At 41.2% G+C, this 1,149,093-nt stretch overlaps 6 protein-coding genes and 4 long non-coding RNA genes across 27 annotated transcripts; 6 read left to right on the top strand and 4 right to left on the bottom strand.

The window, feature by feature from the left end:
- The first annotated feature begins 100,732 nt into the window (after window positions 1-100,732).
- Window positions 100,733-114,204, top strand: ZFAND5 (zinc finger AN1-type containing 5). Of its 2 annotated transcripts, XM_039544692.1 has the most exons (7): window positions 101,152-101,171; window positions 101,658-101,820; window positions 105,121-105,278; window positions 105,678-105,786; window positions 106,403-106,503; window positions 112,108-112,233; window positions 112,533-114,204. In XM_039544692.1, exons 3-7 carry the CDS (start codon window positions 105,128-105,130, stop codon window positions 112,679-112,681), a joined length of 636 nt encoding a protein of 211 aa, XP_039400626.1. In that variant the 5' UTR covers window positions 101,152-101,171; window positions 101,658-101,820; window positions 105,121-105,127; the 3' UTR covers window positions 112,682-114,204. The 2 variants fall into 2 exon arrangements, with proteins under 2 accessions (XP_039400625.1, XP_039400626.1); XM_039544691.1 differs by lacking the exon at window positions 101,658-101,820 and having other exon boundaries at window positions 100,733-101,171.
- A 10,371-nt stretch (window positions 114,205-124,575) lies between these two features.
- LOC120407760 lies at window positions 124,576-144,228 on the top strand. Its single transcript, XR_005600236.1, has 3 exons — window positions 124,576-124,869; window positions 130,764-130,888; window positions 143,731-144,228. It is a non-coding gene; the product is annotated as an uncharacterized LOC120407760 (long non-coding RNA).
- Window positions 144,206-194,708, bottom strand: GDA (guanine deaminase). 3 transcript variants are annotated; one of them, XM_039543767.1, is made up of 14 exons: window positions 194,114-194,708; window positions 183,655-183,743; window positions 181,940-182,111; window positions 179,526-179,613; window positions 170,478-170,583; window positions 167,915-167,942; window positions 165,747-165,854; window positions 160,713-160,820; window positions 157,481-157,578; window positions 154,531-154,598; window positions 153,905-154,051; window positions 148,550-148,668; window positions 147,774-147,801; window positions 144,206-146,990 (listed from the first exon to the last, which is right to left on the bottom strand). In XM_039543767.1, the coding sequence occupies exons 1-14, from the start codon at window positions 194,234-194,236 to the stop codon at window positions 146,920-146,922; spliced, it is 1,353 nt and encodes a 450-aa protein (XP_039399701.1). In that variant the 5' UTR covers window positions 194,237-194,708; the 3' UTR covers window positions 144,206-146,919. The 3 variants fall into 3 exon arrangements, with proteins under 3 accessions (XP_039399701.1, XP_039399702.1, XP_039399703.1); XM_039543768.1 differs by lacking the exon at window positions 148,550-148,668; XM_039543769.1 differs by lacking the exon at window positions 148,550-148,668 and having other exon boundaries at window positions 154,043-154,051.
- Window positions 188,491-215,497, top strand: LOC120407761. Its single transcript, XR_005600237.1, has 3 exons — window positions 188,491-188,599; window positions 212,231-212,348; window positions 214,212-215,497. It is a non-coding gene; the product is annotated as an uncharacterized LOC120407761 (long non-coding RNA).
- Window positions 215,498-255,921: 40,424 nt separating this feature from the next.
- Window positions 255,922-282,538, bottom strand: C6H9orf85 (chromosome 6 C9orf85 homolog). Of its 2 annotated transcripts, XM_039544587.1 has the most exons (4): window positions 282,258-282,538; window positions 262,732-262,838; window positions 256,950-257,060; window positions 255,922-256,293 (listed from the first exon to the last, which is right to left on the bottom strand). In XM_039544587.1, exons 1-4 carry the CDS (start codon window positions 282,492-282,494, stop codon window positions 256,101-256,103), a joined length of 648 nt encoding a protein of 215 aa, XP_039400521.1. In that variant the 5' UTR covers window positions 282,495-282,538; the 3' UTR covers window positions 255,922-256,100. The 2 variants fall into 2 exon arrangements, with proteins under 2 accessions (XP_039400521.1, XP_039400522.1); XM_039544588.1 differs by lacking the exons at window positions 255,922-256,293; window positions 256,950-257,060; window positions 262,732-262,838 and adding an exon at window positions 268,569-269,334.
- Window positions 282,539-282,841: 303 nt separating this feature from the next.
- ABHD17B (abhydrolase domain containing 17B, depalmitoylase) lies at window positions 282,842-306,929 on the top strand. Of its 3 annotated transcripts, XM_039544586.1 has the most exons (5): window positions 282,842-282,979; window positions 291,553-291,786; window positions 291,874-292,027; window positions 303,033-303,212; window positions 305,422-306,929. In XM_039544586.1, the coding sequence occupies exons 2-5, from the start codon at window positions 291,561-291,563 to the stop codon at window positions 305,639-305,641; spliced, it is 780 nt and encodes a 259-aa protein (XP_039400520.1). In that variant the 5' UTR covers window positions 282,842-282,979; window positions 291,553-291,560; the 3' UTR covers window positions 305,642-306,929. The 3 variants fall into 3 exon arrangements, with proteins under 3 accessions (XP_039400520.1, XP_039400518.1, XP_039400519.1); XM_039544584.1 differs by having other exon boundaries at window positions 291,553-292,027; XM_039544585.1 differs by having other exon boundaries at window positions 282,847-282,975; window positions 291,553-292,027.
- Window positions 306,930-330,190: 23,261 nt separating this feature from the next.
- Window positions 330,191-417,533, top strand: CEMIP2 (cell migration inducing hyaluronidase 2). Of its 3 annotated transcripts, none has more exons than XM_039544645.1 (24): window positions 330,191-330,283; window positions 365,483-365,825; window positions 377,739-377,879; window positions 379,925-380,486; window positions 383,665-383,834; window positions 387,158-387,346; window positions 391,293-391,462; window positions 394,947-395,156; window positions 395,544-395,749; window positions 396,388-396,457; window positions 397,996-398,124; window positions 399,851-399,939; window positions 401,023-401,154; window positions 401,763-401,798; window positions 402,637-402,792; window positions 404,823-405,000; window positions 406,492-406,707; window positions 407,394-407,602; window positions 408,732-408,914; window positions 410,329-410,548; window positions 414,238-414,336; window positions 415,383-415,531; window positions 416,458-416,561; window positions 416,943-417,533. In XM_039544645.1, exons 2-24 carry the CDS (start codon window positions 365,495-365,497, stop codon window positions 417,137-417,139), a joined length of 4,146 nt encoding a protein of 1,381 aa, XP_039400579.1. In that variant the 5' UTR covers window positions 330,191-330,283; window positions 365,483-365,494; the 3' UTR covers window positions 417,140-417,533. The 3 variants fall into 3 exon arrangements, with proteins under 3 accessions (XP_039400579.1, XP_039400577.1, XP_039400578.1); XM_039544643.1 differs by lacking the exon at window positions 330,191-330,283 and adding an exon at window positions 342,654-342,784; XM_039544644.1 differs by lacking the exon at window positions 330,191-330,283 and adding an exon at window positions 343,152-343,281.
- Window positions 417,534-519,294: 101,761 nt separating this feature from the next.
- TRPM3 (transient receptor potential cation channel subfamily M member 3) lies at window positions 519,295-1,119,678 on the top strand. 10 transcript variants are annotated; one of them, XM_039544758.1, is made up of 28 exons: window positions 519,295-520,246; window positions 933,276-933,355; window positions 934,324-934,528; window positions 943,086-943,299; window positions 946,856-946,980; window positions 964,946-965,117; window positions 989,449-989,623; window positions 1,013,015-1,013,138; window positions 1,037,291-1,037,363; window positions 1,048,797-1,048,897; window positions 1,050,217-1,050,351; window positions 1,052,594-1,052,644; window positions 1,061,417-1,061,452; window positions 1,061,603-1,061,743; window positions 1,064,417-1,064,446; window positions 1,066,729-1,067,018; window positions 1,067,836-1,068,064; window positions 1,070,818-1,070,985; window positions 1,071,975-1,072,100; window positions 1,081,704-1,081,844; window positions 1,087,039-1,087,167; window positions 1,091,760-1,091,795; window positions 1,091,883-1,092,011; window positions 1,097,641-1,097,815; window positions 1,109,367-1,109,517; window positions 1,110,826-1,111,025; window positions 1,111,779-1,111,911; window positions 1,116,783-1,119,678. In XM_039544758.1, exons 1-28 carry the CDS (start codon window positions 520,067-520,069, stop codon window positions 1,118,227-1,118,229), a joined length of 5,196 nt encoding a protein of 1,731 aa, XP_039400692.1. In that variant the 5' UTR covers window positions 519,295-520,066; the 3' UTR covers window positions 1,118,230-1,119,678. The 10 variants fall into 10 exon arrangements, 9 of the variants coding, with proteins under 9 accessions (XP_039400692.1, XP_039400690.1, XP_039400691.1 ...); XM_039544756.1 differs by having other exon boundaries at window positions 1,091,760-1,092,011; XM_039544759.1 differs by lacking the exon at window positions 519,295-520,246 and adding an exon at window positions 696,661-696,774 and having other exon boundaries at window positions 1,091,760-1,092,011.
- On the bottom strand, window positions 1,004,172-1,019,105 carry LOC120408150. Its single transcript, XR_005600465.1, has 2 exons — window positions 1,018,861-1,019,105; window positions 1,004,172-1,004,882 (listed from the first exon to the last, which is right to left on the bottom strand). It is a non-coding gene; the product is annotated as an uncharacterized LOC120408150 (long non-coding RNA).
- LOC120408149 lies at window positions 1,032,784-1,058,718 on the bottom strand. The gene is made up of 3 exons (XR_005600464.1): window positions 1,058,171-1,058,718; window positions 1,033,589-1,033,823; window positions 1,032,784-1,032,910 (listed from the first exon to the last, which is right to left on the bottom strand). It is a non-coding gene; the product is annotated as an uncharacterized LOC120408149 (long non-coding RNA).
- Window positions 1,119,679-1,149,093: the final 29,415 nt, after the last annotated feature.

Genomic DNA, 1,149,093 nt, shown 5'->3' with positions numbered 1-1,149,093 from the left:
CAATACAGAATACCTACAGAGCTCACAGTGTGGTCTGGTACAAAGCGTTATTTATCCAAGTGGTGCTATTGGATTGTAACTCAGTATTGTATGTTGCGGAGCGGAGAGGATCAACTTCTACAGTTCGATGATAATTGAAAGTATCAGGAGAGGAGCTACAGCCAAAGAGCACCAGACTCTGGGACATGTGCCTTTCATGGTAGTAAATGTCAGCAACATTGGTACCGGTGCCAATTTTTAAAATACTTATGAGACTTCTGACGTGACATGGTGGACAATGCATATGAAGCAAAGTCACATGACCCACACTAATTCCCTGTGGCTGAATGCAAAGCAGAAAAAAACAGGTATGCTGTATGAGTAATACTAGGTCCAGGGAGTAGGCCTGGCAAGTGGCACTTGTTAGTGAGTGTCAAAACTTTCTCTGCTCCACAGGAGCATGCACACATTACAGGATCTGTTCAGGTTCACTTGAAAGGTCAATGAGATTTTTGACACATCTAACCTAAGTTTGGACTTTATAAAAAAGCAAGAAACCTGAAGTGTTTCTAGTGGCTTCCTTGCAAACATTTCACATAGCTCTGCACTTTATTAACATTAAAAAAGCTGTGTCATAAAACTGATCATGAAACTAACATATTATACATGTTAAAGAAATAGATCCCTTCTCAGCTGCTGGAGTGACGAAGACCACATGTGTAGAAAATCAAAGAATTTTAAGATCTTTGCTGTATTAATAATTGACTTTTTGGTTTTGTTTGTTGGTTTTGTCACATATCTAAAAGACCAACATTATTGGTAGTTTGGACATTTGACAGATAGGAGCAATAAATTGTTACAAATGTACTTAGCATTATTAACAGAAAGCTACTTCAGATCATTAACTCAGTAATAGTTTTCCAAGAGGAAAAGAAGGGGCTAAGCAGCCCACATTTCAGTGCTACAATTATTCATGGCAAAACCTGTCTTACTGAATTATTAGAGGAGCATATCATCCATATTCAAATTACATTTCATGGTGACACTAAATCTAAATGCTCTTTAGCATTAAACTTCAATGCACTTCTATATGACACAGCCTACAGAAATGGCAGAGAAGTATTCCTCAGATACTTTACTATTACCCTGCATCAAAACTGAAGGCTTCATGATACACTGGTTTGCTGAAGTGGTTATTTATAATCTTTGGTGCAAGACCATAAACATCAGTATGTGGGATGCTTTTAGCTGTATAACTGTCACTTGTTTCCAGCTTTTTCAAATTGGCCTACACGTGATCAGACTTGTGAACAGCTCTAAGAAGCAGAGCAGAGCTATGCAGCAACATCTAGAATGACTCAGTGTTAATGAGAAGGTTTGAAGAGGATCTCAAACATCTTGGGGTATGTGTTCACTGCAGTTATCTTGGATGACCAGCACCAGGATCCGAGCACCCAGGTTAGCCTAGCCTAGCCCAGTGTGCGCAGCCACACTGCAAAACTCTGCCTGAGTTACTGGTGCTGCACCTGGATGTATCACTCGGACTTTGGGATATGCCTCCTGCGGTTCTTTGTGCAGTGGTAAACTGAATCACTCTGATTCTTTCCCAGTGAATTGTGAGAGAACTTCTCTGTCCTTCTGAGTTCATGGAGGGAGTCCTGGGAAGGCACTAAAGGACTATCACCACTCAAGTGATTTAGCCTTCATCCTCAATTCAAAGTGGTCAGGTTACGAACCAAAGACTCACTCAAGTTTTAGCCTATAGCCCCAGTCAGGCAAGCTAGGTGTTGAAAGCGCCGCCAAACTCGGGTGAGAGGGATTTGTGTGTAGATGGGACACGGGGTTGGGGCAACACCCAAGTAAGAGGCTGAGTTAATGCTGCAGTGAAGCCTGGCCCGTAGATGCCAATAGACTGCTCAGAGGGAAACCTGCAATTTTCTCACTTTGGTGGCCACAAGTGGAGCACTCCATGCGATATAGAGACAGATTGTGTGTGGGCCTTCAACTGGCCATTCAGTGGCCTTGTTCACTCAGGTCACTCTGCCCTCATAAACCTGGGATTTAGAACTGTAGGTACTGATAAATTCCTACCTCATCCATCCTGCCATTGACCTTTGCACTTGATCATACGCCCTGCAGCTGAAATGGGAGGAGTGGAGAGAAGCATTCATATTTAATTTTTGTTTTCTAGCTCATTCTATATTTTCTTACTGACAAACTTTCCCTGAGATCTTATTCTGATAACACGATGCAGCATGCAAATGTTCCTCAAAACTAACCCATAAAATATGGTCTAGTTGTGTAACACTGCTGGCTGGCAACTGATCAACAGTTGCCTGTATTCCACCCAGGAGGAGGCTGCATTTCAGTAATAGGCAAAGTGGTTTGTATGTAGTTTGGAAAATACTGTAAGATTCTTCAGGATAACAGGTGACATAAAAAATGAATAATATGACTTTTTATTATTTAATTATTAAGACAATATACTGGAGCATAGACAGACTTTCAAGCAATTACCTGGAGTCAAACGCCCAGCCTACTTGTGACAGGCTCTGCTGAAGGGAATGAGCCAACCCACCTGAGGGTAGTTAATTGCCTATGTAGCTGGAAGGCAGTTAATTAAGGAGCCAAATAAAAGGCTTAGGAGATCTCAGATGAAAAAAGCTTCAGAGGAGAAAGGAAGCTTCAGAGTAGGGGACCACCTATGGATCCTGAATTAGGCAACAGCTATCCAGACAGGGAAAGCCTGAGAGAGACCTTGAACAAGCTGGAGAAGACTGCAGCGCTATCCGGGCGGTGGAGAATCCTCAGGCCTTAGAGCATAAGAAGCTGCTTCTGGAACTTAGAGAATTTTGCTTTGGGACTTTTCAGTTTAGAAGGCTTTATTAAAGGGAGATGTGCTGCTGTAGAGTTTTTGGCTTCTCCTTTGCCAGGCTGTTTTAGTGACCTCGTTGTTACCTTGTTAAGGGATGGAAACTGAGGCAAGCCACAGCACAGCCTCACTCCTCAATGAGGGAGCAGTCAGGAGGTGACAGTACCCCTTCCAAATCTGGACCTGGTAAGTAGATCTGATAATGTAGGTGGGTCTCTTTCACTAGAAACTAGTGAAATTCTCTCTCCAGTGCCAAAAAGATACAGTCATCTATACTTAGAAGATCTACATCCAGTTGCTTAAAAAAAATCTGAAATTCCCTTCACATTCTTCTCTGAACCTTGAATAATAGACTGTCCAAAATTAGTAGTCTCAGACATCCTAAATTTCTCACCACACCTCCATCCACTCACAACTCTCCTTGCAACCCAACCCAGGGGAAACCACTAGACCTTGAAGATGACCTGAAGGGGCCAAGTTAAGCTGAGCTCAATTATCCCTCCCCTAGGATGCTCTGCTAGCATCCCCATCTCATTTAACCAGGGGACTGTCACTGGAAGCATCCCATCTGCCATAGTGTAGCACATGGGGAGAAACAAAGGCCTTCAAGTAGCCAAGAATCAATCTACAGAAATCAAGAAACTCCTTGCTGTTTTACGCAAACATCTCACCTCTACTCAATTATAGATCTATACTGCAAATTTAATGCACATTGAGAAGTTCAAGTTTTCTTTACCATTTTAGTATATTGCCAGATTTTGCTTGTCAGCTGTTTGATGTGACCTTATATGTGAAGCTGATCAGATTACTTCAAAACTCTAGAAGGCTGATACAGGAACTCTGCAACCCCCACTTGCCTTCACTGTCCTTTTTTTCTTTTTCCAGGCTACATTTCAAATGTACTAAGGGGAGCTAGTTAAATAGACTGTTTATACAAGTCCAAAATGTCATCGCTACATAAATTTAATGAGGTTCAGTTTTCAATGACCTAGGCTCAGATAACTAAAGGAAGATTTTCTTTCTTCCCTTCCCTCCCTCCCCCAATAAATACCTTCCCAACTGCCTAGTTGTCAGTCATGTGCCTCATTATTATCCATTCCCTACACCAGGCTTTCACTGAAGAGGATTTTTTGCCCAACAACGTGCAACCTTGTCAACATCTGAAAGTTATAAACAGGGACATGTAGGAAGTAAATGACGGACACATTCTTTCAACTCTGTTCAGCTCTGCAGGGTGGCAATAGGTTTCTGTTGGTAGAATGGAGAAGTGGTAAATGTTTTCCTAAAACAATAGGAGCTGTTCTGGCTAAATCAGGAGGGTTGGCATCTTGTCATGCACTTGTATGGTATTCTACAAGCTGGATGGCTGCTTCCAGTTTCCTACTAGTCTGTACTTGTACATCACAGGCGTCATTTGTTGCTTCTTTAAGTTTAGGGCGAGACTTAGCACTCCTATTTCAGGCAAAGCTCCCTTTCAGCTCAAGGGTAGATAAGCCTATTACAGGGCTGCAGAATCAGGCCTGTATTATTCCCTCTTGCCATTAAAACCCACAGAAGCAGGCTGAGGAGGGGAGGAAACTTCAATGAAGAACCCTTCCAAGTTCCATCATGGGAAGCACAGGGTTTTCCCTTCCCCCAAGCCCTGTGGACCCACCAGAATCCTCATGGCTCCTGGGCCTGCTTTACAATGAAATGTTCTGCACAGCATCACCAATATCAAGGTTGTGCTCAGCCCTATCATTAGACATGCCATACTGACTTTGTTTAGAGTGCATGCAGGGGGTTAGGAGATTTAAAATCTGTTTATATATGTGGAGTACAAGTCAGTGCCCTGCCAACAAGGGTTTCAGTTCAGACGACTGCTGCTGAATTTGGGACAAGTTCAGATCTTCATGTGAGTTTTGCCTGTCCAACCCATCTCTCCTGAGCAGACAGGTAGGCAGCAAGATGGTGTGAGAGCCCTGCTTGCATCATGCTCATAAATACCTGGAGGAGAAAACCACTCATGGCTCAGAGTTGTGTTTTTTAATTAGACTTAGCTCCATTGTAGCCCTTGACTTCAGTGGAGCTATGCTGACTTATACCAGTGGAAGAGCTGGCCTATAGTTCTTTACAATAGGTAGAAGCTGGGGTCTGTGAAGCCTGCAGAACCCCTTAAACGATGCACATAAGACCAGAACTAGAACAGGTTACATCTGTATCACTTCCTATTTCTGTTAACACTTCGTCAATTGAGCATATTGATGTAGGGCCATTTCCCATTCTTATTGCAATCTTTGTCCTAAGAATGTAGGATCAAAATATTAATGCCCAGTATTGTCTATGAAAATCAGGAATGTAGTAAATTGTATGTCTCTGACCTTTACGGTTTCCAAAGTGTGACTTGCTCATATTATTCCCATTCTCCCATTTACAGCATTGGTAATGAGAAGAACAGATGATACTGCTAGCTACTGAAAAAGATTCTGTACAAGTTCCAAGTCTAGTGTACATAAAACAGACCTGGTCCCCATCCTACCCACAATGTCTCATTATTATCAGCGTCATCTCCAGCCACTTCCAGGCCCCACAGAGAGCACTCTGGGTCAGCCAGATGCATGGCTGGCCAGGACTGAGGGGAGGGGCTTCACTGATCCTCTAGCAATCAGGAAAGATAGGTTATGTGACCCTGGGTTGCATTACCTTTCCTCTGGGGCCCCTCCATTATGGAGATGCACTCCTGTCGAATAGTCCCTTAAGTAATCCCACTGGGTGACACTTCCCATGGCTCTGAGGTAACCCACTACCACATGCCCTTAGTGTGAGAGACCCTTATTTCTGCCTGCCATGAGTCAGCTGCCTGACTCCACCAGCCACAGCTAACACAAAGTCCAGGTCTACACAAGCCCCGCTCTCTCTCTACAGGTTACTGATGGGCACACCCCAACTCCGAGCCCTCTGAGCATTTCCCTGAAGTGTCCAGCTTCTGTTCCACTGGAGGCCTGCAGTATTCACTGTTGCTGTCCTGCCAAAGAAACAGTACACCCCCGCTTACCAGTTACACCTCACATCAGTGCTCTGCTTGACACACAGCTCTGAGATATGTTTATAGTGAAAACAGGGAAAAGCTTAACAAATTGTAGTAATTCAAGTGATAGCAAATAGAAGTACTGGAAACAAATGGTTACATATAAAATCAGAACATGCATTCTAGAACTTAGACTTACTTAACTAGATCCTTTCATATCTTATAAAGCAATCACCCAAGTCCTGCAAGTGTTTTACAGTCAGGCTTCACTGTGACCTCCATTGATAAGATACATGCTATTGTTAACTTGCTTCCTCAGTGAAGGATCCAGGGTGTACCTCTGCAACCCCACTTATACCCCCAACAACCCATTGTCTATATTCATAACCAAAGTCCCCTTCTGTTTATTTCTTCCTGTAAACTTCCTCTCTTGAAAAATTTTTCAATCTCTTGATTAACATTTGGCTCAGTATGCGCAGACAACCAGACAGAGAGAGAAGCATCTGTTACATCCTGCTTGAAAGGAACCTGGCTGAAACATGCAGGGCTAGCTCTAACTTTTTTGCTGCCCCAAGCAAAAAACAAAAAAACAAAAAAAAAGAGTGCCACCCCCCACACGAAACAACCTCCCCTGAGCACCACCCCACTGAAACAAAAACAAAAACCCCTGAGCGCCACCCTGCCGAAACAAAACCAAAACCCCCCGAGGGCCGCCCCACTGAAACAAAACAAAAAAACCGGAGTGCTGCCCCACCACCCCAAGATTGACTGCCCCTTAGAAGGTGCCGCCCCAAGCACATGCTTGGTTGGCTGGTGCCTGGAGCCGGCCGTGGAAACATGTCACCTCCTGGTGACATGCCTGAATTTAAGAATATAATTTTCAGTATTGATACATAATTTCTTAAATATACATCACTGCAAAATGTATGGATGGATGAGGACAAGCAGGTTACTGGCTCTGAGCAGAGGCCTCACATTCCATCCTCTAGTGAATTATTAAGCAAGAATCTGACCCAGAGAATCCCTGTTAAACTATCTGCACCCCTTTTGCTCCTCTGCCAGTTGGCACCAAGAGGTTCCTGGGCCACAGTTGGTAAGCATGGCAGAATTGAGCTCTCTGTGGCTTAGTGAGGGCCATGCACCAAATCAGTCACAAAGCTGGGAATAGAAGATGTGAGTCCTGTCTCCCATGCCCCTGCTTGGTCCACCAGACCATGTTCAAGAGACCACCTATTTCTTCACTTCTTACTGATATTTTACTGATCATTTCACATCATGCAACATTACAGCAAATTATTGTGTTGCACCATCCTGAACATGCCTCAGGACCAATGCATCTGCCAAACATTTGAGAAAATGCTACACTTTTCTAAATTGTGTGGATATCACTGATTACAGACAAGTCTGAAGCATTGCTGCTCATGGAAAGAGGTGGGTCAGGTGTCTTATACCTAGCTTTGAAAGGGTTAGATTTTTTTATCGATAGGTGTTGGTAAATTTCTATTTCACCATACACATACAAACCAATTAAAACATATTTCTATCGATGATGATGATAGAAATTTACAGATATGCAAAATAAGAAAAATGCTGCTTGGGAACTTATTAGAGTCAAAATCCAGTGATCTAGACTATTGAATTAGGCTTATGGGCTAGTGAATTAATAGTAAAAACAGGCATGATTTGTTGAGTTAAGGATTTTTACTTTTCATATTTTGACATGTGATATTGACAATTTGTGGTTTAAAGCTTTAACTTCTTGAATCTCAACATCTGCTGTCACTAAATAGTTGTTTTACACCCCACCATAATTTCCTGCATCTGTGAACATTTAAATAGCTAAAAATAAAAAAAAACTTTAAAATAATATATCCATCAACATTATAAAAATAATATTGAATTTTGCTAAACCTACTTATACCAAATTGTTTCTGACAGGAATTAATTCAGACTGATAAAGTACCATGACTGATACTATCAAACAGATTGTTACCAAATTAATTTGGTCCAGCAATAATATAAAAGAATTTACCTTTATAGCAATACAATTAGAGATGAGCCTGAACCAAGCACCAGAACCAAATACCCCCAGCCCTTGAGGGAGTATGAAATCCAACCATGGATCATTTCTCAGAGGATTCCTATATATTTATAATAAGATGAACTGAAGCTTTGGAACTAAACATAACCTAACTTTGGGTATTTGAAATCCAGATCCAGACCTGAAATTAGCCCATCTCTAAATAGAGTCAAGATAATTTCGCTATAACAAATGGATTTTCATATAAATTGTGAAGTGAACATTATATGTTTCTAGTAAAATCTACCTAAAGTTTAATTATTATCCTATTATCCAATGCAGAAAAGATATAACACCATTCTTTGTTCATCTCAGGAATGCTAATTCTGGTAAGAATCACTTTTTCATCGATGCTAACATAACTGAATTATTAGTCCGATATCTAGACCGAAAGGGCAAATGCTTGCAGCTGACTAGCTAGCTAGCTGGATTAAAATTTAGCACAGTACCCATTTCCTACCAATATGAGTAAATGCTGTAGTCCAGTTTTGTCCAAGTAAGAAATTATTAAAGATGAACAAACACCCACAGAAGTCAGTAAGAATTCTGGCTGAGTAAAGACTGAGTGAGGACATCAGAATTTGTCCCATACTAAGAATAGATTCCACTGATACATAATAACTTAGAGTCCACACAAGCACTCAGTATTTGAAAATTATATCAATCAATAAAAGAGAAAAAAGACTGAAAAAAGATTGTGATGGTATTTGGAGAGGAGGGAAAGGATGTCAGAATATAACACAAGTTACTCCTTTAGAGCCCTATCCTGCAAAGTGCTGAGCAGTTCTTGGAGCTGCATGTTATAAAAGTAGAATTTACTGCGTTATTTCTGAACATGAGTTTGCTAAAAATTTGTTTTGTGGTATCAGCCATGGTACTTAATGAGACTTAATTAATTCCTGTTAAAAGCAATTTGATATAAGATGCCTGACCCACCTCCTTCCAGGAGCAAAATCAGATATTTCATGCCCACTACATTTAGAAAAGTGAAGCATTGCCCATGAGAGAAGAGTGCATGCCACACCTTCAGAAGCTGCTCAACACTTTGCAGAATCTAGCCCTTAGATAATACAGTCCTAGAAAAACCATTTCTAATATCCAACACATAATGATGCAGCATCAACATGGAAATACTACTGAGGCTTTTATTATTAATAATGTGTATTACATTTAATATTAAATACTGAAGCAACTGGGATTTTTGCCTCAATACCAACTGCAAGAGGCAATGAAAATTCTTTGTTTTCTTCTGCTGCCCCATCTTTTGATAGAATTGTGGGTCAAGCAATGGTGGTTGTTGCATTGTTTTGATTTATGAGCTAGTGGAAAAACTAAATTGACCTCTTATAAGAAGCAAACTAAAAGCAAAGGTGCTTTCAAGTAAAATAAATTTCTAAACAGATAATGAATTACACTTTGAAGGTAAAGTTCTACCAGGAAGAATAAGGGGGAGATAGTTTTAAGCAATCCTGCAGAATGTTGAGCTGCACACAGTAAGTGAATACATGTATAAGATGTATAATTATATTTGTAATTACCAGCACTCTCAATGGTGGTTGGCTTTTCGTGTCTAGGCATCGTGACTGTATTTCACAGGGCTGCTCTAGCTGCTGCCTGTACAGGAGATTGCTTGAAGGATAAGTAGTTCAAGATAAAGTGTCTAGCACATCAAACGAGTTTTGCCTGTCAGTGAAAAGGAGGCGCTGCTGCAGTGTCATGGACTGAAACATAAGAAGGTACTAATTTCCCAAGTGATTAACTTTTCATGAATGTTTAGTTTACCATTTAGGGTTGGAGTACTGGGGTCAAAAGGAAGGGAGAGCTTGTTTGCATTTTTTTTTCTTTTTAATTTGAAAAGGAACAAAAATTCTTTTGGAATATACACTCCTACGGAAGTGAGCGTAGTTGTTTAAATGATTAAGTGTTTTGCTAAATCAGGACCTCATGCTTTGGCTACACAGGAAAGTTTTGCCAATATAGTTATAACCCCCCAGCCCACCTCATGGATGTTCTTATTCTGGTGTAGAGTGACTGTTTTGGTCCATGTTAAACCTCTTCCTAAGCAACATAACCTAAACCAAAAGGAAGTATTCTAAACCAGAATAAGAATGTCTGCTCTGGGGAGGGGAGAGCTTATACTGGTATATTGGTTTAAATTCATAGCTTAGTTTATATTGAAAAGGCTTTCCCATGTAGACATGGAATATAACTAAGTAGCCTGATTTTCAGTGGTACTGGAACTAAGAGTGCTGGAGGTGCTGCCACACCCCTTGGCTTGAAGTAGTAATAACAAACACCAAATATATGGTTTCCATGGTTTATATCATCAGCACCCCCACTATAAAAATTGTTCCAGCTCCGCTGTTGATTTCTCAAAGATGTTGAGCGACTATGAGCTCCTAAGTACATCTGAAAATTAGACCACAGATTTAGATCCCTGAATATGGGTCTTCGGATCCTCTTTGAAAATCTTGGCCTCTACATTTAATATGTAAGTACTTTTTAAAATTCTCATTACCCTCCAAACACTGTTTGACAAAGCATTAGAAGAAAAGGAGCAAAAAGAGTCTCTCCCAATATAAGTGTCCAAAGGCTAGGATAAGAGCAGCAGAGTTCACCTTTTAAATATTTGATGCTGTTTTTAATATAGTTTTTTAGTGCCTGGAAATGAATAATTAAGGGAACTGCACATTTACCACTGCCCTATTATTGTTTTACATTTCGAGTGCACTAGCACCTAAAGTCTTCAGCGAGGTTGGATCCCATTGTGTTAGTCATTGTACAAAGATATAAGAAATGACAGTTTCTGCCCCAACGCATTTAAAATCTAAATCGTTCTTCATTCATACTCACCTTGCCTTAATTTTGTCCCTAACATTTGCAAAAATATATACACAACTCAAAATAAGAAATTACTGGGCAGTTGCTGGGAACTGATTCCTTGTACAGGAAATAGGATTTTATAAAAATCCTAGCAAGCTGTTGTTTTGACTTTTGCACTTATTTTTGCAAATTGTAGGGGCAAAGTTACATTTGGGTGGGTGGTGTAAACCAGGTGACTTGATAGTGAATGATGAAGGGTTATATGGAAGTGGAAACTGGCTGGATCCCTTCCCAGTTCATTTCCTTTGCCTGTCCATTGTCTTAAGGTTGTGTGTTGATTTGGGGTTTTCATTTTATTTGGTTTCTGGAAGTTGTGGATTTTTTCAAAAGAGACTAACATTTGATGTGTGTTATTTGGACTCCACTGCAACACAATTTACTAACAAAATTATGTAGTTGTTCAGTTTTAATTCCACCCAGACCATTAATCCGCAGCAATACAAATGCTCCCAGTCAAAAAGATTAATTCTGCATTTATAACCATAGGAATTCTCTCTTTATGACAGTCTTACACCACTCCTGAAAATTTGTTTAGTTTCTTGAACTATTTTCACTTAACTTGTTGCAATTTAAAATTCATTACAGGGAAAACATAGCTTCTTGTGATTTTTTTTATGTGATTAGGAAAAGATTTACAGTGAAATTTCCCATCTATCTACATTTCCTATCGTGGGAAATTAAATTTCATATGAGATGAGCCTGGGAAACATTTGTAGTTCATAAAGAAATACAGGGATAGATTCTGATCCAAGCTACCCGGTGTAAATCCAGCATAATTCCATGTCCAACCACCCTCATTTTTAAAAAACTATCGAGGGAATAACAGTACAAAGTCTTGTAAATTACCCTGTGGGTTTAATTTAATATTCTATTCTTACTTTAAAGGAATCACAAGCATGACATTCAAATTCATGAGACTGCAGAGAAGTGTAGGCATTTAAGCAGAGCATTATAATTGTGCATGTTTTAATTACAATGCCAATGAAAAATATCAATCTGTTATCCAGGAAAAAACCCTTGGCAGAGTTTTATATTTCATCCTGAAGAACTTCAGTTCAGTAATATCTTATTTCTGTTTGTCAATCACACGGAAAATATTTAATGAAATAAACCACTTATCTGTATGGGAAAGGTGAAGGAAGGGACTATAAATACAGACCTGGCTTGTCTGACTTCTCTTTTTTGTATGGAATTAACAATAACACTAAGACTGGAAAGTCAAGCACTAAAAGTGAGGAAATGGCACGTACTCGTTATGATAGTCTTTAATTTCACCTACTCTTTATAGAACCTCTGCCTCATTCAGAGCACAGCATGGACAGTGCTCATTTGAACAAGCAATTATTCAATATTTTGTTATAGCCTTACTGCTCAACGTGTGACCTTATGCCTTATTTACTGAACACTATTCAGACCCCGCTCTGAAGACAGAATTACTAACTTCCACATGGGCTTTTCTAAAGCACTCATCAGTACAGTATGCAAGTGCTTCACAAACATTAGTTTATCTTCACTGTAGTATATTGAGGACTGTACTGGAATCAGAGGAGAGGTTTCCTGGCCCTGACTGCAGGCTAGGGGGCTCTCTAGCAAACTATGGGATCAGAGTCAGGGTTTGGCTACACTTGCAGCTGTACAGCGCTGGGAGTTAAACCTGTCTTCGTACAGCTGAGTAGGGAAAGTGCTGCAATCTGTCCATGCTGACAGCGCACTGTCGTGGCCACATTTGCAGCATCTGCAGTGGCACTGGGAGTGGTGCATTATGGGCAACTATCCCAGCATTCAAGTGGCTGAAACGTGCTTTTCAAAAGGGGGGGTGGGGTGGAGTGTGACAGGGAGTGTGGGGGAGAGAGAGAGTGGATTTTTGGAGCCGATACTCTGTCAGCAGCTGCAAGTTCCGACCCCCTCTACCACCCCTCTCTCACTCACTGAAAGCACCAGATAAGCAGCCTCCCCGAAACAGACACACGCACCCCGCACGCCGTGCTGCTTCTCTCCTCAAGCAAACACTAGCTGCGAGCATTCCAAAGGGAGCTCATTCACAGCAAACAGGAGCTGTGGGGTTTTTTTTTTTTAGATAAGCAGCTTCGGGAGCCTGGAGTTCACAACAAAACAAACAGAGGCATCACAACAAAACAAAGAGAGTTATCTTTACTTAAAAGCATTATGGGAAGGTTCCGGAGGTCAGTTACAGCGTAGTAAGATTATTCCCTGTTTACACTGGTACCCCAGCGCTGCAGCAGCAGCGCTATACTCTTTATTCCTCTTCTCGAGGTGGAGTACATGCAGCGCTGTAGCCAGGGAGATACAGCACTGTATGTGCCTTGCCAGTGTGGACGGGGAGCGAGTTACAGCGCTGTAAAGCCACCACCAGCGCTGTAACTCTCAAGTGTAGCCAAGGCCTCAGTCAGGAAAGAGCTCTCTTAAAGTAAGGTGAGGTGTATTGTGCTTTGCTGTCTTTGGGTGCAGTCTGTTTTTTCTCCATTTTGGGGTTCTTCTGTATTCTACATTCTAGGAACTAAAGTTACAGTGTCATATTCACCATGCACATAGTAGATTGCAGGACTGCTATTAGCAGTCAGATATGGACTGACTACAGAGCTTCCTTATCAGATACACCAAAGATGTCTTCCCCTAAGATCCTTTAATGTACTGCCAGATATGGCTGATGTTAGCTTTAATAAGGTATTTTACACACAACGTCCCTTAGTGGCTGAGCAGCAAAATACAGTTTAGGATTCCCATTTTAAGTGCTACATTACTATCATTTACAAAATGTACAGTATCACGCTATCTTTGTGTATCAGCCTGCAAGTGTCTGTGAATTGTACTGGTTTTCTAATTACCCAACCCAAATGTGTAACAACTTGGTCATCTGGTGTCTGTTAGTTGCAATGACTGGCTGGGGTTGGCTTCTTGTTCTGCATTGCCATCTGTAGATTTTGTTCTGCTTGATCTTTCTGAGGAACAAACTCAAGATGTTGATGGCTTGTGTTGAACTCTCCACTATAGTCTTGATCACATATATGATCTGGGCAATGAGTTCTTCTCCTTTACAACAGCTGGAGTTGGCCATCTCCCATCAATTTTGACATGCACACAAAGATTCTAGAGCCAGCAGTTCTTTAATTGTTATCTATTGTAAAAATATTCGTAAGCTTTTTGTCATTTTATCTGATTTTTGGCTATTCTCTTCATGTCTTACCATTTTGGAGTTTGGTTCTGTCTCAAAGTTGGAACAGTAGTTCTGAGTTATCATCCACCAGCAGCTGACTTTGGTGTTGATCTCTAACTCAGAAGAGCAAGGAATGGATCTTCCTGCTGTAAGATTTTCTTGGCTGTCTGTTCAGCTCTTTCTTGGCCTCTCCACCCACTCGTGGGTTGCTAGTAATCTGATCAAAATCCTATTTTGTTTGGAATGACTTAATTCTGCTGCAGTGAATTTTGAGTTTGAATTTGTTCTTGAATACTGAAGTGAGCAAAAGTGCACTTCAGTTTCTCAATACTATGGTATGTCATGACTTTCAAATACATTTATTTCTATATACCTGGAAAAATAGTCTACTGTGACCAGTTAGATGTCTTCTGGATTCACAGAAATCTGCAATTAGTCTATTCCTAGTTCTGTCTGGTAAACGTGTTGTTAAAAGTTCTTTGTGTTATGTTAGTCTGTTAGCTCTGCAATGTTCACAGGTGATTCTTTATTGTTTTAGGTCCTTGCTGATGCTCGGCCACCACACTGACTGGTTGGCCAGTTCACAGCACTTAGTTAATCTTTGATGTCCTTCCTAGATGAGGTTAAGGATTTCTCCTCTCATTTCATTTAGAGTTACAATACAATTCCCCTTCACTTCCTTTGTGTTCATTAGATACTAGGGCCAGTTGACACCAGTGTTACTTAGAACCTCTTGAAGTTGCATGTCTGTCAAGGTTGTCATCTTTGTGAGTGTCTTCCATAAAATCCTTGAATGTATTCCCAGGTGTGGCTGACCTTAGCTTATATGAGGTTGTGACACTCTGTACCTCAAAGCAGTACCCTGAAACCTCCATATTCACCACTGTCATACAATTATGATACATTTTGTACAAAAGTATGCCTTGTCAGGTATCATTTTAAAAGTCTTGATCTGTTGAACATTAATAGTCTGTTGGATTGTATGTGCTATCATTATGTGAGGTTCATAAAGTATTGCTGTATAATTGTTATTGAAATATGTGATGAGGTGGGGAACACCCACAACCAGCCTTTCAGGTACAACAATGGAGTAGCTAGACAGCGTTAATGGCTCATCAGTACTCATCAAGAAAAAAAATCCACTATCCTAGAGATTTCTCAGAGGAGGAATGTATGCCATGGGGGCAGACTAACCCATCTCACAGCAAAGATCATTACAGCAAGCTAAAGAAAGTATAAAAGAGGGGAAGTGACATCACTTGCCCTCACTCCACCCACAACTCAACACCACAAAACACATCTGGAGGATAAAGACTTTGAACTGGGGGAGGGTGATCCCAGGCCAGGAAAGAGTCCCAGTCTGTTTTTGTTTTAATGGGCCAAATCCACCTCTGGTGTAACAACACCACTGGCTTTAATTTGGCTCATTTGGTATCCATTTGCCAACCAGAATAATCCACAGAAGAGATAATAAGACTACACAAATGAATGACTGTGTTTAGAGAGAATATTTAGTTCCTTAGTAAATTTGAAAACATCAGTTTTGTCAGTAAGCAGCATTTTCAAGTTAAACATGCTGTAACCTTCCCTCTACAAAATAAACAATGTTATTTTTTCCTGTCACTTGTACACAGCCTCTCTCAGATCATGGAATGCTTTTGATTTATTTTTCAGTGTATAAGATGCACTTAGTTGGCAGGCTCTAAATACAGTACAGATAAATGGCTTCTTAATGTTTTCACAACAAAGCTCTAAAAGTCACTACACTGTTCCTCCTGTGATGGATTATCAACATAATCTTATGAGCCAGATGGAACCTTGTTATGATTTAATCAAAACCCATTGAGACTGACAGGTGTGAACTTACCCTTCAATTAACATTACGGTAAGCATAAATTCACACCTGAGACAAAAGTGTGTGTGTGTGTGTGTGTGTGTGAACCTATCCAGGCGTTTTTGACTGAGGCCTTGGCTACACTGGCGCTTTACAGTGCTGCAACTTTCTCGCTCAGGGGTGTGACAAAACACCCCCCTGAGTGCAGCAAGTTACAGTGCTGTAAAGCACCAGTGTAAACAGTGCCCCAGCGCTGGGAGAGCGGCTCCCAGCGCTGTAAGCTAATCCCCACGGGGAGGTGGAGTACGTGCAGCACTGGGAGAGCTCTCTCCCAGCGCTGGCGCCGCGACCACACTCACACTTCAAAGCGCTACCGCGGGAGCGCTCCCACGGCAGCGCTGTACACTTGCAAGTGTAGCCATACCCTGAGTATTATTTGGAGGGAAGAGATCACAAAGAAACTGAGACCTTGGCTACACTTGAGAGTTATAGCACAATAAAGCTTCCCAGAGCGCTCTACCTTACTCCCTGTCCACACTGGTAAGGCACGGAGAACGCTCTGACTCCCTGGCTAGAGCGCTCCTGGTACTCCACCTCCCTGAGAGGATTAACAGCTGTTGTGTATTGGGTGGATCGCTGCAGCTCCAGTGTAAATGAGGAGTAACGTTATTACGCACTGATTGACCTCTGGAAGAGTCCCATAATCCTCTTGACTGAAGTGGTCTCTCTTGTCTTTGTTGTGAACTCGGGAGGCGGAAGTGCCCTTTCATAGCTTGGGTTCTGAGATGGGCTGCTTATCTGGTCCAAGAAAAAAAACAAACAGCTACTGTTTGCCTTTGAGTGAGTGAGATAGAGGCAGGGCGGCTCTGTTTGGCGTGTGGGCTACAGCTACTGTTTGCTTTAGTGAGTGAGAGAGAGGTGGGGGAGGGAGGGAGGTCTGAACTTACAAGACAGCGTGCTGACACACTCTCAGCACCCCAAAAACCCACTTTCTCTCCCCCACGCTCCTTGTCACACTCCACCCCACCCGCCCTCCCTTTTGAAAAGCACATTGCAGCCTCTTGAATGCTGGGATAGCTGCCCATAATGCGCCGCTCCCAGTGCCGCTGCAAGTGCTACAAATGTGGCCACGCCAGTGCACTTTCAGCTCTGTGTGGACAGACTGGAGCGCTTCCCCTAGTGCGCACTACGAAGGCTGGTTTTACTTAAAGCACTCTACAGCTGCAAGTGTAGCCACACCCTGAGAACAGGCAAGAGAAGAGAGAGAGGAAGAGGCAAGAAAGCCAAGCAGAAGCCTCTAACCATAGTGGAAAAAGCTAGAGAGAAATTTTGGATCTATTGGCTAAAGAGGCTTGAGAGCTATAAACCAAGAAATTGCTCCTTTTGTCTTCTTCTGTATTCAGGAATCTGCACATTCCCTGTAAATAAACAAATTTGCACCAAAGAAGATACCAGATTCCGTCAATTTCTACCTCCAACTGGAACATCCACAAGGCCCCAAACTTTGCCTAGCTGCTCCAGTCAAAAAGGGGCAACAATAACATTTTGCTTTTAAATGTGCAGAAGGGGTTAAACTGTAAAGTTACAATCTGCCCTAAGGAGAGGGTGCCATGTAACTGCACAGTCACAGGAGCAGCCCAGAGAACAAACTGAACCTCAGAGACACAATTCCTCTGCTTCTCCCCACTTGCAAGGATGCATGGGGATAATGACTTCTCTCTCATTCATGCTTTCTGTGGAGCTGCTTTCTAGACAACTACTTTGGCCAGTGAGTCATGGACAGTGAAACCAGGACTCTAAGGCTCCAAGTCTCCTATATCCTCACTGAAGAAATTATCAAGCAAACAGCCTATACTCTTCTGTCCCAATAGCCAGAGCTGCAATATGAGCAGGGCTAAGCCTCCCCTCTCCCCCCACTCCACTTGCTAGCTTCTCTGCGTGGTCAAGTAGGGGCTGTGGCAATCTAGTCCTAGATAACAGTACAAACACGTTGCCCACTCCGATAAGTTTCTCACTATTTTGTGTTTTTTTTCCTTAAAGCCCCAGCTTCTGGAGGCTTCTTTTTTTAAGTACATTTCTAGCCCCATGGATATGAGGGAAAAGTCACCTAAGTCTCAAAAATCAGAAAAGTAAAAAATAAAGACCTAATTTTTTTTTAATCTTATGATTTCTGAGTTAATCTCATGATTTTGAGGCCTGACAAATGACAATGTTTAGGGATTGCAATAGTGAATGAAGGATAATTTGCTAAATGAACATATACGTGACTGGTTCCCAAAAAAATCTGGGGCACCTTAAAACACAAGACAAACAATTGCTTAGGCCCCTAAAATCTTGTGGATCTGTAGCAGCAGATATAGTACTTGGTTAAATCCACATAACTTCAGCAATTTGCAGTCTGAAGCCAGCTTGCCCCAGTTTTTGGCAAGAAATCTGGAGGAAGAAAGCAACTCTTGGCCTAATTCTTTGCAGATATCCAAAAAAATCCAAACTGAAGTTTTGCTTTCATATTGTCAAGCAGGACCCAGGGCTTGGTCTCTGGCACATGACTATAGATTCTAAAAAGCCAGCTTGAATTCTTGCTTGAAGTTTTGCAGACTTGAAGGCTTCAGCCCTGTAAATGATCAAACCATTCACTTGGCCAGATATTTTGGGGAACCAGTCATGTATATATTCATTTAGCTCTAAGACCCACCAGCTGCATGATAGATGCTTAAATGTAACAGCAACAAAGAATCTGTGGCACCTTATAGACTAACAGACGTTTTGCAGCATGAGCTTTCGTGGGTGAATACCCACTTCTTCGGATGCAAGAAGTGGGTATTCACCCACGAAAGCTCATGCTGCAAAACGTCTGTTAGTCTATAAGGTGCCACAGGATTCTTTGTTGCTTTTACAGATCCAGACTAACACGGCTACCCCTCTGATACTTAAATGTAACAAAGATTCTACCCAACTATAATGGGTATATAAACTCCACACTGGTTAACTATAGCTAACAGGAGCCTGAGCCCAATTAGGTCACTAGGTGACACCTGGGGTTGTCAGGTATAAGTGGTCATCAAGCCCAGATAGGGGAGGAGCTGGATCTTCAGAAAGGAAGGAGTAGCGGGCAGAGTGATCCAGGTGAGAGGTAGCTGGAAGATTCCTCTTTTGGGCTAAAGGTAGAGAGAAGCCTGTGAGGCCAGAGCCAGAGGGCTTTAAGCTAAAAGAGAGAAAGGTTGGGGGAAATGCAGCATGGGGCCAGCAGTGGGTTGTCCTGAGCTAGGAGGAAGTGAGAGATAATGAAGCCCAAGAAGTAGTGACAGCAAAGCCTAAGGGGTGTTTGGGATGAAGTGTGAGGGGATGTAGGGAGACAAGGAAGAATTCTGCAATCTCTCTCTTGGTGGTAGACAGTGGAGAGAGCTGTGGGGAATAGGAAGTATCCTTCAGGGTGAAAAGAAAGCCTGCAAGGTACAACAGGGGAGCTAGCTTTTTAGGGTTGACTGTGACAACGGTAGGAACTAGACCTCTGGGGAGAAGCCCTGGAAGGTGTTGCTTGTTACAAACAACCCAGGAGGGGACTGAAGAAAGGCTAATGGTAGGAGGGAATGGCAAGGTGTCTGGCAGAGCAGACCTTGGGTGTGCATCCCAGGAACTGGAACCCAGTGTAGAGGATGGCCCTGGATTCCTCTACGTGCTACTGGGAAAGTGGTGTGAGGCTCCTGAGAAGAGGATGAGGGTGACTGAAAACCCTGAGAAAAGTGTGTGAGGACAATGGGACCCAGAATTTAGAGCTGAAGATCCAATATAAGGAATTGGACTTCTAGTTGTTGGGCTTCCTGTTACTCTGAAAAAGGATGGAACTAAAACATGCCCAAGATGGAGAGCCAGGTTGCAAGAAGAGGCAGACTACCATGAAACTGGAGTGACCACCAGAAGGGGACAGTAGAGGAAGAAATCCTGCTTATGCCATGCCCAATCATGTGAGGGTGCGCCAATGGTGAGTCAACCCTTTTACACCAAATTACACCTTATGCAACCTCAGTTATATGAGATGCAACTTATCCCTCTATAAATATGCAATTTAAATGTGTCATACAAAAAGTGTTGCTGTCCAGTTAAATTCTGTGAGCATTGTTCCAAAGTCTTCCCACAGACAAAGCCCACAATGAAGTCTGGAGGCTTGTCTACACAGGGATACTGAGGAAAATTAATCCAAATTAACTAGAAGTGTGGAATTTACAGTGGATTAGTTAAACTACATTAAAACCCTGTGTGGATGTTCTTATTCAAACACAGTTTAGAAATGAATTAAGCTAAACCAAATTAAGGATGTTTTAATTATGGGTAAAAACATCCACACGGCTTTAATGTGGCTTAACTAATCCACTGTAATAATTTGGATTAGCTTTCCTGAGTGTCCCTGAGTAGAGAAGCCCTAAATTTGGGGTTAGATATGTAACTTAAGAATTAATGATGGCTGAACTATTTTTTGTGAATAGACACTCTTTTTCCTGCTGGTGAATTATTTGCAAACAATCCTGACTTCTGCACGTGCTTTTTTATTATTGATCAATATTTAACAAATATTCTCAGTCTATGGGTTTTCATGAACTGTGTGGTTTGACTATTCACTATTTGTGGTGAAGAATTGGTCAACAGATTCCACGGTATCATTTCTGCCCTATGATTGAATGAATGGTTAGACTGATTTGAATTGGATTGAAACTTTTCAAATGGGGAAAATCATCAGTGCTGATGTGTGAATGACAAGTAATAGAGCCTATTACATACAAATAGGCTTGTTCAAATGGCTTGTTCACTATGGCTGTTTGTACAAAAAGTAGTTACACAACCTTATGTGCAACAAAACCCCATTTTTGTGTGTGAGTGTATTAAAAAAAATAATCTGGATAGTATGTGAAAAAGGGAATTAATATGGCTGACCTAAACAATTATTTGGAATTCAAACAAATATATGCAGGCCTTGTTTCCTGAGCCATTTGAATAGTCCTTGCTAGAACCAAATCTCTTGGAAATGTTACTTCTGCAGTACATTTATTCATTGTTTGCCTCCCTCTGGACAGTTTGGTTCTGATTAGGCCTTGAACTCTAGGTACCTAAATACCATGAAAAAGCATACTGCAGTACTTTCTGCTTGAGTCAGAAATCTCATAAGGGAGCCAGTTTTAGCAGTTTTTAAGTTCCATTATGCAGATTTCAGAGGTTTGGATGAACATATGTAATTTGGGGAAATTATTCAAACTGGCCTTGATCTGTGAGTCTTTAGGGTTAATCCATCATTATTAGGAATGCTCTTTTAGAAGCTTGAAAACAGTCATAAAAATTTCATTGAAACATTTGATAGAAAAACATGACAATATTGCATGGTGATTTTCACATAACTTTCTTCTGTTTACAGATTTTAGTCCAGCTGGTCTGAAGTCAAAAAATATTTCGGGGAAGATGCTGTATTTGAAAAGTGTGTGTGTGTATATATATCCACTACTTCTTATGTTTGCATATAGAAAAGAACATAACTTTCCTTGTCTTTATCAGAGCTATAGTTAATATAGCTTCTTTACTATCTTCATTTTATTTCACTCATTGTCACCATAGCTGGCTGTAGTCAGCGTCTGCAGCCTTGACTGATGATGACACTGTTCTGGTAACAGTATTGTGATGCTAAGCTGTTGCTATAGAGTCAAGAGAGGACACACAGATCATTATTTCTCTGGGATCATTTGTTGCCCGTTTCTTCTAAGCAGAGTGGTAGATTTAAAAACTATGCATGGCAAATGATGTGATCCTCACCACTCAGCATCTGTCAGGACCTTCTACACTCTCTGGCACAACAGGGCCAAATTCTGTGGCAACACAAACTTATTATTTTTCCTTGGAATGCCCTTCAGTTGCCTGAATTATGGCTCATAGAAAATAAACTTATCAATGATTTTCCACAATGGGTTTTAGCTGTGTTCTCCAGAGACCTGTTTCCCGGGGGCTGAGCTGTGACAATTTTGTCCACTTGACCCAAATCAGAACTTCCTTCCCCTCTGTGTGTGCCAAGGATGAGGGAGCTTATAGTCAGGTTCATTGGCCCATTTCTTTGGGCCTAGATGGCTGCATATTCTCCAGTCAGCACAGCTGGCCAGCCTCTGTTTCTGGCTTCCCCCTGGCTAAAATCTGTATCCAAGTGTTGTTTCCTGACTAGAGGCAGAGGTGTAGTCCTGAATGGGTTGTGGAACACCCCTGCCAATATGACCTCCCATGCAAATGTGAGGTCATGCTGTGCAGAGGATGCCATTTTGGGAGCAATGGCAAAAGTGCCAAAATGCTGTTCTGGCTCCATTACACCTGTGATTACAACTGGGCTGATACTGGATTTTTTTCCTTCCAACCTAAAACCAAAACACAACATTTTGTTTCAATTTCCCCTCCACTGGCCCTACCCACAGGCTCCCAAGGCTTGGGCTTCAGCTTTCAAATCTAGAAAACTTTTCGTATCAGAAAATTACTTTTAACTCATCATTTAGGCCTTGAGTTCTTCAATGGCACCCAAAAAGAAAGTGAAGTGAAATCTTCCTTTTATCTACAGCTACTATACGGGCAATAAGATGGCCATCTTCCCCCAAGTATCCATTGGCTTCAGTGCTGGTATGAAGAGATTGTGATTTGAGTGAGAGGTTTTTAATCTTCATTTCCATTCACTCTTGGTTCTCACAACTGAGATGCTAAATGGGTGCCAATTAGTGTCAAGTATAATACTAATTTTGGGAATGTAGGCATCTCTCCATTAGGAAAGGCTCTGAAATAGTTAACTCCTTTCATAGATCTCTAAACAGCTGTTTGACAGTAATGACTTCTAGTGTTCAGTGATGAGTGACAGACTCATGCTACAGATTAAGATTTACCAGTTAACTAAAGGCTCCCTGTACTATTACTGATGATCTCTTGAGACATGATTCCCAACATTCAATTTATTAGAGAAATAAATGAGCCTTTTTCCTTATCTGGAGAGGCCATCTGCATTTCAGCAGCAGAGACAGAAAAGGCTCAATGAAAGATAAAGTATTTCTGAAAATCAAGCAACCAAGCCAGCAATATCTGCAGAGTACTACAAACTTGTGGAGGCCCAGAACTACTGGGAAAATGACTATTTTTTGCTCCAGCCCCAAATATATTGACACAGACCTGGAAGATGTGCTTAAAACCAAAGCACTAAAGTTTACTGCCCAATAAAGAATGATTCACACCATCAAAGATCTTCTGGAAAATTGATAAATGTGGCATTGACTACATCAAATCATAATTCTAAGATATGGCTTTAGGCAAAACTCAGCCTGTCTTGTAAATTTCTATAGTTCATCTAAACTATCTGTAAATGAATCTCTTGACATAATCTTATACAGGCAGCAAGACAGAAGTGGGTTTATAAGCACTTTTACAGAATATTAGTCTGGCCTCTTTTTGAGGTACCTAATGTAGCTCTGGCAGTGATCAGCAGCAAGTAAACATAGTCTAAAGAAGTGAAGTTCTGTATAAGATACAGCCTTGTGGTCAAAATACAGACAAGAGACAATAAGATCCCCTCTGTAATAAAACTAAAGACATGGGGATGCATCCAAAGCTTTTATGTGGCTAATGATCTAGTTTGTAGTATACATCATTGTGGTGATTTATGGCTTGGGGGTGGGAGGTATAGGATGGGGAGCTGGGAGTACTATCTTGCCTGGTTCCTTATGCTTTCCTCCTCTCTTGACTTGCACAGCTGAACTAGGGCTAGGTTCAAACTGGCTCAACCCTAGATTAGTCACGCTCAAAGTTAGGGAGTGTAGTTAAAATTTTCAAAGTAACTAATTCAACTACGCTGCACATGCATCATAGTTCTGATTACTAGTTAGTTTGTTGTTCATATAAGTGGCGGTCATGAAGCAGTAACAGCAATAAGGGCCATCATAGGTGATTCTGACTCTTTCCTTTCCTGGAAGGTAAGAGAAGGGGAGCAGCTGGGACCCACTACTAATGTTTGGTCACCAAATACTCCTGTCTCACTCAATGCAAAATTGAACTCTTCAACTAAGCTGTCCCATGGTAATTCTCTACACACAGAAACAGAACCCCCACCACAATGCACTGGTCAAACCTACCCACTGGGAAAGAATGAGAGATTGTGATAGACAAGGAATTATTAAAATATAACAATGATGGGTGCCTGACAGGATCTAGATAGATCAATAAATAGTAAATAAACATCTGTAAGCACATCTAGTATATTCAGTGTGGGTAATCAATATGCAACCTTTGCATTCTCTAAATTTGTTGATATAAATGGGGGATTATTTAATTATATTTTATTCTGACAAACTCCAGTGCAGAAAATGCTTTGTTTGAGGAAATGCAGTTTTAGCTGCTACCAGCAGATGGAGATGTACGTAGTTCAGTCTCACATGGATGTAATGCTTCAATTCAGAACAAAATTGCAGGCAATGAAATATAAATGGCTCATCAGTTAATCAAGAAAGGAGAGAGCTGATTTTTCTCTCGAGTAGCAAGTGGCAGCATGAAGCGCCATCATGTTAATCTCACACTGGCCCTTCTGTGGATAGGAACATTGCATACTTTCCATGATTTACCGTATTTAATTTGATCTCCCATCTCTGCAGATGACAGAGGTGAAATGTGATTTTTTTTGGTCAGTTTGGCAATGACATGGGAAACGTAATTCATCTTCATTGATTCCTCCCCCACCCCTTAAGCAAAAGAACTTTCACACTATCTGAACCTAGCCTGTGCAATTAACTTCCACAAGAGCTAAGAATGAGCTTAGGCCATGTCGCTTTCAGAACTAACTGCAACACTCATTTCTCTGTTCTAATTTCTCATCAGAAAGTTCTGTATACACAGAGAAGAACCTAGACAGACAAGCAAACAAAGCACATACAAATTAATCAAGCTATTTTGCCTGCAATTTAGAAAGATAATTTCTCTAAGTACTTGGGAGACCTGTGGATACTATGGTGATGTAAGCTGTTTAAGTACCTAGACTCGGGGGGGGCAGGGGGGGGGCCCCATTGCCCCCGTGGTGGAGCGCCGGCATGGCACCGGTGCGCCGGTCCACCGAGACGAGCCCGGCGGCGGACCTGCGAGTGGTGCGGCGCGCGGCCGTCTTCCGCCGGCTGCTCCCCGCTGAGGCTCCCGCAGGGCACGCAGGTCCGCTGTCCCCGGGACCTGCCGTGGGCTGCCGCCGGGATGCCCAGGAGCCCGACGCCCCCGCCCAGCATGCCGCCGGAGCCGGGGGGGAAGGGGGCGCTGGGGGGGGGCGGGCGGCGCGCAGCTCGCGCTGCTTGGGGCAGCCTACTTTGTAGAGCCGCCCCTGCCTAGACTGACACACAGATAAACCGTTTCAAATAAAACTGACATGCAGGGCTGCCCGGGGTGAGGGGGGCAAATGGGGCAATTTGCCCTGGGCCCCACAGGGGCCCCCACGAGAATATAATATAATCTATAATATTGCAACTTTTTTTATGGAAGGGGCCCCTGAAATTGCTTTGCTCCAGGCCCCCTGAATCCTCTGGGCAGCCCTGCTGACATGGGCCCTACTCAGTGTCAGAGCCCCATTCTGCTAGACTTTGTGCATAGTAAGGTACAGGTCCTAGAGCTGGGTGAAATTTTTCAGGCAAAACATTTCTCAGCCAAAAATGTAGATTTGGCAACATCAGAATGTCGTGCAAGTACACATCAGTTGGTCCATATTGTTTCAATCAAACAAAATTCAGACCACCTTTTTGTTTCAATATTTTCTGTGTTTGGGTTCAAATTGCTGTTTTGAAATTCCCTTCAGTTTTATTACAAAACAATTCAAAACCTTTTAAAAATGCTCAAATTTAAACAAAACATTTTTTATTTTAGTTGAAATGTAGTTCAACCCAAAATGACTTTTCAAATCACTGAATTTCAGACTATTGCTTTTTTTTTTGTTCAACCAATATAACTTTTTACTTTTGGAATTGCCAATTAATTTAAACATACACTATGTGCATAACTCTAGTAGCTTCTGCCCCAATGAAATTACAATCTAAGTATATCTCGCAAAGGGTGAGAGAAGGGAGGGATGATTATCCACATTTTACAGCTGAAGAACTCATGTGAGTAGTTTGCCTGAGGTCACACATGAAATCTGGGACAGAGCTTCTGTCTAAAGATTGATGTGTGGGAAAAGGAGAGTTGTGGAGTTGGGAGGGAAATGAAATATCTGGGAAGTTCAGAGGGAGCCTGCTGGGTGCAGTGAAGAAGAAAGAGGTCACTTCATGGGTTTAAGAACCAAGCAGGTATGGAGGAGTAATAGGGATGCAGACTTGGAAACTGTTTGGAGTCTTGAGTTGTGAGGAAAGAGCTCTGTGAAGCAGACATGCTGTAAATATGTATGAAACTAATAAAGTGCCAGTAGATGGCGCTCAAGAATATTCAGCATTGTTCCTGGGTTTTGCAGGACCAATTAACATGATGGTGTTCTAGATTCTTTACATGTGGTTCTTAACAGAAGGAAGGAATCCTAATCCTGGCTCTTTTACAAAAAGTCTCAAAAAAATATATGAGGAGACAAGTAGCGGCTGTAGGAACACGTACATGCAGATAGACATCCCAAAGTCTTATGTTAGCCTAGCCAAACCTCTTGATCTTTGAGTTCACCCAGCCCCTGCAGTTTCAGTGAGTCTGCCTGCCTCAGCCTCTGCTGGTTCACCCTAGGAGGCACTCAGCTGTTTCCTTGCTAGTGCTGCAGATACAGGTTCAACTGGAAAGTCTATTTACAGCCATGCAATTTAGAGCAGTGATGTAGAGCCTGACCTAGCAGTGGAGAGACAATACAAGTATAGCAAAGGGCTCAATTGTGCCTAGAAGGCAAAGCCCTGTGTTCCAGTTTGAATGAAGCTATTTTTACTCTCGTTAAACATTTTAACAACCGCCCGTAACAAGATGCATTCAGCGTTGCATTTTGATGTCCTTGTTTTCCTACTCCTGCAGCACTGTGCATGCTGTTCTGCTGAAATGGCTAAATAAGTGGCATGGCCAATGAATGATTTATTGGCAAGGAAGCTGTGAAACATGAGAAGTGCAGGTTCTCGGAATTCTACAGCTCCTAGGTCTCTCTAAGCAGAACTCAGGAGACAGTCAGACGGGTTACTGCTTTGGAACAGCCTTATGCTTCATTAAAACCTGCCACCAAATTCTTTCACCCTTGCCAAAGAAACTGACTCTAAAGTGCTGCTGAAATCAAGGTTTCCTTCATGTAGTGCTGCATGTAATAGAAAAATAGAACTCCTCCACCACTTTGATTTTAGCTGTCAAGTACCTGGGTTCTGCCATGATCCATCAGTTACTTTTAAGTATGTTTGGCACCTTGTCTCTCCACCAATTGTATTTAATCACATTGCAAATCTGCTGAACTAAGTAACATTTCAAACTTGTGTTTTTTAAAATATCCCAGTTTTTTTTCATCTTGTTCTAATTATAAAGAATATGCATTATAGTTACATGGGAAATCAACAAAATCAGAGCGGAGATTCTAATCAGTGGGCTCTTGAATAATAAAAAAATCCTTTGTCTCTAAATGCTTCAAATTGTTCTTTTGTATGACACAACACGTATGTGTCTACACAAAGCACAGATTGTGGCTCTTCTACACTAAGTTTAGAGCGGGATTGAACTCTTATATCTAGGGTATTTATAATCCATTATAACGATGAAGGACAGACATGAAGTGCAGATGTGGATCTGAATTTCCCCAGCGTCTGATGTTCAAAGTTAAGATTTTTATTTAAGCCTATCCTAGGTATCTTCAAAACTAGATAAATTAGACTTGTCAACTTCGGAGCTATGTAGAAAAGATATATTTACAAATGGAAAAAAATGACAGTGGATCTTGAATTTTCACCTACACAACTCCCCATGCGGGGGAGGGGGCCAAAATAAGTGCTTTTGTGAGGGATGAGACTGTCTGGGGGGAGGTTCTTAACTTATTTTGCTCACTTGCCATTCACCCGTTAGAATATTTGCAAAGTGAAAATTGATCACATTCCACAAATCTGTTTGGCAGAGCTATCGAATGAGAACAAATACCCTCCTCTCCCTTATGTACTCACAGCCCAACAGCATGGTTCTCTTTGAATTGTAACTACTCAAACCACTGCAGATTACCATAAAATGAACAAATAACTGAAGTAGTAGCTAGCCTGTGCTGCATATTGTTTAGGTATAAAAATGCCAGCAATAAGTAAGGCCAGTGCTGGTAAGGTCCACCACAAGTTGAGTATCCTTGGGTATCGATACATTTTAGGCAAAAGTCTCTATAGAGTGATAGGCTCTGCAGCCCACATAGAAAACAACCCCAAACACCACTCCTTCCCAGTTGCCAAATGAATACCCAAGCTGCCAAATGCAGCTGATCGGAGCACTTTTTACTGTGTTTTTTTAATATATATATCCTGCCCCCCCTTTAAATATGCTGTTTTTCTGAAGCCAACTGTTTTGCAAAGACATATCAGTTTTTGATGGCTATTTTGACAGGAAATTTCCTGTGGTCCAGCGTGAATTCTCCAGTCCAGTCACTTAAAGTGAGAGTGAGCCAAATTGGAAACCTGACCTTTTTGATCCAGAAATAGATGAGGTTATACAATTCTGTTCTGGGCTGCTGGAACTAGGGGGGATGAGGGTGCAGCAGCACCTCCTAGCTTGAAGTGGTTTCCATCCTATACATGATTTACAGTTCTGTGGCTTTCAGCACCCCCCACTATAAAAATTGTTCCAGTGCCCCTGATTCTGTTTTGTGACAATGTGAGCAAGGTTTTGGTTTTGTTCCAGTGCAGAACAAAACCAAACTTAAACTTTGAAAGTTTTTACAAAATGAAATTGTTTTCCAGCGGCTCTAATGTCAGACTTCCACGTCAACTTTCCCTCTCCGCTAATGAACCCATCCTTCACCTGCCCTGAGAAGCTGGCCATACATACAATTTTTCTATGTTTAGGAACCATGCTTAAACTGAGGCGTATAGGTGGGGACTTTCAAAAGCACTCAACACTGACCTAACTCTGCTCCCATTGAATTCAAAAGTAAACTTTCATTGGAGCCGCAGTGGGTCAATGTTGAGTGCTTTAGAACCCAAAGTGTATGTAAAGATTTCATTTTAAATTGACACAAGTGAACAGGACCAAGGCAAGGGTACATTTCCTGTGGGGTTTTACTTTTTATTTTTTAAGATAGCAAATGTTAAGCAGAAACTGAGACACTAGCTACCATTATTATCCTTGTTCTAATAAATGTCCGTGTTAGGTATTATGGAAAGAGTCACTTTCTTCTGATTCTTTACCACCGTCATACAGGGTGGGTGCAAGGATGTTTTGTGCCCTAGGCGAAACTTCCACCTTGCCCCCCCCCACCTCGAGCCCTGTGGCAGCCCTCCGCCCTAAGGTGCGCCCCTGTGGCAGCTCCCCAACCCCCCTGCCCTGAGGCACTTCCCCCCAGCCTGGGGAGCCATGCGGCAGCTCCCCACCCCAGTTCATCTCTGCTCCACCTCCTCCCCGAGCATGCGGTCACCACTCCACTTCTCCTGTCTCCCAGGCTTACAGTGCCAATCAGCTGTTTGGCACCGCAAGCCTGGGAGGGAGAGAAGCAGAGCGGGGCGGCATGCTCAGGGGAGGAGGCAGAGCAGAGGTGAGCTGGGTTGGGGAGCGGTTCCCCAGTGTGCCGCGCCCCCCCCTTACTTGCTGCAGGCAGCCCTCCCCGCACCCCCTGCCCCAGGTCCCTCCACCTAAATGCCGACGATGACTGGGGCGGCCGAAGATCCAGTTGCTGCCGAAGGACCTGAAATCCCGCCCCCCAAATGCTAGGATCCTAGGCGACCGCTTAGGTTGCCTAATGGGTTGCACTGGCCCTGCTGTCATAGACACTGAGTGCTTAAAAACAACCTATTGCCTACATTTAAAAATTCATGCAAGCCTTCCCAGGAGGTGGTACCTTTCTGGGGAGTTACAGCCTGGCTGATTTCCCTTAATCACCACCTCCTGGCTTTAGTTCCTAGTGGAGCTGTGGTAGCCCTCCCCCGTGGAATAGAGCACAATGAGGCCTCAACCATTCAGTTAAAACAATCAACCCCCAAAGCATAGGGTTGTAATATTTATCCCATCTCTCTCAGAAAGAAGCTACATAATATCCCAGCCCACAATAATACATAAGCTTAATACCGTAAAGCCTTTCAAAGATATTGCAGGAAATTGACACGTCACACTAATAACATGCATCTATCTCATTCCTATCCTTAACCCACTAAATAAGAGTCATAAATGTATAATATAATTCTTCAGAAACATATAAGGGGAGATCACAATACAAAAAGTAGGCTTAATGGCTTCCAGTGATAGTCTCTGTTTTAGCTGGCACTATTTTGCCCACACATATTGTATATCTGCAATTCACTGTGGAGGCAGCTATTAATAGTTAGGGCCAACATTTTCAGACATGGCCACTGAACTTTGTCTGTGTCTGTCTGTTTGTATCCCAATTGACTTAACTGGGAGTGAGTTAGGTGCCAAACTGCTTAGGCACCTTTGTGAATTCCACTAGGCACTGATCTGTGTCTTTAGGCACTGTAATACCTTTGTAACTTTGGCCCCTTTTGGAAGGTTCTGCATTATTTGGGTCAGCTTTTCTCTATTATTTTCCAGCTTAGAATGAGGAAGTACAGAGTGAAGCTGTCTGTCATAGGAGGCAAAAGTATTATTTAGGTAGTGCCCACAAGTGTGCGGGGTGTCTCACGGAATGAATACAATGACCTGTCCAAAAGTAGATGATAAATGACAATGAGTGTTGATACGGTAAGGAAAGAAGATGATAATTTGTGCTATTATACTTTTCATCAGAGTATCCAAGCACCTTCCAGAAATATATTATGGGCTGTGACTGGCATCTTTAACATGAAGATCTTTCTTTCCCTCTTCCTCTCCACCAGGATAGAATTGTGTTAATTTAAAAAATAAGTATATTATTAGATGTACATTGTACATCATATTAGCAAAGACAAGGTCAAAGAACTGCACATTGCATTTGGAAAGGAAGCTGGAGAGATTTGTGCTGGCTATTAGTTTGTGTGAGGGACTTCATTCAGCCCTTGAGGAAAAACTTGTCTCCTGCACAGACAAGCTTCATGCTTAATTCTAAGATCCTGAAGTTATTCAGTTTTTGCATAAGGCTCTATTAAGAATCGTTTCTAGTGTTATGGAAATCTTGTGAGTTTTATATTAGTTTTAGAAATACAGTCTGACAATGCAGCTGAGGGTCTTGATAAACATCTAGGCTTTTCGGTGCTTAGTTAAATTGAACCTTAATATTAAACCACCTAAAGCACAGATTGATTGCAATCTCTGATTAATGAAGTCGTTTTAGAGACTGTTCAGTATCATCCATCCCTGTGAAGTATCAGGCATAATTACCAGGATTAAGGACCATCTCGTTAATGTTTGCAGTATTGCCAACCCCAAGCATTCAAAAATCATGAGTCAGGTTCCCAAAAACCATGAGATTGGTTTAATAACGAGATCTTAAAAGAATTTCAAATCTATTATTTTTATTTTACTTCTGTTTTTTTTTTAAACTTTAAGAGTGCATTTGTAAGCTTATCTCCAAGGACTAGAAACTTTTTTTAATAGAATATGAGATTATGGTGTATTCCTATGCCAAGGCCTAAAGCAGTTATACTCAGACGGAGGCTCTCTAGTTGCAAGTGACTCCTTAATGTGCTGCAAAGAGCCACAGGAGACACATGAAATTAAAACACAGGTGTGATTTTAATTATTAACCAGTCTAAGTTACTAACCAGTCAGGATGCTTTTACTATGTTATTAACCAACTGCAGTTGACAAAATTATAATACTTGGTCAGTCATTTTGCTGTGAGAATATATATACATATACTAAATATTTCCCCTGTCAGACTGTTTATATATGAATATATTCTAAAGTAAATGAAACCATGAATCAATCACACTACAGTGGCTCTTTTGGATAATGTTGATCGCTAATTTGGCTCCTGAACCACTGAGGTCTCAGGATCAGTGGTCAAGGACTTTGAGGAAAAACACAAAATATTATTGCAAGTCTCTCAAAGCTGCAAGAGTTGGTACCGCTGTTGTTGGCTCCTAATTAGAAAATAGGATGAAAACTGGAATGGATAAAATAAGAAATGAACCTTTGCCCCAAAGAGGCTTGATGTTCTCTTACTGCCATTAGACTGAATTTGCATACCCTTCTTCAATTCCTGGTTCTGGCTAGGACAGGAAGTAGAAGTGATGAAATTCTACAAGGAAGATTGAACTATTTCTGTCCTGGCAGAAAGAACTGGAAATCTCATGAGGCAAATCTGTTCTGGTGAGATTTCCAGATCACTTTTGCTGATGCAGAAGTTTGGATAGTTCAGAGAAACAAGTGAAGTGTCCAGTGCCTTCTCAAAACCTTTTAAAAGGTCCATTATTAATGTTGAATTTGATTTATTAAATAAAAATATACATACTGTGTATGAACTCTTTATACATATATATGAATGGACAGTTCAGATGTGATATCCCAGAGATACAAGAAAGTGCCCCCTTTTAGACAGTAGAGTCCATGCACATGTGTAGCACATTGAAAATATGTATGGCATATTATCTCTGAATGAGAAATGCATGTTACTTCCATTTGTAAATCTTGGCTCAAATCTTAGAATATGACATGCCCTCAGGTTTATGGGTAATGGGGACACTTAGGCCCCATCTCACTGACAATTACAATGTGTCAATAGAACCACATAGTTTAAACATCTTTGAGCTGTGGACTGGGCATGACTGTTTTCATTTAAAACCTGTTCTGAAGTAGGTCCTCCCTGACTAGGTCAGCCATGTTTACATTGTAGTGGCAGGAATGCTGTCTGAGGTACGGTGCTTCAGAGGTTCTCTCATGTTGTTTAATTCTTTAATTACTGGGATTGTAATTTAGTTCAATTTAGTCTGGCTTTATCTCCTACAGAAAACAAGTTCAATCAGGATTATTTGCAAATTGTTTCAAAATCTTTTTTTCTAAACTTTCTTGATTTATGATCTGGTAGAAATTGGAGGGTCCAATCTGGAGTAGTGCAGAAACCACACAATTAAAAGCCCATTTGTAATTTATGAGACTATTCCTAAAGTTTAAGAAGTGCTTTTACCGCCTACTTAGCCTAATGAAGGAGACTAGTGATAGATCTTTTCAGAGGTTCCGAAGCTGGTAGGTTGACTTCTGTCTTGTAGCTACCAGCTGATGATCACATCCGTATGAAAGAGTTTGAGTGTTTGTATGTGAATGTATATAGTATGGGCTAAATTCTGCTTTATGCTGTTGACATTCAGAGTCACTTTGAATTAAATTGTGTGACTTTTTAGATTTCAGTGGTATACCTGAAACTGGAATTTGGATGGAGATGTATATTCTTTGCCTAGAGGATTTGTTGTGCAAGTTTCCCAGGTGAAACAATTACAATTCCATTCATAATTGTTTGAAATATCACTCCCTAAAATGGGCAGACCTTGAGGGCCCTGCAACTCTGGAACAGAGTTCCAGGTTTTTCAGATGACTCCCAATTCACATTCACTCAAAAATAGAAAGAGGGAAGACAATATGAGACTGGGAATCAGGAGATTTGGGATCTGTTCTTGGCTGGACCACTGATTTGCTGTTACCTGGGGTAAGTCACTTCTCATCTCTGTTTCATCTTCCACATGGTAAGAGGAAATGGTAAGCTCTTGGGGGGGGGGGGGCAGAAACTACCTCCCACTATGTGTTTATACAGTGCCTAGCATGATGGGGTGGCCTGATCTCAGTTGGGGTCCTATGGTAATACAATTAATAAAGAATATTAAACAGGGAGAAAGAACCCACTTAAATCAAAGACAAATTATATAGTGGGGAAACCCTGAGTCCAATTAATAATGTTGATAAACCCTACATCAACCTGAAAGATTAATCATAGAACCTTGATGCAACTATAGGGCAAATTTGGACGCTCATTTCCCCAGCCAGTTTGGATCATCTGCTCTCCCACTGGCATCAATAGAAGTGCCACATTGCCTGGACAATAAAATATTGAGTCAAGACCTTCCAGGAGCAAGACCAAGATAAGAGCAAAATTTGCCAGGCAGTCTCCTATTCCCTTTTGAATTTTAGTGATCTGAAATGCTTGTTCTTTCATTTGGTCATTTAATCTACAGATGTAGCTGGAAACAATTAGAATAACAGCAGTAAAAGTGAAAGATTTTTAAAGACAGGGATGCCTTTGTAAAGGCATAAAAGTTCAATGACTCCAGGGGAACAGACTTGGAGGGGTCAATGAAATTATTTGAAATAAATAGAAGCATTTTACACCCAGGGCTTCAGGGAGCCAGATGCCATTGGTATAACAATAGCTTTAGAAAAAGTAGCTATTCCATATAATACAGGCAACTTTTTTATACATTGAGATCCTGATTCTATAGACACTAAAGTAAGTTATCTCAATGAAATCTATAGTTTTTGCTGGATGGTAGCTATTTGAATTATTGGGCCTTTTCTAGCTCAGCTATATAAAGAAATAAGCACCATTTCAAATAGCAAAGGGCATTAGTCCACATTCGATATTAAACGCCTGTCTTTTTTTTAAGTCACAGCTAGTCTTCCCCACTCCCACAGCCTGGCAGTTTGCTAAAAGGAGAAGAAAAAATGCACCAACTGAAGCTATTAACAATGATCTTTTCTTCTATAAAGGGTGAGGGGGAGTTTGGCCTTTTACATGCCAAAAAAATGACTAAACCAATCCATTTCAAACTGAGGCGTGCATGTGCTGGCCAAATGATTTAAAAAACAACAAAAAAAAACCCTCATTTTGAAAGCCCCGACAATAGGGATTTGTAATGAAAATGCTCTCTTTCCTGGGCCCTTTGTTTTTTGGGCCCACATGCTCTTACCCTCTGTCCTTCCATCCAGACCCCAGGTGCTCTTCTGGCTGTGATTCAGCAACATACTTAAGCCTGTTTAATTTTAGTTATGAGCAATGAGACTTTAGGCACATGCCTGAAATCAGGCTTCACTAAGGATGGGCTTAAGCACATGCCCAAGTGTTTCCTCCTTTATTCTCTCTCTCCATAACCCATGTGCACTCTCCCCTCTCCAGGTATCCTGCCTCAATCCACCAAATGTTATTTCCTCATTTGACTCTCTCTCTTCTAGTCCCTTCTACCTTACAACAGATTCTCTGTTAGTCGTGCTAAGCTGGCCTCCCATTCCCCTTATGCCATAGATAATACCCTCCCATGTCATTTGCTTTCTTGCTTACCGTATGCTCATTTGAGCTGTATTCTTGTAACAGGGCATGATGGGGAAAGAGGCGGTGGAATAGAGACTTCTCTGAACATTCAGCAAAATGTCTCCTGGTTTTTGGCAGTACTTGTGAGAGCTGACTCGTGAGTTCACAGCTCGATCACAGAAAAATTAGAGGAACTGCATCTACAGAACATGAAACCTTTCAAGAAACAATCCGGGGAGCAGAAGTCAAAGCCATGACGTTTAAACAAGCTGACTCACAATTTCCTTTGAACGCGTTCTCCCATGATAAATATAGCTGGAAGCAGCAGAGCCCATGATTCATGACACTGCAGTACACACCAGACTAGTTCTCTTTTCTAAAAGAAACATGAATCAGCTGGGTTTGCCTAGTAAAGGGAATAATTAGGAAGTATCAGTTCACTGCATGACAAATACAGGTGAAGCAGTAATACTGATTAAAGCCCATTTCCCTGAAGAATCAGCCAGAGTGTGTGACCACACAGTACCCCATTCTCTCAGGTGTGCGCTTGGCCGCTCGAGACCATAGGTCTGGCCTAAATAGCCCTGCCTTGTAAAGCACAGAGATGTAGGAGGCCAGTAAATTCCTAGCAGGACAAACCATTTTATTTTTCACTCAAATACCTGCCTTTCTTTTAATCTCCCTTCCCAGGCTGTTGGAGGTGCTCTGCAAAGCATATAAATAAGGAAGCTGTCAGCTGGGAGCATAAGTTTCTCTCTGATTGTCCAGCCTGCAAAGGTTGAGTGAGATGGTCATGGACTCACAGCATAAAAGCAGAACTGCTATTGGGAGGACTTGAGCGGGAACAGTCAGATTTGCAAAACGTGGAGAGCCAGCAGCTATCTTTACAACCCCACTTGCTTAAAGTTTCAGTGTGGGAACTTCCAGTGTGATTCATACTTAAAAAAAAAAAACAAAAAAACTGTGCTGCTTTGGCTTTCGGCTCATTGGTGAGCAGCTGCTTTTTTCTCCTCTCTTTGCCCATGTGCTTCTTCCTACTGCTGCTTTTTTGCCTCCATCTCCTTGGCTTTAATCTCAGCTTGCCTTTTTGGTGTTCACGCTCTGTCTTTCGGTCCTTTCTCCAGCCTGACCAGCCCTGGCTTTACAGCTGCTTCACTGGTGCTCATATGTATGCTTTATTATTTTTATTTCCCCTACCTGAAATAACCAAACAGAAAACAACAAACTAACGTTTCTTTGACTATTCCCAGCCACCACTCTGGAGACTCATTAAGCACTGGTGCAACAGGTTCAAAAGTGTAAATCTCAGTTACAATTGCAAGCTGTGTATAAATCCTGCCGACTACACCACTTATGACATTCTGGGGTGAAATCCAGGTCAGTGACGGGTTGTCATCCCTGCCCTGCAACCTGGGGTGCCTCCCAATGCTTTGCTGTTATAGCTTCCAACCTGGGTCATTCATAATCAGCCTGCCAGCATGCAGGTCACACTGTGTGCATGTCTGTGTATCACCACAGCCCTGGTCCAGCGACTCTGATCCCACCAGTATGCCAGCTACACTCTGGCTTCCTGCAAGGTGACCCCAATACACTCCTAGTCCTGAATTTTTCCCCCAAATGTGTTCTGCACTGTCCAGCCCTCTCTTGGACAGTTCAGATGTTTTAGGTCCATTGCCCTTGTAAGGAAACAATATACAACAGTTAGCTACTTTAAATGGAATGACCCAAACAATTCAGAACACTGTTAGTTTTGGTCAAGGAATAATACAAGTTTATTTAACTACAAAGAGAGACTCTGAGTACAAGTATACATGAAGTCAGAAATGGTTACAAAAGAAATAAAGATAAAATGCTTCCTAGTACTAAAACATAACAAACTAGACTTGGTTCAATGTAAAATCTCTTACCACATGTTCCCAGTAACATTGCTGACCAAATTCTCACGTTAGAATCTGCTCCCAAAGGCTGTTTCTTTTGTTGTCCTAAGTACAAGAAAGCGATGGATAGGGAGAGATGCTTTGAGGTATGTTTGCCCCTCACTTTTATGGTCCAGTCCCTTTTGAGATACCCTTTCTTAAGGGTTATTCTTGCTGTAAGAATGGAGATGAGGAGTCTTGTGGTGAAAGAGATTCCATGCTGTTGTTTGCTAAGATGCAGATTTGTTTGTTCCACCCCACTTCCTTGCCAAAGAATAGCCACTTGACAGATGATTGCCCATCAACTTTGATACCTGGCTAGAGGCATCAGCTTTTCTTTTGTCTCTGAGAAACTGGTTGTATGGTAAACACATTTCAGACCTGACTTCAACTTATATTTATAACTTTACATATAATATGTATAGCAACATTTAATCATGTGAGTTTAGTTTTCAAATGATACCTGACAAGGCATATTTTATACAAAGAGTATTACATTAATATGTAAGGTGTGAATACAGGCATTCATTCCATCACAAAAACCTTAACATGACCTATATCTTTCATCACATCATTCACACTCAATAGCTCCAACTCTCTCCTTTTCACTTGTAAAATTGCCGGGGGAAAACCCCTCTGTAGCTGGGGAAAAAATTAAGCACCTGATTTTCAGAATGCTGAGAATTGCACGCACATATTATTCCATGCCTACTTTGTGAATGCACTTGCTGTTGCACAGCAGATTTGTGTTTACATATGCAAAACAGAGCAAAATACCTGTTTGCATGCAAATTAGATTAGCATCAGTCCTTGCAGTAGCTCTATGTGCAAAATGCACAGAGACCACAGCACTCACGTTTCTGAACATCAGGCCTTAGTAAATCTCTAAAACACTCATTAAGCCATGTATAGCTCCCATCACTGAGTCTATTTCAACCCTTAGATGTACACATATGCATTTCCTGCTAAGTTAGTACGGTTGCACTTGTATAACTGTTGAGTCAAATTTTAAACAATTCTATGCTATTCTGGAGTTGCATTTCGACTTAAAATAAGGAAAACCCCAGGTGATGACATACCATAGACAGTTGTGACCAAGAATTCAAATGTGATTCAGGATTTCAGAACAAGCAGTGATTAGCAAAGCAGTGATTCATTTAGAGAAAAGAGCTGTGCTCCCTGATATTACTACAGGCCCTTTCAGTCTCACAGCTGGATGGAGCAAAAAGAAATCAGACAGGGAAGAGATGCAAACCACTTTTTAATTACTATCTTTTTAAAGCCAATGATAATAAGCACATCATCCTGCTGAGTCACCCTAAGTCATCTTAGACACACCTTGCCTATTACTACAGTCGGTAATGTACAGTGTGGTCGAAACAACTACTTCCTCTCTCTGATATAGATTGCCCTAGACAACAAGAAACCAAACGGATATTTACAACATTGGGGTTAAGTCAAACATTAACTTTCTGTTGAAAGAACAGCTCTAGTAGGGAGTGTTTGAGTCAGCACTCCTAGCTGGTTTGCCTGAGTTTCTGCACCTCTTTCCTAGAGAATGAATTGAATAAGGATACCAAGGAGGCAAGCATGGCAGTCAGGTAGACCATCTCTCCTCTTGATGTGTTTTTAAATAACAGAAATGACCTGCCTCAGAGTAGTGATCAGATGATGAACCCGATTACTTTGGATGTAGGGTCAACATGAGCGTAATGCAGAAAATCTGCGGGACGCAGCGTATCTGCTTGCTGTACTGGTTTCACCAGCTACTGGTTGCACTTGTTTTCAACAATCTTTCTCTGCAATTAATATTGGTCCAAATCATCCCCTGCCATGTAAAGACCCACAGGATGGGGTGAAAGGATCCTCACACAGCTACTACCCCACAGCACCAGAGTGGGGGTGGGGTGAGCGCAGGGCTCCTCCCCTCCTCTGTATGCAAAAGACCAGGGCATCTGCTTCCAAATTTAGTAGACTACCAGGGATCTGAGTGGATCTCTTGGGGTTCATAGGAAGCCAGGATCACCTGTGTGGAGGGCCTGTTCTTCCATGTCCTCCCTCTGTGGATCCCCTACATACATACCAGTTAGCTCCTGGTGATCAACATAGATCTGCCAAGTGTGGGAGTGGATGCTCCAAGGCATTCTTTCTGGCTAATTTGCATTGGATTGAAGAGTAGCGATTTGCATCCTCCAAGCGTTTCCTCTCAGCCCACTCAGTCTTCATCCCCTCACCCAGCATAGATCCCAGACCAGTGGAGAGAGATTCAGGGAACCATCAGGAGGCATGGCCACAGGTAGGCCACAGGGGACCAGACAAGTCCAGCAGCCAGCTTAAAGGTAGACCAACCAGAAAGTGTGCCCATCCATATCTGTATAAAACCACAGTTCAGTAAGTCACAGAAGAAGATCCACAAGAGAGAGAAAACACATTCCTCATTCAAGAAGTTTGCAAATTGCCATAGTATGCTATTCAAAAGATTTCCATTGGTGCATGAAGTGCTGGAGCAGTTATTTGCAAGGCAACCTCATATAAGGAACTCTAACGTTCTTTATAAATAGAGCCTGATTTTTCTCTCCATTACACCAGTTTCATGGTCACAACCCTGACCCTCAGTTGGAGTTATTCTGATTCCTGACTTACACTGATGTAAACGAAGGGAGAAGCATCCCCACAGTCTTGGAGGAATAGGGCTATTTTATAATAAATATGTTGAGCCCCCACACAAAGGCTTCTCAGGCAACCTTTTCTGCTTGTGTTATTGGGATATCTGGTGTCATATAGGATGTGCTGGTAAAAGAACATCACCTGCAATCTAGCATGGGACTCAGCTGAGCACTAATAACAGCCTAAGGGAAGGTGGTGATAGTATTGTTGTTCAATACAGTAGTTATCAGCCCGCCTCCTCTCTCTACACAATGCCACACGTGCTGCAGGCGGAGCAGAGACAGCCATCGGCAATGCTATAGGATAGGATCGGGCAGTAACAACAGAGTTGATTTAGTATTGCTCCCACTCTGTAATTATCAGGGCCTGTGCAGACAGGAAATCTCAGTGATGAGTGCTAAATGCCCTTAAGAATGTAAAATCTTTCTGAGGAGCAGCTTAAGCAGGGGAGAGGCCAAAACACAGCACTGTACAGTTGATGGATTCTGGAAATGACTCCCCCATCCTCCATAACAGCCATATCCCAAGCCATGTTGGATCATATCCTCAGCTGATAGAAATCAGCCTAGTTTTACTGAGTTACACTGATGTACACCAGCTGAAATCCACCCCTTATGAGGTCAATGGAGTCATGTTGCTTTACACCTGCTGAGGATCTGGTCCATAAAATGTAATAGAACATCTAATTAAGTTGAGCCCTGATTCAGTGGGAGATTTTGTGTGAGAAATGACTGCAGGGCTCAGCCGTAAACAGCTGGGTTGCCGATAATTCCTTATTTTAAGTATTCATACTGATTTTATTTTCTATATAGTCAGATCTTTTATAATGCATTTATGTGGAAATTTTAAGCTAAGAGCCTGTGTGATATGTGTGAATTTGGAGGTTTGGGAGCTGCTGCCATTCCATATCCTGTACGAAGAACCTGCCTTCTCTTGTTTTTAATCAATAAGTTTTCAAAAACATACCTTAGGTGTTTTGAATGCTAAAACCATCAGGTCTTGGGTAAAGGCATCCCAGTGTTAGGGGGAAATATCCAAATTGTTTTGGTGCAAAAATTCCATCTGAAAGCCTGTTCCAGTGAGCATTTCTTGCAAGATATCTACAATCACACTAGGATTCCAAATAGAGGCAAATCTTCATCCTTGGGCTGAGACTGGATATACAGGCTGCATGCTGGAGTTCTTCCACAGGGGAATCCTCCCATACTACACGTCCAGGTTGAGAAAAGGCAGTGGGCATTCCTGCAGCTTGAAGGTGCTGGGATGCTACATTGAGCAAGACATAATATAAATAATAACAGATGTGGGAGGAAATAGTAGCCATTGTGCAGGGGGGAGAGAAGGGGAGCAGGGAGAATGTCCAATAGTTTATCGCATAGTTGCAAATCCACCATCATTATTCACCCTAACTCCATCCTCAGCTGTATGGAACAAAAAAGGATTTGCACTGCTTCTTTGCAGGATCCAGGCTTCCATGACCCCAAAGAAAGGGGTGGACAGGGTTTATTTACCTCATGATGTTTGTTTCTCCTTCAGTGAAAACTAGGAAGGGACACAAAGATGGATTTCTATTTGATTTATTTTCCTTTTAAGTTAGCCAAACTTTTTCAAATTTCTAAATAAATAGGTTCAGTTAATATCTTGGGTAAAGGGTCAGGCCAATGCTTATTTCAGCCCATCCAAATCTGTTTTCCCAGTCCTAATTTTTTCTGCCTTCCCCAGTCCTATGTGATGTCCCTCAACAGAATCTTTTAAAATATACAAAACTACTCCACCCATTGTCCCAGACACCACAGATCACAGCTGTGTGGTTGTGTGTGCCTGTTATCACTGGCTGTCTTAATGCCTCAGGCCTGATTTACACACAGAAAGTCATCCCAGAAATTCAAGCCAGTTTTAAAACTGGGTGGAGCTGCGGAGCACACAAGGCACCGCTGTCTGGAAATGTCCTCAACTTATGTAGTTTAACCTCCAGGAAGCAGGTTTCACGAAGCCAGTTATAAAAAGGGTTCTAGCTGCCAAAGCTTTGCCTACACTTTGATTTTCCCTAGGAGTGCTTTAGTGGTCTAGCTAATGCCAGTATATTATACCAGCAAAACAATCCTATTGTGGAGTCAGCATACACTGGCAACACTGTGTGCTGTTGCTGGTTTAGCCTCACAATCACCAACCTGAGTAAAACATGCTATATCAGTAAAAGCTGCCCAGTCTTGCCAGTATAGCTGTGTCTATACTAGGGAATTTTGAGTGCAGCTATCAGTCAGAGATGGTACCTCATCACACTTCTGACCAAAACCCTCTGGCACCAACCGGTTTTAAAATCGGTTTCCCAGTGTAGACAAAGGGTCAGAGTTATTCATGAGGCCAAATAATGAGAGATTCAATCTGTTCTTACTATTTCACTTTCTAGATGGTGAACATAACTTTAAAAGACCAGATCTTTGGTTATACTGGACCGATAATGGTTCTCTGCAGGAAAGATGGCCCATGCAATATGGACACACTGAGTTCCAGCAGTACCCATATGCACAGCCCCAGCACAAATACAAAATATACAAGAGCAGGATTTTAGCACCTGAACTATGTGCTGCTTGTTTTATATGGGAGTATCCTATCTAATGGTATCCCACTATTACTCAAGTACAGAAAGGCAGTAAAATCAAATGGCCCCCCAAAGCCATGTGTTTCATTAATTGCCCATAAAAGATTAGATTAAAATATAAGCATTCTGGCAGGGTCACTAATACAAAATGGAGAGGATTTAGACTACCATAATTATTTATCAAAGAGCAGCGCTGTACATACTTTTACATAATTTACTATATTATTATTAGCCATCAGCAGAGAGAGGCTAGAATCAAAATGACCTCTCTTATGTGTTAGAAGCCACAGCAAAAATTCCCAGCCTTCTATAGCATGAGAAATCTGGAATACCACCTTGCAACTATAATCTCCAAAAGAAACACCTCCCAAAAGCATTACTTTCAAGAATGGGGTCAAAAGAAAAAGTCAATTCTCAACTAACATCTAGGCTTTAGACGTTGCTCCAGAATTCCTAGTGTAAAAATCTGTCCAGTTTTCTGAAACTGTGAATTGATCTGTTCATACCCCCTTTGTTATTTGCTGTTTGCAAACATTCATACAACAATTTTTTTTATAAAATTTCAAAAAATCAAAAAAGAAATGTGTTTAGGAAAAGAAACAAAATTAATTTGAGGCAAAGGGGAGAGTAGTCCATGAAAAGTTAAGCCATCCAATCAGGGCACAGAAACAATATCCTGTGGCTAAAGTGATCTGTTACAAAATTTATATAGCAAAGTCTGAATATCACATAAATGACTAGATATTCACTACAAAATCTGTGACTTATCTCAGCAGCAAATTACTACCTCTCCTTCCCTGCACAGGCTCAGTTCTGCTAACCTGTATAGTGGGCACAGAGCCAAGGTTCCATCCATTCCCCACATACCTGTTTGAGGGGAGCAGGGGCTGCCCAGTTTATATTTGCCCATGCACTCCTGAACCCAAGGTCCAGGTACTCAGGGAATGGACGCAAGAAAGGGTTCTTGCTCATCTTACACCTCCTTCATTGCACCATGCCCTACACCCCGATCCCTGGACTTCCCTACAGGAATCCAGGAGAGAACTGATACTGCACAGAGCTGCATTAATTCCTTCTGTGTCTGCTGCTGAACAACTGCAAGGACCCAGCTGATGACAGCATTGCTCCTTCAGGAGCCATGATGCCAGGGGGAGAACATGGGCAGATGAGGATCATTACATGCAGATGGCTTCTTTCTTTGCAGATCTAGGGGTTCCGTCCCTGTGGATCCCTCAGATGTTCAGTGTTGGGAGATTTTACCATCTGCAAATAGTGTATGGCCCCAAATGCCTGTTCCCTTGAGGGGATGCTTTGATGGCAACTTGAGGAAGTTCACCTCAGAGCTGTCCTGCCCCATCTAACAAATTTCTCTGGGACAATGTGAGATCTGGACCTGCAAATGATTTATGGCCATAATGGCTGGAGTATCACATGGCATTCTTATTAATATAGCCAGTCATTAAAAACATCATGAGAAACTGTTGTCTCTCTTCCATGAATCAAATGAGTGCAAAACTAGCTCAAATGAGTGATAAATTATCTGCAAAAGCTGTAGACTGTGTCTGTGGTGTGTAATGATCATACAATCAAATCTGAATAAACCACTGTAGGTGAAATGCTAAATGATATCATAGGTCAGCCAGAATATAATTATTAATCATGTAATAGAACAATTCCTGGCAGAACAGAAATGCTGTTCAATGCTGCTTCAAAGGTTATTAAGGAGTAATGAAAAAAATCAGACAACAAAGGCGCTCTTCAGATACTTTTATCATTAATTTTGTAATCTACATTGCTGAGCAAATTGTCAGAGAGGAGCTAGTCAGATGAATGTGTTAAAGGACCTCTGACAGACTGACTTCTATTTATAGTTTGCAGAGCATATGTGTTTCATACAATGATTGCAAAGTAATTCTCCAAACAGTTGCAACAAAGGCAAAAGTGAATTATGGGGAAGTATGTGGGGATGCTAATGTCTATAAAAACCAAAGACTAGGATTCCAGGTAATCAATCTAGAATTATTAAGAATGTTTTGTGCTTCTGAAATATCTTCCACCTGAGGATTTCAAAGCACTTAGCAAACATTAGTGAATTAACATAACGTCCTTGCACTCTACCATGCCAGTTAGGCACAGCCTGTGCCAGTGTGGAGTAAACCACCCTTGGAGGGGTTGTTGAAGGAATTCTGCCTCAGAGTGGCAGAAGTCCTTCAAGCTCCTTCACGAGCTACATTCCTTCTGCTAGCCACTGTGTGGGGAGGGGAGAAGTGAGCAGGGGAAACACCTCCTCCCCGCTCCTTCCATTCTTAGGGTGCCCAGGGAGAACAGTCCTGGCACTCCCCCATGCAGAGGGACTGTATTCAGGCTTCAGAGAACACAAGGGATAGGAAGGGAAGAAGGTTCCTTGTGCACTGCTCACCCCTGCATACCCTGTAAGGGCCTGTCACAGTCTAGTCACCTGTGAAGTAAGTATTTTTATTGTCCCCATTTTACAGGTGACCAAACAGAGTCACAAAACAGGTAAGTGACTTTGACTTTGGGCAATCACAAATCTGAGGTTTAAATCCTGATTATTATGATTGTTATTTATTTTGTTGCGGTAACACCTAGAGACTCCAATCAGAATCAAGGCCACATTGTCCTAGGTACTGTACAAACATTTTTAAAAATGGTCCCTTCCCCAAAGAGCTCACCTCTCCTTCTTATCAATGCTGTGCCTTAACCACACTTCATACGATAATGTCATACAATTTAAGACGATTGGATCAGTTACAGATTGATAGTTAGTTTTGCACCATATGGGTGGGAGTTGCACAGCGAGGCCATGGGCACCATGGCACTCACACTTAGCACAGAAAGACAAGCTTGCCCACCGAGGGAAAATAATGTGCTCCACATTATTTTTCAGACCACACTGTAATCAAGTTACTGCTCAGGCTTGCATTGCATAGTGTAAACTGTTATTGTAATCTGTTGGCTAGGAGCTAACCACACCTTGGGTTGTTACCTGACAAGGTGAGTAGAGTAAATGCTGTTTGTTGTTTGCATGGGAAAATCCAGAGTGCTGCACAGAGTGACACTGATGGGTTCAGTGTATGACACACTTCCGAGTCAGCACCTTACCAGTGCCTCGCCAGAGTGCTGGGGTGCTCTGCCACTGGAGGTGCCATCCTTATGATGAGACGTAAAACAAAGGCTCTGACCTTGTTTTGACTCTGCTCTCCTCCTACCATGGTCCTCAACCTGCTTCTTTGTTCTGCATAGTGAACAAATAATATGTGGTCTCTAGGTTACAATTTCCCCATCCTTTCCCATGTATCCTTTTTTATCTGACAAGCTTAAATTGCACGACTTTGCAATTTTTTCAACTTTCACACAAATGTCCTAATTCTTGGACTGCTTCATTTTTCCATTAAATTCTGTTAAATTGTTCAACATTGCCACAAAAATATGAATTTATAAAACAAGCTGACACATTTACAGGGTTGTTAAAGTAATCAGTTACAGTAATTTTGTGTAATCAGATTACATTTCAAGGATTATTATTCCTGTGCATTTATTTATATAGCACCTGGTATAAGCCTCAAAGCATTTCACAAAATTACAAACTATGGAACAAATTATGTGGTCCATACTTGAGCAACAGCAAATCCCTTCAGAGTTTCTCCTAGAAATGAAATTCAGTCACTTGAATGTGATTGCAATTATAATGGTGCCAGCCATAGTTCACACTAATCTGGCATAGGAGGTGGAGAGAGATCTCATCCAATTAAATGAACAGGGCAATCTGGGTAGAGAGATTGTGATTATCTTATTTGGACTTTGTCCAAGACACCAGGGTTAAGCACTATCTACTAAATGACTGAATAATTTCATCATTATCATCCTCCTCTTTACATGTGCCTTCTACACCAGCTGCTGGTTCTGTTTATGACTTGTAGTCCTATTTTATCAAATAGTACTATTGCATATGACACTGGTAAGAGAAGTGATGGTAATGGAAAGAACCTGGGGTCAGGCTCAAAATGGCTGGTGTGGGTGCATATTTAGATCAGTGCAACTGAAACTCATTGAGTTCAATGTGCATGAAGCTCATTTTAGGATCAGGGCCTTAGGTATTTTCTGGTCTTGTGATGAATGTCTGATAACAAAGCATTTCAGGTCTAGATTAGAATATTGTATCTGGGTTCATGTGGATTCAAATCTTTATATCACTCCTCATTCATCTGAGGGCTTCAAGGGTAGAGGTGACTGGGCTACAACATCTGATTTATGCATTGGCAATCAAGTTAGTCGTGACTTGCTGAAAAGTTTTACCTCAGGTGTCATTCTCAGCTTCGCTGAATATGGCAAATGTGATTAAATAGGAAATGGTTGCCATGAAAAATGAAGGAAATATACATGTGGGAGAAATTTGAGAAACTTTTAATTAAAATTCAAAAATGATTATTCAAGAGCTGGTTGGGTTAATAATCTAATAGATATTAACAAAGCAGTTGCTCATCAAATTAACTAGGTCATATTTTATCAGTGTTAAGGGTACATTTAGTTACGCCTAGCAGTCTTTTTAGTGTTATCAGTTCAGTGCCCCATGCTTTATTATTATTAGTTTTTATTTTATAAAAGCCACCATCCTCTGTGTACCAATCCCTCTCCTATTGAAGTCAGTGGCAATTTTTGGTGAGCAGGATTAGACTCAGAGCCCTTGCTCACTGAACAATATTAATAAGAATAACATGTAACATTCTGACCAATGTCAACTATGAAAAACTCTTTCACTATTACACAACATACAACCCTCTCAGGGAAAAGCCAGAGAATGGAAATGGCAAATACATTTGGGTTTGGTTTAGCTAAGAGAGGGCAAGTGAGGTTCAAAGCTTCCACCGAGAATGCCAAGCCTGGATAATCAAACCCAGGGACTGCCAGCCAAAGTGCCCTGCCTGGTATCAGCTGCCACAGTGGCACATGAAGTGTTGTTGCAGCCGTTGGTCCCAGGATATTAAAAAGACAAGGTGGGTGAGGTAATATTTTATTGGACCAACTTCTGTTGGTGAGAGAGACAAACTTTCAAGCTGACACAGACCTGAGGAAGAGCTCTGTGTAATTCAAAAGCTGGTCTCTGTCACCAACAGAAGCTGCTCCAATAAAAGATATTACTCTGTGTTAGGAATCTGGTTTTGGTTTTAGGACTGTGCTCTCTGCTCACTGGGTCATGCTTGATTTGGATCCTGCCCAGCTGTGCTGCTCAGTAACTGTAAAGGGAAGAAGAAAGGCAAACAAAAAACAAAAGAAAAAAAAAGAAAAAAACCACTAAAAAAAAAAATGAAACAAAACTCACATGAAACTGACTGACTCCTTGAGCCTCTTGAGCAGAATAAAGAGTGATAGCATTGTACAACTTAAAAGAGTTATTTGGTATTGCAAAGCAAGATGTGAAAATGACCTATAAAGAAGCTACTCTTATGACATGAAGACTGTGCCTGGCTATAACACTAACTCATGGCTGTTTGGACCTTGACTTGGCTTTCAGCTTTACAACACACTGACCTTTGTTTAATTTGGGGGGTTCCATCTCCTCCCAAAACCAAACAGTTCTGAAAAAGATGTTAAAACAAAAATGAACTGAAGAATAAAGAATTGAAGTGACATTAAAAAAGCTTTTTAAAAAGCTAGGAATTTGCTGAAAATTTAAGAGATGTTAAATGATGCAAGTGGTGTGATGGTGAAGTGAAGTGACTGACTGCAGTGAAGCCGAACGTTGCAGCTGGCACACACTGGCTCTTATTACATTACAGGCTGTACATGACATTGCTGTCTCCATGGGCCTGCAACTGGAGGGCTGTGGACAAGGGAGGCACAATGCATAAGTAAGCAAACAGAGGCTGAAACAAAAGAGTGCACAGAGTCAAAGCGGTGCAGAGTAACAACATAGTGGGCTGTGGGTAGCTGGTGTGTCAGTCCTAAGTGCCAGTAAACAAAGGCAAAAACTGTTAATGTGCTGACAACCTGTAAACAAACAAAAAAGACCCTGAAAAAAAGGGCTGGAAAAAGAAAGAACTGCATACAAAGAGGAACAGGCCATGCCAGATCAAAAAGACCACCTCTCTGGGTGACACAAGTGGACTCATTTACCACCCTGCAGCACTTGGCTTTGGCAGCGGGCTCACTGCACCTTGCAGCTGGGAGTGCAGTTTGGAGGGGCAAACCTATGCAGCTGCATCGCTGGTCACATGCAACTGGCCGCTAGGCTGTGGAAAAGGCATCAGTGGAAAAGGCAAAAAACTGTTCTGAAGAAGTATACAAGGTGGTTGGAATGACTTTGCATGGATAGCACTTGAAGTGTGGAACTCACTGAATGGACAGTGGGCTCAATGGACTGTTTGTGGTGAGAGGTGATTGGGGAAGGTGGTGTGAGCAGATGTGGAGGGAAACCGATGCTGAAACCAAAGAAGAAAAATGACTAGAAGAGTGCGGATGAATATCTAATATGTTGAATAATGATGCTTTAAAGATGATTTTTCTGTGTAGAAAAGAATCACTGTGACATTGAGAACAAAATCTGGACTGTGCCCACCAAAATATGGCCAAAGCCCAAAATTGCTCTGCCATACCTGATGCCCCAGCCCACCAAGAAGAGCCCCCTGCCAGTTGCCTACCGCATGGAGTACCCAACCACAGTTACCCCCCTGAGCTCCTGCACTCTCATGATCCTCGGTGATTTTAAAGTCAAGTCAGGATTTGCAGTGATTTTTTAGTACCTGTCAACCCAGTGTTGTCAACCCAGTGTTGTGCATCGATGACCTGTTCGTTTCCCGCATCGGATTGATCGGAGAAAGTTCAGTAAGATTGATCTGATGATTGAAAAGACAGAGTAGATGATCGTCGTTGAAGTATAAGCTTCATAAGCATGGTGACTCACATGGGCTTTGATCACACTGTGCCGACCCTTCTTCGCCCATCTATGGGACCTCGGCTTCCGAGGTGCAGGGTTCCAGACCAGATCTATCTTGTGGCTTGTCAGAGTGCTTCTGTGATGTGGATGAAGAGATCCAATCCTAAGAATGAAGGAGAAGAAGATCCTAACCTACAAAAAGACTGAAGACTCTAAGCTACAAGAACTAAAGAGACTGCCCCTATCTTCAAGCCAAGAAGTCTAGTTTTGTGAAACACCTCTCATGTTCTCAAGGTCTGTATTCATCATCGATTCACCAGGTCTTCATAAGGCCCTTGCAAAATGCCAGCCACGATTTGTAGGTCCACCAATGAACCTCAAGGAACGCTCATCTATCCTCATAAGACAGTTAAACAGACTGAACTTTCCAAGTGGCAGACACAGGCCTGGACCACTTCAAAATGCCTGCGGCAGACATTTAACAAGAAGTGGAAAAATTGTTAAATTCTGAATTAGTAAATTACTTTGATCCATGCATTGTTGCATTGGCTCAAGCTAACTTCTTTGATCTACACCCCTGCCTGCAATTGGCCATATGCCCTTGGGAGAATGGGATGTCTGGAGGAGAAGCTTATGATGCTGTAATGCCTTGGAGAAGAAAAGACCTAGAAAATTTGCTTCATGCACAGCGGAAAAAGCATGACTTTAAGTTTCATCGGCAGAGGTTTGGGCGAAGTTTTGGAAATAGGAAGTTTCATCCAGTACCTCTTCTTACAGACCATCGACTTAGACCATCGATTTTTTAGCCCTACACGTCGTATGCAACGTTGGGCATTGCGTTTGCAACGTCGGCATATACGAGCTGCATTGCATAATGCACACTCATACAAAATCATCAAATATCTCAAGCTCAATCCACTCAATCAAAATATCCTCTACCTCTGCACACATCAAGAAAAGTGCCCAAAGGAAATCTTACGAAATCAAGGTAGAGAATAGAGAAAAACAGAACCCAACCACTGCAGCAAGAGAATACACCCATCACTTGCGTACCCCAGAAGCATGGAAATGGACCTGGTGATGCATGGAAAAAACCGACCCTTCTCCGGTCTCACGACCCTGGATGTCCCTTCTTGTCTCCATTGTTGGGTGGCGGGTTTGTCGGTTGTTTGTTGGTTGAGGCGTGTCATTATTCCATCATTGACACCACACAGATGTTAAGATGTTAGAATTCCTACATTCGGTCAACTGTGAAATTTATTTCACAGGAATTTTTTTGTGCTGGGCTTTTTTTGGCAGGCCTAGGTGAAAAGAAAGCAAAAGCTTGTCATGTCAGGTCATGTATGCAATGTCCAGAGGGCACCCCAGGCAATCATGGGTGGGCCTGAAAACCATGTGGCAATGTATTCACATTGACTTTGCTGGCCCCCTTGAAGGATGCCCTTTCCCTTTGGTTCAGTAGAATCCAGCCTAATATCCCCATAATGCAAGAGAGTACACTCCAAAACCACGAGATCCAAGTACTACTCAACGATCTTCTTTAGTTTTTTTGGTCAACGACAACGGACCGCAGCTCCACGACACAACGAGTCTCTCTCAGGTTTCTCAAATTTTTCACAAACCACATATATCATCCACCATCATCCCCATATATCATCACATCCACCCAGCTTAAAAGATTTTGAGAAAAAGATGAAAAAAAAAGAAAAAAAAAAAGCACAGGACAAAAACACATTCAAAAGCGTCTGGATACCTTCTAACTTCCCTATAGAACACCACATGCCCACTAGACCCAGGCTTTCTTTTTCTAATCTTTCTACCCATGGGGCTTCTGCTGCTCACTTGAGCTGATCTGCTGAAAACAACCAAAACCCAGACAAACTGTGCAACAATATCAAGTCATCAGAGGGGCAAGATCAAGAAAAGAGCAAAAAGGCAGAGTGCAAGGCCTCCACAGCCGGGAATTATACTTCAGAGCTAAATGGGTCAGAGCTAACAGTCATCTGCCACAACTGACACCATTCGTCCTGTCCTATACTGGCAGAGAATCTTACCTGGCGGCGACATGCATGTCAGCTGTTGCTGCCATGCAGCAGTCTCCAGGCATCATCTGCAGTTGAGTCTGGGTCTGACACCACCACCTCTGATGAATCACCCATGAGTCACCTGTTTCTCTGTCTCCTCCCATTACCTCCCGGGCTGCCGATGCCTTGCCCAGCACCCGAGCTTACCCTCCTCACCTACTCACCACCTGCGGACCCTGCCCCCTGGTACTGCAACACCAGCAGTTCAGTAATCCACCCACGTAGAGACAGGAGCCCTAGAGCCTCCTGGATGGCTGGATCTTTAGGCACGGTTTGCGTAGGCGAAAATAAATTAGGCCCCAAAAGGAAGCCGGGGGAGGAATGGAGGCAGTCTCCCTCTCTTAGTGTGTGTTTTTAGTGTGTTTGTTTTTGGGGAGGTTTTATTAGGGGGGTTGGTATTGTGTGTTTTTGGTTGTTTTATTACTATGGCAACTGAGTTAGACTATTATATGATAGCATAGCCGGTTTCAACCGGCTGAGTGAGCTCTCTGTCTCTGTAAATAAAATGGAGGTTTTGGTTAGCTGTCTGCTCTCTGGCCTCAAGTGATTGCTTCCTACACCGGCTGCCCCAAGGATACAACAATTACCTCACTTACCTTGTCTCTCTAATGGTAGCACAAGGACATGGAGGCAGGCCCTCTCAGAGGTCCAGAGAGGCCCGGGCCTCTTCCAGCTTTAGAGGCCCCTAGCCATAATAAAAATTAAAAATGATGATGCATGAAAACAAAATAAGGCACCAAAAATAGAGAGACATAATTTGAATTTTTTTTTTATTTAACAAATGCTTTTCTGGCCTGATAGGGATGCACGTAAAAACAAGTTGTGAAACTTATCAAATGCTAAAAAATTAACAAGTGTCTAAATTGGAGGCCCCCTTTGAGCTTGACGCCCAGGCCAAATGGCCCTCCTGGCCTCTCCTCTGATTGGCCCTATATGGAGGCAGTCTTTCAGCTAATGAGAGATCCAGTGGTATGCCTCCTGAGAGACTCACAAGCCTCTTATGGATCAGCCAGTACATTGAATTAGTACATTTTAGAGACTTGGGCCTAGACACAGCTTCCTGAGAGACTCCTAGTTTTAAGTCAAGCTGATCAGAACACTTTCAGCTCAATTAAATATTATTGAAATACGCTGATTTGTCAAGATGGATCCGTTTATACTAAGTATTTGTGTGGAATTGTGACCAGAGAGCCCTGGATACTTGTGATGAGACACAGGGACCTGAATCTAAAGCCTGAGCTTTTTTATCCAAAAACAGCTGTTTCAACAAAAATCTGTTCCACTAAAACATTCAAAAAAATTTGTCTTCATTCCAATGCAGAGCTACAACAAATTTTGAGATCTCGAAAGCTGTCACAAAACAGAATTGTCATCCTCTGGACAACTACAATTTTAATCTACCTTTGCACATCCTCTGTTCCAGATCATGCAGCCTCTGGCATAAGTTAGAACAGCTTCATTACACCTGCCTATGGGCTGCTCTTTAGCCCAGAATAACCATAATGCAAAGGATTACGGCCATTCCCCTCCTGCATTTGGCACTCTCCTCCCAACCCCAACTTACCCCTACACCAGGGGCTGTGGAAGGGTAGGCAACATAGTGCCACATTCACTGGCCCTAGCATATATGCCCTGCCACACAAAAGGATTGGATCAATAGTGTATTCCCTTCAGCTCATACTGCCAAGCATTCTGCGCTAGCTCTGTCTTCTGAATGGTCCTCAATGCTAACCCAATGGTTTTGTGTGTTTCAGTCTGGATTATGTGACATGGTACATATGTTTTGTATTACCCATTGCTATTGTTTCTTTGTCCTGTGTCTGAATTCCATTATGTGACTAAGGAGGAAAGTAATGTTTTGCTTGTGATATTTCAGTATTATGCTTCTGAATCTTTGCTTTGCCACCATTTAATTTTTCTTTCCTTCTTGATCTCTGACACTGACATCCTCTAAAGGCTGTTCTCTGCTTTTGAATAATTCAGCTATGCAGCTATATGGTGTGCAGCAAGCTACGGTCACATTACCTTTTGCAGTGGAAGATACTGCTAATGTATGTCAGAACTTTGGTCTAAAACCTTATAGTTGCCAGTGTGTGACTAATGGCTGTTCATTAGCTTATGTGCAAAGAATAAGTGGTCTCAGTCCAGCTTGTGGACAGGCATCAATATCCCCAAACCACCCATTCTAATCGTAGTTGGCACCCATATTGTCAGTCTCATCAGAAAAATCCAAAGAGTAAATGGGCCCTGGAAACTGTACATCCCTCTTATCCCTTAGAAGTATCTTTCAAGTGAAGAGTGAGACATGTAGATGGGAGCAGTGTGAGGGAAATTATCATCCTCCTCCTATATCCACTGTTCAATGGAAAAATCAGAAGATTGCAGTCTTTAGAGCTGTGAAACCAGCATCTTTCATTAGCAGTGGATTCACTAAAAAGGATGCCCCCATAATGAGTCATCACTGTAGACCTGAAGAGTTCTGTGTGTCTCAAAAGCTTCTTGCTCACCATCAGAAGTTGGTCCAGTAAAAGTTATTACCTCACCCACCTTCTCTTTCTAATCACCATAGTAGTACATTTCTGTCAAGACAGTCTGACTATTTAACAACCAGCAGTCTCTGGAGAAAAATCTCTCTACTAAAAATGCAATAAAATGTATTAAAATAATCATTTCTGTGGTGCCATAAGTGTACATGCTATTTTATTACAGTTTCTTTAGATAAGCACAACACAAATGACAAATCCCTGGCCTGAGGATCTAGCAGTCTAAACTCCTTTCTTCTTGCAGACAGTTGTGATACTCTGTATACAGCATATAAAGTTGTGTATCCTACTAACAATAACAATTAAAAGTCTGATTTTTACAATCCTTTCTGGTCCGAAAGGCTATACGCTTGGCTATTAGGATATATGACTTAGTGATGGAATGTGGAGTCTGGTAATAGTACAAAACATTTTCAGTCAAGTGCAAGACATTTATTAGGATTTTAAATAGCGAATGATACTTTTTTATATATACACTTTCTAACAACTTGATGATTTTTCCTAGGTGAATTATTTGGTTTTTATTTCTAAAGCTTCCAGTGGTAGCTAGGACAAAAATTTAAAGACATTAAGTCACAAATGCAAATATTTAATGAAGATCTCTTTTCCTGCAGTATTTGTAGAATAAGTGGTGTCATTCCACTATACCTGAGATGTAATGAAGTCAGTTCTATAATTTTCAGTGGGTGCTCCTCCTCTCTCACTCTGGGGGGTACCATAGGGCTGAGTTGTTGGCCCCTCCTACTCTCCCTTTACACCTGGCTGGGTGATCTCATCCACTCACATAGTTTCTACTACCATCTCTATGCCAATATCTCAGAGATCTGCCTTCCCACACTTAATTGGCTTCCTGAATCCAATCCCATATCCTAACCTGTCTCTTTGACATCTTCTCCTGAATGCCTCACCATCATGTTAAATTTAATACAGCCAGATCTGAACTCCTGATCCTCCCTCCTGCACCCCCTCTATGCCCCCAATATTTTATCACTGTGGAAAACATGACCATTCTCTCAGGTTATGGGCCTGAAAGGCACAAGATCATCTTCAGCTTTACCCTCTCTTTTGCACCACCCATCCAGGTTGGGTTCTAATCCTCCTGCTGCTTCTTCCTCCATAGCATTTCTAAGATTCATAATCTTCTTGCTGTTCACACAGCAAAAATTCATTTGCATCCACCCACCTTGAATACCATACCCTCCTCCCTTTCAGCCTCCCTAATTCCTGCCTTGCCCTCATGGCTCCCATGATCATCTCCTTTTCTCCTTTACACCCCTCATTGAATCCTTCCACTGGGTCCCCTTGTTTGTTCATATCATATTCAAGCTTCATGCTCTGCCCTTCAATTTCCTTCACAACTCTTCCTCTCCCTGCTACTTCAGTCTAGTCTCTTGTTGCATCACCCCCTTCTCTGGAGCCAGCTTCAGCTTCACTGGCACATTTGTCAGTTTTTCACACAAACACCTTCGGGCCTCCTTCCACATGCAACACCCTCCCTGAACTGCCTCAGATGGCCACTATCTTCTACTCTTTTTTTTTCTCTCTCTCCCCTCAGGACCCACTGTCACCATGGTGCCTATAAGAAATCAGCCACTGAATATAGGTTGAGGGCCAAAAAGGTTAGTTGGCATGTACTCCATCTAATTATTCTTTCTTTTAAAATGGCAATATGCTATCCTAATGGTTTAAACCATTTAAAACATCACAGCTGGTATAATAGTGCCCTAACTCTCTGAAGCGGCTCAGGGAATGTGTGCAAAGGTGGCATGGGAAATTGGTCACATGAAGTTCCACAAGCTGAAATAAATCATGGAAATTCATTGTTTCTTCGCTATATGAGAGGGGGAAAGGCCTATACCTTTCCTGTCCACACAATAAGGAGATAAAGCTTGGTGTGCCCCCCAACCCACTCCCCAGTCCACAATCTGTGCCACTTAAACAGTTTAATGGCTGATGAGGCTTCATTATGGACTTCCTGCTGTGCTGCTGGAGACGGACTCTATCAAAGCTGTTGTTTCTGCCTTTTCCACCCTTTCAGATTGCAAAAGACAGCAGTGTTGAAAAACAAATGCCTTGGTGTCATGGAGTTCACTGCTAATTAAACTCAACCAGACTTCAGTATGTGTGCTGAGTAATTGGTCTCTGTCCTTTCTGTTTATGCATTCTTCCACGATCTTCTTAACAATCATATAAAAAGACAGCAGATGCTGGGCTGTAGTGCTTTCCTTGTTTGCTTTTGTTTGTTTGCCCTTGCATTACTGTAGCAATCCAAGCTTATGCATTACTTAGTATAAAGGGAGACTTACAGTGGCCCAGGTAAAACATGTCACGGTCACAATCATAAGGAATTTCAAGTATTACACTTATCAGAGGGCTCAACAGAGACCTGTAAAAAAAGCTATGGGCCAGATACTGAAGCTACTACTCACAGCGAATAGTAACTTACTTCATGAGGGATCCTATTGAAGTCAATGGGGCTACTCATGAAGTAAGGTATCATGAGTATGAGTGGTAGAATTGTGCCTGAAATAAAGGAATACATTTATAGTCAGGGGAGACTCCAGCAAATCATGCAGCCTCACTGGCCTGTGGTAGAGTGTGTCCAGGGTAGTTCTGGGTTGAACTGATTTATCCTCCATCATTAGTGCTTTGTATACAAGAGAAAATAGTTCAACTAAGGCCTTCTATACACAGGAAAATTGCAGCACTTGAACTACTAGAGAGTCGTATATTTCATAGCTTGTATGTGGCAACACTCAGTATCACCATGCCTAAGTTCCTTTGTGACTCTAGCTCTAATATTTGTGGTTCCTTTTGTAACTTTAAAATTTCCAACTGGTGTAGCTCCACCCCTGGTAGCAGTGGTAGCAGAGACTGGCTTCTGGCATTTTCACCCCTTACCCTCACCTCATTTTACCCTGCTCCGAGCAGTTCTCGATAATATGACATTTAAAACTGGTAGCTGCTGGCACCTTGTCCATTTTAGCACTCCGACTGCTGCTACCACAAGTGGGATTGCAAGAGTGGGGAATATTACAGAAGAAAAGCTAACATAGACAAGGCCTTTCTGTCACTTTCCATAATCTTTCTAGTATTGGTGTAAGTCCCCTCCTCTGGAGCTCCTGAAATCTGGGGAAGCCTATGTGTTCGTTACTTCCTTCCTTCCCACCTCATTGACTCTCCACATTACATTTCATTTGAAATCCTGTCTTTTCCTCTGGGTTTTATTTTTAATTTCTCCTTTTTCTACTGACTGAAATTAACTGACCTCGATCTCAAGGGTCTGTATAAATCTCTCTTTCCCCGCCCCCCATTCATCCTCCTTCACTTCACACCCCACTTGCACTTTTCTGATGTTATCACTTTTGGCTGCCTAATTTTCAGTCTCTCAAACAATCACTTTCATGCCTTCTTCCTTGTGGCCCCCTATGCATGACGTGACCTCCCTGAGCACAACCACAAGGCTTCTACCTTCTCCACTTTTAACTCTCCTTTACAGACTGATTTTTTTCCCTGTGCCTCCCATGGTGAATCTCATTGATTTGAACAGAAAATCTGTTTAGTTGCTCTCCTTCTCTCAATTTTATCTGTTTGTCTAACCTTAGGGCTGGTCTACACTACCGTGGTAAATCGATCTAATTTATGCAACTTCAGTTATGTGAATAACATAACCGAAGTTGACATAGTTAGATCCACTTACCGTGGTGACTACAGTGCGCTGTGTTGATGGGAGAGCATCTCCTGTCGACTTCCCTTACGCTTCTCAGGAGGTGGAGTTCACAAATCGATGGGAAAGTGCTTTTAGCGTGTCTTCACCAGACCCGCTAAATCGACACTCGCTGCATCGATTGCAGCAGTGCCAATCTACCAATAAGTGTAGACGTGCCATTAGACTGTGATTTCTTCAGGGCCGGGAACATGCCTTCTCATATGCTTGGAAGCACCAAGCACATCCTAGGTTGTGTATTACCAATCATTTTCTGTAATTCCTACCTACTTGATTTGCATTGTTTAGCCCTATAAAGCAATTTAGGAGACAGTGGACACAAAAGACACTGTAAAGTTGTGTTGTATCTAGTCCAGTCACTAGCATCAAATACAGTCTATCTCATTTTCTCCTTGTGCACCTGAAAACAAGGCTTGCTGCCATTACAAGTTTTGGTTTTACTTTTGGGAGGCCCAAACATGTAAGCCAGTAATAAACAGCATTGTTTTCATAGGACAGAGGTCGAAATATCAGACTTGCTGTAAAAAAAAAAAAAAATCTAAAACACAATGACTAAATGATAAATCTCACACATGGGGGTTAGGGTCTAGAGTCTTCGGCCTTCAGTTCCAAAAACACAGTCCTCTAACTATCACTTGAGCCAAAGGAGATCTCTCTTAGGTGGTAGCAGCAGCAGCGAGTCCCTTATCCCCTCTGAGGGCCTACCGTTAGATAGCAATGTGTAAGCACGCACACACACGCACACCCCAGTACATTAAAGGAAGATTCCATTATGCCACAGATATTTGGGCTTTTTTGTTTGTTTGTTTTTCCCTCATGGATGGTTACACCCTACCACCTGAAGCTGAAAATTTAGCCAGTCAAGGACACTGTAAGATTTGTATGGATTTGGGAGTGAGAATCAGAGTAATTGCTGGGTTCGCAGCTCTGAAAACGTTGTTTTTCTGGGGAAGGGTTCTGTTTGTTTGTTTGTTTTGTTTTGTTTTTCATGAGTGACCTTTCACATTTCAACAAGGAGAAGAATTAGTAGCCCTGCCTTGAATCTGGCACAGTGTGCACAGACATTATATACAAGTTTTCTACACAGCCCTGCCAATAATGCACTTCAATCCTAATCCGCTACTCCCTCGTCACACCCCTTGCTATTCTGCTCATGGGCTTCTCCTGAGAAATTGCCAGTGACACTTGTCATTGTTGCAGGGCATGCTGTACCTCTGTCCCCTTCCTGAGCTCGCTGAGTGTAGCTCATCAGGTGTCAGGCTTTGCCTGTACCTCTCCTACAGTGGAAGGCCACTCCTAGGCCATGCTGTGGGCTACGGGACCCTGTGTATCAACAGTACTTACCGAGCAGGTCTGAGGGAGTCAGGGGTGGCTCTAGCCATTTCGCCGCCCCAAGCACAGCGGCATGTCGCGGAGGGCGCTCTGCCGGTCGCCGGTCCCGCAGCTTCGGTGGACCTCTCACAGGCGTGCCTGCGGATGCTCCACCGGAGCCGCGGGACCAGCGGACCCTCTGCAGGCACGTCTGCAGGAGGTCCACCAGCGACCGGCAGAGCGCCCCCGCGGCATGCCGCCCCAAGCACACGCTTGGCGTGCTGGGGCCTGGAGCCACACCTGGACGGAGTTCCAGAGCTGAGAATCTTCCTTTTGGGAGTATGTGACCTATGGTGAATACAGCCAGTAGACTGCTTTCTTAAAATCAAAATATTGTTTATTTTACCAGTGGGGAAAAAGCATTTTGAGAAATAGACCTGCACGTAGACTGTTTGTTTTAAAATCCATCTTACCTAAAGCTTTGCCATCCTGTGATGGTGGCCTGGGCATCCCAAGCTTCTTCAGACACTCCAGTAGGTGCCTGTCTGTCTGAACAGTTCCCCAGTAATTACCTCCTCTCTGTACAGACAGAGCCCTTGTAACCCAGTAAAATGCCCTTTGTTCTTGTCCGTTCCTGGCCTTCTGGACCAAACCAGTCCTGTGAATTCAGAAGGAGGTTGAACCAGATTTCAAGGTACCAATGGCTTTATCATTGTCCTGTAATGACCTCAAGTATTTACTGTGGGGTGCCTTGTGTTCCCAATAGCTCTGTTGATTTAACCCAATACAGTCCTACAGTAAACATCACAATATTTAACCCATTATAATCATATAGCAAACATCTCAACAACCAAGTCAATATACTGTATTCATAAATGGCTATACAGCAGCTCCACATCTGTCATATACCCAGCGTGGCAAATTGGCGCTTTTGGGGAGCGACTGGAGAGCTTATTTGCTCTATTTGTTTTCATGGGCTCCTAGAGCTAGTGACAGGATCGAACATCCAGCCAATGCCTGCTAATTTATCAGAGGTGTTGGGTTGTTTCTGAGCAGCTCAGCTGGCAAACACTGACTTGAAAACAATGAGAACTATACAAGCTTCCCATAGGGATCAGCACTTGTCTCTCTTTTGCCGCTCTTTGCATGCTTAATGCTGGAGAAGATACACTGAAGAGTTCATTAGCAGGTGAATGAATGCAGCCAATTTGTTCCTAATCACATCTGATGGCACAGTTTGGAGGAAGAAAACTTCATCTTTCTCTAAACAAGTGTGTGCCAGCTGGAGGAATAATGTTCTGGCCAAGATCCACTCTGACAAACAAGTACATTCAAGCGCCCAAGCTAACAGGTTCCCTCTTTGTTGCAAGCCTAAAACAAACCAACGGTTTAAGCTCCTTTTTATTTTATTTTTTAAAAAGATGTTTTGGAATAGAAAAAATCCACTGAACAATTTGTTCTATGCCTGAGAATCATCAAGTTTCTCATCGCTGGCATGTACTGTTTTTACTTCAGCATGTTACATGGTAGCAAATTAGCCTTTGCAACAAATGACTTGAATAATTCCATAGCTATTAAACTCATCTTAAATGAGGAAGATTTAAAAAAAAATTATAGATGAGATTTTAAATGTCTCACTGAAACATGCAGCCAGCAAAATCTTCCATCATGCAAGGGAAATACTATAAAATTACTTACACATTAATAGCAGCAAAGAATCCTGTGGCACCTTATAGACTAACAGACGTTTTGCAGCGTGAGCTTTCATGGGTGAATACCCACTTCGTCGGATGCAAGTAGTGGAAATTTCCAGGGGCAGATATATATATGCAGAGGCAATAATGTAGCTCCTGAGAACTGTATTGATCTCGAAAGCATTATTAATTTTCTGCAAGATGATGTCACTGATATTAAGAAGCAGGCAGAAGAAGCTCACAGGTATATTGTATCCCTAGAAGACCCACAGGAAGCTATTGCTTGGCTTGAACAAAAACTGGGAAAAGTTACTGTTGAGCTAACTAAAACCAAAGAAGAGCTGACACAGAGAACTAAAGAGCTTGAAATGCAATAGTTGTTGAGCAGATTCACTTAATTTAATCACTTGTATGTCAAGCTCTTTAGTTCTCTGTGTCAGCTCCTTTGGTTTTAGTTAGCTCAACAGTAACTCAACAGTAACTCAACAGGAGTTGAGTTACATTATTATTTCTGCATATATATACCTGCCCCTGGAAATTTCCACTACTTGCAATCGACAAAGTGGGTATTCACCCACGAAAGCTCATGCTGCAAAACATCTGTTAGTCTATAAGGTGCCACAGGATTCTTTGCTGCTTTTACAGATCAAGACTAACACGGCTACCCCTCTGATACTTTACACATTAATCTAAAACTGGAGGTTCAAAAGGTGTTTAGGGGCTTGGAAATGTCTGGGAAAGGGTTTTCAAAAGGGAGAGCTCTCCAAAGCAATGTGATATGTCCAATTAATATTAAGCAAAGCATCTCATTTAGTACCAAAAATCCAAATATTATGTAATACAGAATTGTCAGGACCCAGTTGTAGGCCAGGTTTAAGGATGAGCTGGAGACAAAGGGACAGATTCTCACCTCTACCAAGTGCAGGAGAGTAGAGGGAGAAGGAAAGAGAAGCCACCTTTCCACTCCCTAATCTTGGACTAGCTTGGGACCAAAATGGTGCTCTCAGCATAATGTAGAACACCCCAAAGCCTGCTCTAAATTATGCCAGCTACATTAGTCCTACATTAGGGACTGCTGCACCAGCCCAGGATCAGCAGGAGCACTTAGTGCTGTACTTGCCCCTCTGTCCCCTAGATGGAGGGCAAATTGGAAGTGGGTGGCATACAGTTGACCACTCTTCACCACCCAAGGATTCTCTTTTGTCTCTCTTTAGGGCAGCTTTCTAGCTGCTTTGTGCTGCTGAGGCACAAAGGAACAGTGTAGAAAGAGCACCAATTACCACTGCATTGCCTAGACTTGTTCGACGAAAATAAATGACCTGACACTTTGCACTAGAGCTCATGCCCCCCATGATACCACTGATGCTGCACCACCAATGGGGTGGAGAAGAGAGAGATTTCCTGATTAAAATGTTAGCGAACACAAGTCTAAAGGAAATGATACAAAATGTTAACGGTTCAGACTTGATATCAATGTTTGCTGACAAAAGGGGAGAAATGTACACCTCTCCCCTGTTTTTGTGTATTTAAATTCGTATATTTATGCCTATCACCGGAATATCTTAGACCTCCAAAAGATTTAAATTTCAACAATAATTAATCTTTCCCAGCAGGTAGAAGTTGGAGTTTGACTAGAAATGACTTAAATCACTGCTAACTCTAGTATACTGATCGGGCAGTAAGCAACTGTAGTTGACTGAAATATTAATAAACAGGAATCTGATGAAACAACTGTTCAAAGTGAAAGAATTAGGGTGCAGCACGCAGCATTTATAAAAAGGTGTTAGTCATGCTTTGGAAATCAAACAAGGTTTTTGGAACTAGAAGGAGATGGGGAGGTCAGGCTTCAAACAACTTCCTACAGAGCAGCTGCTTAGTGTCTATTGCAAGAATTCAAACTTCCTTGTCCGTGTGAACCCTGTCAACCCAGTTACAGGTTGCTACTGGTCAGGTGAAATTGAGCTATACACAAAAGTTAATATTGAAGGTTACGCCGAGTTGTCCCTGTAGGAATAGAAAACAATGTAGCCTCTTGCTCTCTTTCTCTTTGACTGGAAAACAAAGAGAGATGACATGACATGACCTATCTCTGATCCCTTGTAAACACAAAGGGCTGGTCAGTTTGGAATTTGTATTTTGAATACCACCTCCCTCCTGACTCCTCTTTCATACACCAGGATTGGAGAACACCCAGGCACTTCCTGCTCAGGGTCATGTTTATGTGCCAGACATCTGATGCGATTTCAGGAATAAATCAGAGATGTGGGTGGAACAGACTGCTCTAGAGTTTCTTGTTTGTTTATTGTACGGACATTTACAGCTACTACAGAGGAAAGAAATAGTTCAAAGGGGAGTTGGCAAACTGTTTACCTCCCTCCTACCATTCACCCTTTCTATCTATCTATCCATCCATCTGTCTAATCTGACACATACACTTCTCAATTGCAAATAAATACACATGGGTAGACTAAAGAAAAGCTCCTAGAAACAGCACTGAGCACTATGAAATTTACCTATGTGAATGATTGATTGCTAGAAAAGTTCCTCTAAAAGTTGCTAAGAATGTTAAATCATTTCGGGGCACTCTTATTGATCCAACAAGATTAATTCTTCTACAGGCTGTGATCATTATTACAGTTCACCTCTGAGTGTGGTGATAGTTCTAACTTCTCATCATTTGCAAGCTTTGTTCCTCTGTTGCAACTACCTCTTTTTCATCGTGTTGTTGTTATGAATTCAAAGGGGAAAAATACTAGGAATGGGCACAGACAGGGAATGAGTTGAGCAAATGAGTACAATTCCCACATGCTAGCATGAAAGGGTGAACTCTGAGGATGGAAAATGAAGTAAAACTCATTTACAGATATAAGCCCACTTTGCAGCCACAATGCAAGCAATTGACAACCAAGCTGTTGCTCTCAACACTGGCTAATCATTTATTGAACTCAAGAGTCCAGCTGCAGGCCACCATCCTGTTTTAAAACTCTGTCTGGATTTGATCTTAGTTACCTGAGAACCTCTACCTCCGCGAGACCAGGAGCTCTCAAGACGGCTACATTCCACTGGAACAAGGGAAAGTTTTGACTATAAATTGAAGGCTTATGACCCCAGAAGACATAATTTTAACAGAAGCTGGACTAGGACTATGGAACTAACTGCTAGATGAAATAAGAATAACTACTGAGCTTGCTGCATAGGCAACTTGATACAAAACCCACCTTCTCATCAAAGTTTTCCTACAGTAGTGCCTTCTCTCCTTTACTGGTTTATATGCTAGGGGCGGGAGGAACCTCACCAAAGCCTGCTTCTTTTGGCAAGACTAAAGAGACATGACAAAAATTCTCTTTCTAAGTGCCACTTTCTCCATCACAGCAGCCAGAGCCAACTGCAGGATACTTTTAGACTTTTTAAATACTAGGCCTCTGTTGTGCAGGTGTCTCTTAGGCTGTAGTTTTTGGTGCTGTCTTGTTTCCTGAGTGGAGACTAGAACTCAGTAGGGGAGAAAGGAGATTTAGAGTTGAATTTTTCTTTTTCTCTAAACTAGGCTTTAGTACTCTGTTCAGGTCTCAGTGACAGAGTGCTGTGGTGTCGTTGGGACTCATTCTTTGATGGTCTAGTGAGGGAATGGATCAGAACCTCATGGAATGGGGGAGACAGAGGAACTGGAATGAAACTCCCTCCATTCTTCAGACATTATGGTTGAAGGTTGGTGTGGATGGCACGTTAACCCTCCATATTGAGGGAAAGAGTCTGTGATGTTGTGGTATAGGGAAGGTGTTGTGTGGGTTGTCCTTTCCTGCTTATGGTTTAGATAGCCTTGGTAGCCTGCCTTGGAGGTCCTTAGTCAAGTACCTGCATCCATTTGATGACATTAGGAAGACCAAGGAAGTTGAAACAAGTGCTGAAGCTCAGGGATACGGAATAGCAGGAGATTTGGTTATGAGGGCTTGAGTTTCTCTAGCCTAGTGGTGGTAGAAAAGATCAGACAATGTGGGAGAACATTGGGCAGAAGGTCCCAGTCAAGGTCAGGATGTTTAGTGTTAATTCCATTTGCCCAGATGCCTGTATTACAAAAATATGTAATAACAAAGCATTATTAAAGAGAGATTTCTGAGAGACCCATGCTTGTTGGATGCAGCTGTAACTCACACAGCAGGCATATTTACATCTTTACATTCACTAGGTACAGATTTGTAGTCTCTGGGCCTGATTCTTCTCCTTCTACCTTTGACTCTGTGGCCTGGCCTGATATAAGTAATTAACACAGGGAGGGAGGCCTCATTTCTTGGAGGATAGAATTAGGGAATTAAATAGATAATTAGGCTGAAAACAATTTTTTTGTGCTAAATAAGATTAAATAAATAGGTAGGTAGGCTAGGACAGAATATCTGAGTCTGCTAAGATAAGAGGGAGAACACCTGGGGACCATTTACTAACAATGGACAAGATAAGTTAGGAATGTGGAGATGAGGTAAACAGTAGGTTGAGCCTGGACAAAGCATGCAGCAGAGGGATTGGTTTCTGCAAAGTAACCAAGCCAATACAACAGGGGTGGGCAAACTTCGGCCCATGGGCCGGATCCGGCTCCTCAGGGCTTTGGATCCGAACCGCAGGATTGCCCCCCATGGCGCCACGGGACCCGTGCCGCTCTCAGAAGTGGATGGCACCACGTCCCTGCGGCTCCCGGCCGGGGGGCAGAGGGCTCCGTGTGTTGTCCTTGCCTCCAGGCACCACCGCCCGCAGCTCCCATTGGCCAGAAGCGGGGAACCGCGGCCAATGGGAGCTTCGGGGGAGGTACCTGACTCACCCCTCCTGCACCTCTTCCCTGAGCCCCCTCCTGCACTCCACACCCCTCCTGCACCCCAACCCCCTTCCCTGAGCCCCCTCAGACACCCCACACCCCTCCTCTTCCCCAATCCTTTGCCCTGAGCCCCTTCCTGCACACTGTACCCCCTCCCACACCCCGCACTCCCGCACCCCAACCCTCTGCCCCAGCCCTGCATACAATTTCCCTACCCAGATGTGGCCCTTGGCCCAAAAAGTTTGCCCACCCCTGCAATACAAAAATGTGTGATGCAATGAGATGTGTAAATGTATATAAAGGAAGAGGTTTTCTGTGTAACTTTGGATGTCGTAGGACCCATACACACTGGCTACATTTCAGTCTGATCAATTCAGCATAGCATTGCTGTTTACCAAATAAAGGAACCTGAGTGATAAAATCAGAAGTCAAACTGAGTTTATTGAATCCCAGAGAACTGGATCAAGTATTGTCCAAGAACTGGACAAGGTGTTCTGGGTCTGCTAAGTGGAGAAGGTTTCAGAGGAAATCCCAACAGAAATGAAAGGAGAATCAGGCCATTCTATTGTAAATCATTGCAATGGGGAGGCTTATTAACAGTTTGTCCCAACTATGCTATTTTATTTTTTTCTTTTTGCCCAGAATGTACCTCAAATGTAAAAATTTGTACAACAAACATTTGGTTCACAAAACAGCAATGCTGATGGTGTTACCAGCCAGATGCTAAATGTGTTAGCAGATGCCTCCCACCTAATTGGTGAACTCACTGAACCTGATTCTGATTTACTTACACTGATAAACTCCACTGACTTCAGTAGAGTTACTCCTAATGTACAGGAGTGAGTAAGATCAGAATCAACCTCTTTGAGGAAGTATCCTATAATTTACCAAGTCTTAAACAAGAACTCTCCTCGTTCCTTCCACACAGCATCTTCCCCAGGTAAACCTCCCACTGGATGGCTTTGTAAGATCTGTACTGACCTTGTCTTATGTGAAATTAAACTTCCAGCTATCTTAAATGTAGGTAGGAAGGAAACTTATAGTAGGGACCTGCTAAGGTGTTTTCCAGTCCATTTGCCCATCTCTGTAAGTGACACTTCCTTCAGTACTGCAAAAGAAATAAATTCAGCCAGGAAAAATTAAGCTGTTTTTTTTTGAGGAATTAACTTTTATCCATCAACAACAGCAGCTACAAAATAACATTAATCACAGGACTGGAACTTGTTGTTGATAGCGGTTTCAAGGGATGATATAAGCATCAGATAAATAACAGTTTAATTTGGAGAACATGAGGAGTAAACAAGTTTTAACTAGTAATTAGGCCAGCATGAGATGTAAATTACTGTGTGGAGGATGATGGTATTATTTCTATGCAGTGTCATTATTATGGAGATGCGTCATATCTGGAATGCTCCTCTCTGGTGGCAGATAGCCAGAAAGGCACGTGTCATAATTTATTTTAAAGAGGCTTGACCAATACACCCTAATGGATGAATCAGATAATATTATCATAGTAGGCAGTGATTTTTTTTTAAATACTGCACTCCAAGAAATTAGTTAATTTTTCTTAAGAATCATATCTTCAAGCCTTTTAACAAGAAAGTAATGTTGTCACCAATGAGAAGACGGGAGTCATATGTGTCTCACTGTTAGCTTCACCAGCCCAGGAAATAAAAATATGAGCTAGCAAATTGCCTGTGCAATTAACTGGACTGTCCAGGAATAGTCAGCTATCCTAAGCCAGGGGAAACTTGAATTTTGCCAAATTACTTTTTGCACCAACTTTATAAAACAGAATTCCAGAGTCAGGCATTCAGGCTTTTCACCTGCTATTTATACTAATAATGAGTACACTGGGCCCAAGCAAGAGACCGGTCCAGAATTCAGTGACCTCCTGCCTGACCTGTAGAATGAGCTAAGCCAAAACCTGAGGTCCAAACATTCCAACTCTGGTTTAGGGTAGTTTAGATCTGGATCCAAACTTCTTGGCTGGCACCATTATCTGTAATGGGCTGAAATTTAAATGGTGGATCCTAAAATTTCCAATTGGGAAAATGTTGTGTCTTTTACTCTTTACACAAGAGAACAATATGAAGAAACTACATGAGCATAGCGGGGTACCAAATAACCATGTTTACTACATTTACACAAATAGGCCAAGCCTAGTTACATATATATTGCTACTCTGGTTGGTTTCAGGTGGCTTCTACATCGTAAAACACAGTGAGCACCATGAGAGGACTCTCAGATTGTTTAAAGGATAGTACTCTATTCCTGTACTTACCAGAAAAGTTTGGATCTTGATTTGGATCTGAACTTTATTGCTCAAGTGCTATATCAAGTGCTTGAAGATAAACCTCTGACCTTTTGAGGCTAAGGATAGAGAAGCTTCCTGGAAAGCATTTCCTGTAAGATTTTTTTAGTGCTTCCTGATTTCAGCTAGGTTGGAAATACAGCAAATATCCAATTCCTGTGCCTGGAACCAATATGTGGTAATGAAAATTAAAATAAAACCAAAGCCTCAGTCCAACTTTCAAAACCTCAAAAAGGTGTAGATCTAACTCTGATACAGGGACAGGTCAGTTCTTACTTTATTCAGACTAATTCATCCATCCTTAATTGACAGTAAGACTTGGACTGAGCCTCTATAGAATGAAAATGTACTATAACCCTGACTCTGCAAATACACACACATGCTCAACTTTACTCATGTGAATTGTCCCATTTACTTCAATGGGACGACTCATATGCTTAAAATTAAGTACGTTCATAAGTGTTTGTAGAATCGGAGCCCAAAATATCCACCACAAGAGAAATCTCTAATATTATGCACAGTCACCCTCAATAATTTTCGTACGGTCCATCAGGAGAGCTAGGTTTAAAGGGTATTCAGTTTCCTTTTTGCATAGGGAATTAAGTATATTCCAGGATATTAAGTATATTCCAGGCAGGAGGACAACCTTCCAAAAGAAAAAAAAATACAGACAGATCCTGCTAGAGAAGAGGGCCTGAGGTGGGATTATGAACACAAAATCTTAATTGAGGAGATGGTCTGTTTGTCCTCCGTTGAGAGGTTTCCCTATATAATCTCACCATTTCCCCCAATGTATTTAATAAAGAGACTGTGTTTTTAAAAGCCTGGCAAGTCCCTCTTGTATCCAGGCCAGTTCAGAAGTGGAGTGGAGTCAATCTGAAAAAGGTAAACAAGTGAGATTAGGAAACTTTGGGTGTATGTAATTGCTGTAATATGAATAGAACAACAACTGCACAGGGGTTGCTACTTACACAAGACTTAGGAAATAGACCTCTTTCAGACTGGAAAAGCTCCACTGGAATGCTGTCTGGTAGCAGGCTAGGGCAGGAGTCATTTCCAACCTGCTAACCCAGATGTCTTGACTTACTCTCCAGCCTTCTTTTTTGTCCCCTGTACCACCCTATAATTGAAGGATTATATACTATCAGAGAAATGCCGGCCTTGCCAAGAAAGTGCAGGCTGTTTAATACACACATTCTTTGAGTATAAACCAGTCCAGAATTTCTGGAAATTGGTAAGATATTGGAGATTATATATAACAACCAGACCCCATTTAGCCTTGGCTACCATGGTCTCGAAATATGCAATACTACCTGTCAGCCTGGTATTTCATGTTAACAAACCAGTAAACATTCTGTTGAAGTTGGCTCAAATGGTTGTCCTAACCACTTGGATAGACACAGCCCTAGCAGCCTCTTCCTTCTTTCTTTCAGTGGTGTGTGGTTGCAGATATAAAATGTAGTGAAAAAAAAAAAAAAAAAAGAAAGAAACTAGAGATAAGATTAATTGGCAAAATTTGGGTCAGGATATGGATTTTGAATCCCTCACAGTATAGCACCTACCAGCATGGGTTTAGAGTGGCGGAGGGCTTCCAGTTCCTCTTCTTTGGCCCAAAAAAAACAAAAAATAATTAATGTGTGTCCTCCTCCCCAGCCCCCCCCCCCTTAATTGTCCCCCCCCCCCCCCATCTCAGTCATCATTCAATCCCCTTCCTTCTGCCTGCATCCCCTCTCCCCCAGCACACCCCTCTCTCTCTCTGCACTCAGGTTAATAAGTAGGGAGCATAATAGAGGTCAGAGGCCCGTGATCAAAACTGCATTTTCATGTACCCAGTGGTAGTTTTGGCTAAATAAGTCTTTTGTGCATGCAGATACCTGAATTGCACATCCATAACTTCCACACCCAGTTCTTTTTTTTTTCTCATGGGTCATATGTTCGATTTTTTTTTTAGCCCCCAGTCCTCTAGGTTTATTGATATGTAAGAATTTTCAGCTCTTTCCTTTTCTCTTTTTTTCTTTAAGGCAAGTTTTTAGTCTTTATGGTTGTGGAGAAAAGCTTGAAAATGTGAAGCCTTAAAGGCTTAAAAGCCATAAGGCAAATTAACACAAAAATATTATTTTCAAAACCTAACAACTTTCAACCCCATCTCATGATTTTTTTGGGTGGCTGACTCATGATTTTTGAATGTTTGGGCTTGGCAGTACTGCATTGTACACATTGTTTGCATACAAACCTGAGCCCCTCTCTTCTGAAAATGGGCTGTATTCTGCCTTCTGAAAGGAGCCCATAAAATGTGGCCGATTTTTGCTTAGTATCAATTTGGCCTTGCAGTCTGGAAACTGCTAGTGTTCTATGCGTTAAAAGCTTTGTGCAAGTGCGCCTTGGCAATATGAAGTAATTGCTGAAAACAATCCCATCTGTAAAATGCACCAATCTGGCTGGCACCAAAATTCCTCTCCTTACATCATGTTCTGACTGATGGAATATGAATCTCAGAAAATAAAGATAGAAAAGATCTATTGGCTCATCCGTTCACTCCCCTGTCAGACCAGAATTGTTCCCTGCAATATATTCTCCAGTGCTTGTCAAGTCCCTTTTTAAAAGCCAAAAAATGGGGCTTCCACTGTTTCCTTGGCAATCCATTACAGTCTCTAACAGATCTCACACTTAGGAAACGTTTCCTAATGTATACCCTTTGCTCAATTTCACTGGATTACTTCAAGCTATATGCCTTTGGCACACCCTAAACAACTCCTCTGTATTAAATGTTTTATAAACTGTATATGTCTCAGTCTATTTCCACTCCCAGTCTGCCAGTCCCTCTTGTTGCTGTCTCCCCTCTTGTCAGATGACTCAGCAAAGAAGCACACCTGTGCAAGGTGACAGGTGGCAATGTTTAGGGACTCTTTAGAAGTTTCAAAAGGGTTGTAAAAGGATACATGGGAGAGGACAATGGAGGGGAGAGGAGGAAAATAAATGCACAGAGGCAGACTATGGCTAGCCCCTATAGAGATATGCAAGGGGAGGGGCAGATGCAAGCAGTTTTGTCTTGTCCTTCTTGTGTTCCCATTAGTAAATTGATATGGTACTCGGATATCATGGGAAGGGCATAGTACAAGAACCTAGATCGAAAGACAGAGCGAGAGAGATTAGATAGTCTCTTCCCTTCCCCATCGCCTTGCACGCCCATGCAGGGCTCAGCAGCAAAGGCAGTTCTTGTGCACACCTGAGCACAACTTCTGCTTATGGGTAGTGCAGGTAGCCACCTCAACAGGAGTGAGGTGGGACAGAGAGAAGGTGGGATGATGCCAACCAGCAGAGCCCCACAGAGTTGAGCGCACACATACTGCATTAAGAGATAGAACAATGAGTTCACTCCCCTTAAGTACCAAGGTGCTCCAACAGGCATTGCAACTCAGGAAGGCTATTCCAGACATGATGCTGTACATCTAAGGTACAAGTGAGTCCTTTTTTAAAAGAGACACTTTCTCCCAAGAAGTGCTGAACCTAATAGGATTTGTTCTAAAGATGCTAACCAGGATGGTACTTACAAACACAAAACTATAAGTCAAACTTCCTGGCCTATGGATGGAAGGTTTCCCCCGGCTATTCTAAATCTCCATGTCATGAAAATTGAAAGCATTCTCTAGTTTGACAGAGCTTAATGGATTCTTGAAATCTCTGTACATTTGTATGTGTTGTTTATGCATTACACACAGGGCTTAAATTCAGCCAGAGCTGTCTGGAGCAGAGCTCCAGTAAATATTTTAAAACCCACAGGGCAGAAGCCCCAAGCTCTGGTGCACCCCACATCAGGCTAAAGCCCCAAGACCCTCCCTCCCCACAGCAGAAGCCCAGAGCCAAGCCCCTAGAATGAACACACACCCACACACACACGACAGAAGCCCCAGGCCTGTCCTCTGCAGCACAGCAGCTGAATCCCCAAGCCTACCTCCCCACCCCCAGGGCCCTGGAGTTTTTACAGCATGTTGGGGTATGGGGATGGGGCTCTGGGAAATAATCTGTGAATGTGAGCCCTAATTACACAAAGAGCCTCACAAGGTTGCCTGTTCATTAGACTTTCTATTACAATTTGCTCTGTTCTTTAGCCTCCAGCTGAAGCTGATGTAATAAATATCCATTTTTATAGCATGCTGATTAGTGATTGCTAAATATGCCAAACGCCTGGCTTAAAAGAGCAGGCTTTGGAGCGAGCACAGTGTAATGTACTTTCTCCTTTTCATCACCAGCGCCACCTCCACCTTTCTCTTCCCCACTCCTTCTTCTGCAGAGGTGACAAGAGCACAGAAACAAGATTTGAAGCTTTTGCATGGCTCTTTTATTTGCCCTGCAGTGACTTCAGCATTTGATTTAGATGAAACCTTCAGATGCCTTCATGCTTTCCTTGATGGAAAATGTCATCTTACCTAGCACAGTAAGGCAAAACAAAAAACAAGAAAAATCCTTTCTACTCCAGTAGTTAACTTCTAAATTGCATGGTGGCCTCAGGGGAAGACTCAGAAATTGGTATCTTGTCTCCTAAAAGACTCAGATCGTGTCCCACCCACCAGTGCCAGTCAGTAGTCTGAGTATGAGAAATAAAATGCACTTTGTTGTCACTAACTATATGACTAGAAATCAATGTTGAGTACTCAAAGCATAATTTCAATTGGTTTAACATAGAGTGTAGTGTCATAGAATCAGAAAAGTAAGAGGGGGAAGAGAGAGATTAGCTCATCTACTCATGTGCTGTATTGTTCCCTACAGTATGTTTTCTAGTGCTCTGTCCATCTGGATTTTAGGTGTTTAGCAATGGGGCTTCTTTCACTTCTGATGAGGCTACAGATGGTTCCAATCCACCATCATCACCAACTTCTCTGTTAAAGTTCTTATTGCTAGAGATGTGTGGAGGTTGGAAATTCCAGATTGTCAAGGATGGTGAGTTTTTGAAATTTGACTTCATTCCAAATAGGACTGAAACCCCAAAATTTTGAAATTTTGCTGCAAAGGAAAAGTCTGGGTGTGGGAAATCATTTGTTAAAATATATAATACAAACTAGAAAAAGAAACAAAAGTAATTTCAAAATGAAAAAATCAAAACATTTCAATCTGAAAATGTTGAAATGGGATGTTTTGACATTATTAGAATTTTTTTTCCAATTTTCTTCTGAAATAACATTCCAACTTCACAAAGCATTTCAGTTTTGGGAGAGCTGTGTATTCCCACAGAATATGGTTCTGTCAAAGTTTCTCTCATATGATCCAGTCATTACCCAGGCTCAGGGCGCCGCGCGCAGCAAGCGCGGCGCGCGATGGCGGGCGCGGCGCGCTGCGTTGCGGTCCCGGGGGCTCGGGGGGACCTGCCTGCTGCCTGTGCTGCTGCGTGCGCTGATCTCTGGCTCAGGTGGAGCATCCGCGCGCGGACTGCGGAAGAACCGCGCCGCGCGCCGCCTGCAAGCAAAAAAAATGCCAGCGCGGCGGCGCGCTGGGGTCTGGAGCCGGCCCTGGTCATTACACAAGTGGTTTTTTTATGTTCTGCCAGATCAAAGACTGACCAAAGTATAGGCCAGATCTGTTAATATTCAGTTCCTGTTACATGTCTCATATAGCAAAGTATCATCTCCAGTTTAATTCCAGTGTGCTCTTAGTGTAAGTTTCAATATACTTCAAATGAATCCTTAGAGTTTCTATGTATGCATAAACCTAAACCTATTGCATGCATATACCTATTTCATTTCTCATGCCATATCCCTTAGCTAGAATAATAGTTAGAGAGAGGTAGGGATATTTTTTTCCATTCAGTTCTGACGGGTGCGGGGGGTAGGGGGAGTGATAGTGTACTTGCAAAAATGTGTATAATTCTCATAGTTCCATGGAGGCTCATCACATTTTTAAGCATTAAGCAGCACTTAAGTTTTAGCAATGATTCCCTGAGGTATTATTGCAGTAACTCTTATAGTTAACAAAAGACCTTAACAAAAGGTCAGTCTTAGTTTAAATTCACATAGTGCTGGCATGACAGGTTAGGCTCCAGCTCTTAATTGTTTCTATTTATGATTTTTTTTTTTAATAACCCAAGCAAAACACACTTTCTAAAAAGCACATAAGGGTATGGTAACATTGAAGGGGAAAACAATAAGGCAAATAGATTTGTCAGTCCCAGTTCAATGCACTACTACAAAAGGTCCTGATTCTGCTAACATCCATGTGCTTAACGTTAAGTAAAATGAGTGATGTCAGGCTCAGGGCCCAGCTTTGTGGCCTAATCCTGAAAAATTCTAAGTGCTGCCAGCCCCCAATAGAGTGACTCAGATACATTTTGTCCTGAAATGCTTTACAGACATAAATAGCACAAGAAAGCAGGCAGAGTATGGTTTAAACTACAGAAAGTGATGTGTTAAGATGTTACAGGACTAAGGCTTTGTCTGCACTATAGACCTTTCAGTGGCACAGCTGTATCACTGCAGCTGCACTGCTGTAAAGTCTCCCATGTAGCCACTCTATTCTGTCAGGAGAGCGCTCTCCTGCCAGCATAATTAAACTATCCCTCACGAGCGGCAGTAGCTATGTCGGTGGGACAGTGTCTTCCGCCAACATAGTGCTGTCCACACCGGAACTTTGTAGGCGAAACTTTTGTTGGTCAGGGGAGTGCGGTAGGTTTCACACCCAGGGCCAACAAAAGTTTTACTGACAAAAGTGCTAGTGTAGACAAAGCCTACATTTTAAATCTAGTTTCTAAGCTGTGCCCATAAGATTTGCACACACAAACATTGCTCACATAAAATAGGTAACTGCATACAATTACAAATGCTATGAGCATTACTTGTTTGTATTTTGGTAATGCTAAAAAGTGGGATATCCTCCCCCACACACACACACAAAGGAAAATGCAGTCCTTGCCCTGAAGAGCTTGTAATCTAAAAAGATAAGCAACATATGAAGAGTGAAAGAGAGGGACACAATCAAAATACATAGTTTTGTATACATAGTTGTACGCATTGTTAATATATTTTGTAAGTACATACAGTATGTCCATTAGTACCAGCAAATAAAGATTTTACACAGAGACACATTTCGGGGCATGATGGAGGCAATTTAAGATGGTTTGGAAAATGTGGCCTTATATAATGTATGATGAATAAATAACAAGCAGTTAGTCGTCAGACAAAGAGCACAGTGAATTCTGTTTCAAAATACTCAACCTCAACAAATGTGGGTTTTGTTCAGTTCAAAACTGGTTTTCATTTTTAAAAAAAGCAGTCAAGGAACACTAAAGAAACTAAAATCATGACCAGAAGAAAGGAGTTTGCTGCTTGTTGTTACTCTCACCCTGGCATTGCTTTCATCGGTGTTCAGAGTACCAGCCTGATTTCATTTTCAAGCTGTTAAATTATTACTTGCCTCAGAGAGCTGCTGTGGGGAAAGAATTCTGACATTTGCACAACTACAGTGAAGCAGTGAGATAAATGTCCTGAGTGTTCAAGCCATTTGTTGACGTATTTCTAAAGTACTGTCAAGGGGATTTGAAGTTCCTTGATCCAGTCCAACGTCTGAATGCTGCCATGGTATTCTGCAGACCCAACAGCACTGCCTCACACAGCAGCATGGTCATACTACATGTCTATAGCATTTTTTTTGAAAATATAAACCTTGGACTTTTGTAATAAAATTGTAATTGAAACTGGGCTGGTGTAGGAGGGGGTACAATTTAATCCAAAATACTAATTTAGTCCTTTGTGGCAAATTCTAATTGTTGAATTATCAGCAAAAGGCAGGGTTTTTTTCTGTGTAATGTGGTAAATGACATAGTGTTATCAGATTTCCTTAGCAGCCTACAGCTGGGATTTGTTTGTGAGCAGGCAGGAAAAGTTCCGAGCCTTTCTCAAATACATATTTTATCTCTTGGAGACAAGCTAAATTTTGGTGTGTTGGTCAGAATTATTCTAGCTCATCTGAGGACCACATCAGTTCAACACCTCTCTAGAAAAGCAGTCTAGAATGGTTGCTGATAAAAGACCTGATTCCTCAGGTGTAACACCACTTACTTCAATGGCATTGCCCCTGACTTGTGTAGAGAAGACTCAGGGCCAAACATCAACTCTCATTTCCTATACAGGGGTCTGAGAGTTACTCCAAACCTTTCCTGTTCTAAGGATGAAGAACTACTGTGGTGTTCCACACACCATATTCACTTGGGTGACTTCAATAAATGAAAAAAAATATTAAGTGCTAAATTCTGGGCCAGACTGAAATATTCTTCCTTACATTGAATAGTACCTTAATTTGCAAGTAGTCCCATTGATTTCAGTGGGCTTCGGCATGGAGTAAGATATTTCTCAGTGTGAGTAAGGGCATCACAATCTGGCCTTCTGTAAAGTCAGTGAACTACATTCTTTTCTTGCTAATGTAAACCTGGAGTGAATCCACTGACTACAGTGAATTTACTATGGATTTAGAGCTGTGTAACTGAGATCAGGTTCTAGCTCAATGTGTTTATTAAAAACATATTGAAAATATAGGGGGAAAAGAACTTAGTGGGGAAAAAAAAGAAAAATAACCAAAAAAACATTGTCCCACATGGACCTTTCTAGTGTGGGGGGGTCTTTTAACTTTGAATTTCCTGGCTTTCAGATGTTCACGTTTGTGCTTCTAAAAGGCGATTGTAAAGCACTTTTTTTTTCCCTTCTCAGGATATTGGTACGAATTTCCAAGCCTAGGGCCACCTCACTGAAGATGTTTGTGCTGGAAATATATAAAATGAATCTCAAACGCTAAATTACAAAATGGGCTATTTTCAATATATTAAATAGTGTCAGTTTCCACACAATTGTCACTAGTATTTTATTAACCTTCTCACTGAAAACACTGTTAAAATTGTCTAGTTTTGCAACATTTGAAATACAGGGCCTGATTCCCTCTCACTTACGCTGGTGTAAATCAGGAATAACTGCACTGAAATGCGTGGAGTTACAGAGCCTACAACTGGTGTGAGAAGGAATCAGGTCTATAGAGTATGTACTAGTCCTCTTTCTCCATTCCATGGCACCAGTGTTACCCCAGTATAACATTGCTGAAGTCAGTGTTGTTATACCAGTATAAAACTGGTACCACGGATTTGAGAATTGAGCCTCCTGTCTTGTAAGGTATGTTTTATAGCTGTGTGGGTCCATTTTATGAAATTTTATAACAAGTATGTGCAAATTATCTTATTCCAGAGGGGCAATGCTGCATATTCAGCTCCTTGAATGGAAGAGTGATGGGAGTTGCACCTGCAGATGGAGATACTCCTCTGACCTCTGAGCCAGAAATAAGATACCATGATGACAGCTGCCAAATGAGATAGAAGGGATGTTTACAATGGGAAAGAAATAGAAAATGAGGCTGTTTGCCACAGTCTAAACCCAAACTCTGACCTCTTTGTTCAACCTTAATTGATGTCATGCACTTGCCACATGTGATACTTTGATATCTGAAGGAAATATGGAAGTGCAAGCTTTTTCCAAGCTTATTTATTCGAAAGCTGCAAATGAAATACCTTGGGACTGATTTGCGCTCTCACCATTTTTTGTCAGTGTACCTCCATTGAACCCAATGAAGGTACTCCTGCTTTACATCAGTGTGAGAGACGACTCAAGTCCAGAATCTCCAGAAAGTTTTTGTTTGATACATTGTTGCCTTTCTCTGTGATAAATATGATATTGAGCCATTAAATAATATAGCTAATTTGTCATCTCCGATTAGTACCTTACCATAGCAGCTCAACACTAAACTTCCAGAACATTGCACATAAAGACCAATGATTTTTTTTCATTTATCCCATGTACCTTGCACTTAGAAAATAAAATAGGCTGTTATGCTTTAAATTAAGGTTTCCATTTACACATTTAGGGCCCAATCTTGCGCCATTGAAGTTAATGGGAATGTTGTGATTGACTTCAGCAAAGCAAGGGCAGCCCCTCAATACATTAATAAATATATATGGATCTTGCATACCAATTAATTATTCAAACATATTTATTAAGGATTATTATGTAAGGATGAAGTTCTGTCCAAATAACTCTTGTGAACTTTGAGAGCCATATTTTAAAGAAAAAGAGGCCTAAGGTCTATCACAGTTGAATACCTATAAGTGCACATTTAGTTACCATGACTGTGCATGTAAATCAGCTATTACATTATTTGCACATGCTATCGTATGAACTGTGAATTCCAAATCAGTATCGATGACAATATTTGGCTACTCGTATTCACTTACACTAGTTTTCTGAACAACTTACACCCACATATAACCCATTTATTTGTCTGGCCCAGAGACTTCTATGGAATTCCACCCATTTACTTCAAGCTAAATTTGGACCTTAAAGTATTGTTTTTCATCAGCAAATATTAGGTATAATAGAGAAAAATTATATACTCTGTCCATTTGACAGTATAGCATGATGGCTTCTGTGACATTTCCTCCTACAAGGGCAGTGGTTTCAGAATTATGCTGAAAAGCTTTAACAGCAAAAGCTCAACAAAAAATTAACACAGAAATTTAACAGGGGACCTGACACTTAAGTCCCAGTCCAAATTCCACTGAAGTCAATGGAAGGATTCCCACTGACTTCAAAGGGCTTAGCTCTCACCTTGCACTTAGGGCTAGCCTAAACGCAGATATTTACCGGCAGAACTAGATGTGTATAGTTGTACTGCTATAGTTATACCACTACTGTAACGACAGCGGTATAATTATACCAGTATCATTATGGCGGTAAATTTCACCATGTAGACAAGCCCTTAATCTACTAAAACGACTAGTAGAAATAGTACAAATTCACCTTATTTTTTGAGCCACATTTCTTTACTTCTGCATTTGCATTTAGATTTATGAAGAGGGAAAATCAGTTTACTCTCTGTATGTTAGGGAAATATTCCTGTATAACAGCCCAAGTGGGATAGAGGTCAATTTTTTAATAACTATATGGTATTGTATCCTTTTCTTTTATTTATTTATATATATATATATCCTTTTCATTTATATCAAGTCATTTTAACAACTTATAGAAAGCGTATGATAGTATGATGTGACTCAGAACATAGGTATACAAATGATACTATATTTTTCCTCTTTACCTCCCAAAAGACAGAGACAGACACACACACACACACACACACACACACAAAACTCTTGATGAGCTAAGACTTGTGGGGGAGGGGAAGAAAGAATTGGCAAATTCCCTATTTCTACTAATTAAACGTAATCACAGCTGACAATCAACTGTTGCCCTGGGCGTTTACAAAGTCTGTTTGAAAGGCCCAATTCAAGATAAAATCAAAGTACAAACAGTACTGAAAGGCATCCAGATAAAGTGGGCACCATTGGAATATTAAAATATAACATCAATCTTCTGACACAAATCAATTAATTTCTTATCTGGCCAGTTCTTGCCTTGGTGAAAACCCCTGTTCAATACCCATTCATCTACTTTGCCTTTACTCAGTCATTTGCTCCTTTCTCCATAGCCAGCAATAAACTCTGGAGGTGGAACAATACACTCTTTCACTGAAAGAGAATTAAATAAAACCCCTTTCACTGGAAGTCTTTTTCTTTTGGTGTCTCTTTTCCTATAACAATGAGAGCTGGCTGGCTAGGCACTTTAAAAAGAAAAAAAAAGAAAGAATAAAGAAGCAGTATGAAAGTTATAATGATCAAAGAGGTCAAACTTTTCTTAGCAAATGTCATGTATGTAAAATTGGGCATTCAAGGCGCTAGATCCTCAGCTGGTATAAACTGGTGTACAGGGAGCTACACCAGTTTACACCAGCTGACTGTCTGGCCGTTTCAATATGTTAGAGATCAGACACAAACTCCTTATAGACTATTAGGCCCAATCAGGGAAGTACCTCTGTGTGGGTGACTCATGCACCCTTGATGAGCCCTGCTGACAGTTTGCGCAAAGAAGTCTGTTGCTGCAGAGGCACTTGCGGGATCAAAGTCTTAGGAGATGAAGATTGCACTATATATGGCATGTCTTTAAAAAAGTAATTTTCGCTGGGCACATAATAATGGCTTAGATTTGACCTAGGCCTCTGATGTTAATGACCTCTATATAATGCACGAGGAAGACAAAGGAAGTACTTTTGTTTAGTACAACTGCTAGATTTTGATAATTTAACTGGATAAACACAATGGTTAAAATCCTCACACTGGTGCTGTGTAGGCATCAAGCTGCCCAGAGCTCTGCAGCCTGGCTTAGCTCCTTGCAGTGCTATTCTATTTACAATGATATGGGACTTATGTGTTCCCCTTTGCTGTAGGGTCTACACAGCTATGTTGGTAAAATATCACACCCCAAGCCCAACATAACTATGTTGATAAAACTTTTAAGCGTTGACCAAGACTAAGACTCAATTTCCCTGGGTTCTCTCGTCTCACACAACCCCTCCCCCCAGCCAACTTTACATTCTCAGGACGCTATCCTGCTAATTGCTGGAATTAAATAGGCTCTGTGGGTGGATGGGGGTGGGGGAAAGAGTCTGCCCATAAGGAGCAACTTGTAGTATTGGGGGTTTTTTTCTTTCTTTTTTTTTTTTTTCTTTTTTTCCCTGTGGAGTATCACAGGCTGAATGATGATTTCCATAAGCATTTCTGGAACCTTTTTATAGACTCACCACATGCAGTCTAGATTTTAATTGCAAGTGGTGAAGCTGAATAGTACATTCCATCCACCATCCCAAAAGAATTTTTCTTCAGAGTTTTGTAGGTTTTGATTTTTAAAATATGTTGTTGTTCCTCTGAGCCTTTTAAAAATGCTTGCATTTTAAAAACAACTTTGTCTTAGACTGTCTCCAGGAGTTTGTTTAAAAGCGAATTTCTTTTGTCACTACATCTTTTTTTCATTAGAGATATATTTACCACACAGACGCGAACCTATGAGAAGATCAGCAGCTCCTTCGAAGTGCTAATACTCAGCTCCTCACAGGAAGTACTCAGCACCTTGACAGACTGGTGAAGGTAATTTGGGGAAAAGCTTCATGTATAGTTCATCAAACTAGGAATGGATGAATAGACACCATGGGAATAAATGAGGTATAAATTCATAAATTAAATTGACTCCTTTTACCTAATTAGAAACTACTCAAGCATCACAGGTTTGGAAATTTGACTCAGATTTGAACACCACTACATTCACATTCTGTTTAAGAAATAATTTTGAGGGAGAGAGAAGAGGGGAAAACATTCTAAAGAAAAAAGAGATGCATCATATTGTAAATGATGCAGGTGATGATGCCTATAGTTAAGGTTTCCATTCCATTTCACCCTGTTTTCAATGGCTTTTAATTTCACCAAATATAAACAATTCAGGCTTCTGTGGCTACCAGTTACTCTTTTGTCTGAAATGGTAGAAGAATTTGCTGTGGATCTAAATATTCCAACCCTGGTGATGACGCATGAATAGGGAGACAGGATAGTTCCACATGATGAAATTTGGGGGGGGTGTCAATTTTTCAAAATTTTAGGAAATTTATATCCTCTCCTCTAATCTGGCCACAAATAAACAAACAAAACCACCCAAATAAATGTAAGTTAAAAGAACATTAATGTTGCAGAGTCACGCATTCAAAAGTTAGGAAATGTCAGAATTAAGGTTGTCAATGCAAAATTTCCTATGGGAAAAAAGTATAATGTGATCATGTAAATAAAGATTGTGTATGCACGAAGGGGCTGAATTAAGGTTGCACCAACAACCTGAGTTCTGGCATTTTCCTAACATTTAAGTCCAAAACTTTGCAGCCTTAGTGTACCTTTAACACTGTTTTGGGTTTGTTTTTTTTTGCAGGGGGGGGGGGAGAGTTGGAGGGGGTGACTTGGGTGGGGTGCAATATATTCACAGCAGGGCACATACTTCTGTCAGTCTTGCTTGTGTGGTAGGTATGTGAAAAGCACAGGCTTCTCTTTGAAAAACATATTTACTTCAGAAAAAGAATGAGGAGTACTTGTGGCACCTTAGAGACTAACAAATTTATTTGAGCATAAGCTTTCATGGGCTAAAACCCACTTCATCGGATGCATGTAGTGGAAAATACAATAGATATATATACACAGAGAACAGGAAAAAATGGGTGTTGCCATACCAACTGTAACGAGAGTAATTAATTAAGGTGAGCTATTATCAGCAGGAGGAAAAAAAACTTTTACTTCAGACACATGCATAAAAAACATGGATGTTCAAAATAGTCTGACTCACCATTGCACAAAAAGATAGTAGATAATGTTTTCACTCCTCTTAGCCAGAAGGCCAACGCTACAGTAACAACTCCAATTAGTTTGCAAAATCTTAAAGTGCATGAGGCTCACCCATTCTTAAAGTCTGGCCAAAAGTTAAGGTAATGTTAATTGCAGATGTTAAACTAATGATTCCTTTTCTAATTTTTGAAAATCATTACAGAACCGCCTTTCCCTGTTCTCTTTTCCAACAAATATATTTATTTTATTGCACAATTTTTACACAGAATACCATGCCCCTTTGCTGATATCCAGGGCTAGAGTCTCCAGTATTAGAACCTCAACTCTAAGATTTTTATTTAATTAGTTAGCACAGTAGAATTTTGCTAATCTATAATTTGCTAAACTACACAATATAATCATCACAAAATTAGGTGGTCTTTTCTCTCCCCTAAGCAGAGACAGATACCAGGTGTATGCTAGAAACTTTTGACAATATAATAATGTCAGTTAGAGGTATGATTTTTTTTAATGGAATTTTTATACCAGCAAAAAGTTTGAATGTAGATGCAGTTATATTCAGCCAAAATGTTCTTTAGCTGATATAAGGTTTCCCTTCACTACAGGGGTTTGCTAGTATAGGTACAGGTATATCTATACTGACAAGCCCTTTCTAGTGTAGACAAGACATTAGTACCAAATACTGTGGTGTGATCTTATATTACAAAAATGTCATAGTTTTTATGAAACATAATATATTGTGCTCACTATTATACCCTGAAGTATTATCTTAATCAGACACTGTTAACTTTTGTTTTGTTTTAATTAACTGAGGTACTGCCAGTTACAGCCCTATATTCTCCAATAGCTAAACTAAGATCAAGCAGATTACAAATTACTCCTACTGATCAAGGGAAAGAGAGAACCACAGAAGGAAAACACACACACAAATGGCACTTTATCACTGTTACTGGGTCTAAAATATAAAGCTCATCCTCTACAAACTTTGGAAAGCTTTTAAAACAAGCAAACCCCAAAAGATCAAAGTATCTGAATGCCGCCACAGTATTATGTCATTTGTCACTGCATTGGGAATGCGTGTTGTAACAGCTGGTTGACTTCAGGCAATACTGTACACAATCAGCCTTCTTCAAAGATAACCTTTTAATCTCATGAGGCTGACTTTTTGCAGTATGAAGTAGCTAAAAATCAGACTAAAAACAGACATTCAGTGGGTAAAACCAGTTGCAATTGCCTTTAAAAACTGACAGTTACTTCATCCTCCAAAATGTTAAACTGATACCATCATAGTGTTTTGTGTATGTTTAATGATGGCAACACACACACAAAAAAACTAAAACTGTATCTATGTTGACTGCAAATATATACTCAGGCTCTGAGTCTCCCAATAAAAAATAAGTGGCAGAAACATTGGGAACAGAAGACATAAAGCGTGACTATTAGAAAGTCAATGTAACCTAAAAATATCAGGCAAAATCCTGGCCCCATTAAAGTTAATGATACCAGGATTTCACCCCTTGTCTTGATATGAAGTCAGCTAAATATAACAACATAAGCAGAAATGTGATTTCATGATGCAACAGGGATAGCCTATGAATTCCCCTCTCTCCAGCAGTTTTGAGCTTGTCTTGGCACCAACAGTACACAGAATAATGATTTCCTGTGAGCAAACCCACAATCTTGAATAAAACCTACCCAAAGCCACTGGTAACCAACAGACTTGGCAACAGCACTTACAACAAGCACGACTAATTTTGCACTTGAAATAAGCAAACACCCCACGCAAAAGGGATATGGAAGCCAGAAATGTGGAAAGCCTTCCATCATTCTCCTTGACAAAACAGAACTTTAAAAAAAAAGACCATGTACAGACAATTCCAGCTCCTTGTTTTCAGTTGCAGAGTCACCGGCACCACTATATTGCTTAAGGATGTGATGTATTTATTTATTTTCCTGACATAACTATAGTTAAATTTCAGTCATGTAGTTTCTAAATATAGCCTCTAGGGTATTATTTCTAGGCTGATGACTATCACCTTTGTTTCCTTAGATTCTTCCAATGACTCAAATAACTCCACCCTCTCTTCATTCTTTGATTCCCCACCCCCCACTTGCTCTGGCCCAGAAACCTTTTCTGGAAGAAACCTTAATCTGCCTCTGCCCATGTGCTGCAATGGAGATATCCCCTATGGAATTTGTCTCAATAGCACAGAGGATGCACAGCTTTCCTGCATAGCCTCCCTGCTTCCCAGTGACCCACTCCCATGCAGGGGAGAATTACAGGGCTTAATTCTCCTTTCATGTACACTTAGCTTTACACCATTGTCACTGCATTGACTTCAATGGCTTCATTCCTGACTTATAATGTCATTAAGTTAAAAAAACACCTGTTAAAAATGACAAGGACATTAAGGTTGCAAAGTCAAGAACTCGTCATTTAGAAAATGCCAGAATTAAGGTTGCCTTTGCAACCATAAATCACTTCCTTGTGCATATGCATTATGATATAATCTTTAATTACATAACTGCAAGTTTGGCCAAGTTATTAGCAACTGAAAATGGGCTGATAATGGAAAGAGTTAGGCAACCTTAACTATAGGCATCATTACCAGCTCCACTATAATAAGTGATAGGAAAATCAGGACTCATCACATGATTCTACTGCCTCTGGGCTTTGTGGATCTGTGGGTAAGAGGACTGAGCTTTAACTCTGAGAGCATTTCCAAAGCTAAAGTTATTAGTCTTAGAAAAAGTTCTCACAAATATAATTTCAGCTTCTTGGTTATATTTTTAGACATAAATTTCTCTTTTGCCATCAAAGTCAGAAATCATGGAGTTATCCCATTTTCAGACTCTCTTTACTTCGTATACTTATGAGATTTATAAATAATCACTGTAATACACATTATTGGCTTTGTCTTGGTAGAAACCCGTCTCTTTGGAAGAGACCATTACACCATTAGGTGTAAGTCCATTGTGCCTTTTAAATGTTCAAGTGACAGATCAGCTGGATGCAGTGGAAGAGTTATTGGGTCCTGATCAGGGGCGGCTCTAGCCATTTCGCCGCCCCAAGCATGGCGGCACACCGCGGGGGACACTGTGCCGGTAGCCGGTCCCGCGGCTCCGGTGGACCTCCCGCAGACATGCCTGCGGAGGGTCTGCTGGTCCCACGGCTCCGGTGGACCTCCCGCAGGCGTGCCTGTGGATGCTCCACCGGAGCTGCGGGACCAGTGGACCCTCCGCAGGGACACCTGCGGGAGGTCCACCAGAGCCACCTGCCACCCTCCCAGCGACCGGCAGAGCGCCCCCTGCGGCATGCCACCCCAAGCACGCGCTTGGCGTGCTGGGGCCTGGAGCCGCCCCTGGTCCTGATTAATCAGACTGAGCTGTTCAGCTTCCCCCAAAAGATAAGTCAGAATTGAACTGGGGGAACATGTCACATCCAGAAGAGAAGGGTAGATACCAGAGCAGAGAAGTGGGCCTTTAAATACCCATTGAAAAGTGCACATTTATGGGTATGTAACAGGCCAATGGGCCTCCAGAAGAGAAAGCATTAGGTGGGACAACTGGGGCAAATCGATAAAGAGGAGTTATGGAGTAGAGATCATATTGTTGAGCTTGGGGGTAGTATACGGTGGGGCTCAACAGTTTAGTTAAATCTGATAAGCTTCAGAGACGTATTCCAACTGCATCTTCTGTTTCCAGAAAATTAGTCTTATGATGAGAAGGTCTACTAGAATCAAATGTAAGTCTATGAACAGAAAGTTAACAGGAGTGATGTTAACCAAGAAAACACAGCACAAGAAGCTGTGCAAAAAGTTCAAAAATGAATTAAGGAAATAAAATGAAGTTCAGTCAATGAAAGATAAAAAGGATAAAAAGAAGGTGTAAATAAAAATGCTGAACAGAATGCAAGAAGAAGCAAAGAAAGACAAGACAAGTACAGTACACTTGTCTGAAGAGTAAATACCATTTTTTTTTTCTACTGATAACACAAAAGGATATTTTGTTTTGTTTGGCTTTTGGGATGTTTATTTTACAAGAAAATAAATTGGCTTTGTCAGCCTGAACAATACAAAGCATGCAAAAGAGGTATTGTTGAGCCATGGCAGACCTGGCCTAAACTTTCCTGGGGGTTACTGGAACTGTTTAAGAGAGCATCAGTAATTTAAGTTAGTATTGAAAGATATGGTCCTAGCTTACAAAGAAGATTCTCTCTGTACTTCAGGCTGCTACAGTGGCTTTTGACCTCTGGATTACAGAGCAATCAAATTTACCTCATGGTACAATAACTACGCTGTCAGTTCACTGAAGATCAGGACAGTATAGTGATCCAACATCATCAAAAGCCATATTTGGAAGGGCAAATTTTCTCGAGATTGTCTGGAAATAGATTTGGTGCGTGTGTGTAGAGTGGCCCGTATTGGTTGGGCTAATGTTTCATTTTAAGGAGTAGCATAGTACATACAGAAGAAGTGTTTTCTTGTTGTTAGGACACATAGCAGGGCATCAAGATCCCTGGGTTCTCTTCCTGACCTTACCACTGACATGCTGGCTGCCTTTGGGGAGGTGATTTAGATCAAAATGTTCAAGACTGGGTAACGTTTATGTAAATGAATCCATATTTAGGCACTTAAATAAAAGTGATCTCTTTTCAGAGGTTTGGAAGAGAATTCCTACTTCCACTGCCAGGGGTCCGGGGGATATCTGTAGGTAACTGGATTTTCTCTCTTGTAATAGGCATGTTTATTAAAGAAGTATTAAAACAAAATATATAAACTAATGAATAATGAAATGACTATGTAATTAGCTCTCAGTGAAAAGGTCACTAATGCAGTTGCTACTTTTTGATAATTTCAGATTAGAATACACCAAATGTAGTAGAATATCCAGTGTTAGTACAAAGTGTCTGGCAATACTCCCTTTTAAGTCTGCACTATATTTCATACCTTCACTGCCTTGTATTGATGCCCAATTAAATATTATCTTTTTATTTTTATAAAGGAAATTCAATATTATTTTTCTTGTATGAAGAATCAAAAAGGCAAAACTGGTCCAGCGCTATGAATTTATAAACGGAGTCTGTCAAATATCTGGAGGGAGCCAGGAGAATACAAAAGAACAAAGAAAACTTATAAATGATGAGAGATGGAGGGGAAGAAAAAGTGATGTTTCTCTAGGCTTGTGCCTTTGGAGTGTAATAAGGAAACTGCCTGGCCTGGTTTTCTAACTTTACATATTCATCATCTGTCACACTGTATTTTGAAAAAAAGAACAGGAGTACGTGTTGTACCGTAGAGACTAATAAATTTGTTATTTGTTAGTCTCTAAGGTGCCACAAGTACTCCTGTTCTTTTTGCAAATACAGACTAACACGACTGCTACTCTGAAACTGTATTTTGGGGAGCTTTGTGGAAGCTCTTTTTAAAAAATATCTTATCTCTGAAAATGTAATGTGACCAATACTCTTAGAATTTCTAGCGAAAATTTGTTTACAATCAGGGCTTAAAGTAGGGTGGGTCACACGAGGTTATCGACTAACCAAAACAGGTAGGGTCCTCTGAGGTGGGTCTGAAATAAACTTCTTATGTGTGAAGGAATATTGTAAATGTTTTTAAACACACTGCTATCATAATTTTATGGACAGAAAAGTGGTCTCGGAGTCAGGAGCTGATCTTTTTTAGAGGGGCCGAGAATCCAAAATTCCAGCTGAAGTTATGAGGAGCCAGAGGTATTGAGAGTCTCTGGAAAGCAGGCTGCAAGACAGCTTAGTTCTAGTCCTGGCTGTGCTATGGGACCTTGAGCAAATATCAGGGACCATGGCTCTTAAACACTGGTCCGTAGGGCTTTTAGGTATTAGTACGTTCCAACCCACCACCCAGTGCACTGCTAACAATTGTCAAAAGAGGAGCTGAACTCTGACTGAGGACTCCAGTCTTGGGATCTGATTGGCAGAATGATTGGGGTCCTGATTGGCTCCTAGCTTCTATTTAAACCAAGCATAGAAACAGGAAGCTGTCCATGCCATTGGGTCCTCTCCGATTTGAACTGCTTCCCCCTGCTCATGCTCCTCTGGTAACATGACCTTACCTGTCTCTCAGTTTGCCCTCTGGCCTGTCTTGGATTCTGAATTCCTGGTATCTGATCCAGCCTGACTCCTAGTCTGACAACTAGGTCAGACTGCCCATGTCCCAGTCATGACAGCAAATCACTAAAGCCAAACTTTTTACTTCTATTTTTGTCTCTCATTTTTTAGATGCTGAACTTGAGACATCTTGAAGGTAACTGGTTTTCCAAGGGTGGGTGCCAAGAACTTTCTGAAATCAACACCTCCTGAAAATCAACACCTCAGGTAGGGCACCTCGGTTTTTGGGTGCTCAAAGTTGCTAGTTACTTCTGAAAATGTGATCTTAAGCTGTGTCTCAGTTTCTGCTGTATACAATGGGGATAATAATGCTTACTCACCATTGTAAAGAGCAATATACAAGTGCTAAATATTAAAATTTTGTTATGAACTAGTTAGATTCCATCACTCTGTAATGAAAGACATGGAACTTCTCTGCAACCATATTAAGTTATGCTTACACTTGTAACAAGTTTTACCATACTATGCCATGCATATAGTAAATTAAAATGCTAATATTACATATTTCAAATGGCACATTCAATTAAACAAACTCAGTTCAATAAATAGACTTTGTTATATCTTGTAAGTCTTAACATTTTAATTTAAAAAACTGTGTGGGTGGTTTGTACTATCAACTCCTGTGCTGAACAACTTTAGTATCGGTGCTTTTGAAGATGACGTCCTCTGTACAATATAAGACAAATTTTCAGTTGGCTTTAATGATTCAAGAAAAACTTGTCATCATAAAAACCTAGGTTTGTAGAGGGAAATCATGAGAGTGCATGTGCAACAGGGATGCTTTTTTCCCCTTAATCTAACTTGCACGTACAAATTTTGCAGGTATAATTATAGATTCCTCGTTGAAAATTTGGCTCCAAATGTAAAATTTATTTTTAAACAGGCAATGCCAAAGTATAGTCTCCATTCATCCTAAAAGTGTGATTAAGATTAATGGAGAGTATGAGGTGAAAAGTACACGCCACTTCTTTCCCTTTCCCAGTTAGCTAGAGTCAGGTCTCTGGATCAATCTTTTCCAGGCTTGCCAGTCTAATGTTCGCTTTGTATGTATTCTGCCTTCCATACACAATCTGCTGTTTTCTTGGCCATTCTCTTGTCTCTGCCTGCAAACTCTAGTCTCAAATGCCTCCCAAACAGGATTCCCTTCATCCATCCTTTGTAGATGGTCATGCCATGTCAGCCTCCTCTCACTCCTCTCTGATACTGCAGACCTTGTTCTCACTCCTGTCAAATGCTTTCTCCAAATCAAGGAAAGCCCAACCATTCTTGATGTTTCCCTTCAGCTTCTTTTCCACCAAATGTTTAGCAATGAACATACCATCTGCTGTATTTTTTCCTTTTCTAAAACCAAGCTGGTCTTTTCCTAAAATGGCCTTCACTGTTCAGTGAATGCAACTATTTATGATTCTCTGTGACAGTCTCATGCTGTGAAACAGCATCTTAATTCCTCAGTACTTCGAACAGTCATGTGTGTCACCTTTTTGTTCGTATAGCAGTACTAGCATGGACTTTCTCTATCGTCTTGGGATTTTCTTCTCTTTCCAATCTCTGCACAGGACTCACATGAGTCAGTGTACTCCAACCTCTTTCAAGGATTTGATCATTTCCACTGTGCCTTCATCTGGATCTGCTGTGTTTCCAGGTGCCATCTTCAGCAGTACAGCCTTGATGTCTGCATCTGATAAGTCAAAGCAAATTTTGTGTCACATTCGCTTTATGTTTTCTTGATTTATCTCATGTAATATTAGTTTGTTTGTTTTTTCCTGGGCCGGGGTTATATGAGTTGCTGTGTACCCTCAAGTCCCATTGAAGTCCATCTAGTAACAACTGATCATCAATAATAATCAACATTTCACCCTCTGCAGATGGCCAGCACAAGGCCTAAGAACTATTTAAATGTCATTTTAAGGGAAATTTTGAGAACTTCAGTGCGTTGTAAATTTTGCATAGGCCTTGGTCTGACCCTCTGCATAGGGCATGAGTTTCACCCTTAGTTACTGGGCCTGATCCAAGGCCTGCTGAAGTCTGTGGAAGACTTTTCATTGACTTCAGTGGGCTTTTGAGAAGGCCTACTATGGACTTTTAAAAAAAACTCACTGTGTAGAGTTTTCTTCTTGTGAAAGAACCGACACATAATTCTGAACTATGTCTTTAAAACGCTGGTCTTTTTAAAGATCCCAGTCTGTGTGTAAAATAAAAATTAAAAATACATTTGCTTCAGTATACCTAAAGCTCTGGTACCCCATTCCTCAGAACTTTGCCAGTCTTGCATGAGCTTCCACAGTGCAGACTGTGCAAGGCCTTTTCTTACTTTTCTTTGTGGATTTAGTCTTATCCACTCAAAACCAAAAAAAAATCCATTTTGTTTTTTTTTGGGGGGGGGGGTGTAAAGGAGTTAACCTGCTTTCCGGGGTAATATCATACATTCCTCTCAGGGTTCGTTCACTCTAAATTCACTTATCATAAATGTCTTGAGAGAAATAAGGTAAGTTGATTTTGATCTAGTGCTGTAGTGCATACACAATGATCATACAGCGACGTAACTGAAGGTAGAAGCATAACCATGGGCTGTGGGGAAATGGAGGTGACATTTTATTTAGTTTGGTGAATTGATCAAGCATCCCTTTAACCCCTCCCTGCTTCAGAGAAAATAGCAAAATAAAATTGCCCTGAAAACTCCTGTGAGTAGATGCTCCGACCCCCACCTGACCTTCACAGTGATATTAACAGATAATTGGCAGTTATCTGACCAAATATTCCCATCTTTGTGGTGGGCAAAAACATAACCTATGTATCCAAATTAGCTCAAGAAATTTCCCATTTTTGAAATGATGGGAAGGCTTCCAGTTCTGAATATAATCCCTTCTAAATCCATGATTCATTGCATATCATTAAGTGCATACGCAGAAATCTGAATAATTGCAGTGACCTTTGGAATTACTTTTTACATCACATAAACTCTAACTTTGGTCAACCATGGTCAATTCATATTTTGTCATCCTATGTCAGTCAGAAAGGATGCACTTACCCACACAGTGAGCCAAAACTGTGTTCTCACCTATACCTATGTAACTCCACTGGGGTCAATGTGCTCACGAAGGTACAACTGAAGGCAGAATTTGGCCATGTGACTGTGTTAGAAGAATCAAAAGTATATCGTATTAAAAAATAACATGCATTGCAGATTATTCACACCTGCTTTCATAAAATACTGTCATCTATTTACCTCTATCTTTTTACCTGCTTATCAGTCAATAGCAAAATACATTCCTTAAACGTTTCCTGCCTTCTGAATGAATGAAAACATGTTCATTATTTCTGTTGGATCAGGGACCAGGTTGGTAATGAACTAGGCTTTCCATGTCTGGATATGTGGCTTGTAGATATTTGTCCAGATCCAGTACCACCATCAAATATCCGTTGAAGGTCTTTGCTCAGGAAACACCCAGAAATAAAAGAGAAAGTTAGAACAGGAAAAAGAAGGTGGGTCTCCTCACAGGACAACTATGTGGGGAAGCTCTGGCAGTGTCTCCCCAATGAGTTAGCATATGACTTTTATTAAAATGTATCTAAAAGTGTTTAAAAATTACAAAAAATACAATATAATTAGTCTGGACAATAAAAGAAAACAGAGTTTGAGCAAGGCTAGAAACTAAACTGAGAGATCAGTGGAAACAAAATGGCCAGCTCTGCAGTTTTCTCAGGGGAAGCATTAGGAAGATGATATATGGCCTGAGAAAGGGGAGTAATCTGGCATGTGACAAACTGTGGACAACACATGCATGGACTGTAATTTGTTAGCACTTCAGCATAGGATTTTCAAAAGCACTCAGTGCAGTCATAATTCTACTCCCATTGAATCAGTGAGAATTGTACTGTTAATTCCAGTGGAGTGGAGTCAGGCCAATACTATGTGCTTTTGAATGCGCTTTTGCCAAAGCTGTATGGTCCTGACAGTTTCATGCACAAAAATTCTACACTGGTGTAACACCAGTGATTCCCGTGGAGCTATTACTAATTTGCACAGATGTAAATGAGAGCAGAATCAAGAAATCTAATAAAAGCAGGGGGGGAAATCTTTAAGATTTTCACTTACTGTTTGTTTTCATGCTTTAAAATGTAGTTCAATTAATTCAAAAATACTTCAAAAAGGTGCTGGTGGCAGTAGGGCCACAAGGATACTAAAAACCAATTTGAGCTAAAACTGTCGTGTAGCCTTGGGCACGGCTTTAGCAGTGTGTCTCCTGCCTTTGAAGTATTTCAAATGAATACTCTCAGAGCAAAGAAACCACTCATAATTAAATAGTAAGTTGATTTAAAAGATATCTTATAAGACTGGTAAATGATCTTAGGTTGAAATTCAAAAGACGGTTAGGTGGTACTGAAGTGGTGCATAGGCCTTGTACTGGGGCCCTGCACAGAGGGGAAATTCACCTTTTGTAGGGGGTGGTTCTCACATCTACTTCAAAGGCAAGAGAAACTGGACTAAATTCTGTGTTCCACTCTGGCACCTCAATTTCCAATTGAGTTAGTTACTCCTGTTTCTCACCCATGTGCTAGAGAGGAGAATCAGGTCCTCTGCCTAGAAATAATTTTTTATAGTTGTAAATGCACATGTTCACATCAGAAATACCTGCTTCCAACCAGAGAACAGAACAATACCGTGATCTAAGTGTTCAAACAAAACTCACTAATAGTTCTTGAATTTCAAATATTTACAATACATTGCTCGTGAATGATCAGCTGCCCAAGGCTTATACATTGAAACTATTCAGTGAATAGTTTTGAATGGTAAATAAGCTTGAAAATCCAGTTTCATGACAGCATTCACCAACAGACTTTAAGATGAAATAGGATCCTAAAGTACAATGTAATGACATTTTTAATCTCTCACATCAATATAATGAAAACTGTCTTCAACACATTGTCCATACTGTTTCCCCTGCTTTTTCATAAGCAGAAGGAAGAATGGCCTTGTGATTAAGACGTGATGAGGAGCTTGGAGTTCTGGGATCTATTTCCAACTCTTCTACAGCCTGCTCTGTGGTCTTGAGCAAGTCCATTAACTTCTCTTTCCTTCACTTTCTCTTCTCTGTTAAACAGGGATAATAATACTCACTTACTTCAGAGGGGTGTTATGAAAATGAACTTCATTCATATTGGTAAAGTGGATTGAAATCCTCAAATGGAAGGCCTACATAAGTGCATGTTGTTTTGTTGTGTTGATTTATTGTTATATGAGGAAGGATTATATGGTTATGTGATATATCTGTGCAGATATACACTTAGGACAGCCAGATGGTTCATAAATGTTGTTGGCCACTTAAATTTTTTTTTATCCATTCCATTTATAACACCATTTATAAACCCTAGAAGCACAGTCCTGTTCCCATTAATGGCAGTGGTGACACCTCCATTGACTTCAACAGGAGCAAGATCTAGCAGAGTAGAATATTAGATTCTTGAGTTCTAATGTAAAGACTACTCGTCTCACTCTATCAAACCCTGGTTAGAGTAGGATTTTATTTGAACATGACAAATATGGGTTGTGTGAATGAAACTCCTAGATCCTAACATATGTGCTTTCTGATGAATAAACAGGGCAAAGGTCACAGCTGTTCAGCCGTCAAAAGAAGACAAATGGGAGAAAACCAAACAATCTCTTATTGTTCATATCTCAGTTCCTTTTTCATTCTTTTTGCATAATAGTTACAATTGTAAGCACTGGAAAAAAAAATACATGTTTCACTTACCCTGAAAGTGCAGTAAAAGCAGATAAGGACAACTGAAGTTATTTCTAATAATTATTCATTCAAATCCGAATACAGATGAATGGTTCAATGAAATACATAAGGGTTGTGACAGAAAGAAAATATTAACAGACATCAGGGAATGTGCTGAGGACTGACCTTGCACCCACTGTCATCAAAATCAAAACTCCTGTTGACTTCAACTGGAGCAGAAGCAGGCCTAAATTTGTTTGTTTAATTTGATTCACTATTTTTAAATTTAAGTGTGACCTCTTCCCTCACCAAAAAATCACTGACAGATAAATTCATGGAGGAGAGGTCCATCAGCGGCTATTAGCCAGGATGGGCCGGGATGGTGTCCCTATCCTCTGTTTGCCAGAAGCTGGGAATGGGCGATCACTTGATGATTACCTGTTCTGTTGATTCCCTCTGAGGCACCTGGCATTGGCCACTGTTGGAAGACAAGATACTGGGCTAGATGGACCTTTGGTCTGACCCAGTATGGCCGTTCTTATGTTCTTAATCAAGATTGTGTAAAACAACGTGAAAAGGCCAAAAAAGTCATTTTGGAAAAAGTCATAATTATAAGTGGTTTTAAAAATGAAAAACAATCGTTAAAAATGTCAGGGTTGTTTACTTTTCACAAGATTTGAAAGTGACCTGTTTTTCATGGTTTTTTTTCAAAAGTTTTATTGAGATTTATGTTAAAATCATTATCAAAATGGTTATAAAAAAATTTCATTTACTGAGAATTGAGTAATTAGTAAACAAATTTTCTATAACCATTTCTGTAAAGATTTAAATATCTTGACAATGAATTTGATAACATTTTGATATAATTTTCACAAAAAATTTTTTAAAAAGCCAACCGTTTTTCATGAATATTTTTGTTTTGTTTTTTCAAATGCTGTTTTGTTATGAAAAATCATTGTGTTTGAAAAATTTCAATCATTTCTACTCATAATATACCATACATATTGTATACGATGTAGTGCATAATGAATGTTTCAGGAGCCAAGTAGCTAGTTACTGTGCTAGCAACCCTGATGTAGTTTATGCAATGTATAATAATGTTTTTTTTTAAATGTGTATTTCAGGCACAGAACATATTTTATCTGCTCCTGGCCATTGACACAAACTTTGACCAGACTGGGGTACAGGCAGACTATATCCAACCCACACCATATACTAAGAGTCTAGCACAGATCCTGTCAGTAACAGGTTGGTGGGGCAACAGTATTACAAGATTTAGAAAGATGCCCGCCTATTGAGCTGCAGGCTATGAATTAGTAAAGCATTGTTCTCCATCTAGAATTTTATAGAAACTATCTGCCATTCAAAACCATACAGAAGCTGTGGAAGCTAAACTAGGACTCAGACTAGTTGTCGCTGGGAGCAATATCTTCTGAAACACCTGCAGATACAGCATGGAGTATCAGAGAGGAGTCCTTGGCTAGAGCTCACAACGAAATGGGAGACAGATAGGAGAATGGAATAAAAGGAGAGAGAAAAAACAGACTATCCACGGTAAGGATCCACCAGATTCTGAGAATGAGATTGAATCCAGACAAGGCTGAGATAATAGTGGTACAGTAGGAAAACAAACCAGAAACATTGGCTGGGTTATAATGTCACCCTTAATTGAGATAGTGTGTCCACTAACTGTTTCAAAGATCCACAAAAACAAGGGCTATACCTGGGTGTTCAGATAACAGCCATAGCCACGAATACTTTTGCCTTTCTGTGCCTGATGAAGAGTACCATTTCTGTCAGATACAGACCTTGCTACACTTGCCCATGTGTTTCTCACCTTGAGACTGCTAGATCATTGTAAGATGCTATGTGCCTTGAGACCACTCAAAACCAGAAATCAGTGCAAAATGTTTAGGTGGCTTTTCATGAAGAGCACATGATTGCACCATTGCTCTGTAATCTGCACTGGCTACTGGTTACGTACCAAATATATTTCAAGGTGTTAATTTTGACATGTAAAGACCTAAATGGGTTTGGAACCTGATTACCCAAGAGACCAGATCTCTCTCCATATGATACCTTACAGCTCTGATTAGCAAAGATTTTTAAATGAGAGCTTCTTCTGTTCAAATGAGAGGGGACTGGCAACAGGTTATTTTCCATGAAGGCCCATTGACTATGGACCTTGCTCTATGCCACCAGATCACAGATTTGTTAACCTTCTGACTACACTGCAATGCCCATCTGCTGTCCCAGGATTGTGATAGGGTACTTTTGATAGATGATGGAAATTGAATGAGATTATCATCATTATTTATTTCTGGATGATAATAATGTCTAGTTGGCAGCCGGTATCAAGTGGAGTGCCCCAGAGGTCGGTCCTGGGACCGTTTTTGTTAAACATCTTTATTAATGATCTGGATGATGGGATTAATTGCACCCTCAGCAAGTTCACAGATGACACTAAACTGGGGGAAGAGGTAGATATGATAGAGGGTAGGGATAGGGTCCAGAGTGACCTAGACAAATTGGAGGATTGGGCCAAAAGAAATCTGATGCGGTTCAACAAGGACAAGTGCAGAGTCCTACACTTAGGAAGAAAGAATCCCATGCACCACTACAGGCTGAGGACCGACTGGCTAAGCAGCCGTTCTGCAGAAAAGGACCTGGGGATTACAGTGGATGAGAAGCTGGATATGAGTCAGCACTGTGCGTTCGTTGCCAAGAAGGCCAACGGCACATTGCGCTGTATTAGTAGGAGCATTGCCAGCAGATCGAGGGAAGTGATTATTCCCCTCTATTCAGCACTGGTGAGGCCTCACATCAGGCCTCACTCTCTCATTGCCCCAACACACTGTTGTCATAATCTGTATCTAAAAGGTATCATGAGGTATCATATGCAAACTGGTAATACACTGGTCACGAATATGTCTGTGATGTATGTCCAGGAGGTGTATAACAATTAGAGATTTGTAATGAAAATATATTCTTAAAAGATGTTTTGCAAGCAGTGTATTCTAGACCAGTGGTTTTCAAACTTTTTTCTGGTGATCTAGTTGAAGAAAACTGTTGATGCCCATGACCCAACGGAGCTGGGGATGAGGGCTTTGGGGTGTGGGAGAGGCTCAGGGCTGGGGCAGAGGGTTGGGGTGCAAAGATTAGGGCTGTGGGGTGCAGCCAGGAATGAGGAGTTCAGGGTGTGTGAGGGGGCTCAGGGCTGGGGTAGGGGATTGGTTCTGGGAGGGGGGCAGGGCTCTGGGCTGGGGGTGGAGATTGGGATGCAGGTTTGGGGCACAGGTTTACCTCGGCTGTGGTCCTGGTCAGCAGCGCAGCAGGGATGCTAAGACAGGCTTTCTGCCTGTCCTGGCACCGTGGACCGCGCTGCACCCCAGAAGCGGCCAGCAGCAGGTCCGGCTCCTAGTGGAGGTGCACAAGTGGCTCTGTGTTGCTCTCACCCGCAGGAACCAGGTCGGTTCCCGGCCTATGGGAGTATGGAGCCAGTGCTTGGGGGTGGGGGCAGTGCACAGAGCCCTGTGGGGCCCCCTACATCTAGGAGCCAGATCTGCTGCTGGCCACTTCCAGGGCGCAGCACGGTGTCAGAACAGGTAGAGACTAGCCTGCCTTAGCCAGGCACTACCAGTACTGGGTCACGACCCACAGTTTGAAAACCACTGTTCTGGACAAAGGTATATTGTTTTCCTGTGTCTCCAATGTAAATTGAGCCAGGTAACACCTCAGAGGACAAGGAGAAGTACATCCATACAAAAGATAAACAAAGCCATCAAATTAACACAGTGGGGGGAGAAGGCTGCTTAACAATCATGATGGGGGATGGAGCCTACAGCCTCAGGAAACCTTCCTGGGTCTTGAAGCAGACACTATAGACTTTGGGAAATGCAAGCAAAGGCAGAAAGCCATTTTGGCATCCATCACTGGACGGACAAAGGGGCCAGAGCTCTTGTAATCTGAGAAAGACGGATCCTTCAGCTAAAGGGGTAGAAGTCTCTGGGAACTGACTATAGATGAGAAACCTGCTTAGACAAAGATTGAAACTTGCTGAAGTTAAGTTTTAGTCACTAGATAGCACATTTTGTTTTGTTTTACTTGTAACCATAACTGTGTCTTCTATTATTATGGCCACTTAAGTGTCTGTTCTCTATTAATAAACTCACCTTGTTTTACTACAAAACCATCTCAGTGCTGTGTATTAAACTAAAGGGTGGATCCTCAGTTAAACTAACAGGCCGAGGACTTCATAACTTCTATGAGTATCCAGTGAGAGAGACTGGACATTGCAGGGGAGATGGTTTTGGGGAGACTCAGGATTGAAGGGTTGTTGGTGTCACCCTGCAAGGAGAAACCAGGCTGGTGAAAGCCAGGGCGAGGCCACTGTGCTGTGAGCAGGCTGCTGGTATCAGGACTCTGAGCCAAAGCTGCACAACACAAGCACCCAGGGCTACAGGGCAGGTAGTGATAGAGCCCCTTACTGGTCTGGGTGAACCCCCAAAGCATCACAGTGATATTCTTCTGTTTTACATGGTTCTGTTGGGCAGTTCATTTCTGTCACAATTTTTTTAATTGTTGTTGGGCACCTATATGTGCTATATAAGTTGACATAAATATTTGAAAGAATAGTATAAGTATTAATGTTTTCATTAAACTAAATACAGAAAATATCAATTTCCCTGTGAGCTCTCTTGCATGTTTAATTTTATAATGTTTCTTAGACTAATTCTAGAGAAAATGGCAAAAAAAATTGTTTGTTTATAAATGTAATGGGAATAAGATTATGTTTTATCATGACATATTTTACTTTAATTTTTTCTACTATGCCTTTATGACAAAGTATTTTAAGAATCAATTATTGTAAGTATCATCAAAAATGCAATTTATTATTAAGAAAGACTAACAACCTTTCTAGCAGTTTATTACTTCACATTAAATATTTATTAGGAAAAAAATTAGAAGTAGTAAGCACATTCATTTCAATAATAATGAATAAAAGTATAACTGAAGTTAATTTTTACAAGATAGAACTAGGAATGCTTATTAAAATTGACATTTGAAGCCTGGACCTTCAGCATTGCAGCACAGATTGTTACTACTTGAACTACAGGACTAATAACATTAGTAGTCAGCAGGAGAAGGCTGTTTTGGGGGTGGATGGGGGGTGTGTGGAATGGGCTGCAGCTAGATCTGGGAAATGGTTGCAAGAAACTAACCCTGATGTGATTTGCTCCCTCTTCCCTTCCCCATACACCCTGCCTGGGAATTTGGGGGCGCTGCCACCCTGGAGACTGGAGGGAGAGGTAAACTGGACCACTGATGCCATTGCTAGGTGTGCTACAGCTGCTTTGGTAGCTCCCTGTGACTCTGCTGTTTTGGTGATAGCATGAGCCCTCAGCCCAGTCTAGAAACAGTCAGTGATTTCATCAGCGCAGCGGTGCTGGAACAATTTGTATTGTGGGGGTGCTGAGAGTCATTGAACCAAACTGTAAACCCTGTATATAATTTCAAGACTAGTTCCAGCACCTATGTATCAGGCTACTAAAAATGCCCTGAGGAACACAAAAGAGGAAAGGGAAATGGTGACTTAAATTTTATTAAGATGATGTTTAAAAAAAAAAGTGAACAGTACAGAATTTAAGCATATAAATTTCTGGTTATCAGGGAATAACGTACAGATTATCAGAGTGTGAAGTTCGGTTTAAGATTGGCTGTCGTAAGGAATACATAAGCTGCAATATCCCCGATTGGGGGTAAAAGGTTGATGGGTCAAAGTACAGACATTGAGATATGAGGGTATGATGTTCATATAAAGGCTATGTTCAGGTGTGGAGTATAATGAGTGGATATGATGATGGACTGACCCTCATTTGGTGAGATTTACCGTTCAGGGAGTTTATGGTTCCAGTTCATATGATCCAACGGAGAAAGTCTCTTGGTCCCTTTCTTGTAGTCAAAGAACGATGTCACACTATACTTCACAGCCACATCTGTATGGAATTATTGCATAGTACGAAGAAAAGGCACATCTAAAGGGAACTCATCCTGCCCTATGGCAAAAGTTGGCTGCAGAGACCTGAGAGCCAGCACTAGGCATAAGCAGGCAAAGCAATTGCTTAAGTGCCCAAACAGCTCAAGGGGACCCTGATTTAGTATTGCCACCAAAACACTATTAATCTAGGTGGACTTTTTAACAAGTTTATCAGTATGCGTTGCAATGGGTTTTTTTTCCTGTGGTTTGTGGAAATAATGCAATAGGTATTTTTAGGGGGTAGGTGTGAGGGGTAAGGAGCTGGCCACCAAAAATATTCCTGCTCAAGCCTCCCCCTGTGGGCTAGCTCTGACTCTGGTGAGAGCTGTTCAAAGGAAGGCCACAACAATCCTTCACAGTTGAAAATGTGAGGCCATCTAAGTTGAGGAGTCTCGCTGCCATGGCACTCGGATCCATGCTACACAGAGAAGGGGACTGGACAATGCAAGCATGCCTGGCCAAATCCAGTTTAGCTCTAGCTGCCTTCCTCCAGTCATCCCATCCCCGCCCTCAGCCCACGCACTGAGCACCCTCCACCCTTCCCCTCAAGGCAGCAGCTGCCTCATGCAATGTGCACACCCCCACCCATCCCCGTTGCCTCCGTCCCACGCACTGTACAAACCCTGCCCCCTGCCCTTTGCATACTCCGCACCCCTCGCTGCCCTGCCCTTTGCACTGCACATACCCCGCCCCGTAGTTTCCCCACGCACCGTGGAAACCCCTCCCCGCACCGCTGATCCCGCCTCTCCCCCACAGGGAAGTGACAACTCTGCCCACAGCCCCCATCCTCCTCTCGCTACGGCTTCGGTGACATCACGAGAAGCCCCGCCCCTTCCTGCCTCTCCTCCTCTTCCTCCCCCCCCGCCGCCGCTCGCGCGCCAGAGCGATTCCAGAGAGCGCGCGCGGCGGCCGCAGCAGCAGCGTCGTCGCTGGCTCTGAGCGGCCGCTTCGCGGTCAGCCTCCTCCCTCCCCGGAACAGCGCGCGGCGGGGGCAGCGACCGACCGACCGGCACCAGCGCCGGTTTCTGCGCGCGCGGCGGCGCTTCCATCCGGCCCCGGAGCCTCGCGGCGCAGCACTAGCAGCGCGAGCCGGCGCGCGTGGAGCAGCAGGATCCGCCCCCCCCCCCCTCCCCGCGCGGCGCGTCTCTCTCCGCGCTGCTGCAGAAACAAAGGAGAGGAGCGGCGGCGGCGCGAGCTCCTCACCGGGCCGGGACTCGCCCCGCTCGCGCCGGGACAGCCAACCCCCCCTCCCCCTCCCGCCGCCTTTGTGTGGCCGCAGCAGAACCGACCACTCGCCCGGGGCCCTCGCCAGCAGCCCCTTCGAGCAGGTCAGTGGCGCCCCGCGGCCTTTGTGTCTCCGCCGGCCGCCCTTCGTGTACGGGCCGGGCGCCCGCGCCTGTTCCGGGCCCGCAGCTCCGTGCAGCCCCCGAGCGAAGGGCCCGGCCGGGGGGAGGAGGAGGCAGCGAGAGGGGCGCTTAGCAGCCGGGTCCCGGCCGCCGGCCCTGGGGGAGTCCCCGGGGTTCGCGGGCCGCGGCTGCTGGGGAGAACAAAGAGCCGGAAGGGGCTGGGAGGCCGGCGGCGGCGGCGCCGCGCGAGCGGCTGGGCGGCGTGACTCAGGGATTTTGAGAGGGGCCCGGCAGGCCTGGGGCAAGGCACGTTGCCGCTCTCGCGGCTCGGGCTCGAGCAGCGCTTCCCCCGCCTGCCCGGCCCCTGGCGAGTGCCTCCTGCCGCGGCGCCCTTCCCTTTCGTGTATTCTTCTGGCTCGACTTAATTCTGCCTTTGTCCATTTTGATCTCTGCTCTCCGTGTATCTAGGGAGCGCCTCAGCTCCCCTTTCTAAAGCGCAAAATGCCCTGGGTCAACCGGTTTCTGGGGTCTGTCATCTGGAGGAGGCTGTCAGGATAAATAAAGATTCAGGTCAGCCGGCCCATTCTGCCCCATCATTGACGCAACTCCCATGGATTTAGTATTGATTTAGGTATAGCTTTGATTTTTCTGTTCTTCTTTTCCCCTCACTAAGTCAGTTTTAAAATGTGATTTTAGCTGGTGTGGATATCGCAGTTTGCTTGTGCTTTCGTCTATAAAAGCACCTTTGCATGGAGAACTAAAGTTCATTGTTGCTGCTTTATGGTATTTTGTTCTGCCCACTCCAGATTGATTGTTAGTTATATTATTAAAGTGCTCTTGAGTTTAGCTATAATTCACAATAAAAATACCTCCTATATAGTCTTGAGCTGCTTACATATAGTATTTTCCTGCCCTTGTTTAACTTGTGTAACTAGCAGCTATCCAGATTACTGTAATAGAATCACTAGCTGAGCTAATGCAAGTTGCAAAACATAGTTCCTTCTGTAAAAGGAAACAACGGGGAGAACAAGAACTGTAACCTTTTAATCAGTATCTTCCTTCCACCTAAAAAGGAACAAACTGTGATGTGCAGGCAAATGCTTCTGTTGAAACCACCCACCCAAAAATGCTGAGTACTGTATATGTGTTAGCAGAGGCAGTGCAACAGCAGTCATCTTTTGGGCCTCAGATCATACTCAGCTGTTTTGTCTTTATGCTGTATGTTAAAAATGGTAATGGCTGTTCGAGATGACTAGCCCATGATGCTGCATTTTCTAAGTAGAATTTAAGAATGTCTCCCTCTCTCTTCAGGGAGGAAGCTGTAATCATCCTGTTAATTGGATTTTATATTTCTCCATTACAGTGGGTGTATGCTTTGCTGCTTCAGTTCTGTGGGTTGTGTAGGAGTTGGCAACCTTTTGAGATATAAATAGAAGCTGATTTCAGAGGCCCCTGTTGACGAGGTTGTGTGTCTGAGCCTCTTGTTCAGCCTGTCACATTGCAGCCTTGTGACAGGCGGAAGCTAATGCATTCACCCATGTGACCTTAGCTTCTGAGAAATACTAAGGAAAGCAGGCACACATGTGATACTATTATAAGCTGGTTTTCTAAGGGAAAGACAGAACTGAATGTGTGACATTAAGTGGATGACTGCTAAATTATGAAGACCCATCCTAGTTGGCAGCTGCTGATGTGTGACAAGCAAAACACTTCTGTTGTGAAGAGCTTGAAACAGTTAGGTTTATGAAAGCCATAGTCATTTGAGCTTCCCCATTACATTAATCCAAAGGTACAAAGAGCATAATTTAGTTTCTGGTTGATAAATACTTATTAATGGATGATGAAGGTATATTTGTCTTCATGCTGGTGTGTGCTTTTTAAAGGCAACGGTTAGTCAGGTGATACTTGGACCTGGTACAAGAAAAATGAAATGGCACAGCTTCTTTAACAATCACTGGAAAATAACAACTTGTCTTTTTTAATTAGGGACATATATTTCTAGTAGGGAAAGAATGTGCTGACAGGAGCCATGAAAGTGCTTGTATTTACATTGTATCCAAAACAACAATTAAAACCTAAAAATAGATTTAAATAGCATGTGGTAATACATGTTTACAACATATTCGTTTTTAAGAGGAGCAAGTTGGAGTAATGGAGACTCATTCATGGATGCTGACATGTTTAAAATTATTAAAAGGGACACCACTCACTTAAAATTAGCACTTCTATCCTCTGAATATCTAAATTGTAAAGCCTAAAATTATTATAGATTAGAAGAAAATATTTTCTGTATTTTTAGTTCATCTGGCAGCTCTTTGTATAGTCTGTTTGTGCTGTATAGCTGATTAGTTCCATCTGCATGGGTTCTTAAAATAAATAAATAAAGTGATTGTAGAACCACAATTTGGTAGGAGAAGCCTAGGGCAAGTGTCAAAAAGGCAGGTCTTGTATTCAAGGTATTGAACTAGAGATCTATTGAGATGTTACAAACTGAGTGACCTTGTGCAAGTCACCTAATTTCTTTGCTTCGATTCCAGATCTGTAAAAGGCACATGTAATTGTTCTGTTTTGCCCCTTGGTATGCCTTGTCTAGTTTGTAAATTTTCTGGACCAGGGATTGTTTCTGTGTATTTACAGTACTTGCTACAGTGGGCCCTAAATCTCCCTTGGAGCCACACAGTGATATGATACTATAGTAGCTGAAACTACGCTGGGGTATTTCTAAAGAAAGGCTTATCACCCTTAGGAGATGCAGACCTTTAATTTACAGACTGTATGCTTTGGTCCATAGCAAGCACCTATGTATCAATATATGTCTATTGGGTTGCTGTGAACCTTAAACTTGTCTTTTCAAATATCTGTAATTCACTTTGGATGTTACTAGAGAGGGAGACACTAATATTGAGAGGCTGTTATGTCAAAATATTTAGCTCTCCAAGCTTTAAAAAGTTCAATGTACCCCCAAAGGTGTATTGTTTTAAAACGCAATTTTTCTAGTGGCCCAGTCTAATATTTTAATTTGCCCTGGATTTGTCACTTGATTATACTGTGCTCCTGTTATAGTGCTCTTGGGAGCCAAATATTCATTGCTATATCAAGTTTTCTACTAAACTTGCATTGCAGTGATAAATCACTAGTGAAGGTGAGGTATTTATTTTGTTAATTTTTGCTTTTCATGTTATGCAGAGGTGAGGGCTTTTATTATCCAATGCCAGACATGGGTACCTTGCTATAAATTCTTGAGCCCAGAGTATTTTGCTGAGCTTATGGAAATGAGTAGGCTGTGTAAATGGGTGTCTTTTAGCAGCCAAAGGCATTTCTTGCAAGATTTCTGTTCAAGTTTGTTGCAAATGCAACTTTAAAGCACTGAAAAATAAATTCATGGTGTTTCAGAAATGCCCGCTGACCCTGTATACGGAAGATTCTGCACACATGTTGCTGTCAGTTAACATACAGTGTCAGCTTTCATACACACCAAGACTACTTACTCTGTTTTGGAAATTACTTCTATAGTTAGACGTGCATATTGAAATTGACCCACATGTCATATAAGCAGTAAAGGCAGTTTATTTGCTGTTTAGTCGGTTGATAAATAGATTATATTAATTTCCAGAATTGGTTAGTGTACACAGATTTGGTGTGGCTTATTCAGTGGATCTGACTTCTTCAGGAATAGAAAGTAGCCAAAGTGAGTGACAGGTAACACATAGGAAATATTGAAATATTTTTCTACTAGCATTTTATAAAGGTATAAAAATATCAATGCTTTCCATTACTGCAACTTTACATAACACAAATGTAGCCTTTGTTAAGAATGCTGACATCATTTATTTGTAGAAAAAGTAAAGATACTAATTACTGTCTCATACAAACTGTGATCGATTTTGGTGACATGCCAACTTTTAATGCAGTTTTCTGGTTTTATTTACAGTACAGAGATGGCTCAGGAGACAAACCAGACCCCAGGGCCCATGCTGTGTAGTACCGGATGTGGATTTTATGGGAATCCTAGGACAAATGGAATGTGCTCAGTCTGCTACAAAGAACATCTTCAGCGACAGCAGAATAGTGGCAGAATCAGTCCAATGGGTAAACTTTTTTTATTGGGAGAAATCATGTCTGAGAAGATGGCAGGAATTGTAGGACAAATGTTGGAGACAGGAACATCTGCAATGGCTATACTGAAAACAAGCAATGATTTGGGGTGGGGATTAGCAATGAATAAAACTATTTTCATTTGTACGTTCAGGACAACACGCTGTACTTGCTGCCCCACCCTAAGTCTCTGCTGAGCACTTGATCCATATATTTAGATGATCACTTTAGTTGTATTTCATTGGCATGCAGTTTTAAAGAGACAAAGCAATCTAATCAAATATCAAGTAAATGGATGAGAACAGCTAAACTAATATTATACATAAGCGTGCTTGAGTAGTTGATGATTTATATTCTACACATTTACTGAACATTCAAATTTCTGTTGCATAGGAACAGCCAGTGGTTCAAGCAGTCCTACCTCAGACTCTGCATCAGTTCAGAGAGTAGATGCTAGCTTAAACTGTGAAGGTGCTGCGGGCAGCACATCCGACAAATTAAGGTAAGTTGTAGATAAATCCGTAAAACAATTAGAGTGTTTATACTTAAAATAATCATGGCCTAGGCGTACAGATATCACCTTATTGTAGTTAGTTTTTTGGAGGAATAAATAGCTGACAGACTGTGCCTGGTGGAGAACTATAATTGACCAATGCTTTGTGAACTTGGCTGAAGATGTAGTGGTAGCATTTGAGAATTCTGATATAAGTGGTATACAATGTTTGGCATCGGACTGTGGGATATTACAAGAACGCTTTCTTGACTCTTAGGTGAACAGCAGTTTGCTACATAGTTCCTTCAGTCTTCTAGATCAGTATTTCTCAACCTTTTTGATACCAGGGACCGGCTTGCTGCCTTCCTAAACTGTGTCAGGGAGATCTCAGGGACTGGTGCTGGTTCATGGACCAGCTGTTGAGAAACACTGTTGTAGAGTGAGTGAAGTAATTATTAAAAGAAGCCTCTTTCATTACTTTCTTTAAATATGGTAGAAGCCACCTCTGTAATAGCAAAACAAATAGTTTAAACTGCTGAGAATATTTAAGTAGAGTTTGGACAACACATGCATTTAGTGTAAACTCAAAACTAACTTGAATTGCTTTTCTCATTGAATGTAACAGAAATGTGCCTGTTGCTGCCTTGCCCGTAACACAGCAAATGACAGAAATGAGCATTTCAAGAGAGGAAAAAGTAACACCGAAAACAGAGACAACAGAGCCAGGTGTGCCATCAAATTAACTTTGAATACAACTAACAGCTTTTAACAGAAGTTGACAGTTTATATTACCGTCTCTTCCCTCACCATCATAACACTGTCATAGGAAAAATATTAAAAACTGAAGGTGGTGGTTCTGAATATTTGAGTATACATTTGTAGTGCAGAGAAAAATAGCTGGGGCTAAATTTGACAGTTGGACATGCACACAATTCCCGTTGAAAAATTTGACAAGAGCAAGTTTGGTTCAGGGCTAAAATTACAGGGCTAAAATGATAGAAACCTCTGAAAATCTAGGAGTAGCTTTCTCAAATTTCTGTTGGCTTGTGGACATAAATATGGCTTCTTGTATTCAGCAGTATTGGAGAAGGAAATGCAGCTTTCATGAAGGATAAATAATTACGTGAGCTTACTGGCTAAACATTTTTTGAGTATATTTCCTTTACAACTCTGTCCCAGGGCTGTGCTCGTAGTTTAATGCATGTGACAGACAAGTCTGTTGAAGAACAGACTGATCAAGCACCTGTGGGTATAATTGATCCATTGTTCTTGAATTGGAGTGAACTTAACAGTTGGGCCATATTATGTTCATAATCCAAGCGGATACTTTAGAAGCTGTGCTTTTACGTTGGGAAGGTTGCAGATACCTTACAGTAATATTATTTAAATTAAAGAAAAGTTAGAGCAGGGGTCGGCAACCTTTCAGAAGTGGTGTGCCGAGCCTTCATTTATTCACTTTAATTTAAGGTTTCGTGCACCAGTAATACATTTTAATGTTTTTTTTAGAAGGTCTCTCTATAAGTCTATATATTATATAACTAAACTAGTGTTGTATTGTAAAATAAACAAAGTTTTCAAAATGTTTAAGAAGCTTTGTTTAAAATTAAATTAAAATGTTGATCTTACGCTGTCAGCCTGCTGCTGGTCTGGGGTTCTGGTCACCTAGGCCGGCAGCGGGCTGAGTGGGGCCTGCGGCCGGGACCCCAGCTGGCAAGGGTCTGGCAGCCAGAACCCCAGACCGGCAGCGGGCTGTGCGGGGCCGGTGGCCGGGACCCCAGACCAGCAGTGGGCTGAGCGGCTCAGCCCACTGACGCTCAGGGGTTCCATCTGCCGGCTCCTGCCAACCGGGATCCCGGCTGCCGGACCCGCTCAGCTCACTGCCAGTCTGGGGTCCTGACCCTGCCCGCGTACAGTGGGTACCTACCTTTTCCCTGGTTCTGGACCATTCTCTTCCTCTCTCTGCACTGAGCTGAGGGTGGGGTTGGGAGTGCACTGAGCACAGGGCCAGGAGCTAGAATGAGCTAGTGGGCTCAGGGTTGGGGCAGGAGGTTTGGGTGTGGGGCACTTACCTGGGCAGCTCCCATTTGGTGTGAGGGGTGCAGGTGGAATGTGGGTGTGTGTGCAGGAGCTCCTGTTTGGTGCTCAAGTTGGGGGTGGGGATGTGGGAGGTGCAAGACTCAGGGTGTGGGGGGGGTGCAAGAGTCAGGGCTGGGGGCATGTGAGGGGGTGCAAGAGTCAGGGCTGGGTTTGCGGGGGGGAGAGGGGGTGGAATCAAGCAGAAGGCTGAATGTGTATCGGGGGGCTCAGGGCAGGGTCCTGGGGGGCGGGTGCAGGGCTCAGGGCAGAGGGCTGGGGGTGCGTGAGGGGGGCTAAGGTCAGGGGGCTGGAGGGGGATATGCCCCTATTCCACCCATCCCTTCCCCAAGGTTCTGCCCCCTCTGCTCTGCAGACCCCGGGACTCCCATGCCCCATCCAACCTCCCCTGCTCCTGACTGCCCCCTCCAGAGTCACCCTGCCTGGGATCCCACACCCTGTCCAACCCACCCTGCTCCCTGTCCCCTGACTGCCCTGTGGGAGCAGACAGCCCTGCCCCTCAGAGCGCTGCGCGCATGGTAGCTCCGATCCAGGGGAGCGGGGAGCATGTCTGCCTCCCTGTGGAGCCAAACACTGCCCCGTGGGAGCACGCAGCCCCAGCCCCCAGAGCGCCTGGCAGCAGGGCTCCGGGGAGGGGAGAAGGCGGGGGAGGGGCTGGCAGTTTGCTGCACTTGGCTGGGCACTCCAGTCCGGGAGCGCGGACCCCAAGGCATGCCGCGCTGGGAGAGCAGGGCCATTTGCCCACCCCTGCATTAGGGTGTGATACTAAAACAAAATTATCGTTTTTCAAAACTGGAAAACCTGAAGGTTAAGAGTCGAAGGAAGATTTCAGTAACTAGCCCTTTATTTCTGTGTGGGGTTTAAGCTGCTTTAATGTCTTGCATTAAACTGTTTTGTATTCATATTTAGGCTCTAGCTATTTGGGATGTAAAAGACGTGCATCAGTAATATGATTCTGTGACATGGATTGATAAATACAAGTGTATTTATTGCTCTGATGCTTTTTGGGGTGTGTACAGAGTTTAAGGAGACTTTTATAAGCTATGCAAGTTTCAAATTATCTCCTGTAACTCAGTCGTGTGCCTTTTTAACAATGCATCTTGAGGTCATACCTGAGAGCGCCAATGAGGAAGGAAACAGTACATGTAAAATAAGGTAGCAGTGACCATGTGGCAAGTGAATCTAATTGAAAATTCTTGTTAACAGTTAAAACCAAATTGCAGAAGTCATCTTTGAAACTGATAACTTGTAAGCTTCTGATCTCCTGGGGATGAACAGATGACTAATTGACACCAAAAACTATGCTATGCAAAACAGTACTTAAATCTTTCTATGCTAACAGAAGCTGCTTGGAGAAAGTTACTTATGACAATTTTTAACTTAATTACCAGGCTAATAGTAAATGCCTCTGTGGAACTCAAAAGTCAGGGTTTTATTGCAATTTAGATGGAAAGGAACAGAAATTGCATACTCGAAGTCCATGTAAATACCTCGAAAAACCTTAAGTTGATAACCCCCCTATACATGCTTTGAAATCTTTACACTGGCATTCTTCCAGCTTTTTTGGATCTTTAGGAAAACTGATGTCTGCTCCAGTGTGTTTTCTGCAGTCCATATTCCTTAAACTCTGCATATGGCCACTCAACAGGTATCTTCAGTTTTGCCAGACCATAGAATCTAGCCTCTAATTTTGTTTTTATCAAGTCTTTGTATTGTGCCTACCGTCGTATCTGAGCACTTCTCAAAATTAAAGAACTTATTTGTAGACTGTTCACATCTTTTCTTTTCTTCCTCCATCTGGCAGCACCTAGGATTTCTTTGACTCATTCTTTCAGAACAGGAGGGAAAAAAGTCATGGGGTAAATAGTCTGTCATGGGAAAATTGTATCAAAGAGGAAGGGCTTGTTCATCTTAAGTCATGACAAGATTTAGGTTCATTGTCATCTGCCACTCTTAAAGAGAACATCATTGGGCAGGCTTGCTGAAAAGGCTTTGGCTGCTCCTCTCACTAATCTTGTCCTGTTTGAGTTTGGTAGTCTACAAGTATCACAGATGTTTGGAGGGATCATGATCACAAAGAAGAAAGATGTCCTCTGAACAGACTTGGTCAAAGCCCATTTAGCATCTTGAGGATAAATACTAGGACTTGATCCATTCACTTAGAGGGTAGTCATTAGAGACCTGAGCACTAGTGTTGTGTCCTTCAACTTTTATTGCATGTGGATTTGTGGGTGTGTGCCCACAACAGTTTGGTGGTCACAAATGCATGGAATACTATGGCTTGGGTCAAACTTATGCTTGACAGGATGCAATCTTCTGGCGAGCTATTGAAAGAAGGGTGCTTTTCTTGCTCCTGTTGCTATTTGGAGGTCTAGTATTGGATCCAAAACCACATGCCGTTTTGTGACAGTAGGAAAGATGCCCTCTGTTGGAAAAAACTTGTTGAGCTTCTCATTATTTCTCTCTACCCACTATCACTTCAGTTTTCCCAAGATTGAACTTCTGCTAGCTGCTCCTCCAGAAATAAATATACCCCAGTACTGTGACAAGTAGTGTGGCTATTACTAGCATTTGGGTTGAAGATATTTTGAGTATCTGTGTATTGTAGGCACTTCAAATTATGGCACCTGGCAATCTCTCCCAGAACCTTGTAGATGTCAGAGTTGGGGAGAGACTATGTAACACTCCATAAACAGTCTATCAAGAAAGGGTAAGCAAATAAGGCTTACCTGTGTTTACATGTCCCATTCTTTCAAGTAACTGAAACTTTTATCTGTTATTTCCATCTATTTAATTTTGTCATTCATCTAGATTGTAAACTGTTTAGGGCGGGAACTGAACATGCTATATATGCTTAGCATGTTACTTTCAGATGTCTATAAGTAGTTTTTTAAACAAAGTCAAAACATACCTTGTTCAGAATTACTGGGTGTGAAGGGGAACCTTAAAGACATGTTTAATCATTAAAAGGAGTGGTTTGCATTAAAATCACAGAGAGAGTTTTGACCCTTGTAAAACTACATTGCGCTTTTGGACTTACAGTCCAAGAAAAGCTTCTTAAATTAAACTAGACTCAACCGGGATCCCAAATGTTCATGGGAGAAGCAACTGAAAACTAGCTTTAGAATGAGTCAGTTTAGCTATGCTACCTTTACTGCTGCACTGAATTTACTGTAATACAAGAATGTCTAGATTCAGCATAAGTGTGAGCTGTTGCTCTTTTCTAAATTACTGTAGGAGTGCTTGTATGAGAAAGTGGAGAGCATTCTCATAGGCAAAGGTATCTTCTCTGAGAATAGAGCTCATAGTAGGGAACTATGTGAACCAATGGTGTAGTGATTCAAAAATTCAGCTGCTGTTGCAGTCTTAGGCCTGGCCTTCACTAGAAAATTAGGTTGGCATAACTGTCACTCAGAGATGTGAAAAATCCATACCCCTGTGCAGTATAATTAAGACAACTTAAGTCCCTGTGTAAATCATGCTAGGTTGACAGAATTCTTCCGTCAGTTTAGCTACCACCTCTTGGAGATGGATTACCTACACGACAGGAAAATCCCTGTCATTGGTGTAGGTAGTGTCTACATTGAAGTATTAGTCTCACCTGTCTATTGTTAGATTGGAAATTGTTACAAACAGTAGTGCATTAATCTGGGTTGTGTTAATTGTGCAGTAAGTATTGTACAGCTTAATGCTTTTAGGGTTTTTCAATTTACTTGATTTCTGAAATCTTATGTACAATTTAGATTGTTTAAAGAGTAGGTGGTCAGAATGCTTTACCTATTAAACACTGGGGGGAATCTCTCAAAAAAATACTAAAAACACAACTATACAATTGGCTTACCATGTGACCTTAAATTTAAACTTTCCTGTATACGTTGATATTATAGCACTTACTGTGCACTTATGACACTTTCCATTCATAGTTCTTTAGGTAGGTAGGTCAAATAAAGCTTACCCTTCTCTCCATTTTTGCATGTAAATGGTGAAGTGGCCATATTCCTGACTTACTAGTACTTGGTGTAATAGACATAGCTGCAGTTTTATAGCTAAAGACGTCTGTATTAATATAAAATAACCTTACACGTGGTATTGTATATGTTATTAATTTTGCATAGTTTCTGGGAAAGGAATGCAGAGTCTTGGGCCTACAAATGCTTGTTACTGAATTATTCAAAATTAATCTGGAGCTCTCATTTCAGTTTGCTTTATTTTTATTTTTTGCTTCTTTTCCCATAGTTGTTACTCAACCGAGTCCATCGGTATCTCAACCCAGTACTTCTCAGAATGAAGAGAGTGCTCCTGAATTGCCCAAACCAAAGAAGAACAGATGCTTCATGTGCAGAAAGAAGGTTGGCCTTACAGGTATATGAAAAGGCTTTGTCAATACTTAACAGTTTTTGTTGACTAACATTTGCATTTACTAGTTCTCTGGATTGAATTTTGTATTTGGTATTTTGTAAGACTCATTTTGGGTAGGAAGCATTCCAAAATTCATTGGGATGATACCCCGTGAAACAGCTGTGTTTTTTGAAATGCATGGAATCTGCCTATATTGCTCTTAACAGAACAGTTGTAAATATTTGGTTCTTTGTAGTGACTAAGCCTTAAAATCATAGTTTAGGTAGAGCTGAAAGTGACACTGCTTCTTTTTGTTTGTACAGGATTTGACTGCCGATGTGGAAACTTGTTTTGTGGACTTCACCGTTACTCTGACAAGCACAACTGCCCATATGACTACAAAGCAGAAGCTGCAGCTAAAATCAGGAAAGAAAATCCAGTTGTTGTGGCTGAAAAAATCCAGAGAATATAAACTAACCTACTTGTGAAAAGACTGACTTTGTTTTTATTTTAATATATCCTAGGAAAACATTAAAGAGCAGATGCATGGCATTTTCTTTTGATGTTCTCCAGAGTTTTACTTTAGTCTTGTCTGTCTTATTGATATTTCAGGATGTTTGGGTGTTTGTTACAGGCAGAATTAGATAGTTACAGCCCTTTTAAAATGTATATGCCCTCCCCAGAATAAAATTGGATTAATTAAGACCTGCACAGGAAGTTAGAAATGCACAGAGGACAAATTGTCTAGTTTACATGTGCCAAACAAATGTGTAAAATCTGCATGTCTGCAGCAGATCTGCCTTTTGGGTATGTAATTGAGGTATATCATCTTTGGCTAGTGTTACATGCCTGTTTAGGGGGAAAAGATACACCAGTAAAAAGTTGGCAGTCTACTTCTACCATAGTTAAATTTTCTCCTATCTTTAATTTCCACAATTCATTGTTTTGAAGCAGAATGCGAGCTTACATAGAGGATCCACCTTACGTAGAGGAGTGTTGGTGCCATATTTAAGATATAGTTAAAGTTGTTTAATGCAGCAGGAAAAGTGAGAAATTCTGAGACTTAAAGGGTGTGAATGATCCTGGAAATGACTACATTATATAGTTCAGAACAATCAGAGCAGGTTCCCAAAGGAAATGCCCTCTTAGAAACTTGATGAACTGGCCTGCAACGGAAGGTTTGTCTGCTTTACTCTTGCATAGCTAAAAACGTTGTGTAGCACAATGCTGTAAGATTTTTATTTACAAAAGAAAAAAAGCTATTTGTTTTTAGATTTACCACAGCAGCTCTATCAAGTAACAATGTTAGCATCTAAGTTGCAAAGATATTTGAACAGTTTAATTTTTCATGTATCTTCATGTTGGGTTCAAGAGAATAAGAGCTTTTTTTTTATTTAATAGTTTTTAAAATATAAGATGGCACCATTCTGCATGGAAAACCATACCCAACATGGCTGCTGTAGACTTAAGTGGTACCTGGCACCACTCTGAGGGCTGCTTTATCATTTTTAATTGTACTTGGGTGTAGGACTGTAGTGTTCTTGGGTGTATTGCATGGGCTGCATTATCTACAGCATTGTACAATAACTCTAGAAAAGGCAGTATACTTCACTGATGCTTGTCTGGTAATATCACTTCTGTGTTATAATGGAAGTTTTTTTGTGATGTATGAAACTTGTTTTTTATATAAACCAGTACAGTTTAGACTAGTGTTGTGGTAATGCCTGTTCTCATCTGTAAATAGTTAACTATGTACACAAGGCGCTACTTCTGATTTTTATTGCAGTGTTCAGTCTTAGTTTTTACTTCACTATTAAAAGCATCAGGTTTTTTGCTTTAACCTTGTCCTTCAGTTCTGAGTTATTAGATATGCAAATGTGTACAGATAGTTCATATTTATGTATTGCACATAATCATGCTACCCAGCATCTATGCTATGTTGTATTATGTAAATAATAAAATCATGTACAGAGGGAAATAATTCCTTTTGTTATAGTTCATTGGTTTTTGAGTTACTGGGTAATCTGAGGCTGTCTTGTGGATGGGGAAAGGGCTGCAACTTGTTTCTAGATTCTGCTATGTGGGAATTTTTGTTCTATGTACCTTAAGCCTGCATATTTCTAACCTGTTTGGCTTTCATTTACCAATTTAAGATGTCCTCTTTGGGTGAGAAAAGCATAGCAGATGGAATACAAACTAATTTTCTTGGTGGCCAGATAATTTCAGCAAATAACAGTAACATCATGTCTACAGGGAAGATGGCGAGCATTAGCTGTGAATTTAAAGGCTTTTTTTCTTGCTGCTTTGCCTACGAATCTATTTCCAATGGATCTCTGGGACCACATAACTAGTATACTGTACAGCATCACTTTATCCAAACCGCTGAAAGCAGGAGCATTTCCACTGGGCCCCTCCCTGGGATCTATACCTAAATGTGGATTTAAAATATGGGGCTGTGAGAGTTGCCCTTCCCAACTATGCAAAGGAGCCACAGGTTGGTGTGCATGACACATGGTAACTTGTTGGAAAGAGGCAGCCTTCACCAATGGATAATACATGGGAACTTCTTGTAATGGAAACTGAGATAAAAGTTGTCGTCCATCCAGTCTACTGACTCTGCATGTGCTTGCTTATTGTCACTGCTTGTTCTTATGACATGGGGAAAGGGCTTGCTCTGGAGCGTCACGTGCCAAGATGAGGATAATCCATATCGGTATAAGCCAAAAGGAGCCACACTAAAGCAATGAAAAGTACCATTTCTCCAGCCCTGGAATTTAAAGTAGAAAGCATGATGAGATCTGTTACCTTTTGATCCTGAGAAGTAGTGATTTGCACATGGATACTTGAAGAGAATTCAGGTTGGGAGTTTGTGGGTAGAGCACTCGAACTATATGCCATCGAGAACAGTTTGTGAAAACATGTCAGTGATGTCATGGGTTAGTATGATTTAGGGATTATCTGAGGAAGTATGGGACACTTGAATTAAATATTTCACATGTGTTTAAATTCATGTGTTTCTCAAAATCCCTGACAGCTATAGTTTATCACTTTACATCCCTTTCTCAGACAAATGCCCATCCCTTTGACTTGTAAGTATATTGTGTGGGAAAGGAGTAAAAATCCCACATGCTGTTCCATCTAATCACATTTAATCTACATGTAAGCTTGTTACAGGTGAGATTTGAGTATATATGAAAATTACACAGTGCGTTTTAAGAAAGCAAATAGGTTAACATACTATTTTAAATTAAATTAACTGCAAATCAAACTGCTGCCCCAATGAATGTGCTTTAAAAAAAAAACCTGAAAAGATTGTAAATTTTTCAAAATTGCTTAAGTTGTGTGTGGATGGATGCTTTAAAACAATTTACATAAAGCTTTTACATTACCACACAGGTCTAATTTATTGCTGAAATTCTTTTGTGCAAGAATCATGCTCAGCATGGCAGGGGCCAGGCCTTTGGGAAGGTGAATGTAGCTATTTAATTCTCTGCCCTGCCCCAGTGCAGTAGCTCAAGCTACTGAACGCTAGCTTGTAGCAGATAGCTGTACCCACTGAGGAAATCCCCAGCAGTACAGGAAGCGTCAGTGTCTCTGTTTTTGGAACAAAGGGGTAAGATATCTGGTCTGCTCTACTAATGAAGCCAAATTCGGGCATATGGGATGTTTGGTATTAGGACCTCTTTATTTTAATTGCACTGGTACTGAAAATAACCATGCTGCTGATTTTAGAGTTGTAATACCACTTTTAGAGCTGCTCTGCTAACAGACTAAGCTTTCATTTCATTCTCATTGCAGTGTAGAACATTGCATCATACTGTGGTTTATGAAAACTTAGTTTCCTTATAAAGTAATGTCTTCCAAAAGCATGAACATTCATATTCCAGCATGTCCTTCAATGGAGTACTTACACGACTGAGGCCAAGGCTATTGGCTAGTTTTTATGCTATGTATATTCATTGTGTACTTCCCTTATTTTACATGTTAAAACCTCTACATGTAAATTCAGAAGACAAATGCCCAAGTGAGGGGAAGAACTGTTTGGCATGCAACATTACTGAGAGGATGCAATTGTCAACTTGTTCTAGTGTAAACACCATGGCGCTAGAAAATGTACTGTTGAGCAAACTGGCACTGGGAAAGGGATGAAACAGCTGAACCTACTAGCTATGTACATCTTCTATATGATCCAAATACATAAGAGCAATCCACCTTAGTACTTAAATAGATATTAATTCTAATTAGATTGTTACTCTGACAATTTTTCTGTATTGATTGGTCTTCAGATTTAACATGGTAGATAGTTAGAAACAGGAAAACCACCTGCCAAGAATTAAACCTGACCACTTCACTTGTTACTAGACCTCATTTAACATTAGACAACTATGCTGAGATGTTTTTAACTAACTACAGAGTGCAATATAAATATGCAGTCCTGGGGAAGTATATTTTTTTTAAATGCTCAATGATCAGTTTACATTATGATAGTGACCTGCTGTACAAACATAGGAAGATATCGAGGAAGAATGTATAAGTGTAAGTGGTCGGGTTGATGACGACTGGCGCATTTCATTTGTTTTGAAAAATCTAGGTTCCTTTCCTAAAGCAGCCACATTATTTAAAGGATGTGGGGGTTTCCATAGTCTTCCCCTGGTAAGCTCTTTCCAACTGCTGTTGCCATTCCCTAGAACAGGGGTAGGCAACCTATGGCACACATGCCAAAAGCGGCACACAAGCTGATTTCCAGTGGCACTCTCACTGCCTGGGTCCTGGCCACTGGTCTGGGTAGCTCTGCATTTTAATTATAAATGAAGCTTCTTAAACATTTTAAAAACCTTATTTACTTTACATATATTATAGACTTATAGAAAGAGACCTTCTAAAAATGTTAAAATGTATTACTGACACGTGAAACTTTAAATCCGAGTCAATAAATGAAGACTCGGCACACCACTTCTGAAAGGTTGCCGACCCCTGCCCTAGAAAGAAGGGGCGGGACAGGCCCCTACAACACTTTCTTCCTAGCTGCCACTATAAGATATGTCTGTTTTTCCTAAATCTTGATTGCCTTCTGGTGTGTTGGCCCTTTGGGGCTGCTAGGTGAAAAACAGGACTGGAAGGCCCTGACTTGCACCTGGCAACCTCTTCTTCTCTACTTCGTGCTTTGGAAATGCTTCCTAATCAGATCCTAAACACAGATTAACAAATACTGTAGATACTATCTTTACTGTGGGTTATAACTACTGATTTAGGAATTGTTTATTTAGGCACCAAGGACTAGATTTGGTTTTCCTCTATGTATATACAAGGATAACGACTAGATGTACTTTCCTATTTAGCCAACAATTTAGGGTTTTTTCTCCCAAACTTAGAATGAAAGATCCATGTCCTAAATTCTTAAAGAAGTTGACCTTTAGACTGCTGTGATTGAACACTGATTTATACTATAGATCTAGCTACCCCCGCTCCAAGAGATGGATTACGTACAGGGAGAACCCCTCCCCTTCCTGTAGCGTCTACACTGAAGTGCTACAGTGGTGCAGGCACTGCTGTAGCGTTTTAAGTGTAGACACTAGGCTTCTGACTCAAAAAAAACAAACAAACAAAAAAAAATCCCATGTAACAAATCCAAGAGAATAGTCTAATAACATTATACACTGATACAGCTTTCTAGAATTTTTTTACAATAGAACCAATTTTAAAATTGCAAAATTTGGTAATTTTAATTTATAAATATAGCTGTCAAATATTTCACTTTACTTTCAAAAAGTACTTTGTGCATTTTTTTTAAAGAGTTCATGCATGGATGCTATTCTTAAAATGACTGAGGCAGCAGATTTGACTACTGCAATGACTTAATATCCATTTATTGTGTTAGAAAAATGAGACCTCATTAAGCCCTGAAACTAAAAAGTAGGCATGTGTGGAGGAATGACCTAAGTTTAAAAAAAAATAAATTATATATATATATAAAAATATATACACACACACACTTTGGTTGTGATAAATACGTTTTATGCAAAAGTTAATGTGATATAATAAAAAATTCTGCAGTATAAATTTAATCTCTGTGGAAATGGCAACGGATGAAGGGGAAGCCTGCTATTCAGTTTTGTTATTGCCTGTTGAGCTAAGGTAACTTCATAAACTCCTTTATAGTGCAATATATTCAATATACCAGAGAGATAAAGGAAAACTTGATTTTTTTCAGGTATCAAACATTTGGGTTCTAGAAGATGTACAAAAAAGTGTATAGAGTGCAGCACTTAAGTAATCCTACACATGTTTAAAAATATAGTGTTTGTAACTTAATTCTAAAGGTCCTTGTTTGTTTGAATGCATACCTTCAGGCTAAGTCCTCTGTCCCCTTCACTTTTGGATGCAGAAAGAAGGAAAAAGGACAAAAAAAAATATTAGTTTGGCCTAAATTCTTTAGAGGTAGGTGGGAGCCCACATGCCCTTACTCCTCACCTCATTTCCAATACTGCAAAGACTGTCAGGCAAACAGGAGATTTAGGACCCTGCACTAATCAAGAGGGAGCCATGGTGCCAGAAAGGAAGGGGAAGACTTAAGTCAACCCAGCCAATCAAAAACATCTGACACTGATGCCTACAGTGACTAACCCATAACTCCTGAATTTATGGACCTATCCCCCTACTCAGAATGAAAATTTCTGGGTGAAACAAATGGTGGATTTATAATGAAACCCTAATCAAAGCTTAGCTGCAGTTGTGTCAGAGAGAGAGACAATATACATATATATGAATGTGCATATATAGAGTAAGTGGAGTTATAGTATAAATAGTCTATTAGTATGAGTTTGGGAAGACCAAATTAGTCACAAGTGTAAATAAAACTTGTATACTACAACACACTTTCATGTATTCTGTGCATGTTATGTGTCTGTCTCATTCTACCAAAGATCAGTTGCAGGATGGCGGACATATAATGAGGCAAGTGATGCAGAAACAAAATCTGTGACAGTTGCTCAGCATTCTTAAGAAACCCTACAATAACAAACCAGCGTAGGCACTTGAAGGAGGAAATATACTCTGAATTAGGGTGACCAGATAGCAAGTGTGAAAAATCAAGATGGGGATGGGGGGTAATAGGAGCCTATATAAGAAAAAGCCCCAAATATTGGGACTGTCCCTATAAAACCAGGACATCTAGTCCCCCTACTTGGAATAAGGTCCTCCATTTCTGCTTTAAGTATCCAAGGGTGTTATTGCGGGCAATTTCTACTGAAACTTCAGTAGGAAGAGCTAGTGAGTTATAGCCCCACAAAACTTCCGTGTGCTCTACGTAATGGACAATATGAAATTACCACTCAGCACTGAAAATAATAAATGACAGATCTGAACAGTTGACTAGGAGAGCAGTCTAAAAAGGAAGCCAAATCTGGAGGAGGGGAAGGAGAAAGACGATGACATTGTCAGGGAATTTTAGAAATTACAAAGATCAAAGTTCTCTGCTACAAGTGCAATAAGCATCAATTACTGCAGTGATGGGATGGGGAGAGGGGTCAAAACCCACCAGAAGAAAATTTTATATGTAGTTTTACTTTTCAGAGCTTTTATATGAATAATGATGATTTCTCCTTGGCATTGTATGATATGCACTTCATATATACAGAATGTCCTTTGGCCTTTAAATTGCCAATTGAAATTTAACCTGCTAGAGGACAAGTCCTAGTTTTGTTTTAATTTGCTGTGTTCAGTTGAAGTGAATATAAGGACAGTTACTGTTTTCTGCTGAGCACAAACTCATCCAAGGAGATAGCAGTGTAATCAATGGAAAAGAAAGGAAATCAACAGCAAGGAAATAACACTGAGGTCCGGATTCTTCCCTCAGATACCCACCCAGAACGCCGATCTAGTTCAATGGGAGAAGCACGTGTTTATGTGTGAGAATGAAAGTCAGCAGAATTTTGCCTGCAGCTTGTAGCAAGAAAATATGTGGTGAATGATTAAGGAAAAGGAGATGGTCCAAATGCTTAAGGGCTTGGGCAGATTAGAAGGAGTCAGTGTTATCACAGTGTGGACAGGCTCTAACAAATAATCTTAAATGCGAGTGGATGTATGTGCTGGGTAACACGAAAGAGGCGACAGGAGCATTTGCTATAAAGGGGAAAGGAGTCGTAGTGAAATATTTAATATCTCTTACGAGAAGTGAGAATACAGATTTGAAAACTGATATACAATGGGACTATTGTATACATTATGTGTGTTTTTCTTTTGTGTCAAGAATCATGGATGGAAGGAAGAAATCTCATCCAGTACATATCACTCTCCAGTGAGCCAGCATTCTAGACTCTTAGGCTTATTCATGAGACAATGAATCACAGCAATAATCGCTTTGCATGAATTAGTTTGGAGAGTGCACAGAATGTGCTTTTCTTGCATAAATTACCATTTCTATTATACATTGTTTTTCGCCTGCATATTTGCCTTACAGGCTGCTTAGGGGCATAGTACAGGATTCCTAAAGCAAGCAGGCAGCTGAAAACATGATGGTTTGAGGCATTGAGTGGTGGGGACAGGGATAGCTCAGTGGTTTGAGCATTGGTCTGCTAAACCCAGGGTTGTGAGTTCAATCCTTGAGGAGCCATTTAGGGAACTGGGATAAAAATCTGTCAGGATTGCTTTGAGCCCGGGGTTGGCCTAGATGATCTCCTGAGGTCTTCTGTGAATCTATATACTAAATCTGTATCTATTTAAAAAAAAGAAATACTGGTGATGATTTTTAAAATGAAGCAAGTCCATATATTCTTGAAACCCTGGTCTTTCTGATGTCTGTTTCCAGATGCGTCAGGGTGTACATTATGTAAAGAATTTTTTAATGGTCATTTCCTTTGTCTTCAAGCTTTCCCAAACCACAAATAACTAGACTGTCTATGTAAGGTCAGAAGTTTGGGTTGTGGCGGAAACCACCTTTTTCACAAACACCACATGGAATGTGTGAGTTGCAGCATGGTTCCCTCCTCTCCTTCTGCCCTTGCAATATAGTTCATTAATTCCTTTTTAATAGATGTCAAGAATTTTCAAAAAGTTTTTCATCCTGCAATTTTACATTGGTTTATGGCCCCCATTTTCAAAAGCAGCTAGTGATTTTGGGTGCTTCTGTTGTTGGGTGATCAACTTAAGACACTTTAAAGGGGCCTGATTTTCAGAAAGTGCTGAGCACCTGCCCTCTAAAAATCAGGTCCTTTTATGATGTCTCAAGTTGCCCAAAAATTGAGTCATCCAAAGCTAGTGGCACCTGAAGAAATTGGCTGTATATTTGTTTTAGTTCTTCTCACAGACAGCCTAGACAGGACCTGAATTTTATAAATATTTTATTTTATAAAATCTTTAAATAGCTACTGAAGCCCCACCACCGCTACCCAGGGCTCCAGGAGCAGGGCTCAGACAGCTATTTAAAGGGTCTGGGGCTACCGTCCCGGGCCCTTTAAATTGTCCCCGGAGCCCTGGGGTAGCGGCAGCAGGACTCTGGCAGTGATTAAAAGGGTCCGGGGTGGTAGCAGCAGCAGGAGCCCTGGGCCCTTTAAATCACCACCTGAGCCCCGCCATCACTACCCCAGTATGTACATGAAATTATAACCTATAACCTTACTGTAACAATTACTATAACAACCATGCTCAGTGCATGATGATCCTTCCGAAGACACCCAACATGAAAAACATTTCATTGGATACCACACAATCATTTTATAAAGATGAACATGGGGTTGTAGGGTGTTCCCCCAAGGTACAGAGCATCACAGTGGTGATTTTGCAATGTAGACAAATGGAAACTAGGGTGAGACCACCTAGTTAATCTTCATATGTAATATCAGTGAGGATTTGAGCCTAGAATTTCAGAGATGTAAAGCTGATTCATTAAGCCATTGTTCCCCCTTTATATACTTGTTACAATATCACCATCATCCTCTTTATATGTAAGGATTTCAGTATCAGACTGTCAGCTTTATTAAACACTTCCAGCCTGCTTGGCTATATCTCTAGGACTGGCTGTAGAAAACATTCCTAAGTATCTTGTCCCAGGATACATTGGGTTTAATTTAAAACCTGTGATTGATTCTTCTAGTGTGGTATCTAGTTGGTTGTCCCAAAATCCTAGTCAGGAACTTCCCTGCATATTATACTACTCTGGCCTTTGTTAAAGTTGATATTGATAGGTCAGCAGGGTGAGTGGCAGACTCCATCTCCACAAGTTCCCAAACACAAAGGGGTGTAGCAAATTTAATGTGAATAGAATCCTTTGACTTCAGCAGCACTTCTGGAAGACCAGATCAGATTAGATTTAAGTAGGATGAGGTTTAGATTACAGTAAAGGTTTGTTTGTTTTTGTTGTCTTACCTTAAATACCACAGGGTTTATAGAGGGGAAAGTAAGTTTATGACCCTGGTAAACTTTAATCCCTCTCAATTAGGTTTCAGGCCTGGGTGTGGGTGGAGATGGAGTTGGTCTGTCTGGTTGATCTCTTCCTAACCATGGACTGAGCAATTGATTCCATGTTGATTCATTAATGTCTGTCAACAGCCTCTGATACCATCGACCATGAGGTTTTGTTGTTTTATTTGCGGATGTTAGTGGGATGGGTGGGATGACGTATGAATGATTCTCAGCCAGATAGCTCTCAGACAGATCTCATAGAGGGGTGTTTGCAATTCCTCATCAACCAAGTGGGTCTCAGTAGGAGCTGAAGACTTCTCCTTTGTAATCTCTCATGTGTGACATGCTCATGAGGCCTCTTGGGTGGGACCTTGTGAGGTGATTTGGGCTATAATGGCCTCACTATGTGCATGGTACACAGCTCTGTGCCTCTTTGTCAAGGGAAATGCTGTAGTGGTTTCTCATTACTTGATGAAACAGGCGCTTTGGAGTAAAAGCCCAGGCTGAATACTGATAAAGAGAGAGATGGGGGTGGGTTGGCTGGGAGAAGCATCCAGAGATTATGAGAGGGGTGGTGCCTACCATCAGGGCCGGCTCCAGGCACCAGCTTATCAAGCAGGTGCTTGGCGGCAACTCCGGAGCAGGGCAGCACTTTCAGCTATTCAGCGGCAATTTGGCGGAGGGTCCCTCACTCCTGCTCCGAGCAAAGGACCTCCTGCTGAATTGCTGCAGATCGTGACTTTTTTTTTTTTTTTTTTTGGCTGCTTGGGGCAGCAAAACCCCTGGAGCTGGTCCTGCCTACCATTGTAGCTCAAGGGTTTGTCAGTGAGATCTGCAGTATAGGAGTGTTCAGGCAATCCCAGCTGGTCCTGTAGTTCCTGGTGGTATCAGGAGCTGAGATTGCTGAATTCCATTTGCACCTGGCTCACTGACACTGTTTTTCTCATATGTAGAGCTTGCTATTGTCTTCCATGCCTTTGCCACCTCTGTCATTGGATTATTGCAAGGTATTCTGTATGGAAGCTGTGAAGCATACGCAGAAGATACAGCTGAAGAACAATGAAACTTAATGGGGCTGGCTGAAGGAACACATTACACCACCACTCCAAAGACTGCACTGGATCCCTGTTAGCTTCCAGCTGCATTGATCTTTTAAGCGTGATCACATGGGCTCAGAGCTGTTTAGGCACCTCACTCCCACTGAAATCAAGGGGTCTGAGGTGCCTAAATACTCTGAGTCATGATGCTTAGGAGATTGTCTCCCCTTATCCTCCATCACAACAGATATCATCTAACGAGTTGGGGCTACTATCAGGGGTTGGTGGCAGGAGGGTACTTTTGGAGGGCTCTCTGTTCCCCCATTTGTTTCAGATAGCCTAAGCTCATTGATCTTCAGAACATATCTGTTTTCTCTGGCTTTTGCCTTAGGCAGTGGAGACAGTGGGTACTGGTCTTATCTTTACCTTTGATCTTGAGGGTGGCATTGTAGCTGACTTGGGTGACAAGGGTTGTTGGTTGTTTTTTTTAACATATATGCACCCAGATACATTTGTGAAAGGTGCATTTTTATAAATATAGCAGTAAACAAATGACTGACAAGAGGAATAAAAGTGTTTCTTTGGTAAACTTTTCTAGCCCTTTAGCATTTGTCTCATTGGAAACTTACATTATGTTAGGAAGCGGCCCTGAGGAGTTGTGGTAACCTACACAATGCTAAACATTCAGCTTAAACCATGATTATATGTTTAACAATCAGGTGTTGGCAGTGAACAACCAGCCAACCTAATGTAATTAGTGTGGACAAGCCCTACCAAGTACTGACATTTAAATCACACATACAGATCATGAAGGAAATTGAACGGACAGGCTAGTGAATAATACTTAGAATTTAAACAGCCCTTTTCACTGTACATTTCTAAGTGCTTTACAGGGATAGGTAAGCATTATTGTCCCTATTTAAGGGATAAGGAAAAAGCTAAGGAACAGGAAAGTTACACAGCACTTTAGTGGTGAAACTGGGAATCAAACCCAGCTTCTTTAGCATTTAGATGGATGCCCTAACCATTAGGCCACATTTAACTTCCCACTGTTATTATCTGTCACAACTAGCTCTGGCCTGATCTCCTCAGCTGTCTATATTAAGAAGGGGGGGGGGGGAACTCCCTCTACAGATACCCAGAATTCCACTGCTGCCTTCAAGACACCTCACCCCACAAACCCATCTTCCTCCAAGCCCTGACAGAACAACAGCTGCTTTTCAAGGTAAGGATGGGATTAGGGTAGGTTGTGCACCACTTGTTATCATTGACCAGACCTCTAAACTGCAAGTCATGCTTCCAAGACATGCTGTTAACAGAAATTGCAGCCTAGATGTAACTTTCCCTGCTTGTAGCAGAATGTGTATTGTTTTTCCATTCTGTCTCACCAAAAATATCTATCTGCTCCAATGTATTTTAATGAAGGCTAAAGGTGTGTCCCTAATTTCCCCCTTCTCCAAAAATATGCCTGTGAATAACCTTCAATTGTTGGTATTTATTGTACAGGAAATGACTGTACCACATAACAATGAAAACAGCATGTAGCAGTTCTCTTACTCTTGAGGTTTTTATGTTTGTGTCCCCAAATGCCCCCACCCTTTCCCCAAAATATCCATCTGTGCCCACCCTGTTTGCACTTTACTTCACTGTTCAGACCTCCTTGGTAGCCAATTAACATTGTCTGGGGCAAATTTGCCAAGACTTATTTAAAGCAAGCAGTCACCTGGTTTGAAAAGCTGCTGAGTGGGTTTATTTTTTAACTAACTAAACAGAAGCAGAAGATTATGCCAGGAAAGCATCATTGTAAAATTGATTAGTACTGGAGAACATATACTTAGAAGCAAGCAATGCATAAGTAGCATGCTGTTTTAAGCTAAAAATACCAAGATATTTAAAAATAAACTGATACAAGAAGATCATTACTAGTGGTAAATGCCTAGTGTTTTTTGTTAGTTTCCCTCTAATTCTGTATAATTTTCACATTTCTTACTAATATTTTTTGCTAGGTTTGGTCTTGTTTTTCAACCAAATATAGTTTTTGCTTAACATTGTCTCTGTTGCTGTAGTGCTTGTCTTCCTCCATTTATAGAATAGTTCTAGGTGAACACTAGTACTGAGAGCCCCTTTTTCTTTCAGACTATAGTCTTTCTTATCCACTGAAACTCCTTCAGGGTCAATACTCATTGCTTCCTAAGGAGAGCTAGATCATTGGATTTCAAAACTCAGTTGCAAGTTGTAGCTTTTAAAAGAACTTTCCTGGGCAGTAAGTTACAGCTGTTTCTGTTTGAGGAAAGCTCTGTGCAATTGGCCACACCAGTTTTCTGCACAAAGGGAGAAACAAGAGCAGAGCAGATGCCTGGCAAGCTAAAATAGCTCCCTTGTGGCCAAAGTTTGTTGGCTCTGCAATGGAATTCTAAGGGTGGAATTGAAGCCTTGGGGGCAGATGCAGAGGTGATTATATGACAGGATTGTCTGTGTTAGCAGGAGACTGAACCCAATGAACCAGGAGGTACCTTCTGTGTTTTCATTTGTACTGGGGACATAGGCAATTTTCTTTCACCACCTCCTTTTATCCTGTGGTGCAAGTTAGTGCAGGCTCAAGGCTGTTCTAACTTGCCCTGGCTGGAAAAGTTCCCTAAGGGACAACCTTCTAGACTTAGGAGCACAGTGATCTTGTCCCTTCCTACCACCATGCCTCTTACAGAGGAGTGGGGCAGAGTGCAGAGCTGGGGCCATAGTATTCAGCACGGGCCACGTTTTTAAAGACATTCAGGCACCCAAAGATGCAGATAGCTACCAAGTGGGATTTTCAAAAACACCTAATTCCCAAGGAATCACTCACTCCTGATCCCAAAGAGCCAGGTATGCAGGCACTCTTGAAAATCCCAGTAGGTGCCTATCTGCATCTTTAGGTGCCTAAATACCTTTAAAAATCTGGCCCTAAGGTCGGAAGAGAGAGCTGGTTTGCACTTAGCTGCAGTAAATTGGCATACTGTAATTCCATGGAAGTCAGCCCAGAGAGCTCCATTTGATCTGTCATTGGCTGGAATGTTAATGTGGTCAGTACTGGTTGTCTATTTGCACAAGAGAAATCAGTTTAAACAACATGACGCTGAGTTTGAATCATCACCACAATGATTCATTCCTAACTTTAATTCCTCCAGCAACTTGAAAGCAGCCCCAGGGGCTGCAGCCTCTGAATTTAGCCCATGGCACCCTAGCTTAGGAGAGGCACTTTTTATTTACACCGAAATAGAAATTAAATAAGACAACGGTAATTCATGAGTTCCCTTTACCACAACTGCAGGTTAACTACAAAGCTGATCTGCTTGCTTGTCAATTACATTCACCAAGAATAAAACCTGTAAATCCTATTCACCAAGAAGTATTGGTATTTTTTACCAATATGAAAAAAAATTCTTGTGTATATTTAAATTTGATGCAATGGTAGCCCCCAGTATCATAAAGTTTAAACACTCCTGCATCCACTTGAATCAGCAGAGGGAATTCAGGTAGGCAGGACAAACTTGTCTGATCTGAAATTTGACCAAAACATCAGGTTTATATGCTTCCTAAAATTGGTCATTACCTTTTATTTTACCTATCATTCAAAAGCCAGTAACCCCAGCAGATAGTGCTCCCTGACACCAGGCTGATTTATAACTGCTGACTCAGAGGGAAGAGTGCCACCTATTGAATCACCAATTTAAGCGGATATAATTATGTTTTTGGGGGGGGGGGGTTGATTTGATATGGAAACAAAAACATGAAGACTTGTTCTATTGCATGATGATGGGATAAAATATTAAAACAATATTCTAAAAGCCCATCTTGCTAATATGTCAATCAGTGGGCAGCATTTATTTGAACTTGGATTTTTGCAAAAGGCAGTGGTTATTTCATTGGGCTACTGAATGTGCAATCCCTCCGCCAAGTCATATGGAGATTGAGTGGGACAATTTACTCAGTTCTTAGTATGGAAGTGAGTGGGCTGTGGAGGAATTTTCTTATTAAATCCTCATTGAATCCATTAGCTCAGCCCCCATATTTGGGGAGTTAAACAAGTGGAGATTTCGAGAGCTAAGGGAGTCGTCATCTAGTGTACATGGAAGAAATAGAACATTTGGCACTATTGTCATATACACAATTAAGCTTTCAAAAACCTAACTCAATATTAAAAACACCCAATGTAATTATTTATTAGGAAGTTACAATCAGCCTGTGAGATCTCCAAGGACCATGTGCTGTGTTGGAACAGGCAATGGGGGATAATTCCCTTAGTATAATCTTTCCATAGTGTTAAAAAAAATTAAAAATAGCAAAAGTAAGTATAATTAGGGCTGCAAAATTATTCATTTTCCCCCAAAGTAGCAAAGAAATTTAGGATTAAAACTGTACTACATTTTTTCCTATCTTGTATCAATAGATTACAACGCTAGTCATTCTGCTCTAGGATCTGATCCACCAAGGCACTTACTAATTATTATTTATTATTAGTCTATATTGTGATAGTACGTAGAAGCCTGTATCATGGAATATGATGCCATTTTGCTGGGCACTGTACAGACACATAAGAAAAAGATGGTCTCTCCCCCAAAGACATACTATTATATGTTTAACCATGAGTTTAAATGAACATGCATGTGCAGTCCCATTTAAGTCAATGTAGTACAGTAGTTATTTCAAGTAGTCCCTAGTACTGCTAACAAGGGACTTAATTCTATAACCCGTAATCACAGAAGCCCTATTGAAATCAATGGGTCTCCTTGTATGGGAAAGGATTGAAGGACTGGGCTGTAATACTGGACACTGAAGAATAGTTATGCAATCCTATCTTTGTTACACACTAATATAATGCAATTAACATCTATGGATGGATGTAATAGTCGATCCACCCACGCTTGTCACTATGATATGGGAGTTCTTGTCTAGGTGTGCTTTTGGAGGACAATTTAGAAAACGGAATGTAATTCCAAGTGTTTGTATGAATAATGGTCTGAGGGAATAATTTGTATTTTGTGCATCTATATGCAATCAACCTCTTTAATAGCCGGAGCAAAATAATGCTGTTCTCTGTTGGAATGAAAGCCCAGCTAGAATGATGGTATTGTTTCAAATATTTTGAGTTACCCTAAAGAGAATTCTCTATTTGGGCTAATTAACTGACTACTTATCAACTAGGGTTCTTAGAGTGGCATGTGAGGAAGGGCATGTGAGGAACAGTGCTAATGTTAAGGAGAACTGGTTAAGTGTGTGTAATTTTCGCACTTGTTACAATCATTTCATCGTCATTAGGATAGATGAATGTGGCATGATTTTCTATTTTCATTAAATTCTTTGTCACCAAAATGGGGTCACTTCTTTATATCTCAAAGAGGTAAATATTAATTAGGCTTTATATAGGTAATCTGCATGCAGGTGCCAGAGAAAAATCCACCCGCCAACCTGAGATCAGCATTCTGGGTTGTAGCACAGCTCTCTTCCTCAGCTGCTCTTTCATGCATTGGAATAGCAGCTGCTTCTCCTCCACTCTCCTTTTTGTGGGCTGTTAGAGCCATAGGACTCTTGCTAATTTGGTGGCCCTTCTCCTGTCTGATCCCCATTTTTCCACCTATGTGAGGCTGGCACAAAGCTCCCCCTTCCCCTGGTACTAGGAGGATGCAGACACTCCCCACCCATTCCCTCCCTGCAGCATCTGTGCTGGCAGGCATCTTGCACAGTCCCACTGTGAGGCTTAAGTGGTATGGAGACTTTTTTGCATTTTACCCATTGTGTGTGAATGGTGGGGATGTGGTGTTCCACTCTGACCTTTCCATATAGTCACTCTTTGCTCACTTACTTTCTACCCTGCCCCTGTTGCGTGTGATGTCGCCAGCCAATCCCACAATACTAATATTTAGAATGTCAGAGCACTGCTTTGAGTGCTGTTGAGTTTCACCAAATGAATTGCTAGCAAAATTCTGCTAGCCTGTAATTTGTGTGAGGAAAGTCAGGGGTTATGGGTTCTGTAATGACTCATCACAGTCAATTTGTGGGGAAAAAATCCATCTTGGTTAATTAAATATGAAGTAGGGATGGGCATAAGTTTTGGCCTGGACCCATTTTAGAGATAAAGGGGCAGGTCTACACTTAAAACGCTGCATCGGCACCGCTGAAGTGCTATAATGAAGATGCTCTATGCCAGTGATACTCGCACTAAGGCTCGTGAGCTGTAAGTGGCTCTTTAATGTGTCTCTTGTGGCTCTTTGCAGCATGAGATATTAAAACACCGTGTTATTTAATTAACAACCAATCAGGATGCTTTTACTATGTTAACCAATTGTTGTTGATTAAATAATAATAGTTGGTTACTCATTTTGCTGTGAGAATAATATATATACAAACTAATGATGAATATATAGCACTATAGTAAATGAGACCATGAATTCACACTACTGTGGCTCTTTTGGGTAATGCTAATTTGGCTCCTGAACCACTTGAGATCTGGGGATCACTGCTCTATGCCACCCATAGTTAATCCACCTCTGTGGTAGCGATGTCAGCAGGAGAAGCTCTTCCACCACCATAGCACTATCTACACAGGCACTTAGGTGAGAATAACTATATCACTCAGGGGCATGGATTTTTCACACCCCTGAGCCATGTAGTTATATTGAAGTAATTCTGTAGTGGAGACTTGCTCAAAGGCTGTTATGAGTTTCTTTTACCCAGAATGAATTAAGCTAAAGCAAACTTCACTTTAGTTTTGAATGAAACTGCTACAAAAGACCTTAATGTGCTTTAATGAATGCATGTTACATTCATACTGTTAGTTAATTTGGCCTAATATTCCTGAGTGTCCCCCTGACAACATGCCCTTAGTTTTCCCATGTGTGAAATGCTCATAGAATTATCAACCTTTGTAAAGTACTTTGAAAACTACAGATAAATGCGATGCCTAGAAACACAAAAATAGGAAAGAAATGGATTTATAGCTCTCTAACGGTGTAATTATTTGTGCAGGCATGTGGAAAGACTCTGCCACATTTTCTTTTAAAGTATGGTTTCCACGAAGGGCAAGCAATCATGACTTAAATTCCCACTCATTTGTATTCATAAAGAACTATATATTCTATGCAGAAGCACTAGAAGAGTATCTTGAAGTCCCAGGTGTGAAGAAATGAATGAGCACGTAGCTATCTAGTACCTTCAGGTGTAAGCAGACACCACCTGTCAAGACAGAGGATGAGCACTCTGCTAATCAGGTTTGTATTTGGGTCAGGAAGTTAACTGAAGCTTTCTGAAGTCTGGCCAAATCTGAATTAAGTTCACCCCTGCTCCTGAGTCCTGGCAGGGTCTGCTCAAAGGTTTTGCTGTGGCAGGCAAACTGGAAATTGTCTGCCTCTTGCACAACTAGCACAAGACATTCTGAGGCATCTAATCGCTGCTGATGGCTCCCGTCTGCTCTGCTTATGTGGCAGAGCTGGCTGTTGTTCCATGTCTAATATGGGAATGAGCTCATTCCACTTCCTTTTTTGCTGATCTGGATCAATGAGCTTTTTTCCCAAACTGAATTGCAAAATAAAGGTATGAAAACACTCTTTTGCTAAATCCAAATAAAAACTACAACAACCCCAAAATATTCCCAGTATTTCCTTGCAGCTGATTTCAAGGACAATGACACTAAAGAGTGCGATCAGAACGCTTCCTCTCCGCTGGGGAGGGGGGAATGGAACTGTAAAAACTGGTTCATGTTGCACTAGCATGTTTGAAATCTTCATTCTCAGGCCTGGCCTACACTAAGGGGGGGGGGGTGTCGAACTAAGGTACGCAAGTTCAGCTACGCAAATAGCATAGCTGAACTCGAACTACCTTAGTTCGAAGTACTCACCCGTCCAGACGCCGCGGGATCGAAGTCCGCGGCTCCCCCGTCGACTCCGCCACCGCTGTTCGTGGTGGTGGAGTTCCGGAGTCAACGGGAGCGCGTTTGGAGTTCGATATATCGCGTCTAGATTAGACGCGATATATCGAACTCCGAGAAGTTGAACGCTAGTCGCCGACCCGTACGGTAAGTATAGACGTACCCTCAGTGTGAAGAGGGTAAGACTGTAACACTAGTTGTCTTCCTGAGGTAAAGAGCTGATGTCACTTTCCACTGGCTTTTCACCCCAATTCTTTGTTTAAATGATATATTGGTTAATGGTGAATTGTGAAAAAGCGAAACAAATCACAGTGGTGATTGAAGTCCTCTATTTATGCACAGACAATATACAGCATAGGCATCAATAGCAAAAAAGGAACCTCTGCAAGTGTGCTAGGCACTCTGACATTTGCTTAATCTTATAACCGCATAATACACCTCGCAGCATTTAAAAAATATCATTCAATAGGAACAAGGCCACTGAACAATCACTAGGTGGCAACAACTTCTGGTTACTGACAGCCAAGGCTAGATTCAAACTGATAGCCTAGGTGGAAAAGTCTCTATAGTTTATCACCAAGCCTCAAAATCACCCAATCACTCCCAATGAGAGTTTAACAGCTGAAGAGTGTGGCATGTTGACAGGCTTCCAGGTCAAAATGAATCATGCAAAGAGGAGAATTTTAGTGGTGAGCTGATTGCTGCTGACTAATGTATAGAGACCAGAGAATGGCCAGTGTTGGAAAGGAATTCAGTAATTAGAGCCACCTGCTTTTGTCTCTTTTTACCTCCCCCTTCCTATCAAGAGAAGAACTGTAGTTCCATCTTGAACTACCCAGGGCTCAGTTCCTGGCAGAATTTGAAACTGGCAATTGCCTTCCAAAGGTGAAACAGTCTACTTACTTACTGATGTGTTTATGACATAGTTAAAGAGAGGACTCTGAGATCTCACAGATGCTGCTCTCAAGTTTCCAGGTTTTGACCTTCACTCCTTTTCTATGAAGAGAATTAACATCAGCTGAAGATTCTTCTATGACTGCGATGTCTATACCTGATTATACAGTATTCATCATTTTTAATCAGTGTATGACATCTTCTCCACCAGTAGTTAGAGATGTAGATTGCATTGAGGGTCTTTTGGTTGCAAATGACATGCATGGCATGTCTCAGTCTTAAGCTGGCCATATTTTCAAAATAAAACCCTGGGACACTTTTGTGGTGACACTTTTGAAGTGTCATGAAATAGTCAGACAAAAGGCAAAAGTACTCTTTTAAAATGTGTGCTGGTGCCCATACTGCCAGCTTCTGACTCAACGGTGAGATAGGCATATTTCTTAGAGTGGAGGATTTTCTCCAGTAACTTAGTGCTCTGAATGAGTTTCTCACGCAACACTGAACAAGTGTCATGAACACTCGTTTTGAGCAAAAACAAAAAACACTTTGACAGTGTCTATGCTAATTCAACTTTTTTTCTTAAAACATTGTTCATCACACGGAACTCTCATTCCACTGGATGATTCCTGTGTGCATTAATTTATCAATGAGTATTAAACAAATCGTTTGTCATTATAGAAGAAAACAGATATGATTAGTGAGATGAAAACCTGTGGCATTTCAGGTGTTTTGAATGAAGTTGTTGGAACATAGTTTTTCATATGATGTCCCTAAGACTGTCCCAGTAAAACTGGGACACGTGGTCACTTCACCCAATCTCCCAGATGTCTGCCAGATTTTAATTATCATGTCCATGAGCTATGCAGCTGCAGCAGCATGAACCTTCATTAAACATTTCTAAGCTTAAGTCTCTTTCTTAAAATACGGCTTTCTAAACAATTATTTTTGGTCAAATTGTGACCTTTTATGGAAAATGCCATGGGAGAACCAGGAAACTCCAGACATTTCAATTTGTAGAACTTCCTCTAAATCATCCTGTCCGGTGATGAGATACAACTGTCCCCACCCACCCCCACCCACCAAGTGGTCAGATGCATCCTTCCCTTAATCTGCAGATGCCTCAAGATCCACAGGGAGATTCTGTGGATCTCAGGGCATCTGAAGAAAGCTGGCACATTTGTCTGGAGACCAAGTCCCTCCATACTACTGTTCAGCTTCCTCTGATTTCCTGTAGCAGCAAAGATAACTCAGAAACTCTGCTCCTACTGATTCCTTGCATGCACCTGTCAACCCCATCCACACAAGGAGGGTGAGACTCTAGTGCAGGAGTGTCTGTCTGTAAGATAAGGCTAACAGAGAAGTGGGGTAATCCCTGTGAGTCTGGAGAGTGGTTGTCTCCTGGCCCTGCCCAGTGCTCCCCATAAACCTCCATTTTTATCAGCAGACAATCACATGGTAAAACTTCAGGAAAAAAGGTTAATGCTCCATTAACCTAAAAAATAAGTGAACCCAAGGTATGGGTTTGCTTTCGTCCCCCTGTGGGCAGGAAGGAAGCAGAGGGGATTTTCTGGCTTTTAGTACAGAGAGGGTATGAACTGAAGCACTTGGCACATGAAGCCGTGAGGGAGAGGAGATAACTTTGTACCTGACACATACTGTCCTTCACTGCCTATGTGTACAGTGTGTCTGTAAGTAGCACTGCCGGTTTTCTGCATTTCCTCCTCTCTCCTGCAGAGCTGCTTTTGGTGACTTCACCAGCATTGCTCCATTTCAACTCCAGTTCATCCGCCCCCTCCCCCCAACGTCAGTGAACCAAGGAGGAGAGAATGGTCTGAACAGTTCCGGTGTGGATTATGTGTTGTCTTAAGTGCCCCTGTCACAGTTTTACTGGTGAGCTGTCTCAGGAATTGAATAATGTGCTGTGATCGCTCAAACATACGTTTGCTTGGCTCTTTCCCACTTTCCGCAAAGTAACTTTTTTTTTTTTTTTATCTTGCCAGTCTTACACAATCAGCTGTGAGAAAAGCGTGTGTGGCTTGCATTATTGCTTGCCAGCAAGTATGGCAACTAAAGTCACCGCTCCCAGCATTAAAATCAGATGCCCTTTTATTTTGATTTGGGAGTTAGAGATACACAGCTCAGAGCTGTGTAGTAAAGATGTAGGGATGACTATCGTGCCAATACCAGAGACTGTTCTCATGCCTTTGGCTTATTTGAAATTCTGTATTTATGGGTAAATGACACCTCTCAAACTTGCCTCTTCCACCATCAGATACTTAACAATTTATTTTCAACAGTAATTAAGCCAGACAGCTTTTAAAAAGAAATCTTAGAGACTGTGATCATTTCCATACTGTTAGCAGCTGGAGCCAAAGCTCATTCTTAGTTTCCTGTTAAAAATCTTATGCATTAACTTCTCTTACTAGTGGGATCCAAGGAACGAGTGGTTTATAGCTGTGTGCATTATACGGTGGTGCTGTTAATAAGGAACTTCCTGGACCTCAGGAGCCCTGATTGAGTAGCCTTATGAATAAAAACTCTAAAACACAACTCTCGGAAACAGTTTTAAAAGTGAACAGCAAAGGAGCGTTTGCTGCTCCCTACCCCACCCCCTCATGGCACCTTTTTGGATGAGGATTGCAAATCCCTTCTCTGATTATGATTACTTTATTCCTCTTTCCACTCCAGGAATGTCAGACCTCAGTTTCCTTTTCCCCCAGCAGTAGCCCTCCCTGAGCTAACAGTTTAAACAAACAACTTTAGACACCACAAATGCAATCAACTTACTGAGAGAAAATCACAAAATACGAGAGTCAAATGCAAATACACCTTAGAGTAGTACTGTGAAATACGTTGCTAGCAGAGTCGGAAGCTTAGGTTACAAAGTATGGCTCAGACCCTGCAACAGCTGCTAAACAAACTTTACACAAATAAGAACTCCCAGTAATGTCACACATACAAAGTTAAACACATGTCTAAGTCTTTCCAGGACTGGGGCCTAGACATTGTTGCTTGCTGTATCTTTTGCTTTTTACACAATGGACATAAAATAAAGAACCACATGAGCACAGTGGGGACTAAATAATTCTGTTTATTAATTATAGCAGGGGTCAGCAACCTCTGGCATGCAGCTCGCCAGGGTAAGCACCCTGGCGGGCCGGGCCAGTTTGTTTACCTGCTGCGTCGGCAGGTTCAGCCGATCGTGGCTCCCACTGGCCGTGTTTTGCTGTCCCAGGCCAATGGGGGCATCGGGAAGCTCCGCGGGCCGAGGGATGTGCTGGCTGCAGCTTCCTGCCACCCTCATTGGCCTGGGACAGCGAACTGTGGCCAGTGGGATCCGCAATCGGCCAAAACTGCCAACCCGGCAGGTAAACAAACTGGCCCGGCCCACCAGGGTGCTTACCCTGGCGAGCCATGTGCCAGAGGTTGCCTGAATTATAGGAAACTTGCAACGCCTAGCTACCTATCTACACTGCTCCTCTGGTGGGCTTTTAGTGGCTTCCAGAACACGGTGGGTTCCAAAACTATTGGAAGGGATAGTATCCAACTTCTGCTTATGTATCTTATGCACCATTCATCTGAGGATTTCAAAGTGCTCTCCAAACATTAATTCCACATATTGCCATTATGAAGTAAGGTAGCATAAACCTTAAGCACAGAGAAATTAAATGAACGAACGCAAATCTAATGACTTCCAGTACCCTGCTCTAGCCATACTCCTTACTATCTTCTGATAACTGTTTCATATTTAAAGTCAAGGAGAGCTAAACTAATCCCCTAACTGTGGATTCCATATACACCATGACAGCTGTGTTCAGCATTTCAGAAAGAGGCTCTTTACTTGTGAGAGACAGAGGAAACACGCCGATTGGTCCTAAACACTACCATATCTTCCCTAAATATGATGTCCTAAATACTGAGTAGGTGAGTCCAAGACTACATGGGGGGGAAAAAAAGTAATTTCTTCTGGGAGGTAGTGAGAGTTGGGTTTTTTTATTATTATTTATTTTTTTATATATTTTTTTTTCATATTCAGACAGCACAGAAAAGAACTTGCCAGGGTTTTGTGGCTGCCAGCTGAGAAGCCCCAGACTACACAGAGATTAGTTGCTGTGCCACCAGGTGGAGTGAAATAGTTAAAATCATGGGAGCAGGCCATTAATTAAAGTGTCACATGCAGAAATCACAACCAAATGTCTCTCACAGCCAATAACCCCGTTGTCCTCCAGATGCCTTCACAAGGTCCATCATAACTGACTTCCTTACAAAAATAATGTATTCGTGCAGCCAAATTATCAAGACTAGTCCTGCCAGACAGCTTCAGATTCTTTCTAGAGGTGAAAAAATGAGGGAAAGAATCAAACTGTAATAATCAAATGTACAAAATTCCCATCCAAATACAGGCAATGGGCTTCAGTTCTGAACTACAGCTGAATGAAGCTATGCGTAGCTTGGGGGTGGGGATGGGAACACAGGTGTTATATTTATGACTTCTGGGTTGACTGGTCCAGTCCTTCTCAGAAGTTAGAGAAGCCAGAGGGTTGTGCTAATGTATGTTAGGTGCTTTGGCTATTCTGGCCATGCCTTCTCTCCCAAGAACACCACCTCAGCATACTCCTATTCTGGGGACCCTGAGGCCAGGAGAGGGAGGGGAGTAGCGAAGTGCTTTTTCAGAAGCTCTGTGCTACCCAAGGAAGCCACTTTCACCGGGGTATTTCCCAGGCAGAGCCCAGATCCAACATAAAGGGATTATAACAGGGGCCAGAATCAGAGCCCTGAGTCTTGAATTTGGACTTCGGAGAGCAGAATTTGGGGCCTGATCTGGATCTATTCATAACCTAGAGCATAGATTCTGTCGAGAGAGAAATATAACCTACAGCACAAAGAGAACTACACAGCTCCATACAACTCTATCAAAAGTTTTTGATAACCATGAGATAGAAGCATAAGGGGCTTGTGGCTGTTACATGTAACATCTAAAAAGTCTGTTACACTAGCCAGTGTATGAAACATCTCTATCCTAAGTGTGAGATGTAAGGTTTGATATATTTCATGTACCTTGTTTGTTTTGGTTTTTTAAGTCGTATACAATCCTTCTGTCCTGTTCTTTCATACCAATCAGTAAGAAATATTTTATTTCAGGGCCTTTTCCTGCTCCCTCTTGTCTCTTTCCCGTTATATTCAGGGGAAGCCATTGCTGCTAGAGATGCAGATATATATTCTGACTGACCCTGATAGCACCAGCCAGGCCATCAATTTGTTGGTTAAATAAATAAGACTTACTGGGGTTATTTATTTATTTCTCCCATTAAGTTGTTTGTTTTGGTAATGGGAATAGTTTTATAACTGGATTATAATAATGTCTGGGAAATTTTATGTATGGCTAGATAGTGGCAAATACAGCAGGGCACCTCAAAGCAGCACTATGGGACAATAACTTTTGGCTTTTTTTCCTGCCAGTAACATAAAGCAGCAGATGCCTAACCATAAACATGCTTAAATCTATTTGCTCTGTTGCTGAAAGGAATGGAGTGTGTGTGTGTGTTTATGTGGAGGGCTGTGCTCACATGATGTGCTTCACCTAACTTACAGCTCCTATTATTGCTGATGTGCTGGGGCGGAAGCGTCCTGGGCTGAGCAAGTGTTCGTCCTTAGGATTGGGTTATTTCTTGCTGCTCTGTGTTTTCTCACTTTAAAATTGTCTGCTCTCACATTGGAGCCTGGCAAACTCCCTTCCCTCCCCCCCCCCACACACACTTACGAATGAGAAGGAAATGTTCACTCTGAATGAAAGTCTCCCATGGTACCAGTTCCAGGCCCTTTACACTGCTTAATCCAGGACTGAGGCTGGGTGTGAGAACTCTGGATGAAACAGCCTCTGGGAAGCCTGTGCATTTTTGGAGTGGTGGAGCTTCCATGGTGGCCCCTCATTGACCAGAACTAAGGATTGCAATGGGGGTAGGCCAGAAGATGGGCCATGGGGTCCTTGATGCAGATCCAGTAACATTTAAAGAGGGGGAAACTGAAGTGTGGGAAGGTTAAATGACTTGCCTGTGTTCATGAAGAAAGTCAGTGACAGAGCTGGGAAGAAAACCTAGATCTCTTGACTCCCAGTGTGGGAACGTGACCATGGGATCATTCTACTTCTTTTTTTTGGAGGAGAGGAGGGGCAACATAAGCCTTGCGTCTATCGCTTTCTCAGAGTCTTTACATGTAGCTCTCATGGCTGAGTCTTAAATAAAGACTCCAGCCTAATGCATCCCAGACTCAACCCCAGAAAAAAGCCAGCATTAAATATAAGGGACAAGCATGGCAAGAGTAGATTTTGATTAATTAAAATACCCTTTTGGGAGCAAGGAGCTACTGAGAAAACAGCAAAGGAGTTAAATATAAGTCATTTGTTACTGCACATCGGGTGAGGTATTATGGAGGCCTTGAGTGAATCATGCCTTCTTGGTAGAGTGGTTATGTTAATCAATAAGGTTAAAGAGGGAGCTGAAGGAAGGATTTTCTAGTGGTTAGTGCACTAGCTTAGGAGACCTGGGTTCAACTGCCTGCTCCACCACAATTTTCCTGTGTGACCTTGAGCTAGTCAGATTGATTTCAAAGGCAATTATGTGCCTACATGTTTTTAAAGCTCTGGCTGAGAGGTTTTGGTGCCTCAGTTCCCCATCTGCTATAGCCTCTGTTGTGGAAATCAGACTGCATGATCATAATGGCCCCTTCTGGTTTTAAAATCTCTGAATCCCTCCTTATTTAATGACCTCTTATTGGAATCTCGATTGGAAATGGTCTCTTCTATGCAGCATCAGTTCCTCTCTTTTCTCAAATATTTTTGTTGAGGGTGTGAATTTTTATCATTATGATGCTGGAAATGATACCAGTGCCTTTAGACACATAGCTGTGATATGCAGCAACATTCAGCAATATCTGGTTTATTCAGCTTTTCAGCTTGATTTCTTGTTTCTCACATCTGTTTGCAATTTCATCAGTCAAAGTATAACAATGATGACTGTTAATTTCAAAGGAAGCTATAATACATCACACAGAAAAAGTGAGAGACAGTCAAGTAGCCAGAGTGACTGAATGCTGTCAAGCAGGACTCACTGACAACAGAATTCTGCCTTCACTAAATAAGAGTTTCACCCACATATCTAAGAGCAGAACTGCCCCCCTCCTCCTCATTATTAGTTTTAGACATTATTGCAGAATATTAGGGAAATATTTTTGTTCAACATAATGGATTATTCATGATTTTCTGTCATTTTATATGCTGTCAAGACCAATTACAGCTCCTGCCCAATTCCAGCTGACAGGAGGATGTTTGTCTTGGTGCTGACATAGTGTTCCCTCTTGGTTCAGGATGAAAAAGAAGCTATTAACACAACCAAAAAGGAAAGTGTCTCTCCTAGGCAGGTGTGAGGAATTTGTATGTCTTCCATGTAGTTCAATGGAAAACCTGCAAGATTTTCCATTCCTTCCCTGCAGGAAGACCTCATGTTTTAGCTGCTTAAACACAAAAAAAGTGACATCTTCTAGCATATGTTGAAAAGAATAGGAAAAATACAGCAAAATCTGTTATGAGAAGTATATTTGACAGAAATGCATGTTTATCAGAATTGCTTTTTAGGCTTGATTTTAATAACTAATTCAGGAGAAAAACTTTATCCTTCTATTATGTGGGACTTTAGTAGAATCTGGATTCAGAAAATGTGCACTGCATCAGCATTAAGCAAAAAGACTGTTATTTTCATAGTTTAAAAGCCCTGATATCAGTATTTAAATGGGACAGTTCTGTGTCTGTCACTGAGAGTGTTGCAGGACATTCCAGAAAGGGAATATTCCAAACAATTGTGTCTGTACACTGTTAAATTCTTGAATACATGTTCAACTGCTGGGGGCAGGGCCAGGCTGAGGATTTTGGAAACAGAATGTGCAGGGAGTCTTACACGTACTTCCATAACCTGTGCAATTGCACTTTGGGGGTGGACAGTGGTGTACTTTTCACTAGTGAGTGGGTTTGGTAAGAGGTGGCTTATGGCACTTGCCACTGGAGACAAGGTAAGAAAGTGACTAGAGTCCAAATTTACCTTTCCAGTTAGGGTGGTAGTGGCTGTGTAACAGGAGGGCTAGGTGGTCCCCTGCGAGGGGATGCTGAATGAAGGAGCCGCTGCTGCTGCTGAATCTTGTTCCTGTGCCACTTCTGGCTATCTAAAAGATGTCTGTGCTTACAACTGCATCTTGTAGCTAATTGCGAATTCGTTATACACACATTGCTCTTTCAAACAGAAGGCTTTCACGGGGGAAGGAAGAGCACGAGCATCATGATTCTTGCATTATAATTGTGCCCTTTATTCACAAACTGTAAACCAATAAGCTAATTTATAAACAATGCAGACATTGGACCTAATCCAAAACTAATTGAAGTCAGTGAAAGTCTTTCCTTTTACAGCCTTGGGATGAGGCCCATAAAGAACATACTGAAAGTATTACATCATGGTTATCTCTTTATTTTGGTTAAAAGTCGACAGATAACTTAAAAAAAATAGTTGTTCCTAATTTTGTGCTCATTTGTGTTCTTAAAGTGGGCTTTTACATGACACCCATATTGACTCACTGTAGTGAAAAATCTAGTTGTATCCCCAGATTTATTGGGCTACTTACCCAAAGGCTCTCAGGCCTGGTCTACTCGTAGCTTTTATACAAGTCTAAGGACTGGTCTACACAGCAGGGTTAGGTTGACAGAAGGTGCCTTGCGTCAACCTACCTGTGGAAGTATATTCACTTAAATTTGGCTCCTGATGATGTAAGTGCCTCCCTATGCCAATTTAGTAACACCAGGTCCCCGAGTGGTGTAGAGTCACTGTCGATGTAATTAGATCAACAGGGTGTCAGTTTAGACACGGCATTGCTTATGCTGACTGTTTCTGGCTTGCAGGAGCCATCCCACAGTGCCCTACGCTGACAATACAATTGATAAAAGTGCTCCTAGTGAGGACATGCACCACCAACACAAAGACTCAAGCGTGTGCCCACACAAGTGATTTAATAACTGCACTGGCTATATGCTGATGTAAGATGGGTTGATATAATTTTGTAGTGTAGGCATGGCCTAACTGTGTCCGCCACTTTAAATATACAAACAGTACAACTTTTGTATGTAGACAATCCTTTGTAAAAATCTTTACGTAGCACCTCTAACAAACATTTAGCAAAACAGTTGTCACAGCTATTTTCCAAAATGAAGTGTTAAGCATTTACAGCAGCAGAATTCCTGTATCGCAAAGTTTAAATGGGCCTTTTTATTAAGAACTGTAACAAAGCAGTTTAGTTTCAGTATTTTTCTGACCAGTTTGTATGACTTCTGTTGACAAGCTGCTTGATGGGGAAAAAAATTCATCTGCACATAACTTTGCATATTTTAGTGATCACTTGTGCATAATTCTCAAAACCTTGATACATAATTCCTCAGTGTGTAATTAATAAACCAAAAATCCCATAAAACTAAGGAAATCCATGTCTACTGTGCTTCATAGCCGCTGAGATCTGGAACGCTTTTATGCCTAAGCTTTGCAAAATTATAAAGTAGAGAAAAATATCTTAAAAAAAGAAGTGTCTTTTCTGCATTTGTGTACTTGCTGCCAAATGCGTGAATGAGGCATTTCAGGATGGTCTATTTAAGCACAAAATAATAAAAGTGTCAGTGAAGCAGTTATGTTGATTTATCAGGCCTGTTAACATGGTAATAGTCACATAAAGCACAACTAGCATTTTGATTCTAAAAAAGATTGGTAGCTCCCATAAAACAAAGCTATACATACTAAGCAGGCTTTACAGATTACTTGTAATGTGTATGTCAGAGATCCACAGGGCAAAAGGTAACTTCTGTGCATCTCACTAATACTCTGCACTGTACTATGATCCTCACCATATATGTTTTACATAGTGAGCTGGCCAGGTTTATCAGTCAAACTCTGAATCAGATGGTGATTAATGTAAACACAAGGCCTCTTTATTTTGTTTCAGCAGTACATGGGTGCTCATTCAGCACAATCAGAAACAAGCAGAACAGTGCAAAAAGCAAATACCATTATTCCAAATATACTCCCCCCTCCAAGATACACTTAATTAGAATAGAAAGGAGGAACTGAATAACATTATTCTGTTCGGTGTTTTCCTCAGAAACAGCTGGAAAGAGAGAACTGGAACGTATGTACAACAGGAACCAGGCAGACAGGACCATTGGCCAGTTTCAGCAAAACTGGCCCAAGGAGGTGTAAATTACATGCTGGGTAGAAAGGGGTGTGCTCTCTAAGGAGAACAGCCAGTATTGCTGCCACAACCCTCCCTCTAGGTTCCTGCTGAGGGAACAGCTTAAGTTGCACAAGAACTTCCCCAGCAGGACCCTGTGAAGGGATGTGCTGAGTCAGCACGTTGCCCATACTGCCCCACACTGCTTCTTGTGTTGTCCATGGCTGCTGAAGCCTAGTAGAGGTTACATGACTGCTTTGCACAGCTGCAGCCTGGTCCCCAAGTTAATGTCCTAATGTCAGTGACCGACACTAACAGTGACCTACATCAACGTAGGTCATTGTCACCCTGGAATGAACCTAACCCACTAGCTTGGAACCTTACTGGACATGGAACAGGAACATAAAGATAAAGAGGGATAGTCTCAGTGCAGATTCTCTGGGATAGGCCTCTACCTCACAAAAGCCACCACTATTCCCTGATGACAGTCTCAGCAGACAAGCCTTTGAAGGCTCATCCGCATTAGAAAATGTTATTGTGTTTCAGCACGACTGGGAACCCTGGAGTTAGATGAGACGATGGTGACCATGACTTTGTGGTCAGTGTAGACTAGGACAAGCCATGTTAGGGCACTTGCCTAAGATGTGGGAGACCAAAGTTCAAGTCACTGCTCCAATGACTATTTATAACAAGTGAAACAACTTCAGCAAGAGAAAGTGAGAGCTACCCTAGGCTGCCTCATAGCCCAGTGGTCAGGGCACTCTCCTGCACTGTGGGATACCCACATTCAAATCTCTTTTCCACATCAGGCACACAGGAATTTAACCAGGATCTTCCCCATCCCAAGTGAGTACTCTAACCACTGGACTAAAAGTTATAAGGAGGGCACCATCACTGCCATCTTCTAACCCTGTCACCATCAATATTTTGTGAATCTAGCCCTTTAAAAATATCTGAAACAAAATATTATTAAATGAATTTTTTGACATCAAATTTTTTGAAGTTTGGGTTGACTGAAACCATATTCTTTTTATTTTTCAGAACTGCCAGGGAACCAACATATCAGTTATTCACCCACTGCTAATTATAATGCTCTGGATATTCTTGATGTCTATAAAAATGACAAGATTCAAAAGGGAACTGGACAAGTTCTTGGCATCACTGACTTCTGTGGCAATGAGTTTCACAATGTATGAAAAAGAATGTCCTTCTATCAATTTTGAATGTCCCATATTTAAATTTCACTCAATGTCCCCTTGTTTTTGTGTTATGGGACAGCGAGAAGTTTCTTATAAACCTTCTCAACATTATTCATTATTTTATATTGTGGTTTCATGTTCCCTCTTACCACCTTTCTATGGAAAATAATCCCACGCTTTTCCATCTCTCATCATATGAATGTTTTTCTAGGCCCTTGATCATTCTTGTTGGTCCTCCCCTCTAATTCTGCAATATCCTTTTTGAGATTGGGGTGACAGTACTACATATAGTATTCCAGATGAGGCTGTACCATTGATTTTATATGAATGCATTATAAAATTCAAAAGCTATACATCTTGTCATGCTTTATGGATTACTTATGGGAACATTTAAAACTATACATGTTTTGAAGTCCATGTCTGATTATGCTGGTAATATCTCTGATTTTCAGAACTGAAATATTCTTTAAAAGAACTTCAATTTACTTTTGTCCATTTATGTTGCTTTTTTGTTGTGCTTTGCTGTCCATACTACAGGCTAAATTTTAAAAGCCTGTTTCCACAGAACTTTTCTTAATTCAATGAAAATATTTCTATTCATATCAGGTTTTATAAATCTATTAAAGGACACCCCCTCCCCTCCGGTCCCCACAACCTACACTTGAGCATAAACTACTTGACAGGGTTCCTTTAACTCTTTCTTTACTAGCAGAAATTACACTCCAGCAATGAAAACATTCAGTACAAATGAACAAATACAGAATCTCTCTCCTCAGTCTACAATGCCTTCTGTTGGCAAAAATCACTGAATAACTATAAACATTAGGCCAAGGCAACATTTTAAAGTGCAGATCACCACTTGCTACACATGAATAATTCAAATAATGCTGCATAAAGCATAGGCAATATTTAGTAGCAATTTCATTAATAACTAAAAGCAGAAGTTTAATAAGTGACACAGTAAGATAAAGACATAACATTTCAAATAGATTCCATTTATAATAAATAAAAAGTGCTGGTCTTAACATAGTGCACATTAAGCATATTGGTCCAGCAAGCTAGCCTCCCACAGCCCATCTTTTTTTCTGAATTGCATGCTGCCACTGAACATAAATGAAAGACACAAATAACATCAAAGATTCCATCCAGAGTCTGGGTAGACAACTGGAAGCAGTTGGTTATATGTGCATTAGAGGTTCTCTCACCCATTTGTACTCTTTTTGGGCCAGACGCTCAGCTGAAGCTCATTGTGCGATGGCAAGTTACACTAGCTGAGGACCTGGCCTTGTCCTTAGTCCTGTTTCATATCTTCCCTTTATGCCTTGTGGCCAGCTCATATTTTGTTTGTGGTGTATTTTTGTGGGGGTTTTGTGCTTTGATTTGTCTTTATTTAGGCAATTTTGTGCAAGGGGGGGGAGCTTGGCAGAATTTCATAGAAAACCTTGGGTGGGAGTAAAATTCCACAATGGGATCCTCAATGACTCTTCCCCAAATTGTTCTGCTGTGTTTTGGCTGCTATATTTGGCTATAATTGTTCTGCTGTGTTTAGGCTTGCAGATTTTTAGGGATCCTCTGGAGCTGCGGTGGGCAACCTGTGGCCTGCAGGCTGCCGCTTACCACAGCTCCCATTGGCCGGGAACGGTGAACCGCGGCCACTGGGAGCTGCAGGCAGCCATGCAAATGTAAACAAACGGTCTGGTGGCCCGCCAGCGGATTACCCTGACAGGCTGCATGTGGCTCACGGACTGCAAGTTGCCCACCACTGACCTACACCAATGGGAGGCTTCTCCCATTCGCATAGGTACTACTTCTCAGGGAGGTGGAGTACCTAACTATGTCCACAGGAGAATTCTCCAGTCGACCTAGCGCTGTCTATGCCCGGGGTTAGGTCGTCACTCGGGTGTGGATTATGCAACATATAGTTATACCGACCTAATTTCCTATTGTAGAACTGGCCTAGAGGAAAGGTCTCTGAGGGTATTTACATTCAAGTGCACTTCCATTGTGTTACAAAGCAACCATGGAAAAAGATGCATTAGGCCAGCAGGAGGTAAACCCAGAGGCAAAATGGCAGAGCTAAAACCTAGGGAAATGTGCTCTTCAAGGGAAGAGTTTAATCTCACAGACCTTTTCAAAGATTAAAAGGGCAGCGTTAAACTGGAAGCGAACCAGACTGGGATTGCGCCTGCCTCTGTGCTCAAACACAGATAATGGTTCCTGACAAGCACTTGCAGGAACAAGTAAATCCTATACATTTAGACTGCTCTGGTTTTGCTATTAAAAATCCATCTCCATTCAAAACTATATTCTGCAGGAATTACAAATATTGTGAACACACAGGGAATATTTATGGATCCTCTGTTTTTAGCCACTCATAAAAAAGGAAAAGCTTTTTATACACAACTTCTTGATAATTTGGAAGTTATGAGGGTTGGGGTGGAAGAACTTTCCCTTTCTGGTCTTAAAAAATATGTATTTTCTTTACCAAAAGAGAATTTCTGATTGCAAAAATCATTGGGCCTGAGTCTGATCTGTCACCAGTTTAAGTCAGGAGTAATCCCACTGAAGTCAATTCAGTTAACTGGTATAAATTGCTGTGTGCGAAGAGAATCAGGCCCAGAGGTTCTAGGCTTAGAACAGAACTAAAAACATGCAAGGTCTGAATTCCATTTGGCTCTGGCAATCTGTGAGCTCCAGACAGCTGCACGGTTTTCACTTGAAACCTCTGGTAGAGTAGGTATACTGCACTGGCTTTAATCTAGCTGCCCCTGCTTTCTCTTCTGCCCTCCCTGCCACCGATCATGGATGTGACTTGTAAAGATGGACCTAAAAGCCTTTTTTCTTATACAAATGTGATCATCTTGGTAAGGTAAATTGTAATCTAACAAGGCTCATAATCATTTTTCAAATTCATAGCATTAAATAAAGAAACTGAGGTGTCACTCTTGACAATGAGGCACTGCATTTAACCAATCCCTTCAAACTTAGATGCAGAATGATCCATAGAATGTTTTGCAGAACGGAAATCAAATTATACTGAACTTGAAAAAGGAACCACTTGCTTGCCTGCCACATATACTTCATTAATATTCCGATCATCACCTGAAACAATAAAGCCAAAAGATTTTTGCATAAATCTATACATCTTATGCAACTAGTGTAAGTGACACAATACTCAGCATCAGGTGTGGAACTGATCACGTCCAAAGACTGCAGCACACAGCCCCCCCCTTAGACTGGGAAAGGGTTCATGTGGCATGGGCCTTCTATTAGGAAGATTTCCCTCCCCTCCCCTACATTTGAAAAGGATGAAACTGGCAGTGCTCGTCCTGTAGATCTAAAGGCTGGTTTACACTCAGTTTTTGCACTAATTAAAAAATTTGGTTATTCAAACAATTCCATTAAATTTTGATGCCAAAATTGAGTGTAGGCCAGCCCCTAGTCCAGCCAATCGCAAGTAAAGAGTATGTATGTTTTCATGAGAAGTGACTTCCCATCTTTCTTGCTGAGAACAAAGGCATACTATGTGAAAGGGCATTAGGCTTTGTAGAGACTGGGCAAGTGATTTGTGTTTAAAAATGTGATTTGTGTTAAAGTTAATGCACTGTTAAACACCACTTAGCTTCCAGTGTAGACACAAATAGTCATGGTAAAAAACCTGCTAATTGGTTGGGTTAATCTTAGCCTAGCAGATCACAGGATTTTGTGTAAAACATATGTGGTTACACCACAGAACATAGCAAAAATGCCGTACTTCTCAATTCTTATTTAAACATTTGTGATTTTAAAAAAAAACAACAAGGAAAAGCAATCAATCTCCATATTATGTCAGAAGATTATCTGACATAAAGAGAATTTTTCTGTATAGTGAAGGCTGGGACGTACCTAGATACAGGAACTTCTGGATAATATCCTGAAAATATGGAAAAAGCACAAATTTCAGAAAGCAGTTCCTCTCCTCCCAAAACATCAGTATGAAACTAAAAAGACTGCAAAAACAAATTCACATAACACATGCTTTTTAACTGTAAAATCAAAATTTGATGTATCTATTTGCTAATAACTATGTATGTTTTATCTAAAGAGGCTATATCTCTTAGAAGAGCCAATATCAGAAAAATGTGGCACTATAAGTTAGATAACACTTCAACAGGCATATTGTTCAATTCATAACATTTCCCTCTACCCACTCTTTTGTCTTCGCACTGATGAGCTAATAACCTTGTTTAATTTGCCCAGTAAAATCTTTGTTCTTTTTTCTTTACTAAATAAACCCAGCTAAAAGATTATGCTAGCCTTAAAAAACAAGTTTTATGTCACTGGCATCAACAGGTTCAAATTCATGACACTAGATTTCAGTGGAACAGTCCTAGGGATTAATCTGGCCTATTGTTTTTAACCAGAGGTAATGGGATAATGCCAACATTCAGGAGCAACTGGTCATTGGGGCTAATGGGACTAACCCTCACCCATGTTGTCACTGAGTAGTGTGGCTGATATACTGTAGGGTGTAGTACCCTGCCTGTCACTTAGGTGCTCCTGGAAGGACTCTTGCTGCTTCAGCCCCTGAATGCTACAGAACCCCGTCTCCCTCCTGGATCTGCAGCTTGCTCTTTTCAGTAACTTTCTGAAGCATTTCAATAACTTGGTGCTTTGATTACCTCAAAAGTATCTCCAGCAAACAAGTCAAAAGGACTGTCTGAAGCCTTGGGGTTAATCAGCAGTGCATCAAATTCTTTGCCAACTTCAAAGTTTCCAATCACATCATCTAGTCCTAGGACTGGGAAACAAAATTAGTTAATAAACGAGCCTCTGGTCTTCTGCACACTCCACTTTGTACAAGTGTCTGGCAACTTGTTTGAGGTCTATGTCCAGATAGAAATCTGCAGATGTTTAGATTGCTATGACAAAAAGCACACCTTTAAAATATCGAAATAATGTAACCTCTGAATTCTTAAGACTTTTCATAAAAAAAATTGTTGATATTAGAGAAAAATGATAGGTAAATAAGGCAAGTGAGAATAAAAAGGTGCTATAAATTTCAAATTTTCATTAAATGTGTTTTTGTTTTACCTTTTTAACATCATCCTATGTCTAGGTTCCACTGCGTCATAAAATAATTGATTATTCTAATTTCAAACACCTAGGATGAGCAATCTCTTACATTTCCAAAAGTCTCTTTCATCCTGAAAAATCCAAAAGCACTTTAAAACTACATACTTATACCGAAATCTAGCCACTTATGGGGATAACATGGACATAATACTTGTGTACCTCACAATGGGGGTGTTAGGCTTAATTCATTGTCTATAAAGTCCTTTGAAGCTGAGCTTCTCTGGCAGAGGGTTATATAGACTAGGAAGTATTTATTATGATCATAATGTAGGTATGTATTATTATTCTGGAAGGTGTAACAACCAATAAGCACCCAGAACATTATGGTTAGAGAAAATTTTGACCCAGGACAACGGAGCACACCCCTAACATTTTTTATAAAAAATGTCACGGGATGTCTAACGTCCACACAGATAAATTGTTTTACAACATCATTTTATGCAATATGAACCCACTCAAGCATCATAGCTGCAAATGTTTTTAAAAAAAACTGAATGACATTTGCAATATAATGGGCTTAAACTATGAATAAAAATTGATTTGTGTACTCAGACTAGCTTTACAACCCACCCACAAACTGTCCTGGCTCCTAGAGGCTTGCACAACATCACGCTTCAGAAGGTTCACTCTATCCTGATTTTTTTTTTCCAAGTTCTGTTCTAACAGATCCTCACAGAAAGTCAGCTCATGCATGCTGCTGAGTGCCCTTAATGGCAGCTGAAAGTACTAAGTACCTCACAGAAAGAGTGAAGCTCTAATTCTTTAGCATGAGGGTGCAGAGCTAAACTGACCCCTGCCAGGATTTGAACATGTGGTGTGAATAGTTTAGCTATGGCAACCCTGAACACAGTGTGGCCTCCCTGCACCTAGATCTGCATGGGCAGTGCCTGCATACAGCCCCACTGATTTCAAGCATTTGCCTGTGCAGAGCCATTTGCAGGATAGAGGAGATGGCTTAGGCTCCAAGACAACTCCTGGGCAAATTCCAGTTATGTAGTTGTTACTTTTTGCCTGCAGACTTATTGTCCTATAGGGCCAATCAGATAAAGCATTCTTCACTTACAGCCTGATTCAATGTCTAATGAAGTCAATGGAAAGACTCCAATTGACTTTAATGGTAGGGTGACCAGATGTCCTGATTTTTATAGGGACAGCCCCAATATTTGGGGCTTTTTCTGATATAGGCTCCTATTACCCCTCCACCCCCGTCCCGATTTTTCACACTTGCTGTTTGGTCACCCTATTTAATGGGCACTGGATTAGGGCCTTTAGTTTCAATGACGGGTGTCTACATAGATTGTAATTAAAGCGGGCATGTGTGCAGGCTGTTTTGGGATCTCTGGATGAAAGTTCTCTTTATAAAGTCATTTGTTATCCACTAAAACACAGCAAAAATTCTCTTAAGACGTTACTGAGTCTGCAACCAGTTTATATTTTTCTGGTTCATCTCCAACTGATCTAGTATTCTGCCAATTCATTCAATTGGGTAAATCTCACAAGAAGGTACTGGACATGAAGCCTTGCTGAAAAGAACTCCAGAGTCTTTAAAGCTGTATGTTGTCTGCAGAATTGTTTCTTGTGCTTGGACAGCAGAGCATGAAATGAAGGCCAAACAGAGGGCTGTAAGGCTTCTTTTATTTGTTAGCAGGGTCCTTCTCCCTCTCCCCTTTTTTTCTTTGTTATTTTGAGCCTCATACAGTAATATAAAATTACAGCCCTTTGGGTCTGATTTTTCAGAGGTGCTAAGCGTCCACAGTCCCCATTGAAGTTAATGGGATTTGCTCAGCACGTCTAAAAATCAGGGCTTTTGTTATTTTCATTTCCTTTGAAATGATCTAGGATAATTTTAAGTTTGTATGAATAATTTGTAATGTGAAATAAACTTTCCAAATACCCCCAAATTGTCTTAGAAGGCATTGGGATTGCATAGGGTGTAATATCAACACAGAATCAGCTCTTTTGTTTTTTTAGATGGTTAATGGATGGCAATGGAATTTCAGTCTCTGAAGAAATTTGAGAGCTACACACATTTCACAGCATTCTAGAGATGTGTTTTAAAAAAACAGAAATGATAAAATGTTACCTTTTAGTGTTTAATTTCATTCAAAACCATGTTCCACAAAGCTATGTCTAGACAGCTACTAGCAACTGCAGCTGGCCCAGGCCAGCCAACTCAGGCTCACAGGGCTTTGGCTGCTGGGCTGTTTAGCTGCAGTGTAGATGCCCAGGCTTCTAGGACACTGCAAAATGGGAGAGTCCCAGAGCTCCAGCTGCAGCCCAGAAGTTTACACTGCAATGAAACAGCCCTGCAGCCCAAGTCAGCTGGCATGGGCCAGCCGTGGATTTTTCTTTGCAGTCGTAGACATATCTCTAGTTTGCCTGAAAGGGTATAGTGAGATTTTTCTCTGGTGTGCTTCATGCAGTTTCTATGTTAAACACAAGAGGGTGCTAAAAGCTCAGTAGTCTCAGCAGTCAAATCTAGTAAGAGAGAGTAGCACATGTAAACAAAAAGAAATCTATATAATCCACAGTTTCTTAAACTGCAGAGGTCTAAGGGAGATAGGGGAATGTGTAAATAACTAATTTAGAAAAAGGAGATTCAATAAAATTTAAATAATTTAAAAAATCAATATATGACATAAGCCCTATAATCAATATATGACCTAAGCCCTTTTTAAAGACCCCATATTGCTGGAACCTGAGAACCTCATGGCAAATGTAGACTCATGCAAGATGTGCCTGAGGACAATGCCTCTGCTAGTTAAACAGTATTAAATCTGTACCCATGCTTGGGTTTGCTTTCCACTGAACAGTATAAACTATATTAAAAACCTTATTACAGAAAATATGAAGTGTAAGTATTCATTCAAAACATATTAACTGGAACACTGGATGTGCTGGCTATATTGCTATAGGTTAAAGACACTACGGAGTCTCTCAAAAACCGCGTTGCATATGTTGTTTATACTTTCTTGGTGCTCAGGTCTGGCTGAGAAGTGATTTGGCAAGGACTGTTTTGTGAAAAAGATTCTGGCAGGCAGGGCCATACCTACCTATTCTGGGTCCCTATGCAGCCCCCTCATGGGGGGGCAGGGCTGGCTTGGGGGACAAAGGGGAACCACCCCCCCAGCACTCACTGGCAGCGCAGCTGGGGCCAGGCCACTGCACTTCCTGCTGCCAGTGAATGCAAGCCTGGCCCTGCAGCAGTCCTCAGAGGGGTTGGGGTGGGGGTGGGGTGGAGCAGGGGCGGGAAGAGGCTGGGCTGGGGCAGAGCAGGGGTGAGGGCGTTGGAGACAGGGTGGAGTGGGGACAGGGCTGAGGCAGAGCAGGGGTGGAAAGAGGTGGGGTGGGATAGAGTAGGGGTGGGGGCAGGGAAGAGGTGGGGCAGAGGCTGGAGCAGCACGCAGCTGTGCAGGGCACCAGGGCCGCCCAGAGGGGGGGGGCAAAGGGGGCAATTTGCCCCGGGCTCCGCAGGGGCCCCGAAGAGAACAGCGGAGGCTCCCGCCTCCGCCCCTCTCCTGGAGCCTTAGCACATCAAGCGGTGTGTCTCAGCCGGGGCCCCTGAGCCCCGCCCCGCTCAGAGCTGCGTGGGGAGGGGGCGGGGCTGGGAGCTTCGGCCTGAGCTCTGCTCCCTCCGCTGGGCCCTGGGCTCCCAGCCCCGCCCCCTCCCCACGCAGCTCTGAGTGGGACGGAGCTCAGGCCCCGCCGGCCCCTCGCTGCGGCTGTTCCGGCGAGGCGCTGAGGCTGCGCGTGAGGAAGGAGCCGGGGGTAAGAGGCTGGGGGCGGGGGGGTTGGCTAAAGGGCAGGGAGCCCTGGAGACAGTCAGGGCAGAGGTTGGGGGAGGGGGCAGGGAATGGGGGGGTGGATTGTGGGTGTTCTGGGGGGGGTGAATAGGGTCAGGGCTGCCCAGAGGGGGTGGGGCAAGAGGGCGCAGGAGCTTCTTCGCTCCCGGTCTTCGCCGGCGGGGGGTCCTTCTGCTCCGGGGCGGAAGGACCCCCCACTGGCGAATTACCGCCGAAGCGGGACACGCTGCCGACGTGCAGCCCGGTCTTCGGCGGTAATTTGGCGGCGGGGGGCCCTTCCGTTCCGGGACCTGCCGCCGAAGTGCCCCGAAAACCCACGGCTGTAGCCCCACGCCGCCAAATTACCGCTGAAGACCGAGCTGCACGTCGGCGGCGGGTCCCGCTTCGGCGGTAATTCGGCGGCGGGGGGCTCCCGCCGCGGGTCTTCGGGGCACTTCGGCGGCGGGTCCAGGAATGGAAGGGCCCCCCGGCGCCGAAGACCCCGGGCCCCCGGAATCCTCTGGGCGGCCCTGCAGGGCACCAGGAAATGTGGTACCCCAAATTTCCTGGTACCCTACGCAGCCGCATACTTTGCGTATGGGTAAGGATGGCCCTGGTGGCAGGACTCAAAAGAAGAAAGAAAATGCATGAATGTGATGACAAATATAAGACACATGGTTTTACAGCAATTGTGCAGTGTTGGCTGGTGAGAATACAAAGCATTTTAAGTTACTGCAACATTTAGAAATCCGTCATCCGCAAGTGAAAGAAATGTTTGAGGATTTTTAAAAAATGGAAAAAGCACCTAGAAATTAACAAGATTCAACTACTCAAACTGGCTATGTCAACATGAATGCCCTTCTGACATCATATGGTTCATACCACTGCAGAAAATCTTATCTTTCTCTGTACAACAGATGTGATTGTAGAGCCAGAAAAAGCAACCAATCTGAAAGCAAGGCCATTGTCAAATAACTCCATGTTGTTGCCAAAAGTTTTACAATGGAGGGGGGATCCTAAAATCTGGCCCCATTTTAAGGACAGAGGACAGTATACTGCAAAGCTGTAATCAAAGCATCACACACACACACACTCTAGAGGAAAAACATGTTTCTTTACCTTGACTCCCTCCAAGAGTTGCTAGTCTGAAAGCCTCTTTAAGAGTTAAGCCTCTACTGGTCACTTTATTGAGTAGAAGGGTATTAGATGAAGACATCGATCTCCTGATAGCATCAAGCATAGAAGATGAATACCCACCAGCAACATCTACAATAGATAAAAATCTTAAAAATTAGCTTTTTGGGGATAATGATCTGGGTGGAAATTGTATGACTTTTTAAATTTAATATTCTGTAATGGCAGATGAGATAAATAGGGAAAGGTTCATCATTATGACCAGTCTTCAATGAGTTTATTGCCTAATTCCTAAAGAAGATTTTTATATGTGCATGAGCATCTCTATAAGGGTAATACAGATTACATGCAGAATAATATAGATTATTTTCCTACAATCTAGAAAATAATTCCAGACCCCACTTCAGTTCTTTTTTGACCAGTGGAACAAAACTATCTTCATTCACTTTAAAAACATTTCTCTAAAATTTTTTGACCCATTCTAGATGCAGAGTAATGGAACATCAGGCCCACTGGTTGGGAGAACGTTAGTGCTTTAACGTGAATATGTGGCTAGCCATTTGTGCACTAAATAGGCTCTCCAATAAGTGATTCTACAGTAAATTACTAACCTGTGCCAAGACCAAGCTTCACATTGTGCTTCAGAACATTTTGTACGTTTAAAAAGCCACTGCACAACCTGGATTGGAAAGAAACAGATCCTCCATGACAAACACAGAAAAAGACTAAAGGCTCATTCCTGCATTCAAGCAGTGGGGGGGACGGGGATGGGTTACCTTAGTGATGACAGAAGAAGAGGGCCCTAAAACAGTTCCATGGTAATGGCTCTTCAGTATACAAAACACTTCCCAAAATGTATGTAGCACAAAGGTGGGAAAACTACAGCCCACGGGCCATATTCAGCCCACGGGACCTAGTCCTGCCCAGACTCTGAGCTCCCTGCCGGGGAGGCTAGCCTCTGGCCCCTCCCCTGCAGAGCCACACTGCTGCGGGGGCAGCGCTCTGAGCGGTAGAGCTGCACACTCCCGCTGAGCAGAGCGGCAGGCCGGCGCAGCAGCCAGATATGCTGCTCTGCATGCTCTGCTCGGCGTGGTAAGTGGGCCAGGGCCAGAGGGTTGTATAAGGGCTGGGGGCCCCCGGGGAACAGGGATCAGGGGGCGGTTGAATGGGGCGGAGGTTTGGGGGTGGGCAGTCGGGATGGGGAACAAGGACAGTTGGATGGTTATAGGGTTTCAGGGGGCGGGGCTGTGGATGGGGTCAGGGCAGTCAGGGGAATGGAAGCAGGGGGGTTGGAGAGGGGCGGGGTCCCGGGAGGGGGCGATTAGGGGCGGGGGGTCCTGAGAGGGGGCAGTCAGGGGACAAGGAGCAGGGCAGGGTGGATGGGTCGGGGGTTCTGAGGGGGGCAGATAGAAGGTGGGGACCAGGCTGCTTGGGGAGGCACAGCTTTCCCTACCCAGCCCTCCATCCAGTTTTGCAACCCCGATGTGGCCCTTGGGCCAAAAAGTTTGCCCACCCCGATGTAGTGGATGATGCCTACGCAATAGAAATAAAGAAAATTGTGTTCATAAACCTGAATTATAAAACCTTGATCATTAAAAGGATAAAATAAAAACTCAGTATGCCACTTTTGTAGTCTTGTATTCACTGAGTGCCTCACTTACTGAAAATCAGGGCCTTAGTATATTCAGAAAGGAAGACGGCAAAGAAGGCCAAAAATCAAAAGCAGAGATGAAGAAATGTAAATTACAAACTGGCCATGTGTAACTTAATGCCCTAAATGATTCAACTGAGCAGTTAGGGAAGGTTCGATGGCAGTTGGAAGGTGGTTGATGGGGATTACAGGGCGTCAGGCGCACTGACACGATTGCTTGGATACTTGGCCTGTCACCGGGGACTGCTTAGGGCAGAGACTCCATGAAGGGATGATGGTTACATTACACAAGAGGGCAGGAGCCAGAGGAGAGTAAGTGGTGAGAGAAACAACTGAGGAGACTATGAGTTAAGGCAAGGAGGGGGGCTAAATTCCCTGCTTCTTTAATTTACATGTCTTCCAGCCTTTGGCATGAAAATAATACCAATAAAATGAGACTGCTTTAGGGCCTGAGTCTGATCTTGCTTATACCCATGTAAATACACTGAAGTCTATAGGAGCGGCTGAGTGCTTTTGAAAATCATGTTACTTATTTAGGTGCCTAAATAAAGACTAAGAGCTTAGCTTTAGGCTTCCATTTTTAATAACTTGGCCTTCTTTCATATATAATGTGATATGTGATGTAGAAAGTCAAGATGGTTGATTTATAAATATGAAAAATAAAAACAAAATCCCATTATATGATAAAATCTGTTTCAGGAGAGCAGTTGAAACAAATCTGGGATTCCTTATGGAGCCAATTAATTGAGGCTTGCAGGGCTTGTCTAGTTCTAGGGAAATTATGCAATGCTCTAATGTAAACCCACTGCACTAGAGCAAAATAGGGCTTGCTCCTGTATGACTTATCTTGGTAACATGCACTGACAGCATTCCCAGGGTAAGTCACACCTGTGCAAACCCTAATGTAAACAAGCATGGAACTAGAGCTGTGCAAGAACTGGAATTTCTGTTTCATGGGCAATTCCATGATACCAAAATCTGTGTTCTGTCCAAATAAGAACACAATCAGAAAACTGAGAAATTTCCTGTATTTTTGTTTTGGAGTCAAATGTTTAGTTCAAATGTTGATATTTTTATATTATAATAAACAATAAATTTTGAAACAAAAGGCGGTTTTGAAATGAGACATAACATTCCATTCCAATGAGAACATGGTCAGAATGCTTTTTGTTATTTAAAATAAAATTTAAGCAAAATCAACACATTTCAGGAAGCTTCAATTTTAACAAAACAGCATTTTTCAAATGAAAAATGTTCCACTGGGAAAATGTTGATCAACTCTACATAACACAAACCTCACTAATCTAGACAACACCTCAATATGCAACATTCTTCCCTTGTACCTTCCCCAAACTGCTTGGCCATGTCAGTTGGGTGCTATTCAGTCCTACAAGGAATACGTGGAGAGAGTGAGGGAACAATAGATGGGAATTTCCTGTAAACCAGAGGTGAGAGTGGGGGTTTCCTACTAAATCTGTCATGTGCTTCAACAAGGGCAATGTACTAAAAGGGGAGATATCCCAGTACTTATAGGTCAATGTATGACCAAAGAGCTCTGTCAGCACAAAGCAGTTCCTGTTCCACATCCTGCAGCAATGGAACGTGAGCAAGTATTCCTCACTCTAGTGCAGGGGTAGTCAGTAGGCAGACCGCGAGCCAAATCTGGACTGCCAGATGCTTTTGAATGGACCCCAAAATCTTATCATGATTATTGGTGTTTTATTATTTTATTGGGAATCTGGACCTTGACTATACCTTGACTAAGAAATTTGGACCTTGACCAAAAATAATCGACTATCCTTGGTTGCCCATGGTCCTATAAATCATGACATTTAGTCACTGCAGGTAGAATTGACAGCACTGAACCACAGCCCTGCCTATTGTATCCCATTAGCTATTTCTTTACTTACGAAATGTTTGAATTGGGGCAATGGGCAATTGCAGCTCCTCGAAGACTAAAAATTTTCAGCTCTTCATCAGAGAGATAACAGCCATGGGCCATCACAGTCTAGAGAGAAACAACAGAACACAGAAATTACTTTTTTTGCCTGTGACTTTATTATTTTGTTTTTATTATCCATAATGCCCTTTCCCATTGTCAGAGGTGAAGTGTGTATTAAGGACTTGGTCCAAGACCTATTGAAGTCAGTGAAAACTCCCATTAACATCAGTGAGCTTTGAATCAGGCCTTAAATGATTAATCACTTCCCTTGGCTTTCTCTCCTTGCTTTAGAGGAAAAATAGTGGAGCTGATTCTTGCGTCGGCTCTATAGCTGTCGCACAGGAGCCACAAGGCACTGGGCAAGAATTCCCTAGGTGCGTGAGCAGTGTAGGTCTGATTTAATCACCATTATGCTGAACCCCTCACAGGTACTGATAGGGAATATTCTGGGGTACACTGAGGACAAGAGGATAGCACTAAACACTACAGGGATTCTGGGCTATTTTCTAGCAACTTGTTTCCTGCAGTCCCGTCTTATGTTTTGCACAAGTATATCAGCTCTGGAATGTCTTTAAATTAAAGTTTGGTGTGGAAATTAGTTTTTTTTTTCTTTTTTAGCCTCCTACAATGTGGATTTAACAAAACACAATTTATTAACATACAATATATATAAGATCCTATACCTGTATGCTTTGTTATTTAACAGGGACATAAACTCTCCAACCAACAGTCTGACATTTCAAAATATAACAAGTATCTTTCCCTTTCCCCAAATAAATCTGTTTTTTTTAAAGTTTTTGCCATCAACTTTAGAATGATCAGATTTCCTGGAGGAGTCAAAGGGCAATATTGTCCATTTCACTGTTTTAGAACACAGTATGTTTGAGTGCCCAAAAAATTAGAATTGTTTTTCTAATTTTGGTAAAGGGCTTGCAGCATTTTGGTTCACAGTAGAAGTGTGTTGGGGAAGTATTTGTCTATCACACACTACTTTATGACTGAGGCATGCCACCTAGCCTGTGAAGGTGTCAGCATCTAGAAATATAGTAAAAGTTTTGGACCGTGATATTTTGCATGATGAGTACTCAACATATACATGGGCTTCAACTCAATAGAAAACTTTAAGCATGTTCTTCACTTTAAACACTTGAATAATTCCACCTGGGTAGTCTCATTGGAGTCATGGGCTGGATCCTCTATTCTGCAAAGTCTACCTTGCGCCACATAAATATGCCAATGCCCCCTCAACACCTGGTGTAGGAGTGAGAGTGGCTATGGCAGAGTGGAACTCTGCTAGGCCCAGTCTTCTGCTGACAAATAAGTTACAGCTGTTCCCTTGAAGCCCTAACTTAGAATCATAGATTATTAGGGTTGGAAGGGACCTCAGAAGATCATCTAGTCCAACCCCCTGCTCAAAGCAGGACCAATCCCCAAATGGCCCCCTCAAAGATTGAACTCACAACCCTGGGTTTAGCAGGCCAATGCTCAAACCACTGAGCTATCCCTTCCCCCCTGCACAAGGGCCATCTGGCTCAGGACTCCCGAAATTCAGACTCAGTTGAAAATCCAGACCAATGGGACCGGTCACATTTAAAGTGAAGCACATGCGTAATATTCTCTGCTGAATCGGGTCTTTCAAGAAGAAAAACCCTTCATCTCCAAACCTGCAAATGTGCATTTTGAAATGTTGGCATTACTTTTTAAGAAGTAAAACACGACGTGATGTTTTAGAAATTTTTACTCTTTAGTTATGATTAGTTTTAAAGGAACAATTTATAGAGCAAAGAGTCTTGTGTCAGAAAGCACTGTTTGGTTCCTAGATTTTCTATAGGAATGTTAGTGCTTTACTTAACAGTATAACAGGTCAGGGATATGTACTTTAGTAAGTCCTGTTTTATCAGTAGTCAACTTTGATCTGTGGTATTGTCAGGTGCATAACAGCTTATTGTGCATAGACTTTATCACTGTATGATAAGGGTAGTAAATACTGCATTATAAACTAGTAATTTTATATTTATTTGTCTAATAAAATGCTATGTAGATGTGTACAGTTGGAGGAGCCTTTCCAAGGCACAAAGTTCAGTGCCTCAAGACTTCCCAACTGCCCTTTGTACCTTGGAAATCTCCCCCCCTAAGATTTTAAATGTTTGACAATTTTAAGAAACGTATGCATATTTCTCCCCCCAATTTACATGTTAATATAAATCTAATAGTAACACAGAACACAACTGTATTCACTGATAAAGCAGAAGTTAACACTGCACCCTTAAAATATGGTTTGGAAAACATCACACCCCCAAGATGTGTGTGGAAAAACTGGAGATTTATATTGCCACTAGTTCAAACACACATGTATATAAACAAGTTTTCATGCAACATATGAGGAATTTGTAAACTTCATTTGAAATATCTTGAAATTGCAGGTCTACTACTCAGTGGGAAAAAAAGTGTGGGAGGGACTGCTAAAAAAAAATTTAAAATGTGCAATTCATAAAATTTTAAAATGAAGTGGATCATACACAAGTCAATAGGCCAAATCCTCAGGCAGCAGGAAGGGGTAGGAAAACTACAATAGCAGGGTAGCTGGAGATTTCTCTGGGGAAATCCCCAGATGCTGCATAGTCAGTTCTAAACTATCTGCTCTTGTCCTTTCCCCACCCAACTTCTCTAGGGGGCCATTACAAACCAGATTGGGAGCACAAATTGTCTTTACCTTTGTACTCTCCTAAAGAGTGCTGAGCAGAGCTCTGGAACACCTGCATATTTAAAGCTTTCATTGTCTGTTATCAGTAACTATCCCTATAGTAAATCATATTTACATTGTGTCAAGTATCAGAGGGGTAGCCGTGTTAGTCTGGATCTGTAAAAGCAGCAAAGAATCCTGTGGCACCTTATAGACTAACAGACGTTTTGGAGCATGAGCTTTCGTGGGTGAATACCCACTTCGTCGGATGCAAGTTGAAGTGGGTATTCACCCACGAAAGCTCATGCTCCAAAACGTCTGTTAGTCTATAAGGTGCCACAGGATTCTTTGCTGCTTTTACATATTTACATTATCTTCGCTCAGATTTCATTGCATCTCCTTGGATGTACAGCAATGCAACTTGTTCAAGCCTGAGGGCAGTGAATAAAATTCACCAGTATATTGTCCATATTGATAAATCTCATAACTTATATAACAGTGTGTTCCTTAATGCTACCTTGCTTGTAAGTAGCTTGGTTTTATCATATAAATCAGTATAATTTTTATAGTCAGGAAACATTTGCTGCACAAGTTTGATTTCTCCATCATTCTCGCTTATATGACTCTGTAAGGGGAAAAAAACAGTAATCAGTATTTGCTTTTTTAGATTTAAACAATAAAAACTGACCATACAAATACTCTGGGTGGCCTAACAGTTAACTAGACTTGCAACTGTGATGCTGGCAGACCAGGTGTCAGCTCATGCCAAAGCCCCAAGCCTCAGTGAACACTGACAAATAGATAGCTGGAAACCAGTCTGGCTTACCAGTCTGGTGTTAGCATTGTTAAGATAAACATTACAGTTGTACGAAAGTGTTTGGTGTCTAGGTCTTATGAATAGTGCAGGATGCTGCATGTATTGATCTCACTCATAACCTCTGTAGTACATGCTTTGCATTGTAAACATCTGTGATTGTGTAACTCACTGAACAGGAAAGAAGCATTAGTTAGTGTAAAGTGCTGGTCATGCAGACAAGAGAGCCTTTGAAACCAAATGAGACACTGTAAGACATCACAATGCCAAATACTTTATTTGCCCTCCCCACTCACATGAAGAGGAATCGGGGACAACACTTGTTCTATCAGTTTGGACTCTGGGGAAAAGGGGATGAAAATCCCTGATAAGGAGAAACTGGATCTTTATGCTATCTGGAGTCTGAGGAGCAAAGATTCCTAAACATAAGCATAAGAAATCCCAATGCTGTTTGCAATGGGTCTGCCTTAAAGAACATATAGAGCTGTTCATTATAGAAGCTCATATTACCTTTTTTAATCTGACTGGTACTTATTTGTGCGTGTTTGTTTCCTGTTTTAACCTTGTAAATAACTCTCATTTCTTTCCTTAGTTAATAAATCTTTAGTTAGTTCATTAGAGGATGAGCTACAAGCATTGTTATTGGTGTGAGATCTAAGGTGCAAAATTGACCTGGGCTAAGTGACTGGTCTTCTGAGACTGGGAGTAACCTGAATATTTTGTTGTCTTTGGTGTAAAAAGTGACCATCTGTCACAGAGACAAGATTGCCTGGGTGACAAGAGAGATTGGAATGCCCAAGGGTACCACCTGCGACCCCACATTAAGGCTGTATAGTGCCTGAGGAGTTTACTCTAGTTACTGGGTGGATGAAATCTAAGTATAGAATATGCAACCATTTGGGATTTCTGTTCTATTTTTGACGGTCTGCACTGAAGTTGGCACTCGTGGTCATGAGCTTCTCCAGACAGCGTGGAAACAATCATAGAACGATGGCTAGGCACTTTCCCTGCAGCAGCAGGGAAAGGAGCAGAACACAGCTAGGGCATTCATTCTTATCAGCACACTACATATGCTAACAAACTTAAACCAAGACTTTGTTTAAGTTTTTTAGCATATGTATTGCTGTTTTACCTTGGTCAGGACCAAGTCAAAGGCACAGGAGTTGGTCATTAGTGTCCTCCACCCACAAATGGTGCTATGAAGAAGCTGACTGAAATCTGTATGGGCACAGAACTAAAGGACCTAAGTGGCCTGGTTGACTGGATAAATGAAAGATGCACTTCTGGGCAGCAGCTCTTGTGGTTTTGCAGGCTGAGCAGCCTCTGTCCCTCCATATCTGGCTACATGCCCTTGGGATTTATTGTTTTCTATTCCGCACGTGACACCTCTGCTGCTATTGTTTCCAGATGTGACCTTCATGATCTGGAAAAATGTCTGATCATGAACCTGGCATTACAAGATGAATCTAATACCAAACAATAAAATAGGGAAAAGATGTAGGTCTCTGTCTAGAATAACATACCAGGGAGTTCAATCGAATTATGCAACAAGAAAACGCAGCTAACCAGTAGTGAAATAAATAAATTTCCCCTTGTAATACTTGGAGCTATGTTAGACCAAATATAGGGCTGAAATACTGGGGGAATTATTATTGCATCTAAGTCATTGTCTAGAAACAATGCACTATACCTGGCTGAAAGAGAGAACTCAAAGATCAAGAAAGATTCTCCTATAAATCTTTCCTCTTTACATTTCCTCTCCTTTTCTCAATTCATATCTTCCTTCCCTCTCTGCTCCTTCCCTTTTCTGGATCCTTGTGTGTGGTAGAGGTGATGGGTTTTATGTTTTGTGTGTATTGTATCTTTCAATTTTTAGGAATTTTTCACAGCTGCAGAGCTTGTTGCCTGTTTTGTTCCTAGAGTTGCTCGGTGCCCATAAACCAGGAGACATACACAGACTTTGTTATCCCATGAAGATTTTCTTTGTTGTTTTTCCTTTTGTCAAAAATAAAACTCATTTGGGGTTGAAAAAAAGTATGCTTTATTCTTTGTATATGACGCATAATATCCTCTTTTATAGTGGAAATAGAGTGAGATTTAAACAAAGATCCAACAGATGGAAAATCAGTTGCATTTTACAGCTGGCCTCAGTGTGTTTTAAGCATTAACCCGAATGTGTGCCAGTATGCCCTCAATGACTAGGCTCAAAAAGGGCAGTCACACGTGAACAGCTAAAAATTAACCTCGCCCTTTTAGGCTAAACAGAATCATGTCACTGGCTCTATCTCTGCTGTTACATAACAGATACCAAAACTCGGTGGGGAATGGTGCTGGCACATAGGGTCTTAGGTACGTGGGGTGATTTATTTATTTATTTATTTCACAGAATCTCTTTTGGGAATAGTCATGTACGTGAAATAGCTGGTACTTATGATTATGCTATTTCTATGCTGTGTTTGCTACATGTTTGCTCCTGGGGGTAACGCCCACAAGGTATTTAGCCAGTACATGAAGGGACAAGTCAAGTTGAATGGCCAATTAAGGAACAGTTAGCTCACGATGGACCCTGGAAAACAACTGTCTACACTTAATGGACTTTTCCTGTGAACGTTCTAACTACAATATGAATGGGGGTGATGGACATGTAACTTGCCCACATGACTCCAAACACCATCTTTCATAGTGAGAACAGATTTCCCTTTACTTGGCAGAAGCTAAAAGGACCTGGAAACATCTCCATTTTTGCCTCTTTACTGTTAGGGCCTCTTTCCTGCTCCAGCCTCTGAACTATGAAATATACTAATGGGCACATTCTAACCAAGGGACTGAGGTCCTTCCAATGATTTGGAAGCAACCAGAGACTTCACTTAAGCCAGCAGTTTATTCCATCACTGCTACAAACCTGATCCAAGAACTTTGCAATCATTTTGTGCTTAATTCCTTTAACCAGAGCCATCCCTAGGTTTGCCATGCCAGCGCCTTTCAGCTGGCTAAATTCACAATCCCAGCAGCTGGACTCGAACTCTCAGCTTCCCTCCGGAAAGATAAAGCAGCTACATTTCCACTAGTTAGTTTTGCTTTCCTAGTGCCCGGCGGAAAGCAATACTTAGATAAAGGCAAGCTGGCAGAAGCTTAATTTGGACATAAGGGAGGCACTGACAGTGTGTTAAGGGAAAGCGGGGAAGTGATTGTCCTTCCTATCCTTTCACTTAAAAAGTTTTCAATTTGAGGTGCTGCTGGATCCTCAGTGACACCTGGAAGTACAGGTGGCACCAGCGGCCCAAAGAATCATTTTACAACTGTAGTTGTAAAATTTTAGGCAGGTAAGGGGGGCGTCAGGAGACTGGGGGGGCCCGGGGCTGGGAGGACTCACATGGGGAGGTTACGTGCCCCCACTTGTGTCCCTCCCATGAGTGCAGTACCGGCAAGAAATGATTTCTTGCCCAGCACAGCAATCCCAGATGCTACAATAACCCCTCAAGGTCACTGGTGGTTGACAAATGTTAAAGCAGCACTTTGGACCAGTAGGATAAGGGGAGAGGTGCCAGACCAACACAGTCTAGACCCAGATTCAGGGCAGCACAAAGGACACCATTACCCCGACTTCCTCTGATCTGCTGTGTACTCCTCTGGTGTGGCTGAGAATCTCGTCCACTCTGTACTATCTCTGGAACATATGTTTCCAATATTTACAAATATCCCTTCTTGTAATGTTTAATAACCCAAAAGTAGTTTTAGTGTAGTATGTAATTAAGACTATGTAACCAAGAAGTGTCTCCCAGCTTTAACACAGCTGTAAGCTTTAAAAAGCACTTTAATTCTAAATTGCAGTTACTTAATGACACAGTAAGATGCACATCTCTTTTAACGATGTTAAATTAAGATGCTTTGAATACAAAGGCTCATTCTTTTCTGTGCTGAGATCTGCTTTGTGCAGGAGAAATGAGGAGCTGTTTGTTATAGTACTACACTGAACAATGTGGCAGACAAGAATGAGCTTTTGGGAAAATGCATGTGAAGTGGATTTCCTGGGAAATATCAAGGGGGAAGTTAATGCAAATCTCCACCCCTGCCTCTGGTTATGCAAAATCCCAGCCCTGTGAAGCTATGCCCTGAAGAGAGAGAGAGACTGTCTGCTGATTACCTGTTCCCAGGGTCCCAAGCTGAAAGGCCCAAAATATATAAAGGAGTGACTCACACATTTATAGGTGTGCTTGTTCAGAGCTAACAGATGAAAACTCCTTGGTGGGGTTTGAAGGACTGACCACTGGCCAGACCCTGTGTTGGAGAAAGGGGGTGATCTTCGGTAAGCTTATCAGGTTCACTTATTGTTTTAATATGTTTTCCTTGTAATGCTTTTACCTTAAGAATAATGTGCTTGCTCAGAAAGGGCGATTGGTAACTTCTAACTGTGGGCAATTACACTGTATATAGCCTTGGAGGAGAAATAAAGCAGGCCTGGTTAGGCAATCTGACTTGCTGGGGAATTCACAGCCTGGTAAAACCCCAGTCAGAGACACATCTATCCACCTGAGACAAGTGAGATGAGGATCTGGGAGTCTAGTGTGGGTTGTCTTGCTGGGCCATGAGGGGGAATACAGGTGTAGTTGCTCTGAACTATAACAGGCAACATCAGATAAACAGTGAAGCTTTTGAAACTGATTTCTCATGAATATTTCCTGCCCTGTGCATTTTCTCCCAGTGAAAAAAGGTATTTAGAGAGCTCACAAATCCTACCTGCACGTGGATATCATGAGCCTTCGCAAAGTCACCAAGTCTACTTAGCAACTTCTCAGTGCAGGAAGGTCCAAAACGAGGCGTCACTATGGGTTGTACCTTTTGATACTGAAAATATTCAAAATGCATACTTGAGATTGCAAATAAGAATCTGTGCATCAGGGCCAAGAATGCACTGACCCTCCAGCTTATATGATGATGAAAAAGGAGTGGTCTTTATTTTGTATTGTTTTTTTTCCTACTGTATCCATTGCTCATATGAATGAATCTCTATACAGCAATTTTCTGATTTTTATTACAACCATTGTCACAGGAATAGAGAATCCAAGTTTTTTCAATAAGTCATTTTAGTAGACTACAAAGATTTTTCCATAAGCAACCTTCCCTGAAATCACTGAAATTTTAACTGGACTGGAAGAATATATTCACATCCATTGTCAAAAGGCAGCCATGCATTGGCCAGGAAGGGGTGAATTAGGTAATTAATAGGCTTTTCCCATCTCTGATTTCTATGATCCAGATTGTGCCACTAAGTGTATGTCTACAGTGCAATAAAATACCCGGCACACAGCCACTCAAGCTCATGAAGCTTGGGTTGTGGGGCTATAAAATAGTAGTGCAGACGTTTGGGCTCAGGTCATGAGGTCTCAGAGCCTGGGCTCCAGCCTGAGCCTGAATGTCTACACTGCTATTTCTAGACATGCGGCTTAAGTCCCGCGAGTGCAAGTCAGATGACCCAGGCTCTTGGACTTGGTGCTTTATGTAGAAAGTTGAAAACTGTAAGGGCCAGTTTCTGGTGCCACAGGTTTTTTATCACTGTGTAGACAGGACTTAAGATGCAGCTTGAAGTAGGGGTTGATGCAGGCTGCAGGTAGTTCCAGGATGCACTGGACTTCCTGTGCCTTCCTCTTGTTCCAGTTTCTCCACTCCATGCAGGTGCATTGGCTACAATCTGGCTCCTGGCTTCCATAGACAGGAAGATTAGTGAGATGACCAGACATATTAAGTAAGGAAGGCATTTGTGACCTATAGTATACAGGAGATCAGACTATAATATGATCTACTGATCCCTTCTGGCCTTAAACTCTAGGCCTCTAACATAACTATACTCAACAAAGTAGAATTAGCCGTTAAATTTAAGCATGGCATTTTGGGTTGAAGATTCACAACAGAATAGAAAATAGCATAACATTCACAGGGGTCCGACGGGCAAGTGCCAGGCAACTACTGGTCTCCCTGATGGCCCTCACATGCAGTATGCCAGCCTGTCACTGTGCATGTGACACCACTAGAGAAGAGTGCCAGATGTTCTGGCCTGCAGTCTCTTCAACTCAGCTCCCAGCTGCAGTTTGAAAATCAGGTCACTTATTTAGGTAAGTAAATATGGATTTAGGTGCCTAACTTTAGGCATCAAGCTTGAAATCTTGGCAACAAGTGTCACACAAATGAAACCACTGAAAAAAGAAATTTAACAAGGAAAAGTCACAACGTTCCTTGACTATAGAAACAGTGCCATAAAATATATCTGCAGATTTTCTTTAGAATCTTCTTCACACATGTGAGCAAATGTGCTGATCCAAAAAACTAATGTGGAAAAGGATTATTAACTGCAGTATAAAGTTGTGGCACCATACTGCCATTATCTTTAAAAGGCAACTATTTTTTCTGAGTTAAACAAAAATTTCTCCTCATAGCATGGTTTATAAACAGTGAAATGATTTATTAGCTTATTTCTTCCTATGACTATAGAATTGTTCTTTGTAGGAAGAGTTTTAAAGAAAATAAGCAGTTTTAAAGAAAATAAGTTATTTCTCAAAGTATAGTATTCTGCAGTGCTCTGACCAAACAATATTGAATGTATTGTGTCACACTGACATTTGCCAACTCAAACCCACAGCTCCCAAACAAGTTTGTACAGACTCAGGATTTAATGGGTCATTAAATCTATCTTTACTGATTTGTCATTAGAGTTAACAATTTTATTAATTCAAACTGGATTGTTTCCTTCCAAATCTTCATTTTATTTTCATAGAAAAAAAGGGAATGCAAAAGCGAATATAAACAAAGGAGAAATGAATTTTAGCTATTTCATACAGCAAATGGGGGGGAAAGTACATGACAGTACAGAATGTGAGTTACGCTGCTGATAAAAAAGCTACTCTACTTACTTTCTTTTCCAGTAGTTCTTTAACAAACCTGAAGGGGGAAAAAGTAACCAGTATTATAAATTAAGAAATCTAGGAAAAATATTTACCTTAGTGTTTTATTAAGTGTTTCACATGTGAATCGATTTTATGTAGAAAGTTGAAAACTGTAAGGGCCAGTTGCTGAGCTAGTGTAAATCAGCACAGATCTACTGAAGTCAGTGGAACTACGCCAATTTTTACCAGCTGAGAATCCGGCCCTAAATATGCAGAAGTTTTATCACTTGTAGTAATTAACCCCAGACATGTGGTAATTACTCTGTGTTCTCAGTGGAAATCAAATACATGTTACACTAAATCAACAGAAAGCATGATTATATGCTATAGCAGCCCTATTTAAAAAAAGACATCTTAATTTTGGCTGCACATGAATTTAAATCAGAGCATAGAATCTATTCTATTATTTAAAATCCTATTTTTAGAACATTGCAATATTTTATGCTTCATTTACAGTAGATACATGTATTGAGATTTAAACTGATAGATTCTCTATCCTTCATTCACTTAAAGTGCCCAGAGGGGTATCCTTTTATTTTCCAGGGAGCATTTATGTAGGTTTTAGAGTATGCAATTTTTACACATTTGAAAACACAATGTGGACTTGTTTGTTCCATTCAAAACAAAAGAGTAGAGCACAAGTGGCTCTACAAATATCTATTTTTTTTAAATGAGGTCAGGACATTAGAGCTGAGCTAAAGCTGGCCCCCAAATCATACCATGTCCCCAAATTTTGGAATGTGGGAGTATTCTGAGGGCCTGTGATGCAGGGAGACAAGATTCTAACGTTCCTGTAGGTGAGAGGATCTTAGGGGCCCACCAGTGGGTGGCAGGGTGGGGGCAGGAAAGGTCCTTGGCGTCTAGAGGTTCACTGACGACAGAGTTTCTTGCAAATCTTGGACAGTTCAGGGGTTTACACTGAAAACTGAAACCAATCAGTTTAATCTACAGTAGTTTCAGGTTTAAATACAGGGTTTTTTATCTAGACTTCAGAGTTTCCCACCTACTTTCCTCCTAGTCCTGCCCACTTACCACTTTCTCTCCACACTTTGGTACAAGATAAATGCAAGGTATTATATATCGCCTCCATATATATGATATAAACAGTTCGCTATAAGTTATTGGAATCTATGTGATAAGTTATGGGACTATGTGATAAACCACATTTATTTCATTCTTTTGACTTCCTAACCTAACTATGCTCACGAATTTACCTCTAATAGTCTAAAACTCTGAGCAGTTCTCAAATAGTGACCATATTTAAAAAAATTAAGTTGAACATGCCAAAAAAGTTTCCTTTTTTAACAGAAAGGAAGAGATTCTCCCACTTCACTGCTGAAGTCCAGGTCACACAAAAGCAAACCTTCCAGGCTGGACACAGCTATCTTATCCATGAGCGTTGGAATTCCTCTTTTCAAAAATTATAGAGCATCCATTCTTATTATAGCCATGATGCTGAATCTCAAACACATGACAGGAAAGCTGTTTTAGATCATTCTGATGTTTTAAACAAGTACCAGAACTAAAGGTCTTGGGGGGCCGTGGCAGCCGTGGGGTCAGGGGTCTGTGGCGGCAAACCGGCTCCATGTGGTGGGGGTCTGGGATCTGGGGTGGGCAGCCCCCCCAGCCCACACAGCGGGGGTCAGGGGCCAGGCTGCCGCTGACCTACCATTCAGCCCCTGTGGCCCAGGTAACACAGCGTGGGCCGCATAAGCAGCTCATAATGATAAATAAGTTGAGAACCACTGCTCTAATGCCTATACTGCTGGAGTTGGTACTAAGGAAACATGGGTGAACAGCCAAGGAAAAAAAACATTAGTACAACACTAATAACAATCTTTAAACCTATTTTTTTAAATACCTCTTCTTTAAATATATGACATTAAAAAAACCCATGATAATTTGTAGTGGTAAAAAGATTTTACTAGCATTCACTTGGAATAATCTACATAAGTAATGTGGGAATTCCAAACTAACTCCATACAATATTTAGATTGCCGTATGTTACATTATCCTGTATTCCCAATATGGTCCTGATCCTCCAAACACTTAAGCATTTGTGTGACTACTCACGTGTAATTTTACTCATATGCTCAAGTACTTGCAAGGGTAGTGACCTATATATTCACAAAATGGCTCCCAGATCAGCATGCATCCATACACCAATCTGGTGCCCAATCTAATTCATTGTTGTATCAGGTCCTTCATGTTAAACCTCAGCCTTTTCAGCAGAGTCATTAAAAGAAGCATGGGTACTCACAAATTCATACATGTACATTGTATGGACCAGATTCTTCTCTCATTTACACTGTTGTAAATTAGGAGAAATTCTACTGACGCAGATTTTGTTGCATTAGTGGGACATGTGAGAGGAGAATCAGACTTTTTTTTTTTTTTTTAAAGGATGAATAAAAGTTACTTCCTACACATTAAAGTTTTAGGCTTAATCCTTAACTAGCCTTCCTGTCCTTTAGAAATTGTATTTTTAATTAAAGTAGAAAATATAATACTATCAGTATAATCATTTTACCTTTCTGTCTCCTTGACAGATTCATCAGTGGTTTCCTTGTATTCTGGAACAATTTCATTGATATCCATGCAAACTTTTCCAACAAATGCTCGCTGACCAAATTTATCTGTGAAATGTATAACAGAATAAAACTCAATCAGTTGTTTTCCAAACAAACTGCTAGCAAGACCTGCACTTAAAACCAGAGTAACAAATTCTGGCCCAGATAACTTCATTTAAGAGTGAACAGGGCAATGTTGATTTCTTCATCTTTAGACTGAGACTTTTTAGCCCAAAAGGAAAATATTTTGAGAAAGTAATGAGCAACAGAGATTTAAATGGCCACTCTGAACATCACCCTAGTACTCGCTACTGAAAACATTATAAATAAGGGCTAGATCATGCTAGTTACACATAGTCCAGAGTGCAAAACTGCTGAAGGACGAGCACTGGCAGGCAGACTGCCTCCCCGAATTCCCCAACCACAGGGGGAGCATGCATGCCATCACACCCTTTTGTGGCATGCAGCCTGCTCCTTCCTGTATGCTATCTGACTGCATGGGTCAGTTGGAAGTCAGAGCCCACCTTCCTGTCCCTTTTATGCAGTGCAGTGCTTAATTTGTAATGAAAGAGATGCTGGGGCTCACACAATTAGGTGCCGGGGCTCAAGCAATTTTTTTACATTAATAACTGGTGCAGCAAGCTCAGAGGTGCCAGGGCTAGGAACTGCCAAGCCTAACTGTGCCAGGGCTCAGCCCTGGCAAAAATTAAGCACTGCTTTTGGGGCACTGTGCATCCATTAGGTATTGGAGAGGGACTGCAATTCTGCTTGTATCTTCCATGGACCACACCAGTGCTGCACAACCACTGCAGCACACCTCCAAAAGAGCTGGGCAGAATCTAGTCATTAGTGAATACACTGTTCCTGTCTTCACCGGCATGTGGCAATTCTCCAGAGGGCCATATTATTGGAGGTTAATATACCCCCCCCATCCATATTACATATCATTTCAAAGCTTAGTTTATGTACATTTAGAAGAGGTATAATGTGGAACTGTCCAGTGGTGCTGTAGGCCTGTAGGTGATGTGAAACAATGGTACCCAGAATGAGTGTGTGTCATTTTTGGACAGTTCCAGAAACACTGCAGCATGACTACGACTACAGTTTTTCTGTTTAATTTAAACAGCAGATTAAGGTGCTAAAATTATAGGTCAAAGCTACCAAATGACAATACATTAAAAGATCTTTTTGTGTTTTTTGCATGGGCAAGCATTGGGTTTTTTGCCAGAAATAATGAAGTTGTTTGGTATCTGCAATATGCAATTTTACAATATACTAGCACAGTGGTTCTCAACTTATTTATCATTGTGGTCCGTATATGGACCCTGGGCCCCTACCACATGGGGCCAGCCGGCTGCCCCGGACCCCTGCCATGCAGCTGCCCCAGGGCTTGCAGGGCCAGGCGGCTGCCCCAGAGCTGGCGGGGCCAGGCACCCGCCCAACCTTGTGGGGCCACCGGGAGCCCTGGACTCCCAACCCCACCAGCCAGCAGCCTTGGCCCTGGACCCCCACCATGCAGGTCAGGCTGGCAGCCCCGACTGGACCCCAACCACACCATGCTGGGCAGCAGGGCAGCCCAGACCCCACTGCACCGGGCAGCCGGGAACCCAGACCCCACCATGCGGGCCGGCCTGTAGCACACAGCTGAGCTGGGTCACAGCTGTGTGCTAAATGGGCCACATGCAGCCCGCAGGTTGAGAACTGCTGTACTAGCATGAGATGTTTTCACATCGCATATTCTTAATTGTCAAAGTACCTCACAGTGATTATAATAGTTTTTTATATTTTCAATTGATATTTTCTGACCAGATCAGTCTCATACTGAAGGTTGTGTACCGTACCAGTAGATTGCACGCCCATACTTTGTACTGTATAGTGGGTAGATATAGATGTATGTGAATTACTAATGCAATGCTTCCATTTGTAAGCTTTTGTACATACAATGTAGCATCTAGTCTGCCTGATAGAAGGTTTTAAATTGTAATTGCCTGTGCATACAGGACTAGCCTTTGAAATATTCTAAAAAAAATTAGCTTTTTAGTTCAATGACATTTATGCACAGTTCAGCATTAGAGATGACAATACATAGCTTCCATCAAAGTGCTCACTAATCAAAAATGGGCATTTTGATACTGACATAAAAACATAAGCATGGCCATACTGGGTCAAACTAATGGTCCATCTACCCAGTATCTTGTCTTTCAACAGGGTCAAATATCAGACACTTTAGAGGGAATGAACAGAACGGAGCAATTATCAAGTGATCCACATATCCTGTCATCCAGTCCCAGCATCTGGCAGTTAAAGGCTTAGGAACGCTGAGAGCATGGAGTTGCATCTCTGACCATCATGGCTAATAGCTGCTGATGTACCATAGCCTCAATTAACTTATCTAAATCTTTTTTGAATATAGTTATAGTTTTGGCCTTCACAATAGGGGAGGGATAGCTTAGTGGTTTGAGCATTGGCCTGCTAAACCCAGGGTTGTGAGTTCAATCCTTGAGGGGGCCACTTGGGGATTGGTCCTGCTTTGAGCAGCGGGTTGGACTAGATGATCTACTGAGGTCCTTTCCAACCCTAATAATCTACAATTCTATGAACATCCTCCAGCAATGAGCTCCACAGGTTGTCTGTGCATTGTGTGAAGAAGTATTTCCGTTTGTTTGTTTTAAACCTGCTTTTAATTTCATTAGGTGATCCCTGGTTCCTGTGTTATGTGAAAGGAAAAATAATGCTTCCTTATTCACTTTCTCCACATCATTCATGATTTTGTAGACCTCTATCATATCCCCTCTTAGTCATCTCTTTCCCAAGCTGAACAGTCCCAGTCTTTTTCATCTCTCCTCATACAAAAGCTGTTCCATACCCCTAATCGTTTTTGTTGCCCTTCTTTGTAACTTTTCAATTTCTAATATATATTTTTTGAGATGGGCTGACCAGAATTGCACACAGTATTTAAGGTGTGGGCATAACATGGATTTATATAGTGGCATTATGATATTTTCTGTCTTATTATCTATCCCTTCCCTAATAGCTCCTAATGTTAGCTTTTTTGACTGTTACTGCACATTGAGCAGATGTTTTCAGAGAACTATCCATAATGATTTCAAGATCTTTCTTCAGTGGTAACAGCTAATTTTGATCCAATTATGTATGTATAGTTGTGATTATGTTTTCCAATGTGCATTACTTTGCATTTATCAACACTTAATTTCATGTGCCATTTTGTTGCCCAGTCCACCCAGTGTTGTGAGATTCCTTTGTAGTCTGCTTTGGATTTAACTATCTTGAGTAATTTTGTATCATCTGCAAATTTTGCCACCTCACTGTTTACCTCTTTTTTCCAGATCATTTATGAATATGTTGAGTAGCACTGGTCCCAATACAGACAGTTGAAATCTCCCTTATTGAGTTTTCTATTTTTATAGCCACTCTAATCTCCCAGAGCATTTCACCATCGCTATCCTGGTTAGATGGTCTGCAGTATATTTCTACTACTATATTCCTATTATTCAAGCTTGGGATTTCTAACCATAGAAATTCTATGGTATAGTTTGATTCATAGAGATCTAATTTGTATCTAATTTAGTGGTGGTGGTGGTGGTAATGCTAACAATATACTTTGAGAATTCTACCTCTACAAGGGAATTATAGTATATGAAGACACAAGGGATACAAGCCCCTTAAAAGCCATAGAGAAAAGACTCCCCATAAACTCTGAGAAATGTGTTGTTTGTCAAAAAAATCTAAAGAATGAAAAACTGTCAAAAGTCACCAGTGCTGGACAGAATTCTGACAGCAGAAACCAGGAGACGTGAATTGTATTGGCGGCTACTGAATGAGTTTTCTAGTTTAGATGCTGCATCACCAAGACTCTGTCACAGGGGCTGCTTTCAGAAATACACAAGCAACTTGTATTTGGCACATGTCAGAATTGAACCCGGGGGCGGGGGAGGGGGAGGGGAACAGACTCTGAATCTGATCAGAGAGCATCAGGTTCATCTGCTTCTATAGCCACCAGAGCAAGCCCGTCCTCCAGCGATTGATGCTGTTGCATTGTTTGCTTGAGGAAAAACAGACAAACTCCATAAAATTGAAACAGTTGAGAGAGCAATCTAAGGGAGGCAGCACTTCAAAAATGAGATGATGACATATTCTGCAGAATAGCTGTGGAAGACTTGTTTGCTAAGGATGCAGTTTATCACTGAACGTGCTTTTCTTCCTACTTAAGTAAAATGAATCTTAAAGCAAAATCATCTAATTACACAGCAACAATAGTCCCCTTATGGCACTGAATTTATTAGCTAATGGGAGAGAGGTACATAAGATCACTGTCTAACTACAAGGGTCTTCTTCTGTCTATGCTGCTACAAAGATATACAGCCCTACTTCCTCAAACAACAGTAACTCAGTGAAAACTGCAGAGGGAGACAGCGCCAGACAGGATCTAAGTTTGGATATAAGAAATACCAGGTGACTGGTAGATGCCCTGTGCCTCCATGGAAAAAGTTTCTAAACATGGCATCCAACAAATAGTCACTTGTAAAATTCCTCTGTGAATATTTAGTTCAAAAATACACCCGAGAGTGTAGGAGCACACCCAACAAAAACACTTCTCTTTGCTGGAGGCTTTTCCAATGGTGAAATAGCAAAGTCCATCACCAGTAGAAGTGCTGAAGAAGCCCAAGACTTATACAGCACTCAGCGGGCAGTGGACACAAGGATGCTTCTGCATACTATATATGCCAATATGGCTTTTGGGTCTCATGGTGTCAAAGGAACCATAGAGATTATTCGGTCACCTGACAGATGTTTTATTCCTTCCAGGTCACTACTTTCCAAAAATGGAACACATTGATAACATGTATTGAACCAGGCACCATTACCAGCACAATTGACAAGCATCACTTCATACTTGTGCATGCAATTTGTGACAGACTCACTCCTGACTTCAACAACAGACTTCCTGAAGTACACTTCTTTGTTCTTTGTCATCCCTATTTGGTATTGGGGGAGGAGGGGAATTGTGTTTAATGTCAAAATGAAAGGAGCTCACTGCTTCTGAGATCTTGCCAGATTGGGACAGAGTGATGGACAAGCTGCAATTGCTGTAGCAAGGTAGTAGTGCTGTATGACTAGAGCGAGGAAGAAAAGGAGATCCACAGTGACCTGAAATGCTAGCACTTCAATCTAGCTGTTGAAAAGGACAAGTCACTGGCCAAACTTCCACCACACGAGGACAAAAACGTATCTTGGCAAACAAAGATTCGGATGTCTTTGCACATAGGCAAACCAGATATTGGGTCACCAACACAACATGGATAGAGAAAACTTAGATTGTGAACTACTTTCTATATTCTTCTAAAGCCCAATGATCTTTGAGCCTCTATAAGACCTTATTTGTGCCTTTACCAGTGGGGGCTGCTGCACAGTCAACCACGTCTGGAGTCTGAACAATCTTCCCTGCATAGAACTGTGTACTTACCATGTCAGTGAAGACTGGTAACCCACACGCTCTCGCAAGAGATCATAGTGATGAACAAGATTATGATAATGATGACTAGAAATGTCCCTAGTGCTATTACGCTTAGGTGATACCTGTACAGTATTGACCAAATTGGTGCTATCTGCTATTCATCTATGATATCACTTAAAAGTGAATAGCCAAATATGGTAGCCACAGTTCTGGTTCTGTCCTTTTGTATTTGCAGTTTGTTTTTGCAGCCATGATCTCTATTAAAGCAGCTCTTGTTCAAATCCCAACCAAATGGCCCTTCTTAACCATTCAAAAACTCACTACTTCCATGAGGCAGATGGCACTCTGAGGGCTTGTAGACACTTGAAATGCTACAGCGACACAGCTGCACCACTATAGCGCCTCACTGTAGACACTACCTGCGCTGAGGGGAGAACCCTTCCCCTAAAAGTAATCCATCTCCTGAAGAGGCGGTAGCTAGGTTGACAGAATTCTTCCATCAACCTCACGCCATCTACACTCGGGGTTAGATCAGCTTACCTATGCCACTCGGGTGTGGATTTTTCATGTCCCTGACTGACATAGTAAAGTCAACTTAATTGTCTAGTGTAGATCAGGCCTAAGTCAGCAAAATTATCTTGGTCTCCCACTGGTCTGTTCCCATTCAGTCTTTGCCTATTTAGACCGTAGTTCAGGAAAGGATTTAAGAATGTGCTTAAGTCCATCTCTATTCAGCATAGCACTGAATCACAGACTAAACTTTAGGCAGCTGCTTAACTCCCATTGAAGTCAATGGAAGGTAATCATATGCCTAAATATAGCATGTGCTTAAATGCTGTGTTGAATAGGGATGGCCTGCTCTCTGCTGAATTAGGGCCTTAGATTGTAAACTTTTAGGAGCAGAAGACATGTCTTGTACAGCACTGAAAACAGTGTTGGTGCTTATCAAGTAATAATGAGATCAAGCAGACCCTCTACATCTTTGTTATTTTGAGCACTTATGTTTTCACAGAGTAATACCATGCAAATCCTATATTTGATTTAATATAGAGTTTGTCTGTGACATAAAAGTAAAAGCAGAATCTGCATCCTCAAACATGACAGTATTTAATCTCTCTGAAAAGGTCAGCCATGACCGGGCACAGGGCTTGTTATGTACAGTGAGGCATTTTCAATTAAAAATGAAATAAGAGAATTCATAACTGGGTTGACATCTATGGCCCCTTTATAATATATAGGCATATGGGCCAGGGGCACTCAAACGTAAGATACCACACAATAATGAATAATCAGATAAGACTGTCGGCCAAATGAGTCTCTTGTGTTACTCCACTAGCTTATCTTTTATATTGCTCCTGGAAAATTATATTAGTCCTTTAAGCAAGGCGAAATAGCAATGAGAAAGGGAAGTTGGACATTCATATGCAAAAATGGGCATATAATTGTGTGCTATTTGCATGAGCAATTACCATAAATGCACATATAAACAGGGCATTTGTACAGATGATTTGCCAGTTAGGGCCTGATTCAGCAAAGTTTAACATATATGGTTTCACACTTGGTTACCAAAATTTTGTTGGCTCATATTATTTTGCTCCATTTGCATGGTATCTCTACTACACTCTACCCCGATATAACGCTGTCCTCGGGAGCCAAAAAATCTTACCGTGTTATAGGTGAAACCGCATTATAGCGAACTTGCTTTGATCCACTGGAGTGCGCAGCCCCGCCCCCCTGGAGCGCTGTTTTACTGAGTTGTATCCGAATTCGTGTTATATTGGGTCGCGTAATATTGGGGTAGAGGTGTATATAATTAGGAAAGGAGATATATGCAAAATTAATAGTAATGGCCTCTTTCAGTCATTCCACTAGGAGCATGTTGGTAATGGTCACAAAAGTTCACATGCTTAATGTTCCTAGGTGTTGAGGAAAGAGCCAAGAGTATATTCCACACTTATTGCATGCAAACTATATCAGAACAAATCCATCATACTGTCTAAAGTGTTCATTTCAAATAAGTCATTACTCTGATTTGTTTTTATTTGGAACTGAGGCCGAATTTGGTCCTTATGAAAAACAGAAGACTAACAACATCAGAGGACTTGCACATGTCAGTTGAACATTTGGGACGCAGTAATTGTATGGGCAAGTGCTATACAAAAGTGTCCGCCCAAAGACATTTCAGTCCTGGGCCTTAAAAGCACAGAGAATCAATTCTACATTTGATTTGCACATTCATGTAACATTTGCAAGTGCAAACCAGCTTAGATTTTGTTTGCATATGCAAAAGCATGTAACTTCAGAAGTTAGCTTGAGGGTACACTGAAAATGTGCTTCTGCACAACAAGCCACCTCACAGAAAAAATATGAAAACATTACAAAAACAAGGAAGTAAAATATTTATTCACAGACCATTGGAATCTGTAAACTTTTATTCCAATAACTGCAGTCAGGCAAATACTTTTCCTTTGCTCCAGCTGAGGTTTCCCCAACACTAGGCATCCTGGTGGCAGGCATATGCACTGACCAGTATCTCCTGTGCATGGGAGCTCCTTAGCCAAGAGACATGCATCTCCACTGGACTCTACAGGCCAGTACACCAAGAGACAAAACTGACCATTCTCACTTGGTGGAGGAGGGAGTAAAGATCCCAACAAAACCTCTCTCCCTGCTAAACCAAGGGAAAGAATCAAGAACCTGCCTCAGCTCCCCTTCCCCAGGCCTAGTTGAAGGGGAGGGGAAAATCCCCAACCATTCAAAAATAATGAGTACAGCCTAAGCCCCCCCACCACAAGATTGAGTTAAAAATATCAACTAGCTTTAAAACAATGAGACTTAAATAAACAAATATTGGGTTCTTTTTTTCTGTCTTCAGGTTTCTTAGCCTTCAGGGTTCGTTCACTTCAAGTTTTCTCCACAAACAGAAGGGCTAGAAACTTACTTTTTTAAAATGAAAGCTGAGATTCTCACAAAATTCACTTGATTCCAGAAACTGAGGATTTAATAAAGATTCCAAGTTATCCCAAGCTTTGCAATAACACAGTGGGAGTTGACAACATTGCTTTCCCTGTGGATTGGAGAGAAGATCTTGGTGCAGCTCCCTCTCTCCAGACTTGAGTGAGTGAAGATCTTGGCACTGACCCTACCCCAATGTCTAGGTAGGGTAGGGAGCGAAGATATTGACTATTTCTCCTGCCATTTAGGCATAGGATCTTCTAGTACCCAAGCAGCAACAGAGCAGGAGCAACAGAGCCACATAAAGAGATGAGTAATGTAACGTACTAGTTGATTTGGGAGCTGCAATTGTTTGTTGGGACATGGGGTGGCAGTGGTGGTAATTGATGGAGTAGAGGGTAAATGGGAGAGAGAGACTGGGAGAAGGATTGAATAATTGAGCGAGGACAGTTGGATTTCAGGGAGAGAATAAATAGAGGAGCAGATTCTCAACTAGTGTAAATCAGCACAGCTCCATTGATTTGAACAAACTATTATTTCAGCTGAACTCTCTTAAAACTCACTCTTATGTTCTTACCTATAATTTCAGCAAGTAGCAAAGAAGCAGCTGTGTGAATTGTTGCAAAGTAGCATGCTGTAGTCGTGCCATTCTTTAGCGTTCTTCTCTATAAAAAGAATTCAGTTTTGAGCTGTATGAAAAGAGTGTCACATTGCCAAAATGACAGAACATGCAATCAGTGGTTTTAATCTGAAAGATGGCTCTACAGAATTTTGCACTGACTGGGACTGAAAGAGAAGTGAGGAGTGAAAAAAAATACTAATTTTATAGCAGATTCTTAATGTATTTAATGGGAAACTATGGCTGATATGAGCTGATATACAGTAACTCCTCACTTAGTCATCCCAGTTAACGTTGTTTCGTTGTTACGTAGCTACGTTGCTGATCAATTAGGGAACATGCTCGTTTAAAGTTGCGCAATGATCCCTTATAACATTGTTTGGCAGCCGCCTGCTTTGTCCATCGCTTGCAGAAAGAGCAGCCCATTGCAGCTGGTTGGTGGGGGCTTGAAACCAGGGTGGAACGGCAGCCCCCCTATCAGCTCCCCGCTCCCCTAAGTTCCCTGTGCAGCAGCTGCCCAGCAGGCATTGCCAGTTCAACTGTCCCTCCTCCCACTGCCATGTGCTGCTCCTGCCCTCTGCCTTGGAGCTGTTCCCGGGAGCCTCCTACTTGCTGTGCCGGGGGGCTGATGTCAGGATGTCCCCCTCCCCCCTGCTCCTACCCTCCACTTACCCCATCTCCATAAAGTGTGTGAGTGTGATATGACTGGGCTCAGGACGGAGGCAGTAGCTGTTGTCTCAACTCGCTGATCTACTTAAAAAGGCAACGTACTTAGAGTTGGGTCAGCATACTTAAAGGGGTAATGCGCATCTCTTACGCACAGGGTGTGTGTCTGTCTCTTGTCTGCCATGCTGTCTCCCCTCCCTCCAGTTGTGCTGCCTTGTAGAGTGTGAGGCTACATTAACAACTTGTTAACCCTTGAGGGCTCAGCCAAGTGCTAGTTCATCATTCAGCACTAAAGCATTCCCTGGGAAATATTCCACCCTCTGACTCCATCACCTCAGCCAAGATTCACAATCATCATTGCTGTGTACAGTATTAAATTGTTTGGTTAAAACTTTGTGTGTGTGTGTGTGTGTGTGTGTGTGTGTGTGTAAATATAGTCTTTTGTCTGGTGAAAAAAAATTCCCTGGAATCTAATCCACCGCTCCTCCCATTTACATTAATTCTTATGGGGAAATTGGATTCGCTTAACATTGTTTCGCTTAAAGTCGCATTTTTCAGGAACATAGCTACAACGTTAAGAGAGGAGTTACTGTACTTATTAGTTCAAAACTGTAATAGTTCCCTTCATCCCACAACGTGTCCTTTGGATTCATGTCCTCCCTCAATGGTGCACTTCAAGGAGACTATCAACAACTGCTTGGGGAGTAGGCATCTCTTAAGGAAGCTGCTGTGAGGCCTCTACTCAAGAAACCAACATGTGATGCTGACAATACACTATCTAATCTTTCATGTTTGGGTAAGATCATAGAGAAACTGTATCTAGGTATAATCTCCCTGAAGTAGATGTTGATAGTCTTCTTTGGCTTGGGGTTGTGCAGCAGTCTCTGGCTTTACTTGTGTTCATTGCATTTTTAAATTTTGGCAAAGGTGCCTGGAGCCTAGGACAGGTGATATATATGTTAATTGCTGCCTATCGTGATGAAATGAGTTCTGATGTAAGCAACTAGGCAAAAAACACATATTCATTATGGATAATTTGAATAAATTTATACTTAGACAGTCTTAACTGAGAATTTCCCAACTATTTCATATCATTTTTATGGACTTTTACAACAGTTGAAGTAGGAACTATCTTGGTGATGCACATTATATAAAGGGCTATCTAGATTCTTATATTGGTCCCCATCACATAAGTATCTTAATTTTTAGCAAAGTACACATTTAATGTAAAATACATTCTGTAATAAAGGCAATGCATTGTAGATTAAATGCTGTTTCACTGAGAAACACATATTGACAAAGTCCATAAAGCTGGTATTTTCAAGTAACAGACTTGTGCAATAAGTTACTTTTTCATTCATATTACAGTTTCAGTGGAACTATATTATAGTTTGCTAAATTTGAACCTGCTTTGCAAACCACTAAAACCCTAAAAGAGAGAAGCTAAGAATACCTTGAACTTCGCTGGGTTCACACAGACCTAATCACACTCCTAGACATCAGAATTAGAAAGGGATAATCTTGGTTTACAATCTTGAACAATGACAATATTCCCAATTTATTTAGTTCCTATTTTTCAGAATATAAATTTTAATATAGTCCCTTATTTTTTGTTGAGTTGTACTGTTAGCTTCTGAAAGCTGATATAGTTCATTAATATGCACTTTACCTTATAATAGTACACAGAAGACATTTGCTTTACTTACTACAACTCTGGTGTATACTTCTTCAGCAAAATCATTATCTTTGTATTTGACTTCTGTTGGAAATGTATATGTGTTTAACCATTCCAAAAGAGGTAGATCTACTCTTGTTCCAGCAAAAGCATACTGAGGTGCATGGATATGTGTATCAACCATTCCTGGCATGAAGAATTCACTGTTTTAAAAACAAACAAAAAATCATAGTAGTTTGGATTTTTAAATAATTGCTCTTAAAGAATAACTTTTATGTTTTTTGTTTTGTACAACATGCTTGTGTGATGGCCCCCAGCATGAGTGGTCTGCGGGGTTTGAACCCCAGATCTTCAGCATCCAAAGTACAGACTTCTACTAAGGAAGTACATCCTTTTACTGTGTGCAGCATCAGGCACTCTAGGACGCTGCCTTGTGTCACCACAACTACCCCTCTGAGTGGACTTCCAGCACCAGAAGCTCTGGGTCATGGGCTCCATCAGGAATTGAAAGTAAATATGATGTCAAATATTTTTAAAATAGTAGAAAATGATGATTTCCCCCTCTTGTAGTATCACAAAACTCTTATTCTCATACTCTGAAGTTATTTTCTTGGAAACTAATTAATATGGCTATAAATATTTCTTCCAAATGTGATGAGATCTCTTTTAAAAAAAAATGCATTTGGCAATGGAGCTGAGTGAATCATCCATAATAATGTATTTGCTGAATTTCACTTTTTTCTGATTATGAAATATCATAACAAACCATGAAAGTCTGACTTATTTGTTCAAAATTATTCACAAATTTCTTCATGAATTTTCCTACATGAATTTTGTGTATTGTTAATTAGGAACATTTTATATTCTAACTTTTGAAATTTGCTCTGTGTTAATTTGTTCTATAAGTCACATGCTACAGTTTCTGCCCTGATTGGGTGACATACGTAACTAACCTACACAGCATGTATTTTGAATATTACAATTAAGTATACAACTCAAAATTCACATTTGCCAAATATTCAAGCATTTTTGTTTCAAATTTGCTTTTCATTACTGTTTTGATAATAAATATTGACAATTTGAATGTTCTCAAAGCACAAACGCAAGAATTGCAAGTATGGTTGAATCAAAATTCATTTTTGAATTTGGATGAATATTGGCAGAACTTTGTTTGTGTGTGGTGTTTGCTCAACTGTTCAATAGTGTGAAATGTACAAATGTGTCATATTTTGAAATCTATACCTCAGTCTTATCAGACAGGTAGCTAATGCAAACAGACATCATGCTAACTGACAGCTGAGCCAGAATTTTAAAGTGAAGTGCTACCCCCACTTATTACCGGGTAACTCTGCTGTGGAGTTTTCTACCAGGATTCACTGGCACAGCCTGCTGCCAACAAAATGGACAAGAGAATGTAAATGTACACTGCTAAAATAGAGAGAGAATACTGTTTACAGGTATGCAAAAAGAATAGGTTATTTGTCAAGCCTAAATATGGCTTTACAATCTGAGAGTTATGAATCACCTACCACAATTCACTCATTGCTAAACTCCCAACTCAAGGAATGACAAAAGTGTATTCACTGCCCACATTTAGGGCCCAATCCAAAATGCCTTGCATAGGCAAAGCCACAAAGGACGGAATGGAGTCTGGATCCATAAGTGCAAATACATATGTAATACTTCAGCCATCCAGGGAACAAATTGAAACCAAAATGACTAAATGAACTTAAATACAATACCTACTGATTACTAAGCTCTCTTATATCAGATGCTTTGAAGCCCCACTTCTTCGCTAGTTGCTCTTGCTGATCTGCTTGCTCCAAAAACACAATCTAAAGGAGAAAAACAAAATAGTTAAATGTTTTAATACTGCATTTAAATATATACACAACATTATCACATGATGACAAAACAGTAATAATTTTACAACATCTGGTTTTAAGTGCATATTTCTTTACAGCAGAAATGGGCTTGAATTAAAACATCTGTTCTACCTGATTTCCCAGGTCTGACTTTGAAATGCCTACTCGTGGTCCACTAAGCAAACCAACCCACCTTGTAACTGCAACTTCTTATGGGAAGTGAATCCAGGCACTATCTACACTCCATAACAAGTCCATCACTATGTGATTGGCATAGTTTCAGCATCCACCTTCACACTTCATAACAGCTGGTGTACAACAATTCTGCTGGTAGTAGTGGGTTTCTCAGCTTACAGCTCTATGGATCCGTTTTAGTGCCTGCACTGTTCAATCTCTATATCAACAACACTACAGTCACATCATCCTGTAAATTCATCTCTGCAGATGATATTGTGCTAGCAACACAAGCATCCTCTCTGAAGGCCTCAGAGACAGTTATGAAAAATTACTTCCAGACGTATTTCAAAGCTTGGCAACTGCAACCCTTTGAAAGCACTCATCTCTGCCTTCCACTTGAACAACCACGAGGCCAAGGTGCCACTGAAAGTGGACTTTTGTGGTCTGCCTTTATTGCATGACCACAATCCATGGTACCTTGGAGTTACCCTCGATCGGATGCCGAGTTATTGCCAATAACTTGACACCACCCAAAAGAATGGCTAACATCATTCAGAAGCTTGCTGACACATCCTGGGGATGTGATGCCTGTGTGGGATGGTGCTAAATTGGTGTGGCCATACTGAATGAATAGTGTGAGCATAACTTGGCATGACTTAAACACGGGTGAATGGTTGCAGAGGATCCTGGGAGCAGGTTCCCTTTAGGCAGAAGCATATTTGATAAAGAACTAGCAAAGTCTGCGTGTACGATCAATATTGAACAGCAAATATGGGCCCATGCAAAAGTAAATATCACACGCATAAAGTTCCAGCATGGAGCACAGGTTGACCTGGTTGTAGTGACCTTACAGCAAGGACACCACGCAAAGAACCAAAGTGAATGATTGATACATGAGTAAACGTGGGGTGATCTTCGTTTGGTACCACCCTCGCCAGCCCTTTCTAAAACACTAATTAGGTAAAATTAGTAACAATACGCCCACTGGGCATGCTTTTAAGACATGTGACTCCTTTGAGGAAAAAGGGTATAAGAATCAAGCAAAGTAAATTACTGTGGTTGGGATTCCTTAATTGATGGTTGAAGAAGCAATGCTGCCAGACAGAGTAGCCAAAACTCTGTTCCATGGGCTCAAGTAGGACTGAGAACCACAGGGGTTTCAAGGCAACCAAGGCCTTGCCTCAAGGGAATCTGAGACAGACCAGAAGGCTGAGAAGAACAGACCAGGAAGGAAGAAACCATATATGAAATTGGTAACCACCTTCTCTGTTTGCCAAGCAGGAACTGCGTGAGGCTAGCACAGGTCCTGTTTCTCTGTGTTTGTGAAAGAGAGACTCATTAAGAGGAATGTATAGCCCTTAATGTCTAGCTCTTAATGTCTAACATAGGAGTTATGTGCTTAATATAACCCTTTACCGCTTGTGTAATTTCTTCTCAATAAAATGCTGTGTATTGAAGATAATTACTGTGGACCTTTTTTCACTGGTATGACAGTAATCTGCTCTACCGGGAGCCACTAAAAATCCATTTCTGGGGTAATAGCACCCCCTGTTGCATGTACACTTCGAATGTCAGTGCAAACCCTTGTTTTGTCACCAGTGGAGTACTGCGCACCAGTTTAGTGCAGCAGCTCCTCACCATTCTCGTTGATTCTGCCTTCCCTGTAGGAAGGGGCCTGCACTCAACTGCATTCAGACAATGCATGGAAGGTGTGGATATTTCCTCCACAAATACAAAATCCAAGAACCACCCAATTGTAACTGTGGTGAAATACAAACCATGCAACACATCACAGAAAACTGCCTTATTCACACTTACAGTGGTGGTACAAAGGGGATTCACCTAGCTACCCCAGAAGCATTAGAATGGCTTTCAAATCTTAAAATACAATTATAATCCCAGCCCATGCTTTTCAAATGCCATACAAAAGAACAGACAGCTCTATGGTTGCCTTACTGGAACTCACATTTACAGTATCCAGCAACATAGGCAATTCTTTTGACCCTTAACATAAATATAAGGGAATAAGAGATAATGCTAAAGCAACTTTATACTGGCATAATTGCTTAACACTAGGGGGCTGTACAATATTAACTATTCTAATTTCTAAACGTATACAGTTATAGTGGTACAAAAACTGTACATTGATCAGTCCTTAGACAAGATTTAACAACTGATGTAACACACAATAAGACGGTGCAGGGAAAGCGAGGACAAGGACAACAAAAACAGCAAAAAACCCACCCATGGTTTAACATGGACCAGCTAGGTACCTGGACACACGGTTATTATAAGTTAGTTTTATTTAATGAAAAGATATAAATAAGGGTCTCCCTGAAGAAAATCTAAGAATTTTTAAACAATAACTAGGATTTTAACTGAAAAAGCTAATTTATTTTTTTCAGAATCTTGCATATTTTTGAATAGTGGGTGATTGCAGATTTTTCACTAAGTTCCTCTGGAACCTTAGGACACTACAATAAAATAAATATTTAACAACAATCACAAAAGTGTAATAATCCATTGACACTTCAGATAAGGCAACATCTCTCTCTTTTTTGAAAGCATGTTTGGTGTGTTCAGTCAGTTCAATCAGTTGAACCACCTCCAGGTGTTTTATAGTCCAGACCTACTGAAATTTATGATGAGCAATAATGAAAATGTCAGAGATGCTGAAGTAAAAATGGATGGGGAATGACTAATGCTAGTTGCTGAACAAAGTAAGAGACAAACATGAACTACCAGATGGCAAATGCTGGAAACAGACTTGTTGCCATGGAACGGGAGTGGGTATTTTATTCATAGCAAACCATTACTCAAGATGTTTTGAAATGATTCAGTTCTGGAACAACAGAAAGCCTTACTGTAATCAGTCATGTAGAATTCATCCTAGCAGAAATATACAGTCCCTAAAGACAGAAAAATTAGGCAGTAACATAGGGCTGTGTGAAAGGTTAGTCTAGAACTATGAATGAAATTAAAGCAGAGTAAGGGTGGGTTCTACATTTTCCCCCTCAAAATCTACCTAGGTCAATGAACATTCATAAACGTGGACTCATGCTGTTCACACAAACGTGGGTTCCCCACAAGGTGTCACCTACACAGCCATCAATTATCTTTGCTTTTGAGTTTTATGTGCCTGTGTATAACAACTGACACCTAATTAATAATGGTTGCTGGGTCCTATTTTTCATTACTCTGCAGTCATTGCATGTGCAGTCATTGCCATCAAGGGAAAGTGGATGCAAAATGCTACCATATTAAAATGGTAATGTACTGCACTCTTCTTGCACTGGTGCAAACAATTACATTGAAAAATCAGGGCCTCTGTGTCTGAGAAAGAACTGGAGATCAGCCAGGGACTTCATGATGCAAGAGAATTTTTTAATTACTTCCTACAATTCAAATAGGTGAATGCACCATGGAAATTAATTCAAACTATGTTATTTTCAAAGGAATCAGATAAAATCCCTTTTCCCATCCAAGTACAGTTACATGATCTGGAACTAGTTCTCCCATATGGCCAAGGTGGATTGGTTGTACCAATGACAGAATACTAAACGGAAACTGGTGCCTAGTTTCAATCTAGGGCACTGTAATAGAAAGAAATGGAATTTTCAGATTAACCAAGATACCAATGGTACTTCTGATCGATACTGAGAAGAGACTGCCAGTACTTGTGAGTACCTTTTGTCTTTCTGAAGTTATTAAAAATGTGGAATGACAGTACAATTCTATTTTGAATTATACAGAATTGAAGTTCTCCACATCAATCACTTACCCATAATTCCTGGTAGCCTAAAGCATTTGGGACCCAACTTTTGCAGTGTGGGAAACTAAAAGAGAAAATTGCTTTACAGGTTTGTTTATAAGTGAGGCTCTTATTTCATGGGAGCAATAAGTTGAAATCGCACACTCCTACCTTTTTCACTACCTACTACTTCATACGTAAATACAAATCAGAATAGAAACATGCCTAAACTTCCATTTGATTATACTGAAGTACAGTAGTAACTGACTCTCCACTGATGAATACAGGTGGTAAGTCATTTATGTACCTTTTTTCTCCTTAGAGAATAAACCTTTCTAAATAAGCTATGTCACCAATGAGAGGTGAATTTAAACGTGATTTATTTCAGCTCATAACTAGTCTGAAGTTTGCAGTCACGTTCCAATGCATTTCAGTATGGTCATTAGTATTTTCATTTATTTATTTATATAGCAACCGAAACCAGGCTTGGCACTTCCCTGATGAGGTTGCAAATCTGAGGTCCCAATTCTGCAACGATTTGAATCCCATAGAAATCAATTAGGATAATTTACATGCTTAAAGTTAAACACGTGTGTAAGTCTTTGCAAGATCGGAGCCTAACTTTAGACAGAAAGGAACAAACCAGTATAACATACAGAAGAGGTGGGATGGGAAAAAGTTCAACAGCAATAAGATCACATGGTTATACAACCAAGGCAAGTTCACATCTAATGGTTTAATTAAATTACTATCAATTTATGGTGATATTTACAGAATCTGTTTTACCTCAACCAGGCTAAACAAGCTTCATCTTGGCAGATGCACTTTGCACCAAATGTCATTATCCCATCTTTATATGGCTGGACTTTTCCCATCTTGGATTTTATATATTATAAATGTAAGTATGAGTTGTTTTGGATATTTCTTTTTCTGGGCGTAATATAGATTCTCTTGAATTTAATGCTTAAACTCTCATTAACCTCAGTGGAAGCAGATTTGGGCCTCCTGTCTCTCTTCACTGTAGAAAAATGTTTAGATTTTCTATAATTTTTATTAATGGGAAATATGAATAGTTGAAATTTTAATGGTGTAGAGAAAGAAAATAAAGGAAGAGAGATTACAGAAGGCACTTTTTAAAAAAAATTATCTTTCTACACTTTGTGAGTGTAAGCCACATCCACAAGTATGAACACACTAAGTTGACTCTTGAATAACAATGGTTACTAGTGAGTAACCCATCTTTCTGAGCAATGCAGCTATCCCAAACTCATGCCACTAAAAACTTTATGCCATACTTTATCACCATGCATTCTCTATTGAACTTGTACCTTTAAATATGTCACTGGTACTTTGCTTGTTAATCTATCTTTCCCAGGAGGCTTTTAAAAAACAAAACAGACAACTGTTTTTGTTTTATTTTGTTAAAAGCCTATAAAATTGTTTCCTTCTTTCTTCCAAATGTGAATTTTTCCACAAAATTTCACTGGCCCAAGGCTCAATATGGATAATATTCAGTCCTGGTCCAGTGACTACATAAATTCTATTATCTCGCAAAACATCAGGGCTAGTATTTGATCTTGAGACTCCATTCTTTCTCATGCTTCTATCTTTATCAGATTATGAGATTATCCAACTTTAAAATTACAACATTGGAAAAAAAATATTTTCGAGTAAAATATAAAAACTATTTTTAATATCAAATTTTAAGTGATAATTTTTTCTTGCTTTCCACGGTCTGTACAATTATGAGAAAAATCAAGGTCTCACTGATCACCATAATTGGGATCAGGAAGGAATTTTCCATGGGTCAGATTGGCAGAGACTCTGGGAGTTTTTCACCTTCCTCTGCAGCATGGGTCACTTGCAGGTTTAAACTCATGTAAATGGTGGATTCTCTGTAACTTGAAGTCTTTAAACCAGGATTTGAGGACTTCATTAACTCAGCCAGAGGTTAGGAGTCTATTACAGGAGTAGATGGACTAGGTTCTGTGGCCTGCAATGTGCAGGTCAGACTAGAGGATTATGATCTCTTCTGACCTTAAAGTCTCTGAGGGCAGGGAGATGAAAAAATTAGGACCATTAAAAAAACAACTCTAAAACCTCTGTAAAATATGGAACAAACAGAATATATGCTGGTATGGTAAGAAAGAAGTGGATTTTTTGGCAGTTGTTTTAGATGACTTGTATAACTACTGCAAAACAGTCATTCTAAATTCACGCTAATAAAACCATCATAAAACCCTACCCTATCCTGTTTAATTGCAATACACATTTGAAAATGTACAACTGAGCATGCACAGTATTACATTCCATTAAATTGTTAGCTGCCCACTTAAAGAGCAACATACTACACATCTTTGCCTAACTTGTTAAATGAGCAACTGGTTAGAAAAATGTTTGCTGGCTCAACAAACTGATAAGCTGAGATGGACAAACCAGGAGAGTTTGTATGCTACACAAGACAAATAGCAGAAAACAGCACCCACAAGATTGTCTGGTGAAGGCAGAAATGTCTGTTAACTGCACAAGCCAATTATGTTCCACTTTTTATTATTTTTAATAAATCATAGGAACTTAAATGCAAAAGAACGTTTACTGAAATATGAAGGTTGTCAGTCTAAACATTCAAAGGTTAAGAAATTACAAATTAAGGTTGCTCTAGCTATGCTAAAGTCAGTAGTTTTAACTATAAACTTTACTGTATTACTCTGTGTATTTTAAAAGTTGTTAATAGTAAGAATATGTAATACAAATGAGTTAATGTTGCTGGAGCAACCTTAGCGGTGGAGTTTCCAGAGTTTGAGTGCTTTTTGTGTTCCTGATCTCGCAGCTCTGGGGCTTAGTTATGGCTCTTAGAAGTGTGCAAGGATGGAATGAGCTCTAGTGCCTGCATGGCAGTAGCTGAAGCATTACCCTTGAATAGTGCAGAGACAGATAGGCTAATACCACTGGGGGAGAAGTGTTTTCAGCAATGACATGGCTAAAAAAGATGTACTGTCTCCTCCCCTAACATTGACTTCTTGGCATTGACTGAATGTAGGAAGATTAGGACCCTGGCTGTGACCCAAACTACCCAGCCACCGCCCTCTGAGTGTGCAATGTCACTGGCAAAGCTAGGTGTGTCCCCCATTGATGCAAAGGGCATGCAAATTGTCATTCTAGAGGGTTGCACACTTCACTGCTTATGGAGGCTGAGCTGTACACCCAACGAGGAAGAGCAACATCTTAAGCAGCTGCCTGCGATATGTGTAGGCCGCAGCCGGAGCACCATAGCTATTACCTTTGCTCAGCACAAAAGGGGCACTCTGTGGGCCTGATTTTCCTCTCACCAGTGGAAATCAATCTTTTATGGTTTTCACCAAAATCATTAGGATTCTGTCCACTGATGCCTTGAACATCCCTGGAAATTTTAGGACTGATTGCATGGGCCGTGCCACAACCTTTCAGGCTAAAGTTTGTGATTGCTTAGCAGCCACTAGAATTGTCTGTTGCAGTTAGGATTGGGAGGGGCAGGAACTTACTGTCTATCCCAGAACCAAAATGCCCTGCCCTCCTAGAGCACCACCCAGTTGAAGATCTCAAAGAGCTTTACAGGCCTCAGGGAATTCCCCTTCCCACCCCACCCAGGCCAACTGGATGCAAAGAAAAATAAGATTCATTACCATCAAGTCCTATGGCCTTGCTCCCCTCCTTCTCTGCCTCTCTGTCCTGGACCGCCCCGGCATGATGCCCACACCCAAGCTGCCATTGAATACTCAGTTCTTCCATCCCTTCCCCATCCGCTAACTAAATTCTACTCCCTTCTTAAGTCATCTCTCCCCTTGACTCCTGCACTGCCTCCTCTCTGGCCCGGCTGAGACGTGCTCCACTTGGATCAACCAAAGTGCTGCTGCTAAAATCACCTTTCTCCTCTGCTGTTCTGTTCATATCATACGCTTCTTCAGAGTCTCTACTGTCATCCTCCTGCTTCCTGCATCTGGGTCAGACTTCTCCTCCCCTCTAAGACCCTACCCAGCTCCACTCATGCCTCTCCTCCTACTTCCACCTTGCTCAGCCTAAGCCCCCCTCTCGCCACCCCTTTGTAACCTTCTCCCCATCATCCTTCTACTGCCTTCCACGCCTCCCTTTCTGCATGGGAGGCTCTTCCGCTTCCCATCAGTCACATGACTTCCAGCTTCTCCTTCTCCTCTCTCCCCAGGGATCACTCCTTCCTGCAGTGACCTCTGTGAGATTCCTGCACACAGCTCCTGATGTGCTCTGTGAGTCTGAACTATCCCATTTTAGACTCTATTTTAATTCAACAAAAGTATTGAAATATTTTCCCAATATATTTGAATGATAAGGCTAATCAAGTTTCTAATCTTGCAGTCTTTACACAATCAAATTCTCACTGATTCTAACGGGAGCTCTGCATGAATTAAAACTACAGAATCAGGCACTATGTGTGGGGAAAATACAGTGATTCAGTGGACACTGCAATAATAAAATATAACAGAAGTTTAAAGTACTGAACTCACTAACTTTGAAATATATTAAGGAAACTCTTTAACCACTCACTCAACTATATTGTCTTTAGTTGGCAGCCACTCAGCTGTATACAAGTTTAACTTTTTAGCCAGAGCCCTTTGAAGTTAATAAGTCTTTCCATTGACTTCAGTGGATTTTACACCAAGCCTTAATGAGCCATAAGAAGGCTCCCACAATGGACCCTGAAAGAGGAAGTTGGGTCCTAATCCTGCATCAAATCTGCATTTGATGGAAAGCCAGTCAGATCAAAGTGCAAACTTTAGGCCATGGTGAGAATAAGGGCAGGGGGAGCAGGAAGAGAGAGTGTTTTTAAGGGCTCCAAAGTTCAGTCTGCTAGTTATGTCTGTCAAATTCCATGCAAGCCAGACATCAATTGCTGTATTCCTCCTTATAACAAAAAGGAGACATGGTGATGAAAATGATCTTTCTATAATTTATCTACGTATGAAGCTCCATTGAAGTCAGTGGGATTCCACAAAGCTCAAGGATCTACCTGTGCAGAGCACACTATAGGATTGAGGCCTACATTTAGTATTGTTAGGGTAATAACATAGCTGCCCCATCATATTTGTTCTTGAATAATTAATAAAAGTAATTTTTCCATTTTTTTAATTGGCTCACAATCAATAATACATGAGTTATATTAATAATTCTTATTTTATAGAGTAGGTTCTATTTTCAAATCTGTGTATAATCAGTCAGTTATTACTCTGTACATTTTTGCTTCTGACAAGAGACAATGTCTCTAAGGTGCCATAAGTACTCCTGTTCTTTTTGCGGATACAGACTAACATGGCTGCTACTCTGAAACCCATCACTCCACAAAGAATTGTGCTATTCTTATGGAAATAATTTAAAAAGATATCATCTGAATTTTACTTTTACTGAGAATGGAAAATCAAAATTAAAAACTGGAGGAAACATTTATGGTCCAAATCAACTGCAGTTTTGAAAACAGTGAAAACAAAGTAATCGATACATCATAGATCTTCCTGAGGTCCCTAATAATCTATGATGAAATGGATCACAGGCAGGTTCCTCTAAAGATGCCAAGTGGTTTATCCTGTCTATGAAGCTAAATATTTGAATTACCAGTTACCTCTAGCTAGCTCCTACGATCATAAAATTTTTGCTTCTATTGCTTCCCCCCTATTTACCTTGTTTCCTTAAACATTTTCAACCTCTTCCTAAAGATTTGCAACAAAAATGAGCCTGGAATACCTTTCCCCCTGTCCCGCTCCCCTTTGCAGAACACTGACTCAAGAGAGCAAAGTATAATTTCAAGCCACAAGTGAGAGCAAATGAATACGTTAGGAGCCACCTGTATAGCTGGAAATGAATATACCACAGCATTTCAAATCTTCCTAAAGAAAAGCAAAGATGCCAAAAATTCATCCACGTCATTTATGTCTGCTTTTTGACAGCGCGTCAGGCCACTCTGCTTCATGCCCTCCTCCGCTAAAAACCTCACTGTACGATCGCAAAGAAAGTCACTCAAAAACACAGCATGCATGCGCCCATAGTAACCACACACCTGTTAACCTTACATGCGGCAGGCATGTACATACCCCCACTAGAACACACACATGCAACGCTACAGAAAACCCATCTCACCCCCACATGGTACCACATGCAACCCCCCAACACGGTATCCTCCCACTCTTATGCACACCCCCACCGAGGCGCCCCAGGATGCCATACCTCCTCTCCTACACTGTGCAATACACACACCTCCATATTACCTAACCCCTCCGCCCACGCCCGACACCCCACCGGAACACACAGCCGCCCTTGCCCCGCACCCCAGTATTCCAGCACGTGCCCCGGTGCTCCAGCCCCCGCACGCCGCCACCGCCGCCCTTCACACCCCGCGCCTCCCACTCACTCTCCCGTCGTCGCCCACGCCCAGCAGGTGGCCTTGCAGCACGTCCATGGGCGAGGAGCCGCTGGCGTGCACGAAGGTCCCTTTGAAGAGGTGAGCGAGGGGCGGCTTCTGTGGGGAGCCCATGGCGGTGCCCGGACGCGCTCAGAGTTGCCGCGGGAAGGGACGTGGTTCGGGCAGGAGCGGGATGCTGCTGCTCCGGGGCGCCGCTCGCTCTGCCTGGCTGCCTCCTGCACTCGGGGGGCTGCTGCTCCCAGGGGCTGGTGTTTATTCCGTGCGTACCAATAGCAGCTCCCCCCCGCACCTAGCGCTGGCTCTCCACCCCCTCATGACTTTCCCTTTGGGGAGTGGTTACTGGCGCTGGAAGGCTCTTTCTCCTCCCCGTTGCTGCCGAAGCCTTGGACGCTACAGGTTTCCGAGCTCCTGCCTGTAGAAAAAGTCCGCTTACTTGCCGAGCACCTGAGCTGGGAGCGGCATATTTTGCGATTAAGAGGAGCGGGACCTGGCAATGATCCACCCGTTGGGCTGCAAACACATCCCCAAACACACACACACACACACACACACACCCGCTACTCTGGTTTCAGCCGTCAGCGCTCAGCGAAAAACACTTGTGCAAACTGCATTGGCTACATGTCTTAAAACAAAAACAACCGAAAAAGGAAGGGGAGGAGATAGATCTGGAGCCCAACGCCTGATAGCGTTAGGCTGCAAATAAAATGGGACTGCCCTCTCCTATCTAGGGTGACCAGATACCAAGTGTGAAAAATCAGGACACCTGGGGAGAGGTGGGGGAAGGATAGTTTCCTATATAAGACAAAAACCCCAATATTGGGATGGTCCCAATAATATCAGGATGTTTGCTCACCTTACTGCTACCCCAGTTTGCCAGGCTACAATCTCTCCCCTCTAGCCACTCATTTCTTTCTAAAGTACCCACACAATGTAAATTTTTCATAATTTAAAAAGAAAAACTTGAAATGATCCCAACTTCTGGACTCCCCATGAATCCCTCCTTCTGTGGACTAGATCCTGACCTTGGCAGCTAAGATACCTTCAGGGCAGAGTGCAGGCAAGGGTGAGGTGAGAGAGACAAAGATGTTTCTAAGCCACCAGGAACCAAAAAGTATCGATTTAAGGGTTCCAATAAAATAGGCTCTGAATTTGTAAATCAACCCCGCTTTCACTTTATCAGCATGAAAACTCAGCCAACAAGCTATTGCTAAAATGAAACCATGGCAAACCACTTCTGGTTTGGCACTTCTCCAATGTGCTCGTGTAGGATGGTGACCTGACACCAGCAGATAAGAAAGAAAGCACATGGCTATTTTAATTCTGAAAAGTGTTGTGTTTTTCCTCCTTTTTTCTTCAATGTACGAAAAATTAGCTTTGGATCTATAGAAAAAGATCACATCATTGTATTTATATTATGTCACAGAGAATTCAGTTTTAAAAAACATACTATTCACAAAGTACAAGATGATAGCCAGTCATAGGCCTTGTTAACTTGGTGACACGGTGGTTTTTTGTCCTTAATAAATTGCTTTAATTTTTAAAAAGGAGTTGCAAAGTTTCAAGAGATATATCTGTTTAATGTGGGCAAACTTTTTGGCCTGAGGGGAAATACAAATTGGGGAATACAAATTGTATAGTGGGCCATGAATGCTCACAAAATTGGGGTTTGGGGTAGGGAAAGGAGTGGGGGAGGGGGGGCTCTGGGATGGGGCTGGGGACGAGGATTTTGGGGTGTAGGAGGGTGCTGTGGGCTGGAACCAAGCGGTTCGGAGGGCGGGAGGGGGATCAGGGCTGGGGCAGGGGATTGGGGCATGGGGAAAGGCTCAAGGGTGCAGGCTCCGAGCGGTGCTTACCTCAAGCAACTCCCGGAAGCAGTGGCATGTCCCTTCTCCGGCTCCTATGTGGAGGCACGGCCAGGCAGATCTGCACATTGCTCCATCCAGAGGCACTGCCCCTGCAACTCCCATTGGAGCCGGAGTGGGGCCATGCCGCAGCTTCTGGGAGCTGCGTGGTGTGGCCCCGACCCTGCACCTCGGCCAGAGTGCCAGGGAGGAGCTGAGCCATGTGGTGCAGCCCTTGACCCAGTGCCCACACCAGAGCGGGGCCAAGCTCCGTGGTGCGGATCGCTGGCAGGCTAAAAACGTCTCACGAGCCGGATCCAGCCCGCAGGCTGTAATTTGCCCACCCCTCTCCTATGCTGTACATTCGTGTGAATCCCTCATTGTGCAGGATATAAGACCAGAGACAGAGATGCCAACAGGCAGCCTGACCTGTAAGAAAAAAGCAGTCGAGTCTAGACCAGATAGAGAGGGTCTATGGGAAGAGAGAAAAGTGAGGGAGAACTTCATAGGGCGTGAAAGATGAAAAGCACCTTGAGATGGGAAAAAGAATGTGGAACATGGAGAAGGTGAGAAATAGGGCCTTAAGGAAAGGGAAAGACACAGCTCCAATGGAGGTAGAAAGGATAATTGCTCAGGGGAGTTTTATTCCATTATACTCTATTAACAGACGTTTGCGCTGGTTCCTTCTTCTTGTCCCAGCTGTGATTGCTAGGAACCCCTGGAGACTCTGCCCTCTAACAAGAATCCAGAGTAGACATAAAAAGTCTGAAATTTGATTTCAAAATCAACTAACAAGTTGGACTTTTTATAAATAATAATAAAAATAGATATCTGGGGTTCTTTATGGTAGGGCTTTACATTTTTGCAAAGTTGTGGGAGTGGTGAGAGCAACACTTTAAGAACTCCTTGAGTGCATCACGCTGAAAAGTGTGAACTCTCAGAGATTTGTTACCAACAAAAGGCACCGCATGCTCTGGGCCTGGCCCTCCTCTGATTTAAGTCAAAGGAAAGGTTTAAGTAAGGAAGGATACAGATGTGTGTTTAGTGGAGCTTTAGTGAGAATGTTGGGAGCACAGGCCATAGGGAATAGCAAAACCTCATTGCAAGAAAAGTCAAGAATGTTATATTAGAGCTGATCAAAGCATGGAATTTCTGTTTTGTGGGAGCACATAGGTGCTCTGGACTATAGAGTCTTTTTTTTTTTTTTTGCTTTGTGACCCAAAGACTGTTTCACTTAATAGTCATTGGGCCAGAGAAAGAGAGAGTCCAGTGATTAGGGTACCCACGTGGAAGACCTGGGTTAAATATTCTTGCTCCCGTCACTCTTTCATTATTTATCCACAACGGAACTTCAACAGGAGACACTGAGGAGGCCCCCACATCAGAATGTCCCAGAATTTAGTGATTAGAGCACTCTCCCTACCCCTGTACAAATACTTTCTCCTCCACTAGCAGTGAGTGCTCTAACCACTGAGCTAAACGTTATAAAGTGGGTACCCCAATCACCTCATTTTGTATGGAGTGAGGCAGGCACATAACTTGTTCCTGCAAGAAATGGCTTAGGCACCTAAACCATCTGACTGTTCCCGGATTGCTAATCAGGGATAGGTCCCTCTCTGTAAGAGAAGGGTGAGGCTTAGCATCCCCCACTCCTCCGCCCCCGTTGTTGGCATAGCTTAGGTGGCTCCCCACCTAGCCTGCTGGCTTTTGTGGGTTGCATTCCTAGGCTAACTTGGCTTTGTGGATCACAGTGTTGTTTCTGTGATTTTTCAGGGCACTTAAAATTTAGGTTGCAACATGTAACTAGATTGTATCTCTTTCCCTAATGTGTCGGAGTGCATAGACTCCTTATTGGGGTTAGCAGAGGTTAACATACACCTCTACCCCCATATAACGTGACCTGATATAACATGAATTCAGATATAACGCGGTAAAGCAGCGCTCAGTGAGGGCTGCACACTCCGGTGGATCAAAGCAAGTTCTCTATAACGCGGTTTCACCTATAATGCAGTAAGATTTTTTTGGCTCCCGAGGACAGTGTTATATTGGGGTACTACTTTTTCTTCTTTTTTATTTTATAAGTAAAGGAATGATCACAGCTGCTAAATGCTGGTGTTGTCAGAGTATCAGGGATGGGCCAGCTGGGATGAATCAAGTTAGATCCCCCAGTAACACTGTAAGAATGCTGTCCTGGCAAGTACTTGGGTTCCTCTGAGTTAGGAACTTGGGCCTCCTCAGGGGAAGTAGAAAATTGCTAGCTGGCAAGTATTTCTGTTTGCTTCAGCAGTGTCAACTTTTGTTGCCCAAACTCTGTTTTGGTTCAACTCATGTATAAGCCAGGGTGAAGGCAGTCCTTTTTTACTTCTCATTGCAAACCATTCACTGGGGGAAGGTTTTGTTTGTTTTGATTGCTTTCCAGAAAGCCTGGTCACATAATTTACTTAGCCTTAAAAATCCTTTGGTGTTGTCACACATTCACATTATGCTACTTTATTTTATTTTATTTGGCCTACTGCTATATAAAATCTCAGTGTCTCAATCATTCTTCTGTAGCATTTCAGTCTCTCTTGCTCTTAATTTTTTAAACCCTCTGCATCCTTCTGCTAGATTTTAACAGTGGGGTTAGAATTTGAGCTCTGATGCTGAGCAACAATAGGAGATGCAGTCAAAATAGTTCTAGGAACAGCAGGAGAGATTGCAGCAGCATTAGAAGGTGGTCATAGATCCTGTCTGTTGCTTCTACTTTTCAATCTTTCATTTCACTTAGTGCAATTTACTCCCTTTATTGTACAACACATGGATTTAATTAGTTGCTTTCTATGTTTGAGAGCTGCTCTGTAGATCAGAATAGTAACTGGTCAGTAACCTGAGCAGTAGTAAGTCCTACCCTACTTTGGAAAAGCTGAGAAGTTGGGGAGTCTTTTTCTCCAATTTAGATAAAATGTACTAGAAGTTCTGTGGCATTTGCTCAACCACTTCAATGTGGATGGAAGGTTCAAAGGAATTCTACAGAGTACAGGTTTCAAGGAACAATTGTTAATTATTATTCCTTTAACTTTTTATATTTGCTTGGTTACAAAACATACACAAGATTTGCTTTGATAATTATGCAGCTAGGCCAAGATAGTTAGCAAGTTACAAAATGTCATTGATCTAGCTAATGCTCTTGTGCTGCTTGGAAGATGAAGGCAGTAAATAAATGACAAATATTATTAGGGCATTCAGAGAACAAAAAGAATGAGTCGCATACCATTTATTGATTCAACATAGAACAATAGACAGAAAGATGCAAAATGTGTCAGGAACAAAGGTTGTACAACAATAAGAACAAAGATCCATTATGACCTCACTGGCACCTGAGCTACCTTGGCACAGGATCAGGGCTGTCCGTAGGGGGGTGCGGGGTCTGGGACACATCAGCCTCCTCACTGGTCTCCTTGCCATTCACCTGGTGCACCTGCCTGCCGCTTACCTCCTTACCCACCGCTCACCTCCTCACCCCCCTCCCACCTGCCGCTGGCCTCCTCACCCACCTGCCCACCGCTCACCTTCCCGCTAGTCTCCTCACTGTCTGTCTGGTGTGTCCTCCCGCCCCCTGCCCGACTGCCACTCTCTTCTTCACTGTCCGCCTGCCTTCTCACCTGAATATTGGGACAAATGGTGTCCTGATCATATGTCGGTCGGGACACGGGACAAAGGGCTAAATATTGGGACAATCACGATTTTATCAAAGTGCCAGGCCGCCCAAAGCGCGGGGCCTGGGCGGTCGCCCCGACTCACCCTACCCAAGGGACAGCTCTGCACAGCATCGTAGAATACCAGGGTTGGAAGAGACTCAGGAGGTCATCTAGTCCAACCCCCTGCTCAAAGTAGGACCAATCCCCAACTAAATCATCCCAGCCAGGGCTTTGTCAAGCCAGACCTTAAAAACCTCTAAGGATGGAGATTCCACTGCCTCCCTAGGTAACCCATTCCAGTACTTCACCACCCTCCTAGTGAAATAGTTTTTCCTAATATGCAACTTGAGACCATTGTGCCTTGTTCTGTCATCTGCCACCACTGAGAACAGTCTAGATCCATCCTCTTTGGAATCCCCTTTCAGGTAGTTGAAAGCAGCTATCAAATCCCCCCTCACTCTTCTCTTCTGCAGACTAAACAATCCGAGTTCCCTCAGCCTCTCCTCATAAGTCATGTGCTCCAGCTCCCTAATCATTTTTGTTGCCCTCCGCTGGACTCTCTCCAATTTGTCCACATCCTTTCTGTAGTGGGGGGTTCAAAACTGGACACAATACTCCAGACGAGGCCTCACCAATGCCGAATAGAGGGGAATGATCACTGCCTTCCATCTGCTGGCAATGCTCCTACTTATTCAGCCCAAAATGCCGTTAGCCGTCTTGGCAACAAGGGCACACTGTTGACTCATATCCAGCTTCTCATCCACTGTAACCCCTATGTAATTTTCTGCAGAACTGCTGCCTATCCACCTGGTCCCTAGTCTGTAGCAGTGCATAGGATTCTTCCATCCTAAGTGCAGGACTCTGCACTTGTCCTTGTTGAACCTCATCAGATTTCTTTTGGCCCAATCCTCTAATTTGTCTAGGTCCCTCTGTATTCTATCCCTACCCTCCAGCGTATCTACCACTCCTCCCAGTTCAGTGTCATCTGCAAGCTTGCTGAGGGTGCAGTTCACGCCATCCTTCAGATCATTAATGAAGATATTGAACAAAACCGGCGCCAGGACCGACCCTTGGGGCACGCCGCTTCATACTGGCAGCCAACTAGACATGGAGACATGGATAACGGTAAATATTTCAACAGTGTCTACTTCTAATAGATTATTTCTCCAAGTATCCAGAAGTCCTTTGTTTACCATACAAATCAGCCAATACTGTGATTCCAAAATGAAAGGCCTTGTTTGAAAGGCATGCCACACCTGGAAAACTATTAGGTGCCACTGTTCCTTTTGCAAGCATAGAAATGTGTAATGTGGGGTATGCAGCTCAGCCATTCCAGCCCAGGGTAAGTACAATCTAAAGTAAGGGCTGAGAGAATTAGTTAAATCAGTGTTTCACAAAATAATAATATCAGGCAAGGAAGAGATTAGAAATGTGACTGTCTTGAAGCACTTTCCAGCAAGAGGTATTGATGGACAAAATGCTGAAATAGTTTCTGTTATATGGTGCTACAATCCAGAACACTGCAAAGAGTTCACGCAAAACTAAGACTGGGACAGGGGAGAAAAGTGTAAGAGACTATGACCAAATGGCCAGGCTGCTGCCTGTTTTCTGTCATAGGGATCCAGTGTGAATTACAGTACAGAGCTGGCAGTGTGGAACATAGAGAGTCATGAGTCGACAGCCATGGTCATAGTACATTGACACATCTACAAGTGGGAGTTAAAGACACATTAGAAGGCACTTATGAGCGAAGCATACATTACCAGCAAGAGAAACACAGCCTGCCAACCAGGGGCGGCTCTAGACATTTTGCCACCCCAAGCACAGAGGGTCTGCTGGTCCTGCGGCTTCGGCGGACCTCCCGCAGGCACAAAGCCGCGAGACCAGCGGACTCTCTTCAGACACGCCTGCCGGAGGTCCACCGAAGCCACAGGACCAGTGGACCCTCTGCAGGCAAGCCGCCGAAGGCACCCTGCTTGACGCCCTAGCGGCGACCGGCAGAGCGCCCCCCGCGGCTTGCCGCCCCAGGCACCCGCTTGGAGCGCTGGTGCCTGGAGCCACCCCTGCTGCCAACTGTATCTGAATAGCCACCTGAGTAGTGTCATGAACCATCACAAAACATCCTGTTATCATACTGTAACCCTCTCACCAGAGGGCATGTCAGCCACATCAAATATCACGGACATAAATTCAGCTGAAGAGGGTATTGGCTATAGCTATCGTGCACTTATAAATACTTTATATTGCATCAGCTGTAAAGGCTGAAATCCAGTTGATTAAGTGCTAGTAACTTCTGACCCACAACTATTAAGACTTTCATGGATCAAGTGTGATGCCAGAGATGCTGATTGTTGATATACTGTCACTTATTGAAAATGGGGTAGAGGAAGGAACTGTTTTGTTTTAATATGAGAGAGAGATGTGGTGTTATGCATTACTACTTTAAAATCAAGGGTGTGGGGCCAGCACCTCAGTGCATCCCGGTGATAGAAGAGTCCAGATTCAGGCACAAAGAGTTTTGTTCCAGTTGAGCTATTGAATTGACCTGTCACTCTGGTTCTAGTTAATAAAGTGTTTACTGTTTCATAAGTTGATCGTGGACCTGAGTGAGCCTTCATTGATGGGTTGAGTGACTGTGCCAAAGGATTTCTCACAAAGCTTGCTGGTGTCAACTACACAGATGATGAGTAAAGCATATCATGTACATCAAGTAGAACAGTAAGGGTATGACCTCAGCATTGAGGCCGTTGGCACACACACTTTTCAATCCTGCCAGATACCTCGGGTGAATCAGTGACCCTGTTTAACCCCCCACCCCTACCCACATTTGAAGCAGTAGTGTCGAACAGTTGTTGTGTGACTTTGTCACAGAGGCTTGTTGTGGATGAGCAAGACCAGGATCAAGCAGGGGCTGCAAGGTACATGATCCCATGCACTTATAAAACTTACATGCAGTATAAGCAATAGAGAGAGCAGATTTTTGCCTATTAATGAATTATATTTTGCTGGATATATAAACAGGAATAAATAGTTAGCTATAGTGAATCTTGCTCTCATGTACATGGTTGAACTGATGACAAGATTTGGAGACAAGAAGGAATTTTTCCTATGCCTTACTGGCAGCAGGCTTGTTTTCTCATCTGGAGCAGTGTTTCTCAACCTTTTCAGGTTGGCAGCACCTTACTCAAAGTCAAACATTTTCATGACCCCCCTAACATTTGCTATAAAAGTAAGAATAAAAAATGTATCGATTATAAGAATATAGAATTTGTGTGTGTGTTTTGAGAGGTTGACAGGGCAAACTTGACCTGTAAAGGTAAAGATACATGGAGAGTAGGGGAGATCCACATATTTTTCACTTTAGATTGTCAATACCTTGTGACCCTCCTGATTGCTTTTCCTGACTCCCCACCCCTCCCAGGGTAAGCAACCCACTGGTTGAGTAATGCTGATCTAGAATATTGGTCATGCATCATCTGACAGCATCATGAGGGTATATCAAAAACATGGTGGATTTCTTGTAATTGCAAAAGGGTGGGCACTGGTGGACCTAGGTCTTTCCCGTGTCCTTTTTCTTATTTCTAGTTACTAGCAACTTGTTTGTCATTTGTTTGTTTTTCCTAGTGTTGCCATTTTCATTTTGCTTGTTGATGCTCAGGCATTCAGTGATAGTCCTGTGAAGCATCGTTGGGTACTATAGATCTATGCAGTGTCAGAACACACTGTAGATCATTAGACTATTTCTGAGGTACGTGGAGACCATTCCTTATCTACTGAGATAAAAATAATAACAATAATACTTTGCACTTTTATATAGTGCTTTCTATCTGTAGATCTCAAAGTGATAGTCATGTGAGACTAATGTATGGTAGGTGCTGCTGTTGAAGCCTCCAGGAGAGTGGGCTGATGGAGTTTACTGAAGGAGAAGGCAGGTTCCAAAGTCAGTGCCAGCGGCTAAGTATCTCTGTTTACTTTGCTGGAAACACCACCAGTGAAGGTGCCTAGCCATCATTTTGGCAGGTGCACTACAAATGCATAGTTAGCTAGGAGGCTGTCAGAATGGTGGCATTGGAGCAGTATTCTTTGCAGCTGAGTATTGTCCTGTACTACAAAGTTCCTCGTGTGGTGACTGCTTTGTTGTTTTTTCCTTCATCTTTGTTTTTCAGTTAGAGAGGTAACTAACTGCTTTCTTTCATGTGTTATTTCAGTTCTATTTTTGTCTAGCATCTATTTATATTACAGCTTTTCTGCAGATTGTGTTGGATTCTGCTTTAGGTTTGCTTCCAAAGGTGTTTGATATTTCAGAAAAGTGGCATTGCAGCATTTAGGGATGTTATGGCTCATATAATGTCTTCCTCTGATGCTCTTAAAACCTTACTAAGAATGCTAAACTTCACCTTTAGAGGAGCTATACTTCTAGTTTACTAGAATAATGACATTTAGAGATGTCATCAATGGTTCCCACTTTAAGCTAAAACACACCCTGCTCAAGGGGCTTACAGTGCTCTGACTAAAAGGCATGTCTATGCTGTTCCCTTCACGCACCCAGCTAGAGCAATGCAAACAATTATTTAAAAAGGTGAGAACATTTGGGTTCAGCTCACTGTTGCTGGGGTGGTCCTATTTATTTTTTTGCCACTATTTGTATAACTACTGGTTCATTTATAACAACATCCACAGATGACAGAAGTTTTGAAAACTTTAATACAAATTAGATTTTGCTAGAAATGTTATACCAGAAATTCTCCATTATAAAAACCCTTTGTTGATTAGAAGGTAGAAAGGAAAGGAGGGAGGTTTAGGAGCAGAAGAAGAAGTGAAGCTTTAAAAAATAAGACTGCAGTGAGCAGCTATGGCAAGAAAGTGGAGGTGAAGTGTGCCGTGCCACTACTTGTGTGTCTCTGTCTATCTCCATCTAGGCTTGTACCCACACCCATCACCTCACTATCCGATTCACTGGGAATGGCAGTATCAGGGTAACTAATCTGGCAGTATTTGAGATCCCATATTTCCTGGATAATCTGGCTACCTGCATGGAATGGAGACTGGACCTCAGGAGGGGGGATGATTTCTGTATTACATATGAACTCTGATAACATCTGGGAAAGGGGCAGCCAGAGATGTATGCTATATAGAGCACCAGGATGGGCAACCTCTGCTCTGACCACTAGGAAACGTTGGGCCAGACTCTCTGCTGCATCCAGCATCTCCTGGGTCCAGCTGTGGGGCAAAGGACATACTGTCAGGAATCTGAATATGGCTTCCTGATTCACTTCCAGGCCCCAGGCACAGATTAGAACAGCCATGGGGCTACTTTCACTTACACCAAGTGTCAATGATCCCCAAAGGACTGTCTGTCAGCTGGGGATTGCTGGAGCACATTGCACTCTAGCCACACCCCCAACATGCCCCCCCCCCTGTTCAGGGCTGCAAGGACAGTGGCACAGGTGCTGGCTCTGAGGCCACTGGGGTCTCCCCCATGGTAGGGGTATTCCCAGCCTGGAGGTTGCCATCAGTCTCTGCTTCCTTTGTGCTGCCCAACAGTGAATCTGCCCCACTACATCTTGGTATCAAATGGACATTGTTTTGGCGTTGGGCGTCACTGTGGAAGTGAGGCGCTTTTTTTTCTTTCTCCTGTTTAAACATTTCATTTCACCGTACCAATGGAAATCCTGGTTTTAAAAAATGGTGAGGAAATGAGACCTCTTCATTCCTTTACTCTCACCACTCCCTTCGGTATTTGTGGAGAACAACAGTGGCGCTTGTTGCTTCAGAACACCCACTTGCACCAGCTCGGTGAGCTCATGCGTATACATAAATGTCACTTCAACCATGCCGTCAGTATTGGGTTAAAAAAATTACAGAACAGAGTTGTTAAGGAAGGTTGTTTCTGTGACTCATGGTTATTGACATGACTCATAGGCCCTTTGATATGTAGAGCTCTAAATAGTAAGCTCTAGCAGAAAGGCAGAAGAAGCAGGAAATTGGCTTATTCTCTTTGAGAACTCTACTCTCAGGCATGTCACACTCATTCACAGTCTCCCTGTGTGAAAGTGCTGTACTTTGTGTGTTTTGGATCAGATACAAAGGATGCACAGAGGAATTATCTTATACAAATAAAATGGATGTAGCTCTTGTTTCCCAGTCACTTGCACAGCCAGCATTGCACCTGCACGGGTTTTCTGGGAATGCTTCATAATGAATATAATTGCTTGGGTGGCAATGAACAGCATATGAACAATATTTAAAGCTGTTGCACCATGGCCACGTCTATGTGGAACCACTGGGATAGCACTAGTGTAAATACCAACAGTGCAGCATATCCACATGCTGCTTTAGGCTTAGGACCATTGCATTTTTGCCCTGAGACACACATTTTACACTGGTGCAGTTAAACTGCCCTCTGAATATCTATCCCCAATTCCCAGCTCCCTGAAGTAGTGGGAAGACCTTCTGAGGTAATTTTGGAGAGGGGAATTGAGAGAGAAGAGAGGAAATGCCCATACGTTCCCTGAAGCTGGCACCATTTCCTGGTCCTTTTCTCAAAATGGAGGCCAGGGTGAATGCTCAGCGTTTATTCCTTGCTCATCAGGAAAGGTTTCTGCAGGAACTTCAGACAAGCAGGCAGCTGCAGTCAGACAGTGGAAGCTGGTGTGCCTGTGGAGAGCCAGAGACCAAGGCGAGCATCTCACAGAGCTATTTGCAACTGTCTTGCACCTCCCAAGTAGATAGCTGCATGTACTCAAAGATGATGTTCGTTGGGTGGAGGATGGAGGGCTGCTTTTGGGTCCAGACCACTACCATAGACTGGTGGGACCAAGCTGTACTTGAGATCTGGAAAGAGCAGCCATTCATGGTGAAGATGCAGAGTGTTTTGTAGCTCTGGTTAGCTGGCCCCAAAACTGCACCACCAGACCATGAGGATGAGAGCCATCCTCACTGTGAAAAAGAGAATGGCAGATGTCCCAAAGGGAGCTGACTGTCTCCAGTAGTTAACAGCCTGTTAGTCACATTTTGGGGTTGGGAGATCTGCAGTAAGTACTGTTGTGTTGTGATAGAGGTTTTGAGGACAATGCATAGTGTAGTGTAGTGGCATATGAACAAGGTGGCAAGTGAGCCACTGATCAAGCCCAAGTGCCCACTATGGTGCCTCTCACCAGCATACCCTGTATGGAGTATATTACACAGAAAGGGTTTATCATCATGGAGTGTTCACTGACATGTATGTAAGGTGGCCAGGAAAAGTGCATGGTGCGAGAATTTCTGAAACTTCTGGACTTTTAAAGGGGGAATTCTATTCTCACTGAACAACATTGACCTCAGTGGTGTTTCTGTCCACATTGTGATTCTGGGTGACCTGGTATGCCTCTTTGGCCATGTCTAATGAAACCTCTTCCTGATTAAACACAGCTAGACATGTGCAGATTCAATTGTACATTCACCTGTAGAACATGAGTAGAGTTTACACTTGGGAGACCTAAAGCAAGATGAACTCTGAATCACAATAAATGTTTTGTGATGAAGGTAGTAATTCTCATGTATGCCTCCTGCATTCGGCTTAACATATGTAAAAGAACAAGTGAGGTTTTCAGTGCAGACTGGACTGCCCAGGAAACCAGACTGGCATCTATCTATACACAGCTGGCAGATTCACCTGAATCTGTTCATACAGCTAGTAGACTGCAAAAATCAGAAATGCTTTATGCACACAACCACACTGATGGTGAGGAACTGGGTATAAAGCGGAAGTGTAACACATTTTGATGATCAAGATCTCTTTATTTGTATGCTGCAGAGATTTCTGGAGGAGGAGATGGTGCCAGGTAGTGATGTATTATGATGGATGGTTTTATGATGGAATAATTTTGTATAGAGGATTTATTTATGGAAGAGTGAACTTGTATTTCTATTCCCTTACAAAAACTTAATTAACTTAGAGTTAAGGTTTATGAGCTGCATTTCCAATCAGCATAATTGATACAAATCAAGGAAATCACCAGTTTAAAGCTCTCTTAATATTCACAGGAACTTCAATTCACGTGCCTCAACACCCACAAGCATTCACAGACTCTTCACCTCCATAACAAACTTCCATTCACTGCCCACGTACATCCACCCACACTGCACACGTCCAATTCCTTTGACTCACATTCAGATGTACCAGTTTAAATACTGACTTGGAGTGATAAATACATTACTGTATATACTTTTACTGTGCAACTATATCTGCTAGCAACATATCTCCTTAGGATGTAACTAAGGGCATGGCTACACTTGCAGATGTAGAGTGCTTTGTGTTAAACCAGCCTTCAGAGAGCGCACCAGTGAAAGCACTCCAGTCTGTCCACACTGACAGCTGCAAGTGCACTGGTGTGGCCACATTCACGGAACTTAAAGTGGCATTTGGAGCGGTGCATTATGGGCAGCTATCCCACAGAGCACCTCTTCCCATTCTGGTGCTGTGGCTTGTGGGAAGCGGGTGTGGGGTGCAGGGCATTCTGGATCATGTCCAAATGCCCTGTGATGCATCGCTTCACATCAAAAGTGATGACCAGAGTGGCTAGAACAGGCATTGTGGGACACCTCCGGAAGCCAATCAGAGCGCATTAGGTGTCCACACTGGTGCCGTGGTGCTCCAGCGAGAGTGCAACAAACATTATTCTTCTCGGGGAGGTAGAGTACCAGGAGTGCTCCAGCCGTGGAGTCAGAGCGCTCAACGTGCCTTGCCAGTGTGGACGGGGAGTGAGGTAGAGTGCTCTTGGCGGCTTTATTGCACTATAACACGCAAGTGTAGCCAAGGCCTAAGGTTGTGCATTTGAAAATAGTGGTTTGAACCACCTTTGAACCAATACCTTTGAACCACCCCCTCAGCTGGTGCAAATCAGCATGACTCTATTGAAGTCAGTGGACTTATACCAGTTTATACTCATCTGAAGATCGAGCCCATGTGTTTGCTTGCTAAGGACCTTTTCATCTCAGTCCCCTAATCCAGAACTTTACAGCATGCAGTTTGGAAGCACACTAGACTAAGATGATTACATTGTTAATTTGGTCCTCATTCACTTTTTAAAAAAAAAAAAGCTCTCTGGGGACCTAGTCTCATGTCTCTTACTTGGCAAGTCACTTGGGTTTTCATGAAACTTATATGAGAAAAGGGCATAATGGAGCTCTTGTATCTACAACACAGAGATTTGGTATTCTACCAGCCAGAGTACTGACTGTAGTTTGGTCAATGCTATATTTATAAGAGCTGGGACCGACCCACTGCACATAGAGTGAAAAGGACCAAATAAGCAATTCTCCTGGAAAAAAATCAGCCATACTGAATAAGTCAGTAGTGACCCTGAGCAAAATAAAGTGAAATTATCTCATTACATACCAATTAATGCTAGAGAGAGTCCCTATTTTTTCAACAGCAGTAAGACTTCAAATTTGAGTCCTTGAGACTTCAGGCAACAGCATTTATAATGACGCTGAACACTGAAATATATACCTAGCCACTTCCTCAAATACCTATACTTGGTGAAATAGTCGTCTATGAATCAAGGTCAAGGGCAACAGTAAATAAGGGGCAACATCCAGCTGTCAGAAGGAGATAGAAAGGGACATATCAATGAATGTTTTCATAATATTTTTGCCTTTTGCTTCAATTTGACTCAGCTGTGTGTTTCATTACAACCCTTTGATGTAACATCCAATGTATTTTTGTTTATGTTTGAGGTTTTGCCCATTTGTTTAAATTGGCCCCTGTACCATAGACAGCCTATGAGTGGTTGGGGTAAGTTATTTACTTCCTCTGCTTAGGGATGTCAGACAACATATTAGTCTCAGCCTAGGAAAATAGAAAAAATTAATACTTCACTGTCTTCGCTTATGGTTTATATCAGAGCCACAAAAAAGGAGAATCCTCATGGCCATATTTGAATTTCCCAACTTTTGATAGATGCTCAAAATTGAATCTCAACATCAGCATGCAATTAAGTTACGCTGATATCCATAAGCCAGCATGTGGAGTAGTATTCAATGGAGCTGATTTACACCTGCTGAGGATCTGGCGTATATTTCTAATCAGCTGTGTAAAATATACAGGGATAGCCAGAAATCTAAAAGATCATTAGAGTTCCCTCACTATGGATCCTGACTTCCTCCTCCTCTCTGAACAATCCAGTGTATTTTATTGAATCAGATGTTTTCAGCTCCTGTTCAGCATGAAGAAGTAATTAAAAAACACTTTGCTTTTTACTGTCTATGAGTGTATGAAAATGAGAATTTAGTACTGTTAGAATGGTATGTATCGACTGCGCTGGAGAATGGTCATTATTGTATCTAGGGAAACGCAGTAGAAAGAAATTTGAGAGGCGTTCTCAGAATATCTACTAAAAGCACTTGTACAATACATTATGTGTGTACTTAAGCAGCCCACTCAGCACAGCCTGCATAAAGAAGAATAAAAAGGAAAAACTAAATAAATAAAATATGTATTTGTATTGAATTGGCAAAGAGTCACCTGATCTTTTATCTAGTCTGGAGAGTCACAATAATTGGATAGGCCTACATGCCAGTGTTCAGTATGAAAGCCAGGTTTTCAAGGCTGATGTGACTATAGATCTACTTTAATAGGATCTTCAGTTTATTGTATTACACACAATTCTTGTATTGAAGGTTTTATCAATGCTTCTTTCTCTATGGCAGCAAGCACAAACCCAGTAGAAATACAGACAAATATAATGTGCGGGGATTGATTCAATCTACAACCAGAGTGCACGTCTGTGCATAAATTAAACAGCTATACAGCAAGTGGTATTCATTGCTGTGAGTGTAAAATCAGAAAGGTGCAGTACCTGTGCACACATGGGTGGGAGGGGCCTGATTTATGTAATGAGTGCACTCAGCAACATCGCACTTAGGGATCATTCCTGAGTGTGAACTTGCCATTGCTATGCAAGGGTGCAGAAGAGTTTCACTTAGTAGGCTGATGATGAGGGAATAAAGGGATTTATGAAAGACACATGATTGATATTGTTGATCTCCACAGTGGACTGCAGTGGAGTTCTGGCTAACGACATATTGCCAATTCACTTTAAGATTTTTTTTTAAGATAGTATTATGGGTTGGTTTAAATCTCACTGAAGCTGGTGGATGTAACAATCGCTTTCCATTCAGTATAAGTGTAAAATAGCAATTCGGCTCTTCATGGACACAGATAGCTGAAACAATAGGAGTACCACCCAAAACACAGACACATGGCTAGGCTTGAGTAGAAGCTGAACCATGTGGCCCAAGGGTTTCCCTGGAGACTGATATAGCAAATGCAGAGGCTAGGGCATTGATTTGTGGAGCTGTGTGTGGGAGAGAGAAAAGCAGCGAGAAACACCACAGAGACAGAGCAGACACAGTGAAGGAGACAGAAAGCCAAGGAGACAGCAGAATAAGCACTGGGAGCATGGCCCCGAGATAAAGCCTAGACAGAGAATATTTGGCTACAGTGCTGGCTGAAACTGAGAGCAAAGAAACTGTCTCATATTGTTTGCTTCCTATTTTGTTCATGAAAAAAGGACTTTGTGTACATTCTTTGTAAATAAACAAGATGGCATCAAAGAAATACCTGACATCAATTTCTCCTACTAATGGAAACAACCTGCAAGACCTCAAATATTGCCTAACCACTAGGGTTGAAAAGCAGCAACAATAATATGCTTCTGAGTAGTGGCTGTTTGGAGACCATCTTTCCATAGTAGCTGGCTGCAAATCTGAGTTTCTGAACTATTTCATATACTGAATACTGACTGAAAGCCAGTGTGATGTCAGAGTTAAACTGGGTTTAGTGTGGGCAGGGCTAATTTAAACACGCGTTAGTCATCACACTTATGCCACAAATGCAACTGCCAGAAAGACTGGATTCATTGCCACCTACACGAGCCATGGCCATTTTCTAGCCTGCAGTCTGCCTTTGACTAAGGGGATTGCCAACATCTCAGTCATTGCACCTCACTGTGTCACCCGTTACATTGCCAATGAACTGAGAATTGCATTTTCTCCCAAGATTTCTTTAGATGAGAAACAATTTCTGCCTAATGTACATAATAATGTGATCCTGGATGAAATCCTATAATTGTTTAAAGGATTATTGCCTTGTATAGATTAGCTGAGCTGCACTCTCGTGATTTATAGCTAATACTTGAGTCTTCAAATACAGATTTGAAACATTACATTCAATGGCAATTTTGAGATCAGATCAATTCTGCTGGACAATTCATTCTAAATAAGGGATTTAATTTACTTTCCTTTATTTTATTCCTGTAGCACTGCCTTTGGAATTAGGTGTCTTAGCTGTTGGAATTGCTTACTTTTTATAAACGTTTACATTTTAAAACTGTATCACAACACACACATTTATCAAAAACAACAACATACACTATTATTAACAGAACAACAGCAGAGGAGACGTGAATGCCTCAGAGAAGTGGTAACTGGTTACAGTCTTTCACCTTAGGTCAGTAATTCAGATCCAGGCTGCTCACCGATTTTTTTTATTCCTTGATGGTGGTATGGTGGCTCTGGAAAAAGAATTTGTGGTCTCCTTCCAGATCTTCCCAGAAATCACCACCACTGAAACTGGCAACCCTGCTGACAGTCTCCATAGAGGGGCCAAGAACTGAATTCATGGATGCTATACACTTTGCCTCCAGGAAAGACCAAAACAAGGTGAGATATCAGTTGGGCATTGCATTGCGACTACTCCTGCAGGAGACTTGTGAGCACCAGAACTAAAAATAACTGCAGGACAGGCTTTAGGACTCAGTACTAGTGTTCAGTTTAGTGTTCAGTACTAACTGCAAAACTTATTTATTCAACTTAGTTTCCTATCAATAAGTTCTTCTCTCACACACAACATTAATAATAACTTTTAAAAAAAAATCCTGGATCATCTGATCAGGGAACTAACTTTCATGTGCTGGAAGAAAATGAAGGAGATATGGTTTTGTTATTTCTTTGTAAATACTTGAGGGGCATTCTAAAGCAAGAAAACCATCTCAAACACAGATAAATTAGGTAGCTAGATAAGATTAGGCCTGGAAACACAAAAGAAACTGTTGTTCAGTAATCATGCTTGGCCCAAGGTGCTCAAAAGTGATCCTGTATTCAGTGACACAGTTGCAACTGCCTCAACATAACAGAACATGGGCTTCTGCAGCGTCCCTCTCCCAGACCTCCTGTCTGGGAAGCTAAAATACTACAGAGCCTATACGTAGGTATTGTAGTAGTCCTGTTTTAAGCCGATGCCTTCACAGGCAGAATACTGTGTCCACAAACACATGACAGACATGAAACAGGCCCTCAGAAAGTCTGCTTTATGCTTGCGTCCCATGCAGGTACTGTGTATGGATGCAGGGACATTACCAGCTCCTCCTTTTCTCTGTGCAGCAGTTAAAAAAAACCCGTTTTGCCATTATAGGCCTAAAAAATAGAAATCCAGATAACATGCCGGAATTTTGTTTGATGTGCAGGCATAGGACAAATACAAAGTTATAAATTTTATTGCTACATCTCAAACCTCCTTACTCTTACGAGTGTTCCCATCCTGGTTGCAAGTGGACGAAAGCCAAGGATTATTAATCACCCTTAATTAAACAACTTTATGTTGTACAGATAGTTACACACACTATCACAGGTTTCTGGTTGAGTGCCCAATGTATGCCCAAACATATCTATCCTCTGTAAAAGTTATATTCTGTCCCATTAGCTTTCAGGGTGATAGCCCATTTCATGAGTATCTACTTGTAACTCTCATAAATGAACTGCTGACTCCTGTGTCTCTCAGCTCCCCTAGGACAGCTGATTTGTTAGTGTGCCTGCAATTTTTCTTTCTGTTGGTGTCAAACAGAAGGAACTGACAGGACTTAGGATCCAAACAGGCCATAGGCAGGTTAGTCCATAATTGTCCATTACTGGATTTTTTACTCCTGCTTTTGAAATATCTTGCACTGGCCACTGTCAGAGACAGAGTACCAGACTATATGGACCACTAACTTGGTCTGGTTTGGCAATTCCTATATAACACTTGTGTTTAATGCCCTAATCACTTGTTTGCATTGTCCCAGCGACTTGTGCATGCTATAGCTATGTGCATCTTAAGTGCTGATTTTCTGGGTTTAAGCAGTGCTGGGGGTTGGAGAATGGGCTTGTCACTGATTCACCCCAACAAGGGTTAACTGGTTAGGCCATGTGGTGCAGGGGAAGAAGAAGGCAGACCCATTCTCTCTCCTGCTTAGTGAGGCCCTGTTCAGAGCAGGAGAGATGAATCTGAGTGATCACTGCTTCTTAGATAAGAATGGCCATATTGCATCAGACCAATGGTCCATCTAGCCCAGTATCCTGTCTTCTGACAGTGGCCAATGCCATGTGCTTCAGAGGGAATGAACGGAACAGGGCAATCATTGAGTGATCCATCCCCTGTCATCCACTCCCAGCTTCTGGCAATCTTTGTGTATTTCCTGCTCAGCTAAGGAGACTAAAGGGTCAATACTCCTGTCATTTACTGTTATGTACATTTTGTCCTCTTTGTAGAAACCTGTCTGACAAAGAAACAACACTGTGTGAGGTGCCTGGTACTTCCTCCTAGAGTGCTGCCTGGATGCTTGCGTATGAAAAGTGGTTACAGTTAATGTTTGTGACAGAACTGGGGGTGAGAGCACTTTGCAGGGCAGCTTGCATAGATCAAGCAGTTTGCTGGGAGCTATGAACAGCAGATTCATCCGTACTAGAGGAAAATCATTAGCTAGTCAATTCCACACAACCAAGAATATTGCTTTTCAAATTTTTGCCAGCATGTGAGAGAGGCTGTTTGTCAGGGTGAGAAATAAACACTTTTCCTATCAGACATATGTGGACAAGGGCATCCAAAAAAATCATCCACAAATAAATAATTGGCGTCCTTTGAGTGTGACAGTGTGGAGACAGCAAAGTCGCTGTATCTATTTCTTCTATGTATACCTGAGCTGCATTGTGCCTCGGAGAAAGATGCAGATTTTCAGCATGAAAGCAAGTTTCCCAATTGTAATTTGAGATGCTAGAAATGTCCAGCCCAATTACTGAGCTATCCAAAATTTTGTTGCCCTCTGGTCACTTCCTCCCAACCTGAAACGTCTCAGTTTGAGGCATGGTATCAGCTGAGCAGACTGCTCAGTCTCTCAGTGTCCAGTTCGGTTAGCCAGTCTCTCTCAGGGCTTTCATCTCCCCTCCAAAAGTGGAGGAAGGAACCCAAGTCCCTGCTGCTAGAGCAGCCTTCACAAAGCCATTGCTGCACCCTGCACAGCTCAGCATCAGCCTTGCTTCATGGTGCCATATGCAGCTCATTGTCCCTCTCTCTTGGGCTACCCAGGTCCTTTTAAACTGCTCCTCCACTCAGAACATGCCCTGCACCGGTTGAGGGGCAGGGCCTCCATAGACTAGTATTGCTCTACTCCCTGCCCTGGTTCAGTGTGGGGCCAGTAGACCCTGACACATCTCTGAATACCACATGATGGCTTTGAGCCATACACAAGACCACAGAGTAATCTCCATGTGTGTCTGAGTTCTACACCAAAACAAGATCAAGTTGGTATTTTCATGCAGTTGCAAAAGTAGCTGAAGTAATTACTGAAGGATGAAGAAGTCATTTCATGCCATCATGTGACTGTATAAGTAATTAGTGAGGTGAACACTTGCCGCAACATTTCCACGGGCAAAATAGAAGCTAATAAACCAAATGAATTGTCAACAAACAAACAAAGTTGTTTCAGTTTCACAAACATTTTCCAGATTGGAAAACAAGAATTTTGATTCAACTTCGCTATTTTATTATATCTACTTCACCCAGCTCTCTCCTGAACTTCATTACTAAGTGGTTTCTTTTAACCCCACATTGGAGACCATTTGGTTTCTTTTATTTCATGATTGTTCTGGACATATAAATACTAGTTTTCAGTGGTGCTGAGCATTGCCATCTCCCCCTCACTTCACTGTTGGTTACAGGTGCTCAGCACTTCTAAAAAAAAAACCCAAGTCCCTATTTTTTACATGTATTAGGCCAGCATTTTCCTAAATACGCATTTAAGCACATTTTGGGGCGCTTAATTTTAAGCATCCATGTTTGCAAATTTTGATCTTAGCTTGTTACTGTAAAACAGCAGCCCTGCCAGGAACTTGCTCAACTCCTAAAGTTCAATTCCTCTTTTGATGGGAAACATCTGTTGATTTAAACCTTGTCCAAAGCAGGAGAGAGTGCACTTTCAGCTACTTTTACTCAGCTGATGTCTTCACTTGGCAACTGAACTTCTGATCTCAGATGAACTGCTCACTGTGATACTTAAAAAAGAATATTCTCCTTTTTGTTCATTGTTTCATTCCAATATTCAGGTTAATTTATCCTTATTGATTTGTATCCAAGGGGCTGCAGGGAAGAATGGAAATGCTCAGACTATTTTTTAAGTTATTCAGATGAGAAAAAGGTCTGGCAATAATTTTTTATAATGTGAAAAGCGTATTGTTTTTCTTTCACTCTTTCAGAACTCAAAAATGGTTCAAATAAAATAAAACAAAACAATCACCTTTCAGCAAAGAGCAAACATGGACAGTTTCAGTCTAAAGAGTGACCTTTTAAAAGATTGCAGTTGCCATCAGAAAAGCCACCTTATTCTTAATATTAGTATTTCATATTATAAAGGTCTAATTTGAATATGCTTAACACCTGCTAAACTAATTCATGAGTTTAACCTCAAGTTGGACAATCACAAGTTAGTTGTCCTGCTTTTCCCAAACTTGATAGAGCTTGACCACACTGCAGAACAACAGTCAAGTTCTGAGTGCCTGTTGTCATGCCCTGCATCCACACTGGTGCTGCATTCAATCAAGAGAGACATAAAGATTTCTGGGTGCATAGCCCATAGTTCATAGCACCACAACTCACTGTGCTGCTCTATGATCCCTTCTGTAGGGCTTGTCCACCATGTTGAACACCATGGTTGGCCTGGGCCGGAGGAAGTGGGGAAGAGAGGAAGAAGGGATGTGTGCAATGGTGCAGTGGCCACCTGCAGTGGGGGATTGTGGGCAGAAATGGTGTAGACCTGAGAAATTCATTTCCTGGCCAGCCCCAAGCGAATGTGCTGGTACCTCCTTGTACTGTAAGGTATGGATCCCACTCACCTTATCAACTGGGACTGATCCCTGCTGGCTTTTACAGAGGCAGTGTTTCTTTAGCATGCCTCTGCAGGAGCTGTCACAAAGAGGTATTGGTGAGTGTTTCTGAGGTGGCTTTTTGGCAGGAGAAGATGGTAGCAGCTTGCTGTTACAAACCAAAGGAGACAAGATCAGCACCACATAGTCATGGAGCCAGTTGACAGATACAAACACCCTCAGCCATGCCATCTCTGTGCCATGCAGCAGCCACCACACTCTGAAATCTAGGGCAAGCCCCTATTCAAACTGCTGCCCCTGGATTAGGACCACAAGTGTGGGAGGACTACATCATGATGAAAATATGAGATGATGAGTAGTGGGCTCAGAACTTTTACATGAGGAAGGCCATATTGCTGTAGCTGTGTGAGGAGCTTGTCTGAGTACCAGAACCTCTGGATATGAGAGAGAGGCAATAATGGTCCCAGAATGTTGCTATCACCCTGTGGAAACTGATTGTTACAGATCTGTTGTTGGCAAATCCACTGTTGGCACAGTGGTCATGAAGGTTTGCAAGGTCATTATTGCTCTACTGCAACACAGGATGGTTACATTGGGAAATATCCCCAAAATAATTGTAAGATTTGAATGGATGAGGTTTCCAAGCTATACAGGTGCTTATTTTCCCAAGGCTTTGGCTGCAATGCTTTTAGCTTTTAAGTCTTTTGCACCAATGCAATGCTGTTCTATTAATGAATTGCTACTGTGATCAGCTCCTATAAGCTGTTCCTTGCCAATGTTCAGGCTAAGGCTAAAACCCACCCACATATTTTGTAATATTCTTTATAATAACAAAAATAATAATATGCCCATCTTACCCAGCTGAGATGCTGTGTCCTCCTCTGGATCGTCCATGTTGGGCTCCTCCACCCAGCCATGCTCACTGAGGTCTAGAACACCAAAGAGACACTGTGATATGAGGCTGATTTCCTCTCTGGGCTGGCTGTTCACAGCCAAGAGAGTGGCTTGCATGTTCTCGTAGACATCCAAATTCAAAATCTGCACTCATCCCAGTTCCACAGAGGAGTCTGTAGTTAGGGGCTCTGTAGTTAGGGAGCTCAGCATGCGGTTCAGCTCCTTGTAAAACAGGCAGCTCATTGGGGCACCACCAAGCTTGGAATTGTTATCCTGGAAGCTCACCTTGAGCCCCTTTATCTTCTTTAGCTATATCTAGTCTGGCTGATTATGGGATCATACTGCTGGAGATTCCTCTTCTTGGTCCCAGTGACATGGATTTTGCTTGCTTTGGCCCTACAGTTGACCAAAGCTTTGGTGTCAGTATCTAGCCAGGTGTCTGGACACTTATATATGGGCTTCTTGCTCGGCATTCTTCTTACTAGTGTGCCAGAAATCAGAGATGACTGAAGCTGAAGGTACTGCAGACAGCGCTGGACTGAGAATGCTGAGCAGAACCATTAAAAAGTACTCAACTTCTGGTCAGGGGTCAAAGCACAGGTCGATGGCAAGTTGGGAGACGGGACTGGATACCTTGGGGGCTTGTGGGAAGGGATTGGTGGACCTTCATCTCTTGATTGTTGTGACTAGTTGTGGCTACGCAGATAGCTTGTCTTGCTTTGTACTAATTCAAGGTAACTTTTGGCTTGCCCTAGATTTCAGAGTGTGGTGGCTGCTGCATGGCACAGAGATGGCATGACGGAGGGTGTTTGTATCTGAACACAAAATATGTTAACCAGAAAGCTTGTGATTCACAACCAGTTAAATCTTTAGTGAAGACGTAGCCTCACTATATGTTTGTGCAGGGTAGAGCACAAAGGGAGCTGGATCTTGGTTGGGGCCTCTGGGTGCTAACACAATAAAAATAATAACAATAATGACCAGAGTGTACTGATCAATATGCAAATGAACACATGAAAACAACTTCTCCCAGCATTTGGGGAAAATATGCTGCTATGTTACACATGCAAGAGAGCCAGTTTTAAAGGCCTGTCCAGCAACTGCACACACATCATACCTAAGGCTACATTTTAATCATGGCTATTTTTCGTAAAAGTCATGGACAATAAAAGTCACAGGCAATAAACAAAAATTCACGGCCCGTGATCTGTCCATGACTTATATTATAAATACCCCTGACTAAATCTTAGGTGCTCGGGAGGGCTCTGGGGTGCCGCTGCTGCTTAGGGGGGAGGCTCCAGGGGGTGCTGCTTAAGTGAAGAGACTCTGGAGTGACACTGCTGCTCCAGGGGTGGGGGAGACCAGGGTGCTACTGCTGCTGCTCCAGACAGGGACATGGCCCAGGGCACTGCTGCTGCTCCATGGGGGATGGCTGGCCCAGGGTGCCACTGCTGCTCCGGGGCCATGCCAGGGACCGCTGCTGCTCTGGCAACCTCTGGGGCCAGCTTCCTAGGCCACCCGAGCAGCAGCCACTGCAGCTGTCTTTAAAGGTATGTCTACACTACAGGATTATTCTGATTTTACATAAACCGGTATTGTAAAACAGATTGTATAAAGTTGAGTGCACGCGGCCACACTAAGCACATTAATTTGGCGGTGTGCGTCCATGTACCGAGGCTAGCGTTGATTTCCGTAGCGTTGCACTGTGGGTAGCTATCCTGTAGCTATCCCATAGTTCCCGCAGTCTCCCCTGCCCATTGGAATTCTGGGTTGAGAGCCCAATGCAAAAACAGTGTCGCAGGTGATTCTGGGTAAATGTTGTCACTCAATCCTTCCTCTGGGAAAGCAACAGCAGACAATCATTTTGCGCCCTTTTTCCCTGGATTGCCCTGGCAGATGCCATAGCATGGCAATCATGGAACCCGTTTTGCCTTCTGTCACTGTCACCGTATGTGTACTGGATGCTGCTGACAGACGCGGTACTGCAGTGCTACACAGCAGCATTCATTTGCCTTTGCAAGGTAGCAGAGACGGTTACCAGTCATATTGCACTGTCTGCCATTGTAAATTGGTGATGAGATGACAGTTATCAGTCATTCTGTACCGTCTGCTGCTATCATGGCTGCTCCTGGCTGGCCTTGCTGAGGTCGGCCGGAGGCTCATAGGCAAAAATGGGAATGACTCCCTGGGTCATTCCCTTCCTATGTTTTGTCTAAAAATAGAGTCAGTCCAGCCTAGAATAGGGGGCAAATGTACTAGAGAACCAGAGAGCACAGCCGCTCCAGGTCAGAGCCCCAGAGATCCTGTGTGCCATTCTAGGGGGTGCCCCTGCAACAACCCCACCTGTTGCTTCCCTCCTCCCCCAACCCTCCTGGGCTACCGTGGCAGTGTCCCCCCATTTGTGGGATGAAGTAATAAAGAATGCAGGAATAAGAAACACAGACTTTTTAGTGAGATAAAATGAGGGGGAGGAAGCCTCCAGCTGCTATGATAGTCCAGACAGGACATTAAAGGGTGGTGGGGAGAGGAGCCCAGCCTTCCGCTGCTATGATAGTCCAGGCAGTACAGAATCTTTTCTTTAGACATGAAAGAGGGGGGGGATGATGGAGCTTAGCCCCCAGTTGCTATGATGAGGACGGTTACCAGCCGTTCTGCACCATCTGCTGGGAATGACCAGGAGTCTTTCTATTTTTACCCAGGCGCCCCCGGCCGACCTCACTGAAGCCAGCCAGGAGCACTCACAGGATGATGACGAGGACGGCTACCAGTCCTTTTGTACCGTACCATCTGCCACCGGGGAGGGGAGGGGAGAGGATGCCGCTGTTTAGCGCTGCAGCACCCTGTCTACCAGCAGCATGCAGTAGACATAGGGTGACATTGAAAAAAGGCGAGAAATGATTTTTTTCCCTTTTCTTTCACGGGGAGGGAAGGGGGGGTAAATTGACGAGATATACCCTGAACCACCCCGGACAATGTTTTTGACCCTACAGGCATTGGGAGCTCAGCCAAGAATGCAAATGCTTTCCAGAGACTGTGGGGACTGTGGGATAGCTGGAGTCCTCAGTCCCCCCTCCCTCCCTCCCTCCGTGAGCATCCATTTGATTCTTTGGCTTTCCGTTATGCTTGTCCCGCAGCACTGTGCTGAGTCCCTGCTGTGGCCTCTGTCTATCATAGCCTGGAGATTTTTTCAAATGCTTTGGCATTTCGTCTTCTGTAACGGAGCTCTGATAGAACAGATTCGTCTCTCCATACAGCGATCAGATCCATTATCTCCCGTACGGTCCATGCTGGAGCTCTTTTTGGATTTGGGACTGCATCGCCACCCGTGCTGATCACAGCTCCACGCTGGGCAAACAGGAAATGAGATTCAAAGGTTCGAGGGGCTTTTCCTGTCTACCTGGCCAGTGCATCCGAGTTCAGATTGCTTTCCAGAGCGGTCACAATGGTGCACTGTGGGATACCGCCCGGAGGCCAATACCGTCGATTTGCGGCCACACTAACCCTAATCCGATACAGCAATACCGATTTCAGCGCTACTCCTCTCGTCGGGGAGGAGTACAGAAACCGGTTTAAAGAGCCCTTTATATCGATATAAAGGGCCTCATTGTGTGGACGGGTGCAGGGTTAAATCGGTTTAACGCTGCTAAATTTGGTTTAAACGCGTAGTGTAGACCAGGCCTAAGGCACTGCAGCTGCTCGGGCAGCCCTGGGGTCAGCTGCACCAGCTACTGCAGAAGTCCCAGAGGTCCCAGAAAGTCACAGAATCTGACTTCTGTGACCTCAGGGATAGACTCAAAGCCTTAATCATATCTTAAAGAATCATATTTTCAGTGGAGTTAGTCTAGACTTACTCTGTTGTAAGGGAGAGAAGAATCCAGCTCTGTGTGTGTGTGTGTGTGTGTGTATGTTCCTTTTTCTTATGTAGAGTGACACAGATTTTCAAACCAATAATTGGAATAAGAAAAAAAGAGAAGAGGGACCTCCACAACAGCCATTTACAATGTTTAGGGAAAAACATGTATTAATAACATTTATTTTAAAAGCATACACATTTCCAGCTTGAAATAAGTTTTCCCTCCCCAAGAACATTCTGAAAAATGCGTCATTTCCCATAATTAAATCTCATGGCTAAGTTTGTTTAGGAAAGTGCTCTGTACTTCACATTTGCTAGAGGGTTTGAAATGATATGGCAGTTGCTAAGATAATTACCCATGTTTAAGTTACAAACTGAGTAAAAGACACATTTCACATGGATAATTTGTTAGCGTGCCATTTCTGCCATTCTCCTCCCTCATCTTTTTATTACACAAAAAAAGGGATTGGGTTTTCTATTTCAATCCTGAATATACATTTTTTTAAAACATAATGCTTGAGGCACTCACTATTTTGATGACTTTTGTTCATTTACATAATGAGAGGTGTCCACTTATATGTTAAAATAGGTCTGTTGAATTATGGGAAAGTATACGTTGATCTGAAACGGTGTATTTTCCTGAGACATTCCTCATCTGATGTCAGCTTAAGGATGGATGAACTGGTTTAGAACATGAGCTTGTCCTTGATTAAATCTAAAATAAGAACTGGCCTAAACCTTTATTCACCCTACAAATAGCAGAACAAGAACAAGACCTTTTATTAAGATTCAGACTTTACATCTTGGAGAGAACTTGCCTGGCTCACTTACCCCTTCTGATTCCCTTGAATTTGGTGGTGGCACTATTCATAAATCTGACTGTAATGCAACTAATACTAAGAGAAAAGTTACTGAGAACAATGTTACAGGTGAACACATCAAGGCTCAGTACTTTTGTGATCTTAGTTAGCATAGCTGTGAAATAGGGAGAAAGTGACGAGCAACAGGAAAGAACAGATTGTACACAGATTTGGATTTATATAACACCATATGTCAGACGGCCTTAGCTCCTGGAGTGACATTTTTCAAAGGTATGAACAAGTTAATGGAACAGACTTTTCCTGGCTGAGCTTGTTTCCTCTATGGCACATTAATAAACACTTTAGGTTTTAAGAGGCTTTTGCCTTCATGGGATGTAGGGGAAGTATTATTATCCCCATTTTACAGATGGGAAAAATAAGAGAGAAAAGTGATAAGTGATATCAGCTTATTGATCCATAAAGCCTACAGTAGTCAATGCCTATTCTTGATATAACATTGATAGGTTTAAATGCACATAGTGGTGTCATCTGGTGACTAAATATATACATTACACTTAATATTTAGGGCATAAATTCATCAATATATAGATTGGTCGATTTTAAGGCTGGAATGGACCATTAAATCATCTAGTGTGACCTCCTGTATAACACAAACCATAGAACTTCAACTACTTACAAGCCCAATACATTGTTTCCTCATTAAGTTTCCTATTATTTATGATTTGTATTACTCTACAGACTAGGAGCCCCAACCAAGGACCGGGACCCCATTGTCATAGGTGGACATTCCCTTCCCAAAATTGCTTACAGTCTAAATATTTAAATATATATTTTTAGATGGGATGGAATTTTCAAAAGAGCAAATGTAGTTGGGTGTCCAGCTTCCATTGCATGTGAAAATCTCAGGCTTGGACTTTTCTATCTTTTACACAAACACAGACAGCACCCTGGAGAGCCAACAATGAATCCCAGTATTACTATTTGTAATGTCCAAATCTAAGTGATATTTGAATAGTACCTCTATTTGTTGATGTTTGGATAGCAGATTTCATCAGACTATTAGAGAAAATCATCACAAGAATAAAGGCATATAGGGGTTCACAGGCATATCAAACTCATTGTAAGAGCCTGCATGGCTAGAACCTGGGATCATGGGCGGTTCTCGACTGCTGAAGTCTTCACAGCCCCCTCCAAAGCTTAGGCTGGGTTCTTGCAGGAGGACTGTGTGAGGCTGGGCTCAGCAGGAAGTACCACCCAGCAGGACCTGAGTGGCACCTCCTAGCAGCTCACTGATTGGCTGGTACCAGTACTTAAACTGGGAAGCTATGATGGGGAGCTGTCTGAGCAACAAGAGGCTGCCTGCCTCTCTCTCTTCCTCCGCTTCAGACTCTGTGTGTGAAGAGACCCCATAGTCTGACTCTGCCTGACTCTTGGTTTGCCCTCTGACTTTCTAGTACCTTACCTCCTCCAGATCCTGCTCTGACCACTAGGTCTGACCACCCACGTCCTGGTCATGACCCTCATTGCGTGAAGAGGGGGCTATATTTTAACAAAGATTTTTGGCTGGGTCTATAAAGCTACCCTTAATCCATAGCAATCTTCCCACTTTCAATCAAACAGGTTTGCACAAAGATTGAGTAGACTATGGCACCTATGTAACAAATAATCTTTTGCACTACAATCCTGCTTTCAAATTGTTCAACATCCTTTATAAAATATAGACACCAGAATTGTACACTGTATTCTAATACTGATCTCACCAGTGCCCTATAGAGAGGTAAAATAATCTCCCTACTCCTACTCACTACTACCCTGTTTATACATCCATTGATCACACTAGCCATTTTTGTCACAGCATCACACTGGGAGCTCCCGCCTCCCATTGAGTTATTTGTCCATTATGACCCCTACATCTTTTTCAGTGTCTGCATTTTATAGGTATAGCCTACATTTTCTGTTCCTAGATATGACTTTAGTTAGTTAGCAAAGTTACTGTTGCAATCAGCATCTCTCACTGGGAAAAAATAAGGCAAAGTACTTTTGGAACCATTGCCATGTCTGCCCTATGTTTACTTGGTCATTTGCACATGCAATTACCCAATGTGCACAAGAAGTTCTGGTAAATGTGCAAATTAGAGTGCACTACTGCATTCCTAAAATATTTAAAATACAGATAATTATGTGCCATTATAAGGCTTTCAAGTCAACAATCCACTGAGATGAATAAGTCCAATTCACATTTCTTGGAGCTTTTGTTTGATGCTCTCTACAGACTCAGACAACTTTTCATTGATTTTATATCAATTATACTTGGCTCACATTTGGCAAGTTTTCTTTGCAACATAAAGGGCTAGAGATTTTTATTTAACAAAATGAAGTGTTGTATTCTGCTGCATCTAAATGCTTCATGAAGGTCGGATCAGTACTTTAAGTAGACTAGATCCAGTGTTTGGCACCACTGATTTACAAGGTATTATGAGATAACTAACTTATTTTTATGTCATATGGATTCTTATCTGAAGTTTTCTCTTCAGCAAATAATTAAGTTTAATATTTTCTGCTGGATTACACTCTAGGAAACATTTCTGTATCTAATATTTTAGTCACAGTAAGATCAAGTATTCAAAAAAGAATGTACATTTTAATTTAAAAGGGGCACACGTTGCATGGCATTGCTGCTTTGCCATTCACAACACACATTTTTGTAATTTTCTCCACCAACCTACGTATTGAGAATGAAGACAATACAACAGAGCCATACATATCTCAATTTCTATTTCCTTTAAATCTCTTATGTAGTTCCTCATAAAATCCTTGTATGTACAGCAAAAAGTACCAAGTTACCTTTGAAAGCTCTAGCTAATTTACACTATATTTAACAACATCAATTAAACAAAAATAAGTGACAGAGAACAAAAGGGGACAACACCAAGGAAAAGCACTCTGTTCCCCAATAAAGCCAAAGAGAACTGAAAGCATTTTCAGTAATAATAATGTAATTATTTACAGCTCTATAACCTCATCCAGCAGAGAGATGCAAACTTCAGCAGCAACATAGAAGTAAGACACACCGAACAGTGGCCACAAGTTCACAAGTGTTCACTGATGTTCCGTGCCCCAGGTATTTGGGTGCCCAACTTTGAAACTCCTTGTGCCTGATTTTCAGAAGTGCAGATGACCCTCCTTGGCAGCTGTATAACTTCATCCTCTCTGAAAATCAGGCACAAAGTGTTTCACCCAAAACCAGAGGTACACAAAATCTAGTCCTGTCTCAGATGCTGTCCCTGAAAGCATACTGTGATAGACCCAGGCCAGTTGGGTACAGCAGAATAGCAGAAGGCAGATATACTGGCCACTGGATTAAGTTTTCTGTTCTCTGACTGACCAGAGCAGGGGCTGCTCCAGGCTAATAAGAACACCTGACTCTAATTAACCTGTAAAGAGTCAGGTGAGGCCATTCAGTTAATGTGACCACCTGACTCTAATTAAGGCCCTGCTGATACTATAAAAAGGGCTCACTCCAGTCAGGCAAAAAAGTCAGGGAGCCAGAGGAGAGGAAGTGCGGCTGAAGGGCTGGTTACTGAAGACACCCTCAAACCATCGTTAAAGGAGCCCTAAAGTAAGGGTGAAGAAGGGAGAAGCAGGAGAGCTGTGGGGAAGTGGCCCAGGGAAATGTAGCAACTCTGGCAGTGAAAGGTTGGCTGCCTACAACTGCTACCATTAGGGTCCCTGGGCTGGAACCCTGAGTAGAGGGTGGGCCTGGGTTCCCCCCAACCCACCACTACAGGAACATCTCCTGGGAGGGAAAGTCAGGTCCCTGTCAGGACAGGAGGCTGAACAGAGACTGTGGGAGTTCTCTCACCAACCTCCTTGCAGGCCTAATGAAAAGGGCTCAGTAGACTGTAACCCTGGCCCTAGAGAGAGAAGGGCTACGTGGAGGGTCACAGTGAGCCACAGAGGCTAGCATAAACCGCCTAGAAGCGCAGGACCCACGGGAGCAAGGTCAGAGCTCTGCCACAATACGTTATTGAAAAAGATCAGTTGATCTTACAAGATATGGAGCAACTGATGCTAATATATGAGATCAGAATAAGGTTGAGAATGTCCCTCCTCTAACCTCTTAAAAACAATACATTCTTCTTCTAGTGCTGTCCCTGTGGGTGCTCCACTTCAGCTGTTGGTGTGTCCCGGCACCGCCGATCAGAGATTTATGGTAGCAGTGTCACGCATGCGCAGTAGGCGTCTCGTGGTGCCGTTGTTGCCGTGTCTAGCACGTGCATGACCCGAGCCCTCCAGTTTCTTCTCAACTGTCCTCGGCTGAAAACGGAGCTCAGGGGCAGTGTTCATCACTTTTGCCAAACCTTTGAAAAAAATAACAATCAGGTGTGTGTTAGTGTTTTACATGGAAAGGACCAAACCTTTTCGGAAATCTTCTAGACTTTTTGTTTCTACTACTGAACGTTCGAAAGGCCGTGCAGTCTCCACTCAGGGACTGTCTAAATGGATCTCTGCATGCATTCAATATTGCTATGATATTCGAAACGCGGACTCTTCTACGCACATCAGAGCGCACTCCAGACAATCAGTTTCAACCTCTATAGCATTCCTAAATAATGTTCCGATACTAGAGATTTGTAGGGTGGTCACTTTGGCCTCTGTCCACACATTCACTGAGCACTATGCAATCACTCAAGACTCCAGGGCTGATGCCATAGTGGGCCTAACTGTACTTACCACTATGACTCAAACGAACCCAAAGTCCCTCCTGCCTTCTGAGGGGCACTGCTCTACAGTCACCTGAAGTGGAGCACCCACAGGGACAGCACTCAAAGAAGAAGAGAGGAGTTACTCACCTTGTGCAGTAATTGAGGTTCTTCGGGATGTGTGTCCCTGTGGATGCTCCACTACCCGCCCTCCTCCCATCTACTTCGGAGTTTGTCACTAGGACTCTGCAGTAGAGAAGGAACTGGAGGGCTCGAGTGGTGCACACACTACATGCGGCACCAACGGCACCACGAGATGCCTACTGCACACGCGCGACCCGTGCAAACACCGCTACCATAAATCTCCTATCAATGGTGCCGGGACACACTGACACCTGAAGTGGAGCACCTATAGAAACACACATCTCAAAGAACCTCAGTTACTGCACAACTGTGTAGTATTGCCAGCTATAACCAGTTCTGAAAATGAGATTCATTCCCATGCTCTGTCTCTCTTGCCCTGGCCCAAATACTGAGCAGATGTCTTCTTAGGGCACGTCTACACTTACCTCCGGAGTGATCGATCCAGCAGGAGTCGATTTGTCTAGTGAAGACACGATAAATCTACCGCCGAGCGCTCTCCCGTCAACTCCGGTACTTCACTAGAGCGAGAGGTGCAAACAGAGTCTACGGGGGAGCGGCAGCAGTTGACTTACCACAGTGAGGACACCGCGGTAAGTAGATCTAAGTACATCTACTTCAGATATACTATTCACATAGCTGAAGTTGCGTAACTTAGATCAACCCCTCCACACACACTGTAGACCAGGCCTTAGTGTCCATTTCCCTTTGTCCAAATGGGGTGTTTGATGGGTGTATGTCACCACATCCTGCCCCCAGAAGAAATATGTTAGCTGGGCAGGGTTATTCGCTTTATGCAGGACCTCTTTCCCCTATTAGGACTTAGGCTTCCTAACTATAGGGTGAATTCTGGACAGAAGGTGGTCTGATGGCCTTCCCTTCATGCCCAGTGTCTTCACAGGGTGTCTGACTGGTTCCCTTCTGAATCTTCAGTGATTAGCAGTCCCTCTTTTCTGTTCAGTTACTCTAGGGAGCCAGTCAGTAGGTCCATATGCCCTAAATCCCCCCAGTAACTATTTTCAGAAGGGATGTAAGGAGACTGCTTATTTTTCTTCTCCATCCTCCAAGCATCAGGACCAGGAAACACCTTCTTTGTCTTTGTTGCACCTGGCCTTTAAAACTCTCAACCAGACATACCCCATAGTAGACTGGAATATTGGGAAACCCTGCCCCATGGTACAGTGCACTCTTGGGTGTCTTTACTTTAGTGAGTTAAAAGGCTAGTACTGCAGAAATGTTCTAATTCCCAGTGCTGTAAGAAGGTGAGTGGACAAAGTGCCCGCCCCGTGAAGATATCTACTGACATGACTTAGAGTGGGAGAGGAGGGCCTATTGATGGATCCCTAAGACGCAGGAGGGGAGATTATGCTAACTGGACACTCCAAGAAGGAAAAAAAAAAAAGCTTGGGTAGTTTTGAAGACATTAGGGGGAAAGGAGATAAAAGACCACTAGTCTGCCTCTTCCAGCCTAAGCTAACATAAAATAAAAATAATTCAATTCTTAACTCAGCTACTCCCAAATATTTTGCTGCATATGTTGCAAATGCCAATTTGGTACTCAGATGTGCATTATGTTCTTATTTGGGGGTCCTGATACCTGAATAGTAGGACTCTGGCTATCAAATTCTCCCAAACATGAATACTCACCTATTCACACATCACTACTTTTATGCCTATGGTACCTATCCTGGGGGCATAAAGTTGTTCTATGTATTAGTTTTAGTAGTATGTCATTCAATTTTGTTTTGTTTTATCTATCAATGATTTAGTGTTTTCTGTTCTGTTGTTGCCGGAGGGACCTGGAAGGTGATTTCAGATAGGAGTCATAAAGATGAAATGTTTTAGTGTTATGATGGGCATATTTCTCAGCTCTCACACTCTGGTTGCAAGATTCAAGGCTGTCTGTGAAAGGGGCACTGTCAAGTACTTTTTGTGTCTGTATAGTTTACACTTATAGTTTGTTTTTTGGATTTTTCCCCCCTCTCTGTTGTTTTTAAGAATTCCTTTTTAAAAGCTTGAGATTAACTGCTTTGTGTCCGTAGTGCTTTCTGTCCTTCCCCCTTGTAATCCACTGGCAAGTCTCCTGTGTTTCTTACTGAGAACAGTCATTTATTCAGTGCATTTAGTACTCAGTTATTCTAGGTGCTTGCATTTTGCTCTGATCCGGCAAAGCATGGTAAGCATCTGTTTAATTTAAGACTTCTGAGTAGCCCTGTTCAAGGGGACTACTTTGGGATCCTTGCAGGAATGAGTCTTTAGAAAATATTCCTCAAAAGCATCTAGAACAGTGCCATAAAAATGAAGCACAAAATATCATAAATGAGTCAGAACTAACCAGCCCTTGTACATATTCAAACGAGAGGGAGTGAAGACTCTGGCACCAAAGGAAAACCAATAGACAAAGTCCAACCACTCTATCCGAAATAGGGCTCAGTCCTCAAATTATTATAAATGAAGGGGAAAAGCAGAGAAGGGGGCAGTATATAGGACAGTTCAGCCAAACCAGATGGATCTTTTCATGTGCTTTAAAGGCAGCCAAATGGGGGATTCAAGAGGACCTCTCCCAGGATGGTGTTCACAGTTATGGACCCTTAGCCACGGAGCCCTGATCTTTGCTTAGTCCTAGGCATGAAGAGCAGACCTCGGTCAACCACATCTGCCAGGAACAGATTATAAGGCAGACACAATACTCATTCATGTCAGAGCTCTTTCTTTAGAAACTATGCAATCTGGAACTCTCAAGGCCTAGGATTGTACTATTTCAGGAGTGACAAGGGATCAGCTAATATGTTGCAATATAATTATGAGCTGGGAACAACCTAAAGGCTTTGATTTTGCAAAAGTCATCTGTTCCTTAATATAACAGCAGTTACTTCTCTAAAGCTGCCACATAATAGATAAGGATCAGGAATGAATTTGAGAGAGACTTCTGTTCCCAAGCTAATGGATTATGGATTCTTTAAGAGTGAGGAAACCCATTCCCAGTGGAGTTAATGGGTATTTTACTTTGTACTTCTGTCGCCATATATACGCAAATGGTAACTGTGTTAGATAGAATAGTGTTTATACAGGGACAAAGGTCAGAACATACTGCCTCACTGCAGAAAGGGAAAGGAAAAATAAACCAGGAACACAGATGAGAGGGGGTTGATTAAAAATCAGGTAAATTGGAAACATGAATAGGAGCATCAGAATCCACTACACACTGATCTGCCTCCACAGCTTCCTTGTTCCATATCGTCAGAAGGCTTTTAAGTCTCTTCATTAACCAATCCATGCATGCTTAGGTGGGATTAAAATAACTACATTAATTCAAAGACTGGTGAACTCTTTGTTTAAAGGTATCGATTTTCTTCTCTGAGCCCGTGTTGCCCAGGCAATGCAAAGAAAAATAAAAAAGTCTCTTCTCTTGAAAATAGCTATTACTTTGTTTCTCAGAAATGATTGTAGTCTTCTTCCTAACGGAACAAAAAGAGATGAGTCAAACATACATTTCTTTTCTATGTCAGAATCCTCAAACACCTTCTGGCTAGAGGCAAATATGTAAAGAGCTTTAACAACTTTTTTGATTATAAGGAAAGGCTCAAATTTATTCTGAGAAATAGCTTCCAATAGAAATGGTAAATAATTGGTGTAGTCAGGAGGCAGCCATGTTGGCTTGTTCTTTATTATTCAGCATTTGCAGAACACAACATGTAAAATAACACTGTCACCACCAAAAGCTCTTCTTTTACTAACACATTTGAACAAGGGAGTTCCCTTTCCAATTCAGACCAATGGTCTATCTTATTTGGTGCTGTCTCAGACAGTCCTCAGTTCCAGAGACTTCAGAGGAAGGTTTAGCTGGCGTGTTGAAATGGACAAATATGCAGTAACATGCCTATGGGGAAGTTTCTTCTTAACCCAGGGCAGTTAGGGAGTGTCTTTAATCCTGAAGGACGGGGGTTGAATTTATATCACTTAAAAATTGCATCCCGGCTAGTGTAATTGTAGATCTACTTTTATGCTGCTTATCATTACATGTGTAAAATCTAGGCAGCCTGATATGGGCCTACACCCACCAACACTATTCATCACCATAGTGTCTGAACATGGCCACTAATGCAGTTCTCATGCACATCTGGAGTCCCATTAGTCAACTGCAGTGCAGGGTCAGGGCTTTATATAGTCTCTCAGAAAATAGCTTCTGTTTTTGCTTTTGTTTTTAAATGGTGAGCTATGCAAATGCCAAGAAAAAGAGGGAAGCCTTAAATTCCATCCTAACTTTGCACTCAAATTCAGCAGCCATTTAAAAAAGCCCTCTCTCCTTGGTTTTAAAATATAGTGGGTTTTTTTGTGAACGTACTAGAAACTCTTGCAAAATAGTGTTTTATAATGAAAATACTGCCACATCTCTAATTTAACCCTGCTCTCTTAGTCTTAAAAAAATTCTAAATAGGATTATTAAAAACGTAGAAGGCTTTAAAAATATTATTCTGGAGAAAATGGTGTTTGCATTCTGCCCTTTTAATCACACTCTCTCTCCCTCTTGACAGTGCTTTTTAAGGGGAGAGAGACTTTCAGCTCCAGTAATTGCAGGTAGCGAAGAAATGACCATGTAGAGGTGAATTTTAAAGTATTCTTTGCATTTACAAGAGGTGTAAAAGTCACAGTTGCAGGAGAGGGGGCACTTTCCCATCAGTTGATTTTAAACATCATAATGGTGTTAAGAAATATTGAACCAGCTGGAACATTCATTTCACTGAGTCTGTAGACTGACCCACGCAAGTTGATTAATCTGGGACTGGTGCCATTGTAATCAGCTCATAAAGAGTTCCTGTTGTGTAAATAACAGCTCTTCACTTACTGTAGGAAACAGGGCCATTTATGGGAATCTGTATAAATAAGGACTGGAGCAGCCTAGGAGAATGAATGGGGTGTGGAACCTCCTGGGCAGTTATTAAGGACTGGCTCAGCAAAGAGTGGTGCACTGTTGGGAGGAAGACTGTTACCCAGCCATATGTCCAGCAAAGGCCCAAGCTCCAGTCAGGCAATTCAGTTTGAAAGTGCCCAGGCTCTGGAGGGGCAAGACATGAGACTGAATGTTAGGAACCATTAAGAAAGGGATAGACAATAAAACAGAAAATATCAATGCCACTGTAAAAATCCATGATAGGCCCACACCTTGAATACTGTGCGCAGTTCTGGTGACCCCATCTCAAAAAATGCATATTAGAATTGGAAAAGATACAAAGAAGGGCAACAAAAATGATTAAGAGTAGGGAACAGTTTCCAAATGAGGAGACTTCTCAGCTTGGAAAAGAGATGACTAAGAAAGGAAATGATACAGGTTGATAAATTGTGAATGATGTGAAGAAAGTGAATAGGGAAGTGTTATTTACTCCTTCACATAACACAAGAACCAGGGGTCACCTAGTGAAATTAACAGGCAACAAGTTAAAAACAAACATCAGGAAGTACTTCTTCACACAACACAAAGTCAACATGTGGAGCTCATTGCCAAGGGATGTTGTGAAGGCCAACACTATAATAATGTTAAAAAAAGAATTAGATATGTTCTTGGAGGATAGATCCATCAATGGCTATTAGTCAAGATGGTCAAGGATGCCCCTGGCCTCTGATTGCCAGAAGATGGGAATGGACGACAGGGGATGGATCACTCAATGATTGCCCGTTCTGTTCATTCCCTCAGAAGCACCTGGCACTGACCTCTGTCAGAAGACAGGATACTGGGCTAGAAGGACCATTGGCCTGACCCAATATGGTTGTTCTTATAACCCATAGGTGGAGAGTTTCTGGTTAAGTAGCTGACTGAAGGTTTCTTTGTCTTTTTCCGTTAAATACATAAGACCCTCCAAAGGGGACATTCTTTAATACTAGAAAGTCTGCTTGTACTAGTTTATACTTGGGGTAAGGGGAAACTGGGGAAGTGGCTCACCTGTAGCACCACACCTTACCACAGTGGGCGCACCAGGGTGACTTCCAGACCATTACCAGCTCCCATTCCTGTGCAATACCTTGCCATCTACCCGTGCTACCTGTGTTCTGATCCCTAACTGGGAGTGGTCTACCTTCATATCCCTCAGCTCAGTACCCTCAGTCCCACCCTGCTTGCAGTTTCTCCAGCCTCACCCATCCCTGGTGTTTGAACCAGCAGAACAATGGCCCGTAAGAAGCCTGTTTATCATTGTGCAGGCACCTGGTCATCTGAATACATCTTTGGGCTGAAGTGAGCAAAACTCATGAATTTAACAAAGAGGAACATTGAGCCATATGAAGGTGTATCTATGCAGCTGCTGACCAGTCATGGATTGAGTAGACCAGACAGCAGTGCAGGGAGAAGATTAAGGGGCTCAAGGTGATCTACTGGAAGGCCAGCAATAAGGATAAAAGATTCAGTGATACCCCAACAACCTGTCGGTTTTACAGTGAATTGGACTATATTCTGAGCACACAGCCTCATTTCAGAATGGAGACATCTGTTTGGGACAGGTGTGTGTTTAGAACCTGAATGTCTGCAAGGACATGACCCCACCCCCATAGTAGCAGACCTTGCAGCCATAACGGGTTCTTTTGTTGGTTGTCTTTAATTACATGCCAATTCAAATGACCAGGAATCCACTCCAGCCCGGAGCACTTGCCTGTAAGCTGATAAACATTGTGAAGCACACAACATGCCCCAATCACATGCATGGTGTTCAACATGCTGCAAGGCAGACGAGTCAGTAAACTGTGTCATCTTGCCTTTAGTCAGCCAAGGCACATTCCACCACAATCCTGCACTTCCTCATGCTGTAGTTGAACTGCATCTTGTCCTGTTGGCTTATATTAGGAGATGAATTTTGCTGGCCTAGATCATTTCTTTCCATAATCCCAAGAGTGAACAGACAAAAAAAGATGGTTACTCACCGTTGTAACTGTTGTTCTTCGAGATGTGTTGCTCCTATCCATTCCAGTTAGGTGTGCGCGCGCCGCGTGCACGTTCGTCGGAAGATTTTTACCCTAGCAACACTCGGTGGGTCGGCTGGGCGCCCCCTGGAGTGGTGCCGCTATAGCGCTAGATATATACCCCAGCCGACTCGTCCGCTCCTCAGTTCCTTCTTGCCGGTGACTCCGACAGTGGGGAAGGAGGGCAGGTCTGGAATGGATAGGAGCAACACATCTCGAAGAACAACAGTTACAACGGTGAGTAACCGTCTTTTCTTCTTCGAGTGATTGCTCCTATGCCTTCCAGTTAGGTGATTCCCAAGCCTTACCTAGGCGGTGGGGTCGGAGTGAGACGTGGCAGAGTGTAAGACTGCTGAGCCAAAGGCTGCATCGTCTCTGGACTGTTGCACCAGTGCGTAGTGGGAAGCAAAGGTGTGAACGGAAGACCAGGTCGCAGCGCGACAGATGTCCTGAATGGGGACATGGGCCAGGAAGGCGGCAGAAGAGGCTTGCGCTCTTGTAGAGTGAGCGGAGAGATGACCAGCCGGAACCTGAGCGAGCTCGTAGCATGTCTTGATACATGACGTCACCCAGGCCGAAATCCGCTGGGAAGAGACTGGCATGCCCTTCAGGCGATCTGCTACCGCCACAAAGAGCTGGGGCGAACGGCGGAAAGGCTTCGTTCGCTCTATGTAAAAAGCGAGGGCCTGACGCATGTCGAGGCTATGAAGCTGCTGCTCCCTATGAGATGCGTGCGGCTTCGGGAAGAAGACCGGGAGGAAGATGTCCTGGTTCACATGGAAAGCCGACACCACCTTAGGCAGGAAGGCGGGGTGTGGCCAAAGCTGCACTTTGTCCTTATGGAAGATAGTATACGACGGGTCAGCCGTTAGGGCACGAAGCTCAGAGAATTGTCGCGCCGAAGTAATTGCGACGAGGAAGGCCGTTTTCCAGGATAAGTAGAGAAGGGAACACGTGGCCAAGGGCTCAAAGGGGGCTCCCATAAGCTTGGCTAAGACCAAGTTCAAATCCCAGGTAGGAGTTGGGCGTCGTACTGGAGGGTATAATCGTTCTAGCCCCTTTAGGAAACGGGAAACCATGTGATTGGAGAAGATGGAACGTTCCCCTATGCTGGGCCTAAAGGCGGAAATTGCCGCCAGGTGCACTTTCAAGGAGGAGATAGCGAGGCCTTGCTCCTTGAGGGACCAAAGATAGTCCAGGATCTTGGGAATAGGTATCAGGAGAGGGTTGAGACCTTTCTGACCGCACCAGAGCATGAAACGCTTCCACTTAGCGAGGTAGGTCGACCGAGTGGAAGGTTTTCTGCTCTCTAGCAGCACCTGCTGCACTGCAGCGGAACAGTCCTGCTCTGCTTGGGTCAGCCATGCAGGAGCCAAGCCATCAGGTGGAGGGACTGCAGGTCCGGGTGGCGAAGCCTGCCGAAGTCCTGAGTTATGAGGTCCGTCCATAGCGGGAGGGGAATAGGATCCGCTACTGAGAGGTCGAACAGCAGGGTGTACCAGTGCTGTCTCGGCCACGCCGGAGCAATGAGAATGAGGCGGGCCCTGTCCCTCCAGAGCTTGAGCAGCACCCGGTGTACGAGGGGGAACGGAGGGAAGGCATACAGCAGGCGATCCTTCCACGAGAGGAGGAATGCGTCCGAGAGGGAACCCTGGGAGCCGCCCTGGTAAGAGCAGAACAGATGGCATTTCCTGTTCTCGCTGGAGGCAAAAAGGTCTATCCGGGGAAAACCCCACCTCTGGAAAATTGTGTGCACCACATCGGGACGAAGGGACCACTCGTGGGAGAGGAAAGACCTGCTGAGGCGGTCTGCCAGCGTGTTCTGCACTCCCGGGAGAAACGATGCCACTATGTGAATGGAGTGGGCTATGCAAAAGTCCCACAGTTGCATAGCTTCCGTGCAAAGCGGGGAGGAACGTGCTCCGCCCTGCTTGTTGATGTAGAACATCGCTGTCGTGTTGTTGGTGAGGACGGACATGCAGCGACCTTGGAGTTGGGAACGAAAGGTTTGGCATGCCAAGCGAACCGCTCGCAGTTCCCTGACGTTGATGTGGAGGGTCAGCTCGCGGGGTGACCAAAGGCCCTGGGTGTGTAGGCTGCCGAGGTGTGCACCCCACCCCGTGGCCGAGGCGTCCGTAGTTAAAGTGATGGAGGGGCGAGGGGGGCGGAACGGAACCCCGGCACACACCACCCCTGGGTCCAACCACCAGTTGAGCGAGACGAGGACTGACGGCGGGACCGTGACCACCGTGTCTATGGAGTCCCTGTGCGGGCGGTAAACCGACGCCAACCACGTTTGAAAGGGGCGAAGGTGGAGCCTCGCGTATGGGGTCACGAAAGTGCACGCTGCCATGTGGCCTAGGAGGCTGAGGCAGGTGCGCACCTTTGTCATCGGGAAGTTCTGCAGGCTTAGGGTGATTGAAGCCATGGCCTGGTGTCAAGGCAGAGGGAGGCAGGCTCTGGCTAGATTGGAGTCCAGGACCGCGCCGATGAATTCTATCCTCTGAGTTGGAGTCAAGGTAGACTTCTCGGCGTTGATCGTAAGGCCTAGGTGTTGAAACAGGCCTAGGATCTCAGCCATTTGCTGTGCTACGAGCTGCTGGGACGTCCTGCGGACCAGCCAGTCGTTGAGATATGGGTAAACATGTATCCGACGACGGCGAAGGGCCGCGGCGACCACCGCCATGCACTTGGTGAAGACCCTCGGTGCCGTGGAGAGGCCGAAGGGGAGCACCGTAAACTGGTAGTGCTGGTAGTTGACGACAAAGCGCAGGTAGCGTCGATGAGGAGGGTAAATCATAATATGGAAATACGCGTCCTTCATGTCGAGGGTGGCAAACCAGTCTCTCGGATCCAGGGAGGGAATAATGGTCCCCAGGGTTACCATGTGAAACTTGAGCTTGACCAGAAATCTGTTGAGCTCTCGGAGGTCGAGGATTGGTCGCAGACCTCCCTTCGCTTTGGGGAATTAGGAAATATCGGGAATAAAATCCCCTGCCCCGCATGCCTTCTGGCACCTCCTCTATGGCACCCAAACTCAACAGAGTCTCGACCTCTTGCAAGAGGAATTGCTCGTGAGAGGGGTCCCTGAAGAGGGACGGGTAGGGTAGGTGGGAGGGAGGGGGCGAAACAAACTGGAGACGGTAACCAGACTCTACCGTGCGAAGTACCCAGTTGTCTGTTGTTATCTGGGACCACGCCGGTAGGAAGTGGGAAAGACGGTTGAAAAACAACGGGGAAGGATCCGGTAAAGAAACTGGTGGGCCGTCCTCGGGCGTCCCATCAAAAGTTTTGTTTGGGTCCTGAAGAAGGCTTGGAGGGCAGTTGGGACTGGTTTCCCTGATTGCCCGACTGCCTGCGCCGGTTCACTCTGCCCCTGTGCCTATTATCGGGGCGCGGTCTGGGCTGGTTGAACGGACAGTACGGCTGTGGCCGGAAGGATCTCCGCTGGGTAACCGGCGTGTGCATGCCCAGGGAGCGAATGGTGATTCGACCATCCTTGAGGGTCTGCAGCCGTGAGTCTGTCTTTTCAGAAAAGAGACCCTGGCCATCAAACAGCAAGTCCTGGATGGTGTGTTGGACCTCCAGCGGCAGCGTGGAGGCCTGAAGCCACGAAATTCTCTGCATGGTCACTCCAGAGGCCAAAGTCCTGGCTCCCGAATCTGCAGAGTCCAGAGAGGCTTGGAGGGCCGACCGGGACGCCTTTTTACCCTCCTCAACAAGGGCCGTGAACTCAGGCCGGGAGTCGGATGGCACAAGCTCAGAGAACTTCGAGAGGGACACCAGGGTGTTATAGGTGTACCTGCTGAGGAGAGCCAGCTGGTTGGCAACTCTCAACTGGAGGCCACCGGCCGAATAGACCTTACGGCCCAAAAGGTCCATGCGCCGCGCCTCCTTGGATTTGGGCGCTGGTGCTGGCTGGCCATGTCGCTCACGGTCGTTAACCGACTGGACCACCAATGAGCATGGAGCTGGGTGTGTGTAGAGATACTTGTATCCCTTAGATGGGACCGAGTATTTTCTATCCACCCCCCGAGCAGTGGGCGGGATGGAAGCTGGTGACTGCCAGACAGTGTCCGCATTCCACTGGATAGTGCGGATGAAGGGCAGGGCCACACGAAGAGGCGCATCTGCTCCGATTATACTGACGACGGGGTCATCGTCCTCTGCCACCTCCTCAACTGGCAGGTTTATGTTTTGGGCCACCCGTCATAACAAGTCCTGATGGGCCCGAAGGTCTATCGGAGGAGGGCCCGAGGAGGATGCCCCAGCCACGGCCTCATCCGGCGAGGAAGAGGATGACAGGCCCGGGAGCAGCGTGTCCGGCGGGGGTTCATCGAGCTGCTGCGGGGCCTCAGTGACAGGGGGATGCTCCGCATCCGTGGATGTCAGCGGCTCCTCTACCACGGCTGTGGGAGGAGGTCTGCTGACCGTAGCCTCAGGCGCTCTGTGGTCGGATGTCCTGGAGCGCTGAGTGGAAAAGGGCACTCCTTGAGTCTCATGGTAGGCCCATGGAGTCCAGAAGCCCCATTGAGGAGGACCCTGGTCTTGCCCTTGAGGCTCGGTGTGCTGATCAGCGGCGCTGTCTGCCTGAGAGGAGACGGACGGCAGTCTCGAAGGCCACAGCGGGGTGGAGAGACTGTTCGACTGCGCCGTCGACGCCGCTGGTCTGTCCCTGGATGGTGCCGGGGAACGGTGCTGGTCCTTGCGGTGCCAGGAATGAAACCAGGACCATCGACCGTGCCGGTGCCGGGAGGTCAACCGGGATCTCGAGTCCCGACGGTGGGAGCGGCTGCGGGAGGACCGGTACCGGGAACGGTACCGAGAGCCGGATCAGTGCCGGTAGCGCCGGTCAGGAGAGCAGGACCAGGATCGTCTCCGCGAGTACGACCGGTACCGCGATGGAGAGCGGTGCCGAGATCTGGAGCGGCGTGAGCGTGAATGTCTGCGGGATCGGGACCGGGACCTGGAGTACCGTCTCTCCTGTCTGTCAGGGGAAGGAGGCCGCATGATAGCCGGCTTACCCGCTGACTTAACAACCTGCACCGGCGGTGCCGGGGGTTGAGTATGCGTTGGCTCCATCAACGCAATGAGTTCTCTCGCCGTCGAAAAGGTTTCAGGTGTCGACGGGAGAGCGAGCTCGACCGCGGTATGCACCGGGGAGCAAAGAGGTACCGGACTCGAAGGCACCTTGCGTTGCCGGAGTCAACGGTAGAGCGCAGGGTTTATGCGCTGTCGGAGTCGGTGCCGGGGGCGCCGGTGCCGGTGGTTGGGCGAGAGGTCCTGGTGCAGAGACCTTGAAGGACGTCTGTGCTGGCTTACGTTTCCTCGAGGGAGAGAGGGAATGGTGCCGGGGTGCCGGTGCCGGCTGCTGCTTCTTCATGGCCTCGGTACTGGAACGGCCAGGAACCGCTGGAGCGCTCCGCACCGACGAGGTCTGTGGAGCGGCTGGTGCCGGCACTGCAGGGCTAAGTGCCGATTCCATCAGGAGCTGCTTCAAGCGAAAGTCCCGCTCCTTCTTTGTCCTTGGCTTAAAGGACTTGCAAATGCGGCACTTATCGGTAAGATGAGACTCTCCTAAGCACCGCGGGCAGGAGTCGTGAGGGTCTCCAATCGGCATGGGCCGCTGGCAGGCCGAGCACGGCTTAAATCCCGGTGCCTTGGGCATGAGCCCGCATCGGGTTGGGAAAAAGAAGGGCTAAGCCCCTCGATTTCCCCTAACTAACTAACACTTAAACTAATCTAACTATTTTTAAAGAACTATATACAACAAGTATGAGAAGAAAGCAGTGAGACGCTAGGGCTGTGGAGGTCAACGAAGCACTCCACTGTTCCAACGACCGTCACGGGCGGTAAGAGGGAACTGAGGAGCGGACAGGTCGGCTGGGGTATATATCTAGCGCTATAGCGGCGCCACTCCAGGGGGCGCCCAGCCGACCCACCGAGTGTTGCTAGGGTAAAAATCTTCCAACGAATGTGCACGCGGCACGCGCACACCTAACTGGAATGCGTAGGAGCAATCACTCGAAGAAGAACAACATGTTGTGAATGTGAGCATAGAGTGTGAACATGGAATTGTGGCAATATGAATCTCAGGCTATCAGCCCAGATAGCTGTACTGCTTGTCGTGTCCACATACAGTGTTAACAAGGTTGGGAGGCGTAATGGCAGAATAGGTTAGCACAGAAATGGGGTAGGCTACCACGCATTGACAAGCACGATTACTTACCCCATCGTTAGTATGCAGTGTAGACAAAGCCATGGCTGAGCAGGACAGTGTGTTCTCCTTTTGGGTTAAGGAGGCAGCATGGCTGTGAGTGCTGGCAATTGTTGAGTTTTCACTGTAATCTTCGTATGCAGAAGTAGCGCTACTGCAATCACCATGGTTACCTACTCCCACAGCCAAAAATAGGAATGCAACCCAACGCTGAAGTATAATTGGCCTGTCCCAGTGATATTGTACGTTACACTTGTGCTTGACAACATTATGATTCTAATTGCTTTATTGCATAGGTCTGGTTTTAGATGTGGAAAAACAGAGAAACTAATCAAATCTTTCCTGACCTGCAGACAGAAATAATTAAATAGAAGAAACCAAGTCCCTAAGCACCACTTATGCCCTTAATGTAGGTCTCAAGTGGTGCATAGAGCATTCTGCAAGCCCTCTGCACTGGGGTGAATTTCACCCTATAGCCATACTTTGTAATACAAAATAATTGTTAGACCACTGGCTGAGGTAGTCATCAGGGTCTTGTCTCTGGCACTGGCCAGCACAAGATCTTTCAGGAGCAAAGGGCAAGAAAACTCATGATGAAATAACGTGTACCAATTAAAAGGATCCAGAACACAAGCAATGCATCCCCATTAATAGTCAGTGCCTGCGATTAGCAGCTGCATGATTAGGAAACTATCTGGAAGGACACTAAGGATGCAGAATGGTGAGGAAAAGGGAAAGTGTGAGAAAAGAGCATATGTTTGTTGTTTTCTTTTTTCAATCACCCAGCCAGAAGGATGCCTTTTCCCCTAATTTTCTTTCCTCTCCTTATAATTCTGTTTTATCCTATGAAAAAGCAATCTGTGACTAAGAGGGAGTCAAAGACAGTAACTCTAAGAAAGCAATTTTCTTCCATTCTAATTCAGTTTGAGCTTTGAAAGTTCTTGAGAGTAGGCATAGAAGCTAGTTGATGCTTTGGTAAAAAACAGATATATTTTAAAACCTAATTAATGTATTTGTACAGCAAGTTTGCCACTAATCTATAGAAGTAGCAAAATTCTCCCGGCCAACTCTGTGATCTGGCCTGTTGTTTTGCTATTTTGCTATGCTAAATGCTGTTACAAACATCTGTCCATCTAAAATGGCCCCTCTGTGGTATGTTCTCTTACCTAAGCAAAGAGAGATTTAGATAGGAAGCAGACTTCTGCTATTTCCTGTTTGCTCACATGTGCCAAGGAAACCATTGAGGAGGCAGAGCAGTAGCACAGCAGACTGGTGGAAGTTTGGAACCCAGGGTCCAGTTATGGAAGACAGGCACATACACACTTCCTTGGAGTTTTTTAAGGTCAGGCTTGACAAAGACCTGGCTGGGATGATTTAGCTGGGGATTGGTCCTGCTTTGAGCAGGAGGTTGGACTAGATGACATCCTGAGGTCCCTTCCAACCCTGTAATTCTGTGATTCTATGGTAAAGAGGGCATGGTTTAGACTCTTTGGGACATTTCCCAAGCCAATTCACCCATCCCTACTTTCTTTTTAATCATCACTTTAACAGTACACAGAGCCGGCTCCAGGCACCAGCATCCCAAGCAGGTGCTTGGGGCGGCAATCTGCAAGGGGCGGCAGTCCATGTGTTTTTGCCCCCAAGCAGCACGCCAAATTGCTGCCGAATGGCAGGGGCAGTCCGTGTGCCATTAGGGCGGCACGCGCGTTTCCGCAGCGGTGGCAATTTTGCAGCAGCTTCTATGTTCAGCTGTCAGTGGCGGCGCAGCTTCTGTCTTCCAGCTGAAGACAGAAGCAGACGCCGAATTGCCGCCACCATGGAAATGCACATGCTCCCTAATGGCACACGGACTGCTCCTGCCATCAGCGGCGGCAATTCAGTGCACTGCTTGGGGCGGCAAAAACAGTAGAACTGGCCCTGACAGTACATACAATACCTGAAGTCCATATTCATTTCAGTCTTCATTCAATGGCCCTTTTTAAAAGGGGAAAAGACACATTTTTTTAAAAGTGTTGGCCAGCTCTTATGCAATGAGGTAAAACCCCAAATGTTAATTTGTTCTACACACTCTACACCAATGTGATGTCCAATACTATTTCTCGCATTCTGAGGTGTTCTTTTCTAGCCCTTTGTGTCTGATCATAAATTAGATTTAGCTTGTAAAAAAATGCAATTTTTATCTTACATAACTCCTCAATGTTAACTGCCAGAAAGGTATCTCAAAGGATCATAAGCGTTGTTGACATTACACTAGAAAGTCAAAGTCAATGATCCTGAAAAGGAAACGCTCTTTCAATGTTTAACAAAGGAATAATCACATAAAATATACTCAATCCAGGACATTGCATAATCAGATTTTTAAAAAGCATTAAGCATATCACTTACCTATTTAAAGATATACTTTTAAGATTTACACTGTGATAACTGAAGTATTTATGTATTTTCTATAGGTACTAATAATGCCACAGAGTCTTTAATTTAAAATCTGTTTGTAAACTTAACTTGTCTATCCTCATTCATGCTGTTTATTGCTTTTTAAGTTATGAAAATGTGTTAATTTCGTAATTCACATGCACAAGCATAATGACATTGTCGTGTCTGATGATTGGACATCTGATCTGGACACCTTTGCATATTCCATAACATAAAGGAACAGTGCTTCTGATAGCTGAACTTCTGCTATAATACCTACTCCACAAAATTCACTGAAGTCAAGACATGTGCTGAATTTTGTACAATGGTTACTTTTTGGGTGGTATAACTTCACCAGAGATCTGAGTGCTAATAAACGTATCATTTGAAAAAGCAGTTTCTTAGATTTTCACATAATTGTTCCTTTACAAACGTCTGATATCAGATAAATGCATTGAATTAGAGTCTCCCATCAAATTGGAGACTGTTATAAATACAGAAATACTGTGCTATTGTTGCCATAGGGACGGTGTGAGATCACAGCAAGAATTGTGATTGGGATATTGGGAGAAGGGGGAATCCATGTGGCCATCTTGTTTTGAAAGGATGAAATTCACCTCTGTGCTGACAACGAGCCCAAGCTCAGACTTGGCCCTGCAAAGCTGTCCTATTAGGACAGCTGGAGATCCCCCTTGTCATAAGAAAATCACCATTTGCATAAAGCTGGCACACCTTACAGTAAAGGGAGCATCTGGGGGTGTGGTCAAGAGTGGGAGGGGCATGGCTAGAGCACAGTGTGCTCTGCTTAACCCGTGCCAGCAGGATGGTGCCTGTGGGGCTTAATTTACACTGGGGGGGCAAACTAGCCACAGCACTGGGGAAATGGAAAGGATATTTATAGCCACCTCTACCTCAACCCCTGGGTCTTGCACCAAGCACAGCATAGACAGACCTAAGGATCTGGCCCATAGAAAATGAGTGGGACACAGGCCTTGTGCTGGTCCTCTGTGCAGGAGTGAATTTTACCCAACAAGCAGTCTACAGTGTGAAAGTTTGAGACCCTCTGTATTACAGTAACTCTTGCTCCCAACAAAACTTCACCCCAAGCATTTATAGTCTGAAAAATATAAATCTGTGGTGGTGGGGAGAGAGAAGGAAGTCCTTACAAACATCTTCTATTTTAGTACTTTGATTATTTAAGCCGATTGTGAACTCCTTGTGCCCAGTTACTCTCAAGAGTCAGCCCATTGACTTCAGTGAGGCTGGATAGCTGAATAAGTGCTCCCCAATTTGAATAAGGCTTGCACAATGTCACCCTAAATATTTAAAATAGCATAGGACAACACAGTCAGGAATAAACATAAACACAGCATAAATAGCATTGCCAATTCCAAGTCCCATGGAATTCTGTGGCAAAATTCCCATTGTGTGACCTGGATTTGACCCAAGATGAATAAACAGCTCAGTAATTCTGAGAAAACAATCACGTTCCTTCCCAGAGTGAAAAGTCAGCACTCTGCTGTTCTATCAAGTACAAATATTTTTTTTTAAAAAAAGGTGAACATGCCAAGTGAATCTGCAGTTTTGCAGAAAAGGACCTGGGGATTACAGTGCATGAGAAGTTGGATATGAGTCAGCAGTGTGCCCTTGTTGCCAAAAAGGCCAACGGCATATTGGGCTGTATTAGTAGGAGCATTTCCAGCAAATCGAGGGAAGTGATTATTCCCCTCTATTCGGCACTAGTGAGGCCACACCTGGAGTATTGCATCCAGTTTTGATCCCCCCACTACAGAAGGGATGTTGGCAAATTGGATAGAGTCCAGAGGAGGGCAACAAAAATTATTAGGGGGCTGGGGCACATGACTTATGAGGAAAGGCTGAGGGAACTGGGGTTATTTTGTCTCAGAAGAGAAGCGTGAGGGGGGATTTGATAGCAGCCTTCAACTATCTGAAGGGGGGTTCCAAAGAGGATGGAGCTAGACTGTTCTCAGTGGTGGCAGATGACAGAACAAGAAGCAATGGTCTCAAGTTACAGGTGGATATTAGGAAACACTATTTCACTGGGAGGGTGGTGAAGCTCTGGAATGGGTTACCTAAGGAGGTGGTGGAATCTCCATCTTTAGAGGTTTTTAAGGCCCGGCTTGACAAAGCCCTGGCTGGGATGATTTAATTGGTGTTGGTCCTGCTCTGAGCAGGGTGTTGGACTAGATGACCTCCTGAGGTCTCTTCCAACCCTAATATTCTATGATTCTATGAACAGGCTCATAATACAGATTCAGCTTGGGTAAGTAGTTACCTCCATTGATCACAGACCATAGCATAAAACAACCAAGTTCTGAAGGGAGCTAAATAAGCAAAGTATCAAATTTTCAAAAAGTGGCCTGTAAATTAGCACCTTCTACATATAGGTATCTGTGAATGTAAATCCCACTGCTCAAGCACAAAATGACCATCCTTTCACTCCAATCTCCCCCCAGAAATACACATCTGAGAAGCCATTGAAAGATATCAAGCTCTCTACAGATGTCTTGAAAGGAGAGCTGGGAGCAGTACTATCACAGTGTCAAGGAACTGATTGGTTGCCAGTCTCACATGCATCTCAGGATATGATAGCTGCAGAGAAATTGTATGCACAAACTGAAAAGGAGACACTAAGTAAGGAGACACAAGATTTTATGACTTCCTCTTTGGTCATAGGCTCAAAGCAGAAAAAAACACCTAGGATACAGCGACTACTTTTGAAAAGTGAAAGTATGATGACAGACAGACACATGAGACTGAACAATCTGTTACAGACCAGGACTTGTCTGATGAGGGTTTGCAGTGCAGCATATTGGAAAGATTGCTGAAATGCCCTGAGAGTCTGATTGAGACATGTTATGTTGTGTGAAAGCAACTTGCAGGGCTGCTAAGTTAGTTAGTTATATTTGTTATAGGTGATTAGCTTAATTTAATAGTGTTTTAGTTCAGTAAAGGGATCTAAACAAGGGAAGATGTGCTATAGAGTAAATCATGTAGGTAGTGCAAAGATGCCACACTTCCTGTACACTGTAGATGCCGTTTTTGTTTTCCCTGTGACCCTCCCTGCTGGGACCAGAAACAAAGAAGCCCAGGATATGGGAGTCACAGGTTGCAGCTACACAGAGCAGTAGGAAGTTTGTTACCTCACTGTTGGATAGGGTAGCCTCTCACACATTTCCAGAATACTGGACATTCTGGTACTTCCGGGAGTAGCGTGTGCCTGCCTCCGCTGGTGTGACCTCACCCTTGCCAGTGATCTCACATGCACAGTAAAAATCACTTGCTATAAAGGCCATCTCCCATCGGATGCCAGTCAAAACTATGTCTTGTTTTGTCTCGGTACCAGAAGGGTGGGGGGGTGGGACAAACTGCCCAAAAAGAGGAGTATCCCAGTTCAAACCCGGACGAGTGGTCTCCCCATTGCTGTATATAGTTCTGTTCATAATAAAAGGGTTTAATCTTGACACCGCTCTGCTCATCATAAAGTTCCTACAGTTTTAACCTGTAGAGCCCAAAATGGCTGGAGACCCAGTTACCTGAGACATCATCTCTCTCTCTCTCCCTGTGATGTATTGCCACAGCTGAGAGCAGCAGAGGTAGCTCAGCTGGAGCTCCCTCAGTACTGTATACATGAGGAGCTGCTGGCATCGTGTTCTATGGAAGGTCTTTTGGAACTTGCTCACCACAGTCGCTTTGCCAGAGCCCAAATTCACTACTAGCTGGGCACGTGACAAAGGCGCTTGAGGGTATAGGTTGAAGTGGGTATATTCATGGGCAGTCCTTTGTTTGGGCCTACAAGGGTTAATGAGCTGCTATGGGCCCACTCAGCCCTGCCCTGTTACACCTGCACTCACTGTCAGGTGATGAAGAGATGGTTAAAAAGGGAAAAGGGCAGTTCAGGTGGGGTTGAGTGTAGGTCTCCTATCCTTTGTTCCTTGAGGGTCTGCTCCAGAGACTGTCAGAAGGAAGGTAGGCCTGCCATAGCAGTATTATGTGTGTTTGTTTCAAAAGACTACTGGGGCTTTCTGTGCTACCTGGTTCTGGTTTAATGAGACTGTATGAATAACCCTGATGAGGGAGGTGGGGAACTTCCTCAATAAACTCTGTAGACTTTTGTATCCTGCTTGAATTTACCCTGTGATTCCTCTTAGAGGCTGAAGAGCATGGACATAAAATTCATGCTGTGATTATTTTTAATCTAGGAGATAGGTGGCTAGGGCATGGGCAGGGTATTTGTAGTTGCATTAAAAAAATCCAATATTCTGCTTTCCTCATATGAAGCTGTATATGTGTAGGGAGAGCAGAGTATCAGTTATGAGTTGTCCTACAGATCTGAGTATTTTGTCACTTCAGAATCAAATATAACCAGTTAGCTTTAAAGAGATACTTTTGCTTGTTTTTAATCTATCTTTTCAAGCTGTAAAACAATATAAAGCACAACAATTATGATATGAGGGTATGTGTTAAGTATCTAAATTAATTGTTGGATGTCTCCACTTTCTTGGATGCTACCTGAGACCCCTTTAAAGGGCCTGACTCTTCAGAAAGTGCTGAACATCCACACTATGAAAATCAGGTTCCTTTAAGATGTCTCCAGTTTGGAAACCCAACAGCTGAGACACCCCAAATCACTAGTCACTCTAGAGCAGGAGTAAGCAACCTATGGCACATGTGCCAAAGGCAGCATGCAAGCTGATTTTCAGTGGCACTCACATTGCCTGGGTCCTGGCCACTGGTCTGGGTGGTGCTGCATTTTAATTTAATTTTAAAAGAAGCTTCTTAAACATTTTAAAAACCTTATTTATTTTACATACAACAATAGTTTAGTTATATATTATAGATTTATAGAAAGAGACCTTCTAAAAACATTAAAATGTATTACTGATACACAAAACCTTAAATTAGAGTGTATAAATGAAGACTCAGCACACCGCTTCTGAAAGGTTGCCTCCCCCTGCTGAAGAGCCATCTATTGCAAACTCTTCTTTGTTTTAGTGACACCTAGTGTCCTAAATTAATTTCTGTGGAAGTCAGTGGTATAAATGAGGATAAATGCAAAACCAACAAGGTCTTGCAGACTGTTTGTTTTGACTTTTTTTAACATGTAAGCGCAGTAAAGAATTCTCATACTGAGCAACCACAGGCTCCCAGCAATACACCACAAAACTCTAAGCAAATATAAATATGTACAGTGCTTTAAATTGAACCATTTTTGTTTTATTTTCTTTGTTCCCCAACATACTATTTCCTATTCCCCTTAAATGGAAAAGAGGCCTCCTTAACTAACCCGGCCAGTCTTCCTTTTGTTTACTATTGACTATTACTATGCCAATGTTAATACAGTACAAAATCATAGATAGGCAGTGAAGTCTAGTAGATGAAGCATTGGACTAGGAGTCAGAAGGGCCCTGTTCTGCTGCTGACCTGTGGACCGACCACTGGGAAAGCCACGTCTTCTCTCATTATTTGTGTCTATGTAAATAGTAAACTCCTTGGGGCAGTGACTGTTTCTCCCTATGTGTTTGTACAGTGCCTAACACAATGGGACCCTTACCTTGGTTGGGACCTCAACCAATTACTGTAATACAAATAATAAAAGTAGTAGTTCTCCACACTTTCTTTTTTCTTTCCCTTGTTTTAAATTTTATCAGTGAAGTTGAACACCAGAGACCAGATTAAGGAAAAAATCTTGCTGGAATCTCTTGATCTTGCATCAGTGATAGAAGAGCCAGTTAACTCCTGTAACTCTCCCCAAGATGAGTAAATATAGTTATACTTTAAAGTATTTTACCTTTGGCAAAGTGCAAAGCAGTCCCAGTTGTATAATTATACACGACTCTATGGGGCTGTTAAAGCAATTACTTTCTTAGAACTGAATTTTGTTTGATAATGCTACAACTATGGTTCGGCATAAAAATAAACCTGTTGAGCCAGTCTGATGACCTAGAAGTAACACTGAACACTGTCACCTGGAGGATCTAGCTTAAGAACAGGGTTCTCACTCAGTGGAATAATCTGTTCATCTTTATTTTATTTTTTTTCCCCCCGGATCATTGTCCCTTAGAATCCAGCAAAAGAACCACTAGCTATTGAATCACTTCTTAGTTGATCCTCTCTGAAAACAATAGTTGTTTTTATTTCCTGGAGCCTGCTTGCAACATTTGTAAAGTCTGCTAGGGGGCAATAGATGCTAGCTTGTTTCGAGGCACATTATGTCAAGGACACCAGGGCATATATTATGATTATATTGCAGCAGTCCCTAGAAACTCCAGCCCCATTGTGCAGTTGAAGGGAGGTAATTATATGTTGGTGCTAGTGCTATCAGTAAGGTGGGGATCTGCTTACAATAGTCTGTTTTTACTGTATTCTAGTTATAATTAATAATGTGTCTAAAGCACAGAACATGATTTTTTTTAATTATTATTCTGTTCTGGACTGCAGGTCACTTATGCCCCAGTTTTCTTACCTTGGTGCCTAAAGTTAGGTACCAAAATCCATCTCTAAGTAAGTGGAGTTACAGGTGCAGAGCACCACTGAAAACCAGGACATTTATTTAGGTGCCTACAGATTTAGATGTGTAGTCTTCAGCACCAAGTATATGAGTACTTTGATCAAAGTTCTGACATCCTCCAATCCAGGCTTTTCTTCATGCACTGGATTCTAGATCTTCTTCCCAGGGCTATCAATAAGAACTTTGCCATTGATTTCAGTGGAAGTAGGATTATCACTATCTACAACGTTTAACAGGTGAATCAGATACCTGACTCTTCAGGGTATTTCATTTTCGAATCCCCATTACAGCTGACTGTAGTGTGGTTGGCATGATGCTTCAACACCAAGATACCAAAGCCTATTTGTGCTTTTGCACTTACAGCTCTGAAGGTAGTTAGGCAGCTATCTTCCACAGTTTGAGAGAATTACCCTGGCTACAAGCAATGAATCCATAATTGATGTGAAAGGGAATTTTTCGAAAAGAATAAGGTTTAATTTTTAGTTTATTCAAGTCAACAGACTAATTGATGTAAATCACTGCTGTCTTCATAAATTATTCCAATTGTGGAAGGGAGAGTCACCCTGCAGGCCAGACTTCTGGCCTATCATTTTAGGAGACGCTCTTCACAGAGCTCTGTCTAGTCAAGAAATTGATAAAACTAACCTACAGTACAAATACCAGGTTACAGAAATTCAATTGTCTGCAGTACCATAGCACTCCAATTTTTCATATTGATAGGGAACAAAAATATGTATATGAGTAATGCACTGGACTTGGACTCACAAGATCTAGGTTCAGTTCCTGGATCTGCTGCAAAGTCGTAACTCGTCACTTTGGGAAATTCACTTGGTGTATCTCCATTTTCCCATCTGAAAAATTGGGATACTATTTCCTTCTCACAAGAGTAGCAAGCTGTGATGAAGTGAGAATCTTCTGGGACGCTTTTGATTGCTATGTGTGCATTCATTTACCTCTGGACTTTGCATTGGTACCCAGTGGGTACAAAAGTTTTTAAAGCTGCTCTTGGGGCAGAACAGGAGGTGTTGTCATGTTGTCTGGGATGGAATGAATAGGTCACTAAAAGGCTGACTGAGACTGACCTATCAATTGTCAGTACACTTGCACCTAGGTAGCAGCAACAAAGAGGAAGGAGATTTCTCCCACACTCCTCACCAGAGAAGCAAAGGTCCCAGCTTAGAAACAATGGACCAAAAGGTATCAGTACTGGGATAAGAGTTGGCGTCCATAGCAAACTAGCAGCACTGACCTGGGACTGACAGAAATTGAGAGGCAGAACCAAAAAGAGATTCAATGGCTGGGTGGAACACTGGCTTGGCTTTAACCTTTTTCCTCTATGCTAATGTAAGGATTTTCTGACAGTGTTTCAGTTGACTAATAAATCCTGGTCTGTCTTGAGAAGGCTGCCTGCTGTCACTGCAAATACTTAGTGAGATACACTGGCCCCTGAAGAGGGCAAAAGTCTCTGACTGGGAGTCTCGTTCAGCAGGACCCACTGGACAGAGCTCACTGTGTGAAACAGCAGTGCTGGTGCCCAGAGGCTGTCTTGGAGCCATTGAGGCCACATGGCCTACCCTGGGGGGGTCTGCTACACAGAAGGAGTTCCTCCAAGGGACTACTTAAAATGTAGCGTGTGGCACAGATCCTATGGATCCATGACATGAGTATAAATTAATGTGAGGCACAGCTGCTATCACAAAATTATCTCCATGTAGGTACCCAGACACAACTGCCATGGTTGGGGGAATCTCTCCCTTCTTTTGTAATCCTAATATGGTCACTTCAGAGGTCTCGCACAAGACCTTGAAGTGTATTTCTCCTTGTCTTTGCATTCTTTTTGCATCATTGTCTAAAGTAAACATTCATTTGTGGCCCCATAGTGGTGTATTATACCTGGACATGACTTTTCCAGGTAACCAGTCACCTCCCTCCCTTCAACTAAACAATTTATTTACAAAGAATCAAACTCTTTAACATTTAGGAAAACTGAATGAATTTTTAGAGACTCTTGCTTCAATGTGCTCAATTCATACTGTAAGTCTAGACTTATTTGGCAATTAGTTCAGTTTACTTTTTCTTTACAAGACTTTGAAATGACCATTTTGATGTAAACGTATCTGTCCTGTTATACTTCACTCTAGGCAGTAGGGAAGAGACTAACTTTTCAGATCATGTCTACCATAAAGAATTTTTATACTGTGGATAGCAATTTTGGGAACTGAAGTATGATAGTGTTGGTTGTGACAGTTTTCAACACCATATTGATAAACCCCATTCTAGGCAAGTCTAATCAATAAGGCATGGAAAATGGTTGCCAAAGCAGTCTAAAATTTAAATAGTGATTCCCCACCATTGTGTTAGCAATGGTGTAGAAAAGGCCTTAGTGTAACAATGTGTCAGACAATATGGCCTAGGTGAGAGTCAAATGTAGCTTTCCAACCATAAATCAGTTAAATGATTGAAAGAAGTAGAACTAAAGAACAAGTCTTTTTTTTTTTTTTATTCCTGTTTTGCCCTGTTAATCACCCATCTGCTCATCGGGGCTTGTCCCCAGCATTGACAGGCTGTCACCACAACAGCAGAAACCTTCCACTAATTCTCAGATCTTGTGGAGACTGCCAGTTCCATGACGTACTTTCCTACAACTTCAGGATTTCCTCTCACCTTAGGCTAAAGGGCCAGACTATTAATGAGTTTTTTCCAGCAATACTGTTGCTTACTGAAAGGATGTTTTGTCATACTTAAATCGCTCTCCCAAGTGAATTTCATACCCAATGAACTTCCTTGTTTCCATTTCAAAAAGCCCTATTCTGAAATTAATTCCAAATTACCTATGAAAACCCCCTAGTTTTCATATCCTTGTTTTCTCTATACCTGCATTGCCGTCAGCAAGCAGGAAGGAAGGCAGTGTCACACCGAAGCAGATGTCAGTACTATCAATGGAGGGACGTCCTCTGGCAACAGTGTGACTTGACCTATAACCCAGGGTTCAAATGCCATCTACTCATTTCCCATTAGACTGTACATCAAAAGTTTCAAATCTGTTTTCCACTTCTGCCACTCAGCAGCCCAGTGCCCTGCAACATCACTAGCTGGGTGGTTCTTCAAACACACAGCCTTCAAATATCATTGTGCTGAATATTTTTCTTAAACTACAGTTTGTAGTTTATTTGTAAAACCATTACACAAAAGAGCTCTAATGGAACAAAAAACTAAGTATTAGCGCCCTGGTTTGAAACACATTTTCAGACCTTTTGGTACATCTTTTTTTTTTTAAGGTTACTGATCGTAGGTACAGCTTCATTTTCTGTTACTCGCCTACTATCTATATGAAGTTGTGAAAGATTCTCACCCTCTGACTGGTCCCATTATGCTGGGTAAATGGGTCAGAACAGCATCTAGTCTCGTATTCTGTGTGGCTAGTATCCAACTTTAAAACCAGAAGTGATGGCCTAGTCTCACCTCCTGCACAACACAGGCCATAGGAGTTTCCTGCTTCAAGTTCAATAGGTGTGATTCAAGTAGGCACATCTTCAACATCGAGTCTTGATTTAAGAATTTTGAGTGATGGAGAATCCATCACAGTCCTCTGCAAGTTGCTGCAATGGTTAATTACCCTTAGTGTTAAAATTCTGCACCTTATTTCCAGTCTAAAATGTCTGTCTAGCTTCAACTTCTAGCCACTGGACTATCTTCAAACCATCAGAAAATAGCCTTAATCAAATTTCTATTCCCTATGAAGGTACTTATAGAGTGATCCTGTCACTCCCATAACTTATTGCTAAACTAAATAGACTCAAGGAGCTCACTCATGAGAGAGCACATCTTCCAATCCTTTAATTCATTCTCCTTTCTTTGAATCCTCTAACCTGTATGAGATTACAAGAACTATTTCCCACAAATCCATGATGATTGATGGTAATTATATTACTCTTCTTTAAGACGGCCACATGAGCCATTCCATTCTTTTGCCTAGGACTGTCAGACTTGTGTTATGAAGCAGCACCTATTTTACTTTCTCCAAACCACTTTGTCATTTTGCATTGTGATATCTATCATCCCCTAATCCTTTCAACCTCTCCTTGCATGAAAAGCCTTTCATGCCTCTCCCAACTTTTCCCTCCCCCAAGGTGTCATGGCCACACCAACTAGCTCATCAGAAGTTACTGTCCAATCAGCAAGTCTCACTTCCCTACAGAGGATGAGAACGCAGTCTCCAAAGAACTCTTGGCTTTTAAAAGCATTTCCCTCTTTATACTACTACTTCCTCTTGCTTTTTTTTAAATGCAAATTTAAACTTCTGTTTTAAACAGAATCTTAAACTTAGGGAAGAGAACATTCTACAAGGCTGGTAAATAGTTCCATGCAGCATAGTGTGGTTGGCCACACACAAGTTGTTTCTGAATACTGCTGCTCTTTATGCAAAAGAACTCTCATTTTATTCCTCATTTTTGGCTCAATATCCACCACCTTTGTATGCTCAACACTCCCTGGCAGCCTGCATGCAATTTCTTTCATGATTTAGATTCCCTGGCAATTGCTCAAATTGCTTGGATAAAAAAAGATCCATGGTGTAGCAATTCCCACCTACTGGGAGCCAGCCCTTACTGCCTTACATGGGCTGAAACACACACACACTTTGCGTTCCACTTCCCAAGTGGGATGTGAAGAAGTTCAACCTCTCACTGCTGCTGTAATTGGACAAGGCATCCAAGATGGCACTTTGTTTAGTAGGTCAGTTGTGTACACTGAGCAAGGTCCCTTAGACCTGGGCAATTCTATTATGAACCATATGTGGTTAATTTAAATAGTCTCTTTTTTTAAAAAATTTGGTTAATACTTTTGGTCCCTCTGGCCTTTGAATCTATTGCCATAGCAGATGAAACATTTGCTAATTCCAGCAGTATTTCAGGTTGCAAAGCACACAACCAAGAGGTGCTACTGAATTCAAGTAATAAAAGGGTTATTCTATTCCAATAAACTTCCTCATTAAGATGTTCTAGTCCATATTTTTATAGTTAGTTCTCCAAAATGTAGAAAACTGATTTGCTTTAATTTCAGAAAGGCTGTTCCTACAAAAACACACATATGAACTAGATTAGAGATCAAACCTGGCAATATTACTGCTGAAAAATAAATGCAGTTATATGTGACTGTCACTAGAGGACACTATTTATTTCTCATAAGACAAACTGAATTAGAAATACAGCTCACAAAGGAAAGATCAGTTGTGTGAAACAAACTATACACTAACCAAAAACAGTAGGCGTGTGGTCTTTCCACACTGGGAATCTTAACATTTTAAATGTTAATGACATGACTTCCATTGAAGTACTGTTGCTTATGAGAGGTACCATGTGTCATGGACTCTCGGATCGTGCCCATTCTTGGCCCCATGCGATCTGTTGGGGGGACTCCTTTCAGTGAGACAGCCCTTTTCCCAGGGGTCTACTCTCTTGGGGTCAGGCCCCTCCACCTCCCGGAGCCGCACCTCTCTGAGCCTTAGCATGTCTGTCTCTCGCCATGGGCCCCCTCAGGGAGTCCACTCGCTCTGGGCCCCCAGGGCCTCCACCCCCCCTAAGGGGTTGATGCAACCCTGTTCTCTAGACCGGAGTGACTCTCAGCCAGCGTAAAACAGGAGGGTTTATTGAGCATTGAACACAGCACAGGAAACTCTCTGACTCTCAGGCCTGGCCTCCTTCAGCCCAGCACATTCCCTGTCTTCCCTGCATCCAGGTCGGCCCTGCCTGCCTCCTCTCTCCAGCCCCGAATGCCCTTGCTTACCAGCTGGGCATCTGATATCATCAGCCCCAGGCCCCGCCTCTGTCCACTGACGTCTTTCCAGGTAAACAGGGTCATCTGGGCCTCCTCTCCTCCCTCCTCTGGCTGGAACCGGCTGGTTAGGTCATGGGGTCCTCTCTTTGCAGCCCATTGTCCTCCCACTGGCCAGAACCGGCTGCGACTCCTGAGCTGGGTCTCTGGGCCCTCAGGTCACCAGCCACTGGGGTGTCCCTCCTCCAGGCCATCGGCTGGGGTCCCAAGTTCCCTCTCTGGTCCTCTGTAACAACAAACTCCCTCTCCCCTCACCTTGTTAAACCAGTAACACCCAGGGACACTGAGACCCACTCCCTCTGCATGCAGACCATTGGAAAACCACAAAAAAATAAAAAAAATCTTACTTCGTCACACGATAACAGCATTCAGATCCTCTATTTACACACGAAATGAGCAGCAAGCGTGGGGGTAGTGGCAGTACTCTGTAGAACCCTGTTCTGGAGCATATTAGCATGACTGAGAGTAGCTTAGTCTCCAGAATCGTTCATTAGCACTATTTTTGACAGTTTAACTTTCCTTCCTGTGATACGGCCATTTGTCCATAATACTTTGGCCTTAGATCTGTAACTCACTTTGCACAAACAGAATAGTCACATGACAGTGAGTTTCAGACACTTCCAATCAGGATGATTTTTAAAACCAATTACCTGGGAGTGGAAAAGCTCCATGACTCCCTGTATACCAGAAATTGACAATTTTTTTTTATTGTGGAATCCCACTCTTGCATAAAGATAGAATTTCTCTCTCTCTCAAAAAAAATATATAAATGTTCCATTTATTTTAGCAGTGTATTAAGCACTCAAATGTCAGACTTAACGGTCATAGCAGAAATACTAGGTAGGTATCACTTTGACTTTTTTTCTTCAGTTGTACAGTTTCCAGACTAGAACTTTAGCCTTTCATATAAAGATTCTACAGGAACAGTTTCAGACTTCTGTCCTTTCGAACTTCATATTTTTAAAATGTTCCTCAAGCATGTCAGGATTCTTCTCGTCCATGCCATCTAAGTCAATGTCAAAATCCAGTTCATCACTTTCCTCTGACTCCTCTCTTCTACTGATCTTTTTTTGGCAATTTCCAGTAGTCTCATTCTCCATCTTCTCTGGTCCTTTACTGATCCTAAATGGAAACATACAAGTATTATCTGCCAGGCTTTCAGGATCTAATTATTAAACCAGGAGTGGAGCAGAGGGAACTTTTTAAAAAAACAAACCAACAAAACTCTCATTCTGCTGAATGGAAAAACTAATGAAATAGTAGAGAGATGTCCCTGAAGAGAATCCATGAATAGTTCAACATATCAAACTGTTGCTGGCCATAAGCCACATATCAGCAAATTAATACATGATGCTCAGTAAAGAGAAGCTGCTGGCACAAGAGCAATAAAAACACTAAATAGCATAGTTGCTATGCTCTATAGCAACCCTTTTTTTTTTTTTTGCTTACTGTAATTCTGAATAATCAGATGTCAAATTCAAACAGTAAATTAGCTTGTGCATATTTTATGGTACTTAACTTCTTAATCCATTTTAGAGGGCTTAGTTGCAAAGGGTAAATTGCATTTAAAACAGTCTTATTGGGCCTGATCTCATTCCCACTAATGACAATGGCAGTTTCACCCCTGATTTCTGTACGACTGAGGTTGCTGTCTTCTGCTAAATCCTGTCACAGTTACTTAAAGTGCATGCTAACATTAGAAATTTCAAACATGTTTTGTTAAGAGAATGCATGAGCTACAACTAGGGCAGGTAATCAACTTTCACAGAAGTACTTACAGAACTATTTCTTCTTTCTTTCCACATTTAGCACAGACTTCTAATTCACAAGCACAAGATCTACAAATAATATGGTAAGAATCCTTTACAGTCTTTTGGAGGCACTTCACACTATTAAGAAGGAAAACAATATTAGAGTGATTGTGGCTAGTTAGCAAATTGGAATGTTCAACTAATTCTTGAAACAATTAGACTGGTTATTGGAAAGTTTTATAGACCCTTCTCCCCCAAAGTGGGAGAAGACTACTTTCTGTAATAATAAAGTCCTCTATGTATATGCCAATCTCATATGAAATATTACTTAATGTTAAAGAAATATGTTAACTAATTGACTGACTGTACTATCTCATTTCTTTTCTTTAACTTATGTCAGTTTTGGAAAATTTAGACCAAAAGAGGGAAGAATTTTTTAATGATCAAAATGATAGAACACAGATCTGTGTCCACTTATTTGAGCATGCTGTTTGGTTCACTAACACTGCCTGTTTCTTTAAAAGCTCTACAACTTTTCCTATTTCTTTGGCTCAGACAAGAATAGTCCAAGCAGAATATAGTACTGTCATATGCAATTTATAAATGCAAACTACAGATGCAGAGAAAATAATTATACACCTTTGAATTTTTCAATGTACAAAAAATGACTTGAGTCCAAACACACAAGAAGCAGTGTACTATTCCAAACATTTAGAGGCTTTGGTTGCTATTGTCAAAATAAAAATGATAGACATCTGGCCTGAAGGTTAAACTGCCTTCAAATTTGAATGACTCAAACATTCATGATATATCAAAGGTCCTCTCTTTGGACAAAAACCAAGATGATATTTTTGATGTAATATAGTCAGACCCAAAACACCACCCTGAAAGCCAGCCCTTCTCAGCCCTGAAGCACTCAAAGGATTCAAACCCACCGCTTCTTTCACAGTGGGTCTTGCAGAGGAAGCAAAAGAGGCTGGATACCAAGTCATCAGATACTCTTCCAGTTCTTGGAAGGACCAGGTGGGCTAGTAATTAACATTTTATTGGGGCAAGAGGACTACTTTTTTAAACCACAACTTTCAGTCACCATCTGTTGTGCTAGTTTCAAAGACTGAGGAAAGCAAGACCAAACAGTTCAAACAAGCATTAAAACAAGACTAAGCAAAACTAACCATTTTAACTTAAACACCAATAAGCTTTCTTTAAAGATTAGTGCTATTATCAACCTGAGGAAAGGCTGGTGAAAAGAGGACTGAGGGAACGGTCAGGAAGTGTACACTAGAGCACAGGTGTGGTGCCTAGGGCAAAGATCTTTATTCTCAGGGCTCCTATGAGTGTGGATGGCAAAGTCTGGGCTTTCAGACCCAGGTTCCATGGACTTGAGTCCCACTAACCCTGGGCTTACATTGCAGTGCAGACATTGCAGGGCACCAGATCTCATGGAGCTTGAATGTACAGCACCACAAGATAAACTGCTCTAAAATCTTCTGTGGTAATGTCCTGGAAGAGGATGTGAAAAGCTCAGCCTGTAGCAGCAAGGTTTCTAAGGTGTACTCACCCAGACCCTGCAAAGTTTCCAGCCAAAGACATGTCATTCATGCAAAAAAGTTCAAGGAGAACATAAAGTACTAACCTATGCACTTTTACAGTATTCCGTACTATCTGGTTTCTACACAACTCCCTTCCTTGGGCTCCAATCTTTGTCTCACCTTACTCTAGACTACACTGTGCTTCAAAGATAGTGATTCATGGATGTCCGACTCCTCAGGACATTGAAGTGCACAGGAATCATGGTTCTCTGAGAATATAAGCCCTTCATGTACTGTCACGAAGCGCTTTAGTTTCAGTAACTAGCATGATTAAATGTAATGCTAAGAATGGATCTGATCTGAACTCAAAACTTCAATTTTTTTCATGAAAATGTTGTTGTTTTTTGTTTTTGGACCAAGCTGGCTATTTTCTTTTAAAAATTAGTGATTTTATAGCACCGAATATTCCTTCACAAAATAAAAATAAATTTAAATTTCAACTTCTACTGAAGCCACGAAAGCCATAAGAAAGCTTTGGGAACTAATAATGTGATCCAAGTGTCAAGAGCAGCCACTACTGGGATACTTTTAGACTTGCAGGGGGAGCTGCTCTCACTGACTCAATTCAGTAACAAACCAAGTTGAAGGCCAACTGAAATAGTCTTCACTGAATCCTAAACTGGCTCTTCAGAGCATGCCTACCCCTGATGAGGGTAGAAGTGGGATATGTCCACTACTTGCCTTCCATTCAGATTTATCAGTAGCCAGACTTAGACAAACAGTGCAACAGGCCTTTTCTCTTTTGGCCATGAGGACTGCATATCCCATCCCTGTTAAAAGGAGCTCAACTTTTTTCTAGGAGTGGACCATATGGAACTAGCCACAGAATTAAGTCAAGATTTATTTTCAGTATTTTTTTTAAGAATACTTTTGTCATTACACACACTCAACACCTTCAGCCCATTATGCTTTATGTTGTCAGTGAGTGACTTCTATCCACCTGTACTCCCTGAGTTAGCCTGGCCCCCTTGATAAGGGATTTTAGAAGAATTAGGGATAAAAGAATGGCAGGCTAGAGCCTTGTAGAAATTCAATATTGCCTCCCAGGCTGCTTGGCCAACAGCACCCCGAACAGACCACACTATAAACTGCAAGCAAGCACACAACAAACAGACACCAAACAAATATTTGTGGGAATATTTTCTTTGGTTTTCCTTTGCATGGTTTCCAAACTACAGTAGAACCTCAGCTATGAACAGCTTGGGAATGGAGGTTATTCATAACTCTGAACAAAACCTTATGTTTTTCCCCAAAAATGTATAACTGAATATCAGCTTTGAAACTACTATGCAGAAGAAAAATGCTAACCACATTAATTTAAATTAAAAAAAAGTTTCCTTTCCTTGTCAAATTTTTTTTAAAGTGGTTTAACAGTACTGTACTGCATTTGGGGGCGGGAGCGTGTCTCTACTGCTGCTTGATCCCAAAGTTCTGGTTCCAAGTGAGATGTGTGGCTGACCAGTCAGTTTGTATCTCTGGTGTTTAATTCTGAGGTTCTACTGTACCTCAGCTGACACCCTGCATTTTTATTTGAAATGCTGCTTCAAAATTAAGCAATCCTAAATCTCACATGGCTTTGAAACTGGTTCTGATTTGAGCCATAATCAACTTAGGCAGGGGCAGCTCCAGGCCCCAGCACGCCAAGTGCATGCTTGGGGTGGCACGCCACGGGGGGCGCTCTGCTGGTCACTGGGAGGGCGGCAGGCGGCTCCGGTGGACCTCCCGCAGACGTGCCTGTGGAGGGTCCGCTATCCCACGGCTTCGGTGGAGCATCCGCAGGCACTTCTGCGGGAGGTCAACCGGAGCTGCGGGACCGGCTACCAGCAGAGCGCCCCTGCGACGTGCCGCCGTGCTTGGGGCTGCAAAATGGCTAGAGCAGCCCCTGAACTTAGCAAAGCTGAAGAACCTGGTCTGAGTTTCATGTCTGGAATGGAACCATGGGATGTTGCTTACATTTTATAAATGTCTTCTGCATCCAGTTTCTGGCAAGTATCAGTGAGTTATGATTGATGGAATGTCACATAACACTAGATCACTTAATAATTTCCAGCAGCCAAGATAGCATGAACAAGATGGAAAAGCTGTACAAAAATATTTCAGTCCATTTTTTATCTTAAACAGCAGCTTGACTGGTTTCAGAATACTAAACTCTGAGAAATTTAGAGATTAATTAGTCCCTTAATAGCCCTTTAAAACCCAGACCTCTCCCTCTTTACCACTTATGGCCTGAAATGGTGATCTTTTCTTCACGTCCAGAACAGAGCTGGTGCTAGCCAACTGGGGGGCCTAAGCAAGAATATCTGAGTCTTTTGAGATATTTTTAGGAATTTTCTAAAAGTAAAGTTAAACTTTGAAGGCAAACTGACATTCCGTTTTTGTTTGCTTTCCCAAATTGATCAAACATACCACACACCCTTAGTAACCCATTAAATAGCCTTTGTTACTCAAGTTACTATGAAGCAATTGATGTTTTTCACTCTGGTTTTAGTATTTTGAGCTCTAGGAGGACACTATTCATAATTCTGAAATCTATAAGTAACATCCACAAAAAATTAAATGGTACAAGTTGCCAAAATCTGCAATGAAGACAATAACTTCAGCAGACATAGAGGAACTGCAAAATGGGCAAGTGTTTGTATGTACTTTTTTATAGAGTAGCGTTTTTCAACAGTTTAAGTTTAGAACCATGTACACCCAGTGTATAATTAATCGTATGAAGTAGTTGCAACTGAAGATGCTAATCTCCAGATTATGGGACCCATTCCAACCCCCTAATAATTTTAGTTGCCTTTCTCTGAACCTTTTCTAGTGCCAGTATTTCTTTTTTGAGATGAGGAGACCACATCTGTACGCAGTATTCAAGAAGTGGGCATACCATCGATTTTATATAAGGACAATAATATATTCTCTATTCTCTATCCCCTTTTTAATGATTCATAACATCCTGTTTGGGGTTGGGGGGTGTGGTGGGTTTGGTGTTTTTTTTTTTTGTTTTGTTTTTTTTGTTAAACCACCTCTGCACACTGCGTGGACATCTTTAGAGAACTAGCCATGATGACTCCAAGATCTTTTTCCTGATTTGTTGTAGCTAAATTAGCCCCCATCATGTTGTATGTCTAGTTGGGGTTATTTTTTCCAATGTGCATTACTTTACATTACTTTGCAACTCTAAAAAAAATAAAGGAATGTTTTAAGAATATTTTTCGTAATCTGTTTAATGTGACCTGCACATCAGTAAGCATTCTATTAGCTAAAATTACGTATTTTGGCCTGATCCTGCAATTAAATCTGCAGAGGCTGAGCTGTGCATCCTCACAGCTCCAGTGATGTCCGTTTATAAGGGGCAGTTTGTAATAGTGGCAGCCTTTATTTGTGTATGTTGAGAATAAGGAATATCTGATAACTGCCAGAACCATCTATTCTATCTCAGCTACTGAAGAGAATTTTTTAAAATTAAAGTTGATTTGATTTTAATGTTACTCATAGAGATGGAAGGACAAGAAAAATCTACTGATGAAAACTATCACCTGCATGGAGGCCATTCCTATGTTATACAATATATTCCTATGAAACAACACTTTTAAAGCCCAATTACAGACAAGGAAGTTTTGCCTGCATTAAAAAAAAGTGTAAGTCCTAAAAGGGTTTCTTTAGGCCCCTAATAGCTCTGTTAGATGCCTATTCAGTTATTCATTTGGTAGTACTGAATGAGGTTTGACAGGCTCCAAGATTGAAAAAAATACATTCATCTGGTTAAAAATTCAACCCCTTTTCCCCACCTCTCCTCCCCCCCGCAGTTAATCTTGGGTACTGTAAAAATAGAGAAGTTTCAGTGTCCCTGACTGACTTTGCAATCTTGGGACAATCACTTGTTTCTGTGCCTCAGGTTTGTCTATTTACAGGATTATGATAATTAGGTCCCTCACAAGCACTGTGATGCACAAAGATGTTTAGGAATTTTAATGAAAGGTGCCATATATGTAGTATAAAAACAAAAAAAACCCCATTGGTTTGCATTTTTAAGAGAACATAACACTTTATTAAAAAGTAAATACAACATTGTAAGCTTTGTTGGAACTTCAGCCTACTGAATTGAGTTCAATACTATAGGAATTACATCTCTTCTACACAACAAAATGAAATTTCCAAAAATGGTACACCCCAAAAGAGGTTCATAAATTATACAGTGATTAGCTGTGAAGTAATTGTTGACTCACCATTTCTTTGGTTTTGATAGTGGTTTGTATTTGCTGAATTTTACACGCCACTCCAAGACTTCCTTACAGCGCTGACACACTCCATCATGAAGCTTTGCATTGATTTTCTTTTTAAAAAAAAAAAAAAAAATTGTGCTTGAAGTGTCGTCATCTTTTATAAACCAACCAATTAGCAACTATTCATCAGTTTACTTAAAAAAAAACAAAACACCTCTTATGAAGTAATTCCATCTTCTTTTGATATCATGCAGCTAGAGTACTGGGGGAAAGATGTATTCTAATGGCAGTGCAAGAACAATGAGTTCATATGTTTATCTACCTGTTCTTATGTTAGTGATAAAGATACTGAACACTTCCAAGCATTCCTAAAAATCAGTAAAAGTAAGCATTGCCAGACTACATCCAAAGAGTAAAATGCATGTGTTTGTTTAGTATGGAAATGGATTTTGAGACACCAGCTTTGTTCACTGAAGACAGGTTACAAGTTTAATACCTATAATTTACAATATATTAGGCTTTAGCAATGATGTACATTAAGTGGGTTGCCTTGGACTTTTCTAAAAGCAGTGCCACATCTTATACCACCACAAGGACACTTAATGTCTTCCATACCATGAACTACGTTCCTTTTTTCTTTTTAAAGAAAGGAAATATGATCAGTTGAACTAAAGTGTTTCCATGATGAGGGAAAGCTTAGTATAGGTACATTTTGCCCCACCACCATCACCCAAAAAAAAGTCGTCCTAATCACTGAATTAGATGAGAATACAGTACACATGAAGAAATCACTAGTTGCACTAGAAAATAGTTATCCAGGGCATAGGGAACCTTGGCTTCCTTAAACAGCCCTCCTTTCTTAGGGCATAGCTACACTTGCAGATCCTAGAGTGCTTTGAGTTAAACCAGCCTTCAGAGTGCAGTAGGGAAAGCGCTGTAGTCTGTCCTCACTGACAGCGTGACCACATTAGCAGCTCTTGCAATGGCCACAGAGACCAGTGCAGTGTGGTAGCTAGCCCAGAGCAGCGGGGGACACGACAGGGCTCAGGACAGAAGGAGCTTGCTGGCAGCAGCTGCTGTCTCAACTTGCTTATCAACTTAAAAAGACAGTGTACTTAAAGGGGCAATGCAGGCTCACACACTGTGTGTCTGTCTGTCTCTGCCATGCTGTCTCCCCTACCTCCACTCGTGCTGCCTTAGGGAGTGTGAGGCTACATTAACAACAATGTGTTAACCCTTAAGGGCTCAGCTGAGTGCTAGTTCATCATTTAGCAGTAAGGCATTCCCTGGGAAATATCCCACCCTCTGACTCCACCACCTCAACCAAGCTACATAATCATCATTGCTCTGTACAGTATTAAATTGTTTAAAACTTATAGTGTGTGTACACTATATATAGTCTTTTGTCTGGTGAAAATAATTTCCCTGGAACCTAACCCCTCCTATTTACATTCATTCGTATGGGGAAACTGGATTCACTTAACATCATTTTGCTTAAAGTAGCATTTTTCAGGAATATAACTACAACATTAAGCGAGGAGTTACTGTATTCCAATACTCATTTAATCTTCCATACCTACCTACTTAAGATAGATGTAATTGTTAATAGTGCAAAGAAGTAGTTTCCTTAGTATAGGTTCTTAGATCTTTTAATAAGCCTCAGGCTGAGTGCACATCCATTTTATCTCCTGAATCTTCAAACTTTCAGGAATACCAACTCTAATTTCTCTGACCGCCTTAGCCATTCTTTATTCTACCTGAATACAAGAAGCTTACGTTCCTTCCCACCTGATTTAAGGCCAATCAATTTACTTAGCAGGTTAGAATATTTTTTGCAAATATTTTACACTATAACCACCCCTACCTCTTTAGTGACAATTTTTCCCACAGTCCTACAGACAAGTTGAGAAATAAGACTCAGACAGCCATTTCCCTTCAGCCTTCCATTGCAACTGACAAAAACTGGAGAGTAGATTTTTGGGAAGAAGTATTCTATTACTACTCATATCTCCTCTGATGGGTACAATCCTTGGCTCTCCCCCCATATCACAGATGTGACCTAGAGACCCTACCCTTACCTTCATCTCCTCCGCTTTTGCCTGAGGCCTTATTTACTTTGGGAAATTTGTGCACATGGTGATAGTTTTGGACTGGGAAAGCGCCACCAGCAGTAAAAGTAATGGAAACAAATGTAGACAAGAAGCTAATGCTTTTAGTCACCATGACATCTAATCCTACTCTGCACCACTGAAGAATATGTATTGCTACTCATGCCTCCTCAAAACAAAAAAACCCCACCCTAACTTTTCCAGGGTGGAGGCCCCCTGAAAGTTGTCTTAGAATCCTTCTGGTAATCAGCCATACAGACCTTTTCAAGGAAAACCTACCATAAGTGGGAGGGGAAGCTACCGAGCTACTGAAGCTTCACAAGTACTTTGCAGCTGCATAAAAGAGACTGCGTTTTTGGGGGTTTTTTTTGCTGGTACAGGAAAAAAAACAAAGGGAAAGGATTCTTACTTTTCTTTAAAATTTTAAGTTTAAATATCTAACCAAAGGGGTCTTATCTACCATATGTGGGATTCAGGAGAGAAATCAAATCTGGGCCAGCAAGTTCTTTCCCACCTTTGTTCCTTGAAGAGTTTCCAGTATCTACTCCCTTTATTAAAAAAAACAAAAAGCTGTCACCATGTTTTACTGGCATCATAAGTCGTACAAAGCATTTTCTTTGTCAGGAATACTTGTTCTGTTTAATAAATTAAAAAACAAATAATATGAGGTTTGACTTCCTATGAGTCATTAAGAAGGGTAATGCTTCTTCCAATTGCTATGAACTGGCGATGGAATACGTACTTCTAGTTGGACGAACTCCCCCCCCCCCTTTTTTTTTTAAACTAGGTTTAGAGTAGAGCCAAAAATTAAAAAGAATCCACACCTGGAAAACCAGAACTGCTTGAGAAAACAAAATGGAGGATCACTAATAATTATAGCCATTTCAGACATACGAATATTATCTGATCATAGCGATAAATCCTGTGAGAATTCATCTACAAAACGTACAATAGTTGATTTAAGATGTGTGAAGTAACTAAGCCCAAAAATATCACAGTAAAATAAGGAAAAAGCAGTGATATTACCAGATTTTTTTGCATACTTTCTACAGGTATAGCTAATTACAAAGAGGCATAGTACAAGACATTCAAAAAAAAACTGCATAACTAACAAGTGACTGCATCAACAGAGATGCTTACATAAAAGTGTAGTAAAAAATTAGATCAATGATAAGTACAAATACTTTTTTCAGTGGAAAAGAAACCACTAGCCTTTTCATTTGCAAGTGTTAAAACAATCTTAACTGGAGAAAAGTGTGTGGGTTTTGGGTTTTTTATGGTGTTTTGTTTTGGTTTTGGGGGGGGGGGGGGAGAAGACTACAAAAAAGTGTTGGTGAGACATTCTGCAGACTAAAAATTACCCATATTGTCTGAATAGATCTGTTAGTGTTGAGAGATGTTTAAAAATCTCAAGTAGCCTACTAGTACACATCAAGATGATCTACTAATTAATAAAACTAATTGTAGTCTTAAAGGAAAACTGCAGTAATTATACTACATATAAACAAGAATGTATTTTTACTATAACAAATACACATTCAAAAACTAAGGCTGGGATTTCCAAAGGAGCTTAAGGGAATTAGATGTCCAAACTTTTTTTTTTAATAGGTTCCTTTGAAAATACTAGCTCATCTTTCAATCTGTTTCTATCTATTTTAAAGTTTCATACCGTCCACCATCTCTATAGTATCTAAGCATCTTCTCCATATGGTCAACCACAATAGTGAAGTTGCTAATAGGCTTCATGAATCCTCTGGCTCATCTATCTTTTGGCGGGGGGTGTGGAAAATTCTGCTTGGAATATGGGTTTTTGTTGTGCTGGTTGTCTGTTTTATTACAGGGTTTCTGGGGTTATTTTGGGTGGTGGGGAATCAATGTTACAAGTACCATACTTGTTTGGAAAGGCTGCTTGCTTCTTTTTGGTTTTGTTTTTAAAGACTGATTTGAAGAGCCCTTAGATTTTAATCCTCAAGTCCAAAAAGATCCTCAGCATCACCAGAAAAAGAAGAATGATCTGGCAGTGAGTTCCTCCTTGAGTGAACAGAAAACAAAGCCTGAGATGGGGAGCAGTAGAAAGAATCTTCCACTTTTCATTCCAGAGGGAATACAAGTGGAACAGAAACTGGTTGCTTCACTGAGGACTTGGGTACACTTGCGAGTTACGGCATAATAAAGGAGCCCCGGGCGCCCTAGCTCACTCCACGTCCATGCTGGCAAGGCATGTAGAGCACCCTGACTCCGTGAGTACAGCACTGCTGGTACTCCACCTCGGTGAGAGGAATAACGTTTGCTGCACCTTGGCTACAATGCATGGGCGTCAGTGTGAACGAGGTGTTGGGTTACTGCTCTCTGATCAGCCTCCGGAAACATCCCATAATCCCCTTAAGTCAAATGGCCACTCTTGTCATTGTTTTGAACTCCTGTAGGAATGCAGAAATGCCTTTTCAAAGCTCAGTTTCTGACAGCCGGCATGCAAGTCATTAGTGTGGAATGCTGTGAGAGAGGTGGGGGGGAGGGATGTACGGGGGTCTGCTGCTGTCTGAACTTACATAACAGCATGCTGACATGCCCTCCCCACCCCAAACCCTACACTCTCCCCCCACATACACAACACGCTCCCTGTCACACTCCATTCCACCCCATTTGAAAAGCACGTTGCAGTCACTTGCATGCTGGGATAGCAGCCCATAATGCACTGCTCCCAATGCCGCTGCAACTGCTGCAAATGTGGCCACACCAGTGCGCAAGCAGCTGTCAGTGTGGACAGACTGCAGCACTTTCCCTACTGCGCTCTCTGAAGGCGGGTTTAACTCACAGCGCTCTACATCTGCAAGTGTAGCCATGCCCTGCTCAGGCAGCCCCAGACACAAACTTTCAACCCTGTTATCTAACTATTCTCTCAAGTCTTAAGTGCTGATTCCTTCCTAGAATTGCTATCTCTAAACCTCTTAAAAGTGGGAGTTGGAGTAGTGGCGGCAATGCCTCTGCCTCTACTTTTCAATTTTTATTTTATTTTTTTAAGGAAAAACTTTTCTGTGCCAAGTCCAAAGCTCCTTGGCTTCCCAGACCATGCTCCCACCTGCAAAACAAAAACCTCTCAGAACTGGATTTTAACATATATTCCAAAGCGGGACTTAAAGGGACTGGAGCCTCTCCAACTCCACCATGGAAGCTCTAAGTTTCTTCCGTCTTCACAGACTGGAGGTTACTTGTGATCCTTGCAGGCTCAAGTGGTGAACTTCAGGCAGATTGAATATCTGTTAAGTAAATGCTCCTCACCAATGTATCAAAGGCATTATGTAAGGTAGCCTTACAGACATTTCTCACATGAAGGACAGATCTTAAACCCAGTCTTCCCCCAGGATTTGCCATTACAGCTGAAAAAACTTCATAGAGTTAGAAGGGATTGATCAGAAACCCTTAAATACTGCAGGCTTTAATTATCATTATGCAAATAACTACTGTGGCATAAAATGATTGGAGAATAGACACATCTAAGCAATTCATCTAGTTGTCGTGTTTGATTAACAAAAAGATTTTCACACCTGATCCTGTTCAACTTATGTCAACAGCAGTTTCACCATTCTCTTTAATGGAACTGCAACTAACCCTTATTTTCTTAACATGGAATATATTTGTATTTAAGTATATAGTCTATACAATAACTTAATCTAGATTTCTGATGAAGCAGTTTATCTATCTTCATTCTACAACTACTTAACTTTCCACCTTAGTACAGTAAACATAAAAACTTGGTCTCAAAATAGAGTGGTTTTTTTTATTCTAAACTAATTATTATTATACGTGGTGCACGCAGCACCACCTATAGTCAAGTTTGCCTGAAACTTCGCATTATAAGACCTAGCTTTCAGTGTTTACAACTTTGCCAAACAAACTGACAAGTCTGTTTTCCACGCTGAGTGTCTGCCTAAGGCAGAATCTTTTTTGGAAAAGTTTCAACTGAGAGTTCAGCCATTTCTAAATAATATTAGGGAAAAACAATATTCAATCCATATTTTTTATTTCCAACCATTCCATTGAGAAGCCTTCATTCTTTGGAGCATGTAAACAAAATTTGGCAGGGGGTTTCCCCGCTGTCAGGGATGACTTTTGCTATCCTTATGAAAAGTTGTCCAAATTTTGCCAAGTGATAAACCTTTGAAAAATCTCTGTTCACAAATGCTCAGCAGACACTTGTTAGAATTTGGCAGTTAAATTCTCTGAAGATTCTAGCTGCCATGAGAACACTCCATCTTTTCACAGGAGCTGTGTGCCAACTGCACAGTGTGTGCACCATCCCCACACAGTGACTGAGCATGCTCCATCTCAGGACCACAGGGAAAATCCTTCTCAGGCCCTGCAATTGCTGCTCCTGGCTGCTGGGGGCCAGCATGGCACCAGGCACTGGAACTGAAACTGAGAGCACTGATACTGTCCCTCCTGTGCTCTTAATGCTCCTGCTGGAGCCCAGGCAGTATGGAGAAGGAGGAAGATTCAACTGTAGAGGGGGAAAAATACATCATGTGATCATGTAATTGAAGACTGTCATAGTACATATGCAGAAGGGAGATAAATTGAAATTGCATAGGCAGCCTTAATTTTGTTTTTTCCTAACTGTTGAGTGCTTGGCCTTGCAAACGTAATATTCTTTTAACACTTTTTATAGTGTAATCAGATATTCAAGATATCACCACAGCATAAACATCCTAGCACCCTTCTGGATTTGTGAAGAAAACTTTACTTCAGCCACCATGCTTTTAAATATCAGAGGGGTAACCGTGCTAGTCTGGATCTGTAAAAGCAGCAAAGCGTCCTGTGGCACCTTATAGACTAACAGACGTACTGGAGCATGAGCTTTCGTGGCTGAATACCCACTTCGTCAGATGCATGCTTTTAAAGGCACCTTTAGGTATGTGCCTTTTTTGTATACTAATTTACAGTGTGATGTTTAAAAAAACAGAACTCTGGGATAAAGTACTAAAATATGGACCTTCCCTTTAAAACAGACCATTCTGAAAATGACCGATTTGTTTTCAGCTAAGAGTCCTTTTCCTATTGTCTCAACCATACTCGTTTAGGATAAATTTAATTGCAAAACTTAGTACTGTAGTCTGAGTTAAAATTTAAAGCTCTGCAAACCAGTGCATAATATTTTCTCTCCCCCGCCCCCCAACATACTCCTGAATCAGTATGCAGTAATTTGTATTCTTAAGACCATCTTTGTATCATTAGCCATTTTAATATGTTACGGAGGTACAACACGACACTGCTTAACAATAACTTCATTATTGTTAAGTAGTGTACTTTTAAAAAAGGAGTCAGCATCCCTTACAGATACTTCACTAATTTCCAATAATACACTGTGACTGGTACTGGAGAAGGAAACATTTACTACTGGAGTGATGACAAAGATAGGATCAGCAATGTGTAATGTACTTGGAATGCACGGGGCCATACCCAAGAGAATTGCAATGCATGTAATAACTCTGAAGAACACATACTTTTCCAAGTACTAGTTGGAAATAATTCATAGTTGATAGATAAATACCTGTTTGTGAAGCTATGAGAAATCCTGAGTTCATTTTAATGGAGACATGAAGCACTGAACACTATCATTATCAGACAAAGAATGATGCTCATTTCCTGTTGGCACTAGGTTTCCTGTACTAGCCCTGTTCCTGCAGAAACCAGCTGGCATATAGCAATGAAAACAATCAGCATATTGTATATTTTTTCAATTCTGAGGTATGTTAGTTTTAAACAAGTCTCACAGGAACATCAATTAAAGATACATGCTCTTTCTCCCGCCCTCCCCAATCCCTCAACTTCCTTAGTCGGAGCCCAGCCCTGCCCATATTAGTCATAATTTAACTTTTTTCCTTTTTACACTGAAACTCCAAAGTTCACCTTAAATTAAGATCAGGTGACTGGCTCACAAGACAAAGAAGCTATGACTCATACGCCCAGTCTTCTACAGTTCCAGCAACATATGCTTCAATAATATGAAACTACAGAGCTCTTATCTAAGGTCCTCTCCCACAAAGACATGCACTGAGTAGTACCAGTGACTTTTATTTAAAATAAACAGTACATGTGAGAATCTTTAATAAAGGGTAATACAAATGTAGCAAATCACTTTACAATTTGAAGAACTAGTCCAATTTCTTAATAGCTAAAGTATAATTAACATTTATCTAATTACCTTGTCTTCATTGGCATAATTAGTATTTAGTTATCTGAAGATTCCTTTTTCTTTTGGATTTAAGATTGTCAGAAATCACATATGTTGAATGCCATTTTAATACTCAATTCAAAGCTTAAAAAAAAACCAGGAAAACTGACCTATCAATAACCACTAACAATTTTCAAATAAATATTTTTAGTCAAATTATGATAAAATGCTATGGAAATAATAGCATGATGCCTAAACAAGAATGTAATTTTATCGCCTTGGGTCCCGAAAACACAATACCACAATTTTAATTTAAAAAAAAAAATTATACAGATGTAAAGAGTAGAAGTAGTTAGGAATAGGGGCAGGAAAATGTCTTAAACAGACCGAGCAGTGCAAGTGGAAACCCCTACCAGACCTATAGTGAAACAAACGAATAAAGAGAAGAGACCTGTATCATAAATCCAAAAGGAGCCAACAGATGTGTAGCTGGATTTGCAGTCAGTGAAAGGGAGAAACAATCCAGAGCTTTAAAAACCAAAAGGGCAATTTCAAATCAGATACAGAAATGGAAGAGAATAGCAGTTTGCCTGCTCCTCTGCAACAAAGGCTGTTGCAGAATGCCTGTAAGCCTGTCTGTCCCCTGTCCTCTGATGCCTTGCCAGCATCTCCTATGCCATTCCAACCTGTGGTGTTTGTGCAGCAGACACAGTGAAATGTAGTAATCAGTCAGAGGGCTTGGTTGGGTGGAACCACAAGAGAGCTAAACATGTGGGAGTAGCTGCCAGCTATTGTATGTGTTATTTATAGGGCTTCTGGCTTTCCAGGTTTGTTAGTTTCACTTTGGGGGGCGGGGTTTGTTTGTTTGTTTTTTGTTTTTAAGCAATTTTGAAGTTTTCTGTAGATGTCCAAAAATCAGAGGGGTTTGGAACTCTTTTGTATACTGTATTGAGTAATGTCTTTAATGTCCTCTTGGTGCTTGAAACACTAATGTTAAAACAGCACTATGTTGAAGTGCATTTGGGAATCTACTGTGCACCAGCAGGGCCTACAGAGACCAACTAATATGCAACACATTTAGTGTGCTTTAGAAATCGTATCTCTAGTCCATGTTATGACTCTACACATTACTTTTATCTAGGGCTTGTCTATACATAAACATTTCTGGTGCTTATTGGATAAACACCAATATTTTGTTTGTACGGAGGGTTTTTATCAGCTACAACCAAAAATCAGAAGACCCAGTTATAGTCAATGTATAAGAATTTAACCAGCCAAAAATTACCACGTTGTAAAAATAAATAAAACCCCACGCTTGACATCTAGACTGTAACATGGGAATATTTTTAGTTTTTTCTATTACAGGGACTTTTTTTGGCTAAAAACATAATCCAGGTGAAGACCAAGTGATGCTGCTAAAAACAAAAAATTCTGGAGCTGTGAACTTGCCATCCACTGAGGGCATCTGACTCATGCTGGACTTCATCAACGCAGAGAAGCAGTGAGTGAAAGTGGAATAACTTCTTCCATTTTCAATTGTTTAACTCAGTTATTCTATTAAAAGGGGGTAGAATGCAATTCAAATTTGTGCATTATGCTTATTGATCAACAAAGGCAGGAATGAACATCGTTTGGTACTTTACATGCTCCCCTGGCTGCCTATAAGATTATTAATGGACTAAAACTTCCAGTGGCTTCATACACATTCATGAACCAGAAAGACAGGTTGCAGTGGCCCTGTGAGTATAGCTAACTGGTCTGTGTCAGTTTCTCAGAGCAGGAAACAACATTTGTAATGTAGTAGTCACCAGCTAAAGAACGCTCTGGCAGAGGTGATTAGACTGATCCCACCCATAACTGTGTTCAAACCCAAACAAAACAAGCTTTTGATAAGGCCTTCCCCTACTAGTAGTATTACCTTCCACAGTGACTCAATGTGGACATTATGAAGGGGAGGGGGAGAAGAAACATCAAGAGGAGGAGGAAGAGTGGATTAACACAGGCACATCTCTTTGGAAAAAGTGTGAAGACACTGAAATTATAGCCCTCTTTAGGGTACACTCCCTGTTTTATTATCGCAAGTAGATATTCTGGGGATATCCTTTTAAACTTTAAGGATGTTGCTCTTCATTCTAAAGAATAGAACTGAAAGTTGTTGGGGGCGGGCATTCTTGAAGTGCACTACAAAATGCTGATCTGAGATTGGGTGCAGTGGCAAGGAAAAAATTGGCAGTGTGCATTAATCTCAGGTAGGTGTTTGACATGTTAGATATGCATTATGAGAGGTAATGTACTCGTTGCTATGCAAAATTCAGTTTAACCTTTTGTTTTTACATCTGGCAGTGGTTCCAATGATACATAACAGAAGTTGATATCACAACAGAGACCACAACCTATTCCCAAGCCTCTCTCCTATGCCACTGTAACCAATGACTTCAAACTAACATCATGTACTGTACTAAAACTCACAAATGGCACACTAACAGCCCTACCCTTCATAATTAAAATACGTGACAGCTATAAATAAGTCTTCTGTATAAAGATACACACAAGACTAAAATTTCACTACACAACCTGCAGACTCAGGATAAAGAGTCAGTCCACAACCAAAAAAAAAAAAATTGTACAGCAGTGACAAACTCTCAATATGTAAACAAAGAATGTGACTGTATACACTGCACAAACTACTCCAGTTAAAATAACTTCTTATTTGTCAGTGTTACAGGTGGCAGTTGTCCAAGTGCAAACAGGTCCCATGTCAATGTAAGGTACTAATAACAGACAATAAAGGGCACCAAATCAGATCACATCTAGTGAGAGCAAATGTTTCAACGCTCCCTGTATCATCTGTGTCCCAGAGGCTAGCGAAGATTAGAAGGGGAAAAAAAACGCACTCACAATGAAATGTTCTCTGGGCTCATGCAGTCCTCCCACACTGAAAGAACCCAGCAGAATGCATGGAGGCAGACAATGTCAGAGTGCAGGAAACCACTAAATGAACGCAAGGACATGTGGCAGGATCAAGATGATAGGTGGCGGCAGCATGATGAGAAGAGGCAGGATGCAATGCTGAGGCTACTAGAAGATCAAACTGATTCTCCAGAGTATTGTTGAGATGCAGGAAAGGCAGCAGGAGCACAGACCGCCGCTGCAGATCCTGTGCAACCAACCGCTCTCCTCCCCAAGTTCCATAGCCTCCTCGCCCAGAGGCCCAAGAATGTGGTGGGGGGGGGGTATCTCTGGGCACCCAACCACTCCACCCCAAAGAACTGCTCAAGCAACAAAAGGCTGGCATTCAATAAGTTTTGAAGTGCAGTGTGGCCTTGTCCACCCCTCCTGGGCTACCTTGGCAGTTATCCCCTCATTTGTATGATAAAGTAATAAAGAATGCTTGAATTTGAAACAACAATGACTTTATTGCTTCTGCAAGTGGTGATCGAAGAGGGGAGGGGAGGGGAGGGCAGTTGGCTTACAGGGAAGTAGAGAGAACCAAGGGGGTGGATTTTCATCAAGGATAAACAGAACTGTCACACCGTAGCCTGGCCAGTCATGAAACTGGTTTTCAAAGCTTCTGAGGTACAGCGTGCCCTGCTGTGCTCTTCTAACTGCCTTGGTGTCTGGTTGCACATAATCAGCAGCCAGATGATTTGCCTCAACTTCTCACCCTGCCATAAACATCTCCCCCTTACTCTCACAGATATTGTGGAACACACACAGCAAGCAGTAATAACAATGGGAAAATTGGTTTCACTGAAGTCTAACCGAGTCAGTAAACTGCGCCAGCGCGTTTTTAAACATCTGAAGGAACATTCTACTGCCATTCTGCACTTGCTAAGCCTATAGGTGCCTGTGTACGGCTTCACGGGCCATGGCATTAAGTGGTAGGCTGGGTCACCAAGGATAACTATAGGCATTTCAACATCCCCAACGGTTATTTTCTGGTCTGAAAGTAAGTCCCTTGCTGCAGCCGTTCACACAGACCAGAGTTCCTAAAGATGCGAGCGTCATGTACTTTTCCCAGTCATCCCACGTTGATATTGGTGAAACATCCTTTGTAATCCACCAGTGCTTGCAGCACCAATGGAAAGCACCCCTTTCGGTTTATGTACTGGCTGCCTTGGTGCTCCAGTCCCAAGATAGGGATATGCGTTCCATCTATCGCCCCATCACAGTTAGGGAATCCATTTGCAGCATTTCCCAGAGTCACTACCCTTGACATCAGATCTTTTATTGTGTGGGCTACTTGGATCACAGCAGCCCCTACAGTAGATTTCCCCATTGCAAATTGATTCCTGACTGACCAGTAGCAGTCAGGCACTGCAAGCTTCCAGAGGGCTATCACCACTTGCTTGTGAACTGTGAGGGCTGCTCTCATCTTGGTATTCTTGTGCTTCAGGGCAAGGGAAAGCAAGTCACAAAGTTCCATGAAAGTGCCCTTAGGTATGCGAAAGTTTCGCAGCCACTGGGAATCGTCCCAGACCCGCAACACTATGCAGTCCCACCAGTCTGTGCTTGTTTCCCAGGCCCAGATTCAGCATTCCATGGCAAGAACCTGCTCCATTACCACGATGATATCCAAATTGCCAGGGCCCGTGCTTTGAGAGAAGTCTGTGTCCATGTCCTCATCACTCTCGTCACCACGCTGCCGTTGCCTCCTCGCCTGCTTTTGCAGGTTCTGGTGCTGCATACACTGCAGGATAATGCGTGTGGTGTTCACAGTGCTTGTAACTGCCGTGGCAATCTGAGCAGACTCCATGCTTGCCATGGTATGGCGTCTGCGCAGAAAAAGGTGCAAAAAGATTCTCAGCTGTTGCTCTCACTACGTGTGTGTGGGAGGGGAGCCTGACGACATGTACCCAGAACCACCCGCAACAATGTTTTTGCCCCATCAGGTGCTGGGAGCTCAACCCAGAATTCACATGGGCGGCGGAGACTGCAAGAACTGTGGGATAGCTACCACGGTGCAACACTCCGAAAGTCGATGCTAGCCTCAGTATTGTGGATGCACTCCGTCGACTTAATGTGCTTAGTGGGGACACACACAATCGACTGTATCAAATCGACCTAATTTCATAGTGTAGACATACCCTTAGAGATATTGACAAGAAATATAAATCCTTTGTTCTTAATGCCACCAGAAATTAGTAACATGATTTTTTTTTTACAACTCTATATTAATTAACTTCAGTTTAGAGCAGTGGTTCTTGAACTTATTAGACCAGCTGCCCTCCTGTTTGTGTCTGTAGTCATTTACACCCCTCTCCTCACAAAAGTACCACCACAGAGCTTTGGAGGCAGAGTGGAGAGCAGCAGTTGCTGGCTGGGCACCCAGCTCTGAAGGCAGCAGGATGCCAGCAGTAGCACAGAAGCAAGGGTGGCAATTTGAAGAGTGATTTTTGTCTATATAATTTTTCACAGAAAACTTAATGCCCCATTGCCATCCTTACTTCTGCACTGCTGCTGCCACCCTGGGGCTAACAGCTGGAGACCCACTGCCTCCAGGGGAGGGACTGACTGTGAGCAGAAGGAAAGCCTGATCCCAGGCTGCCTTCCAGTGAGAGATTGGGAGAGGGAGAAGAGCCAGGGGTTGCAGGGCACCAGCTGTCCCCTTTATCCCTGCCACCCAGGTGTGACAGCCTTTCTGCACAAGCCCCAACCATCTGGGGCTGACAGCCAGATCTCTTTTAAAAAAAAAAAAAAAAGTATCAGAGTTTGTGCCTCTCTAGAGAGGTCCACCCCATAGTCTGAGAACTGCTGGTTTAGAGAAAGAATTAAGCCTGGTCTACACTAGGCGTTTAAACCGGTTTTAGGAGCGTAAAACCGATTTAACGCCACAACCGTCCACACTAGGAGGCACCTTATATCGATTTTAATGGCTCTTTAAACCGGTTTCTGTACTCCTCCCTAACGAGAGGAGTAACGCTAGTATCGGTATTACCATATCGGATTAGGGTTAGTGTGGCCGCTGATCGACGGTATTGGCCTCCGGGCGGTATCCCACAGTGCACCAGTGACCGCTCTGGACAGCATTCTGAACTCGGATGCACTGGCCAGGTAGACAGGAAAAGCCCCGCGAACTTTTGAAATTCATTTCCTGCTTCCCCAGCGTGGAGATCTCATCAGCACAGGTGACCACGCACAGCTCATCAGCACAGTTAACAATGCAGTCTCCTGAGAATCGTAAAAGAGCCCCAGCATGGACTGCACGGGAGGTACTGGATCTGATCGCTATCTGGGGAGAGGATTCAGTGCTAACAGAACTGCGTTCCAAAAGACGAAATGAAAAAGTATTTGAAAGAATTTCTAAGGCTATGACGGATAAAGGCCACAGCAGGGACTCAGTGCAGTGCAGAGTGAAAGTTAAGGGGCTCAGACAAGCCTACCAGAAAACCAAAGAAGCAAACGGAAGGTCCGGGGCAGGTCGAAAAACATGCCGCTTCTATGCTGAGCTGCATGCAATTTTAGGGGGCTGCGCCACAAGTACCCCACCCCTGATCGTGGATTCCGAGGTGGGGGTTGTAATCTCTGCCATGTCTGAGGATTATGCAGATGGGGAAGATGAAGATGAAGAAGATGAGGAAGACCTACCAGAGAGCACACAGCACTCCGTGAGCCCCAGCAGCCAGGAGCTTTTTATCACCCTGACGGAATTACCGTCCTCCCAGCCCTCACAAGCCACTATCCCAGACAATGACGCCATGGAAGGGAGTTCTGGTGAGTGTACCTTTGCAAATAGCAAACATTGTTTTTTAAGCAAGCCTTTTTTAATGATTGATTTGCCCTGAGGACTTGGGATGCATTCGCAGACAGTATAGTTACTTAGAAAAGTTTGTTAACATGTCCGGGGATTGAGAGGAAATCCTCCAGGGACATCTTAATGAAGCGCTCCTGTAGGTACTCCAGAAGCCTTTGCAGAAGGTTTCTGGGCAAGGCAGCCTTGTTCCGCCCACCATGGTAGGACACTTTACCACGCCATGCATGTAGCAAGTAATCAGGTATCATTGCGTGGCAAACCATAGCAGCGTATGGTCCCGGTGACTGCTGGCATTCAAGAAGCATCCGCTCTTTATCTTGTTCTGTTATCCTCAGCAAAGTGATATCGTTCAGGATAACCTGGTTAAAAATCAGGAATTTAAGTAAGGGGGGTGGCCATTTTTCTACTGGGTTCGTGGACTGCAGCAGCTTAAAAAAAAAACTTTCCTGCACGTAGCGAAGCGGGGGGAGGGGAGGAGTGAAATGCCGATGATCTTTTCTGTGTTTGGTCACCGGCGACCTTCCCCAAGCTACCAGACACGCAGTGGGTGGGGGGGTGGGAAGGTTGTTGATTAGCAGGGAGCTAGCGTGGTATTAGCCATGCGTTGGGGGGGAGGGGTAAATCACTACAGAAGCCGAAAGACAGTGGCTTACCATGGCCGCATGCAAGCTGAATTCTGATGCCTGGACCTGTGTCTGTGAGATCTGTAACTCCAGAGCTGCAAGCACTCACTATTAAGATGAAAAATGCGACCTTGTAGGGAAATCACATGTGCTAGGTGAATAGTGCTGTTCACTGTGAAAGAGTATAACCATTGTTCTGTAAAATGTATCTTTCTAAATATTTATCTCCCTCATGCAGCTGCAAATTTTTCAACCATCCCTCCTCCATCCCAAAGGCTAGCACAGATAAGGCAGAGGAAAAAGAAGACGCGAGATGAGATGTTCTCAGATATTATGGAAGTTACACGCAATGAAAGAGCTCATCTGAATGAGTGGAAGGACGTGGTATCAAATTACAGGAAAGAGGCCAGTGAACGTGAGGACAGGAGGGATGAACGTGAGGACAGGAGGGACAACCGAGATGAGAGGTGGCGGCAGGAAGACTGGCAGGAAAATCAGCGGTGGCGGCAGGAAGATCAGCGGTGGCGGGATGCAACTCTGGGGCTGCTGCGTGATCAAACTGACATGCTCCGGCGTCTTGTGGAGCTTCAGGAACAGCAGCAGGATCACAGAGTGCCGCTGCAGCCCCTGTATAACCACCCTCAACCCTCACCATGTTCCACATCCTCCTCACCCAGACGTGTAAGAACGCGTGGGGGGAGGCTCCGTGCACCCGCCCACTCCACCCCCATAGACAGCCCAACCAGAAGGATGTCGTTACTGTGAATTTTTTATTTTAATGGCCTTCTCCATCCCTCCTATCCTCCTCCCAAACCACACCCTTACTTCTCTCCCTCTTTTTATAATGAATCAATAAAGAATTCATGCTTTTTAAATGAGAGTGACTTTATTTGCATAAGTAAGCTGTACTCGAAGGGGGAGGGGGAGTTGCTTACAGGGACTGAGTCAATCAAGGGGGTTGGGTGTTCATCAACAAACACAGCAGTCAAGCTGTACCCTGGCCATTGATGAAGCTCGTTTTCAAAGCTTCTCTGATGCGCACCGCTTCCTGGTGTGCTCTTCTAATCTCCCTGGTGTCTGGCTGCGCGTAATCAGCGGCCAGGTGATTTGCCTCAGCCTCCCACCCCGCCATAAAGGTCTCCCCCTTACTCTCACAGAGATTGTGGAGAATACAGCAAGCAGTAATAACATAGGGGACATTGGTTTGGCTGAGGTCTGAGCGAGTCAGTAATGTCCGCCAGCGCGCCTTTAAACGGCCAAATGCACATTCCACCACCATTCTGCACTTGCTCAGCCTGTAATTGAACAGATCCTGATGACCACTGTCCAGGCTGCCTGTGTATGGCTTCATGAGCCATGGCATCAAGGGGTAGGCTGGGTCCCCCAGGATAACGACAGGCATTTCAACATCCCCAACTGTTATTTTCTGGTCTGGGAAGTAATTCCCTTGCTGCAGCCGTTTAAACAGAGTAGTGCTTCTGAAGACGCGAGCGTCATGAACCCTCCCTGGCCATCCCACGTGGATGTTTGTGAAACGTCCCTTGTGATCTACCAGTGCTTGCAGCACCATTGAAAAGTACCCCTTCCGGTTTACGTACTGGGTGCCCTGGCGCTGCGGTGCCAAGATAGGGATATGGGTTCCATCTATCGCCCCCCCATAGTTAGGGAATCCCAGTGCAGCAAAGCCATCCACTATGGCCTGCACGTTTCCCAGAGTCACAACCTTTCGTAGCAGCAGCTTAGTGATTGCTTTGGCTACTTGCATCACAGCAGCCCCCACAGTAGATTTTCCAAGTCCAAATTGATTCCCGACTGACCGGTAGCTGTCTGGCGTTGCAAGCTTCCACAGGGCTATCGCCACTCGCTTCTCTACTGTGAGGGCTGCTCTCATCTTGGTATTATGGCGTTTCAGGGCAGGGGCAAGCAAGTCACAAAGTTCCATGAAAGTGCCCTTACGCATGCGAAAGTTTCGCAGCCACTGGGAATCGTCCCACACCTGCAACACAATGCGGTCCCACCAGTCGGTGCTTGTTTCCCGGGCCCAAAATCGGCGTTCAATGGATAGAATCTGCCCCATTACCATCAGGATCTCCAAAGCCCGCGGTTTGAGAGAATTCTGTGTCTACGTCCTCATCACTGTCATCGCCGCGCTGCCGTATCCGCCTCCTCCTCGCCTCGGATTGAAGGTCCTGGTTCACCATAGACTGCACAAGAGTGCGCGAGGTGTTTAAAACATTCACGATTGTGGTATGGAGCTGAGCAGGGTCCATGCTTGCTGTGCTATGGCGTCTGCACAGTTCACCAAGCACAAAAAGGCGCGAAACGGTTGTCTGCTGCTCAGGGAGGGAGGGGTGAGACTGTACCCAGAACCACCCGTGACAATGATTTTTGCCCCATCAGGCACTGAGATCTCAACCCGGAAATGCCAAGGGGCGGGGGAGGCTGCGGGAACTATGGGATAGCTACGGGATAGCTACCCACAGTGCAACGCTCCAGAAATCGACGCTAGCCTCGGACCATGGACGCACACTACCGATTTAATGTGTTTAGTGTGGCCGCGCGCACTCGATTTTATAAAATCTGTTTTACAAAACCGGTTTATGCAAATTCGGAATAGTCCCGTAGTGTAGACGTACCCTTAGAGTAGCCAGTTTTGGTTTTGAGCCAGCATATTTTGGTTGTGATGCACTAGCACAAACAAGTTAATGACAGAGTCAAGACCAGAATTCAGATTGTTGATTCTCAGTCTATGCCTTATCCAGAAGATCATCATCATAATAAACAGTCCTAGTTAAGGTCCTCAGTGCTGTACAACTTAAAAACTACTATAAACAATTGAAATATTACATGTGTACATAACCAGTAACTACAAAAAAATAAAGAACAATTTCTATATAAATTTTAGTGAAGTTAGTTATGAGTATTTAAACCTTTATTGCAGGATGGTAAACTATGTGAAACTGTCAGGTTATAATGATCAGGGTCCATCTGAATGTTTGTTTCAGTTTTGTGTCTCAGAGGTGTACACACACCATGAGTTTTTGTTTTGAATTAATCCTAAAACTGAAAATAAATCCCAAAAAGAAGTTTGTCAGTTCAGCATTAAGAAAACCTGTGAATCTTGCATGGTTTTATTAGACTTAAGTCAGCCAGAGCCGCTCACAAAGTTGAGAAACCATTCAAAGACTTTGGTTTGCATCTGTAACAAACCAGTAAATGATTCAATGGCAAAGTTTCCCATCTGTAAAATGGGGATATTTACCTAGCTTCCAGAGGTGGTGTTAATAACTTAAGGCATATGTTACTAAACTCCTGAGACCTTAGGCTGTACCAGTATTATTACACAAACCCTACATTTTCGGCCTAAGCTAGGCTGACAAAGGGTCCCTTTACATTCCAGTTTAGGCAGGTTTACACTTAGCCAACAGACTGGGAGCTGAAGCTACCCCTCCCCTTCTCCCATTAGCGGGCTGGAGAGCGCGTTCTTCCCCAGACGTGGCTTCCATGCCTGGTTTTTAATGATGCCAGGTGAGGTTATTAGTCATTTCAGCTAGTGGCCAGCACAAACTAGCGCTTCCCCGCTCACACCGATCGCGCCCTGCTCAGGTTAGAGGTTTAACGGCTGTTTATCGCACGTTAACGACGATTGCTCAGCACGGTCCAGTGGACAGGGCACGTGACGGACTTGCCGCAGCACCTCACGTGCACCCCTGCTCAAGTTCCCCACTTCCGCCCCGCCCGACAGCTCTGCAGACGGCCCGGGCACACGGGGGCCCTAGGTCCGGCTACTCGCAGCACTTCAGCGCTCTGTCAGGGGAACCCCTCGGCGCGGGGCCCTGGCAGCGCCTCCCCCCGGCCCGGCCGCTCCGTACCTTGCGCTGGGCGCTTGTGTCATACTTGTCATTTTTGAAAACTCGCGAGTTCTGGTGTCTCTGGGGCCGTGAGCGGGCCACGTTCCCCCTCTGGGAACTCATCCTCCCACACCGGGGGCCGCCGCCGCCGCACGTGGCTCCCTGGCCCGCCCCCTGACCCGGAACCTCTCGTCCCACCCCACCGCCGGCCTCGTAACCCGATTGGCTGCGGCGCCAAAGGCAATCGAGCTCTCCCATTGGCTGGAGATCAATGTCAATCGACTGCTTTGTATGCCGGGATTTGTTCCCCTCTGGATTTCTTGTGCTTCCTCATTGGCCCTAGTCTCGCTGCAATCTCATTGGTGCGTTGTGGCCGGCTGCCGGTCAATGAGGCCCTGTCCCCGGCCTACCGCCCCTTGGCCGCTGAACCGCCCTCTGCTCTGCCCAAGTCCCGATTAATTCAGTCCAGTCAGCGAGGCGGGGAGGGAGGGAGTCTGGCGAGGGCCGCTTAGAAGCCCGGCCCTCGTCCTCTTAGTGTCCCGCCGGGCGTGCGAGCAGCTCGGGCTCGGGCTCCGGCTCCGCGCGCTGCTGCAGGCCGCCGCGCTGACAGAGCCAAGCGGAGCCGTTACTCAGCACGTCCCCGGCGTTCGAACGGCGGCGGTTGGGGGGGGCCTGACGGGGCCGCAGCCCCCAGAGGGAGCCGGACGCGGCCGCGCTACAGGACCAACGTCAGACGGAGGCAGGTGCGTGCTCCGACCCCACTCACTGGTCGCTCCCGCAGTGCGGGGCCCAGGTCCCTGCGTGCGGGGAGCTCTGTGCGCGGGCCCGGAGGGTCGGGCTGGGCGGCCCGTGTCCGCAGGGGAGCTTGGTCCCTGGTCGGCCCGAGTGGGGCAGCGCGCCCACCGCCGGGGCACAGCGAGGGGGTGGGCTGGCGGCGCGTCGCTGTGGAGCGAGTTGGTTTCGGCTCCCTGCGGCCGGGGCAGGTCTCGGGGGGCGCGGAGAATGGGGCCCTGCGGGGAGGTGTCACGGCCCCGTGGGTAGGGTGAACGGGGCGGGGGGGGCTTTCAGCTAGATGCGATCCCTAGGTGCTCTCCCGCCCTCCCTGCCGCGGGCTGTTCTCGCCTCTCTGCGGCCCCGGGGGCGACCCCCCCCCCTTTCTTCTCCTTGGCCGGCGCAACTGGGGAGCCGGCTGCCTCCACCCTCCGGTGTGAGCAGCAGCAGCAGCTCCGACAGTTATGCGGAAAGATTTTAAATCAATATTTGAAACGCAGCTGCTGCTTATCTCATACACTGGGCGGGTGAGTGAATGAAATGTAGCTAACAGGGGGTGAGGTATTTCTAATCCATGTCTGTTTGGGGGATGGGAGTACTGTATTGTTTTAGTACCTCATTTCTAAGAAAATTGAGCTATGAAACATGCTACTATGGGTGGAGAGAAGTCAAATACTTTATTTTTAAAATCAATGAATTGGGAGAATGACCATAAAATGCATATCTGGTTTTTGTCTTTTAGTAGGTAGCTTTTTGTGTATATTTAAATTGTCTTTTGTTTTAATGGAGTAACTAAAAATTGGATGTTTTGGAAAATGTGAAGATCACTTTTTGGTTGTCTTGATTTGATCAGTTTTTAGATTTTAGTTTCCTATGGAAGAAAAAGTATGAAAAGAATTGTGGCAACATAACCTATCTTGCAGACAGATTTCACTTTCAGAATGATATTTAAAAATTAACTATACTAAAACCAAAATATAACTATTTAAAATTGATTTGTGTGTTTAAATGTATATTTTTCTTTATTATTTGTGCTTTAAATGGTGTAATGAGGTACCAGTTTGAGGCACTGAATTGCCAACAATGCAGTACTTCAGTGGCTGTCAATGTGCAGATTGTTTTAAGTAGAAGAATACTATAGTGCAGTGTCTTGCTTACAGAACACAAACATTATGTAATCTGACTTAATCCCACATTTGTGTATATCTGGGATCTTCTGGGGATTGTTTTTCTGTTTTTTGGGGGGTGTTTGCTGTCTATTGTTTCCTCTGACTCTTTCTCCATCCCCACCCCTAGAGCTGTTTAAAACGTATGAAGTATCCAGCAAGAGTGGCTGCTACCAGTTAGGGAATTCTTTATTGGACAGTCAGTGCAAGATAGGCTTTTTTCATACTTTTTAATATTATTGAGTATAGTAAAACCATACAGCCACAAGAACATAAGAATGGCCATACTGGGTCAAACCAAAGAGCCATCTAGCCCCCTATATTCTTACGGGCCAATGCCAGATGCTTCAGAGGGAAATGAACAGAACAGGGCAGTATCGAGTGATCGATCCTAGATTCTGACAGTCTCAGTTTTAGGGACGCCCAGGGTGTGTGGTTGTGTTTCTGACCATCTTGGCTCATAGCTGTTGGTGGACCTGTCATTCATGAATTTATCTAATTTTGTTTCAAGCCCAGTTAAAGTTTTAGCCTTTACAGCCTTCCATGACAATGAGTTCTACACATTGACTGTGTGTTGTGCGAAGAGGTACTTCTTTGTATTAGTTTTAAAACTTCTGCCTATTAATTTCATTGGATGTTAACAGTTCTTGTGTTATGTGAAGGCATAAATAACACTTCCTCCATGCCATTTATGATTTTATAGACCTCTAACATATCTCCATCTTAGACATTTTTTTCTCTAAATTGAAGTCTTTTTAATCTCTCCTCATATGGAAGCTGTTCTATATCCTACTCTCTCTTGTTGCCCTTCCTGTACCTTTTACAATTCTAATATATCTTTCTGAAATGGGGTGACCAGAACCATATGCAGTATTCAAGGTATGGTCGTGCTATGGATTTATATAGTGATATTATGAGATATTAGGTCTTATCTATCCCTTTCCTTATACCAAGGTTCATTGTCCATCTGCTGTTGACTCCCTCAAATAATTCTAATTGGTGAGGTATGGTTTCTGTTTACAAAAGTTGTGTTGACTCTTCCCCAACGTACCATGTTCATATCTGTGTCTGATCATTCTGTTCTCTACTACAATTTCAACCAATTTGCCTGATATTGAAATTAGGCTCACTGATATGTAATTGCCTGACTTGGCTCTGGAGCCTTTTTTTAAAAATCAGAGTTATATTAACTATCCTCAATTCATCTGGTATGGAGGCTGATTTAAGTGATTGGTTTTATACCAGAGTTAATAGTTCTGCAATTTCATGTTTGACTTTCTTCAGAACACTTGAATGAATACCATCTAGTGATTTTTTTTTTTAGTGGTTAATTTATCATTTGTTCCAAAACCTCTACTGACACTTCAATCTGGAACAGTTCCTCAGATTCTTCACCTAAAGAGAATGGCTTAGGTGTGGGAATCTCCCATATCCTCTGCAGTGAAGACTGATACAAATAATTCATTTAGCTTCACAATGGCCTTGTCTTCCTGGAGTGCTTCTTTAGCTATGCTTGCATCTGACGAAGTGGGTATTCACCCACGAAAGCATATGCTCCAATACTTCTGTTAGTCTATAAGGTGCCACAGGACTCCTTGTCGCTCTTTAGCTATGATGATGCTAAATAGTTTTCCATGAATATTTCATTTAAAGGCAAAAAAAAAGTTGGTCTAATCCTTTTATCGTGATTTAGTTTTACTGTAGGCTATTCATACACCTCTACCCCGATATAATGCGACCTGATATAACACAAATTTGGATATAATGCAGTAAAGTAGCGCTCCAGGGGGGTGGGACTGCACACTCCGGCGGATCAAAGCAAGTTCGATAGAATGTGGTTTCACCTATAACGCGGTAAGATTTTTTGGCTCCTGAGGACAGCGTTATATTGGGGTAGAGGTGTATCTTCGAGAAGTACTTGAAAATAACAGAATAACTACATAGTGTGTATGTGTATTTTTATTTATTAATTTTTAACGTTTAGTTTTCAGGCTTCCTCCATGTTCTTCTCTGGATCCATTGTGTTCGTTCATTCTTTATAGCTCTGTTGGTCTATCACCTTTATCTTTTTAACTGGGCACTAATTTCCTATAGCTATTTCTCACTACATTGTCACATATGTTATCCCCTTTCTTGTAAAATTAGTTTAAGGATGTTTATTCATATATTTCCACAGTAATGCATTATGTAACTGGAAAGGGATTTTAACTATTGGATTGTTGTGTAAATTCTGTTGTAGTTTTAGTCCTCATTTGTCTGCTTTCAAAATTTTAGGAAAGGGTGAAGGAAGTTGTGAAATAGTCCAAATATATGCTGCTAAAATAAGAATGGGGGAAAAAAATTAACAGTTTAAATATGTTGCATGGTGTAACTATTGCATATTTTTAGTATTGTCTTAAATCCCCCATCGAGAACTTTGCAAATATATATTTAGATGCTTAACTTTATTCCTATCAGTAGTCTTTCTGAAGTTGTCAGTGGGACTACTCACATAAATAAGGTTATGCACAACACAGGTGTTTACAGCATTTGGGAGACACTGTAGACTTTGGGCTTGTCTACACCACGCAGCATTTAGTGACAAGGCTGTGTCGACACAACCTTGTCATTAAAAGTCAGCGTGTGTAAACACTCTTTGTCGGTACTTTTATCGCACTCTTGCTGACAAAATACTTCCGGCTACGCGAACGGCATTAGCCTTGTCGGCAGGAGAGCGCTCCTGCCACCAAAGTCATGTTCACTCTGCGGTTTGCGTTGGCAAAACTTTTATCTTTCGTGAGAGTGGCTTTTTTGAGTACCTGTGAAATACAAAAGTTTTGTTAACAATTTCACAGTTTAGACGTACCCTTAGTTAAGCTTTTAGGGGAGGAGATATTAGGTGTACTACTTTTTATAGATCTGGGATGGAAAAAATTGCCTATGTAAAGCAATTACGCTTGAAGTGTTCTAAGAGCCCAAGATAAAAATTTAGGATGTTCTCAATCATTAGACTGACCTATCTTTTTTTCCCCTTTCTTCAGCTCTACTGAAAAGGTTAATTGTTGAAGATTGGATTAGATTTTAGCCTGCAAAGCAGGACATTAAAATTGCCTTGGTGTAACAGTTTATTATTCATCTGAAGCTTAGAAGAGATTAGTTTTAACAAGCAGGCTATTCATGCTTTAAAAACTGTCCAGTAGAAAGGGGGATGGGCAGGTTGGTTCTATGATTCTGAGACTATACTGGTGCAATAATGCAAGCTTATGCAGTGAAGTTTTAAACTATACTTCAGAAATTTTCTACTTTGTAATAAGATAAACATAAATCTTAGATTTTCTCATATTTTTAAATATATTTGGTTTCTTATTGTTCTGAATTTTGAGCACATATCTTAGAAATTGAAATGCTGACACTGCAAACATGTTTGTACCTTGTTGAACTTCCTTGAGCTCTATATCTTAACTTGGCCTGTGACAAGTACAAAGCTTCTCCTGTGCTAAATATCCATACTTACTCCTGGGGGAATTCTACATCACTGTGCAAGCACAGAATCAATGTCCCTCACAGGTTTTTTGTTTTTGTTTTGTTTTTACACCTCTTCCCCCCCCACCCCCCCAGGGAAGCTGAGAGGGGTCACATTGCAATTACACCTTTTGTCCACCAGGTACTGATGAGGTTCCAGAAGAGAGGGGAGCTAGTGCATGAGCTGGAGCAGCCAGCTGCAGAGAGGGAGGGGGAAGAGTCTGCCTTCCTCACAGCACCCTGCCCTCAGGGACAGGTGAGGTGTCATAGGATATGGGTAGTCACACAGGACTGCTGGGGTCACAGAAACTGGGGTTCAGAAGGGCTAGTGTGGGGGAGAGGCAGAGGAGCTAGTGGGATGACATTGAGCCAGAGGCTGAATGGGAGTGGGGGTGCAGGACCACATGGGGATGAGGCGAGTGCAGGACATATAGGTATGAGGAAGAGTGAGGTGCAGGGATGTTGGGAGGGGGTGGCTGAGTTGGGGTGCAGGGTCACATGGGGACACGTGTGGCTATACGTGACTGAATCGGGAAAGGGAATGCAGGAACACATGGGTACAGCAGTAGATGTGCCTGACTGAATGGGAGAGGCTGGGGGTCAGCCAGAGTCTGCATGGGGGAGGCTCCCCAACTCACTAACAATCCCTCCCACCCACCCCCAAAAAACCTGTTCCATACTTCCCACACCCAACAACCTTCTAGGTTCACTCCCAGGCTCCTTCCCAGCAATTACTTCCCTCTCTCTCTGCTCCTTTGTTACTCCTTACTCCCCTAACTGTTTGCACTGCTTATGAGGGGTGTGGGAAATATGTTTCTGTATTGTAATTTAAATGAATTATTACTCAAAGTTCTGTATTAATATGCCTAGTTTTTTGTTGCCTGTATTGTTACAGACATACTTTCTGGCAGGTATTGTGAAATAAATTACCAACATAATTGAAACTGACATGATTATATTGTGTTGTGACAAATAAAATACATGCAGAATTTTAAATATTGTGTGTAGCACTTTTAATATTTTGGAGTAGAATTACCCCAGGAGTACATACTAAACAAACTATTGGATAGTGATAGTGGTACTCCCAACCTGCTCTAAAGGCATCTGTATTGATCACCCGAGGAGAAGGGTACCTCCAACACATTTTGTGGTAACATACATCACTAAATATTTGACCTGGAATGGGGAATGCTCGTGTCCAAGATGTGGGTACCTAGTTAGTATACTGGATTCAACCACACTTACAATGGTCATATCTAAAGCCTTACAAAAGTGGAGTGAGGGATGTGATATCCCACTGACCGCCTATGTGAGAGTGAAAAATATGTACATATGTACATATAATGGATAGTGTAAGTATCCTGGAGTAACTGTTGAAATAATTTTTTTAGAAGGTCTCTTTCTATAAGTCTCTATATTTTATATTTAAACTATTGTTGTATATAAAGTAAATGAGGTTTTCTAAATGTTTAAGAAGCTTCATTTAAAATTAAATTAAAATGCTGATCTTGTGCTGCCAGCCTGCTCAGTTCACTGCCAGCCTGGGGTTTTGTTCACCTTGGCCAGCAGTGGTCTGAGCAGGGCCTGCGGCTGGGATCCCAGACCTGGGGGGGATGGATTCAGGGATCAGGGCTGGGGGCGGGGGTGTTCAGGGCAGAAGGCTGGGGTGTGTGTGGGGGTTTAGGCATCAAGGCAGAGGGCTGGGATGTGGGGGGGTTGTAGGTCAGAAGGCTTGGGGTGTTTGGGGGTTCAGGGCAGAGGGCTGGGGGGTCAGGGCTGGGGGTGCAGGGCAGAGGGCTGGGAGGTGTGGGGGGGACAGGGCAGAGGGCTGGGTGTGTGTTGGGGTTGGGGGTTCAGGGTAGAGAACTGGGGCGTGTGGGGGGTGCAGGGCAGAAGGCTGGGTGTGTGGGGAGGGTCAGGGCAGAGGGCTGGGGTGCTCGGCTCATGGGGGTGCTCCCAGCCCCCTGCCCTGAGTGGCTCATGGCAGGGGGCTGGAAGGGATATGCCCTGTTCCACCCCCTTCCCCAAGACTCCGTCCCTACCTCTCTCTGCGTCCTCTATGGAGCTGTGTACACGCTGCCGCTCTTCCCCCTCCCCCTTGCAAGGGCCATCAGCTGATTGGGGCAGGGAAGGAGAGGGGAAGGGGCAGGAAAGCACCATGCTGAGGGAAGAAGTGGGGGAGGGGGGAAGCTTGGCTGCGGCAGGACCAAGCTTCTGCCTCCTGCCCCCTCAGGGGAGAGCGGTGGGCGGGGAAGGGGGAGGAGGGCTGAGTGGGGCTGGGGGCCGGGACCACGGCAGGCAGCTGCGTGCCACTCAAAATCGGCTTGCATGCCGTGTTTGGCACGCGTGCCGTAGATTGCCGACCCCTGCTCTATATGTTACCTGAGTTAGTGGGGGGTTACACAAGCATCTGACTTGTCGTGTTCCTGTTGAAAGTTTTTGTGGCAGAGTAGATTAGTTCTGTTCCTAGCTCTGCCTGAAAAAACAGTTTGCATGTGTCACATCTGACAGTTATCACCCCAGAAGGTATGATACGTTTGCTGCTAATAAAGTTTGTAAAGGGCACAAATTAATGGTGTGACGTTGCACTCCATATGTTTTTATGTAAATATAATGTAACTGGAATATGCTTTATGCGAAAGGTCTCTTGTAAGGTATCATTACAAAGCTTATAATCTACAGAGTGTGTTCATTCTATTTGTCTGAATGTATCATTCTTGTATCTGAAGCTAGAAATATGAAGTATTACTCTGCAGTCCTATTGTAACTATGCAAAGTATGGGCCATTAATAGTGGCTTGGAATCTTGATGGCTCCCGTTAACTAGAACAATTGGTGGTAAATGGCTCTGTTTACTTGTAAGCCTTCTCCTATACCTGTGCCCACCAATGGGTAATGAAGTCTCACAGGACATGTGAATGTGTCACATGTACTGGAATCCATCTTAAACCTGGTACTTTTCCATTTAGAAGGAAGGATGGAAACCCAGAGAGAGACAAAGGATTCCCAAGGATTTGTGCCAAAGATATAAAAGAGGGTGGAACAGAACAAAGGGATGGCCAGTTATAAGGAATCCCTTAGTTACCACCTAAGCTGGAACTGACAAGGACTGTACCGGGGAAAGGATTGAGCCCAGACTAGGAAGGAGTCTAGTTTGAAAGAAGATTATAGGTACATCTCTGAAGGTGGAACTCTTGTCTTGCAGTTTACTTATAACTTCTGGTAAGCTAAAGTGCTCTCTCTATGAGGAACCTGTCTCTGGTTTTGCATCCTTAAAATAGTCTGAAGGCTGGAACTTTTCACATCACAGGATTCCCCGCAGTAGGGGCCAAAAATCATGTTACTCACAATAAGTTTGAAATGGTTGACAACACGGTAGTGATTCTTGGCTAATGAGATCCTTATTCCGTTAGTGCATTGGAAACATTGTACTGTTTAATGTTGTTGGCTTTTCAGTGATTGTCATTTTAACTTGAAGTTTTTGGAAGGAGAAGTACCATGCTTTCTGGGCCACAATAAGTCATGTGAATAGTTGATTTCTAATGTCAACTTTTTTGTACTTGTCTTAAGGAATGTAATCTTTATTCTTTTAATAAAAATTCTTATGATTAATGACATATTAAGAATATATTTTCCTCTATTGGTTTTCAAATTTCACCTCTAATAATCTGAAGTTATATTTTAAAATATTTTAAGGTTGTAAACACATTTTCTTAGTTACAAGTTGATAATCTTAGTTTTAAATTTAAGATTATAGAGAGTAACCTTTGGTGTAAAACATTCTCCCATATTCTGTAATTACAATGACATATTAATTTTACTGTGTTCTTGTATGGAATTGTAATTCGATATTAATATTTTTCTCTTTTCCTATTTCAGAATAGAAGATGAATAATCTTTCCTTTAGCGAACTGTGTTGCCTGTTCTGTTGTCCACCATGCCCAGGGAAAATTGCTTCCAAACTGGCATTTTTACCTCCCGATCCTACTTACACACTAATGTGTGATGAGAGTGGTAGTCGCTGGACTCTACATCTTTCTGAACGAGCAGACTGGCAGTACTCCTCTAGAGAAAAAGATGCCATTGAGTGTTTCATGACTAGAACCAGCAAAGGTAACAGGATTGCCTGTATGTTTGTGCGTTGCTCACCTAACGCCAAATATACTTTGCTCTTCTCACATGGAAATGCTGTTGACCTAGGTCAGATGAGCAGTTTTTACATAGGACTGGGTTCACGGATTAACTGCAACATATTCTCATATGATTATTCTGGATATGGCGCAAGTTCTGGGAAACCAACAGAGAAGAACCTGTATGCTGACATTGATGCTGCTTGGGTGGCTCTTAGGACAAGGTAAGGAGCTAATTGCAAATTGTTTTTTGCTGTGCTTTACAAAAGTTTACTTAATCTATGCTAGCATGGAGTCTATTCCCATTTTAAAATTACTGTATTCTAGAATTATCTCGTTCATGTCAGATCTGGGTGGTAGCTCAGCCACATTTCAAGTGAATTGCTTACAAAATTACTGCTATATGCTAAATCTATTTTAGGCTCCAGTTGTGCAAATTGGATCAGCTTGCAGGATCAGGGCATAAATAATTATAGACGGCTTGAAATTCTAGTGCCCAAAGGCAGATACTATTGGAGCAGTCCATTTAACTAATCTGTGTGTATCCCGCTTCTATTGGAGGATTAACAGATACCAAGGTCAGCAAATGTCAACCAGGCCCACCGCTTCTGGAGTGATATCACATTTGATCTGAGAAAACTGTCTGCTGTTTTCCTTGTAATGTTCTTCGTTGGTGTGCTGGTAATCTCCAGCAAAGTCCTTTCCCATCTCATCCACTTCAGACCTGTAGCTTCAGCAACAAGTAGTTTAAGGGGCGTGTGAGGTACCCTGACATTGGGGGAGAGGGGGGAAGGGCCCTGCCACTGAATGATTAGGCACACAGACTGGGAGCACTTTGCCCCACAGCCTTTTCTAAAACCTTGTAACTTATATCTTGTATGTGTTAGAGTATTTTAAAAAACATATGGACTGTCTTGCATAGACAGAAGAACAGAATAGTATAAATTGCTAGTTGTGCATCTAAACTGTAGAAAGTGCCTTGTGCTTGAGAAATAGTATGTGATTGTTTTAAATATTGGTCAGACTTTCTCCTGGGTTTGGTGCATTTTTCAGTGCTCTTCCAGAGCAAAGCTAGTCCTAAATCCAATATAGCCTGCTGTATGAGGAGATCGTCTGATGGTGTGGTATCACTGTCATAGAATCATAGAACTGAAAGGGACCTTGAGAGGCCCTCTAGTCTGTCCCTTGCACTAAACGCAGGAATAAGTATTATCTAGACCATCCCTGATGTGTTTGTCCAACCTATTCTTAAAAATCCCCAATGATGGAGATTCCGCAATCTCGCTAGGAAATTTATTCCAGTGCTTAACCACTCTGGCAGGAAGTTTTTCCTAATGTCCAACCTAAACCGCCCTTACTGCAATTTAAGTCCATTGCTTTTTTTCCTATCCTCAGAGGTTAAGGAGAACAATTTTTCTCCCTTCTGCTTGTAACAACCTTTTATGTACAGTACTTGAAAACTGTTATCATGTCCTCTCTGAGTCTTCTCTTTTCCAGACTAAACAAATCCAATTTTTCCAATCTTCTCTCATAGGTCATGCTTTCTAGACCTTTAATCATTTTTGTTGCTCTTCTCTGGATTTTCTCCAGTTTGTCCACATCTTTCCTGAAATGTGGTGCCCAGAACTGGATAAAATACTCCAGTTGAGGCCTAATCAGCATGGAGTGGAAGAATTACTTCTCATGTCTTGCTTACAATATTCCTGCTAATACATCCCAGAATTGTTTGCTTTTTTTGCAACAGTGTTACACTCTTGACTCATATTTAGCTTGTGATCCACTATGACTCCCAGATCCCTTTCCGCAGTACTCCTTCTTAGGCAGTCATTTCCCAATTTGTATGTGTGCAAGTGATTGTTCCTTCCTAAGTGGAGTACTTTGCATTTGTCCTTATTGAATTTCATCCTAATTTACTTCAGACCAGTTCTCCAGTTTATCCAGATCATTTTCAATTTTAATCCTATCCTCTAAAGCAAAGCAAATCCTCCCAGCTTGGTATTGTCCACAAACTTTATAAGTGTACTCTCTATGCCATTATCTAAATCATTGATGAAGATATTGAACAGAACCAGAACCGATCCCTGTGGGATCGAACTCGTTATGCCCTGCCAGCATGACTGTGAACCACTGATAACTATTCTCTGGGAATGATTTTCCAACCAATTGTAAATTTAGCATCCTTGTGACCAAGACAGAGTCTGCTCTGCAGCCAGCTCTGGCCCAGAGATGGCACATGCAGGAATGCAGCAGGAAAAATCCCTTCTACCCCAGGGGCACCTGTTCCAAATACCCCAGAGTGAACGAACACACACACACACACACACACACACACACACACACACACACACACACACACACACACACACACACACACACACACACACACAACAATGGATATAACAAAGGGAGATACTTATTTATAGAGGGATGACAGGAGAAAAACAACGGGAAATATAGGCGGAGCAGTATAACAGGTTTACATCCAAACCAAGGCCCTACAGGCCCAGTGGTAGCACAGTCTGGAAGGGCAGACACTGAGCAATGTCTCTGCACACAGAGTTCAGGAGTTGTGAGCAGAGTTCCCGTCCAAGGGTGAGTCTTGGGTGTTCCTGGTCATCTTCAGCGCCAGTGAACGTTCCCCAACAAACCCCTCCGGTGCTATCTTCTGCTGCACTCTGCAAAGCCACACAGAGCGACCACCTCCCCACTTAACTAGCTAGCAGCCTCCTTCTTATTCCCAGTGCAGAGTCAGAAGCCCCTGTACTCACAGCCCCATTCAGCTCTGGGCAGCAGTGATACTGGATCCAGCTCCATCCTGTCTTTCTTGAGCAATTCCTCCCTGGCACAGTGCTCCTCCTGGCTCCTGTCCTGGGGTGTCCCCGATCGGCCGCCCTGTCCTTCCTAGGCTTCAGGCAGGTTGTCTGCTGCTTCACTTTGTGAGCACCTGCGGGCTGCAGCCCTTCTCTCCTTCAGAGCCCTGCCCCCCCCCCCCGAGTTTCCCTCCTTTCTCTCACTGTTCCCCCTCCCCCCAGGAAAAAGATTTAAAGGGGCCATGCTCTCTAAACCCCAAAGGGGTTACAGTTATGCGCACACCTTGTAGTAGCTCCATCTAGATTGTATTTCCCTATTTTGTTTATGAGAAGATCATGCAAGACAATATCAAAAGCCTTACTAAAATCAAGATATACCACATCTATTGCTTCTCCCTCTCCCCTCCCCACCCCCATCCACAAGGCTTGTTACCCTCAAAGAAAGCTATCAGGTTGGTTTGACACAATTTGTTCTTGACAAATCCATGCTTATCACCTTTATTATCTTTTAAGGCTGTGGCTACACTTAGCACTTCAAAGCGCTGTGCGGCAGCGCTTTGAAGCGCTAAGTGTAGTCAAAGCGCCAGCGCTGGGAGAGTGTACTCCACCTCCCTGTGGGGAATAACGGACAGCGCTGGGGCTTTGACCACACTGGCGCTTTGCAGCGCCGCAAAATGCCTTTAGAAAGAGGAGTTAAAATTACACAGGCAACTTTAACTTGACATTTTCAACCTTTTTGAGTGCTTCACTGTACAACTTGAATTCTTATATTTTTGATGGAATTAACAAAGACTTGATAGCTAATATCGAGGTTTCCTTCAAGTTTTTCTCCCCCACATCTTATTAATTTCTGAGGTAAAAAAAAAATCTTAATTTTTTTCTGATTTGTAACCAGAGGGGGCAGTTATTTCACTGTAAAGTACTCTAAAGAGAGAGGGTTTCTCAAAAGTGGAAGTGTGTGTTTTACAAAGGCTTGTTTAACATGCATGTTTTGAATTTTTTTAGTCTGCTGTGTTTTTATACATAACCCATTAATGGGAACTAATGCACAGAATTACATTTAAAATGTGGTGTGGAAACATGAAATTTTAAGACTCTGGGAAGGCCTAAGTTAGTAGTATTGTTTATATTTTCCACTGAACACTATATATACATACACTGAGTTTATAAATGCAATGACCAAAGAACTATGGAAATGGTGTACTGTGTAGGCTTGATTTCCCCCCCACCACCACCACCCCTGCAACTTTCGGAAAAGTTCCTTTCCACCTGAAACCTTTCATGGATAATCTCCCTTTAAAGGAGACCAAGTTTAGGTAATTGGAAAAAGGTGTTTTTGAGTTGTGAATAAAAACTTTCATGTCCCGTGGTCAATCCCCCCTTTCCCCCCCAAAAAAGTGTGTGCTTCATCCCATAGTGTGACAAGCAGTCTTTAAGATCTTTTTGGCACCCTTTGCTGGCTGCTTGATAGGGAATCTTCTCCCCAGCCTATTTTTGTAAAATTAAGTCTGTAAGTAAATAGCTATTTAAAATATTAGAATTTTGTATCTTAATATTAAATTACAGTATGGATACTAGTAGCTAAGAAACCACTACAAGCTTTCTTGTTTGTATTGAGGTCCACAAATCCATGATATTGCATACTCTACTCTATAGCCTTGGAGGCAGATGAAATCTGTCAATCAGAGGTAGGGGAAGTATGTCTCCACCTCTCAGAACCCCCAGCATTTGTCTCCCTCTCCAGTTGCAGGCAGGCACACCAGGTCATCCCTACTGCAGAGCAAATTTAAAGAAGAAAGAAAAATAGCATAAAATCTCCAGGCTGTCGCATCTTCCTTTATGGGCAGAAAGGATTCCCTTTCTTCTCAGTTGCTGAAACTCTCTGCATTCCCTGCTCACCCATGCAGACTGAAGCATGGCAGAGAAGGCTAAGAGGACAAACCTGCATTGTCTCCTGCACCTGTTCTGTTGATCAGTGCCTGCATGGAGATCTCTGCTTGTTCTGTGGAGACCCAGGTGCCTCAAGTGCTTAGACAAGGGCAGTGTTTCCAAAAGACACCCTCCTTCAAACAGGAGAGCTCCCCGGAAGTAGGCTTTGTATGGAGTAGTTCCAGAGCATTGCCCAGTGACTCCGTGCACTGAACATACTGCCTCCTAAGCGTTCTCAGCTGCTACTGGCCTCAAAGTTTACGAACTGAAATAGAGAAGCTACTAATCAGTAAGGTTAGCTCAGGAGCATTGCTGCCACTGCACATTCCCACATGTGATAAGTGGGATATACAAGAATGGAATTATACAAGCCGTGTCAGTTGGGGCCACATTTCCTTTCTACCAGTGGTTTGAGAACCACTGGTATAGCATACATCAGTCAGCCAAATGTTGCAATAAACGTTGGCAGGGGTTTTTGAGATTGCCTTACCTTACATCTGAACAATTATATAATTGCAGAATAAGGAAATGAGAAAATTATGGATAGGTGCTTGTATGTTCACGTGTGTATATACACAGAAATAACAGGGTGGGTCTTTAGTGTGGATAAATTGTACTGGTACATCAAAATACGTAATTGTGTATTGTCTGCATGATGGATGTTTGGGAAGTGATTCCAGGATGTATTTCTCCGTTTTGTCTTATAGCTGATAAAATGGATTTGTCTTTCAGCCATTCCTTATGTCTATGGTGTCTTATTTTTCTTCCCAGTGTTCAAGAATTACACATGTAGCTATGATCATAATTACAATTTCCTTGAATAATGGGTGAGAACATAGTTCAGAATAATCGAAAACATAGATGGGCTCTAAGGACGCATCTTCCCGGTATCTTAATGTTTTAATTTTTTGGTGTATTCCTAGCCAATATTTTGCTGTAGTAGGGCAATACTTTATATGCTCCACAGCTGGCCATGTCAAAAAGGAACACCGGATTTACATCCTAATTTCTGAAGTCTGAGGAGTCGGATGAAATCTGTTTCATTTTTACAATGTGGAGTCATTTTTAAATTGATACCTGGTTGCTCTGTACCCATTTTTCTAGCTTTCTGTTTTATATTTTACACCTAGCTTCTGTGTTTAAATGCAATGTTTTCTGGCTTGGATAATTGGGAAATTGTTTAAGGCACTTGATGTTTGAAGTACTTCGGTTTCCTAGTGTGTTTTTTGTTGTTGTTGGTATAATGTGGGCCAGATGCTTCCCTTTCTGATCCCTTTGCATAGATTCAGTGATACAAAGGGGTGAATCTAGTTGTCTGTTCAGCTGAGAACTCCCCTGGTATGAGTGTTCTCAGCTGGTGTAAAGCCAGTGTAGCAGGCTTCTATGCCTCTACTTCTCCCATAGGCCAAATATATGAGGGGGCATGGCCAGTGCTTCAGCTCTTCTCAGCTGGTAGACTGTCCTTTTTAGGAAAGTTGTCCCTGTGCTGTTCTGGCTGACACTGGGATCAGGGACAACCTAGACAGAATCAGGGAGCCAAAACAAGCTACCTGTGTGTCCTTTCTTTGCCATGCTAAGTTGATCTTGAATGCAATAGAGAATCTGTCTCTGTAGCTTCACCTTCTACTTTAAATACCAGTCTTCCCAGATAAGCTCCCCAAAGTATCTGGCTAGGTATATGTTCACGAGTGCCTGATAGTAAGGCCAGGTCTACCTTTAGAAGCGCTTTACTGGTATACTATACCAGCAAAGTGCTCCTCATGTGGACACAGTTTTATACCAGCGCAAACAGCCCCCTAGTCACCTTCCCCACAAAATAAGCTATACAACTAAAAAAGCAGTTTTGCCAGTTACTGCATTTGTGCTAGAGGCTAGAGACTTCTGACCAGCATGGCTGTGCTGACAAAAGTTTGTCGTGTATACCATGCCTAACTTCCATATGTATTGAGTTGGTATAATAAAAATGTTTTACAAATACTAGTGCAAATGTACACTGTACTACTGTATTAGTTACAAAAATTAAAGCTGAGTTCTTAAAGGGCGCGGCTTCTCATATCTTCAAGAGGAGCTCTGCGTTTTATTTTTCTAAGGCAGACAGGACTACTTTAAAACATACTGGCAGGCATTTTTCTCAGCGTATTAATGTTACACAATGTGGAGGGATGGCTAAACATGTGATACCACTATTTCAACATGTTGTAAAAAGCAGGGTCATTTTTACAAATTTTATTAAATGGTGAAATACTGTTTTATTAAAACCTTGAATTAAAAAAACCCCAAAACCCTTAGCTATTTTTTCTCACCATTTTTCTGTTTTCTTCTGATTATATTCTAAAAATACACTACTTTAAAGCTTTTCTTTGTCCTACTCCTTCTCTTCTGGGAGGGGTGGGTGGGTGTGAGTGTGTGTGTTTTGGGGGTGTTTTTGTTTGTTTTTTCTTTTCCGTTTATGCTGTCTGGTTTTTATTTTGTGTTAGTCTCTTATTTAGATTTTTCCTGTGCACATTTGCTCATTCTCTCTTCCAAAGGGAAAACTAGATAGGGCAACCCTCATTTTCAAATCCATTTTATAATTTCCTTTTTCTCCATTACTTTTGTCTGCTACTTCCCATCTATTCCCACTAGTTTCTTCTGTGCTCTGTACCTGCCTGTTCTAATTCTGCTTCAGTTAACCCCTTTCTTCAGTTTGACATGTTCTCTCTGCCAAGCCCTGATGTTTCTTCAATGAACTTCCCAGCAGTCAGACTGTAAAGAGCTGTGTACCTCTGGCCGAGGATGGGAGGAGTACTGATCATGGCAATTAGTGCTCATTTGGTTCTTTCCCCTTTAAGGGCTTCCAAGCACCAGTTCATTAACTGCTTTTCTGTGACTGTGCTCTTATGAGAAGTGAGTGATATAGAAGGTTGTTGCACCGGACGCCTTCTGGTTAGGGCAGCAAAAGTCTGGGTTCTGGCTCTGTTATAGTCTGCCTGTGTGGCTTTGGACAGGTTATTGAGTCTATTTCCCTTGTTCCCCATTTGTAAAATGGGTGTTATACTTACCAAAAGTAGATTCTCAATCACTTCAGGTCTTTGAATCAAAATAAATGTCTTCCTATAAAAGATAATCTCCAGATTGACCAGAAATAATGGCTTCATTAAAGGAATTACTGCACGAAATTGTATAGTGTATTATGCAGTTTGACAGATTATCATAATGGTCACGTCTGGCCTTAAAAATCTATGAATGAGCAGAGTCCAGCTCCCTGCTATTTTTGTCATCACAGACAAATGGGCATCTTCTTGCTCCTAGAAGGTGGCGATAGGAATAATTTATAACATCCCTATATAACAAGAATAGTTGGTTGTCACGCAATTGAGTATGCTAGTAGCAACTAGCATAAACAAATGTTGTGCTCTCTTCCTAAGCTCCAGTGCCCCTGCTGCTGCTCACAGCTTTGCAAAGCTGCAGCAGAGTGAAAACTAATTAGTCTTGCCAGTTTTGTTATGCAGAAGTGAAACTCTCAAAAAATTTCCCCACTCTGCGTGGAGAAAACTAAGCTGCAGCAGAGGCACACACTAAAGCAGTTTAATGGGGAACAGAACTTAAAATGGAGATACCATCTCACAGCCCCCACAAAATAGAGTATCTGAGACATGGACTCTTAGTACAGTGACTAGGAGGCTCTGGGATGCATGGGAGGAACAGAAATGGAGGATCTTCTGGCTTAGAGCAGCTAAATAGGGTTCAGTGAGAGGGGGCTTAACATATATATTGGACACCTAACCAGAGACAGTATGAAGGATAGAACCTCTGAACATGCATCCAAGCTCTCCCTTATCTAGATCAGTAGTTAATCTGTTACAGTATCCGGTCTCTGACCAGTTACCTAATGCCTCAGAGAGAGATGCAAGAAACCCCAAACTGAACAATTATGGAGTAACCAGCCCATACAGGAAGTCAGTTAATGGTTAGCTTATTCCTTGAATGAAGCATGAAAGTTTTATATGCTTCCAAATGTTAAGGTTTTTCTAAAATCCGATCTAACATAGCTGGATGTTCTTACTATTCATATAAACTTGCAGTGTGTTTTTAATCTTCCTAAGATCTTGGCCTCAGTGGTATCTGATGAGGATGAATTAACAGACTAATAGTATGGTTTGCAAAAATACTTACTTCCTGTCATCAGTTTTAAATTTGTTGCCTGTCAGTTTCATTGAATGTCTTCTTGTTGTTGCATTATGAGAACAGCTAAATAGGAGTACCAAGTCCACTTTCACTGTACCATTCATTATTTATATATTTATCACGTCCCTCCATTATTTGTTCTCTGAACTGAACAGTTCCAGTATTTGCCATCTCTCTTAATGTGAAGTGTTTTCCCTTCCACTGTTTCATCATCTGGCTCTGAACCATTTCTATTTCTGCTACATATTTTTGAGACAGGGTGACCAGAATTGAACATGTAATTTCATAAAATGGGTTGTATTCTAAACTGAGTGAAGAAGCTCTTGGATAGCAGAGAATGCTTTCTCTCTTCCAGTGGGAGTGACAAAGGTTGATAATGATCTGTGTGAAAGACTGGAAAGCCAATATGAAAGATGGAGAGGACTGAGTAGGATCCAGAAACAGCACCCACTTTGCAATTATAGCACTAACCTCTTTTCAAACAGGGAGGGTCCTGGGCACCTCTCCAGGGCTTTGTTCCTTGATCTGACCTGAGGGAACATGCATAATTTTTCAGTGTTCTTTGGCTGGTTGGTATCTGGTAAATTTTTTCAAGTCCGAATTATAAGCCTTTTTTTCTCGAGTTTAAAATTTTGTGGTACTAATTTGGATGAGCTGAAATTTGACATTTCCTCTGTATAGGAGGATTGTATTTGAGAGTTGGGTTTGTGGTTTAACAAAGTGATGCTTCAGGTGATGGTTCATTTTACTTGTAAGTAATTTTTTTTTAAATTAAGAGTGGCTGAGTAATGTTGTAACTGACCATCTTCTTTAGCATCCCATGTTTGCTGTATATCAGGTATTAACAGCTCTTTTGTACAGTGTTACACAAGTTTGTGGCAAATGGAATAGCGCTTAATGAAATACTTCTACCTTGATATTTTATAAAAGGGGTGGGAATGGACTATATAACCATTTTAACAAAAGTAGATTTACTAAATTTTTGAAGACAATATCAGATGTCTATAAAGTTTACACCAATAAAAGATGACATTATCCATAACTAGGGCCCTACCAAATTCAAAGCCATAAAAAACATGCCACGGCCTGTGAAAACTGGTGGTCTCCTGTTAAATCTGGTCTTTTGTGTGCTTTTACCCTATACTATACAGATTTCACAGGGCGACCAGTGTTTCTCAAATTCCTGACTCAAAAGGGAGCTGCAAGGTTATTTGTGGGGAGGGGTGGGCGGCGGTCCCAGTATTACCATCCTTTCTTCTGCACTGCCTTCTTCGGCTGCCCAGCCCCGAAGGCAGTGCCCCACCAGCAGCAGTACAGAAGTAAGGGAGGCAATACCATACAATGCCACTATTACGTATGTGCTATTGCTGGTGGAGGCTCTGCAATCAGAGCTGGGATGCCAGCCAGCAGTTGCCACTCTCTAGCTGCCCAGCTCTGATGGCAGCGCCAGCAGCAGCACAGAATTAAGGGTAGCTAGCAGTACTGCAACCCCCTCTATAATAACCTTGACACCCCCCCCCACACACACACACACACACACCTCGCACACACAACTTCTTTTGGGGTCAGGACTCCTACAATTACAACACCATGAAATTTTAGATTTAAATATCTGAAATCATGAAATTTATTATTTTTTAAATCCTATGCCCATGAAATTGACCAAAATGAATTTGAAGTTGGTAGGGCCCTATCCATAACTTAAGTTTAGTGGGGAAGAAAATGGACTGTCACAGCATCTTGAGCCTTTTTTTGTTGCCACTGGGCTTTATTGTTAAACATATTTAAGTTCTTTGTTTAAAAAAAAAAAAGAAAGAAAAAGTTTGTCCTTATTTGGCATGTCCCTAACTTTGTTAAATCTGATGTAGAAAGCTGCCTTGATTTTAAAATACCTTGTCATCTTGGAATACAACAAACACTTCTGTTTTCTGTAGCAGGATAACTAGTGGACTTGATTCCAGAGTTCTCCTGACTTTATCCATGGTGCTATTGCATACATGTATCCTTTAAACAAAAAAAACCCATATTTCAGTATCTTTCCAGACATAAGACACATGTTTGCCAAATACAAAACTAGTAGTAGAAAAGCTTCACTGTCAAAACTAAGTTAGTTTGTCAAAACTAAGTCACACACAAGTGGAAGATTGAAGTACAGGAAAGCAATATTACAACTACGATATCTGATTCTCTTACTAGTCACTTTTGTTCATCCTACTTGGTACATTTTGATCCACAAATATAATCATTTCTGCCTAATTCATATAACAAAACCAATTCAGTTTATTTTAGTGTATACCAGTTTTTAACACTCTTAATTTTGTAGGTACGGAATCCGCCCTGAAAATGTGATTATATACGGCCAAAGTATAGGAACAGTACCTTCTGTGGATCTCGCTGCTCGGTATGAGAGTGCTGCTGTAATTCTTCATTCTCCTTTGACCTCGGGAATGCGAGTAGCCTTTCCTGATACAAAGAAGACCTACTGCTTTGATGCATTCCCAAAGTAAGTTGCTACTAATTGTGATGGGTTAGATCACAGAACCCCCCTGGGGAGCTGCCAACTGATGTGCCAAGACAACTTCTGCTCCTGCTTTCCATGCCAGCTCGGGACCCCAGCACCCTGTCTTGCTGAGCCAGACACGCCCGTCTGCTCCAACAAAGACCCAGGGTCTGAATTACTTGCCCCAAAGCTGCAGACTTAACTGAAAGCAGCTAACAGAAGTGTTCTTGTCTTTAACACTCAGATGCCCAACTCCCAGTGAGGTCTAAATCCAAATAAATCTGTTTTACACAGTATAAGCTTATACAGGGTAAACTCATGAATTGTTCACCCTCTATAATACTGATAGAGGTATGCACAGCTGTTTTCTCCCTCAGGTATTAATACATACTCTGAGTTAATTAATAAGTAAAAAGTGATTTTATTAAATACAAAAAGTAGGATTTAAGTGGTTCCAAGTAGTGACAGACAGAACGAAGTAAGTTACCAAGCAAAATAAAATAAAACACGCAAATCTATGTCTAATCAAACTGAATACAGATAATCTCACCCTCAGAGATGCTTCAGTAAGGTCTTGTTTTTGTTTTGTTTTCCCCTCAGACTGGACACCTTCCAGGCCTGGGCACAATTCTTTCCCCGGTACAGCTCTTGTTCTAGCTCAGGTGGTAGCTAGGGGATTCTTCATGATGGCTCTCCCTTTTTTCTGTTCCACCCATTTATGTCTTTTGCATAAGGCGGGAATGCTTTGTCCCTCTCTGGGTTCCCACCCCCTCCTTGTCAATGGAAAGACACCAGGTTAAAGATGGATTCCAGTTCAGGTGACATGATCACATGTCACTGTAAGACTTCAAGCCTTCATTCCTCCCAGCCTGACTCACAGGAAGGCTTGCATGCAAACAAAGCCATCCACAGTCAGTTGTCCTGGTTGATGGGAGCCATCAAGATTCCAAACTACCATTAATGACCCACACGTTGCATAATTACAATAGGCCCTCAGAGTTGTATCTGAAACTAGAAGTATGAAATATAAGAGTGATACATTTATACAACTAGGATGACCACACTCAGTAGATTATAAGCTTTGTAATGATACCTTACGAGAGACCTTTTGCATGAAACATATTCCAGTTACATTATATTCACTCGTTAGCATATATTTATAAAATCATATAGAATGCAACGTCACACTAACATTCTCAGAATAGGTAAGAAAGTAATCTTGCAAATTCTTTGCAGTTGTCCTTTTAAGGTAATATTAAAAATGCTAATATCCTCTAATTACATAATTGGTTTGCCAGAAGCTGGGAATGAGCAACAGGAAATGGATCACTTGATGATTACCTGTTCTGTTCATTCCCTCTGGGGCACTTGGCATTGGCCACTGTTGGAAGAGAGAAACTCGGCTAGATGGACCTTCAGTCTGACCCACTATGGCCATTCTTATGTACAAAGAATGAATCAAGAGCTGATGAATCCAGAAACATTTGAATACATGAGAAGATTAACAATAATTAAAATTAAAAATGTTTTTATAATGCTTGATTCACATACTTGTCAATGTTTTATATTGCTAATCAGTTTTATGGGTGTCTTTGTATTAAAAGGTAAGGGGAAAAATATAACTGTCCCAAATAATGTAATGATACTAGTGGGTGGTCCTGGCCGGTGTATTGTTGGCTCTGAATAAACGGTTGTCTTGAGTCTGTTGCTCAGACCAGCAAGGACTGGGAAAAGCTGTGCCCTCACTGCTGCTACCCATGCTACTGCAGCTACACTGCTATTTATACTTGCTCATTCTAATTCTCATCAAGCTAGCACATGTGCACATACGCAAAGGAATTTCACCTCTAGTTCATAGCGCAGCCATAGCCTAAGGACAGGTCTAAACTAACAAGTTAAGTTGGCCAAGCTATGTCATTCAGAGTTGTGAAAAATCCACACCCCTGAGCAACATAGTTAAGCTGACCTAACCCTTGATGTAGACACCACTAGGTCAATGGAATAATTCTTCTATCAACCTAGCTACTGCTAGGTGGTGGATTAACTACAGCAATGGGAGAACTCTTCCTGTTGCTATAGCAAGTGGCTACACTGAAGCACCAGAGCTGTGCTGTACCTGTTTAAGTGTAGACATAGCCCAAGTCTTTTTCATGAAGGTTAAGTGTTTAAAGTTGACTGTTCTGTGTTCATGTTTGTATCTCTTTTCTTGCAGCATTGACAAAATTTCTAAAATAACATCGCCAGTGTTAATAATCCATGGGACTGAAGATGAAGTAATTGACTTTTCACATGGTTTAGCATTATTTGAGCGTTGCCAGAGACCTGTAGAGCCACTGTGGGTAGAAGGAGCAGGCCATAATGATGTGGAGCTTTATGGACAGTACCTTGAACGATTAAAACAGTTTGTATCACAGGAACTGGTGAATTTATAAAGTACTTTATATATTTACATGCTTTTTCATTTCACTGCAGAACTGCACACTTTGATAAATACTAACATAAAACCTGAAGGTTTTGTTTTCAAATCATGTCAGTTGCCTTCATAAATGTACAGGTAATGATTTGTGAACATAATTAATGAAGGTTTTAATACCAGTATTATAAACTGGAATAACACGATCATGCAGTTCAGCTTCTGTAGTTCGTATACTATGTGTGAGTTTTTTTTCTTTTTAGATGTACAAAATATCACAAGGAGTACTGTATGAAATTTTAATTATGTAAAATCAGATGCTGTAAAAGTGTTGCCAAATGCTTTAGCATATCAAACAAATTTATAAATATTTTTTAAACATCTCAAAATGTACTGTGACTTATTCTATTGCACAGGTGTACACTAAAAATCAGACTTCTAAACAGCTGTACTTGTAAAAATACCAATAGCCATGAGATATAAGCAAATATGTAATGAAAACATAGACGCTCACTGGAATTGGCCCAGGCCCTGTTTTATAGGGAGCGGGTCAAAACAAGCTTTTTTTTTTTGTGCTACCGTGCATTATATCTGATGTCTTGTGGTTCATTTGTTTTGTTTTTGTTTTTTAACTTGGAAGATGAGGTTTAAATCTGCCCACTCATCTATTCCTTAGCTAAACAGGTTATTCTGTAAAATTAAGTCCTAAAATACCACTGTTATAACAAACTTCATTCACATGCTCACTACTGAGGTATAACTAAATATTTTAGTGGTTTATTTGAAACCAGTAAGGTATTTAGAGCTAGTTTTAAATGTCAATTCTATAGAGATGCAGTATATGGATAGAAAGAATCCTGGAAGTTTTGTCTAACTTTGTAATGAACAAAATGCGAGCTTGCCGTTGTCAGTTCAGGTTTACTTTTGGGTGTTTATGAGCCTGCAACCTATTGTTTTTATTACTGTATGAGAATTTTACTAATCTGCTCCTGAACAGTGAAGGAGAATGTTGACACTTTTTTTGTATTAACTCATAGTGAAATAAATTTTGTAAGTTGCCTTTCCCTTGAATGAGTTTTGCTTGAATAAAACTATGAAAGATAATGACAAACTTAAAATTATATGTAGCCTAATTTGTAAACCTAGTAATATTCCAACAATACACACTGTGCTTCTAATTTTAAGGCCTTATGTAGTTCTGCTTGTTTTTGTGATTGTCCAAGACTACTGTGTAATTAAATGTATTATCAAATATTGTGAATGATTTGGTTCAGATGTGTTAACTAACAGTAAATAATATTACACAATTCGCTGTTCTTTATTTTGTTCTGAAAAACTTCAATATACTAAACAACTATCTGGCTACTAACTATAAAAGGAGACTGCGATTTCTGAAGAAGATCTGCAGGTTGTTTTTTCAGAGGCCTCCTTCACAAAACCAGGGATATGGTATGTTTGCCAGCAAAGATCCTGGGCAGTGTTGCTTCCCATAGGCAGTTGATGACAAACTGTCGTAACTTGGGCAGTCGTCCTCGTTCTGTCTGAGTTTTATGCTGGGGGACATAGCAGCTCAGAACTGGAAGGATACACAGACAGATTAAAGCCACCTTAGCCCCACTTCTCCCTGGACTGTGAGTTTAAGCCATTTTGCCTGTAATGTTTAGTACCCAATTTGCATAGATGTCTCATTACACTTCTAGGCAGTGGAGAATTGGATTCTTGAGTGCAATTCCACATGGTTATCTTCAGCTTTATTCTGATCTCTATTTTTTAATGTAAATTCTTTCATGAAAGATGATTACTGAAGCATTTAATATACTGTATATGTAGTAAAAGCTATGTAGCATATTCATTCAGTTATAAAAGCTCTCTTATGACTGACATACAACTGCTAATTATAACAGCTGGAAAAGTTTAATATGCTGTCTTATGTGGTGGTGGTCATGGTATTATCTTCTTTATGCTTATACCTGGGCTTCATTTTTGTGAAACTGACAATGGGATATTTTATATTTAAAAATACAATTGTCCCATGATCATAAGAGTTGTCAGCATTCATTTACAGATGTTTGTGTGTTGGACAAACTGCCAAAGCAGAAAAGAACACTGTGAAACTCATGATCCTTTAAAAAAGGTGGATGTGTGTAGGCAAAAAAAAAAGTTTGAGTATGTTGTATTTATGTTTCTGACATTTGGAAAGGTTGGTAGGTCTATTCTGTATACTCACAAACCTTCATTGGCTCAAACAAGATCTTCAAGTGAGTTTCAGGGTGGATCCTGCTGTAGAGGCTCATGCCTGTTGCACACAAAATTGGGTTTTGTTTAATAGTGTCTGTCAGGGCCATACATGTACCCTGTCATCCTATGTGAGGGTATGAAAGGTGGTGAAGCAGCCGTGACCCTCCCTCAGTTCTCTTACTGCCCATGGCAATGAGACAGAACCCAGTGAGTGCTTGTCCTGCTTCTCTGGAGCTTCAAACACATTCCTTTTTTGAACTTTTTAGTGAAAAAATGACCATCCTCATTTTTAGGTTTTTTAAGTAGGATGTTCCAAAAATAGAAAAGACCCTCAGTACATCCTCTGAGCAGGGCTTTTGCACCCTGCATCTACCACTGTGGCAAACTCCAACCTGTGTCGAACATATACATGGGTTGAGAGGCATAGTAGATGCCTATTCTGTTTAGAGCAAATCACATTCCCAATAAGTGTGCCAGCATGCAAATCCTTATTGAGGACTTGTAAGTCAAGGGGCGTGGCTGAAACTACACCTACTCAATTGAGAAGTACTATACCTCCAAAGACTGAAAAGGGTTACCTTCAGCGAGTGTTCCCTTGAGTAGCAACAGGAAAGCAGGAAAGAAAATGTCATCAAGATTGGCACCAATAACTTCACAGACAACTGGACTGACTGACTTGGCACTGGCTCCCACAACATTGACAGCGTCATCAGAATGAACTTTTGCACCCCAATACAAGGGTGAGGACCAAAAGGTCCCAACCAGTGTCTAGGCAGAGCTCCAAATACAGAAGACTTCCTCCTGAAAGGAGGAAAAGAGACAGTACTCCTCCAGAGGCAGTTTTTAAGTTCTCTGTCAAGGTAACTGATGCTCAGAAAACCGGTATCAATACTGGAACCAGCAAAGACACTAGTGCTGACCTGACCATTGCACCAATTACAGGCCCAAGATATGTCAACACAGAACAGCCTAAATATCCAGGGATATTTTCAGCACTGGACCAGCGTGACTCAGGCCCTGAGCACTACCCCACAGTTCTGCCATTCAAAGAGTGCAACTTCTTATTAATCCTTAGACACTTCTCTCTAGTGTCAAACAGGGACATCTCTCTCTCCCCCCTACAAGAGCAACCTTAAAACCAACATCAAAGATCCTCTCACAAGGCACCATCTCAATAGATGCATGAATAGCAGTGGGCTGACCAGCTGCAACGGTGACCAGCCAGTACCCATTCATAATGGCACGTTGGCTGTACAGGCCCTAGCGTCCCATAGCAGATCTCCTTATGGATCTAGAAAGAGGAAGAGATCCAGCTCTGTGGTGGAATTACTACTTACACAACTGATACAGAACTTGACAGCTGCATCCTGGCACTCCAATTAGAACAGTGGCACCCCCAGTCTCTGCCAATAGACTCATCAGTATCCAGTGAGGCAATTTAACTAGCCCATGCTCGGGCAGGAGACAATTATAATGCCTTTCAGGATCTCCTAACTTACATAGCCAAGTCTTTGGACATAGGAATGGTGCTTATCAAGGAGAGATCCTATTAAACTCTGACAGCCTGAGCACATTAGCTCCAGCCAGGATCTCTCTCTCTGTCATTGAGGGCATATTAGAACTGGCCGAGGGTCTCTAGCAGCCCCAAGCTGCCATTCAGTCCACATCCAAACTAGTGGAGAAGCCCTATCAAGTGCCCCTGGAAAAAATTTGACTACTTTTACTCCCACCTAAACCAGAGATCTTTAGCAGCAATGCAGGAAAAGTCAAAATAATGAAAAGGGCCCTCAGAAGTTGGACCTTGTCGGATGCTGTGATCCAGAGATTTCTTGGGGGTTACAGAGATCCCCTGGGTCTGATATCTCTGTACTAGTTTGCCAAAATGTGTCATGTGAGGTCTCTTCTGAAAGCCTGTGTCACATTGATCCTCCATAATCATTGCAAAATGTAAGTACGACTAATGAGTTATGTACATGTACGGAAAACTAACTTCATGAGGTTTGGGGCTTGGGGCTTGTCACCAGAAGATGAGACAGGCTTCTTTCAGCCAAAAGTTGCTTATGTAAATTGTTGTTTGGTTCACAATGGGTCCCCATTTACAGTCTGAGGAAAATGCTAATCAAGTAATTGCAAAGTTTTTTTTTTTTTCCCCAGGGAAGATTCTAGGCGGGGAAATGCAAGTAGTGGAGGTTATCCTATTTGCAAATGAAGATAATGGATTTTTGGATTCTTACTGTAAGACACTCTGCTTCTTTCCACTGAGAAAGTGAGAGGACAGTGACTTGTCTCATGAATGGAGGAGTATAGCCAAGCCTGGCCGTAATAAGCTGGAAGGTTTGGGGTGAGCTTTTGCTCTGTGACATGACAATATTTTATTAAGTTTAGACTCTAGACAGTACTATGGTTTTGTGTGACCCTTTGTTTCCATTATTTCTATCTGCTGCTTCGTTTTACTTGTTTTCTCTAAACAAATCAGTGCTGTGAGTTGAGGGGAGCGGTGACTGAGGCATAACTGCTAAGCTAATGCATACTGTTCCTTTGGGAATAGCGGATATGCAAATTCTGTCTGTGTCCAGTGGAATAGGGGCTGGGCAGTCCAGAGGGAGGCTGAGGACTTGAGGGTTGGAGTGTACCTATCTTTAACCTGTAAAGAGAGAGTGGGGTGTGGAAATCCAGCATCTGTTAATTGAGTCTGGTGGAGTTGGGGAACTGACCCCCCCCAGTATAACAGACAAAGTTTTCTCATGCTGAGGGCAGGTGGTAGTGAGTGCTTGCATCCCTGGGTACCCCTGGGAAATGCTCAAAGCTTACTTGTCAGCCTTGCTTCAACTCTGGCTGGCAAACGATCAGGCATTACTTGCCAAGTATAATTTCCTGATGTGGGAACTTCCTTTCTAGCCAGTTTGTTATAAGACATTAGGTAAGTGCTATAGGAGACTATTTATTAAAGAAGGCCAAAGAATTACCAGAACAGGCCTGCATGTAGCCATGGATGCTCTAAGACAGCCATGAGGTTCATGACCAAAGCCATGACTACAAGATGAGCTCACTGGCTGTCAGCCTCTAGGATACTGAGAGGTCCAAGATACTATCCAGTACCTCCCATTTGAGGGAATGGAGCTCTTCCACACAATGATTGGCTAAGTCTTCCATTCCTGAAGACTCAAGGGCCTGCCTCACATCTCTGGGAGTATATACTCCCAATCACCTACAAGAATCCCTGCAAGTATTTGTCCCAGCAGAGGCCATGGGCTCACCTGGACCCAGCGTAGATAACCAGATTTACCCCAGTGGGAACAGTCACAGTATCCACAGAAGATGCCTTTAATCTGTCTTCCATAACATACACACACCACCACATCAACCAGGTAGCAGATTTGATGGGGATGGAAGGAGCTACATCAGAGCTGATCAGTGGTCAGCAACTACTTGCGGGAACTTACCTGCCGTGTTCCATTGGGCTTGGTCCAATTATTGCCTTGGACAATGGTGGTTGGAAATAGTTGCCCATGGTTAGTCCATCCAGACCCAACTCTCACCTCCCTGTTCCTCTGTAGGGACTCTTCTCATGAGCACCTGTTACAAAAAGAAATGGTCTTGATGCTCTTTCGAGGAGCTGTAGAAGAGGTTTCACAAGGATACAGGGGAAAAGGCTTCTCGCTGTACTTCCTTAACCTGAAGGAGAGATTTTATCCTATCCTAGACGTGAGGAGACTGGACAAATATATTTGCTGCCTCAGATTCAGGATGGTAACACTTGCCTCCATCTCTATGGGCTCAAGACTGGTTTGTGGTTTTCAGCTTGCAAAATGTCTACTTCCACCTAGACCACACATTCATGGTGGGATCAAATCATGACCACAAGTACAACAAGGTACTTCTGTGCAGGCTCTCCACAACACCAAGTGACTTCACAAAATGCCTTGGTGTGGTAGCACCTGAGAAGACAAAGCATTCACATCTTCTCCTACACGGACCACTTTCTGAACAGAGGACAGTCAAAATGGGAGTCAGCAGTAAGCCTTGAATACTCTATTCATATTTATTTGGCTCGGCCTTCTAGTGAAATACAAAAAATCATCACTTACCTGTCACACGTGATAGTTTATAGTAGCCCTAATCAAAACCAGCTCAGAAAAAGTGTACTTGCCCTAGTATTCCGGTTACTACTAGAATTCCTACTCCTATTAACATCGGAAACGACTGACAGTATGGATACATCTCAGAGTGTTAGAGCAAATGTCAGCATGCAGATATGTGACACTACATGGGATTGTATACTAATTCTTAGAGCTTGGAGTCATCAGATAGGAATGCTATTACAAGCCAATCTATCCTCCAAAACTATGTAATGCAGGTTTTCATGAACAAATAAAGTCACTTTTGCTTAAGAGTTGTCCAGAGTCCAAGTGTATTATGGATGCCTTTGTCCTGCAATGAAACACAGGCTTGCTGTATACCAGGGGTGGGCAAACTGTGGCCAGCGGCCACAGCCGGCCCTCAAGCTGCCACTGGGGAGCAGGGTCTGGGACTTACCCTGCTCCCATGCTCAGAGCGGCATTGGAGGCTGCTCCCTGCACGTGTACTGGAGCTCCCAGAAGCAGCAGCATGTGTCCCCCCCCCCCCCCCGCCCCATCCTGGTCCTATGTTTAGGAGTAGCCAGGGGGCTTGGTGTGCTGCCCTTGCCCGAAGCCCCACCCCTGCAGTTCCTATTGGTCAGGAACTGCAGCTAATTGGAGCTGCAGGGGTGGTGCCTGCAGACAGGGCAGTGTGCAGAGCCACCTGGACGTTCCTCTGCGTTGGAGCCAGAGGGAGGACATGCCGCTTCTTCCAAGAGCTGCTTGAGGTAAGCGCTGCCCGGAGCCTGCACCCTTAACCCCCTCCTGTGCCCCTGCCCCAGCCCTGATCCCTCTCCTGCACCCTAAACTCATTTCTGGTCCAACCCCAGAGCTCTCACCCCCTCCTGCACCCCAACCCCAATTTTGTGAGCATTCATGGCCCACCATACAATTTCCATACCTAGATGTGGCCCTCAGGCCAAAAAGTTTGTCCACCCCTGCTGTATAGCTTTCCACCGATTCCCATAGTGATTTCCAAGATCACAAGAGACAAAACTGTGATCGTTCTGGTGGTTTCATACTGGCCAAGGCAGTATTGGTTGACATCTACTACAGATGGTCCATTCAGTCTCTGAGCCAGCTCTCAGATTTCCTGGGTTTGATCACTAAGCATCACAGCCAGATACTCAATCCAAGCCCAAAATCATTGCATCTGACATCGTGGCTGTTGTGTGGCTAAGCACCATAGACAGGCACTGCTTTCTACATGTCCAGGAAATCTTGATACAAAGGAAAACATTTCCCAGAAAATACATTCTTCCAAGTAGAGGAGGTTCTTGATATGGGCAGCCCAAAAATTGCCTGGATCATATCCAGGCCTCAATGCCAAAGATCTTTGACTATTTACTGCATCTCAAACAGGATTTCTATGTGAGTGTGTGTATGGGGGTGGGGGAGTTCAGCTTTATTAGAACCCATCTCACAGTGATCTCAGCTTAGCACCCACCTGTACAATTATGCTCAGTTTTTTTTCATTCCACAGTATCTAAGTTTCTTAAAGGCCTACTACACACTTGCACACCAATAGAGAGCCCACTTCTGCCTGGGTTCTCCAATATAGTTCTCTTGAGACTGATGAAGCCTCCTTTGGGGCCTCTTAGAATGCTGCTTACATCACTTCACTCTGAAGACTGTTGTAGGGGCTATCACTTTGGCTGAAAGAATGAGTGACCTTCAGTTGCTTATGGGTGACCCTCCCTATACAACATTTGATAGGGGCATAGTAGTGCTGAAACCTCATCTACAGTTCATCACCATGGTGGTTTCAGAACTTCATTGTCTCCAGTAAACCATGCTCAACACCAGGAGAAAAGTAATTGCACATACTAGATATGTTTAGGATTATGTTTTATTACATGGACAGGACACAACAATTCAGACTGTTGGCCAATCTATTTCTGGTTATAGCTGCCTGGAGTGATGCGAGGCATTCTAAAGATCAGGCCATCTCATATCAAAGAATATCAAAATGGATTGCACAAATCATCGTTGTGTCTGTTACCAGTTGGTGAGTGTACATCTCCTACCGAACATCAAGGCTCACTCCATCAGAGTTCAGGTGACATCTGCCTGCTTTCAGAAATGTGCCAGTATCTGAGATCTGCAAGGCTGTGGGGTGGAGTAAGCCACTGACCTTTCTCAAATACTATGCCTTCAACTTTGCAGTTGAGTGAGATGCCAAATTCAGGAGAGCAATACTACTATTGCTGTTTGAATGATGCAGCTGAAACTCCTCATGCACACCATTTTGAGGGGCTACTGCTTGCCAATCACCTACAATGAGCCACAGTGACATATTTGAAGAACAGCAGTTATTTACACTACAGTAACTGTGGTTCTTTGAGAAGTTGATAGTGTAGATTCTATGACTTCTGTTCCATCCCCACTTTTCAGAGTCCTGGGGATTAAATTGCGAGGGAGGGTTGAGGTCACTCCTCTCAAGAGGAAAGGCAGCAGGATACATGCCCAATGGATATTGCCATTTAAAAAACCAAAAAACTGATATTGCACACAAGGCGCGCATGCACCTACTGTGGGATCTGTACTGACTATGACATCTTGAAGAACCACTGTTAAAGTAAATAACCATTCTTCACTTACTATATGAAGTAAATTATTCCATTTTTGTCCAGATTTTTGGATGACCGGATACATGGATAGAGAAGTATAGAACTACTTTAGAGGAAAATAAATTGCAGTTCATTTACTCAGACTTGGAACGAGTATATTAAAAAGTACATTTCCCAATTTTTTTGAGATGTCTGATGTTTCTCTAGTCATTAGTAGTTATGACTTTACCCCATGGAAACTGCTGTTTTGTGAAGAATAAATTTTCCTTCATCCTCATGGTCAATTATAGCTTTCTGTGAATAGTCAAAGTAGAAGTTTTTTCAGATGCACATGCATAAAGAGCACATCTTTGTTCAGAATTTTCTGTCTTGTTTATTCTTGAAAGCTGTGCAAAATGGCAGTTTTTAGCTTCTTAACTGTAAGCAATAAGCATTAACATTTTAATAGCTAATTTAGTTTTTTCTGAGGTGCCACTATCATAAGACAAGCAGGTAGACTTCTAGTCAAGAAAAGCATTTAGGTTGCCATCCCTACTTTGGATAAACTATTCTTATCAAGATGAAGTACTTCAGTAAAACATCTGAATTAAGATGTTAGTTGTTGCTGTCTTATGAGGTCTGGAAGGGGTCTATGTTAGAGCCTATGATGCTAATAAACGACAATGTAGCAGCTGTGGCCAAGAGTGCTTTATCTGAACTTGGCAAGATTGTGACATTTGATATGGACTCCAGGACTCATTATTCTTATAATTTGTCATCTTGAGATTAGACTATTGCAATGTGCTTTACATGGAACTAAAACTGTGGATTTGGAGGTCTTGCTTCTCTTTCCAGTGACCTGAGTTGCTAAATCCTTTGAAAGCTAAAGTGTTCTTTCGATCCCTCCTATGCCTCTCGGGGGAGCGGGGGCAGGGAAGAAGAGTAGAAACATAGATACAAAGAGGGATCCTCCAGCAGGCTCCTATCTTGTGTGTCAGATGTTCTAGCCCATATTGGTTCTTATATGGTGCTCCTTTCTGTAGAAGCTAAGCACCTTCCAGTCGTTTATTAAGCAACATAACTACACATCTGTCATGTAGTGTTCGGTCTTTAGTTCCCTGGGGTAGAAACGTGTGTTAGCGTCTATTGTTTTGGTAGAGACTTTTTAATATACACCTAGCAACAAGTATATTTATGTTAGTAAAGGCCAGGTCAGAGAATTGTGCCTTATGCTTGGAGTGGGAAGTGGGTTAAGTGTGTGAAGATTTAAACCACTGGAAAGTAGAAATGGGCATGCTAGATCAGGTAAGTTATCCACCTAGTCTAGTACCCTGCCTGAAAATGTTAAGTACTAGATGCTTCTGAGGAAGAGAGATGAAATCACATAGTGGGCAGTTATGAAATAACTTTGCATATAGCAGGAAATTTCTTCTCCCCTGTCAATTAATGGTTGGTTTATAGAGCATGGTGTTTATATCCTCCATTTTTTAAAATCCAGATGTTATTTTCCGTGTGTGTGTGTATATATAATGCTAACCCTTTTTGCAATGCTCTTTACTTCAATGATATCTTGGGGCAGTGCGTTTCATATGTTAAATGAATTTTTAACATAATTATCAGCTCACAAAGTTTATTAGCGTAAATGTGTGACTTATGCTGTAAAGCAGTAATTCCCAACTGTAGTAAAAACTTGATCAGTCTGTGCAGAGCTGGCTGGTCACATGGTGTTCCCTTTCTTTGTTTCAAGCTGCTAAATAGCCAGAAAGACTGTTAAAAAATAAATATCTTCCAAATATTACTTTTACATGTAAGTTGCTGACTAAGTTGCCATTACCACTTCCCAGTCTATCAATACCATGATTACCACCATTTGACAGGCTCTGAACTCGGTAAACTGTTATCTACATTCAAGGTGACAACTTTACAAAATAATGAGTTGAAACAAAAATCAAGTTTTGTTTCACATCCCTATTACCAAATTGCCACCTCAACATGCACACGTTAAGCTATTTAGGAGTTACAAGTAACATATATTAAATCTAGGGCTGTCAAGTGATTTAAAATATTAATCATGAGATTAATCACACGATTAATCAATAGAATACCGTGTATTTTTAAATATTTTTTGGTGTTTTCTACCTTTTCAAATATATTGATTTCAATTACAACACAGAATACAAAATGTACAGTGCTCAGTTTATTTTTATTACAAATATTTGCACTGTAAAGAACAAAAGAATATTTTTTCAGTTCACCTAATACAAGCACTGTAGTACAATCTCTTTATTATGAAAACTGAACTTACAAATGTAGAATTATGTACAAAAACCTGCATTAAAAAATAAAACAATGTATAACTTTAGAGCCTACAAATCCACTCAGTCCTACTTCAGCCAACTGCTCAGACAAACAAATTTGGATACAATTTGCAGGAGACAATGCTGCCTGCTTTTTGTTTACAATGTCACCTGAAATTGAGAACAGGTGTTCGCATGGCACTGTTGTAGCTGGCGTCGCAAGACATTTACATGCTAAAGTAATGTGCTAAAGATTTATATATCCCTTCATGCTTCAACCACCATTCCAGAGGACATGCGTCCATGTTGATGGGTTCTGCTTGATAACAATCCAAAGCAGAACAGACCAATGCATGTTCATTTTCATCATCTGAGTCAGATGCCTGCAGAAGGTTGATTTACTTTTTTGGTGGTTCAGGTTCTTAGTTTCCACATCCGAGTGTTGCTCTCTTAAGACTTCTGAAAGCATGCTCCATACCTCGTCCCTCTCAGATTTTGAATGGCACTTCAGATTCTTAAACCTTGGGTTGAGTGCTGTAGCTAATTTTAGAAATCTCACATTGGTACCTTCTTTGTGTTTTGTGAAATATGCAGTGAAAGGGTTCTTAAAACAAACATGTACTGGGTCATTATCTGAGACTGCTAGAACATGAAATATATGGCAGAATGCGTATAAAACAGAACAGGAGACATACAATTTTCCCCCAAGGAGTTCAGTCACAAATTTAATTAATGCATTATTTTTTTAACAAGCATCATCAGCATGGAAGCATGTCCTCTGGAATGGTGGCCGAAGCATAAAGGGGCATACGAATGTTTAGCACATCTGGGATGTAAATACCTTGCAACGCTGGCTACAAAAGTGCCATGTGAATGCCTGTTCTCACTTTCAGCTGTCGTAAATAAGAAGCAGGCAGCATTATCATCCGTAAATGTAAACAAATTTGTTTATTTTAGTGATTGGCTGAACAAGAAGTAGGACTGAGTGGACTTGTAGGCTCTAAAGTTTTACATTGTTTTGTTTTTGAATGCAGTTATATAACAAAACTAGTCTACATTTGGAAGTTACACTTTCACGATAGAGATTGTGCTACAGTAGTTGTATGAGGTAACTTGAAAAATACTATTTCTTTTGTTTATAATTTTTACAGTGCAAATATTCATAATCAAAAATAATATAAAGTGAGCACTGTACACTTTATAGTCTGTGCTGTAATAGAAATCAATATACTTTAAAATGTAGAAAAATATTTAATCCAAAAATATTTAACAAATTTCAATTGGTATTCTATTTTATAACAGTGCAATTAATCACAATTTATTTTTTTGAGTTAATCGCATGAGTTAACTGCGATTAATCAACAGCCCTATTTAAAACTTTTTTCCACTGCATGCACTAGGCTAGGCCACGTGGTCTGACTTTTTCCAGGCACCAAGAAATGGGTGTAAAAATCACTGCGACTAGAGATAAGACAAGGGCCTGCCCGAACACATTTACAATCTAAATATTGTTTAAATTGCAAGATGCTGCAAGACATACAACCTGAGGCAGAAGATTATGTAGTCACAAAGGCCCAGATCCACAGAGGTATTTAGGCTCCTAACTTCCATCAATTTCCATGGAACTTAGAAGCCTAAATACCTTTGCGGATCTGGACCTAACATCAGGATTTGGGACAATAATAAATGTTGAGAGTGCAATGCAGTACTGAATGAGAAGCACATATTCTGTGCTGTTATGTCTTGTCTAAACTACAAAAAGTCATGCTAGAAAATCATTTACTGTATTTAAAAAACCCTGATTTTTAAAAAGTTTCAATTAGGATGGCTTTACCCCTCCTCTGGTTTAGCAGGTTAATGACTGGTAAGTTTTCAAGAACTATTTAAACCGTATTGTGACCTGTTTAGAGTAGGGACAAAACCGTGGCAGCCAAGAGTCTTAAATGTTTTCCTAGAATGGTCTATTTTTTTTCATGTGAACAGAGTGACAGAGATGCTATTGTTTGTCTGAGCAGTGACATTCCCAGCCATATAGGGTGAGAGTCCAGATGTGAATTAAAGGTGCTATAAGCACTCTTCAAAAAGAGGGTAATAAAAGATCTACTTGCTGGTACCCAGGTCTACTTGTTCCTCCGTAAAACCAGCGATGTGAGCTGGTGCTAAACACAGATTATTCCACCATTCCCCTACTAACATTTAGGCTATTGCATTATAGCACAGTTTGGGGTCTCTAGTGTACAAATGGAGCTATGTGCTACATCATGAACTCTAATCAGCTGTATGTTTGCACTGTGAAATATTTCCTGTCGAGCATAAATTTGAATAGGGACCACTACCACTTGAAAGATTATGATAATCAATTGTATAATCCAGTTAAGGGTGCAAGAAGCAGTCTGTGAGATTTTAGTAAAACAATCCAAGGTGAAAATGCAGACAGTACAAGAATATGTTAACAAAAGCTTATGCACAAAGATTATGGCTTAATTGAGTGGACTGTCATACTAGCTCCTTTTCCCAATGCTAACTCCAAATTTCAGCCCTTAGTGTTATGAAAGCTGAGATTTTGATCATCTTTTGTTATCAGTAGTTGGGGCTTTAAGTAAAACACCAAATACTATGAGGTTTGCAAAAAAATCATGAGAGCAGACAACCACACATGTGCAAATCTGCTCACCTCCAGAAGAAGAACACAGAGGTCACACAAATGATTAAATCTGAAAAAAAAAAAGGGGGGGGGAGGCATTTCAGGCATATTACCTATTCTTTCCAGACTAATTTTTCACTTGGTAAGGTGAAGGAGCTCTTTTGACATAAAACAGTGTTCACAAATATCTATTTGAATTACAAATCTCCTTTAGATGGACTATGATTGTGACCATTATTTGTCTTTTGCAAAAAATGTGCACGAACAGGTTTATTTGCATGTATACTTGGAGAACGGCTGTTCTTCAAATAAATGCCCACATATGCACAAGGCTATTCATGCATGAACAAAGTATGACTCATTTTCCATTATTTCTTATTCATTAATCACCAGCCCTCCGGGCAGGGTTGTCTCTCTTTTGTGTTTGTACAACTCCCAACGCCATGGAGCCCCTATTCTGACCGAGAACTTTGGGCACTATGAGAATATAGATATTTCCAAATGAAAATTTGTTGTTCTCCTTTTTAAAAATTGTCACACACCCATGAAGCGCATGTCTTAAGTGAACAATTACACACTATAAATCACCAGTGAAATGCTGAAATGATCAGATGTATATAGCTCACAGGCTAAAATTTATTCACATACATATTTGGTGAATACTTACAAATAAAATATATTTAAATCACAGTCAGCTCACAAATAGGAAAAGTGACTAAGTATGGCTGATACTTTGGGCCAAAATCTCACTTGGTGTAAATCAGCATAGCTCTGTTGAAGCCTATGGAGCTATACTGCTTTACACCAACTGAAAATCTGGTCCTTTATTCACAATGAACAATTTAACGAGCCCTATTTGTATTAATACTTTTCTATGTCTGATGGTTCACAGGCTTGTTCTTGTGCCAGCGCAAGGTAGGCCATAGCTGACCCACACAGCTGGGTCACGCTGAAATGTACTGGGGCTTTGTGCAGGCTCAATGGTGTAGCTCAGCTTTGTAGGATCAGGATTATTCTTAGGGAAGGTCTTCATTGAGCATCAGCTAATTTGATAAAGAGAAAAGACCACAAATATGTAAAGTAGGCTATAGAATTTGACCACACTGTTCATTAAAATATATCAGCAAAAGTACTGATCCATCACTGTGTTTAATTTTGTGTCCTTGAATTTCCTGAGAATGCTGAAAATCACCAACTTTACACCTACACTGGTCTAAGCATATTTATGTTGGTGAAACTGCCTCCAAGTGGGATGTGTATGTGTGTGTTGGGGTGAGGGAGCTTGTACCATTTAAATTATGCCAATACACGGAAGTGATACAACTTTGTGTGTAGTCAAGCCCAGGGTGTTTATTTTGTGAAAAGCACATAAGTGGTCAAGCAACAAAAATAAATAATCTTGAACTCAGTAAGTAATCACTTGTAATCATTAAGTCTATGCTATCAAAGTGATTGCTTATTACAGTGTTTCCTGCCATGACAATGCTCTTAGGTTAATCAGTTAGAGAGTGAGATGAGAAGCAATAGGCAGAAAAGATTGAAAAGAAAAAACAGAATTGAAGCGGGAGATGGACATGTGATGCTGGTAGACCACATGCCAGCTCTTGCCATGGTTGTAGGTGTCAGCTGAGCACTGACAAATTCTTAGCTGGAAAGCAGTCCAGCTCACCTGTATGTTCGTATTGTTCAAGATAGGTGTTCGATTTCTAAAAATGTGTTTAGTCTTTAAACTCTATAAAATTCTTGTAGATTGCTGCATGCATTCATCTTATATAATATAATAGTATAACAATCCCAACTATACATATAAAATGATGGGGTCTAAATTAGCTGTTACCACTCAAGAAGGAGCTCTTGGAGTCATTGTGGATAGGTCTCTGAAAACATCCACTCAATGTGCAGCGGCAGTCAAAGTATACAGAAAGTTTGGAATCATTAAGAAAGGGACAGATAAGACAGAAAATATCATGTTACCTCTATATAAGTCTATGGTATGCCCACATCTTGAATACTGTGTGCAGATGTGGTCGCCCCATCTCAAAAAAGATATATTGGAATTGGAAAAGGTTCAGAAAAGGGGCAACAAAAATCATTAGGGGTAGGGAAAGGCTGCCATATGAGGAGAGATTAATAAGACTGGGACTTTTGCACCTTGGAAAAGAGACAACTAAGGGGGGATATGATAGAGGTCATAAAATCATGACTGGTGTGGCGAAAGTAAATAAGGAAGTGTTATTTACTCCTTCTCATAACACAAGAACTAGCAGCCACCAAATGAAAATAATAGGCAGCAGGTTTAAAACAAACAAAAGGAAGTATTTTTTCACACAATGCATAGTCAACCTGTGGAACTCCTTGCCAGAGGATGTTGTGAAAGCCAAGACTGTAACAGGGTTCAAAAAAGAACTCGATAAATTCATGAAGGATGGGTCCATCAATGGCTATTAGCTGGGATGGGCAGGGATGGTGTCCCTAGCTGCTGTTTGCCAGAATTGGGGAAGCAGTCCACAGCTGACTGGTATAAAAAGGCCAGGGAAGCCAGTAGCAGGCAGTCTTCCTCTGCCTGGAGAGGGAGATGGGCCTGGCTGCAGGGAGCTAGAGGCAGGGTACCGGAGTGGAGTAGAGCTGGGGAAAGGCAGAGGAGCTGGGGAAGCTCCAGCCTAGAAAGTCCCAGGCTGCAGCCTAGCATAAGGTCAACCGGTACTGGGGGTTGCAGAGGGCAGCCCAGGGGTAGGCAAAGGCAGCCAATCCAAACCCCTTCGCCTATGATGAGTGGCTGATACAGCAGTCTGCCCTAGTGAATGGAGCTAGATGGTGACTGGCAGTAGCCATATTCTGAGGAGAAGTAGGGTTAGTGGGTGGGGGGGTTCCCCAGGGAGGGCAGACCCAGATTGGTGGGGTACTGCCAGGGGGCAGCACCCCAGCTAAAGGGGCACCAGGGTCCAGGGCGGGACACGGGGCCAGAGGACAGACGGATCACCAGCCTGCAGAGGGTGCTCCTGGCTGTATAAAGAGCTAATTCCTGGAAGTCACCAGCAGAAGGTGCCACAGGGGTGGGTCCGCACATCTACACCCTCTAACACCCAGGAAGGTGCTACGTGCAAGAAGGCTCATCCCATCAGCATGAACGCTGGAAGAAGGAAATAAAGATTGCTGACATGAACATTTTTCATCTCTTTGTCGTTTGGATTGCCACAGGGCTGAAGGTAGGAAACAAAAGCAGAAATCTCAAGAGTCAACCTGAGTGAGCCCTGAAAGACATTCAGTGCTGACAGATTACTGCAACTCTGTCACCTTTTGGAATCAGAGGCTGTAACTCATTTGTGTATATACGTTTGACTGCTTTAACCTGTAAATAACTCTCATTTCTTTTTCCTAGTTAATAAATCCTTCATTAGTTTACTATAGGATTGAATACAAACATGGTCTTTGGTGTGAGATCTGAGGTACAGATTGACCTGTGGTAAGTTGATTGGTCCCTTCGGACTGGAAGTAACCTGAATCTTTTGTGATCTTTGGTGTGTGGCAACCAGCTATCACTTAGTCCAGTTTGCCTTGGTGGCAAGATAGACTGGAATGCCCAAGGGGATTGTTTTAAGACTCCATGATAAGACTGTCCTCATGCTTCAGGAGTTCACGTTTGTTACTGCATTGGTGAAATATAATTATAGAACACACCATTTTGGAGCATTTGCCCTGCTTTTTGACAGTCTACCCTAAGGTTAGCATTCACGGGGTGAATCAGTCCAGACAGCATGAGAGGAAGAAGAAGGGAAAGTGAAAGAAAAATGACAACAAGAGAATATACACAAATTTACCTCCCCTTCAATTTATTCTAGTTTCCACATTTCCACATATTCCCTGAGGAGGAAAGTGATTCTGAAAGGAGGAATAAAGGTGAGTAGTGGGACTTCTGATTTATCATGTCCCTGAGGGAAGAGGCACCACTACATTTCTTTTCCAATTCAAGCATTGTGCTATGGACAAAATATAAGAAGATTTCTAGAGCTAGCTAATGAGTTCTCCACAGACCTTCTCAAAGCAATTATTGACATATCCTGTAATCTGACTTATGGCTTCTCCCTCAAGGTCTAGAGCTGTCACAACTCTCATTGACAGTGGAAGCTGAGGGTTCTCAGCCCTTTTCTTAAGTAAGGCCTAATATATGAAGTGAAACAGAAAGAAGAAATGTGCGGTAATTCAGTCTGGGCAAATTGAAATCTTGTAAATTATCTCTGTTTTGGTTTTAGCAATTTGGAAGACCAAATCATAGGGGGCCTGATTTTCAGAAGTGCAGAGCATCACAGCTCTTGTTGAAGCCAATTGGAGCTGTAAGTGCTTAGCGCATCTGAAAATCAGGCCTATTATAACAAAGTCCACTGCAATTAGCAGCATGTTTGCTATTTTGCTTCCTGTGGAACTTTGACTAGTGGGAATAATATACAGAAATATTGCACAAATAATACAACATAGTAAATAGTATATTGATTTTTGAATGGCAGCGATTTGGACACCAGTTTCACATGTTCTTTCATGATAAAATGTTACTGAAATGAATTGAACACTTGCAAAATTGATTTCACTTCTGCTGTATATAAAAACAAATGCTAGTAATGTGGTAATGCTGAGCACAGCACAGAGGTGGAATTGCTGACCACCCCAAGATTCAAGGCTGCCTAAAATGACTATTGCACTTAACAGCACTCCCCTATATCCCCTGCACTTGCAATTTCTCATTTGTATTTCTCCACTTCATTCAAGTGTTACTATCATGCACAGTTGGCTTCATTTTATCGATAGACTGCTGAATTGTTGCAGAATAGGTATTCTGCCATATCAGATATTGCTATTTATATCTATGGAGGCTTTGGCATTGGAAAGTTTCTACTTAAAGTGGGGCGGTAGTCAGAAAAAAATCTATAAAAATGACATCAGCTCAAAACATATTCTCTCTTGGTGATTTCTCTTTTCTTCTAACCTCCAGCTCTGACAGCAAAATCTGGGATCTGCAAATCTAGGTGTGTTCCTTTAGCTTGTTAAGGAATCACCATTAATAAGGAAAAGTGCTGTTTCAATAGTCCTTTTTCTGACTTTGCCCCCATTCATGCAAGACATGTAAGCACGTGCATAACTTTACTCATGTGATTTGCCCTGTTGAGTTCAGTATATTCTTTGTGCTATGCCTTCAACATGATATATTTAAAACTTTAAAGTGCCATCACAGTGGGTCACAAAGACTTAGATTAGAGATATCTTAAAAAAAAAAAAAAGTTAACCTTAGTAAGGGGTCTGTTCTGTCATGGCTATGCATACTAAAGTCCCTATAATTATAATGGAAGCTGTGTGTGTGCATAGACTTGAGTCACAGAACTCACCCTTAAGCTGACACACTAATAACTCTAGTAAGTTACTTTGACTAATATCAAATTCCCTTGCTATAACAAACCATGAAATGCAGACTTTTCAAGCAAAGTTGAACACCAAATATTAAAAACAAAACAACAAAAAAATCAAATGCAGCCGTTACAAAGAGACGATTTAAGGGTATTTTTTAAGATTAGTTTGCTGCTAAATCTTTCTAAATGAGTGAGTATATGCCCTCTGCTGACACATACCTGTATTACTAGGAGTGAATAGATTGTTCAGACATGCAATCTTGTAAGTGCACAGTACTAGTGTATATTCAGTTTTTAGTTCAATTAAAAAAATCTGCTGTTAGACTCACCTATGTATGTAATATGAATGTGTCTTTTGCATGTGATAAATTGATGTGTGTGGTTATTTGTCTAGGCAATCAGAAAAATATAGCAAATGGTATTACTTGTGCTGGGTGTATATATATACTTCTGGTTTGAATAGGTACTTGCTGAACATTTCATTCATTTTTTTTTTTTGCTAACTTTAGTTTTCTTTCTTTTTTCTTTTTCTCCACAGAACAGACACAGCACAAGCAATAACTGTGTGAATTCCCCATATCCGGGGGCGGCTCCAGGCACCAGCACGCCAAGTGCGTGCCTGGAGCAGCAAGCCACGGGGGGGCACTCTGCCGGTCACTGCGAGGGCGGCAGGCAGGTTGCCTTCGGCGGCATGCCTGCGGAGGGTCCACTGGTCCTGCGGCTTTGGCGAACCTCCCACAGGCATGCCGCCATATCCGCGGGACCGGGGACCTCCCGCAGGCAAGCTGCCGAAGGCAGCCTGCCTGCCGTGCTTGGGGCGGTAAAATACCTAGAACCGCCCCTGCCCATATCCTCCCAATTTGCTTCAAGCCCTCAGATACCACAGTGAGGACTGTGATGTAAGAACCTGAAGAGAGAGAACCGTGACCGGGAGAGACTCTCAGTCCTTGACCTTTCTGCTGAGACTGTGAAACAGGGGTACCAATTGTGATAGTAATTGTTACGAAGTAGACCTGAGAAAACCACTCATTTTTACAGGTAACCAAACAGCCATCTGATGACAAGTCCTCTCTAGTGCTAATAAAACTTAGGAGTTTGTTTTCAACCCACTTTAAACACTAATGAACTGGTTGATCACTCCTATCAACCAGTACACTAGATGAACAGGTGGCCTTCCCTCCAAGCTATCCAGTCCCATTAAACAATATTTTAATGTCTATATTTCTTTGTGTTATAAAACAGTTTGCATGACATAGACATACTGTGAGTTAAAGGGATGCTGTATGTAGCGTTATTGTAGCCATGTTGGTCCCAGGATATTAGAGAGACAAGGTGGGTGAGGTAATATCTTTATTGGACCAACTTCTGTTGGTGAGACAGACACTCTTTTGAGCTTACACAGAGCTCTTCTCTTGTACAGGGATGCTGTCAGTTTAAAAAAAAATCAAACTTTGATAGAGCAGCCTTTAACTAGTATTTCTGGAATTTTATTTAAAGTGCAGCTTTAAAAAGTTTTATAAAGGGTTCTCTGCTTCCCTACTGATTTTGTTAGGAGTCTTTTCAGCAAGGGAGGGTGGATGGGCTCAAGACCAACAACACCATTATTAAAAAACTGTATTATTAAAAAACATGAAGTTTGTTTTTAATACAGAAATGCCTCTATATACATGTACATTCACTATGTGACCTCTGCTACTGATACATTTGATTTCCCTTTGGAATTTTGTAAGGTAACTAAGAGGAAAAACACTGGTCCAACTTGAATAATATGCTGTCCCTGAAAAGAGAGTAGGTAGAATAAAGAGCAAGTTAGAAGGTTTCTCCTAGCCCTTCTATCTTTAATGCATTTGGAGGAGTGGATTGGAGGCTGCCTTCCTGAGCTATTGAGGGCATATACCCACCTTTCACCAATATGGCTAGAGCAGCCTCAGGGTACTGTCGTATCCATTGTTGCTCCTGAATTTCTTTTTATCATTTACACCCTGTGTGAGAGAGAGCAGTCGCTTCCAGTTGTAGCCCTTGCAATGGCTATCCCGGCCCTTGTTACCTCCAGGTTTTAATCTACTGCTACTTTTAATCTGCTTTACTTTGGGCTACCACTGAAAACCACTCAGAAACCCTAGCTTATGCAGAAAGCAGCTACCTGCCTCCTAACCAATGTGAACATGTAACACTTGTGCTCTTGTCTCTGTACTGGCTTCCTGTTCATTTTCAGGTGTAATTCACATCCTTGGTGATGGTTTTTAAAGTCTTAGACCAACAGTTTAAGATAGGCTGGAAATCCTACAACCAAGCTGAGGATAAAATCTTCAGGTGGAATCCTGGACCTATCAAAGTCAGTAGCTAAACTTCCATTGACTTAAATGGGGCCAGGGTTTGAATCCACCATGTTCTTCATGCAAGGCAAGATCAAAGCATCTAACTATGGGACTCAGAGGCATTTGAGGCTTTTGGAACTAGATGGGAATGCCTCTCCTCTTCTTCCTCCCCCTTTTGGTTCAGAGCAGATATGACTTTAAATTTGAAGAAGGAAGCTTGAGTTCCTCATTCTCTATGCCAACAACTCCTGACCACAACTAGACCTGCTATAATGTATAGCAGTGAGAGGGAAGCATTAATCATATAAGGGGGGTTTGTTGGGTTGTTTTTTTTATGGACATTAGAAATGAATACATAGCACATTTGCATGCATTTCCTCATGTGTAGTAGGATGTCTACAATTTGAAATCAAGTCTGGTTTTTTGTTTTTAAAGAATTATGAGTATTTTTAGATATTGTACCTGCCCTTGAGTTCCCCCTGCTAGTTTATGGTTTCACAATCACTCTTTCCTGATAATATTTTTTTTCTTTCCCTGTTCGCATGTGAAAGCCGGACACTGACTGGGAAACTACTTTTTCCTCCAGTCTCTTTCAGTGAAAGTCATTCCAGGTGGCACTTCTATCCAAGTCAGTTTAAAAATAATTCAAATAGAAGTTTTGGGTTTTTTTAGTTTCATTTCCTTTTCTTTCACAGAAGAGATTCTTGCACATGAGCTCTCGTATCTTTAAGTATGCTTATGCAGACCACAAAAGTCAAGGTGCTAAATAATTTGCATTCATTGTTGTTTTTCTATAGCACTGAAACTAACATCAGCTAAAGCAGTTAATGTTAAAACAGGATAATGGTACTGATTAAAAACCACTGACACTGGCTAAATGAGATGAGAAAAATAAGATTGACGTATTTCCTGCCTAATTGAATAGCTATTGTGGGTCAAATACTCCCTTTTTCACATAAAAAGACCTGGAAGGAGAGGTCTGACCTAAAAAATTCCACTCCCAAACTGTCTAATCTATTAATGAAATTCACCTCTACAAAGAACAACAAGGTCTAACTACACTGGAACTCTATTTTGAGTATTTAAGAGGTGACTAGGTATTGTGCAAGCTCTGTACAGGGGTGAATTTCACCACATGTTGTTGATGTGCCTGAAATTGAAGTAAATAATACCTGTGGTAGTAAACACTCAGCTTAGCAGTAAGTGTTGGCAGAACTACGCCCTACAGCAAGGTGTAAGTAATGCATGAACCTTTGTGAGGTCTTTCTGTTCAGTGTCTGGGCATTTCCCCAGAATCTCTTATACGTTTGTTGTATTTTTTGTAGATCTCAGCTGTAATATTTTTTTTCCCCTAGCCTGGCTTGAGTTACTACCAGATCTCTCATTTCCATAAAGTCTGAGCTCTGTGTATTACTGGAATGAAGAAAATTGCTTTGGTGAATATATGTTGTTATAACATCTGTGTGCTCAGCCTGAATTTTTAATTTAGATATCATTGCCTTGGAGATGTTTGCTGTTTTGAGCTTTAGTTGTATTAACAATCAAGTTTAGTCTGTTGCTGGTTGCAGCCTGTCTTCTGCTACACACTGCTAAGCCCATGAAGTGTTGTGGAGGTAGGATTTAACTATAAAATGTTGGTATCAGTCCAATATGTACATCTGGCTTGCTCAGTAAGTGTACTTCTGCAGCAATATAACAGTAGAAAGGGGGAGGGAAGTGGAAGAAAGTAATAAAGTAAAGAGACTCAATTAATGAGTAGACATAGACTCTGTAGAAAAATGAGCAAAATAAGCCCATTATTCCCCACAACTTCTCACCCTGCTGGAGATCAGCCTTCTGTGAGTATACTGGAAAGAAATCAAACTTGCATTACAGGCTGTAGGGTGTCTCAATCTTTTGTCATGTTCCCAACATTTTTTATTAGGTATTTTTCCTGTATTTTTTTTTTGGGGGGGGGGGGGCTATTAATCATCCTATGATTAAATGCTAATGTTTCAAAAGGGCAATAAGGAACTGATGATATGTTTCGGTCAAAGGTTTTGTGCATTCTGAAGCTGTCATGGTTTTATTGTTTCTTTGTATGAAGCATTTGACGAATAGGTGCATGTCTCAACGGAATATCGTCAGTGAAGCTCTCTAGAGAGCTATGAGCTAGTTTACATCAGAGCCATTTCAGCTTTCCTGTTCAGGTTGAATGTTTGTAGGCATGGCAGCAAAAGATAAAAACACACTAAGAATCCTGCAGGAAGCTCTGGTCAGATCTGAGTTTTAATGTAGTTCTTAGACTTAGACTTTGGGGAGTCTATGGATTTATGAGAAATATAAATTCCTTTGAGTGGGCAGATACGTTGTGCTCATCAGTTCAGTGGGAAGCTTTAATCTTTAATACCTTTTTCTTAATCATTTTGTAATAAACTCAAGGGAACAGGTGGCTGTCCACCTGTACATGCAAAGCTGTTTGCTCATAGCCATCTCAGTCTTTTTTTTTTAAATCAGCTGCTATAGATTGAATACAAATAACTGACACAAGTAAAATCAGAGTATAAATTCAGAGGTCCAAATATTTAAACTTGGATGCCTAAAGTTAAATCCAGGTTTGGGCACTGAAATAAGTGGCATGTTTTTCAGGGGTGCTGAGCGCCTATTCCTTAACTTGAAGCCAATTAAAGTTGTGCACGCTCAGTCTCTGAGAATTAGGCCATTTCCATTTAGCTGCCTAAAGATGTTTCTCATTTTAGACCGACAAGCTTGAAAATTTTGAGCAGTGATCTTAAAACCTATAATCTCAAGTGATAGTCTTCTCATTTGTACCCGTTAGCTTACAACAGTCTTTTGTATGAGACACTTTAATTCCTGTTTTTGTAGGTCAGAAAACAAGAGGGCAGGATGATATCCTGAGCAGAGCATGTTACAGATAATGGTCTTCCTGTAACAGTGATTACTCTTTATATTCATTCTTCTCCCAAAAGGAAAAGGGTTCAGTTTGCCATTTGTTGGCCATCTATGTTGCCAGAACACTGCAAATTAACTGGAAGAAAATCCTGTCCGTTGTATGCATTTTTATAATTGCTTTGGGTATTCCTGCAGTGAAAATAAACAAGGTAAGCTGTAAAGAAGCTTTATTCTACAATATGTAATATAATTAATTGGATTACATTCTAGTTTATTTCCTGTTATATTGGTAATATAGAAATATTTGGAGAACTAACACCTCAGAATCTACAGGTGGCAACTGAAAGACAAAACAACAGTAAAATGCTTTGTGTTAACAGGTCATCTTGCATGATGGTTCTTTCACTTGTATTGATTTTTGGTATTCTATTTTAGACTTGGTTGAAATAGTCCATTAAAGTACTTCCCCTTGAAATGCTCTAGTATCTCAAGGTTGTTGCAATTTACTTACTACATTTTCAGGGATACACAAAACACTGCTACAGACAAGTTTTTTTTCTCAGAGAAAGTGAGTTACAAGCTAAATTCAGATTCTAAGCATTTTTGGCAGCTGTTCTTATTTGCCAGCAATCAAGAAGAAGAATTACATCTTTCTGCTTTTTCCAGAGTTGTTTGTTAATGTTTTATAATTAATATACATTTTAAAACATTTTAATTTGTAAAAATATTTACACTGTACTCCTATCAAATTTATAGTTGCTAACTTAACTTTATAAAAAAAGGCAGATTTATAAAAAAAAAAAAAAAAAAAGCAATAATGCTTTTTTGTGTGTGTGAAAGAATCAATCTGTCTCCACATAATCGAGACAAAAGGACACAATGTTGTAACAAATCTGTCTGCTTTTGTATATAGTTTGGATTGAGGTCAGAAACATGTAACTCTTAGGCTCAATTCTAGTTGTATTCCATGGAACATATGGCAAAATCAATTTCTATTAAGATCAAATAAAAGTGAAAGTTTAGAAACACGGCCTTATTAGATGAAATGTTTATAAGTAAGGATTTTAAACTGGAAAATTTATTTTAAGTAATTATATTAAGTCCATGATGTAAAACACAAACTGTACCATAGATTCTAGATAGTTTGAACTAAAGCCAGGTAAATAATTTTTAGTAAATTATATATCTGCCAAATTTAACCTCCTTTTTAGTTTGCGAAATGCCTACAAGCAGCTTGTAACTTTCTTGAATTCATTATTTACCAAATAATTTAAACAAATGCTTCAAAGGGCTGTAGATTGTTGCTGAGCATTTCATTGTGACTACAGTATTTCATATTCAAAACTCAAGCTATCTTGGGCTATGGCTGTACTAGCACTTTTGTTGGTCAGGGATGTGAAAAAGCAACCCCGCCCCCCATGACCGACATAAGTTTCACCGACAAAAGCACATAGTCAACAGCACTATGTCGGCGGGAGACGCTCTGCTGCCGACATAGCTACCACCGCTCATTGGGGGTGATTTAATTAGGCTGGCAAAAGAGCTCTCTCCCATTGGTATAGAGCAGCTACACAGGAAACCTTACAGCAGTGCTGCTGTAGTGGTACAGTTGTGCTGCCGTAAGGTCTCTAATATAGACATAGTCTTGATTGGACGTATATAATTACATGTTGTTGTTTCTTTTCCCTGACTGGATAAGCATAACCTTTAGTTTCAAGTTTCTGGTACAAATCCTCACACTCATTCAAAATTCATTTTCAATTCATATTTTAATATTTACTTCAAATTTATTGCTTCAACAAATATTCTTGCTAGTAAATTTATTTGTTACAATATTTGCAGAAAGCTAACACAAGGGGGTAAACACAACAAAACAAATATAATTTTTATTAGAACAAACGTTAAAATATTTTTAAAGTGTTCATCCAGCTGTCGTCTCCACAACACACATGTATATAATTAAGTAGGATATGTAAATAGGCTATACATTTTTAATAGTGTGTGGAAATTGATCACATGACTGCCGGGAAGAGCATATCTATTTTTGTTCACATTAGGGTAGTTAAACAGTCAATAAATGTACTAGAGCTGGGCCCTGATTCAATACTAAGATGCCACAATTATGTATGTTTTACCTCGACAACTTTAAATGATATCACACTATGCATCTGCATGTTTTGTTCCTATATTGAAGGTGCCACTTGGTAGAGGAATGTAAAGTGAAAAATAACATTTGACTATTCCAAGCCCTCCTGTCTCCTCCCCTATCTCCTGCTTTCCATCTATGTCATTTGGTCCTCTGACACCTTGCTCATCTCCATTCCCTCCCCATGTATCTTCTGTATTCCCTCAGCATCCTTCTTGCAGAGGCTCTGCCTGAAGGGGATGATAGCTTAATAATAATAAAAACACAAACAAAACAACTTTTTTGTTTCTTTATGCCTGACTTAAGGACTTGGTAATGGTTTGTTCCAAAAGAAACACGGGTCATAGGCCTCTAATTTGGAGATCAAGTTATTGGAGATCCTTAGCTCTGCTTAAGAGATTTTAGACAAATTGTTGAGAATAAGTGCTCCACAGGAACCATCTTAATAACCATGTGCACCTGAAAGGTAGACAGTCAGCTAGAATACTTCCTCTCCTTTCACATATCCTATTCACAACTGTTGTAACCACAAAACAAACATAACTTAATATTATACATGTGTTGACTAATATATTCTGGTTAGCATACATATATATTAAGCTGATAATATATATATACTGCCATATATATTCCAAGCATTTAAGTATACATATTAAGTATTAATAGCAGTTATATAGGCCAAATTGGCCTGTACCGTTATTATAATCCTGTTCTCTTATGCTAAGTATTCCATAACAACTTGCATTAGCTGGAGTTAAGTTTTGGCTTAGGTAGATAGGAAAACTGTCAGTATCAGGACATATAATAGTTTCTTCATAGCAACAGAAAGGGAGTTTCCCTCACAAACCTATTTATTCTCATACAGGCCTAGGAGGTGTCTTCATGCCTCTTAGTACCTGGAATGCATGTGCTCAGAACAAAGATAAGGCTACATCATGACCTGGAATGCATGGGTTCAGAACAAAAGATAAAGGGGTACATCATGGTACCAGAAACAAACAAGGTAAAAAAGTGGATTGAGTTCAGTTTCTGGTGAAGTATATAGTACCTTTTACAGGTAAACAAGTAGGTTATAAAAAGATGGTTTTAGGGATGTAACTTTGTGGGGCATACCTTCTGTGTAAGATGAATGTAACATTGATGCTCTTTGAGACTGGTATCATACAGAACCTTTTCCCTGTACCATAATAATAAGCCTGACTGACATTGGTTATTTGATCTCTTGAGTATATTTCATTAAAAGAAAAAAAAGAACCAAAGTGTGGTCAAGCAATTAACTATACAATTTAAATACATGCCACACAAAAAAATGTTGAGAACATTAAGTTTGCAAAATTACATACTTCAAAGTCAGAAAAAGAATTTCTTGATCAGTGACAGTTGAGAAGCTAATGCTTTGCAACCCTTTGGATGGACACTTGGATCAATGCTCTGTTCGATATTGCAATATACGAAAGGCTCACTTTGCTTGACAAGGTGAATTGATCGTTCTGTGATCGCTACTGCCATTTGATAATTAGTTGGGGACTCCTGTTGACTCATAAGTCGTATGTGCACTTGTGATGGATAAGAGTTGGGGACTGAAGATGTGTAAAGAGAATGTAGGGTTTTGTTCTATTAAGGATCTGTCTGTCTGTGTTCTTATATCATGTCTCTCTCCAAGTGCTTAATTTAGTGAATTTGCCCAATCTTAATGGTAAAACCTGGACTCAAGACCCAGCCTGAGTACTTGAGCTCTCTGTTGGAGAAGTCTGCCCAAATGATGGGGAAATAACTCTATGGAGGTACTACAGCCTTGACCCTTACATCTGCTGACTGCACCAACTCTGTGGATCCATGCAGCTGTAATTCCACCACCCAGTCTCCCAGCTGACCCAGCACTAAGGCATAATTAAGCCCTTCATGACTACTGCTACTATTGTTATTATTTCTTCATTTGCATTATAATAGTACCTAGCAGGGCCACAAAGACAGGAGTGCCATTATGCCATACAAACACATAGTAAGACATAGATACATAGCAGTCCTTGTGCAGAAGAGATCACATTGTAAATAGACAAACACAAAGGGTGTGAAAATGGGGAACTGAGTCACAGAGACACTGGTGTTTTTCAAAAACACTTAGCATTTGCTTAGCTCCACTGCCACAGAAATCAACAGTCAAATTCCCATTGACTTCTAAATGCTCTTGAAAATCCATGTCACCAAAGATGATTGCGAAGTACAGGAGGTAAAATGTACTATTTCCTTTTTCTTATTTCTGGATGTCTTAAAGTCTAATAATATTCCATTACTCCCTCTTCTAATAAGACAGCAGTTTTTAAAGTTAAAATTCAAAATGCATTCAAAATTACAACAGGGAGGAATTTGACGTTTGATGTGTGACTATGTTATGTTCTTTGGGGGTTTTTTACATTATATTTTAAGTGTGCATTTGTCTTTCATCTTAACAAATGACTCGTAATATGAATAATACCTTTTATACAAATATATTTAAAAAGAACAAACTCTTTTTTAAAAGAATCTCGTAAAATCTGGAACTAAGGCAACTAGACTTAACAGGTGTAGGGCCATGAATAATACAAATGCTCTTTAAAGTTTTTAAAATCTATTTTTCTGTAAAATATCTGGTATAACCAAAGCATGTGACGGTATTATATAGTATAAAGTTTTTACTGGCATTTTTTAAAATGGCCACATAATTTGTGGCTTTTGGGAGCATGGTTGTCATCACACGGAGGTCTTAATACAATTAGTATGACAGACCATCACATATGCTCTATATTGTTTGCGAGGACCCCAGTCCTCCACACTGTTAAGTTTGATGTGACTTTTAACATTATTTAAAAAGAAAATTAAAATGTTAAATTTGGGTTTCTTGTGAAAGACAGGAATTTGAGACTGTATGTTTTCAACATTGTCTAGTTTATTTGGCTTCCAAAATATTATTTTTGATTAATAGCCAGGGCATAATATTAAAGGGATGATAAACTAGAACTGTGTATTGCAGAACAGTTAATAACAATAGTGTGTTTGTATATATATTACTATGACCTTATAAGCCCGACAATGCCCACTGGCAAAGGGCTCACTGTCCGTAACTACAACTGTTATCAGACCTGACACATTCCTCCTTCTGCACTATGATTGCTTATCTCTTATTCTTATTAGATAGTCTTGACCCCGTGGCAAACTCCACTACACATAACACAACCGTTATCATAATAGTTATCAAAAAAGTATCTTGTAACGTATTGCATGAAAACTGGTGACACTCATATAATTAATATTTTAGTGTGTTACATAGGGTTAGCATGTAAAAAGTTATGTAGGTGTGCTAGAACTACGTTACTAAAATATGTTTAGACCAAGCAATCCAAGTAGAGCTGATAAACAATTTGTCCTAGACAAAGGAATGCTGTTTTGTCTGTTTCCCTGTGTCTCCAGTGTAAATTGAGCAAGGTGATGCCAGAGACAGTGGAAGTTATATTTACATCTGAGTCAACAGGAAAAGCAATTGAGAAAAGGGCGAGGACTGGAACATAGCATGGAGTCAACTTCCTGGAGCACAAGCAGCACAGGAGAAAAGCTTTATCTGGGGATACACTCCAAAAGAATACATTTCAAAGGTTTACTGAACTGTAAGAAGAAGGGGAGAGAAACCCTTAGTTATCCATCACTTAGTGGACAAAGAGAATTAGGATTCTTTGATTCTGTGAACGGTGGATCTTTCTACCCGAAGGGCTGGAGATACACACCGCTTGATGGAAGTTAAAAAGCTGCTTAGGCAAAGATTGTAACTGGCTAATGTAAAGCTTTAGTCACTAGAAAGTGTTATTTTGTTTTATTTGTAATCATTCCTGACTCTTTTTTTTCTTGCTTAGTATGGCTTAAATTCATGTATCAGAGGAGTAGCCATGTTAGTCTGGATCTGTAAAAAGTGACAGAGTCCTGTGGCACCTTATAGACTAACAGATGTATTGGAGCATAAGCTTTTGTGGATGAATAGTCTGCCATGCATGTGACAAAGTGGGTATTCACCCACGAAAGCTTATGCTCCAATACGTCTGTTAGTCTATAAGATGCCTCTTTGTCGCTTAAATTCATGTTATTAATAAATTTATGCTTAGTTATACTGTAGATCATCTCAGTGCTGTTATAATAAAGTGGGGTGTGCATCCTCAGTTGAGCCAACAGGCTGGTGTGGCAGTGGACTTGCTTATTTTCTGTGAGTGTCCAATGAGAGGGACTGGACATTTCAGAGAGATGCCTCTAGGTAACTTGGAACTGGGTGCATTGAACGTTACCTGCAAGGCAAAGTTTAGACTGTCGAGTCTCAAGGAGTTTGGCGGTGAGGTAGATAGAGTGGGTGGTAGGGAATTGTCACAGTTTAAGCTCCAGCAAAGATGTCTTTGCTGAGGCAGGGAGGCAATACAGTGATTTACAGTTTTGGGTTCCCTGAGGAAAACGTCACAAGATCACAGGTATAGGAATTTAGGCTATTGGATTCAATGAGCCTTAGGTTTGAGCCAATTTGGCAATTCTAGTCTCGGACAGTGATCAGCACCAAATGCTTCACAGAAAAATGCAAGAAACCCACACATGCAGATGTGGGATATAATCTGGACCTTCAGTGAAAATCTCATCTTAATCCTTATTATTTAAAATTAATTTTAATCCTGAATTGTGAGGCTTCTCAAATATTACTTTTTAGCTTCAAACTGCGGAATAAACATTAGTTATGGTATTCCCATTTCATCCCTTCCTTCTGACAAACATAGGCCCTTATCCTACAAACACTGACACATAGCATGAATAACTTTAAACACGTATGTCCATGTTTGCAGGTTAAGAGCTATAGGGCCTGCAAAGAGTTACCTATGCACATATCCTTACTCCCACAGGCAGGGACACCAGAAGAGGGGGACAGATGGGGTGAAATTCCCCACTCCTGACACATTTGGTAAAATTTTGTCCACCAGCTGGTAGCGCTGCTGTGGCCTGAAAGGCAGCTTTGTGCCAAGCTGGTGGATCTTCTCCCCCTGCCCAGAGAGAATGGCAGCAGAAGAACTCGGCTTGCTACTGCTGCCAGCTGGTGAGGGGTGGCGCTGCCTCTCAGGGGCTTCCCACATGCTGCCAGGGAGGATGCTGAGGAGCTGTCTGTAGTGGTGCTGGTTCTGGAGAGGGGGCAATTGGTGGCATGGGGAATGGTACCAGAATTTTTTTTTTGTTTAACTATGTAGTCTGTGCAAGCCTCCCCCCACCCCAGGAGTCTGAATTCCACTGCTGTCCCCTAGGAATGGCAGAGGCAGCACGGGGTAAGGCTGGCTGTCCCAGATGTTTGACTGGAGCGAAGGGTCCAGCCTGTCAAGTGGCACTAGCGAGGAGCAAAGTGGATGGTGCAGAAAAGTACCAGCAGTAATTCAATTTTGTGGCTCAGGAATCGGGATAAGATTTGGTAAGGCCCATCCTCTGCCTGCCTTGACTCACCCAACTCCAGCCTCCAAACCCTCCCCTTCTACTCCCCAGGGTGTCTCAATTGCCCCCTCCAACCCTGATCCTATTTAGTAAATTTTGGAAAACATTCAGTAATTTTTTAAGATTTCACCCTCCCCGCTGCTTATGAACTGAAGTGGCTCCCTGCCACATGTAGTCCCATTGAAATTGAAGCACTTTGCAGGTATTTTGGGTATTTTAACTGAATTATTGATCTCTTAATTTGCCATATACCTGTATATAAAAGTAAACAGTTCTTTGCATTACTGGAAACTTTGCTTTAGGGATGGATGGGAAATGAAATGAGCACTGGGAGGACAACTCATTTTAAGAGGTTGGTCCTTCTGCTTACTGAAAGCAGGAAGCATATCCCTCTGGCCAAGTTCCTTTTTATTGATTTTTGTAAAAGCTGCATTTAGTGAGTATAATTTCTCAAAGGAGAGGAAAAGCTTAAGTCCTAAATATTTAATAGAGTTCAGGGAGTACTGATATTAAATTCCATGAGCTTACTTTTTATAGTGGAAGCTCAGTGGGAATATTTCAGATTTATCATTGTTTACAGGAGACCACAGAGAGGAAAAAGAACAGGAGTACTTGTGGCACCTTAGAGACTAACAAATTTATTTGAGCATAAGCTTTTGTGGGCTAAAACCCACTTCATCGGATGCAAAGAATGGAACACACAGAGAGAAGATATTTATACATACAGAGAACATGAAAAGGTGGGAGTAGCCATACCAACTGTAAGAGGCCAATCAATTGAGATGAGCTATCATCAGCAGGAGAGAGAAAAAAACCTTTGAAGTGATAATTGAGATGACCCATAGAAGGTGTGAGGATATTTTAACATGGGGGAAATTAGATTCAATTAGTGTAATGACTCAACCATTTCCAGTCTCTGTTCAAACCTAAGTTAATTGTATCTAATTTGAATATTAATTCAAGTTCAGTAGTCTGTCTTTGGAATCTGTGTTTGAAGTTTTGTTGTTGCAAAATTGCCACTTTCAAGTCTGTCACTGAGTGGTTAGAGAGGTTGAAGTGTTCTCCCGCTGGTTTTTGATTGTTATGATTCCTGATGTCAGATTTGTGTCCATTTATTCTTCTGTGTAGAGAATGTCCGGTTTGGCCAATGAATATGGCAGAGAGGCATTGCTGGCACATGATGGCATATATCACGTTGGTAAATATGCAGGTGAACGAGCCCCTGATGGCGTGGCTGATGTGATTAGGTCCTATGATGGTGTCACTTGAATAGATATGTGGACAGAGTTGGCATCGGGCTTTGATGCAAGGATAGGTTCCTGGGTTAGTGTTTATGTTTTATGGTATGCAGTTGCTGGTGAGTATTTGCTTCAGGTTGGGGGGCTGTCTGTAAGCGAGGACTGGTCTGTCTCCCAAGATCTGTGAGAGTGAGGGGATCATCTTTCAGGATAGGTTGTAGATCTTTGATGCGCTGGAGAGGTTTTAGTTGGGGGCTGAAGGTTACAGCTAGTGGAGTTCTGTTATTTTCTTTGTTGGGCCTGTCCTGTAGTAAGTGACTTCTGGGTACTCTTCTGGATCTATCAATCTGTTTTTTCACTTCAGCAGGTGGATATTGTAGTTTTAAGAATGCCTGATAGAGATCTTGTAGGTGTTTGTCTCTGTCTGAGGGATTGGAGCAAATGCGGTTGTATCTTAGAACTTGGCTGTAGACAATGGATTGTGTGGTGTGTCCTGGATGGAAGCTGGAGGCATGTAGGTAAGTATAGCGGTCAGTAGGTTTCCAGTATATAGTGGTGTTTATGTGACCATCACTTATTAGCACAGTAGTGTCTAGGAAATGGACCGCTTGTGTGGATTGGTCTAGGCTGAGGTTGATGATGGGATGGAAATTGTTAAAGTCATGGTGGAATTCCTTGAGGGCTTTTTTTCCATGGGTCCGGATGATGAAGATGTCATCAATGTAGCGCAAATAGAGTAGGGGCGTTAGAACAACGCTTTCTTAGCTCTCCTCCTCTAAGTCAGAGAGGAGGATCACTGAAAGTTTCTTGATGTAAAAGGTCAGGCATAAAAGTGCATGCAATTATGAGCCTAATATGCTCATGCACCTATTCTGATTGAATAAATAATTCAGGTCAGACTAAGTGGAAATCTGAATGACCAAAACCTGCATTGCATAGGCAAACAGTAATTGCATGTATAAATTATATGCCCAATGTATACTTTATTTTCTAAAATGGGGGACTTTGTATATAGAAACACCCTTGATTTTCATGCTCGCTTTGTTTATCATAGTATAAGTCTAAGATGCTCCCATTGTTTAAAACAAACAAAAATAAATGACCTTGCAATTCCTTCAGCTGAGGCATGACAGATTACTTGTAAGTGAAAATGCCCTTATGCATGTCCATTTTTCATAATTGTGATGGATTTATGAACATATTTGCACATGTAATTATGAACTTGACTTTTGAAAAAATTGGGCCCAATATAATTTGGAATAATTAGACTAGTATAATTAACTAGAGTGAAGAAGGAAGGGGAAAATGCTGCCTTATCCATATATCTAACAGCTTGTCTTCACTACAGTGTTAGCTCCAAGGTATAAATTGAGCGTTAGAGCTAACCTGATTCCCTTCCATGCACAAAAATCTTTTGGGTGAGTTAAGTGGTATATTAAGTGGGTTAAGTGGTATATTAAACTCTAGCTAGCTGGCCCATGGAGGTATGAGTTGAAGCTTGTTGAGAGCTGCAGATACTAGATATAGTAATATCATAGGTATGCAGCTACAGACGATAGCTGCAGTTAGCATAATTTATCAGATGCTAGTCCAATCACTTTGTGCTGCTAATCAAATCACTCTGTGTAGTTTGAGTGCAGTTTTGCAGCTCTCACTTGAGTGAGGCTAAATCAGAGTGGAGTGGCTCACGTGTAAGTAGGGTGACCAGATGTCCCGATAAAATTGGGACCGTCCCGATATTTAGGTTTTTTTGCTCTGCTGGCAGCACTTGCTTTTTTTTTGGTTTTGTTTTGTTTTTGCTCCACCGGCGGACACTCACCCCCCTGCCAATGTGTCCCAATATTTTCTCCCTCTCATCTGGTCACCCTAAGTGTAAGTAACTGGAGCTACCTGTTGCTTTAAGCCAGGGGTAGGCAACCTATGGCACGGGTGCGGAAGGCGGCAGGCGAGCTGATTTTCAGTGGCACTCACACTGCCCATGTCCTGACCACCAGTCCAGGGGGCTCTGCACTTTAATTTAATTTTAAATGAAGCTTCTTAAACATTTTAAAAACCTTATTTACTTTACATACAACAATAGTTTAGTTATATATTATAGACTTATAGAAAGAGACCTTCTAAAAATATTAAAATGTATTAAATTAAAGTGGATGCGGAACCTTACATTAGAGTGAATAAATGAAAACTCGGCACATCACTTCTGAAAGGTTGCCGAACCCTGCTTTAAGCTGTAATGTTTACTTGCAGCATGCTACCCAGCCACTAGATGTCTCCTCTGCTATACAGCATTTCAGACATTGTGTTGGTCCTGGTAAACAAAGAGTTAGTTAGAACTCAAGCTGTGTGGAACTCTCTTTGTCTTTAGTTCATAGTTTTCTTTAATAGTCCCCTATTTGAGAAGGAGTGTGGCTCTCTATAGCATGACAAGCAGTGCAAGGTCGTACTTCTCTCCGATTCCTCTCCCTTACAGTCAGTCGTGTGTGTGTGTGTGTGTGTTGCAGAATGTTCCCCAACTTCCCCCACAACATAACACAAAGTGATTATTATTTGAATTCTGGTAATCCACAAAATGACCTATATGCTGCCCACATCTCCATGGGGAAGGACAAGTCACTGCTCAGATGGTAAGAGGGAAACAGGATGAGCACTGAATGGAGGGAGGGAGGCGATGGGCGTAGGTGCAGAATTTGCACGTATGCTACCTGCATGCTCGGGTGGACGGACGGGCGCTGTGGGGACATAGTTCCGGTTTTAATTGGTCATAAGATCATTTTCCTATCCCAGACAGTGAATAAGAGAAGCTCCTTCTGCGTGCTCCGGAACAGCATCCAACCCAACCCCCCAAGGAAGCGTTATTGAAAACTTCACATGTGCTCACAACTGCTGCTGGCTTTAAACTTGCAATTCTCCCTGTAGTGTAGATGCTCTCCTGGTCTGCAGTGCGACAGACAGCAAAATGCCCTAACAGCAGAACGGGGTGGATTAGTGGGGTGCGGGCGAGCTCACCAGGAAACGATGAAAAGGGGGAAGGAGGCTGAAGAGGTCCAGCGGTGAGACTAGGGTGACCAGACAGCAAGTGTGAAAAATTAGGACGGGGGTGGGGGTAATAGGAGCCTATACAAGAAAAAGACTCCAGAATCACGACAGTCCCTATAAAATTGGGACATCTGGTCACCCTAGTTGAGAATGAGGGTAATACAAGGGGACTGGAGGGGAGAAGAGCATGGCTGGGATGTAGGGAACTAGGAGGAGGGGGCAGGGTAACATGGGGTATGGAGGCAGAAGGGGCTCACGGGAATGTGTGGGGGTAAGAACAGAGGAAGGTGCTGGAAAGGGAGAGGAAGCGCGGGGGCTGTCCAGGGGGGCGCACACGCGGGAGAGGCCGCGGGGAGACACCCGCGCTGCAGGGGGGCTGGACGCAGCGGCTCCCCCCGGGTACGCTCGCGTGGGAGGGGCGTGACATGCTGCCGCCGGCCGGGCCCCGAGCCCGCAGGGCGAACACCCCATGCGGGGGCCCAGCTCCGGGCTCGCGGGGCTGGGCTTGTCCCCTGCGGCGCCTCCGGCCTTCCTCTCCGGGCCGGGCAGGGCAGGGCAGCCCAGGCCCCGGCGCTCCTCCTCCGGCCCAGCCCCTCGGCGCCGGGGAAGCGGGGGTGCAGCCGGGCTGGGCGGGGAAGGGGCGGCCGGGCGGAGCCGCGTCATTTCGGGGACGGGGGCGGGGCGGGCTGTTTCCCCTCCAGGCCCCAAGGCAGGAGCCGCTGCCAGTTGCGTAAAAGCAGCAGCCGGGGCGGGGAGCCGCACCACCATGCCGCCCTGACCGGTAGCGCCCGCAGCCGCCACACGCCGCCGAGGTGAGTGCCAGCCCCGCCGCCGCCCGAGCGCCCCCGAGCTCCGTGCAGCTCTCCGCCTGCTGACTTCCGCCCCCCAACTCCGGCAACTCGCCCCCTGCTGGCTCCGCCTGTCCCCCCGAGCGCCGGACACTTCACCCCCTGCTGGCTTCCCTCTGTGCCCAGGGTTCCTTACCCCAGCCCTGCTGCCCTCTTCCCCGGCACCCCCTGCTGCTTAGCTGCCCCACACTGCTCACTCCCTGCTTCCTTTCCCTTTGCTCCCTACCCTCGGGTCCCTATTTTCATTCCCTCTGATTTTTTCAAACTCAGGTACAGTTTAAATGAACAAATCAGAGTTTCATCTGCAGCACAAAACAATTGTTTGCAGGGTTGTAGCCCTGTTGGTCCCAAAAGTTTGTATGAAACAGCTTAAGTTAGGAGCGGAACTAAAACATTTTTCCGCACCCTTTTCTGGACTGCGTAAGAAGATTGTTTTAAGAGAAGAAACTGTTACTTAAAAGGTGATAACTTATTTTGACACATTTTTTTAATTAGGTTGACTTACTGACAAATCGATTTGTAAGCAACTTTTTTTTTCTTTCTTTTTTTTGCTTTGCTTAGGAAGAAAGTTACACTTGTATCTCCAAGTTTTACCTCTTGGCAGATCATGCTTATCTTTGCTAAACTAAACTCTAGCTTTCCTTTATTTCAGTTTTAATAAGGAAATGGAAAGTTAATGCCTTGTGTTTTAAACTAAATTGGGAAGTCTCTAAAAATTCACATGCACTTAAATACTGTTTTAGGTTTGATACTGTTGTGTGTCACAGTAGTAATAGCAACTGGTATTGTAGACTTCCCTGAAAGGAAATAAAAATGTTATCATTTGATGTAACATGTTACCTATTTAAATGTGCTTTTGAAAAAGCTTATATTAAAAATAAGAGCCTGACTTAAATTTGGGGGTTAGGGAGAGAGCTAGGAAATTCACAACTTTAAATTCTAGTTAGATGTAATAGTCCACTGTATCCTAGGTATTGATGGAGTCCCTGAACAGAGTGTAATCTTTCATACCCACAAATAAATTCTTCCACCGATGGTTATTGCATGTATAAATTCCAAGCACATGGTTAGAACTGACCTCAACATGTGCAGCAGTACACAAATGCAGTGAGTTTGGGATGAATTAGCTGCCTTAACTTTGAATTCCACAGGTTTTTTTGTTTGTTTAAACCAGATCGATAATGATTTATTGTAACTTTTGTATTTTAAGTGCATTTTTGTTCTAACAAAACTATTGAATGCATTAGAACCTCTTTAATAATCCACAACAAATTTGACAGGGTGCTCTCACCTCTCAGCAGGTAATTGATGCTGTAACAGGGTCTTGCATTGTAAAAATAATCTAACCTTAACAAGTATTTTGCATTGGGGTTCTCAAATTTATTTTTCTGATAGTGTGGACCTTATCTTAATCTCATGGGCTACCTCACCTCCCATTTGCAACATATGGACAATATTCTCTCCTATTCATGATCATATAATGTTCATATGATATCTTCAGCAATCACTTACATAAAAGTAATATTAGGAAAATACTTAATATAGTTTTAGCTTCTTTTAATGAAACTTATCAGTTGGAAACAAATAGTGGAGCCTGCACCATGTTACCAGCCAGCTTTCCATCGACCACCACCAACTGCTCTGGACTACTAGTGGGCAATGAATTAAAATTTAGAAACCTCTGCTGCATTATCAGAAATGCTTGAAAGTGAACTATGATTAACAACAACAACCCCAAACAAAAAATCCCCAACCAACCAAACAAAAAAGTGTGTTTTGTGACTTTTTTTATTCTGATTGTTCATATGCACGGAATTTGCCAAATTCAGTAATTTGCAAAGGTTATGTGAATTAGTGTGATGGACTTGTTAGCTTCCATTTGATGTTATACTGAGTTTGTGGTGCTTTACTACTCGACATGGTAAGAACAGAATGGAGGATATTGAATTAAATACAAAAACGAAAAATAGTCAGAGTAGGCCTTGTTTATTTTTCTACTTTGTTTCTCATATGTGGCAGATTTTGACAATGTCTAATCACCAACTGGGGATTTTAGACATGGTAAACATGGATTGTGGGAGAAACACATTAAGAAGCTGTTCCTGCTACAATGATCATCAGTGAAACAGTTAATGTTGATAAATATAGTGTCATCTTAAAGTTTCAGAACGATCACTCTTCATTAAACACCTGGTCATGCAAGATGGTGGGGTTGCTTAGCACCTCACAAGGTAAAGGTTCTGTGGTTACACTCTGTTGCAGCCAATTATCCAAGTGTTGCTAGAAAGAGGTAGCATGTCTTTATACATAGAACTCATGTGTAGATTGTGCTTTCAGAGCACTGGCGTGAAAAGAACAAAGATTAGTGTGGTGACAAAGCATCACACTTAGCATTTGAGACATGTATGTAAAAAAAAAAAATTGTAATAGTTATGTGGTGCATATTTTCAATACATCCACAGATTGGGTGCCTGTTTTAGGTGTAGCCTTAATTCTGTCTTTCCTGTGTTTCTGATATTAAAGTTCTTAACTGTAACTTTCTTGAAAGGTAATATGCATGAAATCACTGTGCCTGCAGCTTTTACATCATCTTAATTAACTTTTGTTGAGTTTAGAGTATACTATATCATCAAGTTTAAAATGTTTTTCCCAAGGGATAATTTATGAGCACAGGGATGAGCATGAAAGTATAATGGGAGTTGTACAGCTAAATCGTTGGAATTAAAGAATATGTTTTAGGGTCTCTGAAAAACTGGCTACACAATACATAAGAACAACATAAGAACATAAGAAGGCCGTACCGGGTCAGACCAAAGGTCCATCTAGCCCAGTATCTGTCTACCGACAGTGGCCAATGCCAGGTGCCCCTGAGGGAGTGAACCTAACAGGCAATGATCAAGTGATTTTTCTCCTGCCATCCATCTCCATCCTCTGACGAACAGAGGCTAGGGACACCATTCTTACCCATCCTGGCTAATAGCCATTTATGGACTTAGCCACCATGAATTTATCCAGTCCCCTTTTAAACATTGTTATAGTCCTAGCCTTCACAACCTCCTCAGGTAAGGAGTTCCACAAGTTCACTGTGCGCTGCGTGAAGAAGAACTTCCTTTTATTTGTTTTAAACCGGCTGCCTATTAATTTCATTTGGGGACCCCTAGTTCTTGTATTATGGGAATAAGTAAATAACTTTTTCCTTATCCACTTTCTCAACATCACTCATGATTTTATATACCTCTATCATGTCCCCCCTTAGTCTTCTCTTTTCCAAGCTGAAGAGTCCTAGCCTCTTTAATCTTTCCTCATATGGGACCCTCTCTAAACCCCTAATCATTTTAGTTGCTCTTTTCTGAACCTTTTCTAGTGCTAGAATATCTTTTTTGAGGTGAGGAGACCACATCTGTACACAGTATTCGAGATGTGGGCGTACCATGGATTTATATAAGGGCAATAATATATTCTCAGTCTTATTCTCTATCCCCTTTTAAATGATTTCTAACATCCTGTTTACTTTTTTGACCGCCTCTGCACACTGCATGGACATCTTCAGAGAACTATCTACGATAACTCCAAGATCTTTTTCCTGACTCGTTGTAGCTAAATTAGCCCCCATCATGTTGTATGTATAGTTGGGGTTATTTTTTCCAATGTGCATTACTTTACATTTATCCACATTAAGTTTCATTTGCCATTTTGTTGCCCAATCACTTAGTTTTGTGAGATCTTTTTGAAGTATTTCACAATCTGCTTTGGTCTTAACTATCTTGAGATAGTTAAGACCAAACTTTGCCACCTCACTGTTTACCCCTTTCTCCAGATCATTTATGAATAAATTGAATAGGATTGGTCCTAGGTCTGACCCTTGGGGAACACCACTAGTTACCCCTCTCCATTCTGAGAATTTACCATTAATTCCTACCCTTTGTTCCCTGTCTTTTAACCAGTTCTCAATCCATGAAAGGACCTTCCCTTTTATCCCATGACAGCTTAATTTACATAAGAGCCTTTGGTGAGGGATCTTGTCAAAGGCTTTCTGGAAATCTAAGTACACTATGTCCACCGGATCCCCCTTGTCCACATGTTTGTTGACCCCTTCAAAGAACTCTAATAGATTAGTAAGACACGATTTCCCTTTACAGAAACCATGTTGACTATTGCTCAAGAGTTTATGTTTTTCTATTGTTTCAACTAATTTGCCCTGTACCGACGTTAGAATTGCCGGGATCACCCCTAGAGCCCTTTTTAAATATTGGCGTTACATTAGCTAACTTCCAGTCATTGGGTACCAAAGCCAATTTAAAGGACAGGTTACAAACCTTAGTTAATAGTTCCGCAACTTCACATTTGAGTTCTTTCAGAACTCTTGGGTGAATGCCATCTGGTCCTGGTGACTTGTTAATGTTGAGTTTATCAATTAATTCCAAAACCTCCTCTAGTGATACTTCAATCTGTGACAGTTCCTCAGATTTGTCACCTACAAAAGCCAGCTCAGGTTTGGGAATCTCCCTAACATCCTCAGCCGTGAAGACTGAAGCAAAGAATCCATTTAGTTTCTCCGCAATGACTTTATCGTCTTTAAGTGCTCCTTTTGTATTTTAATCGTCAAGGGGCCCCACTGGTTGTTTAGCAGGCTTCCTGCTTCTGATGTACTTAAAAAACATTTTGTTATTACCTTTGGAGTTTTTGGCTAGCCGTTCTTCAAACTCCTCTTTGGCTTTTCTTATTACACTCTTGCACTTAAGTTGGCAGTGTTTGTGCTCCTTTCTATTTGCCTCACTAGGATTTGACTTCCACTTTTTAAAGGAAGTCTTTTTATCTCTCACTGCTTCTTTTACATGGTTGTTAAGCCACGGTGGCTCTTTTTTAGTTCTTTTACTGTTTTTCTCAATTTGGGGTATATACTGAAGTTGGGCCTCTATTATGGTGTCTTTAAAAAGGGCCCACGCAACTTGCAGGGATTTCACTTTAGTCACTGTACCTTGTAACTTTTGTCTAACTAACCCCCTCATTTTTGTATAGTTCCCCCTTTTGAAATTAAAGGCCACAGTGTTGGGCAGTTGAGATGTTCTTCCCACCACAGGGATGTTGAATGCTATTGTATTATGGTCACTATTTCCAAGCGGTCCTGCTATAGTTACCTCTTGGACCAGCTCCTGCACTCCACTCAGGATTAAATCTAGAGTCGCCTCTCCCCTTGTGGGTTCCCGTACCAGCTGCTCCATGAAGCAGTCATTTAAAGTATCGAGAAATTTTATCTCTGCATTTCGTCCTGAAGTGAAATGTTCCCAGTCAATATGGGGATAATTGAAATCCCCCACTATTATTGGGTTCTTAATTTTGATAGCCTCTCTAATTTCCCTTAGCATTTCATCATCACTATTACTGTCCTGGTCAGGTGGTCGATAATAGATCCCTACTGTTATATTTTTACTAGAGCATGAAATTTCTATCCATAGAGACTCTATGGAACCTGTGGATTCGCTTAAGATTTTTACTTCATTTGAATCTACACTTTCTTTAACATATAGTGCCACTCCTCCCCCTGCACGGCCTGTTCTGTCCTTCCAATATATTTTGTACCCCGGAATGATTGTGTCCCATTGATTGCTCTCAGTCCACCAGGTTTCTGTGATGCCTATTATATCTATATCCTCCTTTATCACAAGGCACTCTAGTTCACCCATCTTATTATTTAGACTTCTGGCATTTGCGTACAAGCACTTTAAAAACTTGTCCCTGTTTATTAGCCTGCCTTTTTCTGATGTGCCAGATTCTTTTTTATGTGACTGTTTATCATCTGATCTGGCCCTTACATTATACTTCTCATTCCTCTGCTCCTGACTATAACCTGGAGATTCTCTATCATCAGACTCTCCCCTAAGAGAAGTCTGTGTCCGATCCACACGCTCCTCTGCAGCAGTCGGCTTTCCCCCATCTCCTAGTTTAAAAACTTAAAAATATTTTTCATATTTAAATACCTTGCAGATTGTCTTGGTGTGTGTGAGGATAATTACCCTGCAATATTACCCTCACTTTAAAGTTGAGACAGTTTTATGTGGGCCTAAAGGGAAAAAGGTAACAGAAGGCTGGTAAGTAACATAAACTAAAACAAAAAAAAAACCCTTACAATCAGGGCCGGCTCTAGGTTTGCCGGAATGCCACCCAAGCAACAGGAAAAAAAAAGAATGTCCGGAATGCTGCCCCTGGAATTGTGCCGCCCCAAGCATGTGTTTGCTTTGCTGGTGCCTAGAGCCGGTCCTGCTTATAATGCTACGCTGAGAAGAGTAGATCTTTGATCTGCTAGACAGTGATAGCCTTCCTTTTGAAGAAGCTTTAGTCAAGAAAGTTACTTTGGTGCATGGTATAAATAGACTTGCACTGACACATCTGAATTTACTGGTGTAGGATGACCTGTTGCTCATTAGAATTAGGACTGTACTGCAACAAGGAAAAAACAAGGTTCTTATCTTGCAGTATTTAGTTCTTTGAAATGCTTTGTCCTTGGAGGTCCCACTTGTGGAAATCCACAAGTCTAAAATCTTTTGGCCAGCAGTGTTGGGGGCACGTGTGCTCTGCATGTCTTCATGCCCCCCTTACCGGAGGGACTACAGGAGGAGTGCACCTCCAATTACCACTCTGTTTGCTTGCTAATCCAGAATCCTATTTGTATAGGAGGACTCTGAAGTAGTGGGGAAAGAGGGTGGGTCATAGGATTGGCATGCATCTCAAAGAACTACAGGTTACCAGTGTTTCTCAAATGGGGGGGTCATGACCCCCAGGGGCATTGTGGGACAGGTTGGGGCGGATCGCAAGTGTAGGGCCAGCGTTATGGGGTGGCAAGCAGGGCAACTGCCAGGAGCCATGCACTACAGGGGACCCTGGGAAGCTAAGTTGCATGCTTCAGCCCCTCGCTGCCCACAGCTGAAGCCAAGCCCCATTGCCTGGGACTGAAGCATATAATTTAGCTTTGTGAGGCCTCCTGTGTCATGGGGCCCTGGGCAGTTGCCCTGCTTGCCATCCCCCAACACAAGCCCTGAGTATTAGTCATAATTTACTTAATTAGGGGATTGCAATTTTTTCAAGTCTTAGTAGGGGAAGTTCCCCCTTTAGACTAAAAAAAAAAAAAAAAAAAAAAAAAAATTGTGTTGCCAGGTTGAGAAACACTGCTGTAAGGTAAAGGCCTTGTTTTTCTTCAATTTCTATGTGTCTGGGTTCCATTCATGGTGACTAGTAAGCAATTCCCAGACCAGATAGGAGGAAAGTCTTAAGAGTTCTGGCTAAATAAAATGCAGAAACATTTTTGTGAAGTTGGTGTCTGGTCTGGATGTCAGGTCCCATGAGTAATGTTTTGATATTGGATAAAGCTACAGGTAGCCACTCAGCGAATCTCTTGAAGAGAAACATTCCTAAGGTAAGCAGGGTATGTTACCGAGAGTTTTCAGAACCCACAGCAGTGGTAACTTAACTTTTTCACTTCAGGCAGTGTCAGGAATAAATCAGTGGGAACACAGAGCTCCGGCTGATGAAAGATTAGTACAAGTAAGCGTGCTCTTATCTAAAACTACAATTTATTAGATTTAAGCACACACAGACACAAAACAATAGGTTTAGAACATCCCAAATATTTACCTAAAATCGGATGGTATTGAGTAAATTGCAGCAGTTCAGCAATGGCTGGTTGCTTCCCTGCCGGGGAGTAAAGTGTCAGGAAAACCTCGGATAGCTTCAGAGGACTGTTCCAAAGTACACTCTATTATGTAATCCTTCTATAGCTAAGTTTTACAAAACACATAGATCATAATGACCCCTTACATCTAATGTCAATACATTATTTATCAACAAACATTCCTAACAATCTTAGTCATAATAAACTTTTATATCAAAGGCGCCCAAACTCCAAGGTTCTTGTCCACTTACTTGCTTTCATCTCAATTGTTGACTTTTTTTTCTCTCCCCTCCTCCCATTCTGGTTAGCACGGACTGCAAGCCTGCAAATGTATTTGACCTTGCCTCCAGAAACTCTGCTTGTTCAAATTAACCCTTAAGTAGGTGGTGGTCTATTTTTATTAATTCATGGTGGCTGAATGCACATAATATGGTTGCAATTGACTTGATCAAAATCTGGGGTACATGCACCCTTCAAATCTGGGGTAACATGTATGCCGCTTTAGATTTAGTAGAATGGACCCGGATACCCATGAGAGGGGAAAGGCCCTAGTGTTTTGTATTGAGCATGGGTCTGCTGCCCAATTCACTTGTACAGTTGGTCTGACTCAGTATGGCCATTCTTATGTACAATCTCTCAAAACACACTGACCCCTAGAATTGTCCCTGTGTGCTACAAATAAGAGAGATCCTGAATAGCATTGTTCTCTGTAGATAGTAACAAGGGTCTCTGTTTATATTTAATGTGTATAATCTAGCTTCCCAATGGTTTGAATGGGGTTTAGCAAAGAAATGAGTGACTGACTTACTGATTCATGTGAAATTTGGAAAGCTCTTTAGATAAGAATTTGGGGTGAGACCGCAACCTCTTTTTATCTCTATGGAATCCTGTATACTGTGGGTCTGCTTTAAGGTTTGAATCTTGTTAACCCTCCTAGCTGAGGTGACGGCCACTAGGAAAGGAGCCTTTATGGAGAGATGGTAAAGTGAATAGTCATTTCTAGCTCACATCGGGGTTTTATAAGAATGGTTAAGACAATAGTTTGGTGCCAGGGTGGAGGTAGTTCTCTGGTTGGTGGAAAGGCATGGCTCAGGGCTTTAAAGCACTTCATCACTATGAGGTGATGGAAGAGTGGATTGGAGGGTGACCAGTGAAGTTTGCAGCTAAGTGGACTCTGACTGAAGTGGTGTTGAGTCTTGTTTGTTTTTTAGTTGGAAAACATAGGCATTTACAAACAAGATCTTTTGGGAGGGCCATATGCAGAATTGTTTCCACTTCTTCTGTAAAGGACTCTGCTGGATGGTTTTCTGTTTTAGCTGAGATGTCTTATACCTCTGCAGAATGAATCCTGTTTGTGTGGCTCAGCCATCTGAAGTGTGCTGTCAAGTGCAGAGACTTTGGGAGGGGGTGAAAAATCTGACCTTGATTTTGAACAAAGTCCCACTCTTGAATATCCTGGGTGTGGAGGTCTTGCACTAGGTGCAGCACCTCTGTGAACCATAATTTTCTTGCCCAAGAGAGAACTATGAGGAAAACTCTGGCTGCATAATGTATGATCTCTGTGGTGACTCTGAGGATCACAGGAACCAGAGGGAAGGTGGATAATAGGCTTTTTGACCAGGAGAGGAGAAAAGTGTCTGATAGCTGGGACTTCTTCCTTCTTTGGAACAGAACAGGGGGCACTTGTTTGCAATGTTGCTGAACAACAGGTCTATCATTGGAGAACCCCATGGAGAAATGGCCTTCAGGAGGTTGATAAATTGTATAGTCATTTGCTTGACCAGACTTTGGTTCATTATTTCATTATGAAATATACTTCAGACAAATAACCAATATCATCAGGTTTATTAATATTGTACAGGAAAAAGGTTCTATATGATACCTGTTTCCGAACAGTAGTCCCGTGCAGCGATGTTACATACACCTTACGCAGAATGTATGCTCCCTGAATTACAAGTTTCAGCTGGTATTATTTATGATTTTACAAGTTACATATGTCTTCACACATGACTAAAATCCAGGCAGCAGTTTGTTCCAGTTCCCTAACTACTTGTTCTGTTCCTTCCTTATCTTTGTTTTAGATACTAGTATTCCAGGTACTGATCCGTGAAGCTTGTACTAAGACGTAGAATGAATGTATCTTCATTTTGACAGGTTTCCTATTTGCTTGTGCCAAATACTAGCGAGGGTTATGATATAGGCCTTTTTAGGCCATATCACTGTTCTAGTATTTGTGCTTAATGTTGTTAGTACTTAATGCATGCTAATATATGGTGTGAATAATGCATACTATTAATACAATCAATATTTCAGTTCTGGGTCTGATTGCCTAGGAAGGAGTACTGCGAAAGGGGATCTGGGGATCATAGTGGACCACAAGCTAAACATGAATCAGCGGTGTAACGCTGTTGCAAAAAACCTGAACATTATTCTGGGATATATTAGGAGGAATGTTATAAACAAGACATGAGAAGTAATTCTTCTGTTCTACTCTGCACTGATTAGGTTTCAACTGGAGTATTGTGTCCAGTTCTGGGCGCCACATTTCAGGAAGGATGTGGACAAATTGGAGAGAGTCCAGAGAAGAGCAACAAAAATGATTAAAGGTCTAGAAAACATGGCCTATGAGGGAAGATTGAAAAAATGGGTTTGTTTAGTCTGGAAAAGAGAAGACTTAAAGGGGACATAACAGTTTTCAAGTATGTAAAAGGAGGAGGGAGAAAAATTGTTCTCTTTAACCTCCTGAGGATAGGACAAGAAGCAATGGGCTTAAATTGCAGCAAGGGAGGTTTATCTTGGACATCAGGAAAAACTTCCTAACTGTCAGTTTGGTTAAGCACTAGAATAAATTGCCTAGGGAGGTTGTGAAATCTCCATCCTTGGAGATTATTAAGAGCAGGTTAGACAAATACCTGTCAGGCATGGTCTAGATCAGGGGTCAGCAACCTTTCAGAAGTGGTGTGCCGAGTCTTCATTTATTCACTCTGATTTAAGGTTTCGCGTGCCAGTAATACATTTTAATGGTTTTAGAATCTCTCTCTCTCTCTCTATAATATATAACTAAACTATCAGTTTAGTGTGATCCTTGCTTTTCCTTGCTGAGTTTTCCAATGTCTAGCATGTATTTGGACAATTTAAGGGACAGAGGACAGATTTCATATGTGAAAATACAGGAATGTGGATCCAAATGCTGAAAGCATTGCAGATGCAATTTTCTTCAAACAGTTAAATTTCACTGGCAGGGACATCCAGCAGGTCAGAATAGAGGCCCCATGATCTCTCTCGGTAGCTTTAAGTGCACTCCGCAGATCTCCAAACTTTGCACACAATTCTGAGCTTTTTAACTGAATGAGCTGCATTTCGAAATCTTCAACACCCATCCACTGAAATACAGACAAATCCAAGTCGCTTTTGTTGAACTTTTCAGGTTTAACTAGAAAAGAAAGCATTGGGCCAGATCGCTGGAAAACTTGAAATCTGTTAGAAAATTCTAATTCCAGTTCTTGCATGTACATTCCAATCTGTAATGTAGTGTTCGAATATTCTGAGAAAAAACTGCTAGTTTTACAACAAATGTCTTTCAGGTTTGCCCTGCACCCTGGAGCTGGAGGTTGAGCTCGTTTAGGTGAGCGGTGATGTCAGTTAGAAACATGAGCTTACACAGCCATTTTTCATCATCCAGTTTGGGGTAGTTTTGTCCTTTTTCCAACAAAAAGGCTTTGATTGCATCAAAACAGTTTACAAAGTGCACCAAAACCTTGCCACGTCTTAGTCACCAAATGTTGCTGTGAAGTGGAATGTCATTATAAGCTCTGTCCATCTCTTTTAGCAGTGCTTGAAACTGTCTGCGAGTCAAAGCAGATCAAGCAACAAGGACATTCACAATTTGCACCACTGTATTCATCACATTATTAAGCTCTGAATTAAAATTTTTAGTGTGGCTGTTGGGCAGCCAATTTGATCTTCAGGTAACTTTACAAATCCCAGGAGCACCATCTGTTGTCACACACAATATTTTTCTGATGTCAACTCCTCGTTCTTCAAAATGGTTTACAAAAGTTTCCACTATATCTTCCCCCTTTGTTGTGCCACGCAGGGGTTTTAGGCAACAAAGTTCCTCTTGGATTTCATCGGAAGCACAATATCTTGCAAAAACTGCCAAACATGGAACGTAGTTTATATCCACGCTCTCATCAACTGCAATGCTAAACACTGCTGTGTCTTTTAATGTAGTTATCTCCTTTTCGTTAATGTTTTCTGCCATTTGGTTTATGCGTCTCTCTCAATTGTTCTGGCAGAGACAGGCAGTTCTTTTATTCTAGATACGCATCTTTATTTGGCAAATCATTGAACAAAACTCCTGAACTGCTGAGAAAAACTTTTTATATATTCCCCATCTGTTAATGGCTTTCAGTTTTTTTGCAATGCACTGTGCAATTTTGTAACTTCCTTCTGTGGCTTGATTTTTACTTACACTTAAGCATTTAAAAACACTGCTTTGCTTCTCATATCCTGCTACTGCATTTTTGATCGATTCATTCTTGTCTGCTTCATCAAGAAAGGTTTTCTCGTGCTTCATTTGAAAATATCGTCGAACACTTGATATGCAACAATCAACACTTTCACAACAGAAAGCACAAACAGCATGGTCCTTCTTTTGAATAAGTCCAAATGTGTCTGTTCAAAAAGGCTGATATGAATGGACATCTAACTTTGCTTTCTTAGGAGCTGACATTTTGTCAAATGTACCCCTCAACTTGCAGTGGAAAAAAAAATCGCGACAGACGACACGCGCAATGCCAGCAGATAGGACCCCGGGTGGCAGCAGAGGCCCCAGGGCCGGTGGCCAGGACCCAGGTAGTGTGAGTGCCACTCAAAATAATCTCACGTGCCGCCTTTGGCACATGTGCCATAGGTTGCTGACCCCTGGTCCAGACAATACTTGGTCCTCCCTTGAGTGCAGAGGACTGGACTAGATGACCTCTCAAGGTCCCTTCCATTCCTATGATTCTATGATTTATATGCTATCCAGCATATATTAGTCAACAAGGGATAAATCCTGCAGAGACCACTTGGGATGTTCTGAGTACTTTCTACTGAGGTGGTGTGCCAGGTGGTTACTTATGCCTGTTTAAGTGAAGGACTGTGAGAATTATGCTTCCTGTTGTCTTTTGGAATCTGGAGAGTGTCTTCCTTTGGCATGGGACTGAAAGCCTTGCATACCAGGCAAAATTACCCTGAGCTCCTGTATGTTTCTGTGGAGTCTAGCTACCTGAGATGTCCACAGCCATTGTGGGTGATGAGCTCCCCATTTCTGTGTGTGGAAATATCAGTCACTAGGAATTGGGGGAGGCAGGGAACAAGAGTGTGGGAGGGGAACTCACTTGCAGACTGTCTGGATTTATCCACCTGTTTAGGGAGACTAGAACTGTAGAAATCATGAGTTGAATATCCATGGTATGTCTGACTATACACTGACCTCAGCCAGCCTTAAAGGTGAAGTCCAGAGGTATTACTTCTGTGCCTGAGTCCACATGGTGTACTAGTTTTCGGCACATTTTTGTAATGGTGTGTGGATTTCTTTGATGTCTGAAATGAAGCTTAAAATGGTCTGGGATCTTTCTTGTGGAAGGAAGGCCTTGGCCAGAGTCTAAGACTGCTCTTATGAGCTCCGCCAATTACTTTGGCGTTGGTAGGATTTAGCATACCTGTTTTTCAGTCCCAGAGAGTGGAAGAGTTTTTGAGAACCAGTTTGAGCTATTAGTGATGTCCTGAGAAGACTTTCCCCAGATCAGCCAGTTCAGGTATGGATAGATGGTGTATTGCTGAGACTCTCAGGGCTGCTACTGTCAGGTATGTGATTAAAATTTGAGGCTATAGGCTTGTAGAGAGTCCAAATGGCATTACTTTGATAATGCTTGTTCCTGGCTGTGAATCAGAGCTACTTCCGTGTGCTGGAAATATTGCCATGTCCATGTGCAGGCACACATCCTGAAACTCCCTACCTACAACTCCAGTTTCCTAATCTGGAAGTTGTTTCTCCGTACCTCAATGGAGCACCACACTTACTAATTCTATACAGTATCTGGGATAAGCAAAATGCCGATACCAATAATTCCTCACAAATGTAACATGAGGAAGTAGTATATAATACTAACCAATTTAACTCTATTTAAAAATAAAAAAAGCAGATTGCTTTGGAAAGAGTCTTTTCAGCAAGGAAGTTAGGATGATTTAATACTCTATTATAGACCAGCATTTATTTAAATATCTTCTTGCTAACAGTAATATTTGGAAGGGAAATGCAAAAGGTAGTTGTATAGCTTAAAGAAAATGTTATGAATGCAGCAATCTTAGGAGGATGTTCAAGATAACTTACTTTGGAGTTTAAATACACTTTTCTGGTCGCTTTTGCAAGGCAAGCTGACAAAGGGGCAGACTAGCAGTTTCCTCTAACTTTGACACACATGATGATAAACTAGAAAAAAAGTGTAGTACCGTCAAATGGAAAAAACTAGATACCATGCCTCACAGGATATTGTGAGACTTACTTGACTAATGTGTGCAAGTACTTTGAGTTCCTCAAATTGAATGTGTCAAGATAATGCAAAATATTATATTATTACTTTCAGCTGCCATCTTACCAGAATGAAAACTTAACAGTAGATTTAAAACTTTTGTTTTTTAAAGTGTTTATTTCAGCTATCATCTATTGAATGTTTTCTTTTTCCTTTTCTTTCCGTGTGATTATTTTTTTTTTACACAACGCTTTTCTTGTCTCTCTTGCTCCTAGAGAATATGTTACAAAAAGATAAAAGAATAGAAGAAAAAAGATTATATCCCCATTTTTAGTGACTCCATCGTACATAATTTGCAGGGCACTGAACATTTATGTATTTACGTGACCGCTTCAGATTATTTTGGACCTAAACATTTAAAAAAAAAATTCTAGTCCTCATGGCTTCAGAGAGAACCTGCCAAAGCAAACAGTGTAAATGCTGCAGTGACATCTGTCCGAGTCTGCAGACAGCCTGAATCATTGTTTTTTATTAATCTCACTGGAGTGACCACTCTAAAGCAGTGATGACACTTAAATGCCAATATTAACTGTTTAATTACTGACTATATTAGCAGATAGACAGGGAAAGGGAGTGGGAGTGAAGCACTTGAGAGGTGTGGGTTGGGAATGGCTGCCTGAAAAGACAGAGGAAAACAGGAGACACGGAGAACAGGGAGAGATGGAGAAGGAAGAAATAAAACAGAAGTGGGTTCTATTGCTGAATGATACTGAATAAATAATAAAAGTTTTGGTTAATACATAAAAGCTGTATTTTCCCATTGATCTCTTTGTAAACCTCCAACATTAGGAGGAGCTCTGTCATGGTTTGAGGGGAGTATGACCTCCTTTTTTTTATATCCTGCCCCTGGACCATAATTGAACCTGGGCTCTGGTCCTTTCTTCTTGCAAGCCATATACACAAGATAGGTGGTCTGATCTCCTCCTCACTTTGAATACATTATAGTCACCCAAAAAGTGCCAGAACCAGGTCGTCTTTTCTTAAAGAGTGTCATCACTACTTTTGAAACATATTTTTTAAACAGTTAGTAGGTCCTGAGTTGTCTGGCTACCTTGGATACCTGCATTCCTGGAGTTTTGTTCTTTTGAAGACTTCAGCCATTCATAAATACAGTTTCTCATGAGCCTCATTTTTGATTAGCTGTTCAGAGAAGATCATTATTCTATACTACTTTGCACTTCGGTAGTATCTTCCACTGGGGGATTTCTACGGCTGTGATCCAGCAAAATGCCTGAATACATACTTAACTTAATGATCCTGTTGACTTCAATGGGACTATTTACTTGCTTACATTTAGGTATGTACTACTATCACTGTGTCCCATGGATTTTTATTATTCCATCAAGTTTCTGTGGCATCTGTTTATATCCATATCCTCTTTTAATATGAGACACTCATGTTCACACATCTTAGTATTTACATGTCTAGCGTATACAAGCACTTAAAAATAAATATTGACAAATTTTATATGCTTTCATGTGATGTAATTGAATGGGACTCTTTTTTTGATGGCTGTTTCTTTTCTGTTCCTACCTGTATTTTATCATCTTCTATCCTCTCCTCTTTGCTAGGATATAGGGTGTGATTTATTAAAGGAGATACTCTAAGTGATGTGTCTCCACACCTGTCAGCTTTCCCCCAGCCTTTGGTTTAAAAACTCTTCTAGGGCGTTTTTAATTTTGCATGCCAGCAATCTGGTTCTGTTTTGGTTTAGGTGGAGTCTATCCCTCCTGTATAGGCTCCTCCTTTCCCAAAAGTTTCCTAAGGTTATGTCGACACTTAAAACTTAAGTTGAGCTGTGTGTAATGTAGACCAGGGTTAATAAACATGATCCCTCCTCTGAATGCCATCGTCCCATCCATTCACTGAGACAGTGCAAAAAGTCTGGGTTTACATGATGCAGTTTATTTTTCTGCTGGATCACCTATTGAAAAGTGTGTTCTGTCTTGTCTGAGACTCTCTACAGCTTACTGATTATACTCTTTCTATGTCATCTGACTTTCTAATACCACCATCTGGGGGAAAATCATCTTAAATTATGTTCTGTAAACTGGGTGACATCAAATATTCACAGTAACTTTACACATTATGACGCCCATCAGGGGTTCTCTCATTTATTAAAAATATTTTTTATTCTGTATTCCCTACTATTTGTGTCTCTTTATGCACCTGCAGCATTAATGGGTTCTTTTCCTTGCTTTTATAAATGTGGATAAGTAAGTATAGGTTCTTATTAAACAGTCTATCATTACAGTAGATAGACATTTTAAAAATTAAAAATGGTGAAGGAAAATGTGTGCCTGAGAAGGAAGCATACTTGCACTTAGATGTGCTTAATCTGACTTCATTGGGATTACTCATATGCTTAAAGTTAAGCATATTCTTAAGTGATTTACTGAATTGGGGCTTTGATACATTTGAGAAGTTGTTGAAGACTAATGTTTTGTTTTGTCGGATTAAAATCCCTATGATAGCTGATAACTAGGTTCCAGGCAGGTGAATTTATACATGTCAGATTTTCAGAAAATCATCCATGCTTTCTGTTTAACGTGTCAGACTTTGTTGCTAATTGTGAACCATTTTTGCATCCTTTTGTTCATCCCCCCCTCCACCTCTCTTACAGTTTGGATTTCCATCTCTACCTTTTAATCTCATTGCTCCATACCAAACAAGTGTCTGGTTATGTGCCAAGGAAGCTGTAGTGACCATTGCAAGTATTTTGTTATGTGAAAGAGATGCCCTCTTTGATGTCTTCTTTGTTCTTTCTGAGTTCTGTTCAGTTTGAGATTACACTGTGTGTGAAAAGTTCATGAGCAGGAATTGTAATGTTTTATAGCCAAGAGCAACAGGATCAGCATCTATTTTTTTTTAAATGATATGAGCAAACTAGAAATCCATAAAATATTGTGTGTTAAAGAAGCATTACATTATGGTGGAGTTCGGAAGGAAATTTGTTTTGCTTTTTTAAATAGTCTCTCAGGATTGGATGCTGGGAGGGCTCTGGAATAGTGACTCTGAAGGTTTGTAAGTGTTTACCCTCATTCAAGGCCAGAAGAGGACTTGGCTCCTCATCTTGGTTAGCATCAGACCATGTTCCCAGAATGGTTTCTTTAAGTTCGTTCTTAAAAGGGTGCTAGTACAATGTTAGAAAGGTGCCTAAAATTGGTCATCTAAATCTATACTTAATCATCTAAAGAAGTGTGGCATGAGCTTCTAAGGCGCTGAGCATCTGCAACTTCTACTGACGCCAACAGCAGATGTGTGTTCTCAGCACTCCTGAAAATAGGCCTTTTCTTTTTAGGTACACCCATGTTTGAAGGTAAAACTTTTTTCCCTGTAATTCTGGTTGTTGCAATAGTGACTAACATATTTGCAAGGGTGTTCTTTCTTAACTTTTATTTTAATCTTCCCCTGTGAAGTAGAGGTAGACTTCTTTTTCTGGTTGTCAGAGTAGTAACACCAATTTCTGGTGCTTTAGGTTCCAATTTAGGAAAACATTCCTATTTTGAACAGCACTTAAGCATGTATTTAAAGTTAATGATCTGTTAAGCACATACTTATTGACCCCTCGAGTGGTATTTAAGCATGTGCTTAAATGTTGCTCTGAAAAGAGTTCTTTAATATATAATGGATAAAAATATGCAAAGCTTTCCGTTGTGGGTGAGAGGAGTATAACTTTGAGCATTCTTACATGCAGGGCCCTCTGTACTGTGTAACATTCGACACCTAAATTATATGGCAGATTTGTGGTGAATTCTGAACAACTTGTGACAGCTATGTTAATTCACAAAATCGTTTGATAACTTTCACTTGTACTGGAATAATTCTAAAGATTAACCGTAAAGTAAAAATAGATAACCAGTGAATCTAATTCATTGGAATTGTATCAGAGGACTCTTGCTTTAGGAGCTGCACATCAAGGATCGGTGGCTAGAGCATGAAACTCTTCATAAAAAGCTCCTCCTTCTGTGTAGTTTAGGAGCCTGAGATGCCAGCCAGTGTTTCTTTCAAACCTCCCCTAACTCCCCATGAAATCAGTGTTTATAGCTCTTGCTGCTCTGGCCACTGTTATTGCTGCCTTGAATTGCAAAGAACCTCTCTCTTGTTCTGCTTTCTTCCATTGTAATTGTGGTGACACAGGGGCTGCTGAAGGGGAAAAAGTAAATTCCCATTGTGGGTGAAACATGCTTGATGTGGAAAGTGAATCAAAAATGGTGGGGGGGGACAAGCTGAGTTGAACAGGAGCTGGCAGGAAAATGTCCACGTTCTGTAGTATAGAAGGATTTAGGCTGTACCTCCAGCCAGAATGTGTAAATGCCGTCATTTGCACTGTTATATTGTGCCCAGGGCCTTAGTATATATTGGCACGTCTACTCTGCAATTGGACAGCTGCCGCTGGCTCCGGGCCAGCTCACTCAGGCTTGCAGGGCTTGGGCTGCAGGGCTGTTTAATTGAGGTGTAGATGTCCAGGCTTAGACTGGAGCCTGGGATCTAGGACCCTGTGAGGTGGGAGGGTCCCAGAGCTCTGGCTGCAGTCTGATTCAGTATGTCTACACCACAATGAAACAGCCCCACAGCCTGAATCCTGTGCGCTTGTCAGCTGGCACGGGCCAGCCACAGGTGTTTAATTGCAGTGTAGATGGGTGGATGTGTTACTGTCTAAAATCATCCATAAAGTATAAATGAACAATAAAACCAACCATTTCAAATGTGATGTCTCACTTTTAAAACAAAAAGTCAGTAACATAAAATTGTTGGTGTAAAGGATTAAAATTGAAAAATAAAAACCATTCTTTTTGTCATAGAATTTAAAATGACAAAAGGAACAAGGTTTCAGAGTAGCAGCCGTGTTAGTCTGTATCCGCAAAAAGAACAGGAGTACTTGTGGCACCTAACAAATTTATTGCAGCATAAGCTTTCGTGGGCTACAGCTCACTGAGCTGTAACCCACGAAAGCTTATGCTGCAATAAATTTGTTAGTCTCTAAGGTGCCAAAAAGGAAGAAGGAAATTCACAATGTTTAAATAATTGTTATATGGCAAAAAGGAATGAGCAGAGCTGCACTGTAAACTTGTTGAATGTACAAGACCTCTCATTCATGGTAGTTCTTTTTTTTTTTTTTTTTTTTTAATTTAATTTTGATATTTTTGGGGGGAGGGATGGGAGTGGGAGGGGTTCGGTGGTTCTGTGAGCATCTCTTTCCCACCCGACCCTGGAAGGACAACATCACTTGCCCTTGAATGGAAAATTCTGAAACTTTTACAAATAGCAAAATGCTGTTCCCAAGCAAGTATTAAAATCAGTTTTATGATATGACGGAATATACTTGAATTGACTTCCTGCAACATTTCCTAAACGTTTGAAATGAATTATTTTCAGACAATTACTGTAGGTTGTCTTGCGACTGTGTGCCAAAGAGGCTTACATTTCTTGTTCAAAATAGAGGAAAAACTTTATTAAATGGTCTCCTTTGTGAAATGGCACTATTTAGAGAATATTTATTAGCTCAAACTCAAAGATAAAATAAACTTTGAATACCCCCTCTGGGTTTGGTTTAATACTGTTAAATAATAAAAAGTATTAACTGGTGGATCTAGTTTGGTTCCCTGCCCCCCCCCTGCACTATTTGAAACTTTTTGTGATTTGAATGTTATAAATTCAGACATTTCATCTTTTATAGTTAAGTGTTACTCTTTTATATCTAAAATTTCTCAGACCAGGTTCATGTCTTTGGGTTATGAGTCTGCTCTAAAATGTCACACATCAGGTTGATCAGAATTATTGTACTAGAGCAGTGGTTTTCAAACTGCGGGTCGTGACCCAGTACTGGGTCGCAGAATGTAAGGCACGGGGTCGTGGTGGCTCTTGTCAGCACTGCCAACCAGGCTGTTAAAAGTCCTGTTGGCGGTGCTGCCTGGCTAAGGCAGGCTAGTCCCTACCTGGTCTGTTCTGACACTGCTGCGCCCTGGTGCTTGGGGAGGGGTCAGCATGCAGAGGTCTGTGCCTTCTTCCCCCCCTCTCTCCCCCTCCCCCCGCATGCGCGCGCCTAGGAGCCAAATCTGCAACTGGCTGCTTCCGGGGTGTAGCACGGTCCGCGGTGCCAGGAAGCCTGCCTTAGCATGCCTGCTGACGCTGAGGTGCGGGAGAGCACCCAAGGTAAGCCCATGCCCCAATCCCCTGCCCCAGGCCTGAGCCACCCCAAAACCCTTATCCCTGGCCGCACCCCAAAGCCTGCGCCCAGAGCCCTGACCCTCTCCCTCACCTCAGCTCAGAGCCCCCTCCGACACCCTGAACTCCTCATTCCCAGCCCCACCCCGCAGCCCTCACCCCTGCACCCGAACCCTCTGCCCTAGCCCTGAGTCCCTCCCAGACCCCTCAACCCCAGCTCTGTTGGGTCACGGGTATGAACAATTTTCTTCAACTGGGTCACCAGAAAAAAAGTTTGAAAACCGCTGTACTAGAGCAGCAAAGAGTCCTGTGGCACCTTATAGACTAATAGACATATTGGAGCATGAGCTTTCGTGGGTGAATACCCACTTCGTCGGATGCATGCCAAAGGACTCTTTGCTGCTTTTACAGATCCAGACTAACACGGCTACTCCTCTGATACTGTACTAGAGGATTTCTTTGTTTGACCTAGTTTGCAATAGGTGCTGTCTTTTGTAAAGAAGGCTGAGGTTTCAGAGTAATTTGATTTTAAGACTACATGCTGATTTTTCTTAAGTAAAATCTGAATCAGTATTTTATTTAGAAGTCTAGTAGTTGAGTTTAGTTTAAAATGCATATATGTTAAGAGAGCCATTTCTCAAATGCTCATGAAACATTGGACAGTAAATCTGGGGGTGGGGATTAGGTAAATGAGTTTGGGAAACAGCTATGAAAAAAATAAAAGGAAGCATGGTTGAAAAGTCCATTTGCCACAAGGAGCAGGTGCAAGGAACATTGGGATAGTCTCTAGAGGATTTGAGCTCTGCCCTCTGCTGTTCCTTCTCTAGCTAGTGTTTCAATGCTTTTCACTTTCATTATGCGTATAGGAGATGCATTGTCTTCTATAAAAGGGTAATCCAGCCTGTTCGGTAACAGCCTTTCTCACTTCACAGTTCCAGGGTATCAGATTTTGCAGCATGTGAGACAAAAATTTCCCTGCTATTTCTCAGAATAAGATTACCATTGTAATTTCTCTCCTTCATCAATGTGCCTGGCATTTTAGAATATATACTTTAGGACTTCTTTGTTAGTGAAGGAGAATAAAGGGTCTTTGTCTCATTAGTGGTAGGCTCCTACTTCTATCATTCATCAGTATGTGTTAGTTAACAGCACCTATAGTCTTTAGTAGATCAAGCTTCACATATATTCAATTTACTCAGCTTTCTCAAATATCCCACTACTGGCAATTTTAATGGGATACATGCTGACTTTTGGAACGCTGCTTGCAATAAATGTTAGACAAATTGAAATATAGTGCAAATTATGTAACTTTTAAAGCAAACCGTAAATTTAAGATTTGTCAGCTCTGAACAACTGGTAAGAATGATGTGGGTCTGGGAACCATATTTTTAATGGGTCTTTGTCACTAGCTCCCTCAGAGAGAGGGTTACTAGCAACTAGAACAAAAATTCTGCACTATGTTGGGTGATAAGTGCAAGGGTCTAGAGAGGTCATGTAGCTCCCAGACTTTGTGTCACAACCCACGCAGCTTGGCAAAGAGAAGTATCATGAGACCTTGCTGTACAGGATGCAGGTGATCTGCTTATAAAGCCATTCCGGACACACCTTTCCTAACAACAAAGTCGTGCTATAAGTAAAACTTACTGCATGCAGATCATCTATGCTTGTCCTGATTATACATGTTACCATAACTGCATCTAAGGAAGGGGGAATGGGTGTAAATATACTCTGTCTGAGATTAGTACATGTTAAATGAAAAGGGGTCTTTTTGGTGATTTAAAATATGAAGTGAAGGGAGTTCATGTTTCATTTATTGAAGGGAGAACAATGAAGAGTTGATTCAGTTTCTGCATACTGTAGAAATACATTTAGGCATTCTCTGCATAACTATTGTGGGGATTGTGCTGACATAGCTGTCTTACTGTTTTTAACCAATCACTTCTTAATCACAAAATTATACACAAAAACATTTAATTAAAAATTTAGTGGGGATCAGCAATTACTGTGTTGAAATGTTGAGAAATTGTCAGTGATTAGATTCCCTGTAGCAATTTTTTTCTTGTTAAAGTTTTATTTCATTTATGCACTAATGTTTTGAACTGTTATTGTAGTAGCCAGAATTTGCCATCATATATTGGTATAGTATAGTGATAGCAGAGAGACACACACACACAGTCATGTAACACACATGACCTAAACTATCTGATTGTTTTTCATATATTCATTCATTTATTTTTTCCCCCCCTTCAGTGACCTTATAACATGCAAGCCATTGATCCCAGGGGGAATTCCCCTGCTTTCCTTCAGCCTCAGAATGGGAGCAGTCATCGATCATCTGGCTATGTTCCAGGGAAAATTGTTCCTCTTCGTCCACCCCCACGTCCAAAGAGCCAAACTTCAGCCAAATTTACATCTGCAGGACAAGAAGCTCATGCAACATTTGCCCTCTCGCCAGAGGAGCAGCGCCGTCAAGCAGAAACCAGCAGAAAGAAAAGACACAAAAATACTCTCATTTGCTTTGGCATTTCTAGCTTTTCATTTTTTATTGCACTGGCAGTTATCTTGGGAATATCTTCAAAATATGCACCAGATGGTAAGTTGTTGTGTAAATGAATTCTTATTACAAGTTAAACTGCCTATGAATATAGTTTAACAATCATCAGTATTAATGTTAAAAATAAATATATATATTTGATGTTGATATTTATCTGTTTAACATATTATTTTTAAACAAAATATATTTAACACATGGGTAAAAAAGGGGAAGTTGATAGCAGTGATGTTAATAGGTCTAAAAGCAGAAAATTTATAAGAAGAGCTAAAGGTATCCATGAAAACTATATGGCCTGTAGGGTGAAGGACAATAAGAAGGAAACTTTTAATTAACTGGGAACAAAAGAAATCTTAGTGGTGCAATAGATCTGTTACTAGGGATGATAAAATTGTCAGCAGTGATGCAGAAAAGACAGAAATGTTCAGATATTTCTGTTCTGTATTTGGGGAGAGGCTGGATGATTTCATAGGTCAGCAATAATATTTTCTATTCCAACCATAACTAGGAAGGATGTTAAACAGCACATAATAAAATTAAACATTTTTGAATATCAGTACCTGGTGACTAAGAGTTTTAAAATAATTGCCGAATGAGCTCTTTGAACCATTGATGTTGGGTTTTTCTCAATATTCCAAAATATGTTAAAGTTCCAGAGGAATGGAAAAAAGCTAATACACCAGTATTTTCAAAAAGATAAACAGGATGGCCTGGTTAACTGTCCTGTAGTTAAACTTGATATTAATCTCATGCAAAATCTTGGAATGGCTAATAGGGGATGCAGTTAGTAAAGAATTAAAGGATGGTAGCATAATTAATGAGGATCAGTTTGGTTTTTTTGGAAAATGGGTATTGTCAAAGTAATGAAATGTAAAGTTTTGTTGGTAAAGCTAACTTGTAATATATTTGGACTTTTGGAAGGCATTTGACTTTACTGCAGGACATTCTGATTTTAAAAATTAGCACTGTACAAAATCAATGTAGCACAAATTGAATGGATTAAAAATTGATGACTGATTACAATTACTTTTTGAAATCAAACCTCCATCCAGTGGTAGTGTTTCTAATGGGGTTCCACAGAGATCAGTTCTTGACCCCGTGCTATTCAGTATCTTTCTTAAATGATATAGAAGAAAATAAAAATTGGAGTGATAAATGTCAGGTCAGTTGTACAGTGTGACCGTGATCACTTGGTGGTAACCTGGACTCATTTGAACAACATGTGCTTTAAAACAGCCAAATGCAAGTGTGACCGTGGTGCCTGGAGGGGCCACACTGAGAGTGCCACATTCCGGGCTAACTGCAAGGAATAGGGCAGACAGTCCCCCACATTGGTGGTTTATTCTATAATTAGATTTCACCAAGCCAGTAACCAAACTGTTTCTGTATTACCACACTGATTACTAGGAAGCCAAGCTACAGTCTCCTTTAAGCAATCTAGCCTTTGGCTCCCATCCAGACAGCCAAGTCTAATATAGCAAGAGATTACTAAAAACCTGATTCACCATACTTAAAGTGCTGCCAATCCCCAGGGACCGGACATGTTGCCCACTAGGTCAATGAATATTTCAGATCTCACCCAAATGCACACTTACCGCCAATTCTTATTAACTAAACCTAAGATCTATTCTTCAAAAGAAAGAAGAGAGTTGCTATGGTTAAAAGATCAATATACATACACATATGAGTAAAGTTCTCAGGTTAGTTTCATAGCAGAGATGGTGAGGCTGCTGATTTGTAAGAGTCATTCTGGAATCAATTTAAAAGGTTATAGTCCAATAGGCAGTCCCTGTGCTGAGTTTGTTCAAAGTCTTCCATGAGAATTCCAGAGTTAATCCAGAGTAGACCTGCAGACCTCAGTCTTGTGGGCTTAGACTTTCCCTATCAAAGTTTAAGCAGATAGAAGATTAAAAAGGATCAGGCTGTCTGTAGTGTGTGTTTGTTTGTGTTTGGGGGTTACTTGCTGTGTGCTGAGCTTGTGTTTGTCAGTCTGTTTGGTTGTTTGAGGGACCGTGTGCTCTGGCTGGCAGTTGGAGGCAGGTTTGAAAGCTCGAAGCCTCTGGTAATTGGCTGAGCCTTAATCAGTGGGCGGGGCATTCACTCAGGCCAGGGCTTTATAAAGCCGCGCACAAGCGACCAGGAAGCTTTGCAAACAGGGGCTGCTAACAGGGAGTTTCGCAAGGGAGTTTGGCAGGGGAGTGGGAAGAGAGTGGGAACCCCTCGCCAGCCCTAACCCCTTCCCCGTGGCCCCCCCCTCAAACGTATAAACCGAACCACAGTCCAAAACTACTTTCCGTAAACCACCCTTTCACTAACTAGGAGACAATGCAGGCAGAAGCCCAGCAGCAGAGTGGGGGCTATCCAGTTTATTGCGTTGACTGTCGCATGTATGATTACCTGCCCTGTGGGCGGGTGGCGTATGTGTGCAGTCGGTGCAAGGAGCTCCTGGCCCTCAGAGACCATGTACGGGCTTTGGAGGCCAGGGTGGCGGAACTGGAGGAGCTGAGAGAGGCAGAGAGGTATGTTGATGAGGCTTTCCAGGACACTGTAGAATTGTCCCACCTCCGCTTAGACAGCTCCTGTGCTGTTGAGGAGGAAGAAGGGCCCAGGGAAGTAGAGCAGTCAATGGGAGCAGAGGGAAACCTTCCTGTAGTTGGGACCCTCCTTCCAGATGGTGCTGGGGTTGCCTCTCGCACTGAGGTTGCCTCTCCGGGGGAGGGAACTCCAGTTTCTAGGAAAAGGCAGGTGTTAGTAATGGGAGATTCGATTATTAGAAATGTAGATAGCTGGGTCTGTGATGACCGGGAGAACCGTATGGTGACTTGCCTGCCTGGTGCGAAGGTTGCGGATCTCTCGAGGCATCTAGATAGACTTATGTGTAGTGCTGGGGAGGAGCCGGTGGTCGTGGTACATGTAGGTACCAATGACAGGGAAGGGTAGGAGAGATGTCCTGGAAGCCAAATTTAGGCTGCTAGGGAAGAGACTGAAATCCAGGACCTCTATGGTGGCATTTTCAGAAATGCTCCCAGTTCCACGCGCAGGGCCAGGTAGGCAGGCAGAGCTTCAGAGTCTCAATGCGTGGATGAGACAATGGTGTAGAGAGGAGGGGTTCACGTTCATTAGGAACTGGGGAAACTTCTGGGATGGGAGGAGCCTATACAGGAGAGATGGGCTCCACCTAAACCAAAGTGGAACCAGACTGCTGGCACTAAACATTAAAAAGGTTGTAGAGCAGTTTTTAAACTAGGAGATGGGGGAAAGCCGACTGCTGCAGAGGAGCGTGTGGATCGGACACAGACTTCTCTTAGGGGAGAGTCTGATGATAGAGAATCTCCAGGTTATAGTCAGGAGCAGAGGAATGAGAAGTATAATGTAAGGGCCGGATCAGATCATAAACAGTCACATAAAAAAGAATCTGGCACATCAGAAAAAGGCAGGCTAAAAAACAGGGACAAGTTTTTAAAGTGCTTGTACACAAATGCCAGAAGTCTAAATAATAAGATGGGTGAACTAGCGTGCCTTGTGATAAAGGAGGATATAGATATAATAGGCATCACAGAAACCTGGTGGACTGAGAGCAATCAATGGGACACAATCATTGCGGGGTACAAAATATATCGGAAGGACAGGACAGGCCGTGCAGGCGGAGGAGTGGCATTATATGTTAAAGAAAGTGTAGATTCAAATGAAGTAAAAATCTTAAGCGAATCCACAGGTTCCATAGAGTCTCTATGGATAGAAATTTCATGCTCTAGTAAAAATATAACAGTAGGGATCTATTATCGACCACCTGACCAGGACAGTAATAGTGATGATGAAATGCTAAGGGAAATTAGAGAGGCTATCAAAATTAAGAACCCAATAATAGTGGGGGATTTCAATTATCCCCATATTGACTGGGAACATTTCACTTCAGGACGAAATGCAGAGATAAAATTTCTCGATACTTTAAATGACTGCTTCATGGAGCAGCTGGTACGGGAACCCACAAGGGGAGAGGCGACTCTAGATTTAATCCTGAGTGGAGCGCAGGAGCTGGTCCAAGAGGTAACTATAGCAGGACCGCTTGGAAATAGTGACCATAATACAATAGCATTCAACATCCCTGTGGTGGGAAGAACATCTCAACTGCCCAACACTGTGGCCTTTAATTTCAAAAGGGGGAACTATACAAAAATGAGGGGGTTAGTTAGACAAAAGTTACAAGGTACAGTGACTAAAGTGAAATCCCTGCAAGTTGCGTGGGCCCTTTTTAAAGACACCATAATAGAGGCCCAACTTCAATGTATACCCCAATTTAAGAAAAACAGTAAAAGAACTAAAAAAGAGCCACCGTGGCTTAACAACCATGTAAAAGAAGCAGTGAGAGATAAAGACTTCCTTTAAAAAGTGGAAGTCAAATCCTAGTGAGGCAAATAGAAAGGAGCACAAACACTGCCAACTTAAGTGCAAGAGTGTAATAAGAAAAGCCAAAGAGGAGTTTGAAGAACGGCTAGCCAAAAACTCCAAAGGTAATAACAAAATGTTTTTTAAGTACATCAGAAGCAGGAAGCCTGCTAAACAACCAGTGGGGCCCCTTGATGATGAAAATACAAAAGGAGCGCTTAAAGATGATAAAGTCATTGCGGAGAAACTAAATGGATTCTTTGCTTCAGTCTTCACGGCTGAGGATGTTAGGGAGATTCCCAAACCTGAGCTGGCTTTTGTAGGTGACAATCTGTGACAGTTCCTCAGATTTGAAGTGTCACTAGAGGAGGTTTTGGAATTAATTGATAAACTCAACATTAACAAGTCCCCAGGACGAGATGGCATTCACCCAAGAGTTCTGAAAGAACTCAAATGTGAAGTTGCGGAACTATTAACTAAGGTTTGTAACCTGTCCTTTAAATCGGCTTCGGTACCCGATGACTGGAAGTTAGCCAATGTAATGCCAATATTTAAAAAGGGCTCTAGGGGTGATCCCGGCAATTACAGACCGGTAAGTCTAACGTCGGTACCGGGCAAATTAGTTGAAACAATAGTAAAGAATAAAATTGTCAGACACATAGAAAAACATAAACTCTTGAGCAATAGTCAACATGGTTTCTGTAAAGGGAAATCGTGTCTTACTAATCTATTAGAGTTCTTTGAAGGGGTCAACAAACATGTGGACAAGGGGGATCCGGTGGACATAGTGTACTTAGATTTCCAGAAAGCCTTTGACAAGGTCCCTCACCAAAGGCTCTTACGTAAATTAAGCTGTCATGGGATAAAAGGAAAGGTCCTTTCATGGATTGAGAACTGGTTAAAGGACAGGGAACAAAGGGTAGGAATTAATGGTAAATTCTCAGAATGGAGAGGGGTAACTAGTGGTGTTCCCCAAGGGTCAGTCCTGGGACCAATCCTATTCAATTTATTCATAAATGATCTGGAGAAAGGGGTAAACAGTGAGGTGGCAAAGTTTGCAGATGATACTAAACTACTCAAGATAGTTAAGACCAAAGCAGATTGTGAAGAACTTCAAAAAGATCTCACAAAACTAAGTGATTGGGCAACAAAATGGCAAATGAAATTTAATGTGGATAAATGTAAAGTAATGCACATTGGAAAAAATAACCCCAACTATACATACAACATGATGGGGGCTAATTTAGCTACAACGAGTCAGGAAAGAGATCTTGGAGTCATCGTGGATAGTTCTCTGAAGATGTCCACGCAGTGTGCAGAGGCGGTCAAAAAAGCAAACAGGATGTTAGGAATCATTAAAAAGGGGATAGAGAATAAGACTGAGAATATATTATTGCCCTTATATAAATCCATGGTACGCCCACATCTCGAATACTGTGTACAGATGTGGTCTCCTCACCTCAAAAAAGAGATTCTAGCACTAGAAAAGGTTCAGAAAAGAGCAACTAAAATGATTAGGGGTTTAGAGAGGGTCCCATATGAGGAAAGATTAAAGAGGCTAGGACTCTTCAGCTTGGAAAAGAGAAGACTAAGGGGGGACATGATCGAGGTATATAAAATCATGAGTGATGTTGAGAAAGTGGATAAGGAAAAGTTATTTACTTATTCCCATAATACAAGAACTAGGGGTCACCAAATGAAATTAATAGGCAGCAGGTTTAAAACAAATAAAAGGAAGTTCTTCTTCACGCAGCGCACAGTCAACTTGTGGAACTCCTTACCTGAGGAGGTTGTGAAGGCTAGGACTATAACAGTGTTTAAAAGGGGACTGGATAAATTCATGGTGGCTAAGTCCATAAATGGCTATTAGCCAGGATGGGTAAGAATGGTGTCCCTAGCCTCTGTTCGTCAGAGGATGGAGATGGATGGCAGGAGAGAGATCACTTGATCATTGCCTGTTAGGTTCACTCCCTCAGGGGCACCTGGCATCGGCCACTGTCGGTAGACAGATACTGGGCTAGATGGACCTTTGGTCTGACCCGGTACGGCCTTTCTTATGTTCTTATGTTAGGCGCAAAGCTTTCTTTATAGTTGCAGCCAGCCATCAATCACAGCAGGACCTTTCTTGGATGAAGAATAGGTAATGTCTACTGTTGCTTTGAAGCTAATCTCTGTTTCCTGTGCATACACAGGTAACCATTAGCATATTCAGAGGTAGTTTACTATGTGGAATTTACAAGCTTCAAAGAGAAATTAGGACAATAATATTATTACACCATATGTCCCATCTAAATGATGATATCCCTTTTTTGATCTCTGAATCAATAGAATTCCGTAATGAAGCATTATGAGACAGGAACAGAATTTTAGCATCTACAAGCTAATTAGATCACATTGTTAAACTTCTAACAAGATATAGGTAAACATAGACAAATATAATTAGCATGTACCCTTTGATTCTCTAACAATATTAAGTAAATATATTAAAGTTTCTAGTCTACTTAACATGGCTTTGATAACTACCTGCAGGGAATGGCCAGGGACTCTGTTTATCATTTCAGTACCTCCTGTGGAGTTGTTATGGGTCATACGCCAGTTGACCAGTCTGTCCATGTCACAGCAAGGTCATATATGTGAGAACAACAAAAGTCAACCACTCTTACAGGGTGTGGGACTGTCTCATGGAAAGTAGTGACCATGAAAAGAACTTAGAGATAGTCAACTGAATGTGAGCTCCCAGTGCAGTGCTGTGGGATCCTTGGATGTGTAAATAGGGGACTATTGAATGAGAGTCAGGAGATGGTATTCCCATTGTAATTCAGTTCTGGTGTCAACCCTTCAAAAAAGATATTGGAAAGGATTCAAAAGGAGCCACAAGAATTATTCAAATTCTAGGAAAATCTGCTTTACAGTGAAAAATTTAAGAGGCTCAATCTAGTTAGTTTATCCAAGACAAGGTTAGGAGGAGGTGACTTGAGAAGTCTTTTAAAATCTAGATTGGGAGACTTTGTAAAGTGGAGGCTCTAAAAAAAGCAATGGATTTGTTGAAGAGTTTACTGGGTAAATTTCTTTGGGTTGGGTTATACGGGAGGTCAGATTAGATTATCATAATGGTCCCTTCTTGCCTTAAAATCTGTAAAATTATGAAGAGTTTAGTGTGCTTTTGTGTTCATATGCTTGTTTCAAGATGATATTTATTTGATTTGTAGCCATTCCTTCATCAGACTTTTGAACTGGTTGAATTTTGCACCCTAAATAGAGTTGTGCCTGATCAGTACTTGGCAGACTTCCAAGGAAAGGCAAGGTGTTGTAGGAAGAGGTGTTGATTCAGTAGGTGGCACTATTCTCTGAGTTTTACCTTAATCAGTTCATTAATACCGTAGTGAGCACTGGATTCCTTGAGGTCCAGTCATCTTTTGATTATCAGAGGGGTAGCCGTGTTAGTCTGGTTCTGTAGAAGCAGCAAAGAATCCTGTGGCACCTTATAGACTAACAGACGTTTTGCAGCATGAGCTTTCGTGGGTGAATACCCACTTCTTTGGATGCAAGCAGTGGAAATTTCCAGGGGCAGGTGTATATATAAGCAAGCAAGAAGCAAGCTAGAGATAACGAGGTTGGATCAATCAGGGAGGATGAGGCCTTGTTCCTGTTGTAGATCCCTGATGATGCGTTGGAGGGGTTTGAGCTGGGGACTGTATGTGATGTGATGTGATGGCCAGTGGAGTCCTGTTGGTTTTTTTCCTGGGTTTGTCTTGCAGTAGGAGACAAACCCAAGAAAGAAACCAACAGGACTCCACTGGCCATCACATACAGTCCCCAGCTCAAACCCCTCCAACGCATCATCAGGGATCTACAACCCGTCCTGGACAATGATCCCACACTTTCACAGGCCTTGGGTGGCAGGCCAGTCCTCGCCCACAGACAACCTGCCAACCTGAAGCATATTCTCACCAGCAACTGCACACCGCACCATAGTAACTCTAGCTCAGGAACCAACCCATGCAACAAACCTCGATGCCAACTCTGCCCACATATCTACACCAGCAACACCATCACAGGACCTAACCAGATCAGCCACACCATCACCGGTTCATTCACCTGCACGTCCACCAATGTAATATATGCCATCATATGCCAGCAATGCCCCTCTGCTATGTACATCGGCCAAACTGGACAGTCTCTAAGGAAAAGGATAAATGGACACAAATCAGACATTAGGAATGGCAATATACAAAAACCTGTAGGAGAACACTTCAACCTCCCTGGCCACACAATAGCAGATTTTAAGGTGGCCATTCTACTGCAAAAAAACTTTAGGACCAGACTTCAAAGAGAAACTGCTGAGCTCCAGTTCATCTGCAAATTTGACACCATCAGCTCAGGACTAAACAAAGATTGTGAATGGCTTGCCAATTACAGAACCAGTTTCTCCTCCCTTGGTTTTCACACCTCAGCTGCTGGAACAGGGCCTCATCCTCCCTGATTGATCTAACCTCGTTATCTCTAGCTTGCTTCTTGCTTGCTTATATATACACCTGCCCCTGGAAATTTCCACTGCTTGCATCCGAAGAAGTGGGTATTCACCCACGAAAGCTCATGCTGCAAAATGTCTGTTAGTCTAGAAGATGCCACAGGATTCTTTGCTGCTTCATCTTTTGATGAGATCTAAAACCAGGTCCTGACTACTTGCATTATTAGAGATCTCATTGCTCTCTTTACAAGAGCAGAAGTATTAATCCTGGAATTTAGGCCATTTCCAATACAGCTAGTTACATTCTGCCTGCCTAAATGTATTCTGTGTGTCTTAAAATAAAATAAATGACACATTGACTGGAATTTTCCAAGGATCTATCTAAAGGAGAATTCCATTTACGCCCCTTTTTAAAAACCAAACATTCCGTCATGTGGAATCATGCTGAAATCTGCATCCCTTCCTCCCCCTCATAGTTTTTCAGCAGTATTGGAATCTTTATATCCACAGCAAAGACTTGTGTCTACCACTTGAGCTATGGAGTAACTGGTAGAAGAAGTAGGCTGGTATCCTCTGTGAATATTAGAAGTGGGATGAGATGCCTATTTTGTCAATAGTTTTCACAGCTGTTTAATAGAGAAACAGTGAGACTTGGGAACCCTGGGTTGAATTCCAAGTTTTGGGGGTGAGGGTAGTGTTCTGTAGTGGTTAGACCCTTCCCCTCTAGCATGTCCCACCATAAGCTTGTCCCTTGCTGTCCTGTCCTCCCAGCTTGTCCCTCTCTGCTTCTACCCTCCTCCTTGCTCCTCTCACCCTATGTTCTAGTCAGGTTATTTTAGTACAGCAAGGGAGACCAGTGAGTGCACAAAGAGAGACAATCTCCCTGCTCTCGGTACCACTGTCTCATGCTACAAGTGACCCTTGGCTTCAGTGATGAGCAAATGTAGAGAAATTCTGCTTGGCACTTGCAGCCCTGGGCTGCATCATGCTAAGGGTAGACAGAATCTTCAGAGAATTTAGCTGCCAGACTCTTGTAAGCCTCTACTGAGCATATGAAAGTGGTGATTTTTCCGGAGGCGTATACCCCTAAATTTGAGGGATTTTTTGTGGGGACAATGAAAGGTTCCTATGTGACCACAGTGGTGACACCCCTGCCTACTCAGCCCTCTGCCAAATTTCAAGTTATTGCTCCGAAGCTTCTCAGTTAAAGAGTTATACGTTTTTTACATTTGGAAAACAGCATATTTTTTTCCTTGAACTTGTTCTCAGAAACAGTTGAACTGCTTTTGCTGAAACTTAAAATCAAGCAACCACCCAGCCTGGAAAATTTTCAGCCTGAATGGTTAGTTTGGCATAGTTATCTGCCAAAGTTGCAAATAATTGAAAACAGGAATATATACTGAAAAGTGTATCTGTGTAAAACATAACTGATAATGCTGGAGGGTGATATATTGTGTGCTATTAAATGCTGGGTGCTTCATTGTGGTCCCTTGTCCTGAATGTCAAGGAAGATTTTCAATGCAGTACCAGCTGGGGGAAAAAAGTCTTAATTTTCTTCATCGCAGTCATCAGAGAACAGATGCACATTCAGATGCATATTTATGTTAGAGGAACTTAATTTTGTGCCTGTGATGTTCTTATCTCCTTTGTCACCATCTAATTAATTGGAGATCCTAAAACATTCAATTTTAGAATTGCTCTCTTATCCCCCTTCTTCCTATATCTGCACTGAAGTTACAGTCCTTAGCATTGCACTTTATAGATCTTTTCATAGAACTTGTAATAAATTTACTATCTCATTAGATCATTTTATTATATTTCCCTTTGGTGCCCCTGGCAGTGTGTTTTCCCTACAGCTTTGTACAGTCCAATTCTGAAATAATGGGGCTTCCATTTCCTTTGGAGATTAATCAACAGTCTAGCAGATATTACTATTAAGGAAATGCTTCCTGCTATTTAGCTCAAATTCATTTGTTGAGTTTTATATCATCACTACTTTGGACCACCCTAAACAACTCTCTCCTGCCCTGATGTTTCCTTCCTTTGTTTTCTTGTAGAGTTTATATTATCCCTTAGGTTTCTTCTGGCCACGTATTTACATATTTAGTTGTGTTAATCTTTTTCTCAGTCAAATCTTGGCTCCTGTGAAAAGGATTGATATGAATTCACAGTATAGAAAAGGATTGAAGTGAGAGTATGGTGTTAAATAAGTTACAAAATATAAATCGGAAATACTAATCATCACAGTAAAGATGAGATGAATAGATACTACTTCATTACAGGGTGGCTATCCCACTTCCTTAGATGGGGTGTTTACAACTGTCTATTCTTACATGCCTGTTTATTTTCTGAAAATAAATTCCCTTTTGATTGTCTCTGAAGGAGAAGTGAGAAGGCTACATGGATTAATTCCATTAACATGGAACCATCCAACTATTGTTCCAACACTGGGTGCTGGCCTGTTAGTCTTGGCATCTATCGTGTTTGCCCTCCTGCCCCCAATATCTCCTTTTCCAGATGCTTTAGAGAGTGTCTCTCCAATCTCTGTCTCCCCACCCCTGTGCTATGAAGAGGCCGGTCTCTACTGCTGCAGTAGGCAGCTATTTTAACAATCTTAATCCAGTTGTTGAGAGGAGAGAATTATAGGTTTTTGTAACTTTAGGTGATAGCATCCAGGTCACCTTGGTATCTAAATGATTGGTGCCCTTTTGGCAGGAGCATTTTGTAATGCTCTTTATTGTGCTAAGTGGCTCAGTTTAAGAACAAGAATACATTCCTTCTACTAAAGTTTAGTCAGCCTTCACATATCCTGTCACTGTTTTTGCTGCGTAAGTTTGAACCCTGATGCAACTAACTGCAGTATCTTCTATGGTAAATTTAGGAAAACAGAAAAACAAGGTCATCCATTATTTCTGATCCCATTCCATCTAATTTGAAAAAGAAACATCATATGCCTTATACCCACTTGTTCCCAATGAATGAAACCTTCATGTTGCTGTAGAGGGAGGACAACCCCTGACTTGTGTTTTTTGACTTTATATGGCAATGTCTTTTTCTTAATGTGTTTGTGGTGTTTTTAATTGAGTTGGTTATTGCAGAGAATTGTCCAGATCAGAACCCTCGTCTTCAGAATTGGAACCCTGGACAAGATACTGGAAAGAGAGTTATCATCAAAAAGGGGGATTTGTTTCGTCTGAATATGGATGCTACAGTGCACTCTATAGTCATACAGGATGGAGGTGTGTAATGGCAAAACAAGCCACGTGCTTCAATCAACTGTTATGTCCCATTTTTAACACGTTTCTGTTTTATGTCCAAAGCACATTAGACAGGTGTAGGTAAGTGTGACAGTGTTGGGTGGGAGGGAAGTTGGCATATGCAAACAAACATATACTTCCCTTTCCCCATTCAGGTGTTATCAGAACACTTGCTCTTCTTCATTAGTAATGTGTGCAGAAACCCTGCAATGAATGTGAGAACGTTATTTGCATTTCATTTGAAATATTTAGTGAAAAACTTTGAAAATTAGCATTTGTACTTTTAAAAAATGGGGCTCTTTTACTCTGATGGTTCTGTTCTTTTAGGAAAGTTCAGAATTGAACATCATTCCAACAAATACTTTTGCATTGAAAATGTACACTATTTTAAAATCTTGGATAGTTTCAATATGAAAATGACCACTTTGAGTTGTGAAATTGTCTAGTGCTAAATGACTAACATTTTTGCACAAAATGACATAAAACTTACTTATCTCTTTTGCATCTCTACTGGTAACATGCTTAGGCTCTGTAGCATATCTCGGTGTGTTAAGAGTAATATGTTGTGATGTTTTGGGGACTAGACAGATCAGTCAGAGGTTCTGTCACTGCCTGTCTTGAAAATTTTGGGGGACTTTGTGCTGTGCAGCTAAAGTTCCGTTCCCTGAAACAAAAGGTCTCACCAGCCTAGTTACTCTTTACAGGGTGACACCAACAGCTCTTCCAGTCCCGAGTCTTCCCAAATACCTGTTCCTCAAATTCTTAATTACTGGACACTCAGACTGTTTCCCTGTGGCTCGTCACCCCTGAAGGTCTGAAACTGTTCTCTGCTTCCCTAGGCATATGCACTCCACACAGTTTGCACAGCAGCAACCTGCCTGAGATAAAACTGAATCTGCATTTATTTAAAAAAATATTTAAAGATGAATTAGTAGGGGAAGGCAGACATATACAAGTCACATGGAAAATCAACATAAAGAGGCAACCTCAGGCTTTTGCACATTCATATTAAAGATAAAATCCCTTTTCTAATAAGTTACCTGTTGCCTTAAAGCAATTCTCTCCCACCCCCAAAAGCTATTCCCCCTTGAGTCTGTTCCCCAAATTCTGGATTAAAAAACCCTCAATTCAAAGCCTTCTTTTTAAAAGGCTTCTTTAATCCCCCACTCCGCCTGCCCATGGTGGTGACTCATGGTTAATCAGTGTGGGGAGCCAGGATGTTCTTTTCAGTTTCAAATTGTCTCACTGTCTTTCCCTTAACTCTAATGGTCCATCATTGTCTTTTCCTGGGCTGGACAATGGATAGTTTCTTGAGGCTGGGTTTTGTATAAACAACAGGCTTGGGAGATGCCCCTCCCTGCTTAACTGCTCACTGCCCTACTGAAAGATAGCTGAAGTGCACCACAGACTGAGCAGTTTTCTACATACACAAATATGTAAATTCATACCCACAGCCTGTGTACATTACAAGCTTTCATAAAAGACCTTACCTGATGTGTTTTTTATAGTACAATAATACAGTATGCAGTCAGTTGGTTTAACTGTTCATTGCTGGAGTTTAAACCTTCTCTTTGCCCCTTGGGATGTCTGGACCCTGGTTGTCACACACACACCACATGCAAGCTGCCCACAGCAGCCAATGTGCCTGTATGGTGGTGTCAAAAACAACAAGGAGTCTGGTGGCACTTTAAAGACTAACAGATTATTTGGGCATAAGCTTTCGTAAGTAAAAAACCACTTCTTCAGAACAGATTAGCAATTATCATTCTTAATAAAACTATAAGACAGCTTGTCAAAATGTCATTATACTAGAAGTTACAATTCTGTTCCATTTAGATTTTAACACGACTTCCTGTAAAACCCATTTCCCTTTCCTAAATCCATTTAGAAACCAAAATGATTTAACTTCCACTAATGTTTAGGTTGTTTTTTTTTTTTTAATTGCCAGGTTTGGCTTACACTTTTTTTTTAAAGCAAAATCTGTTTATTTAAAACATAACTTAATACTGAAATATTATTTCCTATAGGATTGCTTGTCTTTGGTGATGATAAAGATGGATCCAGAAATATCACTTTGAAAACTCGCTTTATCCTGATAAAGGATGGTGGAGCGCTTCATATTGGAGCACAGAACTGTCGCTATAAATCCAAAGCAACTATAATCTTGTATGGCAAATCAGATGAAGGTGATCATGTGCCAACATTTGGCAAAAAGTTTATTGGTGTTGGCTCTGATGGAACACTGGAATTGCATGGGACTCAGAAGTTATCATGGACTTTGCTGTCCAAGACTATGTATTCCTCAGGGCTGGCCTCAGGTTCTTATGCATTTGAAAGGAATTTTTCCCGAGGGCTAAATGTGAGAGTGATTGACCAGGACACAGCACAGGTTTTGGTTGTTGATAAGTTTGATACCCATGAATATCAAAACGAAAGCAGGAGACTTCAGGATTTTTTAAAAGGTCAGGATTCTGGCCGCATTGTTGCTATTGCTGTGGGAGATTCAGCTGCTAAAAATCTCCTGGATGAAACCAGATTCACTATTCAAAATCTTCTGGGAAGTAAGCTTGTCAAAGGATTGAGTTACAGGTAAATAATTTTGTTTTCACTTCAAATCCACTTAGTCCCACTAGATGTAGATATCCTATGAACAGGGATTTGTGAAATCTTAAGAAAGTATGCTATTTTTTTTCACAATCTAACACTGTTCATCCTAGATCTGTCCTCCAAAGCTCTGCACACTAGTACAGTATGCAAATAATTGTCTTATTTACGGATAATCCCTTGCAGAAGTATTGAGGAGGATTAATTAGTACATTATTTAACAGTGTAAAGGCCTGTAAGTGCTTATTATAACACTTATAGCTGTGTATATATAGTGAATTTTAACACATACTCCTAGTGCACCAATCTTCATAACTTTTTTAATATAATTGTATGACTAGTGCATGTTTTCAGAATTTGTCTTTCTTTTAAGTGCACAAATCAAAAGCAGTTGTTGGCATCTGATGCATGTTACTAACACCTCTGGGATAAAAAGTGACAAATTAGAAACCAAATTCAAAAAAGGGGCCCTAATCAGACCAAACAAACTTAACTTCCTCCCTGCCCCATAGAAAAGAGAGAGAGTAAAAAATGATACAGACAGCTGCTGCATTCTTCTGTTGTCCGCACTTTTCTCTGGCAATTAATAAGAAACCAATATTTTGACACTGCATCTGCTTGGCATCTCAACTTCTCCTTCATAATGTGGTCTCTACAGATCACAATCCCATTCCCGGCCACCTGGTGGTGGAACCCATTTGAAAGTGTGTTGTAGCCTATTAGGGAGTGTGCATTCGAAAGCCAAGGATATAAAATCTCTGAGTCTCCAGCTGTGTCTGTTCCTCTTTTTATGATAGCGCGAGTAGAACCCAATCTCCAGCTTGCATTGGGATTTGTTAGAATAATATTATTGTTAAAATATTTATCTAATAGTAAGTCAATAGTGTGTCTTTGGTTTTGTGGCTTCGTGCCCTCTGCCCCTCCCCGCATCACATCTCCATATTCAGACTTTGTCTATTATGCTCCCTCTGCTTCAGCAGTTCTGGAAAAATGTCAGGGTTCCAACTTCTTGCCTTGACAAAATACCATTTAGTGTTTGTTGTCCTAGAAATATCCTTGTGACTTGGGTGCCTTTTTAAAGGGCTTTCCTGCAAGAAAGAATCCTCTGAACCTCAGAGAAGGATCTAGTCACCTGGGACTGGGAGGCTTTCCTAAGTCTGGATTCTAGCCTCAGAATTTTTATAGGATCAGCAGATGTGGGGGCAGTAGAGTATACCATAATATGCACCAGGCCCCTGGATCCAGTAGAGACTCAGTCAAAGGTTGGTTGTGCCCTTGTGTAGACAGACACCTGGGATCCTACATCTCTTCCTGTGAGCATGAAGTGATTGGAGGAGGATCCCTCAGATTCAAGGTGCCCAGATCTGTCCTGTGACCTACTGGGGTGTGCGGGAGGGGGGAGGGTTGTACCTCCTCATTTGTATCAGCATTTGTTCATCTGAAATTGAGAAATTCCCTATCTCATGTGCCAGGAGGGAGCAGGAGGTTTTTCCCCCCATTCCTCCCCTTCTTGATTCCTGGCTGCTTTCACAGGTAGGCTGAGACTCCCTTCTTCTTAAGAAAATTCTGTTTCCCATTCTCCCAGCGGCAGAAGACAGTGACAGTCCATGTCTCTTCTGCTGGCACTCGCAAGTAATAGTCACTCATGTCTCATGTCAGTTTAAAAAAAAAAAAAAAAAGTTAAGATGACTTCCCTCCCACACAAAATAAGAGATCTTCAGTCTGACAGTATCTCTTTGAATGTTCTTTCTGTTAAATGCTTATTTTGACTTGGATAGTGAGGCTATAGAAAGACATGTTCAGTGTAACATTCTTTGCATCATTGTGATTAGACTAGAATACAGCAGTTATGGGATTTAACCTGTAAAAATACTTGTTTTAAAAAAAAAGTCTATGCTTATGAATAAACTAGTGTCTGGGTTGAAGGTTTTAATTTTTGCCTTTAATTGTGAATGATTGGCCATACAGCAAGCTGACTGGCTGGCACAGATTCTGTTCGGTATAATAGGGTATTTATTTTTATCAGAATTAGATTTTTAATCATCTAATCAGTAGTTCTAGGAAGAAGGATTGCTGACTTAGTGATGTGATTTGAGTCTCAGAGCTACAATAGGATTTTTGTCTCAAACCGATGATTGAGAGTGCTAACTATGCAAGTAATAAACATAGCATGGAACAGTGAATGCTTACTAAAATGTTATCCCTTTTTAATAGGTTTTGCTATGTACAACATCATACTCCAATTTCAATAGCTTGCAATACTCTTTAAAAAAAATTACTGGAAAGTTTGATACAGGTGGCTGTGTGATTGGAGTATGTAGGGGTGTAGTGAGGAAGAGAGGAATCTCAAAATAATTGTGCTTATAAATTCCAATAAGTCAAACCCCAGTTTTGATTAAAGGGCAGAACACATGAAGAAAGGCAGGGGTTAACGATGAAGGAAAGCACATTATATGAGAGGATATGTAGTGAAAGTGGCGAAGTAGAGCATGGAAGGTCTGGGCTTCTGTTTCAGTCTCCTGTTTGACTCACTGTGGTCTTGGACAAGTCATTTAGGGGGTGTCAGTGTAAAGTGTTTGTACTGTATATGTATACATCTATCTAAAAACTTCCCCCTGTTAATACTGCGAGTTCAGCTTCAGTAGTGGATTTGACGCTATAGAGACAGGTCTCCAGGCTGGTTAGAGCAGGTTTGTCTGAAAGCCTTAATTTAACTGCTATACTCTAGCACTTCCATAGTGGGAAACTTTAGTGTAGACAAGGTCTAAATTGCTCTGTACTTTGTTTAATGCACAGAATAACACTTGTTACATGATCTTGTGGTTTGTAAAATACTTTGAGGACACTGGACAAAGTATTAACAATATTTTCTGAAATCTGGAATCCTAAAAAAAATAAAGAAAGAAGAGAAGGAGGCCGGGGGGAGTAGAAATGAGTGGTGAGCATTTTCCAGCCTGCATATGGGAACAACCAAATATCTTAAGATATCAATAAGAGGAGGTCTTCTATTGCATTGCATTTTGGAATTATATTTTTAAAGAGTTTTGGAAAAGAAGCAAAAGAATAAATGTTTGTTGTATACAGTGTCTGTTTGCAAAGAATTTAATTTAAGGGGATTTTTGTTGTTGTTGTGGTTTTTTTTGTTTGTTTGTTTTTTTTGCAGGCAAGCCTGGGCTTTAGTCGGTGTTATAGGTGGTGGAAATTCCTCCTGTAATGAATCTGTGAGAGACTATGAAAATCATAGCACTGGAGGAAAAGCTCTTGCTCAAAGAGAATATTTCACAGTGGGTGGTCAGAAGTTTGCTGTCAGAGCGTTTAGTGAATGGAATGAAGGTAGGAAAGTTTATTTGTGTGTGTTTGTTTTTTCCCTAAAATCTTCATAGGCAAAATTGTTTTAAAAAAACAATTTGTATTGATTATTTTCTAGAACAGATTTTATTAATGCAAGCTAACTTCCTAATTACTGCAATTATTTTTGTCTGTTTACCATTAATGTTGCCTAACTTTTGGATGAAATACAAAACAAAATACAAGGGAATGTATCAAAAATGAAAACTTTAAAATGTAAATCTCCTTCTCTGCTTCGGTGCTGTGGGCATCCAACATACCATCAAGGGGACACGGGAAACTGTATCCTTAATACTTAAATTAAAGAACTTAGTTATACAAGCGTCCTGGAGAAATACTAAAACCTAAAATCACTTGCTGGAGGCTGGAGATCTCACAGGCTTGTGGGTTTTTATACACCTCTACCCCGATATAGACAAAAAATCTCACTGCGTTATAGGTGAGACCGCGTTATATCAAACTTGCTTTGGCCCCCCCGTTCCTTGTTCCCTGACCGCCCCCTCCAGAGACGCCCGTCCATAATCACCCCCAGGACCCCACCCCCTACCCAACCCCCCCTGTCCCTGACTGCTCCGACCCCTATCTCCTCCACCCCCTGACAGGCACTCACTGGCAGCGTCGGGAAGCGGAGCAGCCTGGCCCCAGTCCGCTCCACTCCGCCACCTCCCAGCCATGGCGCTCTGCTTCCTGCTGCAGGTGAGTGCGGAGAGGTTGGGGAAAGGACGCCCCCCATACTCACCTGCGGCAGGAAGCTGGCAGAGTGGAGCGGGTTGGGGCCAGGCTGCTTCGCTTCCGCCACTGCTGGTGAGTGCGGGGGGGATCCCCAAACCCCTCCCCCTCCCCCGAGCGACACGACTGGGGCCGGGGCGAGGGAAGCAGAGCAGGTTGCTCCTGCCCTCACCAATCCCCTGGGCCAGTCTGGGACTGTGGGGCCCCCAAAGGTGCCCTCCCACAGCTCCTGCCCCCCAGAATGTGGTGGGAGGAGCCCTTGATCGCCCCCGAGACCCTCTGCCCCTTATCGAACCCCTCGGCCCCAACCTGGCCCAGCACCCTTAACACACTGCTCAGAGCAGCTTGTCAGAGCTTTACCACCTTGTATGCAAACCCGCCTTATATCGGGTCGTTTTATGTCGGGGTAGAGGTTTGCCTTTTTGCTTTCTAATCTTTAGTCTTAATAGAATATTGTGTTAATTGTTGTTGCTTGTGATGTTTGGAGAATTCTTAAGCATTGCTGATTTTATTTTTCTCAAAAGTGTCTCTGATTAGTTGGATTATTCTGACATGCATACTTCTGACAGTCTGTTGGTCTGGTAGTAGTCAGTATCTGAACACACAAGAATATTTTTGGTGGTGTTGAATCCTTAACTGCTTTTCTTATTCTTAATTCCATGGCCTTGGTGCTGATTAGAAAAAGGAAATTGCTTCTGATGTCAAATTCCTTGGCAATAAATGTTATCGGTACTAGGAGTTCACTGTCATCTTTTATGATGCTAACCCTCAATCTTATCATTATTTCTTTTAGAAAACAAAAATGATTGCAGGTCACTGAGTCTGGTGGCTGTTTGCAGCCTAGTTTTGATCAGGAAAATCTGCACCAAGGCCTGTGACCTATAAATATCCACAAGTCCCCTTGTACTTTGTGAGGGCATTGTAGGATCCCCATTAAATATATGGCTCTGCCTTGATGTAGCATCTTTGTCATGGGTAGTAAAGGCCTTTGTGTTCATGACAAAGCCAAGGAATACACCTCTACCCCAATATAACGCGACCCAATATAACACGATTTCGGATATAACGTGGTAAAGCAGTGCTCTGGGGGGGCGGGGCTGCGCACTCCGGTGGATCAAAGAGAGTTCGATATAACGCGGTTTCACCTATAACACGGTAAGATTTTTTTTGGCTCCCGAGGACAGCGGTCTATCGAGGTAGAGGTGTATCTGTCTCTGGGTATGTCTACACTGCCCATGTGCCATCGTGGCTGCAGCAGCTGAGGGAGAGCTCTCCAGCGATTAAAAAATAACCACCTCGAACAAGGGGGTTGTTGACTCCTGGTGATAAAGCACTGTCTGTATCAGCGCTTTTCAGCGCTAAAACTTTTGTCGCTTGAGGGGGTGTCTTTTCACCCACCCCCCCCCAAATGACTAAAGTTTTATTGTTGAAAGTGGCAGTGTAGACACAGCCTAAGTCTCTATACTGGAGCTCTGATAGAGTTTTGGATTTACAAAACTCTCCTCTTAACCAGTGGCTCAGTACAGTCACATTCGTCTGTTTGCAGTTTGGTCTTTGTCCTTTAAAAAGGATATGTATCAGAATAATATTCTTGGACTAATTATCAGACTGAAGGGATACCCATGCAGATAAGGTCTACTGGACTTATGAGACAGATATGCTTGGGGGATTGATTAGTTTTTCAAGGTCAGTTCACTTCCCTGGCAGCTTCCAGAAAACTAATTTAGTTTCTAGCATCATACGTTTGGGAACAATTGAATTCACTTATCACTTTTAAAGTGAAGGAGTTTCACATCTTTTTCAGTCTAAGAAGATCTAAATTTAAAAATACCGGTAGTTCTTTTTATGATGTTTTCCCTCACTGCGAGGACTACTGTGTACCTTTTTTATTCTTTTTGAGATTATACTCTTGTGGGTGATGGGCAAGGTATGAGAAGGGAATTAAGTTTGCTTTCATAATGACCAAAATATTGGTTCTGAATTGCTTAAAGTCTCTCTGAAAAGTGACTATGGAAAAATGGCACCATCTGTTGAATATGTATATTGAGTTGTATCTGCCCACTTCAGTGACAAGTATGTTTGGCTTTTTTATTTGTTAGCCATACTGGCTCTGTACTGCTAAGTGAGATAGAGCTGTATTCTATTCCTGCACATGTATCAACAGAATTAATTTGAGTCCCTGCATCTGTGCAAACTCAGTGAAGGGTGTGTAGTTGCACAAGTATCACTTGGCTTGCCAAGTCTTTCTTCTGGTGGTGGTGCATAAGGAAAGTGCTCAGCTTTGTTCTCCAATCCCAGGTTGTACATGTAAGTTTTTCTGCCTTTCAGCCTATCATTTCTACTGGTAAAATGTGATCATTGCATCTGAATCAGACTCACCAAACATGAAGCCCTCGAGGCCATTTTACATAATCCCTTTTCAGAGCAGTACCATACTAGAAGACTTCTTACATTTTGGAAAATGTTAGTTAAATATCTGAGTTCCTTATTAGTTAAAATAACGAAGTATTTGTAAAGTAGATGACATTTGAAGTTATAGCTTTATATATTGCTGCATGCATCATTTTTCCTTTTTTTAGGTGTCCCACGTTCAGGTTTCCAGGTGGAGGCTATAGATGGCGTGATACTACATCTGTTGGAGGATGTTAGTAAGTGGGAGCCTGAAGACCAGATTGTAGTTGCAAGCACTGACTATTCAATGTACCAAGCAGAGGAATTCACTCTCCTTCCCTGTCCAGAGTGCAGCAGATATCAGGTCAAAGTCAAAGGTAGGAGACTGATGAAAATGTAAGGTATGTAGAATGTGACTGTAATATTTACTAATTAGGATAATGCCCTGAAATGGACTCTTATATTGGGAACAGTAAACTCTTCCCAGTGACAGGCTCAGACCATTCTTCCATCTCTCCTTCCCCTCCCAGACTTTCCGCAGCTATGTGCGAGGAATGCATTTCATTCTTTTAGTCTACAGTTGTCGTGATTTGTGACAATGTCAACTTCACACCCATTAACACTGCAGTTTGCCTCTTTTCCTTTTTTCTCTTTTTACTTTTTCTCAGTGGATATTTCAAACAATCTGGTCCTAAAAATAACTTTTCTCACCTTCCTTCTTTCTCATTTGGTTCTGTCTCCCCACCTTTGCTCCCTGAATTGTTGTGATTTTCAATTCCTTTGCTCTTAGTGCCTTTGTTAGCTCTTTAAATGTGCCGTGAGATATCCTTATTCTCTCTCTCTCCCTTTTTTTAACTAAAACCTTCCTTTGACCCTGATTTTCTCTTTGTAAATCTTTTTTTTTTCTTTTTTCTTTTTCAGCAAAATGTTTATGCAAGTGACTCGTATCTCAGACCTCTTCTCATGCAGCGGATCTCTGACTGTTTGCAAATTGTCTTCGTTCAGGGCATAACACAGAAATGTCTCGCCTACATGTAGTTGACCATTTCCTTTTTTATTGCCTATGACTCCATTCTGTTTGACTTCTCTGCAGTGCAGAGATGACTTGTGCCCGCTGATAGTGCGGGGTGAGGGGGGGGCCACAATTTTAAAGTGCCCTCCCCAACAGCTTGCGTTATGCCCCTGCCTACACGTGTCCCCCCCCCTTTATCTCAGCAGCCCCTCTCTGCAGTTCCCAGCTGTGTGCTGCTGCTTCTCCCCACAGCAACAGTACAGCTCCCAGTTTGCCAGCTCTAGCTGTTGCCGTGCAGGGCATGGGCACGGCTGCACAATGTAACCAAGCAGGGCCAGCAAACCCTGGCAAAAATTGGGCAGAGGGAACATGGACCCCACCCCCCATTTTGCCTCTGCAGCCCACTCCATCCTCTGAGACTGCTGTATGGGCATCTCTGGTTTTCTTATGCCTCTGTGCTCCCCCTTCAAGCCAAAACTTTTTTCCTCTGTGGAGGGGCGTGCAAGAATCAGATCTTGAGCTTTCATCCTCTTCATCTAATGGTGTTACCCTTAGCTATCATTTTTAACACTGATCAACTCACCATATAATCTGACACCTAGGGATACCTCTGTCTGTCCTGTTGGCCTGTCAGATTTATGACTTTGCCTTGGACAATATGAGCACCTTCAAACACAACTCTTATCTCCCCTCTTTCTCTTTTAGACTCCGAACTCTTATTTGTTTCCACTGCTTGTAATCATAATATCATCCTTATTTCCTGAACTTTCCTCTTTCTCCTCTGATTGCAACTCTGTTTCTTACTGCCTCTGTGCCTCCGGTGAAACACATGTTGTTGCCATCATATCTTCTCATCTTGACTATAAGAACTTAATTCTCTAGCCTCAGAGTCCTAGCCTCCAGTCTCCAGCATCTGTGGAATGCTGCTCCTCATTTGCTCTCATGTATGGAAGAAGTACAACCAAATTGTTCCCCTCCTAAACAGGTCTGTCTTCCTATTTGTTCTGGATCCAATTTCCTCTTTCTTGTTCTGAAAATGTCTTTCCAGTATTGGTGAAAAAGTGTACTGTCTTGCCATCTGGGACAGCATTTTTGTATCTCCTCTCCTTACTGAATCGCCATGTGTTTTTTCACATCATCCAAAATGTGTTCCTTGTCTGTCCCCCTCTTTTTCTCCCACTTTGAAGCTATTCTTTAACTCAAAATTTGGGATACAGTGTGTAATTCACTATATGAAATCATGTTGTATTTCAGTCACCTTCTAAACTTAGTATTTATAAATACTTTTCACCTTGGAAAACGTACCTTTTAGTCCATGCATGATTCACTCTAGAGTTGCTCTTACAGAGCTTGTCAGTAACATTTTTTACAGGGCTTATACTAGGGAGTCAAGTACAATGTGCACACCTTCTGAAAGGAAGAGTAATTCGGAGCTTTAAATTAGCACTTTCATAAAAATGGTAAATTGGCCGATCTTACTACTTTTCAGCATTAACTCGAGTGCTCTTTTCTAGTAGTTTGAAACCAAGTAAGGCAGACAGTAAAGGGAAAATTTATTTTGCCGCAAGGGTGTGTGTTTTTTTTTTTTTTTTTAAGTCATGCAAAACTTGTCAAGCCAAATTCTCTCCTCTGTTTGGAGGGGTGGGGGAAGGGAGTATGATTCCATTATGCCTTGAATAGGTCTCTTCTTACCTGCTATTTGTATCTTGTACAAACATGAAAAAGTGAAACAATTTGATAGTTTAGTTTGCCACCAAAAGGAAAATTTTTAGTATTTCCCTTCCTTAAATTCTGGTAGCCCATGTAATACTTGTAGGATACAGAAGTTAGGGGAAAGTATTTTTTTTAAAAAATGCCTCCATTTTCTTTCCTGTCTCCTCTCCATCATTCTTTTTTGAGAGGTGGGGAAGAGAATGAGCAAAGATTGTCAGCTGCAAGGAAAAAGTACCACTTCTGGTCAGTTTTACATAACATCAGGTATAGTATGAGAAGTGCTCCTATTGAAAATTTTCAGCTGGACTCTTTCTGTAGCAGTCAGAGGCAACTGTGACAGAGATGTCAGATTTGTGTTGAGGGGAGAAGTTGCCTTTAAATACAGAGATAAATGGAAAAATAAAAGAAGTGCCCATGTGTAGTTTAAGGCTTACTGGGATAATACTTCACATAATATAGACAAATAAATGAAGGTTAATATTTCAGAGGAATTTGTGAAGACCAAAATAGATGAAAGCTTTTGTTCTTGGGTTTTTTAAAAAATTTTAAAGACCTTTTAATTAGGATTTTTAACTGTGATGGCATTGTTTCTCCCGTTTAGGAAGGAGCCAAATTAGTCAGAAAAATAAATGGAGCAACGAGTCTGGGAATTTTTTCATTAGTTTTTTAATGAGTGTTTAAAGTTTTTTTTGCTGAATTAGCTCCTGCACTGTTCTGCATGTAGGCTTGCTTTATATACTGTGAGGAGTCCCACTGAGGTCAGTGGGGCTACCCACAGCAAGTAAGACTAAGCATGTGCACATGTCTTTGCAGGATCCAGGCCATTGATCTTGAAAAGGTGTTTGAATTTACTAATCAGTTATCTCACACTTCCAGGTTTTCTGATTATTCTGTGTGGGAAAGATTAGCCAATTGATACTTTTTTTTTTTTTTTAAAGCAACTTCTCCTTTGAAATCTCACTGTTTTTTGAAGTTATGTTTTTAATAATTTAAACATCCTTAATCTTTTCCATTTCTTCACTTCTATTTCCTGATTAAAGGAAGGTTACTGCCGCCCTCTTTTCAGTCTCATTGGGGGAGCTTCAGCACTCATCCTCTTTAGGACCCCCCCTCCTTTCCCCTATGGGGAGGATACTAGTCCCTAGTAGTTCTCTCAGTGCACAGTTGGGTGCTTACGTATCATTAAATCGACTACAATCTAAAAACCTGGCTATAGGAAAGCTGCTGCTGTTCCTGGTACCCAGCCTCCTCTTCAGCAGCCCTCTGCCTCGTGGAGAGAGTGTTGCCTTCTGTACAGAACCCCATGGCAACAGGTATTTGTTGCTTGATGTTTATCACCTGCCAGTGATGTGTATTTTGTCTGCTCTAGTGGACTCTTCATCTCTGATGAGGAGTGTTTGTTAACCAATCAGAACATTAGGATTCCGGTGCCCAGTATTCCAAGAGGTTTTAAAATACAGTCTTGCCTGCCCTATCTTCTACTTGCTTAAGTGAGCATATTATGTAAGCTAACAAGTTGCATTTTTTGTTTTAATGGATGAGAAGTTAAGTTGGTCATCTATGCTATTTTTCTTTTCTTGAACTGACTTTTTTAACAGAAAATCCCCAGTTCCTTCATATGGGAGATGTCATTGATGGAGTGGACATGAGGGCAGAGGTTGGAGTTCTCACTAGGAATATCCTAATCAAGGGAGAGACAGAAAAGTCCTGCTATGCTGGCAATCAGTGTCAGTACTTCAATTATGATACATTTGGTGGACAAATCAAGGTTTGAAACACTTTTAAGTAGCTTTGTTACATTGAGGATGGCTTCTGAGCCAAAGTATTAATTCTAAATTTGGGGCGGTGGGGCTAGTTTGTTTCAATATCCACTAACCTGATATTCACTAAATTATCACTGAGTGGTTCTATCGATATTTCTTCTCCGCTTTCCTAAAACTGGAATTCATTTGCCAAGAATTAGACTGAAGAATCAGGGACAAAGAAATGCTAATATGTGTAATGTTCTTAGAAGCCTGTTGCTTATGTTTATATTGTGTATTGTTCAATGCATTGATGGTTTAATATACAAAGGGAAAGATCTTCAAAAGTGACTGGTTTTGGGTACCCAACCTGAGACACTTTAATGGAACTTGATTTTCAGAAAGTGCTGAGCACATACCATCTGAAAATTTGGGCCCTTTTATGGCATCTCCTGTTGGGCACTCAAAACCAAGAGTCACTTATTAAAATAAAGATATATAGAAGGAGCATGATTCTTACCACTTCTTATATCTTGCATGGCTATGTGTTAAAGGAAGATTAAGGCTGAGATGGAAAGCAGTAGTATGGACACAGGTGGTTAAAGCAGGGGTTCCCAAACGTTTTGCTGTTATGACCACATTTTAATTGATTTCCTCCCAGGACCCCAGACAGCATGGAGGATGCCAGTTTGAAGAGCGAAATAGCCTCCGCTGCACAGCATGACTTGGCATATGCTGCACGTGAGGTCATGGTGCATGGAGGACACCATTTTGCTCTACAAAATGACTCTTCCGCACAGCGGAACCTCATATTTATGATGCATGTGAGGTCATGCTGTATGGAGGATACTATTTTGTAGAGCAAGATGGTGTCCCCCATGCACTGTGACCTCACACACACCATACATGCAAGGTCACACAGTGCAGAGCAGAATGGTGTCCTCCCCACACTAGGGATCGCCTCAACCCCCTTTGCTGATGGTGCAACCCCATCTGGAGTTGAGACCACAGTTTGGGAAGCTGGGTTAAAGATGAAACTTGTCATATTCATTCCAATGGGATTAAATGCAAGGAGTGATTGAGGTGTTATGGTGGTGCCCAGTAGATGTTAGAAATGTTTGAGGCTTCATCCTTTTAAATGCAAATTGCTTTGCTTTCACTGTGGTTTTTTTGTCACAGGCTTAGTCTCCTTTTTTAAGTGTGGGGTATAGATTTAAGTTTCATAATGGTGGGAAAGACCTACAGTCTCTTGTGCTGCAGCCTTTGTTTGTGGGAGGGGAATAAATTGGGTTTTAAGTTTCCTGTTGTGATTAAGATAATGCAGTGGAGAAGGATGTTGACAAGTTGTGAGCATTACAAAGCCGGACTTTGACTGCTGCAATAACTCAAATTGAGTGGGCCCCTCTGATGTCTCAGAAGAATATTTGTTTTCTGTTCCATCTTCATCCATCTGAGTTGTTAAATTGTTCTTGTGAGTCTTTTCTGAATAGTTGGGCAGATGTTGCTAAATTTACATTAGCATTTGTTTATAAAAACCTCTACCACTAAGCATTTTTCAGCTTTTGTTAATTTTGTACATTTGGGTAAAATAGGCTGTTACAACTAGTTAAAATGTCTGTCTGGATTCAGCAGAAACTACAGGCTGATAAGACCCCTTTACATGGAAAGATGGTATAAGTGGTGTACTATACATCCAAATCAGGCCTTAATTTGTAGCTTTAATGTTTCATTACAGTGGGTGCTTAAACATTAAGGGCCAGATCCTCAACTGGTGTTAATTGGGAGCAAATACAGCCAGGCTGATTTCTGTCAGCCCTCAGCATTACACTGGTCCTAAATGCCTCTGTGTGGCTCGAAAGCTTGTCTCTCTCAATAAAGCTATTAGAGAGACGAGGTGGTAAATCTAAGCTCAGCAGCTAAAAAGTTGAAATGGTCAATCACTGCTTCTTTAACTTGCCCACAAGATGTAATTGTGTGTGTTAAGGTATTTATATTTGACAGTCTAATTCACAAGCCCTCAAATGTGCAATGTGGGTAAGTTAATATTACAATGAGAACTTAAATAGTTCTTGATTTGTCATTAAATTTGCAAACTTAACTTCACATAACTCTAAGCATTTGCATTTAGTTTACTTTTTTAAGACCGAAGGAAGAAGAAATATTTGCAGTTGCCCAATTGTTTTGTGCAATTCCATAACCTTAAAAACTTTGATGTACAATACTTAGCTGTGTACTAGCCAATTATGCAATTTAATGTGAAAGTCCATAGTTCTGAGGGAATTGCCCATTGTCACGTAGCAAAAGAGCACCTCTGTATCTAAAACTGCAGACTTAAGCTATGTCTACACTACAGATCTTACAGTGGCACAGCTCCTGTGTAGCAGCTCTATGCTGACAGGAGAGTGCTCTCCCACCCCCAACGAGCAGCAGTAGCTATGTCAGTGAAAGAACATCTCCTGCTGACATAGCGCTGTCCACACCGACACTTTGGTCAGTGAAACTTATGTCGATCAAGGGTGTGTGTTTTTTTCACATCCTGACCAACAGAAGTTTTTACTGACAAAAGTGCTAGAGCTGTAGACAAAGACTTGCATAGTGACTTCCTTTGTGAGGGTTGGCCACACATGAGCTAGTATAGCTGGATTTTGTTTTAGTTTTAGTTTAGTGTGTCATTTTGATGCAGAATGGATTCTTACTCCTTTACAATCCTCACTTGTGGTGTAAAGGGGATTCAAACAGAGAATTGTTTGGGAATCCGAGTAATTGAAAGCGCAGTTATAACAAAATTCTACTGGAAATTTAAACTAGAGTATTTGCTTCAAGCAATGTTGTAATAAAATACAAGTCTAGAAGTCTTCTGGTTTTGCTAAGTCCCTTATAGTGAGAGTTCAGGTTTTGTCCCTTGCTTATAGTAATCAGAGGATTCATTTTAAAGGATCAGATTAGTAACTGGATTTTATTATCTCTCTAAGGCCTTATGTGCACAAGAAAGTTGCACCAAGTTAATTCCATTTCTAAACTGTGCAATCCCCTTGTGGAGATGCTTAAATTAGTTAACCAGTTTGAGTGTCCATATGATTGCACGTTTAATTAAATCAATTTCTAATCCAATTTAGTTAAATCAATACAACTTTTGTGTATATAAGGAGAAAAATTCTTTCTTGTTTGAATGCCGTTTAGCTGTCTATAAAGAGTGTGCAATTTGTGAGAATTCCAGTAAGAGCCATTTAAAACTGACTTGCTATAGCAATAAAATTCCTGATGAAACTTTTTGTTTTGGTAACATGAACATTTTGCTTATGTGCATGTCTCTTGTTTATGAAGGTCACTGATTTTATAGATCTGGATATAAAGCATAACACGAAGATTCTTCAGACGGATTCTTGTAATATTCCACTGTACTTGTTTGTGCCTGGAGGAAATCAGTTCACTGTGGCTTTAAATTTAAACTTGTACCAATTTAAAAGTGTAATTGATTATTCAGTCAAATCTTCTTGTTACACACTCCAGATTTTGAAGAATTTCACATCTGTTCATCTCTCCCATGTGGAACTGAGGCAAATGGGCCAGCAACTGATGGGAAGTTACCCTGTTCACTTCCACCGCTGTGGGGATGTGGATGAAAAAGGAGGTTATAGCTTCAGGACTTATCTGGAAGGTCTTTCCATTCATCATTGTTTCTCCAGATGTGTGACAATTCATGCAACTAATGGCTTGTTGGTAGGTGCCTTGAGAGAGATGCCATTTCAAATTGTTTGAAAGTAAATGTTACAAAGCACAGTCGGTGTGAAAATACTTTATTCGATTTTTCAGTTTAAATGTGCACGACATGACTAAAAAGTGAATACATAATTACCTGGTGTAAACAGTGACTTTTGTGACAAGTCTTGGTCTTTCTAATTGAATTTTTAGAGCCTTACAGTGAGCCAACATCTTCAGAAAAAGTCTCTGGGGAACAAATAAAACTTGACATTTGACTTAGCCATTATTGCTGATATTGAAACTTCATTTTGCAGTTATGCCAAGATAGTAAAACTAAATGGCACTTGTCAAATAAATCTCAATGAATGCTATTGCTAATGACATAATGAACTTGTATTTCTGCAGATAAAGGACACCATTGGTTATGACACACTAGGCCACTGTTTCTTCATAGAGGATGGCATTGAACAGAGGAATATTCTGTTCCACAACCTTGGTCTAGTCACCAAACCAGGCACTCTTCTTCCCACAGACAGGAATAGCACCATGTGTATGGCCATTAAGGATAAAGTGTATGGGAATTATGTTCCAGTGCCAGCCACAGACTGCATGTGAGTATCTGGCTAAAAAAAGAAAATCAAATTAGTTGCAGTAATTACATTTTTGAAAATCTCTTGTTGCTCTACAAATATGCAAGATTTTTTTTTTAATGTAGGCTACCAAAGGTGGACAGCTGGAATACAACATTGCTATTTAGAAAAAAGCATTAACAATCTGAAAAACACAAATAGAATATATGAAAAACTGTGTTTGAAATACAGTCACGACTTGATATGGTACCTGATTCAGCAGACTTCTCTTCAGGCTATTTCCTTATTTTCATGCAAGGGTACCAGACTCTCTGAAACAACCATTTTTAATGCTTAATTCATAAATTAAGGTATCTGATTTCTTCTGTAAAAGCCAGATAAGATTATGCCACTTATTACCAAAATGGTTTATCATTGCATGTAGTATTTTAACCACTTAAACAAGAGCTTGCAGGAGGACTTCTGAAAGACATGGAGACAATTTTCTTTAGGAAAATATGGCTTTCTTCATGATTTCTTACTTGAAGCTCATGACAGACTTGCTTTGTATGTCAAATTAGCACTCACTAATTTGCTAGATATGAATGCTAAGTTTTCTGTAGGGATTTTACCATTTGTAGCGTCTGAATTATTTATTGTTTCTGAATAATGTATTGCAGGGCTGTTTCAACATTCTGGATTGCTCATCCCAACAATCATCTTATAAATAATGCAGCAGCAGGCTCACAGGTGAGGCACATAGATATTCTTTGACACAAACTATTCATATTTCAGATAACTAAGGCATACACTATTAAAAAGGTAGGCATGTCAAAGTTTCACGTGTAGATGTATTTCTTTTTATGTTTAGAAGTACAATGGCATTTTACATGCAAGCTGTCTCTTCTAAATGGGCATTTTGGAAATTACTGAACATCTCTGTTCTGAAGAGAACAGAAGATAATAATTCAGAAAAGGAAGAATTAATATATTTGTGACTGTGTATAGTGAATCATTTGTGAACAAGGGATCCTACGAATACATCCATGCTAATATTAAGGATTCGATATTTTCTGTAGTTTATATTGTGTAGCTACTGTTCAGGACTTAAAATTTTGGTCATATTCAGTGGAATCCAAAATAGCTGTGCTGTTTTTTTATTACAGTGGACTAAGATGTGTTAATTGTCTTGGCTATGCATTAGTCTGTTGTTTCTCAACACGGATACCTAAAATGCTGTGACAAGCGGAACACAAATCCTAGAATGATGAGACCGTTCTATCACCAGATATAGAACACGAGCAGGGTTTTGGTGACTTAAAACCATTCTCTTCTCCCCAGTGGCAAATTGTAGGGTACAACGCAGCAGCTCTATAGCCACTATTCAAGCCTTTTGGGCTAGAGCATCCCTATTGCACTTGAGCATTCCCTACAGGAGGGTTTTACTTAAGAGCTCAGATCTTTTAGCCACACCATATTAACACAATCAGAGATGGCATGGAACTCTCCCCTGGTGTACTGGGACTGCAGAGGCTTCTACTCAACTACTGTGTCCTGGCCACCTCTCATGCAGGGTAACATACGGGGTGGAGGGTTGCAGGCTTCTGCTAACTGGTAAATGTCACCTTTTTAAGAGTGGTTGCTTGGGGAATTGAGAGAAGATGGAGAGGTGTGAAATAATTGCTGCATATTATTGGCTCAGAGCTGTGAACTGGCCAGACTTCTCAATTTTTTTGAAAGCTCTTGTGAGTTTTTTGGCTGTATCATTAAATCTTGATATTGGCATGGTGATGAGCAATTCTTAAAGAGAAATAAGTGGAAAATATTTGTATATATTCTACAATAAAATGATTTGTTAGCTAGCTGAACAAAAATATGATTGAGTACACAGAAATGTAATGTGTCATTGAAATGCAAAAGGTTACAATTTTTCCTAGTGACTTTGAGTTCAGACTTGAAATGTTCAAAATTAGGAGATCTTTGTGGCTAAAATTTTCCTTTTTCTGTGTAACCTTGTAATGGTGCATACAGCCTTTTTGCAAAAAAAAAAAAAAGTTTTAGTTATACTGCAGTCAGTTCTTTCTTCAGACGCGATTTAATGTGGAATTCATTGTGAAAGGATATCGGTTGTGTTTTCATTTAATTATTGTTTGAGATATGTAAATTACGTTTAAAATGCATTTGATTTGTTGGAGAAGTCAATATAGCAGTAATGATGATTTAAACATGCTGGCGCTAGACAGATCATTTGTCACTTTTAAAACGTGTTCTCACCCTCTTATTTGCAGGATGCTGGAATATGGTATTTGTTCCACAAGAGTTCAACAGGAGATTCTCATGGTTTATACCCTGAAACCAAAGCAGAGCTTACACCATTAGGCATCTTCTATAACAACAGAGTTCATTCTAATTTTAAGGTAGTGTACTAATAGCTTGATACCTGGGCTTTAATAACTATAATATTTCAATATTAAGACCTGCATGATTAAACAAAAAAATCATAATGGCAAAGAGAGGTGACTGAAAGCTTGCTCTTCTTGAAATTGGTTGTCTAGTATTGCAGCACATAGTATAATCAGGTACTTGTGCAGTCCCTTGTTATGCTCATCCTCAAAGTAGTTTTGGTGTTTTAATATTCTCTTTTTTAAAAGGTGGGGAGTTGTCAAATTACACCGAAAACAAAAATCCGTAACTTATAGTTTTTGCATAATGGGCTGACAGAAATTGTTGGTATCTCAGATTTCAATGTTGAGAAACTGTTCAGTGTTTTAAGGCTGTCATTTGGTGCTTTGAAGTACAATGATCCTTGAGAACCACAGATCAGGGTGGCTATGAACTGAAAGTTGTAGTTCATAAACTGTCAGTGACCTGTTTCCATGGGTCATTAACACACACATTTCAAGTGCTTCTTTATCGTCTCATAGTATTTGACTTGAGAAGCCCATAGACCATTTCATATGGTAGTTTGGCGACAGCTCAGATCTATGGTACCATTGGGTACACGCAAGGGACTCTTGAGCCATTGAAAGTCATTCCAATTAATTTAAATTAGTAAAATTCAGTTGACAAAATAAGATCGTGTCTCCTCTATATTTTTTGTCTTATAAATTCACAGTGAGCCCTTCAGTAAAAAAGCATTATAATTTCAATGTAGCTGCTCTGTATGGTGATTTACATCTTGATTTTATAAAACCATCTAGAAAAACAACACTGAGTCCGGTGGCACCTTAAAGACTAACAAGATTTAGTTGGGCATAAACTTTCGTGGGTAAAAAACCCACTTCTTCCAGGCGTCTGAAGAAGTGGGTTTTTACCCACGAAAGCTTATGCCCAAATAAATCTGTTAGTCTTCAAGGTGCCACTGGATTCCGCGTTGTTTTTGTGGATACAGACTAACAAGGCTACCACTCTGATACTTAAAGCCATCTAGGTATTTCTTTACCCATCTATATTAGCTTAAAGGTGACGTAAGAGTTCTCTGAAAGTCAAGTCCTAAACAGTAAATTTTACATACCATATACTTTGGGATGTTAGAAACTGACTTTTTTTCTTTTTTACTTTTCTGGTTATAGTCTTTCCTGCTCCAAATAACAGTGACAGTATCACAGCATGGATGCACAACTTTATGGGGGCTGTACATTAAAAACAGTTCTATTTGAAAATTGAAGGGAGTTATTGAGAGTTGGACAAATGTGTATTCAAATCAGAAGTATATTATAATACAGGTGCTTAAACCAAATCACACATTCCTATTTATACTAAAATGTGGTTGAAGGTAGGGAATATTCTAAGCCAAGACTTCAAGTTTTTGTGAGGTAACTATGCAGTAGAAGAGTTAATTACATTTTGAAAATAACAGATTTCAAATGTTTTTAATGAATTCTAAACTATAGTATTTCCATGAACATTTTCAGTCCTGTGATAGCACTAAGTATTATTTGAGATATATTTCCCCAGGCTATGTTAGCTAAGGGAAATAGAGAGCTAAAGAGAGTACATTTAAAAAAACAAACAAACCCAGCATTATACACGTAGTGACTCACTGTTTTGTGAACTCAATTTCAGATTTATCGCGAAAGATAATTTTGTAAAGCTATCTGGGGCTGGGTCAGGTAAATTTGTTTCTTTCCTCACTTGTTTCAGGCTGGCTTATTTATTGATAAAGGTGTAAAAACCACCAATGCTAGTGCTGAGGATCCAAGGGAATATCTTTGTCTGGACAACAATGCGAGGTAAAATCTGTTCTTTCAATACTATTGAATGCATATTAAAATTTTAAAATAGCTAAGTTCTCAGAATTGGTGCAGAGAGCTCCCTAATGTGTAGGATTGGGCCAAGTTTCATAGCAGTTATTTTGTGGGTTTTCACCCTTCCACAAATATACCTGTACCTTTTTTGATTCTGTCTAGTTACTTTTGTGTTCAAATCAATAAAAATACAGAGTGGGTATGAATTATCTTCCACTTTTCCAGTAAGCTTAAAACAGGGGAACCGGATATGCCTTAAGCCCCTTGGGCTCTCATGGGCTCCCCGACTGGCATCACCCCCAGCCTGTACTCAGGCTATTTCTTCCATCCTCCCTGTTGCTTTTGTGTTTGTAGTACACTGCTACACTGAGTCAAAAATAGGCTGCAGCTGCCACTATGTGGGACCAGCTGGGCAGCAGGTATGGAGGAGTGGAGAAACATCCTACCCCAATGAAGAGCACTCCATAAAATTAGGTGCACTTGAGAGGTATAGGAGGGAGCAGTCAGCACCCAGCCCTCTGTCTAGTGCAACCGCAGCCCCACGTGCCCTTTCAGTGGCAGTGTCAATTTTCCTCCTCTCTCTTTCCATCCCCTCTGATTAATGCTTTAAGGAGAAGGGGACACAAGGGAAGGCAAGAGAGAAGAAGGGGGTGAGACTCAAGTTGTGGGACAAAGGAGCCGGGGAACAGGAAGTCGCAGCTCAGGAAAAGTAGGATGGGGATCCATAGTGGGAGATATCCTAGCCCTTCTGGGAAGGGAAGGGAAGCTTAATGCTCCGTCTCTTTTATTGCTTCTTCCCAAGAATAGGATGGTCAGATCTCTGAAGACACTGTTGTGGGAATGGAGACTTGCGGGGGGGCACTCATAGTGAATTTAGGGTTCTAGTCTCTGTCATCTTTCAGCGTGGGCCTTTTTGCCTCAGGCATGTTGCAGGAGCTGATTTTGCCTGTTCAGTGAGTGCAAGCGTTTATATCTTGGTATATATCACAACAGTGTATGTGTGCACAGAGCATAAATCCGATACCTTCCTTTCAGGTGTTTTTTTCTTTTTTTCCCTCCCTTTCTAAGGTTTCGCCCTCATCAAGATGCCGACCCTGAGAAGCCCCGAGTTGCTGCTCTGATTGACAGACTAATCGCTTTTAAAAACAATGATCATGGGTCTTGGGTCAGAGGAGGGGACATCATCATTCAGAACTCTGGGTAGGTATCCAAGAGCAAACCTCTACGTGCTATAAAAAGACATTCTCTTGGATGACGGTATAAAAGCTAGAAGAAGTGGTGAGTTGTAAAGTCTGGAAAAGCCTATATTAAAGTAGGATTATGAGAGAGAATGTCAGAGCTAAACCATTGAAGCTGTTCAACTGTCTCATCCACTAATGGGTTGAAACTAAGTCCATGCAAGATTACATGGGAATTTCATTTAAATGGGAAGCAAACAAGGATTTGAAATGACATGATAGAGAAAAGTTAAGTCCAAAAATTAACAGAGACCATAGAAAGTACTTTTAAAACTTTTGACTTAGCTTTAGAGAAACCTCAAATATACTATTATATTGCCACTAAACAAAATTAAATAGAAACAGTTATATTCATTTTAAAACACCAGAAATCTCTAAGTATAATAGCAATGGTGATTTATTTTTTTTGGTAAGTTTCGTTTCATACACAGATTAAGATTCGATCCAGTTTGAAGTGATTCTGCTCTGATCCTTTGAGAAACCAAAATAAAAATACACATTTCATGAACATTTAAGTGTATTGTACATGATTTGAAATTTGCTTTGTTCAAAAATAATTTTCTCTTGTAGGTTTGCTGACAATGGAATAGGTTTAACTTTTGCCAGGTGAGTATTTTTGTACTGGATTTCATCGCTATGTTCAGTTTTCCTAGCTTAATTTTTCACAGTATATGTCAAAGAATACGTAGTAGATGTGATACTGGGGCTATTTAGAAACCCAAATGTAAAAAAATTAGAAATGTGAAAATGACAACAAGAAGGCCAAGAGGGTTTACATAAGGGGAATGTCTCACCACTTTTGACCCTGAGTCTACTTCTGCTGAAGCTCTGATACATCGAGTCATGATACTAGATAATTAGATGACATGACCAGAACTCTAGGAGAGTGTACAACAGGTGTTCTCAAACAGGGGGTCACAAGGTTATTACATGGGGGGTCATGAGCTGTCAGCCTCCACCCCAAACCTCGCTTCACCTACAGTATTTATAATGGTGTTAAATATATAAAAATGTGTGCTTAATTTATAAGGGGGGGGTCGCACTCAGAGGCTTGCTATCTCAAAGGGGTCACCTGTACAGAAGTTTGAGAACCACTGCTAACATCCTAGCTTTTCACCTTTTGTATAATTAAAATGTTCTTAATACTGAAAATACAAGTTTTAAAGAGCGGACAGGAGGTCAAGGGGAACAACAAAATGTAATACTTACAATTAATTGATTTAATGCACATACAGTTGATTTTTTTTTTTAAGGCTAGGATTTTTGAAAAGCAGGGATTAAATTGTATATTGCAATACACTTCTAAACAAAAGGCTTAGCCTGCTTTGCTTAGATAAAGGTAAACAATAGTTAGAACTTGTAGGATGTCTTTTTATTTCAGAACAATATAACTTTCCTGTTTGCTGTAGTGCCATATCAGTAATCTTGGACTTCATTTTGATAGTGACGGAAGCTTCCCAAAAGATGAAGGCTCCAGCCAGGAAGTATCAGAATCTTTGTTTGTTGGCGAGAGCAGGAATTATGGCTTCCACGGTGGCCAAAACAAATACTCAGGAACTGGAGGAATAGATAATAAAAATCGCACTCTCCCTAGAAATCGGTAAGTGTTTCAGTGTGCAAAACAAAGTTGCTTTTTCCAAAATTTACTTTTTCAGTCTGATTGAAAATAGCACTGTAAATTTAGAACTAGTATTACATTGCATGGAATAAAAAAATACTCCAAGATAAAACATGGCTACAAGGGAGTCTGCATGGTTTGGGGACTTGATGACAGAATGTATCACCTTCTGCTTCTGGGCTGGCAGTTTGAATCCAGCCAAGAATAGTAGTGACTAAAAACTGTTAGTCTGATGGAAGGTGGGGAGCTTTTGTCAAATTAGTTTGACCATCTCAGTCCTGTTTCCAGTGAACAGGTGTTCTCATCCCAAAAACTATTACCACAGTTGGTGCTAATTTGCACCTTTTATTGACCCTCCGTAGATCCTCTCAGTTGGAAGAGTGGTCCTTCCAGAGGCACAGTTAAGGCATGTTAACATAGCAGTGTGGGAAATCTTTCACTGATATTGCCCAGTATTTAATGAATAAAAGGACTTCAGTCTCCTGGGCGATCAGTTTAACAGTGTCACAGTCTAGGGCAACTGCACCTGTATTCTCCCTCTATGGGCTTCCAGCTCCCCAACAGTCTCCTCTCCTGCATGGAGACTCACTCCTCTCTCCCTTCTGACTGGTGTATTTCCAGGCTGAACATTTCCTTGCCTTCACTGTTATTCCCAGCAAAAGCCAGTCTGCTTAAGCACGTCGGCTTGCTTTAATATCAGAGACTAATAATCAGCCCCAGTGATTTAGCTATCGTACAGTTCTTTCTAAGTAAACGTATTTGTTTCTTAAGGTAAAAGCACTACAGAAGGAACCTTAAAAACAACAACAAAAAACATACATGTATGCAAATAAGCTTACCAGAGATCACCCCAACTCTGACGTAGACTCAGTCACGTGATTAATTCTTCAAAACCCACCCAGGGGGTTCCCTGTGGTTTCAAGTTCATCACACTCTTTTTGTTCATAACAAGAACACGGTCTTATAGGGCCTCAGTTGGCCAAGGTCCTTCCAATTGTTCTGTAAAGATTGGGGACCTCTGTGGACCTAAGTTCCTTATAAGCTACGTGGCCATGCAGCAGCCTATTTAGCACTGCACAGGCGCTCAGGGAACCCACCCTGCCAGGATCTGCTGCAACCAGGGGAGGAACACCCCTAAGCATTGATTTTCCCCTTTAGCCAGGGGGTGCTCCACCCCTTCCACCATGTCCCCACCCCGCCTTTCCTGCCCCCGCTCCTCCCTCATCCTATCTCTTCCCCATCTCCTCCCCTGAGTGTGCCCCATTCCCGCTCTTCCCCCTCCCTCCTAGAGGTTCCTCCATGCCATGAAACAGCTGTTGGTCAGTGGAGCCACCGGCAGGTGAAAGGTGTGGGGGGGAGCTTGGCTGCCAGTGGCTGCTGCTGAGCAGCGCCCACAAATTTTTCTCTGTGGGTGTTCCAGCCCTGAAGCACCCACAGAGTCGGTGCCTATTGAGGCACCCCATCCCTGGCTCCAACTCCCCTCCCTGTGTCAGACAAGCTCCACCTCCCCAACGGCTTGTCTTGGGAAACTTATTCACCCACTGCCAGATAACACCCCTTGCCTCATATATGAAGGGAGAAGGTGTAGGGCAGATTCAGCTTAGGGCACCTCTGTGCTGATGGGCCATCTGAGAAGTTTAAGATGGTCTGGAAACCTGAGGCTCCCTGCCTGCCCAAACACATGGGACTCCCAATTGGGCACTTCTGCTGTAGGGGTCCCACAGCATCCTAGGAGGGAGAGGCAAAGGGGAATAGTTGGGTGGGCTGCAGACAGCTTGGCTCCCTTTTCCAATTCTAGAATTTGAAGTGTAGGTTCTTACCTGTAAGTAAATAGTGGAGGGAAGACTTCCTTTGTCTCTAGTGTCCCACTCTACAAACCATTGTCTTAGCGTTGTATTCTTAATGCTTTTAAATGAAGGGAAGCATTGCCTCTCAGGGACCCTGAACCAAGATTTCTAACAGGTCACGTATGCGTGTGTGTGTGTGTATTAAACATATTCTGTTTTTAACAGGACGTTTCCAATCAGAGGTTTTCAGATTTACGATGGACCCATTCATCTTACCAAATGCACATTCAAAAACTTTGTGCCAACTGCTGATAGATACACCAGTGCAATTGGATTCCTATTGAAAAACCCTTGGCAGTTGACACCTAAAAACAACATCTCTCTCGTTAAGTTTGATACAAATGTAAGCTTATTGCAAAATTCATTTTCAGTGGATGGGGTGGAAAAGGGAGACTTCATGGAGTGGGGAAGGATGAATTCTGTGTACAGTGTCCCATGCAGGAGACTTATTTTGAGAGAATTTTGGTGATGTCCTCCTATTTCTTCAAACAAAGGGGAGTCCTATGTGCACTCTCGGTATTGCCTCCACCTGCCCCATTTCTGTGCTGACTGCCACCACTGGGCCTGGGTTGCCTTTTCCCTGCTTCCCTGCAAGTACCTGCTTCGCTTCAGGTGAATGTGCCCAAACTGAGGTGCCCCAGGTAATGTCTGCTGAGCAAGGGAGTTGTAGTTTGGAGAAGGGGTGTCTGCCACATTTAAGGAGAAGGCTCCAGAAACATTGAAAAGGCTGGCAAATGAGGAGGTGAGATTAAGCAACTTCTAGGGGACATATGCATTTCCTACATTTCCCATTTTTGGTGTCTGTCCCATGCTAGCATTGAGATGGATGGGTTTGGATAAAATGTCAACCAGCTTCTCCTGCCTTCGCTTACAATTAAGACTGAATTGGACCTTTGAGGGTTGAAAACTATACTTTCCTCCATTGACACATGCCTTTGAACTTCCTGATTTCAGCCAGAAATGATTATACTAAAATCTCATGAGAAGTGCTGTTCTTGTACTATTCCTGGCTTACCAGGAAGTTCAGGAAATAACAAGTGCCTGTTTGTGTGAGGTTTCTAGCCCAAAGAGTTTCCAGTCCCAACTTCTATTCAGAACAGAGCTTCCAGACTTTTTTTGAAATTTGCACATCATTAATTTTAGAGTAATCTGTTCTCTGTACCAATTACATTTACAAATATTTATTCTCTTACTCTGGAAACTAACTTTTCTTTTTTATCTTGCTTGCTTGCTTACTCTGGTTACAAGAGTTATTTAAATCTTTGAATTCTAATATAGAATTCATAGTACAGTGAAGAATACTCCTATTAGGCTGTGCAGTTGCTGACAGAACTGTATAGTGAGGCATGAAAACAATGACTGGTGCCTCCCAACCCAAACTCAGCTGTGGAGACAGGGTATAGACAACAATGGGGTTTTGGTTTGGGTTTTTAATGCTTGCTTTGAGATCAAAAACAAGTGATTGTAGATGTGTAATGATAATAATGAGACAAGATTCTTTAGTACCTGAGGCAGCTGAAATAATGAATTTGCAGTCATAAATATTAACACAGAATTCTGAAACATTTTAGCAGAAGCCTGAACCACCAGGGCTTCATGTGTTTAACTGAAAACCGTGTCTACTACAAAATAATGAAATTCTGTTTTGCAAGACTATGTTGTCCTTGTTAGAGAAGTTATTCAGCTCATAAACCTTGTCAGACTCCTGATTGTCTTTGCATACATGGAAATGTTTATCAGTGTGTTACTAACTGTATACATGCAGTAGCACTACTGAAATTGGTGGCTTTGTGAGAGACTTAATTGGAATGTTTCACTTCCCTTTTATGGTCAGGTTTCTCTGAAAGTCTTCTTTGGTAAACCTGGTCCCTGGTTTGAAGACAGTGAGCTGGACGGTGACAAGAACTCAATATTCCATGATGTAGATGGTTCTGTGGCTGAATACAAGGACACTTATGTTGGTAGAATGGATAATTTCCTGATCCGACATCCAAAATGCATTAATGTTACACAATGGAATGGTGTGGTCTGCAGTGGGACCTATGCTCAGGTTGGAACTGTTGCAGTTCTTTGTGAATTCTATATTTTATATATATTGACAAGACTTGATGAAAAACATATCAAAACCATGAAATGCCCTTCCTCTTTAGGTTTTTAAAAATTTATTTTGCGCTTACTTTGCCTTCTAGATGGTTCTGAACAACTTCTTGGGGGAAGGGAGGGGATTATGATAGCAAATGTAATAAAGCGAATCTTTATGCAGTGAGTTGACTTGCCATCATCTGCATACCGCAGTCCTGTTGGCCAAAACTTTTAAGTGTGGGAGTTTTCTTATACTTGCGGTTCTGTTTCCCACAATATTAAAAATGTGAAATATAGTTTTCTGAATACAAACCCCTCTGCTGGGATCAATTCCTAGCCTGTCACAGACTTTGTGTGTGTGTGACTTTAAGTAGGTTACTGAATCCCTCTGTTTTCTATCTGTTAAATGGGTAAAATTATTGCCGGCCTTGTCTATTTAGGCTGTAAACTCTACAGGACAGCGGCTGTCTTTAATTGTGTGCACAGTGCCAAGCTCACTGGGGCCTCTAGGCATGACATCTAATTTTCTAGGGATTCCGTTTACACTGTTTGTTTGTATTTTCCCTCATATATATTGTTTCTAGTGAAACTGATAAAAAATCGTCAGATTACTTCAAATCTCTCCTCCTCTTCTGTCTAATGCTTTTTTTAAAGCTATACATCCAGACAAGGAACCCACAGAACCTTACTATGACCATAGTACGAGACGAATACCCTTTCAGCCCCATGGCACTCCGAGGTATTAACCAGCGAGCTGCCTTTCAACAGTACCAGCCTGTAATGATGCTTCAGAAGGGCTATACGATACATTGGAATGGACAAGCTCCCCAAAGCACTTTTCTTTATCTCATTAACTTTAACAAGTATGTTTCCTTTCATTTTTGCCTTTAATACAAAAGACACCATTGGAATACTGTGTTGCAGAAATAGTTGGATACATTCAAAATTACAACCACGAGTAAGACTAGAAATTGAAATAGAAAATATTAAAAGCAAAATTTGTACTGGAGACCTAGGCCAAAAGCTGTGTAGAGCTATACAGAAAACGCTGTAAAGTGGTATTTAAAGAAAAGCCCTATTGCTTTATTACTGTGTGAAGCTGTGCAGAGTAGAACCACAAATGGTTCGACCTATCACTGGCCTTGTTAAGAGTCACCTGAATAAGATGCTGTATGTCAAACTGGAAAACTTACAATTTGTATCCAAACAAGGTGGATTGATTTAAATCAAAGTGACTTAAATCATTGAAATTTTTATCATGATTTAAATCAGCAAGCAGGAAATCTTGATTTAAATAATTTTTTTCATGTTTTGCATTTGTACTTTAGTTACATTCCTAAAATCATTTTTTCCTCCATTGGTTGATAATCATTAAAACATGTTGATTTGCAGTTAAATCTACCTTTTTACACTGAATTTGATGCTGCTTTTTGCTAACCAGGAGGATACTCTATATTTAAGTGGATATGCTCAACTTTCAGTTGCATGATTTGATTTTTGGTTGTACCCCCCCCTCCCCACTTGAGAGCCATGTCAAGCTCAATTTGGATGGAAATTTAAATTCAGTTAAAAATGCACAAAAACATTTAATTTTTTTATTAACTAAAACTACCTTGAATGTGCTGGCTACATTTAAAAAAAAAAAGTGTGTTTTTTTTTTTTTTTTTTTTTTACCAAAAGACTGATTTATTAAACACAGGAAGTATTATCTGTAGTTAGTTTCTGGTCGCAGTGTCCTTCAATATTTTAGAACTAGTGGACCTCCTCCTCTCACATACAGCTTTTATTCATAGATTGGAAGAGAAAAACAGCTTTTCTGCTTTTTCGGCTCCCAAATGGTGTCTTAACTTTGAACAATTAGTTATTGAACTGAAATTACTGAATAAACTGAAATGAAAATATTGTCTCTGATACTCTATTTGTTTCCACAACCACAAAAACAAGAAACTTGCTCAAATGAATGTTTTCAATTTTGTTTCACTCTATTTCCAGGAATGACTGGATTCGGGTTGGACTCTGTTATCCATCAAGCACAACTTTTCAAGTAACATTTGATGTCTTTCAAAGGCAGACATCTGCTTTCTATAGTGTGGAGGACTATACATCAGTAACTTCGATGATGGACCTGCAGAAAAATCGATCAGAGAAGAAGTTTTATTTTGACAACAGCACTGGGTAATTGTAATTAGGTTGATAATAAAAGGATACTTTAATAGTAAAATTGCAAGTTCAGTAGTGTTAAGAATTGGCTCTGATGGCTGCTTAAGAAGGAAAATCTTATGGAGAAACACTAAGCATGTTGCCATGGACGTTTGGAAGAGTAATCTACATAACTTGTAATTATAAATGTAGTGGCCATCAGATCAGCACTTGTAAACGTATACCACAGCTGCCGCAGTTATTTCCTATTCTAAGAATGGGGGAAACTGTGGTATCTCAAATACCACAGAGAGGTACCTTTTGGCAAGTAACTGCTTTGTTAGTTTAGTATGGCTCAAATGTAAATGTTTGCCCTCTTCAACAGAGTTTAAAAAAATTCCTGTTGGTCCAGAAGGAATCAGACATATTTTCTTAAACTATGGAGTAAAGTTTTCAAAAGTGACTTAGGCTTGTCACTTTCAAAAATGGGACTTAGGCTCCTAAATCCCTTAAGCACTTTTGTGAATGTTACCACTGAAGACCTTAATAAAGCTTCCTTAGAAAAAAACAACTATGTATACATTTTTTGCATGTTGTGGTTTTTTATTTTGTTTTTGTTCCCTTTTTAAAATTATAATCAGAATATTAGTATAAGATTTTTTTTGGATTTCTTATTAACTAGTTTGAGATATTTGTGTAGATAAACAGATATATGTAGTCTATCATTTAGGTTTTCTTTTTTCATCTAGAAACTACAGTGACAAGCAACTATAGAAAAGCTGGTAGAGCTTATCAATATAACAGTCTTCCAGTCAGGATGTGTTTATTGGGCTTTATGCACACTCAGAGCAATAAAGCTCTTTATTTTCTAAATTACACTAATATTTTTGCATATTGTACAATAAGAGCACTGGTTTTTTTTCCCGTTAATGTCTGATATGTTAATTGCCACATAGCAAGTTGAGTGAACATTTGTTAAGATTTTTGGTGTGAAAGTTACTGGTTGGTGCAGGGGCGGGAGGATGGGTGGTGATTTACGGTGGGTAATTTTTTTTTCTCTGTTCAAACAAATCCTGTCATAATGACTTCTCTAACTGTTGGAGAGTTCTAATATATATCACTGAAGACTTCCCTATTGTAGTAGTTATTATGGAACATTTACAGAGGACTGTAAATTTATGCAGCAGAGAGTCCTGCGGCACCTTATAGACTAACAGACGTTTTGGAGCATGAGCTTTCGTGGGTGAATACCCACTTCGTCGGATGCATGTAAATTTACGGAGATTTAGAAAACAAAAACACATGACAAAACCAAAACCCTGTCCCTGAAAAGCTTGCAGTGTGAGGTCTCCTATGTTCACTAATCAGTATATTTGAGGAAATTTTGATTATGTAAATTTCTGTATTTTATCAACTAGTTTTCTAATCTCTTGTATTGTTTTGTGTTTAGATTGCTGTTTTTATATCTTCAAGCCAAATACAATAGGGATGGTCACAGTTATTGTTCAGCTCAGGGATGTGAAAGGGTCAAGATTCAGGCCACTGTTCAATCAAAAGATATCAGTAACTGCATGACAAAAGCTTATCCAAAGTACTACCAAGCACCAACTGTTCTACAACCAATGCCAGCCAAAACTACCGCACAGTGTAAAAATTGTGGCACAACCCAGGTAAAAACAAATTCATAAACGTGCATGTAAATTACCAGTAGATATTAACTTCCACATAATTGCCTTAAATATGGTTTTCATGAAGGAGTGAAAACACTTCAGAAGCAGATATAACCTGGAAGAAAGTTCTACTATTGTGTATATTGCTTACTAAATAAAGGGTAAGTCAGTTCAGTTCAAATGTATTCAAAATTTTTTTTGTTTTTATTTTTTTTAAGTTTTTGCAAAAACTAAGGTTTGTAAAAATGACCCAATAACATTTTTTTTAAAGTCCAAAGGGAACAGCCCTCTGTAGTGTTTTTAAACCTGAATATTGGTGTACTTCAAGGGCCTCTGCATTTTCAGTTAAGGGTTTTGGTGTCTCTAGCGTGAGGCTATGGAACTGTAAATAACAAAGCCATTCCTGCTAGAGAGTGCTCTCATGCTAATATGACGACATTGTGCGCGCGCACACACACACACACACACTTGACCACCTCAGTTCCTTCACTGCCACAGAGAGCTCAATGGAACTGCCTCTTCTGTCTGCAAGCTAGTTAGTGTGTCTTCTTAGAGTAGTTGGGGCTACTCGCCTTGTGTTATCTCCAATGCTGTGTCATACTAGGATCTTGTAGAGGACTCAAAAGGGGTGCATCCTCTTCAGCCATCTTTCCAGAGAGGGAGATACGTGCTTGATGCCTGGTGTTGCTGGGAGAAGCTCATGGGTTCCAATGCAAAATTTACCATGCCTTCACTCCTCAGATGAGGAAGGACAGGCACTTACAACTGCAGGGGCACTTGGCTTGTTTGAGCCTTCAACTGGATCATTCTAGCACTCCATCAGAAATTTCCAAGTCCTCTTCTTTGCTGAGGTCTTCTGTAAAGAGTCATGAGACACACCCTACCACCCCAGCTTTGGTGTCGAGCCTAAGAATGACCTCCCCAAAGCACATATTTGTTGGTCCTGTGCCTCTCACCTGATGTCTGGCACTGCAGCCCCCATCAAAAACTCCCTCAATGCTCTAATCAGCACAGATCAACTTTGAGGAATCAGGCTTCCAAATGTTCTTGTGTCCCTGTTTCAGGGAAGAAGGAAAAGAAGCAGCATTCTGATCCACCAAATGGGGCATTGTTCTCCTTCTCCAAAAACACGTCACTTTTGGAGCCTCCTTATTAGTCTCAGTTCTCCTCTGTTTGAGGCTCTGGTGCCAGGTGACCGCGGCACATTGCTGTTTCACATACCTCTGACTGTTGATTTCCTCTATCATGATGGGGGGGGGGGGGAAGGGGGGCTCTTTCAAGGCTTTTGGCTATACTGCTACTGCTTGACTTAAAACTTAAAGAACACATCTCTCTGTCCTCACCACCAGTACCAAAAAGAGCTAACTGTATGCCTCCTGTACCCTTGGAGGGTCCTCAGTTTTTGTTGTTGTTTGTTGTAATGTCCCTTGGCTAATTCAAAGCTGGTCTCTGTAGCCCAGGAACTCTCCAAAAGTAACAGTGCATCCCTGACTGCGTCTTCAGATAGAGAAAGAGAGGGGCATAAACTGGAGGCTGTTGGAGGAAAACTATTATTCTGCTTATTTGAGCTTCCAAGTGGTAAATTACACCTCTACCCCAATATAACGCGACCCGATATAACACAAATTTGGATACAACACGGTAAAGCAGCGCTCCGGGAGCGGGGCTGCGCACTCCGGTGGATCAAAGCAAGTTCAATATAACGCGGTTTATATAGGTTTCACTTATAATGCAGTAAGATTTTTTTTGGCTCCCAAGGACAGCGTTATATCAGGGTAGAGATGTACCAAGCTGCCCTGTTCAGATATAGCTATGCATTATGGTATTCAATTAAGCATGCACTGACTCCTTACTAGACACACACAGGAAAACAGCTAAGAGCTTGGTCACTGAGGATAGAACACTAGTGAGATATGCACAGAGAGCAGTTTATGACCCCTCAGGCTCTGCTGCCAGAATCATGGTCACTGGTATTGCTCTATGGACAACCATGACTTAAATCATCAGGCCCTGCTCCAGTTTCATATAAACCTCTTTGAGGGGTCGGGTCTTTCTAATGATAAAACAGATGAGATTGGAGACAATTAAGATGATGAGAGTTACAGCCTGATCTCTAGGGCTTTCCCAGTCCTTGTTTACTTCAGAGGAGCTGACCTTATACTTGGTTTCAGTACCACAGACAGGCTCCCTCTGTGAAGTAGCAGGGAAATGGGGCACAGCAAGAGGAAAAGGGGCATGGCTGGACTGTCCCTACAACCAAACACTGCCTGTGGTTTCAGCCCTTGGGGGGCCATTAGTAGCTGTCCCTCCCATCCTTTGACTTGCACCAGATGCAATTTGGCCCTTGTTGAGGATCTAACCCATTGTGCTGCTGCTTTAGCCTTCCATTGTTCCAGTAACATGTTTTCAAGATTTTCCCTTTCTACTCTTTCAAAGAGAAGACTTAAAGAGCTTGGCTTCTCTACTTATAACATATTTTTTCCCCTTTTGTAGTAACTGGATTTTCCTCATCCTTTTCTTTACTTCTGTTTGGCAGGGAAAATGTATTTTCTTTCCAGTTCAATAAAATGTTCATACCCCTATCGTGTTCCATAACTCAGTGGTCCCCAACCTTTTCTGTCTGGGGGGCGCCAGACAATGAGCCACGGAGGACCGAGGCGGTGGATGAGTATCCGCCGAAATGCAACATCAGTAGGCGTCGCCGCCAAAATACCACCGACAAGCAGCAGCATCCAGAGGCGTCGCCGCCGATTTTCAGCATTTCGGCGGATGCTTGTCTGCTGGCCAGTACGCGGGCACACTTAGACGCCCCGGCGGGCGCCACGTTGGGGACCCCTGCCATAACTCATTCTCTGTCTCCCATGACAAAAACAGAACATGAAAAATAAGTTAATGACTTTTTTTTTAACCATTTCTTTTCTGCCACTTAGATCTTTTTGTCACCCTTCTCATTTCACTGCAGTGAGCCAGGTTTTGTTCTCTCTGTGAATGTAATGTTTACAGTTAAGTCTGCTTTATGGTGATATACTTTATTCATCACTTCTTCATCTTTCAGTTTCCAGTTTCTTCCCCAGACTACCATCACCCCCAAAATTCTAACTATTAATGTGAGTCTAAATGCTGCAATTTTTACTCAGGAAAAACTCCCATTGCTATCAGTGGGAATATCGCTAGCATAAAGATTACAAGATTAGGGCTACAGGCACCTGTTTGGTATCTTCATTGCTGTCTTGCTCCTTTTTTCCAACATATACGTTACTTCATACTTCTGCTATGTTACCAAAAAAAGCAGAAGTGGCTCAGAAACTGATGCCCAGCACAGCCTGGGGGCAAGACACCAAGAGATGCTGTAAGAACCAAGTGCCATTGCTCAGACTTGAATACATTAATGTGCTGGTTTTCATCCATACTAATACAGTTATATTACAATAGCACCCAAAATCTGTTAGGCACTTTATAGCTATATAGTTCCCCTTCCCTGAAGAGCTTTCAGGCTAAAAGTATCCATGCATTTTGACAGTATATTGATTTATTAATCTTGTTTTTTCCAGTTGGCAGTTTAGAGTGTCTATCAGAATAATTGTTGATTATCAGTATGCTGTCTAGTGTTTAAAATAAGACTTGCTGTTGAGCGTTTCTGGGAAAGCAGGGGGGAGAGTAAACGTTAACATTTTATTTTTTACATCTAGATGGCATTTACCAGTGATCCTCACAAAACCTACCTCCTTGTGCAGATTCAGTCACTCAGCAAAGTAGAATTACAAAGTAGTCTTCCATCTTTTATCTCTGTAAGTATTCTTATGGCCTCTTTTAACCACTTTTTCCTTAGCAGTTTGAATTATGGCAGCTGCACATTGATGCAATCTTGTATCATACTGAGCACTTTTGTGCTGAGCATCCTTCCGCTGAAGCCAGTGGGAACTGGTGGGTACTCAGTACTATGTTGGTTAAATCCAAAGCAGTGAAATAACTCTTATACTAACAGACTATTACCTAATAGTACCAGTCCTCCAACATTTTGTTCTGTTAAAGCCCTTCAAAACTGATTAGAAGAGAGGGGTCATTATTTTTTGTTTACACTCCAATTCAGTGGTGATAAATGTGGTGATGTAATGTTACTTAACACTTGGTCTGTTGCCATTTTTCCACTTGGGAACCAAGAGAGAATTGTATGTGATGCTGGAGGTGGGGGTTTGCAGGCATTCTCAGCACCCCAAGGGTGCAATTTTAATTTATATTTGTCCTATAGAGTAATGCATATATTGTGTTAGTGAAATAGTAAAACTCTGAATTATTTAGGCAGAGAAGTGCAGGCTATAACAGCCTGTGTGTTTGTAACGTAACATAAATCCAAGCTTGTGAGGGATTTTATGTGGCTTATTTTTAACAACAATTTTCAGTAAGATGCTTTGTTAAATATAGTACAACTTAATCAACTGTGGAGGCTGCATGCTCTGCTTTTGTGCACAGAGGGAGTGGTTGAGTCTTTGCATGGCACCGTCTCAGGACAAGTGAGCTACCTCCATTCCTTGTGAAGAATGGTGGTGGCTGAGATAGGATTCATGTCCTTGACAGTGATTACGGTGAACTGAGGAAAAGCTAGGTGATTCTCAAGGCTCCCTGAGGAATAAAGAAGTCCCATCAGCCAGGTCTTTTTGGAAAAGGAAGAATGGAGAATCTCTGATAAATTATTGGTTGTCAAAAAGGACACTACTGTGTCTGTAAATCAAATTATGATAAATGTGGCCAACTGACAGGAGCAGAAGAATATTATTGTACTTGCAAATTGCTGGCAAAAGCAGGCAGTGATTTATGATGTCTTTTCTCACTTCAGGTCAATGGAAATAAGTTTCCCTTCAAAGATGTGGGTGTATTTACCGTAGTAGTTGATGCCTGTGTTGGCACTGTGACAGAAAAAAAAATTTTTCTTCAAGCAAACATTAAAAGCATAGACGAATATTTAAAAACTGGAATTCCACAAAGGTATATACTATTGTAAACCTATCCATTTATTTACAATACGTATCATGAAATATAGACTTGAACTGGAGTACAAAATACACTGGAGTGCTTTATCATGATAGTCAAACTCTTGCCAGAGAACAGTATTTGTGGGCTGATAATTCTAGCTCACTTTTCACGTTGCTATGAAAACATTTTTAGATTGAGGGCATAAGTAGAAGCACACAAACATTTAAAGGAACAGTTTCACTACATTTGAGAAAATGGACCAGGTAAATTTAAACATTTGGATTAAATCCCAAAAATATGCTTTCCTTTTCAAAGGATTCATTTTAATGAAACACTACATAATCACCTTTTTTTTTTTAGCTTACACTGGTAAGAAGAATAAGCCTTGGTCTAATTGAGGACATTGTGGCATGAGAATTTTGACAAAAGTACTTTAATGTTAATAAGTTGAAGATTTATTAATTTCTATTTATACATTGACAGTAATAAAAAGTCACTAAAACCGTTTTAATAAGGTGCCTACACTAAAGCTGGTTGAAAAATGAAAAGCTAACTTCACAAAAAAGAAATTGCAATTTTAATTTAAAAGATTTCAAAATGGGTCCATTTTTCATTTTTGCAGAATTTTTTACTTTTTCTTGAAAGCATTATACATTTTCTTTTACTAAATTTTCCTTAGACAAACTTTTTGTAACCACCAATAACATTTCAATAAAAGTTTTAATTAAGTCACAATTTTTCACACAATTTCATTTTCTAAAACAGGACACTTCTCAGCTGGGGAAAAAAAAAATGTCCCAACCATTTTTTATCAGCTCTCTATATAAGTATTGCCCCAAATACAGTGGAAGAATAAGCAAGCTAATTTGGAAAGTATATAAGTAGCAGTGATAATAAATATTTAGTTTCCTCATCTTACTACTTTCTTTCTGGTACAGATCAATAGTTTTACTAAGCACAAGAGGTGACATAAGAAACCTTAATATTTCGGAAGCCTTAATGTCCTTGGGAACAGCCAAACCAGCTCATCTTCAAAACAAGGGTTTGTTTAATTTTCTCGTACATTTTCTTTTATTAAATTCCTTATGATGAGTCAAATTCTTGCAGGGTTGCATGAGTTGTTTCCAGTTAAGATGATGTCAAACTATTTATTTTATAATAAAGAAGTTAGTGGAAAACTACTAATTTAAGGTTTTAAAATGTTCAAAAGTGGTGGTGTGATGGCTTTTAAAACCATAGTGTCTGGCTAGGTGTGAGGATGGCTGCATTTACTATTATATGAGGAAATCTGGGGTGGGGGAATGGAATTTATTTTCTCCTATGTCATGTTGTTGTAATGTCTGTTTGCATGTAAATTGTATCTAAAAGGTGTCTTTTTCATGTCTAACTTCTGATTCTGTAACTCTGGATTGTTTCATTGCAGGGAGCATAGCCTTTCTTGGCTTCAGAGGAAACTTTAAACCTTCCTGGGCTAAGCTATTTACCAGTCCTGCTGGGCAGGGCCTAGGTCAGATAGAAAAGTTTATACCTTTACAAATGGAAGAATATGGCTGCACCAGAGTGAGCTCTAGCAAACGGAAAGACTTGGAACTTTTAAAGCAAGCTTCAAGAGCACATTAGAGACTAAGATGTACTAAGTGCTGGAAGAAAATGTGAACTAACTTATTTAATTTATGGCATTTTAAACTATACTTTTATCCCAAGTAAACCATTTTACTGTTTTGATAAAGACATATGCCTATGTTGACCGCTTGAATGCCAGTCTGTGCACCTTCTAGTTGTACAAAATGTTAAAGAATTTATTACTATTTGTATAGACAGGTTTTTCAGAGATTTTTTTTCTGATGTTTGTATTTACTGAAAACAGTTACCTTTTTTTAATACTTTTGTAGCCTGAGAATTGAGGATGCTTGTAAGGATCAGCCTGGAGAAGTTTTGGTAGCGAGTATTGGATTGCTTAGGGTTTTAAAAAAAAATTAATTAAAATATCTGTCTTTTAAGCAGTTTGAATCCATCTTTGCATTTCCTTTTTCCTGTTTGTTGTACACATTCCTGAGATCACATTTAATAATCAGGACAGTTATGGGTAGGTTCATCAGAAATCAGTTTTGTCGTAAACTCAACTGTTAGCCTCTTTTTATTTTTAACCTTTTCTGCTGATTTGTATCCATTTTAAATTTCCATTTTCTCAGGGGGCTCCCTTGCAGCTGCAGGGCTTGGGATACTGAATCACAGTGGGTGCAAGGTGTTGGGGAGGCTCCAGTCCTGTTTGGGCAGAGCAGAGATCCCTGGACAGAGCCACGAGGAGTAGGGTGAGCCATCTGCTGTAAGGGAAGACACCCTGCTGTTGCATGCTCCTGCCTGGGGACAGCCTCCACACTCCCAGCTGATGAATGAGTGAGCTGGAGGGGGCTCCCTGTGGGTAGGATGACCAGACAGCAAGTTTGAAAAATTGAAACTGGGGGCGGGGGGTAATAGGAGCCTATATAAGAAAAAGAGCCAAATATTGGGACTGTCCCTTAAAATCAGGACATCTGGTCACCCTACCTGTGGGGCCAGTGACACCGGATTCCTGAAGGGGCATGGGAGGCTGTGCTTGCCACTGGATATTTTTTTTTTAATTTATTTCTCTGTGTCAGGTGAAATCGGTGTTTACTGACTATTTGAATCAAATCCTGCCAAGCCTAGTTGTGGTCCATGCCCACTTTTCCAGATATTAAGGGGCAAGTCCTGTTCCTCCACCCACATGGGTACAAAGAGCCCTAACTGTAGCCAAATTTCTGTCATTCAACTGCACATGGGGAGAAGAGGATGGATTCCAGGACCCTGTGCAGGGGCCTATACCTTATGCATGTCATGAATCTATGTTCTGCAGAGGCTATCTGTGCCTCAGAGTGCAGGGGATACATGGGATGGTGTAGGGCTGGAGTGAGGGCAAAGCCAGTGGATGCACAGTTATGTAGATCCTCTAGCCTCTCTCTCTCTTCAGCTGATGTGCAGGGGCCACTACAAAAGCAGCTACAGCCCTAGGATGAGAAGACTGCTTTTCTCACCCCCTTGAAAATCTCCAACCCCTCGCCTGGTAATTCAAGTTAATCTTAAACACAAAATAACTCTTTAAAATTCAGTTTTCAAACAGCATAACAACTTGTGCCGAGCAAATGATCTCTGACCTGAACCGTGCAAGTTAAACTTTTAATTTGTATTACTGTATTTTGAAATTGATGAGAGAGATCCACAGCTCAAACCTTTGGTCTGCGCTACTCTAATTGTATATTTTGTTTATATTTAATGGTATTTTCATTCATGCTATAATCAGGCTGCTTCTTGACCTGTAGGTCTGAATCTTTCTTAATATAAACAAATGGATACCTACCTTTTGGTTATATACTAGGTTTGTTTGGATCCTTTTCATTTTCAGTCTAGTCAATCCTTCTGCAAATTGTGGGAAAGCCACACTGAAGGATTGCAACCCATGCAGGTACTGATTTTAGGAGGTTGTGCTCTTTGTCTTTGAACATAAATTTCACTATCTCAGAGAGCCCAAAGACCAGTTTCATCACGGTGGGGGAGGGGTCGAACTATCTTGTACCCACAATTCTAAATACAATTAATGCAAATTATTCTCCCTTCGTACATGTACTATTGATTCTAATTGTTATATATGAGAGTCTCCTTTTAAATATACTTCACATTTTGCATTTAAAATGAGTATCTTTGTGACGATATCAATCTGTACGCTTTGTCTTCCTGAAACAAATGAAAAGGCTGTCTTGTGCCTTTAAGGGAAAAATGCAGAGAAGCTGAATTATGGTTGTTTGTTACTTTACAGAGTATGCTACCTCAAACTGCTGCCAATAAATCATTCTAGATCTAATAAACTTCTTTGTGCTAATGTGTGTTCCTTTTAATCCAGGATGTCATGTTACTAACATTTGATGAGTATAAATAAATTTTATATTTCACAACTTTAAGGCAATAAATGATGGGCCATCTTCATTCTCTTTCTGTGTTAAATACATTTCTGTAGTTACTCTGGTCTAAGGATTTAAAAAAACTTTACAGACATTAATTTCTCAAGCCTCAATATACTTGTGAGGGTAGGTATGTTGTATATGCTTCCAGATTTACAGAGTGAGGCGTGGGGAGAGAAGAAACTGAGGAACCCGATACTAAGTGACTGTGCTAGGGCATGAGCCACTTTGAAACAAAGGTTTCCTGTCTCAATCCTGTTCTGTAACTCACAGGGCCTTTCACCTTGTGTAGGAGTAAAGTACATCTGTGCACAGATGTACCATTCTGACTTGGTAGTATTTTGTACCAGTTCAGCATGATTATATAAGGTGCAAGGCAGTGACAAATCAAACTGTTAAAATTTACTCTGGAGTTGGTCCAAGGTATTTGTTTTAAGTGATGCTTTTAATTATGGATCCTATCATTCAAAATCCTGCTAAGGGCCTTCCAGGTAAGGGAATATGTATCCTAATCCCCAGACCTGGCTGCTTGTCTTAAAATGTGATGCTCCCCAGTGGTATCCAGGGTACTGAGGCACCTCATCCTCAACTGTTGCTCGCGTGAGGGAGTCTTGTGACAGCTGCGGGTCAATTCCCTGAAACAACCAGCCTCTGGCAACACAAGCATGTCTTCCAGGCCTCCACAGACCTCAGTTTCTGTACAGGACATGCCAACTCTCAAACCCTTGGAACGTGAAGAATGTAGCTGAAGTCGACATACTTAGATCTACTTACCGCAGTGTCTTCACTACGGTGAGTCGACTGCTGCCACTCCCCGTTGACTCTGCCCGCGCCTTTCACCGAGCTGGAGTACAGGAGTCGACGGGAGAGCATTTGGGGATTGATTTATCGGGTCTAGACTAGACACGATAATCGATCCCCGCTGGATCAATTGTTGTCGGCCGATCCGGCCAGTAGTGAAGACATACCCGTAGTTATGTAAAAGAATCTAACAGGTTGGTAAAATTTTGCCTCTGACAAAATTGTTTTTTGTGACCCCTCATGGTGTCAGACTTGCAGACAGAATCCCCTTAGCCCCACCTCCCCTTTCTTCTGACATGTAACACACCGTCTTTTGTTAAAACACAAGTCCAGAGCTCTTATGGCAAGACTAATCAGGCACCTGAAAGTGGTACAGTAGTCTGGAAAGGTTGAGAGCCACTGACGTAGCGACATAAGGCGTTCCATCTGATGAGGTCAACCCTGTTTAATGACTCTTTGTCTCCCACCCTTCCTTCCCAAAACCACCGGCACAAATACAGTGCAAAAGAATTTTAAAATATTGCCTGTCCCCCCACCCCCCCCCAACACACCACACATACACTCTTGATAAGTTTTTTTGTTACCATAATGTAGTTGGTATATCCATGACAAGTTGTATGACTAGCTCATGGGATTTTAAATTATGTGCCAAAAATTTTCAAAGAAGCCTGTCTGCTCCATGCTTGTCTATGATTAACTCTTTAACAAATGGTTTACAGCACAGCAGTGCAACGTTCCATTAAACTTGAAATATGGGGCACGCCTTAGCTTCAGCCTGTGAGTCTAACACTCAGTCTCCTATTTGTCCCTGCTAACGAGGACCACTGGATCTGCCTGTAACTGACAGTGGTAACACACTTTAAAGAGGAATTCGGGATGAGTGACCTTAAACCACAGAGCAAAAATAAAGATGTCTAGCATTTATGTGACAGGCCAAAATGCAGTATGAAAATAAGGAGAACATATAGATAATGCATTACTGTAACCTATTTATTTTCCTCCATGAAAAGTAATTTGCCTGATTTTTTTTTTTTTTAATTCTAAAAGTCTCTCCTTTGTCCCCCTCTTTTCAGTTGAAACAGAGGAGATGGGAAATACTTCCATCTCCAGGAGAAGATACCAGGACTCTGCTCCAGAAAGTGTTTCTGTTTCTGGTAGGAAGCTCCATCTCTTGTGTTCCAAATGCTCTGCTTCGCTTGCTTTTCCTGAGGAATGGCCCATCTTTCTTCTCTGTCAGTGATATTTCCAAATCATTGTGGGAAGTCGGAATGGTGATGCCTTTTCAGCTGTGCTCTCTCTTCCCCCACTCCTTTTTCTATACAACCCACTTTAAAGTTCCATCAGTCTGTCTTAAAGGAGCCATTACCCTGAAGAGCTTTCTCCCACAAATTCTGTTCCAATTAATTTGGTATCCAGAATGTAGTGTGAGTCCAATGGTGCTATGTGTTCCCCATTGTACAGATACATAGAACTTTCTATTGAAAGTGAACAAACTGTAGACTTTGGCCCCAGGCCAGGGTCACCCAGCCAGCCAAGTTGAGGGAATTAAATGGAACAGAACCACTGTGAAAACATAAGTCTCTGCTGCCTATTCAGTATACAATGCTATGTGTTTAATATCAGACCCATTGTAAACTGTGGTTAAAGGTTGGGTTTCCGTTCTTAAATGGCTAGCTTGTTAAATTTGACTTGTATGCTTATTGTACAAGAGTTTTATAATTGGCATGATATGAATTAGTGATGTGAAACTTACCACACACAAAAAAAAGTGATGCTGGTTCTTTTTGTCAAGTTTTCTACTATTTGCTACTCCACTTTCATTACTTTCAGAGCAAAATCTTTAATTGAGGGTTGTGGGTTTTTTTTGTTGGTTTTTTTTTTTTTTTTTTTTTTAATTTTCGTAGGGAAAGTCCAAAGCAGACTGCATGATATCGTGGTTAAAAGTGGCATGTAAACTGATTTCTAAAACAAGGCCAGTAAATTAAGGGAACACTGTTAGCACATGAAAAAGGTTGGAGTGATGTGGAAAGAATGACAGCAAGTTTATGACAAGCTTTAGATCTGTTTGGTAAAAGAGATTGCAATATAAAAATAAAAAATGAAATTGTTTACAACGGCTGTGTTAATAATAATTGCATATTGGTTAAGTGTGGCTACTACAATATAAATGTTAATAATAATGTCCTGGATGTTCTAAAGGACACAGAAGAGATCATGGTCCATGTGCAGCAGCTTACAGTCTAAAGAGCACACACACACACACACACACACACACACACACACACACACACACACACACACACACACACACACACACACACACACACACAATGAGATCCCTGCACTCACGCAGCTCACTGCAGGATGGGACCTTCAAGTGTTTTTATATATATAGGTCTGTTGATTAATCACAGTTAACTCTCATGATTTACTCAAAAAATTAATCGTGATTAATCGCACTGTTAAACAATAGAATATCAATTGACATTAAATATTTTGGATGTTTTTCTACATTTTTATATTCTGTGTTGTAATTGAAATCAAAGTGTATATTATTCTTGATTACAAATACTTGTATAGTATTTTTCAATGTACCTCCTACAATTACTGTAGTACAATCTGCCACGAAAGTGCAACTTACAAATGTAGACTTTTTTTGTTACATAACTGCACTCAAAAACAAAACGAGCCTACAAGTCCACTCAGTCCTACTTCTTGTTCAGCCAATTGCTAAGACAAACAGGTTTGTTTACATTTACAAGAGATAATGCTGCCCTCTTCTTATTTACAATTTCACCACGAAGTGAGAACAGGCATTTGCATGGCAGTTTTGTAGCTGACATTGCAAGGTATTTGTGTCAGAAATGCTAAACATTCGTATGCCCCTTCATGCTTCAGCCACCCTTCCAGAAGCCATGTTTCCATGCTGATGATGCTCGTTAAAAGAATGTGTTAATTAAATTTGTGACTGAACTCCTTGCGGGAGAAATATGTCTCCTGTTCTGTTTTACCCACATTCTGCCATATATGTCATGTTATAGCAGTCTCGGATGATGACCCAACACATGTTCATTTTAAAAACACTTTCACTGCAGATTTGACAAAACACAAAGAAGGTACCAATGTGAGATTTAGAAATATAGCTACAGTACTTGACCCAAGGTTTAAGAATCTGAAGTGCCTTCCAGAATCTGAGACAGATGAGGTATGGAGGATGCTTTCAGAAGTCTTAAAAGAGCAACACTCAAATGAAGAAACTACAGAACCTGAACAACCGAAAAAGAAAATCAACTTTCTGCTGGTGGCATCTGACTCAGATAATGAAAACGAACATATATCAGTGCACACTGCTTTGGATTGTTATCGATTAGAACCCGTCATCAGCATGGACATGTGTCCTCTGGAATGGTGGTTGAAGCATGAAGGGACATATGAATCTTTAGTGCATCTGACATGTAAATACCTTGCAATGCCGGCTACAACAGTGCCATGAGAATGTCTGTTCTCATTTTCAGGTGACATTGTAAACAAGAAGTGGGTAACATTATCTCCTGCAAATGTAAACACGTTTGTTTGTCTGAGTGATTGGCTGAACAAGAAGTAGGACTGTGTGGACTTGAAGGCTCTAAAGTTTTACATTATTTATATGCAGTTATTTTCTGTGCATAATTCTACATTTGTAAGTTCAACTTTCATGATAAAGAGATTGCACTACAGTACTTGTATTAGGTGAATTGAAAAATACTATTTTTTTAAAGTGCGAATACATGTAATAAAAAATAAATATAAAGTGAGCACTGTACACTTTGTATTCTGTGTTGTAATTGAAAGCAATATATTTGAAAATGTAGAAAACATCCAGAAATATTTAAATAAATGGTATTCTATTATTGTTTAACAGTGTGATTAATCACGATTATTTTTTTAATTGCTTGACAGCCCTAATATATATAATATATAGAGAGAGGTGATTCTGCAATCACTTATGCACATGAGTAGTCTTAGCAATTACTCATAAGCATGTGTGTGCAGGCTTAGAGACTATACGTGTAGTGGGTGGGCGGCAGTGTTTTTGATGTGGGTTATTGTTTGAGCTTTACATAAGTGAATTTTGCAGTGTGCAACTGGATAGAGTATTTGATTCTGCTCTATTTAATCTGTTACTTTTGCTTTATTTACCTACCTCATTGTGCAAAAGAGAACTGCATTCCTACACTGTATGTAAAGCCCCTTCATGTACAGTTTATCTTCACTATATGTAATAAAGGCACTGGGTGAGGTTTTCAAAAAAGCCTAAGGCCTGGGCTACACACAGTTTTTGTACCCATAAAAGTATGTTGGGTAGGGGCATACCAGCATCCCTTCAGTGTGGATGCAGTTACACTGGATAAATGTGCATATAAATGTGTAGCTATTCCCAGTAGCAGGGAATAAGATATACCAGAACAAGCACACTTATGCTGGTATAACTGCATCCACATCTGGGGAGTAGGGCTGGGGGGTTGTATTGCTTTAACTATAGACTATAGCTAAAGCAGTTCAACTTGTGAGGTAGACATGGTTTTAAACCTGAGCTTCAATAGGTTTTGAGTGCCTAACTCCCTTAGGCTCTTTAAAAACCCAAGCCAGTTATTAAATGTAACTACTGAGTGTGTTTAAGTCTTCACTGATTTATTCTGTTAAGGATCTTAAAACAGTTCTTTTGTTTTAAAGTTTGGCAATTCACTTTCAAGCTGACAGTCGAGTTCTTCCAGAGGTTTCCTTTGATGGGGTGGTGGTGGTGAAAGTCATAAAGAAAGCTGCAACCACGGCAGAATACCGAGAACACGGTAAGAGAAGCAGCTCTGATTCTGATGACAGATGATTGTTATAGAAAGAATGCCTATGAACGTTGATGAAAGTTAATGTTTTTTTTCCCAGATAAAAAATGTCATAAACAGGAATAGGTTCTCATGCAGGAAACATTTCTTGTGTAAAACAGGGCAGAGCACAAAGTGTATTAGGACATGGTAGCAGCAGAGCACACACAACAAGGACAAGCGGCTACTGATTTCCTTCCTCTGTTATGCCAAAGCATAATTTATTGCAATGAAGCAATTTAATGCTGCTTTCAACATACACTTCTCAAGTACAGAACAATTTAATACATGTTCTCATCATAATGTGGATGAAAAGGCACCTGCTTAAGGAAGAACAAATGCAGCCAACTGAATCAGTTTGTTGTCAAAGTATATCTGCTGAAATTTATTCAAGTTGAGATGTTAGCTGGATGGAGGAACTTCTCTTACTAAGGAAATTGTTAAAGGGAAAATGAGCATAAAGACAGCAGAACATTGCCATTATATTAAAAGAAGTTACATTATTTGTACAACCAGTTGGCTGGTGTTCATATATTGCAGGAAGTGCTGAATGAAAGAGATACAAGGAAGACTTAGAATAAACATTTCCTTTATCGGAATTGCTCAAGTGTAAGAGGAAAAAGATCCCACAGAGCATTTCAAGGCCTTACGTACACAGTAAACATACATGAGCACCAACATCAAAACAGCTTTTACGGAAGCAGATATCATATCTGTACCTTTCACCAGAAGGCAATGACTGGAAGAGAGAGCATAGCAAAGCGATCCAAAATTGGAATAGTTAAGTGATTCCACAGCCAAAAGGGAAGAAAGTAGTGCTTTCTTTCTGACTCATACATTTATGCTTATATAAACCAGGATTGGAATACCCTGCTGTACAACTTTTGTGTTAGCAGGAACTGCTGGCATAATCTGCCGGATGGAAGCTACAGTGTTTGCTGATAACAGCTATTTTGTGTGGAGCTGTAAATCCCCTTGGAGTTTTATAGCTACAGTAATCTCAATTCCATAGGAAGGGACTCTGGCTGATGCCTACTGTGGGGATCTTTTGTTGTTTTACCATTTGGCGCCTGCCCAACAGAGCGTGTTGTCTAAACAGAATTGCTGTCAAAGAGAGGGAGAGACAGACCAAAAAGACTTATCATATTAACTAATTAAGGGGGAACTGCTTTAATAGAAGGGGGTCACTTTAATTATTGGGTTAATGTGAGCCACTAAATTGAAACGATGAGGGAGGGAATTAGAATAACCTTTGGTTGAACTGAGTTAACACCATTTGCAGAGCTTCAGTGTAAAGAAATGCAAAGCGGTGTTGCCATGGATACGAATGAAAGGATATCTTGGGTGGGGATATGGGGGGAGTGAGGGATGGATTAAAATAGGCACCACAAATGACTTTGACTAAAGAAGAGATTTCCCATGTCTCTAGCTCCACTTCATCTAGAGATTTAAGTTCCAGATGTTCACTACTGAAAATCTCCAACAGATGTCCATCCATTAATAAAATATCAGACTCAGCCACCTCTTTCTAAGTAGGAAAGGATGCCACATTTTAATCAGCACAACCGTGTTATGCTTATAGCTCTGCTTGCACAAAATCTACTTCCGATTTACGTGAGTATTAAAAAGACCGAAGAAACCTTTGAAAGCTGCTGTCTGCTGCATCAGATATGGAGAAAATGCATACTATATAAGGACAAACTGATTTCTGATGAAATGGGGCAGCATTCAGCTCTAGGGTTGCAAACCCTCCAGGATTGCCCTGGAGTCTCCAAGAATTAAGATTCATCTTTAATTAAAGTTTGTCATGTGATGAAACCCGCAAGAATACGTCCAACCAAAATTGGCAACCCTCTTCAGCTCCTCTGACTTTGCTGGTTCATTACAATGAAACCAGCATAGCTTTTTATAAAACAAAGCACCAGATATTATATGTCAGTACTAAAGAGCACATCTGATACAAAGATTACTTGTTTTACAGAACAGATTTAGGAAGTTCTTAAGCACCAGATAGAAAAGAACAGAATGGCTCAATCATTTTCTCAGGAGCTTGGGGTCATCTGGTGGTACCACCATACTATACTGCCAAATATCTGGTGCCAGGTTCTGTTTAAACCTAGTACTAGTGCTTCTTAGTCTTCAATCAACATTTATATAATTCCTTTTCAGCATTATAGAGACCAACCTGAATCTACTATATATTGAAGGGAAAAAGCTAATCAGACCAAAAAGCTTCCAGATAGGTGACATCAGTCCTTTCTCCCCCTTCCCCCACATATTGCTCCTGGATCAGCCCTTTCAGATGTGGGAACAGATGCTTTCAGATTAGTCAAATACCCAAAGCTCATTAGTCAACAATAACTCTTCCTTAAACAACTAATTAGATGTGCATTATTTCAGACTCAACTCCCCCACTTCCATCTTTATTTGTCCATGTTTTTTCCCAAACCTGTTTGAAAAAATTCAACCCAACAGTCAGTAAAAGCCTACTTATTATTAACCTCATCCTCTTTCAAAGTGTTAGGATTAAATGCTAATTTTACCTTCTCCACATGCACCTTCAGCAGGATAATATAATCAAGGTTTCAATAATCTAATACAATACTTGCTAATCAAAATCAACTGTTACTTATTTGCAGTTACTTTCCTCTGCCTCCGTAAAAGACAGACAAGGTAGGTGAGGTTATATATATTACTGGCCCAGTCATTCCCACCCACATTCGCTACTACATCAGTAATGTCAGACGAACTCTCTGAAACCATGCTATGTGGATATAGCCTCCATGTAGAATGAGAAATGAAAGTGTTGTACCCGAGAACATTACTGTAAAGGGAAAGCCACAGGTACTGTAAAGCCTTTTAGACCACTTTTGCTGTTTGCACATCAAACAAAAACCATGGTAATGTCATGCCTGATGTGATTTTGAAATGTTGTGTGTTTTTTTTGTTCACAGCTCCATATTTCAGCAGAGGGCACTGTGATCTTATTTACAACTCAGTGTTTTAATTGGGCCACTTGAGACTAGGGGAAAGACCATAACATTTCAGTTCTTAAGTCATAAAGTTCTAGGTGCAGCGACTACTTGCTGTACAGTTAAATCATTCTCATGATCCCTGGTAAGTGATGTGAAGGAAAAAAAGACACTTCTGTAGAATTAATCTGTGTTTTAAAAGCCTTTACTTTTTAATATAGGAAAGCTGGCTAAATAGAGGCTTGGACTTTTCCCCCCTGGGATAATTTAACTTTCCTGCTGCACAGTGTCCAATGGAAGCATTTATAGCAAATACTTTTATAGTGACTGCTTAAATTTAATAAAAGAAAGGGAGAACCCCCCTCAGCCCTCCCTCCCTCAACTCCCACTCCCCTCAGGGATTTACACTGGTATATGAAAGTACAACATGCTATTGTATAACTTCTTGGGATCATTCACAATCAATGTGGCTAACCCCTATCTTAAATTACACCCAAGCATCTCCAGTAAAATCAATGGAATTGCATAATATGAGGACAGAACTTTGTCTTTTGTAGTCAAATTGACTGCTTTACTCACACTATCTAAAGCATTTGACTCTTACCTTTTCTATAATCCTAGATAGGAAACTGACTTTTCTTCTGTGCCCCTCACCTGTCAGCGTTTGGATATGGGCACTACAATATCAGTCTTTAGGTCTGCATTTTGAATGCAGGGTCTCTACTAGAGAGCCAGAGTCTTGCAGAGATGTCAAGCCACAGAGAGCCACAGTAGTGCAAGAGCCAGACATCTGAATGGTATGTTTGGAGGGTGACCCTGGGTCATTGAGACAGGACATCATCACCCAATGATACCACTATTGCAAAGCAGTGTGAAGATGGTGCAGCATGATCATTCTGAGCCTCTGAGGCCATTTGACCTGCTAACACTACAAGGAACCAGAAATGGCTCTACAGACTCAACTTGAGGGTCATTATGCTGATATGGCATCTGTCAGGCAGGGTTGATACAATCATGCTTCTAATACCTGTGCTGACCTATCCAACCTACTTTCATATACTACTCCCTGTGGGTCATTTTCTCCCATGCATACTTCCCTTCCTTGTCAGGCATTGGGGACTGTAGCTCCATCCTTCCACCAGTGAATGAGAGAAACTGATGGGTGGGTTGGGGGCTTCTCCAGGTTTGATCCTTCCCTAGGGAAAAGGGGAATGGGGCTACTCACAACCTGATTCTTTTCTGCTAGTCCCTCTGAAGTAGTGGGGGTAGTGGAGGTTTGTTCCTTTCCTAATGTTCCTAATAAGATGAAGCAGGAGTAGGAGATCAAGTCTAACACCTATAAAAGGGGAGAGACAAATGCTTTTCTTCTTCATCCCATTGGAGAATAGACCTGAGGAAGGGCAGTCTTGCTTAGGCTGAGCCTGCCTGTCTCCTTACTTTACCTCAACCAGCAAGGAGAGAAGGCCTGCTGCTTCCGTCTTGTGTCCAAGATAGAATGCTGGACTCTCTTTTCACTTATGCTAGTGTAGCTCTACGAATGTCAGTGGATTTACTGCTAATTTAGACAGATATGAATGAGAGGAAAATGAGGCCCAGAGCTTTTTCAAAAGGTGAGAGATCCAGTTTAAACTGAGGCCATAATAATATGAAAATGTTTTTGGCTCTGAAAGAATACAAGGAAAGAGTACATTAAGGAATAATGTGGTTCTATGTGACTTTTTTTTTGTAGGCAGAACACCAATATAGGCAGACTGCTCATTGTGACAAGGTGCAAATTGCTGTAATTGGAAACTTACCAATAATTCTGTCAGTGCAAAACCAAGTCATACTATAGTAACACAGTTCCTACATTGTAACATAAGTAACCTGGTTGGAGATTAATGACTTCTTTAGTGTGCAGGGAATAAAATGTTCCTTCTAAATACATTTCATTATTGAGTAGCCTTATAATGTACTAATTACACAGTTAATACTTATAAAATGGGGGTAGAGGAGAACACCTAAACAAGAGATCTTGCCTAACCACCTTGTGACGTGTTATGACTCTCAGTAAATATTTCCAGTAGGACAGACTCTACTTTTTAAAAAATGTGCATATGTCTATATGTGTAGCTGTTTATATAGGGGAGAGAGAGAAGAAAACCCAAAATAGTAGCAGCCATCCATCCTTTGAATTGTCTCCACTATCGGAAGGTATTTTATCCAACAATTTTCAGTTGCCATTTCCCCCTCCCCCCCCCCCCCCCAGAGAAGATATTTTTATTCCTCAGGAACCACACATAATTTGGTAAGATAATACAGCAGTTGTTTGGAGCTTCGCGACTAGGAAAGCTTAGCTAACATCTACTAGTTCTCTCCCTTTGCTTTGCAGCTTTTCCCCTCTCTTTTCAGAAAACCAGCTTAATGTCTTCAAAACCATTTCTCTTTTCCCTGATAGGATTCATCATGCCATAGTTCTGATGCAGAATCTTGAACAGTCAGAGCTAGATTATAATAGCAATTTGTGTTTTAGCTCTCAGACTGGCAAATCCTGGGTACCACAGAGATACCAGTGCACTTCTCTATAGGCCTATTATTTGTATTTAGGAAAACAACCCATTTCATTGTTCTGCATAATGTTTTGGCTTAGTATTGGTTGCACCCAATTTAATTCCTGCTTCCACTGAAAGTTCTCTTACAATGGGGTTGGGGACCCTGGTGGGAATAAGATCTGCAAGTGTCTAGGGCTGATCCTGGAGATCAGCTTTAATGCTACTACCAAAATGTTTTCCTTTAGCTTAAGTGGGAGAAGCTTGTATTTTTGAAGCCAAGCATCCTAAGTCCTATCCCCAGTTCCACATACCTGCGATGGCTGTGTACTGTATACAGCCAACGGTTCATAACAGCAGCACTAGCCTCCTCGCTGACTGTACAGATTGCCTTGGAAGTGCCTAGCAGCAGGATCTCTTTAATGAGAGACATGTTTCTTCACAGCAGATTTAAAAACAAACCCATCTAAAAATAGAAGCCGCAAGGCACCGTGAGAGTGATTCCCAGTTAATTGCTATTCTTATTGCTCCCCCCATAGCTTGAGGAAGAGTTTGATCAGTCGAATTTCTTTGACTTTTTCTGCATATTTGATCTGGGGGGAAATGACAGCTGAAGTGAACAGGGACAATATATGACAAATTGGAGGGAAATGTTTTGTTCTTTAACTTTATTCACATACTAGTAAAATGTCACCAAACTTGCTTCTTTGTGGAGAGTGACAGATTTGACTGACCAGCTCCATTTGCCTGGTGGTGTTTTCATAATGACCCCTATGGTAGTAAAAATGGCCAGAGTGTTAAAATCAAAGATCTCCTCATGACTGTAATGATTGAAATGTATTTTAGGGTGTATTGTTCAACATCACACACACCCCATACTGGTTCAGACCAAAGGTCCATCTAGCCTAGTGTCCTGTCTTCTGACAGTGCCCCAGAGGGAATGAACAGAACAGGTAATCAAGTGATCCATTCCCTGTCACCCATTCCCAGCTTCTGGCAAACAGAGGCTAGGGCCACCATCCATGCCCAGCCTAGCTAATAGCCATTGATGGGCCTATTCTCCATGAACTTATCTAGTTCTCCTTTGAATCCTGTTATACTCTTGGCCTTCACAACATCCTCTGGCAAGGAGTTCCAAAGGTTGACTGTGCATTGTGTGGAAAAAATACACCCCTAAGTCATTAATGGGTCATTTAGATGGACAATTGAATTCAGGTTTTGAATTGCCACATGATCACGTAAGGTAACCAGGCTTTGTCCACAAATCTTTGTCTGTAAATCCATTTAATTAATAGGACTATTAAATGGTTGACTTACGTTATCACCCACAGCACTGCCCCCTCACACAAACTCTCTTGGAATTATATTGATGGAATATTCCAGATATACCAAATAACTGGTATTTAATGGCATAACCTTTTAATTAACTGAAAAATTGGTTCTGATTGACATGTTAGTTACTAGCAGTTCTGTAGTGGTAGGGTCCCCCCCTAGAATGCCATGCAGCTGATCATAGAAGTGACATGTATGGGGCTCTGACCTGGAGTGACCGTTTGCCTCCTGTGTCTTTTGATAGGCTTGCCTGAGCTCCTTAACTTTCATGTGGCACTGCTGTGTGTCCCTGTTGTAGCCTCTCTCTCCACCATGCTGTGCGATTTTGGCATATATATTAGCATTTCTTCTTTTTAACTGGAGTTTGGCCTGCACAGATTCGTCTCGCCATACAGCAATCAGATCCAGTGTCTCCCGTTCGGCCCATGCCTGGAGGTTGTTTGTGATTCTGGGACTGCATAGTCACCTGTACTGCAGAGCTCGCCACGCTGACCAAATAGGAAATGAAATTCAAAATTTCCTGGGCCTTTTCCTGCATACCTGGCTAGTGCATCGGAGTTCAAAGTGCTGTCCAGAGCAGTCATATTGGAGCACTCTGGGATAGCTCCTGGAGGCCAATTCTGTCGAATTGCATCTGCACTACTCCAAATTCAACCCAGCAAGGTCAATTGTAGAGCTACTCCTCTCCCCGGGAGGAGTACAGAAGTTGATTTTAAGAGCCCTTTAGGTCAACGGAACAGGGTTGGTTGTGTAGACGCATTGCATATAAAATCAACCTAATATGGCTAAATTTGACCTAATCTCATAGTGTAGACCAGGGCTTTGGGAGTGGGACGAAAAGGTGTACCTGGGACATTCTTAAAGTGAGGGATGGATCCTCCCTGGGATTTGCAGCAGGGTTAACAGGAAATCAGTGGGATTGGCTTATGGCAGTTCTGCAAGCCGGGATCCTTCCATCGTGGCTGCTATCTTGTGTTCCAGAATTTAAGCTTTCATTTTTAAATAGTAGCTTTATGCTTGTAAACAAAACCTAAGAACTAATATCTGCCTGACTCTGCAAACAGCCTGAAGGAATAATTTTGAGAAGGGTAAATTGTCGTCCTTTGTTTCACTGACCTGTTAACATTGAAGCTTAATGGTGGTGATGTAAATGTCAGCATTGTTAACTATTTCATGCCTGATCAATGCACTTAAGAAGAGAGAGGGCTGCTAGTATTCTGAAGTTCTGCACAATCTGCTGTAATATCTTGGGCTGGGTGAGCTGAGCATGTGGAGGTGAGGTTGGGAGCTAAGGCTGGGAGAATGCCACTAATTACCCTTTTTTCCTCCACAATCTGATTGCTTTAATCACAAAGCCAGCATGAAGGAGCACAGCCCAGTGGGGCATCTGAGTCTCCTCTGCACTCGACAGTGAGCAGAACCAGATGATCCCAGCTGTAGCCTGGTGGTTATCCAAGCACCAGTGAGGGGGGAACCAAGCTAACCCCCCCAAGGCGCTGAGTGGAACCCAGGAGACTCCATTAGGTTATCTGAGCCCCAAAGAAGGGCAGATAAGCCTGAGGAGCCCACCAGAACCCAGAGGGTTTTCTGCAATCATATTGTGAACATCTGCAGTCTCCTGTGATTTGTTGTACTGTCTGGAGTGGGTGGCGCTCAGTTTGTGGGCAGAGTTTGGAAGCGTAACACTACTTATATTTTCCATCAGATTCAACATCCTTGGGCTGGGGAAGGAGCTACATCACTACGAGTCTCTTTGGAGGTAGTATGGGCCACAGTGAGGAGGGTATTGTGGGAGTTTGTAGCAGAGAGAAATACCTGTGGGAATAGCAGAGATGACCTGGTTGCACAATCTGCCCCATATGCAGCTCATTTACTCTGGCTACCCCTCCTCAACTCTCCTCCTGTAAATATTCTCCTTTTCTTAAAGGACAGCATATCCACCTTTGTAATCTCGTACTGCCATTGCTGAACAGTAAATATATACAATGCATGGTATTAGCACCAACAGTTATACGAATACATTTAAACACTAATTCTATTAAAGCTACCTGCAAACAGTTTAAGGTAATCCTTGTACATTTCAAGGGTTCGGTATTCCTGCCTTTAATAATACTGCAGGTTTTGTGAACCCGAATGGCCTGCCTAGGCATGATAAAAGAGGTAGAAACATAAACATCACTTTTGCCTAATTTGAGCTCCGATAGCTTTGAAAACAGTCACACATATTGGTTGCGACTTCTTACTATAACATCTGATCTTCGTGAATCAATGGATTTGTTTCCCTTCGTCTTCCTTTTATCTGAAGCTCTGATTTAGTTTTGCTGATTACTGGTTAGCCCACTCAGCGGTGGTATTTTTCATAACAGATTTTTTTAGCATCTGTTGCTATGTGTACACACTGAGATTGGTGATTAGGAACTCATTGGATGACAATACACTCATTTCTTTATCTAATGAAAATGGTGTTGGTTGAAAGATCTGTGCTTATTTTCATAATGCCAAGGCATTATCAAACATTTGCAGATCCAGGGTTTTGTGAATTGACTGAAGTCATTATCTGTTGGAATTTGAGGAGAAAGTAACTCTCCATATATTAGTGATGGAACATGATTTGGAAGCAATCTTTCCTGCAGCCAGGGGAATGCCATGATTCATAGATTTCAAGGCCAGAAGGGACCATTGTGATAATCTAGATCAGTGGTTCTCAACCAGGGGTACGTGTTCCCCTGGAGGTATATAGAAGTCTTCCGGGGGTACATAATTCATCTAGATATTTGCCTAGTTTTACAACAAGCTACATAAAAAGCACTAATGAAGGCAGTACAAACTAAAATTTCATACAGCCAATGACTTGATTATACTGTTCTCTATACTACACACTGAAATGTAAGTACAATATTTAGATTCCCAGTGATATATTTTATGATTATATGGTTAAATGAGAGAGTAAGCAATTTTTAGAAATAGTGTGCTGTGACACTTTTATATTTTTATGCCCATATCTTCCCTTTTTTTTACCCTCCCATTTTGCTATTAGTTCAACCCACTCTTGTCTACTGTAGGCAGCCTGTCTCCAAGGTGATTGGTCCTTCTTCTACTGTGGAGGACATCCAACCCATACACTCCCTTTCCCCTGTAGAAGGTGGACCAATGTTCCACAAACCAGACCTTGAATCAGTTTAACACTCATGCTTAGACCAAAGCTTTTCCAGCTTTTCTAATGAGACAAATGATCCAAAACTCCAGTATCAACTCCCTGGCATACTGGCCTGGCAAATAGAGTAGTGTATATGGCCATCACTGACATAGGTGGCTGGTTACAAATGCTTCTTCTATACACCACTAGTATGCAAACTGAGCATGTGTTTACCATAATAGTCAACCCTATATATAACTCACTCAAATGCAGTCTAAAGCCAAGAGCAGCTGAAGAATATTTTTCATTAAGACTGATCTCTGCTAAATTAAAAGTATACAGGCAAGCCCTGATGGTGTGAAGATCTTAGGGGATACCTACAACTTAAATAAAATCAGGATTTGGAAAATTATGGCAATGTTTAATAACCCTAATGTCAGATTGAGGGAAGACACAGGCATTTTGGATTATATGTAGATTTGTAACACAGCTGTTGTAAAGTATGAATTTTCCTGCTTTTGAATTACTAATTTACATTTGTTACAGCAACAGTTCTGCTGGTCTGCAATAGGCAGGTTGCTTTTTCCCTGCAGGGGACTGGTTATTATCAAAACAATTTATTAAAAATGTATTCTCTTTTGTGATCAAGAAATACTATTAAGACTTGAGAGAGAAATTAAATTGTTTTGATTGCATTTCTTTGGGCTATGCAACATGCCTACTTTGTCTCCTTGTAGTAATAGGGAAGAATTCATGAAAAGCTTAAAAAAATGCAAAACTACAAACAAATACTTGAGATACAAGTGCTAGGTCCAACGCATAATCCTACTGGTCCTCTGGTTTCAGGACTGTTCTCCACCCATTCTGGTTATAGTCTTCTGTCTTGAACCACAAACCTTTGTAACTTTATCAGTTATTTCAGCAGATTTTTTTCATGTGCTTTTTCTACTTAGATTTCTGAACTCCAACATGTTGAACCTTACGAGAGTTTTTTTCCTCACTATCCATCTTCTCCATGCATAGTCCCTTGCTATGGGCCACTGCATCCCAACAGAATCCTCACACCCCAGAGCCTTCCATCCACATGAGCAACTCTTGGTACTTCACGTAGCTTCCCATCCCAGACTTCTGCAGTATCTTGCCTACCATCCTCCTAGGTACACCCTCAAGACCAGTCTACCCAAAATCCAGCTTCTTTCTCCTCTGATCCCTCCTCCAAAGGCTCTCAGTATACCATAGTAGCATGCCATTATCTTCTACGCCTTCCCCAACAAGATCTGTGCTTGAACCAAGATTCATGGCCACCAGTAATCTCCCCTACCACCATCCAAAGGTCTCTCTAAATGGCTACCATCAGACGCCACCCCCTCACTCCTGACAGGCCCTCAGGATTTCCCTTTCTCCATCCTCAGTCTTGGTCACTTTCTCCTCTATGCCTCAAGATTCCTAGCAACCAACTCTAACATCCCTCAAAGTTCACACACAGCATGTGCTGAAGCATCTCTGTTGGGTCCTCATTATTGCACGTTGGATGATATTTGTATTGGGTGTATTAGTATTCACAATAGATTCAAGCTGTCAGAGATGAATGCTATGATATTCAGAATCTGATTTCATCTCCTCAATCCTGTAATGGGCTGTCACTCCTCATATCCTTTCTCATTTACTGTGAGCCATTTTCAGTGGTTGTGATAGGGAGACCTGGCAGCCAGTTTTCTATCCTGTTTTATTGAAAGCAGATATTTCAACCATGTAAAATTCATGTCAAGTGAGTACAAAAAGGCCTTGTGGGGAAAGCCTTTTTTTTGTTGCAAGTTTAAATATACTAATGGTCAAATAACTTAGGCTTCCTCTAGTAGACCAACATGTTACCATTTATTATATAATTGTTCTAAAGCAATCTTTGTGGTGGGCTTTGAGTTTTGTAAATAATTGGATTTTGTAATTCTTTCTTTAAAAAAAAAAAGATTTGTTCTGTAGAACTTTAGGAGAAAGTTGCTTTTCATTTTCTTCATCCTTTGTTTTGGTCACTTGCGTGCCTTCTTGCATTCTTCTATTGTTTGATTTTTAATGACACACACATGCGCAACACAGACTCTTGTAAATGAGGCTTCTGTACCTGAAAGACAAAGCTAACAACCCCGCTCCCCACCTAAATCCGAGAAGAGCCATCTTTAGGCTACCTCTTCACTCTCTATTGTTCAGGAGCAAGGGGATTGAAACACACTTAATACCATTGCTGCCACTGGCTCTTTGAGAGAGACCTGAGGCAAGATTTTCTTTAGGCCATGTGCACTATTGTGGTATCTCTTAGCAAAGAGTCAATAGGCCAGTGGCAGCGGCAGCATGATCAAGAGCTTTACTGCTTCAGTGGGACAATGTGGGGCGGCCTCTAAGGATGGATCCAGCAGAGAGGAGGTGAGAAAGATCTTACTTTTATGCCCCTCCCCACTATGCTGGAATAGGAGACATGGTCCAATTGCCCACTTTAAAAGAGACCTAGAAATACATGGGGACAGCTATCCCACCCAACAGATGTTGAGAGTGCAGGGAGTAAAAGGCTGCAGGGGCAGCATACTGAAGCTGGGGCAAGGGTTAAGTAGATAGAACTGATGCCTGTCAAAGGCAGGAAGGAGTCCTGCGTGGGGATGAGGGGTGGGGGAGTATGTCATTCCCCTTTCCCATGAAGACACTAGCATGGGAGCACCACAGGAACGGTGCTGGTGTGGATGGGAAAATTTTCACTTTTGGCTGCCCAAGGCCCACAGAAGAAAGCTTCCAGGTAGTGGTTCTCTTTTCCTCTCTTGGAGGCTGGAAAGGTAGGTAGTCCCTGGCTGGTAGTGGATGAAACACCACCTATGCCAACATAAGTTGTTGTGCCTACAGTAGCTCTTGGCTGAGAAAATGAAATATTTGAATAGTATGAACATAAGCTGAAAATAAACTGTCCTACTCATGCTGCTCAAGAAAAGAAATATTTGCATAACCAATCTTCCCGCTAGAGCCACGTGTCTAAGGCATGGAAGAGAGGCCATAATTTTGCCCTTTGAATTTGATTTTGCATGCTCTGAGTCTTGAACCGTCTACTTGAACAAAACAGTTCTCCAGTCACTCCATGTGTCTCTCCCTTGGGACTGCGTCCTTGTACCTCCCCCCCCAATCTGTCTGGGGAACGATGGATTTCAGTTTGACAGTTGGGTTCACTGACTGCTGGTAAGCCCATCCCAGGTCTTTGGGCATGGAAGACTGTCAAGCCATCGCCTGCCTACTAGGCCTGCTGGCCTCTGAGTGAAACCCATTACAGAGGGGTGGAGAATGTGAGCACATGTGTCTAAGAGGACTTTGTTGGCAGTAGTTCTAGCCTGATGAGAAAATGGGAACCCAGGTAGCTGAAAGAGTAATCTTGGAGCAGTTTATCCAAATCCTGAGGGCTGGAAGATAGGAGTGGGTGATGTGACACCACCCCAAAGCCCTCTCCAAGGTTGTAATGTAATCCAAGAATTATCTACTCACCACTGGGCCAATAGCAGAGACCTGACCCCACACCAGCTGACAGAGACCAGAGAAGGGAGTGCAAGGTAGAGGGATATAAGAAGGACAAGTCCAGGGCTGCAGTTCGAGGGTGACATGGGGGAACTGGCCTCTGCCAGGACCCAAGCCTAGGAAGTGAAGCTGGCCCTATGAAGAGCCTCTCCCTGAATCTGGCAGGAGGTGCAGAAGACCAAGGAGGGATCTGCCCGGTGAGGGAAACTTTGCATCTGGGCAGCCTGGACATTTCTGCTGGGACTGCTTGTGCATGGACTGTAACTATGGCCAAGTCTGGGTGGACGACCTATTTCCTCCTGAACTGGAACTTGGGTCACAGGCCCCAAGATCCCCCAGCTCCAATACTGGGGAGCCAGGCTACGGACGGAACAAGAAAGACCAATCTAAAAAGTTTGCCCAGTCCTTCTCTACGGAATCAGTGTGAAAGAAATCAGTGAACTGAAACTGGTAGACAAAAGAATGAGGGAATGGGCTATTCTGCCCACCACTCCTTTGTGGGTGCTTTAAAGAAAGAGACTTTGAGGAGAAAAATTGGCTACTGGAGGGAGTTTCATCATCATGACTGCCACCTCCCCCATCTCCTGGGACCCTGGAGCTTTATCCTAATCCTGAGAGATGCCCTGACTGGATGGGGACAGAGAGAGGGACCCAAATGACGTCTCCACTTCTACTGGCTCCAGCTGAATCCCAAACACCACCTGGGATGAAACATGACTTTAACAACAACAGCTCCAGCCCATCACAATGAATTTCTTCTCTTTTTCTACCATCCTAGATACTATCTAAGAGACTGTTAAACAAGGGTTTTTTTTTCCCTTCTAAAAACTTCCTCCAACCAAAGAACAAGAACAAGGGATGTTGTTCAGGTTAAAGCCTTACTTAATACTTTACATTTCAAATGCTTTAACTGTTTTGCTTCTTTTCTTTATCTTTAATAAAAGGTTAAAAGGATTTTTAATGGTATGTTTGCCAGGGTACTATCCAGGCTGAGAGATACCAAACCCCAAACCTTGTTTATAACTGTTTAATGTTGAACAGTGACTGGGTTATGTTCACACCTTTGGCCCATATATTCTGTCTAAATAAATACAACTGGGCTTAGTTCAGTTCTGTGGCTACCAGACCATATCAGAGAAAGCAAACCAAATGCTCCAGCAGACAGCTGGTTGCCTTAGTCTTGACTAAATTTGGGGCATCTGATGCTTTTTCAACTCTCAATGGTATGATGCTTTGGCAACAAAGGTATTTTCCTTAAAGATGTCAATATTCCTTGTCCGTCATCATGCCCTGCTCTGTCTTCTCCTTATATATTACACTAATTAATGTATTTTAACAAGGAAAACTGTGTTCATACCAGCTTCCTTGAATTTGAGCCTTCTTTTCGCATAATGTATCATTATTTTTCTTTCAAGGTGTTACCATATCACACATTTGTAAATGAACCTTATCGAAAACAAACTAATGAAATGCAAGATGTTCTGTTATGGTAGATGCCAGACTCCTTCAAGAAAAATGTTTGATGCGAAAATGTGAAAATATTGATGGAAATATGGCTCTTTAATATGAAACCTTTCAGTTTGTACTGACTTGTGATCACTTACGAAACTGGAATGCTTTGCTTGATGAAGGCAATACATAAATTAACCTGTCAAAATGAAATTGCACATGTATCTTACAATCTAGCACCTAGCACACTTTTGGTGCTACCTAAAGTAAAAAATACTAATATAAAAAGCATATTTTCTATGCTTTGCCAATGTAATATTTCAAGTCTTCATATAATATTCACACTAGTCTTTGGACATTCAGCTTACACCATAGCAATTTAGATATCTTGGAGTGACTGATCCCAATGTTACACAGATGTTCATCAGAATCTTTCTCAGCAAATAAAATATATGCAGATGGTATCTGTACTGGAGAAAAACTGAACAGTTTAATAATAGAAATTAGGAAAATTCAGGTGCATATTTTGGAAGACTCTTCTTAATTTCTCTTGCTGGGAGTATAACAACCTGCTTTTATATGTGTGAAAGGATAGTCACACTTGTAAATTAGGTACATGTGAGGCTGAATACTAAATTTGTGTTTTTTCTTATGCACAGATGCCTCATAAATATTGCAGGTGTAGCTATGGAAACACTTTGAAAATTTGGCTCCTCGTGCTCAAGTTATAGATGGACTTTAACTATAACTCCAGATCTGAACATGCTTGGATTCTGTGGGGTTTGAAATCCAATTTTTGTGGCTTGGGCCCGCTCCTAGTAAAAAATCTTGTGTTACTTTTTAAGGGCCAAATTCAGACCCGTGTGAAGTCAGTGGAGTTGCATGTGCTTAACAGCAGGTCTACAGTTGGCCTGAACTGTTAAACAAAGATGAAATCTTTTAATCAACATAAGCAGTGTCAACAAGAGACCCAAGCATAGTAATTTAATTAAGAAATCTTAATATTAAACATATTTTGCAGTTTATAGATGGCAAGAGTTGCTTCCCTCCGTGTGAATGTTCAAAGCACTCTGCTGAGCAATACAGGTGAAGTTTTGTAGTAGGTGTTATTGACTGATTATATTTGGGCTAAGAGTTTGCCTAAAAGGAAAGTTATGTTAACATGAGCTAAGGTGTGAACTTAAACCAATCCTTTGTGATATCAACAGGCTTTCCCTTGTGGACACTCTTATTCGATTTTTTTATCAGTTTATTTTGTGTTGCTCGGAAAGGCGTTTAAGTTAAACTGAAAAAAGCCACTCTTATTCCAGAATACGGGGAGTTTTATCACCTGGATCGATTGGTCTTCAGCTGTCATTAAGACTGCACTGATTACAACACATCCGCCATTCTTCTTGCATTCTTGCCTTTCTTCTCCATGTTCGTCCGAAACGTTTAACAATGTCATCTTCCCATCTTCTTGGAGGCTGACCAGGTGGTCTTTTCTGTTCTCGCGGGTACCACTCAGTAATGATTGCGGTCCACCTATTGTCTGTGAACCGTGCTATGTGGCCCGCCCATCATCTCTTATTATATCTGCTTTCCATGACAATATCTTTCGCACCGCTGCGTTCTCTAATCATTTCATTTGGGATATGATCCAGAAGGGAAATTTCCAACATAGCTCGTTCCATTGCCCTTTCAGCTACCAACAGCCACTGTTCTTCTCTCTTCGTCAGTGCCCACGTTTCACTGCCATACAGCATGGCTGGCAGCACTGTTGAATTGAAGATATTTGTACATGTGGTCTTGTCAATTTTTCCTTTGAGGATGTCCTTGATGGAATTAAATGCACACCATCCTGCCCGAATCCTTCGCAAGAGTTCTCCATTCATGTTTTGGCGCATATTAACTTCTTGGCCCAAATATACGTACTGTTCCACTTCTTCAATTTCTTCTCCTGTTACTGTTATTCGAGCTTTTCTTAAGATGTCTGATCACATGTATTTCGTTTTGCAATGGTTCATTTTCAGACTGACCTGACTGCTTTTCTTGTCGAGTTTTCGTAGCATGCTCTGCAGTTGGTTCGTGCTTTCGGCAATTAGTATGATGTTGTCCATGAATCTGAGATGAGATAATCATTCTCCATTTATATTAACACCACTCCTCCAATTGATCTTGTTCATAACCATTTCAAGGTAGGCAGTAAAGAGTTTTGGTGAAATCGTATCTCCTTGCTTTACGCCTTTCTCGATTGGGATACGGAGGGTAGTTTTGAGGAGAATAATGTCTGTTGTACATCCAATATTTGCTTCCTTCAACAAACTGATGTACTGTGTGTTAATGCTCTGCTCTGTGAGCACCTTTAATAGTGCGTTGAACTCGACTCTATCGAAGGCCTTTTCATAGTCGATGAAAGCAATGCACAGCAGGAGTTTGTATTCCCTCACTCTTTCTAGAAGCTGGCTAAGAGTAAATATATGGTCGATCGGGCTGAAATTTCTTCAAAATCCTGCCTGCTGTCTCGGCTGTTGTTCATCCAGACTCTGTGAGAGTCGGTTCATTATCACCTTTGTAAAGAGTTTATAGAGCAGGCACATAGGGCAATAGTTCTTAAGATTTTCTCAATCCCTCTTCTTGTACAGCAAGATGGTATTTGACTCCTTTCAGCTCAATGGTATTTTTCCTTCTTCGAGATATCAACTGAATCTTAAAGCGAGGGCCTTCCAAAGCTTTTCGCCTTCTGCAGAAATCATTTCTGACGTTATTCCGTCTTTGCCTGGAGCTTTCCCTTCTTCATCTGGTGTAGTGTGCTTCGGACTTCGCTGACAATTATTGGGAGGACGCGTTCTTCTGACTCTTGGAGCGTTGGGAGAGGGATTTTGATTCTTGATTTGAACAGTTTTGTATAGAAGTCCTTACAGATGTCCTCCATCCCTGCTCTGTTAATTACTGTCTCTCCATCCTTGTTCTTCAATGCTGTTATGCTCAATCTATACTGCGCCAATTCCTGCTTGCATGTCCTGAGGCTCTTCCATGATTCAGCTGTTTTAAGGAGCTTTTCTTTCCAGAAGTTCTCATAGTCGTCCTTCTGTTTTTGCTATATAAGCTTGCACAGAATGGAGTACTCAAGGTTGCTATCCGAGTGCCTTTTCATATTTCTCCGCTTCTCTAACAGGCTTTTCATTTCGTTCAAGATTTTTCCCTTTGCCTTCTTCATCTTTTCAATTTCAGCTGCTTTTATGCAATGTCTCAGCTTATCAGCAAAGATGCAATAGTCCTCCTTGAACTTTTCCATCTGGCTCCAGTCAAACCCAGAAATTGCTTTCTTCGGCTTTGCTTCATCGAATGTCTTCAGGCGCTGTTTCCTGTTTGCCATCTGTAAAGCTTTCTTTTCCACTACTTCGTCAAAAATCAACTTCGCTCTAAGCAGGCGATGGTCACTGCCGGTGTTGAAGGGCTGCGCTACAGAGACGTCTTGAACCATGCACCCTTTATTGACTAAAATATAGTCGATTTCATTCTTACTCTTCGCGTTTGGAGCGATCCACATCCACCTTTTTGCAATCTTCTTTTTGTACCAGGTGTTTTCCACGTACAGTTCTTTCATTTCTGCCATCGTTATCAGTCTTTCTCCTCTTTCACTTCTTTTGCCACTGCCATATCCCCCTATGAACTTTTTGCCAGCTTTCCTTCACCTGACTTTAGCATTGAAATCTCCCATTGTGACAGTGTAAGTGGACTTTTGCACGAGGGCTCTTTTGAGCTCTTGGTAGAATTCTTCCACTTCTTCGTCCTTGGGGTGGCAAGCTGCGGGGGGCGCTCTGCTGGTCACGGGAGCTTCCCCCCCACCATGCTGCCCCTCCTGCCCAGCACTGCTGCCTGGGAGCGGGGGCTTTCCCCTCCCATCCAGGGCTCTGGGCCCTGCAGCTGGCTAGGGCCCCTGGGTACGTGCCCAGTGGCTAATCTGCTACTGGAGACACACCCCAAAAATTTCATACCTGGGTACCTAAAGTTATGTTCCTGAATAAAAATGGCCTGATTTTAGGAAGTGATGCTGCAGTTTCCTTATGTATGAGCCTAAGTATGGATTTAGGAGCTTATCTTTAGGTTGGTTTTAATCCTTCCTTGCTTCAAATCAGGCTCACTAGATTTTGTCATCCCCAAAATTTGCTTTCCTAGAATCTAATACTTGGATACACTGGAATTCTCTCAATCCATTTCTCACTATGTTAAATTCAGGTTGCTAGAATTCACCAACAGGGAGCCAGTGTGCAGTCTGAATTCAGCAATGTCATTTGTAGATGTTGAAAGTGAACCCAAGCCTTCCTATTCACTTGAATGTTCAATTTTGATTCTCTCATGTCTCCAAGGAAGCCAAGCACAGCTGCCTCCTATCCCCAACAAGTTCCAGGTCCCTTTAAAGACATGCAAGCTAAGAAAGAAAAAACCTCCTCCTCCAATAAACCTCTACTTTGTTTTGAGAGCTAAATAGGCTTCACCTACTTTGAGCTGCATGGTTTCTGCAGCTTCTTGTGTCTCTTGTGCCCCTGTTCAAGCCACTTGATGACCTTTCCCCAGCACCAGTTCTGCTGGTTACAACAGCCCTTCCTCAGTGGGACAGTGTTAGATTGCTTATCTATACACCTTTGGCCCCACCCTAGCCATCTAGGTCATTCCAGAGGCAGCAATAGAATTAACCCAATAATGAGCTGCTGTGATCCTTACAACAGGAAAACTGAGGGAAAAATTGAAAATAGAAGGCATAAGGGAAGGAGAGAAGAGTTTCACATTTCTGCAAGTATTAATAGGTTTCCAAATTACACCAACCTCACTAAAATATTCAGTGGAACCTCCGCCTCCCTTCTCCTCTGTCTTTTTCTGACCCTTACACACACAGTTTGTAATTCAGAACATTCAACATCTTCCTTTGGTATCTGATTCTTCTGTCTCTTCTACCCCTGCACTTCCACTGTTTCATTCTACATTAGCTACAATGCCAATACCACCCTGTAGCTCACTGGTAGAATCTGTCAGTACCTGATCCATCTCCGGGCCACAATGAATCATCTCTGTTCTTTAATCATATTATGGGAACCCACATTCAAAAGAGGCACAGTTGATTCCTATCGTGATAATATTTTTATGGCATAGGTGCCCTTTCATCATGCCAGTTTGTTCTCTTATTTTCATTACTAGGAGCATAAGCAGTGAGACAGTAACGTAATAGATGAAACTAATACAGCCCACAAAAAATAAGCTGTTAAATAAGTGACAATAATCTTGATAGATATTTAGAACACTTAATTAGCACAAATACATAGTGAATTTGACACCTCCTATTGTAGCACAAATTCTCTTTGCTTTAACTTCAAATACTCACAAATACTTAAAAGACCTGTGCAATAAAAGAGAAGTTTTTAAAATAGATATATAATTGATTACCTTTTAACTGGTATTTCAGGTAAGTGCTTTGCATAGTAATTACAGGAAAAATCTTGTAAGCAACATTAAATAATTACAACTGATCCTCTTTGCTTCTATTCTCAAGTTTTGCTAGTGTTGAATGCTTACTTAGACAACTTCATTCATAGATGCCAGAAGGGACCATCTAGTCTGACTTCCTGTATAACACAGGCCATAAAACTTTCCAAAATAATTCCTAGGACAGATCTTTTAGAAAAACAACCAATTTTGATTTAAAATGATCAATTACCCATTATGGCGCTTGGTAAATTGTTCCAATGTTAAGCTCGATTGAGCTCTCTAAGTCTCACGACAAGGCATTCTTTCTAATCCTTTAATCATCCTTGAAGCCCTTCTCTGAACCCTCTTTAATTTAACGTTTTTCTTGAATTGTGGGCACCCAAACTAGACACAATATTCTAGCAGCGGTCACACCAGTGCCAAATATGGAGGCAAAATAATCTCTGTACGCCTACTCAAGATTCCCCTCTTTATGTATGCCAGACTCGCATAGGATCATTTGGCCACAGCATCACAATGGGAGTTCATGTTCATCTGATGATCCATCCTGACCCCAAATGTTTTTCAGTGTCACTGCTTCCCAGGATAGAGTTCCCCATTCTGTAAGGATGGCTTATGTTCTTTGTTCCCTGATGTATACATTTACAGTTAGCCATATTAAAACAGATATTGTTTGCTTGGTAATCTGGGTGCAAGCAATCCAGAGGGCTCTGAATCAGTGACTTGTTCTCTTCATTATTTACCACTCCCCCAATTTTTGTGTTATCTGTAAACTTTATCAGTGATGATTTTATATTTTCTTCAAGGTCACTGATAAAAATGTCAAGTAGCATAGTGCCAAGAACCAGTCCCTGGGGGACCCCACTAGAAACACACCTGCTTGATGATAGTTCCCCATTTACAATAAAATTTGGAGAGCTTTGCCCTATTTCTGAATTCCTTCCTTATTACTCGGTTGCTCAATTTTAATGAGGCTGCTTCATGTCCAAAATTTAAGATTCAGTGTAAAAGGGAAGTACTAAAATTGAATAGGATGAGATCTAAAAGTGGTACACAGTTATCAGAGGATTAGTAAAAAACTTATGACCCTGCAACAGATAAGGTGTTAATCCGAGTGACTGAAGTAGATCAGTCAAACTAAGATATGACTCTTGTTTAGAAATGAGAGGAAAGTCAAACAAGTAAATGTTCCAGGGACAAATATTTTACATATTTTTGATTGACAAATGGCTGAAGCTATTTTATCATGTTTTACTTTGTATTTTATCTAGCTTTCATTCAAGGATCTTAAAGCACTTTACAAAGATGATGACCTGAGCAACATCATTCTACAGTTGGGGAATTGAGGCAGAGAAAGACTGAGTAATTTCCCCTAGTTACAAAACAAGTCAGTGGCAGAATCCTTAATAGATCCTAGGTCCTATCTTCTGCCTCAAGACTAAACAGCACTAACTCTTTATCATGGAAAAACTTCCCATGGGGGGGGGGAACAATCACCAAAATGAATTTCAGTCATATCTAAATGACATGAAAATTCCAAATGGTCTGAAATATTTAACATCAACACTGGAAATATATCTCCACATGAATCAAAATGGGCAATGAGGTCTGGTTTGAGTGTCTGTTTGTGCATTTCTATTTTAAATAGTTTTTAAGCATTGTTTAGCTCAATTGTGTAAAATAAAATCTCCTAATAAAAATAGCTTGTAACACCAGTCAAATCAATCCAGTGGCTAAACATTCTCAATCCTCTTTATTTGAAATGAGTTGTCTTGTTTAATGGATCATCCACCAGACTGCTCCTTTGTCACTATTGAGGGGATTTGTTTTATTACTTAATATATTTACTTTAAAAGAAATAAAATATTGCTGTTTTACCTTGATCTACCAAGTGCAACTGTTAAATTCAATGCTATTTGGGTATCCAACCACAATAAGGATGAACTATTCTTTATCCAGAGAAATCAGGGTAGAGACATAATGGTGAGGTAGTATTGACAACTTCAGCTACTTGTTCTATAGATAAATTGAGGGTGTCAGTCTCCATAAAGTCCTGTTTCAGGAACTCTAAATCCCCATCACATTTTTAGATAATAAAGACTAAGGAGGGAAGGAATCCAAATCCCTTCCCATAGGGGAAGCTTCTTCCTAATTTATATCAGTAACTAGCTAGCTGGTTGTCAAGTGATTAAAAATTCCTGCTACTAAACATTAGAGCTGAGATTTTTTTTGAGATTTCAAAAAATGTTCCTGTCCCAAAATGGGACAAACAGGCAAAATCTTGAAAATTGTTGTGAACTGAAATTCTGAAAAATATTTGGTTCAGGTCAATTGAAATGTTTTGTTTTGATGATGCTGAAATGGTTTGCTTTCAGTTTGGCCATTATTTTTTTTTTAAAAAGGTTACTATCGCTAGCTTAAATCTTGGAACAAAGTCATTACAACCCCAAAACTGGAATTTTTCATATAAAAAATGTCAAAATGAAATGTTTTGACAATTTTAATTTTTTTTTAAAAAATGGAGTAAAAAAATTGTTGAAACTGACTCTTTGCCACGCAATGTTTCAACAGTGATGAATTGATATTTTCCAAAGGAAAGAAACCTGTTGTCAAAAATTTTTCAATCAGCTTTACTGAACATAGTCTAAAGAACATAAACCATTGCTTCACAAAGCTTTCAGGAATGTTTAAATATAAGATAAATATTGCAAAAAACAGTAACAGGAAATTCTGACTGGCTGACACTATAGGCAATGTCCTTGCACAATATCCTAGGTTGAACTATGTTCATGTTGCTGAATGACCCCCATCAATACATTTCCACAACTATTGACCACTCAGACTGTAGTACATAATAAGCAAGAAAGGATTACAGATGTATTTATTCTATCAATAACAATGATTCAGCCAACAGTTGTTTTTTGTTTTACTTATCTCTTCTGCATGGTTTCATCTATTTTATCATTTTAGCTTATTAAATAAACATTTCTCATCTTCCCCTAGGTTTCTTTGCTTATCTGGAAGAATGTAGCATTCCTACCACCTCCCTGATCCCCTTCCCTCCTTATTTATACAAAATAAAAACTAACTCTCAACATTATATGAATACAAATGGATCCATGGCCCCTCTAGTATCTAGTTTTGCATAATGCAAGTCAGGTGTCTTTCAGTTCAATTTACCATGGGGTTTGAACATTTTAATACAGAAAAGAAGGTTCCTTTTGATGCTAATGATATTTCATGTTATATAGTGTTTCATGTTATATAGTGGACAAGGGGGATCCGGTGGACATAGTGTACTTAGATTTCCAGAAAGCCTTTGACAAGTTCCCTCACCAAAGGCTCTTATGTAAATTAAGCTGTCATGGGATAAAAGGGAAGGTCCTTTCATGGATTGAGAACTGGTTAAAGGACAGGGAACAAAGGGTAGGAATTAATGGTAAATTCTCAGAATGGAGAGGGGTAACTAGTGGTGTTCCCCAAGGGTCAGTCCTCGGCCCAATCCTATTCAATTTATTCATAAATGATCTGGAGAAAGGGGTAAACAGTGAGGTGGCAAAGTTTGCAGATGATACTAAACTGCTCAAGATAGTTAAGACCAAAGCAGATTGTGAAGAACTTCAAAAAGATCTCACAAAACTAAGTGATTGGGCAACAAAATGGCAAATGAAATTTAATGTGGATAAATGTAAAGTAATGCACGTTGGAAAAAATAACCCCAACTATACATACAGCATGATGGGGGCTAATTTAGCTACAATGAGTCAGGCAAAAGATCTTGGAGTCATCATGGATAGTTCTCTGAAGATGTCCACGCAGTGTGCAGAGGCGGTCAAGAAAGCAAACAGGATGTTAGGAATCATTAAAAAGGGGATAGACAATAAGATTGAGAATATATTATTGCCCTTATATAAATCCATGGTACACCCACATCTCGAATACTGTGTACAGATGTGGTCTCCTCACCTCAAAAAAGATATTCTAGCACTAGAAAAGGTTCAGAAAAGGGCAACTAAAATGATTAGGGTTTTAGAGAGGGTCCCATACAAAGAAAGATTAAAGAGGCTAGGACTCTTCAGCTTGGAAAAGAGAAGACTAAGGGGGGATATGATAGAGGTATATAAAATCATGAGCGATGTTGAGAAAGTGGATAAGGAAAAGTTATTTACTTATTCCCATAATACAAGAACTAGGGGTCACCAAATGAAATTAATAGGCAGCAGGTTTAAAACAAATAAAAGGAAGTTCTTCTTCACGCAGCGCACAGTCAACTTGTGGAACTCCTTACCTGAGGAGGTTGTGAAGGCTAGGACTATAACAATGTTTAAAAGGGGACTGGATAAATTCATGGTGGCTAAGTCCATAAATGGCTACTAGCCAGGATGGGTAAGAATAGTGTCCCTAGCCTCTGTTCGTCAGAGGATGGAGATGGATGGCAGGAGAGAGATCATTTGATCATTGCCTGTTAGGTTCACTCCCTCTGGGGCACCTGGCATTGGCCACTGTCAGTAGACAGATACTGGGCTAGATGGACCTTTGGTCTGACCTGGTACGGCCTTTCTTATGTTCTTATTCCTAAGAAACCTCAAGCACTTTACAAATTGTCCCTTTCATTTTATACACACACTGAGGCACACAAACCGTGCAGAGAGCTCTGGGTGGGAAGATGACAGCCATGTATACCAACTGTTAGCCAATATACTGCAAAACAGTGGCGAGAGAGAAATATTGGTCACAAACACCACACCAAACCTTCCTCTTCCAGAAAGAGCCATGGGATCTTTAATATAAATATAGAGCAGATGTCTTTAATCTCTTATCTATAAGACCAAGTCACACAAGGAACGTAATGGAACTCTGTTTAACTAGATGAAAAACTAAGAATTTGCAAGAATTTGAACCTGAAGTTTCCAGGGAATATAAGAATGGCAGCACCAATGCTTAGAGCACTAAACCATGCCTTCTGGTCTTGATGAGGCAACCTAGGAAGGAGAAAGTTGTGAAAAAAGCCACCACCATAACAAGCAATGAGAAAAAAATGCCACTCCGCATTCTATCAAAGGGGGCTCAACTAGCAAGCTTTACATGACACAGTCTTTGAAACGAACCTCTATCTTTGAGAGATGCGCAGAAAGGGCACGTATATGCAGTTAATAGTGCTACGTGCCTGAGGCGTGGATTTTATATATATGCGGGCTTGACATTAAGCAGTCATCCTATACTGTACATTAGCATGCTGTGACTATTGCCAGCAGTGGGTCTGATCCTCCATGGTAACACTCTTTAGGGAGCTCTGGAAACATTTTAATTATTAAAATGAATCATTCCTACCAACATATTTAATTGGGATATACTACACATTTAAATGTGCAGTAATGGAACAGCTCTCAGAATCTAACAATGTAATACAGTATGCTGTTTGAAGTGAATTCTAGCAATATTTTTTCATCCAATAACACCATGCATTATTTATTTCATCTCTCTTTAATCCTATCTGATAGTTTATATGAAGACAGAATCACTGGAACCTTAGAGATAAAATGCAAATCTGTGAATTACCCCCTGTGAGCCTGACTGCAAGCTCTACCTTATTCACCTCTCTCATTTCCTGCCTCCTAGCTCCCAAGGAACTAGCTCATTGAATTTATTTCTGCAGCATAAATTAATCCTACAGTTTCTTCTTGAACACAGAGAGAAGCACAGAATGACCAGCTAAAGCAACACTGCTATCCAAATTGATAGCTCAGTATAGCATATAATGGGCCAGACTTGGAGATGATATAGAAGGTGGTACAGAGGTTACATGTTGACAGGTCAGTGTGAGTATGAGTTGCTGTAATTTACACACTGAGAAGGCAGAGGGCAAAACTGCAGCAAGAAAAGTTATCACGAGGGCATTAGAAGGTGTAAAATAAAGTAGGAGTCTGTTATAACCTCATCCTCTGGCTCTTTTGGGGCGTGAACAATACTGGGTTAGAAGGACCATTGAAATGGCATGCACTGGCTAGCTCAGGATGATACAGTGAGCCTGAGAAAGGATCGTTGGACACTGAAGAATTCAGGAAGGCTAAGTGCATTTGGAAGAGCTGAAGTAGTGGCACAAAGTGATCCAGTGGGCTACTGCATATTATACGGATATACTATACTTAGCACATACTGGTTTTAGTTTGCAAATGCCTATTGATGTCAGTGGGAGATTGTGTGCTTATACCTGGGAGCGGGGGACATGTGGTGTCAAATAGGGACTCAGATATATATATGGGGGGGAAAGAGTTCAGAAGGAGCTGCTTACAGCATACAGAGAACATTTTCTCTAACCACTCAGTGACAGACTTGAAGGTGGCAATTTTGCAACAAAAAAACTTCAAAAACAGACTCCAAAGAGAGACTGCTGAACTTGAATTAATATGCAAACTAGATACAATTAACTGTGGTTTAAACAAAGACTGGGAATGGTTGGGTCATTACACCAATTGAATCTATTTCCCTATGTTAAGTTCTCCTCACACCTTCTATGGGCCATCTTAATTATCACTTCAAAAAGTTTTTTTCCCCTCCTGCTAATGATAGCTCATCTCAATTGATTAGACTCTGCCTGTTGGTATGCATACTTCCACCTTTTCATGTTCTCTGTATGTATAAATATCTCCTGTCTGTGTGTTCCATTCTATGCATCCGAAGAAGTGAGCTTTAGCTCACGAAAGCTCATGCTGAAATAAATTTGTTAGTCTCTAAGGTGCCACAAGTACTCCTGTTTTATTTTACAGAGAGAATTTTGTTAACTATACATATTGTATACAGAGATCATTCTTTAAAAACTTGCCAGTTTTATCCAAGATGAATAGGTAAGGTAACATCCACTATTTGCATTACTCCCTCTATTGCTTCTTCATAATTATCATAGGAAATATTTAGTGAATACTACAAATATAGAAGCAATGTTATTTAAATATCTAAGGCAACTGTCAAGACGGAACTATAAATGACTATATTGATTTCAAGTTTCTCTAGATTTTAAGTTTTGTAAATTGGATCATCTCTACAAATTGTCTTTTTTTTAGAATTGTGTGTGTGTGTGTGTGTGTGTATATATATATATATATATATATATATATATATATAATTCTAAAAAAATGACAATTTGTAAAGATGATCCAAGTGTCAAAACACAAACACACAAATAACCAGAAATTAATACTCTTACTCTCTCTCTTGAGAGGTCACAGATACCTGGTGTCCTTACCCTCAACATTATTAATGTGGGAGCACTAGAGTGATCCAGTGGCAGTAGAGTAATGTCACTGAGCAGTCCAGGGTTTCTAGATGGTGTGGCGGAAAGGAAAGCGATGGGCACTGCACTAGGATGACTGGTGCCACAAGATCAATTATTGCATCTTCCACCATGCAGCCAGAAACTACATCAAACGTATCCAATTTGTTTTGACTGAGATGCCATTTTCTACACCTCCAACCAGTGCAGGATACTTGGGAAGAATCTGACTTGAATTTAGTGTCTACCTTTAGATTAGGGAAATTGGCTGGTTGGGTGATAGGCAACCAGTTCACCAAATGGGATTAAAGAAATCTAAACACATGTCCTATTTTTAATGATAGTCCCTGCTAGCTGATGAAGTGGTGAGAGTATATATAGCACTCATTCCATTTCCCCCGTGCTTTGCTATTGTGTCCTGAACTGTTTCTTCTCTACCCATCACCCCCTCCACCTACCTCCAACTGGTTACCAATCTGTAACATTTTTGCTCATTTGTTACAGTTGTGCAAGCTGGTCCTGCTGTGCATGAAAAAACAAACTGGCTCATTTCCTCTCTGCATTGCCATCCCATATGCATAGCATCAACACAGGGCCCTCTAAAACGATATTACTATAGCAACTGGGCTCAGAGCGCTCTCTCAGATCTGTTGTTTCAGTGAAGGGATTCAGTGCTATATTAAAGGTTCTAAACTGGATGTTTTAAGCCTTCCATTTTACCTTGTTACTGTTTTTGTTACTGCAAAAAGGAACATTCAAAACAGTAGAAAAACATAAATGGATTAAGTACCAGATAGTAAATATTCAGCTCTTTAAAGTATTCAATTTGCTATATTTTAAGACAGATGATTGTATCATTTAAAAAGTTTTAAATGGTAGCAAACTTTTTTCAAATTCTTTTTTATTGGTAGCAATTATGAGGTCTATGCTATAGTCCTAGATTTTGTAATTTACCATATTTTGAGAGAAGGATATAAACTTTCATGCAGCCTCTGACCAGTAGTGACAAACTGCTCCTGCAGCCCATATTTACACATGTGATTAACTATGCAGGTGAGTAGTCCTTTGAGTTCCAGGGGGCTACTCACCTGTGTAAGTGTTTGTAGGATCAAATTTCAAACTTGGCTACCTAAAGTTAGGCTCCTAAATAAGTAGCCTGATTGGCAGAAGTGCTGAGCATCCACTGAAAACCAAACCTTTTTGAATTCTACAGACAAAAAATGCCATATAATGCCAAGTGTCATTATCATGCTTTTAACTATTATCTGTATTTAAATGATATACAGATCTGTTTCCGTTTCTTTAAAACTGAGGCTGATTATTTCTAGTTTAATGTTCGATTTTATTCTTGTTAATCCTTTACTAATACATACTTTTCATTTAAAGGGAGATTGTTAATTTAAATTTGTTTTAAAATGTAAAGCTAAAACCGCCAGTCATTTTTCGACAATTAAAAAAAAATTAATAATGGAAATAGTTATTTAAACAATAACACATGCTCCCAAACATGCTCCCTGTTTAAAATGCACACGCTGGAGCACTTAGAACCTGAAACAATAGTGAACCTGACTTCATCCACTTTCATTGTCCAAGGTGAGAGGAAGTTAAGCAGCAAACAAAGACCATATATAGCAACAAGAAAATGAGATTTAAAAAAATTCTTTAATAAGCAAAGGTGCTAAGCATGCCCAATGTGAAGAAATGTGGGTATTTTCAGCATATGATTTTTAAATTGATACTGTCCCTTTAAATATGGACAAGCAATCTGTATTTTTAGATGCTATCACTCTGTATTCCACCTTCTCAGTCTTTTTATTTTGAAATAAATGGGGTTCTAGTTATTCTTCTCTCTGGGATGAAACTGGAGAAATGTCTGATTCTCTCCTGCTGTTTCATTCACATATTATCTCAGTTGTCAAAACTTTCAGTGGGAACTAAGGTGAGCGGGATCAAGACTCTCATGTGAATGAGTCTCTTCTAGCCAGCATTTCTTTCTGGTCTCTTCCATCTTCTATTTGTCTGCCTCACAGAGAATGGTCAGTTAAGGCCTAAAATAATGAATTGGTCAGCAATCAAACAACAAACAGCTTAGCACACAAAATAGGTGGCAAAACTTGATTGAAAAGGTCTTCCTGCCTGAAGCTGAGCCCTCCAAGACCCTGACTAGACTGAAGTTTTAGTATGCCACTTACATGGCCCCAATTATCATGTATTTACCTTCACACCCCTGTGAGAAGAGGCAGTGCTATAATCCCCATTTTGCAGACCACTACCTGGAAGCTGTGACCCACAATGCAGTTATGTATTTATTTTGAAAGTTGTATCCCTGATATTTTAAGTCTCCTACACTGCTACATCATGTACCTATTTTTGTGCACTGACTCATATCTGTGGCCTTGATCCTGCAAACAGGGGTCATGTGCCCAACTTTACATATGCATGTAGTCCCATTGAACTTGGGAAAACTCTGCTGTAGAGTTAATTTTTTGTGTTGTCATAGCAGCTAACAAGTCAAGTTATGAGCTGCCCAAAATATGTTCCAAGGCCACATCCACCTACTTGTTGTCCCAGTATCAAACTTTAGGAATGGAATAAAAATACTATTTCATCTTTTTCTTCTCAGAACTAAAACTGTTGATCTGAAAGAGACAATATGGGTTGCTTCTCTTCAGCTTCTGACCATTGTTGAAAGATGAATTGAACTGGTAAGTGTTTTCCTTCCTGGGGCATGAAAGTAGAGAGTATGCTGGGTGGTGCTCTGTATGTTAGTCTGTAGACATCTTTAAGATTCTGTTTTGACATCTGTGTGAAGGCAGCCCCTTCTCTGTTCCGATATGATGGTAGTGCAGCTGGTTCACCTTGGTCTTAATTTATTCAGACGTATATAAGCAAAGTGAACTGTTAAGTAACCACCAATTGTTTTTTTTTTTAATAGTATGCCATTATTGTGAAGTGGCAAATGCCTTGCATGTATACGTAGTAAGTATTGATACGTACTAAGGAAAAGTATAGTAAAACACAAGGGAAATAGTCCTTCCTGAATCCCACAAGGTTCAGTAAATAGAGGTAGATTGCTTAATCTATAAATAGAACTACAGCAAATGAACTCTTGTGTCAGAAAGCATTTCACACCACTGTTAAAAACCATCATCAGTGTACTTCACAAATCATTGCAAAATACAGCTGGAATAATTATCACCTACTTTTAAAGTCAACATAAGCACCACATTGAGGAAATTGATCGTTTTACCTCAGGTGACAGGTGGCATAATTTCTTTCCTCCCTATGCATTTATTATCTCCACAGTTGACAAAACACAAGGGCTTACTGTAGGAGTCATCTTAAGTCACACAGTGATTAGTCTTCATTTGCACACTCGCAGCTCAATAGGCAGCAATGTCAGAGGACAGAAGATAAGCCAAAGCTAATTATTGCAACCCGTGGCAGACACACCATGCCAGACCTCTTAAACTGCTGTAAGGTTTGACTCTCCCCTTCCAGCCCACTGCCACACACACACACATCCCTATTGCTCTCTGCCAATGCACTTGCACCTGTCTCATCTCCTAGATTTCCCAGAATGAAGAAGAGACAACTGGATTCATATTGGCTCATCTGTTGAAAGTTGCCTGCCCAAATGAAGAATAAACAGACAAATTTGGTGAGTCTTCCACTTCTTCTCTAAATGTACTGAAATAAAAGGAGAGACTTCATTTTTATTGCAGGCATTCAGGACTAATCTTTCATGGATCTATAGTGACCTTGCTGGTTCTGAAATTTTTGGAAAGAAAGTTTCATTTAAGTAGTTTTTAATCAAACCTGCATGCAATATAAAATAGAATATTGTTTACAACGTGGACAAAAGCCTGAATGGATAAACCTTAAAGAGTGACACAATGTCTGGACATTACAAATGTTGTCTTACAGAGCAAAGAGTTGAATAGTTCTGAGATTTGTCACCTTAGAAAAGGAAGTTAAGATAATGAAGATGTGAAGGTTCCCACTCTTAAATAATTTGACCACTTCCACATGAGAGAAATACTATAGTTTAAAATTATCATGGAGTTTAACATACCTTAAAAACATTTCCATAAAATTTAAATGATTAAAAACAATTAAAATTATTAGAAGATATGTTTTTGAAAAATGGTGGTACTGTATTATGTAAAATAGTTGTGTTAATTTCTATTTACGCTTCACCGAAGACATTTTAATGTATTGTTTTAATACATTTTAATGACATTTTAATTGTTTCTGTACACACACATGTACATACACACACACAATCTTTTTGTATGGTGCTATTTGTGCTTCACTGAATGAGCAGTTTCTCCGCTTTTTTAAAAGGTCTGTAATGCAAAAAAATTGAAATGTAAAGTATCAATTTTCTCTTCTGTATGAAGAAATAGAAAATAGCTATTAGATTTAATACCATGTAGTTATAGAAACTTGTTTAAAATTATATATATGAATGCTAAAGCTGCATTTCATTAAAATCTTCGGATTTAAACATATGACTTGATTATCGACTAAGAAAGTTCAGTTTTCATCTGAAACTTTTGCCTTCATTGTCATTTAAAATGCTAAGGGGAAATATAATTGAAACAGATATTGTAGAGTGTCTAAAATTTTATAAAGTTTATTTCAACAAAATTCAAATAGCAAAACATTTTCTCAATACATCTGTGAAAGATTCTTCAGTGAAATAATATTTATGATTAAAATTATCAAAATCAAAAGATAATTTCCCCACAGGATGTTAATTTGGAAATGTGCATCAACTACGGTAAGTGATCACACAACTATTAGAATATAAACTCCAGCCTTCTTTGATATCTCGCTGCTTCAGTTTTTCATACTACTATTTCATTTGCATCTTTGACAGTACTTCAGAAAGGTAGGTTTGGTGACACAGCCTAAGAGAGGTAAGTTTTTGAGAGCTGGAATGTGCCAGTGGAATCCTATATGTAGGGTCTGCCTTCTGTTATTAGGGCAAATGCTGAGCAATGCTGCATTCCTTTGCCTGGCATTCTTTTATATGTTATATGAAACTGTAGTAATTGTCCTTATGATTTAAAAAAGATGAGGAACTGTATGTATGGATGTAGCACTTTGCACTTCAGCTTGTATATTTGCAGGTCTATATAAGTTATTTTATTATTGTGGTTTGTAGATGCTTCATGGAAGATTTCAAACTGTAAATTCATCTTCTTGTCCAAAGATGTCCATGAGTTGTAACATCCTTTATTCCCATTCTTTTGATATTTTCAAGTTACATGTTTACATCTCTGATGTGGGTGTGTAAATGTTATGGGTGCCAAAGATATGTGATACAATTGGTATTAATCTCTTGGGAGTAATAAGATCATCATTTAGCTCTTTGAAGAAGGGGGTATACATGAGGCTACAATTTAACAGAGCCATGAAGATTTACAGAAACAGCCCCAGTGTATATTTTGCTATAAATAATGGAATATAATCCACATTTCAAATTCCTTCAAGGTTTGATGGCTGTTTATGAAAGACTAAATACATTTTGTTTTCCTGAAGTCATATTGCGTTTGTGTTGTCTGGTAGGCCTCTTTGAAAGGTTAAAATTATGGCTTGGTCTACGCTACAGAGTTAGGTTGATGTAAGGCAACTTATGTTTGTTGTCAGAGTGTTACCGGTGTGGTGCTCTGCTTTCTCCTTGTTGATATTACTCGGCTGCGTAACTCAGTAACTCGGTAACTCAGGGCATACTACGAGAAACTGCCTCTTGGCAATGGACCCGGCTCAGTCAGTGGTGGGAATTTCCACTGCCCCCTCGGCCGGACAAAGACACCGCCCCAGGGATGCATTCTTATACACAGATACAAACAAGTTACACATCACACCTGACGTATGCTTCCACGTAGCAAGGTACAACCCCTCTACATATTAAGGTGCTGCCTTCTACCTTGTACATGTTGGTTCGATCAAAACAACTCTATCCATCATTTTACCCTTTTGCCCCTGTCATTGGGATGGGTCGGCCTGTCCTTTTATTATCTATGGAATGTTTCAGTATAGTATATTCTAGTACTGTGTTTATGCTAGGTAAATATATGTTTATGCAGCATCAGCCCTTTTCGTGCCAGCTTCTGTGAGCAGGGCCTACCTCTGGCTCACAGCTTAACTTTGCTTTATGTTAGCAAAGTCTTGACCATTACTTTAGTTTAGGCCTCAGGCCTCATACTGGGCCTTTATCAGGGCCTGCACTTACTACATTGTTGACCTAATTATGAGAGAATGCAAGGGGAGTTGAACTGCCAGATGGGGGAAGACTAGCCCCAGCCCCGCCCCTTCTGCCCAAGGCCTGGCCGGAACAAAGACCTCCCTTCTGCCCCACACTGGAGCCCAGGGCCACCCTCCTATCACTGCAGCCACTGGCCCAGTCCCGTGGCTCCCCAACCCCAAAGGAGTGCTGTGAGGATGGGCGGTGTGTGACCCCAGCCTCCTGCACCCTGGAGTGCCGGGAAGATGGAAGGGGGGGTGGCATGTGGCCCCAGCCCCAGAGGAGCACTAGGGGGCTGGAGCTTGAGGACTGGAGCCGCATGCAGGGAGCGGTCATGGCAGGAGGTGGGGTCACACCTGGCTGTTTGGGGAGACAAAGCCTCCCCCAGCCTATGTGACCCACCACCCATGAGTGTACAGATTACAGCCTTGCTCCCTCCCGCCATGAGATGTGTAGGGCTTATGTCGGTGTAGTTAGGGCGATGCAGTGTCTTTGTAGGCATTGCATTACTTACCTCAGCTGTTATCTGTCATTCTTGACAATTTCAGCTCTCCGGGCTTCCAGCCCAACTGCTGCCTGGGCTCCCCACTCCTCACAGCTAGGTGGGCTACTGCTCGGAGGCTGCCCCCTCCCAGCTCTCGGTTCCCCGCTCCCAATGGGAGCCTGGCAGCTGCACCAAAGCTCCTGGGAGCCCCTGGACTCCAGGCACATAGCTCGTAGCCAGGAGTCCAGTTACAGCAGGGAGTGGGGCTCCCGGAACGGGGGAATGGAGCTGAAAGCCCAGGCTTCTCCGTTCCCCATACTATCCCTCTTAAGTCAGTGGAAGCACTTCTCATGAGGATGCGCACCACCGACAAAAGGAGGGTAGCGTGGACATTAATCACCATAATAATTACTAACATAGATCATCTTACGTTTCTAGTAAAAAGAACAGGAGTACTTGTGGCACCTTAGAGAGAGATACCCTATGTGTTTGCCACTAGCAGAAACAGTTTGCAATTCCTTGGCTCACTAACCTGGGTCTAAAATAGGTCAAATAATTATAAAAACATACTATAAGGATTTTAATATTTTCTTGATTCCATTACAAAAATAATAAAAGTTGATGATTGTTCACTCCTCTGAAAGTTGTTTTATAACATTTTAAAAGCCACTGAGGTGTCAGGGAAACTTTGAATAACACTCCACTTAGATTTTCTGGGCTTTGTATTTTCTGTGGTCTTTTTTATTAATACAGACATTTGCACAAAAACAGGATATTTGGTGATTAAGATCTCATCTACTCCTGCTGCTTTTGACGTCATAATGATCTCCACCGCAATTTTATTGTTATGTCACAAACAAAGGATTATAATGGGAAGTGAGAAATAATCAGCAGGGGATTAACATTTAAGCAATAAACATTCTGTTATCATGTGAACTTGTGATAATAAAAAAGGAAATAATATTTGATCAATATTAGAGTTCTCTCTAAAGAGACTATTTTCAAAGTGGTTTTTTCAGTAAGGCATCAGTACATTTCAAAACTACTAGAAACTAGATTTAGAGGATTACACACGTGACAATGGTGAACATTTAAGTGTTTTAAATATTTTACAGTATTATACAGTGCACTGATATATGTATTTCCCTGTTAGATGTTGAAAATCTTAGCTATTTACTATGCAGATGATAAATAGAATAACCTACGAAGTTTAAGAGGAATGGTACCAATGTATTACAACTGCATTTTATATTACCATACTGCAGTGAAATATTACAATGCAGTATAGTATATACTTCCTAATAACCAATGCAAGTAGTACAAAGACAGTCCTAACTTGTACAATGTCAATGTCTTTATATTCAAGATTCATATCGTGTTAGTATGTGCATGTGTTTATATGGGTACAGGCACTTTTAGAAATTGTTGATTTTCTTTACATCACAGTAATATTATGCCAGTGATATATTTTATTGTTCAAAATAGGATTTTCTGTTGTGTTTAAAAGCTTGAAATTCATAGAGTTAAACCAACATATTTCGTCTGCTACCAAAAAACAAATTTCCCCAAACTATTGGCATATAGTAGTTTTGTTAAAAAAAAAAACACTTCACTTTATGGAAAGGAAAATATCAAGCTGACACTGAGAAAAGCATGCTGTGACTGCTACAAAACAGCAGTGGCTTGAGGCTAGACATCCTACTTTCATCCTCATAGCGAACAACAATCTTCCCCTCTAGAATCTGTAGACTTAATTTCTCTCCCCAACTCCCTGTTACCACTTCTATCACAAAACCCAATGTGGCAGACATAGAGGCCATAATTAATGAAAGTACCTAAGTGTGTGCTTCAGTCCATTCCTATTCATGGAAGCACTTGCTTAACTGTCATTAATAATAATACCTAGTCCTTACAGTGCTTTTCATTCATAGTCATCAGAGGCTTTACACAGGCATATGCTCTAGTGTTTTCCTAAGTGAGGATGCTTTCCTGAATCAGGACTTGCACTTCCCAGGCAGTGAGTACTGCAGCTCCAGTTTATGCCATGCTGTGAATCTTTTCATTACAGTTATAAGATGTGTGTTTTCCCCTCAGCTGGACACATACGTCCCCAGCTTTCTGACCATTCCAGCTTCCATTGACCTAGTCAGCATGATTCCTGAATTCACTCCGCAGTGTTAGTCTTATTGCTAATGAGGAATAAACTGTTTTAGTTTTCATCATATACTGAATTATATCTTGGTGTATTAGAAACACATTACCATTAGGCTGAGAGAAGTGTTTCCACTAAGGAGTTACAACTGTATCCAACCGAAGGATTCTGGAGGCTTGGAATGATAGGTTTTGGGAATATGCTGCTCACAGTCAGTTTTGACAGAGCAAAGTGCAGACTCCCTCCCCCTCTCTTCCACCCATAACTTCCTGACCACAAAGTGGCATTAGAGGCTAGGAAGAGCTTGTTTGTCTGCAAGATTAGAGCCTTGATGGTGGTGTAGGTTTGGATATGAAAGAATAGGTCTATTAAAAAGGATAAGGAAGCTGAAAACTGTTAATATCCGACTCAGAGAGGCCTAATAAAATTATGTTAAAAGGGCAATTCCAATTTAAAGATCACATTTGTGTGAGAAGATTTTTGCCTTATGTTGTTATAAGTAGCAACTAAGATGTCTGGAACTAAAAGAGATTAGGGCAAAAATCTTTGCTTTTTGTATTAGACAATTTATAAATAATCATTTACGCTGTTTCTAATTTCCCCCTGTTTTTTGTGGTCATCTTTCACAAAGCATTAGGAGGGAGAGAAACATTTTAAAAATAAGGAAATGATTGTTAAACACAAAACGTGGCAGAGAGCTTCAGAGACTAGCTGAAACCTGAAACTACTTTCACAATTTTTTTTGAAAATGCCTAGATTTCAAATTAAGTGTGTCTCTTTAAATGGCATCTCTTCTGAATGCTTGTTTATATATATTGTTTGATGCAATATGCAATATATGGATCGACTCTACTTTAAAAATGAACACATCTACTAAAATGCATTTTGGAGCTGAATAACTGCAGTGTTATGGAACACTCTCAAATATGTGTATTTGTTAAAATTTGGATCAAACATCAAATAATAGCCATTCAATTTATTGTCGTCACAGTCTGAGTTAGATCCTGTCTCCTGAGAAGCAGCCTTTCCAGTACAGTGTGAATTTCTGAGCTAGCATTGCCTTGTCAGGTGTATGTTCTGAGAAGTAAAAGTTAACAGAACAGTCACATGAAATGGAGATTGGATCGTTTAAGCATTACCCAAGGATAATGCAAACAGCAGAGGCTGTGAAATAAATATTTTTCTTGCCTAAATAAATGAAATGTTCAGAAGTGCTGTTTTTTTCTTCTTATGGGGAAAAAAGTATTTAAAGCTATAGTTAACAGCAGACAGGAACTATTCAAAATGACCAATGCTTGTTGCTTCTTGAGCATTTTGGTGTGAAAGAGTAAGATTCCTATGAACATTCAAATATGTTCATCTTTTCTGCCAGCAAACTTAGTGAAGTTTTGACATGGGCAATTGCAAAATTGGCTTGGAAATGAAATTATGCCATTTGTACCAAGAAATTGGTGTTTCATCATGTATAAAATAATAGTTTTACTTTGGGGAAAAATTGTTCCTGGTTATTCACAGAGACCCATGGAAAGGGAAACTCTACAGGTGAATGGGCAAAATGTTTAATATTTTTGGAAAAGTGTCATTTCTCTCCTAAACTCCCTCCAGTGCTCTGGTTTTGGAAGTAGTGAGAATATTTTTGCATGCATGCCTCTACAACAACCCAGAGAAGGGGGATGGAGGGTGTGTAGGGGGTTGGTCTCATAGTGACACAATGAAAAGATGACCTTCCTAAATGATGGATTCTTTTCAGCTATTATTTGTCAGAACATAAAACTACTTTCTGAATTGCTAGTTGACTTACACTTCAGTTTTAGGAAATGTAAAGCAAAAATGATTGGTACATTTAAGAACTGTATGTTGTCAGGATTTTGGATTTTTTTAAACCATGAAAGTCCTGATACTACAGACACTTATGCACATGATTAATTTGAATATCAACATAATCTTCTCATTGAAGTAATTTGGGACCTAAAATTTACCACACAAACACTGGTGTTTGCAGGATAGAGGTCCATTATTGCTTTACTGGTATATAATTAATAGTGATGTGTAAGAGTTATCTACTTAAACTTTCAAAAGCCTTTTGAAATTCAGTATCCATTGTATAAGAGGCTTTTTCTTGATGAAACCTGGCTAAAACAAGAAATAAAGAAAGAATAAATGACTAATTCTCAGTGTGGAAATAATTTAAAATAGGACTAGTAGTTGTAGTTGTACTGGGAACAGTGATGTGCAGTGTATTGTATTGGTTAAGAATTTTGGAAAATGTAGAGGATTGTAGATTAGCAATATAGTTATTTGTGTTAGTTCAGACTAAGGAGCACTGTGAAGAATTTTAGATGGAGGCAACAAATCTAGGTATGATACAGAACAGTGGCAAAAGAAATTTCTGCTTAGTGCAAGATATAGCTGGTGTGTTCTAAGTTCACCTATACTTTTTATTGTATAGAGTGTCAATCCTATTTAAGTGTCTGTCATCCTCTTTTAGCAGCCCTTAAAGAGAATAAACTGCTGACAGTTAATGGAACTTCTCCTTTGCTCATGTGCCAGAGACCTATGATTTTTGGTGCTAAACAAGAGCTGAACAACATTGTTAGTATAGCTACAGCACACCAATTATTTACAGATTGACACTTCACATATGAACACTAGGCATCTCCTGCTTTTGAAGGCTAGCTTTGACAATTGAGAGTGGTAACATATTGTATTGTCTAATTGAGCTGCACCACTGCCCTCCGGTAGATAGCATGCCAGACCAGCTCAAATGTGTGTGCGATTTTTGCCCTCTAGTGGCTGGCTGTTGTCTGGTGGAATTGGCCAACCTAAACAGCAGAGAAGTCTTTCACTGAGCATCCTCTTTTCCCCTGTCTTTGTTAGGTTTATGTGTGGACGTTAACATAAATAAAAGGGGGCAGATGTTGAATAGTGTAATTTTGTGGACACAGCATATATCTGTCAGAAAGTGCAGAGACAACCAGTAGAAGTCTAAAACAGAGTTTATGGAATCTCTGAACAAGACAATGAATCCAGTTTTATCCATTACATTGTTGATGCAATAGTTAAATAGAAACATCTCACTGAAACTTGTGGCTCTCTGCTTTTTGAGGATACTATGGTGGGGTAGGGATTTACAAATAAGAGAGCAAAACAAAGGCCCAGCTATATTAAAACAGAGTCCCTTAGCTGGGTGTGAAGGTTTGTCCCAAGATGGCCTGCTTCCATTGTTCTTAGAACTTCTTGGCTAAAACCTGAGTTTTTGACTGGGTTCTCAGCCACCATTCCTTCTTCATGACCATTCTCTTTACACTTGTTTGAGTGTTTGCTGCTGGAGAGTAGCTGATCAGGGAGCTAACTCCCTGTCTAAGGAGGCCCTTAACACATTGTATTAACATTTTTTAATGCATATTGTATATTTAACATAACGTTTTCACACTGATCTACAGAGACGGTGAGCATCTTAACATTACTGACAGCTAAGACCGGTCATTAGCTCACTTGGTAGAGCTGGTGCAGTTTATTTGGTGACTGTGCTATTTGTATGCAGCAGATAGATTTGTTGAAATAGGAAGGAACAATTCCAACTCTTTATTAACATTGATGAATTATCAACCCTTTGTAATTTGTAAACTCTTGGTGGGGAAAGAGGGAGGGAGGGAAAGGAATGCAGCTGCCATCATGGACCACACCATTAAGATGTCTATTCAAGTGCATAGAATAATTAGAATAGCAAATAAAATATTAGGCTTTGCTAAGAAGGAACTAGATTATCACAATACTTTAGCTCTTATAGATAATATATGTAACATGGAAAATATCAAAATGTATTAATTGACTGGTGGACCTAAACTATTGAGTTTACTTTTGGCTTCTTCACATCAAAATCAACAGGACAAAATAGAGAAGATTGAGAGAAGGAGAAAGGAAATTAGTGAAGCAGAGTGGATTCCATACAAAGAGAGAATCTTTTAAAAGCTTGTATTACTGAGTTTGGAAAGGATTAGAATAAGAATGTGTACAATGGCAATATATAAAATAACAAATGATGCAAAGAAGGCCAATCAGATGTTCCTATTTTATCCTTCTGACAAAGCAAGAACAATAAATCTGCCAATTATATAAAAACGTAATGCATTTTGCATCATATTCTCCAACACTTAGCCGAACGGTTGGCCGTAGTGATAGTTCAGCATTTGGACTGTTCCTGTGCAGCTGCAATGTCAGAACACACTTGATACATCTATGTAATAGGGGGTGTGCCTCTGGGCCACTTCCACCCCTCGGTTGGTGGAATTTTATTGTGGATGTTACAAATTACCCGGAGAATACCATTCGCTGGAACGTCTTGCGGCACTCTGGCAACATGTCTGATAAGATTGAGATGCTGGCTGCAGATAATGGCCCCAATAGTCTGTAGACAGGAGGGGCCATAATGTGTTATGAATGAAGTAGTTTCACTTTATGCCCAATATACGACATTGGCATTTTGTATGGAAAGTCTCCAGTTTTCTCCAGTCTGAGTGGCATAGTGTCCATGTTTCGCAATCATACAACAGTATGGAGAGGATACATTTTGAATAGTTTCTGAACTTGGATGGCATGCCAAGATTAAATTGATTCCATATTCATCATAAATAACTCATGGAAGAGGCTGCGATGCCAATCCAGTGAAGAATCTGTGTATGAGAGTTGGAGGAACTGGTGAATATAGAACCCAAGTAGCAAAAGCTGGAGCCTGCTTCAATGATTTCATTATTCAAAGAGTTTGGAGTTTTGGGTGGACCTGATCCTAAGTTTTTACAGCTTTGTCTTCCTCTACAAAAATGGAGGCTGACAATGTCCAACTCCTCCTCCATTTGCTGGAGTGCCTCGTGAAACCTGTTGGGGCTGTGTACTAGAAGAACAATGTCATCAGCATAGTCAAAGTCTGAGAGCGAGAGATGATCGATCTTAATACCTATGGACCTGAAGGAATGCTGAATTATGAAATACATTGCCCAACAAAAGAGTGCAAGGGCCAAGACACAGATACTGATTTAAAAGATGCCAACATCCAATTCCCTAGACTTACACAGACAGTGGTTTATTTTACATGAGTATGCTAATATAGAGTTAATCTGGACAACTCATGGTTACAGGAGATTATAGAGCTAAATGGCTAAATAAGAATGGGGAAAAAGGCATATCATACATCTGGATACGTATAGTGGTGGGAAAGGCTATTTCATAATCTTCTGAAATAGTTTGTGTATAGGAAACAGATATAGAACAAAATGGACTTAGATGGTCACAGCAATGATTTTCCATCAGCCTGAGAAGTGTTGCCTTGTAAATGTGTTGATGCTCCATGTGGAAAAATATTTGTGCCCAAGCCCCTGTGTCAAGAGGGTCAATGATATTATAAAAAAGACAGTATTTTAAAATAATCATAAATCTTAAAAGGTTCTCCTAAAATATAGGTGACTATGTAGGAATGATTGATTTAAAAAAAAGTTGGTTTTTTTTTAATTGTCTTTTCTGGTTTTCTTGCCTTCTTATTTTAATTTTCTGTTTCTAATTTTTATTATTTTTTCCTATTTACACTTTCTCTTCCTTCTGTTATTTTTTTTCCTCTTCTTCTGTTTCTCAGTTTCCACAAGTGTCCATTCTCTGTTTCTCCCCACCCCATGCCCCATTCCATGCTTGTTACCATGGTACCTCAGAACCTAAGCACTTCCCCAAGTCTCCATCTTTTCAACATTCCTGCAGAATTAATATCTCTCTGCACCCACGTTCAAGCACCCTTGCTACGCTGCATCCCTTCTGCAGCCCAACAACTCAGCTCTTTCCCTTACTTTCCCCACCTCCCTCCCTCTGCCATGCCCTGTGTCCTTGGATTAGGAACAGTTAAGGTGACCTGGTTTCTGCTTCTCTATCACTGAACTTCCTATCCTCCCCTAGGATGTTGCCTGCATTGATGGCAGGGCCAATTTCCAATCAAGGGAGGACTAGGTGATACAGAACTCCCAACTGGTCAATTGGGAAGTGCCTCAGAAATTGGATCAGCCATCCTACCCCCTCTCTGCACCCCATCTTCAATTACACCTCTGCACCTCAGCCACCCACTGAGTCTCACAAACAAATCCTCAGTGGCAGCTTGAGGCATAGGTGGCAGTAATGGCTCTCCCTGAAGTGTAGTACCCTAGGTAGCTACTTGGCTTGTGACTAAAGCTGCCAATGCCCAGAAATACTTTGCTTTAAAGGAAATATTAATGGGAGTGATCTACTGTTATTGGAAGACATCAATTCATTGATGTGATGTCACTTCTAGGTGTTGAAAGTGCATCCAAAAATGATGACAAAAATTCTATTTAGAATAATTAATTAAAACAAACACAGCATTATTCTTGTATGATTAATTATTTTATTATAAAAACATATTTATTAAATGCAAAATAATTTTTATTAATTTAGATAAAAATGCCAGAAGATGAGAAATTACTTTTCAAAAATTGACAAATGAGGATCTTTATGAAATATAACAAAGAAAGGCAACTGAGAGTCATCAAAACTCAGAAATACATCCATTCCCTGTCCCTATCATTTATTAATATGATACTATATATTTCATGCTATGCAAAATTGCATTCCTGAGATTTGTACCAAAGGAGTTTTTGCTTCCAGGGGCTTACATATTTATTCAGGAAATAGTGCATGTGTTCAATGAAAATAATGCTGGCATAAGTGATGCTAACGAGTACTAACCCTGAGGCAGTTTCTGTCTATTTCTGTTGAATTAAAAGGATGCCTACACTCGAAATAGTGAGGGTCAGTCAGTTATAATCCAGTTTTCAGGTGTAATTTAGAAGTCTGCTCAGGACCTTGCCCCACCTGACACAATATTTCTGAAGGAGCAGGGAGGATGAAGAAAGCACACTGGCTGCTGAAGAGAGAAGCTCAGCCTAATCTAATTAATAAGAAATGGGAAAGGATCATGCATTCCACCCCCAAAGCCCTGCAGTAATGGTGAGAAGAGGCAGGACGGGTAAGACAGACGCTAGCAATATCAGTGAAACGTGAGCCACCATTGGGGTCACCAGAGCTGCAATTAGTTCTCAGGACTTGTAACATTTCTGACAGAGACAATGAAGCGTACAGAGATGTAAATTACCCTCTTTTAATTTAGTGAATATTTCTCAAGGTCAAATAATTTTTATTTTTTAAAAGTTTTACAATAAAAATCTGTTCCAAAGTCTTGCTAAATTCACTATACATTTCTATTCCAAAGGCCCAAATCAGTTTGTCTGTAGTGGATAAAGAAACTTAAAATATATCTACTAAAACATTGACGTGCATATCTGTAATAAAATATATTATTAATATATAAATTAACACACAGCGGAGTTATAATTACCAAGAAAATCTATTACATGATATGACTTACAGTTTTCAGTCCATGTAAAAATCACTTATTGTTTGAGGAATAATAAATGCATTTCTTCTTACGGTATAAGGAATAGACACCGAGTGGCCACCCAGTTTCTCAGGAGTGCTTCCTGAAGTAAAAGAATTAGTACATTTCCACATGTGGTATTTTTTTAGAGCTTGACTCTGTAGTTCTTTCATTATTCCCCATTGGAATCAATGATCTATACTGGAAATGGTAGAAATTTTTTCATCCAAAATGGCTTTTTGACTGAAATGAAAATTTTCAATTTTTTTTCCATTTTGGTTGAATTTTTCCAATGTAATTTAAAAAAAAGAAAGAAAAAAGGTTTTGCTTGTTGAAAAATTGATTTTTTTCAAGTTTTTGTTTTATTTTGCTTCTGTCTTACTCTACCAGTTTTATTCCCCCCGCCCCAGGGCAAAAGTGGAAGAAAGAAGGGAAAAAACCTTATATATATAATATATATTTTCAGATTTCTGAAAGCAAAATATTTTCAAGTTTTTTGCTTTGTCAAAATTTTGCAACAAGTTTAAAGCTATACATTTTTTTAGTTTGCAAATTTTCATTGAAAACGTTCAGTACTTTTTACCCAGCTCTAAGCTAGGTGTTACTAGATAAAATTGCTTTTCTTAAAACAGATACTTAGCACACTTTTGCTGGTTCAACCCAGTATTGTACTTATTTTAAACAGATGTTGTCATGTTAAAAAGGGATAGGATATTTGTTTGATATAGAAATGTATGTATTTATCTTTCAGCTATCACATTTGCTAAAGGTGAATTTAGGTATAAATGCTTTAAATTCTCTCCTCTTTCCCCTCAACCAAAGAAAAATGCTTTCAGTAACTTGTTTGAGCATAATGTCATATTTTAAGCAGAAGTAGGCAGCAGAGGTGGTATGTGGCAGGAGATCAGGTTTTTAGTTCAGTATCATGAATGGGTTCAGATTAGAGGTGCCAAAGTCTCAAACCATTCTTCCAAGATAATGAATGAAATCCCAGCCCCATTCCAATTAAGGACAAAACTCCCATTGGCTTAAATGGGACCAGAATGTTTCCCTTTTTGGCTGCATCAGAAATGGAAAACAGGCCACTTCCAGTTTTGGAACTAAGCTGAAGCCAATATCATATGGTTGGTTTTGGATCCAGATATTCAAATGTGACCCTTCCCTCATTCCCCAGCAAAATTCCAAGAGAGATTTGTGTATCAGTTTTGGCCCCCTCTGGTTTATAAAACACCTAAGTCTATCCTGCTAATTTGGTAACAACTTACAAGAGCACTCTGCTGTTAAAACAAGCCAGGCATGAAAGTGATTATGAATTTATTGATGGCAGCATCCACAATGTGTTAAATATATTCCAAACAGGAAAGAAGTCCTGGCTCCTGCCCCAAGGAACTTCCAATTTTCAGACAGGGTAAGTTGAAGGAATAATGCAAAATAGCAGTGTGTATGAGATGGTGATTGGCCAGGTTATACCAATATAAGGTTAAGTTAACATCTTTTTCAAATATAAATTACCTATGGAAATGATTCCTAACTACTATTTAAACTACGCAGCATTAGATAGTTTTTCCCCTAGGCCACACAGCGGAATTGTCTTTAATTGGAGTGTGACTCTGGAATGGGTAGTGGCCTTGTGGAATGAGAGAGGAGTTTTCTATGTATTAGAAGGCAGTGTGGAAAGAGGTGTTGAAACATTTGTGCAAGAAGCTGATAAGTTGGTGGATGAGGCTTGCATCATTGGTGGAGCAGAGGAGGCATGTAGTGACATGAAACAAAACAAAGGGGAAAAGTAAGGAGGGACAGAGTAATGCAGTGTGTTGAAAATGGTGACAAGAAGCTTCTATTTATATAGTGGAGCCATTGAAGAGATTCAAAACTACAGGGGTGCGATGGGCAAGGAAGATTTTGGTGGATTTAGTAGAAGCTAATGTGGATGTCGGGAGGCTGGTAGGGAGGAATGATCAAGACTGGGGATAGTGACAGCCTTATCAAGAATGTTAGTTGTAGGGATAGAGAGAAAAGGACACATCTTAGAGATGTGGAAGGGGAAGATGCAGCAGAATTCGGGACGGGGTTGGTGTCGATGCCATTTAGATTAATCTCTGTATATGCATCTCTCCAATACCATCACACACTCTTTATCAGCTGATTCTGCTTGCATGAGTCATTATTAGATTAATCTAAATGGCATGGACACCAACCCCTGCCCCGAATTCTGCTGCATCTTCCCCCTCCACATCTCTAAGATGTGTCCTTTTCTCTCGATCCCTACAACTATATATATATATGCAAGCACTGGGGGAGATAGGGAGAGAGGAAGTGGTTCTGGGAGTAAGAAGATTTCCTCCAAAACACATATTACTCTTTCTTTAAGATCCCAGTGCCAAAAGCCTTGCAGAGAGGTATGGGGCAAGGATCCCCTCTCCCTCAGCCAAATGGAGATTAGCTGAGAGAAGAGAAACAGCATAAATACCACCTCCTCCCTCAGAACACAGCAAACACCAGAAGATACCAGCAGGGAAAGGCTAGCCTTCTGAACACCTTGCAGGCTAATTAAGGAAGGGGACTAAATATGGAAGCTGCAAATACAGCCGATTTGGTCAATTTAATGTACCCTCTCTACAAACACACAAATCATACATCATTTGAAAGCTTATTATGTCAACTTTAACATGAGGTTTGATGTGGAGCTGTCAAGTGGTGCTGTTACAACAACACCATCAACACGTTAAAATGGCTACTTTGAAATATTTGCATTCATTTCTGTTAGTTTAATGACAATGTATTATTTCAAGACACAAAATTGGGTTTCTTTATGACCTCAAAGCATCATAACAAGCTAAAGGGTAAAACACATTTTTAATAGCACTGGTGACATTTCTAGTCAACATCATTATCTTGCTCATCACTATGACCTCTGTCGAGAGTGTGTGGGTAACCACAGTCTTCATTGCCTTGGCACGTACACAGTTCTATGCAGGGAAGATTGTTCTGACTACAGACACAGTTGATTGTGCAGTGTCCCTCACTGGTAAAGGCACAAATAAGGCCTTGTAGATGTTCAGATGCCACTGGGGCCAGAAGAATATAGAAAGTAGTTCATCATGCACATTTTTCCATCCATGTTGCAATGGTGATCCAATACCTGGTTTACCTGTGTGTGAAGACATACAAATCTTTGTTTCCTAAAATGCTCTTTTGGCATACTCTTCAAAACTGTCCTCACATGGCCAGTTGCTTGGAGTTTGGCCAGTAGCTTGTTCTTTTTGACAGCTAGATTGAAGTGCAAACAATTCAGGTCCCTATGGGTCTCCCTTTCTTTCTCACTCTGGTGAAACAGCACTGCTATCAACTTCCTTGCAGCATAAATTACAGCTTGTCTGTCATTCTTTCCCAATTTGGCAAGATTTTGGAAGAAGTAAGGTTCCCTTCGTTCTGACAAGATTAAACAGTAGGAAGTGTGTTGCAGAAATCAGGAGTGAGTGCATCACAAATTGCATGCACGGGTATGAAGTGACACTTGGGAGTTGTGCTGCTAACGGTGCCAGTTTCACATGTTATCAATGTGTTCCATTTTTGGAAAGTAGTGAACAGCAAGAACCAAAAAATCTGTATTAAGTGACCTAATTTCTGATTCCTTTGACACCAAGAGAACCAAAAGCCATATTGACTCATACAGCATGCAGAAGCATCCTTGTGTCCACTTTCTCTTGAGTACTGTACAAGTCTTGAGATTCTTCAAGATCTCTATTGGTGATAGATCTTGCTGGAGGCTTTTCCAATGGTGAATTAGCAAAGAGGAGTGTTTTGCTGGATATGTTCCTACACTCTCAGATGCATTTTGAACCATATATTCACAGAGGAATTTGCTTGTTTGATGTCCCATTAGAAACATTTTCCATGGAGGCACAGGACATCCACCAATCACCTGGTATTTCCTGCATCCCACCTTAGTTCCTGTCCATCACTTCTGCAGTTTTCACAGCATTACTTTTGTCCTGGCTGTCAAATAATTTGATTACAGAATTAGTTTTGAGTCAAATCCTTTCAGGACTTGCCAAATACTCAGCAGACAATTTTTCAAATCATAGAATATCAGGGATGACGGGACCTCAGGAGGTCATCTAGTCCAACCCCCTGCTCAAAGCAGGACCAATCCCCAACTAAATCATCCCAGCCAGGGCTTTGTCAAGCCAGGCCTTAAAAACCTCTAAGGAAGGAGATTCCATCACCGCCCTAGGTAACCCATTCCAGTGCTTCATCACACTCCTAGTGAAAAAGTTTTCCCTAATATCCAACTTAAACCTCCCCCACTGCAACTTGAGACCATTACTCCTGTTCTGTCATCTGCTACCACTGAGAACAGTCTAGATCCGTCTTCTTTGGAACCCCCTTTCAGGTAGTTGAAAGCAGCTGTCAAATCCCCCCTCATTCTTCTCTCCTGCAGACTAAACACTCCCAGTTACCTCAGCCTCTCTCGTCATAAGTCATGTGCTCCAGCCCCGTAATCATTTTTGGTGCCCTCTGCTGGACTCTCTCCAATTTTTCCACGTCCCTATTGTAATGTGGGGCCCAAAATTGGACACACTACTCCAGACAAAGTTTCACCAATGTTGAATAGAGGGGAATGATCACATCCCTCGATCTGCTGGCAATGCCCCTACTTATACAGCCCAAAATGCCATTAGCCTTCTTGACAACAAGGTCACACTGTTGACTCATATCCAGCTTCTCGTCCACTGTAACCCCTAGGTCATTTTCTGCAGAACTGCTGCCTAGCCATTTGGTCCCTAGTCTGTAACACTGAATGGGATTCTTCCATCCTAAGTGCAGGACTCTGCACTTGTCCTTGTTGAACCTTATCAGATTTCTTTTGGTCCAATCTTCTAATTTGTCTAGGAATGTATGGAATTTATCTCCAGCCATCATTTGTATGACAGCCATGGCATCCCTGATATATACTGTGGTTTCTTTGTTGCATGATCTTAGATCATGGATTCTTTCAGCCTGAGCATCCAGCTGATGCCCAAATTCAGCTTTGTCTGTCCTTCTCATAGTTCCATTAGCATGGAAGAGGGACTTAGGGACAAGTCCTATTCGGTGACTAAGAACATTTGCCACTGAAACATCATCTCTGCATGTTGTGAAGGACAATTTCCAGACTGATAGCTGCTGGGATTGTCCCTCCCTTCTCAGACCTAAATTTGGTCATCTTGGCCATGTCAGCAAATATTTTGATGCCAGATTTCTTGATTAGGCTGGAGAAGCTGTGTATCCCATCAGAATCAAGTGCATGTCTCACAAATCTCTTCATTTGTTCTTGACCAACAGTTCTTATATTCAGTAGAGACTCTTGTATATCTGAGGTTTTGTGCAGTCCTGTAGATATGTTGGAAAGCATCTCTGGATGTGATTCAGGGTCAAATGGGTTTGTCATATTGTTAGTGACATGGTTGGTAAGAGCTTAACATGCTTTTCATCCCTCTTCAGTTCAGATGCAAGGACTTTTTTGTGGACTCTGTCTTCACTGCTTCTCGTTAGGCCACTTCTTTCTCTCATAGCTTTTTCATATACATAATATGGAACAGTGTATTGTCATCTCTAACTCTAATTTGATCTGTGCATACGTGTCACTGAATTAAGAAGCTGGTTTCTAGAATATTTCAAAGGCTAATGGTGCATGCATAGGCAATTACAAATTAAAAGCTTCAGCCAGGCAGACTAGATGCTACATTGTATGTGCAAAGTCTTACAAATGGAGAAGCACTACATTAGGAATTTGTGTACATTTCTGTCTATCCACTATACAGTATAAACTATGGGCACGCTACTGCTACTGATGCATAATCTTCAGTGTGAGGCAGATCAGATCAGCAAATTTAAATTGAAAATATAGAAAATTACTTTGAAAGATACTTTGAAAGTTAAGAATATGAGATGTGAAAACATTTCATGTTAACATATTACAAAATATTGATATTTGCCATTTTTGTCACATGCTAAACAGCTTCATCATTTCTGGAAAGAAAACCTTGTCCATGCAATATCAATAATTGTTTTTTAATACATTGTCATTTGGTAGCTTTGACCAATAACGTAAATACTTTATCATGGTTAATTTAAACAGTAAAAACTGTAGTTATGTTGCCATGTTTGTGAAAATGTGCAAAAAATGACACTCTTATTTTGGGTACCATAGTTTCAACTCACTTGCAGGCCTACCTCACTGCTTGACAGCTCCACATCATACTTTATCTAAATGTAAATAAAATAAGCTTTCAAATGATATATGATATTGGTGTCTGTGGGGTGGGTACATTCAACTAAAAAATATGGCCCTTTTTGGAGAATTTCCACATCTTTAAGGAGGGACTGAAAGGAATAACCTAGAGAAGGACCTATGAAGGGTTCCAGAAACAGAGACTGTGTGCAGATTCAGGAAGGAAAAGTCTCCTGAAGGAAGGCACCAGAGACCACTGGTTGGACTAAGCCCAAACAAACAAATGTCCCCAGGTATATGTGGGTAAATTCTTACTCATGCTTATGGCTCTTGCTAATAAATGAGACCCTTGTAAAAGGGTGTACTCTTTGGAGGGAAAATGGCCTTTGTGAGTTTGTTTATAACCTGGGTGAAGGGAAGTGAGGCAGGGCTCAGCAGTGGCACCATGCCTGACTGAAATGGGTTGCATAGGGGTGACCTCCACACCAGCAGGTGCCTCCTTTTCTCCCTGTACTGTTTCTTTTATGTTTTACTTGCTGCTGTAGAAATCCAGCACCCAGCGTTCTGAGCACCCTTCAAGCTAATTAATGATTATTATTGCAGCAATGCAATTATTATTTTTAGCAATTTAAATCGCAGTGTTAATTATAATCTTTCTACAGCAACTGACTTTAAAAACATTTGAGAGCTAACTACTTGCAATAAAAATACATTTGCAGAAAACCTATGTGCAACATTTTCTGACTCAGGTGTTTAATTACATTTGTGTTTAATTAAGGACTGGAGTTTATTTAGCTTGCAATAATGATCTACCTAAATCCTTATTAGAGAAACATGATTTCAAGTGTCTCCCTTAGCATTACAGACACACTTTCAAATCTTTTTCTTGAAAGTGTTTTTAATTTTTGCTCATTTTTGTGTTTTACATTTCAACTGTAAAGCTTTTAATACACCACAATGAAGACTGCAAGAGGAAATTTGAAATTCAAATATAAAGGGCTCTACTTGCATTGCCTAATGCATGTTATCTTTAGTAATGCTGGTTTCAGAGTTTAATTAAAGTATTATAGTTAGGCAAAAAGCAATCAAATGAGTAATTTACAAAATTACTTATTTAATTTTGTCTGAGCTAACTGTGCTGACACTACAAGGTAACCAGAATATTAGCTGCATTGTGATCACAATGGCCTTGATCCTGCAAGAGACTGATCAAGGAGGTTAGGTTTTGGTTTTGGAGAACCAGGTATTGTTCGAATACAGCTTCAGTAGAAGTTCAAGGGAGGAATAGTGTACATAAAAAGCTTTTGCTTCAGCCTCTCTTCAGTTAAAATTAAATAGAGAACTAGTTTACTTGAGTTCCAATAAGTTTATATTCAACTGATATGTTGACTTAAAGGTTCCATGTGAATAAGATGGACTTAAATACAAAGTTTTCAAGTTGAAACTTAAGTGATACACCTTGAGTGTCATTTTAGTACTGAGCCTCTCTCTGCATTTACTTTTTTTATCCCAAGATATTCCATTCACGCTCTATCCATATTCTATCTATTTCTATATTTAGCATATTTACTAGTTCTTTGAATAATATTTCCATGTAGTATCCTAGTTGCAACTGTTCTGCAAATAGGGTTTGGTATTGTCAGTCTTCCAGCAAAATTTAGTAAAGATGAACAAATCGGTCTTTCAGACATGTGCACTATATGATGCCTTTCTGTCTGATTTACAGTAAAACAGCTTAAACAAAGCTGTATCGTAACTTCAGGAAATTCTTGTCAGAGAGCCTCTGGCATACATTCTGAACTGGCACTTATTAACGGATTTTAGAGCATTAAATCTTTTGTGACTCATTAACCTTCTACACAAATCCGAGATACAATAAGGTAACACTAAACAAACCTAAACCATTTTTCTTTAGGTGAAATAAATGTGAAGAACTGAATTTGAAATTTGAAAAATGTGATGAACTGAAAAAATAAGTCTCTGGCAAAATAAAACTTCTTTAATTAAAAAAGGCAGATGGACTGAAGAGGTCAAGGACTTAAATTTTGAGGAAGCTTGGAATTTCTTCAACATAACTATACAAAAACTATCTGAAAACTTGTCATGTTTTGGAGTGCAATCCAGACCTGTAAGGGGTTGTATCACCACCTGCCCTGTAATTTTGAGTGCTTTAAAATGCTCTGCTGCTGTAGGTCCCTGTCTTTATGCTCCCAAGCCCTGGTTCAGCTACTCTGACTCCAGCAGCCTACTTGTGAACAGTCTGGTCTCCTCCAGCCTTGGATACTACTAGCCAAGTGACCCCAACACACCCCAAGACCTGAGTTTCCTCAAAACAATGTGCTTGGAATTCTCCAGCCCTCTCCTGGCCAACTCAGAGAAATAATAAGGTTAGTTTGTCCCTTCAAAGAGACTATACCCAGCAGCTTGCCACATTAACAAGAGTTAACCATTACTTTTTCAATTAGATATTATATGTCCCCTTTTAGATACAGATTGTGACAACAGTGTGTTAGGTGTTGAGAGTCTGTCAGGCCTGATAAGAGTTGCTGACACAGAGTAGTGAACCACCAATGGGACTCTGTGTCACAAAGCTGCAGCCCACAAAGGGAAAGGAACTTGTAGGGAAAGGCTCCCAGTGAAAAACAACCTCAAAAAGATTATTGGGAATAAGCAGAAAGCCTACAGGGAATGAAAAAAGGGGAGTTGATCAGCTTTGTGGAGGTTTAAAAAATGTAGGGATAAAGTGAGAAAGCAAAAGTCAAGCTTAATTTCTTTGGTAAGAGCTAATTCAAATAAAAAGAGGGTTTTTTAGTTATAAGAATAAGGAAGGATGCGGTTGGGCCACTATGCAGAGTGAATGGGAAGGAGATTAAAGATAATCTAGGTATGGCCAAAAAACTAAATGAATACTTTGCCTCAGTTTTTAGTTATGATGATGATGATATGAAGGCAGTATGGTTGATAGAACTTAATGTGCTCAAATTGGAAGGACCGGATAACTTCTACTGCAGACTATTGAAAGAACTGGCACATGAGATTGCTAGTCAAGGAGCAAGGATTTGTACTAAATCTGTCTATTTGGGGATAGTACCATATGATTGGAGAATAGCTAACATTGTACCTATATTTAAGGAAAGGGGGAAAAAAGTGATCCAAGCTATTACAGACCTGTTAGTCTGATGTCAGTGGTATGCAAGGGTTTAGAACAAATTGTGAAGGAAAGAATAATTATATTCATAGGATTAAATGGAAAAGGGATGCAATGCAACATGCATTTACCAAAGCTAGTTCGTGCCAGACTAACCTGATTTCCTTCTTTGAGAAAATAACTGATTTCTAAATAAGAGAAATGTAATAGATCTAATATACTTGGACTTCAGTAAAGCATTTGACATTGTGCCACATGGGAAAATATTATTTAAATTAGGTTTATGGGGATCAGTACAAGCATTGTAAGGTAGATAAGGAACTGGCTAAAGATGAGAAGGCAACAGGATGTGCTGACATGTGAATTATGGGACTGGATGGAGGTTACTAGTGCAGTCCCTCAAGGAACAGTCTTGGGACCAATTTATTCAATATTTTTACTGATCACCTTAGCACAAAAAGTAGGAATGTACTGATGAGAGGCATCATCAAGAGGAGGTTCAGAACATTATACAGAAAGATCTGGATGACTTGAAGACTGCAGTGATAGAAATGGGATGAAATTCAATAGCACAAAGTCCAAAATCATGCACCTAGGGCAGTGGTGGGCAACCAGCAGCCCGACAGGGTAATCCGTTGGTGGTCTGCAAGACAGTTTGTTTACATTGACCATCGGTAGGCATGGCCGCCTGCACTCCCAGTGGCTGCGGTTCACTATTTCTGGCCATTGGGAGTTGCGGGAAGTGGCAGCCAGCATGCGCCTGCGGCCTGCGCCGCTTCCCACAGTTCCCTTTGGCTGGGAATGGTGAACCGTGGCCACTGGGAGGTGCGGGCGACCATGTCTGTGGATGGCCAATGTAAACAAACTGTCTCGCAGCCCACCAGTGGATTACCCTGATGGGCCTCAGGTTGCCCACTACGGACCTAGGGTCTAATAATAAGAATTTTTGCTACTAGCTGGGAGCTCATCAGTTGGAAGTGACGGAGGAGGAAAAAAATGGGAGTATGTGGATTGCTCAGAGGATGACCCTGAGCCACTAATGTGATGTGGCTTTGAAAAGGCAAATGTAATCTTAGAATGTATTAGCTGAGGCATTTCCAGTAAATACAGAGAAGTATTCATGTGATTATACAAGGCACTGGTAAGCCCTCACTTGGAAAACTGTGTGCAATTCTGGTCACCCATGTTCAAGAAAGATAAATTTAAACTGGACCAGGTGCAGAGAAGAGCTACTAGGATGAGCAGGGGAATGAACGGCCTATCTTATGAGAGGAAGCTGGCAGAGCTTGGCTTCTTTAGTCTAGCAAAAAGAAGGTTGAGAGGCAATATGATTGTTCTCTATAAATACATTGGAGGTGGAGGATAACACCATGGAGGGTGAAGAGCTATTTAAGCTAAAGGACAATATTGGCACAAGAACAAATGGATATAAATTGGCCAAGAACAAAATCAGCCTGGAAATTAGAAGGTTTCTAACCATCAGAGGGTTGAGGTTTTGGAATAACCTCCAAATAGTTGTGAGGACAAACAACTTAATTAATTTTAAGAGACAAATTTATGAGAGCATTTGTGTGATGGGGTTGTTTGTGATGGTAGTGGGGCAGGGCTCAACCGCCTGGGGCTCACTTCTGGTTTATGTCTTATGTTCCTAAAGCTCGTTCTTCAGGGTTTCAACTGGACACCAGTGGGATCGGGAAGGGATTCACACACCTCCTGCAGTGTATTCTGGGAGGTTTTTAATCTCCTCCTCCGAAGCATTAGGGATGGCTAAGGCTTGAGATGGGATGCTGAGCTGTGTGGGCCAGAGCTCTAAAGTGGCACAGAGCATTCTCTCTCTCTCTCTCAGGTACTTGGTTGGCTGGTTCTTGTTTACTTGTGTAGGGTCTAACTGATCGCCATATGTGGGGTCGGGAAGGAATTTCCCCCCAGGTCAGGTTGGCAGTGACATTGGGTTTTTTTTTCCTTCCTCTACAGCATATGGATGTGGGTCATTTCCCTGCCATTACATGGGTCTCAGGCATCTGTCTCTCATATACTCTGCCTGTGGCACATAATAATCTAATCTACTGTGGGTTGTAATACTTTGGTCTCATTTCAGTTGTTGGGTTAGTCAGTGTGTGGGTGGTAGCTGGCATTGGTGGCCTGTGATACACAGAGGTCAGAATAGATGATGTAGTGGTCCCTTCTGGCTTTAAACTCTATGACTCTATGTATGCCGTTAATGATACATGTTCATAGTGCAAATTGGTAAGTGTCTGCTTAGCTGCTGTATATTTATAAAATATCTAAAAGTATCTAAATGACTGGATTACAGGTTAGTCCTTCTTTTGAAGTGCACTGATATCTAGTCATTAAAACTCAAATGGAAGAGGAATGGGAGGCATGGCATATAATGTATTGTACATTACAGAAGCTACATGTGCTGTATGCACTAATTAGTGTTAATTATTCCAATCAAAAGTTTTAGCTGAGGTGTCATGAAGTTACATAATAATAACCTTGCCAAATGAGGTTTCAGTATCTCCATGGCAACAAATTTTGAGTTTAAAGTTGTAAGCTTTCCATGACTTGGGTAGAGAGGAGACCTAAAATAAAATGCATTGGAACCCTGATAAAGAGAAACTTTTTCAAAATTACCTGTTGATTGGGATAGCCACTTCCCTCCACTTATATACCTGTACTTCTACAGCAATTGCAATTGTAAATCATAATAGAAACATATTTTTATTTAACACTCTGGATCAGGTGATTTTTAAGAGAGCGAGACTAAGTCCTTCAAAGCGTTTGCGTGTAGGTATATTTACAGAGTCTCTTAATTCTAATGAAAGGTATTCAGTCTGTTTACAACAAGACCCAGTTTACCAGCCGGTGACTTTCCAGATTATTTTACAGAAAAATATTCATTCCAAAACTTTTGGAGCTATATTTTATTCAGGACTCTGAACTGTCTTGGCACTAACAGAAGCTCATGTCAGCGCTGTCTGGACTATCCAATTTGGGTGATGCTTGGACAGGTTTCCAAAACATGGAAGTGTTAATACATTTTTACTGAGTCTGTGATAATGACAATGTACGTGAAAATGCTTTAGGCACTCAGTGTGTGATATATAGTCTGAGTATTTCTCTGTTTTCATTTCTCTGTTTTCATCCTCATTGCCTAATTTAATTACAGAGCAGGTGATGTGGAACTTGGTAGTATTTAATATGATTTTAATTTAGAATCAATATAGAGTACTCGTATGAGCACCCTGCTGATTATTTAAAATTAGAACAAAATGCAATACAAAGAGCTCAACCTTTCCACTCATGGTATAATACCAACAACCCACATGTATCGGCATATACTGTAATCTCCTTACCTGTCATCAAAAGTCAGATGAAACCACTGTGCCCTGAAGGTCAACAAAACCAAGCTATTTTGGGCCAGGGTAGGAGGGCATTCTGGAGCCGCAGGACGCTTACACAGAATGCCCTGCCAGCCACCCCCTCTCTTATATCTCAAAGAGGATCTAGCATCAGCCCCCCTGCTGCCCACACTGCAGCAATGTATCACAAAGAGAGAGGTAGGTCTGACCAAGACCATTTAGGGCTTTATAGGTCAAAACCAATGCCTTTAAACCCAGCCATTATTAAGTGTAACAGTTAGGGTGTAATTACCAGTTCAGATAGAAGCCATACCCACACTAGCTCTGATCAAGCTAGCATGCTAAACATAGATGTTTAGATGTGGTAGCACGAGCAGTGAGATGGGTTAGATAGCATGAGCACATGCTCCTCTGAAAACCTAGGTATATACTCAGGCAGCTAGTCCATCTCACTGCTTGTGCCCCTATGGCTACACACTGTTTTTAGCACACGACCTTGATCAGAGCTAGCACAGATATGGCTACTTGAGCTGGAAATTGCATCTCCAGCTACAATGTATCCATATCCTTAGAGTCTATGTATACTGACCCCAAGTCACATTACAGGGATCTGACCTTTAGAGCCTTGACTCTAGCCATGTGATTGATGCCAGCTTGCCAGCACTGCTGTGGGTCAGACCCTTATTTCACCAGTCACTTCAGAATTCACAATTTCTAGTCTCACCACACTCTTCCTCATAGGTGAGCCTCTATGCTGGGCCCTGGTATACTGCTGCAGCCCACCACTTACTAGGTCATTTGTAATGGAGTTTGAACTAGTCTTTTGAGTTCCTCTGTGGGTCAGAGCATGCAAGAATGAGTAAGAGATTACAGGTACTGTCTGGTATAATAGCCTGGAAAATGAGAGTACAGGCCACTGCACAAGGTGCACTGAGGTAGATGTTGGGGAAGGGTACTTGCATTCTCTTTCTCCAGCATTCATATACTCATGAAAGGCAGGGCAAAATCTGTCCTTTGCCCTCTCTATGCCACCACCATGAATAATAACTACATACCTTGCATCCGAAGAAGTGGGTATTCACCCACGAAAGCTCATGCTGCAAAACGTCTGTTAGTCTGTAAGGTGCCACAGGATTCTTTGCTGCTTTTACATACCTCATAGTTAAGTATAGAGCTAAATTTGTTATGTTTGTTAGAATGCTTTGGATCCTCATCTAGAAGGCACTATAGAAGCACAACATTATTACTATTACATTCTGTAAAGGTAGGACCCATTGATGCAGTTCTTTTTTCTCTCCCACCCTAACTTTTTATGTGTGAGCACCTGCATCAGACAAGTTGCTGAGGGAGGATTGGTTATCAGAACCCAAACAAGTTTGGTGGGACTCCTTAGGGTAATGGATGAAAGACTACTAAATCCTTTCTGTATTTTAACATTTGTGCCTCAGCTCCTCACTTGTACCTCACATCACCTGAAGAGAGACTCACTGGGAGGTAAAAGTGTGAGCAGAGATGAGAAAAAAATGCAGTGAGGGAGTCCTTATGGCTACAGAGATAAACTGGGTTCAAAACACCCTATTGTCGATGCTGGGGGAATAAGAACATAAGAACTGGTCAGACCAAAGGCCCATCTAGCCCAGGATCCTATCTTCCAACAGTGGCCAATGCCAGGTGCCCCAGACAGAATGAACAGAACAGCTAATCATCAAGTGATGCATCTCCTGTCACCCATTCCCAGCTTCTGGTAAACAGAGGCTAGGGACACCATCCCTGCCCATCCTGGCTAATAACCATTGATGGACCCATCCTTCATGAATTTATCTAGTTCTTTTTTGAACCCTGTTAAAATCTTGGCCTTCACAACATCCTCTGGCAAAGAGTTCCACAGATTGACTGTGCATTGTGTGATAAATACTTCCTTTTGTTTGTTTTAAACCTGCTGCCTATTACTTTCATATGGTAGCCCCTAGTTCTTGTGTTATGAGAAGAAGTAAATTACACTTCCTTATTTACTTTCTCCACACCAGTCATGATTTTATAGATCTCAATCAGATCCCCCCTTAGTCATCTCTTTTCCAAGCTGAAAAGTCCCAATCTTACGAATCTCTTCTCATACAGCAGCCATTCCATATCCCTAATAATTTTTGTTGCCCTTTTCTAAAACTTTTTCAATTCCAACATATCTTTTTTGAGATGAGGTGACCACATCTGCATGCAGTATTCAAGATGTGGGCATACCATGGATTTACATAGAGGCAATATGATATTTTCTGTCTTATTATCTATCCCTTTCTTAATGATTCCCAACATTCTGTTCACTTTTTTGACTGCTGCTGCACATTAAGTGGATGTTTTCAGAGAACTATCCACAATGACTCCAAGATCTCTTTCTTGAGTGGTAACAGCTCATTTAGACACCATCATTTTATATGTATAGTTGGGATTATGTTTTCCAATGTGCATTGCTTTGCATTTATCAACATTGAATTCCATCTGCCATTTTGTTGCCCAGTTTTGAGAGATCTTTTTGTAGCTCTTGGGAGTCTGCCTGGGACTTAACTATGCTGAGTAGTTTTGTATCATCTGCAAATTTTGCCACCTCACTGTTTATCCCTTTTTCCAGATCATTTATGAATATGTTGACTAGGACTGGGCCCAGTACAGATCCCTGGGGGACACCACTATTTACCTCTCTCTGATATAGCTGTTAGTGCCATCCAGGGAGGAGTGGAAGTAGAATCTGTGGGAAAGAGGCAACCTTCAGTGGGCTGAGATTTGCTTGTGGGCAGGTTTAGACTGAGTATGAGCCTTCTTCAAGGTCCTTTAATCAAGAGAAAGACACATCAGTCACTTATGCCAACAAGGCCAAATCTATGGAGGAAGTTGAACTATAAGGAGGATCACCTACACTCCCCATCTGCTATGTCTGGAAAAGGTGTTTAGGTCAGCGGAGGATGTCTCCGTATGTGAAGAGGTTAAAGGTCTGTCAGGATAACTGGCTAAAAGGATAACTGAATATTTGTCTGCTACCAGCCAAGAAAAGAACCAAGAGCTGCAGCAGATGAAGAGAGAGAGAGAGATGCAGCCCTAAGGGTGATTGGGCAGATTCAAGGAGGACATCCGGGTCAGGATCAGAGCCAGAAAAGATCCCACCTGTTTTCTGCTCTAGAACATACACAGATAGGAGATGTTAAAAGGAAGTTGTTGGTGCCAGACAATGAGAGGGTGATTAAATATCAGAAATATATATTTGAAGAAAAATGTGTCTGTTTAACAGCTAATTTTTAGTAACATGATTTTTTTTTATTTTTCTCCTCGTTGACTGGTTCAATGTATTCCAGGATTGGAAGCAGAGTGGGTGTCGCAGTAAGAACAATTACTTGGTGTAGGGGGAAGGTTAGGGTACTCATACTGACTCACCTGCTATAACTAGATGTTTACAGAGGAGAAAAGCATCTGTTTTATTAGCCTTTGCTATAATCATCAGCTTTCTAATATTACATGGGCTCCAGCTTATTTTGGAATAACTGAAGGAATCCTAAATTGCCGTATTGCCAGTATCTTGAAGTTAAGCAGTCTATAAAACTTGTACCTTACTATAAAATGAATACAGTAGGTATGAATGCTCCACAAAGAAGGTAAAATCAGAACATATCATGTTCAGCAGATGCACAGGATGGCTTAACATAAGAACGGCCATACTGGGTCAGACCAATGGTCCATCTAGTCCAGTATCCTGTCTACAGACAGTGGCCAATGCCAGGTGCCCAAGAGGGAGTGAACCTAACAGGCAATGATCAAGTGATCTCTCTCCTGCCATCCATCTCCACCCTCTGACAAGCAGAGGATGGGCACACCATTCCTTACCCATCCTGGCTAATAGCCATTAACAGACTTAACCTCCGCGAATTTATCAGGTTCTCTTTTAGACCCTGTTATAGTCCTAGCCTTCACAACCTCCTCAGGTAAGGAGTTCCACAAGTTGACTGTGCGCTGTGTGAAGAAGAACTTCCTTTTTTATTTGTTTTAAACCTGCTGCCCATTAATTTCATTTGGTGGCCCCTACTTCTTGTATTATGGGAATAAATAAATAACTTTTCCTTATCTACTTTCTCCACATCACTCATGATTTTATACACCTCTATCATATCCCCCCATAGTCTCCTCTTTTCCAAGCTGAAAAGTCCTAGCCTCTTTAATCTCATCTCATATGGGACCCGTTCCAAACCCCTAATCATTTTAGTTGCCCTTCTCTGAACCTTTTCTAAGGCCAGTATATCTTCATTCTTACCCTTCAATTACTTTCTGTAATGGAGTTCAAGTTCCAAACATGGATTTCCCCAGCCATCATCTCCTCTCTCCCCATCCTCCAATACCTAAGTAGCAACATGTGGAACAGCACAATAACTACTGCGATAAGGGCACAGGACTGGGGGTCAGCCAACCTAATTTCTATCCTTTGTTGTGTCACTGAATTTCTGAGACACCTTGGACAAGTTACATATGACTTCTCTCAGCTCCATTTATTCCACCACTGAGATGGGCAAAATTTCCTTTTTCTGAACTAGTGTGTATTAATGCTGGTGCTGCTTTGGGGGACACAGTCAAGGGTTCTGTGATTTTTTTTTCAGGGACCCCAACTGGTGTAGACTTCCTGGATAGAGCTCCACTGGATTGACACCACCATGAATTCTTTTCAGATCAATAGTTTTTCAGCTCTTTTACAGCCTCCAGGTAGAAGGAGTGAGGCCGCATGAGACTCTGTATAGAACAGCATAGCGGGGGAGCCACATGCAGCTCAGTTGTGGGCAAACAGCACTGCACAACATGGAGCCAGCAGGACTCCCAGGTTGTCTGAAAGCTGTCAGCCGGTAGGTCTAATTTCACCCCACCTCTCCATGGAGGAGTGCAACTCTGGCTCACAGGACTGCAGATGTGACCAGATTCCTGTTGCCCATTGCACTTCCTCACAACATTGGGGAACTGGAATGCAGCAGGCTGGTGGAAGACTAAATTTCCCATTCACACAAACCCTTGAGAGCCCAGCCCTGGGATACAGGAGAACAGCAGGAGTCTGTCAATAGCCTAAATCTTGCCTCTACCTATGTTTCCGGGAGTCCAATTGCGGGGAATGAGGATGCAGCAGGAATCTGGCAGTAGCCCAGGTTACTGATAACAGCCTTTCCCCATCCATGCTGATCCTCCACAGCTTTGGAGGATCCTCCTATGGTCTTGCACTTCACTAAGATTGGTAGCTCCAGAAAAGGTTTTCCAGTTATTCTGTCAGTAACTTCACTAGACGCTTAGTCAGTGATCTCTACTTTATGGAATATTCCCATATTCAATGTCTGCAATACCATCCCACCAGTCTCAGATTAAAGAAACTTGTTTGGCACCAGCATTGGGGCTTTTCTGACACACAAATATAAATTGAGTTCACTTCTAATCAGAGATTCAAACAGGCACAGTAGAGGCTTTTTTCAAGATAGCCAGCAATGCATGCTTTTGAGTCTCTGATTAGAATCAAACTCAATTTAGTCCTAAAAAAATTAACATGTACTGCAGCTAGAGACCATCTTGTCAAATGCAACTGTCACTCATTCGTACTCTAGGTGCCAGAACTACTCAGCTTTGTAAGTTCCACAACTAAAATGCTCCCACAGTACAATATTTTTGTAAGACTTGCAACTATGGCACATAGTAATTAGCATTTTGCCTTTTTTTGGTTTCCTTTCCTTTACCTGTTTTTTTTAACAATTTTCAAAATCTTTCCTTTGCTAATTTGCAGCAAAGAAAAAAAACAACTAAATACATATGTTCTGGATCATTTGTCTTTTTGTTAATACAGTTCTATTTCTAATTTTTAATGAGCTGACTCACTGTTTACTTGCCAGGGACACTTGGTAAAGAAGAAACAGTTTTTCTCATGTGCTGTAGCCTTCCTTAAAGCCATTATATCTATTAATTTCTGCATTAGCACAGAATTTACACTGCTCACCAAAACAGCCAATAATCTGGAGCCCTGTTCCTTTCCATGGAAAAACACGCCTGCACTTCCACCAGTGGGTGTAACTAAGAAGGATATCTCCTGGATGTGACACAGTCACATAGACTAGTGCATGGTAAGGTTTATATTTGCCATATCATGTTCCATGCCAGCAAGATAAACAATAAATGAAGCAGAGCTCTATGGTAAAGGTCCCATTTCATTCAGCCCAGAAGGACGCTAGTATTGATATCCATTCTTTAAAATCTAAAGAACTAAAAATGTCTTGAGCAAATGACATCTCCCTGTAACAGAGTACTGGGCCTTGGGGTGTATGTGTGCATCTGTTACAGCCCTGGGGCCTTCAGAACTGGGAGCTGTAGGTCAGTGTGTAGCTGTGTGAGCCAATGACTTCATGGGGAGTGAGTGGGTAATGCTGCAGGGAGGCAAGGAAGGCACTAGTGATTAGGATGAATTGATCTCCGTGGCTAGAATGAGATTTCCCAAGGGCTGTACTGGCCACCCTCGTTGTCTCCTCTCTATAGTAAGCATTTCCTTTGAAGAGTGAATCTGTTGGACTCTTTATATTGTTGACACGCTGAGCTCTTGGCATTTTTCCCCTCCTCCCAAGATTTTTTTTCAATGGGGAGGCAGATATAGGCCGGCAGTTGAATTTTTGAATGTGCAGACTGAATTTTTCCATCTCATCTCCAAATCTGAACAGTATTATTGTTGCAGGAAATGTGGGAGAAAGCAAAACTTCTACTAAAAACATGAAATAAAATTCATGCTCCTGCAAAGTTTAAAAATATACTCTAAAGAAATGCCTATAAAGCTGCAAGTGGCTGGAAGTCAGTTCATCCATAAACAACTTCCTAACATGGGATGGCTAAACAAGACATCTTAGTATGAATTGCAAGGAGTGATTTGGATAAAATTGTACAATGTATCAATAGTATTATGGTGCAGCTTACACTGTAACAACATAAAAAGACCCATAGCATTTAATCAAATCACACTTAAGCAATTGTGGCATTTTTTGCTGATTTTAAACAAAGGAATGTTTTGCTTATTAAATATTCTTGCATTATGTTGTCAGTTTCCACTAGATTCATAGACTTTTCTTCATTCTTACAGAGACTAAATATGCATAAGTAGGAAATATTAATTGGACTTCCCCGTTCTATGGGCTCATTAAACTCACAGACCTCAAGGATTTTGAAGAACCTTTCAGGGTCTGTAGAGAAGACATGCATAATCCATTTCCTTCTGTATTGGGCATGGTAAGGGAATTTGGTTCACATTGTTGAGACTGCAACAATGTTTTATGATCTCTATTGTTTGTGTACTCTTTTATTTCTCGTCAATATTTGTTGAATCTAAAATTTCAAACCCACATGTTTTAGAAAGGTTGTAATTCTCTTAGCACTAATTTGGTGTTGCTTTACTCTTTCTTTAAGAAATACGTATTTGAAGTTAAGGTACAGTGGAGACCTATAATAATATGTGATCTAATTCCAGACACATCTAGCTTAATTAAGCTTTTTAATGTCTACTCCATCTCCATCTAATTTTCTCTGCTAATATGATTCTGATGCAGAATATATAACCCAACTCAGGACCTTCTAAGCCACTTTGAATAAATTTTAAACTGGAGGGGTGATACCCAATATTATTCATTATCTTTGATGGGCATTTCTAGGCAGCTTTCTGTCTTGCATTTTGAGAAGTTGCCAGCTAAAACTGAAAATTCCCTTAGTTTAGTATTCAGAGAATTTACCTCTGTTTGAGTATTGAGAGCTGGCTGAATCTGGCAGGTAGGGAAATTTTAAGAAGCAAACTCTTCCAACTTACATCTACATTTTTTTTCCACCAGAGAAATGTTGAGCATTCACTTTTGCCTTCTATGCTGTTAAAATGTACAGTCTGATCCTGTTCCTGTTGAATTTAAGAGAAAAACTCCTACTGACTTCGATAGAAACAGAATTAAACCCTTTATTTTGAACTACTATTTAAAGGGGAAAATATGTCTGTGCACTATAAGGACAGAAAAACTACATCCTATTTAGTTCTGTTTGTTATGGCAGTTGTCTCACAGACCTGACTGTGGGCAAAGTGTCCATGTCTGTGCTTCTGCTAAATATGGACAGAATTCAACCTCTAACGTTGCTTATGAGTGTGTCTATATGTGTACAATTTAAGTGAAATCTTGGCCCTGTTGAAGTCAAGGGTGGAACTCCTTTAGGCTATTTGTCTCTTATGGCAGGAGCTCTAGTCAGGATTACCTTCTGAGTTCCAAGCCTTTTCTTTACCAGACAAACATTTACATGACAGAAAGGCTTGTCCCAGTCACTATGTGAGAAGTGCAAAAACTTCAGCTATGGCAGGTGTCAGTGGGTGTTCTGGATTGTCATTCCTTTCATTACAGTAAGGTGTGCTATGTATGTCTAAAGAATGCAATCTCTTTGCCCATTTTTATAAGCATTTTCTGTTAATCTTTGTCCCCACATATTTTCTGTTCTGAAATAAACAAAATGAATAGCTAATTTTCAGTAAATTGTACTTTGGCATATTAAGTAAAGACTATTCATTATCTGAGCTATTTTCTTCCCATGAAAGATTTCAAACAGATTCATTCAACTTTTTGATGGGAAAGTCTTGAAACAATTTTTCTTTTGTTTAGATTTAAATCAGGCAGCAGAGAGGAGTAAGCACCCTTCACAAAACCAGAGGAGAAGCAGCAGTAGTGGTATAATTATTTGTATAAAAGGGAATAGCTTCAACAGGAAAGAGAGACCTCACACAGAATATAACCCATGTTGCCTGCAATGTGGCAGACCCTGTTCCAAATCCAGCAGAGAGGGGTCTTGAACCCAGGATCCCACATCTCGATCAAGTCTTTAATATGCAAAGGAAACCACCACTTCCTCCTACTGCTTGTGGTAGTGCCTAAGTCTCCTTGTGGATCTAGCAATTTTTTTTGGATGAAACTATCTGGTGATTTTGTATTGTATTAATAAATAGTTCAGTCAACCTGAAACTGCATTTTTCAGCAAATACACTTGGTCTGAAAAATTTCACCCACGTGTACTGCCAACATCTACAATTTAGTACATCCAAAACTGAATTTCTTCTCTCTCCTCCCAAACTTGTTCCATCACTATCATCCACGTCACCCAAACTTGAATGCTGATTGGCCATCCTCTATTGCTCCCTCATTCATCCCCGAACAGTGACTTGTAAGTGTGAACTGTTACTTCTTGCTCTGTAATATATTTTAAATCCCTTCCTTCCGCTACACTTCTACTGCTAAATCTGTGTTCTATACCTCAGGTAGTCATTTTCTCAATTGGTGCAATTTTTTCTTCTGCATCTCACTTTTTACCTCACCTATCCAAGTCTATACAAAATACCACTGCTTTTTACCCTTGCCATTTGAACCCCATCATACATGCTTTTTGGAATCTCCTCACTTGGCTCCCTTCATTTACCACATCAGCTTCAAGCTTCTCATCCTCACCTTGAAGGCTCGGCCTCCTACTGAATTCTCTGCTCTCATCTTTGCTCTCCTCCTGCTACTCTCTGCTTCACCTCTTCCATTTTACCCTCAACACTTGGAACAGGATTCCAGTCCAACTATGACAAGCACTTTCCCACTCCAGGAAAGTCTGCTACTCTCATAAAGCTTCCTAATGTTAATCTCTTCTCAGATTAGACATATGCGCACACACACGACTGCTCTATCTTAGGTGTTTCTAAGGTAACTATCCCCATCGTATCTAAGCACCAATATGTGTATTGCATGGGCTGGCTTGAAACCTTCTCTGTCATTCCAAGGTGCTGTTTATTCTGTTATACTCTATAAATAACACACCCTTTCCAAAACATTTCTACTGTTAAGACACTGAATATGCATATAGTTTGATGTCTTTGAAAAACATGTCATTTAGTATCTTATATAATGATAAAGATACTGAATAAAAGGACATTTGTTAAACATAAGCAAATTAAAGTTATCGGTATTTGTAGTACTATAGTATTGTGGTAGTATTGGTAAGTATGGATGAGTTATTTGTTCAGTAAATAACATAAGTGAATAGCATCTTTTTAGATATAGTGTAGTGTTGAGGTTGATTGTCATTGTCTAAAGCACAGCTCTTCAGGTCTTGGGACTGTCTCATCCAAACTATGGTCTGTCTTTCTCTGAATAAATATTTTTCTCTGTTCTGTAGAAATGGGAGACTGTTTCCCAGAACATGATACATCTAGAAGCAGCAAAGAATCCTGTGGCACCTTATAGACTAACAGACGTTTTGCAGCATGAGCTTTCGTGGGTGAATACCCACTTCTTCGGATACATCTAGGCTTTTATCAAAGGTGGATGTGGAACAATTGTTTAGTTCTCTAATATGTCCTCATAGTATTTATAATATACCGGTACTTTTTACTTAGCCTTAATAAAGTATTTTACTCACATTCTCTGAACAGCTGCATATTTTTGGCTATTACATGGGAGCTTAACCTGTGCAACTGACCTCTGGAAAAAATATGTTGGGTTTACTTTATTTTTTTTAATGAGCACACAAAGTAAAACTTGCTGGAAGAAAAGAGGCACTGGTTTTCTTTGAGAATTTCAGAATCCTCTGAGTACTTTAATGATTTGTTATGTGTGACTGCTCGGGATCAAAACAGGCCAAACCAAGCCATTTGCTTGTCACATGGTATTCACGCCCTACAGTAATTTTGAAGAATTGTTTATCTGCAAAAGGTAGATTAAAAGCAAAATAGAACTATATATCTATGTGCAATCCATCAGCAGTGGGTATTGAAATCTTTGTAAGATATTAGCAATGTGTGCAGACAAATGACTTTAAAATATGTACTATGATTTTGATGTATAATTTATGTACACAAATGTATATACAACTTTATTAATTTTTGTAATTAAGAAAAGAGTATGAAGATCTGGCACTTGAAGAGGAAGCTCCTTTAAATTATGCCAGCTGTCCACACCCTAGGGTGTAGGGAAGTCCCAGCCAGAACCCTTTCTCTGTGGTGGCAGCAGGGAGAGATAATGGTGTAAAATTCAGTGTCAGTACTATACTACCAAAGGAGCCCCCTACATGTGGGCACCTACTTGGGGTGTAGGACTATACTCCACCAGTTGTATGGCATAAAGCAACTTGCAGGATCTGGGCTCCACACTCTAAATATTGTCCATTAGTAAAGTGTATATTCCATTTCCTGCTTGATATTCATGCCTTTTCTTCAGAAATGTTGTCTGCAGTCTTTCAAAATCCTCTCTTAAAGGGCACAACTTCCTTTTCCCATCTCTGTGTGATGAAAACATAATGGAAATAGAAAATTCTGGATTCTCCCTAATGAATCCTCTGCTTACTTTTTGCTGGAACTGCTTTTGCATAACACTCATCCCCCCTGTCATATACACATTTTTCTCATTCCCAAATGATTTTCAGGAGGCTGTGCTAAAATACCATTCTATATACAGTAGGGTCTTCTTGAATATTAACAGCTAGTAGATCAGACATAACATTCGACCTACAGTCAGCTGGATTGAAACATTCAGACCCTTAAGCTAACCCTTACAAAATATTTATTTTTACTTCTCATTTTTTTCTTTTGATATATACTTTTGTTTTCAAAAACTCCACAACTTGTAAAAATCATAATTAATGTCCTATTCTCCTTTGCCCCATTATGCACTTTGTGATATACTCCTGCACTAACTTAAAACCAAAACCACAGGCATCAAACTATTGTGTACAATGTGAAAATAAGTAATTTCACGAGAATCTCTGCCACATTCCTGTTCTTCCTCACCTCATCTGAAGTCTCTCTCCCTGTCATACCTTACCTAGGGCCAGCTCCTGCCACCATTACTTATGATGAGTAGTACTTTACTCCATGAACAGTTCCATTGAAGTTCCATGGCTGAGTAAAGTACTCCTCAATGTGAGTAAGGAAGGCAGACTCCAACCCCTGCATTGGAAGATCATGGAGCTGCTTCTGTGGCTTATTTACTTAGCACCAAATCCAAAACCTTCTACTCATTTCATTGGGCTAGGATCATGACCCCATGAAGTACTCAATATGCTTGCTTTCTCTATGCCTTTTTAATGTATATATTCTGAATAGCCATCAACATGTAAAATGCTTTCAAAATAAAACATATCTAAAATGTCACCACATTCCCTTTTCCATTTGGGTATTTTAGCTCTAAATACAAGATAAATAAAAACATTGATCTTTCACCTATTGGTTTTTTTAAATTTATTCCAATGATAAGGCTGGGTGTCACTTTGACGGAAGAGGGGAATAGTAGGCACTAGCAAGCATTCTTTTCTGTATGTTTTCAGTCATTTTAAAGAAGTGCTCACATTAGATGACAACAGTAACAGCCCTGAGAAAGTATTAGCCTTCTAAAAGAACTTAGGGCACCATGGTAACTATTATTTCCAGCATTCACAAGATTTGAGTTAATAAGATGTCTATCACTATTTATGGAAAATATCTTACACAGATAAAGGAACTAGAAATCTATTGCTTTACTCTCAGACTCAATCTTGGGCGAATCCTTTTCTTTAAAGGTGTTTGAGCTTAAAAATATTAAATGAAAGAGGCTTTTCTTTCTGTAATCTTATCCAAAGAAAAGGCTAAGCAACTTGTGATTGCAGGATAATGTTTGATAGTGTAACTCTATGGAACAGGAAATGAATTATAAAACACCCCATGTAGCTTCTTTTGTCCTCTGAAAAACTGATACAATAAAATATTTATCATTGTCACTGATATGCATCAAGTAAATTCCTAGGGGAGAGTTCTATCAGCAGTGAATTGAATTTAATAGTTAAGATTATAGACTTAGATTTGTATAATAATTGATTTAGCTGTGAAAGGTCCTGATCTTGGAAAGATTTAAGCATATGCTTAAGCTTACATATGAGTAGTGCCAAAAGTGGGACTGTTCATATGCACATAAATCTTTGTTGGATCAGGGCCTACTTTATTAATGTTATGTTCAATGCACAAACAATTTGTTTCAGTGAACTGGCACCATATTTAAAATAAACAAAGAGTGCAATATTTAGGCATGAATTCTCAATTATACTGAGGCCTCTTTGAACTGGTAGGGTGGTGTAAAGAGGCCTCAGTGGAACTGAGAATAAGGTCCTTACTAGTTTAGGCCATAATCTAAGCACTCAAGCATGAGTTTAATTTCAAAACCACGAGTAGTCCCAGTGAAGTCCTCCTTAAAGAGAAAAATATACTTAAATGCTTTCCTGGATCGAGGTCTAAATTTATACAAGATGAAATTTCATATCAGCCAGAGGTATTGCCAGCCTCTTCCCAGTGTGGGGCTGAGATGGGGTAGGCAGAAAATTGAGGGGGGGTGTTCCCCCGAACCATGAGGCCTTGCACCTCTCTGTGGTCCTGCCCCCACTCCTCCCCAGGTAAGTGCAGGTCCTACCTTCTCCTTTCCACCTCCCTAGTCCTGTTCCCTGGCCAGGATGGAGACCAGAAGCTAAAGCCGGGCAGTGCGGGGTGGCTGTTGCACTGGCTGGGGCCAAGGTGCGAATGGGCACAGCATTCCCCGTCTCCTCCTCCTCCTGGTGCCCAGGGCCTCAGGGCTATGACTGTTCCATGCCACCCTTCAACTGTTTGCAGCCAGTAACAGTGAGTCAGTCTGGGCTGCTGTGGGGAGCCCTGGACACTTCATCTACCCTGGGCAGCATGCCCTGGTGGGTGTGGACATGGGCTGGGGGTTGGTCTCAGGTCCTCCAGTCTCCTGCCCGGGCTTACTGCTGTGCTGCTAGCAGTAGAGCTGAGCACCTGGCCAGCAGCTACCGTTCTCTCCATTCTGCCTTCAGAGCTGAGCAAGCAGAGAGTGGTGGCTACTATGGAGTGGCTACAGGGAAGCTAAGGCAAATTTTGGGGTGGCTATAGCCCCCACAAGTCCGCTTAGCACTGCCCCTGATTATCAGCATAATTAAAGCATAAACTTGAATCTAAACTAACATGAATTCCTTAGATCCCTTTTGCATGTTTAACCCTTCTGTCAGGTGCTGTCATCTGCAACCAGGGCAAGTTCAAATAACTAAGGGTCCCTCTTAAAACAAATGCTCAGGTAAAATCCTTATTGTCTTCAGTGGGAATTCCATATGAATAAGCACTATGGGAACTTTCCCAAGGAATTTCCCCCTAGAAGTAAAGAAGGGAAAAAAATTAATCTCCATTTTACTGAATTCACTGAAGACATGTCTCATGCACTGAATGGTGTTACCCCCGGAGGGCTATGCTGTGCACTGCAACAGATTGATTTCCATGTGTGTGGGGGAATAAGTAGGTGTAAAGACTGAAAAATAGTAAATGATTCAGCAGTGTGTGTGTTTACTAACTGATTTTTCACAGTTTTTGATTTTTAAGTGGACTGAGCTCTCTAATGTAAATAAGTTCGTTCATCATCACAATGAAACTAGGATGTGATCCACAACGAACAGTGGGATGACTCGTAATCCAAGTTGCTTTTAAAATATTTTATATTATCATGTAAATTTTAACATTTCTATAGTAAAAATATTTCATCAACTAGAGCCAAACAAATAGATCCCAATACAGTGGAGGAAGAAAAGCCTGTCATCTAAGGGGTGCAAAATGGTCTAAAGTGCAGCTCACCCAATAATTGTGTCATGCCTTTTAAACTTTTCATCCAGAAAAGTATTAATTAAAGTTTAGGGCCTTGCATTGGAAAACAAGCTAGAAATTTGTTCCTGTCAGAATCAAAAGCTGTTTTATTTCCTTGTTCACTTGTTGAATGATACTGTGCACATGGTGGGGTGGACTTCATGTTTTTACCAAGCACTTATCTGTGATTTGCAAACCTAACATTTTTGTATCTGTCAAAAGGTAAGTGAACACACATCTTACTGAAAGTACATAATATATTTAAACATTCTGTTGTTGCACTCACCTGAAGCTATATGATGATCTAGAGATTGTCATTTTGTATTTCTTGTCAGCTGAATTCAGTTATATTCAAGTACTAAATAATAATAATGTGAACTCATAGCACAGAATATTTTTAAGGCCATACAAGGTACTACAAATAAATCTCTGTTTAAATTAAAAGGAGTTCAATCAAATGCCAATTCAAAACTGTATTGTAACTGTCTAAGTAAACAGAGTATCCTCCAGAATTGCTTTTTTTGTCCCCTGTAACTTTTATATGGCTGAAGGAGAATAAAAAAAATTAATTCTATCATTGAGAAATGCCCAATAACATGGGCTGATTACCCCAGACATGAATGTAATAGATTTCCCTGTGGTAATAGATCAGACCTAGTCAATATGGTATGTTTAACCAGAAGAACTATATAACAGTTCAGTAGTGCAGTAAGAAAATGATGTAGTCATGAAAGAAGAGTTTCTAAACTACCTGTGATCTTTCAACCATGATTAAAAAGACACCATTGATATTAATTAAAAAAAAACCTAGTGACAAGAAAATTTGATTAAATAGATTGGTCCGCCATAAAAAATGTCAGCAAAATAATGTTAAACTGTCTTTATTCATAGACAGCAAGTTGATACTCCATGCTTCTTATGGAACCCCCCGGGAAGACATTTGGAAAGCATGATTTGCTTCTGACTGAGGTCTGCAAGATTAGGTCATGAATAATGAAAAAATCATTAAATGATTGAATTAAATGACTACCTAAAAGCAAGTCCTACTTGTTGTTTGTTGTCAGAAAATACTTTAAAATTTTTTCTACGTACTAAGTTTTTATTATGAGCGAGTTGGGTGTATTATAGGAAGCACAGGTAGTGACACCTATAGTTGAGGTTGATCTTATATTGGGAAGTATTAGACACGTTTTTTAGTTGCTTGTAACCTTACCAAACTTCAGCTGTTCAGGCTTAAATTTTCTATGATGAGTGTCTGCATTGGGATTAATTAAAAAAAATCAAATAAAATTGTTCAGCCATTTTTGAAAAAATATGTTGGTCAAAAGCTGGGGAGTGGATAGGAGCAATAGAAGATAGTGACAGGCTGTAGACACAGGATCTATAATCACTAGAGAAAATGCTCCTCTAGAATTGAACCCAGGAGTTCTGAGTCTCACCGTTCCTGTGCTGTTAGTGAATATCTGTGAAGCCTACTGGCAAAGTGTATGTTTCAGCCCCTCTTTAGTGACTGGTTTACACAGAGGATAACAACCAGCTACTTCTATCAGTTACTGTACTAACTCAAGTGATAGAGGTCTAACCGGTGGATTTAAAGATCCATACCCTGCTTATGATGCAAGCTGCGGTACGTTTCCATGTGATAGAATTTCTGTTTTTTCTTTAAATTAGGAAACTAAATCCAAAAAGCTGGTTAAAATAACATTAACCTTTCAAAATCAAACACACAGGCACAAAGGTTGTTTGGGGAAAAAATAGCATGTGAGCTTGTAATTAAATAATTTTTAAAAATTAGATTATCATAATGCATACACAGAAGAGAGCAAAACTGAGGTTTCACAGGCAGTCTTAATTTTGCCACTTCCTAGCTTTTGAATGTTTGACCTCTCAACCTTAATATTCTTTTAACTTAGTTTTTTGGATATAATATATGTGTACTCTGTCTGTGTGTGTGTGTGTGTGTGTGTGTGTGTGTGTGTGTGTGTGTGTATATATATATATATACACTTCAAAATAGATGGAAAATGTGCATGTTTTCTCTTTGTATGTGTGTGCGTGTTTGTGTGTGTGTGTGTGTGTATATATATTCCATCCACATATCCATATATATCCATTCCATCCACATGGAGCCCAGCTACTCTGGCTTTCGCAAGATGGAGTGAATGTGACCTTAGTCCATTCTGAGCAGACTTCAAAATAGATGGAAAATGTGCATGTTTTCTCTTTGTATGTGTGTGTGTGTGTTTGTGTGTGTGTATATATATACATACATATATGTATATATACACACACATATATATATATACACACACACACACACACACAAACACAAACACACACACACACACACACATACAAAGAGAAAACATGCACGTTTTCCATCTATTTTGAAGTCTGCTCAGAATGGACTAAGGTCACATTCATTCCATCTTGCGAAAGCCAGAGTAGCTGGGCTCCATGTGGATGGAATGGAATGAGGTGACATTTATTCTCCCATGAAGCTTCTTCACACCCTACAGCTCTAACTCTAATCTATGAGCTGGAAAAGTGACCTCTACCCATCTAGCCTGCTTGCACAGAGCCCTGGATCTGAATAAATGGGTATCTGCAGTGTCTCATCCATTCCCAAAGTGACTATTCGTTGGTGCAGAGACCGGGTCCCTAAAGGCTGCCTGTACTCTTCTGTGCAGATAGCCAATCTCATATACAGCTTCTATGTGGTGTTTAAGTAGTGCTTGTGCTAGCCTTCCATATCATGAGTGAATTTCATCTTTGAAGCACATTGTGTATTGTTCAAACATCCTCTGAATACTGTCTCAGCAAGAGTGGAATCTGAGAAGTTTTCTTACTATAATTAATGAAGCTTATTAAATATGCTAGAAATGGATTCTAGTTCAAGCAATTTAGTTATTTAGTTCTGTTGTAAATTTGCTGCCTGTTCTTATACCAGATAAAATACAAGAGCCTTAATAAACCATCCTGTACAATTTGTTCATGCTGACTAGCTACAGTCCTCAGAGACCTTGCAAGTATTCCTGACAATGTCACAGTGGAGGATTATGACCCTTGACTATGAAAAGAAGGAAGAAGAGAAAATAGATATAATTAAGATGTAAATATTCAAAGCTTGATCCTGGAGTCTGTATTCAATTCTCATAGACTTCAGTGAATAAATGCTATATGCTAGGGCTTCTAGGAAGTAGAATAAACATATTGCATAATCTGATTTTTTTAGTCACATTTACTTTATTTTAGAGCTGAGCATACTTTTAAAACTATGTAATACAGAATAATAAACATTTCTAATTAATTATATATTTCCAGTAATTGAGTGATGGTATAACCTACCTATTCATGGTTTAGCTGCATTGTGCTAGTGGTGAGGAAGAATGGTCTAATGGATTGGGTACTAGAGTGGGACCAAAAAAATCTGCATTCAATCCCTGTCTCAGTTGTAGAAATCCTGTGTGACCTTGTGCAGGTCACTTGATTTATTCTTTCTCAGTTCCCCATCAGTAAAACAGGGACAGCTCTTTCCTACCTCACAGAGGTGTTGTGAGAATAAATTCCACTTAGGATTGTAAAGTGCTCAGATACTGTTGTAATAATGACAGTAGGGATTTTAAAAAGGAGATAAAAGATGAGGTAGTGGAATTTGATATAGTGCATCTTTAGACAAAGGTGATTACTTTAAAATGTGAAGCCTGCATCTGCACCCAGTGAAGTCCATGGCAAAACCCCAGTTGACTTTTGTGAGAGTAGGACTGGGCCTTCAGCATTCTGAACAGTATTTAGGCCAGCAGCAGACACCACTGATTTGGTCAACTTAATGTACCCTCTTTCTACACATGCACATCATACATCATTTGAAATTTTATTATGTCTGCTTTAAGATGAGGCATAATATGGAGCTATCAAGTGGTGCTGTTGCCATAGAAATGGGGATAAACAATGACATTGTCAACACATTAAAATGCTCACTTTGAAATATTTTCATTTACCTGCTAGTTTAATGACTCTGTGTATTATTTCAAGACACAAAATTGGATTTATTTATGACCTCAAAGCATCACAACAACAAACTAAAGGGCAAAACAAAATCTAGAAATAAATGTGTACAGGTATCATTGAAATGTAATAAAGATGTGTGTTCTGAGGCCTTTTTGCAGTAAGGAACAGGAGCCACAGCCATTAGCTTAAAGTGTGGAGACACATCCCATCTAAACTGTACAAAACGATAGAATACCTGGTTGTTAATAAAGCATTCCTGCCCTAAGGAAGTATAAGCACCAAGAGTGACCAGATCAACAGACAGACCTTAAGATGAGAAAAGAAAAATTTGCAAGATAACACTCTGGCAAAATCAGTTTCAGTTGAGAAGATCTATACTTCCCTTTTTGTTTACCTTTGATTGTTTCTGTCTGTTCTTTAATTGCTTCTGTCAATTGTGCAAATGATTTCACAAAATTTAAATTAACTCTTGTATGTAAAAGGCGGTGGGCTAGGATTGGTGAAAAATACTGTTTTGTAATATTTTAGTTTAAAATTATTCGTTACGGTATAGCTAAGTAGGACCCAAGTTTTAACTATATAAACTGAGGTCCAAGAAGGAATTCTTTGGAACCTAACTCCGGGACAATCCTTTGAGATCAAAGCTGCCAGACCTCAACACCCTGCTGAGATACTGTGCAGAAGCCAGAGTTCCGGATGATCTAAATCTTGACTGGCCATCAAGAAAAGTGTGTCTGCTTTATTGGGAGTGCTGAGCATTGTATGCTTAGTGTGTGTACTCTGTTGATTAATTGTTAATAAATATAGGTTAAGGATATTACTGTATAAGGCTCTTTCACTGGGAAAAGGTCCTGCAGACCCGTAGAGCCCTGAATCCACTGGAAAGGGGTGTTAGCCCTGAGCCTATGAAGGAGTAAAGTTGGGTCTCTTACTTCCTGAGGACCCGAAAAAGAAGGTAGGAGGCTGAGAGTCCTAAATTGTGCAGGTAACAGATGGTGACATTTCTAGTCACCATCATTATCATCATCTTGTTCATAATTATGATCTCTGTTGAGAATGTGTGGGTTACAACAGTCTTCATTGCCTTGGCATGTACGCTGTTCTTTGCAGGGAAGACTATCTGAGTACAGACATGACTATGCAGTTGCCCCTATTGGTATAGGCACAGATAAGGTTTTGTAGAAGCTAAGATGTCATTGGGCCCTTAAAGAATACAGGAAGTAGTTCATCATCCACGTTTTTCCATCTATGTTGTATCTATCTATCGATAGATCACGATATGGATCTATCGTGATCCAATATCTGGTTTACCTATGAACAGTGATATCCACATTTTTGTTTGCCAAGCTGCTCTTTTGACATGCTCTTCAAAACTGTCCTCATATAGTGGAGTTTGACCTGTGACTTGTTCTTTTTGATGGCTAGATTAAGGTGAAAGCAATTCAGGTCTCTGTGGGTCTCTTTTTTGTTTTTCTTTGCTATGTATCTTTTCTGTCACTCTCTCCCAATTTGGCAAGATCTCTCAAGCAGCAAGCCCCCTTCGTTTTGACAACATTAAACACAGATTTTCTCCCTCGGCCCCCCAATACCAAGTAGGGATGACATATAGTCACATCCTGTTAAATCATGTACAGCAGGAAGTATGTTTCAGAAGGCAGGCGTGGCAGCTTCACAAATTGCATGCACAGGTATGAAGCGACACTTGTCAGTTGTGCTGCGAATGGTGCCTGTTTCAATCCACACGTTATTGACGTGTTCCATTTTAGAAAGTAGTGAACAGCAAGAACCAAAACGTCTGTATCCGGTTACCTAATAACGGATTCCTTTGACACCAAGAGGCCCAAAAGCCTTACTGGCACATACAGCATGCAGAAGCATCCTGGTGTCTGCTTCCTCTTGAATACTGTTCAAGTCTTAGGCTTCTTAATTATCTAAACTGGTGATAAACTTGGCTACTTCACCATTGGAAAAGCCTCCAGCAAAGAGCAGTATTTGTGCTGGATATGCTCCTACTCTCTCAGGTGCATTTTGAACCATATATTCACAGAGGAATTTTACAAATGACTGCTTGTTGGATGTCACATTTAGAAACTTTTTCCATGGAGGGACTGGGCATCCACCAACCACCTGGTATTTCCTGCATCCCAGCTTAGTTCCTGTCCATCACTTCTGCAGTTTTCACAGCATTACTGTTGTCCTGTCTGTCAAATACTTTGGTTACAGAATTAGCTTTGACAAGTCCTGAAAGGATTTGACTCAAATACTCAGCAGCCAATTTTTCAAATATATGGAATTTATCTCCAGCCATCATTTGTATGACAGCCATGGCATCGCTGATGTATACTGTGGTTTCTTTGTTGCATGATCTTAGATCATGGATTCTTTCAGCCTGACGCCCTAATTCAGCTTTCTCATGTTCTTCTCATAGTTCCATCAGCATGGAAGAGGGACAGAGACACAGGTCCTATTCGGTGACTGTAGTGGGGGCGGTCACCCCGCTCCTGCCTGGAGGGGTTAAAAAGAAGCCCTGGGAAGGGCTGTGGCCATGCCCCAATCAGGGCCCAGCTGGCCCTTATAAGAGAGCAGTGGACCAGGAGCAGAAAGTCTCTCTCTAGATGTTGAGAGGGATGGGCCTGGCTGCGGGGAGCTGAGCAGGGTACCTAAAGTTAAGCAGGGCTGGGGAAAGGCCAGAGGAGCTGGGGAGCTCTGGCCTGGAAAACCCCCAGGCTGCAGGCCTTGTTAAAGGCCAAGAAGGGTACTCACGTTGCAGAGGGGCAACCCAAGGGTAGGCAGAGGCAGAAGGTCCAAACCGTCCTTGCCAGTGATGAGTGGCAATTATACTGCACTCTGCCCCAGTGAGCAGGGGGTTAGATGGTGACTGGCAGTAGCCAAAGACTGAGGCAAAGTAGGGATAGGGGGTTGGGGGTTTGCTGGGGAGGGGAGACCCAGAGAGACTGTGGGGTACTGCAGGGGGCAGAACCCCAGCAGAAGGGGCACCTGAGTCCAGGAGGGACTCGAGCCCAGTGACAAGTGGGACACCGGCCTGCAGAGGGCACTCCAGAGGCTGGAAATGCTAATTCCCTGGATGACAGCAGGAAGCGCCATGCCAGTGAGTCATCACCCCGCTACATCATGGTGGAGAATGCAGGCATAGGCAGTCCACCCCGATACAAGGGGCAGAACAAGGACTGTGGGACGATTGCCTGGAGAGCAGCGGGAAGAAAGGGATGATGGATCCTGGATATGCTGGGGTCTTCTATGCCGAGACCCTAGGTGCCATCCCTGGCTGGTCCCCAGTGTCAATGCCCCTGCAGAAGTGGGCTGACGACCTGGAGGGAATCCCAGAGGCCCAGGAGGAACTAGGGGAGGTGCAGAAGGCCCTCCAGAAACAGTTGGGCCAGCTGGTATGGGAGCAGTGGGCCCTGGTAAACCTCCTTAGTAAGGAGTTTCAGAGAAGTGGTGGAGAAGGGTGTAAAAGGCTGCGAGCCAGGACCAGGAGGCCTGTGTCTGAGCGCCGGACATGTTATGCCTGTTTAAGGCATGGGCATATCAAGCGGGATTGTCCCTACTAGGACAGAGGCAGGGAGCCTCACCCAGGGACAGGCCACTGGGTAAGGGAACCCAGGCAGCTGCCAACCTGTTGGGCCTGTGGGCAAGAGGGCCACATGCAGTGGGCATGCCCAGGCCCAAGACAGAGGATCCAAGTCCGCTCTGGTGGAAGGGTGGGACCCGAGAGGGACCAAGAAAGGAGCCAGAGGGTGCGTGTAAAACGGCTACATTAAACTTCACATGTGGTACTTTTTGGAGATTTGCAATACACCTAATTTAACATAAGGCTTAATCCATAACATTTTGATTGCAAAACCTGCTACAGATTCATGTTTACTACTATCAAGATTTTCTTAGTGTAGGGTTTCTTTTGTAAAGTAAAATTCACTGTTGTTACTCTCAGGGTTTTTTTTAATTGATTACTTTTTGGCAATTGCCTGAATTCTGATATTCTAGAGACTTTTAAATGAGCCAGTTCAGAGAATGTTTTTTGGTTCTATTTTGTTTAGTTTTTCCAAATTGTCTAATTCACTGAAAAGTGAATGATCATCCTCAGTAAAAACAACTCAAGGTTATTCACTTTTATTTTTCAAAATTAAAGCAGTCTTTGATATTTCTGATGCTCGGTATTAGTAGCAGATACTGTGTTTGAAGTAAAAAAAACATTATGCACATAGCAGATACCAATACATAGTGTTTGGATATGATTTAATTAAATTAAACTGTTTAATGGTATAATTTATTTTTATAGATGTACAGCAAAATGTCTTTATTGCATTAGGAAATCTTTTGGTTTGATTAAGAGGGAAGGACAACAGGAATGCTTATGGTATCTCCACAGAGCCAAGAATTAGCATAAAGATGTCAGTGTATCCCTCTTGAAAATTTATCCTAGGGAGAAGGTGATCTCCATGAAAAATGTATTTATACCAGTGTCACCTAATTGTCGATTCTGGAAATCAAGACTATAAAAGAATAATCAACAACAGTACAGGGCCCTGTGAAAATTATTAGCACTGGAAAGTTCTCCCTTAAGTATTTCTGATCCTGATCATGTGAGAGAGTTTAACTTCCATAATTAAACCTCAATGAAAAAGAGGATGGAGGGTCCCTTATGATACTAATATTAGATTCATACAAACATGTTTTCCTTCTATTTCAGCAAGATTTTTATGCAGGAAGGAAAGTGTATAATGTTAGTAATTTTCTCATTAGGCATGTTCTGCTCTTAACAGCAACCGTGAAAATTCACAACAGCTCTCTAAGGATTTCTTTTTAAAGGATATAATTTTTGAAAGATTTTTTTTAAAAAAGAAAGAAAAACATTTCTCTGTTGGAATTAATAAGAAAACTGGATAGGAAAATGTGCCTTAGAAAACTTGTCTTTTCACAATGTGCCTTGCAACTTAAAGCAATTCTCATGGACCACCTTTTCACCCATTTGCAATTGTGTAATATCCCTGTAGCAATTGCATACATGAAAAACTAATGTAGGTAAAATGTTTAATCTATGTTTGTATGTCATTCATGTGAGTTAGCAACTGGAAAATAAGAGGAGAACCAGCACCTACTACGTCTCACGCCATCGCTCGCAAGTAGGAAGTATTCTCCACACTACAGTTTGAGAACCACAGACTTACAAGATATGTAAGAAGGAAGGAGTGTAAATATTTCAGAGTGAGTTTTACCAAAATGCACCATAGGATATTGATGTGGACACAGGGACAAAATGAGGACAGACACATTAATGGAATTAAATGGCAGGCCATAACTTTTATTAAACTTTAACAAAAGAGAAAGGTGCTATCTGCTCATCAACCTTCTCCCCTCTACCAAGCACTTAATTGGTTCCAGTGCAGGGGTTACAGAACTCCTTACCATATAACCCATAACGGGTGCCATGATTACAGGGCTCCTTCCCATGTAACCCATAATGCAGGGTAAGCTCTCCTCAGCCTACCCGCCAGGACTCAGCTTTCTCTTGGTCCTAGCACCTCCCCCATGAGAGGGTTCAGCAGGGTGGGGAGCTTGGCCCACGAGAGCCACAAGGTCTGGCCCTATCAATGAGCTCAAGGCCCAACACCAAAATCCCAGGTTTTTCCCTCTGGGAACCATTAATTTTAGTCTTGTAACTGCACTGGAAACTGGCTGTAAGTTGGGAGGAATAAAAAACTCCATCCCAGTACTTGAGTTAGATATTAAGCCCATTCCTACTCAACCCACTGTGGCTTGAAGGTGCTGTGAAGAAGACAAAAAACTACCTAGTTCTCTGCTAATTGTCCCATGGGAGGAAAAAAATTCCTTCCTGACTCTCTAAACTGGTGATCGGCTAAACCCACAGCATCTGTCAAACTGGGTTCCCATTGCTAGATTGGTTGCATAGAGTGGGCTGCTGGAAAGGAGCTGAAAGAGGCTCCACATGGCCCCTGTGCTGGGCTAAATCCTGGGATCTAGGAAATGCTGGACAACCGGCATCTCTCTACTCCAGCTGTCTAATGGGTGCCAGAGACTCCCAGATGAGAAGCTACCTATTGTCCCTTGGTGAGTGTCCCCCTCCCTTGTCATTGGGACTGTCCCCTTTTCACTGCTAGCCCCATCAAGTTCCCCACCTGTAAATGTGGGTGTGTAGCATATGTCTTCATATGGGGCAAATTTTCAAAGCTCCCTCACTGAGAGAAGTTGCACACAATGCATGTGAAGTCATAACTTGTATTTTTATTTTCCTGTGCACAGACTTGCTTTTGTGTATGGAGCCTGGGTAATTGTATATTCCAAAAGCCTTGGCAACCTCAGAATCCATGTGGACAAAGATTCTTCTGAGTTCAGGATTTCAAGGTCACCTTAATGGCCATGGGCCTATCCCAAGTGGCTCTTGGCCCAGCTGGTCACATTCTTGATCCAGTATTTGGGCTCGGATTAGACATAGGAAAGGGGATACAGGCCTCAGTCTTAGAAACACTTAGTCACATATTTAAAATTAAGCATGTGAGCAGTCCCACTGAATTTGTAAATGAGCACTAAACATGCTCAGATTCAACTCTACTATTACACTCTGGGCACATGCCTGCCTGCTGCCTCCTGAATTTCAGTTTTGCTGCAGCTGTTACTAGTGGGAGGAGGGAAAGTGCATAGTGAACTATCCCAGAGCACTACATGAGTGTGGCATCATCATGCTAGTAGTATGAAACAGGTGGAGTAATTAATTAAACTATTGATAAAATAATGTAATGGGCTAGACACAAAGTGCTGTCAAATGCTCAGTGTGAACAACTTGATAAATAAACATTTTTCCATCTGATCTATTTGTTATAGTAACCTCAAGGGTTAATTATAACAACAGTAGGTGTCGAATTTGCATCTGGAAATATGGTTTTTCAGGTTGACTATTCCTTTTATGTAGTGTATTTCACTGGCAGCATGTGACATCAGCAATCAGTGATCTGTGCTGGCTCTTATTGGTTGCTGTGTAGGGTTTAAGATGTTGGTATTGACTTATAAAACCCTAAATAGGTTGGAATTTGCCTACTGGAGAGACAGTCTCTCTTTCTGCCCAAAGACACTCAAGCTGGAGTCACTTCAGTTTAAAAGAGTGGGGCTGTCATTAGAGTATCTTTCAACAGGGGCCTTTAACTTTAGAATTTACTCTTCCTCACACATGTTTTGAAATACCCCAGAGTTGTTGGTCTTCAAGGTGCCTTAGAAAGTCTATCTAGCTTTTGGGGCAGGGAGGATTATGATGGAGGCTATGCAGTTTTTGAATATGATTCTTATTTTTAGCTGCTTGGTATAATCTTGTTCACACAATTATATTTATAAAACACATAAAAATCATAGAGTCTTCGCTAGATGATATTGTTAGAAAACCAAAATCAATCATGCAATAAAATCCATTACCCAAAGTACTTCTGCAGTGATGTTTTGTGTACACGAGTACTTGTACATTTTGAACAGCTCTCTCATTGCACAAAGCTCTGAAAATTTTCCGAGAAAGAACTAGTGTCATGATAGTTCTGTCTTAATGTCCAGACCAAGGAATCCACTAAGCACCTGAATGTTAAGATATTTATCTGAAATTCCATATGGTTTAAGATTCATGTCTCATCAATATTTAAACATATTTTGTTTAATTCATCTCAGTTTTTCATCTCTTATTTGTAAGCAACAACACATGATGGTCTTAGCAGAGATTATGAAATATTTGCATTACTTTGTGTATATAATGAAGCCTGAAGCAGAAGTTTACCATAACAGATGCCATAGTTTGAGTACAAGCTTAGACTGAAGCTCTTGATATCAGAAAAGTGACTGTAGTTCTTAAGACCTCAGCATTTTTAAAAAACGTATTAATTTGAATACTCTACAAGACATTCTATAATGCTGCAAAACTAAGATTGCATAAATAAAACATTACCAAACACAGCAGTAAGGAAAATATTATAGCCTACTGTTATTTACTCAAGTGAAATGTATTCCTCTCCTAGTTTTCCTCTCCTAGTAATAGTGTATGGACGTGGGAAAAACAGTGCAGTGCCTCGTAAATGTGGTGTACATATTGTGCAGAGGTGAAAGATGGCTATACAGTAATATTCTCCCTTGGGAGTATTTCCTTTAGACTCTTAAGGGTCCCAGATTTGGGGTCCAGCTCATGCCTGAAGGTCTACATCACAATTAAATAGCCCCTAAAACCAAGCCCTGCAAGCCCCAGACAGCTGACATGGGCCAACCGCAGGTATTTAATTGCATTGTAGACACCCTCTGTGGCTACAACGTGTGCCAAAAAGCAACAGTGTTCATGGCGGAGGAACTGAGGAACAGTCACTCAGCACAGCATGCTCCTCTCTAAAAGCAGCATAACATTCCTTTACTGGCTCTGACCCTATGAACAGAGAGATAAACATGCTACTGTTGGGGGCCCAGTCAATGGCAGGATGGCATGTGCTTGCTAGCCAAGTCTGGAGGAAGGGATAGGACGAGCATGGGGCATGTCAACTGGAGTGAAAATGGCCGAGAACTATCAGGTTTTTCACCGCTAACTCCATGAGAATAGTTGGCTTCTTTGAGAATTGACATCCAGGGCCTTCAAGCAGAAGTGCACAGAGGCTGGTTTGACTGCAAGAGGGAAGGAGACAGTGAAGTGGAACTAGCCCAGCAAGTCCTCCCCTTTTCTTTTGTTCTGTGGAGTATATGGGTCTGTTAAGAAACTCACTCAAAATCAGACTGATTCAGTCACATCAACAGTCTTCAAAAATGCTGGCGTTTGAACAGTCTGTGAATATTTATATTTAATATAAACACTATTATGGCAAAGGAAATATTTACCCATGTTGTGAGTAATTAATCAGGTAATATACTTATAGTAAGAAATAATTATGAGGTGTGTATTATTTTACTATAAAGCTAGATAAAGTGCGTATTTTTAATAATGGGAGGACTCAATTCACGACAACATTTAAGAACATGCTTACTGAATCTGTAGGACTTACATATATGTTTAAACATCCTGTTTTAATGGGGATACCTTCCTGAATTAGGATAATAGAAATTGCATGAATAGAAAAACAAAATGTGCTATTTTTGCATACGTATATATTTTTCAGCATACTATGAATGTATCTAATAGAATATTTGTATTTTGATTATTGTATTCATTATGATCCACATACTCATAGAAAGGAAAAAGGGGAGGACCATGGTCACCATGACTATGGCCAATGTAGTGACAGATCATAATCATCCTAAATCTCAGCTACTCTTTTAGGAAAGCAAAACCATAAAGATGTCAGAAAAAAATAATGGTTTAAATGTGCAAATTATAACCTTTTGCAAAGAGAAAATGTAATGTTTTTCCAAAGCCTTGCTTATACATTACTTCCTATTAGATGTAAGCATTGAATCACTGATATACTTTAGCCACTTCATTACATGTATATTTTTCACATACAGATCTAGGGGTGATCCACAAAGGGATTTAGGTGCCCAACTGCCACTTCAGGTGCATATATCCAAAATTTAGATCCTCAAAACCACCACTCAGCTGCCACCTAAATCTGTAGGTACCTAAATTTCTATTGATAAAGTCCCCATGATCCCTAAAAATGTGCTAATGAGCATGCGCAGAACTGCCTCACTCTAGGCACCTAACTCACATCTAAGCCCCAGCGGCCTCCTCAAACTGTACATTCCCCACCTATCTTCCCTGCAGGACCCAATTTGGTAGGTGGCTTCTGTGACTGCCTACTTGATTGGGTCCCACACAAAACAATGGGGAAGGAGGTGGTGGTGCCTCCCTCCCTTCTTATAACTTTTAGCTCAGAATGTAGCAGACTCGGGTTTAATTTCCCCCTCTATCTGATTTGTGGCAGGGATTTGAACTTGGATTTCCCCCATGCTAAGAGAGGGTCCTAAATCACTAGGTTACAGGAAATTCTGTGGAAAAATTTTCTCAATCTGTCCTGCTAAAACTATGCCACTGTGTACAAATAATTAAATAGTAATTGGGCCAGATAGTGAGAATGACTCTATTGCCCAAAGGTTAGCACACTCCCCCTGTGATGTGAGCAACCCAAGGTCAAGTCCCCCAGCTCAAATGTATATTAAAATTTTTAGATACAGTGGAACAGCTCCAACAGGAGACACTGAGAACACCCTACTCCAGAATATCCCATAGCCCAGAGGTTTGGACACCTCCTAGGAGATGGTGCACTCAAGTCCTTTCTCCACATTAAGCAGAGGAAGGTCTCCCATGTCTTAATGAGTGCTCTAACCATTGAGTTAAAAGTTATAAGGGGGTGTATTTTCCTCCTCAGCTCTCATGAGAAAGGGCAAAGGCACCTAACTGGGCAACAAAATGGCAGATGAAATTTAATGTTGATAAATGCAAAGTAATGTGCACTGGAAAAAATAATTCCAACTATACATATAAAATGATGGGGTCTAAATTAGCTGTTACCTCTCAAGAAAGAGATCTTGGAGTCATTATGTATAGTTCTCTGAAAACATCCACTCAATATGCAGCGGCAGTCAAAAAGGTGAACAGAATGTTGGGAGTAGGAATAGATAAGACAGAAAATATCATATTGCCTCTATATAAATCCATGGTACGCCCACATCTTGAATACTGCATGCAGATCTGGTCACCTCATCTCAAAAAAGATATATTGGAACTGGAAAAATTTCAGAAAGGGACAATAAAAATGAGTAGGGGTATGGAACAGCTTCCGTATGAGGAGAGTTTAGTAAAACTGGGACTTTTCAGCTTGGAAAAGAGACGACTAAGGGGGGATATGATTGAGGTCTATAAAATCATGACTGGTGTGGAGAAAGTAAATAAGGAAGTGTAATTTACTCCTTCTCATAACACAAAAACTAGGGGGCACCATATGAAAGTAATAGGCAGCAGGTTTAAAACAAACAAAAGGAAGTATTTATTCACACAATGCACAGTCAATCTGTGGAACTCTTTGCCAGAGGATGTTGTGAAGGTCAAGATTTTAACAGGGTTCAAAAAAGAACTAGATAAATTCATGAAGGATGGGTCCATCAATGGTTATTAGTCAGGATGGGCAGGGATGGTGTCCCTAGCCTCTGTTTGCCAGAAGCTGGGAATGGGTGACATGAGATGGATCACTTGATGATTAGCTGTTCTGTTCATTCTGTCTGGGGCACCTGGCATTGGCCATTGTTCGAAGACAGTATCTTGCGCTAGATGGACCTTTGGTCTGACTCAGTATGGCCATTTTGATGTTCTTACCACAGGAGAGGGTGCACAACTGTGAATTCCAAGAAGAGGATGGTGCCTCCCTCCACCCCCAACTTAGGCATTGAAGTCCCTTTGAGAGGCATGGCATAGGACCCACCCTTCTCCTCAGAATTGCATATTAGCTAGTTTAGGCAGCTCCCTGATCAGTTTGCTGGCTTTTGTGGATTACATTCTTAGGTGCCGCAACTCTTCCCATGCATTGTATAGGGAGCCTAGCTTGGGGGCTTTGGATACACTAGGCAGCAGGATGCCTAAAAATTAGGCATTGAAAATGCTGTGTGTAAGTCCCTCTTGTGAATTTAACCCTTTGTGCTTTCATATAAAAGAATAGTAAATACCTTTCACTTCACTGTTCAATGACCATGAAAAATGTGATGTTTTAGTAACAGTGACATGTAAGCAATTTTCAGTGAATGCAAAGACTTCCACATAATAAGAGTCACAGGTGTAGCACTGATGCCTTTGACATTAGTAGAGAAGCATTTTGATAGATGGTGACAAAGTTTTATATAAGGCCAAATTTATCTCTGATGTAGTTTCACTGATATTAATGATTACACCAGAGATTACTGTGGTGATCCATTATCTTTCATCTACCTAGTGTTGTATTTAAAAAAATAATAATTATATATATCTATACATATTATGAAAGCAATCAAGGAAAGATAGACATTATCTTAAAACCTTATAGTACTATCATAGAAGAGGCCTTTCTCTACTTGGTAATATTACAAGAAAAGCTGTTATATTTTTTTCACTGTTTAAAAAAGTCAGTATTTACCACCCAGTATAATTAGAAATACTGTAAGATTGTGCTTAGCATAGAACACAGTTGCTGTAACTTAGATACCATAATTTTGATAAATTCTCATTTATTCAGAATGACCAGTGTATCTAATTCAGAGTGCACAATTTTCTGAACATTTTTTTATTGTACTGTCTATTAACTGGTTCTTTTTCTGTGTCCTCTGACTGAGCTAACCATTGTGATGGTTTTCAAGACAATCAAAAATCTAAGGCTATCCTAATAGCTTCATGACAGACTTGACTTTGATTTCCAGTCCCTTGCTTTCCAGGCAAGAAGTGATTGGAAGTGTTGGGGAGAGATTGTATTCAGTCTTTTGGATCAGTGAACAGTGGCACATCTGGCAACTAAGAAAAGCTCTCATATGCTTAGGGAATAGCAGCTAATCTTCCTCAAATGGAAGAATGATGGCAGTGAGATTAAGGCCTTGAAAGAGAAGATTTATGATAAAACTATGGAAAATCTTCAGCACACTTATGGCAACCTTTCATCGATGAAGGGAGGAAATAAAAAATTCAGTTGTTTCTCTTTTAACAGAGTAATTTTTTCTCAAGTACGTTTAAGTGTGCATATTACATCTGTCTACTGTTTCTGGCAACACTGCAAAAATCAATTCGTTTTGAAAGCTTCTTGGTGGAAAAAGAGAAGAGATTTACAGGCAGTACAGTTAATGGGAATATCAGTCCTGAGCCTCAAAGTAGGTTTGGTATTGAGTCAGAAACTCAGAAATGCATACCAAGTTAAGCTAAAATTCACCAGCTTCCAGACTCTTTTAGCTAATTATACACTTTTAGTAATGGTGCCATTTCCAGCACTCTAGGCCCTTGCTATTTGTTTATGTGGCAGTGTGTGACAGACAGAACGTGTTTGTTTCTCCACTGCTTTGCATCTTGTGTAGTCATTTACACCGGATAGACAATGGAGAAACAGAACCTACAAAGAAAGAGATGTGTAGGGTAAGTTTGAAGTGCTATAAAACTCCACCAAGCTTTGTTATTGATTCTATTTTATAATGAAAAGTAAAAATTTGCCATACGATGAATCAAATGAACTCTGTAATATGCATTAAAAATGAAAGGCACTAGCTAAACTGTTGTTTCCTATCTAATTACTTCCATTTCATTTAACATAGTAGTTTTGGGGAAAAAAGCATAATTAAACTTCTCTTTAATGTGGTTTGTTTATATTTAGATAGGAATGATTGTTTACAGGGATTCTGTATAATGAAGGAAAAAGGTCAGCTGTATGAAGTTGTTCTTTGCAACTTGAATATGGGAATAATAGATTCCTTCAACAATATAGTTCATTCCTGGTTACATTAAAATTTCACGAGAGGTTCTGGTCTTTCAGTTTAGTTTTATATAGTGCCTTCCATATTCTGGGCACGACTATCCACTTTGCTCGTGGTAAAGGATTAAAAGAGTTGTAAAATGTACAGTGCTTGGCATAATCAAGTATTATGAGGACGATGAACTGGGAATTGGATTGGTATTTGATGTGTACCTGAACTACAGGAGTTTAGGTATTCGTGTACTCTCCTGGCAAGGAAAGGTGAAACAGAGGATAACTTGTGATAAAGGGAGTAGTGGTTGTTGCAGATTAGGAGAAACACAGGCAGGTATGGAAACAACGGTGTAGTGAGTCTTGAATTGTAACTGACTGTTGTAATATAACCCGGTCAAAACAAACCTTCTGACAGTTGGAGATTTAAACTAAGAGTTCCAAAGTCTTCCTAACTGACATGGAGTAAAAGTATATGTAACTTGTGTGAATATAATGTAACTGCTGTTCCCTGGAGGAAGTGGGCCCAACCACTACTTGATGCCTGGTTGGTGTCCTCTTCACCACTCATTCTTTCTTTCTCTCTCCTCCCTCCCCCCATTCTGGCAGGGTGAAAGTGAGTACAGGAGAGGAGACAATAATAAATGAAGTGAGTATGGAATGAAGAAATAGCTGGAATGAGAGAGGTGACTGAGTAAAGAGTTTAGATTAGTGGTAGAGGAGAATCAGGTTAACAATGTGCTGAGGTAATTATCTAACTTGCTGCAGCCCAATGTAACCATATGTCTTTCATGGACAGATTTCTTGACAATTCCTGCACTTAGGGCATCCAGATGTGGTCTTTCCTCTGCTCAGGAGAAGAGTGTTGACTTTCTTACTACAAGACATATTCTATATATTCTGTCACAGTGATGCCTATAAAAATCATAAATTGAGTATATTACAGTCTAGAATGTATATGTGGTTCACATTGCAAATGCTGAAAATGAATTGTATGTAGATGTTATTATTTAACACTTGTATTGTATCTTAAGACTACAACCAAGTTGGCCCTATTGTACAAACCATATAATAAATGATGGTCTATCTATGCTCCAAAGAGCTTACAATTTAAAGACTGATTTTGGAGGATATGAGGAAGAATATAAGAGCAAAGGTGAGGTTGTCTATTGTACCTTGAGGCTGCTATAATATACATTGAGATTTTTTAAAGTGTAGTCTTAACTTTCAATGTCCTGGCACTCAATTATTTTCAAAATAAAAAAACAAACCACAGCATTTTATTACATTTTCCTTTGTTAATAATACCTATTTACAACCTTAACTCCAACCTTAATAATTTTGTTTGGGAATAAAAGGTTCTAGTCTGATTGAATGACAGTGCAACAGAGGCCATACAGTTGATTTTTGACAGGGATGTTATTCATTTACATAATCTAGTAGCTTTATCTAAAAGGTATATGCAGGGGGAGAAAAAGACAAGACAATATCAATTAAATAAAAGATCCCAAATATTATGGTTGTCTAACAATTCCCATTATAGCCCATTATATTCTATTACTTATATCTTTGCTAAATTTTAATTGTTTGAGCTGAAATTGTGTAGATATGATCTTGCCCTCTGTTTTAATGTTTCTTTTTTAAGTTTTAGCAAAAAATTATGCAGCACTTTCTGACAATGAGCAAAGTGAAAACTAGGTAGTTTTAACAATCTTAACCAATGTTTCCAATTTTTTAAGAGTTCTAACTCCTTAAGGGTTTTCAGCAAAACTTGAAATGTGTCAGACAGTTCAGTGGCGAGAGAGGTGGCTTTTGTTGTCCCTGTGAAAATTCATCCTAATTTTGCTAAATTACAAGCTTTAGAAAACCACTGTTTGTGCATGTGCAATAGAGCTTGTTAAACTCTCTTAACTTCTTTCTCCACGGCACATCCTTCTCAGTCCTAATGAGTCTCTTACATCATTCTGAAGCAGTCATATAGACAAAAATGTATCCTGCTCCTGATCTAGCGGAAGATGCACTGGGCTGGGATCCAGCGAGACCGTAGGTTCTCAACTCTGCTTTCCTGCTGAATTATGTTAATAATTTTATATCTTCACAATCCTTAGTACTAAGCCAAGCCTCAGCCCCCTGATTAAAGAAGGGACCTGAATCAGCCCTCCTTACTCTCCATTTCACAGTAGACTCTGTTCCATACACTGAATGAAGCAGAGGTCCTGTGGAAAAAATAGAATGTGGTTATGTAATTGAAGACAGTACCATAATACAAATACACAAGGGAGCTGAATTATGGTCACAAAGACAATTTTGGTATTTTATTTTTAGTGCTTGACTTCGCATCCTTAATAAGATCTGAAGAGAAACCAACACCAGCTTAAGTATTTGTATGTACCAGTATATATAAATTAGACTTTAGCCATTCACAAAATTCTGCCTTCTGATGCCATTATCCTTATGACTCACTCCACATATTACATACACAATGAAAGATAAATTCTACTTGGCTTATGGTTAAGGCTACATTTTAGTCATGGGTATTTTTAATAAAAGTCACGGACAGGTCATGAGCAGTAAACAAAAATTTGTGGCCCGTGACCTTTCGATTACTTGTACTATAATTACCCCTGACTAAATCTTGGGGGGTCAAGAGGTGCCACGGGTGCTCGTGGGGGGTGGCCCAGGAGGTGCCGCAGGGGGTGGCGGCTCGGGGATGCCACGGGTGCTGGGGGGGGGCACTGCGGGTGGTTGGGGAGCAGCCTGGGACCCCTGCTGGTGCTGGAGGGGGGGCAGGCGGCAACACTGGACCCCCACTGGTGCTGGGGTGGTTAATAGGGCTGGCAGGCTCCCTACCCAACACCTCGCAGCTCCCCGGAAGTGGTGACATGTCCCTCCCTCAACTCTTAGCTCCACGTATGGCCCCTGCCCCAAGCGCTGGCTCTGCAGCTCCCATTGGCTGGGAACCGTGGCCAATGGGAGCTGCCGGGGGGAGGCAGTGCCCGCAGGTGGAGGGAGCTGAGGGAAGGGGATGTCACCACTTCCAGGGAGCCTCCCAAGGTAAGCGCTGCCCAGAGCCCTCCTCCCTGCCCCATGTACCCAAACTCTTGATGCTGCTGGGGAGGGAGGGACACGGTGGCCCATGACTGCCCTAGCAACAGCTGGTGCAGCTGGCCCAGCCACTTCTGGCCCACCCGAGCTTCTCAGGTGGCCCCTGGGCCAGCTGCACTGGCCACTGCAAAAGTCACAAAGTCATGGAATCCATTACTTCCGTGACAAACTCGCAGCCTTACTTCAATTCTTTTGTAGCTTGGAGTTTTGATTTTAATCTTTATGCCAAAGACTACAAAATATGTCCCCATCTTGTAAGTCAGCCTGTCAGTGCCACTACTCCTAGTCAGAACATTCACCCTCTCTTAAACCAAGCTACACTACACTGAATAAATGTCTCTGTCTGTCTGGGTAACAAAACTGGTGAAAGAACCTCATTTGCTCTTTCAAGCACTGAAGGACTGACTTACAAGATAGGTTATTTTCTGTTATTTTTAGAGTTCTGGTTATTGAAGTACTTCTGTATCCATAAATCTTGTCATAGACTCTTATTCCACCTCCTCCTCCCCACAAAAGAGACAGAGAGAGAGAGAGGATGCCAGCTTCCTTCAATCCTATCTTGAGCAGTAGTTTTCTGTCTTGTTTAACCTTGTGACCAGAGACAGTCCCACATTTCTTTGTGGGTTCTAAGATGGTTAGGATAGAATAGACAAATTCACTTATGAATTAATATGAATAAAAATCATTCACATTCACATATAAGAAGGTTTTAGATTTTCCAGTGGCCAACTATATTCCCTGATTTTGGTAATTTGTTTTCTAATAGCTATGGCCAAAGGTTCAGGAGGCAGAGGAAACATCACAGGAGATGAAGTGTAGACCTGTCTTTTAAATTACTATTTTATCTTTTACCCTTTTACAATATTATGTATGCTTATTGCAAGCATATAAGATTATGTATTTGCTTATTATGACATCTCTAAATTGGCTAACCCTACTGATTTGAGTGCTGATGCATTTCACTAGAGAGTCACTGAAGCTACTCAAGAAGAAATATATCGATTGCTAGGTAAATAAATCTTGGAATATTTGCAGCTCCTGAGAAGAGAAATGTCCCCTCAAATTATCTACTTGGTATCTTTCACTTTTTGAAACCAACTTGATCAGATTGTATAACAGAGGGCATTAGGCTTCCTAAGCTCATAAAAAGTATTTAACCATTAGCTCCCAATCTACATTTAATGGAGATATTAGCATTGTTTTGCATTTGCTGACCCAGCCTTCCTAATATTATCATGGTATTAAACATGCTGTGCAGCAACTCTCCACTTTCATGAATCACATTAAATTACCTGGGCATAAATGGGAATAATGTTGCATCAGGCTATATAGAATGGATCTGATTTGGTTTAGATATTTTATTTAGATGAGCAATATGCACAAGTATAATAAAATACTTTCCATTCAAACATTTCCTCAGTAATTTCTGTAAGGAGGGTTAACTGGTAAGTGAAAATCAAGGATTTAATGGTCTCCTAAGTACTCCTTGACACTCTTGTTATTCAAGTCTAGGATGACAAGGTATAAGTGGGTCATCAAGGGATTCTTTTAAAATGTTCCCTTTTTGTCCATGAAACAGTACTACATGAATGTGCGCTCAAACACATAGATTTATTATGCTGCACTTTGAGGCATCTTTGAAGGACCTCAGTCAGTATTCTAAATTTTAATTCAGAGACAAGGTCATTACAGTGCACTAATCGTTCCAGATTTTAGGATGCGAGCCACTTTATTATTGCAAAATACTATTTTGTAAACGGAAGGATACAAGAACTCTCCAGCTCCATTAATAACTCCACTCGCAGTGGCTGTATCCCAAACCGTAGATGATTTTATGTCGTATGGGGTGTGTACAGCCTAAACACAATGGACATGTTCCAACAGGGAAAGGCAATTTACCTCCCCCTTAATTCCCCCCAATATGTTTCCTTGCTTGCATGGGTTGTATGCTTAATTCCCTGGTTCCTAGACTGCAACTTCAATACTCTAGGTTGTAAAATATATAACAGCTTAATTGTCTCCTCTCCGCTCTTGCTTATTTAGAATGAAACTTGCCCTTTAACATCACAGTGGCTTCAGATCAAATTTAGCAGGTTAATCTACAGCAGCTTCTTCATTGCTCTTCGCCCCCAGGGGATCAAGATTATTAAAACCAAACAAACTCACTGGTTCCGGGGGGGGGGGGGGGAGAGAAAGAATCCCGCAGGTGTCTTAACGGATGCTGCTGCTGCAACAATCAACCTGCAATTCATGTGATGAGTTTCACCTGCCGCCACCTCTCACCAAACCCGTGCAAGGGGGCTGTTTTTGCCCACGGTGGGGGGTGCATCCTGGTAAATTAGTGCCAGGAAAGGTGAGGAAGACTTTGGCAGGTTTTCCTGTGGTTGGCACCACCTACCCTCTTGGGAAAGACCAAGGCAAGGTGGAGCTTTTCTCTTTTCGAGATAGGGGAAGGTGCTAGGAGAGTGTCAAGTTTTGTGCCCCTGGGCTGGTCCCTATTAGCTGCACTTTGCTCCTTCGCCTAGTAGAACAACGTGACCTAGAGGTGGCAGGTAAGGGGGGCAGGGCTGCTTGGTCCCGTTATCTCCTCCCCTGCCTCAAGCTGGGGAAGAATTGGACGAGGGGAGCGAAGAAGGAGAGAAGAGCCGCTTGTTCTAAGCCAGCTGCTACCCCCGGTCTCTTGGCAACGTAATTACCAGCGCAACCTGTGCTGCTGTGGTAGCTGGCGTGCGACAGGAACGCCGAGCGGGGCACGGCTCTTCCAGCCCCGGCCCGGCCCCTGCTGCAGACCCCGCCGCCGCGGTGCCCGGGAGCTGCAGCTCCGCGCCTCCAGGGGAGCGTCCCGGGAAAGGCGCGCGGAGCGAGCGAGGGCGGCCGCGGAGAGAGCGCGCCCAGCCGCGCCCGCGAGGGGGAGGGCGGCGCCCCGGCCCAGCCGCGCCGCGGCGGGAGAGCAAACTTGACTCGAAGATGGGGAAGAAGTGGAAGAGCCCGAGTGAGGTGGAGAAAGGCTGCTCGGAGCAGCCGGCGGAAGCGGGCAGGAGACGGAGCAGGAGCGCCAGCCGGGGGAGGTTTGCTGAGTCCTGGAAGAGGCTAAGCTCGAGGCAGGGTTCCACCAAGCGGGCCGGGCTCGCCTCCCAGCAGGCGCCGGTAAGTGCGCGAGGCTCCTTCCCTGTTCGTCTCAAAGCACCTGGACTTGTTGGGGCCCCGCGCCGGGAATTCTCCCCCGCAGAGGACATGCTGGCGGGGCTCCCCTCGGCACAGTTAGCAGCCTCTCTGCGGGGTGGGAGCGGGTTTTCCTTGTGCACTAGGGCAAAGCTGCTGAGGCGTGGCGCCCGTCTAGTTAGCCGGCCTCGCTGGAGAGCTGCTCACATGAGTGCTGGGTCCTGGCTCGCCGCAGCCATGGGTGGGAAAGCCGGCAAGGGAGCGCGTCTCACTCCCACTGGGGGGGGGGGGGAACGGGACTCCCGTGTGTCTTACAGGGAACGTTGTGGTTTGACTCTTGCAATGGCTAAACCCAGTGGCTTGTGAACCTTCCCGTGTGCATCCGCGGAAACCTCGCGGCTGGCGGGCCGTGCTCCTACCCACCCTGTGAAACCCCATCTCGTGGGTGTAAACTCCACTCCCTCCTCTCACTTGTTGCAACACAAGCTTTCCGAATATTAATATCGGCCGTGCATAGGGCAGTGTCTCGATCTCTGGATTGTTGAAATGACCAGATACCTCCACCAATTGATAAGGAAGAAAACTGTTGCATCTTAGGGAAAAAATGTATTATGTCCTGTCTCTGACTAGAGAGAGAGGCAAGGAAACCTCCTGTTGCTTGTACCAGCCCGAATAACTGGGGGTGTGTGTGGTGGTGGTGGGGGGGGGAGGTTTGTCATTTTTAAAGAGTCAAAATGCTTGCCCTGATTTTATTGATGATGGAACGAATTTATAGATATCTGAATAATCAAATAGAACCACCATAAACTATGCATCTCTTACCTACTGGCGTTTTCACATTACACGTAGACTTTCGATTTCATAATGTTCTGTAACTGCTGCAAGGACCATCGCAGCATCTCTCCTTTTGTGATGGTTTTTCTTCTGACAGCCCATTAACACGCTTCTGAAAGTTTGTCCTTTTAAAATAATTTTAAATTCTCTTTAGAAGCAATGCATTATGAATATATGAACTGTTGAACCATAAAAGGGAAAACTGCATTAACCAGATACATTATTTTAAATAATGTAACTTTTTCCCAAATACAAGACTTTAATACAAATAGTGTTTTTGTTTTGTTTTTAAGCTTTTATTTCTTGCTTAATAACACTGGGAGGTTGCATTAGGAATTTGTAAGGTAGATTGACAGACATATATTTATGAATATACACGTATTTGAAAGTATATATCAGATGTTAATTTTCCTGACAAAATGCACAAGAAAATTGAGGGGAACGTATAAATCTCTCTGGGTTGTTATAAGTTTGCGCTCTCATTTTACTTTGCATACCATTGCTGTCTTCCTTTGCTTAGGAAAAATACCATATGTTCTTGGCAAAAACCTGTTGCTTCAGTTCTCAGGTTGTATATTTGATTTGACAGAGTAAGAGCGATTTATTTCAAATGTATGTGCAGATTTGTTAGTTGTCATGTTGCAAGGAAAATATCCACAGGTTGAATATCTATGGGGAAGAACATAAGGGTGAAAAGACCTATGGTAGGAGGAGTGCTATGACAACCAGAAGATATGTGGAGAAGCAATAGTATTCTCATCTATGGAGAAAAGAGAGATTAAAATTCTAACCTGGGGGGCGGGGGCGGTTTAAGGTGAAATTGTGGTACTGCCTTAAACTATTTTTTTCACAAGAGAAATATTCTAATATCAATATTTCAGAAAAAATATTTTGAAGTCTTGTTTAAATTCTGCCTTCTACAAATTTTACAATATATTTTTTGTCTTATAACTAAGATTGATTCTTTGAATTAAATGTAAGTTACAAACAAAATGTCATCACACAGGTTGAAACCATAGTACAGTGTTAGCTAATTTATGCACAATAACAAGAGGAAATTACCAGTTTCCCCCTCCTCTTCTCTTCTCTTCTCTTAAAATGGTATTAAGGTGGCTTTACTTTCTACTTCCAAGGTAATACATGCACACCATAGTTTCAGCTCCAGAAACTGTGGGGAGGGAAACGACAGTAAATGTGAGACTGATTCTATAAATCTTTGTTTATTGCTAACCACAAAACAAACAGGGCACATCAGTGGCTGTTTTTACAACACATCTCCCTATTATGTGATACTCTATCTGAATATTAGCATATAATCTCAGAAAATCTATTTGAGAATGTTAACCTTCTACAGACTGTGTTTGGAGCAAGTAAGAGTAGGGTATGTTCTCCGTTGTTTTGGGAACATATTAGTCAATACATGTGTTGTTCTTTTTCTGTTGTTTTAGATACATTGAACTGGAGCTGTTTGGGATTTTGTGTTTCTTTAAACAGGGGCACAAACCAAAATCCTGTATTTTTCTCAAAGTTCGGATCCCTTATCAGACTGGAACTTTGACTTGAGCTCATCTATATTTCAAAACTTCTCCTCTCATCTCTGACTTTGTTCTCAACTGCCTTGGCTCTTGTGTTGTCATTATATTTGTCCAACAAGGGTGTAATCCAAATATTCTGATTTGGTGTAAAAAAGACTATGGGTGCAAAGCAGTGGAGATTCAACTCTAAAACTTTATCAGTAATCTGCTACTTACTAAGGGGTTTTTATGGTCCTACATGCTACTATTCATATGTATAGTTACACCACTGGAGGAACAAATAATGGAGAGCACATTTTATGTAGATTTTTTTTAAAGGGTTAAATGGTTCAGGCTGAGGTAATTTGGAAGGGAAATATACTATACATTCTGTTGCAAGCATGAGAAGCCTCAATCCTGACAATATTTAATGTAAAGGAAAAGCTTTAACTCAGACTGCTGCCTTAAATGCTAAAAATTGGTTTTCTACACTAAACCTACTGTTCAGCCCAAACACCTTTTTAGATGTGTGGTATTTGCCCTGGCCTCCTCACTTGCACCATATAAATAATGAACCCATTTTGATTGATTTCCGCAATCTTTAAGGTGGTCATTTCAAATATCTAGTAACCAGTATAGGTAAGGAGTACAGCTTTGGCATCCTATTTTACATCAAGAAATATTGGCGAAGGAGGAATGCTTCCATTAACCATTTGTACGTTACATTGCTTGAAGTGTTTGTCATGGGTACACTCCTAAGAATAAATAGTTCTGTTTTTATTCTAATGGAAGGTGTCTTGGCTATTTGCCCAGAAATGTCAGAACATGCCACTAACACTCTCTTAAGAAGAGAGAAGGTTCCATTGGGTATCAGTGACAGGGGAGCAAGATGACATCTGCCACACCCATCAACTACTGCCTACTTACTGAGTAAAAACTTTGTTCTGGAATTCTGAGTTCACTGTTCATGAGTAGCACTCATAGAAAATGCTCCCAACATTGGTAAGCTTTTTGTTTTTGTTACACTTCTCTTTATCTACAGGTGCAGCCAAAGCTTAAAAGACCCAATCATTGACTTTCTAATTATGCTACAGGAAAAGCCAATTATAGCTAAGTTTTAGACATTTTACAAGATATATTTCCAATTCCTTTATTGCCTGCTCTAAGGCTGAGACATGGAGGAAAACCACTCATTAAACTTGTGCTGAAGCTTCTGAGACATGATAGGTCTATAGTACAGTATCTTTAATGTTAAGCATTCCATATCTTTTTGCTGGAAATAGCTGAGAGAGAATAACTCAGCAGCATAATACAGTTACTCTCTGAGTCGATTGACTTCACTTCCCACCTTCCAGCAACAATAGACTCTATCTAGAAAATTTTTTTTATCAACAACCCCCCCGCCCCAATCTATGCCATGCTGCTGGGGACATATAAGTGCTTATACCTGTCTGCTCTTTTTAGATCATGCATGTTACTTGTAACTGCAGTTTCATATAGCTCCAGAATAGTTTATGTAGAAGAATATTTGCCTAAAATAAAAGTTGTCATTCATTCTTGAGGAGGAGGGGTTATTTTCTTTAGAAGCTTGTCTGAAAGATAATGTCTTCAGTATATACAGTAGATCTGTTTTTAAAATCTTACTTACAGTGTAGGCAGTTGCCTGACTTGGGTTTATTTGGGCTTCAGTGTCACATTGAAACATCTTAAATAAAATTACAGATGAGGTTACAACAATAGCCAATTCTATTATCTTAAAATTTTAGAAATTGTTTACTTTCAGTAATGTTCTATAGTACATAGGCTAGCATTGCCACTTAGATGGGTTAGGCCTGCAGGCTTGAGTTCAACTAGTATCTTTTGACAACAAACCCTCTCTCAGAACTATTTCTTTCCAGTTTTTGTTAAGCCTCTGTTTCTTAAGCATTAGAATCTCCAGACATGACTCCATCCCCAGCCTCCCCACAATATGCTTTCCCCCCCCACCAACAACCTCCATCTCTCTGCCACAACATATTTTAAAGTAACTCTACTTTTCAGAATATGCAGCCTCATGGTACAGATCACTTGTATAGTTTTGCTTAGGTCAGTAGTGTAGAAGATACAAGAGCAAAGAAATCCACATAAAAGTATCAACTGTCAAGTATGCATTCTTTACTGAGATGGCCTTGCCTATCCCTCTCATTCTTTGTTCTGGAACAACCTTGGTACCCTTTAAGGTCCGCCTTCTTTGTCATCATTTCAGTATAACCCTTTGTCATGCCCAGCCAAGTCCAACTCCTCCTTTTGTTTTTTAAGCTGCTTCCCTGTGTTAGCTTGCTTCAACCTTCTTGTAACATACCTTAATGGGAGAGGACACTGCTGTCCATGCCCCTTGTACCTAAGACCATAAGTGGGGTGGCGGTTAGGCTCCAGTAACACCTTATCTCTTGGCACCCTTCCTCAAAGTTGAATTCATATCTCTTTAGGGCCATCTAAGTGAAGGTACCCACATCAGAGTATCTTAAAAACAAGATTGGTTAAAAATAGAGAAAATAGAAGTTGGTGGCTTTTTTGTGGATTTTTTTGGGTGTGTTTTGCACAATATCACATCTAAATATTCTAGAAAGCCCAGTTAGGTAGGCTTCCTTATGTTGGTTACAGAGGGGGATGGGAAAAAAATTGTGCATTTCTACAAATTGGGGCTGTTTAGTGGGAACAATAACCAGGTCAAGTGGGTGATGTAGTCCCAGGTGTTATACTGCCTTATCATATCAGGGTGAAGTTGCATCAACAGGTCCACTAAGTGTTTGGACTGGAGCCTTGCCTGGAGAAAATAACAAAAATCTTTGTTGCCCATACAAGGGTTATTGTCCCCTTATTGAGAGATTTCAAAGTCCAGCATATTAAAGTCAACTTTCAACCATGCTACTGTAGAGTCTCTTCACCAGTCAGTCAAGGTGACTTGCATGACTGTGATTCTTGGTTATAGGTGTTATAAATCATGCTGTGTATTTTTCTCTTTGATCACATAGAGCCTGGATTTTTTTTTCCTCGTGACAAGGATGACAAGCAAAGCATTGATAGGTATTATGGATATTATCGCTCCAGTTTTCTTCATGCAAGTATTGCATAATGTCTAAATAGAGTTGAAGCTCTCAAGTGTCTGCCTAAACTTAGATTCAGACATCTTGTTACAGCTGGCTGCATTTTAACTGTATCTGAAGTCTCTAACCAGTGTCTTGGTTGCATGGCTGTAGAGTTCACTGACTAAGTATGAAGCCTCAAATCATGGGACGTAAAAAGTAACAATTAGTAATTCTGTACCTAAGGGTATGTCTACACTACAAGACTATTTCGAATCAACTTAATTCGAATTTGTGGAATCGACCTTATGAAGTCGAAGTTGTGTATCCACACTAAATACACTAGTTCGACTGTGTGAGTCCACAGTAACGGGGCCAGTGTCGACTTTGGAAGCAGTGCACTGTGGGAAGCTATCCCACAGTTCCCGCACTCCCCGCTGCCCATTTGAATTCTGGGATTTCCCCCAATGCATGCTGGGGGGAAAAATGTGTCGAGGGTGGTTTTGGGTAACTGTCATCATTGAACCGTCAATCACGCCCTCCCTCCCTCCCTGAAAGCGCCTGCAGGCAATCTGTTCGTGCACTTTTCTGCTCAGTGACAGCGCAGGCGCCACAGCACTTTGAGCAAGGATCCGGCTGCAGTTTTGGCCGTTGTCAACTCCTCGCACCTTATCGTCCACCTCTTCCACAGTCAGCTGCTGAGAAATAGGGCTACTTTTCAATGGTGCTGCGAGCACTGGTGGACCATGGGGGACGTTTTACCAACATCAACGTCGGGTGGCCAGGCAAAGTTCATGACGTGCGTGTTTTCAGGAACTGTGGTCTGTTTAGACGCCTGCAGGAAGGTAGTTTCTTCCCGGACCACAAAATAAGTCTTGGGGATGTGCAGATGCCTATAGTGATCGTCGGGGACCTAGCCTACCCGCTAATGCCCTGGCTCGTGAAGCTCTGTGCAGGCGCCTTGCACAGCGACAAGGAACTCTTCAAGTACCAGTGAGCAGCGTGACCTGTGACTGTTCAGTTTCTTTACAGAGAAGCTGAACCTGCCCCTGTTTCTTTACCAAGTGACTGTTGACTAGCATCTGCAGTTACATACCCCGCCCACCCCGCTTCCCCAACTTCCAACACACGTTTAAAAATAAAATACATGTTCCACTGTAACTTGACAAAGGTTTCTTTATTGATGACTTTGCGTTACAGGGTTGAAACTGGGACACGGACTGTGCTGGGTAGGGTGTGCAGTGATATAAAGACCGCCTGTAAACTCGAGGAATGACAGGCTCCTGCTCCCAGAGCGGTCTGCAGTGCCGGACTGGATGTTTCAACGGAGCCTGCCATCCCTCCTTTTTGGGACTCTGTGTGCAGGGGCTATGTGGCCTTTTGGCGGGGGAGGACGGATACAGATTCCTCTGCTGCGTGGCTCTGTGGTCCAGGACAGGGACCGTTGCATGAGATCTGTAACCCCCTTCCCCCGCTACAAAGTCACGTACTCCCCCCACCCACACAGAACATGCAAACCACCTCCCATACCGACCAGGGTGCCTACTGACTGCAGTGTGTGTGTGACTGACCTGCTGCTGATCCTGCCCCCATGTCTGTACCCTGGTAAAGGTGATTGTCCTGTCCAGTTACCAACCCCCTTTCCCCACCTTCAAACACAGTCTCCTCTAAAAGAACATGACGGAAACAGTAATTAACAGAAAAGTATTTTTTATTATCAACTAGCCAGTTAGGGGATGAAACTGGGACGGGGGCTTGGGTGAGGCAGGAAGGAAAGGACTTCTCAAAATTTAGGCTATGAGAGCTTTTCGGTACTTGAGCACTCTGCTGGGGTGCAGTGACAGTTTACACGGCCCCTGGCGCCCCTCCTTCTGGTTATTTTGGGTGAAGGGGGTATGGGACTTTGTGGCGGGGGAGGGCGGTTGCAGATACATGGCAGGGGGGCTCTGTCCTCCTGCCTGAGGTCCTGCAGAACATGCACAAGGCGCAGGAGCATGTCCGTTTGCTCCCTCATTAGTCCAAGCAGCGTTTGAGTCGCCTGCTTGTCTTTCTCACGCCACCTCTCCTCCTGTTCGCTGTGTGAGCGCTGGTACAGAGAGAGGGTCTCCCTCCACTGGCTCTGCTGGTCCGCGTCGTCTCGGGAGCACCCCATAAGTTCAGCGAACATCTCATCCCGTGTCTTTTTCTTTTGCTGCCTAATCTTTGCCAGCCTCTGTGAGGGGGATGCTGTGGCAGGTCTGGAGACAGTTGAAGCTGTGTGATGGGAAAAAGGGAGTGAATTCCTTGCAAAGATAAATTTTTGCAAACAATGAACACAGTGTAGTCTGTCTCTGTGAATTCTGGGTTGAGATCCCAGTGCCTGATGGGGCAAAAACCATTTTCGCAGGTGGTTCTGGGTAAATGTCGTCAGTCATCCCTTCCTCCGGGAAAGCTACAGCGGACAATCATTTCAAGCCCGTTTTCCCTGGATTGCCCTGGCAGACACCACAGCGTGGAAACCATGGAGCCTATTTTGCCTTTTGTGCCTGTCACTGTATGTGTACTAGATGCCGGTGACAGAGGCGGTCCAGCAGCGCTACACAACAGCATGCTTTTGCTTTTGCATGACAGCAGAGATGGTTACCAGCCATACTGTACCATCTACCATACCATAAATTGGTAATAAGATGGGCATGGTTACCAGTCCTTTTGCACTGCACCATTTGCTGCTGTCATAAGTGCCCCTGGCTGCTCTTAGCCAGGGGCACAAAAGCCAAAATTGGGAATGACTCCCTGAGTCAATCCCTCCTTTTTGGTATCTAAAAATAGAATCAGTCCTGCCTAGACTATGGGCAAGTGTACTAGAGAACCACTGTATCAGAGAACCAGAGAGAACAGCTGCTCTGTCAGATCCTGCATAGATTATGAGCTGTATGCTATTCACAGGGGGTGCTCCTGCAACAACCCCACCTGTTCATTCCATTTTTCCCCAGCCTTCCTGGGCTACCATAGCATTGTCCCCCCACTTGTGTGATGAAGTACTAAAGAATGCAGGAATAAGACACAGTGACTTGTTAGTGAGAAATTAGTGGAAGGCAGCCTCCAGTTGCTATGATAGTCCAGATAGGACATTAAGGACTGTGGAGGAGAGGACCCCAGCATCCTGCTGCTAGTCCAGGGGCAATTGAATCTTTTCTTTACACATGAAGGGTGGGGACTGATGAAGCTCAGCCCCCTGTTGCTATGATGAAGACGGTTACTAGCCATACTGCACCATCTACCAGGAAAAATTAGGGCCAGGCGCCCTTGATCGACCTCACTGATGGTAGTATGCATGGTTACCAGTCCTTTTGCACTGCCCCATGTGCCAATAGGCTGATGATGACAATGGATATCAGTCATATTGTACCGTCAGCCACCCATGGCGGGGGGGGAGTGAGGATGTCGGTGTTCAGTGCTGCAGCATCGCATCTATCTGCAGCATTCAGTAAAGATAGGGTGACATGTAAAAGAGTCAACAGAGGATTGTTTTCCCTTTCACTTCTGGGGGGGGGTGTGTGTGTGGGGGGGTGCGTAAATTGCTGCGCTATGCCCTGACCCACCGCGGACACTGTGTTTGACCCTAGAAGCATTTGGAGCTCAGCCAAGAATGCAAATGCTTTTCGGAGGCAGCAGGAACTGTGGGATACCTTGCGTCCTCAGTCCCCCCTCCCTCTATGAGCGTCCATTTGATTCTTTGGCTTTCTGTTACGCTTGTCACGCAGCAGCGTGCTGAGTCTCTGCTATGCCGTCTGTCCGGAGATTTTTGAAAAAATACTTTGGACCAGGCGTAACATTACAGTAATTCCCCTAATTAGATGCAGGAGTCTCCGAGCGAGATCACCCTGAGGACGGTCACTGAAGGAGATAGAGAGTGCATGCTGCGTGAAAGCCAGCACAAACCAGGGCCCTATGCAGCCGTGCTCGGGGAGGAAATGCTCCCAGAGTACCTCATGAAAGCCTCGCGCGGAAAACTGTGCTGCCACGGAGCACCCAATAAGGCAGCTCTCCCCAGGAACCTCCTGAGGAGGCTTTTCGATTCCCTCCAGGAGAGCTTCGTGGAGATCTCCCAGGAGGATTTCTGTTCTATCCCCATATATAGAGAGACCTCCTTTTCACATACTTCAGATTCCTGTTATATTAAGAATAAAAGTTTACATGGTTAAAGCACTTACCGACTGCTCCTTCCCCTGATTCAGGATCCGGGTTAATGGCCGGGGACGGTTGGTAGGGGATCTCCATGACGGTGATGAAGAGATCCTGGCTGTCGGGGAAACCAGCGCTGTCGCCTGCCTCGTTCTCCACAAACCCTTCCTCATCTTCCCCGTCCGCGAACATAGTCGAGGAACTGGCCGTCGACACTGTCCCATCGTCAGAGTCCATGGTCATTGGTGGGGCAGTGGTGGCAGGCTCCGTAGTGTCCGTTTGCCGCTTTGATTTTTTGGTAGCCTTGTCTGGGGTCCTTGATTTTCACGCGGCGCTGCGTTGCATCCCGGCTGTATCCTCTGTCTCTCATGGCTTTGGAGACCTTCTCGTAGGTCTTTGCATTCCGTTCTTTGGAGCGCAGCTCTGAAAGCACAGACTCCTCGCCCCACACACCGATCAGATCCAAGAGTTCCCGGTCAGTCTATGCTGGGTCCCTCTTTCTATTCAGAGATTACATGAACTCCTCTGCTGGAGAGCTCTGCATCGCTGCTGGTGCTGCTGAGCTCGCCCCGATGTCCAACCACGAAATGAGATTCTAACTGTCCAGACAGGAAAAGGAATTCAGCCATACAGGAAAAGCACCGGGAAAATTTGATCAGAACATCTGAGCTCGGACTGCTGTCCAGAGCGTCAACAGAGTGGTGCAGTGTGGGATAGCTCCCGGAGCTAGTAAGTTCGATTTGCATCCACACCTAGCCTAATTCGACATAGCCATGTCGAATTTAGTGCTACTCCCCTCGTCGGGGTGGAGTACCGAATTCGAACTAAAGAGCCCTCTAGGTCGAATTAAATGGCTTCCTGGTGTGGACGGGTGCGCGGTTAATTCGAATTAATGCTGCTAAATTCGAATTAAAGTCCTAGTGTGGACCAGGCCTAAGCTTTAATTTTATTAGTCCTTTCCCTTTGGATAGCAGCCTGTAATCTTTTTTGTGTGTGTGTGTAGGTGGAACTTTGTCAAGGTTTGGTGTTTTTTGGTTTGGCCTATATTTATTTTGGTGTTTAGATTATAAGGAAGAGTGAATGGGCTAGTGCTGATTTGTGGGGAGTGGGGCATTGAGGTGGGAAAAACTTTCCTAATGTTGGCAGCTTATAATAGTAAACAATGCATAGACCACAGAAAAACACAAGCAGTATGATTTAAACTAAACTCAATATTGTAATCAAAACTGACTGTAGTAGAGATGACAAAATGCAGTCAGTGTTGGTATAGAATACTAAATTTATGGGTGGGATTTGAAGAATGTAATGGAAAGGCCACAGCTTAAATGTAGGAAACTTTAACTATCTTTTTCCTCTCTCTATCCTTCTTTAATTAGCTATAGATGAAATCTTGATCCTATGGAAATCAATGGGAGTCTTGTCATTTTGCCGTTAACTTAGTGGGGCTAGGATTTCATCCTATATTATTAAACTCCAGTCATAAGGGGCTAGCTGCACCACTTATAACTAAAGTCAGTGTCCATAATAGGTGTTTCCTATGTATTATGTAGTTATTTTAACCCATTGTGGGTTTTTGAGTGGGTTAGTTTTACAATAGAGAAGCTAAATAACTGTACAACCACTCACTTTTGATGTAAGATCTTTCTTTAAAGGTGATCTCTTTTGAACTGAAACTTAAGTAATATGAAAAGATGTCTTCCCCCAGGCTATATAAAGTAGCATTAAGATGAAAAGAAAATATCAATGAGAAAAAAATATAAGCACATAAAGTATTTTTATTTCGGTGGGGAACAAATCATTTTAAATTCTGAGCAGTTTCTTTGGTCCTCCATTGGAATCTTCTGATGCAATCTCTCACTTACATTCAACACCAGCAAGTGACGGAGTGCATCTGTCAGCTAGCTCATGGCATAGCTAAGGTGTGGGCATGTACATCTGTGGTTTAAGGGATGACTAGGGTAGTTGAAGGTGTCATGCAGTGGATAGGACATTGCACTAAAACTTGGGAATAGAACACTCACTTGGCTGACTTCCATTAAGTCACTTCCACTCTTAGTGGCCTTAGAATCCTCGCATGTACAATAGGGATAACGATATTTGCTGCCTGTGTAAAGTGTGTTTGAGATCTATGAGTGAGACCTGCTAGATGAGACAAAGGCATTGTAATCTTTAATATACAATGTAAATGTGAGGAATTAACAATAGTAATTTTAAAGACTGCAATGTTTATTTTTTTTAATGCAAGAATAGTAGCACTAACCTAGGTGTCGATCTGACAAAGGATTGATGTATTTTTTTCAAAGTTTTCATCAAACAAACATTTTGCAGAAAGTGTTCATTCTGACTCTGTTTTCTGAAGGGATACCCCCTCACCCCAAATCTTGTCTCACAAGTTCAAATTTGTGGGATTTTTCCTGTGTTTGGACTTGTTTTCCAACTGGCAAAAGTTGGAACACAGTAACAGTTTGTGCCTGAAAGTAACATTTTTGCTCTTTGAAGTGAAACACTTTGGGGGCGGGGGGGAGGAAATCTCCTGACTTTTTCCAGTGAGAACACATGAGTGTGGAGTGGGGGGAGGGAGTCTCTTGTGATACTAGAATTTCTATAGGGGAAAACTTTTTGAAAGGGAATTCTTGTGGGAAATCTATTTCCAGCCAACTCTACCTAGGTATCTCCTTTAAGTTGAATTTGGACAATTATGTTCTGTTTGCCTAACTTTTCTATTTATAGCTTCAACTGAATGTAGTATGCTTCACTTCAATTCATATGCTAAACAGTTACTTGTTAGCAAGTGTTAAGCAGAGTTTGTATTCCACTCCAGAGATTGTTAACTTGAGTGATGGGTGGAGTAACTTCTGTGTACACATATTTTATTTATAAAGTGCTTTAGGATCCTTTGGCTGAAATGTTCTGTAAAATATGTAGGACATTATCAGTCTTAGGTTATGAGCAGGTGTTTGAAATTAGAGTAGAATGTTACTTAACATATCAGAAATATGTAGGAAAAAGTGGTAGTACATAAATATATTCGAAACTTGGGTCAAATACCTGTTCTCCATAACTATGAAGGACCTAGACCCAGCAGAACAGGGGCACTGGTATTGCAGAAGGGAGTGGGAAATGGATACACTGGTTTGGTGTGGTGAAAGCTCTTTCTGTACTAGTTTTCTGTGCTCAAGCAGTTTGGGGGAGTTGTGAAGTGGATCCCTCCACAAACTGGGGTGTGGGGGGAGAAGTATTCCTGTTTCCTCCTTCAGTCTGAAGTTCCTGCAGAGAGCCCCTTGACTGCAGCCTGGACACTTGTTCTGTATGGTGGATGACACAGTATTTTTCCAAAACAAGATAGTACAAAGCCTTTTTGTTTTGGATTGGTTTTTTCCCCCCATTTTTATTCAGATATTAGTACAAATCTCTCTGACTACTTCACTTTCTGTATATTGAAGTAATCAGAAATGCAGTAAAGCCTCTATCTGCAGGACAGTTGGTTTTGACTAGGGAGGAAAGGTGAGAGCTAATGCATATAATATAGAAGACTTGTGAGGATCAGACACAGTTCCCACTCTTCAAAATCAAAATTTATCTTACAATGCTTAGCCTTGCTGTCTAGAAGATTTATTGCTTTGTCGTCATACTCTTAATAATTCTTTTTATTGGTAGTGATTCTATTGCTGAAAGTGGAAGCAATCCCTTGCAGAGGGAGCCAAAGATACTGATAAGTAGGTTGAACTTTGTAGACTACTTTTCTTGTCATTCATTGTCTTTTTAATCTAGATCTCACTTTTTTAATGTGTTCTGTTTATTAAAACTGTACATTTTAATCGTTTGGTACATGATGATTTTCTGAATGCTTTCTTATATTTACTTGAAGATTTTAAAAACAAACCCTGTTTCACTAAAACCTATTTTTTGTTTTGTTTTGTAAGTATCATGTTTGACCTCCGTCTAGTAGCAATTATCTAAAGTTCTGAAAGGCTTTGAAACTTTTTTTTTGTGTGGATGTGGGGGGGGGGGAGTGGGATTTGGTGAGTAGTACAGACTTGACATTTTAGGCACTTTTGCCTAAATTTCTTATAACATGTGTTTAATGTTGCAATATATAAATTTCTGTTTTGAAATAGATGGAGAAAAGTTTTCCCCTAATATCTTATTTGTATGGAGTGGTAACGAAGCCAAAAGTGGTGCTTGTTGGTATTTAATCATAAACATTGACCTGCTGTTCCTCAACATAGAGCACTAAAATTTTGTTCACCATATTACACTTGGAGGAGAGGAAGATGATTGGGAACAGTCAACATGGATTTGCCAAGGGCAAGTTATGCCTGACCAACCTGATATCCAGTCTTCTAATCACAGAAGGCAATGGGGAAAGCAGTGGATGTGATATATCTTAACTTTAGCAAAGCTTTCGATATGGTCTCCCAGCAAGTTAAAGAACTATGGACTGGATGAATGGACTATAAGGTGGATAGAAAGCTGGCTAGATTATCAGGCTCAATGGATAGTGATCAATGCGCTTGATGTCTAGTTGGCAGCTGATATCAAGCAGAGTGCCCAGGAGTCAGTCCTGGGGCCATTTTTGTTCAACATCTTCATTAATGATCTGGATGAAGGGATGGATTGCACCCTTGGCAAGTTCGTGGATGACACTAAAATGTGGGGAGAGGTAGATATGCTGGAGGGTAGGAATGGGGAGTGACCTAGACAAACTGGAGGATTGGGCTAAAAGAAATCTGACGTGCAACAAGGACAAGTGTAGAGTTCTGCACTTGGGACGGAAGAATCCCATGCGCTGTTACAGGCTGGGGACCAACTGGCTAAGCAGCAGTTCTGCAGAAAAGGACCTGGGGATTACAATGGACGAGAAGCTGGATATGAGTCAGCAGTGTGCCCTTGTTGCCAAGAAGGCCAATGGCACATTGGGCTGCATTAGTAGGAGCATTGCCAGCCGATCGAGGGAAGTGATTATTCCCCTCTATTCAGCACTGGTGAGGCCACATCTGGAGTACTGCATCCAGTTTTGGGCCCCATACTACAGAAAGGATGTGGACAAATTGGAGAGAGTCCAGCAGAGGACAACAAAAAGGATTAGGGGGCTGACACACACGATTTATGAGGAGAGGCTGAGGGAACTAGGCTTATTTAGTCTGCAGAAGAGAAGAGTGAGGGGGGATTTGATAGTAGCCTTCAGCTACCTCCAGGGGGCGGGGTGGGGGGTGTTTCCAAAGAGAAGGGAGCTAGGCTGTTCTCTTCAATTTGATTCTAGAATAAATCAGTCATTTCAGATTAGTAACACAGGATGAAGTTATAGTTTGCTTGTTCTGCCAAATTCTATGCTGATACGTTCATGCACCAATCCTTTTGAAGTTAATGGGTTAGATTCTGAGCTGAATAACTCTGAAGGGTATATTTCAATTGAGAGTGCCACTGACAGCAGAATTTTAAAGACTTCAGTGGGTTATATGGGATGCAAGTCATTACAGAATCCAGCTTTATGGTTTCCCTGCAGGACCAAAAGAAAGAGTAGAGAGAGAGGACAACTTTTATTTTAACACACAGCTTTAGTAACTTAACAAACATGGTAAGAAAAATAATGAAAAGTTTTAATTCCAGTATGCTTGAAAATTTTCCCCAGTATATCAGTACCTCTTGGCTAGGTCTCAAAGATTTTTTTTTTATTCTTTAATGAGACTGTTTGTTTAGTTGTCTGAGAAATGACTCCGCATTTTGTTAATTCTGCAGTGATATAAGTTGGGCAAACACTGAAGTGTCCCATTAGTTTGTGTGGGGGGGGGGGGAAGAGGGGGGACGGTGTCTCTTCTCAAGTTGAAATTAAAGCAAGTGCCTTATATTAGATGTATTGCATCAAAAGGAGATGGAAATTTATTTTTTTAAAGTGGGATAATAGTGTTAAATGCAATGGACAAGACTACAAAAAGTGATTAGATATTTGGATGTCTTGCTTTTTAAGCAGGTGACATTTTAAGGGGCGGGGCGTGTGTGGGTGTTAGGATGGATGAACCTATGCCCTTATAAAGGTGCCTTAGTCTGAGAATTCAAAATGAATAGACACTCTCTTGAAAATCTTGTCCCTTAGTTTGGTTGAGACCCTATGTCTGTATATAGTGGGGAGACAGAGGCTTTGGATTAATGCCTACAGAACAACTGTGTGTGTTGGACTGGAAGTCTCCCTTGCATAATGTGCATTCAGACCTATTATGTGGTCTGTAATCATACAAGGAAAATATTGTGAAGGTGTATGTTAGGCGGTTCTTTAGAAACTTCAGGAGTTTTTTATTTTTCAAGTAACAGAAACAAAGAATTTGAAGGTGCAGAAAGAGAAGAGCACCAAGGAGGAATAGATAAGAAACCCCCTGATTTGCAAAGCTACAAAAGCCAAGTCATTTTTCTACATTTGAATGCATTCTTCCACTTTCCCTCCCACCTGTCCATTCCACCCCCTCCCCAGAATTTTTCTACATTTGAATGCATCTCTTCTCCCCCCCACACAAGGTGTTTGTTTCTGTCTCCCGTCCCTGGTGTTCATGCTGCCTTGCATGAGAGGCCACATTAACACCAATGTGTTAACTCTTGAGGGCTCAGCCAAGTGCTAGTTCATCATTTAGCAGTAAGGTATTCCCTGGGAAATATCCCTCCCTCTGACTTCACTACCTCAACCAAGCTTCACAATCATCATAGCTGTGAACAGTATTAAATTGTTTGTTTAAAATTATATTGTGTGTATATCCATATAATGTATAGGTTTTTGGTGGAAAAAAATTTCCCTGGAACCTAACCCCCCCCCCCATTTACATTAATTCAGGGGTCGGCAACCTTTCAGAAGCGGTGTGCCGAGTCTTCATTTATTCACTCTAATTTAAGGTTTCACGTGCCTGTAATACATTTTAATGTTTTTAGAAGGTGTCTTTCTATAATATATAACTAAACTATTGTATGTAAAGTAAATAAGGTTTTTAAAATGTTTAAGAAGCTTCATAAAAATTAAATTAAAATGCAGAGCCCCCCGACTGGTGGCCAGGACCTGGGCAGTGTGGATGCCACTGAAAATCAACTTGCGTGCTGCCTTTGGCACGCGTGCCATAGGTTGCCTACCCTTGCATTAATTCTTCTGGGGAAATTGGATTCGCTTACCACTGTTTTGCATAACTACAGTGTTAAGCGAGGAGTTGCTGTACTATAGCTTCTGCCTTTTCTGATTATGATTATTAATAGAGGTATTACACTGCAGATGTTAGAGCTAGTTTAACGTTAATTGGTTAAACTGTGTCCCCAATTGTCGTCGTTCATTAAATAAACTATTCACAATTTTAAAGTATTTAACCAGGTATATAACTAATCAGAAACTGTTCAATGAATAAAGGCAATATTTTCCAAACCTAATCAATGGATATCATTTGACTAGCATTAACAGATATCCAAAAGTCAACTGAGTCAGCTTAGTGTGGCACAACAATGGAATTGAAACAGAATATACAGCACTCTAGTAATATATCTAGCTGGTATTTTGGCTAAAGGCTTCTAACTGGTATCTATTTGCAATTTTATGTACCACTCACGCTCATAATGATCTGTCTGTATTGTCTTAATTCAAGCAGAGCACACTGATATGACCCTTTATTTAAATAAAGATGCTAAAGGCCACAAAGATATTTTATTTTTGATTGTCAGTACTATGTAATGAGCATGATATGAAATAGAAATATGCAGTCAACCTGCCTAACTACAGGCCACAAACTCTTACTGCATGATAAGCAATTTGCTATGGTATATTAGGCAGGGAAACATGGAAATCTGTTGCTCAGCAAGAATGTGTTGGTTTAAAGCAATGCTTGGCTTTCAAGAAATTAATGCAGTGGTTAATAGTTGGAGGAATCTTTTTTAATAGAAAAGTTTGAAAATACTGCAGTGGTCATACTGTGACTCTTCTGGCTTGAGAATATAACTAAAGTGGCATATTCTTCTTGATGCATGCAGAACTGAGAATGTTAATGGGAGTATCTTGTGTGCATCCAGACTTGATTATTCTCTAAATACTTGGTAAGGAACAAACAAGTTCATGCTGAAAATACAAGCTGTGGGAGTTCAATACAACATAAAGGAGTCTGCTTCTAGGCTACTTCCCCCTCCATCCCCTCTACTGGGTGCCTAGTGAGCAATTTGAGCATTGTAACAGAGTATGGCTAAGCCATTTTGCCACCTGAGCTGAGAATTCTTCAGATTTGCATAGTGTTGGTCTCTCAGCTCACAGTACAACTCTTATAACATCAACATTTTTCATTGTCCACTTAATATTAAATGTTTTCTAACTTGATCATCTTTTCCAGAGAGAGGTTTCAGAGTAGCAGCTGTTAGTCTGTATCCACAAAAAGAACAGGAGTACTTGTGGCACGACTAACAAATTTATTTGAGCATAAGCTTTCGTGGGCTACAGACCCACTTCATTGGATGCATGTAGTGGAAAATACAGTAGGAAGATATCTATCTATAAATATACACAGAGAACATGAAACTATTGGTGTTACCATATACACTAAGGAGAGTGATCAATTAAGGTGAGCTATTATTGCTGGAAATGGGCCATTTTCATTACCACTACAAACAGTTCTTTCTCTCCTGCTGATAACTCACCTTAATTGATCACTCTCCTTAGTGTATATGGAACACCCATTGTTTCATTGTGTGTAAGTGTAATATCTATATAATCTTTCTACTGTATTTTCCACTACATGCATCCGATGTGGGTCTGTAGTCCACGAAAGCTTATGCTCAAATAAATTTGTTAGTCTCTAAGGTGCCACAAGTACTCCTGTTCTTTCTTCAGAGATGCAATCACAGAGGAACAATCTTTTGCAAATGTGGATTTATGTAAGTATACACCACTTACACAACCATTAATTGTTTTAATTTCCTGGAGGTAGTATTTCTCATAGTATACAGGACCGGCGGGTAGCGTAGACGTACCCCTATATGGTGTATACCTGTAGTGAAATTCTATCTTTCAAAGTATACTGAGTAATATAGTGAAAGCACAGGGGCCGACTTTCCAATGTGCCGGGTGGGGGTGGGGGTGTGTGGGCGCGCACGCGCTTGACTCCTGGCTCTGCCCCAGGCCCTGTCCCCACCTCTTCTGCCAACACCTCTCCAGTTTCAGCCCCTCCCCTGAGTGCACCACCCCTCATTCCTCCTCCCTCCCAAAGCCTCCTGCACACTGCAAAACAGGTGATTGTGGTGGGCAGGAGGTGTGGGGAGGGACCTGCTGGTGGGTGTCAAACACTGGGGGGGCTAGAGGGGAGCTGATAGTGCTCAGCACCCACCATTTTTTTTCTCTATGGGTGGTCCAGTCCTGGAGCACCCATAGAGTCAGCTCTCAGCAGGGCCGCCCAGAGGATTCCGGGGGCCCGGGGTCCTTCTGTTCCGGGACCCGCTGCCGAAGTGCCCCGAAGACCTGCGGCAGGCCCCCGCGGCGGGGACCCCCCCGTCGCCGAATTACCGCCGAAGCCGGACCCACCGCCAAAGTGCAGCCCGGTCTTCGGCGGTAATTCGGCAGAGGGGGGCCCCCGCCGTGGGTCTTCGGCGCACTTCGGCGGCGGGTTCCGGAAGGGAAGGGCCCCCCACCGCCAAATTACCGCCGAAGACAGAGCTCAACTTCGGCGGCAGGTCCCAGCTCCGTCTTCGGCGGTAATTTGCCAGCGGGGGTCCTTCCGCCCGCCGGCGAAGACCGGGAGCAGAAGAAGCTCCTGCGCCCGGCCCCGCAAGAGTTTTCCGGGCCCCCTGGAGCGAGTGAAGGACCCCACTCCAGGGGCCCCGAAAAACTCTGGTGGGGGCCCCTGTGGGGCTCGGGGCCTGGGGCAAATTGCCCTTCTTGCCCCCCCCCCTCTGGGCGGCCCTGGCTCTCAGTCACAGGCACCAAGTTCCTTGTAAGCTGCACAGCCTATTTAGCACCATGCAGGCACTCAGACCCCGCCCGGGGACCTGCCAGGAACTGGCCTGGGGAGGGGCACTGTGGTGACTATATGCTGATGTAAGTTAGGTTGACATAATTTTGCAGTGTAGACATGGAGTTTTTTGTAATCTGGATCTTGTTCTGAAATTTAAGGTTTGAGTATCTTTCAGTTTCCAAAAAATAGGATGTCTATACAAACACACTTTCCTCCTATCTTCAAATGACGTTTTAAATCCACTAATGTAGCACTGAGAGGTCAGAGATTATGACCCTTTAGTTTTTTGTTTCAATACTGCAGAGACCAGGAATGTAAAATCAATCACTCAAAGGGGGGACTGTCTGGTATGACTGCTGAATAAAAGCAATTCTTAATATGTAGCTTAACAGTTATGCAAATTAAATTCAAAGAACAGTTTCCTCTATTGAAATGTTGAACTAATACATAATGGAGGGCAATGGAATGAAATGGTGGATGGTAAGAGAGACAAGGTGGGTGAGGTAATATCTTTTATTGGACCAACTTCTCTTGGTAAGAGAGAGAAGCTTACACAGTGCTCTTTTTCAGGTCATGAATGGAAAATGCATCAAAGCTAACCACTGCAAAAGGAGAACAATATTGGAGTGGATTTTTGCAAACGAGGTTAACTTGCTGCGATGAAAATACGTTTAAAGTTGAAAATTTTATGTAAAATAAATTTGAATATGGAACAAAACAAATGATGTGTTTTCTTATGTTGCTGTTTTAATACTTTACTCAAATAGCATTTTTAAAAGTTTATTATGGCATTTGTTAACAGATTTTTTTAAAAAAAAATTCTAACAGCAACCCCTCCCCAATAAATCAGCTCTCAATAAATACATTTTTTAAAAGGGCAGATTCAGCTATAGCTTTTGGAAAGAAAGGGAACATTAAAAATTTATCTATTTGAAGGGCACATCTATGTAGCATGACCTTCTTGTAAGCAGACTGCAACTTGCATTTTTTTTAATATAGTCATCCATGTGATAGTTAAACCAGAGGGCATTTTTTTTGGAAAATATTAAGGAAAAATCAAAGTTTCATAATTATGGAAAAACACAATCAAGATTTTGAAAAAATCTGTTCAAATGTTTTTATGTCCTCCTGGGGTTTCTCCACACAATTAATATAATTGATATACAAGTTTCCCTTCACTGACTATTGTGTAACCTCCAGAATTCTCTGACTTTTTAACTCTGGGGCATGAATAATATATACTCTGAGGTATAATTACATGTGGCCAGTCCCAAAGGGTAAAGGCAAATCTAAATGATGGTTTTACTTAATAGTAAAACTTACTTAATAGTTCTGTTCAAGTATAATTAGTGTAGTGGCATTGCCAAGCAGATGGACCAATAAATATACAAACACAAATAACATGGTTCAGAGCCTCCAGCTATTTATCGTACAATAACGAACCTGAAATGAAATGGTAATTCTTGCTTTGCAAATAAGTTTGTGATGGAGTGGGGGAGGGGAGACCCAGTTGGTTAGATGGTGTAAGGCTAAATAGGTAACTGGCATTAATTTACCTGTATATTCCAAGGGGAACAAGAAGGTGGGAGCCAACTGCATGGTGTGCTCTGAAGGGTTGGATTCTCCTTCTGTCTCGTGTGTTCTCTCTCTCTCTCTCTCTTCTCTTCTCCCCCCCCCCCCCGCTGTGTTATACATTTACCTTTGGGAGAACCGTACTGGCGGTGAAGTTATCCTGAAGCTAAGTGGTTGCAGTGTCTGTTGCTAGCTGGGATACTCCACTCTGAGTCTGATGGTGAAGGATGATAGGACGTGCTGCTTCACTCTTGAAAGATTAACTTAGCTTAGGCAAAGGCTTGTCCTAGCTGTGCAAGGCTGAGATTTAGCTTGGCAGCCCCAGAAAAACTGCATGCTGCTCCTTTTATTTTTTTAATAATAAATAAATTAAAAAAAAAAAAAGCTTGGCCAAAGGTTTCTTCTAACTCTGGCTATTTTAGCTAGAAACTCTATTGTGAGTTGCTAGAGAAATTTTGTAACTTAATTTCATTTCCTTCAGGACCTACCACTTTCTTAAAGTAGATGTTTTCCTATATTTGCAACACTTCTGAATCTGTTTTTGCTTCTCCTCGCCTTTGGGTCAGATTTGGAAAACACAGTTCACACATGTCAGATCACTATATGTCACTCTTTCTAGTCCACCATGAAAGGCCTCATGTCTTGGGCACAGCAGTCCCTCCTGAAACTGAGCATCCCTGAACTGAATGAATGTTCTCTCTGTCCATGGAGCTGAAAGCTCCCAACAGTAACGTGACTATTCGGCCTACAACAAATCCAAAATATTGAAACCACTCTGACCTGGAACCTTAATACCTGTAATAAATATGGCTGCCCTTATTCTGCTCCATAGGTGCTATTATCTGTAAGGGTTTTTTAGCCTGTTACGTGCTGCCTGAGTGCCTCAAACTCTTTCATCAAGAGACAACAAAATGTTCATCCTTTCCTGTAGCTAGCAATCTGGGAGGTGCATGTGGCACACCTCTAAAGCTGAACTAGGAAGACTTTTAACCACACCATGTTGACACTGGGATAATTCTGCCTCAGAAGCCAAACATTCCATTCAACTTTGATCTTCAAATCATTTGTTGCAGAGTGAACTCGTTCTTTAAGAGAGTTGAGAGCTCAACTGCACCTTGGCCAGATCTGGCCCACCTCCCTTGACGGAGACAAGTGAAATCATTTGACAAGGGGTTGGTAGGCTAGGACCTGGGTCTCCTGGGAGACAACAGAGAAGACCTAGGAGAGACTCCAGAAGGTGAGGGAACAAGGATGATTCCAGAGAGGGAGAGTCTGGAGAATAGGTGCTCTATAAAAAAGCAGAAGGGCAGCTAGGAAGGGATTGGCCGTGGGGAGGAGAAGCAGGGCAAGTTGTGGTTGCAGGGGGGTGGACCCTGTTTAGGGTTCCCAGGGCCAAAACCCTGCACATAATGGGAAGGAAGACTGATTAGAATCTAGGGTAGCTGAGTCCAGTGATTAAGGCCTGGGAATAAGGTGAAGATGAGGGAAGAGAAGACAGATCCTCAAGAAGGAAGAGCTATTCCCTGAGAGACTTTGGACTTTTGTATCCCAGAAGGGGTGCACTTTTGTGACTTAGCTGAATGGCTAAGTTACCTCAGTAACCAAACCATGGTCAAGAGTACCAACCTGTGTGAAGGGAAACTGAAGGAGATGATGGGGCCTGGAGCCAAACTGGACTTCATTGTTAGACACCAGATCATTCCTGTAGATCTCCATTGTCCACCCACAGCATGCTGCTTAGCTAACATTTCCATATCTGCCCAATCAAATTTGAGAGGCATGATTTCCAGCTGTAACTCTTGGGCCTGGCTCCTTCTGCACTTTGGAGCCCAATGGAAACCTATGCCTGCAAATCCACATTCTCAAAGAGAAGTTGGGGAGATGGAGTGTTTATAAGCCTTAACATGAGAAGGGAAAAATAGGTTACTAAGTGAGAGAGCTTAAAATCCTGGTGGTAGCCAAACACAGGATTGGAAGTGTGGTGAGTGCCACATTTAAATTTTCAAGCACTCATTGTAGTTGAGTTGGCCTCTGTGATACCACAAACCTGGTGTGTGCACATGTCCACCTTGATTCCTGTATAGGCAATGGATGCCATTTAGGCAAAAGGAGATGGTCCTGCAAGGTGGACAGACACACAAGCTATCATTCAGCTATCCGGTCCATTTATTAAAAAGTACTTAATCACTTTCCAGGAGAACATAATTCCATAATAACATTGCCCAGAGAAGTGATCAGTGACGTACACAATTGTGCTGTCTGCTCTTTTGGGAGGAGGGCCCACAGGTCAGACTACTTGATCAATTCCAAAAGCAAGAAAACAAGGGAATCCAATTGAGTTATCAATCTGTCATTCTGGGCTAGATCTACTGAACATCCCTCAAAGATCCTAGAGGGACATTATTGCTGGTTCTGCACTGCTTTGTGAAAAATACAGGATGGAGGGGGAGTAACAAGAGAAGCAAAGGCTAATTACATATTTGTACTCTAATAATAATGAAGTGCCAATCAAAGTGCTAACAGAAGAAAATTAAGAGCCTGGTCCTGTACCTTGAAATCCAGCACTTTATAGTTTCACTTTCTTTTTAAATGACAGATTCTAATGTGTTTTGTTGATTGCCATTTGCATTAAAGTGCCTGCACGCTTCTCTATGCTATGTTATATTAACTTGTTTCTTGACTGGATGAAAGAAAATTTGTTTTCTAAACATATTCTTGAAGCCAGAATTATTTTGGCATCAGTAAAAGCAGCATCTTTTTAAATGCCAGCTTCTAGGTACATGCAGACTAATTCTCATTTCTGGTAAGCAGCCTGTGACATCTTGTTTTGAACCTTCCTTGCTGTCTCATGTAGCCAAACTGAAACTAAAATCAATAGTAACTAATTTTTGTTTAGTAAGTGGGATCATTAATATGCTTGGCACCTACAGACAGAGCCCATCCTGTATTTTGGGACAGATTCTGTTTTCCCACTCATCTCTCTGCTCAGAATCTAATGACACCACCACCAATTTGGTTCTGTGATGTGCGTGTGCAGGGAGGGGGCAGACTGTACGGTCAGCATGGGTGACCTGAACTTATTTTTTTTCCAGAGGTGACATGGTGACTTCAGGATTTTGACCTATTAAAGCCTTAACTGCTTTGGGATCTTGTCTTGTTGAAAGATGGCTCCTATCCTTCTTTGAAATACAGCCTCTGTTGTAACAGGATGGGAGCTGACAGAAAGATATTCTTTGTGAGTGGCCATTGTCTCTGGAATTTCCTTCTTGCCTTGGTTTACAAGAGCCTGGTTTGGGTTACTGTCAAGATATAATGCCCAAGCTTCTTCTGGAAAAGAATCTGGGAAACTATAATGGCTGTGTCTGAAGTAAGAAAGCTTTTCTTCTTTTTTTTTATTTTTTTTTATTTTTTGGCATATTTAAAACTCAGTGCATATACTTTATTCCCCCATCCCATTTCTGCTTCACTGAAAAACCTCATACTTTAATTTGAAGTAACTGAAGTATTGACTATAATTTTTAAATTCAATAAAGAAATCATGGAGTCATGCAGTTCTGGTGTTTAGAGAGAGAAGATAAACTTGGAAATCATGGTTAGGACATGACTAATAGGATCCACAGCTTTTTTTCACTCTGTCTTTATACAAATCTTTTTCCTTATCTGTGAATTATTTGACTTCCGTTAATTGAATAAATTATTCACTGTTTACTCAGCTCTGATATTCATACTCAAAGCTAAATCTTTGTATAGCATTCTGTACAGGAGTTGGCCAAAAGTAATTATTGCTTGCATGCTTCTTATTGGTACTGTAACCTGGTTCCTTAGTGCAGAAAGTCCCTGTGGAGAGTCCATAGATGGGAAGAACTCGCTTGTCAATTAATACTGCAGTTTCATCTAGCAAACAATTTGTATTACCTGGGCATTGCATATAATATTCAGCAGACTGTGTGGTAGGTGTCAAGAAGTACAGCTGTTAAGATGAAGTACTTTAAAATCAAAAGAAGACAAACTATTCTTTTGTGTAAAGAATGAAAAGCAAAGATTGAGGAAGTCAGTTTTATTTAAAGGCAGTTTTACCAGAACATGTTCCAGTACTGAAAACAACATTAGAAAGCTATTCAGGCAGATCTCCTGTAACTATATCCTATCATCCTTTAGAAAATATCCTTTGAAAAGGCTTTTGTACAGATCTGGCATGCATGTTCACACACAGGTCAGGAGTTGTAGTTAGAAAAATTGCAATGTAAAACAGACACTTTTTTTTGTTATACCAGCCGGCATTTTTGCAAGCATTAGTGTAAATACATCATAATAATGCTGCAGTTACTTAATATCATTTTTTTTAAACATCAAATCCAGCTATTGGAAATAAAATCAACTTTGTTTTTCAACACACATGAAACTTTTCTTTCTTTCCATAACAAACTGAGCAAAGATTCAGGCAAACATTTAAACACTGGCACTGCTCCAGGAGCAGTTAGTATCTTGATGTGGAGCAGATGCTTTGATTAATTTGTTCCTACATAATAGCAGACTTCTTTGTTTTGTCTTATTTTTTAAGTATGTTATACACTCTGATGCTCAGAACGATTTGGCATATGTCTTGCAGGCAAGTTTTTGTTTTTTTTAAAAGCGTTTGATATTTATATCCAAAAAAAATGAATTGGATGTACACAAATATAATATGCATGGGACCAATATTTTAGGAGTTTTGTGCATCTGGATTTTGGCCCTGAATATGGGTTAAATTGTCAAATGTGACAAGTGTTTTGCTTTTGTTTTCCCCACTTAATCTCTCTGCTCTAATCCTCAGGCCCAATTGACCTGTGTTCAGTGCAGGACTTGAAAAAGGTGGCAATATACCTTAAGGCACTTCTGAAGGTCTCTTGCTTACTAGCACAGATACATAAGTTTAGACAGTCCTGTGCTATTTGTCATTCATAGTATATCTGAGCAAATAGTGTGGCTTGCATTCAATAGGTAGTGGGATGAATTGCAGACCATGTTTCAATGGACCTAACTCCATTTTGCAGATGTGCAGGTATGTCATTTAGTAGGTTAGGTACACATCCTAACTGATGGTCTGAATTACGCCTCTTTGCATCAGGGAATGGGCCTGCACAGAGAAGCTTGTCCGCTGATAAATCAGTGGGCTCTCCTAAGAGACTGCAGCTGGCATCTAGACTGTATCGTGCATTTTGATAAATGTGCTTTCCCTGTGGCATAATCATGATTGGTGTACATCAGTGGCTCTCAATCTCTTCTATGCTGGGATCTCCCAGAATGTGCATGCAACTTAACAATATGGGAAGGGCAGGGTGGTTACAAACATAGGACATTTCATGGTGGGCCATGAATGCTCACAAAATTGGGAGAGGGTGAGGGCTCCAGCTGGGAGTGCCAGCTCTGGAGTGGGGCTGGGGATGAGGGGTTTAGGGTGCAGGCGGGTCCTCCTGGCTGGGACGAAGGGGTTTGGAGGGTGGGAGGGGGATCAGGGCTGGGTTTGGGCACAGGAGGTGCAGGCTCCAGGTGTTGCTTACCTCAAATGGCTCCCAGAAGCAGTGGCATGTCGTCCCCATCCCTGCTCCTATGCAGAGGCACGACCGGGTGGCTCTGCGTGCTGCCCTGTCCGCAGGCACTGCCTCTGCAGCTCCCATTGGCCACAGTTCATGGCCAATGGGATATGTGGGGGCAACGCTTGGGGCAGGGGCAGTGTGTGGAGCTCCCTGGCTGACCCTACGCATAGGAGCCGGAGCGGGGGGGCATGCTGCTGCTGCTCCTTTTTCTTCTTCAAGCCACGCAGAGTGGGGCAAGCCCCTGACCCTGCTTCCTGTCTGGAGTGCCAGAGCAGGGCAAGCCCCGGACCCCTGACCCTGCTCCCCGGCAGGAGGTTGATTGGCCAGTTTAAAATGTCTGGAGGGCCAGCTGCAGGGGTGGCTCCAGGCCCCAGCACGCCAAGCACGTGCTTAGGGCGGCAAGCTGCAGGGGGCGCTCTGCCAGTGCCGCCAGGGCAGCAGGCAGGCTGTCCTTGGCGGCTTGCTTGCAGAGGGTCCGCTGGTCCCGCAGCTTCGGAGGACCTCCTCGCGGCGCTGGCAGGGCGCCCCCCGTGGCTTGCCGACCCGTGCTTGGGGCAGCAAAATTCCTAGAGCCGCCCCTGGCCAGATGCGGCCCCCAGGCTGTAGTTTGCCCACCCCTGATCTAAGAGATGCTGTGGCTCTGCCCCAACATGCTCTTGCTGCTCCCAGCATGTCCCCCTATATCAGGGCTTGCAAGAGAGTACTGAGAGGCAGTCTTAAAGCTGTCTTCTGCAGTGCTTGCAGTGGTGGAATTCTTCTACAACCAGATAAGGGGTGTCTAGGGCCTTTTTACAACAATCCAAAGGGTTGGCATGGGGATGAGGATCTCATCTCTGGAGTGCATTTTTCTCCATGGTATTCTCTCTGATATATCTGGTAATATCTTGGGTGGCTTTGCAGCAATTGTCACTTGTACCAGATTTGAGCCCTTTTCCTCAAGAAACCTTCCTTCTTTGCCCAAACCAATGCTTCATCCTAATAGGTCAGTTGCGGAAATAGATGCAAATCTATTCAGCTCTGTCTCACTGGATAGTGTGTGAGTTCCTGCTCTTTCCATATAAGAGGTTCTGCCAATCTGCTTTTTCTGTACCTGAGTGATTTTAGTTTTTCTACAAAACTAAAATCTTGCAAGAAATGGTTGTAGGAGTGTGACATTACCCAGGGTACAATCTGGACTGTTGAACAGCTATCTCCACTCAATTCTTTAGCCTTGGGAGCCTTTTGCACTGCTTTGCTGTGAGAGCTGTTGTTCCTGGTCTGCTCTCTCTCAGCCTCCAGCATGCAAACTTATTTCCAACTTTTTGTATGAGTGCTATGGTCACCACCCTTGAATTACACCAGCAAATTTCCACACCTGGACTTTCTCCAAGAAATGTGCATCTTGTAGTGCCCAGCCCTCTCCTTGACGACAACAACAAGCTCGTATATAAAGTCCATTTTAGAAAATTATATGCACAAATCTTATTACTATCTCAAATGGAGTTTTCCCAACACTTCAGTCCAAGCACAGTGGTTTTAGATGAGACAGGTTTATTAACTACAGAAATATTTTAAGTGATTACAAGTAATGAGACATAAGTCAGAATTGGTTACAAGAAAACAAAAGTAAAATGCACCTAATTAACTTAACAAGCTAAGTGGATTCAAGGCAAACGTCTCTGGCCACATGCTTCAGCACTCTTACTGGCTGAATTCCTTTCAGACAAGATCCCTCCCTCAGTCTGAGCGGTTTCTTTGTTCCTCAGGTGTTGTGGCTGCTGTGGATGGAGAGAAAGGGAGGAATAACTTGGGCCATCTGTTCTCCGTTCTTATACTTTTGTCTCTTCTTTGAGAATCCTCTCCAGCTGGGGTTCAGGAGACCATCTGTAGGGATGGGAGGGAACCTCTAATGCAGGGGTGGGCAAACTATGGCCTGCGAGCCACATCTGGCCCGTGGGACCGTCCTGCCCGGCCCCCGAGCTCCTGGCCCTGGAGGCTAGCCCCCCCCCAGCAGCCTCAGATCGCTCACTCCGCCACCGGCGCAATGCTCAGGGCTGTGAGCTCCTGGGGCAGCGCAGCTGCAGAGCCCGGCCTGACCCAGTGCTCTGTGCTGCGTGGTGGTGGCAGAGGCATAGCCCGGCTACAGCCAGGTGGCGCAGCTGTAGTGCCACCAGTGCTCCAGGCAGTATGGTATTGGGGCAGGGAGCAGGGGGAGATAGATGGAGGGCAAAGGTAATAAGATAATAATTGGAGATATACCAGTCTCCTAGAACTGGAAGGGATCTTGAAAGGTCATTGAGTCCAGCCCCCTGCCTTCACTAGCAGGACCAATTTTTGCCCCAGATCCCTAAGTGGCCTCCTCAAGGATTGAACTCACAACCCTGGGTTTAGCAGGCCAATGCTCAAACCACTGAGCTATCCCTCCCCCCCAGGGCAGGGGAGTGTGTGTGGATGGGTGGGTGGGGGGTAAATGGGGGGTTGGGGGGGGTGGGGTCCCGGGGGGCAGTTAGGAATGAGGAGGGGTTGGATGGGGTGGCAGCGGGGGTTCGGGGGCAGTTAGGTGACAGCCTCTCTGGGACACACCCCTGCTCCCTATCAGGGAACAGGGGGGTTGGATGGGGCAGATAGGAGGTGGGGGCCAGCCCATGACCCCCTCCCCTAACCAGCCCTCCATACAATTTACAAAACCTGATGCGGCCCTCAGGCCAAAAAGTTTGCCCGCCCCTGCTCTAGCAGTTTCTTTGCCAAGATACAAATTGCTCGCTCTCACCCTTTCCTGCCAAAGAATGGCCACTTAACCAGGTGATGGTCCATTTGATTTAGCTGACACTTGGCTGAGGTGTCAGTTTACCTTTTGCCTCTGAGGAACTGGTTTATGGCTGCTTCCCCAGATTTGAAATATGTTTTAATAACATCATACAGTAGAATCTTTACATATAACATCACCACACATATTTTACTAAGACCATAATCAGCAAATTGTTTTTAAATGATCTCTTACAAGGTGCAATTTGTACAAAATTAATCCATAGTCTTGACAAAGTGGTGAACATAGGGTTACAGACTGTCACAAGGGGATCTTGCATCTCTCGTGTGTGTGTATATTTGCTGGTTTTGTTAATTCCAGTGGTGATGCTTTACAAGAGAAGATTTTAAATGTCCACAAAGAGGAATGAGATGTTTTATGGCTTCTCCATTTTTAATGGTCATCTGTATTGTAGTGTCTGCTAATTCAGCTCTCTGGCAACTGCCACTACGTTCGCCCAGAGTTTTTTGTCAGAGTTCCCTCTCCACTCTGAACTCTAGAGTACAGATGTAGGGACCTGCATGAAAGACCCCCAAGCTTATTTCTACCAGCTTAGGTTAAAAACTTCCCCAAGGCACATATTCTTCCTTACCCTTGGACAGTATGCTGCCACCACCGAGTGAGTTAGACAAAGATTCAGGAAAAGGACCACTTGGAGTTCCTGTTTCCCCAAAGTATCCCCCCAAACCCCTTCACTCCCCTTTCCTGAGGAGGCTTGAGAATAATATCCTAACCAATTGGTTACAAAGTGAGCACAGATCAAACCCTTGGCTTTTTAGTATCCTTAAACCATCAGATTCTTAAAAACAGAACTTTATAATAAAGAAAAAAAGTAAAAGAAGCACCTCTATAAAATCAGGATGGAAGGTAATTTTACAGGATAATATTCAAAACACAGAGGATTCCCCCTCTAGGCAAAACTTTAAAGTTACAAAAACAGGGATAAACCTCCCCCTTAGCACAGGGAAAAGTCACAAGCTAAAACACAAGATAATCTAATTAATTTCCTTGCTATTACTGACTATTTCTGTAATATTAGATGCTTACTTCAGATATTGCTTAGGGAGATGTATTTTTCCCTGCCCTGGTTCCTTGCTGACCCGGAGAGAACACAAAACAAAAACTTTCAAATCTGCAGGGGAAGATATCTTCTCCCCTTATTGGTCCTTTTGGTCAGGTGCCAACCAGGTTATTTGGGCTTCTTAACCCTTTACAGGGTAAGGAGGGATTTTATGCTACCTTTTAGCTATATGTTTATGACAGTTTTTAACCCCCAGACCTAGGTATGGGGTGGTTCTAAACTGATCCCTCATATACCTGAATTAATTGAAAGCTCTGTGGATATTGAAGAGTGGTCAAATGACAGCTGAAAGTATCAATGGTATCCAGAGTAGCAGTGACAACTAACCGCTTTTGTTGAAAACTTATCGGTTACCTCAATGAATACACTGGAGATTGGTCTCTGTGATGGACCTGTTTGTGTCTGGGGGATAGAGGAATGCTTACAAGTCCTCCTTTTAAAAATCAATTGGATCATTTCAGCTGAATGGCTCTGTCAGATCACATTTCCCCCCCCCCCCCATTCCTCATTGCCATTCAATACGATGTCTTACTACTAAAAATCCGTAGTCTGTCAAACTGTATGGAATGTCTATTTCTATAGATATATTATCGAAGCACCTCTCTTGGAAAGCTCTGTGGAATGAAGAATTTCTCTGGGAAGGTGGTGATGTCTACTTTAATTAAACACTGAAATGTCCCCTGACTAGCTGTAAAATGCACAATAAATTGTGCAAGGCTAAAGAGGAAACTTTTTGGGTATGGTAGACCCAATAATGTGTTCACATACATTTTATATTCTGTCTGAAAACATTGATTTACAGAGTGGTGGTGTTTTGTTTTGTTTTTTACACACCTGCTAAGTAGCAAGCGACTGAAAATTTATGCTAGCTGCCAGAGCCCAGAAGTGGCCAAATTTTTAAAACAATGCTGCAGCTGAATTTGAGTACGTTTTATTTAAAACACTTTTTTTCTTCAATAGTATTTCAGTGACCTTTCTTTTTCTGTTCATTCCATATGTTACATGCATAGTTTAGATTTCAGAATCCATGCCTCTGCTTTTAATGAGACATTCAATCAAAAGACTTGCTTATGCAACTAAAAATTCAGTAAAATTGATCAATCACATGACATGATACGGGGGAGGTTGAGGTTGCACCTTTGTTCCCATAAGAGTATAACTATTTCATTTAATCATGAGTTTTCTTCTGTATTAAAAATTTGAGGGAGAATAGTATTTCTGGAGAGGAGGAGAAGAAAGCTGGAAGTTCAATCACTAGTGAATTCTTGTAGTACATGATGAATTAGCCTGATAAAATAAAAAAATCTGCTTTTAAATTGCCATTTTGTTTGTTAGACTCTGATAACATATTCTTTGAGACACATAAGGAACACATGACCCCTCCAAATATTTATACCATCTGGACTCTTCTACCTGCGCCAAATTGCAGTTATAGTTTAAAGTGCATTGCAAACTGAATAAGTTGCCTTTATAAATTCATTGCATTTTACATAAGTCATACACCAAAGATTTGATGTAATGTATTGTTGCTCTGCAACACAGCGAAATATGACTTGAAACTCTAAGAAGACGCCTCGGTAACTTCTAAAAATCCGTTTGCCAATAGAAATGCAATACACAAATGAATAACATTAGAAAATATCTTTCTTTTTATGACGGGATTTTTAGTAAGTGGAGTTCATGAGGGCTTATGGATCACTGAGTAGTAAAATGTCCCTTGGTTGGCTATTAAAATGTGGAAAGTTAGAGAGAGCATGTATATTGCATTATATACTTCAGAGATTGGTTTTTAGGATAGCAGTGTGGATCTCACCCTTACTTATGCATTGTGAATTGTCCAATATATAAATATGTATTGTACTAAGGGATGATGTCCTTTTCTAAGATTCTGTTTAGAGAGGATTTACAGAACTGTCTGTTCTCTCACTTTCTACTTGTCTCACATTTTGCTTCAGTTCATTGGTCTAGAATAGCAAGATTGACTGCTCTTTTCCCTAATTTCCTTGAGTGTTTTCTTTAACAATGACCCCAAACCTTGCATTAATCTACAGGAAAAAATGGAGATATTAATAGCCCAGTTACCCTGGTCAGTGCGTGGGTGGTTCGTGGAATACTGCTCAAACATGGTTTATCCAGAGAGAACGAGAAAATTAAGAACAAATTTAGCATTGTTAGTAAACAATCAGACCTTAACCTATATCAGAAATTAGCATAAGAAACCACATACACACAGGTTTAACACCAGCCTGTTTCCCAGTCCTCCTCAATAGTTCCCAGGCATAAACCCACTTTCTTAAAGTCTCTGAAAATTCAATTCAAAAGCAAACTTCAAGTGGCTGTTTTAAGACCTTTCGAGAGCTCTTCAGGCATGCGGCAACAGATTTTCTATGGTACCTAAAGCTATATAGAGCAGTTGAGTGCATCTCATAAGGTGGTATGAAAGCAACTCTTCACATTAGAATTTTTCTCATCAAAAGTTCTGATCTCCGAACAAATGCACAAAAGTCTCAAGCTCATTTAGAACAAATGCAATCCAGTATTCAATCTGCAAATTCAGTAAGATTTAAAACTCCTGAGTGAGGAAAACATTTCTCCCTTACTAAAAAAAAGCATGCGCACCACTTTTATCCATACGCTATTTTAACCACTAAAGCTGAATGAACAATAAGAACAATCATTTGTGACCATTTTAGCAAAGTATATCTTTTAATAAAACTTTGTACATCACTCTATATTTTGGGCAGTGACAGTTTCTTTTTGTTGTTTCCTTTCTCTCTGTTTATACAACATTTAGCACAACGGTGTCGTGGTCCATGACTGGAGCTCTAAATGCTATCACAATACAAGTAATAACAATCCTTTGTGTGAAAATGTATAGGAGAGAAGTTCTGTTCATATGAGTCTTCATAGAAAACTAATTTTAAGTCTCTGTAGCCAAAATTTCATTTGCCTCAGGTAAGGTACAAGTGGTTTATAAAGGTTGGAGTCATCAGATCAGAGAGTAGAAACAATACCAAGTGACTAATCTCACATCTTGAGTAAAGAAAAATATCTAAAACATAATGAACAGTTCACTCACAATCCATAGGCTAAAGTATGTTCGTGTTTTAATGTCTATTAAACATACTTGGCTATAAAACAACTAATACGATTGTCTGCAAACAGATTATTCTTCCCCTCCCCCGCCCCACCTTCTCTGAAGAATAAATTCACTATGAATAATTCAGTTGGTTCTTAATCACTTTCTTCAGACTCCACAGCTAGCCTTTTTGTTTACAGGTTCCCCTGAAGCATTGGACAATAAATGAATTTTTTATAGATAAACAAATCCCAAATAGCTTATGAGGACTTAAATATTTTTTAACAGAGTTGAATATTTGTCATAACAGAAAAGCTGCTTCAGACTGCACAGTTACTGTTCTATTTGATTGTAAGTTGCTGAAATGTGTGTGTACTTACAAGTAGTTCAAGTCTATATTTGGCAAAATTGACACTTCAGATTTTAATCCTCCTCCTTTTAATATAATTAACTTTAGATCGCTCTACTGTCTTGTGTGATCCAGAGGGTTGCTGAATGCCTTGTAATTATCTAGAACTCTCCATTGAAGTCACTGTGAGTTGTAGATGCTCTTACCCTTTTCAAGATGGGGATCTATACATGTGTATAGTAGTACCAAGAGAAGGCCTCCATAGTGAGGGATTGAGAGCTCCTTCCACTCTAACTTCCATCTGCTCACCAAAGACTTTAAAATCTGAACTGATCTTGCCAAAAGGCTCCTGGTTATGGAAACCACCAAATGGATCAATTCTACATGTGTTTCCAAAACCAAGAATATGCCATTTTAATAAAGGAGATGGCTTAAAATACATACATAAGAACTCTGTGAAATCACTGGAGAAGAGGGTCCATCCTTGAATGTGCTGCTGCTGCTGTTTGTGAAATGTTCAGAGATTACCTTCAAATCTCTGCCTGAGGCAAAGGTGTCCAGACTTATTCTGTGGTCAAGGGAAAATTACATTTCCCCTAGGGCCTATGAATGCACTTGCTTTGTTCTCAGTACAATGTTTGTTCTGTTGATGCTTTGCTTTGTTTTGTTTTGAGTTGGGAAGCTGTGGGAACCTCTTTTTCCAACAGGTCCAGGAGACTATTGTATTTATGTTCTGCTGTGTCTTCCTTTTTCTGCATCCTCTATCTAGCTCCTCTCCTTTTCATCATCACCTTATCTACCATTGTGTTGTGTACTCTACCCAGTCACGCTATTTCACACTGAAGTCCTCGGTTAATACAGCTTCCTGATCCGCTGCGTTTTGATGCATCAGAATGTTGGTCAGTCCACATCTGACCCACAACCATTTGACAGCCTCTGGCTGAAGCTTCTAAGATAAACTGTTTTTTCCTAATGTCTACTTGTCTTATGTCCTAGTGTTGGATCAGGGTATTTTCCTTCTCTCTCTCTCACACATGTAATTTGGAGGCTGGGTAGCTTTGTTGCCTGAGGAAGCTGTGTTCTCAGCTCTGACAGCAGCTTGTGCAGCTTTCATCAGGATTTGGTATTTTACCGTAGAAGGCATGAGTTTGATTCTACCTTAGCCAAACTAATTGTCACATCCCTAGACATAATGTATCAAGTTTGTGTTTGTACCTAGATGTTTCTAGAAAAGTTGAATTTGGTATCTGTTCATCAGTAGGTGCTAGAGTTCTGCAGGCATCAACCAAGAGATTCACAAAGCTTTGCGAACTGCAAACATTACACATTCTCATTCTTGTCATAATTTAATCCATGTTTCTCCCAGTCAGAAAGCAGAATGAATTACAGAAATGTAATATCTGTTCCCAAGTTAACGTAAATAACACTGGCATTAACTTATAATCGAGGACAATGACTAAGATTTGACAGAGGGGAGTTTTCTGAAACTCATTGCCCATCTACAGTATGAACATGGATTGAATGAGCAATTCCAAATTGATTTAATATTCATAAGAACAGAAAGCAATTACAGGATCTACATTATGCCTGGCACTTAGGTTTTCCTGTTAAAATGGAATGTTCCAGAGAGGGAAAAAATCAATTGACCATGCTGTTAGCCAGAGGCCTCCTAGAGCTATCGCAGTCAAGGTTACCAGACTTGACGTATTAAGTTTAATTGAGCTAAACAAAGCATCTGCAATAAAATTAGCAGAGACCGAGGGAGAATCTTACCCATAGGGGAGTTTGAAGATTGAGCCAATATGTCTAACCTAGGAATACAGCCACGGGAAATATCCAGTACCTGACAATAGTCACCTATCTGAAAGATTTGGTTGGAGGATTGAATGTTTCTCTAAAGCTCTCCTTTTGAGATGATTTATCTAAGGCACCATCAAACAGGCTAAAGATTCCAGAAAAATGATGATTTATTTGCTTTAATCATAGTTACTACAATTTATATAGAGAGAGGATAACTTTTTTGATTTTAGTCTAATAGAGAAGAAATTTCATAACACTGAACAATTTCACTATTCCAGTATCATAAGAAAACAAGAGAGGTTTTCCTAGATCTGTCAGGAGAAATAAATAAGCAGTGGATTGGTCTGTTTGTTAACAATCTCCTGTGTATCCGAAAAAGTGCTGTATACCTGGATTTAAAACCAATATCCTTGGTTTTGTGAACAAATGGAAGTATTTGATCTCTGCTGAACACAAGGTTCAAGATTCCTGTTATGGAGGTAATGAGTTGGAAGATACCTACATTTGAGAACTGGCATTTGAATAAAGGAATATGTGGAGTGGGTCTGGGTGAATGGGGTCAGGACTAGACACTGTAGCGAATGTTTCCTTATGGGATGGCCGCATATCAGTTATTGGAGTATAGGTGAGTCAGAAGAGGGGCTAGTAGATGTGTAACTTGATGGATCCATGGGCCCTTCTCCTATTGGTCCCTGGGGCCACTGTAACCTTGAAGAGATGATAGCAGCCAGAGTGGCTTTGCTGTTTGTGGGCAGAAGGATTTCTTGGTAAGAATACTCAGGACTGAAAGGAGGAGGAAAATACTGCAGAAAACTTCCAGTACTGCTGATTATGCACTGTGTTTTATGTCCATACACAGTTAAAGTGAAAACTTACTTTGCAAGTAGTTGTACTATTGTGCTTAGACAGTACATAGGCTACTTTACACTCAGCGAAATGTCTCCTTTCCTTCAAAGAAAGCATGCATCTCTTGCTCTAAGACACCTGGCAGTGTGAATATTGGTGTTTATATTTTGAGCCTATTTCATTTAAAGGTTATGCCTGGAACCTCATGTCCAATAACACAGTGGGTGTGAATCATAATACCAGAGTTCACATGTCATATCTTGTTGTTCAATTAAGAAAAAGCAGAAATCAGTTAGTATAAACACATGTGCATATTAGCTGAAGCACGGAAAGCTTGTGTTCTCCCTGTAACATAGTTATGGCTGCTAGTGCCATCTTTTGAAGGCAGTGTTACTGAATGTTCTTAGGTTTTTATATTTAAATCAGATTTGGCTGTATGAAAACATGTCTAATCTCTGATTCACAGCAGCGTGAATTCAGTCTTTGTCTTCCAGACAGTCTTCCAGGTGTTGAGATGGGGGGTGGGAGAGTATATGAAATTTAAACATCTGAACACACATAGTCAAGTTGGCTAAAGGTGTCATCTTGGACTCTAGGTATTCCCCTAAAAGTACAGTTGGCTTAATTCTGAGATGTTTGGTGGTAATCTTGAAAAAGTAAAATACTCTACTAAAGAATCCTGTTTCTTCTGTCTCTTCTATAAGCAGTAGGTGACAGCCTACCTTAGTTGAAATGAGAGGAACAGGGGATTGGGCATTTTCACCAAAGGAAATAATATCTAGTATTTTGCCTCTCTCATTTTCATCATGAATCTGTTAAGTGAGGTATCTGGAATGATGATTGAAATGATTATATCTTTGAATGTTGTATCGACTTATTTAGTTTAGTCAAGGGAATCTGAGGCTGAGTAGGAGTGCCTGCTAGAGCTTGAACTTCCACAAAAGCTATTACAATTAGTGAAAGCTCAGTAAGGGGTTCTGGTAGTATTACATTCCCATACAAACAAGTCAGGTGTAACACCCTCTTTCCCCCCCTCCCCCCACCCCATACACTCCTTGCTTTTTTGGGAGGTTTCTATGTCCCCCATCCAGACTATTTTGTGCAACTTCCTGGAGGCAGAAGTTACCATATTACCAGGTACCTCTGAGTCCTCGTCACTGGCTTTATTGTGATTCTTGGTGGGGCAGTGGAGACCCATTTTCCTTTCAGGACTCTACAGTAGTCTTACAGATCAAACACCTCAAAATGATCCAACCTTGGGCAGTCTCTCTAAACAGTCTTAAAGCATACCCACAAATCCAGTTCTCAAACAATATTCCACTGTACATGGGGTTTTTCTTAGCATGAGGTTGAACAGCCTAAATGTTGTTTAACCACAGTTCCATGCAAACACTTAAGTCTGTCACAACCTGCTTTCTGTAGATAAGCAATCTTGATTCCACTGTGACACAACAGTCCTCGGCACCAGAATTTTTAGTACAGCTTGACTTGAGCATCTCCCTGCCAGTTGCATAATGTGAACAACTAATCCAAGAGTTCTAGATTGGTGTATCAAAGACTATAACAATTTAACTGATTGCTCCTTGATTAGTAACTTGTTTGTTCTCAGCAAGAAATAGATTTGTATTTTACCGTTACCACTTTCCTAATTCTGAGTCTAGGTTTTCTTATGTCATTGCCACTGTGGAAAATTTTCTTCTGTCTAAATTATAATTGCAAAAGCTCCTGGTATGTCATCTTTATTTTTTAATTTAGAATTCTGAAACCAGTTTTATCAGTTTTCTTAATTAGCTACATATACTTATTTTAATTATATTGGCAAGAGAAACTAAATTATTTGTAAAGTTTGGTGCCCAACTGTTGACTTTTTGCCTTTCTCAAGATCTTTTAAATTCCTCTTCCAGTTAAAAAGCAACTGAGACTCAGAACTTAACCATAAACATGCACTGACTTGAGGGCACTAACAATTTTCTTTTATGACCAGAAAAAAGACTTTAAAATTATTGATGTGTCAAAGTACAGGTTAGGCTGGATGTGAACACTTACCTTTCATTTTGCTATTTTGTTGTCATGATTGGCAATTGTAAAAGAGTCTGTTAAGTATTTTGGGATTTATGTAATAATGGCAACAGTTTATTCTTGGTAAATCTCTCCTCTTTTGTGCTATACATGATTTACATTAGCAAAGCACTAAATTAACTCAGGGCATTCTGTTCTCTTCCTACATGAGGGATAAAAAGTGCACTTTTCAGAAAGTTAAGCCATAAATACATGCTTGAAATTACAGGTGTGTGTGTGCGTGCACACATGTGCATTACCTATACTATAGAATGTAGAACAGATTTTAAAATGCATATCACAAAAGAGACTTACTTTCACTTTGTCTCCTCCATGTTGGCACAACCCACTAGAAGTTATTTGACAAGTACAGATGCACCTAATTGGAGGGGGCAGATATGCCTCCTCTGTGTGGTATGAGATGCCTCCAAACTCCAGTGGCAAGTGTAACAAAAGGAACATGGAAATGAGCAGGTATTTTAAGCCTCTTTTTCATTATCAATGATGCACAGCAGGCAAGGCAAGATAACATTGCAACAGTAGAGAAGCAGCTGATTTTTATTTATTATATATATATATTACACACACACACACACACACACACACACACACACACACACACAGTATATTCCTTTTTTAAAGACCAGTTTTATTGTTTTCTAAAGTCATAGATGGTGTTTTCCATGATATTGTCATTTTGATGAATCCAAAAAGTTTGAGTACCATTTTAAACCTTTGGGATGTGAAGGTTTTTCTGTGGGTGGGAGAGATGGCTGAAATGACACTCTGTATATAGCTGTTAAATACAAAACAAACCATATCAAGTAACCATCTGAATCAGTAAGATCATACTGGGAATTGTCAATGATTATACCCAAGTCTCAATATTGTTCTGATATACATGATCATAGCAAATTATCTCATATTGGAGGCAAAACTATTTTAGGTATGTGGATACTCCTCATGTAATCACAACATATAGATTGGAAGTCATATGATCTTAATTAAAAACTCTTAAGGAGAAGAAAATCTTTGCCATTATAGTGTAAAAGAGAATGAGAGCATTTTAGCATAAATGTGGTGTCCCTATTTAAAAGCGTTAAACTTAGTGAGAATCACTGTGACTGATTATATTTGTGTGTGTGATGTCTCCAAAAACCTAAAGAATAAGTACTTTATTCTGATCAAAAACATTAAGTAGATTTCAACTCTTGTCCTTTTTAAAGCAAAGCTATCCCTGTTTAGGGTAGTGCTTAAGCATGTATTATTCGTTCCTCTGAACCCAGTGAAGTGGATCAGTATATTGGTGGTGCTCAACCCCCTCTCAACTTCCCCAACAACAGCATAAAAAAAAGCTCACCTTTGTGCAGTGCATCCCTTTGTCTTGCCCATTTCCAACCTTGTGCACTGGAATTGCATATCTGGCCCACTGCTTGCAGGGCAGAATGGTGAAGGAGGCAGCAGTGCAGGAGATTGCCATAGGGGTGTGTTTTTTTTGAGCCAAATCCTGCGCCTCATACAATGAGGATGTGTGATAAATGAAGGGGGAGGGGGATAACTCCCTTTTACGGACACCCAGCCAGCAGCTATAAAATCCCTCTTAGTAGCTGTTGTCTAATTGCTCTACCTGTAAAGGGTTAAAAAATCTCACTACTATGCATAGGTAAAAGGAAGTGAGTGGTCACCTGGCCAAAAGAGCCAATGGGAAGGATAGAACTTTTTTAAATTGAAAAAAGACTCCCCTTTTGTCTGTCTGTCTGTTCTCCCAGGGAGAGGTGGACAGGGCAACAGATATGCTGTAAGAAGCTTGGGCCAGGTATGAAAAAATCATCAGTATAATTTAAAACTCATTTAAAACCCCAGATATTATACTGATTTTTATTACAAGTATTTTCACTGTAAAACCTCCAAAAGAAATAGTATTTTGCAATTCACCTAATACAAGTACTGTAGTGGAATCTCTTTATCATGAAAGTTTAACTTAGAAATGAAGAACTATGTACAAAATAAACTGCATTCAAAAATAAAACAATGTAAAATTTTACAGCCTGCAAGTCCATTTAGTCCTACTTCTTGTTGAGCTAATCACTCAAACACATTTGGTTACAATTTGCAGGAGACAATGCTGCTTGCTGCTTGTTTACAATGTCACCTGAAAGTGAGAACAGGCATTCTCATGGCAGTGTCATAGCTGGCATTGCAAGATATTTATGTGCCAGATGCGCTAAAGATTCGTATGTCCCTTCATGCTTCAACTACCATTCCAGGGCATATACGTCCATGCTGATGACAGGTTCTTCTCAATAATAATTCAAAGCAGTGTGGACTGATGCATGTTCATTTTCATTATCTGAGTCAGATGCCACCAGCAGAAGGTTGTGTGTGTGGGCAGGGGGGTGTGTGGGGTTTTGTGGTTCAGGTTCTGTAGTTTCTGCATTGGAGTGTTGCAATTTTAAGATTTCTGAAAGCATGCTCCACACCCCGTGCCGATCAGATTTTTGGAAGACACTTAAGATTCTTAAGTCTTGGGTCAGTAAAGTATCCTTAGAAAACTCACATTGGTACCTTTTTTTGCATTTTTTTTCGATTTGCATTGAAAGGGTTCTTAAAATGAACCACATGTGCTGGGTCATCATCTGAGACTGCTATAACATGAAATATATGGAAGAATGTGGGTAAAACAGAGCAGGGGACATACAATTCTCCCCCAAGGAGTTCAGTCGCAAATGTAATTAACACATTTTTTAATGAGCATCAGCATGGAAGCATGTCCTCTGGAATGGTGCCCGAGCACAAACGGGCAAACAAATGTTTAGCATATCTGGCACGTGAATACCTTGCAATGCAGGCTGCAAAAGTAGGACCATTGCCGGCAGATTGAGAGAAGTGATTATTCCCCTCTATTCTCCAGAGGTGACCTCACCAGTGCCGTATTGTGTCCAGTTTTTGGGCCCCCCACTATAGAAAGGATGTGGACAAATTGGAGAGAGTCCAGTGGAGGGCAACGGAAATGATTAGGGAGCTGGGGCACATTACTTATGATGGAAGGCTGAGGGAAGTGGGCTGCTTTAGTCTGCAGAAGAGAAGAGTGAGGGGGGATTTGATAGCAGCCTTCAGCTACCTGAAGGGGGATTCCAAAGAGGATGGAGCTAGGCTGTTCTCAGTGGTGGCAGATGACAGAACAAGGAGCAATGGTCTCAAGTTGCAGTGGGGGAGGTCCAGGTTGGATATTAGGAAAAACTATTTCACTAGGAGGGTGATTAAAGCACTGGAATGGGTTACCTAGGGAGGTGGTGGAATCTCCATCCTTACTGGTTCTTAAGGCCTGACTTGACAAAGCCCTGGCTGGGATGATTTAGTTGGAGTTGGTCTGTCTTTGAGCAGGGATTGGACTAGATCACCTCCTGAGGTCTCTTCCAACCCTAAGCTTCTATGATTCTAAGAGGGCAGCATTATCTCCTATAAATGTAAACAAATTTGTTTGTCTTAGCAATTGGCTGAACAAGGATGACTGAGTGGACTTGTAGCCTCTGAAGTTTTATATTGTTTTGTTTTTGTACACTTTTTGATTTCAGTTACAACACAGAATACAATATATATGAAAATGTAGCAAAACACCCAAAATATTTAATACATTTCAGTTGGTATTCTATTGTATAACAGTGTGATTAATCACTAATTTTTTTGCGTTAATCGTGTGTGTTAACTGCAATTGCCAGCCTTAAACATTTTTTAATTGCCTTCTTGCATACTGGGACTAATGTGTTCTGTATATGCACCTACTTACTTAAGAAACAGTGCCTCTGGAGTGTGCATCTAAAACTAAGTTGTAATACAATATACCATACTGTGTCACTACAAAGTACCATATACATTAACAATGAATGCATGTAACTCCTGTTAATGCAGGCTCAAATTGTATATGTGGCTTGAGGACAATATGGTGCCCGTAATATGAAATTCTTAGTAAAGCCATTTTAAAATGCCAAATAACAATTGTGCAGTTAAAGGGGAAAAGGATTCAGGAGAACTGTCAATTTCTCAAAGACATAACAGCAAATTATCCTGATGCAAAGGAAAGATAGGAAGAGTAGTAATATGCCAATGTGACTCCATCAGGAGCTTTGCAGTGACCTGAAAATGAGAACTGAATCCTACGAAAAGTGAAAACATGAACGAGTTTCTCAAATGAGAACAAAAGAATAGTGCAGCATGTAGGGACCAAAAATCAGAAAGGTAAATGCGCAAGATGAGGGTACATCCAGACTACCCTCCGTATTGGCGGGTAGCGATCGATTTTTCGGGGATCGATTATATCGCGTCTCATCTAGACATGATATATCGATCCCTGAACACGCTTCCATCAACTCCAGCATTCCACCGGAGCTCGCGGCGGTAGCAGAGTCGACACAGGGAGCCACGTACGTTGATCCCGTGCCGTGAGGACCCGAGGTAAATCGATCTAAGATACTTTGACTTCAGATACGCTATTCACATAGCTGAAGTTGCGTATCTTAGATTGATACTTCCCCCCCCCCCGCCCCCAGTGTAGACCAGCCCTTAGTTACACTTGGCAAGGGACATAAAAGGCAATAAGAAGAGGCTCTATAAATACATGAGGAGCAAGAGAAAAGCACAGGTAAGTGTAGGTCCACTACTTATCAGAGAAGGAGAGCTAATAACAGATGACACAAAAAGGCTGAGATGTTTCATACATATTTTGCTCAGTCTTTGCTGAAAAGGTTATGGTGCCCAGATACTTAGTACAATTAATATTAATAATAATAATAAGGGGGGAAGGAACACAAGCCAGAATAGGGAAATAACAGGTTAAAGACTATTTAGGCAAGTTAAATTTATTCAAGATGGTGGGGTGTCATGAAATTCATCCTTTTGATACTTAAGGAACTAGCTGAAGCAATCTTAGAACCATTAGAGATTATCTTTGAGAACTCATGGAAGACAGGTGAAAACCTAGACAACTAAATAAGGGCAAATATAGCAGCTGCCTTTGAAAAGTGGAACAAAGAGGACCTGGGGTATTACAGAACAATCAGCCTACTTTTGGTAGCTGTGAAGATATTGAAACAAAATGATTAAACGGTCAATTTTTAACTCCTTAGAGGATAATGGGATACTTAATAGCTGCATGGAATTGTCAAAAATAGGTCATGCCTAATGAACCTAATTTTCTTCTCTGAAAGAATTATTTACCTAGTGGATAGGGTGCAAGCAGGAGATGTGATAAATCCTGATTTTTATTTTATTTTATTCTTTTAGTAAGGTTTTTGATGCAGTCATTCATGAAATTCTATAAGCCACCTGAGGAAATATGCTCTAGATGGAAATTACTATGAGATAGGTGCAAAAGTGTTTGAAAGACTCAGAGTTGTTAATGGTTTGCTGTCAGACTGGGAGGACCTATTGAGTAGGGTCCCACGGCGTCAGTCGTGTCTGGTACTATTCATAATTTCATTAAAGAGCTGGATAATAGAATGGAGAGAATACCTATAAAATATGCAGATGGCACCAAGCTTGGAGGGGTTGCAAGCACTTCAAAAGACAGGATTAGAATTCAAAATGACCTTGAGTAATGAGAGTTGAGGGAACTTGTGTCTCTTGGGAGATTCTCTGTACTTTGTAGGTTAGAGCCCATACTGAGGATGCTGATCACAGAAAATTAGTCATAGACAGGCTCCCATACAATGAGTTGGTGGTCTCCTCCTACAAGGTGCAGAGCACATCCCATTGAAGTGGAAAGTGAGGATGGTGAGCACCTTTTGGGAGAGGACTTGACATTTTTATCCAAAGATAATGGCTGAAATTAGAGCTGGGTGGAAAAATAAATTTTATGTCGATTTTTTTGAAAACTAGGAGAAATTTGTCATTTCCACCCACCAAAAACTTGCATAAAAAGACTGAAAAGCTTCTTAGAAAGTCCAAAAATGCCTAGAAAAGGCACATGACTTCCTATTTGTGCACACCGATACCTGCTTCAGGCATCCAAACTTGAAAATTATATGCGCAATTTTGACTGGCTGTAATCACACATTCTTTTTGAAACTATCCCTTAAATGTCTCCAGTTCCCTGCCTAGTGCAAAGATTAATCATTATTCTTCACTAAGCAATAATATATATTTTTAAAAGTAAAAATCCTGCTTTTAAATTTTCAAGGTAACTGCAAAATTGTATGCATTTCTGAAAATATAGCTATATCGAGCCTTGCTTTGGCTGGGTTATTGAGGTAATAAGTACAGCTCCTGCTCATTACCTTTACTTTTGGGTGTTTTAGAACATTTCAAAATAGAAAATTAATGTTAGCTTTAATAAAAGAACTGTCAACCCCACTTTTTTGAAAATTATAATCTAAATCCCTTTGGTTAAAATAACAGGATATTCTTGCTGCTATAACAATTTATGATGCAGTTCAAGGGCCTGGTATAATGCCACCAACTTTTCTCTCTCTCTCAGGTTTATAACTCGAGGACGTCATCTTTGACTTCTCATTCTGTTGTCCCACATGCTCAAACCGTATCCAAATTTTGCTGCTTATTCCCCAGAGAGAAAATTATGGATTGTAGAAATATTTTAATCTCAACATCTTAAATGCTCATTCAGTTCATCTCTTGTCTCAGATTACTTTAACTATCACCTCTCTGCCCTCTTTAACATCCGCATCACTTTAGTCCATGTAAAACAGGCACTAAAATAATCTTGCCTGTCAATCTGACTACATCAGATCCTCCTTTAAATATTTCCTACTGTGTCTCCCTCATTCACCACATTAAATCCAAGCTTTATGTTCTTGCTTTCAGGCTAGGGCCCTGCATGCTTTTCTCTTTCCTATTGATCTGATCTTTTTCATCACTCTTGTCCACATCTCACTGCACTATCAATAATACTTGGACATGTTGTCTGCTTTTCCTAGAAATGTAATCTTGTCCTCTTTCATACCGGAGTCTCTCCACAAGGCCACCCTTCCTGCTTTCAAATCCCACTCAGTGAACCTTCTCTTTTAAGACTAGAGCTGTGTGAATGACTTTTTTTTCAGTTTGGAGGGTGAACCTAATTTCAGGTCAACAGAAAATGAAATTCTTTTTGAATTTTTGGTGAAATAAAGTTGAGAAATTCATTTTGGGTTGAACAAAAGTTGAATTCTTTTAGAGTTTAACTGTTTATAAAAATAAAACGGAAGTACAATTTTAAACAAAGTTGCCTCAAAAATCAAATGTTTAGTTTCAACTTTTAAAATGGAACATTTGGATTTTTTTCCAGATTATTTTTGTGTTTTTAACTGAAACAATTTGGCAAATTTTAACATGACTTACTAAAATATTTGTTGATCCAAATCTGTGTCTTTCAGGGAAGGGAAAAAGGTTTTTGTCCAAAATACTTTTCCCAGCTCTAATTATGATGTTGCTCAGTGAGTTCTAGTAGGGTATCCATGAGTACTCTACAATCTTACCATAATAAATATCTCTTTAAAACAAACCACCTGACTAATTCCCCTTTACTCTCCATGTGTGAGTGGGGAGGTGTGTATGTGTGTGTTCTTTTTACATAAGATCTTGGGGGGCAGAAAACATGTAGTCTTTAGTATTTGTAACATTGTGGGCATTATAGGACACAAGCACATTTGATAAATGCTGTGTTGTGCATCTTCCTACGTGTGGAAATCATGCCCTGAGAGCTCACAGTTTAATTGGGTCCTTTGCACATTTAATATAATAGTTGTAAGAAGCACAGAGATTCAACAAGGTAGTTAAAAATAAAAATGTCATAGTTGGACTGTAACAATGGCAGTTACTGAGCTAATAATGAAGTACCGTTAAACAATGTGTTGCAATGTAAGAATAACTTACTTAGACTTCATGCTTCACTGCACCTGTATAGACTGTGAGCCAGATTCTCATCTCAGTTACACCATTGTAAAATCTAGAGTACTTCCACTGATTTCACTGAAGTTGCTCTGGATTTACAGCTAAGTCACTGAACACAATTTGGCCCTGCGACTCAGAAATTTTGAAAAGTGTTTTTTTTTTTTTAAGGGTTTAGAAGCTTCAAAATTCAGTATTTGAAGGAAAAAAATACTCCCTTGAGCTCCAGTTTTAGAGGCTTTTAGATCCTGAGAAAAGAAGACAAAAATACAGGCTTAAGAACTGGATTCTCTAGTCAGCGTCTACCCCCATTGGACTACTCAGGAGGCAGAAAGAGGCTGGAAACTGACTGCAGCCAGCCAGCAGAGAATTTCCTGCTAGGAGAGAGATCCCTACTGGCATAGATGTGTGAGCTCCAGGTCTTGCACTTTCCCTCTCTGCATAGGGTTCTGGGGACGGAAAGGAGGAGGGATGGGCAGGGCTGAATTGCCCTGAATTGCAATCATGGATAGGCATAGGTTTCATAAAGAACTGTGGCAGTAGCTATCGGTGATTGGTTTCATCCTGGGATGGCCATGAGAATTGTCAATTGGCAGAGAAGAAAATCTAGCCATAATTCTTCATGAACTGCATTTGGGACCCTTTGAAAATACCTACTTCTGTATGATTTTGTCAAATGCTATTTGTCACTAAGAAAGTCAGTGAAAGAGACACCTCTGAGTAGGGTTTTGGTTAACTTCATCAAAGAAAAGATAAATATTGAGCCATTTAATTTGTACAATATTAGTTTGAATAATATAATAATGAACACTGCTCAGCATTTTTTTAGATAAATGCAGAGTATTTTGGCTTATTTCAGCAGGAAAAAAGTGGTGTTTGATTTTGACCTTTGCCGCTAAAATAGGAAGTTAGGAATGTTAGGAATAATAAAATCTGCTGAAAATGCTTGTGCTATTTATTACCTTAGTTATCAAAAACGCAAACTTCAAAATTAATGACTCTATCCAGGTGCGTTAATCAATGTATGTTCCTAGCTTAATGCACTTTCCACTATCTCATGTGTTTTTTAGAACCCTAATAGAAACACTGAAGGATGGATGAACGGAGGAGGCCAGAGAATCATTTTCCATTAACTTCCTTTTAGCCCTGAATTTTAGGAAATGTACTGGGGAGTCTATCTATTCAATGATGTGTATTTAACCTACTGTTTAAATGTCACTGATGGATTGAAATTACTTGCAGCTTTCAGTCCATAAAGGCAGGAGCAATGTCTATTCTCAGCTCTTCAGGAGCAATAATTAACAGTAATTGGTGACTCATAGAATACTCTGCTGTTTGAAATCAAAGTCAGGTGTAGCAATTTAAATGGCAGAAGAATCGTTAGAAGTATTTGTAAAGTATGAAAACTATTTATTGTTATTAGACTAGTGCAAGGGTTCTCAGCTTTTTCATAATGTGGATTTTGGACCGTTTCCTGAGGACTTTTCCCACCCTTTCATGGTTTTGCAAACCACCTATTTCTCCCTTTCATGATGACTTAACATCCCTGTGACAACTACAGAAATTATTTGGAAACACAGACTACAGCTAAATACTTAGTTATAATACTCTTTAGAAATTGGAAACAAGGAGAAGAAGCCAGCACCACTTAACCAGTAATGTAGGAGTTCAGTCTAGATGACTGTAAAGATCCATTCTGGTCTTAGAATCTGTGAATGACCAGTCAGTTCAACATGGCCCACAAGCAAATGTTCTGTAGACCACAACAGTTTGGAAGTTTCTGGGGTAATGAATTTACTCGGTTTAAGCATTTCGTGCGACTCAGAAATTGGTTTGGAAGGTGGGATGTAGGTATGAAGAATGGTATGTTGGGTGAAGCACAGGCCCCTGAGTCAGGATCCCAGGAGTCTATTCTTGGCTCTCCTACAGACGTCCTTTGTGACTTTTGGGGGTGATATTTCTTTACCTCACAAGACTCTTGAGAAGCTTAATTCGTTAATGTTTGTCAGACTACTTTAGAGTCATGGATGGGAAATCTTATGTAAGAGTACATGATGATGGACCTTACGGCAGCAAATTCACATAAATATCCTACAGGTAATGTTTGCCTTCTGGATATCGGAGCGTTTAAAAAAACAAACCAGTGTGTTTTCTTAATCCTGTGATTTAGTTGCCTCTTAATTGAACTCTCAAATTTAAATTGGATTTAATCTTATGCCTTAAGATTAGAATGGATCCCTATTGATTATTTATGTGCTGTGAAAATGAGACAGGTCTGGAACACCTTTTTAATCATGCTCTCTCTCTGAAAAGAGTCTATGGGTTTGAGGAAACAAGTATAGAAACTTTCACTTGAAAGAGGATTATTTGAACAGTTGTTACTGCTTTAATAGATATTAAAATTTGATTAGTTATTTTTCTAAATTGGCTAAACTAAGACATTTAGAGTCAAGATCACATCCAACTGCAGGAAGAGACGAAATATGTGAATCTGTAAATAAAATGTGCATCAGATATGTATGGTGTTTTTGCTTAAGGAAGTCATTTTTAGTAAGCTTCATTGTGTATCTCTGGAAGCTAATTCACAATGAACCTAGAAAGTTGAGACGTTATGATAAAAATAGAAACAGAACTATCCTAGACATACTCTGGTCATCCTTTTGATTTAACACTTGAGACATTTTATGAAAGGGATGCATGGTCCTTTCTGTGACAAATTATTATGGCAGTTAATGTCATTCCTAGAAGCTAACAGACTTTCTATTATAGTTAATGTGTACACAATTACTCTAAAATCATGGTTTAAAAAGTCAACATAGGATGAATATTTCATTTCATATTTATTATAAATGACTTTCTATAGGCAAATGGAATATATATCCTGTACTGTATGGACAATACCTACAGGTAGAACAGGATACACATATATTAAGTAGAGAAATAATAAATCTAGTATTTCACTATAACTTTTATTTCCCTTCATTTTATTTTTCCTGGCGAGAATATTCCAGTACAGATATCCCAGACCCAAGGGATGGCTTCTGGTCCTGACTCTTGGACAGGCAGATGAGCTAATGATAGAACTTCAAAAGTTTGCTACCTTCTTCCCCTCTCATATTTAGAATGCCTCCTCCCAGTGTTGGTTTCTCCATCTGCTAACCACATAAAAACATGTTCTATTGGGAAATATCAAAGAAATTCCTCTTCCAGTTACAGCCACAGTAGATCAAAGATATTTTCCGCATCACCCAGGAGCAGGCAAGTGCTCACTTCTTGCATGGGTGCTTTGAGTTCTTGAGGATAATAGAGATCCTGGGAAGATCCTAGTGGTGGTGTTGGATAAGTGGAAATCTTCTGTCTACCCATCTTCAGCCACTCTCTATTCATGGGATGAATGGCAGTTGGTGGTGCTCCATCTGGATATGTACTATATTACTCTGTTAGGGTACCTTAGTAGCTTCCACGAACAACTCCTGCCTAAACTATGCAATAGGCATAGCAGATAAGAGCAAATGGCACTTGCTGTTCTAAGGAAAGCATTAAACACCAAAGTTGGAGCCAGGAACATTACATTACATAACAAAATATAGTGACAATGCAATAGACTAAAACGTAGTACCTATTGTAATGTTTTATGACAAGTCGTTATGAGGCATTGCATCAGTTCAGCTCATGGTGGCAACTTATAGATATGGATAAGATTTTTGTCATGGTAAAATTAAGCAAAATTCACAGAACAGTCACAGTAAAAATGTACAAAATCAGGGTATGGTCACGGGGAGGAGGGCTGAAGTCAAAGCCCTGAGGGCTGACAGTTGCAGCCGAAGAAGTCGCCGATGTCTGTTAGTCACAGAATCCATGGCCAAATCGTATCCTACTTATAGACATTAAAGTAAAAGTAACCACTACTTACTACAACAAAGGCTTATCTTTAAAAAAACACATTTACACAAGAACATTCAGCCATTAACATTATTATTACATTAACAAACTCAACCCCTCCCAGAGTGTGCACTCCACCATAGTTTTAAAATCCCAGATACTTTCTTGTGATGGCAAACTTGTTGAATGGGAATTCAAGGGCAGCACTAGATATCTCTGAATTAGCAGAGGCATCCTAAGTAATAGGAGTGAGATACCTTTTGCACAGAGCAGATTAAAATGGATACAGTGGTAGTTGGTAATAATCATGGTTATAAAACAGCCACCAACTCTAAGCAGGTCATCTCTTTTCTTACATGTTCCCTGGTCATCACCTCCTTTAGCATGAGATGAGACACTGTCCCTAGCATAAGGAGTTTCACGCCAGACCCCCCTGAGGATCAACAGGGTGTCCTCAAACAAGGAGGATAGTCTTTGTGCTTGTCGGCACAGCTCAGCATTTGCCAGTACAACCTGCTCTTTCTGGTTGTGGCTGGCTGCTAAGGAGGAGTAAATATGCTGGAAGCTCGTGTTAGCAGGTGTGGCATAGCCTTAATACCAGTCACATAGTCTCAGCAGGGATAGCTTGACAGTGGAGTCTCCCAAATCTCTCAATCTAAACACAGGTAACTGCTACCTGCTCCTTTCCCACTGGTCACCTAAACCGGGATAGGTAGCACACACAACTCAAAGAATCATAGGGATATTTGAATGTAAATGACCCTTAATTACTGATGTCCACTCATAGGCATCAACCAGTATCTGAAGTTCAGTACAGAGGATATAAAAACTTTTTTTTAAAATTGTTAGCTAATATTTAACACTCCATAACACCTATGCCCTGTCTACACAAAGAGAAAAGGTGCTTTTTAAAAATCAAGTTAGCTCAATTGAGTTGTCTTAACATGATTGCAAAGCTCCTCCACACCCTTAACACTCACATAGACACAGTCTAATATCTTTACAATAGTGTTTGCTAGTGATGTCACCTAGGAAACAATCTGAAATGATTGTAAAGGTTTTTAATGCATCAACAATAGGTATTATGGGGTGTTGAGAATCATGTTTGCAAACTTTTTTTTTTAAATGTTTTTCTTCAGATCTTGTGGCAGGCCAGGCCATTGAAAGATAATTTCTAGTTTCTGTGATTGAGATTTGGACCTGGGTAGAAGTGAACTTTTAAATACTGAATACAGGCATGAAGGAAGTGATGCTAGTGAGCCAGGAATGGAGGGGAAGAGTGGATGGAGAGGAATGGAGAAGAAATTGTTTTGCATGTATTGTGCCATCCTTTCACAATACATTTGCAGTGTCAGACTCTCCACTGCTTTGGATATGTAAATCACAGCTATGACTAGAGCTGTGCAAATCTCCCCCCACCCACTTCATTGGCAATTCTGAAAAAACATTAGAATGTTTGAGGCTCATAACCAACTTTTTTTTTTGTGTGCCACTTTGAAACCCCCTCCTCCAAAATGGACTTTGGGTGAAACAATGTTTCATTTCAATTCTGAACACCATTTTTAATGTAATTCCTTAATATAAGGAATTCAGTCTGTGTAGGCATGGCTAGAAAGCCTGCTGCAGTGTCTCTAAATATTCTTCTTACTAAGAGAAGGTTAATTTTAGAAACATGGAGTCATCTTGTGGTGTTATCCAGCATGCAGTACATGAAACAAATCCCTCTCACAGTTTCAACTGGATGCAGTAATCCTCTTCATTTCTTTCCTAAACCATAACTGGCACAGCTTTTAATACCATGAGGTGGCTAAATTTCAGTGTTGAATGGAGTGATGGGTATCCTTGTCAGAGGTGATGAGGCTTAATTAGTGAGGGTTTCTGAAAAATGCTTTGAAAATCTCAGATGGAAGTAGAACACAAGTACTGTGTATTAATAAGAACAGTGTTGTTGTTGTGAATTGTCCACATATGAGACATAGTGGAGTTTTAAACATGCGCACAAGTGTGTGCAGTATAAGTGTTATATTAAATGAAACACCTATATCCTAAAAAATCCATACGACTTATTGCCATTAAAACTAGGCAGCTTGGGAAGAGTATCTTTGGTTTACCAATTAACCACGCTTACTGTCACCTTGTGAGCTAAGTTTTTCCAGGAAACAACAAGTAGCTGATCTACATTTCTTGTTGATTTACGAGTTGTTATATGACTTTCTTCTGTATAACAAAGCTTTAATTTATGTTCACACTTTTTTTTTTTTTCAGAAGCATTTGGTTTCCTTTTTAACTATTTGGATCTTTGCCCTTGCAAATTGTCTCTTGCAGTTGTCATGATAAATGGCTTTAAAATTGAAAAATGCAAATTAAGTACTTAAAATTCATATAGTTTATGGACTAATAGGTACTGAAATTACTGGCTGTATTTTTAGGTTGACTAAATGCTTAAAACTCAAACTATTTTTAAAGAAAAGGGAAAGGTATGTTATTTCAAGTCCTGAGCTACTTGTCTAGAAAATCATAGTCTGTATTTTGAAGCTTATATCACTGGGTTTTGTAAATGTTGCATATTTCAGTCAGCAATACTTTTTTTAATCATGGGAGAAGCTCTTGTTCAAAAATAAAAGGATTAAAATTAAATGATCCATCTGCCTACAGCCAAGTAGTAGTTTGCAGAGAAACTAAATAGCATGTTATCTACCAGGTTTTCTTATTCTTCCTAGCCGCTCATCTCCAATTCATCAGACATGTATTGCAATCTTCTGGTCAGTGCTACTGAGTTACTAATGTCCTACAAATGAATTTTGGTAATTAGACACAAGTTAAGAGTTCTTTCAGTTATGAGTGTACTGGAAAGCATTGTACATGGTTCACCTAGCAAGAGGGAGCCCTAATTCTAACAGTCTTGGAGCCACTGTTCTATAAATGATCAATTGAGACAAAAGCCAAATATTTTGTACCACTCAAGTTTGTTTGTTTTCATGAAGTTAAGTTTCAAAATTGTCCCAGATGAGGATGCAGTGAACATGGTGGGAACAAATTTCTTTCCCAACCTTTTCTGTGCCAAAAACCACATGGCATGTACAGTATTATTTATATATATAAATAAAAATTAAAAAATGGGATTTGTGTATATTAATAACAAAATTCAGCTCAATCCTTCCCCAGGCATGGCTGCTGATAGGCTTCCTGCCTCTGAATTGCCTACCTCAAACCCTCCTTCAATTTTTTTTGGTTCAGACATCTGTGTTGGGACACATCCACCACTCCATCAGGCCTACTCTCTATTTTTCTCTTCTCTTCCTTGAGCAAACACCATTGTGGTTGCCTGAAGTCCAGCTGTTAATGGCATCTCCTTTCCCACAGTCACAAGCTAGTTTCACATAACCCACTGAGCAGGCCTGGAAATGTATTCAGTCTTATCCCACAATAATGGGCCAAGGCAACAAGCAACAGCAAATGCACAGTCCCTGCAAGATACCAAAGGATGCCTGCCACCTCCAGAAGTGTGCAGCTTTTTGGTGGAAGGAGCAGAAGGAACAAGAGAGAAGAACAAAAAACATGAAAAAACATGCGCAAAATTTTTTGAAACGGATTGAAAATAAAATGAGAAGCGAAAATAATTGAGATGTGGTTACTGCACTAAGGGGTGGTGGTGGTGGTGGTATGAGATAGGGAAGTACAAATATTCAGTCAACCTGTTGCAAGGAAGGCAGCAACAACAGCATGGAAGCCCCTGGAGTATCGCATGCAAAGTCAGACTGTAACATTAATCAAATAATACATAGCTGACTTTGACCATCTTCCACAGAATAATCTAAACCAAAGAGCAGAATCCCAGTCCCCCAATGCCTTACGCTTGAAAAATAATTGAAATTAAAGTCCATTGATCTCTACTTAACATCTCAACTGGGGCTGTCTCTCACTCCCGAACTCCATAAAAGCAGGGAAAGAATAATAGATTAGGGTTGGAGAGACCTCAGGAGGTCATCTAGTCCAATTCCCTGCTCAAAGCAGGACAAACCTGAACTAAATCATCCTAGCCAGGGCTTTGTCAAGCCGGCATTAAAAACCTCTAAGGATGAGGATTCTGCCACCTCCCTAGGTAAACCCATTCTAGTGCTTCACCACCCTCCTAGTGAAATAGTTCTTCCTAATATCCAACCTAGACCTCCCCCACTGCAACCTGAGATCATTGCTACTTGTTCTGTCACCTGCCATCACTGAGAACAGCCTAGCTCCAGCCTCTTTGGAACCCCCCCTTCAGGTAGTTGAAAGCAGCTATCAAATCCCCCCTCACGCTTCTCTTCTGCAGACTAAATAAGACCAGTTCCCTCAGCCTTTGAGTACCATGAAATGCTCTCCGGGGTTGGGCACTTGATTACTTACAGTATAGTAATTTACTTGCAAAGAATCCTTTTGTTTCTTCGGGTTGTATTTATGATTTCAATCTTCTGTTTGAGACTAAGCCTCAATAAAAGCTGCACAGGTGGGTGAAGTTAGCTCCACTGCTCTGGATTCGTTCTTGTTGAGGATTTGCTGCTTTCACTGTCATACTGTAAATGATAGGTGAATGGGTTATAGTGATATTGGAGGAGCTACACTGTCTGTAATCTGCCAAGGAGAGCAGGGATTACAATAAATCTGTGCATACTTCACTTATGGTAAACAGCCAAAGAAATCATACATTTAGAGTGAGATTATCCTGTTTTCAGATTAGTTTTTTACTGGTTTATATCTTATTATTAATTATAAGGAAATAGTGAAGATGGAAAACTATGACAATTAGAATTCCATAAGGAAAGTCAGTGTGCTCTGAGCTTTTTCGATGGAAAGGGCTATATAAATATTGGTTCTTTTTTTTAAGTCTTGATAAAGTTCAGGCTTCAGTTACACAAATAGATCTACTATACACCCTAAAGTTATGATTATATATGCATATTTGTTGCTAGATATGAAAACTTACTTTTGCCAAGCAAGGCTTCACTACTGTAATTTTCTTCCTACACTAGTTTCACAGATATAGCCTGTCTATTTACTGGGAAGAGCTTTCAAGTGGGAACCCTACACAAGTGTAAAAAAACCCACATTTTTAAAAATTGGATTTAAGAGCATAGAGTTTGTGATGAAACTGAGGAGCTCCTAACCAATCCCCAACAGGAGAAGGCAAGGTTAATTTGTAAAAGAGAGCCATTGAGGGCATTTTGAGTCTGAACAACAAAGCTGTTAATTTCTTCCCTAAACTCCACTGTATCCTAAACTGGGATGGGAAGTAAATTTATTCAAGCTTTGGGTGACTGCATCGCAGAGAAGTTTATTCTTCCTTTATTGCTTTATGAAGAATTTGAGTTCAATTGAATCAGGAATAACTGTCCAGGGGGAAAGCGGAGCTCATTAGACAAGCTCTTCACTTTGTCAGGTCCTTCTGCTGCCTGGAGCCAGGAAAATAAACTAGAAAATAACCATTTTTTCAGTTGGACAGGAGTGGAGGCGGTGGGATCTGCAGCAAGCTACACCAAACAAGTTGTCAGAAGTCTGTGAAAGATCTAATCTTACTGAGCCCACATGGGTTATTCTGTACATGTAATTATTTCTCAAAATCCATTGGTCTTAGAGAAGAGTAAAATACCCATCACTGCTTGATATCTGAATTTTGGGGAAAAAATGGTTTCTTTGCAGAGGAGTCATGGCAGAGTTCCAGCAGAGAGATTACTTTAGTGCAATAAATCACTGTTGTGTAACACCACACCAAAAAGAAAAATTAAAAGCTAGAGGAGAACTTAAAAAGATGTTTTTCCCCATTGTGAATATGATAGGATAAATTTTTTTTATTTCAGTGAAGAAGGCCAAAATGCTATCTTCTAAATGCTAGCTCTTTTAGACAGTGTGTGCTGTCTTGAAACATTTTCACATAGTAATGTCCATTACTAGGAAATCACAAAAGTTTTATGTGCATCAAACAGAACACTTCAAAACTAAATATGTAAAATCAGTGGGCCTCTTTGAAATTTTTCAATATCTGTCTTGTTTAATCTTTCCAAAAATTCTGCAATATATGAAATAATTGGCTGATTCTATCACTTGCATGTGCTCAGTCATTCATGATGCTTTTCCTTAATAGGCAGAGCATTTTTTAAAAAACACATGAATCATTTTAAGTTTCTATCTAAGTCTTTTAGTGTCAAGATCCTAGTGCTTGTTGTCTACTATGTACAGCAGGTGATGAATAGTCATAGACACCAGAGGGATATGTCAGTATTATTAATTTCAGAAAACCTAATACATACTAAAAAACAAAGGAATGATAGATTCTTATCCAAAGTTGTCTAAGACAGCAAACCTATTTCTGAATCATGATCACAAAGCAGCAGTTTGCCTGCGGAGGGTCCGCTGGTCCCGCAACTTTGGTTTGCCTGCGGGAGGTCCGCCGAAGCTGCGGGACCAGCGGACCCTCCGCAGGCAGGCCGCCGAGGGCAGCCTGCCTGCCACCCTCGCGGCACCGGCAGTGCGCCCCCTGTGGGTTGGTGTGCTGGGGCCTGGAGCCACCTCTGATTGAGGACACCGTTCAACAGCTGGTCAGCATTATTTTTTCTTCCCATGATAAATGTCTTTATTTAAAAAAAAAAAAAAAAGAGGGGGTGTTCTGTTTAGTGCTTCCACATACCTTCCTGCTGGGAGACAAAAAAACATATAGACAAAAATGAGGGAAATCCAGATCTCCGTCACTTTTTTTTTAAATATTTATTTTTTGGCGAGCAATGGAAGCTTATAGAAGCTTGGCAGACCAATCAGGAGACTTAAGGAACAGCATTCTAACTGTGGAATAGGCCTGGAACAGTAGTACGCCAAGTTTCCGTGCCAAGACTTGCCAACATACCTCCATCTAGAGCAGGCCAAAACTCGCGGTTTTTGGATTGTGAGAAGTTTTTGGTTTACAAAAATTGATTTGTTCCTCTTCTGAATGAAACCAAATTTGCCAGTGTTTCTCAGCAAATGAAAATTTTCTAACTGATGTATGGTGTTTCCAAAATAGTATGTGAAAATGACATTCAGTTTCACCACTATTTGTTTTACCCTTTTCACACTTTTCCAGTGGGAGTAAAGGCGGGATGGAATTTAAGTGAAAGAGAGAGTGGGTTTCTGATTTCTTTTGCTATTTTCCCCTGAAAAGGTGCATTTAAAAAAAAAAGTGAATGTTACTTTTTTATATTAAATAATCTTTTCCTAGAGGAGTGGGAAAGGAGGCAGAGAAGTGAGTGGTCTTTTTTTTTTTTCCTTTCTCTCATTTTGGTACCATTTCTCCCTTGGGAAACCAAGGGATGGAAGTAAACAAAAAAAATTGTGCTATCCTAATGTCCTGAAAAAGAAATAAGCGACCTTTTCTGCTAAAAGGTTAGTTTTCAGTCACTGTTTTTTCCCCAAAATTTCTTTTGAGATGAAATTTTGCATTAATTATCGCATAAAATCAAACCAGAATAACACAGCCTGTTTGATTCCGGTTCAGATTAACTACATTCCTTGCTAACCCCAACCTGCTTATATATGATGACTTTATTGCAGTGGGAGAAAGATATTTAATGAGAGAGATTTTATAAGGGAAGAACGGTTCACTGGTTGTTACCACCTTGGGATGCAGGTGCAGTGTTTTCCCCAGGATTTGAAATTAGAGGGGGTGTTGGGATTTATGGGGTGGAAGTTGGAAATCAACTAAATTGGCAACACTGTGTAACTAGTTAACCACTGGTAGGATGGGTGAAGTTTGGTGGGGGCAGGGAGGAGGGTAAATAAGACTGAGACTATGGTAATAGAATACATACAAGTAAAGGTAGGTCTGGCATTAGGAGGTCTCAAGCAAACAATGAGCTAAAGATATTGATTTCACGTGCCCCTATATTAAAACAGCTTTTTCTCTGGAAGCCATACGCATACGAGATTCCATGCACAAAGAATATAGGACAGGCTGTTTAGATGATGAATTTTACCACTGTTTCAAAGAACTGAACAACTCATCCTTGCTAGTGTAAAGAGCAGGAGCTTGATCTTTTATGATACGTTGAGAATTGATGCCTATATCATCAAAAGAAAAGAGGGCAAGTGATAGCATAATCCAAACAACCATTGTTTTAGAGATGCAAAAGAATATTTGCAATAGGAGAAACTGTTTTATAGAAGAGAAACTGCCACATTTTTCTTCAGACATTAGCTACAAGAAATGATGCCTTGAGTGCATTCAATACAAGAGCATAATACATGCAAACAGTACCTTTAATTTACTACCAACCTGTAGTTTTGCCGGCATTGCATTATAGCTAGTCTAGAAAGAGCAGCAAGCCCTGTTTTGAGTTAGTGACTTGCAGCATTAACCTTTTATCTAAGTGTGCAACGTGCATTTAGAACCAAACCCCGCAATAGGCTTGAGTATCTAGCAGTATTAAAATGAACATCTAAATCTAACATCTAGCTATTCCCTTGAATGCGTGCAGACAGGTACCTAAAGCTTCTCTCTTTGCATAAGGCTGCAGGCAGAGCACTTCGGTTTCAAAATAATTATCTTTGATTACATGTTTTTATATACAGTTCAAAAGGTTTGTCCCCACTGGTGGTGGTGGTAGAGAATGAACTGACCATTCTGTAAGGACAGACACTTGGGCAACACAAAATGAAGGGGTATTTGGCTTTTTTTTTTTTTTTTTGAAAAGATTAAGTAGCAGCACAGAGGGCTCACTGAGTGGTGATCAAGTGCAAGAACTGTTTGTGTTTGGTAGGGCTGATGGCGCAAGAGGTCATATGACTACACATTTTAATGTGAGTGCATTATATATGGCAATCCTTGACCTGAAGGGCTTTGATATTTGTTATAGTCTGCATGAACTACACAGTAGAATTTTGGCAATCCAACATTTGCTAATTTTGTGGACAATATTGCTAGTATCTTTGTAAAGACTTAAGAGCAGATACTGTAATGTCTATTATTTAAGACTGTTGTACAAAAAACGGTAGTTCATAAACTTACTGTAGTCAAGTGCAGTTTATAAAACAAGTAAACCTAACTATAAATGAACAGTCTGTATATATCTGTATTCTTAACAGATGAAAGACTATTTTATAAGAAAAATGATACAAAGGCATAATCTCAATCCCTTTTAAAGAATATTTTAAATTTGCCCACTGTTTTATGATCAAAAACCTCAGGAAACAAAGAAAAAAGAAATAAGCCACAGATGACAAAGGAAAGAGGGCCTCAGAACATAGCACATCTGAGGGAAAAAAAATTCTATGCCAAGACCAAAATTGTCCTTCATACAGCCATGTCATCAGTCTAAACTGTTTCTAGTATGCTTTCACTACTCTCATCAGAAATGCTTCCTGAATAAATCACCATACCATAATTGTCAATCAGTTAACCTGAAAATAAAGTGGCATATTTTATGATTATGCCTACTTTTAGTTCATTTACTACTTGCTAATTCACAAATTTCAGTCATTTTGCAATAGTCTTATAACCATTAGCGTAAATTACTGAGGTTCTACTATGGTTTTTTCTTTTAAATGGTACTTTGTACATGTTTCATTCAGTTTTCTACTATATAAATTGCTTTACATTTTTCAGTTCACTGTGAAATGAACTTAGTCCCTACTATAGGTTTTAAAGAATTATCAGTTTTGTGTATACTGTCTGAAATGTCAGTTTGTTCACAGTGACACACTTACAGTAATTGCTCAGGATCAAATTATATAGTGCATGACAGGGCTAAAGGGAGATGACTGCTATAGTCTCAAACAATCATAGGTTGTAACTAAACTATCAAGGATGATTAAAATGTATGGATTTTTAGTAGGGGTAGGTGAATCAAAACTAAATTTGCCCAATAGCAGTATGAGTACTATTCAGAGAACCAACTAATGTCCAACAGCCCACAAATATCTGCCTACCGTAATCTGCGTCACACAGAAGCGCGCACACACAAGGCTCTAAACTTTCCCTTCCTGCACAGATCTGTAGCCTTTCCCTCTTTCTTTTATTCTCAGTAGATGGGGGATGAACACCCCCTCCTCAAGTGCCCTTCCCTAAACTCAACTCTGCCTACTGGCTCAGTTTGCTCTGGCCTTCTCTACCCCAGTATATTAAATTAGCCCATGAAGTAACATTTTAACCAGGACTTAAATTCTCACTGAGTATTCCTGGTGCAATGGGGTTTGGGGCGTCAGCCCTGCAGGACGCACTGGGGCTATGAAAATATTTATTGGAATTTTGCTCCAGATGGCTCCAGCTGAATTTAAACCCTAATCTTAAAGAAGTGTTAAGCACTAACAAATGTTAGTTGCTCACCAGGCCATGAAAACAGAGATACATACCTGTTAAATCTGAGACTTAAACTGAATTTGTCACTCAGCTATTGCTAACTCAGATGCAGCTTCTCAGGTGCATCTTTTCTCATGGACTTTCAGTCTCTTATTACTGCTTGTTACTCTGTTTAAAATCAGGCCAACAGTTTTCTTCACTGATAGAGGGGTATGAGTGCTAAGAACTTTGATACCACTCTTAAGCTAAATAATACAGTGTTTGGATCATGGAGATTTGCCTTATGAGCTGGGATCACTGTCTTTGGCATGTGTCCACAGTCTGGATGGAGCGAATGTTGTCTGAGGAATGGACTTTAATCCATGAAATTTGACCCCTAGCAGTGGAGAGGGGAGAGACTGACCTGCATCTTCAAAAGAGACTTGAAGTTTTCCTTGCCTTTGTTGTCTGAACACAGACTTCATGTCAGAACAACTTTCCTGTGCCTGAGAACATTATAATCTGAGCACTTATTAGAGTTCACTTAATGCTGTTTGTGATTACTCAGCAAGGGTTAAGGTCTTGAAGTGTCTGTTCTCTCATTGTCCAGCACTTATTATGCTATTGCTTCCTTTGGAGGAGATGGGAAAATGCTGTTTATAACTGGGTACTGGCAGAGCAGATACAAAGTGGCAAATTCAGGCCATTTCAAATCGGGAAGTGCGGTGTTTACTTGAAGGGACAATGTCCAAAAAGATGCTGCCTGACCAGCAAATGGCAGTAATGCCAAACGTAGAAGACAAACCAAACTGAATGCATGGGATTAGGATTGCCAATCCCAAGGATTCAAAAATCATAAATCAGGCCCACTAAAACTCAGGATCTTCACTTTCATATACTGACATTACCTACATGATAAATTATTTGCCTTCTAGTTTATGAACTTTTAGGCTTCAGTCAGAGTTTTCAAGTTTTCTACACAACCATTAGGGACAGAAACTTTTCACAAGACTCTTGATTAAAAATCAAGAGTTGACATAATTGTGAGATTCACTGCTAACCTGAAATGTTTGCACAACTCATAGCTAGGAGAAGTGTCCACTAACATGTACATACTGTTGCAATGGTTTCAGAAAAGTATTAGTATTGACCTCAAAAATCTAGGATGACATCCTGGCCTCACTGAAGTCAATAGCAAAACTCTCACTGACTTCAGCAGCGAGCACCAGTATTTCACCACTCCTATCTACATATGAACCAGACTGCTAAAACTTGTCAATCGCAAGCATGACTGTTAATGACAGAAATTTCACATTTTCAGAGCTGTGGGTGCTGCTTTATAGGACATGCAGCCTCTTTGCTTGGGGAATAAAATACTGATTCTGAAAGTTGATCTGAAATTCAGTTTGTTAGCCTATAGTACTAACCCTTGTCCTGTACCAGCCATTTAGACAGGGCTTCATTCTTGTGATCAAACTCTTCAGAAATCTATTTTATACTGCACTCATTATTTTTTTTAAAAAAGGCTGACTACAGCAGGCTTCTTTCTGCATGTGACCCACAACATAGTTGTCTCCAAAGTTGCTTCAGGGTTGATTTTTGCTTTATCAGCTGCTCCTGTTTATTTTTTAATTCTGATGTGTGAATTGTACTCTTATTCTACATCAGGTCTTATAGACTCAGCTTGACATTAAATGCTGTTGTATTAAAGTGCTGGTGTCCATACTAAAGTCTAATAATGTAATCCATCTAAATTGGAATGAAGTATTTTTCACACAGCATAGGGTATAATTCCCTTGCATAAAATTACTGTTTATGTATAGAGGAGACTTGCAAATCATTTCACAAAATTGCATCAAGCGTATGAAATATGTACTTGGTCCCATAGGCATCCATATCTTTCAAATGCCCCTCATTTTGAGTGATGTCATTCACATTAGTCCAAGAGTTAACTGTTTTATTGTTGAATAAGAAATAATTGATGAAACTGAAGCTGTAGGAATAGCTGGTTTAAAAAAAGCAATGTTTTTGACACCCCCCTCCAAAAAAAATCCCAATTTTTTCACTGAAAAACTGTAATTCAAACATTTTGAGCAGTCCTGTTAACACTAAATGAAGGATTCCCACAGAATTTTAAATTTCTTGCATTAATAATTTTTTTTGTTTGGGTGGTGGTTACATTTTATATCCCATTGTCTGCCTCCTGTGGCCACTATTTTGGCCAGTTTGGAGGATGCCAATTAGGTATTGTACTTGATATTGTAATGCGGAGGCCTGCAAATCATTTCATGAAAGTGCATCAAGTCTATGAAATATGTGCTTAGTCCTATAATAGGTAGACAAGCATCCATATCTTTCAAATGCCCTTCATTTTGAATGATGTCATTTAACTTTAGTCAAAAAGTGAAGCTCTCCATTGTCAGTGCCCAGAGCTCTGCCCTGCATCCCTTTGTTATATTTTTTTGTAGTTGCTGTGGCTGGGTTTTCAGATCACCTTTTTGATCAGGAAGGAATTTTCCCCTTCAGGCAAGATTGCTTATGTGTCTTTTCCTTTCCTCACAGTATCCTAAAGACGTGGTTGATTAGGATTAAAAAGGAGGCTATAAACTAGGAATGGAATTATATTTTCCCTCCCCATCCCCCCGAAAAAAAGAGTAGAGGGAGAAAGAGATGACTGATGTTTGTGGCTGGTGTCCAGTGCGGGCAAGAGAAGTTGAAGAGCTTGTCCTTCACTGGTGCATTAACTTACATTTTATAAATCAAATGTTACCCTTCACTTAAGTCCCTGTTGAGTGCAAAGAGAAGCAATAATTATTACCTCAGTTTTAAATGAAAGTAACACTTACTCACCTGATTTAAAAAAGAAATCAAGTTTCAAATATTTTTTCCTCATGTTTGAGCTGCAAATCAACAAGTGAGCTAAAGTCAAAGAAAAGGGAACTCATTATTATAATATAGGAGCAGCACGCAGCCAGACAACTCTCCTATTCCAGCTTTTTCAGCCAAGAGACCTCGAGTACATCTCCCCTGATGAAGGCTTCTTGACCAGAATGCTGGGAAGAATTATTTGGCTGTATATTTAAAATATATCAAGTCTCCAAGTAACAATGATTGATGGTTAAATGCTCCTGGGTTCTTCCATAGCATGCAAGTATTTGAATACATGCAATGTTAGGTGGCACCTGCCACAAACAGTGTTATTTTACCATCCCCTCACCTGCCCCAGGGTTGCTTCTGCTCTAGGCAGGGGAGCCTCCTTGTGTATCGGCAAAAGGAAGTGGGAAGTCCTGCAAAAACTTTCCCATTGTCCATCTTTTGCAGCCCTGATGGTTCAGATTAGAGGGAATCAAATGCTTCTGTCAGGGCCGATTCCCAACAATTCCCGAATCGCCCCAACCGCCAAGAAGCCCCACCCCAGTGACAATCCCCTTCCCTGGCTAGGCGCTTTTTTTTTTTTTTCACCTGGCGGCGCTCGACGCCGCCCGTGAGTGATACAAATTTTTTGTTTTTTTTTTTTTTTTTAAGTCATGGGCCCCGGCCAACGAACTGTTCAAATTGGGCCCCGCACTTCCTAAAGCCGGCCCTGGCTTCTGTTCCCCACTGGGCCCCTTTGGGGTGGGGTGAGGAAGGGGAATGTCCAAACATGTACACATTGTCCCCTATTTAAATTCATACAAAATGCCTTCTTCCCAACCTGTCACTTTGTATCATGTTTTCCCCTACTTTGTATCCCTCTACTCCATGATCAAATCAAATTTAAGCTGCTTGACATCACTTTAAAAATTCAATATAACTGCCCCTCACTACTTTCCTCCCTTGCCTAGCTTCACAGGGTCCCCATTCTCTCAGCTCCACTGTGTTTCTAGTCTTATCTCTGTCAGTTTTTATACAATCACTTTTGTTTCTTTTCATGTTGCCTCCTACATGTGGTTCAACCCCTCAGATCTCGCCACAAAGCTACTATCCTGCCTGTATTTAAGTACCTCTTCAAGATCCACGTCTGCCATATTGCTTACAGGCAACTGAATTGACTTGTATGCAGATTGGCTTATTGATCCCCTTCTCTCTAACATCTGTCTGTTCTAAAGAGATGTTTTTGAATGGAGCCCTGAAATCTTTTTATTGTTGTTGTTGTTGTGGGTTTTTAAATTATTTTCTCTGGAGTCTGGTCTTTGAAAATACCTTTAGCCAAGACATGTGGTCCTTGTCAAAAAAGACTACTCCTGTTCTGGAGTCTTTGGGACGCATATAGCACACATTTGGCCCTACCATATATTAGCAACTTGGTAGCCTATCATTACAGGGGTGGGGAGGCTGCCCATGAAGGCTAATGTGAAGCTAAATCCTAGAGGGGCACTAAGTTAAACTAGAAGTTTGATTAGTAGAGGTTAAATGTTCCACCTTAGTTTCTATTTGGCAGCACCCTCCTGATGTTGGTAAGGGTGGGATGGGGAGGTCTTGACTACCTTGATATTTCCCACTCAAGCAGGTTTCCACTCCCTCCCAGTGCCATTGGCCATCACTTGCACCAAAGGCAGCTCTTTCCTAAAGCTGTCTGAGCAGCAGCAAATCTTCATTCTCCCAACATCAATACCAACCCATTTTTCTTTCCCTCCTCACAGGCCATTTCTACTTTCCTTCTGTGCCCCCAGTGCAGCTGTGAATCCATCTCACCTTGTGTGTTTACACAGATCTAAGCAAAATGTTTGACAAAGAGTGTAATACAAAGCCTAGGACTGACTCATTGTTAGCTCTGTAAATGATAATGTGTGAAGTCTCCGTGAGCAACTCAGATGACATCAAGTTCTCATTATATTCAAATATAAAATCTGCTGACCTATATCTGATGAAAACTTCTTTAGATGTTAAAATCCCCTTTGAGTTGCCACTGCTTGGGAAATTAAGTAGGAGGATTTGAACCATTTTTTAAAAGTTTGTGCTAACATTTCATTCCATTCTTTGTGTATACAAAGAAGACAATTTTTACATTAAGTATATTTATGGCATAACACTGAAATATGACACTAACATGCTAATTTCACATGTTGCCAAGCCTGAAATTTGAACTTCAACTGGAGCAAGAAAGGTCTGCTAGCATTTAAAGTCAATGGGAGTTTTGCTATTGACTTCAGTGCAAATAGGATGAGTCCATGGGAAAGAAACCAGATTAACAGGTTTTATTACAGCAGAGGAATAGATTATCTTGCTGAGAACTGAGCCACCACAGCAAAGAAAACCTTTACACAGACATCTGCCTAGGAGGAAAATCAATTGTATCATCTGTCCACAGTAAAATCTTTCACATCAGCTTGTTCTAGTACAGCCTGGACATTTAATCTTTGAAAGAATTCCTTCATAAGAAAAGGTCATTTTATCAGACTCTGCCTTACTTGGAACTTTTAGTTCATATATGGATGATCAGCAGGACAGAGAGAAAAATTTCTTATTTTGGTGCACTGTAAAATACGTGCTGTGAGGACACAGCTGTCTTAGCCATCGCAAAATAATGAATGAATATCCAGACTTGTAAGTGCACTGGTCTCTGAAACGTCTTCACTTGTACAGAGATATTTTAAGTTAGAGAAATAACATCATGCTTTGCTAAATAAACTGAGTCAAGTATTTGGTATAAACAAACTATTTTGATGTCCACTGAGATATGTAAATAACTCAAAGTTTAAAATTACAAGTAGAATAGTAAGATGCGTTATTAGGGGTGGAATTACTATCAAGCCCCACAAATATTCATTGTGGGTTACGTTCACTCCAGGGCATGAGTCCTGTGCAAGGCCCTCTGCATTGTTAAAGTCTGCATAAATTGCTGACATGAAGCTAATGGGCAGCCCCTCTGTACTGAAGTGAATTTCATCCTGTGAGAGATGTAGTCAGAGACTAGACCTAAATATTTTGACAGCACACATGAGAATTACCTGTGGATCTGTCAATTCCCTCACCAGCAATCTTCTCTAGATTATCTCTCTCTTTTAGTATTCTTATTTATAAAAAGTGGGATATATAATACTTAAATCAGAGAGGTAGTGTAGATTATTTAAAGTTTGGGAAAGTGCTTTTAAAATGAAAAGTATAGGTAATTTCTCAAATCACCAAAACTACAACTCCAAGAGAAATAGAAACTTGAAGCTTTTTTCACTGACTTGGAGAACTGGGACAAAACAAGGTGAATTTCTTGTAAGGTGTGCATGGATTTAGGCTGCGCCTTGATGGATGTCCCTTCCTCACTGGGTGTGCACATTTTGGGCTGAGATGCTCCTCTTACAGATCTCCGAAGGCTCAAAGAAAAGGAGCTACTGTGATGGGGTGTCACTTGATATACTGCGGTCACATGGTTCTGCCTGTTCCACTAGCCTGGGTTTCTTCACCCTGTCCTAGCTGGGCCAGGCCCTCAAACCTTCTCCAGCATGTGCACACAGGTAAGGATATACCCAGCTGCAAATGGACACAGACACTGAGATCAGCTCTGCGTGGGAGGAATCAGCTCAGGGATTCACCCCGCACTCACATGCACACTGCCTTTGGGGAGTAAACCCAAAATAATATTATCTTGCACTGTATAGAAAAATCTGGACAGCACAAGCTCAGAAAAATCGCCCTCTCCCTCAAAGTGGAGAGAGATGCATAGCTTTTTCCCACCCCCCCATATGAACTGCATAAACTGGGTTATGAAATGAACTAGAAATAAATGTATTAACTACAAAAGGTAAATTTTAAGTGATTAAAAGGAATGGCAAATGGAACAAAGCAGATTACTGAGCAAATAAAACAAAACATGCAAACTAAGCTTAATACACTCAAGAAATAGGTTACAAAATGTAATTTCTCACCCTAAATGTTTGACAAATTGCAGAGTTTCTGTAGCATAGAGTTCCAGCTATTTCTCTTTACAGACTGGACCCCTGTTTCAGCCTGGACTAACCCCTATCTTTCCCTTCAGGTGTCTTTAGCAGTCTGCCTTCCTGGGCAGGCAATTGAGGAGAGTCATGAATGCCTTTCTTCCCAGCATTAAATATAATATACATAAGGTGGGAAGCCTTTGTTTCCAGGGGAAAAGTACCAGCAGTGTCCAAGGTGATACTTTGTACCAGGTGACATTATCACATGACCTTGCAGTGTCAAGGCAACCATGAGACACAGTTTATTTGCAAGGTCCACAGGAAGGAACTCCTGGGAAGATGGGGGGCGAGGGGGGGATCATTGTCTTTTCCTAATGGCCCATTAAGGCTGATTGCTTACTGTCTGGTTGGTGTTTCCCAAGCACATACCCAAACAGTTGTAATTGTTACATAGACAATATTCCTAACTTTAGATACAGAAATGATACATGCATACTAATTGGATAAACACATTCAGTGAATCATAACCTTTTCAGTGATACCTCATTTTATAACATTTAAAACATATATTCATATAGTGCAATAGGTGTGACTGGCAATTCATTGACACACAAAATGACACAAATCCCTGTCCAAAAAGGCTTACAATCTAAACTAAACTTTAAACACTAATAAGCAGTCATATGTGCATTGGGGAGTGTTTTTATGTTGATGCTGATTGCGTTGTGTAATGTGCCTGATGTGTTAAGCATGCATCTGTGCTAAATTGTTATGTATCCTGGGTTAGATTATGCTTGGATTTTATACTAGAATAACTGAGGCACAGCTACAATGACATTTTTGGAGTTGCAATTAATTTATATTGGGTAATTTACTGTCTAGTTTGGCTCTGGATCATCAATAGCCGGTGACTGTTATTGAATGCAGGCTAATTTTTATATTCACTCTCAAGGCTACTGTTGGTGAGATGATTGTCCTCACAAACTGGAACTGCAACCACTCACTCTAATTCATGCCGCTAGGCTGTAAACCTGTTTAGGACGCCTGTTATTCTGTACGGCCTTCTATTTTTATTAGAACTGGTTGGAAGCTTTTAAAATGAAATTAGAGAATTTTTTTTTTGTGAATATTTTCCCCATTTCTCTACCAGCCCAACTCCTGGATTAATTTTAGTATAGTAGGAGTAATCTTTCATCAGTGTTTTTTGTTTTTGTTTTTTTCCATTCGAGCTGGTCAAAAATGCCGTTTCCCAAAATTTTGGAATAGTTTTCATTTTTAAATATTGCAAATGCAAAAAAATTTTCTTAATCTTTTTGAAGCTTTTATTTAAAAGAATTGAATGTGTTTTGGAGAAGTTATCAAATCTTTGTTTTACCAAAAATGTGTTTTTAATAAATAATTTTCCTTTACCAAAAATCTGTGTTTTTTGGCAAACTAAAAATTGATAAGTTTTTCCCATAAAACTTGGAGGTGAGAGTGGGGGAACTGAAAGACACTGAAATTTTCAATTTTTTTGTGAAATATATTTAAAAATTTTTTAATCTTTTGATAACGTTTTGAAATTTTTTGTCCATATCTATATTTTATGTGATGGTATCTATTTTTATTTTTTATTCTGTTGTAAAGTGCTTTGGCGCATGTGTGTTTGGAAGGGAATAAAAACCTTCATGATATCTTCAAACCAGCCTTTAACTGACAGAATTATGAAGAAACAGTCTCTATAGTCAGGTTATTCCATTACTGATTCTGTTTCTTGTTCTGAAGCATTTGGTAGTAGCCACTGTTGAAAACAGGACGTTGGAGTAAATGGACCATTCATCTAATCTGATATTGCAACTTTAAAGTTTCTATGTAAATAATTTTAATGTTGAATTGACTGAGACTGTACAAAATTTGACTTTGTCCCTGTGCATATTAATTCAGAGTTAAAACTTGAACTTGTAGGGTATGTAAGAGAAGTATAATCTCACTTGATTTGGAAGCCCCTGAAATGCTTAAGGGCCAGATCCTCAGGAATATTTGCTTATAGTGATTCAATCCAAATAAAGACGATTGTTTAAGAAAGCAGGTGTGATAAAATATATTTTAAGCAATTTCATTTGGCATAGTTTATACACTGGATTAATACAAACCTTGTCTATTTTTCGTGAAGGTGTCATGGCTACACTTAAGTGCAACATTTGCTTATCATGGGATTGGTTAAATTTGAAAGTCTTTCATTTCTTTCACAAGCTAGTGGTTTTAGATAACCAAGTATTTAATAAGCATGATCAGCACTCAAGCAGCTAAAATTTTCTGAGTGTTTTGTGTAATAAAGTGGGTTTTTTCCTGGCCTAGCCCCGCCAAATAACTGGGTGAGTGTTCTGCAGCCTTTCAAAATCAAATAAGCATAATTAGTGACCTAGAAACTGCTGTATACTTTGTCTTTTTATAACAACATTGAAACCACATAGGTTGCTGAACTATCTGAGTAACATTTCTCTACAATGTACGGACAATGTTAATCAAGACTGAAAAGGCAATTTGTTAAATAGTGTAAGTAGTCCTCCTTCATTTCAAGTCCTGCTTATTTCATAAGCTTTTAGTCTGAGAACCCTCATACCTATCACATTATAAATGTAATGTGACATCTATGAATTGCTTTTTAGTTGGAACTGTTCATCCCTGACATCTTTGAGAAATAAATGACAAGATCTCCAAATAGCAGTGGGTAGCCATGTTAGTCTGTATCCACAAAAACAAGGAGTCTGGTGGCACCTTAAAGACTAACAGATTTATTTGGGCGTAAGCTTTCCTGGGTAAAAAACTTTTTTACCCACGAAAGCTTATGCCCAAATAAATCTGTTTAGTCTTTAAGATCTCCAAAGAATCCAAAGGAAACTTAGTTCACATGTAGAATCTAAGTTTCTTTCTTGTAAAATATAAATTTTTCTTGAATAATTTTGCTTAGGAACTTATTGTTTCTAAGTAATTGTATTTTCTGTCTTGCGGGGAGGATGGGGATGGGGGAAGACAAGACCAATCTTCCTTTGTAGCGCATATAGAAAATCGGGAATACTCATTTGGTATGTTATGACTTTCTTTTACCCAGGCAATATTTTCACTTATCACAAGTAGTTTTACTTATGACATAAAGCCATACATTTCTGTGCAGCAGTGGACAGATGTAGAAAACGTCAAACATTTAACTGTGATTTTGATGTGAGTGTAATGCAACACTTTGCTTAAAACTTTTGAGCTAACAGGGAAACTTCTTAGTTCAGGCAGTAGAAGCTCATGGTTTAGATCAGTGGTCCCCAACCTTTTTGTGGCCAGTAGCACATTCATGTTTTCAGAAAAGTGTGGCGGGCGCCAACAATTTTTCAAGGCTTATTTTGTATTTGTACATTAAATATGATGTTTTTCATATTATTTAATATACATAATATATGATTCCATAAGATAGAGTACTTTTACATGTAAAAGGTATTAAATTATTCGGCAATTACTCTTTCACCTTACCATGTGAATTTGCTCTTTTTTTATCTACCTGTAAGAAAAATTAGGGAGTTTTTACAAAATAAATCAGTTTTCATCTTTATTTAAAAAAAAAAAGTAAAACATTGTTGAACTGCTGGTCCAAATATATTTATTATTCTTACTTTAACATAGAATGAAGCCTGCAACCTGCAGCCCAGGAGTTCTCTGTCCCCAGCAGGTGGTGGGGCCGCGATTTTTATCGGGCTTAAGCCACGGCCCCGCGCCTGCCAGGGACCGAGAACACCGGCGCCTGCAGCCCCAAAGTTCTCTGTCTCCGGCAGGGGCGGGGCCGCGGCTTCTCTCTGGCTTCAAAGCTGGAGAGAAGCCATGGCCCCGCCCCTCCCGGGGACAGAGAACACTGGCACCCGCGGCCTGCAGTCCTGGAGAAGCTGGAGAGAAGCCGCAGCCCCGCGCCTGCCAGGGACAGAGAATACTGGTGCCTGCAGCCCCGGAGTTCTCTGTCCCCGGCAGGCATGGGGCTGTGGTTTCTCTCCCCTGCTGGGCACTAGGTGGGTGCACAATGCCCTGGTGGGCACCATGGCACCTTCGGGCACCGCATTTGGGACCACTGGTTTAGATCTTGAGGTCTCAGATTCAAACCCTGCTGACAGGGCAACTAGGGCAAGAATCACTCATTTACTGTTAAAACTGTTGTTAGATAGGAAATTACAAATAAACTTAAGTTGTCATTAAATATCTGCCTTCCTTGGAAAACTTTTGATATTTTTCATCAAAAATCCAAATGCCCCCAAACTGAAACATTTTGTTTGTCACCACATTGCCTCATGTGCTGTAGTTCAGTTGCCTTGCATCCCCACTGTCCTCTTTGGACGGGATTCCCCAGCTGGATTTCATTTTCCATGATGCATTGCTTCCAGTCCCTAAGAGGGGAGATCATGGTGCACGATGATTGATGTCGTCTGTCCAGGGAACCCAAACCATCAAGGAAAATAGGCGCATAAGGCATCTAAACTACAACTCCCATGAGGCACTATGGTGGCATTTCTGAATAAAAATATTTTGGAAAAGCTGAAATGTTCTGCTGTTGAAAAAAAAATTCAGACCAGCTCTCTTGACAACCCATCCAGGGGTGTTGTATTACAAATGGTGACCTATGCATGGACCTGAGCTGTGGTGGAGCTCAGGAGCTTCCCTGACCAAAAGGAATGGAGTTATTCAAACCCTACATGAGTCTTTCAGCCATTTTCTCTTTATGTCCAATGACACATGCAAAATGGCTGTGTTGCATTGATCTCTTTTGGCCATGCCTATGGATACCATTTTGTCATGGTAAAATTAAGCAAACGTTATGGGAGAAAATGTATAAAATTACGGTATGGTCACAGTGGGGCTGAAGCCAGAGCCCTGCCACGTGGGGCTGACAGTTGGAGCCAAAGAAGTAATGGAGATCTGTTGTTCACAGAATCCATGACCTCCATGACCAATCATATGCTTAGTGATGCCCCAGCCTTGGCTTAGTCCCTGTCTGCGGAATTCAAAGAGAATATAGTTGAGGGATGATTATGAAAGAGAATTACATGAGCGTTCAGGGAAAAGTTTAAAAAAAGAGAGCTAACATTCTCATCAAGATGTAATAGAAGGACAACTAGCACAGGATGCCCTGAATCTTTCTTAGTTATGTTTTCCTAGAATTTATCTCTCCAGAATTGTATCAACTTATATACTTAAAAAAAAAAAAGTGGTCCGTGAGCTTGCAGTCTGTGGTCAGCTCCCTGTAGTGGATGCAAGTACAACATCTAGGTCCTGTGAGGGGCTGCTTCAGATTCATATAACTGAAAATAATTTTATACTGAATATATATTAAAAAAAAAAAAAGCAGTCATAAAAAGTGAAGTTTTCCAGCTATTATATTCATTTAGGAACTGTAGGAAAATAACCCCAAATTTCCCTGCAAATGTTAATACCAAAAGTGGAAGCATGTATTGAAATGTTCCATAAAGACTGTAAATTTTTAGATATCCAATACTTTCTGATGGGAATGATAGTTTTTCTTCAGTCCTACTCTGCATCATCAAATTGGAACCTTGCTTTCTAATGGTAAAATGCTAAGATACTTATCTAGATAGTTATATTGCATGTGTCCTCTCCTTTTTGTGTGTGCACCCACGCACACTAAATATTGGGTTTAAATTTGGGATTATCTAAGTAAAAGCATGAGCTTTTTTTTTTTTTTTTTTCCGAAAGCCAGCTGATGGCTGCAGCAGGCTCATTAACTTCTTAGGGGCTAGCCACTAGAGGAAGGAAAGAGACACCTCCTTCCCTGGTGTTGTTTGTGTATTCCCCATTGCTATGATTGCAGAAACTGAGTATAGACTGTATCTATTTGCATGTGCAACCACTGTACCTGAATGTGTATACGTATGTGTACTAGGAGTCTTACTGAAAATACATCCCTTTAATAGCTACCAACTTTTGTGAAGCTCCTTGTCTAATATTTTATGCAAACTATTTGAAAATATGTAAATTGGCTCATTGCATTTTTATGGTTGGACATTTATGTAGGACATTCACCTTAATCTGAAGTTTAATGCACTCTCCTCTGACGAGTGATAAGGGGAGGATAAGGGGATTGAAACTACATAAAACTTGGCAGCTGGGTGGAGGCTAAAGCATGTATGGGGAGTAGATGGTTGGGTGAGGGATATCAGGAGAGGGGAAATGAAGCAGCTGGATTTGTGGAGATTTCTGGATGGAAGATATCCACTCAGCCTATTGGGATGATGGGGGCTGGAGGGAACTAAGCTAAGTCAGGCAATAACTAAGAAAAAGTGGGTTTGTTTGGGTACGTAGGTGGAAGATGGGGTAGTTATGAGCGACTGGGAAGCGGGGCTGGAGAAAGCTGAGGGAAGCTGGATTTGCAAGGGTGTCCAGGGAGGTAGCTATGAGGAGAAACTGGGTTTGTGAGATGTCTGGAAGGGTTCATTGACTAATGGGGTTGTCTGGGGCAAAATGGTGGCTGACAGCTGGGTAGAAGCTGGGACCCACTGTTGTGGGGGCTGAGAGAGGATTGAGCTGGCTGGTCATTGGGGTAGGGGGGCAGCCTAGAACTAATTCTACTCCTGCTTCTGCTTGCCTGTTTCTTCTAGTTTGTTCCTTCCCTGCTCAGGTCTAGGAGGGAGATTTAGACAAAGACTGCTTGAATGCATGCTGTACAGAGGCCTCTGCCAGATGGGAGCAGCAGCCGAAAACCATTCCTGTGGCCCAGCTGATTGTGATACATTCATTCTGATCGATGGGAATGTGTGATGATTAGTAGATCAGTAAAAGTCCAAATCCAACATAATTTACCATACCTTTGCTACATTATCACTATAAACATAGTCAGAATGTTTGCGTGAGCTTTTACTGGAAGATAGATTTAAATGCTATAGAGAAAGTAGACATGGTCAGAGCACTGATCTTGGAGCTAGAAACTCCCAAACTCTAATCCTAGCTCAGTGATTTTATGCAAATGTGATTTTACTGTTTCCTCTTTTAAATGGGGATAACACTTATCTAGTTTGAGGATAGCGTGTGTAGTATGGTTTGAAGATTAGAAGAGCTGTATAAGTACATGAAATATTTTTCATGTGATTGTTTACATAAGCCCTGCACTGTACTTCCGTCTATCCATCTACCACACTGGGCACTGAACACGTATATTTTCCAGTGTGCAGAATTTGCTGCAGAATGCACTCCTTGCCATGGAATTATGCTTCAGAACCAAAATGTAATTTGAAAAAATGTTTCTAGCTTTTAAGGTTGTGGGAGGAAGGGTTCAAATAAACCCTTAAAATCATGAACCGAACCAATGCATTGTTATCTTGCCAAGTCTGCTGCCAGTCTGACACAAGAGCTATGAGAGGTGTGAGCTGATTTGTTCAGCTCTTGAAACCTACAGATGACTATTTAAATGTCAGCTTTGTCCCAAAGCTGATAATTTTATATCCAGCTAATGTTTATGCAACAATCCCAAAGCACAATTTGAGCTTCTCCAGCTGCAAAAAGTCCTCAGCTGCCAAAACCTCTTGTTGTCTTACCGCTATTCTAATGAGTTAGGAGTTTATTTATTTAATCTATGGAGTAAAAACTTCAAATGTTGAGAAATAATAAAAGAAATTGAATAATGTGAAAATAAACACAGCATTCATTATTGTTCACTTTCATATTTAATTAACCAAAAATCTCCATTGCTTAATTTAAATAAGACTGCCACAGAATTTCTAGCCTTCTGCACCAGAGTACCACAGAATACAAGATTCTTGCTGCTGAATTTAAGTCTAACTTGCTATTGAGCAGAGGTTCTCATACTGTTGTCAGCAAGCTCCATTCAGGTGGTCCACAGATAGTTCCCTCTAAGGTGCATGCTTGGGCAGCTGCACACAAGAGAATGAAGGGCCACCCATCTAATTAGTGGAGCAGCGCAGGCATGGCTCCACTAATTAGGTGCTTGTACCCTGGAGAAGATGTGACTGTAAGGTGAGGTGATGGCCTTGGGTGAGAAGTGGGGGTGGGGGGAATTTGGGATGTGCAAGGTTGCAGTGGCCAGAGAAAGAGGAGACTTGCCCCAGCTCCGGGGCTGTGGCTGCCAAGGAGAGACAGCCCTCCTTCCCAGCTTCACCTCTGTGGCTGCTCTGGGAGGGAGACTCCCTCTCCTTCCCAGCCCCAGATCGGAGACTGCTGTGGTGGGTGAGAGAGGGAGAGATGCCTCAGCTTGGCAGCTGCCACAGCAGAGGAGGGAGGGCACATCCATCACATTAGAAAGGTAAGACTGCTGATTTTAAAATGAGTTGTGTGCTTATATTTGTAGAACAAAAAACATAGTTTTTATATAGCGCTTTTATCCAAAGCACTTTACAATAGTTAGCTAACAGTACAAACAACATTTGGAAAGATCATTAAATGGTCCGCTGAGATTCTCAGCAATTTTCAAGTGGTCCATGGAAAAAAAAAGTTGGAGAACCACTGCTATAGAGTACACAAAGCCTTGAACAACTTTCTAAGATATCCATTATTACTACCATCATGATTGATTATTCAGTTATAAGGCACCAGTGTATTAGGTACTGTACAAACAGATATGAAAGCAAGGTCCCAGAAGTGTTTAATTGGTAAAATAGTCCATTCTTCAAAGGTCATTAAGAATAAAAAGCTGTAGATTAAACCATTTAATTGTTTAAGCCCCTAACAATATTTTCCTGGCATCATTCTTTTATGACTTAGTTGAATTCTATGATGCCTACAACGTAATCTATTTTATCTGAGGATTTTTGCAAACTTAAATTGCTTAACAAATTAATTTATTTAAGTCAATAAACTGAACAAAGCACAACAGGGTGGCTTTTTAAGTGTGGCTGTATTTGATGGAGTTTAATTCTAATTATAGTCTGAGAGCTACAGCTGCTGCATATTTGTATAATTATTAAGAGATGAGTAACTAATTAATGAAAATATAAGTCACAGGTGGAATGCTGCAGAAAAATTAGCAGAAAAATCTGTTTGCTGTATTTTGATTCTCTTCCTCCCTCCACACTCCTCCTTTCCGACCCCCAAGTGTAATAGAATCCCAAAACATTCTGACTAATCAGATACACAGAATTTTATTTTATCTGGAAAATGGACTTGTACACATTCTTCCTAGGTTATAGAGTGCGTTTTGGTGGGGAATTGTATTGTGGGGTGTGTCTTCACTTCAAAGAAAAACCCATGGTGCAGATTCTCAGAGCCTAGGTCAATTGGCTCAGGCTTGTGGGGCTTTGGTGTGGGCTAAAAATAGCAGTGTAGATGTTCCTGCTTGGGCCAGAGCCCAGGCTCTGAAACCTGGGGAGGGTCTCGGGCTCCATCTCAGGTGGAAACTTCTACACTGCTAGTTTTAGCCCCGCAGCACAAGCCCTACTCAACTGATCTGGGCTCTGAGACTTGGAGCAGAGACTTTTGTTTGCGGTATAAACAAGATATCTCTTTGTTAATATGTTTGCATAGTGCCTAATGCTGTCTGCCTGGGGTCTCTACATACTACCGCAATACAAATAATAAGGAAGGAGTAAAGTGTTTCTTTTCACTTTTTTGAAAAGTAGCTGCTGGGTCAATTTGCAAGTAGACAATGAAAATAAATGAGAATCTTACGTAAAGGAGTTACAAGCTACCTCTTAATATGGTACTGATGCAACCATTACTGGAATTCTGTGCCTAGATCTGGTGTCTATAATTCAAGAAGGATGCTTATAATTTGGAGAGTGTTCAGAGAACAAGAATGATTAAAGGATTGGGAAACATGTCATAGTGGTACACTAAACAGATTAAGCACCTTTAGCCTAACAAAGGAGAAGGTTTAAGGGTGACTTAATCATAGTCTATAAGTATTTGGAGAACAGAAATTTCATAGGAGTTTTCAGTCTAGCAAACCAAGATATAACAAGATCCAATGGCTGGAAGTTGAAGTTAGAAATTCAGAATAGAAATAAAGTGCAAGGTTGTCTTTATTTTTTAATAATGAGGTCAATTTCCTATTGGAACAATTTAGCAAGGGTTGTGGGATTAATCATCACTGGAAATTTTTAAATTAAGATTGGATATTTATTGAAAAGTTATTTGAATGTTAACATGCTGCTGTCACTCATTTTGCGAATCTTTTCAAAGATAGTCAAACTGATCTATTGGGGGGAAATATTAATCAGACTGTAATGAGCATCTCATTAAAATATATTGAAACAGTTTCCAACGGCTGATGTTTTAAGATGTTCTAAGATGTTTTAAAAATTAACTTGGCAAAAAACAAACTAGCTAACAAACAAAAAACCCAAAACAACCTTGAAATCAGATCATGGTTCCCAAACAGAAAAGTGATTATAGACATATTCTAAATACCTGAAACCTTTTGGGCTTATACCTGGCAGCTCAAATGGGTGCTCAAGCCAAACTATTACATGTATGTTATAAGGCAATAGGTTTCAAATTAATGGTTGTTTTAAAATGGTCTTGGCCCTTTGGAGTTCGTTGTGTTGTAGCAGGTAAGGGGTGCTTTATAATTGACTAGTACACATTTTGAAGGTTTGATGTAGATTGATCATTGTTTACATCCCACCCAAATAAGACTTGCAATTTCATCATGGCTTTCAGTGCAAAGATTGTATCTTCACCCTTTCCTTGTAGACCTATTGTAATAGAAATGAGGAAAAACTCTTTCTTGTAGTTATCCTGAGATAAACATATTCGTGGTGAATTAGGAGCAGTTGCCTGGACCTTGTTAAATCCCAAGGAATCAATTATCTCATCACAACCATAAATTATGTTGCTCCTCTGTTTAATCTCTGGAGAATTTTTTAAATTGAAATTTTGCTACATTGTTTTCAGCCTGCCTGGCATGTCATTTTGTTAGTTTCATTTACAAAGCACAGCAATACTATTAGTGTCAGAGCACTCCATTATTTTGGTTGCTGAAGTGTAAAGTAATTTACAATCAGAGTAAGAGCACAACACCAAACCCTAGCTGGGACAAGAAAAGAAAATTGTTTAATGTTTTCAATTAAATGTTACAGTCAATATAAGCACTTTAATTTTAAGTTAATGAATAAGGAATTGTCTGTTTTAATGACATGACACATCAAAACTTACGGCTACTGTCTATAATAGATGCATACTGGTTAGATGCTTATTACACCTTAAAGGTTTTCACCATTAATCAGTATTTAAATGGTACACCATAATGATTCTATTACTCTTCATTTTTTGTGTCACCTGTGTTCATGCTAAGTATATATTTACTTTCTGGTGCAAACATACTTACATGTATGTTACCCTTTCTGTAGTTACTGTATGTAAAGCAAGGATATGACAAATGGTAAATTATTAAATCAATATTTTGAATTGTGTATCCTCAGGAGGCAAATGCATCTCTTTAGGGTGGGCGGGGGGAATAAACAATTGCTCAGGTACTTGCAATTTCTTAAGGTAGAAATAGAATTAGGTGCTTGACCTTTAGTAATGCTTGCACTGAGTTTAATAGATATCTGAATCTGGAGCTGGGGAAAGAATTTCTCATCAGGGCACACATTATCAGGTACCAGATGTTTTTATCTTCCTCTGCAGAATTCAGCAGAGATAATTTGTTTGCATCAGGAGGGCATATCTCATAGCAGCACTTTTCTGCATTAACAAGGATTGATAGGCATTGGAGCTCATTTCAAGTTTCTTTTATTAAACACTTTGAATACACCAATGCATTGCAGCAGTTATTTCCCTGTTAAGTAGCCTTTATTTCTCAGGATTGTTTTAATTCTTGAAATAGGCAGTGTTTCGGTCAGGGTGGAAAGATAGTGCATAATTACTTATGTCTAACTGTAATTTCTCTCAGATGCAAGTTCCCTGCACACTCATTATAGGTGACAGATTTGCATAATCACTCTATAGTAATCAATAATAATGTATATGTGTTTCTGTATTCTGACTGCTAGTAGCTGTCAGCTAATCAGATACCAGGAATTTACATAATTGCCCTATTAGAATCCCTCTGTTTTAGTGCTTGTCCTCAGAATTTAAACTCTGACAGAGGCATTTATATAAAATAATCAGGCCAGAGACAGTGTTCTGATCGATTACCTTCAACTTTTCATAGTAGCAATTGTGACTGTGGTTGTGGTTGTTTTTTTTTTTAAAGTATATAAAACATTTAAACATTTAATGAATGTCTGAACATTCAAGTTTTCATTTTTTCGGTGTCACCTCAAAATCCCTTTTGTATTTTCTCAGTTATGTAAAAACTGGGTATAAAGTAATTGAACTCAACTTCCATAAAAATTTAAAGCAGATCCACAAAGGCATCTAAAGCCCAGACTTGAGTGCATAAGTCCCAGTTGTACACACCACAGTGATCCATAAAAGTCCTGTTGGCTATAGGCTAACTCTGTAGGTGCCTACACTTGGTGCTTAAATTTTCAGTGTAAAAGTTCCCTGAGCACCTACAGTTCTCCTTTTGGCTGTGTGCAGTGCTGCCTCCTCTAGGCATTCAGATGCCTATCTCCCACCTAAGCTCTGGCGCAATCCACGAACTGGATGAAGATGGTGGAGGAGCATCTATCTCACTTGTGGCCCGATCTAATAGGCAGGCTCAAAGGTAGCCTGACAAATTAGGTCCCATTCAAAATATGGGTCACCATTAGCACCAGACACATTTTGAATGGGACCCATTTCAGTAGCTGGCCTCTGAGCATGCCTATTAGATCAGGCCACACAGATAAAATACTTCCTCTCCCTCCCGGCAGAAAGAATTTGATAAGAGGATACCCACTTCTCAGGAGAGTTCTCTATCCACTGAACTATGGGATAGTCTGATGTTCAGATCCCTCAGTCTCTGTCGCTGTGTGTGTTTTTGCAGTGTAGACATAACCTTTGTAGATCCAGAGCTTAGTGAACACTGTCTGTGTACCTGCTGCTGAAGCCAAAGATCAACAAAGAATATAGAGCTGAATCAGCATTCCCTGGGATGAACATGAAATAATGGATTCCTTTTATGCTACCAACTTTACTGAGGATTTAAACTATGGCTTGGAAAAAAACTAAGTTACCTAGCAGTGTTGCAGCAGTAGATTTTAAACTCTATCATTCAGAAACTTCAGGTCCCAACAAGAGAAATATTGTAGTACACATCTACCCCGATATAACGCGACCCGATATAACACATATTCGGATATTACATGGTAAAGCAGCACTCTAGGGGGGTGGGGCTGCGCACTCCGGTGGATTGAAGCAAGTTTGATATAACATGGTTTCACCTATAACGTGGTAATATTTTTGGCTCCCGAGGACAGTGTTATATTGGGGTAGAGGTATATTTGTCATAAGGTCTCCCATATATTCCTTTGTGAAGAGCATCGGAACTCTGTATCTCCATTGGAAAGAACGACCATACTTTTTGTTTTTAAATCCCTCTTAGATATCTAAACATTTTAAATTTAACTTTTTTTCTATTTTTTTTTGTGGTGGTCTTCCAGAAAGGGTTAGATTTAAAAAAAAATCATGGTCACTTCAGTCCTTGTTTTGTAACAATAATACTCATCCTGCCTGTTCCATGTGCTTTAAAGTGTCTGGTATGCCCTGCTACAGGCTGGCTGTAATGTAAGCTTTTACAGATGTACTGGAGGTGTGCTGCCAGGAGCTAGGGGATTAGAGATTAATTCCTTGCTGGTAATGGTGTTGCCCTCTGTCTGCGTACTGCTAAGTGATCCGTGCCAAAGATGAATTATCACTTGGTCTACTGAATTTAGGGAGAACAATTTTTTGCTTTTTGGAAACAGTTCCAATAAGTTTTTCCAAAGGAAGACGGCACTGGGATGCCCTAAAAATTCTTAAATCTAGTCCTACATTTCAAATAGCATGTTACATCTATCTTTGGTTGTGGTTATTTGATACTGTTTTTTTGCTAATAGGAAACCAGATTTCCCCATTCCTTCTGTATACCTGCAACCCTGACAAAACAAGGGGCCCTGTCACAAGCAAAGGGAGGAATTTTTTTGGGAGCAGCATATCCTAATATAATCTGTACTTGATTGTAAAGCTTACTGGGAAATTTTGAACTGCACTATTCACTATTCGATGCATATATGGGACTGCCAGTGGATTTAATAGTATTTACAGTTTTTTGTAGAACATGGAACTTGTATATAAGTTTGCTAGGCAAATATGCATGGATGCAAAAAAAAAGTCTATCACCTTTCATCCAATGATCAAGGCACTATACAGATCTTAGCTATCAGAATATCCTTGAGAGGCAGGTAGAAATCTAATTTTACAGCTGGAGAAACTGAAATCCAAAGAAATTATTTAAAAAGTGATATTCTTTGTGTTCCAGTAACAATTTATTTCCCCTTTATTTAGTAATCCACTCCAAATCAGATCAGCAATTGTGCTCAAGTATTTTACTAGAGACACCTTTTATATCCTTCAGGAAAAATGATGCTAAGATTGTTGGGCCAGAATCTGTTAATTACACAATGCAGACCTATTGCGCATGTGTAACAGTGAGCAGAATTTGGACACTTTCCATTATCACTTCAGTTCTTGTTTGTCAGTAGAATGTTTTTATTGTTACAAATATATCAATACATTCTCTGCAGAAAGGAAAGGTTATACCCAAGACAGATGAGGCTAATAATAGCCAATAATGGGTAATGAGCTTGAACAATAGGGACTACTATCCCTTAAATGTTGTTGAAGTCTCATGTGCTAATATCATAGAATATCAGGGTTCAAAGGGACCTCAGGAGGTCATCTAGTCCAACCCCCTGCTCAAAGCAGGACCAAACCCAACTAAATCATCCCAGCCAGGGCTTTGTCAAGCCTGACCTTAAAAACCTCTAAGGAAGGAGATTCCACTACCTCCCTAGGTAACCCATTCCAGTTCTTCACCACCCTACTAGTGAAAAAGTTTTTCCTAATATCCAACCTAAACCTCCCCCTCTGCAACTTGAGACCATTACTCCTTGTTCTGTCATCTTCTACCACTGAGAACAGTCTAGATCCATCCTCTTTGGAACCCCCTTTCAGGTAGTTGAAAGCAGCTATCAAATCCCCCCTCATTCTTCTCTTCTGCAGACTAAACAATCCCAGTTCCCTCAGCCTCTCCTCATAAGATCAGATGGTCCTTATGGTGAGACATGAACCCACAATGACCAGTGTGTTAAACATGCACTGTTTGTAACTTAAATAACTTTTTTTTACTATGGTGCAATATATTTTGGTGAGAATTTGTCCATTGGTAAAATGAACACCATAATTTCTTCATGAAATGGGAGTTTGTGAATGTTGCCCATGAGCCTTTTGCCTCTGACACAATTGTGACATCTTTAGTTTTTAGCTGACTTTTGTGTGTGAATGTTTTCCTAGTGTCCAATGATATAATTTTTAGTGGTGCTTATAGATATGTACTGGTACTTCAACAATGCTACTTGAAATATTCAGTATATGGCTATCTTTATTAACAGGGGCGGCTCCAGGCCCCAGCACGCCAAGCGCATGCTTGGGGTGGCAAGCCATGGGGGGCGCTCTGCTGGTTGCCGTGAGGGCAGCAGGCAGGCTGCCTTCGGCAGCGCGCCTGCGGAGGGTCCGCTGGTCCCGCGCCTGCGGAGGACCTCCCGCAGGCATGCCACTGAAGGCAGCCTGCCTGCCATGCTTAGGGCGGCAAAATGCCTAGAGCCGCCCATTTATTAATTACATTTATGGTATGCAGACAAGTTTTCAAAACCTAAGCTTCTGCTCTTCCAAGAGAGTTACCGTAATATGTAACGGGAAAATTTTCACTTGGATTTTATTAGTACTGTCACTGTTTCTCAAATAGAAGTGAATGGGGGGGGGAACCCTGTTTTTTTCTTTTTCATCACTTTGTCACAAAGCAGCACCTAAAAATGATGAAAGGTTGACTAAAGAGAGACAAGACATAGCTCAACACTGCTACAGAAATGAATAGATTGAATATTTACATTGCTGCAGCTCAGCTATGATGTTTGTTTCTGCTGGATATCTGAAGTAAGTTGATAGAAACAATCAGATCCATAAGAAGCTGAGAGTGACAAATAGTCTGAAATGAGAATGAGAAAATAAATTCAAAAATATCTTAGCGGAAAAGCTCTTTAAATGATTGTGTTGCAGTGAGTGATTTGGACAGCAATAATTAAAACAATGCATTCAAAATACTGGATCTCTAGAATACTCCTCTGTTAGTAGTGAGGTGTTCTTATTTATTGAACTAAAAAAAAAATTTAAAGAATGAACTCTGTACATTCTTGTAATTACAATTTGGCTGATTCTATATTAATTTTGCATAATTTTATGGTGGTTCTGACAGAAAATGCAGTATTTATTATTGCCTCATAGAATAATTCTGAAAGCTTACCGAACCTCCAGTGGTTCACCTCACAAATTCAAAATTTTTGTTTCATCGGAAATTTCAATTTTTTTTGGCTTTTGTTCTGTTGTGGAATGAAAAAAGTTTTGAAATAGTAAAATTTCCTGCAAAATGAAAGTTCTAGTTCCTGCCCAACTCTAATAATTACCTTGTAATATTCAAAATAAAATATATTCAAGGAAAAATTCTCCTTTTTACAAGCTGACAATGTACATATGTACTGACACACATTCTTAAGCAATGGAACTCTTGATAGCAAATATGTAAACAGTGTAAGACTTTTCCCACGCTGTCTCCAGCAAATTGCGCTGCGCTAGACATGAATGAATTACTATCAAATAACCTGATCAGTGCTAAAACAATGATGGATCACGAAGTTCAACAGCCAGATTTGTGTGTGTATGTTGGCATCTACTAGTAAATATGCCAGTGTAAATGTAATGAGCCATATGCTGTGCTGTGATTTAAGCTATGCAGTTAAATTACTGTTCATTTTTTCAGTTGAATAGCTAATGTGTATCTCACTGACTATTTAGGCAAAATATCCTTTTTAAAATTCAAATTACACATAAAGGAATTATTTATAAAAACAGTATTTCTGATAATACCATCATCACTACATAATTTATGTTGGAATAATATGCACTGAGTAAGAAATTACTGATGGAACTGTGCTAATTTCTCTCTCACTGCCCAGTTTAGCATCCTCTTAACGAGGTTATTTAGAGTGTAATCACTAGCCATACTGGTACATGAAATAACCTTAATTTGGTAATAAAGATAAATATCAACCTAATTTTGGCCATATATCGTTCTCAGATCTGATGGAGAAGGGCATATTATATACAACCTTCAGGACTGAGATGGCAGGTAGTCATATTACCTTAAGAATCAGGGGGTAGCCGTGTTAGTATGTATCCCCAAAGACAACAAGGAGTCTGGTGGCACCTTAAAGACTAACATTTATTTGGGCATAAGTTTTCATGGGTGTTTTGTGTTTAAAAAAAAAAAAAAAAGTGTATGCCCAAATAAATGTGTTAGTCTTCAAGGTGCCACCGGACTCCTTGTTGTTCATATTACCTTAGGTATCTGGAGGACATGTGATAGATGAAGATGTATGCATCCCAGGATGCAAGCTGTTTAAAGCAAAGTATTCTGAAAGACAATCTACAGGTATGCATGAATGATACGACCTGACAAGGCCTTGTTATCACTTCTGGTTAATTCATGGAGCAGTAAGTGTAAGTACATAGACATTTTTGTCCGAAGTACTGCCTAGATATCAGCATTATCTTTAATTTTTTCTTTGTTTGCTCCTAAATGTTTCCTGCATGCATGCAGAAATTAGGGGCTTTAATGATTGAGGTCTTCTTTTCTGATCCTTTTTAGAGAGAGATCAACATGAGGTAAGGAGCTTTACTGTTCATGGAGAAGAGCACTTAATCTATGTCTGCACTAGTAGTTAGGTGTGTGACTCCCAGCTTGCATAGACACACTCATTTTAGTTCTGATCTGAGATAGCACGCTAAAAATAGTAGTGTAGCTGGGATAACACTGGCAGCAGCAGCATGGACTAAACGTGCCAAGCATGTACCCACAAGTTTCAGACTGGTTTGTACTGATAAGGCCGCCACTGCCGATGCTATCCCAGCTACACTATTTTCAGTGTGCTAGCTCAGATGAGAGCCAGCACGAGTAGGTCTGTGAGCTAGGGGCGCGATTCCCATCTTGCATAGTGTGGACACGGCCTAAATGTGGGATATTCATTCCTCTTCCCCAGGGACGGCTCTAGGCATTTTGCCACTCCAAGCACGGCAGGCAGGCGGCCTTTGGTCCCGTGAATTCAGCGGCAGCCTGCGGGAGGTCCGCTGAAGCTGCAGGACCAGCAGACCCTCCGCAGGCATGCTGCCGAAAGCCCGCCGCCCTCGCGGCGACCGGCAGAGCGCCCCCTGCGGCTTGCCTCCCCAAGCACGTGCTTGGTGTGCTGGTGCCTGGAGCTGCCCCTGCTCTTCTCTCCAGGGAGGAGGAGCAGCACCTGTGGGCAAAAGGAGCAGCTGGGCCTGGAATTAACACCCACTGTGGGAGAAGGGGAGGAGCTGAGTGAGACTGCCAATCAAAGAGGTGCTGATGATTTGTGCTCCTTCTCTACACATGCCTGGGGTGGGTTGGTTGGTTGTACTGAGGAGCTTCATCTTGAAGTATAACTTTTATGCCTTAGGAATATGGGTTTATAATGGCAGTGTTGAAGTCTCAAGTGCAGTGCAGCGCAGCGCAGTGCATCACGGGGCGGAGGGATAGCTTAGTGGTTTGAGCATTGACCTGCTAAACCCAGGGTTGAGAGTTCAATCCTTGAGGGGGCCACTTAGAGATCTGGGGCAAAAATCAGTACTTGGTCCTGCTAGTGAAGGCAGGGGGCTGGACTCAATGACCTTTCAAGGTCCCTTCCAGTTCTAGGAGATTGGTATATCTCCAATTATAAAAAATATACATATAATGGAATTAGTTGTAATAAGCAAACCACACTTTCTTAGTAAGGATAGACAACTGAATTTCATAAGGATTACTTACATAGACACACACAGAGATGGAATTATGTGAGCTAGTAAAGCAGTGTTGGTGCTCACATATGGCATGTTTCAAAATTTCTACAGGGTTCTGCTTTTCAATGTCATGGCCTTGACAGAGGATTAACACTGATCTGCAAATGTATATTAACATTTGATCTGATTTTTCTTCCAAAGGGAATTTTCTATTTATTACTACCCAATTACTCAGTGCTGTTGATTGTTACATTATGCAATAACAGCAGGCAGGAGCAGAGCTAAAAAGTAGGCTGCTGCCGCAGCGGCGGCGCGCGCCGCCTTCGCGCTCCTCGTCTCTTCCCGCGTCCCGGTTGCCCTCTCCGCCTGCGGCTCCGGCAGCAGGCCCGCCGAGCGCGGGGCCGGGCGGGCAGCCGCCGTCAGCGTCATGCGAGACGGAGGGAGACCGGGGAAGAGGGGGGGGGCCGCATCTGCCGTGCTTGCGCCGTCCGCCCCAGCTCAGGAGGAGGAGGACCTGCCGCAGCGCGCGGGCGCGAGACCCACCCGCCAAGCCACCCCCGGAAACCGGCCGCGCCAAGCCTGCTTTGGCGCTGGGGGTCTAGAGCCGCCCCTGACAGCAGGATACTATATACCACTGCTGTTCTGAAGGAGGATTTTTTCAACTTTATTTTTATTTATATATAATATAAGCACATAATGAAACAAAACATATATAAATACATGCACAAGATGAAAATACCATACAAATAACAAAATTCAGTGTTCATTATTTATAAAACTTGAAAAAACAACCAACCAGAAAACCTGAACCTGTAGAGGTCATGCAGGGCATCAAATATTAAAGTGACTAAATAGACAAATAAGTGAGAACTTAACCCATGACTATTGAGGACTACTATATACTCAAAAGTATGAAATAGTCTCATGTGAATGAGGATATTTGAGATGCTTTATACGGCTACTAAATGACATTGGTTAAAAAGGGTCTAGCAATAAAATAAGAGAGTGGAGGCAGCATCCTATATTAGCAAAATCTATTTTGCATAATTTGGCACAAAAATGCAATTGTAGTCTCTGCTTAAGTGATATTGAGGCAGACTGGAGAGCAACCTGCAATTGCACATTCTCCTTAAGCTCCACTGGATTTAAAAAAAAGATGAAAATTTAGAAATGGGAAACTGTTCATCCCTGACATACCTTCACTTAAAAAATTTACCTTAATCCAATTTTCCTTGTGTGGGTTGTTATATTTTTTTTTTCCCCCACCATAACCCTATCAGCAAATCTGAGTGGCCCTCTGGAACACATTTGTAGTATCTGCTTCAATAATCTCCCCTGAAAATTGATTCAGATTTTCATTTCACTTTGCACTAAATGGTTCTACAATTCTCCCACATCATTCTGCAGCTGTTTGGGTCAACTATTTTCATCATATACTCGATAAACTTCCAAACAGATTGTGCCAAAAGTTTGGTGCTGAGGCCTCTTCCTTTTTTTATAGCCCAATTCTTGCTCTTCCTTGATTTGGAGTGAGTTTCAGGAGCAGCTTCTGCTTCTTCATATCTGAAATAAATGAGAAGATTTACACACCGTCAGCCACAAGACTGCTAAACCAAGGAAGTGGGAAGAGAGCAAGAATCAGACTTACTTTTCATTATTTGCCGTGTCTTCATGTTCCAAGTGAGTGTCAAGGAAAGTTTCTGACATCTGTGTTTTGTAAAGAACTTCCCTGTATTGTAGGACCAAGCAGCTTAAAATTAAGCTTTTCATTTAGCCTATTAACTCATGGAAAATCTCTATTGCTGAAGAAAAGAGAGAGTGACTACTAAATCCAGCAATGGTTGCTGTATGAAGGGAGACAGAGCGCCTGGACTGCTGGTGTAATGGATGAGTTCTTTCTCCTGTTTACTATGGCAGAGAAACATGTCTGCTGTGAGGGCCAGCCACTTGATAGTGGAATCTAATTAGTGAGTGGATGGCTTAACTTGTGCAATTCCCACTCTGAAATGGAGCCTCCTACTCTGTGTTCCAAACCTGGGACCTACATTGAGTCACCCTTATTTAGATCTTTGTGTTCTCCTTGAATGCTACACTACCCAAGTAGCATAATTTGAAAGAGAGATGCTGGAGAGCCCTAGGTGCCACCATATTTGTAATTTCTTTGAATTATTTAGTACTCCTGATTTCTTCATCTTTACAGTGGATAGAATTTATTTCTATCTAATTTAGCAGTCCCAGTCATAACTTTGAGTTGTCTATTCCATGACTCAAATTTCCTTCATCCCAATGAGAATAAAACATAACACTTCTTTGTACCTTTAGATTTTTGAGATCTGGCATTATCTTGTACCTAGATCCACTCCCTAGCAATTATATTCTTTCTGTGACATGACAACTGGTTCTGAACACAGTATTCCAAATCTGAATACCAGTGAGGCTAGTATCTCTTCCTTTCATGGAAGTTCTCCTTATTTTAGAATTATAGGATAGGGCATTTCATTTTTTCATAGTAATCGAATGTAATGCATTTTATATGTTAAATTGTACATAGTCTTTATAATGAATGCAACCAGGGACATCTAGTGGCTTAAAGGGAAAAATGTAGCTAATTTTATACATATTCTGAAGATGAAGAGTGTAGTTTATAAAGCCTTAATAGTCAAGCTACATTTTTATTCTTCAGGCACCTCTAATCTCAAATATTGGTTCTGTGGATAATCCAAAAGATTATGTTGATCCTGACTATAATGGTGTCTTGATCTTCTGGAAATGTGGAATAATTTGAATAAATGCCCAAGGAAGAACCTGAAATTATCAAAAGCATCTCTTATCAGGCCCCTGGTTAAATAGCGCACAAAGTCTGAACTCAGACCTTTGCTCCCACTGGTAGACATAAGAACATATGACCTTATTGTAGTGGATCACACAAGTGGTTCATCTAGACCGGTTACCTAGCTCTCATGGGTGAAAAATAGATGCTTCAGAGGATGGCATAAGAGTCCTGTAAGGTGTATGGATAGTTCAAATTTTCCCTTCTAATATACATTACTTTGCATTTATTGACATTGAATTCCATTTGTCGTCATGTTACCCATTAGCTTAGCTTGTTTAGGTTTCCCTGAAGTTCCTTATAGTCTTCTCTGGTCTTGCCTAACCTAAATAATGTTGTCTTCTTCAAATTTTGCTAACTTACTACTCACCCTCATTCTAAATCATTAATGAATACATTAACATGGGACCTCTTGCAGAACACTAAGGTACCCTGCTGCTAACTTTTTGCCATGTGAGGATTGATGTTTTAATTTTACTCTTAGCTTTGTGTCTCCTGACATAACTTTGCCTCTAACCCCATGACTACTTTGCTTTTCTCGTAGCCTCTTCTGCAGGACCTTGTCAAGGGCCTTTTGGAAGTCTAAATACATTGTCATTTGCTTCTCCTTTTTCCACTACTTTATTGATATGTTGGAGGGAGACCAGATTACATGGTCCGCATTTTTCATGGACATGAATTTGTTAGGGCCCTAATCATGATCTTCCAGAGGTTTTGTTGTTGTATTTAATTATTGATGTTACATTTAATTAGTGATGTATTGATGGTGGGAGGGATAGCTAAACCCAGGCTAAGTGTTCAATACTTGAGGGGGCCACTTAGGGATCTGGGGCAAAATCAGTACTTGGTCCTGCTATTGAAGGCAGGAGGCTGCACTCAATGATCTTTCAGGGTCCCTTCCTGTTCTATGAGATAAGTATCGCTCTCTTTTTCTATAGAGCTATACCTATTTTTTTTTTTTTACTAATTTTCCCAATATAAATGTAAGGCTTACAGGTCTATAATTCTACAGATCACCATAGGGTCTCAGGCTTTCTCTCTGAAGCAGAGAAGCACCACTAACCCCACCTTGCTCTAGGCTGGCTCTTTGTAGACTGACTTTTGAGGAACCAGATGGTCCGCTTTCTTAGAGCCCTCTAAACTTCAAGCAGGAATGGAAAACCCTTTAGAATTTAATGATCTGTCATTTTAACAGTTTTCAATACACCACAATTAGTAGCTCAACCACTTCATACCTGAACTCCTTCAGGACTCTTTGTATTCATCTGCGCCTGGTGACTTATTAATTTTAAATGTCAGTTTACTCCAGCATCACTTCTTCTGTCCCCTCATTCTCTGAGTACCTTGTTACCAGGAATGTCAAGGTCCAGGGTAGGAATAGCCCCAATATACTTTTTTGTGAAGGCTAATGCAAAGAAATCATTTAGTTTATCAGCAAGTCTTTATCTTTCTGAATTGTTCTCTTTAATTGATGGGGGTTCAGTGGACCCACCAATATTTGCACAGGCTTCCTGCTTCTGATAGACTTAAATAATCTTTTTTTTTGTTTTTTTTTTACAGTGTTAGCTATTTGCTCTTTGAACTCATTTTTGGTGCTTCTAATTTCTATCTTAATGCAAACTGTATCTGCTTTAGCCCTGTATTTCTGAGCTTAATTACTCTTTAAAATCCTTCTGATATTGCCAGACTTTTCATAAGGAAGCTTTGTCATACAAATCCACAGGGACAGTCCAGACCTAAGGCTTACTTCTATAACCAAATTGATTTGTGGATGTCTTGTGTGCTTTAGGAGGGAGGGATAGCTCAGTGGTTTAAGCATTGGCCTGCTAAACCCAGGGTTGTGAGTTCAATCCTTGAGGGGGCCATTTGGGGATTTAGTTGGGGATTGGTCCTGTTTTGAGCAGGAGGTTGGACTAGATCTCCTGAGGTCCCTTCCAACCCTAATGATCTATTGTTTTTTATTATATTGTGGTAGTGGCCAAAAGGTGCTTGTCCAACACAAAGCAAAATATTGCTGCCCCAGAGAGCATACAGTATTAAAAAGATGATGCCATACAAAAAATTATTATTTCTGAACAGTTTCTAGACTACATTTGGCTACACTTTGGCTTCTCCAACCTTCTTCCTGTTTGTTCTGTCATCTGCATCCCCTGGGAAAAATCTGTCTTCTGGCTTTGCAATTATCTCTGTACATTCTGTTCATTGGAAAAACTCTGCTTTCTGAAAAACCTACTGAACACTTAAAATAGACCTTGGGGTGAAAATAAAAAACATAGTATTCATAGATTAAAAAAAAAAAGGCTAGAAGGGACCATTATGATCACCTAGTCTGACCTCCTGCACAACTGTCTGTAGAATTTCACCTTTATTCCTGTATCAAATCCTTAACATCTCGTTCAAGTGATGGAGAACCTATTATGTCCATTGGTAAATTAGTCTAGTGGTTAATTATCTTAACTCAAAACTTTATGCTTTATTCCTAGTGTGAATTTATTTTGCTTTTGCTTCCAGCCATTGGACCTCAGATCTTTGCTAAATTAAAGAGCCCTTCTACTGTCAGAATGTTTCTCCCATGTATCTATATACTGTGATTATCAAATCACCTCTTGACCTTTGCATTAAAACATGCTGTTGACAGTGGAGTTTAAACCATATTTTTTCTTATTATTATAGCAATGTAGTGGTATTTAAGATGCTGGTGATACTGTGGAACTAAAAACAGCAAGCCTCAAAGCATGGATTTATTTGTAATATTTAATTCCGGCACAGATGGTGCAACAGATGTCTCTTGCCAGCAAACTTCTACAATCATAACTCCACTTTGAAGTTTTGTGCATATGTATATAAATCAGCAAATAGCTTTGTAATTATTTGGAGCAACTTGTATTGGGAAATGCACTGATCTGTACAGTAAAGATGGAAGTTACTTTTTCTTTGTAAATCTAATTTTGCCGCCACTTTGCACCTCACACCCTAATTTGTCAAAAATTCAGTCAATCTGTCTGAAATTTCACTTGAATGGTTCAGTGCCAGGGCAGAATTTTTCAGGGAAGTTTCAAGGCAAGTCAGGCAAAGTATTTGAGAGATGAGACTAGAGGGGGAAATGGTGGCTTTTTGCCCAGTGTTCAAGCATAAAAAGCGAGACAGACAAGACAGCACAACATTCAAGCTTCATTCCTCCTTTCGTATATGCTGTTCTCTCTCATCAAGCATTCTGAAAGTACAGTTCTGTAAGTTCCTATACATAATCATACAGTAGTGCCCCCTCTTGGATAGCAATTTCTCATAACACTTTCACTTTTGGGAAAGTTTCCTTAATACGGTTTGTTTTTTCCTTAGTAAATCTCCAGATCAGATTAGTCTAGAAATGCCAAATATATTTTAATCTGATGCTCCATGAGACTACTGAAATGCTTAGTTAAGCACTTGCATACGTTTTTTCCGAATCAGGACCTTAACTGACTAATCCTCATTAGCTAATGTAATTTTTTTTGTTTGCAGTACCCCTTAGTAGCCCCTCAGTCATAAACCAAGACTCCATTGTTCTAGGCACTGTATAAACATAAAACAAAAAGCCAATCCATGCCCTCGAAGTATTTACAGACTGAGGATGTGTCAACACTGCATTCAGAGGTGTGACTGCAGCACATGTAGACACACTCAAGCTAGCTTAGATCTAGCTAGCTCGAATAACGGTAGCAATGGACTTGTAGAGGCCATACTCTCGTGTGTTCACTGCTATTTTTATTTGAGGATAGCTAGATCAAAGCTAGCTCAGGAATGCCTACATGTGCTGCAGTCACAACTCTGATTGTGTAGACATACTGCAAGTATAAGAGACAACAGGTGGATGCAGACAGTTGGGGAAGTGCAAAGAAACAATTAGACAATATTGGTCAGCATAATGTGTGGAAATCACTGCCTACCAGCTGCAGAACTGTTTTATGTTTTTGGTAGTATCGTGGCAGAGGAGAATCTTAAAAGGAGGAATTGGAAGGAAGATGATCAGATGACTTTGTGGTTGTTTATGGGATACTCTTATCTGTAGGGGGCAGCATGGGAGAAAGCATTAGGGGGCTTATTTAACAAGTGGATGTTTATGCTAGCATCATCAGCACACTGATGATGGAAGTAGACATTGCAATAGTGAATGAGAGATAATAGGCCATGAAGAGAAGTAGTTTGTATTTGATATACAGAGAGGGGTGGTATAGTCAAAGCAATGAGCTAGAAAAATGGCCTTTGCAGCAGTGTTCTGAATATAAACATCTTAACCACTCTGCAAAGATATCCAGACCCATAGCATTTCAAAAAAAAAATTAAATGTTTTTTAGGCTTATGCTGTCACTAGAAGCCCAGTGCCACCATATTAATTACTTAAGATGAAGAAAATATGGTCCAGTTCATGTTAGCATTAATATAGATATTTTTTCTTCTGACCCCAATTGCTATTTTAAGTTTACATTGTGTTTTTAGAAATGTAAAATCCGGATATGAAAAATTGATACAAAGTCAGATATTTTTACTGTATTTTTAAAAAGTAAGGAAATTCCAAGCCAAACAAACTTTAAGAGGTAGTTAAGATTAAAATAAGGTATCTAACTTTTAAGTTGGGGGAGGAAAAACTGCAAATATTCCAGTGCCAGTTAACATTGCCTAAAAAATCATTAATTCTGTAAACTTAACTTCTCAGATGCTCTATTCTGGCACTACAGAGTAGGTGAAAATCCCACTTGAAGTCTATGTGAATTACTCATATCCTTCAGAACTCAGGAATTTATTAGGAAATCAGGGTGTAGATATGTATAAGCTAACACATATAAGTTGAATAGAGTGACTGGATACTCCAACTCTCTTCTACCTATAAAATAGGGAAAAAGCAATAGTGAGTACAGCTGTTGCTGTCTTTTTTTTCTAAAATTTGACATTCTGAGGCCTGGTCTACACTAAGGGCGGGGGTCGAACTAGGGTACGCAAGCGTAGCTGAACTCGAAGTACCCTAGTTCGACTTACTTACCTGTCCAGACGCGGCGGGGTCGAACTCCGCGGCTCCAAGGTCGACTCCGCCACCGCCGTTCGCGATAGTTTGAACTTGGAGAAGTCGAACTCACCACGTCGACCCGCACGGTGAGTATGGACCTGCCCTGAGGGTTAGTCTACACTTACCTGCTATTCACGTAGCTGAACTTGCGTACCCTAATTCGACCCTCGCCCTTAGTGTAGACCTGCCCTGAGAAAGGCATTTGGGAAAAACAATTTACTGACACTTAGGCCCTTTGCCAAAGTAGTATTTCTGGGAATTACATGACATAACAGAAGGTCTGCAGAGACCCGGTTATTTCAGAGGTTTCAATTCCATAGAGCAGTATCATAGAGATGTGGGGAACTGATATTAAATAATTTTCTCAAATATATTGATGCAGTAATGATATAAAGTAAAATTAACTAACCTCATTCAAAAGACTTCAAGGTTACACTCTGATCTTCTTCCCAGACATTAGCCGCTGTACCATACTTCCCTAGAGACATCCTGCAGAAGGCATGACTCACTTGGATTCCATGTTATGGATCTCAGGCTGCTTGCAGACACACAATTTTGCCTTTTGGATTATGCAGTTCTCCATTTTTTGTTGTTGTTTTGATAAGCTATTCTGTTGACTGCTGTTACTTGTAAGCTGTCTTTAGATCAGAAATAAAAAAAAGTGCAAGCTTTTTTTCAGTAGTATTGCTAGGACTTTTATAATCAGTTGACAGTACATTAGCGCTGTATGAAGGACAGAAATGCCATTTCATGAAGGATTTTGAGATTTCAACATTTGTGTCCATTCCAATTAGAAACAAAACTCATGAACATCAAAATCTTGTTTTGGGTGGATCAAAACATCTAATTTGAACAAAAACATTTTGTTTCAATTATGACTATTATATAATATAATATAATAAAATTTAAAATGAAAAACTTTGTAATGAAAATCAATCTAACATTTTGGCATTTTTTTCCTGTTTCTTCAAAATGAAATTGATTTTGCAAATCCTTTTGACTTTGATGGAACTGCATTCCTCAATGGAAAATGGTTATATTGAATTTTTTCCAACCAGCTCTTCAGTACATTCAAGAGTTTAAAGATAGCAGTTAGCCATGAAATGCATTCACAATTGTGTGCCTAATTTGCACATGCAATTATCACAACTGCATGGTCAAATCAGGCATTTACATGCTGTAGCTGGGTGGTCACCTGCTCCTGCCTTAAAAGGCTTAAAACAGCCTGGGGAGAGGGCTGTGGCAGGGAAGGAAAAGTGGAGCTGATTTGGGGGAAAGCAGCCTCAGCTGGGTGCCATGCCCCAATCAGGCAAAGGCTGGCTTAATGAGGGGCCAGCTGGCCCTTATAAGAGGGCTGGGGCCACAAGCCAGAGAGACTCCCTCACTTTAAGAGGGAGGGATCTGGCTGCAGGGAGCTGAGAAGGTAACTGGCATGGAGCAGGTTTGGGGGAAGGCCAAGGGAGCTGGGGAGCTCCGGCCTGGAAACGGCCCAGGCTGTGGCCTAGTGGAAGGCCAATTAGGTACTGAGGTTGCAGGGGGCAGCCCATGGGTAGGCAGAGGCAGCAGGTCCAACCCCCCCTTGCCTATGATGAGTGACTTTTACACTGCAGTCTGCCCCAGTGAGCGGGGGCTAGATGGTGACTGGCAGTAGCCCACGACTGAGGCAAGGTGGGGGTAAAGGGTTGGGGTTCCCTGGGGTGGGGAGACCCTGAGACTGTGAGGGTATTGCCAGGGGGCAGTACCCCAAAGTCAAGGGGCACCAAGTCCTGGGAGGGACCACGGGTTCCAGTGGCAGCGGGACACCGGCCTGCAGAAGGTGCTCTGGAGGCTAGAAACGCTAATTCCCTGAGACAACCAGCAGGAGGTGCCCCAGTGGTGAGTCTCGCACTGTGACACATGCACAAATGACCACCTAGATGTATATGCGGTAGCAGAAGTGTAATGTAAATAAGATGCACAAAATGCTCATTAGGTTGCACATATAATTTGTTTATAAATCAGACACAATGGATTGTTTTTCCTTCCAGATTGAGTTTACAAAACTGCATGGGCACCTGCAAGTATAAATAATTAAAATAAAGTTGTCAATTACAATTAAAGGAGCCTTGCAGTGCAGATATTGTGTCATGTACCTGAATATATGGAATGTGCTGATGGGCACATTCACAGAATTGTCTCTAAAGCCAGATATTACGTCCTCTGTTTTTAACACGAGTCCATCAATACAAGGTAAATCAGGAAGCTGTAGAATTTTTAATCTACATCAGCAGTCCCTTGTTAGACAACCACAACACACTAACTCATTGTCACTACACATTCTCACTGAAAGCATGCTACTCCTGAGATAAATATACTTAGCTGATTTTGAGATTTTGCCGTATATACTCTTAAACTGCTTCAGGGAGTCTAAGGTGGTTTGTTCCTCAACAGAGAAGGTTGAATCTTGCCTCTTGTCATTTACACATAGAAATAAACATTTCCTCAGCCATGGCATTTTACAAAAAATGACCGTAGTCCAATATATGGCATTGGTGGCTAGGCAATTGATTGTTTATGTTCTGATCTTCACCTTGCTGCCTGATCACATTTAAGGGCCTATGGCAAAAAGATTTATAGTGATAATATTTTATCAGAATACTTTTACAGTCCACCAGTTAAGAGTCTATTGAGTCTGTAGAAAATTATATATACTTTGAGGTTATTTTTCAAGCCAAGACTACATAGAAGTTTATAAATCCTATATATTGCTCTTCTTACCCTACCTATTCAGCATAGAGAGGCTGATGTAATTTGGTATAGCTCTATTGATTTTTGTGGAGTTATGCCAATTTACATCAGCTGAGAATATGCCTCTGTGTGTGTGTGTGTGTGTGTGAAATTATAAATAAAACACACAGAGTGAAGGATCTTGAGCTAACAGCAGCTTTGGATTTTGCATGTCTGTTTGTTTGCTTATCTGATTGATCATTTTGGACTCCATCCTTTTCTCAGCATTCCCTTTCCTTCGCTGTTTTTTTTTCTTCTTGAGGGAGGCTTGGTGGCTTGCTACTCTCTTCTAGTGACTCTCTTAAAATCACAGGGCTAAATTGACATAAGATCTTTGCTACATTTTCGCAGTTTACTACGTGGTGGAGGTCCTTGGCATGAGAAAGTCCATATTAGAAAGTTAGAGCAGTCACTGCTTCCCCTTTGCTGAAGCTCTGAAAGGGTCCATCACTGCCCACAGAGTGGGTGGTGGTGATGGAGGATGGGCGTTGCACACAGATGCATTGATTCAGTGAATCCCCTCAGTATCCCTCACTAACAGAGCTTCCTATGGAGCTCTGTGGTTGAGCTCATCAATCGGAAACCCACAATGAGGGTAGCCTCAATAATACCACCTAACATCCCTAAAAGAGAAACCTATGCCCATCAAACCTTCTGCTCTGAGAAGAGAGACCTCTCCCCAGTCTGCTATACCCAGTTGAATGACACTTCAATTTTTTCCTTTTTGTATAAGAACCAGAGTCTGCCTGGGCCCAGGCCCCTACCCTTGACTAGAAGGATTGATGAGAACACCACCTGTGCCCCCAATTCCATCACCCTCACTCTAACAGCACTATAGATACTTCTGATCTGGTCAGGGTCATACCTCACAGTATCGTTATTAATACACCAGTATACATTTCCCACTCAGAAATGACCTACTCTTACGATATTATAGAGGTCTGAATTGGAGGGGAGTGGTTCTGTAACAGCAAGATCTGTTCTAACGCAGGTGGTATGACAGGTTTCAGAGTAGCAGCTGTGTTAGTCTGTATCCGCAAAAAGAACAGGAGTACTTGTGGCACCTTAGAGACTAACACATGTATTTGAGCAAAAGCTTATGCTCAAATAAATGTTAGTCTCTAAGGTGCCATAAGTACTCCTGTTCTTTTTACAGGTAGTATGGCCATATTTACTGTGCAGAATATAACTCACAAGGTCATAACTTTTGATGTTAAGGCAGCTGACAGAAATGGAATTAACACATGTCTCACGAAGGCAGATTACATCTGTCAAGTTTGGAGGCAAGAAGTTGGAGAATGGAGCATTTGGTAGCTGAGACATCGTCAGCGTTTAGCTGAAAGATCAAAAGGGTTGGACAAATGTCCAAGGTTTCTTGATCATGCTTAAGATCACTGAGATTACTTGAAAGTCCGTGCTGGCCAGGTTCCGAAGGATTTGGCCTGCTAGTTCCAGCTTTGGTTTTCCCTGCTGAAGCAAGGTACTTATGGGGTTTACATTGGGATCACAGTTGGATTAAACCCCCTGTGAACATCAATAAGTAATATTAGTGCAATGTGGGTCAAGAGCCAATTTTTCTAATATTCATTAAAATGTAGTAAAGAATAAACTTGATTGTATGGTACAATACAATAATAATTACTTGATAAATAGTATTCAACGTGATATGAATATCAAATACATTTTCCACAGAATATTGCAAAATTTAATTATGTATTTGATTATAAGTATTTAGCCTATTACAAAAAAATAGGCAGCACAACCTGGAACTTCATGTATTCAATGATTTTTCCTCAGTGTGCATATGGCTTCTAATCCTGTAAAGATATAAGCACGTGTTTAAAAAACTGTCATCCCCTTGAAGTTGTGTACATAATTTACATTCTTTATATAGTGCAGTTGCAAGTTAAGCCACTAAAATACGTGAACCAATAAATAAAACTATGTACAAAATATGTAGCCCTGTGCAATTTGTCATTCAAATATAAAACTTCATATACTTGCCCAAAACATGCTTGCATAATCCTGCCTTCCCAACCTCTGTAGTAATTCTTACGTGGTAATCACAAATTGTAACGGGAAGGATTGTTTTCCTCCAGTTAAAATGCCAGTAACAGTTCTGGCAATAACAAAGAAACACATACTAAAAACTAGGTCGGAGGTAGGCAATATTTTTTTTATGGATAGATAAATGTTAAATGTGAGGGCCATGGAGAATAATATTTCCTCCTAACTCAATTTGTTTCCTTACTACTGGGGGAAACTTTCTACTACCAGAAGTGAAGGAACTTGAAATGTAGCCTTGCATAGCACTAGCCATGTACAGAAGAACAAGGGCATTACTATGGAGTATCCAGTAAAAAAAATCAGTAAGACCACTGTTATGGATTCTTACTTTCTTGATTTGAATCGTGCTTCTGCATAAGCACTTTGAATAAGTCAAAGACCAGCAGAGAGAGGCATGCAAGCCTCACTGACATGTTCAGATGAATACACATGATGCAAGTCTACAATAAAATATAGGCTAGATTAAAAATAAACCAGTTGGCAGGAATGCTTTTTTCTCCCAGAATAAAAACTAACACTTTGTCTTTAGCAATAAAAAGATGCCATATTAACAGAAGTGTTCTGTCTAGAACATGCTTTTAGTTGTTGGTAACTATTCAGAGCAACTTGACATTTAATTTTTTTGCTACAGAATATTTCACATTTCTGACATGTATGAAAGACTAAATTGCAAAATAATTTTGCAAGTACATTATTTTGACTTTACAATCATGATTCAGTTTTTTCTGTCTATTCATAATAGTCACACAGTACTTTAAATTGTTTAGGTAGTTTTTTTCATTATGGTGTTGCGGGGGGCACAATAATTATACTGTGGATTTGGGTGAACAGATATATACTGGAAATATTTGAATATTGGGCCACTGCCAAAACATCAAAAATTTTGGAGCTCTTACTAGAAAAATATTACAACAGGTAACTCTGATTTAAAACCAAATCCACACATAGTTAGCTCTTGACCTGAAGGAAGAAACAGTTTGTCATGAAAGTTGCTACCTATTTGCACAAGAAAAGTCCAACCTCAGAAATCTAGGAAGGCACGGTGAAGTCCACTGATTAATTCAAAGGACAAGGGGAGAATAATGAAAGCAGCTTGAAGTGACATAATATAATTGGAAGATACGACATGATGATTTTTTCATAACTCAGGTGCAGTAATTCAACAGCACAGAAGGGAACTGATTAGCAACTAAAATTAACTTACTTTGGTGGGTATCAATCAATTCTATACCTCTCAAAACTGAATGAATCATTTCCAATTCATTTAAATGAATGTAGGGGATTTTCTCCCTCTTCTTGTGGAATATCCTCTCATTTCCTCTATTTTGTTCATCCTTCAAAGGTATTCAACAACTTTCTTTTTTTTAATTTTGTGATTAATAATCTATAATGTGAGTATTTGAGTTGTTTGGACAGGTAAACACTGTATGGGTTCTGTTCCCTACCTGGATAATCATATAAGCACTTCTGAGTCAAATGTAAAAGTTAGTTTCCATGGAAAAGAAAACCCTTCATGTATGTGACTGAAATGTCTTTCCATTAACATTTGTGCCAATAAAACTTTTTTAATCAATACATTCATATTACGTTTGTGAACATGACCAAGGCAAATTAATTGAAAAAACTCAAATATTTGTGGAAAGTATTTTTTGGCAGTATTTGACATACTGACTATTGGAGTTGCTCTTTGCATATTGCTCAAAAATGAAACTGTCTTCTGTTGTACTACCTCTTTCAGACACTTCTTGAAGGAGGTTAAAGATGGGATTGGGGAAATAATGAAGTGGCCCCTAACTGACCCAGATCTCATAAGGTGCTTTGTAACATGGTTTTAGTTCAATCTTTGCACTTTCATGATGTTTGATAAGATTCCTCACTGTTTGCAAACTTTTCCTAGGAAGACAAGATTTTTGGGGTGGTTTTATTTCTCTTGGAGCCAAATTCTGTCCTCCATTTAAACTTGTGTAATCCCAATAATGGCAAGAGAGGACAGAATTTGATCCAAAGTTTCTCCTTCTATTAAAATAGTCTCTTGCAGATTTCATGCAGCTGTCTATTACTTAATCACAAAACCATATGCTGTCAGAAAATGAACTTATTTATCAAAACTAAATTTGTTTTGAGTTATTCTGTATCAAAATCAAGGGCCATAGTTATGAGCACAGTATTTTCTTACCACAGTATTTATAATGTATGCATGAAATTTTTTTTAAATTACCCTCCTCCCACTTCCATTTTAATATATCCCCTTTGTTCCTTACTTAAAGGGACATCTATCTTCCATGTTGGACAGGGATTGGTGTCCAGAAGGCCGGCCTCAGAATCCAGTGAAAAATAGGCAGCTTGTAGAAGAAATGAGTAGTAGTGTAAAAAACAAACAAACAAAACAAAAAACCCACATCCATCCACCTCTTTCTCTTGGCTATGCTGTTTTGTTAGCAGTTAGCCACATGCCATGAAGACAGGATTCTTAATAATCAACATTATTATATAGCAAAGAATTTTGTAATCCATTAGCAAAATATGCATTACATCTCCTTTAACATATGTCTCTGCTATGACAAAAAGGTATGTTCTTAACTTTAGTTGGGTAACTTGAGTTAACAAGGATTATCTGCCTTGTCTTCACTGGGATTTTATCTCAAGTTAGTTTCCAAATGAATTAACAGACCAGGTTAAAGACTCTGGGGGAGCCTAATCTTTTAAATTCAATCTGGTAACTTGTGTGAAAACTACAAATTGCTTTCTCTTCACTAGGATTTTGCCTCCATGTTAGCTGGCTTGAGTTAAGAACACAGCTTTTTATTTCCTAGTGAAGACAAGGCCATAGAGGGTAATAGATTACTGGTGCTACCTTTTAGCTCAGTGATAAAGATCTGTTCTGGGTCTCTAAAGGTCTTGGGTTCCAGTCTCCTAATTTTTTGAGTGCTTGACTTTGTAACAAAGCAGGCTCTTTAAATTAGAGGATTTTATGCCAGATAGCTATACCAGGTAAAACAATCTGATGCTAATTAAGGTGAGTGCAACTACTAAGGGATATGGAGAATGTCATCCCTCTGTGGATTTATACACACATATTTTTATCTTGTCCATATCCCCTTCAGTGCAGTTGTAAGGCTAAAGCATCTCACTCATGGTCCCCTAACTTCTTAAAATGTATATGCACTCCAGCCCAGTAAATAGTAATTAGCATCAGAAAGGGTTGACAGTCCATAGTCCATTATGAAAAACTAAAATTGCAGATCATTGGCCCATATTAGTTCATAAAATATATACGATAGTATTGCTTTTAAAAAAAGATATAATTTACTACTCTGTAGTTTTTCCTTTGCTCTAGTGTGGTTTGTAAATGCCACTTCCCTTTTATACTTTGTGTCATGCCTCTTCCTCCCTTGCTGCTGGTCTGCGACAAATTGAAAGTGTTGGTCCTTACTGGATGGAAGATATAATGCCCAAAGAAATGGGTTACCTGGGACAAGAAAAGAGAAGAAAAGTTAATAATATTAACGTGTTCAACTTTTGACCTAGCTGACTTACTGTTACAGAGTGATCCCAATCAAGTTGATTGGCACATGTCAAAACTAGTAGTAGGACCCAGATGTGCTCATTCAAAATGACATGTGGTAATCTTGACTTAGTAGCCAACATGCATGAGGGGATTCTTGTAAATGACAGAAAATTATTCTTGAACTAACTACGGTAAATAATCTTGGGGGGATATTGCCTCTGAATCCATGTTTGAATGTGGTCTTATAAAATCTTTAATAATAATTTGAACTTCCTTAGCACCTTTCATCTGAGAATCTCAAAGTACTTAAATGTCTGCAGTGTACAGGTCTTGTATTCCCTGTGAGATAGGTTAAGGTTACATAGGGATCATTTCATCCACCACTGAAATGCTACCACTTGTGCAGTAGAAAGCAGTGGCTATTTAGCACCACTATACAATAGTTTTAAGAAGTGTTTTTTTTTCCAAACACATCTAACTGGCTAGTCAGAATGCATTTCCTTAGATAATTCTTACTCTTATTAAAAAAAAGTGCAGCTCATTGATTATGCTGATTATCTAGCCTTTCTGTATTATGCTAAATGTGAGACCATTCTGCTTTCACAAAGAATGAGTTGGAAGTGTCCACCTGAAATTGAATTTGTGATGTTTTCATAAGACAAAACCAATCAAGTGAAAGATTTGAATCTTCTCATCTGTGTCAATGTTATCATGAGCATTCTATGTCTAAATACTGTAAATGTACATTGAACGTTCCCTAAACAGAAAATTTCATTATATCCAAACTATTTACACATGAAATTTAATTTTTTTTAAAAACCTGATTTATGTTAAGATAGTTTTAACTTAGTGTATGCTTTGAATCTCTCTCTGATAATACATTGCTGCAATAATATTAATCTTCCTAAAGGTATTATTCAATGCAAATAATTGCTGTTTCATTCGGAGCCTCCACCTAAGAGTTAAACACTATTTGACGGTATGTATTTCAGCTTATTACTAAAACTGCAGTTTTTAATTAAAAGGTGACTTAGGGCGATGATGATTTTCACAAAGTATATACTAATGGAATTTAAGTTTTTAGTTTACAGTCTTTTACTCTTATTATTTTATCACAACATTTTGGTAGGGTGACCATATTTCTCAAAGGGAAAATGGGACATCCCCAAGCCGCCTCCCACCATGGCTGTTGCTGGAATCCTGCCTCCCCCCTGTGCGAGGCTGTCATCTCCGCTTGCTGCCCTCCAGCCCCTGCACGTTAATTTGCACCCCACTTTTTGACAAAAGTGAGCATTTGTCCCATTTGCTCTTGCCAACTGATCAAGTTGGAAAGAGTAAATGGGGCAAATGCCCACTTTTGCGCACCAAAAATAAAAATGGTCAAGATGGCTGGGACAGCTTAAAAAGGGACTGTTCTGGCCAAAATGGGATGTATGGTCCCCTACATTTTGGAAACATTTTTACTGAATCCTTTTAGTATGCAGGAAAGAGTGTTCAAAGAAATCACACAATAGAAAAATTAATGTATGACATTTCATTTGTAAAATTACATTAATACTAAACCAAAAAAGTATTGAAATTGGAGCTATAATCTTTTCTATTTTCTATATGAAGAAAATTCAAAGTCACCTTTTCCCGAATTCATACTGCAGTAATATCAGGTTTACATTTTCATTTGAGAGATTTAAGTGGGTGTTTCACATTAGCCAGAGGGAACAACTTGTTTGTTATCAGGCAGATTGAATTTTGCTCTTCGTCAAAATGCCTCATAACCACATTTTATCTGTCTATTCTAGGCATGGGTAAGAATAGCGACACCCACACTCTACTGAAATTCTCTCAATTTTATGATATTTCTTTTTTTTTTACCCTAAAGGTTATTCTTTGTGTTACACCAGTGTTTCTCAAACTGGGGCCACCGCTTGTGTAGGGAAAGCCCCTGGCGGGGCGCTGGTTTGTTTACCTGCCCCGTCCACAGGTCTGGCTGATCGCAGCTCCCACTGACCGCGGTTCGCTGCTCCAGGCCGATGGGAGCTGCTGGAAGTGGTGGCCAGTACGTCCCTTGGCCTGCGCCGCTTCCAGCAGCCCCCATTGGCCTGGAGTGGTGAATCGCGGCCAGTGGGAGCTGCGATCGTCCAGACCTGTGGATGGGGCAGGTAAACAAACTGGCCTGGGCCGGCCCGGCCCGCCCCGCCAGGGGCTTTCCCTACACAAGTGGCGGTCCCAGTTTGAGAAACACTGTTACACCATGAGACATAAATATCTTTTGTTAATGAAATCCAGGTAGTTAGTAACACACTGAAGACTAGATGATTTTAAGATGCACCTAATATTTAATTACAGAAAATTATATAAGCATTATGACTGAGGGATAGTTTATTAATAGTTCTAAATGGTGTGGGAGCATTACTGTACTTCTAAATTTTTTTACCTGCAAAATACACTGCTGTGACCCTGGGAGTCCCTTGGTGCCAACTGGCAGAGGGCCCCCCCCACTATAGCTCACACCAAACTTGACACTTATTGCCCCCAACATATTGTTGTCCTAATATGTGTCTCAAAGGTGTCGTATAAGGTATCCTATGTGAACTGCTGACATGCTAGCCCCAAAAATCATTGTGTGATGTGTGAACAGGTTGTGTACAAAGTTATACATGTGCTCTGGAAATATGTTCTTAAAACGTGTTTTGAGATGCAGTGCATAAACCCAGCCTGCCCTAGAAAAAGGAATGTGCATTTACCTGTCTGACTGGCTTGGCTAGGGACAGAGGACAATGAAAGTGTAATTACATATAAGGTAAACATAGCCATCAAGCTAAACAAGCTGGGGAGATAATTTAACAGTCACCCAATAAGACAGAATCTGCACCCCTCCCTGGCTCTTGAGGCAGAGATAATAGACTGGATAATATGAGAGTGAGAAGACCTTTTATTTGTCTATCACTGAGGGAACATAGGATAAAGCACCCTTCAAAGCTGTGAAAGTTAGATCCCCTAGTCTGGAGGGCGAGGGATGCTGGTAATTTGATGCAAATATGAAAAGTAAGAAGGCCAAGATTGTAACTTGCTAAAATTTAAGTTTTAGTTGTTAGAAAGTGTTTGGGGTTTTTGTTTGTAACCATGCCTATTTTGTTTGTAACCATGCTCTTGTTCAGTATCACCTGAAGCTCTCCTCTTTTTGTTTTATAACAAAACCATCCCAGTGCTGTGTATTAAAGTGAAGTGTGGGTCTTCAGCTAACTTAACAGGTGGATGTGTGCTCTGTCTCTTTGGAGACACAGAAATTATATTCTTTACCTCCAATGTCCAGTGAGAGGGACTGGATGCTGCAGGGAGACGACTCTGGGAACTCAGGAAATGGAGTTTACTCATTTGTTACTTGCAAGGCAAGGTTTAGACTGTCAAAGTCTTGAAGAGTTTGCTGGCCAGGCAGACAAGCTGGTATGTCAGGAAACTGACACAGAATTTAGCAGAAGCAAAGCTCTTTTAAGGCAGAGTAGTAACTCAATGGTTCACAGTTCTGGGTATCCTGGGCACAACGTCATAACTGCTGCTACACTATGCTTATTGTATTTATCAGATGAAACAACATTTCAGATCTAATGTAATCTGACATCTAGCTGGACCTACTGTGTCTGATCCTGTGAAGTATTTGGTATCCTCAACTCTTTGTTTTCAGGAGTTGAACCACACAGGTTTAAAAAAAAAAAAAAAAAAAGGGCTGCTCAGAAAAACTTTGGCTCTATTTTCCATCAAAAAGTCATTGAAAATAAGGTTGAAATCAGAACACTTTGTGAATTCTTCATGAAAATTATGTTTTAGAGAAAAACCAGAAAAGCTTTAACAATGTTGAAAAATACCATTTCAACATTTTCTGAATAAATGTTTTCATTTTGAAAAGACATTTCATTTTGAAACTTTGTTTTGAATTATAATATAAATTTCTAAGAAATATCAATCAAAGCAAAACATTTCAGTTGGTCTGAAATGAATATTGTTCTGAATTTTCTTTTGTAAAGGATTTAGCAATTTTCTGATTTTATGCCAAACTGGAATTAATACATTTTGAAGTCTGTAAATCCCTTGTGAAATGGAGTGTCTGTCCTCAACATTGTCCTTCTTAGCATCACTCAAGAAGGACTGGGTCTTTGTACCAGGGTGGTTTGCCCCTTTTTAAGAGCCAGCCCTTTTCAATTATAAGACCCAGCTGGAAAAGGGCAAGTGATTCCTGTGAAGTGCTGAGACAGCTCAATTGAAGAGGAGAATTATAGAAAGAAAAAGTTGGTATGGGGAAGAGATCTAGAGGAAAGGCTTCTAGGCCCCTGCAGCCTGATTTGGTCAGAGGAGTAATTTTGTTGTTTTGTGAATTTTTGTATATGAAGAATAAAACTGTTTCCTGAAGGAAAGGCCTGAACAGATGTTTGGATATGGTGTTAGTCCTTCCTGGACTGGGGAGACAGGCCAGCAGCCTACATGTGGTAGATAATGTAAGCAAGTGATTGACCTCTGAAACTGAAGAGAAATTGAAGCAACTACAGAAAAGACCAGCAGAAGCCATTATTGGTTGGATTTATCAGATGGTTTCTTCCTCTTTTTTGGGGGGAAAAGACAAAGGGAAGGGATGGAGGATATTGTCCATCTGCTGGTAGAACTGCAGCAGCAGACATTGGTGCTTCTCCTACAGAGTCAACAGGAGCAGCAGGAGGCACATCTTGCTAATCAATAGCAGTGGCACATGGTGCAACACTAGCAACAGGAGAGTTTTCTGAAAAACCTAGTGGTGAAGTGGGCTCTTGGGAGTCTTAGTGAACCTGGAGAGGGTAGCTCATGCCTAGTCCAGGACAGTCAAAGTTGGGACCAGAAGATGACTGAAGCCTTTCTCCACCTCTTTGATTGAGCGACCGTGCTGCTAGCTGGAAGGGGTTGACTTGGGTGGAACTATTTTGGATGGGAGAGGCTCAGGCAGTGTACTGAGCCCTGAGCAGCAAGCAGCCTGTCTCATATGCTGAGGTAAAAGCTGCCATTTTAGACACACTGGGGGACTGATTCCAGAGACACATCACCACCAGTTCGGGGTTGAACCATTTCCATGGCGCGCATACCAACATCTAGTAGCCCAGCAGGATCTCACTACACATTCATTGTGGCCCGCTCTGTGGAGAGAGTGGTAGTCCTGGAACAATTCTTGTTTGTCCTACATGTGAGAGCCTATTTTTTGACCATCCTCTGTTGGTGAGAAAGTAGAGGCCTACTTGGAAGCTGAGGGGAGCTAAGCAGTGTTCCAGACCAAGAGTATATCACTGCAAAAGGCAAGAGGAAGAAGAAAAGCCCTGTCCTGAGACTGTGGGGAGGCTGTCAAGGAGAGTCAGTCCTGGGCAGCCCCAGACATAGGGTTTCAGAAGGGTTACCCCCAATCACTCCTGCAATGTACGGATGTTTCCCTGGGCCTTGCCAGGAAATCATGGTGGTATGTTTCCAATGCATCAAACCTGAGCATATTGAGAGATTTCCCATTAATGGTGGGGACTCGGACACTGCCCCACAGGGAGACTCGGCGTGTGTTGGCAACTACAGCCCTCCTCTCATCATTATACATGAGAGCGACTGGCAGAAGACTATCAGGGAACTCTGATGGGGGAAGAGCCATCTACTCTGGATTGTCAATAAGCTTGAAGAGGAACTGGGGCATCTGGATGCACAGACCCCAAGGCAGAAAACATAAGTGAACTGTTTGAGGAGTATGTCATACTGTATAACTTGCCATGCTCCTTTCAGAAGTCATAGAAGCATTACATCCTCTGTGTCCACTGACCTTTTCAGTATAAACATGGTTAAAATCTTTTCTGATTTAGTGTAACGGACACTGATTATACCACTATATATTTCACAATATATACTTTATATTTAAAGAGATTTTGGAATTAGCCTTTTCATTATTCTTTTTTTAGATTATATTCTGCATGCTACCCATTCTCTGAGGTACCCTGGGATAAGATTACAGAATTGTAATCAAACTCACTAGAGCACAGTTTCAGGAGTAAATAAAAGAGCAGACACTATTCCTCCATACCCTTCAGACTGGAATTTTAGCAACTAGATCTACCTAAACACTCCAGCTTGGCTGGCTAGGAACTGGTTTACTAGTACTGAGTCTCCTCAATTGTGCACGGGGATATGGAAGCTTTTTCAATACTACTCCTTTTACTTGACTGCGCTTTTTCAGTGGTGGTTTAGCTCCATCTGTAATGCACTCCCATACTATTGCTCTTACTGAAGAGATTAAAAAATAGAGATCATGAATCACCAATTTTTCCTTGAGTCAAAATGATGCAACTAGTTACTAAATGATCAATTTAGTGAGGAATAGGAAAATAACTTCTAAATTTCAGCAGGTGCATTGAGTGGTATTAATAATCCTTTGCTAATGTGAACAATTGTTTGATTGCCTTTGCATCTCCAGTTGCCTACTTCAGATTAATAAACCATATTGTGTTTTTCTCCATTGAGCAACATGGGTATATAATACATTTAAAATAATCCTCCTTTGAGCTAATTAAGCAGCAAGGCATAACCCTTAGTTATCACCATATTGTTTTTTTTTTTTTTTTTGGTGTAATATTGAAATGTCTTTAGCTTTATCAAGAGTTAAGGAAAAATTCTGCTGCCAGTTTTCAGCTCTGATATTCTACTCTTTTGGATGTTGTTCAGTCAGTTGAGAGGGCTGCTCAAAGCCCTCAGCCCCACAAAGTGAGAGAGATGTATATTTTGTCATCAAACTTTTTTTAATGTATGTTGCTAAAGAAAAAAACTAGTATGATTTATTAATCCAAAGTAGTCAGCTGCAGATACATTTAAAGGCAATCAAAGTAAGTGTTCAGCTCAGAAAAGGTTTGAGTGGTAGCCATGGTTTATCAGCTTTTGCTAACAATATCTAGTGCCCAAGATGAAACTCAGAAATTATTTTCCTCTTCACTGGATTTCATAATTTTTAAACCTATCTCCTAATTATTACTCAAAGAATATTTTCTGACTCAAGTCTTATCATTCTTTATCTATCACGGTACTTGGTTTTATGTTAGAATCTTGTACAAATTGCTTAATGTTGGTGGCATGTAATACGGAGTAATATAGATCTACCCTAGATCTGTTTGCTAGATAATTTCTATTTAGTCTCCCCACAACTGTGTTGTTTTTTTAGAACATTTTTTCTTTGTATTTTTCTTCTCAAAGAGATTTCTGAATATGATTTGCCTGAAACCTGCAGTAGCTGTGTTGCATTACTTCAGCCTTCTTTTATTTACTTTCAGGTAAAGGCTTTTTTTCAGAGAGTAGAACAAAGGGTATTGTCAGTGAAAAACATCTACTATTTAGAGTGTAATACATAGAGTAGTCCCAAGCAATAATAAGAGAGTGCTACTGTCAAAATTGCATGTAATTTAAGTTCATGGTATCTGAATACAATCAATTGCAAGTAGCATGTAGTAGCTATCTCTTTTATATTTTATTTTTATTTTATATTAGCACACTACAGAAAGTCAGATGCCAAACTCCTGGAAGAAAAAAATAAATTTTACTTCTGTTGAATTGTACTCTTTGGGCCTTCCTTAACAAAAATCTCCTATAGAATTCAATAGGAAGTAAACCACTAGAGTTCAATAAAAATATAATGGGATTCTATAGAAATATTTCTGAAACCTATATATTTTAATAGAGAATGGTATCTTTTCTATAGAGATTTTTGAAGCCCTCTATGGCAAGAATACAATTTTTCCATTGAAGTCTATAGAACTTAATTAATCTTGTAATTAGCTTTAAATTACGTATGCATATGCATAGGATGATTTTATAAGAAATGTGATGTTACATAGAATTATGGAAAAACAATCAGCACAGTATTTTAAAATTGCTATTTTGTTTAAAGTATAATATAGTAAAGGTTTATTTTAAAACTGATGATATATCAGATGCTCACAGATAAGAGAGCAGTGGTAATTTTGCAAATAATATTGCAGTTCTTTTGAATTACAACTGATGTGCTCTCTGCCTTTTAATTTAAAAACATGGTATAAGAGGGAACTGAATTACTAAAATTTATCTATGAAAACACAGGTGATTTATTTGGACAGGAATCTAAAAAGTAAAATTCATAATGTCAAATTATAACATAAATATTCTTTAGAACACCCTCTTGGACTGGTTTTACAAGCTTTTTCTAAGGATTTGCTGATTTTCACCACTAGATGGTACTTTAGTTGAATCATCTCCCCAATTTTATATCAACTCCCTACTGCCTTCAACCACTTGACAGCATCTTTTCATTGTTTTCAAGAGGAAGTCTTTCTAAAAAGAAGCTGACCTACACAACAGAATTCTTTAATGCTTCATTGCCTTCAGTGTGTCTTGTGCTAAAAGCCTTTTTTCTAAAAGCAGGCAAATACTAATGTGTTACATGGATGTCTCTGCGTTAGTTTTTTAATGAAGGTTGAAAACTAAGATGATGTATAGAGCACAAACACTTCAGTTATGTAACTGCCTTATTTAAATTGAGGCTTCTTTCAGTGTGATAGAAGGTTAGAGGAAATGTAACCTACAGGATTCTTTAAATCTGTGGTAGATCAGAGAATGATCAAAGAAGAAAATTTCATTTTTATGTTATAAAAGGAAGTGTTTGCGTGGCTTACTGTGGTGATTTGTGGTCAATATGACATTAAAAAGCAGCTGCATACGCGGCAGCTGTATATTTACCCAACATCTTTAGTATAGTAAAATCCCTTTGAATATCCCAGTACCTATAGAATTAAACATGTATAGATTATTTTCAGAGATGGTATCACAATACATTAAGGATTTGGACTGTCATCACATCAGAAACAGGCATCACATGTGCTTGTTTAAAACAAAAAAACCCCAAATTCAGATGTTTTGAATTTGAATGGTCTCCCTCTTATTATAATCTGCTTTCAGATTATTTTACCCAAATCTTCAGTAAAAGGATTTATTTGAATGTATGATTACATTGTTAGAATTTTCTGCTAGAGGTAAACTGGGTTGGGGGGCAGGATGGGGAGTTCAAGTGCTGCTAGTATAGGTGGCATACTCCTCACAAGCCATTGGTGGAGTCCTATATTAACCTTTCATCATTTCACTCACAACTACTCTGGTGTAGGGGAGGCAGGAGCATTGCCTTGCATTACTCATTTGTGGGAATGAATCTGGAAGGATTGTCGGGAGGGAGGTGGGGAGAGATCCTGGCAGACATGGTTGTTGGAGGCGTTGAGGGCCTGGGATGCTTGGTGTGGGGGAACCTAGGGTAGCTTTTTTTCTACTCCTCCTTTCTCTATTAGGCTTCATAGAACTGCTTGCTTGCTTTTCCTCTTCCATCCCCTGCCCCACAAGCTTATCTATCTGCATTCTGTCTAGGGTGACAGATGTCCTGATTTTATCGGGACAGTCCTGATATTTGGGGCTTTGTCTTATATAGGTGCCTATTACCCCCCACCCCCGTCCCGATTTTTCACAGTTGCTGTCTGGTCATCCTAATTCTGTCTCAGCCAGTTGCTCACTTCACTTTATCAGCTGCTGTCCATGCCAGCTCAGCCTCTTGCCTGGGAGTTTCTCTAGCTTGGCACCAGCAAAGGGAACACGGGTGAGGTAAAGAGATTGTTTGACTGCCTGTAACCTGCCCCATACTGGCCCCTGGCAGTCTGAGGGATGGGCTGTCTCTTCCTGCCTGAAGCCCAACAGAATGCGTGATATCTCAGCTGGGCTGTGGGCAGGCACGACAGGGCTGCCAAATGTCTCATGTAAGATGAATGGCAGTTGGCAACCCTGACAGTCGCAAGCAAAGCCCATCTGTGCTGGGGTGGGGTTGGGGCTTAATCACATTTCCTCCTTACTCCACGATGCTCTGATCCCACACCTCACTAAGCTGTTCTGTGTTCAGCTGCAGACTTTTATGTTCTCCTTTAGGGCCAAATCCTTATTGCTGTTCATGGCCCAAGCAGCCAAGCTGTGTGGAAGGGAGATGTGCTAGGACACTGCCAGAAGGGATCCTTTCCTTCTCCTGGTTGTGCTGTTGATCTGCAGCAGCAGTAGTTCCTTCTTGGATATTTTCTGTCCCCTACAGAGGAGGGAATTGGCCAGTGTATCCAGCTCAATCCCATCTCCTATTGTACTGGGACACAGCGAGTCCCCATCCATCTGTATTTCATGGTATACGAGAGGATTTGCATCCTCTGTATGGGTATCTCCAGACTTGGCTCTTTCATTAGATCTTCGCTTGTTCTGTTTCATACTGTACCCTCCATTCCTCCTGAGGGGAGCGCTAGCAGGATTAATCCCTTAATATTGATTTACAGGTGTGTGATTTACAGAAATGTCAATGAGCCAATTTCGACTGTATTTGATCCGTTGTTCAATTATCCAAAGTGCAAATGAAACCACTGAGCATTACAGACTCCTTTTATCCAGGTACATGTATTAAACGTTAATTACTGCATGATAAATCATTGCCACTCTAGAAGCCACTTGAAGGGAGAAGAAAAACCCTTTTATGTTTTGGTCTATATGCATAGCTGTTTTTTTTTTAAATAACAAAACTTCTTACACATTGCAGAGGTGCAGAATTCAATGCAGCTCCAAAAATGCTGTACTTTTTGTTTAGAGGCTTCAAACTTATCTTTGGTTATTGTGATGCTTTCTGGGGGTGCCTAGGGCTCTGAGCCACCTTGATATCACTTATCCTTACCATGAGGAAGGGCTCTGCGCTCCAGGCACCAGCACTCCAAGTGCGTGCATGCGAGGGCATCAGTCAGGCAGCCTTCGGTGGCTTGCCTGCGGGAGGTCCGCCAGTCCTGCGGATTCGGCAGCGGGTATGCAAAATCCGCGGGACCGGGGACCTCCCACAGGCAAGCCGCCAAAGGCTGCCTGACTGCCATGTTTGGGGTGGCAAAAAAGCTAGAGCCGCCCCTGCTGCTCTCCCTCTGCAGGCAAGTAATAGGCACACTCAAACCCCTGAGCCATCCGAGTCTCCTCTTGGAGTGTCCAGCCCCTGACCCACTTGGCACTTACAGAATTCACAGATCTGATATTCCCAAAGGAACACTATACACCAGCTTACCAGTTTCACCTCAGGATCATTGCTTCACTCAACTCTCAGCAGTTAGATTTGTTGAGTGAAAACAAGTAGAAGTAGAATTAATGGAAACGTTTACACAAAAACTATTATAACATGTTTTCTAGAGCCTAAACACAACACAACATTCTCCTGTCTCCTAGAGGGTAGCTCACCCAAAATTTCTTTCCCAGCATTTAATAGCTAGGCAGTCAGTGATTCTCTCTTCATAAGACAAGCCAGCTGGAAGATTTCTGCCTAGGTGAAGGATACTTCTGTTTACTTCTACACCCCATATGTAGTTACAACCATCACTTGTCTTAATTTGTAAGCAAGGTATCCGTTGCTCCTTGGTGGGTTTTTTTTCGTTTTTTTAATATATTTTTATTTTATTTTCTAATATGGTTTCTCCCCAGGAGACCTTGCAATCACTTGATAAGCGTTTTGCTCAGACTCTATATCGGTACCATTTGTGCACCATATAATAGGTTACATTTAGTCAGACAAGTAGGTAGTTTCTTTCAGGCAGGAGATGCTTATCACCTTTGGTAACCAGCCCCAAATCACAGACTTTTTTTTTTAAGAACATAATTTTCAGTATATGTACATAACTCTTTACATATTATCCATACATATGTTTCACAATGATTATGATGATCAGTGTGACACAAGCTTTCAGAAGAGACCTTACATGACACCCTTTGAAGTATCGTGTAGAGACCAGACCCAGGGAATCCCTTATAACCCTTGCGCCATCTGATAGTTGGCACCAAGAAGTCCTGGGGTCATAGTTATACATGAGGGTTCTTCATGTTATGTCATTTAGTTCAGTATGAATTTAGAAGTAAAATATAAAATCTGATCCAGTGCTGGGATTCATATATATATTAATTATGCACATTAAAGTCATCCTGCTCTAGCATTTATTCATGAATAGGGCCCTACCAATTTCATGGTCGTGAAAAACATGTCATGGACCATGAAATAAGCTCTTCCCCATGAAATCTGATCTCCTCTCAGTCAGGCTGGGTAGGGACAGGACTTGTCCTTCCCCTGCATGGCTTTTATGCGGGGAGATCAGATCCACCTTCACAGGCATGGCAGAAGTGAGAGTGGGGACCTCCCAGCAGCACTGGGGAGATAGGACCCCAGCTGCAGGAAACTCCGTAGTTGCTGCTAAGCTCTGAAGGCAGCACGGAAATGCATATGACAATCCTGCAACCCCCTACAACAGCTTTGGGGGAGACACACCCCACAGTCCCCTTTTGGATCTGAAATTGTGAAATTAACCGATTTTAAGACCCTGTGGCCTTCAAATTAACCAAACTGAACTGTGAATTTGGTAGGGCGCTATTCATGAATCAACATAAGTCAAGCAAAAGAAGAAAAAATATCTTCAAACCCTTAAAAGAGAGGTGGGTTTGGAAGTGAAGTGAGTGGCAGCTATAAGCTGTCTGTGAAACACTGGATCCCCTCTGTGACTGGCTGGCTAGTGGTGTCAGTGTTCCGAGCCATACCAGCATAGCATGAAGGCACCCAGTGTTATAAGGCAGGCGGTGAGAACCCCTGTCTGCTCTGGGTGATTTCTTCCCTCCCCCACCTCCACCTCCCCCTCCAAAAATCACAGTTCACTACCTATAAAATACAAATGAAAGGTATCCCTGCACTTAATATGAGGGGTAGGAAAGAAGCATATCTTTGGATGTGTTTGGATAGTTTAGATATCTTGTACTCTGAGGAATAACATGAAGTTTTAATTGAATGCTTCTGAAGAAAGTGTTTCAGTAGGTTTACTCTGTATTAATTAACAGATAAAGTACTATAGGAGATTAAACCAACAGGATAAGAAGTCATCCATTCTTACGGTGACAATGTCAAGTTTGGACTGTACTAAGTAGTTCATTATAATAATTGTAATAATGCTTAACACATGCAGTGCTTTAGATCTTCAAATAGCTGGACAAACGTTAATCAATCTAATCTATTATTGCAGCTACTTAGGGGTTTTTTATTTGAAGGTTGACTTTTTTATTATTCAGTGTTTCATGCTGAGTCCTCTTAGGTTTCTCCTGTGGGGTGGGAGGAGGCTTTCTCCTCATGCCCACCAGGTACCCCATGCAGCTGCAGCTTTTTGGGGGGAGGTGGGGGCAGTAACTGGACAGAGGCCAAGTTGGATACCCCTGGCTGCTGAATCACAGTGCTCTTGTTCTCCCAATTACCTCTTCCTTGTTTGACCATCACCTCTTCATTATCTGTATTGTAGAAGTATGTAGAGATCCTAGCCCCACTATGCTCTGCAAAAGTATGAACAAAGAGACCATCATTGCCCCAAAGAGCTTACATCTAAAATATGCTTCACTCAACCTCACTTCTCCTGTTCCTCCACCAATTGTTGCAGCTGCAAGGTCCCACAGTTCAGGTACGCTTTTCAATAGCTGCCACAACCTACTTGTTTCCTACCACACTGATTCCTCTTAGGTACCAATCATTCCAAACCCCTATTTTTTATTTTAAAAAAAAGACCAAAAGGGTTAATTGGGTACAAATAGGCTAATCCACACTAACAATATGTTGAATAGATCTAGTCATTTGTTAAAAATTCCTACGAAACACTTCCATCGGAATTTGCTGATTAGTTGAAATGAAAACATTTTGTGGAGACAGTTTGGTTCTGATGAAGTTCTGATGGAACCCAGGCTGGAGTCCAACAGGTCATTGCCCTCCAGAAGGGATTCCATTGGAAGCCTGCTAGGTTTCCTGACATCTCATATGCTCAGCTCTTTGTCAGCTTACCTAGCAGACTGCTGGGAACACCAGAGCATCCAGAATCCTCAGTTTGGGACAATCCTCCAGGCAGACTGTCTCAGAACTGGGGCCTCATTCCCTTTTGCAGATCATTTCAAAATGTTTGCTTTTCATTCTGAATGAGAAGAAAATTAAATTTCAAAATATCAAAATCCTCCATGAAACAGAATGAGTTTCTCCACTCAGCTTGAATGTGTTTTTTGTCCTCCCTGCCCCCACAAAAAAGGTACAGCAGTAATATTGACTCAGACATTCAGGGTAAAATACTGGCCTCACTGAATTTAATGGCAACATTCTCGTTGACCACTGGGCCAAATTTCACCCTTGATATTTTATATCTACCAGCTAGTGAATAAACTGTTCAGCACAGTAGAAAACTATGAGTTTGGGCCTTATACCTACTCTGGATTTGACCCTCTATTACTTCCTATTTGTTCAATGAACAAATGGATTTTGCTGTCCAAAATTCTTTGCAGTGTTTTTAAAAATGGATTTTTTTCAGAGCCTAAATCTCTATATAGCAAACTTGTATATTAAAAACACATCCTTATTTGCATTACATCAGAAAACTCTAGGTAAATTGAATCTGGCTCCACTGCAATGCAGGGCCAGTAAGCATAAGAAACATTAACACAATCTGACTACTGAAAGGATGAATCATAGGAAATGTATAAAGGAAAAAACCTGTACATTTAACTTTGATTTAGACCCATGAATTTACATTTTTTTAAAGGAAATCTAGGTCAATAATTACGTTTTGTTCAAGAAATCACTTTATTATAGCGAGGTTGTTTTCTGTAACTAGTATTGTCAAATATTACAGTGATGTTTGGCAAGTCTCCCATATGACTGCACCAAACCCACATCACATTGAACACACTGTATTACCCTTCTGCAGTAAACTGCGGCATACTGCAGAGATAAGGCGCTTTCAAGTCCCATTTACTGTTTTGCCATATTCTTGTGCACTAATGTGTAAGAGAGCACTCCAAATATGTCCCATTTGATATGATCTGATCATATTTAAGTTTAATTCTTTCAGGGCTAAAAGCTTTCCTCCTGTCAGCTATAAAACCTACTTCCGGGTTGTAAGCAACAGGGTTGCTGCCTTCTCACTGTCATCCAAAAGGGGTTCTTGGCATGCACACAGATCAGAATGCAGATTTAGTGTTTGGTGACAGTATCTATATTTTTTAAAAAATTCCTACCAAACTCTTTCATCAAAATTTGCTGATTAGTCGAAATGAAAACATTTTGTGGAAATAGTTTGGTTCTGATGGAATCCAGGCTGAGTCCAACAGATTCCTAATGTAAAAATGGTTCTTGTACGATACCATATCAAAGTGTTTGTGGCCTGATATCTTGTGGCCTTCAAAAATGGAATTTCACATTCGCTAAGCCCTATCCAATGATTGAATCAAAGGGTTTTAAAAAAATTTGCATGGGAGGATATCTTTTTTTTAATATTGCCTCCTGTTTAGGATACAATCAAACTTATAAACTAATACCTGATGGAGTTAAAAAAAAAAGTTTAAAGAGAGTTTGTTTCCACTATTTATTCATACATGGCATGTTGTGTTTGTAAACACCTTTTCAATAAATACCAGACAACAGGACAACACCTTTCAATTGAATGACTCTTGAAACTTGTGTGTAGCAGATATTATGACTAAATCTGCAAGGTGTCCCCAGTTAATGTCTGTTACTCAGTTATAAATACAATGCAATCAATTTTTAAGCAAAGAGCTATGGAAAACTTGAATGTACTAGTCACTGATCTATCTAACTTGTACATGTGCTTATGCATATGAGTAGTCCCATTGAAGTCAAAAGGATTATGCAGGTTCATAAAGTTATTCATATGCATAAGTATTTGCAGGATCAAGGCCTAAGACTGACAGTTCTTGGGGGTACCCTTGTTACCCTCCTTCCCTCAGCAAGATGGAGACTTGTTTGTGCTTAATTGAGTCAGCTCCCTGACACCATCAACCTATACGTCACACAAACAATCTCCTCTGGGCTATGGCGGCCCTTATTTTTGCCTTGCAGGTCAACACTAGATGTACCCTAGCCCCGAAGTCCCTTTGTGTTTCCCTGTAGCGTCCAGCCCCTTATCCCCTGTACACTCAAAAAAAAATACCAGGTCTGCTGTCCCCAAACTAACAGTGTACACACCAACTTGTATGATTGAGCTCAGGATCAGCACCTAGCTTAATATGACTTAGATATCAAGGATAAGTTTGTTACCAAAAAATTAAGAGCAAGGATAATGGAAAGAAAAGGCTACATATAAAACAAAATCATAACAAGCTTTCTAGAGACTATACTTTAACAGGTTAACATCCTGTCTAAAGAAGTCTTCTCACCCAAAGTCTTCTACAGCATTTCCCGCCAAGGCTGGTTAAGATTCCTGTTTTCATGAATGTAAACACACTGCCTGTTTACTTCCTAGGTCCAGGATGATGGTGGTGTTTGCTTTGTTTCCCAGGTAGAGTCCAGCAAACCTTTGAAGTTTATATCCAAATCAGGTTCTATACCTGTTAGTTCCTTTCTGAAATTCTTAAATCCTTCATCTGCATTCAGTTTAGATGGCTGGTGGGAAACTCATTGTGACTGAGACAATACTTAATTTACATGTCAAAAGAGAGACCAGTGAATAAACTTCCCATGTTGGACAGAACTTGATTATCAACTCTGCCTTGATATACTGAAAATGTTTTAAATTCTATGTCTGTATATAACTCCTTATTTAGTATCTGAACATACATTTCCCAACAATATTAGTAAGCAGTGCGACTCCAGTTTTTCATTTAAGACCTCATATGACGTTCTTTGGTAAACTAGATTGTATATAACAGAAGCAGGACATTCACATGCGGAAGTATTTGTAAGATAAGGACCTAAAATTGTGAATGTCATCAATGGATGAAATGATTAGTGTTACTATTTGACGGTGCTTTATTAATTTTATTTGTGTAGTAGTGCCTGAAGTTCCAAAGTCAGAATTAGGGCCTCAGTATGCTAGGCTCTGTACAATTACATAGGAAGGCATAATCCCTGCCCAGAAGAATTTAGTGTCTAATTTTGGAGACCTTGTTTTAGTGAACTATACAGTCTGTGCAAAACCACAGATGCCTTGAATAGCTGAGTTTTAGAAAATCATGGATTCTATATTGGCTCTTAATATATTATCCTTTATAGTTTTTGCTCTTTTTTTTTAGTAATGACATATCAATCATATGTATTTCTACCATATCTAAAGTAATCACTGTATTATACATTGTGGTACAGTATTGGAAAAGTAGAGTTTGCTTGATGCTTCTAGGATATGCATTGAAGTTTTCATTTCAATATTGGCAACTGTCAGTAAAAGCTTTCAAAGCCAATGTCAGGATTATTTCACATACGCTGTTTTGAATAGTAGTTCTCATGAGACTGGGTGAACGTCTGTTTCAGTTGAGCATTTAGCGTCCTGATTCCTTAATTTAACTGCAGTGCGGGTTTTATGCATTCACAATGCAGTTAAAAATAGAGGAGTGAAGAGTAATGTTTAAGTATGATGTATACATACATGCATACAAACACCTCTCAACTATAGCATGTCAGAAATAGATCTTGTTTATAGGGGTTGGTGGATTTTTTTAAGTATATCACTAGAAAAAATCTCAAATTGTGAAATTAAAGCAAAAGAATGAATTGAAACTAAAGGTATACTGTTAAGACAGGCTATTAATAAATATATTTTATCTATTTATAAAAATACACTGATGTTAGAAATAATGCATTTCCACCTAAAACAAATGCTACATCAAATATCAAAATAAAAATATCTGTATTTGGCATTAGTGCAACTCCTTCTGGAATACTGTGCCCGTAGACTAGTTATCATGAGCAGTACAATAACAAGACAGTATGGGCATATATGGTAAAATTTACCCATGGGCAGAGGGCTCAGAGAAGCCCTATGTTGTGGACTTAACAGGTACATAGGACCAGCTAGGGGGAGGCTGGGATGCAGAAATGGTAGAATTGTCAATAATAATAGGAGAGAGAGACTAGCTAGATAAATATTTCTATTCTGTATTTGGGGGGGAAAGCCAGCTGATATACCATATGATGATGAAATACTTTCCATTCCAGAAATATGATTGATAAAGATAGTAGTGTTCATGTAATAAACTTAAACTTCTGGAACCACATGACAAGGTATAAAAGGCATAAAAACAGGTTAAATGAGAGGTCTCAATATAAGAATTGAACAGGTATGTTTCTAGCGAAGTCCCGCAGGAATTGGTTCTTGACCTTACACTATTTAACAATTTTATTAAAGGAAAGAAACAAAAACATTACTGATAAATTTTGTAGATGACACAAGCATTGATGGTGTGGTAAATTAGTGAGGAGGATACATCACTGAGAACAGAGATCTGGATTGATTGTTAAGATGGGTGCAGGCAAAACAATACAGCTAAATGTGAAGTCCTACATCTGGCAACAAAGATTGCAGGCTGTATTTACAGGATGGGGTAATTATCCTTGGGAAACAGTGAAAATGAAAGAAACTTGGGGGTTGTGGCAGATAATCAAATGAACATGACCGCCCACTGTGAGCCTTGGATATGCTATATCAATATGGGAATATCAAGTAGGAATAGAGAGGTTATATCACCACTGTATTTGGCATTAGTGCAACTCCTTCTGGAATACTGTAGCCAGTTCTGATGTCCACAGTTCAAGAAGGATGTTGAAAAATTGGAGAGTGTTCAGAGAAGAGCCGCAATTAAAAAATTGGAAAATCGTGCCTTAAAGAGCTTATTCTATTAAGAAAGGAGGTTAAGGGGTGACTCGATTAATAGATGAGGAACAGAAATGTGATGATAAAAGGCTCTTCAAACTAGCAGTATAACAAGATCCAATGGATGGAAGTTGAAATTTAGAGAAATTCAGACTAGAATTAAGATGCACCATTTAAGAGTGAGTTCATTAATTGGAATAACTGATTACAGGTTGTTTTGGATTCTCTTTCACTTGAAACTTTTAAATTAAGACTGGGTGTTTTTCTAAAGAGAGATGCTCTAGTTCAAATAGGAATTAATTCAGTGACGGCCTATAACCTGTGTTATGCAGAGGTCAGATTAGATGATCATGATGGTTCATTCTGTCGTTAAAACCTATGAGTCCTAAGGTAATTATACAATGCCATTCTCTGTAACATGGCTACATTTAAACTCACTGTGTCACTGCTTGCTTCCCCCCCCCCCGTAGCTGGGGTTACAACCTTAGTCACCGTTGCTGCTTATTCCCTACAACCTTGGGTTGTGTCATCTCCTCTCATCTCTGTGTGTGGGTATGGAGAAGAGGATTTGATTGATCATATAGAGGGAAATAAAATGGATTTTCGGGAGGCCCACAGCACAATTAAACCAGTTCCGGTACTTAGCAAGAGATGCTGTGCATTCTCCATTACAATTCAAGTCAAATTCAGCACTATGTAAGCTGTACTCAGCACAGTGCCAGCTAGGGCCTGTGGACGTAGGTACATTTTCATGTGCAAGACAGATAATTGCACTTATATGCACAATTACCCACCTTGCATGTACAAATACTCTATTTGCATACATGTAAAAATGTCAACGCCACAAGAGCACAATGCTTTTTTCAGGTGCAATTTAGGTACACATTTGAAAACTGGATGCACTTGGCTATGAATTCCCATTGATTTCAGCTGCACTTTTTCTGAGGGCAGAATAGGGTCCATAAGTGTCTGTAATACTTTCATTTGTATGAAAACAATTGTAAGGCAAGAGTTTCTTATTGAATACTTCTCTCAAAAATATACACATTAATTATAGGGAATCTCTATAATAAGGTTTTCCATATAAGATACAGTATATATTTTGCATATAGAATACATCCACTTTGTTTGCATAGCTCTATTTTCAGACAGTTGTCATAAAGGCTGTTTGTAAAAGTTTGAAATAATTTATACAATAATACAAATGTTTCTGTTCTGGCTTGTTTATGCTGACTGTCAGGAGGTCAAATGCTGTAGGAAGATAATGAGAAAGAAGTGGACTTCTGCGCTGAACAGTCTTTGAATTTGACCTTATCGTGCTGAACTAAGGCAAGAAGCAGATTTTCAGTTTCAGGTTTTTATTTTTTGAGGGGTAAGGAAACTTTATCAAGTCCCATGAGAGAGAATCAAAGCTGATCAGAGTGTACAAAGGATTGCCTTAAAAAGGTTGGCACAGATACTTACAAGTGTATATTACTACCTGTTCAGCATTGTAGATTGGTCTCTATGAGTCTAACTACTAAGAAAACATTCCATTTTTATTGGCAGTTTGCAGTGATTTTAAAGTAATTTACTGAAATTATTTATACACACAACTGACAGAATTGTTCTATTAGCAATAAGGAACTCCAGGAAAGCATTTATGTGAAATAATCTGATGTTTGTGCCTGAAGTCCCAAATGCTTGAGGGATATGGTTATTTCATGGAATTAACGGTACCTGTTTTGCCTAATTATTTTGTTTTGTGAGCATTTGCTCTGTTTTGGCACTATAACAATTAAGGCCATTAGCCCAGACAAGGGAGAAATAAGCCTTTCAGCTACGGAATGCAGACGAAAGTCATGTTATAGGAATGCAATTCTGTCTTCCCTAGTGTTGCCAATTTTGGTTGGATATATTCCTGGAGGTTTCATCACATGACAATCTTTAATTAAAAAGTTTAATCTTTAATTACTGGAGACTCCAGGACAATCCTGGAGGGTTGGTAACCCTAGAGCATCCCACAGAGTTTCATCAGTAGGCCACAAAGCCATCCAGCTTTTTAACTTACCCTTACTGGATGGCTACAAACAGTGCTAGATTAAAGAGTTTTGGTGCTCTGTGCACTATGAAAATTGGAGACACCCACACATACTCAAATTTGTCCCAGCTACCCCCTCTCATGATGGAGGGGCAGCTGGGCCACATCTGAGTGGTGCTGTAACCTTGTTCTAGCTCTTCTCCGGTTGCTGCCTGCATGATATGAACAGGCCACTCAGACCTATGCCCCTCCCACACACACACATTCCCCTCCCACCCCACAACCACCTACCAGCTCCCTCTTATCCTGGACCCCTCACACCCAGCAGCCCTAACATACATCCCACTGGCCACAGCCCTCAAGACCTCAGCCCCACTGGCCACAGCCCCCATCTTTACCCCCATAGCCCACACAACTCACCCCATCCCCCCCCCCTCTCTTTTTATCCTATAGCCACCAACAACTTACTTCCAGCACCTCACCCACTGTTCTGAGACCTTCCCAGTCTCTGGTGCACGTCCTGTGTTCTACCCTCTGTCTCACCAGACTAGAATGGGTTCTTCCAGTCCCAGCCACCGAGTGGCTCAACTCACTCCCATCAGCCATCCCGTGCTCACATGGCATGGGTCAAATTTGAGTGAGTGGCGTGGCTACCTTGTGTCTGGGTCATAGCACCACTCAGGTTTGTTGTATTGCAACACCACTCCTCCAAATCCGGTGGTCAGGGGCCATCTCAGATGGGGATTCTGTGCAAACCTCCAAGTGCACATTGGTTAATGCTGACTACAAAGGTGGGTTGGCATTACTCAAGTCTGTCAAGTTCCAACCCTTTGTTCAATAGTACTGCTATGAGCCCCAATTTGGCCTTGAAGTTGGCGGAAGTTTTGCCATTGACTACTTAAAGTTGAACCACAGTTTGGCCCTTTCTTCTCTGTCTGATTTTTCAGAAGTGGTCAGTACCTTGAAGTCCAGCTGAACTCAGTAGGAGCTTCTGATTGGTCAGCACCTCTGAAAATAGTCTTTAATAACACAAAAAGCTAGTGAGAACATCAAGAATATTTACTTTCCCTCTGGTCAGGTGGTTGTTGATAACTGATACATCTTCAGTTTTGATCCTGAATACCCTCACTAGTAAGGGGTTTGCTCAGAAGTGGTGTGCCAAAACTTCATTTATTCACTCTAATTTAAGGTTTCATATGCTAGTAATACATTTTAATGTTTTTAGAAGGTCTCTTTCTAGACGTCTGTAATATATAACTAAATTATTGTTGTGTGTAAACTAAATAAGGCTTTTAAAGTCTTTAAGCTTCATTTAAAATTAAATTAAAATGCAGAGCCCCCCGGACTGGTGGCCAGGACTCAGGCAGTGTGAGTGCCACTGAAAATCAGATTGTGTGCCGCCTTTGGCACACGTGCCATAGGTTGCCTATCCCTGAGCTAGGGGTTGGGATCAGAGGGGGACTCCCCTGTCACAAGGTCAGTCCTCAGAGGCACCATTAAGTTGGCTTTCCAGCTGCTTTGTACTGCTGACTGGATCCACTGTTACCATTTTGCAGCAAAGATCTGGCCCCATCCTTTTCATATCTTCATTGGAATCAAACTCATTTTAGCAATAACCACATTTAAACATAGACATAACTATAGCAAGAAGGGTACTGCAGTGTCCCTGACAAGTGTAGAAAGTCCCCCCTCCCCGAACCATGTTACCCAAACAAAGTCATATATTACGGTTCTCTGGGGTGTGGTGGGGGAAGCTGTGCACAATTTGTGATCAAACTCTGCTTGCAACAGCCAGGCTTAAATTTGCTTATCTCTAGCAAGCCTTTGGTCCCAGTATGGACAAAGCCTTTCATTCTCCCTGATTCCATGAGCATATATGAGAGTTCTATTATCAGATTTGTTATTACTAGTTTCTCCTACGTGTTGATGATGTAACATGTTGAAAGCCCAATAAACATGTAATTTTAGGGGACTCTCTTGCATCGAACACTGAAAATAGCTTTTTTTAAAGAACACTGTACCTTCTACTTATGTAGTGCTTTACTGTGGTGCGCCTACCCCAGACTCCAGTGCATTTTTGCCTAGTTCTTGTTAGGACTACATGCTTTAGTAAGGAAATGAAACCATTTTCCAGTGTACTGCCTACTAAATTTATTGGGTATTTATAAGTTTTATTCACCAGTACAATGGCCCAGTGTAATTGCTCTGTGATCTAGTGGATCATGCTGTGTCATGCATGGAGACTGAGTTATCTGTAAACTATACTGTATCTTTTTCAAATAAAATTGGGAAATGAAATCATGTATACATGCCTTGTAGTCCCAAAAAGCATTTTGAATGTGAACTGGTCCAGTACTGCTATTGTCTAGGTCCAAGGTTAACTTAAAACTAAATCAAAGAAGAAAAAACTACTAAAGTTTCATGAGCAAATAAACTCTATTTACCACTCCAGTACCCTGGTATATGTCAGATTCACTGATTTTTACCACTGTTCATGTCAGCATTTTTTTCAGCCTTGTACAGCTACAGAAATTGGTTATGGCCATCCCAGCTGCCATTCATTTCATATTTTCAGAATGAAAACACATTTCTGCTCCAAAAAGTCACATCATAAATTGTGCAATTTTGCACAATCACACAAAATACTTCAATGATAAAATGTCAGCTAACTGCTTAGGTACATGCATAGACCTATACCTATTTTCAGTTTGAAATACTGCATTATTGATCTAGGACAGGGGTAGGCAACGTATGGCACACGTGCTGAAGGCGGCACGCAAGCTGATTTTCAGTGGCATTCGCACTGCCTGGGTCCTGGCCACCGGTCCGGGGGGCTCTGCATTTTAATTTTATTTTAAATGAAGCTTCTTAAACATTTAAAAAAACTTATTTATTTTACATACGATAGTTTAGTTATATACTATAGACTTATAGAAAGAGACCTTCTAAAAACGTTAAAATGTATTACCGGCACGTGAAACCTTAAATTAGAGTGAATAAATGAAGACTCGGCACACCACTTCTGAAAGGTTGCCAACCCCTGATCTAGGACAGGGCCGGCTCCAGACCCCAGCGCGCCAAGCGCGCGCTTGGGGCAGCATTTTGCCGGCAGGGCGGCAGGCGGCTCTGGCGGACCTTCCGCAGTCATGGCTGCGGGAGGTCCACCGGAGCCGCGGGACCAGTGGACCTCCCGCAGGCATGACTGCGGAGGGTCTGCTGGTACCGCGGCTTTGGTGGACCTCCCGCAGGCATGACTGCGGAGGGTTCGCTGGTCCCGCGGCTCATCTGCAAGAAGTCCCCCGGAGCCACGGGACCAGCGACCGCTTGGGGCGGCGGGATTCCTAGAGCCGCCCCTGATCTAGGATATGAGGTTGGTGTCTTTGAGATGCAGAAATGCATGTGTTTCTGAGATCAAGGCTGATTTTGTATGAATATGAAGAATGGAATATTTTAGAAGCTGGTCTGTGGCAATGGTTCGTGTGCAAATTACAGAATATAAACGTTTTAAAATCCATATAATTTCTAGCAACTCTTACAGCCTGACAAGATGACTTGCAATATTAGTTTCTAGCTGCTATAAAGCACTTTGTTAAGGAACAGGCATACATTTTTAATCAAATAATTTTCCTTGAGAAATGGACACATGTTACTGGGGGTTGTTTGAGTAGGGGAGCATATCTTAAGATGTTCAAGGTTCTTCATAGCTATGTCTAATAGTGGATGCTGATTTTTCTTTTTGGTTTTCTTTTTTGAACAGCATATTTGATGGCTGTTTGCATCCAGCACAAGAGTTAGATGATGCTGAGTAACCCGCTAATGTTATATAAATGATAATAAAAAAATCTTAAGATCCCTCAGCTGTCATAGTTTTATGAACAATGTGATGTATGAATCCATGGGTGTTGTAAATAAGGAATTGGTTATAAAACTGCGGAACAGTTCTCCATAATGTGTATAAATCAGATTAATCTTACTCAGTCTGCTAAATAGTTGAGGGTGAATGCTTAGCTGTATACAATTATACCATTGGAGCAAAATTAAAAACCTAGTGAGAAATTGAGACACTCCAAGTAATGCAAAGCAAAAGTTCTCTTTAAAAAAAAATCAACTAAAATTGTTCTATGGTTTTTATGTGACTTGGTGCTTACTGATCTTGATATTTTTAATAAGTAATACATGACTTTACCTAGTGAATATGTGTCTTAATGAGACTTTCATGTGCATCCAGAAATTTTTGTTGCAAATACTTCAAATTTAAATAAAATACAAAGAGTACCTTCTAAGAACTAAGGTGTCTTCTTTTATTCAAATAAACTTTAGTAGATGAATGCCGCTTCTATTATATGTTTAGCACTTTTTATTATTAGTGATACATTAACAATAGGGAAGAATGGGACTATGAAATGTCTTGGTAACTTTTTTATTAGTGTGGTGTGGGGAGGGAGTTCTACCATTGTTTCATTTCTCAATAAGTATGGGCATAGGATATGTAGTAGTAGCAGGTTTGGGGCATGCTCTCCCTTTTTCTTGGTTTTGGGGGGAGCCTTTCCAAGGGTCCACCAGACTCGGCCTGATGGGTAAAGAAAGGAGACTCTCCACAACATTTCTCCCTTTCAAATCCGGAGGAACACCCCTCTACACTCTAAGATAATGCTGAGCCAATGTTACACAGTAACCCAGTGCACTGAAGCAAACACCCCTGGAGGGATGTTGTTGAGTAACCTCTATTTCAGGGCCTGTACAGGAGGGCTTAAATGGAAATAATGTGTTGAAATATTTATTATCAGTGTGCTCTTGCCATATTGATCATTGTTGTGTATCTCACAAATAATAAAGGGCAACGTGTAGCAATAGGAAGACTTGACAGCTAGGATACTGTTAATGTAAACTTCTGGGAAACCCAAGATTTTGTTTTCTAATATCTGTGACTTAGCCAAAACCGCATCACCTTTAAATTGCTGTCATGATTTTGTTGCAAATTTTCAATTTTCCCAGTTTATTACCAAGTGAAATAGGTGCAGGAATAGATTACAGAAATAGTTGTTAATATGATATGGATATTTTTTTTAACCTCTAGGTCACCAGTACAAATCTAGCCTAGGTTGCTAGTAGCAGAAGGTCATTTGTTTGACTATATGGTAGTCTGTGGCATGAGTTGGTGGTCCTAATCCACATTATTCTTTCCAAGAATATTAGGCCTAATGGAAAGTACAGAGGACAACAGTGAATGTTTTTAACAGAAATAGATCCATAAAGATAATTGATTATGCTCTCTTTATTAGCAATAGGAGCTAGTAGTAGAATAGGATCAGCAAAGAAACCTACCTTATTGAGGTCAGAGGGTGTAGGGATGCAGTGAGAAAGGCCAAAAGCCAGGTAGAGATGGACCTTGCGAAGGGAATTAAAACCAATAGTAAAGGGTTTTTTAGCCATATAAATAGGAAGAAAACCAAGAAGAAGTGGGACCGCTTAAAACTGTAAACGGAGTGGAGATTAAGGATAAGCTAGGCATGGCACAATATCTAAACGAATATTTTGCCTCGGTCTTTAATGAGGCTAATGAAGGGCTTAGGAATAGTGGCAGAGTGACTGATGGGAATGAAGGTGCGGGGTTGGAAATTACAGTATCCGAGGTAGAAGCCAAACTTGAACAGCTTAACGGTAGTAAATCAGGTGGCCCGGATAATCTTCATCCTAGAATATTAAAGGAATTGGCGAGTGAAATTGCAAGCCCGTTAGCGATAATTTTTAACGAATCTCTAAACTCGGGGGTTGTACCGTTTGACTGGAGGTTAGCTAATATAGTTCCTATTTTCAAGAAGGGGGGAAAAAAGTGACCCGGGTAACTACAGGCCTGTTAGTTTAACATCTGTAGTATGTAAAGTCATGGAAAAAAGATTAAAGGAGAGAGTAGTTACGGACCTTGAGGTCAATGGCAATTGGGACAAATTACAACATGGTTTTACGAAAGGTAGATCGTGCCAAACCAACCTGATCTCCTTCTTTGAGAAAGTAACAGATTTTTTAGACAAGGGAAATGCGGTGGATCTAATATATCTTGATTTCAGTAAGGCGTTTGATACGGTACCGCATGAAGAATTACTGGTTAAATTGGAAAAGATGGGGATCGAAATGAAAATCCAGAGGTGGATAAGGAACTGGTTAAAGGGGAGACTGCAGCGGGTCGTATTGAAAGGTGATCTGTTGGGTTGGAGGGAGGTTACCAGTGGAGTTCCTCAAGGTTCGATTTTGGGTCCGATCTTATTCAATCTATTTATCACTGACCTTGGAACCAAAAGTAGGAGTGGGCTGATAAAGTTTGCGGATGACACGAAGTTGGGAGGTATTGCCAATTCAGAGAAGGATCGGGATATCCTCCAGGGAGATTTGGATGACCTTGTAAACTGGAGTATTAGTAATAGGATGAAATTCAATAGTGAGAAGTGTAAGGTTATGTATTTAGGGATGACTAACAGGAATTTTAATTATAAGCTGGGGACGCACCAGTTGGAAGTAACGGAAGAGGAGAAGGACCTCGGAGTCCTGGTTGATCGCAGGATGACTATGAGTCGGCAATGTGATGTGGCCGTTAAAAAAGCTAATGTGGTCTTGGGATGCATTAGGCGAGGTATTTCTAGTAGAGATAAGGAGGTGCTAGTCCCATTATACAAGGCGTTGGTGAGACCTCATTTGGAGTACTGTGTGCAGTTTTGGTCTCCCATGTTTAAGAAGAATGAACTCAAACTGGAACCGGTACAAAGAAGGGCCACTAGAATGAGCCAAGGAATGGAAAGCCTGTCGTATGAAAGGAGACTTGAGAAGCTCGGTTTGTTTTCCTTAACCAAAAGAAGGTTGAGAGGAGATAGGATTGCTCTCTTTAAATATATCAGAGGGATAAATACCAGGGAGAGAGAGGAATTATTTCAGCTCAGTACTAATGTGGACACGAGAACAAATAGATATAAATTGGCAGTCGGGAAGTTTAGGCTTGAAATTAGACGAAGGTTTCTAACCATCAGGGGAGTGAAATTCTGGAACAGCCTACTGAGGGAAACAGTGGGGACGAGGGACCTCTCTGGCTTTAAGATTAAGCTTGATAAGTTTATGGAGGGAATGGTTTGATAGGATAACGTGATTTAGTCAATAGGTCAATAACGTGCGACCACTGGTAATTAGTACCGAGGGTCAATGTTGGGATATTGAAAGTCTTTTTCCTGAGTGTCTGGCTGGAGAGTCTTGCCCGCATGCTCGGGGTACAGCTGATAGTCATATTTGGGGTCGGGAAGGAATTTTCCTCCAGGGTAGATTGGCAGTGGCCCTGGAGGTTTTTCGCCTTCCTCCACAGCATGGGGCAGGGGTCGCTTGCTGGAGGATTATCTGCTACTTGAAGTCTTTAAATCAGGATTTGGGGACTTCAACAGCTGAGTCAAGGGAGAGAATTATTTCAGGAGTGGGTGGGTCAGCTTTTGTGGCCTGCATCTTGCGAGAGGTCAGACTAGATGATCATAATGGTCCCTTCTGATCTTAAGTTCTATGATTCTATGAACAAGAAAAGAATCTGCTACTGGCAGTGAAATGTGAAGTACCCAAAGTGTGTGTGTGGTTTTTTTCATTCAGGTTTAAACTCAAACACAAAACCTCACATATTGGCAGAGTCCTGGAAGGAATCTAGGGAAAAGAAGTTCCATAATTTACAGGGCTTTCTCCCCTCCAGGCATGCCCCACCCCACCCCCAAACCTAAACTCTAGTATCTGAGGTCAGAGCTGGACTATGCTTTTGTTCAAATAGACTTTCCAGTAAAGGAGTTTTGAACTAGCTACGTTACATGGCCAGAGAGTTGAGTGACTCTGATCCTGGGTTTGGACATATGTGCAGGCAACTGAGGATTTCTTAGAGCTGATCAAGAAGGTATAATAGATGAGGATTTAAATTTTGACTCTGATAAGTGTAATATGTCGTGCTTAGTTGTAAACAGTAAGCAGGTTGATGTGATGTTTGTAGCCAATAATAATCTTGTTTTTCTAATTGTTTGAATGGATATAGCTTGATTTCAAGATTGACTGCCCACACCCTCTGACCTAGATGATGCATTTCACACACTATCCTATGAGGGGAGTGCAGAGCTGCTCCTGGGAATGCTTAATGATGTACGTGGAGTAGTTCCAGTCTGTGGGACAGTGCAGAGATGGGGGGAGCTGTTGCCTAGTTCCTCCTCACCCTTCTCTGCCGCCTTTTGGGTGACATGCTTAACAGGCAGGAGTCAGGGAAGAAGGCATTAGACAGACCCTATTCAGTCTCTTCTACAGTGATTGGCCCTTTTGTAAGCTCAGAGGCATCTTGTATGCACCCACTTCTGACCCCCACTATCGCTCCAGTGTGCCTTTGCCAGGAATCCTCACAATATATCTGTGGTAATGTGGAACATGCTATGTAGAAATGCATATGGCTTTTCAATTAGAGCTCCCTTTACTCATTTTGCAGGCTGGAATTAAGTGATAGAAAGGATCCATTCTTGACCCTTAGATTTAAAGGCCACAGCTATCTCTTCTCACTGAAGATAGTCTCCTTTCCCCCTCTAATTTCTCTGCAAATGTGCTTTTCATAGCTCTGGGATTCTGTACTAATTATGAATTGATTTTGCCAATGATCTGAGTTGTTTGGATTGCAGATGCCTTCTTAATTGGCCCTATCCATCTCTACTGAATTGCTTCTCTCCTTCATTCCAGTGAATAATGTTATGAAGCAAGAAACTTGTGATTTATGCAGTGCTCAATTAGAAAAATAAAATGGCTGGTGTGTGCCTCCTTTCCCCACAGGGTCATGCAGCATAAAGATTAACACTCCCTACCCCTCTGGGTGATACTCTTCCCTTGCTTTCAACTCTCTTTTTCTGCCAAAGATATAAAATCAAATGTAGAAATACAGAAAAGTGAAGTTGCATATGCTTTTCCTTGCTTTTGTCCTCTCCTCAAGGGCGGCTCTAGCAATTTGGCCGCCCCAAGCAGTCATGCGTGCGGGAGGTGCACCGGAGCCGGGGGACCAGCGGACCTCCCGCAGGCATGACTGCAGAGGATCTGCTGGTCCCGCTGCTCCAGTGGACCTCCCACAGCTGCGGAGGGTTCGCTGGTCCGGCGGCTCCGGTGGAGTATCCGCAAGCATGTCTGCGGGAGGTCCACCCGAGCCGCGGGACCAGCAGACCTCCGCAGTCATGCCTGCGGGAGGTCCGCTGTCCCGCGGCTCCGGTGGACCTCCCGCAGGCATGACTGCGGAAGGTCCGCCGGACCCGCCTGCAGCCCTCCAGGGAAAATGCCGCGCTGTGGTCTGGAGCCGGCCCTGCCTCTCCTTTCCCTATTTCTCCATTACCTTCTCTCTTTCTCATCCACCATTTCTTGGTTTCCCTCTATTTCCATGTTCCTTTTCCTTCTTTCTGCTTGGCATTTTCCATCAGCTCTTCTGTTCCTCTCTCACTGAAATTAGTATCGAGGTAGTGTCTAAAGGCCCCAATCATGCATTTCAAGGCTAGGCACTATACTAAACAAATAATGAAGACAGCTCGTATAGAATAAGAGACAACAGATGGCACAACAAACAGACAAAGGAAAGTTTAAGGTAACAATGAGAATACTGGCTGGCGTAACGAGAACACTGGTCATAGCAGACATCATGGCAGAGATGTATTTTAAAGGGGGTATTTGAAGGAGAACAATGAGGTGGTTTTGTGAATGTTATTAGGTAGCTTCTCCCATGCTTGACAGGCAGCATCGGAAAAAGCAGGCAGATCCTTGTTTGAAAATTTAACAAATGGGCAACGAAGGCTGGTGTCATTGGCCGAGGCAAGGGCTGAGATTTCAATAATTTATGAGAGATAACTTGTGCAATGATAGGCCATAAAGGCCTTAAAAGCGACAGCAATTAGTTTGTGTTTGATGTGGAGGAGATATTCTAGATGTACTTTACACCTTGGAAAAATAATTCTCCCTTTCTCCTTCCTCTCTGCACCCAAAGAAGTCGTGCTGGACTATTTGACTGTTTTTGTTAGCATTGAGTGTTCCTTTACTTTTGACAGCATAATTCGACATACTAGCAGCAAACATTGTTTATTGGGCAGCTATGGTACAAAACTTGATTGCAAGGTTTTTCATCATTTCCTATTAAGCTGAAAGTTTCTGTGTAGATTTAAGAAAGGAAAAAAAAATCATATTTGTTATTCCCAAAAGCCCGTTTTAATTAGTAGGGAGGCAAGCAGAATACATTTCTTCAAGTGTCACCCAATATTGAGTGAAGCTTCAATTTAGATCAAAACTATAGTCAATCTTTATTATAGGAGAAGGCCTTTTTGGTTTGGGGGCAGGGGGGAGCAGGTATCTGAAACAGCAGCAGTAGATGTATTCCTATTACATGGGCATTTTCATACAACATAATCTGTTAAAATGGACACATGTCACCAATTAACAAGCCATACAAAAATCATTCCCAAACTGACCACCTTGTCATATAACCTAGGTGGTTGTTCTCATGGATGTTTTCTGTATCCTTTGTAGCTTCCTTCCCTTTGTTGCCATCAACTAACCTCCACCTCCATGGAAAATTTGAGTTCTCCCTTAAAATGGATAATTTAGGATTTGCACGAGTCCATCTGTATCAGCTTGTACTGTAAAATCATTAATATGAGAGAAACATACCCTGTAGAGTTGCATAGATGTGGTTAATATTATGTAGAAAGATATTGGAGAGTATCCCAATTACTGGATTTCCCTTTGTTTTGGCCCTGGTTCTAGTTGGTGATTTATTCAAGCTATCTGATACTTATTCTTTAAATTTATTGTCTTGTATTATTTCACTGTACAACATTTAGGTGCTTTAAAATGTAATCAAATAAATCTTGAGATTACCACAGCAATCTAACCATAGAGGTGATCCTTATGCATGATATAGCCCTCTAACTACAAAGCAAAAGAAATAAAATGCAAACATTGAACTTAAAATATGGTCTGAAGTCTGAATTCAGTTTACAACAATAAAGAGGCTTAGGATTAAACTTCAGGTGCTGCAAAGAGCATTGTTTTCCAGGGGAGTTCAGTGGTACACAGAGGTGAATCCTTATGCAAGATTTGGGTCTTAGATCCAAACCGTTTTCTAGCAGAATTAATAAAAGTCTTGCAAATGACACTTTAAAATTACCAGATTTTTTTTTTAAAAAAGGCAGAAGAAAACAACAAGGAATTCTGCTGGCAAGTGTAAAAGCAACCTCACTTTTGCCTGGTTATTCAAAATTTTAAAGACATTTTGAGGTTTTTCTTTATTCTGGAATGAATCTGATTCAAAGAACTCCTACAGTAATAACATTGTAGTTGGCAATAATTATTAGGATGTCTACTGTCCACTAATATGAAGTGTCAAATTCTCTGCAGACAATGAAATGCTGTGTATTTTTATGGTAGCTATTTTTTCTTTGGTTGTGGTGATGGTGGTGGTTTTCTCTTTCTTGCTTTTTGAAATCATGCCATTGATTAAAAATGGGGGAAAGCAAAAACTGTAAAAGAAATTAATTGTCCTTTCCACATTACTGTGAAGTAAACTCCTTTTATGACCAAAGTCCTGAGGCATATAGGACTCTGATCATCTTTTTAATCCAGCTGCTTCTTCCATTGCTTTCAGCAGTGAAACACTTATTCAGTGTTCTCAGTAGCTAATCAAATCAGTGTTCAGGTGCATAGGAGGGCGTTTTGTGGAAGAACTGTCTGATACAGCTTCAGGTCAATCTGTTCTCCTCTTAGTAGGAAACAGGAAATGTGGGAAGGTACACCCAACATATTTACTGTCTTGCAAAGTTTCTTTTTTTTAACTAATGAAACTGCTCTTTATTCGACCTTTAGTCTCTCCTTCTTTTCTGATCCCTGAGTAATTTTCTTTACATGATAGCAAAACTTTGCTTCAAATTTACTCTTCTCTTGAGATGTCATTAGAGTGCTCTTTCTTTAATGTTCACAAAAAAGTAGTGTCTGAGTAACAGCATTTTATGTGTAACTCATGGAAGAGTTATAGCAGACAGCTGTTTTACACATTCAAATTGCAGTTTAACATCTGAGATTTATGCTAATCCTTGTGATCTAATCAGATACATATTACTGTTAGAGTGGAAGCCTTAAAACTGCTAGCTAGTTAACAATAGTATTTCAATACTTATCTATATATTAGTGGTATTCATATAGCACCACTGATCATAGTCCCTAGGCACTGAAATACAGCATTAGTGGATTTATAATTTTAAATAATTACAATTTGTGGATTTATAATGCTCAGTTTTCAGTGTTGATTTAATATATGCAGAATATAAACCCCATAATTATTGCTCCTATATCAGTTCATTAAAAGTTATTTTGTGACCCAGTGGTTTGCAATGGCCCCATGGTACAGTCTGCAGATGCTGTAGTGTGCTATGCAAATGCAAAATATTATGTCCTGATAGTACATACTAATCTTTGACTCATGAGGTGATCCTTTAAAATAGCAGCAAGAGCAAACTGATCTTTAAGAGAAGGTTCCACGCATTTGCTTAATTTTGGTCTCTGTAATCTCTTGAGAGAGAGAAGGCTTAGAAATAAGCATTAGCCAATGTACTGCCCAAAAATCCGGTTGTAAATTTTTAATTGCAAAAAGTATAGATAAAATTACAATACTGTACACATGCAATTGTATCTGACAGTGAGAATCTCTTCCACTTAGTGTGCCCAATTTCTTCACCCCTCCAAAAATAAGATATGATTTTGTTTAATATATGAACAGATGGGCAGAATCAGGGTTGGTTTTGAAAAACTTGGGTTTTAGTTTTGAATTTCCCATTTCACCGTAACTCTTCCCTTAGCCAAAGTTTGGGAAAAGATTGTACAGCTAAATATGCCCATTTTTTCCCATTTCTCCTTCAGATAGAGATGGGGCTAAAGTGGCGTGTATTCCACATCTGTGAAACCTAGTTGATCAGGGTTTTGGTTTTCAAGACCACAACCAAGGGTGGTTCAGATCCTGTCTCATTTTATTTGAACTGTGAAAGATCAGAGATTCAGATGTATGATATTTCTGGTTCATCTCCACCCCAAAGAACTTTCAGGGAGAAGTTTGAACGTGTAAAATATTTGATATTTAATAATGTACATTTAAAACATTTGTTCGATTATTATTCCAAACCCAGTTAAAAGTCTGGGGAGTCCAGAGAAAGAAGCAAGCTCTTTAGACCTTTGAGAGAACCCTTCAGGGAAGGGGTGCGCAAACGTTTTGGCCCGAGGGCCACATGTGGGTATGGAAATTGTATGGTGAGCCATGAATGCTCACAAAATTGGGGGGTTGCAGTGTGTGAAGGGGTGAGGGCTCTGGCTGGGGGTGTGGACTCTGGGGTGGGGCCAGAAATGAGGAGCTCAGGGTGTGGGAGGGAGCTCTGGGCTGGGACAGGAGGTTGGGGTGTGGGTGGGGATTTGAGGGCTCCGGCTGGTGGTGTGGGCTCTGGGGTGCAGGAGGGTAGAACTGAGGGGTTCGGAGGGCGGGAGAAGAATCAGGGCTTGGGCAGAGGGTTGGAGCACTGGAGGGGGTCAGGGGCTCCAGGCAGTGCTTACCGGAAGCAGCATGACGTTGCTGTGTGTGCCACCCCATCTGCAGGTGCCACCCCTACAGTTCCCATAGGCTGCGGTTGCCGGCCAATGGGAGCTGCGGGGGCGGTGCTTGGGGTGGAGGCAGGCTACAGAGCCCTCGGCTGCCCCTACGTGTAGGAGCCAGAGTGGGGACATGCTGCTGCTTCTGGGAGCTGCACAGAGCCATGGCACATGCAGAATGGGGCAATACCTGGACCCCGCTCCCTGGCAGGAGCTCAAGGGCCAGATTAAAACATCTGAAGGGCTGGATGCACCCCCTGCTTCAGGGATTTCATGTGAAAAATGGAGTTCCCTGTTGTGATGGGGTGACCATCCCACCTGAGGCTGAAAGGGTAAATTAGGCCAATTAATCTATAGACCACACTTGGAAGAGAGCCAGGGAGTGCTAAGGCCTAAATTGCTTATGAAATTCAGATGGGGGAGGAACAGGGCCAGGTTTATAAAGCTAGGAAGCTAGCAACAGAAAGGAACTGTAGGAGAAGTTGTCAGGGGAGAGGGAATGTTTGAGGCTACAGGGTGCAGTAGTTACTCCCTGGGAGGAGGGCGTTTGAGCTGGTACACCCAGAGAAGGGGCTGGGGGAGACAGGGAACCAGAAGCTGTAGTAAGGAATATAGGGAAGGAGCCATGAGGGGTGAGGGAAAGCAAACCACAGTTGCCAGGTACAGGGTCCCTGGGCTGGAACCCAGAATAGTGGGTGGGCCTGGGTTCCCCTACCAGCCACTGGGGAAGTAGCACCATCAGTGCAGGGCCAGAGAAGAATGCCTGAGACTGTTTGTGTGGAAGAACTTTGAATAACCCCATATAGTGACTGGAGCGCTGAGTCATAAATTCACGAGGCTGAGGTTCCTGGAGCGAGAAGGGTCTGCGGGTGACAGGACAATGGGAAGGGATCATAGGAGGGCAGCACCTGGCAGAGCTAATCCTGGCCAGGAGAAGGCACCACTAGCAGTGAGTAAACCCTGTGACTCCTTTTAAAACAAAGAAAAGATTGTACTCATTACAAAATTTCAGATAATATCATGAGTTACTGATTTGCGGAAAACAAAGGCGTGAATGAAAAATAGTTCTTGGAGTTTGGCACTAAACTGCACTTAAGGAAGGAAAAAGAGACCAATAGTAGTCCTGGATTTCAGATCTCATAACCCAGAGAGAGAATGAGAGTGCCAGCCACTGATTTTCCTTATTTTCAGAGGAGTGAGCACCTGCAGCTCCCAATGATTTAAGTGGTAGATGTGGGTGTACAGCATAGCTGCAAAACAGACTATAAATGAACTCCAGAAACCAAAGGGGGAATAATGTTATAAGCAAGGTTTGTTAGTGGGCGTTTATATTGTGCCACTAATGTTTTAACGCCTACTGCTTTTATTAGCCTCATTTCCTAAGGCCTCCTGTTCAAATATGTATTTTTATTACATTTACATAAAGGCAGAAAATGTTTTTTTTTTCTCAATCGGAAGTTGAAAAAGATACTATGTGAGAGTAGCAAATGTCTTCTGAAAGCTGAAAAAAAACTTTAGTATAATTGTTAGGGATGTGTGATAGATGTTTCTATTAAATGGTGTAAATTCAGTGAATGGCACTAGCTCACCAGTAATCCAGGGCAGTGGAGAAAAAGATTTTTTTTATACGTATTTATATTACATCTATAATAGCACTCATGAAATGCAAATATTTTCAAAATATTATTGTTAATGGAATCACACCACACAGAGGCATCTTTGGTTTAATCAATGGATGCTTTTAACAAAGTCAATGGCTGAAAATAACCATATGAAAGATAGAGAATGGTGCAAGCCATTCTTTTATATGGCTTGCACCTTCTCTTTGATGTAAAGAACCATGAGGCAGTGTTAACCCCCTGAAACATTCATAAAATAAAAAACTATTTGAAGATATGGAGGGATGTAAGGTAAATGGTCTACCATTTTGCCTGCTGATCTAGCTCCTTGTGTTAATCCTGCTAGTATCTCCTAGAGAAGAAAACTGAGAATGAATACAGAATTTTTAGCTTTGGGAATCTTTGCCTGGGTTTCTCTGAGAGTACAAATGACGAGGCATTAGAAGTATATTATAATTTCAAAATGGAGGAAAATATTTAAAATGAACACATTATTTTTATGGAGAGGGTGGTGGGGGGAAGAGAGGGCATGAATGGAACAGTTTTGTGAGCTAGCCCATGACAGAGGAGTCCCTTATGCAATGGAATTTCATGTCATAAAGGGACTGCTGAAAACAGATGACTTTGTAATAATGCCAGGTTAATTTGTTGCTAAAGCAGTCATGGGACCTTCATAAATATATGTGCAGTGTAATGAAGCTGCCATAGTGCTGCTGACATGCTGCATGAAAATATCATGGAACTGATAGAGTGCTGCTGGGATTTATTTAATCCAAAGTAGTGCTGAAAAGGAAAATCTGACATCTGTGTGACTCAAACTTGACAAGTTGCTTGGCAGCAAACTGCAATAGTTTGTGTCCTACTTGCCGGGGGCCTACTAATGTGATACCATTGCAGATAGCCAGTGATTATTCTTCTGCAGTTATCGTGGTAGAACTAATATGTTCTGGACAGAAGCAGTTCTGCATCATACTGCAATAGCAGCAGATTCTTCACAGATTGAAAATCCTTTTATTAGATTAAATTGATTGATTTAATTTCACTGCTAAATTACAAGAGGGATTCAAGAACCATTCAAAAGGAGAATGCTTGATAGCTGTTAAGGAAGCTATAAGGAGTTGCTACATGCAGTGTTGAAGTGCTGAACAATTTTGGGACTTCTAGGTTTTCAGTGACATAGCTGGAAATCTCATGTTACTCTTCTTGATTTCATAGGGGCTGATTATAAGAACAAAAGAATGGTCATACTGGGTCAGACCAAAGGTCCATCTAGCCCAGTATCCTGTCTTCCAACAGTGGCCAATGCCAGGTGCCCCAGAGGGAATGATCAGAATAGGTAATCATCAAGTGATCCATCCCCTGTCACTCATTCCCAGCTTCTGGCAAACAGAAGCTAGGGACACCATTCCTTTCCATCCTGGCTAATAGCCATTGATGGACCTATCCTCTATGAATTTATCTAGTTCTTTTTTGAACCCTGTTATGGTCTTGGCCTTCACATCATCCTCTGGCAAGGATTTCCACAGGTTGACTGTGTGTTGTGTGAAGAAATACTTCCTTTTATTTGTTTTAAACCTGCTGCCTATTAATTTCATTTGGTGAACCCTAGTTCTTGTATTATGAGAAGGAGTAAACAACACTTCCTTATCTACTTTCTCTATACCAGTCATGATTTTATAGACCTCAATCATATATCCCCTTAGCCATCTCTTTTCCAAGCTGAAAAGTCCCAGTCTTCTTAATCTGTCCTCAAATGGAAGCTGTTCCATACCCTTAATCATTTTTGTTGCCCTTTTCTGAACCTTTTCCAATTCCAATATAATATGGTATTATTTTCAGTGACTGAAAATTTGGCCCTCTCTACAATCCCTCTTGGAGTACCATTGTAATCTGAGGCTTCCATTGGGATTCGGTGAGTAACCTGAATTGTGGTTATAGCCAATATATGACTGCAAAAATGATACATTCTTAGGGCTGGTCTACACTACCATGGTAAATTGATCTAACTTATGCAACTTCAGTTATGTGAATAATGTAACTGAAGTCAACGTAGTTAGAGCCATTTACCACAGTGGCTACTCTGTGCTGTGTCAATGGGAGAACATTTCCTGTTGACTTCCTTTACACTTCTCGGGGAGATGGCACACACAAATCGATGGGAGAGTGCTCTCCCATCGATTTAGCATGTCTTCACGAAACCCGCTAAATCGATACTCGCTGCATTGATTGCAGCAGTGCCGATCTACTGGCAAGTGTAGACAAGCCCTTAGACAACACACCTATGTATTTTGCTACTGTAAGCACTGCAGAGCCAATATCATGAAGGAAAAATGGCCTGGATTTAGTCTGCCTCATGCATCCTCAACAAAATTGTCAGTTAATTCTGACTGAGGAATTCTCATTACTAGTGAATGTGAGGAGTGGGGGAGCCTGAGTTTGTTACTGATCTGGCTGTCAGAAAAATCATCTTTTTACTCACAAAATGAGCAAATTCGATATGGGAGGAGTTGAGAGAAAATGCATTTCTTACAATAGCTTCTCATACTGCAACAGCATTTTGAAAAGCACTGCAACTGTGCCACTGAGAGAATTGCTGAGGGGAAGCAAGCTATGTATTATTTAATCATTTTAGGCTGTTTGCATGATGTGATGAAGAACTTCCTACTCTATACCCCACCCCAAGAGACATTAGAGTTTGAATATCATAGCAATGTACAGATAAATTAACATTTGGAAAAAATCTATAAATATCAAGCATTAATAAAAGAGGCTGGGGAAGCCCCAGTACTCTGGGGTAGCGTGGATTACTACTAGATTATTGTATTGGGCAAGACTGTGTGAATACCACAGACATGAAAGCACTAAAGCAAGTTCAAATGGGGAATTTTTAGCTACATTTTCATTCTTTCTCTGCCATGTACCAATAATTTTAATGTTATCTCTGAAGTACAGTAGAATTGAGGAATGCAAAGCGATTGTTGCAGCAATGGTAACTAATAAAGAGGAGCTTGCTTACTACAGAAACCCTCAAACCAGAACTTATTCTTAATATATATAAAGAGAGTAGCTGTATCCATATTCACTTGTTGATATTTCACATTCTGTAATAGCAATTATTTGGTTGTGAAGGCAATGTCCATAGATTTTTTTTTTTTAAGAGCAGTTCAGGATTCATTTTTAGAATCATCTGTGTCAATATTGTGGTTAAATCAAACACTTCAGGGAGGTGGTAGATTTATTTAAAAAAAACTGTTTGGATTTCTCTATACCTTCAATATTAAGGCCAGATCTAAACTACCACTTACTTCAGTATAACTTTTGTTGCTTGGGGAGTGGTTTATTCACACCTCTGAGCAACATAAGTCACATTGACCTAAGCACCGGCGTGAACGCACTATGTCAGCAGGAGGGCTTCTCCCCGCAACATGGCTACCACCTCTCACAGAGGTGGATTTATTATGCCAACCAGACAGAGCGTGCTCATCGGCATAGAGCGTCTTCACCAGACATGCTACAGTGGCGCAGCTGCCTCAGTACAGCTGCGCCAATGTAGCACTTCTAGTTTAGACTAGCCCTAAGTTGTCCAGGCTAGCCTCCCATGAAAGCATAAGATTGTTCCCTGTAAAACACTTTCTAACTCTCCTCCCACCCAGTTGAGTTTAAATGTTCCAAATGATGGTGCTCCTACCATTTAGGAAGCAGTAATCCAACATGATACAAATCACTGTCAGGAAGTTTTCCATAAACCCCGTTCGGGTAGTGGCTTTCTTTTTATTCTGTGTATACAGTGCCTAGCATAGTGGAGTCCTGGTCTCTGAGTAGGGCCTCTAGGTGTCTTGGATATACAAGTAATAATAATAATTTATTTCTTAACTAAGAGTAATGGGATGAAGTTAACTCGCTTGAACCCCCCCAAAATAATTGTTTTCCTTCTTGGTATTTATACACATTTCAAATATTTGTATGTTATTGACATCTTTCCCTCCCTATGAAAAACAAAATCACAAAAACCCAGTAACATATTCTTAGTCATCTCTTAGTCAAGCTATCTATATTTAGCTCTTTTAATCATTTGTCATTGAATGAGGGAAGATTAAACAAGCTTATCAGGAATGATTAAAGGACTTTATATAGAGCACTATGTGGATTTATGTTATGTTGGTGTTCAAGCTCTTCAAAGTTAGTGAATATTTTTGTCTGAAATACTAGACTGAAATGAAGATGGGTAACCTGTCTAAAAAAATGCCTAAATTGCTTAAGCACTTTTATAAATCTTACTCAGGGAAATGCTGAGTTGTGGGGCCTTGTAGGTCAGTTTCCTGTACAGAGTAGAACTTGCGATGAGGTGTTTTGTTTACAGAGTGCACAGACATCTTGTTCCCTTGGACAGGGTAGTAACATACTGCACGCAGACAACTCTTTGCTGCAGAAACCTTCGGTAAGGCACCTCTAACCTGTCCCCAGGAGCAACTGTTTTGCACCTCTCTCTCTCTCTCTCTCTCAAATCACATATCTTCACAAAACCATCTCCTCTTCCTGTCCCAGTCCTTGCATTTTACACCTGGATACCTGTACTCCAAGTCCACTCACTGAAGCTGTTTGGGACTCAGGTGAGCCTGCACATCTATTCTATCTTTTTCCATGACCACACAAAGGAGAGTGTTTTACAATACCCCTTTACAACTTCCTGAGTGCAATTACTGCATGACATATTTAACTCTTTCTATGGAGAGTTTCACCCTGGGTGCTTATACGTCAGCTATTGTCATCTTTTGTGATAATATTTGGGGAAGTAGTGGAGTATTAAGGGCAACATATTGTCCATAGGTTATTTCTGGTAGCTATCACACTTGAGGGTTATGCCTACAGGATGGGGAGGGAGGAAAAGGAAAAATTCCCTGTCACTTTAGAATGCTGAGACATAATATATCATAGTTCAGGCACAGGTTGATGCTACCTCTTAGTCCTGTTGTGTCTGTGTGTCTAGTGATGCAAAGCATGGGAGTGCTGTCTTTCAGAAGCATTATATTCAGGCATGACAGATAAATGCTGCATGATCGCCATGGGAAAGGTGAAGTGGGGATATCAAAATGTACATAGCATCTATCGGGTCTATGAACACCTTATATTTAGTGGGATCATCACAACTTTCTTTTTTAATGTAATCACTATGTGAGTCAATTCTTCAAATGTGTAAATTAAAGTGCAGAGGATTTGAATATATAGTGTCCTTTAACAGTTGATGAGAAACAGGCCTGATATATTCTTTCAGTTCGGTGAGTTCGCTCTTTACTACCTTCTTGCTCTCTCTAGTTTCTGCCTTCAGGCATTCCACAAACACTTATCTTACATACATATTTATATATATATATATTTCCCAGACACTGGAATTCTCTAATAAAATGTTTTACAGTCCTCATAGTGACTCTTTATTTAATACCAAATCTTTCTTTTCCAGTGCCTGTCCAATTTTCATGCCCTTTCCATAGTCATTCAATCCCTGAAGTATTACTATATTTACTATATGTTAGTAACCCAGGACACTTGCAATATTCTTTCTCACTTCTCCCCAATTATCTATATCTATCTATCTCACCACTAGTAAGCATCCTCCCATATTTATGTATCATCAGAGCCGGTTGAAAATTTTTTGTTTGAATTCCTTCCTTCCCCCATCCCCACATACACAAAAAGCCCTTTTCATGAAACCAAAACTTTCCCTGAGCATTTAAGTATTGCCAACAAAATGTGCTTTTTCTGTTGGAAAAATAGGAATTTTATCTCCCTGGCTGCCCAGCTGGAAGGCTCCTGTCAATTTCACTTTCCGCCAGTGAAACAGACAAAGGCTTCCCTGAGGGGCTGCCAGGCTGAGCACCCTGGCTCACTCCCTCTCTGCTTCTCCCCTCAGTTCCAGTAGCTAGAGCAGCAGAGAGTTGGGGGCTCAGCCTCCCTGCCTTCCCACCTGCTCCAAGAACTGGAAAGGCAGAGAACCCATGGTGAATAATTTGTTGAGGCAAACCCATAACAGTCTTTTACACAGCAGTGAGGAAGAGAAGAATATTTTTTAAAAATAGGAAAATATGATGTAAAACCACAGACATTGGCAGGCGGGCTCTGGGACATGTGTAATATCTGATTAATATCTTGATCTTAGGTCTCCCACATTCCAGGCAAGTGCCCTAACCACTGGGCTATAGAGTCAGTCACATTCTCTCTGAACCAGTGAATATTGAATTATTTATATGAAGTGGACCAGGCAGGGCAGAAACTTGAACCTGAGTCTCCTACATTCCAAGTGAGCGATCTGGGCACTAGGGTTTGGCTATATTGGTCTCTTTCTGTAGAATTTTTCCATTTAAAAAAAAATTCGGAAGGTGTTTTTGTTGCTATGTGTAATGAAAAATTTCAGTTTTGACATTTGTTTTCATAAACTGAATTCTTGTTTGCTGGCCATCCCTACTAGTAACTATTACAAAAAAAATGTTTCAAGTTAATTGTGACTCTTTAATATTTACAGAAACAATTGGGGCGGCGGAGGGGACTGAAAATAATAGTTGGTATAGATTTCATAGAATCACAGAATTCGAGATCAGAAGGGACCATTATGATCATCTAGTCTGACCTCCTGCAAGATGCAGGCCACATAAGCCGATCCACCCACTCCTTAAGCAAGCGACCCCTGCCCCATGCTTCGGAGGAAGGCGAAATAGATTTAGGAATCTATTGACCCAAATACCATTTGGGTTTACTACTTATATAAACTGATAGAAGCAAAGATGTTTTCCAGTTAGCATGTTTCTTATTAGGGCCTAATCCTGCAGAGACTTAGCTTTATGTATGTGGCATCCATGGGCCTGGTCATACACAAGGTCAAGAAAGTGTTTGTCTTTTCAGGATCTGGGCCTTATTCTGCAGCTCATCCATTGAGTCGTTTTGTAACAGAGGGTTTGACAGCTAAAAGAGCAAGAAAATGTGTGGTTTTAGGTCATCTGGTGCCAGTATAGCAAGATTGGAAAAAGCAGTAAAAAAAAACAAAAAAACTGGATGATCCTGTATTGGTAGATAAGACTACAATATAGGTCTCTTTCTAATTTCCTAATTATGCTGACGGATGAACAGCCATATTGGTCTTAATTTTTGGTGGGGTGGAGGAGAGGGAGCTAGCTACCTTTTCCAATATATGGGATATAACATGCGCACACACAATCATATTACAACTTTTGATCTCCAAATAAAATTGCAACGATACTATACACACTTTCCACAGCAATCCTTAAAAATTAATTTTACTTGGCTGTCTTTATGTATGAGACAAATCCTTTCTTCTGTTTGATTGTCTGCAGCTCTTCTTTGCCCTTTAGTTTGGCTTTTGATCCCTTTTCAAGATTCCTCTGTTGCAGCAATGAGTCCTGTTGACCATGTGAATAAGATTTCCCTGTGAGTAGAATTTGAACTTTGAATAGTAAAACTAAAGAACAATCCTGCAGATGAATGCTTGGGCTAATTGTCACCTTCAGGGCAAAATGTCTGCTCCCAGAAGTCTTATGTCTGTTTCATTTTTGTGAAATGATAGATAAATCTGAATCCTTGTCTGTATGTCCCAACTCAACTTTGATTCTTAACTTATTTCTGTTTTTTCCACATGCTTTACAAAATTCACAAATCTGCACTAGACAAAAAGGTAATTTTCCTGGTGCTGTTCTGTGGGTGAAATTATTAACATAAAAATTGTCCGCTCTGCTGTGTGATGGTGGCTTCTTTTGCCCACAGAGTGCTTTTATAAATTACAACTTTCATTTAATGAAAGAGCACTCTTGCTGCATGTAGGCCTACACTGCATATCTTGATACTCTGTTAGTTATCAGAATCTCCAGAATGGAATGCATTTGGGATTTCTGGAGGTGTGCTACACAATGGATGAATATTAATATTTCATCTTCTAACCTCAGTTTCAGAACTTTGACAAAGCAAAGGTAGATATTTTAGTGACTGGGTTATTAAAGTGCCAACATTATTATCTTTTTTACATTATTACTGGTATGCATACTTAGGTTTTTTAAATTAAACTTAAAACAGATTAATTTTAACAGGACAAAAAAAAGATATGAGTACCTAAATGGATGGCCATGATATCCCACGAATAAGTTGGAGGTTGCCATGTTTGCATTCTCTACTTTGAGAGAAGAGATCCAAGTATTCATCAATCAGCATAGCCTGATGTTGTACAGTCAATATGGTAAATACCATTAACAATATAATTAGGGCAGGTGAATGCTGAAGTTTGGCCCGTGAGGAGATTAGGTATACCATGAACAATATATGGCCACCTTTTTGGCTTGCTAACACCCCTTTCTTCAGATCACGTTTGGAGTAGAATACAGCAAATACTTTGATGTACTATGCTGAACCACTATATTTCTCCCACTCTGCAAAATTTTAAGCATATTTTGTAAGATGTCATAGACAGATGAGTTCTTTCATGAAGGTTTGGTGAAAGAGGACATCACTTTTACCAATTTGCACATGTAATGTTCAGACAGAAACCTTGGCAACCTAAAAATTTGCTGAGTTTCTCATAAAATATGGAGAATTATGTGTAATTTGTACTTTTGCATTGCTTTAACTTTACTGATAACTGCTGCTATTTTACTGCTATGTTACATTACACTGTCTTTTGGGTAGAAGAGAATTAGATTTCTGAAGGGAATGAGACATTTTAAAAAAAATTATAAATCACACCTCTTTATTTTATTTGACCCAAATTAGTCTGATAAAACTAGATGTTCCAACACCTTCATACTCTGCCATCCTTTGCTTTTATCATGAGCAATTAATTTCTGAGGAATTTAGAAGCTGTGATGGCTCTGCTGCTGCAGTAAGATCAAAAAGTCTATCAAGTGGAATTTATATAATATGCGCTTGAGTTTGTCGTCTTGGGGAGACTGTTTTTCAAAACAATCATAAATATCTGAACACAATAATAAGTTTGCAGAAGGCAGTGTGTGTGTGTATTTAGTATATGAAGGTACCTGGAAGTACTCCATAAACAGAGTTGTGTTCTAAAGTGAGCTTGCAATGGGGGTGGGGAGGGGGAATTTGTTTTTCTCTAAGAGCATACCAATCAGTGTGATGCTTCATGCAGGGTTAGTTTTTAGGCTTTTTGCATTTTCTTTGTAGTTTTTGTTTTTCATTTCATATATTTATAAGAAGTCTTTAAACTTGACCTCTGGCTGAATGTTTTTCTTGGCCATCTAGCTTTTCATAGTTTACATATATATTTCCTATCTTGTATTGTTTGTGTCTCTACAGTTTAGTCCCAGGGTCCTCAACATTTTCTAATTTTGAAATCCTGGGGCTGTTTTAGATATTTTAAAGCACTTTAAAATAAGAACAGATGCTGAATTGAATGTGACTTAATGACTCGTTTTATTGGCATTCTGTAAGATTTTGGGACACTGAATTGTATGATTTTGGGATTTTGAGTGCATTTCCCAGACCAGAAGAAGAGTCCTGTGTAAACTCCAAAGCTTGTCTCTCTCACCAGCAGAAGTTGGTGCAATAAAAGATATTACCTCATCCACCTTAAGTCTCCAACATATGTAAGGAGTCCCACTGAATTTAGTGGGACTATTCATATGACTAAAACTACTCAGATACATAAAGTGTTTGCAAGATGGGGGGCCTAAGTGTGCTCCTTGACGTAAACAATCATTCAAACAACTATTATTTCAGTGTAATGAAAGCTTACACTTCCCTTTAAATGGTTAAAAGAGAGAAGTTTGAAGATGAACTCATATTGGCTACCCACATAACTGCTTCAGGCAACTCATTGGGGGAATAAAATAGATTAATTACCTTGACTTTACAGCAGGAAATCCTCTGAAGTAACTGAACAGTCTAATTGTCAGTAGAATTTCTCAGGGAAAGAGAGAGGAAGTTTTAACAGCAGGATAAATTAGCAGGAATATATTGTGTGACCATTTGGGTATTTTACTTACACGTTCTGTAATATTCATTATTTATATCAATGTTGAAAACTGATCTTTGAAATGTATAAAATTCAGCAATACTACAAAGTTGTTCAAAATATGCGGACTTTTTTTTTACATGCCACTTCTGTCTGGCAGGGTTAGCTGAAGTAATCTTTGCATGTCAGTCAACAAATTTTCAGATTGGAGTTTTACTAAGTATATCTATATTTTTTCATCTCAAGTCAGGATAGGAAAAATATTGAACTCGTCAAAATATTATTTTTCCAACCCAACCCAGCTCAGCTCTATATGTTATGCACTACAATACCTGATGTCATGAAATAATGTGAAAATAATTTAAAGTCGGGGGTGGGGGTTTTAAATGGAAATCTTGTGTTCAAACCAAATTTGAAACGTTTCTGAAATAGAATTTAAATGAAGAAATTTCATTTTCAAGAAAACATTTTTTCCAGGGAAACTTTGTTGAAATCGTACGATTTTCCAACTAGCTCTATTGTATTACGAAGTGGGGAAGGAGAGAATTTAAAGGTCTGTTTAACTGGTATGATATCTCACCTGGCTTGCTCACAGAAAATGTTTGGTATAAAAAGGTTTAGGGTATAGCAGGAGGATCTGTTGCTGCACAGAGAAAACCTAAAAGGACTTGTGGAAGTTACCCTTCACCATTTTACAGGGAATATATATTTACAACCATCATACGCTCCTAAAATGAAATATGTTAATGTTTTATTAGTATGTCTTGGTGATATGTTACATTTTTATGATTTATTTGTGGTTCATTTTTTTTGCAAGGCTAACACCATAAGTAACAAAATCCAACTAATTGATGGGATATATTAATATTAAGGTACTGCATGACTGCATCAGTAGTGATATTGTATGCATTTTTAACAGTGTCGACAGGTCTCCTGGAATAACAACTGGTACTTGTATAGCACCTTTCAGCAAAGGGTCTCAATATATTTGAGCATTGATTTATTAACTCTTTCATTTCAAAGCAACACCTTGCTGCACAAGAAGTTCAGGAAAGATCCAAGTACTCCAAAAGTGATTAAAACTTTGAATACTACAAAGCTGATCCTATAAACCAGCTCTTCCCCTGACTTGTTCCTTCAGCTTTCTCTTGCTGCTTGCCACTGGCATGTAGCTGCCATTCTGCTCTTTGACTGGTATAGTAGTAGTTGCCAATCCCGTGTTTAAAAATATAAAAGCCTCCCAAAAATCACGTGAATGTCATTAAAATCATGAGATTTTAGAAAACAAATGTTTGTCCCTTTTATTTATCTTCTTGTTTTTAAGCCTTTTGGTTCATGTTTTCAAAACTTTGTTCACAACTGTGAGAGCTAGAAATTTACTTTAAAAAAAAAAAAGCAGAGATTTTCAGATGATCCAGGAGTTGAGGCTTTATGAAGAACACTAAGTATCACTAGACTCGTGACAATATAATGAATTGTCAACACTGCTTTAAACCAGCATGCCAGCTGGCAGCTTCTCTGGGCCTCTGTCTTTACCCCACATGCTGACTGGCTGTGCAGGCTCCCTATCCAGCCCACTGCTTCCCACTCCCCGCTGTTCTCCCCCTCTTCTGACTAAACCAGGGCTGCTTCTGTTTGATCCTTATACACTGCGAAACTACTGCTCCCTCTTCTACTTCTTTCTCCAGATATCATTGATCCCCATACTCTTCATCTCTGGGAAAAGTCAGGAATGAGGGAGTTAAGCCTTACAACACTTATTACTGATGGTTAAATTGATATAAGAGAGATTAAGGCCAAATCTCCATCCTCATTGCAGAAATCTTCCATTTCCGTTAGATGGGTGAGGGTAAAAGCATCAAGCAGCTACTGGGAACCTATCCATTTGTCTGCTTGTTTCTCATTCCTCTCCCTGCCACCCACTCATTCGCCAACCAATGATGGGAACAATACTATGTAGGGAGATAGCCACCTGCCCACATGGGAGAACAGCACATAGTGGTAGGCACTCTTTCCAACTGCAAATGGATGTGGTTAGTCATCAGAAACTTGGAAAGAAGGAAGAACGAAGCAGAAATTTGAAAGAGGTAATGAGAATGGAAGACCCAGAGTAAGAAGAAGTGTGGTTTGGGATGGACATATTAGGTGGGTGGATGGCAGATGTGGCAGGGCATGAAAGGGAGAGTACTTCTAAGTTTCTAGGGAGATCTCATATAATTTGTCCTTGTGGGAGGGCATCTGAATATTACACCTTGAAGTGAAGTATTTGTCATCTTGTTGGGTTTTCCTCTTGTGTTTGAGCAAAATTTATTTCCCAGTGGGCACATTTAGCCAACATTTATTCCCTCTCTACCTTAAGGGTATCACTTGAGAGAATGTTGATAGTTAGAATTTTCCAGGAGATTCAGAAATGCAGAGCTCTGATTGGCCGCTAGGAGATAATGCTTTCAAAATTCTATAAAGAGCCTTCTAGTGTTAAGGGGACATCTGCTTCCAACAACCAGTTAATATTTGAGCTGGGGGGCAGGGTAAAAGGTCTCCATGGAAGGTGCATTATGGAGATTTCCTCTGAAGATTGGCACTATTGACTGGATGCCAGTTGAAGGTTTACTTTCAAGTCACTGAAGGGATTTTATTTGAAGGGAAAAAATCCATTTTCAGAATTTATTTTGCTACTTAGTTAAATCGGCTGAATACTCTAAGGTGTATTAAGACAAAATTAAATCAGATTTAGCCGACAAGGAGAAAACAGGTTTTTTAAGAAATCTATTCCAGAGAATTTTGGAATTTTCAACAATATCAGAAGGGTATTCTAGTGAATATTTTAAAAAGCCTGAACTGTTCAGGTCTCATTGTCTCTGAACATATTTGTTTCTGTTACATACAGACAGTGTTCTTTAAAGATTTGTATATTGTTAGTAGCTGTTCTTGCACAATAAAACCATCTTGAAAAGTTAACTGACATTAGGGGCTTCACTCCTAATTGCACTCCAGATAAGCAGGGCTCCTGCTAACCTAATGGTACAGTAGCAGTAGTTTATATTCTAGCAGGCAGGCTACCAAAGCTGAGCTTGTGGGGAATGCAGTTTAGCAGAGACTGCACAATTGGGCCAAACTCAAGCAGATACAATTCAGTTCATTTTAATGGAGATGTGCCTGCTCAAACCAGGGCTGAATTTGACCCAGTACTTTTGGTTTCCATAGGGAAAGTGCATCTCAGTCCATTCCATCACCAGCTGGAAGAAAACTATGGACGAATGAAGGGGAGGGGAAGTTTCAAAATAAGGAGAAAGGAAGTAATATACTGTATGCATTATTGCCTAAGGCCAATATAAAGGGAAGGAAAGGGCGGGGGGGAAACCCAAAAAACTAAATATAGCTCATATTGTATATAAACAATAGTCTTTGGGGAAATCCATCTGTTTACTCTTATTGTCATCATTTTTCAAATAACAATCCTTTAGAAGGACCCTTAATTACCTTAGCTGGGATTAAGCATATCCGTTTTATTCTTATCAATTGATTGAACAATATGATGTATCTAATGAATGTTTGCTTTCACTTCTCAGTAGCCAGTTTTTTACTAAGTAGTCAGTGCCATTGGTGTAGTATTAGTCATGGGAATTCTCTAGCAGACTAGATCATGCAGTCATTGCATTAACTGTAATCTGCCTTACTTTCAGTATTCAGAGGGAAAATATCAGTATATTAGACCTCTTAGCAACTTTGGAGAATAATAGAATTGTATCTAATTATGAAGTTGCAAATTAAAATACCTGACACATTCATATTTGGCATTACAGGAAGTTTGGTATAATCTCTAAAATAAAGGTAAAAGATATTGGATTTAGGAATTTAAACATTATCTACTGCTGTTCATAATGAGATTTCAGGACAGAATTCAAATAAAAATTGCATTCACTGCAGAAGTGAAATTGAAGGAATTTGGGAAATGTTAAAAAGCATATGGGTTATGACTCCAATAATATGCAAAGCTTCTTATTTCTTGCCTTAGACTTGGAAATATTTTTCCTGTTTGAGGACCCAATCCTACCTTCTTGATTTTTCCATTTACTTCAGTGATAAGATGAGGATCTAAATTGAGAAAAATTCACTGAAGACGGTGTTTTTCTTTTTTGAGTATACACAATGTCAAAAACTATTTTAGCTCTTCAAATTGAAACCTAAAACCTAATCAAACTGATTAGCTGCAGTGCAGAGAAACAAATGCTTGCATTGCTCTTTAGTAACTCCTGCAGTGGGTGTAAGGAATGGAATTAAGAGCTTTCTGATACAAGTGCTTCCAAGAAATAAGATATTCAGAGGTGCTACCTAGAGCAAATATTTGTTTAAGCAGCAAACATGAAGACATCCCTCAAAAGGCCATATGATCGTTTTCAGGCTTCGTTTTGGATGTCTGTTGTAAAGAATTTTCTTCTCCATCTGAGACTGACAATAACAGTCCTAAATAAATAAATAAAAGGTGAACATGCATTTATTTTCAGCTCCAGCAAAATAAATCTCTGCAGACAGGTTGGCATTACATTTCTCATCATGATGTTGCCCTCTCTGTTACAGTATATTTACTTAACTTTAAAATTTCATTTTGTTTAGCTGCTTCTTCCCCCTTCAGAGAAGAAACTAGTATTTTATTGGATTTTGTCTTTTTCAAAATGAATGTATCAGTCTCTGCTGCTGATGCTGCATGGATAGGTCTGTCAAAATTATTCTTATTAGTCCTGTTTTCAGAGTTGGTAACTTCACTACAAAAACGTGCTTGAAAACTAAAACTTGTTGTGCCATGTTTCAAGTGGTTGTTTCAACTGTTCTTCAAAATATGGAGAGAAAAAATGACTAAATGTTCACCCTAGAGTCCTGAGCTTATTTTTAAGGTGGCATGCAGAAGACATACAGTGCATTAGCAAAAAAGGTGCTAATCTTAATGTTCTGACCAGTCTACTTCCAGATATTGTAAAAAGGGGTGGGAGGTGACAAGCGCTAACTCTGATGCACAAATAGCCTTCCAAAATGTTTGTGCATGCAACTTTCGTTCCAGAATTAAATCTTTGAAATCCACACCATTCAAATTTCTTTCTCCTGATAGGAGGAATTGTTACATGTCCTGTATGCCATACATAGACAGTAATAGTTGTGAAGCTAAAAATAATTCATACACTTGAGAATTTCCTGCAGAATCTAATTAATGTCTAATCTATAACCATAGTGTTTATAGCTCAGAAATGACTTGCTAGCCATACAAAGTAGTACTTGCTTCCAGTGTCTGCTGCTAGTATAGTTTGGGTATAGCAGGGAAGAAGCCTTCCTCTGGGTTATGGATTAGATTCCCAGAACAGTAAAAGGCTGTTCTCTTCTTAATGTATGAATACCTGACAGTCACACACTGTTTTATACTGATGCTCTTTCTCCACGCACACTGTTGTACAATACACCTTTTCATTTTGAGACTACATTTTTTAATTCTGCATGGCACATTCATCTTCCTTCTATGTGACCTTGATCCTCTCAGGCTACTGCAAGTGTTGTTCAGTTAGTGGGTAGTTACTGAAGACTTGTCGGCATGGGAAAGTTGTAACAATATCACTTAGGGTATGAATTTAAACCAAAAATAGTTGAATTCATGCAAAATTTTGTGTGGACGTTCTTATTTTGGTATGAGTAACTTAGTTTTGTTTAGGGTAAGCCAATTAGGAAAAGATTTAACTAAACTGAAGTAAACCACTATTACACATACTGTATGTGTAATCACCCAGCCTTTTGCACAGGTTTCACTATAACAATTTAAATCTCTTAAGTTATGCTGGTACAACTTTCTCCCACAGAGAGGCCTTGAATGCTCAGTGAACAAATGGAGCTGCTTGAATTGCATCTGCAGTTCATCCGATAGCTGTGGAGCAAGATACGGAACTCACTAAATGAAAGTGCCTACAAGTGTTTCTGTTGAACAGTTGGAGATTTTATTTAAGACTTAATTTTAATGCCTTGAAAAACATTATTGTAAGGTTTTGCTGTATTACTGCAGTGCACAGAACATGTATGGTTAAACTGCCATTTAGGTCTTCATGAGGAAATAATGGATGCCCATGTTTCACTCTGTTGCCTCTGTATCAAAGCACCTTTGTCTCTACTTATACTATTCTGGCAATTCTAACTGTACTCAGTGTAGCATTAAAAGGTAAAAAAGATGCCTTAAAAATCCAATTAAGTTTCAAACTATCCAAGGCCTTATAGGTCAAAAAAGCCCTCTTAAACTCTAGAAACCAGTGGGCAGCCAGTGAAGATCACAGAGCAGAGATAATATGTGCTGTCATTGAGAGTCACCATTTAGCACAAGGGCTGCCGTATTCTGCATCAGCTAAAGCTTCAGTAGATTTAATGTATTGCCCCATGTAGAGCACTTTGCAGTAATCCAGTCTCAAGGTGGCAAAGGCATGAATCATGGTACTAAGAACAGCATCTGGAAGGAACAGTCACAACGTTCTGGCTAGGGACCGATGGTTATATTTAAAAAAAAAAAAAAAAAGCATTCATGGGCACTGATATACATGACAGACCCAGACCAGTGGGGTACAGGAGTCTAGTAGAGGGCAAATATACTGGTCACTGGATGAGTAGTTTTCTGTTCCCTGAGTGACCAGAGCAGGGGCTGCACTAAAGTAACCAGGAACCTGCTAGAACCAATTAAGGCAGACAGGCTCATTAGAACACCTGCAGCCAATAAGGGCACCTGGGTTTAAAAAGGAGCTCACTTCAGTTTGTGGTGGGCGTGTGAGGAGCTGGGAGTGAGAGGATGTGCTGCTGGAGGACTGAGGAGTACAAGTGTTAACAGACACCAGGAGGAAGGTCCTGTGGTGAGGATAAAGAAGGTGTTTGGAGGAGACCATGGGGAAGTAGCCCAGGGAGTTGTAGCTGTTACAGGAGGCACTATAGACAGCTGCAAACCACAGGGCCCTGGGCTGGAACCTGGAGTAGAGGGCGGGCCCGGGTTCCCCCCAAACCTGATCAGACACAGGAGGAGTTGACCCAGACTGTGGGTTCCACTAGAGGGGAAGATCACTGAGGTGAACAAATCTGCCAATAAGCGCAAGACGCACCAAGGTAGAGGAGGAACTTGGTCACATATACAACACATTTTATTTTATCTGCAATTCATTTTCACTAAATCTGAGTTTTTAAAGTGATCACATTTTTAATAATGCAATACTGTGACGGTTGTCTGGGAGTTTGACCTGAGAGAGGACTTCAGGAGTGAGATATGAAAAAGTATACAGTGTTGTGTTTGTGCAGTGACAAATAATTGCATTGTTGATATAATATCCATAAACTCTAATGCCCAAGTAGACTAAAAACATTACTCACTGAAATATTAGAGGCATAGATGCCATGCTGATGGGTGTGGTATAAAAACATAAATTAGACAAAGAGCCTGAAATATCAGGTGCTTAGCTGGAATAGGACAAATTCAAAATGTGCTCTCCTTTCCATATGTAAATGGTTATGAAAATGTAACCAAGTACATTCTGGATTGAGCTACTCCTTTGAACTGATTTAATTCCCATTTAAATTGATGGAAATACTCCCACTGATTTTCAATTAGTTTTGGAGTTGGCCCGTGGTTATCTTCTGTTCTATCATATTTTGAAACCATGTAATCAGTGGTGGGATGTAGTATGAGCTACTATAAATTTTCACTTATTGCATTTTTTGAAAGAAAATAGTCCCTTTGCAAAGATTCCAGCTCACTAAGTCTCTCATTAGTTGCTGCAAATGTTTTGTGCACTTCATGTGCCTTTTTAGATACCACTATTGATTAGAGTTGCACACATTAGTAACTCTGATTCTCCGCTGAAAATTCAAGAATTCAAGAACCATTTGTGTTGTGTGCCACTTAGTGTTAAGATATATCAACCAAAACTGCTTATGCTTGTTTTTTTTTCCTTCAGAGGTATTTCAGATTTAGTGATGCAAAGTTTCTGTCATTCGAGGGTGACTAAACTACACAGCTAGAGTGCATAGGCATAAACAGCCCAGTAATATTGAGAGATCCTTGGAGATCTGCATAGATATTTAAATAAATTTCTTTAATGTTAATGTATTCTGTGTCACAATGCTCTCAAAGTTTTGAAGTTTGTGGACTGAACGTTTTTATTGCCATTACTTACAGATACATTTTCAAAATACAGCATAGGAAGGAAATAATGCTTAGCCTTATTTAGATGGATGCCATTTATTCTGCATACTAAGTTTTGTGTACTTCACCCTTTCACATTACTTTAACAATTTATCTTCTGTCAGTAACTTTACAAAATTAACTGGACTCTTTGCCTTTATTAGATAACAAAACAATGTGTTGTCACAGAAAGAAAGGGGGAAATGAATGTTATACATACAAGTATATGTATAAGTAGAACTTATTACTGGTGCAATGAATTTTGAGGTGTTTTAAAAATCTATAACACTACATCCTATGGAAAGCTACAACACTACATCCTATGGAGATAAGTAGAAGGCAAAATAAAGATTATATTCTTTATTACAGAGTCTGTTGAATTTTCACAAAAGTTGCAGGTGTTAGCTCTGGTCTCCTACACGAATTCTTATGAATTTGGCAATCATCTTCTGCTTATCTCAGTTGACTGGTAATTCCTTGTCTCCCTTATTTTCTTCCTGGCAAAAACTGTTTTGCTGTATTGTTATGCACTGTCAGTTACGTTGTTTTGCACCAAGACACTGCCACATTTCAGTTTTGGGTTAAGTGATCCTTTTATAGTCTGTAGATTAAAGGCTGCTATCCTTTCATTTGCATATGCGCAACCCTCAATTTATGTGGGAGGCTCATACACACGACTGACATGATCATCAGGCCCCAGTTTTAGGCCTTGATCCTATATCAGTATGTACTAACACAACTCTGTACTTGCTGGGATCCCCATTGACATCAATCTCATTGTAGCTATTCTGTATGATCAGTTCTACATTTCAGACTAGATGGATATTACCCATAATGCTTAGTAATGAGAAAATTACTTAGATTTTAAATGGGCTATTGCCTCCAGGTTGAGTTTTGCACTTATCACATGGTCTCAGTTCTGACTGTCTCAGATTGGTGGTGACAGTGAGATTTTCACATATATGTAGCCACTTTCCCAAGTTGTGGCTTAAGCCTCCTCCCATTTCTCTCCCTGGTGCCTACTACCTCTAGAATTTGGAGCAGCTTCTCCTCTCTCCATGTGTGGCTATGGTCCTGAGTTTTTTCTTAGCACCTACGTGCCTCCACTCAAAGTGACACCTCGCTGTGCCTGATACACGAGGGAGCTGTCTCTTGAGAAATGACTTCAGTTACTACTAGCTGGCAAGGAGTGTAAGCCCTGGACACACATGACAACAAGGTAAACAAAACAAACATCAGTAAATGCGTGGCACAACAATAACAGCACAACAGAGGAGGGACTTGATTGGGCACAGGAAAATAAGATCCAGGGAAGGAAAGGGTAAAGGTTAACCAGTAATTAATAAACATCAATAAATAAGCCAGTTCCCTGACTTCTAAAACTCTCAAACTCGTCCAACCACTCCACCCTCCCTGACATGTAATGCAGGAACCACCCGAGCCCCTCAAAATCTCAGAGCAAAAACTCCCTTTGGGGGAAAGTGAATTCAGCAGAGACTCTTGCTTTTTCTCAGCTTCCAAACTTACCCCTCTCTCCTTTCCTTTGGGTAAAGCCAGGCTGTCTCTTCCCCAGTTAACTTGCTGGAGTCTGTGCAGCCAGGTCTGTTGTTGGTCCAGTGCACTGCTTGTCCAGATCATCACATGCTGATGCTTCATCATATGGATACTCCACAGTCTTGTATGTCTTTCTCTCTTAAATATTGGTACTAATGTGCTCTTTTTCTAGGCATCATCTTCAGTCTTTATGATGAAAGTAAACAATTATTTCAATATGTACATGTTTTCTAGCTCCAGGTTTTCCATATTTCTGCTGGTATGCTATTGGGGCCAAGAGCTTTCTTATTTTTCATGTTGCTCAAGGCTTCTCTAACTTCTAGGACTGGTACCACCAGACCTGGGTTTGGTTTTTATTATACATCATGGTTTTCTTGGATTCTTTTCATTCATAAATCTTTCAAAGGAACTTGTCCGCTATTTCTTAATCTGGTTCTCATTGACTAACATGCTTCCACTTTCATCTTTAACGACTTTGATTTCATCAATGTCTTTAGTTCTCTGGTCATGGGTGTTTGCCACTCCATTTTTTTTAACTCACCCTTCATGTCAAGATTGTAATATAAATCGGGGGAAATATACACATTACTCAGCGTATACGCTAAAATGCTTGAAGAGCTCTCTTTCCTGCTCTGATCATAAAAAGCTTGCAGAAAGCATAGAAAGAAAGTTTGGAGTGGGGTTGATAGAGAAGAAAAACAGCACCCAACACTCCTCCTCAACTCAGTTTATCTAACATGCCCCCGAAAGCAACATCTAGGCAGAATTGGGCCCAACAAATATACATATTAGTGAAACTCATTTGCTTTGTAGATTTCCTCCACTTAGTGGCAGATCATGTGGTGTTATCTACTCCTGCTTGATAATGATTAACAGAGATTAGTAGTAATTTATGCTGCACTTTAGGAGACTAATTTTCAAAAGAAATTAGGTGGTTTTTCTTCTTTTGAGAAAATATTAGCTGAAAGCGGCTTATTGTTTTTCATCTGCTGTGTGCCTGGTAATCCCAGGCACCTCATGCTGGCATAAAAAACAAAACAAACAAACTTTATCAGTATCTTAATGTTGATGCAAAACACAGGGTTCTCTTCCCCCCGCCCCCTATTCATCTACTACTATTATTTTCCCCACACCACCTCTTTTATTTAATCCACATCACAGAAATAGTCAAACAAGCAAGCTTTAAGTGTTTAAGTTCTTAAACTTACATTTTATACCAAACATTACTCAGCATCACACTGCTGAGGTATGGCATCTGGTTTAAATATCAACTCATATTAACTCATCAAATATTAGCTCATGGTGACTGATTAAATATCGAACAGTTATTATGTATGCCTAAAGTATGTAAGTGATGTCATGTTGTCATGTAGGTGTTAACCATATCAGGAATTGCATAATTAGACACATCAATTTCTGCTTGAAAGTACATAGAATAAATGCACATCCATGGAATCATTTGTTCAGACTGCTAAATTAACCCTATCGAGAATAGAGTGAGCAAAATATTCTGTACTCTTAAAATAAAAAGTTAGGTATTTGATTGTAAATCTCCCCTCTACCATAATGCCTATAAAGCACTTGATAATGACTAGGCAGCTGGTATGGTGTGGGTCCTACTTATTACACTTAATTTTCCTCACTGTTGTGTTACCATATTATTTTATTGTAAGCTGTTGGAGAAAGGACTCTCCTTTTGTTATATGTGTACAGTGCCAAGCCCAATGTGGGTTAGGGCCTCTGTTACTGCAGTAGAAATAGTTAATAATAATCAGACCAGTTATTTTAATTAGGGTTACATTTTATCCTCAGATGAGAGTTGCAGTCATCCATTCACTCAGGGGCCTACATTTCAGGTAGGCCATTACGCTATTTCCCTGTGAGATTCCACATACACGTTAAAGATCTGGACTGGAGCCTAAAACAGTCAATTCAGTTCAGAACAGTTTCCATAGAGGCCATCGTTGTTAGCAACTTGTGTGTTCCAAGCTTGAGGCTGCTCCCTCCTCCTGTCACTTAAAAAAATAAAAATAAAAATAGATGGCAGGCTGTTCCAGGAATAGACAATGATGGGATAACTGTGCTTCTGTCCTGACACTTATGTGGTGTTGTCCCTCTCTCTTTCTAAGAAAGGTGATGACTTTTTATTCCACAATAGACATCAAGGGAATGTTTTACTTTGACATTTCAGTTTTGAAACTTGTATGAGGTATGCTCATTCACTCAGTTTTATAGTTAGAAATTCCATGGTTCAGTATGTTATACAACACATTGTGCCTTTTTAATTTCATTGTAGAGAGCAGTTATGCATAACAGAGATTGGATTTTAGTGGTACCTAGCCTGGTGAAACCAGGCCCCTCCCTCCAAGGGATTTAAAGATGGGTTGGCGGTGCACAAACCATTCCAGATGGAATGCCATTAGGAAAAACAGTGGCATATGAGATTGGAACCTTAGAAACATACACTGTATGAAATAAATTTCTATTAGTGCTTTTTTTGCTGTCATAACTGTGACTTGCTGATACTGAATGACTGCATCATTGGGGAGTTCAGTCCCCACTGTACTTTAACATTAGAGTTAAAAGCCTGTACATTATCTTGTCATTGAAGAAAATGTTTTCCTTCTGATAGGATTAGTTTCAAACCACTACATATATTTTTTCTCTGTTTTGAATATTGTAGAAATGTTGCATATTATGCCAAATAAAACACCGGCATAGCAAACCATCTTATTTTGTTACTTCCTTTACAGTAATTTATGTAAGATGTAGTGAAACTACTATATGAAGCTCAAAATATAAATTTGGGTTGTCATGGATACACACATGAGAAGGCTTTCTTTATAAATTTATTATGAGTCTGACAATTTATTTTTAGTACATAACAGTAGTTTCTCCCAAAGAGAGAGATGATGTAACGAGGTTCATTATTGTTACTCTTATTAAACCTAACTACATTGCCCTTTTCTTTTTCTGCTCACAATCCAAAGATATTTTAAAGCCTACATGCGCACTGTATTGTTTGATGTCAAAATGGCTGATCAGGGATTTAGGGTATTCTTTCACTTACTTGACTCCTTGAGTGCCAGTGAGCCAAAGATGCTCAAAGTGTAAATTGTATATTGCTTACAAACAGTTAGCAGGTTAAAGTGCTACTGTAAAATAATCCAGCAAAAAAAGGCATGCTTTTGGATTTGCAAATGTTCCAACTGCTGTTTGCTGCCTTAGTAATTAAATTAGATGAGGTATACAACAAAAAGCTGCATGAGCTAAATAATTTATAGAACTTTCTCATGTCAGTAAATAACTTCTAGTGCTGTGTGTTCTACTTGGTTATAGTTTCTACTTTACATATGCAATGAAGTACAACATGCACTTTGTTCAATATGCTGTTCTCTTTTATTTCTGAAAAATATTGGTTAATCAAATAACAGGAATCTTGATGAGGGATTATTATATCAGAGAAAATGGGGGAAAATCAAAAGAGGAATTCAATAAGGATAATTCACAATAATAAAAAAAGTAAATTAAGGAAAAACAGGACTCCTTTTAAAATTTACCTCTTTTAAAACACATAATGGAATTACAGCTTACTTAGTAAGTGGCCTCTTTTGTGGGTATTTAAGTATCAGAATAAAAAACAACTCTTGAAGGAATTGAGCAACATTGTTTGAAAATCAATGAGCAGCTACACAAGTAGCAGAAAGACAAATACACACACCCAAAATTCAGACTGGTTATTTAGGTTGCATTTTAAATACAGAATTCAGAGTGGTAGCCATGTTAGTCTGTATCAGCAAAAAGAACGAGGAGTACTTGAGACTAACACATTTATTTGAGCATAAGCTTTCATGGGCTAAAACCCACTTCATCAGATCTCTTGTGTGGACTGGTCCAGGCTGAGGTTGATGGTAGGATGGAAATTGTTGAAATCATGGTGGAATTCCTCAAGGGCTTCTTTTCCATGAGTCCAGATGATGAAGATGTCATCAGTGTAACGCACGCAGAGTAGGGGTGTTAGGGGATGAGAGCTGAGGAAGCATTGTTCTAAGTCAGTCATAAAAAGTTGTGGGTGAGGACACCCCATCATCTCACGCATTGGCACCCTGACAACAAGATTATCTGACTATGTAGACTCTCTCCTCAGGCCCTGCGCTACCAGCACTCCTAGCTATCTTCAAGATACTACTGACTTCCTGAGGAAACTACAGTCCATTGGTGATCTTCCAGAAAACACCATCCTGGCCACCATGGAAGTAGAAACCCTCTATACCAATATCCCACACAAAGATGGACTACAAGCCATCAGAACAGTATCCCTGATAATGTCATGGCAAACCTGGTGACTGAACTTTGTCCTCACCCACAACTATTTCACACTTGGGGACAATGTATACCTTCAAGTCGGCGGCACTGCTATGGATACCCGCATGGCCTCACAGTATGCCAACATTTTATGGCCAACTTAGAACAACGCTTCCTCAGCTCTCGTCCCCTAATGCCCCTGCTCTACTTACGCTACATTGATGACATCTTCATCATCCGGACCCATGGAAAAGCAGCCCTTGAGGATTCCATCATGATTTCAACAATTTCCATCCCACCATCAATCTCATCCTGGACCAGTCCACACAAGAGATCCACTTCCTGGACACTACAGTGCTAATAAGTGATGGTCACATAAACATCACCCTATACCGGAAACCTACTGACCGTTATACTTACCTACATGCCTCCAGCTTTCATCCAGACCACACCACACGATCCATTGTCTACAGCCAAGCTCTAAGATACAACCACATTTGCTCAACCCCTCAGACAGCAACAAACACCTACAAGATTTCTATTAAGCATTCTTAAAGCTACAGTACCCACCTGCTGAAGTGAAGAAACGGATTGACAGAGCCAGAAGAGTACCCAGAAGTCACCTACTACAGGACAGGCCCAACAAAGAAAGTAACAGAACGCCACTAGCTGTCACCTTCAGCCCCCAACTAAAACCTCTCCAGCACATCAAGGATCTACAATCTATCCTGAAGGACGATCCCTCACTCTCTCAGATCTTGGGAGACAGGCCAGTCCTCAGCAAATACTCACAGACAGCCCCCAGCAAATACTCACCAGCAACCACACAGCACAGAACAAAAACACTAACCCAGGAACCTATCCTTGCAACAAAGCCCGTTGCCAACTCTGTCCACATATCTATTCAGCGGACACCATCATAGGACCTAATCACATCAGCCACGCTATCAGAGGCTCGTTCACCTGCACATCTACAAACATGATATATGCCATCATGTGCCAGCAATGCCCCTCCGCCATGTACATTGGCCAAATCGGACAGTCTTTATGCAAAAGAAAGAATAGACACAAATCAGAGGTCAAGAATTATAACATTAAAAAAACAGTCTGCGAACACTTCAACCTCCCTGGTCACTTGATTACAGACCTGAAAGTTGCAGTATTCCAACAAAAAAACTTCAAAAACAGACTCCAAGAAACTGCAGAATTGGAATTAATTTGCAAACTGGACACCTTTAAATTAGGCTTGCATAAAGACTGGAAGTGGATGTGTCGTTACACAAAGTAAAACCTATTTCCCCATGCTAATTTTTCCCCTCACTGTTACTCTCACCTTGTTGTCAACTGTTGGAAATGGGCCATCCTGATTATCACTACAAAAGTTTTTTTTCCCTCTCCTGCTGATAATAGCCACCTTAACTGATTACTCTCGTTATAGTTAGTATGGCAACACCCATTTTTTCATGTCCTGTGTGTGCGTGTATCTTCCTACTGTATTTTCCACTGCATGCATCCGATGAAGTGGGTTTTAGCCCACGAAAGCTTATGCTCAAATAAATTTGTTAGTCTCTAAGGTGCCACAAGTACTCCTAGTTCTTTTTGTTAAATACAGAAGTAATTTTAAAAATAAATATTAAATGTTTATGCAAATACATTGCATCAGGGTTTATTCACTCTCGTTTTCCTGATTTCCCCCTCTTCCCTCCTGACCTTTCCCACCCCAGCATTTTAAGTCACTCTCAAAAACAAAATAAAAATTGCAAATTAACTTGCAGGCTGTGGCATAATGGCACACACAGAAGAATGACCCTCTGTTCCATTAAAAAATCACTAGGGCTATTTTCTGTAATTTTAAAAAGTGAAGTATGTGTCCTATTGAAAACAGGAACTTTAAGCGTAACAGGATAGGGGACATAAAGCATGGTGTCCACAAAACCAGCAGAATCCGTTCATTTTTCTAGAGGTGGGCACATAAATCACAAAGGAGAGAGATTCTGTCCTTGGTTATTTAAGTAGTGCTAAAAGCATGTAAGTAGAGAACCAAATCTCAAACTCATGGGGGAATCTGTCCTGCTAGACATAATGCACTGTTTATATAGTCATTTAACAGAATATAAAATGGGATTCAGAGAAATAAGAATTCATTTGTCCCGAAAAATTCAGAGTCATAGTGATAAAAGAGGTAGGGTTTGAATTTACAGGTTACTTAGAAGAGGATTCTTTGCTCAGAGAACAGCTCCAGTGATTACAATGTAAATACTCAATAAGGACTACGCTCATGAATAGAAGTTTCAAGGTCAAGCCCATAGGATTGTCGTGGCATGAAACCTTCAAAACCTGCAACAAATGTTCTCATTTTTCTCCATAAGATAGAAAGTAATTTTATTAGGTTTTTTTAATGCTGTAATTATGGAGGCATCTGTTGTGGCTCCGAAGTTAAGATTTAATTGAGTTTTGCACTTAAAGCAGGGATTCAGCATCTTACGTATGGAAAAATAGACTATCCATCTCAAAATTAGAGCACTTACTTTTTGAGTATAGAATGAATTTTCTGCAACTTTTCAAGTAAATCTATGTATTAGTTAATATTTAATTATAAAATAGATCAGTTAAGAAATGTATTAGAGCGCATCAGAGAGAGGTTTTATAATAGCAGTAAGACTTAGGCATAGTGAGATAGTAGAAATCACTTTATTGCTTTTTGTAAACATCCTAAAAATATAAGTGAAATTACATTTTTCCCAACTGATTGACACCAATTTCCTTTTCTTTCCCAGTTTTCTTTCCTTTTTTGGTTGCTACAACCAACCAGTCTGTCTTCTCTTTAGAGAAGCAAACAAGCACTGTGTGGACTAATATGCATCAAGGTTGGTGGCATGACTGTTTTAAATGAATGAATTTATTTAGTCTGAGGAACAGCATTATAGCACTATTGTTGTTTCATGAGTTAAATTCGAAGGATAGCTTGAGAGTTTCTTTTGCAAAGCAATGTTACACCACATTTTGTTCAATTTCTGATTAAAAAAATTAAACTTATTAGCATGGAATTATTACTACCCTCCACACATTGCAGAGGATTATACACAGAAGCACTCGGTAAATAGGCCCCATAAGTAATACATTTCAAAAGAAGGCTTTGGGAATATGACTAATAGCTCTTAAAAACAGGCCAATTTTATGAAATTTTAAAATGTGAAATTTACATGTTGTAGTATAAAAGATCATTTCTGAGTTTAATTGCTGATCCCCTGACTTCCATGGCTTGGCTCCTGCAAACAACTGAGCTATACTAGCTACATATAGATTTTTAGAAGAAAAATTGTTCAAATCCTTAAAAAGCAAATTTTTCATAGAAAACCACCATTAATGGAGCCTCTTTTGCCTTTACTGATAGGCAATACTGTTGATACTGGAAAATTAGACATGCTAGTGATCCACTGTTAAATTCCAAATAGGGTGTTATTGTCACAGTGGGAATCTCACAAACACAAGCAAGCACAGATCTTTCAAGGGTCTTGTTATGTGTCGTACCAACTGTTATGTTCACAGCACACAAACAGAGAAATTGCAAGGTCACAGTCTTTTATTTCTTAAAATCCAGAACTGCAGCACACAAGAACCAAAAACAGAGAGAGCTAGCTGTTCCATAAGACAGAGGCACAACTCACCACACTATGCTTTAGGCTGGCTCTTTGCAGACTGCTTCCTGAAAGACCCAGATCACGTGCTTCCCTATTGGGACCCCTTGCCTGCAAGCCGGACCAGGAATCCTCCCTCGCCCCTGAAATGTAAAGTGATATTTGATCATTTTAACTCAGTTTTCAATATGCTATACCAGGTTACAAAATGGAATTAGAAGTAGTCTGTGGTGTAAGGCAGTGTGGTTGATTTCTGTGTTTCCAGTTCTCCATGTGACTGATATGTTTGTATAGGGTTGGGAGGACTTCTGGTAATTCAATGCTCACAGCTTGTCTCATCTTGTATCTCCATCTCCCATCATGCTTACAGAACCCTGTCATCTGACAATGGTTAGGCAAGTGGCAAGCTGAGACTACTGCTTATGCAAAAACATGCTTGCTTTACTGTTGCTTCATCCCATTGCCATCCACCTAGTTCTTCTGTTTCAGGTGCCTTGTGTCTTGGTATAAACATAGCTAATTCATTTTCTGGTGCAGGGACTGTCTTTTTACTACACGTTTGAATGGTGTTAGGCCTAATGCACACACATAATAATTGAAAAAGTAATTTCAGAAACATTTTCCAAGGTAGAAAAGGCACTTTCTTGTTATGATTTTCTATGATATCCAGAATTTGTGCCACTGTCTAAGTGTCAAGTATCAGAGGGGTAGCCGTGTTAGTCTGGATCTGTAAAAGCAGAAGAGAGTCCTGTGGCACCTTATAGACTAACAGACGTATAGGAGCATGAGCTTTCGTGGGTGAAGACCCACTTTGTCAGATGCATGTAGTTAGAATTTCCAGGGGCAGGTGTGTGTGTGTGTGTGTGTGTGTATGTGTATATATATGTATGTATATATATATATATATATGTGTGTGTATATATATGCAAGCAAGAAGCAGGCAAGTGTGTTTATGGGTTTTTTAATGGAAAGACCTATATATTTCTCAAGCGTGCACAAGTGCAGTATGTAGGGAAATGTATCAGTGTTGGATGTGCGTAACAAATCATAAAATTTTGAATACGGAATTTGTTACAGATGTAAATTTGAAGTCCATAGGGCTCAGTAAGGTTTCATAATAGTTCAAAAAGAGAAAATATATACATTTTTAAATCACAATGGTCTTATTTCATAATTTAGTTAACTCCTTTTTCATATTTTTCCTTTTTGTTTATTTTATGGAGCTTTCTGATCTGAATCTCTCTTTTAGTCCTTTGATGTTTTGCAAAGAAAAAATATTAGCTGTTACAGCTGGGCCACTTCTTGCTTAGGAGGGTCAACTATTTCACACGCCGAACTTCTTTGCACTAGCTGACAACAGTCACCAGTGCTCAAAATGCCTGTGAAGTGTAATGATGGAATCTTGGGGCTGGTCTACACTGGGGGGGGGAATTGATCTAAGAATACGTGAATAGCGTAGCTGAAGTCGAAGTATCTTAAATCGAGTTACCTACCATCCTCACGGCGCGAGATTGATGTCCGCGGGTCCCCCTGTCGACTCCGCTACCGCCGTTCATGTTGGTGGAGTTCCAGAGTCGACAGGAGCGCGTTCGGGGATCGATATATCGCGTCTAGATGAGACACAATATATCGATCCCCGAGAGATCTATTGCTATCCGCCGATACGGCTGGTAGTGAAGATGTACCCTTGGTAACAGTAACTCTTGAGTGGATTTTAGTTTTCGGTCATTGACATCTGTGAAAACTGACATCTCTCTGAAACATCCATAAAAAGGGTTTTAGTCGTGTTTCCTAATGCATAGTATTCCAGGACATCTTTGTAATTAATATTAACATCTTTCTGAAGACTACTTGTTATATTTGGTTGTTAGCGATATAACTTTAGGTGAAAGGCTGATATTGACAAACTCTCTTCACCTACTCCTAGGTTACTTTCTATCGCTACAGGCATTTCCTCTTAAGTATAGAGTTGTTCCTTTTTGTTTGTTCTCTTTGGTGATAGTTTTGTTTACTAGAAGAGACCCTTAGCTATATGGATTCTCTTGCAGTATTAATTCCTGTCTCTCTGTCTCTGTCACTCTCACACTCACACTCACTCACACAGCTAACTGAATAACAAGCTAGAGGCACTCCTGGGTCAGCTGGCTGCCCTGCTGAATATTAAAGACAGCAAGATATTAACAGAGATGAGTATCCTCAGGTAGATGGATATTGTGACAGTGAAAGGGAGCAGCAGGATTCTCCCACCTTCCAATCAAATGAATCTGGGCTGAGTGATAACAGGAGAATAGTCAGCTGAGATAAGATGTCTGAGGTGACCATTCTGGCATAAGACACCTTATGTTGCCCTAAGCAACTTGGGGAGGATAAAGATGGTACAAAAGATATGGACTATAGGATGTAGTATTGATCCAGATGGTCAAGGACTAGACAAACTAGTGGTAAATGTCTACAAAGTGATGTAGATAGCATGGTGTGTGCACAGTTATGGACAAAGAGCAGGTGCCAAATGACCACCTGGACAGGCACTGCTAGATGCAGTATAAAGGGAGACTGTGAGGATATGTGTACTGTTTAAATCTCAAACAAGAAGTCAGGTAGCACAGATCTGGGTAAATTTCTAGGCAGAATTTCTACAAGGAAGTAGAGAGACAGAACAGCTTTAGAGATGGATATTACTGTTTTCCTTATTCTACTAAAATTCCTTGTTCAGTGTTGGAAGAAAATGTAACATTAGTGTTTGTAATTCTTTGCCATTCTCACGTGGCACAGGACTCCATTAAAACTAAATGTGACTGTATACATTTACGTTACTGAGGCAAGTGAGGTATATGTTGCAGAAAGTTGTCACTCTCTCTGTCCACTGTCCTTTAAATGCAGAGGAGCTCCTTGCCTAGTGCAAGGCTGTTGCCATTTTGTTTCTCACTTCATATGCATAACAGCACAGGGGAAATCACTGTTTCTCTCTCTTGTATGCAAACTTTATATTTGTTTTTACTTTCTTTATGACGTAAGTCATCGAGACTAAAAAAGTTCACATGGTAACCTGATGGTTACAACAAGGAACTGGAAATGAAGTTTACTGGGTTCCATTCCGTGCTCTGCTTATTAATTTTCTGTGTTAATATGGACAATTCACTTTGACTCTCTCTCTCTCAATTTACTCATCTCAGAAATTAGGTACTAGATGACCTAACATAAATGATTCACTGGGGAACTTTGTGACTTAATTAAGTGATAAAAGAACATTTCAAAATTTAGATGAAACGGGACAAGTAAATACAAAGCACTAAATAACAAAAATGAGAGCATGTAATTGCATGAGAATACAAAATGTAACAGACAAATATAAAAATGTTACGTGGCTGTGCGCAACAAAAGTCAGAAAAATACTGCAGTACTCGGGTAAGGACTTAAACTTATGGCTGATTAGTATCAATAATGGAAAGGAAATCTAGTTGAGAGGGAAGGGCAAAAAGAATGTTAGAAGTTTAGAAAAGTGACTTTTGAGGGAAAATGAACTGACTGTATTCTAGAAAAGTAAGTATTAAGAGGACATATGACGAGCTTTTCAATACACTAAAAGGATAGGCATACAATAGAAATATTCAAATATTAATGTTAACAACAGCATTCAGTAATATATAGTTAACAAGGAAACAGCAAAGAGCCTAAACATTTTTGTTCAAATTATATTAAGGGTACATTTTATAAATAGTTAATAGATATTTTCATAAATAGTTAATTGTTACAGATTGTTAGACTCAAGTTGCTCAATAGGTTGTCTATAACCATGGTCATATGTAACCATTTATTTGTATGTGCTTGTAACACACTATAATACGTGATATTAATGTCTAGATTTAGAACATGTTTGTAACATCAATCATTTATCAACACTTTATCTAGTCTTAATATAACAGGTCCACTCTGTGTGTGTGTGTGTGTGTGTGTGCACGCGCACACGCATGGGATAGTGAATTTGTGAACTGTCTTAGCAAAGGTAGCAGAAGGAAAGAGCAGCAAAGCCATGTTCCAAAAACACCTAACAGGAAGAGCTGTGCAAAACTTCAATCAATCATTTATTCTAAATCCAAAGAACAGGCTGAGTTGCACATGAGTTACACAAGCTTCAAGTAAGTCTGGGCCAATTTGTGTGTTAAGATGGATGCCACATGAAACTTAGGGAGTTCAGATGAGTTTTGTGGCATGTTCACATTTCCAGTTTGTTAGAACACAACTTTCTGGGGATGCAAAAACATGCAAAGCACAGTGGAAAAAATGGTTAGCACTGAATCTTGTAAATTTAAAGGTACTGAACAAAGATGGTTACTATACCGTTTTTGTGAACAATAGCTGCTACGTATATACTGCAGCTATTGACCACCCTGTAATACTGGAAGACAATGTTGTCAATAAGAAAACTTTTATTTGATTATGAATTGAAAATGTTTCCTAAACCATACCCTGTGACTTTTAAACTCAAGCTTCTGAGTCAATCCTGTGACTAAAGGCAAGTTGGCAGGGGGCCTCAGGAGTTATTCTCCTGTGAGCTGCAAGCTTTGAGCAGCTGCTGTCTCTTCTCTGTATCTGCTTCTCAGCAGCTCCCATCCTGACCATGTGCTGCATTATAGGGAAGGAGACATAAGTTGCTTGGATTGTCTGCTTGCCTGTTGGACTGAGAACCCCAGGGAGAGCAGGATAGGATAGGAGGTTGGATGACTCTGCCTGAGCTTACGGGAGTGCCTATTAGCAAAGGATACTGCAGGACAACCCAGGAGAAGGGAAAAGAGGTGAAGCACAGAAACAACAGCCAGTTACACTTCCTTGATTCAGCAGGTAGAGTGCTCTGTCTTGTGCCATCTGGAAACATTTCCCTAGGGACCATGCATCAACTGAGGATAGATAGCCAGAGTACAATGCATGCCCTTCTCACACCTGATAGACACCTCTCTCTTAGCTCCTGGTGCACAGAGAAAGAGCCAGCTATGCTAACTTGATGTCTGCGGGAAATTTTCCCATGCTTAGAGAGAACTTGATAATAGTGAGGCAGCTGGTTTGCAGGGGACAGCTGCCTATCATGCTGACCAGTACTGTCATATGTCCTTTTGCTCTCCTGTCTGTCTGCATCCACCTGTTGTCTCTCATCTTGTACTTGGATTGTAAACTCTTTAGGGTAGGGACAGTCTTTGTTCTGTGTTTATACGGAGCCTAGCACAAGGGGTCCAGATCTGTGACTGGACCTACTGAACACTCCCTCAGTGCAAAAAATAAGAGGGGAATCTCAAGTAGGGGGCATGCTACTGGCTTCCTTTCTGTGTGTGGTGACTAAGTGATACCAAGGGAACGAGAAACAGGACAGTTTGCTCTTAAATATTTGTTAGCAGCAGCCCTTTGATCTTGTTGATATATATTTGCCCCCAGGCTAAAATGGCCACAACTAATATACTGTAACCAGTTTGGATTTTATGGATTGTCAACCATTCTTTCATTATTTAGTATTCTTATATGTGCTGCTTTCATGTATTGTACCTAGGGATATGTGATATAGTAGATGTTTATGAACACAGGATTGTTATGTGAGATTATGGAAATTGACATAGAAGAGCTTTTAAAAATACCTTTCTTTAGGTAACACAGCAATCTTTCTTGTCACCTAGCAGCAATGGAACTTGCCTTAAATTGTTATGATTTTTACTTGGCAATTGACAAAGTAATAGACCTCACTGCAATGGTAGTGCACTGAATGTGTCTGAAAGGGGGAACACTCTAATCTGAACAGTGGCAACTTTAACATTTAGTGCTATGTTATAACAGCATTTAATAGGAGGATAAAGTCTGACATGATTGTTGCACCTCCATAATCTTCTGACGTAGAGACAAGGAGCCTGGTTTTCAAAAGAACTGATCACTCATAGTTACAACAGAATTCAGTGACAGCTGCAGGCACGCTGCAGTACAGCTGGTTGAAAATCTTCAATTTGACACTTTTTCATTACAGTTTTGACCAAAAAATAGATACAAAATCATGAGACCTTTCATGAAAATGGTGTCCCATTTTTCAACCAGCTCTCCTCAACACCTCTGAGAATCATGCCTTTGGAGCTTGAATCTTCACTGCCATCCCCTTAGACAGTGGTGAAAGTAACTTACAGGACTTACCGGTACTGCTGGAGTCCTGAGGAGGGCATGGCCTCATCTGGAAGAGGTGGGGCCTCAATTGGAAGAGGCGGGGCCTCTCAAGATTTAAAGGCCCTGGTGCACTGGCTGTGGCTGGGAGTCCCAGGGCTTTTAAATCAACCCAGGGCTCTCAGCTGAAGAGGTTGCTGGGAGCCCCCGGGGCTCCGGGGCAAATTAAAGGGCCTGGGGCTCCAGCCACCGTGGAGCTCTGGGCCCTTTAAATCCCCACTGCAGCTCCGGTGGCTGGGCTGGGGCCGGGATTCAAAGGGCTCTGGGCTGCCCGCTGCAGCGGGGAGCCCAGAGCCCTTTAAATCCCTGCCACGGAAGCCAGTGCAGTCCGGCATGGTGTACTGGCTCTTGCCGGTATGCAGTACCGGACCATACCGGCTTACTTTCACCTCTGCCCTTAGATTACTTACAGCTATTCAAGGTGTGAGTTAGACTGATAGCTACCATTCTGATTGGTAGCAGCTATTTATGTGATCCTCATCACTGTTATATCTGGGTGCCTCACAGTCACTAATCTATTTATCCTCACAGTAACCTATGAGATAAGGGAAGTCCTATCCCCATGTTGCAGTTGGGGAACTGAGCCATAGAGCAGATTTAAGTGATTTGCTCAAGGTCACACAAAGTCTACCATAGAACCAGAAGCTGACTCTAGATCTCTTGAGTTCTATTCCCATGCCCTATTCACTTCACCATCCTCTCTCTCACTCCCTTCTTTCTACAGGTGTGAATGACTAGACAAGAGGCCAGGTGGTGAAGAAGCAGGCCATGAAAACAAATGGATGCATAATAAACATTACACTATATAAAAGTGATGGCTTCTAAGCTGCTGTGTGTATCAGAGGGGCATTTGTAGAGCTCTGTCTCAAGCATTTAAAATGCAGTGGAAGCTAAGATGCATTGGACTTAGTATTTTTAGTTTATTAAAACAATCTGTTATATTTTTATTGTCATCTGCTCCCTAACCTCCTTAGAGGTTTGTTATCCTACTTTCTTACACAGTGAAGAGAGAGGCAGCATTCTACCATTTTTCCAGTTTCCCTATCTGTAGTGCAATCTGTCCATTTAATTTTTCACCAGGTGCCCAATGAAAAAGCAGATGTGGGGAGGGTTTACGGTGGTGATGGTATATATCTTACCAGTGAGCATCCCTGCAGCCTTTTGGAGAAAAAGGTGGGGTTATTCAAGGCTGCAGTTTTTCTACTTTCTTTCCATGGCAAACTCCTCGTCCCCCAGTTTAACCATTCCATGGCACTTATCTACTATTACTTTCCTAACTCAGACAAAAGGATCATGCTGTGCTCCTTTTAAGTACCATGGTATTCAGTGTCAAGATTTAGATATGTTCTTTCTGCCTGGCTTCCCCTTTGCCTCTTTCATTGAGCCCTTAAAAGAGTGTCAGGAAATGTTGTTGTAACTCATCAATGGTAGATTTTTACTACTTCAACTGAAAAAGTAAAGTGCACGAGCATTTAAACCCGTGTGACATGGGCAAAGGGGCTTGATCACACCCTTTTCCCACTGTGGAGGGGATAAAAAAAAAAAAGCAAGAGCCAGATGCTTTGGCCCAAATTGTGTCAGGAGGAAGGACGTTTGAGCTTTAGGTCTGTCATCTCAGTAGCCCTTCAACCTCTCAGAAACCCATCCATCTCTGCACATTTAGGACTGCAGATTTAGGATTATGGGTGAGACCTGGGCAGAGCTGTTCTGCTGAATAATTTTTTCCACAAGCCTTGTCTTATTCCATTTCACAACCTGCTCTCAACTTCCCCCTGATTGTGAGTTTTTAGTTGGTGCACAGTTACAAAACCAACCGGGGCTAAGCTCCTCAGGGAGCTCTACCAATATGAAGGGTTGGGGAGGAGGTCAGGAAGGAGCACAGAGGTACTTGGCTTCTGCATCAGGCACCAGTTTTCTACAGATGTCCCCAGATTTGTAGGCTTTACTGAGGGATCTTGAGAATATACAGTGTGAGAGCCGTCCATGCCTCCACAAAAGTGGGAGGGTGGGGTAAACTATATCCTTGCATCATGTCTTAGAGAGGATAATTCAGAGGATGCTCATTGGGAGCCCGATTCAAATACCATGGAACTCAGTGGAAAGATTCCCATTGTCTTCAGTTGGCTTTGGATCAGGTCCTGCCTTTCCAACTCTCTCAAAGCCTTGCCCATTTAAGACTGTGATTTGGGACCACAAATATTGGTTCACTTTTATTAGTGTGACTCATAGGAACCCATTATAGACATATAGATACGTATAAAAAAAAGCACCTATTAGCACAGCCTCACAAAAACAATGTTAATTGAACTGTGCAAAATCCTTAAAGGGTCATTACAATATTTTTGTTCCTTTTCTTGTTTCTCTCTTTTGGAGACTTTGTCAGCTTTAACTGTGGAATATGGGAATGATGGGTTTAGATAATTACGAATAGAGAAACAATGTCCTTAATAAGGGGAGAGATGTGTAAAATGAAACATGAAAATTCCTTAAGTTTGCCAAATGTCCCCAAATTGAATAAATATCATCTACTGTGAGCCTTAGGAGAGGAGAGAGTGAAAATGGTGCTGTTAAAAAGGGGCTGATTATACCCTTCCATATTCTGATTAAAAGTAACTGGTTATTCGTGTCACATTGGAAAATTCCAACTACCAGAGCCCAAATTGCTGTAAACTTTTATCATTTTAACTAGTCACTAATGTAACCTTTGTTAAAATAAAATAAAATCAAGGTTACTTCATCTTCTGTATTACAAAAACTAAAGCACATTTTAAGTGTTATTAATTGGGCAAACCATGAATTATCTCAAATAGGATTCTACCTTACTATAAGTGTTCCAGCATTATACACCTCTTGTATCTGTAAATTATAAAGTAAAAGCAAAATAGACTTATGGGTAGTCAATTATTTTTTGTCAAGGTCCAAATTTATTGGTCAAAGTATACTCAAGGTGCTGACTCCAGAGAAAATAATAACAAATGATGATAATGAGTAAAAGATTTTTGGGGTTTGTACAAAAGTGTCTGGTGGTCTGGATTTGGCCTGCAGTCTGCTTACCTGTGCCCTTAAGTATTTTCCTCAGAGGACTTATCTCTCAACAGACCCTTCATTTTAAAAAGTGCATTATATCAGGACATAACTCCACTCATTTGCTGATAATTTCTGCAATATGACAGGGCAATAAAATTGATCTGCTTCACGATCTCTCTCAATTCATTATGCCAGATAAATCAAGGAAGAAGTAGTTTTTGTTTTATCAGGCAGAGCTATCTCTTTTCTATCTGAATGTTGGCCCCTCCCCTCATGCTGGTTTATCTTTCCGCACAATGCTTTGTGAAGGAAAGTGGAAGTGCCCTATCGCTTGCTTTATTTATATTCTTTCATTCCATTCTGCCATCTCTCCCATAAACACACACGCACAAAAAAGAGAAAAAAATCTGAGGAAAAGCAAATGGCTCGGATTCCCTCAGAATGTCTAACCTGCCTGTACTCTGAACAGTGTGAGAAAGAGAACAAGCAGCTCTTACTGCAGGTTTTTTCGTGCAGGCTTTCCCTTCCCTTTAAAACGGTGCAGCCCTCCCCTGAGCAGCAGGCTGATTGCTTCCATTCAGCCACATTTGGTATGCATGAGCACTACTGCTCCAAGACAGGAGGTTGCTTTCTTAAGGAGGATCAGTGGCTAAAGCAAATCCACTTTGCCAGCCTTCCAACCAAGTTCCAGGAAGCATCTGTCCTACGGAATTGCAGGTGTGGACATGATGAAAATGGAATGTCAAAACTGTGGAGGACCATTTGTTTTGTAGGCATTATAAGGTTTGCAGGTCATTTTCCAGTGGAATTTTTAGAGGGTCATGAGTCAAACTGATGCTCCCCGACCACTAAACTGGACCATTCGGAAGCTATGCCATGCTGCTTTTCTCCCATCTGTCAGACTTCTTAAGGTATTGTAAACTGGTCATTTTAATATAAAACACTTATTTTCATCCTCTATTCAGAGTGTTTCAGATTTTGTTACTGGAAGGAATCCAGAAACTTTGCTTTGAATTATTTTTCCTGTCATCTTAGTGCATAAAGATAGCAGAAGTCTGTCTTTATGCATATGGTATGTTTAGGAGAAGTAGAGAGGTCCGAGAGACATTTAACAATGTGAGAATGGAATAAGGGATTATTGATTGTTTCTTCTCCAATTCACCATTTGTTAGAAAAAATAATATGAACTTCTAGGGAATAAAAAATCTGTGTGTGTGTATCTCTCATATATACTGTGAGAAGTCTTCTAAACAGATATTAATTATATGATGATGGTTAGTCCCCAGGGACACCTATGGGTAGAATACCACACAGAACAAACCCTTACATCAACCCTGTGTGTGTGAACAAATATTATCATGGTTTTTTTTAAAGCTGTACGTACCAGTCAGTGGTCAGCCTATACCTAATTGATAATGCAGATTTCCTGAATGTAATTTTCTGCTAGTCCTTTGTTTTTCAACCAAGTGTTACGCTTTGTTTTCATACGTTGTCTTAAAGATACTTGCCTAAATAATAATTATACTATACAGTAAATGATGGATGGGTATGAAACTCAGATATTTGCTTCTCACCTGAAGTACCACTACTACAGTACATCCCAATTTAGCCTTCTAGAGGCATATATCAAACCCAAAATCTCAAAAGTCAAACTCTTCACAAGAAGATAAAGTTTGTATTGAGCTGAAATGTGTCATTTGTTCTTGGGAAAGCTGGTCACTTAATTTGTTGGAACATGCTGTGCGCGTTTTAAACCCCATAATAATCAGGAATCTGAAACTATATATTCTATTTCGCTTTTATACCTGTAATATTTCTTTTGATCAAATGCATCTGTAACTTTAACATTTCATAGGCTGTCCCTGAAATTAACGTTTAATCATCTGTAATATGAGAATTCAAGTTAATGTCTTTGAATATAAAATGTGATGTACCCATTGATTTCATATGGCTAATTGGCATTGTGAAAATGAAGTCATTTATTAGAAATAGAATCTTTAAATGCACTATTAAATATATAATAGCTTACTTTCTATTAGTTTTCCAGTGAACTACAGTATGTATAATAATTGCAGTATATGCATTGAACAAACTACTACACTAGCATCATGGCAGGCGTTTGATGGATCTTAGTTTGACAGAAAGGGGCTATCCTAGGAACAATTGTTTTTCCTAGCCTTAGGTGTGTATGTGCTGAAGAAAACACAGTAAGCAGTACAGTGGAGTAGATTCAGAATTTATATGTGAGTAAATGAAAATGCAACAGAAGTAGATTGTACAACAAATGGAGCATGTGTTTATTTTAATGAGAAAAGCAATTACACAAAGAGTACAAGCTAGAATAAGCAACACATTAGTATCAAAATTCATTTAGGAGACTATAATTTCCCGGGGGGAGGTGAGCGGGGGCGAGACCTTGATATGGTGGTTTATTAGCACTCCCATTATCATGAAAATTATTTTATCTTTTTGACAGATAAACATTACCCCATCTGTGTAGTTTTTCATCGCTGCACATATTTTAAGGGTAAATGTCATCGATTATTTATTAAACAGCACAAGCTAACTAGAATCTTTCTTGCTACAACAACAATCCTTTAGGGCTAGATGATGGCTAGTCCCTACACAGGTGAACAAGCACGGGAAGAGTTCACATACAGGAGCTAGGAACAACACAGTCCTTGTGCACAGGGGTATGCAAGGATTGTGGAAGGCTTTGCACTGATAGGAACCCTAATCACACCAGAGAGGATGGGAAGGGGGTGGGGCCTTGGCACTATCCCAGGCTTTCTGCACTGGTGGCTGGCTATGGAAGAAAGTGCACATAGTACCATCTTAAAGGGACACCAACTCAAAATTCACACCTTCTAACACTTTTACCTATTTTTATCATTAGCATAGAATATTTACAAAGCAGTATCCCCCAAAGGACCAGACAGGAGCAGGGCCCCAGAGTGCTAGCTACTATATTGACACATGCAAAGACACAATCCCTGCCCCCAAAAACTCACTTGTTATAATTAGATAATATGCTTAGATTGGAACACCTAAGATTACTCAAACTAGGAGAGAGAAGATTGAGAAAATTTTCCTTGATTTTTTTCCAGTGCATTTGACAGTAATTTGTATATAAACAAATTAACTTTTCCCCCTAGTCAGTCAGTTTCTCTATTTTGTGTCTTTCACACAGCAATAAAGGAGAGAGAATCTTTTTTTTCCTTCTAAAGAGGAGAATCCTCTATAAATCCGCAAACTTTGGCAAGGGGATTCAGGGACAGGTGTAGTACCTGAAACTAATTTGAACTCATTTTTAAAAATTGACTAAATTTTAAATTGATAGCATCCTGTTAAAGGGACACAGTGGCTGTGTCACGATAAATAAATGGTGTGATAGTTTCCTTTATTCTTGTATTTACTTATGTATCTTTATTTTTTTATGTTGTACTGATTTCTCTTAAAATAAATATCATAAATATCCTTTATGAAAATACTGGACACAGAACAAGTGTATTCTTATCACCTGTTATATTTATAGAGTCAGATCCTGAAGTCCTTACTTAGTTTCGTCTATTGAAGTTAATGGGAATTTGCCAGTATAATGATGTCAGCCAGCCTTTTTTATTTAGTTTCTCTTTTGCCTAACATACTGTGTTACTAAATGTGATTAGCTTCTTGCACAATGTGTGCTCAATAAAAGGATTATCTTTGCTACAACTGATGTTTCTATACATATAGCATCCATTTTATCACCATTATGTATTTTATCTGTTGTTGCAAAACTCTATTTAAATATATTTCATACAATTGCAGTGGTGGGCAACCTGTGGGCTGCATGCAGCCCATCAGGATAATCCGCTGGCGGGCTGTGAGACAGTTTGTTTACATTGAGCATCCGCAGGCACGGCCGCCCGCAGCTCCCAGTGGCCGCGGTTCACCATTCTCAGCCAATGGGAGCTGCGGGAAGCAGCAGCCAACATGTCCTGCGGACGGTCATTGTAAACAAACTATCTTGCAGCCTGCTGGCGGATTACCCAGGCGGGCCGTGGGGCCACAGGTTGCCCACCACTGATGGTATGGTCTTTTATTTAGTCTTCAAAGAATAAAAATTTACAATGACACTAGATCATTCTCATCTCTGTACCTGATTTTATACAATCAGAACAAAGTTACAAAACATTTTAAAATTGAAAGCTGACATATATGCTCAAACTGTAAGAGCAGTAACAAACTCTAGGGACTTAGAATAAATTTCCATAGTGACCGCTGATGCAGTACTCCGTAGTAAACAATGTAACCCCTCATCTTCATCTGTATATAATGTATATTTAACTAGTCTCTTTAACAAGGAGCATAATGTCCTCTCCCTTCACTCTGTCAGTTCAATTTTAGTTGTAGTGATCTATTAATTTCAAGATACAACAGTAGCAGCCAGGACTGGCTAATAGCTTCTCTTTACACTATGCTGTTTTGATAATCCTGTGGGATGCACTTGAAATGACTAATTTTAAATTACTAACATAATTCTGCCCTTCAACAGGTAACCCAGATTAATTATCCTAGTGTTATGTTGAATTGGCATGGCCTTCTCTGTTACATGGATTGACAGTAGATATAGTGCAGGACACAGTGGCCTGATTTGATTTAGCTAAACTAGGATCATTCACAGATGCTGACAGGCTGGACACCATCCAACTCTATTTCCTATGCTTGTCTTCCAGGCATGCATATCTGTTTTAACCTACTTCAGTAATACCCTCATGTTTAGAAATGGTTTTATAATCCTATTTTCTTAGTTTTTCATTTTCTAACAGAGAAACAGAATATTAAAGAACTAAGAAGCTATTACATCTGAAGCATGAATTAAACCAAATTACTGTAGGGCATTTTTACAATTAGTGCTTCATTGGTTTGGGTTTCTTTATTTTTCTTTTTTCCCTACAACATATAGAATATTCTTGCAGCAAATACTATGTGGCTTTTTTAACATGCCACACACGCACACAATATCACTGCTTCAAATATAAAGTTAGAATACTAAGATGAGCATTGCTTGGAAATCCTTATGTAGACAGAACAATTTTGTGTTGTAGAGAAAATTGTCATTTTCCCATCGCTGCTCATGGAAAAGAGAAGAGCCGTCTTCCAAAGAGGGCTTTCCATCTGTGACAGTTTAGCTTCAATTTCTCTGCGTTAGCTCTGTTTGCTTGTTTGCGTGTTGGGACAGGACCTCGTTATATTGATTTTTCTTTGAATCTCTAAATCAGGAGAGTTAATTTTAATGGCATAATATTAATTGTGCAAGGAATTTCATATCATATGTATGCAGTCCCAATTCATTCAAGTATCATGCATTTAAAAGCTGTTCTGTTGTAAGAAGACGTGGAAATAAATTCCATTTAACTCAATGCATTGGCTGAAGAGGAGATGCTTGGCAATGAATGTACCAGCAGGGAAAATAAAGATGGAAAGATTTAGAGTAAATAGATATTTCTGAGCAGGTCTGTGTGGTGATGAAAAATTGATCTATAACATCACTATCTAGGCTTCACTTTAAAGACTGTAAGCCTCTAGGAGAGTCTGCAGATGTTAAAACTCTGGTTAGGACAGATATGAGGATGACACCTACCATGGAGGTAGGAAATGGAATAATGCATAGAAAATCCAGGGCAGGGCTTGGATAGTACGGGGGTACAAAGGAAAATCAGTCTGATGTTCAGTAAGGTCAGTGTTACTGATTTAGAGGCATGCTCATATGGAAATACTGTGTATCAACCTTTGCGTAACTTTTAAGCAATGATTTTACTTCACCTACTTCTGCACAGTAGGGCTACTGGAATGGCTTTATGAGTCTGGAATTTACTTTCTATAAACATATAGCTCTAGGTTTGCCAGAGTCATGAGAAAAGGGAAAAGTCAGAAGAAACAGAGAAAATAAATTAGATATTTCTTAACCACATGGTTCAGTGGCAAGTGTCCATTTCACTATATCATTTAACTACAGAAGAAACCTACTCAGCTTGGAGACAATCTGATTCATCTTAGTGATTGCCATGTGCTGTCTGTCCATCAAATGCTTTTTGGTGATTTAAAGGGATCAGATGCTAATTTCTGATCAAAATAGAAACCAGTTAACGTCTTTTGAAGTTGCACTACACAGGAAAGTGCATGTAAAGTAACTGAGAGGGCAACCACTTAAGAGGCTGAAAAAAAGAGGGTGTTGGGATATGGCATGGTGTCTTTTAAAGTAAAAAAAGATTTGCTTTGGGTGAAATCCTGAACTCATTGACAAAACTCCCATTAGCTTGGGTGGGAAGGTATAAAAATATGGTTAATATTAATATATTGATTAAGAAGGCATCTAAAGGAAGAAAAGTGAAAACAGATATTGTGCTTCATTATAGACACTTGAACACCACCAGCTAAACTTCACATGGATTTTGTTCAGCAGATTTAAATTATGTTCTGGAATTCCATTATTTGATTACCAAGGAATGCTCTTGTAAAGCTAGTTTATTCTCCTTGTATCCAAGAAAAATAAAGTGAATTGAATAAATAACTTACTTCTGGAGCACGTAATGTAGAATAAACTATATTCTCTTGGAAACAGTAAATGATTATGCTACACCAGCTGTCTGCTTCAGAAGCCTCTACTGATAAAGTAAGAGTACATGTAAGAGAGGAAAAAGCAATTACAATTTCACCTATTGACTAAGTCATCAAAGGGTCATCCTGTAATTCAGAGGAGAACTCTAAGAAATCTTTTTTTTTTTTTTGTTAATTTAGTTGTAAATGGGCTGGTTTGGCTGCACTATTAGCTATTGAGATCATCATCTGTGACCATGTTAAACTCTTAAGCATCAAAAGGGCAGACCATATTATGGTATATAATTCTTTAAAATGACTGGAAAGTTGTGCCAAATGTCTAGAGATGTGCCAGGGTAGGTAAATATGAAGATTAACATTTCTTAATACTGTACCATCTTTTGTAACCTGCTTTGACACTCTCATTTCTCTTGCCATATAGCTGCTTAGGAGAGAAGGGTTGCTCTGAATTGTTCTGCTGTAACAGACTGTTTTAGTGCATCTAAGACTGCAGCAAAATGAGAGAGTATGTTTACCAGATCCGAGATGAAAAACAGAGGATCTCAGAATAAGTCTGGTATGCATACACTGTCACTTATGAAATGTTATATTGAGTGAAGATGATGACCAGATAATATGCACAGAGCTGGCAATTAAGAGTGTGTAATAATTTACATTGGTAGTCTGTGCTTGCGTCCGACTGTTTACTAACTGAAATTGTTACAGAGAATGAGCTGTCATCAACACTTCCATCAGAAATCTCTACCTGGGTTTGATGCATTCTAGGAAAGAATGATAGGACTGCTTAATATATGAGCATGTAGAAGGTCATTCAGTGTAATTGGTCACTTTTAAATTTATCCGAAGAAAACTGGTCACCCTTCAGGTTTGTTTGTTTACCTGCCGCGTCTGCAGGTTCAGCCAATCGCAGCTCCCACTGGCTGCGATTCACCGCCCCAGGCCAATGGGGGCTGCGGGAAGGGCAACCAGCATATCTCTCAGCCCACACCGCTTCCCACGCTCCAGGCCAATGGGGCCTGGTGAACTGCAGCCAGTGGGAGCCACGATCGGCCAAACCTGTGGACACAGCAGGTAAACAAACTGGCCCAGACTGCCAGGGGCTTTCCCTGAACAAGCGGCAGACCAGCTTTGAGAAGCACTAGTGTACACTACATAGGCAGCGAGTTGTATGGGTCCGTGGTGTCTGTGTTCCACCAATATTCAGGAACGTGGGCCCGGCTCCACCAATGTTTGGGGCTCTGCTTCAGGCCTTGTGACCAAGGTCCTGGGGCTCCACTGCTAGCCCCGCACCCAGGGTCCCGACTGCTGCCTGGGTCCACTGCCAGCCCTGCATCCAGGGACACAAAAATTGTGTGGAACATGGTGGGGAGGGGCGGAGAGTTGGAGATTAATGAGAGAAGCTGAGAGGTGGACACAGAACAAATAGGAACCTGCAAACATAGATCTTGCTGAGGAGCCTGACTGTGCTCCCATTGTAGATAGTGGGAGTTTTCCCATTGTGCTCAAAGGGAGAGGGACTGGGCCCAAACTGTGATTTAAACTTTGTTTTAAAACCTGATGAAAGTCACCTTGCATGACATTTAATAGATTTCCAACTGCACATTGGAAATTAGAAGGTGCTGTTAAACAGGACAGCTGTACGGGAATGAACAGAGTGTTGAACATAATAACAGGAGCATGCAAAAAAATAAAATGGAAACGTGTATTAAAACAACCACCTTTCCTGTATATTAGACAAATGAGACCTCTTCCCTATGGTCTAGTGGAGATTTAAGAAACAGATGTTCCTTTGGGGGGGTGGGGGGAAGAATTCTTCAGGGCAGGTTAGAGAATGGAAACATTGGAGCAATGAAGTAACAAAACCAAGAAGCAGTTTAATCTGCTGTATCATAGACACATAAACATCTAGATATGTTAATTCAGACATTTGAAGAGTTCAGCTAAATTAATAAATGGATAGGAATAATGAACCAGATCCTAAACAGGTGTAAATTGGCATAGCATCATTGACTTTGATGGAGCTCCATTGATTTACATCAGCTGAGGATCTGACCCAATAAGCAGAATGTAACATTTTAAAATTAGGGTTAGGGTTAAAGTTTTATTTAGATATATAATTTATTTTTATTTATTTTAGAGAATCCGCTTACCAGGCAGGTTTGGGGGCAGGAGTTGGACCTGTTCTGGGCAGCACTAAAAATTATACAAACCTGGCGCCCATAGTACACTATGAAATATAGATGATTGCATAAGAGTAGGTATGATCCCTGTATAGAGAACCTAGTATAATTAATTGATAAAGTTCTGTTTTCTCATCTGAATTGTCAGTTAAGTAAGTTTGCAATAGACTTTAAATATTTTTGTCTGAGTTTCAGCTGTGTTGGGGGCATTTCACACTGCTTCACCAGCACATAATGGCCCTAAATCCATCTTAGCTGGCCACTGTCTAAGAACCACATTGTAGAGAAACAGGTATAGTGGCTCCTGTACCACCCCTCATCTGACATGAGGCATAGGGTTGAAGCTAGGAGAGAGAGATTATGGCCAGGATATGGCCATGACATTCCCTTGCTGCTTTAACAGGGGATAGGTTTGAAGCCCAGAATGGGAGGGAAAGAGGAAGGGGGAAGCTGCAGAGGTGTCTTTAAGCCACCTTTGAACATGCATTCACACATTCCCACCGCCCATCTGCTATCCCAAACTTTAGATACTGTACAATTTTTCAAACAAATACTTAATACAAAATTATAAGTTCTTGGTACTCAGTTGTAGCCAAGGAACATGTAACAGAAGTGAGTGGGATGGCAGAGGAGTGTGTGTACACATGCACACAGGTTGCTAAACCACCTTTCCATTTCCCTAAACTTGGGGCTACTAGGCTCTGAGGTGATCCCCCTTATATGGCAGCTGGGGATACTCCTATTTGATGAACTTTGAGCTGATTCAATTGAATCAGTTCTCCTAAAGAAGCAAAATCCAGTGTTTTATATAGATAAGTCCTTTTAAGCGTGGCTAATTATACTGCAAAGGTTTAGGTGTTCATTTTATGACTATATAAATATCAGTGAGAAATATATTAGCAGATTGAGCCTACATTATGGATGTAATTCTTAGCAGCAGTGACCATTTGCTTGAAAATGATGCAGAAGCAAATCTATTCTGGTAAATAGAAAAATAAAATTAAAGAAGGGAGGGTGAAGTCTGCATCAGTTTCCTGTATAGTACAGAATAAGACACTCGCATACAATGCTTTTTCAAGAATAGTATCTACATTAGCAGATTCATAGGAACCAAAAATGCATCAGATTTTCAGGTACAGTTGCAACTGATGTAAGTTTATTGTATATACACGGAGCTATTTTTTCAGTGACCTCTAACTTTTCACCTGCAATTTTGCACATGCAACCAGCTGTAACTTTAATGACAGAATTTTGCAATCTACATATCTTATTGCACTCAACCATCAGATAGCATTCAGACATCATAACTATCAGTTATGCTTACAATTGATTTTGCTTGCAATTTTCCTGATATGTGACTGTACAGTAAGAGTCTAGATTAATGTCCTTTTAAAACTGTGATAATTTAGTATTAGGATAACATATTAGCCAATAGGAGTTGAGGAAGCACAGCACCTTGCTATATTCTTTGTATATTGCACAGCACACTATAGTGTTATACAATACATATACAAAGATTGCAAATGTAATAAAATTGCAGCTCTCCTCTTTGCTGACTCCCCATGAAGTGTCTTATTTGCGTGTGTATTTGTAAGAGAAGTTTAGAAGTAAAAATAAAAGAGAAAATAGCAGTTACTACTTCCATCAAAAAAAAATCTAATACAAAACAGTGACTATTTTGGGGGGGCAAGAATTGTAAAATGTTGCTCTTAACAGAAGCACTTGAAGCATGAGGGTACAGATGCAATACCATTTAACATGTTAATGATTTTGATTAACAGCATAAGATTTAATATTGTTCTGTGGGGTTATTTCTTTGTTCAAGAGGGTGCCATGAGAGCAGTTCAGGCCACAGCACCAGGAACTGAAGCTGAGCGGTTTTATTCCACCTGAGATGCTAATAAGACTATGTATGCTACAGTGCAAAAAGAGAGACCCTTGAGGCTTTGTGGAAATTTATGTTAAAGCCAGTAATAAACAATGAAATAAAATCATTTAATCAAAAATATCTCTCATCCTTTAAATACAATGGTGACATGAAACAGTCTGACAAATGGCTTTTTGTAAGGCCAGGTAACCTACAGAATAAAAACAAGCTTCAGATGATTTAATTAAAATAACTAGGCTTGCTGTCCATCAGTAGTGATGTGATGCTGGAAAACATTCCATAGCCTCTACCTTCAGAGAGTTCTGAAGAACCTTCCTCTGACCCTTGGTTTCATAACTGCAGTGGGGAAACACAATAATTTATAAGCCATTACATTTAAGAATTCTTTTGGTCCTTATAGAGGATGTCCACATGAGGTACTGTCCATTGGAGGGATGCCTTTCTCAGCTGAGTACAAAATTGTTGCATTATAACTTTGTGACATTATTTTGTCAGTTGCAATGCAACCTCATGGCGCAGGGTCACAGTGTGATGACATGCTTTTTTGGACTGTTTAAATATCCTTTTATAAAGGTGGACAGACCAGGGGCGGCTCCAGACCCCAGAACGCCAAGCGCGTGCTTGGGGCGGCAAGCCACGGGGGGCGCTCTGCCGGCGCCACGAGGGTGGCAGGCAGGCTGCCCTCGGCAGCTTGCCTGCAGAGGGTCCGTTGGTCCCGCAGCTTCGGCGGACCTCTCGCAGGCGTGCCTGCGGCGGGTCCGCTGGTCCCGCGGCTTCGGCGGACCTCCCGCAGGCGTGCCTGTGGGAGGTCCGCCGAAGCCGCGGGACCAGCGGACCCTCCGCAGGCAAGCCGCCAAAGGCAGCCTGCCTGCCGTGCTTGGGGTGGCAAAATGCCTAGAGCCGCCCCTGGGACAGACACATCAAAACTGGGACAGCCCTATGCTTTTATAGCACCTTTAGTCCAAGGATTTTAATATGCTGTACAAATAACTGGGCCTCATTTTGAGGGAAGTATTGTCTCCATTTTACAGACAGAGAAGCTCAAGCACAGAGAGGTTAAGTGACTTATCCAAGGTCACGCAGCATGTAAGTAGTATAAGTAGGAATAAGAAATGTACTGTCTGGCTCCCCATTCTGTACTTTAATCACTAGTACGTGTTTCCACTAGCACTATGTTCACAGCTCTACAATGCCCTCAGTTCCCAAAACTAGTACAATGTCCTTCATAGAGTCCATAGTTCCATCTGCCTTTCTCATATGGCAAACAGGAGATTGCTAATGGCATCACGGGGACTTCACTGAGTTATCTTAATGTGGTGTCTACTCTGCAGTTAAAAACCTGTCACTGGTCCATGCCAGCTGACTCGGGCTCAGGCTAAGGGGCTGTTTTATTGTAGTGCAGACAGTCGGGCTGGAGCCAGGGCTCTAGGATCCTGCAAGGTGGGAAGATCCCAGAGCTTGGGCTGCAGCCTGAGTCCAAACATCTACACCACAATTTAACAGCCCCTGGAGCCAGAGTCAGTTGGCACGAGCCAGCACCTGGAGTCTAACTGCAGTTTATACATATCTTCACAGACCAGAGTATTCTGTGTTTTTTAATTTACTTTCATTACTCAGCACCAGACAAATCAGTTTGAAAATTGAACATATGGGGATAATCAGAAGGGGAACTGTTATTAAAACATTTGACTTTAAATATATGTGCCACTCAAATTACTTTAAAATAATATGAATGAAGGAATTTATTTATTGAATGTGTATCTCTAAAGAAGTATACTTTAACAACCCATGTAACATTTGAAACCAAAATATTCATTTTTCATAGGTATTTTGGTGGAGATTTGAATGCACACTCCTTATTTCACTCTAAGATAAATAAGATTTTCAAAAGAAACTCATTTTAAAGATAAATGTCTCTAATATATTAAATCCAAATTTCCTGTGCAGCTGCTGGTCAATGGAGACATTGGGAGTTGTAACCTATTCTGAGGTAGAAGTAATGAGCTATTCCGCAGGTTGCTTCCTTAGGGTATGTCTATACTACGAAATTAGGTCAAATTTATAGAAGTCAGTTTTTCAGAAATCATTTTTATACAGTCGATTGTGTGTCCCCCCCCACAAAAATACTCTAAGTACATTAAGTCGGCGGACTGTGTCCACAGTACCGAGGCTAGCGTCGACTTCCTTAATTTTCACGCGGCGCTGCTTTGCGTCCCTGTTATGGCCTCTGTCCTTCATGCCCTTTGAGACTTTTTCTAATGTTTTGGCGTTTCGTTTACTGGAACAGAGTTCAGCTAGCACGGATTCCTCTCCCCATACGGAGAGCAGATCCCGTACCTCCCGTTCGGTCCATGCTGGAGTTCTTTTGCAATCCTGGGACTCCATCATGGTCACCTCTGCTGATGAGATCTGCATTCACCTGCACCTTGCCATGCTGGCCAAACAGGAAATGAAATTCAAAAGTTCGCAGGCCTTTTCCTGTCTACCTAGCCAGTGCATCTGAGTTGAGAGCGCTGTCCAGAGCGGTCACAATGGAGCACTCTGGGATAGCTCCCAGAGGCCAATACCATTGAGTTGCATCCACACTACCCCAGATTCGACCCAGCAAGGCCGATTTCATGGCTAATCGCCTCGTCAGAGGTGGAGTAAAGAAATCGATTTAAAGAGCCCTTTAAGACGAAAAAAAGGGCTTCGTCATGTGGACTGGTCTAGGCTTAAAGCGAGGTAAAGCTGCTAAATTTGACATAAAATCGTAGTGTAGACCCGGCCTTAGAAGCAGCTGTGTAATGCCAGTTTTAACCTCACATAGCTGACATCCCAAGATGGCAAGTATTAGGGGGTAGCCATGTTAGTCTGTATCCATAAAAAGAACAAGGAGTCCAGTGGCACCTTAAAGACTAACAGATTTATTTGGGCATAAGCTTTCACGGGTAAAAAACCTCACTTCTTCAGATGAAAGCTTATGCCCAAATAAATCTTAGCCTTTAAAGTGCCACCAGATTCCGTTGTGTTTTTATCCCAAGATGGGTTTTCTTTTTTTCTTCATTTACTCCTGTTTCAAAACCAGTACAAAGGAATATTTTTTCCAGTTTGCTTTTTGTGCAAATTTTTTAGAATTGCTAAAAAGTCATTTGATAGAATGAAAGTCTAGTAGAGTTGGAACAAATAATAGGAAATGCTTATTCACAATGTGTTGCAGTCTGTGGAAATGTTTATCACAGAACATCATTAAGTTAAATACTTGAGCTGAGTGAATTTATTTACATCAGATTAAAATTAAAAAAAAACATTTTTCTGGTCATAAAATGTTCTTGAGCAGATAGGTTTTTATTGATTTATTCATTTAAGGCTCACCCAGAGCCCTCTGACGTCGATGGAAAGACTTTTTTTCATTGACGTATGGGCATGATCCAGATTTGTCAGGTGAGATTTTTGCTGCAGATTCTGTTAATAGTTCTGGATAGTTACAAGTGGCATGATACTATATTTGTTCCATGCTTGGCTAGGTGAGCAGGCCCTTCTTCTGCAAGTACTCACTCACATGGCTTGTAATGGTGTTGGGACTCATCACCACAGCGCCTCCCGCTGGTGACTCCGGGAATTATCTCAGTCCAGTGGCGCGCACCCTCCTGGTGGTGTCCCATCCGTCGTCTCACCCTTGGTGGGCGTGTGGACCCACGTTGCTCCCAAATTGCGGCATCCGCCTGCCTTCTCTCTTATTCAGTCTTTATATAGGGCCTAGCCTAGCCCTCATTGGCTGGCTCTAATCTTGGCCCTGATTGGCTCCCAGTAAGCACTTTTTTAATTGGCTGCCCATCTGTGTGGGCGCACTGGGCTGCTGCAGCCCACACTCTCAGGGAGGGAGCAAGCTGGAAGTAAATGAATTAAATCAAATATTTGAGTGAATAGTTGCTTGAAACATTTTTCTGCATTCATTCATCTTTAAGGAAGAGTGTGGCTTGTAATAGTTTTTTTTTTAAAAAACTAAATAAATTTGACAAATATTTATAAATTACTCTTACCTTAGCACACTGAATCAAATGTCATGCTATAGGTCATAAGATGGTTATCACATGCTTCAGGAAGGATTTCTCCACCATATATAACATTGCAGATTTGGCTTAGATTTGTAGGAAGGGGTTCCCTCTTCTGAAGAATCAAATACTGACCACTGCCAGAGGCTGAATACCACATATATAGCCTAGTCCAATATGGCAAATCCTGTGGCCTAAATATTCTTGTGTGGTCTTGGTTTGTACGCAGTGAAGTTGTAGCTGTGTCGGTCCCAAAATATTAGAGAGACAAAGTGGATGAGGTAATATATTTTATTGGACAAGCCTGGGAGCTTAAATTCATTACTCTGCTAGGCACCAAAATCATGGACTGAACAGAGATACTGGATTTATGGCTAATTACAACAGTACTTTTTTAAGAATTACACTAACCCCCTCTTTATGTCCTATGACTGCAGAAGTGTTAACGGGCCTTGAATGGTCAATTACAATACACGCTAACTACTTACTCTAAACAGTCTGTTTCACTTTCTATTTTGCTGTGATGTTCCTTTCACCGACCTGAAGAAGAGCTCTGTGTAGCTTGAAAGGTTCTCTCTCTCTCACCAACAGAAGTTGGTCCAATAAAAGATATTACCTCACCCACCTACTTTCTCTGTTGATCTTAGGTGTGTTTTACTTTTGGGTGCCCGACTTTAGACACTTTAAAGGAGTCCAATTTTTAGAAGGTTCTGAGCACCTATTCTCTGAAAATCAGGCTCCTTTAAGGCCTCTCCTGTTGTGCACTCCAAAATTGAAGTACTCAGAACCAACAGTCATTTTTTGAAAAATTCGGTTTGTTTCTTAATCCAAGCTGAAAAAGAATACATGTGCTCAATTGACTTTTTAGCTCTCCCATGATTTCCTCTTAGGTGTTTCCATGATGCAATAGTATATGACGGTGCTTTTCAGATTTAAATGTTTCATCTGAAAATTCAAGTGAGCTGTCATTAAAACACGTTGCTTCCCACTGTGAAGGATTTTCAAGCTAACAGGGAAGCCACAAACAATATAACATATTGCATTAGTTTCAGCTCAAAGAAGAAACATTAATTAAGGAATGAAATACCCACAATTAGAGCAGGTAGCTGCTGTGTGATCTGAATATACTGTGAATACATAAATGCTAAATCACATGTTTATGCTCACAAGACAATGATTATTATTCCCCAATTATTTGAATTACTTTCTGATAATCAGTTTAAAGGCAAAAAATACTGACAAGTTGGAATCACAAAATCAGTTTTATACAAAAATAAAACACACAAAAATATATTGAAGGTTTAGCTTGTTACTGAGAATCAGTACAGTTTTAAAGAATGTCTCATACAGGATAAAGTGACAGATATGTTTTAGAATGTCAAATTGCTAATATTGATCAGTTTATTTTCTGAATGTTAATCTTTTTCTTGTAGCTAGGAGACTCAGACCTTGACCAAAATAGTCATAGTTCAAGGTTTCCTCACAAAAACTACTGTAGGCTATCTTCATTCATGGACCTGATGTCAGAGATTACTTACTGTATTCAAGAGGAAAGCTGAACAGTCTGAAAAACACTTCTTGGCATTTAAAAATAAGAAGGCCAGAATGATGCATAGGGAAAGAAATTATGTGGTAGAAAGCACTCCATTTGGGACTTTGCTTCTGTTTATAGCATACCTTCTGTTTGAGGAAAATAAATGTATTATTATATAGAAAGTATTTCAACAAAAAGCTGGGGATGTTGGACAATTGGGTTTGTGTGGTCTTCGTTGACTAATAAATCCACATCCTGAAGGGAAGTGGAGGAAAATAGAAAAGGGTTAATTTTCTAAGTAAACATCCTTGGTTTTACAATGGTCTCTTTTGGTTTGACTGAGGGTAGTGATCCATCTTTTACAACACATTGCATCTTCCTGATCCATGCAGGAGCATTCTAGCTGCAAGTCACTCATGGTAAGTGTTTCTTGAATTAATATCATCAGGGAAGGTCCCTAAAGTTTTATTTCTAAATGCCATATGAAGACTGGAGATACAAGAAGATCCAAAATATCAAGAGACAAAAGTATACAATGAGAAACCCCGTGTGGCATTTTGTGGATGTAGGCCACAATGTTTTCTGGGACATACACTAGATTGCAATTAAATTCTGAGATTGTTTTGCTGTGGAGGCTCTATAATTCAGTTTCCACATACAGTGTTTCGGTTTTGTTTTTTGTTTGTATGTTTTTGGCTGGATAAAGATCATAGGACATGACTGACTGACTTACAGTGATGAGTAAATTGCAAAAGATTCAGACAGCCACCCTGATGGTTTCCCCTCTGCTTCTCTGTGACCCCATAATAGTCCCTAAATGTGCTACTAATTATGTACGCTACTTGCAGCCTAGCACTGGGTTATCTGTGGTCTCTGATTCGCTTCAGATTGAAGATTAAAATGTCTGTAGGCAGCAATACATACGTCAGGTGGGGGGCGACAAGTCAGACATCTTTGCAGGAGATTTCTTTATACCTCTTTGGTGTGTGAGGAGAGGGAAGCAATATCTGCAGCAATAGCAATGGCCACTCAATATCTAAGAGGCACAGAACCATACATGGGTGGCTCAGACTAAACCTTCACTCTCCTCTTGGTGTGAGAGGCAGATACTTAGACCTGCCATGACCCTTGTTCAGCAGGGTAGGAGATAGAAGTTTAGGAGTGGGAAGAGAAGTGACCTGTTGACTGGAGAGTCAGAGGAAGAGACATGAAAGAAGAACAGAGGGAAACAGAGGAAAGAGAACTGAAAAGGAGAATGAGTAAGGGGAAGAGAGAGAGGAGTAGGCTTTGGGGAAAAGACTTGCATTCAGATACCATGGTGATTATGGATATCTTTTTTTTTTTTTTGCCTGGGGTCGGAGGGTAGTGGTAACAGGTGCTGGCTACCAATGGCATTTTCCTGCCACTAATATAATCTCCCTTCCTAAAAACACATTGTTATGTAATATTTAAAAAATAATAATTGCAAGGAAAGAATGCTCTTGGATTTCTCTGCTGGTGGTTTATTCTCTCTCTCTGTCTCTCATTTAGTTCATAAACAGTAGTGGATGAAGGGTAGAGAGGTGATCACAAAACTTACCGACTACAAATTTGGCCACAGCCATACCACAAGTTTGGAATATAACATCCAGGCAAAGATTCATAAGTACCTCTGCTATCCTGGGCTTTATGCCTGTATCTCTTTCCAGCTTCCAACTTCTGCCCTACATAACAGACTTCCCCACCTTTTAGTAATTTGGTTGATGGGTCACTCTGCTCTTAAATGATACAGCCAGGAGCCTCCACAGTCTCTTCTCAGGACAGATCTTCAAGGAAGGAATCCCCTTGTGGATCTCTTTTAGGATCTTTAGGAGGCAAGAAGGAACATCAAAGTGGCTTGGGTGAGCTTTTTCCCTCTTCCTCAGACGTAAGAGATAAGTGGAAGACTTGTGCAGCCCACTTGTTTTCTCCCCCTCACTCTCATAAGGCACATCTTGGACAGAGGGTGGCAAAGAACTAGATGATCGTCTTTTGAAAATCTGGCCACTTATTTTGGTACCCAAGTGAGATTTGAACTCTTTGGAAAATCTGGCCTTTAGTGTTTGTTTGTTTTTGTGTTGTTAATAACCCCAACCAATGACATGTTTTAACCAAATATTATAATCTTAAAAGAGAACACCCATGCAATCCCATTGAAGTCAATGCTGTTGCACAGGCAAAGCTGAGGAATGACATCTTAAATTCTATATAACACATTCCAGTAGAAATACTCAGAAATGGTCCTTGTTTCCTCAAGACTGAAGCTTGATTAGGATTCTTTCTCAGTAGGAAGTGGGGAGATGAGCATGCTGCAATTAATTAAAGGATATTTCCCTCCATCTTTCAAGTCAATAACAAATAGTCATTTGATGCAAACCAGGGGAGGGAAAGGATTGGGTTTGGTGCTTGATTTTTGTTTATGGTAAGCCATAGTCATGTGATCAATTACACCGCAATAGACTGCATTTCTAATACAGTTTGTGTCAGATGGGGGAAAATGTTGCTGTGTACTTTTACTTTAAATGCTATATATATCAGTCAGTATGTTTCAAATATTTTACCTTCTGTTCTATCATAAGTTATATGAGAACTGGATCCAAATTCATGTTAGTTCTTAAGTACAAGAGAAATATTATGCAGTTGTCTGGAAGACTTTAAGAACATGTTCTTCATTTCGCTTTGAGTTTGTCCTCAGCAAATAGGAAAGGACCCTGCAGCCATACCATCTCAGGTTGTGATCTTGTCACATTTCATAAGTCAAGCAGGGCTGAACCTAGTTATTGGTTGGTTGGGAAAGGAAATTTGGGGTGCTTCTGAAATGGCAATTGTTGATTCTGAGTTAGTGTACTGAACCAATACTCAAGTGTAACATTAGATGGCACTGTGCTGTTGGAGGTGCTGCCATTCAGATGAGATGTAAAATTAAAGTCCTGATTGCTCATAATCATTAAAGAACCACACTTAGTCCTTGCAAGGTGTCCTGGGTACATCTCCACTTTTTACCTAAATTCTCCCTATAGTTTCAATTGGATAATTATTTGTCGTCATCAGACCATCAAGTACCCCAGTATTACTGTGCTCTTTATCATATTCCATCCCAAAAGTGGTAATATTTTCAGGGACAGATGATGTAGATATTGCATAGATACTGGTATTGTGTGTAAAGTGCGTTGTGATCCTTCAATATGAAAGACAGTAAATGTAAGTTCTTTCCATGAATTTGCAGAATTAAAATACAAATACTAGATTAAAGAAATGTGATTCTCTCCAAGGAACTGAGGAATTTTTTAATAATATCACCTTGCAAAATTAGATCTCACAAAAATATGAAAATTAGTCACATACTTCTACATCCTACATTAAATTAAAATTGCCACCAGAATGTAAGAACAGCAGGGATAAGAATTTATTTTTAATCTTTGCAACAGTCACACAAAAATACATATAATTAAACTGACTGAAACAAGATCTCTTGTTTCCTACGCTTCATATATGAATCTAAGTACCCAAGCTGAAGGAAATACATAAGATATTGAATCACTCCCAGAATCAGGATAATGCAAGCTCCAGTCTTTAACAGATGGTTGCCTACCCAATGATCACCTGCATAAGATTAACTAAAGCTTGACAAGAATAAATTATATGGCAGTCAAACAAATGACACCAAGTAAGTATCCAAGTATCAAAAAAGTGCCTACAGACACATTTACCTGTCTGTCCTACTACCACTAGTATATACCTGTGAGCACACCATAGGTATGTCTAAGCTGCAGAGATCAGACCTTGAGCCTAACTTTCCTCACATTAGGGGACATTTAGATCTAGAATTTTGGTTTAGTCCATAAGAGATTGGATTAGCTGTGAAGTTCAGTTCAGATGTGGACTCAAATTTCCTTTAAGTTTGGGGGAATTTTTTTATCACGATTGCTCATGCTTGCGTATTATATTATATATGTAAACATAAATAGTTTAAAGGGTGTGGGAAAGCTGAAATTAATGATATTATTCATTAAGGTTTTATAACAAAAATTTTCCACTAGGGTCATTTAAAATGTAAAAGTGCCAATGCTCTTACAAGCATAGTGATCATACCACTAGTTTTAAATAGATGATGCAGCATATATGAAATTATAAATCGTATAGTATCTCTTCTTGTGTATATATTTGGCTGTTTTTGTTTTGTTTTGATTTGATTTTTGCTAGAGCAGCTCTTTTTAGGATTTTGTTTTTAAAGCTACTGCACTTTCCAGACATTCCAGGAAACTCTCAAATGTTTCATTATGTTTTTGATGTGTTGTTGCAAACACAAGAATGTCCTCACTGTAGTTCCAAGCATTCTTCACAGGACTGATTTGTCTGATGTCTTCAAACACTGCTGACTGTGAGGAAATTCCAAACAACAATCACTAGCATTGTGGGATGGGATCAATGGAAAAAGTGGTTGTATCTAGCCTATGTCAAGACATAGTTTGAATTGATATTAAAGTTTTGGCCTCTTTGTTTTTGAGATGTATTCAGTCAGATGTGGTATACTCTCTGGAGTTTGTGAATGAAACATCTTAATTTATTATTTTACGCTGGATAACATGCCCACACAGTCATAGGCGGCAGTGCCACAACAAGATTAAAAAAAAGGGAAAAAAAGCAGCAAAGTCACTTGCCTACTATATTATACATTATTATATTTTTTTGCATTTTGTTGTGATGAGTGATGATCTTTCTTATTTTCTCTTCTGAATACTGTGTGCCTCAGTTTCCCCCCCTGCATGATGCTGAAACAAGAGGGGGACAAAGAGACATCAGGTGGCCTCCTTGTCCAGAAGAGACACAGAGGCCAGAGGAGAGTGTCAGTTTGGAGCTGGGGGGGTGGGAGTTGCATATCACGTATTTGGCTTTTTGAGTAATGCTACAGGTCCATGTACTTGCTCAAAGATTTTGTCCTGTTAGTTTGCACAGTTCCTTTTCTATTAGTTCTCTTGGGCTACTGGTATAAATGCCTCAACTGTGAACCTGGCAATCCTTTATTTTACCAATAAATATGGCAGCATATTCTGCTAGTAGTTTCTTAATGCAGTTATTCGCTTGGGGGCAGGAAGGGTAATGGTAAATTGTGGGACGCCAAGTAATTTTATTTTAAACAATATTAAAAATGTTTAGTCCAGCGAAACAAGAAAAGTTAGGTCAGGTCTTGCTAATTGTTTTTTAATTAATAATAACCAGTTTGTAACTGGGCAAAGTAATCAATCTTAACTAAATCCTATGAAATTGAAAAAAATATTTAAATCAGTTACTTAGAAGAAGCCATTTAAGGAATTGTCTTAAAATGGGTCAATTACAAATATTAAGAAAATTAATTCCCACTATTTATTTGTTTACCAGTGATTAGCCTCAGTCTCTTCTCCAGGAATACATGGTCTAACCATTTGCTGATTAACAGGAGAACTGTTAATATAAGCTATAATAGCATCTTTGTATTCCAACAAAATTATTACAAGAGTTTTTACACCTCATCTCTTGGCAATGTCTTGGTTAACTTTCTCTCACCAATCCAAGTTGAAGTTCTGGGGAGATTTTCCTTGGGTTGATTTCTTTTTGTGCATTCTGTGTTTTTAGCTATTACCGTAGCTTGCTTGTGGAGATGAAAGACAGGATAGATTGTAGAGTGCTGGAGTTATCACTTCTAAGAGTTTTTTAATAGGCCCTTCCTTCCTTCCTATTTCAATTAAATTAAGAAAACCCCTTCTGCTTCTGAATATGCTATGGAATTAATATGCAACCATTCTAATTGCCTATGTTCCTTGTGGCAGGAAAAATCTCAGATACCCTTTTGACATTAGCTTAACTCTTATTTTTCTTTTTATTCAGTTCTTTTTCTGAGATACTCCTTCAATTTTAATAGAGTTCAACATGAAATTAAATTCAGTTTTAAAAGTCTAAACACTCCTACCCTTTATTTAAAAGATTTTAGTTTTTAAAATCTTTTAATATCAAATAATTATTAGTCTTTAGTTTAAATAGTTATTAAAGAAGTTGAGTCTACATGACAATTTTTAGAAAGTTGATTCTTGTCTTCCTGAGTTGGTTCAGCACTGCTAATAATTAACTTATTTCCCATTAATATAAATATTCTATACTTACATGACTTCTTGTATTAGTGATCAGTTTAGCAAGGTTGGCTTTACTTATTTTTGAAAATTCAGTCTACTTCTTTATCAGCACCTGGTGTGTCTTGATCAGATTTTGTCAGTCTCTGTTCAGTGAACCTTTTTTGAAAAAAACAAAAAAAAATGTTTTTTTACTGTGTCTAATATAAAACCATAGATTTTGAAGATTTGTGATGTGAAGTGTCACATGGCTTCTTAGTTTGACACATCAAGGCAGACTAATCTCTCCACAAATGCCACAGGTTTTCCATTTTGTGGGACATTCTCTTTTCTGAGGATACGGTTGACTAAACTTACAGCAAGTCTTTTCTGACTGGATGACTTGTCTTTTCTGGTTATGTGCACTTTGTTGCACACTTGCAGATTTATTTATTTATTTATGTATAGGCCTGTAGATGAGACATTTCCAGTCCTCTGCCATGTAGTGAGAGATCCATGAAAGGGATTTCAGTCCTTGGCACGTCTTCATATTTTATATCTGCTGGAAATTTATGCATTGCTTCAGATCATCATTTTTGTTCATGGGAAATGCATATTTGGCTAATGTCCCCAGGTGTTTAATGTTCATCTGTTGATTGAGCATTGTGTTACTTTGTGGACATATGTTGAGTATCATGAGTGGCATTGCGGTAAAAAATAATTTGACAAGTTCTCTGCATTGAGCATATGTGCCATATGTGTCTTCTGGCATTTATTGATTTTGACTTATTCCCATCACATATACTTCATATCAGTATAGTTCTATGCTTAATAGCAGCAAACTCTGATTTTTTTACTGTCCATAATGTTTTTTGTGGTGTCAGTAGCTTGTAAGTATTGGCCATATTTTCTGTACCATTTGCATCATAATTAATCTGTTTGGTGCATCCACATGAGTAAATTGTGGTTCTAATTGCATTTGGTGATTGTAATTTCTGGTTTTTCTCATTTTCAGTGTTTATTTCTGGCTGCTTTAGTGTCTTGTAATTTTTCAGGCAAATCAATTATTTGTAAGCTCTACAGTTCAGGGGCCAAATTTTTTATATGTATTTGTACAGTGCCTTGCACAGTGGGGCCCTAATCCATGACTGGGGACCTTAGGTACTACCCCAATATTTATAAGCTATTGTTATATTGGAATTGTATCTGCATAAAGATGAGCAGAAATCGGTTGTTAGAAATAAAATAACATAAACATTTTTAAACAAATACTCCTTGGAGCTTTTAGAAATGACAGCATTTTTTGTTTGCATTCTTGATTTCCACACTGTGGAATACACCTCCGCTTATCTTACTGCTACTAGTTGCATCCTAAAAGTGGAACACACAGCATGGACAGAAGTGATATAAATTTTAATTGACAGAAGATAGTGTGATTAGAAATTGAATTTCATTGCAAGTCCCATTAAAGGAACCTTGCCTTCTTCTGTTTGCTTCCTCCCAAGTCTCTACTTTTTAAAACCAATTTTTTAAAAATAACAGCTGCTTTATTTGTTGTTTTTAGTTTAATCAAAGGAATCCCTAGTTGTGATATGTTAATAATTTTTGCTTTCAAATCCTGCTGTCATTCATTTTTTGTGTGTGTGAAAGGAAAAAAAGCACATTTACAACAATTGAATGCCATGTTTTGATGTGATGTGTTATCAGTAAATGTTCAGTGTACTTGCAGTATTAACTTATCATCACCTCTGGTCAAGATCATGAGGTGGCACAGTCACAATTTATTCTTTTCTAGGAGTACATCTGGGGAAATAGTATAAAAATATTTCACAAGCACGTATTCACATTTCAAAATGAATTTACTTCTGCTGTGTTCACATTCTATTTGTGGTTACTTTCCATGAACATTCTAGCAATCTGATTACTGACCAGAATGTTTCACAAATTTTAACGAATATTGGAGAATACTGACTAAGAAAATTTTGACTGAATAAGTGCAAGTATTCACACTAAATTAGAAAGTGATGCTGTATTGTTCTCTTTGATCATGTCTTGTCCATGGGCTGTCTCAGGATAAATGCTGCTATTATGGCCACTACAGGTCACATGATGACCCTAGGGTCAGAAACATAAAGGAAAGAGAGGCAATTTCACCTGATTGTAAGTGGGTGCCATTAATGTCAGTGGGAGTTGCACCCACTTATGCCAAGGTGGAATACAATCCATAGTGCCATTCATTAGACTTTTCATAAACAGCCCACAATCAGTGCCTGTGCTCTTAGGGCCAGCTCCAGGCACCAGCAAAGGAAGCAGGTGCTTGGGGCGGCCAATGGAAAGGGGCGGCACGTCCGGGTCTTTGGCGGTAGTTCGGCGGCGGGTCCCTCAGTCCCTCTCAGAGGGAAGGACCTGCCACCGAAGAATGAAGCAGCGCAGTAGAGCTGCTGCCGAAGTGCCACCAATCGCGGCTTTATCCTTTTTGTGTGTGTGTGTGTGGCTTTGCCGCTTGGGGCAGCAAGAAAGCTGGAGCCAGCCCTATGTGCTGTCACTTTATTTCAAATTGGTTTGTGCTTTATTCCATGTGTTCAGAGATCTTGAGATTGATTCTCTACTGTCTGCCCCCTCTGTACACTCACTTGCATCTGTACAAAAGTGCAAAATGTGAATAAAATGCTAATAAACCAGAATGGTAAGGCCTGATTCTCAGCTGTAGTTAAAATCCAGGTCATATTGTTTTACAGTTTTGTTGCATGGGTATAAGTGACTATCCAAGGATCAAGGCAGTGGAGAAACATGCCTCTTGCATTTTGGGTGAGAGTAACACAGGCAGCACCAGGGATGTGCTTGTGAAAATACTGCATGGTTTGGTTCACAAATGAATCACAGTGATCCTCAGAGGTTTGAGTTTAAAAATCCTAGGGAGCATCCCATTCCCTTAATCCTACTCCCCTATTCCAATAAGCCTCAGGACACCCTCTTCAATATAACTTACATTGGATGCCTTTCTGTGGGCACTGGGTGGTCACTCCTAACAGATTCTTCAAGTCTCGATTGCAGGCATATTTGCTTAATATTGTAAGTGCCATGCACAAGCCTTTTTCCTTCCTATCTCTCCATTGTTTCTGTTACTTTATATGATATATATTTGGGGGTGGGGGGTTGGCTTTTGCATATAATGGTAAAAAAAAGATGTATTGAAAAAGCAATGAACTTCTGCTGTGTACCTCAGTATATAGGGCAGTGTGAGCCATTATGAAATTATTGTAGCATTTTGGACATACTGTACTTTGGGACTGGCTGTTAGTGATGATCCCTGCTAATAATATCCAGTACATCCTGCCTTTCCACCTTGCTTATTTTTGAATTTCCGGTTTATGGTAGCATTAAGACACTCTGTGCAGTGCATTTTGAGGAGATTATGGCACTTCTCAGATGGCTAAATCCACTTGGCTTTATGCCACATGCCTCATATCACCACCAGAGGCATGCAATAATTTGCCACAAAATGCATTCCTGTCATGTCTTCTTTAAATGGATGATGATCCATTGAATGTATACACACATCTCAGAAAAATACCTAATGATTCATGCCTAGAAATTGCTACGTTTTGGCTGTCTTTCTAATCTGTTACTTACAACTTTTTTTCTCCTTTTAATGCTAATTTTACCCATAATCAGCAGCAACCATAATCACCATCACTGCGGTTAGTGAACACATTGCTATGGTGGCTCTTGGCATAACTGATCAGTTCCAACTCTAATAGCAGTACCCATTCTAGTCATGCTTTTTAGCCATGTGTCTGAAAAAATAAATACTAATAGGCCCAATTCTTCATCTATCAGGCCCAATATATGTTAGCCAAACAGTGGCTGATATTTGTATAAATCACATCTTGGTTACAAACTAGATCTTGATCAGCTAAAGGTATGTAAAGATGACATTGTAATGCAAAACAGAAACCAATCACAGTGAAATTTGATGCATAAATACCAGTTCATGGCTTCATATCCCCACTAAGTATAGGTCTGTGTGTCTGTGTTTATTTCAGCTGGCCACTCAATGTAATAAAGAGCTGTTAACATAATTTGATTTTTGTATTCTTTCAAGTCATTAACCCATGCTTCTGCTCAGCCAGTGATGCCAATCTTTATCAGCCATTACTCCTCCAATTACCCTGAAAAACCCTCACATTTTCCCCTATATCACCAGTTATGCATGAGAGCAGTAATGTATACAAATCTGCAAAGTCACTACGTGGTATCTCTTATTATTTTTCAAATCCCTCTGTAACCTCCACCATGATGCCTACTGAAAACTAGATAGCGAGTAAGCAGCTGATGTGCTGTGGCTGCTGCTTATGGTGCTAATTAATTTGTGTCTCACTGTTATTTTGTGCTCTCCCTCTCTGTTTTGTATCTACCTGTTGTCTTTTTTTTTTTTCCCCACAGAACCTCTGCCTCACAGTCCATGATGGGCATTGAATCCCTAGTAATGAATAAAGGTTGTGTAGTGAATGAGGCTGTTGTGTATGGACCCCTGCTCCTTTATTGCAGAACGAGGAAGCTTTGTGGTGAATGTGGCAGGGGAATGCTGTAAAAGAAAGGATGGTCTTATGGTTAAGATTGTTGAGTACTACCCTGGGCAACTGGCTTTTATCTCTGTCTCTACCACAAAGTTCTATGTGATCCAGGGCAACTCATTTAAATGAAACTTTTCACTGGTGGCCGCTATGTTTTTCATTTTCTGGATGCCAAATTTAAGATATCAGGGGTCAGATTTACAAATATGCTCACAAATGCAACCGAGGAATGCAATGGGTGCTGTGCTCTGATCATATGAAGTGCTATAAAATTCTATAAAAGCAGCAAAGAGTCTTGTGGCACCTTATAGACTAACAGACATAGTTATAGACGTCTGTTAGTCTATAGGGTACCACAGGACTCTTTGCTGCTTTTACAGATCCAGACTAACACGGCTACCCCTCTGATATAAAATTCTAATTACTCTGAAAAATAAGGCCTGAAGCTTCTCATCTTGGGCACTCAAAATTAGTGGGTGCTTTTGACACTTTAATCTGTGTCTCGGTTCCCCATTTGAGGAATAGAAAAAATAAACAGTTTAATTTCAGGTTGAACAAAAACTTTCATTTGCCCTGAAACTAATTTTTGTCAGTTCAGCCACTGAGCTGAAAAATCAGTTATTCACATAACTCTGCTACTTTGTCTAGACACTTTCCAGACACTAAAGGACAGTCCCTGCTCTGAAGAGTTCATTGGACAGTCATAATCTTGCTCTCCCTTATGTGCAATTACCTTGAGGACCCCCTAATGCAGCTCCTCCTCCTCCACAAGACAATAATAACTTTAGGGAACACTGATTGTATTATTTGACTATTCTCAAATGCTTTTAATCTAGTTTCTTTTTAAAATAAATTTTGCAGCCTCTTTGGTGCTTCTCTGGCCAATGAAATGAAGGCAATAGCTCACAGAACTGCTTGATGTACTATACGTTGGTGGATTTTTTGTTTGTGGTGGTGTTTTGCTTGCTTGTTCCGATAATAGCAATCTGTATTTTATTGAAATTCTGTACAATGGAACAGAAATTCTTCTTCATGAGTCTGATTCTCTTTGGTTATGCAGTTTTTCTTTGTTGTAGGACCTTGTTCTTTCAGTATGAATAGAAAATCTTGTAAACTGAAACAAAGGATGCTGAGGGAGTTGTTAAACAGACTGTTTTTTTCTTTCTTTTTTTTTTTTAATTTCATGGGCAGTTACTCATTACCACAGTCGTCATATGGATTTCCAATTGGCCTGCATTTTATAGTAAACATCAAAACTTAAATTTATGGAGCTATAAGGCATACCAGTTTCCTCCCCATTAAACATGCACATATCTTTCCCTAAGGATCATGTCAGACTTATTTTTACACAATGCATCCCCTTCCTGCTTCTCTAGCTTGATGATTAATGAAAACCTATATTTGCCTCTGTATAGCATTCCTGGCCAAAGAATACAGAGGAGAAAAGAAAAAACAGTACATTTTATTAATAAAATGATAGTTCTTTTTTGCGATTATCTACACAGGGTTGTTAATCTGCATCAAGTTAAAGCAATACTGAGTAATAGCATGGGCACGGGACAACTGTGCCATCTTTCAATTCACAACATTGTATACACATGTGTCAAAGTTAGACTCAGGACTCACAGTTTGTCAGACCACTCTGTTTTATTAGCACAGCGCTCTGCTAATGACACCCAGATAATGTGAGCACCATGCAAGACACAAACTATCTTATTTATACAGATAAAAGGGTGAGAACTTAATAAGATAACAAAGGAAGCAGAATCAGATAAGTTTACCTGGGCTAGGCATGCATATCTTACTTCCTTACTAACTATCACCCATCTTCTGTTAATGTTTTGCCATTAGCACCATTGTTTATGCCTAATGTTTCTTTTCCTGGCACCTGTATTTCAACATTTCTTATTTCTGCTTAAAGGTACATACAACATTTCTTTAATCCATTCTTATTTTTACAATATAATTCATTCTACTTTCACACATGGCAGGGACTTGCTTAGTACTGAGCATGTGGAATTCTCAAAGGCTGTATCCCAGGGTCTTTTGCTTCACTGAGCATTGTGCATTTTGGGATTTTTCTCACTGTGCATTTGAACCAGGCAGGTTTAAAATTTAAAAATCCCATGATTTCCCCCCTTTCCATTCCAGGCTTCCTTTTTGGGTGGGCTAGTGCCGTTTTCAGATTGCTGACAGGCACCAAGGACCCAACAATTCTTCATGCCCCTGTGGTGGAAGAGGCTACTTGGGCTGTATTTCAGCTCTTGAAGCCAGGTGGCTTCAGTTTTGGACTTCACCCACTGCACCACTGAGTGAATGATGTGATTGCAGCAAGGGCTTCTGCAGCAGCAGTAGCCTCTTCAGTAGTGGTGGAGGAATCAGGATGAGGAAGAATAGGGCAACACCAAGCAACTGCTATACAGAAGCTGTTTCTGAAGCAGCTTCACGTGGTGCAGAGCCATTTATGGGGTCGGGAACCCAGCATGGATTGGTGGGAAAGGAATGACCCAGTCGTGGTGAGAGAATTTCAGGATGATGAAGGCAACATTTTTTGTAATATGTGCCGAACAAGCCCTGGAGCTTCAGTGGCATAACATCAACATGCAGTGCCCCTTACTTGGGAAGAATGGGTCACCATTGCCATCTTGAAGCTGGCCACTTCTGAATGTGACTGGTCTGTAGCCAGCCAATTCAGCATACAGAGAGTGTTGGGGCCATTGCCATGCAGGTGTGTGATGCATGCATATGGAACTGTTGCACTGGGTCTTAAAGCTCACGAATGCACAGGAGGTTATTGGCGGCTTTGCATGCCTTGGGTTCCCAAACTGATGGGATCCAGGTGCCAGTTATGTCCTCACTGCCATCAGGGCTTAGAATTTATAAATGGCGGGGAGATCATATGGTACTCATGAAGAAGATGGCTGCCTAGAACCTCCTCACTCCCCATACATCAATTCTTCTCTAACAATTACTTTCCTAGCAAGTTGGCAATACGTTTGTCATAAAAGTTCAAATTAATCCCCTGGATAACTTCAGACTGTTAAATATGGATTCTAATGGGAAAATGAAAGGCAACAAAAGACCTAAGCCTGAATCACCTAAGCAGCTAAAGGAGGAGAGCACAAGGCCACAGGAGAACCTAGTCCAGGATATTATGGCACTGAAAAAATTCCTCACAGACCAACTGGATTCAACCTCAAAAGATACTTGTGACCTCTCTAAACATGTATGTGATGTAAAATCCTGAACGCCTCACTTGGAAAATGAGCTACAAAAAAACTGCCATTGAAACCAGTTAAATTAAAGAAACAACTGCCTCCCTAAAGCTTAAACTAGACAAATTGGAAGAAAAACAGGATGACTTTGAAAACATCTCAAAGAAACAACCTTCACCTCGTGGGCATTGCTGAGGGTCTAGAGGAGACAGATATTATCAGATTTTTTCAGAAGCTGCTCCCGGACATACTTAAATTGACCACCAGCTGCCCCCATTAGATACTGAAAGGGTTCATAAAATGCCTGGTACTAGACGGCAGGAGTCTGATAAGCCCGGACCCATCATCTTCAAGCTGCTCAAGTTCAACAATTAAGTAATGTTAATGAATGCTGCCAGAAAAGCTGAAATCCTTATGTACAAAGACCACAATACATCTCTTTCCTGACTTCTCGCCTGAGCTTAACAAAAAGAGGGCTGAATTCAGTGGTATAAAGCAAATCTTGATACTGTAGCTGATGTTGGTCCCCCTCAAGTACTCATCCACATTCACTATGGAGTTAGCAGACTCTACAAGATTATGCAAAACCCCTCTGAAGGTTGGCAGATACTTCAAAGACTAAGAGAAGTTGCACCCCATAACCCTTTATGGAAATATGCTTATGAAAGTAAATATGACATAACTGGAATATATTTTATGCTAGATATGCCATGTAACACACCTCTGTAAAGGTTATCATCTACTGAATATGTTCATCCTATTTGTATGCATGTATCAATTTTGGATTCGAAGTTATGAATATTGGCTGTGTACTTGTGTGATTTATAAGTAGCCTTAGTAAGGCATTTGGTCAGCTTCTTTAGAAAGGAATGTGCAAGTTAAGTGCCCAGTCAAGAAACACTTAAGCTTAACAATGAATGTGGAGACGCCAATCCACATCTGAGCTTTCCCAGGAATATGGCCTGGCTGGTAAGGAACTCAGTCATGCATGAACATGTGACTTGCCCATGTGACTCCAAAATTCCATCTTGGAGCTAAATTGTGGATAGGAGAGAGGAGGGGGTCTTCACCCACGAGAAAGTCTATTTAAGCCCCTGGGAGACCTCTCCATTTTGTCTTCAGCTGGCCCAAGAGAGAGCCTCTCCAACCCCAAAGGATACCTAAAAGAAACTGGAATGAAGGATAGTAACCACTGAGGTGTGAGTGATTGCTGGACCCAGACTAGAAGGAGACTAGTCTGTAAAAGGAAGCTGACCGGAATACCTCTGAGATTCCATCTGTAATCACTTTCTTACTGTATTAGGCATAGGCTTGTGTGTTTTATTTGATTTGGCTTGGTAATTCACTTTGTTCTGTCTGTTATTACTTGGAACCACTTAAATCCTACTTTCTGTATTTAATAAAATCAGTTTTTACTTACTTATTAACCCAGAGTATGTATTAATACCTGGGAGGAGCCGGGGGGGGGAGGGGACAAACATCTGTACATATCTCTCTATCAGTGTTGTAGAGGGCAAACAATTTATTAGTTTACCCTGTATAAGTTTTATACAGGGTAAAAAAGGATTTATTTGCATTTTGAACCCCATTGGGAGTTGGGCATCTGAGTGTTGGAGACAGGAACACTTCTTAAGCTGTTTTCAATTAAGCCTGCAGCTTGTGGGATGTTGTTCAGACCTGCGTCTGTGTTTGTAGCTGGCAAGTGTGTCTGGCACAACCAGGCAGGGTTCTGGAGTCCCAAGCTGGCAGGGAAAGCAGGGGTAGAAGTAGTCTTGGTACATCAGTTGGCAGCCCCGAGGTGGGGTTATGTAATCCAACCCGTCACAAGAAGGTCTTCACTTGAAACACTGCACCTCTGTGAGAGGTGGTAGTTGTGCTGATGTGAGAAGCCCTCCCGTTGACATAGTGCTGTCTACATCGGGGGCTAGGTCAGTTATAATTGCATTGCTCAAGAATGTGGATTTTTTCAAAACCTTGAGTGAGGTAGTTTATACAAATAAAAGATTATAGTGTGGACCTGGACCTAGCAGGATGGTTTTTTATCATGAAAAGCATACCTCAACAACCTTAAAAATCAGTTTTCCTCTGTATCCTTGTAGATATGATGTTCATTTTTATATAATCTTCGAACTCCTGGAAGATAACCAGCTAGGCTGAACTTTTTTCTGTTGGTCTTTGGAACTGAGCAGTAACAACAACTGTATAGCACTGCAATGCATAGAGTTACAGTTAAACACAAAACTGGGGTTTATAGCACCATCTATTGGCTGAATTATTATCTCAACCAATCATCACAACTTGCACTGCTAGACCGAATCTCTTCACAAGCTGTCTCTCTCGTGGATCATCGAAGAGACAAGGTGGGTGAGGCAATACCTTTTATTGAATCAACTTCTGTTGGTGAGAGAGACAAGCTTTTGAGCTTATGCAGAGCACAGTCATAGGGAGGAAAGGAAGGGAGGGGTCTTAATGGTCTACTTCACCTGGAATGGTCCCTTGAAAATGTGTTAAGTACTTATGCTAAACAATCTGTTCCATCTTATATTTAACTGAGACACTCTGAGGCTATGGCTAAACTAGAAAGTGTAGCGTAACCACTCTAAGCCAACGAGAGAGAGCTATCCTGTCAATTTAATTAATCCCAGCCCCAATGAGTGGTGGTAGCTATGTTGGCAGGAGATGCTCTCCTGTCAACGTACCGTTGTCCACATCGACACTTAGGTAGGCATAACTTATGTCGCTCAGGTGGGTGGCTTATTCATACCCCTGAGTGACATAAGTTATATGGTCCTAAGTCGTAGTGTAGACATAGCTTGGGTAAGTTTCCCAGACGTGAAGAAGAGCTCTGTGTACCTCAAAAGCTTGTCCCTCTCCAGAGCTGCCCAGAGGATTCAGGGGGCCTGGGGCAAAGCAATTTCGGGGGCCCCTTCCATAAAAAAAAAGTTGCAATACTATAGAATGCTATACCCCAGAGCCTGGGGCAAATGGCCCCACTTGCCCTCCCCCCCCGCCCCCCGGGCAGCCCTGTCCCTCTCACCAACAGAAGTAGGTCCAATAAAGATATTACCTCACTCACCTTGTCTCTGTAATATCCTGGGACTGACAGAGCTACAACAACACTGCATACATCTGATAGATCATGTTATGGTAACCACAAGTCCCTTGGAACAATCAGTACTCCTGACATGTGGAGTAGACTGTAATCTAAACCTTGAAAAGCACTAGTTATTCAATTTGTGCAGAGTGAATGAATTTTTATATTGTATTTTTAATATTTAGATTTTGTACTAATTTATATTTGATTTACCAAATCATTTGTAAATTTACATGTATACTCATATTTATATATATATATAAAAATATGCATATACATACGTGTGGATATGTATACATAGACTTCTGTAGGTAGGAATATATTATACATGTTCTGTAATACCCAATGGTATTTACAGGGTAATATTGGATTTAAAATATATTTGCATTTAGAGATGTTTAGACTACTATTAGATAGTGTAGGGCAGGGATGAATGGATGGAACTGAAGCCCTCAGGGATCTGAGCATGCCTACAGTGGCTTTTACATCTGTTTAATTTTGTTTTGTTTTCTGTTACAAGTTGTCATGAATAGTTAGTAAAGGGTTAAAGCATAGTACCTGGTGGGCACCTGACCTGAGGACCAATCAGGGAAGAGAATTTGAAACTCCTAGGAGGGAACTTTTTCTCTCTGTTTGGGGGGGTCTTTGTCTTTGGCCGTTTGGAGTTCAAGAGACCAGACGAGTTAATCAAGTCCCTACAAGTTCCACCTTTCTGAACTAATTTCTTCTAGTCAAAATAGTGAGTATTAGAAAGATACTTTGTGTCCTTATCTAATAATCCTATGTTTGCAATTCTGTGTGTTTGTTATTGATTATTCTTAATTCTGCTTGTACTGGTTGTACTGAGAAAGAGAGAGGATTCTCTCCAGAACTTAGCAAGGTTATACCCTATGAGTGTCCAGCTTGGACTCAGAGAGATTCTGTATTTTCTTTTTGTTCTCTTAATAAATTATTTTCTTTTCTTTGGACTTGGTTAATTCCTTCCCTTGGGGAAATTCAGGGGAAGGGGAGGGGGAAGTGGGCTGCTTCCCTGTGTGTAGAGATTCAAGGCGTTTGAATCCAGGTATCTCTCCTCATAGCAGGCTGGAGAGAGGGAAGAGAGGGGAGGGGGAAGGTTCCTCCTCTGTGAATTGATCTGTGTTCCCAGGGAGTGTCTTTGAAGGGAGACAGGGGGGAAACAGGGGTGTCCCGGCCCACGAAATTGACCGGGTGGTGGCAGCCGAAGGGGAGACCTACCCTAGGATTTTAGGGTGGGGGATACATGCGGGTCCTCACTTTGAAACCGGCCAGTTTCAAGTGAGGGTAGACTCAGGACACAAGTATTCTTTGGAAGGTGCATGGCATTTACCTATACATCTTTTTGTATACCTGACCGCCTTGAAGGCATACATTCTTTCAAAACTAACCAGTATCTAATATGTATAAATACAGACCATATCCTAGAAATGTGGTTTTACAATATCAACAGGGAAATATGTATCTTTAGAATAAGGTTAAGTTCTTAATATATCTTTAAAATTTTTGCCATGAATTTTCTTCGTGTACTCCTGGAACGTGAGGAGATTTAATCAACCTTCCAAAAGAATTAAAATCCTCAGACACCTCAGATCTAAAAAGTGGCTCTGTATTGCCTCCAGGAGTTGCCTCTGCAGCTCCCTGTCTGTCTTCAGTGTATTTTGCCATGGCAACGCTGTCTCTGGCCACTGTGGACATTCCAACGATGTCTCTGGATAGCCCATTTCTTTTTCCCCATTCAACCACAAGTACAACTGCCAACCCTCCTTTGTTTTTGGGGGTTTGGGGGGAGATTCCAATGAGGGCTGTGAATGTCATCCCAATTTCTTGTCCCTCCGCCACACTCAGCAAGGCCCTGTACTTGAGCATCTAGCTGCTGCAGGTATTGAGGCTGTGGAAGAAGGAAACAAAACCACAAATGGTTATTCTTCATAGTCCAGAGAAGCTGAGAGAGCATTTTTTTTAAATATGCATTTCTGATTTCCCCTCCTGAGATTCTTCCCAGTCATGGTGGAACCTCAGAGATGGTAACTGGTATGGATGAGGAGAGCTAGATTGGGATTTTTGACTGTGTAGTATATGATGGCTCAGGATGCAAGGGGGGAATTAGAATTACATTCCTGGTTTGGCTTTTTGCAGTTTTGCTGCACCTTGGAGATGCTTATATGGTATTGAAAGGAGTTAGAGGGGGCATCTGAGGCTGAGCTAGATAGTATCCCTTCTGCATCCCCCTTAAGTTTTCCTCACTCTCAGTGCCATTACATTGAGGTGGAAGATTAAGAAACAGAAAATGGCCTTATTCAAAAAAGCAGACCACAGAGATATGCTGTAGTGTTTTTCACCAAGATGGTACTCCCATAAGAGCTGCAGGAATGAAAGGGAGTTGCAAGCTATACCACAGGCAATGACTGTGCAGTTATAACACAATGTCCATACAAAAACTAAGCAATTTGTCAGTTTTAGATTCTGCTTGATCTCCCCTGAAGACATAGTGAAAGTGTATAGAAAAATAGATAGGGTTCTATACTGTTTGTCTGAAGCATTCACTGTTCCTAGCCTTTCTGTATGTAAACCTGTGAAGAGACATTAAGAGCTTTGTTATCCCTGAGGGAAAACACTTTTCCTGTGAGAATGAGTGTTAGAGCATTTATTCCTCAGCGGGGGACTGTAGTCTTTGTACCTTTACAGGAATGCAATGCCTGTGTCTGCCTCATGAAAACAGAGACTACTAACCTCTGTCTCAATAAACTGTTGAATTTTGCACAATTAAATATTTTCATTATTTGAATATGTCATGGGAGGGGATGTGGCACAGTGGTTGTAGTTGCACCATGTTGCCAGCTCCCAGCTGTCATTTTGAGCTGGTGAATGGGCTTGGGGGCATTCACCAGGCAGGACAGACGCAGGATGAAGAAAATAAAATAGGTAGATGGACATGTGCCCACCATGGCTTGGATTTAAAAACAGTTGGGAGTTAGGGCTTTAGCATGAGACAGAAGCTGATTGCCCAGCCGGAGCAGCTGCCATTTTGAAAACATGTATCATGGGGCTGAGCAAACACTGTGGGCCAAAGAGAAGGAGGCAGAGGCTGGAGACTCAGAAAGGCTCCCAGCTCACATCTGACGAAAATGGCTGCAGCCCTGGGGCACCCAGAACAGAAGCTACAACAGCAGTTTATCATAATAATAAATTGTAAAGATAGATACTTATGTGCCAAAGTTCCCACAATGCCTGTGCCTCCTCAGTCCTAGTTTGGGTTTCTGGTTAGGAAACAGGCTTGGTTCCTGAACAGCAGGTGTAGAGCTTCGTTCGTACATGGCCAGCATAAGAATCATGTATCCTGAAAAGATCCTGGTTTTTCAGGGACAGCTCTTCATTGGACTCCTGGTGATTCCTCCTGCAACAAATCTTGCTGTTCATCTGGGGGGAAGCAGGATCTGGAACCTTCTTGGGTTCAGTAGTGGTGTAATTTCTCAAAATCCTGTCTGGCTTCTCAGAAAATAGGCAGGTTATATTTCCATTGCCAGACCTTTTCATGGTATCCTTGGTTTTAATGTAAATCCTCATGATTTGTTTGTTTGCTCTTTATCAGACATCGTCAACGTCCTGGTTGGGACCCCTTGTGGACTTCTGCTTAGCTATATCCAGAAAAAAGATCTCTATTCCGGTGGCTAGCCACAAGAGCTTGCTGCATCAATGCCTCTCCCCAGATGGTGAGGAAATCTGGGGTCTCAGCATGGCTCCAAGCAGCTGCTCAAGGCATGTTGTATGGTTTCTGGAGTAATATCGTAGCAATGCTGATATATTCAAATCCAGGAGAAAATGGGCAAATTTGGGCCCCATGCCAGATTAACTTGAGTTAATCTGGTTTAAGACCACCAACCCCATACACAAGCCCTAATTGTTCAACATCTGTCTTTAGCATAAGGAATTCAGGTAGGATTCCTGGTTTGAAAAAGCCAAACCAGGAATGTAATTCCAATTCCCCTCCTTGCATCCTGAGCCATCATATACGTAGATTGAAAACATGGTAAGGAACACCATGGAAACTGTCCCTCCTTGATCAGTATACAGTATAAAATGTGTTTTGCTTTTCTGACATCAGGTTATGAGAATGGTTCATTCTATACATATATCTATCTCCTCTTGTTTCTTTAACCTGTACGAATGAATAAAATATACCATGTTTGATACACCATCGTTGTCAAAGTAACATCAATATTTCTTTCACAATTATCTGTGATGACCCATTAATCCTTTGACAGTGGTTGTGATCAGATATGTCAAAGATTTCAGGCACAGTATCTGCAAATACAGAGATGCCTTTTAATCTAGGAGTCAAGGAGATATTTTGTTACTTATCCTCTTACAACTTCACAAATGAATGACACTGTAATCTATGCTGCTCAGACTATCATTTTGAGCAGTACAGGCTTTCCATCGCTAAACATTGTATAGGTGTTTTTAAGATAGTACTTCTGCATATTCTTTAGCATGAAAGCAGAGTGCAAAGGGTGTTTTTTGTGAGTAGAGGCATAGTGCCTGCGTATCAGTATTTGTGACATTCTGATGCTGAAGCTAACAGAAGTGTTCAGGAGTGGGAGGGGAATATATGCTGCTAGTACCAACGGGTTTATTTTCACAAAAAGGGAGCAAAGGTGGATTTGAAAGAAAGATCTCAGTTTATAAAAATGCATTTCTACCAAATTCCCTCTTTGTGGAAATTAAAAGTAATAGATTGAAGGTGAACTAATTACTGTTTAGACCAGGGTTCGGCAACCTACGGTTCGCGAGCTGATTTTTAATGACACCCTGCTGCCTGCCCAGCCCTGCTCTTCTCCGCCCTCTGCTCCCTCTGCCCCCTCCTCTATGGGGGCAGGAAACAGAAGCTTGGTCCTGCTGGCTCCCCTGTCTCTTCCCATAGTGTTCTGGGTTTCTGCCCCACTCTGCCTCTCTGTCCCTCCCTCCCTGCCGACCGATCAGCTGATGGCCCTTGCGAGGGAGGGGGTCGGAAGGAGCAGAGTAGCATGCTCGCTGCTCCCGGCGGAGGCAGAGAAGAAGCGGGGACAGGGCCTTGGGGGGGAGAATAGGGGCATATCCCCTCCAGCCCCCTGCCCTGACCCCCCCCACGCACACCCCATGCCTCTGCCCTGAGCCCTGTGCTCTGCACACCCGCCAGGCCCGTGCGCTGAGCACTGTACCCCCCTCATACACATCCAGCCCTCTGCTTGACTCCTTTACACCCCCTCATGACCTCATCCCTGACTCTGGCACCCCCACACATACCCAGCCTCCACCCCCTGCCCTGACATCTGCACCCCCTCACATACCCCCAGCCCTCTGCCATGACTCTTGCACCCCCACATACCAAGCCCCCCACACCCTAACTCTTGCACCCCCCACATCCGCACCCCACCCTGAGCACCAAATGGGAGCTCCTGCACCCCACCCCCACATTCCCACCTGCACCTCTCATACCAAATGGGAGCTGCCCAGGTAAGTGCTGCACACCCAAACCTCCTGCCCCAACCCTGAGCCCCTTCCCTCATTCTAGCTCCTGGCCAGACCCTTCACCCCCAGCCCTGTGCTCAGTGCACTCTCACCCTCAGCTCAGTGCAGAGAGAGGAAGAGAATGGGCCAGAACCAGGGAGAAGGTAGGTACCCACTGTATGTGGGCAGGGCCAGGACCCCAGACCAGCAGCGGGCTGAGTGGGTCCAGCAGTACAACAGTAGTTTAGTTATATAATATATAGACTTATAGAGAGAGACCTTCTAAAAACATTAAAATGTATTACTGGCACACAAAACCTTAAATTAAAGTGAATAAATGAAGATTCGGAACACCACTTCTGAAAGATTGCCGACCCCGATGTAGACAATGTACAAGTGGATTTTAAGATACGACAGAAGAACTGTTTTTATTTTAGAGTGCAGGAAGAATGTAATTACCACACTGGGATTTGGCCAGGAGTCAGGGATTCACAGCCCTATTCTTACAGAAACTGCACCAGGGTCTTTGATGACCAAATATAGCCAACACATTGGGTTTTACGTCTTTTCTGCAAGATGGCATCTCCACTAGTACAGTGTCCCCTAGCACGGCAGCACTCTGGGCATTGATTCATTTTGAACCAAAGAAGTGCTGCCTACTAAGGGCATAATGCAAATCTCATTTAAGTGAATGGACCGTCTCCCATTGGCAACAGTGTGCTTTGCATTCAGGACTAAATCACCAACACTACTTTCTGAAGTGCTTTTTTTCCTTACATAACTGTTGCTGTTGAATTCTGTGTATACTAGCCGGTGAGAACTCTGGACCACAAAAAAACTACATTATTCAAGAATGTAGACGTTCTGTATTAGCTTGCAGACAGAATACAATAAACTGGTTTTGTTTATATTTGTTGCATTATGGGAGTCACATAATAGAATTTAGAGTTCAGCTTCTTACAGTAGTTAAGCTTCAGCTCTAAAGTATGAGAGTAGAGTAGTCAATTGAACCAGATGAAGTTACGCTCTGTAAGATGTTCTTTTCAGTCTGTTCAACCTAAGGCATTCTTTTTAAGTGCAAGAGCGAAGCCCTTGCAGCTGCTCGCCTGTCTTCACACACCAGGGACCAAATTTCTAAATGTATGTACATAAGACATTCCAAAGGTGCCATTACTGAGCAGGAACGGAAAGCTTGACAACTCAGGTTTGTAACAGTTGTTCTCTGATCCTTGTTCTGCTAAGCCCCTAGACTCAATGGAGTCGGTGATGCTACTCATAGCAGGGAGCACTACACATATTGAAGGACCATACCCATATTGATTTCACATCATGCATGCTGCAGAACAGTCATTGAATATGAAATGGGCTCTTTGGCTGTTTCGTCGTGGATAAAACGGTGATTATTTTTACAATGCTTTGTAATTCATGGCAAACCCTACCTCCCTGATATGGTACTAGGTGGAATAACGCCAAGTGTTGAATTATGATGGTTATTAATGATGACTGTAATTCAGCATGCCATGCAGGTGGACTTACAGCACACAAGTCAATAAAAGGAATATAATTTTTCTCAACTGATGGAAACAAAAACTTTGTGCAGGAAATAGACGTAGACTACAATGAGCGGAGCTTTCCTATATTGTACAGTAAACAGTTTCTCTCCCATCGATCAGTGTTTCTGAGGTTATGCTGGGACTGGTGTAGTAGGGTGGAGGGTGGGAGGTGGTGCCAGACTAGTCTGGAAGAAAATGTGTGGGGCACAGGTGAGGCCCAATGTAGGTGGGGTGACTCTCAATCCAATCTGTCCTCATAAATGTGGTGCCTTTTTGTAAAGGCTAAGCAGTAAGTAACTCCTTGAAAGCTGTCTAGTACCTTCCACCTTGCTTCTATGGTATCTTCTGATGCAGTCAACCATGGGAGCAGCTCACTTGTACAGGGCTGTAGGCTCACGCAGCAGCCCAAAGGCACAAACCTCTCTTGCTAATTTCAGTGGGAGTTACCTGTGCTTCTTGTGGGGAGAACCAGGCCCCTGGTGAGTAGATCCAATGAGGAAGGGGATCCACCAGAGGAAGGGGAAGTGAGCAAACAATAGGAAAAAAATGGAAGAGAATTTTTGTGAGAGAGAGAAAGAGAGAGAAGGAAAAACCAGAAAGAAAAAGAAAAAAAATGGGGGGAGAATGAGTGACACTGTGTGCATGTCTCTCTGTGTAGTGTGGGTACAGAAAAAAGTAGACGTGGCAGTCTGTGCTAAGGAATTCCATGAAAGGACAGGGAGAGTGAAGGGGCCTTATCTTCCTGTTTATTATAAGGAGGTTTCAACATCAACAAAAGGTTGGAAATCAGTTTTAGATACCATGCTTTTTTCCCAGTTTTTCCTGAATCCTTATATAGAAATGCAAAGAAAATCCTAATGATGTTTTAATTTGTCATTTAGAGAAGACTAAACAATCATTCAGACTAAATAATCTATTTATGCTTTTCATTAAACACTGTTAGTTGCAGGGCTGATGATCAGACCACTGAATTTTGATACCAAACTGATATCTTTATGCCAGAGGTGGTTCTTGATCCCAAAGATACAGAACTAGTTAGTCCAATTCTTCAGATAAGGAATATTTTTCCCTAGAGAGCAATTTAGAGATGTTACTGAACTGGGAGATGATGTGAACATCAGTTAATGTTAGTTAGAGCTTGATCCAAAACCCACTGAAGTCAATAGAAACGCTACTATTGACTTCAGTGGACTCGGGATCTGGCCTGTAATGAGCCAAACTGTGTGCTTGCTTTATTACGTGTGCAAACTTATTGAATTGAATAATACTGCCTGGGTATAACTGGAAGCAGAATGTGACCTACTGTTTTTAAAATCCTTTGTAAAGCACTAGATGATGATGTATTTGTTATTTCTAAAGGATCTAACAAATAGAAATGTGGTCAGGAAGAAACAATGAGATTAACCTGAACAGTGCAAATTAATATACAAGTAATTATCCAGAAGAGACACATCCAGTTAGAGGGAGAAATTTGGCAATGCCAAGACATGAGCATAGACAACTAGAGATTTGAGGGAGTTCTAGAGATTGCATTAATAAATAAGGGAAACACTGAGTTTGGAACCAAAGATTGTTTATTACACTTTATTAAGTGTCCAAATTTAGTCATAGTACAAAACCACTCATTGAAGCATTACTTTTAAAAACATGAGTAAAAAAAATATTTGCAAATCTGAAAAAGTTCCAATAATCTTCACCCTGGGTTTCTTGTAATGAATTCTTGTGTAACGTTTGTAAGCTCTAAGTTGTCAGTTTGGTCATTGTATTCATGTGAAATCATATACTAGCTCAGCTGTGACTGTCTCATTCTGAGTCAAAACCATAGTTTAATACATCATAGAACACTGTAACTACACTCACTGGCAGCACTGGTTGCCAGTCCCACCCAAAATAATTTTTATCAACCTTCCCTCTTTAGAAAACAGCTGATGTTTAGTTGGCTATGCAAACTGAGATTTCTGAACTGACTTCAGTGATCTTAGTGTAAACTGACATTTGGCTTGCAGCAGATGAAGCTGATTAATCAGATGAGCATGGTTGAAATCAGAACCATACACCATCACAATTTGTGTTTGTTTCTGTTTGGAATTCTTATGAGTTCCAAGATTTTTGAATAATTTTGTATCCTCTAGTCAAATCTTGATTTAATATTGGACATTGTAAAATCAATTACTTCAGAGTAAATGTCCTTATTTACTGAATTTAAGCAGCTGGATTCACTTTCCCTATTTGCATTTTCTTGGCAACTTTTCTTTTTCTTGGAAGCTTAGGCATACGGACTCTTTCCAACTTTAAACTTTTCTAGTGGGTTTGTTCCCACGATACGTTTTTTTCATCTGACTGAGGATTAAGTGCCATTTCCATAAAAGAATAGACTTCTGTTGCTAAAATATCTGACCCTTGCAGAGTTTTGGACAGAGTGTTTACCTTGTTATGACTTTTTGACCTTGTTCAATAAAAAAGAGGAAGTTAAACTTTTCCATTTGAGCTGCTATGCCACCAATTTGAGCTGTCATTTCAGGATCTCTCTTTGCATCCTTTGCAACCTTCTATGTTGCACACAGTGCAAGGTAGTTCTCAGAAATTGAAAATAATGTGTCTGCACAGTATGTAGTAGGACAGAGGACATGAATGCCTGGTGTTGTACTTTATATTTTATGTCCACATAAGGGCATATTTTTAGCTTCTTCAGTATAACGGATTTGCAGTGTCAGTCCTCATTTGACAAAATAATGCATACTACCAAGTATTTTCATTAGGATTTTCCTGTTTTCTCCTTTCTGACAGTACAGAAACCTTAGCATATCACCCATATTTTTTGTGGTCTTTTGAGAAATAGCAACTGTTTCATCATGCCACCAAGAAGAAGATTGGTGCAGCTTAAATTTTTCTCAAGCTTTTTTTCCGGTTAGAGAATACAGAATATGTGAAAACTTCATATAGTTAAAAGTAATTTGTGCTTAAAAGCTAAACAACAATAAAAACAAAGTATGGCTGTCACTAGCTTCAGAATAACGGAGACACTGACAGTCCTCAAAACAGGATCAGCTGAAAGGCAGCCTTGATTTCCAAAGTTATACATGGGGAAAGACTTAAGTTGTGATTGATGAGGTGTATCTGAAATGCTAACAGTGTGAGGTAATAGCCATTTGGTTCCTGTCGGCAGAGACTGCTCATTACTACAGGCAGAAGAAGTTGATCGACTTGTTGGGAGTGTAGTTTTCTTTTATCAGCAATGTTTTAAGGGATTTCATTTTAGCACCTTGAAAATATACATTTTGTTTTTGTACTTCACTCAGTCACTACTTGCGTCAGGGGAATGGAATCGGATTGTTACATTAAAAAAAACAACCCACAATACTCTGGCAGAATGAAATATGTACCTGGTCTCTTGAGTTTTATACAGTCGTGTTCTTTGTAGAACAGTCTAGAATGTACCACAATGAAGAAAGGGAACAGTCTGCACCTGATCTGTTGATTACACTGGCAAGCAGCTGCTCTTATATTTTGCTTATGTACCCACCCTGGGTACATCTCACCAAGACACTCTGTCAAAGGAAAAGACTACAAGTAACATGACAGCTGTAGGTCCTTTGACCCCAGACTGATGGGACAGCAAAAGAACCATCGTCTCCCTCCCTCCCTTAGTGAAAAGTGAACATGGAACCCATGCAGGGAGTGGGAGGGAAGGAAAAAAGAGAAGAGCCAATTAGGAGGCTCTGGTAGTCTGCCCCAGGGGAATGGCAGCTCACTGGACTAGGTCTCCCTAGGGACAGGGGATCAGAAGTCCTCTTGAACACAGAGTGAGAGTGTGAGCATCAGTAGTAGCCTTTGTTGAGAGAAGGAGGGAAACAGCCAGCCTGGCTGCTGAAAGAGTGAGACGGGAGCCTCACCCAGGCAAAAGGAGTTCCCCTTCACAAGAAGTGAAGTGTCTTAAAAATGTTTGGAAATAGGCAGTACATTATATATGCTTGTTCCATAAGTGAAAAATAGATGCAGAAAAAGATGTAAAAATAAAATCTATCTAGAAAGGGAGAATTCATTGCCAGTAACTGAATAATGCAAAAAGTGACCACCTTATAGGTCTCTGTGTCTTCCATGATCCATTGTAATGTGCAAAGGGTGAAGGAACCAGCACTACATAAACAAGTCCACCAGTCAATTTACTTTATTTCTGCTGACCTCAATTATTATTCTTTCCTTGCTGGAGAAACAAATGTCTTGTGTAAATCTTTATAGCAATGCTGCATCTACATGTTTTTGCTAGCACTTCGAAAGCTGTTACACAAAGATTTTGTGGACCCTGGCAAAACAAAAAAACAGAAGCCCCCTGCCCTCCCCCCCCAGACAAGGGGGACCCTTTGTATCATTTATCATTTTGGACTCCAAAAGGACCAAATTCTATTTCTGTATGAGTGAATGCAATGGATTCAGAGCCATGTGTTCCCCTTTGTGTCCAGAATTTTTCCCACAGTTACTTGCTAATAGCCTACAGTCGGAGAGCCATGCAACAATTGCAGCTTTTGTTTAATGTGTAGTCTTGAAATTTCAAATAAAATAGTCAATAAAACAGAGGTAACACTCAACATTTAAAGACTAATGGCCACAGCTCAGTGTGTGTGTGTGTGTGTGTGTGTGTGTGTGTAGGCATGTCTGTATTTATGTACAATAGGGCTGTTTGCGAGACAACTATCATTTCATACTGCAGAGGGAGCTCCTGGAGGATTTCTGGTTGAACCAAGCAAAACTCTTCCTGTCAGTCCAGTGGAGCACATACTGGAGTAGGAGTTCCATCACTTTTTGAAGGTGCATAGAAAGGGGAAAGCATTGATTCCATTTTCACCTTTCCCTTTGAGAGTCTTGTCTTGTATAAGGCCCACCCTCCACACCAACATTGTAGCTGGCCCCCCTGCACAGGTGTCCGAAGGGACCAGGAGGCTGTTTGTGTCTTCTCCCTCTTGCATAGTCACAAGGGCCAGCCTCAAATGAAATCAGGGGAATGTACTTGATAATTAATTGTCTGAACACAATGACATTGGAGATTGGCATATAATCAAATATTCTTAGCACAAAAAATCCACTACTGAGTTCTTAGGGAATGTCTCATCTCTGTGTTTTGTGCAGGGAATTTAAGCAGGTAACTGCCATTGTTGGCAATAGGAGGTAAATTACACATTCCTGAATGCATCAATGGGAAAGATGACCCCTCAGTGTGCATATAATTTTCCTTCTGAGGATTGTTTTACATATTCCATATTTTGACTTTTTACTCCTGTTCATTGAGAATTTTATCCAATGGGAGTGTCATCTAGTTAACTGCACACCATGACAATTGGACCAATGGATGTGGAGGTGTAGCACGAATAGCAGAGTATTTTTGCCCTCAGCTGAAGTGGTTTGTATAGTGTCAAGCTTCTGAGAGCTCTTGAATTAGTGCTTGTAGGTCTAAAATTTTCAGCAGAGCTAATGCATGACTTCTTTTTTCATGGTTGCAATAAGTTGTGCAAGTATCCATCTAGTTAGAAAGTCTTACTAATACCTAACCTCAATCTCCCTTGCTGTAGATTAAGCCAGTTACTTATTGTCACAGCTCATAACATATTTTGGACTGTTATCAGGTCTTCCCCTCAGTCTTCTTTTCTGTAGACTAAATTTGCCCAGTTTTTTAAATCTTTCCTTTTAAGTCAACCTTTCTAAACCGTCTATCATTTTTGTAGCTCTCCTATGGACTCTCCCCAATTTGTCCACATCTTTCAAAGGAAGAAATTAGGTTCTTTTGGCATAACTTTTTCTTGACAAATCTGTTGGCTATTACTTATTATCCTATTATCCTCTAGATGCTTGCAAATTGATGGTTTAATAATTTGTTCCAGTATCTTTCCAGGTATCAAAATTAGGCTGGCTGACCTGTAATTCCCCAAGTAGCCATTGTTCTCCTTTGTAAAGCTAGATATGTTTTCCATTCTCCAGGTCTCTGGGATCTCACCTGTCTTCCATGAGTTCTCAAAGATAATCACTAACAGTTCTAAGCTTGCTTCAGCTAGTTCCTAAGTACCCTAGAATGAATTTCATGAAGCCTTGCCATTTTGAATTTATCTAAATATTTGTTTAACTTGCTCTTTCCCTGTTCTGGCTTGTGTTCCTTCTCCCTTTTTGTTAGTATTAGTTGTGTTAAGTATCTGGTCACCATTAACCTTTTTAGCGAAGACTGAAGCAAAATTGGCATTAAACTCCTCAGCCTCCTTGATGTCAGCTGTTATTAGTTCTCCTGACCTGCTAAACAGTGGACCTACACTTTCCTTTGTCTTTCTCTTGCACCTAAGGTATTTATAAAACCTTTTCTTATTGCCTTTTATGTTCTTGTGAAGAATCCCACAGGCTAATTAGACTTTTTTTTCTTTTTATCAGGTTTAAATTTGTCTCCTTTAAATTTCATCAAATGCCCTCTTGTTCTTGTATTATGAGCATTCACATTTACCATTATTTTGTATGCCTGTCGTGTTCCCTATTTGTCATCTCCTCTTGAAACTCAACAGTCCCAATCTTTGCAGTCTCTCATCATATGAGTGTCTTTCCATGCTTCTGCTCATCTGCATCACCCATCGCTGAATGCCTGTTTCTGCTATATATTTTTGAGATAGCGTTACTCCTGTGGGGATTCTGTGGGGCTGCGTACTCACAGATTCCCTGTGTTTCCCTGCAGAAAATGGCAGGGAAGCTGTGCTGGGGCAGTGACCCTGGATGCAGTCTTTTGGGGGGAGGAACAGGGTTGCCTCTCTCCAAACAGAGGGGAGGCATGGGGGGTGTACATGGGGTTACACACCACTCCCTCCCCTAATTCTGCAAGTGCAGAGCTGCCCAGCATAAGGAGGATGTCTGTGTCTCATGTCTGCTGACTCTGCAGCTTAATGCCGCCTCCTGGGTCCTATTGTCGGTTGTGGTCCCCTTCTGTGTGCTGGGAGCCTTCCTGTGTTCTATTCTGTGCAACAGAGTGCCCACGGTGGGGCTGGGTAAGGGGGGGTGGGGGAAAAGAGAGAAGAGGAGTGAGGAGGTGGGGGGAAGAGGCAGTGAGGACGGAAGGAGGTGGAATAGGGCAGGGGGAGGGGAATGTGGGAGTGAGGGGAGGGAGGTGAAGAAGAGAAGGAGATAGGGGAATCACGGGGGGAAGTGGGAGCCCAACATGCAGCATCCCCTCGACAGCAGTTGGGCTCCCCTTGTTAAACAGGCCTGTCAAACCCTCACCTTGGCCAGCCTTACCCCCTACATCCGAGCCCCCACACCCATACCTCCACCCCACTGATCCCTCAACCGACTGCACCTGGACCCCCACCCCATCAAGTCCCACTCCCCCAACACCCAGACCCTCCCCGACTGATCCCCCCCCCCACACCCAGCTACAATCACCTTCACCTGGATACCCTGCAGAGTCCCACTGACCCTGTACATGGAACCCCTGCAACGAGCCTCGGTGCATCCAGATCTCCCACTGAGCTATCTGCACCCAGATTGCCCCACACATAAACCTCTCACCCCACACCTGGATCCCCTCACACTGAGCCCCTCCACACTTGGATCCTGCTGGGCTGAGCCTGCCCACCCACACCTAATGCACCTGGTACAGAGGGGCAGGGCCCCGGGGTGTTTCTGGGCCAGGCCCAGCCCTTGCACCGTGTCAGGGTCCGGTGCAGCCTCATTGCCGAGTCTCTGTACCGGGAAGGTGGGGGCTTCAGGGTGATTTTCCACCTCAATGCAGCCAGTGGCCTGTGCTCCCCACTGCCACGCTGGAGCCACATTTATTTATTGACAAATACAATTTTCAGAATTTTAAAATATTGTGTGCATCATTAATTTTTTGGTGCAGAATTCCCTCAGGAGTATAGGGTGACCTAAACGGAACACAGTATTTCAATTGATGGTATAGCATTTGGTTATATAATGGAATTGTATATTTACAGATTTAGCTTATAACTTACTATGCATCTTAACATCTTTTGCTGCTGTACACTGAGCAGAGGTTTTTACTGAGCTGTTAAAAATCGTGCCCAGGTATTCCCAGTAGTAATAGTTAATGTGGAAAATGAAGAGTTCCTTTTCTTTTCTTTTCTTTTTTTTTTCACTTACCTGACTGTTGGCTCGTCAAAATTTACTTAATGGATTTTAATTATTTTTGTCAACTAACTACTATGTTAGAAGTCTGCTCCTAAACTTGCCTATGTCTGCTCTCAGTGCTTCACTCTCTCAGCCTACTTCCACCTGTGAATTTGTGCATGCAATTTTGATATCTGCAAAAAATTACCAGTGCAAATATTATGGGCAGAGACTATATTGGTATTGGAATTTGAAAAAGTTCAGAAAAGGGCAACAAAAATGATTAGTGGTATGGAACAGCTTCTCTATGAGGAGAGATTAATAATGAGACTGGGACTTTTCAGCTTGGAAAGGAGGCGACTACGGAGGATAGGATAGAGGTCTATAAAATCATGACTGGTGTGAAGAAAGTAAATAAGGAAATGTTCTTTATTCCTTCTCACAACACAAGAACTAGGAGTCACCAAATGACATTAATAGGCAGCAGGTTTAAAACAAACAAAAGGAAGTATTTCTTCACACAACCGCACTGTCAACCTGTGGAACACTTTGCCAGAGGATGTTGTGAAGGCCAAGACTATAACAGGGTTCAAAAAAGAACTAGATAAATTCATGGATGATAGGTCCATCAGTTGCTATTAGCCAGGAGGGGCAGGGATGGTGTCCCTAGCCTCTGTTTGTCAGAATCTGGGAATGGGCCACAGGGGATGGATCACTTGATTACCTTTTCTGTTCATTCCCTCTGGGACACCTGGTATTGGCCACTGTTGGAAGACAGGATACTGGGCTAGATGGACCTTTGGTCTGACCCAGTATGGCCAATCTTATGATTGAGTGAACCATTTTGAAAATGTGGCCCTGTTCTTGCATAGAACTAATTAAAATTCCCAGAGATCTCAGATGGATCATTCAGCTGAACGAACTGGCCTTTCATAAAGCCAGCTGCCAGTTTTGGAGTTGGACTTTTGAGTTATAATCTACGATTCATTCTGCTTTTAGGGCAGCACAACAATGTACGGATGCTAGCTAAGGGCCTGTGGTAAAGCCGTGATTTAGTTTTTGTTGGGCATACGCTGATTAGGTATTGCCGATTAAACTCATCTCAGAGATCACTATAGCAGAGATTATGGGGTCAATTCACTAAGGGTCTAAACCTCCGTGGTGCTTGTGAATTTCCTGGAAAGTGTTGACACACTCTCAGCTTCCTGTTTGTCAAAGAGGGATAGGTTCTCTTCCTTGCTTGTTTTACAGCATGCATTGTGTGGATTGGTTAATAGTGCTGATTTACTGCCATGGGGACAAGGAGTGTGTGCACATTTCACAACCCATCCATCACCCCATGCCCTGAAGTAGGGCTGTGTTGCCACTCCTGGAGAGAACACCTTTAACTCCCCATGGAGCTCCAGAGGAGTTCAGTGCATCCCCTAGTTAGCCTATCCTCATCTGTGTCTGAATGCTTTTGGAGCTATGCTGTCTGGCTCCGTGCCCTCTGGCAGAGCAAAGTGTGGCTTGTGAGAGGCCTTGCCCAGCTGCATCCCTGCTCCCAGCAGAGTTTCTGCTGCTGGGGGTCCAGTGCTGAGGTTCTGCCAATGGAATTAATCAGGGCCAATCTCTATATATTGGGTTGTTGTTGTTTTTTAAAAAAAGGTAAAGTACTGTGTGAGTGTAGACTCTTATGAATATTGTTGTTAGCTTTTACTGCTCAAATAACCTCTGCCCATATAGTCACTGTTTATCTCCATAAAAAGGAGACCATGGGGACATTATCATAGGCACTGTTGGCGATACAACTCTTGAATCTGTCACTTTCTGAGCCAGGGAAAGCTCCATTAAAGAGGCTTGTCAGAGGAGAGCTAGCTCTACGAATTAGTTTGTAACACTTGGTTGCTTCAGAAAAGGGGAATTTTCTTCATTGCAAGATCCCACCTCATCAATATGATATTGCCTTCACTCTCTCTGGATAAGCAGCATAAGCATAGTATATCTCTACCCGTCTGCTCAAGGAAACAGAATTCACTACAGCACATCAGAGATTTTTAATGTCATTATATTGGCTACAATGGAACTGGCACTGAAAAGATTTTAGAAGTGTTTTTTCCTGTAGCTTTTTTTAATGTGTGTGCAGTGGCAAGAACAATTACAATTAGCAACAGATAATACAAAGTGGAAAGTAAAGATTGCTTTGCTTCATTTCCCTGTAATAACTGAAAGTTTTTTTTTAAATGAGACAAAACATATGCAATTGAACAGCATTATAAAAGGCTATAAAACTTAAGTACTTCAAGATCACATTTTTATTGTTCTAATTCTAGTATGTTATTCTAGATATTTGGATTCAAATATATAGTATTGTCTATTTTTTTAAATCACTGCATGAGATAAAGAATATACATCATTGCTGCTAACCAAGTAATACCAGAGACTGCAGGGGTTTGTTTTATACTCAGTGTGTGTATTGATATGAAGCCAGTATTCATGTTTAAAATTTTGCTGCACATCTGGTTTTCACTGCAGTTTTCAGACCCAGATAGCTAGCAGATAGTGTCTCATTGGATTCCTTGTTTTTTTTTGACAGCAGAAATGAGTACAGTGACATTGAAGAGCCAGGTTACTCATACAAATACTGTAATCAGCTTTGCTGTTACAGTCCTTTCAAAAATTGTTTTTGCCTCCTATCTCAGGAGCAGGGGGTGGGGGTGAAATGATTCAGAATCAAAATCTCACTACCCAAACCAAAATATAATCTGTAGATACTGCCATTTAGCTGCAAATATTTCAGTCCGTGTCCAGTTCCTAAATGATTTTACCTGGATTGCAGCCTTCTCGGGTTGGAGGAGCTATTGGTTTGATGGCGTTCCTTAACCCTGCCACAGGATGAAAAAAAAGTAAAACCAACAAAAACTAACAGGAAATCAGGGGTGGCTTTAGTGGGGACTCATGGATTTGATTGCACCTGCTGAAATCATGAAACTAAGGAAGCAAAATACGGATCCCTGTCCCCTCTGCAGGGTGTGTTTGCTCCTTTGCACAAGAAGCCGTGCCTAGCTCCACAGCTCAGCCCCACATCATGCTGGTGCTGTTCCTGGCCATGTCATTGTGCGATGATGTCAGAGTCATGCGCTGCTGGGTAGGCCCAAAGGGCAAAGTCTGCCAGTTGGAGTGCTGGAGAGGAGGCAGGGAAAAACAACGTCCCCATGTGTCCCATTCTGTAGGCAGTAGGATTGCAGGGGCAGGACACAGAGCTCATAGCTGGGTCTCTTCCTGAGTGGCGCTGCCTCCCCTGAACCATCCCAGACAGGGTCTCTCTCTCACCACCAGGAGGAACTGGGACTGTGACCAGCCTACACTGAAGCCAATTTATTTTGTGTTTTGTTTCATATTGCAATTACTCTAGAACAGGGGTGGCCAACCTGTGGCTCCGGAGCCACATGCGGCTCTTCAGAAGTTTAATATGCAGCTCCTCGTATGGGCACCAACTCCGGGGCTGGAGCTACAGGCGCCAACTTTCCAATACGCCAGGGGTTGCTTACTGCTCAGCCCCTGGCTCTGCCCCCACTCCACCCCTTCCAGCCCCCTCCCTTCAGCCTGTCATGCCCTTGCTTCTCCCTTCCTTGCCCCCTGAGCCTCCTGCATGCCACGAAACAGATGATCAGTAGGTGTGGGGAGGCAGGAGGAGGTGCCGATCAGCGGGGCAGCCGGGGTGGGCGGGAGGTGGGTGGGGTGGAGCTGATGTGGGGACTGCTGACATTACTGTGGCTCTTTGACAACGTTCATTGGTAAATTCTGGCTCCTTCTTAGGCTCAGGTTGGCCACTCCTCCTCTAGAATTTAGTATAGTGCACACATTGAATCAGGAAGCTACATCTGCCACTGCAGGAAATTGTGCCTTAAAGGAACAACCCTTAAATGTGTGTCTGGGAGGGAGGCAAGGGGTAGGAACTTTGTTATGGGACCCCTAGGTAATATGCTGGTGGATTCAGCTAGCATTCCTTCTGCAGCTCCTTGGGAATGCTCTGCCACTGTTTAAATGGGCCCAGCATGAACTTGTATTTGGCCAGCTCCTGCCCCTTTGGAAAGCCCAGTGGTGGTGCTAAGGTAGCCAGTGTATACCCTTAGTGTATAGAATACAAAGGCAATAGGATTTACTTGGTAAATACAGTGTAACTGTTTACCTCTATGGCTTTTTAGTGACAAGTTTTGCATGGATAATCAAATAATTTTGTGGTTAAGGAGTTATGTAGCTCTCAATATATCTGTATGAGGCTAGCCCCTGCAGGAGACTCCTTCCCATCATAAAAATGTGCTGTTCCAGGGAGTGGCAGTTCTCCACCAGAAGGAGAACTCATGCAATACTGCTCCACAATTTCGTCAGCTCAGCTAATCTGTATTCTCAGCCTATTCCACTACCCACCGTTGGCATCATGTAGCCCAGAGGTAATAGAACAGTGCTCTGTGCACTGATAGATATACTACAGCCTAAGGCTATTTATCAACCTTTCATTTTCTCTTAATCTGTCTGTAGTGCATGTGTGGGGAGGGAACAGGGGTTGAGCTGGGGTTGGCATGGGAGGATTTCTGCCCATTTGGCCAGTATAATGATAGGGGTTGATCCCCCTCCAGCTGAGAGAAGTTTGGATTCCCCACAGATGGAAATTTCTTTGGGGCAGAGGAGATCAAAGTGACTATTGAACACAATGGATCTCTTGCAGCTACTACATTATCTGACAAGTAAACCTCACCTTTAAAAATGTTCTGTATCTGAATATCAATAACTTGATTGAGAAAGAACCAACTCCTTCACTTCCTCTCCCCTTCCATATGCCCTGCCTTATACAGCCTTCATATTATTTCCATGAGTAGAATTGTGATATATGGCAACCCAACTGGTTGAAGTCTCTTCGTGTGCTCCTAGGAATTGTATAATCATTGGTTTCTGTGCAGTATCTACTAGTCCAGGGGTGGCCAAACTGCAGCTTGTGAGTTGCATGCATCTCTTTTACAATTAAAATGCGGCTCTTAGAGCTCCACACACTACACCATTTTCCACCTACATGACTGGAGCGGGGAGCACAGGGCTTCTGCCCTGTGGCAGGGTGGTGGGGCTAAGGACTTCTTCTAGAGACGACTGCTGCCTGCTAAGAGTGAGGGGAGAGGCAGTGGCAAATAGCTGGGAGCTGCAGGGAGGGGCATCTGCTTTAGCTCCTTGGGGAGAGGTAGCAGCAAAAGCAGCTGAAGTCCCGAGCTGAGCAGGCACCTCCTGGGGGCTGAAGCCCCAAGCCCCAGGAGGTATGCCCCAGCTCTCAAACTTCTGGAGATTGTCATATGCAGCTCGGAGGGTCAGTATGTTTGGCCTCCCCTGTAGTAGTTCCTCAGAAACAGGCTCTATGGCTGCCTAAGCCAAGAGACTTGCATCACTTCTGTGGACCAGCATCTGTAAAGGCTGCTTTGCTTCCATGTAGGGATTGGTAACAACATAGTTTTCCTGGTTGATTAATCTGCATTAGTAATTTAAAATTGGTAGGTTCCCAATGATACACAAATACCTAGCAATCTTTGCAATACTTTCAGGGACAGCTGTCCAGAAATGGCAGCTTAGCTGGCTCACATGTATAGTACCATTGGCATACCCATGAAATGGTGTAAGAAAGTGTCTTCTATGATTAAATGGAACTGGCCCATCTTACCAAGAGGACCAGATAGTGCTCTATCAAATTTGTTTCAGTCACAAATAACTCTGTTTACTTCCACAAAAATACTTTGGATTTCTATAATATATATGACTGCAGAAGTGGCCAATTGCTCTTCATAGTCATAGAATCATAGAAGATTAGGGTTGGAGAGACCTTAGGAGGTCATCTAGTCCAATCCCCTGCTCAAAGCAGGACCAACCCAACTAAATCATCCCAGCCAGGGCTTTGTCAAGCCGGGTCTTAACCTCTAAGGATGGTGATTCCACCACTTCCCTAGGTAACCCATTCCAGCACTTCACCACCCTCCTAGTGAAATAGTGTTTCCTAATATCTAACTTAGACTGCTGCCCACTGCAACTTGAGACCATTGGCCTTATTCTGTCATCTGCCACTACTGAGAACAGCCTAGCTCCATCCTCTTTGGAACCCCCCTTCAGGTAGCTGAAGCCTGCTATCAAATCCCACCTTCTGCAGACTAAATAAGCCCAGTTCCCTTAGTCTCTCCTCATAAGTCATGTACCCCAGCTCCCTGACCATTTTTTTTGCCCTCTGCTGGACTATCTCCAATTTATCCACATCCTTTCTGTAGTGGGGGCCCAAAATTGGATGCAATGCTCCAGATGTGGCCTCACCAGTGCCAATTAGAGGGGAATAATCACTTCCCTCGATCTGCTGGAAATGCTCCTACTAATGCAGCCCAATATGCCGTTAGCCTTCTTGGCAACAAGGGCACACTGCTGACTCATATCCAGCTTCTCATCCACTGTAATCCTCAGATCCTTTTCTGCACAACTGCTGCTTAGCCAGTCAGTCCCCAGCCTGTAGCGGTACATGGGATTCTTTCGTCCAAAGTGCAGAACTCTGCATTTGCCCTTGTTGAACCGCATCAGATTTCTTTTAGCCCAATCCTCCAATTTGTCTAAGTCACCCTGGGCCCTATTCCTACCCTCCAGCATATCTACCTTCCCCCCAGTGTCATCCGCGAACTTGCTGAGGGTGCAATCCATCCCATCATCCAGATCATTAATAAAGATGTTGAACAAAACCGGCACCAGGACCGACCCCTGGAGTACTCCACTTGATACCGACTGCTAACTACATATCGAGCCATTGATTACTACCCGTTGAGCCTGACAATCTAGCCAGCTTTCTATCCACTTTATAGTCCATTCATCCAATCCATACTTTTTAAACTTGCTGGCAAGAATACTATGAGACACCGTATCAAAAGCTTTGCTAAAGTCAAAATATATCAGGTCCACTGCTTTCCCCATATCCACAGAGCCAGTTTTCTCATCATAGAAGGCAATCAGGTTGGTCAGGCATGACTTGCCCTTGGTGAATCTGTGTTAACTGTTCCTGATTGACTTCCTCTCCTCCAAGTTCTTCAAAGTGGTTTCCTTGAGGATCTGCTCCATGATTTTTCCAAGGACTGAGGTGAGGCTGACCAGTCTGTAGTTCCCCGGGTTCTCCTCCTTCCCCTTTTAAAAGATGGGCACTATGTTTGCCCTTTTTCAATCATCCACCCCCAATCATCACAAGTTTTCAAAGATAATGGCCAATGGCTCTGCAATCACATCATCCAATTCCCTCAGCACCCTCGGATGCATTAGATCTGGACCCGTAGACTTGTGCATGTCCAGCTTTTATAAATAGTCCTTAACCTGTTCTTTCACCACTGAGGACTGCTCACCTCCTCCTCATACTGTGTTGCCTAGGACAGCAGTGTGGGAGCTGACCTTGACATGCATCTGACGAAGTGGGTATTCACCCATAAAAGCTTAGGCTCCAATACATCTGTTGGTCTATAAGGTGCCACAGGACTATTTGTTGCTTTTTACAGATCCACACTAATACGGCTACCCCTCTGATACTCAGACGTTGTCTGTGAAGACTGAGGCCAAAAAAAGCATTGAGTACTTCAACTTTCTCCACATCCTATATCACTAGGTTGCCTCCCCCATTCATTAAGGGTCCCACACTTTCCCTGACCTTTTTCTTGTTGCTAACATACCTGTAGAAATCCTTCTTGTTACCCTTCACATCCCTTGCTAACTGCAGTTCCGGTTGTGTTTTAGCTTTCCAGATTGCACTGATTATAATACTGTTCCTTAGCTTGTAGTTATAACACTAGATTTTAGTCTTTCAGCAATTTCTATCGCATAATCCAAGGAAGGAAGAGGTAGTTCTTTCATGTTTTTCATATGATCCCCATCACTGTTCCAGGCCCAGGGGACACGCATCATGCCATTATTAAAAAGACAAATTGTTGTTAGACTGCAGCTTGTAGCAGTGACAAGAACAGAAGTAGAAACAGGAAAAACAAAACAGCCTGCACCTCTGATAGAGCTTTGGTGGGTGTTATAGAACTTTCCTAAATTGAGAAAGAGAGTTATAGTTGTTATGGCCACCTTTCTCTTTCAGTACATTTGCAACTCAGCTCTGAACCAGACTAGTAGCCTTTAGCAGGCAGCTAGACAAATGAGATTTCAGTGCACCATAGAACAAAATACAAAACAAGCATAAACCTTGCAATGAGTAGATTGTGGTAATGACTTGAGACATAAGTAAAATGGCAGTGAAAAATGAACATTTTGCCTCCCTTATCTACATTAGCTAGGGTTGACAGGTGAATGGATGGACTTGTAGCTACAGATAACGAATGAGAGCCATGAATTCTGCATTCTGTTGCTGGTCCTTTCAGACTTCCTATGTGATCTTGGGAAAACCATTTAACCCCTGTGTGTCATCTTGGGAATACTATGTTCATTTAGAGATTGCTGTAAGGCATAATTCATTAAAGTTCATAATTAATGTAGATTTTGAAATATACATGTAGAAACCATTCTAGAATAGAATGCAAAATATTACTGGTTGGGGTATTGCAACTTCTGGCATACAATACTTTATCCATCCCTTCTCTGCTTACCCCTCTCAAAAAATCCTTAAAAGGTAACCTGCAAACAGGGGCGGCTCCAGGCCCCAGCACGGCAAGCGCGTGCTTGGGGCGGCAAGCCATGGGGGGGCGCTCTGCTGGTAGCTGGGAGGGCGGCAGGCAGGCTGCCTTCGGCGGCATGCCTGCGGAGGGTCCGCTGGTCCCGCGGCGCCAGTGGAGGTCCACCGGAGCCGCGGGACCAGAGGACCTGGCAGAGCGCCCCTCACGGCATGCCGCTGTGCTTGGGGCGGCGAAATGTCTAGAGCCGCCCCTGCCTGCAAATTGTGTTTGAAAAGGTCTCTCATCTTTAGCAATGCATGGTGAATGCCCAGAATAGCCTGACTGAAAGGGGAATTCAGTTCACAATTTACTTCCCTCCCTGCCCTTAATTTTTAAACAAACAGTGAACAGACTGTTCTGCTTAGCCTGACTGTTGTACCATATACTGCTACTGCTGAAGGAATTTTGTGATCACAAAACGTAGTTCACTTTTAATCATAATTTACAGTCCTATGTGGGTTGGTTGGTGGACTGTTTAATACAATAGTGCAGCCTGGAAGAAAATAAGCTTTGTGAGGTCGGAAGTCTCCCACATTGGGCCCAGTTCTCCCAGGGTAACACTTCATATTTGATTCACACAGGTGTAAAAGTATATATGAGGTACTGAGACAATGTACTCAGTGCTGTACAAGACACAAAAACATAGTCTTTTTTCACCAAAAAGTTTATACTCTAACAAGACATATAGAATAGGCAGGATGTACTAGACAGCCCAGAGCAGTAGATAACTAGGATGTTACTTAATTTCACAGTTAATATTACTGATTCACTGCTTGTGGGTTAAGTTGAAATGGTCTTGACTGTAGCTTCTATGGGGTAAGAATCCACTTACTGCATTGTGGCACTTAACATAGGACACTGATTTTATTGTGACATTCATCAGAAACTCACGTAGTACATTATCTTCTGGTTGTTTGATTTAGGTAAGCAGTGCAAAATGAAGGGAAAAAAAAGAGGTGGGCTAATGTATTGGGATCGTTCAGGACCTTGATCAGTTATATGATTCAACTCTATGGTACCTTCTGATTGGTTGTTTCCCTATCACACTTGTCTTGCGTTTTACATGTTCTAGGAGTGGGACAATCAATTAGCTGTTTGTGCATTTTCCCCCAGGCTGTCAGTATATAGCAGTTTCTGCAGCTCTAGTTCTGTTAAAAGCAGCAGAATGAAATTGTCCAGTCTTTCTAATAAATTGAGTATCTGTAGTCCAGTCCATCTGGGAATGAAGTGCTCACCGGCATGGCAGTGGCTTTATCTAGGTTTTGTTTAAATAAGTATAGCTAGTTCAGTGTAATATTTTGTTGGCTTGTGTGGGTATAACTAGAGCTGGTCACAAAACTTTTGATGAAAAGTGTTTTGTCAGAAAATGCTGATTCATTGAAAGCCAGACTTTTCACAGGAATGTACCCTTTTCAATGAAATTGTTATTGGGAAATGTTTTTTCAGGTCTAGGATGGAATTTTTTGAGGGAGGAAGAGAGGGAGAGACTTCAGAATAACCAATAGCCCAGTAGTTATAGCACTCACCTGGGTTGTGGGAGACCCAGGTTCAAGTTCCTGTCCTGCTTGATTTAGACCAGAGACTTGAACCTGGATCTCCCTCATCCCAGGTGAGTGCTCTGACCACCAGGTATTACCCAGGGACCTCTTGATGCCAACTAGCAGAGGGGTGCTCAGAGTTTTGATCCTTTGGGCCAGATATATGCCACACTGGTGAATTATTATGCTTGTGAGGTCTGTACTGAGAGCCAGTAGTCTGCTGGTCATCGTAATTCTTGTGAAATATATGTAAGGGTAATATTTAAGAAATTATGTATCCATAATCAAAATTGTATTCTTAAGGTAAGGCAGTGACACACCTCAGACAGGTTCTTTTCAGGCAGGCAGTAACAGACACATCTCTCTGCCTGGTCACTATGTATTGTCCAGGTCTATTTGAATACTGATGCTAACCATAAGATTGTGAAATCTACGAGAGAGAGAAACTACAGGGAAAAAGTGTCACTAGGGGTGTTTCCTATTTATGACTAAGATACCAGACTAATTCTTTGATATCAGGTACTGTAAATAAACATGCAGCATCTCCTACTGAGGAGGCAAGTTGACAGCATGACTTGTCTCATGATCAGATCACAGTCAACCTGGCTGTAAATCACGGTAAGAACTTTGCTCTATAAGACATAAAAATATCTTGTTAAATAAGTATAGGTTCTAGAATGTGTTGTGATTTTATTTTATATAAAACCTTTTGTTTCCAATACATCTGCTTGCTCTTATTAGAATCTTGATCCTTAAATAAATGTATACTTGTTTTCACTGTAAACATATCTAAGTGCTGTGTGTTACGGGGAGCAGTGATCTGAAGTGTAACTGGTGAGTTGAGGGTGCACTGTCCCTTTGGGAGCAGCAAATCTGTGAATTTGGTAAGTGTCAAGTGGAACAGGGATTGCACACTCCAGAGAGACTCTCGGAGGGCTCGGGGTTGCAGTGTGCTTAACGCTAACCTGTGAAGAGACAGCAAGGTCTGTGTAGTCCAGGAAGAGAGTGCTTGTGTTGCCTATGGCTGGTGAAGTTGGGGAGTTAACTCCTAGCAGACATAGACAAGGCATCCTCATACTAAGGGCAGGTAGTAGCAAGGTGTCTCACAGCCCTGTGTACCCCAGGACCATGTCACAACAGGCTATTGGCTATTCTGCAGTGGGTGTCTTTTTTTTTCCTGAAAAACTTCCAAAAGTCTTGATTTTGTCAAATCTCAATTTTGCTGGACAGGAAAACTGCTTCCCACCCAGTTCTAGATATAACCTATGGGAAATGCCTGCACTTACAAAAATTATTATTAGTCAAACATTCAGGTAGAAAACATAGGATTGATGATATGCTCACATTCTAAAAATAACTGCATCACAACTGTCAACATGCATTTCTCCGAGAGCTAAACTGCTTATACATTCAGATAAATAGCACTTGTAACCCATTCATAATAATGCCATCCCAATAGTATTCTACCTTTGTATTGTGATAATTTAACTGGTAACCAAAGAGAGCTTCTAAATTATGTATTGTGAGTGACATTATATATTGTGTAGATCTGTGAGAATAAATCCTGCTAGGCTATTCTTATTATTTTTAAATGACATTTTTTCCTCCCTCTGACTGCTTCTTATTCATCACACTGTGCATTAGGGCAGCCACAGGCACCAAATAGCTTGATTTTTATATAATCTAGAATTCCCATAGTTCAGCCAGACAGTTGTTGCCCATTTAGAACAGGTTCTCCCAACAGGTTCAGCGTGATTGATGGCAGAATATTCAGCTAGTTTAGTGCTGACTGGTTCCCCAGAGTTATTTCATACCCTCTTCAGTGACTGCTCTTGTTCTCCAGTCTTCATATCTAGCCTCATTTGAGGCCTGATCCAACTTCCATTGAAATCAATGAGAGCCTAGTATTAAATTTAACAGGAGATGGGTCAGGCCCTTAAATAGCCCTATGTAACATTCAAACTCAGGCAGAATTCCCATTGTCTTCAGACTGAATTTTGTGTCTGTGCTACAGCCTCTGCAACAGCACAGCTATGGTGCTGCAGCTGAGGCACTTTCGCGAAAATGCTTCCTACGCTGACAGAATGGGTTTTTCTATCAATGTAGGTAATCTGGTAGCGTGTTTGATGGTATCTTCCATCAATTTAGCTGCATCTACAGTGGTGGTGAAATCAAACAATAGACCTCGGGCTTGATCCTGTACCCATTCAAGTCAATGACGAAGCTCCCATTGATTCAGTGGTGCAGGATCAGGCCATTAGGGTAGCTTTGCACAACAAGGAGGAGTCGGGGAAGCCAAGGACTCATGAAGGGGCGTGCACAAACCCCTTGCACAGCTCAGACCCTTGATCCATGTAAACTTCCTGCACAGCTGCGGGGGGGAAACTAGGGCATCTAATTGTGCCATAGGGCTGGAGTGGTAATAAAGGTAATAATTGGAAATATACCAATCTCCTAGAACTGGAAGGGACCTTGAAAGGTCATTGAGTCCAGCCCCCTACCTTCACTAGCAGGACCAATTTTTGCCGCCTCAAGGATTGAACTCACAACCCTGGGTTTAGCAGGCCAATGCTCAAACCACTGAGCTATCCCTCCCCCCTTCAGTGGCCTTCATAGAGCAGCTCAATAGTCAAGGCTGAAAGATTCCATCCTTTTTCTCTGTGCATCTGTCCAGCACCTGGCCTAGTTGCTTTGTTCAGGCCCTACAGGGGTACAGGAGGACATGTTAACATGCATTCAATTAATTTATTCTAGTGTTATGATCTCCTGTTTATATGCTTTCTCATTCTTCTGTATATCCCTACTGGAATATTCATACAGTGTTTGCAGTACAAACAACATTACTGGAATAACTATCTGAAATCAGTCTGATATATGTACACAATAGCTGTTGAAAACAATACCCAGCTCTTCTATAATAGTCATTGTGGTTCTTATTTGTGTATTTCCAGCTTCAAGACATTTCATTTCAACAGGGTTTCTTTGTAACTGGATACGAGGGTTTAGTCAGATAAACATGGGACTGCTTTTAGCACGTAACTTCATGGGCTATTACATCTGCTTCTGTTACATAACATCGGTACTGATACGTGATTGGAACCTTACTTGTGATACACCAGAGAGAGATTATAGCCACTGAGGTATGACTGAATTGCCCAAACTCTGACAGAATCAAAGCGTGCTGCTTGCTACTGAATAATAAAGTTGAGTAGGAGAGCACGAGTGACAATACCAGTAGTTTGTAAACTACTTTGGAATTGCATACAAATCAAACCAGTGGTCCAGCTAATCTGCTATCTTATCTCTGACAGTGATCAGCACCAGATGCTTGAGAAGAAGCACCAGATGCATGAAACACATAGAAGCCAAGTTATAAAATAACCTGGACATAAAGGAAGTTTTTTCCTATCCCCCATCACCTGGTGGTTGGCTTCTACCCTGAAACTTGAGATTTTATATCCCTTCCAAAATATAGAATTGTTTTAGTAGAGAAATAGTTTGTGATCATGTAATTAAAGACTATCAAATGCATATGCACAATAAAGCAAAGTTAAGTGTGTTTATAGAATGCTTGCTGTCACAGTTTCAGGGAAACTGCAACTGTATTCCACCCTCTGGAATGCACTCCAAAAGTACCCAGGTCAGGTTTCGTGCTGTGACCTGTCTCTTGGTATGGACCCTGTCCCACTCCCTTCTGACTGGGGGTTTTAAGGCTGCACAGCTCCCTGCCTTTATACTACAATTTCCCCAGTAAGCTAGTCTGCCTGAAGCCCAGTGCCTGTGCTTTTGCTTTTTTTTTTTTTGAGGCTTATGAACAATGTATTGCCAGCAGTTACAAGTTACCACAGGGTGCTTTCTAAGTAAGCAAGTTTATTCTAAGGTAAAAGCATTATAGAGAAAACATTAGAAAAAATAGATTGAAATACATGTGAAACTGTCAAAGTTTGGAGGAGACAAGGCCTTGCACCCCCAGCTTCCTGCTATTCACCGGGACTCTCAGCCAGCTAGCAAAACAGAAGGTTTATTTAGACGACAGGAACACAGTCCAAGACAGATCTTGCAGGTACAGATAACAGGACCCCCTCAGTTAGGTCCATCTTGCGGGGCCTCAGGGAGGCCAGAGCCCATCTGGGCTCCCCTCCATTTTCCCAGCCAGCTCCAAACTGAAACTCTCCAGCCCCTCCTTTCTGGCCTTTGTCTCTTTCCCCGGGCCAGGAGGTCGCCTGATCTCTTCGTTCTCCAACACCATCAGTTGGCATCTTTACAGAGGAGGGGCCCAGGCCATCAGTTGCCAGGAGACAGAGTGCCAGCCATTCTCTGTGCAGACAGTATCACAGGGGCCTTCTTGGGCTCTGCAACAATCTTACACCCTGATTCCCCCACCTAGATACCTAAGAAATGCAGGGGAAAGACCTTCACCTGAGAGTTGTCATCATTTGGACTACTCTCACACATGAAGTTAAGCATGCACAAAAGTTTGTGTAGGACCCATACTTATTTTTGTCATATAATATGAAATGTATTCTCCTGGTAGAGGAAAATATTTGATTTATTTTGTACAAAATAATTTTGTAAGGAAAAGATACTAAGATTCACTTTTGTCATGATGCCTGCAAAGCCCTGGATTTTGATTACAGTTAGATGAATGAGGCCGGGGTTCTGTGGGGAAAAATGTGGTCATGTACTTCTATCATAATACATACATACAAGAGGGGCAAATTAAGGTTGCACAGGCAACACTGATTCTGCAATTTCCTAGCTTTTCAGTGCTTGACTTTGCAACCTTAATGTACCTTTAATGTAGATTTGTGTGTTTAATGTAGAGTTTTGTGTGTAATTATTTGTAGATATAGAATATCACACAGCACTTTATAAAATAAATAAGACACGAGTAAACAATCTAAATCCAGACATTGAATAGCTATTTTCCATTTTAACTCTCTTTGAGGGATACACACTGTGTTAATGCCTTTTACACTAGAGGGATGTGAAATCAGTTGTATATAGTGGTTTATTGTTTAACATTTCTTTTCCATCAACTTTTAAATCAACATAATGTTTCCTTTCACAAAGGTAGCAGTTTAACTAATCTGCATTGTGTAAGTCTAAAGATACCTACTTACATCTGATTGTGAACCACTAATTCAGCCCATAAATAAAAACAGAATAGTCATATAGTATCAGGGTTCAAAATGAGGAGGTCTTGGGAGAAGGGAAATACAGTGTTCCTGTTAAAGTAATACACTGAATATACATGGAGAGAGGGTAGAAAGGAATACAAATTCCTCTTGATAAATGCTTATTATTCAAACCCTGTGGAGAAAGTTTGATTCAAGTTGTTTTAAGTAGAAATATTATAACTGTTACTTGGTCAAGATGTGTTTGAGTATCTTAAGGATGAACTTCATATTACGTTCAAATCACATTAAATTTATATGCTGAACATCACGAAATAAGCAGGATTAGAGAGGTTTTCATCATGCTGTTAACGTTAAACTTCTTTATATTACTGATGGATCAGGGTCTGATCAAAAGCCCGTTGAAATCAATGAGAGTCTTTCCACTGACTTCAATACACGCTGGATCAGGTCCTTGCTGCAGATTGTTGGTTTCTTTTCAGTAAGGTGCAGCAGCACAGGGACATAAACTATTCTTTTTAAAAATCTGCAGAAGCGTGGAATATCGTTAAAAACCACCAACGTGTTCTTTACCCCATAGACTGGCTCCAGTCTGCAGTGGAGTTCTTCAGTGGGTGTGGCATCACCAATGTAAGCACATTACAATGAACAGGCACTGACTGTCTGCAGTTGAGCCTACAAGTTGACCTAAATATGTGAGCTTTAAATTAGTAATGTGCTCAGCAACTCAGTTCCTTGGGTTACTGAGAAACACAGCACATATTATTGAAATGTTGCATGGAATCATTGTTAAAGTAAGTCACTTTCAAAACTTGGTTGATCAGGCTCAGACCCAGTCAGCTAAGAAACTGGGAAACAATGTTTCTTTTTCTTGCATGGTTTGTGTTCTGTTTTGCAAATGCGGGCCCTGATCCTGCAAACTCTTACACACATGAGTAACTTTATGCACATGAATGTTATGAAATCTGAAAATACATCCACTCAATGTGCAGCAGCAATCAAATAAGCAAACAATGTTGGGAATCATTAAGAAAAGAGTAGATAATAAAACAAAATATCGTATTGCCTCTATATAAATCCTAAAATATTGCATGCAGATGGTGGTTGCCCCATCTCAAAAAAGATATATTAGGATTGGAAAAGGTTCAGAAAGGGGCAACAAAAATGATTGGAGATATGGAACAGATTCCATATGAGGAGAGATTAATAAGACTGGGACTTTTCAGCTTGGAAAAGAGACGAATAAGGTGTGCAATATGACCGAGATCTATAAAATCATGAGGTGTGGAGAAAGTGAATAAGGAAGTGTTATTTATTCCTTCTCATAACACAAGAACTAGGGGGTCACGAAATGAAATTAATAGGCAGCAGGTTTAAAACCAACAAAAGGAAGTACTTCTTCATACAACACACAGCCAATCTGTGGAACTCCTTGTCAGAGGATGATGTGAAGGCCAAGACTATAACAGGGTTCAAAAAAGAACTAGATAAGTTCCTGGAGGATAGGTCCATCAATGGCTATTAGCTAGGATGGGCGGGGATGGTGTCCCTAGCCTATGTGCCAGAAGCTGGGAATGGGCGACAAGATGGATCACTTGTAGATTACCTCTTCTGTTTGTTCCTTCTGAGGAACCTGGCATAGGCCACTGTTGGAAGACAGGATAGTGGGCTAGATGGACGGTAACCACTAAAAGCCAAAGATTTTCCCACTATCCAGCTGACATCACTTCTTCCATCTGTCCTCAATGCAGGTTTGTTTCCTGCCCATGTAAGAAACCATGTCAGATGGAGGCAGCTCCCTCTTGTGTGTTCATTACTCTACCTGCAGCCGGGACCTTGTTCCCCCTGTTTATACCTGGTTTGGCAATGTGTTCCTTTGTCTCCAACTGTTGGCATCTCAAAGGAGACAGAAAACAAAAAGAAGAGGCTGTATCCGCACTATGGGTGGCAATACTCTGAAGGCCTTTATTCTTATCTCCTTTATTGCTAATATGAAATTTATACTGTTTTTGGAACCCTGGTGCTACCAAATACAAATAGTATTCTCCAAGGAATAAATATGTTACTGCCAGGACCTATGCACATCTGTAGTGGACACACATGCATTCATGTGCAATCTCTACTGTGCTCCTCTGGCTGATTTTAGGAAAACCAATTGCTTAAGTTTTGTCCCTAACTAGTGCCTAGAAAACTATATTGTCAGCAAACAATTTATTCAACAATTTTTACCCTGTTTTTCTGTTTGTGTATTTTTCACAAACAAGATTCCTTTTTTATAAATCAAGTTCAACAAATGCATTGTACAAAACCTATTTCAGTTTGTGGCTAACCAAACAGTCTCCAACATGTATTCTCTATATGATGTCTCTCTCTGACTGTTCACTTCAGTCACATGGTATTGTTTCTGCTCTCTGACTACCAGAGTGTCAGTGTAATCAAGAGTGGGAAGGGAAGTTCAGATCACTGGACCTTTGATTCAGGGAGGGAGTGTGATCAGTTTGGGTAGGATATTTTATGCCTTTTTCTTTAAGGTCTAATTCCTGAGTTGTTGTAAAGCTATTGTAATATTACAAATTAGAGATGGATTTAAACTAAATTTTCCCTTGGCATGTTCCTACAAAGTAACTGAATGCTGGGTGCACATTTGTATGTCAATTCAGTCATGAATGGTGTAGCCGGTTCTACATGCCTTAACTTAACCGCAGCTGTATTATGCCTCTGACTGGTGGTCCCATTGGTGATGGGTGTGGTCACATACCCATTTCTATCTTGGGGTACATCTACACTGCAAAAAAAGGACCCACAGCAGTGAGTCTCAGAACCCAGGTCAACTGACTCAGACTCTCAGGGCTCATGCTACAGGACTAAAAATAGCAGTGTAGACATTCAGGCACAGGCTGGATCCTGGGCTATGAAACCCACTTAAGGGAGGTAGGTCTCAGAGCGGGGCTCCAGGCTGAGCTCAAACATCTACACTGCTATTTTTATCCCCATAGTGGGAGCCCAAGACAGTTGACTCAGGCTCTGGGACTTGCTGCTGTGGGTCTTTTTCAGTGTAGAATACCCTTGTTTAACTACATCAGTATTGCGAGGTCTCTGGCCTCAGGCAGTGGTGGAGACAGGTTTTGCAACTGGGGTAGGGGTGAGGTTGGGGGGAGTGATTGACCATTGATAGTGCCTTTCTATTCAATGAACGCACTCATTCTCCACCAGCCCCCAGGGAGGTGACTGAAGAGCAAGTCCACCCTGCACTCACCTGGCAGCGGTGGCTCCTGCCCAGTAAGGCTGGTCCAATCATTGTGACCTGGTGCACAGGGTTGCAACACCATTCAGGTTTGTCTGGCTAGCCAAGTCAAATTTTCATAGATTCTAAGACCAGAAGGGACCATTGTGATCATGTATGTAGTCCTCCCTCCCATAACACACAGCAGAGAACCCCAAAAAAATAATTCTAGAGCAGATTAGAAAAAAAAACCTCCAACCTTGACCTAAAAATTGTCTGTGATGGAGAATCCAGCACAACCCTTGGGAAATTGTTCCAGTAGTTAATCACCCTCACCGTTCAAAATGTATGCCATATTTACAGTCTGTTTGTCTAATTTAAATTAGACAATACGTCTGCTAGTCTATAAGGTGCCACAGGAGTCTTTGCTGCTTGAGCAGTTCAGTATCATCTGCAAACTTTGCCACCTCACTTTTTACCTCTTTCTCCAGATCATTTATGAATAAGTTGAATAGGATTGGTCCTAGGACTGACCCTTGGGAGACACCACTTGTTACTCTTCTCCATTCTGAGAATTTACCATTTATTCCTACCCTTTGTTCCCTGTCTTTTAACCAGTTCTCAATTCACGGAAGGACCTTACCTCTTATCCCATAACAATTTATGCAAGAGCCTTTGGTGAGGGACCTCGTCAAAGGCTTTCTGGAAATCTAAGTACACTATGTCCACTGGATCCCCCTTGTGCACATGTTTGTTGACCCCTTCAAAGAACTCTAATAGATTAGTAAGACACGATTTTCCTTTACAGAAACTATGTTGACTTTTGCCCAACAATTTATGTTCTTCTATGTGTCTGACAATTTTATTCTTTACTATTGTTTCAACTAATTTGCCCGGTACTGACGTTAGACTTACTGGTCTGTAATTGCTGGGATCACCTCTAGAGCTTTTTGGCACTAGCTCCCTTATTCTGTTGCTACACTGTACTGAAATGGAACTGGCAGAAATATAATAGGTATAGCTAAACAAATTAGAACAAGAAAGTGAAAACAAAGTAATCCATTTCAAATTTGAACCATTTCAGAATTTTTCCTTCAAAAATTTCATTGAAATAATCATATTTCAATGCAATATTTCTATTTTGATGGAACAGCATTTTCTGATGGAAAATGTTCCATTGAAAGTTTTTTGACCAGCTCTATTTTTTTATGGGTATTTCAAATATACCTGTCATTGGGGTATCTAAATACCAGTAATGATGCCCAGTACTTAATGGTACTTTATATCTTAAGTCTTATGTAGTTACTAACTGATGACTAATCTTCACAACCTCCTTTTGAGGGAGCATTGGTATTCTTGCCATTTTTCAGATGGGGAAACTGCGACAGAGAGCAGAAATGACTTGCCCTAGCCTATTAAGCAAATCATTGGCAGAGCCAGTGTTAGAATTTGGTACGTCATGATTTCCGACCCTCTATTCATTTATCTCCAGACTATTCCATTCTTCCTCCTGAATATGGTATGGAGAGAGTTTTAACACACACGCACCCAAAAAAACCACCTTTCCTTCTGCCAGAAACACATTTTTAATATAACCAAATATAAATCAAGACTGTCATTCAGCAGACAGACCTGTTTTCTTTCCAAAGACTGTCTTTCATCTCTGTGACTCAATACAGGTGAAGTAGTTGCAACTAAATACGTAATTGATTAATTTAGCCACTTTTCAGTTTGCGAATTATAGAATCATATAATATTAGGGTTGGAAGAGACTTCAGGAGGTCATATAGTCCAATCCCCTGCTCAAAGCAGGACCAACACCAACTAAATTATCCCAGCCATGGCTTTGTCAAGCCAGGCCTTAAAAACCTCTAAGGATGGAGATTCCACCACCTCCCTAGGTAACTCTAGGAACAGACTTTGAACCCTATCAACAGGGGTAGGCAACCTATGGCACATGTGCCGAAGGCCGCACGTGAGCTGATTTTCAGTGGCACTCTCACTGCCCAGTTCCTGGCCACCGGGCCGGCGGGGGGGCTCTGCATTTTAATTTAATTTTAAATGAAGCTTCTTAAACATTTAAAACATCTTATTTACTTTACATACAATAGTTTAGTTATGTATTATAGACTTATAGAAAAGAGACCTTCTAAAAAATGTTAAAATGTATTACTGGCATGCGAAACCTTAAATCCGAGTCAATAAATGAAGACTCGGCACACCACTTCTGAAAGGTTGCTGACCCCTGAGTTACATGATTACAGGCATCCTTGCTTTGGGCTTTCTGTTATTAAGCTGCTTTGAAAAAGATTGTCAACAATTCTGACTTCCAGTTTCACTAAAGTTAATTCTACTATAATTTCATTCCTTATAACCCTTCAATAAATTACAATCTCTCTCTCTCCACCTCTAAAAAAAGTGACTTCTGAAAATAGCCATTTAAGAAGTTGCATTGATTTTTTTTTTCTTTGCAGAATGTCAGGAAATGTTTTGGTGTTTATACGTGAGAAGAACCAGCCTTGCTAATAGTGGAATTCTAGTTTCCTAAGACTTACTCAGTGGAATCATCAACTTACATAAATGTGAGGGAGGAGTTGAGAAGAGTATTAGTCAGTCTGTATTATGCAACTAGGAGACTGCTACATAAATTACTAGAACTGTTGGGATGAGTGCCAAGGAAAGGATTCTGCGTAGTGATAGGACTCTAAATGGAATGCAAGCTGTACTATGAGTTTACATATGCATGATGAGGCATCTTCTAAGTTTGAGACTAGGAGAAATGAAAGGGGAGCACAGTTAGCTGTTCAGAGGTTAGTGACATGCTTTTATATTTTAGCAAACAAGAAAAATATTGCTTCGGGCCTTGACTTTGGTATAGTATTGCTCAATGGCCTGAGTGGATGCCTATGATTTTTCCAGGCAAAAATTTATTCTTTTGAAGTCTGATCTAGTTTATATAACCTATGTGATTTAACCAAATATCTGCACCAGCTAATTAATTCCTCCACACAAAATAGGAAAATCAGATGTAAACATTTGCATGAATAGTTAAGTTCACCATTCAAACCAGTTACATGCAAGCAGATTTGAATAACCTGATTCTAAATAATGGGAGACAAGGATGGGATAGAATTAGCTCTCAAAAAGTCCTGGATGGGTATGGTCTAGGCAGCTGAGAAAAAGTGCTAGGTAGTGCTTATCCCTGATATAAAGATTAATGGGACGCCATGTCCATTTCCCTGTAGTTGTGTTACCTGGGGTTCTTTCAACCCAAAGCTCTTCGTAACTTTTACTCTATGCGAGATGGTGTCAGGAAATAAATCAGAGGAGACACGGCCATCCAACCGATAGATGGCTTGCACAAACAGGACAACACAAGAGTGCTTTCACTTAAAGCTAAACTTTCTCAAGCACTTACGTCCGCAACAAGATTATTAAAACACCCCCAACCCTTGATAATTACCGAAGCTGAGTGTGGCTCTCGAGTGGCACAGCGGCAGCCTATGTGCTGGTGGGGAACACAAGATGCATCCAGAGGGAGAGTCCAATCCTGAAGAGTTCCACTACCTCAAACTTTCCCCCCTTATTTATACATTAGTAATAGAATGCCATGTCCCTGAAAGAAAACTTGTTAAGCGAGTAGTTTCCATGGTCAAGCAAGAGGCTTCCTTCTGATTACTGATTAACCAGATGTGGGGTTTTCCCAGAGTTTGCAGCCTTGAGGCCCCAATAGACATTCCTGCTCTTTTAAAATGCATGTATCAGCAACTTCAACACCATTCTCATCAGGAAGGATGCGGGGTAAAGCTGCCCTTTCTGTGGCACCCAAAACTCCCTCCTTGGTCACTCCTGCCTTGGTCAAGCTGAGTTTGCTACATGGCCACTTTATGGCCTACTGACTTGGCTGCTTTTAGCAATGAGCCATAGTGGTTTCAGTCACTTTACTGGTTTGCCAAAATCTCCCCCTACAGTTGTTTTATATTGACACACAAGCAATGAGAAGATAGAAGATGCAAAAAATCATCAACAGAACGTTCTCATTCCATGGTGATATTGCATGCAGATGTGACATGTTACATTTATAAATTAAATGTATGTCACCAAACAAAGGTCCTGTATCATTTTCTACATAGTCCATTCAGCTCTATCTAAATGGCTATGTTTGAAGCAAATGGTTAGGTTGGTGAATCTCTGGATACTATATTGTCAATGATTTATTCTCATTCTACTCACGGTTTTTGTTTACAAGTGTAACTATTTCTATGGATGACATTCAGCCTTACAACAGGAGGAATCAAGTATTAGCGTGAAAAACTACTTCTCATTAGGCACTGTGGGTCCTCAGCAGGTGTAAATTGTACAGCTTTGTTGAAGCCAATGTAGTGATGCCAATTTACACCAGTTGAGGATTTGACCCATAATGTTTACTAAGCAATCAGTAATCTGGTTTGGCAAGGAAATGCACAAACATTTCATTTCAGTCTGACTCAGCCTATATTTTTTTAATTGTTTATCCTGGGCATTCTCAGAGGTTTAGCACAGGCATTAAGAAAAGTCTTTATCATTCTTGTAACCTCATAGAATCCATTGTTATCTTAACATCAAAGAACTGCTGTATGTATTTCCATCAGTTTCTTTGCTAATCACTTTCCCTTCTTTTCTTTGAAAGTAAACCCATTCTCTTTTCATGTGACTGCATGGGGTTTTATGGCATCTGTTCCAGAGGCTTCCTTAAGGTGTGTTGTGACCTGTCTGTGCATGTACTGGAACTGTTGAGCTACCAGAGCCAGATTCAAATGAGTATAGGGATATTCATTAGAGAGGGAATGAAAATCCAATATTGAGGACAAAAGTAGGGAACTTTTCATGAAATTAAATAGAGCAATTAAGGGACAAAGAAGGATATATGGAACATTGATGCTGAAAAGTAAATGGCAAATACTGGGCTATCTTCCATATTTTGCAAAACTTGTTGAAATTTCTTGAATTTCTATATAAAAAGACATCAACATTTCAATTTTAAAACATGAAAAATATTTTAACTAAATGTTTTGAATATTTTAAGCTTTTTCAAGGTCATTCTCAGAACCAGTCTGACAGGGTAGACACAACAGCTTGGAAAGAGTTAACAGTTCTCTGCTTATCACATGGTTGGACATGGTATAGAAGGAAGAGGAACATAAAGGTTTAGTCTTCATCCACCTATAATGTATGATTTGGGATTGAAAAATATGTATATAGATACAATATTTTATTTGGATTGCACTGTATGTGTCTATTTTACTATTTGATTCTTGGATCAGGAACTACATCTCATGGATTTTGAATTGCACAGTGGACATTCATTCATTAATAATTATATTGATGTACTAACTTAGAAAAGCAAGATAGGAGACTAAAGTAATTGATCTGAAGCATCTGTTATCAAGAATCTGATTCTACAAGAGGAAAATAACTGAAAACTTGTAGAAACCTTGAAACACTATTGAAAATAACATTTCTACAGATCAAATGTTGTAATTTCAAGGTCCAATATCTTGGGACTTGCTAAGGCTATAATAAGTGCAGTATTCCACTGGGAAGAATATATTAATCCGTACTACTTCAATAGGATACAGGACTGTTTTTTAAACCTGGTGGTTCATGTGCTATTGAACCTTAAACTTATCAGGAGTATGTCCCAATCTGTACTTTTAGCTAGTGTAATTTAGAAAAGGTCTGGGATATTTCACATTTGGAAGGGGAAAGGAAATTTCGATGATACATTGATTTTTTTTTTTAAATAAATACACATACTCTGTCTCACTCTCATTCTCACCCTGACTCTCTCACCAACCAAGCAACTAAAAGGCGTATGTCTTACTGCTTGCTTAGGGAGTTGGAGTGTTTCAATAATAGTTTTACCAGAGAGAGATTAATACTTGACTAGACTAGGATAAAAAGTGTATTTTAAAAACACATTACCTTCTTGTTCTGTAGGCACTACACGTTGGATTTTAACACCTTTTAGCAGGGCCAGCTCCAGCTTCTTCACTGCCCCAAGCAGCGAACAGAACGGGGCGGGGAATAAAGCCATGATCGGCGGCACTTCGGCGGCAGCTCTACCGCGCCACTTCATTCTTTGGCGGCAATTAGGTGGTGGGTCCTTCCCTCCGAGAGGGAGAGGGACCCGCCGCCGAAGACCCAGACGTGCTGCCCCTTTCCATGGCCTCCCCAAGCACCTGCTTCCTGTGCTGGTACCTGGAGCCGGCCCTGAGGTGAATCCTAGTGAGAAGCTTGGGGTTCACCTCTCCCTGCTAGTGTGTTAAAATTCAGCTTGCCCTGTCTATTCTAGGGGTTTAAAATATGCTAGTTTTAGCTAACGCATTTTAAATAAGCACCTTTATTTTAGTCTAGACTAGTCAAAAAAGTGAAAGGGTCAAAAGTGAAAGATAAATGCCATTTATTGCATGGTTCTGAAATTTGTTTCTACATGTTTTGGTGGTGATACAATAGACTTTATTTAGAGCTGGTATATTTGGTGACAGCCTTAGTGCCTTCTGACACAGCATGCTTCGCCAGCTCTCCAGGCAAGAGCAGGCACACTGTGGTCTGGATCTCTCTGGAGTTGATGGTCAATCTTTTGTTGTATAAAGAGTGTGTTTTATATGAGAAATATACAGACACATTCACACTCTCTCATGCACTCATCCTTTTAAAGAATTCATCAAATTGCTTACATAAAAGAAATAGCAAAAATAACTTAAAACATGACCCTGAAAAACACATTTTGTCTATTATTCAGGATTTTTTTACTGCAGATAAATCTACTGTCCACCATTACTGCCTATGCTTTGTAATATATCTAATTCATCAATTAACAGGTGATTTCACTTGTCCCTTCATACAAATTAATCATCTACCCTCATTTCAGAATGAATAACCCCATCTAGCTAAAAATAATGCATTTTGCTCTTGTCATGTCATTAATTTTATTAGTTAATTAAAAGTTATGCTGCATATTTCAGGAAATTTGACATTTTAACAGTGAATACCATACCACTGCTCAATCTGTATAGAAATATTAATTTACTGAGAGATGTTAATCACAGAGTTGGCACAATTACAAAATTTCACTATATGTGTAGGAATTTAATATTATATTAATAGGTTAAAGTTATCACTTGTTCAGCTTACTTTAATATTATAGTCAGCAACAGATAAGAACTAAGCCTCTGGATCTGATTCCCCCAAACTTTGAGCAAATTTGGGTCCATGCTTTGAGGCTCAGACCCATCTCCAATTGTAAAAAATATTTAACAGTTTAAATAGAAAGTAGTGGGGGGGGGAACCCTAGTTTGGGTATAACACCTACAGGGTGTTGCAGGAGTAATGTTGCTGAAGACTCAAGCCCTGATTCAGCAAAGCACTTAACACATGCTTAATTTTTAAGCATGTTTTTATGTTCATCCCTATTCAGCAAGGCACTTAAGCAACTGCTTAAGCATTTTACTGAATTGGAACCTAAGTGATAATCTTTCCGAAGAGTCAGTACTAAAACAGTGTGTCCAGTGTAATGTTAGAGGCTGCTGTGCTATTGAAGGTGTTCTCTCTCTCAAATCCAAAATGCTTTCTCTGTTGGTTAGGATTTTCAAATGATTTGTGCTGCATTATCTTTACGTACTGGTAGCTGTCTGTCCACATAGAATCATAGACATTAAAGTTAGAAGGGACCATTATGATCATCTAGTCTGACCTCCTTGCACAACGCAGGCCACAGAATCTCACCCACCCACTCCTGTAATAACCCCCTAACCTATGTCTGAGCTATTGAAGTCCTTAAATCATGGTTTAAAGACTTCAAGGTGCAGTAAGCGACCCGTGCCCCATGCGGCAGAGGAAGGCGAAAAACCCCCAGGGCCTCTGCCAATCTGCCCAAAAATCATAAGAAACAGAATATCAGAAATTTAGTGTTATGTATTTCTAAAGTCTTCTACACACACAACACTTCTGCATTGTGGGTTCAGCAATAGCTGCCATTAACCCCTTCATTCATTAATTGAAATATACAAATAGGGGGAGGGGTAAAATATTCTGTTCAATTTAATGGGAACAAAATCTGGCCCTTCAGTGAGAAGGTAGATATACAATTATTCTCAAGTTAAAAACTCTATGAATCACATGCATTTGGTATCAGTAATTCCCTCAAGTTATTGCTCCTTTATCCCAAAGGAGAAACTTTTCTGAGCCACTGCACCTCAGCCTTTTCACATGGTTTAATTCTCCTAATGGTTGTTCCAGAGGTTTTGAGATCATTTAAACATCTACTTCTGCGCTTTTACTGTAAGAGAGAAGCAATTTATCTACAGAGGCCTCAAAGCCAGTAAGCAGTTCTTGACACATTATTAGCCTTTTTATTTTTTCAAACACTTCATCAGTGAGAAGGTGTATGAACTATGAAAAAAGTAATCAATTGACCTAGGTGACTCTTCTGTTTGGTAATGCATCTTACATTACCTTAAGGGCATTCTATTCATGCTAGGTGTAAATGGATTGCCCACTTCTTAGAGGATGACAAGAGAAAAATAGGGTTGTCTATGCAGTGGCTCCTGGTGGGCCTGCATGACAAATGAGCAGTACAGACATATGCAGGGAACTAGATGAATAAATTCAGCTAGAGAGAACCATCTTTTCTCCACCTCATTTCCCCCTCCGCAACATTCTAGATTATAGAAATGTTCATGTATCTTGCTGTTGCGTGGAATTGTGCCATTGAAGAATACAATATTTTACTGACCTTTTAAAAATCCTATTGTTTCCCATTTTTCTAAATAGTAAGTATTTTGTCGGGCTTAAAGGGGGCATGTTTTCCTCACTGGTATCAAAATAAGTTATACAGATTCAAGATACTTTTTTCTAGTCTGTCTTGCTCACTGTGACCCTAAGAACCCCTCAGAATAACTGGCAAAGGGTCTGTAACAGCATCTGCTTTCAGGCCTGACAAACTCACTACTCCTAGCATACGGATTGTATAGTATTTATATATAAAGAATGTTGTGTGACGTTTCAAATGAAAGCACATATCATGCTAGTTGTCATAAGCACTGAGAGATATATGTATGGTCAGTGTCTGAGGAGTTGTGTTTACCTACCAAAAATATGTTCAAACTGTGTAAACAGGCAGAGTTGACAAACGGGATTTTTCCAGGCAGGAGATATGTATATCTCTCTGTCATGAGTAAATTAAACATGGTAAAGCCAACACAGTGGAAGCCCCATTTGTGTGTGAAGTCAAAGGGAAAAACAGGTTGATTGGGGGATGTGAAATCAACATGAGGGAGCACACCTGAGAACAAGCGATAGGGAAGAAGTCTTATCGGGGGGGGGACTTCAAAAGGGGCATTTTAAAGATTTATTAGACTAGAAGGAGAAGGAAAAAAGATACCTTTCATATCCATTTATTGAGAAGCCCCTTGTAGTGCATGGGGATATTCATGAAAACTTGGATCCTGGTTATAACTGAAAACCAGCAGCTTTGTCAAAAACTGAATCCTTGGGAGAAAAACTACTTTATTAAAGAGAAAAGGTAACCATTAATAAGTGTAGAGCTAGAACTGTGTTTTGTTTTGTTTTATTTGTAGCCTGTTATTCCTATTATCCTTGCTCACTATCTCTTAAATCCTTGCTCTTTGCCAATAAACTTATTAGTGTTCACTATAAATAAGTCACAGTGCTACGTTGTTATAAAGGATCTGATCCTGAATTGTTCCAGTCAAGCTGTAAGCTATGTGTCCACAGAAAGATTTTATTCTTTTACCTAGGGCCTCAAGTAGTTGTGCTGTTTTTAAATTTCTCCATCTCAACATCTCATTGTTGGTAGTTTTGGTTATCCAGCTAATTTTTAACTTTCTTCTATAACACCAAAACCTAAATGTTCTGAGTCATCTCTCAGCATTCTTTTAAGTGTCCAGCTCTCCTATTCATTGAGAAGGGCTGACCATATGTAGCATTTCAGCAGTTTTGTGTGGATGTGCAGTTTTAATTTTGACAGCTCAGAAGTCTTTGGAAGTTGTTGAATACATTTTTGAAAGCTGTATCCTTCTCCATTTCTTAGTATCAGACAGAAGATGTGACTATTAGACAGCTTAGGTAGGGAAAACTGTTGATTTGTTCCACCACTTGACCATCGAGGTATAGGTGTTGCCTACCTTGTGTGTTACTGTGTTTACGTATTATAGGGATCACTTTGCCTTGGCATACGCACTTGTCCACACTTTAGTCCATACCACTTTTTTTGGAGGTTGTCCTGCTAAGAAAGAAGAGAACTATTGTGAGTTCAAAGAACTATTAGAGTTCAGTGACCCTGTTACACAAAGTTCCAGACCTACCTCTTCAGTTGTCATCTATTTGTTGCCTAATTGCCTTTAATGTCTGAACTATAAATCAGTGGAAAGATCTCTGGAATGGTTTCCATATTCAAAACCTCTGCTGGCAGGTCCATAACAAATAATCCTCTCTGATTTGATAAATGCATTTCATTACTCCATTCTCCATAACAATATAATAATAATAGACACTTATATAATTTCTTCTATCTGAGGGTCTCCTATTTCTGCTTAAACTAGATTCTGCCACCCTCATCCACACCGAGTAGTAGCTGACTCCTTAGTCCAGTTGAAATCAGTCATCCCTTGAGGAGCAAGGTAGTATTCAAGGGCGCATGACCTGGCCCTAACTGTGATTACTAGCACTAACAAACATTATAGTCCCCATTTTTTGGATACAGAGATAGAGAAACAGATGTTGTGTGATTTGTTCAAAAAGAAAGTCGGTGTCAGAGCTGGAATTAGATCCCAGGTCTCTTGATTTCTTTTTCTGTGCTATAACTACTAGACCAAGCTACAGTAAGGGGAAGGGGGTTAATTTGAGGGCCAGAGATAAAACCAGAGTTCTACATATTTTGAATCAAATAAAAATATTGAGTGAAATCTTGAGTCCATTGAAGACAATGAGGCTAGAATTTCACCCATTAATCATTGTTAGAGGGATAGGTGATACCTACTGATAACATTTCAGAAATAAATGCAGAAGTGATGTGTGTGAGATGCTTGGTACAGAAGATTAATGCTTGATAGTGTATTTCCTGTGGCATGCTGTTGTCAGCTTCATCTCATGTTTTATTATTTCACCGAATGCCATTATAGCCAAGAAATCCCAGGCAGCACCTGCTCATCAATCTGACACATGAATGTTTGATATAAAACAAAATGTAACAAGAACAAAGTAGGATTAGAATATCTGTTCATATTTAGTATTAATTATATTTTACACTGAAATATTTAGCTCATCAACTGACAGGAGATGACAGAAAGAGAGGTGTGTTTCCAAAAGGTTAGAATGTAACTTTTAATGAAGACAGCAGCAATGTAAAATGTAGGCAGGTCTCTCTTTAAATGTCATCACAACAAAACAGTTTTCAGAGGTTTTACAGAAATTTGTTTAATCTCCCTTATACCTTTGCAGTTCTAGGTGTGTGTTGTTACACCTTGTAACAGCACCACATGCTTCCTGTAAATGCACAAGCAATTTCTGAGCTGCAACTTTTGTATATGCTCAGGAAAATTCTGCAGTACATTTGTTCATATTTATAAATAATGCATTTTATTTTTATGGTGCTAATCTACCCTAGCATGTTTAAGGTGCCTTCCAAGAGCAAAAAGAGCACTTGCTCCTGCTCCTATTCCTATTGATTTTAATGGGAGTAGCAGGCCTGCCAACGGGGGCGAGGGGAAAGGGGGCAATCACCTGGGCGGGCCTCAGGGCTGCTAGGCACATGCAAGGTGGTACCGGTGGTGGCGATCTTTCTAGAGGGACCATTGACTATTCTGCCCTGGGGCCTGGAATTGCTATCAGTGGGCCTGGGGAGTAGGATGGTGCCCATAGCAGGCCAGATTATGGCATAGACTGGGGTGGGCAAACTCTGGCCCATGGGCCAGATCTGGCCCATCAGGGCTTTGGATCCAGCCCATGGGATTGCCACCCCTGTGGTGCCGTGGGCCCCACGCCGCTCCAGGAAGCGGTTGGCACCACGTCCCTGCGGCCCCTAGGGGAGGGGGTGGGGACAGAGGGCTCCGCGCACCCCCCTCAGCTCCCATTGGCCAGGAATGGGGAACCATGGCCAATGGGAGCTTTGAGGGAGGTACCCACAGGTGTAACTGATGAAGGGGTGTGTGCCTACACCTGCAGTTAGCTCTAAAAGGGCAAACTACCCCATTTATCTGAATGGGTTAGTAACTCTGAAACCTACCACTTCAGGCATCAATATTAACCGATCAGCGTGTGGACCTTGCTGTCAGCACTCCATCTTGACTGGGAGGATGGTGTCAGAAGAGAATTTCCCCTCCGCTCCCCAAGAGTCCTCTGGTGGTTGGATGGGGGATGAGTTCTCCCCTTTCCAGGGCAGACTACAATTCACCTGAAGACAGGGAACAGTATTCTGAGGAGGGCCTAACCTGAGCAAAGAGGGAGTGGTTGCAGCACTCATCAGCCCAACAGATGGCTCTTCAGTGGGTTGTCCCTACCACTTTCATCCCAAATAGGATTTTTCAGGTCAGAGCCATATTGTAAAGTACTTCCTCTGACAATTTCTTGATGCTTAAAACAATAAATACTGCATACCAGAAGTCAGTCATTTTATGCAAAGTTTTCTTCCCCACTCACTCCCCATGAGAAACTCACATTCCTTGAAAAATTTAGCAGGATTAGCAAATTTATATGTCCTCTAGGACGGTAGCAGTCTTCACATGTTTCTATTCCAATTCAGTTTACAGCAGAAGTAGTGCTGGACTTTACCATTGGTGGAGCTACTATGATACCAACCTTTCCCAAAAGTTCTAAGTATTTCAAGCTGTCCACTTTGAAATAATGATCGAGCTCTTTTTGGTTGTGTTTTGTTCAAGCATTTTATAAAAAATTTAAAAAAAGAAAAAAAAAACACAAGCAATTAAAATAATTGTCAGAAGAAAATACATGAATAAGAGTACATCATTGTGAAATAGAGCCTAAGTAAATACACATTATAGTCAATAAATGGGCTAGAACACTTCATAGAATCATAGACTTTAAGGTCAGAAGGGACCATTATGATCATTTAGTACTCCTTAATAATGAATTCAAGGGGTAAGATTATATGGCTTTGAGTTGAGGTTTTTCCCCTTATTGTGAAACATTACATGTCTGAGCTGAAAAAATGGGTAACTAACTATTAATCTGTTTTGTGTGTCTCATTTTACTCTAACACTATTTCTTTCCCATTCAAAAATTGAAACAACTGAGTTTGATTGTGCTTTGAAGTGTAAAAATAAAAATCCAGAAACGTAAGGTTGATTTTTTTTTAGAACTGTATAAACTAAAATATCAATTCACCTTTGTTATTTCCATAGTTGTCTGATAGACCTGATGATTTCATTACTATAATACTGTGGTTGTGTTTAAACAAGTATTTGTCCCTTTTAAGAAGGCCAGGGTCATGATCTCTCATTCGTGCTTAATGTGTGGTTTTTGGTTTAGATGCTGACCTCCCTTCTGCTCTTCAAGCTGTTGTCACCTCAAGAGTCCAGTCATACACATTTACATGTGACTACACTTTAAGTCAGTCAGAAATTTAAGCCAGTGCAGAATGCAGCCACTCACTCATTTATGGTGCTTCGTGCATATACACCACTCTACTGGTGCTCCAGCTTCTGCACTGGTCTCTGATTACTTTTTGGATGGAATGTAAGGTGTTGGTTTTGACCTGTAAAGCCCTAACTGGTTTGAGTCCTGGGTACCTGAGACTGCCTCTTTCCGCATATAATTTTTCTGCAGTTGCAATCAGCAGAGACGTTAAGCCATTTGTCCACCATTTGAAAGGGAAGGGCTTGTGGCAGGTCATTGAGAATGCCTTTGATTCTGGAACTTGATCTCCACCGCACTCCTTAGTTCAGCAGAACCCAAATTTAATATCAAGGCACTTAGCAAGGCTAGTCTATTTTCTACGTTTTTCTAGGAGGGATTTGAGGTGGTTGATTGTGGGTAGTTGTTGTTCATGGTGACTTCTTAATCGGTCCTATATGTGGATTGACTGTGCTATTAAGTGGGCTTGCTGAAAAGTGCCCTGAGCAGCAGAGTCCTTTGTACAATCAATATTTAACTTTTGTTGTCTTTCTAATATTTGTATAGGTGCCTAGGGCTTGGACAGGATTTTTTAAATACATTTAAATGTGCTGCTGGGAAGCTGGAAGGGCAACAGGGGTCACAGAGCCAATGTAGAAGCACATGGATAGTCCTGAAATGTAGTAGATGCTTAGGTATCTGTGGGATTCTGTATTTTATGGGTGGAACTGGTAGTGCCATCTGGAGTGAGGGTTGTCTGATGCTTTCCATTATAAGATCCTGTTTTCAGTTGCTTACAACTTTCCCAAATTTTACTCATTTGGGCTGACATTTTCCATGCCAAGGTGTCTGCTCAGGCTATGTTTTTGAGAAGTATCCACTAAAATGCTTTAGTGGAAACAAGATCAGAGCAAAATCAGTTGTTTTGGTCAGGTTACAAATATTCTTACAACCATTTACCTTCCAAAGGTTATCCATGCAAAATAGTATGTGATCACATAATTAAAGACACCATCATAATGCTTATGCACTAGGGGGCCAAATTAAGGTTTCACAGGAAGCCCAAGTCTCCAAAAGTCCACCAGGTGAGTTGGCAAGAAACCAGGCAGAAGTTTGTCAAAACCAAATCATTTCTGCAAAACATTTTTGTTCTAACAAATCAGCATTTTCCAATGGAAAAACCATTTGGCTGTCCGAAAATTTCCAACCAACTCTACTCCAAAGTTTTCTTTTTCAGTGGGGGAATAGTGGTCATTCATAGGCTTCTTCCCCTCCTCCCCACACCCAAGGGTTCCTTCTCATATGAGTCCAGGATGGTGCAGGACCACTTGTTCTAATCTGTTGTCTCCAGTGCTGTTCAGGTGCATGAAAGCCAGGTGGGAGACATGGTGGGCACAGAGGGGGAGCAGGGACCTTTTATAAGTCACCTCTCTCTCTCTCTCAGATGCTGTCGAGATCCTGCCCACTTTCATTCCTGGTTAAGTGGGACTGGAATGGGTGAGATGCTCTATTTCTTCTGAGAGAGGGAGGTGAGAGTGACCAAATCCCTTCAGCAGAAAAATGTGTAGGAAACTCTATAAATGGAACCCCATTTAAGATTATCACCATCCCACCCTATGTTTATAAACATTTTAAATAGTCGGGCCATCATCTACTCTGAGTTTGTGCACCAAAGACGATGGGGTTTCTGATCCTGATCTGGGGTCTTGAGTTTCTATTGTAGAAATAGTTTATTAAACTTTTCCAACAAGCACAGTTCCCTTTAGTTTGGATTCAGGCTGCTGCAGAGTCTCTAACCTTTGTCAGCTTGCAGAGGCCAGAAGTATAATGTATCTTCCTCTGCTCTCAATTAAACCAGTTGAAATCAGGAGTAACTCCATCAAAGTTAGTGAAATTGTAAGTGAGATCAGAAACAAGCCCTTAGAATTGCATCTTCCTCTTGGCTTGACATTAAGAAACAGGCTTGGCTTTCAGTCAAGCATTTCTTAAAGGATCAAGTAGGTCCAAAGAACTTAAGAGATGGAAAAGAAGATCAAGGTTAGTAGGTTTCTCAGTGTATGTGGAGATAGTCCCTTTACCTGGAAGGCAGGAATTTTTAAAGTATTATTTTTGTATTCTGTGCTCAAGCTTGAGTCTCCATTTGCAGCTATGCAGGGGAAATATTCCAAACCTGTTGTAGAACAGCCATGCTGGCTGAAAAATTCAGGACATGTCCATGATGTCAATTGAGTATCTCTCAAGTTTATCAGCTACTGGAGTTTGCAACATGAACAAGAAAAACATAGTTTAAAAGCTCTTCAGCAAGCCAGCCAGGGACAACGTTAAGATTTTGGGAGGGCCAGCAATACAATTCTTAGGGCCCCCAAAGTTTCTGAATTTGATTTTAGGGTTGGTTTGTTTTTGGTTTTTGGCCAAAATTTTAAAATTAGGATTCTAGATCCATATTTGAGCTTCTAAACAAAAGTGGTCTGATTTTTTCCAAGATGCTGAATGCTTGCAGCTCCATTGACTTTGTTTATAGTTTCAAGTTTATGGTTTTAGGAATATCACTTTGGACATCCAGGTTTTAAAATTTTGGCCTCAGTCTTTCTCTCTCCAATAATTGAACTATAAAATCCATAATAGTTAATAAATGTCAATGCCTCAGGTAGATATCTCACCCCATCCCCAACATGTTCAGAGATAATGAATGTCTGCCAGGTAATAGCAAAACAATTAACATAAATAAAAATGCACCATCCTAAATGTTGTCTTGCTTTCCTCCTTTTTTAATTTCTTCATCCCTTTCTTTTTCTCATGGTTAAAACTTTCTATTCAACCCATACTTTTTTCTCTCTGAATTTCTGTCATTATTGTTCTGTATCCTTTCTCCCATCTTATCTTCCTTTTCCTTTCCTTCTACAGAAAAAAATCCAGCTTTCCTTTCTCTTTGGAGACATCTGGGGGTCCCCTTCTCTTCCCTTGTGGGGGTTCCTCTGTTAACCTTTCTTCCCCTTTGATCAAACTTCACATGGATAACTCAAGGGAGTAGCTACTCCCATGCACAGATAGCCAGCCAGGATGGAGCTTGTGGCAACTCAAGTTACTGAAAGGCCCATGTAAGCATGAAAGGGGATCAATTTAAGAATTTGTGAGGGTGCCAGTTAGATTACAAAGCTGAAATTTAAGAAATTAGGTTTGCCAATATATTAAAATCTAATAGGAGATCATCCCTTTTATTGAGTCCAGGGAGCATTTGCTTACTATTTCAGTGCCAAGTTCTTTTCAGGTCAGCTTTTAATTTGAACAGTATTTCTCAAATCAAGACTCTTGCTTATTCTTAACCTTATTCTTGCTTGCTTAATTCACACAGAACCACGTTAATATATAATCAACAGTTCACTGCTCAAATGTGGAGACAACCAATTGTGTGTACTACACACACAATACAGTCCTGCAGGTAATTATCACAGACTAGAGTTGAGGTTCAGTAGTTATATCAAAGCACAATGCAAATTACCAAGATTTCCTATTGAATTTATTTATGATCAACAATTTTTAGTTCTTTAGTACCTTAGCACACTTCCAAGTGTGCACTTGTCTTTAAGGCACATTGAAGAGTGTGTCTACTTCTCTTTGACTAGATTGGTCCAAAGGAGACAAATTTAGAATATTAAAAGCAATTGCTTAAAACAACCCTTTTAAATCTCCCTTAGGCCAATTTGCTTGGATTTATAAAGGAGTTAAAATATAAAATATGGTTACTTAAAGTCCTGCTACAGAATGTGGATTCAGCAAGATAACCTATAGTTATCTATATTAAAAACTAGAAGGGGAAATGAAATCTCACCACTTCTTCTTATCCTCATAACCCTGGGAGGGGGAAAACTACTTTCCACACGGCAGGTCCCCAGGCATAGGTCACTTTAGGGTATGTCTACACTACCAGAGTAGTTTGATTTAACTTAACTCGAATTTGTGGAATCGACCTTACAAAGTCAAACGTGTGTATCCACACTAAGGACAGTAATTCGACTTTGTGAGTCCACACTAACGGGGCAAGTGTCAACATTGGAAGCGGTGCACTGTGGGCAGCTATCCCACAGTTCCCGCAGTCCCCGCTGCCCATTGGAATTCTGGGGCGAGCCCCTAATGCCTACTTGGGGAAAAAAATGTGTCGAGGGTGGTTTTGGGTAACTGTCGTCATTCAACCGTCACTCCCGCCCTCCCTCCCTGAAAGCGCCGGCGGGAAATCTGTTCGCGCGCTTTTCTGGTCAGTGACAGCGCGGACGCCACAGCACTGTGAGCATGGAGCCCACTGCGATCATCGCTGCACTTATGGCCGTTGTCAACTCCTCGCACCTTATCGTCCACCTCTTCCACAGTCAGATGCTGAGAAATCGGGCGAGGAGGCTCCAGCAGCGCGGTGAGGACATGAAGTGTGAGAGTGGCACAGACCTCTCACAAAGCACGGGACCCCGCGCCGTGGACATCATGGTGGCAATGGGTCATGTTCATGCTCTGGAACGGCGATTCTGGGCCCGGGAAACAAGCACAGACTGGTGGGACCGCATAGTGCTGCAGGTCTGGGATGAATCACAGTGGCTGCGAAACTTTCGCATGCGTAAGGGCACTTTCCTTGAACTCTGTGAGTTGCTGTCCCCTGCCCTGAAGCGCAAGGACACCCGGATGTGAGCAGCCCTGATTGTGCAGAAGCGAGTGGCCATAGCCCTCTGGAAACTTGCAACGCCAGACAGCTACCGGTCAGTAGCGAACCACGTTGGCGTGGGCAAATCTACCGTGGGGGTTGCTGTGATGCAAGTAGCCCACGCAATCATTGAGCTACTGCTCTCAAAGGTGTAGTGACCCTGGGAAACGTCCAGGTCGTCATAGATGGCTTCGCTGCGATGGGATTCCCAAACTGCGGTGGGGCTATAGATGGAACTCACATCCCTATCCTGGGACCGGACCACCAGGCCAGCCAGTATATTAACAGAAAGGGCTACTTTTCAATGGTACTGCAAGCACTGGTGGACCATAGGGGACGCTTTACCAACATCAACGTCGGGTGGCCGGGCAAGGTTCATGACGCGCGTGTTTTCAGGAACTCTGGTCTGTTTAGATGCCTGCAGGAAGGTAGTTTCTTCCCGGACCACAAAATAACTGTTGGGGATATGCAGATGCCTATAGTGATCCTCGGGGACCCAGCCTACCCACTAATGCCCTGGCTCATGAAGCCCTATACAGGTGCCTTGGACAGTGACAAGGAACTCTTCAACTACCGGCTGAGCAAGTGCAGAATGGTGGTGGAGTGTGCTTTTGGACGTCTCAAGGGGAGATGGAGGAGCTTACTGACTCGCTCGGATCTCAGTGAAACCAATATCCCCATTGTTGTTGCAGCTTGCTGTGTGCTCCACAATCTCTGTGAGAGCAAGGGGGAGACCTTTATGGCGGGATGGGAGGTTGAGGCAAATCGCCTGGCTGCTGATTACGCTCAGCCAGACAGCCGTGCGATTAGAAGAGCCCAGCGGGAAGCGCTGTGCATCCAGGAGGCTTTGAAAGCTAGGTTCCTCAGAGAGCAGCGTGACCTGTGACTGTTCAGTTTCTTTACAGAGAAGCTGAACCTGCCCGTTTCTTTACCCAGTTACTGTTGACTATCCTATGCAGTTACATACCCCGTTCACCCCGTTCCCCCCCTTTCAACACATGTTTAAAAATAAAATACATGGAACATTGTTAATTAACAACGTTTTCTCTATTAATGACTTTGCGTTAAAGGGTTGAAGCTGGGACGCAGACTGTGCTGGGTAGGGTGTGTAGTGATGTAAAGACCGCTTCTAAACTCGAGGAATGACAGGCTCCTGCTCCTAGAGCGGTTTTGTTCAGGCATGCAGGTGTGAAATCAGGAAGGCCAAATCACACTTGGAGTTGCAGCTAGCCGGAGATGTTAGGAGTAACAAGAAGGGTTTCTTTAGGTATGTTAGCAACAGGAAGAAAGTCAAGGAAAGTGTGGGCCCCTTGCTGAATGAGGGAGGGAACCTAGTGACAGAGGATGTGGAGAAAGCTAGTGTACTCAATGCTTTTTTTGCCTCTGTCTTCACAGACAAGGTCAGCTCCCAGACAGCTGCACTCTGCAGCATGGTATGGGGAGGAGGTGACCAGCTCTCTGTGGAGAAAGAAGTAGTTCGGGACTATTTAGGAAAGCTGGACGAGCACAAGTCCACGGGGCCGGATGCGCTGCATCCGAGGGTGCTAAAGGAGTTGGCCGATGAGATTGCAGAGCCATTGGCCATTATCTTTGAAAAATCATGGCGATCGGGGGAGGTCCCGGATGACTGGAAAAAAGCTAATGTAGTGCCCATCTTTTAAAAAGGGAAGAAGGAAGATCCAGGGAACTACAGGCCAGTCAGTCTCACCTCAGTCCCTGGAAAAATCATGGAACAGGTCCTCAAGGAATCAATCCTGAACCACTTAAAGGAGGGGAAAGTGATCAGGAACAGTCAGCATGGATTCACCAAGGGCAAGTCATGCCTGACTAACCTAATTGCCTTCTATGACAAGATAACCGGCTCTGTGGATGAGGGGAAAGCAGTGGATGTACTATTTCTGGATTTTAGCAAAGCTTTTGATACAGTCTCCCACAGTATTCTTGCCAGCAAGTTAAAGAAGTCTGGGCTGGATGAATGGACGGTAAGGTGGATAGAAAACTGGCTAGATGGTCGGGCTCAACGGGTAGTGATCAATGGTTCCATGTCTAGTTGGCAGCCGGTATCAAGTGGAGTGCCCCAAGGGTTGGTGCTGGGGTCGGTTTTGTTCAATATCTTCATTAACAACCTGGAGGATGGTGTGGACTGCACCCTTAGCAAGTTTGCAGATGACACTAAACTGGGAGGAGTGGTTGATACGTTGGAGGGTAGGGATAGGATACAGAGGGACCTAGACAAATTAGAGGATTGGGCCAAAAGAAATATGATGAGGTTCAACAAGGACAAGTGCAGAGTCCTGCACTTAGGACGGAAGAATCCCATGCACTGCTACAGACTAGGGACCGAATGGCTGGGTAGCAGTTCTGCAGAAAAGGACCTAGGGGTTACGGTGGACGAAAAGCTGAATATGAGTCAACAGTGTGCCCTTGTTGCCAAGAAGGCTAATGGCATTTTGGGTTGTATAAGTAGGGGCATTTCCAGCCGATCAAGGGATGTGATCATTCCCCTCTACTCAGCACTGGTGAGGCCTCATTTGGAGTACTGTGTCCAGTTTTGGGCCCCACACTACAAGAAGGATGTGGATAAATTGGAGAGAGTCCAGCGGAGAGCAACAAAATGATTAGGGGGCTGGAGCACATGACTTATGAGGAGAGGCTGAGGGAACTGGGATTGTTTAGTCTGCAGAAGAGAAGAATGAGGGGGGATTTGATAGCTGCTTTCAACTACCTGAAAGGGGGTTCCAAAGAGGATGGATCTAGACTGTTCTCAGTGGTAGAAGATGACAGAACAAGGAGTAATGGTCTCAAGTTGCAGAGGGGGAGGTTTAGGTTGGATATTAGGAAAAACTTTCACTAGTAGGGTGGTGAAGAACTGGAATGGGTTACCTAGGGAGGTAGTGGAATCTCCTTCCTTAGAGGTTTTTAAGGTCAGGCTTGACAAAGCCCTGGCTGGGATGATTTAGTTGGGTTTGGTCCTGCTTTGAGCAGGGGGTTGGACTAGATGACCTCCTGAGGTCCCTTCCAACCCTGAGATTCTATGATTCTATGCAGTGCTGGACTGGTTGTTTCAACCGCGCCTGCCATCCCTCCTTTTCGGGACTCTGTGTGCGGGGGCTATGTGACCTTGTGGCGGGGGAGGACGGTTACAGATTCCCCTGCTGCGTGGCTCTGTGGTCCAGGACAAGGACCGCTGCATAAGATCTGTAACCGCCCTCCCCCGCCACAAAGTCACGTACCCCCCACCCACACAGAACATGAAAGCCACCTCCCAGACTGACCAGGGTGCCTACTGACTGCACTGTGTGTGTGACCTGCTGCTGATCCTGCCCCCGTGTCTGTACCCTGGTAAAGGTGACTGTCCTATGCAATTACCAACCCCCTTCCTCCCCCCTTCAAACACAGTCTTCTGTACAAGAACATGACGGAAACAGTAATTAACAGCAAAGTATTTTTAATAATCAACTAGACAGTTAGGGGATGAAACTGGGATTGGGGCTTGGGTGAGTCAGGAAGGGAAGGACTTCTCAAAATGTAGGGAATGAGAGCTTATTGGTAATTGAGTACTCTGCAGGGGTGGAGTGACAGTTTTCACGGCCCCTGGCGCCCATCCTTCTTGTTACTTTGGGTGAGGAGGGTATGGGACTTTGTGGTGGGGGAGGGCGGTTGCAGATACACTGCAGGGGGGCTCTGTCCTCCTGCCTGCGGTCCTGCAGAACATCCACAAGGCGCTGGAGCGTGTCCGTTTGCTCCTTCATTACTCCAAGCAGCGTTTGAGTCGCCTGCTGGTCCTCTTGACGCCACCTGTCCTCCCGTTCGCTGTGTGAGTGCTGGTACTGAGAGAGGTTCTCCCTCCACTGGCTCTGCTGGGCCTCCTCGGCTCGGGAGCAGCCCATAAGTTCAGCAAACATCTCGTCCCGTGTCCTTTTCTTTCGCCGCCTAATCTGCGCCAGCCTCTGTGAGGGGGATGCTGGGGCAGGTCTGGAGACAGTCGCAGCTGTGTGATGGGGAAAAAGGGAGTGAATTCCTTGCAAAGATACATTTTTGCGAACAATGAACATAGTCTAGTCAGTCTCTGTGAACAGGACCATGCACAGCACCTATCTCATGCGCACTCAGGACAAGTTCGAATTTTCGTCCTTCGCATTCATTGCCTGGGGTCTTGCACTGGAGATCAGACAAGCGGGGCAGGACAGCAGAATCCATGGAGCAGGCAGGCATGGTAAGCCATAGACTTTTGGCTGCTTAAAACTTAATGTATAGCAGTGCTCTCCTGCTGCAGGCAATCCGGAAAGCATGAACTCTGCCCCTGTTCCACCCCCTCGTGGCTGTCCCCGGGAAAGATCCCTGTATGCTGCCCCTCTGCAGCCTCCACCACGTGGCTGTAAACCAACGCTTATTGTTATGCAAAGGAAGAGTGAAGCATTCCCAATACTAACATTACCCTAATTCCCCTAATTCAATGCAAGAGTCGCGGAGCAAAATCACCCTGAGGAGGATCACTGACAGAGATATAGAGCGCATGCTGCGTGAAAGCCAGCACAAACCAGGGGCCTATGCTGCCATGCTCGTGGAGGCAATGCTCCCAGAGTACCTGATAGCCTAGCGCGGAAAAGTGTCCTACCACGGAGCACCCAATAAGGCAGCTCTCCCCAGGAACCTCCTGCGGAGGCTTTTCGATTACCTCCAGGAGAGCTTCGTGGAGATCTCCCAAGAGGATTTCTGTTCTATCTCCATATATATTGACCTCCTTTTCACATAGTTCAGATTCCTGTTCCATTAAAAATAAATGTTTACATGTTTAAAGCACTTACCGACTGATCCTTCCCCTGATTCAGGGTCCGGGATAATGGCCGGGGAGGGTTGGTAGGGGATCTCAGTGAGGGTGATGAAGAGATCTTGGCTGTCGGGGAAATCAGCGTTGTAAGCGCTGTCGACTGCCTCGTCCTCCTCATCTCCTTCCTCATCTTCCCCGTCAGCGAAAATCGCCGAGGAACCGGCCGTCGACACTATCCCATCGTCAGAGTCCACGCACACTGGTGGGGCAGTGGTGGCAGACCCACCGAGAATGGCATGCAGTGCCTTGTAGAAGCGGCATGTCTGGGGCTGGGATCCGGAGCGTCCGTTTGCCGCTTTGATTTTTTGGTAGCCTTGTCTCAGGTCCTTGATTTTCACGCGGCACTGCGTTGCATCCTGGCTGTATCCTCTGTCTGCCATGGCTTTGGAGACCTTCTCGTAGGTCTTTGCATTCCGTTTTTTGGAGTGCAGCTCCGAAAGCACAGACTCATCGCCCCACACAGCAATCAGATCCAAGACTTCCCGGTCAGTCCATGCTGGGGCCCTCTTTCTATTCTGAGATTGCATGGACTCCTCTGCTGGAGAGCTCTGCATCACTGCCAGTGCTGCTGAGCTCTCCACGATGTCCAAACAGGAAATGAGATTCAAACTGGCCAGACAGGAAAAGGAATTCAAATTTTCCCGGGGCTTTTCCTGCGTGGCTGGTCAGAGCATCCGAGCTCGGACTGCTGTCCAGAGCGTCAGAGTGGTGCACTGTGGGATAGCTCCCGGAGCTATTAGCGTCGAATTCCATCCACACCTAGCCTAATTCAACATGGCCATGTCAAATTTAGCGCTACTCCCCTCGTTGGGGAGGAGTACAAAAATCGAACTAAAGAGACCTCTATGTCGAACTAAATAGCTTCGTTGTGTGGACGGGTGCAGGGTTAATTCGAATTAACGCTGCTAAATTCGACACAAACTCCTAGTGTAGACCAGGCCTTAGTTTCTTGTGTTGGGTTCAGGGAACTCTCCTGAGCACATGGTGACCTCTGGTTTACATACCCTAGTTTCAGGACTTGTTGAAGGGGGCAACCCTCTGATTCCTATTGGACACATGCCAAGTGGAGCCTTAGACTTCAGCTTAGTTTCTCTGTTCCTTCTATTGGTATCCAGGGGATGGCATTAGTGTATATCAAATTTCCTTAATCCTTTTCTTATCAGAGGCTTTTTAAGTTTAATTCATCTCAAGGACAGTATTTCATTATTTGCCCCCACAATCAACTGTGACACACCCCCAACCCCCACGCTTTAAGCAATTTTTGTTAATATCCCAAAATTATACCCTGGTTTCTATCTTTTAAAGTGTCTCCTTCCTTGTGTCAGACTATCTCTGTTACTTCTAGAGTACAACAATTCTTTACAATGAAAATCAACAAAATCCTTATCGTCTTCTAAATGTGGAGGACATGCCCTGTACATGCTTTGGTTATATTAAGAATTTCACATTATTTGGGACTTACAATAGAAGGAGACATTTTCCACATATAGATGATATAGCTCTGACTCAGGAAAACAAATATGCACATTCCACTTTGGAGCAAAGAGAGATTATTCATGGTATATGTGATTTACAAGGAAACAATGTATAGTTTATAATTTGGGGTTTTATGAAGAGCAGGATTGTGTGCATATAATTACAACCAGAGCTCAAAAACACATGCACGCAATCCTGCTCTTCATAAAACCTTTGCTGGCCTAATATATCCAACTATCCAAACTAAAAATATTTTTTAGATGGAACTAATAACTATTGGTTTGCTTTAGAGAATACATTTTTAATAAGGACACAGTTGAAATATGTGAACAAAGTGGCACAGCAAGTTAGTTCATCTGTGAACTATGAAGATATGAACTGCTGGTTTATGCCACCAAGGAAAATGAGTTGGGCGCTTGATTCTGCGTCCATTGAGGTTAATGGTGAAGGCCATTAAATGGATGCCTAAAGTTAGGCTGTTTAGTCTATATTTGAGCACTTAAATGACTAGTTTTGCACAAGTGCTGAGGACACAGTAGCTCCCATTGACTTCAGTGCTGCAGGCTTAGGTCTTTTGGTGATCTTCCAGTTCCCATATATTCATATCACAGAACCATTACAGAGTATTGAAGAAATCAATGGCCTCAGCAGTATTTGCTGAGGAGAAGCCCCATAACTAGTACTGCAGAATACAACTAGTGAATTGGCAGAGCTGTGCAGGGAACTTGCATAGCATCTGCTGGTACAATGCTTGGTTATAGTCATGGTTATTAGTTCTCCCCTTTCATGAGCACTGAATTCACTGTGATTTTAATATTTGTATTATTCTAAAATGTAAGAGCAGCCAGATGTTGTATCACAAATTTGACAATATATTTCAGTCAATAATTTCATTTATTTTAAAAAGAAATATTACATTTCATTAGATCATGCAAATGATTCCACACCTGAATAACATTCTGTATTTGAGTAGTCCCACTGAATTCACTCTAATTAGACCATCCACTTGTAAGTTTTTTGCATTATCAAAGCCATAACTTGTGTTATCTTAAAAAAACCAACCAACCAACCTTGTGATGCATTGTGAGTAATGGCTCATATTCTCATATATCTTTCTTTTTCAAAAAATTAAGAGGCAAAATGTGAAGCAGCTTGCAAATTTTATAGGTAGCATTATCTCTTATCAAAAGTCAGAAAATCTTTACTACTTGGCCTTGGTTTTTTTATTTGTTTTTTTTAATTTTCTTCTTCTAACCCCTAGTGTGTGTCTTGAACTCAATAACCAGTTACAGAATTTGTAATCAGCATATTATTTTAATCTGCCTGACTTTAGTGTCTGGCCTGAAACACAATTTACACACACAGGAGTAAGATTACCTTTTTTTTCTGTTGATAGAGGATTATGTAACTTAACCAGCATGTTTAATTTACTTTAAAGATGGGTAAATTCCATTGTTTGGTCACTAACTCTAACAGACAAGATCAATGACTTTTTAAACACAAAGCTTCATTCAAGCTTGAACAGAACTATTGAAGATTTCTCTATCATTAATAATTTCCTTTTATTTTTAGTTTTATTGATGGCATTATCTTAAACAAACTGACCTTGCAGGAGACCAGTCAGGTCACAGACAAGTGGAACAGCAGTATTTTAGCGGATACACTAACAAATCTCTTACTGAGTGACACATTTAAAGGGATTAAAAGAAAAAAAAATAAGGGAGGACTTCCAAAATCCCAGCTATAGCATTGAAACCAAGTGTCATCTCTGCAGTTCTGTCAGACAGGATCCTCAGGCTTTGAACTATAAAAGGGTTATGTTTATCTTGACCTTAGATACAGGAGATCAGCCAAGACAAACATGTAGATGTTGGATTCACTGACCTGAGTTGAAAGTAAAATGCTTAATAACTCCTAATTTGGAGAGGTTCCTCTGGCATCCTCTTTCTTCTGCAGTTTGTCATGATTTCCTTGTCAGAAGGGAGGCAGTCACTTCACTAAAATCCTTCTGTAGGAAGTTCATACAATCTGTATAAGTGAGATCAGAAAAAGGTCAGGGAAATTACAGTATCTGATGCTGAAATGCTCTGTGAAATACTAAGTTTAAAAGCAATACAGTATTTCAGGAAAATGACCTTATTAAAGCCAAAACTAAATAATCTCTTCTAGATATGCAGAGCAATAGCTACTGTTTGTTTCTTTCATACCTTTTAGGCCTCTTCTGGGGAGAAAAAAAGAACAGAATTAAAGGACTATATAGAACTACAGCTACCTCACTGAAGTGTTTTCATTAGATCATAATGTAGGATAAAAATAAACCAAGATCAACATGGAAGTCAAATGTATTTTGTATAAGGAGAAAGGAAGCAAGACTTACAATAGCAGCCTACCAAAAATAGTGGGTAATTAAGACATTTTAATTTATGACACTCTCCTTGGGATCCACGCATTTTAAATAACAAATGTTTTATTGTACAAGGAGTTGTTACAGTAGTTTCATGCCATTAAAAGCAAAAGGATTGGCGGATTATTCTGGCAGAGTGTTTATGTATATGTAAACTTCTAAAGAGGGTGAGATGTGTTGGAAAATATTCTATAGAAGAAATTATCTTGGTATGGATGGCGAATTTTATAGGTGAAGTGGAGACCTCTGCTCTGATTGCCTTAATCTTCTTAGAGATTTTCTGTATATAGTCGAGTATTGCAAGAAGGACAATTCAACCAGAAAGGAAAATCTTTTCTAACTGGTGGTAAAGAGTGTAATCCAGCAGTCCTTACATTAACAGTCCCATTGACGTGAGTGGGCCTACTGCTATAAATATAGACTGTCAAATTGGGCCCTAAGATGGCATTAAATGTGGGAATTTAGTAATAACCATTATTTTTTTTCAACATCTTTATTTGAGGCATGTGTCAGTGAATCCAGGGGCAGCTCTATGTATTTTGCCACTCTAGGCATGGCAATCAGACGTCTTTCGGCGACATGCCTGCGGGAGGTCCACTGGTAACGTGGATTCAGCGGCATGCCTGCGGGAGGTCTGCCGGTTCCACGCCTTCAGCGTACCTGCTGCCGAAACCGCGGGACTGGCAGACCTCCCGCAGGCATGCCGCCGAATCCGTGTTACCAGCGGACCTCCCGCAGGCAAGCCACCAAAGGCAGCCTGACTGCCACCTTCATGGTGACCAGCAGGCCGCCCCCTGCAGCTTGCCACCCCAGGCATGCGCTTGGTGCGCTGGTGCCTGGAGCCACCCCTTAGTGAATCATATTGTATTTAGATGAGATAAAATATTTAAACATCTGTTTTTTAAGATCCAAACAGATACACAATGTGAAGGTAAGCATCAATTATTGTAAACAGTTTAAATAACTTATAGAATCATAGAACTGGAAGGGACCTCAAGAGGTGATGTAGTCCAGTCCCCTGCACTCAAGGCAGGACTAAGTATTATCTATACCAGTCCTGACAGGTGTTTGTCCAACCTGCTCTTAAAAATCCCCAATGATGGAGATTCTACAACCTCCGTAGGCAATTTATTCCAGTGCTTTACCACTCTGACAGGAAGTTTTCCCTAACGTCCAACCTAAACCTCCCTTGCTGCAATTTAAGCCCGTTGCTTCTTGTCCTATCCACAGAGGTTAAGAACAACAATTTTTCTCCCTCCTCCTTGTAACAACCTTTTATGTACTTGAAAACTGTTATGTCCCCTCTCAGTCTTCTCTTCTCCAGACTAAACAAACCCATTTTTTTTTCAATCTTCCCTCATAGGGCATGTTTTCTAGACCTTTAACCATTTTTGTTGCTCTACTCTGAACTTTATCCAATTTGTCCACATCTTTCCTGAAATGTGGTGCCCAGAACAGAACACAATACTCCAGTTGAAGCCTATCAGTGTGGAGTAGAGCGGAAAAGTTACTTCTCATGTCTTGCTTACAATACTCCTGCTAATACAGGAATATAATACCCCTCTGAAACTTAGATAACAATAAACATGCGCAAATCAATTAGTTATTGAACTTTGGAATCTTTCTGGATAAAAGGTGTGCTGTGTGAGGAGGCTGGTAGCAGTGCATTATATTTTAAACCTAGAAACGCTTTTTAAATCCTACTGTCTGTCTTACTGTTCTCAATACTACCGCTTCTCAATATTTCTATTGATTTTTGCAGGAGTTCTGCCTGTGTTAAAGACTGTCGGATTTGGCACTCTACTAGCTGTAATTCACACTTGCTGCTGCTTATGAATATTATTTCCCTGCTGTTAAAATTAAGCTAAAGTAAACCAAAATTACTGGAATGCTTTTTGCTATTATGACTTATTTTGCCTTTGTTCTTTTGGGTTTCTTTTGAAGTCAGCATTGTGAAGTCATTATAAAACATTTATTTAGATCTTCAGGTTTCACTGCTAGGTTTAAATATTTTAGACAATTAACAGCTAATTAAACTGATTTTATTGTTTGCTTTTTATATATTGCTGGATTATTCCCCTAGCTTTGCTTTAACGGGGTCTGCTACAATAATGTGAAATAATGTTAGAATGCCCAGCAAATATCTTTCCCAGTTGTCACCAAGATGCTGTCTGCCCAGTATAACAAATGTCAACATGTCAGTCAGATGAATAAATGTCTGTGGCCTGCTAGACACAGCTGTTGAACTAATGAGGTGTTTTGTTGTATTTTTTTAAAACAATTCTGCTGGCAAGGCTCCTTGAATAACCAATGTTTAAAATAGCAAGTAGCTCTTGCTAACTGCTTTTACAGTGTTAATCTGAAGATATCTAGATGACAAATTACTTTTAAAAGTTGGCAGGATAGCATTTTAAGCTTATACACAAATTTGGTGCAATTAAAAACCTTTCCTGAAACAACACTGAGGCGCCAAACCTGCTGTGAGCTCTGTGTGGGTACACCCTTGTCCAGCCAGAGCTCTTTGCAGGATTGGGGATTAAAGGCCCTATCATGGGAGGTGCTCAGTGTCCTCAAATCTTATTAGACTTTAACATTATACAGGAAGTTGAGGGACTGAGAATCTTCATACAACTGGGCCCCTAGTTTGTCATTTTGGAGTCTCTCTCATAATAGTAATGATTATATATAGCACCACAGATTATCTCAGTGCTGTACAGTGTATTAAGATAGTTTACAATCTAATTTAGGCTGATATGCTCTAGGATGACAGTTCATTTAGTAGCAGGTGCAGAGACAATGCTGCCGAGAATATTAGTGCAGGAAGATTTTATGACAGTGTATTGTTAAGGGGGGATTTGGACTTTAATATCCCATACTTCATTTTTTTCCTAAAAACTATTCATGAGTTATACTTTTTTTTACTTATTTGTAGTGTTTGAATTGTATGTGTACTCATTGAAATAAATGACCTTCAAGACCAATGATATGAAATTATGAACTACCTCAAACAGAGGCTGGAAAATGTACCAAACTTTTCATAAATATTATTAAGGAAAAACCTTCAGATAAGGCCATTGGATCTCACTGCTCACTCCTTACTTCCAGTATGCAGTGTAGTTGTAGCTGTGTTGGTCCCAGGACACTAAAAAGACAAGGTGGGTAAGGTAATATTTTTTTTTAATTGGACCAATTTCTGTTGGTGAGAGAGACAAGCTTTCCAGCCACACACTGCTCTTCTTCAGGTCTGGGAAAGGTACTCTTGGCATCACATAAAAATGCAAGGTGGAACAGATTGTTTAGCGTAAGTAGTTAGCATATATTGTAAGGGATCATTCAAGGTAGAGTGGTCTGTTAACACCCCTGCAGCTATAGGACAAAAAGAGGGGGTTAGTGGGTTACAGTGTGTTGTAATAAGCCATAAATCTAGTGCCTCTGCTCAATCCAGGATTTTTTAGTGTCTAGCAGAGTAATTAAGAGTTCTTAGGCTCATCTTTTGAACGTGTTGTGCAGGTTTCCTTTGAGGATGTGGACTGATAAGTCAGATATAAAGTGATCGTTTTGTGAAAAGTGTTCACCCGCAGGCAATAGGGTGTTCTTGTCCTACCATTTTCCTGTGTGAATTCATTGGGCAGTTAGTTCTGGTGTCACTTTGTCACTTGGGGCAGAATGAGACAATGAATCAACCTCAATTATAAACACTGGGAAAACTATTAGAGCCTGATTCTACAGCTTCTAGCTCTTGTGTTTAGTCCTATTGAAACAGAGACAGATATCAGGGAAACTGCTCTCTCTAATGCTCCCAAAAGTCTCATCAATCTTTGTGCTTTATCCCAAAATTAAATGCATAAAAGTCTAATTTATAGGGTTATCTATGCTTTGAATACAAGTTCTGGACGAAAGGTCTTTTCTGGTTCAATCTTTTGCCTATTTAGGCTAAAATTCAGACTCTATTCTCTTCCTTACTTTACCACCACCATAAAATAATCCTGGAAACTGGACTGGAACCATTAAACTCATTTCAGATGTTGTAGGTATAACTGGTCATAAATTATCAAACAGAACATTTTTTCTGACAGAAAATGTTAGTCAAAAACAATGTTTTTAAAAGGGTGTTAATTTCAACAAAATTTCTTTAAAAGAAAGAAAAGAAAAGAAAAAAATATAAATGGAACATTCCAATAAGATCAAAATGGAACATTTCAACCTTTTCAGAATGGGATGTTGTAATTTTTCATTTTGAAATACTTTTTTTTGTCAGCTTTTAATATTTTATATTATATGATAAAATAGTCAATATTGAAACAAAATGTGCCAATTTGGAAACAGTTTTTTATGGAATCCTGTTTTGTGGGAAATTTTCAAAAATTCTTGTTTTGAGTTCATTGCAGAACAGAACAAAATTTTTAAAATCATTGAATTTCCTGGAAAATGCCCTCCCCACATCTTAGGCAGTAGGTCCGTTGTCCAGTTGGATGGAAGAGAAGAAAAGGGGTGACACCACTCTCCAGCTCACAGCACAAGGGGCAAAAGTGGAAGAACGGTTTACCTGTCCTGAGCCAGGAGGAGGAAGCCATGCAGAAAGAACAGGGGTGCGTGCGTGTGTGTGTGTGTGTGTGTGTGTGTGTGTGTGTGTGTGTGTCAGAGACCTCTCTCCCTTCCCCCACAGCTGACTGGAAGAGAGTGGGGGGTACTTATACCCCATGCAGTTTCTGTAAAGCTCTCTTTCGCTTTGACTGGCAGCAAATGGAAGCAGTTAAAGGGCCAGGTTTTGTCATGATTCACTGTGGTTGTTATACTTGATCACCCCTTTTCTTGGAGGGGCCTGGAAGGATTGTTTTCCTCTCCGCCAGGTTGGCCAAGATGGGGGGATTTTTTTTTCACCTTTCCAGCAGCGGGGTTTGGACCTGGTGAGGTGAGGCAAGCTCCCATTGGCCAGGAATGGTGAACCGAAGCCACTGGGAACTGCACAATAAGTCACAACTTATTACATAAAATATGTGGCAGGTGTCCAGTGCAGGTACTTGTGGAATGGATACAGTGATCAGATAAAATTAATAAAGGATATAAAGGAGTGTCCTTTAAAGAAGCTGAGTAAGGGAGTTTGGGGCTCTTACATCTGTTACGGCAGGGAGTCAGCCCACCTCCTTTCTAGCCTCTTTACCTCATATGAAGGGAGGATGGAGAGGTCAATAGTGGGATGGCTGGGGCCAGGTTGCAAGGTGGGAGGGTTGTTGGCAGCATCCCAAGAACATGGAAAGGATTATGGAAATGATGGTGATCTGCACTGTACAATTTATTTACTGGGTACTCCCAGATATTTAAGAGAATAAAGTTGTGGCCTAATCAAACCACATCCACTGCATGCTGTCCTCCTTCTGGCATAGCCAGATGGTTAGATTCTTTCCCAGGTCTAATTTAGGTCACCAAACAGCCACTAAGGGATAACAACTTTTGGTGACTACTTAAATTGGATGGGATTTGCAATGGTGACATGTAGAAGTGGACGGGCTCTATACATCTTTGGTACTTATATGTACAAATTCCTAAACAAGCTGCTAACATGAAGGTTTTTCCTGGATGTTCAAATCAGTTAAGAAATGTACTTAATATATTAACATGGCTTTACAATTTGTCATATGTGTGTCTGATGGTTGTGCATATTTGATATACTTACATACACTTTGGATAGCTTTGGGGATTGGTAATGGTATGTGGCAAACCTTTAAATGAAGCACTTCCCCAGGAATAAGTCCCATAAATAAGATATGAAGCAAAGAAATACACTCACAGCCTGTGTTCTGAGGGAATGCAGACAGAAAAGGTACCATTCATTTTAGATGACAATTAAGATATTGAGCTCAATTAAGAATATTATTTAAACAACGTACAAAATAGATGGAACTATCTTGACAGAAACTTGAAGATTTTTTTTTAAAAAACTGGCTTGTATAACTTGCAGATCAGGAGGTGGATTGCAATGGTGTTTTATCTTCATAGAGTAGGACTGGGTAATTGAAAAGTCAGATTTCTTACAATATTTATAACTCTCTGCAGAGCAACATCAAGAAAGGCAGGCCCTTTGCAGATGCAATTTCTAGGAGGACTGATTATCTCACAGAGTTAAGTGTTGACTCTGGGAGTTTATGGGTTTTTAGCTAAGGCTCTCTGACAACCTTGGTTGAGACACAACAGGGAAAGATTATTACCACCACTGGACATTCATAGAGAACTCATAAGGAGATTGCACATTTATTTGTACTGCATCTGCATTAAGCATTAGATTTTATCCTATGTCTTTTCTCAGGAGTTATGTCAGTTCTAATTATTTTCAAAGCATAATTACAGGTGTGTGATTATGAAAAGCATAGAGAGAGGACTTCTTGCTAGTGTATGTTTGTTAAAACTATTATATCTGTGACTGTTGCACTAGCTATAGAATTAGATGTGGAAAATCTGGTATCTGTTCTATACCTCCCAAACATGCAGGATTGCTGTTTATTCTCCACTGTTTTGCCAAGTCTAGTTGAAAGTGTCTCAAGTGATTGATGTTCCACCTGTTTCCCTGAGTGACTATAATATAGTCTAATAGAGTTTGCACTAAGGATGAATTTCCTGAATGCTTACTTTTTTTTTCTTTTTGGCTCAGTTTTGTCTGCTTGTGACTAGTCATAGCTCCTTGATCTTCCGTAAACAATTCTTCTCCCTTCCTACTGTTTGCACCAAAATATACGTGTGTATATTCTGACACATTTGTAACTGTTATTTTGACACAGTATCACTTGCTTAAGCTTTTCAAAAATACAGTATTAGTCATATGAATGTAAATTTTGTGGTAATAAAAAACGGAGCTCTTGTGCTTCCATACACAAAAAGCAAGATATGTACTTCATTATTGATTACTTGTTCTAAATTAAGCAAAACTAAAAACAGGAAAGAGCAAAAGTAAAGCTTGCACTTGAGAGGACTGTGCATGTCTCATTCTGATGGGCTAGAAACAAGTCTGAGGACAAAATGTCTGCTGTACTGTATACATACAGAAAGAGAAATTTAAAGTCTCTGTACTTAGAAAATGAAAAGTGCTCTAGTTTCATAGCTACATACATTTCATGAATAACTTTCATATTGATAACAAACATGTATTCTGAGGACAATCCAGTGATTTGGAACGAAGAGGGGCATCTCATAGCACCAGCATCCTCATATGAAAAGAACCCAGACCAGTTAATCTTCTGAAATCTCCATAGGTTTCAGGAAGCCACTATGAAATTTTCAATACACAGATCATCAAATGTGTAATGGAGCATACAGGTCCTGTGGGCCAAAGACATCTTCTCTCTTTAGTAAACGCATTCCCTAAAGTGGGGCTAGGGGGAAAGGAAGCAACCAGGAGGTGTTAATTGCTTCATTCCCTCTGCTATGATTATGGGACAAGGGGGAGGGCAGCTGTTGTTGGTCTAGGACTCAGTCAGGGAGAACAGGTGGATCTTACTCTCATAATGAAAGAGACTCTTCTCAGAAGGAAGAGAGAATCAGAGGAAATACTTGGCTGGTGACTTCAAGATTTAGGGCAAGTACTCTATTATGTATATCTAGTCTGGATTATTGTCTAGGGTGGGAGGGGAGCTGAAAAGCTTCTTTAGAAAACAAACATCCTCCCCTCCCACCCACAGGCTCAAAATGGGCTGTTTTTCTTGAGACCAGAAAAGACTGGTGTGGTTCTCTCAAAGTTTGAGGCCAAAATCTTAGGTCTCATATAAAACTTATTTACTGGGAGTATAAAAAAAAATTCTTCAGTTAATATTTTTATTTTTTCCCTCATTCTGCAAAACTTTTGTGGCACGAGGAAAATCATAAATACTTCTCATGCATGCGGATGCTTAAGCAAAGTTGTTTGGGTTGGGTCTTTTCAACTCACTTCTCTTGTGTAATTTTGTACATTTGGAGCCCCTGTGAATGTTTTCAGAATGTCAGTCCAGACCATTTGTGATACCTGGGTCTCTTTGTTTACATGTCTTGTCTCTATGGTACTGAATTGTAAATTTGTGGCACATTGATTCTCCTTTTTCCTTTCTCATTCAGGTGCTCTCCTCTCTTGGTCTGAATCTGCCTATAAGTCTTTGAGTCTGTCTTCCAGACCTGACTTGAAACGACTTCTCTGCTACTAGATACATTTTCTGCATGAGCCTTTCTCCTCTCTCTCCTTCCTCCCACAACCCCCTTGCAAAATATTTGACCTCACAAATATTTTGACCATGCTGTTATACTATCAGTGCTCTGTTTGGCCCCATCTAACTTACAGAATGTGTTGTATTTAGAAACAGTTTTGAAAAATTGATATTACAATGGCTCCAGTTAACATGATTCTGCTGGTAGGGTGGATGGAGTCTGAGGTCATAATCCTGCAATATTATGTGTGGATGAATCCTTGTGCCTGAGCAGAGCAGCACTGAAGTCAGTGGGCTTTGCACAAACACAGAGGTCTGCCAGTGCACAATGCATGACAAGATGGGAGTCTTAGACTGTCTTTTTTGGAAGTCTGTTTGTGGAGAGCAGGAAAAAAAATAAAATCTATATGTATGGATATAGTAGACAAATGAAACATGTTTAAACTGTTTACAGTTGTAGGCCTATATAATCACCTACATAAGATTTTGATTTTTTTCACTGTCTAATTTCAATCAGGGTACTATTAAGAATGCTTTCAGGTTTACATCACAAATTCAAATCCAGCCCAGGTAAATTGTGACTCATTAATATCTGATATTGCTGGCTATTGCATATTGAATAAGTAGTTTCTTTGTCTTTCTAATGGCTAAGGGTCTGATTTTTCAGAGGCATCAAACACACACAGTTCCAACTACCTTCAAGGAGAATTGTGTATGTTTGGTATTTCTGAAAATCAGACTCTGAGTCTGTCAGGAAACAACTAAAAGTGGCCATGTCTGGTAGAGGCCAAGGACTGAATGCCTATTGATGCCAAGTTACCTTCCAAACACCAGCGGTCTCCCACTAGGGTGACCAGATGTCCCGATTTTATAGGGACAGTCCCGATATTTGAGTCTTTGTCTTCTATGGGTGCCTATTACCTCCCAACCCCTGTCCCGATCTTTCACACTTGCTCTCTGGTCACCCTATCTCCCACCAGGACAGGCTTCTGCATCTTTACAGGGCAGTGTGGAGAAGTTTGCACTACTCCTGTGTGTTCTGCACCTTTTCTGTAGTGAGAGGTCACTTTCTACTGCTGTCCAACCACCACTTTTCATATGAACTAAATTCACTTAATCTCCCCCACCACACATACTTTTTTATTCAGTACATTGTCTCCTCTTACTCTGAGCATTACCCACTTAGTTCTGGTGTTTGAGATGTCAGAATGAAGGAGAATGACAACATGCGCATTGCTCATGATAATAAAAGTAAACACATCAGTCCTCACAGGAATGGCCAAACTGATGGACCCTCTGAGCCGCGTACAACAATCTTCAGAAGTCCAAGAGCCAGGGCACGCCTGCCAGGGCTCAGGGCTTCAGTCCCACAGGGGGCCCCTCCCAGCTGGGCAGAAGCCGGAGATGACGTGGTAGCCCCACTCGGTCACATGGTGCTGCTGGGCCACCTCCCTGCATAGCAGCTGCTGGAACTGGCAAGCTGGGAGCTGCAGCAGTGGGGAGAGACAGCTGCAAATTGCTGGGAGCTGCAGGGAGAGCTGGTGCTTTTGCTGCTACCTCTCCTCATGGAGCGAAAGCAGCGGCCCTCCCTGTAGTTCCCAGCAGTTTGCTGCTGCTTCTCCACAAGGCACTAACACTGGGGAGCTGCAGGGAGGAGCTGGTGCGGGGGAGAGGGAGAATGTGACTCAAACTGTTGGGGTGGCCGCACCTTTAAATTTTGCCTCCCCACTCTTAGCAGGCACCAGTCATCTCTTGCAGAAGGCCCTAGCCCCACCACCCCATGGCAGGGCAGAAGCCCTGAGCTCCCCCGTGGCCCGCCAGGCTGGTAGGCAAGGAATGGGGGGGGGGGGTTGGGGGCAGGGCCGGCTCCAGCGTTTTTGCTGCCCCAAGCGGTGGGGGGGTGGGGGGAAACGTGATCGGCACTTCGGTGGCAACTCTCCCGCCTGTGCTTCATTCTTCAGCAGCAGGTCCTTCCCTCTGAGAGGGACTGAGGGACCCACCGCCGAATTGCCGCTGAAGAGCCGGACGTGCCTCCTCTTTCCCCTGGCTGCCCCAAGCACCTGCTTGCTCAGCTGGTGCCTGGAGCCGGCCCTGCTTAGGGGGCTCCATGAAACACACTTTAACTGTAAAAGAGTTTAGCCACCCTTGCTCTAATACCTTGAAGCCTTTCAGGAGTCCCAAATGAGTATTTTCAACTGCAGCCTATTTCTTGAGGGGAGAGGAGTGTTTTACTTCAAAAGAACTGTTAGGTTGGTAGAGGGACGGACACTTATATGCAAGTAAGGCACAAAGTATTTTGACATTAAATTTAACATTTTCAGAATATTATTAATTTAGCACTATTCTGAGCATCTAAAGAGTGATTTAAGTGCTTTGTTGTTAGATGTCTTTTGATTTGCTCTGAGACAAGAAAGAGAAATCTAATATTTTGGGCTGTCTTATACTGTATAATTGTCTTCCCTTTATTTCCCTACTTTTTTCCTCCTGTTTAATTTCTCCATGGACTTTAGTTCAGTTCTGACTTGGAACATGAGCTTTTAAAATAAAAAGGAGTGTTTGCTCACCAAGCAGATTTTTCCTATCTTTGGTGCGCAGTTTTGGCAGAAAGTCCATTATAAATCACAGCTTAGCCCTGAACCTGATCTCATGGCAGGTTTACTTACAATTGTGTAACTCCATTAACTTCAGATATGCCACACCTGATTTACACCAAGGTAAGCAAGGTCATAAATCATAAACAAAAATCCCTAAAATTTGGGATAGTTCAGATTTTCATCCACAGCTGTCCCTGAGAAGGGAGTCCAGGAAGGGGAGCCAGGGCTACAAGGTGGAAAGGAAATAAAGGAAGGAGATGAAAGAAAATAGCACTCATGATATACCATAGAGCAGGGATCAGCAACCTTTGGCCCGCGGCCCGCCAGGGTAAGTGCCCTGGTGGGCACGACTGGTTTGTTTACCTGCCGTGTCCGCAGGTTTGGCCGATCGCAGCTTCCACTGGACGCGGTTCACCGCTCCAGGCCAATGGGGGCTGCGGGAAGTGTGGCCAGCACATCCCTTGGCCCGCGATGCTTGCCACAGCCCCCATCGGCCTGGAGCGGCGAACCTCGGCCAGTGGGAGCCGCGATTGGCCAAAAGTGCAGACGCGGCAGGTAAATAAACCAACCCGGCTCACTAGGGTGCTTACCCTGGCAGGCCGTGTGCCAAAGGTTGCCGATCCCTGCCATAGAGAGATGCTAAAGAAGTGAGAGCCACAAAACTGTGAAGAAAATATTTATTTTTCATTTACTTTTTGATTGATGTATGAATCAAGAAGCTTATAAGCAAACACAGAAAAATTTAAAAACAAAAATCAATTCCATCCACATTTGCCCGGCAATCGTGCCACGCCTTCTCCCTTTGTCTTCAATAAGCCAGATGCACGCAGCAGGGACTGCTGCCTCAAAAGGTCTGAATCACCTGAAGAAACCTGTGTGCCAATATATTAAATAATAAAATTGTGGTAGAGGGTAGTGGGAGGGAAGGATGACATGGTAGTTTTTCTTTTTTGGGGGGGCGGGGAGGCCGGAAAATGCTTCCAGATTGAATTTACTTAGTGAAGAGCTCAGAGCAACTCCCACTTTCCATTTGGGATTCATAACCTTCAGCATACTCAGCTGCTTTCCTTGGCATCTGTCTTTTCCCCCCTCCCATTTGAATGAGAGATTAGATACGGAGGGGGGAGAGAGAGAAACACCAGCTTTCTTCCTAGCCCCCAGAGCGGCAGCTGGCTATATGCTGTGCTGAATAGAGGTTGGAATCTGTATATACCTCTCTAGTAAATGTTTTGGGTGGATCCTTGAAATCTCTTGGAGAAGCCAGGATACTAGATCTTTCCATTCTGTGTACACCCTTATGGAAGAGCTTTAATGTTAATTAAGTGACATTTTAGTAAAATTGAATCGCTGCCTAGTAATTTTAGGAATGTTAATTGTCATTACACTTCAATGGCAATGCAAAGACATACTGGGCCTGCTTTTGATCATGCACTGTTGTAAATCAGGTGTAATTCTATTAAAATCAATGGAGTTAGGATGGAGTAAAACCAGTGTCAGAGAGATAAGTATCAGGCCCATTTTGCTTTTATATAATTCCACATATTGTGCAGAGTATGTTACTACACATGTACTACCTCTAAAAGGAGAAATTGTTACCTTTCAAACTGTTTGATTATGAAGATCTTTAAATTAAACTTCTAGTAAAATTGCCACTGCATGTGGGCAGTAGAGGGGGATAGTAAACGGCATTTTTTCTCCTAGGAGGCATAGTTCAGGCTGCTGTTGCAGAGGTGTGTCTCAGGATGAACTTCAATTTTAAGGGGTTTAACTCTGCTATAAAAATGTGCTCTAGGCTGAAGTTGGACCAAAGTAATATTGTTGCTGCTTCTGCTATTGATGTTGCACTGAAAGAACTACTTAGTACCTTAAATAAAGTTTGAAGGCAAAGCTGTGGTGAACAGTACAGGCTTACTGGATTGCCAACAATGCTTGCTTGCTACTGTGCAGCCATAACTTCCCCAGTGATCCCAGACCCCTTTCTCTGCAGGAGTGGCACTGAAGCCACTTGTACAAGTGTCTCCTAATGCCTGATTCAGACAGCACCTTTGGAAGACAACTGCTCATCTTCACCCTTCTGCTCAGAGAAGTTGGTTTGCCATCTTTTTGTTAATTTAGAATAATGGCAAAGCTATTAAAACAGAGAGACTCGAGCAGTGGTTCTCAAACTTTTTTTCCGCAGACCACTTGAAAATTGCTGAGGTTCTCGGCGGAGCACTTAATGATCTTTCCAAATGTTGTTTGTACCATTATCTATCTATTGTAAAGCGCTTTGGATAAAAGCGCTATATTTTTTTTAAAAAAAGCCTTTAACATTTTTTTGTTCTACAAATAAAAGCACACAACTCATATTTTAGTACAGTAGTCTTATCTTTCTAATGTGATGGATGTGCCCTCTCCCCCACTGCAGCAGCCCCCAAGCTGGGGCTGGGAAGGAGGGGAGGTCTCTCCCCCGCCACAGCAGCCGCAGAGCTGAGGCTGGGAAGGAGGGCTGTTTCTCCTTGGCAGCCACAGCCCTGGAGCTGGGGAAAGTTGCTGTTTTCTCTGGCCACCGCAGCCCTGCATGTCCCAAATTCCCTCCACCCCCTCTTCTCACCCCACTGCCCCCTCCCACCTACCTCTTGTTCCCCCAAAGCCCACCACCTCACCTTACATGTGCATCTTCTCCAGGATTCAGGCACCTAATTAGTGGATCCATGCCTGTCTGGCTCCACTAATTTAGGTGAGTAGCCCTTCATTGTCTCATGTGCAGCCACCCAGACGCTCACCTTAGAGGGAACTATCTGCAGACCACCTGAATGGAGCTTGCAGACCACTGGTGGTCTGCAGACCACAGTTTGAGAACCTCTGGACTAGAGTGTTTGTGCTACTGGTAAATGGCACTTCTACAGAAAAAGGGATTTTTTTTGTGGAGGGACAAATGTCATGTTTAAATGGTATTTTTAGTGCACTTATGAGTCATTTTCCTTTCACTAATTGTCCTTTCACTGTCACTAGTGTAGCTCTATTGAAATCCATTGATTTCACAGGAATGAAACTGGAGTACAAGAATCAGGTAAACAAGATTACTTATTAAAGCTTGTATCTGGGAGATAATTAGACTAGTAAAAATAATAGTCACTATAGTATAGCTCATGAACATTTTGGGGGGAAAGAATGTCAAAATGTTGATGGGGACAAAACAAAGGATTTCCCCCTTCTTTTTTTTTTTTCTTTTCCTATTTTGCCACTGAAATGGGGGTGGAGGGCAGGGAAGGAAAACAGGAAGAGGGAGATATAAGTGAAAATCCAGTCAACAAACAATTTTTGGTTTTGAAACTTGAAAATAAAATATAATTTTCATTTTCCCCAGTGTTTTTCATTAAAGACTCGAAAATTTCCACAGAAAGTTGTAATCTTTTAAAAGGTCACTTTTTTGAACAAATTATTTTTCAATGTACATCTCAACCAGTTCTAGACATAATTTAATAAATAAGTCACAAAACTAACTTTACTAGGCTATGTTGCAAGAAATAGTATGAGGAGCTAATAAAAACACAATTTTCTTCTGCACTAGTTCTAAAATTGCTCCTTTTCTTTCTATTTCTATTGCTAAAGCCTTTGCCCACACTATAGGTATTTCTTACCTGGGCTCCTTAACACCTTGAGTGAGCTCATTTAATTTAGTACATGGTTTCTACCTTTGTACCTTTCTCCCACACACATTGCCGCCTTCCCCTTGTGTCTGTCCTCTGCTCTACACCTGCTTCTCACATCCACCCCTGGGACCCATTATATCCCTCCACAAAACACACTCTAATCACTGTTTGGTTGTGTATGACACTGTTCTCACTGTGGCAATGTTAAGTTATCTGCAAAGCAAACATATATAGCAATGTACATATTAAAACTTTAGAAAATTGATGCAAAAAAAAGAATATTACCTGTAGTAGGTATGTACCAGCTGTTCATACAGAGAAACAGTGCTAACATTAGTGGACATATTCATTTTTGTCCATCTAATGCCCATTGTAGTAGTACTCGGAGGTCATGCTCCAGAAGTCATGGTGGTGTGAGCTGTATGCAGGCATTTTAAAAAGTAAGAGGATACATTTCAGAGAAATATCATTCTCTTTATATAGATCTGGATGTTTGTCTTGTGGTTGAGGAATGGAACAAGAGCTTGGGTTGCTTTGGTTTTTCTTGGGTAACTTTAATGCCTTAGGTTAGAAAAGAAACATAAATCCACTGGCTCTTTTTCAGGCTCTTGAAGAGTGAAGTATGAAAACACCCAAATGACACTTTCACTGGAAATGTAAATTAAGAGCACCATGTTTATTCAACTTTAAAAATATGTTTACACAGGTTGAGGAGCATTATTTAGTAGTAAATTACATTTCTGCTGTGCCTACACATTATTATTTGTCAGCTTTTCTCTCTAGATCTCTGCAGAATACCGCCTATTTCATTAAAAGTTCAAAGGTCCAGATTCTTCTAGGGAATAGCCTAGGCTTAGCATACTGGACAAACAATAATACAAGAAATAAACGACGAAAAAGGAAAACCCTCTAGGATTTTTTTTGTTTTATTTGGGTTCTTGTGCCTCAAAATGCCATTCTGATCTTGCTTACATGAGTCAAGGTCCATTGACTTCAATAGAGTTAGTCCTGATTTACATTGGTGTAAGCGAGAGCAGAATCAGGCCATATTTCATTCATCAATAGCTCTCTGTTAAATTCATAATATTTAAACAGATTAAACTCTTGTTTCATAGAAACATCTAGGAATCATGTAACTATAGACACTCTTTTGTCATCCAGAAGAAGGTAGGCCTTTGTTTAGCTTTGCATGAATTGATGTGTAAGGCAGTTTGAGTTACCAGTGAAACTGTTGCTTTCCCTCAGCTTAGACAAATTGGGATGGAGGAATTTCCAACTGCTCTTTAGGAGTTCTGGTCTCAGGGGTCATTAAGAGCTACATCAAGGCTCACTTAAATAACACTAATAGCAGTGGTTGGTTTTCTAATCCTGAGGTTGTATACAAAGCCAATCAAGTATTGTTGAGATCCAATAGGATGCTTCTGATTGAGTGTTGCTCACATACCTAATTATGATAGGCTATCATAGTTAGTTAATGACATTGGTATCTATTTTTACATACTCTTGTGTATGATGTAAGACCTGTGGGTATTGAGAACATTTGCATAAGACACAAGGATGAATAATCTAGAAATCTATATAAATAGATGTGGGTAAAATCCAACTAGGAGACCCAACATAAAATTGGTTTTAACTGTTGGGGTGGAGAAGCCAGTTAATATGCAGTGTTTTTGTTAGCATTGTAAGGCTTCTTTATCCATGACAAACTGAATTACAGTTTTTCTCATCTGCTTCGTTGTTTCTTATCCTTATATTGTTCTCCCTGGCAGCAAATGCTCCATAGCATTTATCTTATTTAAGGGTTTTGTTGGGTTGTTTTTTCTGGTGTGTTCAGTTTTTGGCTGTTTGTGCACTATTTTCCTCTTGCTAAAAATCATTGAAATCATTGTGAATTTTGTGCCTGCTAAAGAGGGGGCAGAGACAATGCTGTGGAAGGGCCAAAATTGAGCCTGTGGTCAGGAGTATTCATCAGTGCACTTGCAACCTTTTAAAAATGGCCAAACTCATTTATTTGCAAATTTAAAAATCCATAAAAATTGTTTCTGATATCCACATTTGTAAGCAAATTTTAGGTCAGAGTGCATTTTAAGATTCAATTATATAACCCTCCTGAAAAGAGAGGTTTGGGGTAAAAATGATGACAGACCTTTAACCCGAGAGGCATGAACAGCACCACTATAATAATGTACAAGATTGCAAACCATCAAGAAGCAGTGGGAGAGGGTAATCTTGAAGATAAGGAACCTGATCCTTCTAGGTGCTGAACACTTCATTGAAGCTGTTTAGGACTCCTGACTTCTGTATGGAGGAAGCACATCCCAGGATAGGATCCAAAGCATTGTGAGAATTCAGCAATAACTGATTTTGCATCTGGCTTACACGAGTGATGTTTTTGGAATTAGCCATCAGGATTGTATGTAGGATCACAAAGCGGAAAAATGGGAAAAGGTTTCCTGAGGTTAGATTGCAAATTGAACACAAAACAGAGCATTTCTGTCTTGTTCTGGTCTTTTTAGTACAGCAAGGTCAGATACCCTACAGTACAATGCAACACTACTATCACATTGCCCCTCATGCCAAAGTATCCCAGGGAGCCTTAGAGATGGGGGGGGGGGAAAGGGGGAAGAGGGGAGGTAAGCTTCTTTCTTGAGGTTCAATGGTTAATTGAATATGCAAAGTGTAGGAATCTGTTTAAGCAATGGCTATCCTGACTGGGAGGAAATTGGTGGTGGGGGGGAACGTTCAAGTGGATGTAGAAACATTTGGAAATGCTGTCAGGGAGTTACAGGTGGGAAGACAGGCTGGAATTGGCTGAGAAAATATAAAGAACTATCTGTTGGAAACTATTTTCTGCATGTGGCTGAAGTAACATGAAATTTGTTTTTAAAAAATTGGGCTTTTCTCCAGATTGCCCAGAGCATTGAGTTTCAGTGCGTCCCACTATTAAGCTATCACAGGAAATGCATACAAATATGGAGATTTTGAAATGAAAAAGTAATGTTAACCGTGCTTTGTGGTACCATGTGAGAGAGACTAGTTTAATTTCTAAGCCCACTATCCCCTCTGGGCCATCAGAGCACTGAGAAAGGAGATCAGTCATCACCAGGAAGAGGGACTTGCTTTCCAGCAATCTTCAGATTGAGTAAGGAGCAGTATGGATAGGGTCTGAAAAGCCCTATCTAGTCTTGCTCAATTTATTGGGATCTTGGGAGAACTGGGAAGGGGAACATTTCCAGTGAGGACCAGGTGAAGAAGGGGTCTCTATTGGGGAGAGGGTGGCAGCAATCAATTCCTATCCTGATATTCTTGGAAATCTTCACTTGATTTCTTTACTTTCTGTGGCTTGTGCCACCAGAATCTGTTGCAATCCAATATTTTAAGTGGATGAGAAGCAGACATTGGGTCTCTTTCACTGTTGTCTCACACCATGTGTAGCCATATTCATCAGTGCAAAGTGGACATAAAACACTACTAAATCAGAATAGTGTCATTTGACACACAATTTGCACCAGTGAAATAATTACACAAGGTGTAGGCAGGGCCGGCTCCAGGGGTTTTGCTGCCCCAAGCAGCCCCAAAAAAAAAAAAAAAAAAAAAAAAAAGTTGCGATCTGCGGCGATTCAGCGGGAGGTCCTTCGCTCAGAGCGGGAGTGAGGGACCCTCTGCCAAATACCTTAAAGTGCCGCCCCGCTCCGGAGTTGCTGCCCCAAGCACCTGCTTGGTAAGCTGGTGCCTGGAGCCGGCCCTGGGTGTAGGGCAATGGTGAAATAGGCCCATTCCCTTTGCACAGTTTTAACGTTTTATCTTTCCTTGGGGAAACTGCCAGCAGATTCCACTTCCAACATTTAAGGCTGAGAGACAGCGCTTAGGATATGAAGGGAAAGATTTGTAGGATGGCCCTGGCCTCTCACCCAGGACTGCTGCTATCATGGAAAGCATATCCGGCAAGTAATGCAGTTTTTCTTATCTCTACAGCAGATTTTCTTGCTCTTTTGACAGTGTATTTGATGGTGGGTCTGGGGGAGGAGATTGAGGAAAGAAAACTGACAGTACTTCGACTGGCAATGTTCAGGAGTGTGGTGTGTTTTGTCAAGCTTGGCAGCTGACATTGTGATGTTTATTATGCCTTTTATACTGAGAGAGGCAACAATATTCTGTATTTTTGTGAATACTTATTTCTGATTACAAACAACTGGCAATTGGGAAAAATGCAATTTCTTAAGACGCAAAGTGCAGTGTGGCTCTCCCTCTTGCACATCCATTTTGAACTCATGTCAACTCCACAGGGAGCTCTCTCTTAAGAGGCACTGCCCCTGTAGACTTACCAGGAGGACTACTTCACATGTAAGGCTGATGTGCCTAGACAAGAGAAGCATGGCATCTCTGTAAGCTTGCCTACACACAGGTGTTTATTGGATGAATAGAAACCAGAGAAGGAAGTCAGCAAAGGTGACAGCATGAGCAAAAGCAAAGGTGGTTACAGATTCTTCAAATTTGTCTTGGGTTGATGAACTAGAAGAATCTCCAGAAGTTTAGAGTTGCACCCACCCTTTTTGAGTTTGTTTGAGATTCAGAATCAAATTTGTTACAGACAATTATCTCTACAGCCTACTTCAGTAGATTCAGACTACCCTGAGATACATAACAGAGAGAAAAAATGGGAGGGAAGGTGGTGAAGTGCAAGTCTTGTTACTTTAAATGTGGTGGTATATATCAAGGCATAGTATCTGAAGTATAGTACAGATTAACACATCAGCAATGATTTTTTTTTCCTGTTTACTATATTCAAGACCTTTACTATCAGTGCAGTTAAAATGAAATTGGAAGCTATATCCAGTATGCCAAGAAAACCTGCACAGACATCTCAGAATTTCTAAGTATTTAAAAATAAAAAAGGAAACACTTAAGTCATCCAGTCCATCTCTATAGGGCTACAGCAACTGTTCCATACAAAACATTTGTAGTGTTTTGTCCATTCTAGTTTTAAAACTCCCAGGAGAATGGGACCTTATCCCATGACTGCTTACTTTGCTGAAGAGGCTTTGATGAAGGACCTTGTCAAAGGCTTTCTGAAAGCCCAAGTATACTATATCCACTGGATCACCCTTGTCCACATGTGTTTTGATACCCCTCAAAGAATTCCAATATATCGATGAGGCATGCTTTCTCTAGAAAAGCTGTGTTGACTCTTCTCCAACATATTGTGTTCATCCATGTGTCTGATAAATCTGTTCTTTACTATAATTTCAACCAATTTTCCTGGAACTGAAATTAGGCTTACTGGCCTATAATTACCAGGATCGCCTCTGCAGCCTTTTAAAAAAAAATCAGAATCACATTAGCTCTGTCAGTTATCTGGTACAGAGTCTGATTTAAGTGATGGGCTCCTGGATCAGTAAGAACATAAGCAGCTAGATACAGTGATGGTCACCATAATGTGCAGTCAAACCACAGGCAAATTACTGTAGTTAGAAAACAGGAAGACCTTTTGTTTCATACATTTTAGCAATAATTCACAAAGAAATGACATATATAGAATCCTTCATTTACACCCACCCACACACCAGTAGAAAATAAATATATTTGAGAAATTTGTCAAATTAGAAATCTGAAGAAATTGAGGCTGTAAGGCTAAGAAAAATTAGAACATGTAAATATGTCTAGCTTCACTGAGCATAAACTTCTACGAGGCTGAATAAGGGGAGGCTGGGCAAGCTGCCGCTTTGAGGAGGAGAGACACTAGTCCCAGCTAGGGAAGTGAAGGTCCTCTCCTGGATCAATAGCTGGTTAAAAGATAGGAAACAAAGGGTAGGAGTAAATGATCAGTTCTCACAGTGGAGAAAGGTAAATAGTGGGGTCCCCCCAAGAATCTGTACTGAGACCAGTGCTGTTCAGCATAGTCATATGATCTGGAAAAAGGGGTAAGGAGTGAAGTGGCAAAGTTTGCAGCTGATGCTAAATTACTCAAAATAGTTAAGTCCAAAGCTGACTACAAAGAGTCACAAAGGGCTCTCACAAAACTGGGTGACTGGGCAAGAAAATGACAGATGAGATTGAGTGTTGATAAATGCAGAAGTAATGCACATTGGAAAACATGATCCCAACTATACATATAAAATGATGGGGTCTAAATTATCTGTTGCCACGCAAGAAAGAGATCTTGGAGTCATTGTGGATAGTTCTCTGGAAACATCTGCTCACTGTGCAATGGCAGTCAAAGAAGCTAACAATGTCAAGAGCCATTAGGAAATGGATGGATAAAACAGAAAATATCATAATGCCACTACATAAATCCATGACACAGCCACACCTTGCATACTGTGTGCACTTCTGGTAGCCTCATCTCAAAAAAGATACATTAGAATCCGAAAAAGTACCGAGAAAGGCAACAAAAATGTTTAGGGGTATGGAACAGTTTCCATGTGATGAGAGATTAAAAAGACTGAGACTCTTCAGCTTTGAAGAGAGACAACTGAGGGGAGACATGATAGAAGTCTGTAAAAATTAGGAATGGTGTGGAGAAAGTAAGGAAGGAAGTGTTATTTTACCCCTTCACATAACATACGAACTAGGGGTCACCCAATTAAATTAATAGGCATAGGTTTAAAATAAACATAAGGAAGTAATTCTTCACAGAACACACAGTCAACCTGTGGAACTTATTGCCAGGGGATGTTGTGAAGTCCAAAAGTATAACTGTGTTAAAAAAGAATGAGATCAATTAAAAAAGGATACATCCATCAGTGGCTGCACAGAACCTGGGCCTAGGTGGTCTGGCCTAGTCCAGCTAGGCTGAGGTCTGCAAACTATGGTCTGTAGTCACCCAGGAGGATTTAGAGGAATCACAAGAGCCAGGTTCTGTAAGCAAGAGTAAGGGTCAGAGGAAGGTTGGAGTCGGAGATTAGAGATCAAGCAAAGTCTGGCATTGCAGCAGGCCAACATCTATGTGGTTGCCCAGACAACTTCCTAGGGTTAAATATGGTGCTTGACCAATCAGAGGTCTTCGGGTTACCGTCACTCTGGATCTCTTGTGTGGTACTTCCTGCATTGCCTATTGTCTATAACACTTCCTGGCTGTGCTCCTGGTGGCACTCTGGGAATGTCAGCTGTCCCAGGCTCTGCAAATCCAGGTTCTAGTTCCCAGGTGCTTATATCAGCTGTTAGCCAAGATGGTCAAGGATGGTGTTCCTAAATCTCTGATTGCCAGAAGCTGGGACTAGGTGACAAGATGGGTCACTTAATAAATTGTCCTGTCCTGTTCTGTTCATTCCCTCTGAAGCATCTGGCATTGGCCACGGTCTGAAGATGGGATACTGGGCTAGATGGACCATTGGTCTGGTCCAGTATGCCTATTCTGATGTTCACAAAGCAAGTATCTATTTGAAATTCTATAAACCGTTGAAAATCCATAGCATGAGTTGCAAGCCTCAGATGTGTGCCTCTTGAATATTAGTATATTGTGCTATGGATAGCTTAGTTGATTTTTTTTTTTGTAAAAAAAAAAAAAAATTTATTGCAATATGCAATGTATTTTGAAATAAATTTGGAAGAAATACTACATTTTATTAAGCTATACGTGATTCTTGGAAATCTATTCTCTTCCAAGTTCTTTATACTGAGAGCAGAGAGATTTCTGTATTTTTGGAAGACAACTTGAGGTTCGTTAGTCACTTATTCTTTTCAAAAACATTGACTCTTGTGCTGTTTGGAGAAGAGCTCTTTTGCAAATCCAGTTACAAAGCATTTACTTTCAAAATATGACACTGCATTTTTTAAACAAAGATTTTTACATATAAAGAAAATATTTTGAAATCTTTTTCCTGAAGTATGGCTATCTGTGTCAGTTGTGATGTTAGTGTATAGTATGTAAATGTGGCATTTGGTCTAATGCATCTTTTTCATGAAAAAAATTACTCTAATTTTATTTTGCCTCAGACTGTGTGTGTGTGTGTGTGAGAGAGTGTGTGTGGTGAGGGAGGAGGTAATTTTTCACAAAATGATTATCTAGTTTGGTATTCAATCCCAAATGTAGTATATCATAAATAATTGGAGCAATATATTCTGGATAACATTTACATTTCTGTTGTTCACTTGCACAGGGTAAACACATTTAAATGGTGTAAAAAATATCCAACTGCTCTGGAAAAAGAACTGCACAGTTAAAACCACATAACAGGTACAATACAGCATGGTCAGTGATAACACAGGCTTCCCATTCCACTTCAGCAATGTGCCCCAACCAATTTACAATAATTCATTCTCCATGGCCATTCAGCCTTTCTTCCTAATGTAGAGGTTGCCAATAAGGATACCAATTAGTACCAAACATACTTATGGCTTTCTGTGCTGCGACCATCGATTGATTAGGAACTGGACTAAGCACACCCACTCATTTCAAATTAGTGTTCTTTTTGGCATCAATAATCCAAATATTGTAAAAGCTGATATATTAAATAGCATATTTGTATTTTTTAGAATTCATGTACAGAAATATAACCAATGAAAGGCACATGAATTAAGAGGTATAGTGAGCTAGCTGTTGCTAAATCTGTCTGATTTTTATGACATATTACATTTCACATAGGTACCAAACAGCCACAGATGTGGTCATGCTGAACTTAGACTTCATGCATAGGCGGCAGGTTATATACATCTGCGGTGCCCGGGCTCCAGGAATATTCAGGGCCGGGTGCCCTGCTCCAGCAATATTTGGAGCTGGGTCTCTCCCCCGGCCCTGCCTGGATCGGGTCCCCGCCCTTGCGTGTGTCCCCCACCCCACCCCCCCGCGTCCCTGCCTGACAGAAATCAGCACAAGCCTCTCCCCTGCCTGCTTCCGCTGTCAGAGATTGGCTCCCGGCAGAACTGCTGTCTGCTGCCCCAGGGTCCTAGTGCCTGCCCTCTACTAATGGCAAGGCAGGCTGCCCTTACCCTGCCCTTCCACCCTAGCCCTGAGCCTCCCCAACGCCCCAAACCCTCATCCCCAGCCAGAGCCCTCATCCCCCAGCACCCTGATCCTCTGCCCCAGCCCTGAGCCCTCATCCCCCTGCACCCTAATCCTCATCCCCAGACAGAGCCCTCATCCCCCCTGCACCCTAATCCCCAGCCCTGAGCTGCCCCACATCATGAATCCCTCATCCACAGCCCTCACCCCACACCCCAGCCCTCTGCCCTTAGCCCCCTCCTGCATCATGAACCCCTCATCCTCAGCCCCACAGCCCTCACCCCTGCACTCCCTCCTATCCCCAAACTCCCTCCCAGAGGGTGCACCCCCATCCCCTTCCCACCCCCAAACTCCCTCCCAGAGCCTGTGCCCCACCCCCAGCCCAGAGCCTGCACCCAAACTCCATCCCAAAGCCTGCACCCCTCACCCCTGCCTGCACACCCACCCCCTGCCCCAGCCCAGAGCCTACACCCAGCACCCAAACTCCATCCCAAAGCCTGCACCCTGCACCCCTCCTGCATCCTAATCCCCAGCCCAGGATCTGCACCCCAGACCTCCCCCCACCAAGCCCCCTCCCAGAGCCTTAGGCATGTGGGGGTGGAGTTGGGGGGTGGGTTCTGGGCACCACCAACATTTCTACAAACTTGCCACCCATGGCTTCATGATATAGTGCATGGAAACATTTTGCATTTTCAGGGGGCATACAAAGTGACCTGGTAGGTCTTTTCTATCTCTAACTTTTGGAAGTCACTTTAATTGCTTGTTCATCTGTGATTTTGTTGTTGTTCTTAGGGGTCCTCTATATTAGTACTTTTTTGTTGTTGTTGATTTAGTTAATATAAGTGACAACCTGCTCATAAGGTGACAGGTCGTATATTTACATTAGAGACTACAGCAAATATATGTTCTGTGTTTTTTCACTATTTTCATATAATCCATTTAAATCAGGGCAACTTCAGTTATAGTTGTTCTTGTCTCTGTTTTCTTTTCTCTGTCCTGGTCAGAAGCAGACAGTTTTATATCTGTACAGTGTCCCTGAAGCATATAAGAAGAATTTTGAACCACACTATGTATTGATTTGGTAGGAAATTCATTAAACCAGTCTACAAAGCTTCATACTGAGTTTATGATAGGAAGATCTGATACCAGAGGTTCTTATAATTAAGAGTCTCAGTAAAGCACTCTTTGAACCACAGTTAATACCCTGATCTGTATCTTTTTTCTTTGAGGAAAGTTATATAGTTCTTGCTATTTTAGTATTTACTACTCAACTTGTTTAATAAGAAGACCAATGTAGCAGCAGAGATTTTCTTATAATTAGTACAGGGATCACCACAATTTAGCATAACTCAGTTTAGGAGACAGGTCATGGCTGCTTAGAAAACGTTTACACAAATAATTTTAACTAGTTAACAAACAGGTCATCAGCCATTCTGAAGCAAGCTGCATTAGTATAGTTCCAGGGGACAATGTCATAGCTCCTGAGATTTACAGTTTGCAAAGGTATTGTAGAATATGTAGGCACAGCAGAGAACTAGATTCTTTTTAGTCTAGGCAGAAACTCCAGTGAGGTATTTACCCGTTACTGTCACAAGTGAGCAGTGTTTGTTGACAAAGTCAGAACGAATATCAGGCAGATATTCCAGATGACTCCCTCCATTTTTTTGTTCCTTTGTGATAATTAATTAAAGAATACTTGTCATCTGTGACAGTCACAAGTATCCCAGATAGGATTTTCTCCATTCTTTTTATTCACAGGGAGTGAGGTTGAGCTATTCAAAGCAGGAGGCTTGGTGACAGGGGAGGCAGAAGAGAATCAGAAGAGAGCAAGTCTGTCAAACTCACTTTCTCATGGATTTTACTGGTGCATTTTCCTTCAGATTTTGTAGAAAGTTGACCAGAGCTTCTGTGACCTGCCGGACATGTAGAATGAGGGGCTTACTTTTCACATTTGGATCCATCACCCTTCTCTCTCTCTTCCCCCCCCCCCCATCTCATCTAGCTTGACTATTCTGGAATTTATATTGCACTTATCACATCTGAATTTCAATTTCCAGCTCAGTATGGAATTTAAAAACATGGAAAATGAGATGGAAAGTGGACCTTTGGGCTGTACCTGAATTCCAATGCCTTTATCTGCTCCTTCCCATTGTCTTCATCTTGAGCCAGTGTCACTTTCATCAAGATAACCGTGCTATGAAATATGCACATTGCTTGCTCTAAACAAAAAAAAAATCTTGATTTGTGTGACAGCCTAGTCTCTTGTCACCCCTGTTTAAATAAACTGAACACTCATAAAATCCAGGGAAGAATGATCAGAATCAGAAGAGATCAAGGTGGAGTTTTGAAAACTGTTTAGGTTCAAGGGTTGGTGACATGAGTTCCTGGTCCTGAAGAATAGACAGCTATCATCAGATCAAAAAAGTTGCCTTTAGACTCTTACCGATGGTGGGTTTGGGCCATCTGGTCTTCTTTTTTTTTTCTTTGTTTTTTTGGTGGTGGGGGGGACTGAATCTTGCATGGAGTTGGGTTGTAAGGCTGCCCAGAAGAGCCATTAATACTGGAATAGCTTATGATTGATTTTTTCCACACACATTCCTGTGGGAAAGCAGACCATGATGCTGGTAGGTTCTTACAAAATCCTTGCATGCAATTCCAGTGAGGAATTGGGACTGCTGACTGTTTTATGCACAAAGTGTGAAGCTGAATCCAGCTCAAGTTGAACAAGTGAAAAGTCATTGAATCCTGTAGACTGCTCTGCCCATGTGTCTGAGTGGCTTCAACCCTAACCCCCACATGGTCCCTGTTCCACTAATATCCTTTAATAGCCCCTCCAGGGAACACTGTTCCAGTTCCATTGATCCTGATACATCTTCCCTATTTTATAAAGATTTTAATATAAATATTAAAAACAAATAATTGATGCTCAGACCCCACCCCCTAGCCCTTTGGCCAGAGGCTGCTAGCACATAGCACATTGGAGTCTCATCTTTGCCAGGGACTCAGCTGGTTACAAAGCCTTTTGAGATATTTGGGTCTTCTCAATAGGAAACCACATAAGTAATGACCTCTCTGTCTCCCTGCCCCTGTCTGAGTCTAGCAAAAACGCTCTCTGTATAAAGTCTCCTCCCTTCCTGTGGGACTGGCCTCCAGGTGGTTCTTTCTGTCTATGTTCTGTGATGCTCTCTGTAGCTCTCTCTGAGGGTTGGGTCTGCTGGCTTGTAAGTGCCTCGTGTCCCTTCAGTTCATTTGTCCCTCTTATGTAGTTGCCACATATGACCTGGATGCCACTGCACCCCTCACAACTCCTTTAGTCCTCTGCTTGTGTATGTGTGTAATGGCTGGATCCTCACAGGAGTGCCTCTCTCCAGAGCTAGTAGGTCCTTGATTGACCTGTCATACTCCAATGTCTGCTTTCTTTGATTGCTGGGCATCTCCTTTCAGTAGTAGGTCTCCCCTCATTGGTAGCAGGGTTTTGACCCCATTAGTGCCCACATCTGATTTTTGGTACCCCTGAGATGGGGTATTCCTGTGTGCCAAAAATGCTAACAAGGGGTATGAACCAGAAGAAATAGCCTTGCATAACCGTCTCTTAGCTGTTTTTACAGCTAATTCCATCTTATCATTACTCTGTGGGTATGCCGGAGAGGGAGTATGGGGTCAAACTCCCATTTGCATACACATTCCTTGAATTCTTCTGTGGCAAATTGGGGTCCATTGGTGATGAATACAGAGTCTGGAATGCCATAGCTCACAAAGTGGACACCATAGCTTGCCAATCACTGACCTGCTTCTGGTATCAGGCAGGGCATCGACCACCCCCAGAATGGAACAGTAGTCCATTGCAATGAAAAACAATACTTGATTAAAGGTAAATAGGTCCACTCCCACCTTTTCCCGTGGTCAGTGGGCAGCTCATGTTGTAAGTGTCTCTTTCTGCTGGCGCTTATAACATGAGCGGCAGGTGTCATACCTTTCTATGAAGGAGTGGAGTTGTGTATTCATTCCCAGCCAGTAAACACACACTCGAGCCCATCTAAGACCGCTCTCAATGCACGGATGAGAGGCATGTCTTTTTTTCGTGTCATCCTTATGTAATGAGATGGGGACAACAGCTCCGTTCTCAAAATATGATTCAAACCTGCACACTCAGCTCATCTTTATTTTGAAAATCTGGTTCTATTCCTACTGGTAGTTGGTTTTTGTGTTCTGGGCACCCTGCTAGTATTGGTGTCTTGACTTCCTGTAGCTGGATGTCCTTTACCATAGCCTCTGCTTCACTGTTGAAACTGGGAGATAGTGCAGCATATGAATGGATTCAATGTCCTGATCCCTTTCCCACACCTCACTCATGTTGGGTATATATGCCCTGCTCATGGCATCAGCTAACAGCAGTAGTCATCCTGGACAATCTCTGACCTCTTTGGTAGTGTTGGAGATGCATAAACATGCGCTGCAATCTCTTTGGAGCAATAAATAGGGGCTTTCCATGACCATCTCTAAGGGGTTGTGATCTGATTGTACTATTACTGGGTGGTGATAGGAGTACTGATGGAATTGTTCTACTCCAAATACCACAGCCAGAAACACTTTTTCCATTTGGGCGTACCCCATTTGGTCTCTGACAGAGCTGTGGTGGCATAAGCTACTGGCTGCTCCTGCAAAAGAGCTACACACAATCCTTTCATTTATGCATCATATTGGAGTCTCAGTGGTTCTGCTGGTTGGTTGTACTTCAGGGTTGGGGCAGCAGTTATTTGTTTTAGTGTATCAAATGCTGGTGGTTGGGGAACTGCCCAGTCCCACTCAACATCTTGTCTTGTGAACTGATGTCTGGGTTCCCCTACAGCAGCCAGGCGTGGAGAGAACTTGGATAGAAATGTTATCATCCCTGTGAAACGCTGTAACCCTTTCACAGCCACTGGAGTTAGCATGTCTGACTGCCTTGATCTTGTAGGGATCACACCTCTGCTGTGAGCAGGTGTCCAGTGTGTGTCACCTCACGCAGTTTGTCACACTTTTTCTGGGTAGAGTTTTATGTTCTTGTCCCTGAATCGCTGGAGAAAAGCCTGTAGTTTTCTGTCCTAGTCTTGTTCATCTTCTGTATCATTGCTCCTTTCCCCTACAATGATATTACATGCAATTGTTTTCACTCCTGGCAGCCCTTACAGCACTTTGAGTCATCTCTGGAACACCTTTGGGTGTGGGGCTTACACCCACAAGCATGTGCAGCCATCTGTAGCAATCAAATGGTGTCGCAAAAGTTGTCAGCATGCTGCACACTTCATCCAGGCCTTTGTACCAAAACCCATACCTCACAGCACAGACTATAAAGATTCTGGCTTTGGAAAGTTTGGGCAAGATGTCACCAACTGTGGGCAGTGGATAGTGGCATCTTTTCAATGCCTGCTTCAGTGGCTTTGGGTCCATGAAGATGTGCAATTTGCTTCATGGTTTCTTTATCACCACCATGCTGATTACCCAGCTTAGATTGGCCTCTACAGGTGCTATGATACCCCCAACTCTGCAGATTTTTGAGCTTCTTGCAGACTGGATTTTGTAGTTCCACTGGAATTTTCCTTTGTAGTAAGCACACAGGTTCAACTGTGGGGTCTACTTCCAGTCTCAACTTTCTTCATGGTATCTGTCCCCTTTGAAAACATCCCAATATGCTTTTGAAATTGTCTCCACTGTTCATAGGACTCTCCCTTTTCCTTATTGCATTGCAGTTATAAAGTTCTGAAGCTGTACTCTGATCAGATCCCTGGCTTGTATGGCTGTATATTCCAAGAGGGGTCTGTCTCCAGTGGACAAATGGAATCCATTTCTTACCAGAATGGGGAGGCAGCAGTTAAAGGGGGGTGGGGGGGCACATGACTCTCCATGTGACTCCTCCCCGCCCTGCCCCCAGGGTGGCTCCCATGCTGTCCCCATGATCCACCCCCCATTATCTGGCGGGGCTCTGTCCTCCTCCTGCTGTGCCAGAGACTTCGGAACTGCAACGGTGAAAGGAGCAGAACATGGGGCCGCTGGGTTGGCCCCATGCCCGCAGCTCCTCTGGTGCAGCTGTACCATCCTAGCCCTTCCACGCAGGATCTCCTCCATAAGGTTGAGCTATTCAAAGCTACAACCGCAGCGGGGAAAGAAGCAGAAGACCGGCAGCTCCTCTGGGACCGCTGTACCTCCCCAGCCCTGCCCCTCCAGCCCTGTCCTCCAGCGGGGCTGCTGCTGTACAGATGGAGCCAGAGGATAGACAGCTCTGTGGAAGGGCAGGGGCTGGGTGTTCTGCTCCTTTCCCCGCTGCAGTTCCTGGGAGAGCCCTGAACCACAGCTACTCTGAGGTGGTTGTACCACCCCCAGACCTCTCCTCCGGTGGGGCTGCTGTATAGATGGAGGATACTGGTGTGGAAGGGCTGGGGGTGGTATGGCTGCTCCGGCAGAGCTGCTGGTGTGGGCCTGCCCAGTGGCCCCACGTTGTGTTCTTCCTGTGTCTTTCCAGTACACCATACCAGCTATAAATGTCTTGCTGGTATGGCGTACCGGACTGTACCACCCTACTTGCACTGCTGGTTGTCTCTCTGCATGTACTTCTGGGGGTGTTATGTCTCCTAGGCTTTTCACTCTCTCTCAAGGCTTCTGCTGCATACCCAATGTCTAAACCAGGGCTGGCTCCAGGCACCAGTGCAGCAAACAGGTGCTTGGGGTGGCCAACGGAGAGGGGCAGCACATCGGGCTCTTCGGCAGCAATTTGGCGGGATGTGTCTCTCTCCCTCTCGGAGGGAAGGACCCACTGCTGAATTGTCACCAAAGAACGACACGACAGCCGTCAATCGTGGGGGGGGTCTTTTTCTTTTTGCCACATGGGGCGGCAAAAATGCTGGAGCTGGCCCTGGTCTAAACGTGTCTAATGTGGTGAGATTGCATTCCCAGAGCAACCACTCCTGTAGGTGGTGATCCCAAGTGCTGCAGACCATCCTGTCCTAAATCAGAGTGTCTATCAAGTCCCCAAAATTGCATGTAGCAGCCAGTGTGCATTAGGCAGTATCACCCATTAATACACTATTTCATCTTTAAGTGCAAGTATAATTGCACTATTAAGTGGTAATTGCTTAACTAATCATTTTCTTTAAATAAATGTTTGATTTGATCATTTAAAGTGTTGCCTACAGGTCCTCTGCTAAATAAGTTTTCTGTAACTGACCTAAAAGCTCAAACGTAAAAAAGTAAGTGGGGTTTTATTGCACCATTATCTTTAACAACCTCACATTAATTAAAAACATTTCAACTTAAAGGTTAGAAAAGCTTACACAGCTGCAGCACTGCAGAGAACTGACAGCTCACACACTGCCAGCATTTTTCATTCACAAAGTGAGAAGTGGAATGCAATTTAAAATGAACAAGAGAAACTGTGGACTGCTCTGTCCATGTTGTTGAGTTGCTTCCAGCCTAACTGCCCACATTCCCTGTTCCACTGTGTTCTATCAATAACAATCCCTTCAGGGAACATGGGCCCTCCAGTTGACTCGAGTTCCACTGATCATGATACATGGAATACCTGCCTAAAAGATCCTTTCGGGTAGCTCTGATAGGGCAGTAAGCTGTTGGCTGTTCCTTTTCTGGTTGTCCCTCTCGAGAGCATGACTATGATTTCAAGTCCCTGTAATGCTCAGTTCCTGTTGCTCAGTCCTCAGTTCCTTTTACGATGTAAATTGAGAGAATCATCCTTCATCCCATCCGTCTCACCCCAAGGTAATAAGACATAAATTGGATGCTGGATTCCCTGCTATATCCCTCTACATCTGCATTCTGGGTGAAGAGTAAGAATAGATTTTGAAGGAAAGAGGCTGTTATTTGTGAAACCTATCAAAGCATTTCTGTGATTCAGACATCATAGAACATTTTGAATGTTTACCTCTGTCCAACTGCTTATTTTTATGGACCAAATTCTTGCTCCTATGAGGTAAGTGGCCAAAGACTGCCTCTGTTCTGTGTCTCCTTGCCCAACTAACCTAGGAGGAATAATGTCAAAGGACAATAACGTCAAACTTTAAGTATTTTAAGAGTGAGATTTCCTGTAAATACTTGTGGACAATGCAGGGCACTCTTGCAGCAAACATGGGGGAAAGCTTTCTCCTCCCCAGGAAGAGGCATGTACTGATCCAGCTGGCCTTTCCCTGTGCTGCTGCTAGTGCCTTGTCATTTTTTTTGTCCTTCTGTGTTTCATGTCCCAAGAAGAAATACTAACCCCTTCCACAAAATCAGTGGAAGAAAATAAGCTTATGTGACATTACTTCCTTCAAGGATTCCCCACAGCCTCTCTCTGTGCTAGTATTATCTTGCCTTTCTGTAGTCCCAGTGACTGTCCAATGGGAGTAGAATCACCAGGGAGCACCAAGGGTTCATGTTCTGAAGTATCTCAGAATAATCTATTGTGCCGTATTTTTTCTTAGTGTTATTTTAACCTGCTGGTGGAGCTCTGAATTGTTTCAAATTCACTTTTTTAAAAAGGGGGGAGGGCGGGGAGGGGAGAGAAACTCTTATTAAGCTGCATGCCCGGCAGGAGCATGTAACTGAGCGTTGTTCATGAATTAGGAAAAAGCTTTTTTTTTTTAGGAAGTGAGCACCAAATACAACTGAAGTGAATGTTTTGTTTTAGGATCATTCTGTATTTCCGCTGCTGAGTGGTGAGGAATTCAGTGTGAAAGGTCAGACTGTCCAGGAGTACAAATCTCTGATATGAATATAAGCAATATTTTACTGATGATGCTGAACAAAAAATCAGTCTGTTTGCTCTGGCTATGCTCTAAAGTTTGCAGAAAGACCTTATGAATACTTATTCTATTTTCTTCTAGACAAAATATGTAGTATTGTAGGGCAGTAGTTTTCAAACTTTTTTTCTGGTGACCCGGTTGAAGAAAATTGTTGATGCCCGCGACACAACGGAGCAGGGGATGACGGGTTTGAAGTGTGGGAGGGGCTCAGGGCTGGGGCAGAGGGTTGGAGTGTGGAGGTGGGGGCTTCAGGGTGGGGCCAGGAATGAGGGGTTCCGGGTGTGGGAGGGGGCTCTGGGCTGGGGCAGGGGATTGGGGTGCAGGAGAGGGTCAGGGCTCTGGGCTGGGGGTGTAGGCTCTGGGTTGGGGCTGGGGATGAGGGGTTTGAGGTGCAGAAAGGGGCTCCAGATTTGGGGAGGCTCAGGGCTGGGGCCGTGAGCTTATCTCAGGTGGCTCCTGGTCAGCAGGGGTGCAGAGGCAGGCTTCCTGCCTATCCTAGCACCGTGGACTGTGCTGTGCCCCAAAAGCAGCCAGTAGCATGTCTGTCCCTTTGGCAGAGGCGGGCAAGCAGCTCTGCGTGGCTCTCGCCTGCAGGCACCCCTCTCCCCCCCAGCTCCCATTGGCTAGGAACTGGCCAAATGAGAGTGTGGAGCCGGTGCTCAGGGCGCGGGCAGTGCATGGAGCCCCCCATCTCCCTCCCCGCCTAGGAGCCGGACCTGCTGGCCACTCCTAGGGCACAGCATGGTGTTGGAACAGGTAGTGACTAGCCTGCCTTAGATCTGCAGCACCGCTTTTAATGGCCGGGTCGGCGGTGCTGATCAGAGTCGCTGTGACCCAGTGCCTTACATTCCGCAACTCAGTTCTAGGTCACAACCCACAGTTTAAAAATCACTGCTGTAGGGAATTACAGAGGGAGGAAGGGGGCAAAACTCCAGCATGTGATACTTGTACCTATTTGAAGTGAAATGTGTTATCCCGTGAATTAATAATTTGAGGGAGCGATCAACCTCTTTGAGCCTTGTACTGTTTTCTGTTGTTGTCTTCTGTCTCAAAGTGAAACTCTCACTGATGTTAGCTGAAGTTCTGTGTCTGGACTGAGTACAATAATAAAGCTCATGAGATTCTGTATCAGGTAATACAAATGCAAAAACTTGGCTAAAAGATGCCACACAGAACTCATAGCCTGAGGGGAGGAAAGGGGAGGTTAAGGTAGTTTTAAACCACCTTTAACAGTTAACAAGTGCCAACTTGTTGGTGAAGAAGTTTCTGTTTTAGGAAACACAAGCTACCCCAGAGCTGGGTTACAGAGAATATTTTTTTGCTGGTTTATTCCAGATTGACCAGCAAAGAGAGGCCTTTTTTTAGGTTCCACAGTCCCAAAATACAGAGAAATTATACTATCTGATTTGCCCAAGGCTGGCATCTCCTGTGCTTTGTGTTTACCATGCCTTGTTGTCAGTGAAAATTGATGCTTGCCAACTGTGTTTTAAAGGAGTAGTCCTAATTGGAATGCATCTCTTTTAAAGCCAGCAGGTCTGCAAAGACAGCCAGCATCCTCTAAAATTGGAGTCTCCTGAGACCATAAGAAAATTGTTTTACTGTTCCCGATAAGTGTTTGTGTGTGTGAGAAGTCGTAAGTATTTTTAAGTGGATTTGTTTGGGTGGTTTCAGAGCAGTGTTCCACAGTCCTCTGAGAACAGTTTCATTTAATTGAGTTGTAGATGATGCTGACTGTGTGCAAATTTTCTTTCTTGGTTTAGTAGAGAGAGACCTTGCTAGCCAATTAGCTGCTTTTATATTCATTTCATGTTAATTCCACTCCTTTCCATTTGTATTTTATTTATTTTTAAAGAGCTTCAAATGTGTTCCATCCACATGGAACAACTTGCAGTTCTGGGGGCTTAAACTCTAATCATGTATGTGTGCTAATATTTTTAAAAGGTGAACTATTTTGTACTTATTTGTATAAATCAACATTTTAGTTACACAAACTGACATAATTGGAGCTATCAAGTTCTGTCTTTAAGGCATAAATTGATCACCTGCACTGTCAGGAAAGAATTTTGCCTCCATACCACACATGTGACAGTGTCTCCATTTTGTGACTGGCCTCAGTGAGGATAAGAGCTTACTACTTGCTGTGCCCACAGCTAAAGTACCTCTGCCAAAAAAAAAAAAAAAAAAAGCCACATTAAGTTGCCAAGTGGATTTTGCTGTTGGCAAATGGGTCTGGTTTTAAAATTGCCACTTTAATTTTGCATCTTTTGTAAACTATGCCAATTTTTGCATTTGTAGCAAAACCAAAGGTCCCAGATTTTGTGGTCCCTTATCGCTTGCATGCCTTTCCTCTCTACCTTCTTTTCTTTGAAGTTCATCTTGAACACTCACTTCTTCTAAAGGCTGTTCCTGATTAATTCCTTCCACAGCAAGTCTTAAACTAGGCAACTGAAAATCTCCATTTGTTTAACCATTTAAAAAAAAATCAAACAGATAGTGGAATTATTAATATATGTGTAGTATGCATCACTGCTCAGTCTTGCTGCTTTTGTTTCTCCCCATTCCTGCCTTCCTACATAATACTCTCTACATGTATGTTATCTACTCATGGCAGGCCTATTAGAAGCGCTACATCAGCACAGCTGTACCGATGCAGCTGTGTCGCTGTAGCATGTCTGGGGAAAACGCTTTATGCTGACGGGAGAGTGCTCTCCCATTGGCATAACTAGCCCACCTCCGCAAGATGCAAAAGCTGGGTCAGTGCTCTCCCACCAACATAGCACCAGTGTGGATAGCGCTTAGGTCTCTGTAACTTGCAGCACTCAGGGGAGTGTCTTTTTCACACCCCTGAGCGATGTGAGTTAGATGGACTTAAGCAGTAGTGTAGACCTGCTCTTAAATTGCAAACTCTTAGGAGCAGTGATCTTCTCTTCATACCTGTTTGTAAAGCACCTACCATTCTGCTGTTGCTATACAAATCACACATAATGATGATGTCAGTGACTCAACAGAGTGCAGAGGGTAAATAATTGGAGAAGTAAACACCAAAAAGAACACTATAAATCACAAGGGAAAAATGTCTTAGGAGCTCTGAATATACTGTATGCACTTAGACATTTTTTACTTAAACTGTTTCATGCTTTGGGTGACTAAAAAACATTAGAAGTTATTTGATAAATGCTCCACAAGAAACTGTTCTAATGTCTGCCACAGGATGCACGAGATTCCCAACAGAACTGACTTGGGCCTTTGCATGTAGAAGTATATAAGTTTAAAGGACTCATTTACTGTATAGAAATTCTTGACTACTAGGATACATTATTAATTGATTTGGTTATATCTGAATGAACTCAGAGGACATACTAGTCATCTGGGCCTTAAAAGTCAATTTTTAAGACAAGTGAAGTAGAGTAGCAAAACAAAATACTTGCATCTGTCAGTAGTTTAGTCTATCCGAAATATAGGAGGTTTTTCTCTTTAAAATGTACAGTATCTGCAAAGGCAGACCATTTTTGAGCTATTAGTGGGAGTGCTGCTATTTGTTGCGGTCTGTAGATGACTTTGTTCCCCTTCCCCCACATTTAACATCTAATAAAATATTGTTGATAGGCAGTCTTCAAGTATTGGAGATTAGGTTTGTGTCAAAAAATACATTTTACCTGAACTTCTAAGCAAGCACGTTTAATCTTACAGTAAAAGCATTTAAGAGAAAACATATTAAATCAATAAAAGAAACCTACACAGATGCTAAAACAGTTAAGAGGTCACACCCAATCCCAACCTAGGGCTCTGGTAGGTTTTAGTCCTTCAAAACCCACAACTGGTTTATCCCCGTAATTACAAGTTCATCTGTTTTAGATCCAGAATAGAGATTGGGCAGCTCGGGTCTTTGATCTTTGCCTTCTGTAATAGGTAATCAACAGCAGACAATGACTCTCCTCAGGACATAGCTTCAAAAGGCAATGAAGCTGTGCATTTGTAGCTTGGCCTCAGGAGAAAGGGTGTAACTGAGGCGCTCTGTCATATTGTATTTGACCTATTTAAATATCTTCTTCTAGTTTACCTTGAAACTGTCCCTCTTACCTCATTTATAAACTGTTCAGCACAGAGGAGATCATCATTCACAATCTACACTGTTTTAGTTGTAGGCCTGTCTAGTCTCCCTATTTTATTACTTTATGTAGATGGATGTGCAATTAAAGCTAGCTGAATAATTTACATACAATAATACAAAAGAGTGAGCATTGCAGCCATTGAGAAAAGCCCTGGGGCCCATATGCAATCAGCATTAGTTACATTTGAATTCTTTGATCATGTGGAATATACTTATGAAATGTCAAGAGAGAGTCGATATACAAAGCAAATTTAATTCTTCAGAGCAGAATTTTAAATGGACATAGCTAGAGGGTGGATATGCACCCCTGTACAGCATATTAATGATTTAATTCTTATGGTCTTGTACTTAGTGTTAGCTGCCCTGCACTTATGGCCATGTTCTGGCTTTTGGGAATAAATAGAAACCATGCACATGTATACAAAACCAAAATGTGACCTTTGGAAAGTGCAATGGTATTTTATACATGCTTCACTTTGTTGATAGTTCACTCCAATAAATTTAAGAAACAGAAGTAAAGTAATGGAAGGTAATGTCCCATCTTAATAGAGTGTGATTGTATTCCTGTTATAAAATTGAAAAGCTGGCCATTTTATTATGGTATTATTAGAACCAAAGATTTTATATGCTGATAAAGGGAATATTCAGAAAGCACTTTTTGCTTCTAGGTAGGGACTGTTCCTATCCTGCCTTGAATCTAATACCAAGAGATGCTTTAGTTGAATGAATTTGCACAGGGTACATTAGGTAATCAGAGTAGTTGAAATAGCATTATATGGACATATGCAGTGAATTGTTGCACTGTCTGTTAATCATCAAAACTGCTTTTAACTAGAACTGGTTGAACTTTGTAATTGATTGAAAAACGAATGGATGACTTTTCACAAAAAGTTTCCTTTCCACTTTTCTAGCTGTTATAGAGCTGGTAAAAACAAAACAAGATTTTGAATTTTGACCCAAACCCTCTAAATTCTTCATGAAAAACTTTGTGGAAAAAGTGTGTTCCCATTATTCAAATTTTTAGGAAACATACTGGTGTAAATTCTTGGTAGAAGTGCAACATACAGAAGGGAAATGCTATTATGAGATACAGTGATTGCCTTTAAAAATTCAACATTTACCAATAATTGTCATGCAATGGTAAATAAAGACTCTGCAGCTATTCTAAGTATAGAGAAATGCTTTGGTATTTTATGTACCTGTGTGGGACAGCTGTTGACTTTTTAAATGGACACCACCCTGCCATTACACATCTGTGCACACCTGAGGCCATGTCTTTTAAAACCACCTTGTGAAAAATCTGTGGCTATATACATGCCAGTTTATTTATCATCTGTACTGCACACAGGCAGCATGGAGCAGACACATCAGGGTAAAATCCTTCCACATTGAAGTCAATGGCAAAACTTCCATTGACTTCAGTGAAGCCAGGATTTCACCCCAGGTCTCCTATCACCTGAGCTTGCAGAGAATTTCTATTAGCAGTGCAGTAGTAGAATGCTTATTTTTTAATAAGCCACCTACTTAACACAAAATCATTATGATGGGTAGATTGTGTTTGACCGTTACATGCATTCACAGGAAGGATGCTGTAAGGAGTACTGTCCCACATCACTATTTACACAGCACTAGGTGTTAAATACACAGTCTAGCCTAACAAAATGTTGCCCCTTCTATAATGGGCTGAACATCCTCAACTAGGAAAAGGCCCAGTGTGTGTCAAATAATAAAAGACAAAAATCTATTGGAAAGTTTGTTTTTTAATCTTCCTAACCCTATGTAGTAAGATTCTGGAGCGCTGAATAACTGTTATAATGGTTCCTAGCCCAAACACACTATTCTGGATGGTGCAGGGGCATGTGACTGGGGGCAGAGGATATTGCCAGGGCATCTCTGGACTCAAGCAGTCTCTGGGGCTATTGCTGGTTGGTGTGAGTTAGAGTAGCCTTCAGGAAACAGTTCCACAAAAAGCAGCCCTATGACTGGGGAGTGCAAATATGGCTTAAATCCACCATTGTCTACCCCACCTCCAGCTGCAGTGAGTTATATTCCTCGTTCACAGCTGAGGATCTGTCCCTGTGTGTTTTATCAGTAATGTTTATTTAACATTTAATATTAGAAGTCTCTGTGTGCAAGGCCAGGCACACATCTGGTAATACACTCAAACGTATTTCATCATGAATCATCTCATTTAAATGTTGTTGTTTTTTTAACTACAGGTTTTCTTACTAATCTTCAGCAGCTAGTCCTCCTTGACTGAAATTAAAATAAAATGTTGATGAATCTTTTTTTTTCAGCTACAGTTATCTACTTAGGATATGTTCCTTTTTTGGCTTGCAGTGATTTTTGTCTAAAACATACCTTGTAATTTATAAATCACATTAGCTTCTATTCTGAAGTGTTGAATACTGATCAAAAGCAAGAGATAAAATGTTGAACTGAAAATGGGTCACTGAGATTCTTCTCTGTTATCTGGGGCACTTGGGATTCCAAGAGATTTTGACAGAGTATGTGTTAGGGTAGTGAACTGTTCTTTGATGGTGGTTTTTGTTTTGTTTTGAGATGTTGAACCTGGAAGTTAGCTGAAATCCTCAGTACACACTGTCCAATTAAATTAATCTGACCAAACCAGATTTCATCAGGCTTTCCTCCGAATTGTGAAGTCTGATCATGAGGCAGAAGGTGAACAGAGGGAAAGATTCAGGAATTATGAAAAAAATGCGGAAAAGAAGGGTTTCCTCTTTAGGTTCATAGCCCTAACGACACATTACCTAACAGACTCTTCCGTATCCTCAATAAAATATGTTGATACAATTTTAAAAGTTATATAATGTGAGCAACGCAATCAGCCAGGAAATTTGTCCACATGTGAATCCATGTGACCTCAGGACATTGCAAATGGCAAAACAGGAGTGGAGGCAGATAACAATAGAAAACAACTACTTTTTTTGTTGTTAGAAATTGTGATCTTGAGTTATCTTCTCTCCAATACTAAGGGAACACTAAAAAACCTATTAGGTTGGAACTTCTGGTGTCTTATTACAAGTTACGTACAAGGGCACAGTATATAGGCAGCTCTCCAACTCCTTGTTTCACATAGCCCAAGCCTGTATTGTGAAGTTATTTTTCCTGTGAGCCAGCATATCCTTCATAAATAAATAAGCAAATATACTATACAGTACCTGTTACCTTAGATTTGTTTCCCTTTCTTTTTACAGCCAAACTACTGTACCATACAGTGGCATTAAGTACAATATCTAGCCACCAGTGCTAGCCAGTACTTGTTGCCACAGAGGAAGATAACAATAAACCCCCCTAGCCAACTGGATAGACCTCCTCACAGAAGAAAATATTCCTACCTAACACCTGCAGGTGATCAGTTTGCATCTTGATACATGAAATCTGATTACCTTTAATTTTAGCTTATATAACTACCAATGTTTTAAAAGTTCATAAAATTAAACAGCCTTTTTTAAAAAATGCAGTCAGTTCTCTGACTGACAGAAAATTCTACAAATTGGCTATATATTGTGTAGAGTAGCAGTGCCTTGTAATTGTGCTGAATTAATCAGTTGTTAAATCTGAGTCTTGTATTATGGGATAGGGCAAAAGGGGAGAGAGACTATATTTTTATTCTATTATACATTTTTCATGATTTTGAATACACCTCTTCCCCGATATAATGCGGTCCTCAGGAGTCAAAAAAAATCTTACTGCGTTATAGGTGAAACCGCGTTATATCAAACTTGCTCTGGCCTCGAGCATTTCCGTTTTTAATAGTCAGCAAATCATTTTTGTTAGAACTAACATGGTGTATGCAGTAAATAAATCTGATCTACAATGGTTAAATTGTATCTCCTTTCTTTAATTACAACAGTTACTTTATAAGCTTACTTAAAAGCAGGGGCAGCTCCAGGCCCCAGCACGCCAAGCGCGTGCTTGGGGCAGCATGCCATGGGGGGCACTCTGCCTGTTGCCGGGAGGGCGGCAGGCAGGGCTCCGGCGGACCCTCCGCAGGCACGCCTGCGGGAAGTCCACCGGAGCCGCGGGACTGGCGACCGGCAGAGCACCCCCCGCGGCATGCCGCCATGCTTGGGGCGGCGAAATGTCTAGAGCCGCCCCTGCTTAAAAGATACAGCGTATTAGCAACACAGGTACTAAATACTGCTTAATGCAACCGTGTGGGTTAGGTTTTATCATACATCAATTGTTTGGTTTGCATGTAATACTTAGGAAAATGCAAAATTCCCATAAAATATCGGAAAACACTTTTAATTATAGATCCTTACAAATTGTTGTAAAAAAGGATTTAGGTATTTTAGCAAATAGGAGCATGGGCCACTTTGTCACTTAACCAACTATGTTATACGAATATTATTAAGTAATATGAACTGTTAACTATTAAATAGTTTGAAAACATTTTGGAGATGGGAGTTTTTAACTTATAGAAAGGTTAAAATGAAACTTAAAAAAGGTAAAGTAATCAAGTTTTAGAGACATTGATAAAATGGTAAATACCTTTTTTTGGTGTACAAGATGCTTTCTTATTTAAGATGCACCCCTTAAAATTTTTTTAATTTAAAAAAAACTTGTTATACTTTGTTGCTTCATGCTACTGTGTGCCTTTTTGCCAGATCAATTATGGATTTTAATTGCAGTATTTGCAGTCTATCCACATCCTGGCTTTCTAGCCACTTAAGACCAATCTCTAACCCTACAACCGCATCAGCAGGTTTGAGCGGTGGCTCCGAGGGTTCTTCATCACTATCCTCAGGGTTAGACACATTTTCTGAGGTACCAGGTGGTTGAGAGGCAACATTATGAATTATATCTACATCTATAAGTCGTTCATAGGTTGGACACATACCATCCACCTCCATCCACTCTTTAATATCAGCTATCCCACTTTGAGCCATAAGTTCCCTGTAGATTCGTTCTGCCTCTATGGATTCTTCTTCTGTAAAACCTTCAAATTTGTTCTCATCTTCGTCCTCTTCCTCATCTTGTTTGTTGTCGCTTTCAGTGACAAAAGCACTTTTGAGACCACAATGCCAACATTTCTCTGTCATTGATGGAGTGATTCCTAGCCAGGCTGTCTTGTTAAATACATCCAGCAAATTCAATTTCTTGATTACATCCATTATGCTACTGTTGTCCTCAACAAATTTCTTTACTAAGGTCTTTACGATAGTTCATTTTAAATGTGTCTATAATGCTTTGATCGAGGGGCTGTATTTTGGATGTCATGTCCTAAGAAAGGTAGCTTACCTTTATCTTCCCATCTTTGCTGGTTAAGGTCTCAACCGGAGGGTGGGTGGGACAGTTGTCAAGTAGGAGCAATGCCTTTGGCTCCAGGTTTTGTCTGTGTCGGTGGCTCCGGACAGCTGGTACAAAATATTTATTAAACCATTCTTGAAAATATCCAATGTCATCCAGGCATTTTTTCAATGGCGATAAATGAATGAAAGCGAATCCATGTTGTTATGGTGGAAAGCCCTAGGTGACCTGGATTTGCCTGTGCACAGAGGTTTAAGTTTATGTGAACTGGTTTTATTCATGCAGAAAAATATTGTCATTCTCTCTTTTATCACCTTAAAACCTTTGGCCTTTTGTTCTTTGGTCCTAGAAGCAAGTGTTCTATCCAGCAGCATACAGTAACATAAGCCAGTTTCATCAGCATTATAGATTTGCTCCAGAGCATAGCCACCCTCTGTGATGATCTCTTGTAACTCTAGCGGGTATTCGTCGCAAGCTTTTGTATCTGTGGAGTGCGTCTGTCCTGAAATTGTGACTTGTTGAATGCCATGAGGTTTTTTAAAACGATTAAGCAATCCACTGCTAGCTTTAAATTTGTTACCTTAATGTGCAGAAGTGGCCTCACCCGAGCATCTAAAATCGAGATCCTTCTTCAATTTCTCCACTTGTTTCCTTATAATGTCACCGGAAATTGGCATGCCAGTGGCGCGTTCTTGGGTAAACCACATAAATACTCCTCTATCTAGTTGGTTATCCTGGGCAGTTTTTTAGGCACTTCCTTTTCAGGCCTTCACTTTCATTCAGTTCAACTAGCATTGATCATAATTTTTCCTCATCTTTGATCCACCCTCTTAATGTTGATTCCCCCACTCCTAGTTCTTTTAAGACCTTCACTTGGCTTATTCCTGATTTCAGTCTGTCCAAAGCTTCCAATTTTTTTTGACTGTCCGTGCTTTTCATTTCCATGGCTGTGAACTACTTGCCATTACGTCAATGGTATTTTAATATTAATGCTAACAATTTTTTAATTGTTTAGAAAACGTCACCGCAGAGTTACAATGTTTCCAAAATACAACTAGTGAGACAACTTAAGCTTAGTCTATACTGCATACAATTTAAAAACAAGATTAAAATAGGTGGGAGAGATGAGAACGCCTAATGGGACCATGGGCAGGCAACATATGTCTACCCTTCCTTTCTCATTGTTGCACATTCGTTCCACCACTTTGATACATGCACATTTGTACAATGTACTGTATGTATGTAATTTGATACAAGCCACATTTTAAGAGCCAAGGTGCTGACCATGGTTGGTTTCGTAACGACTTTAGACTGGCAAGGTGGCAGCAGGTTAGTCAATGACGAAGTTAGATTGAACTCTACTTTTTGATAAATTAGTCATGATTATAAATACAAAGGCCATTTTACAGCCATTGAAAATTAGCTACCACCTCGCACATGGTTTTGTTGTCTGCAAAACGAATTTAAACTTTCAGTGGTTTTAAACTATCAACAGATTTAAACTATCAATGTGTTAACTTTTAATTAAGACTTGCAGACAAGCCTGTTTTTTATGCAATGAAGATCGGAGAGAAAGTTTAAAAATGCTGTAAATGCGATCAGCTTTGTGTTTTGACTTTCGATCCAAGGCAGGCTTGTAAAAACATACATACTGAATATGTATGTGGTAATCATTAAATGTATAAACTAGGATTAAACAGAATAAAAGTATGTTGTAGATGAGACAGAAAACCATTTTTGCTTTACTGCGTTGTATCCAAATTTGTGTTATATTGGATCGTGTTATATCGGGTGTTTTATATAGAGGTGTACTTCAAACATATCTCCTCTAACTCAACTCTTGTCTAGGCTAAATAGTCTTAATTGTTGTAATTTCTTGTCATATGTAACTCAGTATCCCTAAACTATTGTCCCTGTCTGGACCTTTTCAATCTCAACTGCATTTTTCCTAAACTGAAACAATGAAAATAAGATGGTTCCATTGAAGAGTGCTAAGTGTTCTTATCCTGTGCTTTAATCGCAAGACTATCCTTCTTCCCTTTATTTATGAAGACATTCTCCATTCTCACATTCTCTATAACTTTTTTCACATATGGCCCTACATTTCTATGATTTTGTGAGTATGACCCAATGGTGTCCTGGGCTGGAACACCCATGGAGTTGGCACCTATGAAACTAATCAGACTATTGTTATAGCAGTAATAAATAAATATACTGTGTATAGGATAATAGCAACTGTTGCTATTATCCTATACACAGTATATTTATTTATTACTGCTATAACAATAGTCTGATTAGTTTCATAGGTGCCAACTCCATGGGTGTTCCAGCCCAGGAGCACCCACGAAAAAAAATAGTGGGGGCTCAGCACCTACCGGAAGCCCCCTCGGATCAGTGCCTCACCCCCATCCTAGTGTCTCCTACCTGCCACAATCAGCTGTTCAGCAGCATGCAGGAGGTGCTGGGGGGGGGGAGGAGCAGAGGCAGGAAGAAGTGGCATAGGGGTGGGAAGAAGCGGGGTGGGGATTTGGAGGAAGGGGTGGAGTGGGGACGGGGACTGGGGCGGAGCAGAGGTCGAGCACCCCCCAGGATCTGAGTAAGTCAGCGCCTATGATCAGTTTTGTACCCTTGATACAAAGAGAACTATCTTTTGAGATAGGTAATCCTCTGGGAGGGGGCTGGGATGGCAGATATACTCTTCGGAGTTAATAATTTCCTAAAAGGGTTCTAACATTTGTAAAGCCTCAGGCAGCTCATGAGGAAAACATCTGACTTGTAAAAGACAAGGGACACTGGCGAATTGTGCGCCTTTGTCTCAACGCCTGCAGTTTTGTATACCCCTGAGATTTTAGTCTCTTTGCATAAAGGCTGGTAGGGGCTCTACTACTGCTAATTTTTTAGTAGTGGCAATAGCACTAGTACCTAATGTTTAGTATGGTACCATGGCCTAGAGGAAACTTTCTGGTATATTTTGGTTACTTCTAAATTACTTCTGGGGTGTAAGGCATAAAAGCTTAATCTAGCCAGCTTGGTGATGGGTGGGGGGGTCCCTAAATCCTATTTTACTTGTTAAATGTTTACTGATTCTTGTAACTTTGGTCAAACCAGACTGCAGTAATAAAGAGAGGATCTTTTCCTTTTCCCTTCCTCCTTATCTTTCACCTCAGGTATCTTAAAAGTAACCGCTACCAAAAGCCATTTAACCTAATGTAGCTGTGCCAATTTGCTTATCTGTTGTATCCATATCCTTTGTCTTTAGACTGTAGGCCCTCAGGGTTGGGACTGTCCCTTTTTTCTGTGTTTATATGTTCCCTGACACAACGGAGGTCCAAGCCCAGTTGTGGCCTTTGGATACTACCACTATATAAATATTCATTATTGATAAGACACTAAAACCTGGGGATTCCCTTGGTATAGTGAGAATACTCGGGGGACAATGTAGCATATTTATTCTGATCTCTCATTATTCTGCCACCTGAGTGCAGAGGATATTCCTAGGAAAAGGGGGCGTGTTTTATCGCTTTTTCATCTTTTACAAAATATTGTGTCTTAATAGTCATGAGATCAATTCCCTGTACAGCTTTTTCTGAAGGTAACTTTTTGAAAATGTAATGATTTATGTCTATCTCGAGATGTTGTTTGAATATCTGTTCTAAGAATGTTATGGTTACAGAGGTGTGATTTTCCTGTATAGAAACCATGTTGGTTTTTGATCTTTCTTGTCCAGTCATAGTACTATTTCATCCTTCATTAGCTTCCCTTGATCTATACTTACTGCTTCTCTCTTCTGTGGGAGCCTATCAATAAGAGAACAATCACCACAACAGATTCTTGTAATTCCTATGGCCCTCTCTTTGCAGTTCATTGATCATCTGTGATATCCATAAAAAATAGAAATCAAGGCTCAGAGCCAAAAAATATTTCTTTGTAGCTTGTTCACAACTTTTAGATGCTCCTTCATTCACAAAGGATAGAGCTACGCACAGCTGACTTTTACATATGGGAGAATGGCTGCCAGATTTGGTAAATGGCCAACTTCTTTGTAAGTAGATAGGGCAACAAGTCCAGGACACAATGCATCTGGTTTTGACAGTGTCTGTGCTGTGGGGTGAATGACGAGCTGCCTGGTAATCTTAGTATCACTGAGCAGGTATTCTAAGGGGCTGCATTTTAAGTGTCATGCAAATCTTGGTTAAGTGATTTTTTTTTCTTTCTGTCTGTGCGTGCATGGAGAGCTATTTTTGTACTTTGATAAATGTTAAAGCCAGAGGGGATTATTATGACAATCTAATCTGACATCCTGCATAACACAAGATATGGTATTTTACCAAGTAAAGTCACCAAGCCCAGTTAGTTAAGTTGTTATATCTTTTTTCTCATGCACAGTGTCTTTAGTGCCGTTATATTACTATGGAGTACAATTTAATTGGCTATAATAAAATGCAGACAAATATGTTGCACAGTGCTTAACAGCAAAAAGTAGTCTGTACATGTAAATACCAGTAAATGGTATAATTTACAAAATAGCATTCATGAAGCATCTGTAGACACTTAGACATTGTGCCTAGATAGTGGTTTTCATCCAGAGCACCTTACAGAGGCTAGGGGAAATGTAAATATTGTTGGGGCAAATGTAAATAGCTGCAATGTCAAGTTTCAGGGAGAAGTAATCTCTTTAAATAGCATAGAAATGAAAGGAGTCTTTTAAAAAATAGTTTGGGTTAATGTATATCTGTATTTTCAGTTGTGCTAAAATGCAAGGCAAATCTGCTGTGTATTTTGAATCTGGGGTTGATACCAAAGGCAGATAGATCTGAATCTAGGCACAAAGGAAGAATGGGGGGGGGGGTATTTTGTGGTAGAGGGAGGAGACTTGAAGGAGGAAGGCACTTGTAATTGCAGGGGAAAGGCATCTCATAGTCTATATTTTAACCCTGTCTTTCAAGTTTCATTTTGGAGATTGTAACAATGGCTGAGCAATAATCTTCTGCAGATAGAGATTAATAGTGGAAATTCTGTCAGGTACCTAAATGAATTGGCACAAAACAGAACCACTTGAACAATTACTGTAGCCCAACTCATTTAGTATAGATCAGGGATCGGCAACCTTTGGCATGCCGCCCACCAGGGTAAGCACCCTGGTGGGCCAGACCAGTTTGTTTACCTGCTGCGTCCGCAGGTTCGTCCAATCGTGGCTCCCACTGGCCGCGGTTCGCCGCTCCAGGACAATGGGGGCTGCGGGAAGCGGTGGCCAGCACATCCCTTGACCTGCGACTCTTCCCGCAGCCCCTATTGGCCTGGAGCGGCGAACCGCGGCCAGTGGGAGCCACGATTGGACGAACCTGCGGACGCAGCAGGTAAACAAACTGGTCTGGCTCACCAGGGTGCTTACCCTGGTGGGCGGCATGCCAAAGGTTGCCGATCCCTGGTATAGATGGTGTTTCTTATTTATTAATACACTTATATTTATACCCTTACTTCACAAAGTTGACATCAAAGATATTTATACTGTATGCAAGAGATTTAAGTAAGATGCACTTACACACAGACAGTACACTGATGACTTCTTATTGAAGACGTTATATAATGTTGGTGTTTTATAACATAACTCCTACGCTCCAACTATTATTTCAGCAGCTATTCATTTAGCACTACTAACAATGGGTCATTTTTTAACCTAAGTCTGAACAAAAAAGCCTTTGCCTGCTGTAACTAAACACATTTCAGGGACTCTCTAAGTGCATCGCTAATGATGTGTTTTGGGATAATTCTGTGTATTAGCGAGGAGTGAACATCAAAAGGATTTAGAGGTTTCATTCAGCTAGGGAAAAATTTGAAGGATCCTCCTTCACCTCAGCAAAATGTAAACCACCACTGCGGGGGAAGAGAGGGGAAAGACTCATATTTAAGGCTACGATTTAGTCATGGGTATTTTTAGTAAAAGTCATCAACAGGTCATGAACAAAAATTCATGGCCCGTGACCTGTCCATTACTTTACCCCTGACTAAATCTTCACTGCTCCTGGGACGTTGCTGCTCTGGAGGGCCCCAGGGGGCTGCTACTCTGAGGGGGAGAGGTGCTGTTCCGGCAATGGGGGCTGACTGCCCCCACAGAGCTGCTCGCTGCTCCAGCCGTCCCTGGGACTGCTGCGCAGTCCCCAGGGCCATGGACCTCTGTGTGGTCAGTACCCAGGGCCAGGTGCCTGCAGCTGCCTGAGCAGCAGCCAGTGTGGCTGATCCTGGGGACTGCCTAAATGGCTGGACGCTTCCGCTGCAGAAGTCATAGAGGTCTCAGAAAATCACGGAATCCGAGACTACTGTGACCTCCGTGACAGACTCACAGCCTTACTCATATTTAGTGCATCAAACCTAATCAATACACATTTAAATGGGGAAACATTTAAGTAGATTGACACCAGAGTGATGGAAAGAAAGGGTGGTCTTGTCATAAGTGATCGTCTCAATAGAATCGGTGTTTTCTCTAAGCAATTATACCTAGCAGTCTGGCTAGTTCTCTCCCCCCCCTCCCCCCAACACACGAGTTCTCTCATTATTTTTCACATATCATGAAATCTGTTCATCACAGAATAGATAATCCGCACACAAATAATCATCATAATGTAGAGATGTGAATAGTGACAGGCTACTTTGGCCAGAGTCTTATTTCTAGCACCCAGTCTAAATAACAGTTGAGTACTAGTGTGATGAAGTGGCCTCTTCACACAGGATTGGAAGGGGTTAAGATGGCCAGGCAGGCCAATTAACTCCACAGGCTGCACCTGGAGGAGGAGCCAGGGAGCAGGGAACTACTTCAAAGCAGGCTCAGCTGTGCGGCAAGAAGCAGGGCCTATATAAAATGAGGTAGTTAGCAACAGACAGGTTCTGCTGGGAAAGGCTGCAGGAAAGCAGGCAGAAGTCACCCCCTAGAAAGAGGGAGGAGGGTTTTGGAGCTGGTACACCCAGAGGGAGAAGGAAGGGGAACCAAATGTGGTAGGAAGCAGTCAAGGGACCAGTGGTGGCTGGGAGAGGAAAGCCCAGAACTGCTGACCTGAGGGTCCCTGGACTGGAACCTGGAGTAGAGGGCCGGCCCAGGTTCCCCTACCAGACGCTGAGGGAGCGGCACCGGAGGCAGTGAGAGGGAAGACTGCCTAGGACTGCAAGGGAAAAGGGACTTTGATACCCCGGAAGGGGGGAACACTGAGTGACCTGGCTGGAGGGCTAAGTCATAAAGAGTACACTGCGATTCCTGGAGTGATAGAGGGTCTGCAGAGAGAGACAGAGTGACAGCGTGCAAACCACAGAAGAGGGCATTGAACTCAAGAGCTAATCCCCAGAGTGACCAGAAGGAGGCGCCAGACCAGTGGTGAGTGGTGTACCCTCTGACAGCTAGTCAGGACCCCATAATGGAAAGAATGAAAGAATCCTCCCCCACTGGCTGACACTCCTCCCTAGCAGTGTTCACAAATCTAGTGCACTTTCCCTCTCTTACCTTTTCTATAGAGTGGGCAAAGACTAGAGGATTTTCCTACTGGTGGATCCTGTGGCCCACTGTGTGGGCTCACGAAATCCTGTCTTCCATGTACAACAGAATACCACCAATTCCACGCCTTCAGGAAAGCAATTTTTATCTCTTATGTCTTCCAATGCTATTGAAACATTCACTCAACATACAAGGGTTATCAGTCACATCTTCACAGTTTTCCCTTTTCTATAATTAACATTATATAAATAATACTGCATGTTACATGGTAACATTAATTTTTAGCAGTCAACCTCTGTAAAGAGTCTAATGGCAACTACTGCACTCCTCTCAATCCTAGGATGCGTAAAAGCTTGCAAGGATCTCTATTAGCCTGGTGACACTTACAATGTCTATGGAAATTTATTGGAATGTTTTTGTTTTTACCTTCTATACCATGTTTGTTTTGAGTCAGATTAGTTGTTCTGTGGAAGCAGGAGTCCATCAAATATTTTTTTTTTGTTTTGGTATCATGTTTTTTTGAAAGCACTTATTTTGTCACTACCTGTAAATGCACAGATTCTGTACGCTATCTGTACTAATGAGAGATTGCTGCAGGCACAACATGGTCCATGTAACAGGGTGGGCTGGAGAGCCTGGGGCTAAGCCAGCCTGATTGCAGAATGAGCCCTATCTGAGGGAAATCAGGGAGCAGAATGTGGCTGTAGTAAAGGGGGAATGAGTCAGGCTTAAGTGATGATAAAGCCCAGCTGGGGAGAGAGCCAGGCAAAAAGTTCAGAGTAAGGAAAACTCTCCAGCTGGGACTCTGACCAAACAGAGAAGAGACTGGGGAAAGCTACCCAGGCAGGGAGGCCTGGGGGAGATCCTGACCAAGCAGGGAAGAGACAGATCTCCTCAGAGGAAAGCTTGAGAGGCTGGATAGGAAGTAGCCCCGGGAAAACTGCAGCACAGGTAAAGGAGCAGAGCAGACCTAGCTGGTCAGTACAGGGCCCCAGGCTGAACCCAAAGTAGGGGGTGGGACTGGGTTCCCCTACCAGCCCCAGAGAAGGGAGCACACAAGCCCACTACAAGGGTTATTGAGCCCAGAAAAGGGGCTTACTGGCTGAGCTGAAGACAGGCTGAGGAAAATCCCTAGAGAGGAAGAACAATTTTTGTTTGTGTTAAACATTTTGGGGATTTTCAATTTGGATAATAGTGGCCCCAGAAGGGGTGAAGTTAACATGATGACTCGGCCAGAGGGCCAAGTTACTGGAAGAGGAACTACCATAGGAACCATTAGTAGAGGGTGCCAGCCCAGTGAGGGAGCAGCTATGCTGTGCCTAGCCAGGAGGTGGAACCTAGCAGAGAGTGGATTCTATTACAGGCCAATACATGTAAAGCTCTGTGTATACATATTCTGCCTCCCTATTGCAGAAAGATTTCAAATTAGATTGAAAAATGTATCATTATTTTCTTCTTTGCTGCTGTTGGATGTTCAGGTAATGGTTAAATAAGTTAGTCCAACATCTTGGTCTGAAGTGATGAAGTCTAGGGTCATTTTTACCTTCCCCAGAAGGGAGCTCCATAGTCTTATGCACATTGATGCGACAGCTCTACCTTCTGCTATCATTTGTTTGACCTTTTGAGCTTGATAGTTTCATAATGCCTGTGAAACACAATCATCTAGGGAGGGCATATCCCTTAGCGAGAGTCACACTTTTTGTTGGTCCAGTGTTATAGAGGGACATTTTGGGGACCACCCAGACTGGTAAGGGGGTTCTTTCACCACTTACCCTGTAACTTTGGCGGCATTAATGCTGTGTAGCTGTGGTTCAGATCCCTGACACCAGTAGCCAGCCCACAGGCATAAGGTGTGACTCTGGCTTTCACCAGCCCAGTTATACTTTGCAGGGAATGCCAATAGGCCATCCAGTCCCGAGTCTCCCCAAATTCATTATCAGTGAGTTCTTAAATACCAGACACTCAGACCATTCCCCTCTAGTTTGTCATCCCCAAAGGCATGAAATCAGACCCCCTCAGTTATCAGCTCTCTTTGACATACGCACTTCACAGTTTGCATACCAGAGGCCTGCTTGGGATAAAAATAAAGTTTTATTTAATAGAAAAACCACCAATTCAAAGATGAAATCATAAGGGAAAGCAGAAAAAAAGAGAATCAAAATGAAGACACAACCTCAGGCTTTACACTATCATATTACATAACATTCCTTTCCTAATGAATTACCTGTTGCCTTAAAACCGTGCCCCAACATATCCCCTAAATATGCGAAGGATCCAGTGTTCATGGACAACCTCCTGCCTTGAGACTGTCCTCTATGTTCTGCGCTTAAAAAAAATATCTCCGTCCCAAGCTTGCTTTTAAAAGCCTGTCTCTCTGTCTCCACCAAGACTCCTGATTTGATGTTTGGGAACCCCCAGGATGTTCTTCTCAATTTTGAGTTGTCAATGTTTTTCCATTAACTTTAATGGTCCAACAATATCCTTTCCTGGGCTGTGGACAATAGAAGCCAGTTGAATGTAAAGAACTGGTTTAGGAGGTGCCCCTGCCTGCCAGACTGCTCACCACCCTACTGTGAGGTGGAGTTGAAGTTGCAGCACAGATTTTGAACACAGTTTTCTATTTACTCAAATTGAGAGCCACAGGCTGTATACATAACTCATAATGTAGTGTTCTAAACTCAATCAAGTTTTCATAAAAGACTTTACTCAAGAGGACACATGCTTGGAATTAACACAATCTTTTATGAGGAGCCAATGTAGTGAGTGGAGCATTGGGGTGGGCAGTGCTATTCAGGAGGAAAGTAAATACACTTTAGATCAGTTGGGGCTAGGGTCGCCCGGGGGGGGGGCAAAGGGGGCAATTTGCCCCGGGCCCCAGGCTCCGCAGGGGCCCCCAAGAGAACAGCGGGGGCTCCCGCCTCCGCCCCTCTCCTGGAGCCCTAGCACATCAAGCGGTGTCTCCCCGCCAGGGCCCCTGATCCCCGCGCCGCGCCGCGTGGGGAGGGGGCGGGGCTGGGAGCTCCGTCCTGAGCTCTGCTCCCTCCGCTGGGCCCGGAGCTCCCAGCCCCGCCCCCTCACCACGCGGCTCTGAGCGGGACGGAGCTCAGGCCCCGCCGGAGACACGCTGCGGCTGTTCAGCCGAGGCGCGGAGGCTGCGCGTGAGGAGGGAGCCGGGGGTAAGAGGCTGGGGCCGGGGGGGTTGGCTAAAGGGCAGGGAGCCCTGGAGACAGTCAGGGCAGAGGTTGGGGGAGGGGGCAGGGCCTGGGGGGGTTTGGATTGTGGGTGTTGGATAGGGTCAGGGCCGCCCAGAGGGGGCGGGGCAAGAGGGCGCAGGAGCTTCTTCGCTCCCGGTCTCCGCCGGTGGGGGGTCCTTCTGCTCCGGGGCGGAAGGACCCCCCGCTGGCGAATTACCGCCGAAGCGGGACCCGCCGCCACGTGCAGCCCGTCTTCAGCGGTAATTCGTGGCGGGGGCCCTTCCGTTCGGGACCCGCCGAAGTGCCCCAAGACCGGGCTGCATGTCGGCGGCGGGTCCCGCTTCGGCGGTAGTTCGGCGGCGGGGGGCTCCCGCCGCGGGTCTTCGGGGCACTTCGGCGGCGGGTCCCGGAACGGAAGGGCCCCCTGCCGCCGAAGACCCCGGGCCCCCGGAATCCTCTGGGCGGCCCTGGTTGGGGCTTCCTTTAAGGGGTCGGCACACCATCCCAAAGTACTGCAAGTTGCCATAATGGAGCCTAGAAAAGGCATGAATCACTATGACATGAATCATCCAATAGTGTAGGACACAACCTTCTTTCCAGGGGCAGATTAAAGAAAATGTTACTGACAGCTGTCGCTATTCTGCCAAGTCCTGTGACCCCTAATAAGGCCACACTTCCTCTCCCTTAGAACCATACTGTGTTTTTTGACTTGCTTTAGCACCCTATATATTTGGCACTTTGCATTATTTTTTATTTTCACCATCTCATGTTTTCCTCCTCTTTGGCTGCCTTCTCAAATCTAAATTTTTGAGAGGATAAAAATAGCTTTAAAAATTTATTAAGTGCTCATCTTCCATTGAATATTTATGATGATTTACAGAAGAATTCAAAACAAAATTAATACCAAAGCTGGCCCAGAAACAGCCAGCCACCATAGTAAAAGTATCCCAATGAAGAGCTGGCAAAAACAGTCATTGATGCACTTGAACGAAGCTCTGTGGAGAGCCACTGAGCGGTTCTGAGGGATGTTCTGTGGGAGACAGTTCCAGTGAAGGGTGGTCACTAAAGTGAGAATGCCCTGATCCCAGCCCAATCCAGGTGGAACATCAGGATAGAGAAAAAAAGATGCTCAGGCTGATTTCAGTTGCCTTGAGGGGAGGGATAGCTCAGTCGTTTGAGCATTGGTCTGCTAAACCCAGGGTTGTGAGTTCAATCCTTGAGGGGGCCATTTAGGGATCTGGAGAAAAAAAATCTGTCTGGAGATTGGTCCTGCTTTGAGCTGGGGGTTGGACTAGATGACCTTCTGAGGTCCCTTCCAACCCTGATATTCTATGATTCAAGCACCATCCAGTCTGCAGTATTAAAAATTTAATACAGTAACATTCATACCTGGAAGTGAATCTGTTGATAGGCTGGTAAATAGTACCCATTGTCCTTGTGCCTTGCAAAAGGGCATCTATATTCTGCAATATAAGTGGTATCTGGATCAATTTGAAGGGGAGATTAGTTAAGCACAAATAAAAGTCCAGCTTGGAAGTGCTGAAGCTTTGTTTAAACCTACTACTATCCAAATCAGAAAGAAAAGGGTTAACTTTCCAGGAACTAAAAGATGGTAATAGTCAATATATCGAACTTTTGCTCTGAGTCCTTTCATGCTGAGAACGTGACATTCATTCATTCTCTCTCTCTCTCTTCCCTCCCCCCCATTGTCCTTGCTTTCTTCTCCTGCCATTAAAATCCTCGCCCCCCCCCCCTATCATTATGTGCACAGCAAGAGATGCCAACATAGTAATTATGTTATGGTCTGTTTTATGTTATTGGGCCTTTAAAGTATATGTTAATACAGAAAACAATATTTCTCTTGGAATATTCACAAGATTACCACTGGGAAAAACACAGATTAAAAAAAAAACAAAACCTACTTCATTACTTAATGTAATTAAAAAAAAGATAATGTTTTAGTACATGCTGTTGTAGCCCGAAGTTATGCATGCAATTAACAAAGTCATTAATTAGTGATTAACCATCATTTAAAAATTGCAGATAACCAGAGGGTCAGTACAGAATAGTGCCTTGTTGCTTGTCTTTAGTCATGTTATGCTGCTTATGTTAAGTGAATTAATGGACTTGAGTGACCTATTCTTCTGTAACACTAGAATATACTGAACTGTTCATCAGCCACTTCTAGAGAATTCCAAACGGAAGCTTTTATGACCCTTGAAATAATCTACCTAGCTTGAATCTTTTTCAAGTTAATACAGAAATATGTGAGACCATATTCTGCCATCAGCTAACTGCAGTCCAACTCTCATGGAAGTAGCAGAATCTGCTATGCTATTATGCTGCCTAACAGACCTCATATGTAGTGACTCAGGGCTCCTCCATAAAGTCATTGTGATGTCAGGCATATGAACTTTGTAGGAAGAGGCAGGATAATTACAGTTGAGTCATAGGAACATCTTGTTCCCTTCAATAAGGAATATAGGAGAGGATGATGTGTGCTTCGACAAGCAGAGGGAGCTAGGAGCTGGGATAGAGGAATCCTACAGGCAAATCCTAGGAAGTCAGGTTTTGGGAGAAAGCATCTCCTCAGGGGTTTATGTTCTTACATAGTTATATGAATTAGCAGTTGAGCAAAAATCCAGGAAAGGGGAAGGTGTGAACTATTTAGAATGTGTGTAGATTTGTTCAGAGCATGGTGGGAACTCAGCCTGCTTACAGAAAATGACAATGTAGCTGACTGACTTGAATTTTCTGATAAAAGCACATGTGTTGAGGTTTGAGTAATGTTAGCAACACTTGGTTGATTTAAACTCTAGTTACCTAGTATCTGGCCAGGGCCCTGTGTATATTCTGGTTAGGTGGCCATGCAAATTGGTACATAATTGTCATTTTGTATTTGCAGCATAGTTCTGCTCTAGGGGTCATGTGACGTTGAAGAAGAAAGCTGTCTGATTCTGAGCACCCTGTGGGGTCATCCATTCTCTCCTCTCAGGAGCTCAGACGGGGCCTTGTATGTGGCAGGTTTTTACTGGGGGGGGGGGAGGGAGGAGGGAGACTTAAAGCTATGCCGTTATAATAGTAATACAAAGTGCCACTTATCCAAGTTCCTTTGGGCTGATTCCATGCTTCTGCAGAATTTACAGCAGCTAAGCTAACCCAATAAGGTGATGTGAGTGGAACTGGTGTGTGTGGGTGGGTGGAGAGAGTGAGTGCCAAGTAACTTTGTCCCCAAATTACTAAAAAATATACTCCTGGAAAAACAAATGCCTTGTGAGCTAAGTATCAGAGGGGTAGCCGTGTTAGTCTGGATCTGTAAAAGCAGCAAAGAGTCCCGTGGCACCTTATAGACTAACAGACGTTTTGGAATATGAGCTTTCGTGGGTGAATACCGACGAAGTGGGTATTCACCCACGAAAGCTCATGCTCCAAAACGTCTGTTAGTCTATAAGGTGCCACAGGACTCTTTGCTGCTTTGTGAGCTAAATTATTAATGGTTTTTCATGATTTAATGTCGGGTATAATTCCACTATCTGTCACAAAGGGTGGTTTGGGTTTTTTAAAAATATTTTAAGGAATGTCATGACTCACACAAGCAAAAGCACTCAATTATTAATGATGTAGACTGTATTCCACAAAGAAGATAGGAATTGCAAAAGCAATCAATGAAAAGTGTTCATTCAGCTGCAACCTCCTTTCTAATGCAGCTCACATGGAGATTACATCTCCTAGAAGAACAAGATTGATTTCCTATAGTGGGCACTGTTCTCTGAGCAAGTTGAAACAGAAGTTAGGTGAATCTTGTCCAAAGTTGGTTTTGGTTCTAAAAGTAAGTGATTTTACTAAGATTTTATGTGTGTATTATTACCAACTTTTTCTTGGGGAAATTCAGTTAAAACCAGAATCTATCCAGAATTTAGCTGAAGAAATTATTAATACAATTGGACTCTTAATAACATTTCAGTAGCCTCAGTTAAACTACATTTTGGCAATAAAGTCCTCCAAACCCTGGGCAATGCTTATGCAGCTCTTCAGTCTTGCCAACTGAAGTTTACTGCTAGTGAAGTACTGCCTGATTGAAAGATTCTTCAGAAAGTAGCTTCTTTTCTGGTCTCTTGTGCTTTTTTTAGTTCCTGAGGAGCTGCGGTATAATAGCCTGTGATTCTGTCAGAAGGACAGTAAGCTTCTTTCTCCCTGGCTCAACCTTCATGAATTTCAGGAGGCTTTCACACACCAGATGAGCCTATACCAGCATTCACCAGCATTTTTCTGCATCAGTGCAGCTCCATCAGAAGTAGCAACAATGGAAGCTCTCCTTTAACTCTGCTTGACTCAGTGGTTTGAAAAATGCTGGTGAATTTTCCTAGTGTAAAAAAAAGCCATTGAATTCCTTGAAATCTAAGACCATCTCTCTGGGGGTTGCTTTGATTCAGGTCTGAGTACCTGTTAGCTTATTTACACGTGGGCTGGTTTTAGTTGCTGCTTCAGCTGTTGCACATGCAGGTAGAGTAATAAGTTTTAAATTCCTATTTATTTATTAAATCCTCTTTATCACCTTCTGTCCTCACAGAGATGATTCTTTGTTTTCCCTTTTAAACCTCTTTCTCACTTTATTTTGTGAAATATCATTCCAGTTCCACAAATACTTAAATACCTGAGCTCTTTTTAATTAAAAAGTCTGCATCAAAGTGGCATAAGCATGCCACACAATTTATTAGTTCCCCAATTAAAATATTATGTATATGTAGTCATGCGGCTTCTCAACCATTAATCTTCTAACATTAATCTCTAACAAAGTATTTGGTTCCATGTTTGTAGCTAATATACCTTATGGTTTATATTAAAACTTAATTAAGAAAAAATCATGATTAAACATAATTTCTTTAGATTTTTTTTATACTATAACCACTTTGTCTTGGTTGCCTCGAAAGTAAGTTATTTACCAGTCTAACTCAATGAGTGTATGAGAGATCAGAATCAGCATGTATAAATTCTATCATTCTTCTCACTCATTAAAGATACACTTCAGTCTTCAGATTCCGTCAGTCACCCAAAGAATAAACACAGCAACTGAGTTAATTTTGAAGGTTTCAGTCTGACACAGGAATAGGTCTGACTTTGAGACCGAATTTTATTTTAAAAGTATGTTTAGCATTATGGGTTTTTTTTCCCTGAATACCCCACTGGCCTTTGGTATTTGAGCCATATATCATGTAACTTTACAATTAGATTATTTAAAAAAATGTTTTGAAGGTCACTTATAAGGTTCTCTTATAGGGAGAAACTATGAAGAACAACTAATATATCTTTCAGTCAGTTAAGTACGTCACAGCAGATAACATTGCAGTGGCTTCTGAACAGAGGAATTAAGAAACAGTAGGTAAAAGCAGCTATTTTTAGCATTTTAAGGGTATAGGATTTGAAAGGAAAAGGTTTTCAGGTGCTAGAGGGAAAATGAAGAACACAGAAGTCACTTTTCTGTTAAAAAGAATCTATCTGGATGCTGAACCAGAGAACAAGAGCTCTCAGACGTGAAAACAAAAAGGGAAAGGGCCTGAACTTTGAAAAAGAAAGAAGTAGAACCTTAGGGCATGGCTACATTTACAGATGTGCAGCGCTGGGAGTTAAAGCTGTCTTCATACAGCTGTGTAGGGAAAGCGCTGGTGTGTGGCCACACTCACAGCTACCAGCGCTGCAGTGTGGCCACATTTGCAGTGCTGTTGGGAGTGGTGCATTATGGCAACTATACCAGCGTTCAAGTGGCAGCAACGTGCTTTTCAAAAGAGAGGGGTGGGGTGGAGTGTGACAGGGAGCGGGGGAGAGAGAGAGAGTGGATTTTTTGAGCCGACACTGTGTGTGTCAGCTCCCTTGCCTTGCAAAAATCTGAACATTTCCTCGACCCCTCATTCACTCTTAACTGCAAATAGCCTGCAGACCAGATAAGCAGCTGCTCCAACGGACTCCCTTTCTCCCCCTTCTCCCCCCCCCCCCGTTTCTCTCCTCAAGCAAACAGCATTCATCCCCTGCCTGCCTCATTCACAGCAAGGTAGTGGGTTATCTCAATTGATTGTTCACAGTCAGTTACAGATTGATCACAGCAAACAAGAGCTGTGTTTTTTTTTGGATAAGCAGCTCCCGGAGCCCCGAGTTCACAACAAAACAAAGAGAGGCATCATAACAAAACAAAGAGAGTAATTTAGTTAAAAGCATTGTGGGATATCTCCTAATACCCTGGAGGCCAATCACAGCGCTGGTGTGTGGCCACACTTGACGAGCAGCGCTGCATCACCAGCGCTGCACTCGTTATACCCCAAGCAGACCAAGTGTACAGCCAGCGCTGCAGCCAGGGAGTTGCAGCGCTGGATGTGCCTTGCAGGTGTGGACAGTTACTAAGTTGCAGCGCTATAAAGCCTCCACCAGCGCTGCAACTCTCCAGTGTAGCCAAGCCTTTAGAAATAGAGAGCAAGACAGTTGTGAAGATGGAATTTAAAGCAAAAGAACATAATCAAATGGTTCTGGAGTGCCAAAGAGTCTGTAAGGTTATCTGGTCTTTTTGGCCCAAACACTACATCCTTATAATAGTGACATGACAGTATTTTGAGACACTACTGTAGATAACAGTAATTTTTTTTGTAATTTATTTAGTAAATCATTTTTTATTGCTCTTGGAGGACTTCCCCTTCAAAATGTATGGTAATGACTCGTTAAGCACTAAAGGACTTCAAATGTCCATATTTCCTCACCTCTTGTGTCTCTACATAATACTGCAGCTCTGAAGCAGCCATGCATACTGGTAAATCTACACTGTGTTTATATACCTGTTTTGTGCTTCTAATCATAAAAATGTGAAATTACATTACTAAGGCAATATTATAATATGTACAGATGATTAAGTCTTAATTTAATTGCAAATAGTGTTTAAAATATATAATTACACCAGGAAATGTGTGTTTAATGATTCACACATGTTCCCACTTCCTGATTTCCTTATTAGTTTATTATAATCTTAATTTTCACTCTTGTTTTAATTGGCACTCTTGCCTTCCCTTTTCCCCTTTCCCCTCAGTTATTTATATATATATTATTTCTGGTCCCCCAATCTGTCTCTCCTTAGCACCAAGTTTCCTTTATCCAACAAAATACCCTCTGTAGTACTTGAAACCTCCTCACACACTGAGAGGATCTTCAGGTCCAATTGTTTAGGGTATAAAATCTGAGACAAGAAGGGAACTGGGCTAAAAGTGACACATCATTAAAAGCCTGTTTTTATGTACTTGTGTTTACAGCCCTTTTCACTGTATGTTTGCCTCATTTATATTACAAGCTTAATTATGATATTTTTGCAATAAGTTCATGACATGTTCATCTGGCCAGGTTGCTATCAACAAGGATGAGTTGTGGCCACATAGCAACTTATTACACATCACAACCAAGTGTCAACTGTGAATGTTATAGCTAACATATCACCTAACCATGCATTCTGGGGAAATCTGGGCCATTGTCCTTAGGGCCACAGCGAGAGAGAGAGAGAGAGAGTGCATGAAGATATGTTTAATGAGTTGCACCAGCACTTTGTGGGGGTGTTGTCACACACAGCTGGGAGAAAGGAGGCTTGGTCAAAGCAGGTTTTGTATATGGGACCTTCTAACCATATCTACATGTTCCATGTGCTGTACAAGTTACAGGAAGACACTTATGTGCCAGCCAAGGTCTCTGGGAAGGGTGAATCATGGTTAACTGCAACGGATTGGAGTATTGTGTGTGTTTGGTTAAAAGCACATTTGGAACCAAGGTCAGTTACTGGTTATAAACTCTGTTTAAAGTTGCATTTTAGATAGGACTGCCAACTTTCTAATCACGCAAAACCAAATACCCTTGTCCTACCTGGCCCCTGCCCCCTCTCCGAGGCCCCGTCCCCACTCACTGCATCCCTCCTTCCCCTCCGTCGCTTGGTCTCTCTCCCCCTCCATTCCCCCCTCACTCACACATTCACTGAGCTTGGACAGGGGGTTGGGGTGCAGGAGGAATCCAACTGGGAGTGTGGGCTCCAGGGTGGGGTCAGAAATAAGGGGTTCAGGGTGCAGGAAAGGGCTCCAGCCTGGGGCAGGGGTGTGGGACGGGTGAGGGCTCCAGCTGGGAGTGCAGGCTCTGGGGTGGGGCTGTGGCTGAGGGGTTTGGGATGCAGAAAGGGGCTCTGGGCTGCAGCCGAGGGGTTTGGAGTGTGGGAGTGGGCTCAGGGCTGGGGCAGGGGGTTGGAGTGCTGGAGGGGATATGAGGTGCAGGCTCCAGGAGAGTGGGTATGGAAGGGGGTTCAGGGCTGGGGTTGGGTGTGGAAGGGGGTGAGGAGTGCAGGCTCGGGGCGGGTCAGGGCTGTGGCAGGCAGTTGGGGTGAGGGCTCTGGGAAGGAGTTAGAGTGCAGGAGGGGGTTCCAACCTGGGATATGGGAGGGGATTTGGGGTTTAGACTCCAGATGGATGGTGCTTATCTCAGGTGGCTCCTGGTCAGCAGTGCAGTGGGGCTAAGGCAGGCTCCCTGTGGCTCTTGGAAGTGGCCGGCATGTCTGGCTCCTAGGCACAGAGACAATGCTGTCTGGAGCCATCACGGTCCCTTTTGAACAACTCTCTTTAACTTAAACAGGGGGAGGCCTTTGGCACACATGTATGAGAATTTGCCCTGGGTAAAGCAGAAACACGGGAAATACAGTACATAAATCATGTTTATTATAGTAGTGTCTAAGGCCAAGCAAGAATGGAGTCACTTTGAGCTAGGTGCTGTACAGACAAGATTAGCTGACAGTTACTGCCCCAACGAGTTTATAATCTACATAGATCAGGCAGACACAGGTGGGGAAAAGGGTGCAAAACACAAGCAGAGTGAACAATGTGATGGCGGCAAATATCAGCAATTTTTTTGGGGGGGGAGTTAGTTAGGAGGGGATCAGCTAAATTGAAATAAAAGGTAAGAGAAGAGGGTGGGGGACATGGCAGCGGGGAAGAAAGTAAAAGTGGCAGGTGTGGAGTAAAGCTGAGGTGAAGAGACTGAGAAAGAGTGGGAAAGATGGAGCAATCAGCACAGGGCTGAGAAAGTCAGAGACCATTCTACAGTTTTGACTGAAATGTGCATAGGTGCAAAAGGTCTCTGGCTTTGGCTGCTTCTGTTCCTATGGGCTAAAGTCTCTGGCTGGCTCCCTAGTTCTCCCCCCAAGGCTACATGGTCAGGGGGAGAGGAGACGCCCCTGGGATCCTAGTGCCCTGGAGTTAGATCTCCCCAGCACAGTTCTGAGTCTAGAGATTGCTGGGGGAAATTGTTTAGGAAACTGACAGTACAGATACTGCCCATCTTAGGTAACATAGGAGACCTTATTTTTATATATACATCAGTTGTTGCATGGTTGCTTGAAAATTCATCTAGTGATAACCTAACAGATATCAACTGCCCCTTTCTGCTAGTGAGTTTGGAACTGCATCTTTATGCCAAGTGCTTTTTCTTTTTCAGCTTCTGAAAATGGTCCATGACAATACATTTTATAAGTCTTACAAACGAGTGGTTTATAAAATAGAGGTGGATTTCCTTTAGATCAGATATCACTTTAAAATGGCATATGCTTATTTGAAGGACCCTACTGCAAATTTGCCAAGTATCATTAATATCCCTAATAGTGCAGCTGAAAAATTACTGATTTGGGCCCATAATCTTCCAATGTGCTGTGTGAGAGACTGACATGAGAACTGAGTGCACTCTGTAGTTTGTGGGATTGGACCCTTTCGCTACTTAACATATTGTATACGTAATGATTGAGATATTAAGGAATTAACAATGTGTTCTTAGCCCAAATATATCCTCATCCCATCTCAGAAGCAGAAATGCTACCCACCTACATCAATGGGTCGAGGAATTGAAAGGGGGACAGGCTCCCTAGCAAGGGAAGGAGACACTTGCCAAGGGACAATAGGTAACTCCTCCCCCTGGGAGTCTGACACCCATTCACCAGCTAAGGAGGAGAGATGCTGATTGGCCAGCATGCCTCAATTCCCAGGATTTAGCCCAGTGCAGGTGCCATATGGAGCCTCTTTCAGCTCTACTCCAGCAACCCTCCCTACCCACCCGAGCTAAGAATGAGAACCTGGCCTGACAGATGCTGCAGGTCTAGTGGGTCTAGCTGATTGCCTGTTTAAGGCATCAGGAAGGATTTTTTTTTTTTTACTCCGTGGGCCAGTTGGCAGAGGACCAGGGAGTTTTTTTGCCTTCCTCACAGCACCTTCAAGCCACAGAGGGTTGAGTAGGAACATGCTTAGTACCTAACTGAGGTACTGGGGTGGAGTTGTTTGTTTGTCTCAGTTTCCAGTGCAGTTAGGAGAATAAATTGAACAGTTCCCGAAGGAAAAGACCTGGGATTTTGGTACTGGGCCTTGGGCTCATCTGATGGGGGTGAGACCTTGTGGCCCTCACAGGCCAAGATCTCCACCCTGCTGCTCCCTCTGTCCCCTTTGTGGGTGGAGCAGAGTGCCAGGACTTAGAGATAGCTGAGTCCTGGGGAGTTGGGTGAGGAAAGCCTATCCCGCGTTAGGGGTTATATGGTAAGGAGCCCTGTAACCCCTGCACTGGAACCAATTAAATGCCTGGTATAGGAGAGTATGGGTGATGGATGGGTAGCACCCCTCCCCTTTGTTAATGTTTAATAAAAGTTATAGCCTGATACTTATTCCATGCTTTTGTCCGTCCTCATTTTGCCGCTGTGTCCACATCAATATCTGCCTGCACTGTAGTGTGAGCGGACATTAAACAAACCATGCTCTGTTACTTTGTGAGGACCAGAAGAGATGTTTCACACAGCATCAGAAAGTCAGAGAACACATTAAAAATTAAAATCCAGCAAAACATTATTGAGCAAAAGTGGATGGGGTGTGACTTTGATAGCTAATGAGAACTGCATATTTACAGACTAACAGCTCACTCTGAAAATTATAAAGTGAAACGTGACTCAATTTTGCTTCAAACCAGTGAGTAGAATTGTCAACATTACATAGATATGGCTGTGGATACTGTGTATCAGTGTGTGACAACAGTCTGAAAAGAGTGACATCGACATCTGGTGTCAAAGTATGCATTCTCATAGTTTAAACTGATTCCTTTGTCAGAGCACCTCCAGCATTTAAGCAAAAGAACTTTTTTTAAAAAGACATTACTCCTTTGGTTATTTGGTGTGTTTCTGATCTCTCTCTCTATTCTACCTTACAATCCATTCTCCTACTCTAACATTTTAAATTATTTTTCCTGGGGCTCTCCATGGAAGGGAATCCAAGATGTTTTGGGGTCACAGCGGGGAGTGAATGCACAGAGTAAGGGACTGGCTGTCTCCACTGCACTGTCCATTTCAGAGCCATAAGATTTCTGTGCAGAAACATCAGTAATTAATACATATTGGTGCTGCATTCATTCCCTTTGAGTCCCATATGACTCTGCTTCTGCAAAGCCGCAGAAAGCTGCAACCAATAGCAGCATAACTCCTGCAGGAGCCTTGTTGCCATCAATGGGGCTGTAAACTCTGGTAACCTCAAAGACCATACCCTTGGTGATGAGTTTTTCTCTAAGCTCAGCAAGGGTTACCTTGATGAGTAGTTCCTGCCTATCTGGCTCATAGCTTAGGGTTTCAGTTCTTTCATAGGAACAGACGGTTTGCCATGCTGTATAAGATCCATCTAATCTGATGCACTGCCAATGGCAGTGGACAATACCCAATGCTACTGTGGAAGGTGAAACTACTTTCCATATAATGCATAATACCGCATTAAAAATAAAACAGTAACAGAAGAAACCAAGAATGTATTTATGTATTTAATTAGAAATTAGAGGGGGGCAAGTCACCACATGGAGGTGAACATAGACATCCTTGCTTCTACATGGAAAGGTGTAGGTTCATCTTCCTCCACAGCATCATCCCCTTTTCTCTAAGCCCCACAGAGGGCTCTATGCCTAATACAGCAGGGAGGCTGAGTTCCAAAGAGGAAAAATAAACACTTTTTGCTAGAGCCCTACCACAGAGGTAATTGAACAAGCAGAATAAGGTTTTGATTGCCTTCTTCACAGCTCCCTTTTCTTAAGAGGATAGCTGTCCCTGAGAGATTCAGAGCCCTTCAGGCCACCTTCCTATCTATCAGTTAACTCCTCTAGTCAGGAAACAGAAACAATATCATGTGATTTATGCAACAAATCACAGCTAACCCACAGAGATCAAGTATCTAATACTCACAGAACTGTTTCTGATTAATCCTTCTATTAAAAATTGATTTGAGTGAATTAGACAAAAATCACAATCTATTCTCAGACACTGCGAACACAGTCTAAATTATGTAAATTATTCATTGATGAATTATTTGCTCATTTATGAGAAGTTAGTACCATCAGTAAAACCAAAAGCAACTAAACCAATAGCATTTATGCTGTGTGAGAGTCTTATAATGAATACTGGAATGACTGCTAAAGGCTGTAATCACTGGAGTTTAAATTTAAAATGCAATAAGCATAAATGTGACCTACTGCATAGGTACTAAGAGATTACAACTTTTAACAAAACTGGAAATGATTCTACATGGCTGAGATAGTTCATAAGCTGTAGCTTGATAATGAGACAATAGTCAAATACTTTGCAAAGCATTCAAACAGAGGGATTTGCTGTAACATCCAGAAAAAGCACAGACAAACTCGTACAGTGGACCTGAGATGAAAGTATTCCATAAGCAAGTCTGAAACCTGTCTAAACTAGATGATTGTACCAGAAGGAAGCAAAGATGCTATTCTTCAGTAGCCAAGATAAGATGGCCAAATATGAAGGCAAAGAGGATCCTTTGCCACACAATGTCAATAAACAAAAACAAAGATGTCCAAAATGCGGCATATGAAACATGAAGTACTGTAAACATTTTCTGTGATACAAGTCATGACTTTACATGAGTAAAATAAAGGGTAAATTCTTAGGAAAAATTTCTGAGAACTCAAACCTTTTCCTCATTTAGGATATGTCTACACTACCACTTATGTCAGTATAACTTATGTTGCGTGGGATGTGAATAAGCCACCCTGCTGAACAACATAAGTTACACCAGCCTTGCCACTGGAGTTTTTTGTTGCTCGCGAAGCTACCACTGCTTGTTGGGATGGATTAAATTGATGAGAGCGTAAGCACTGACTCCATGGGTGCTCTGGGGGGAAAAAAGAGGGTTGCTCAGCACCCACCAGCCACAGTGGTTCTACTCCGAGGTTGGCCACCTGATCAGGGCTGGCAGGCGGGCCTCGGGGGAGGGGCAAAAAAATCTAGCTGGCTTCAAGACTAAGCTTGATAAGTTTATGGAGGGGATGGTATGCTGAGACTGCCTACAATGGCATGTAGCCAATTTGCAACTACCAGCAGCAAATATCTTCAATGGCCAGTGATGGGACACTAGATGGGGACGGCTCTGATTTATATAGAGAATTCTCTCTCAGGTGTCTGGCTGGTGGGTCTTCCTCAGATGCTCAGGGTCTAACTGATCACCATATTTGGAGTTGGGAAGGAATTTTCCCACTGGTCAGATTGTCAGAGACCCTGGGGGGGTTTCACCTTCCTCTGCAGCATGGGTCAGTTGCAAATTTAAAGTAGTGTAATTGGTACATGCTCTGTAACTTGAAGTCTTTAAATCATGGGGACTTCCATAACTCAACTGGAGGTTATGTTCTGTTACAAGAGTGACTGGGCAAGGTTCTGTGGCCTGCAATATGCAGGACGTCAGACTAGATGATCATGATGGTCCTTTCTGGCCTTAATGTCTATGCGTTCATGAGTTTGAGAAATTAAATGAGTCAAATGGGAAAACTTTCTTGTACTGAGTACTGTATAGCACAAACATAAAAATCCATTTCTTCTAGTTGAATGTGGATTCAGATAAATATGATGGTGATGTAAAGTAATTGGGGAATTATACTCTTGACAGAAGTGACATTGTTTATTAATCTATTATATTGCAAAATAAATTAAACCTTTGAGAGCTTGGATTTATACCTTGTTGCAAAGCCAATATTTCTTTGGAACCTTTCCAGAAAGATCAAGGAAAAAGCAACATCAAGACTGGATCTAGATCTTTTTGGAAAATTTTACAATATTTTGAAAATTAAGCTGCTTCTGGACTAAAAAGAATTTTATGTGTATTATGTTGATTATCAGGATTTAAAGGAGGCATAAATAGATTTTAAAACAGGACACCATGCATGAGTTTGTCCATATTTAAAAATGGAGCAAACAGATAAGAGAACAAAATAATATTTATTAAATGAAAAACACTGTTAAAATTAAGACCAAAATTATGCTTCCTAAGAAATAAATTTGTGATTCCATTGCTGCCTCATTCCATTGCCACCTCATATATAAAAAGGGGAAATGAGTGTTGTTAAACAAGAGATATGAATTTGTTTGTAATTTCTTTAAACTTTCTCAGTTACCAGTGGGCTTCGTTAATCTCCATAGAAATGGAAGTCTTCAAAGCTTGTCTATCTTCAGTTTTAAAACTGTTGTGAGCTACAGTGAGGCTTTACAATGGACTTGAACATTTTCCACAACCAATTAGTAAAAAGTTATTTGTTTTAAGGGGAAAAAAAATTTAAAATTGATGAAAGTGTATCAGAGTTCTGCTATCCTCTTCTGTTCCCCAGTCTCCAATGGCTATTTTGCTTTTGAGACATCTGTTCAATTCTTAATGATGATGTTGATAAGGTCAGTGCCTAATTTAATGTATTCACACTAACAGTTATGCTTTTGAAGCTACAAAGGTGTCACAGAAGTTGTGATGCATGAATTTCTAACTCAGCCCTTGACCTACTTTCCTTTGAGCAGGAGACATACTATTTGCTATATTTTTTTTTCGTGAGTGGCATATAACTTAAATTTTTTAGCTTCTCTTCCATTTCTTCCAAGGAGACTGCTATGCCTGGTTTGGAAATAAGTTGGTCAACAAGTTTGCAAACTATCAGCATGTTTCTAATTTTCTTTCTTTTTATAATGAAGTTTTTTGAAGATCATAGCAATTCAGCTGCGACCATAATGTTGTTTGAGCCAGCTGTCAAAAAACTTTGTGACTGAGTCTTGTAACAACACTAAGGTCTCTTTCACCTGAGTTTGCAACAATATGCTGAGAGCTATAGATTTACCATGATATTCTTTGCTGCTGCTGTTAGATCTTTCAGTGGTTTCTGACACTGGAGATTACAGTATAGCTTTTGTGGATCATTTACAGAAATTTGGCATATCTCTTGGAGCTTCCCTAAAATGGTTTTTCATGGGTCTTTCCCTGTGATTTCAGCTTATAACCCATGGCAAATTGCTATTCCAACACTTGTTAATAGAGCTGTTTGAAAATTGGAATTTCCATTCCATTGGAAATTAAGGTATTTTAACATTTGTTTTTTACCTGAATTGGGGTTGGGGGGAGTCAAAATATCAAATATTTTGGCCAGAACAAAAAGTTTTAAAAAATTCTATTGTGAAATGTTGGGATGTTTTTGTTTTGAACCAAAATGTTGAAGTGAAATGTTCCAAGTCAAAACATTTTATTTTAATTTGTTGAACAAAATCAAAACATTTTGTTTCTGCTCACTGTCACAGCATCTCATGGGAGTTGTAGCTTGGATGCCTCAAGCCCCTGTTCTCTGGGGGTCCCCAGCCAGACTACATCTCCTAAAATGAACCACAATCATGTCGCCTCCCATATTTCACTGTAACAGTTCAGTAAAAGGGCACCACAATGCATCTTGGGAGATGTAGTCCAGGGGCCTCATTCTTCCCACATCCTGCTCTATGTGCTGGGCTGTGTGGTTGGACTACAACTCCCATGAGACATTGCAGCAACTCAGGAAGACAGTCTATAGTTGAACTGGCTCAAAATAAATCATTTAATTTTGGTTCAACAAACTAAAAGTGTTTAAATTTGGGTTGACCCAAAACAAAATACTTCATTTTGATGTTCCTGACAGACAAATAGGAAAAATTGAGCAAAATCAGAATCTTACACAGGAAAATTTATGTATATAGATAAATACTTTGCATTTCTATAGCAACTGCCATCTAAAGACCTGATTTATTGATGTATGTAAAACAAACGTGCAGCACCATGGAGACAGGTATATCCTCATTATCCCCATTTTTCTGGTGTAAAAACCCAGCCATAGAGATTTTGTGAACCTCTTTGACAACAGCGTCCCTGATATCCTCAATTAAGAGAATGATTTTTAGGCTTTGCCAGTCTCCAGAATGCTTCCCAAAACCAATCAGCATTTTTTCTCTTATCTGAATTGGCTTTCAGCCAGCATATCTAGGAATAAAAAATACTTTTTGTTTTCTGAACTCTTGTCCACCTTTTAATGATCAGGAATCCTATAAGATTGAATAACATTCTCCATCAGATGGATGAGGAATTATTCACACTACGACAGCTGAAAACTGTGGTGAACTTTTACCAATTTTTCAGTTTAACAAAGCAGGTCCCATTTTCAAACAAGTTCCTAAAATCTCCTATCCCTTCCACATTTGGGTACTAAAATCAGCTCTTAGGCATACAGATATTCATTTTAGGTCCTCCTGTGCCGATTTTGTGCGCACATGCAGAATTGGGTGCCAGAATTTAGGCATCCAACTTCTTAAAACTGAGCTAGCTAGCTGATTCATGCACTCTAATAAAAGTTGGAGAAGTAACTGGAGAAGAAGTGCTGCTGCCACTTTGAATGATTGTGTACCTGCTTTTTACTTTATTTTTTGAATGTATGCCAAGGGCACTGGAACACTCATTGAGGTGCAGCTCTTAATTTAAATTAATTAAATAAAATAAATGGTACTTTGGGCTATCCAAACCCACTGGAACTGTTTGAAGTTTGGGGTCTCCTTCAAACATTTTTGAAATACACAACAGTTACTCTTAATTCAAATCATTGCTTAACAAGATAAATATAATTATTGTATTTTTAATTAAATGGAAGCTTGTGCTATACAAATATTAGATTCTTGCCGGAAAATATTTCATGCCCTTGTCCTACAAATTTCTGAAAGATGCCAAACCATCAGTTCAAGCTCAACTTGTCTAAAACAGAGCTCTTAATCTTCTTCTCTCCCCACCCCCACCCCCATCTTCCTTTGCTACCTCTTTTCTCTGTCGCTGGACCTGTCACTCAGGACCAGAATACAGATTTCATTTTCAATTCTGACCTCTCTCTGAGTCCTCAAATCCAGGCTACATCTAAGTCTTGCAGATTCTTTTTGCATAACATCTCTAAGAAACAACATTTTCTATCCACCCACAGAGGCAAAACTCTCATAGTGTCTTGTCTAGATTACTGCAACATCCTTTTTTCTGGCCTTGACAAATGCAACACTTCTCTGCTCATATCTATTCAGAATGTTTGCTGCAAAGATAATTTTCCTAGCCCAGAGCTTTAACCATGGTATCACTCTTGTTGCTTCCCTCCACTGACTCCTTCTGCTTTATTGTATCAAACATAAGCTACTCATTTTCATTTTCAAGGCCCTTCGTGACCAATATTACTTCTACTACCAAGGTGAAAACTTCAAAACTAATTCATTATCCTCCTTCAGATCCTTCCTTAAAACTCTCTTCAGCTGCAATGCCTACAAAAAAAACCTTGACAATGGTTAGGCTGCTGGTGTTCTGAGATGCTAGCACGCTAATCCATGCTATCCCATTTGTTTCCTTGTACTCCCCTGTTGGTGTGTCTGGATCCATCTGTTGTGCCTTGTCTTATTCGTAGATTGTAAACTCTTTCGGGCCATAGTGCCCAGGGTGTAGGCAGCCATGCCTAATAGTTAGTCAGGAGCCTGTAACCAGAAACAGGGTCAATGTTGGGTGTCAAGCAGAAGTTCAGAGCTGGAGACAGAGCCAGGTGTCAAGCTAAGGGTCAAAGCCAAAATCAGTGTTGGCATAAGGTGTAGGAGCATGGACCTGGAGTGAGGCAAGAAAGCTGGTACCGGGAGCAGACAGAGGTCTGGGATAAAAAGGACAGGCACAGGGTGGGAGGCAGGGCTCAGAAATCAGGCAAGTAGGCACAGGGTCCGTAGTAGCAGCCAGATTGGGATTCCTCTCTATTTGCTCAGACAACTTTCTGTGCTTCTTTTTGGTTTAAGTAGAGTTTCCCAGCCAGTCCATGGGGTTGGATCTCTCTCCCAATCAGGATCTTTGTGTGCATGGCCCTTTGAGAGCTTCACTGGTCCCCTTCTCCAGTTGTTCATGTGAGCAGCTGGACGGCAGCCCTGGGCTGAGCACTGCCTGGGGACACATGGGCTGGGCTCTGTGGCCCACCTTTCCTCACCGGGGAAAGGACTGTCTTTGTTCTGTGTTTGCACCGGGCCTAGCACATGACTAACTCCTGGTTTACATTGAGGTAAGGAAAGAGTCAGGTTCTACACAACGCCCTCTTGTGAACCTAACAAACTGAAGTCCTGGTCCTGCAAAGTGCTGAGTGCTTTGAATTCCCATTGACCTCAGTGGGTGTTGCGTGCCCTTTGCACCTTTCTTATAGTCTATGGAGCTACCTGGCTGATCAGGACCTACGATTAGTCAAATCAGAAACAATTGTGCTATTTTCATCTGCTTTTTCTCTTAATTCCAGGTATATGCTAAAATAGATTTGTGCAATACTTTTTTGTTAATGTGTAACAAAAGTTGTCCCACTGATATCAGTATTCTGGTAAATACCTACCAGTATTCAGCACATGGGAGTTATGGGGTTCTTGCTATGTATTTTTCAGTAGGATTATATGGCACAGCATATTCACTCTGAGTTGTCAGTCTGTGATGTGACTTGTTTATGAATATTAATATCTGCTGCCTTTTACAAATCAAAAGCTTACCAATGTCTACAACAGAAACTTTGTTTAGTAACCTTGAGCCATCCTTGCTCAAACAACATTACGAAGTTGAAATCAGTCATGAAGCTGTATGCAGAAATGGGGAGAGAAACTTTCTGTCCTTCCTCATATTCTCCTAGAAGTTCTACTTATTGTGAACTGTTGTCAAACAAATTAAAATACTGGTACTACAGTGCCATCTGCTGAAAAGTAGCAGTGACCCACCAGAATGTTTTCAGGCACTCCCATGCAACTCCTCCAGGTTCAGTGGGTAAATTGCAAGTTCCCACAAGCACCCACAACTTTCCAGTGATGATTACCTGTTGGTTTTCAGTGGATTGTACAATAGTTTCCCTTTGTCAGTTCTAAGAAATATCATCTTCTACCAGTATTTCCATGACACTATCCACAGGATTTAAACAGACAAAGAGCATAGACAGTGGTGAGCTGGAGCAGGTTCCCACAGGTTCTCAAGAACCAGTTGCTAAAATTAGCCCTCTGTGGAGAACCGGTTGTTAAAGGGCCAGGGGGTGGGCCGGACCATCCTGTTGCTCCCAGGATTCCCAGCTGGGGAGGCTGAGGCTCCCCCGGCCCTTCCCCCGCTTCCCCCCAGCTGCAGCGTGGCCAGCCGCCGGCACCAGCTGGGCAGCTCATCTGAGGTCTGGAGTCGTCCTGCTGCCACTTTTTGAATGGCCCAGCAAGGTGGGGGGTGGGGCGGGGGAAGGCTGCTGCAAGCTCCAGGGCTGGCCGGAGGGGAGGGGGAAAGTAGGGCAATTGGCCCAGGCCCTGCAGGGGCCTCTGGCCCCACGACGATCTCTCCCTGGCCCCTCCCCTGCTGCCCCCCTTAAATCAGAACTTTTTATAGGGAACCGGTTGTTAAGATTTTGGCAGCTCATCACTGAGCATAGAGATAAAGCTAGAATTATGGCAAAAACCAACAAAAGCAATTATTACATGTTCCTACACTTGTCTCAATGAAGCAGCATTTTATGTAACTTCAGCCATTTATTTGAGGGCCCTCCAAGACTGCCTTGGAAACAAAAGGGCAAGTTAGGGACAGTGGTGTCCTCTGTTGGTTTTTCAGCACCCTTGCTTTTGTTTTTTTGCATCACTAATGTTATATATGAATTCACTTTCAAAATCCATGTTAACTTTTGTCTCCTAAGCTAGTCAAAGACCTGGTCTACACTAGGGTGGGGGGTCGAACTAATGTACGCGACTTCAGCTACGCGAATAGTGTAGCTGAAGTCGAACTACCTTAGTTCGAACTTCTTACCTGTCCAGACGCCGCAGGATCGAAGTCCATGGCTCCCCCGTCGACTCCGCCACCGCCATTCGCGGTGGTGGAGTTCCGGAGTCGACGGGAGCACGTTCGGAGTTCGAACTATCGCGTCTAGATTAGACGCGATAGTTCGAACTCCGAGAAGTCGAACGCTACCCGTCGACCCGGCCGTAAGTATGGACGTACCCAAAGACATCAGCTAGCCCAAGTAAGGGGCCTAGTCGTTTGCAGGGGCCCAGGTTATGGCTGACCCACTCAGCCCTGCAATCTGTTCATGTGCAAAGGAGAGAGCACATGTCCTTTACAGAGGGTGGCCAGAATTGCAGTTCCTGTGCTAAAGGAATCTAAGTGCAGGCCAGGAACTGCATCCTGCTTGCACCACCTCAGCACACAAACCACTTTAAAAGAGGAGATGATGGGTAGCAGAAACATGGCCCCAATGAACCCTCCCACTGGCTAACGTAGCTAGTCAGCCACAGAGGTGAGCAAACATTGTGCTACAAGTAATGGCATAGTAGGTAGGCTTCCTATGTGCCAGGAAGCTCCAGGTGGCATAAATGTGTCTCCCAAATTTCCTCCTAGGACATGCTCTGGTTCCTAACCCCTCTTATCAAGGGGGATGTTTTAAGGGCGCAGTCTGGCATGGAACTCGAGTTCTAAAGCTAAAGCAGCTTTTGAACTGTGAAGGGAGGGGGGAGTCTGAAATTGCTAACTTTTGAATACTTCTATAACTGAAGACTAGTCAAAACATTCTCCCTCCCCCTGAATTTCATAAAATAATCTTGCTCAGAGAGAAACTCTATAAGCAAGAAACTTGGAGAAGTAACATGCTAAGTGCTGAAATGTTATGGGCATAGAAAAGAAAAACTGACTATGCCTTAATATTATAGGAGTGCAAATGTAGCCAGTGTAACAAAACAGCTGTAAAGGTTGGGGCCAAGATTTTAAAGAGTGCCCAAAGTTTGAAGCCAATGTGAGCGTTAGCATCTTTGAAAATCAGGCCTTTTAGTTAGGTGACTAAATATGGTTTAGACGACTAATTTTATGCATTTTAATTTTTCCCCTCTAAAATCTTTACCATAATGAAATGCATTTTCTACATTGGTAGTTTTTGCCCATTACTAGATAGACCTCTCTTAAAGATGCACTTCTTGGTGTTCATTGTGTAACACAGCAAACTCAATGGTTAGTCCCTAAGAACAAGATTCTAGAGCCCAGTACGCACTTATAATGTAGTTCTGAAAGGTAGGTTTGAGCCATCATGAGCTCAAAAATTAATGTTCCCCATAAAAAATATAAAAATTCAGACTCTTGCCGTTCACTCTTCATGTGGCTCTAGCCTTTGATTTGTCCTACTGGCTTCATTTTCTGTTTGCATAAATTCAAGCAAATACATGTTTGATTTAGTTTTAAGAGAAGTAGTTTTGCTGAGCTGCTCTTGATGGCAAACATAAAGCCATGTCATTTTCATTTTACTGGGAAAAATAAATTTGCAGGTTGTTTTATGTTAAGCAAACAAACCCACACATTTTCTAAAATGAAGTATGCAAATTCTTTCTGAATAAATAGAATGCTGCCATAGTCATGTATAAATCTTAACTATTGATATGGAATATAGTGTCAGTTTAAAAAAAATGTTCAGTAGGTATTCCAAGATAAAACAAAGAAATTAGTTATGCAAATTGTTTCACAGAGTAATACTGTTCATGAGAGGTAAATATTTTGTTGGACTTCTTCTGTAAACATTATGCCTTGCCTAGTGTCTGAATGCAGACCGCAGGTAGAGTGGCTTTAGATTAGTCTTCATTCACCACCCTCATGTAGCAGAAAGTGTCTCCTTGCCAGGCCTGTGTAAGCTGGAGTCAGGTTAGGATGGGGCTGTCCGTCTCCATTTATGGAGCTCCCCTGCTCCTAATACTCCACAGAACTATCATGGAAGGACTGCAACCACTGTTTAGCCAATAGCCCTAGGCTGTGGGGACATAAATTTCACCTCTCCAGCTTCTCTGTAGTCCCCCTGCATAGAGCCCACATATGCCATATCTGTGTGGGTGGAATTAGTTTCATTTTTAGGTGTTATAAAAAACTGTTTTAGTTTTGAAGATGATTATAATGTCAGCTGAGGGACACTATCAACTACGATGCTTTTACTATCTATTATTCGTAGCCATCTCTTAAAACTTAAAATAATATGTCTTGCCTTGCTGTTCATCTGTTTGCACCCGGGAAATACTGCATTTTTATTGTGCTAGAAGAATGTCTTTTTGGGCATGTAGCGGTGTCCCTGCTGGGCCCACCTGGCTCCTGCCTCTGCTGGGCTGAGAAAGTCACTCAGAGTCCTTTGTTGCACTGCTCACCTGGTGCTTTATTTTACAAGTAGTGTTCCCACCACCGTTTCACCACAATACACACAATCCCTTTCTGCTTGTCTACCAGCAGGAGAGAGGGGACAAGCTACTTCTCCCTTAGTGCACCTTCCCGTCTTCCCAGCTCCTCGTGGCTTCTTTCCCCTGGGGCTTTTATCCAGCCCCCGCCTGATGAGGCAGCAGCTGTTCCAGCTTCCCAATCAGGGCCAGGTGATCCATCCAGCTCCAATTCACCTCCCCTAATTGGCACTGGAGTGACAGAGGGTTGGCTAAGCAGCTTTCTGCTTAGCACCCTGTCACAGGGCACTTTTGCGTGATAGCCTATTTAACAATTGAGTGATACCTGTATAAATAGCAAAAGTTCTCAGGCCCCAACTTCCTAGAGCAAAACAATTGATCTGATTGGAGAAACCCATGTACTTTATTAGTTAAACCTAGGGTTGCCAGCTTTCTGATTGCAGAAAAAGAAACACACCTGCCAATTCCCCAAGGCCCTGCCCCTTCTCTGAGGCCCATCCACCTTCCCTCTGTCACTCACTCTCCCCCAGCCTTGCTCACTCTCACCGGGCTGTTGTAGGGGGTTGGGATATGGGAGTGGGTGAGGGCTCTGGCTGGCAGTGCAGGCTCTGGGGTAGGGCTGGTGATGAGGGGTTCAGAATGTGGGAGGGGGCTCCAGGCTGGTGCAGGAGAGGACAAGGGTTCTGGCTGTGGGTGTGGGCTCCAGGGTGGGGCCAGAGATAAGGAGCTTGGGGTGCAGGAGGGGGCTCTGGGCTGGGGCAGGAGGTTGAGGTGCGGGAGGGGATACAGGCTCTGGGCTGGGGGGGTGGGCCCTGGGATGGGGCCAGGGCTGAGAGGTTCAGAGTGCGGGAGGGGGCTGAGGCAGGGGGTTGGAGTGTGGGAGGGAGTTTAGGTGCAAGAGGGGGATCAGCATGTCAACAAGCAGCCGGCATTTCCCTCTGGCTTTTAGGTGCAGGGGTGGCTAGGGGGCTCCGCATGCTGCTCCGTCTGCAGGCGCTGCCCCCACAGCTCCCGTTGGCCACAGTTCCCAGCCAATGGGACCTACGGAGCAGCTGCTCAGAGCAGTGGCTGCTCTACAGACAGAGGCAGCCCCTAGGAACCGGAGGATATGCCGGCCACTTTTGGAAGCCACGCAGAGCTGGCCGCTGGGGCCAACTGGACTTTTAGTGGTCTGGTCGAAAACTGGACACTTGGCAACCCTTGTTAAACCCCTGACAATTAATAACAAACAAAACAATAAAAACACAGCACAAAAAATTACACTAATTGAATATGATGCAAATCACATTAAAATTGAATAAATTAATATTGCATCATCAGATTAATGTAGTAACACAAAAAACCCCAAATATTTTGTATATATACTTTATCTAACAATTTGGGGAGGTGGCTGTCTCTTTAACCATCATCCCCAAATAGCAGGTTATTATCATTGCCAACTAAATCTATACTTGTACTCCAACCAATGGACTTAAAAAAAGGGAAATAAATTCCTAGCTAAAAATAGTATTTAGATTATAACTCTCATACCAGTTGAGAACTAACTACCCAAATCTTAGTGATTAGATGATCATTCTTTCCCTCTTCCCACCCCCCAAAAAAGTGTGTGTGTATAATCAATGTAAGATGTTACAATACAATTTATAAGAGAGACAAGTTATATTAAACCCAACTTGTTATATTTAATTAACAAAGAATTTCAGGTGATGGTTACACTTTAAGGCTAGTAATATGTTTCCCTGTGGTTCATAAATGTGTGACCCCTCTTCAAAGCAGCAAAGTACCTAACCAAGGTGCTCCTAAACTATTTCTCCAGGTGCCATCTTCATGTGAGTTCTACTGCTGAGTCATGCACTCTCACCTTCATATACCCACATACCCTCTCTCAAGCTTTCTGGCACACACAGGCAGCTGAGTGACTTCTTCATGCATATTCTGTAGCCTCTGAACTTCAGGAACCAGAGTGAGACCAGGGAATATTCACGTTTAAACCACAACTGTCTATTAGGTACATAACCAGAAGGCTCCTCCGGACTTCGAGCATGCAGAGCCTGATGAGACACCCCATGAGCTGGGAGGTCTACACATGACTAGTTTGAAAGAGACAGTACCACAGTATAGTACATCTCCCTTTCTTCATTCTTAAAATCCCTCCCAAATAACTTCTCAAACCAAGCCATGTCCTCAACACCAGGCCTGAGACATGAGAAGTATATTACAGCACTGCTGACTGCTTGCTATTTAATTTTCATCTGCATGAGTCAGTTTGTCAGCACTTGACCTGTTGGAACTCAATCTGTTTCTGCATGTATTTCCTATATAAAATGTTCATACAAGCCTTGGTATCATGCTGGCATGCACATCTGATGTCCACTTATTGTGAATTTACTTTCTGATGGTTCTGATACAACCTGCGTCTCAGAAGACGGCCGTGTCGATTGTGCCTGATGGTTTCTGGTCCAGGCACTGTGGTGTTCCTCCTATGATGCTTACGATTTAGATGTCTGTTGTGTATTTGTTGTTGGGTATCATATGGTCAGGTCTTAGGTACCTTTCTCCTGTACATGTCTCAATGTGATATGACCTTGGCTCCAGACCTGTTGCTCCCACCCATGTTTGTTGCCAATCTAGTGTTGTTTCCATGCACAGTGGGTCTCAAGGATGGAAAACAGTAGCATAACTGTCCAGTCATAGTATTCTTTTCTGTTTTTCCTGTAGCTGCTTGAATATAAAGAAATATAAAGTTTAAACACAACTACCCTGAGTGTACCTGCATTGTGGAGACAGCCTGGTGATAACTCATTACTAAGTTTAAAGAGACATTACTACTATGTACTACATCCTCACTCCATCAAATATAGTTAAAAATGATGGATGGCTAGTGAAGGACATCTCCCTCCTAACAAAGACGAAAGGGGGGCGGGGAAGAGTGATAAGTGGTTTTTCTAATTTCTTAATCTCTTTTTAAACTCCTCTGGAATGTTCGTTCCCATGGAGTGTGGTCTTCTGGGATTGGCTCCCCTTTGTTTTCTTCTCTGTGCACCACAATCATTACTGATATAAATTAGGGCTGTTGATTAATCGCAGTTAACTCCCATGATTAACTAAAAAAAATTAATTATTAAAAAAATTAATCACGATTAATTGCAGTTTTAATTGCACTGTTAAACAATAGAATACCAATTGAAATTTATTAATATTTTGGATGTTTTTCTACATTTTCATATATATAGTGTTCTATGTTGTAATTGAAATCAAAGTGTATATTTTTATTATAAATATTTGCACTGTAAAAATAAATGAAAGTGTTTTTCAGTTCACCTCATACAAGTACTGTAGTGCAATCTCTTTGTCATGGAAGTGCACCTTACAAATGTAGATTATTTTTGTTACATAACTGCACTCAAAAACAAAATAATGTAAAACTTCAGAGCCTACAAGTCCACTCAGTCCTCCTCCTTGTTCAGCCAATCGCTAAGATAGACAAGTTTGTTTACATTTACAGGAGAGAATGCTGCCCTCTTCTTATTTATAGTGTCACCAGGAAGCGAGAACAGGCATTTGCATGACACTTTTGTAGCCAGCATTGCAAGGTATTTATGTGCCAGATATGCTAAACATTCATATGCCCCTTCATGCTTCAGCCACCATTCCAGAGGACACTCATTTAAAAAAACCCTAATGCGTTAATTAAATTTGTGACTGAACTCCTTGGGGGAGAATTGTATGTCCCCTGCTCTGTTTTACCCACATTTTGCCATATATTTCATGTTAAATCAGTCTCAGATGATGACCCAGCATGTTGTTCGTTTTAAGAACACTTTCACTGCAGATCTGACAAAACGCAAAGAAGGTACCAATGTGAGATTTCTAAAAATAGCTACAGCACTTGACTCAGGGTTTAAAAATCTGAAGTGCCTTTCAAAATCTGAGAGGGACAAGGTGTGGCACATGCTTTCAGAAGTCTTAAAAGAGCAACACTCCGATGTGGAAACTACAGAACCCAAACCACCAAAAAAAGAAAATCAACCTTCTGCTGGTGGCATCTGACTCAGATAATGAAAATGAACATGCGTCAGTCCGCACTGCTTTGGATTGTTGTTGAGCAGAAGCCTTCATCAGCATGCTCTGGAATGGTGGTTGAAGCATGAAGGGACATATGACTCTTTAGCACATCTGGCACATAAATATCTTGCAATGCTGGCTACAACAGTGCCATGTGAATGCTTGTTCTCATTTTCAGGTGACATAAACAAGAAGCAGGCAGTATTATTTCCTGCAAATTTAAACAAACTTGTTTGTCTGAGCGATTGGCTGAACATGAAGTAGGACTGAGCAGACTTGCAGGCTCTAAAATTTTACATTGTTTTATTTTTGAATGCAGTTATTTTCTGTACATAAATCTACATTTGTAAGTTCAATTTTGATTATAGAGATTTCACTACAGTACTTGTATTAGGTGAATTGAAAAATCCTATTTCTCTTGGGTTTTTTTGCAGTGCAAATACTTGTAATCAAAAATAACTATAATATATATTTGAAAATGCAGAAAACATCCAAAATATTTAAAGAAATGGTATTCTATTATTGTTTAACAGTGCAATTAATTGCAATTAATTGTTTTAGTTGCTTGACAGCCGTAATTTAAATATAAAGGGGCACATCTCTGGCAATAGCATTACTTTGAAGATGATTTAGTACATATTGCTCTGACACATTTGAATGATTGATTATTGCTGGGATTTTTACTATTTATTTCAAAACAGGATTTGGGATTATGAAAAGGCTAGATGCTGAATGACTTTGCTCGCAACTAAATTAGGTATTCTATGTCACGTTTGAGACACTTGGACTTAATAGAAGGTTTGAGGTTTCCTTCTAAAAAATTCTATCCTGTGATACACATACACAGCTCTCCGTGAAGTCAGTGGGAGCTTTTCCTGTGCATCCAAGAGGATATGATTCTCAATAGTGGTAAATTGAATTAAAAGAGTGCCTATTTTCTCTAATTTGAGATGCCAGCTTTGAAAGAATCTCTATTTTAGCTGTTTGTTTCTGACAGGTAATCTCAGTAGAACTAGAAACAAACCTGATGTGCTGTCCATTTCAAATCTAATACATGAAAGCCAAGCCAGTCATTATCTTGGGAGATCTGGAAATCCAGATTGAATAAGAATAGCAGCAACTGAGTGACAATGAATGGATTGTTAATTTCCAATGCCAGATTTGTTGTTCAATTATTATTTTATTGAATGTTGCTATACAATTAGCAGTAAATCCCAATAATTTCACCAATGTTAGAATGCCATAGTCAAAAATAATACCAGAACTGGTGTTGGCGCTTTAAGGTGGGGATACCATGCAATTTTACAGATGCTGTCTCGTTCTCTCTCACTCCATGATTACAACACAGTGCACAGAAATGGACTAGTGATGTTGAGGATGGATCTTCAAAATTATCTTTGGTATTTAAAATGGGCTATACCTGGAACCAGCTAGAGCGAATGGCCCAGGATAGAAGACTATGGAGATCTGTGGTTGGCAGCCCATACCCCGGTTGGGGTGACGGGCATGAATGAATGATGAATGAATGATTTCCGCAAATATTTGGATAGTTCTTAGTTCATACCACCACATTGAGGTAGGCAGATAAGTATTAAGGGGAGATCAAGTCAGAGAGTTTAAGGTGAAAATTCACATAATTGCTAGTTTAAAAGCTGGAAACTTATTAAATGGCTTGACTGAAGAAAAGCTGAGAACTAGTCACTTCCATTGACCTCTATGGAAGCTGCAGGGCACAGCACCTTTGAAAATCAGACTATTAAGTGCCTCTCTCTGAACACCCACATATGAAAAGTTTTTGGTCTATGTGATTTGGCCGAGGACCAATACAGAGGCACTGTCAGAGCTGGGATTAGAATTCACGAGTTCCTTGCTTCCAGACCCAGCCTTAATCCATCAACTGCTTCTCACGCTACCTCTTGCACTAACTCCCTTTTTTTGTCAGAAGACACATTGGCTGCTCAGCAGAAGAGTGATTCAGTGGCAGGCAGGTGGCTGGCAGCCAGAAGGGAACTTGTGATGGTTCCAGTATTAGGCATGCAGCTCAGATTGCCCTTGCACCCTGTAACAGGATGTCACCCTTTCTGAATCCTGCTATTCTGCTGGGTATGCTGGCAAGTAAACCAGGTAGGGCTCATTCATTCTCATCCAGGGTATCAAGGTATTTATGTGCCTTTCTGGGGCAGAAGAGGGAACTAAGAGCAGTGAGAAATCCTGGGAACAAATCAAGTTTGGGAGAAAATTGGAGTGAGGTTCATGTTGTGTTTTTTAAGTTACCAATAAAGGCAAACCTCAGGCAGGGGTAAGTTTTAGACACTAAGCCACAGGGGTGCTGGAACAGTTTGTATAGTGGGGGTGCTGAAAGCCATTGAACCAAACTGGAAACCCTGTATGTGATGGAAACTATTTAAAGCGGCAGCACCTGTGCTAACCAAGGGCGGGTGTGTTCTGCATTGAATGTGGTGTTAGTACTCTACCCATTCACACTTTAACCAAACTCCAAAATGGTCTGTCGCTGCCTTCCCTCTTCCCAAATGGAGGAAACTGCAGCTATAGGTTTTCACAAGACACAAAGGCTAGCCTTGAGTAATGTGAAGAATACATGAATTGCTAGAATAATCAGAATGATAAATTATCAACTCCAAAAATCTGCTTATGTTTTCCAGTCTTTCCCCACAATGAAAAAGGCTGGAGGTTTGATTTTCCAATGAAACCTAAAATTAGTCTTTGACATTGATAGGCTGTCAGAAGTATTTGTGAGGGGCCTTCACCACAGGCATCATGGGGTCCTAAAGACTGGCTCAGGAGCTACAGCCATATATATTTGTTTAAATATAAGTACAGAATGGGAGGAAAAGCTTGTTTCTCTCTCTGTAATGTACAGTTTGAGGGTTTTTTATTATAAACTAAAACAAGACCCACCTTTTTTGTCAATATGCTGGCAATGAACTGAAATAATATTTTATAACACTTATAACTTCCATAGTGCTTTTCATCTTCACAGGTGGGCTTCTACAGAGTCAAGAGGAGGAGGAGAACAAAGCTATGGCTTACATTCCCTCCCACCCATCCATTTGGGACCAGCTGGGTTTTATTTCCTTAGACGCTGGAGGTGTAGGGGGATAACTTCACCCTGAACTGTCTCATATTTAGATCATAAAAGTCTTTGGGGCAGAAACTGTGTGTGCGCACACGCATACGGTGCCCAGCACAATCGGTCCCTGATCCTTGATCGGAGCCTCTAGATGCTACCACAATATAAGTGAATAATAATAATAATAATCTATTATTTAGGGGTGTAAAAGAATCTTGGTAAAGTAAATAGAAATGGAAATAAAAATCAAAATATTGCCATAAATGAATTTTTTTTCATTTTACTGCAGACTGAGAAAATTGTGTAACCAGTATTGAATTGAATTGTCTCAAAACTGGATGTAGTTTATCAAAGTAACGCTCTGGCACAAGGAAGAAATGTGCTTATAATTATTTATTACATCAGTACTTAGACTGAGTTCCTGAATGCTCCTAGCACCACAGAAATGCCATCTGGATTTTATTTTGGTCTGGTGCCATCTCTAAATTGCTCCTAATATACATAGAATAACATAAAAATGTGGTCTCTGACAGTAATCCTATCAATGGTTCTTGTTAACAATCCTTTTAAATGTTCACACCTTATTAATTATTTAGATTATGTATAGGGTAAGATAAGATACTATTGTCTGAAAAAGGAAGAGACTAGCACATGTTAGTGACCTGAACTGAGCAGAGTCCGGCTCTTTCAGACTTTTGAATGGCCTCCTAGTTGTACTTTTGTTTTTCTAATGTGCTGATTTGTCACGTACATACAATGGCTGTAATCCCCACAACCAAACCTGTCTGTCATTTTCCACTGAATAATACACAGAGAATTAAAAAAGTCTGATGATGAGTAGGATCTCATTTAAACCACAAAGAAAACTCAGATAATTGTTTCAAGTGCAAAGCCCTGCTACAGAGCAGACTGCATTCAGGCCCTCCCCATTGTCCAGGCTCAGTGACCTGGAAATTAGAACTACAGTACTAGCACTGGGACTTTAAGCATTAGGATTTTCAGTACAGGAAATGGAACGGAATCTTCGGATGTCTAGAATGAGACTTCTGATCTGTTTCTTGCAAAAGATTCCAACTAAAATTTTCCTCAGATTGTTAAGGAGCACAGCCTGCTGGATGACAATTTGATTTTGTTAGACTAAACAGTTGTTAAATTAACTGGGCAGAACAGAGATAAATTCCCTGCCCTGATGACAATTGCCACATTTTCCCTGTAGTCAGAGGTGAAAGCACCAAGAGAGATGGTTCAAGGAGTTTAAGTACTTAGTGATCTGAACTTATATGGGTTCTGCAACATATTCATTGCAGTATGGAGTTTTCAGCTCACTAGAGTACTGCCTATCAAGGGGCAATGGATAGTAGGTGAGAAACCAGGTCACTTCTTTCCAGTGGTATGGAAAGTAAATAGATGCTTAACAAACAATTTTGGCACTTGTCCCAGTCCCCATATGTTGCTGCCACAGCATATTGGAGCCATTTAGGGGGAAAATTCCCCTGCTGCAGGAGCTGCAGAGGGCTAGCATATGCACCCCTGTGATGATTCCCCAGAGCCCCCAGCATAGAGGTTGGGGGGGTCATAGCTGTAGCATGTAGTATTATGCGTTTTCTGGACTGCAGGATAACTCTAGGAAGGCTGCTGTACAGCCACTGGTGCATGCAGAGGCTGGCCCTGGTGGTGCAATTGTGGCTTACAGCCCCCTCCAACCTCAACTCCCCACTCCTACCCTGTGTCTTTATAAACTGCATCTTTCAGGAGTCACAGCAGACTAGCCCCCTAGTATGCGGTCAGCTGATTGGCCCACAAAGAGTCTCCTCAAGTCTCTTTCACCTCACACACTTCTCACATCTTCATGGATGCTCAGAAAATATGTATTTAGTTCAACAGATCTGGACCTTAGTGTAAAATTACGTTTTCCACATTATTTTCTCCTGACAACCCACAACCTCCGTCATCCAAATGTACCCAACTCCATTAAACCACTTTGATCAAATTTAGACTTACAAACCACAGGCCAAAGTGTGCACTGATCTATACATAGGGCAACCAGTCCAGTAAACTGTTTCTGCTGCATTTTTTACATCCTTTGTGGTTTTGATTTTTTTTTTCTAGCTTGGGATGGGCAATGTGCCTGCAGTGCGTGCTAGTTTACCTATCACAGTGCTTTTCCTAACACAGCATGTCAGCAGATTTCCTATCTGATGGAACTGTGCACTACTGAAGAAACAGTTAAAAGGGCATCAGAATATATCACATGCCATTCTTACTAGCACAGGTGCTTGCTGGTTTTCTTTTAGTAAAGCCTATAAATTCACTTTCAGGGTACTGCTATGGCTTTTACATCCATATAGAGTCATACTAACTTAGGAGAAATAACACAGGTAAATAGCAATAACTGACAATATTTTACGTTTAGATCATTAAGCTGCTTTTTAGGCTTGCATTTCCTTAGAGAGGAGACTCTTTGAGCTCTGCCTCTCTGTTTCATTTTATTTTAAGCATTGAAATGTGCAATCTAAATATTGCTGAGAATGTAAAACATTTATAACAAAATGTGCAATCCTCGAAAATAGAGTGGATGTCCCAAATTCATCTCTAGTGTAACGGTATTTAAGTCACAGTTGTATTTAAGTCAGTGGAGTTATACTAGGCATGGATTTGTCCAAATATATTTTTGATTGTTACTTAATGTGCTATAACTGTTCTGAAGTACAGCACTTCTATAATTAATTGCAAGGTACTTATACATTACTGAGCATGTCACTATCCAAAACATATTCATAAATATTGGAATAAATCTTTACATCACATTAGCTGACACATTTAAAATACAGCTTTACTATGGGGAATGATAGAGAAAAATGTATAAAACTAAATAAGACAACACTGTTAATGCCTGAAGTTGTGTATTCCTCGATATAAGAAAAATGTGAAAAAATTGTAGATCAGATAGGAATTCAAATGAATAATAGTCAGAAGTATAAACATAAGGTAGGGGACCATACAGTGTCCTCAATCTGCATGTGCAACATCTATTGATAGCAGGTTTCAGAGTGGTAGCCGTGTTAGTCTGTATCAACAGAAACAACGAGGAGTTCTTGTGGCACCTTGGAGACTAACACATTTATTTGGGCATCAGATGCATGTTAGGATATAGATATTCAGGCCTGTCTGCAAAGGCCTATACTTTAAGAGTTTAGGTGTATTCTTACCACTTAGCTAATTATAGAGGTATAAAAGAAAGAAGGAATCAAAATCACTGCCTGCCGGTGTAAGGGCCTTCCCTTACTGTGACAGTCTGAGGCCCTGTTCTTAGGCTAAGGCCTTCGGCTAAGCAGCAGAGGCCAAGCATAAATTGGGAAGTGTATGATCACATTGAAATAAGGTGCTATTGGGCTGTTAGGAATACAATCCTGTCCTGATATTCCTATCACCTCCAGAGAAAGGGACAAGCCTAGAAGATGTAAAAGGAAACTTAGTTTGATAGCATCCTGTCTGGCAAGAACTCACTTATCAATAGCTGGGATGTGAAATCCTCGTTTCTGTATTGTTCCATCACTGTAGTCTCACTTCTCTGTCTGGTTCTGTGATTGTTTCTGTCTGCTGTATAATTAATTTTGTTGGGTGTAAACCAATTAAGGTGGTGGGATATAATTGGTTAAATAACCATGTTACAATGTGTTAGGATTGGTTAGTTAAATTTCAGTAAAATGATTGGTTAAGGTATAGCTAAGCAGAACTCAAGTTTTACTATATAGTCTGCAGTCAATCAGGAAGTAAGGGGGGATATGGAATGAGGGAATTTGGAATTATGTTTCGCTAAGGGGGTGGGAATGGGAATGGGGACAGGGACACAGGCAAGGTTCTGTGGTGTCAGAGCTGGGAAGGGAGACACTGAGGAAGGAAACTGGAATCATGCTTGCTGGAAGTTCACCCCAATAAACATTGAATTGTTTGCACCTTCAGACTTCAGGTATTGTTGCTCTCTGTTCATGCGAGAAGGACCAGGGAAGTGAGAGGGTGAAGGAATAAGCCCCCTAACAACATGGAGTGAAAAAAAAAACAGTAAGCAGAATATATATTATATATTATAGCATATGAAAAGATGGGAGTTGCCTTACCAAGTGGGGGATCAGTGCTAATGAGCCAATTCAATTAAGGTGGAAGTGACCTATTCTCCGCAGTTGACAAGAAGGAGTGAATACCAAGGGAAGGAAAATCACTTTTGTAGCTGCTTCCCGGCTAGAGCTCGAGGGCTGGTTAAAACATCTGGAGGGCCTGATGCGGCCCCCGAGTCGTAGTTTGCCCACCCCTGCTGTAGAGCCTATGCACAGAGATGGGGCAAAACTGAAGCATTCTCAAGTCAGCTTGAGTGTACCACAGGAAAGGAAGAAAAGGCATGTGTATATTAAGTTCCCATGTTCTGAGCTTGTGAGTACATACTTTATTAAAGAACTTGCCTGTTTTCCTAGTGCTTTATACATATACATTGCAAACTAGAAAATGAAAGTAAGAGAAATGATACAGTGATACAGTGAGTCAGAGAAACATTTTAATTCTTCTCAGTTTCATGGTCCAAGTCAAATGTAATCAATCATCAGAAAATAAAAACTTCAGAATTCTACTGAGAGGTGCTGTGTGGTTGGACATTCTGCATTGCATTGATTTTTACAGATATCTCACAATTTTGAGATGCAAAGGAAATAAATGGAATCAGGGAAACTATGTATTATTTGTATTAATATGGAGGAGGCATATGGTGGACATTCCAGTTCTGCTAGGAATTGATGATAAACTTTCTGGTTCAAGCAGAACTTGTTCAGCTAGGGATTTTAAGTGAAGAATAGCAAACTTAAGGGACATCCGAAAGGGATAGGATCTATGCAGGAGGCAAAGGAAGAAAATTCCTCCAGCATGTCTTTGTGTTAAGCAAGCTCTGCTCTCTGCCACTCGGCACTGTGTATATAGTAGAAGGCTCATAGAAATGTAAGGCCAGTGTGTGTGTCAAAGTCCTGGTGAAAAGAACAGGAGTACTTGTGGCACCTTAGGGTATGTCTACACTACGAAATTACTCAGATTTTACAGAAGTAGATTTTTGGGAACAAATTGTATAAAGTCGAGTGCATGCGTCCACATTAAGCACATTAATTCAGCGGTGTGTGTCCATAGTACCATGGCAAGCATTGACTTTCGGAGCAGTGCACTGTGGTAGCTATCCCGCAGTTCCCACTGCCCATTGGAATTCTGGGTTGAGCTCCCAATGCCTGATGGGGCCAAAAATTTGTCACGGGTGGTTATGGGTAAATGTTGTCGGTCAACCCTCCCTCCATGAAAGCAACGGCAGACAATCATTTCACGCCCTTTTCCCTGGATTGCCTGAGCAGATGCCATAGCTTGGCAAGCATGGAGCCCATTCAGCTCACCACAGCAGTTATGAGCATTGTAAACACCTCACACATTAACGTGCAATTTATGCAGAACCAGAAGCTGAAAAACCAGGCGAGGAGGTGACAGCAGCGCGGTAACGAGAGTGATGAGGACATGAACACAGACTTCTCTCAAAGCGCGGGCCCTGGCAATGTGGACATCATGGTTTTAATGGGGCAGGTTCATGCCATGGAATGCCGATTTTGGGCCTGGGAAACAAGCACAGACTGGTGGGACCACATAGTGTTGCAGGTCTGGGACGATTCCCAGTGGCTCTGAAACTTTCACATGCGTAAGGGCACTTTCATGGAACTTTGTGACTTGCTTTCCCCTGCCCTAAACCGCAAGAATACCAAGATGAGATCAGCCCTCATAGTTCACAAGCAAGTGGTGATAACCCTCTGGAAGCTTGCAACACCAGAGAGCCACCAGTCACTTGGGAATCAATTTGGAGTGGGCAAATCTACTGTGGGGGTTGCTGTTATGCAAGTAGCCAACGCAATCACTGAGCTGCTGCTATCAAAGGTAGTGACTCTGGGAAATGTGCAGGTCATAGTGGATGGCTTTGCTGCAATGGGATTCCCTAACGGTGGTGGGGCGATAGACGGAACACATATCCCTATCTTGGGACCGGACCACCATGGCAGCCAGTACGTAAACCGCAAGGGGTACTTTTTAATGGTGCTGCAAGCACTGGTGGATCACAAGGGACGTTTCACCGACATCAATGTGGGATGACCAGGAAAGGTTCATGATGCTTGCGTCTTCAGGAACTCTGGTCTGTTTAAACGGCTGCAGGAAGGGATTTACTTCCCAGACCAGAAAATAACTGTTGGGGATGTTGAAATGCCTATAGTCATACTTGGGGGCCCAGCCTACCCCTTAATGCCCTGGCTCAAGAAGCCATACACAGGCACCCTGGACAGTAGTAAGGAGCTGTTCAACTACAAGCTGAGCAAGTGCAGAATGGTGGTAGTGTGTGCATTTGGACGTTTGAAGGGTCACTGGCAGAGTTTACTGACTCGCTCAGACCTCAGCTAAACCAATATCCTCATTGCTATTGCTGCTTGCTGTGTGCTCCACAATCTCTGTGAGAGTAAGGGGGAGACCTTTATGGTGGGGTGGGAGATAGAGGCAAATCGCCTGGCAGCCAGACACCAGGGCGATTAGAAGAGCACATCAGGAAGTGCTGTGCATCAAAAGCTTTGAAAACCAGTTTCATGATTGGCCAGGGTACCGTGTGACAATTCTATTTGTTTCTCCTTGATAAAAACCCGCCCCCTTGATTGACTCTAATTCCCTGTAAGCCAACCGCCCTCCCCCCTTCGATCACAGCTCAGAAATAAAGTCACTATTGTTTAAAAACCATGTATTCTTTATTAGGGAGATAACTCACAAGGTAGTCCGGGTGGGGTGTGGGAGGAGGGAAGGAAAAGGCCACTTCAATACTTGTTGAATGACAGCCTTCTGTCCACTGGGGTGGAGTGGTTGGGTGCCTGGAGCCTACCCCCCCCACACACACATGTTCTTGGGTGTCTGGGTGAGGAGGCGGCTATGGAACATGGGGAGGAGGAAGGGCGGTTAAACAAGGGCTGCAGTAGCAGTCTCTCCAGCTGACATTCATGAACCTCCACCAGATGCCGGATCATGTCCGTTTGTTCCCGCAGTAGCCCCAGAGTTGCTTCGTACATCCTCTGATCTTCCTGCCGCCGCCTCTCCTCATGTTCACTGGCCGCTTTCCTGTCCTGTGCTATTGTGTCCCTCCACACTTTCTGCTGCGCTCTTTCAGTGCAGGACACCTGCATGAGCTCAGAACATTTCATCGTGCGTTTTTTTCGCCGCCTTATCTGAGATAGCCTTTGGGATAGAGGATGGAGACTTGAAACATTTGCAGCTGTGGGAGGAAAAAAAGGGAGAGAAGTGTTTAAAAACATACATTTTACAGAACAATGGTTATCCACTTTCACGGTGAACAACACTATTCACATTACCTAGCACATGTGATTTTGGTACAAGGTCATTTTTTGCATCTTATATTGAGTGCCTGCGGCTTTGGTGTTAGAGATCAAACATGCCGGGCAACAGAATTCAGCTTGCAGGCGGCCATGGTGAGCCATAGTCTTTCGGCTTCTGCAACCTTCATAACAGCAGCACCCTCCTTTCCCGTACCAAGCAAAGCCCATTGAGTTGTCCATTTAGGGCTGCGGTTTTCGTGTTAACATGCAGCAGCAGAAACCAAACTAACCTCCCGATCCTTTTCTCTGCGATGGCTGCTTTAACCCTCCCCTGACCGCACCGTGTGGCTGGTTTCAGGGAAGATCCCTGCTAGCCAAACGTGAACAGCTCAGTGCCAATGCCGCTCCATCACCCGCTTGGCTAACTGCAGGAAGGATTTCTTTTCAGCCACAGGCAAACAGCCCAGTAGGAACGGCCACCTATGAGTGTCCTCTTAATTCAATTCCCGTATTTCAACCAGGTTGCCATGAACGATATCACTCTCCTGAGGATAACACAGAGAGGTAAAGAACGGATATTGCTTGAATGCTAGCAAACACTGGGACCCTGTGCTGCCAGGCTTTTGTCATGCAATGATACCGGATTATTTGCTACTAGCATGGCGTGGTCAAGTGTCCTACCATGGAGGACGGAATAAGGCTGTTCTCCCCAGAAACTTTCTGCAAAGGCTTTTGGAGTACCTCCAGGAGAGCTTCATGGAGATGTCCCTGGAGGATTTCCACTCCATCCCCAGACATGTTAATAGACTTTTCCAGTAGCTGTACTGGCCACAAATTCATCCCAAGTCCTCAGGGCAAATTAATCATTTAACGCTTGCTTTTAAACCATGTTTTATATTTACAAAGGTACACCCACCAGACGTCCCTTCATGGTCTGGGATACCGCGTTGGGAGGGTATTTCAGGCAAGGTGAGAAAAAGATCCTGGCTGTTGGGGAGAATAGTGTGCTGTGTGCTCTCCTCAACCACCACCACCTCCTCCTTCTCCTCCTCATCCCCATCCGCAAAATCCCCAGGCATGGCGACTGAGAGTACCCAATCATCAGAGTCCACGGACAGGGTTAGGGGTGGGGTAGTGATGGCAGCCCCCTCAGAACTGCCTGCAGCTCAGCGTAGAAGCAGCATGTCTGCGTCTCTGTCCGGGAGCGTCCGTTTGACTCTTTGGCTTTCTGGCTCCTTAAGTTTCAGCTCCTTGTCTCAGCTCCTTAAGTTTCACGCGGCACTGTGTTGAGTCCCTGTTGTGGCTTCTGTCCATCATAGCCCTGGAGATTTTTTCAAATGTTTTGGCATTCTGTCTTTTGGAACAGAGTTCTGATCGCATGGATTCATCTCCCCACACAGCGATCAGATCCAGTCCCTCCCGTACGGTCCATGCTGGAGCTCTTTTTCGATTCTGGGACTGCATGGTCACCTGTACTGATCAGCTCTCCATGCTGGGCAAACAGGAAATGAAATTCAAAAGTTCACGGGGCTTTTCCTGTCTACCTGGCAGTGCATCCAAGTTCAGATTGCTGTCCAGAGCAGTCACAATGATGCACTGTGGGAAAGCTCCCGGAGGCCAATACCGTCGAATTGCGTCCACACTAACCCTAATTCGAACCGACAATGTCAATTTCAGCGCTTCTCCCCTCGTCGGGGAGGAGTACAGAAATCGATTTTAAGAGCCCTTTATGTTGACAAAAATGGCTTTGGTGTGTGGGTGGGTGCAGGGTTAATTCGATTTAATGCTGCTAAATTCGACCTAAACTCGTAGTGCAGACCAGGCCTTAGAGACTAACAAATTTATTTGAGCATAAGCTTTCATGAGCTACAGCCCACTTCATCGGATGCATAGAATGGAACATATAGTGAGGAGATATCTATACATACAGAGAAGATGAAAAGGTGGGAGCTGCCTACTGTAAGAGGCTAATTAATTAAGGTGAGGTATTATCAGCAGGAGAGAAAAAAACTTTTGTAGTGATAATCAAGATAGCCCATTTGAGACAGTTTGACAAGAAGGTGTGAGGATACTTAACATGGGGAGATAGATTCAATGTGTGTAATGGCTCAGCCATTCCCAGTCTCTATTTAAACATAAATTGATAGTATCTAGTTTGCATATTAATTCAAGTTCAGCAGTTTCTCGTTGGAATAAGCTTGCCTTTTGCTCATTTTAACATTCTCCAGTTATTAATAAGAGAAACTCATTTATGTAAATTGTTTCTCAAGATTTCTAGAGCATAACACATTTAGTGTGAGCTATAGTGATGGCATGCTGAAGCAGCATTTTCCCCTGTAGGGACTTCAACTCCCTGATCATTTTTGACTCTCTTCTATGTATGATTGCCATCTTAGGGGAAATTTTTTCCCAGCATGCCTTCCTGGGATCTATCTAACCCTTCCAGCTGCAGCAACTTGCCTCTGCCAGTTCTAAAATGGCCATTTTATAGCTAACCACTGTGTCTTTCTCTCTTCCAGCAAGATAGTATTCTTAAATTTTTATGTCTTCCTTTTCTAATTCCTGAGGAGATGGCACAATACTATTTTCAAGAAAACCTCACAAATTTTCTTAGCTCTGGCTCCCATCCCCTACATAAATAAATTGTGTATCTTACACACACACACTGTTAGGCAAACTGAGTTTTATTCTTTTTAAAAATATTTATCCCAGTATTTCATTTCCCCTTTTCAATCCTTTTTGCATTTTTCCTATTCTCTCCTCTCCACCTCCCCCCGCCCCACCCAGTGAAGTCTTCCTTTTCAAGATTTTAAACTTTTATCAGTTTGGATTTGGGGGAGGATTCTTCATATTAGTTTTCTCCTCTGAGAGAATATGACTTTGTATAACTGCCATTTAACTACGTTACATGTCTCTGGATATTACCTATTGTTTTTCTATAAGTTGAATTGTTCTGTTCAACTGAATGTGCTGATAATACATGTATCAGTATTTTAGATGAAATTTTCACTTTCCCTATCTGTATATTCATAAAGAGATATAATGTATTCACATTTGAATAATCCTCATTTGTAGTGTGACCAATTGCACATTGTGACTCCCTATCCCCTCCAAAATTTCATAAAATACATATGATGGAACAGAAACCAAAATATATCAACACAAAAAAATTCAGTTACATGATATCATGGACAGTATTTATTACATACACTATAAAAGCAGTGGCTGGAAATGTTTGATTTACTTATATACAGTACAAAAAGTAGAGGTCACTATTCCTGAAAGGCAATATTTGTCAACAGTTACCATACTTTCACCCTGTACTTGTAATGGGAAATAATTATGATATCTCAAATACCTCTGAGATTGATGCTCACCTTTTCCATTACAACAACTGTACCTTTGCATGATTTAAAATAAATGAAAAATATATTTTAAGTAAATCAGCTATAGATTTTGTTACTTCAAAAAACATCTGGACATAGAGGTCTGCTTTATGACTTATACATAGTTACCTACTAACTATGCCAATATTGGCTACAGTTTCACAATATAAAGTGTCACAATACCAGAGTTCACATTTTCAATACTTTTTAACTGTACCACAACTTAAGAACATAGCACTTTTATGAACCACACAAGAAATGCAATATTTTCTTTTTACATAAGAATAAAAACTGGGGTGGCGGGAAATCTATATATAGTCCCTTTGCTGCTCCATTCCTCCAGCCCAGCCATGCTTTGACATAGCATGACCTCTGTACTGTTAGTTTAAAGGCCCAGTGAAGTAGACACTTACACACATGAGTAAGTGAACACACATGAGTTGTCCCATTGATTTATTGACTTCAGTGGGACTATTCACTTGAATACAGAACGACATGTCTAGGTGTTTTCAAACTCTGGCTCTAATACTGTAAAATGACAAAAAAAAATTTCCTAGGTAAGTTAAGTGATTATTCAAATTAAGTATACAAATGAAAAATAATTTTAATGAAATATACTTTCAACTACAAATTTGCTTTTAAGAGTGTGATATAACTTTTAACAGCCAATTAAAATTATAAAAATTAGTTAAACAATTACCTCCTTTTAATGTTTCTCCATTAAAGTGACAGAAATTCTTCTCTTCCTTAGCATATTTTACCATTTCATTTTTATGACAACCTTCACACTGTTATCAGAGTATAATTTTTCTCTTATCCTCATCAGCTTTCACTTTTCATTCAGACTGTGCTCCAGGTTTTAGTCTGTGTTGGATTTTTTTTGTTTTTTGCCAATTACTCGTACTTGATTCTGTCCCTATAGTTTAATCCTTTGTTCTTCTAGTGTAGTTATCATGACCCTCAACATCTAATTTATCTTAAACTAATTTTCTCTGCTACTCCCCTGGGTGATTGTATTCTAAAAGAAAAACATACGTGGGAATCATACCTGTCTTTAATAGAAAATATAAGTAGAAAACTTCTTTCACTCATTACTACTTTCATTTATATACCCTAACAGTGTATCTAGGACATGTTAGTAGGAAATGCTTCAAAGAATTTTCCATCTCTATAATAATACTCACTATCAAGGACATCTGTCGTTAGATTAAATTAGTCTGCAGGCTTGGGGTCCTTTTGGACTCCTCAGTGCTATTGGATGTCCAAACAGCCATGGCAGCAGAAAGCCTCCACCTCCATCTGTGACTATGTAGAAGTTTTGCATGCCATCCTATCAGATAAGGATTTAGCCATGGTGATCCACCTATTCATGACCTCCAGGCTTGACTATTACAACTCATACGTAGTAATGAAGTCTGAAAAAGCTCCAACTGGTGCAAAATGTGTAAGCAGAAGCTATCTGCCTCTCAACACAGGTCAGCCCCAAGCAGAAGAAATCCACTATTTTCATCACCACTTTTGAGCTCCATATGGATAGGATCATTTAGTTGGCTTCAGTACATCAGGTGAATGCTTCCATTTGATGTAAATTAACTAGTTCCAGTGGAGAAGGCTGCCTCACTTAAAACCTAAGTGGACAAATGCATATATCTGTTCCCTAAAAGGGAGTTGAGGCATGTGTCACAGCCCTTTGCCTTATACTGTTGTTGTTGCTGCTGCTGCTGCTTCTCCTGGGAATGCTAAGCATCTACTCTAGACAGTAATTTAGAGTCCATATCAAGGGTCTTTCTGATCCAGGCTTTATTTGAGGAAATCATGGATGGAATAATGAAAATCCATGGATCGTCCCTACTAATTCTGAAGCACAGTTAAGGACGACCAGCCCACCTGATCCCAGCATGTGAGCCGCCAGGTTTTGTGGTTAGTGGAGGGTTTTCCTGACAATATTGTCCAGTTTCACCACGAAAGATGGGTGCTGAAAATCATTAAACCTGATAAATTTACCCCTTGCAGCAGTATTGATCTCCCTGTAGTGAAAACAAGCCCTATGTATGGATGGTTAGCTACTGCAGGGTCAAATTCTGATCTGTATGACTACCACCGAGCTCAGTGGGAGAGATGTATACTTTGGGGGGCAGAATTTAGTTCACCACAACTCTTTTGAATGGTGCTGGTTCATTCAAGCTTGTTTTGGTGTACCAAAGATTTTCAGTTATTGGGGCGGGGGGAAGAAACTTTTTAAATTATTATGCTTTTTAAAGAATACTATTGAAATTTTTAACAGCAACATTAATGTTGAAAATGTTGAAAAAACCAATAATATCGCTCTTGTGCCAGTTCATTTTTTTTCATGAAAGTAGAATGTCCAGTCTCCTCCTACACGTTTTAAGAGAGAAGAATAAATAATGCAGATGGAAAGGGTCACCTTGACAGGAAAAAAAAAAAACCCCAACAAAAGACAAGCCCCCCCCACACCACATGCATATTACTGGATTAAAAGTCTGTCAGTAATTAAAGAATGAGAGAGGGTGAATAGATTTATATTTTTAAAGGATTGCTTTAAAGGAAAGCTTTGTCTCAAAGGACTTTATTCTCAAATAACTCTGGGTGCCAAAACAAGGTCTTATGTATAGCATTCAAAGCATCCCATAGTTATTAAACCCAACTAAATTATGGCAATACAAAACATGGCTGTGAATATATATTAGAAAATAGAAGATCTAATTTACAGCTTTTCACTCTTTAGTTATAAATTTTAATGTGTTAGACAATACGTTATATCCTGTGCATTTTAATCTCTGATATAAAACAATAAAATAGAATACAGGAAAAAAGATGGGAGAGATTCTACATGAAGTTCTGATGTAGGAAAAATCAATTGAGTATAAGGTGTATATAAAAACAAATTGTAGAAAATAATCCATCAAAAACAATTGAAACTTTGTTCACAGTAAGTTGTGATCAGATTTCCCAGGTAGAAAATATTTTATCCCAAGGAGACATTCCTATCTCAGTCCTGCAATCAGAATGCCCTAGCAAGACTCTCAAGCGGAGATCATTCATGAGTCTTGGGTTCTGACTTGAGAATATTGTACACTTAGCCCTACACATTAAGCCACTCCAGCCAAAGAATTTAAAATTCACTTGACATCTAACTGCCCTAGCAGCAGAACATAAAAGTGAAGCAATGCAAGCATGGGCATAAGCTGTTTTCAAAGCTTTAACAAAGTTTTCTTTGCTGAGTAAATCAGATTCTTGGCATGCTATTTGCAGGTTTAACTTACCTATATAGCTTTTGAACTCTGCAAAATAAGTCTAGCAATGGGAGGTTAAGAAAGTAACTGATAAAATAAATGTGTTGCAGTGGGATATTAACTTTCCTTTTCTCTTACCAGACTAAATTACAGCAAATGTCTCTCAATTGTCCTGCACAAGAGAAAGAAAGCATTCATCAAAGTTAATCTTTTTGTTAATCTTAAAATTAGTTTGTAATAAGGAATTTCTCTGTTTTAAGGGAGTTCTCTCTGTATATATTGTTTTCATGAGCGTGGGATTTTAGAACCAGGATCAGAACTGGACGTTGGAGAAATTTGAATATTGATACCAATTTTGCAGTCAGTTCACTCCTGTAACTGGCAAAGACAAAATCCTTGATGTGAAACTCTATTCTCCATCTTTGAATTATTGGCCTAGTTGGCTCTGTCTGGATTTGTTCCTTTGGCGCTCTCTGGCTTTTACTAATACTCTCCCTCCCTTCCTGCCCCATACAAACTAACTTGTTTCTTTATAGTCTCATGTATTTTACTTTTGCCACTAATAAGAGTTCTGGAAATATCAAGTGTCTGTGAAACTTTGCTTAACCATATATAAAGCTCTCCTGTAGATGGCTGAAGTTAATAGACTTGTAGAGGAAGAGAAAAATCTACTGAATTTCTCTCACTCGTGTGTGTCTTGATTTTGCTTGCTTCAATAAGTAAATTTGTATAGACCTGGTCCTGCAGTCCTGATTCTTGTGTAACTCCCGATGAAGCTGATGTGACTCTTGCCTCTATGAGGACTTCGGTATAAGGCCATAAATAAGTGAAGTTCAGAATAATTAGGGGCTATAAGAAGAAAGGCATGGTCTTCTGCCAAGTAATTATTAGTGTAACATTGCCTTAACTACAAGAGTCTGTCTTATTTCTTTGGGTGAAAAGGGTGGGTTAGAGAGAGAAAGAGAATGGGAAATCTGAATGTGGTTGGATTGGCCCAACTTCTGTGAAACATTTTCCAAAGCAATAACTCCATTGCCTATGGACATTAATGCGGCAGTGCTTGCTGGTTTGGGATTTAGGCAGTGCTATCTTATTGCTGCTCATCACTTACTTTGGGGTTTGATTTTACTCACCCTTCGTAAACATGATCCCCAACATTGCTCTGAGTAGCTACACCTAGGCTCATACCCATTTCCTATGATGCAGATTTGATGCTGTTGATAATGGGTTTGATGATGCACTTCCCTCAGATGTTGTTCCTCTTTTATACTCCTCCACCGGGTGAGCAGAGTGGGCCAAAGGGGTGCCCATTTTTCTGGGGCCTCCCCAATTGGCGAGGGCCCTAGGCATAGGCCCAGTTGGCCCAGTGGCTAATCCGCCACTGACTGTGACCCCCACCTTCCCCCAAAATAATCTTGCAACCCCCTGCAACTACATTTTGGGTCAGGACCTCCAATTTCAGAAACAGTGGTCTTCCCCTGTGAAATCTGAATAGTATAAGGTAAAAGCACAGAAAATATCAGATTTCATGGTCCGTGACACGTTGTTCATGGCTGTGAATTTGATAGGGCCCTAACTATAGTCCTTAGTAAAATATTGCCTTAAAGGGGCTAATCAATCTGCTGTTTTGTGGATCATTTTAATCATTTCTGCACCTTCCTTTTATAGTGGTGCAGAAAGCTGGATTTTCATCTCCTTGGATGAACTTCTGTTACCATTATAGCAACTTGCAATTTTATACTTGGAATGGAATGCTTTGTGTTTGGTTTTGCATGAAAAGCAATATACTGGGGAGCAGGTATATTAAATGTGTGGTGGAATCTGCCTTTTTGTTCTCTTAAGTGAATTTAATGCTTGTATAAGCATTCAAATCAGCAGCTCTGGAATTGAAGTTACCTATTTATCCATAGAACTGATACAGCATGGGCAGCAGCAAGCTTCCCCAAACCACCCCATGCTCTGCCTTTTTCTTTCAACCTTGGGACCGCCTCTCGGGAAGACAGGGTACGTGACTTTCTATGCTAAGTCCATCCTTGGTCTCCTGGCAGAGTGTCAGTTGTGATGGTGGGTTTTGAGGATGATGTGGATACTTTTCCTTTGAGAACTGGTAATGATTTTCAGTCACTGTCCCCCAGAACTGTGTTTGAACTGGAGACCAAAAGATGAACATGTTGTTATCGAATTACCAGTTCCCTGAGCCATCCAGGGTTTGAGTTTCACCTCTTTATTTTAACCACCTGCTTAAATTGATGGAATTTACTGAACTGTCTCTCTTCAAGTTCCCAAGATGGACACTTGTCATGAGATACAAGGCATCATTCCTGTCAAGAGCAAATTTAGCTTTAAAGCCCCAATCCCACTTCAGGCTCTGTCAGCATAGACCATTGTACCCACAAAGGGTGCCAAGCTGACTGAAGTCCTTGTCAATTTTCACTGCTCCTACACAGAACACTGACCTGATTTTTGTCAGTTTCACAATCTTCCCATGGTGTCATTCTGTTGACGCTCAAGAAAGCTCTTATCCTGCCTGCCTCCACTGCAGTTAGCTGCTCACAGGAGAGGACCACGTGAAAATAGAGACTGTGAAAGTGCTAGATTAGCTAAGAACATAAGAATGGCTGTACTGGATCAAAGGTCCATCTAGCCCAGTATCCTGTCTTCCGACAGTGGCCAGTGCCAGGGGCTTTGAAGGGAATGAACAGAACTGGTAATCATCAAGTAATCCATCTCCTGTCTGTCTAGCAGAGATGTATTGTGGCCTTCGTAGCAGCCAGAAAGCTAATGGAAGGGGTAGAGTAGAAGGGGGTGGAAGGCAGGGAGAGAGGCAGAGAATTTTTTCCCCCTTCCAGCAGCTGGTGAAGGAGGTTTCATATGTAGAAGCTGTTGAGCGGGGCTCAGAGAGAGCACTCTTCTTGTTCTCTTAACACCTCCCACCCCTGGCTGCCAACCCTCTGAACTATGGGGGCAGGCAAGGTTTGGCTTTTCACCTGGGCATTGCCCCTGGCCAGTAACTCCTTCCCTCCTCCCTTTCATCCTTTGTTTCAGTTGTTAGCTAGTAGTTTATTTTTGAGGATATTAAGTATCTGATAAAGTTTCCAAACTAAGCTACTACCTTAAGACCAAAACAATGAAGGGACATCAGTATCTAGGGGGCAGTGCCCAGCTAAGTATGAGTGGGTGCATGGACTGGTGTTGAGTGAGAGAGATTTATGTGATACGCTAGAAAAGAGAAGTACCATTTTGAGAGACAGAGGGCTTTTGTGGGAAAAGATAGGAATGAAAATATTTAGAAGTCGCTAAAAAGCCAGGATGGGAAAGAAATTATAATGCAAGAAAGAGAAAAATAGTAAGTTACATTTCTTGAAATGTACATTTCTTGAATGTTGACTGACAGTATGTTGCATTTAAATAGAGTATATAAAAAATATGCAACTCACTCCTTTCAATTTTAGGGACATGGTCTTTTGGGGAGCATGGCAGCACTGGTAATTTTCACCTGGCTGCAAGGCTAGTAGGTGTTGTGGTACCGTGGGAAAAACTACAGACCAGAACACCCTCCAGTTATTGGTTCCTTATGTTTATGGCCATTATTTTCATAATAGCTAATTAAAACTGAATTGCTTAGTATATAGAAATGATTGTTTTCCATTCCTGTTAAATGATATTAATATATTTAGGATTCTACTATATGGGAAAAACATGTACTTCTTTCTCTCTGTAGGTGATACTTTTCCTCTCCTAGAATAATTAGCTGTTTCCAGGTCAGCAGGTAAAAAGGCTGAAATAAATTGTAGAATCCAGGATTCTATTTGTAATATCTTTTAACTACTCTGTCTTCGGCAAACTGAGACCTCAATTTAGAAAAAATATCTCTATTCAGGGAAGCACTTATGTGCTTAAATCCCATTGAGTCAATGAGACTTAAGCATCTACTTAAATGCTGTCCTGAACAGAGATGAGTTTAAGAGCATATTTAAATGCTTTCCTGAATTAGAATCTGAAAGAAAAACGCTGAGAATTCTATTTGATTCATTATAAAAGGTTAAAGGAAGCTCCCCCCCCACCACTGTAACCCACACCTTAAAAGGCAAATTGTATTTGCAGATTGGAAGCCGCATTTTTTACCAAAGATAAAATGAGGGAATTGTATGGTATGTGTTCCTCACATCACCACTAAGTGTTTGCAAGTAAACAGCAAATTCTGTCTTCAGATATTCCAACACAACTCCTATAAACTTTAATGGACTTACAAATGTTTGTCTAATGGGAGAATTTGATCCAGTGTTTTCATGCTCACCTCACTTTGTTGGACTAATAAAAGTCACCGTTACATGAAGGGCCTTATTCTGTGAGGTGCTGACTGCCTGCATCTTCCATTGACTTCAACAGGAGTCAAGGACACTCAGCATTTTCAAGATCAGGAGATGCTAAGACAGAAAAACAGTGACCTTCCAATTAATCTACAGTATTACTTGTGCATTAAATGCCCTATAAAAGTAACCCAAATGTTTGTGAAATGTCATAATTACTACTATTTTGTTACAGCAAAATACAATTAATAATATTGGTTTTGGCTTAATGAAGCTTACAGAAGTCTGTGCCAGAGGTAATTAACGAATGGTTCAAATGGCAGTCTGCAAGGCTTTGAAGATATCTGTGGGAAATAGGCTGTTCCGTTGTTCTTTACTACCATTATGTATTAGAAGTGACATTACTAAAAACAAGCTAGTCTCTCTGGTCCAGTAGACCAATTAAGGCATTCACATTTGTCATCCCATGACTGCACAACTGTTAGCACTACTTTTATTCTTATAATGGCTTCAGGGAAAGATCCATAATTTTATGTGAAATCTTTTGATATCTCTGCTTCAGCGGGGAAAAATCTATAAGAAAAAGGATAAAATGCTGTCTGGGAGGAGTGAAGAGTAAAAAGAGATTTTTTTAAAAAAAGTTTGACAGTCAAAAAGGACAAATGTCATTTTCATGTGCTGCTTAGTCTGAGTAAGTTAAACTAAGGGCTGATCTACACTGACATTTTACATTGGCATAGCTACATCCCTCAGGGGTGTAAAAAATCTTGAGAGACATAGCTATGCTGACCTAGCCCGGGTGTAGACATTGGTAGGTCAACAGAAGAATTTTTCCCTTGACCTAGCTACTGCCTCTCCAGGAGGTAGATTAACTATAGCAATGGGAGAACCCCCTCCTACCTCTGTAGTGAGTGTCTATACTGAAGCGGTGCAGCTGCTGTTGTGTCATGGTAGTAGTTTAAGTGTAGATAGACCCTGAGGCTATATCTACATGGCCGTGCAGGCTTTGGGAGGTGTGAATTGCAGGGCATAGCAAAATACTGCACTCTAACTGCCCCATGTGGACACTGCTGGAGTGAACTGAAAAGCAGCCGGTTCATGTTACCATAGACTATGTTATCACAAGTAGGTACTTCTTAGTTCATGCCAACAGAGTCTACATGGGTAGTTAGAGTGCAACATTTTGCACTCTGCAGTTCACAGCCCCATAGACTGCACTATGGCTTAGGGTAGACAAGCCCTAAGTAAAGAGGATTAGATGTTGTTGTGTATTTGGTTGTCATGGTTTCTGTTGCTATGGCAACTGAGTTAGAGTATTATGGTCTGTAAATAAAATGGTGGTTTTGTTAGCTGTCTGCTCTCTGGCCTCAAGTGATTTCTTCCTAAACTGGCTGCCCCCAAGGATATAACAAGTGGCGACGAGGGTGAGACTCCGGTGCTGCTCCAGTAACAGAAGGAAGTAGAAGTCAAGGTAAAGAACAAACAAACAAAAAAGCTGCTTCTTTGCACTGACTGTGAAAGTGAAACTAAAATCATGGCTACTCTGACCAGGCCTCTGGAGCCTTTTGATGAGAATACAGAGCAGTGGCATGTGTATACTGAGCGTTTTGAGCTTTTTTTTATTGCAAATGACATTCCAGAAGCAAAGAAGGTGCCAATATTCTTAAGTGTTGTAGGAGCTAAAACCTACTCCCTGCTACACAGCTTACTACACCCTGTTAAGCCAGCAACTAAACCTTACAGTGACATTGTGGAAATCCTGGGGTCCCATTTTTCCCCAAAACCACTGGTAATTGCTGAAAGATATAGGTTCCACAAAAGAGACCAAAAGGAAGATGAAACAGTTGTACAATTTGTAGCCATTCTATAAAGCTAGCAGAACACTGTGAATTTAAAGAAATGTTACATGATGCCCTGCGTGACAGGTTAGTGTGTGGCCTGTACAGTGAAGCTATACGGAAGCGCCTACTGACAGAGGCTCAGCTTACCTTACAGAAGGCTGTTGATATTGCTGTCTCCATGGAACTGGCTACAAGGGAGGCACAATACATCGGTGCACCCCCTAGGGTGCAAAAAGTGTCACAAGAACCGACCCACAAAACTGTGCAGAGTCAAGAATGTTACCGCTGTGGTAAGCCAGGACACCAGGCATCAGAATGCTGGTGTAAGGACCTGGTGTGTCGACACTGTGGCAAAAAGGGACACATTGAGTGTGCCTGTAAACAAAAGAAAAAGAGGCCTGTGGTCTGGCCGACAAAAAGAGGAACCTTGCATACTCTAGAGCAGACCCAGGATGATCAAGGAGACACCTCATCACAAGAGGAAGTGCCACTACATGTTTTGTCTTTGGCAGCGGGCTCACATGAATACTGGGTAACCTCCTTATTGGAGGGCAAACCTATACGCATGGAACTGGACACCGGTGCAGCTGTCTCGCTGGTCTCTGAGACTGTGTATGAAGAAAAGCTACAGCATCTTCCGCTTAAGGCAACAAAAACTGTTCTGAAGACGTATACGGGAGAAGCTGTGCCCATGGTCGGCACTATTGATGTTAAGGTGGAGCTCAATGGACAGGCCGCTAGATTGCCACTGTTTGTGGTGAGAGGTAACTACCCAGCCTTAATGGGTAGGTCTTGGCTTGGGAAGATTCAACTGAACTGGGCAGAAGTGCACCGGATGACTAAAGAAGAAACCAGTCTAACCCCTATACTAAGGAAACATGCTGCTGTTTTTGGAGATGATTTGGGAAGTATGAAGGGAATCACTGTGACATTGAACATTAAACCTGGCAGTCCACCAAAATATCTGAAAGCCCGAACTGTGCCATATGCCATCAGGCCAAAGGTTGAAGCAGACCTGGAGCGCCTGGTCACCAATGGAGTCCTAATACCAGTTACCCATAGCTCATGGCCACTCCTATCGTTCCAATAGTGAAGAAAGATGGCTCTCTCCGGATTTGCGGTGATTTTAAAGTCACTGTCAACCCAGTGTTGTGTGCAGAGCAATACCCGCTTCCCGCATCGATGACCTCTTCGCAGGCCTGGCTGGGGACAAAAGTTCAGTAAGATTGATCTGAGTCAAGCATATTTACAGATGCGTCGATGAAATGTCCCAAGAGCTGTTGACTATTGTGACTCATAAGGGGCTTTATCGATACTGTCGCCTACCCTTCGAATAACATCGGCTCCGCCCTGTTCCAGAGAGCTATGGACCAGATCTTGTGTGGCTTGTCAGGAGTTCAGTGCTATCTGGATGACATCCTGGTCACTGGAAGAAATGAAGAGGATCACTTAAAGAATTTAGAGGCTACCCTACAAAGATTGGAAGAGTATGGCCTACGAGTTCGCAAAGACAAGTGTGAATTCTTCAAGCCCTCTGTTGAATATTTGGGACACATCATCGATTCTGCAGGTCTTCATAAGGCCCCTGCAAAAGTTAAAGCTATTGTGGAGGCTCCCCCACCTCGAAATGTAAGCCAGCTGCGCTCGTTTCTAGGACTACTGAACTATTATGGAAAGTTCATCTCACAGTTAGCCACACTGCTAAAACCACTTCACGAGCTCCTTGGGCAGAACAAGGCCTAGAAGTGGACTGAAGCCTGTGATGTTGCATTTAACAAAGCTAAGGATGCATTGTTAAATTCTGAAGTTCTAACGCACTTTGATCCATCCTTACCCCTGCAATTGGCCTGCGATGCCTCCCCTTATGGAGTGGGAGCAGTCGTGTCACACATTATGCCTTCGGAGAAGAGAGACCTATTGCTTTTGCTTCACGCACTCTAAGCAAAGCAGAAACTAACTACGCCCAAATCGAACGGGAGGCATTAGGAATTGTTTTTGGAATTCGGAAGTTTCATCAGTACCTCTTTGGGCGAAAGTTTACTCTTCTTACAGACCATCGACCTCTGACGTCAATTTTTGGACCCTACACAGGCATTCCCCCATTAGCTGCTAGTCGTATGCAACGTTGGGCATTGTTACTTTCAGCACACACATATGAAATTAAATATCGGAAATCCACTCTGCACGGCAATGCAGATGGCCTCTCGAGGTTGCCTTTGCCGGTCAAACATCAAGATAGCGCCCAAAAGGAAATCTTCTATTTTGAACAGGTAGAGAATACACCCATCACTGCTACTCAGATAAAGAAAGCAACTCGCGTTGACCCAGTATTGTCCCAAGTTATGGACCTGGTGATGCATGGAAAATCTCGACAAACCTCTCCGGTCTCATCCGACCTTGTTCCCTACATGTCCAAACGGATGGAGTTATCGGTCCAATCTGGTTGTTTGTTGTGGGGGAGACGTGTCATTATTCCACCACCACTGAGATCACAGAAGTTAGAACAGCTACATTCCGGTCACTGTGGAATAGTGCGCATGAAGGAAATTGCACGAAGCTATTTTTGGTGGCCTGGATTGGACAGCGCTATTGAAGAGAAGGCAAAAGCTTGTATGTCATGTCAGGGTGTGAGGAATGCACCCCAGTGGGCACCCCTACACCCATGGGACTGGCCTGAAAACCCGTGGCAACGTATTCACGTTGACTTTGCTGGCCCCCTTGAAGGAAGCATGTTCTTGGTGGCAATAGATGCCCATTCTAAATGGCCAGAAGTCTCTATAATGCAGTCCACTTCTGCAGAGAGTACTATCCAAAAACTACGAGGACTCTTTAGTCGTTTTGGTCTGCCAGAAGAACTTGTGAGCGACAACGGACCGCAGTTCGTTTCTCAGGAGTTTCAAAATTTTATGAAGGCAAATGGGATACACCACATCACGTCAGCACCATATCATCCGTCCACCAACGGATTAGCTGAAAGATTTGTGCAGACAATGAAAAACGCTTTGAAATCAGCAAGGGGACAACACTCCATTCAAAAGCGTCTTGATATCTTCTTACTTTCCTACAGAAACACCCCTCATGCTACGACCCAGGCATCCCCAGCCTTTCTAATGTTGGGACGACAGCTGCGCACTTGCTTTGATCTGCTGAAACCTTCTGAACCCCGACAAACTGTGCAACATCAGCAGCAATATCAAGTCATCAGACGGGCACCCAGAGCAAAAGATCGAACCTTTAGCCCGGGACAGCCAGTTTTGGCTCGGAATTATACTTCCAGAGCTAAATGGGTCCCAGCCACAGTCATCACTCAAACAGGACCTGTTTCCTACACAGTCCGGACTGCAGAGAATGTTACCTGGAGGCGACATGTAGATCAGCTGTTGCCAGGTCATGCCAGTCCTCAGGACCCATCTGCAGTTGAGGGGTCTGACTTCACCTCTTCTGGTGAGGCACCGAATCACGAGTCACCTGTTCCTGACTGTTCTCCTCCATTACTGCCGGCGGCTGAGATACCCCTCTGCCCAGCACGAGCTGATACCACCTCCTCACCCGTTCGTGCTGCGGACCCTGAGCCCCTAGTGCTTTCGGGTGCAATAACACCAGAAGTTCGCCGTAATCCACCTAGAGACAGAAGGCCTCCTCATCGGCTGGATCTCTAGCTAGGGTGAACCCACGGTTATGGGGCAAAATAATCCCCAGGGTTTAGCCGGGAATGGAGGCAGTCTACCCTCCTTCTCTAGTCTAGTGTGTGTGTGTTTGTTTTTATTTAGGGGATGTTCTTATTGGGGGGGAGGAATATGTTGTGTATTTGGTTGTCATGGTTTCTGTTGCTATGGCAACTGAGTTAGAGTATTATGGTCTGTAAATAAAATGGTGGTTTTGTTAGCTGTCTGCTCTCTGGCCTCAAGTGATTTCTTCCTAAACTGGCTGCCCCCAAGGATATAACAGATGTGGTCAAAAAATGCCTGCTGTAATAACAAAATAAGTTGATTTTTGCAGTTCTTCATGATTTCTGGTAAACTTAAAGGGTCAGATTCTGAAGTCTTTACTCAGTCTTTTGCCTGACTAAGGGCTTAAGGATTTAGCTCATGCATAGTCATAGATGTGAAGGCCTTTACTTAATCACAGATCCCATAAACAAAATAATTTTTCCACCACAAATCTCATATAGCAAATATACATTTCTATTTAATATGAATCAGACAGCAAAAGCAAGATGTTTAGTAATTGTTTTTAATTATTTTCTTTTAATAAATACTTCTATAACAAACAAGTTTTAGGATAAATTATTCAAAAGTGCTTAAGTCCCATTTTCAAAAGTGAATTTTAAGCTCCTAGGTGGCTGTCACATTTGAAATTAGGACTTGGGATGCTAGGTCACTTGGGGTATGTCTATACTGCAATTAGAGGGTGTGACTGTAGCTCAAGTAGACATACCTGAGATAGCTTTAATCTAGCTCGCTCAGGTACCAAAGCTGTGAAGCCATGGCAGTGTGGGCTGGACAAACTTGCCGGAAATGCTGCGTAAATATTCATAAGACTAGACCACATTGAAGCATGCATTGTTACAGCTCCACTGCTCCGCTACTCAGGCTAGATAGATGAAAGTTAGCTTGGGTATATCTACTTGAGCTGCAATCATTCCCACTATGTGATTGCAGTATAGCTATACTCTTAGGCACTTTTGAAATGTTATCTATAGATGCATTTTGTTCTATCCCTGTTTAATTAGGCACTGCTGTCACATGCATCAGACCCTAAGACTATAATGTAACTAACAAACCAAGGACCCATAACGAATGCAATGGGAACTGGATTGGGCATACATAAAAATGGTATTGTAAAGTCATTTGGGGTGTATATAGCACTTGCTCCATGCTATTTATGGTAAGCAGTGCAGCCAGAGCCATAATTAGGCTAGAAGAAGCATAAACAAAATAATTGGATTGTTACAGAATACTCTTTTACAAGCTTCAAGATATGAATATACACAGTACAGAAGCTGCCCTGCAATATGGCTGTCACTGCCATTTCTTCTTGCAAAAATATTAGTATAATTATTTGACAGCTAAAGAGAAAACAGGTTTTATTTTAACTTGCTTTCTGTTTTCAGAAGGCCAACACTCATGATAGGTACAGTAAATTGTTACTCTTTGTGATGAAAATATCAGCTGTTAATGTGTGAGCCAAAAGGAGCTACGTAATGGCGTGTTTTGTCGTTGGTTTTCAGACATGTAGCTGCAATTGTTAGGTTAACGTAAATAGCAGGCCGGTGTTGTATAACATGTAGTTGAGGGCATAAGGCAATGATGGTAAAATGGAAACAAGCTAATTGCTGTAAATTATGGAAATTGTTAAGCTCATAACACTTTAATTGCTAAAAGTGGGCTTCTTCTGTAGAGTTACCTTTGTTAGGGTTTCAGTAGGGATGTTAAAGAAACAGGTTCTGTTACTGCAATTGAATTACTGTTTTTAGAAAATATTTGAGGTATAATTCATTTCTATTAAAGCAATACAATTAATGTTACGTAGTGGGCTTGGGGAAGGTTGTTTTTGTTTGTTTTGTTCTGAGGGTTTGTATATATTAAAATTTTTGTTTAGAAACAAAAACAATAAACTAAACAGCAAGGAGCATGTCTTCAGCTATCATCTGGAGATACCCTTTTAGATAAAGTTAATACCTTAGCTGGTATATGGATGTTTGCTTCTTTGATTATTCTCTGTACCCAGGTGTGTCAAGAATCTTATAATACTCAGTAGTGTAATGACAGCTAAGTGTGCTTTGTCTAAATTTATACTTGCAATTTCAAGTGTGGGAAAAGTATAACACTTTTGTTTAATTTGTTAGATAACTGTAAGGCTTGCATGGACAGACAGTGTTGCATGGTTGTTGTTATAACCTAGCCCACTACCAGGGGCGGCTCTAGCTTTTTGGCCGCCCCAAGCAGTCATGACCTCCCGCGGGCATGACTGCGGAGGGACCGCTGGTCCCGCGTGGCTCGGCTGGACCTCCCGCGGCTGCGGGCGGCTCGCGGGTCCAGCGGCTCACATGAGCTGCCGCAGTCATGCCTGCGGGAGGTCCAGCCGAGCCGCGGGACGAGCGCCCCCTCCGCAGTCATGCCTGCGGCAGGTCCAGTCTTCCTGGGGCTCCGGTGGACCTCCCGCAGACATGACTGCGGCAGGTCCGCCGGCCCAGCCTGCCGCCCCCCCCTCGGCAGCAGGGGACGCCCCCTAGATGTTGCCGCCCTAGGCACCAGCTTGTTTTGCTGGTGCCTAGAGCCGCCCCTGCCCACTACCACTCTAAACAGTCACTAGTTGGTTAATACTCTCTTGTGCAGTGTTTCTCCCTATTCCCTTTTGGACTTGAGCACCCTTTCACTGTGTTGTGGCCAATTGTTCTATTGCATAATGTGGAACCTGTGTCAGGTAATGACTGTCACTGGGAAATAGAACCAGTCTTGAATGGTGTGTCTAGTGAGCCAGAAATATACTCCAAACTCAAATAAGCAATTTTTTAGGGTTAAAAAAAATACATTTTAACTCCTGTTTCCCCTTAGTCTCCTCTGCCTCAAATATCAAGGAACTATTCAGGCCTCTGATGCTAGCCATGTTTAGAACTTGCTCAGAATAAACACACTGAACAATTCTCTAGGCAGATTACCTGAAAAGCCCTGTGTAAAGGCCATATGAATCATTCATGCTATAAACTAGGGCCTGAAAGATTTAATGTGGCAAGAACACTGTCGATTTGATTGCACTGAAAATTAATTTTGCAGGCTATTAAGTCTGCCTGGGCAAACAGTTAGTTATTCTCTTGTCTTCTTTGGGACAAAGTCAATAGAGTTTAAGGCTGAATTCAATCCTCTGTGTTTCCAGCTAAATGTTAATCTTTTATAAGATCAATCAGAAAGAAATTCTATTACTAATGAAGGCTAAGGATATGTTTTTCTGTCTTTTGACTGGCTTTTATTTCAAAGGTGATTTTTTTAAGTAGTTGAAATATGTAAAAGAAGGGGAATAAAAACTTTGTCTAGTCTTGTGTGCTCTGCATAGAGGATTCTAACTGAAGAGCTCGGTGCTCAGTCTTCAAATTTTCAGTGGATCAGTATCTGTGATAATTTTATAGGATTGTTTATCTTTTTCATAGTGCTGGGTATGCTTCAGTCATTGCTTTAAATATTTTAAGAATGTATTGGAATGGATAATTCTTAAAGCCCAACTGCTACAGAACACACACTGTTATGAAGCAATTATACATTGTCTGGAGACTGGGGCTTTCCCTATTAACTAAACATATTCTGGGTCAGGCAGACTTAGGGTGACCAGATGTCCTAATTTTATAGGGACAGTCCCAATTTTTGAGTCTTTCTTATATAGGCTCCTATTACCTCCCACCCCCGTCCCAATTTTTCACACTTGCTGTCTAGTCACCCTCTCTGTGGCCTCACCAAATCTTTTTTTTTAAATATGTACTCAATAGGTGTTTTCATGTATTTAGCTGTTTTACGACTTAGTCCTGCCTTCCTTGTACATTTGGTTCAGTGGAATTTAGGAGCATGCAAGAAATTCAGGCAAACTGGCAAACCGTGGCAAACTGTGAGGGAAATTTAAAAAAAAAAAAATCCAAGGTACCCAGGTGGTTACACAAAATTTCAACTGCTTGTATGGCTGTGCAGTTAGATTGTGCACTGACAGACAGGTAAAACTTTGACAATTATTAGCAGTGTTGCTGTTTGTTCCTGCTCCATTTCCCATTTAGACTCACTCTGGGGGCTTAATTCTGCAGTTGTTGAGCTCTCCTGTGAGGAAGAGCATAGGTTCTCTCATTCTTTGAAGTCACTGAAAGCTGAGAACACTCAGCAGCTTGCAGACTGAGCTCCTACTGATAAACCATTTCTCATCTTCACCTTGGAATTCCCATTCACCTGCCCTGACCTGTTTGTAACTTGATACAATCCTTCAAAAAATGCAGGGAATTTAGAAAGTAACCCCCCAAAAATCCCCTTCATATGCTCAAATATTTATTCATAAAAATGTATAGGGCCTGATCCTAATCGCTCTAACATTGATGTAATTCCGTTGACTTCCTTCCATATAGTTATTCCTGAAATACCCTGGTGCAGGAAGATCAAGATCAGGATTACAGAGCTTGATTTAACATCAAGAGTGTGCCAATTCCATCAGATAATGCAGAAGATCTATGGTGGGAAATCATCAGTCATCCAGTAAATAACTGTTGGGAGCTATTGTGTGGCAAATTTATTATGGCTCAGATCCAATTCTCATTGACTTTAGCAGGACCGATTTTGGTCCCAATCTGTTTGGTAAATGCAGATGTTATTTTTAAGTTTTACTTCAACTTTAAATTCAGAATTAGAGTTTCTTTGATATTCACTCTGCTAAATCCTTCCTAATTCTTTGCATCAAAGTCAATGGGAGTCTGCCTGAGTTAGAGCTTAATGCAAACTCAGGACTGAGGGCCAGATGTTTAACAGATATTTAGGCACATAAAGATGGAGATAGGTGCTTAGTGGGATTTTCAAAAGTGTATTCAAAAATCTGAACTTGAGTCCTGAACCTACTGAAGCCAGTAACAAAAATACCATTAGAAACCACGTCAAATCCTATGCCGGGACTTTAGGATCCCCCCTTAAATAGCAGGAGTCTTAATCAGAGCTGTACAGCATGACTACTTTTATTTTTGTGAGTATTCAGGTGTTCAGGGTGGAGAAGACATTGCTATTTCTGCCAGCAAACTTCATGGTGGAAGTTTATAAGGTCACAGGCTCTTTGCTTTTGCAGAGCAAACAAGTTTTTCCAGAAGAATAAATCTCCTCTGCCACACACTATCCAGAGAAAACTCCAATTTGTTTTTGCCAAAATAAATGAAACATCTGTGGAATGATTTTTTTAACAAATCCATGAAATTTAAATTTTCTGGTTTTGGCTCATCTCTAATAAGCAGAAACAGGTGAATATTATTGCCTAATTTTAGCTGACTCGAACATCATGGGTTCAGAAGCTTGACTCAGACATCGAGTTTATATTCACAGAGAATGTGAAATAAGGATAAACTTTGAATACTCTATAAAATTCTGATGAATTACTGACTGCAAGTACAACTGCACTACAGCCAGGACTTCAAAGTGATGAATATCAAATGAAGGCAGATTTTCCACTTATTACAGAGTGCTGATATGTATATATAATCATACCTGTACTCCATCTTGCCTTTGTTTTGAAAAGATTTTCCGGAAGCTAGGAGCACCTTGAACAAACCCTCCCTGCACTGCTGTGCCAATGATTCTTGTTTTCATTGCTGAAGATAGAAGAACAGTTTAACTTTATAGGAAACTAAGGGAGAAATGTGCATAAAGCTTACTTAAAGGTGAGCCATGGGGAACAATAAGTATTATGAAAACTCATAGCTCACAATAGAGGAAACGGGATAATCTTGTTTTCATAACAAATACATGAAGTCCAGTACTTTATATAAAAATTGAGTGCATTTCTAAATAATTGTGATGGGTGGACAAAAGTCCTCATTGGCTTAGGGTGAGAAGAGATTAATGGTCTGTTAAGAGACAGATTTAAATCTTCCTGTTTCCACAACATTGGCCAGAAGTGTCAAACCTATGGTATTGTAGTTCAGGAAAAAGAGGACATAAGGGGGAGGAGAGAAGTTTACACCAAGGCTTGAGGCTTAGGGTATGTGTACACTTTGAATTGAAGGTGTAAATCCAGCTCAAGGAGACATTGCCTGCTCTAGCTCTGATTGCCCTGGCATGCTAAAAATAGAAGTGTAGCCATGGGGGCCTGAGCAGTGGGAGGGGTTTGGTGCTCCAAGTGTGTACTTATGGTCTCAGAGAGGATTGTACTGGGGTGGCTATTCCCTCTCGCTGCTCGTGCCACCACTAGCTCAATCAGAGCTAGCACGGGTATGTCTCCTTCAACTGGAAATTTACACCTTCTAACTCTAGTATAGACATACCCTTGGTGAAGCAAGGATCTTCCCTGGGGAAGACATTGACTATGCAGTGGGTGAGAGCAACTGACCCATCACTCTCTAAGAAGAGAGAAGACTTGGATAAAAAGTAGATAGAAGTTAGGAAATAGTTTTCCTTCTGGAACTGACCCCATCCCATCCCTGACTGAGGCGAGCATACTTTTTTGTGGAACATTGTGTTTGCTTGCTCTGCGTAAACAGGATTTTCTCCCCAAAACCACCCACAGGCATGTTTAGTGACCTGACTCTTGCACAGTAACCAAAGTGGATATTTTTCAGATTGTGAAAGTAGAACACCCTTAAGAAGTGTGTGTGTGGAGAGACTGACTTACACGCATGCGTGAACATATGTACACATCACTGTTTGCGTTACTCAAAAACTCTAATAACGAATGGATGGAACATATGTTGCTAATTCCTTCTCAGAAGCCACAGTCACGTGCGAAGTTTCAATTCAGTTTTTGTGGTGATGAGCTTTAAAAATGTCAAAGCTTGTCTGATGGCTGCTGCGGCTGCTTTTTCTTATTTTTAAGTCTTCATCTCAGCTAGCTGGAATTTTAATATTACTGTGTAGTTCATGGCCAAACCTTTAGGAATTCATTAAAAATATAAACTGAATGCAAATTATTCTCATTACACGTGATGCATACAGAATAACAGGTTTCCTAGGTACATTTCTTTATGTGTAATACCTTTTTCCCTCACCAGACTTCATACTTTCCTACAGCACTTGAAAGGCTATTCAAGTTGAAGTCTCTGAGCCACTAACAAGGAAGCTTTGGAGGGAATTGCAGTAACAATCTGAATCAGATGTTCAAAAATGGGTTCAGATATTTTTTTAAAAAAATTTCTCCTTCCAGTAATCTTATCTCATTTTTATTCCACGTTGAAGTTATATCACTCATATTTTTTTTTTAAAGAAAATGGTTTGCATTTTATAGCCAAACATTCTGAACATAGTGTCACACACACTGGCATGTCCCTCTCTAGGGATAGGTCCACAGAGGATAAGATTCTACTTTTAGCAGTTGACGATGAGAAACCTGGGACATCTTTCTATGTTTTACTGCAGTTAATAGGAAATAGGTACAAAGTCTATAAAGTGTTGGTCATATCCCCAGACAGCTGGGGAATTCTCCCAGTGTAGGAAAATCCCAAGAGGCCGTGGCAGAGGTCAGGGCAGAGGCCGTGGCAGAGGAAGAGGGGGACCTAGGCGATAACTTCTCTCACACCACAGATACATGTTACAAAATTCTAAGCAGTCTGATATTTTTTGTACAGGTTTTGTTTACAATGTCGATTTTTAATAAACACAAATGTGGAAAAAAAATAACAAAGCCAGTCATGCCAGAGGTGTGGTTGGGAGAGAGGAGATGTGTTTAGAGTGCTACTGTGCTCGCCTCAGTCATTGCAATATCCTATTTATTGAAGATTCCCAAGGCATGCTCCAAGCCCACTATGTATCCACCCCTCTGCATTGCTGCAGATATGGTAATGCAGAATACATCTTCCCAGTATGCAGCAGGCAGATACACCTGCACAGCAGAACCACAATTCCATTGCCTGCAGGGAGAGAATTGCCCTTTAATAACGTCTAATGGTATAACTAATGCTTCATGTAAAAAAGGTGTGTGTGTGTGTGTGAGAGAGAGAGGCCTGTAATTTCTCTGTACTGCACCTTTGAGTTTGGTAGGAGTTCTTCCTGTGTGCGAACACATCTGTTTTTGTTACCAGACTACAGCAGCCTGTATAGAAAAGATAGTGGTTTCTCTTGGACATGTAAATTCAGTTTTGTTGGTATTTTCCTTTTATCTAACATAAGCTTGATAAAGCATATGATTGCTCTTTTTATGGTGGGGGGAAAATAGAAGAATCCTCAAAGTCTATACCAATGGTCAGTCACAGCAAAAAATAAAATAAAAAAGATGTGATAGTCTCCCTTTACTTTTTTTTTTTTAAGATTTGAATCTTAAATTCTTTTCCTTAAGAATATTAGTCGACTTTATGCAACAATGAGGCAGAACATTTTGTTTTCTTGCAAATGACCTTTAGGTAATCTAAAATATGCTATGTTCTGTTTTTATAATACAGCATAACTATTAGATTAGGGTTTAATGAGTGAGAAATGAAATCCTGGCTCCACTGAATTCAGTGGTAAAACTGCCATTGACTTGATTAGAGCTAGGATTTCATCCTAGGCTTCTGTAACATACAGTAATATAGCATCCTACCTACAGCAAAATTACCATTTTTAAACCTATTTTAAATTTGTACAAACAACTTGAAAAATTGTTAAAAATACTTTCTGATGAGAGTGAACAATACATTGAGCACAATTAATCATACAATTAGCAAGTTATTCCTGGTAGTGAACTTCAGCTATTCTATTTAAAAGCTAAACCTGTTGTAGGGATGCCATTAGGGACAGCTTAGTATCAAAGTTTATTGAAACATATGAACGACTGTAAGATAAAAAATTTCTGGAAATATTGACACCATGAGCACTATAGTAATGTCACCCCTTAGTAACCCAGTGGGGAAAAGTAATTATTTTGTTCAACCATTATTTTCTGTGAGAGAGCAACAAATCAACTAATCCACTTCACTGAACAGTACTTAACGAAGCTCAGAGGCTTCAATTAACCACAGTTTATTAAAAGTACTAATCTGTATTAAATGAAATCCTTCAAGAAATCGTATTGAAACAATGCGTAAGTAATAATCAGCAAGTCCTGATACAGGAGCCTGCTGTGGCAGGTAGCTGGAATGCACTGTATAATCAAATTCCACAAGATTTAAACCAAACAAAAATCAGAAAAGCCTTTTAACCAACTTTGTTTTCCATAGCTAAATTCTTATACCTAGCATATTGAAAATTACATATTTTTAAAAATGCAATTAAAATCAGTATTAGAAACTCAAGTCAAAACAAGAAAGTAAATTAAAACTGCTTAAATACCCCACTATGAATGACCTCCATCATACCGCTTTGATCTCTTGGTTTGCTTTTCATGTTTCTATCGCATTGATATTCACTTTATCCAGAAGTTGTAATAAGCTGTGTATAGTTAATTCCTTTTCAGAACCATCAGTCACATGGGAAACTTCAATTTACTTACAGTGCAAAGATCTCCAAAGAATTTAAACAAAGTCTAGTGCAAGAAAGATAGGGTATAAAATGAACTTTAGTTAAGCAACTGCATAACTGATTACCCATACCAACTTTTTTAGGGTTCTTTTAATTTCGATTGCTTAACTAAAGTAAAAGGACACAAGATGAATTTGGTTTTATAGACCTTTATTCAATATCCTTACCAGAAGCTAATGATATAGGATATAAAAAGGCAAAAATGGTATTGGACTAAAATTTGGCTAAAACTAACTAGAAAATTGGTCAATACAACCATTCAGATTTTCAGAATCAAATCACATAACCACAACAGTAATTGAGGATAAGAGTTATTTTCTTGGGAAGGTGTCTTTGATTAGATTTTTGACCAAATCCCTCAGAATAGAGCCTCACTTGTGCCAGTTAGTTATCAGCTCCTGTAATCCTGTGTTGTTAACACACCAGAGGAAAAACAATCCAAAACTGGTTCACAAGAAAATCTGGTCAGTTATGTGCCAATTCACCTGTGCCTCCTTTCCAATAGATCTATAGTAGTCAACCCTTATTATCTGTTTCCTATTGAATGATATTAGCCCCAGGATTTGGCTGACACTTCTAATGTGTAACAAACTCCTACATTTATGACAGATTCTACAGACTAGGTGCAGTTTAAAAAGCTGGCACACTTTTATGTCTATCTACACCTAGAATGATCTGTAATCTTTAACAACAGTGACTTGTTCTGTGTTTAAGACTACTTGACAGCAGTCTTGTTTGAAACCTGTTAGAAAACAAAGATCCACTGTAACTCTGACAACCTTTAAAACACATTCACAAGCATATACACTTCCTTACTAATTAGATACTCCGTTTCAGAAAGTGGTCAACTGACTGATTTGGGTCGATGGGTTGCCATCCAGGCGAAAGTCTGTGTTACTTATTAACAGATCTTTGCTAAGCCATCAGCTTTCAGCTCAGTTATCATTCACAGCAGGAGTTGACACTGCAAACACAGGTGGAGCGAAGGACAGACTGGCTGTATGCAGTGTTGTTGCAGTCTTGTCAGTCCCAGGATATTAGAGAGGTAAAGTGAGTGAGGTAATCTTCTATTGGACCAGTTTATACCACTGCAGGCCTCTACATGGTAAAAAGGCCACCCACAGCAGCACATGGAACCCCCAACCCTTACCCTCTCAAAGTGCCTAGAGCCAGCCAGCAGATTCCTACGAGTAAGGAGATTGGCTGGCGACAAGGTGCCACTCAGAACAGAGCTCGGGACCTGCCATCCTTGGGTGCAATCCCTGCCACTTGACGCTTGCCTTCCCCTGGGTTTGAATTCTCCGTCAGTCCTTTCTCCAATAAACTCCCAGTTTATAGTGGTCTTGCAAATCACCCAATGAGTGTGTTGCCACTGTATGACAATCTATTGTTGTCTAAGGCAGCCTCAATTTGCAATATTTGCAAAGTTGGTTAGATCATCAGGCTCAATGGGTAGTGATCAATGGCTCCATGTCTAGTTGGTAGCGGAGTGCCCCAAGGATCGGTCCTGGGGATGGTTTTGTTCAATATCTTTATTAACGATCTGGAGGATGGTGTGGACTGCACCCTCAGCGAGTTTGCAGATGACACTAAACTGGGAGGAGTGGTAGATATGCTGGAGGGTAGAGATAGGATACAGAAGGACCTAGACAAATTAGAGGATTGGGCCAAAAGAAATCCGATGAGGTTCAACAAGGACAAGTGCAGAGTCCTGCCCTTAGGACGGAAGAGTCCCATGCACTGCTACAGACTAGGGACCGAATGGCTAGGCAGCAATTCTGCAGAAAAGGACTTAGGGGTTACAGTGGATGAGAAGCTGGATATGAGTCGACAGTGTGCCCTCATTACCAAGAAGGCTAATGGCATTTGGGGCTGTATAAGTAGAGGCATTGGTTGCAGATCGAGGGACATGATCATACCTCTCTATTCAACATCGGTGAGGCCTCATCTGGACTACTGTGTCCAGTTTTGGGCCCCACACTACAAGAAGGATGTGGAAAAATTAGAAAGAGTCCAGTGGAGGGCAACTAAAATGTTAAGGGAGCTGAAGCACGTGACTTATGAGGAGAGGCTGAGGGAACTGGGATTGTTTAGTCTGCAGAAGAGAAGAATGAGGGGGGATTTGATAGTTGCTTTCAACTACCTGAAAGGGGGTTCCAAAGAGAATGGATCTAGACTGTTCTCAGTGGTAGCAGATGACAGAACAAGGAGCAATGGTCTCAAGTTGCAGTCGGGAAGGTTTAGGTTGGATATTAGGAAAAACTTTTCCACTAGAAGGGTGGTGAAGCACTGGAATGGGTTACCTAGGGAGGTGGTGGAATCTCCTTCCTTAGAGGTTTTTAAGGTCAGGCTTGACAAAGTCCTGGCTGGGATGATTTAGTTGTGGATTGGTCCTGCTTTGAGCAGGGGGTTGGACTAGATGACCTCCTGAGGTCCCTTCCAACCCTGGTATTCTATGATTCTATGATTTTTATTGATGTATTTTAGACCTCTCTAGGGTTTCCTCTAATTCACTCAAGTTTCCAGTTTATGCCTCCTACTTTGGTGCTCTCCATCACCCCATATCATGGATGTTTTGAATTATTTCATTTTTGGAGTTTACACTGATATGAAGCCATACCACAGAGGAATTATTTTCTTCCACAGTGCTACAATGTGAGAATTTATGGTTTCAGCAACTGCCATTTTCAACCAAAAAGCATTTCATCAAAGGATTCGTGACCACTTCAGATGATTACAGCATCCAATCTTACTAATTCTCTTCTTGTACTACTATGGCATACCTCTATCTCAAGATCAAGGCCAACTCCTTGTTTAAGACAATTTGGATAGAAAAAAGATTAACAAAAATTAAAGATGTAATGCAAGATGATAGACTAACCTGCTTCAATTATATGCGTAACAAATATCAGCTACCGCTGACTTCACAGTTCTTTCTTCCAGCAGCCATGCTCAAGGATTCATGCAAGGATAGGGGACACTTGGTCTGTTTCGACTCTGTCACCTTTAGACCAATATGCTAAGAAATAAGGAAACAAAGTCACTTTGTAGGAATCACTTATTGGTGGCTTAATGCTTTGCATTAGCCTCTCAATCTGAGTCTCAAAGAAAAATGGGAAGAACTCAGCCCTTTCTATCACAACAGAAACCTGGGAAGATATCTGGCTTAATGTGAAAGATACTTCAAGTTCTTTATCTTTGCGATTTCTTCCAGAACAAGATATTGAAGACACATTACTGGACTCCAGAACATTTGTTTTTGAGGCTAGATTGGCAACACAGTGAATGTTGGAGCTCCAAAGAGCCACATGCCAACCTTTCACACATCTTCCATATCTGTCAAAAAAGGCATGTGTTCTGGAACACTGTATTCCGTGCGCTCTCAAAAATTTTAAGTGTTGCTATCTTTCCTTCTGCAAGCTTGTGTGTTTTAGGGGTGCTGGATTAGTTATTATCAGTTAACATTAAGAAGTGGCGAAAGTTGAGAAAATGGAAATCTGCAATTCCTGCCTCATACACAGACTGGCTTAGTGAGCTCTTACAACTGCATTAATAGAAAAATCTACTTTAATAGAAACACTTGGGGAAAATATGAGGATGTCTGGTCACACATGCACTATTGCATGCTTTTGCAGTTTAGTATATATTAGTACCTGATACTCATAGGTTATATTTCCACTTATCTATCTATGTAGTCACTTTAATAATTGATGCCATACATGATCTCTCTGGGTTCAGGGGTTTTGTTTTGTTCCAGGTTTTACAAATAATGAGCATTGAATTTTATTTATATAGTATTTCCATCTTGTGCATGTATTTATATATGTTTGTTTATTTTGTTTTTATATAAAATAGAAAGTTTAAAAAAAATCTTAGCCAGCTCTAGCTTCAGTCTTTTGTCCTGTACTGTGACTCATAGCTAGGGTGACCGGATGTCCCGATTTTATAGGGACTGTCCCGATTTTTGGGTCTTTTTCTTATATAGGCTCCTATTACCCCACATCCCCGTCCCGATTTTTCACATTTACTGTCTGGTCAGCCTACTTATAGCACATAGGAGCATATAGCTCTAAGACATGAAAGCACATGTGACTATTCTGCCATAGGTATTTCCAGTGTTAGGCTTCAATCCTACAAGCTGCTCCACTCAGGCAGACTCTCTGAAGTCAATGGGCTCCATAAGGAGCAGAGGGTCACCCCTGCAGACCAGCTTGCAGGGTCTGAGCCTTGTTGATAGCTACCTGTGTATGTTGATGGTAGTGTAGACTGTTAAATTGTAAATCTAGTATTAATTCAAAAGGTAAAAATAAGCAATGTTTACCATGTGAGCTGAAAGAGGGACTTCACTAGGTTAGTCAACACAGATCTTATTCATGTAGCTATTATTGGGGGAGGGATAGCTCAGTGGTTTGAGCATTGGCCTGCTAAACCCAGGGTTGTGAGTTCAATCCTTGAGGGGGCCACTTAAGGATCTGGGGCAAAAATTGGTCCTGTTAGTGAAGGCAGGGGGCTGGACTCAATGACCTTTCAAGGTCCCTTCCAGTTCTAGGAGATTGGTATATCTCCAATTACTGTGTAAAGTTGAATCCTTAAAATAAAAAATACACAAGAGGAGCCAAAAAATTAAATAGATTCTTTTTTTCACTGTATATATAACTGAGAGTCCTGCTGATTTTTTAAATATTAATACATTAAATTGCATATAAATTGATATTTCAGAATGGTACTGCTAACTCAGGATAATAACATTAATATTTTACATTAGTTTTATTTCATACCATTTTATTGTTTGAGCTTCAACAGTTTTCCATGTTCATAGAACTGAACATGTCATTGGTTTAAAGGGTCATGGTCAAGATAATAGTCAACAATTTTTAATTCAGTACCTGTAAACTGAAACTTTCATTCTGGATCAAATGAGGACAAGTGAGCACAGCTATTTATTTTTCCAGTTATTTTATTTGTATTTCTTTTGCTATGTACTTCAATGAGTTTTTTGTCTCCAGATTCCCCTCCTGCTTTGACGCTACTGTAAAGTTTTATATATGAACTCAGAATTTGTCTATTTTTATATTAAAAGTTATTTTATTCCAGAATAAGGCCCTAACTGAAGAAAGCATGCTTAACTTTAAACATACTTAGGTCACATTAACTTCAGTTGGAATTAAGCATGTGCTTATGTGTTTTCCTGAATTGGGACCTAGTATAGAGGAGCAAATGGGGTATAGAGTAATGAAGTCTTGTTAGCAAATATTAGCAAAAGTAATAAATGCCATTATTAAAATTATATCAAATAAAAACATGTGTGATGAGAATCACATTTGTCACAACTTTTTGCCTAAAAGGGAAAGGATGTAAAAAAGCTGAATGATTTAAGGATACATGCACTCTTCCATAATGTGAAATATATGGTATATGTAGATTTAAGTTTAAGTAAGCTCCAGTACTGTGTATTTCCCTATGTGAAAAATCCTCTCTTTAAGGGAACGCTGTTAAGCTTTTTGGATTCCAAATTTTGACCCTTTTCTTTCTGACATTTTATGAAGGACCTTTTGTCAAAGTCAATGTAATTTAAAAAATGTATGTGAAATAGATGGATCAATGAAGATTTTTGAAAGACAGAATTAACACAATAATGTATCATTGCCAGGAGAGACAAAGTAATATCAAACAACCATATGTAATAAATAACTGAAGGAATACACTGGACGGAAAGTATTTCTGTAAGATAACAGATTTCAATTTCAGGCTCCCAGGATGTGATTATGATTCCAACCAATAGTCAATCAACAAAATATTTTATAAATGTATATTCCCTAGCAGCAGAAACTCTCTCCCCGCGCCCCCTTGTAAACCTCTCTTTTGCGTCTTATCCTGACAAACATAAGCATGAAATAGAATTCAGATCAAACAGGAAAAATTGCTAATTTATAAATACGTTACTAATATTCAAAAGATGAATTTATGTAGTGATGATTAAGCGGGGGAGGAGGGAAGGTGCTTGCAAAAAAAATTTTTATCTGAACCTATTCCAAGAATATCTGAATTACATAATGCCCTAATTATTAATTTTAAAAAAAATCTAAAAATAGACACAGATTCAGTGTAAGTTCTAACTGGGACATTGTGTCCACAATTTACACACACAGACTTGCTGAACCATAACAGTATTAAATGTGGCACTTAGATCACTACACAATTAGACATGCTTCCCACATGACAGTACTGTACCTGCAAAGCATAAGGAAAGTGCATAAAAGCAGTTTGTACTATTCCCAAAATCCAAATCAAGTTTCATCTGGACAGTTGCAAATTACTCATCCACTCCAATTAATGTTAATGTTCATATTCTCTATACATTTCTTCATCTGTTTTGTTCACAGCTAAGCAAAAATACTGTGAACACTAGCAAGAGATTATTTTTTAGAGGTTTATTTTTTAAAAATGTAATATCAAGATGAATTCAGTAGTAATGCTGTTAGTTATGGTTGTTACCACGGTTTTACTCTAAATCTTACTTGTTATGCATTTACTACAACACTTTAAAAAAGTGCACCCGGCAGAAACTTGGTATGCAGATCCTTGCCCAAAAGTGATATTTTTTTCTTTTGCAAATTATGTTAAAAAAACCAGATGTTAATAAAATGTATTAATTCCATTGTAAGTGAAAAGTAGCACCACAGTACCACTAACCATGCCTCTTAAATCTAGTTCCTCTTCCATCTCTTCTTATTGTAGCATGATTAGCCTATTGTCTATCTAAAGCCTCTTCCGGTTTTAAAAGACCTCCTTCAACTTTGTTTGCTCTCATACACTTTGATACAGAAAATACTTGTGATTGTGCTTAACTTTAATCACCTGCATAAATCCATCCCTATTCAGCAAAGTGTTTAAACCCCACTGAAGTCAACTGGAATTAAACACATGATGATGGGTTTTGGTGAATAAGAATAGATTTAAGCATATGCTTAGAGTTAAGTATATGCTAAAGTGCTTTCCTGTATTGGTGCCAGAGTTAGGGTTTGTTCTCTCCAGGATACATCTTAAGGTCACCATCTTAATGAAATTGTATGGTTCTGCTCCATATACAATGGCTCACTTTGACAATATATGTGAAACTTCTTTAGTTTTCTGCCAACATGTACAAGAGATGTTTCCGCTCACAAGAATGTTTGTTGAACTATGGCTTGAGCAATCACTGCAGCATTATGTTCATTAATGTTAGCGCAAGATATGAGATATATTTTGGGAAAATATATTAAATTTTAAACATAGCTAACTTAATTCACGCTAACTCTTCAAGAAATGTCATAATCATTTTTCCTTATCATGCTTTTGTTGTATGCACCATATAATAAAGTTGTCAAAACCTTGTGTATTTACAAAACAGAATAATGGCAGTCTTTGATATACTTAGGAATGGCAGCAGTGGTGATATTTCAAATTGTCCACAGCTCTGTGACCCTCTGCACTAATAGTCAAAATATGGAGGGATAAAATGGAGGTTTATCAGGCTTAACTCTACTTTGTTTGAATTTAGTGTGTTAAAGTAGACCTTTCATGTGAAGTTTGCTTTTTCTTTGTGTGAATTACATTTAAAATATTTAAAGTGATGATAAAAACCATCATCACTTTTCTTTTACTCTTTTACTGTTAACAGAAAGGGGAACAAAAATAATGAATGGTCCCAGCGTGAAGATTAGGAGGATGACTTGCTAATGTCAAAGGATGTTAGATAGCTGCTAGAGCTAATTATGAATGGCTTCAGCATTTGAGTGTGCATTAAAGCTACAGTAGATCTTCCCTCCAGAACCATATATTCTGTTTTATAACATTACGTTTTATTTTTCTTTGAAGTTTAAAGATCTGTAATTTTTGTATTCTAATATGTCAGTTGGGTATGAGCCCTGATAATACATGATTGATTGAATCTATATGAAATCTATTGATAACAATGGCTAGGCAGATGGCAAACTAAGACTATTGCTTATGATGCAAAGCATGCTTGTCTTACTGTTACCTCGAGGATTCTTCATCCCCCTTTATCCACATTTGTCTGTTTCATGCATCTTATCATATGCCTACATGTTGAACTCTGTGCGATAGAAGAGAGTCTTTTCTTTTGTTTGTGTAGCATTTTGCACAATGCTGCTTTGATCCTGATTTGGGTTCTTAGGCTTTACTCTAATACAGGGGTAGGCAACCTATGGCACGCGTGCCGAAGGCGGCACGCAATCTGATTTTTAGCGGCACTCACACTGCACGGGTTCTGGCCACCGGTCCAGGGGGCTCTGCATTTTAATTTAATTTTAAATGAAGCTTCTTAGCCATTTTAAAAAACTTATTTACTTTACATATAACAATAGTTTAGTTATATATTATAGATTTAGAAAAAGAGCCCTTCTAAAAACATTAAAATGTATGACTGGCACGCAAAACCTTAAATCAAAGTGAATAAATGAAGACTCGGCACACCGCTTCTGAAAGGTTGCTGACTCCTGCTCTAATACAAGGGCCAGATTTTCAAAAGAGCTCAGCTCCCATTTAGGCACCTAAACTTAAGTGGCCAGATTTTTTAGTTTTTACTGAGAACAGTGAAGAATGTTGGGTTCTGACCACTTCAAAAATCTGATCACTTCATATGCGTCTATGTGGGAGCTAATCACTTTTGAAAATCCAGTCTCAATTATGGCCACCATGTACTTTTGAAAATCTGGTCCCAAATAAATCATAATAGTAACTATAGATTACTCTTCTCATCAGTAAAAACAATGAGGACTTCTTGTGGCACCTTAGAGATTAACAATTTTATTTGGGCATAAGCTTTTGTGGGCTAAATAAAACCCACTTCATCAGATGCATATAGTGAAAAAAACAGTAAGCAAAATATATATTATAGCACATGAAAAGATGGGAGTTGCCTTACCAAGTGGGAGGTCAGTGCTAAACGAGCCAATTCAATTAAGGTGGAAGTGGCCTAGTCTCAACAGTTGACAAGAAAGGATGACTAACAAGGGAGGGAAAATTACTTTTGCAGTGCTAACGAGGAATTCCTGTTTTTTTTCACTCCACGAATCTGATGAAGTGGGTGTTAGCCCGCAAAAGCTTTTGCCCAAATAAATGTGTTAGTCTCCAAGATGCTACAAGAACTCCTCATTGTTTCTGCTGATACAGACTAACATGGCTACCACTCTGAAACCTGCTATCAATAGAAGTTGCACATCAGGGGCAGCTCTAGGCATTTTGCCGCCCCAAGCACTGCAGGCAGGCTGCCTTCGGCAGCTTGCCTGCGGAGGGTCCACTGGTCCCGCGGCGACCAGCAGAGCGCCCCCAGTGGCTTGCCGCCCCAAGCACGCACTTGGCGTGCTGGGGCCTGGAGCCGCCCCTGTTGCACATGCAGATTGAGGACACTATATGGTCCCCTACCTTACGTTTATACTTCTATTATTCATTTGAATTCCTATCTGATCTACAATTTCTTCACATCAGTGGCATTTTAGATAATCAAATACGTATACAAATGGGCAGTAAATAGCAAATATGTTCTTTACACAGTACTAAACTGTTTCTAATTACATAAAAATGATTATTGATAATGTCATAGTTCTTAGAGAGGAGAGATGCCAAACTTTGTTTAATAAATGTAGCTCATGTTCTTCTCTAAAAATCTGTTTCTAAGAGCTTGTTCCTAGGAATACATTTTTAGATCTGCATGCTGGATTTACAGTATTCCTTCTAAAGCAGTGGTTTTCAACCTTTTTTCATTTGCAGACCCCTAAAAAACTTCGACTGGCGATGTGGACCCCTTTTGAAATCTTAGACATAGTCTGTAGACCCCCAGGGGTCCGCAGGTCACAGGTTGAAAATCATTGTTCTAAAGGATATTTTTGATGGGTAATTCTGCCACAGGCACTTTTGGAGGAAAAATAGTTCTGCCAAAAATATACGAATTCGCTGGGGATAAGTCTGTCAGAGCTTCAGATTTTCTCATGGTGGACATTTTCTATCACTTCATATCATACAAGCCAGTAACTGGGGATGAGTATAGGAGAGGACCATAGGAATTGGTGCGTTTTTTATTTGTATAGTGCCATAAATGTACAATGGAGATAGTTCAAGTAACTTGACTCATTCCCAAGCCTACCCAAAATAGACAATGACTGACATTGCAAAAGAAAAGGTGTCCGTTATAGCTGATGACTTGGCAGGAGTGGCTGTGGAGAAGCACCATTCTACTGGAGGCATTCTGACTGTGGAGTGCACATGCCAGCAGATTGTCTTCTGTTGCAGTGCCAGGGGTGCACTGAAGAATGGTGCTTACAATTTCTTTTTGAATATGCAACTTCTCTCCATGTCAATGGCAGTCCAAAGAAGGTGCAAGCATGAAAGGGATGAGGTCATGGCCCTCCCTCTTTTGGAGCATATTGCCCTCCTGACCTTGCACAAGGATAGAACGACTATCACTAAGGTTAGTGACTGCCCCCTGAATGGGTGCTCAATGGGCTGAAAGCCTCTCCCACCCAGCCCATTTGTACACCTGTTCTCAAAATTGTGGAGCCTTCTACTGGCTGGCTGTTGCAGCAGAGGGTAATATATTGTCCAGGAATCAGCTGGCAGATTTACCTGCAGAAAGAGGACATGTTCATGAATTTTGTGGGTGGAATTTAAGAATGCTGAAAATTTGGCCCTCAGATTTTTAAAATTTTTGCATCAAAGCTAAAGTTATTTTGTGACATAAGTGTCTCCTAGTCAACCTGAGGTTTCCATTGTAAGCCTGAGCTTCATTGCCTTACAAATTCCCTTTTGTGATCACACCCCATTTCTGTAGTAACCACCCCAAAAAGCAATGGACCCCTAATGCCTGGACATAGCTGTAAATCTTATACCCTGGATTAGGAAAATTTCAATAAATAGTAATTCTGCTTTAAGATTGTTAAACAAAAGGCCTTTAAAAAAATAAATGTATGGGTCTTTTCTTCCCCCCATTTTCCTTTTATTTATTAAAAATGTCTCATTTCTGGGATTATCAGCTTTGAGAGCTGTTTTATGCTTTTAGTTTCTAGTGTAATTTGGTTTCTTATGAATTTGGTAGTCATAGCCTAGTCCATAGAGTATTGGAGCATTTGATCTGCAAACTCATTTTCTGCAATATCTTTCTGTAGTTTCCTTCTATTGTAGAAATCTCTCTACTGCTCTTTCTGCATTGAAGGCCCATTAATGTGCCCAGTCACACACAAAGTCAAAAATGAGTTACTTTGGCAGGCAGTCAAAATCTGTGTCTAACAACCTCCAATAGACCAAGTAATGTCAAATTAGTCCTGCATCTCACACAGAAAACTTATGGGGATGGCTTTGTTTTCTCGTTAGCAATCAGGCCACATCATTAAAGTTCTTTGAAAATAAAGAAAAATGAATATGAAACTGAAATATTTCTACTTTTATGCTGCTTGAAATATGTGCTTGCAACTTGCCCCCGTCATAGGTTTATTCCCCACTCTGAACTTTAGCGTTCACAAGATGGGGACCTGCATGGGCTCCTCTAAACTTAAATCCTAGTTTAGATCTGGTGTAAAGCTGCCACGAGCCAGGTTTTAGTGTCTGGCACACTCTCTCTGTTCCCTCAAAACTTTCCCTGGGGAACACAGATTCAAATTCCTTGAATTTTAACACAAAGGGGAAAAAAAAACATTCCCCCACCTTCCTCCCCCTCCTCTAGTCGTTGGGAGAGATACCTTGATTCAAACTCCTTGAATCAAAACAAAGAGGGATTCACTTCCCCCCCTCCCTTCCCCTGAGAATTCAAACAAGGGAAGAAATCAATCAGGTTCTAAAAAAAAGGATTTTATTAAAAGAAAGAAAGAAATTACTCTCTTATTACTCTATCATTACTGTAACACCAGGATGGAAAAAATTACAGGGTCTAACTTATAAAACTGGAGAGACTTCCCCGCCCCCTTCCTCAGAATAATCAAAGTAACAGCAAACAGAAATAAAGATATTTTTCCAGCAAACACACAATTGCAAATGCAGAAATTAATTATAAGACTAATCCGCCTTTCTAATACTCACTATACTGGATAGTAGGAAATACTTCAGGAGAACTTGGAGATATGTCTGGCCTCTCTTAGATCCAAAGAGAGAACAAAGACCCAAACAAAGACACAGACAAAGACTTCCCTCCACAGAGATTTGAAATTATCTTGTCCCTTGATTGGTCCTCTGGTCAGGTGTTCGTCAGGTTACTGAGCTTGTTAACCCTTTACAGGTAAAAGAGACCTTAACTATCTGTTTATGACACCCCCATTAGTAAAATTAATTGGATTTGTTCTCTTAGTATCATACTGTAACACTACCCATATGTCAGATCATGCTACATACAAATAGAAGATATTCTTACATTTTTCCTACTGTTGAAATTTTCTTAATTTACAGTTTGTGAGCAAAGTGCTCAAACTATAAAGCACTCAGTATGGGGGGAGGGATAGCTCAGTGGTTTGAGTATTGGCCTGCTATATCCAGGGTTGTGAGTTCAATCCTTGAAGGGGCCACTGAGGGATCTGGGGTAAAAAAAAAAAAAAAACTGGGGATTTGTCCTGCTTTGAGCAGTGGGTTGAACTAGATGATCTCCTGAGGTCCCTTCCAATCATGATATTCTTTATATTTTAAAAAAAAAAAAGGAACTCTTCTCTCCAAATCTTTCAGTTGCAGGCACTATACTATATCTCAGGACAGATAATAGGTTTAGCAAGAAGTATAAATCTTTTCTATGCTATTTGAAACCAATGGTGTTTTCAATATCAATAGACAAAAATTTTAACCATGCTTATGTACATGGTGATGTGCAATAGTAATTAATAATAAATTATAAACACATTTCATCCCCAAAGCTTGGAACATACTTCATAAGCTAAACAAACTGATAGACTAACATAAGTACAGGTGTATTCAGTCTTCTGTGAAATGCAGCCACTTATAGGGTGGAATGCAGCAGTTGCATGACAACATAATTCCGTAGGTTGCGAAGAAGAATATTGTATGTTTGGAGCATCTCTTATTGTTATGTATTGTATTGCACATGGCTGGAGAATTCAGAGGGTTATCCTTTGCATTTGAAACTGTAAGCACAAGTTAGGCAAACAGAATGTGATTATTGGAGGTATAAAATCCACTAGTTTCGAGTTCACTTGGTGTCAGAATGGTGAAGCTTTTGGGTTTGAGTGGTAGGTATTTTGAGGTTTACCTTTAGTTTCATCTTGGTGCAAAATTCCAAGGGAAAGTAGAATCAACAGTTTTCCCACATCTTGTGGGGGAACCTCTCAGCAGACCCACAGAACACCAGAGCCATCTTCAGGATCATCAGGCTGAATTGTCAGGAAACCAGGTTTTTCTTCTACTCCTGCCCCTAGAAGCCATTACTGAAAGTGTTTTGCAACAGCATGGCCATCTGCTCCTTCTGCCTGCAACTGGCTACTCCTTTCCTCACTCTGTCTACAGCCATGCACAGTGAAGAGTCAGCAGAGAATGTTGGGAGAGGTAGCATCAGACTCCCCCTTGCTTTGGTGGGGTTTGAGGTGATTTCAAATGAGATGTACCAGGGCTGGGAGCAGACCCTAAGTGCCTGGGGAGAGAGTGGAAGAAGAAAACCCCAGGTGAAAGAGAGGCTGGCGCTTACCACATGGGGGAAGGAGAGGTTCCCATGGGCAAGGAGAGAAGAAAGTGGGGGGGGGGAGTTCACACGTGCATTGGCGGAGGATTTCAGAAATCAAAACAGACCAAAAAATCCAATATATACTCTTTTTTTTTTTAAGAAAACTTATGCCCAAATAAATTTGTTAGTCTCTAAAGTGCCACAAGGACTCCTTGTTGTTTTTGCTGATACAGACTAACGCACATCTACCACTCTGGAATCCGTCATAATTATCAGTGTAGACATTCTTAAAAATACCATTTTTTCCTTCAGAAAATTTTAGACCATAGCTGCTTTAAACAGATTGTTTATTGCTCCTTAGAAACTCAGGAAAGTACAGAAGTATATCACTGAAACTAGCAAGAATCCAGTGTTAAAAGTCCATTGACCAAATTGTTCCCTCCATGTGGCAAAACACAGGAAGGAGTTAAGGGAAAGAAACATTGAGGATTTCTTTGCATTTCCTCCACTTCATCCCACCAGTTGATCGCCACAGGGACTGAACTGCTGGTTTGCCCCCAAATCCTGTAGATCCTGGTGGAGGGAGGGTGTCCATGGGACACCAGGCCTCTGCACCAATTCTAGGACCTACGTACATGCCTGCCTGCATGCTCCCATCCCCCCCCCCAACCCCTCTCCCCCATCTCTCTCTCACACACTTGGGGCAGGTCTCATAGGGTACGTCTACACTGCAGATGTTGAATTACAGTTGCCATGTCAGCTGACTCTGGCTCATGGGGCTTAGGCCAAGGGGCTGTTTAATTGTGATGTAGACGTGTGGGCCCCGGGCTCTGGGATCTTCCCCACTGTTGGGTCACAGAGCCCAGGCTCCAGCCCGAGTCTGAACATTTACACCACAGTTAAACAGCTCCTTATCCCGAGCCCTGCGAGGCCAAGTCAGCTAACAGACACCAGCCATGGGTTTTTAATTGCAGTATAGACATACCCTTAATCACTCTGCCTCCATTTACTCTTCTGTAAAATGGGGCTAATAATACTAACTCACAGAGATGCTGAGGATAAATTAGTTCATATTTGTATAATACTTCAAAAATACAATGGGCAATAAAAATATTAAGTAGTATTACATGGCACCAATAACTAAAGCTGTAATATTTTTCCATTACTTTGTGACAAGAACTCTGTGGGATATGGTGGTGTTTAAAATTGCAAACTGTTGAAGAAAATATATTTTTTTCAGATTCTTCTTACATTACTACATTTCTTCCAAATGCAATGTAAATGTTACATTGGGATACTTGTGATGATAAATGGCCAGATTTTGTGCCCTCCTACTGTGTGCTGAATACAGCTTGATTTTCATGACAATTGAAGATTGTTCTTGGAACAACTCCGATGATAAAATTTTCTTGGTATCAAATAGAAAAGGAACAGAGAGTACAGAAAGCAAGCTACAGTAAACGAAGGTTTAATGTCTTGGCCTCTATAGTACTTCCAGTAACAACTGTCCTGTAAAAGTTAGAGGAATATTGCAATAGTCATTTTGGGGCAGACTAATGTTCCAGTTAGTGAAGTATCCTGTCTCCAACAACAGCCAATGCCCAATGTTTCAGGGAAGACACAAACACATCATATTGCACTTAATTGTGCAATAGGGAAAGAGAAATTTCTCTTGACTACAACTAATGATAAGCTTATTCCCTGAAACATCTGAATTGCTATAGTTTGTAATTTTGCCTGAGCTAACCTAACTGCAAATACTGTTCTTATTAATGTTGAGTAGGGTTTTCAAAACAGCTAAGGATATGTCTATACTACAGAGTTACCCCAAGGTTTGAACTCACACTCAAGCCTAATCCCCCTCCCATCTACACACAAATTGTACGAACCCAGGGTTTAGACCCCGGGTCACAGGACCCCACGGGTTCTGAGGTTGAGTCAAGATGGGATCTAGAGTTCAAGCCCTAGTGCTTTGCAGTATAGACACACTCCACTGGACTTGAGCTGTGGGAGTCCATCAAAAGTATTCCAGAATCCCACAGGCTTTCTTTGTCCTCTGGAGAGTCAAATTTTTCCACACTGTACAGTAACTCCTCACTTAAAGTAGTCTTGTTTAACATTGTTTCGTTGTTACATTGCTGATCAATTAGGGAACATGCTCATTTAAAGTTGTGCAATGCTCCCTTCTAACGTCGTTTGGCAGCCACCTGCTTTGTCTACTGCTTGCAGAAAGAGCAGCCCATTGCAGCTAGTCAGTGGGGGCTTGGAACCAGGGTGGATCAGCAGCCCCCCCATCAGCTCCCGCTATCAGCTCCCCACTCCCTTAAATTCCCTGTGCAGCAGCTGCCCAGCAGGCTAGCAATTGCAGCTGTCCCTCCCCACACTGCCATGTGCTGCTGCTGCCCTCTGCCTTGTAGCTACTCCCTGAGACTCCTGCTTGCTGTGGGGGGGGGAGGGCAGGAAGAGGGGCGGTAATGTCAGGGTGTCCCCCTCCCCCCTGCTCCTGTTCCCCGCTTACCCCATCTTCCAGAGAGCAGGGGGGATACATGACAGGGCTCAGGATGGAGGGTGCTTGCGGCAGCAGCTGCTACAGTCTCAGCAAGCTGATGTAATTAACAAGGCAGTATACTTAAAGGGGAAATGCGCCTCTCACTCACACACATACGGTGTGTCTCTCTGTCTCAGTCTGCGATGCTGTCTCCCCTCCCTCCCTTCCTGCTGCCTTGTAGAGTGCGAGAGTTAACCCTTGAGGGCTCAGCCAATTGCTAGTTCATCATTTAGCAGTAAGGCATTCCCTGGGAAATATCCCACCCTCTGACTCCGCCACCTCAACCAAGCTTCACAATCATCATCACTGTATACCAGTATTAAATTGTTTAAAACTTATACTCTGTGCATGTGTGTGTATAATATAGATATAGATAGATATACAGATATATATTCTTTTGTCCGGTGAAAAAAATTCCCTGGAACCTAACCCCTTCATTTACATAATTCTTATGGGGAAATTGGACTCGCTTAACATCATTTTGCTTAAAGTCGCATTTTTCAGGAACATAACTACAACCTTAAGTGAGGAGTTACTGTACCAAGAACAAAAGGCTAGAGCTGCCACACTTTGGAAAGGCTCTAGGAAGTCTGGGAGATTGGTGGTTGGACTCAGGCCCACATAATTCAGGGCAGATATTGGATCCCCAGGTTGGGACCCAGAGTTCAACAATTCATAACCTGAGGTTACAAATGAGTGTAGACAGTCAAATTGTACATTAACAAACCTGCTGTCTGCTAACTCATATTCTACTAACCCTGGGCTCACATTGCAGTGTAGACATACTCTTAGGCCTGGTCTACACTTGGACTTTAAGTCGAATTTAGCAGCGTTATTTCGAACTAACCGCTCAACCGTCCACACCAGGAAGCCATTTAATTCGAACTAGAGGGCTCTTTAGTTCGAATTTGGTACTCCACTCCGACAGGTGGAGTAACGCTAAATTCGACATGGCTAGCTCGAATTAGGCTTGGTGTGGATGCTAATCGAACTTAGTAGCTCCGGGAGCTATCCCACACTGCACCACTCTGTTGACGCTCTGGACAGCAGTCCGAGCTTAGATTCTCTGGCCAGCCACACAGGAAATGACCCGGGAAAATTTGAATTCATTTTCCTGTCTGGGCACTTTGAATCTGACTTCCTGGTTGGACATCGGGGCGAGCTCCGCAGCACCTGCAACGATGCAGAGCTCTCCAGCAGAGGAGTCCGGGCAATCCCAGAATAGAAAGAGGTCCCCAGCATGGACTGACTGGGAAGTCATGGATCTGATCGCTGTGTGGGGCGAGGAGTCTGTGCTCTCGGAGCTGCGCTCCAGCAAGCGGAATGCAAAGACCTTCGAGAAGGTCTCGAAAGCCATGAAAGACAAAGGATACAGCCGGGATGCGATGCAGTGCCGTGTGAAAGTCAAGGACCTAAGACAAGGGTATCAAAAAGTCAGAGCGGCAAACGGACGCTCCGGAGCCAAGCCCCAGACATGCCGCTTCTACGAGGCACTGCATGCCATTCTAGGTGGGTCTGCCACCACTGCCCCACCAGTGACGGTGGACTCCAAGGACGGAATAGTGTACCGGGACAGTTCCTCCTCGATGTTCGCCGATGGGGAAGATGAGGAATGGTCTTTGGAGGACGGCGCAGGCGACAGCGAACCCACTCCCGCTTTCCCTGACAGCCAGGATCTCTTCATCACCCTCACAGAGATCTCCTACGAACCCTCCCCTGCCGTTAACCTGGACTCAGAATCAGGGGAAGGATCAGGCGGTAAGTGCTATAGACGTGTAAACATTTATTTTTTATAAAATAGGCATAGAAAAAATAGAAATACTATATAAAAATTTTTCAATGTAAAACTATATAAAAAGTAGGTCCACACATATAGGGATTGAACAATAATCCTCTTGGGACAGTTCAACAAAGCTCTCAAAGAGGTGCTCGAAAAGCCTCCGCAGGAGGTTCCTGGGGAGAGGTGCCTTGCTGGGTGCTCCGTGGAAGCACACTCTTCCGCGCCAGGACATCCTAATGTACATAGGAACCATCGCCTCCACCAGCATTGCTGCATATGGTCCTGGTCTGTGCAGGGCTTCTCTTAGCATCCGCTCTCTCTGACTCCGAGTGACACGCCTCAGGGTAATGTTGTTCTGGAAGTGCTGCATCTAATTAGGGCAATTAGTGTACTGTTACTATTGTGAATGGTAGACTTTTACTTTGCATAAGAATGACCCTCGCTTAACAGCCACGTGTTGGAGGCCACAGAGGAAAAGCATACAGTGATCTTTCCCGTGCACTGCCGGGAGGGGCTGGAAAAGGCTCAGACTTTATGCTTTCCAGATTGCCTTTAGCGGGAGGGCACAGCTATCCATTAACTGTTAAGCAGACTCTACTGTAAGGCTTACCAGGACTGGCTGCTAGACGGATTCAGCTGTCCCTCCCCGCTTGGCGTCCCTCCTGTGCAAGACCGCAACCACTGAAAGCGTATTCCGAAATCTCGAACTTGTCCTGAGATCTCGTGAGACTAGGTGCCCTGTATGGTCTTGTTCACAGAAACTGACTAGACTGTGTTCACTGTTCGCAAACATGTATCTGTTCAAGGAAATCACTTACTTTTTCGCATCACACAGCTTTGGCTCTTTCCCGGACTGCCCCGGCATCCCCCTCGCAGAGGCTGGCTCAGATTAGACGGCGAAAGAAAAAGACTAGGGACGAGATGTTCCAGGAACTGATGGCCTGCTCCAGAGCAGAGGCGGCAGAGCAGAGACAGTGGAGGGAGACCCTGTGTCAGCAGCATCGCACACACATCGAACGGGAGGATAGGTGGCGGCAGGAAGACCAGCAGGCGACTCAAACGCTGCTTGGTCTAATGAGGGAGCAAACGGACACGCTCCGGCGCCTTGTAGATGTTCTGCAGGACCGCAGGCAGGAGGAGAGAGCCCCCCTGCACTGCATCTGCAACCGCCCTCCAACGCCAAGAAGTCCTGTCCCCCCCTCACCCAAAGTTACAAGAAGGAGGGGCGGTAGGGGCCGTGAGAACTGTCACTGCACCACAGCAGAGCGCTAATGTACAAGACACCTCTCGCGCTCTAAATTTGTAGAAGTTCTTCCCTTACAGGATCACCCAGTCCCAAATCCAAGTTTCAACCCCCCACTGTGTATAACATTATTAAAAGCGGTTTGCTGTTACTCTCTGTTTCCGTCACGTTTCTCGTGTCAGAAGACTTTGTGTGTGGTGGGGGGGGGATTTTCAATTGCAGTGCATAGCCCACATTACCAGGGTACAGACTTGGGGGCAGGGTCAACTGCAGGGCACACACAGACTGCAGTCACTAGGCACCAGGGTCAGTCTGTGTGGTGTATGCTGCCCCGGGTCATTCGTTGATGTGTATGCTTGTCCAGGGTCCTGGCGCCTGCCATCCCCGAATGTAAAGGCAGGCTTCCCTTACCATGCACTTCGACCGTAGCCACGAGCCTCTCCGCTGCCCTGAGCCCCAAAAAGAGCCCTCATCCAGGGACAGATACTCACCCTTCCCCCACACCCCTCACCCCTTCCAACACCCAAACCCACAGCCCACAGCCATCATGCAAACCCCTATCCAAAGACGGCACCCCTCGCCCCTTCCTGCAAACCCACCCATTCCTGCAAACCCACCCCTACATGCACAATCACTGTAAACCGTCCCCCACCCCACAGACCTATGTAGGAGCAGGAGGCTGTCCGTCCTGTATTGGACAAGCGGTCTGTACATCAGTGCACACCGAACCCAGCACAGTATGCTTCCATGTTTCAACCCAGGAACAGAAATGCAAAGTCAACGAAAGATTTATTATTAATTACTGTTACATTTCATTAGTTTTAAAACGTGCTTTGGAAGTGGGGGAAACTTGGAGAACCGGGTTTGTGAGCTCAGATCTAACTCGACACATACAGACACAGGCCCATGATCAGGCTCTCTTAAAATCAAGTGGACAGTCACAGGTTACCCTGCTCTGCGAGGAAACTAGCTTTCAAAGCCTCCCGGATGCACAGCGCTTCCCGCTGGGATATTCTCTCGGCACGGGTGTCTGGCTGATCGTAAACAGCAGCCAGGCGATTTGCCTCAACCTCCCATCCGGCCAAAAAGGTCTCGCCCTTGCTCTCACACAGATTGTGGAGCACACAGCAAGCAGCAATAACTACGGGGATATTCTTTTCGCTGATGTCCGAGCGAGTCAGTAAGCTCCGCCATCTCCCCTTGAGACGTCCGAAAGCACACTCCACGACCATTCTGCACTTGCTCAGCCGGTAGTTGAAGAGTTCCTTCTCACTGTCCAAGGCGCCTGTATAGGGCTTCATGAGCCAGGGCATTAGCGGGTAGGCCGGGTCCCCGAGGATCACTGTAGGCATCTGCACATCCCCAACCGTTATTTTGTAGTCCTGGAAGAAAGTACCTGCCTGGAGGCGTTTGAAGAGACCAGAGTTCCTGAACACACGCGCGTCATGAACCTTGCCCGCCCACCCGACGAAGATGTTGGTAAAACGTCCCCTATGGTCCACCAGTGCTTGCAGCACCATTGAAAAGTAGCCCTTTCGGTTAATGTACTCGCTGGCCTGGTGGGCTGGTGCCAGGATAGGGATGTGTGAGTCCCATCTATAGCCCCAGCGCAGTTTGGGAATCCCATCGCGGCGAAGCCATCTATGATGACCTGGACGTTTCCCAGCGTCACTACCTTTGAGAGCAGTTGCTCAACGATTGCGTGGGCTACTTGAATCACAGCAACCCCCACGGTTGATTTGCCCACGCCAAAGTGGTTCGCTACTGACCGGTAGCTGTCTGGTGTGGCAAGTTTCCAGAGAGCTATGGCCACTCGCTTCTGCACACTCAGGGCTGCTCGCATCCGTGTGTCCTGGCGCTTCAGGGCAGGGGCCAGCAAGTCACAGAGTTCAAGGAAAGTGCCCTTACGCATCCTGAAGTTTCGCAGCCACTCTGTTTCATTCCAGACCTGCAGCACTATGCGGTCCCACCAGTCCGTGCTTGTTTCCCGGGCCCAGAATCGCCGTTCCACACCATGAACTTGACCCATTGCCACCATGATCTCCACGGCGCGGCGTACCCTGCTTTCTGAGAGGTCTGCGCCACTCTCCTCACTGCGCTGCCGGAGCCTCCTCGCCCGATTTCTCAGCATCTGACTGTGGAAAAGGTGGACGATAAGGTGCGAGCAGTTGACAACGGACATAAGTGCAGCGATGATCGCAGCGGGCTCCATGCTCGCAGTGCTGTGGCGTCCGCGCTGTAACCGACCAGAGAAGGGCGCGATCAGATTTCCCGCCGGCGCTTTCAGGGAGGGAGGGCGTGATTGACAGTTCAATGACGACAGTATCCCAAAACCGCCCTCGACACATTTTTTCCCCCAGCAGGCATTGCGAGCTCTACCCAGCATTCCAATGGGCAGCGGGGACTGCGGAAACTGTGGGATAGCTTCCCACAGTGCACCGCTTTGAAAGTCGACGCCGGCCCCGTTAATGTGGACTCAGAAGTTCGAATTAGTGTATTTAGTATGGATACCCAAATTCGACTTCATAAGGTCGAATCCACAAATTCGACTTAAGTAGATTCGAAATAGTCCTGTAGTGTAGACAAGGCCTTAGTGACTTTGGATCACCAATCCCACTGGCTTTCAATGAGACTGGTGATCCCAAGTCACTTAGTTGCTTTTGAAAATCCCACTTGTAAATATCTGACCCATTTTTTAAAATGTGCAAAGTTATTTACTTTAGAAATATTCTGGTGTCTGTCCAGCTGCATTAGCCCACTGTAGAACAGATGACAAACTTCTTTTTCAGCACTGCTTCTGCCCTGCTGAAGGTTTTTGCTACCATTGTCCAGGGGAGATTAGAGAGATTGCTGGTAAAACCAATGGGGAGTGTCACAAAGCAGAGTTTACCAGAAATTATCCTCCTTAATGGTGCTGCTTAAGGGTTCCGTGTTAATTATTTGAGCTAGTTTGAACTTCGAATTCTTAGATCAGCAGTAAAACATCATTGGTACCTAGAAGATTACCTTCTCATGGAACTTATTGTCCTGAGAGATTTCTGCTGCTGACTCTTTTTAATAATCATTGTCATCTCCCATGAGAAATTGATATTCAGCTCATTACTAACTACTGTTCCTGATTTTAGGAGTCCCAATTTCACTTCATTAATGGTGAGCCGGGTTTTAAATTCTAATAGCATTTATGCTGTAGGTTTGTAAATGAGCAGTGTCAGCCTTTTAAAAAGCATTGATCAAGAGAATAGAGTGCTATTCCATTGTGTAATTTACACAATATAAAACAGCAAACAAAATAGCTCTCTGCTGTGAATTTATGGACTATTCTCTTTATTACTACTCATATTATAGGAACAGCTACAGTATAGGTAGTTTATGGTCTCATAATGTGATAATGTTAAAGCATCTCCATAAGAGCTCCTACAGATAGAGCTGTTGTTCTCTGTTGAATCAGTGGCATTTGTAGAAACTTTCCAATGCAATATCTTGTGAAAAAATCCCCACAATGTCACAGGTTGACACCAGGAGTAGTTAATGCATGTTGTAGTTTATACTGATGATTTATTATTTCTGTCACTACCCAAAGGTATGATATGCACCTCCCAAGATATGATTTCTGCCCCCAAGACGTTTACAAACGAAGGCCTAGGTCCAGCAACTTTAAAACCTAAGTAGCCCTATGAAATCAACAGGACTATGTGTGCTTAAAGTGCCTCACTGAGCTGGGGCCTAAATTAGAAACAGTGCAGAGTGGATGGGGAGGGAAGACAAGGCAAGTCTGTGGTAAATGTAGCCTGGGCACTGAGGTCAAAAGGGCCCCAATGAAAGTTTGGAGCTTGGTCTTTCAGCGTTTTGATGAGCACTCTGACTCTGATCCAGCAAAGTACTTACACTTCGAAGGGAAGTTTGGACGCTTATGCAGACATCCAAACCTTCTGATCTCTGTCTTGTCCCCCTCGCTTCTCTTTGTCCCACTCTTTTCCCTTTCTCCTCTCAGCCAAATCAAATCCCTCTTTAAATCCCCAAATCATCTTACTCCTCTTCTGATTCTCAAACCTCACTCTTTAACCCCCAACAGACTCTCATTCGCCAGCTGTTTTCCTGACACTGGCCCCCTGTTCTCCAAAGGCCCTCACTTTGGTTGGTATCACACTGAAAAGATCTCTCCATGTTTCACACTGTCTGTTTCACTCTGACTAGCTCCTCTAGTCAAATCTTACATGCAACAGAGATTCCCTTGGTCATAGTAACCCCAGAATGTAGTGCTCACTTTGTCCATGGGAGGCCTCTGGGTACTATAACACTTTGTGAGAAATTTCAGGTATCACCCAACCTTCCAGAGATTACCAGACCCTAGTGGAGTTCAATAAATTTGGAAGGTGTATCTGGGACAAGAATAGTGTGTGTGTCTGTGTGTGGAGGGAGAGAAACTCATCCAAACTTTTAAAAATCAAAATAAAAACTTTAAAATTGGGTTAAGATTTGGGCTCATTCTTATTTATTTCTCAAAACTAGTCACCCATCTGAAACGTATGATTGCTTTCTTTGTGAAATATTCAAATGTAAAATGATGATTTATAAAGTTCTCCTTCTGCCTCAATGCCAGACCATTGCAATCATGCTTTGATCCTCAAATTTGTAGTCACCCAAGTCAAATATGTCATTGACTTTTAACTAATACAAGCATACCGCAGCTGTCCCTGTGTTTGAAATTCAAACATTTAGGTTTATGCAGTGATAAATTCGTGAGAGTTGAGCAAGAAACAGTTGCAAAACCTAGGTTCCTTGAATAAATGCCATTGTTGATTCATTGTAATATGTTTATATTTTATGTAGATTCTTAGCTGTTGCCCAATAAACATTCTCGTTTCATTCTTTAGAGATTAACAATATCTCTTGTGTGGTCAGTTTCCAGTTTAGTACACTGTTTCTTTTGAAGGATTTGTTTTCCTGAGTTCAACTTTCAGAATCACACTTTCACAAGCTGCCTTTCTGAAAATAAAATACAATTAAAAAAAGAGCCTGTCAGGGCTTGTGCCAGTTAAATCCAAGCTCTCAGGGGATTTGTTTTTCTTTTGGCGTCAGATTAGATGTTCAAATCAAGCAGTGTTTTTGGGCTGCGGATGAATGTCTATAGAACTCTTAATGAGGCTAATCCCACAGCAGCACATTCCAAGTAGCTAATGGGCGCAAGTTCATTGCTTACTTTAATATCTCTTGGGTCAGAATGGAGTGAATGCCTTGCGTAGTGGGCAGTCATGAGTGTGTTAGCAGAATGACCAGCAGCAGTGAAATGTGGGCAACATAATATGCTCTGGGACTGCCTTAGACACCACCTAAATTTGATGCTCAGGTAAAAAAATATATATACTTTATATATTATATAGATACTTGTCAGCCTTTGATCTTTTTGTTGTTGTTGTTAGTTTTGGGTTTGTTTTTTTTTTACTTTTTAGAAGAAAGTAATATTGAGTCCAGGGAACTAAACTAAAAGCAAACTAAGTCTGAGGATAAAAGATGAAAGATAATTTATTAATTAAACCCATTGAATTAATTTTGGGTTTGCTAATTAGCACTGAGAGACCGTGTTTGTGGTATAATGAAAAGCAAAGACAAGCTGTATCATTTGCTATTTTATTAATTCATATAGCACATCATAATTCATGTAAAGTTTAGACTGTTCATATCTGACTTGCATAACAATATTAAAGTTAAGTTTCCCTAGTAACTTATCTCTGCCTTTGACTCTACAGTGAAGACCATGTTGCAAGTAATTTTATTATCCTTTTCATTTCTGCAAATTATCTGTCTCAGGAAGTTCTTGGCTCAGTGCAATACAACTGGATGCTTTCTTTTTGGGGTGGAAGGTGACAGTGAATTATGAAAAGATAAACCATAATATTTGGTATTGTGCCTGTGGCAGTCAGGGTAATAGATCTTTTAAGACCTAAAAAGTAGAAAGCTTTCTTCTGCTAGAGTGAAAACAAGATTTTATTTTAATTTGCTTTTTTAACAGTTTTCCAAACATTCTTTGTGTTTTTTTAAATGTAAAACAGGCATAGAAACTCAAGGGCATATTATTATATTTAACATATCTCCTTTTTCTTCAAAATCTCAATTGGAGTTATGAATAGGCAAATAAAATATTGTAATTTCTAATACATAAAATTGGCCTACTATTTAAACCTTTGTGAAATATGTGCTTGCTCATTTATTAAAAAAAAAAAGTATTGTTCTATGAAGTCTCTTTTGTTGTTCATTTTCTATTTGATTTTGTTGTTGTTTAGATAGTTCAGGAACTGAATGTATCTTTAAAGAAGGTACTTTAGGCATATTTTTAATTAGTGAATTCTCCAAAGTCTGATGTAAATTGTTTTTTCTGGATTTATATGAAAAAGGCAAAGTTCTAGGGAATCCTGCCATGTTACCGAGAGAGAGAGAATTTTGTGGGGGTATTTTGTATTAGGAAATTATTTAGGAAGTCATCCAGAAATGTGGCATGTAACAGCTATTTTATGCTTTCCAGAAAGAGTATAGATGTGTCAGGCACTTACTTAAATGTTAAAATAAATAAGTAAACTTAGCATGACTGAATTTCCCTTATTTTGAGAAATGTTAACATGTATAACAAAAGTGATTCATAAATATGATTCTACTTATGTTGACAAACCCTTTCCTAAGGCAATAGTAGAAAGTGATACCTGAATAATAACTGTGGCTTTGTAATTGTAATGTTTTAGTAAAACAAAACAATGTCCTGCCCCAAAATTTTGAAGTTCCCCTCTTCATTGTCCCAAGTTGTATATGCCTTGGATTTCAACTGCTACAAGTATTCACTGTAGGTAAATATTCAATTGAAGTTTTTAAAAAAAGTTCACATTGAAACCCATTAAAAACCTAGTTGGCTAATACGAAGATGGCTCATTACGTGTGAAAACTCAATTAAATTACTAAGCTGAAAATTGGCCAATTTAATATTGACTAACAGAATAGTAGGGCATACAAAAATATGGTTCTTATGCATTTTATGTACTTATTTTGATTGTATTTCAGAGCCTTTCAAGTATCTACCGGAATTCATAACTAGGGTGACTAGATGTCCCGATTTTATAGGGACAGTCCCGACAGTTGGGCCTTTTTCTTATATAGATGCCTGTTACCTCCCACCCCCATCCCAATTTTTCACACTTGCTCTCTGGTCACCCTATTCGTAACAGAGAAAGAGAATAATGTCTGTTTTAAAATTACACTCTTTTCTTGGACTTCCAGGATCTTTACAAAATAGTTTTTCTCTGTATATTTAATATGCGCACCTTGCCCTAGAGCTCCATATCATAGCAGCCCTTGTTCCACCCAGCGGGAAAGGAGTGTCTGCCATAGCTCCATCTGGAGTTCCTTAAATCCTCTCTGAGTCCTGGCTAGTGGTAGTCACTTGGGTTGCCTTCTACTCTTTATGATGCCTCCTTCCATAATGTAAAATCCTGACTTTTTTTTAAACTGTAATCTGGTAGATTGGTTTCAAACTAAAAATAACAAGAGTAAAATATATAACTCCCTCAGCTAAATAGTCAATGATTAAGAACAAGGAATCAGTTCCTAGTGAAAAATGCAGAGAACAGTTTTTATTCAATGTGAAGTAATAGATTTGAGGTGATTTTACACCACTGCAGAGATGTAACATTGTTTTTAAAGTCTGCACATGTGAAAATTCATGTAGTCCGAAGGATTTTCTCTGATTAAACTGATTTGCACACATCTAAGAAACATGGGCCTCAGGGATCAAAATAAGTTGCAGATATTTTGTGTTGCAAGACAGTTGACAGGAAGTGGAATATCAAGCAGTGATGACTTCTCTCATCCTATCTATGTCACACTTCATTTCCTAGAGGCAGATTTTCTTTTTTTTCCACTCTTTTTTATATAGTCATCACATTGCTTAAATTTGTCTGAAATTCACTTCATGTTCCTTAAACATCATCCACTTGGTATAGTATGTTTCATAAGTCATTGCTCTCTTTCACCTGTTTGTGATTAGTATTAATATCCCTGTTTCTGTTGTGTAACTGTAAAAATATTATTTTATTCTTTGCATATGCTTTATAAGATTTACCTTTAGTTTTCCTTCAGTCAACTGAATATTAAATGATTAAGTTCTATCTGCAGGAATCCATTGGGTAATTTACCAGGACACCCACTCACTTGATCCATCAAGAACTACCCAGATAATTAAAAGGAGTTCAAAAACTCTGAAGATAGATTTCTCTTTTGTTCAAAAAATAAACAAACCACCACACCTCTTCATTTCTATCAGGGAATAAGATCATACTGAGAGAAAATCTTTTACATTACTGAGTTCATTCGTGGCTATAAGCTCAGACAGTATAAAGCAGCATAGCTTAATTTAATTTGATGGAGCTACATCAATTTACACCAAATAAGGATCTGTCCCTTTATATTTCAAGCTTCCCTTGTTTCACAAGTATCATTTCCTGCTTTGTATGTGCTCTTTTCTCCAAGACACTTTAAGTGACATTATGATATGCTGTTTAACCACAGTTTCTACAATATGTTGCAGTGGATAAATAGTGGATAGCCATTAATTTATATTTTAGTGGGTTTTTTAATTTCAAAAAATGTACTATACCTCAAACATAGCCGCATTAGTTTAAGTAACCAAGTACTTTAAAAAACTGTTTATAAATTGAGGACAGGTTGTTTTCTTGCCACCTAGAAAACTTTGATCAATTATTTGTTTTAATTTGTTGTGCTTTAATGATTACTGTCATGTGAATGTAGGCACAAATATAAAATGTATCTGGCCAATAAACGTGAAAATATTATAAATTTACATATATTGAACTTTTTATTGCTATGGGCTTGAAAAGCACCCAAATTCTGATGGAAAATGTTTACTGATACAGTATGTTTGCATGGTCAATAATTAAAGATTTTCTCCATGTTTGAGTTATCTCTTTAATGAACAAATAAAGATTATGGGATTTTTACCCTCTCTTTTTCAGGCTCAGAAATCATGGATAGAGAGAGCATTTTACAAGAGAGAATGTGTTCATATCATACCCAGCACCAAAGACCCCCATAGGTAATTGTATTGCTATATGCTACATATTGTATTGTATTGCTACATACTATGAAAATGAAACTGTATAATTACCAAAAAAATGACTGCATAGATAATATTTTTTTTCCAAATCTCTGAGTATGCTGGACAAAGATTGGTTTATATTTTGGAACCCTCAGAGAGATGGATTTCCATGAGGCATGGCACCAATACTTTATACACTGCAGAAGGTGTCAATTGAAAAACAAAACCTAAATTTATATCAGTGTTTCATTTCTAACTTGTTCATTTTCTTGGTGATGTATTCCAGTCCCTTGAATATTTGTACTCTATATTAGAGACAGAGGGGCTAGTATTGTAAGGGACTGATAGATATGAGCTTCATGTATGACTAAAATATGTTGATGTCAGGGCCGGCTCCAGGTGCTTGGGGCGGCCAAGGGTGAGGGGCAGTAAGTTGGGCTCTTTGGCGACAAGTCCCTCGGTCCCTCTCGGAGGGAAGGACCTGCTGCCAAATTGCCGCTGAAGAAGAAAGCGGCGCGGTGGAGCTGCCGCCAGTCCCGGCTTTTTTTTTTTTTCCCCAACCGCTTGGGGCGGCAAAAACCCAGGTTGATGTCCATGTGAAAATGTTTTATTTTGCTTAATGTAGTCTGTGGGAACGCATAGAATGTATTGGTGGGCGGGGGGAATCTTTGCTTTTTTTTATATATTTAGAACAAATCACTTTTTTATTTAGTTTTTAAATAAAAACAAGACATAACAAAGGAGAATCACAAGTCAAAAAAAAGTCATATCTGTATTGTAACGGTATCTTTCCTAGACATTTCAATGTATTTGCTACAAGACAAGACTTCTGGCCACTCTATAAAATCACTTCAGCCTGAAAGTGACTTTCTAAGACTTTGCATTGCATACAAGAAGTGTCTTTAAATATAGCCTGTTGCATTTTAGGCTAATAAATGCAACTAATTTTTCCTTTACCCCCGTAGGTGTTGCTGTGGGCGTCTAATAGGTCAACATGTTGGACTGACTCCAAGTATCTCCATTATTCAGAATGAGAAAAATGAAAGCAGACTCACTCGAAATGACAACCAGTCAGAGAAGTGGTCCATCAGCAAGCACACTCAGCTCAGCCCAACTGATGCCTTTGGGACCATTGAGTTTCAAGGAGGGGGTCACTCCAATAAAGCCATGGTAAACAAACCCTTTCTTAGAATACTAAATAATGCTACTAACCACAAAAGGCATTCACAAAGTATCTTCCTTCTTACTTAATTCGTTGCTATAAAACCGTATGTTTTCTAGGTTTCATGGGTCATGGAAGGAAGAAGATAGTTGGACTATAACATAAAATCAACTACAAAGGCTACAGGAAAGGGGCTACTGGGTATGATGATAGAGGCACCGTCATTGAGTCATTAGAGTAAGGGATAGGATGTCTGGACTACCTGGATTAGGTTCCTGACATTGACATACTGAGTGATTAAGGGCAAGTCAGTTAATATTTCAGGGAAAGTTATATTATATGCTATGTGGTTTCTTCCAATTCACACCAAAGTTCTATGGATGTTTTTCATGGGGAGGTGAATAGTGAAGTAGACCAATGTCCTGTGATAACAATGCTGTTTTTTCTGCAGTGTTGTTCAGGTTGGGAGTGGGAATACATCTAATTCTTTATCCTGTGCTTAGCTGTATCTTCCAGAAATTATGTGCATATCCTCTGGCAGTACCTATTCTGCCAGTGCAACACCAACTGTTCAGGTGTGCTTCCAGGTACATTAGTAAATGTCTTAAATTCCTAGTTCCCTTTGTCCACCCTTCTAGTATCCCCTAGAGTTGTACTATAACTAGGGCTGTCGATTAATCGCAGCTAACTCACGTGATTAACTCAAAATTAATCGTGATTAATTGCAGTTTTAATTGCACTATTAAACAATAGAATACCAATTGAAATTTATTAAATATTTAGGATGTTTTTCTACATTTTCATATATATTTATTCTGTGTTGTAATTGAAATCAAACTGTATATTATTTTTATTAGAAATATTTGCACTGTAAAAATGATAAAAGAAATGGTATTTTTCAGTTCACCTCACACAAGTACTATAGTGCAATCTTTCTCGTGAAAGTGCAACTTACAAATGTACATTTTTTTTATTACCTAACTGCACTCAAAAAACAAACAACAATGTAAAACTTCAGCATCTACAAGTCCCCTCAGTCCTACTTCTTGTTCAGCCAATCATTAAGACAAACAAGTTTGTTTACATTTACAGGGGATAATGCTGCCCTCTTCTTCTTTATAATGTCACCAGAAAGTGAGAACAGGCATTTGCATGGCACTTTTATAGCTGGTATTGCAAGATATTTATGTGCCAGATATGCTAAACATTCATATGCTCCTTCATGCTTCAGCAGCCATTCCAGAGGACATGCTTCCATTCTGATGATGCTCTTTTAAAAAAAAATTGTTAATTAAATTTGTGATTGAACTCCTTAGGAGATAATTGTATGTCCCCTGCTTGGTTTTACCCGCATTCTGCCATATATTTCATGTTATAGCAGTCTCAGATGATGACCCAGCACACATTGTTCAAAACAACGAAAGTTGTTAAAAACATTTTCACTGCAGATTTGACAAAACACAAAGAAGGTACCAATGTGAGATTTCTAAAGATAGCTATAGCATTCGACCCAAAGTTTAAGAATCTGAAGAGCCTTCCAAGGTGGGGTGTGCAGCATGTTTTCAGAAGTCTTAAAAGAGCAACACTCCAGTGCGGAAACTACAGACCCATAGCCACCAAAAAAGAAAATCAACCTTCTGCTGGTGGCATCTGACTCAGATAATGAAAATGAACATGTGTCAGTCCACACTGCTTTCTATTGTCATCGAGCAGAACTCATAATCAGCATGGACGCATGTCCTCTGGAAGGATGGTTGAAGCTTGAAGGGACATATGAATCTTTAGCACATCTGGCACATAAATGTCTTGCAATGCCGGCTACAACGGTGCCGTAAGAACGCCTGTTCTCACTTTCAGGTGACGTAAACAAGAAGTGGGCAACATTATCTCCCGCAAATGTAAACAAACCTGATTGGCTGAACAAGAGGCAGGACTGAGTGGACTTGTAGGCTCTAAAGTTTTACATTTTTATTTTTGAATGCAGTTTTTTTAATACATAATTCTACATTTATTCAAGTTCAACTTTCATGATACAGATTGCACCACAGTACTTGTATTAAATGAATTGAAAAATACTATTTCTTTTGTTTTTTACAGTGCAATACTTGTAATCAAAATATAAAGTGATCACTGTACACTTTGTATTCTGTGTTATAATTGAAATCAATATATTTGAAAATGTGGAAAACATCCAAAAATATTATATAATATTAACACTGTGATTAATTGATAAATTTTTTTAATCACTTGACAGCCCTAACTATAACTTCTTCCTTCTCTATTAATTCTTGCTTCCTCCTCTTTTTCCCTTTCTTTGACAAACATCCCCCACACTTCCTGGCTAATTCATAACATTGTTAGAATCCTGGTAAATCGCTGTCTGTCACTGTCTGGCATGTTTGGTAAACTTTAAATATATTTTATTTCTCTTACATATTGGACAGCATGCCTGTCAGAGTCAGTAAATCAACATGTAGGCGGATTTCAAAGGATTGGAGGGTTTGGGAGTTAGGTGGGAGTTAGGTGTGTAACTGCAATTTGTGCCTTTGAAAATTTCCACCTGTATCTGTTTCTGAGATAGTAATTCTGTGAAATATCAGAACACAGTGTCACTCATGTTGAGTAGATATAGAAGCAGATAGACCCACAGGGAAACACTATAATTTTCTAACGAACCTCTAATGCCCATTCAGTGGCACCTGAAAATTGATAAAGTGAATCAACTCATATTCATTCTAACAGAAAAGAGCATACAAATATGTCTAGTTTAGTAAAATGAAATAAGATTTGTCTAAAGGGAATAAATCAAGCCACCCATTTCACAGTGCTGTATATCACATTCAGTGGAAGCAGGATGCTTCTCACCAAACCTGTGCAATTCAAGCACTCTAAAATATGGCAAGGAACAAAAAATTATACTCATCAGTTGTAAAGTAGAAAGATTATTTCCAAGGAAATGTAATGGGAAGGGGGAAGTTTCTAGATCTGAAATTAGTCAAAATTTTCTTTGGTTTTATAAAATGGTTAATCCTGTTAATACTCAACAAATTTCACCCTTCAAATGTATATACAATATTTGTGGTGTGGCCAGTATTAGCACAGGTAGACAGAAAATAACAGGTTTTGCAAGTTTAAGCAAAATCTTCTTTATAAACATTTCCTTGAACTCAATATTTAAGTTAAGGAATATCTTTAGAGTTTCAGGTTTAATTTCCATGGTTTTTTTCCCTCTTACAATCAAAATAAAGCACACATTAAAAAAAGAAGAGACTTTATTAATATTAATTATTTTTATTGTAATTAAGCACAATGTGCTCAGCACTGTACCAGACATAAAAATACAGACAATTTTACCCACAAAGAGCTTACTGTCTAGCCATAACAGAAACACACTAGACAAGATATACTGGAAAGCCCAGAAGAGGAAATAAGTAGGATTTTATTTTAATAAAATGAAATTTTATATAAACCTACAACAACAAATCAAAACTCAGAATTTGCAGGACAGAGCTTGTAGCACAGCTCATTGGGATATAGTTACCCAGCCTCCATGTATTAATCTCTCATCTATTTGCTGGCACCATCCTTCTGCTGTTTTATCAAATTCTTTATATATCTTTTAAATTGTTTTATTACCAAAGGCCTTTTGGCACTAAATACAAATCTTCCCCTACCCAAAAACTAGCTACATGGCTCAATCAATAAATTGCTGAGTTTCTTCAAAATGTTTGGGGTTTTATTTGCCAGGGACCACCACTTTGCCACATTGCTGTGGTCCTCTGCCCACATGTTCTGCTCCTGAAAAAGACCTCCCTCACACAAAAAGGAACAGTAAAGGGCTGGGAAAGAGGCTGAGCCATGCTAACTTCCATCATCTTTTGAAAGAGGTCAAGGGCTATCAGAAGAATGGAGACAGGAAAATTAAGTCAGTGTCATCAACAGATCTCCTCCTGGGTGGAGAGAGAGACCATCCAACAGATGTGCTAGCTAGATTTGAGAGATGCAGTAAAAGGCACCTGTTTGAAAACCTTGAGAATCCCTCTTTAATGAATGAGGTACCTGGTTTACTGAGTAAGTAATTTTGAATTTAGGTGGGCTCCTACTGAATTATAAAACAGTACATGATATGCCATCAGGTTTTATATCAACCCCAAGAATACACGCATGCAAAACGTTGCTTGAATGTCAGTTACTAATTAAACTCCAAAATATGAAAAATGAATTGACTGAACAAAGATTTTGGGGGTCTGGTCCTTGGTAGACCAGGTGGGAACAACCATGCATTGCTGCACTGTGCATTGAATTTAAGGGACCAAATTAAACTGCTGTCTTGAATTTATCCTCTTCTTTTTAACACACAAATAATTCTGGAACCCCTTGCATTAACTGGGACATTTGAATCCTATACAGATTTCTAATTAACTCTGCTTTGCTGAACTAAAGTTGCTTTGGTCATGGTTATACAAGGTTGGATGAATGATGGCTGCTTGAAAGGTTCACAGTGAATTAAATATATTAGTTCTATTTTTAATAACTTCCTGCTTATCCAAAGTGTTCAAATGATATTTCTAACATGCTCATTGAGTGGCTAGCATATGTTTGCAACTGCAGAAGACAGAAATTTTATTGCTGTGGAAAAGGCTTAGTGTCCTTTACATTGTTCTTTCATGTTGAAATGCATCATTGTGGCTATGAGGCAGGTAAACGGATTTGATAGATACAGCTTCTCATATGTAGCTTCAATGTGTTGTATTTTATTAAAGAGTCTTGGAAATCAGCCACACCTAAAAATATGTTTTAGGTTTTAAAAATATAGGAGACTTGACAAAACTGCACAGAAAAGATCTTAAAAAGCCATTAGTGCAGGGAGAGAGAAACAAGGCGGGATAATCTATAATCCTTTGACATTAAACCATGAAAAAGACAATGGGTTTTATTTTTTGACATAGCAAATCGTTGATATTCAAAATACAGTAACAGCATTTGAAATAATAAGGGTTCTGGAGTAAAAAGTGAATGAAATACACAAAGGCCTAGATCGGGGTGGGCAAACTACGGCCTGTGGGCCACATCTGGCCCATCAGACCTTTTAATTGGGCCCTCAAGCTCCCGCTGGGGAGTGGAATTGGGAGCTTTCCCCGCTCCAGTGCTCCAGCCGGGGAGTGGGGTCGGGGGCTTGCATTGATCTGCTGCAAGTGGCTCCCAGAAACAGGAACAGCCAAGGGGCTCTGCATGCTGCCCCTGCCCCAAGTGCCAGCTCTGCAGCTCTCATTGTCTGGGAACCGTGGCCAATAGGAGCTGTGGGGATGGTGCCTGCAGACGGGGCAGTGTGCAGAACTGTATGGACCTGCCTCCAGAGGGTGGGTGGACCGCTGTTTCCAGGAGCCACTTCAGGTAAGATAATAAAGTAATAATTGGAGATATACCAATCTCCTAGAACTGGAAGGGACCTTGAAAGGTCATTGAGTCCAGCCCCCTGCCTTCACTAGCAGGACCAATTTTTTTGCCCCAGATCCCTAAGTGGCCCCCTCAAGGATTGAACTCATAACCCTGGGTTTAGCAGGCCAATGCTCAAACCACTGAGCTATCCCTCCCCCAAGCACCGCCTGAATCCTGCACCCGAGCCACCCCATGCCCCAACCCTCTGCCCAGCCCTGATCGCCCTCCAAACCCTTTGATACCAGCCCAGAGCACCCTCCTGCACCCCAAATCCCTCATTCTCAGCCCCACCCAGAGTCTGCACCCCCAGCTGGAACCTCACCTCCCCCATGTGTGCCCCAATCTCCTGCCCCACCCGAGAGCCCCCTCCCGCCCTCCGAACTCCTGCAACTCAAACCCCTCATCCCCAGCCCCACCCCAGAGTCTGCACCCTGAGCCGGAGCCCTCATCCCCCCCATTTGCTCCAATCCCATGCCCCAGCCAGCCCTCCATACAATTTCCATACCAAGATGTGGCCCTCAGGCCAAAAAGTTTGCCCATCCCTGGCCTAGATCCAAAGCCCATTGAAATCAATGAGTGCTTCCATTGACTTTCTTGGGATTTGAAAAAGGCCCTAAAATATTTAAAAGAATATTAATAAAGACCCTATTCTGCTTCTGTTAGCTAATGAGAGTTTTCCTCTTGTTTATAATGAGACATGGATCAGGCCTTTTGCTGTGAGGTACAAACAGCAAAGGATTCAGAGATTCAGCTTAGTTTAGAAAAGCATCTGAAACTTTGGACAGTTAATTGAGGTAGGTAAAATGGTCATGTTATCATCCAGTTGCCACTACTGATAAAATACAGGAGGAAATGCCAGATTGCGTTGCAGAAGGCAAAGTATTAGGGAGTATGTTAATCTAGGGAACATTCAGAAATACTTAAGTGTCATGTCTGTCAACAGCAGAATGAGTCTGTGCAGTGAGTTTGTAAGTTTCTCCGTCAAATTATCATTGTTATCAACAATCAGCCAGGTACAATTCACACCGCAGTTTAATTATATGTACTCTAATAGAGGCATTGTGGTTGGAGAACTGTATGGATCAGGATATTAAAATTTTTACCTCCAGATTACTACTGTAGTTCAATTCTAACCTAGGTTGGGCTATTTTGCAGCCATCTAGCTGTTTATTGGTCAATGAGAAACGAGTTTGAGTTTCTGACTAACTCCTTGATATGAAAATAAAGCATCATAATCACAGCTAGTATTAAGTGACATTCTCGTTGACATGCTTAATAGTCAAGCCATGGATTAAATGGACATGGGAACTTGAACTAATCTTTCATCCTATGATGTGGCCTGTCTAAAGTGGTTCAGTGGGGAGGCAAAGCACTTGGGCAGGTTGCTGTGGTGAAGCTTGTACTTCTGCTTCCTATATTGTACCTGTTCTGTTGATAAATAGTGATGCTGTCAGTTTGGCCTCTTTCATAAGCGCCAAATTCTCTTCTATAAAAATATAAACACTTATGGAGCTGAAAAGTGGATATCAGCCAGAGAGACATGGGGAGACTGATGGAACTGAGCAGTGGTTTGGCTCAAGTTCATCGTTAAATTTAAAAATCTTTCCGAGCAAGTGGTGGTGAAGGAAGTCAGGAGTGGCAGCAGAATCTAAACAGAAAAGGGAAAAAGTCAAATGTTCCACTACAAAATTGAGAGGGATAAATTATTAATATGATCAAAAATGGTTTTAAAAGCATTTATTCATAATTTAGTGAGTGCCTTGGAAGTGATGACAAAAGAATTATCCCATTCACATTAAATTACATCTGAAGTAATTACAAAAGAATTATCCCAGGCACACCAATCTGAAAATGCCCCCCACAAGAGCTAAAATGAATAAGATAAGAAGTCGACACATTTCTTCTCTAGAAAAGAGAATCCAATATTTTAGCCGCTTGGCCTTTTCTTAGGGGAGTTTCTAAGATTTAAATTTCCTTTGCATTGCTGGTTCTTCCTGTTGAGAAGACCCACTCAGATTTGTTTACTCACATTTCTTCTTATAATGTAAAATGGATCTGAAGGTTATGCTGATAAACCATGAGGGGTAGGGGAAAGAAATATATTAGTGGAAGGCTCCAGAATAATTGTATGTGCTCTAGCTCAACCAGAAGTTATGGGCTTGATGCAGGAAGTACTGGGTGAAATTCTATGGTTTGTCTTATGCAAAAGTGTAGTGTAGGTGAAACTAATGGGCCCTTCTGGCCTTAAAATGTAACATCAGTCAGTGTATAATAATTTATTCTTCATTAAATCCACACAAGTGAAACAAGTTGAAAGAGGAACCTTAATTCAGTCATTTCCTAACTTCTGAGTGCTCGACTTTGCAACCCTTAACCTTAAGTTAAAAGCAGGCATGTCCACTACAGGGGCGGCTCCAGGCACCAGCGCAGCAAGCATGTGCCTGGGGTGGCAAGCCGGGGGAAGGGGGGGGCAGTGTGTCAGTCGCCGTGAAGGCAGCAGTCAGGCAGCCTTCGGCGGCGTTTCTGCAGGAGGTCCGCCGGTCCCACGGCTTTGGCGGCAATTCAGCGGCGGGTACACCAAAGGTGCGGGACCGGCAGAGCACCTGCAAAGCCACCGCCGAATCCGCGTGACCGGCAGGCCTCCTGTAGAAACACCGCCAAAGGCTGCCTGACTGCCATGGTTGGGGTGGCAAAAAACATAGAGCTGCCCCTGGTCCACTATTACATATTTTGTAGATGTTTTTCAATACATTTGTCTGGAATAAAGAGAGTTCTAAATGGAAGTATGATACCAAGTGCCCCTATGGCCTTGGACAAATCACTTAACCTCTCTGCCTTAATGTCGTCATCTGTAAATTAAGGATAATATTTATCTATTAGCACCTGACAAGGGTGTTGTGAGGATTGATTAATTTTTGCAAAAAGCTTTGAAGAGGGTAACCTCTGTGAAATTGCTAACTATAAATGTCATGGTCTGTAGTTTCATAAATTGCTTTTTAAACCATCAAAGTTACGATTAATTAATTTTTTTGTTGCAAAAGTTATACGTTTTTAAATATTTTCTTGGTGTTACACATCATGAGTCATAAGCAACCTTTTTCTTTATCCTTGCCCTTAATTCTGCAGTATGTACGTGTGTCTTTTGACACAAAGCCTGATCTTCTTCTACACCTGATGACAAAAGAATGGCAGCTTGAGCTCCCCAAGCTTCTCATCTCTGTGCATGGAGGCCTTCAGAATTTTGAACTTCAGCCAAAACTCAAGCAAGTCTTTGGGAAAGGTCTGATTAAAGCTGCCATGACAACTGGAGCATGGATATTCACTGGAGGAGTAAACACAGGTAACAAGCAACATTAAAATAAGAGCTTTGTGGCATCAGGGAGGCTTTCATCATTTTACCATCATGATTTAGAATCAGTCCAATTAAGAGAAGCTGAACCATTTTATGGTATCTTTTTTTATTATGCATTAACAAGAAAATGCCAGAATAATACCTATTGAGCAGCTCTCCAAGAATAAAAGGTTTATTAAAGCATGAAAGGCAGATTGTGAAGTCCAAAAAATAAAACCTGCTGTGAGACAATCTGAAGTGTTTTGTCAGAGGGGAGTTTGTGAGACTAACATCAGTGGGCCCAGGTACCATTTATGGAATGGGGTGATCTGCAGCTAGCAGCCTGAAAGGGTAGCTAGTTCGTAGTTATTACAAACAAGAAACTTTCCACCTCATTAAAGGAAAATATTTGTATCCAAAAAAAGAAGAGGCAACTTTTATCTTTCACTTATAAGAACAAGTCAAATGTGACAGAGAAAAGAGTTTTTCTGTTTTCTGTGCCTGGGGAGGGGGGGGGGGAGCCTTTAATCTGAATAAATGTCATTCCCCACCCCCGTATGGATTAGGAGTCTGATTTTTTTTCAGGTTTTTTTTTTTCCAATTGTCCTTGCAGAAAGAGAGATAACATTTCAATTTATATGCAAAGTTGAACACATCCAAATTTTAGAGCCCTGACATGGAGTTATTTTCTACCTGTCCACATGAGTTTTACTGTCATGGAGAGACTGAAATGATGGGGAAGCAGGAAGTGGGGGCAGGGAAATGAGGTGAGGCAAAACATTCTACATATGGTGAATGATAGTATGTAAAGTTGAAGTATGCACATGTGAATTGTTGTGGAACATTATCTGTACCTGGGTCAGCACAGCTACACTACATCAATATTTCAGCATTATTTAACCCTTTCAGTGCCTTTGGAGAGTAGCATATTCATTCTCCCACATTGATAATATGGGCCTGATACAAAGCTCATTGTAGTAAATGGGAATCTTTGCATTGACTTAAGTGGGATTTGGATTAGGTGCTACATATACTGAAGCTCAGTTCAGAACATGCCTAATGAGATTACTTTGTTTTTTAATATATATTGAATTAAAGGTGACTGGAGTAATTGTTAGCCCAGTTTCCTTTGTTTTTTGGCTGTCTGGAAAGTTTGTCTTCTACTTAGCTTTCCCACACCTACAGCAGAAACACAAGGAGGTGGAATCTCTTGATATTTTTTTTTAAACATCCCCAATGCCTCAGTGGGAGGAAGAAGGAAACTAGAACAAGGGTTGGCCTGTAAATTGGGGTGGTGATAATTTTATTAGATGTTCAGATAATGCTATGTTGAGTGTGGCAGATATAGATAGAAAATCCTAATTAAAAATGCATCCGTCTGTGGACCTTTCGACCATATTGCAATAGGTTCACCAACTGAGCATTGCAAACCAAGCTGCAGAGATGTCTTCACAGGACTGAATATGAAATTGTGTTTTGTAGAATAAGACTGGAGTTTAAGAGAAAAAGCTGTATGTACATTATAGCATTTTCAAAGTGTCATAATTGTAGCTGACAACCAAAAAAAATCCCAAATTGATATAAACAGGTTTTTTTTCCTGTGCCAAAAAATTATTCATAGTCAAATAAGACTGTTAGAACAACCACTGCTGTGTATTACCCTAAAATCAATCCTGAATGTTCAATGACTTCTAATTACAGCATAAAGTATACAGAGTAAAGCAGAAGAGAGCTCTGGGGTCAGATTTTTAAACAAGATAGGTACGCAGTTGTGAACCTAATCTCTGCTTGCAGTTACCATAGTTGCATTTGCTACTCAAAAATTCTGCACATAAACTCATTGTTTTGGATAAAAATTCTTTCCAACATTTCCTTTCTGAAGAATATTAGCAAGCCCTATTTAAACGCAAGGTATGACTATTAACCTGAAGTGTGTATATACATTAGCTGCTGCCACTCACAATGTACTCATAATATGGCAGTATACACATATCATACATGGAATGGCAACTAATGTTGTCGTTGCTTAGACAGAAAGCTAGGTGTAAGTTAATAAAAGGCATAATAGAAAACCCCCTAAAATGTTGCTCTCAGAGTATTAGTATTCACGACATAACATAGATAATGTATGCCTGACTCACCCCTATATCTTCTTATAAACAAATTGCTTTCAATATTCATCTGGTATCAGAAGCTGTATTCTCTAGAAAGCAATAGCTTTTTGCAGATAGAGAAGACCTGCTCTGCACCATCAGGATTTGGGATCACAGATTCATTTGGCTGAGATGTGTGCATTTTGCCCTCATCTGCCAGACAATGTGGTGGCAGCCCGGGAGATTAGAAGATTAGATGTCAGGTTTTTTTCACTGTTGATTTTAAATGAGTATAAGAGGGTAGTAGCTATGGGGAAACTTGTGGTTATTGTCTGACTGTTGTAATGCTGCCCATGTCACTTTAGGATTCATGGAACCAGAGTATGGAAACAGTAAAGAAAACTGGTTTAAAAAAAAATCAATCTAAGAATGTAATTTGGAACCAGTTATCCCCTCAGTGAGCACAAGTAGATTTTAAATGCATTTTATGTAAAGTTGTCAGCAAACAAGAGCAAGTGACATTAAATTCTACGTGCTGTTGTGCTGCTGTTAGCTGCAGTCAGGTGATAAAAGTAGCTCTTGATACAAGCTGTGTCAAAACTATTTGGAAAGTGAGCGTGGAAAGCAGAAAAGAGAGCCTGAGTCCAAGAGCAACTGTCCGGCCTGGCACATTATCCTGTACATGTGCAGGGTACAGGAGTTAGCCCAGGAATGTGATTAAAGTAGCCAGAAGCTGCTTTAGACCGTGGAAACAGTAATCAGAGTATGCTAAGCCATGGGGCAGTCATTTTGTGTGCACCAGTCTCTACTATCTTGCGCTCCCTGCTGGCTTTTCCCTGGCTCCCTATGGGAAACTATCTCAAGTGACTGGGTTTGTGGTTTGATGGGATGGTGCCACCGCTGTCTACAGCTGTGTGTAATGATGCTTTCACAACATTTCCATCAGTATTTCAATCACCTTGCTCGTGGGTTACATGCCTGAGAGGTTTCAAAATTTGAGGGGACAGTCATGCAGGCCACACATTTTTTCCCCTTTTTTGTGCATTTCTGCATACTTGGAGAGGATAGAAGATATACACACCACACATTTTTATTAGTGTGTGTATGTATCTGAATACAGATGAGAAATAGCAAAGGTATGATTGTCAACGTCTTCATTTTCATTGTTAGAGTTGTGCAATTTGTTGTTTACATTATTTTATTCAGTAAGGTTGTATGTAAAATACACTGAACTAGCAAGGCACTATATATAATCAATCTACATCATTTTATTATGGCCCCAGTTCTGAAAAAAACCACTTAAGGAAATACTTAACTTTAAGCGCATGCTTATGCACTGTGTTGAATAGGGATGGGATTACTCACATGCTTAGAGGAAAGCATACACTTAAGTGCTTGGCTGATTCCAGACCAAAGTGACCAAAAATGCTGTGCTTTAAATTTTTGATTATGTGCCTGTTTCTTTTTTTCAGGAGTCATTCGGCATGTTGGAGATGCATTAAAGGATCATGCCTCAAAATCCCGAGGGAAGATCTGTACCATTGGTATAGCCCCCTGGGGAATTGTAGAGAACCAAGAGGACCTGATTGGCAAAGATGTAAGTCCTGGGGGATCTCTGTCATCTACAACAAAACTGTATATTCTGGGTTATTTTTTCCTTTACTTTTTCTCAGTGCTTCTCAGATAGAAGTAGTATTTGTAGTGAAGCTGCTTGGTAAAAGGCAAATAGTCAGGCATTTTCATGTTCTTAAATTTATATTTTGTGGGAACATAGCAAGATTAGAACAGGAAATCCATCCTGTAGATTATGTAAGGCTCATGAAATAAGGCATTCCAGTTCTTTCTAATATATTTTGTATGTTTTTTTCTTTTCAAAAGAAAATACAAGGAATTTCTATTGAAAATCTACTTTAAAAGTTTATTAAAGTTGCACAGTAAATCACTAAATGTCAGAGAATGCCAAAGCTAAGGTTTCATGCACAGTTTGAACTCTGCCCTCTTTTGCAAATGTACTATGTTGTGGTCTTGAATTCAGTAATTACATACTATTTCCCAATTAATATATATTATATATCTATATCTATATCTATATCTATATCTATATCTATATCTATATATATATATATATATATCTATATATATCTATATATATATATATAATTATTCCACAACCTTGGAAGGCTCATATTATATGAATTCTTTATTCATGAGCCAGGGCTCCATAGAAACCCTGCCTCACATATCTTCTAAGGGGTTCAGGTAACATTTACCATGCATCTTTCTTCATGTCATCCTTTTTAGGGCTTGATCTCTCTCTATCCCTCCCACCTCAGGCTCTCCCTCTCTCATTATAAATAATATAATAGCTTTATAATCTGCCTGCTTTCTTAACTTTGCCTCATTTGAAATGTTTCTACCTCTTGTTCCTGAGTATTTTGAATGAGAACTTGTGATTGACATTTTGGGTAAATGTTGAAATCCCAGTCTATATTCTACTGGAATTGGTTTATGTATTTATAACAACTGTATTACAGAGTACAGTTATTTTATCTGAATTACTTTAAATCTGTGTCTTCCCACTGGGATTTATTGATTTACACCCAGTATAGAATGGGGAAAGGCATTCACTTATCAGTTAAATTGAAAGGAATTACAATAAGAATAAAAAAGAGTGAATTCAACTGGAATTTATTGCAATTCACTAAACAGCATGTAACCACAAGAAGGGGAGAAAATCATGGGGTACAACTTTGTACTGTCTACACAGCCTCCGGCCTTTACATAATACAATACTAGGGCTCAATCTGCCAAGATATTGAGGGTGCTCAGAGCCTGGTTGGAGATGGTCACCAAGGAGAGGGCTCTGTGGGAATAATTCAGAATCCTATTGTGACATAATCGGGAATTCACTTAAAAACTAAGCCAAAAACCATACCAGCCACAGGAATAAAACATTCCTGGTGATTTTGAGTGCAAGGCTGACACAAATGCTGGACTTCAAACAGTCAGTCTTGACTTAAATTGTGTGAAATGAGTGGCAGAGTATTGTTTTGGAATTTAGGGATGAGCCAAGAAAGTAGTAATACTTCAAAAATTAAAAATGTCAAAATGTTTGAGAATTGTAGGCTGGCACAGCTATTCTGAACATTTTAAAAGGATACCATTGAGTGACAAACAAGAGGGTTTTTTGTTGAACTTTGCCATCAGTTTACAACCATGCAACTCCACTGAAGTCAGTAGGGTTGAGACAAGATAGGTGAGGTAATATCTTTTATCAGACCAACTTCTGTTGGCATGTACAAGCTTTTGAGCTTCACAGAGCTAAAATATTTATGGCCTTTGAAGTGTATGTATAACAGACAAATTGTAACTTTGTATCTGAAACCTTCTGTTTCCAAACTTTGATAGTTTAGAGAAAATGGAAACTGGATTAACCAATGAGAGAGTGCAAAATTAAATCACTTCTGTTGCTACCCATCCCTAATGTATAATGTTACCTTTATTTTATTGAACGGTTCCTAGAAATTCTTGCTCTTTGCATTTTTTGGAGTGTATGCATGTCTGTCTCTCTCTCTCGCTCTCCTTCTCTCACTCTCACTCACACACACACAGACACACACACACACAATGTGGTTCATTGTTTTGGAGAGAAGTAATTTAAGGAAACAAAGATTCAGGCAAGGAGAATGACCTATAATATAGAAATCAGTATCTGTATATTAAAATATGGTGAATGCCATAAAACTTACTGAAAAAGAAAAATATCATGAATAAAAAACGAGAAGAATAATATACACCTTGGCCCATTATCATGTAAAATAAATCATAGTAAAGCAAGAAAAAAAAAAGAAAAATTAGTATCTCATATATATAATATATATAAAACAACCTCAGAACAAATCAACCAACAGTAAAAGACTTATTAAACTCCAGTATTTATTGTGGCTCTGTGTATGTTCATTATGTCTAGTTAAATTAGTATCAAAATGGAAAAAATTGTCAAAACATCCTTTCATTGGGTGGAGCAGGAGATACTATCAGCAGCACTGGAGACAGAAAATTTGCTTCTGCATGTGATATTTACAAGGGTGAGAATCTCTCACATGCTGCATTTGACTTGCTCAGCAAGTGTTTTCAAAATTATGTAACACTCCTGCCAACACTCCCAGCCGTCCTTTGGGCTGGAGGTTTGTCATGATGGATTAATGGAGAAGTCAGACTCATCACTGCAACTATGTCAGAAGTCTCATATTGTAAATTGTTTTTTTGAAATGCTACACGTTAGCCTAGGCCCCTATGAATTCATTTGTCTTTTCTCCTTTTGATGCCTACAGTAGACTCTGTCCCTTTCACCCTTAAATAAATTAATGTCATAGGAAGAGTCATTGTTTAAAAAAAAATTATCACAAAAGCTATGAGCCATAAGCTACTCAGCTAAAAAGCCCCATTGATTTCAATGGGAATTCTGTGTGAGTTCAGACTTAAGTAACCTCTTGCTTTAGACTGCAGACTCCACCTTTTGGGTCTGCCCTCCAGCTTCCTCTGCTGTTTCTCCTGCTTTCTTAACAGGTTGCCAGGATGGGCAGGGCCAGGGTCTGAGATGACTCCCTTCCTCCTTTTCCCTGCCCACTCCTCACTAGCCTCCGCACACCTTACTCCTTTCCTCTACTCCAATTAGAGACACAGCGGGAGCTGAGGCTGGAGCCCAGAGCAGGAAGTGCTAAACAGATGTCAGGGAAGGAAAGAGTCAGAGTAGCAGTAGGAGTGCAGCCTGAGTGTGACGTGCTAGGAGAAGGAAGAAGACTCATAGGGAGTGGAGAGAACTGGTGGGAAATGTTTTGGAAAGTTCAACGTAGATTTGGAAAGTTTTACACTAGTCAGCCATTTTTTAATTATCTGAATGTTAAATGGCATTCTTCACTGAATATACTGTTTTAAACACTCAAGTCATTAAAATTAATTTTATTAAAGTACAAATGTGATACATATGTAATACTGAAGGAGGGATACATGCTTTGCCTTGTGCAAAGAAATATGATTTGGAAATAATAAAGCTTTGGCTGTTGAAAATAACATTCGGAGCTTGCACAGCACATCAATTTCCTTAACTTTGGGGACTCACTGTATGGGATGGTGCACAGATTCTTCACACTGAAGAGGGAGAAGAGCTCTTCTTACTTCTTATAAACCACATCTATATGGCCAAAACCCCACGTATTCTGCAGTGCTGGACCTAATTCAGCTGTTAGGTTTCTAGATTCCATGACACAATCGTGCACCAGACTAAAAATTCTCTGGTGGTTTCATTTAAATGAAAAGATTTTCAATTAATTAAATATTAAAATGAACCATACAATCAGTACAGTGGCACCCATGTTCTGTTAATATTAAATCCCACTTATCGTAAACTGCCCCCATATTTTCAGTTTTCGGTATGTATCAGAATTCTGTCTTAAAGCATAACTCAGTCACTGAGGGGTTGTTAGAGGGGCAGCTGGAGTTTTTGCCAGTTGGGCAGGAGGATGCTGGGGCTTTTTGCTCCTGTGAAGCTTTTGGAGGCAGTTTGGGATTGCAGGATAAGCACATAAAATGAATGTTTCTGCTAAAATGGGCAGCAGTTAAATAATTAAATAGTGTTGACATTTAAATTACCTGTCCTAAGGTTTCAGACTTAACAACCTTCTGAGATGAAAGTACTTGTTCACACCCCCAAAACCATTGTTCAACCTGTCTGCAGACTCTGTAAGGCAACAAAGCATCAGTTTACACTTGAAAAAATGAATTTAGGGCTAGAAACACATTTTTTAAAATGAAAGCTAATATTCTGGAGCACAATTCTGTGGCAAGTTCTGCAGTCATGATCTACACAACTCTGTATACTCTCAGGAATAATGTTGGGCTACCAGGCAACCTATCAACTTGTGTGAGGCTAGTGGCATTGTTGTTCAAAATGTAATGGTGGTTTGTCCTCTGATGTGATTCTTGGTGGTATTATTATTAATTCAGGTATAATTCCTATTGATTTCAATGGGAGTTCTGGGTGAGTAAGGAATGAATAATGGCTTAAGGATTTTCCCTTTTGGCTCTGGAAGTCCATTAAGATACACATTTTAGACCAAGGGAAGGTAGTATTAAATTTGTGTATTTTAATTCAAAATACATTTTTATTGTATAGCTCTGGGGTTGCCTAAATAGGGATATTCAGGAAAATGATGTGATTAACTAAAGGTCTGCATTTAAAGTGCATTAGTTGAACCGCCTTAAGCCTCTGTGTGGACACTCTTATTCAGAAGTAAAGTGGCCTTCATTTGATTTAGCTTAATTTACTGTTACTGAATAAGAGTATCGACATGGGTTTGATATGGTTTAAACAGCGTTAACAATTCATTTGAATTTTAATTTCCCAAATATCCCTGTCTAGACAATCCCTGAATAAAATGATATCTCCAACATCCTATGATGTGGCAAAAGGAGAGTAGAAAGAGTATCAGGAGTACATGGACTGGACTATTTTGTGGAAATTTTAAGTCCACAAAACTTAAACTCTTTGAAGCGATTAAACTCAGAGTTCAAGTTGAGGTCCAGTCTTGTTGTGCTAAATCACTGAAGTCTGGTTATAGGTTTGTAATCACATACTGTTCCATGACTGCACTGAAACACTGCTAGATGTAAGCACAGCAGGGAGGAAGAGTTTCAATGTTCTCTCTCTTTTTTCGTGCTTGTATTGGTTTCATCCAGAACCTTAATATAGCCTTTTTCTAAAAGTTGTTTTTTTCACCCCCTTATTAACTGATCTCTGATTTGCACTCAGCAACTGTTCTGTGGTCAGAAAAGAAGCACAGCAGAAATTCTGGAGAAAGCAGAGTAATTATTATTTTAGATAAGGGATGTTACCCAGTAAAGAAGAGACAGTTGTGGTTGGATTTATTATTCAGTACTAACACAAGAGCAGCCAAGTCCACAGTATAAACCTTAACTGAATCTCGGGCCATTCACAGTAAGAATCATCACATGAAATAAGAAATATAACCACAAACAAAGCTACGGTGCAAAATTCTTCACAACCATAAGAATTTTTTTCTTACCAAGTATTTTATGTTCACAAACTGACTATGTTCTGAATTCTGAAACCCCAGATGCTGAAAGCAGAATGGCTGCGGCTTGAAAGCATTTTCAGTAGCACACACTCTGCATGGGCCTGACAGTCTCAGAAATCTACTGTTTTGTATTGTTCACGGCATTTAAAACAGACAGTGGCTGAACAAAACTGAAGGCTCTGAACAGATGACTGCACTGTACTTGAAGTTGAAATGCACCATAAATATTCTGTGTGATGATGCTAGAGATGAGCCAAAACTGGAACCTTTTATCCAGCCCCTAAATTTAGGTAGGTTGGATTAAATGGAAGATGAATCCAAACCATCCCTAGTTTTCATTTTACAAAAATAAATCCTGGCTTCCTCGGCTCATATCTAGCTAATATCCCTGGTTTTAAGGGTTTTTCAAGACTACGATTTCACATGAATTATTATTTTTATTTGGGCTGCTTCACTGATGGATTCTGTTACCTATGACCTCACTTCCCGTGCTTCCTTGAGAACTAGTTGAGAGTCCTGCCTACCTGTGCAAGGTGAGGGAAGAGGTACCTTGCAGCACCACCTCGATCTGCCAGCACATTCATGCATCTCAGGGTTATATGCAGAGCCATTGGGTCAAATTCTAATCTCAGCTATGTGTGTGCAACTTCAGTGGGAGTTGTGTTGGATCTCTGAGGAAGACGATGGCACATTATAGTTTGTAATCCACAGTTAGACATTTCTGTCTTCACTTGTAGTTTGTGGACTATTTTCTTAATTCAAGGAGAATCATATGTTTGATAAGATTAGGAGACAGACCAAATTGCCTCTAATTTTTAATGTATTTATTTGTTTTTATTTTTATTTTTTGTAAGATAATGCAGCTTTAACATTCAGGAAGAGTAAATATGATTTTGCAGTTTGTATACTAGGAACCAAAGTCAGAACATAAAAAGAGAAGAAAAACCTTCTGTTTGCAAATTACAGACCATGTTTGCAAATTACAGGTCATGTGTTTTTTTTCCTTTCTCTGCCTTTCTATCTCTATTTAGAAACCAAGAATATACACTTTTAAAGTAAGTTATTGCAGCAGTTTTCTTAACAAGACAAAAAGGAAATATACATTGATCAGCATGTCATTCAGAATATATCACTTTGTAATACTGTATAGTATCCATTGCCATCAAATTGTCACCTATTATCCTTTTGTTTAAGATTTTCTGGTATATTTTGTTAATATAAAAGCAAATGTCCACCAGGAATATGTTGCACCTAAGCCTGAACTTCAATCATTGGAAAATAGGTGAAAATAAGCATAGTTAAGTCACTGAGTCCTAGTTCAAGATATTGGGTAAGATTTTCATCCCCACTATGGCTCCCCTAACCAGGATAAAGGGGCTGGAGCAATGTAAAGGGGCCTTTAAATTCCCAGTTTTAGCCAAGGGGGAATTCCCCTAGTGTAGGACCTGAGGGAGACAAATGCAGGCTGCCTTTAGAGAACCCCCTAACAAGCCCTGGCCTGAGAGGTATGAGAGAGGAGGGACATATTAGCAGTGAGGTTACAGCAATGTAGCACTGCAGAGATTTGGGGCACTAACACACCCTGGGCTATCTAAATTACACCAGGAGCTACTCCAGCCCCCAGAGTAGCCCAGGATCAGGCGGGTGGAAAGGTGGCTTAAAGCTATATTTGCATGCCTCCTGCCCCTTGCTTCACTTAGAGTTGTGCCTCTAATTGTAAACTATAGAATCTCACTCATTTTATCTTGGAATGCAACAAGTTTGGTCTAGGTGATATACCCTCTCTTGGTATGTGTAGATACATAATGTGCAGTGTTGTTGTAGCCATGTCGGTTCCAGAATATTAGAGAGACAAGGTTGATGAGGGAATATCTTTTACTGGAGCAACGTCTGTTTGAGAGAGAGACAAGCTTTCAAGCTACACGTCGTTTTCCCATGTGAGTTCATTCAGGACAAAAACACCATATGACCTATGGGTGAACACTTTTCACAAAGCGATCACTCTATATCTGACCTATCAGTCCTCATCCTCAAAGGAAACCTGCACAACACTTTCAAAAGATGGGCCTGGGAGCTTAAATTCATAACTTAGCTAGACTCTAAAAGTCATGGTCTTAATAAAGACACTGAATTTATAACTTGTTATAACAATCTGTAACCCATTAGCCCCCCTTTTTGTCCTGTAACTACAGAGGTTTTAACGGGACACTTCACCTGGAATGGTCCCTTAGAATGTGTGCTAACTGCTTATGCTAAACTATCTGTTTGATCTTGTATTTAGCTGTGACATACTCAATACCTTTTCCCCACCTAAAGAAGAGCTCTGTGTAGCTCAAAAACGTATGTCTCTCACCAACAGAAATTGGTCCAATAAAAGAGAGTGCCTCACCCACCTTGTCTCTCTATATACGGAATAGTAATAATACTGTATGTATATGTAATTTCTCCCTGCCCCTGCTCTGCTGAAGACTTCCCTGTCTCCTCTGTTGTTCATGTGACAAATCATGGAATCATTAGTGAAAGAATTAACTGAGGCTTTTACTTGTCATTCAGGTATGGCCTTATCTGCCCTGCACAGTTACCTTGAATTATAACTCAAGTGTTGCCCCTGACTTGGGTCCCGACCACACATGCCAACCCTTAGCTTGAGTTTGGTGGGGTTTTAACTCAAGCTGGCTGGTCCATAAAGGTGTATAGCCTACAGCTTGAGGTAGCACAACTGAGCTGCTGATGATACCACTGTGCAGTAATTCAATCCCTCTATGCAGTTTCAGTGTTTTTCCCAGTGTGGCCACTCTCACCTGAGCTAGGCTAACTCTAGAAGAGCTAATTCAAGTTTAGACAACTCAACTTAGACTTTGTCTTTATGGCAGAATTATCAAAAGGTTTTATTCCATTTTCGTAATACTGTCTTTTAACTTACCCAGGAAACATGAAGAATTGGAAAGAACAAAAGAAATGGAAATCAGCAAGGATGATAAACTGAAACTTTGTGGTCTTGCTGCAAAGCCATGCTTCTCCAAGGAATAACCACAAAGCATGGAGTTTTGCTGTCTCCGTGTAGAATTTTCCTTAACTTTCAAAGAGGATTGGCGTATCACTGTGTAGGCTCTGATCTTTATTGTAACAAGAAGTATCACAGCTAGTCAGTGAAGAGCTGCCAAAGTCTTAAGAACCTGTTCCCTACCGGTTCTTCGGCAGTGGGTCTTTGACTCGCTCTGAGTCTTCGGCGGCACGTTGGCGGCGGGCCCTTCAGAGCCGCCGAAGACCCAGAGTGAGTGAAGGACCCGCCACCGAAGTGCCGCTGAAGACCCGGTAGGAAACCACCCAGTGAGTACAAGCCCCCTGTCCGTCCCTCCCATCTGACCCCCACTCACGTCCTGCCCCTGACTGCCTCCGTCAGAACCTGCAACCCATCAACCCCCCCCCGCTCTTTGTTCCCTGAACACCCTCTCCCGACACCCCCACATACCCTAATTTCCCCCAGAACCCCACCCTCTACCCAACTTGCCCCGCACCCTGTCCCTTGACTGCCCCCCTTGAACCTCCGCCCCCTCCAACCGCTCCCTGCTCCTTAACCAACCCCTCCTCCCAGCCCTGGCCCGGCCCCCTTACCATGCCGCTCAGGGCAGCATGTATGGATGCCATGCGGCCCGCTGGAGCTGGCAGCCCCACCCCCTTACCATGCCACTCAAAGCAGCAGGAGCTGCAGAGATGCCCAGGAGCGGTCCAGAGCGCTGGTGTCTTGGCATGCTGAGGCTCTGCGAGAGGGGAGAGGGCGGGGGAGGGGCTGGGGAAGCCTATGCAGCCGGGAGCTCAGGCAGGCCAGATGTGGCCCGTGGGAGGGTGTAATGACAGAAAAACCTCCCTCTCCCAATTGCCCACCCCTTTAACAACTGGTTCTGAACTGGCTTCTAAATTTAACAACCGGTTTGCATGAACCAGTGCGAACTGGCTCCAGCTCACCACTGCAGCTAGTGAACAGGGTCCTTATGGCACCTTAGAATCTAACAAATTTATTTGTGCATAAGCTTTTGTGGGCTATAGCCACTTCATCAGATACATGGAGTGAAAAATACAGTAGGCAGGTATAAATATATAGCACATGAAAAGGTGGGAGTTGCCTTACCAAGTGGGGGGTCAGTGCTAATGAGGCCAATTCAATCAGGGTGGATGTGGCCCATTCCCAACAGTTAACAAGAAGGTGTGAGTATCAACAGAGGAAAATTACTTTTTGTACTGACCCAGCCACTCTCAGTCTTTATTCCGGCCTAATTTGATGGTGTCAAGTTTGCAAATTAATTCCAGTTCTGCAGTTTCTTGTTGGAGTATGTTTTTGAAGTTTTTTTGTTGAAGAATGGCCACTTTTAAGTCTGTTATTGAGTGTCCAGAGAGATTGAAGTGTTCTCTGACAAGTTTTTGAATGTTACAATTCTTGATGTCTGATTTGTGTCCATTTATTCTTTTGCATAGAGACTGTCTGGTTTGGCCAATGTACATGGCAGAGGGGCATTGCTGGCACATGATAGCATATATCACATTGGTAGATGTGCAGGTGAACGAGCCCCTGATGGTGTGGCTGATGTGGTTAGGTCCTATAATGGTGTCCCTTGAATAGATATGTGGACAGAGTTGGTAACGGGTTTGTTGCAGGGATTGGTTCCTGGGTTAGTGTTTCTGTTGTGTGGTGTGTAGTTGCTGGTGAGTATTTGCTTCAGGTTGGGAGACTGTCTGTAAGCAAGGGTTCTAAAGTCTCCAAAGGTCTGTGAGATTGAGAGATCATCCTCCAGGATAGGTTGTAGATCCTGGATGATGCACTGGAGAAGTTTTAGTTGGGGGCTGTAGGTGATGGCTAGTGGCATTCTGTTACTTTCTTTGTTGGGCCTGTCCTGTAGTAGGTGACTTCTGGGTACCCTTCTGGCTCTGTCAATCTGTTTCTTCACTTCCCCGGGTGGGTATTGTAGTTTTCAGAATGCTTGATAGAGATCTTTTAGGTGTTTGTCTCTGTCTGAGGGATTGGAGCAAATGTGGTTGTATCTTAGGACTTGTCTGTAGACAATGAATTGTGTGATGTAGTCTGGGTGAAAGCTGGAGGCATGTAGGTAAGTATAGTGGTCAGTAGGTTTCTGGCATAGGGTGGTGTTTATGTGACCATTGCTTATTTGCACTGAAGTGTGCAGGAAGTGGATCTCTTGTGTGGACTTGTCCAGGCTGAGGTTGATGGTGGTGTGGAAATTGTTGAAATCCTGGTGGAATTCTTCAAGGGCCTCCTTCCCATGGGTCCAGATGATGATGTCATCAATGTAGTGCAAGTAGAGTAGGGGCGCTAGAGGACGAGAGCTGAGGAAGCACTGTTCTAAGTCCGCCATAAAAATGTTGGCATACTGTGGGGCCATGCGCTGACTTGAAGGTATACATTGCCCCCAAATCTGAAATAGTTGGGGTGAGGACAAAGTCACAAAGCTCAGCCACCAGGTCTGCCGTGACATTATCAGGGACAGTGATTTCTAGTTTTGTGAGCTAGTTGCATACCCATTTAGTGACTGTTTGGAAATCTGAATTTAAACTGAAACATTAATACTTCAACAGTGTATGATAAAATATGTGTATCTGAAAAAGTATAATAGATTTGAAAAGTATGAACATAGACTAGCTTCCTTGCTTCCTTATACAGCTGTTTTTTATGATGTCAGTGCATTCATTTCGGTGATGTTGGCCAACCTAATAATTTCAAATGATGATTTGTAAGCGAAGTCTAAATGAGTTCTCCCTGACAGGTAGTGATGAGCTGAGGGCTAAGGCTTCAGGGCCAGATTATATTTACATTCACACCTAATCTACCTAGGTATCCAGCAAACAGAGCTGTGTTGTCCAAGTGATAGATTTTGGCTGGGGTTGGGTTACAAACCACTTGAATGAGATGAAATGTTGTTCTTATTGTATGAATAAAGGGCAATAGAACTGTACTTAGCCTGTGATGATTTGAAGGCATCAAGAGAGAGGGTGGGGACCTGTCCTCTCCACTGTTTAAAGACAGAGCTGATTAGGCTCCAATAGATAGTCTTTTGTTCTGTTAAGTGACCACTGCAGCCAAAATCACTGACAATCAGGTCTAAGTGCTTAGTCCTGTTGTGGGGACAGTGTTCCTGTGGGTACAGTGTTTTTGTGTAAGAGACAGCCCAGACTGCACTAGCAGTGAGGTTCCGCACTGAGATCTCAGCTGAAATCACTGAGAGCTGGTGGAACCTCAAGAGACCAACTTGCAGAGGTCACAGTGGTAGGTGACAGCAGAAGGTGACTGTGCAGGGCCATTGGCAACAGAGTGGTGGAGTGAACGGTGGCACAACGAACAGCCGTGTCCAGAGCAAACTGTGCCTTTTTGTCCCCCACCTGGGAGGTGTACTTACGTGAAAGCACCTCTGAACTCTGAATCTCCACTGACCAAGGACAACACCGGTGAGTGGAGCATGTTAAATAAACATTTGTTTGCTGGACTATATTTTAGTCACTTTGCTCCAGAATGCTAGATTTGTGACTGGGAATGGAAACTTATATGTTTCCCAGTAGGCCAAGATTTTTAAAATGCAGTATTTGCCAAGGTTGTTATCTCACATTGTTGCTATCTTGGGAGGTCATTATGTTGGGGAGTTTCTGTACTAAACATTTTTATTATAATTAATTTTTACATAAGAATGGTCATACTGGGTCAGACCCATGGTCCATATAGCCCAGTACCCGGTATTTCAACAGTGGTCAAGGCCAGGTGCTTCAGAGAATGAACAGAACAGGGAATCATCAAGTGATCCATCCCCTGTTGCCCATTCCCAGCTTCTGGCAAACAGGCTAGGGACACTCAGAGCATGGCGTTGCATCCCTCTCATCCTGGCTAATAGCCACAGATGGACCTATTCTCCAGGAATTTATCTAGTTCTTTTTAAAATCCTGTTATAGTTTTGGTCTTCACAGCATCCCCTGGCAAAGAGTTCCCTGGGTTGACTTTATATTGAATGAAGAAATACTTCCTTTTGTTTTTTTTAAATCTGCTGCCTATTAATTTCATTGGGTGACTGCTAGCTCTTGTGTTATGTGAAGGATTAAATAAAATTTCCTTATTCACTTTCTAGTCAAGATTTTGTAGACCTCTGTATCTACTCAGTACACTAACACCGGAACAAATCAACATACTTATTCTATCTACTACCCAAGATCCACAAACCCGGAAATCCTGGACGCCCCATCATCTCGGGCATTGGCACTCTCACTGAAGGACTGTCTGGATATATGGACTCTCTACTCAGACCCTATGCCACCAGCACTCCCAGCTATCTCTGTGACACCACTGATTTCCTGAGGAAACTACAATGCATTGGTGACCTTCCAGAAAACACCATCCTAGCCACCATGGATGTAAACGCTCTCTACACAAACATCCCACACACAGATGGAATACAAGCTGTCAGGAACAGTATCCCTGATCATGCCACAGCACAACTGGTTGCTGAGCTCTGTGCCTTTATCCTCACACACAACTATTTCAAATTTGATGACAATATATATCTCCAGATCAGTGGCACCTCTATGGCCCCACAATATGCCAATATTTTTATGGCCGACCTAGAACAATGCTTCCTCAGCCGCTACATTGATGACATCTTCATCATCTGGACCCATGGGAAGGAGACTCTGGAAAAATTCCACCAAGATTTCAACAGCTTCCACCCCACCATCAACCTCAGGCTGGACCAATCTATATGGGAGGTCCACTTTCTAGACACCATGGTGCAAATAAGTGATGGTCACATTAACAGCACCCTATACCGAAAACCTACCGACCGCTATGCCTACCTTCATGCCTCCAGCTTCCATCCCGGGCACACCACAAGATCCATTGTCTACAGCCAAGCACTGAGGTACAACCGCATCTGCTCTAACCCCACAGACAGAGACCAACACCTACAAAATCTCCACCAAGCATTCTCACAACTACAGTACCAAACAGATCAACAGAGCCAGATGTGTACCCAGAAGCCTCCTACTGCAAGACAAACTCAAGAAAGAAACCAACAGGACTCCACTGGCCATCACATACAGTCCCCAGCTAAAACCCCTCCAACGCATCATCAGGGATCTACAACCCATCCTGGACAATGATCCCACACTTTCACAGGCCTTGGGTGGCAGGCCAGTCCTCGCCCACAGACAACCTGCCAACCTGAAGCATATTCTCACCAGTAACTGCACACCGCACCATAGTAACTCTAGCTCAGGAACCAATCCATGCAACAAACCTCGATGCCAACTCTGCCCACATATCTACACCAGCGACACCATCACAGGACCTAACCAGATCAGCCACACCATCACCGGTTCATTTACCTGCACGTCCACCAATGTAATATATGCCATCATATGCCAGCAATGCCCCTCTGCTATGTACATCGGACAAACTGGACAGTCTCTAAGAAAAGGGATAAATGGACACAAATCAGACATTAGGAATGGCAATATACAAAAACCTGTAGGAGAACACTTCAACCTCCCTGGCCACACAATAGCAGATCTTAAGGTGGCCATCCTACAGCAAAAAAACTTCAGGACCAGACTTCAAGGAGAAACTGCTGAGCTTCAATTCATCTGCAAATTTGACACCATCAGCTCAAGATTAAACAAAGACTGTGAATGGCTTGCCAACTACAGAACCAGTTTCTCCTCCCTTGGTTTTCACACCTCTACTGCTAGAACAGGGCCTCATCTTCCCTGATTGAACTAACCTCGTTATCTCTAGCTTGCTTCTTGCTTGCATATATATATATAAAATTTCCACTACTTGCATCTGAAGAAGTGGGTATTCACAGCTCATGCTGCAAAACATCTGTTAGTCTATAAAGTGCCACAGGATTCTTTGCTGCTTTTACAGATCCAGACTAACACGGCTACCCCTCTGATACTAGACCTCTATCATATCCCCATTAGTCATCTCTTTTCTAAGCTGAAAATTCCCAGTCACTTTAATCTCTCCTCCTGTTTCATACCCCTCATCATTTTAGTTGCCCATCTCTGTACCTTTTCCAATTCCAATATATATTTTTTAGGATGGGTGACCAGATCTAAACACACTATTCAAGGTGTGCACGTACCATGGATTTATATAGAGGCAATATGATATTTTCTGTCTTATTATCTATCCCTTTCTTAATGATTCCCAACATTGTTTGCTTTTGTGACTGTTGCTGCACATGGAGTGGATGTTTTCAGAGATCTATCCACAGTGACTCCAAGATCTCTTCCTTGAGTGTTAACAGCTATTTCAGATGCCATCATTTTGTATGTATAGTTGAGATTGCTTTCCAATGTGCATTACTTTGCATTTATCAACATTGAATTTAATTTGCCATTTTGTTGCCCAGTCACCCAGTTTTGTGAGATCCCTTGTAGCTCTAGTCTGCCTGGGATTTAACTATCTCGAATAGTTTTGTATCATCTGCAAATTTTGCCACCTCACTGTTTACCCATTTTCCAGATCATTTATGAATATGTTGAACAGCACTGGTCCCAGTACTGACCCCTCAAGGATACCACTATTTATCTCTCTCCATTCTGAAAACGGATAATTTATTCCTACCCTTTGTTTCCCATCTTTTAACCAGTTACTGATCCATGAGAGGACTTTCCTCTTACCCCATGATGGCTTACTTTTCAAAAGTCAATTTAAATTAAATACTATTTTTTTTAAATGTATATATTTTTAGAAATCTAGACCTGTTATGCGTTTTGGTGCAACTTGCATTATTCTTACGTTAAATTTGCATAATCCTAACAAAACATTTACTTTATTCATATCTCTTTTATATATCTCATTGGTCTAATTTTAATTCCTGGGGAAACCACTGATCAGGGATACTGTTCCTGACGGCTTGTAGTCCATCTTTGTGTGCAATATTGATGTAGAGAGCTTCTATATCCATAGTGGCTAGGAAGGTGTTTTCTGGAAGATCACCAACGGATTGTAGTTTCTGCAGGAAGTCAGTGATGTCTCGAAGATAGCTGCGAGTGCTGGTAGCGTAGGGTCTGACCAGAGACTCTACGTAGCCAGATAGTGAACTAACTGCTCATGCTTTGTGTAATCTCACAGTAGGAGATCTCCTTATTTACTCATTTCTTATTTTGATTAATATTATGGTTCAAGTTCTTGTATATCCAAATCTTTTGTTTTAACAGCAGACATGAAACCAGAACATTTCCTTCTCATCTGCATCCAAGCAGCATTGCTGAATCTGTACAGTGCTATACCCATACCACCTTGAACTGCAGCTCATTATCCCTCTGTCAGAACATTACTATCTGAAGATGCTTAACAGTTTCAGAAATCATTGCATCTTATTTTGAGGTGCAAACTACAGGTCTGAACAGCAAAATTTCCTTTGCCAGCAGGCTGAATTTTTCCCCTCTTTATAATCATGCAGTAGGTAGGCAAACTTCTTTCCCCTCTTCTCAGAATTACTTTCTTTTCCCTAACTTTCTGGTAGATAGCCCATGAGATACTGCTGCAAGACAGCAGATAATAGTAACCAAACTCTGTAAGGTTTCTTTGGTCTGAAAACCTAGCTGATGAGTCTATTTCAACAAAGCATTAATATTTATTAATATTTACTTCTCTGTGGAATAAATGCTATATGACTGAGGGAATAAAAAAGAAAAAATATAAAAGAAACTACAGCCAAAATCAATCTCCTATTCCAGTACAGGGAGGAACTGCACAATATTGGCAAGCCACCCTCCTGATCTTTTCTCTCTCCCTGGCAAATGCCTAACTGAATACAGCTCTGTGTGATACTTTATAACAATTACAGAGGTCTGTAGGCTTTCTTTTGTCTTCAAAGGACCAACAAAAGTACTGTAAGCACTGACATTTTAGGAACATAAAAAGAGCCCTCTGGCCAGGGAATTTCAATCAAGTACTAGTATTTATAAACCTTTACTTTTCCATCATAAATCTTTTTCAATAACAAGAGAAAGGGGGACTTCAGATTCTTTCTAAATGCTTGTCTACATGGAGAAGCTATTGCAAAATAAACTAGGGTGTGAATTTAAAGCACAGTAGCTATTCCACACTAGGTCCCCACTTGGACAGTTTTTCTACACTGAATGCCTTTTTGTGGATTAGCTTAGTCCACTTCCAAAATGGAAATTTAACTGCAAAAAGGCACTCTGTGTGTGGAATAAGCATGCCACTTCAGGAGCTAGTGTGGAGTAGTTATTGCCTGGCTATTTCCCCAGGCAGACAAGCCCTTAGTTAATGGCAGACTTTTGATGCCCATAGGTGTCCTAGAGGCAGCACAGAAAACATACTGAAGACAAGCCCTCATCCCAAGAGCTCACCAGCTATTGTTATCCACCATGTCTTATACTATTATTTGATTGTCCCTCCTACTGTGATGCATCATGTCACATTAATACAACTATAAGTCATGCTGGACATCATTATCTTTTAAAATGATAAATAATCTACCATCAAAGTTGTATGTTATCCATTAAATTGAAATTTTTCCAAATATTTTCCTTTTTCTATACAGCTGAGTAATTGTACACATGTTTAAAGTACAGCACTATTGGAACAACTAGGTTACTTGTATAATTTGCAGGCTTGTATATATTAACCATTATCTTAGCTGATTGACCTGGGATGACATCGCTTACATGGCTATAAGTGTGTATTCTTCTGAGGGTGAAATTCACCAATGTACAGAGTACCTGCACAAGGCCTTTCCCCTATTTTGAGGTCTTAAGTGGGATTTATCATTTAAGTGGTGGAAAGTTCTTGCCCTGGCCCTCTACATAAGTGTGAATTTCACCTTGATTTAAAGGGAAAACAAAGTGGAATGAAAAGTTTGAGCAAAGATAGGGCAAACAATAGAAGGTAGACTAGAATTTTACAGAGAACAGTTTTCATTCTGTTGGTGAATGCTATGAAGAAAGAGTGAGGCACAGAAATACCAGAGAATGAAAACTCCTTTCTGTTGGATAGATGGGAGGAAAGAGAAACTCACAGATGGCAATGGCTATTGAAGCACAGAGTGATGAAAATAAGGTAAGTAAGGGGTATACAGTTGTGCAAGTAAAATACAAAATGTAGTGATTGCTCTAAAATTCTTTAAGGTGACTGAAAGGTAACTCTCTTCAGTCCCATTGAAAGAGAATATCCTAGAGTTCTTTTTAACAGTGCAGCCTTAGTAAGTCATTATTTACCAAAAAATACCACACCATTGCAAGTGCCACAGTTATTTCCTATGCCATGGAAACTGCAATATCTCAAATACTATAAAGTAGTAACTATTGGCAAACAATTACTTTTTAATGGTGACCTCTTTACAACTCCGCATAAATATTTTGTACCTCATGATTTACTTTAATCAGAGGGTGTTTGCTGTCTTGTCGTATTGAGCATTTTCTGTCTCTATAATGCAGGTGGTCCGACCGTACCAGACAATGTCCAATCCTATGAGTAAACTGACAGTACTCAATAGTATGCACTCCCATTTTATTCTGGCTGACAATGGGACTACTGGCAAATATGGAGCAGAAGTGAAACTTCGTAGACAGCTGGAAAAGCACATCTCACTTCAGAAGATAAACACAAGTGAGTAACATATTTCTCTATTATTGTATAAATGACAATTATAGGAAGGACACTGAGAATCTAAGTAGACAATTGTTCATCTACAAAGGGCATGGGAGTTTTTAGTAACATGGTAAACATGAGTTACTGTATGTAAAGTAAACAAAAATAACATTTTAGGTGTACAAATGTACAAGTAGAGCTCAAATAACATAGGTTGAATTAGTTTCTGGTAGTTTGACTATAGTGGCCAAAGCTATTAGGGTTCATTCCACAGCAAAGTTAGATTGAGTCCAAAATTTTTCTGTCATGGTATGTATATTTTATATCCTTTAGAAAATTAAAACTCAGAAAATGTAGGCAGCTGTTCCATTTAGCAAGCAAGGAAGAAAACCAGTTGAATAGCAATTGAATCCACAGCCTCTTTGCTGAGAACTTTCAACAAAGGTGCATTTTAGAGCCAACTGTGGTGGTAGCTTTTATGATATGGATACCTGAAACTGGAATGAGTCCACAAAATTCATTTAACCAAGCAGCCATTACATGGTAATAGAGTGTGTTGGAAAATTTTTGAGGCATCGTATTTTCATCAAAAAATGGCCCATTTGTCAAAACTGGAACTGTTTGAAAAACAGAATTGGGTTCAACAAATTTCTCAATTCAAAAAAATGCCAAGAAAAAATTCAAAATTGTCAAAATGTTTTATTTTGGAATTTTCTAAACAAAAAATTATGAAATTTAAACTAATTAGACTGAAAAAGGAGATTCAATTTCTATCTGTTTTAAAATAAGTGTTTTGATTGACCCCTCAAAAAAATTAAAATCTTTTTCATTTCATTAATATTTTTGCAATTTTGACATTTCATCTCAATTCAAGATGAGAAAAGATTTTGAACTCTCATAAATATTAATGGGACAGAATAACCATTTCCCGCCCAGTTCTAAACAGTAGTGACTTTCATATATTATCAAACGGGGCTTAATTCAAACAAGCCACTTTGGGGTGAAGGCCTGTATATCAAGAAGGACCTTTCATGTTAAAGTTGAAATTCTTGTATATTTATACGGACATTACAAACTAGAAAACAAATGTTATTTAGCAGTTCAATATAGCAACTTCTGAAGAGTGAAGTATGCCTCAGAGCTTCCAACTTCACTGCAAGATCCAACTGTTTTCATGCCAAAAAAGCCGAAATGGGAAGTATTTTCTAGATTATTGCTGTTTCCAGGCTTACTATTTTCACCCATCAGTGGGCTTCTCTTTTCTTCTCAGGTGGCGGTATGTATGTATCCTCAGCCAATAGGCACAATATGATCTAAACATAAGTTAACCAACAGCAAAGCATCATGTTCAACAATGGTACAAATAATGTAATCTGACTATATCAAGCTGTGGCATAAATAATTACTTTTGAGGACTTTTGAGGAGATTCAATCTATATAGTACAACAATCACATGTTAGGGAAACTTCATGTAAAAATAACTTTATTGGAATTGTTGATCCCTTTTCACTTAGATATTTACCTTAGCTCATTTTAGGCAAAAGATTATTGAAAGGCATTATTAGTATTAATGAATTAACTTTAAAAGCTTCAGCAGTTCAAGTTAGATACTTACCTGACTGTTACCAGAATCTCCTAAACTATGGAGGACCTCTCTCCTTGATTCCCCCCTGCTGGAGCCACCCCATCCAAAACTATATAACCCTTCCCCCTCCTCTTCCGTTCTTGTCCACACATTGGCTGATCTTCCATTGTGGCCCCAACTCATCTCTCTCTGACTCTTGCCCCTCAGTTGATCTTCCATTCTACCTCTACTACTTCATATACACACCTTCATATACCTCTGTCATCTTATACACACACCTTTAAAGATAAAATATAAAGATGACTTGGCCCTGGAACATCTACTTGAACTTTCAGCTCTGACTCATAATGCAATTCGGAGCAATCTCTGCTGCCAGCCAGATTATGCAAGGTTTCAAAGTGGAAGCATCAGAGACTCAAATAAAAACAGTTTGGCCTTGCAACATATCTTCAGTGGTAGAGGGATCCAAAAGCCAGAGGTAGTGCTGGTAAGGCAACAGGAAATTTGGAAGAACTGATGGATGGGAAGGCTGCTGAGTGGGAGTTCATGGGTCATGGTGCAATGAAGTCTGGAAAGTGGGTGCCTTTACAAGCGGAGATGTAGGACTTGCAAGTAACCTTCAGCAAAACAAAACATAGTGTACTTGAGTTTGTTTCAAAAGGAATTCTGAGGTTTGCCAAGCTTAATTATTAAGGTTACCATATGGATGAGATAAGATAAAGAACACCTGCACAATTGGGTCAAACAGATGGCTGCTCTCTGATGCCTTTCCCTTATACTTCTAGCAGAAAAAGCAGCATAGTGGACACCTTTACCGCTTGCCCCAGGATGCATAGTGGCACTGCTCTGAAGGGACTTAAATCCGAACCAGAGTGTGCACAATTGTGCATGTATGCCCATATTTACAGTTTTAAATAATCAGCAGCCTGAAGTGGAAAATGCTCCTTGACAGTGTCAGGCTCCAGTCCTCAGAGACAGAAAAGTCAGAAAAAGGCACGTTTTTGACCTGATCACAAATCAAAAGAGCAAAGGGCTAGGCAACAGCACAGATTCAGGATCTAATGAACAGTTGGCAACCCATCTCAGCCACAGATAGCAGGATTGTCATTTTATTCAAAACGTGTTATAAAAACTCTCGACCTTTCCCATCTCATACAAGATCTACATTTTGAAAGTCTTTTAATCATCTTTGCCTTGATTCTAGGTCCTTTTTCAATGTATTGAACAGTAGTTTAGAGGCTCAGTAATGTAGACCACATCTAAACAAAGGCTTTTAGTTCGCATGACCTCCTAAAGTAGCTGAAAACTAGATCATACACAAATATATTAGGCAAGTCAAAGGGGAGTAGAGATGAGTCTTATTATTAAAATGTAAGAGGAGGCCTCCAAATGTGCCAGATAATTCTGAAAATATAAACTAGTTCTCTCATTAAAGTGACATTATTCTTGATCACTCATCAGTGGCTAATATGCCTGTACTGAATGTAAAGCACCGTGCTTAGTTTAGGCTCTGCATAAATGTATGAAGCACAATTAGGGAAATATCCTCAAGGAATATTTTCTTTGGAAATCAGTAATTAGTACTGTTCCTGAGATTTAGAAAGCCTTGTCCACCACCGCCACTTCCCCTAACCCCACTTCATACCTCCTTCATTGCCTCAATTCTGAATTTCAGTATTTGGCTCCATTAATGGTTCAGAAATTAGAATGATGTTTTCAGACACGGGGAAAGTTATCCAAAGTTGGTTTCTGTTGTGTCTGTAACTTGTGGCCCAGCACTCAGGGTCATATACTGGCTATATCAAAGTGAATTGTGCATGGAGTCAGAGATCAATATATGGGCCTGAAAATGTGCTTAGAGCAAATCTTGCCTGTTCCCCCACCCCCACCCCATGAGTGGAAAAAATACTTTAAACATAGCCAAGTTACCTGGTTCTGCACTGAGCAGACCTACCCTGAGGACAATTGTCACTGAAGTCTATAAAAGTGGAGGTTGTTGATCACCACTCCATACCTGAGAGGTGTGGAGCTCTTTCAGGAGAGAGACAAAGAGGCTAAAACTGTGCCTTTCTTGTTTAGGGGGGAAGTTGGAGGGATCGGTTGGACAGAGGGTAGGGAGGGGAGCTGTCTTCATTCCCCTTGTCCATTCATCCACCAGTTACTGGGAATAGGTTATTTTCATTCCTGATGGGCTCCATCTTCTCACAGACACAGATCCATTTTTGAAGCTGCCATCCAGGAACTCTCTCTTTCTTGGGACATGCTGAGGTATTGCATCTCCTCAGCTGCCAGTCAGTTGGAGAAGACCCACCCCATTTCCATCTCTGTGCAGAGTTGGGAAAATATGGTGTATGTTCATGGTTTCCTTGACCACATCCTTGATTGTATATAGGTTGGTGATCACGCCACTCCTTAGTCAGAGGAAAAGGGTTAAGACAGAGTTTGACCACAGCATGGCTGCCCCTGTGCAGAATTCTCTCCTCAGGTTATGAGCAGGTGTCTCTGAGCTGCCTGCTAAACTTATAACCTATTCATGCAGCATTACAAAGACAATTTGTCACAAAATAGAAGAGATAATTTATACCCAATTTGAATGCAAAAGAAAAACAGTATTTTTCCATTATATTTTAAGAACATTTTATAAATGGATTGTAAAATTATATTAATAGCTTCCATGAGAAATGTTTAGAGAGCAAAGTTTCCCTACTCAAAGGGTAAAAGGCTTCATGGACCTATAACTAGAGTTCAGTTCTCTTCAAGCTGTGATGCAATGAGTAGACTATTTCTACAATCAAGCTGTGATGCTATGGGTAGACTATTTCTACAATAGAGCTGGCATTTAGGTTCCTTAACAGCCAGAACTAACACAGGCAAGTCAGACAATTTCTAATTCAGTGTTGTTATCCCTCACCACTACTACTTTACTGATTTCTGGTTCAGTGCTTCTAAAATGCACTTAATGCTGAAATATCTCTCATTACAGTATATACATCACAGATGTTATCTGACTAGATCAAAATACTGCAAGTTTTGATTCTGAACATTTGGATAACCTATGGCGTGGGGGTTGTTGCCAAGAGATAATATGGTACCGCTGCAATTACGTTATGGCAAGCTACATAGAAATGCTTGAGTTCCACTCCTTTGGAACTCAAGCCAGTGACTCAGGTGCCAAAATAAAGATTTAGGTGCTTAAAATATGCTGAGAAACATGGCTAACTCCACTATTCAACAGGTTGGAATTACGCAGGCACTGGTACCTGAAATATATATTACTACAGCATGGAAGCTATCTTGATTACTACTCTTCTGAAATTCTCATGCATGCCTCCATCTCCTCTTGGCTACTGTAATTCCATTTTTAAAATCCATCTAAATTTTCAACACTTCATTTTGTTCATATGGAGGATCACATCAGCCCCATCTTCCAAAATCTTAATAATTTCTTAATCATTTCAGAATCCATTACAAATCTTCCCTCTAGTCTTCAATATCCTTTGTGGACTTTCTTTCCTTGTCTCTCCCTCACTTCGTCTCTCTCTCCAGGCCATCCCTCTCCAAATACCAGACCCACTCTTCTTTCACTTTTTCTTGTAGATGATATAGCCTTCTAGTAAACAGACTTTCACCTTCAGAAATTGTCTCATTGTGTCATGACATAGGTTCCGTTCCTGGTTCTGTCACAGACTTCATGTGTGGCCATTAGCAAGTCACCTAACACTTCCATTCTTTAATTTCCCTATATGTAAAATTTAAATAATACTAATCCAGAGGAGCGTTTTGAGGCTTAATATGGTAATGTTTACAAAATACTTTGAGGTATTTAGATAGAAGACATAGAAGTGCCAGACATTAACTTCTTCTTATACATCAAGATCCACCTCTTCCCTGGTATATGATCCAACTTCTTTGCTTAAGACAATCAAATCTCACTAACTGAGCCCATTCTGCTTTTCCCATGCTTAGTTATTCTCCCCAATACCTGGGCATTTTACCTCTCCTCATCTTTGTGTAGAAGCTACTGTACCTCTGTGATATGTTGTTATCTGCTGTATATAGTTGGCTTGTTTATATGTAGTTGACTGCGGAATGTTGTTTGACATTTTAATGGTGCTATACAGAATATTTTGTGTTGCCTGAGAGAACATGGATCATGTCTGAAGGATAGAGAGAAGTAGGTTTCAAAGGTGCCAGTTTACAAAACAAATCAGTTGAAACAGGTGGGTTAATTTTCCTTCTCCCCAAATATTATTTTGTTAACAAGCATCAGATTAGAGATCGGTAAAAATTAAATGATCCTGCAGAAATAAGAGCACAGCCAGGTCTTTGTTCCTGTTCTGGGAAAATATTAAGGGACAACATGGAGGAGAGCTCAATCCATCATCTGACTCAAATGATGTACCCACTGAACGGACATTGGAGTGCAGTGAAGCATCTAATTACTTAAAACGGCCTATTGCAAATCATCCAATTATAACATTCCCAGACATTAATGAAGCATTTCTATTAAATACTGATGTGTCAGATATGACTGATGGTGCATTACTACTTCAAGTTTCACTATGGCTTTGGAAATCTAGCTGCATTTATCAGTCATGCCTGAAAATTACTAAGTAGTGGTGGTAGACCTAAAAAAAAGAGTTATCATCCACAGTGCATTTAAAAATTTCAGGCACTAAATTATTCATGTTTGCTATCTTGAGAAATAATAAGTTTTCTATTGGTTTGAGATAACTACAAGTGTAACACAATGCAACTGGCAGGTGTTGTCCATAGGCTGTTTAAGCTTTGTTGGGGAAAAAATCATCCTAATTGGTTGACACTCTGTAGTGTACACATGTTACAGAAAGTTCTCTGGGTAATTAAAAGAACACTTCAGTAGTACTCCATATTTTAAATAAATGTTATCCAATGTTTACAAAGTCTCATGTCAGATATTCCTAGCTCTATTTTCCACCTGATATCTTGGTGCCTATTTCTTTGCATATTTATTATTCATAATCACTATTGTTGTGATCTTATTGGTTACTTAAGTCGTAAGGTATTGCTATTGCTCCCTAGATTGGTTGGCTCTCAAACCCATCACCTCAAACATGTATACAGTATTTTTCCTGTCCTTGAATGTTCTTGTGGGAAGAAAGGGGAAAAATTCACTCATACAAGGGCCTAATCCTCAGATAGTGTAAATATGGGGCAGAACGCCAGAAAATCTGTCCTACAGATATTTATGGGAAATGAATAAAAGGTGTTGTGACTACAGTAGGAGCAAATTCTCAGTTTTTATTTGAATGGATGTGTATAAATACTTTGTCACCAGCTCTAGTTAGTATTCTTATTAACTGATACCCTCACCTGGGTTTCAGAACCTGGAAACATAACACAGAAAATGTATGTTTAATTATAGAATATCCTCACATACGCAAGTATTCCAGCAAGCAGACAATTATTGTCCTTGCTTTGAACGTGCTCATATATATGATATTTATATATCATAAACTCAATACGGCAAGTATGGTGGCAAGCCCATATACTATACCATTCTTGCCAGCTATATTTCCTTTTACAGTTAATGTTGTTCTTAAAATCTAAAAGGAACCCTAAAGCAGAAAGGGCATATAGATTTATGGAGCCTGTCTTCATTATGAATCAGTACCTATGAGAACTGAATAGTCACTTCAGCCTGTCTTTTGTTTCCAGTGAGTGTAGTGTCTTATTTGGAGACACAAGAAATCTCCAGATGAGCAGAGCATACATGGCAGCTACAACCGTGGTTAGTGTTTATTAAACATCAATCATTCAGGCATTTTGAGATGCAGTTTGCTATCCTATTCCACAGGTTGCCCTCAACAAAAGGGAAATGAGCATTTTCAATACCAAGTAATTGGGTTTTTATAATTGGAAAAGGCAAGTAAATATAACAAATACTCCAGTGCTGCATGAAAGCACCAACTCTGCCAATTTTGTGCTCTGTTCTATCACCAAATGTTTGGACTTAATTCCCAGGGAACATTTTTTATTTAGTTTTCTATTCAGTATGCTTTATAAGAGGGATAACTGACCCTCATGGTCGCGATAAGTGCAGAAAAGGGGGCTCATGAGACATTTGCAAACCTGATTTGTGGCCCTAAAGACTCTCCATTAGCTTTGGAAAAAAATCTTTGCTTACATTTACTTCACTTGCCTGTTCAGTATAAAGTGTAACTTTGAGCTGGGGGGCTTCACCTTCACAAGAGATGAAGAAGAAGAAAAAGAAGAAAAGGATATATAGATATAAAGCCTGGGCCCTAATCTGGTCATAATAGATAAGAAAAACAAACAAACAAAGCCAGACGTGCAGCTTTCTTTTATTAAAGTTCTTTGCTCTCAGTAAGAGTAGCTACTATGTTTCTCTTCAGGAAAAGCTGATGGAGCATTTTATATCTGCTGGGAAAATAGATTTTTAAAAAACCCCAAAAGCTGAGCTCAGTTTTAATTTTTTTTTATTTCTCCAGAAGTCTCTGAAATACAATTAAAAATAAGGAACCAAAGAAGCCAGTTAATACACTGGAAGATGTATTTGAAACATTTGCATTAAGCTAGTGGAAATAAAATCAAAGCATGCTATATTCTGTGTGGGTTTTCAATCAGAATGCTTTAGTTAATTCATTTATGTAGCAACTTTCACAAACCTAAATGTGCTTTGTGGAACTGGACAAAATGCTTCTCTCTTCAAAACCAGAATAGAGCAGTAGAATGGAAGGTATGGTAGGTCCTTTAGCCATTTTCCCGGGGCAGGCAGGCCAACACAAGGGACTTAGGGGAACATGCTCTGCAGTGCACGTAATTGTTGCGCCAATTTCAGTATATGTGCAAAGGAGGCTGGGTCACACTCCTGAGCCAGCAGACCAGATCTTCTAAAGAAAGTTGGGCCCCAGCCACTAGTGAATACATTCAATGCTTTCCCAGCTTGGTGTTCAGTGTAAAAGATAGGCCAGGTTCCTATCCAAGTGTTGCACTGTGGAGGGGGAAGTTTTTTGTACCCTCCCTTTTATGCAGGGGCGGGAGTTTGCCCTATATAGAGAGTGAAATAATTTCACCCCCACCAAAATGCAGCAGCCATTTTGTAAGGCCTGGTCTACACTAAGGGGGGGGGGGATCGAACTAAGGTACGCAACTTCAGCTACGCGAATAGCGTAGCTGAAGTCGAACTACCTTAGTTTGAGCTACTCACCCATCCAGACGCCGCAGGATCGAAGTCCGCGGCTCCCCCGTCGACTCCGCCACCGCCGTTTGCGGTGGTGGAGTTCCGGAGTCGACGGGAGCGCGTTCAGAGTTCGAACTCCGAGAAGTCGAACTCTACGCGTCGACCCAGCGGGTAAGAATAGACCTACCCTAAGGTAGTAGCTATTGTATTATATCATGGCTACAAATAACATTACACAACACTTTAGGGACAGAGGAAGAGGATGAAGAATATCTTAACCAATTAAAGCCACCATGGGATTTTAAACAATAAAAGTTTAATTATCCATATTAGAATTTAATCAGGATCTCAGTGTCAACACCTCTATTCTCATGGACTCGTTAATGATCACAAGTGATCAGGATCTCAGCTTTACTTCTCATTAGTAAACCAAAACTCCAAGCCAGCATCCCCAAGCACCCTTTTGAACTATTTGTTAAACACTGACTCCTAGGGCATGTCTACACTGCAGCTAGGAGCATGCCTCTCAGCTTGGTCAGACAGACGTGCTAGGTCTGCTTGAGTTAGAGTGCCAAAAATAGCTGTGTGGACATTGTGGCACAGGCGGTGACATAGGCTAGCCACTTCAGTATAAGTCTGCCCAGACCTCTGTGTCCAAACTCCGGTAGCTAGCCACAGTGTCTGCACTGCTGTTTTTAGCTGATTAGCTTGAGCAGAACTAGCGCATCTGTCTGCCTGGGCTGGGAGGTACGTTTCCAACTGCAGTGCAGAAATACACACAGAAAAAGCACCATCTACTGAATCACCAATTCCATATCCTGCAGCACTTTGTGTTTTTTTTTTCCCTGGGAAGTATGTCTTGCCCATGTCTTACTCTGCATAGGGTAAGCTTGTGATAACCTTACTCACATTTGGTAGTGCCTTATCCTAAGAATAGTCCCACTGGCTTCCTGGAACTTCCCATGCAATAAGAAACTGCTAATTGTGAGTGAAGTTAGCAGAGTCTGGCCATGAACTTGTAATTACTAACTAAATCCGTAATAAGGAGGCTACTGTGGCAAATGACAGAACACTGCAACATCAGCCTGTAGTTACATTAGAACACTGCAACCAAAGAGCTTTCTAAAAAAAATTTTTAATTGTTTATAAATAATAATCCTTAAACTTTTCTTATTTTTTCTTGTTTTGCTTCTTGCTGTGAATATTGCAAAGTCCTAAGAAATAGCCCCAGAAAGCCAACCAATTATACATCAAGGTTTGCAAGTTTCAGGATGCGGGCGGGGGGGAGGAATTGGGAGGGTTGATCTGTGTTTACTCCCTCTCAGGTGCTTTCTTCTCTTTATTTACATTTGTGGCATAGTAGTGGTAAGAAGCCTCCTTTTCTTTTTTTAAAAAAACAATTCAGTGCCCTTTTCAGAATAAATTATGATGCCAAACAGTAGACAAAATATCCCTGCAGGAACTGAATGAATGCTTTGTGAGGGAGTGCACCCATTCCATTGGTGCTCACATCTTAAATCACAGCACATTGTCCCAATTTACCTTTTGGTCTCAGTGCTCACATAATGCTTTTCACCCAGGATATCAAAGTACGCTGAAGAGGGTGCTAGGCATCATTGCCCCCATTTTTACAGAGGGTGAAAATGAAACAGAGATTAAATGACTTGTCCAAGTTCACATGACAAGTCATTGTGAGAATGAATGGAACCCAGATCTCTTGAGTTCCAGTCTTGTGGTATAGCCACTGCACCATGCTGGCTCCTTTTAAAACTTGGCTGGTTTCAGATATTGTTGTTTCTGCAACACAGGCATAAGAATCTCTTCAGACTAGAGATGGCAACAAATACAATCCAAATCTGAACTTTTCCTGAGACTAGGGTTGTTTCAATCCAAGCTTTTATTTTGTCACCTTATAAGATAGGGGTCAGACACAACATTCAGCTCCAATTCACAGTTTGAAGGCGTTCAGCTCCGAAGTTTTGCTCTGTACCTTTTACTTCATACAATCAATGAGCTAAGTAACCAGGACTGTGTTAGAGTGTTAAGCAAGGGCATCAGTCTTTCTTGTTTAATAATTCATTCTGTATGTAGTAGGGTAGTTTATTTCTCAACAGGCAGAGTGAAGAAACTAAACAGCAAGGTTGGGGTGGTTCTGGTTGTGTGGAGAAGGGAATTCCAACAATGTTACATGTCTACAGTATCTATTCATGTGACCCGTGGACTTCCCTTTGTCATCCTATGCCTGAGAATATATGAAGGGGGCTGGGAAGGCAAAGGGACGTTCAACTGTCATCACTGGCATCTTTTTTTGACCATTGCACCATCATCAAATGCATTGGAATGTTCATTTACGTTCGATTTTCTTTTCACATTCTGTGCAGCACTTGATGCATTTCCATATGTGTGTAGTTAGTTAGAGGTACGCACAGATTTATTTTTAACAAAGGGACCCACTGTAAATTGGAGCTGTCTGAAATGTTCCTAACAAAACTAAGAACCATCTGAAATTGCCTGGTTTCAGGTTTCATTACAACCTGGAAGCTTGGGCCATGGTCATCAGAAAATTCAACATGGTTTGTGAATCTGGCAGTGGGAGCTGATGACATATGAAAGGGAGTAGAGAAAATGGATTTGGGAAAGGTGTGTTCAGTCTGTGTACAATGCCAGGTAAAGATCATAGTGTATGTCAGTCAAAACAGGGCAGGCATTGTCTACCATGACTACCCAGAGAAGCCTTCATCAGAACGTGGGTTCAACTTTGAGCAGAGACCGCCTGATTTATAGTTTTGCCAGAATAGTGTACAAAATGTGTAGTTGTGCATGATTTGGATATGAAACTAGGAAGAACTAAGTGATTTCAACTCTATTACTTTGAAATTTAAAGTTTGCTCAAACTCAAAGGACATAGCAGGTAATGAGGGACCAACCAACTGGAAGATTGATTTGATTTATTAAATTAGCAAGTTATTAAAATTGTTCAGAAAAGGATACAAGGGGCTCAGAATTCTGGTTCTTTTTAAATTATTTTTGCCTATATAGGCTCTTATGTGCACCCGTCACTGTAGTATCTGAGCCCCTCCCAAAAGGAATAATCATCATAATCGCTCTCTATCAGACCTTTCCAGTAGATAGGATGAGTAAGTAACTTAATTAGTTACTGTGTAAGAACTGTTGAGGGAAAACTAACTTGAAGAAATGAGTTTGAATTTTGCTCTGGAGTGGGAGTGAACATTCTTATCTTAATGAAAGGTATAGTCTTTGTCAAGCTTCTGTCAAAGTTCTGTCTCCTGAGCTCACAAATCTTCCCCTGTTGGTCAATAATTTAATTGTTCTGATGGAAGGTGATGGTAGCAGAAGGAGAGGCAATCTATCAGGATACTAGAGCCTATCCCATGGAGGGCTTTACTATTGAGGGAGACCTTGAAACTGGGCTCCATATTCATTGGACAGCCTGTGCAGAAAGCAGAGCACTGGGCTGGAGCACTCTGTGATTTTTGTTGCTAAGCAGATTGACTGCTATGTTTTATGTGTTTTTCAGGATGTGAGACTTCATTCCTAGACACAATGAGCTGTAGTATTCAAGCCTGGAAGTCATGGATGGGTGATCATTGTGGTAGATCTGTGTCTCATAGGAGGGGATACAATCTCCCTACTAGTCATAGATGAAAGTGGACTTCTTTTGTTGCCATAGGTATTTGGACTTCCAGTAGCCGTGAAGTGTCCTAAAGGAACTTAAGGTTACAGACCAACTTCACAATCTGAAGGCAAATGCCCTCAGTATAGAAGATGTTATGGAGGGACATGTTCAACAACTTGGTTCCTTCTTCCTACCAGCATTACCGCTGAATTTCCTGGGTTCAGCTCTAGGCAATTGCTCTGCATCTAGGTAATAATCTGAACTGAGCTTTGGGAAAGCTTGGGAAATGTTGTTTAATGTTGACATAAAGGTGTGTGTTATCTGTATACTACTGGCACGACAACCCATGTGGTCTAAAATAGCTTCATATGGACACTGTATAGTACAGTATCAGGCAGAGGATTGAGATTTGAGGGTTTCTGGAGGGCTCCAAAGATGGAAAAATGGTTCCCTATAATAACCTTTTAGATTTAAGGAAGGTCCTGAGCCATTTCAGGGTTTTCTCCTTTACCGCTGCAGCCTCTTTGAAGTGGTACAGGAATATCTTGTGGTAAGTGGATCAAACAGCACTTAGGCCCAGCAGGATGAGTGTGGATGCATTTGCTTTTTCTGTGCACTGGTTTCTGTCTTTTAGACCCCTTTAAATCTGTTGCTCTATTTAAGGGTGCTGTGAGAATATCTTTTTGGCATATTCTCTCTAGAGAAAGAGGGAACGGAGTTCATAACGTGTTGCTGCAGGGCAAAGGAGTTCAGAAAGTGAAAATTCCTGTCTCAGGCTTTTTGATTTTATGTTAGGTGTGGACTTTTGTTTCATATGATATAAATGCTGCCCCAAGGCACACAACGTATTTACCTGTTTATTGTTTCTGTTAAAGTACCTCTCACTGTGGTATATGAGAACTGCACAAAATTAAAGAGCACAAATGCCCAGAACAAAAGGAAGTGGTTTTGGAAGTCACAAAACACATTTGTGCAGTTTGTTTGTGTCAGCGTTTGCTATTGAAGCATGCCACTGAATATTATACTAGTGTAACCCTGACAGACCCCAGTTGTCAGCCAGTGAGATCGAACCTCTCTCTCTCCCCCACCCCGTGATCTCAGTGCCACTAGATGGAACAGAACACCACACCCAGGAGGTGTGGGGGTTACATTAGCTCCAGTGCTTTTGTAGTGGTTGCAGGGCTCTAGATCGGGCTGCCTGCGAGGAGCGCCGAGCAGCGGCGCCGCGGGCGCCTCCTTCCCGCGGTCTCCCCGGTCCCGCCGGCTCCGCCCCCCGCGGCATGCGGCGAGCCCCACCGGAGCCGCGGGGCGGGCGGACCACCGCGAGAGCTCCGCCGAGGGAGCTCAGAGCGGCGGGAAGGCGGGACTCGCGCGTCATGCCATGCGCAGGTCCGTGTCCCTCCGTCCCGCTCCCCCGGACGGGCATGAGGCGAGCGCGAGAGAGCCAAATGCCGCCCGCCCCCGCCAGCGCCCCAAGCGCCTGCTTGGCGCGCTGGTGTCTAGAGCCGCCCCTGAGTGGTTGCATCCAATCCCCACTAATAAAGTAATTCAGACCTAGTGGTTAGCCTACACAAGGAAAACATTACTATATCTGCTAACTAGAGCTGTACAAATATCTGCTGTTACAATTCACAGGGATTATCTAGAACATTATTATTTCAGTTTTAGTTACCATGGGTCCCATAGCCCTGAAGTTCTACATAGAGTTTCAGGCTAGAAAAATCCCCAAATCCTAGTGTGACCCAGATATGTCTGAGCTCAGACCAGGTTTGATCAAAAGCTAGTCCATAATTGTCAAAAGCTTTGAAAAATGGGTGAACTTTTTAATTAACCTTGATTGATCTTTCCTAATGACAGCTAAGGGGGATTCTCCTTTAGTGCAAATGGGAAGGGGCCACTGGAGTAAAAGATCCTGAATTCTAACCTCCTGTGTTTGGATAAAAGCTTTATAACTGACAAACATAATGGCTATATGAATGCAGAAATAGACTTGTTGCTCTGACATACACAAAATCACAGCAAAGATAAAGATCCAGATATGTGTTTAAAAGAGAAGTCATTCTGGCATTTGCATGCACAAATTGCAACTGCCACGCACATTTTTATTATATTATATTTATTTATTTCACTTTTAAAGAAAATACGTACCTGCCTTATAATCTGGGTAATTTTAAATATATTACAAATTTACAAAAAATTTACCTAAAATAACCAACCTAAAAACCTAATACTGATTCTCCAGAGCCCTCCAAATCAAATGTGGATATCCAAAGATACATTTGTAATGCAGTTGTTGTAACTGCATGAACTCATTTGTCTATTTATGGATGAGGAGATTAAAATAAATTTCTCCTCCTAAATGTCACCTAATCTAGCATCAAATTGTTTACTATGTTATATTGCTGTATTTGTGACGTTTCCCCTTCTGAGCCTCAGTAAACATTTATAACAGTGGTTTATTGATGACTCATGTAGTTATGTAGAACCACCACTTTCAGAGGGTAGGACTCTGTTTTATGAAGAAAAAATAGTATAATATGTTAAAAGCAAACTCAGTTCTGCTTGTTCTCCCACTCTGCGTGTTGCCTTGGGACTATGCAAACCCGTGGTCAACTGCAGACAACATTGCAATTAGCTTGCTCTACAGAGCAACATAGGTACTTGCTGCATACCTGAGAATTTGGGTATGTTAAGAAGGCAGGAAGCAGCAGTACTGAGCTTGATCTGAAGTGACTCTCTGATGGCACAGGAGAGTACGTGCTCCCTGAGCTATGGGTATCAAAGTTCTGGGACAGTACGTGCAAAGGCAACTTCTGCATAGATTAAGAGAGAGACAATTAAGTGAAATCAGCGACCTAGCTAACGGGAGTTTTGCGAGGGAGTTTACAGGGTGAGAGTGAGGGGGGCTACATACACTTTACATTCCTTAAACTTCTTTAATGTTAAGCCAAAAAACACCCCCTGATAAAAACAAAACCAACAAAGGAATGAGCTGCAGGAATAAAAAGAGAATGCAGGCAGAAGTCCTGCAACAGAGTGGGGGCTACTCAAGTTTATTGCACCCAGTGCAGCATGTATGATTACCTGCCTTATGGGCAAGTGGCATATGTCTGCATTCGGTGCAAGGAGCTCCTGGTCCTCAGAGGCTGTGTATGGGCTTTGGAGACCAGGGTGGCTGATCTGGAGAAGCTATGGGAGACAAAGAGGTACATAGATGAGACTTTTGGGGCACAGTAGAATGGTCCCACCCCTGGTCTGACAGCCTCTGTGCTGTCGAGGAGGATGAAAGTTTCAGGAAAGGAGAACATCCAACTGGAGCAGAGGGAAACAATCTCATAGTTGGGACCCTCATTCCAGATGATGATACCTTGCTGTGGGAGGGAACTCCAGTTATTAAGAAGAGACAGGTATTAGTGATGGGTGATTCGATCACTAGAAACATAGATATTTGGGTATGCGATGACTGGGAGAACCTCATGGTGACTTGCCTGCCTGGTGCGATGGTTGCGGATCTCTTGAGATGTCTAGATAGACTTGTGTATAGTGCTGGGGAGGAACCGGTGGTGGTGGTACCTGTAGGTACCTTTAATGTTGCATAATGAAAGCAAAGAAAGACTATTCAAAAATTCCTAAAGCAAGTGGCTTGGATATTTAGTACCAGATGTACAGGCCTCAACTCCACTTGCGCATGCTCTTTAAAAAGTCTAACACCTGGGAGTATATTAGTGGTGGCATTTCTACTTGCAAAAATCATTAGGGCCAATGGATTTTCCAGGTAGAAAGGCTACTACTTACTTACATGGTCCCAAGTGTTAGACTCTTAAAGGGTTAATTTAAGTGTTAGTGTGCATACAACTGTTTGTACCTGGACAGTGCAGAAAAAAAATGTGTGTGTGCACCATTTTGTGCATACACAAGGAGAGACTGGGTAGAGAGGCTCACCTGAAAAGGTACCCCTTAATATCCTTTAAAGTACATGTGTAGAGTGAGTTTTCTTAAAATCAAAGATTGGTTTAAATGAAATATTCTCCTATTACATAAAGTTTTATACAGTGAGGTTCTCTGTTTAATGAACTCATTTGTTCCAGAATTTCCTACCTTCCTGTGCTACTTTTACAGATAATATTTAAGGTTGCTCCATCTAATAGTGAAATGTTCCTTTATTAAAGGAAGAACTTACCAGGATTTTTCAATAATATTAAGGAAAATTATTTTGGGACTTTAAGAACAGGAGAACAGCCATACTGGGTCAGACCAAAGTCCATCTAGCCCAGTATCCTGTCTTCCAACAGTGGCCAATGCCAGGTGCCCCAGAGGGAATGAACAGAACAGGTAATCATCAAGTGATCCACTCCTTGTTACCCATTCCCAGCTTCTGACAAACAGAGGTGAGGGACACCATCCCTGCCCATCCTGGCTAATAGCCATTGATGGACCTATCATCCATGAATTTATCTAGATTTTTTTAATCCTGTTATAGTCTTGGCCTTCACAACATCCTCTGGAAAGGAGTTCCACAGGTTGACTGCATTGTGTGAAAAAATACTTCCTTTTGTTTGTTTTAAACCTGCTGCCTAGTAATTTCATTTGGTGACCCCTAGTTCTTGTGTTATGAGAAGGAGTAAATAACACTTCCTTATTTACTTTCGCCACACCAGTCATGATTTTATAGACCTCTATTATAATCCTCCCTTAGTTGTCTCTTTTCCAAGTGGAAAAATCCCACTTTTATTAATCTCTTCTCATATGGAATCCATTCTATACCTCCAATCATTTTTGTAGCCCTTTTCTGAACCTTTTCCAATTCCAATATATCTTTTTTGAGATGGTACAACCACATCTGCATGCAGTATTCAAGATGTGGTCATGCTATGGATTTATATAGAGGCAATATGAAATTTTCTGTCTTATTATCTATCCCTTTCTTATTGATTCCCAACATTCTGTTCACTTTTTTGACTGCTGCTGCACATTGAGTGGTAACAGCTAATTTAGGCCCCCTCATTGTATATGTATAGTTGGGATTATGTTTTCCAATATGCATTACTTTGTATTTATTAACATTGAATTTCATCTGCCATTTTGTTGCCCAGTCACCCAGTTTTGAGAGATCCTTTTGTAGCTCTTTGCAGTCTGCCTGGGACTTAACTATCTTGAATAGTTTTGTATCATCTGCAAATTTTGCCACCTCACTATTTACCCCTTTTTTCACTAAACATTAAATACCACCTCCTTTCTCCTGCCTTCTGTTGGGTCAATATAAGAATGGCCAATTCAGATCAGACCAATGGTCCATCTGGCCCAGTATCCTGTCATCTGACAGTGGCCAATGTCAGATGCTTCACAGGGAGCAAAAAGAACAGGGGAATTATTGAGTGATCCACCTCCTGTCATCCAGTCCCAGGTTCTAGCACTCAGAGGTTTAGGGACACCCAGAGCATGGGGTTGCATTAGAGTTGCCAGGCATCCAGTTTTCAGTGCTGACCAGGCCACTAAAAGTCCAGCTGGTTCTGTGGCACAGGGGTGGCCGGGGTCTCCACGTGCTGCCCCCGTCTGCAGGTTCTGCCCCGCAGCTCCCATAGGCCACAATTTATGGCCAATGGTAGCTGCAGAGCTAGCTCTTGGGGCAGTGCCTGCGCCACAGGCAGCGTCCCCCTGGCAGCATCTGCACCAAGGAGCCAGAGGAACATGCTAGCTGCTTCCGGGAGCCACACCTTCAGCCAGAGCCCTTACCCCCTCCCGCACCCCAACCCCCCTGCCGCAGCCCAGTGAAAAGGAGTGAGTGAGAGAGAGCAAGCAACAGAGGTAGCGGGGGTGGAGTGAGCGGGGGGCAGGGCCTCGGAGAAGGGGTGGGGCAGAGGTGGAGCTTCAGGGCAGGGGTATTCAGTTTTCTGCAATCAGAAAGTTGGCAACCCTAGGTTGCATCCCTGATCATCTTGGCTAATAGCCATTGATAGAGCTCTCCAGGAACTTATCTAATTCTTTTTTGAATCCAGTTATAGTTTTGGCTTTCACAATATCTCCTGGCAATATCTCTGCAGTTTGACTATATGTTGTGTGACTATATGTTGTACTTCATTATATTTGTTCTAAACCTGCTGCCTATTAATTTCATTGGGTGACCTCTGGTTCTTGTGTTATGTGACAGGGTAAATAAGACTTTTTCTTCACACCATTCATGATTTTATAGACATTTATTATATCTCCCTTTAGTCATCTCTTTTCCAAGCTTAACAGTTGACGTTTTTTTAATCTCTTTTCATATGGAAGCTGTTCATTTCCCCTAATTATTTTTGTTGCCCTTCTCTGTATTTTTTCAGATTCTAATGTATCAATTTTTAAGATGGGGCACCCAGAACTGCATGCAGTATTCAAGGTGTGGGTGTAGAATTGATTTGCCTGTATATAATTGCATTATTATACAACTACCTCTTTATCAATCCCTTTCCTAATGATTCCTAACATTCTATAATTTTTTGACTGAATTGTAAGCATAATTAGACCTGCCAATAATCCCCATTGTGCTGAACTCAATGATTGTTCAAAATATTGACTATTTAGGCTATGCAGATATTGCTAGATGAGAAAGTAACTCTTTAAGAATTCAGAGGCACACAAGAAGAGAATAATTTGTTGAAATAAGAGCTTGTTGGAAAATGGTGAAAAAAAATATTTTGTTGAAATTTTGAATCATCAAAAAAGTTTCAACCAGTTCTATGGGGTGGCTGCAAAGTATCAAAATGAATTTAAAAAAAATATATTTTGCTGAACATTCAAAATGCATTTATCAACTCTATTTGAAACCAAGGGAGGGTAGGATATTCATGACATAGGAGATAATAGAAGGAGAAATACCTGGTTTACTGCAGCCAAAATAATTTACGAACGCCAAAAAAAAATACTGATCTTTGGAAGTGAAAGGATCTCTTTACATCATGATCTGTAGCGCTTCCTCTAAAAGTTCTGTGCCAGTATTGGAGGATCAAGTAATGGGGTGCCTACTCACAAAGGGCTTTTTTGTAGTTTGAGGATTGTGTTAAATAGTTCAATGTTTCAACAAACCCACAACCAGCTAACACAATGCTGAATACGTGTCCCTGCAAAGTCATATTTAAAACATTCTATTAGTTAACACAACTTGTCAAGATCATGTTCTAATATTTCCCAAATTGCCTGGGTCTTGGAATCTTGACCTTGAAATGCATTGTTCATATGGGAAGAATGACAGCATTGTAAAGGCTAGCTATCAATCTCTGGTATATAAGGTGGTTATGAAATGGTACATTGATCTCTTTAGGAGATTATTATTCCTAAACAAACTCCCTCCTACACTATGAAGTTTTTCACTATAGCCTCTCTATTTGTTACCAATTCCCAAATATTTAGAGGCTAAAATGAATCCAAGGTTTCCTTGGATTATGTAAATCTAATGAAATCAGCCTGTGTCTTGTCTACCTGTACTTGAAAGGAAAATCTCCTTCATATGGGCAGCTAAGTTATTATGTTAATGAACAAGTGAAATGGACTACAGTATCACAAATAACAAAAGTGCTGTAGGGGGCTTCATAAGGGAAATGAGAATTCACTGCTTTCCACTGATGATAGTCTTTTCTACTGAATTTCTTAGGTTGTAAAATGTTCCGGGCAGGAACTGACTTTCTGTATATATGGAAAGTCCCTACCACATTATGGGTGGCACTCTAATGCAAATAATTATTAATAATAATAAGAAACCCATAGAGCCAGGTTTCAGAGAAAAGGAGCTCAGAAATCTAATTCACCTCAGTAATCCTCTCTATGCTATTGGATCTGAAGAAATGTCAATCGGGGTTTTTTAGAATAAATTGGTTTTAAAATGTTGCATCCAAGTCTGAGATTCTCCCCAAAAGGATTACATTAATTTTTCCCTGCAGCAAGTGCCAAATGTATTGCTCTCCAGAACTCAAGAAGTCTGTGTCACTTTCCAAACTATTTTCAGTTTATGTAGAATGAAGAAAGCTACCAAGAAAAGTAATTCATCTGTTTGCTAAAGCAAAAGAAGAATTTACAGAATATCCATAACAAAGCCCACAGAAAATGGGCTTGTGTATAAATCTTTTCTTAGATGCAGGATGTTGCACAAAGGAACCTTCAGGGTCAAGTGTAAAAGTTAGATTTTAATCTCTCAGTCATGCATATTTGGTATAGAACAGAATTAAGGTTAACAGGAAAGTCTAAAATATATGAGAGTCTCATCTCTTTAAATGCCAAAGGAAAGGAAACAATAAAATATCACCTAGATTACTACTTTAATTAGGAATGGGCTTTTTTTAGCTAAAGTTGTTTAATTGTATTCATGCTGGAAGTGTTTCACAATCAGGGGAAAATAAACAATGCCATATGACTAATTGCAGTGAAACTCAGCTTGGACACTTGCAGAAAACTGTTGTATATCAGTCAATAGAGATTTAAAGAAATACACATTTGGTGAATAACATTTTGAATAACAAACTGATGAGCCAAAAAGAGATTAAGTTCTTCAGATAAACTATTTGTTGAAAATTATTTGCTCAGCTGTACTAAATAATCATCATCATTCAAAAGGTTAAAATTAGCAGATTGATCGATATCCAGAATATCTCTCCAGAACTGATCAGTTCTTCCAGCAGGGTGAAGGAAGGTGCACAAATCTGTTTGAAGGCTTTATTGTCTGATAAATTTCTCTTGTTTTCCTCCTAACCAAATTATGAACTTTGCTTTCTTTCACATTTGAGAAAGTAAGTTTTCCTCTTGTGGGATCCAACCACAGAGTGAAAGCAGTGTTGTTCCAGTGTTACTACATTCTAATTGGATACAGTACAATAAACATTTGATTCAAAAGACTGGCATATGTTTGAGTATTGTTACACAGCCACTGTAAGAAATGTCTCCTCATTCACATTATGCACTCTTTAAAATGATGTCATATTAACCCCATTCCGTGAAAGAGATCAGCTAAATATTCTCCTCATGCATACTCTTCTGTTCAGAATTATATGTTTCCATTTGTATGCAACTGTCCTGAGCCACAAATAAATGTGTTCCTTTGCAGAATACATAGTTGTAGTAACTCTGATTTCTCTGGAATTATCCATCCTTTAAGGTATTACTCAACATTAGTAAGTGAGAGGTCTTTAGATATCTACTGTACCTTTTCTCCATGACTGGAAGATCATTTTCCAGCTGGAGAGTTCTATGCTGCAGAAAAGGAATGTTGGTGCAAGGAGGAATGAGGAAAAGGCATCTGAGGTGGATCCTTGCTCAAGAATCAAGGAATTCATTTCTTGAGAAAGTAATTGTAGAGGAAGGAATATATAAAACATCAGCCATATACTGTAGTATAAGAAGAAAATAATGTAAATAAGCAGAAGAGAACACTGATCCTTTCAACCTTCAGAAAGCTTGCCATTGCTATACTAATCAGAAGACTAGAAGTTGAGTCCAAAAATAGTAGCCTTAACAACCTTCCTTTTAATTTGGTGAGAGAATTTTAACAACGGGGTTCTCTAATAGCACCTGTGAAGATGTCCAGTGATTAAGTAGGGATGCTGTTCAGTGGGAAATATACTTTGCAGTGTCTCTCCTTATTGGTGCTGTTTTGTTGGCAGTCAATTGCTGTAGTACACAAACAATTTTCTTGAATTAGAAAAAATTCAATAATATTCCTGTTGTCATCTAGTAACAATAAAGAATTAGGAACACTTAGATGTCAGCCAGTCTTCTGATGTCAGATGTGTAATATTAAATGTATCAGGGTTCCACCAATTCTTCAACAAGAAAATATTTCTTATTTTAGCTGATTATATTTAAAATGTGTTTTTATTCTTAATTTTTAAACTAACTTTTAAGTGGTTTAATGGTATGCATGATAAAAATAATTGTATTTTTCCAATCATGGAAAGGCTGTCAAAAATATATTCATTCCTGGCTTAAAGCCATTGAAGTGAATGGATGTACACTAGGCATAATTTGGTCCATCATACTTGCGTCTTTTTTTATGCAAGGTTCTTAATCATCCTCTGTCATTCAAATCCCTTTGGTAGACTCTCTTCTATAGCAATACTTACGAGAACTTAACCAACTAATAATGATTAGGGTAGAGAAGCATTTGGGGATGGTTTACAGTATACAAAGCAGATATGGAGCTATTTAGCTGTGTGCTAATCATACTGTTAATCACTTTGCTTGTATACCTTTTCACTCACACTTCATCTTTTAGCCTGTTTGTCATTTTAGACTATAAGTGTGTCAAGGGAGGGACTGGATCTTCCTGTATGGCATGCACAGGTCCTACTGTGTTTTGGGTGCTACTGTAATATAAACAAAACAGTAATAATAATTTAAAGCAAGTTTTTATTTATAACTATATTATATCTACTTATAGTTATAAAGCACAATAAACATAACATCTCTTTTAAATGGTAGTAATAATAAGGCACATGGATTGACAGCAGATTATGGTTTTAGTTAAGTATACTGCAGACTGTCCTCGGAGACGGTAGGACAGCATTTGTGTATGCTGAAATAGATAAAGGTAAAGTCAGATCAAGTTTTAGTCTGCCCATTTATGCATGTAAAATGGCTGGTGTCCCTGGTCAGACTACATCCCCCCATGATGCACCATGGTCTCTATTCTAGGAAGTGGGAGGTGGTACATCATGGGATTCGCTGGCCATCATGGGAGTTCCGGATCTTGGTGCATCATAGGAAAGGTAATCTGGCAAGGGATCCTGGCCAGTAGAATAAAATGGGGTCATGAGTCAACTGACCTACAACTCTCCTGATCTCTTGTGGAAGTATTTCCTGATCGAAATATTTCAGTTTGTGGGCATTTGGTTTTTTGATTAAAAACCTAAATTTTCCACAGAAAGTGAACACTTTTCACACAAAAATCTCCCTTGTTTTTCATCAAAAAGCAGTTTTGACAGGAAATTTTCAGTCCTCTATTATATACCCCATTTTAGTTATCACCAGCCTCCATTGATTAAGAAGGACAAGCAGTACAAGTTGTACAAATAAAGAACCTTTTGTTAATCATATAACACACAAAACTCTTTTTTCACTCAGGTGAGTCTGGTCAAACCACATCAGTCTCCTGAATGAATACAAGTGTTTTCTCTTTTGCAGAGAGAGCCTATCTATTTGCATTACAGATGTTGAGAATGAGGTCATATTACGTCTATATTTGGTTGACTGCTACTGGAATATTGTTTCCAGTTCTGGTGTCCACACTTCAAGAAGGACATTGAAAAATTGCAGCAGGTTCAAAGAACCACCATGAGAATGATTAAAGGATTGGAAAGCATGCCTGGTAGTGAGAGACTCAAGTTGTTCAGTCTGTTTAGTTTAGCAAAGAGAAGGTTATGGGGTGACTTGATCATAGTCTGTAAGTACTTACATGAGAAACAGAGATTTGGTAAAAGAGGGTTCATTTGTCTAGCAGACAAAGGTATCAGAGGATCTTTTCAGCTAGAAGCTGAAACTAGACAAATTCTGACTAGAAATAAAGTACCTTTTCTTTTTTTTTCTTTTTTTTTTTTTAAACAGTGAGGGTCATTAACCATTGGAACAACTTGTGGTAGATTCTCCATCATGGGAAATTTTTAAACAAAGAGTAGATGTTTTTCAGAAAGGTCTGTTCTAGTTCAAACTGAAATTAACTTAGGGAAGTCCTATGGCACGTTACACAGCAGGTCAGACTAGATGATCACAGTGGTCCTTCCGGCCTTAAAATCTATGAACCTATGAATCTCTTAACACCATTTCTTGTAAGAGGCCAATATATAGTTAGTATGCAGTAATTTCAGTTTGTTTTTTCTTTCTTTTGTTGTGTTTTTATTTGGTTTGCTGGCTTTGCGGTTTTGTTTGTTTTTGTTTTTTGGGGTTTTTTCTTTTCTTTTTTCCTCTTTTCTTTCTTTTACTCCAGGAATTGGGCAAGGGGTTCCAGTGGTGGCACTTATTGTGGAAGGAGGGCCCAATGTTATCTCTATTGTCTTGGAGTACCTACGAGACACTCCACCTGTTCCTGTTGTGGTATGTGATGGCAGCGGCCGGGCGTCTGACATCCTTGCATTTGGTCACAAATATTCAGAAGAAGGAGGGTGAGTCATTTGCTAGGAAACATTAATGAAACAAAATAATTCTTAATGTGCATGGTTATTTTTTGGTGCTAATATGGAGGCTGGGAAACTATTAGCAACATAACATAGTACCAAATACTTCCTCAAGTCACAGTTTCTGGCACTGATTAGAGTACTGCTTAAAGATATTAAGATATTCAATGCAAAAGCTGCCTGGCTCCTAGATGGGGAAAACCAATGCAAGACTGTAGAAACCCTGAAGAATTGTATTGGCAGGTCTACCACTGGGATAAATCCTAGCTATATAGCATGAGCAGCTGCATATAGGCATACACACTATACTGAAAGTCTGGCATCAGCAACATCTTACCATTGCGGGTCAGGATGTCAAACACGGAACTGGCTCAGCGGATACCATGAAATATATGCTCACTGCAATCAGAGCTGTCTTATGCATACTATAAATGGTGGTATGCTGTCTACTAACTCTAGCTTTTGGCACAGCCCTGCCCTTTGAATAATCATAGTCCCTAATTGCTCACATTGGCCAAGTGTATCTACTTCTTCCTGTACTCTGTGCAGGAATTCCATCTGTCCACCTGTATTCATGCACTGCTGCTTTTGCAGTGGTTTTAGTATGTCTTCCCCCTTTTCTTTTGCTAACTTGAGGCAAGGCAAGACCAGTATTTAGATCATGGTGTAGATTATTGCAAGCATGTTTTTGGCTGAATTGGGATCCCAAGTGTGTCTAATGATTAAGTGCATACATTTTTAATATAATGTGTTCTTTTCCTCTAATGGTGACTAACGTATATGAACTCATACTGGCAAAATTAAGTCTGAAGACTTAATAACCAGCAATAAAAACACTCTCTCATTCTAAAACTTAAAGGACTAATTCATGGTTTTCCTCTACAGTTCCCTCATACTGCTTTAAGGTGGTTCAGTTCCGGGGTTCTTCTTGGGGCTGGTGTGCGCATATGTGTGTTTGTAAAATGCACATCAGCAACAGATTTATAAAATGAGAGCATATGTATAAATAAAACACACTGTAGACTTTAAACAAAAGTAAAATATGCTTTAATAGTAAATATAATTATCAAGAACTTCTTTTTACATTTAAAAATGTTCTAATGGGGAATGAGGGATCAAAGAATGAGTTACATTTTTATTAGTCTATTTTCATTACAAATGTTGAACAATTTCTATCATCCTCATTTTAATTCAGACTTAATTTGTTGTGATCATGTCCTAGTACCATAAAGTGTCCCCTCTGCACCAGTTTAAATAAATAATATTCGTGGGGGGGGGAAGGTTGTGTGTGAGTGTGGGGGTTAATCTTTAACTTGTGATAATTCTACCATATGTTCAAAATAATGTGCATATGCAAGATTTTAAATTGGCTAGAATTATTTGTTTAATTTGTCTTTTGGTTGTGTTTCATAATGAGGCACCCTAGGAATATAGGTGCTATAGAAAGTAGATCAGGCAGGTATTTTCAAAAGCACTGAGTTGGCCTATCTCTCCTCCTTCAAAGCCATGTTAAAACTTCCATTGGAGCTCAATGGGAGCAAATTCAATCCAGAGTAGAGCGCTTCTGAAAATCCCACCTCATTATTATTTATGATTATGATGCCCTTTTTTAAAGGCTGGCTTATGATGCCCTTTTTTGAAGGCTGGTGAAATTCCCTGTGCCACATTTAAAAGGTCAAAGAAACATGCGTTAGCAAAGTTCTAGAAATTACATATGGAAAAGACCAGTCAGACCATCTCCTCCATCCCTCAGCAAGTGCAGGTTTGTGTGCTAAAGTAAGGACCTGGTCCTGCAAGCTCCCACCATCAGCTCCCTCAAAGTATATTTTCAGATGCTTTGGCCAGTGTAGTTTTAAATGTCTCTGGTAATTGGGCTCCCACCACATCCCTTGTGGAACCTATTCCTCAGTTTTAATAGAGCTCATTCTTTGCACATCTAACATTACTTTCCTCTGCTAAATTCTATCCCATTACTCCATTTTTCTGTCCTAAACAGTTTCCATCTCCCTCTTTGGTATTTATACCCTTCCAATACTCATATGTCAAGTCTTCCCACACACACCCATAGTCTCATTTGTGTTTAAAATAAATAAACCTCCAGAAATTGTTTCTGAATTCAGCCAACAAGCAACAAGAATCTCATTCAGCTACCACAAAGATAAGAACCTAAACAGAAAAAAATGGAATCACATTCATGTGTCATAATCCTTCATTAATAAGGAAAGCAAAACATGGATGTGATTGGGAAATAATATTAGTTTGCCTGGAGTCATAACAAGCAAGCCATTTTTAGTCTGAGGTTCTCAAGCCTGGTCTTCTCAAATATAGCCATTCCCCTCCTGCCTGTGATTCACAGTTCATTGCTTGATTTGACCATTTCCCAGGATTTCCTAGGTGACAGCTGCAGTATTAGCATATTTAATAAAACACTTGAGGCTGTCCTAATCACACTAGGTACTACAGGCAAGCATCTGCTTCCAAGTCTAAACTGAAGTTGGGACATACTGTTTTTTAGGAATAATAAGTATAAAACTCCAATATTGTGCTCATGAAAACTTTTTTCAAAAGTAAGTTATACTTTAAGTAAAGTTTCATTCTGTTCGGATTTTATTAACCTTTGTAATTTTGTTCAAATACCATTTAAAATAAGGCACAATAATAAGAAGAGAAAACAAAACAACTGCCAGCAGAACACACTTCAGACAGAAATTGCAGTGACTGCAGCTACAAATTTTTCTTTTGGACTGAATCTCTGAGTAAATTAAAGCAACTTTGTCCTTCAGAATACAAATGTATTTAGAAGGTTCAAGTTACATCCTGAACTCAATTCTCCTCTTTTTTTCTTTTCTCCTTTTACCCAGCCAGAATGTAGAATCTAAGAAACACTCGAACTCTGGCTGCTTTCTGCAAAGCTGTGTACTTCTGCAAGTCATCATGCTAGCAATATTTTATGGGCTTGGCACATTAACATTAGTATTATCAAGCTGTTTGTTTCAGTGTTCTAAATGCCTAATCGCTGCAGGCAACAAATGCACTGGTTTTATACACACACAATATATGTGCACACTGGGCAACGCTGTGAAACGCTCTCATGTTTTTTGAGGATATGATCACTAACATTTCTTTTGAGCTGTTTCCATGGGTGCAGAACCAGGGCTGAGAGTAAAGGATAAAGCATAGTCCTCTTTGCTTGAGTTTCAATCAGTGTGGCTCCATTCTTTCCTTTCTGAGAGATCCCAGAGTGTAGAATTGTTCAATTGCTTATCTGCATGATGGACCCTTTTGCATGGGCTTTCTCAGGGTTCCATCTTGTCTCCTGTGTCTCCCATGATTCACATTTTCCTGTTAATTGTCTTTTGATATTAGGAAAACATTTGCTTTAAAACGTCTTATTTAAGAATTTTAATATACAAATAATATAGCAGGGAGGTGCAATCTCTCTCTCTGCAGATGTAAGAATTTTATAGAGAAGATAACCATCCTTGAATGACCACTGACAAGGTCAAAACTGGAGGCTGTCCCTTGTTGTAGGTTTGGAGCTTTGGGATCTGCCTGGAATGTCTTCTAATAAACAGTTGCTCAGTATAAAGAGAGGAAATTTTGCACAATAAAACAGATTCTCAGCTTCTTGTGCATTCTGACATAAGCAAAACTTTGGCTGCTGTGTTAGGAGATTGTTTGGCTGCACAGTAAGGTCCCAGACTTGCACTGTGATGAGAGCTGGACCCAATGCATTCCATACTTCATAGAACCAGGCTCTATTTTTATTTCCCACGATTGCATTGGTATATTTTAAGAAGAAATAGATCAGAGAAGATCCTGAAATGCAGCCTTACAATAAGAAATAACTCTGAAGGTAGGTCAATTTTGTGACCTAATTACATTTTTCCTCGCAATAAAAGTAACCGCATTAAAAAGTTGTGGTGATAAGGTGTGTTGTGCTTCTCATTAAGCTGAGTTTAAGAGCACTGTGCATATTGAATCTGCATTTTTTTAATGTATCTGTTGCAAAATTCCACTTAATGCTGTCATTGGTCATCACTTTATGACCTTGATTTTGAAAGTTTTTCAGCAGTGCATGGAAGGAAGAAAAAGGTGATTGTACTACAGCATAAAAAGTTTGTTGTACTACAGCGTAAGTGTAAAGAGAGACTTCTGGGAGGCATAAGCAAGGCTAAGCTCTAGGCGTAGTCATCTGCATTAAGCAGTAGCAAGACCCTTTCATTCATGTTCCCTTACTTTCAGGACATGGTAGGAGATGACATTCTCTAAGGAGACATAGGCTTAAATCCAATCCTACTTATGTTATTGATATCCTTAGCCCTTATACCATATTCCTGCTACTAAGCAGGAGTAACTTGGTGACTGCAATGTCATTAATGCAAGATCAGGTTCCTGCATGCTTCCTCTTGTCCTGCTCCTCATATTATCCTTTCCAAATATAGGAACTAAAGCATTTTTGTTTATAGGCACTTGACTTCAATGAGACTATTCACCTGCTTAAAGTTAAGGACATGCTTAAGTGTTTTGCTGGAATTGGACCCAGGATCATAAAATCTGTATTAGCCCTGAATTGTTGAAGTGGTTAAAATAGCAGTTAAATTCTGACCTTCCACCAAGTAAATCCACAAAAACTTTTGACTTTGTAATCAAACATATCCTCCCATTCCCGTTTCCTGCATGCATGCACACACGCTGACTGAAGCAACTTTAAAGTGCGACTATTTATAGAATCATGCATACTGTGATAATGGTGTGCAGTCTTCAGGCTCTGTTGTTAATTAAATCCTGCATTTAAAAAATGATTAGATTAATGCTCTCTCACTGCTTAAACAAATGTTTCCTTTGGAAGAGGAAATGGTTGTAATAGTTGAATGTAATCTACCAAATCTAAGTGTTATAATAGTGTCTTAACTATTGCTTCAACTCTACACTTAAGGAGGTGAGACCCTCAAGGAATTCAAGTTAATGTAGTAGTAATGTGCTTTGTGGCTAGTATTCATAAGGAACAACACACAATATGTATGTGTTCCAACTGAGCTCTACACCCTCTACTGGTGGTTATTAGGGTTTTGTATAGTCCCCATCACTGTACACTTTCTTGGCTTCCATCACCTGAGGAACAGTGCTGACTGATGAGTACAGTTTAAAAACCAAGTAAGAAAAATTCACTAAGGCGTCTTCATTGAGAATTTTAATTCTTATTCTCAATAAGGTGGATCATAATATAGTGATGACATGTACTCGGTACAACTGCCATAATGTTTAGGTATTGTATCTGAAAGGGATTTTGTTAGCTAGTCAGTGCCTGCTGTCATGAACCATCCCAGAGTGCTTCAGAAACAATAAACTGTACATGTAAGAATAACTTCTCTGATGAAATGCAGCCCCTTCTGTTGTGGGAGGACAACAGCCAAGCAAACAGCGGGGTGGGGGGCAAGAAGGAAAACATTCAGCAACGGGCCTCAGGCAAACCCCTGCTTTTATTAAAGTGGCTAAGTATCTTTAACGTTCAAGCAGAGTGAAAGAGCAACTTGGCTTATTAGGTCTCCTCTCAAAGACCAACACAAAGCAAAATACATGGAACTCAGAAGTATGAAGAGTTAAGTGAGTCCTACTGGAGTGCAAAAGTGTGGCTTGTTTGTGTTTCCTGGAACAACCAAAACACAACTAGAAGAGACTCTGGCTGCATTTGTTTAATCCAGTTTAATAGTCTAGAAACACATAAGTGTAAAAATCCCCTCACATCTCCAGAACTCCCTCCACTGGATCCTACTCAGGAAACACCTTTCTGTTCCCCAGAACCCAAAAAGGAGCCCAGTAAGTCTGACTAGACTCACCTACACATCAGGTGCAGGTAGGCATTCTAGGGCTTCCCCCAGTTACCTTCCACTCAGAGGCACTCCCAGGTGGGCCTCTGAAAAACTGGCCAAACCCAAAGCTTTTGCCACTGTCCATACATGGTTGAGTTTCCAGTTCAGGTCATTTATGGGTCTGGAGGGCACATCATGGCTGTGGGCCCCTTTCAAGAGACACAAAAGCCTTGTAAACCCAATCAGACCCTTATTTAATGCACTGTTGCAACACACTGCAGTGGGTTTTTTTTCTGTTCTACATTTTAGCGTGGCACAAACTGCTATATCTATCTAATGTGTACCTACATGATGATGATACCCACGTTTTCCTTTCATTAATGCAATTCAGCCACTAAACAAAGTTGCTTAATTCAACTCACTTCTCTGAAGTACAAGGTTTACTATGACCACCACGTCTCTTGTAAAATACTGATATAAAGGAACAGATGAATCACAACAGGTTGGGGGAGGAGAAAGCTGTATTCATTGCGCAGTCCAGCCTCATAAGTAGTAGGCTAGAGCTGGCAGTATTCATTGCACATCATCGGTACTGAAAATACTGGAGACAGCTGACTAAATAATGTAGAGAGCTTCAACTCTGTGATGTGATTTAGTGTAGTGTATATTATCCTGTCTGACATTCGGCATGGTTCAAAAGAGATTTCCATGTGAGAAAGAAGTATGCCAAAGCCTCTCATCTGTCTCTATTGGGTCAGCCAGAGCAAAGAAAGGAGCTGTTCTTTGAGACTTATTTTCCAGGTTGTATTAGGAATAATTAAAATGCAGATTGATAAAGGCAATTAAAGTTAAGCATTTTAATTGTTTTGGGTGCCCTGTCTAGATGGATCCAATATATCTTGTGATCATCTTTCCTGGGGGAATATATACATAAAGCTCAGTCCCCTGCTTGCTACTGATGCCTATTTCATATCTGACTAGGGTTTCCAATCCTCTAGATTCTCATGTGATGAAACCTCCAGGAATATGTCCAACCAGAATTGGCAGCCCTATATCTGACAGAAATTTAGGTGAGAATGGTAATAGGCTTAATGTCCTTTAGGAATCATGCCGATGTAAAAGATTAATGTATGTTTCATCCTAAACTTGCTCGTAGGTTTACTGGAACTAAATATGAATGTGCACCATGGGAGACAGGCACCTAAATACCTTTGAGAATCTGAGTCTTGTTGCCTTATCTGGAAGTCAAATGGGGTGGAGACTAAAATGGAATGAAAGACTGGACCCTTGATCTATGCTGGAATATGCTTTGAATGGAACACTGTGTTTAGCCAAAATCAAGTCATGTGCAATATTTTGTGAATAAAAAATATTTTTCTTTCGCAGATCATTGCCATGATGAATAAGATGTATGTAATTTACATTGTGTCTTTGCTCTTGGGATGAAATTTCACGCTATGTGCAGGATCAGCACAAGACCAATGTGCTACATAAGTCCCACGTAAGCACTCAAGATAGGATTTGTGTTTTCTATATACCTTGTGTTAGCCCTCTGCATAGGTGTGAATCTGATCCTTTATTGATACCAAAATATTGTCTATTATCAATCTTGACAGAGACTTTTAATGAAATCATTTCTTCCAGTCTCTCATTTTTACTACTAGATTAGGGTGACCAGACAGCAAGTGTGAAAAATTGAGATGGGGGAAGAGGTAATAGGAGCCCATATAAGACCCAAAAATCGGAACTGTCCCTATAAAATTGGGACATCTGGTCACCCTATACTAGATCTATTATTACTATTTTAAAAAATTAGTTGAAGAGTTGTTGTTTAGCAGGGAGTGCATTGAACCTTGCAGAAGTTTTGAACACAGGAGTAGCATCAGGATTTCATTTCCATGAGATGATGCGTTTAGGAGCATTGTGGGTATGATACTTATTTATTTATATATATATATATATATATATATATAATCAGTAACTGCTATATATGAGGTTTTCCTGGTGTTAGTAATAAAGAATCATAACTGCAACAGTTGTGACTCATCCTTCACCTTTTTATACTGCTATTAGATCAATAGAGTCCCTAAGGCAAAGTCCACCCCACATCTGCAAAATAAGAAAAAATAAGTGGTACCATATAGAACTTTGTGTAATGTGATGTTCTAGGACATGATATCATGTACTGAACACACTGATTTCCTACAATGAAATCCTGGCCCCATTGAAGATAACGGCAAAACTCCCATTGACTTTAGTAGGGCATGATTTCACTCTTAGTGTTTTAAAGTGAAAGTTCCAAAACCTGACAATAATTTGATGACCTGATGAAGATGAAATATTTTCTATTGATATATTTATGAAAGTATCAGTATTAACCTTGCTCCAAGAAAGGTCTGTTTAGGAACATTGAGGCAACTTGCATCTTGCTTTAAAATTATTTATTCTATAATACAGTATTTTGTTATACAATAATTGTATGAAATATTCCCTTCTAGTTAAGTCAAATATAAAATTAGGCATGGAAGGATTAGATTTTTATCAGTAAATGTTGGTAAACTTCCATTTTACCCTACACATACAAACCAATGAGAAAATATTTCCGCTGATCAAAATTGACAGGCAAAGTCAGAAAAATGCTGCTTGAGAACTTAGAGTTTGATTTTAGGATATTTACTTTCTGTATTTTGACAAGTGATGTCGACAATTTGTGTTCTAATGGTTATAAAGTTTTAATTTTTTGAATCTCAACGTCTGCTGCCACTAAATAATTATTGTCTGACACGCACCCCCATAATGTTCCAAAACAGTGAAAATTTAAATTAATAAAAAATGCTGAACACCTGTAATTTTTCACAACTGTGAAAATTTAAATCAATAAAAAAATTTAAAAGTTTAAAAATAAACATTGATATTAGTCATCAAAAATATAAATAAGTAAAATTAGAATTCTTCCAGACCTGTATATAATTTCCAAGGAAATGCACTGGATAAAAATACATTAATTTAAGCTGTTGTAAAGGATTATTTTTCTCTTATTTTTTAAAATCTTACTACTGTATAATATTACCAGTGCTTTCCAGGTCAATAGCAGTTTACATGTTACTCTGTACTGTAGTAGTAGCTGGGTGAAATTTTTCAGCTAAAACTTTTTTTCAGCGACAATGCAAATTTGGGGTGATGGAAACATTTCATGAGTTTTGTTTCAATTAAAAAAATAAAAAATCTTTGATTTTTTTTAATGAAAATGACTTTTTATAGCCAAATTTACTTCACTTTTATTTTGCATAAAAATTAACATAAAATACTCAAACATCATGACAATTTTTATTTCAGTTAGAACAAAACTTTTGGTTGACTTCAAATGACTTTTTAATTCAATTTTTTTTAATATACCCAGTAATCAAAAAATGAATTATTTGCACATCTCTCAGTTGCCATGGCCATGTGATGTGTTAGTTTTCATAATTATCTATATACTACTTTCAAATATAACTAACTGATATCTTGGAAAAAAGTAATATAATGCTCAGCAAATGATACTTTGCTACTTTTACATTTGGTTATCTGTTGGCATTCATGGGAGAAAGAAAATGTAAGTGTTGGAGAGAAAATTAGGCCAGCTTACAAAAAAGCAGCACCACAAAATGTTGTGTTTATTTTACTTTGGCTCTTATACTTCTCCCATTAGCATGATTTCTCAGCACTTGCTCCTATATTTTTTTTAATGTACAGAAGTGAAATTTATCAGTCATATAATGTCAACTCTTTAAGAAATATCACACACATTAGACATTTCCTTCCAATGAAGGAAATATATATATGTGCTGGGATGGAGGATTTCAGTGTTATGCTAGATTCATTGGAAGGTAATGTTTAAGGTGTGTGGTGTTTCTTAGAGTTTACATTATATATTACGTATCAGAGGGGTAGCCGTGTTAGTCTGGTTCTGTAGAAGCAGCAAAGAATCCTGTGGCACCTTATAGACTAACAGACGTTTTGCAGCATGAGCTTTCGTGGGTGAATACCCACTTCTTCGGATTATATATTACATCTATTAAAAGCTATGTCATTTTGAACACATTTTCATTGTATGTGCACAAATAATCCAATAACATCAGATTACTTTAGATCTCGGTTTTAAAGAACTATAGAATGGCAACTTCTGTGTGCCTTGTAACCGCCATACCACACAGAAGGAAATTGTGCAACTTGAACAAAGCTAGCATTGAAAGGACACTGTCCTTTCAGTCTAAATTATTCTAATGCATCTTGACAGGGTTCCCATTTGTAAATTCTTGCCATGAAGAACCATCGTTTCTGTTTTGTTAAAAGTGTTTAAAATACTAACTTGGACTTGTTAAGGTACTATAAAAATCTTAAAATAGGAACATTGACTAATTTTAGCCCTATTAACCTTAAGATTCCAATCAATTATAGAATTAAATATAGGGATGGCACATACCTACTTGGATCATCTAGCTTAACCCACCAAAGAAGAAGGAATCTATACTACTTTTTCTCTGTAATCTAGCATTCCCTTAAAGATACTTAGTGATCATGCCGTAATTATTGAACATCACAAGATAAACAGGCCCTTTATCTGGTTGATCTGACCGTCAAAATAATTTTCCTAATACTGAAGTTAAATGTATCTTTTTTTTTAATGTCATCCTACTAGATGTTTTAACACTAGTGTCCAGTGGGAATAATTCTTTTGGGGGTCCTTTATGCCCTTCATTTAGAGTTATCATATTGCCTCTTAAGCTCTTGAACTTTGAAAAAATGACACTTAAGTTTTTCAGTCTCTCCTTGTGAGCAGTGGAATCATTTGCAGCAAGGGATGGACAGGGGGATGGTTAGACAGGTATTGCCTCCTGCCTCAGGTTTGGACTTGTCCTTGCTGCCCAGAAAGACATCTTTCAAAACCATACCGCTAATTTAAGGTGGAGCTGGAAGACCTTAAATATCAAATGATATAACATACTGAATTTTCCAGATCTGACCGTACTGCAGTAACTTTGAAAACCAACTTCAGCTTGTTTACAGCTATGTGATAATCACTCCACTTTCAGCATTTGTCCCTAGAACTATTTTCCAGTGAGAGATGCCAGAACCCAGGCTTCTTGAATCTATTTATTTCATGAGGGGTGATATCTACCTTTCTGTCAGTCTGAGGTTTTTCTATAGCTCCATGGTATCTAAGCAATATTTACTTTTGCAGTTGAAAAGAGCGCTTAAAGTGAAACTGTTCAGAAACCCAACAATACCACAGGAAACCAGGTCTTGCTATTACCTCCCTCTTTCCCCAGTTTTTCTGAAATGGCACATCTGAAGTTTTTTGGTGGCTTGCTTGTTTTAGTGCAGTGTTGGAGGTGGGAAGGCAAGAAAATTAAATACAAAAAATACAGTGAAATAATATTAATGGGTTGAGTTTTATCTTTCGTCTGTGATGCAACACATTGCACTTTAAAGAACTACAGTATATATGAATGGAAAGTTCACCTACTGTGGTAATGTCTAGGTAAACCTAACATAATCAGAGGACAGTCTTAACTCAGTTTCTGTGCTTTTGTTACTTAGTCAACCCTTTACATTTGTTTAAATGTTGCTTTTTTTATTTGATTGCTTAACAGTAATAAGATTATTTCAAATGGATTTTTTTCATATATTGATTATTGGATTATTTGTGCACATACAATGAAAATTAACCAGAAAAAAATGAAATAACAGTAAACAGAATCCTAATAATGATCAAGAAAAACAAGACACAGATGTTTCCGTAGCAATAATCTACTAATAATGCTTTGCTCCCAGTTGATGGATTATACATTAATAGAATCTGGGAATTTATCTGTTTAACACACAAAAGACCCCAAAACACCACTCTCAGGTAGAGTAAATGATCAAACCAAAGAGAGTAGGTAGGAATCCTAAAGAAAATTAGACACAGAAGAGAGTAGAAGGTCAGCAACGTCATTCTCTGCCTTGTCCCTGAAGCATCGTGCAACAACATGACAGATTCTTCAGGGTTCAAAGAGATTGTGAGGCAGTAGGGCCGGTGCAACCATTTAGGCGATCTAGGCAGTCACCTAGGGCGCTAGGATTTGGGGGTGCCATTTTCTTCGGCAGCGGCCGGATCTTCGGTCGCTGCTGGCATTTAGGCGGAGGGAGCTGGGGCAGGGGAGAGCGGGGAGGGCCGCCTGCAGCAAGTAAGGCGGGGGGGTGCCTCAGGGTGGGGAGCTGCGGGAGGTCCGCCGAAGCCACGGGACCAGCGGACCCTCCCCAGGCAAGCCGCCGAAGGCAGCCTGTCTGCCGTGCTTGGGGCGGCAAAATGCCTAGAGCTGCCCCTGAGAGTCAGAGAATGTTAACCCATGACAGCACAGAGGGGCTTAAATTAACTTAATGCCTCTTAAGCTTCCACACAGAGGGCTGTATTTTTAGAAATGGGTGCTAATTCGTATACGTGAAACATGCAGTTGTTTGCACTAAGCAGGTAATTCTGCATGCATAATTTCCTATGATTTTCTTGCAGATGCCAGTATAATTACCTATTTTGTACATGCTATTTTTAGCATGTGCATCATAGGTGTATATATATATTTTAAATTAACTGATTATGCAGTTCAGTTGTGTCCCAGTACAATCAAGAATCCTTGATTTGGGCAGCTGCTAGCCCTTCTAGGGTCATAAGAAGGAAATAAGGTTTAGTCTTGAACCAAATTATTTCACATTTAACACAAAGCTTTATCTGACATTGCTATGTATGCTTTATTAGAAAGAGAGAGTTACTAACCCTGCTATTTTTGTTTCTATTTCTGATATAATTATTTCCAGTTTGCTGCATCACCCAGGCACTGAATAGGAAGACACTGAGGCTGACTGTAGGCCCAAACCACTCTGTTATAAATAGCACATTTATAAGCACGGAAAATTAAGTGACAGATCACATGATAAATGATACAGACAACCAGTTTGCAAACTGTCATGCTGCAGGAAGACTTGCCTCTTGGTAATTAGAAAGCCATCCCATGCCACTAATCAGGGCCGCCCGGGGGGGGCAAGTGAGGCAATTTGCCCCAGGCCCCGCAGCGGTCTGGGTCTTCAGCAACATTTCAGCAGTGGAGGGCTCTTCAGTGCTGGCAAAGACGCGGAGTGACTGAAGGGCCCCCCGCCACCAAAATGTCGCCAAAGACCCGGACTGCCGGGTGAGTACAAGCGCCGCAGCTCCCCCACTTTTCCCCAGGCCCCCTGAATCCTCTGGGCGGCCCTGCCACTAATTTTTAAAAAGAACTGCCATTAGTTTCATTCAGAAGTTTGCTTAAAAAAAAAACTATGGCATGGATAACTTTAACATAGGAAAGACAAATGAAGGCTGCTTTGAAAAATTATGGACCATACCCTGAGAGCCTTATTCTGTTTTCGCTCAATGCTTACTGAGACAAATTCCTATTGACTTCGGGGAGTTTGCCTGAAGGAATGCTGACTAAATTGTCAGTAAAACCTTTAGGATTTGGATCTAATTTTTTTTTTAGAAATTAACCATAGTTGGGGTAGGGACTAAAAGAGTTTTCAAAAGGTATGCTAGGTATATCCATAGGCCACAGCATCTCATTACAGCTTCTGAATTGGTTTCACATACTTCACATCTTTCCCAGTAGGGGTACCAGATTTTTTAAATCTCTTCAAGGGGCATTTTTAGCAATATCCATTTCACTTTACCACACATTTTTCTCATTATAGGATGGGAATAACACATGTTTACTAACCCAGCTGAGTTCTGAAATACATTATTAGAATATTAGCCCCTTTCCACACCGTTTTAGAGCGTAAGACCCTTGTTTTTAATTCAGTTTTTACTAAAGCAAAATTCCCTTTGATTTTTTAAAATAGTTTTGCCTGAATAGGGGCTTCAGGGTTTGGCCCTGTATATTTAAGCCACATATTAACTTGCAACAAAAGGATTATGTTCAGCTGTAAACAAAAAGATGTGCTTCTGTGTATTGGAGATTAGCTGTTTTCAGTGGGTCTGTAAGGAAATGATAGCTGTGCGCTAACAGCAGTGGTGCATTGGGTGCAACTCAGACCACCAGGAATGCAGAAAAGTTGCCTCACATTTCCATATGTGGTGGCACCTTACTACAGATGCTTCCAAGCAGTGGCCCACATTGTGCCTCCAAAATCCTTCATGTATATGGAACCCTCAATGTAATGTGCAGCTCTCACCCTTTCCACATGGAAGGAGGTTCAGCTGCCTCCCCAGCATTATCTCCATCCCCCTTCTTGTGCGGCACCCTGCAGATGGAGCTCCATACGATTTGGATCTGCATAGAGGGACTAGGCAGGCTGGTATCAGGAATGAGTGGCCACAGAGCAGATGCAATATAGGTTCACTATATGTAGAGAACAGCCAATATTCCAGTGGTTCAGGCACTTAATCCTGGGTCTCCAAAACATCCCTGCTAAGTCCCTGATTCAGAGCAGAGTCTTGGCCCTGAGTCTCCCATGTCCCAGGTGAGTGCCCTAAGCTTTGGGCTATTGGCTGTTCTGGGGTGACTCTCTTTCTCTCTGGCTTTGGTGAGAAATTCCATCCAAGATCTCAGAAACCTTCCTGATGCAAGTTTTGGTTTTGATAAATCAGCATTTTGCACTTAAAAACACTTTATGGAAAAAATTCCAACTAGCTCTAATGATGAGATGATTCAAACTCCATTTCGCAGTGATTTTTTGCAGATCTTATTTATTTTTGCACTTCTTTACTCTTGGGGGGAGAATGTGATGCTACAGCTTTACATGACAGTCGCAAGCCACATGAAATGGGTTTCAGTGTTTGTATATCCCAAAGCAATTACCTTAAGCCAGTTTGACTATTATATACTCTATCTCATTACAGTTGCTGCAGGGGTTTAAAATCATAAACCTTTGGTTTTATCTAACATAAAATGGGAGCTGTGAAGATTTTCTGGTTATAATACTCCATATTTGATTAACATTGACTTTTACTAAAAACATTGACTCATCTAATAAGATTAAAAAAACTACAACATTTTAAATGAGCAAACTGTTTTAGTATAGAGTATTTCACACTTCAAAAGATACATTTTCTAAATTACTGAACCCACTAATTTGTAAGGTATTTAAGAATAACGATGTTGCATCCAGAACAACAGATTAATGGTTTCCATTATCAGGCGCTCTGCTGTTAAGAACCTTGGTTGATGTTGCATGCAATATTATTATTTCACTTTGATATTAAGGCATTATTGAAGTATTAACATTTGCACTAAGTTAAAAATGGTTCCTTTAAATTTCTAAAAGCTTCAACTTGCCAAAAGCAAGTCTTGTATATGGCTTCTTGGTTGGATTCAGTCAATGGGGAATGTGCTTTGAATCTTCCCTTCCTTATTCAGTGATTGTCTATTTCTGGAAAGAATCTGCAAGCAGAATTTGGGATATAAACAGTTAAATACAATATCAAAGGTGTTCATAAGACTTTTTTTCCTAACGTGTTGCCCCTATTTTCTCCAAAATTTAATCTCCGTGATGAGGACAACTACTATCTGAAGATCCATTTCTTCCAATACCAATACATTCAGAGTTTACTCAATTATGTCAAATTTGTATTATCGAGAAGTACTTGGTACCTTCTATTATGTTATTGGATAATCAGGATTATTTTATCTAGGCCATCAAAGCTGTGGTTTCAGATATGATGACTACCACAGAATATCTTGTGGCACCTTAGAGACTAACAAATTTATTTGTGCATAAGCTTTCGTGGGCTAGAACCCAGTTCATCAGATGCATGGAGTGGAAAATACAGTAGGAAGATATATATAAGATCTTTTCATGTACTCTGTATATATATCTTCGTACTGTATTTTCCACTCCATGCATCTGATGAACTGGGTTCTAGCCCACGAAAGCTTATGTCCAAATAAATTTGTTAGTCTCTAAGTTGCCACAAGTACTTCTCGTTGTTTTTTGCTGATACAGACTAACAGGGCTACCACTCCGAAACAGAATATCTTGAAATCTTCTGAATTTGTTAATTTCTCAGCTGGCACCTGAAAAAGATATAGTCTATTACAGCAGTCCTGACTTTGGCAAGTCTCCCACTTACTTCAGTATTATAGGCTGCTTTTACCACTGCTTCTGTAAATTGTAATAATACAATCACTCATTACTAAAGTGTCATAAGAAATGGTGGTTATTACAATTAAACATCAATTCTATCACAATATATTGCCTATGGGCTATACCTGGAATAACTTAGTCTTTACTTAGACAAAACTCCTACTGAAATCAGAACTCAATGAGGGCTGTGGAATTTGGCCCTATGAATCTTTATTGAGAGGATTCAGTAATACCATATTAAGTCAGTGACCTCATCATTGTTGCACACACTTAAGTGGATGGTGTGAAAGTAAATGCCATCATATCAGTAATATAAATTATAACAAATTTACATTTAGAGGTATTTGTTTATTCCAAAAGCAATCAGAACCATAACATCTGGGAACCTTGCTAGATTAAAAATAAACAAATACCAAATTTCTTAAGTCATCCCTACAGATGATTTACAGTGCCTTTATCTGCCCTCCAATAAGTCCTTACTGTGGCTTGATGGTAATTCGTTAAAAGCCAAGTTAAATGGGTAAATTTTACACTGCATCTTTAAGCCACTCTATCCCAGAGGATTCCAAAGCACTTTGTTAACCTTACACACAGGATAAACATGAATTACTCCCTCAGCTACTGAAATGTAACCATCTCCAGTGTGGAATGTGGCTTCTCTTTTAACAGTGAAAGATCAGTGCTCTACAACAATTTAAGACAGGAAGAGAAAAGGAATGCAATTGAATTTGAAAATGGAATTGAGGTAGACATTAGAACTTGGTAAACACCAGTGGAATCAACACCTTTATTCTGGCAAAAAGTGCTGGGGGGGCGGGATATGCAGTGAAAACAAGCAGTCAATAATTCAGTTTTAAATTTCATCTGAAAGATGGAGCCTTCAGCAGCACAATTGACAAATGATGTTTAAAGATAAACATTTCAGAAGTGTCCCACTGAGACTCCTAAGTCACTTAAGGTTATGGCTACATTGCAATAAAAAACCTACAGCACTGAGTCTCAGAGCCCGCATCTGTTGGCTCAGGCTGCAGGGTTAAGAACAGCAGTGTAAACATTCAGGCTTAGGCTGGAGCCCATGCTCTAAGGGTATGTCTACACTACGAAATTAGGTCGAATTTATAGAAGTCGATTTTTTAGAAATCGATTGTATACAGTCGATTGTGTGTGTCCCCACTTAAGACCATTAAGACCATTAACTTGGTGGAGTGTGTTCACAGTACCAAGGCTAGCGTCGACTTCCGGAGCATTGCATTGTGGGTAGCTATCCTATAGTTTTCCTGAAGTCTCCGCTGCCCATTTGAATTCTAGGTTGAGATCCCAATGCCTGATGGGTCAAAAACAGTGTCCCAGGTGGTTCTGGGTACATGTCGTCAGCCCCCCTTTCCCCCCCCCCCCGTTAAAGCAACAGCAGACAATCATTTTGAGCCTTTTTTCCTGGGTTACCCGTGCAGATGCCATACCACCGCTCAGCTCACCATCACCGTATGTCTCCTGGGTGCTGGCAGACTTGGTACTGCATTGCTACACAGCAGCAGCTCATTGCCTTTTGGCAGCAGACGGTGCATTACGATTGGTCGGTCAGGGGCGCCTGGGCAGACATGGGTGCTCCTGGAAGAACTCAGTCAGGTCTGTCAGGGGCACCTGGACATAAATGGGATTGACTCCAGGTCATTCTCTTTTTAAGTTTTGTCTCCTAGAGATTCAGTCCTGCCTGCAATCGTACTGCACCGTCTTCTGGCGAGCAGCCAGGAGACGAGGATGGCTAGCAATTGTACTGCACCGTCTTCTGGCAAGCAGTCATACTGCACCGTCTGCTGCCAGCCTAAGATGTAAAAGAGAGATGGAATGGATCAAAACAAGAAAGAGACCAGATTTGTTTTGTATTCATTTGCTCCCCGCCCCCATGAATAGTGCGGGGAGGGATACTCAGTGGTTTGAGCATTGGCCTGCTAAACCCAGGGTTTTGAGTTCAATCCTTGAAGGGGCCATTCTGTTTGACAGTTGTGTGTGTTTCTCCTTGATGCAAACCCACCCCTTTTGTTGATTTTAATTCCCTGTAAGCCATGTCGTCAGTTGCCCCTCCCTCTGTCAGAGCAACAGCAGACAATCATTTTGTGCCTTTTTTCAATGCAGACGCCATAGCATGGCAAGCATGGAGCCCGCTCAGATCACCAAGGCAATTATGAGCACTGTAAACACCACACGCATTATCCTGCAGTATATGCAGAACCAGAACCTGCAAAAGCAAAACCAGACAAGGGCAGCACAGTGACGAGTGTGATGATGACATGGACACAGACTTCTCTCAAAGTATGGGCCCCAGCAATGTGACCATCATGGTGTTAATGAGGCAGGTTCATGCCATGGAATGCTGATTCTGGGCCCGGGAAACAAGCACAGACTGGTGGAACCGCATAGTGTTGCATGTCTGGGACGATTCCCAGTGGCTGCGAAACTTTCGCATGCGTAAGGGCACTTTCATGGAACTTTGTGACTTGCTTTCCCCTGCCCTGAAGCGTAAGAATATCAAGATGAGAGCAGCCCTCACAGTTGACAAGCGAGTGGCGATAGCCCTGTGGAAGCTTACATTGCCAGACAGCATCAATTTGGAGCGGGCAAATCTACTGTGGGGGCTGCTGTGATCCAAGTAGCCAACGCAATCAAAGAGCTGCTGATATCAAGAGTAGTGACTCTATGCAGGTCATAGTGGATGGCTTTGCTGTAATGGGATTCCTTAACTGTGGTGGGGCGCTAGGCAGAACCCATATCCTATCTTGGCCCCGGAGCACCAAGGCAGCGAGTACATAAACTGAAAGGGGTACTTTTCAATGGTGCTTCAAGCACTGGTGGATCACAAGGGATGTTTCACCAACATCAACATGGGATGGCTGGGAAAGGTACATGACGCTCGTGTCTTCAGGAACTCTGGTCTGTTTCAAAAGCTGCAGCAAGGGACTTTCTTCCCAGACCAGAAAATAACCATTGGGGATGTTGAAATGCCTATAGTTATCCTGGGGGACCCAGCCTACCCCTTAATGCCATGGCTCATGAAGCAATACACAGGCAGCCTGGACAGTAGTCAGGAGCTGTTCAACTATAGGCTGAGCTAGTGCAGAATGGTGGTAGAATGTGCATTTGGACATTTTAAAAGCGCTCTGGAGCAGTTTACTGACTTGGATAGACCTCAGCAAAACCAATATTCCCATTGTTATTACTGCTTGCTGTGTGCTCCACAATCTCTGTGAGAGTAAGGGGGAGACATTTATGGCAGGGTGGGAGGTTGAGGCAAATCGCCTGGCTGCTGATTACTCACAGCCAGACACCAGGGCGGTTAGCAGAGTACAGGAGGGCGCGGTGCACATCAGAGAAGCTTTGAAAACCAGTTTCATGACTGGCCAGGCTACAGTGTGAAAGTTCTGTTTGTTTCTCTTTGATGAACCCCTGCACCACCACCCCGGGTTCACTCTACTTCCCTGTAAGCTAAACACCCTCCCCTCCCACCTTCGATCACCGCTTGCAGAGGCAATAAAGTCATTGTTGCTTCACATTCATGCATTCTTTATTAATTCATCACACAAATAGGGGGGTAACTACCAAGGTAGCCCAGGAGGGGTGGGGGAGGAGGGAAGGATAAGGCCACACTGCACTTTAAAACTTATTGAATGCCAGCTTGCTGTTGCTTGGGCAGTCCTCGGGGGTGGAGTGGTTGGGTGCCCGGAGGACCCCACACCCCGTTCTTGGGAATCGTCCCAGACATGCAACACTATGGGTTGGGTGAGGAGGCTATGGAACTTGGGAAGGAGGGCAGTTGGTTACACAGGGGCTGTAGCGTCCGTCTGTGCTCATGCTGCCTTTCCTGAACCTGAACCATGCGCCGGAGCATATCAGTGTGTTCCTCCAGTAGCCTCAGCATTGCCTCTTGCTTTCTGTCACCAAGCTGATGCCCCCTATCATCTTCAGCCCGCCACCTGTCCTCGCATTCATATTGTGCTTTCCTGGACTTTGACATTGTCTGCCTCCATGCATTCTGCTGGGTTCTTTCAGTGTGGGAGGACTGGATGAGCTCAGAGAACATTTCGTCACGAGTGCGTTTTTTTCACCTTCTAATCTTCACTAGCCTTTGGGAAGGAGAAGATAGTGTGAGTGTTCAAACATTTGCAGCTGATGGAGGAAGAAAAAGGGAGAGTGGTAGTTAAAAAGACACATTTTAGAGAACAATGGGTAGACTCTTTCACGGTAAACCTTGCTGTTAACATTACATAGCACATGGGCTTTTGGTACAAGGTCACATTTTGCCTCTTATTGAGGGTATGCCAGTTTGGTGTGAGAGATCATTCACGCAGGGCGGGGCAACAGAATTCAGCTTACGGGCAGCCATGGTAAGACACAGTCTTTTGGCTTCTTTAACCTTCATAACATGTGGGAATGGTTTCAAACAGCAGTGCCCTCATTTCCCGTACCAAGCAGCCATTTAAAATGGGTTGGCAATTTAAAAAGAGGGGCTGCAGTTTTCGGGTTAATGTGCAGCACAAACCCAACTACCCCCCCACACACACACATACATCCCCAATTCTCGGGGATGATCGCTTCACTCCTCCCCCCACCGCGTGGCTAACAGTGGGGAACATTTCTGTTCAGCCACAGGCAAACAGCCCAGCAGGAACGGGCACCTCTGAATGTCCTCTTAATAAAATCACCCTATTTTAACCAAGTGACCATGAATGATATCACTCTCCTGATGATAACACAGAGAGATAAAGAACAGATGTTGTTTGAATGCCAGCAAAGACCGGGACCATACGCTGTGTTATACAATGATTCCAGACTACGTGCTACTGGTCTGGCATGGTAAAGTGTCCTACCATGGAGGACAGAATAAGGCTGCCCTCCCCAGAAACCTTTTGCAAAGACTTTGGGAGTACATCCAGGAGAACTTTATGGAGATGTCCCTGGAGGATTTCCGCTCCATCCCCAGACACGTTAACAGACTTTTCCAGTAGCTGTACTAGCCGCAAATGCCAGGGCAAATTAATCATTAAACACACTTGCTTTTAAACCATGTATAATATTTACAAAGGTACACTCACCAGAGGTCCCGTCTCTTCCTGGCAGGTCCAGGAGGCAGCTGTGGGTGGGTGGGTGAATCCAGGTCCAGGGTGAGAAACAGTTCCTGGCTATCGGGGAAAACGGTTTCTCCACTTGCTTGCTGTGAGCTATCTTCAACCTCCTCCTCATCATCTTCCTCGTCCCCAAAACCCACATCCCTGTTGCGTGCTACTCCATTGATGGAGTCAAAGCATAGGGGTGGGGTAGTTGTAGGGGCACCTCCTAGAATGGCCAGTGCATCTGAGTTGAGAGTGCTGTCCAGAGCGGTCACAAGGGAGCACTTTGGGATAGCTCCCGGAGGCCAATACCATCGAATTGCGACCACACTACCCCAAATTCGACCCGGCAAGGTCGATTTCAGCACTAATCCCTTCATTGGGGGAGGAGTACAGAAATCAATTTTAAGAGCCCTTTAAGTCGAAAAGCACGGCTTTGTCATGTGGACAGGTGCAGGGTTAAATCGATGTAACACTGCTAAATTCAACCTAAACTCATAGTGTAGACCAGGGCTAAGACTCTTCCCTCCGCATGGGGTCTCACAGCCAGGGCACCAGCCCAAGCCCAAACATCTACACTGCAGTTTTATAACCCTAAACCCAGGGCCGGATTAAGCTTTTGTGGGCCTGGGCAATGGAGCATGGCGTGGGGAGGTCGGTCCCCAGAGCAAGAGGCTGGCCAGGGGTATGGCATGGAAGGGGTGACCCTGCTCCACCCAGCCCAGGGGGAGGGCACTATTTACAAACCAGCAGTTGCCAGGCACACAATGGCCCACCTGACCCTGCGCTGCCAGCATGCCCCTTCCCCTCAGGGGTGGGCCCAGGCTGCACCACACATTCCTCCCCACCCAACACCTCCAGACCCGCTATGCCCAGCGCCCCCCCTGACCCTGTCACAAATGCACAGTGCCCTGCACACCACCACCCCTTGCCCACAGCCCCACCACAACTTCCCAGCACCCCACACACAACCCCCACTCCATAGTGCCCCAACATACAGATCTTCCCTGCCCCCTCACAGCCCAGCACCCCCCCCCCACACACACACACACACACACACCAGAGACCCACTTCCTCATGCCCTGCCTCCCGGCCGCACTCACCAGCCCGCTGGGAGGCGATTGTGTCTGCTGGGCTGAGCCGGCAGCACAGCCAGGGCTGGTCTCAGGGCAGGGAATCGCTCCGGCCCCTCAGGAGTGGTGTGATCAGCCAAGCCAGGGCCTGCCCCAGCCAGACTCCCTCAGGCCCCACTTGCCTGCAGGGGCCCAGCCAAGCTCCTCCCTCCCCGCCCACCAACCACCCCCCAACTGGCTGAGACTGGCCTGGCTTCTGCATCAGTCCCAGGTGGCTCAGCTCCAGGGAGACAGGTGGGGCCCCACGGGTGGTGGGAAGCAGAGACTGCCAGGAGCTGGGGGTGCACTGGGGTCCAGCCAGGAGACAGAGAAGCTGGAGGGTGGGGCCAAGGGCAGACAGGAGCCCTCAGCTGGCTGGCCAAGAGGAGCAAGTGGTGCAGTGGGGGGGAAGACAGCAGCCATGTGGGGGGTCTCGGCACAGTGCAAGCGGAGCAGGCTGGGGCCCCCTTCTGAGCATGGGCCTGGAGCCATTGTAACCCTGGCACTGTCTAAACCTGCTGACCAGGGGCATAGACATACCCTTAGGCACCTCAAAAATTTTACCCTTCTCTTATTGTGGCTACTAGTTGTCTCAGTACCATGCTCATTTTGGTTTCTAGATGACTCAGACTTAACCAGAGCAAAAAATGGTGTTCAATATAACAACATAAAATCCTACTTTACAACCAGTATTTTAAATGTATTAATATTGGGAATTATGGTAGCTCTTTTGGTGTAATTTTATATGGTATGTTATGGTTTATTAAATACAACAAAAATATTCACTAAAAAAAAAAAGAGTCCCCAAAGCTGAACCAGCTGAACCCTTCATTGAGTTCTGCAAAGCCACTGGTAGAACTGTATGTTCAGCTCATCCTGACATCCCAGTCAAAGCCAGGCTGTCAATTTGCTTTCATTAAGATATCCCTCATAGCTGGTAGCCTTGAGTGACTTTCTGTCAGGCGATATCTTGCAACTGATATCTTGGATTTGAAATCAAATCTCAGAGGTGAGGGACCACTCCACTGTGTTAAGGGCAGCATGTTTTCTCAGCATAACATTGTATGTCTCTTTAATAAATCTCTGCCTTTCAAACTTTTAACACTTTTGTTTTCTCACTCTTACCTCCTTAGCCATTCATTTGACACTGCAATCCTTTTCAATGCCAGTTTTAATTACACACTTCTACATTTTCTCTGCTTTTCTGAATTTCAGACTTATCAATGAGTCTTTGAGGGACCAGTTACTAGTTACTATCCAGAAGACTTTTACCTACACTCGAACCCAGGCACAGCACCTCTTCATAATCCTCATGGAGTGCATGAAGAAGAAGGAGCTGGTATGTGAATGGTTTTCTAGATCTGAAGTCGGGGACCTGAATGCAGTTCTTCCTCATGACTGGCATTTTCAAATGTCGCTCAGAGAACTGGGTGTGCAAATCCCTTAGGCAGCTTTGAAAAATCTTTCCCCATGCATTCACTACCCTTTATGATTCCTTTGATTTCTGGAATACTTTCTATTGATCTCTAGTCTTATTTACTTATCAACTTAAGTGCTGTATTTACATCATGCATTTTATCAATTGTATGGGCGCAGAAGTGGCTTCTCTGTTTTTACTTTGTGAATAGTGTTATGCATATTATCTGATGTCCATAATGTAACTGACAAAACAACAAGATGAACCTGCCAATGTCTTTAATAGATCTTAATCAGACGAGCACTTGTTGATGCTGTCTTGCCATCCACGCCATCTGTACACATATAAAAGTGCCATTCATGCTGATGAGAGCTCTGCTCCCATTAAGTCAGCAGGCTTGGGCCTTTAGCTTTTAGCATTTATTCTTGTTGCAAGTCATAACCAAGCAGTAAATAATTCAGACATTCCATGCAATAAATTTCAAGCAGTTTGGGCGGTAATAAATAAGAGAAACCTGCAGCAAAACAGCAAATGGTGCTGGTATTTGGAAACAGTAGCACTGTAGGGCCAATTCCTGCCTTCATTTACACCTGTACAATCCCAATGACATTCATGATTTTACAGAATGGGCCAAATTATACCCCTACCTTAAACAGTTCACAAAAATGTGTAATGGGAGGGTTGGATAATCATAAATACAACCACGGTAATATTGTGGATGATTTGGTTTGAACGTTACTGATTTAAAGAAGTCACTATGTTTAAAAATGCATTTTCCTAATCCAGCAGATCTGCTCCCTGTGTATATTCTACCCCTGGAAGAGCCTAACACAGCTAAAAGGACACCAATGTTACCCTATTTCATGTATCATCAGCCACATTGTTTATTAAATTCCTATCAGTTACACATGTGCAAAACCACTGAAGAGAAGCACTGCCCAGCTGTCAGTAAGAGCACAATTTGAAGATAGGGGGTTGCACAAGTGCCACTACAGGCATAATTCACCCCATAGAACCTTTATTACAGGTGGTGGTGTGTGAGAAGGAGAGAACGGAGCTTGATTCCGAGACCCCAGGTGAGTGTGTAGGGCTGTCCCTTAGAAAAATATTTTTACTTGTAAACTGAGCACATTTAATATGGACATCATTAAGAGACCATAAGCATTGAACCCCATGAGGCCACTTTTACAAAGTAACTGTACATAATAGAACCATTCTTTAAATACTGGTTAAGTTACTAGCCTAAAATCTGCTAAAAACTTGGAGGCAGTGTGGTCTAGTAGATGAGCACTGGACAGGGACTCAGAAGACTTGAGCTCTATTCCCAGCTCTGCCCCAGGCCTGTTGACAAAGTCACTTCACTCTGTATCTCAGTTTCTCCATCTGTAAAATGGGGCTAATGATGCTTACCTCCTTTGTAAAGTGCTTTCAGATCTACTGATGAAAAAGTACAATGTTAGAACTAGGTATTATTATTGTTGTTGTTATTATTAGGCATTTAAATGGGCTGCATATACTAAACTCTATTAGCCTTGATTTTTGACAGGCTTACTGAATGGAGACTTTCATTTTATAACTCAATCCTTCCTCTAAAATCCATTGTAAATTCACATTAGTCCGAATGTATAAATTCCTGCAATTTTAGGTTGCAGACACTTTGAAATACTTTGCTCAGATCAACACTTTTGAAAAGGACTGATAGTTTGATTTAAAATGTATATATATATTTTATTATAATTTTTTCTTCTGTAGTTACTAGCAGCTTCATACCCAGCTGAGCCTGCTTATTTCCATTTGAAAATCCAAGCAGGAGTGCCACCTATGAATACCCATGTAGCAGTAGTTTGCAATTGTGCTTCATAACATCTGTGCTTGTCATCTCGTCATTAAATTATTGTAGATACTGTACATAAGCTACAACCTTGATGATTAAGGTGTCAGTATTGCACAAATGCTCACCCCCATTCCCTCCTGCATGCGAAGCAGAGTTGTCCCATTCCTATAGCAAAACTACAGAGATGCCAACTTTAATACAAGTGGAGTTGCCAGATATATTGCTGCCTTAGTCTGCTGCCCTTTTACTGCTGCATCTCCACTTCTGCAAGCAGCACCGCTTGCCAATCATTAGCAGAAACAGCTTCCTTAGGAAGACCCAGATCAACTTTGCAGAGCTTAAAACCTACAGGCAAGCAGATAATGAAGCTTCCCTGGCAGAAATGCTTGAACTCTAAATGGGTGAGGGCCAGGTTTTCCCCGTTGGATCAAAACAGAGCTCTCACTGAAAACATCTATTTTTTAGAGGGAACCATTTGGCCTAAAAAACGAGCAATACTGCACACACACACCCCAAAAAAAGAGAGAGAACACAAAATGAAACAAAATATCAGTGAAGGAGAAAAAAAAGAAATAGGTTGAAAGGGAAAGGCAAGGTCAAAGAGAAGAGAGAGAAGAGACAGGAAAGCCCAAGAAAAGGAGGCATAGATGGTATGAGAGAAGCCTGCCATAGAAAGAATGGATATAATGTATAGACAGAGAGTAAAAGAGGAGATTTAACAGAGAGAAATTACACACACCCCCATTCTGAAGGATGATGTACATTTTATGGTATTTCAACTCTTCCTGCATTTTAGCAGTGAAGCAAATTTTGGAGTATCCTTTAACAAGTTTATTTAGTGCATTTTATTATGCCTGTAAGAAATGCAGAGATTAGAAGGATCTTCAAATATGAATTAATATAAGGGAATTAGAATTTTTAAAAAATCCCTTAATCCCAGTCACATCGTGTGATGTTAAGTCACACAGTTTTTATACTGTTTTCTTTCTCATGAACCTGGCAGCCATGGCTGTTCCTTATTGGTATGGAATCATTCCAGAGGCCAAAAGAAGCTGTGGCACATAAGGCTGCCCCATAGAGCCCTGCTGTAGCTAAGGGCTGTCTCAGACCACACGATGAAGAATTAGGCAACGATGTTATAGGAGAAGATCTGCCTTTGCATGTTCATGAATACTGTGAGACTTCTTTACATCTGTCTGGGGGCATTTGTGGCACACAGCTGCTTAAATCCTGTCTACAAGCACTATCAAGGTCAGCTGTACCATCATACACCTCACAACAATAGAGGCATCCTTGGAATTCTTTGGTGCCTAGCCTACACGCTGTACTTCCCTCAACTCTTGATTACCCAAATAGCATGAGGGGACAGATAATCAGGAGTTTGGATTATCAAGAGGGCAGGACCCATTCAGCAGCAGAGTGGCCTACCCTGCAGTTGTGGGCTTGTCCTCCTCATAATCCTCGCAGTCCTGGCTGAGGGTCTCTGCTTTGCTCCACTCAATCACTTCCTTGATAGCAGGGCTGCAGAGGGCTCCCTCTGCTACTGCAGGGCTGGTGACACCTGATCCTTGTAGGCACAGAGGGCAGGCTGCAGTCCTGGTGGGGCAGGGCAGAGACCCTTCCCCTCCAGCCAGGGCTCTGCTCTGCCCTTCTGGGACCACAGTGATAGGGTGTTGCTGGCCTTGCATCATGGCAGGGAGCCCTCTGCAGCGCCGCTGTCATGGCCCCACTTGCTCACTCCTGTGACAGTGCAACTGCAGAGGGCTCCCTGCACTGCTGCAGGATGGCCTCTCCTGTGGTTGGAGGTTAGTCCTCCCCCTCCTCCTCACAGTCCTGACTGGGGGTCTCTGCTCTGTTATCTGAACCTCTGCATTATCTAAATCCCTTCCTTGTCCCCCAGAATGAGATACATGAGCTGTACGCTGCAGCGGGCTTATATCTCATGCTGAGAGAAGGAAGGGATTCAATAATGAGGAGGTTCAGATAATAGGGTTTCAGGTAAATGGGAATATACCATACTCGGTATTAATACATAGATAAATGAGATTAGCAGGAACCTTGAGAACAGCCAGATAGAAAATATTCACTATCACATACATAGAAGGAATAATGGCTACTCCATTACTGTGCTATTCAAACTGTGCCCTTCAGACACTTGTATGTGGCATTTGTCGGTATACTAAGAACTTCTCTAGCTCTGGCTAGCCACATGCAAGTCTATAGTCTCTCAACACTCCTATTGAGGCAGCTGTCATCATAGAGAGCAGCCTACTCTGAGTTTTTGAAATCCTCCTAACTAATGTACATACTTCAAATTCTCACTCCCCACCGCTGGTTGTGCCATTTTATATTATAATAATACTAATGTGCATTTATAGAAGAGTGGGCACGAGCCAGCACTCCGGATCCAAATTCACAATTAAATCTTAATTCTAGTAAAAATGATGGAATCTAAATGCTCGGGACTTTGGGAAAGTTCAGATTCAGATCTGGATTTTGTACCCTCAAGTATTCAGATCCTGGGTTTTGATCAGACCAAATAGACCATTACAGAGCTAACTATGAAGTTGGGATCCAGGCATTAAATCTGGGATTTTTGTTCAGGTCCATTTCTGATTCCCATCACAGATTTCCTTACAGCTATATACCTATGCCACTTCTGAAATGCTGCAACTACCTCTCTGGCATGGCTTGGCAGCCAGGGAGACAGTTGGCACACAGATAAATGTTATCTTGATTTCAAAACATTGCCATAGTTACTATAAAACTATACATAATGTGCAGTCAAAAGTACAGTGTAAACAAACTGGAGAAAAAAAGATTGTGTCTAATCTTTCAATTATGGTAGTCTAGGCTAGGGTGTTGCTTTTAACAATGATAGGTTTAAAAAATCTTCAGATAAAATTGTGATTTTTAAGTGAATGACTTCCTTTTAAGACTCTGTGTGTTGCACTTTTGCAGAATAATATTGACAGAGGAATCAAATGACTTTAACAATATATTCCCTTGAGTGGGTGGAGACCTCACCAACCTTGCACTACCAGCTTTTCTCCCCTGCTGCTCACCATTTCCACATCTGTTCCAACTCTTTTCCTGCCTGACCTCCTGATTATATGTTTAAGGCAAAACATTGCCTGATAAACTGATTTTAGATTGGTACTCAAATATTTGCCCAGAACAAACAGCAGGAAGCTATAAGGGCTTGTCCCTTTCAGTGGAGCTCAGAAGTAGCACAAACAGATCACAGCTCCTTTTTTTTCTCACCATTTTTCACTTGGCTAGATGATGTGATGCTTTCTCAGGATGTCCAGGACTGAGGTCCTCTTGTTACCCCCCTGCCTCCAGCCAGAGAGAGACTTGCTGGTGCTTAACGAGGTGCCAGCTCCCCAACACTGCCAGTCTGTTACCCACCCAAGGGATCTCATCCGGGCAAGGATAGCCCTCACTTTGTGTTGCAGGTTAACAGCAGGTGCACCTCTGTCCCAGACCCCTTTCAGAGTTCTTTTGATATGCAGCCCCTGTTACTGGCTACTGAGAGAAGTACCATGTTTGCCACCCCAAGTAGCACAGTGTACATAGCAACTTGTTTGATTCAACTGAGGATCAGCTCTTGTATAATATCACAGCTCTGAGATATATTTACAGTGAAATCAATCATGTGTGTATTATCAAAGGGTAAGATTTAAGAGTGTGTGTGTGTAAGGACAATAATGGAAATAGGTTACATATAAAACAAAATCATAACACTTTCTAGAAACTAAATTTAATGTTAACAGGCTAAGCAACAATCTAAAACCTGTCTGTTCTCACCCAAAGCCTTCCTGCAGTATTTCCAACCAAGGTTGGTTGGGATCCCATTTTCATGAATGTAATCACACTGCCTGATTACATCCCCAGGTGCAGGATAAAGTGTCCTTTTACCTTCTCCTTACATCTCCTCAAATCCATTGTATGTCCCTGGAGTCAGGATGACTCTAGGGTTTATGCCCTGGTGTGGTGACTTCATATGCAAATAGGGGGCTTCTATTGTGATGTCTTATGATGCTTAATTTACATTTGAACTGAGGCAGACAGATGAAAATACATCATTTGTCTGGCAACAACCTGTTTGTCAACCCTACCTGGACTCACACTTTAGGAACATATTTTCTTTATATGTTTTTACATAATATCTGTACATACATTTCACAACAATATTTATGATCAGTGTGATGCTGGCTTTCATTTAACATCTTACATGATATTCTTTATGGATAAACACTATGAAAGCAGTGTGCTAGGTGCAGTGAGTTTCTCAGGCATGTCAGACATTACTGTTATAGTCCACTCCCTTGCCACTGGGAGTCATAGATGCACTTTGTGGTTGCTGAATTCATAAGGAGCAAACTATAGGGCTCTCAAGAGGCTCACGTCATTACAGTGTGCTTACAAGCAAACAGACACACAAATGGGCACAGGCAGGAAGATATGCTGTAGCATTGAGAAACTCACAGATGCAGCTGAAGCACAGATGGAGAGAGACAATAGAAAAAAAGAAAAACAGGCTTTTGCCATTTAAACCCATCAAAAACAAAAAATATTTCACTTTCAAAAACCTGTTTTTCTAATGCATATGCTTTTAAAAAAATAATACTATTGGCAGGAGAAATAGTTCAGTCTCAGCAAAAGTTCCCTACCTCCTAGGGAATGAGACTTTCACTGTTTTGAACTACATTTCTAAAAACATGTCTGATTTATATGCTCAGAATGTGCCATTACAAAATGAGTTATTACATGTGCAATTACATGTTCATTTGGTAATAAATTAGTTCATTTACCGAGGACATGCTTGGGAGCAGAGTGGTCTATTTAAATGTGTAAATGCACTTTCAAAATGGAGAACAAATTCCACTTCTCTGATCTGCAGGTTTTGTTGAACTGGAAACTTAGGTGTGCAATACTGCATGTACCAGAGCATTTTCAGAAGTGCAATTGAATTGCACTAGTGTATAATAAAGTGGCTGGAAATATTTTCTAGAAATTCACCAACTGCACACTTAGCATGAACTCTGAAAAATCCAGCTCTGAGGTGCCCAAAGCATTGCAATAAGGAGAGCTGACCAGAGCAGGGTCTGAAAGTAGGGATACAGTCTGAGTGCCAAAAAGCACCATTAGCTAGTAATCTTCTATAACTTTTTATGACTATGTCAAGAAGATAAGGTCAGACACTTTTCTGAATGGCTGTTAGTCCACTTCTTCAAAAGGTTTTTCTAGGATAGATTTTATCACAAAACTAATTAATATTTGTAAAGAAGTTTGAGGATGCACCTAATCCTAGTCCATTGAAGTCAAGGGGAGTTGTTCCACTGATTTCAATGGCAACAGGCTTTGGCCCCTAAAGCACAATTGGCCTGATCCAGTGCCTATGGAAATCAACGCAAAAAGAATCCCGTTGACTTCAGTGGGCCTTGGATTTGGCCCTATATGCTGAAATATAGGCACGCAGGGTAGATCTACACTGCAATATAAACCCAGCTTTCGAACTCAGGCTCAAGCCTAACACCCCTTCATCTACACACAAATGCCACTAACTCAGAGCTCAGACCCAGGATCCCAATGGGGTGGAGGGTCTGAGCCTGAGTCAAACTGAGACCCAAAGTTCAAGTCCTATTGCTTTGCAGTATAGATGCTGCCCCACTGGACTCATGCTCTGGGAGTCCATCAAAAGTATTCCACAATTCCACAGACTGACTTCCTTTGTCCTCTGGACGGTCAAGTTTTCCTACACTGCACCACAAACAAAGGGCTAAAACAGCCATATTTTGGGAGGGAGCTAGGAAGCCTAGGATATGGGTGGTTGGACTCAAGCCCCCATAATGCAGTGTAGATGCTGAAGCAAAGGCTGGGACCTAGGGTTCAACAATTCCTAATCTAGAACTACAAATGAGCATGGATGCTAAAGCCCTAGGTTAACAAATCCAGGGTCTGCAAACTCAAATTCTACTAGCTCTGGTCTTACATTGCAATGTAGACATACCCACAGATCCTTGGTGACAAGTAACATAGAAATGCACATACATGAATGCTGGTAAAGGTTAAATGTTGTTACTACTACCAAGGACATTTTATGGCTGAAGTAAAACCCCTGAGTATTTCAAGTGACATCTTTTTAAAATGCTGAGAGTGCCTTAGCTGAGTGAGTGGCACCACTGTAATATTACTCAGTTATAAAAAGAGTTCATGTAAGGAAGAAATTACAGATAGTAGGCACTGGTTTGCATCCACTAAGGTGACATTGGGGAATGGGCGGGCGGCTTGTACGGTGGCGGCGGTGTCATGCTCTGGGCCGCACCAGGGGCGGCCTTGTCTGGATCCTCTGTGCCAGAGACCACAGGAGGTGGGGTGCACATCGAGCCCCACTACCGGCAATTCCCGGGGCTGACCCGCCGGCAGGTGATCCATGGCAAACTCCTCAGTGGCTTCACGTGGTTCTGGATCCTGTGGCACTTCTGGCACAACCTGGACGCGGTGCTGGGTCACTTTCCTTACCCAGATGCTTTGCAATGAACAGATGAGGAATTGGGGATCCCTCCCGATGATGAAGAATAGATTTACAGCTCCAGCTACCAATGTGTCCTGTGGTGGGATCTCTGAAGAAGTTGAGGCTTTGGCTCCTGTATAACTGTTTCAGCAAATCCACATTGTAAATAAAAACTCAAGTTACAAGCTAAAAAAAAGAGAAAAGAAAAAAAAAAAGAAGAAACTGATTTGTGAATCCCAGGAGCACGTTTCCAAGTTAAGGAGCCACAGGAAGAGATTTAATTAGTCTCTTGCCAAAGGGAAACAAGAGAATCCCATCTCTATTTGACATCCATGAATAATGAAACATTTTTTTCTCCTCTTGCCTGTCATGTTTTCATTTACTTTAGTGGCAACCATTGCGCTGCTATAATGAAGACTGGAGCTAGGTTCCCATTATGATCCCCCTTATTTTCATTGTGTATAATCTGACAATAAAAGTTCATTCCAAACTGACACTTGGCACACAAAGTGGTTGTGCCATTTGTTATTCTAACATTAACAAATCAGTGCATCATGCTGGAATACTGTGGCACAATGAGCTGAGTTCAGAACAGAGGTTCACTCTGCACTGATTTTACTGGCTGTGTGTTGGCTTTTCTCTCAACCAGAGATGGATCCAAACTTTTCCAAAATTCAGAAATGTAAAGATCTAGGGTACTGGTCTCTCGTGTTGTGAAGTTCACATTCATACCCAGATCCAAATTTTTCCATAGATCTGGGATTTAGGTGCAGTCCATCTGTTATTTATATAACTCAGATGCCAGTAAAGTGGGTTTTAGCCCACAAAAGCTTATGCCCAAATAAATTTGTTAGTCTCTAAGGTGCCGCAAGGACTCCTTATTGTTTTTGCTGATACAGACTGACAGCTACCACTCTGAAACCTGAGTGATGTAGCTCATTCTTTTCCATTCACACCATGGAAAAAGTCTAATTTCTTTCCTTCATAATTGTTGCAAGAATGGTGATCATTGTCTTTGGAGATTTCCATTTTGTCAGACCAAGAAGGAAATCTTTCTTGGTAGGATAGATTACAAAATTAAATGGTACAAGCTATGATGCAGGTAGCTGCCATCACGGAAAAGCTGAAGGAGTATCAAATGAGATAGCTGGGTCATTTGAGACAATGAGCTGTGGGATATGTTTCAGATAGAACAAGAGCTAATAGTGATGGGACAAGAAGACCCAGAAAGATCGTAGATGGAAATGAAGAAGGGTGTTGTCAGCTTGGAAAACATACTTGACAAAAAACATTTGGAAATGAAGAACAAGAGCTACCAACTCCAATTGATGTAACTAGGTGAAGAAGAAAATCTATCTAGTTTCAGCCACACTAACAGCATTTCTAGGACAGATACTAGCAATGACCTGACCCTGTGAGGTGCTGAGCACAATCTGCTCCCAGTGAAGCAGGGACCAGACTTATTGAGTTTACTGCCTAATTAGACACTATTCACAAACACAATTTTCAGCTCGTTAGCACATGTCAGAAATGTCATTTATTTTATCTTTATTATTTTTTGGTCAATGAGCTTTTACTGCTTCATGAACCTATTGTATCTTTTTCCTCCCTCTGGCACTTTCCCAAATGGTTGAAATATGTATTTAGTTATAGTTGTTTTTAAAAAATCAGCTTTCAAGACCAAATTAATGAATAATTTATCTCAGCTAAAATTCTTGATAGCTGATGACATTTTTTTGTACTGGAGCAGGAAGAGGAGGTGCCATATTTATGAACAGTAAAATCTGATTTTCTGGAGGATTATGGCTGCTCTGTTGAGCATATAATTTGGCAATGAAGATCTGAAGAGGGAAAGTAGCTATTCTAGGCAGCTAGTGATTTACTGGTTGCTAGAACAACTGGTCTGTAGTCTATAAAAACATTCAGTGCGATTTCCAACATGAAATTAATTGATTTTAAATTAATCTTCTGCATCTAATGTGAGGGAACTAATCTGCGAGGTGATGAGCACTTCAACTCTAACTTTAATGCAAGTTGAGGGTGCTCAGCACTTTGCAGAAATTAGATCTTAGGTACAGGCATATAGCTAAATCTATCCCCACCCAGGGAAACATTGAAGCATGTGCCCAAGTCCCATTGATTTCAATGAGATTTATTGCCTGTTCCTGCCGCCCTTACTCACATAAGCAGGTCTTCCTTACACCAGTGGCCATACTGAATTCAATAAGACTATTCTAATAAGTAAGGACTACCTGCGTAAATAAGGGGTGCAGGATCTGCCTAATGGTGGTTCTCAATATGTTTTATTTCCTGCCAGTCTTATTTGGTTCTTTTTTCTTCTGGAGACGCGCTTATTTTACTTGTTCAAAATTGTAGGCTACTTGTAGGTCTGTGCCTGTTTTCATTAAAGTCAATTCGGCTGTGCCATAGACTTCACTGAGGGCAGAATTAGAATACTAGGTCTTTAAGAAACAGTTTGTTGCAATTTTACTTATTTTCATTTCATAAATTCTGATAAGTTTTGTGAATGGAACAATGTGCACTGAAAAAAGAAAAAAGCAGTCATTCAGTTTGCAAGGTAATCATTGTAGTATTTTTATTACAGCAGTTGCTTTGCAACTTGAAAAAAGGGAGAGGGGAGAGAGATTCCCATAAGCAAAAGGTACAAGAATGTTAACCTGCAGTATAAGTTAGGGTATGAAATTATGATGGTTTCATGAACCTCTGTTACCCAATCCCATTACTGCTGCCCCACGATTAATATGTAAAGACCAATAAAAGATAATCCTTGTTAACTCAAGAAACTTTGAAGTGCTAAGTAAAATCTCTGGCCCATTAACTACATTCAATATGATATGCATTGCTCATACATTTAGTTCAAATGAAGTTAGCTCATAATAAGTGGGTTTGATCTTGTAGAAACCATGTTCTTTTTTTCCCCACAAACTCAGTGACAAAAATTACAGTTGAGAAAATTAAACCGTTTCTGTTGCCACTTACAGTACAGATTTGCAAATACACCCTGTGTCTCTTGTAGTGTTAGCAAACATTTCAGGAGAGACCACTTTCTATTACTTATCTTGTTTATCTGTAACTTCAATAATGAAAACTTAGGCAAACTGGTACTGTGTGTGTGGGTGGGGGGGGGGGACATTTTACATGAGGTGATGCAGAAACTGGCCCATTATTGAAACTATAAATCTGGGAGGGTTTGGAACATTGTCCAGTTTATATGGTGTGTTCATTGTTTATACATGTGCCCAGGCATCTTAAATAATTATTCCAGACACCTTCTCTTTATCTCTTCCAGCTCCCTCATGAAAACGTACTGTTTCAAGCAATCCCTTCTTCTCCTTTCCTCTACTTATCAGTAATCCTCTCATCCTCATCATCTCTGTCCTGATCTGTTTTCCTGTGTTTGTCTTTCTTATGTAGACTATAAGCTCTTTAGGGCAGGTAATATCTCTTATCTATAGCCCCATGCTGCACCTGCACAAAGCCCTATTGTTTATTACTTATTATTTGTATTGCAATAGCATCTAATCATGAACCAGGCCCCTGTTACACTAGGCATTGTACAAACACTTTAGGCAGGGCTGTGCATGGACACAGCAATCTATTCCCATGCGCTGTGCTGCTAGAATGAGACCAGTGTTTGGAAAGTGCAAAGTAAATTTCAACACTACAAATATATTATAATTATTAACTGGTCTTTTCCAATTGCTAACTGATCAGTAGTTCAAAGGACTGCTAACCAGCTTGGAAGGTAATAATTCATAACTATGTTTGGTGATATGTTCCTGCCTCAGCCAGTCTGATTTCATTATCAATCAAAATATAGAATATATACACAGACACATTTTGTAATGCAAAATAATCTGCATACCCATGTAATACAAGGGTTTGTTGGTGATATTTTAAAAAGCAAGCGCAGAGTTTGAAGTTTATGGCAGAGCAAGGGAATTTAATTTGGCTCTCCCGAGTGTCAGGATAGTGCCCTAACAACTGAACCCTCCATCCTCTCCTGCTTCTGAAGCTAGTGCTTTCAGTTTCAGTTAAAAGCAGACACATAGCTGCTGACTCCGTCAATTTCAAAGCAGTGCATGGGATGAATGCAGACAAAATTATTTAAAATAATGAATAATATATCTTCAGTACCTACAGCTATAGGCATTTACTTAGAGTCTTACTCCCTTAAAGCACCAGAACTTCAATTCTAGATCTCTTTGGTTAGCCCTTAATCCTGCTCTTGGCTTCCATATTTAAATCCTGCTCCAAAACCAATCCAATTTTACAGTTCTTTAACAGGTGTGGGAAAGAGACATTATGGGCCAAGACTCTTCCAATGAAAGCCCAGTGTGGAGCTAACTTGCTTGACTTGTTTTTACAAGCACATATAAAAAAAATTTCTTGCTCAAGATTGGTCAGCAAATGTACCACAGACCCAGAGTGAGGTAACAATAGGAGCATATTTATTCGGGTATAACCCACACAGAAATGAACTACTCAAGAATATGCTGCCAGAGGGTGGCATACAAGACGATCATAGAGAGCTCGGGTTCTAAAAGATACAGTATCTCAAACAGTACACAAATGGGCCATCACTACAACAAAGTCTTGGCAACTGAACCTAAATATCTCCATCCATGGAAGAGAGGCCCATTGCTTCATTGTCCTCTGAACCCTTTCCAAAGAATGCAACAGCCTAACAGGGCAATAATTTCTGTTCACACTTTCTCCTGTAAATAAATTCTATAGAAGGCTTGTTCCAAACATGTCCTGGAAGCAATGCCTGACTTTTCTAGAATAAGTGGAACAGTGTGTGAGAACTGTAGCCTCCTAGTCTCTTTGGGGTTAGTAATCTGCAATATGTCTGTTCTAAACCCATCAAAATTTCTGTTATTTAGAATTCAGACTAGCTTCCAAGAGGTAAAGCTTCAATATTTTATTCACTATGCCACTCAATTCCCATTTTACCGTTAACCTATTTAAGTCACTTTTTGTTTGTAGAAAAACCTGAGAAGGAAGCTTGATTTTGTATATAGTCAGGGCATCTGAAGAACACACTTTCTCTCTAAACCATAAGAAATAATGGATGTTCCTTCAGCATTTTAAAAATTAAACAAGATCATATTTGTTTGACATTCTGTCCCTGAGTCAATGTGATGAAAGAGGTCAGGAATTACTGTGCAGTTTTAAATGACTATTAGTGTCTCTTCACCTAAACACGCTTTACTTCCCCAGCTCTCCTTATACAATTTCTGAAATTCCTAGCTCTCTGTGGAAGCACATTCCTTGTGTTTGTATTCATAAACTGCTGATGTAAAAACATGGCTTAAAGAATAGGAGATGGAGTCAGGATGTCTAGAGTCTATTCCTCTGCTATGCCACTCCCTTGCTATGTGACCTTGAGCAGGTTACTCAACATGTGTGTTTACCTTTTCTCCTCTATTTAAAAAAAAAAAAGAGAGAGAGAGAGAGAACGCTATGTACAACCTCACAAAGAAATTGAGACCTAATTCATTAAGGTTGGTAAAATGCTCTGAGATCCTTGCATGGAAGGATACAAGTGCAAAGGATTGCTGTAGGTGTTATTTTCACCACCATCTGTTTGTCCATATGTGCTAGTCAAAAGGCTGGTAGCATTGAAGGAGTTAAAATGAGAAATATAAATTTTGGTGATCTAAATTTGGATACAAATGTGTTCGATTGAAGTGCTTGATGGCAGAAATATAAGTTCCAGAAACAGAGATGTAGTTGCAGGAGTGTTTCTCACACACCCAGTCATAGGGTTGTTGACATATCTGTAACTGTATTGATCCACAGACAAAATCCTCCAATTACAGAGGAGAACAAAGCAAACAGTCACACTTTTGTATATTTCAGAATTTTGACTAGATCTGTATGTGTTGTGCTTTGAAGAACCATTGCCCTACATACATGAATTAGGACTTTTTTGTCATTGTTTGTGCTTCTGTTTTTCTCCACATCATCAGATGACACACAAAAACTTTCAGATCAAGGAAGAATATGCACAGAGTTCTCATGCTATCAGGTAGAGGGAGAAATTGTAAATTCAGAACTTTTACAACTAATGTTCTAACATACTCCCCTTGCTCCTCAGCCCCTTGTCCACCCCTCCTCTTTTGACCTCCAAGCCTGGATCATTTCACTCACCAAAAATGGCCACTGACTTGATCTGATTTTCCCTAAACACTTTGCTCTTTCCATTGCTAAATTCTCCTAATCTGACCACCATCTTGTCTTCTCCAGCATCACCCACTCAGCATGTTAATCTGAGCTGTACCTCTGTCTCAGACAGTTTTTTACCCCAGTTGCATAGGATTATTAATTGCCACAATTCTTTGTATATAGCTGACCACCTTAAATGGCTTGCTTAATTAAACTGATTCTGCTCTAAGTGTCAGGGGAATAATCAGGCAGAATTAGCTGAATTATAAATGCTAAGACATATTGGAGAGATTTGACTATTCTGTAGAACCTGTTCTAGCATGAGAAACGTAAGAGTTTCAGAACATATAAATAATCCTGCCTGCTCCACTGCTAACAGTGCTGACTTTTCTTTCAGATGTATGTAACTATACGACAATGACATACAGTTCATGTGTTGACGAGAGGTGACAGAAGGCACTGGCAATATATTCAAAGACAGAGGGAACAGAAACATCATTTTAAATTAACGTTGGCTCACTGTACATTTCCCCCATCCCCAATAGCCATACTAAAATGATGGTGGAAAAATATGACCTCTGTCCAAAAGGATGAATAACCTGCCGTGCCTTAATATGTGGTATATGATTACAACCCATAGACGGAGTACTACCGGCTGCTCGCCTGTGCTTGTCACTGCTACTGCAGTTTAGCCTGTATCCTCAGCTGTCCCTAGGTCTGACAGCAGGCACAATAAATCCGAGACGTAAAGAATAAATTTGCTCCTGTGCTTCTGGGCTCTCCAGAGAGACAGAGTAAAATGCTTTTCTGTGTGCTGCTCAGATGTTATCATTTCCTCTCTTTTCAAATTGACACCACCTAGAAGTCTGAGTTGATTTCAGTCCTTCCCTCTCCTCATTGGGTAGCTGTGATTTACCACATAGCAAAAAAAAGAGTTAAAATATATATTGTAAAAATTGGGCTGCACTGCCACGCTGGGGACACCCATTCATTCCCAAGCTCCTCTCGCTAGCAGGTGCCGCAGGCATAGCGGAAGTATGCACTCAGGTGCTGCGGGGAAGCAGCACTTTGCTTTGTTCTTGAGCCACTCCTAGGGTTGCTAGCAGCCCAGGTTGTCCTAGGATCTTCCTTCTTTTGAGGTAGCGGTCCCAGGAAATCTGTAAGGGTGCTCGGTAAACACTGCCAGCTGTCCAGTTTTACGGTCCCAGGATCATCCCAGGTGTCCCATTTGTGTGTTTTGTATCTCGGAGGCGGCAATCCTAGCCACCCCTGTGACAGGTGTATGGAATAGTTACAACAGGTTCCAGAAGTCCCGAAGGAAGGTCACTGCGATGTGGTTAGGGAAGGGATTAAATGAGTCGGTGGCCCAAAGAACCTTTGTTTCTTAACATTTACTAACAACAAATCTAGTCTCAGTCCATGCTCCTGAGATGCAGAAGTTGGTATAGGGCTGTGGCTGCTACACCTAAGTACTGCTGTTTCTGCTCCCTCTAGAGATGAAATACACTCCACCCACACCAACCGTGAACTTTCATGTTCTGGCGGTGTATGGAGCAGCTGGGGAAGGGGGGATTAGGCTGGAATAGTGGCTGCGCTCCCTCTGTGCCAATTGTACAAGGTACTGGGGCTAGTGGACCCACATAAACATGGCTCTATAGTGCATGCCCTTGCCTTTCCCCACTATGAGCTTCTGCTCTATGCTATACAGAGTCTGTCCAGACACTTTTATGCAGCTGTTAATGCGTCTCCTGCAGCTGTTTGCAGCACATGATATTCAAGCACTGTGTGATTTCATTTTTAATCTAAATTATTAATCGGGATGCATCTACTATGTTATTAACCAATTGTAGTTGGTAAAATAATACACTCATTTGGCTGTGAGAATAATATTTTTATAAATATTTCCCCCGTCATACTGTTTAAATATGAATATATAGCACTATAGTAAATGAAACAATGAAGTCACACTACTGTGGCTCTTTTGGGTAATGCTGATTGCTAATTTAGCTCCTGAACCACTGAGTTCAGAGTACCATAGCCCTAAGGTATAGCATATCTTAAGAAAGGATGTGCCTATATTGAGCAACAAAATGTTTGCATCAAAAACATGAGAAATTTATCTGCAAGTTTTCCTTGAGAAAATACCCATTTTGTTGACATTTCACATAAAGTAAAATTGTGTGACGAAACATTCCCTCCCTACAACATACATTTGTTGTGTGTATATATATATATATATATATGTAACAAAAATTATCAGTTTGGAGTGCTTTTTGTTATGTAATTTGCTAGTGTTCTATAGAAAAAATCCAAAATATTCCAGCAACACTGTTGTAAACTGAAATGTTTTCGACACTTAACACAAATTTTCAAAACCATACTATGCAACTCTGGTCTGTGTGCCTTGCACACAGGGACTGCAAAACAGCAAGTATGTGTTGTACACACACACACACACACACACAATCTGGGAAATGCTGTATATTTAACTCCTGATGTAGCATATATTCTTTTGGGGATGTAAATCATTTTTGAATGTTCACTATTTGCCAAGATGCCCTCAGCTAAAACAAAACAACCTACTGTATTTTGCAGAATTGCAATGCAGAATCACAGTGAAGGCTGCTAAGCAGTGGGGCACATCATATTAGATAAAACCTACCATGATGAGGCAGAACCACACAGAGAAGGGGAAGAAAAAGGGAATCAGTCAAGGAAGAAAGGGATTTTCACTAGGGAGAAAAGAGTGCTGATTTTAAATGATTGCTTTGGCAAAGAATTCTGGAGTCAGGGCAGGTTTTTTTTTCTTAATTGCTTTCTATCCTGCCCCTTCCTGTCTGTCCCCTTTTTACTTGGTTTCTACCTGCCTTGCCTGAAAATGAGTTTACTACCCTGCTGGACTGTAATCACAGCTGGCAAGTATCACAGTGTGCTGTGATCATTGTGCTTGCAGTGACAGTCTGGCTTGGCTCAGTGACTTCCCAGCACTTTTTCCTCGGAAGGATTAGAACCCAGCTAGCTGTCTCTAGAGGTTAATCCTGGTCACATTAACGTGTATTCAGTAAAATCCACACTAGGGGAGAAAGGGACCTTCGCAGGACTTTTCTTTTCCTAATATTTTTAGGGGTGAACCCTGGTCCATGTACATGGCAGGTTTTGTGGGAGCAAAGAGGGGAGAATCCTGTCTGGCACTGCATTTATTCTCTGGCTGCTATTGTGTGTCCTTCCCCGTCAAGCTCATATAGGCATTTGGCGAGTGGATCCACACTGTATGACTTCCCATTGTCTGCCCCTTCTCCTGCCCCGTGGCAGTGTGAAAGGAGCCCTGCAGAACTGTGTTCCGTGCTGCACACGGGACCTTTTCCTCACCCAAAGAACGTTACTGTTGATCCTACACAATGAGAGGGACTCTGCTTTCATAGAGACTGGATATTTATTCCTTCACTAAAGTCAAATATGCATCATCTGGACTGAAAATACATATTTTGCTCTTTACATAGAAAAAAACAACAAGGATGCAGCAAGGGGACTATGCATAGAGCTAGACTCAGCAAGCATCCAGGTGCACATTACTGCTGCTTTTGCAGCATGTTAGTGCCACCCATCGTTGGAAATGGGGAGGCTTTGCTCCTGTTTCCAGGTGTCAGATAGGATTTGGTCCAGAAACTCTAACTGCATTATTGAGCAACCCTCCTCTTAAGACATTTTTCTCAAATGGGCTATTTGCTTTTGTGAAGACAAGAAAAAATGATTTAAAAAAAAGAAAACAAATCCTCCCTCACTTAACAAAGGCTTGTGCTGTGATTGTAACTTGCACTTGTTCTGTAGCAGACCTCGTGCCTCAACCTAGTGCCTGGAAGAGTCATGGCATGTGTAAACGGGTCAACTCACCCCTGCCACGCCTCCTGCTGGTTGGTCTCGGAATTTCCCACAGTCCAGCCCTGGAGCGCCCTCGGCAGGCTGGTGATCCCCCTGTTCACAGGCCCCCGTGTCCCTCCCTGAACCCGGTGCCCCTTTCACTATAATTGGGTCTCCCCCCTCCCAGGGGAACCCCCACCCTACTATCCCCACTTTGCCTCAGTAGTGGCCACTGACAGTCATGGTCTAGCCCCACACCCTGGGGCAGACTGCAGTATCAGCCCACTCATCACAGGCAATAGGGGTTTGGACCTGCTGCTTTATCCTACCCCTGGGCTGCCCTCTGCAACTCCCAGTACCTGTGGCCCTTTGCTAGGCTGCAGCCTGGGGCTTTCCAGGCTGGAGCTTCCCTAGCTCCTCAGCCTGTTCCCAGACCTGCTTCACTCAGGTATCTAGCCTCCAGCTAAGCAGCCAAGCCCATCCCTCTCTGAAGGCAGAGAGAGACTGTCTGCTCCTGGCTTCCCTGCCTTCTTATAATCCCTGTTCAGTTTGGGGCGTGGCCTCCAGCTGCAGCCACTTCCCTAGTCAGCTCAGCCAAAAGCCCCTTCCCAGGGCTGTTTTAAAGCCCCACCAGGCGGGAGCGGATAGCCACTCCGCTACAGCATGTCAATAAACAGTATCAGCATTTCCAGAAGATGGAAGCAGCAGCAACAACAACAAAAGACAGCAACAATCATTTTTTCTTTAAAAGAACTCAGGTTAACAGAGATCCAAACAGCCAGCTGCAAATGAAAATAATGTGGCTCAATCTAGAGGAAAAATGAAGATTATTTTTTTTCTCTTTCTACCAGAAAAAGAACATGATTTTTCAGGGCCAAAAGAAACAATTGAGTAGATAAAACAGACGTTTTCTCTCTAATAACGTTTCAACCATGCTTGGGAGAATGGAAAACTGTTTAAAGATGAGGATCAAGCCAGGTCAGCATAATGTGAAATCCTGAGTCTAGACTAGTAATTCGCTTTTTCCAGTTAGCAGATGAATGGCAATACCAGTCTGTACAATATTGTACATCTTTCCCTTCTTTCCTCTTAAGAAATTAAAAATAATGCAGTCTTAAGTACAGGCACCCAGTACTTTTTTTAAATATAATTTTATATTTATTGTGTTTAGCTCTATAAGTAAATGCTTTAGAATGTATGTTTCCTGTTTTTAGGGATGTTCAATTGTTCTCTCTTCATTCTTGTAGGACAGAAATCAAAGCTATTTGCTTTCTGTAGTTCTGTGGTAGGCTTTAAAAAAGAAAAGGCAAAGGGTAAAATCGTCATAAGCCTAAGGCTCATTGAAAGAGAATTATACTAAGATTTCTAAATCACTTTAAGCACTTTTGATAATTTTATCCTAAAACATTTCTGAGGAACTGGTAAACATTTTGAAATGTACAGGGGAATTCCCCGACTGCCTAAGAGTTTTGGTCAGCACCAGGAAAGTTGTCAGATGGTAACTCTTCACAGGTTAAATTGACAGGTCTCCATTAGACTGGTCATGCAAAACAGGCAAAAGCCACAGCAGTATCATGGGAAAGTGTGTGCTCTTCAAATGACCTTTAAGTGCAGTTGCTCTTTAATAGCATTTGACAGATCTTTTAAAGAACACACCACCACTTTTGTCCCCAGTATTTGTCAGCCAATATACCAGTGGGGGAAGAAAAGAAAGACCTTTCCTGCAAACAGTTTACAAATGATATGCAAAAATTATAACCTTAATAAATTAATCAAAAAAAGGAAGTTTATTTGGCATCTATACCAGGGGTTTCATTTCTAGAAATGTCCAGCAGAGCAGAGGCAAAATCACAGAACAGTTTAAAAAAACAAATTATCCACACTATAATCTGGAGGATTATTTCCATAGCTAGACAAATGAGAAATCAAGCTTCCTGCCCCAAAGAGCTTAAAATATGAGAGTTTCACCTGGGTGTGGCTGCCACTGGAGGGTGTACTCCACAGAAGAGATAATACAGGCAGAGCTGGATTCACTTTTCTGCTTCAGCACTGTTAGTGTCAGGATGAGGAATGATGTGTCTCTCTTAGCACCCTTGGTCTATCCAGTATCCTCTCTGCACATAACATGACCTCATGGAATTCCTTCCCTAGTGTCCAGAGAAAAGGGAAATGGTACAGCATAGGCAGCTGATCCTCCTCCATTCTGCATGGGAAAGAGGAGATCCAGGCCAACACAATCAGATACAGTCTCATGGTTCTCAATTAGAAGGTAAATAATTTAAACATATATATAATACACAATAGACTGTTCCATGCAACACATATGATTTAGGGGCCTAGGCAATTAACTTATCAACATAAAATAGAGTAACAATATATTGCATGATGTAACCAAATGATGATTACTAATATATAAAGAATGTGAACCCCAAGGAGGCAGTGGCTCTCTTTAAAGTGGTCCATAGGTGAAATAACTAGAGTAATGGAATAAAATTTTAGAAAAGAAAAATGTAGGTCAACATTAAAGAACAGTGTCTCTTGTAGGCCTATCACTTAAGTACTCATTTTAGAGTTGCAGTAGCAATCCAATAGTTCAGCTTGTGACTTGCATTCCCTTAAATAAAACAGCATTTGATCACTCCCAAAAAAAGTTTAGCTATCTTTACACACCTCAGTGCATGGATGTACAGTTCTTTATCTTAGTGGGAGAGTCATGTATGCATATCCAGTGAGGGAAATACTGTGATTACCATTAGAAAGACCATGTTTGCTTCACTGACATTTACCTTTATCATCTGTACTTAGAGTGGGTTACTCTGCAAATGTCAGTGCAAATTTAACTACCCCAAGTGGTCAATGAGCTGTTTTAATAACTTTTCAGTATACTGAGAAGATTTACCCCACTAGGCTAGCTGGAAATAGTCAGTAGCAATCAGGAGACAGACATTAATGATATTTTAAACTAATATTCTATTCATCTGTGAGGATTTTGGGAGCAAAAAGGTATGGGCCAAATCCTGAGATTTTTTCTAACTCCTTTCTTAACCAAAACCCTCATCCTAGTCAATGGCCTGTTTCAGAAAGATGCTTGACAAGAGTAACTCAGATTTATTTCAGTGTGTGTTATGGGGGCTTTGCACCTCTCAGGCTCAGTGAGAGTTTTGCCTGAGTAAAGACTTCAGGATTTGGCCCGACATGCTCATCCCCATGAGTGTGGGAACTGAGGGACAACTAAACAATCCATAGCCCTGCAGAGCATATGTAAAAATCCCTAATTTATGACCCTCTCTTCACAGCCACTCTAAACAAATATAAACCTGGAAACAGTGCAGTTCATCTTTGGCCCCTCATCCTTTATCTCTGAGAAGGTGAAAACAGCCCTTAGTCATGGGTATTAGTGCAACTCCTGATTCCCACCCAGGCATGCCTCCCTTACCTCTCGCCTCCCTGTCTCTCCCAGATATTATTTTGTGGGGCTTCGTTATCCTTTTTGTTGTATCTCAGAGAGAGCTGATGTATTCCAAATAAAAGCTGACAGGAACATGCAGCCCTGTTCTTTAATTAAACAGCCTATGAATTACAGCAGCCCAACAGAAATCACACGGCAGCAGGATACAAAAATCATCTGTGCTACTGACAGTTTTTCACACATTGCTGATCTGTTGTTGGATATAGATGTATAAAATACTCCTCCAAACCAATAATTATTATTTTTTCCTCAAACCTATAATTATTACCTCAGGAAAAATTTAATCTGAATCCACCTGGTTTGATGACGACAAACTGCTGACACTGGCTAAAAAAGTCTTGGGTCTGTAATGAGGACTCTGCACATAGTAGCCCAGATTTCTGGCATTTAATTCTGTCAGAGTCAAAACTATTTAAACATTATCTTTTGGCCACGTTAGAACAAATGCTCAGTTAGCAAGGACAGAGCTGAATTTAAACACTTCTTAAGACACCCATCAAAGGACATAATTGTTGTCAATTTGGCAAAGGTAGCTTGAGGTTCAGGACTGGAATAACACAGGTGAGATGCATAGACAGAACTGCTTGAGGAAGCTTTCACCGTGTTTGCGCACAATATAGCCCTATTTTAACTCCTCTCTTTATATGAGAGCAATAGTCACCTACTAGAATTAAGAGGCAAATTTACATCACAAGCTTTCACATTGTAGTCACTAAACCTAGAGCTACACAGATGCATAAGAGATTTCAGGATCAATTATCGCAGATATCGAGAGCCCACAGTTAAATTCTGACTGTTTATTTGGGACACTAAACAGGAGGTGAGTTGTCAGTGAGCTCTAACAGGGAGACAAGGTGACTTGGGGCTGGTCTACACTAAGGGGAAAAATCGATATAAGATACACAACTTCAGCTACGTGAATAACGTAGCTGAAGTCGAAGTATCTTATATCGATAACTTACCCGTCCTCACGGTGCGGGATCGATGTCCGGGGCTCTCCATGTCGACGCCGCCACCGCCGTTCGGGGCGGTGGAGTTACGGAATCGATAGAAGCGCGTTCGGGGATCGATATATCGCGTCTAGATGAGACGCGATATATCGATCCCTGAAAAATCGATCGCTACCCGCCGATACGGCGGGTAGTGTAGACGTAGCCTCTGAGGCTATGTCTACACTACACAGCTTTTAGCGACATGGCTGTGTCACTACAGCCGTGCTGCTAAAAGGCATGCAGTGTAGCCCCAGTTTGTTGGCTCTCCTGCCAAAACTTCCACCCCCCAACGAGCGGCATTTGCATTCGCGGCAAAATTTTTGTCTTTTGGGGGGGGTTAACACCTCTGAAAAACAAAAGTTTTGTCATTCAATTGCCAGTGTAGGTAGGGGAGAAAGAGAGAGGTTAGTTTGGCTCACTGGAGTAATACAATATGGCACCCTTCAAGGGAACTGAGTGATGACAAGTGAACAGCTTTTTGGAGGAAGTACTCAATATTGCTACAGGGAATTGGAAAAAGTTGACATAAAACTGATGCTATGACATCTAATGTGTTAGTAGATAAATGCACACAAGCTGGAGTGCTTGTTGCTGCTCTTATCACACGTGGGGGGGGGGTGAAGGGTGGTGGGGAGCAAGAGTTTTACTCTTCATGCAAGGAGAGAGCAAGAGAGTTTGCATTTGTAAATGTTTAACCCAAGTCTTAACTAGGACTTAATTGGTCTGAAAGAATGTGTAACTAATTTGCTGCAGTCTGAAATCATGGTGCTAAGTAGGGTTGTGGTTTGAATGGTAAACATCAAGGGTCATTCTCCATCAATTCTATCCTCTGCTTATAAGCCTACTGCACCAAATTCATCCCTGATTAACTCCAGTGCAGTAGTAATTTTGACCCATTAAATCTAATTTTAATTTAACAGAAGGATATAATTTCCTCTATAATTTTGGCCCTGTAGCTCTCGCTCAAAAGATTCTGGCTAGGTTATGTTGTATGGTCATTAATGCCATTTACTGTGGTGAATTATATGGCACAGAAATCCTATTCATGTTAATGCCATCTAATATACTTACTGCTCTATGACTATGGCTAGATAATCACTTTGCAGCCATTGTGGTCTTTTGAGATCAAATGTTGCTGCACTGATTTAATTTCTACGTGAGCGAAAACTGAACAAGTTTCTGACAGTGGCATTGTCTTCTAAATTGCAGATTACAGTATTTCGCATGGGATCGGAAGGACACCAGGACATTGATTTAGCTATCCTGACAGCTTTACTAAAAGGTAATAGAGTTTCACTGCACAGTGAGTCCATAAAAAATCCAAATGGTTTAACTCTGTCTCTGATGTACTGCAACCCTGCATTTATTGACAGTGTATAAAGTATCTAAATGGTAAATTATAGGAGGAAACAATAAGTACTTGATGCTTCAACTACTTCTCAGACTGCACAATCCAATGCATGCATTAACATTTAAAAACATCCCCTGTGTCTTCTCCTTGAATCCTTAATCTTAACCAACGGTACTGTGTCAGAAGAAACATCAGTGTGCAAGGAAACAGAGACCTAAAGAAACGCAGAGAGAATATTTAATGTCACTACAATGCAAGCATCTCCATGCTCTGTAAAACATACTTGATAATTTGTCTCAATTTAAAATGGTCTGTTGTAAATTAGTGTTTGTAATACACTCTTAAACAATTGCTGATTGGGTCTACTTTTTTTTTGGCCAAACAATTTTAACAAAAAGGAATGTGGTGCATTGTTATACAATTATAGGTGAGATGTACTGTATGGTTGTGTGTGCTTACTTTATTATATTATGATGAATCACCAAGTAATTCATCAAATGACATAGTCTCTCTATCAAAAGTTGTCAAAAATACAGTCTGCAAGCAGCCATTTGTCTTTTGTGTTAGTTATTCATGTACGCTGGGGACCCAGCAGAATGATGGACTGGATAACATGCTGTAATACAGTGGTGACCCTTAAAATCTTACCGGTTACCTTAGATAATGGTCAGTGTTACAGGTAGATAGCCATAGTATTTGCAGTATTCAGAGTCTTCCTTATAATTAAGGCTAAGATTTTGTCATGGTTATTTTTAGCAAAAGTCACAGACAGGTCACGAGCAATAAACAAATATTCATAGAAGCCATGACCTGTCTGACTTTTGCTGCTGCAACTCCATGGTTTTTCCCACCGCCGTGGTGGCTGGGAGCTGCAGGGTTCTCTTCCCCTTTCCCCCCGTTCCTCCCATGACGCTGTCCCCGGTCGCTAGATCCCTGAGTAGGGCCCGCTGAGGCAGCTGTCAACTGTTGCTGGAAACCTGCAGGGGGACCCTGCAGCTGAAACCCTGCTGAAACCCGCTGGCTGCCAGCTCCAGTCCCGCAGCCCCAGGGGCTATAGCAGAAAATGTTATGAGATCTCTGGATTCAGTGACCTCCATGACATAAACGTAGCCTTACTTACAATTAGAGAGGAGTACAAGTGGATACTACAAATAGCGGTAACCTCATCTTAGGTATCTTAGGTAAAATTGGGAATATTTTAAAGAGAAACTACTCTACATCTTTATCTCTAACATCGGTGATCTTTTGAAGGGAAATAAGATACAGCAGGGAGATACTGGGCTAGATTCTTAGTGGATTTACTTCCAACTGAGACAAGTGTAAGTGAGATCTGGGCTACTTATATAGGTAATGATCATATACTTGGAAAACTCCTCATTCTGCTCAATCAATCTGTCTGTAGCCCCATAATAATCTAAGTCTATTCTTCTATTCCGTAAATTTAAAAGATTGCATTATGACAAATCAGCTTTTTATTCGCTTTTAAAATATTTTCACATTTTGATTTACTTTAGATCCAATCCTGCAGACACTCATACAATTAGTCTTAACTCACGTGAGCCATTCTACTGATTTCAGGGTATGATGCATCAAAAAGGTACAGGTAGATCGCTACTGAGCAAGATCTGCTTGCAAACGCAAAACTAATTTAAACAAACTGGAATTCTGTGGCAAAATAGAACTACTTGCATGATTAAGTGCTATTCACCTGAACTTGTGTTTGGAGGATCTAGCTCTCCATTTACAAATATCCCAGCTTTGTAAAAATAGGGAGTTCAAATAAGTATCTACAACTGTTGTCACTCAATTCTTTATCACAAACTGAAAAATGGAATAATGTTTTTAAACAAAAACAAAACAAATAAAAGGAAGTTCTTCTTCACGCAGCGCACAGTCAACTTGTGGAACTCCTTACCTGAGGAGGTTGTGAAGGCTAGGACTATAACAATGTTTAAAAGGGGACTGGATAAATTCATGGTGGCTAAGTCCATAAATGGCTATTAGCCAGGATGGGTAAGAATGGTGTCCCTAGCCTCTGTTCGTCAGAGGATGGAGATGGATGGCAGGAGAGAGATCACTTGATCATTGCCTGTTAGGTTCACTCCCTCAGGGGCACCTGGCATTGGCCACTGTCGGTAGACAGATACTGGGCTAGATGGACCTTTGGTCTGACCCGGTACGGCCTTTCTTATGTTCTTATGTTAAACATCAAGCAGTTCTTTTAAGAATAGTTCTGGAAATATTTATGGCATGAACGGTGACTGCCATATGTAAACAGCACACAGGGTGTTACCATGTTCCCCAGTACCAGCATTTCTGCCATCTCACTTGCTACAAACTTCAAATACACAACTCAACTTCTGAGTCCATTGTGAAGAGGGTCCGCATTTCTCTCTCACACACCATATGAGCTGTCATTTATATAGTATTAAAATTCAAGGAGCCTAATAAGAAATGAATGCTCATATGGTGTGCAGGATGGGGTGCATCTGTTATACTGCCCTAATGTGTTAAAGTATGCAGATAATAATGAGCCCTTCCCAGTGTTTTTCCGTTCCTACCAGAAATGGTTTGAAAAGCAGTAAAATGTGATAACATATTTTTTATGGTCTGATGTTTGCATGGAGTCCCAGCAATGTGTTCCCTTAACAGATAACAAGGCCAGTTAAATCACTGTGCTGGAATAAGAACCGGAAGGTTAGATGGTATTTTGGGAGTGCCATTCTGCTGCCTAGGAAAGTGTCCTACAATTGTCAGCAAGCTGACCCCTATTTTCTGCATTTGGTGGCCTGCGCTGCCATGTGGGAGATTGGGTGTGACTAAATTCAGTGTGGGACTAACAAAGTGCAGCTTTAATTTGTTAATGGGAATTGTGCTGCTTATTCCAGGGCTGAGTTTCCCCCTGGTCTCTTGCCCTGCAGGCTGAAAGAATCTGGGCTTGTGGGGAAAGAAGAGCACTCAGCCCTACCAGGGAGATGAATGCCTTATGATAAATAGCAGCTCCTTTGGTTGACAGACTGGCATATTGTGAGAATCAAAAGATGAAGAATAGTGACTGTGACATAGGTTATAAAGCAGGAAGAAGTATGGGAAGATCTTCCTGGTTCTAACAGAGATGCAGATAGCACCTCCTCTCTCTCCCAGCCCCATGACTGACCAAGTCTTCAGGTTTGGCTTGACCTAAGAGTTTTGCTCTGCTTTTGATTTTTGATCATTGAGCATGATTATAAGGCACAGATGAGACAATATACAGTGCAAGTATCCAGGCACATGTCTGATGGTCATTCATGATGGGATTTTACATTTTGCCTACCAAAAAACTTGGGGTGGGGGGAATCTCTAAATGATGATTCTTTTGTTTTATCTCAGAGCCAAGCAAGGCATTTATATTTTACCCACCCCACTAACTTTTCACATGCCCAAGCAGAGAGTATCTTACCTATCCTGGCATTTTAGATTTTTGTTTGGTTTTATAAACAAATGTTTCCTGCCAACCATGTGTAAGAAGAGTCTGCACAGAACAGTAAACTAGCAATGTTCTGTTTAAATATTTTTACTATTTAAAGACCAAAGCATGGAGCACATGCAAATATGTGACTTTAAAAATATTACTCTGGGTTGGTGACTGCCAACCAAGGAAATGAACAGACATTATGTTATTACAGTGGTAGATGTTTCTTTATGTTTAAAAAAAATAGAAGCAACCAACCAAAGGCTTTTCTAATAACATTTCTGAATCTCTCTCTTTATTTGTAACACAGATGCCATTTGGTTTGTAGTTAACATGAATATTTTGCTGCTACTCCATAGTAACAAGTGTAGTTAAAATATCAAGGCATTATGGACATTTTCACACAGAATTAAGGAAAAGAAGTTGGTCCAAGAAACCAAAAATCATCCCTTGCTTAAATAAATAAAAATCGTAAACCCGGGAAATAAGTGATTTCAAAATGTTATTCTGATCTTAATGATTTTAACAGGATCCTTCCACTATACTCTGCCTAAAGTGTGAAAACTTGACATTTGCTATTAAGGCAATCCCAGAAACTGCAGTTCTTCATCCCTGTTTGTTAGTAGGACACAGATCAGCTCTTTAAATTTGACATTCTGCTTTTTTCCAGGTATTTTTCCCAAGGTTTGAATCCCAACATATATTCCCCAAAGACTTCAACCCCAGCAGTGCTCCTCCTACAATGTAATTCTCTGTGCAGCCAAAGAGGATGATTTTTAAGCCAGGAAAGGGTCATTCTCTATTTAAAATGTTATTTGCAGTACCAGCTCCTGCTGCAATACTAAGTTTGTGATCAAGATATATACCCTGCAGTGGTCCTGTCTGGTCCAGAATATCATTTTTGCAAGTACCACCTATTCATATCTTCTCCTTTCTCAGTAAATGTAAAGGTGTTGGCTCTTCATCCATACTGGTATTATAAGACACCATTTTCATTGAAATGATCTTCTATGATCTCAGGAGGAGGTTGATCCTCTGAGGGTAATTTATTTACATCTCTTTCGATGCTTTCCTGATATCCATGATTTTGTAGCATGCTGAGGGCAGCACTGACCTTGTAAACTGGAGTATTAGTAACAGGATGATGACCTTGTAAACTGGAGTATTAGTAACAGGATGAAATACAATAGTGAGAAATGTAAGGTTATGCATTTAGGGATGACTAACAAGAATTTTAGTTATAAGCTGGGGACGCACCAGTTGGAAGTAACGAAGGAGGAGAAGGACCTAGGAGTCCTGGTTGATTGTAGGATGACTATGACTAGGCAATGTGATGTGGCCGCTAAAAAAGCTAATGCGGTCTTGGGATGCATTAGGCGAGGTATTTCTAGTAGAGATAAGGAGGTGCTAGTCCCGTTATATAAGGCATTGGTGAGACCTCATTTGGAGTATTGTGTGCAGTTTTGGTCTCCCATGTTTAAGAAGGATGAATTCAAACTGGAACGGGTACAAAGAAGGGCCACTAGAATGATCCGAGGAATGGAAAGCCTGTCGTATGAAAGGAGACTTGAGGAGCTCGGTTTGTTTTCCTTAACCAAAAGAAGGATAAGAGGAGATATGATTGCACTCTTTAAATATATCAGAGGGATAAATACCAGGGAAGGAGAGGAATTATTTCAGCTCAGTGCTAATGTGGACACGAGGACAAACGGATATAAATTGTCAGTCAGGAAATTTAGGCTTGAAATTAGATGAAGGTTTCTAACCATCAGAGGAGTGCAATTCTGGAACAGCCTACCGAGGGAAACGGTGGGGGCGAAGGACCTCCATGACTTTAAGATTAAGCTAGATAAGTTTATGGAGGGGATGGTATGATAGGATAACGGGTTTAGTCAATAGGTCAATAACGTGCCACAATGGTAATTAGTACAAAGGGTCAATTATATGATATTGTTAGCCTTTTTCCAGAGGGTCTGGCTGGAGAGTCTTGCCCGCATGCTCGGGGTTCAGCTGATCGCCATATTTGGGGTCGGGAAGGAATTTTCCTCCAGGGTAGATTGGCAGTGGCCCTGGAGGTTTTTCGCCTTCCTCCGAAGCATGGGGCAGGGGTCGCTTGCTGGTGGATTATCTGCTACTAGAAGTCTTTAAATCATGATTTGGAGCATTCAACAGCAGAGTCAAGGGAGAGAATTATTTTAGGAGTGGGTGGATCGGCTTATGTGGCCTGCATCTTGCAGGAGGTCAGACTAGATTATCATAATGGTCCCTTCTGATCTTGAATTCTATGATTCTATGATACTTCGCTCAAGAGTTTGAAGAGCTAAAATTTTCAGTTTGAACACCCCATCTTCAATCTTGTATGCCATTCAAAAGTTGCTTGATTTCTGATTATGAAGAGGATGAAAGAAGAGAAATTTTCTACATTCTAGTTTCTATCACCTGTCTTCTTGTTAACATCAAGCTTCTTGATCGTAAAGGAGAACAGGAAAATGTAGGGAATGTGTATGACTTTTTTTAAATCAATGTGTTCCGCCAAGTGACATCTCCAAGTCTAAAATAATTTTCAGTTGTCTTTCTGCATGTTTGCATTCACGGTGAATGACAGTTCGGACCCATTTTTTGTAGATGTGCATGTTTTAATTAACTTGAGTCGAGAAGTTTAAGGCAGTTATGCTAATCAGTTTGCTTCGTTTTTTACTAATAAGCAAATATGGACCCAAACTTTGAAGATTGGACCTGAACTGTCCTGAAATTCAGGGGTGTTTGGATACAGGCTTTTAGCTCTGGCCCATCTTTACAGCTATATCAAGAAAGGAAAAGAGGGAAGGGAGAGCAATTACTGGCTGATTTGTCACAATGTCATTGAGAAGGATTTTGTAACCCTGGCCCACCACTCACTGGGTGCTATATAAATGCTAATTAAAATCCCACCACCCACAATGAGGTGTTCATAGGGAATGGTAGGAGGGTTTGGAGCAGAGCAGCATCAATTCTGGCCTATCATGAGTCTTGCTACCAGCTCGTTGCCTTTTAAGATGGAGTCAGATACATTTCCTTATAGTGCAGGAACAATCTTGCCTCAAACATTTCACATGTTTAAAGCTTGTACAGAGTTTGAGAGACTGTTTCCTTGTTTGTTCTAAAGAGCCACAAAAAACGTGCACTTTGCTTAATCATGTCTTCAGAATCACCTTGCTTTAAGGTGATCTCCAATAAGGCAGTGAATGGTATCCAGACCAGTCTTCGGGTTATATTGCCCAAGTGCTACAACAACACATTGTTCCAAGACTCACTTGAACATGTGGGAAGTAGATTTGCAGTTGTATGATTTTGTGGTAAGTTATTTTCATGCTACAGCCCATGCAGTCTACATTTGCCTACTTTTAACAACAGTGGCAATAGATTTTGTGCTGTTAGAGCTGCTTTTTCCAAGAAGAAAGTATGAGACAGGAAAGTTAAAAGCAACGTACTGTGATTAGTACTACAAATGCCTGGTTTTTGTGGTGTATCAAAGATCCTCAATTCATAATACACTCTAAGGGAAAGGCTGAGTCCTGCAGGATCACAAGGCTGTTGCAATGCCTGAAGAATGTTGACAGCACTGTCATGTTTCCGTCCAATGGACACCTAGGGCTGCCCAAGTCCTTTCAGTGTCTGAATTGTTAATATTTTGGAAGAGGCACACTGTATGGTATATACTCATTATGACATGACTGCCACATAATTCACTGATATGTTCACTGAACCATTTGCTAGGCTAATGCAAACCTGATGCCTGTGCACTCCTCCAGCTTGTGAATAAGTCATGATTCATGCTTACAGAGCATCCATCATGTAGCATCTGATTGTCCTGGAAGGCACAGTGTGATGGGTCTGTCAGCCATGAATTCACTGCACATTTGACACAAAAGGACATGGCATTAGCTCAGTACAGTATGTTTCAGAGACAGGCAGGAGTCTGTTAACTGCTCCCCTATTTATTAATATAATTGTTGTTGTCATTTTTTTTGTTAACTGCCAGTAATGTTCTTTAGGCTGTGCAAGATACAAATGCAGTAGGAGACAGAGGAGTTAATGTAGATTGTTATTTTTCTAATCTAACACCCTTCAGCTCTAATGAAATGATGGAACAGAGAGAATGTTGGACATGAAGTTGTGCTTAAAAGCATCAGGGAAGAAGTGAGTCTTTTGGATTCTCCTTCAGACATGGTTATCTGGACAATGCAATGTCTCCGGGGCACCCCCTCTAGATTCTTGACCATGAACATTAAAAAAGAGAGAGAGAGAGTATCCTAGAGAATCCATCACAGGTTTTACACTGAGCACTGTGCCTCTAGGAAATTCTAGCTAGTACAGGATACTGCAGTATGTGTCCTCAACAACACAGGCTACCACAAGCACATCAGACAAGTCCTCTGTTCTCTCTACTGACTTCTCATAGATCATCAAGTTAAGTTCAAGGTACTCAATGGCCTGAGCCCAGGATATCTAAAAGATCACCTAAAACTCCAGGATGAGGACTGTGGTTTACAACTCTACTCCCTGAGCACAATGGAATTTTCTACCATAAAGGTAAAGCTCATCTGTGCTGGAGACAGAGCTTTCCAAGGGGCCAGTCTAAGATGGAATTAACTCCCATGGATATTAAGGACCCTCACAGACCTCACCACCTTCCACTTCTTCCCCTTTTCTACTATAAACCCACAGCAGTGTGTACATTAAAAAACAAAAACCCTTCCAAAACAAAACATCACACTGTAAAGATAATTTTCCTTGTGATCAGAGGATGAGAGGGAGAATGAACCACATGTGACAGATGTTAGTTATGTGTCACTACTGGAAGGCACTCAGACCACAATGATAAGAACCTGAATAGAACAGAAAAGTGTCCGCTGCAATAAGAGTTTGGGAACACGCCTGCTGACAAAGGGGGGGGGGGGCAAAGGGGGCAATTGCCCAGGAGCCCAGGTGATTTTAAAGGGCCCTGTCCCCTGACTGCCCCCCCAACCTCTGCCCCATCCAACCGCCCCCTGTTCCCTGTCCCCTGACTGCCCCCTGGGACCCCTTACCCCTTATCCAACTCCCCGCTCCCTGCCCCCTCCCAACTTCTGCCCCATCCAGCCCCTCCCTGCCCCCTTACCTTGCCACTCAGAGAGGCAGGAGCTTGCAGCCCCACCACTCAGCCATAGCCAGCCACGCTGCCCAGCAGGAGTGGCAGGCCAGATCACTGGTGGCGCAGCACGCTGAGGCTGCGGGGGAGGTGGAACAGCTGGGGAGGGGCCGGGGGCTAGCCTCCACAGCCGGGAGCTCAGGGGCTGGGCAGGATGGTCCCACAGGCCGGATGTGTTTGCCCACCTCTGCTCTAACCTCAGGCTATACTACTTCAGTTGATCTCAGCAGAACTGGAGCATCCTTGCTTCAGATCAGAGGGAAGAGTTGGCTGTGTTCTCCATCAAGGCTCTGTGATTCTGGAATTCATCCCTCTGTCTGATCCACCAGACCCAAGATCTGTTATTTCTCAGAGTGACCCTGCAAGCCTCATCTTTCCTCTCAGCATTTGTGGAGGAGGCCTGCTGAGGGCTTGACAGGTCTGTTATTTACATGGACATATTATTAGAATGGAAGACCAGTGAAGTTCAGTCATGTACCACGGAATGCCACAACATGGCCAACAAGCACATGGGAGCCAGAAATATGGGTGGTGTGAGAAGATTGCCAGTGATGGACATAATTGAATATCAAGCCAGACCACCCTAAGGACCTTGCCAAAGATTAATCTGAGTGGTGCTTGATCTGCAAGGAAGCCATATCCCTTTGGGATTTGCCATGATGATTTGTTTGTGGGAGAGAGGGATTTTTATCTGGCAATATGTATTGAATTCACATCTTTACACATCATGGCACACAGGGCCTCATCCTGCCTCAATGTAGTCAGTGACAGTTTTGCCACTAGTTTTGATGGAAGCAGGATCAGGGCAAGAGAGCCTGGGATTGGAGTGGTTTTTTTTCTGTTTACTTAAATAGAATTATAGGGACCTTCTTCTGCCCCTCCCAGGTATAAATACACTGGATAAGATTCTGCTCTTGTTTTTACATATGTAGCAACAAGGGGGTCTACTTCAGTGTGGATCCATCTGCATGAATGAGGGAAGATTCCGAGCGAGCACCTATTTCTGTCTTATTTACGGGAGTAGTAGTATTGTTTCTTAATTATAACTTCAGTGATTTACTCTGTTGAAGTTCTCATTTTCTTTCCCCTTTTTTTCTTGTTTGCATTGTTTACCTTTATGTTCTGGCTCTTTTCCTTAGTGATATGAAACCATCCTGTGTGACACATAATCACAACTCTTTAATGTAACCCTTGAAGAAAAATAATTGCTTTAGACAAAAAAATATTTGACATAGTCTTGCTTCAAGGGGGAGACTGAAAAGTTCAGAATTAAGAAATTAAATTGTAGTTTAATCCCTCTTAGGGTGGACTTATCCTTCACACAGAATTTTAATGTCCAAAATACTACATAGTACTGTGCTTCTGATTTCAGAGGGCTGCTTTCTTCTAGAGAGGTGCATGATTTTGTATAGTAACTAAATGGGAACAGAACCATTTTCAAGTACTTTAAAGCCATTAGCTGTGCCCAGACAGTGGGGACTAGTTTTCGGTATAATGAGTATAAAATCAGAAAAGAAGTTAGGCCTTGTCTACACTAAAGGGAAAAGTCGATGTAAGCTATACAATTTGAGTTACATGAATAGCGTAACTCAGATCAATGTAGCTTAGATCTACTTACCACGGGGTCCACACTACAAGATGTCGACAGAAGACACTCTCACGTCGACTCCCCTTACTCTTCTTGATCAGGTGGAGTACAGGAGTCGACAGGAGCGCGATCGGCAGTCAATTTAGCAGGTCTTCACTAAACCCACTAAATTGACTGCTGATGCATCGATCGCCACAGCATTGATCCTCCAGTAAGTGTAGACAAGCCCTCAAAGTGTTAGACCAACTAAAAACAAGCCTTAATACAAGAGTTTACTTCTGCTCCCTACCAGCAAAATCAAAAGGCTCTTATTTATTTTGCTGATCAGTCCATTAATACTAATTCTTATTGTGAATACTGAAGTTCAGATATTGTTTTTGGTTACAAATCAGCTCAATAACCCTGAAGTCCTTAGCAGAACATTAAAAAAAAAAAAACAGCAGATCAGGAGTGTCCCACAAAATCAATTAAAACTGAAGTAAAGAACTCTGCCTTTCCAAAAACAACAACCGTCTTATAAGCCTGAGCTGCATACTCGCTTACTTAAAGAAAGTAATATTACATTACATTTCAGCTATATGTCATGCTTGCTCATATGAATTTCTCTGCTGTGGGACTTGGTGTTTGTCCATACTGGTAAAAAGGTATAATGCAAGCATTTTCTTTGTGGGTAATGCAAATCCTTATTATAATCCAGAACCCTCAGGTATCCGACACTAATATGCATAGAAAGTGGAGGCTTCTTAATACATAATCAGTCAAGGCAGGTACGAGACTGACATGTCTGTAGATTGGGCACATGCATCTGCGTATATGATTTTGCAATTGGAGCAGCAGACAGTCAGGACAACTGGGTTCTATTTCTGGTCCCTATTTGAGTGGATATTATACTTGTATTTCACAAGGGTGCTGAGGCATAATTTATTAATCTTTGCATAGGTGAAAAGTGCTATATAAGTATTTTATTGCAGGAGTGCAGGGGAAGGGTTATGTCTGCTGATATAGGGCCCAGTTCTGAAGTTCTTACTCAGGAAGAATTGCCATTGACTTCAGTGGGAGTTTTGACTAAGTGAAGAGACTTCATATTCTAGTGTTGGGCCATTGACTGGGTCTAAAGTATGCCTTTTTTTTTCCTCCCTGTCTGTTTATATATAGGAGCTAATGCGTCTGCTCCAGACCAACTGAGCCTAGCTTTGGCCTGGAACAGAGTAGACATCGCTCGCAGTCAGATCTTTATTTATGGGCAACAGTGGCCGGTACAGTATATACCATCTTCTACAGAAATGTTTAAAATCTGACATTAAAGTGAATGCATTTAAAAAAAAACAGACTAATATGGGGTTTACAACATACTGAGAAATGTTCAAATCCAACTCAAGTTTCCCTGGTCAGAGCTACTGAAGACAGGATAGATCTTCTGCTCTTCTTAAAGGAAATGAGGCCATTTAGTGACGCAGCTAGATCATTGCGTCCACTGCCACACCTTCCATGAGATAAACAACAAAAACTAAGCTATATTAAAATTTGTTCTACAAACTGCCAGTGAGTGTCTGCTGCAAACCTTTTTGTATGCAAAAAACAAACAAACAAAAACATTAAACTATAGTTATGGGGAAAGTGAGATTTTTTTTTTAACTTTTCTAAACATCCACGTGATGTATGCTAATACTTATGATGATCTGTCATGATGTAGTAAATTTAAGTTAGATACCTATCAGGTGTCATAAGACACAAACTATCACAGTGTGAGACCCCCAGAGCAATTGCATCAAAGAAAATTGCCTATGTTTAAATACATTTGTTGCATTTTTATTTTAGATGTATTCTCCAGTTCTTGCTACTCACAAAGATGGGATTTGCAAAGGAGCCTTGCTAGCCAGTTTTTCAGTTAACCTGAATATTTCTCTTGTATTCTCTAATGGAAATAAGCATGCAAAACACATGCAGTAGCTACTGATGTCTTTCTCCATCACAAAATCACAGTGGCAATCTGTGTAAAATTTATTGTGTACATTCAGTTCACAAGCTAAAAGCTGTAGGTACGAGGTACCTCCCAGAAGAGAAGAAAGCCAGGACTGTGTGTATAATGGATGTGATATATCCGTTGCATTTGGCCCTTGTTGGAAATGCTGTTTAAAAATATATTTCTGCTTCCCTGGTTTCAAACCCTTCTTGGCTGCTTGTGTGACAATATTCACTTAGTAGGAATGAGCACAAAGTGCAAAATCAAAAGAAACAAAATGTTTGTCGAGAGAGTGAAACTAATAATGAAAAGCTGACAAGGATAGTGACTTGGTCACCTGCTACCTAAGAACTGAAAGGTTCAGTTCTTAGGTCCTGATCCAAATTTATTAGAGTGTATTGATCTTAGCACACTGATCTTTTCATTTTTGTACTGATACTTTGAAACAGGGAAACCAAAATAGATTTAAAAATGTGATGATCCCCTTCTAAGCTTAACAAGCTAAGGGAATTCTGTCAAAACACCAAACCCTCCCCATGCTAGAGTGACAGTAGCATCTAGAGGCTTTCCTCTAAACGCAGGAACAATCTCAGTGAATCCTTTCCTTTGCAGGTGGGATCCCTTGAGCAGGCAATGCTAGATGCCCTGGTGTTGGACAGAGTGGATTTTGTGAAATTGCTCATTGAGAATGGAGTAAGCATGCATCGGTTTCTCACCCTCTCCCGACTAGAGGAACTGTACAATACGGTAGGGCCAAGCTAAGGCAAATTTTCTGTTTGTTCATGTGTTTGTTTCACCACCTGCCCATCCTAAAATGACACAACTGCGCACAGCACTGCCAACACCTTCTCCAAAAATGAGTTACTATTTTCTTATATCACAAGCCAACATTGCTTTCTTGGGTTTGACTCTCTTATCATGAGAATTCACTATTGCTTCCTGCTTACTCTGTCTAAATACACATCACGAAGTGTGGTTAAATAAAGGTCACTGAAGTTGCAGATGGAACTGGGTATTTGCTGGGAGTTGTAGTTCAGTATGATAGACCTTGGGCTTAGACAGGCCATTGGTAGGGAAGTTGTGGGCAAGGTAAGACCTGAAGGACAGTGCCACATGACTCCAGATCCCTAGAGAAGATTCATTGGTTTAGTTAAAAAAAAAAAATCTTTGAGTTTTTCAGTGTTGCTAACTCTTGTGATTTTATAGCAAGGTTATCAATATTTGGTGTTTTTCTTAAAGCTGCAAATTCTGAATAAGTTATTAACTGAGAATGAGAGGTTTCATTAGAAAAACAAATTTTCTAGCCCTTATGGTTGCAGAGAAAAGCTTTCAAATATGTACTCGTAAATACTCCAACACCAGAAAGCTTATAAAAAGAACCCTACATATATTGTTTTGTAAATCTTGTGATTTTTAAGAAAAATCTCATGATGGGGGGGCTGACTCATGATTTTTGAAAGCTTGGAGTTGGTAATACCATCATGCAAAATTTCACCATTTTTGCAATCCCAAAATTTTCCAAAATTAATAGTTTTTACTTTTGCAAATTTTATTTCCAAAATGTCTTTCTCCAAAAAGCAAAAGTCCTTAAAGCAAATGTTTGAGTATTGCACTGCTCTAGTTGCTTACAGCACTTCCCATACCAACGCTCACCTCTGTCACCCTCCTCACAACAGCATGCCAAAAAAACTATTTGGGTGCTGTTGGGGAAAACTCCCAATTCACATCAGTGTCTGGTTCAGATGATTTCTATTTCAGTCCAACTGAAAGGAGTTGTGTCATGATACAAGGATACAAGGCTTTGTTCTGCCTATACATTTCAAATCCATGCCCTCACTGGGCATGTCTGCAGTCTGCACACTGGCACTCTGTCTCTGCTCCCACCTACAGCTCCTCTCTCAGCTCCCAGAACCACAGCATCCTCTTTGCGACTCAGCCCTATGGCTAGGTCATCGTCTGTTTCCCCCTTCCAGGGAAGGGTATCTCTGTCCAACAGTCCAGCCTCTTCCCCAGTGGCAAGTTGGGGGGACACAGGCCCGCCCATTACTCTGACCCAAACCCAGGGACACTGTAAATAGCAGCCTCCTGCTTCTCCTCTGTAACCTCCAATCAATGCTGCTCTATTTCCCTGGGCCACTTCCCCATGGCCCCAGCACCTTCTTTGCCCTCACTTCAGGGCACTCTGCTGCTCAGTCCCAGCAGCAAGCCAGGAGCTCCCTCTCTCTCCCCCTGTCCCTGCTAGCAGCTGTTCTGTCCAAGGAACTTACAGTTCTCTCAGCCCTCCAGGGATACAGTCCTTACTCCCTGGGCTCCCAGCAGCCACTGACCCTATTCTGTCCTGCTGCTCTCTTTTATCTGAGCCTGTTGGGCATGGATTGGTTGCTCCCTGCAATTCCTCCCTGATTGGCTGTGCTTCATGCAGCCACTCTGGGCCACTCAGAGAACTCACGTCCATTGCTCCTTCTGGTGCAGGGCATGATTAACCCCTTGTATGTCTGTGTGGATTAGGTACCCCATCACAGGCTGTCACATTATGGGCCTCAGGGGCATATATTACTAATTTACTTGTGGTGGCCAGAAGTTAAGTGTTTCCAAAATATCAAACACTAAAAGATTTGACTCAACTCATACACATAATAGAAAAACAAGTATCTGTGCTGCCCTAAAGCCAAAGGTACAGACCTGCTCTTTGATTGGCTTGTTCTTTGACTGTCTAACCTGGGACATGTCTATTAATTGAGAAGAGAGAGCCTGAGAATTTTCTGAAGATGTTGGACGAAGCTATGCTGTTGTAGTTTATTTGAAAGGAATGGGTAAATTTGTGTGATTGAAGTGCTACTGATAAGTAGGGGTGTGCATATGTTTGGTTGGGTGGTTAACTAGGAAATCTTTACATGAATGGAGCACCTTCCAGATTTTACATTTTATCTCCTACGTGGCTTCTGTATAAGGCAAAAATATTTGATTCTTCTTCATCTGTCATTTACAGAGACATGGACCATCCAACACTTTGTATCATCTAGTGAGGGACGTCAAAAAGGTAAGAGTCCAATAGACGGTAGGTTGGAGGTAATGTCATGATTGCTTCTCGTAATTAGAGACAGTCTCTGTTTTGCATGAGCTTTCAGAGCATTCTCCTGTTCCTTCCCGTCTCCCTCTCTGTCCATGCCATTTCAGTCTGCATTGTTTGTTTGTATTGAATCTGAAACTCTTGCACACAATGCACAACTAACCAGTTACTGGGCTTGCTGTCTCAGTGGTTTTAGATGCTTTGGATACAGTGCTTTCGCTAGTGGAATTGTAGGCTTTTTCATGCCATGTGGATTTATGCTGTTATCTGTATTTTTCCAGACCCATGACTATTTTGGAAGCTAATGTCCATGTTGTCAGTCAATCCCTGAGACTGTAATAGATCTATATTTTTTTGTGCTCGATCCTAGTCCACTGCAACATTTCCAGTTCCATCTTCTGTGATATACTGTAAAAGCTGTAAAGTCCTCCATCACAAACAGCATAGAAAAAGGACTAGTGCAATAAAGCAAGAAGACAGCTTGTCTCTCCCCCATTATCAGAATTTCAAGTGAGTTTCAGGCATCTTGAACTATAAAGGTCCCAATGGGGCTAAACCAATCCACTTTCTTTAGAAATATCTTTGGGAGGGGGGAGGGGGGAATTGACATGGGACCAGAAATAAATGAAAAACCAGTATTTTCTATATGCAGATGGTTCAAGCAGGGAATTGTGACCCTGTGCTGACCCCATCACCTTTAATTTTCTTTCAAAGGGTGTGTGAACTGCAGACATTCTCAGTGCACACTGGTGCCTATGTTTCTTTAAGTAACTTGTGCCTCCAGAAGGTAGATGCTTTTAAGGGGACTTTCTGTATACAGATTAACTAGTTAAATAATAGAGGGAAGAAGGAGGGAGAATTTTTGTCAGGGCACAAATCAAATTTGTGGTGTTCCTTTCATCAGTGAAAGCTAGACAGGGTTAAAGGGGTTCCGGTACAGTAGACATTAAAGGACTTCTAAACATCACAGTGTAACAGCTGATGTTTGATGCAATGCTACTATGTTAAATAACGTTATATAATAATTATATTAAATAATAGTGGGGGGAGGGCAGGCCACAGCCCCATTGGTTCTACCACACCCAAATAAAAGCAGCTAATGGTGCTGTATGCAATTGTATTAAAGGATTAAAACAGTGAAACCCCATCCCACCCCAGAATCTAATCTTACTTACCCCATTTTAGCCCCATTCATTTCAGTGTTACATAGGAATTACACTGGTGTAATGGAAAGCAATCAGAGACCTTCCAAGCCCGCCCCCTTTATTTTAATTATTCATGATGCCCCTTCTCCACCTCTTTCCTCGCACCCGTGACCTTTGGCCAGAAATGTAATGGCAAAAGGGTCGTTTGTATATGAGGTAGAGGAAGGGCTAGTTGCAGTGTCCTGCATTGCTTTCTGGAGGAGCTGGGTAAAAGTGGACCTCCTCAGGGGCTATTGCTTGTCATGGAGGTACCATGCTTGGTTTCTGAGGGAACTTCTTGTTGGTCACCCTATGGAGTTGTGACAGCAATAGCTGCAGCCTGGAAAAAGAGTCACAGATCATCCCTTCTGCTTCATACAGATGTAACAATGTCTGGCACTGAGTGGGAAGGCAGAGTTAGGACTGAAATAACAGACAGGCATGGATAGAACATAATAAACAAGTTGGCAAGAGTCTTTTGCTGGGGTTTCCCAACACAGAAACAAAAGAAAGCAAAAGCTTGAAAATTGATTAGAAATATTTGAAGAGGTTTGGGTCATTTTAGTTTTGTTGAGAAGGGGTCTACAGTATCATCTGCAGAGTAGGCATCATTAACTAATATACAAGTGTCAATGAGGAAATATGAAATATCTGCAACATATTTGGAACTGTTCGCATGCATAAATCCCTTGGATGGAGCACAGTACTCAGATTAAGCCTGAGTGCATCTAGGCTGCCTGCTTCTCTGTACTTTCTCTGTGAGGCGCAAGCTAGTAGTACATTTTGTTAGTAAATGTGTGATCATTTTTGTGTCTTCAAATGTTTGGAATGATTATCATCTGTCTTCTAGATTAAACAGATTCCATTTCAAATTCCCTGGCCGCCTCTTTCTAACATCCTTCTTCAGAAGCAAAGCATTTCAAGTGTCAAAAGGTTGTGTTATAATAAGGGTAATTAGAACATTGTTTACCATGGTTTCCCAGGGCCTCTAATCTGAGAGGTGTTTTTAAAAGAGCCGTATAGTGAAAAAGTAAGTGTTTTATAAGCACTTTATATAAACAGAAGACTTTTTCATAAAGCAGTAAGAAACTAAATGATTTTTAATATATTTTAACAACAATATGTATCCCCTGTGATTAAAAAATATGCAAGGTATTGGAATTTTTCCTAAAATATATCCTATTGGGCTTTATGTTGTTGTTTTTCCTCGTGTAGAATCTTTCTTTCTTTAACACCTGCCTGTATGTTGAGCAAATGTATGCTCTAACTGGAATACAGCTAATGGCTTAGAATACAAACAGGCCATGAGCAACCATTCACTAGTGCTCATCAGAAATATGCCCCATTGTGGCCTATTCTTTTCATTTTGTCAATGATGAAAAATTCCTATGCCATGCTGGCTGATATCTGAGATTGTACCACAGTCCTGCACCTGAGCAATCAAATCCCTTACTAGTCAATCGATCAGTCAGGAGATTTGACACGAATTTAAATACAAATACATTCTGGAAAATAACCTCTCAGTGGAGCATAGCATTATTTTACAGCGAAACGGTTCACTGTGTATGACAGAGGCAAATTGGTGTGTAGACGCTAGTCTTTTAGTTTAGATAAATTCTGAAGCCAGATAGTTAAACTTTCAATCTTAATGGCAGTCTCTAAAACTATAAACACCAAAGAGATTTGAAATCTGTCACCTCAACCTGGTACTTCCAGGACTAACCCAAACTATATGCATTTTATTTCATAGATAGAATAATTTGTAAATGTTCTACTGTAAAATGTGAATTATTTATATCTTCTGTATCTAGCCAAATTACCGATTCAGAAATAACTGCTTGAAAAAGAAACATGAAAACAATGTTGAATTTGCCATAGTATATTAAAATGTATCACCCCAAATCTCTAAGATTTTTCCTTTCATTTGAGAGAGATTCATGGTTTACAGGAGTTCTGATAGTACTATTGGGATTCCCTTTAGAACAAACTGTTATGCAATGAGGAAGGTACACAGTCTTATTTATGGAAGCTTGTATTTGTTTTGTGGATTCTGATTCACATTCTCCTGAGAGTTTCCAAATATTGTTGTGGAGATTGTTACCTCAAGGTAGCTGTTTACAGTCTAGCCCTAAAAAAAAAAAAAGCTAAAAGAATTACAGCCACAATCAGGGTTTGAATTCTAAATGTATCAATTAACAAAGAGAATACTCTCTCCTTTCTAATTACTATGGTTTATGGAGAACTGTCCATCTCCCACTTTTGATGCCCTTAGTTCAGCCACTAAAAGTAAAGCTAATTCTGTTTGCCTTATTCGCACACACAGCCTCACTGATATCAAAGGGACCTGTGTAAAGGCGAACAGAATTTTTCCCACAGTGGTCACTTTCATCACATTGTTGTTCAAATGATACACTCAAAATAAACAGCAGGAAAAGATGGAGTTGATGGTGTCTTGACACTATTTTTGTGGGCAGAGATTGCCCTCTACTGGTCACTTTTAAAAAAAATAAGATTCTGCCCTACCTTTGGATCCTATTCATGCAAAGTCATGCAGATCAGCAGGTTAGTATTTTTCATTTCTTTATTCTTAATGAATAGATGTTCATCCTGCTCATTAGTTATATATACATTCAAATTTCACTGCTATTAGTTCTAGAGACAGTTTCTGGATTCCTGTATTACCAGGGAACTGTGAAGCATAGTTTTATCTATGAAATACTATTGAACTCTTAGTATAGAAAATGAGAAATGGTCGTTATTAGTGAAAAATAAAAACAGTTCTGACCTAGTGAAAGGAATCCCACTGACACGTTCGAATTTGAGAGGGGAAGAATAGTGCATTGGTGTCATAAAGCTTACTTCAGGATCATTGCAGACTATTAGACTACCATTGGCTCAAACTGTCCTCTTTCATACCTGTGTTGTATAGGTAAGTTCCATGCTGTCTGAGGATCAAGGGTTGTGGGCAGCTTGTATCATTGTGCTGCCACTGCAGCCAGACTTGGGGTATGAACTGAGCCTTATTGTTAATCAGTTTATTTGCTGCAGCTTCTGCTACAGTATTCACAAGCACTGACTTAAGAACAGTATGTAGTTGGCACTATAAATAGTTATTATACACATGAGAATATTTACAATAGCTTAATGAAACCTAATATTGCCCATTACAGTTAAAACAGGGAGCAGTTTCATATCTACTATAGAATGGACATATTTGCTACATGGGCCTGATCCTGCAAGCGCTCTGGCACACTTTTCTTTCCCATTGACTTTAATGAGACTATTCACTATATAAAATTATTCCCATGCTTAACAGGATTGAGCCCTGCGTATGTATTATACAATGTGTGCTTTGGCTATTGTTTTACAAGGTTTCTTCAACAAAGTGTCCATTGTTAATTAAATTGACTGAAATTTTCAAAACTAAGGGGATTTAGGCACATCTTCCATTAATGTACAGGTAAATGTATTGGGAGATGTCTAAATCCCCTAGATTGCTTTGAAAATCTCCACTATGATATGATAAAGTATTGAGTTCAACATTATAATATGCTATTGGATATTCTATATTGTGTTTACTTAAATTGCATTGTGATAACTAATATTTACCACTGAACATGTTTCTACTGCAGAACATTCATTTATTGAGGTGTCAAAAAAAGCTCCTATTGAAGTCAATGGGAGTTTTGTCAAGAGATTCAGTTCTCATTAACTTCAAAAATAGTTGGTCCCATTTCTGCCAGGAAATGAATTTTAACCTTTCCCTTTAGAACAGTTATAAAACAGCTCTACATAAGTCTCCTATATGGCACTTTGTCATTGGTTCCTGTTTACATGTGATCACAAAGAGAAGGCTAGAGCCTGCAGTACTTACTCAGGTAAAACTCACATTGGTTCAAACATTCTGGACAGAGAGAACCATTTTTTAAAAGCCAATCATTTTAATTTTTCTTCTTTTAATGAGAAATGTTCATTTTTCATTACAGTGCTCAGAACACAAACATGTTATTCGGTTATGATCACATCAATAGATCATGCCTATTAGGCTCAATCTTTTGTAAGGAGCAGTGCAGAGCCACTGTGTAGTCCCCGTTATCAGTGCTGACCCCTTCAGACTCCCCCATAGTGTAAACACACCGTTTCCCAGACCTCCAGCCATGCTGGACATTCTGGTCACAATTTAACTCTCAGAGCACATGGTAGGTGTAGCACAGAACACATACAGACATTGCACCAAATTGTAACACATTACTGATCTTTTTTTAACAGCATGAGAAATACACAGATCTATACAAAAATAATAAAACCCTACCTGCATTTCCCTCCTCAGTTTTCTCATCGCTTCAGAGCATTCTTTCACCTGAGGTCAGGGCTGTCTGGGACCATCCAGGATCTTTCATAATCACAGTGCCTGGCTTGGATTATGAAACATGGAGCCTTCTCTCCCACGCTTGCCTCCTCAGACCTTGGATGATCCATTGACTTCCCCTCTCCTGCCCAAACTTCCTGCGAGTGCCTCTCTGAGGGTTTTTTCCCGCTGTGAACCCTTTAAAACCTTCCACTCCTTCTTTCAGGTGACTCCTGGATCATCTTCCTTAGGTGATCCCAGACTCCTAGCAGGTGACCTCGTTGCCAGGCAGCCTCTCCCCTGACAAACCATTGTTCTGTGTGGGAGCCTGCCTATTGTCTAGGATGTTTATATTTAAATGGAGGCTCATCCTAAATTAATGTCCCTCTATTGTCTGCTCTGTGTCACTACACCTTGGAATTTCAGTCCAACATGGAGGCAAAGAGAGACCATAGAGAAGGCAACTAGTCATTTTCAAAATAGAGTTGGTAGCTTGGCAAAGATACATAGAGTTCAGAATCTCACACAGAATTTATAAATTGTACACAAAGGTTCTTAAAATCATCACAATCTGTCCCTCAGAGTGTTTTATGATGTATGCTTTATTAATCTAAATAAAAAAACACATCTGCATAGAAGTCAAGTAGATGTACAGAACCTCTACAGACCTCTGTCTGCAAAAAATTCCTGAAGAGAAAAAGAAGGAATATTCATAAAATTAATTATTTTGAATTAATAACCCAGGTGTAATGATATTAAGAAAACTACAGATGAACTACAGTCCATGCTGCATATCATTATAGCAAACATAATGGTTTTACTAGAGGTACATTAAATAGTAGTATTAAGATAACAATTGCAATTTAGCTGCCTTATTTTAGTTTTACTATAAAAGCTCTTGTTGTATTATAGCATATTTTTCCCTTGGATACAATTCTGTGTTCATAGATGGGCTAACTGATCTCTTAGGCTTAAGTCCATGTCTAATTAACCCAGAATTGTCATGTTTCCTATAATGATATACAGACTGACTGTAGCTAATCTAGAGTTTTTTTAATATTATCATCAAAGTTGGGCAAATTATTCATAATGACTAATTTTCTGAATTATGCCTCTTTTCTGTTTGTGAATTGTTCACAGGCAGTGGTCTGTATAAAAAAAGCCAAATATTTTTGTGTGGTGGCATCTCTTACTTAGTCCCTGACTGCTCCTCCACTCTATGAGTGGACCAAAGCTTTCTCTTGCTGAGTTCCCTTATGGAGACAGAGAAAGGCCAAATGCCAGCTTTGTGGGACTGTCCTTCCATCTCTGGAATTTTCCAGGAACTCTTCCATGGGAGACCTGGGAGGGCACTGCTCTGTGGGATTTTGATGGTGGGGTCTAGTGAACAAAGGTGTGGAATAATAGGACCTGTCATTCTCCAGGCCATTATTCTATTCTAGTCTAGTCTATGTATACTTTTATACCATGCTCATCACAGTAGTATCTGAGTGGACCTCACTTTACATTCAGAGCAAAGAGAACTGTTTTAAGGTCTGATTTCATAACTTCACATGCAGTAAGCTGCATGGAACTCATGATCTTCGGGTCATTATTAGCAGCACTGATAATATGGAGTAGAAGGGAATGGGTCAGGGAGCACACAAAGTTGGAGCCATAAATATTCTGTATATTGTTGGCCTTTTCCATTTAAAATTAAAGGTGTTTGATGATGGCATGGAAATTAATATGAATTTATTCCAGGACCAGGAAGGGTAAGAAACAGTGGCGCAATGGGTCAGAACTGGTTTTTCAGCTCAACAGCACCCAGAAATTATCCAGGACATCAAGGCGTCATTTTTCAAAGCAGTGTATGACAAAGGAGCTGAGTAGCCCCCATTGGCATTAATGGGAGTTGTGTAGCAATAACCCTGTGCTGAAAACTTACCCTTTAAACCAGTGGTTCCCAAACTTGTTCGGCCGATCGCGCCTCCCAGTGGCCGTGGTTCACTGCTCGAGCCCAATGGGAGCTGCTGGAAGCGGCACGGGCCAAGGGTCATACTGGCCGCCGCTTCCAGCAGCTCCCATTGTCCTGGAGCAGTGAACCGTGGCCACGGCAGGTAAACAAATCGGCCCGGCATGCCAGGGGCTTTCCCTGCACAAGCAGCGGAACAAGTTTGGGAATCACTGCTTTAAACTGTCTTAAATCAAGTCCACAAGAGGGCAGTGTGTTAAAAAATCATCGAGTTTATATATTTACTCCTAAAACTCTAGATAAAACAGAACTGGATAAGAATCAGAATTACTTGATGCTCACCACATTCCTGGCCTATGTACATAAAGCAAAAAAAATAGGCACTTTTTGAGCCAGTTTCATGTTTTCTACAAAGCAGATGATGACATACCTCCTTGACTCTAACAAGTTTTTTAAAAGACTCATTTCAAGCAAAAGAGATTTAAGTCCACATTTAAGTGGGCACACCTTACTAATGAAACTTTTCCCCCCCTTCCTTTTATTTGATGAGTGCTAACTATTAAATAATGCAATGTAGGGAAGAAACATGCTTTTAGGAAATAGAGATCACAACTGAGGAGCTGCAAAGCCTCTGTTTGCAAATGATTTAGAGCAGGGGTTGGCAACCTTTCAGAAGTGGTGTGCCAAGTCTTCATTTATTCACTCTAAGTTAAGGTTTCGCGTGCCAGTAATACATTTTAACATTTTTAGAAGGTCTCTTTCTATGTCTATAATATATAGCCAAACTATTGTTGTATGTAAAGTAAATAAGGTTTTTAAAATGGTTAAGAAGCTTCATTTAAAACTACATTAAAATGCAGAGCCCCCCGGACCGGTGGCCAGGACCTGGGCAGTGTGAGTGCCACTGAAAATCAGCTTACGTGCCGCCTTCGGCACACATGCCATAGGTTGCCTACCCCTGATATAGAGCTTCCTTCACAATGGACTGAAAGAGAAGGCAGCCCAAATGGGTGCCAGTGCAAACATATTCAGCCGAAGAGATGCTGTGTGTGGAAAACATATTTCACAGAGAGACTAGAGTTCAGCAAGTGTGCTTGACCTTTAGGGAAATGCTTGGTCCTCACGTTTTTTGTTCTGCAGTGGTGTTTCTTGTTTCCCCCAGCAGAAGAAATTGAGTACTATTTTCTGACATTATTATCTTCTGTTACTACCAAGGATTACTGCACATTCTTATTTACTTATGTCTTCTTTCCAAGCGAGAATATCCAGGTTTCGGTTGGATCTATTTTAAGGTGAATTAATTAACCAGCATAATACATTCCTATGTTTCTTAACTAATTTGTATTTGTTTTACTCTAATATAGTTAGAGGAAACACTGAATGGTATCTGTACTAATCAGCTTTGTCTCTTTGTTTCTTTTCCTTTTTCTTTAATTTGATAGGGTAACCTACCTCCGGATTACAGGATAAGTCTGATTGATATTGGCCTGGTAATTGAGTACCTGATGGGAGGAGCTTATCGTTGCAACTACACCCGAAAACGGTTCAGAACCCTCTACCACAATTTATTTGGACCCAAGAGGGTAAGGAGCTGTATTTCTTTACCAGTAGTATTGCGATTCTGATGTCAGGCCCACCAATAGCAATTACGGGCCCCAGGGCAGAACAGTCAATGGGCCCCGACACGCACACAAGCTGCGCCCCCACTGACATTTTCACGGTGCTGCGCCTGCACTGGCTGATGCCCAGCGAGCTGCTGGCTGCACTGTTGGTCCCTAGTGAGTTGCCGGGTGCACTCTTCCGGCATGGCCAGGGCTTCCACATGCCCGCCCAGTAGGGCTGCCAACTGTCTAATCGCACAAACCCAAAGACCCTTGCCCCGCCCCTGCCCCACTCCTTACTGGAGACCACGCCCCTGTCCAGCCCCTTCTCTGAGTCCCCACCCCTACTCACTCCATCCCCCTCCATCCTCACTCACTTTCACCAGACTGGGGCAGGTGGTAGGGGTGCAGGAGAGAGTGTGGGGTGCAGGCACTGGGATGCAGTTTGGGTGTGGGGGGAGTGCAGGCTCTGGGTGGGAGTTTGGGTGCGGGAGAGGGTGCATGCTGCAGATTCTAGGAGGAAGAATGGGTGGGGGAGGGGTGCGCAGTGTGAGTTTGGGTGCGGGAGGGGGTGTGGACTCTGGGAGGGAGTTTGGGTGCGGGGTGCAGGCTTTGGAAGGAAGTTTGGGTGCAGGAGGGGGTGAGGGGTGTAGGTTCTGGAAGGAAGTTTGGGTGTGGGAGGGGGTTCAGACTCTGTGCTGGGGCAGAGGGTTGGGATGCAGGAGGAGGGCAGAGAGTCGGTGCTTACCTTTGGCACCTCCGAAAACCGACCGGCACACCCCTCTGGCTGCAGCTTCTAGGAGGGAGCCAAGGGGGTCTCCGTGCACCACTGGCACCTCCCCCACAGCTGCCATTGGCTGCAGTTCCCAGCCAATGGGAGCTGCAGAGTCAGCACTTGGGACGGGGGCAGCGTGCGAAGACCCTCTCCCCAGGGACTGCAGGGACGTGCTGGACACTTCTGGGAACAGCGCAGAGCAAGGGCAGGCAGGAAGCCTGCCTTAACCCCACTGCACTGCTGGCAGCAGCCAGGGGCCCCTGGGCCCTTTTAAATCACCTGGGCACCTGGGCAATTGCCCCCTTTGTTTCCCCCTGTCTGATGTGGTAATAAGAAAAAAGTGCTGGGAGTCAATTCAGTAAGGGGCTGAATTTTGGTAGATTTCTTCCCATCATAGGAGTTATAAGAGGAAGAATCAATACATGCATGGCATTTGCTGCTAGGATGCAGCTGCTGTTGGCCTGAGTCTAGGATAAAGATTGTTACAGGGTTCTAGTTTTTTAAAAAGCAACAATTCTCTCTACTGATTAGCAGTTCATTATGATCAGGGTTTTGTGCATAGCAGAGCAGCTGCCTCACTACAACCTAGGGAAAGTCAGCTCCTGACACTAGCTATTTTATGGGCTGGCTGCAGAAATTATTAGGTGAGGTTCTTTGGCCTGTGTTATGCAGGAGGTCAGACTAGATGATCATCATGGTCCCTTCTGACTCTAAAATCTATTAATATGAATCTGTGAATGGTTCTGATACAAAGCCTTATGAAGGCAATGAATGTCTTTCCATTGACTTTCATGGGCTTTGGATCAGCCCCTGTAATAGGTAGTATATTGCAGTTAGATTGAAAAAAAAATTGAATTGAGAGAGAGAAATTTCCCTGGTATGTGCTGAAACCTTTTTAAGTGGCATGGAGATTTCAGAACTGGAAAAATCATAACTCTAAATGGGCTTGATCCTACACTCCTTGAGTGCAAAGGGTGCAGGTTCAAGGCACAATTTTGTATTTTTTTATGTTATACTGCTGTGAATCTGGAGTAATTCGTCAGTCTTTATAAAACAAAATGATGTTCATTCTTGTCTTTAATGAAGTCTCTCCAGATTCACAGCAGTGGAACTGAAAGCAGAATTTGGTTGTCTTCCATGAAGCTTCTAGTTATAACGACTTCTCTTAGCTTACTCTCTAGCCGACACAGATATTTCCCATATGGGTTCACTTTCTAGAGACATATATGAGTATGACACTGATGATCTCATCCTAGCAGACACTGGTCCTGATAGTACAACAGCTGCTATGAAATGTTTTCATCCAAAGGAAAACTGGAGTCCTGCTGGGTTTGTTTGGGGCTTTTTTGCCAATTCCACCCTGGGGATGGCTTTTTTGTCATTTCTTTTTTTTTTTAAAAGTAGCAAAATGCACTCTTTTCTCTTCAGAGAAATGCTCCCTTCCCTCAGCCACTCAGTGGAAAAACTGTATAAATTAAGGCCTTGTAAACCTTGAGCCAGATTCTTGGTCCCTTTGAATTGCTGAAGCAGTGGAAAAAAAGGGGTGTATATCTGCTCTATGAGGAGATGGGAGAATCCCTGAGAGATATGTAGAGCCAGCAGAGTGCCCCCTCTTTTGCAGCTTCTTGTTAGGGGGGTTGTCAGATGAAGGGTACATGTCCAGAATGCAAATGAACTCCCGGGATCCTCAATGGATGGAATGGCCCCTTAGTGTCTGCTGCATCCAGCACAAATTAGAGCTGCTGTAACTTATGGTAGGGGCCAAACTTATGCCAGGAATCTTAGGGGAGAGGGGATACGTAGGATTATATAATTTTGTTTAAAATGTTGTTGGTATGGATAGGCTATATAATGGTTTATTAAACTCTCTTTTTGTACAGCCAAAAGCCCTGAAACTTCTGGGAATGGAGGTAGGTGACATGTAATAAATCTTAATGTTACATTCTCTTCCCTTTCTCACCAAATTCAGCAGCATTATACTATCTGAGACTTCTTGTAATTAATATATTTTAAAAGTTCCACAGATTTAGAACGAGAAGTTAAACACACACAAGGCTGTACTTTCCACCAAAGTAAATTGTTTATATAAATGCAAATAGAAAATCAGTTTCTCAGTATGCTTCCCCATAGACAAACTAAAAAAAAAAAAGGTGGGGGAAGTAAATCCTGTCGTCTCCAGGTCTCTGTTGGTGAAATTGGTACATATTGTTTTAAATAGTACAGTCTATTTGAAACCAGTATCCCAATCCAACAACTATAAAAATAGAAAGCTGTCAGAGAGGTCAAACAAATATAGTATGTGATGCCTAGTTCCCATTGACGTGGCTGAGGCTTTTGACTTTTTCTTTTCCCTTTGTAGAAAAGGCTAGAGGCAATTGTTTGGGGTGCAGGGAAGCACAAAATCCTACTTTGCCACTCCAGAATCTATAAATAGCAACTAGATGCCTTGCTGTCCTTAGCCAAATACCTGCTCCCACATCCGACAGCAATGGATAGATTACCACATTACATGAATGTTTCTGCTAAAATAGGGTCAGATGCACAAACTGTTATTCATATTGAGTAGTGCCTTGCTCCACAAATAGTCCTGTTTACTTCAGTGGAACAACATGAGGGAGAAGGTACTACTTAATGTGAGTGAGGGTATCAGAATCCAGCCCATGCCCATCAGGGCATTTGTTAACAATTAGATTGTTGTTTTTAAGTTTCAGTGTGAGCACCGTACTTAGTTGAATGTGAGTGGTTTGCACTTTTCAGAGTAGTTGTTTCAGGCTGTCTGTTTGCAGACTCAGCAAACCATTACTGCACTGTTTCATATTTCCTCAGATATTGAAGGTTTTCTTTACAACTATATGGGAGAGAAGCTTCTCTCTTTTAATGAAAACTTCAATTCTGGGGCATAATTCTGTGTCAAGTGATTGGATTCTGTAGCAAGTTTTGTGGCAACCTAATTATGGAAAATGTGGAGCACTGAGTATAGTTTTTTTTTTTTATTTTACATGCTATTTAGGCTGGAATTCTCAAAAACCCTCCACTTTGTCCTGTCTGTACTCCCAATACCATCAATGGGACCACTTTCACAAATCCCAGCCTTAATTATTTTGTAAATATCATTGGTTTATAACTGTTACTTTTATGACCACTTTTTAACTATATTTAATTGTAAACAATATTCAAATAAAGATTTTCAAAAGTAAAATATCTTTACTTGGGAACTTGAGATAGAATGGAGGGCATTAGTGTAGTGCAATGTCAATCTTCAATAACCCAACATCCTTCAGCCTCTGTAATGCTGTACACTGGCCCTTCAGAGAGCTGAGGTTTTGTATGATAAGTTTCACTTTCCTGCTAACACAAGGAGCAAAGTTCAGCGAACACAATCTGGGAACAAAAGGACAAAGGAAAGCTATAGGACAAGATGAGAGGACGGAAATAAACAGGACGGGCAAGCAAGAAGAAATAACATGGAATTGGAGGGGGAAAAGGGAGAAGAAAGGACACAGAATTGAAGGAGTGGGATAGTATGTGAGGAGAGAGAGGTTACCCCACTGATAAGATCAGGATGGGAGATCACTAAGAATGAGACAGAAGTGGGGAAAGGACAAAACAATACCACGCTACCATCTTTTGATGAAGCATCCTCCAGCCTCTCCCTCATTGTCCTTTCTAATGCAATTAGAGTGAAAAGAGGTGAATGTATCCACCTCAATGTGTTAAAAACTCAGAGGTAAATGGACATACCAAAAGCTTTAATGTAAAGGTGGTTTTCCCAGGAGTGACCTGGGTATGTTATGATAGTGCTCTGCACTACCACAGGGAAGGGCCAGGTTAGATTGACATTCCCAGTTTCCCATTTCCGACCAGACAGGAGCTGGGAGTGTTGAATCATCATTTCATATGCATCACATTTATTTTGTGAATTATTTTTTTCAGTGAATGTGAAATTAGTTATGTAAGTTTGTGTAGAGAGGAGTAGTGGGAAGCAGCAGAAATTCTCCTCCTAGAAACTCAGAATGTGGGCTGGTCACAGTGAATAATTAGTCAGTCTAATCAGCAATTAAAAGAAAGTAAGTTACATGAACATGAGTGTGCCTGTGGCGAGGGAGTCAGCTTCCTCATGTTGTGCCTTCTGTATCCAGTGTAAACTGATTCACATCATTCCCTAGAACCACACTTTCTCCTTGTTTGACAGGATGACGTCCCTTTGCGAAGAGGAAGGAAGACCACAAAGAAACGAGAAGAAGAAGTGGATATTGATTTGGATGACCCTGAGATTAACCATTTCCCTTTCCCCTTCCATGAGCTGATGGTGTGGGCTGTGCTGATGAAGCGTCAGAAGATGGCCCTGTTTTTCTGGCAGCATGGGGAGGAGGCTATGGCAAAGGCTCTGGTGGCTTGTAAACTCTGCAAAGCCATGGCCCACGAGGCATCAGAAAATGACATGGTGGATGACATATCCCAGGAGCTGAACCACAACTCCAGGTTGATTTCCTTTCATGCATACTTTCTGGGGAGTAGCAAAGAGAGGCTGCTGAAACTGCCAGTAATCAGCTTAGGAGTGGCTTGCTTTAACTGCTAAAAATGTAGGGAAAATGCAGTGCCCTCAAAGCCAAAGGAGTGGCTTTTAGGGAGCACCCATGCTAACAGAGCCCTTCTAAAAACCGTGCTAACAGTGCAACTTCTGAAATGGATAGAACAGGAGCCAAAAAGGTGAATGAAGCCTCTATACTGACTATATGCTTTCCTCCATCTTGAGGCCACCAGAGCCTGAATGTGATTCTGTTGAGTCACTTTTCCCATCCCAATGAAATACAGTTCAAAATCTACTGAAGTAGTACCCAGGTGCAGGAAGTAACTAATCAGGAGATCAGACTAGATGTCAGGAGGTCAGACTAGACCATCATCATAATCCCTTCTGGCCTTAAAATTCATGAATCAAAGACCAACAGGAATTTGAACAATGTTTGGACACAGGTTAATAAAACCTCCCCTTCAGGGGTACCTGACCATGAGATCATGAACAAGCAATGGGGGCCTGGATTGCCTAATAGCAGATAGACAATGGGCTTCAAGGAGAGAACAGCAGCCAGGCAGGTGAGAGCAGATGTCTGGGAGCAGTGGGTACGCAGTATTCTAAATCAGGACATTTATTTAAGTGCCTAACTTTAGGCACTCAGGTTTGAAAACGTGGGCCTCCATGTACAGCCAGCACCGCGACTGCATTTCATGGAGCTGTCACTAACAGTGTACTTTCCACAAAGCAGACTGTGCTGGCTAATGAGAATGTCCTCTGTTGCAGGGATTTTGGCCAGCTGGCGGTGGAGCTGTTGGACCAATCGTACAAGCAGGATGAGCAGCTGGCAATGAAACTGCTGACCTACGAGCTGAAGAACTGGAGTAACGCCACGTGCCTGCAGCTTGCGGTGGCAGCCAAGCACCGAGATTTCATTGCTCACACTTGCAGCCAAATGCTGCTCACAGACATGTGGATGGGCCGGCTCCGGATGCGCAAAAATTCAGGTCTAAAGGTCAGCACTGCCTTAGTATCAATTAAGAGCAAGAGCTCTAAGGGATGGCAAGGGGGCTGACACCAAATCAGCTACAACTAGATGTACTAATAAACTAATTGCTGGTCCTGTGTTATTTATAGTGACATGACACAGTGAAAGCAACAAAGAATCCTGTGGCACCTTATAGACTAACAGACGTTTTGCAGCATGAGCTTTCGTGGGTGAATACCCACTTCTTCGGATGCAAGTCATCATGACACAGTGCTCATCCCTGCTGGCCCAAATCCTGAGTGCCTTACTCAGTCCTTGGTTAAAACTCTCCAAGATCAATAGGACAGTTACTGACATAAAGACTGAGCAAGGGCTTCAGGATTTCTCCCTAACTGAAGACTTCAGGGTCTGGCCGTATTTAAAAAAAAAATCAGTTAATAAATTAAAAGGGTGTGTGAATGAATTTATTACTAGTGAAAGGTGCTGAATTGACAACCCTGGAGTATGATCCTCAGAACAAGCAAATGCAGCAGCAGTGCAAATACTCCTGCAATCCCAGGTCAAGCTGCCTCCTACCTAACCTGGACAGACCACCCCTAGGGGATGTGGAGGATAATTCAATCAAGCCCATTTAATACTGAATTTCTCTGGCAAAATAGCCAGTGAGAGTGGAGTTTTCTGACAGGCATTTTTGTCCAAGAGGAACTGAGCTGTGGTGCATTCACCTTCAGCACAGTATTCACTAGTCAGACCAAGAATTGCCATTTTTAATTATGTTTTGTGGTGATATTCCCTGACGGGCATTCCCTCGCCTGTATCAGGTTTACATGTGAAAATCGACACTTGCTCTGACTGTTCTATTGTGCTGCAAAAGCATGTATCTGAGAAAATAATTATGAACAGCACAAATATAAATATATCATTATCGCACTGGAACTAATGCACTATCAGTAACAAATGAGCGTCAGTAGCTAATAAGATTCTTATCTCACTTGTGTCAGAGCTCTGCATGAGTACCTTTCTTTCTAAAACTAGGACATGTTCTTACATTTTGGAAAGTCCTCCCTCTTAGCCATGTTTTCTGAATCCATCTGTGCCCGGATCCCCTTGCTCTCCCTGGGGGGCCTGACCCTCTTGCAAACCTGACTTTTGAGATGTTCCAGTTGTTCATTATTCAGTAGATCTTGCTTACTGTAGTGTAGTGGATCTATCCATTTTCCCTCCTATGCCTTGTCCTTTACAGTGTGTACCTCTTCAGCCACACAGCAGACCCCTGGCCCTATCCTTTGCATAATAAGTACCTCAGGGTGATAAATTCCATTTTCCTTTTGGTTTGTTCCAACAGCAGCTCCTCCCAACTGTCCACACTCAGTTTATTGTTCACTTTATTTATTCTGCTTTATTCCATAAACCTTTATCCTTTATCTTTCCCTCCCTGAAGCAACTCTCTTTAGGCAAAAGAGAGAACAGCATAGACTTTGTCATGCACCTTAATGGAGTATATGGCAGCATTGGGGGTTGGGGGGTGTACTTTAAAAGCAGGGCAGCTCCAGTCCAGAGACCTGGATTGACCTCTGCAATGCACTAGTAAGCACCAGTAGACAAAGCAGGAATGTTCTCCCTCATGGGATGGAAATATACTCTCCTCACATATGCCAACAGGCCTACTACATAATTTAATTGGCATTACTGGAGTTAAATTCATTGGAGATATGTATAAAATGATTTTTCCATGAAATGCTGGCAAAAACCAAGCTTTGGTGTGTGTGTGGTTACAGATGGGCCTAAACCACGATGGGTGATCCCACACAACCCAGGTGTAGTGTGTTGCATGTATAAGAAGAACGTAAAATGGATGTGCAGCACAAGACAGCGAATACAGGAGAATATGAGCTCACATTGATGGGAGCAGTGCTGCCAAGTTACAGGAGTGAATACCTAAGCACATAAGTTGCATACTTTTAAGTCTGTCTCCTCAGACTCACTCATGCCATTGTCGTGACCTATTCTACCCTATGCACTTCCAAGTAAGGGACCACAGGGAACTTACTAAGCCCTGATCTACACTACTAAGTTTTGTTGACCTAGCTGTGTCAAAAATATCACACCCCTACCCAACATAAAGCTAAGTCAACAACGTCCCCAGTGTAGATGTAACTATGCCAACAGAGGAGTGCTTTCATTGGCATAGCTAATGTCTTCTGGGGCGGCAGTATTACCATCCTGGCTAAACTCCTTCTGTTGGTTTATGCTGTGTCTCCACTAGTGGGCTCTACCAGCATAGCTATGCCAGCACAGGCTCTGTACTGTAGACACGGCTAACACTTACTGCAGAGAACTAAGTCTATTGCCTAATATTTTTTGTCTCACATTAACACTGGAACACTCTACTGTGCAATGTGCAAAATTTTTCAGGTTCAAGGTTCAATGCTTTTGTGGTTCCGCCTACTACCTAGTATGGTAATATTTTGTAGTGTTCTAGCTTGTAACAATATGTATGAGATGAGCAATTTAGAGTTGTATGAAATAAATTATTCAGCACCATGAGTTAGCCATATAACTTCTATTAACATTGCAAGGCATGCTATGCTTAGTTTCCCTACAGTCCTCTGTAAACATAATCTCAAATGACAGATTTCCAGGTGCCATTGAAATTTACACACTGGAATGTTTGATTCCCAGATTCCCCAAGGGGCTTGTTCCATTTGATACTAAGCTACCACCATAATCATAACCTGTTAATTGAGATGATATTATTATTATCATTATTATTGCTTTAGGTAATTCTAGGAATTCTACTTCCTCCTTCAATTCTCAGCTTGGAGTTCAAGAACAAAGATGACATGCCTTACATGTCTCAGGCCCATGAGATCCATCTACAAGAGAAGGAGCCAGAGGAAGCAGAAAAACCTGTAAAGGAAAAGGAAGAGGAGGACATGGAACTCACAGTAAGGGCAAATAATACAAAAGCCAGCCTAAGTTCTGTCAATTTACTATTCCGACCTCTACAGGAACTGCAGACTAGAATGTCCAAGTTTAGTGGATAAATGCCTCCAAAAATCCTCTTTCCTCAGCGGGACTCAATACTTGCGTTGCAATGCTGAATCGCCAAATTTCCCTCTTTGAGTCCTGATGTTGCCTCAGTGCATGACAATACTGCCTCATCACATTGTGATGTGACGTCATGTATTGACCAACAGCAACGTGGCATTGTCTGAACTAAATGTAATAGACTTGCAGGATTCAGAACACACCCAAGAATGTTAGGATGAGTAGCCTGGATGAGACTGAGCACTAGTCTTTCATGTGTTCAGAAGGCAGGGAGAATGGAAGTTTCCAAAACTTGGATGGGGACTGGAGGTTTTTTCCTTTTATCTGTTCTCGTTAAGCAGAAATTAGTGTACTGGTAGGTGTACAGCTAAGATATGGAAATCTGTCTAATCAGAATTTCACCTCTTTGAGTCCCTCACTCAATGCTTTCTCACGTTGGTGATTACTTACTAGCACACATGTGGAAGTACTTAGAAAGGATTGCACAATCTAGCCCTGGATAATAACAGGAGTTCGGTGGAAGGGGGTTACATTTGATTGTGTTCTTCTGTTTTTTTATAATGAATATTTTATTTGCTTAATTTAAAATGTTAGAATTGCACAGTGTAACCCGGAATGAATAATTCATACCACAAAAGGACTCGAACCATTGAAATTCCGATGATTAGACAAATCTCCACAGTTCCTTGTTTGTATCAAGCTTCATGGGCATTTTTTATTTGGCCAAGGTAGGGGAAAAATTGCAAATCCCATCATCAGAGAGCTTTGAAGGGCTTTAAATCCACCCTGGTCTTCCAGGGCCAAGATGCAACTGAGACACATCAGTCAAAAAGAAAAGGGTTCTTTCTGGTTATTTTTTTTTTAAAAAACAGCCTATTTCCCACAGGCAAACAGCAGGCGCTGCCCCCAGGACCCCATCTGCAGGCAGGCAGAAGGACCTGCCTACAGGACCCAATATGCAGGCAAGCGGAAGAACCAGTCCACAAGACCTGCCTACAGGACCTATTTGCAGGCAAGAACCTGGCCATTGGAAAAGACCAGATGCCAGCATAGCATTTGATGGGCTGTTTTCCACTCATTAGCTACTAATTACAATTAATTATTGCTGGCTTCTGCTCAGTTCATGAAGTGCTTATTCAAATCCAATAAGTGCTTCACACAGTGCCATGTTTATGGCATTGGGTAAAATATGGCAATGAGGTAAATACCATGATCTCTCTGTGAACATCCTGGCTCTCTGTTTCTTGTCTCCAATACTCATTTCCCTTTAAAAACTTTCTGATTACCACTACAAAAGCACTATACTCTGAATGATATATTCTTATCTGCAGGCCTTAGGATTTAAGCTTTCCTTCCTCTCGCCTCTCAGCCTTCTGACAGTCCTATGGCTCTCCCCTTTCACTGACTCTGCCCCCCTGCTCCCTGATATGCAGCACACACACCACTGATAACCCAATTCAGGGAGAATGAATTGACTATAGCTTTCTCTACAAAAAGCAGGAGCAGGGGGACCCAGCTGATCCCATGGAGTCCAGCAGCTCTTGTAATATGGTCTTGGGCCCTCTGCTGCTGAATTCAAATGTTTTTTATATGTCCTTGAGTTGTGAGCTATAGAACACCCAGCTAATTAATTTTGCATCAATCAACAGCAGGCAAGCTGCTGGGACCCACAGTGGAGATGTAGGAGATTTGCAGAGACTGGGACCTTTCTGGATAGTTTCAGAAGAAAGACAGCATCCCTGTCAGGAGGCTGTTATATCTAGTCCTTTCCCAGGCTTCACAAAAAGTGACATTTTCTAATTATGAAAAATAGTTTGGTTTAAATTTTGGGTGAAAGTTATGCATTGGTTCTTATTTTATCTGAACTGCTTCACCCCTGGGACAGGAGGACCCCAGAAGGATTACTCAAAAAGCTCTTTCATGAAGACCTTTTTTTGGTCACACTTGATATTTAGGGTACATTTTAAACCATCTGTGAGAGTAATAAATTATTAACAGATGTTTTCATAAACGGTTAATCAATTGTTATAGAGTCCAACAAGTTGCTTCTAACCATAACTTGTAACCATCTACAACACCATGTACGGTCTTATCACTGTCCACAACACACACCACTCGGGTCTACAGAATGCTTATAATGTCTATTAGTTCTTTATAAGTGAATCTTGAATATAAAGTTGCCCTCCTTTTTTTAAATGGCTAGTAGTACAACTCTGTGAATTGATTATTACAGAATAGGGTGTGTTCTATGTTTTCTCTGCTGCCCCAGAAGACTAGGGGGATTTTATCACCACCCTGTGATGCACGAAAAGGACTGTGTTACCGCCATGGCTTACACTTATGCAAAGTGGGTGTAAATCGCTACCATTCTGATCTGATAGCATTTTCCATCCAATCTGCACTTGTTCTGCACAGGAGTAAATGACCACACAAGGTGCAAAAGCAGGGAAATAAAGCCAGTGTGTATGACTCGGCATGTTTTTATGTGTTTACACTGCTTTTTAACAGGTTTTTGTTTGGTAGTACCCAGAGGGACAGTTATATCAGGAGAGGGAAATTGAGGGCTTGTGTACATGGTGTGGCAGTGCACAATACAGGAGTGTGATTTCTAATGTGTTGCACCCTGCTGGTGCGCACTAAAGGTTCCCTAATGTGGCTTTAATGTAGTGTCATTTGAAACAGTATTTCATTAGGGAACCTTTAGTATGCACCAGTAGGGTCCATACAGACCAGTTAATGCACAACACATTGCTGTGCCTAAGAAATCACACCCTCATAATGTCCATTACCCTATCCAATAGACAAGCCCTAAGTTATCATCCATAGTACATGTCACTAGAATGCTGAATTTATACATTGTAAATTACTTGTTATTTATTTTTGCTTTTTAAATTTCTAACAGGTGCATAGGTGTGCCAGGCACAAATCTCATTAACACTTTGGTGATGGGCAACAGGATTTCCTGATATAACATGCCCACAAGAATGCATTTACTAGAGCTCCTCTTTCATCATTGCAACCCCAGCACAAAAAGGGTTAACAAGCCATAGGATTTGTGCATGGAACTTTCACTCGCTAATCCTTAATACTTAAATTTGAGGAAATACTGCATGGGGGGAGGAGTGGCAGGAGACTAAAATCTACAGGAGTCCAACTCTTCCACGGACAGTCTTATTTCCAGGAGCAACATATCACATCACAGTCATTTGTTCAGGATTTTCTTTGTTTAGTTCTAATTTTCCACATCAAATAGAGAGTCTGCCCTTCTACAAGTAGTAAGAGTGCAAATAAAAGAAACATGTTTGGGCTTAGGACATTCCCCTTTTCAAAAAAATCTCAAGTAGGTTAGTTTTTTGGATATGAAATGATTCAGGCTCTTTCTGGAACTAAAAAAAAAAAAATACAGACTGAAACCCTAAAGCTACAAAGCTTTGAAAGTTAGCTTCTCCGTGGGGTCAGCGCTGCAGTGGTACAGATGAGAGCTGTGAGATAGCAGGGCGGTTTTCCCTGTTTTTTTTCTTATTCATGATAAAGACCAAGTGAACTGGGGAAAATGAGCACAGTTGTCCAGGAAAGGTTGGCAAAAAAATGGTTGCCTCTTTGTGCCAGGAAACACTGAATGGTTGTCTGTGAGGGAAATTGTTTTCCCACAACCCCTGGACACATTTCTGTGTCTGTCCTCCCTGCTGTCAGCAACTCTTAATCTGACTTGAGTAAACTGCTGTTATTGGCAAGCAATAGGAGCAGCTGAAAATGCTAAAGGGGGGTCACTGAGCTGAACTTAACACCTTTGCCCTGGCCATGCCTTAATTCACCCCCGCTCGTACACTTCTGCTCGCTCCCCATGACTCAGTTCAGGGTGAATATATAGGCTTGCTCACATTGCTAAGCACTATGGGTGAAATTCGCCCCAGTGCAGAGAACCAGCACAAGGGATATGCACCACTTATGTCTCATGTAAAAACCATAATTTGGGGACTTAAGTAGTGCATTAGCCCATGCTGGTTTCTTGTACAAAGATGAATTTCACTCTAACTGCAGAACATTTCTGCACACTGTGGAAACCTCTGTGTACAGCTGCTGAGCAAACACTAAGAGTAAGTCTTACACTGCATTTTGGAGCGAACCTCATAGGCCAAGTCAAAAGATGGGCTGGCGGGATCACACTAGTGTGCTAAAAATAGCTGTATAGGCAGAGCTTTGGACTTTCAGCTTGGGCTGGAGCTTGGGCTTTGAAGCTCACCCCTCCCGTTAAACTCCTGCCCAAGCCACAGCTTCAAAGTGCTGTCTGCACAGTTATTTTTAGAGTGCTAGTGGCAAGCCCACTGGCACATCACTGACCATTTTTTAAATCAAGATTGCATGTTTTTCTATACGATCTGCTCTAGGAAGAACTTCCCCAAAACGATATGTATGGTCTGTGTTATACAGGAGGTCAGACTAGATAATCATAACGATCCCTTCTGGCCTTAAAATCTATAAGTCTCTTGACCTAACCTGGGGGGTTTGCTCCAAAATGCTGTGTAGATATATGCCCAGTGCTAGTGCTTTGGCTCTGCTTATTTCTTTCAACAATGTTCAGCAGATGCTGCAGAATTGCGCACGTAGAGCTGCAGTTAGTATAGATCAGGGTCTAGAAAACGGTGTTCTCAGTGTTCAGAAAAAGGAACTATTGAGCACATGCAAAAGCTGGTTTTTACATGCTTACATCTCTGGGGTTTTTAGCTATTTTTGTCCGAGAAACAATGAAAGCATCCATTCCAACTAAGCACCGTTATCACATGGCCATCATTTCCCTCTGTACTGTGGAGATGGTTGTGTGTGTATGCGCGCACGCGTGCACGTAGATGGATATTCAGTGAGCTATGTTCCATTTTTCCTCACCAGTTTGTAGATACTAAAGTTTGTAAATAGCGTGTGCATTTCACTAAAGATGAGTTCTGAAAAGCCTAAGCTCATATTCAGTGGGACCAAAATTCCTGTTATAAAACAAATGCGCAGTATATATATACTGCTACTACTAAAAAACATATTTTAATTTGTAAGTGCACAAGCCAAATGTTTCTTGTTGCTGGAACAACTCTAAACATAATTACAATGAAATAAAGCCACATGCCTAAAAAAATCCCAGAACCCTGCTCACAAAATCCCCATGTCCCACTCAATAATGTACATGTAGCACACAACATAAAACTGCAGGCCAAAGGGAAAGCAAGTAATGAGGATGCTGCAGATATACTGCACTGTGCGTGTTGCCCTGAAGTCAGGACTACCCCGACTGACTCATGGCAAACCACAGGCAAAGTTTTACATTAGAAAATGAGATGCCATTTACACCAAACAGTTTCAGTGTTGTCTCACTGCTTCTCCTACCTTCTTCTTCCCCTCAGAAATAGACACGTTTGTTCACATTCATTGCTTGCAACAGCACAGTGCAAACTGTCCATTGACTCGGGCTCTTTCTATAATATTTTTAATGGGAAGGCTTTTCAGATTTGTTAATACCATCATGAAATTAACATCCTGGGACATTAGGTTAAGCCTAATCCCTAGCAGTTTTAAAGCTATTCCCCATCTGCTCTGTGGTAGATGGTTATTTTGAAATGACTGTAACATGGTTAACCTCAGCATCATTATCCACAAGAAAACAAGAATAACTAGGCAATAAAGCAGCAATAGTGAAATAAGAAATGAACCTAAAGCAAGGTACCGAACGGGACCTTATCACACTGACTGCTGGGGGAATACAGGGCCATTCAGAGTCGCACATTTATAAAACTGTGAAGGGTTTGGAATTTGTTAAACAGTCACCCGCCCTGAAACACTGCCCAGTGCCTTAGTTAAATCTGCCAAAGCCCTTTTTCACCTCTCCCTCAGAACTCTTGAGCACAAGCAGGCAACAGAGCTAGAAGCCCCCAGGATAGGCACTGCAGATTTATGTAGCACCAGATATCAGTTTTCCCCATAAACACTCAGGAGGCAGAGGGAAGTAAGCAGACAAATGATTTTCTCAGGCAGGAAGAGCAGAAATTGTTCAGAGCATCTCAAATCACATGCAGAAAACCATCCTCTCTCATGACCTGGGAAATAACTCTGTCCCTGTGTCCCTCGGGCAAGTTGCCTTTTGTAATGGGAAGGGTTAACAGTCTCTATTAGTATTATTACATTCAGTGAATGCTGCAGATAGAGTCTGCAAGGAGTGAGTCAGTCTGCTTAGCTAAAGTGAATCCTGCTACCATTTTCCTTTGTTCATTAACCACTTCCTCCTTTTATTCTGCTATGTCTCACCCAAACTTCTTGTGACTTATTTTTTGAGTCTAAGTTGGGTGCCCTGTGTTAATATTTAATACCAGTTGTTTTAAACACATTTGGTAATGCCCCTAGCGTCTGGGATAGACACAATGAGCTAATGGATAAATAACTCTTCTAAGATGGAGTGCGGTTTTAAGAGGGAGAGAAAAGACTCAGCTTCTACTCTGTCCTTGAGTCTTAGATCTTTGTTCTTTTTCTATAGAGACTTACAGTTAGCAGGTACTCAGTCAAATACAAGAAACTGAGCAACCACATGGCAAATAGCAATAACACTGAGAAAACTAACATGAATCAAATAAAGTGTAAACACTACAAATGGCAGCAAAAACTTAGATACCTTAACAATAAGTACCCTATAAATATCTAGACAGACAGAAATAAATACATATGTTCATGCCTTGATTGAATTGTTACAATTTATTCTTTAATAAGGCCAAAAAATGTAGGAAAGGCTTCCCAGAAGATATCACAAGGTACAGTGCTTGCCCTTAAGAACTTGCATTCTAAATTATAGATACGACACAATAATGTGGGGTGTCAAACAGTCCAAACAGTATGGGAAGAGAAAGGACTAGGGTTGTCGATTTAATAGCAGTTAACTCACGATTACTCAAAAAAATTAATGGCAATTTAAAAAAATAATTGTGATTAATCACAGTTTTAATCACACTGTTAAACAATAGAATACCAATTGAAATTTATTAAATATTTTGGATGTTTTTCCACATTTTCAGATATATTGATTTCAATTACAACACAGAATACAAAGTGTACTATGCTATTTTATTACAAATATTTGCACTGAAAACAAAAGATATAGTAGTCTTGAATTCACCTCATACAAGTACCATTGTGCAATCTCTTTATCATGAAAGCACAACTTACAAATGTAGATTTTTTTTGTTACATAACTGCACTCAAAAACAAAACAATGTAAAACTTTAGAGCCTACAAGTCCACTGAGTCCTACTTCTTGTTCAGCCAATCGCTAAAATATCAACAAACTTGTTTGTCTATATTTACGGGAGATACTGCTGCCCACTTCTTATTTACAGTGTTACCTGAAAGTGAGAACAGACGTTCGCACTGCACTTTTGTAGCCATCTTTGCAAGGTATTTATGTGCCAAATATGCTAAACATTCATATGCCCCTTCATGCTTTGGCCACCATTTCAGAGGACATGCTTCCATGCTGATGACGCTCATTTAAAAAAAAATGCATTAATTAAATTTGTGACTGAACTCCTTGGGGAGAATTGTATGTTTCCTGCTCTGTGTTTAACCCACATTCTGCCATATATTTCATGTTATAGCAGTCTCATATGATGACCCAGCATGTTGTTCGTTTTAAGAACTCTTTTTCACTGCAGATTTGACAAAACGCAAAGAAGGTACCAATGTGAGATTTCTAAAAAAAAGCCACAGCACTCAACCCAAGATTTAAGAAGTGCCTTCCAAAGTCTGATTGGGAGGCGTAAGGAGCATGCTTTCAGAAGTCTTAAAAGAGCAACACTCTGATGCAGAAACTACAGAACCCAAACCACCAAAAAAGAAAATCAACCTTCTGCTGTTCGCATCTGACTCAGATGATGAAAATGGACATGCGTTAGTCTGCACTGCACTGCTTTGGATCATTATCGAGCAGAACCCATCATTACCATGGATGCATGTCCTCTGGAATGGTGGTTGAAGCATGAAGGGACATATGAAGCTTTAACGCATCTGGAGTGTAAATATCTTGCAACTCCGGCTAAAACAGTGCCATGCAAATGCCTGTTCTCACTTTCAGGTGACATTGTAAACAATAAGAGGGCAGCATTATCTCCTGCAAATGTAAACAAACTTGTTTGAGCAAGAAATAGGACTGAGTGGACTTGTAGGCGCTAAAGTTTTACATTGTTTTACTTTTGAATGCAGTTATTTTTATACACAATTCTACATTTGTAAGTTCAACTTTCATGATAAGAGATTGCACTACAGTACTAGTATTAAATGAACTGAAAAATACTTTATTTTTACAGTGCAAATATTTATAATAAAAAATAAATATAAAGTTAGCACTATATATTTCATATTCTATGTTGTAATTGAAATCAATATATTTGAAAATGTGGAAAAACATCCAAACATATTTATATAAATAGTATTCTATTATTGTTTAACTGTACGATTCATTGCAATTAATTTTTTTTACTTGCTTGACAGCCCTAGGAAGGACAAAGATGTTACAGCAATATAATAATCTGGTTATTCAGGGAAATAGAATGTAAGAACATGAATGTTATGAATTAATATTATAGATTAAGGAAAGTCATCAAGAGGTTATTTAATATAGGAGTGCCCCAGCAAACATCAGATATAATATCAAGAGTTTAGGGGATTCAGCCGTAGTTTACCTGCATCTTCCCAAAAGTACCTTCAAAATTTTCAGCACCTGGAAGAATGGCACAGAACTATAATGTCATTAGCCTCAGAAATACAACCTCCCATTGCAGAAGGTAAAATTCATTTTTGACTTGGCTTTCTCCTCAGTATAGTCTACATACACACACAAACAAACAAACGAGATTGTAATGTTTATTTTTAAATATCTAGGAATTGCTTAGCTATTATGGTGGTGGGCCATATCGCATTTCCAGCAAGGCACTTTAAGCACATAAATAATCCAACTGAAGTCAACTAATTACGTACACAATTAAATGCCTTGCTGAATCAGGACACAGGAAGGAAGGACAGTGTCATTAAAGTACAAATGCTGGATTGGGAGAAAACATCTCTGCCATGACATCCTGTGTGACTTTAGACAAGTCACTTGACCTCTTAGTTTCTTAGTTAGTCTTAGTTTCCTCCTTTGTAAAATGGGGATAATAGCAATACTTGCAAGGGTGTTTTGAGGCTGCATTAATTCATGTTTAAAATGCTTTGAAATCTTCAGAAGGAAAGTGCTATAGAAACATTAACTGAAAGCATCCGGGCAGCACCAGCCCACTTAAGTAAGACAATAGTATCAAAATACTTGACTTGCAGGTGTCACTATATGGAGAAGTATCAAAATCTGTGCCTGTCACAACAAATGTAAGAGTGGGAACTTGCTTGCAGCATGAAAACTCTCATAAAATTCCAGCTACTCTGAGTCTCCTATTCAGAGAGGAGTAAAAACAAAAGAGCTATTCTACAGTCAGTATTACAAATACAAGAGGACGCTTCTCTCTTTTTTTTGGCCTTATTTCTTTAAGGAAAACAATGCCGTTCTTCAGAGGTTATAAAATCATTTAAGATTCAGTGAGTAATATTTATTGTAGTCATTCTCTCTCTCTAAGGTCGAGCATGAATTTCAGACTAGCTCTACATGTAGACAACAACCATTGTTGTTGTTTAGTCACCATTGGTATTGTATTTATTGTTGTTTAGTCACCATTGGTATTGTATTTATTGATGTCTTATGTATTTATTTCTAAAACACCTAGCAGCAGATCCTCTGTTGGTGCAAATTGTAATAGCGTCAATGAAATCAAGTCATTGAAGTCAATGGAGCTATGGCAATTTACACTATGTGGTAGATCCTCAGCTAAAGTGTGTTCAGCATTCTGGAAAATAACCCTGGAAGAAGATGCAATCCCTATAGCAAGGAGCTTACAATGTAAAGCCTCATTCCTGCAATGGACTCCAATGGGCAGGCCTCTGCATCCATATGGAGATCACTGCAGGATTGTGGCCTAAATAAGATACAACAATCAAAATGAACAACAACCAGGATCGTTATTTCTTATTCAGTAACCTTCAACACCTGCTTTCCTCCTTCCTGCGTTTCGCTTCCAGTATCCACCCTCTGATCATTTTCCTATAACAACTTCTATTCTAACCTTCTCTGCTTTGCACATAGCTACATAATAGAAAGTGACTGTCGGGAGAAGAGAAATCAATATAGCAAAAATCAGAAATGTCTCCCACATCTTATTTTTGTCCCAGAACCAACATGTGAATGGAGCTCAGTAGTCACATTGGTATTGACAGTTCTGAAGTGTGTGGCTCCTTCAGCTTACGAGGGAACAATTGGGAAGCTCCAGTTCAGATCATACCATCTAAAAGAGGTTGTTTGCAAACAAAGTAGTTCGAATCCTGCAGCTACATGGGCCCAAGAGGGATGGGTCATCTGATCCGATCTTCATGTTAAGATGAAGATATCAGAGAATCAATTAATGTGGCTCCTTTTGACACTTTCAAAAATAGCAATCCCCCCTGTGGGATCCAATTAAGGTGTAGTTCGTAGTTCACAAGGAAATAACTACCTTTCTTGTTACAGGCAATGTTGGGCCGAGGGAATGGAGAATCATCAAGAAAGAAGGAGGAGGAAGAAGTTCATAGCAGACACAGACTGATCCCTCTTGGAAGAAAGATATACGAGTTCTACAATGCACCCATAGTTAAGTTTTGGTTCTACACGGTAAGCTATCTTCCTCATAATAAGTCATTGTCACTCTGTTGTTCATGTATCTGTCTGTACTGGCACAAATTTTCAGAGGACCTCCATTAATACATTCACAAATGCCATTTGGGGAAGTAGACTGGCATTTGCAAATCCAGTAGACAGTATGTGCATATACAAATGGTGATTTACGTGGACAAATGGGTGAGCCTGTAAATGTTGTAGACATATTTTTAGAAACAGCTGTCTCTAAGTACTATAATAATAGAGCCAAATTCTGAAGTCCACCATCAGGTAGTACTCCCATTGAATTTGTTGTTGGACTCAGTGGGAGCTTTGCCTGAGTAAGGACTCCATAACTGGGTCATAATTAATTAAAGTAGGTATCAGCTACTACAGCAGTGTACTTTCTTAGATCATTCTTGTTTTGTTTGGCTAATTTTCATGATCTACCTTCTGCTGAACCCAACCCCAATTTCAGCAAATCACAAAAAAGAACTCCCTATTTCGGGAGATGATCTGAAAAAAAAAATCATGCTTTCCTGCTGAGACCTTAATGATACATATATAAGCAACACAAACAGCTCGCTGTCAGCAGAGATCAAACCATGGTGGGGAGCAGATGCTAGTAACTCACTCCAAGCTGGCAATTGTCATCCAACAAGATACTATTGAACTGTAGCTAATAAATGTTAATCAAGTTGATGAATCTAAAAACTGCTCATCAGCAGTCCAGTATCATTATGAGTATCAATGTGCATTATTCCTACAAAGAAAATTCTTTCCACTGTAAGCAAAATGAGTGTCCTGGCTTGCACTACTATTTCAATCCTGAAATGGAAGAGGGAGATCAATACTACATTTTCATTTAGACCTGTTTCTACTATTTTAAGTCCTGAGGGAGGTCAGGGTCACTTATTAATGGATCTTGGCTAGATTCATCTTCCAGAGCAAAGTAAGGCTGTGGGGCCTGGCTGATTGGACTTGAATGAGAAATGCTGCAAAATGAAAGAAAAGCAACTTCCAGGTAAGGGTTAGAATAGCTCTGAAATCAGTCTGACTCATTTTTTAAAAAGAAGTATAGCCTAAAAATTATTCAAAAGAAATCCCCAAAATCTTTGTATCCAGGGTTCAACAAGCAGGGAAAGTGTCCATGTCAATTACACAATTGTCAGTATGAATGGCATATAAAATCATTCCATTATTCTGTGCCCACATCTAATACCATCATTCTTAATGTATATTGGAGTGGGCTAAACTCAGCGTCTTGTGACTGTTACTATTGAAATGGATGTTGTATTTTTACAACACTAATATCCACTCATTCATTAAAGGGACCCAATTCAACTTGGATTAGTGGGATTAGTTGCCAAGAACAGGCAAGATCTATCTAATAGGTACATTTTAACTCAAAAAAGACATCAAGAGGTGGGATCAACTGGCTTTCAAAGACACTGTCCCTATGTTGTTTTGCATGGGGAATAGGCCCATCATACTTTGAAGCTGTTCTTTCAATTAGGTAGCAACATTTTCAGTCCAGCCAGTCCCACTCAGATTGGACGTCTGTTGACTCAAAAGGACTAGACCCCAGAGCAGGTCAGCCTGGCTCTCCCTTTCCTTCAAACATGTTGAGAAGATCAGGTTAGCTCTAGAGAAACAATCTAATCACCAAATACAGATCTGAAAGAAGGGATGAGTCCATTTTCTCCTCCTGTTGTAAGTAGAAGAGGTAGATTTTAGCTGTGCTCATAATTATGGTCAATTTAAAGAATTTGTCTAGGTGGTTTCCAAGCCAGTGACTGAAAATAAAGCCAGCACTCAGTACTGCAAGCCTTATGCTTTCACACACTTCAACAAATTGTTTGTGTGAACTAATTGAATAGAGCAGAACTATGGACCCAATTCTGTTAGGTGCTGATCATTATCTATCACCACTGAAGTCACCACTATGTTGCTTCCAAAATACACAGTCCTACTATGTTGCTTCCTTTTGACCTTGTTACAGCTTAGGCAATAGACTTAGAGACTTAGACACAATAAAAAGAAAGAGAAACCTACTTCTTGAAATACAAACACTTGTAATAAGATGTCAGCGTTAACAGAACACACGCCTAACTCTCTATGCCTGGCACTGAAGATGTTCTCTGAAGAGTTTTACCTAAAATATTCTGTGTTATAGAGCTGTTGCTCGAACAGTGAGGTACTCACAGGGAAAAGAGAAGGGAACTGAGCACTGCAAAGTCTGACCAAAGTCAAATATCCCTGCCACAGAATTATTCCACAGTGACTCCATGTCAGTCGCCAAAGTTCCCTCACCAAAGGCTCTTAAGCAAAGTAAGCATTAATAGGATAGGAGGGAAGGTCTTCCCATGGATCAGTAATTGGTACAAAGACAGGAAACAAAGGATAGGAATAAATGGTCAGTTTTCACATTGGAGAGTGGTATATAGCAAGTCCCCAAGAATCTCTACTGGGACCAGTGCTATTCAACATATTCATAAATGATCAGGAAAAAGAAGTATACAGTGAGGTGACAAGGTTTGCAGATGATACTAAATTACTCAAGATGGTTAAGTCCAAAGCAGACTGAAGAGTTACAAAACTGGGCATCTGGGCAACAAAATGAGAGATGAAATTCAATGTTGATAAATGCAAAATGATTGACATTGGAAAACCTAATTCCTAACGATACATACAAAATGATAGGGTCTAAATTAGCTGTTGCCATTCAAGAGATTGTGGAGTCCTAGTTCTCTGAAAACATCTGCTTAATGTGCAGCAGCAGTCAAAAATGCTAACAGTGTTAAGAACCATTAGGAAAGGGATAGGTAATAAGACAGAAAATATCATAATTAAACTATATAAATCCATGATATGTCCACACCTTGAATACTGCATGTAGTTCTGGTTGTCCCATCTCAAAAAGATATATGAGAAGTAGAAAAAGTACAGAGAAGGGCAACAAAAATGATTAGTGGTATGGAACAGCCTCCCTGAGAAAAGATTAAAAAGACTGTGACTGGTCAGTTTAGAAAAGAGATGATGAAGGAGTGATATAAGATAGAGGTCTATAAAATCATGAATGGTGTGGAGAAAGGGAATAGGGAAGTGTTATTTACCCCCTTCGCCATGAAATTAATAAGCAACAGGTTTAAAAATAAGATAGGGAAGTACTTCTTCCCACAATACATAGTCAACTTGTGGAAAGTATGGCCATGGGGTGTTGGGAAAGCCAAAAGTATAAGTGGTTCAAAAAATAATTGGATAAGTTCATGGAGGATAGGTCCACCAATGGTTGTTAGCCAAGATGGTCGGGGCGCTACCCCAGGCTCTGGATGTCCTTATACCCCTGGTTGCCAGAAGCTGGGACTGATCTACCAGGGATCGATCAGTCGATAATTGCCCTGTTCTGTTCATTCCTGCTGAAACATCTGGCACCAGCCACTGTCAGAAGACAGGATACTGGGTTAGATGGACTATTGGCTTAACCCAGTATAGCCATTCTTATGTTCATAGTTTCTCCTAGTTGGCTTATTGGGGGTGCTTCGTTTATTTGATTTGTTTTTTTATAAATGGCCTGTGTCCCATACTAAAAAAAACAAACCACCATCTTTTTTCGACCCCCTATAGATGATAGGGCAGATAGCAGAAATATGAAGGGAGAGGACCAGAGCAGTTGTGCTGTGAAGCTTGGATAGAGGTGAGGATAGGTGGGTGAGCAACAGAAGCAGTTAGGCCAGAGCAGTAAGGATATAGATGGTCAAGGTGGTAGAAACAGTATGTATGATGACTAGACTAGATGCAGTATTACTCTGAGTCAGGGCAGGTAGTAGTAGTCACAGTTCAGGATAACTCCACCTGTATTCCCCCCTGTTGTCCACCAAGAGCACCCACACTAGGCTCCTGACTCCTCAGCTGTCACCTCTTTTGGGCACAGACCCACATCTCTCCCCCTCCTCAAAGGTTTTTCCAGGTTGCACAGTTCTTTGTCTATACTATGATATCCCCAGCAAGCCTAAGAAACCAGTGTTTGTGCTTTGCTTTCTCCCCAGAGGCTATGCCCAGTGTATTGCCCACAGTCATAAGTTACCACACAGCTCTTTATAAGCAAGCATGTTTATTCCTAAGGTGAAAGCATTACAGAGAAGACATTAAAAAATTAAAATAACCTATGCACATGCTAAAAGGCTTACCAGAGGTTGCACCAACTCCAACCTTAGGCTCTGGTAGGTGTCACTCCTTCAAAACATGCAACTGGGTTTTCCCCATGATTATAAACTCTTAACTGTCTCAGATTCAGAACCAGAACATCAGCTGGGTAGATCAGCCTCTTTCTTTAAACAGCTCAAGTCTTTGATCTCTAAATCCTGGAAACAAGTAACCAGCAGACAGTTAACCTCTCCTGGAGGATGTAGCTTCAAAAGGCTGGGTTTTTGCATAACTGGAGGTGAGGAATTTGCATTAATCTCTCCCTAGGCATTTTCCAGGAAATCTACTTTGCATTTATTTCCCCAAAAAGTCTATTTTTGGCACAATTTAATTATATTCCTTTAAACTCCACACTTCATATCACATCTTCCCCCTAGAGAGGTTACATACAATTCCTTCCCATAGTATTACATAAGACAATAAGGTTTTCCAAGAATGTTGCAGGAAATTGCCATATCTATCACAGCATCAACTTGGATACAGGGGATCCAGATTAAAAGGGTTGTGCATTAAGGGAGAGAAGGTCAGGGTGGGTCTGAGGTAGAGGAACTAGGTCAGAATGATTGTGTGTGTGGACAAGAAATATCAGGTGAATAAAAAGCAATAGGTAGGAGGGAAATGGACTGGATTGGAAATGTTCACAAAGGTGACTTAGGAAGTCTAGCTTTGATAGTGGCCTCCTGGAGAACCATAGAACCATGACTGATCCCATCAGGCGTAGTGAAGATCCACGTGAGCTGTGTTAACAATGATGGGAGTGGTTATACTTGTGAAGCAGCAGTAGCAATGGAGAGGAGACCTCCAAGCATTTATTTTAGATCTTCCATTTGTTATGCAGATTCAATTTGCATAGCTGCTGATGATGTTCTCCTCTCTGTTTTCAGATAGAAGATCTTTGCAAACTGAAATTAGGGTTTTAAAGCCACCTCAGAGGATCTGACTATGCTGTATAAACATTAGTTAGTGGTTACTGATGTCAAAAGAAATTTTTGTTTCATTACAGTTGGCATACATCGGGTACCTGATGCTATTCAACTACATTGTGCTAGTGAAGATGGATCGCTGGCCTTCTACACAGGAATGGATAGTTATTTCCTATATTTTCACACTGGGAATAGAGAAGATGAGAGAGGTAACATTATCCTGGATGAGCCAGAAACAGAAAGGAAACACAAATACTTTTCACATTTTTTTATTTGTTTGAATTATGTTTCTCTGAGTATTTTGTTAGGTGGACTTACCACAAAGTTTCCTTTTTTCCAGAAAAGCAGAAGGGATGTTGAAATTTCTATTGCTACATTTCTCCATTTTACTGTTTTCTTAGGGCTCTTCACAATGTTCCTCATAGGCATGGCCACTGAAGTAGAATTTTGGGGCTTGTTGTTTACCTTTAGGTGTGTGTGGAGGAGGTTAGAGAGAGGGTTCCAACCAGAGCCCCACATCTAAATACCCCCAAACTGTCTGAAAGCTTGGCTCTGCATTCAATATTTGCAGCTGTCCTATGTCTCCATAATGTGCTGAACCAAGACTCTGCATCCAAACATCCTGAGTTCTGGGACCATTCAGACCCATAACCAAACACTGTGACTCATTTTTTTTTTGAAGGGGGGGTTTCTCCTTCTTTATGTAAATGTTTGTTCACTAATTACATCAACTGATGACAGGCATCTCCCAAAAGATTTGAAAGCACTTAGAGAAAAAAGATGAACATCATTCATGAGTGCATTCAAAATTCTATAATTACACTGCTCTACAGCGAAAATGCTACTGAAATAAATGTAGTCAAACTTTACTAATTCTGGGTCACTGAGAACGAAAATGATGCTTAAAATTGTTGATTGGCTCTAGATTTCAAGTTATGCTATTGGGTCAGTATAAACGACCCTTTACTTGGGAATAGCGGAGGATAAGTGAGTTATAAAGGGAAGGGATCTCAATTTAAACCAGAAATGACTAAAACACATCTTTGACTGGATCTATGAATAAATCTATGACTGGGTTTGGACAGTACTTGCTTTTTAGGCAAAACAATGAATGATGCAATCTGAAGCTGGTATTGCATCATACATGATATGAATTGCATCATGTTATTCCTAGAAGTCATGGATGATGCAATCATAACGAAGCTTACATCATTCTGCTGAACAAATTGCCCTATATCAGCTCTAGAAATCATACAGTGTCGTGCTCTCTTATTTGTCAGTGTTTGATTTTGCAAAGGGACACATTTCTGTTTAGCCAAAGTGAGCAGAGATGCCTCATACTTGTGTGAACAGTGCAGATAACTTCTGCTATGTTTGTGGTGAAGTGACTTTTGCATCACAAAAGCGCAGTATAACCACTATGGTTAAGAAAGCCTATCACCTTTATTTTGGCTGTAAAATTGGAGATCAGGACAAGAGGCGGGCCCCACACATATGCTGCAACACTTGTGCAACAAATCTTCGCCAGTGGTTGAACAGGAAAAGGAAATCTATGCCTTTTGCAGTGCCAATGATTTGGAGAGAGCCAACAGATCATACCAGCAATTGTTACTTCTGCATGGTGCCTCCAGTTGGGAAAAGTGTGTCAAAGAAGAAAAAGTGGACTGTGCATTATCCAAACATTCCATCAGCTATACGCCCAGTACCCCACGGAGAAGAACTGCCGGTTCCTGATGCACCAGAATCATTCTCACTTGAGTCAGACGAGGAAGAGGATGAAACTTCTGGTCCTGAACCATCGATGTCACAGGACCCACATTTTCTCCCATCCTCCTCCTCTGAACCACACCTCATAACACAAGGTGAACTGAATGACCTTGTCAGGGATTTGGAACTACCCAAGAGTAAGGCAGAGCTGTTGGGCTCCAGAATACAGCAGTGGAATCTCCTGGCAGGTGATGTTAGGGTTTCCATGTTCCGTGACCGTCAAAAGGATCTTGTCCCATTCTTCTTCATGGAAGGTGATCTTGTAGCCTGCAACAACATTGATGGTGTGATGGCAGCCCTCAACATCGTTCACGATCCAGGTGAGTGGAGACTGTTCATTGATTCATCGAAGACGAGTCTTAAAGCTGTTTTACTGCATAATGGCAATGTTTTGCCATCGATTCCAGTTGGTCATGCAGTCCATATGAAGGAAACCTATGACAACATGAAACAACTTTTGAGGTGCATAAACTATGACCAACATCAGTGGCAGCTTTGTGACGATTTGAAGGTTGTTGCTCTCTTGCTTTGGTCTGCAGACTGGATACACGAAGTACTGCTGTTTTCTCTGCCAATGGGATAGTCGTGCAAGAGATTCCCGCTACATCAAGAAAGATTGGCCACTCCGACAGTCATTGGAGCCTGGGAGGAAAAGTGTTCGGCATCCACCACTTGTTGAATCAAGGAAGATTTTGTTACCACCCTTACACATCAAGCTGGGTCTGATGAAGAACTTTGTCAAGGCCATTGACAAAACACAAGCAGCTTTCAAGTACCTCCATGGAAAATTTCCAAGGTTAAGTGAAGCTAAGATAAAGGAAGGTGTCTTTGTTGGTCCTCAGATTCATGAACTTCTTCGAGATGATGCATTTGACCATGCACTGCGTGGCAAGGAAAAGACAGCATGGAAAGTCTTCCAGTTAGTGGCAATACATTTTCTCGGAAACAACAAGGCAGACAACTACAGGTTGTTGGTGGAAAACCTCCTCAAGGCATACAAAAGCCTTAGTTGCAACATGTCACTAAAGATACATTTTTTGCACTCTCATCTAGATTTTTTTTCCACCGAACTGTGGAGCAGTGAGCGACGAGCACGGCGAGCGATTTCACCAGGACATTGCAACAATGGAGAAACGCTATTGGGGCAAATGGAGCCCATCAATGCTTGCAGACTATTGCTGGACAGTGACAAGCGATGCTCCATTTAATGAATACAAGAGACAAGCCAAGAAGCGCCGAGTAGACACTGAATAGGACTAAACTATGTACATAATAGTTTTTGGCCTTTTGTTTCATAATAAATTTTATTTATATAACCCTTTTGCTGATTTTTAAAGTGTTACATAAACAAGACAGGTGAAATATTATCATGTAAAGCAACCATAAACACATGAAAGGACCTAGGTTTACAATTTATGATTAAAACTCTACTATCTACACAATATACATAGACATAAAATGTAAAAACTTAAATATCTTAGAAACAGTAGCCAATCCGTTGTTTTAATTGTCATATTTGAATTCAGCACATCAAAATACATAATAAATAGCACATTTTATCTCTGAAGCAGACGACTTCTCAAAAATTGTAGACCAGTGTTATATGAGAAGCAGAATTGTTTTGTCCTCTTCTGTCCCCTGTCCCCCTGCAGCTATAGCTGTGCCCTTTTCACTTGGCCTAATACAGGTTTATTTCTGCAGTGAGAGCACAGACCAAATTCAGCCCTGATGGGAGCAGGTGTATCTCCCATTGACTACATTTGTGCCCCTGGGCTGAATTTGATCTCGTCGTCAGACTCTGCCATCCATGTTTGCATTTTCACCGGCAAACCTATTTAAGTGCTTTTGAGGACTAGTGAAAAATTCATCCAAAAGCAATTACTTAAAAGTACAATGCAGGTTCAAAAAATTTGGGCTTTAGTTTTAAATCAAATGAATAGAGAGTTACAACATGGTGGAATAGGACAGTGATTTTGTGGGCACACACCCCATCAATCAGCCACCAGGGGGCTCTGCAGCACTGATAAAAAGTTGCAGAGAATTCAGTGGATGAAAACAAATGCTGTTAAATATTTTCTGTGAATATTTGTTCCATTTTTATAATCATTCACTTCAACTGTGTGTGCACTTTCCACAAACATTTTAGGAAGACTGTTTATGGAAAAAGAGTTCTAAGTGAAGGTTGGAGATTATTCACAGAAAACTAGACTACAGTTTGTCTAAGAATTGTGCTCACCAGGTCAGGGAGCGAAAACAGACCATATGACTATGCTCAAACGTACTCAAATTCCAAATGTAGAATACTCAAAACAAATTACTTGCAAACAAGCTAAAGGCAAGAAATTATTCATATAAATTGTTTGGTGAATAGTTTCAAATGACAAACAAATTCAGGGAAATTGTAAACTCCTCACAGATGATTTTGCAAACAGAACAGAAGCTAAATTCACAGAATAAGTCATTTTATGCATTATTTTCCCAACTGTGGAACTCAGTCTCCCAAAGCTATGTTCAAGTAGTAACATCAGTGTTTTGGATGAAATGCATAATCAAGGCCCTTGTGATCATTAAAGATCCCTGGCTCTTTTATGTGTAGTTTGGGAACACTTTTCTGTAGTTTCTTTAAATGAGATTTTTTATTATTATTATTAAACACCTTTCTACCTCTCTTCCTTTACCCTTTAGTTCAAAATTGGATCATTCAGTTTGGGAAATGGAAAGTGAACAGTGAATTTTTTGTCACTTATAGGGGATTTTAGAAAGATATATTCACAATGTGCTAGTTAAAAAAAAAGAGTTATTCATTTGTAAAACAAAACCAAATACATCACAGATGAAGTTTGATTGGCTAGACCACAAGGTATCTAAAGATGGGTCAGAAGCATGTACGGGATTCATGAAGGATGTCATAGCAGGGACTTCATCAGATTTGCTTTTGGCCTTCATAAAATATGAATGTTTGCCATGTGTTTTCTATGGGGCTTAAAGTGAAGATAACATAGATCCCCTTCTATCCTTCTTTCATGCCCTTCAGATATTGATGTCAGAACCTGGGAAGCTGTTACAGAAGGTAAAAGTGTGGCTCCAAGAGTACTGGAATGTTACAGACCTCATAGCCATTCTCCTGTTCTCAGTCGGAATGATACTTCGTCTGCAGGATCAGCCATTCAGGAGTGATGGGCGAGTCATATACTGTGTTAACATAATTTACTGGTATATACGTTTGTTAGACATCTTCGGCGTGAACAAATATTTGGGACCATATGTTATGATGATTGGGAAAATGGTAAGATAAGTTTCCTCATTCTTTCCATACTTTCTTAGCATTTGCTTGATTTTATTTGTTTGGGTTGGCGGAATTAAATCACTACAAATCACTAGTATTTTCCTATGATCCTTGCAATCAGTGCCTTTATCTTATGTCAGCATCATGGCAAACCCACATCCTCCAGATTGGCCTCATATGTAAGAGATCAGCATCTAGCTCTTCTCCAGGCTTCTACAGATTTTTATACGGGAATCTTATATTTTGTGTGGCAACCTCAGAAACCCCCTTTCAACAGCAAAGTTATCTCACTAGTTTCTGTGCCTCAGTTTACCCATGTATAAAGTGAGGAATAATAATTCTCACCTACCTTGAAGACATGCTTTGAGATCGATTTAATTAACTAATATTTTTGGAAATGCTTTCAGATCCTTACAAGAAGGATGCTATAATAAGGGTGGTGTGCTCATATATTGTTAATATTTATTATAATGGTGGTCTTGCGATAGCTTGCTGCCCCATAGCCTCATTTCCTTTTGTCTCCCATCCCAGGGGCATCCTGCTGACTAAAGGCCTCCTTAGTTCTTGCCCAACTGCACCTTTGACATACTACCTCTCACTTTCTTCTACTAGGATCACTTCCTGTCTTCCCCATCTTAGGCCTCATATCTGTGTTACCTTGATTTTCTTCTGTTCCTTCCTGGTGACGTCCCCAGTTGCTTCTGCAGAACTTTGTCAGGATCATGTCACATTTTATCTCTGGGGAAGCACCAAAAGGAACCCTCCCTGTGAGAGCTGAAAATCCATTCACGTGACCACAGCAGCTAGAGTTGCCAACTTTCTGACCGAACAAAACCGAACACCCTTGCCCTGCCCCTTCTGTGAGGCCCTACCCCACTCCCTCCCTCCCTCCATCACTCGCTCTCTCCCACTATCGCTCACTCACTCATTTTCACCAGGCTGGGGAGGGTCCCTTTTTGACCAGGTGTTCAGTTGAAAACTGGACACCTGGTAACCCTAGCATCTGTAATGGAGTCACATTGCATGTACATATTAGGGCATTAATGTTAACATGTTATATCTAATACAACACATATTCAAGTGTACTAAGTTAGAAATGCTGTGACATCCACAGCTTTGAATTTCCCCCCTTTTGTTGGTTTAAAATTTCAGCTGTAACATTGCATTAATGTTGGATATTTTGCATCTAAAGCCAGATTCTCAAAAGATAGAAAGTCAAGTCCACATACTAAAAGGCACCTTCAGTAGGTGTCCATGTAAAATAACTGCATGTAAATGCCCACGCGCACTGTATGAGTATGTATGTGACTAACTAGCCTCTTAAGTGCACATATATCAGATTTACATGTTCATGTTTTGTGTAGACTTGGGCTTCCATTTTTCAAAATTAGGCCCCGTCATGTATTCCAAATGTTTAGACTATATGTTTAAAAATCAATATTAAAATATCACTGACACATAGCAGAGATGGGCCAATTGAATATTAAATGTACCAGATAACACAAATGTTAATATTGCCTGATTAATATGAGGGCAATACTCAGTAAACCTAATAGCATCCACATTATGGTTCAGAAGTAGTCTTTTGCCTATTGAATCTGCCATGGAGAACACTTTATACTTTTAGCAGCAGACCCAGTCTGTAAACTACAGTATAACATCCCTCTCTCCTTGTACCAGTGGAGACGGGGACAATACCTGCTCCCTCCTCTGTTCAGCTAAGAGTTAGACTCACTTCTGGGCCTTGGATTAGGGGAAGCATATAGAACCCTACACTTCAAGGCAATGAGTGCCAGAGACCCCTAGACTTAAGATACACCAGTGCAAAATACTGGCTCTCTTCCTGCCAGAGTCACCAAAATAACCAGTTCACCCTCTCCTTAGTGTGTTACCTTCTTAGGGTCCGAACTGATAGCAAAGAATCAAAGGGAAAGACACATTTTAAGGAAAAAAGAAAGACCACAACAGAAACTGTTGAAAAGTATTTTTTCCTGCAGAAAGGCCTTAGAGAGTCTATGGATTCCTTCAGGGGAGACAAGGGAACCGTGATTACAGGACAGTGAATAAAGAGATCTCCCAGAACTGCAAAGTCCAAATAGAAAATACTCAAGATAACAACTGTCAGGGCCGGCTCCAGACCCCAGCGCGCCAAGCGCGCGCTTGGGGTGGCCTTTTGCCGGCAGGGCAGCAGGCGGCTCCGGCAGACCTTCCCCAGTCCTGCCTGCAGGAGGTCCACCGGAGCTGCGGGACAGGTGGACCTGCCGCAGGCATGACTGCGGAGGGTCCTCTGGTACCGCGGCTCGGGTGGACCTCCCGCAGGCATGACTGCGGAAGCTCCACCGTAGGCGCGGGACCAGCGGCACGTCTGTGGGAGGTCCCGCGGAGGCGCGGGACCGGCGCCCGCTTGGGGCGGCGGAATTCGTAGAGCCGCACCTGACAACTGTTGCTGCTGCAGATTACTGAAAGGAGAAAACAAGCTTCCAGACAGAGAGGAGAGAGGAAAAGATCAGACAGAAACCATTGCAATAGCTCCTGCCCCACCTCAGTCTAGTTTGTCCCAGATTGTAATTCCTCCTTGTGATGATCCATACCAGCACTGCAGCTCAAATTGCCTGTCTCATATAAAACTACAAAAGAATGTCAAAATAGCCATGTATTCCTCTGTTTGTCACTGGTACCATACACAGCCACATTTTTTTACCCATCTGCTCAGCAAAGGCAGCTTGGAGACCAATTTGCTACTGGACAGATTGTCAGACCTCTACTAGCTGAGGCACTGGCAGTCAGCATATGATGAATTGACATTAAGGTCACTGAATCCAATTCAGCAGTGACATAAATGGTAGTGTATGTTGCACCTTGGGGGTAGCAGGACCTGCAAATGGGCATAAGTAGCAAAATAATGTAATTTGCACTTCTGGGATATCCCTGCATGTGTACAAGAAGAGTAACCTCCCACTGCTTTGGTATTCTGTGGGGCCAGATGCATCCCTGCCAGAAATGGGTTCGACACCCATTGCAGGCATTGGGAGTTGTGCCCACATAGCCCTTGGAGCACTGGGGAAGGCATAAGTTAAAGTAGGGGGACTGCTTTATCTTACGCCCTTCTGCTATTTGATTTTCATACTTTATCCCTGCACTTCAGCATTTTTGACATACCCATTTTGCCCATACAGTGAATGCCCGATTGGTACAAGTTGCACAAATTTGCCATAACATCCATTTTCTGGCCACCTTATACCCAGTGTGTAACTGGCAGCCCCGTTCATATCACTCATATACTTATGTGCAGTTGCTTGCTCCAGGCTGTATTTGGGTCACCGACTACCTTTTTGTTTAAATCACGTTTCATTTTCGTTTTCTAGGTTCTATCTAATCTCCTCTTTCATTTCATGTGCCTGGGAAGTACACAAGTAAAGCATGTGAAGGATCTACTTGATTAAACGTATTTCTACCAAGCAAGCCTTATCACAGCTACTGTATTCTCCAAAAGGCCCATATTTAGTATAAACTGTACCATCATCCTATTTATATTTATGTGGAATTTTAAATCATAAGCAAAGTTTTAGACTCTTCAGACAAGGGGCCTTACTCCCTCAAGTATTTCATTACTTTCAATGTGTCAGAGGAAGGCAAATTACTATCTCTTCAGCTGTGTCTGTACAGAACCCAGCACAATGAGGCACCGATTGTCACTAGGGCCTTTAGGTGCTGCCAGAGGATTAATGATAAGTGTTACCACTGGATTCATTAAAAACAGTGCATAAAATTGTGCTGGCTGAAATTAAATCAGGAATGGGAGGAGGGCACTGGAGGTATAAAACAAAGAGGATGGTGCCTTTGAAATGGCTGGATTTGCCATTACCTTCTTACTTCAGTGACTGAATGTGCACATTTTTTAAATCTACTTTTTTATTTTTAAATAATGATATAATTCTGTACTTTTCACTTACAGGTAGGATGAAATGTCTCTGACATGGTGTCATGAGATTAAGAGGTGTATCAGACACTTTTCCATACACAGACTAACATCCAAACTGTGTTTCATTTGTCAGCAAGTTAGAAATTGCTGTGGGGCTAAACTTTTCTATATTTATAAATCTATTAAATAAATATATTGATACAGGAACAATTCACATTTTGTCAGCTAACTGAGCTTTTTCAAAGAGATGATTAAACTGTTGAACAATCAAGTTAAACTAGCAATTGGAATTTGGTACAACAGGCAAACACACCCTAATCCAATCACCAGTAAAATCCAAAGAAAGACTCCTATCAACTTCTTTGAGTTTTAGATCAGGCAGATTGAGAGGGCTGAGCCTAGAGATGAGACATCATCTTGCTTGTGGATGAGACAAAAACAAATGAACTCTTATTTCTAGCAACAAGAGCCCCAAACATCATGATTGCTGATAAACAATATACCAGAAGGTTAAAAAGGTTCTCTTATGGTAACATCCAAGATAATTGTCAACATGTTTGGTTACTTCCCTGACATTTTGGTACATCTGCCTGAAATCAGTGCTTGAGTTGGTGGGGGAAAGGGATGACATGCTCCAGCTTGGTCTCCACATGTTTTCTTTCTGCAGCAGTAGAGGAGCCTTAATCTGGTCTCTAAAATTGCTTCCCCATATTTTTCATACCACAATATGTTGTTAGTTAATTTATTATATTTATTTTTTCAGTTTACATAGCACCTATGATGGATATTCTAGGCATTCCCAAGGGTTACTCTTCCTTTAATATCCTTTCTTGGGGTTCTCATCCCTATTGCTAGTGCAACATCTGTCCCCAACCCCATGCCTAAGATCCTATCCAGTACCTACTGGGCCTGATGTGTGTGTATTGGGGCACTGAGGAGATCCCTTTTTCCTAAGCACTTCCCTGAATGCACAGACATTATAACCATGTGGTAATGAGTGATTTGCATATGCTAATGAGACACTGCAAAGGGGAGATGTATAGGGCTGAGCCCCTATGATATTTGCATGTTATCTTTTGAAAATTCATGCTTCCCTGAGTCCTCTGACCTCTGCTGGTCACCTCCAAACATGCTGGTCTCTGGTCCTTCTACGGATCTCCTATCTCACTGGTCACCACTGTGCCTGTCCATTATGTTGCACTAATGAACTGTTATGCCACTCACTATTCCAGTGTGACCAAGAGAGGTTGAATCCTTATGCTAGCGCCAGCCTCAGTTCCTTTCCCCTGGGACATTGTCTGCTGCTAGCTAAATAGATAACTACGCCCATGGCTGCCTGTCGTTTTTGTAGACGCCACCTGTAGCATAAGAACAGTGCTTCATCTTGCAAGTGTGGCCCAAACTGGGCTGGGCAGACATCAGTGAACTTATAGTAGTTGCAGGCAGCCTGTGCAGCTAAACAGTTGCTTATAATTTCAACCCAGCACACACACATTCATAACAAGCTTTGAAAATCCCACTGAAAATGAACTTGGCCAATCCAAGCACCCAATTTCCCCACTCACCACCTTTGAAAACTCCAGCTCATATGTACAAATTGTATCCTTAAACTTTAGAGTTTTTCATTATATCAAGGTTGAAACATACCCAAATAATTTTCTCTAACTCGTTTCCTTTATCTCTATTTCTCCCTCCTGCACCCTTTAGATGATAGACATGATGTATTTTGTCATCATTATGTTGGTGGTTCTGATGAGCTTTGGTGTCGCAAGGCAGGCAATTCTTTTCCCCAATGAAGAGCCTTCGTGGAAGCTGGCAAAGAACATTTTTTACATGCCCTATTGGATGATCTATGGGGAAGTGTTTGCAGACCAGATAGACCGTAAGCGTGTTTATGATTCTCATACTCCAAAGTCAGGTACCCAATTTTGATCAGGTGATGTCTTACAAGCTCATTTGTATGTTCTCAATAAATGGCTCAAGATAGGGGACTCATTCATTGAAGAAGATATTCACAGAAAAGCTATTACTAGTAGTGGCTAGTATTGGGGTACCAATTTCTGTATTGCTAAATTTTATCTTTTATATGTATATACATACATAACTTTGTAAAGTGATTGATTCTTTTTAAATGCTTAAGGGTGTTGGGGTGAAGAAAATCTAGGTATCCATGAGAGTTCATTGGTATATTTAGGACATAGCACTCCACTCCTTTTCCATCCATTGGTTTCATTTTGGAATGAATACATCAGTTTTGCTCAACTTGGTATTGAGAATCCAGTCTGAAAATGCTGAGCCAGCTCTTCAGCTGGTAAGTCGGCATAGCTGTACTGAACTGAATGGAGTTACACTGATTTACACTAGCTGAGGATTTGCTCCATCGAGTTTTGCTTTTACTGAGACCTGTTCACTGCTACCACCCTTATGTTAAATCATGTGATGCAACCCTTTGTGGACGGAGGATATATTACTAAAATTTTGTTTCATTATTTATTGAGAGGTGAGTGTGTGCTCAGTTCAGTGCAAATAGAATGGAAGCCATCACTTCCGATACATTCTCCTAAGGATTTATTTGGCTGGCAATCTGGAAAATGCAAGTTTCTATTTAAATTAAACCTCCTGGTGCCAACAGGCGAAGTATGGCAAAGGAGATAAGTGACCATGTGAAATGATGCAGAGTGAGGAATGGAAAAAGCTAAGAACCATCTTTTTAACAAACACTGACATGCAAGAGATGCTCAACCCCTTCATTTCTTCCTAAATGTGCATAGGTCTTGGAAGTACTTACAAATGAATATCTCTACTAATGGTAGAGAGAACCCATTGAATCTATATAAATATAGCAATTCAAATACTAGGTTCAGCCTTAAGGAAGAAGTGTGCTTCCATGATATATCTTGAGCTCATTCAAAATTGAAGAATTTAGAATGGTGTTTTGACTTTCCCTAGATTGTTTAGATCCAGATGATAAACTTATCTGCATCACCATTCATCCCCTTTAATGCCCTTTAGATGTAGACTGTGTGCTCCATGAAAGGTGACTCAGGAGAGCTCTATTTGCATTCTTTCTCATCATGTCCATGGAACCCTATGCCAAATGCAAATAGTCTCCTTTTATGTTACCCCTCCATTATGTTCTCAAAGGCAACATGGCATTCAAGCAAATAAATATCCTGAAACCCAGAGAATTTCTCCCTGTATTTACCTTTCCACTTGGTTCCATCTTTTTTTTCCTCCAGAAATCCATTTTACTTCCAAGGGTATAATAATTGGGGGCTGATATTATCCCTTTAAACTGTGGCTCACTTTTACAAATGGAATTCTGTCTGTCCCTCTACAAGTGGCCATTTATTGATGTTGTACTAAGAAACTACCATAGTGCAACAAGTGCGGCAGTCTGGCTGGATAAGAGGATTTTTTTTTTAAATGAAGTGCTGATTGTAGTTTAGAACCCTGCAATCGGAGAGAGATTATTTTAACATGAGTGGAGTATGGCTTTTGGGTATCTGTAACAGGCTGGCAGACTCTCTGTCCTTGCATAGGGATCCAGGGCTAATCTAGTGAATCATCCTGATGTCCAGTGCTTAAACCTTGCATAAAAATGCAGGGTAATTACTGCTGAGTCATAAAGGCAGGTGCATTATCTTAACTCCAACCAGGTATAAAAGAGTTGTTTTGTCCCTCTCCCTGAGGAAATTAGGGGTTTTAACAGATGAGGTCCTTCACAGAAACTCTAAGAGCAGCCCCTACTTCTTTCTCTGTGAGTAAGAGAGAGAGACAGACAGACAGACACTGTGCAAGGTATTAGAGTCTGCCATTCTCTTTCAGTGTTTTTCAGTACATCACAAAATATATGTTATCCCATGGAACGGAATGAAGAATGCACTAATTAACTGACACACAATTGTGTTTTTTTTTATATTGTTATTTTTTCACTGTTTGGAAATTTACTGCCATATATTCTCCACACTGTTCTAAGCTAAATCAGCCACTGTATTCTATTTAGAATGACTGTACTTTCTCAAATGTGATTCTAAGAGTGTCCTAAAAGCTGTTGTGCCATCTCTAAAATGTAATCAGATTTCACAACCTGTGGTTTTACTTTCCTCTTCATATTACACTGAAAGGATTGCTCAGTTTTATTATTATATTTTTTTAATATTTGTATTTTGGCCATGAATTCCAGATTCTGCCAGAGTGCTGATCTCTGGCTTGTTACACAATGGAGCTGCATGCTAGAGATTACTCGTGTCTATTTGAGAAATGTACAAAAAGTGTATGTTACTCTAAAATGTTTTTTTTCTTTTATCTCTTTCTTTGGATTTGTGAAGCATGTTGTAAAGCTGGCCAGATCCACCTCATCAACTGGCAGCCTGTCCATCCAGTAGATCTGCTCTTATTTTTAATTTTATCTCAAAATACAGCACTCTTAAAAAACTAAGCAGTCATATTTTTCTAATTTACTGTATGGACTGTATGTGTTTATATATATATATATATATATATATATATATATATATATATATATATATATATATATAATCAATGAATACCTGCATTCATCATTCATGTGAAAAAAAATTCTCTTAGTTGAAATTTTTATAGATGCTCAACAATGCACTGTGGACATTGAATCTCACTAGCAACTCAAAAGTGGGGACAGTTATACCCTGACTTCCGGGAATTAATATATAACCCAGTGGTATGCACTATTACATATACAGTATATAAATACTATATTCATATAGATTATTGGCTAGCAATCAGTCATAAATAGGGCCCTACTAACAGGGCCACCCACAGGATTCAGGAGGCCTGGGGCAAAGCGGGGGAGCTGCAGCGCTTGTACTCACCCAGCGGTGGTCTGGGTCTTCAGCGGCGGGGGGCCCTTCAGTCGCTCTGCGTCTTCAGCAGCACTGAAGGGTCCCCCACTGCCGAAATGCCACCGAAGACCCGGACTGCCACCGGGCCAGGGCTCACGGGGCCCCTGCGGGGCCCAGGGTCTGGGACAAATTGCCCCACTTGCCCCCCTCGGGCGGCCCTGCCTACTAAATTCACAGTCCATTTTGGTCAATTTCATGGTATAGGATTTTAAAAATCATAAATTTCATAATTTCGCTATTTAAATCTGAAATTTCATGGTATTATAATTTTAGGAGTCCTGACCCAAAAAGGAGTAGGGGGAGTTGCAGTACTGCTATCCTTACTTCTGCGCTGCTGCTAGCGCTACACTGCCTTCAGAGCTGGGCAGCTAGAGAGCGGCAGCTGGTGGCTGGGAGGCCAGCTCTGAAGGCAGAGCTGCCACCAGCAGCAGCAGCACAGAAGTAAGGGTGGTATGGTATTGCCACCCTTACTTCTGCACTGCTACTGGCGAGGCACCACCTTCAGAGCTGGGTGCCTGGCCGACAGCCAACGCTCTCCGGCTACCCAGCTCTGTGGGTGGCAATACGGCGACCCCTCTCCCCACCCACACACACACAATAGCCTTGTGACCCCTTCCGCAACTCCCTTTTGGGTCAGGAGCCCCAGTATGAGAAACACTGGTCTCCCCATGAAATCTGTATAGTCTAGGGTAAAAACAAACAAAAGACCAGATTTCACAGGGGAAGATCAGATTTCACCATCTGTGACGCGTTTTTCATGGCCATGAATTTGGTAGGGCCCTAATCTTAAAGGAAAAGAAATAGAGCAAAACTTTTAAGATTGTTTAAAACATGTTCACTTTTTAAAATAAGTTAAACAAAAAGATAAAGTTAGTCCTAAAACTGAAACTAGAAAGCAGTTTCTCTCAGACAGACACAATCTTGTTTATTGCAGAAGGACGGGCTGGATGAGACAGGGAATTGGTAATAGAATTTCACTTTTAGATTGCCATTTCTAATCCAGCTCAGACTGGCATTGATTGATAGTGACTCCCAATCAATTGCTGATTAGTTGTTTCAATGCTTTTCTAGTGGACTAGTGTCCTCATCATAAAATCTACCATGGCAATTTGCACTAATTGGTACCCTTGTTGGAAATCTGAGCAGAGAACCCAAAGATTGAATTGCCACAAAGAATTAATAGTTTTCTGATCCCTAGAACCCATCCCTCCAGAAAAAAACAGGTTGCGGGTGGGGGGGGGGTGGAGACGGCATCAAAGGAAAGCTTGTGATACTGTTGTCTATAGTGTGCCTGTTCTATAAACAAAGGGTGAGTTTGGCAGGTAGTCTTATATGTGGTCAGATAGTAACTGTAAAATGACAACTTGATGGACAGCAGTCACCATTAAAATCCAACACACAACATTCTTAGAATATGAATTTAGAATATGGAATAACTGTGATTGCTGTTGACAGATATTGACTTTTTAATGGCAACCCCTGTATGTTGGCTCATTGTCTTCTACGTAAAATTTGCTTAGTGTATAGATCAAAACAAGATTTTCTTTCCAACTGACAGCATTTCAAAAGCAACTAAAAATCAATCTGGATTCTTTCGGCTCCCTACATCCCCTTATGGAAAAATCCCATAGAATTGTAATAGACAATGATGGAACCTGATTCTCCTCTCATACCTAACAAATCTTTATAGGTTTTTGAATCGCCGTATAGAATGTAACAAAAAATTATATCCCTTGTATAGAATTCTCTAGACGAGAGGGAGAATTCTGATCTCAACTCCCCAACCAGGGGTTAAAGGAAGTCTAGTGTTGGGCAGTGGTTGGTGGTCCGCCAGGTCTATGGCAACAAGGTGGGAAGAGAGTTAACAAGAACTTAGTCTAACTGGAGAAAGGCATTCTCACTGTTCAGGAATACCAACTGCTACACTACAGTTCTTATTGGAGCAAGATGACTAGAAGAATATAGAATTCTATAGGATGGTTAAAATGAAATATAGAAAGGATATATTTTTCCTTTAAATTCTATGGACCCAGTTCACATTTACACTTTACACCATTCTGGTTGCCTAACAGGGCCTTAAAGTGAGTATAAATTGCATCTACATCCACTTGAAAGCCACTTAACATTGCCAAAGCACAATAAAAGTGCCCGATATGAATGAGAATTCAAGACCTATAGATTTTATAATAATTTGCATTGAGCCTTATTATATTTCTGTAGACTCTTTTCAGTTTCAGCCTTCTTGCATTTCTATGAAACTTTCTCATAAGGGCCATCACCCTTATTCTAGAATTAGAACTAACAGTAATTTTGTACAAGATGGAATGAAATGCACCTTTGCTCTTCTGTGACTATACTGTACGTTAACTATGCATCACTGACAGATTTTGTTAATATGCTAGATAGACATACTGGGTGAGATTCCTACAAGGCCTATGTACCCTTGTGTGGGGTTTTTTCTTCTCTTGTTGCAAATAGGTTTATTGTTTTTAATATACGGAGAAGGAAGGAACTAGAATTAGAGGGATCAAGTATAGAATAAATAGACTTTCAGTATAAAATGTGACTAAAGCACCAACACTGCAAGGCACAACAGATATTTGGAGGAAATGTTTTAGCAGAACCCAGGACAAAAAGTAAAATACAAGAACGTGGTTTACTTGGTCCTGCCATATCTCAGGGTGCTGGACAATGTCCCTTCCAGCCCTACATTTCTATGATTCTGTATCAGAACAATACTATCTATTAATGCTAAAACAATCATTTAAAATAATGAGGTATTGTTGCAGTTCCCTGACAGTTTTTTTCCCCTAGTGGATAAAGCAAGGATGTGATAATCAGGACTCTCAGATTTTAGTGCTTTCTCTGTCTCTGAATCACTGTGCAGCCTTAGGCAAATCACTTGTCCTCTCTATGCTTCATTTTCTCCATTTGGTAAATCAGGATAATAAATACCTAGTTCACAAAGTTGTTTAGTGTTTAATTAATTAACGGTTATAAAGTGCTTTAAGATCCTTGATGGAAGGCTCTGTGGAAGTATTATTAAGATGGAAAAAGCACCTAGTTAGCCATAAAGATGAGGATATAAGTACATTTCAGATTTCTGGAGCATCCACAAGAAATTATTATTCATTACTTAATATTCAAATCTTTGTCTTCATCTTGAGAAATGTGACTATATGTACCCATTAAGCAGTTCCTTCTAACAACATATAACATACCTTGAATTGTAGAGACCTTATCCATTTTTAAATGAAAAGCTTTTATACAGAAATTGGTTTTGCTACTAAGTAGTACCCTTCCCTCTTTTGGGACAGCAGATGGGGGAGGAGATTTGCAACTGTCCTTTCATAAGCCCTCAGCCAAATGCACATTAAAAATTAGCAATGCCCATGTCATGTCTAGTGTAATTATATTAGAGAAATAGACCTTGGAGTAAAGATAGCCCTAGGCCTAAATTCTGCAGATGCTTTAGGCCTGAAACACTCAGAGATGTGGGTTACAGCTGTTTGCTCTCATGTGATGAGCTGGCCAGGAAAGAGGAAGGGCTGGGGAGAGAAGAGGAAAGGCTTATTCAGGAAGCTGCAGAAGTGAACATGGAAAGGGAAAATAAGCATAGGAGGGGATTATGAAAGAAGAAACAAAGGATGCAAAAAATAACTGTTTCTACAGATGTCAGGTTCTAGTGTCCTAAAATTTAGTGAAGTTGCACATGTGTAACTGAAATTAGAGCTGGGCCCTGAAGAGCCAAATAGTTAAAAGCATAGCTCTGAGATCTATGCTCAATGTCCTACTTTCATTTAATTGGTACCTAGGTATCCAACTAGTCATGTGTATGTGCAGTCCCCTGGTGTACACATGCAGTTGAAGTAAAAGGCCTTGAATCCGCAAAACACTTAACATGCTTAAGTACTATGCTGAATCAGGGGCCACAGCGTGCACAAATGTAAGCACACAGTCTGAAGCAAACATTGCAACTCTGTTTTGAAAATACAGCGAGGAGTCCTAGTGGCACCTTAGGGCAGGTCTACACTAAGGGCGGGGGTCGAACTAGGGTACGCAAGTTCAGCTACGTGAATAGCGTAGCTGAACTCGAAGTACCTTAGTTCGAACTACTTTCCCGTCCAGACGCTGCGGGATCGAAGTCCGCGGCTCCAAGGTCAACTCCACCACCGCCGTTTGCAGTGGTGGAGTACTGGAGTCGACCGGAGCGCGCGGGGAGTTCGAACTCACCGCGTCGACCCGGCAGGTAAGTGTAGACTAGCCCTTAGAGACTAACACATTTATTTAGGAATAAGGTTTTGTGGGCTAAAAGCCTCATTGTTTTTGCTGATATAGACTAACACGGCTACCACTCTGAACCCTGTTTTGAAAATGTTTGTCATCGTGATCTAATTCTGCCTTAAATGATACAAAATAAATGCATTTATCAAAATCTATTTTTAAATGGCCGAATAGAACTTTGATGTTTTCTTATGCCAGCATTAGCATGTATATTTATTGTCTAAAGAGAATGCTAATTGTGTTAATATTATTTTAATATAATCTCTTTTAAACACAGTTATGCAGTGTAGAACAACTAGTCACAGATTACTCTGTGTTTCACAGCATGAGAGACGTCTGTGGTACTGGAATCATTCCACCTGTGCCTCCACGCTTCTCACTATCCCTAGGGTGTGTTTTTGTAGCATATGCTCACACTGGACCTGCACTTCTCATTGTGTTGCTGCAGATATCGCTGTCACATAGATTGGCCATTTCAGACCACAAATTGAAGCACAGAGTGTTATGCTTGCTATTTGTAAGTATGTGATTACAGACTTCTCAAGGAGCTCAGATTTTGTGGTACATTCCACCTTTCAAGTGAAACACCCTCTGTTCCACAGCAACACTAAAGCAGGTGATGGTCTATGCATCAGAGACAAGAAAAATGACCTTTGGCTTAGGGGAGGCTGCACTGGACTGGAAGCTAGGAGACCATGAGTTCTAAGGTTATCTCTTGCACTACCTGCTGTTCATATTTCTGTGCACTTCATAGCCATTATTATGAGCATGTCCTCAGACCTCTCCCTTAGCCTACCTAAGAGGGAGACAAGTATCATTCTCCCCATCTCACAAATAAGTTAACTGCGATTTGGACAAGATCACACCCAGTAGAACTAGAAATAAAACCCAGGTCTATATGTCGATAGATCCAAGGCTGAACTATGCTGCCTTTCAGAATGAACATACCAAATGTATGTACTTGGCTAACCTGTCTTCAACCACTAAACCATGCTTCTCTCCCAGGGGCAAGAACAGAATCAATTAATTCTGATCCCTCACCATCCTACTGTTGTCTAGCAAATAGTTGTGTAACCTACTGACAGTGTGTCACTTTGCCCCCAAAGCAGGCCCACATGGAGGCTGATACATCTTGTTCAAGTGGTAGAGGGCCGTGCTGGTGATCTGAAGGGTCAGGGTTCATTGGGCAGGATTCTTATGGTTGCATATAGTAGAATTTCTGTTTTTCTTGTTTTCTTTTTAAACAACTGCGTCTATTTAGGAAGCAATAAAAATAACCCTTAAACAACAATAGTTTAAAACATTGTAAACAGTCAATTCTGGTGTAATGTGCAACAAAACACAGATGTTCCATATTTGGGTCATTTGTCACACAATTTAATTGTTTCAGGCAGATCTGAAGGCTGAGAGGTATGCTTGATTATAGCAGGTTAGCTGCCGGTAGAGTGCCACACAAAATTAATATTGAGTTGTCACTTAAAGGCAGCTGACTCCAACACAACAGGCATAGGCAGGAAGCCTTTGGAAACCAGTATGGGGAAAACCAAACACCCATGTATGTGTAATTCCTGTGGCATGAAAGGGGTTGGAGAGCTGTTGTCATGCTAAGTCTAATTGTCCATCGTACTGTATGGCATAAACTGACAGGGCTGCATTAATGGCATTCTAAATCCTCTGAGAGAGGTCTTTATTAAAGGAGGCTGGAGAAATCCTCTTTGTCTAGATATTTAAAGCTGGATTTTTTTAGTTGAAAATCTTTTTTTTAAATTAGAAAAATAGGATAAATGTAGCCAGAGTTTAGGCTAAGCTTTTGATTTCCCTGATGTATGGTACGAAATGCGCTTTTGAGAAATTTCTGTCAGTGTGATAGAGAGAGATTATTCTTCCTCCGCAGCTATTCCTCAGCATCCTTCATGTGCTATATCAACTGATTATATGTGTTTATTCTGTTACTGATCTGGAGTCTTTATAGGGCCAAGTTATGAATTAGGCTTTGTATCCTGCTGGACTATCGTAGCTTGAAATCAATGCATGGACATAAATCAATGCTCCCCCCCCCCCCATCAGAATTTTAAAAGCACTTTATTTCCTGATCCTGATAAGTGCTGAGTGCCCTCAACCTCCCTTGAATCGAGGCTGAGACCAATCAGCACTTCACAAAAAATCCTCCACAAGTCTCAAGGCAGAGCCCTTGATGCCTACATGAAACTACAGTTTGAAAAGCTAAAGGAAACATTAAATAAGCAGCTAATTGAAAAGATCTGTAAATAGCATGTTGTTTGAAGAATTATTCTCTTTGAATTCATCCAAGAGAGAGAGGGTTTTTTTTCCCCTCCTGTATGTGAGGAAGACTAATAATGATCATTAGCATATGAACATGCCCACAAGCACAGCACAGCATTTACAGAAGGATGTTATTGGTGTATGGGGTATTGCTTGTTCTGGCAATGTAATGCCTTTTCTGTGGGTGGTGGTTGTATATTTTACCCTGGGATAGTAAGTCAAACATTCACCTCTCCCATACACTGCATCAAGTACAGTTTTGATAGTATAACATCTTCACATACTGCCCAAACAAAACAAGGTCTCAGGGCTACTTGATACCACATGACTAACACCACAGTATCATCCACAATTGATTCCAGTGGGCTTTGGATCAGGCCCAGAGTAAACATTCTGAAAAGAAATAATACTAGATTTATACATCACAGATTTGTTAATATTTTTTTTGGGGGGGGGGGGGATTTTCAGAAGCACTCGGTGTTTGCCTAACTCTGCTCCCACTGAAGTCAGTGGTAAAACTCCATTGACTTCACTAGGAGCAATGTTAGGCCAATGCGGAGTACTTTTGAAAAATCCCACCTTAATGGAGGGAATGATGGAAGGTTATTGATAATGTCCATTGTGTCTTTGAAGGGGTATATGTAAGCCACTTCTTCAGTGGTTTCCTTGAAGAACCCAAAAAGATGCTTACTCAGGATGAATCTTAAGGTATACGAAAGTTACATGCCAGCATGAAACGGGTCAGGCAACAGGGTGGCAACAGGCCACCACATGTTACCAGGTTCACCACTTTTAAGTTGCTCAAGGAACCAAAAACAAGGAAGGAGCTCTGACACTACATGCCTTTTCCCTGACAGCTAAGGCACCTTTTAAAACATGGCTGCCAAAGCCAACCTCGGTAGGTAGACAGCAGGCATGTCATGTAAATAAGGAACCTGCTCTTCACAAAAGGCTACTCAGCATTTCATTTCTCTTGCTGCTGATCTTCAAAAAGCAACCTTACCAAATACTACAGTATTAAATGGATCAAAATAATGTGGCTGCTATCATATTTTAGACACTTATTTTTTGACATTGTCATCATTAAAAGCTAATCTGAATAAGGTAGAGTGCTGCAATGGGTTAGACAGACTACATAGATGGCTTGAGACCAAAAGGCCAACCAGAATTATGAACTGAACTCACACTTATAAATGGGAGTCTCTGGCCAAAGCATTATCAGAGAACTTAAAAAGTAATATTTTATCCCTCCTCCCACTACTTCCAAAAAATGAGTACAGAGTATATGTGAATCTAAATCGTTCAAAAAATAAACAGGAAGCAGCTCCACTGCCTCCACGTTTCTATACATGGTGCAATAAATACTTGATTGTTTCCTGCATTATTCTAGGCAGGCAGCCAAAAGTCCTTTATAGCAGAGAGTCATTACTAACATTTTCCATGGTGGTTCTTAGATTCTTGTGTACTGCAATGGCTAAGTAATTTCATATATTACCTTTGTGTTATTGATTTGCAGTCCTGTCTATCAATTTGCAAAAGCCTAAATATTTACTCCCAATAGAAAATAAATGTTAGCTCATAGGAATAAGCATTTTGTTCAGTTCACATGAAAACCTCTAATTACCACCAGTACATAGCACTATTTCAGAAGCAGCTTGACAGGTCAGTGAGGGACAGGCAGCTGCAACTAAAATCACTCAAACCATATAGACTTCCTGAAATTTCTCAGGGAAAATCTTGATGCTGCTAACAGAAGAGCATTCAATATCAAGAGCAGTAGCTTGTATAATCTGTAGTGAATTTGACAAGTGTTTGATCACAGCATGAGGCAAGTGCATAATCAAACCTCTTGGGGAAGCATCATCCCACTGTGCTTTGGAAGATTTTTGTGTGTGTGTGTTGGGGGGGAACCTTCTTCATAAATATTTAAATGCTTTTGTAGGTTTCATTCTCATTTGTTTGTTTTATACTGTTTCTTCCCAGCTCCCTGCGGCCAGAATGAAACCAGAGAGGATGGCAAAATAATCCAGCTGCCCCCCTGCAAGACAGGAGCATGGATCGTTCCCGCCATCATGGCATGCTACCTCTTGGTTGCAAATATCCTTCTGGTGAACCTCCTCATTGCTGTTTTTAAGTGAGTGGCACAATGATGCATGTGGATGCAGGGTGTTATGATTGTAACATTTCCCTGGGACCCCTGGGTTGTGAGGCACTCGCCACCACCTGAAAGAAAACCTGCTTTTCACCTTTCTGGTGACCAGTCCCTAATCACAGACCTTAAGAACATAATTTTAAGTACGATATATACACCCAACTCCTTATACAACATCCATGCATACGTTTTGCAATGGTTATGATGACCAGTGTGATACAGGCTTTAATTAGAGACCTTATATGACATGCTTTTGATGAACCCATGGGATCCCTTTATTACATCCAAAGTTCCTTGGGTCACTGTGATGATTTGGCCAGCATGGAGGCCTTTGCAGACTGCTGTGCTGTAGACTGGGGTTTGGAATCAGTTTCAGGGGAGATTTATTATATGTGGGAGTGACAGAATAGATTGTCTCCAGGCAGGGCTGGATTTAGGGGCAGGCGACTCAGGTGACTGCCTTGGGATGTCAGGCTTAGGGGACGCCGGACTTGGGATGCTGTTTTTGTTGTTAGCAACGAAAGAGAAAACAGAATGTCTGAAGTAAAATGTTTCAGGTATTAATGTTAGTACATTTCAGTTATTCTTAAAATTAAAAAGTTTCTATAAGCTTAGAGGAAACAATGTTTTTTATTGGCTTATATATGACATGAATAAAATACAGTTTTATAGATCCTAGCATGCAAATTTATCCTCTGACATGACAGGGATAAATCATGCATGCAAATAGTGCATCAAAATCATGAAATGGGCTACAAATGCAACAAAACATAAGGTATTCAAAATTGTAACAAATGGGGGGGGGCACTGAAGACGCTCCTCACCTTGGGCGCCATTTGGTGTAGGTCCACCCTGTCTCCAGGGTATGTGGTGGCTGTATAGTTCTTCAGAATTTGTGGTATCCAAACTACAGAGATCCATTCGGACAGAGAGCAAGGAAGTTCTGCGTTCTAATCTCACCTGTGGCATATGTTCACTTAATCCTTCATTGCCTCATTATCCACATTTTATGTATGGATCAAATAACACCCACCTCATGAGCCTGACTGCTTGTGAAGTGTTAAGTATTGATATTCTGTCATTCAAAACCAGCATATTGTTGGAATTACTGGTACAAGCATTGTGCTTTCTTGAGGAGATAACAGTTAATCTTGTCCTGTTTTTTATGACGGCCTTTGACACTTTGTGAAATCTGTCTAACTGGGTACAGTATTATTATGTGGGGAAATACCCAAGGATGGTTTCAATCTCATTTTATTTTCCTTTCCCCCCTCCCCTCTTTTCTTTTAGCAACACATTTTTTGAAGTCAAATCTATATCCAACCAAGTGTGGAAATTTCAGAGGTATCAATTAATCATGACATTTCATGAAAGGCCAGTCCTACCACCTCCTCTGATTGTTTTCAGCCACATGACTATGATTTTTCAACACCTCTGCTGCAGATGGCGGAAACATGAAAGTGACCAAGATGAGAGAGACTATGGACTAAGTAAGGTTCAACAAGCTCACACCTGTAGATAAAAAGCATGACTTTCAAATTCATTTGGTGGTCCTTAGAGTTTGGAGGGCATGTAAACTGAACTCAGCTCTACAATAACCTTTTCAGTGAGAAACTACATACGCACACAAACACTAACTGAAATTAATCATTTAATTATATCTCCCACCCTTAGAGAAAACCAATAGAATGTGTTAAATTTTCCCCTCTCCCTTACCACTGCTCAATAGACAAACATACCCTTCTTCCTTCCACTTGACAACAGGGAACCCTGAGACTTAAAAGTTTTGAAAACAGCACCTGACCCAGAAGAGATGCTAAGAATTTAAGTAAAATTAAGGACCTTTGTTTGGGAGATGTTAGAAATAGGAGAACTTGCCCAAACTTTTCCCAAATAAAAAATGGTTCAAATTTGGCTAAGGTCCAGGCCTTATTTCCTTGTTTTAACTAGTTCATTAAACCGTAATAATGATTTTGTAAAAAAGATAGGACTACATTTTCAAAGTGACATTCATCCAACTGCTAAAATTCACAACAATAGTTTTGTATGCACAATATTTATCTGCCTGACTGCTGGCTAAGTGCGCTCATTTAGTAGCTGATTCTCATATAAGTGTATGATGTAGCAGCCTTGGGGACTGCTTTTGAAAGTTTCACCAACAGTCTACAATAATAAAAATCAGGATTTTGTTTCTTATAAATTTGTGCTTTGTCAGTGTTACATTCCTCCTGTCATTCCCACAGAACTGTTCATAACTGAAGATGAACTAAAAAAAGTGCATGATTTTGAGGAGCAGTGCATAGAAGAATATTTTAGAGAAAAGGATGATAGATTCAATTCTTCCAATGATGAAAGAATCCGCGTCACTTCTGAAAGGTGATTTTTGGTTTGGTTTGGTTCATTCTGTATCAGGAGTGGGCAAACTACGGACTGTGGGCCACAGCCATCCCACCAGCCGATTTAATCCGACCCTTGAGCTCCCACTGGGGAGCGGGGTTGGCAAATGCTCCACACGGTTACTGGAAGCAGCGGCATGTCCCCCTCCAGCTCTTATGCATAGGGGTAGCGAGGGGGCTCCACACACTTCCTCCAACCCAAGCGCCACCCCTGCAGTTCCTATTGGCCGGCTGAAGGGCAGCGTGCAGAGCTGGAGGGCGGGACATGCTGCTGCTTCCGGAGCTGCTTGAGGTAAGCGCCACCCGGAGCCTGCACCTCTGACCTCCTCACGGGCCCCACCCTCCTCCACCGCTGCCCTGATCCCCTTCCTGCCCGCTGAACCACTTGGCCCCAGCCCAGAGCACCCTCCTGCACCCCAAACTCCTCATCCCCAGCCCCACCCCAGAGCCTGCACCTCCAGCCAAAGCCCTCACCTCCCCACCATGCCTGAAGCCCCCTCCCACACTCTGGACCCCTCCCACACTCCTGCACCCCAACCCCAATTTTGTGAGCATTCATGGCCCGCCATACAATTTCCATACCCAGATGTGGCCCTCAGGCCAAAAAGTTTGCCCACCCATGTTCTATATAGTATGTATCTTTAAATGTGTTCCTGTTACCATTGCTACTCTTTCTTCCTCTCCTTGCTAAGGGAACTGCTTGAGGCCACTTTTTAAATTATTCTTCACAAACTGCAGCTGGTTGGAAAATGTTCAAATTTTTTTACTACAAATTTTCGTCTGGATTTTGAAACTATGAAACATTTAACCAGCTCAGCTAGAAAATAACAAATCCATGCATTCTTCTTATAGCCGAGTTTTTTAAATCATAGCCCTGAAACACAAGTGGTCAGAATATAACCTGGAGGTCCAATGTGGCTATTACGTTCTTTAAGGCAACCTGTAACTTTAGCACTGAGGCGTAGCCCATTTAGAGTGGTCAAGAGAACTGGATGTCTGGACCTGTGCAGTGGAATGGGAGTTTTGCCATTTACTTCAATGGGATCAGAATTTCACCCATAGAGTTTATGGACTCACTCTCTGTGTATTAAAGATGAAGGCAACTGCAATCAATTCCATTTTATGTAAATTCTGTGCAGCCTCAGGTGCCTGGCAAATTCCCAACATAGTTCTCTGATCTCTCTCTTCTCTCTCTGTTTAAATGGGTGTTTATGTAGTCCTAATAACCACTGTATCTGAGCAATTTAGTTAAGTTTGAGCTCCCCGTCACAGATCATGTCTATTGACTCAAGGCATTGTTCTCAATAAATATTTCAGGCCAACATCCAGTCAGTCTATTCATAACTAATTCATATGAGCCAATGAAAACTCTAATTCCTTTTGGTTAAGCTTTTCTTAAAGAGACAAAGAGAGTAATGGTTGTGAATTCATTTCAAGAAGAAACTCTCTTCCACTTATGCTGCATCCTCACAGCACTACATCTGATGCAACCAGGTTAAAAAAGTGCTTTCTACCAGCATAGAAACATATTTTAGTTTTATTTCAGCTTTGAAAGTAAGTCCAGCTAAGAAAAGGAGTAGCATATCGTATATCCCCTTAACCATCTGCATTCCTGGCTGAGAACTGTATTCTCAAACAACACACTTTTACGAAAGTACATTAAAGAGGGAGGATAGTCCAGTGATTAGGGACTAACACAAAACATAGAAGACCCAGGTTTCATCTCAGCTCTGCCACAGACTTTCTTTTGTGACTTTTTCGCAAGTCACTTAGCTTTTCTGTGCCTCAATTCCCTATCTGTAAAATGGACATGACAGTAATTTTCTTCCTCACAGGGGTGTTGTGAGGATAAATACATTAAAGATTTGAGGTGCCTAGATACTTATTGTAATATCTTAAATAAAAGACATTTTTGAACAAGAACCACAGATCTGCCCCAGTCCATTCCCAGCTATATTGAACACGGGGAAAGTTTGGATCTGGACCCAGATTCTATCCAATTGTTCTGACCCAGAAACATAAATCTAATCCCTCTACTCTTTCCCCAAACTGAGGAATGTTCAAAACTCGCTCCAGATCCAAGCTACATAATTCAGGGCCATCTCAACAGAAATCGTTAATAAGTGGCAGGACACTGAAGCTGTATGTTCTTACATACCCTCTCACTTTTCTATCACAGTACCTACTCATTATTCTATAGCAGAATACATAGAGCATTACATCCATTAAAAACTTAAATTATAGGCCAGGTTGTCAAGTCCACTAAATCTACTTTGTGTGCCATAAAGTGGCCGTGAATCAGCCAGAGAGGCCTGTGGAAAATTCTTCCTGAGTTAGGGAACTCTCTCCCAGCAGGAAGCAGAAAGAAGGCAGCTCTACCACCTCCTGAATAAGCCACTTCTCCCTCTCCCACCCCTAGCGTGAGGGGGACGGGGGCATATGAGTAGCACAGCAGAACTCCGCTATGCCCAGTCCTACAGTAGTGTAAAATCCCTACAGGACTGTATGCTAGTGGTGTAAGTTAGATCTGCTGTTCTGACTTGCACATAGGCCAGATGGCTCAGATCAGGCCCCTGACAGCCTCCCCAGTCAGACTCTGTTGAGCATCATTGCTCACATGTGCTGTACACCTCATTCAGGACTGATGCCTTTGCTTCTTAACATTTTGGGTTTACACAGTCTGTTCTGTGGCCTAGCTTGAGAAAGGACAATAGTTACATGCCATAGGTGCAGGCAGGCTAGTTATGGGGAATGAATGAATGAATTTCCTCAACAATGCTCTAAGAGGAGATGCGCCCCACCCCCTGGGGGGAGCAGAGGAACATTTGGGGAAGTGAGCAGCAGCACCAGGTGGCTTGAGCCAGTGACTCCAGGCAGTTAGCTGAATAGAAAGCAGAAATCTGGGGGGAGGGCATGTGCTCCCCCGCCACACGCATTGTCTCTGACTGTAGCATCCAAAGGCTCCAATCAAGATTGGGACCAGAATGTATTAACTGGTGCACAAATATGTATTCAGACATGGTCCCTACTGTTATGCATCAGCATACACACACAGGAATCATACAAAAACATAAATACCCTTGCCGGAAGGCTGCAACTTAACGCTACTTTATTTCCTAGAATTCAGAACAATAACACACAAGAACCTAAACAATCAGAGAGAAAAACACCAGGCTACTCCCTAAAACAAAGAGGCACAACTCACCCCGCCTTACCATACACTGGCTATCTACAAACTGACTTTAATTGCATGCTTCATTCCATAGCCCTCCATTAAAATCAATGGCAAAATTCCCCTGGACCTCAATGGGATCACCACTTGTTCAGTACCTTCTGTATCCCTAAATTTCAAAGTTAGATATGTCATCATAGAACAGTTATTTTAAAGGTTGAACGTGTGCTAGTGCATTCAGTCATTGGCTAAGAAGTATATAAAACTTGCATTTTAAAACCAGAACTTTTTATTAAATTGTTAAATTATATGGCAAAATTCTCCTGGATTCCAATAGGAATTGGTAGTTTGAATATTCTCTATTATGAGATTATATCTTGTGCTTGAAGTGGGTTAGGCGTTTTGCTCCAAACATTTTTGTTTCCTTTGACTACAAGGGGTGGTTTAGTGGTCAAAAAACAACTTGGGAAGAGTGATGTTCCTCCAAACCACAGCTTCAAATCTCAGCACTGTTTATTTAGCCATTTGTCTTTCCAAGTCTGATACATATAGTACTGAACAGTTTACTGTGTGTTGCTCTTTCAGACAAGACTTCTGAAACTAAAATGTTGCCCACTCTGCATGCCCATTAAACTGGGGTGCAATCCAGACCCCATTTATGCAGTGTTTTCCACCTCTAATTTCTATGGATCCACAGATGCCGACTCCGTGGGTGCTCCAGGGATGGAGCACCCACGGGGAAAAATTAGTGGGTGCTCGGCACCCACTGGCAGCCAATGCCTCACCTCCTTCTCTCCAGTTCCCCAACATGCCGCGTCCCCGCTCCTCCGCTACCCTCCCAACGCTTCCCACTGCTCTGCCACCTAACATCTGTTTGGCAGCCCTTAGGACTTTCCGGGAGGGAGGGAGAGGAGTGGGGACATGGTGCACTCAGGGGAGGAGGTGGGGCAGGGGCGGGGACTTGGGGAAGGGGGTAGAATGGGGAGGGGAAAAGAGTGGGGAAGGGGGGGTCAAGCACCCACCAGACAGAGGGGAAGTCAGCACCTATGTATCGGTCTATTGTACTGAATCTACGAAAGTATTTAAAGGTAACTGATAAAACAGTCATTTTATCTCATCAGCTAAAAATAAACTGCAAAGCAATTAGACTAGATCCTTAGACCTGTATAAATTCTACTTAGCAAAAACCCAAGTAGGGTCAGGGGCAAAAGTGGGTTGTATTCCACTTTCACACACACAGCCTTAATCTTGGAGCCAGCCATAACCCAGGTTGGCCTGTGGTACAATTTATAGCAACTTCATCGCTGCCCCTAACTTTTGCCCATCCGCAACAGCACCCAAAGCAGCAGTTCTGGCAGCTGGGGATTGCCAGAGCAGAGCACCACCTCATTCCTCCTGCCATCACTCTACATCAAGGCCTACAAGTGGGTAGCATAGAACTGGTTATTCTGGTTCTACACCACTACTGCAGTTTGCTATAAAAGGGGAATCATGTTGGCCACTTAATCCATCCTTAACTGTGCTTTTCAGCAGATGGGGTGGTATAAAAATTAGAATAGAACAGAGGATTTGACCTGGACTTTTTAAGCCCTATTCATTCCCATACATTGTTGGCAGGTTAATAAATAGACCTCAATAATCACTCCTCTGAATATAACCCATGCATTCTTCTTTTGAAGGGTAGAGAACATGGCCATGCGCCTGGAGGAGGTGAACGAACGAGAACATTGTATGAAGGCTTCACTTCAGACTGTAGATGTCAGGCTTGCTCAGCTGGAGGATGTGATAGGACGAATGGCTGCAGCCTTAGACAAGCTGACTGGTATAGAGAGAGGGGAAACTACTAAGATACGCTCTAGAACCTCCTCAGACTGCACAGATGCAGCCTACATTGTGAGACAGAGCAGCTTCAATAGCCAGGAAGGGAACACTTACAAGCTTCAAGAGAGTATAGATCCTGCAGGAGAGGAGTCAATGTCCCCAACCTCTCCTACCGTCACACCCCGTCTGCGAAGCCACTCTTTCTATGCAGTGAATATGAAGGACAAATGTGGGTTAGAAAGGTTGGAAAATATTTTTAAAGAAAAGTCTGTGAGCCTGCATCGAGCGAGTAGCTCGCACTCTGTATCAAAAGAAGCAAAAATACCGTTAGCCCCTACAAGCACTTTGTCAATTGCCCCAGACTCCAGAAGGCCTTCGTCTTGCATAGATATTTATGTTTCTGCCATGGATGAGTTGCATTCTGGTATAGAACCTCTCGACAGTTCAATTAATATACTTGGTACCGGAGACCCATCTCTGCAGGCTCAAATAGCCTCTTCTGTTCTAGCAAACAGTGTGTATATTAGCAGTACTCCCAGTGACAGAATTTCTGGCAGGAGCATTGATTGTGAGGAAACCTCTACAATGGAAACACGAGTGTTTTCTTCAGACTATTCACATAGTACAGATAGCCAAAACCTCTGGGATTCAGACCCTCCTTTGTATCAGACCTTAGAGCGATCTAAAAGCAGTCGCTATCTTGCTACTACCCCATTTATTCTGGAGGAAACCCCAATCGTGAAGTCTCATAGTTTTATGTTCTCTCCTTCTCGGAGCTATTTCAGCAGCCTTGGGGTGCCAGTCAAAACAGCAGAGTACACAAGTATTACAGACTGCATAGACACCAGATGTGTCAGCGCTCCCCAGAATATTGCAGAAAGATCCAGTTTTCCCGGAAATCATGGAGACAAAGTGGAGGACTTGGGATGCTGCCACCCGGAGAGAGAAGCAGAGCTAAGCCACCCAAGCTCTGATAATGAGGATATTGAGGCCAAAGACAAAAAGGGGGCTTCCTTATCTCCTCAAGAGAGCAGCACAGCAAGAACACTGTCCAACAACATACCGCTTCCAAAAATAGAGAGGGCCAACAGTTACTCAGCAGATGAGTCCAGCATGTTGTATGCACACACAAGGAAAAGCTATTCTATCAGTGATAAACTTGACAGGCAGCGTAACACAACGGGCCCACGAAATCCATTCCAGAGGAGTAAGTCATCCAGGCCGGAGAGTAGAGGAGACAACTTGTCTATGAGAAGACTGTCTAGAACAGGCGCTTTCCCTAGCTTTGAAAGCAAGCACAGCTAGACATGCATAACAGGAGGTCTAAGAGTCATCTGCTCTCCAGTCCATTTTCCTTAGCAGAATAAAATAACCTCACACCGTGATATGTCAACTAACGTCAGAGTCTGTCACTGGTCAGGTTAGCACTTTGTTAATCTCATTGTTGCACACTGAGTTACTGGATCCTGACCAAGTTGATATTTGCACTTAAGGAAAGAGGGAGGGAGGAAAGCTTTATAAACACTTAAATTAAAAAAAAGAAAGGAAAAGAAAAAAACCATCCTCACAAAGCCTTGAGTAGGTTCAGAAATCTGCCTTTTACTAGAAGACATCCTAGGATTTCTGGTAATTATTCATGAGTTTCTAGGACACAGGGCTAAATTGGCAAAAAGAAAAGCATACAAATGAGACACTCTAAACTGATTTCTTTTTACATCAGTTCCATCATTGCAATGACTGAGGAAAAGCATCATTGTAGTCTATAGAAACAAGCTGTAAGCAAATCCTAAAGCTCCTCCACTGCTGCAACTAATCATTGTAAAGATAAACAAGGCAACAATCATATAGTTCACCTGTCTCTTTTTGTATTGAATTCTAGTGCCACAAAGTGTTTATATTTTCAAGATGGGAAAGGAAAAAGAACTGCCTTTTGTATTGCAATGTAAATGAAGGAAGACTTTATGTAAAAAAAAAAAAAAGAAAAAAAAATTGTCAGGTGGTTTCCTGTACTAAACAGGCATTGTGGTACAGTTGAGCCAAGCTCAGGATGAATGTAATTAAGTGGAATAGTATATATTTATTTTTTTACCACATTTGTCATCAATATATTGTCTCAATAAATTAAATGATGTCATGGAACAGTAAGAATAATGGGCTGAGATGCTCAAAGCAGATCAGGAGTGATATTTTCACTGTTCTTTGCAAAATTTCCATTTCTTGCATTAATTGTTTTCTGCCCTCCCAAATTGCTACCATGTTTTTCTTACTATTCTACTGTCAAGCTGCTGATTTTTCACATCATTCACCCAACACAAGCATTAACATTTTACTTATTGAGACAGTTGTATCTGAACACTCAAAACATACCATACAAAGTTCATCAAGCAGTCTGATTTCAGATTACCATTGTTTAATGGAAAATGGCAAAGTATCTCAAAACAATAAAAAAGATTTTAGAGGTAAGCTAAAGCACCAAAGTGAAAGCCGTTATGTGTTAACAACAAAAGTCATTAGTTGCAAGTATGCTTCCATTAAAGAGCAAGATAGAACAAACCACAACATGCATTTTAATAAAAATTCTGCCCTCAATTGTGTGTATGGGACCCCAAATGAAGTCAGCAGTGATACGTCCTATGCATCTGAGTGCAAAACCTTGTTCATGATGTTAATAAGGTGTTTCATACCCTTATGATAGCCATCTCTTGGTCATATAATGGAGCCTTAAAAATAGTAATTTTATCACAATTTCACATCATTTTAAACCATTTGTTTAAAAAATAAAACAGCCTCTAAAAAAAACTACCGTATTTTAATTTTATAGTTAAAATATAGGTTTTGGGCCTATATCCCAGAGCCTTTTAAATCCCAGCTCTGGGCTGCCCGGGAGCCCAGAGCCTTTTAAATCCCAGCTGGCGCGGGAGTCAGAGGGCTCTGGGCTGCCTTTTAAATCCCAGCAGTCAGAGGGCTCTGGGCTGCAAATCCCAGCCACCGCCGGGAGTCAGAGGGGTCTGGGCTGCCCGCTGCAGCGGGGAGCCCAGAGCCTTTTAAATCCCAGCCGCCCGCTGTTTATACCCGGCGTATAAGACGACCCCCGATTTTTGGTTTTTTTTTTTAAATATAGAAAGTCATCTTATACGCCGGAATATACGGTATCATACGTGTGGATTCGGGTCCTTTAACATGGGTGGGATTTTCAGAGTTACCTATAGGGCATGCCCATTAATTTTAGTGGGAGTTGGCCATGAAAATCAAGAGGCATCTTTGAAAGTCTCAGCCTAATTTATCGCTAGGCATTCATCCCAGGGGTGCATCTAAGTGATAGGCAGCAAAGCCCAACCTCAAATATCTGACTCGCGAGAAGAGGCAATGAGAGTGGGGAAAAATGGTGAGCAATGACTCACTTTTTGGAAAGTTGGTGAAATAAACAAATGCAACATGTTGACTTTAAAACACAAAATGTATTATTTGTTAGTGCACTAATTATTTTCTTTTTGTACTTTGTTAAATCAGTCCTTCTGCGAGCTAGGCTCAGCTTGATCCACATACTGTGTTTACTTGATTGCCTTGAGGTCCATGTACTGCTTTTCTGTCATGTGTCACTGATCAAGGGTACAATTTCTGACCTGTCACTCAGTGAATTACAAAGTGTGCTTGTGATGGGCTGATTGTTAAACAATAGCTTTCCCAGGACAATGCCATTTTTGTTTAACAGTCTGCTTCAAATGTGCCAAGTTTTGTATCAGTTTGTTCCTAAGGTTTCTCTAAATTAGCCTTTTTCTTTATTGCTTTTTTAATTTAAAGATGTTTTCTGAAACTATTCAGAGACTTTTCCACCTTCATCAATATGATTAGCATGTACAAGAAGAATTAATTTGAGACACCCCCCATCACTTTATTAGTTCAAAGTGTGGAGATCCCCTCTGGGTGATTCATTATTAGTTTGTTGGGGTAAAGGGGTTTCCCAATCCAGGAGCTGTAAAATAATTAGAATACAGCACTTTATTGACCTGGAGCATAAACTCCAGATGTGGTGAACCAGGACACTTTAGTTACCTCTTTTAATTGCCATTATATATAAATTCCACTATAAAAAAGTCTAATTCCATAATGTCAAAACTGTTCCTGAATGTTTCCCATTTACCTAAAATAAGGTTTCTATAGCATGTATTATGATGGCTGGGAGAGTATTTTATTTATCTTCACTTGTTAACATCAGTGGGATGAGGATTCTGCCCCCCTCTCAACGATGAATGGTTCAGGTTGTTATAACTTCTTTAGCGAAGATAAAAAAATAACTCAACCTTCATCATCTTATAACTACAGCTTGTGCCATATGATATATTATGTATTGAATGATATCTTATTAAATATATATATATATAGCCCATGTATAATCCAGTATGGTTTTGACATGTGATCATATAGTGAATGTTACAGGGCAGCTTTAACAATACATTATAAAGTCATACTTTTAAATCTGTAACATTCAATAAAATAGCACATGTTGCATTGAACATTAAATTCCACTATCCAAGTTGTTAGCATACATATGGATTACGCATTTGTGGTCACAATCTGTAACTGCTGTATGTTTCACATGTCCTTCTGTACAGCGCCACTGTAAATGTTTGTATGAGCTGATGTATAAGTCTCTAATGAGCCACTGTGAGCTGTGATTGGTGAGTTGTGATAGTGTGAAAGATGAACTGGCATGTTATGCAAAAGATAAGATAAATGAACTTTAAATAATATTTTGAAACTCAGTTGACTTAGCTGTTTGTTTACATATGCTGGCCAATTAAGGAAGCAGTGTACAGTATTTTATAAATATTTTCATATAGTAATCTGTTCTGTTTAAGTGATGCTATTCTATAGTTGGGTGTACACTTGTCCTAGGTATTGGCTTATAGCATATTATTCTTCCACAACAACGTGATATGACTGAACTAGTTTCTCTTCCTTAAAGTCCAGTCTTTTTTTGTGTCAATGAAAATGCATGCATTGTTCCATAAACTTCTTGGGACTACTATGAGGCGTAACATTTTATTATTGCCTGCCTGTAATGATGAATCCAGTTAGGAATTTAAAAAAATCAAGTTTTTGGACTTTTACATTATGTTCAATCTTTAAGCAAACTAAATAGATTTTTAATTTTTTGTAAACTACACTTCAAGACATCAAGAAATTGAAGTACTAAACACAAAGGTGTGAACCTACAGCAGTGCTGAGACATTTAGCTCTCTACTTTGGAAAAGATAAGGTGTTTCATTACTGTTCTTGGCACACCTGTCTGGTAACTAATGGCAGTGAGGTACAAATTGCTAAAACATAACAACCAGTGAGAAAAGGCTCATTAATCCACATGGCAAAATCGCTCTAGACTCCAGATAATTAATGTTGATTTAAAGACTTCTAGTGAAAATGAATCTGTGTATATGGATGGGATGGGTGATTTCGTTAGGGTGGGGGTGACTTGAGATGTAATATTTGTAAGAGAAGTAGAATATTTGTTTCTTAAAAACTGTCTGGCACCTGGAAAATGCAAAAGTAAAGCATGTCTGCCAAGTTTGAACAGTAAAATAAGTGCCATTCACAGGTCAGGGTGTCAGTCTAATTCAACGGTTCTGAACCGGCAGCCTGCAGCCCGCATGCAGCCCAATTAGCGCACAGCTGTGGCCTGGCCCAGCTCAGCTATGTGGTAAAGGCCGTCCCACATGCCAGGGTCTGCGCTGCCCCACTGCTCAGCGCGGCAGAGTCGGGAGCCTCTGGCTGACCCCACGAGCTCTGTGGTCCTGGGCAGCCAGCCTGCCCCACATGGCAGGGGTCTGGGGTCAGGGCAGCCACCAGGCCCCACAAGGTCCCGTACAGCAAGGGTCTGGCTGCTGCTGCCCTGTCACCTGGCCCCTGCAGCCCAGGTAACACATTGTGGGCCACACATACGGCCCACAATGTGTAATAAGTTGAGAACCACTGGTCTAATTCCTGCAGTTGGAACCAGGCCTGTTCTCTCAAAAGCAAAAGTTATCAATTTACAGATTTGGACGGAGCTCACTGAAAATCAAAAATCTCTCTCTAAACTGTTTGTTTAAAACAAGAAAAAAAGTCTTCTTGTATTTGCTCAGGCTATCACTTTAAGGGGATTCAACAACCAAGAGTAAGGAAAATATGAGGTGGTCATTCTTGGATTTCCAAAGTAGGGGTTGTGATGATTATGAATTCTTCCCCCCCCCCCCGCCAACAACAAAGAGAAAAAGGAAAACAAAAATTGCATTTTTGCACAAATCAGCCCATTTGAGACAGCAAAACCATGTTTCCAGATTAACGTACATTTATTATAAGACAGCTAAGTTAATACTTTTTCTAAGAAAGGAGCCTAAGGGTATTGTAGCATGAGTTCTCCCTCACCAATCTCACATAACCAAGAGCACGTTCCAAAGAGGGAAGTTGGGCAAAAGTAAAGGATATGGCGGAGGTGGGGAGTTATAGTTAGCTAATGAATTCCTTCATTACTGTACATTAGAATTTATCCTCCTTTCCTCTCTGGCATAAATGAATACATCACAACACTACCCCTGCACGTGAAAGCAGTGACCCTCTTCACTCCCGTGACTGTTATGTTGCTTTATAGCCAACTATAGTGGCATTTTGGAGAGCAATACAGCATGTTACATCCTTCCCCTTTCCAAGGTAGATTATTGGGTAGATTCTGATCTTTGTTACACTGGTGTAAATCTGCAGGAAGTCTACATCAGTGGACTTACTGTGTATTCACTGCAGAATAAGAGAGAGCAGAATTGGGCCCTGAATTTCCAACTTTACATCACTTCTAGCCATTACACACATTGTCCTTAACCAGGTTTCCAGCAGGCAGTCTACTGAATGAGCCACTGGGGCTGCCTAACTTCAGTTCAGATAGACTGTGAAACCTAGTTATCTGCTGCGCTTTCATTTTGAACAAGGTTCCACCAAGTTCTTACTTCAAAAGGCTCTTGAAGAAAATGGTTGGTTATGATATTGCTGCTGTTGCTGCTGCTGGTAGAAAATGGTAACTTTTGTTTATATGGTAGTAGGGGGGAAATGGCTATGAAATATGACAATATGCGTGCACAACAGTTACCTGTATTAAAGGTATGTCCTCCTTCCACCCCTGCAGCTGTCTTATCTGAGGAGAGTCTATATGCTGCTAGTGCTGTCTGGAACAGTGTTTGCAATATTACTGTACTAATAGCTATGTAATGATGTAGTATTTGGGTTATCATTTGTAACTGTTATACCAAACATTTATAAAAGGAGGAGGAAACAATTAAAATGTCATTTTTAAATGAATTCATATAAATATGATGGTTCTGAATTTTGATTTATTCAAATATATATATATAACTAGGGAAAACACTACTTTTTAAAAGGTCTACTGGATTCACAATGCACTTTTAGACTATGTGGTTAGATATATAATGAAAAAGCGGAAGTTGGCTGTTACTACAGTAGAACTTTCTTAAATTTCTGTAACAAATGTTTTGCAATAAAAAAGGATGTAGTTCAAAACATTTCTACAGCTTCCAGTGCATTTATTTGCCGTCATCTGTTTTCAACATCACGCTGGACCATGATGCAAGTGGCAGCTGCCTTACTCCAAATAAAAATCTGATTGTTTTGTCTTAGCTAGAACTGAAGTAAATTTAAAAATAGAAGTACTCTCCCTCACAGCATTTTATAGATGTAATAAAAAAAATCAGACTGGTTTAATAGTTCTCACAACCACTTCTGGTTCCCGGTCATCTCGATTTTTTAAAATCTAGCTTTTAGGTCCAGCTGTTCTTTATTAGTTCAAACTCTATGGTAGGTGCCCTGACACAGGTAGAACTAGATTTACATATAGCCCACATATTATAGACACAGTAAATGAAGAGAAGTGAGGTAATGTCTCCTATTGGACTAACTTCTATTAGTGAAAGAGCTGAGCTTTCAAGCTTACACAGAGTTCAGGCCAATACATTGGCCATCAATGTCTGGAAAGGATGTAGAGAAACTGGAAAGGATCCAGAGGGAAGCAACAAAGATGGAATGCAAGCCCTATGAGCAAAGGTTGAAGGAACTGGGTATGTTTAGTTTGGAAAAGAGAAGATGGGGGCGGGGAGAGATAATATGATAGCAGTCTTCAGATACTTGAAAGGCTGCTATAAAAAAGTTGTACTCTTTTGCCACTGAGGGCATGACAAGAGGCAATGGATTCAAACTACAGCCTAGCAGATTTAGATAAAATCTCAGGAAAAGCTTCCTAACTGGAAGAACACTAGGACAATGGAACAGATTGTGTGGGGAGGTTGTGAAAGCTTCTTCACTAAAGGCCTTCAAAAGGAGGCTGGGTAGCCATCTGTCTTGGGTGGTTTAGAGAAAACAAATCCTGCATCTTGTCAAGGGGGTTAGACTAGATGACCCTTGGGGTCCCTTTTGATTCTAAACAACATTACCTCACCCAGCTTATGTCTCTAATATCCTGGGACCAACACAGCAAACCATAAGATTACAGAGAGACTTGTCAGGAGGTATGATGCCCATAATAGGTTATAACAGAGTGCAGGAAGCCAGGTCACACAGCTTCTAATCCTATCTTTGCTATTAACTTGCTATTGCATTTTAGGTAATTTACTTAATTTCTGTGCCTTGGTTTCCCCAGCTGTAAAAATAACACACTCACCTTTTAATGTGTTTTTGGATTTTCAGATGAAAAGCTCTATGTAAGTGCAAAAAAATCATTTATTGTTGACAATATGAAAGAGTATCATTTACTATTAATAATTATTATTGCATTATATGCTACCAGAAATAGCAAATACTTGCTTCTAATCATGAAGCACAAGACCATGGGGTAATGAAGCTAATTGACTCCATGCTGCACCATTCATCTTTGTTTTGTAACTCTATACTGTAGCTTTGCACTGCCAGTGTGTGCCTAGGAACAAGTATGTAGTAGCTTTGCCTAAATTTGGCGGGGGGGGGGAAGGGTCTGTCAATGATACCAAGCTGTGTCTCTATACCCTGTGTATCCTCATTTACTGTGCCTGAGTGATGTGTATACCTGACACTTCCCAGTTCAGGTACCACAGATCAAAAATGACATTGAAAACAGTCATGAAATGATACTACAATTTTTAAAAAGTGAAGCGTGTTTTATCCCCTGCTTTGTAACCTTAAATGGTATCAACCATCCATGAGCATGAAGCACCTTAAGAGCAGTTAGATGCACAACATTAGGTGCCTTCTCAGCAGAATTATAAGGTTAGGAGTATGCAGTGAATTAGAGCAACACGGTGGGTGAGGCAAATCTGTCGCTCTGACCCTCAGAAGTTGGTCCAACAAAAGATATTACCTCACCCACCTTGTTTCTCTAAAGTTAGGCGTATTTAGCCAGTTCAGCCCTATAGCTGGAAAGCCCTAAGCACTTTTTAATTAAACACATATTGGGCTATATACACCAGGGGTTTATATCGGTTTCTGCTGGCACAAACCCTAGCAGAGAACCTCGGGAAGAGGTTTTCAGCAACACAAGATACCATAGCAACCCCTTTGCTGGAGCCCTGTGGCTGGCACAGTCCCAAAAGTTGCATGAGAAGGGTCACATGAACAATGTGCTGATTCAGAGAATCCCAGCTCCCATCTCCACAAAAAAGGCTGAAAAAGCAGTGCTCAGACTAGGTTAAGGAAGGGAAACTGCCAGAACTCCTGAGCAGAGCAGAGGGTGAAAAAACAACCTGCCCAACCACACTAAATGCCTTTTTTAGGTTCCAAAGATCTCACTAGTGCAAGGATTTAAATGTTATCCTTTGAACAGTGAAGGTGAATCTGGCTCACTCATGTTTGAAGAGGTGAATGTCAAGAGTTACTTATTTGAGTGGGAACTATCAATATAGACAGAGGTTTTTTTTCCTTGAGGAATAATAAATGCTGGTGTTTGCTAAGTCAAGGAACTGCTATAACTATTCTGATCGCCATTCTGAATGGCTTTGTCAGAAAAGTTGAAGCCTCTGTGTTGTCATGTGTGTAACAATTTTCCTTTGAAAACAACATTCGAAGGAGGGAGGCACTTAGAGTTTTAAAAAAACTACATCACTCACCCCTTAGGAGATTAATAAATAATTCTCTCTTATGGAATTTGCTGCATCCATTCTGGATGCAACCATTTACATATGAGTACTGATTGGCTGACACGGTTCTATATTTCAGTTTTGTGAATAAGCAGCATTACTTTCAAATGGAAAGTCAATGAGCAGGAATTAGAGTCCTCTTGGGAGTGAGTGGCAATGGCAGGTGCTCAGTATCTCTGAAAATCAGGCAACTTAGGTGCCTAAAATTAATGTTGGTGCCCCACTGTCAGACAGCTTTCAGCCCATAGTAAATCCTGATTTTTTTTTTCAGGTATATAACTACAACAGGCTGCAGAGATGTTTATGATCATGAAAAGCTTTCGTTACAGAAATTTTCCAAAGTTCTTTGGCGATAATCCCCAAATAAAGTGATCCTTGAATGGTTTAACCATATTACAGGGTATTTATTAATACAAAAAGTTTGTCCTCCAAACTGCCAGAGACATGTCAATTCCAACAACGTTGCAAGCAGCTACCAAAACAGTAAAAACCTCAGCAAACCCTATTCTATTCTGCAGAGCCTCAAAACAATTATTTTATAATGAAATAATTTTATGTCATGCAATACATTTTTAATTTTAGAATATAGTTATTCCTGTTAAACCAAAAATCTGCTGTGCAACCATAAGCCCCTCACTTCACACCTCTGCATTTGTCTCCCCCCATGCAAAATAAGGATACCAATGTTCACCTTCCTGGGTGGAGTACTTTGAAATCTACATAAAGTCTCCTATTGACTTCAATAGTCTTTGGATCAGGTCTTGTACCAGATGAACTAATAATAATAAATACTAATACTTAAGTCCTCCTCCTGAAATATTACAGGGGATTGCTCATTTCCCTGGCTGTTTACTTGGGATTTTTTTGTTTTTGTTTTGCCTCTCCAACTGTAGTGAAGCATAAAAGAAGGTTGCAGACACATGAATTTCTCATGCCAAGACTGCACTTACACATGGATCCCATATGTACATTTGTATGCAAACAAGGTTTTATATTGTAAGATTTAAAAATTAACTTTTATTTTGCTGTTTTAAAGTTTCTCTCCTGGATATTATTTTGTCTGGAAGGGACTGTGAGTATCTGTGTTTCACTTTGACAAAGTGCCTATCTTTGGTACCAATGACATTATTCAAATTAAAATCTAGTTGACTTTTGTTGTGGGGTTTTTTTTAAACTTTCTGCACTTCACTCAGCTTGCACAATTAAACTAGATGGTCAATTTAATTTTCCCCCCCCCCCCTTCCGATCTCCGTTGCAAATACTTCAGGGGAATGCTTAAACTGAGGTCTGCAGTAGGCCTTTGGACAATTGGGCATTTGCCCAACCGACCATTATCATGTGCTGCAGTGCCTGTTTGCTCCCTCCTGTGAATATGCACAGACAGATGCATTCCCTCTTCCATTTGCCTGCCACAACATGTGCAGCATCTCATCTGAAGACACTAGGAAAAAGCACCCTCTGCTTTCTACTATTCCCCGATGCTGAGTTGCCTCAAAACATTGCACATAGCAGGAACCAGCACCATCCACCTCTCCCCCAAAATGAGACTGAGTCTCCTTTATCTGACTTGTCTATCCGGGATGGTCTAGACAGTATTTGGTCCTGCCATGAGGGCAGGGGACTGGACTCGATGACCTCTCGAGGTCCCTTCCAGTCCTAGAATCTATGAATCTATGACTTGATAGCCATCAAGCTCAACGCAGTTCTGTCTAGATATACGTATTTCATTCATCAGTGGGGCATTTGACCTCTGGCAGCCTCCTGAGAGAGCAAAATGCCTGACACCTCCACAGAGACTGAGTCTATGACTCTTGTGAGTGCCCCTCCCTAGAGCCCCAAATCTGTTGGCCCCTTATGTATGTCCAGTGAGCTTCTCTTTCCCCATTAAGGGTGGGGGTTACCTCGGTTGGATGGGTCAGTGGCGTAGTTTAGTAGGTTTGAGAAGGTGAACAAATGATGGGTGGAATACGTATATCTAGACAGAACTGCGTTGAGCTTGATGGCTATCAAGTCATAGATTCACATTTATAATAGCACATATCACTGCAACCATTAGTGTTTTTCACACTGCTGGTGTGTTTTAAATATCCCAGCTGCATTAGAGCCTGAAGAACCCTCTACTCCAAAAGTGAGGCTAGCACTCGAGGATTTGTCTGCAGCCAGTGGATCTGCTTTACCTTACACTATTTCTTGATCCTCACTATTCGTCTCTGCTCCTTTCCCTCCTCCCATCCAGCCCCAGTCACTTCATGTTTGTTTTTCATGCTGCTTAGGCTCTGCTCCATATTCTGCCCTGTTGGTTCAGTATCCCTTTTTCTCTGTGCCTTTTCTCCAGCCTCTCACACAATAATGGCTGACTTTGGCTCAAACTTTTGACCTCACAATGTTTGAGGTCAAAAGTTTGAGCCAAAGTCAGCCATTATTGTGTAAGTTTGAAATTTGACAAAAGAAGGTCCTCTAGTTTATGGGGAAAACCTCAACACACACTCTTTTAGGTATTTTAAAACCATGAAAGTAATTTGGTGAGGGTGTGACTGTAGCCATACTGGCATGCTTAACAAGCAGCCATCACCCATTCCCACACCTTCCTCAGAATGGTGGCCACTTTCTCTCCTTCCACCCCAGGAAAGGTTTACAGAATAAAAAAACAAGTTCCTTTCTATTTTGAGTTTTCTAATCTACACAATCCTCATAGAGGCATAGATTATTAGGGTTGGAAGGGACCTCAGGAGATCATCTAGTCCAACCCCCTGCTCAAAGCAGGACCAATCCCCAAATGGCCCCCTCAAGGACTGAACTCACAACCCTGGGTTTAACAGGCCAATGCTCAAACCACTGAGCTATCCCTCCCCCCATCTGGCCCAGGTGTTGTGAGTTGCCATAAGTGGCAGTTGAAGGAGCTCAGTATATTGCAGCAGCACTTTATATTATAAGGCCTCTCAGCTGCAGCTGATTAGTGCACCGTGTATCTCTGGAGGAGAGCGTATGCTTAAAGCTTCCTTTGCAGTCCCGCAGTACTCAATTGGCAAAGTGGCTGCAGCACTGGGGCTGGGTTCAGACCTTTATCCCTAAGGAACTATCATCTGCCTGAGCAATTAGTCATTAAATAAGGAGACTAACTTCCCAGATGTAGACTGGAGAACAAATGCTACTAAGCGTGGTAGGGCTCAGTTATGCCTGAATATGATCGGATTTCGCCAACAAATACTCACTGATCCAACAGGAGGTAATCCTATTTTACAAGTGGATTGAGTTTTAATTAAATGGAAGGGTAATCAAACAGCTCAGTAACTAAGCTTTTAGATTTCAAAAGGGGCTGACACTGAGAAATTAAAGTAACTGGTTAGTGAAGTCAACTGGATTGATACACTCAAGGACTTAAATGTGGAAAAGGGTTTGTAATTCCTTTAAATTAGAGGTGTGAAAACTATCTGGAATTTGAAGCCCAAGCCAGGGAAATAAACTTGTAAAGCAGGGCTTCAGATCTAACAGGATGGGGGGGGGAAAAAACCCAAACTCAAGCTCAAAAAAGGATATTTGGATTAAGATGCGCACCTACGAGGAATGGAAAAAAGATTGCTTGGCAAAGAAAGCTACATTCTGGAGCTCAAAAAGTGTAGGGATAAAGTGTGGCTCTCCAAAAGTCAAACTGAGTTAGCTATTGGAAAAGAAATTCAAACACATAGAAAAAAGCTCATTAGCCTTACAAGAGAGCAAGAAGAGCAGAAGTGGAGCCTCAAGGATGGGCTAGAGATTAAGGCTACCAAGGTATGGCCCAAAACCTAAATGAACACTTTTCCAATAAGGATGACAATGTACAATATGGGGGAAAGGCTAATGAGAATGAATGTATAGAAATGGATATTACTGCATTGGAGGTAGAAGCCAAATCAGTGAGCTTAATATCCTCAAATTGGGGGAAACAGCTCATCTGCCCCAGAATACTGAAAGAACTGGTATGTGGAAATTGCAAGGATGTTTAATAAATCTGTCAAGTTGGGGATGATTGGAGAAGAGCAAATGTAGTAACTACATTTTAAAAGGGGCTGGAGGAAGTGACGTGGGCAGCTCAAGACCATGAATAAATTTAGGCTGGAAATTGGAAGAAGGTTTCTAACAATCAAAAGAGTGAGGTTATGGAACAGCCTCCAACTAGGAGTAGAGAGAGGGGCAATCAACCCAACTAATTTTAAGATGGAGCTTGTTACGTGTATTAAATGAATATGACAGGGCTGCTTGCAATAGCAGGGGAATGGACTTGATGACCCAGGAGGTCCCTTCCACTCCTATGTTCCTTAATACAAAAAAAAATCCAGCAAGAAATTAGTATCTCATAAAGGAGAAATCAGCTACTCTTCTGTAACCCATGCTGCAGAGATCACTCATACACAAGCAAAGGGTTGGCTTAGGTGATCTAACAGGCTTTCTCCCTCTCTACTTTCTAGGGAACAAATTAGCACATTCCAGGGTGCAATCCAGGCTAGTGAGGGATTCTGTCACTGCTTGGTCTGCAACCTTGGGTGCCTCACAATGCTTTGCTGTGTAGCTCCCGCTTGGGCTGCTCACAAACAGCCTAACATTGTGTATGTCACGCTGTGAGTGCCTGTGTATAGCTGCAGCTATGGTCCAGCAACTCTGACCCTGTCAGCAGCTCTCCAATCACAAAGCTTCCACCAGCCTTGGTTACTACTTTCAGGGTGACTCCACCAAACTCACTGTCCCAAATTTTCCCAAAGTAGTATGTTCTGCACTAGCCAGCCCTCTTCTGGACACTTCAGATATTGTAGGTCCATTGCCCCTGTGAGGGGACAATATAAAACAGTTTACTACTTTAATTGGTGTTACCAAACAACTCAGTTTAAACACAACACTGGATTGGTTTTGATTAAAGAATAAAACAAGTTTGTTTAATTACAGAGAGATAGGTTTTAAGTGAGTACAACTATAAGGCATTAAAGTCCAAAATGGTTACAAGAGAAATAAAGATAAAAGGCTTTCTAGTAACTAAAATTGAAGCTAGATTTGGTTCAAGGTGAAATCATTACCACATTTTTCCAGCAATAGGACTGACCAAATTCTCAGGTCAGAACCCCTCCCAAAGTTCAAAAGCCAATTCCTCCGTCTTCTCAGGTGCGAAAGACTAAGAGAGAGAACCAGGGGTATTTTCACCCCTCACTTTTATAGTCCAGTCACCCTTTGAAATGCATTTTCCTGACAGTTACCCCTAGAGAAAGTTCCTGCCCACTGTGAGGACAGAGACAGAGTCCCATAGTGAAAGAGGTTCCATGTCGTTGTTTGAAAAATGCCGACAGTATTTCTCCTCCTCCCCCAAAAAAAACTTTGAAAAAAAGATCAGTTTTCAGTGAAAAACTTTTGATTTGTAAAAAGAATGAAAAAAAATGAAGAGCTCTAAGCAGAAGCATGAATCATAACCCCCTCGTTTCTAATTCACAAAAGTGTACACATGAGACAATTTAGGAACATAAGGCAGTGGGAGTTTTGAGTGCTCAGGGACTGAAGGCAAAAGACATCTCTGGAATAAATTCAGGGTCATTTGACCAGCACATGTATTTTACATTTCTCAGTTAGCCATATAACTTAGAGCAATGTTATGCATTAAATTAGTGATACATCTATTTATTATTAAAAACAAAGTTGATGCATCTTAGGAAGCTGTCCAGAAGTTCTTGGTGAAGGGCTAAAAGTTTAGCACTCTACTGCAGCTTTTCGGACGTCCCAAATAAGGGACAGTGGATAGCTAGGCTACCCCAGGACCAAACTAGGGACTCAGAGTCACAATCTAGTCCTTGATTCTCAGTTTGCTTTGGAGGGAGTAATTTGTGTCAGCCCTGTAACCGCTACAGATTGACAGCACAGCTCTGCTAGTGGGGGAGTAGCAGCCCTACGGAGGCCATTCTCCCTCATGCACTACTGCTGGCAACATGGGAAACACATGCACAGGAACAAAGCAGCAGGATTTTAGCCAGGGTCTCAATTATGACCTCAGAGACTAAGTTCTCTGGATATTTTCTGAACTTATCTTGATGGAAAATCAGACTGCAAAGCTTTCAAAAAAAAAAAAAAAAAACAGGCTCACTCATGAAATGTCCAATCATTTACAGCTGGTTACACACTGATAACATTTACGTGCAAATAACCATTTCATGAAACACCGCTGAGCTACTCAACAAATTTGTAACATGTTGTTCAACCAGCTCCATCTTGAGTCAGACTGAGCAGGAACCAGGCCGCCCAGTATTTCAGTGCCTCCAGTTCAGGTCCTGGCCAAGCGTTGTGACAATACTGTGCCAGATCCTCAGCCGGTGCAAGTCAGCCTAACTCCACTGACGTCAGTGACACAATGCTGACTTACACCAACGGAGGCTCTGGCCCATTGTTTTTAATGAACCTTTTAATGAACCTTTTTCAAGTGTCCAAACGGGTTTCTGGTTTGTTTTGGTTTGGTTTGCATTTTAGCCATAAGCCTGTGTCAGTTTTTATGGTTCCTGAACCAGTCTGTGCAGTCTGCTTTCCAGTCATAGGAGAAGGCCTGGTTACCGCCCAGCTGCTGCTGCCCTGCCTGCATACACCCTCCCTGAAAGTAAATGGGAGTGGAAGCCAGCGGGTGCTTTGGAGCCAGATCAGCTACAAAATCAGGGCCTTAAACAATGGAAGGCAGAAAGTTCACATACCACCTCCTCCCCCTGAATTCACCTCTCTGAGATTGGATTTGTTTAAAGATCCAGGTTCAAAGTTACAACTTTTAACTGCCCCCACAGAACATTTTGTAATATCATATTAATCTTTAAGACTTTGGAATATTCATAGGCAGTGACAATCTTAGGTAGTATACTTGGTAATATAAGCTCCAATTCAGTACTGTATTCAAGCTCATGTCTAACTTCTTCAGCACAAGCAGTATCTTTGAAATCAATTATCCCTACCATGGAAGTTAGTGAGACTAATATGCTTAAGTACCTTGCTGAAGTGGAGCTGTAGTCACTGCTGTTTTCTCAACCTTATTCTGCACTAAGGGCCTGATCTCTATACTTACCCATGCCAATAGTTTACTCATGCAAGTAGGACCACTGATTTCAACTTAATTATTTATATTAATTTTCTTGTCTTAGGACTCAAGATGTAACTGCATTTTTTTGCTGTCATAAATGAGCCTAGTCTAAGCCAAAGCCAAATAATACATAGTGTGACAAGCTAAAGATTATGCTTGGGATTTTCAAAAGCCCCTAAGTAATTTAGGCAAGCATGTCCCATTGAAAAATCAAGCCCAAATCCTAAGGCACACAGGGCAAGATTTTCATATGTGTCCAAGTCACACAGGCAAAACTAAGAACATTTTAAAAGTTTACATCCAAAAAAAGAAATAGAACTAAGGCATCTTAAATAATAAAACTTAAGTAAGGAGAAAAATTTGCTAAAAAGGACAACTTTATAATCCAATTTCTTTTTACCGTACCCTGTTCCAGAAGGGCAGCCAACCTTGTGTGTCATTTTTTAAGCTAGCTCTTTTTTCCATGGCTAAAATTCTATCCAAGGTTTTTTCTGCCTTTAGGGAGAAGTCAGCTAATCGATCATTTCTGCTTTGGGTGATATGAGTGAGCTCAATAAGTAAATCCTATTGGTTTTAGCCTATTTTAATAGAAATTGTGGCCTAGGACAGTGGAACAAACCCCTACTCTTTACAACATAGATGGGATCGAATCAAGGAGAACTTTGCTGTCATGGAGAAGGTAGGGGCAGTACAATGTTATCTCCCACTGGCTAGGATCTTCCTTTCCTCTTCTTAAAGACAACTTTTGGTATAGGGGGGTCAAACCTGAAGGAACGGATGAATCCTCATATATATATAATGCCACTGTAACTTTTCCTCTGGTATGTTCTATTCCCTTCTTGATAGATCCTTGAGTCCTAAACACATTTTTGAGCACTGCTGTGCATTGAGTATACCCATCCATGAATCAGGACCGCTAGATCTTGTCTCTGAGGGCTATGCCAGTTAAGTATAACTAATTGTATGTGTCATTTCAGAGCTTTATTTATGCCCTTTCAACACAAACCTGACTGTATAATAATGAGGATTACTGGCATCAAAAATGCTGAACCATTAAACAGACGTTTTGGGAAAATATTGTACTGTGCATGTTAGAGAAATGAATATCAGTATTTCAAACTTCCTTCATCTGTTAATTTCTGCCCCGGCCCTTACTCTGGGTCTTCAGCACACAGTTTAAAGGCCAGGCTCACAGAGCTAGAATTTGGCAAGTTAAGAACTAATCATCAGGGTGGTACACAAGTAGGAGATTTCACACCTTACTTTGCATTTCTCGGCACTGAATTTCATCTGCCATCAAGTTGCCCAATAACCTATTTTTGTCAGATCCTTCTTGAGTTCCTCAATCCCTGACAGTTTTCACTACACACACTACAGAGGCAATGTGGGTGAGTAATATCTTCAGGAAGAAGAGCTCCGTGTGGCTCAAAAGCTTGTCTCTTTCACCAACAGAAATTGGTCCAGTAAAAGATATTACCTCACCCACCTTGCCTCTCTCATATCCTGGGACCAACACAGCTACAACTACACTGCATTCACAACATACTGTCATTTTGTCTGAGTGGCCACTGGATGTCACTGTTTCTCCTCTGAAATGCAGCTTCAAGGGCACATTTATCTGGCTCCAAATAATGAAGTTGGGGTGCTTAAAGACAGGGCTGAATGAACCAATAGGCCCAGGCATAGCACACAATTTTGAGGCTTCCTCTACACCGATATAGAAAGAGCAGCCTCTACAATGACTGCAATCATTAGGGTTGCCAAGGCAGCAAGGAGTCCTGTGGCACCTTATAGACTAACAAACATTTTGGAGCATGAGCTTTCGTGGGTGAATACCCACTTTGTCAGATGCATGCAGGACTCTTTGCTGCTTTTACAGATCCAGACTAACACGGCTACCCCTCTGATAGAGTTGCCAACTTTCTAATCACATAAAACTGAACACCCTTGCCCCACCTCCTGCCCCAACCCTGCCCTGAGGCCCCCCCTCACTCCACCCCCCTCCCTCCATCGCTTGCTCTCCCTCACCTTCACCAGGCTGGGGCACGGGTTCGGGATACAGGCTCCAGCCAGGCAGCACTTACTTCAGGCAGCTCCCAGAAGCAGCAGGCATGTCTGGCTCCTAAGCGGAGGAGCCAGAGGGCTCTGTGCGCTGCCCATGCCTCCAGGTGCCAACCCTGCAGTTCCCATTGGCCACAGTTCCTAGCCAATGGGAGTTGCGGAACTGGCACTCAGGGGGAGAGTGCGTGGAGCCCCTATGGATGACCCTGCACATAGGAACCAGACAAACCTGCCACTTCTGGGAGCTGCGCGGAGCCAGGGTAGGTAGGGAGCCCAGTCTGCAGAGCCTCCGGGGTCCCTTTTTGACTGGGTGTTCCAGTTGACAACCAGACACCTGGCAACCATAGCAATCACCCCATTCGAGAGGCAGGTGAGGAAGCAGAAGCAATGTGGCATGACTAGTAATCAGGAAGGCCCTGAGGAGCAGCATATGGTCAGCTGGCACACAGTTAGCAGCAGCTCTAACAGTGCTGGACAATGCACAAGATAAGCTGCAGCAGAATACTGACAGTGCACAGTAGAGAAGTTGTTTGCCAGCTTGCGGGTGTGGGGCGGGGGGTAGAGAAATGGGATGAAGAAGCAATACTCATGAAGACAAGAGGGGAGTGGATAGGAACTGCAGAATGGGCTGAGATGTTTCTGTGAAAAGAAAGTGTTGCAATAAGGTGGGAATGGTGTAACCCTAATATTTCTGAGCTGCTCCAAGTGAACCTTGTTAGCAGTGTGCTGTAATTAGAATTACAAATGCTATGGGGTGGAAGCCAGAGCTTTAAAAGGAAAGTATTGGATGTGTGATCTATTTCCATTTTCCACATTCATCACAATTTTCACTTCTTACTCCATAACCATGAGTACTTGCAATAATAGCATCACTGCCCAGGTGTCATTTATTACCAATTTTAACTATAATTTATAGGCAGGGTTGATAGCATCACCTACTATTAAGGTTGCCCACCACTTCCATTTATAAGACCCTGTTTGTATTGTTTATAACTTTAACTGTTTGGTCTGAATTTTCCACACTATCTGCCTCAGGCTGAAGTTTTTTGGAAAATTTCAGCCAAAATGGATCAGCTGTTTCCAAAAATGAGGCGAAGGAATAATATGGCATCTGTGCAATCCAAATTTGGCCCCTTTGCACATATGCATTATGATTAGAGCTGGTTGGCAATTCTCCAGTGGAACCGTTTTTGCCTTCCTCTGCCACATGAGGCCTGTGCAGGTTTAAACTAGGGTAAATGGTGATTACTGTATAAATTGAAGTCTTTAAACCAGGATTTGAGGACTTCAGTGACTCAGCCAGAGGTTATGGGTCTATTTCAAGAGTGGGTGGGTGAGGTTCTGTGGCCTGTAATGTGCAGGAGGTCAGACTAGACGGGACCATTGTGATCTTCTGGCCTTCCAGTCTATGGGTCCATTGGAAAATGCTGATTCAGCAGAATTGAGACATTCTACAGGAATGTGTGTTATTTCCATCAAAATTATGACCGGAAACCAGGAAGATGTCCAGTGGAAGCCTGTCTCATCTGCTTGCTCACTTTCCAGGGCTTCTAGGCCCCATGCCAGACCACCTGGTAGGCCGCCAAGGTGCCAGAGCTCCCAGGCAGCCCACCTGGAGGGCTGCCACAGAGCTGGAGCTTCTAGTACTTGTAAGGTCCCCTATTCCTTACAGAGAATCTGGGCCCAAGGGTTTGTTTTTGTTGTTTTTTTATTAAATTTCCCCTCCACCCCCTGCTTTTGTTCCTTTCTGGTGCATTCAGGATAATAAAAACAAAAAAAATATATAGTATGCAAATAAAATGCATAAACCCATTAAACAAGCAACACTTGGTTACATTCCTATATAGCCTGCTCCTGTTCTCACTGCAGTCAATGGGAGATTAGTCATAGATTTAACTGGGAGCCGAAACAGAACCAGCACTTCTGAGGCTAAGGTATTCAAGCACTACCCCAGTGCAAATAATAAAGCAATAAATAGTAATCCTGCTAAAGTTTAACATCTGATACTAATGCAGTAAGAGAGGGCAATATTTTATTTCTTAAGGTTTTTCTACATAAGTGATGAACTTATGGTAAACAATTATCATGATGCAGAGAACAAGACATTGATGTTCTTACCCTCTGAACAGACCAGAGACAAAAATACAGAAGTGAGGAAAACACTCTTCTTAGTTAAACTGGTATCAACTTGGAGTAATTCTATTGAAGCCATCCGAATTACTCAGAGTGGATGACCCTATAACTGGGAGCAAAATTTGGTCCTATAAATAAACCCACCATTCCATAGCTCATCAAGTTAGAAGTGCAGTGTGCTATCTGCAAAGCTGATACTCATCTAGTCTGGCCTTCTGAAATTCCCATCCAGATCCAAATAAGATCTAAGGTCAAATTCATATCCTTCCTGGGATTTGGTCTTATGGGTACCTCAGATAAGAGCAAAAGGATGTAAACATCAAGCTAAAATTAACCCCTAGGCCTAGCTTTTCTTGGGTATATGCTTGAGGTTTACAAGCTGCACCTGTCCCAGTGAGTCAGCAGGAGTTACTCCACAGCTTTATTCAAGGTTATAACTCAGGCCAACAGCATGGGTCAACATAAGAGCACTCAATCTCTGTGCAAGGTCAGAGATCCTGCCAGCCTGTTAGAGACATTTAGAGACAAATGCTGCCCTTGCTTATAGCTATGCAACCCCAGTAAACTTGGTGGTGTAACAAGAATTTGGCATTGAAGTAGGAGTTACAATTACTACTTATTTCTAGTCCCAGCTCTTTTTTCACTGCATCAAGGTGCTATAGTGATATAAAATAAATATTGTATTATTGAGGCCAAAATTTTCAAACCTAAAGTCAAGCAAAATAATAATACCTGTTTGGTTTTTATGGTGTGCTGATCACACAGCTCTGATCAAGTCAAAAAAAAAAGCACTACCCCTGTTGGCATACACCACACCATCGTTGTTCACATACACCTCTACCTCAATATAACGCTGTCCTCGGAAGCCAAAAAATCTTACTGCATTATAGGTGAAACCACGTTATATCGAACTTGCTTTGATCCACCAGAGTGCACAGCCCCGCCCGCCCGGAGCGCTGCTTTACCACGTTATATCCGAATTCATGTTATATCAGGTCGCGTTATATTGAGGTAGAGGTGTATATCAAACACACATGCATGACATCTCTATTATTCAATGACTAAAGCATGATATAAAGTGCTGCCTATGTTAAACTGAGACTTCAGTAGGCTGCTAAGGGATCCAACTGAGTACTCAAAAGTTCAAATTACATTTGTCACATATTCGCCCACATGGGGGTTGCCGCCTCAAGAAGCTGGTACATCAAGAAAAATACACCACAACTACTGTCCCATGTAGCTGGTATGTGGCCCTTGACATGGCAGCGTTTCAGAGGAGAAGCATAGCTTCCAAGAGCAGAGGTGGAAATGGAGAACAGTAGTGAAAGGGCTAAGATTTGGATAAAGTTCTGGCTTGGGGATACACCCTGAAAGCAACATATTAGCTTTTCTTTGCAATTAGATTCCCATAACTCCAGTATGTTTGGGTCAGAGGCTGTCTTTGAAGTCAGCTTCCTACCATGCTGTTGATTAAGATATATTTGTTTTGCCAGGTCTCTAATATGAAACACCTCTATAAACATGGTATTACAGGGCATCTTTAAACAGATTGCTGAATGTCTTTCTTAGCTTAGATTTGCCTGGACTTAGATGCACAGAAAGAGTATGGTTGTGTTCAGCATTTCATAGGCCACAAAGCTGGCTAACTGTGTTCTGACAGTCATCATCCACATGGTGTATCCGATATGTTTATGGCCATGTGGTTTTATGAGGTTTGTAGCATTTTCTGTACAGATACCACCTGAAAATGTGATATCATGCTCAGATGTGGCAACTCTTCCCTGAGGGTTATTGTTTACATGTTCAAAAAATTATTTCGAAATACTGTCAACTCCATCTCCTCCCACCAATGGTATCTAAGTGTTGCAATACCTAAGTATTTACTAACTTTTTTTTTCTACACTTTTCTAAAGCAGACAATGTGACAACAAATTTTATTATAGCCTTAATGGTAAAAAAAACACCACCATTGGAAAGCATGGAAATAATCAAGAGAGAATATGATCACTTGCCATCAGTAACATCTGCATAGGATCTCAGATTTTAAGGACTCCCTGCTCTTTATATAGTTGTCACTCCTTATTAGTAGTGGCAAATAATTTGTAATGACTACAGTAATTTATTTGATGGATGTTCCCAAATTGTCCATGAACAGATTGTGATTTACTCCAGTTTCATTGTTTGAAATTATTTGTCACATAATTTCAGCAAATACTTGTATTTCTTTACATTGTTTGCAAGGCAGTTGTATTTGCAATTCAAGCTACACACACAGGTCATGTGGTATGTTTACATTCCCTTGACTGAAGTAACTCAGATTCAGGTTTCTGGTGTGAATAACTGCAAATACAAATTTGAAATTAATATTATGTAAATACTCTGCAATTGTCACTTAAGACTGTCTGTTTCAAATAATATCTAAAATAACCTCACTTGCTTGTATGTTCATGGAAATCAAATATAAGGTACACTAAGAAAGTCAGAGTCTTATTCCCCTTCTGGTGTCCAGGCCATATAAAATGATTCTGAGTCTGCCCTCACTGGAAGCAGTAGCAGTTGGGCACAGATTTTTAAAGGCCATTATGCCCTTAAAGATGTAAACAGGCATCCATGGGAGTTAACCACTTAGGAGCTTTTGAAAATCCCAGTATGTGCCTATCTTCGACTTTAGAGGCCTAAAGATCTTTTAAAATCTGGCCCTTAGTCCTTTAGCTCAAGTGAAAAAGGCTTTTAGCAATGAAAGTCCCCTAGCAGGCTCAGTTACAAAAAAACACAAAATGATCACAAGCAGTTAAAGCAAATTATTTGAAAAATTTAAATTTGTGGAACTTTTTCTATTATTTGTTTAACTCTACAAAAGGGTCAGCACAACAACCCTGTTTTAGTATGAACAGTCCACTGTTTCCTAGACAGCTGTAAAATCTTTTAAGAAACGAAGCAGTAAAATGAGCAGCAACAAAGAGGCTGCTTGATTTCCTGTTCCTGAACACCCCAGATACAATTGCACTACTTGGTTTCCTGGTATCCTGCTTTCAGCAGTTCAAAATTATTTGGGATAATGAGTTGTGCTGGTGCTATTTCATATTACAAACACACTAAAGCACTCAAAAATCAGGAAATACCAAAATTAAATCTGCCTGTGCAATCTTAATTTGGCCCCCTTGTGCATATACATTATGAAACAGTGTTTAATTAGATGATATATACTATTTTTTTCCACAGGACCCTTGCCTCATTCCATGCACAAAATGGACAGTGCTCACTTAATGAGCAGCTATTCCATATTTTGTTTGAACAACAAGGAAAAATGTATGACCCTATGCCTTATTTACTACACACTACTCAAACCCTGCTCTGAAGATAGAATTACTAATATCCTCATGGCCTTTTCTAATGGCACTCATTACAATGATATCCAAAAGCTTCACAAACATTCATGAATTTATTTTCACAAAAACCCTGTGTAAAGAGGAAATGTATTATCTACATTTTACAAATGGGGAACTAAGACGCAGAGATATCCACTGATTTGGGTGCTCATTTTGAGATGCCTAGGATCTGATTTAGTATTACATAGCACTTTATATGTTCAAAGCACAGCTCCCGTTGACTTCAGTTGCACCTTTGAGTGCTCAGCACTTCTGTAAATGAGACCACGTGTCTCATGTTGGATACCCAGAAAATGATGAACGTGCAATTACTGACCCTCCCGCATGGTGAAAAGTTTGGTGTAAGTGACTAGCCCAGCATTACACAAGAACTCTGTGGCAGAGGTAGGGGTAGAATCCAATTCTCCAGGACAGCATTCTCTTCCTACAAGCCTCTGCCTCATTCATAGGCGCCGACTCCATGGGTGCTCCGGGGCTGGAGCACCCACAGGGGAAATGGTGAGTGCTGAGCACCCACCAGCAGCCCCCCCATCAGCTCCTCCCTACCACCTCCAGTGCCTCCCACCTGCCAGTGGCACCTCCCCCTCTCTCCCAACACCTCCTGCCTGCCGTGAACAGCTGTTTCACAGCGTGCAGGAGGCTGGGAGGGAGGGGGGAGGAGTGAGGATGTGGCACACTCGGGAGAGAGGGCGGAACTGGGTGGGAAGAGGCGGGACGGGGATGGAGCTTGGGTGGGAAGCAGCAGGGCAGGGGTGGGGCCTTGGGGGAAGGAGTGGAGTGGGGGTGGGGCAGAGCCAGGGGTTGAGCACCCCCTGGCATTTTGAAAAGTCGGTGCCTGTGGCCTCATTCACTACACGCCTTCCAACTTCTGTGACAAATGGGATAGAGGACAGACAACAGTTTCCATCACTATCCAACCCTGATTCATACCCAGAGCAAGCCCATCATCAGAGGCGGCTCTAGCAATTTCGCCGCCCCAAGCACGGCAGCACGCCGCGGGGGGCGCTCTGCCGGTCGCGGGTCCCGTGGCTCCGGTGGACCTCCTGCAGACGTGCCTGTGGAGGGTCCACCAGAGCCGCGGGACCAGCAGACCCTCCGCAGGCAAGCCTGCGGGAGGTCCACCGGAGCCACCTGCCGCCCTCCCGGGGACCGGCAGAGTGCCCCCCGCGGCATGCCGCCCCAAGCACGCGCTTGGCGGGCAGGGGCCTGGAGCCGCCCCTGCCCATCATCATGTGCACTGAATGAGGCAGGGATCTTGTGGGGAAAATAGTATGTTAGCATGTGATTAAAGACAGTTTATAATGCATGCACACATCAGGGCCAGATGAAAGTTACACAGGCAATCTTAATTCTGGCATTTCCTACCTTTTGAGGGCTTGCATCTAGTGACTCTCAGCCCACCTCTGTGGCTCCCAGCCCCAGTCTCCTTGCTCAGCCAATTGCACTCTCCCTCCCAGTCCCAGTTCTCTCTTCCCCAGCCTCCAGTCCCAGTTTCCACCACCACCCACCCCAGGCACCTTGTCCCAATCTCCTCCCACTCCATAGCCCATTTGACTTTGGTCCCCTCTGCAGTTGAATCAGGCAGCTTCCTCCTCCACGTTGCCTGGCCCAGCAGGGGATCATTGAGAGCACAGGAAACCATCTCCCTGGAGCCCATAACCTGCAGCAGTTCAGAGCTACAACTGCAAAGAAAGTTCTGCTCAGTCCTAGATGGGGAGCATGCCCAGTGCACACGGAATCTTAGGGAAATTAGCTGCTAAAATCAAAGCCTGCACTGAGCATTTGCAAACTGTGTTTTTGTTTCGGTTTCTTTTGTGTGAAAAGCTTATAACTTGACCAAATTTGGCTGATTTTCCCAGAGATAGCAAAAGGCACATCCCTGACACAAAGGCCCTGCACCAAATTTCAAGCTTCTGATCCAAAGCATAGGGGTGGTAGAGATTTTCAACAAAAGGGTCACCAGAATCTTTTAATGTTGGCGAAACATATTTTTCCTTAGCCTCTTTCTGAAAAATGGCTGAACCATTTTGGATGAAATTTTCCAGACAAATGCAGCCCCAGGCAAATATCCAGCAGGGAATATTTGGGAAACAGTTAAAGTTTGGCAAATCTATAAGCAGCTGAAAACATGGTCTTGTAGTCGGAAATGCTAGGCAACCTTAATAATAGGCAATGCTACCAACCCTACTAATAATGAATCTAGGGTTTTTTTCACTCCACCTCCAGGGTTTATTTAATTGAGGCATTTCAAGGTAAGGCCAAAGGTGAGGGCAGTATCAGGCTATCTGACAAAGCACCAAGCCTAGCCAGTCTGATAACTGCTTATATTTTCTGTTAAGAATCTTTTTTACTATAGTCTGATAATCCTTTGGAAATGGTTATCTTCAAGTCAGTTAAATATTAAAAGATCACCTTCTGGCACACTTGTATCAATGAAATGGTGACACAGCATTCAGATGAGCCTCTGATAAGGATATGTAAATTTTCACAGTGTTTATCAACTGAGTGATTGTTCACATAGCGATAGTTCACACAGAGAGCAAAATGCTCAGATGTCATCTGAAACAAAAACACTGGTAACAGAAACATGGAAAGAGAGATAAAGAATAGCTACGGTGGATTTAGCACATTGCCAGAAATATGAAAGGCAACAGACCCAATTCTCCTCTCACTTACACTTTCTGCACAACATATAGCTCATTTAATTGCTGTGGAGTTATCCTAATTTCAGTGAGATTCCCCAGAATCAGGCCCAATGTATTTCTTTATGTAGGTAACTAGGTGCACCAGTTTTAAAGAGACACTGTCAACTTGAAATGTATCAGTTTTTAAAAATTATTTTAAAATAGTTTTGAAGACCCTAATTGCTCTGGAGTTCCCCCATATCATTTTTGCAATTTTACAATGTCTTAAACAAAAAATTTCCTCCCCTGTTGCGTGATAGACCCTCAAAAAAGGAAATTGACTAACAGACTATACACAGAAACTAGTCAAACTGATGGTAATCTAGGTCAGTGGTTCCCAAACTTTAACAACCTGTGAACCCCTTTCACTAAAATGTCAAGTCTCGCAAACCTCCTCCTAAAAATGAATATTTTCAGGGATTTTCTTCTTTACCTGAGTATAAATTATACTCTATGATCTTGGAAATATAAAATTTGTTTTTATTATATGCTTAGTACACACTATTTATTATTAATTATTATTTATCATTACAGTATTTTTAGTACATTATGAAAACGGCAACACTCTTCCAACATCTCACTTTCATAGCTTGTATCACTTTGAATAAGCCAGTTATAAGACAAAGCTCCCATGTTTCATCAAGGAGTGTCAGATGTGAAACAGCATGAAGGTATTTAAGAAGCCAACTCAAAGAGTTCCTCCTATACAAGCATCCAGGTCTTGAGCAGTCCAGGCAAACAACGCATGTTACAATAAAGCTTAAACTTGTTCTTCATAATAATTTTAAAAACAATACTAGCTGCCCATTTAATTTTAAAAACAGCAAAAAATATCCACCTCCCTTTCCATTTCTTATAAGGCGTCTTGAAGTTTAAATCTCCTCAGTGTGATAGATATGCTCGCTTTGATCTGCTTAGCTCTTGGAAGTCCAGGGGCTCCAGGCTGCAGGCCACAGCTGCCCGGGGTCTGTAGGGATAGCTTTGTCTGCCATTAGGGAATTTTTTCCTGAGAACCGCCTGTAACATTTCGCAAACCCCCAGGGGTTCATGAACCCCAGTTTGGGAACCACTGATCTTGGTGCTACACACAGTAAACAAATTGGAAAAAAAAAGCACCAAAACTTATTTCCTAATCTCTTCTATTTGTAGTAAATCATAAATGTAGCTGTTCTCTGTAACAAACAGTAGGAAAAATGTTTGCAGACGGAAGTGTGACTTCTAAATTGATAGAACCGCTTTAAATTACCAAATGTTTTTAAAGTGATAATCTGTTCTCAAAGCCTCTGGTTTTATCCAAAAAAATCACAGGAAGCTACAGTCTCCTCTGAGTTATACCAATGCAAAACCATAAACTTCAGTGAGGTTGCACCAGCCAGGGTAATTTAGAGAAGAATTTAAATCTGGGCCTTCTAACTAGGCACTGGGACATCAGTGTCTAGTTAGAAGGCCCAGATTTAAAGGAGAGGAATGTGTACTGAGGTTCTGAACTGCTGGTAAAGGGCTGGCTTTTCCCTGCAATTTAGAATGTTATTTGCAGTTACAAATCATGGCACTTTTAGTACTAGACTTTCATGATTCTATCTTTTCACTGTCCCATCTAGCAACAGGATAAAGAAGAGAATCAGATACCAGCATGGCACAAAGAATGCTGCTCTTTTTCAGGCCCCAAGAGTGTTTCAAGAGTGTTCTGAAAGCAGCTTGTGCCCACATCGTGTATTGTTTATTATCCACACTTTGGGTGAATGACCTGGTATCTTGTTTTTGTCTTTGTGTGGTATTTTAAGTGAGCAGGGCTTTCCATTCTCCATGTTTCTCAGCACGTATGTATTTAGCACAGTCTGTCCCGTTTGTGTAGTATTGGAGAAACCTCTGAGGTTTAAAGAGAGATTTTGGCAGGGAGGGCAAAAAAATGTATCAGAGTTAAACATAAATCCATTTAACATCCTGTACTTTTCCAAGATTACCTTGTCACTTGTTCTATTTGTTAAAGATATTTGGCTCATACAGGAATTTTTGGCACGATAGCTTAAAAGGCTTTAATTCAGCCTCCCTTTGCAAATTATCGAAGGTTAGGACTATTTGCAAGGGCATATGAGGGTTTTAAGCTGTCATCTTTATTTCTGGTGTAATCAAAGAGACCACTACATGTAATTATTTGCAGTTGTAAATGAAGAATCATGCAAAATTGTGCCTGTAATTACTGGAGAGTACAAATATTGCAGGAGCAAAAGGGAGATTTGTATTAAATATGATTATTATTATTATTATCATCAACAACAGGCTTTCAGAAACTATTCTTCCTACTACTTCAAACTTCACTATGGCCATCCCAAAAGTATCCCTGAAAATTAATGCCATCCAAAGTCATTAACAAGGCATGGTAGGAACTCCATAGTTGTAACTTGCTACCCATTTTAAGGCTTGTTTTGGCCAACTTAGTTGGGGTGGGGGGGAGAAGGAGAAATCATGCCTGCCTGGAACAACTTCTATCTGATCTCTGGTCAGAAGATAATTTGTTTTGGTTTTTTTCTTTTTAAGTTTCAGGTTAATTAGAAGAAGGATTTTTCAGCCATAGGATTTTGATAGACAAATTGGAGTTTATAAATGCCCTTGGCCAAATAGCTTTAGTTCAGAGCAGCGGTGTGATTTAAAAAAAAAAGTGGATAAACTAGCCTAAACTCCATATTCCCCAAAGGAGAAGTGGGGAAACTCTGTTTACCCACATTTATCCTTGACTACTCTACTGCTTCAAAAAAGCTTAGAATCCCACAGACAACAGTGCTTGTAAATTCCACAGGCCACACAGCTCAGTGCCAAGATTTAGAAAGTTAGGACTCTAAAATTAGGTTCCTAAAACCATATTTAGGTACCTGAAGAAGTACCTTGATTTTTCAGAAACGCTGAGCACTCAGCAGTTCCTGTTGGCCTTTGCTGGTTCTGGGAATAGTGCACAATCTGTCTCAACAAAATTCCAAATTATGGTGGTTTTGCCAGCATTTCTTGCCACCACTTCTGTAGGTCTACTTCAAGAAATATATAGGCTATGCCAACAACACTGGCAAATATCCCTATACCCAGACCCAGACATCCTAAGAAGACCCACACAGAGAGCGTGTCACAGAGCATACAGATGACAATTTATATGCCAAAGTCAAGAGAGAAAATGTTTGGAATTAGAGAGCCTGTAGAAGAGAATTTGAACTTCCTGCCTCAGGTGATGCATTGCTAATTAGAATATGAAACAAACCTATTCATATGGCTTAATCAAAGAAATATTTAAGTAATGCAGCCATCATTATAATTTATGGTAACAATTATAATTTATTAACATTTGAATAAAAACAAAGGCTTTTTGAAAATTGGAAATATTTGTTATACTATATTAACAAGTATTAATATAAACAATAATCAAGGAGAACTTCATTAGACTATTGTAGTTTGAAAAACTGAATATAGACAAAAAAATCAATAAACTCAAAATTAAGGTTCCACAGACAATCTTTATGTTGTCAAATACCTTTGGTATCCTTGGCCTATCTACACATGCATTCCTGAGACACCTTTATAAATCTCAGATCAAAATTCTACAGTTCTCAGTATGAGCCATACAAGGGCCACATATGAGAAAGCCATCCAATCACTGACCCACCTCCAATTCAGTCTACTTTTCAGCCTGCAGTCCAAGATCTCCTTTGCTGAAAGTGGGATCCAATTCTGAGAGGTGCTGAGTGCTCTCAGCTTCCATTGCTTTCCACACATAGATGAACAACTTGTCCGTCCCCCAACCCATTTGCCCGCTGAAGTCAAGGAACAGCAACACTTTCACTTCTTTCTCTCACCTTTACATACCACTCACAAACAAACACCACCACCTTCTTCCAGCCACCATCACAATTTATGCCATGACCCCCATCAAAGTTATTCACCCTCTCTCTGCTGACAAGACATATCTATCTGCTTATCTCATTTGCCATTTTCGTGTGGATCTGAGGTCCTACCACCCCAGGCACCAAAGCAGACATTCCCTAATCCAAACCTGTTAGAATTTGGGAAAGAGGGGTCAAATTCAAGCCCCAGATTCAAACCTATATCCTTCACTGTTTGTTCTGGATTGGATCCAAAACTGGAAGGGGCTTATTTTCCACATATACATTAGCTGTTGGCAAAAAAAAATGCACAAGAGCAGCTATTCTTACAAGATTTAAATGAAAAATGGTAGACAAAAATGTCACAAGATTCACCTTTGGTCCAAAATATCTTGAGCTTGCCATGCGGTTAGTCCTGTTTCAGCCTGTAACCCAGATACCAAACCCTGACCTCAGCCTGTTTGGGATCAGAAGTTAGAACCTGAAAATGCTTTCTTCACCCAAATCTAATTATAGCCTGGTTCCAGGTACACTTGAGCTTCATTCTAGCCTAGAGTTAACTGCCATAATGCTGCTCGCTGTACAGAAGCCAGCTTGTTACTTATCCAAGTTATAGGTCATAACTGCGACATGTCTCTCTTTGGAGAAGGAGAGGAGAATTCACCCAGATGCAGATGCTGTCAGTAGGGCTAAGGATCCTAACCTAACACTAAGGTCTAATGATGGCTGTAGGGTATGGATGTGAGCACTGGAAAGGTTCTGAATAAGACTTAATAAGGACTAATAAGAGGTTCTGACAGGTTCTTATTAAATCAGAAGCTT

Source organism: Mauremys reevesii, linkage group 6 (assembly GCF_016161935.1).
Source record: "Mauremys reevesii isolate NIE-2019 linkage group 6, ASM1616193v1, whole genome shotgun sequence".
NCBI classification, from domain to species: Eukaryota; Metazoa; Chordata; order Testudines; family Geoemydidae; genus Mauremys; species Mauremys reevesii.
This window is presented reverse-complemented; position numbering and strand designations above follow the sequence as displayed.

What these genes read in the sequence shown, in the direction of transcription:
- ABHD17B (XM_039544584.1), top strand. Translation starts at nt 291,561, where the DNA reads ATGAATAATCTTTCCTTTAGCGAACTGTGTTGCCTGTTCTGTTGTCCA. An exon ending in TGGGTGGCTCTTAGGACAAG is followed by an intron (nt 292,028 to 303,032) that starts GTAAGGAGCTAA and finishes TTAATTTTGTAG; the next exon opens with GTACGGAATCCGCCCTGAAA. An exon ending in TGCTTTGATGCATTCCCAAA is followed by an intron (nt 303,213 to 305,421) that starts GTAAGTTGCTAC and finishes CTTTTCTTGCAG; the next exon opens with CATTGACAAAATTTCTAAAA.
- GDA (XM_039543767.1), bottom strand. Translation starts at nt 194,236, where the DNA reads ATGGGCTCCCCACAGAAGCCGCCCCTCGCTCACCTCTTCAAAGGGACC. An exon ending in GCGTGGGCGACGACGGGAGA is followed by an intron (nt 183,744 to 194,113) that starts GTGAGTGGGAGG and finishes TTTCTCCTTTAG; the next exon opens with ATTGTGTTTTTGGAGCAAGC. An exon ending in CCAGAAGTTCCTGTATCTAG is followed by an intron (nt 146,991 to 147,773) that starts GTACGTCCCAGC and finishes TTATTGTTTCAG; the next exon opens with GTGATGATCGGAATATTAAT.
- C6H9orf85 (XM_039544587.1), bottom strand. Translation starts at nt 282,494, where the DNA reads ATGGGAGAGCTCGATTGCCTTTGGCGCCGCAGCCAATCGGGTTACGAG. An exon ending in ACACAAGCGCCCAGCGCAAG is followed by an intron (nt 262,839 to 282,257) that starts GTACGGAGCGGC and finishes TTTTTTAAAAAG; the next exon opens with AAAATCAATGCAAAGCTTCA. An exon ending in AAGAAAGAAGAAATAGTTCT is followed by an intron (nt 256,294 to 256,949) that starts GTAAGTACTTCT and finishes GTTTCCATTTAG; the next exon opens with GATCAGTAAAGGACCAGAGA.
- CEMIP2 (XM_039544645.1), top strand. Translation starts at nt 365,495, where the DNA reads ATGCAAGCCATTGATCCCAGGGGGAATTCCCCTGCTTTCCTTCAGCCT. An exon ending in ATGCAGCAGCAGGCTCACAG is followed by an intron (nt 396,458 to 397,995) that starts GTGAGGCACATA and finishes TCTTATTTGCAG; the next exon opens with GATGCTGGAATATGGTATTT. An exon ending in AAAACTGGAATTCCACAAAG is followed by an intron (nt 415,532 to 416,457) that starts GTATATACTATT and finishes TTTCTGGTACAG; the next exon opens with ATCAATAGTTTTACTAAGCA.
- ZFAND5 (XM_039544691.1), top strand. Translation starts at nt 105,128, where the DNA reads ATGGCTCAGGAGACAAACCAGACCCCAGGGCCCATGCTGTGTAGTACC. An exon ending in AGCACATCCGACAAATTAAG is followed by an intron (nt 105,787 to 106,402) that starts GTAAGTTGTAGA and finishes TGAATGTAACAG; the next exon opens with AAATGTGCCTGTTGCTGCCT. An exon ending in AACAGAGACAACAGAGCCAG is followed by an intron (nt 106,504 to 112,107) that starts GTGTGCCATCAA and finishes CTTTTCCCATAG; the next exon opens with TTGTTACTCAACCGAGTCCA.
- TRPM3 (XM_039544756.1), top strand. Translation starts at nt 520,067, where the DNA reads ATGGGGAAGAAGTGGAAGAGCCCGAGTGAGGTGGAGAAAGGCTGCTCG. An exon ending in TCGCCTCCCAGCAGGCGCCG is followed by an intron (nt 520,247 to 933,275) that starts GTAAGTGCGCGA and finishes TCTCTTTTTCAG; the next exon opens with GCTCAGAAATCATGGATAGA. An exon ending in ACTTCAGAAGATAAACACAA is followed by an intron (nt 965,118 to 989,448) that starts GTGAGTAACATA and finishes CTTTTACTCCAG; the next exon opens with GAATTGGGCAAGGGGTTCCA.